The sequence below is a fragment of the Ranitomeya variabilis genome, chromosome 5, assembly GCF_051348905.1.
Source record: "Ranitomeya variabilis isolate aRanVar5 chromosome 5, aRanVar5.hap1, whole genome shotgun sequence".
Classification (NCBI taxonomy): domain Eukaryota; kingdom Metazoa; phylum Chordata; class Amphibia; order Anura; family Dendrobatidae; genus Ranitomeya; species Ranitomeya variabilis.
The window spans coordinates 355,107,831-356,261,263 of NC_135236.1; the positions used below are offsets into that span (position 1 = coordinate 355,107,831).

At 41.4% G+C, this 1,153,433-nt stretch overlaps 1 protein-coding gene and 1 long non-coding RNA gene across 2 annotated transcripts; both read left to right on the forward strand.

The window, feature by feature from the left end:
• Nucleotides 1-124,790: 124,790 nt before the first annotated feature.
• TAFA5 (TAFA chemokine like family member 5) lies at nucleotides 124,791-863,029 on the forward strand. Its single transcript, XM_077264860.1, has 4 exons — nucleotides 124,791-125,886; nucleotides 485,263-485,412; nucleotides 721,775-721,902; nucleotides 861,049-863,029. Exons 1-4 carry the CDS (start codon nucleotides 125,796-125,798, stop codon nucleotides 861,055-861,057), a joined length of 378 nt encoding a protein of 125 aa, XP_077120975.1. The 5' UTR covers nucleotides 124,791-125,795; the 3' UTR covers nucleotides 861,058-863,029.
• On the forward strand, nucleotides 150,877-169,943 carry LOC143776006 (uncharacterized). Its single transcript, XR_013215752.1, has 3 exons — nucleotides 150,877-153,990; nucleotides 154,730-154,975; nucleotides 168,087-169,943. It is a non-coding gene; the product is annotated as an uncharacterized LOC143776006 (long non-coding RNA).
• Nucleotides 863,030-1,153,433: the final 290,404 nt, after the last annotated feature.

Here is a 1,153,433-nt window from a genome sequence, read left to right on the forward strand (position 1 = left end):
ATTGTCCACCACATGGTTCCAAATCTGCTGCAACCTATCCACCACAGAATCCACCCCAGGACAGTCAGAAGACTCAACCTGACCCGAGGAAAAACGAGGATGGAAACCAGATTTGCAGAAAAAAGGTGAAACCAAAGTAGCAGAACTAGCCCGATTATTAAGGGCAAACTCGGCCAAAGGCAAAAAAGTCACCCAATCATCCTGATCAGCAGAAACAAAACATCTCAAATAAGTTTCCAACGTCTGATTAGTTCGCTCGGTTTGGCCATTAGTCTGAGGATGGAAGGCCGACGAAAAAGACAAATCAATGCCCATCTTGGCACAAAAAGTCCGCCAAAACCTGGACACAAACTGGGATCCTCTATCAGACACAATATTTTCAGGAATGCCGTGCAAGCGAACCACATTCTGAAAAAGTAGAGGAACCAAATCGGAGGAAGAAGGCAACTTAGGCAAGGGCACCAAATGGACCATCTTGGAAAAACGATCACACACCGCCCAGATGACAGACATTTTCTGAGATACTGGAAGATCCGAAATAAAATCCATGGAAATGTGCGTACAAGGCCTTTTCGGAACAGGCAAAGGCAAAAGCAAACCACTGGCACGAGAACAGCAAGGCTTAGCCCGAGCACAAATCCCACAAGACTGCACAAAGTAACGCACATCCCGCGACAAGGAAGGCCACCAGAAGGACCTAGCCACCAAATCTCTGGTACCAAAAATCCCAGGATGACCCGCCAACACCGAAGAATGAACCTCGGAAAAAACTCTGCTGGTCCATCTATCCGGGACAAACAGTCTCTCTGGTGGACAACGGTCAGGTCTATCTGCCTGAAATTTCTGCAGCACTCGTCGCAAATCTGGGGAAATGGCAGACAAAATCACTCCCTCTCTGAGAATACTAGCCGGCTCAGAAACTCCCGGAGAGTCAGGCACAAAACTCCTAGAAAGTGCATCAGCTTTCACGTTCTTCGAACCAGGCAGGTATGAGACCATAAAGTTGAAACGGGAGAAAAACAACGACCAACGATCCTGTCTAGGATTCAGGCGCTTGGCAGATTCAAGGTAAATCAGATTTTTGTGATCAGTCAAGACCACCACACGATGTTTAGCTCCTTCGAGCCAATGTCGCCACTCGTCAAATGCCCACTTCATAGCCAACAACTCCCGATTACCAACATCATAATTCCGCTCGGCAGGCGAAAACTTTCTTGAAAAGAAAGCACATGGCTTCATCACAGAGCCATCAGAGCTTCTCTGCGACAAGACAGCCCCTGCTCCAATCTCAGAAGCATCAACCTCAACCTGGTAGGGAAGATAGACATCTGGCTGACATAATACTGGAGCTGAAGAAAACCGGTGCTTCAGCTCCCGAAAGGCCTCCACGGCCGCAGGAGACCAATTAGTCACATCAGAACCCTTCTTGGTCAAATCCGTCAAAGGTTTAACCACGCTAGAAAAAATAGCGATGAAACGACGGTAAAAATTAGCATAACCCAAGAACATCTGAAGACTCTTAACAGACGTGGGCTGAGTCCAGTCATGAATAGCCTGGACCTTGACTGGGTCCATCTCCACAGTAGAAGGAGAAAAAATAAAACCCAAAAAGGAGACCTTCTGTACTCCGAAGAGGCATTTTGAGCCCTTCACAAATAAAGCATTAGCACGCAGGACCTGAAACACCATCCTGACCTGCTTCACATGGGACTCCCAATCATCAGAAAAGACCAAAATGTCATCCAAATAAACAATCATAAATTTCTCCAGATATTCTCGGAAGATGTCATGCATGAAGGACTGAAACACAGAAGGAGCATTAGAGAGTCCAAAAGGCATCACCAAGTACTCAAAATGGCCTTCGGGCGTATTAAATGCTGTTTTCCATTCATCTCCCTGCCTAATGCGCACAAGGTTATACGCACCACGGAGATCTATCTTGGTGAACCAACTGGCACCCTTAATCCGAGCAAACAAATCAGACAATAGTGGCAAAGGATACTGAAATTTGACTGTAATTTTATTCAGAAGATGATAATCTATACAAGGTCTCAAAGAACCGTCCCTCTTGGCCACAAAAAAAAATCCTGCACCAAGAGGGGAAGAGGATGGGCGAATATGTCCTTTCTCCAAAGACTCCTTTATATAACTCCGCATCGCGGCATGCTCTGGTATAGACAAATTAAAAAGTCGTCCCTTAGGGAATTTACTACCAGGAATTAAATTTATAGCACAGTCACAATCCCTATGAGGGGGCAGGGCACTGGACCTGGGCTCATCAAATACATCCTGGTAGTCAGACAAAAACTCAGGGACCTCAGAAGGAGTGGAAGAAGCAATAGACACCAACGGAGTATCGCCATGAATTCCCTGACAACCCCAACTTGACACAGACATAGCTTTCCAATCTAAAACTGGATTATGAGCTTGCAGCCATGGCAGACCCAAAACGACAACATCATGCCAATTATGCAGAACGAGAAAGCGAATCACCTCCTGATGTACGGGAGTCATGCACATGGTCATTTGCGTCCAATACTGAGGCTTATTCTCAGCCAATGGCGTAGCATCAATTCCCCTCAGAGGAATAGGAAATTCCAAAGGCTCCAGGACAAAACCACAGCGCCTGGCAAACGACAAATCCATCAGATTCAGGGCAGCACCCGAATCCACAAAAGCCATAACCGGGTAGGACGACAAAGAATAAATCAAAGTAACAGACAAAATAAATTTAGGCTGTATAGTACCAAAGGTGACAGGTTTAGCGATTTTTTTTAAGCGTTTAGAGCATGCTGAGATAACATGAGTAGAATAACCACAGTAAAAGCACAACCCATTTTGATGTCTATGACTTTGTCGCTCAATTCTGGTCAGAGTTCGGTCACATTGCATAGACTCAGGTCTCTGTCCAGAAAATACTGCCAAAGGATGAGCGGATTTGCGCTCCCGCAAACGCCGATCAACCTGAATGGCTAAAGCCATAGAATCACTCAGACTTGTAGGGGTGGGAAACCCCACCATAACATTCTTAACGGCCTCAGAAAGACCTTCTCTGAAATTTGAAGCCAGGGCACACTCATTCCATTGAGTAAGCACCGACCATTTCCGAAATTTTTGACAATACACCTCTGCTTCATCCTGACCTTGAGAGATAGCCAGCAACGCTTTTTCTGCCTGATTCTCAAGATTAGGCTCCTCATAAAGCAGTCCAAGAGCCAGAAAAAATGCATCTACATTAAGCAATGCAGGATCTCCTGGCGCCAGAGAGAAAGCCCAATCTTGAGGGTCGCAACGCAACAAGGAGATAACAATTTTAACTTGCTGAGTGGAATCACCAGAGGAACGAGGTCTCAGAGATAGAAATAACTTACAATTATTCTTAAAATTTTGAAACCTAGATCTATCTCCAGAAAACAACTCAGGAATGGGTATCTTTGGTTCTGACATAGGGCTACGAATAACAAAATCCTGAATACTTTGCACCCGTGCAGTAAGATGATCCACACTAGAAGTCAGAGTCTGAACATTCATGTCTGCAGCTGAGCTCAAAACCACCCAGAGTTCAAGGGGATGAAAGAAGCTAAACAGACTGCAGCAAAGGAAAAGTGGGAGGAAAAAAAAAAAATGTACTCAGGTCTTCTTTTTATCCCACTTCTGCGATGCATTAAACACTTTTTGGCCTGCTATACTGTTATGATCCTTAGTGGTTGAGGATCACAAATAACTCCAGCTAAGTAACAAACATAGGACAAGCTCTAGGGAGGTGGCAAACTGGACTGACCGCAAATCTGAACCTATCCAAACACACTAGAAGTAGCCGGTGAACGTGCCTAAAAATCCTAGACGTCTCAAGCCAGCCTGAGGAACTAACTACCCCTAGAGAGAAAGAAAAGACCTCTCTTGCCTCCAGAGAAATAATCCCCAAAGATATAGAAGCCCCCAACAGATAATAACGGTGAGGTAAGAGGAAGGCACATACACAGGGGTGAAAGCAGATTCAGCAAATGAGGCCCACTAATACTAGATAGCAGAAAATAAAAAAGGGAATCTATGCGGTCAGTAAAAAACCCTTACAAAATATCCACTCTGTGATTTCAAGAACCCCCACACCAACTAACGGTGTGGGGGGAGAACCTCAGTCCCCTAGAGCAACCAGCAAGTGAGGAAATCACATTTTAGCGAGCTGGACAAAAAACATAATGAACACTGATAATCAAAAAATGATCAAACAAAAACTTAGCTTGTCTTGGAGAGACTGGGAGCAAGGTAGACACAAGGAATCTGAAGAGCACTGAATACATTGATAGCAGGCAAGGAACTGAGTATCCAGGAGAGCTAAATAGGAAACCACCCAAGGATAAAGAACCAGCTGATAATGAAACCTGCAGAAAAACAACACTACACAGTGCCACTTGTGACCACTAGAGGGAGCCCAAAAATAGACTTCACAACAGTACCCCCCCCCTTGAGGAGGGGTCACCGAACCCTCATCAAAACCCCCAGGGCGATCAGGTTGAGCCGCGTGGAAGGCACGAACCAAATCGGCCGCATGAACATCAGAGGCGGCAACCCAGGAATTATCCTCCTGACCATAGCCCTTCCACTTAACCAAATACTGAAGCCTCCGTCTAGAGATACGAGAATCCAAAATCTTCTCCACCACGTACTCCAATTTGCCCTCGACCAGCACCGGAGCAGGAGGCTCAACAGAAGGAACCACAGGTACCACATACCTCCGCAACAAAGACCTATGGAACACATTATGAATGGCAAACGATGCTGGGAGATCCAAACGAAAAGACACCGGGTTAAGGATTTCCAAGATCTTATAAGGACCGATGAAGCGAGGCTTGAATTTAGGAGAGGAGACCTTCATAGGAACATACCGAGAAGACAGCCACACCAAATCCCCAACACGAAGTCGGGGACCCACACCGTGGCGGCGGTTGGCAAAGCGCTGAGCCTTCTCCTGTGACAACCTCAAATTGTCCACCACATGGTTCCAAATCTGCTGCAACCTATCCACCACAGAATCCACCCCAGGACAGTCAGAAGACTCAACCTGACCCGAGGAAAAACGAGGATGGAAACCAGATTTGCAGAAAAAAGGTGAAACCAAAGTAGCAGAACTAGCCCGATTATTAAGGGCAAACTCGGCCAAAGGCAAAAAAGTCACCCAATCATCCTGATCAGCAGAAACAAAACATCTCAAATAAGTTTCCAACGTCTGATTAGTTCGCTCGGTTTGGCCATTAGTCTGAGGATGGAAGGCCGACGAAAAAGACAAATCAATGCCCATCTTGGCACAAAAAGTCCGCCAAAACCTGGACACAAACTGGGATCCTCTATCAGACACAATATTTTCAGGAATGCCGTGCAAGCGAACCACATTCTGAAAAAGTAGAGGAACCAAATCGGAGGAAGAAGGCAACTTAGGCAAGGGCACCAAATGGACCATCTTGGAAAAACGATCACACACCACCCAGATGACAGACATTTTCTGAGATACTGGAAGATCCGAAATAAAATCCATGGAAATGTGCGTACAAGGCCTTTTCGGAACAGGCAAAGGCAAAAGCAAACCACTGGCACGAGAACAGCAAGGCTTAGCCCGAGCACAAATCCCACAAGACTGCACAAAGTAACGCACATCCCGCGACAAGGAAGGCCACCAGAAGGACCTAGCCACCAAATCTCTGGTACCAAAAATCCCAGGATGACCCGCCAACACCGAAGAATGAACCTCGGAAAAAACTCTGCTGGTCCATCTATCCGGGACAAACAGTCTCTCTGGTGGACAACGGTCAGGTCTATCTGCCTGAAATTTCTGCAGCACTTGTCGCAAATCTGGGGAAATGGCAGACAAAATCACTCCCTCTCTGAGAATACTAGCCGGCTCAGTTCAAGGGGATAAAAGAAGCTAAACAGACTGCAGCAAAGGAAAAGTGGGAGGAAAAAAAAAATGTACTCAGGTCTTCTTTTTATCCCACTTCTGCGATGCATTAAACACTTTTTGGCCTGCTATACTGTTATGATCCTTAGTGGTTGAGGATCACAAATAACTCCAGCTAAGTAACAAACATAGGACAAGCTCTAGGGAGGTGGCAAACTGGACTGACCACAAATCTGAACCTATCCAAACACACTAGAAATAGCCGGTGAACGTGCCTAAAAATCCTAGACGTCTCAAGCCAGCCTGAGGAACTAACTACCCCTAGAGAGAAAGAAAAGACCTCTCTTGCCTCCAGAGAAATAATCCCCAAAGATATAGAAGCCCCCAACAGATAATAACGGTGAGGTAAGAGGAAGGCACATACACAGGGGTGAAAGCAGATTCAGCAAATGAGGCCCACTAATACTAGATAGCAGAAAATAGAAAAGGGAATCTATGCGGTCAGTAAAAAACCCTTACAAAATATCCACTCTGAGATTTCAAGAACCCCCACACCAACTAACTGTGTGGGGGGAGAACCTCAGTCCCCTAGAGCAACCAGCAAGCGAGGAAATCACATTTTAGCGAGCTGGACAAAAAACATTATGAACACTGATAATCAAAAAATGATCAAACAAAAACTTAGCTTGTCTTGGAGAGACTGGGAGCAAGGTAGACACAAGGAATCTGAAGAGCACTGAATACATTGATAGCAGGCAAGGAACTGAGTATCCAGGAGAGCTAAATAGGAAACCACCCAAGGATAACGAACCAGCTGATAATGAAACCTGCAGAAAAACAACACTACACAGTACCGCTTGTGACCACTAGAGGGAGCCCAAAAATAGAGTTCACAACACCCAGCGTCTTGCTCAGTCTGACTCTGTCCAAAGGGTTACTGCTGCTTTTCCAGCTTCTGCCATTAAAACCAGTACTGGGAAGCGGCGAGCAGACGCTTCTGGGACTAAGTCCTGCTTTTCTCGTTCTGAGCATGCCCAGAGTAAGATCTCTCAGTGGAGATCCAGGGTCACATGTTCAGATACTTCAGCTAAATCCATTGGTCCTCCAGGAAGGTCCTGAAGGTGCTCAGGCTCTGTAGCAGCCTCTCATTGGTCCTTCTAGGAAGGTCCTGTTCTTGCTGCAGCTATTTAAGGTTCTCATGACCGCACGGCCATGCACTAGTATTGAATCAGTTTTGTGCATGCGCATGTGTGGTCACATTTATGTGTGTGTTCAGGGACTCGGCTGAAATAAGCCCCTAGAATGCCGGCACTCCGGCGAGGAGATTGTGTGTGTGGATCTAGGGCCCCGGCTGAAATAAGCCCCTAGAATACCGGCTTCTCCGGTGAGGAGATTGTATTTGTGTGCGTGACCACAGACTGCCTTCAGCTCGGCAGCTAGCTGTGTACTCCTGTGGGGTTAACAACGTCTTGTTTCCGTGTGACTCTGTGAAGTAACAGAGTTTGCTTAAACTGCCATATAGTGCCGTCATTTGCTAGCAGCAGGATCCTTCTGCACGGTGGACCCCGGGCTGCGAACGCACCAATAATAACATCTATATTTACTTGGTGCGTTCTGCTAGCCCTAACATAATACTAGCACCAGGGTCTGGCTAGCAATGGCGGACAAACAGCAATCTTTGAGATACATCCAGCAGCTGGAGGGTAGGTTGGCGGCTCTCGAGCGCACAACCTCAGCTGTGGATGTTACTGCAGTAGCTGTTCAGGCTGCTAGCGTGGCTGCAGCAACTTTGTCCACTGCCACTCCGACCCTATCTCGCCTCTCGCTGCCAGAAAAATTCTCTGGTGATGGCAAATCTTGTAGGGGTTTCGTGAGTCAGTGCTCAATACACCTTGAGCTCCTGGCTGCACGTTTCCCTACAGAGCGGGCAAAGGTGGGATTCATTATGTCCCTCCTGTCGGACAGGGCGTTGGAGTGGGCTACTCTGCTGTGGGAGCGTGGCGATCATGTGGTGCAGAGTGCTCCGCTGTTTCTGAGCACTCTGAAACAGGTCTTTTTAGGACCTTGAGTCACCCATGATACGGCGCTCCAACTGTTGGCATTGACTCAGGGCTCGTCCTTGGTCAGCCATTTTGCCGTCCACTTCCGCACCTTGGCATCTGAGCTGGAGTGGACGGATAAAGCCCTCATCCCTATATTTTGGAGGGGGCTTGCTGACCATGTTAAGGATGCTCTGGCCACTAGGGAGATTCCCGCCACACTGGAGGAGTTAATAACTGTATCTACTTGTATTGACCTCCGTTTTCACGAGCGGAGGTTAGAGCGAGCCCAGTGTAGGCAGAGGTTTCGGCTGGCTCCCACCTTCGCCAAACCTTTGGAATCTCCGGTTCAGGCAACCGAGTCACATGAGGCCATGGAGTTGCCACGAGCGGGACCTAATTCCCGGACCGCTCGTGCACTTAGGGTCTGTCATGTTTGCTGGCAGTCAGGACATTTTGCCACTAGATGTCCTCAGTGGTTGGGGAAACGTCAGCATCTAGTGGTAGTGGGTGGAGGTTCACTAGACACGTTGACGTTTGCATCCAAATAGTCCTTTAAGGGGACAATTACCATTGGCCCATCCACTCATTCGGTAGAGCTTTGCGTGGACTCCGGGGCAGAGGGCAATTTTATGTCTTCTGCCTTCGCCCAACGACACGCAATACCTCTGGTGATGCTCGCCCAACCAGTGACCGTACGAGTGGTGAATGGGTCGACACTGCCCTCACAGATTACACACCAGACCATCCCATTTATGCTATCCATGTCGCCATCTCATCAGGAGATAATATCTCTGCTCGTCATTCCAGAGGGAATTGATGAGGTCCTGTTAGGGATACCTTGGTTACGGTACCACTCTCCTCATATTGAGTGGTCCACTGGCAGGATTTTGGGATGGAGTAAATCTTGTGGGGGTAGATGTCAGAGGGAATGCGTTCAGGTTGCTACAACTGAGGTACCCAAAGATCTCTCCTCTCTCCCCAAGCAATATTGGCCCTATGCGAACGTGTTCTCCAAAAGGGCTGCGGAGACTCTTTCGCCTCACCACCCCTATGACTGTCCTATTGACCTCTTGCCTGGTGCTGAGCCTCCCCGGGGTCGAGTCTACCCATTGTCTCTACCAGAGATGGAGGCTATGTCTCAGTACATCCAGGAGAATTTGGCAAGTGGATTCATTAGGAAGTCTGTGTCACCTGCAGGGGCTGGGTTCTTCTTTGTGCAGAAGAAGAATGGAGAATTACATCCATGCATTGATAACAGGGGTCTTAACGCCATCACCGTTAAGAACAAGTACTCTCTGCCCCTGATATCTGAGCTTTTTAACTGTCTTCGGGGAGCAAGAGTGTTTACTAAACTAGATCTGTGGGGTGCTTACAACCTGATTCGCATCCGTGAGGGGGACGAATGGAAGACGGCTTTTAACACCAGGGATGGGCACTATGAATATCTGGTGATGCCCTTTGGGCTCTGTAATGCCCCAGCCATTTTCCAAGACTTTGTAAACGATATCTTCCGGGATATGCTCTTCACCCCGGTGGTAGTCTACCTGGATGATATTCTCATCTACTCTCCAGATATAGACTCCCATCGGAGTGATGTGTGCAAAGTCTTCAACCTCCTATGGGCAAATTCCCTCTATGCCAAGTTGGAGAAGTGTGTGTTTGAGCAGGAGTATTTGCCTTTCCTGGGCTATATCATCTCGGCCCAAGGATTGGCTATGGATCTTGCCAAGCTACAGGCTGTGATGGAGTGGCAGGAACCCCATTCTCTCAAAGCGGTGCAGCGCTTTATGGGGTTCATTAATTACTATCGCCAGTTCATTCCCCACTTCTCAACTTTGGTAGCTCCTTTGGTTGCCCTCACCAAAAAGGGAGCAAATCCCAAATTGTGGTCAGAAGAGGTCTCCAAGGCCTTCCTCTCTATTAAGTCCCACTTTGCTAGCGCTCCCATTCTACATCGCCCCGATGTAGATAAGCCTCTCATAATGGAGGTGGATGCCTCATCTGTCGGTGCAGGTGCAGTCCTATTCCAAAAGGATACTCAAGGTCGGAAGCATCCCTGCTTCTTTTTCTCTAAGACCTTCACACCGGCAGAGAGGAATTATTCCATCGGGGACAGGAAGTTGCTAGCTATGAATTTGGCCTTCTCGGAGTGGAGACATCTCTTGGAGGGGGCTCGTTTTCCCTTCCAAGTTTTCACCGACCACAAGAATTTGGTCTATATTCAGACTGCCCAGCGGCTAAATTCTCGCCAGGCCAGATGGTCCCTGTTCTTCTCCCGGTTCCATTACACCCTCCATTTTCTCTCTGGGGAGAAGAACATTCGTGCTGATGCTCTCTCCCGCTCGTAGTGTCATCAGCGGAGGAGGAGGAACCTCGGCTTATTGTCCCTTCTGAGAGTCTGAGGAACGTGGCTCCAGTTTCGCTTGAGTCTGTGCCCCCGGGTAGGACTTTCGTGCCAGCAAATTTGCGACCGGAGGTTCTCTCTTGGGCTCATTCGTCCAGAGTGGGTGGGCACTTTGGGACTAAAAGGACATCTGAGCTGCTGGCGAGAACGTACTGGTGGCCACATATGGTCCATGACGTCGGAGACTATATTCAGGCGTGTGTCTCCTGCACCAAAAAAAAGTCTTCTCGACAACGGCCAGCTGGGTTATTATATCCCCTGCCGGTGGCAGACAGGCCCTGGGAGATGGTCGAGATGGACTTTGTGGTGGGTTTGCCCAAGTCTCGTGGCTGTACCATCATTTGGGTTGTCACCGATCATTTTTCTAAGATGGTGCACTTGGTGCCGCTTCCCCGGCTTCCTTCTGCACGGGCCTTGGCAGCGTTGTTTATTAAACACATCTTCCGTCTACACGGTATGCCAGACAAAATTGTCAGTGACCGGGGTCCCCAGTTTGCGTCTCGGTTCTGGAGAGAGCTTTGTCATCTTCTCAGCATTGAGTTGAATCTCTCTGCTGCATATCATCCCGAGACGAATCGGTTGGTAGAGAGGGCCAACCAGACCTTGGTCACATATCTGCGACATTTTGTCTCAGCCAGGCAGGATGACTGGGCATCTTTGCTATCGTGGGCAGAGTTTGCACTGAACAATGCTGTAGCTGACTCCACTGGACAGACTCCATTCCTACTTAACTATGGTCAGCATCCATGGGTACCTGTGCCCATGCCCGTGTCTTCCGCCGACTCCAGGGTGGCAGACTGGGCTGTGGAGGCACGGGACATTTGGGACCGCACTCAAGATGCCATTCGGGCCTCCAAGGAGAGAATGAGGTCCTCCACCGATACACATCGGCGCCCCACTCCGACCTTTGCTCCTGGCGATTTAGTATGGCTCTCTGCCCGTAACATCAGGCTGCAAGTTGAGTCCACTAAGTTTTCACCTCGCTACTTGGGTCCTTTCAAGGTCCTCAAACAGGTTAAAACTGTGGTCTACCGTTTAGCCCTTCTGCCACGCCTGGGTATCACCGACATCTTTCATGTGTCCCTCTTGAAGCCCATATTCAGGTCCCGGTTTTCTGAGTCATCTGCCGGGACAACGGGTTCATCTTCGGATGATTACGAGGTGAACGCTATCTTGGGGTGCAAGTTGGTACGTGGCAAAAAATTTTATTTGGTGGATTGGAGGGGTTATGGCCCAGAGGACAGGTCCTGGGAGCCTGCCGAGCATATTCGAGCTCCGCAGCTCATTGCAGCCTTCGAGCGTAGCGAGGTCCAAGGAGGGGGGGCCCATGTTATGGGTCGAGATCCCGCCTCTGCACAGGGGGAATCTCGAGCCATCTCCACTGCGGTCTCCCATCCTTCTCCAGCTGCAGTGGAGCCTGCTCAGCAGAGACATCGGTCCCAGCGTCTTGATCAGTCTGACACTGTCCAAAGGGTTACTGCTGCTTTTCCAGATTCTGCCATTAAAGCCAGTACTGGGCAGCGGCGAGCAGACGCTTCTGGGACTAAGGCTACTTTCACACTAGCGTCGGGCTCGGCCCGTCGCAGTGCGTCGGGCCGAGGTTACCGACGCTAGCGTTCTCTGCGCCGCACAACGGGGGCAGCGGATGCATTTTTCCAGCACATCCGCCGCCCCATTGTGAGGTGCGGGGAGGTGGGGGCGGAGTTCCGGCCGTGCATGCGCGGTCGGAAAAACAGACCGTCGGCAGCAAAAAACGTTACATGTAATTTTTTTTGCAGCCGACGGTCCACCACAACATGGTGCAACCGTCACACGACGGTTGCGACGTGTGTCAATTTGTCGCAATGCGTCGTTAATGTTAGTCTATGGACAAAAAACGCATCCTGCAAACACTTTTGCAGGATGCGTTTTTTGACCAAAACAACGCATTGCGACGGAGGACAAAAAATGCTAGTGTGAAAGTAGCCTTAGTCCTGCTTTTCTCGTTCTGAGCATGCCCAGAGTAAGATCTCTCAGTGGAGATCAAGGGTCACATGTTCAGATACTGCAGCTAAATCCATTGGTCCTCCAGGAAGGTCCTGAAGATGCTCAGGCTCTGTAGCAGCCTCTCATTGGTCCTTCTAGGAAGGTCCTGTTCTTGCTGCAGCTATTTAAGGTTCTCATGACCGCACGGCCATGCGCTAGTATTGAATCAGTTTTGTGCATGCGCCTGTGTGGTCACATTTATGTGTGTGTTCAGGGACTCGGCTGAAATAAGCCCCTAGAATGCCGGCACCTCCGGCGAGGAGATTGTGTGTGTGGATCTAGGGCCCCGGCTGAAATAAGCCCCTAGAATACCGGCTTCTCCGGTGAGGAGATTGCTAGCAGCAGGTTCCTCCTGCACGGTGGACCCCAGGCTGCGAACACACCAGTAATAACATCTATATTTACTCGGTGCATTCCGCTAGCCCTAACAATGATGGACACTCGTTTTTCTTTACTGAGCAGCTTTTTTCTTGCCATAATACAAATTCTAACAGTCTATTCAGTAGGACTATCAGCTGTGTATCCACCAGACATCTGCACAACACAACTGATGGTCCCAACACCATTTATAAGGCAAGAAATCCCACTTATTAAACCTGACAGGGCACACCTGTGAAGTGAAAACCATTCCCGGGGACTACCTCTTGAAGCTCATCAAGAGAATGCCAAGAGTGTGCAAAGCAGTCATCAAAGCAAAAGGCGGCTACTTTGAAGAACCTAGAATATAAGACATAATTTCAGTTGTTTCACACTTTTTGTTAAGTATATAATTCCACATGTGTTAATTCATAGCTTTGATGCCTTCAGTGTGAATGTACAATTTTCATAGTCATAAAAATACAGAAAAATCTTTAAATGAGAAGGTGTCCAAACTTTTGGTCTGTAGTGTATGTGTCACGGAGCTACCACGACAGAGCAGTGCCAGAAGACCACTGCGTCTGATGGCTCCTCCTTCGCTGCTGAGAAGAAGCACTTCACCGGTGTATTCAATGTGTTTGCTTTCTTTCAGCACGACAGGGGTTAATTGGCCATGTAGAAATACCTGCATTCAGCTGTGCTCAGGTAGCCACTCCTCTCTCCAATAAAAGCCAGGCCTTCTGGACAGATACTTGTCTGAGATAGCACTTGCTAGATAGACTTGGAGAGTGAGGAGCTTGTGTTTGGAGAGCTGGAGGAGTTTACTGTGCGACAGTTGCTTGGTTTGTACGCATGGAAATTTCTCATCCTTACCTGCCTTACTTTCTTCCACCGTCCTTCACACCCTGGTGAATACCTCTGTTATATGTGAGAGTATATTTTGTGTGAGTGGAATTTTCTTTTTACCTTGTCTTTGTTCCTCTGTCTGTCGGGCTGGTGTACTACGGTACACAGTAGCACCTCTCTTCTCTGGGTGGGGGAGGGGGACAGACGCAGGGTTGCAGCTAGGAGACAGGGCAAGGGCGGAGGCCCCAGCATCCTCGCCATCTGAGGTTTACTGGGGAACAGGGCGAGTTAGGGCGCCCCCTAGTGCTAGGGCCAGAAAAGGTGCCCTGGTCCCAGTTTACTCACAAATCTAATCATGACAACATGTATGTCTGTGATTTAATGGCAGGAAAATTCAAAGTTGGAAACTTGCGAAATTTACAACAAATAAATGTTACCACTATCATGAAGTACAATATGTCTCGAAAAAACATTCTGAGAATCACTGAGATCCATTGGAGCATTCCAGCATTATTACCACACAAATTCACAGTGGTCAGAATTGTAAAAATTGGCCTGGTCATTAATGTGCAAACCACTTTCAGAGATAAAGGGGTTAATCTCTGCCGGCACCATCTTGCGCACATTACAGCTGGAAACAGCATAGTGTGAGTGTAGTGTGAGCATAGGGAGAGTGAAAGCAGCATATAGGGAGAGTTTGTGATTACAAAAAGCTCTTTTAAGAGCTACTAATTGTGAAGATTAGTTCTCATGTGGAAATAGCATAGGGAGAGATTTAATAAGAGAGAGATGGACATGCAGGCACCTGGGTGTTACTATTGCAAGTACATGCTGCAGATCTCTGCTAGTTTGTATTGTGTTGTATATTGTAGGAACAGACTGTGGGATTAGGGAGAGAAAGCCAGGGTTTCATCCGTTACCATAATATACAAAGCAGCTCTTTTAAGAGCCAAATAGTATTACTCAGTACCAGCATATCCTAACAAATGTTTTTGGAGCTATACAATATTCCTATGTACCAGCATATACTAAACCACTTTTTTCATGATAAATCATATTCCTCAGTGCCAGCATATAGTGAACATCTTTTTTAAAAGCTAATTGCTACATAACATTCCTTGCCTATTGCTGAAATAGCTAATATTTATCTAGCAATTGTGCGACTGGCGCAAAACCTGCACTTATACACAAACTCACTATTTACCAGTAATTTCCCTGAGTCTGATGTTGGTGTGTGTCATAAGGGCAATATAGAAAAATAATAATTTTCTATTGGTTAAATAAATAGCGTATATTTATCTAGCAGTTGTGCAAGTGGTGCATAGCCTGCAGAGATACGCAAATGTCACTATTTACCAGCAATTTTCCTGAGTCTGCTGTTGGCGTGTGTCAAAAAGGTGATATAAAAAATGATTTTCTATTGATTAAATAAATAGTGTCTATTTATCTAGTAGTTCATCTTGCGCAAAGCCTTCAGAGATATGCAAAAGTCACTAAACACCAATTTCAATAATTTTCCTTACTCTGCTGTTGGCGTGTGTCATAAAGTTGATACAAAAAAAATTTTTTTGGTTAAATAAATAGGGTATATTTATCTAGCAGTTGTATGACTGGCGCAAAGCCTGCAGAGATACACAAGCGTCACTATTTACCAGTAATTTCCCTGAGTCTGCTGTTGCCATGTGTCATAAATGCAATTTAAAAAAATAATAGTTTTCTATTGGTTAAATACATATCATATATATATATATATATATATATATATATATATATATATAGTAGTTGTGTGACTTGTGCAAAGCCTGCAGAGATACGCAAGCATCACTATTTACCAGTGCTAATAATTTTCTTACTCTGCTGTTGACGTGTGTCATAAGAGCAATATAAAACAATAATTTTCTATTGGTTAAATAAATAGCGTAAATTTATCTAGCAGTTGTGCGACTGGCGCAAAGCCTGCAGAAATACGCAAATGTCACTATTTACCAGTAATTTTCCTGAGTCTGCTGTTGGTGTGTGTCAAAAAGGTGATATAAAAAAAATAATTTTCTATTGGTTAAATAGTGTCTATTTATCTAGTAGTTGTGCGTCTTGCGCAAAGGATGCAGAGATACGCAAATGTCACTATTCACCAATTTCAATAATTTTCCTTACTCTGCAGTTGGCGTATGTCATAAAGGTGATATAAAGAAACAATAATTTTCAATTGGTTAAAAAAATAGTGTATATTTATCTAGGAATTGTGCGACTGGCGCAAAGCATGCAGAGATATGCAAACGTCACCAATTACCAGTAATTTCCCTGAGTCTGCTGTTGGCGTGTGTCATAAAGGCGATATTAAAAAAAATTCTATTAAATAATCTATATTTATCAAGCAATTGTGTGACTGGCAAAAAGCCTGCAAAGATACACAATAGTCACTATTTATCAATAATTTTCCTGAGTCTGCTGTTGCCATGTGTAATAAAGCTGATAGCTTAAAAAATTACCCACACGTTGCTAGATACAGGGAATTTGTACATGACACCTCTGTGAGGGTACTTGTAAAAAATAAAGCTAGGAATTTTTCTTTCAGAATGCATTCAATATGAGAAAGGATGATGTTAAGGAAAGGAGATGTGGATTTGGTGGTGCCCCCAAGGCCAGGTGACAAATCAGAAGTTATAGCATGCTGTCAAAATTCAGTCTGTGCGCTACACCAATGTCGTACCCAGAAAGAGTGCAAGGATGTTGTGGGTTGGATGGCAGACAAAGGCTCCAGTGTGTTGACAAGCAGCCCCACTAAGTCTTCCACACGGTCCAATCGCAGTAGCCAAGAGGCTTGGCCTCACAGTCCTCAACTTGGTTCTCCTTCCTCCCACCATCAAGAGTCACAGGAGACATATGACCCCAACTCTGGCCACTCCGAAGAACTGTTTACATTCCGTTGTAATTATTCTGCACATTTGCACATTTGAGCACCTACGGCCAGAAGAAAGTCACGTTGGGTAAGGTCAATTCATGTCTGAAGAGGTGGAGGATAATCATGATGCACAGTTGCCATCAGGTCAGCCTAAAATCGCAACTCAGGATGAGGATCAGATTGATGAATTGGAAGACGATGTGGTCGAAGATGAGGCCACTAATCCAGTTTGGCACGGTGGGACGCATAGCGAGCACAGCACAGCAGTGCAGAGAGGGATGGATCCGTAGCACGAAAACAGGCAAGAAGAGGTAGTGGTTTGACCAGAGGGAGAACTCGTCAGCTGTTCCACAGAGCCCCCTCACTCGGCTAGATAACAGGCCAAGGGTGCGTAGTTCACCTGTATGTCAGTTTTTTCTGAAAGTCCTTCAGACAAAACAACTATGATTTACCATATCTGCTACACCAAGCTGAGAAAAGGCAAAAACACTGCCAACCTGAGCACCACCTGCATCCAGAAGCACATGGCAGCCAAGCACCTCAGTAGCTGGGCGCATTGCCTGGATACAAAATCTGTGTCTGAGGGTGAAACCACTGGCCCTTCCCCTGAGTTACGGCCTTCCCAATCTACAGTCCATTAAGTAGGTGCTGATGCCTCCTGTCCACAAGGTGCAGTTACATAGACTCAACAGTCAGCAACCATGTCCAGTTTGTTGCCCCAGCGCAGCGTTCAGGTGTCTCTGCCCCATACGTTTCACATGAAGCAGATATATCCACCCACCCACAGGCCCAAATGCTAAACACCCACATTGTCAGATTGCTAGCCCTGGAAATGTTGCCGTTTCAGCTTGTGGGAACTGAGTCTTTCCACAACCTTTTGATGGTGGCAGCCCCACAGTACTCGATTCCCAGCAGCCACTGTTTTTCCCGGTGTGCTGTCCCTGTGTTACATAAGCATGTGTTACACAATATCAGCTGTACTCTGGCCAATGCAGTCACAGGGTCCACCTAACCACAGACACGTGGACAAGTTCTTGTGGACAGGGATGCTACATTTCACTGATGGCACACTGGATGAATTTGGTGGAGTATGGGTCAGACGCTTGGACATCACCCATCTTACCTTACCCATATCAAGTATAGCGGGCCCAACTTCCATCAGGGTTTCAGTCTCTTCATATTCCAGTTCCTGCCTCTCCTCCTCCTCCTCACCTGAAGTAGCCTCTCCATCATGCAATAGCTGGGAGCTCTGCAGCACTGCCTTGGCAAAGCGCAGCACACTCTGCTGAAGCTCATCAGTTTTGATGATAAAGTTCACAATGCAGCAGAACTGTTGAAAGGGATAAAATACCAGACCAATCAATGGCTCTCCCTGCTGAACCTCCAATCAGGTCTGGTTGTGTGCGATAATGGGCCTAACTTGGTAATGGCTTTAAAGCTCAGCAAGCTGGTATATGTTCTAAGCATGGCCCATATGCTGAAATTAGTTGTGCAGTGGTTTTTAAAAACAGACTCTGACTTGCTGGACCTACTTGCCAAGGTATGCCGTGTCAGTGCTCATTTCCAAAGGTCATCTCAGGCTTTCATCAGTCTGGCTGTGCTGTAGCAGCGCTTTGAACTGCCTCATCACTGACTGATTTGTGACCTGCCCACACGCTGGAATTTGACCTTTCATATGTTGAAAAGGTTTATTGAGCAGCAGAGGGCAGTGTCAGAATTCCAGCTTTTCAATGCCCGTCAGAGTAACATTCAGCCCCCACACGTAACAACTGTCGAGTGGGTATGAATCGCTGACATATGTGAGTTTCTTCAAAACTTTGAGTACCAAGATGTTGAGCGGATAATGATGCTATTATCAGCGTAACCATCCCGCTGCTCTATTAAAACGTTCGCTGCAGAATCTCAAAGAGGAAGCTTTGAATGCTGAGAAGTTGGCTATGGAGCACGATTTTACAGTAGCTGATACCACACAGCCCAGGCTCGCACAATTTTCTCAGGCAACATTGGCTGATGACGAGAAACAGAAGCAGGATGAGGAGGAACAGGAGTTTTTGGTCTGTGCTACAGAGAGGACTCTCAATCCCAGCTTCATGCATGTCCAGCATGGATGGCCTGAAGAGGAGAAGAAGGCAGTGATGCTTCGTTAGGAGGAGAGGATGGTTAGGGTTCATCCTGGTGGGGACACTGAACGTTTGACTCTTTGTAGTCTTCCACACATGTCACAATTCATGTCCAGAAGCCTTTCCCAATACCCTCGCATGAAAGACATTTTGTGCACCATGAAATACTGGCAGTGCACATTTCTTTATCCACAGTACAAGGAGAATTTTTGTCTCATGTCGGAGGCAGATGTGCCATTTTCACTGCATGTATGCCGTTGTGCATGAGGGCCATTGTTGAAGACTTGCTGAAAAGATTACCCTCAGGCAACGCTGCAGGCAGAGGTACCGGCCCACAAAGATTAAAGGGGGGACACGCACCCCAGGTGAAACTCAGGGGGGATGTCCACCAACTGGGCAATTTTCATGAAACCGTCACATCAGCAAGGGCTGTCTATGGATGTAACTATGATGAGGAGGGAGAAGTTGACCAAGATGGTGAAGGAATACTTAAGTGATTCCTGATTCTTCATTACCCTTTAACTATTGGTTGTCCAAGCTACACACTTGGCCCAACCTCTCCTTGTACGCATTGGAGGTGCTGCCGTGCCCTGCCACAAGTGTGTTGTCTGAGCAGGTTTTTAGTTCTGCTGATGCAATCATAACGGAGAGACGGACATGCCTGCCAATGGAAAATGCAGACAGGCTGACTCTTCTAAAATTGAACAAGTGTAGGATTTCCTCCGACTTTGTAAGTGCTACGGATGACAGCTACCCAACATAAATGCAGCCCAAATTTTTTTTGGGAAGTTGTCTTAACGTCCATCCATCACCATCCAAACCCATTTTGTTCTGGAAATCACATCCTTCTCCTCCTGCTTTTGCAACAAGCACTTAATGGTCATATATATACATTACCCACGTGGGAAACCTTTGTACATTATGCAATGATGAAACTTGTACTCCCTATCTCTAGCTATTCTAATAACTGCAAAATGTATTGTGATGTCCTTATCCCGGGATCTTTCAGCATGTATGATACAGACCACTTGGGTAATTTTTGGAAACCTTTGCACATTGTACAATGGTGAAACTTGTACTACCAATCTCTAGCAATTCTAATAACTGCAAAATGTATTGTGAGGTCCCCATCACGGTCTCTTTCAGCGTGTATGATACAGAGCCCTTGGGTATGTTTTGGAAAACTTTGTACATTGTACAATGGTGAAACTTGTACTACCTATCTCTAGCTATTCTAATAACGGCAAAATGTATTGTGAGTTCCCCATCAAGGTCTCTTTCAGTTTGTATGATACAAACCACTTGGGTAATTTTTGGAAACCTTTGTACATGGTGCAATAGTCAAATTTCTACTCTCAATCTTTATATATTTTATTATTATATTTTTTTATTTTGTTGACCTTCTCACAGTCTCTTTATGCATTAATCTGGAAGCCTGATGTTGAATTTTGGGTCTTCACTTGGACATTGTGGAACATCAATGTATTCATATGCTCTATATACTTTGGTAGGTTTCAGCCTTACACAGAATAATAATATGAGTAATGAATGTATATGTATTCTTCTAGTTTGAAAATATTAACCACACATCAATTTATAAAGGGAAATTCAACATAATTCCTCTGTTAGCATATACCATATTCTGCTGACATACGCAGCACCCTAGCAGGTGGGGGAAACATCTGGGTTCAAAATCTGAGTCTGAGGGTGAAACCACTGGCCCTTCCCCTGTGTTACATCTTTTCCAATCTGCTGTCCAGGAAGGAGGCATTGATGACTCTTGCCCACAACCTGCAGTTGCACAGACACAGAAGTCAGCAACCACGTCCTGTTTGTTGTCCCAGTGGAGCATTCAGTTGTCCCTTGTCAGCATATATGTCTCTTCCCAAATTGTTAGATAGGGCATACATATTAGTTAGCTCTTTACTTTGTCTGGTGCTGGGCAAATACCATTCCTTTCTTTTCCAGGCTCCTAAATGAGACTTGTGTCTCTTTATTAGACTGTCGTTCCCATATTTTTCTACATTTTGGTCGAAAACAAATGGTGGTGGGTAGGGTTGAGCGACTTTTATTTTTATAGGATCAGGTCGGGTTTCACGAAACCCGACTTTCTCAAAAGTCGGGTCGAGTGAAATCGGCCGATCCTATAAAAAAGTCGGGGTCGGCCGAAACACGAAACCCAATGCAGTGCAATGGGATACTATGGTTCCCAGGGTCTGAAGGAGAGGAAACTCTCCTTCAGGCCCTGGGATCCATATTAATGTGTAAAACAAAGAATCAAAATAAAAAATATTGATATACTCACCCTCGGACGCGTCCTGGTACTAACCGGCAGCCTTCCTTCCTAAGAATGAGCGCGTGAATGACCTGCGGTGACGTCGCGGCTTGTGATTGGTCGTGTGAGCGGTCACATGGGCGGTCACGTGACCAATCACAAGCCGCGACGTCATCTAAGGTCCTTCACGCGCTCATTCTTAGGAAGGAAGGCTGCCGGAAAGAAGCAGGGCGCGTCCGAGGGTGAGTATATACCTAATAGGAATATACTCACCCTCGGACGCGCCCTGCTTCTTTCCGGCAGCCTTCCTTCCTAAGAATGAGCACGTGAAGGACCTTAGATGACGTCGCGGCTTGTGATTGGTCGCGTGACCGCCCATGTGACCGCTCACGCGACCAATCACAAGCCGCGACGTCACCGCAGGTCATTCACGCGCTCATTCTTAGGAAGGAAGGCTGCCGGTTAGTACCAGGGCGCGTCCGAGGGTGAGTATATCAATATTTTTTATTTTGATTCTTTATTTTACACTTAAATATGGATTCCGATACCGATTCCCGATATCGCAAACATATCAGAACTCGGTATCGGAATTCCGATACCAGATTCAGAAGATCGCCGACCTCATGGCCGACCCCACACAGGGGTCGGGTCGGGTTTCATGAAACCCGACTTTGCCAAAAGTCGGCGACTTCTGAAAATGGCCAACCCGTTTTGCTCAACCCTAGTGGTGGGGCATTTGCCAATTTTTGTACATGTTAAGCAGGTCGGAGAGACTGGGTTAATGTGCTTCACAGACCTATTCAGTCTTGCACATATTGGAACATGGTCATTGCCACCCTAAGGCCTTTACCTGAGCTCCATAGCACTGCCTGCCACCTGAGTAATACACTCCACAGACCATAACTCTCTGGGACATATCCTACAATTGTCCTATAATTACTCCATTGTTGCTCAAAACCATGCAAAAAATAAATTCTGCCTTGTTGGGTAGTTTCCAGAAGAAGTGCGTAGACTTGTGCAGATGGGTCAATGACACTCCTGTCTCTTTCTCTTGACGAGGATGCTTCCAAGTAAAATGAGGCTTGTACATGTTCCTGACCTGGGTTTCAGGCCTGACAGACTGACCACAATACAGGCCCTTGTTTGCATACACTGTATTCAGAATTTAATTCTAATGCTTTTGGTGTCTGGTAGAATCCAATTTACTGACATTGAGCATACAGCTCCCCCAACTCCTGCATTGTATTAACCTTACAGCGGCTTCACCCACTATGACATTGGTTCCATTAGGATCCGGTGGCTAAAATGAACTGTGGAGCTCACAAAACTCAGGTTTCATGGCACCTTCTGGCCCTCTGAATATGTTGAGCGAGGACCACATATCGACATGGTGGTGGCCGTGGTGGTGGTCTCGGGCGAAGCCCAAAATTCAAATGGGCATGTTTTAGCTTACATTGTAATGTGATGGGGAATATGTATCACACTATCTAGCTAACAATTTTGAATGAGGGAGGGACCTCCCAAATGTAGGAGTGAAAGTCCTCACAAATGTAAAAGGAAAAACTAAAGCCAAAATGCTTTGTGTGAACATATGGTAAAGGGGAGGTATATATATTTTTTTATTTTACATTATACTGTATACATGTAATTATGAAGGAAAACATATATCTTAGCATTTTTCCCTTTAGAATAAATTATTTTTTTAGGTCTTCTTATAAATCCGTAAAACCGGCGCAATAGTCTGACAACATTCACAAATTCCATATGTGAGTCAAAAAGGCATGCAGGCATCTTCTCTATGCTGTTCCCATTTAGTTTTAGCACTTTCCCATCCGTTTCAGCATTTTTCTCAGGCCCCCAGACCTGTTTGTTGGGTCCAGCAGAAAAATATTCGGCTTTCCTATTGACTTGCAATGGATTCAGTATTCGGTATGAATACACGGATTTTAGAAAATATTCCTGCCGATTTTCCCAAATCCGAATATCTCACTATTCACTCATCACTAGTATTTACTAATATATCTGGAAGGCCTCACTTAAATTTACAAGTTAAATTAATATTTTGAATTCATTTTTAAAGCTGAAGCCAAAAGTAGATTCTATAACCAGAAAATGCTTGGATGTAGTGGAAACTTACAAACATCCCTTTTATTTTGAATCCATTTTTGAAAAACAAACGCAAAATTCAGATCTCATTTACATAGATCTCATTTACATATGTGATTGAACCAATACAATTGAGGGCAGGAAATTAACGAATTTTACATTTGTATGGTGCATTTATAAGCTTATATGCAAAACATTTGGTTTTGGTGGCTGCTTAGACTCATACTGCTCTTAGGTAATATATTCTTCTGCATGTATACAATTTGCTTGTATGACTGCTATGTATACTAGTATTCTGTTTTGGTCTCTGAGACCAGCTAGTCCCCCTGTGTTCCCAGTGCTCAAATGAGGTTGTTACACGTTACGAGAGCCATGCACCCAATCAGCACCGGCATCACTATCCTCGCCTTCAGTCGTATAACTAATCAGAAGGAAGTGAACTTCCAGCTGCAGATCTAAATTACTGTTGAATACTTTCCGTATATACTCGAGTATAAGCCGACCCGAGTATAAGCCGAGACCCCTAACTTTGCCACAAAAAAACAGGAAAACTTAATGACTCGAGTATAAGCCCAGGGTGGAAAATGCAGGAGCTACAGTTCATGATGAGCCCCATAAGATGCTCCATACAAAATACGCCCCATATAAAGCTCCATAAAGTTTAAGATGGGCCCCATATGATGCTCCATATTAAAATATGCCCCATATATTGCTGCGCAAAGGTTAATAATGGCCCCATAAGATGTTTCATAGACACATTTGCCCCATACAGTGCTGCACAAAGGTTAATAAGGGCCCCATAAGATTCTCCATAGAGATATTTGCCCCATATAATGCTGCACAAATGCTGATTATGGCCCCATAAGATGCTCCATAGAGATATTTGCCCCATAAAATGCTTCACAAATGTTGATTATGGCCCCGTAAGATGCTCCATAGAGATATATGCCCCATATAATGCTGCACAAATGCTGATTATGGCCCCATAAGGTGCTCCATAAAGATATTTGCCCCATATAATGCTGCACAAAAGCAGATTATGGCCCCATAAGATGCTCCATAGAGATATTTGCCCCATATAATGCTGCACAAATGTCGATTATGGCCCCATAAGATGCTCCATATAGATATTTGCCCCATATAATGCTGCACAAATGCTGATTATGGCCCCAAAGATGCTCCATAGAGATATTTGCCCCATATGCTGTTACTGAGATTAAAAAAAAAATTTACATACTCACCTCTCGTCGTTCAGGCCCCCGGCACTTGCAATATTCACCTGTCCTCTTTCCACCGCCGGGCACCGCTGTCTTCCACATCCTCTGTACTGACATTCAGGCAGAGGGCGTGCACTAGCCATGTCATCATGCCCTCTGACCTGAGCGTCACAGCAGAGGACGTGGAAGACGGAGCCCGGCGGTAGAACGAGGACAGGTGAATATCGCGCAATGCTGCTCACCCTCCCAATATACTCACCTGCTCCCGGCTCGGTCCCAGGCAGCTTCACTGATGGTTTCCGGGAGCTGACAGCTTCTTCCAGCATTGAGCGGTCTCCGGTACCGCTCATTACAGTAATGAATATGGGAGTGGAGTCGCGTCCATATTCATTACTGTAATGAGCGGTACCATGTGAACGCTAAACGCTGGAAGAAGCTGTCAGCGCCCGGAGACCATCAGAAATGCAGAGACCGCACCAGGAGCAGGTGAGTATGTGAAAGCCGCTGCTCCCCCTCCCCCGCCGTCCCCCTGGGACGACTCAAGTATAAGCCAGGAGGGAGGAGGAGGAGATTTTCAGCCTAAAAAAATGGGCTGAAAATCTTTGCTTATAGTCGAGTATATACGGTATATGTCCAAGGATGGGAACAGTGACATAAGTGATGTTTGTGTGCAGGGTACATGTGATGTAACAACCTCAGTTGAGCCCCGGGAACAGGAGTGCTGACACTGCTGGAAAGGCGCTGGCACGGGAGATGAGTATAAGGCCGGAGTCACACTACTATAGAATACGGGTGAGTGCTATGTGAGAAATCATTGCATAGCACTCAGATCAGTGTTAATCTATGGGGCAGCTCACATCACCGTATTTTTCCTTAGGCATATTCGATGTGCTTGTAAAATTGCAGCAAGCTGCGATTGTACGCGTATATCGTCCGAGACTCGCCAATGCAAGTCTATGGATGCGAGAAAAACTTGGACACATTTTCCTCATTTCAGCCCATTGAGCCATTAAATTTAATAGGGAAAAACAGTGAGAAATGTAAAGCCATACTCATGTCATACGGATGTCATACAGATACATAGGTGTGAGAAAATCGCATCATCGCATTGCAAACGCATTACACATGCAATAACCATACAGAGAACACTTGTGTGACTCTCGGCAGGGAGACTCGGACCGATTTTCCATACATTTAGTGTGACTCCAGCCTTAGTGCTTTTATTTTAATGGAGGCAAACATTCAGATTGAGAAGTGGTTTACCTAATAGTGGATACCCCCTTTAACTCTCTTCACACTAGAACACTGAGTTCAAGCTAATAAGCAGAAGTCTGGATGTCGGACCTATATCTACAGTATGTGCATTACGCTGTATTTTCTCAGGAATTGGAGGTAAATGTGAGAAGACTTTGACTGTTTTCTTTTAGTCTGCTATAAAGATGAAATGTACGTTCCTTTAACTGGTGTTATACAAGGACAAACAGGAAAAAGTTTTAAAAAAATAAAAATTCACTTCCTCCTGATTCTTCTCCGAGCCACTTTTGCATCACTCATTCTTGTGGAGGAGTTTGAATCAATGCATATTGTTTAGCTAGTTATACTGAGTCATCCTTCAACAGCTGGCTCCCTACAAACTCATTCATCACAAACCCATTCACAACCCATAGCATTTACAAGCTGATGCAACGATGGCATCCGCCTGTCCACAATGTCTACATCTTGGTCGCTTCAGTAAAACTATTAGCAGAAAAATGTGTTTATACAGCAAAATAATCTATAGTTCTCTTTCTTTCATATTCTGCCATTATTTTCAATCTACAAACTTGTTAAATGATACAGAAATAATGCATTTTGTTGTGACAAAGGCTATATGTGTATATATGTATATATAATATATGTATATATAATTTTATTTATATAGCGCTAACATATTCCGCAGCGCTTTACAAATTAATATATATAAAGTTCTCAACACCACACTGTGATGAAACATATTGCATTTTTTGCCATAGTTTTTGAAAGCCTTGGCACAAACGGTAGAATTTTTGAGAAATTGCTACATTTTTGCCATGGCCTATATACTATAAAAAATGCAACATGACTGCACCATGTGAATACAGCCTAATAGCCCATGCACAACAGTTTTATGGCTGAGATTTGTCTAGAGCTGAAATATTGTTCCAAGAGAGGGATATTTGCAGCTCCTATAGCTCTGTATGCCTGTTGGTTATATGGAGGCATATGGTCTTTTTGTCAGACACTGGAGAAATATGACAGAAAGATCTGGTGGCATACTCTATGTGATGCCAAACATATACTGTGTAAGAAATCTGTACAGGTTTGTGCTTTAGTATAGACTCCATGCACACAGCTTCCCTCATTTCGCACTAGAACTGGTTGCAGCTTTGTCTGCTAAATGTGTTAGATAACTTTATTCCTTAGATAAATACATCAATTATTAAAAACTTCTATGTCTGTTAGATTGTCTCTCAGGGAAAGGGTATTATTCTCTCAGTTAAACATGCTTACACAGCTTGAACTCGTGGGTTTGAAGAATTATTTTATTTTATTTATTTTACACTATTCATTGCACTGTAATAAGCCTATGTATAAGGTGCCTCAACTGTACCAAACACTTTCAAACAAAATGCATGGGCTGAAAGATGTCAATTGGTGACTAATATTAATGATAATAATACTGGGATTGTATTATCACTAGGACTGTGCTCTGTGGTGATAGTGCTATTAGTAGTTATTGCCCTATGTGGTAGTGTAAGATCACAGTAAGGCCGGAGTCACACTAGAGCGTAATACGGACATGTGCTATGTGATATATATATCTCATAGCACTCGGACCAATGTTAATCTATGCGACAGCTGGCTTCATGCGTAATTTTCTTGTCCGTATTAAACGTGTGTAGGAAATCGCAGCATGATGAAAAAAGGCCAATGCAAGTCTATGGGTGCGAGAAAAATCCGGATTACACACGGACCATACGTGTGACTTGATAGAAATACGCAAGACTTCTCCAGGTGACAGGAAATTGAATCCTCCATTATCAGGAAGCTTTGACATGTTAATGAGCTTAGAAAGCACTCCACACATCCCGGAAGAATGCCTCCATTGAGTCCAGTATGTCAACATACATAAATGTGGAGTTGCTGCTAGTTCTGGTCCAAGAGAGGCCAGAACTGTGGAATCAGAGGGACGCCAATTATGCTGATCAGGGCCGAAAAGAGGCGGCATGGAGGAGGATATGTGACCAGTTGTTCCATGACTTTGAGGACAACCACGTGAGGGCCAGCAACAAATTAGTAAGTACTATCTTTTATTAATATTATTAAGCAAACTAACACGTGTTACCATTAGACCATAAAATCACAATATGTGAAGGATTTTGAAGAATATGTAGAATATTTCTGATGTTAAAATTTAACATTATCTGGCCACGTGACAGTGAAAAATATATGTTAAATCTTTTAAATAAAAATGTCAATGTCATGATTAATTATATGTTACGCTGGCGCAACATCAGGGATCAGTAACAGAGGGAACGTCAGCAGCGGGCCAGGAGTGGTAATGCAGCACCGACTAAACAGAAATATATTAATTATGATCGCCTGTCTTTTCTGTCTCCCATTCTGGATCTCCGACCATAAGTACATACATCATACCACATTTTACATATGCTGTTAGGGTCATATCTACAAAAAAAAATTAACCCAATAAAAAACAGCACTCAGTCCAACCTCACTGAGAGGCAAACATGCACTGACTCTGAGGCCCCTATCGACCCAGTCAGGGGAGGTGAAGAGGTAGCTGGCCCAGCTTCTGCACCTTCAATCTACATCCCACCACCACCATCACCAGCAGTGGCATAAGGAAAACAGGAGGAACAGCAACAGGAGGACCAGGGAAACAGCAACAGCCCTACCGTGCCTCTGGAGACCTCACCACAGCCTGCCCTCATCCCCCACCGATGCCGACGCAGAAGAAACAATACAGCCTCTGACACAAGGAAGCATGTAGATTCATGGGTGTTAAATTATTTGTCCAGGGCTGTCCATGATGAGGGTGAGGAAGCCTATGCCCGCAGCCTGGCCTGGTACCTCTGTCCACTACCCCGGGAGGTCAGACTGCGTGTGCGAGGATCTATTCAAATACTGATTGATGCCTGCAAACCACCCAATAACCCATATCAGCTTTTTAAAAATATTGAATGGTGGCAGCTGTCCCCAAATAACCAGCTCATAATGGGCCCAATAACTGAAATGCAGGCACAATCAGTATCTTAGCCACCTCCTCCCTGGGTGCCTACACCACAGCCAAATCCCCCACCAACCCAACATTGGCCTACACAGGCCCAAATGGCAGCCTACAATCCACCATCCCAATATGGCCACTTGATCAGACCCACTGTTGGAGGCTGGTCCCACCATGGATATGGTTGATTCTGCCATATTGGGGGTTATGAAACACATGGGCACCCAAATACCCAGGTGTATACACAACAATATCCCTCATCCCGCTTCTTTCATCACCAACAGGATCCTGGCCACATCACCCATCCTGGTGCAGAATATGTCCACACAGAGGGTGAGGTCCAAGTTGTGCCTCAAACACAGCAACCACCTCAAGCTGGCCTCCTGCCATCCCCACCACCAACCTACCATAATTTATAATTTTGTCAGTTTGTCATTTTGTTTTAAAAATGAGTAAAATTTTTCTTGCCTAAATTTATTTGGGCACAAAAGCCATATGCAACTAATATGGTTGATTGGTTTCAAAAGTTCTTTTTTTACATTATAAACAATTGAAATGATATGAATAGTGTCTGCTTTTTAATGCCGATATTGATCAGCTTAAGATTTAAACATTTTAAAAAATGTAAGGGAAACAGAACACACACTTCAATAACAAACATGCTTTTTACTTATAAAAAATTAAAACACAGATATAGCATTCTCTTGCCATGGAGTAACTCCCTCAGGTGAGACAAAATAATTAATGAACACATCCCGCACTTTGAGTCCAGAGGGCGGACTACGAGGAGGTATTACATGTGGAATAGGCATCACAACATTTCCCAACACAACTTCAGCATCATTAGATGATGAGCAATCATGTATTCTGGAGAAGTTGTGTAGGATCACACATGCTTTTATTACCTCATTTACATTAGCTTCACTCAGCTGAATGGCTGACTGGAGGACACGCCATTTGGCATAAAGAATGCCAAAGGCGCACTCCACCAGTCGGCGTGTGCAGGGTAGGCGCAAGTTACAAATTCGGCGCCGGTGGTCCAGGTTTCTACAGGGATATGACATGATGGGTTAATTGAAAGGCCTCATTTGAAACAAGTGTATATTAAATGAACCCAGCACTCATCTTAAGTGATCAACAGAATTTAATGTAGTTCACTGTAGTGAAAACATTTCGGTCTTGACCTCAGACCTTCATCAGTTACAGTGTATAGGAGTGCCAATTCACTGAAGGCATCCATCAATCACAATTAGATCGCTATTTCGGAAATGCTTATTAGAGGTGGAGCAGTATGGCATGATTAAAGTAAGCCTCTGTGCAAAGTTAGTGCAACATGCCGCCGTGGCGCTCATGGACACGGCGTCCACCGCTAGTCCTGTCCATGAGCGCCATGGTGGCATGTTGCATTGATTTTGCACAGAGGCTTACTTGGTTTCATTTAATATACTCTCACGGTGTGGGAACCTACCCAGGCACCTCTATATAGCTGTGCACATGGTACTTCATTTGAAACAAGGAAATAAGGCATAGGTTCCATATTGGATACTGGAAGCTGACGTGATGGTGGTAGGTCCAACTGATTATTGCGCAGCCGCTGACCCATAATGGATGAATTGAAGACTCTGGAGTCTCCAGTTCATCCATAGGTCTCAATATTTGCAATTATAAACCTGTAGAGACTGTTGACCAGGGCCAACAACACTACAGAAAAATGTTATTTACAATTACAGAAGTGGGACCCTGAGTTTGGCATCTTACACATACGGATGTGCTTCCCATACACGGCTCCAATACAATTCAGAAACTGGCAGGTCTTCTCAAAACCATGTGCTATCCAAACCCAGTTTTCCATTTTTGGCTCAGACATGACCACTTGATGAAGTTGTGACCAGATTTCGGAACAGGTAGAGCAAACTATGCCTGATATTGTTGATTTTCCTTTCCAATTAAAAAATCATGATGCAGTGCTGCATATGAAAGACCAGTAGTGAGGAAGCTAAAAGTAAAATGAAAAATAAAACAATTAGATATCATTTTACATCTAAAAATAATTTAACATTAATCTAACTTTGAGTCTGTTCGCAACAAGCCATGCCATAACAACATTAAAATATTTACAATGGCTATGTGATTTTTAAAAGAGCAAAACATTATTACTAATGACAGGTTGTATTTTTGTTTTTTGAAAAACTAAAAAAGGTATCATGTAAGTAAACCAATAATAAATGTCTAAACATCATCAACATAGAGGAGGAGGAACACATACCATTACATAAGGATAAGGTGCTCCTCGGCAGAAATACACTTACACATTCTGGTGTCCTTAAAGATGATCCCAGGGTGCACTTTCTCCAACAAAATATCAAAGGTGGCAAAGCTCATGCGGCAATATTGGTAAAACTTGTCAGGATGTGTCCACAGAGATGCATAGAGACGGTGGAAATGGCCTTTAGTGAGGTGTTGCCTCAAAAGCGGATGGACCCACATTCATCTCCTCCTCCTCAGATCCACCATCACTGGGTATGGCTGCCCAAAGCATCGTGACAAAAACCAGTTGTAAAGCACCCGCTGAGTTGGGGTGAAATGAAGTCTGTCTGACATGTTTCCCACTAATCAGAAATACACCAACAAAAGCATGGCCAGAAACTGCCCAGATTGGAGTGTGACATCTGTTGCTGAGAACCAGAGCACCGCAGAAGAAATGGTAGCAGAGGCTTCCAGTATCCGTTGTTTCAGATGCTGGGGTCATCTGAAGGCAATTGTCTATGCTGTGAAGATATGAGATGTGCAGCATCTGAAACAATGGATACTGGAAGCCTGTGCTCGTATTTCTTCTATGGTGTTGCTATCAGTGTGTCAAGAGTGGGAGAAGAGGGGTATGTTGACAATCAAACACAATGGGCAGCACTTTGAACACATTTTATAAGTGGTCATAAACTTGTAAATAACTCATGAAAGAATAAAGTTATGTTAAAACCAAGCACACCATTGTTTTTCGTGTGAAATTCTCAATAAGTTTGATATGTCACTTGACCCTCTTCCCATTAGAAAAAATAAAGTTGGATCCAAAATGGCTGACTTTAAAATGGCCGCCATGGTCACCACCCATCTTGAAAAGTTTTCCCCCTCCCATATACTAATGTGCCACAAAAAGGAAATTAATATCACCAACCATTCCTATTTTATTTAGGTGTATCCATATAAATCACCCACCCTGTATTATATTTTTCCTGTGAGTGTTCCACTCTTGGTTTTGATTTATAAATACTGAGGTAAAAATAATCACCAAATACTCAATGTGTGCACATAACCTTAATATTGGATTTCCTCAGAATTCAGTCCTATTTACCTTCCTTTTTTCTCTCCACACAGCCATGACATCTATCTCTATACAGATAACATGCAATTATACACATCTTCTCTTGATACCACCACAGCACTACTACAAAATACCACAGAAATTTACTTTAGGCACTCATGGTGCCTGCACTGCAAAACATCTCCAAAATCAGACCTTTTCTTATCTTTGAAACTACAAAACTATTGTTGTCATTCTCATCTTGACTACTGCAACTCACTACTAATTTATATTCCTCTCACTAAAGTTTATGATTAAACTATCCCCTCTCTAGTCCCTCCTGAATGCAGCTGTCCAACTCCTACACTGATTCCTCCACTCTGTGCCAGTCATTGCACTTGTTGCTCATCCATGACAGAATACAAAATACACTTGTTACACTTTCCCACCAACTTTTCCACAGTGCTTCATTGTACTACATCTCCTCCCTCATCTCTGCTTACTAATTAATTCTAATGATCTAAGGAGCTAATATCATCTATCTCTAAGACTTTTCTTGTTCAGGACCAATTCTCTGTTATGCACTACACAAGAGTGTCTAATTAAGTCCCAGTGTCCACAGTTTTAAGCTTTCCTGTAAAATGCCTCTCTTTAGGCTAGCCTACCGTATCAACTCATTAATCTAACTGTTCTTTTTTCTCTCTTTCTTAACTTTTCTTATCCTTTCTATCATCTTTTCCCACATACTCTTTGCACTCAATTACATTTTGTTTTTGAAAATAGACACACTGGCCGCTGACCAGTTCACAGAGTTACCAACTGTCCAGAAATTCATGAACAGTGTGTAAAAATTGGGCACTTTTTTCCTCTGTCCGCAATAAAAATTGATGCGAACTGTAAAATTAAGTAAGCTGTAATTATCATAATTTTACAGTTCACAGTGAACACAGATAGTGTCTTCATATCAGAATTGGACTGTAGACATGTCTTAAAATCATAATGATTTAATATAGTTTTGCAATGTGTATGTAAATATGGTTGTCTGTCTTCTATTTCTTATAAGCTGTCTAGAAAAAAATCAAAATGAAGTTGTCCATTTTTTTGTAGCTTTAAATGAATATGATTATGAATTACAAAGATGGCTAAACAATAAAATATGAGCACTTTTTATCTTTTGTGGCACCCCTATTTCCTTATGCAGTAGATTGTAGGCCCACATTTCTCTTGTCTGAATTGTAAAAGCATGCAATTTATCTGTAATGTCTGATTGTTTGTACACATAATACCGGAATAGTAAAGTGTTGTGGAATAGGTTGGATTTATATAAAGATTATAATAATAGCAAAAATAATAAAAGCAATAGTAATAATAAAAGCAATAATAATAATATTGTTATTATTTTAAATGCCATGAAAGAGTTAAAAAATGTGGTGTTTCTAAAAAAAGACAACCTTGTATATTTATTGTTGTGGCAAAATAAAGTAAATAATAAGTCATACTATTACTGCCATGTCTGTTATTACTAATAGAAGTAATACGTATTTTAATAATAAAATGAAGAAATATGTTGTAAATGCTCCTTTAAGTTTAGAAAGCTATTAGTGAAATCCTTTACTTACACCAATAAAGGCATACTATTGATAAACACCTTTGTTTGTCGAGGCTTCTCTACAGGATTGATGCCAGCCTTACATGCTAGCATCAGCAGAACAGGTTGTCCCTGACTAATTTCATCACTAACCTTAACTGTCAGGCAATATCTATAATAGCTAATTAATCATGACATGTCAATGTGGCCTGATGCTCCAGATAACAGCCTAACTGGTCTGTGAATACAAAATATGTGTTTCTGGTTTCTTCTTCAGTATATTAAGAACACTTAAAATAAATGCATAATTAATTTCCAGCAAAGCAAACGTTAACAAATTAGCTGAATAGGAAAATAAATAAAGGTATAGGTTATGCACATCTTCCAGACGCAGTTAATGTTGAAGAGGACAAACTTTGGAAAGTTGAAATGTAGTTAAAACTCAGTAAAGTGTTCATTCCCTCCGGTTATCTACTGACACATTTCAGATAAACAGATTCCTTGTGTCATTTTCTTTATATTTTTACAAGTGACTTCCATCTCCGTTTTTACCCAGAGCATATCAGTGAGCTGTTCATGAAGCCAACCTTTGGTGGCACTAGAGATTTAGAATTTGCTGAGCAGAAGTGGTTATTACTGGAAAGGCAAACAGTCAAATGTGCAATGATTTAGTGTTTTTTTTTCCAGAAACTGAATAATCTTATATGTGCTTAGATATACAAGGACATAGAATGAAAGCACAAGAGAAACCAAACAGCAATGGAATGCATGTATGCTGTTCAGCCATGAAATGACAAGTTCTCATACTCTGCCTGCAATAAAGAAACACACACTTTGCCATAAGTGAACATATACTCTACTCTCCCATCTTGTGTTCAGCTCATGTCAATGTTAATAGATCTGTTAATAATGCATTTATTATTGACATTATAAGATTACATCCTTTCTCTTGACTCCTAACAATGATTAAGATAGTATAAATCGAAACACGTCTGTTTGTTCTATTTTTACTCATGTTTTATGACGCCATCATGAATATAATTTTTAAACTTTTGAAATAAACATAGACTTTTAAAGGGAATCTGTCACCTCCTGGGACACTTTTTACCTATTACTATGGGCATACAGGTAATAGAAATGTTGATCTAGCCTTACCTGTATGCCTTATAGTTGCTGTCTAGATGGGGAGAAATAAACTTTTATTTCATTATGTTATTGATTTCTTCCAGGCTCCGGGGTGTGTGCAGTGACTGGAAGAAATCCTTGCCTCAGCTCTTTATACTATCACCCCCTCCCATGCACATCACACTGATCTGTGATGTGCAGTTGTGGCTCCGGAATACCGCGCATGCGCCCTGCACTCACTTGACAATCTGCACCTCTTCCTTCTTTCTGTGGTCAGTGTATTTAGCGTTCTTGTGCTCAGGCTCTTGAGCCTGGAAGAAATCATTAACATACTGAAATAAAAGTCTATTTCTCCACATCTAGACAGCAACTATGAGACATACAGGTAAGGCTAGATTAATATTTATGTTACCTGTATGCCCAAAGTAACAACTGAAAAGTATCCTGGGGGATGACAGATTCCCTTTATAGGAGTTTTTTGAATGCTGGACTTGAATCATCTTCCAACATATACTCTACGATCTTGTGATCAGTTCATGTCAAAGTTAATAATTCTGGTAATAGTACATTTATTTTTGACATTGTAAGATGACATTTCTCAAAAGATTAGTTATACATAAAAAAGAATGGAAATCTTTTTTTCCATTATGTCTCTGAATATAATGCAGTTATGTTACTATTACTATTACCTTTGATGCCTTTAGCGGTACACCTTTTGTAGTCCAAAGGCCACACTGTCAATCTTCGGGGCTGCAAATAAATTTGAATGGCTATTACCTCTTGAGACAGTTAAGGCATATTAAAAGCATATGCCCTAAATAAATCATAGGTGTTGGTTCCATTTCAATAACTTACAAGTTTTGAGAGGATAGAGAAATATGTATTTCTCTGTTGCCGTAGCAACAGGTATTTCTGTGGTTCTGTGGTCAGGGGCAGCAGAGAAGCCCTGAGAGGGCTGCCTAGCCACAGTTGTGCACCTATGCTTAAGTTAGATTAGACGGATATCTAAATGTTAAATTATCTATATGTCAGTTCCATATTTACCCTATACCTGCTAACCCACATGGAATGTTCAGAGGTCTACTGAATTTATGGGAGGCTTCCCTGAATCTTGGAGAAGGCAAGTCCCACACACAACTGTTAAGGTACCTTCACACTGAACAACTTTCCAACGAGAACGACAATGATCCGTGACGTTGCAGCGTCCTGGATAGCGATATCGTTGTGTTTGACACGCAGCAGTGATCTGGATCCTGCTGTGATATCGTTGGTCGGAGCTAGAAGGCCAGCACCTTATTTTGTCGTTAGGTCGGTGTGTATCGTTGTGTTTGACAGCAAAAGCAACGATGCCTGCAATGTTTTACAATGGTAACCAGGGTAAATATCGGGTTACTAAGCACAGGGCCGCGCTTAGTAACCCGATATTTACCCTGGTTACCATTGTAAAAGTAAAAAAAACCACTACAGACCCACCTTCTGATGTCTGTCACGTCCCCCGCCGGCGGCTTCCCTGCACTGAATGTGTCAGCACCGGCCGGCTGTAAAGCAGAGCACAGCGGTGACGTCACCGCTGTTACTGCCGGCGCCACTGACACATTCAGTGCAGGGAAGCCGCCGGCGGGGGACGTGACAGACATCAGAAGGTGAGTATGTAGTGTTTTTTTTTTTTACTTTTACAATGGTAACCAGGGTAAATATCGGGTTACTAAGCGCAGCCCTGCACTTAGTAACCCGATGTTTACCCTGGTTACCCGGGTGCTGCAGGGGGACTTCAGCATCGTTGAAGACAGTTTCAACGATGCCGAAGTCATTCCCCTGATCGTTGGTCGCTGGAGAGAGCTGTCTGTGTGACAGCTCCCCAGCGACCTAAACAGCGACGCTGCAGCGATCGGCTCGTTGTCTATATCGCTGCAGCGTCGCTAAGTGTGACGGTACCCTTAGTCTAACCCACAGTGTAAAGCTTCATCCAGTTATTTTACATACAAGGAAAACATTTTCATCAGTTTGCCAGATCTGATTTTCATTCATTTCTAGTCCAGGCATCAGTTTTTACCATCAGTGCAGCATCTGTTTTTTCTTTTAAGCAAGAAAAAAAAGTCTCCAAGTGTCTTCTACCTAATAAACAGTAAAAAACCTGACAGAACTCGGATGACAAAACCTAAGATAGAAAGAAAGTGAACACATACCCAGCAATGAGTAAGTAAAAAGCAATAGTGCATGTAAATAACAGAGGGTACTTAGTAAACGCCATTGTGTGCAAGAACCTCAAGCAAAACCCGAAAGAAATAATCTAATGTATAAGTTGGCATACATGCATGTTTTTGCACTCAGTGAATGCAGGAGCATGGCCTTCCTTTCTTTGAGCTGGGCTTATTCACACTAAGGTCACTTTTGACACATAGTAAGGTTTTAATACTAGAGGTTAGGGTCATCCTCACTGGGTGCACCTTTGCGCTGGTGGGATGACTTTTACACTTTTTTGATAAAAGCAATGTTTACTAAGTACCCTGTGTTATTTATATGCACGATTGGCTTTACTTATTTACAGCAGGGGATGTGTTCATTTTGTTTATATATTAGGTTTTGTCTGTTTAATGGCCATTGTGAAGATGCCCCTACACATTGCATGTATACCAACTTCTACTCCAGTTCATTTATTTCAGTTTTAATACTCCATGTATTATTTTTGCAAGTACTCATTGAGTTTGATCTCAGACTTTGATGTAAAATGATCATGTCTCCAGTTTTTACATCATGCTATGTTTTATGAACATGTTCTGTCCATGAAAAACACAGATAGAACATGTGTGTTAAACACGGACAACTGAATAAGGCCTAAAGCTGCACTCATACAAATAAGATGGCTGTCAGGCAAATTCTCTCTGGGCAGGGACCACTATCATGAGATACCCCATAAATATGCACTCTCTGAGAAGCAAATACTGTATGCCAAGCTGAGAGCAGATCACATACAAAACGCGCGTCGGGTGTGGTGGACCCCTGGTCTTTGGTCTCTCCCTGACTGATTCTATCATATATATACGAGTATTATACTTTCTTTTGTTGTTCATTGCCTACTACACATGTAATCCCCTATAGATGGCTTATTTGGAGTAGTTCACTGCTATGGTCATACAATTTATTAAATATATATATATATGAATTGTGTATCTACAACTATATACAGTTTTATTTAATTATATTCCCAGGTTTTATTGATTTATCAGTTTCTATAACAACTTTTGTCTTTCTATCTATTTTCACATTTTTATACCAGGTGTCCCCCTTTTTCTTACCTGTGTTGTGTCATTATTATTGTGATAGAAATATATATATCATGTAGATCTCACTTGCATGTATACTGCTCTATAATCATATACGCTCATATACTCACAGCTAATATATACATTATAATCAATGGTTTAAAATGGCTGACATAAACTGATATAAGCCAGACAGATTGTATGGGGTTTTCCATCTCAAAAGCGGAACAACGCCAGATGTATTAAGTGCTGATCAGATGTCTCAACTTTGTTCTAGATACAGAGCTACATTTTAGTTGCTTAATCAGCATCCATATGTGCATTAATCATAATATTCCATATATGTTTAGATAACCAATGACAGAGGAGCTAGACAATATGGTAATTAACTAACCACCCCTAACAACCCCTAACCACTCCTTTCTATATGAAAATATAAAACTATGTATGTACAATAAAGTGTCAGTATTGATGGAATGTTGTTCTGTCACAATGGTGTACAGTCCATTCTTGATGAGCGCTCAAAATACTCAGTCTTATTGGGAGCGGCCGCAGCACACACAGGGATAAATTTATCCAATCCAAATTTCCATATCATTATCGTATCTTATATTTTGTTTTATTTTTATATATTCCAAATAAATGTGATGCTTTTAACATATTTTGGCTTGCATTTTTTCAAAATTTGGGTTATTGTTGATATGATGCATATAATCCTTACTCTAAGGATATTAAAAATCAGCAGTGTAATTCAAAATGTACCTGTCATTATGTAATTTTTTTATTTATTATAGGTTCTGCATAGTGTTGTTGATCGTTGGGGGATCCGGGTCTTCAGACCCCCACTGCTCAGTCCAAACACTGCTCTAAAGTACAAAGCTCCTGCATGAGCTGCGAATACAAAGCATTAGACTGGCTCAATAGTAAGTCCATAGGTCCATACACAGCTTGTGATATTGAATGCAGGGACCCATATACTTATGATTGACCCCATCCACTGCTTTGTGAGCAAACTTCATGCAGGAGGTGCACATTTCAGAGTAATCGGTAGGACGCTCAGGACCAGGATCCCCACCGCTCAGCAAAACTATGCAGCACTTGTTATAAACACTTACAAAATGTTAGCTAAACTTTAACCAGCATTTAACTATTTTAAATTGGTTTGTTTACATTTTTTACGTTTATATTTTTAGGCTGAAACATAAAAAATTTGATAAGAACAAACCTGCATTAATGTTAATTTATGTTGTGAATAGTGTTGAGCATTCCGATACCGCAAGTATCGGGTATCGGCCGATACTTGCGGGTATCGGAATTCCGATACCGAGATCCGATACTTTTGTGGTATCGGGTATCGGTATCGAAACAACATTAATGTGTATAATTAAGAATTAAAATAAAAAATATTGCTATACTCACCTCTCCGACGCAGCCTGGACCTCACCGAGGGAACCGGCAGCGTTCTTTGCTTAAAATGCGCGCTTTTACTTCCTCCCGTGACGTCACGGCTTGTGATTGGTCGCGTGCCGCCCATGTGGGCGTGACGCGACCAATCACAGCAAGCCGTGACGTAATTTTCAGGTCCTCAATGCCTAATTCTAGGCATTCAGGAATTTAAAATTACGTTCCGGCTTGTGATTGGTCTCATCGCGGTCACATGGGCGACGCGACCAATCACAAGCCGTGACGTCACGGGAGGCAGGAGACGCGCGCATTTTTAAAAGTACATCACGGCTTGTGATTGGTTGCGTGCCGCCCATGTGACTGCGACTAGGGTTGAGCGAAACGGGTCGATCATTTTCAAAAGTCGCCGACTTTTGGCTAAGTCGGCGTCTCATGAAACCCGATCCGACCCCTGTGCTTGTCGGCCATGCGGTACGCGACTTTCGCGCCAAAGTCGCGTTTCAATGACGCGAAAAGCGCCATTTCTCAGCCAATGAAGGTGAACGCAGAGTGTGGGCAGCGTGATGACATAGATCCTGGTCCCCACCATCTTAGAGAAGGGCATTGCAGTGATTGGCTTGCTGTCTGCGGCGTCACAGGGGCTATAAAGGGGCGTTCCCGCCGACCGCCATCTTACTGCTGCTGATCTGAGCTTAGGGACAGGTTGCTGCCGCTTCGTCAGAAGCAGGGAGAGCGTTAGGCAGGGTCCACTAACCACCAAACCGCTTGTGCTGCAGCGATTTGCACTGTCCAACACCACCTTCGGTGTGCAGGGACTGTGGAAGCTATTTTTTTTTTTTTTTCCCCTCAGCGCTGTAGCTCATTGGGCTGCCCTAGAAGGCTCCGTGATAGCTGTATTGCTGTGTGTACGCCACTGTGCAAACCAACTGCTTTTTTCAAAGCACATATCCTCTTGTTCCTTCCTTTCTGCACAGCTATCTTTTTTGTTTGTCCACACTTTTTATTTAATTTGTGCATCAGTCCACTCCTATTGCTGCCTGCCATACCTGGCTTAGATTACTGCAGGGAGATAGTAATTGTAGGACAGTCCCTGTTTTTTTTTTGTTTTTTTTGTGGGAGATTAAGATTGGCATTTCTGCTACAGTGCCATCCCTGTGTGTGCCATCTCTCACTGAGTGGGCCATAGAAAGCCTATTTATTTTTTCCGTGATTTGTGTTCTAAATTCTACCTCAACACAAAAACACTACATCAATCAGTGGGAGAAAAATATTGGCCTCAGTCAGGGCTTGTGTGTCACTGCTGTGTGTGCTATCTCTCATTCAGTGGGCTATAGCAAGCCTATTTATTTTATTTTTTTTTTTAATATTATTTGGTTTCTAAAGTCTCCCTGAAAAAAAAAAAAAAACCTAAAAAAACAGTGGGAGAGTAATATTGCCCTTTCAGCTTGTGTGCCAGTCTTGACTCCTGGGTGTGCCACCTCTCTCTCTCATTCAGTGGGCCATAGAAAGGCTATTTTTTTTTTGGCTTTTTTAATATTATTTGGTTTCTAAAGTCTCCCTGAAAAAAAAAAAAAAAACATAAAAAAACAGTGGGAGAGTAATATTGCCCTTTCAGCTTGTGTGCCAGTCTTGACTCCTGGGTGTGCCACCTCTCTCCCTCTCATTCAGTGGGCCATAGAAAGCCTATTTATTTTTTTTTTTAAATATTATTGGGTTTCTAAAGTCTCCCTTAAAAAACAAAAAATACATAAAAAAACAGTGGGAGAGTAATATTGCCCTTTCAGCTTGTGTGCCAGTCTTGACTCCTGGGTGTGCCACCTCTCTCCCTCTCATTCAGTGGGCCATAGAAAGCCTATTTATTTTTTTAAAAAAATATTATTGGGTTTCTAAAGTCTCCCTTAAAAAACAAAAAATACATAAAAAAACAGTGGGAGAGTAATATTGCCCTTTCAGCTTGTGTGCCAGTCTTGACTCCTGGGTGTGCCACCTCTCTCCCTCTCATTCAGTGGGCCATAGAAAGCCTATTTATTTTTAAAAAAAAATATTATTGGGTTTCTAAAGTCTCCCTTAAAAAAAAAAAAAAACATAAAAAAACAGTGGGAGAGTAATATTGCCCTTTCAGCTTGTGTGCCAGTCTTGACTCCTGGGTGTGCCACCTCTCTCTCTCATTCAGTGGGCCATAGAAAGGCTATTTTTTTTTTGGTTTTTTTAATATTATTTGGTTTCTAAAGTCTCCCTGAAAAAAAAAAAAAAACATAAAAAAACAGTGGGAGAGTAATATTGCCCTTTCAGCTTGTGTGCCAGTCTTGACTCCTGGGTGTGCCACCTCTCTCTCTCATTCAGTGGGCCATAGAAAGGCTATTTTTTTTTTTGGTTTTTTTAATATTATTTGGTTTCTAAAGTCTCCCTGAAAAAAAAAAAAAAAACATAAAAAAACAGTGGGAGAGTAATATTGCCCTTTCAGCTTGTGCGCCAGTCTTGACTCCTGGGTGTGCCACCTCTCTCTCTCTAATTGTGGGCCATAGAAAGCCTTTTTTTTTTTTTTTTTTTTAATATTATTTGGTTTCTAAAGTCTCCCTGAGAAAAAAAAATAAATAAATTAGGTGGGAGATTAATATTGACATTAGTGCTTGAGTGACAGTCCTGCGTGTGTGTCATCTCTGTGATTTTGTGCCACAGAAAACAGAGTGTGTAACATTGTGCCTGATTTTCCTTGTGGTCTCACCAACCTGTTAAGGGATATTGAAATCATACTGAAGTTATAGCTCACCGTGTAAGTTGTTTGACAGCAACAAATAAAGTTACTTTGGTTAAGATTTTAAAACAATGAGGAAGTCTGGTGCAAGAGGTCGTCGTGGGCGTTCATTGTCAGCTGGTAATGATGGTAGTGGTAGTGGAGCATCAGGTGGTCGTGGGGATAAAAATATTCCACCTAAGTCTGGAGCTGTGGAGCCAGTTTCGTCGTCAGGCTACACAAGGCCTCGAACGCTCTCTTTTCTGGGAGTAGGAAAACCGCTTTTAAAGGCGGAGCAGCAACAGCAAGTTTTGGCTTACATTGCAGACTCAGCCTCTTGCTCTTTTGCCTCCTCTTCCGAAACTGGTAAATGTAAAAGCAGCGTGTCGCTTGTGGATGTTCACGGTCAGGGACAAGTCGCTTCCTTGTCCTCCTCAGCAAAAACTACAACAAGAGAGAAGGATGCAGCAGGCGACACAACGGGTCACTCCATGGAGCTCTTTACACATACCGTCCCTGGCTTAGAAAGTGAAACATTTAACAGGCCATGCCCATTACAAGTATATTCTGACATGGAGTGCACTGATGCACAGCCACAGCCAGAGTACTATGCTGCTCCTTTGACTCAGACCACCACATTGCCCTCTCAGGGTACAGATCCACAATCAGACCCTGATGAGACTATGTTGCCCCACCACGAACGCTATACCACCGACCGACACAGTGACACAGACGAAGTTGCACACGAGCTCGAAGAGGAGGTAATAGATGACCCAGTTATTGACCCCGATTGGCAGCCATTGGGGGAACATGGTGCAGGCGGCAGTAGTTCAGAAGCGGAGGTGGAGGAGGGGCCGCAGCAGGCATCAACATCGCAACAGGTTCCATCTGCCGGGCCCGTATCTGGCCCAAAACGCGTGTCAAAGCCAAAACCTGTTGGAGCACAGCGTTGCCATCCGGTTAAAGCTCAGTCTGCAATCCCTGAAAAGGGATCCGAGTCTAGGAAGAGTGCAGTCTGGCATTTTTTTAAACAACATCCAACAGATCAGCGCAAAGTCATTTGTCAAAAATGTTCAACTAGCTTAAGCAGAGGTCAGAATCTGAAAAGTCTAAATACTAGTTGCATGCATAGACACTTAACCACCATGCATTTTCAAGCCTGGACTAACTACCAAACGTCCCTCAAGGTTGTAGCACCCTCGGCCAATGAAGCTAGTCAGCAACGCAACATCCCTTCCGTCACTGTAAGGCCACCATTTTCTGCACCACCGGCAGTATCTGTGCAGGTTTCTTTGCCAGCCAAAAGCAGTCAGGGTCAGGGAACCACCAGTTTTGTAGGAGGAAATATTGCATCTAGGGCACCGGCGGAAACAATACCGTCTCCAACCGTCTCTCAGTCTGCCATGTACACCGGCACACCCGAAAGTTCCACGATCTCCAGCTCTCCAGTCCAGCTCACCCTACATGAGACTCTGGTTAGAAAAAGGAAGTACTTATCCTCGCATCCGCGTACACAGGGTTTTAACGCCCACATAGCTAGACTAATCTCGTTAGAGATGATGCCCTACCGGTTAGTTGAAAGCGAAGCTTTCAAAGCCCTGATGGAGTACGCTGAACCACGATACGAGCTACCCAGTCGACACTTTTTTTCCAGAAAAGCCATCCCAGCCCTGCACCAGCATGTTAAACAGCGCATCGTCCATGCACTCAGGCAATCTGTGAGTACAAAGGTGCACCTGACTACAGATGCATGGACCAGTAGGCATGGCCAGGGACGTTATGTGTCCATCACGGCACACTGGGTGAATGTGGTGGATGCAGGGTCCACAGGCGACATCAATTTAGGGACAGTTGTGCCTAGCCCACGGTCTAGGAAACAGTTGGCTGTAGGCGTTCGCACCCCCTCCTCCTCCTCCTCCTCGTCCTCCTGCAGAAGCTACAGCTCTTCCACAGAACGCAGTCTGCCAACCACTCCATCGGCAGATGACACTGTTGCACACCAGTTGTCCCATTATGGGCCAGCTACTGCCAAGCGTCAGCAGGCTGTATTGGCTATGAAGTGCTTGGGCGACAACAGACACACCGCGGAAGTTCTGTCCGAGTTCTTGCAACAAGAAACGCAGTCGTGGCTGGGCACAGTAGATCTTGAGGCAGGCAAAGTAGTGAGTGATAATGGAAGGAATTTCATGGCTGCCATCTCCCTTTCCCAACTGAAACACATTCCTTGCCTGGCTCACACCTTAAACCTGGTGGTGCAGTGCTTATTGAAAACTTATCCTGGGTTCTCCGACCTGCTCCTCAAAGTGCGTGCACTTTGCTCACATATCCGACGTTCGCCTGTACACGCCAGCCGTATGCAGACCTATCAGCGGTCTTTGAACCTTCCCCAGCATCGCCTAATCATAGACGTTGCAACAAGGTGGAACTCAACACTGCACATGCTTCAGAGACTGTGCGAACAGAGGCGTGCTGTTATTTATTTGTGGGAGGATACACGGGCAGGCAGTAGGATGGCAGACATGGAGTTGTCAGGTGTGCAGTGGTCTAAGATACAAGACATGTGTCAAGTCCTTCAGTGTTTTGAGGAATGCACACGGCTGGTTAGTGCAGACAACGCCGTAATAAGCATGAGCATCCCCCTAATGCGTCTGCTGATGCAAAGTTTGACGCACATAAAGGAGCAGGCGTCTGCACCAGAGGAAGAGGAAAGCCTTGATGACAGTCAGCCATTGTCTGGTCAGGGCAGTGTACAGGACGAGGTAGCGGGCGAAGAGGAGGTGGAGGACGAGGAGGATGATGGGGATGAGTATATTTTTAATGCCGAACCTTTCCCGGGGGCACAGGAAATTGGTTGCGTGTCACGGCCGGGTTCTGGTTTTTTGAGGGACACAAGTGACGTAGATTTGCCTGCAACTGCCCCTCAACCAATCACAACCGGAGATTTGACAACTGGAACTTTGGCCCACATGGCGGATTATGCCTTACGTATCCTACAAAAAGGGACACACGCATTACGAAAATGATGAACGATGACGATTACTGGTTGGCCTGCCTCCTTGATCCACGCTATAAAGGCAAATTGCAAAATATTATGCCACATGAGAACTTGGAACTAATATTAGCAACCAAACAATCAACTCTTGTTGACCGTTTGCTTCAGGCATTCCCAGCACACAGCGCACGTGATCGTTCTCACACGAGCTCCAGGGGGCAGCAGACTAGGAGTGTTAGGGGTGCACACATCAGAAGTGGCGTTGGACAGAGGGGTTTTCTGACCAGGTTGTGGAGTGATTTTGCTATGACCGCAGACAGGACAGGTACTGCTGCATCAATTGAAAGTGACAGGAGACAACATTTGTCCAGTATGGTTACTAACTATTTTTCATCCCTTATCGATGTTCTCCCTCAACCGTCATTCCCATTTGATTACTGGGCCTCCAAATTAGACACCTGGCCAGAATTGGCAGAATATGCATTGCAGGAGCTTGCTTGCCCGGCAGCAAGTGTCCTATCAGAAAGAGTATTCAGTGCTGCAGGTTCAATATTAACCGAAAAAAGGACTCGTCTGGCTACCCAAAATGTTGACGATCTAACATTCATTAAAATGAACCACAACTGGATTTCGAAATCTTTTGCCCCACCTTGCCCGGCCGACACCTAGCTTTCCTATGAAAGGCTCTTGCCTGTGAATTACTTTTCTAATGTCTAATTTACTGCAGCTGATTGTACAGCATACGACATGTTTACACCTCCCTAAATGGCCAAACTCCCCACACGGGGCCGTGGTATCGCGACTTGGCGCAAGCACCCGTGAGACTGCTGTTTGTCTGAAGAGGTGGGTGTGCTCGCTTTTGGTTGACGGCATTGCTACTGGGTCCCTCATAGTACAATGTAGTGTCTCTGGCGGTGGTGGTGCGCACCCAACGTCAGACACACCGTTGTAACATGAGGGGCCCTGGGGCGGTCCCGCCGGCCTCTAGAGAGTTCCCCCCTACCCCAGCTCAAAATGTGCTCTACCACATGCAAAATTATGTCGCACAGCTCCACCAATCTTTAGTCTATTCGCTGACATCATTCAATGTCTGACACTGACAATACACATTTGTAGACATCTATGATGCAACTTAAAGTAGTCTGTGTCTGTGTCCTATATTGGCACCATTAAATAGTTACTGCCAAATTACTATGTCAGAAACTCAGCAGATGAGCCCACCCCTGTACCTAAGTATGCCACCTTTTTTTTTGTTTTGGTTGTTTTGCGAGACATTAACATCTATTTATATTTTGGGAGTACTGGGACAGACACTCCTTGCACTACTCCTCCACTCACCACCAAGCTGCCCGTGTATCCATGTAACCGCTGTAAAACTGCCATGAGCCTATTGTTTGTTATTTTAGGCCTTTGAAGCCTGTCTGCGGTCCCTCCTTCCACTAGTCCTCCACTGACCAGACCACTGCTGCCCGTGTACCCCTGGAACCAATTATAAAGTGCCTACAGCCAGCCCATTTTTTTATGTTAGGCCTTTGAAGCCTGTCTGCGGTCCCTCCTTCCACTAGTCCTCCACTGACCAGACCACTGCTGCCCGTGTACCCCTGGAACCAATTATAAAGTGCCTACAGCCAGCCCATTTTTTTATGTTAGGCCTTTGAAGCCTGTCTGCGGTCCCTCCTTCCACTAGTCCTCCACTGGCCAGACCACTGCTGCCCGTGTACCCCTGGAACCAATTATAAAGTGCCTACAGCCAGCCCATTTTTTTATGTTAGGCCTTTGAAGCCTGTCTGCGGTCCCTCCTTCCACTAGTCCTCCACTGGCCAGACCACTGCTGCCCGTGTACCCCTGGAACCAATTATAAAGTGCCTACAGCCAGCCCATTTTTTTATGTTAGGCCTTTGAAGCCTGTCTGCGGTCCCTCCTTCCACTAGTCCTCCACTGACCAGACCACTGCTGCCCGTGTACCCCTGGAACCAATTATAAAGTGCCTACAGCCAGCCCATTTTTTTATGTTAGGCCTTTGAAGCCTGTCTGCGGTCCCTCCTTCCACTAGTCCTCCACTGACCAGACCACTGCTGCCCGTGTACCCCTGGAACCAATTATAAAGTGCCTACAGCCAGCCCATTTTTTTATGTTAGGCCTTTGAAGCCTGTCTGCGGTCCCTCCTTCCACTAGTCCTCCACTGACCAGACCACTGCTGCCCGTGTACCCCTGGAACCAATTATAAAGTGCCTACAGCCAGCCCATTTTTTTATGTTAGGCCTTTGAAGCCTTTCTGCGGTCCCTCCTTCCACTAGTCCTCCACTGGCCAGACCACTGCTGCCCGTGTACCCCTGGAACCAATTATAAAGTGCCTACAGCCAGCCCATTTTTTTATGTTAGGCCTTTGAAGCCTGTCTGCGGTCCCTCCTTCCACTAGTCCTCCACTGGCCAGACCACTGCTGCCCGTGTACCCCTGGAACCAATTATAAAGTGCCTACAGCCAGCCCATTTTTTTATGTTAGGCCTTTGAAGCCTGTCTGCGGTCCCTCCTTCCACTAGTCCTCCACTGACCAGACCACTGCTGCCCGTGTACCCCTGGAACCAATTATAAAGTGCCTACAGCCAGCCCATTTTTTTATGTTAGGCCTTTGAAGCCTGTCTGCGGTCCCTCCTTCCACTAGTCCTCCACTGACCAGACCACTGCTGCCCGTGTACCCCTGGAACCAATTATAAAGTGCCTACAGCCAGCCCATTTTTTTATGTTAGGCCTTTGAAGCCTGTCTGCGGTCCCTCCTTCCACTAGTCCTCCACTGACCAGACCACTGCTGCCCGTGTACCCCTGGAACCAATTATAAAGTGCCTACAGCCAGCCCATTTTTTTATGTTAGGCCTTTGAAGCCTGTCTGCGGTCCCTCCTTCCACTAGTCCTCCACTGGCCAGACCACTGCTGCCCGTGTACCCCTGGAACCAATTATAAAGTGCCTACAGCCAGCCCATTTTTTTATGTTAGGCCTTTGAAGCCTGTCTGCGGTCCCTCCTTCCACTAGTCCTCCACTGGCCAGACCACTGCTGCCCGTGTACCCCTGGAACCAATTATAAAGTGCCTACAGCCAGCCCATTTTTTTATGTTAGGCCTTTGAAGCCTGTCTGCGGTCTCTCCTTCCACTAGTCCTCCACTGGCCAGACCACTGCTGCCCGTGTACCCCTGGAACCAATTATAAAGTGCCTACAGCCAGCCCATTTTTTTATGTTAGGCCTTTGAAGCCTGTCTGCGGTCCCTCCTTCCACTAGTCCTCCACTGACCAGACCACTGCTGCCCGTGTACCCCTGGAACCAATTATAAAGTGCCTACAGCCAGCCCATTTTTTTATGTTAGGCCTTTGAAGCCTGTCTGCGGTCCCTCCTTCCACTAGTCCTCCACTGGCCAGACCACTGCTGCCCGTGTACCCCTGGAACCAATTATAAAGTGCCTACAGCCAGCCCATTTTCTTATGTTAGGCCTTTGAAGCCTGTCTGCGGTCCCTACTTTAAATACTCCTCCACTCACCACCAAGCTGCCTGCCCGTCTATCCATGTTACCGCTGTAAAACTGCAATGAGCCTATTGTTTGTTATTTTAGGCCTTTGATAGCCTGTCTGCGGCCCCTACTTGCAATACTCCTCCACTGACCACAATGCTGCCTGGAGTGCCTGCCTGTGTATCCATGTAACCGATGTAAAACTGCCATGACTGCCTACTGTTTGTTATTTTAGGCCTTTGATAGCCTGTCTGCGGCCCCTACTTGCAATACTCCTCCACTGACCACAATGCTGCCTGGATTGCCTGCCTGTGTATCCATGTAACCGATGTAAAACTGCCATGACTGCCTACTGTTTGTTATTTTAGGCCTTTGATAGCCTGTCTGCGGCCCCTACTTGCAATACTCCTCCACTGACCACAATGCTGCCTGGAGTGCCTGCCTGTGTATCCATGTAACCGATGTAAAACTGCCATGAGTGCCTACTGTTTGGTATTTTAGGCCTTTGATAGCCTGTCTGCAGCCCCTACTTGCAATACTCCTCCACTGACCACACCAATGCTGCCCGTGTACCCCTGGAACCTATTTAAAAGTTCATAGAGCCTAGTTATATATTTTATTTACTATTAATAAGGCCATGATGGACTACGCTGTACCACGCTACAAGCTAACCAGTCGACACTTCTTTTGCGAGAAAAGCCATCCCAACCCTCCACCAGCATGTAGAAGACCGCATTGTCCATGCACTCTGGCAATCTGTGAGTACAAAGGTGCACCTGACAACAGACGCATGGACCTGTAGGCATGGCCACGGAAGATTACGTGTCCATTACGGCGCAATGGGTTAATGTGTTGGATGCATGGTCCACAGGGGACAGCCTACTAAGTCTGTCTGCAGTCCCTAATTCAAATTGTCCTCCACTGTCTAAATCGGAGCTTCCACCTTCTGGCTTTCGGCCTATAGTATCAGAAATTAAACTGCATTTGGCCTTCAACTTTGGTTAGGGCCTACTAACGGCTTCTGCCCCTCCCTGGTGTTGCCCTCAACTAAATAAAGCTGAGCTTCAACCTTCTGCTCCAAATTACCATTTTAAAAAATGCAATAGGCTTTTCCGGCCTACTAAAGGTGTCTGTCTGTGTGCCCCTGCCTGGTGTTGTCCTCAACTGAATAAAGCTGAGCTTCAACCTTCCGGCTCTCATTAAGTGGTTTTTAAAAAACAAAATGGTGGTTAGGGCCTACTAACGGCTTCTGCCCCTCCCTGGTGTTGCCCTCAACTAAATAAAGCTGAGCTGCAACCTTCTGCTCCAAATTACCATTTTAAAAAATGCAATAGGCTTTTCCGGCCTACTAAAGGTGTCTGTCTGTGTGCCCCTGCCTGGTGTTGTCCTCAACTGAATAAAGCTGAGCTTCAACCTTCCGGCTCTCATTAAGTGGTTTTTAAAAAAACAAAATGGTGGTTAGGGCCTACTAACGGCTTCTGCCCCTCCCTGGTGTTGCCCTCAACTAAATAAAGCTGAGCATCAACCTTCTGCTCCAAATTACCATTTTAAAAAATGCAATAGGCTTTTCCGGCCTACTAAAGGTGTCTGTCTGTGTGCCCCTGCCTGGTGTTGTCCTCAACTGAATAAAGCTGAGCTTCAACCTTCCGGCTCTCATTAAGTGGTTTTTAAAAAACAAAATGGTGGTTAGGGCCTACTAACGGCTTCTGCCCCTCCCTGGTGTTGCCCTCAACTAAATAAAGCTGAGCTTCAACCTTCTGCTCCAAATTACCATTTTAAAAAATGCAATAGGCTTTTCCGGCCTACTAAAGGTGTCTGTCTGTGTGCCCCTGCCTGGTGTTGTCCTCAACTGAATAAAGCTGAGCTTCAACCTTCCGGCTCTCATTAAGTGGTTTTTAAAAAACAAAATGGTGGTTAGGGCCTACTAACGGCTTCTGCCCCTCCCTGGTGTTGCCCTCAACTAAATAAAGCTGAGCTTCAACCTTCTGCTCCAAATTACCATTTTAAAAAATGCAATAGGCTTTTCCGGCCTACTAAAGGTGTATGTCTGTGTGCCCCTGCCTGGTGTTGTCCTCAACTGAATAAAGCTGAGCTTCAACCTTCCGGCTCTCATTAAGTGGTTTTTAAAAAACAAAATGGTGGTTAGGGCCTACTAACGGCTTCTGCCCCTCCCTGGTGTTGCCCTCAACTAAATAAAGCTGAGCTTCAACCTTCTGCTCCAAATTACCATTTTAAAAAATGCAATAGGCTTTTCCGGCCTACTAAAGGTGTCTGTCTGTGTGCCCCTGCCTGGTGTTGTCCTCAACTGAATAAAGCTGAGCTTCAACCTTCTGCTCCAAATTACCATTTTAAAAAATGCAATAGGCTTTTCCGGCCTACTAAAGGTGTCTGTCTGTGTGCCCCTGCCTGGTGTTGTCCTCAACTGAATAAAGCTGAGCTTCAACCTTCCGGCTCTCATTAAGTGGTTTTTAAAAAACAAAATGGTGGTTAGGGCCTACTAACGGCTTCTGCCCCTCCCTGGTGTTGCCCTCAACTAAATAAAGCTGAGCTTCAACCTTCTGCTCCAAATTACCATTTTAAAAAATGCAATAGGCTTTTCCGGCCTACTAAAGGTGTCTGTCTGTGTGCCCCTGCCTGGTGTTGTCCTCAACTGAATAAAGCTGAGTTTCAACCTTCTGCTCCAAATTACCATTTTAAAAAATGCAATAGGCTTTTCCGGCCTACTAAAGGTGTCTGTCTGTGTGCCCCTGCCTGGTGTTGTCCTCAACTGAATAAAGCTGAGCTTCAACCTTCCGGCTCTCATTAAGTGGTTTTTAAAAAACAAAATGGTGGTTAGGGCCTACTAACGGCTTCTGCCCCTCCCTGGTGTTGCCCTCAACTAAATAAAGCTGAGCTGCAACCTTCTGCTCCAAATTACCATTTTAAAAAATGCAATAGGCTTTTCCGGCCTACTAAAGGTGTCTGTCTGTGTGCCCCTGCCTGGTGTTGTCCTCAACTAAATAAAGCTGAGCTTCAACCTTCTGCTCCAAATTACCATTTAAAAAAATGCAATAGGCTTTTCCGGCCTACTAAAGGTGTCTGCCCCTCCCTGGTGTTGTCCTCAACTGAACAAAGCTGAGCTTCCACATTCTGGCTTTCGCCCTATACTATCAGATATTAAACTGCATTTGGCCTACTAGTGTGGTTAGGCCCTTGAAACAGTGTCTGCTGCTCTTGGGTTTGCTACTCCACTGAACAAAGCAATGCCGCCTGTTTAGTCCTGTTACCAATTTTGAACTGCATTTAGCCTACTTTATTCTTTGGCCCTATATCTGTTTCCTCCTCATCCTGCCCATTGCCCAGCCACTGCTAAATGAGTCTGCTGGTACATTGACCTAGACCACTACATTCCCCTTGTACTCTACACAGCCAGAATCTGACCCTGCTGAAAGTAAGGTTCCCCTTCCCGCATGTTATACCACCTTACACAGGGACAAAGAGGAAGGTGCAGATGAAAGTGCAGGTTCCTTCATCAGGTGGGGGGCATACTCGTTGGTGACGTCACTGGCACAGGGCCCCTCAGAGTACGCAAAAGTGTCGCTGCTGGTGGGAGGCGCCCCCGCCATGCAAACACACCGCCGTACTTTGAGGGGCCCTGTGCCAGTGCCAATGCGAACGAGTGGGCCCCCCCCTGCTTGCTCAGGATCACAGCACTTGCAACGTTTAAATACTTACCTTTCCCTGCAACACCGCCGTGACGTAGTCCGCATTTCCTGGGCCCACGAAAAACTTGAGCCAGCCCTACTCCCCCCACAACTTTCCCCCAATTCCCTATGCCCAACTATTATTATACAGTTAATTAAGATTGGCAAGCTTCAGAAACAAGAATGGATGTTTTTGGCATTAAAATGGGCACTGTAGGTGTTTTCCTGGCCTCCACTCACTGCCGACTATGCTTCCCCATTGACTTGCATTGGGTTTCGGGTTTCGGTCGATCCCCGACTTTTAGCGATAATCGGCCGACTGCACTCGACTCGACTCTGGACAAAATCGGGTTTCCCAAAACCCTACTCGATCTTAAAAAAATGAAAGTCGCTCAACCCTAACTGCGACGCGACCAATCACAGCAAGCCGTGACGTAATTTCAGATCCTCAATGCAGAAATAGGCATCAGGACCTGAAATTACGTCACGGCTTGCTGTGATTGGTCGCGTCGCGGTCACATGGGCGGCACGCAACCAATCACAAGCCGTGACGTAATTTTAAAAATGCGCGCGTCTCCTGCCTCCAGTGACGTCACGGCTTGTGATTGGTCGCATCGCCCATGTGACCGCGACGCGACCAATCACAAGCCGGAACGTAATTTTAAATTCCTGAATGCCTAGAATTAGGCATTGAGGACCTGAAAATTACGTCACGGCTTGCTGTGATTGGTCGCGTCGCGGCCACATGGGCGGCACGCGACCAATCACAAGCCGTGACGTCACGGAAGGAAGTAAAAGCGCGCATTTTAAGCAAAGAACGCTGCCGGTTCCCTCGGTGAGGTCCAGGCTGCGTCGGAGAGGTGAGTATAGCAATATTTTTTATTTTAATTCTTTATTTTACACATTAATATGGATCCCAGGGCCTGAAGGAGAGTTTCCTCTTCTTCAGACCCTGGGAACCATCAGGAATACCGTCCAATACTTGAGTCCCATTGACTTGTATTGGTATCGGGTATCGGTATCGGATTAGATCCGATACTTTGCCGGTATCGGCTGATACTTTCCGATACCGATACTTTCAAGTATCGGACGGTATCGCTCAACACTAGTTGTGAATTTTTATACTGGACTTCACTGACACATAAGTAGAGTAGGTAGATGGGGGATGGGGTATATATTAGAGATGAGTGGACGATTAGTTACATCACACAGATGACATTATGCCAACCTTGACAAATGCAGCGCCGGGGACGCCAGAAGGTGAAAGATTCGCTGGCTTCCCAACTAGCTGCCAGGTACCACTTATCTGGATGCTCCATCTCTGGTATACATCTTTGTGACAGTTCAGGATTAATCACTAATAATGGTGTCTGGAAAGCTGGGTGATGCCCACTATGATCACTAACTGATGTAAATAAAAATAAAAATTACTACAACATTGCGCTCATAAAAAATAAATCCTATCATTTATTTCTGTCATTTATTGTGCATGTATGTGTGTGGGGATAACTGTCAATCAAAATCATTGCACAAGAGAGATTGAAACTTGGCTGACTTCAAGGTGGGGCAGTTAGGAGACACAATAAGAAAGTCAGCTAATGAGACCTACTGACAACTCTCTTATATACACACACAATTTCAAATATACAAACCATGGAATACAACAGCACTGTACATGCCAAGATATATGCAAACACTCAATAGTCTTGTTTGGCATGTTTGATTAAAATTAGGTTTAGGCTCCCATCAGTTCAGACAAAGGTACACCTTGTCGTGGGCATACATGAATTGGCCAATTTATGTGTTAAGTACCCTTATTTTATGAGCATATTCTATATTGCAGTAAAGCAGTTTAATTCTTATGTATTTAATGTTTGCATATATTTTGGCTTATATAGGGTGAGGCTGTATTCCTTAGTTGTAGAGTCACAGCATTGAAAACCAGTTCACACTTGCAGGAGGTGATGGTCAGTTTTTTTGTTTTTTTTTTATTATTTGAATGTGTGTTGTGGGGACCTGGGCATAAATTTCCTGCAATTGGTAAAAAGAAGGGACTATGCCATATACAGTATTAGCATATTGTGCCTTCTTTCTTCCAGACAATTTTGGACTTATTGCCCAAATCCTCATGCGCAGATGTGCGGTCCTTAACTCGTTGTGAATTTCATTAAAGACTTTATTTTTCTCACAATACAAACCCTTAAAGGGAACCTGTCACCCCAAAAATTGAAGATGAGCTGTGGTCACCGGCATCAGGGGCTTATCTACAGCATTCTTTAATGCTGTAGATAAGCCCCGATGTATCCTGAAAGATGAGAAAAAGAGGTTAGATTATACTCACCCAGGGTCGGTCCCGCTGTGGTCTGGGTCCGATGGGCGTCGCGGAAAGGTCCGGGGCCTTCTATCTTCTTATGATGACGTCTTCTTCTTGTTTTCACGCTGCGGCTCCGGCGCAGGTGTACTTTGTCTGGCCTGTACTGCAAGGCGCAGATGCTGGGCCTCTCTGACCTTTCCCAGCACCTGCGTACTGCAGTACTTTGCTCTGCCCTCAACAGGGCAGACAAAGTATGCCTGTGCCAGAGCTGTGTCATGAAGACAAGAAGAGGACGTAATCGTAAGAAGATAGGTGGCCCTGGACTGGACCGCGACGCCCATCGGACCCAGACCGCAGGGGGACCGCCCCTGGGTGAGTATAATCTAACCTCTTTTTCTCATCTTTCAGGATACATCGGGGCTTATCTGCAGCATTATAGAATGCTGTAGATAAGCCCCTGATGCTGGTGGCTGCAGCTCATCTTCGATTTTTGGGTTGACAGGTTCCCTTTAACAGGCTACACCTCACATTACAAATGTTACATGGCAACACCTGGGAACTTGTAGCACACATTTTTCCTAAAAGAGTATAAAAAGAAGCATGTATTTAATCATCACTACCTCCATCTTAGGACACAACAGTAGTACTATCACCCAACATGTATCTATGTAAGTTGTGGACCTTTCAATGCCGTGATTCCTTGGTCACAGCTTGAAAGCCTTATTGGTCACTTCTCCAACGAGAACCCGAATACCTGGAGTGCTCCTGATAATCAGGTGTCCGACGCTGCAGCAACACATCCAGCTGCGGTGCCAGACACCTGATTACCAGAAGCGCTCCAGGAATAAGGAGGGATCTGACTATATTCGCTCAAGTCCAGTAACAATCTCTGTCTAACACTGCAGGATATGTTGGCACTATATAAGTAAAGGATAAATAATACTGAGAAACATCCTAATTTTAGTGCTTTATAAAAGTATTCATAACCTGTGAAATTTTCCACAAGTTGCACACACAAACTTAAATGCCTTTTAGTGGAATTTTTCGTAATATACCAACACAAAGTAACAATTATTTGTGAAGTGCAAAGGAAATGAAACATGGTTTTCTAAGTATTTTAAAAATGTGAATCTGAAAGTTGTGACATGCATTTGACACGCTTTTGTATTCAGCCCTCTTTAGTCATATACCTCTAAATAAGATCCTAAGCGACTAAGTGCCTCTGGAAGTCACATAACTAATAAATTGCATCCACTTGTGTGTAACTTATTTTCAGTATAACTACAGCTGTTCTGCGAAGGCCTCATAGGTTTGTTTGAGATCTTTAGGGGTTAAGGAGCATCATGAAAATCAAGAAATACACTAGATAAGTCAGGAATAAAGTTGTGGAGAAGAGTAAAACAGGGTTAAGTTATAAAAAAAGATAGCCCACGCTCTGAACATTTCACTGAGCATGTTCAACCAATCCTCCAAAATGAAAAAAGTATAGTACAACTGCAAACCAACCAAGACATGGCCACATAAACTGACATCCCAAGCAAGGAGAATACTAATTAGAGAAGCAGCCAAGATGCCCATGGACATTCTAAAAAAGCTGCAAAGATCCACAGCTCAGGTGTGAAATCTGTCGATAGGAAACTATCAGTTATATACTCCACAAATTTGGTCTTTATGGAAGAATGTCAAGAAGAAATGCATTTTTGATAGCAAACCATAAGAAGTCAAGTTTGCTGTTTGCAAAAAGCCATATAGGGGACAAAGCTAGCATGTGTAAGAAGGTGCTCTGCTCAAATGAGACTAAAGTTTTACTTTTTGGGCTAAATGCAAAATGCTATGTAAGGCGGAAAACTAACACTGCATATCACCCTGAAAACACCATAGCCATCATCAAACATGGTGATAACAGAATTATGCTGTTGGGATGCTTTTCTTCAGCAGAGACAAAGAAGCTGATCAGTGTTGATGGGAAGATGGATGAAGTTAAATACAGGACAATCCTGGAGGAAAACCTGTTAGAGGCTGCAAAAGTCTTGAGACTAGGGTACATGTTTATCTTTAAGTCGGACAACAACCCTATTCATACAGCAGGAGCTACAATGGAATGGTTCAGATCATAGAATTTTCAGGTGTTTTAATGGCCCAGTCACACTCCTGACCTAAATCCCATTGATAAACTGTTACAAGACTTGAAAATTGATGTTTACATATGTTCTCCATGAAATTTCACTGAGCTAGAGAAAGTTTGAAAAAAAACCCAATGTGCATACATTTGTGCCTCTGCATGTACAAAGCTGGAAGAGAAATACCTCAAAAACTTGCCGCAGTAATTGCAGAGAAAGATAGTCTTACAAAGTATTGAATCAGAGGGACTAAATACAAATGAATGTCACAATTTTCAGATTTATATTTTTAAAGTATTTAGAAATCCATGTATCATATCCTTTATACTTCATAAATATTTGCTACTTTGTATTGGTATGTCACATAATCTCTACCATGAAAAAAATTATGTTTGTGAGTGTTATGTGAAAAAAGTATGGCAAAGTTCACAGGGTATGAATAATTTTTCAAGGTATTGCATGCTGTCAATGTCACACATTGCAATCAATACTTACACAACTGCGAATTTACAAATCCAGTTTTTTCAAGTTGAATACATTGTCCACATATGTGATATATTTTAATAGTGAGGCGGTAAATGCAAAGTATTAGGCATCAAATGAACATAATGTTTTATTAGAAGATTAAATTGACACATTCTATGGAAGTTCTTTATCTTTATGGTCACATTTGTCTTCCTGACATGTAGTTATATATCCAACAATTTGCAAACCTTTCAAAGTGCTTCATTAAAGAAGTCACTTTTGCAATGCATTAGTATCACATGGATGGGATAGCACTTTGCCACTTATTTGTATATGTGTTGTGTATTCCCTTGCTGTGTGATTTCTATACATTTTACATGAATCCTGTATTATTTGCAAATGTTCACAGTGTCAAGGAATGTGTTACAAGGCTTTCACTTTACAGTAATCCATCTATGTGTTGTCATAAGGGATTGTGCCATTAAAGCATCATCATCACATTTCCAACAAATGGATCAAGAAAAAATGGTTCCTGATCGCAAAGTAATCTATGAGGATGTTGTACAGTGATTTTTTGCTCAAAGTCTTAAAGTCCCCCGCCACATGTAACACAATTATTGACAAGCCTCTTTAAGTATCCGACTGGCCTGAATAAATATCACCATTTAACCCACTGCATGGAAACCATGGCCAGCAGGTGTAATTAATGGTGGCTGACAAATGAATTTGATCAAGTGTCATTCCAACTTTGGCCATTTTCCCATGCGTTGTGGTGTAAGAGGGGGGAATATATGCTAACCAGATAACAAGGCTTCAGTAAATAGTCTAGTGAGTGTATATATGTCTGTGTAAATATAGGTGTGCATAATGCCCGCTCTGAATGCAACAAGCTCCATGTGATCCACAATCTCTTTACTTCCCGCAACCTTTCCTTCCTGGCCCTCACTGAGACCTGGCTGATGCTCCCTGACACAGCCTCCCCTGCTGTACTGAGTTACGGTGGCCTCCACTTTACCCACACTCCTCGGTCTAGCAACAGACATGGTGGGGAAGTGGGTTTCCTTCTTTCTAAAAACTGTTACTTCAACCCTATCCAACCCACACCCTCCCTTATCCTCCCTTCTTTCGAGATTCACTTTGTCCGTATCTACTCTCCCTCTAATCTCCAAATGGCTGTCATATACCGACCACTGGGCTCAGCCACTGCCTTTATTGACCAATTCCGCATCTGGCATCTTCACTTTCTCTCTGCTGACATCCCCACCATCATAATGGGTGACTTTAATATCCCTACTGACACCCGCCAGCCAGCAGCGTCCAAGCTCCTGGCCCTTACTTCATCCTTTGGACTTACTTAGCGGACCTCCACAGCCACCCACACAGACGGACATACGCTAGACCTCATCTTCACCTGCCTCTGTTCCTTATCTAATCTCACAACCTCTCCCTTTCCCCTATCTGACCACCATCTACTCACCTTGTCATCCTTGTCCTCCTCACCCGCCCCCCATGTCCAGCCACTACCACATCCTCACAGAAACCTTGCACACCAAACATTCACAGACTCTCAGACACTCTCCTACCCCTGTCCTTTATATCTTCACTCCACGACATGGACAGCGCCACCGCTTTCTATAACTACACCCTCACATCAGCCATAGACTCAGTCGCACCTCTCATGCATGGCAAAGTGTGACAAATCAATAGGCAACCCTGGCATAACAACCTCACAAAAAAACTCAGACAAGCATCCAGGGTCGCGGAGCGGCATTGGAAAAAAATACGCCTGCCAGACGACTTCACGGCTTTCCTTGTATCTTTACTATCCTACAACCCAAAGCAACTGTTCAGCACATTTAACTCTCTCCTCTGCCCATCACTGCCACCTCCAACTCCCCTCATCTCTTCTGAGGACTTTGCCACCTGCTTCAAAAACAAGATTGACCAAACAAGGCGAACCTTTACTGTTCCACCACCCCAACCACTCCATATACCAGACCTCTGCCCTTCCCTAATAACTTCCCTCCCCAACATCACTGAAGGAGAACTTACTTGACTCCTTTCCAAATCACACCTCACCACCTGTGCACTTGACCCCATCCCTTCCCACTTGCTCCCCAACCTCACTAACATGCTCATTCCAGCCCGAACCCATCTCTTCAGCCTATCGCTATCTTCTGGTACCTTCCCCTCTGCCTTCAAACATGCCACCATCACACCCATCCTCAAAAAAGCTAACCTTGACTCAACTGCTATGCCCAGCTATCTCCCTATATCACTGCTCCATTTTGCTTCCAAACTCATTGAGCAGCATGTCCATGCTCAACTTTACTCCCACCTCTCATCTAATTCTCTCCTTGATAACCTCCAATCTGGCTTCTGCCCCCTCCACTCCACCGAAACTGCTCTGACCAAAATTACTAATGACTTTCAGCCAAAGCTAGCAGACAGTTCTCCATCCTCCTTCTTCTCGACCTGCCCTCTGCTTTCGACACAGTCGACCACTGCCTACTACTACAGATTCTTTCATCCCTTGGCATCAAAGGCCTTGCCCTGTCCTGGATTGCCTCATACCTTTCTGACCAAACATTTAGCCTTTCTCACTCCCACACTACTTCCTCACCCCACCCTCTCTCTGTTGTAGTCCCTCAAGGCTCTGTCCTGGGGCCCCTACTTTTTTTCATCTATACCGTTGGCATAGGACAACTCATAAAGTCCCATGACTTCCAGTACCACCTAAATGCGGATGACAGTCAGATCTACCTCTCTGGCTCAGATGTTGCCTCTCTGCTGTCCAGAATCCCGGAGTGTCTGTCAGCCATATCCTCCTTCTTCAACTCTCGCCTCCTAAAACTCAATGTAGAGAAAACCAAACTCATCATCTTTCCCCCTTCTTGCGTATCCCCCCTACCTGATCTATCTATTATGGTAAACAGCATCACGCTCTCTCCAGCACCTGAAAGCCGCTGCCTCAGGGTAACTCTCAACTCTGCCCTATCCTTCAAACCGCGCGTCCAAACTCTTGCCACCTCCGGTCACCTCCAACTCAAAAATATTGACAGAATCCGTCCCTTCCTCAGCCCACAATCTACTAAAACTCTTGTGCATGCCCTCATCATCTCCCGCCTCGATTACTGCAATACCCTCCTGTGTGGCCTCCCTGCTAACTCCCTTGCACCACTCCAGTCTGTCCTCAACTCTGCTGCTCGGCTAATCCACCTCTCTCCTCGCTACTCCCCTGCTTCTCCCCTATGCATATCCCTCCACTGGCTTTCAATTCCCCAACAAATCCAGTTCAAACTACTAACACTGATTGTAGATCCACAACCTGTCCCCTCCCTATATCTCTGAACTAATCTCCCACTATCTTCCCTCACGTAATCTTCGATCCTCCCAAGACCTCCTACTCTCTTCCACACTTATTCGTTCCTCACACAACCACCTCCAAGGTTTCTCCCGAATATCCCCCATCCTCTGGAATTCCACGCCTCAACACATCCGATTATCCACCACCCTCGGATCCCTCAGACGGAACCTGAAAACCCATCTCTTCTGGAAAGCCTACAGCCTGCAATAACCATTCTGCCGCCTCATCAACCACCCGAGCTGCCGCCTCACCAACCACTCGAGCGGCAGACTCACCAACCACCTGAGCTGCCGCCTCACCACTACCAGAGCTGCCGCCTCACCACCACCAGTGCTGCAGCAGCCCCGACCTCCTGTCTCTTCCCCATTATCCCATAGAATGTAGGTCCGCAAGGACAGGGTCCTCTCCCCTCTGTACCAGTCTGTCATTATAAATTTGTTTACTGTTAACGATATCTATAACCCTGTATGTAACCCCTTTTCTCATGTATAGCACCATGGAATTAATGGTTCTGCAGTATATAAATAAATAATAATAATAATGTGCATGTAGTGTATATGTGTATGTAGTGTATGTGTGCATCTCTGTATAACTGTGTGTATGTGTGTGTCTAGCTTGTATTTGTGTGTACTAATGTGTGTTTAGTATGTATGTACTGTATGTGTATGTGGGGTGTGTGTTCAGTTTATTATTTTACACATATTTGATTTTTTTACCAAAATTGCATTGGTCATTTTCAGTTACTAAAATAAGATTGCAGTATTCTTGTGTACCATTGTGTACTTACTGTAATTAATAAGAAATTTGCAACAGGGGATTTTAGCATCATACAATTTCCTTGGCTACAATAGCTCCTGATTTCATCAAAGGTCAGAGTACAGTACATATTTCAATCAATTCAAAAGACAGTATTGTTGGGCTTTAGGCAGTACAGTAATTTACCCCCTTAGTGACGAAACCAATTTTGACCTTAATGACCAGGCCAAATTTTTGTAATCTGACCAATGCCACTTTATGTGGTAATATCTCTGGAATGCTTCAATGTATCCCAGTGATACAGAGATTGTTTTTCATGACATATTGTACTTTATGTTAGTAGTAAATTTAGGTTAATATTTTTCATGCTTATTTATGAAAATATTAGAATTTTCAACTTATAATTTTAATATCCTTAAACCAGTTAGTTATGCTGTGGGAAATAATTAAGCTCTTCGCCCCAAAACCTGTTCGCACCTTCCTGACAGGCCAATGTTTACAATTCTGATCACTGTCACTTTATGTGGTCATAACTCTATAATGCTTCAATGGATCCCACTGATTCTGAGGACTTTTTCTTATGACATATTGTACTTCATGACAGTAGTAAAATTTCTTTGATATTACTTGCGTCTATTTGGGAAAAAACACAGAATTTTGGCAAAATTCTAAATACTGCACCGCTCAAGGTACTCAAAACCACATTCAAGAAGTTTATTAACCCTTCAGGTGCTTCACAAAAATGTTTGGAATGTGGAAGCAAAAAATAAACATTTACTTTTCTTTCACAAAAAAGTTTACTTTAGACCTTACGTTCGCAAAGGTAACAGTAAAAAATGATCCATAACATTTGTTGAGCAATTTCTCCTGAGCATGCCGATACCCCATATATGGGGGAAATCTACTGTTTGGGCACACGGCAAAACCTGGAAGGGACGGAGTGCAATTTACTTTTTGAATGTAAAATATGCTGGAATAATTAGCAGATGCCATGTTGCTTTTGGAGAGCCCCTAATGTGCCTAAACAATGGAAACCCCAACAAGTGACACCATTTTGGAAACTAGACCCCTTAGGGAATTTATCTAGATGAGTATTGAGCACCTTGAACCCATGGGTGCTTCACAGAAGGTTATAACGTTAAGCCGTGAAAATAAAAAAATCACATATTTCCCGCAAAAATCTTTTTTAGCTCCAAATTTTGTATTTTCGTAAGGGTAACAGAAGAAAATAGACAACTAAAATTGGTTGTGCAGTTTCTCCTGAGTTCACTGATAGCCCATATGTCATCAAAAACTACTTTTGAGGCATAGTTCCAAGCTCAGAATGGAAGAAATGCCATATTACAGTGCAGATTTAGCTGCACTTTTTTGAGGGTGCCATGTCACATTGGCAGAGCCCTTGAGGTGCCAACACAGCAGCAGCCTCCATATGTGACCCAATTTTACAAACTAAATCTCTCAGTGAATTAATCTAGGGGTACAGTGATTATATTGACACAACAGGTGTGCCATAGACTTTGATACCATTTAGCAGTGAAGATAAATTAATTTACTTTTTTACCACCAAGATTGTGTGTTAGCCCAAAGTTTTACATTTTCATACTGGGAAATGGGTAAAAATGGCACTAAAAGTTGTCTCTCAATTTCTACTAAACATGGCAATACCCCATATGTGGCTGTACAGTACTACTTAGCCATATGGAGAGACTCGGGAGGGACAGAATGCTACTTGCATTCTGGAACATAGATTTTCCCAGAATAGTTTGCGGATTCCATATAAAGAGCCCCTAAGTGCTAGAAAAGCAGAATCCCACCTCAAGTGACCCCATTTTGGAAATTAAAACCCTTTGGAAATTTATCTACAGATGTACTGAGTCTGACGATTTTGACTCCATTGGCGTTTTCTAAAAACAAGCAGCAGTGGAAGTTGCCGAGTGAAAATTGCAAACTGCCAGTGTGGTGACAAGTACATAATACCCAGCTCATGCTTCTGGAGATAAGCACCTGTAAATTAGGCCAGATCTCATCATTACAGAAATGCCAAACATGTGGGCGCTAAATGTGGTTTAGGCACACTGGGGCTCAGAAGGGATGGGGCATTTGGATTTGAGAGCGGAGAATTTGCTGAAATTATTTTGGGGGGCAAAGAGCCATTTTACTTTTTTAGAGTTGTGGTGCTATTAGTAACATGTAAGCCCCTATATTTCTGTTAACAGATGACAGAACTGAGTGAGGGCTTGCATTTTTGTGGATGGAGTTAAAGCTTTTATTGGGAACATTGTACAAAGCATTTATGATCACATTTATCCAGCGCTCTGCACTGAGCACTTACTTTGAGTTTCCATCTAAATCTTCGAGTGACGTGACAGATGAAACCTCCAATGGATCCATTCACTATAATGAGGCAGCAGAGTTACTTTGGACTCCTTCTGGCCTCTGTTCAGTGGTGTCCTTTTCTGAAGTGCAGAAAACTGTGGCCAACGGTACTTTTATTCTATCCTAAAAAGACAGACACCACCGCATCACAGGTCCTGTGGCGCTCACAGTGCCTCCATCATTACACGGAATCTTCTGCCGGGGTTCTGAATCACGTATTTCAGAGATTTACCCCAAACCCCAGTGTAAGCGATCAGTGCAGAGCGCAGGACAAATATGAGCCAAGCCTTACTGCGACCTTTGGGAGGCAGAATGAAAAAATCAACAGTATGCAAAGAATTGGCTTTTTTCCTCTTTTATGCCTTTCCTTGTGCGGTATAAGTGATTAGGTAACTTTCTTCTGCGGGTCGGTGCGATTGCATCAATAACGGATTTCTATCGCGTTTTTATGTTTGGCTGCTGTCACAGTAAACAATGCTTTTTATTGTGAAAACTAGTTTTTGCATCACCATATTTTGGTTTTTCTATATTTTGTCTGACAGAGTCATGTTATGGCTTGTTTTTTGCGGGACAAGTTGACATTTTTATTGGTACCAATTTTCAGGCACAAGACATTTTTTAATCCTTTTCTATTCCGATTTTTGGGAGACAGAATGAACAAAAACCAGCAATTTAGGAATTGCTTTTTGGGTTGTTTTTTTTTTATACCGTTCTGCGTGTGATAAAATTGGTAAGGCAGTTTTATTCTTCTGGTCAGTATGATTACAGTTTTATTCTTCTGGTCAGTATGATTACAGAGATACCCAATTTATATATTTTTTATGTTTTATCACTTTCACACAATAAAAATTATTTTATAGAAAAAATAATTATTTTTGCATAGCTTTATCCTGAGAGAGATATTTGTATTGTCCCCTTATATACTTATACATGGTTATTAGATCACCCCTCAGTCGTCTTTTTTTCTAGACTAAATAATCCTAATTTTGCTAATCTCTCTGGGTATTGTAGTTACCCCATCCCCTTTATTAATTTTGTTGCCCTCCTTTGTACTCACTCCAGTTCCATTATATCCTTCCTGAGAACTGATGCCCAAAACTGTGCATAGTACTCCATGTGCGGTCTAACCATTGATTTGTACAGAGGCAGTATAATGCTCTCATCATGTGTATCCAGACTTCTTTTAATGCATCCCATGATCCTATTTGCCTTGCCAGCCGCTGCATGGCACTGGCTGCTCCAGGTAAGTTTATCATTAACTAGGATCCCCAAGTCCTTCTCCATGTCAAATTTACCCAGTGGTTTCCTGTTTAGTGTGTATAATGGTGATATTGATTCCTTCTTCCCATGTGTATATCCTTACATTTATCATTGTTATCTGCTACCTTTCGGCCCAAGTTTCTAACTTATCCAGATCCATCTGTAGCAGAATACTATCTTCTCTTGCATTCACTGCATTACATAGTTTTGTATCATCTGCAAATATCGATATTTTACTGTGCAAACCTTCTACCAGATCATTAATAAATACGTTAAAGAGAATGGGTCCCAACACCGACCCCAGCGATACCCCACTGGCCACAGCGACCCAGTTAAAGAATATACCATTTATAATCACCCTCTGCTTTCTATCACTAAGCCAGTTACTTACCCAATTACACTCACTTTCCCTCAGACCCAGCAAACTTGAAGCGATGGCCGGGGGACCACCACGGTGCAGAAAGACTACTGTACACAAGATGAGGTGCAAACAACAAAGGGTAGATTTATTGGGAGGCAAGGAATGAAGTGGGTGAGGAAGATGCAAACAGGGGTATGCAATGGCAAGAGACACTTTACAAGAGTTATAAACGTTATCTTTCCGGTAAAATAGCACGGTACTCCAACTATTACAGACTCCAAATATGTCTCATGAGCAAATTTAAACAATAAACAAATAACGATGTTACTCTACATATAACCTCCCTGGCCTTTACTAAGCAGGCCACATGGCTCCCGTATACTGACTACTGAAGCCTATACTAGGCCATAACAGGTGCACCAAACAGGAACAGACTCACGGTGATGTTGGGGACTCAGGTCCAGTCCCAGGGGGCCCCCAGCAGTCTAATATGGTGGTGCGCACGGTTTTCTGTCAGCTCTGTGAAGCGTGGTCTTCTCCTTGCTTCTGGATCCTAGGGATGCTCCTGGAAACTGTAAGTCCCTTTCTCAGTATCTTCGTGGCTTCACAAACTAGCACAGAACAGCCACCTTTGCTGTAACCGGAAAAGTCTTGCAAATTTCACAATCTGTCCCAGGCTGTGGGACCTTTCTTGTCACAAACAGCACACAGTTCTCTCTGTAGCAGCTTCAGCTCACACACACAGTTCAGGTTGAACTCCTCCCCCAATTCTAGGGCAGTTCATCTTCACAGTCTATAGCAGGGGGGAAGCAGAACATTCCATCACACCAGACAAGGGGGTGCTGTCTCTTAAAGTGGCAGCGTGTTACTGTCCATAACAGCACCACCCTCTTATATGCCTCCCTTCTTAATGATGGTCATCCTCGGCCATCACAGAATCAAGGTTGAAGCATAATGAAGGAACGTGCAATGCAGAAACAGCACCTAGAGGAGGCAACAAAGGTGAAAAACAGACAGAGCACACTGTTCAACATATCGGACTGGTGGAACCCCTGCATTAGACCTCTGGGGTCTCCAAAGCTCTTGGCTGTCAGGCAAGGCTTGACTATCTTCCAGAGGAACACTTGTCGCAGGAGACATTGTGAGCTCTTGTCTGGTCTCGTCCTCGCATGGCGGTACTGGTACATCCATGGGATTACCGTCTCTGTGCGGCTGAGGACCCCCTACTGTGTCAGGGATGGTCCACCACTCATCATCAATTTCACCATCAGGCATGACAGATTCAGGAAGTGGAGTGGCGCCTTCAGGCGACGATGGCGTAGAACAGACCTCAGACCGGCAAGGTCGCAGCATATTTCTGTTAAGTACTCTAGGGGCGGCTGCCCCATTCTCAATCTGTATCTTGTAGACAGGGCCGTTAGCATACACTCTCTCGATAACCTTGTATGGCTGTACTTCCCATCTCTCACTTAGTTTTCCCTTAGGGCGTTTCTCTCTGACTAATACTCGGTCTCCAGGTTGGAGTGGTAACTCTTGAGTCGGTTTGCAGGCTGTATGTTCTTTTTCTTGCAGCTGCTGACCTGCCAACCACCGTATCGTTTGCAATCGTTGCCGATGCTCTTTCACCCATGAGGTGACAGTTCGCTCCATCAGCTCCTCTGGCTGTTCCAAATTCAGCTCAATGATCTCTCGTCCAGTTCTTCCAAACAACAGTAGATAGGGGGTATAACCCGTGGTGGAGTGGACCCGATTGTTGTAAGTCCAGACCAATTCTGGCTGACAGTCTGGCCAACACGCCTTCTTATCCTCCTCCAACATTCTCAGCATTTGAAGTAAGGTTCTGTTGAAGCGTTCACAAGCTCCGTTGCCTTGAGGGTGGTAAGGGGTGGTCCGGGACCGCTCGATGCCATACATGCGATACAATTCTTCCATCACCTTGCCTTGGAAACATGCGCCTTGGTCGGAGTGGATGCGCTTTGGGCACCCATACACGGGGATGAAGTCTTGACAGATGGCTCGCGCTGCTGATTCCGCAGTCTGATCTCTAGTCGGAGTGACTACTGCGAACTTAGAGAAATGATTGGTCATCACCAAACAGTATTGGAGCCCCCGAGTCGAGTGTCCCACAAGGAGATAGTCGATCATCAAGACTTCTAGCGGTTCCTTAGTTTGTATGGTTTGGATGGGTGCCCACTCTTCAGTACTCTTAATGAGGTCACATACTCAACATTGCCGGCAAACCTCTTCCACCACAAGCTCCAACTGGGGGCAATACACATACTGCTGTAGCCATTGGTAGGTCTTTGTGGGGCCGAAGTGCGCTCCAAATTAGTGGGCTTCTTTAGCTACTTCTTGAGCCATTCTTCCTGGGATAACCACTTGCCACCTTACTTCCATATCTTTTGGCTGTTGCATCTTACGATATAGCACTGACTCTCGCACTTCCAGTCTATCCCACTGGTGCAACACACTCCTCATTTTAGAGTCCAGATCATCTCTCTCTTGTTTGCCAGGCTTCCACTTTTGCGTTACCCACCATTTCATCTGTCTCAGCCCTTTGTCTTCATCCTGAAAGTGTCCCCATTCCTCATTGGTTCTCCCCAGGGACCGGGGTAATGCGCAGGCCTCCCTTCTTGACTGGGCCGCAACCATTGGGGGCTTAAACTTAGGAAAGTCTGGGGTTTCCTCCTCTTCGAGTTGCTCATCAAGATCCCCCACTGGAGTCTCCACAGTCACTCTTGACAGCCCATCAGCATTTGCGTTTTCGGTAGCAGAGCGATAACGGATGGTAAAGTCGAACTTGGCTAGGCGAGCCACCCACCGTTGTTCAAAGGCCCCAATTTAGCATTCTCAAGGTGGGCCAGGGGATTATTGTCTGTTTGAACTTGAATCTTGGTACCTGTCAGGAAGCCTGCAAACTTTTCTGTAATGGCCCACACCAGGGCCAGGAGCTCTAACCGGAAGGAGCTTTAATTGTGAGGGTTTCTTTCACTGTCTCGCAGGGACCTGCTGGCATACCCGATGACTCTCTCATGCCCATCCTGTATCTGAGAAAGTACTGCACCGAGTCCATGAAGGCTACCATCTGTGTACAACAGGAACGGTTGATCAAAGTCTGCGCAGGCCAAAATCGGGGCTGAGGTAAGGGCATTCTTTATAGCCTGGAAGGCTTCGTCTTTTCCCTGTGCCCAGGGGATGCGCTGGGTCTTCGGCACTCCAGCGGTCCCCCTCAGCAACTCATTGAGAGGACCCGCCACCTTCGCGAAGTCTTTAACAAACCGGCGGTAGTACCCAGCGAGTCCAAGGAAGGCCTGGAGTTCTCTCACTGTTCGAAGGACTGGCCACTTCTGGATAGCAGCCACTTTTTCTGGCGAAGGTAGAACTCCATCTTGTGTCACTATGTGGCCTAGGTACTCGATCTCTCTCTTGAAGAGGTGACACTTCTTTGGCTTCACCTTCAGGTTATGGGCCCGCAGTCTTCCGAGTACCTGTCCAAGCCGGGCAAGGTGTTCTTCGAATGAAGCTGAAAACACAATGATGTCATCCAGATAGATCAGGGTAGCCTCAAAATTTAAGTCTCCCAAACACTTTTCCATCAGCCATTGAAAGGTGCCTGGAACATTGGAGAGCCCGAAGGGCATCCGGTTAAACTCGAACAGCCCCATAGGGAGGATGAAGGCAGTTTTCTCTTTGTATTTCTCTGCCATGGCTACTTGCCAGTATCCGCTTGCTAGGTCCAGGGTGAAGAAGTACTTGGCTTTCCCCAAGGCTGTCAAGGATTCCTCGATGCGGGGCAACGGATACGAGTCCCAAACAGTGCAGTCATTGAGTTTCCTGTAATCTACACAGAACCGGATGGTCCCATCCTTTTTCTTGACGAGCACCACCGGGGCTGCCCAAGGGCTCTGACTACTCTGCACCACTCCTGAATCCAGCATCTGCCTCAGTAATGTTTTCACCTATTGATACATCTTGGGCGGGATCTGCCGGTATCATTCTCGAATTGGACGAGCTTCCCCAGTCAGTATCTCATGCGTGATGGCTTCAGTACAGCCAAAATATTCGGCGTGACAGGCGAATGTGGCCTGATTTTCCCACAGCATAGTATCTATTGCTTGCACACGCTCAGGGCCCAGAGCCTTCACATCCACTTCCATTTGATCAAGGATGACCCGTCCACTCCACTCCGGGGATGGCATCGCTTCGTCCCCCGCAGTAACTGCTAGGGTCCACCCCGCGCCTTCTTTCGGTGATAAAGACATCTCCTTCTGACTCACCACTTCACCCTTATGTAGGTACACCAGGGCCAGATCTGTCCCTCGTGGCAAGGTGACCTCCCCGGGGCCCACATTCAAAGCTCTTATGGGGACATGCCCTTGCTGGACCACAGCTATTGTACGAGCTATCATGACTTCTTGGTCCACTCCTCCGCCTAACACAGGCTGAACAACCACTTCCAACCCATCAAGGTTGCGGTGAGTCCCCACTGGAAGGTATACTATAGTTTCTCGCTCGGGAGGTAGGATTACAGGTTCTTTACCAGGAGTCCTGATGACCCCTACCGTCTGAAAAGATGGTACACTCTTCTGAATCCCACAGACGCGGATCAGTCGTTGAAGGGCTTCTTGAGTAGGCTTATGTGTAGTAGCCTTCTTCCAATATCCAGGTCCCCGTTTGGTAAACATAATCTCATCGAGTTCACGTAGGATATTCATTCCCAGTACTACAGGCACATCTTCCTTGATAGTCTCAAGGACTAGCAGGATCCCTTTTCTCCCATCTTCTTGCCCACAGATTCGAATATTCATCCACACGACCCCTGTGACCAGGATCGGTTGTTGGTTGGCAGCAAACATCCGGATCAATGTCTCTTTTTCTGGCTTGGCCAGGTCCTGGAAATGCTGCTTGAAATACGCTTCTGGCATCGTTGTCACTTGTGACCCGGTATCTATCAGGCAATCCACTAGAACTCCTTCAAATTCAGCACGTAGGATGGAGCTCCCAGCAATCAAGTGCTCGTTATGATATGGAGCGGCCTCTCTTCTCACCTCCCCTACAGAGTGCTGCACTACTGCGGGGGTTGGTAGTTTAACAGCGGCTTCCGCTGGCCTTGAGTATAGTTCCGACAGTCTCCGGCAAGGTGCCCTCATCCTCCACATTCCCAGCATTGGATGCCTCTTCCTCGCCAAGGGGTACCTCGAGCCTGTCCTCGTGCCTCCGATGCCTGACGGGAGGGGGCTTGCTCCCACTGATCCCTTATCGGTCGGGCTGAAGATTGGTTGCATGAGTACGGTGGGTCAGACTGTTGTAGTTCCCCCACTCTTCGCTCCATCTGGGTCAGTTTCTCTTGCACATTAACAAGGGACCGCTGCAAATCTTGCACCACCTGGACCAGCACCTCCTGATGGTTTGGGTCCCCTCTGGTATTGGCGCCCTGGACACGCATCACCCCAGATGCATAGCTCTCTTCTTTACTTCGGGCCTCTGTTTCTGCTAGGATTTGATGAAACGTAAGAGCTGGATCTGCCCGGACCCGTTGTGACAGTGCTCGCCTCAAGGATGTGCTGTACAGTCCCAGAATGAATTGCTCTCGGAGTATCCGGTCTTTAGAGCCCATGCCGCCAAATCCATCTGCCTCCTTTCTCTGCACCTCTGCTAACACTTCTTGCAGTACTGTTGCATACTGAGAAATTCCTTCTTCCCGCTGCAGCCTAGAGAAAAATTTGGCGCGAAGGTGTCCGGCGCTAGCAGTCTCGCCGTAGATCTCTTCCAGGAACTTCACTAGCTCCTTCAGAGTACTGCGGGTGAGTTCTGGTTGTAGACAGATGTTTCTACGGGCTTCTCCCTGTAGGACAGTTAATGCAATGTCCACTTCAAGGTCTGTACTGATGTTATAAATCTTCAGGGTGCTTTGCAGCCGGGATACCCAGTTGGACAGTAGCATATTCTTGCCGTCAAACTTTGGTAGCACACTAAATATGGTGCCCATAGGGAGTGTCCTTGCAGGGGTCCCACCAATGCCCACAGCATCTCCATTAACATTAGCATTCCCACCATTGCTGTCTGCTGCCTCCATCTTGGTGACAGTACCCTGCTCGAAGCACCACTTGAAGCGATGGCCGGGGGACCACAACGGTGCAGAAAGACTACTGTACACAAGATGAGGTGCAAACAAAAGGGGTAGATTTATTGGGAGGCAAGGAATGAAGTGGGTGAGGAAGATGCAAACAGGGGTATGCAATGGCAAGAGACAAGAGACACTTTACAAGAGTTATAAATGTTATCTTTCCCGTAAAATAGCACGGTGCTCCAACTATTACAGACTCCAAATATGTCTCACGAGCAAATTTAAACAATAAACAAATAACGATGCTACTCTACATACAACCTCCCTGGCTTTTACTAAGCAGGCCACATGGCTCCCATATACTGACTACTGAAGCCTACACTAGGCCCTAACAGGTGCACCAAACAGGAACAGACTCACGGTGATGTTGGGGACTCAGGTCCAGTCCCAGGGGGGCCCCCAGCAGTCTAATATGGTGGTGCGCACGGTTTTCTGTCAGCTCTGTGAAGCGTGGTCTTCTCCTTGCTTCTGGATCCTAGGGATGCTCCTGGAAACTGTAAGTCCCTTTCTCAGTATCTTCGTGGCTTCACAAACTAGCACAGAACAGCCACCTTTGCTGTACCCGGAAAAGTCTTGCAAATTTCACAATCCGTCCCAGGCTGTGGGACCTTTCTTGTCGCAAACAGCACACAGTTCTCTCTGTAGCAGCTTCAGCTCACACACACAGTTCAGGCTCTACTCCTCCCCCAATTCTAGGGCAGTTCATCTTCACAGTCTATAGCAGGGGGGAAGCAGAACATTCCATCACACCAGACAAGGGGGTGCTGTCTCTTAAAGTGGCAGCGTGTTACTGTCCATAACAGCACCACCCTCTTACAAACTAGTGGGAAATTTTTATAGAGCACGTCATTACGGATGCGGCAATACCAAATATGTGTACTTTTATTGCTTTTTTTTTTACATAAATAAATGTATTTATTGGAAAAATATTTATTTCTTTTATTTTATTAATATTTTTTTTTATATTTTTACATTGTCCCAGTATGGGACATTACTGTATAACATCAGATCGCTGATCTAATGTTCTGCAATGAATTTGCACTGCAGGGCATTAGACCAGGATCTGACAGGTAGGGAGGAGACATCTCTGGTCCTGCTTTGAGCAGGAACTGACACGCAACCTTCTCGGAAGGACCATGCCGCCATTTTGAGGCCTAGGGGTCTCAATGCAGACCATCAGCACAACGTGATCGCATCATCCTGATGGAAGCGCGCAGGGAGCCCCCCATCAGAGGGGTTGAATGCCCACAATCGGTGCTATCACCGATCATGGGCATTGCTGCATGGTGTCAGCTGTCACATACAGCTGACATCCACACCCAATCGCAACAGTGCTCAGTTTGAGGCTGGGCAATCAGTGCTCCATTATACTACTGCTGTTTAAAGAGGCTACTATAACAGACTAAGGGACCTTTTTAAATGCTTAGGAAGCCCCACTTCTGCCCACACTGGCATCCTACAGCAGCGACCCTACCTCCTATGATCCTGATCCACCTCCACCACCCCCATCCTTGGACCTTTATTTTATACATTAAATCTTTTTTTTCCTATTTTTATCTTCAAAATTTTAGTAAATTAAGGAGCTAAAAAAGCGCAAATAGAGTCTTATCCTTCAGATTAATTGTTGTTTTTAATAAGGAGCTTCTCACCTGATGGCATAAAGCAAAAGCATGTGTGTATCGGCTGCTGCAGATCCACGGGCCGCCCACGCGACCTGCTCTGAGATGTTTGTAAAGGATAATTTGTAGATTAAATCCACAAATTATCCTTTACAAACGTATCTTCAAAATTTGGGATGTGTTTTATGGTCTGGTGTGTCTTATAGTCCGCAAAGTGTGGTACATTTTTTTTTATTCTTTGCTACTTTACTCCTTAAAAATTATATTTCCACTTTCTGAGAGCTGTAACTTTTTTATTTTTTGCTGAATGAGCCATATTAGAGCTTGTTTTTTTGAACGACGGTTTGTCATTTTTAATTACACAATTTTTTTCCACACACAACTTTTTGATCGCTTATTATTAAATTATTTTGTTTGTCAGTATGATGAAATAGCAACATTTTTAGTGTGTTTTTTAGTATTTTTTTACAGTGTTTGCCGAACGGAAAAAATGAAATTTTTAAGTAACTGAAAGGTTTTTTTGTGATTTGTGTGCGCTTTTATTGTGTTTTATTTTTGCACATTTTCTTTAACTTTTTTACTTTTTCACCTATTTTTACTTTTTACTTTGAAGGCTGCAGTGTCTGAGACCTGTCAGTGCCTTACTGACTGTGCCAGTTAGATACTGCTTATAGCTAGGTCTAAATGGTAACCTTATCAAGGGTTAATCATAATAACTCAGGTTACTTTGGCAACAGTTCTGTCAAAGAGGGTTTTTTAACTCCTTCCCGACCTGTGACACAGCGTATGTGTCATGAAAGTCGGTACCAATCCGACCTGTGACGCACATGCTGTGTCACAGAATGATCGCATTCCTGAAGATTGGGTTAAAGGTTAACTCCAATTTCACCCGACCTGCAGGGACAGGGGGAGTGGTACTTCAGTGAAACTTGGTGAAATATTACAATCCAGCCATGGCCGATGCTGAAATATCATCAGCCATGGCTGGAGACCCCCATATCCCCCCCGCCACTGACTGACAGCGGTGATCTGCCACCGCCATCAGTCTTTCCTCCCCTCCGTTATGTCCTCCGCTGCAATCATCTCCCCTCCTCTCCCCTCCGTCCTGTCCGATGCCCCCCACTGTCCGATCCCACCCCCCGTACCTCCGGAGTCCTGGGGTCGCTCCCGGTGTCCGTCCGGCTTCTAGTATGGGCACCACCATCTTCCAAAAAGGCAGGCACATGTGCAGTGCGCCCGCCGAATCTGCAGGCCAGCAGATTCGTTCATTCATTTTGATCACTGTGCTAGATCTTATCACAGTGATCAAAATAAAAAAAATAGTAAAGAACCCCCCTTTATCACCCCCATAGGTAGGGAACATAATAAAATAAAGAAAATATATTTATTTTTATTTTTCCACTATGGTTAGGGTTGCAATTAGGGTTAGGGTTGCAATTAGGGTTAGGGTTAAAGTTAGAAATAGGGTTAGGGTTGCAATTAAGGTTAGGGTTAGAATTAGGGTTAGGGTTAGAATTAGGGTATGTGCACATGGTGCGGATTTGGCTGCGGATCCACAGCAGATTGGCCACTGCGGATTCGTAGCAGTTTTCCATCACGTTTACAGTACCACGTAAACCTATGGAAAACCAAATCCGCTGTACCCAAGGTGCGGAAAATACCGCTCGGTATTTTCCGCAGCATGTCAATTCTTTGTGTGGATTCCGCAGTGTTTTACACCTGTTCCTGTATAGGAATCCGCAGGTGAAATTCACACAAAAAACACTGGAAATCCGCAGTAAATCCACAGGTAAAACGCAGTGCGTTTTACCTCCAGATTTTTCAAAAACGCACACAAATCCGCAATGTCGGCACATATCCTTAGGGTTAGGGTTGGAATTAGAGTTAGGGTTGGAATTACGGTTAAGATTAGGGGTAGGAGTGTGTTGGGGTTAGGGTTAGGCTTCTGGTTAGGGTTGGGATTAGGGTTAGGGGTGTGTTGGGGTTAGTGTTGGAGTTAGAATGTTTAGGCATATCAGGGGGTCTCCAAATGCGACATGGTGCCACCATTGATTCCAGCCAATCTTGCATTGAAAAAGTCAAATGGTGCTCCCTCCCTTCGAGGCCAGACGTGCGCCCAAACAGTGGTTTACCCCAAATATGGGGTATCAGAGAACTCAGGAACAACTGGACAACAACTTTTGGGGTCAAATTTCTCCTGTTACCCTTGTGAAAATAAAAAATTGGGGGCTAAAAAATCATTTTTGAGGAAAGACTTTTTTTTTATTTTCACGGCTCTGCATTATAAACCTCTGTGAAGCACTTGGGGGATCAAAGTGCTCACAACACATCTAGACAAGTTTCTTGGGGGGTCTAGTTTCCAAAATGGGGTCACTTGTGGGGGGTTTCTACTGTTTAGGCACATTAGGGGCTCTGGAAACGCAAGTTGACGGCTGCAGACCATTCCATCAAAGTCTACATTTCAAAACGTCACTACTTCCCTTCCGAGCCCCGACGTGTGCCCAAACAGTGGCTTACCCCCACATATGGGGTATCAGCATACTCAAGACAAACTGGACAACAACTTTTGGGGTCCAATTTCTCTAGTTACCCTTGCAAAAGAAATCATTTTTGAGGAAAGAAAAATTATTTTTTATTTTCACATTTTTCAAAGTGCTCACCACACATCTAGATTAGTTACTTGGGAGGTCTAACTTCCAAAATGGGGTCACGTGTGGGGGAGTTCCAATGTTTAGGCACATCAGGGGCTCTGAAAACGCGATATGGTGTCCGCTAACGATTGGAGCTAATTTTCCATTAACCCCTTTCTGACATTGGATGTACTATCCCGTCGAGGTGGGGTGGGCCCGTATGACCACCGACAGGATACTACGTCCAGCGCGATCGGCGGCGCTCATGGGGGGAATGCGGCCGATCGCGGCCGGGTGTCAGCTGACTATCGCAGCTGACATCCGGCACTATGTGCCAGGAGCGGTCACGGACCGCCCCCGGCACATTAACCCCCAGCACACCGCGATCAAACATGATCGCGGTGTACCGGCGGTACAGGGAAGCATCGCGCAGGGAGGGGGCTCCCTGCGGGCTTCCCTGAGACCCCCGGAGCAACGCGATGTGATCGCGTTTCTCCGAGGGTCTCCTACCTCCTTCCTCGCTGCAGGTCCCGGATCCAAGATGGCCGCGGCATCCGGGTCCTGCAGGGAGGGAGGTGGATTACCGAGTGCCTGCTCAGAGCAGGCGCTGGTAAGCCTGCAGTGCTCTAAGTCAGATCGGTGATCTGACAGAGTGCTATGCAAACTGTCAGATCACCGATCTGTGATGTCCCCCCCGGGACAAAGTAAAAGAGTAAAAAAAAAATTTCCACATGTGTAAAAAAAAAAAAAAAAAAAATTCCTAAATAAAGAAAAAAATATATATATATTATTCCCATAAATACATTTCTTTATCTAAATAAAAAAAACAAAACAATAAAAGTACACATATTTAGTATCACCGCATCCGTAACGACCCCACCTATAAAACTATATCACTAGTTAACCCCTTCAGTGAACACAGTAGGGGAAAAAAAAAAAAAACGAGGCAAAAAACAACGTTTTATTATCATACCGCCGAACAAAAAGTGGAATAACACGCGATCAAAAAGACAGATATAAATAACCATGGTACCGCTGAAAACGTCATGTTGTCCCGCAAAAAATGAGCCACCATACAGCATCATCTAAGAAAAGATAAAAAAGTTATAATCCTCAGAATAAAGCGATGCCAAAATAATTATTTATTCTATAAAATAATTTTTATCGTATAAAAGCGCCAAAACATAAAAAATGATATAAATGAGGTATTGCTGTAATCATACTGACCCGAAGAATAAAACTGCTTTATCAATTTTACCAAACGAGGAACGGTATAAACGCCTCCCCCAAAAGAAATTCATGAATAGCTGTTTTTTTGTCATTCTGCCTCACAAAAATCGGAATAAAAAGTGATCAAAAACTTTCATGTGTCCGAAAATGTTTCCATTAAAAACGTCAACTCATTCCGCAAAAAACAAGACCTCACATGACTCTGTGGACCAAAATATGGAAAAATTATAGGTCTCAAAATGTGGAGACGCAAAAACTTTTTTGCTATAAAAAGCGTCTTTTAGTGTGTGACGGCTGCCAATCATAAAAATCCGATATAAAAAACGCTATGAAAGTAAATCAAACCCCCCTTCATCACCCCCTTAGTTAGGGAAAAATAATAAAATTAAAAAAATGTATTTATTTCCATTTTCCCGTTAGGGTTAGGGTTAGGGCTAGGGTTAGGGCTAGGGTTAGGGCTAGGGTTAGGGTTAGGGTTAGGGCTAGGGTTAGGGTTAGGGCTAGGGTTAGGGCTAGGGTTAGGGTTAGGGCTAGGGTTAGGGTTAGGGCTAGGGTTAGGGCTAGGGTTAGGGTTGGGGCTAGGGTTGGAGCTAAAGTTAGGGTTAGGGTTGGGGCTAAAGCCTCCCTACACAGAGGACGAGCGGTGGATGCCGCGTCCAGAGAGGATCATCTTAGTGCATAACTGCCGCACAGCCCATGATCACTCCCTACGGAGTCTACAAGGGGTCCCTCTTCCCCACATATCCGCGTGACAGATAATTTAACCTGTGAGAGGTACATTGAAGAAGGTCTATGACCGAAACATTTGTATGTACTCTCTTTATTAAATCTCACCCAGCATCAGATCACGTGTGTGCCAAGTTATTTTACAAGATTATATGGTTTGGGCACCTACTTGCGCACCACCCTCAATAGTAGTGCCTACGGTTATCTCTTATAGGGTTAGGGTTGGGGCTAGGGTTGGAGCTAAAGTTAGGGTTAGGGTTGGGGCTAAAGATAGGGTTAGGGTTGGGGATAAAGTTGGGGTTAGGATTTTGATTACATTTACAGTTGGGATTAGGGTTGGGATTAGAGTTAGGGGTGTTTCAGGGTTAGGGGTGTGGTTAGGGTTACCGTTGGGATTAGGGCTAGGGGTGTGTTTGGATTAGGGTTTCAGTTAGAATTGGGGAGTTTCCACTGTTTAGGCACATCAGGGGCGCTCCAAATGCGACATGGCATCCAATCTCAATTCCAGCCAATTCTGCATTGAAAAAAGTAAAACAGTGCTCCTTCCCTTCCGAGCTTTCCTGTGTGCCCAAACAGGGGTTTACCCCAACATATGGGGCATCAGCGTACTCAGGACAAATTGCACAACAACTTTTGGGGTCCAAGTTCTCTTGTTACCCTTGGGAAAATAAAAAATTGGGGGCAAAAAGATAATTTTTGTGAAAAAATATGATTTTTTATTTTTACGGCTCTGCATTATAAACTTCTGTGAAGCACTTGTTGGGTCAAAGTGCTCACCACACATCTAGGTAAGTTCCTTAAGGGGTCTACTTTCCAAAATTGTTTCACTTGTGGGGGGTTTCAATGTTTAGGCACATCAGGGGCTCTCCAAACGCAACATGGCGTCCCATCTTAATTCCAGTCAATTTTGCATTGAAAAGTCAAATGGCGCTCCTTCCCTTCCGAGCTCTGCGGTGTGCCCAAACAGTGGTTTACCCCCACATATGGGGTATCAGCGTACTCAGCACAAATTGTACAACAACTTTTGGGGTCCATTTTCTCCTGTTACCCTTGGTAAAATAAAACAAATTGGAGCTGAAATAAATTTTGTGTAAAAAAAAGTTAAATGTTCATTTTTATTTAAACATTCCAAAAATTTCTGTGAAACACCTGAAGGGTTAATAAACTTCTTGAATGTGGTTTTGAGCACCTTGAGGGGTGCAGTTTTTAGAATCGTGTCACACTTGGGTATTTTCTGTCATATAGACCCCTCAAAATGACTTCAAATGAGATGTGGTCCCTAAAAAAAAATGGTGTTGTAAAAATGAGAAATTGCTGGTCAACTTTTAACCCTTATAACTCCCTAACAAAAAAAAATTTGGGTTCCTAAATTGTGCTGATGTGTAGTAGACATGTGGGAAATGTTACCTATTAAGTATTTTGTGTGACATATCTCTGTGATTTAAGGGCATAAAAATTCAAAGTTGGAAAATTGCAAAATTTTCTAAATTTTCGCCAAATTTCCATTTTTTTCACAAATAAACACAAGTTATATCGAAGAAATTTTACCACTATCATGAAGTACAATATGTCACGAGAAAACAGTGTCAGAATCGCCAGGATCCGTTGAAGCATTCCAGAGTTATAACCTCATAAAGGGAGAGTGGTCAGAATTGTAAAAATTGGCCCGGTCATTAACGTGCAAACCACCCTTGGGGGTGAAGGGGTTAAAAAAGTCAAATGGCGCTACTTCCATTCCGAGCCCTGCTGTGTGCCCAAACAGTGGTTTACCCCCACATATGAGGTATTGGTGTACTCAGGAGAAATTGCCCAACAAATTTTAGGATCCATTTTATTCTGTTGCCCATGGGAAAATGAAAAAATTGAGGCTAAAAAAAATTTGTGTGAAAAAAAAGTACTTTTTAATTTTTACGGATCAATTTGTGAAGCACCTGGGGGTTTAAAGTGCTCACTATGCATCTAGATAAGTTCCTTGGGGGGTCTAGTTTCCAAAATGGGGTCACTTGTGGGGACGCTGCAATGTTTAGGCACATCAGATGCTCTGGAAACGCGATATGGTGTCCGCTAATGATTGGAGCTAATTTTCCATTCAAAAAGTCAAATGGCTCTCCTTCCCTTCCAAGCCCTGCCATGCGCCCAAACAGTGGTTTATCCCCACATATGAGGTATCAGTGTACTCAGGAGAAATTGCCCAACAAATTTTAGGATCCATTTTATCCTGTTGCCCATGTGAAAATGAAAAAATTGAGGATAAAAAATTTGTGTGAAAAAAAGTACTTTTTCATTTTTACGGATCAATTTGTGAAGCACCTGGGGAATTAAAGTGCTCACTCTGCATCTAGATAAGTTCCTTGGGGGTCTAGTGTCATGGAAGTACTGGGTAGACTAAGGCTGGTTACCCGGACCCCTGCGATATCCCTCAGGCTAGGGAAACCCTGTCTGTCCCTTTCCCAGAAGTTACACTAAAGGTGTGCATGTCTGGGCCGCCAGGCCTGACCCTGTCTCCTGTTTCAGCCCTAAGCTGAAACCACCACGCGCCACCCAGTGAAGAGACCACACACCAATCCCCACAGAAAGCACAGACAGGGAAAACTGAAAAACTCACCACGCCGCTGACTCACAGGAATACACTATAATGTGCACAGGGAAAAACAAATACAAATATAGGAAGGAGGAATATGACAAAGGATAATACACCACCAGATATGATATTCCTACAACAAGACCACCACTCCAGACCGGAATCACCAGGCATAAGGCACAAGCAATAATCGGCGACGCCCAAAGTCCAGCGCGACTAGGCCGTGGGTGCGACCCAGCCTCCAATCTGATTACCAGCTAGATTAACTCCGAGCAAGCTGGATAAAATCTAGCCGACGCCACTGAGCGTATAGTGGACGTAAGTGGAATTACTGCTGTCTGTCGGACGCCCTAGTGTGAACAGCGTCCCACATGACATCTAGTTTCCAAAATGGGGTCACTTGTGGGGACGCTCCAATGTTTAGGCACACAGGGGCTCTCCTACTGCGACATGGTGTCCAATAAAGATTGGAGCCAATTTTTCATTCAAAAAATCAAATGGCGCTCCTTCCCTTTCGGGCCCTGCCGTGCGCCCAAAGTGATTCCCCCCACATATGGGGTATCAGCGTACTCAGGATAAATTGGACAACAACTTTCGGGGTCCACTTTCTCATTTTACCCTTGAGAAAATAAAAAAAATGTTACTAAAAGATTGTTTTTGTGACTAAAAAGTTAAATGTTCATTTTTTCCTTCCATGTTGCTTCTGCTGCTGTGAAACACCTGAAGGGTTAATAAACTTCTTCAATGTGGTTTTGAGCACCTTGAGGGGTGCAGTTTTTAAAATGGTGTCACTTTTGGTTATTTTCAGCCATACAGACCCCTCAAACTGACTTCAAATTTGAGGTGGTCCCTAAAAAAAATGGTTTTGTAAATTTTGTTGTAAAAATGATAAATCGCTGGTCAATTTTTAACCCTTATAACTTCCTAGCAAAAAAAAAAATTGTTTCCAAAATTGCGCTGATGTAAAGTAAACATGTGGTAAATGTAATTATTAACTATATTGTGTCACATAACTCTCTGGTTTAACAGAATAAAAAATGAAAATTGCCAAATTTTCGCCAAATTTCCGATTTTTTCACAAATAAACGCAAAAATTCTCAACCTAAGTTTACTACTAACATGAAGCCCAATATGTCACGAAAAAACAATCTCAGAATCGCTAGGATCCGTTGAAGCGTTCCTGAGTTATTACCTCATAAAGGGATACTGGTCTGAATTGCAAAAAATGGCCAGGTCATTAAGGTCAAAATAGGCTGGGTCATGAAGGGTTTAACCTCCGTTTAACCACTTAGATGCTGCTGTGATTTACAGTGGTACAGTGCCTTGCAAAAGTATTCGCCCCCTGGAACTTTTCAACCCTTTTCCATATATCATGCCTCAAACATAAAGATACCAAATGTAAATATTTGGTGAAGAATCAACAACAAGTGGAACACAATTGTGAAGTTAAACGAAATTTATTGGTTATTTTAAATTTTTGTGGGAAATCAAAAACTGAAAAGTGGGGAGTGCAATATTTTTCGGCCCCTTTACTTTCAGTGCAGCAAACTCACTCCAGAAGTTCATTGTGGATCTCTGAATTATCCAATGTTGTCCTAAATGCCTAATGATGATTAATATAATCCACCTGTGTGTAATCAAGTCTCCATATAAATGCACCTGGTCTGTGATAGTCTCAGGATTCTGTTTGAAGCACAGAGAGCATCATGAAGACCAAGGAACACAACAGGCAGGTCAGTGATACTGTTGTGGAGATGTTTAAAGCAGGATTTGGATGCAAAGTGATTTCCAAAACTTTAAACATCCCAAGGAGCACTGTGCAAGTGATCATATTGAAATGGAAGGAGTATCATACCACTGCAAATCTACCAAGACCCGGCCGACCCTCTAAACTTTCATCTCAAACAAGGAGAAGACTGATCAGAGATGCAGCCAAGAGGCCCACGATCGCTCTGGATGAACTGCAGAGATCTACAGCTGAGGTGGGACATTCTGTCCATAGGACAACAATCAGTCGTACACTGCACAAATCTGGCCTTTATGGAAGAGTGGCAATAAGAAAGCAATTTCTCAAAGATATCCATAAAAAATGTTGTTTAAAGTTTGCAGCAAGCCACCTGGGAGACACACCAAACATGTGGAAGAAGGTGCTCTGGTCAGATGAAACCAAAATCGACTTTTTGGCGCAACAAAGTATTAAGTTAAAGGAGCCAAATAATATTGCTCGCCCCACTTTTCAGTTTTTTAATTTCCACAAAAATTTAAAATAACCAATAAATTTTGTTCAACTTCACAATTGTGTTCCACTTGTTGATTCTTCACCAAAAATTTACATTTGGTATCTTTATGTTTGAACCATGATATGTGGGAAAAGGTTGAAAAGTTCCAAGGGATCGAATACTTTCGCATGGCACTGTATTTAATGGGTTAAATGACTTCAATTGGTTCAAAAATCATTCGGGGCTAATGCCGCAGGGTGTCAGCTGTCACATACAGCTGTCACCCATGGGATTTAAACTTACTGGAGGAGTGATATTCACTTATTCCTCACCGCCATTAAGAAGCGGCGCTGAGGAATAAGGCCCCTTAATCACTGCTGCTAAAAGGCGTGTAGGCAATTAGTAAGGGGTTAATGAGCCAATTACAGATGTACTGTCTATGTGTACTTACATGTGCATGGCTTAATCTGTGAGATAAGTATATGAAACTGGCTGGATCATCTAGGAATCCCCAAAGATGGGACACGTCCAGGTTGGAAGAAAAGATATAGAGAAATGGTATGCACTTTCATTTTTTGACTGAATTGCTTTGTCTTGTGTCTCCATCTCTGTGATATTTGCAGGTCTTTATTATGACTACTAATACAAGAGATATATTCAGTGCACAATTCCTGGAATAGAAGTATTGCTGAGCATATGATCTTATTAGTGGAGGTAAATGGTGCCAAGGTAGTATTTTCTCATCACTTATGCCCTATTGTAAGGAATTCATTTAATGTAGATGCTTTTCTCATCATGCTCTATGGTTTGAATAATGTTTGAATATTAAGCAGTTGAAATTTAATGACTGTAATTTCATTGTGAATCTTGCTTAGTATGCAACAAAGATTTAAATATCTTATGTCTGTCAGACACATGTAAGTAGACAGCTATAATCTCCCCCTAGACAAAATGCTATGCCACTGCTTAGTATTTAGTAATATTACTTTGGAGCACAGAGGCTTTTTATTTGAAAAATGCAAAGAGTTCTTATGGTCAGAATGGCCGAGGTACATGTGTACCACCACTTGGTTGCTTCAAAAATGAATATGAACAATTGGCTCCATCTTTGTAACTTGGTTCCTGATGAGCCCTGCTTATCCTTGGAGGGAAAACACATTGAGATTTCAAGTTCTTGGGGGTATGATGCATAGCAAAAGAACACGATTGAGTGCAACCATTTGCGTATATTGTACATATAAGTAGCTGGTTTTTTGGTATGCACCAGTTCAGACTAGTTTTTGATGTGGCAGTCAGTTTTCTGTTATTTGGATGTTAGCTTTCTGACTGAGCACTCCGCCCTTCACCATGTGGTGATTTTAATTACAGCTGGTTCCTGCCAACCCATAAATGTAGGCTTTACTGAGAGAGGTGTCCACATTCACCCATGCATTCAGACATTAGCCTTAGAGAGGTGTTCACACTGGTCAGGGACCTATAGGACTCATGAGGCCACCTTGACGTTGGTTGATGGACAGGAATTATTTGGCCAAATTTTGTGCAAAGCGTCTCATGTATTTTTCATGTATTTTTCCTAATATTCAAAAGCCATTTTTGCTGATCACATTTCATATATTTCACATTGACATGCTTTAACACGATTGAGTGCAACCATTTTTGTATATTGTACATAAGAAAAGTAAGTTCATGAATCCCCTTTTATTTTGATGGTATACTTTATGCATTAGTTAGTAGAGCCTATTTAGGGACTATTTAAGGGACAGTCATCACTGAGTGGTTGCCAACCCCCAAGGTTGTAATATCTATATTGCCCCTATTAACATCAATTGTTGTTTTGTTTTGTTTTCCCTGTATTCTAGGCCCAATATATATTACCTTCTGATCATTTTTATCCTGCCTCACAGGATATGAAAAAGCAGAACTCATCAATCAATAAAAGTAATTCTTTATTTAAGTTTAAACAGACATCAGAGTCAAGCTGGATTTATCAAGGGACATGCAGGACAACAGCAGTCTTCTAAGGCGTTAATGTGTCCTAGTCACTAGTCCTACTTACTTTTGAGTAAGTTTTTGCATAATTAAATAAAATTCACAACTTTTCATAAAAAGATGCTATTTACATCTAAAAGAAAGCAATAATAACCCTATAATGTAATTTTTCTTTGTCTATCTGTAAGATATCCAACTACATGATAATAAGAAAGATTTTCCCTGTGGATATAGGAGATCCAAAATAGTACATTAGATATAGGGGTCAATAAATGAACCCAGATTCAGCAAAAAAATGAGAATGTGTATATTCCTCCTAGTCCAATCTTATTTTATTGAATGAGTGGGGGAATGTGGGCATGTACTAGCAAATAGAGATGAGCGAATATTTCAATATTCGGTTAGGATTATTATCGCCGTATTTGCAATATTTGCCGAACATAGCCGAACGCCATTGGAGTGAATGAGAGTAGAGATGAGCGAATATGTTTGGAAACTGTTGTCAAACATAAATTCAGCACAAATACGGTAAATTCGGATTCAGCGATTGTTTTCCAAACATATTCTCATCACCTGTACTAGCAAACCAAGGGGGACCAAGAAAGTTAACAAATCACCTGATAGAAAGTCTTGAGGTCATTCTCACCATAATGTGATCATATACCGTGGAATACAGTACGCTGATTTATTCCTGGGTAGATTTTAGTCCATATACATTGAAGGGTCATTCATTTAGTCATAAATCAAGTATTCTATTATCATTTATGTACAATGTCTTGTTCTTTTTCTTATAACAAGGTAGCTAGGAAGCGATAATGCTTATTGAACACCTAAATAACAGCAACTCAAAAAGGACATCCGCACCCTTTCTAAGCAAACAGCTATTGTGTTTAGAGCCCTGAAATTCAGACATGAACAAAACAGGATATGAACAGATTTTTAAATTACAGCAGTACACAACAAAAGTGGACTAAAAACATTTCTTTTAGTCACTTTACAAAGGTACACCAAAAATAATTATATCACTAAAAGAGAAAATGATAGCCAACCGAAACAGATAGAACAAAGACTTTCACAAAAATGCCAGCCACAAGATAGTTTGTAGTACTCTAAAACCACAGAAAAATAAGTTAACAATTCAAAAATATATTCCAATCCATAAAAACTTTATTGTGTGCACCTCTATGATAGCATCAATCATGTATTTCAAGCCTGCAGGAAGGCCTTAATTGCAGCATAACAAGCTTTTAGAAGACACAAATAACTGACTAAATAAGAGGGGCCTGTAGCCCATATCTATGTACAAAGCACACAGCTTTTATTGGCTACATTACCAGTATTGCATTAAAGCAAACACAATAGTTAACATATAGATAGTTATATTACTATATAAACATGAAATCTGTACAGCAATATAATCTTCTTCTTCCATTTATATCCATATTTAATCCCTTAGTGACCACAAATATGACTTAAAACTAATCTGAGATATAAATGAATAGCAGCCGGAGTCTGCTGGCTATAGGGACATGTTCAGAAGTTAGCAATATTATCAGACAGTTTTCACTGAGAGTGTGTACTTCTTCTCAGTGTATGACACTGACCAACCATAAACAGGTAGCAATACTTGAATAAAAGAACAACATACCCCCACCATAGCAGACACCCTGATCTCACGGTTTATCCTCCTGCATGATTAGAAAGCACATTAAAGGGAACCTGTCATCCCCAAAATCGAAGGTGAGCTAAGCCCACAGGCATCAGGGGCTTATCTACAGCATTCTGGGGGTGACAGGTTCATTTTAACTAATATCTTTCAGGTAAGGTCCATGGGGGGCAGCTCAGCTGAGTTTAGCTGTGTCACATTACAATCCCTTCTATCAGCTCACCTAATTACTGAGTGTGAAAGGAATCACACTTATGTTTGCTGTGATCAAATATCTTGTAATTCTTATGACTGCCAAAGAACATTAATACAGGTAGCATGCAAACCAGTAATACAAATACCTGAACCTGACATGTACCTGTTCAGACTAGGAAAAGCCCTTCTCTGACCCTAGTCTGTCCCTGCCTGACCACGGAGGTTGGCACCCTAAGATAATGCAAAGGTGCTCAACTCAGCAATGGCTTGCCCTGAATGTCCTTAGCAGTTCCTAGGATCAATAGAATAGTAGTGAATGAATCCAACAAAGTCTATCACCAGCACGAAACACCATTAGGGAAAGGTATTTAACCCCTTAGTGACAGAGCCAATTTGGTACTTAATGACCGAGCCAATTTTTACAATTCTGACCAGTGTCACTTTATGAGGTTATAACTCTGGAACGCTTTATCGGATCCCGCTGATTCTGAGATTGTTTTTTCGTGACATGTTGTACTTCAAGTTAGTGGTAACATTTCTTCGATATTACTTGCGATTATTTATGAAAAAAATGGAAATATGGCGAAAATTTTTAAAATTTTGCAATTTTCAAACTTTGTATTTTTATGCCCTTAAATCAGAGAGATATGTCACAAAAAATAGTTAATAAATAACATTTCTCACATGTCTACTTTACATCAGCACAATTTTGGAAACAATTTTTTTTTTTGTTAGGGAGTTATAAGGGTTAAAAGTTGACCAGCAATTTCTCATTTTTACAACACCATGTTTTTTTTAGGGACCACATCACCTTTGAAGTGATTTTGAGGGGTCTATATGATAGAAAATAACCAAGTGTGACACCATTCTAAAAACTGCACCCCTCAAGCTGCTCAAAACCACATTCAAGAAGTTTATTAACCCTTTACGTACTTCACAGGAACTAAAACAATGTGGAAGAAAAAAATTAACATTTTACTTTTTTTTGCAAACATTTTACTTCAGAACCATTTTTTTTAATTTTCACAAGTGTAAAAACAGAAATTTAACCACAAATTTTGTTGTGCAATTTTTCCTGAGTACGCCGATACCCCATATGTGGAGGTAAACCACTGTTTGGGCGCACCGCAGAGCTTGGAAGTGAAGGAGCACCGTTTGACTGTTTCAATGCAGAATTGGCTGGAATTGAGATCGGACGCCATGTCGCGTTTGGAGAGCCCCTAATGTGCCTAAACAGTGGAAACCCCCCACAAGTGACACCATTTTGGAAACTAGACCCCCCAAGGAACTTATCTAGATGTGTGGTGAGCACTTTGAACCCCCAAGTGCTTCACAGAAGTTTATAACGTAGAGCCGTGAAAATAAAAAATCGCATTTGTTTTCACAAAAATGATTTTTTCGCCCACAAATTCTTATTTTCACAAGGGTAACAGGAGAAATTAGACCACAAAAGTTGTTGTGCAATTTCTCCTGAGTACGTCGATACCCCATATGTGGAGGTAAACCACTGTTTGGGCGCACCGCAGAGCTTGGAAGTGAAGGAGCACCGTTTGACTTTTTCAATGCAGAATTGGCTGGAATTGAGATCGGATGCCATGTCGCGTTTGGAGAGTCCCTGATGTGCCTAAACAGTGGAAACCCCCCACAAGTGATACCATTTTGGAAACTAGACCCCCCAAGGAACTTATCTAGATGTGTGGTGAGCACTTTGAACCCCCAAGTGCTTCACAGAAGTTTATAACGTAGAGCCGTGAAAATAAAAAATCTCATTTTTTCTACAAAAATGATCTTTTTGCCCCCAAATTTTTATTTTCACAAGGGTATCGGGAGAAATTAGACCACAAAAGTTGTTGTGCAATTTCTCCTGAGTACGTCGATACCCCATATATGGGGGTAAACCACTGTTTGGGCGCACCGCAGAGCTTGGAAGTGAAGGAGCACCGTTTGACTTTTTCAATGCAGAATTGGCTGGAATTGAGATCGGATGCCATGTCGCGTTTGGAGAGTCCCTGATGTGCCTAAACAGTGGAAACCCCCCACAAGTGATACCATTTTGGAAACTAGACCCCCCAAGGAACTTATCTAGATGTGTGGTGAGCACTTTGAACCCCCAAGTGCTTCACAGAAGTTTATAACGTAGAGCCGTGAAAATAAAAAATCTAATTTTTTCTACAAAAATGATCTTTTTGCCCCCAAATTTTTATTTTCACAAGGGTAACAGGAGAAATTAGACCACAAAAGTTGTTTTGCAATTTCTCCTGAGTACGTCGATACCCCATATATGGGGGTAAACCACTGTTTGGGCGCACCGCAGAGCTTGGAAGAGAAGGAGTGTCGTTTTACTTTTTCAATGTAGAATTGGCTGGAATTGAGATCGGACGCCATGTCACGTTTGGAGAGCCGCTGATGTGCCTAAACAGTAGAGACCCCCCACATATGACACCATTTTGGAAACTAGACCCCTTAAGGAACTTATCTAGATGTGTGGTGAGCACTTTAAACCCCCAGGTGCTTCACAGAAGTTTATAACGTAGAGCCGTGAAAATAAAAAAATCGCATTTTTTCTACAAAAATGATCTTTTTGCCTCCAAATTTTTATTTTACCAAGGGTAACAGGAGAAAATGGACCCCAGAAGCTGTTGTACAATTTGTCTTGAGTACGCCGACACCCCATATGTGGGGGTAAACCACTGTTTGGGCGCATGGCTGAGCTCGGAAGCAAAGGAGCGCCATTTGACTTTTCAATGCAAAATTGACTGGAATTGAGATCGGACGCCATGTCGCGTTTGGAGAGCCCCTGATGTGCCTAAACAGCAGAAACCCCCCAAAAGTGACCCCATTTTGGAAACTAGACCCCCCATGGAACTTATCTAGATGTGTAGTGAGAACTTTGAATGCCCAAGTGCATCACAGAAGTTTATAATGCAGAGTCGTGAAAATAAAAAATATATATTTTTTAACAATAAAGATTTTTTAGCCCCCAAGTTTTTATTTTCACAAGGGTAACAAGAGAAATTGGACCCCAAAAGTTGTTGTCCAATTTGTCCTGAGTATGCTGGTACCCCATATCTGGGGGTAAACCACTGTTTGGGCGCATGGCAGAGCTCGGAAGGGAAGGAGTGCCATTTTGGAATGCAGACTTTGATAGAATTGTCTGCGGGCGTTATGTTGCGTTTGCAGACCCCTAATGTACCTAAACAGTAGAAACCCCCAACAAGTGACCCCATTTTGGAAAATAGACCCCCCAAGGAACTTATCTAGATATGTGGTGAGAACTTTGAATGCCCAAGTGCTTCACAGAAGTTTATAATGCAGAGTAGTGAAAATAAAAAATATTTTTTTTCCCACAAAAAAGATTTTTTTAGCCCCCAAATTTTTATTTTCACAAGGGTAACAAGAGAAATTGGACCCCAAAAGTTGTTGTCCAATTTGTCCTGAGTATGCTGGTACCCCATATGTGGGGGTAAACCACTGTTTGGGCGCACGGCAGAGCTCGGAAGGGAAGGAGCGCCATTTTGCAATGCAGACTTTGATAGAATTGTCTGCGGGCGTTATGTTGCGTTTGCAGACCCCTAATGTACCTAAACAGTAGAAACCCCCACAAGTGACCAAATTTTGGAAACTAGACCCCCTAAGGAACTTATCTAGATATGTGGTGAGAACTTTGAAAGCTCAAGTACTTCACAGAAATTTATAATGCAGAGTAGTGAAAATAAAAAAATATATTTTTTTCCAACAAAAAAGATTTTTAGCCCCCAAGTTTTTATTTTCACAAGGGTAACAGGAGAAATTGGACCCCAAAAGTTGTTGTCCAATTTATCCCGAGTACGCTGATCCCCCATATGTGGGGGTAAACCACTGTTTGGGCGCACGGCAGAGCTCAGAAGGGAGGGAGTACCATTTGACTTTTTTAGCGCAAAATTGGCTGTCGTGTTTGGAGACCCCCTGATGTACCTAAACAGTGGAAACCCCCCAATTCTAACTCCAACCCTAACCCCAACACAGCCCTAACCCTAATCTCAACCCGATCCATAATCCTAATCACAACCCTAACGATAATCACAACCCTAACCCCAAAACAGCCCTAATCTCAACCCTAACCATAACCCTAATCAAAACCCTAAATCCAACACACCCCTAACCCTAATCCCAACCGACGCAAGTGTGAAAGAAGCCTTAGGCTACTTTCAGACATAGCGCATTTTTGAGCGCTATTTTGCGGGCGCTTTTCAAAAATGCGCAATGTCATTTTCGTCTGCCGGCAAAGTGAATGAGAAATTCACTTTGCCGTTCAGACACACCGCAAAAAAACGCGGCGCTTTTGTCTGCAAACACGCCGGCGTAAAAAGAATTGACATGTCAATTCTTTACGCAGCGGCGTGTCTGCGTATCCCCCTAGGGCCCCATATTACCTTCCACACACAGCGCCTTTGTCCTGGGTGTCGGCGTCTTTGTACGGAGGGGTTGACACCCAGGACCGGACGTGACGTCGGACAGGAAGAGGGAAGCCCCCGCCCCCCAGTGAAGCAGCATGGAGTCCTTCTGTGTGTGTGTGTGTGCGTGTGTGTGCGTGTGTGTGCGTGTGTGTGCGTGTGTGTGTCCCCATGCGACGCTAGTGCCACCATTGTGCTAAGTCGCCGTATGGGACTACTACTCCCATCCGGTATTAGGATGGGAGAGTTGTCCCTGTGTCCGGCGACTTAGCACAATTGTAAAGTTACACAAAACACCTACACACAATACACATACATGACACACAGTACATACAACATATAACACAGAGTATATACTCACCAACAGCACACTTGTAGGCGAAGCCCTCGATCCTCCAGGAAAAAATCCAAAAATAATAAACCAAATTCATACTCCCTGTCCGCAGAATCCATAAAACGAGTGTCCCACGCCGATCGGCTGCTCTCCGGCGATACACTGCCAGGAGCGAAGCTCCTAGCAGTGTATCACGTACTGTTCCGGAGTTCAATGACTCCGGCGTCTCGGTTAACAGCAGTACAGCTGCGTTGAACTTTCCCACGCAGCACTGCCGTTAAGCGAGAGTGCCGGGGTCAATGACCGCCGGTAATCTCGCTCGCGCATGCGCAGTGACACACCGACAGGAACTATGGCTCCTGTCAGTGTGTTGCTGCAGCCGTGGAGAGCAGACATATCTCTGGATGTGTCTGTTCTCCATGGAAAATCTTGATACGTGGCACTTAAATATGTGGCAATTAAATACGTGACACGTGGCACTTATACGTGATACGTGTCACTTAAATACGTGGCACTGAAATACGTGATACGTGGCACTTTGATACGTGGCACGTGTCTCTTAAATACGTGGCACGTGAAACTGAAATATGTGGCACGTGGCACTTTGATACGTGGCACGTGGCACTTTGATACGTGGCACTTTGATACGTGGCACTGAAATATGTGGCACGTGGCACTTTGATACGTGGCACGTGTCACTTAAATACGTGGCACGTGGCACTGAAATATGTGGCACGTGGCACTTTGATACGTGGCACGTGTCTCTTAAATACGTGGCACGTGGCACTGAAAGATGTGGCACGTGGCACTTTGATACGTGGCACGTGGCACTTTGATACGTGGCACGTGGCACTGAAATATGTGGCACGTGGCACTTTGATACGTGGCACGTGGCACTTTGATACGTGGCACGTGGCACTTTGATACGTGGCACGTGGCACTTTGATACATGGCACGTGGCACTTTGATATGTGGCACTGAAATATGTGGCACGTGGCACTTTGATACGTGGCACGTGTCACTTAAATACGTGGCACGTGGCACTGAAATATGTGGGACACGTTGTACAAAAAAGTTACATGTAGTTTTTTTTGTGTCGACGGTCCGCCGAAGCACGACGCATCCGTCGCACGACGGATGCGACATGTGGCAATCCGTCGCAATGCGTCGCTAATGCAAGCCAATGGAGAAAAAACGCATCCTGCAAGCACTTTTGCAGGATGCGTTTTTTCTCCAACGACGCATTGCGACGGAAGCCAAAAAACGCTAGTGTGAAAGTAGCCTAACCCTAGCCCTAACCCTAACCCTAAATTTAGCCCCAACCCTAACCCTAACTCTAACCCTAACCCTAACTCTAACCCTAACCCTAACCCTAACCCTAACCCTAATTTTAGCCCCAACTTGTCTTCTCCTGCCGGCCGGCAGATGGCAGCAGATGGCGGGCGCACTGCGCATGCGCCCGCCATGATGAAAAAGCCGGCCGGCAGGAGAAGACAGAAGAGGACCCAGGGACCCCGGGTGAGTATGATAGGGTCCCCGAATCCCCCTATTTCTCTGTCCTCTGATGTGCGATCACATCAGAGGACAGAGAAATAACTGATCGCTTTTTTTTTTTTTTTTTTTTTGCGGTCGCCGGTAAACTGTTAATTACCGGCGATCGCAAAGCAGGGGTCGGTGCAAATCGACCCCGATCATGTTCTTTGGGGTCTCGGCTACCCCCGGCAGCCGAGACCCCAAAGAACATCCGGGTGCCGGGCGGCGGGCGTACTGCGCGTGCGCCCGCCATTTTTTCCCGGAAAAAAGATGGCGGCGCCCATGGGGAGACACGAGGAGCACCGGGGGAGGTAGGTAAGTATTGGGGGGCTATTGGGGGCCATCGGGGACCACATTTCTCTGTCCTCCGATGTGCGATCACATCGGAGGACAGAGAAATTAAACGGCAAATCGCGTTTTTTTTTTTTTTGTTGCGACCGCCGGTAAACGGTTAATTACCGGCGATCGCAACTCGGGGGTCGGTAAAAACCCCCCGAATCATGTTCTCTGGGGTCTCGGCTACCCTCGGCAACCGAGACCCCAGAGAAAATCCGACTCTGGGGGGCGCTATTCACTTTTTCCACAGCGCCGTTAATTAACGGCGCTGTGGTTTAAGTACCCTTAGCGGCCGCCGTTAAAAGGCGTATCGGCGGTCGTTAAGGGGTTAAATCTGCACCCAAAAGGCGATTGGACAGATAAACAAAGTAAATGAAAAATACCTGTTACTCAAAACCAACAAAAATATACATAACAGAACTAAGACACTCAAGAAAATGTGAATCTGCTGCGGCTCAGCAAAAGAGAACTGACCACAGAACTCAGACTCAAGGGTTTGGATCCAGAGGTATGACAATACTCAGCAGTAATATCAGAGTATGTTGTCATCATATCTCAGGAACAGCCCATAACAAGCTGCTCAGTCTTGTATTACATTTAAAGACAGCCATGACCTCAATGCTGAGTGAATAAGTTGTGACACAGAAGTGTCATACCTGACACAATCAGGAGACCTAGTAGAAGGGTTTGTAATGTGACCAAATTAAGCTTTTGCTGCCCCTCCCCACATTAACACATGCAGGAGGTTAGACCAGGAAATCATTATCTCACACACTGAGAAATGTGTTCAAAACTATGATAGGGGCCTGTTCTTCCTTCCTTTGATTGTTTTTGCCGGCTTATGATTGGTCAGCATCATACAGAGAGATAAAATACAAACACCTCAGTGAAAGCGCCAACCTACTTGGACTTAAAACAGTTAAATCATTAGGTGCTAAATTGCTAATTAACATTGAGTGCTAATATTTCCGCAATGTAGAGACACATACAAAAAATGTTTTACTCCAGTTTGCAGCCACTATTACATCCTGAGGCTCTCTGAGGTGTTCCAGTCTATGGCAGCAGTTACTACCATAGATGAGATTTTTCATCATCTTAAGTTCACAACAATCTTCTTAACCAATTTTCTTTCTTCTTTTGGTGCCCAGATGCCTCTTATTATAGCTTTGATCTGACATTATACATTATCCGTTAATGCATTTAATATAACCTTACTCTTTCCTTCCTGAGGTTTAACTGATGAGAATTACTAATAATTAAGGTACCTTCACACTAAACAACTTTCCAACGAGAACGACAACGATCCATGACGTTGCAGCGTCCTGGATAGCGATCTCGTTGTGTGACACGCAGCAGCGATCTGGATCCCGCTGTTATATCGCTGGTCGGAGCTAGAAGTCTGGAACTTTATTTGGTCGCTAGATCGGCGTGTATCGTCGTGTTTGACAGCAAAAGCAACGATGCCAGCAATGTTTTACATGGAGCGTGAACGAGAAGTGAGTCGCTGTTACGTCACTGGATCGCTCCTGCATCGTTCTGGAGCTGCTGTGTTTGACGTCTCTACAGCGACCTAACAGCGACGCTCCAGCGATCTAGTTTAGGTCGGATTGTTGTCTATATCGCTGGAGCGTCGCTTAGTGTAACGGTACCTTTATTCCTGTCTAGCCCCATGCCTACACATGTAGCAAAGCATGTCAATCTGATAATAGTAAATCAATGTACGGATATGGATAAAGCAAAAACAAAGGACGCAACATTTAAACCTGCGTTATGTGTAATTATTTCCCATGAAATGAGGTGGAAAATGTAACACAATCAATAAGATTATCACCTTTTCACAATAATCTCTTTTCTATTGTATTGTTACCTTATTTAAGTAGAAAACGGAATGTATCCCAAGATTTGGTTATTTTACATATAAATGTGCTGACAAAGAGAGGCGATGAAGGGAAAGCAATTCCTTGTTGAATATACCCACAGCAGGGTATTTCACAGCTACAGTACACTCTATTTAAATTGTTCTTCTTCCTGCTGCTTAATTTAAACCTCCAGTTTTCTTGATGCAATGTGTTTGTTTCTGCTATTAGTGTTGCTTTTAACATCTTCACAGTTATTGTACTTAGGGGTGTAAATGATTGCATACATATGTAGTTGCTGCTTCCTTAGCTCTAGTCCTAGAGTTCTTTTGTCAGTTCCTGGGTGATAATGACAGCTGTGACACATCAGCCTTCGATGACATTTGTTTCTTGTTACATGTATGAAATATGATATTGGACAATATCTGACTCAGGGGATCATGTAATGAACAAAGAACAATAAATGTCTGACATTCCTTATTTTTTTCTTTTTACAATAAATGAGACCTGGAAACAATTGCTTTAATCTTTCTTTTTTATGTACCACTAGAAAATTGCTCAAGTCATTACCGTCATGACAACTTTCCTTTTTATTTGCAATTCGTCTATCCTCAAAGAAAAATATCTAAGATCTGTCACTGAGCTCTGTCATGTACATGCTATCATATAAAACAACCGTGTGACCCCCTACATTAAAAGACCCATCAATTTTTCAGTGATAGCTATTGTTAGACAGTGGACACGAAAGAGAACTCAAAACAACAGCATGTTCCAAGTGGAGAGTGACATATGGGTGGACGTCACATGAGTCATATACTTCCAACACCTCAAGTATATGCATTTAACTTTGGCCAAGAATAGCTGACTTTAAAGAGTAAGTAATTTATCTTCTGGAAGATGTGTTATATTTGACAAAAAGGTTTTCACTGCAGGCAGGGCTCAGAAATAAAGAGCATGCTTCACAATCGCCAATGGAAGATTAAAGCCATTTAAAGGTAACACAATGCACAGCTGAATTTTTTAAAGGGGTCATCTATCAAGTCAAGCCTGCATACATAAGGTAATTTATACTAAATACCCTAAATAGTGCACTAAAATTCAGCATGTAGGTTGTGCAAAAATGTGTATTTTAAGTAATGTAGCAGAACTACCAATCAGTTAGCCTATTTGTAGCAGCCTTGGGAATTGAAAGAGCTCATGATGCACAGAATAGCTAAAAGATGAAATATGTACACTATACCAATCAGCTTAAACTATAAAAGGGGATATGTTAATGTTGAGTAGGTGGCACTCATGCTGCCAAGTCTGTGGTGACCAATTGATGAATTGACTCCAAAAGACATCCAAAGATGTCCTGCAGTATCTCCTACCTACACATTAGCAGGACTTACCTAGCTGCCTTCACCAGCTTGTCTTCTCCTCATAGTGAAGTAGACAAGTTCCAATTGTGAAATGTGCAATGATTGGTGTTAGGGCTAGCGGAATGCACCAAATAATTAGAAAGATAGAATAAGGTGCGTTCACAGCCCGGGGTCCACAGCGCAGAGATGGAACCTGCTGCTGAGTAATGACGGACTTTATGGCGGTACAAAATAAATTCACACACGGGTTAACTTCACCCTCTATGAAGAAAGCAAACCCTGTTTTGTCACAGGGCTGCAGTACCGCACAAAAGAGCGCAAGCAAGGAGTCACAGAACTCAATCCCAAGACTCTGGATTAGAGTTCAACTAGATCTCTTGTGCTTGACACCACAACTGGAGTGTCAGAGAAAATAAAATAATAATAATTATTTAGAAGCACAAGAGTGCATGTGGTGCTGCTCTGGCAGACGCCACTAACCACCCAGGCTTGGGTAAGGAAAGCACTGTGAAAGTGCATAGTGCCGCACTGCCGGTCACAGCAATTAGATGCTGTTTTGTGTGTCACGAGCGGCCATGCGAACCTTTTATAGTGGCAGTGCTACAAGACCTTCCAGATGGACCAATAGGAGCCGCAACAGGACCTGAGCATGTGACCCCTGACCTCCAATGGGAGGTCGTCCCGTGGGCATGCTCAGTATGTGAAAAGCAGGACTTAGTCCCAGATAGACCTGCTCGCTGCTGAACATTGCTGGCTACAAGGACAGAGCCTGGAAGGGCAGCAGTAACCAGTCATCCAGTATCAGCCTGAGCTAGATGCTGGGACCGACATCTCTGCTGAGCAGACTCCACTGCAGCTGGAGAAGAATGGGAGACAGCAGTGGAGATGTTTCGAGATTCCCCCTGTGCAGAGGCAGGAACTCGACACCTAACAGATTGGTACACAGTATAGTCTAATATGTGAGAGTGGAAGTGAATTCCACACACAATTCACCAATATGTGGATTTTTTATAAATTGCTTACGGGTGGAATCAACAACATGGGAGATGCTGGCCACCATTTTTCTGGACCATAAATGGGTATAAAAAGGTTAAATGCCTTTACCTGAATGCCAACTGAATTCTTGGGCATCCTCAAGCTAGCTTGGAACTTCCAGCTCTGATGAGAACTGGGATGGCTCCGCGAATGTAAGGTTATGGTGCACATTGTGATGTCATGACTGGTGATGAGCAAACGTGCTCAGCTAACGTGTTGTCTGAGCATGCTCGGGTGTTATCCAAGTATCTTGGCAATTCCCGCATGTGTTTCAGCTTTCTACCGTGACAAAACATGCAGTCATAGGAATTCCAATATATTATCCGAGCACGCTCAGATACTCTAACTCCCAAGCATGCTCAGATAAAATGATATCTGAGCAGGTTCGCTCATCACTAGTCATGACCTTTTGTGCGAAGATACAGAACTCTCCCAGACCTGATCAGAGCTGGAAGTACCGGCTGGGGATTTTAGTGTGCATGACATTAATAAGGTGCAACAAGAATCAGGTAAGTGTCTGTGAAAGGCGGTATGGTGAGTATAAGGATTTTTTTTCACAGCTTATGTTTATTATGTTCTTGGGCCTTTACAAAGCATAACATTTGTTTATTGTTTATTGACAGTTCTCTCCCTATGGGTGTGCATATAGGTGATCAGCCTAATCTTTGTCATCCAGGACACATAGTCCTTTGCTGGCCTTCTACAAAATGCTGCAGCTCCTCAGGTGACGAGTGGAAGGGCAATGCATACTGAAGAAAACATCATTAGTTGAGTATATTAATACACTGACAATACAGTACATACACATATAAACAGGTATAGGGAAAATGTTAATGGAAGAACTTCTTTAACCCCTTCCCGACATTTGACGTACTATCCCGTCGAGGTGGGGTGGGCCCCCATGACCGCCGACGGGATAGTACGTCATACTCGATCGGCCGCGCTCACGGGGGGAGCGCGGCCGATCGCGGCCGGGTGTCGGCTGCATATCGCAGCTGACATCCGGCACTATGTGCCAGGAGCGGTCACGGACCGCCCCCGGCACATTAACCCCCGGCACACCGCGATCAAACATGATCGCGGTGTACCGGCGGTACAGGGAAGCATCGCGCAGGGAGGGGGCTCCCTGCGGGCTTCCCGGAGACGATCGGTACAAGGTGATGTACTCACCTCGTACCGAACGTCTTCTCCCTGCAGGCCCCGGATCCAAAATGGCCGAGGGGCTGTATCCGGGTCCTGCAGGGAGCACTTCCGGGTCGGAGCAGGCTGCAGATGAAAGCTGCAGCCTGCTCCGATGAAAGTATGATCGCGGATCTCATAGAGTGCTGTGCACACTATCAGATCTGCGATCTGTGATGTCCCCCCCTGGGACAAAGTAAAAAAGTAAAAAAAAAAATTTCCACATGTGTAAAAAAAAAAAAAAAAAAATTCCTAAATAAATAATAATAAAAAAAAAAATATTATTCCCATAAATACATTTCTTTATCTAAAAAAAACAAACAAAAACAATAAAAGTACACATATTTAGTATCGCCGCGTCCGTAACGACCCAACCTATAAAACTGGCCCACTAGTTAACCCCTTCAGTAAACACCGTAAGAAAAAAAAAAAAAAAACGAGGCAAAAAACAACGCTTTATTACCATACCGCCGAACAAAAAGTGGAATAACACGCGATCAAAAAGACGGATATAAATAACCATGTTACCGCTGAAAACGCCATCTTGTCCCGCAAAAAACGAGCCGCCATACAGCATCATCAGCAAAAAAATAAAAAAGTTATAGTCCTCAGAATAAAGCGATGCCAAAATAATTATTTTTTCTATAAAATAGTTTTTATCGTATAAAAGCGTCAAAACATAAAAAAATGATATAAATGAGATATCGCTGTAATCGTACTGACCCGACGAATAAAACTGCTTTATCAATTTTACCAAACGCGGAACGGTATAAACGCCTCTCCCAAAAGAAATTCATGAATAGCTGGTTTTTGGTTATTCTGCCTCACAAAAATCGGAATAAAAAGTGATAAAAAATGGTCACGTGTCCGAAAATGTTACCAATAAAAACGTCAACTCGTCCCGCAAAAAAAAAAAAACCTCACATGACTCTGTGGACCAAAATGTGGAAAAATTATAGGTCTCAAAATGTGGAGACGCAAAAACTTTTTTGCTATAAAAAGCGTCTTTTAGTCTGGTTTCACACTTGCGTTTTTATCTGCATGCGTTTTTTTAAAAAACCACATGTGTGAAAAAATGCATGTAAACGCGGTAAAACGCATGCGTTTTTATAGAAAAACACAAGAAAACAAGAAAAAAACAAAAAACCCTAACCCTACCCCTAACCCTACCCCTAACCTGAAATACGTGGCACTGAAATACGTGGCACTGAAATATACGTTTATATACGTATATACGTATATAAGTGCCACGATATTTCAGTGGCCACGTATTTAAGTGCCACGTATTTAAGTGCCACGTATTTAAGTGCCACGTATTTAAGTGCCACGTATTTAAGTGCCACGTATTTCAGTGCCACGTATTTCAGTGCCACGTATTTACGTGCCACGTATTTACGTGCCACGTATTTACGTGCCACGTATTTTTCAGTGCCTGAAATACGTGGCACTGAAATACGTGGCACTGAAATACGTGGCACTGAAATACGTGGCACTGAAATACGTGGCACTGAAATATCGTGGCACTGAAATATCGTGGCACTGAAGTATTTACGTGCCACGTATTTTTCAGTGCCTGAAATACGTGGCACTGAAATACGTGGCACTGAAATATCGTGGCACTGAAATACGTGGCACTTAAATACGTGGCACTTAAATACGTGGCACTTAAATACGTGGCACTTATATACGTGGCACTTATGACTGTCAGAAAATGTTCAGTAAACGGTTAGGGGTGAGGTTAGGGGTAGGGTTTCAGGTAGAATTGGGGAGATTCCACTGTTCAGGCACATCAGGGGCTCTCCAAACGCGACATGGCGTCCAATCTCAATTCCAGCCAATTCTGCGTTGAAAAAGTAAAACAGTGCTCCTTCCCTTCCGAGCTCTCCCGTGCGTCCAAAAAGGGGTTTACCCCAACATATGGGGTATCAGCGTACTAGGGACAAATTGAACAACAACTTCTGGGGTCCAAGTTCTCTTGTTGTCCTTGGGAAAATAAAAATTTGGGGGGCTAAAAATCATTTTTGTGGGAAAAAAAATATGTTTTATTTTCACGGCTCTGCGTTGTAAACTGTAGTGAAACACTTGGGGGTTCAAAGTTCTCACAACACATCTAGATAAGTTCCTTGGGAGGTCTAGTTTCCAATATGGGGTCACTTGTGGGGGGTTTGTACTATTTGGGTACATCAGGGGCTCTGCAAATGCAACGTGACGCCTGCAGACCAATCCATTTAAGTCTGCATTCCAAATGGCGCTCCTTCCCTTCCGAGCTCTGTCATGCGCCCAAACAGTGGTTCCCCCCCACATAGGGGGTATCAGCGTACTCAGGACAAATTGGACAACAACATTTGGGGTCCAATTTATCCTGATACCCTTGTGAAAATACAAAACTGGGGGCTAAAAAATCATTTTTGTGAAAAAAAAAAAAAAAAATTATTTTCACGGCTCTGCGTTATAAACTGTAGTGAAACACTTGGGGGTTCAAAGTTCTCACAACACATCTAGATAAGTTCCTTGGGGGGTCTAGTTTCCAATATGGGGTCACTTGTGGGGGGTTTGTACTGTTTGGGTACATCAGGGGCTCTGCAAATGCAACGTGACGCCTGCAGACCAATCCATTTAAGTCTGCATTCCAAATGGCGCTCCTTCCCTTCCGAGCTCTGTCATGCGCCCAAACAGTGGTTCCCCCCCACATAGGGGGTATCAGCGTACTCAGGACAAATTGGACAACAACTTTTAGGGTCCAATTTATCCTGATACCCTTGTGAAAATACAAAACTGGGGGCTAAATTTCATTTTTGTGAAAAAAAAAAAATATATATTTTCACGGCTCTGCGTTATAAACTGTAGTGAAACACTTGGTGGTTCAAAGTTCTCACAACACATCTAGATAAGTTCCTTGGGGGGTCTAGTTTCCAATATGGGGTCACTTGTGGGGGGTTTGTACTGTTTGGGTACATCAGGGGCTCTGCAAATGCAACGTGACGCCTGCAGACCAATCCATTTAAGTCTGCATTCCAAATGGCGCTCCTTCCCTTCCGAGCTCTGTCATGCGCCCAAACAGTGGTCCCCCCCACATATGGGGTATCAGCGTACTCCAGACAAATTGGACAACAACTTTTGAGGTCCAATTTATCCTGATACCCTTGTAAAAATACAAAACTGGGGGCTAAAAAATCATTTTTGTGAAAAAAATAATAATTTTTATTTTCACGGCTCTGCGTTATAAACTGTAGTGAAACACTTGGGGGTTCAAAGCTCTCAAAACACATCTAGATAAGTTCCTTAGGGGGTCTACTTTCCAAAATGGTGTCACTTGTGGGGGGGTTTAATGTTTAGGCACATCAGGGGCTCTCCAAACGCAACATGGCATCCCATCTTAATTCCAGTCAATTTTGCATTGAAAAGTAAAATAGCGCTTCTTCCCTTCTGAGCTCTGCTATGCGCCCAAACAATGGTTTACACCCACATATGGGGTATCGTCGTACTCAGGACAAATTGCACAACAACTTTTGTGGTCTAATTTCTTCTCTTACCCTTGGGGAAATAAAAAAATGGGGGTTAAAAGATCATTTTTGTGAAAAAATATGATTTTTTATTTTTACGGCTCTGCATTATAAACTTCTGTGAAGCACTTGTTGGGTCAAAGTGCTCAACACACATCTAGATAAGTTCCTTAAGGGGTCTACTTTCCAAAATGGTGTCACTCGTGGGGGGTTTCAATGTTTAGGCACATTAGGGGCTCTCCAAACGCAACATGGCGTCCCATCTCAATTCCAGTCAATTTTGCATTGAAAAGTCAAATGGCGCTCCTTCCCTTCTGAGCTCTGCCCTGCGCCCAAACAATGGTTTACACCCACATATGGGGTATCAGTGTACTCAGGACAAATTGCACAACAATTTTTGGGGTCCAATTTCTTCTCTTACCCTTGGGAAAATAAAAAATTGGGGGTGAAAAGATCATTTTTGTGAAAAAATATGATTTTTTATTTTTACGGCTCTGCATTATAAACTTCTGTGAAGCACTTGGTGGGTCAAAGTGCTCACCACACATCTAGATAAGTTCCTTAGGGGGTCTACTTTCCAAAATGGTGTCACTTGTTAGGGGTTTCAATGTTTAGGCACATCAAGGGCTCTCTAAATGCAACATGGCGTCCCATCTCAATTCCAGTCAATTTTGCATTGAAAAGTCAAATGGCGCTCCTTCCCTTCCGAGCTCTGCCCTGCGCCCAAACAATGGTTTACACCCACATATGGGGTATCAGCGTACTCAGGACAAATTGCACAACAATTTTTGGGGTCCAATTTCTTCTCTCACCCTTGGGAAAATTAAAAAATTGGGGGTGAAAAGATCATTTTTGTGAAAAAATATGATTTTTTATTTTTACGGCTCTGCATTATAAACTTCTGTAAAGCACTTGTTGGGTCAAAGTGCTCACCACACATCTAGATAAGTTCCTTAGGGGGTCTACTTTCCAAAATGGTGTCACTTGTTAGGGGTTTCAATGTTTAGGCACATCAGGGGCTCTCCAAATGCAACATGGCGTCCCATCTCAATTCCAGTCAATTTTGCATTGAAAAGTCAAATGGCGCTCCTTTGCTTCCAAGCTCTGCCATGCGCCCAAACTGTGGTTTACCCCCACATATGGGGTATCAGCGTACTCAGGACAAATTGTACAACAACTTTTGGGGTCTATTTTCTCCTTTTACCCTTGGTAAAATAAAACAAATTGGAGCTGAAATAAATTTTGTGTGAAAAAAAGTTAAATGTTCATTTTTATTTAAACATTCCAAAAATTCCTGTGAAACACCTGAAGGGTTAATAAACTTCTTGAAAGTGGTTTTGAGTACCTTGAGGGGTGCAGTTTTTAGAATGGTGTCACACTTGGGTATTTTCTATCATATAGACCCGTCAAAATGACTTCAAATGAGATGTGGTCCCTAAAAAAAATGGTGTTGTAAAAATGAGAAATTGCTGGTCAACTTTTAACCCTTATAACTCCGTCACAAAAAAAAATTTTGGTTCCAAAATTGTGCTGATGTAAAGTAGACATGTGGGAAATGTTATTTATTAAGAATTTTGTGTGACATATGTCTGTGATTTAAGGGCATAAAAATTCAAAGTTGGAAAATTGCGAAATTTTCAAAATTTTCGCCAAATATTCGTTTTTTTCACAAATAAACGCAAGTTATATCGAAGAAATTTTACCACTAACATGAAGTACAATATGTCACGAGAAAATAATGTCAGAATCGCCAAGATCCGTTGAAGCGTTCCAGAGTTATAACCTCATAAAGGGACAGTGGTCAGAATTGTAAAAATTGGCCCGGTCATTAACGTGCAAACCACCCTTGGGGGTGAAGGGGTTAAGTGGCAGCTCTAAGTCTATTCAGAAGACCACTACAGTTGTCACTAAGAGTTTAGATATTTTATGCCATTCATTCTACATCTTCATAAGGGAAATCTGTCTGTAGGATCAACCCTCCTAAGCTGTTTATATGGCCATGCAGATCATAGAAAGTTCAATAAAATTATACCTTGATATCTGATATCCGATGTCTTATTCCAGAGATTTCATGTTTTTCTTACATGCAACTGAGCTGTTCTGGACTGTGGTCAGAATACTGATTTACATGAGAATCTGCCCCCAGAATATATATTTTTTAATAAAATGGAGCATTACCAGTGTAAAGCATGTAACTAACACAGTTAATTAAAACTGAACTTTGTCTTCTTACAAACACGTTAGGTTCTGCAGCTCTCACAGCTCTGCTGTATTGCAACACTGACTGGCTGTGAGATGAAACCAAAGCACTGAGAGGACACCTGCAAATGTGTAAGTTATAATCACATCTAGCTCTGCAGTAAGATCAGGAAATCAGAGAGCAGCCATTACTAAGGATGAGCGGACCCGTGGTTGTTCGGGTTCGTCGGGTTACACCGACCTTTAGTCCAAAGTCATGCAGGGAAAACAGACTTCCTATTTCTACATATGGCTTAGAAGGATTCAGCTAGTCTGTTTTTAATCATGTGATGTCACAGACCTAATGGAAAAGAGAAAACTTAACTGGGTATGAGGGCAAAATGAGCAATTGTAAGCTCCTAGTGCTATATAATTGGATGATGGCAATATATTAAGAGGATACAAATTTTGATGTGAGTGCATCTCAGGACTATTTCTTCACAATAAACAGACCAAGAAAGGTCAGTGCCACTCATTCATCCTCCAGCCTGTAAAAGGGGAAAGGATAGACTTGATTGGGTGATGAGATGCTTGAATTGTTTATGTAGTAATCATTTATCCATTTAATAAATAACTTATTCTTCACTGAAGTACTTAGTAGGTATGGTAGATTAACATTAAATAGAAACTTAGTTACATTCTTCACGCTACAACCAAGTGATTGTCTTCCACTGTGCAGAAATACAAAGAAGGAATATGAATTCACTCAAGTATTAAAGATTTTGGCTGAACTTTATTAAATTATGGACACAACCGATGAACATGTGTGGAGCAAAATATTGTACAGTCAGTGATTCTGAGTTCTGCTGTAATCTTTCCGTGAGCACAGGAGGTGGGAATGTATAGGTAGAAGATAGATCGATATGTTCAATAACAGAAAACAAATGTACTTGCACCCTGCATGATACAGTATGTAGGTTTAACAAGTGCTCTCTGCCATCTGGCAAGGACAGGCTAATACTGTAGATGCAGTTATTCTGCCTCACATAGCTTTCAGTGTTACTCATTACTACAGCACCGGCTTCAGTGGACAGCTCCGGCAGTAAGGGAATTACTACACCCTGTTACACCTCCAATCCACTACACATCAGGCCTGGCGCAGTCATGCGTGTAGGAACTGCTAGAGCTCTGCATTTTCCCAACTGAATGTCTCACACCAACACAATACAAGTGACAGCCTGTTCCTATAATTGCAAAATGAATTTGTTGTGCCCCTGAAGGCTCAATAAAACAGGAAGTCTCTGGCTTTTTATTTAAAGTGTGCTATGGTTTAGTAAGCTGCAAGGAGATTTTCTGACACATACCTGTAGCAAGGACTATTCGCATAGAGGTGAATTTCCATCATTCACTGTGTGTTATATCAGAATTAAACTCCGATTTCAAATCCAATTCACCTAGTTAATAATGTGACAGGTCACAAGGTGGGCTGATATATTGCATTTAGGAGAAGCAATGGACAAATTAATTGTAAGATTTGCTCAAATCTATATAATGTGCAGTAAGAAGTGGAATCAAAATGGGATTCCAGCTTATTTTCTAAATACTGTAAGGCTACAGTGTGCTATAGCACCTTGCTTCACATTCCAAGCTACTTTTATTGTTATGTCTTTACATGTAAAAGAGTTGTCCGTTTTATAAAACAAAAAAGTTCTCTTATAAAAAAAACACTTGCTTAGTTTGACATTACGTGTGAACCTCCGCTTCAAATAAACCTTTGATGTGGAGGTAACAGAGAATATTATCTAATGTTCCTTAACACTAATTTATGGGCTGAATGTGGTTGAGTATCTGGTGTTCTATAATTAGGAGAAGAGTCTATTCTATAATTAGGCTAAGCTCACAGACTATGGATGAAGTCAGCAGCTATGACCATAAAAGACTGCAATAATATTCTTATACATCTGTATGTGATGTTCAAATCATGACTTTGTATGCACATTTCTGTTCACTTAAAGTGTTATTCCCTTCCGTACAAGATATCCTGAAGACGAGTGATTAGTGATGATCAAGCACTAAAAGGCTGGAGTACTCGGTACTCGAATCAAGCACATCAGATGCTTAGACGTGCTCTACTCGAGTGGTGAGCATAATGGAAGTGAATGTGAAACTCAAACATTTATCCGGAGGAAGTTCTCTCTGTCTTTCTCTCTCCAGAGTTCTACAGCTCACAAACAGTCCAGTTGACATAGGAGTCCCTGCGCTCCCAGCAAGGAGAATACCCCGCTCCAGTGCGATGCCCAGTTCAGATGATTGAACTGAGCTTCTTACAGGGATCTAAGCACTCGAGCACCACATGATACTTGGCACTGCTCTATACTCCATCGAGCATTCCAGTGCTCAATACAGCAGATCTGAGTACGCTAGCCCATCACTACAAGTGATGTCTTGCTGATTGATGGGATACTTGACAAGCAGAATGGAGTTGGGCACTGTTTATAGACCTGCCGCAGAAGGCCAAGTACAACACTACATTAAAGGGAACCTGTCACCAGGCTTGTCCCATATGAGATAAGACCAATACCTTTCAGCCCTCATATACAGCATTCTAACATGTTGTATATTTGCCCCTGATTCGGAATGCTAAAAAAAACCATTTTTTATTACTCACCTATGGGCTGGTTGGGTCCGATGGGCGTCGCTGGTCTTGATCCAGTGCCTCCCTTCTCCTTGCGATACCATCCTCCTCCTGTGCTTCATGGGGATGACATGTCCTACGTCATCTACATGAAGCACAGGATCATAATGTTTTCCTTCATTTCCATTGTTCCACTCAATCTGACAATAGGCATGATGAGACGCCAGTGCACCACTGGAAATACTGTTACAAGCGATTGGACAAAGAGACACTTCACTATTTGACACTAGGATAGCATTGAAATAATATACTACAAATAGTTATATACAGTACTTGCCTTATTTTCACCAAGCAAATCTTGCTCAAATATTTATAGATCTGACACATTGCAGAAAACTAAAGAAAATGCTCCAGAACGATTTTATAGTTTTGAGCAGACAGATAAAATAATTGTTTAAATGTATAACATGTATTAATAGAACAGAAGATCATGATACTTCTCTTCCTCCTGCGCCAGTACTTGACTAGTGAAATGTTTAAGAGGACTGGCTGTCAGACTCGGTTCAATAGCTAAACCATTCCCATTCCTTATCAATGCTTAACCAAAATGGAGAAGGAAGCTGTCTTAGATGCTCCAATGAGTCAAACAGCCAGCCCCCCCTTCAAGAATGTTGCTGATCTGAGGCAGGGGAGGAAACTGCCAATCCGAGTCACAAAAAACCATGTAGTTCAGACCGGTAACTAAACACTTTTATTTAACCCCTTTAGTATGCCAAATTCATTTTTGCATTTATGCTTTTTTTGTTGCTTTTTTATAGTGTTTGGTACCTTTATTACTGTTTACGCCATATTCATCTTTTCATTTGCATTTTCTTTAAAGTCTCTATTTCTTTGTTTGTTTGCTTTTTAGTTCACCATTATGCGCAGGCTTTAGATTTTCCAGATATTTTTGCCTGATTTGTAGTTCGTGATTTTTTTTTGAAAAGTTACAAATTTTGTTGTAAATGCACTTTAAACACCCCATGTAGTAATTTTATGTATGCCTGAAATTTTGGCAGAAACTTATTAGAGGTACATATGACTTTCTGAGCTACAAGTCGCAAAACGAGTTATAAACAAAACATAAATATTTTATACAACATTAATATTTTGAGTGCACCATTATGATGAATTTGGCACCAAAAACATCAGTAACTACCACAAGACAAAAAATGAAAAAAAAAATAAAAGATTTGTGTTACCAAAAACAGACAAACAGATATGTAACGAGAACTATTAGGTTTTTACGAGATACAAAAGTGCAGTAAGAAATAGTAACAAATCGCATACTAGGTTAGATTAGTCATCTACAATATTGTGATGGAAGATGGATTCCAATTAATTTTTAAAGAGGTTTTTGACTAAAACACTTTTATGACACAAGTACTAGTAAAACAAGCACCATTGATTTGATGTCAGTCATGTCATAAATGGTGTTCTGGGGTTTCTGCAACTCGGATTCATTTCAAGAGAAAGTGACTACACATGCACAGCCACCTCTCCCCTTACTGCCAGGATTGATGAGCGTTGTAACAGCGAGACCACCACTAATCACATTGTATGACATGTCTAATTGGCAAGTCCCAAAAGTGGTTTTTTTTTACTCCTATTGATGTAGAGGATAAAATCTACAGAAAAATCTCCACTTTACACATGTGGATGGATATTGCCGTGGATTTGCATTCGATGTACAGTAAAATCCACAGTCAGATGTTAAGTGGATTTTTATGCCACTTCTGAAAATACACTAAATTTGAGAAAAACTATACAGAACAATTTCTCATGTTAATCTTGGAGCTGTGTCTTCTACTTATATTGATATATGATAAAGCAGTAGACTTATCTGATTTGTATATGTGTGTGTATTCATATACGTGTTTGTATGTGTGTATGTAGGCATTTTTTGTGTGTTTGCATGTGTGTTCATATGCATGCGTTTTATGTTTGTTTGTGAATTTATGTATGTGAATTTATATATAAGTATGTGTTTGTATATCTGTGTGTGTGTGTGTATATTTGTAAGTGTGTATTTGTGTTTGTATGCATGTATGTGCTTGTACGTAGTGTGCAAAAGTTTTAAGCAGGTGTCTAAAAAATGCTACAGAGCAAGAATGCTTTAAAAAATAAAAGTGACTGCATTTTAATTTCTAAAAAAATAAACTAATTAAATAGACAAAATAGAAATTTAAACCAATGTGGTGTGAACTCCCTTTGCCTTCAGAACAGTATTATTTTTTCTGGGTACACTTACACAAAGTCAAGGATTTTATAGGATTATAGTCAATTATATGAGTGAACAAATGTATTGATCATTTTCATACCTGTGATAAAATACAATACCTGTGATAAAATACCTTACTTGAAGAAGAAACAGCTGTGTAAGAGGCTTAACACTGATTGAGGAACAGCGGTTGAGGTGGTGAAGGATAGTTTCATGTCACAGGTCATACACCATGGCAAGAATGAGCCCCACAGCAAGACACAAGTTAGCTATACTGCATCATCAAGCTTTCTCCCATGCAAAGCTTTCAAGGCAAATAAGGGTATCAAGATGTGCTGTTCAAGATTTTTTTGAAAAAGCACCAAGAAATGGGCAATGTTTTGGACTATAGAGTGTTCGACCAAGGACATTTTGTACAGCAGATAATGTTTATTTTAATTCATTGTCCAGTAGTGCCATCAGCTCAGAACTGCCAGCAACCAGTGGAACTTAGTTTTTGCCATCTACTGTTCTGAGAAGTTTGGAAGTAGTCTTCATGGAAGGATTACTGCCAAAACGCCATACCTTGAAAATGGAAATCAAGTCAAGCAATTCAACTATGCATAAAATTATAACAACTGAGGTGCAGAAAAATGGCAGCAGGTGCTCTGGGTTAAAGGGTCAAAACTTGATGTACTTGGCTGCAGTTTGATGGTTGATGGGCTGAAGAGTGGTACAATAATGAGTGCTCCTCAATAACAGTAAAGTATGATGGAGGTTCAATACTAGTTTCTAGCTACATTTCAATAAATGGAGTTGAGGATTTGGTCAAGGTTGTCTTCAATGCTGAGAAATACAGTTAGACACTACTTATCCATCATGCATCAGGGATGCATGTGATTGGCTCCAAATTTATTCGGCACCAGGACAACAACCCCAAGCATACAGCCAAATTCATAAATTTTTCAAAATTTCACATGAACGTAATATAGCATTTAACCAATGTTCTATGGCAGTACTGCAGTGTCAATTTTCTAGATGTAACATTTTAAACAATTCAGAGTGCAGCTTTATATTTTATTATGACCCATAGAACACTGTCCCCACTGTCAAGCATGGATGTGGAAACATTATGTTTTGGGGGTGTTTCTCTGCAAAAAGTACAGGACTACTTCACTGCATCAATGGGAGAATGGATGGAGCTATGTACTGTAAAATCCTGAGCGATAACCTCCTTCTGTCATGGCTGGGTCTACCAGCAAGGCAATGACCCAAAACATACAGCCAAGGCAGCAAAGGAATGGCTCAAAAAGAAGCACATTAAGGTCATGAAGTGGCCTAGCCAATCTCCAGACTTTATCTCACTCACCAAGCTACATGCCTATTGTCCTGTAGCGCATCCCAGCTTTGTACAGGTCTAAATTTTGTCCCTGGTGTCCTTAGACAGCTCTTTGGTCTTGGCCATGATGGAGAGTTTGAAGTGTGATTCATTGAGTGTGTAGACAGTTGTCTTTTATACAGTTAATGCATTCAAGCAGGTGCAATTAATACAGGTAATGAGTGCAGAATAGGAGAGCTTCTTAAAGAAAAACTAACAGGTTTGTGAGAGCAAGAATTATTGCTGATTGGTATATGATCAAAAACTTATTTCATGCAATTAAATGCAATTATTTAAAAATCATACAATGTGATTTTCTGTTTTTTTATTTTTAGATTCTGTCTCTCATAATTGACGTGTACCTATAATAACAATGCAGACCTCTCCATTCTTTGTCGGTGGGAAAACTTGCAAAATTGGCAGTGTATCAAATATTTATTTTCCCCTCTGTATGTGTATGTGTGTATATACTGTATATGTGTGCATATAGGTATGTACAGTGGGTGCGGAAAGTATTCAGACCCCTTTAGATGTTTCACTCTTTGTTTCATTGCAGCCATTTGGTTAATTCAAAAAAGTTAATGTTTTTCTCATTAATGTAAACTCTGCACCCCATCTTGACTGAAAAAAAACAGAAATGCAGCAATTTTTGCAAATTTGTGAAAAAACAAAAACTGAAATATCACATAGTCATAAATATTAAGACCCTTTGCTCAGTATTGAGTAAAGCACCCTTTTGAGCTAATACAGCGATGAGTCTTCTTGGGAATGATGCAACAAGTTTTTCACACCTGGATTTGGCGATCCTCTGCCATTCATCCTTGCAGATCCTCTCCAGGTCCATCAGGTTGGATGGTGAACGTTGGTGGACAGTCATTTTCAGGTCCCTCCAAAGATGTTCAATTGGGTTTAAGTCTGGGCCTGGCTGAGAAAGTCAAGAATGGTCACAAAGTTGTTCTGAAGCCACTCCTTTGTTATTTTAGCAGTGTGATTGGGGTCATTGTCTTGTTGGAAGGTGAACCTTTGGTCTCGTCTGAGGTCCAGAGCACTCTGTAAGAGGTTTTCATCCAGGATATCTCTGTACTTGGCTTCATTCATATTTCCTTCAATGGCAACCAGTCATCCTGCAGCTGAAAAACACCCCCACAGCATGATGCTGCCACCATGTTTCCCTGTTGGGAATGTATTGGGCAGGTGATGAGCAGTGCCTGGTTTTCTCCACACACACCTCTTAGAATTAGTACTAGAAAGGTTTATCTTTGTCTTATCAGACCAGAGAATCTTATTTATCATAGTCTGGGAGTCCTTCATGTGTTTTTTTAGCAAACTCTATGCGGGCTTTCATATGTCTTGCACTGAAGAGAGGCTTTCGTCCGGCCACTCTGCCATAAAGGCCCGACTGGTGGAGGGCTGCAGTGATAGTTGCCTTTTGGAACTTTTTCCCATCTCCCTACTGCATCTCTGGAGCTCAGCTACAGTGATCTTTGGGTTCTTGTTTACCTCTTTCACCAAGGAACTTCTCCCAAGATTGCTCAGTTTGGCTGGATAGCCAGGTCTAGGAAGACTTCTGGTGGTCCCAAACTTCTTATATTTAAGGATTTTGGAGGCCACTGTGCTCTTAGGAGTTAGGAACCTTGAGTACTGCAGAAATTCTGTTGTAACCTTGGCCAGATCTGTGCCTTGCCACAATTCTGTCTCTGAGCTCCTTGGCCAGTTTCTTTGACCTCATGATTTTCATTAGGCCTGACATGCACTGTGAGCTGTGAGGTCCTATATAGACAGGTGTGTGCCTTTCCAAATCAAGTCCTATCAGTACAGTTAAACACAGCTGGACTCCAATGAAGTAGAACCATCTCAAGGAGGATCAGAAGGAAATGGACAGCATGTGACTTATATATGAGTGTCTGAGCAAAGGATCATAATACTTATGACCATGTGATATTTCAGCTTTTCTTTTTTAATAAATATGCAAAAATGTCTACATTTCTGTTTTTTTCAGTCAAGATGGGGTGCAGAATATACATTAATGAGAAAAAATTACCTTTTTTGAATTTACAAAATGGCTGCAATGAAACAAAGAGTGAAAAATTTAAAGTGGTCTGAATACTTTCCGTACCCACTGTGTGTATATAGGTATGTATATGTGTGATATATAATATACCGTATTTTTCAGACTATAAGACACACCAGACTATAAGACACACCTAAGTTTTAGAGGTGGAAAATATGGCAAAAAATATTTGAATCAAAAAAATGTGGTAAAATATTTAATAACATAAATAACATACTATTATATGTGGTGGTGTTATATATAATAGTACGTTATTATGTTGGAAGTTACGGGTAGAAGATGGTGCTGCGGGACCAGAGTGGTGTGAGTGGAGGGTGAGTGTAAGAATGGGGGCACTGGGCCTATATTTAAAGCACCACTCCAGCACTGAAAAATAACACTGGAGTGCTGCTCTAAGATTCCATGTGAGAACCATAACTCCAAGCATATCCTGCAGATCCTATGGCATGCTGAGAGTTATAGTTCACCACAGGAGTAGCTGAGTGCTTTTTTGTATGCTGCAGTGACTAAACTTTTAATTCTTAGTTGTTCAGGCTGTTCAGATACTGCAGCCAGCCAGCCACACTGTAGTGAGGTAAAGAAGAGCTGTAACATCCCATGACCGCTCAGACCCGTCCCTCTTATTGCATGTTAACCCCTTTACCCCCAAGGGTGGTTTGCACGCTAATGACCGGGCCAATTTTTACAACTCTGACCACTGTCCCTTTATGAGGTTATAACTCTGAAACACTTCAACGGATCCTGATGATTCTGACACGGTTTTCTCGTGACATATTTTACTTCATGGTAGTGGTAAAATTTATTTGATATTTCCTGCCATTATTTGTGAAAAAAACGGAAATTTGGAGAAAATTTGGGAAATTTCGCAATTTTCCAACTTTGAATTTTTATGCCCTAAATCACAGAGATATGTCACATAAAATACTTAATAAGTAACATTTCCCAAATGTCTACTTTACAGCAGCACAATTTTGGAAACAACATTTTTTTCTGTTAGGGAGTTATAAGGGTTAAAATTGACCAGCAATTTCTCATTTTTAGAACACCATTTTTTTTAGGGACCACATCACATGTGAAGTCACTTTGAGGGTTCTATATGATGGAAAATACCCAAGTGTGACACCATTCTAAAAACTGAACCCCTCAAGGTGCTCAAAACCACATTCAAGAAGTTTATTAACCCTTCAGGTGTTTCACAAGAATTTTTGGAATGTTTAACAAAAAATTAAAATTTAACTTTTCTTCACAAAAATGTTTACTTCAGCTCCAATTTGTTTTATTTTACCAAGGGTAACAGGAGAAATTGGACAACTAAAGTTGTTGTGCAATTTATCCTGAGTACGCTGATACCCAATGTGTGGGGGTAAACCGCTGTTTGGGCGCATGGCAGAGCTTGGAAGGTAAGGAGCCCCTGATGTGCCTAAACAGTGGAAACCCCTCAATTCTAACTGAAACACTAATCCAAACACACACCTAACCCTAATCCCAACCCTAACCATAACCCTAACCACACCCCTAACCCGAACACGCCCCTAACCCTATTCCCAACCATACCCCTAACCCCAACATATCCCTAACCCTAATCCCAATCCTAACTATACCCAACTCCAACACACCCCTAACCCTAATCCCCCTAACCCTAATCCCAACCGTAAATGTAATCCAAATCCTATCCCTAACTTTAGCCCCATCCCTAACTTTAGACCCCGTAATAAGATTATGCTAACATTCTATGGAGACCGATGACGTGGGTCAGAATGAAGACAAACACGGTATATCACAGTTCAGTATATATATATATATATATATATACAGTATATATATATATATATATATATATATATTAGAAAAATGAACTTCAGATGACTGATGTAAACGCAGCTTTACAGATAAGCAAGTAATAAACAGTTTCAAGAATATGTAGTTGTTAGTAGTACAGACCGAGGATGCGAGTACAAATCCCGCAATGGAGAATACAGAGGTCAGAGCCTGGGCTGGCTCCTAGTATGGGGCAGACCGTAGCAGAGGTGGGTGCAGAGCAGGTGTAGACCAACAGAGTCTTTCCGGTGGTACATAGATCCAGAAGCAAGTGGGATATCCTGAGGAAAAGAAACAAGCTGGTTGCAAGTCCTTGAGCTTGGCAGCAAATGAGGTACAAGATACACAAGCAAGGTATAGTGTGCAGATTTCCTTTATATATGCAGCAGACAGGAAACAAGCAGTATCAGACAGGAAACAAGATGGCCCCCATGAAGCCAGTCACTCCATTTTGGGTAAGGGCAGAATCCAACAGAACTAAGGGCAAGAAAAGACAAAAACAGGTATGCAGTCCCAGTCCTTACAGCCCTAACCCTAACCTTAGCCCCAACCCTAACCCTAATGGGAAAATGGAAATGAATACCATATATACTCGAGTATAAGCCGACCCCCCTAATTTTGCCACAAAAAACTGGGAAAACATATTGGCTCGAGTATAAGCCTAGGGTGGAAAATACAGCAGCTACCGGTGAATTTCAAAAATAAAAATAGATGCTCCATACCGTTCATTATTGTCCCAAAGGAGGTTCCATATAAAGCTGTGCCATATATAATGCTCCATACCATTGATTATTGCCCCATAGATGCTCCATATATAGCTGCTGTGCCATATAGAATGCTCTGCACCGTTCATTATGGCCCCATAGATGCTCCATATAAAGCTGTGCCATATACAATGCTCTGCACTGTTCATTATGGCCCCATAGATGCTCCTTATAAAGCTGTGCCATATATGCTCTATAGCGTTCATTATTGCCCCATAAATGCTCCTTATAAAGCTGTGCCATATATGCTCTGCACTGTTCATTATGGCCCCAGAGATGCTCCTTATAAAGCTGTGCCATATATGCTCTGCACTGTTCATTATTGCCCCATAGATGCTCCGTATAAAGCTGTGCCATATATGCTCTGCACTGTTCATTATGGCCCCAGAGATGCTCCTTATAAAGCTGTGCCATATATGCTCTGCACTGTTAATTATGGCCCCATAGATGCTCCTTATTAAGCTGTGCCTTATATGCTCTGCACTGTTAATTATGGCCCCATAGATGCTCCTTATAAAGCAGTGCCATATATGCTCTGCACTGTTCATTATTGCCCCATAGATGCTCCTTATAAAGCTGTGCCATATATGCTCTGCACTGCTCATTATTGCCCCATAGATGCTCCTTATAAAGCAGTGCCATATATGCTCTGCACTGTTCATTATTGCCCCATAGATGCTCCTTATAAAGCAGTGCCATATATAACGCTGCTGCTGCTGCAATAAAAAAAACAACACATACTCACCTCTCTGGCTTGCAGCTCCTCAGCGTCCCGTCCCGGCGTCTCTCCGCACTGACTGTTCAGGCGGTTGGAACGTGGACAGGTGAATATAAAATACTCACCTAGTCCCGGCGCTCCTGGCGCTCCCCCTGCCTGTCACACTGTCTTCGGGTGCTGCAGCTCTTCCTCTGTCAGCGGTCACTGGCACCGCTGATTAGAGAAATGAATATGCGGCTCCACCCCTATGGGAGTGAAGTCCATATTCATAACTTTAATGAGCGGTCCCACGTGACCGCTGAACAGGGGAAGAGCTGCGGCACCCGAAGACAGTGTGACAGGCAGGGGGAGCGCCAGGAGCGCCGGGACTAGGTGAGTATGCGACAATCCTCTCTCCCCCTCACCTGCTGACCCTGCTGCCGACCGTGACTCGAGTATAAGCCGAGAGGGGCACTTTCAGCCCAAAAATTTGGGCTGAAAATCTCGGCTTATACTCGAGTATATACGGTATTTTTTTTTATTTTATTATTTTTCCCTAACTAAGGGGGTGATGAAGGGGGGTTTGATTTACTATTTATAGCGGGTTTTTTAGCGGATTTTTATGATTGGCAGCTGTCACACACTAAAAGACGCTTTTTATTGCAAAAAATAGTTTTTTGCGTCTCCACATTTTGAGAGCTATAATTTTTCCATATTTTGGTACACAGAGTCATGTCATGTCTTGTTTTTTGAGGGACAAGTTGACATTTTTTTTCGTACCATTTTCGGGCACGTGACATTTTTTGATCGCTTTTATTCCGATTTTTGTGAGGCAGAATGACCAAAAACCAGCAATTCATGAATTTCTTTTGGGGGGGTTTATACCGTTCCACGTTTGGTAAAATTGATAAAGCAGTTTTATTTTTCGGGTCAGTACGATTACAGCAATAGCTCATTTATATCATTTTTTATGTTTTGGCGCTTTTATATGATAAAAACTATTTTATATAAAAAACAATTATTTTTCCATCGCTTTATTCTGAGGACTATAACTTTTATTTACTTTCGCTGATGACGCTGTAAGGTGGCTTGCTTTTTGCAGGACAAGATGACATTTTCAGAGGTACCATGTTTTTTTATATCCCTCTTTTTCATCGCATGTTATTCCACATTTTGTTCAGCGGTATGATAATAAAGCGTTGTTTTTTGCCTCTTTTTTTAACGATGTTCGCTGAAGGGGTTAGCTAGTGGGACAGTTTTATAGGTCGGGTCGTGACGGAAGCGGTGATACTAAATATGTGTACTTTTATTGTTTTTTTTTATTTAGATAAAGAAATGTATTTATTGGAACAATATATTTTTTTTATTTAGGATTTTTTTTTACACATGTAAATATTTTTTTTCTTTACTTGTTTACTTTGTTCCGGGGGGGACATGACTATATAGTGTCAGATCGCTGATCTGACACTTTGCAGTGCACTGTGTCAGATCATCTGACATGCACTGCAGGAGGCTTGCTGGCGCCTGCTCTGAGCAAGCCACCTCCCTGCAGGACCCGGAAGGAGCCCCGCGGCCATTTTGGATCCGGGGCCTGCAGGGAGGAGGATGGAGGAGACCCTCAGAGCAACACGATCACATCGCGTTGCTCCGAGGGTCTCAAGGAAGCACGCAGGGAGCCCCCTCCCTGCACGATGCTTCCCTATGCCGCTGGAATGCTGGGATCATGTTTGATCGCAGTGTTCCGGGGTTAATGTGCCGTGCGGTCCATGACCACTCCTGGCACATAGTGCCAGATGTCAGCTGTGATAATTAGCTGACACCCGGCCCTGATCGGTCGCGCTCCCCCCGTGAGCGCGGCTGATTGGTGGTGTCATACTATCCCGTCGGTGGTCATACGGGCCCATACCACCTCGACGGGATAGTATGTCATATGTCAGAAAGGGGTTAACAAACTGCACGTCCTGGATGAAGGCAGCTGTAAGGATGGAACAGGTCAGACAAACTGGGGGAGCTGATCAAGCATCTGGTCCAAAGCCAGCAGCAGCTCCAGCAGCAGGACTAGGAGCAGCACCAGAAAGAGATGCAGCAAGAGACAAAGGGTGTTGGACATGGCCAATTCACATGTTTTGGGTGGCCACTAGAGGTGAACAAAATTCAAGAACTAAAAGGAAATCCAAAGGCATTGCAAGTCTTGTCCAACTTGCTAGTTAACTGCTACCACCTCTCCATTCCAAAATCCTCTTGTGCCGCTACCAATCAAGGTAAGGCAACAGAGGGACCCTGTTGAAGCTCCATGTTGGCTGGACAGGCCAGAAGAGGACACTGAGGATGTTACAGTGGCAGAGACACTGTCACCGGCTTGGAAACAACAGTGCCGAGAACTGCTTCAGAGGAACCGGGATCTGTTTTCAGAGTTGCCAGGATGTACCCAGGTTGAACATGAAATCCTGGCAGCAGGGCCAGACTGGAACTAAAATTCAGCCCTGGCATTTGAAGTCACACAGGCTCACTTGTCACATGGTGACTGTATAATATCTTTGCACACTTGTAGGTTACAAGAAGTGACGGGAGTGTAACATGACTATATAACATATAATTACAGCTGTATCCAGCATTACAGCTCAGTCCTATTTATTGCTTTTAGTTGCAGTACCAAGTAAAGCCGCTACTTTACCTACATAACTGGATCTCGTAGATAACCTCATTCTGATGCTCCATAAACTTTGCCTACAGCCACTTTTGATTCCGCTGCGCAGCACGAGAGCCGGTGACTCTGAAGAGCGGTGACATCAGTAAAGTCACCGCTTTTCAGATATTCCGGGTCTTGCGCTGAGCTTGGCGACTGTGAAGAACGGTATTGTTACTACCGTCACCGCTCGCTGGGTCTCGCCAGGTCTGGGCTAGTACTAGGGGTGTCTGATAGACACCTCTCCTTTACTTACACCAGGGATTGATAGCAGCTGACATTGTGCAGCTGACATCAACCTTAAAAATCATTACACATACCAGAATTGAATGCTCTGGCGGCTGGGAAAAGCAGTTGAGTTAGTGCTATTCCCAGGCGCCGGGTGCTAAATGCAACTGTCATGATCCTTGCCTGGTCTCCCTGCGAACCATTTCTGTTGTATTTACATGCGCTGATCTCAGGCCACTAAACAAGTGTGATCGACAATACTGAAGTCGTTCGCTTGTTTCCCAGCCTCTTTACACCAACTGAGAAAGAATGAAGGGGACAGAACAATCACAATTAGATCAATCTGTCCCCATACAGTATCATGTTATCAGCAGCACATATATAGTATACACCAGCGATGTGCTGCTGAGAACAAGGATTTCTGTTCCCAAATAAACTATCCAATCACTTGATGAATAGGCAGCATTTTGCTTGTTTAGTATAATACACCCCATAGTCCTCGATATATTATAATGTGCACCTCAGTCCTCCATATAGTATAGTACACGCCTCATAGTGCTCCATATAGTATAATGCACTGCCATAGTTATCCATGTAGTACAATTCACTTCCCATAGTATAATGCACCCCATAGTTCTTCATATAGTATAATGTATTCCCCATAGTCCTCGATACAGTATAATTCAGCCCACATAGAGTATAATGATGCCACCCCAGAGTATAATGCAGCCACCCCACAGAATATATTGTAGCCCCGAGTATAATGTAACCCCCCAGAGAATATGATGCAGCCCTCTCATATAGTATAATGCAGCCCCTGCATATATAATATATGGTAGCCCCCTCATAGAGCATAATGCAGCCCCCCATGGAATATAATACAGCCCCCCATAGAATATAATACAACCTCCCATAGAATGGAATACAGCCCCCGTAGAATGTAATAAAGCCCCCATAGAATGTAATACAGCCTCCCATAGAATATACTACAACCCCCATAGAATATAATACAACCCCCATAGAATGTAATACAGCCCCCCATAGAATATAATGTAGTGCCCCCCCCAATAGCCCCACAATCCAGTTATCACTCATTGATATATTTAAAAAATAAAAACCACAATCCTCACCACTCCTCGTGCCCCGCACTGCTCCTGGCTCCGGTCTCAGCAGCTGCAGTGACAGTCTGCCTGGCACACAGCAGGTACATGATGATAAGACATTATCACGCACCCACAGTGTCAGAGATAGAGTGGGGAATGATGGGAGAGAGAGCGTCAGCGGACGCTCTCTCCTCCATCATTGCATTGAACTGTACTGGCGTCATAGACCGCGATCTGCCCCCTCCACCGACTGACAGCGGCGATCTGCTGCTGCTGTCAGTCTTTCCTCCCCTCTGTTCTGTGCTCCACTGCCCTCCTCTCCCCTCCGCCTGCCCCCAGCCTCCCCTTCGCCCCCCGCTGTCCGATCCCACCATCCCATACTTACCAAGTCCCGGTGTCCCTCCCGGTGTCCTTCCATCTTCAGCGATGGGCGTCGCCATCTTCCAAAATGGCGGGCGCATGCGCAGTGCGCCTGCCAAATGTGCCGGCCGGCAGATTCTTTCCAGGTAAATTTTGATCAGTGTGATAGGTTATATCACAGTGATCAAAATAAACCCCCAAAGGTAGGGATAATAATGAAATAAATAAAATATATTTATTTTTATTTTTCCACTAGGGTTAGAACTAGGGTTAGGGTTTCAATTAGGGTTAGGGTTAGAATTAGGGATACGGTTGCAATTAGGGTTAGAATTAGGGAAATGGTTGCAATTAGGGTTAGGGTTGCAATTAGGGTTAGGGTTAGAATTAGGCTATGTGCACACGGTGCAGATTTGGCTGCAGATCCACAGCGGATTGGCCACTGCAGATTCGTGGCAGTTTTCCAACATGTTTACAGTACCATGTAAACCTATGGAAAACCAAATCCGCTGTGCCCATGGTGCGGAGTGTGCGTTGTATTTTCCGCAGAAGGTCAATTCTTTGTGTGGAATCCGCAGCGTTTTATACCTGTTCCTCAATAGGAATCCGCAGGTGAAATCCGCACAAAAAACACTGGAAATCCACGGTAAATCCACAAGTAAAACACAGTGCGTTTTATCTGCAGATTTTTTAAAAATGGCGCGGAAAAATACGCACACGAATCCGCAACGTGGGCACATAGCCTTAGGGCTGGAACTAGAGTTAGGGTTGGAATTAGGGTTAGGGTTGGAATTAGGGTTAAGATTAGGGTTAGGGGTGTGTTGAGGTTAGGGTTAGGCTTGTGGTTAGGGTTGGGATTAAGGTTGGTTGTGTGTTGGGGTTAGGGTTGTGGTTAGGGTTGGGATTAGGGTTAGGGGTGTTTTGGGGTTAGGGTTGTGGTCAGGGGTGTGTTGGGGTTAGGGTTGTGATTACGGTTATGGTTAGAGTTGGGATTAGGGTTAGGGGTTTATTGGGGTTAGTGTTGGAGTTAGAATTGAGGGGTTTCCACTGTTTAGGCACATCAGGGGGTCTCCAATCATGACATGGCGCCACCATTGATTCCAGCCAATCTTGCATTCAAAAAGTCAAATGGTGCTCCCTCCCTTCCGAGCCCCAACGTGCGCCCAAACAGTGGTTTACCCAAACATATGGGGCATAAGCGTACTCAGAAACAATTGTACAACAATTTTGGGGGTCTAATTTCTCCTGTTATCCTTGGAAAAAAAATGGGGGCTAAAAAATTATTTTTGTGGGAAAAAAGATGATTTTTTATTTTCACGGCTCTGTGTTATAAAATTATGTGAAGCACTTGGGGGTTCATAGTGCTCACCACACATCTAGATAAGTTCCTTGGGGGGTCTAGTTTCCAAAATGGGGTCACTTGTGGGGGGTTTCTTGTGTTTAGGTACATCAGGGGCTCTGCAAACGCAACGTGATGCCCGCAGACCATTCCATCAAAGTCTGCATTTCAAAATGTCACTACTTCCTTTCCGAGCCCCGATGTGTGCCTAAACAGTGGTTTACCCCCACATATTGGGCATCAGCGTACTCAGGACAAACTGGACAACAAATATTGCGGTTCATTTTCTCCTATTACCCTTGTGAAAATAAAAAATTGTGGGCTAAAAAATCATTTTTGAGGAAAAAAAAGATTTTTATTTTCACGGCTCTGCGTTATAAACTTCTGTGAAGTGCTCAACACATCTAGATGAGTTCCTTGGGGGGTCTAGTTTCCAAAATGGTGTCACTTTTGGGGGAGTTCAAATGTTTAGTCGCACAGGGGCTCTCCAAACGCGACATGGTGACCGCTAACAATTGGAGCTAATTTTTCATTCAAAAAGTCAAATGGCGCTCCTTCACTTCCGAGCCTTGCCGTGTGCCCAAACAGTGGCTTACCCCCACATATGAGATATTGGTGTACTCAGGAGAAATTGTCCAACAAAGTTTAGGATCCATTTTATCCTGTTACCCATGTGAAAAGGAAAAAATTGAGGCTAAAATATTTTTTTGTGAAAAAAGTACTTTTTCATTTTTACGGATCAATTTGTGAAGCAAATTTTGCGATGACGTTGCGGCCTGTGATTGGTCGCGTGAGCGGTCACATGAGCGGCACGCGACCAATCACAAGCCGCGACGTCATCGAAGGTCCTAAACTGCTCATTCTTAGGAACTGAGGCTCCCGGTTACATCGGTAAGGTCCAGGGGCCGCCGGAGGGGTGAGTATATCCTTATTTTTTATTTTTATTCTTTATTTTTACATGAATATGGATCCCAGGGCCTGAAGGAGAGTTTCCTCTCCTTCAGACCCTGGGAACCATCCAGGATACCTTCCAATACTTGAGTCCCATTGACTTGTATTGGTATCGGGTATCGGTATCGGCGATATCCGATATTTTTTGGGTATCGGCCGATACTATCCGATACCGATACTTTCAAGTATCGGAAGGTATCGCTCAACACTACTTATTACCTCATAAAGGGACACTGGTCAGAATTTCAAAAAATAGCCAGGTCATTAAGGACAAAATAGGCTGGGTCATGAAGGGGTTAATGCTAAGTTGACTGAACAGCTGTAGAGTGGGATGGGGTCCAGAGGATAAATACCCAGCCTTCTAGAGCATTCAGATATACGTGTGTATAGGTATGTTATGTGTGTGCATGTATATATTTGAGCGTAGTGAGCGTTTTTTATTTATATATATATATATATATATATATATATATATATATATATATACATACACGTATGTATGAGTGCATATGTGTATATAGGTATGTATATGTGTGTATATAGGTATGTACATGTGTGAATACTAACTACTAACCAGAACTACTAACCGTTTTCTCCGGTACCGGAATTATCTGGACGAGTGAGACTGGCCTTTCCCAAAGACTCCAGTTCAAAACCCAAACCATGACATACAAAGCCATCCACAACCTGTGTCCTCCATAGATCTGTGACCTCGTCTCCCGGTACTTTCCTGCACGCAACCTCCGATCCTCACAAGATCTCCTTCTCTACTCTCCTCTTCCCACAATCGGATACAAGATTTCTCTTGCGCATACCCCATACTCTGGAACTATCTACCACACATCAGACTCTCACCTACCATGAAAACCATCAAAAAGAACCTGAAGACCCACCTCTTCCGACAAGCCTACAACATGCAGTTACCACCGATAGACCAAACCACTGCACAACCAGCTCTACCTTCACCTACTGTATCCTCATCCATCCCTTGTAGACTGAGCACTCGCGGGCAGGGTCCTCTCTCCTCCTGTACCAGTCGTGACCTGTATTGTTTAAGATTATTGTACTTGTTTTTACTATGTATACCCCTCCTCACATGTAAAGTGCTATGGAATAAATGGCACTATAATATAAAATAAATAATAATGTTGTATGAAGGTATGTTTATGTACATGTGTGATATAAAGATACACATGTGTATATGTGTGTATATGTGTATGTATATATCTATGTGTGTATATGTATTTATATGTGTATGTATATATGTGTGTATATGTATTTATATGTGTATGTATATATGTGTGTATATGTATTTATATATGTGTATGTATATATACTGTATGTGCATTTGTGTGTATATATGTGTATGTATCTACTATATAATTGTCTAAGGGGGACTTCCGTCTGTATGTCTTTCTGTCTGTCTGGCTGTCCCAGAAATCCCGCGTCGCTGATTGGTCAAACGCAAACGCAACAGTCCGGCCGAGAATTAGTCCCTCCCTACTTCCGTCCAGTCAGTGCCCAGCGCCCGCTCCATACTCCCCTCCAGTGAGCGCTCACACAGGGTTAATGGCAGCGTTAACAGACCGCATTATGTCGCGGGTAATGCACTACGTTAACGCTGTTATTAACCCTGTGTGACCAACTTTTTACTATTGATGCTGCCTATGCAGCATCAATAGTAAAAAAGATCTAATGTTAAAAATAATAATAAAAAAAAACATGCTATTCTCACCTTCCGTCGTCTGCCGATGCGCGCACGGCTGCCAACAGCTTCCGTTCCCAGAGATGCATTGCGAAATTACCCAGAAGACTTAGCGGTCTCGCGAGACCGCTAAGACATCTGGGTACTTTTGCAATGCATCTCTGGGAACGGAAGCTAGCGGCAGCAGCACGCACATCAGAACAGCTTCGCTGGACAACGGCGGGTGAGTATATAACTATTTTTTATTTTAATTATTTTTTTTAGCAGGGATATGGTGCCCACACTGCTATATACTACATGGGCTGTGTTATATACTGCGTGGCTGCTATATACTACGTGGCCAGTGTTATATACTATGTGGGCTGTGTTATATACTATGTGGCCTGTGTTACTGTGTGGCTGCTATATACTATGTGGGCAGTGTTATATACTATGTGGGCTGTGTTATATACTACGTGGGCAGTGTTATATACTGCGTGGGCTGTACTATAAATTACTTGGGCTGTTATATATTACTTGGGCTGAGTTATATACTGCGTGGCTGCTATTTACTATGTGGGCAGTGTTATATACTATGTGAGCTGTTATATAATGTGTGGGCTGTTATGTACTGCGTGGGCTGTGTTATATACTGTGTGGGCTGTGTTATATACTGCGTGGGCTGTGTTATATACTGTGTTGGCTGTGTTATATACTGCGTGGGCTGTTACTGTGTGGGCTGTGTTATATACTGCGTGGGCTCTGTTATATACTACATGGCCTGTGCTATATACTATGTGGCTGCTATATACATACATACGCTAGAATACCCGATGCGTTAGAATCGGGCCACTATCTAGTGTATTTATAAATGTGCATGTATATATGTGCATATGTGTATGTATATATGTGTATATGTATTTATAAATATATATATGTGTGTGTATATTTGTGCATATGTGTATATGTGTGTGTCTATACAGTGTGTGTATGTATATATGTGTGTGTGTACGTGTCCCACATCCCAGCTCAGGCAGTGAGGGACAGGGGCAGCAGTGTCAAGCAGCCATATGAAACTTCGCCTGAGTCTGTGGCACAAGGAGCCATGAAAGCCTCCGCTTCTCCTCTCGTGTCCACGACAACCCGAGAGTATGTGAGCTAATAGGCGCCAGACACACAGCCCACCTCAGCAGCCCACTGCCGGCCGGGGGAAGCTGCCCATTCCCACACCCTGGGGATCCGGGACTGTCCATTTCTCAGGCCGCATCATTAGCCGCCGGCAGCCATGCAGTAGTGCGCGGTCTGCAGCGTGCAGGGGTGCCAGGCTGTGGGCACTGCCGCTGTGGGCACAGGTGGAGTGGAATCCCCGCTCGTCCCCTTCTGTGGCAGGGGGTGACAGGTCACAGCTCGGGGGACAGGGGGGCCCGCCGTGACGTCACGGTCTCGGCACAGGGAAAGTTGCGCTGAGCTCTGCCACTGGGTACATAGCGGGCACTGGCACAATAAAGAATCCACCTCTCTTCCCATCCAGCCCAGTACCCGCCGGGGGAGGGAGAGAGGGAGGAAGGGAGGGCAGCGGCATCATCACACATTCCTCCCAGAGAACAGGAGGGAGAAGCAGCGCAGCCTCCGCAATCAGCAGCTGCAGCGCGGACCGTGCCCGTCTCCGGCTCTGCCCTTCCCTCACCGCCACTGGATCCTTGCATCGGAATGAGCCGCCGCCAGGAGTAGCAGCAGTGCCCGGTGCCAGGGCGGACGCAGCCTCTGCAGAGCAACAGCTACTACAGGACAAGTTGGCGCACACTGCCCGCCGGGCAGCCGACCCGAGTGGCGGGAGATGGGCAGGAATTGAGGGGCTGATTGATGGCTCCCACCTATTGCGCAACCGTGCCCAGTCTCCTGGCCAACTCCGAGGAACAGAAAGCTGATTCATGGATGCTGGGGGGCTCCGTGCTGCCCGCCCTGGGGCACAGCCTGGTGCCTGAGCCCTGCCTGCTGCTGTGAGCTGGGGAGTCACTGTGTCACTTTGTGGGGGTCCTCCTGTGACTTGGGCAGCGACATGCAGCTCCTGAAGGCGCTATGGGCACTAGCAGGGGCGGCCATCTGCTGTTTGCTTCTCTTCCTCATCCACTCGCAGTTCCTGAAAGAAGGTAAATCTGCTTCCTTACTCCATGGTGGGCACTGCATTGTGGTGGGCACTGCATTGTGGTGGGCGCTGCATTGTGGTGGGCTGCACTGTGCAGGTGGAGGACTCGCTCCCAGCCGGCCGGGGAAAAACACCAAGAATCCTGTTGAGTAATTGGCTTGTTTGGAACCTAGATCAATAGGTGCCCGATCCCCTTTTATTCTGCAAGTTCTCAATAGATGGCACCAAAGTTCTATGGAAAGGGCAGCAGAGTGCACGGAGGATGCAGCGGAGGCTGCGGCTCAGGCCCGGACCGCTCACTGCTCCACTGTCCCCGCACACTTACTCACTGCTCCACCGCATATTGGGTGGTCACTAGCAGTCAGCCCACGGTGGGAGAGGTTAATAATGGAGCCCTTCCACCCACAGCCCCACATGTATTAGTCCTGATCTGCTGCCTCGTGAGTGTGTAGGCTGGCATGGGAGTAGAGTGTGCCCTTACCTGCACCTACACCCTCGGGCACCTGCAGAACTTGTCTGTCCTCGCTGCCCCTTCTTGTCTATGCAGATGCTGGTTTCTGATGTCGCATTATGTCTGAATAAAGCCTGAATTCATTGTTCTCACCCCCTGACCTGTGGACTTCGCGATGCCCTTCTGTCTGTGGTGCCAGTCCGCTTTACTTGTGGTGCAACATGGCTTTTCTGTAAAGATTGTTGTCACTGAGGGATGACAAAGCTCACATCTGTTGCTATAGCAGTATTTATTAGCTGGAGGATTGATGGAAGTGTGGATCTTCTGGTATGTTCTGAGCAAACATCACAGGAAATGACTATTGTCTGTGAGGAGAGCCTGGCTGCTTGTCAGGGGGCACTGACCTGCCCATGGCATGGGCACCATATGCTGATCCTGGGGGAGATCCTGTGTGTGGCTTATGGGTGACCATCTCCAGGCTGCTCTGCCATGCAATGTCTGGAGGTTGGCTGCTCATATGTCTATGTAGCCTATTTCCATCCTAGTAATGTATTATACAAGGTAACATTTCTCTATTGCTCTTGTGTTTTGCATCTCTGTGTCTTAATGAAGCACCATTTTTTTTTTTTATAAATGTCAAGGAGAACTTGCCAGGGGGATGTTTCCTGTGGTGCAGAAATTTTGATCCTTGAAAAACAAGAATATGGAAAGTTCATGAGAAGAATCCTCCTAATTGATCACATATCATTCTTATTCTTGCTTGCATCTCTGTTTTCTGAAAGCACAGTTTAGAGGACGTTTTTTCTTTTTTTTTTCCTTTCCCTCGCAGCTTTAATGAGAAATGTACAGTGGACTTTATGATGTGTTTAATGATTGCAGTTGTGGCTTAACACATCATGCATATGAAATGATTTCCCCTTCAGACTAGCTCTGTAGCCAAACTCTTCCTATGAGCCTTGATCAGGGCTTACTGAATTATTAGCCACAAAATGGACCATCTTGCGGAATATGCATGGGCTTGATTTACGCTGTGTAGTCCCCATGCAGCCATAGATGCCTTAAACTACCATTCTGAGGATAGTGCTTGGTTATACAGCATATTGTCGGGGTAAAACCATACGCACTTGAACAGTAAATTGGTTTTGTCCTTGTTAAAGATGGTCGTACATCTAACACTCTGACCATTATGACACTGATGCACTTACAGAAGGATAATATCAATGTTAAAAGACTTGCTAATCAATTGTATGACTATCACAGATTCCGATGAATAAAGATATCGTCTGCCTGCACTTTACTCCAACTAATTATGCATCTCTGAATTGGATTAATGGTTTATATAAAGATAATGAGTTCTTTTTAATGAGCACTTTTTATGTAACTATTTCCTGTCCTTGAGTTGACTTGAAGAGAGGCCTGTATCGGTATTGGCGATCTTAGCTTTGATATGTGCGGGGGAGACAATCAGCACTTGTTCTGCCATGAGTGGGAAAGAGCTGTTTAAATGGCTATTTCCATGAATATGTTTTTTTTTTTTTCAGGAAGTAAAGAATGGGTGACACATGGTGCCATTTTTCCACACTTAGGCTTTTGTTTAAAAATACAGGTCGTCCTGTGGCTAATCCGTTCCCTGATGTCCAATCTGTCTCTCAATGTTTCAGAAAGATGAATAGAACTGTGAACGGAGGAAAGGGCATTGTAATTTATAATTGCAGTCCCATGCCTGTCTAGGCATTAACCAAGGCTCTATTACATATTTAGTCTTCGCAGTCTACCTATGAAGGTTAAGTAAACAAATAAATGGGTAATATAACAATCATATTTACATAGAATTCTCATCTGTTTACTAAATATGAATATACTAACACTGAGTCCATTAGTGCATTGTTTTATGCTTCTCCTAGGAAATAATGGAAGTGACATGATTCTATAATAATGCAGCTTTTGTTTGCGAGGATGATAGATACCTACAGCAGCTCCATTTCCTGGCATTTATGTATCTCTCCACAATAGAATGCTACTGAAGATGTGTTCCCAGCAACAACAGAAAAATCTGTGCAGCCTAACATAAAAAAAAGTAGTCGTCTTTTTTTAAGCACTGCATTATATCCCTAAAACTAAGGCTGTCCCAGAAAAAAATGAGGGCAATTGCTGCTATATGGAGATGTATTTTAGCAATGCAGCATAAAATTAGCGTTCAGTTGTAATTACACATGCTACCTGATAGAGAGTTGTTAATACTGTCACCAAAATGGATGTCAATTGCCTAGATAGTGCTGACATCAAAATGAATGTGAATAGCTTGGATACTATTGACATCGAAATGGATGTGAGTAGCCTGGATTTTAGAATGCTTTCTCTGCGCCTCACATTTTCAGGTAATTTACTGACTGTTTGGACAGCTCACCTCAAGGATCGGCAAACTGATTAAGGCTTTTGGAACCACTCTCTGTTTTCAGTAGCTAGGTCATAAGAACTTTCATAGACAAAGAAGAAAAATTAGTGGAGGGGAATTTTAGGAGCATTGTTAACGTGACTCCTGGGATGTGTCCAGTCCTGATCTCTTAATTCTTATAGTCCATGGGAAATAACTCTGATTTCAAAGTTAAGAAACAATATCATTATTGTTAGAAATGATACATACAACTCACTAGCATATTATCACTGATGTATAATGTTAATTGTCCATTCCTACGTCTACTATCAATATGTAGATATCCTGACATCACAGGTTGCTCTAATAATTGTAGTGCCTTTTTGGTGTTATTGCGTCACCTTTTCTTTTTATTATTTTACTGTCATTTCCTGCAGAAAATGCATAAATATAAAAAGGACAAACTTTTTTTTTTTTTTTTTTTTTTACACTTTTTTTGGTCACAATATAAGGATCTGTTTACAAGTGCTTTGGAGGCTCTTTTAGATTTGATGGATACCAGAATGGAAAACCTACAGGTTTAGTGGAAACCATCAGGTGCTGTTGGTGAGACAGATCCGCAACTGCTTCGATTCAGTGTTTCTGCTCTTATGACAGGGCAGGAAAACAATTCAGATCACAGATGAAAACAAAACCTACCCCAGGATCTCAGGGCTCCAGAAGGAACAGTACCACCATGATGAGCTATACATAAAGTAGTACACAGCCTACAGTACAAACCTAGTGCTGTTAGTCAACGTTGCTATGTGAATAACATACAGCTCTGGCAAAAATTAAGAGAGCACTGCAAAATGTTCAGTTTGTCTGATTTTTCTCTTTATAGGTATATTTTTGAGTAAAATGTAAATTGTTCTTTTAGTCTATAAACTTCTGACAACATGTCTCCGAATTTCCAAGCAATAAATTTTGTTTGTTTTTTTCTGAAAAGGAGAAATGGTCAAAATTTAAAAAAAGCCCAGTGCTTTCAGACCTCAAATAATGCAAAGAAAACAAGTTTATAATCATTTAGAAGCAACAATACTAATGTTCTAACTCAGGAAGAGTTCAGAAATCAATATTTTGAGGAATAACCATGATTTTTATTCACAGCTTTCATGCGTCTTGGCATGCTTTCCACCAGTCTTTCACACTGCTGCTGGGGCAAAGATTTAAGCAGTTCTTCTTTGTTTGATGGCTTGTGACCATCCATCATCCTCTTGATTACATTCCAGAGGTTTTCAATGGGGTTCAGGTCTGGAGATTAGGCTGCCCATCACAGGGTCTTGATGTGGTGGTCTCTTAATTTTTCCCAGAGCTGTATATACCTATACTTCAAAAACTAGCATGTAAGGACAGTTCTTTTGCTATGATTTACACTTTCTGTGTGTCCATTCAACTGTAATGTATGTAAGATAAGTAATATCTTGTGCTGTAAGCAGATTTTCAAAACAAATTTTTATATTCTATTCTTTTGCCAGCAGAGTTCTGAAAATTCTTACTAGCTGTGCTGTTGTGGTAAAGATATTTGCTTATGGATAAACCTTCTGGTGTTTGATGGTATCATTGATCTGGCTTTATTTAGGAAGATATGTTCTTGCACTTGTTCTTTTGTGATTTGTTCATTTATCCTCCTCCTGCAATCACAACCTCATTAGTTAGTTTGTTGCTGTTGACTAGGGTCTAATGAGAGGGCATAGCCTTTGTTTAGTATCTGATGAGATTACATGACAGGTGTTTGATGTTCACATGCTACAGGGAAACAATTCTGTATTTACTCCAGCCACCATTACCATAATTGGCCATATGAATGGCTTTCTCGAGACTCTTACAATTCTTCAAGATTTTAAATCACATCTCAGATAGTACCATAAAGGATCAGAAAAGGTATGAGTGCTGAGATGCAGATAATGATACTACTGTCATCTCGGTTTAATGCCATTTTGCACAGTCAAACAACATCTTATTCGATAGTTTCTATTCACAGAAGTGCACATTAAAACTCTATTTACTATTTGTGCTCATTGTGTTACATTAGTATGAGAAGATGTACTGTATGCACTAAATGTCCAATGACTTTGTAAACTAGCTGAAAAAAGAGAACAAAAGTGGATTTATTCTCTAAACGTAAAAGTTCTTCCAATAATCCGAAATAATAGACAAACTAATGGTAAAAGAAAGAAAAAACTATAGGCAATGGCTAAAGAAAGATATACAGTAACATGCAAACGTATACATTGCAAGAAATCAACTCCTTTTAGAAAAGCAGATGAATGTTCTATAAATCCAGTCTCATCCATCACTATAAGATTAGTGCCTGTAGCTAGTTTAGAAGAGGAACAACAAGTTGCAGATTATTAAACACAAAACTTTAAGACTGAGGTCCCAGTGAAAAACTCTTTTGAGCCTCCATCTTTTAACCTGTCATGATATCACCTTTTATAAAAGAAATATCCATATAATATGATATGTCTGTATAGCATAGTTGCAGGAAGACACTTCTATATTCTCCAGAATAAACATGGCCACACACTATAGACAGATTTTTCCCGAAAGCTTGTTTTCCCAATATTGGTTAGGTTTTGTCATGAGGAAGAGGTCCTGTGTGACTTCGAAATGCGTTGACTTTGAGAATCTATTTAAATAAAAAAGTGTTTTAAGGAAAATCTCCATATCGGCAGTCTTCATCAGTAGTGTAGGTACAGACACATTATACCTTCTGGATCTACTATAATTACATGTGACACTTATGGATTCTCCAGAATACGGATGGCCACACACTTTAGACAGACACTTGTTTTCCCAATAGTGGTTCCTTTGACCCACAGTTATACACAAAGGAACCTCTGGAGGCTTCTTATGTCTTGTGAGAACAAAAACGGTCTGGCATGTTGAAATCCAACATGCCTTACCCTTCTTTCACCTAACAAGTTCAGATGACTTTCGATTAATATGTCTTAAAGATCACTTATCACTGGATTTTTTAAACCACCTCCAATTTCTGCTGTTCCACTGAATCTGGAACATTTTTTCTGTTGCCCCTTACTATCAGCACATTGTGACTATATGATTAAACATAAAAAGTTCTAACTGGATTATAATACCTCAACTGCGATAATTATTTATTTTTTGGTATAATGGGGTCATAGATTAGAATATTTAGTAATTCTTCAAAAAGTTTGTATGTTCTCGTAGTGTTTGTGTGGGTTTCCTCCGGATACTCCAGTTTCCTCCTCAACTCCAAACACATACTGATAGGGAATGTAGATTGTGAGTCCCAATGGGAAGGTGCCGATAATATCTGTAAAGCGCTGTGGAATTAATGGCGCTATATAAGTGAGTAAAATAAACGGTTGCCCTTGTTTTGGAGCATTACGTTCCAGAATAGTGTTGGATCTTGTATGATAATATAACTTTGCTTTATACTGCACATGGGTATTTATTATCTACATATATATTTAATGAAAGTGCAAATTTCCGGAAGCATCAGTAAATAACCTACAACTGGCTATAGGCTATGTAGAGGTTGAATAAAGGTACCTTCACACTGACCAACTTTCCAACGATAACGATAGCGATCCGTGACGTTGCAGCGTCCTGGATAGCGATATCGTTGTGTTTGACACGCAGCAGCGATCTGGATCCTGCTGTGATATCGCTGCTCGGAGCTAGAAGTCCAGAACTTTATTTGGTCGTCAGATCGGCGTGTATCGTTGTGTTTGACAGCAAAAGCAACGACGCCTGTAATGTTTTACAATGGTAACCAGGGTAAATATCGGGTTACTAAGCGCAGGGCCGCGCTTAGTAACCCGATATTTACCCTGGTTACCATTGTAAAAGTAAAAAAAAAACAGTACATACTCACCTTCTGATGTCTGTCACGTCCCCCGGCGTCCACAGGGTTACGCGCTGCTGCTCAGAGCTTCCTGCACTGACTGTCAGTGCCGGCCGTAAAGCAAAGCACAGCGGTGACGTCACCGCTCTGCTTTAGGGCCGGCGCTTACACAGTGCAGGGAACCGGACGCCGGGGGACGCGACACACACTGGAATGTAAGTATGTAGTGTTTGTTTTTTTTTACATTTACACTGGTAACCAGGGTAAACATCGGGTTACTAAGCGCGGCCCTGCACTTAGTAACCCGATGTTTACCCTGGTTACCTGGGGACTTCGGCATCGTTGGTCGCTGGAGAGCTGTCTGTGTGACAGCTCTCCAGCGACCACACAACGACGAAACAGCGATGCTGCAGCGATCGGCATCGTTGTCTATATCGCTGCAGCGTCGCTTAATGTGACGGGGCCTTTAGGTCAATCCATTGTTTTCACAATGGTTGCTAATTTAATTTTGCTTTGTGAAGAAGTTATTCAAGGTCTTCTAGGGATATAGATCAAGATTCTAGTAGTTAGTATTGATCAAAGACCTAGCAAGACCAATAAGTAAGCTGACCTGACTTTTTCCAGTAATGCTTTTAGATTGGGAGCAGGGGTCTGATTTATAAAACGATGGTGCCTATATAGAGATGACTTCTAACGGGACATTAGGTCATAGCTTCAATGCTTCTAAGCCAGTTTGGAAATTATTACCAATAACCTGATTCCTTGTTATTGGCTGTTTTTCCGCTTACCCTATCTTTAGTAAAGCATCCAATTACTTTTTAGAGTACTTTGTGCATATTTTACCAATATAGCAATTACAGGGCATTCCAAAGTTTGTATTTCAATTAATACAAGAGTATTTTAAATTTATTATGCAAAAATATGTAAGTGTAATGGACAGTTACCACCATGAAAATTGTCCTTCTACAGCCTAAAAGAAGCAGAACCACACATCTAAATTGGAAAACAAGTCTACAGTTTGGAAGCAATTTCTTCTATGCACAGTGATAGTGGGGATGTAGATAGAATCTGCAGCTTACGCCTGGAACTACGAAAGGTTAAGCTGGTCATCTGATGGGTGAAAAGTAGTGATGAACGAGTGTGCTCGTTGCTCAGGGTTTTCCGAGCACGCTAGGGTGACCGAGTATTTGTAAGTGCCCGGAGATTTAGTTTTCATCCCGGCAGCTGAATGATTTACAGCTACTAGCCAGGCTGAGTACATGTGGGGATTCCCTAGCAACCAGGCAACCCCCACATGTACTCAGTCTGGCTAATAGCTGTAAATCATTCAGCTGCAGCGATGAAAACTAAATCTCTGAGCAGTCTTAAATACTCGGAGGTCACCCAAGCATGCTCGGGAAAACCTGAGCAACGAGTACACTCGTTCATCATTAGTGAAAAGCCTATTCATAGTATTTGCAATGTAAAAATACTGAGCTTATTAATATACTTAATCATATCTACTCCAAACACCCTAACTCAGATAGTCTGTCCTGGTGCAAGACACATCACTTCTGCTTTCTCCCTCCTTGTACTTCGCTGTGCAGGGACACAAAAGAGACACAAATATCTGTGCATTACATGAATATCTTTCATCAGTTTGATTGTTTGATCACTGAAGTTTAGTTTTTCATAGAGGCATTTTCAAAGTTAAAGTGGTATTTCCATCTCCAAGATCCTATCCCAATATGTAGTAGGTATAATAATAATAGTAGCAAATATCCCCAACTAGAAATGTAGTATAGTTCTTCTGATTCTCTATGTCTCTTTCCTCATTGCAGGACCTTAGCTATCCATGGTTACTACCACTCACATAGTGACAGTTAGCTAGTTGCTAGTGGTCGTACACTTGGAGCTATTTGCTAGTATTATTATTATACCTACTACTTATTGGGATAGTATCTTAGAAGTGGGAATACCCCTTTAGAGCAAATGACAGACTGATGATATCGAACAAACTGTTAGTGGGAAAACCTCTTAAAAGGGTAGTCCATTAGTTGGGACAGACATAGTGATAAAGAAGGGGTTGTCCCAGTGGTGGATTTTTTTTTTAATAATGGATGCCAATGACAGACATATCCAAATGTATTAGTTTATGATTGGATATACTTACGCCGAACACCCCACTGATCTGCAGAGAATTAAATGAATAAAATGTATAAAAAGAAAGTTTATGTACTCTTTAAATTGATGCAAACTTTGTGCAACTGCAAACCAGCGGTATATTTTTGTTTAAATGTGAAAGAAGGATCCAAACAGCTAAAGGGTATGTGCACACGTTGCGGATTTGCCCGCGGATCCGCAGCGGATTGGCCACTGCGGATTCGCAGAAGTTTTCCATCAGGTTTACAGTAACATGTAAACCTATGGAAAACCAAATCCGCTGTGCCCATGCTGCGGAAAAAAACAAGCGGAAACGCTGCGTTGTATTTTCCGCAGCATGTCAATTCTTTGTGTGGATTCCGCAGCGTTTTACACCTGTTCCTCAACAGGAATCCGCAGGTGTTAAACCGCAGGTGAAATCACCACAAAAAACGCACAAAATCCAAAGTGCCTTTTACCTGCGGATTTTACAAAAACAGTGCGGAAAAATCCGCACACGAATCTGCAACGTGTGCACATAGCCAAAGAGTTCTTTTCCTCTTCTGCATTTTTGTTTTTAAGGTATGCATCTAAAATTGAGCACAAATGCGGTGAGAAATTAGCTGTTGTTAACTTTTCATTCATTGTGCTACTTACAAATTGCCCTAGTGATCCTGTAGTAAAAGTAGCACAAGCAAGGCAATCTTCATCTGCTTGATACTGCATAATGAAGTGAAGCTCATCATCATCTCTTGAAAAGAAGACTCTATCCTCTATTAGCCTGGGAAATGGGGTATAGAAATTATTTTGGCACTTTTAACTTTGCAAATGTTCCATTATACACATCCAAATGATGTAAATTCATCTTATAGAACACACTGTATTGCTCGCAATATTCTGTCCATTTCAAACTGCATCTAATTTCGTAATGAATGTGAAAATGTAGATGTGTTATATAAGGAATGAAGAGACGGATGTGCTGTATACCTGGACTGTATATATGATATGTTAGTTAACATTGTTAAAAAATGCCATATATTGCATATATATACAGTAGGGGAAATAAGTATTTCATCCCTTGCTGATTTTGTAAGTTTGCCCACTGACAAAGACATGAACAGTCTATCATTTTAAGGGTAGGTTAATTTTAACATTGAGAGATAGAATATCAAAAATAAAATCCAGAAACTCAAATTTTATAAATTATATGCATTTATTTGCATTTTGCAGTGAGAAATAAGTATTTGATCCTTCTGGCAAACAAGACTTAATACTTGGTGGCAAAACCCTTTTTGGCAATCACAGCAGTCAGCTTCATCTCCCTACATATGTTTTCTACGGAATTAAGGTCTGGAGACTGGCTAGGCCACTCCATGACATTAATGTGCTTTTTTTGAGCCACTCCTTTGTTGCCTTGGCTGCATTTTTGGGTCATTGTCTTGTTGGAAGACCATCCACAATCCATTTTTAATGTCCTGGTGGAGGGAAGGAGGTTATCACTCAGGGTTTCACGGTACATGGCTTCATCCATTCTCCCATTGATGCGGTGAAGCATTCCTGTGCCCATAGCAGATAAACACCCCACAACATAATGTTTCCACATCCATGCTTGACAGAGGGGACGGTGTTCTTTGGGTCATAGGCATTTCTCTTCCTCCAAACACGGAAAGTTGAGTTAATGCCAAAGACCTCAATTTTTGTCTCATCTGACAGCACCTTCTTCGAATCACTCACAGAACCATTAAGGTGTTCATTGGCAAACTTTAGACGGGCCTGCATATGTGCCTTCTTGAGCAGGGGGATCTTGCGGGCACTGCAGGATTTTAAACCTTTACGGTGTAATGTGTTACCAATGGTTTTCTTGGTGACTGTGGTCATAGCTGCCTTGAGATCATTAACAAGTTCCCCCTTGTAGTTTTAGGCTGATCTTTCCCCTTCCTCATGATCAAGGATACCCCACGAGGTGAGATTTTGCATGGTGCCCCAGACTGATGTCGATTGACAGTCATTTTGTATTTCTTCCATTTTCTTACTATTGCACCAACAGTTGTCTCCTTCTCACCCAGTGTCTTACTTATGGTTTTGTAGCCCATTCCAGCTTTGTGCAGGTCTATGATCTTGTCCCTGACATCCTTATAAAGCTCTTTGGTCTTACCCATGTTATAGAGGTTAGAGTCTGACTGATTAATTGAGTCTGTGGACAGGAGTGGGCAGCATGGTGGCTCAGTGTTTAGCACTGCAGACTTGCAGTGCTGGGGTCCTGGGTTCAAATCCCACCAAGTGACAACATCTGCAAAGAGTTTCTATGTTCTCATGTTTGTGTGAGTTCCTCCAGCTGCCTCCCACACTGCAAAGACATACTGATAGGGAACTTAGATTGTGAGCCCCATCCGGGACAGCGCCAATAATGTCTGTAAAGAGCTGTGGAATTAATAGCGCTATATAAATGAGTAAAATAAATACAATAAAGGTGACTATGCAAGACAGCTGTCTTTAATGCAGGTGAAGAGTTGATTAGGAGCATCTAACTGGTCTGTAGGAGCCAGAACTCTTAATGGTTGATAGGGGATCAAACACTTATTTCTCACTGCAAAATGCAAATACATTTATTTAATTTATTCAATGTGATATTCTGGATTTTATTTTTGATATTCTATCTCTCAATGTTAAAATTAACCTACCCTTAAAATTATAAACTGTTCATGTCTTTGTCAGCAGGCAAACTTACAAAATCAGCAAGGGATCAAATATTTATTTCCCCTACTGTATATATATATATATGTATATCTTTGACATGACCACCCAAATTGAATTGCGTCTGGGGTATGATCATTTAAAGAAGATGGCCAGTATGCATAATATACAATGAGGATAAAAATGTGTCACAGGAAATTGAGGACGGTTTTCTTCTCAAACAAGTGCTCTTGTAGTAAAGTCTCACACATGTATGTGTAGAAGAAGAAGAACGCAGTCAGAAAGCCATATAAATCAGACTGAGATCGGACCACAATGCTCGGACTGGCCAGTTGCTCTCTTTACCCGAGCATTAGAGCTTCATATATTTATGTGTAGCTGTCATGCTCAGATCAGGAAAGCCACAGACAGTCCGAGCATTGCGTTCTGATCTCTGTCCGAATTTTCACATCGGTTTGACTACGTATTCATATAGCACCATTAATTCTACAACACTTTATAGATATAATCATCACTATCTAAATTCCCTATCAGTATGTCTTTGTCAGTGCAGGAGGAAACCAGAAAACCATGAAAAACACAAGGCGAACATTCAACCTACTTGCAGATGTTGTCCTTGGTGGAATTTGGATATCAGCACTTTGGCACTGCAAGGTTACAAAGCTATCCATGATATATATATATATATATATATATATATATATATATATATATATATACACTTCGGCACTGCAAGGTTACAAAGCTATCCATGATATATATATATATATATATATATATATATATATATATATATATATATATATATATATATATATATATATATATATATATATATATATATATACTGTATATATACTGTATATATTTAGTGGGCAGTTCGGATGCTGTGCAGCGCTGGGGTTCTTGGTTCAAGATCCACCAGGGACAATATCTGCAAGTTGTTTGTATCTTCTCCCTGTGTTTTTTGTGTGTTATATACAGTATATTTACAGTGTATTACATGTGCGTGTATATAATGATCAGAATATCTATATGTATATATATATAATAGAATTTGTGACATGATAATTATATGACAACACCTGCTGTAGCACATATGTGTATTTAACCACTTTCTGACATTGGGCGTAATGTTTGGTGCGGGCTCTGGCGCTGAGCCTGCACCTTTCCAGGGACATGGCAGCTGATCTATACAGCTGATATGTGCCCGCAACAGCCGTGGGTGGAATCACGATTCACCCGCGGCTGTTAACTAGTTAAATGCCACTGCCAATCTCTGACAGCGGCATTTAACTTGCGCTTTTACAGAAGCGCGTCACTAATCCCACCCATTGGTGACTCTGTCACATGATCGTGGGTCACTGATGGGTCGCCATGACAACTAGAGGTCTGCAGCAGACTTCTATGGTTGTCTGCCAGTTTGCTGTGAGCCCCACCCCGTGGTAGTTGCTCATAGCAAGTGAGCATTTCTGCTACACACAGGCGATCTGATCATCACCTGTGTGTAGCAAAAGCGATCAAAGTACTGCAGCTTCTAGTCTCCCACACAGACTATTAAAGCATGCAAAAAGTAAAAAAAAAGTAAAAAATATATATATATATATATATATATATATATATATATATATATATATATATATATATATATATATATATATATGTTCAAATCACCCCTTTCCCCCCTTTCAAAATAAAATAAAAAAAATTCACATACACATATCTGGTATCGCAACGTTCAGAATTACCCGATCTATCAATATAAAAATCGAATTAACTCGATCGCTCAACGGCGTAATAAGAAAAAAAAATCAAAACGCCAGAATTATGTTTTTTTTAGTCGGCGCTACATTGCAGTCAAATGCAATAATTGAAGATCAAAAGATCATATCTACACCAAAATGGTATAATCAAAACCGTCAGCTTGGCGCGCAAACATTAAGCCTTCACCCAGCATAAGATCAGGAAAAATGCAAAATGGCGCCTTTTTTTGTTTTTTAACCACATTTTGGATTTTATTTTACCACTTAAATAAAAAAGAACCTATACTTGTTTGGTGTCTGTCTGCTTCTAATGACCTGGAGAATCATAATGGCAGGTCAGTTTTAGCATTTAGTAAACATGGTAAAAAAACATAAACAAAAACAACTGTGGAATTGCACTTTTGTTTGCAATTTCACCGCACTTGGAATTTTTTTCTCGTTTTCCAGTATAGGATATGTTAAAACCAATGGTGTCATTCAAAAGTACAGCTTGTCCCACAAAAAACAAGCCCTCACATGGCCATTTTGACCAAAAAATAAAAGTTCTGGCTCTGGGAAGAAGGGGAGCTAAAAATGGAAATTTAAAAACGGAAATACCCCTGGTCGTTAAGGGGTTAATATCGCTACGTGTTCCACCAGTTCCTGTCATATCCACTTACAGTGAGCTATAATATAGTCTACAGGGACATAATGCAGGTTCCTATTACGACACAGTACATAGAAGCTGTCACTCTTGACCATGGCGCCTGCGTTAGAACCTGCTTGTTATATAGTTATTAGATGTAACGCTATAGAATATGACCCAGGAAACAACAATTGAAAAAAATACATTTCTGGTTTTTCCTTTTGTATAAATGTTTGAAACCCATTGCAGAGAAATGATATGGATGCATTCCAAATTGTCACATGGAAGAGATGGGTTTCTTTTAGCTTTGAGAAATAAATGCACATATTTGAGCCAGATTTGCATCTCGTATGTTGGGCACTGAAAATTCTTGAGGGTATTTTGAAATGCTTTGCTTGTTCACCACTGTATTTCACATCAAGAGGAGACAGAGGCAGACAGCTCTTAATGATGAAGGACGTCCCTCAAAGTAGAAACCGCTTTCCTCTCCACTTTTGTTAGGTTAATTTAGGTTAGCCTTGATGACCTGAAGATGAGGGTTTCAGTTTTTTTTCTTAGAGAAAAATAGAATGTAAATGTATAAACTCATTTAAGATTGTGGAGCTGTATTTCATTTCATTGTTCACTGGAGCTGATCCAAATCTCCCTGTATGGAAGGCTGCCATTTACCCCTGTTACTGCTTATACGGATATATTTATATAGAAGAGCCTTCACTCCAAAGAAATCACAAGGAAAAGTCAATGTTGGTTTGGACTTAAATAGGCATTACTCATAGGAAGACATACTTCCATTGTTACAAGCACATAAGATATATTCATATTTTTGTGATAGAAAGTTACACAGTCATTTTGAAATATGTTAGTGTTTAACATGTTTATACTCTAAATCTATATTTACAAATAGATCTCACACTACATCTTTGTGTATTTATACATTTTGTTGTCTACATGAGGATTTCTAGGGTGAGATCAAGACGTTTCAAAGTTTAGGATGAATTCAAGAATTTCTTTCAAGCTTAGTAATCTTTTAGGAGTGTCTGATTTGCCCAAAAGAGGTGAGAGTGAAGCCGCCGCTGATTGGCTGCAGGGGTCGTGTGACATAACAAAGGAGAGCCAGTGTTGACAACCCTGGAACGGCACTCGCATTGGAGATGTGTATAGCTGTTATTATTTTACTAGATGGTGGCCCGATTCTAACGCATCGGGTATTCTAGAATATGTATATAGCAGCCACATAGTATATAGCACAGGCCACGTAGTATATAGGAGCCATGTAGTATATAGCATACAAATAGTACGTGGCCTGTGCTATATAGTATGTGGCTGCTATATACATACATACATATTGTAGAATACCCGATGCATTAATACAGGCCACGCAATATATAACACAGCCCAAACAGTATATAACACAGCCCACATACTATATAACACAGCCACGCAGTATATAGCAGCCACGTAGTATATAACACAGGCGACATAGTATATAACACAGGCCACGTAGTATATAGCAGCCAAGTAGTATATAGTACTGCCCACGTAGTATATAGCAGCCATGTGGTATATATAGTACTGTCCACGTAGTGTATAGCAGCCATGTAGTATATAGTACTGGCCACGTAGTATATAGCAGCCATTTAGTATATAACGCAGCCCACACAGTATATAGCAGCCATGTAGTATATAGTACTGCCCACGTAGTATATAGCAGCCATGTAGTATATAGTACTGTCCACGTAGTATATAGCAGCCATGTAGTATATAGTACTGCCCACATAGTATACAGCAGCCATGTAGTATATAGTACTGCCCACGTAGTATACAGTGGCCATGTAGTATATAGTACTGCCCACGTAGTATACAGCAGCCATGTAGTATATAGTACTGCCCACGTAGTATATAGCAGCCATGTAGAATATAGTACTGCCCACGTAGTATACAGCGGCCATGTAGTATATAGTACTGCCCACATAGTATATAGCGACCATGTAGTATATAACGCAGCCCACGTAGTATATAGCAGCCACGTAGTATATAACGCAGCCCACGCAGTATTTAGCAGTGTGGGCACCATATCCCTGTTAAAAAAAATTGAAATAAAAAATAGTTACATACTCACCTCCTGGGATCCAACGGCACTGTGCCGATGCGCGCGGCTGCAGCCATAGACAGCGTCAATAGTAAAAAGTTGGGGACACACAGGGTTAATATCGGTAACGGAGTGCGTTACCTGCGGCATAACGCAGTCCGTTACCGCCGGCATTAACCCTGTGTTATCGGTGACCGGAGGGGAGTATGCGGGCGCCGGGCACTGACTGCGGGGAGTAAGGAGCGGCCATTTTCTTCCAGACTGTGTGCGTCGCTGATTGGTCGCAGCTGTTTTGCTGTGACCAATCATTGCGACTTGGATTTCCATGACAGACAGAGGCCGCGACCAATGAATATCCGTGACAGACATACAGAAGGACAGACAGACAGAAAGACGGAAGTGACCCTTAGACAATTATATAGTACATAAGAGGGAGAATAAAGTTCGAGAAGGGGTTTGAATAGTGGACAATGCCTTTAATACAATTTTAATTTTAAACAGTAGCTGTCACTTTTATTTAAAGGACATTACTTTTGCAAAAATACTTTAACTTGTTGAGGTCCCATCAATCACGTGAAACCCAATGTAGATGCTCTCAGTTAATAAATAAGGGAGATAGTTAAACATTGAAACCTTTTCCCTCTCTTTTTGTAAGATTGGAACACTTTCAAGGCTCAATTACTGGGCACAGTTGCTAATTTAAACAGAATCTATCACCGGGTTTTTGCAACATAATGTAGAGACAGAGACCCTGAATCCAGCTATGTATCACTTACTAGGCTACTTGCCGCAGTTGTGATAAAATCAGTATTTTATTAGCCAGGTATTATCACTACAGGACTAGTAAATCTGCTGCTATTTAGTCCTCCATATTAATAAACTTTGTATAACTTCACCCCCCCACACTGATTGGCAGTTTTCTGCCTATGCATAGTGTTGTGGGTGGGTTATACAGAGCCCAGCACTCAGAGATTTGCAGCAGAATTAACTTGATGTTATCAAAATTGTAGCAAGCAGCCAACTGAGAGAATGCTGGAATCAGGATATCTGCCCCTAAATCTTGCTGCTCTTAGATGAGGTAGCAAGAACCTTAAATAGTATAAAAGTCATAATGTAAAAATGATATGTTATCAGGAAATATACCTCTTGTATTATGTGCAGTTAAATAATATCTGTGTTGAGTAGTATACAATGATCATATAAATTAGGCTTAGTAATGGAGTCTGCACTGAGATGCATTTTTAAATGACTATTTTAAAACTCTAACATGCAGTATGTCATAGCATGGGCTACTTACAATGGGTAGAAAGAGTTTACATACAGTAAGTAGGTCGCTGCGATTACTGGTCTTTGTACTAATTTCTTTGCTTTAAATAGTAGTCAGTTCATATATAGCATGTAATATCTCCCTTCTTCCCTGAGTATGTGATTTATAAATTGAGTAATCACTCCATTATTCCATTGTTACAACTTAAGAGAGTCTATTATAGACTACTGAGTATAAGGGATTATTATCTTCATGGATTAATTCATTTCTTAAGGATCAAAGTATTTATATCTTGCCTCTCTATTGGATATTTCAAGGATATCCTTTGTTCTCATGTATGTAAGCCTCTTTATTATTTTTGTATTCTTTATTTGCTCTCACTAGAGAATGAGTCATTTTTTTAGTGCTTAGTTAATGTGATTTGTTAGGGTGATTTCCATATATGAAAAATTGTATGTAACCTGTCAGGGTATGTTCACACAAGACAAAAATTTGTGATGCAGTTTTTTGTTTGCATATAGACACAAATAAAATATCAATGTCTGGAAGTATAATTTAGGTTGTTGGTTTTTAGTGCGGATATTTCACGTACAAGAGATTTCCATAGGATATGTGGTCATTTATATTATTGTTCTATTCAATCTTTTAGGCATATCAGTTGTTGCCAGCATTTTCACAGGCTGCTTATCTGCTGCCAAATAGGTTTTCATAATGATATCCTGTGGATTGCAGCCATAGTGTACATCTGATAAAATGCTAATGTTTGTTGATATTAAAAGTTTCCTTTTCTTCTTTTACTCTCCCGTGCTGGTGACTTTTGCTTTAGATATGGCACATAAGTACTAGTATCACTGACTGTGGCTCACTTATAATTTAAGAAAAGACCATGAGAAGTGTTTGCTTCAATCATTCAAGTGACATAGCTGCCTTAGTATGTCCAGTAGAATAAATAATTGTACCAAAACCCTGTTGCAAAACATGGATACATTAAGTGATTATAATGATTCAACGTTTTCTATTTCATGCAAAATAGATGCAGATAAACATTTGAAATGAACATTCATAATGCAGCAGCAGTTCATGTAATATTTATATCCCGTTAACAAATTTATTTACAAATATCTACAATACTTTGAAAAAGTGAATCTCCAGCTTAATAAAACCTTAACAAATCATAAGGGCAGCTTAAAAAGAATTTGTCGTCAGACAATGCAAATCATTTTGTTTTTTTTTAGTATCATTAGAGATGAGCGGAACCGAACTTTAAAGGTGCTGAACTCAGACTTCTCCCACCTTAATGTTCTGAGTTTGGGGGGAGACAAAGAATTTTCAGATCCAAAGTTTGGGTCCCCATTGACACGGGCATACCAAAACAGAGAAAGGCCAGAAGATTGCAGCGTCTGGTTTCACAAACTCCTGCACTGATTAGAACTGCTTCACCATTTTATCAAGCAGTGCAGGTTTTTCCTTGCTGGTAGTGCAAGGCTTATTCAGTTCACGTGATCTCTTGGAGCTCTCTGTCCTGTATTTTCTCATCTGTTCAGTGTTGGATACTCCTCTCTGCTATATAGGTTCACCACTTACCCTTGGGAATTGCCAGTGATAGTTCTTACTGCCTGGTTAGGCGTTGGAGGTGAAGTTGGTGTTTGGAGTAGGCATTTGGAGAGTTATTCAGGAGACTGTTGAGTGAAGTTTGTTTTTTTATACATCCTCATCCTCCTGTTTGGTATCACTTTCCTATACCTCCCCAGTTTTCTACTCTGTTGTTTGATGATAGGTTTTTGTATGATTGTAGTTTTCATTTATCCCTATCCATCTTCCATTGTTTATCTAGCTAGTGTCATCCTATACACTTCTGTCTCACACCTCCTTGGGTGGGGGAGGGAACAGATAAGGGTTAATATAGGAGAATAGCAAGGCACGTGACCCAGCCATCTCAACCTTCAGGACTAATCCGGAGGACAGGGATAGACTAGGCCTCCCCTAACTAGAGATTGGGTATGGGCCCACAGTCCCTAGTCACTATATCACACTCATACATTTCAATGGGGTTCTGGTTCATGTTTGGGTAAAGTTCTGGTACCCAGGCATAAAGTTCGGTCGGGTACCAGAACCGAACATCCACAAGTCCGCTCATCCCAACATATCATGATTTAACTTAAAAAATATATATATTACAATTGTTACACTAGCCACTGGGGCTGTTATAGTTTCCTGTAAACTTCCAAATACTGTATGTGTCTCCTATATACTTCCTGCCCTTTCAGGAAGAGTCTTCAGCAGGCTTCTTACCAGCAGAGGCAGGATTAAAATGACAGTTAACACCTCAATGCACAGCTGATAACACAGAATCCTCCAATCACAGTAGGTGATGTCACCCTGCTTCAGGGTGTGACTAATGTGGCTAATGTACATGTGCATTTCCTTAAAAAGCTGAAATTTAGAGTCTAAAAGCCTTAGTATAAAAATTACAAGATTATTAATTTTTATTTTTAATAAAGATTGTGATATGAAAAAAACATTGCCAAAATGTTTTAAAAAATGCATTTAACACAAAAAACAAATTGTCATTTTCTAACTTTTTCTTTAAAGCTCTGGAACCTTGTGCAAAAATGTTTCATACAGAACGTAAATAAAAGCTAGGAGTAAAAAAAAAAAATGAAGGTAGATAGATAAGAACATAGATAGCAATTTGATTGGTTGGTTGTAGGAAACTCCTCTGTGTCCTTTCACTAGTTTTTCAGCAGTCTTTCTTTACTGCACACAATTTTTTTTTACAGTTTTTCTCAATCTGGTTCATTAGCTTGAAGTATTCATCTGTAACTTCAAAGGTTTTAATCCTGATCCATGTGACAAAAAGTGTACCGTAGGACAAAGAAAGCATAAAAAGAAGCGCAAACTGGGCCATTTTCTGCTGCTGCTTGATGGTAACGTTGAATAAACTCCTTGCCAACTAGGTCAGCCAAATGTCGGATTCCTCTGGCAGAAATGATTGCAAGTTTCTATTCTGTGACATTTTACAAAGAAGACAAAATACATGTTTCCTATAAAGAACACATTTTACCCAACACAACATTTTTGATTGAGATGAATTATCAAATGCCCAAAAATCTATAAATAATTTCGATGGCAGACATAAAAAAACTCAAGTGAAAAAATGAATAAAAATATGCATATTTTTAAACTCTATTGTCAGGTCCCTTACCTAACCCAATAACTGTACTCGAGATATAACGTGCATTTTGTATCCCTTGCTATTTCATGCTAATAATGTGCCGGAGGAGGTGTTTCACACTCAAACAATGTCATATTTATAAGAAGCCTCTTACTTTGGAATTGCAGCTAAAGACTTTCTGTAGATGCCATAATGATTTGCGTTTTCTAGCTCTCTGATTAACTTTGATTGCTGCTATTAAGAATTGTGATTATCTGCGGTATTTAGCATATATTGGCACCTGCTCCTTCACATGTAAATGGATTTGTTTCATCGATGCTGGAAATCTCATGATTAGTGTTTATTAACACAGCAATACTATGTGAGTAGTTCAGGCAAATTTCACATATTGGACGGCATGCTAGTTTGTTTGAAGGTAGAAAAGTAATTAAAGGAACTAACAGTTGTTATGAAAAGGTGACTGTGGCAGAAGTGTTCAGTTTACGTAGTATTGCAATTCTACATTACTGATACATGACTTACCGGGCTGTTATAAAAGAACAACTTCCATTCTAAATATTTATATACCTTTGTATAGTAAATTATAGACTTCCGTATATTTACCATACTGTGTTTCCATTGGACCATTTTTTCTTAAGACTGCAAACTGCCCCCGAAAAAGTGGTGAGGTTTATTATAGAATTGCAAACAATGCATTTCTATGAAGTTTTGGGGTGACTTAGCATGTCAACTTTAAAAGATACCTGTATGTTACATTATTTTACTATTAGTAGTTTTATAATACATAATTCCCTTTTATTTGTATGTAGGGTATAGCCAGTAGAAAAGGGAGTCATTAATCCTGTTTCATGAAGCACTAATGGGATCACATTTGGAGCACTGCATTTGTTAAAGTGGATCTGTCATCAGATTTTATATTAAAACCTACAGAGATTAGTAAATAGTTCATTTAGTCCTGATAAAGATGTTGTAATTACTTTTAAAATCCAGTTAAAAGGTTGGCTGTATAATTTTTTTTAATCAAAGTTTACTTCAATTTCCATCCAATTAGTCTGATTGACAAATCCTCGGTGTCTCTCCAGCTGCTGAATTCTCACACTGCTCAGAACAAGCTACAAATGTTAGCCATGCTAGGTGAGCGGACACTATATACTTGGACTTATAAACCAGTGCATTTTGTTTCTGGATTTATAGAAATCTAATATCAAGATTATTAAGGCATTCCGACACATTTTCAAAGTAAAGTAAAAGTATCATCAGGTCTAAGAGATCTATGTAATAATGGATACAGTTTATATTGTCAATTCTGGTGACAAATCCACTCTTTAGGTTCAGGTGATTTTACAAAAAAATTCAACAAAAAAAGAAAAAATGCAAAGATGGGTTATACAAATGGTGGAAGTTCAAAGTATAAAACTTACTGTAGGTGAGAGTTGAAGAACTTTATTTGTATAGCTTGGAAACATAGTGGGAAAATACGGACATGATTAAAATATGTGAATGGTTTAAAGGGAATCTGTCAACAGTTTTTTGCTCTGTAAACTGAGAGCAACTGAGAGCACCATGATGTAGGGTCTGAGAACCTGATTCCAGCATTGTGTTACTTACTAGGCTGTGATTTGCAGTTTGAACACAATCATAGTTTTATCATTAGGAGATTATCATTACAGGACTAGGTGACTCATACCTCCTAGTCCAACCATGTCCATCACAGTGATTGGTAGCTTTCTGTCAATATACAGTATACACAGAAAGCTGACAATCTTTTGTGTGGTGGGAATACACAGCTCAGCATTCTAAGCTCTGTTATATATACAAAAACAATATAAGAAAAAGGTGACATTTTATTAATAATATTAAAATATTAAAATTATTGAAAAAGCCATTACCAGGCTGTTGTTTGGTTGTCCCTTTTTATATGCTATATATGTATTTTAATATTATTAATAACATTTTACATTTTTATGATATTGTTTTTGTATTGTTGTTTTTTCACCCTATTTTTTGGAGAAGGTCACAATAGTATTATAGGGTGATATCCCATGTATTAATCAATTGTGAGTCAAGTTTGATTTGGTGTTGTATCTGTTATATATACATCAGAGAGCACAGTCATTGCATTAAAACTGCTGCACCCTGTAAACTAAGTGATACATCACTGCAATCAGGGTCTTTGTCCCTGCAATATGCTGCTGTCAGATTGCTTAGCAAAAAACGACTGACAGATTTGTTTTGAATAAAGTTCAGAGGAGCATGTTTTTATAGTACAAGAAACTAAACACAAGAAATTGGGGCAACCTGAAATGAGTTCAGAAGTAATGTCAGAAAATATAAATAGATGCTTAGGAAAAACATTAAGCAAATGTTGTTGGAAATGCAACAGTAAGTGAATTTGCTCATGTGAGGGATAGATTAGATAAACCTTGTGGTCTCTTTTATTAACCCTTCTTGAAAAAAGGACTTTTTATTACACATTGTGGCCTAGGGAATGAAAAATTGGTGCCTCAAAGAGACATATTTGCTAACACAAAGGCAACATGTGCTTGCATAGGTATTGCCTTCCACTCAGTAATAAGGATCAGAAGGGGCTTCATGTGCTTACAGTGTATTACATAATGAAAGTGAAGCAGGAAGGCTGAGAAGTAACCCTCCAGAGTGTCCATGTGTATGCGAAATCTGCACCACAACAATTGGAAGAGTCTTTAATCTTGGCGATGGCATGAACCCATCATTATAAGATCTAAATGTTTATCTCCTCAGTAAATCATTTCAATCAAGTTGAATAAATTGTGTTGTAAGTCTTACAAATTGTAAGTTATTCTAATTATATTATAACCGAACAACATTATCATTAGTATCGTTATACTATTGCAAAGCAATGTTAACAAAACTTCAGGATTCTTATAAAAAAACATTAATTAGAAACAAATGGTTCTTCTTTTCCTTTCCTCTTCTTCTTTTCTTTTCTTCTTTATTCCTTATTCTCACAAATGTTCAAAAAGTAGGCAAATAAAAAAATACATACATTTTAATATAATTCCAGAGGTAGAGCCTTTACTTTCATAGCAGCTGTAACACCTCCATTTCCTTGTTGAAAGTGAAGCTAAAAGACATATCATTCAATTAACAAAAGAAAATGTGGCTGTCAAATTATTCACTGTAAATAGAGTGAAAACATATTTTACACTGTATTTGATATCAATGCAAATGCATTAAACCTGTGAATAATACTGGTAGAGGCCATAGAATGGTTCCTGCCTTACTAATGTTAAGTAAGATCACCACCAGAATTTATATATATTTATACACACATACGTACAGTGGCATGTAAAAGTTTGGGCACCCCTTGTCAAAATTACTGTTGTCGTGAAGTGTTAAACAAGTTACAGATGAAATGATTTCTAAAAGGCTTAAAGTTAGAGACTCATTTCCTTTGTATTTTAGGCCAAAAAAATATTTTCATCTTTTGCATTTTAAAAATTACAAAAATGGGCCAATGCATGCATTTTACATGCCACTGTATTAATAGAGTTGGACATTTTGAACCACTCTTCTTTTGCAAACTGCTCCTGATCTCTCATCTTAGAAGGATGCCTTCTCCCAAAAGCAATTTTAAGATCTCTCCACGCATTGATGGCCATTCAGAACTCTTAATGCTTTGTTTCCTTCCATTTCTAAGTGCTTCTTGAAGAATTTTTGGAGTCTTGGCTTTGTTGGAAGACCCATGACCAAAGACACAAACTCAGCTTTCTGGCCACTAAATTGCAACCCCAAATCTTTGGCAATCTTCAGATTCCATGATGCCTTGTACACAGTCAAGGCACACAGTGCTAGAAGCAGTAGACTATCCCTGAAAAATATTTGTACCTCCACCGTATTTGACTGTAGTTATTGTGTTATTTTCTGTGTAGGCCTCTTTCCATTTTTGTTAAACACTAGAATGATGTGCTTTACTAAAAAACTCTATCTCAGTCTTATCTGTCTACAAGATGCTTTCCCATAATTATTTTGGCCTACATACATTTTTGCAAACTGCAGTCTAGCTTTTTTATGTCTCTGTTTAAGCAGTGGGGTCCTCTTGGGTCGCCTGTTGTAGTTTTTCATTTCATTCAAATGTAGACGGATAGCTTGCTCTGACACTGATGCCCCCTGAGCCTGCAGGAGAGCTTGAATTTCTTTGGAACTTAATTGGGGCTGCTTATCCACCATCCGGATTATCTTGCGCTGCAATCTTTCATCAATTTTTTGCTGCTGTCCAGGGAGATTAGCTATAGTGCCTTGAGTTGTAAAGTTCTTGATTATGTGGACTAAGGGACATCAATATCTCTGGACATGGACTTTTAACCTTGAGATTGTTGATATTTTAAAAAAAAATTTGGTTCTTAAGTCTTAAGACAGTTCTCTTCTCTTTCTTTTTTTATGCTTAGTGTTGTACACATAGCCACACAATATAAAGATTGAGTCAATTTATCCCTTTTTATCTGTTATCAGGTGTGATTTTTATGCCAACAATTTTGTCCATCCTGTGAAATTATGTCCAGTTTGCCTTTTTTTCATTTTTTTTGTGTTCTTGCAATACACATGAAGGAAATAAACAGAAATAAACAATAAAACGTGTAATTGCAATAATTTTCTGTTTGAAGTACTTCATTTTCTGGAACACTTTTAAGGGTGCCAGCACTTTTGGCCATTACTTTATATCCATTAGTTATTTGTTGACTTGAATAAATTGTAAGCTGAGCCCTCGCTTCTGTTGTTGGACTTGTGAAAGGTGTTGACCCACAATTACATATCACATCCACAGTATAGATCATAAAAAAGAACAATTTTTGTAATTTCTGTGCTGCTAAATAAAGGATCCTGTGAACAGTTATGGCATTTTCCAGTGAAGATAGCATTTCATCACATAATATAGAGTCAACTTGTTTTCAAAACATGTAGCAATATGCAGGTATATCTATCGGAGTCACTTCAGGGTCTTTTGTATTAATCTGTCTCCCAAGAAGGTCAGGTTTATTGTTCTTACAGATGTTAACCTAACCACCAGTGCCCTACTCTAGTAACATAGTGCACCATGTTGTTCTACAATATTTGCTGTTACAAGATGTACTCAAGTGGGAGGTGTATCATTAAGGACATAGCTTGATTCGGCTGTTATTTTTACACTTTCTACAGTGGTCCTATTTTTTACTGTTTCTTTCAGGTGTATATTTAATATAATTTTCCAGCACTGTGGAAGTTAGTAATGCTACAATATTTATAAAAATAATAATGCCTTTCTGCGTTTATGCAAGCTGCAAAATCTTTATTCAAAGAGTTTATTCAAAGAGTAGTGTAAATGTATCTGTAGGTTTGAAGAAAGGAAGCATAATGCTTTTCCTGGCATTTTTAATCACAGAGTTACAGTTACTCTTCTAAAAAAATAGGAATATGCTTCTGAATTACATATAATGTTATCCGGAATTGAAACAAATTCCATGTCAAGTACAATATTCGACTTCTTGAGATTCCTAAAAGTGACATTTGACCCAGTGCTTCTAATGTTCTTTCATTTGTTCAACAATAGATGGAAAATCTGGAATAAAAACATCACGCAGACAATTCATAGCGAGGGTAAAATAGAATTTGGCACTAGCATGCATTGAAATTGACTTAATGCACATATGGAAATCCAGATCACATTATCACAAATTACTGATGAAGGCCTGGAATGGACTGAAACGTCTGTGATTTGGACTTCCATATGTGCACTAAATGAACCCCAATGCATGTGAGTGCCGGGATTCTATTTCATTTACTGCCATTACTCTACGAGCACCACTATGGAAATCATCGTGCCGACCACTTTTTCTTTTTACTGAAATACAGAGAGTGAGATTTACACAATACTGCACACCATTCTCTTCCCCGGAGCATAGTGCATATCATTTAACAAAGCATCCGATCTACTGATGAATGTTAGCTATAAATTAGCGGATCAGACAAAATTCAAATTTGTCTGTTTTCAGGATTCTTCCTAGGAAATTTTGTACAGTCCTTGCAGCATCTTGTGATCCCCACCGCAAGTGCTGAAGTCCCTGGGCCTCTCACACTGAGCTGAGACTTTAGATGTTGATGAGACAAGGAGTGTTCTACGCAAGAGCGTGAAATGTCACAATGCCACAACTTCACAATATACACAGTGACGTGCGCACATGCACAGCATCGCTGTGAGCGTTGAGGATTAGAAGATGCGATGAGGACTGGACGGGTGACAGTGAGGAGTGGAGGGGCCATAGAAGTGGGCAGTAAGGTGATTCACAGAAAAATGACACAAATAAAGCCTTACTCACCAACACCATGTTACAATACCAATGCACTACAGGCTGCAACAAACCCCATAATAAAGGCAGGGTGCAAAATATTGATGAAACAGCCACCCACAAGTCTATCATGGGGGTCTGCTGCATTCTGCAAGTACATTTCTATTGTAACCTGTTGTTGGTAAGTAAGGCTGCTTTTTATTTCTTTGAGGAGCAGTAAGGTGAGTATAATTAATATTTTTTTTTCCAATCTTTTTATGGCCCCCTATGGTTTAAAAAATGGTGGCTAGCAGTCACCGATTTTCTGAATCCTCACTGGATCAAATAATTTTTTGTGAATCTAAATTTTCTGTAGAATTTAATTCTACTCAAATTTATTTGGACATCTCTGGTATTAGCTGTAAAGGATATCAAAACCTTAAGGTGGAGTTTTTGTTTTTCCATTTAAATGCCTGTATTCTTGGGTAAAAGGTATTTTTTTCTGTATGTTTTATGAAAAGTTTTGAACCATTTGGCTTCCTGTATGTGTACAGCAAAAACATAACACTTTAGAAACATATTCTTTATCAATATAATTCTAAAAAAAGTACTCAAGCACCTGGATGTAAGAAAATACAAAGTAATACAAATATAATAAACAGTGATGTAGCAGAATAGGGAATTTAGGGACTAATTATCCCTTTACGGTTCCCTTCCTGTCATCGGAGGTTGGCACCATATAAATACGATATGGCACCCCCACTCAATGAAGACTATCCCTCTTTTACCCTGTCATGTAACCCTAAACATAATATATAAAATTACATTGCAGTACAATTTTCAGCCCTACACAAAGGGTGTATGTCCCTGATGATGGACAGCACACAAAGTGATATATAATCTAAATGAGCTCTAATAGAGCCAGCCAATATGGCCTGAATAAAAAAGTACTTCGCTTGAGGAGCTGCCAGGTGATAGATGCAGAGTCCCCATATTTCTGGTGTGTATCCCCCCTCTTCTGGTAATCAAGGGGTTTATCAGGGGAATCCCACAGTGGGGGAGAAAAAAGAGTGAGGGATTGGTGCTTATGGTCCCCAGACCATAAGTAGAATGAGGGTGTCTTCTGAAATTTATTGAAGGGAAAGAACTATATAGTGATGAGCACACCTAGATATTCATAAAACATGTAACGTTTATTGGGAAAAATAAACAACATCTAAAAACATTTAAAACCACATAGTAATAGAATAAAAAACCCTTGTGGTATACAATAACCAAGTATAAGCTCCAAAGTAACAGCAATAATATATAATAGGTGAAATATGTCTCAATATTATAACCACAGCATCTCGGAGAGCAATGTGACCAGGAAATATCATATCATATGTAGAGTAAGGGTACCGTCACACAGTGCCATTTTCATCGCTACGACGGTACGATTCGTGACGTTCTAGCGATATCATTACGATATCGCTGTGTCTGACACGCAGCAGCGATCAGGGATCCTGCTGAGAATCGTACGTCGTAGCAGATCGTTTGGAACTTTCTTTCGTCGCTGGATCTCCCGTTGTCATCGCTGGATCGTTGTGTGTGACAGCGATCCAGTGATGCGTTCGCTTGTAACCAGGGTAAACATCGGGTTACTAAGCGCAGAGCCGCGCTTAGTAACCCGATGTTTACCGTGGTTACCAGCGTAAAAGTAAAAAAAACCAAACAGTACATACTCACATTCCGGTGTCTGTCCCCCGGCGTTCTGCTTCTCTGCACTGTGAGCGCCGGCCGGCCGGAAAGCGAGCACAGCGGTGACGTCACCGCTGTGCTTTCCGGCTGGCACAGACACAGTGGAGAGAAGCAGAACGCCGGGGGACAGACACCGGAATGTGAGTATGTACTGTTTTTTTTTTTTTTACTTTTACGCTGGTAACCACGGTAAACATCGGGTTACTAAGCGCGGCCCTGCGCTTAGTAACCCGATGTTTACCCTGGTTACCCGGGGCCTTCGGCATCGTTGGTCGCTGGAGAGCGGTCTGTGTGACAGCTCCCCAGCGACCACACAACCACTTACCAACGATCACGGCCAGGTCGTATCGCTGGTCGTGATCGTTGGTAAATCGTTATGTGAGATGGTACCCTAAGTCAACAAAGTTCCTAAACAAACATTAATATTTACAGATCCTATAATGAAATAGAGCATGCATATTTGTTGATATTATAAGTCAATTTGAATAGGTATTTAGAAAGGTGTATGTTACAGGGAACCTCATAACAATTAAATTCTTAAGGTAAATCCACGATATATATATTAGTTGGTGTAGCATTTGAGATGCAAAACAGGATGCTTATCACAATATGCTACTAATTAAGTGGAACATGTTAGTAGCAGTCACTAGGGTTGAGCGAAACGGGTCGATCATTTTCAAAAGTCGCCGACTTTTGGCTAAGTCGGCGTCTCATGAAACCCGATCCGACCCCTGTGCTTGTCGGCCATGCGGTACGCGACTTTCGCGCCAAAGTCGCGTTTCAATGACGCGAAAAGCGCCATTTCTCAGCCAATGAAGGTGAACGCAGAGTGTGGGCAGCGTGATGACATAGATCCTGGTCCCCACCATCTTAGAGAAGGGCATTGCAGTGATTGGCTTGCTGTCTGCGGCGTCACAGGGGCTATAAAGGGGCGTTCCCGCCGACCGCCATCTTACTGCTGCTGATCTGAGCTTAGGGAGAGGTTGCTGCCGCTTCGTCAGAAGCAGGGAGAGCGTTAGGCAGGGTCCACTAACCACCAAACCGCTTGTGCTGCAGCGATTTCCACTGTCCAACACCACCTTCGGTGTGCAGGGACTGTGGAAGCTATTTTTTTTTTTTTTTCCCCTCAGCGCTGTAGCTCATTGGGCTGCCCTAGAAGGCTCCGTGATAGCTGTATTGCTGTGTGTACGCCACTGTGGAAACCAACTGCTTTTTTCAAAGCACATATCCTCTTGTTCCTTCCTTTCTGCACAGCTATCTTTTTTGTTTGTCCACACTTTTTATTTAATTTGTGCATCAGTCCACTCCTATTGCTGCCTGCCATACCTGGCTTACATTACTGCAGGGAGATAGTAATTGTAGGACAGTTTTTTTTTTTTTTTTTTTTTTTTTTTGTGGGAGATTAAGATTGGCATTTCTGCTACAGTGCCATCCCTGTGTGTGCCATCTCTCACTGAGTGGGCCATAGAAAGCCTATTTATTTTTTCCGTGATTTGTGTTCTAAAATCTACCTCAACACAAAAACACTACATCAATCAGTGGGAGAAAAATATTGGCCTCAGTCAGGGCTTGTGTGCCACTGCTGTGTGTGCTATCTCTCATTCAGTGGGCTATAGCAAGCCTATTTTTTTTTTTTTTTTTTAATATTATTTGGTTTCTAAAGTCTCCCTGAAAAAAAAAAAAAACCTAAAAAAACAGTGGGAGAGTAATATTGCCCTTTCAGCTTGTGTGCCAGTCTTGACTCCTGGGTGTGCCACCTCTCTCCCTCTCATTCAGTGGGCCATAGAAAGCCTATTTATTTTTTTTAAAAAATATTATTGGGTTTCTAAAGTCTCCCTGAAAAAACAAAAAATACATAAAAAAACAGTGGGAGAGTAATATTGCCCTTTCAGCTTGTGTGCCAGTCTTGACTCCTGGGTGTGCCACCTCTCTCCCTTTCATTCAGTGGGCCATAGAAAGCCTATTTATTTTTTCCGTGATTTGTGTTCTAAATTCTACCTCAACACAAAAACACTACATCAATCAGTGGGAGAAAAATATTGGCCTCAGTCAGGGCTTGTGTGCCACTGCTGTGTGTGCTATCTCTCATTCAGTGGGCTATAGCAAGCCTATTTTTTTTTTTTTTTTTTTTTTTTTTAATATTATTTGGTTTCTAAAGTCTCCCTGAAAAAAAAAAAAAAACCTAAAAAAACAGTGGGAGAGTAATATTGCCCTTTCAGCTTGTGTGCCAGTCTTGACTCCTGGGTGTGCCACCTCTCTCCCTCTCATTCAGTGGGCCATAGAAAGCCTATTTATTTTTTTTTTTTAATATTATTTGGTTTCTAATTCTCCCTGAAAAAAAAAAAAAAACCTAAAAAAACAGTGGGAGAATAATATTGCCCTTTCAGCTTGTGTGCCAGTCTTGACTCCTGGGTGTGCCACCTCTCTCCCTCTCATTCAGCGGGCCATAGAAAGCCTATTTATTTTTTTTTAAAAATATTATTGGGTTTCTAAAGTCTCCCTGAAAAAACAAAAAATACATAAAAAAACAGTGGGAGAGTAATATTGCCCTTTCAGCTTGTGTGCCAGTCTTGACTCCTGGGTGTGCCACCTCTCTCCCTTTCATTCAGTGGGCCATAGAAAGCCTATTTATTTTTTTTTTAAATATTATTGGGTTTCTAAAGTCTCCCTGAAAAAAAAAAAAAAACCTAAAAAAACAGTGGGAGAGTAATATTGCCCTTTCAGCTTGTGTGCCAGTCTTGACTCCTGGGTGTGCCACCTCTCTCCCTCTCATTCAGTGGGCCATAGAAAGCCTATTTATTTTTTTTTTAAAATATTATTGGGTTTCTAAAGTCTCCCTGAAAAAAAAAAAAAAAACCTAAAAAAACAGTGGGAGAGTAATATTGCCCTTTCAGCTTGTGTGCCAGTCTTGACTCCTGGGTGTGCCACCTCTCTCCCTCTCATTCAGTGGGCCATAGAAAGCCTATTTATTTTTTTTTTTAAATATTATTGGGTTTCTAAAGTCTCCCTGAAAAAACAAAAAATACATAAAAAAACAGTGGGAGAGTAATATTGCCCTTTCAGCTTGTGTGCCAGTCTTGACTCCTGGGTGTGCCACCTCTCTCCCTTTCATTCAGTGGGCCATAGAAAGCCTATTTATTTTTTCCGTGATTTGTGTTCTAAATTCTACCTCAACACAAAAACACTACATCAATCAGTGGGAGAAAAATATTGGCCTCAGTCAGGGCTTGTGTGCCACTGCTGTGTGTGCTATCTCTCATTCAGTGGGCTATAGCAAGCCTATTTTTTTTTTTTTTTTTTATATTATTTGGTTTCTAAAGTCTCCCTGAAAAAAAAAAAAAAACCTAAAAAAACAGTGGGAGAGTAATATTGCCCTTTCAGCTTGTGTGCCAGTCTTGACTCCTGGGTGTGCCACCTCTCTCCCTCTCATTCAGTGGGCCATAGAAAGCCTATTTATTTTTTTTTTTAAATATTATTGGGTTTCTAAAGTCTCCCTGAAAAAACAAAAAATACATAAAAAAACAGTGGGAGAGTAATATTGCCCTTTCAGCTTGTGTGCCAGTCTTGACTCCTGGGTGTGCCACCTCTCTCCCTTTCATTCAGTGGGCCATAGAAAGCCTATTTATTTTTTCCGTGATTTGTGTTCTAAATTCTACCTCAACACAAAAACACTACATCAATCAGTGGGAGAAAAATATTGGCCTCAGTCAGGGCTTGTGTGCCACTGCTGTGTGTGCTATCTCTCATTCAGTGGGCTATAGCAAGCCTATTTTTTTTTTTTTTTTTTATATTATTTGGTTTCTAAAGTCTCCCTGAAAAAAAAAAAAAAACCTAAAAAAACAGTGGGAGAGTAATATTGCCCTTTCAGCTTGTGTGCCAGTCTTGACTCCTGGGTGTGCCACCTCTCTCCCTCTCATTCAGTGGGCCATAGAAAGCCTATTTATTTTTTTTTTTAAATATTATTGGGTTTCTAAAGTCTCCCTGAAAAAACAAAAAATACATAAAAAAACAGTGGGAGAGTAATATTGCCCTTTCAGCTTGTGTGCCAGTCTTGACTCCTGGGTGTGCCACCTCTCTCCCTCTCATTCAGTGGGCCATAGAAAGCCTATTTATTTTTTTTTTTTAATATTATTTGGTTTCTAATTCTCCCTGAAAAAAAAAAAAAAACCTAAAAAAACAGTGGGAGAATAATATTGCCCTTTCAGCTTGTGTGCCAGTCTTGACTCCTGGGTGTGCCACCTCTCTCCCTCTCATTCAGCGGGCCATAGAAAGCCTATTTATTTTTTTTTAAAAATATTATTGGGTTTCTAAAGTCTCCCTGAAAAAACAAAAAATACATAAAAAAACAGTGGGAGAGTAATATTGCCCTTTCAGCTTGTGTGCCAGTCTTGACTCCTGGGTGTGCCACCTCTCTCCCTCTCATTCAGTGGGCCATAGAAAGCCTATTTATTTTTTTTTTAAAATATTATTGGGTTTCTAAAGTCTCCCTGAAAAAACAAAAAATACATAAAAAAACAGTGGGAGAGTAATATTGCCCTCTCAGCTTGTGTGCCAGTCTTGACTCCTGGGTGTGCCACCTCTCTCTCTCTAATTGTGGGCCATAGAAAGCCTTTTTTTTTTTTTTTTTTAATATTATTTGGTTTCTAAAGTCTCCCTGAGAAAAAAAAAAAAATAAATTAGGTGGGAGATTAATATTGACATTAGTGCTTGAGTGACAGTCCTGCGTGTGTGTCATCTCTGTGATTTTGTGCCACAGAAAACAGAGTGTGTAACATTGTGCCTGATTTTCCTTGTGGTCTCACCAACCTGTTAAGGGATATTGAAATCATACTGAAGTTATAGCTCACCGTGTAAGTTGTTTGACAGCAACAAATAAAGTTACTTTGGTTAAGATTTTAAAACAATGAGGAAGTCTGGTGCAAGAGGTCGTCGTGGGCGTTCATTGTCAGCTGGTAATGATGGTAGTGGTAGAGGAGCATCAGGTGGTCGTGGGGATAAAAATATTCCACCTAAGTCTGGAGCTGTGGAGCCAGTTTCGTCGTCAGGCTACACAAGGCCTCGAACGCTCTCTTTTCTGGGAGTAGGAAAACCGCTTTTAAAGGCGGAGCAGCAACAGCAAGTTTTGGCTTACATTGCAGACTCAGCCTCTAGCTCTTTTGCCTCCTCTTCCGAAACTGGTAAATGTAAAAGCAGCGCGTCGCTTGTGGATGTTCACGGTCAGGGACAAGTCGCTTCCTTGTCCTCCTCAGCAAAAACTACAACAAGAGAGAAGGATGCAGCAGGCGACACAACGGGTCACTCCATGGAGCTCTTTACACATACCGTCCCTGGCTTAGAAAGTGAAACATTTAACAGGCCATGCCCATTAGAAGTATATTCTGACATGGAGTGCACTGATGCACAGCCACAGCCAGAGTACTATGCTGCTCCTTTGACTCAGACCACCACATTGCCCTCTCAGGGTACAGATCCACAATCAGACCCTGATGAGACTATGTTGCCCCGCCACGAACGCTATACCACCGACCGACACAGTGACACAGACGAAGTTGCACACGAGCTCGAAGAGGAGGTAATAGATGACCCAGTTATTGACCCCGATTGGCAGCCATTGGGGGAACAGGGTGCAGGCGGCAGTAGTTCAGAAGCGGAGGTGGAGGAGGGGCCGCAGCAGGCATCAACATCGCAACAGGTTACATCTGCCGGGCCCGTATCTGGCCCAAAACGCGTGTCAAAGCCAAAACCTGTTGGAGCACAGCGTTGCCATCCGGTTAAAGCTCAGTCTGCAATCCCTGAAAAGGGATCCGAGTCTAGGAAGAGTGCAGTCTGGCATTTTTTTAAACAACATCCAACTGATCAGCGCAAAGTCATCTGTCAAAAATGTTCAACTAGCTTAAGCAGAGGTCAGAATCTGAAAAGTCTAAATACTAGTTGCATGCATAGACACTTAACCACCATGCATTTTCAAGCCTGGACTAACTACCAAACGTCCCTCAAGGTTGTAGCACCCTCGGCCAATGAAGCTAGTCAGCAACGCAACATCCCTTCCGTCACTGTAAGGCCACCATTTTCCGCACCACAGGCAGTATCTGTGCAGGTTTCTTTGCCAGCCAAAAGCAGTCAGGGTCAGGGAATCACCAGTTTTGTAGGAGGAAATATTGCATCTAGGGCACCGGCGGAAACAATACCGTCTCCAACCGTCTCTCAGTCTGCCATGTACACCGGCACACCCGAAAGTTCCACGATCTCCAGCTCTCCAGTCCAGCTCACCCTACATGAGACTCTGGTTAGAAAAAGGAAGTACTTATCCTCGCATCCGCGTACACAGGGTTTTAACGCCCACATAGCTAGACTAATCTCGTTAGAGATGATGCCCTACCGGTTAGTTGAAAGCGAAGCTTTCAAAGCCCTGATGGAGTACGCTGAACCACGATACGAGCTACCCAGTCGACACTTTTTTTCCAGAAAAGCCATCCCAGCCCTGCACCAGCATGTTAAACAGCGCATCGTCCATGCACTCAGGCAATCTGTGAGTACAAAGGTGCACCTGACTACAGATGCATGGACCAGTAGGCATGGCCAGGGACGTTATGTGTCCATCACGGCACACTGGGTGAATGTGGTGGATGCAGGGTCCACAGGCGACATCAATTTAGGGACAGTTGTGCCTAGCCCACGGTCTAGGAAACAGTTGGCTGTAGGCGTTCGCACCCCCTCCTCCTCCTCCTCCTCGTCCTCCTGCAGAAGCTACAGCTCTTCCACAGAACGCAGTCTGCCAACCACTCCATCGGCAGATGACACTGTTGCACACCAGTTGTCCCATTATGGGCCAGCTACTGCCAAGCGTCAGCAGGCTGTATTGGCTATGAAGTGCTTGGGCGACAATAGACACACCGCGGAAGTTCTGTCCGAGTTCTTGCAACAAGAAACGCAGTCGTGGCTGGGCACAGTAGATCTTGAGGCAGGCAAGGTAGTGAGTGATAACGGAAGGAATTTCATGGCTGCCATCTCCCTTTCCCAACTGAAACACATTCCTTGCCTGGCTCACACCTTAAACCTGGTGGTGCAGTGCTTATTGAAAACTTATCCTGGGTTCTCCGACCTGCTCCTCAAAGTGCGTGCACTTTGCTCACATATCCGACGTTCGCCTGTACACGCCAGCCGTATGCAGACCTATCAGCGGTCTTTGAACCTTCCCCAGCATCGCCTAATCATAGACGTTGCAACAAGGTGGAACTCAACACTGCACATGCTTCAGAGACTGTGCGAACAGAGGCGTGCTGTTATTTATTTGTGGGAGGATACACGGGCAGGCAGTAGGATGGCAGACATGGAGTTGTCAGGTGTGCAGTGGTCTAAGATACAAGACATGTGTCAAGTCCTTCAGTGCTTTGAGGAATGCACACGGCTGGTTAGTGCAGACAACGCCGTAATAAGCATGAGCATCCCCCTAATGCGTCTGCTGATGCAAAGTTTGACGCACATAAAGGAGCAGGCGTCTGCACCAGAGGAAGAGGAAAGCCTTGATGACAGTCAGCCATTGTCTGGTCAGGGCAGTGTACAGGACGAGGTAGCGGGCGAAGAGGAGGTGGAGGACGAGGAGGATGATGGGGATGAGTATATTTTTAATGCCGAACCTTTCCCGGGGGCACAGGAATTTGGTTGCGTGTCACGGCCGGGTTCTGGTTTTTTGAGGGACACAAGTGACGTAGATTTGCCTGCAACTGCCCCTCAACCAATCACAACCGGAGATTTGACAACTGGAACTTTGGCCCACATGGCGGATTATGCCTTACGTATCCTAAAAAGGGACACACGCATTACGAAAATGATGAACGATGACGATTACTGGTTGGCCTGCCTCCTTGATCCACGCTATAAAGGCAAATTGCAAAATATTATGCCACATGAGAACTTGGAACTAATATTAGCAACCAAACAATCAACTCTTGTTGACCGTTTGCTTCAGGCATTCCCAGCACACAGCGCACGTGATCGTTCTCACACGAGCTCCAGGGGGCAGCAGACTAGGAGTGTTAGGGGTGCACACATCAGAAGTGGCATTGGACAGAGGGGTTTTCTGACCAGGTTGTGGAGTGATTTTGCTATGACCGCAGACAGGACAGGTACTGCTGCATCAATTGAAAGTGACAGGAGACAACATTTGTCCAGTATGGTTACTAACTATTTTTCATCCCTTATCGATGTTCTCCCTCAACCGTCATTCCCATTTGATTACTGGGCCTCCAAATTAGACACCTGGCCAGAATTGGCAGAATATGCATTGCAGGAGCTTGCTTGCCCGGCAGCAAGTGTCCTATCAGAAAGAGTATTCAGTGCTGCAGGTTCAATATTAACCGAAAAAAGGACTCGTCTGGCTACCCAAAATGTTGACGATCTAACATTCATTAAAATGAACCACAACTGGATTTCGAAATCTTTTGCCCCACCTTGCCCGGCCGACACCTAGCTTTCCTATGAAAAGCTCTTGCCTGTGAATTACTTTTCTAATGTCTAATTTGCTGCAGCTGATTGTACAGCATACGACATGTTTACACCTCCCTAAATGGCAAAACTCCCCACACGGGGCCGTGGTATCGCGACTTGGCGCAAGCACCCGTGAGACTGCTGTTTGTCTGAAGAGGTGGGTGTGCTCGCTTTTGGTTGACGGCATTGCTACTGGGTCCCTCATAGTACAATGTAGTGTCTCTGGCGGTGGTGGTGCGCACCCAACGTCAGACACACCGTTGTAACATGAGGGGCCCTGGGGCGGTCCCGCCGGCCTCAAGAGAGTTCCCCCCTACCCCAGCTCAAAATGTGCTCTACCACGTGCAAAATTATGTCGCACAGCTCCACCAATCTTTAGTCTATTCGCTGACATCATTCAATGTCTGGCACTGACAATACAAATTTGTAGACATCTATGATGCAACTTAAAGTAGTCTGTGTCTGTGTCCTATATTGGCACCATTAAATAGTTACTGCCAAATTACTATGTCAGAAACTCAGTAGATGAGCCCACCCCTGTACCTAAGTATGCCACCTTTTTTTTTTGTTTTGGTTGTTTTGCGAGACATTAACATCTATTTATATTTTGGGAGTACTGGGACAGACACTCCTTGCACTACTCCTCCACTCACCACCAAGCTGCCTGTGTATCCATGTAACCGCTGTAAAACTGCCATGAGCCTATTGTTTGTTATTTTAGGCCTTTGATAGCCTGTCTGCGGCCCCTACTTGCAATACTCCTCCACTGACCACCAAGCTGCCTGCCCGTGTATCCATGTAACCGCTGTGAAACTGCCATGAGCCTATTGTTTGTTATGTTAGGCCTTTGATAGCCTGTCTGCGGTCCCTACTTTAAATACTCCTCCACTGACCAGACCACTGCTGCCCGTGTACCCCTGGAACCAATTATAAAGTGCCTACAGCCAGCCCATTTTCTTATGTTAGGCCTTTGAAGCCTGTCTGCGGTCCCTACTTTAAATACTCCTCCACTGACCACCAAGCTGCCTGCCCGTGTATCCATGTAACCGCTGTAAAACTGCCATGAGCCTATTGTTTGTTATTTTAGGCCTTTGATAGCCTGTCTGCGGCCCCTACTTGCAATACTCCTCCACTGACCACAATGCTGCCTGGAGTGCCTGCCTGTGTATCCATGTAACCGATGTAAAACTGCCATGACTGCCTACTGTTTGTTATTTTAGGCCTTTGATAGCCTGTCTGCAGCCCCTACTTGCAATACTCCTCCACTGACCACCAAGCTGCCTGCCCGTGTATCCATGTAACCGCTGTGAAACTGCCATGAGCCTATTGTTTGTTATGTTAGGCCTTTGATAGCCTGTCTGCGGTCCCTACTTTAAATACTCCTCCACTGACCAGACCACTGCTGCCCGTGTACCCCTGGAACCAATTATAAAGTGCCTACAGCCAGCCCATTTTCTTATGTTAGGCCTTTGAAGCCTGTCTGCGGTCCCTACTTTAAATACTCCTCCACTGACCACCAAGCTGCCTGCCCGTGTATCCATGTAACCGCTGTAAAACTGCCATGAGCCTATTGTTTGTTATTTTAGGCCTTTGATAGCCTGTCTGCGGCCCCTACTTGCAATACTCCTCCACTGACCACAATGCTGCCTGGAGTGCCTGCCTGTGTATCCATGTAACCGATGTAAAACTGCCATGACTGCCTACTGTTTGTTATTTTAGGCCTTTGATAGCCTGTCTGCAGCCCCTACTTGCAATACTCCTCCACTGACCACACCAATGCTGCCCGTGTACCCCTGGAACCTATTTAAAAGTTCATAGAGCCTAGTTATATATTTTATTTACTATTAATAAGGCCATGATGGACTACGCTGTACCACGCTACAAGCTAACCAGTCGACACTTCTTTTGCGAGAAAAGCCATCCCAACCCTCCACCAGCATGTAGAAGACCGCATTGTCCATGCACTCTGGCAATCTGTGAGTACAAAGGTGCACCTGACAACAGACGCATGGACCTGTAGGCATGGCCACGGAAGATTACGTGTCCATTACGGCGCAATGGGTTAATGTGGTGGATGCATGGTCCACAGGGGACAGCCTACTAAGTCTGTCTGCAGTCCCTAATTCAAATTGTCCTCCACTGTCTAAATCGGAACTTCCACCTTCTGGCTTTCGGCCTATAGTATCAGAAATTAAACTGCATTTGGCCTTCAACTTTGGTTAGGGCCTACTAACGGCTTCTGCCCCTCCCTGGTGTTGCCCTCAACTAAATAAAGCTGAGCTTCAACCTTCCGGCTCTCATTATGTGGTTTAAAAAAAAAAAATGGTGGTTAGGGCCTACTAACGGCTTCTGCCCCTCCCTGGTGTTGCCCTCAACTAAATAAAGCTGAGCTTCAACCTTCTGCTCCAAATTACCATTTTAAAAAATGCAATAGGCTTTTCAGGCCTACTAAAGGTGTCTGTCTGTGTGCCCCTCCCTGGTGTTGTCCTCAACTAAATAAAGCTGAGCTTCAACCTTCCGGCTCTCATTATGTGGTTTTAAAAAAAAAAATGGTGGTTAGGGCCTACTAACGGCTTCTGCCCCTCCCTGGTGTTGTCCTCAACTAAATAAAGCTGAGCTTCAACCTTCCGGCTCTCATTATGTGGTTTTAAAAAAAAAAATGGTGGTTAGGGCCTACTAACGGCTTCTGCCCCTCCCTGGTGTTGTCCTCAACTAAATAAAGCTGAGCTTCAACCTTCCGGCTCTCATTATGTGGTTTTAAAAAAAAAATGGTGGTTAGGGCCTACTAACGGCTTCTGCCCCTCCCTGGTGTTGCCCTCAACTAAATAAAGCTGAGCTTCAACCTTCTGCTCCAAATTACCATTTTGAAAAATGCAATAGGCTTTTCAGGCCTACAAAAGGTGTCTGTCTGTGTGCCCCTCCCTGGTGTTGTCCTCAACTAAATAAAGCTGAGCTTCAACCTTCCGGCTCTCATTATGTGGTTTTAAAAAAAAAAATGGTGGTTAGGGCCTACTAACGGCTTCTGCCCCTCCCTGGTGTTGCCCTCAACTAAATAAAGCTGAGCTTCAACCTTCTGCTCCAAATTACCATTTTGAAAAATGCAATAGGCTTTTCAGGCCTACTAAAGGTGTCTGTCTGTGTGCCCCTCCCTGGTGTTGTCCTCAACTAAATAAAGCTGAGCTTCAACCTTCCGGCTCTCATTATGTGGTTTAAAAAAAAAAAATGGTGGTTAGGGCCTACTAACGGCTTCTGCCCCTCCCTGGTGTTGCCCTCAAGTAAATAAAGCTGAGCTTCAACCTTCTGCTCCAAATTACCATTTTAAAAAATGCAATAGGCTTTTCAGGCCTACTAAAGGTGTCTGTCTGTGTGCCCCTCCCTGGTGTTGTCCTCAACTAAATAAAGCTGAGCTTCAACCTTCCGGCTCTCATTATGTGGTTTTAAAAAAAAAAATGGTGGTTAGGGCCTACTAACGGCTTCTGCCCCTCCCTGGTGTTGCCCTCAACTAAATAAAGCTGAGCTTCAACCTTCTGCTCCAAATTACCATTTTAAAAAATGCAATAGGCTTTTCAGGCCTACTAAAGGTGTCTGTCTGTGTGCCCCTCCCTGGTGTTGTCCTCAACTAAATAAAGCTGAGCTTCAACCTTCCGGCTCTCATTATGTGGTTTAAAAAAAAAAAATGGTGGTTAGGGCCTACTAACGGCTTCTGCCCCTCCCTGGTGTTGCCCTCAACTAAATAAAGCTGAGCTTCAACCTTCTGCTCCAAATTACCATTTTAAAAAATGCAATAGGCTTTTCCGGCCTACTAAAGGTGTCTGCCCCTCCCTGGTGTTGTCCTCAACTGAACAAAGCTGAGCTTCAACCTTCCGGCTCTCATTATGTGGTTTTAAAAAAAAAATGGTGGTTAGGGCCTACTAACGGCTTCTGCCCCTCCCTGGTGTTGCCCTCAACTAAATAAAGCTGAGCTTCAACCTTCTGCTCCAAATTACCATTTTGAAAAATGCAATAGGCTTTTCAGGCCTACTAAAGGTGTCTGTCTGTGTGCCCCTCCCTGGTGTTGTCCTCAACTAAATAAAGCTGAGCTTCAACCTTCCGGCTCTCATTATGTGGTTTAAAAAAAAAAAATGGTGGTTAGGGCCTACTAACGGCTTCTGCCCCTCCCTGGTGTTGCCCTCAAGTAAATAAAGCTGAGCTTCAACCTTCTGCTCCAAATTACCATTTTAAAAAATGCAATAGGCTTTTCCGGCCTACTAAAGGTGTCTGCCCCTCCCTGGTGTTGTCCTCAACTGAACAAAGCTGAGCTTCCACATTCTGGCTTTCGCCCTATACTATCAGATATTAAACTGCATTTGGCCTACTAGTGTGGTTAGGCCCTTGAAACAGTGTCTGCTGCTCTTGGGTTTGCTACTCCACTGAACAAAGCAATGCCGCCTGTTTAGTCCTGTTACCAATTTTGAACTGCATGTAGCCTACTTTATTCTTTGGCCCTATATCTGTTTCCTCCTCATCCTGCCCATTGCCCAGCCACTGCTAAATGAGTCTGCTGGTACATTGACCTAGACCACTACATTCCCCTTGTACTCTACACAGCCAGAATCTGTCCCTGCTGAAAGTAAGGTTCCCCTTCCCGCATGTTATACCACCTTACACAGGGACAAAGAGGAAGGTGCAGATGAAAGTGCAGGTTCCTTCATCAGGTGGGGGGGCATACTCGTTGGCGACGTCACTGGCACAGGGCCCCTCAGAGTACGCAAAAGTGTCGCTGCTGGTGGGAGGCGCCCCCGCCATGCAAACACACCGCCGTACTTTGAGGGGCCCTGTGCCAGTGGCAATGCGAACGAGTGGGCCCCCCCCCTGCTTGCTCAGGATCACAGCACTTGCAACTTTTAAATACTTACCTTTCCCTGCAACACCGCCGTGACGTAGTCCGCATTTCCTGGGCCCACGAAAAACTTGAGCCAGCCCTACTCCCCCCACAACTTTCACCCAATTCCCTATGCCCAACTATTATTATACAGTTAATTAAGATTGGCAAGCTTCAGAAACAAGAATGGATGTTTTTGGCATTAAAATGGGCACTGTAGGTGTTTTCCTGGCCTCCACTCACTGCCGACTATGCTTCCCCATTGACTTGCATTGGGTTTCGTGTTTCGGTCGATCCCCGACTTTTAGCGATAATCGGCCGACTGCACTCGACTCGACTCTGGACAAAATCGGGTTTCCCAAAACCCTACTCGATCTTAAAAAAATGAAAGTCGCTCAACCCTAGCAGTCACATCTAGTACACATAATATATCTAAAATATAGCATGTCTGATATGCAAGGTAAGAGATAAAATAGTAGGATCATGCCCTATGGGAAAGGGGCTCAACCCTGGTCATAAAGAATAAAGCCCCAATATGCTGTACGGAAGCAATTAAGATAAACTTCATTAAAGGTGTAGTAAGAGATGCAGGGGTACAGTAATGCAAAAAAGACCCCACGTGTATCACTGTGACACGCACAGCTTCATCAGGAGAAGGCAGACCACTCACCTCACCACCACCCATCTCCTCGGACTGCAGACAGGGAGACATTACCAAGGGGCAGATGTTAGCGGAACTGCTCTTCACTGCTCACCTCTCCCATTTGGGACATTACAGTGTGCAGCTCCATGCTGTTATTAGCAGCCAGTCTCCTGATAATAGCTGTTTCTCTGCAGAGAACAGGGGTCTTGGCCATGCCCCCTCTTCTCAGACCGGCTGTTTATCACAGTGGGGAGCTGAACACTGCTGTGTGTTATAAGGTCCCAGTTGGGAGAGGTGAGCAGTGAGGTGCAGCTACTGTCACACGGAATTACAATTGTCATAAAGATAATTAAAATGCACTGGGCATCTCATCTTTATAGTTTACTAGCTGAAGAGCCCGGCATTGCCCGGGCATAGTAAATAACTGTAGTTAGTTATAACAAATAATGGCGGCACTTAAGGGGTCTTATTCCTCCTGCACCTCATGTTCCTCCTTTATATACAGCATTTCTTTGCAGCACAGCTTTTATATACACACAGTGGCAGGCAGTGTCACCGGGCAGACAGCGCTACCCAGTCCCCTCCATGCCAGCACTACCCTGTCCCCTCCATACCAGCACTGCCCCGTCCCCTCCATGCCAGCACTGCCCCATCCCCTCCATGACAGCACTACCCAGCATTGGGTCTATGCCGCTCTCAGGTTGTTCCCGTTAACATCTATTAGGCCTGTGGGGACCCGTAGTGGATCACAGGTGAGACTTACGCCTTCTCCACGGGTTTGCACCTCTTCCTGCTGGCATACATGATGTTGGTGTTCATGTCGCTACTCTTCAGCACAGACTGTCAGTGGGTAGTGATGGGTGAACCCCTGATGTTCGTGATCGGCGGCTTCGACCAAGTTTTTTGTAAAGTTCAAGTTCAGGGTCAGACATGACACGGACTTGAATCCTAACCCTGAACTCAGACTTTACATATATGGGATGGGGCGGTGGGGCTGTAAAAAAGTATAAAGTTAATAATAAACATTAGAATTATACTTACCTGTCCAACAACACGTCCTCCCGTCCCACTGTCTCCTGGCCACATCTGCTTCCGGGGCCGCTCATTAACTGCTGCCAGTATTCATGGCAGTCTTCGGCTTTTTCTGGCAGTGTTCGTCTGGTGACATCTGTTTTCTTTTTACAGCACAAACTGGACCCGAACTGTAACACGGGTTTCCCAGGGAAACCAGTGTTCGGGACCGTGTGACCGAACACTGTGTTTGATACGGTCCCAAACTTTACAGTTCGGGTTCGCTCATCTGTAACAGTGGTGGCTCTGCCTGTGTGTGATAGGTTTCTTCTTTCCTCCTTCCTGCCATGCCAGCAGCTGGTGCACAGATCCAATGCCGGGTCCTGAGAGTTTCTGGGCTTTATGTCCTAATCAGCACATTGGCGGCGGCTAGCAGCGCAAACAGAGAGAAACTCAGGAGAGAGGCCGTCGCTGCTGCCGGAGAGGATGGTGCCGCCTACGGCTGCAGCTTTTTTCTCCTCTTCCCTGCCTGAACTGTCGGTAGATGCGAGATCCTGGGCAGCTAAAGGACCTGTGTTGATGTCATGGCCATGTGACCAGTCACATGCTTGGAAGGAGGAGTCAGAGGCAGGGTTGTTCTGGTATAGTAACCCTGTATACATGGTATCAGAGGGTCCCTGCATCAGAGCTGTGTGTGCAATGTATGTGAGGCCAAGCTGTGTGTCACAACTGTTGTCGGGTGTCCCTGGACCACAGGCTCTTTCCCTGTGGTGATGCGGAGTGAAAGTAGTTCTGTGAGTGGGCATGGCTTGATACATACACACAAACATACATACACTCAGCTTTATATATATATATATATATATATATATATATATATATATATATATATACAGTAGATGATTGCAGAGACAGTACATTTTTCCCTGTAGTATCCTTTTAATTTAAGAGATTGTCCAATACCCTAAAATCATATTTTGCATTTATCCTTTAAAGTTAATTGTTTTTCTCACTTATAGTGATAAAAAATTCCCATAAGTTCTGTAGATATGGCAAATTATATATCACTCTGTACAGTGAGAAGACAGGCCTGTGCTTTGTGAGAAATGTCGTACAGAAAGTCAGTGCAGCCAGAGGGGTTAAATTTAAACAAACGGATGACCCTAGAAATACTAGTAAAGAAAGTATAAGAAATACAAATAAGGGTTTGGGGGACATTATTGAGTTATGTACAGATATTTAAGAGATTTTTTTAAAACTAGTTTAATGTCGGAAAACCCCTTTAATAAATATATATATATATATATATATATATATATATATATATATATATATATATACTAGATGGCAGCCCGATTCTAAAGAATCGGGAGTCTAGAATCCATATATACTTTATTTATTCAAATGTAAGAATAATACAATTAATAAATAATAGTAAGAAAGAACAAAAAATGGCTGCACTCACCAGCTCTTGACAATTCTTGACAGTACGGCACATTTCTGATTGGTCGCTCGCGGCAGGCGGCAACCAATCAGAAAAGTGCCGCGCACCACGAAGGCATATATCTTTATCCACCCTGAGCGGGTGTAGGACGCTGGTGACGTCACTTATCTCCGGACATTATCTCCGGACAAAGCCACGGAAGTTGGCACAAATTGCCGGAAGTAGTATTCCAGGCAATTATATATTAGATTTTAATGTTATCAGTGTTTACCTTTGAACGTTTATATTGTATTGTCCTGTCACCAGCCATGTGTACGATTATCGGCCGAAAGCCTCTCTGGAACCAATAATCACCCCATGTAAAGGTATCTTTATAAGTTAAAAATTCAGAATACTATGACTTTTATCATATCCTGAACAGTCAAGTTTTTTATGAACCGTTAAGGTTTTCTGGTTGAAGTAAAAAAAACTCTGAGTGTTTACAGTTTGAAACCATAAAATGTTGAAAAATTATGTCATTCTTGAGTATATCACTCAATGGTGCTCATAAACGTGTCAAATTTGATCTATAATATACTTTAATATACGTTACTTTAATCTTTAATATACTTAAGAACAGGGCCCCAGACATCACACAGGGGGTCTGAAACACCGCACAGTGGTCCAAAATATCGCTGTGCTCTGCCTGGGGCCCCATATGCTGCCTGGGGCCCCTGTGCTCTGCCTGGGGCCCCATATGCTGCCTGGGGACCATGTGCTCTGCCTGGGGCCCCTGTGCTCTGCCTGGGGCCCCATGTTCTGCCTGGGGCCACAGTGCTCTGCCTGGGGCCACTGTGCTCTGCCTGGGGCCCCATATGCTGCCTGGGGCCCCTGTGCTCTGCCTGGGGCCCCATAGGCTGCCTGGGGCCCCTGTGCTCTGCCTGGGGCCCCATAGGCTGCCTGGGGCCCCTGTGCTCTACCTGGGACCACTGTGCTCTGCCTGGGGCCCCATATGCTGCCTGGGGCCCCTGTGCTCTGCCTGGGGCCCCTGTGCTCTGCCTGGGGCCCCATGTTCTGCCTGGGGCCACTGTGCTCTGCCTGGGGCCCCATAGGCTGCCTGGGGCCCCTGTGCTCTGCCTGGGACCACTGTGCTCTGCCTGGGGCCCCATATGCTGCCTGGGGCCCCTGTGCTCTGCCTGGGGCCACTGTGCTCTGCCTGGGGACCCATATGCTGCCTGGGGCCCCTGTGCTCTGCCTGGGGCCCCATATGCTGCCTGGGGCCCCTGTGCTCTGCCTGGGGCCCCTGTGCTCTGCCTGGGGCCCCATGTTCTGCCTGGGGCCCCTGTGCTCTGCCTGGGGCCACTGTGCTCTGCCTGGGGCCCCATGTTCTGCCTGGGGCCACTGTGCTCTGCCTGGGGCCCCATAAGCTGCCTGGGGCCCCTGTGCTCTGCCTGGAACCACTGTGCTCTGCCTGGGGCCCCATATGCTGCCTGGGGCCCCTGTGCTCTGCCTGGGGCCACTGTGCTCTGCCTGGGGCCCCATATGCTGCCTGGGGCCACTGTGCTCTGCCTGGTGCCCCATATGCTGCCTGGGGCCCCTGTGCTCTGCCTGGGGCCCCATGTTCTGCCTGGGGCCCCTGTGCTCTGCCTGGGGCCACTGTGCTCTGCCTGGGGCCCCATATGCTGCCTGGGGCCCCTGTGCTCTGCCTGGGGCCCCATATGCTGCCTGGGGCCCCTGTGCTCTGCCTGGGGCCCCTGTGCTCTGCCTGGGGCCCCATGTTCTGCCTGGGGCCCCTGTGCTCTGCCTGGGGCCACTGTGCTCTGCCTGGGGCCCCATATGCTGCCTGGGGCCCCTGTGCTCTGCCTGGGGCCCCATATGCTGCCTGGGGCCCCTGTGCTCTGCCTGGGGCCACTGTGCTCTGCCTGGGGCCCCATAGGCTGCCTGGGGCCCCTGTGCTCTGCCTGGGACCACTGTGCTCTGCCTGGGGCCCCATATGCTGCCTGGGGCCCCTGTGCTCTGCCTGGGTGTAGGACACTGGTGACGTCACTTATCTCCGGACATTAGCTCCGGACATTAGCTCCGGACATTAGCTCCGGACATTAGCTCCGGACATTAGCTCCGGACAAAGCCACGGAAGTTGGCACAAATTGCAGGAAGTAGTATTCTAGGCAATTATATATTAGATATATATATATATACAGTATATATATATATATATATATATATATATATATATATATATATATATATATATATATATATGTAAACCTTAAGCTTGCAAATTGAGACAATTTATTGAATTGGAACTAACAGATCAGCCTTTTGTACATTTACCCTTGTGTGGTACTATAGTTTAGCTGTGAGTTTGAAATTAATTAAACACAGATGAATAGAACCTGATTAATGAATCAAATTGTTATGTAGTGCAGATGGATTCTTTTTAGCTATCAAGAAACCCACAATAGAATTTCTTTCTCCTTCGAATCTATTTATAAGTCATTCCTGGTTGCATCCATCTCATATTTACCTGCTAACACCTGATAATTATACATAGCTCGCTGCAAGCCTCACAATTAATCACATTCTGCGGAGCATGGGACCGTTAATCATCTAGCAGATTAAGTCAGTCTCAACACTATTGAGATCATTGACTCTTGTAACAAAAAATGCATGTTTTTTTTCCTGGTAAGGAATAAGTAATATGTCCTTCACCATCTCAAGTACCTCAATAACAAACGCCATTGTGACTTTCAAACTTCAAATTTGGAAGTGTACATAGATAATTTGTTATTAAATTCTAGCTTTCAGCATAATTTTCAAGAACTGACTTCATTTGTTGCCTAATATTTCTTATCCATGATAGTTAGCATTGTCACAAGATAATCTTTTTGCCTGTCAGTTGTATGGCTAACCAGTATGTCTTTAACACACTTTACCCTTTCCAATCATTTTTTTCTCATTTCTGCTATACAACCACCCTGGGGGGCCCCATACACATTAGACTAATGTCTAACATCAGTGGGCTTGAACAACAGTCTGATGTGTATGGGTGGCTACAGACTGTTTTCTGACAAATTATGTTATCTGAGATAAGGAACCAGCATGTTTAATTTCAGACTGCCAATTAATTTGTTATTGGCGAGATAAACCACTGCCAGAGGAGTCTGGCAACTGCTCTTTGCTATTTAATATAGAACACAGGACATTTAAAGAGAGCAAAGAAGTAAAGAGAGATGGCTGCCAATCGAAGGATTGTCTTAGCTTTCATGGGCTGACAGCTGTCCATTGTATATGGACAGCATTTTGAAGTCAATACCATGAGTGGATCATAAAGGGTAAGGCTAGGTTCACATTGCGTTAGGGCAATCCACTTAGTGCATACGCTAGCGGATTGCGCTAATGCAATGACCCAAAAGGGATCGCGTTTGGCGATCTCGCTAGCGCAGATGCCCGATCTGCGCTAGCAAGGAACGGACCTCGGACGCTGCAAGCAGCGTTCGAGGTCCATTCGAAAATAACGGGACATCGCTAGCGCATGCCAAAAATGGCATGCGTTAACGACCCGTTAGCACATTGCGGTCAATGGGTGCGCTAATGGACCCGTTACATAGCGTTAATTGCGATAATTGCGCCATGTAACAGAGTCCGCTAGCGGACACCCATTAACGCAAAGTGAACCTAGCCTAAGGAAGATTATGTATAAGATACTACTTCACCTTTTTTTATCCTTTTCTAATTAGCTTCAAATACTACTAATATGGCAAGGGAGAAACCATCCTCATAGATATTGCCTTTAAGCTGGGAAGAAGTTATAAGGAATGTGTTATTAGAAATGACATATTGTTTAAAACAGATTTTGTGTTAATGTATTTTTTTAAAGGAAAAATTTAAATCTTGCAATTTTCAGATTGGCCACTGTGGCTTTTTAACCCCTTCATGACATATACAGCTCTAGCAAAAATTAAGAGACCACCACATCAAATCCCTGTCATGGGCAGCCCAATCTCCAGACCTGAACCCCATTGAAAACCTCTGGAATGTAATCAAGAGGAAGATGGATAGTCATAAGCCACCAAACAAAGAAGAACTGCTTACATTTTTGTAGCAGGAGTGGCATAAGGTCACCCAAAAGCAGTGTGAAAGACTGGTGGAAAGCATGCCAAGACGCATGAAAGCTGTGAGTAAAAATCATGGTTATTCCACAAAATATTGATTTCTGAACTCTTTCTGAGTAAAAACATTAGTATTGTTGTTTCTAAATGATTATGAACTCGTTTTCTTTGCATTATTTGAGGTCTGAAAGCACTGTTTTTGTTTTTTTTGTACTTTTGACCATTTCTCCTTTTCGGAAAAACAAACAAAATTTATTGCTTGGAAATTCGGAAATGTTGTCAGAAGTTTAAAGACTAAAAGAACAATTTGCATTTTACTCAAAAATATACCTATAAAGAAGAAAATCAGACAAACTGAACATTTTGCAGTGGTCTCTTAATTTTTGCCAGACCTGTATGCGTCATACAGTATGTTGTGTCTCCCCCTTTGATTTGGGCTCTGGTTCTAAGCCTGCATCTTTTCTGGCACATGACAGCTGATCTGATCAGCCTGTCATGTGCCCCTAACAGCCGTTGGTGGAATCATGATCCATCTGTGGCTGTTAACATGTTATATTCTGCTGTTAATCTTTGACAGTGGCATTTAACTCGGCACATCAGCGCACCTGTCACATTATCTATGGGCACTGATGGGTTGGCATGACAGCTGGGGGTCTGCAGGAGACCCCGTTGTTGTCATTGCCAATCTGCTATGAGCACCGCACAATGGCCAGTGTTCAAAGTAGCTGAGCATTTCTGTTACACATAGCAGAGCTGGAGCCCTACTATGTGTGGCACAAGCAATCAGAAGATCACAGCTTCAAGTCTCCTAAGGAAGCTATTGAAGCAAGGAAAAAGTGTAAAAGAAAAATTAAAAAAAATTAACTTTCATATTTATAAAAATGTAAAGTTCTTAAATCACCCCTTTTTCTCATTCAAAATAAAACAAATAAAATTATCAAAAATGCACATATTTGGTATCACTGAGTTCTTAAACACCCGATCTTTAAAAATATAAAAATAATTAATCAGATCAGTAAACGTCGTAACAAGAAAAATATGTAGAATTGCCAAAAGCCATCAAAATATATCTACCCTAAAATTGTATGGATGAAAACGTCAGATTGCAAAAAATGATCACCTAGCCTCAGATCCCAAAAAATGGAGATGCTACGGGTCTTGGAAAATGGCACAATTTTTTTTTTTAAGAAACTTTGGATTTTTTTTCACCACAGAAGTAAAAAATAACCTACACATGTTATGTGTCTGCATACTTGTATTGACCTGGGGAATCAAAATGAGAAGTCAGTTTTACAATTTAGTAAACCTGGAAAAAAAAAAACAACTGTGGAATGTTTTTGCAATTTTACCGCACTTAGGCTATGTGCACACTTTGCGGATTTTGCTGCGGATCCGCAGCAGTTTCCCATGAGTTTACAGTACAATGTAAACCTATGGGAAACAAAAAACGCTGTGCACATGCTGCGGAAAAAGCCGCACGGAAACGCAGCGGATTTCATTCTGCAGCATGTCACTTTTCTGCGGATTTTCACCTGCTCCAATAGGAAAATGCAGATGAAAAACCGCATAAGAATCTGCAGTAAAAACCGCGATAAATCCGCAGTAAAAACCACGACGGGTTTTCACTGCGGATTTTGGAAATCCGCAGTGGAATCCGCAAAGTGTGCACATAGCCTAAGAATGTTTCCTGTTTTCCAGTAGACTATATAGTGAAATCAAGGGTGCCATTCAAAAGTTCAACCCGTCCCACAAAAAAACAACCCTCACATGGCCTTATTGATGGAAAAATAAAAAAAGTTATGGCTTTGGGAAAAATGGGAGCAAAAAACAAAAGCAAAAAAATGGAAAATGGCCTGGGAGTGAAGGGGTTAAGACTCTAAGTTACTGTTGTTTCATGAAATTTACAAGCACATTGGCTGCAATGGACATACAATATTACTATTTTTGTTTATGAGAAAGATCGTGATATAGAAAAAATCATTGCCAAAATGGTAAAAAATTCATATAGCACAAAAATGTAATTTACACATTAGGCTATTTTTTTACAACACTATAAGGGGATTGTCTGTTAATCTGTGTATATTGCTGACATCTACCTAGTTTGAGTGGAACCTTGGAGTGGATCAAACATACAGTATATGACAGATATAAAAATATTTGTAATGACACTGCATCTTTTATAGACCGGAGACTCAGTCTGCAATATATTAGAAAATAGAAATAGCAAGTCTTCGTTCACCCTTGCTTCATTCTTATAGGTTTTTCATTTTGCCCAACAGGCAGAATGGTATATTGGGATTTATAATTCTGCTTGACAGAAGTTATGGTAACCTGACAGAATCAAGTTGATGGAATCCATCAAGATCATGGACTCGATAAAAACAGCACACATGTTGGCAGTGGAAACATAGCATTAAATAAGCTTGGGATTTTAACTAGACAGAAGAGAATAACTAAAACAATACACTATAAATGCATAACATGGCTATGTGAATTATAAGGGTATGTTCACAAGTGGCATTTTTCATTTTTTTTTCTACAAACAAAATCTTTGCTCTTGGCAGTAAACATGCTGCAAATAAAATGCAGGACATAGCTGTCTTTTTGCTGCATTTTTCAGGTGGGCAACATGTGATTTGTCTACTGTACATGGTAATAAAGTAAATTTTATTCAGCAAAACTTACAAAAATGTAGCGCAAACTTTATACTGCTTTTTTCAGTCTTTCAACTGGTAAACGCTGCAAAAATGCTGCAAAATAGCTTAAAGATTTGACATGTTGCAGATTTTTAAAACCCTGAAATGCTCAAATACTGTAATAAAAAAAATGTACATGAGATTGCTGAACTCTCATTGCTTTTCCTGATACTGTAAAATGCAACTTCTTTTCTGCTCGAAAAACGCACAAAAAATAAAACACTGCAAATTGCCACTTGTGAACATACCCTAAAGCTTGAAAATGTGTCCATATGTATTTATATAGAATGTGGACTATGCCAAAATTGGGCATTTTAGAATAGTGTAGGCATGACACCTTGGAAAACATGCAAGTGGGTAACTTTAATTCCTATCCATGTAGTAATTATTATTAAAGAATAAAATGGGGTCTTATTGACTGTCATCTGATTTTTCAATGTCATCTACTTTGTGCTTTGAAACTTACAAAATATGTTAAAAACAACCAAAGTGAATAAAAAATGTTTTAATAATTTCCCTTACTATCAAATTCCAAGGATTTTAGAAGAAAAACAGCCTCCAACTATCGTTAAATTACATTTTGTGCAAATTAAAATGCATGGAACTTGATATCTTTGTTAAAACATAATAAGTGTCAAGATTATGGAGAGAATATCTAAGTTTGCCAATAGATTTTTTTCTTCAATTTGTTATAGGACAGCAGTTATCCGACAGTGTTCTTTGAGACAAGTCACGCTTTCACTTAGTGACATTACTGAAGAAATCCATTTTTACCTATCTTTTTTTCCATTCGTAACAGGGCATTCATTAGCTTGCATAATGCATCTTCAAAGCTTATTTGATGTTAAAGCAGCCCAACAAGAAAAATATAATAATAGTACCTGAACTGCTTGAAAGTGCAGCCATTCTGAGTACCTATATCATAATGCTGCTGAATAAAGCAGAATGCTGATTATATGACAGTCATATCTAGGGCTCAGAAATTCTGCTGCGACGAGTTACCTTTTATTTCATTTTCTGTTTAAACACACATGATCAGATGTATAATAATCTTCTTGCATTATTGATTTGTTTTAGTATCTGCAATTCTGAGCTTTCTCCCATACAATATTGATTTTCACTGCTTATTCCCAGGGGCAAACCTCTCAAGGATACTATTAAAGATCTCTTAAAGCAAAGATTTCACGTGTTTCAAAGTAAATGCATGCAGTACTTCTTGTAAGAAAGTGTTCTAAGTGCTCTAATGACGCAGGATGTACTTTCAGCGTCAATGATTTTTGTCAAACATTTTTGGTGAATGATGACCCTTGTACGAGAAATGAAGTGTATGGCAATGGTAGAGCTTATAAAAAAGTCAGATGTAATTGAAATGCTTGGAATCTCAGCTGAATGACTCCTATTCAAGTATGACATATTCTTCCAGATTTTCATGGTGCCTAAGCTAACTGTTGCATTGAAAAATACAGCACAAGAGCACCCAAATGAGACATTTAGTAAGTAAAGGGAACCTGTCAGCAGGATTGTGCACAGTAACCTACAGACAGTGTCAGGTCGGCGCCGTTATACTGAATAAAATGATACCTTGGTTGATGAAATCTGTCTTGTGGTTGTTTCTTAATCTTTATTTTCAGTTTTGAGTTAATGAGATTCTCGTGCCCTAAGGGGGGGTTGGTGCATGTGGTGCTTTGATTAGATATTCATAATGTAGACCGCTGATTGGTCACTGATCCCTCACTGACCTGGTTACTGAGCGCAATCCTGCTGACAGGTTCCCTTTAAAGATCATTTTTGAAACTCAAACATAAGAGATCCTCCCAACAAAGTCTAATCCATGAACAAATTAGAAAATGTTCTATACTCTAATTATGGCTGACACAGGAATATCTAACTCCTAACTCTCTGGCCACAGGACTTTAGAAATCTGAGCAAGCTACATTATTTCCATATCTCCTGTAGGAGTGCAAGATAGTTAAAGGGCTTTATTCTCATTATATTTAATGAGTGAAAGTGCAAAGTCCTTGTATGAACAAGCAACTTTGCTATTTTCTTGCTCTACAAAATCCTTGGCATTCTCAAGAGCAGAGCTATTCTTGATTTTATGGTTTACTGCTCATTGTCTATATTACTGACCTCTGCAATCTTATAGTAGTGTCTAGTCTCCTAGACAAGGAGCACAATACTTGCAAGCTCTTTCCTATCGAGGTGGTAATACTACTTTGAAGCTTGCCAGATCACTGGATTATCTGATGCTGCAGAGGGAATGCTTCCGATACTGGCAGCACTAGATAACGCATAGACAGTGGCACAGCAATACCAATAGTCTGAATTGTCAGTCAATTAGGCGAACACCACCCACCTACAACAAGCGAAGCCGAGAGTCAGGGAGCAGTGCACGCCTAAACTGTAGCCATCAGAGAGCCCCGTTAAATAGATTTTGGAGCACATTTAGATACAATGTCTATGGAATTCCACTTTCTTGTGACTAATGCAGAGTGTTAGATATTTCTTATATTGTAAAAAAAAGTGTACAGTTAGCTTCATTTAAAAAAAAATATTGCTTATTATGTAATTTTCCTAGGTCATATGTTAGATTGTAAAAAATAATCAGAAAGTATTGCATTTTTCACTCTGGCCACTGGGCCTCGCAATAGAATGTTCTGTTCTATAGAGATCACACCATAGCGGTCATCTTATTATCACTAGGCAGGATTTCAGAGTTTGGTAATACCTTTTTATAACTCTGCAGGCAGATAACAGAGGTTTAACTACTGAAAACATTTCATAGAAAGAACTTCCCTCCTTTCCCTTGACATTAGTCACTGCACACATCACAGAGAATGGCTAGGGAACATTCTCATGCACAAAAACAAATATCTCATATAGTCCTCATTACAAACCAAACCTGAATGTAGTGAACAGCAGCTCGGGTAAGATACCTGCCCTTATAATCAGTTACAGAAATAAAATAAGAGAAATCTATCATCAGAAAATACAACCCAATCTTTTTTTTAAATTAGCTACTAGTGTTGAGCGATACCGTCCGATACTTGAAAGTATCGGTATCGGAAAGTATCAGCCGATACCGGCAAAGTATCGGATCCAATCCGATACCGATACCCGATACCAATACAAGTCAATGGGACTCAAGTATCGGACGGTATTCCTGATGGTTCCCAGGGTCTGAAGGAGAGGAAACTCTCCTTCAGGCCCTGGGAACCATATTAATGTGTAAAAGAAAGAATTAAAATAAAAAATATTGCTATACTCACCTCTCCGAGGGAACCGGCAGCGTTGTTTGCTTAAAATTCGTGCTTTTCTTTCCTTACGTGAAGCCCCGGCTTTGTGATTGGTTGCGTCGCAGTCACATGGGCGACACAACCAATCACAGCAAGCCGTGACGTAATTTCAGGTCCTTAAGGATTTTAAAATTACGTCCCGGCTTTGTGATTGGTTGCGTCGCAGTCACATGGGCAACGCAACCAATCACAGCAAGCCGTGACGTAATTTCAGGCCCTTAAGGATTTTAAAATTACGTCCCGGCTTTGTGATTGGTTGCGTCGCAGTCACATGAGCGACGCAACCAATCACAAGCCGTGACGTCACGGGAGGCTGGACACGCGCGCATTTTAAAATGCGTGCTTGTCCAGCCTCCCGTGACGTCCTGGCTTGTGATTGGTTGCATCGCGGTCAACCAATCACAAGCCGGGAGGCTGGACACGCGTGCATTTTAAAATGCGCGCGTGTCCAGCCTCCCGGCTTGTGATTGGTTGACCGCGACGCAACCAATCACAAGCCGGGACGTCACGGGAGGCTGGACAAGCACGCATTTTAAAATGCGCGCGTGTCCAGCCTCCCGGCTTGTGATTGGTTGACCGCGATGCAACCAATCACAAGCCGGGACGTCACGGGAGGCTGGACAAGCGCGCATTTTAAAATGCGCGCGTGTTTAGCCTCCCGTGACGTCACGGCTTGTGATTGGTTGCGTCGCCCATGTGACTGCGACGCAACCAATCACAAAGCCGGGACGTAATTTTAAAATCCTTAAGGGCCTGAAATTACGTCACGGCTTGCTGTGATTGGTTGCGTCGCCCATGTGACTGCGACGCAACCAATCACAAAGCCGGGACGTAATTTTAAAATCCTTAAGGACCTGAAATTACGTCACGGCTTGCTGTGTGTGATTGGTTGCGTCGCCCATGTGACTGCGACGCAACCAATCACAAGCCGGGACTTCACGTAAAGGAAAGAAAAGCGCAAATTTTAAACAAAGAACGCTGCCGCTTCCCTCGGTAAGGTGCAGGCTGCGTCGGAGAGGTGAGTATAGCAATATTTTTTATTTTAATTCTCTCTTTTACACATTTTTACATTAATGTTGTTTCGATACCGATACCCGATACCACAAAAGTATCGGATCTCGGTATCGGAATTCCGATACCCGCAAGTATCGGCCGATACCCGATACTTGCGGTATCGGAATGCTCAACACTATTAGCTACGTCAATATAGGTGATCCATTTACTTTATCGAGGCTATACTTATTTTTTAACCAGGAGTGTACATGTTTGTGCACAACTAGAGTTATATAAAAAGGAAAAGTGCTGCTTTGCTATTTCCATAACTTCCACAAAACATAACCTCGCCACATAAAAGTCAAAACACAAAAGTCGCCACTCAAAACTACCACGCGCAAAATTCACCTCATGGAAAACTCGCCACAGGCAAAACTTGCACAAGCGGAAAAATTGCCACATGCACAAAAGTTGCAACACATGCAAAAGTTGCCTCACACAAAACTTGCACATACTCAAAATGTACCACAAATGTACCCTATAGGAAATACGGCAGCTGTCAGTCACATGACCTGTCTATTATGTGTATGCGTGAGCTAATATATACTGCCAGGGGGGAGGGCTTCCTATTGGCTGGGGATTTATCAGGCTGCCAATTTAGCTTACAAATACTGAGGTAAAAATACTGACCAAATAATGTGTGAACGAGGTCTAATACAGGAGGAGATGACACACAGATATGTACTATATACAGAAGGAGATGACATACAGGTACATACTATATACAGTGGAGATGACACACAGGTATATACTATATACAGGAGCAGATGACACACAGGTATATACTATATACAGGAGCAGATGACACACAGGTATATACTATATACAGGAGGAGATAACTTACAGGTATATACTATATACAGGAGGAGATGATGTACAGGTATATACTATATACAGGAGGAAATGACACAGGCATATACTACATACAGGAGGAGATGACACAGGTATAAACTATATAAAAGAGGAGATGACACCTAAGTATATACAGGAAGAGATGACATACAGCAGGTATATACTATATAGAGGGCAGATGGCATACAGGCATATACTATATACGGGAGATGACATACAGGTATATACTATATATAGAAGGAGATGACATACAGGTATATACTATATACGGAAGAGATGACATACAGGTATATACTATATACAGGAGGGGATGACACAGATATATACAATATACAGGAGGAGATGACATATAGCAGGTATATACTATATACAGGGGAGATGACATACAGGTATATACTATATACAGGAGATGATATACAGGTATATACTATATATAGGAGGAGATGACATACAGGTATATACTATATACAGAAGAGATGACATACAGGTATATACTATATACAGGAGGAGATGACACATAAGTATATACAATATACAGGAGGAGATGACATACAGCAGGTATATACTATTTACAGGGGAGATGACATATAGGTATATACTATATACAGGGGAGATTACATAGAGGTATATACTATATACTGGAGATGACATACAGGTGTATACTACATATAAGGGAGATGACAAACATGTATATACTGAGGCGAAAATGAGAGGTGTGAGGTGAAAATGAGGGGTGTGAGGTGAAAATGAAAAGGTGTGAGTGCAAAATGCGAGGAGTGAGGAAAAATAGTGGAGTGATCGGAAAATGACAGATGTGAGGTCGAAATGACAGGTGTTAGGGGGAATGAGAGGAGTGAGGGGGGAATGAGGAGTGAGGGGGAGGATGAGAGGTGTGAGGGAAAAAATGAGAGATGTGAGGGGGAAAATGAAAGATGTGAGGGGGAAAATGAGAGGCTTGATGGGAAAATGAGAGAAGTGAGGTGCTAAATGAGAGGCCTGATGGGAAAGTAAGAGAAGTGAGGTGCTATAACTAACCACAGATGTTTACTATGCCCAGGCAACGCCGGCTCTTCAGCTAGTATAATATATAAACAGAAATATAAATATAACATGTAACTAATCATTAGGATTTTTTTCTTCCTAACAAGAGATCAGATCTGATCATTTTCAATGGGAATGTCTTCATCTAGCACATGACTTGTTGCACAGGACCCTTCAGAATACGCTATGTTACATGTTTTGATCTGGCTAACCAGTAGATAGTCGTAAAATAAGTCAGATGGCAATTAATGTCATTTTATTGTCAGCATTAATGTGATTAAGTGTAATTGAATCCACTCTAAAATACCTGTATTTACGAGAATGCAGTTTTTTTTGTAAATTCAACAAAATGGCATTTTGCTGAACCATAGATGGCCGGCAAAAAGGTTTTAAAAAGGTGATACCTCATCAATCACATCTTCGGCCACTTCCATTGCTTGCTATCCCCTGCACATTCCTCAGCACATCTTCTTACCACTACCTTTTCTTCATCTTCATGCTATGCTAGGACTTCCAGCTGCATCTAAGCCCAGGAAAACCATGCGCCTAGTTCTAGATTCATGAAACTCGGACTTACATGTGTTTTTTGAACACTGCTACATTTATGAATAATAATTGCTTATGATTATGTTAGTCAAGCATATATGCTGTACACACTCAGAGCTGAAACATACAGTAGCAATGCTACAATAAACAGTAATAACAAGAAATGGGATCACCTCATAGTCTCTTGGGTTGTTGTGCCCATTTGACAGTAAGGTGACTACAATCTCATTGGATAAGTTACAGTGTAATGTTTGAATAGCTTTTTTAGTTGGTGCAAAACATTGTTCTGCCAGAAAGTTAAAACTGTTTCCTTGCTGGTAACTTTTTTGACTCCTACAGCAGTCAATGCTATTCACTGTGCCACTAAGTTATGAAAGGAAAGACTTGCTGCTAAATAAAAAAGAGAAAATAACTAGGCAGCTCAGTTCAGAAATTAAAAGACAGCCCGTAAGGTAAAATCGGAGTATTATTGACTGCCCTGCTCTTAAGTCGCAGCAAGGAGGCTGATATTCTGGGTTGCTCCTTGGGCTTTCAACTGTAGAATCAATAGTATTATGAATTGTAATTTCATACCTGCTTCAAAAGTAAATTTCAGGAAGGCCAAATCGTCCAACCACTCTCATTATGCATTGTCTGTCGCATATCTAAATGTGTCATTACATGCTGGTCACCTTTCATACATTTATCAGTCAAAAACAAGAATCTTGAGATAAACCACTTGTTCAAGATCTTTGCCACGTGATACTGAGATATTTAATTCTCCCAGGAGATAATGATATGGCTACAAAGATCACAAAGGTAATGAAACTGTGGAAAGTCGTTGTACATGGAAAGTAATTTAAAATTATTTAGCAATAATATCAGTTGCATTGTATGTTAGCCTTCACTGTAATTTTCTAGGATAAAATAGTGTCATTAAAAATAAGATAAACTATTTAAAGGACACATTAATTCAAATACGTATGTATTCTGCCCATATTATTGTTTATATGCCTATACAGTCTTATGGGAGCATTGCTAATACCATTTGTGCATCCAAACTTTACATAAGCTGAAAAAGTATTAACCTGTCTAAATATAAATGGATCCATAATATTAAGATCATTTCTAAAATCTCTATTATCCACTTGAAAGAGTCTCTATACATCCGTCTGAAGTGGGTTTTAATTTCAATAAACTGTAAATATTTTATTTACAATTTTATCAAACACCCCATAAAAAGCACCTATACATGTTGTCTCAGATTTCTGTCACTGACAAGATGTTCCACGTTTGTTAACACTTACTCAATTACGCCATCAAGAAAAATCTGAAAATGTGTCAAACTCGAAACACCTTTCAGTACAGTCACAGTGCTGAGAAGGAAAGGTATATGGGATAATGACAAGATTTGTAAAAATAGATCCCGAATGTAGTAGTGATAACATTAGTGAAGAAATTAGGTGCAAAAAATGTCAGAATGTAAAAATAAGAAATAGTTTGGCAATTGGAGTGATTTAGCTTTTCTGATAACTAAGGGAGAGTGTGAAATTGCACCCATGTCACTTTAAATCATTTATTCTAAGCAAAACACTATATAAAGAAGATTTTATGTTGTGGGACTCATGAAAAAAGAGGTCCCAACTCTGCATGTTCCTTCTTTGCTATTAGGTGTTATCTAGAGGAAGGTTCCCAAGGTTTCTAAGTTCCTCATTGTAGCCTGACCCTGCTCCATCGACATTTACCTCTGCCACCAGACGCCACGTCACTCTTTAGGAGGCACTTGTGATGAAGGCATTAGTGGCCAGCAAGTAATAAAAATGCCTTCTAAATTGTTGGGTGGCTTGTGTGCCACCCAATCGCCTTAACTTCTGCTGGGTGACTCAAAGGTTTGTCCTGATGTTTCTAGTACACTATATTGTATTCTGATACTGACCCTTCCAGTTACCTCAACTTTGATTGTAAATATTCCCCTGGTTTTAGCTTGTTTAATTTTGCTTGGCTTGATGTCTTTGTACCTGATCCTGGCTATATGGCTGGGGTCACACTAACGATGGATACAGATGAGTGCAATGCGATTAAACATCACATAGCACTCGGACCAGTATTCATCTATGGGGCAGCTCACATCAGTGTTTTTTTTATCAGCCATTTTCAACGTGCAAGTGAAATCGCAGCATGCTGCGATAGTCACTGACACTCGGCCAAATCTCGGCTCACTCGCACCCATATAAGTCTATGGGTGTTAGTGAGACAGCGCACATAACTTCGATATCATCCAAGTGCTGTGTGATATACGCTGACCCCGGCAATGGAGGAGATGGAGAAATTCATTTCTCCTCCTCCGCAGCTGTGCTCCGATCCTCTCTGTGCGAGAGGCTCAGAGCACAGATGCATGACACTCGGCTCCCGCTCTCAGCAGAGCAGGAGCCGAGGGTCATTAGCATATCGCATCTGATTCTCTTGCATCGGATGCCATAAGCTAGTCTGACCCCGGCCTATCTATGACTTCACTACATCTTCTGATTTTAGCCCTGTTCCTGTCACTCCATTTATTTACCCAACTAGTATGCATACTCATGTCCTCCATGGTAGCAAACCGGTGGCCCTGTTGTAAGTCTAAATACCTGTATAGATGTTAGAGGGTAAAAGCTTGCTAGACAGTAATGTTGTTTGAGACTGTGGTGCGATTTGTCAAAGTGTGTATACCAGGTGTAAAATACTTTTGAAAAATCACACATTTTTTGTACAATGTGGGTTTATGCATATATTCTGTAACTTCTAGCATTTATGAAATAGTTTTGCACAGCTTTGCAAATATTTTTGGAGCTGGGGTTGAACAGGTAACTGGAGTAAGACTTGTGGTGAAGCACATAGAGGCGCTAGCCACATTTCATTAAAGGTTAAAGGGAACCAGTCATCAAGGTTGTGCACAGTAACCTACAGACAGTGTCAGGTCAGTGTCGTTATACTGACTAAAATGATGCATTGGTTGATGAAATCCATCTTGTGGTTGTTGATTAATCTTTATTTTTTATTTTTTAATGATATGCCCGTGCTTCGGGGCAGCCTGTGGTGGGCTTCATGTGGTGCTCTGATTATGTATTCACCAGTATGGCTTCTGATAGGTCACTGATCCCTCAGTGACCTGCCCCCTATTTTACATACTGAATATTAATTGTGTGGAAAAAAATCACCTTCAGCAGGCAGTCGCTGGTGGTGGCACCTGCGTTGCAGCATGATCGTATGTATGATGTGCATTAAATTGCTTTATTTAGTCATATACATTGATTCTGAAAAAAAAATCTTTTTCAAAATGGCGCCTGCATAATAGCATCTATCGGCGATCTGATGCTACTTCGCATTTTGCTAGAGGAAGAAAACATTGTTCACTCCCAAGATGGCACCACTGGCTCCTGCGCAGTTACATCTATCTTAATAATCAGTATGTGAAATAGGAGGCAGGTCACTGAGGGAGCAGTAACTTGTCATAAGCCATCAAAACTGAAAATAAAGATTAACCAATAACCACAAGACGGATTTCACCAACCAAGCTATCATTTTAATCAGTATAATGGTGCCGACCTGACACTGTGTGTAGGTTACTCAGCACAATCCAGCTGACAGGTTCCCTTTAAGAGTTGTTTGCTAATGAATCAGGTAATTGTCATGCCATTACACCCCCTCATCAAGACTGGAATGAACAATGCCGGTTTTGATGAATCAAGTTCTATGTGATTGCAAAAACTAACACTATTGCTCCATAATAAATTCATCTTTACAACTACATTAAATTTCATTTGGACCTAACTATTCTTATTTCTTTGTAGCTCTGTTACTTTTCAGCTTCAAAAATAATTTCTGATCTCTTTTACAGCTCGGACAGCACGGATTACTACTCATGTGAAGATGAGTTATATATCTCCTACCAAGCATAAATCTAGAAAAAAGCTTAAAAGTATACTACATATTTCATTGCTTCTGATTTGGTGTTTTTATTTTTATTTTTTATAGTTGTTATGAAAATGGATAACATTGATAAATTACATGTTAGACTATAAACTATTAAAAGTGCTTAAATAGATTATATTAGTGTCAAATTATAATTACTAATTATGTAGAGAGGAATAATTATCTCTTCTTTAGGTCATTGATACATATCGTATTTTTTTTTCTCTTTTTACAAAAGTACCAAATGAAAACCATTGAGCCATAGAGTCTCTGTGATTTAAAGCGGTTGCTTCATATTCAATTAAAATTAAAATAGCAACTTTATCATTTGTTTATCATTAAAAATCCTCTCCATTCTTAACATCAGGGATTTTTAGTCAAATAGTTTACTGCGCATTGCCTACATTACTGACCACCTCAGAGTGACTGGTTTTCTAGGAAAGGAGACTGTGCTTGCAAGCTGTTTGCTATGCTATCACTTGATCTGGTCAGTCTTAGTCTTAGTGTTCCTGGAGAACGCACAGTTCAGATGCAAGCAGGAAGCCCGAAGCCAGAGTAGTGGTCTGCTCCAGAAAAGAGAAGATCACACCCATTTAATGGCACTGTAATGGTTACTTACATTGAAGGAAATAAGTCTAAATTATCCCTTGCTGATTTTGTAAGTTTTGCCCACTGACAAAGACATGAACAGTCTATAACTTTAAGGGTAGATTAATTTTAACATTGAAAGATAGAATATCAAAAATAAAATCCAGAAAATCACATTGTATAAATTATATAAATTTATTTGCATTTTGCAGTGATAAATAAGTGTTTTATCCCTCTGGCAAACAAGACTTAATATTTGGTGGCAAAACCCTTGTTGGCAAGCACAGTAGTCAGACTTTTTTGTAATTAATGATGAGGTTTGTGCACATGTCAGGAGGAATTTTGGTCCACTCCTCTTTGCAGATCATCTCTAAATCATTAAGATATTGAGGCTGTCGCTTGGCAACTCAGCGCTTCAACTCCCTCCATAAGTTTTCTATGGAAATAAGGTCTGGAGTCTAGCTAGGTCACTCCATGATCTTAATGCGCTTTTATTTGAGCCACTCCTTTGTTTCCTTGGCTGTATGTTTTGGGTCATTGTCTTGCTGGAAGACCCAGCCACGACCCATTTTTAATGTCCTATATGTGTGACTGCATATTTTTTTAGATAGGTACCTATGCAACTATGTGACTGTTTTTCAATTTATCCCAAAGGGATTACGCACACGGGTAGTTTGGAGATAGTGGATGACCTGCTCAACTGGTGTGTATCCAATCAAGGAGTCAGAACCAGGCAAACGTATAGGTAGTGCAGTTTATTCTCTACGCGGTTTCAAGTATTCCAACTAATTCAGAAGAACCACAAACATCACCATCTAGCTCCAAACTACCCTCATTACTTTGTTGGATATGCCAACCAAAGGAAAGGAGCTGCAGCAGCTGGAGCCCTGTCCGATACTGTCCAAGTCTTACATCTTACACAACCCCACCAGGTGAGCAGTCTAGTCAAGCAGTTGTCTTGTCATGCCCTTAAGACCTGACAGTGTGTTAGGGCTGGCGGAATGCACCAAGTAAATAGAGAGATGTTATTTGGTGCATTCACAGCCCGGGGTCCACCGTGCAGGAGAGAACCTGCTGCTGGCAAATGGCGGCCCTATATGGCGGTAGAAGCGAACTCTGTTACTTCACAGTCGCCTAAAGAAAGCACTGTGTCCTGTTACACTCACAGGAGAACACAGCAACTGCTGAGCAGATAGCAGTTTGTGGTTACGCAATCGTACAATCTCACCGGAGGAGCCGGTATTCTAGGGGCTTATTTCAGCCGGGGCCCTGAACACATACACACAATCTCCTCACTGGAGGTGCCGGTAATCTAGGGGCTTATTTCAGTCGAGTCCCTGAACACATACACATGTAACCACACTGGCACAAAGCACATAACTTAGATTTGATACTAGCGCATGACCGTGCGGCCATGCAAACCGTTTATAGCTGCAGCAAGCAAAGACCTTCCTAGAAGGACCAATGAGAGGCTGCCACAGAGCCTGAGCACCTTCAGGACCTTCCTGGAGAACCAATGGGCTTTGCTGCAGTATCCAAGCTTGTGACCCTCGATCTCCAATGAGAGATCTTACCCTGGGCATGCTCAGAAGAGGAAAAGTAGGTCTTAGTCCTAAAAGCATCTGCTCTCCGCTGCCCAGCACTGGCTACAATGGCAGAAGCTGGAAAAGTAGCAGTAACCCTTTGTACAGAGTCACACTGAGTGAGATGCTGGGACCGACGTCTCCGCTGAGCAGGCTCCTCTGCGGCTGGAGAAGAATGGGAAACCGCAGCGGAGATGGCCTGAGATTCCCCCTGTGCAGAAGCGGGAACTCGACCCCCAACACAGTATTCCTGATGATTTTTATACAGAATGCATAATAAATAATAGTGATATTATGTTATTAGTCATCTGAATATTAAATTGCCTCTACTGTCCAATCTTTCTGGGTGAGTGAGAATTGCAGTCACTATTAAATCAAAAGTAATGATTTACTCAGTTCTGCAGTATTAACTGATGTGATAAACTGGATTTTTAGCAATTATATGATAACAAAAATGCTGTTATATGACTCCAATCCTTACAAGTCACACAGGAGTTAATTTGAAACGAGTCCATATCTGAACAAATATGGTGAAGGTGTGAATGTTTTATTATCACAATACTTGTAGTAAGCTTAGAGACATGGAGCAATTATCATTACAGGTTTGAAGATTCTGCCTTTCACTGTAAGATTAAACAGTGGGAGAGCATCATAACTACTTTGATATAATTTGCCTTTACTTTAAGAAGTGATAAATAGAGAAAGAATAAGAAGAATTAAACATATGCTAAGGTTCCTTCACTTGCCTGACTTTTTTATTAGGTGGCTTAGTTTAACGAGTCGAATATTTTCATGGCTTTAAAAACAGTTAATATTATTGGACTTGGATATTCAGACATGTTACATTTTTTATAACCATGTAATTACAGCATATGCTGGAATTGATGACCATTAACTTCAAGGCATTCTATACTCTAACAATAACTGGAAGTGAAATCCCATGTAATTTGTCTCAGTTTGTTTCATTCATTTCAGCAATAATATGGATTCTGTATTCACATTTGGTTTAATAGATATCAAAATAAAGGATCTATTCTAGTAATTTCACAGATAAGGCAGAAATATAAATATGCAAAGCATTTGAAATCACAATTGCTCCAAGGAAGTAAGATATTTGTGAAAACAGATCAGATGCTTACTTATTAAAGGGATTTTCTGCTATGGAAAATCATCATATTTAAGGATCACAGAGTGTCCCATTGTTGAAACACCCATAAATCAGCTGTAATCTGTAAGAGGAACTAGTGTTTTATTCTCCTAAAGCGCCACCACAGGGAAAATGAAGTATTGCCTTTTTTCTTTATACTTATAAGGTTGCCCTTATATTTCACAGACAGCAATGTCCTCCTCAGTTATTGATGATCTTTCTAGCTGCTCTGCCTTTGGAAAAATAGATGATGATCCAGGATAGGTTTTGTCAATATTATCTCAGAATACTGTAATAGGATGTTTACATGTGGCTTATCTAACCCAGCCATGCAAATTTTATTGCAAATATTAAATTGTATCTTCTGCTAAAAGTTTTTAACAGGACTTGTCACTTGCCAAATATATATATATATATATATATATATATATATACACTCACCGGCCACTTTATTAGGTACACCATGCTAGTAACGGGTTGGACCCCCTTTTGCCTTCAGAACTGCCTCAATTCTTCGTGGCATAGATTCAACAAGGTGCTGGAAGCATTCCTCAGAGATTTTGGTCCATATTGACATGATGGCATCACACAGTTGCCGCAGATTTGTCGGCTGCACATCCCAAAGATGCTCCATACAAGGCAGGATGGATCCATGCTTTCATGTTGTTTACGCCAAATTCTGACCCTACCATCCGAATGTCGCAGCAGAAATCGAGACTCATCAGACCAAGCAACGATTTTCCAATCTTCTACTGTCCAATTTCGATGAGCTTGTACAAATTGTAGCCTCAGTTTCCTGTTCTTAGCTGAAAGGAGTGGTACCCGGTGTGGTCTTCTGCTGCTGTAGCCCATCTGCCTCAAAGTTCGACGCACTGTGCGTTCAGAGATGCTCTTAGGCCTACCTTGGTTGTAACGGGTGGCGATTTGAGTCACTGTTGCCTTTCTATCAGCTCGAACCAGTCTGCCCATTCTCCTCTGACCTCTGGCATCAACAAGGCATTTCCGCCCACAGAACTGCCGCTCACTGGATTTTTTTTCTTTTTCGGATCATTCTCTGTAAACCCTAGAGATGGTTGTGCGTGAAAATCCCAGTAGATCAGCAGTTTCTGAAATACTCAGACCAGCCCTTCTGGCACCAACAACCATGCCACGTTCAAAGGCACTCAAATCACCTTTTTTCCCCATACTGATGCTCGGTTTGAACTGCAGGAGATTGTCTTGACCATGTCTACATGCCTAAATGCACTGAGTTGCCGCCATGTGATTGGCTGATTAGAAATTAAGTGTTAACAAGAAGTTGGACAGGTGTACCTAATAAAGTGGCCGGTGAGTGTATATATATATACATATATATATATATATATATATATATATATATGTGTGTGTGTGTGTGTGTGTGTGTGTGTGTATATATATATATATATATATATATATATATATATATATATATATATATATATATATATATATATATACACAGCTCTGGGAAAAATTAAGAGACAACCACATCGGAACTCTGTCATGGGCAGCCCAATCTCCAGACCTGAACCCCATTAAAAACGTCTGGAATGTAATCAAGAGGATGATGGATAGTCACATGCCATTAAATAAAGAACTGCTTACATGTTTGTACCAGAAGCAGTGTGAAAGACTGGTGGAAGCATGCCAAGACGTATGAAAGCTGTGATTAAAAATCACGGTTATTCCACAAAATATTGATTTCTGAACTCTTCCTGAGTTAAAACATCAGTATTGTTGTTTCTAAATTATTATGAACTTGTTTTCTTTGCATCATCTGAGGCCTGAAAGCTAGTGTTGAGCGATACCGTCCGATACTTGAAAGTATCGGTATCGGATAGTATCAGCCGATACCCGAAAAGTATCGGATATCGCCGATACCGATACCCGATACCAATACCATTCAATGGGACACCAAGTATCGGAAGGTATCCTGATGGTTCCCACGGTCTGAAGGAGAGGAAACTTTCCTTCAGGCCCTGGGATCCATATTAATGTGTAAAATAAAGAATTAAAATAAAAAATATTGATATACTCACCTCTCCGGAGGCCCCTGCACCTCACCGCTGTTAACCGGCAGCCTTCTTTGCTTAAAATGAGCGCGTTTAGGGCCTTCCATGACGTCACGGCTTCTGATTGGTCGCATGCCGCTCATGTGACCGCCAGGTGACCAATCACAAGCCGTGACGTCATTCTCAGGTCCTAAATTCCTAGAATTAGGAATTTAGAACCTGAGAATGACGTCACGGCTTGTGATTGGAAGGTGCTGAACGCGCTCATTTTAAGCAAAGCAGGCTACCGGTTACTACCAGGGCGCATCAGAGGGTGAGTATATCCCTATTTTTTTATTTTAATTCTTTATTTTTTACATGGATATGGATCCCAGGGCCTGAAGGAGAGTTTCCTCTCCTTCAGACCCTGGGAACCATACACTGGGAACTTCCGATTCCGATTCCCATTACCACAAAAGTATCGGATCTCGGTATCGGAATTCCGATACCGCAAGTATCGGCCGATACCCGATACTTGCGGTATCGGAATGCTCAACACTACTGAAAGCACTTTTTTTTTAAATTTTGACCATTTTTCTTTTTAAAAAATGCAAAATGTATTGCTTGGAAATTCGGGGACATGTTGTCAGAAGTTTATAGAATAAATGATCAATTTAAATTTTACTCAAAAATATACATATAAAGAGAAAAATCAGACAAAATGAGCATTCTGCAGCGGTCTCATAATTTTTGCCAGAGCTGTATATATACATATATATATATATATTTCATATTTGGTGTAAATGCTGCTTCTCTCCTTATTTTCATGTTCATTTTGCTCCTGTGGCTCTCCAGTCCTGAGATATGGCACCCACTGCCTTGTATGTAAAGGGGGTATGCGCCTCACACCGGGTAAAAATTACATATTTATGTCAAGTGTATGTCCTCTTTAATGTCAGAAATATACAGTAAATGAGTATCACTATTTCAATATCATTTTTAGTTATGGTATGCTCATTATTTGCACATAACACTTCTTCCGCTCCACCACATTCAAGCTTCTAAATGTTTTGACTTCCTATTGACATCTCTTGAGTGTTTTTTTTTACAAAGGTAAATGAAAACATAGTTATGTTGTCAATATACTTCTATTTTTATTCCGGATTCATTTTTGGGTAATCAGTCTCCTATGGTCTTGATAGTAACTGCTGGTGTCCAGCTTAAGCACATGGCTGCAATGCATAGATGATGACTAATTCCCTGTTGTAAATATTACTACAATCATAACCTAAATTAACAAGCACAATAACTAAATTAACTAGCTATTCCTCTTTCTAAAGATTTGCTTACAAAATTCTAATATTTTTTAAAGCTTTTGGAAGGTGTCCAAACTGTAATAGCACAGATTTGGAGACTGTCAACTGGAAAAAGAATCTAAATGTATTCATAAGGCTTCAGTTCTATTGGCTGCCTCATGTTAACAGCTCTTTAAACTTTATAGAGTGATTATTTACATTTATGCCTTTGTAGTTCTGGGACACATGCTTACGTTTATAGGACATTTCACTGAAATGAAATAGGATTGGTTGTATTCTTGTGACACAGCAAGAATAACGTAGGGATACGTAAGGAAACAGTACAGATAGGGATGCTTTTATGTGACATTTTTATTGCTTTTTTTCCTGTTTGTGATGCACCAGATTAAATGATATATTTAGAGTATGCATGATTGATAATTTAACAGCAAGATGGCTTGTCATTTGTCAACAGTAACATGAGTGATACAAATCACTTACAATGATTAAGTTATCCCATCAATGATGTGGATTGAAATTGATATTTGGCTATTTTTAGAAAATTTGTAGATGAAACTATCAAAGTTAATCCAAAAGTAATTGTCATAAAAAATGAAATATTTTTCATTTTCACAATAGTGCAGAAAATATTAGGATGTATGATTATTAATGGGCAGTATATTCAGTATACCTAACAATTAAATATATTAATTCATCAGTCCAAATTAATAAAATTATAAATCACAAGTGGTAGATGAGAGATAGGATCTGTGAAAACATTAATTTTGGCAATTCAGCTGGTTGAAGAGATATTCTGGTAAGATGTTATTATCTATCCACAGGATATGTGTTAACTCCAAGATCGTTACGCACTCAACTGTTGATACCACCACCAATCCCAAAACGGAACATGCACATTTCTGCTCCACTCTCTACTAATTACTAATAGAGACAGCCAAATACTGATCACTGTGATAATGAAAAAAGAAGAATGTACTATCTGAATTATAGAACCCTACCTCCATGACCACTAGGATCTTAAAGGCAACATTTCATGTAAAAACGCTATAAACCTGCTGGCATAGGTTAATAGTGTTCTAAAGCCCTGTTGCTCAAAGGAAGTGAACTTTATTCCTTCCCATTGCCAATGGGTTTTCAGTCATAGTTGTGAGCTGGCGCAGCTATAGTCACAGGTCAGACGTGCATTGAGAGGCGGCTGTAACCACAGCCCGGCTTTGGCTCTACTGCTGTCAGTCAGTGCCGGGGTGTGGTTAAAGCTTCTTTTCACTTTACTGAGTGGTAACTTAAGCCGTTTTGGCCTACCCCTTCATAACGCTAACAACCTGCAGCCATAGGTTAATTTGCAGGTTGATCCAATGTTGTGTTTTAAAGCCCTGCAGCTCAGAAGAAATTAACTTCATTCCTTCCAGTTGCCGAAGGGCTTTCAGTCATAGGGGTGGGCTGGTACAGCTATAGTCACAGCTCAGTGCATTGAGAGGCAGCTGTAACCACAGCCCGACTCTGGCTCTAATGCTGTCAGTCAGTGCCGCAGTGTGGTGAAAGCTGCCTTTCACTGTATATTCCTGCTCACCCCTATGACCAAATGTCTGACGCTACTGGGCAGATTGATCCCATATCTCTTGGTTAACAGCATTTTTTTTCTATGACTGGTTTCTTTGACGGTTACAGTCCTAGGAAATACAGGTGTATAATTTTACACTAGATAATAAACTGACATATAAACATTTGTCTGTGCATTATAGTTAAAAAGTATAAAAGTACAAATCTTTTAACAATTTTACAGTAATTTTATTTTTGTATGGCCTTTAGTGAACTACTTAAATAAAACTGTATAGTATCCCATGCAATATGGATCCTTAAAAGCCAAATTCAGAACAAGTGGTAATAGACATTTTTTTCCTTCTGTAACAGCGCTACTTTGCATACTTTTTTCCAGGGAATATTACCTGTACAAATTATCCTAAATTGATCTTTGCAAGATCCAATTCCCCTTCATTGAAGATATTTGTTTGAAAATAAATGTAGAAATTGGCCCACCTATTGCAAAAATAAATCTCTTTTTAGAAAGGACATTGTCAATGAAAAGCAGGGCAACAAGGAGGCATTGGTAGAAGCACATTCTGTATTCTTTATATATTTATCTGTTTCTATACTATCTATGAGGAAAATATAAAATAATACATTACTGACTCTGATTCTTTAAATGGCAACTGATTGCTACGAGGACAAAATAAAATCAGAAAAGAATTCTAAAGAGTATTTTCATTATTTTACAAATAATATTGGGAATATCAGTCACTGAACAAATGATGCGGACATGTTTTTGCTGGGTTTAAATAACTTTTAAATTATTTACATCAAGTCTTGTACCATTGCTTCTCTGAGAGCTGAAAGAGAATAAGATGTTGGCTAAAGACCTCCATCTGAAGCTATCCCTTAGAGTATACCGCTTTTAGCTTGCCATTGGATGAATCAGGAAGATTACATTGAACCTGAGCTAGAAATAGTATAGCAATTTTGAAGAAATTAAATGAGTTCAAAGCCAAAACACATCCTGCCGCTGGCTACGAGGAAAGAGGAAAATGTATCTAGTGTTGTGCAAAGATTGGCACACAGAAGAAGACATTGGGCTGTCATCAGAACAGCAATACAGTTTTTCCATGCATTGAATACTACACATGGAATACCTAAACTGATGTGTGTCTCTTTTGTTCAGTACATTCCCTTTAAGAAATTTGGTGATCAGTATAATGTTCAGATAACTTCCACTCGTAAAGTATGAAGATATGCTGACAGATAATGGTTAAGAATGCACTATTGTCTGTCATTTAATCAAGTTAATGATTTTGAATTGCTAAAAATATTTAATTGATATGGAGACATAAAAAGCACATACTTTTGACAGCATTATAGATCCTCTTCACCGTAATAAAAAAAAATGTTTTCCATTGTAACATAACTTGGTTGTAAAATACAATTTCTTTCTATAAAGGGAGCTGGACACACAATTTGTGGCATAAATATGAAGGGTAGGTACAGTAAACTTGTAACCAGCAGTCATGACTCATGAGTCCCGATGGAAAGCTAGATGTATAATTTTGGTGCAAAAGAGTCTTTACATTGTTTTGGAAATTAGCCTAATGAAAAGATGCCCCAAGGAGGAGGGGGGCAGCACATGGTAATGATGATGCTTGGTGGGTATTTGTGGAGGCTTATAGAACCATTATAAGTTGAACACCATTGCATCTTGTGAAATTACTTAGTATTTGGTGTGAGATCTTGTTATTTATGTCATGAGATTACATTGACTCACCATTCTTGGTATTTATTTGTTTTAGGTCACAATTTAAGTCCTGCTTTATTGCCTATGTCTGGCATTTTTATTGGGAATTTTTAGACATTACTGACCTTTGCTGTGTTCGTGTATGTATTTTGAATGAAGTCATTTTATACTAATTCAGTTGTACATTATTATTATTATTATTATTATTATGGAGTTTTAAACCTGTTTTTAGGCTCTAGCATTTAATTATTAATTTGCTTTCAGCTGTTCATACATAGTCACTATTTTACCACATACAGAAGTGGAAATCACCCACCATACCACAGGTATGCTGAAATACCTAGAATTGACTGAGCTGTGATGCACAACTTGTGGACACAAACATGGAGTGCTCAATGTATGTCCATGATACAATCACAGTTTTCTACATCTGTATTGAATTCTTCTAAGCACATATTGTGTTTCTTATGTTGGTTTAGTTTGTGATTACTAATCTGGTTATAATGCCTTATGCACTTTAATTATCCATTAAAAATGTACAATGTGTCAAGTATTCTAGTGATGATTAACAAGGTCAGGATTGATACTACATCAATATAAATTCAGTAATTCGATGACCCCTCCAAGAGATGTGCCGACCCTTACCTTGAATTTAGTTATAGACTTTTCATTAAACAAATTTCGGGCAGTATTGTGGAATGTTAGCATAACAATTATCTTCAAAACCATGAGCTGCAATTCACTCAGTAGCCACACAGAGACATCTCATAACAGAGTGCCACAAAATCAAGTTTATCTTTCAAAGCTAGTAATCTCTCACCAAGGTCAAGAGCAGAGGTAAGGAATGATACTTCTCTATTCAATGTTTATGGTACTAATATACATTATTACTATGTTATTTGTTAGACCAGTTGAAAAAATACACATGCCTGCAAGTTCAACGAGAAATCTGAAAACCTTAATTAACCCTGGTTGACCTTGAGAAAGCATGATCCAATTTACCTTAACACAGGAAAAATTCTTTACTCACCCTCGAGGCAATCTTTGTAGATCAATATTTAGCTAGGTTTTTTAATATAAATTTAATAACCCTTTATATTACATTGTAAAGAACCATTTTCACAATTGGAAGGTGATCAATTTAGATGGACTTTAGATTTGTTTTTTGTAGGTAATTGTAAATTGAACAGCTGTCCACTATGATTACTATGTGGGCTATTTAGTGTAAAAAGTTGTAGGTTTGATCAGAAATTATATTGCCCAGATTACTCCCTAAAAATATTTATTAGTAGTTTTGACTTTTCCAATTTATGGTATATATGACGTTTAAGGAAATTGCAGCACCACAACGAAGAGTATTGCCTGTTAATTGGACATTATAGAAATACTGGAGGTCCCAGTTACAGAACCCTCCACAATGTATCAGAATTGCATATATCTGGGAACTATCAGCAGATGAAAAATCAAGTCCCTGAATGCTTTACCAAAAAAAATTAAGAGAAATGAGCTACTGAAAGCTCAGTATTTCAAAACTGTGTCGATAGCAACAAGTAGATGGTGAACCTATCCTATCCATACATTACATAATTTGCATGGCCATTTAATGCTATATTTTCCCTGCCTGGCTATACATTGCTTCCACTTGTGATTATACAGTAGTTCTTATAGAGTAGGAGAAGCTGAGAAGAATGATATTTAAATTTGTTGGAAAATATTCAATATAATTTGTATTTTATTCATTAAAGTCTTCTGTGTTTGTATACATATGAGTAGGGATGAGCAGACCCATGGAAGTATGTGTTCAGGTACCCGACTCAAACTTTATTTCAAAGTTTGGTTCCGGTACCAGAACTGTGCCCGATCTTGAACCAAAACTCGGACTCCATTGAAAACAATGTGGACCCAAACTTTTGAGCTGGAAAAAAATGTTCTCTCCCACTTGGAACTCTGAACATTGCAACAAACTTTCGGGAGAAGTCCGTGTTCATCATTTAGCACCATACACTAACAGTCCGGTGTGAACCCCAAACTTAAAGGCTCGGGCTCTCTCATCTCTAAATATGAGTCCATTGGGCAATCTTTCTAGTGATTGTCAGATGCACAATCATACAGAGAAGACTGTTAGCCACATAGTTTGACCGTCCCCTGGGCTTGAACAATAGAAAGGAACAGCATCCAGTCCAGGTGATTAAAAAAAAAAAAGCCTTTATTCCGCCATGATACAACCTTTTAACCACAATTGGTCTTTATTGAAATTTGCTTAATGACCCAACTGGACATAAAGTGTCCAATTGGGTCATTGGACTTGGAACGTGCATCTTGGGACTGACATGCTGTCGGCTGATTTTTCTTTGTCCGTTTCTGGATTCAGTCATGTAAACGTCATGGATTTCAATGAATTAATTGCAAGTTTTGCAGAAACCTTTCCCACCTTCTGATAAGCTCCTCCTGTTCTATAACATCCTGCCTGCACGTCAGATACTATTTTCAACATGACAGGCTCTCTTTCAAAGAGGTTTTCTTCATGATGCAACTCCAATATATTCTGGTATATATTCTTTAATACTTATACGCTATCTTATGTCTTCATGTATTTTCAGTTTGTTTAATTGTTATTTCATTTAAAAAGAAAAGTTGAATTGAATTAGATATACCTGTAGGGTGTATGATTATTGGAAAAGTTGACACACTGCATAAACGTTTCCTGGATTGTGCATAGTTTTAATCAGGTTATCAAGGTAAATATATCAGGGTTCATTTTCAATATATTTTTGGCACATTTCCATATCATACTCTTTTCATTATCTGATGTATCAAAAGTCAATAATCAATGTCTGCCACATGGTAAATGAATGATCTAAGTAAGTATTATGGGCCGAAATGTTTGCATAACTCTTAGAACAACTGCAGCATATCCCATAACAAAACACAAGGTCATATTAACATTGCCACTTGCTATCCACACAGTTTTGAAATATTGAGCTTTCAGGAGCTCATTTCTCATAATTTTCTTTGTAAAGCATTCAGGGACTTGGTTTTTCATCTGCTGATAATGCATTACTGAAAGAAAAACCCAAATATTAAATCCTGCAGAGACTAAACATATTTTATGACTCTATAGCTATTGCAATCAATGTGTGCTTTATGATGATATATTTCTATATATTATACAAATGTTAAAGGGTACACATTTTATATAAGTTTTAAAAGTGTTGCTGCTTAAAAAAATTATAGCTCTCAATTTAAGAATATTACTTTCACATTAGCTTTCAGCTCTGCATAGTTGAAGGAACTTAATGAGGGTGAATTCAGCAGACACTTCCATTGATATTTCTTTAAAATGACTTACTTTATTAATCCAAAGTTCAAAATCAGTCCATATTGCTGAAACTAGGCATTCTGAAATAAATGTCATCCACACATGCTTACTGTATATATCAGGTATTAATGTGATAGGATATGGGATAACCTGTTGACTGTCGGGTGTCCTACCATAAGGCCACCAAGGATACAGAGAACTTGTCTCTCCCGAGCTCCATCTGAATCATCTGCAGAGCTCATGCAAGCGCACCTCCACTTCATTCAGTCTCTATGGAAATGCTGGAGATAACTAAAATACCCTACTTTCTTGGTATTCACATTTATTACCCAGAATTTGCCTGTATTTTATTAATATCCTCCTTATCTTTATACTTTCTAAAAGTCAACATAGAAAGAACAGTACATCTTCCTCTTTTTAACCATTGAATTTGCCCTATGCCCCAAACAGAATATCCAAGCCTCAATGTTAGGCATCGGGATTCTCTCCCTGCGCGGGATAGATCCCAAGCATTGCCTGGTGCTGTGGTTTCCCATGCAGCTCCGGCCGAGGCAGGTGCTGCTCAGCACAGACATCAGTCCCAGCATCTTGCTCAGGCTCGTGGTATTAACTTGGTTACTGCTGGCTCTCCAGATAAGTCTATAGGAACCAGTGATGTTCTGGTGCAGACTCTAAGTCCAGAGATCACCTTACTGAGCATGTCTGTGATGTGGTGTCTTCTCATTGGTGGTCAAACGATTGTTGGACCAGTGAGGTGGCAGCGATGGACTGGCCCACGAGCGACGCCTTGGCTGACTGGGTGTGAGTGTTTGGGGTGGAGACTTGTGTATAAAATACCCCCAGTGATGCACATGGGCGTGCTAGTATCATTTTTGTGTGGTGTTTTTGAGTGGATACTCTACCACTCTGTTTGCTCGTGTTGCTTTTTACCTTGAGAATTCTTACGTTGGCAGGTAGAGTTGAGACTGGGTAGCTGCCCCTTGGCTTAGCATCTGTTTCCTACATGTGTGCAGTTAGCACAGTTGGGTTACAAAGCAAGTCCAACCTTTAGGTTACACCTCTCAGGGAAAGAGTCAGGGTTTGCACCTAGCGTCACATGAGCTCGTCCTTTGCAGAGTGAGTGCAATCCACGTGCTTCTATCCATGTGACGTTTTATAGAGTTTAGCACTTTGCGCTCTATATATAGTACCTCTCGGTGAAGTAACTGAGCTTGGTCCTCAGTGTTCCTAATACACTGTATGGCATAAACTCAGCGTGTCTAGGGTTAATGCTTGCTGCCAGGTTCCATCATTGTCCACTTACAGAAGTTTTCCATCTCTGCATGGTGGACCCCACGTTGCGATTGCACTTTATTATTTATTTTTATTTAGCGCAATCCGCCAACCCTAACACTAAGTCTCGGAAAGATTTCATAAATCTGCCTTGAGTCAACAAAAATGTAAATGCCAGTGCCCGCTCTCAACATCTCTCACACTACTCCAACATCCTTCTCTGCAGCCTTTAGTCCATCAGTCCTACATCACTCCAATCTGCCTTCACCCTCTTCATCCCTTGATCCTCTTTTACCTCTCCCCTCTTCCAATCCATTCACTGACTATCCATTGCCCAGAATATCCAGTTCAAAATGTGAACCATGACAGGAAAGGCTACCCAGAACCTCCTCCCAATACATTTCTGCATTAAACTTCAGTTAATTCCCCACACACCTCTGTGGTTAGCAATGTTATTTTGCAGTTCTGGAGTCCTGGATTCAATTCCACCAAGGAAAACATCTACAAGGAGTTTATATGTTTTCTCCGTGTTTGCGTTGGTTTCTTCTTACACTCAAAAGACCTACAGATAGGGAATTAAGACTGTGAGCCTCAATGCGGAAGAGATGCTGATGTTTGTAAAGTGCTGTTTAATTAATGGTGCTATATAAGGGAGGAGAATAAATGAAGATATATTTTTCCTCCTCAACAGATCACTTTTTTTGCTTCTCTTTGCTGTTCATATAACCATATTCAATATTGGAATCCTTCACACACTGGAACTCTCAACCACAACTGGTCAGACTCCCCCGCCATCATAATAGCTAGAAAAGCTTACAACCAATACTGATGGTGGTGCCACTTCAGTATAATCTGAGCATACCATACTTACCAGCTGTGTCTCTTGTAAATTATAAGATGCTGTGGGCATGTTCCCTTTTCCCTCCAGCAGTCTGTCACTCATTTAGTTCATGTTTATTGTTCTTCTTTGATCACCTGAAGAAGCGAGCCATATGTACAGTGAAACTGAGTGGGCAAGAGTTGTAATTTTGACAGTCTGTGTCAAAAAGAAGTGGAAGCGTTACAAAAGACTTACTCTTCACTTTGTATATTGGTGGAATTATGAACATTTCGATGCTATCAGTTAGATAATGATGGCAAATCTAGCTGATATGCTATCAATGTGTAAAGGAATCTGTTACCAGGTTTTTCCTACCCCATTTGAAATCATAATATAGGAGCAGAGACCTTAATATATAAGTAACTGGGCTGCTTGCTCTAAGTTCGATAAAATCACTGCTTTATCTTCTGTAGATCTACCAGTTCTTTGAATGTTGAGCTCTGTATAACTTTGCCCACATGACTCATTGGCAACTGTCTATGTATGTGTACACTGCATAGGCAGAAAGCTGCTAAACACTGATGGGGTTGAGGTTATATGGATCTCATGATTATGGAGGTCTACATGGCAGCAGGTTAAATAAGTCCTCTAGCGATAAACTCCTACCGATAAAACACTGATTTTATTAAAACTACAAGGAGCAAGGAGCTTAGTAAACAACAGATTGATGGAATCAGAGTCTTTGACCCTAGATCATGCTGCTCTCAGATTAAGTGGCAAAAATCTGGTGACAGATTCCATTTATTCTAGTTCAAATAGACATTTATGCAAATTTTTGTTAAGCGTTTAGAATTTAATTCTAATTTATGTTCCCGTTAAATGGCATATAAAGGTTACTATACATATGTACAATATCTAAATCAATCAATATGATATAGTTTAACATTTTTTGCAGAATACATTTCCTTATGATAGTTATGAAGACATTCCAGTATGTATTTTGTATAGCTACCTAATGTTAGTTTTATATTCCATTCTTTGTAACAGTTTTCCGCAGATACGCGTGATTGCCACTAATGTTGACTCTTTGCTCTAATGCCTCCTACATAAGACACTTTACTTCACCTGCAGGATATCTTGAGAACATTTTCAAGAGCAGCATTGTTGGTAAATCACTAGAGGTTTTCATTTTTTTGTACATTTAGAGCTCGACGCTATTAAATTTCATACCAGAACGCTGCGGAGACTCTGCGCTTATCCCGTGGGTTGTTCATTATTCAGAAGAAGCTAATTTCTAAACATTAAAAAATGTTATCTCAACTCCTGTCCAACTTTACTTCAGGTGTGTTCTGTATACGTGAGTCATTTTCTGAAACCATTAGTCTTTCTCTGTACCGAATGGGTTTATGCATGGAGAGCAATTAAACATGGAAAAAATACCATTCTGAGCTCACGACATGCATCATTTATCGGTTCAGTCAATTTAAATCAGTAGGCAACAGTTTATTTTAATGTATCAGCGTATATGTACAATTGAAAATAAAAACCCCGATTATTATAGACTCTTGTTTCTTGATCTGCATGGATGTTTTCATTTTGCGTACAGTGTTGATTGTTTTAACCCCAAAGGACAGTATATTATTCCATGTGTGTACTATAACTTCAATTTCTAGCAGATTTAAATACACAACCCGGTTTGTCATGCGGAGATGAGGCACAGTATCTTTTGTTCTTGTTAGACCAATTTGCATCTTTCTAGAATTGATGCCCGGGAATTCTTAGAATCTTTGGCTTACACATTATTATGTGCTTCCCTCACAATCAATCTCATAATACACATACATGAAACAATTCTCTGCTGTAGGGCACTACGGCTAGTATCCCTCAAGCACCTTTAAATCCAATTACCGGATACTTTTACTATTCTATTCAATTATCTCTGTGTAAACATCTCTGGTGACCCTGTCCACCAAAATAACCACAAAATAATATTTCCATTTTTATCTTTTAATGATCACTTTTACAGTACTGACCAAAACATTAATATTTTCCAGTATTATGTGTAAAATATGATCTATCAGCTTGGTAATTCATCAAAACATTTCATGTTTTGTGTTTCTGAAATAATAATACATTTTGTATTTATTCTTGTAGTCACTTCTTTAGTAGAGACTATATTATGACACTGTGTACACTACACTCACCTGACCATCATGTCATTTCATACATGTGAGTAAGCATATAGACGAAACTGCTTTAGCTGTATACTGAATAGATTCCTATTGCTTATATGGCACCAACAAAATCAGTGTCACTGTACAGAGGTTTCAATAATGCATATCAGTCTATGTCCCAAGTAGGACTCATAATCTAATATTCCTCATCCCAAACACACATTAGGGCTAGTGTTGAGCGATACCGTCCGATACTTGAAAGTATCGGTATCGGATAGCATCGGCCGATACCCGAAAAGTATCGGATATCGCCGATACCGATACCCGATACCAATACAAGTCAATGGGACACCAAGTATCGGAAGGTATCGTGATGGTTCCCATGGTCTGAAGGAGAGGAAACTCTCCTTCAGGCCCTGGGATCCATATTACTGTGTAAAATAAAGAATTAAAATAAAAAAATATTGATATACTCACCTCTCCGGAGGCCCCTGGACATCGCCGCTGGTAACCGGCAGCCTTCTTTGCTTAAAATGAGCGCGTTTACGGCCTTCCATGACGTCACGGCTTCTGATTGGTCGCATGCCGTTCATGTGACCGCCACGCGACCAATCACAAGCCGTGACGTAATTCTCAGGTCCTAAATTCCTCATTCTAGGAATTTAGGACCTGAGAATTACGTCACGGCTTGTGATTGGTCGCGTGAGCGGTCACATGGGCGGCCGCGACCAATCACAAGCCGTGATGTCATCTAAGGCCCTTCACACGCTCATTCTTAAGAAGGAAGGCTGCCGGAAAGAAGCAGAGAAGCAGGGCGCGTCCGAGGGTGAGTATATACCTAATAGGAATATACTCACCCTCGGCTTCTTTCCGGCAGCCTTCCTTCCTAAGAATGAGCGCGTTCAGGGCCTTAGATGACGTCACGGCTTGTGATTGGTCGCGGCCGCCCATGTGACCGCCATGCGACCAATCACAAGCCGTGACGTAATTCTCAGGTCCTAAATTCCTAGAATTAGGAATTTAGGACCTGAGAATTACGTCACGGCTTGTGATTGGTCGCGTGGCGGTCACATGAGCGGCACGCGACCAATCAGAAGCCGTGACGTCATGGAAGGTGCTGAACGTGCTCATTTTAAACAAAGCAGGCTGCCGGTTACCAGTGGTGATGTCCAGGGGCCTCCGGAGAGGTGAGTATATCAATATTTTTTATTTTAATTCTTTATTTTTTACATGGATATGGATCCCAGGGCCTGAAGGAGAGTTTCCTCTCCTTTAGACCCTGGGAACCATACACTGGGAACTTCCGATTCCGATTCCCGATACCACAAAAGTATCGGATCTCGGTATCGGAATTCCGATACCGCAAGTATCGGCCGATACCCGATACTTGCGGTATCGGAATGCTCAACACTAATTAGGGCCAAATTCATAGGAAGCCAGTGAAGGTTGGATTTTAGAGAGTAGTGGAAACCAGAAGAGCTGGAGAAGACTCATGCAAACTCCTTTGGTTTGATTTGAAATCAGGACTTCAGTGATAAAAACTGAGCCATCATGGTGAGCAAAGAAAGTAGTTGCCCCACAATAAATATTTTCCATCTCTCTACGAGATCAGTGAAAAGTTTTAGGTCACTTAAAGCCAAACTGCTAATATCCCCCATAATCATCACTGTAGATCACAGCTACAGAAGTCACAAGTCCCTGTTTTTACTGAAGGACAAGTTGTAAGGAACCAAAAGTATAAAAGAAACACTGTAAATTTCATGTTTCACCAAGAATAAAAGTAGCTATGCCTCAAAAGGTATAATTCATTCTTATTCTACTTGACCGGCACGACCCGTAAGGCATGCAAATGAGTGATAAACATTTTGTGGTAAATACACTAAAGCAAAAGAACAAAAATTATTTGCTCCAGTTCCAGTTATTAAACAAACCTAAGCGACCAGACAACTACATAATTGAGAATTCTCTCACGTGCTCACCTCATCTGATACCAGTTCCGCAGCAGTCTGGTAGTGATGAGCGATCGGGCTCAGTTAAGGTGTTATCCAAGCATGCTTGTGTCCTAATGCTCGTGTCCCCATGGCTGCTGTTTGACAGCTGCGGCATATGCAGGGACTGCTTATCAAACAGGCAATCCTTGGCTGTCGAATATCCGCGAGACATGCAGCTGCGGGGACTCGAGCATGTTTTTGACTGAAAATACTTGATTAGGACATGAGCGTGCTCCGATAACACCTTATCCAAGCACACTCACTCATCACAAGTCTGTGGCCATCGAGCTGACTATGATGTACACTACTGTATACAAATAGTAGCGATGTGAGGGGGAATGAGCAGGAATCTTGCCGCTGCCAGGTCACTAAATGTTTTAAAGTTATCTGGTTTTGCGTATATAGTAGGACATTGCTGTAAGCAATGTCGGGCTCAGTTAAGGTGTTATCCAAGCACGCTTGTGTCCTAGTGCTTGTGTCCCCATGGCTGCTGTTTGACAGCCGCGGCATATGCAGGGACTGCTTATCAAACAGGCAATCCTTGGCTGTCGAATATCCACGAGACATGCAGCTGCGGGGACTCGAGCATGTTTTTGACTGAAAATACTCGATTAGGACATGAGCGTGCTCCGATAACACCTTATCCAAGCACACTCACTCATCACAAGTCTGTGGCCATCGAGCTGACTATGATGTATGCTACTGTATACAAATAGTAGCGATGTGAGGGGGAATGAGCAGGAATCTTGCCGCTGCCAGGTCACTAAATGTTTTAAAGTTATCTGGTTTTGCGTATATAGTAGGACATTGCTGTAAGCAAAATATTACATCATTATTTGCAGTTAGAGTTGATGGAAACCTTAAAAAGCCAAATTGCAGTTTTGCATTTTCTCTACTTGTATACCCATTTATTGCATCATGAAATGACTTTGTGCCTTTAGGTTAAATGACTTTTCAAGCAAGAGTATCTGCAAAATCTTCATCCATGTGTAAATATAGAATAAATGGTGTGTTTTTTCCCCCTAAACCACCACTAAATTTATTTTCACAGTTTCAGAATGTGTTTTCATCATGATGTTCCACTCCAGCTAGAATTCCATCCCCCGTCACTGCCTTGTGTGTGAAAGGAAGTGACAATTCACGCTCACAGTAGCAGTTCCTTTTTCAGCCCCCAAGCAGTATATAAATTATTCCACTTTCCCCATTCTCACATGGGTAGATCGTATGTCATACCATAATAACATGACATTTGTACAAAATAATGGTTTTAGATAAATTTGTGAGTATCTCTCTGATCCCCTAATGATCCTACCATTTTTATGGTATTTCTATATATGCTTCAGTTCTATATGTTTGTATTTAAGGAATTAATTAGAAAATTATGTCCTGTGTGAATGAAGCAGATCATTCTTTCTAATATGTTAAGAAGTGGCATACATATTTAAGAACATATGGCTCATGTAATATTGCCACATGGGAAAAGCAAATGTCAATGATTTCCTATCAGAACACCAGAAGTTTACTGACATGATGTGTTGAGTCTTTTTATTTTACGATGAGATTTCTGACATATTAAAGTGATTGCTTGTCAGACATTTAGCAGCAGACAGTGGTTAATAAGTGTTATCATGAACATTTTCACACTATGTTTGAAAATCATGTGCACCACATAAAAAATGGTCAAAAGAGACATGTTAATGATGGGTTGTTTCTTCTTAAAATGTTGCAATAGCAGACCAATCACTGTTATACATTTAATTATTATACCTTGTTTACATTCCTTTTAAATAACAGCTAACTTTCAAAGTTGAGTAAAGCATGAAAACATTGCCATCCAACAGACAGTGACATATCTATTTTATTTCACAATTGAAAAATATAATTGGAAAGGTATAGGGAATAATTTCTCTAAAAATTAGATACATCTTTTCAATGGGAAAAAATGTGATTTTTACGTAGTGACCTTGATTGCTGATCAAAGATGTAAATAATTATCTGAAGTAGAGAGCAGAGTTGGAGTATCTTATGCTCCAAAGACTCTGCCAGGTATTACATAGACAGCTCATTAAATTTTAGTGGGAAATGTGCAATACTTCACTTCCACTGTAATCGCGCTACAGAGAATTAAATATTTACTTCTAAGTTCCCCAACAGATTAGAAAATTACTGACAATGGGATAGTCAAAATGAAAAGAAGAGACAAGGTGAAGGGGCTAATCTTTCAACTGTACCACTACTCAAAAAATTGCTCTCTCTACAACAGATTTTATTAAAGTTCTAAGCTAATTAGTTTGAAGGCGTATATGATGCATAAAAGATGGAAGACAATAAGATCCTACTACAAATGCTGAAGGAAAATAAAAAAATGAACTAGAAGGTCTGTAACTAATATAACGGCAAAATCCTTAAACCTATCATGACCGTGTTTTTTACATCTTAAACTACATTTGCACGAGCTAATTATTTGTCAGATTCTTTTGGCAATGACCCATGATAATTGTGTAATGTAAATGGGTTGAGCAACTGAATGATGTGTCCAAAAATGCTTGTTCATTGTGCATGAAATCGTTTACGTGAGCGAAAAAATTTTCATTCAACTTTCAAAAATTCTGTTATTTTGACTGACAAAAAGGATTGAAAATTCAAGTCCTTTTGTATTAGAGTCTCATTTTCATAGAGATAAGCAGTTCAGGAAAAATTTGAATTCACCTGATGATGGATTCCCAGGAGATTCAATTCACAGAGAAGTTTTTCTCTGCAACAGTAATGCCTCCTAATATGCTCTTGCGTCTTCACAGGGTCCAGAGCATAATAAACGTAAGATGAAAAAAAATTCTTTATACTCACCTTTCCACTTGGGCACCTATGTTGCTCAATATCACATGTATGGTTCTCGTAAAATCTTCTTAATGTGTCTGCGACTGCTGATATCTCTGGTCCTCTCACCCGAGGCCAGTATTTCTGGCTGTGATGAGGCCCAAAAGGATTTTGTGTGATCACCCAGGCTCACTGCGGTGATCAGAAGATGCGACAAGTACCATACAGGTGACTGTAAGGTGTCAAGATGCCAGAGAGATGAGCAGTAAAGTGAGTATATATATATATATATATATATATATATATATATATTTAACCTTTTGATGGCTGTTTATGGATCAGCAAAATGTAGGCCAGTGGCTTCTAGTTTGCTGAACCTGCATTGAAGCAAATTATAAAAAATGTTGTAATGTTCAATTAGAATATATCCGCCCATTTCTAGTTTATATGAACAAAGTGCATGATGCTCGATGTTATGATGTAACGATCAGTATTCAACCATTTTATTCACTATTCTCATCCTGTATAAATACTTGTCTGACATCGTTTTCTAGTCATGCGTTTCAATCGCACCGTTCATTGCTTAAGCGATTATCAGCTCATGTAAACTTTTTGATCTCTGGACTTTGGTTATTGTTTTCTTAAGGCTATACAGTATTGCCCTCTTTTAAATCATATACTAGAAGATTGGCATGCACTTGGTCGTGTTTTGAGGTGCTGGTGGAATGAGGTTTGTGACTCCTTGACCAAGGCAAGGTTTTTATTCATTCATGGAAGCAAATATAAACAGAATGTTGCTGTGAAATGTGCAACAAAGTTAAGACGTTTCAACCCCGCCAAGGCCTGTATCACAGTGTCATTTGGTTGTTGTGACAAGGGGAATATTTCTCAAGAAGGAAAGGCTTCAAATGGTATAGGCAATAAGGTGCTATGTTGTTATGGCTTCATGTGGTGCTTCCGCACTTATGTGGCTGTCTGGCGCAGGAGTGTAAACCAAATGACATTGTGATAAAGACCCTGGCGGGGTCAAAATGTCTTAACATTGTCTCACATTTCACAGCAACATTCTGTTTATATATTTGCATTCATGAATGAATAGAAACATTGCAATGCTGAAATAAACTGTGTGCGGTGAATCTCTCTTGCCTCTTTTGGATCATAATCATGATACCCATAGTCCACGTTTACACCTGATGATCGGCAGCATTAAAAGGGTTTTTAATTAATAGATCTTGGAATAAAATAAGTTCCATAATTGAATATTTTAAAAAAATTTATTTAAACACATCCAAACTTATTTTTATTCAAAGTTCTATTGATTAAAATGTCAATTAAAATTAACTTTGTTCATGGGAAAACAATACTTTAAATTACCATAGTTATTTAATACCCTGTTTACACATGCAGGCTGCTCTTCAAATGTGCACTAAACAATGTATAATAGATTATTGGTGCCACAGTTTACACAGGATTATGTGCCTCCTAGAATGATGATCTTTTGTGGAGTCCAGAAGATAATTTCACCCAATGAATATTTTGCTTATTTGTCGAATGATTAGCAACCTGATCATGAAAAGAGTGTTTCTAGGAATGCACATTCATGATAACTTGATAATTATGCAGTGTTAATGAACCTCAAAGGAATCATGTCAGATGATATATGCTGCCCAAACCATGGGGAGCATGTATCAGCCACTGGCTGTATGATTACAGCCACGTATGTTTGACTCTGAAACACTGCGGCGTTTCGGTCAAAAACATACATTTAATATCTGCCAGGGACCGTGCTGCGCTATTGACTACATGTACAAGTGTGTCCCTAGTGGTTCTCCCCTCCCGCTGAAAGTGACTGACAAGTCACTGCCTATGTGCGCACAAACTTACAAGACTGTGATCAAACATGTTTTGGCAGCATGAATCGGCTGATAGGTGATTGACTCTACAATCTGAGATATTCGCTCTTAGAAATGACTATTTTTAGGGCATTCGAAAGAAGATCTGGCATTGGTGCAGGCAGTTTTTAATCTTCAGTACCTTATATCCTTTATGATTAAAAGATCCATAAAGGTAACTGTGTTATAATGAATTTTATATGCAAATTTAAGATGAGATTGTCAGGTCACCCTCTTGTAAACTAGTTAAACTCTTCCTTCGAGCCAGACAGTAGCATAGCAATAACAATATTACATTTTCATGAGGCCTGCATGTTTATTTTACTGGTTCATGTTTCCATCTAGTCCGAAAAATACAACATGATCCTTCCTGCCAAGGCAGAGATTAGCATATGTTGGAGCACATGGCCTCCCCACTGGAGTAGAGCTGTATTACATTTTCACATCAAGGCAAGCAAGTGACATCTTTGGTTCTACTATTATTTGCTCCAGATTAAGTATCTCTGAATTATCCCTCATAAATGGGAGGAAGACTGGTGACAGAGCCTCGAGAACTACAGTATGTCCACAGATATGGATATGTTCTCATAACCAGCTCGTTCATTTCAATAGGAACTGTTTCATGCTTCATTTTCCCTGTGGTGTCTCTGCATGAGATTGAACACTTGCTTCTTGGGTCCCTCACAGATTACCGCTGAATAACAAGACACAATATGTCATCTTATTGGATTTAAAAATCTGCAATCCTTTGTACCTGCAGGAGTTAAACTTATGCCACAAGTTTCCGCCTATGTCTTTTTCCAATCTCCGCATTGAAATATACATGAAATAGCATTTCAAGAGCTTGGGACAAATTTAAATATCGATGCAGTGAAATGCTCCACTGTGCAAACTATGAGTGTGTTAAGCCTGGTTCTAGTTTTGACATGATATGCATTTTTCTTCTAAACACTTTGTTGTTTGCATGCTTATAATAAATTAATTTAACCTTTAGCAAGAGTCGGTAAGATCTGTTTGAAGCCTACATTAAGATTAGATAATGTTTAATTATTCTGGGACAAGGTTTATTTTCAGCAGCTCATGCTGTGTTCAGTAACTTATGGTTGTAAATCACACTAGAGCTTAAAATATGTAATGATATTGCAGAGCAAAGGCAATGATTTATGGATTATGGTATAGCACTCTATCAGGATCGCATAGAGTACGGCAAGGAGTACATGGAAATAAGCAGACAAATAGATGTTCTGTAATTCACAGCCATTTTCTTCTTTCATTTATCCTTTAGCTAATGCTTTGAAAATAAGAAGACTTAAAATTATTTTAACTAAATCCTGGCATTTCCTTGGCACTTCTCATAAAGGAAAGCAAAGGTTAAAGGCAACTTTTAATTATGTAAATAAACCTCATTTCGCACAGTAGTTCTTTTAAATGGGGCATTTAATTGCATAACTTATCTACGAAACTGGTTATAAATGTCTCATCACCTGTTGTATTGTTCCCAACAATGGATAAATGTAATTTATGGGAACAAACTATTTGATGCCCAACCTTCTATTGGGAATACATTCTTTTATTATATCACTAGTAAATAAAAAAAATATAGATATGTAGATTTTAGCCACCAAGATGTTTACGATTTACAGAAACACGTTCCCCACAGCTTTATTTCGTCAAGGTCATATTTAGACTGCTGAAAAAGCATTGAGCATATTTGGTTGTTTTACTGCAGCGGGATCCTGGTTTGATGCACAATAGTAATTTTACATTTTATATTCTGATCACTGGGTCAGGAAGCAAGGCTATGTTTAAGGTTTTCCAAACAGTCTTGTTTGACGACCTCAGACAAACCATTGAAACCCCATTAATATGCCCAAAATGTTCATTTTGATTGCGTAATACCATTGATTAGAGCTACATTCAATAATTGATTTCTTCACTGTAGTCACTTGCTTCAATTAACACAAATTTTATTGCAAATACTTCTATGTTCAAAAATGACAAAAGTATTCTAGGAGTGACACCTTTATTGACTATCCAGAAAAATGATGTTTGTAAGCTTTCAGAGCACAGAGAAGCCTGACTAGCCAATAAAGGTATAACTCCAAGAATACTTTGGTCATTTTGGGGCATAAAAGCATTTACATGGGTTTTTCTGGCTAACACTGTATCACAATATGATTATTTTTGTACATCATCCAAATTTTATTAGGTGACCCTGGAAAGTACTGTGGATTATACTTTTATTCTTATTTGACTCTATTAAAATCTTCACCAGCATGCCTATATTTGTGATGGGTATAGATGTCCCCTCTTCGCTGGGTGCTGTCATGTCCTGATCCACCATGCTGTTGATTTTGTTATACTGCTCCTATCGAGAATATGAGAACTCATTAATGTACAAGTAATCAAAGTTTTAGTGGTTGATGAGGTTTCTGTACAATTTAAGAGAGACAACAGTCATGTTACGGGCACTGCAGGCCACTAAATAAGGAAGAATTTTCCGCTTTCCCCTCATGAAATAAATTCCAAAGTTTTATGTATGGACATGTGCAACTAAAAATAATAAAACTAATGACAGGTATGTTTTAAGTCCTAGAGCACATTTACCTTGGCCAACCTGTGACTCTTAAGCATCAGCCAGCCAACTGCTTAGAAGCCGGTCTACGGTCATTTTACTGCTTGATTAACCAGGATGACCACACTTTTATGCACACAGATTGATCAGATTGATCTTGCCGCTGTGTTTTTGTGCACAGGTTATCATTTACACAGGATAGTGTGCTACCAAGAATGATACTTTTCAAGTAAGCATAACAAATTTTCACCTGATGATCAAGCATTTTGGTCACTTTGCTCACCCTGCTGGTGAATGACAGCCTGTGTATACTGGCCAGTTATCAGAAATAAGTATTTCCAATTATTGGCCAGTGTAAAAGCTCCTCTACCTGTACGTGCCCTACCAGGCTTTGAAACAGCACCTCTACTCCTGCACTTTATCAGGCATACTAGATCTAGTTAGCAGAGCAGTCTTCCTCCTGATCTTCAGTAAGGTAAGAAAGGAAAAAAAATCTCAAGCTCAGTAGAGTCATAAAAAGGCTCTCTTAGAGGAATGTGTGTCTCAAAGGCCTTACTAACAACCTCTATGTCCAGTGACAATAGGGCCAGAAGGGAATCTGAATGTGCTCTCTCTGCCGGTATATACCTAGTTTAATGGGAAAGATCAATCACTTGACTTTTTTCCTTTTTACCTCTTTCTTCAGATACTGGATAATAATATATATTTGCTAGTAAGTAATAGTAGCACAGTTATCATATCGCTAGTTTCTATAAAAATTATTAGGACCCGTCACCTTTTGAATACTTTTTATGCTAAATCTTTTATACAAAGACATACAGTGAATTCAGTGAGTTTAGTATTGTGTGAGTGTGCTGCACAGCATATGTTTTCCTGCTTATTTTTTCTCATTTCTGAACGTCATTCTGATTCACCACTTTAACAACATGATACATGACAATCAGGATAAATGTGGCCTGCATCTAGCAAATTCATTTCTAGCTCTTTATTATTGTTGAACATTTCTATCGAAGCTCGATGGTATGAATTTGCTATTAATATTCATCATTTATCCACCATACATTAGTATTCCTGTAAGGACATACAGCTGAAACATACATGCAGAGCAAAAAAATAATTAGGATTTTGCCACTTTTTCAACATGGCAGCATTTTGAAATAAAATATCCCTACATAATCATTTACAATGTATTGCGCGACATAAGGGCACATCGGTGTACCGCAACGTGATCTCGGTGCATCATTTTCCCCCACATGGGTTGGGGCAAGCAATGTAGCTACTGACGTAAGCTGTTTTGTTTCTTTAGTAACTCAACACAACTTTTCAATTTGCAGAAATGCTCTAAATCTCTAATTAATATTTGTCATATGCCCTTATTGTAATAGAAAATTTGTAAGCGCCAGAAAATGTGTTAAGGGAGTAGATAAATATGGAGTTCAGCCAAAGCAGCATTCTTTTCAATGGAATTATGCCACCAAATTCACCTTTTAGCCTCTGTCTAAATGTTGATCATCCTGTTCATTCTGTCAGCAGCATATTATAAGGCAGAAGAAGCTGTAGTTTTGTAGTAAAAAATTCAGTATATTTTGTAATTTATTGATATAAATCTGAGATATTTCTAGGCTTAGGAGTGACAAGGTAGTCCACAAGCGAAATTACCCCCCATGCTGTCCTTTGGATGGGACATCAAAAGGGTGAGACCATACCATTTTACTAATACGCCCTGGTTTTATTGAGCACCTTGTTGTATTTTGTTTATATAGCACTTGTGGCTAGTGAGCAATTCTCATTTTTTGCTTGATACATATTAAAAGTCAGGTTTTATTCTAATTACCATATTTTTCAGATTATAAGATGCTCCAGATTATAAGACGCACCCCAAATTTTGAGGAAAAAAATAAGAATTTTTTTTAACAAAATGGTGGTGCTTCTTATAATCCATTGCTTACTGGGGGTGGTGGCTGCGGTCAAGCGGGGTCCGAGGGTCGCTGCTAGAGGTGTAGGATGGGATGAGGGGTGTTCCAATGTGTGGCGCACCGCTGCAGCTTCCCAATAACAAACACTGTTACGTTAGTTTTTTTCAACACCTGCCTAAAATATATTTACAGTGATACCTATGCCCAGAGGCTGCTCCCTGTTGTCAGCTGCAATCTGTGATGGAATCCAGGCAACTGTTTATTACTCTTATTACTCTAAAGAGTCACCACAGTTCTCACTGAAATTGGTAATCTGTCCATGTCAAATAGTAAAAAAAACACGTACTGGGTCCTCCAAGTAGAAAGATGCACTTTGATCCAGGTACCTGCTGTGGCATTAGCTGTCTCCGGTGCTAGGGGGGTGTCCGGCACTGCTGGTGGTGCCACGGGGTGTCGGGCGCTGGGTGGTGCTCATGCTGGTCTCTGGTGCAGCCCCCTGGCAGTTCCATGGGTTTCCACGTGGTGGACTCTGGGAAAATGGCCGCCGGGGTTGCGCATACGCAGATGGAGATCTCTGCACAGAGATCTCGGGAGATGAGATCTCAGCACTGAAATCTCATCTCCAGAGATTGCGGCAGCCATTTTTCCCAGAGTCCACTGTTGTGAATTCTGCTCTTGGGTTCCCTCCGGTGGTTGTTAGTGGTAGTGCAGTGGTCTCTGGATTATAGGCCAGGGCAGGTGTTTCTGCTTATTGCAGCTCTATTAGGTATTTAGGTTTGTAGGATCCATCAATCCCTGCCAGTTGGCCATTGTATCTTGGAGGGATTGCATCTCTGTCTGGCTCCACTGCCCTGCTGTCATTTCAGCTAAGATAAGTGCCTTGTTTTGGTTCTCTGTAGCACGCATGCAGTGTGCTTTTATGTGCAGTGCAATCTATTGTGTTTTTGTCCAGCTTGACTTGTTTGGATTTTTCTGTCATGCTGGTTTCTCTGGAGATGCAGATATACATCCTATGTCTTTAGTTAGATGTAGTATATAGTATTTTCTGCTGTGGAATTTTCTAGTGTTTTAATACTGACCGCTTAGAATTCTGTCCTATCCTTTCTATCTAGCTAGAAGGGCCTCTTTTGCTAAACTCTGTTTTTTCTGCCTGTGTACGTATTTCCTCTTAAACTCACAGTCAATATTTGTGGGGGGCTGCCTATCCTTAGGGGCTCTGCTCTGAGGCAAGATAGGATTTCCCATTTCCATCTTTAGGGGTATTTAGTCCTCCGGCTGTGTGGAGGTGTCTAGGCCTGGTTAGGTACATCCCACGGCTACTTCTAGTTGTGGTGTCAGTATTAGGATTGCGGTCAGTACAGGTACCACCTACTCCAGACATAGTCTCATGTAGCTCCAGGGTCACCGGATCATAACAGTCCACTGCACAGGAGGAAACCCATGGAACTGCCGGGGGCTGGAATGGAGACCCGCATGTGCACCCCCGGGCAGCACTGCCCGACACCCCTGCAGCGCCGAACACCAACCGCAGCGCCGGACACCACCCGCAGTGCCAGAACATGACAGTAAATTGATGTGATGGTCTTTCATCCACACCCTGATTGATCTAGCTGTGTGGCATCGTGCATTGTTCTGCTGGAACAACCAGTGCTCAGAGTTGGGGAACAATGCCTGAACAGAAGGAAACAAATGTTTTTCCAGGATAGCCTTGTATGCTGCTTGATTCATACGTCCTTCACAAAGATTAACTTGCCCATTTCCAGCCTTGCTGAAGCATCGCCAGATCAACACCTGGTCATCTAATGGTTAGACGAAGACATGGAGAGGCATATAAGCCACAGTGTCTTGCACCCACTCTGAAATTTGGTCTAAGATCGGTGATGATCTGGGGATAACACATTACGTACTATCCCATCCATGGGCACACGGGCCCCAGGGCACATGGGCCCCAGGGCACACGGACAGGATGGTATGTCTATTGTCAGAAAGGGGTTCATACACTCACACCACACTACATGCATATATACACATATTTAATTTGAAAAAATATTCGGTGGAAGCGCTTCTTTAATTGGAAGTACCAGTAATTTAGTTCATATAGTACATATACAGTTTTTAGTACATATAGTTCTTTATTAATAAGATTTTATATGTTAGGATTGCTGTATTATAGCTCAGTGTGCATGAGGTATACTTAGTACCAAACAGTATATTGGGTCCTTTCAAGGCATGCAAAAATACCTGTTCAAACTAAAATACCAGGAAAAGGTTTTCCTGAATTGTCTTGTGTGTTCCAATCCAATTTTGACACTAAAAACAGGCAGTCCCTGTGTTACAAACTAGACACGCTCTGTAGGTTTGTTCATAACTTGAATATCTGTGTAAGTTGTAATAGGGCTGGAATAAATATATATATATATATATATATATATATATATATATATATATACTCACCTCACTGCTGATGGCTCTAACCTCCATGCTGCTTGTCACCTGCAATCTGGTCTTTTTCATTCAACCTTTGCGCTCTACATTGCCTGCCTCTTAACTATAGGCGAGGACTTCCTGCGGCCTCCATGTCTCGGAAGTTACTGTGCTTCATAACGTTGTGAGGTCAGCTTAACGCACTCATGACCTGCTGTGGCCTATGGAGCCTGGACATAGCCAAAAGTCTTGAAGATGCTGCATTCGACAATGGAAAGAAGAGGACCAGTAGCGGAGTGGCTGGAGAGTTATTAGTTTTTGTTTTAAACTATACTCACTTCTCAGACTTCCCTGCTGCTCGCAGTCCCTTCCTCTCCTTTCAGTCATTGAGCACACCGCATCTCCTGTCGCTTAACTATAGGCCAGGACCTCCGGCTCATCCAGACCATAGCTCACTTTGCATCCTAAAGGTGTGATGATGACTTGACCTTATATGCACAGTGAGACCTGAGCTGCAGCACACAATGGCGGAAAGAAGAGGATTAGTTGGTGTATGTAGAGGTCTGCAGTATCTGGCGATTGTAACTAGAGGTCATATGTAAGTCAAACGTTCATATGTCGGGATTGCCTGCATTCCTAATTTCCAATACTTATAAAGAATAGAGCTGTAACATTATGGTTTAGATACAGTAGTCTTTATACATTGTTAATACTGCCTGGAATGCAGCATGAAATATATTTTGTATTGTTTAATAAAATTGGGAATATATAAGAAAATAGCTTTTTCTAAAACTAAAAAAATCAAGACTTTACTAGGACTGTAATCCTGTAGTAAATGCAAATGTTATTAAACTCTGATGAATAAGCCAGGAATAAACTGCATCTGGCTTGTTGCAGTCCAATTCTTCTAATATCGTTGTGCTGAAATATGCTACTTAGAAGATTAACATTTGAAAAATAGAACATTATTTGTATTGATCATACAAACGAAACAATGCCTTTTATAATATTAAAAACTCACATTTGACAATGAAAATCAGACATAGAGCTGGTAGCTGGGAAAGGCAAATCTGTGCAAATGCAAGTGCAGACTCAACGTGGCACAGCAAATCCCGCAATAATGAGCCTTTCAAACTGTAGACGTGACAGCATAAGCCATTTTCTTATGATTGCAGTACAAAGGAGCTTTGAAGGAAGCTATTTAAAGAAGCTGCTCATGCTATTAAAACTGAAAATTCCACTTTTTAAGGTTCTTCTTTATTGAATAGCTTTGTCTTTTGAAAAAAAAAATGTATGATTGCCATACATAATTTCAATTATTGGAAAGGTAAACCCTGAAACCCTGATTTTTAATATTCCTTTCATAATGCCCCCCTGGTGTACACATTGTGTACAACGTGAATACATTATTAAATATGTAGATAATTTAGACTTGTAGATTTTAAAGAAGCTCCTCCTTTTTGTAGATCTTCTCGTTTTCAAGCAGTTCATAGATGTATATTGATTTCAATGTGATGTTTCATATCATCTGCAGACAGAAAGAAGCTCCCTTAGCAGAAACCTATTTTGGGAGGATCTTTTTTAATTTAACTAAAAAATGGAAAGCCGCTTTGATAGAAGAACTGTAAAAAGTAGCACTACTTTTTATGATGACACCGATGAACATTTGATTTCTCTTAGCACCGAGATCTTTGGAACTTGTTACAGAGGTTTTGGCTCTATGAGGTTAACAAGTAAGCCTTGTTTTATTTTTTTTTCATAAATCAATAGTTGACGTGAAAATAAATAAACTTTATATTGTATCTTATCAGAGAAATCTTCTTTATCCTCAGGGTCTGATCTTATACTCTCAAAATTCTCAATTCACAGTTAAAATCTGTTTTCAAAGATTACAGATTTTCCCCATTACTGAGAGAGGAGATGACAATTGGTGTGCATAAATTTCTATGGAGAACTGTAACAGGACAATGGGCAGTGGCATGACTGTGTCAGCCTCCAGCTCCTCCCTCCATAGAATTTTAATAGCACCAACTGTCTTCTCCTATCTCTGTAATATATAAATCCATCTCACTGAATCCAGATTTTACCCATTAATTGAGACTGAAAGATCAGCCCAGGGGGAAAGAAGTAGATTTCACTAATAAGTCAAGTATCTTATTTTCATATGTATTATTGATTTTAGAAATACAGATTAAAATGACAATTACTTTTTAAGAATATATTCAGGCTTCCTTATTATACTATTCTATTATTCGTTTGTCATATTTCAGTACAGATTTCAGCATCTATTATATAAAGCTCACAGTAGCACTCTATAAATAAGTCACATAATTAACAGATCCAAGCTGCTTTCTTGGCTTTAAAACACTTCATTTTTGGTCAAAACAGCATATAACATATGTTATTTAAATATCGCAGTCATGTCTTAAGTGAAAATGATTGAATATTTATGGGTTGGAATTTTTTATGCTATTTTTTAGCCATTCTTGTATTTTTCAGTTTTAATTGTATTTAAAGAAGTTATCCATGCATCTGATATTGATGCAGGTAATCGGTATTTAATTGGTGGGCGACAAACACCATATACGCCCACGAATCAGCTTTTATTAACCCTTGAGGCTGTATGTAAACATTAAATAGGGCCCTTATTCAAGAGAAAATTAGCTATTCTGGAGTACTCGGCAGTACACTACACATCGAGTTGAATTGTGCTGTACAGCTCTATTAAATGTTCACATCCCCTAGTTATTAACAACTAATGGGTAGGGTTGTTGAGTGTCGGAATCTCAGCTGATCTGATATTGATGACCTATCCTTAAGATGGATCATCAGTGTCATGTGGCTGGAGAACCCCTTTAAGGTCAGCTTAGTTTGGTTGTGTTCTCTTGTTGCATTTTCAAAAGAAAAAAACTATTTTGATATTATAAAGTGATGCCATTCTGCTAACATACACTGGTTTCTGGGACCTCCACCAGTTCTGAGAATAAAGAAAGTCAGAGTCCTTGTGTAGTTATGTTTTATTGGTTTCTGCACAACGATAAGAAAGTGCAGTGATCTGAAATGGCTAGATTCAATGAACTGGGCCTCCTACAGTTCACTCCACAGTTAAGTGGCTGAGAGTGCAACTGTGCAGGGACCACTTAAAATAGAAACTAAACCATAATTCCATCCCCTTTGTTATGAAGAGTAGTAGTGATTGCACATCCTAGGAGTACTATACGTAAACCAAGAAAAAAATTGGGCAGTGTTTCTTCTGGTCTTTGTCCAGCCATAGGTCTTGTTGTCTAGTGACATTATAAGGATCTGTGGTGCTGTTGTTTTGGGTTGTTGATCTTTATGACATATTTTGGCCTAGTGACATCCCAAAAATCTTTATGATGTTTTTTGGTCTAGTGACAGCTCAAGGGTCTGTGGTGCTATTGGTTTGGGTTCTTGAACCTTATGATGTATTTTGGTCTAGTGTTATCTCAAGGATATGTGGTTTGTTGGTTTAGGTTGTTTATCCTTATGTCTTTTGGTCTAATGACATTGTAAGGATTTGTGGTGCTGTTGATTTGGATTGTTGATCCTTTTGATGTATTTTAGTCTAGTGACATCATAAAGATTTGTTGTGCTGTTGGATTGGGTTGTTGATAATGATCATGTCCTTTGGTCTAGTGACATCTCAAGGATCTGTGATACTGTTGGTTGGGGCTGTTTATCCTTATGATGTTTTTAAAAGGAACCTGTCACCCCCAAAATCAATGGTGAGGTAAGCTCATTCTGTAATGCTGTAGATAAGCTGCCGATGTTACCTGAAAGAGGAGAAAAAGTTATATTATACTCACCCAGGGTTGGTCCCGCTCTGATGGGCGTCTCAGGTCTGGTACAGCGCCTCCCATCTTCATTCCATGACGTCCTCTTCTGGTCTTCATGCCGCAGCTCTGGCGCAGGCGTACTTTGTCTGCCTGTTGAGGGCAGAGCAAAGTACAGCAGTGCGCAGGCGTCGGAAAGGTCAGAGAGGCCCGGCGCCTGTGTACTGCAGTACTTTGCTCTGCCCTCAACAGGGCAGACAAAGTGCACCTGCGTCTTTTCGTCTACTGACATTATAAGGATCTGTTTTGCTGTTGGTTTGGGTTGTTGATCTTTATGATGTGTTTTGGTCTAGTGGCATCAATAAGAATCTTTGATGCTGTTGGGTTGTTGGGTTATGTGTTCGATGTGCGTGCTAGGAGCCTAATTTTTATGTATGAAAAATGATGTTTAGCAGCAATAGTTTAGCAAAGATTGTTGTGTTTAATTCATGTATTCTTTCTATTTTTAGAGAGTAGTGTATCCTAGAATTATGCCATCACTTTAAATGACAACATGCCTTTAAAACAAATTTCCTTTACAATACCATGAAATCACAGAGATGTTTATGTGTGTAGTGAGTGTTAGGGTTGGCGGACTGCACTAAATAAAATTAATAATAAAGTGCAATCGCAACCCGGGGTCCAACGTGCAGAGATGAATAACTGCTGCTAGAGGACAATGACGGAACACACGGGCGAGCGATTACTTGTACACACAGAGTTAACGCCACTCAGTGTGAACAGAAGGTTGAGTTGCAAGCTCTGCTACTCCACAGAGGGGAACAGCAAAATGAGTCCTGAGTGCTGTGTCCAGTTAAACGTCACTGAACAAGCACATGGACTGACCTCGCACTGCAACAGAACCGTGTCACTCGCACACAGAAACAAAAAAGCAGCTCTGCATCTGAACTGTGTCACTTGCACACAGAAATGAAAGAGGTGCTCTGCAACTGAGCTGTGTCACTCGCACACAGAAACACAACAGATGCTCTGAGCTTAATACCCTGACTAGGGTTGTGCTTGCTCTGGAACTCTACTGTTCTAACCGCACATATGTAGGAACCAGAAGCCAAGCCAACGGCTAATTGCCCACACTGACGCTATCTGCCTACCTACGTGTACAGTCCCAAAGCTAGACAGACACACAACACATGCATACAGAGTGGTAGAGTATCCACAGGCAATAACCACACATAAATGATACTGGCGCACCGGTGTGCACCCCTGAAAGCCTTTTATACACTAGGCTCATGTCCAGTCAGACAGGACCTTGCCTTGGGCCAATCTGGAGCTGCCACATCACCACAGCAGCTGACGTCCATCCACCAAAAGGAAGACTCCACATTGCAGATATGCTCAGTAAGGTGATTTCTGAACATAGACTCAAGAGCATCAGGTCGCGCTGCTTATGGCTGGTTACTATAGACTTGGCTGGAGAGCCAGCAGTATCCAAGCGAACACTATAAGCCTGATTAAGACGCTGAGACCAACGTGTATGCTCAGTAGCGGCCAAATCTCAATGGGAGACTGCTGAGGCAGATAAGGCTTAGGATCTATCCTGTGCAACAGGAGAATCCCGAAGCCTAACAGTGAGCACTTACAGAAACACAAATGTCATTTTAGCTAGGTACAATTGTACCACATTTTCTTCCTGTTCATTCCGTCTTCTTTTCACAGAGCCAGAAAATGTTGATATTTATTTTTTTTAGAATTGGTCTTTATTAGTGTGTATGTGTTTCTGTGTTTAATGTTTAATCACAATCAAAAAAGACTTTAAATTACAATAGTCAATATCCATGGAAAACAATGGGTAGAGGAGCCAAATATCAAAAAGTATAATCATCGTATTACATGATTATTATTTTAACGGCTTCTCTCAAGTTTTTAAATAGGTAAAATTGCAAAGTGCTTGTAAAAACAAGCAACTTTGCAATTTACCACTCAGAAACGAAATGATTTTTAATTTTATAGTATACAGCTAGTTGCCTATCTGAAGTCTTAGAAAGAATAGCTGCTTAGGTAGGGAGCGTGTGCCTCTTTCAGGCTTTATGTGCTAGAGCCTGCATACTCCACTGTAAAGCTGGCTGAATCGCTCTGAAGCTGGATGCATCCGACCAACCTCATTGCTCCTGCACTACCCCCATACTGCAGAGGCAAAATTCTCTCCACTAACAGCCTGTGAAAAGCACACAATTCAGGCCAGTGGTGCAACCATGCTGCTAGTCTGAACTGTCATTTATGAGGAGTGCACCGCCCTTTGTAAAACTGTTTAAAACTGGGTGCCAGGAGCCGTGTGCTCCTGAAAATAGAATAGTACAACAACCTTATATGATGGCAGTTTTATATTTAAATTTCATATCTTAGTCTATTTAAAGGGTTGTTTCCATAATATTAACCCCTTTCTGCCATTGGACGGAATAGTACGTCCGATGGCAGATCCCCTGCTTTGATGCGGGCTCAGGCGGTGAGCCCGCATCAAAGCGGGGACATGTCAGCTGTTTTGTACAGCTGACATGTGCCCACAAATAGTGGCGGGTGGAATCATGATCTACCCTCCACTATTAACTAGTTAAATGCTGCTGTCAAATGCTGACAGCGGCATTTAACAAGTGCTTCCAGCCATCCGTCCAGAAATGTGCACACTGGTGACCCGTCACGTGATCGGAGGTCATCGGTGCATTGACATAACAATCAGAGGTCTCTTGAAGACCTCTATGGTTGTTGATGCCAGATTGCTGTGAGCGCCACCTTGTGGTCAGCGCTCATAGCAATGCAGTAAATCTGCTACATAGGAGCAAGCTGAGCATAGCTCCAATGTAGCAGAGCCGATCAGGCTATGCCAGCTTATAGCCTCCCATGGAGGCTATTGAAGCATGGCAAAGTAAAAAAAATGTTTTAAAAATATGAAAAAAATATAAAAGTTCAAATCACCCCCCTTTTGCCCCATTCAAAATAAAACAATAGAAAAAAAATCAAACCTAAACATATTTAGTATCGCCGCGTTCAGAATTGACTGATCTATCAATAAAAAAAAAAATAACCTGATCGGTAAACGGCGTAGCGAGAAAAAAATTCCAAAAGCCAGAATTATGTTTTTTTGGTCGCTGTGACATTGCATTAATATGCAATAACGGGCAATCAAAAGAACGTATCTACACCAAAATGGTATCATTAAAAACGTCATCTCGGCGCTCAAGGCATAAGCCCTCACACGCCCCGGGATCCCGAAAAATGGAGACGCTAAGGGTCTTTGAAATTGTGCATTTTGTTTTTAGCAAAGTTTGGAATTATTTTTCACCACTTACATAAAAAATAACCTAGACATGTTTGGTGTCTATGTTGTAGCATGGCTAAAGGTTGGATAGTCGACGGGAGGTATGTATCAGAGAGAAGGCTTGTCGCCGTGATGTAACCCGGAGTGTTTTCTGTAATGCACATAAAGCAATAAGGAATTGTTTAGCATATTTGGGTCCGGGTTACGGGTAGCTATGAGAGATGGGAGGGTCTGGCTACCCATATACCTCACCCCTGCGTAAGGGGCATAACCATGCCTATCTATGTGTGTTTCAGGACCTGTGGTGATGTCACACTCACCTGACTGGCCATGTGACAGGTACCTGGGTGTGGTTTCAGGCTACATAATGGAGGTGTGTTTGGCACATAGCTGAGAGTGTTTGGGAATCCGTCAGTGTGGACAGAGATCCCTGTGTCCAGGCGGGACACTACAGACAGGAGTCTGTGTGTGTGGAGGAGAAAGCCTCCACAGTGTGTTAAGGCTCCAGGACTGGGCCTGCATGCTGGACATAGCACAGTCTGTGTGCCTACAGACCTGAGAGAGTTGAGCTCTATTATGGACATTGAGGTCTCATCCGTCTGATGTAAGACTGTTTACCCGTTGTTCATGTTGCTATGTGGTTTATGGAGCAATAAACCCGGTGAACTTTTAAAGGAACGTGTCTCCTGCGTGTCAGCCGTTGCACCTGAGCGAGTGAACCCCTACAATGTCTAAGAACTCATAATGACCTGGAGACTCATAATGGCAGGTCAGTTTTAGCATTTAGTGAACCTAGCAAAAAACAAGTGTGGGATTGCACTTTTTTAGCAATTTTACCGCACTTGGTATTATTTACCCGTTTTCTATTACAAGACATGGTAAAACCAATGGGGTTGTTCAAAAGTACAACTTGTCCGCATAAAATAAGCCCTCGCATGGCCATATTGACGGAAAAATAAAAAGTTATGGCTCTAGGAAGGAGGGGAGTGAAAAACAAAAACGCAAAACTGATAAAAGTTCCATGGGTTAAAGAAAACCTGTGAGCAAAAAAATATATATATTTACCTATAGACATAGTTTTAAATAATTGCAGGTATCTGATTGGAAGTGCAGCTGCAGGGAGAAAATGGAGGCAAATTGTTTTTGCACCTACTCTCTGCAGTTATTAGTTAGGTGCTAGGGGCCAAGAATAGTTAGTGCTCACTATACAGTGAGCTTACTGTAATATCTTCCCCTGCACCTTCACTTACAGCATGCTATGCAACATGTTTGAAGATGGTAGAAGTATGCATGACCTCAGTGCTCAGCTTATTGTGAGTACCTCACCAACGACTGGAATGAAGCGGCTAAAGAAGTAATATAATTTAATTTTCTCCCCGTAGCTGCACTTCCAAATCGACACCTACGTGTTGTTAGGTGTCGAGTTCCCGCCGCTGCACAGGGGGAATCTCAAACCATGTCCACTGCGGTCTCCCATTCTCCTCCAGCCACAGTGGAACCTGCTCAGCTGAGACGATGGTCCCAGCGTCTGGCTCAAGCTGATACTGTGCGAATGGTTACTGCTGCCTTTCCAGGCAGCGCTTTGTGATCAGCAGCAAGTAGATCTTTCTGGGACCAAGTCCTGCTTTTCCCATACTGAGCATGCCAACAGGATGACCTCCTATTAGAGGTCGGGGGTCACATGCTCAGGTCCTGTTGCAGCTCCTATTAAACCATCAGGAAGGTGCTGGAGCGCTACTGCTGTAAAAGGTTCACATGGCCGAGCGGCTAGTGTAAACTGATTTACTTGTGTGTGTGTAGATGAATGCCTGTTGATGGATGAAAGCTCCAAATCATTCCCATCCCTAGTGTTGTTGCATGCTTGCGAATGATGGAAACTACCTAGTGCCAGACAGTGCTACTCTGCACATCCAGCACACAATTCAGCATCTCAGCAGCAACCGCCAGTGCGGCGCCGAGCGGTTAGTGCGCTTTCCAGGCCCTGGTTAGGGTGGTTAGTGGCATCCGCCAGAGTGGCGTTGTACGCACTCTTGTGCGATGAATTATTATTAGTTCAGTTCTACCCCTGACACCACAGTAATGGTGTCAAGCGTAAGAGGTCTAGAGGAACTCTTTCCCCGTGTCTTGGGACAGAGTTCTGTGACCCTTTACCTGTGCTCTCTGTGTGGTATCGCGGCCCTGTGACGAAACAGGGTTCGCTTACTTCATACTGGGTGAAGCTAACCCGTGTGTGTATCCACATTATACCGCCATCTAGTCTGCCATTACTGAGCAGCAGGTGTCCTTTCTGCACGGTGGACCCCGGACTGTGAACGCACCTCATATCCTCTCTAAATATTATTTGGTGCGGTCCACCAGTCCTAACACATGTGTAGTTTAAATAGATATTTACCTGCAGATTACCTCTAAGGCTGCAGGTTTTATTTGCTGATTAGTTCCCTCTAAGCTATCCCCTATTTGTTAGAAAAGGAATAATTTACTGGTTGTTGAGTGTCCGACCAATGGAATTATGAGCAATCCCGAGATTGAGCATAGGGAATCTGGGAACCTGGTTCTGCCGAGCCCTGAGTTGAATGGAGCAGAGGTGTGTACGTTTATGAGACTGGCAGTAAAAGCCAGTAGGGGATAGCATAATATTTTTGGAATAACCCATTAATGACCAGCTGTGTAGTTTTTCATTAAGTTCAGTGGTTCAAACCAAAGTTATAAAGAATTGCTACTGTCAATGTACAATACTTGTACATATTATTTTCCTTGGAAGGAACGATTTGCATAGTTAAGAAGGTCACTTTCACTGTATTTCTTCTAGCTGAACGGATTGGATACAATTTATAGCTGTTGCCATGTAAACTTTATATACGGTGTTTTCTCTCTTGCTATCTTGCATCTCGTGGTTGTCGTTCCATACCCGAGCGGTGATGCATTTTTGTTTTACCGAATGATGCAATTGTGTGCCTTCAGCTAATACACTTCCTGGCAAGACATCATCTGCAGAACTGTGATATGCCAGATAGCCATTCACATCATGTCAAATGGTGTCAGAATGCGAGCTACATCTATATCTGAAGACGGTGAAAGGAAAGTGTTGTTAGTCATATTTTACGTGCTATCAAGAGCTGTTTCTTTATTCAGTAGAAGATGACGTGTATTTTTTCTATTATTTTTATCTGACTTCATAAAAGGCTGCCATTTGTGTCCCCGTTTTCATCAGTTTACACATGCAGGGTAAATGTATTAATTTGTGTATTTTTAGAACAGTGACTAACTGGGGAATTATATTTTCTTTAAGAAGCAAGCAAGGTACATTTTTAGAAATCAATAGCTAGTGTTGGATAAAGTACTTGGCTGTTTGTTCTATTTGTGTTTATTCGATGCTAAGGGCTTACCGCTTACAGTCATGTCAATGATGTGTAGTAAATGAGCCAGCCTCTTCTAAGAGCAGCATTGTAGTTTTGCCAGCTCTTTTCCCAAACTTAATGTTTAGACATTCCCGATAAGAAGTATGTATCATTAGATGGGCATCGATGGATGTGTTGCGTGTTGTAATCTTGAAGAAGGGACTGTTATTAGTCAACGATTCTGATATCAGAAATCAGTGCTCTGTGCCTAGATATGCAAAGCAAATTATAGCCAGAAGGAAAATGGATACAGCAGAAGCGCGGCCGAGCTAATTTTAGTTGTGCTTCTTACAAAAATTCAGCTAAAGAAAACAAGTGGCATTTAGTCATCTCGACTAATAGTTAGAAATGTTTAACAAAATTGTAGCGTGGCTGTTCTTATTCTGTCAGATGGAATTTTTTTCCAGTTATATTTAACTGTGGTTTCTAAAAGATAATGTTCTCTTGCTGTTCTTTCTCTTACATTTCCTAAAAAATTGCAGAAATCATGATTGTTCTATATTGGTACTCCCTTCTTTGAGATGAGCAAGAAGAGGGAAAAGAATTCTGTAGTTATAAGTACAGAGATAAGACTAAAAGGTTATCCTGCAAAATTGATAGAGGAAACATATCTTTCTACCATGTTAGCCCGTAGATAGAAAAATATTAAGATTTGAGAGTCCTCAGTGGTTGATACCTTTTAATTGGCTAATTGAACAGATGGCAAAAAATAGCAAGCTTTCGAGTCTACTCAGGTCTTTTCTTCAATCATAGATACTATGCCTGATGAAGAGACCTGAGTAGTCTCAAAAGCTTGCTTCTTGATACAATTTTTTCAGTTAGCCATTAACCCCTTTCTGCCATTGGACGTACTATCCTGTCCATTTGACCGGGGACTTAATTCCCATGGACGGGATAGTACGTCATAGGTGATCAGCCGCGCTCACGGGGAGCGCGGCTGATCGCAACCGGGTGTCAGCTGATTATCACAGCTGACATCCGGCACTATGTGCCAGGAATGGCCACAGACCGCTCCCGGCACATTAACCCCCGGAACACTACAATCAAACATGATCGCAGCGTTCCGGTGGCATATGGAAGCATCACACAGGGATGGGCTCCCTGAGTGCTAATCTGAGACCCTCAGAACAATGCGATGTGATTGCGTTGTTCCGAGGGTCTCCTCCATTCTCCTCCCTGCAGGCCCCGGATTTAAGATGGCTGCAGGGGTCCTTCCGGGTCCTGCAGGGAGGTGGCTTGTGAGCGCCTGCTGAGAGCAGGCGCCAGCAAGCCTCCTGCACTGCCTGTCAGATCGCTGATCTGACACAGTGCACTGCAATCTGACACTATACAGTGATGTCCCACGCTGGGAAAAGGTAAAAAGGTTTAAAAAACAATTAGAGTGTGTAAAAATAGAGAAATAAATATTCCTAAATATAGAAAAAAATATTGTTCCAATAAATACATTTCTTTATGTAAATAAAAAAACAATAAAAGTACACATACAGTATTTAGTATCGCCATGTCCATAACGACCCGACCTATAAAACAGTCCCACTAGTTAACCCCTTCAGTGAACATCGTAATAAAAAAACGAGGCAAAAAACAATGTTTTATCATCATACCGCTGAACAAGAAAGTGGAATAACACGTGATCAAGAAGATGTATATAATTAAACATGGTACCGCTAAAAAGTCATCATGTCAAATGAGCCACCATACAGCGTCATCAGCGCAAAAATAAAAAAGTTATGGCCCTCAGAATAAAGTGATGCAAAAATAATTATTTTTTATATAAAATAGTTTTTATTGTATAAAAGTGCCAAAACATAAATATAAATGAGAAATTGCTGTAATCGTACTGACCAGAAGAATAAAACTGCTTTATTAATTTTACCAAATGCGGAACGGTATAAACGCCCCCCCCAAAAAAAAAGAAATTCATTAATTGCTGGGTTTTGTTCATTCTGCCACATAAAAATCGGAATAAAAAGCGATCAAAAAATGTCACATACCCGAAAATGGTACCAATGAAAACGTCAACTCGTCCTGCAAAAAACAGGACTTCACATGACTCTGTGGACCAAAATATGGAAAAATTATAGCTCTCAAAATGTGGTTATGCAAAAACTATTGCAATAAAAAGCATCTTTTAGTGTGTGACAGCTGCCAAATATAAAAACCCGCTATAAAAACCCGCTATAAATAGTAAATCAAACCCCCCTTTATCACTGCCTTAGTTAGGGAAAAATAATAAAATTAAAAAAAAAATGTATTTTTATTTTCCCATTAGGGTTAGGGCTAAAGTTAGGGTTGGGGCTACAGTTAGGGTTAGGGCTGGAGCTAAATTTAGGGTTAGCGTTGGGGCTAAAGTTAGGTTTAGGGTTTGGATTAGGGTTAGGGGTGTGGTTAGGGTTATGGTTGGGATTCAGGTTAGGGGTGTGTTGGAGTTAGGGGTGTGGTAAGAGTTGTGACTAGGGTTAGGGGTGTGTTGGGGTTAAGGGTGTGTTGGGGTTAAGGGTGCGGTTAAGGTTGGGATTAGGGTTAGGGGCATGTTCAGGCTAGGGGTGTGGTTAGGGTTATGGTTCGAGTTGGGATTAGGGTTAGGGGTGTGTTCGAGTTAGGGTTGGAGTTAGAATTGGGGTATTTCCACTGTTTAGGCACATCAGGGGCTCTCCAAATGTGACATGGTGTCCGATCTCAATTCCAGCCAATTCTGTGTTGAAAAAGTAAAACAGTGCCCCTTCCCTTCCGAGCTCTCCCGTACACCAAACAGGGGTTTACCCCAACATATGGGATATCAGCTTACTCAGGACAAATTGGACAACAACTTTTGGGGTCCAATTTCTTCTGTTACCCTTGGGGCTAAAATATAATTTTTGTGGAAAAAAAGGGTTTTTTATTTTCACGGCTCTGCATTATAAACTGTAGTGAAACACTTTGGGGTTCAAAGTTCTCTCAACAGATCTAGATAAGTTCCTTGGGGGTCTAGTTTCAAATATGGGGTCAATTGTGGGGGTTTCTACTGTTTAGGTACATCCGGGCATCAGGGGCTCTGCAAACGCAACGTGACGCCTGCAGACCATTCCATCTAAGTCTGCATTCCAAACGGTGCTCCTTCCCTTCTGAGCTCTGCCATGCTCCCAAACAGTGGTTCCCACCCACAAATTCGGTATCAACGTACTAAGGACAAATTGGAAAACAACTTTTGTGGTCCAATTTCTCCTGTTACCCTTGGGAAAATACAAAACTGGGAGCTAAAATATCATTTTTGTGGAAATAAAAAGCTTTTATTTTCATGGCTCTGCATTATAAACTGTAGTGAAACACTTGGGGGTTAAAAGATCTCTTAACACATCGAGATAAGTTCGTTAGGGGGCCTATATTCCAAAATCGTATCACTTGTTTGGGGTTTCCACTGTTTAGGCACATTAGGGGCTCTCCAAACGCGGCATGGCGTTCTATCTAAATTCCATCCTATTTTGAATAGCAAAGTCAAACGGCGCTCCTTCACTTCCGAGCTCTGCCATGCACCCAAACAGTGGTGCCCCCCACGTATGGGATATCTGCGTACTCAGAACAAATTGTGCAACAACTTTTGGGGTCCAATTTCTCCTGTTACCCTGGGTAAAATAAAACAAATTGGAACTAAAGTAAATTTTTTTTTAAAAAAAGTAAAATGTTCATTTTTTTTAAACATTCCAAAAATTCCTGTGAAACACCTGAAGGGTTAATAAACTTATTTAATGTGGTTTTGAGCACCTTGAGGGGTGCAGTTTTTAGAATGTTGTCACACTTGTTTTTTTTTGTATCATATAGACCCCTCAAAGTGACTTGAAATGTGATGTGGTCCCTAAAAAAAAATGGTGTTATAAAAATGAGAAATTGCTGGTCAACTTTTAACCCTTATAACTCCCTAACCAAAAAACATTTTGGTTCCAAAATTGTGCTGATGTAGAGCAGACATGTGGGAAATGTTACTTTTTCAGTATTTTGTGTGACATATCTTTAAGGGCATGAAAATTCAAAGTTGGAAAATTGCGAAATTTTCAACATTTTCACCATATTTCCACTATTTTCAAAAATAAACGCAAGTAATATCGAAGAAATTTTACCACTAACATGAAGTACAATATGTCACGAGAAAATATTGTCAGAATCACTGCGATCCATGCAAGTGTTCTAGAGTTATAACCTCATAAGGGGACAGTTGTCAGAATTGTAAAAATTGACAACATGCAAACCACCCTTGGGGGTTAAGGGATTAAAAAGTATAAACCACTGAGGATATTTTTCTGTTTCGCTAAAAACATTTGTCAGCTATTCAGGATAGGTGATAAAATCTATGATTGTTGAGATTCCTGGAGTCACAAGAGCAGGGGTTCTGCTGTACTGTATGTCACCCATGTAAATGGAATAAGTAGTGCCAACGCGTGACTAGGCAAGGATTGTTAAAGTGTTGATATTGGCTTTTAGGATTGCTACATCCAATAGGTTCCTGCCCTCTTCCTCTAAAAATAGGCTGTTTGCATACTTCTATTGCTATTTCTTATGGTCATGCATATGCGCTACATCTCAACAGGAGACATTTTGATCCTCATTCTTAGAATTTGTAGATATTCCAACAGTCATAATTCCACCAATACTACATTTCTTGCCATTCTTATAAATAATAAAATGGTGAAATGTAGTCAGTACTACAATGTTAGTTTCAACTAATATTATTACTATTGTAATTAGTTATTTATTATTAGTATGATTATTGTTTCTTTTTTACATTTTTTACTACACTTACGAGCATTGTAAACAAGTATGACTCATCGCTATTGATATTTCTGTCGCAGGTGACAAGTGTGAACCATGTACTGACTTTTCTTAGATGCCTGTATAGTTTGTGTACGTGTACCCCAGATCAGTGTTTGTGATTTCTGAACTAAACTTATGAAAAAAGCTTTTAAACAGGTGAACTGTGGTGTGTTCCATTCAATATATTTGGTTAATGGAAGCAGTGGATGCAAAGCATAGACATTTTAGGGGACATATGTGAAGGGCTGTGCATGAGCACATAATAGAATACCTATAACTCCCTGAGGAAGCATATGTGAAACTCGATTGTGGGACTAAAGTCATCTAACAAAAATCATTTGGGTTAATAATCGTTCCGTTTTTAAATATATTCCCCTTACTGTTGTACTACGATTATGCAATTATATTACACAAAGTTGGATTTCTACATGCGATTTAGGATTCAGTCTTTCTAATTTTATTGAATGGCTTCTTGTTTATTATATACACCACTATTTTTATCCATTTTGTTCCTATTTATATATACTGCCATCTTATTACCGTACTGGAAGGAACACATTTTATTATGGTATAAATGATATCATGGTATCTTACATGGTATTTATATAATTACCTGAACAATTTGATTCCTATTCAATGTTTTTCCTCTATTGCATCAAAATAGTACTTATGTGAATTCCTTATTAGGAGTCGGTTCCATCTTATGCTATATTGGATGCAAATAGTTATTTTTCTAATTCATTATTGGAAGGAGTTGGTGCTATTAATAACTTCAGTAAGACATACATCCATATTTGTAGGGAGTTGGTTTAAATTATAGTTTTCAATGGTTATAGATTTTCATTCCTCATTGGAAGTCGGTGATTATAACATTATTTACCATTGAGTATATATAGTTATTCTCCTTATCTCTTAAGTGAAGGAGAAGGCTTTACATAATTTTTCCATCAACAACTTGTGATGTGCCACAATATCTACATGTCTCATACAGTTTATAGTCTTCTGCGTTACACAAGTCTTGCACTTAGACATCAGCTTACTAACTGTTACATGGACTCCTGTATTAATAGTACATCATTTGCATATTTGCCTTCATGACATGTCCATAATTTCTGTGCTCCTCTCCTTCCATTTTTTTCAAGCGCTTTTAATGAATTTTGTATATTTTGCTTCTAAACATGTCAGTGTTGTTTTTTGTGTATTTATTAATAATTATATCTCTTAATCAATTATGAGGATGATAATTTTTAATGAGAATTTATACATGGATTTAATTAGTTTGTGTTCCTACGCTGAGTTATAGTACTACATTTTTTTCTTTTTTTATATATATTTATTGGGTTATTTCCTTTATTTGTAGATTATGTTGTACGTTTTTGCACAAGCCATAATAGCACAAAAGTTTGTGGACTTTTAACCATTTTCCGATTTCCTCGTCACTTTCCTATATACAACCCCTGGCAAAAATTATGGAATCACTGGGCTTGGAGGATGTTCATTCAGTTGTTTAATTTTGTAGAAAAAAAACCAATCACAGACATGGCACAAAACTAAAGTCATTTCAAATGGCAACTTTCTGGCTTTAAGAAACACTAAAAGAAATAAAAAACAAAAAATGTGGTAGTCAGTAATGGTTACTTTTTTAAACAAGCATAAGGGAAAAATTATGGAATCACTCAATTCTGAGGAAAAAATTATGGAATCATGAAAAGCAAACAAAAAAACACTCCAAAACATCACTAGTATTTTGTTGCACCACCTCTGACTTTTATAACAGCTTGCAGTCTCTGAGACATGGAATTATTGAGTGTCAAACAGTACTCTTCATCAATCTGGCTCCAACTTTCTCTGATTGCTGTTGCCAGATCAGCTGTTAGGGCTAGCGGAACGCACCAAATAATTAGAAGGTATGTGGTGCGTTCGCAGCCCGGGGTCCACCGTGCAGAGATGGAACCTGCTGCTAAGTAATGACGGACTATATGGCGGTACAATGTGGATACACACATGTGTTAACTTCACCCTGTATGAAGGAAGCGAACCCTGTTGTGTCACAGGGCCGCGGTACCGCACAAAGAGCGCGAGCAAGGAATCACAGAACTCTATCTCAGGACACAGGATTACAGTTTGGGTAGACCTCTAGCGCTTGACACCACAATTGGGGTATCAGAGTAACTGAAAAAGTAACTTATATGCACAAGAGTGCCTGCTTTGCCACTCTGGCGGACGCCACTAACCACCCAGACTCAGGCAAGGAAAGCGCTCTAAGGGCTGTCCCACACGTCCAGATAATTCCGGTACCGGAATAAATCGGTACCGGAGTTATCCGTGTCCGTGTGCCTGGGAACTCACGGAGGCCATACGTGCGGCACACGTGTGCCACCCGTATGGCGAGTGGGTACCACACGGAGCGTGTGGTACCCACTCTGCATGGTGCTGAAGCTGCGATTCATATCTTCCCTGCAGCAACGTTTGCTGTAGAGAAAATATGAAGAATAGTGTTTAAAATAAAGATCTATGTGTCCGCCGCCCCCCCACCCCCTGTGCGCCCCCCCACCCCCTGTGCGCCCCCCCCGCTGGTCAGAAAATACTTACCCGCTCCCTCGCTGCTTCCTGGTCTGGCCGCGGCTTCTCCTGCATGCGGTCACGTGGGGCCGATCATTTACAGTCATGAATATGTGGCTCCACCTCCCATAGGGGCGGAGCCGACTATTCATGATTGTAAATGATCGGCCCCACGTGACCGCATACAGTAGGAGGCGCGGCCAGACCAGGAAGGAGCGAGGGAGCGGGTAAGTATTTTCTGACCAGCGGGGGGGCGCACAGGGGGTGGGGGGGCGGCGGACACATGGATCTTTATTTTTAACACTATTCTTCATATTTTCTCTATAACAAACGCTGCTACAGGGAAGATATGAATACCGGCTTCAGCACCATGTGGGGGGGACAGCGCTTACTGTAGCGCTGTCTCCTGCACGCACACGGACCCCAGACGGAGAATGTCCGTGTGAGGTCCGTGTTTTACGCGGACCCATTGACTCTATTGGGTCCGTGTAAAACATGCGCTCCCACGAACACTGACATGTCTCCGTGTTTGGCACACGGAGACACGGTCCGCAAAAAATCAATGACATCTGCACAGATGCATTGATTTTTATGGGTCTACGTGTGTCAGTGTCTCTGGTACGTGAGGAAACTGTCACCTCACGTACCGGAATCACTGACGTGTGAAACCGGCCTAATAGTGCATGGCGCCGTACTGGCGGTCACAGCAATTAGACACTGTTTTGTGTGTTTTTGTGCTGATATCTTATCCGGGCGCTAGATAGCAGACATCTACCTTACGCGAACAGTCATACAGAAGGGAGAGGATGATTAAAGAGCGACTTGCAGTCATCAGCACACACACATTTTCAAATGTACACTAGCACATGGCGGAACGGCCATGCAAACCTTTTATAGCAGCAGTGCTACAAGACCTTCCAGATGGACCAATAGGAGCCGCAACAGGACCTGAGCATGTTATCCCCGACCTCTAATGGGAGGTCGTCCTGTGGGCATGCTCAGTATGGGAAAAGCAGGACTTAGTCCCAGTAAGACCTGCTCGCTGCTGATCAGTGCTGACTAGTGTTGAGCGATACCGTCCGATACTTGAAAGTATCGGTATCGGAAAGTATCGGCCGATACCGGCAAAATATCGGATCCAATCCGATACCGATACCCGATACCAATACAAGTCAATGGGACTCAGGTATCGGACGGTATTCCTGATGGTTCCCAGGGTCTGAAGGAGAGGAAACTCTCCTTCAGGCCCTGGGAACCATATAAATGTGTAAAATAAAGAATTAAAATAAAAAATATCGCTATACTCACCTGTCCGACGCAGCCGGGACCTCGGCGATTGTAAGCGGCAGCGTTGTTTCTTTAAAATTCGCGCTTTTACTTGCTTACGTGAATTCCCGGCTTCTGATTGGTCAGGGCGGCCATGTTGCCGGGACTCGGACCAATCACAGCAAGCCGTGACGAAATTACGTCACGGCTTGCTGTGATTGGTCCGCGTCCCGGCAATATGGCGCCGTGACCAATCACAAGCCGTGACGTCACGGGAGGCTGGACACGCGCGCTTTTCAAAATAAGCGCGTGTCCAGCCTCCCGTGACGTCACGGCTTGTGATTGGTTAATGGCGGCCATGTTCCTGGGACGCGGACCAATCACAGCAAGCCGTGACGTAATTTCGTCACGGCTTGCTGTGATTGGTCCGCATCCCGGCAATATGGCGCCGTGACCAATCACAAGCCGTGACGTCACGGGAGGCTGGACATGCGCGCTTTTCAAAATAAGCGCGTGTCCAGCCTCCCGTGACGTCACGGCTTGTGATTGGTTAATGGCGGCCATGTTGCCGGGACGCGGACCAATCACAGCAAGCCGTGACGTAATTTCGTCACGGCTTGCTGTGATTGGTCCGCGTCCCGGCAACATGGCCGCCCTGACCAATCAGAAGCCGGGAATTCACGTAAGCAAGTAAAAGCGCGAATTTTAAACAAACAACGCTGCCGGTTCCTTCGCTGAGGTCCCGGCTGCGTCGGAGAGGTGAGTATAGCGATTTTTTTTATTTTAATTCTTTCTTTTACACCTTTTTACATTAATGTTGTTTCGATACCGATATCCGATATTACAAAAATATCGGATCTCGGTATCGGAAATTCCGATACAGCAAGTATCGGCCGATACCCGATACTTGCAGCATCGGAATGCTCAACACTAGTGCTGACTACAAAGGTAGAGCCTGGAAGATCAGTAGTAACCAGTTGCCCAGTATCAGCCTGAGCTAGATGTTGGGACTGATGTCTCTGCTGAGCAGGTTCCACTATGGCTGGAGAAGAATGGGAGACTGTAGCGGAGATGGTTCATGATTCCTCCTGTGCAGAGGCGGGAACTCGACACCTAACATCAGCTTTGCAGGTTGGAGCCTTGTCATGGACCATTTTCTTCAACTTCCACCAAAGATTTTCAATTGTATTGATATCTGGACTATATGCAGGCCAAGACATTTACCTTATGTGTCTTTTTTCAAGGAATGTTTTCACAATATTTGCTTTATGGCAGGATGAATTATCATCTTGAAAAATGATTTCATCATCCCCAAAATCCTTTCAATTGATGGGATAAGAAGTGTGTCCAAAATATCAACATAAACTTGCGCATTTATTGAAGATGTAATGAGAGCCATCTCCTAGTGCCTTTCCCCGACATGCAGCCCCATATCATCAATGACTGTGGAAATTTGCATGTTCTCTTCAGGCAGTCATCTTTATAAATCTCATTGGAACGGCACCAAACAAAAGTTTCAGCATCATCACCTTGCCCAATGCAGATTTGTGATTCATCACTGAGTATGACTTTCATCCAGTCAACCACAGTCCATGATTGCTTTTCCTTAGCCCATTGTAACCTTGTTTTTTTTCTGTTTAGGTATTAATGATGGCTTTCATTTACCTTTTCTGTATGTAAATCTCATTTCCTTTAGGCGGTTTCTTACAGTTCCGTCACTGATGTTGACTCCAGTTTCCACCCATTTGTTCCTCATTTGTTTTGTTGTGCATTTCCGGTTTTGGAGACATATTGCTTGAAGTTTCCAGTCTTGATGCTTTAATGTCTTCCTTGGTCTACCAGTATGTTTGCCTTTAACAACCTTCCCATGTTGTTTGTATTTGGTCCAGATTTTAGACACAGCTAACTGAACAACCAACATCTTTTGCAATATTTTGTGATGATTTACACTATTTTAAGAGCTTGGTAATCCTCTCCTTTGTTTCAATTGACATTTCTCATGTTGGAGCCATGATTCATGTCAGTACATTTGGTGCAATGGCTCTCCAAGGTATGATCACTTCTTTTAAGACTCAGACTAACGAGCGGATCTAATTTGATGCAGGTGTTATTTTTGGGTAAGAAAATTTACAGGGTGATTCCATAATTGTTTCATCAGAATTGAGGGATTCCATAATTTTTACCCTATGCTTGGTTAAAAAAAGTAACCATTACTGACTACCATGTTTTTGTTCTTGATTTCTTTTAGCGTTTCTTAAAGCCAGAAAGTTGCCATTTGAAATTACTTTAGTGTTGTGCCATGTCTGTGATCTGCTTTTTTTCTACAAAATTAAACAACTGAAAGAACATCCTCCAAGGCCAGTGATTCCATTATTTTTGCCAGGGGTTGTAGTTGACTCCTTAGCCTGACAAATTAATTAATTGGAGTACATTTCCTTTGTGGTAAGATTTTTATATTAAATACCGCTATATATTTTTTTTTCACTTCTCTTATTGTGATCTATAAAGAGCAAAACAAGTTTAGCAATTTTCACACGGGTCTAAGTTTAGACTTATACTTACTACTTTGTATAGGATAGCACATGGATATAATCAGAAACAGACTGGCTCTGATCCTATTGACTTGAATATAACTTTTGTTCTGCTCATGCTTTGATCTGGTCAAAGGTCATTGTGAAGGGAGGGTGAGAAGGTGACCTGTGACCACCTCTTACTGTGAATGGTGGCTCTTGTATTATCTACTATACATAGAGGTGATAACTTTCATTGTAATCCGGTTATTGATGACAATGAGACTGCTGTAAAAGTTTCCTGTAAAGAACATGGCGTATGAGTCTAATATTATGCCTGGTGAACAGTATCATTGCTGGATTTATGATTTTTTTTAATATAGGGATTTGAAAAATGAAAAAAAATAAAACACTATCAACAATTTATAAAAAAATACATTTCACATAAAGACAGATTTATACAAGTTATTTTCTGTTGACACATTCCCTTTAAGTAAATGTGCCTTTTCCAAATACATATTACAATTTATTTTAAAATATAAAATGATAATTACAATATCTGCAAATGTTTTTTTTATTTTCTATCATTTGAAACTGTGTTCTTTTTCCCAACCAAGCAAGCAAGCCAGCCAGCCAACAAAACATGACTAATTAGCTGGCTGCCGGTATAAATAAGTCATTTGTAAGAATTGTGGGCAAAACATACAAATTTCAATCCACTGTTTTTCCACAATTCATCTCCAATATGCAATTAAAATTAGTTATGAATGAGAATGATTTGATCTTATTATTTATCATTTTACTAAATATAACACAGATACTTAGAATTTATGATTTTCAATTTAAAGGACATCTCATACTTACTCCTTCTTGCTTTTAAGATTAAAGTGATCATAATGTTTGCATGATAGGTACATTTGTATCCTTTATATTTCTCTTTGCTACACTCCAGAGGCGTGCTAGCATGATTTTGTGATTCTCACAACATTAGAATATCATGAAAAAAGTTAATTTATTTCAATTCTTCACTACAAAAAGTGAAACTCGTATATTATATAAGAGTCATTACAAACAGAGAGATCTATTTAAAGTGTTTATTTCTGTTGACGTTGATGATTATGGCTTACAGCCAATGAAAACCCAAAGTCATTATCTCAGTAAATTAGAACATTTTATAATACCAGCTTGAAAATGATTTTAAAATATAAAATGTTGGCCTACTGAAATGTATGTTCAGTAAATGCATTCAATACTTGGTCCAGGCTCCTTTTACACCAATTACTGTATCAATGTGGTGTGGCAAAAACTCACACTTGGAATTTGTTTCCCATTTTCCAGTACACGATATGTTAAAACCATTGGCGTTTTTCAAAATTACAACACTTCCCACAAAAAACAAGCCCTCACTTTGCCATATAGACAGAAAAATAAAAAAAGTTATGGCTCTGGGAAGAAGGGGAACAAAAACCGAAAATGCAAAAATGGAAATACCTCCGGTCATGAAGGGGTTAATACAGGATTGTTTAGGTCTTAATGGTGGTGTCCCAACCTTTACGGAAAAACCACAGAGCATGCCATAAACGCACGATGTCTCTAAAATGGGGCTCCATTGGGCATAAATGTAAGGAGAGAGGTGTTGGTAGCACTTTCTCTTTTTTATGGAAGTAATAAAAATAACCGAGCGTATTTGTGTGATTGTTTTCATTACCCTAATAAATGTGAATGGAGAGAAATGTGCATGTGCCACCTCTTTATTTATGGAGGTGCTAACAACACTATTAATATTTTATTAGATTATAACTTAAATGTGGCAATTATCATTAAAGAACCAAGCTTTTTTTTTATTTTATTTTTGCATTCCAAGATCCATAACCTTCCTCTTTTCCCATTTTTTGTGAGACTAGTTGTACTATTTAGTGGGAGTATTTTTTATTTTTTTATTTTTCTCACTTATATTGAGCTATTAATTCCACAGCGCTTTACAGACATTATAGTGGCACTGTCCCCGATGGGGCTCACAATCTAAATTCCCTATCAGAATGGAGTGTGGGAGGCAACTGGAGGAAACTCACACAAACATGAGGAGAGCATAGAAACTCCTTGCAGATGTTGTCACTTGGTTGAATTTGAACCCAGGACCCCAGCGCTGCAAGGCTACAGTGCTAACCACTGAGCCACCATGCGCATACCTTCTTGCACACAGTAGATTAAAAAAATCGAAACAGAGAAATAGCGAATGACTAACACCAGTAAGTTAATGTCATGTTCCTCAAAGTGATGGCTAATCAGTTATAGTGTACAGTAATGCTGTGAGGAGTGTACTGTTCTTGACATTTTCTTATTTCCACTCTCGCTCTATGTAAGAAATGTAGACTAGCATCTTTTATCTGCGTCTTTACTTCTGCTTCAGCTTCTGTGTTTCTAACCAAATGCATTTTCATTTTCATTTTATCTGTGCACTCGCTCATTTTCTTACAGTTTAGGGAGCTAACAAGTTATTCTGCATTAGACATTTTATTTTTTTGAAGTTAAATCAGACGACAGCAATTTTAAGAAAGATGAATGAGAATTTGGTACAGAATGAGTTCCTTTTGATGAAATTAGTTATTTCAAACGTCCACTTTATGATTTCTTGCACTAGAATGCTGAATATGAACTTTTAATAACATTTCTTTAAGCATACGGTAAATTTAGCCTTGTGATGTGTCTAGGAATACATCACCATCGACATGGCATGCAAATGAAGAAATCGTTCGGATTAATTTTGATATATATATACAGATAAAATGCAAAAATGAATGCAATGCCCAGAGGTTATAACCAAAATCTTTTGTATGCACACCCCAAAAAAATGGAGGCAGAGATATTTATATACTATATGGACTAAAGTATTGGAACGTCCATTCATTACACCTATAGGAGCTTTTATGTCATCCCATTATATTCCACTGGCATTATTGTCATTTTTGCAAATTCAACTTTATGAAATCAGACACTACTCTTAGACTAGGAGACCTGGCTTGCAATCTACATTCTAATTCATTACAAAGGTGTTCTATGGAGTTGTGATCAGGCCTCTTTAAGGCCAGTAGAATTCTTTTATACCATTTTCTCCCAGTTATATGTTTACAGACCTTTGAGCACAGGAGCACAGTTATGTAGGAACTGAAGGGCCTTCCTCAAACTTTTCCCACACTTAGAAGTATACAATAGTCTAAGATGTCCTGATATTTTGGAGCATTAAAATTACCCTTCAATGGAACTTGAGGCCTAGACCAGCCTCTGAAAAGCCAGCCTATAGTTTTATCTCTCCTCGACCAAACTTTAAACTTTGTATAATTCAGTCAGACAGGTAAATGTCTTCTGGATCTGGCCATCCCTTATCTATTAAACTGTCAGATAGAACAGCATGTTTTTGTCACTTCACAAAACATGTTTCCAGTACTACAGAGTCCAATGGTTGGACACTTTTCATCACTCCATCTGAAAACTGGCATTGTGCTTGGTGATGTAAGGCTTGTTTTGAAGCTCCTGGTGCACAATTTTTTTGTTGATGTTAATGCCAGAAAAGGTTTGGAGTTGTGCAATTATTGAGTCATTGGCTTTAATGCATTGTGCACCTCAGCAGTCACTGTCCAGTCTGTAACTATATGTGGTCAGCCTGTATGTGGATCAATAGATGTGGTTCCAAGATGCTTCCAATTTTTTTAATATTATCAATCATGGTTGACCATGGAATATTTTAGAGGCGGTAAATATTACCAACTGACTTGTTACAATGGTGTCATCTATTACAGTACCACACTCAAATTCAGTTAGCTCTTTAGAACGAGCCAGTCTTTCACAAATGTTTGTAAAGACAGACTGAATGGTTTGGGGCTCACCTTTATCTACCTGTGGCAATGGGACTGAGCGAATAACCTGATTTAACTGATAAAGATGCTGTTAGGGTTGGCAGATTGCACTAAATAAAAATAATAATTTAGCTTTAGCGCAATCGCATCCCGGGTCCACCGTGCAGAGATGTTAAACTGCTGCTAGTGTGAACAATGATGGAACACACAGTGAGCGATTGCTTGTACACACTGAGTTAAATGCCACTCAGTGTGAACAGCACATGAACTGAACTCGCAGACAGAAACAAAACAGATGCTCTGCAATTGAGCTGTCTCAATTGCACACAAAAAGGAACAGATGCACTGCAATTGAGGTGTGTCACACACAGAAACAAAAGAGATGCTCTGCAACTGAGCTGTGTCACTTGCACACAGGAACAAAAGAGATGCTCTGCAACTGAGCTGTGTCAATCGCACACAAAAAGGATCAGATGCTCTGAAACTGAGCTGTGTCACTCACATACGGAAACAAAAGAGATGCTCTGCAACTGAGCTGTGTCACTCTCACAAAGGAGCAGAACAGATGGTCTGCAACTGAGCTGTGTCACTTGCACACAGAAGTGAAAGATGTTCTGCAACTGAGCTGTGTCACTCGCACACAGGAGCGGAATAGATGTTCTGCAACTGAGTTGTGTAACACAAAGGAATGGAACAGATGCTTTGCAACTGAACTGTGTCACTCGCACACAGAAATGAAACAGATGCTCTGTATAATACCCAGACTAGGGTTGTGCTTGCTCTGGAACTCTACTGTGCTAACTGCACACATGTAGGAACCAGATGCTAATCCAACGTCTAATTGCCCACACTGACGCTAGCTGCCTGCATGTACAGTCCCAAGGCTAGACAGACATACAACACATGCAGACAGAGTGGTAGAGTATCCACTGGCTAGAGCCACACATAAATGATTCTAGCCAACTAGAGTGCGCCTCTGAGAGCCTTTTATACAAAAGACTCATGTCCAGACGGACAGGACCTTGTCCGTGGACCAATCTGGTGCTGCCACATAACCAGAGCAGCTGACATCCGTCTACCAATGAGAAGATGCCATCTCACGGTCATGCTCAGTAAGGTGGTTTCTGGACTTAGGCTCAAGAGCGCAAGACTGCACCTGCGCAACACTGGTTACTATAGGTTTTCTTGGAGAGCCAGCTGTAACCAAGCACATACCAGGAGCCTGAGTAAGATGCTGGGCATGACATCTATGCTGAGCAGCAATCTGAGCGACTGGATCTGAATGGGAGACAGCAGTGGCAGATAAGGCTTGCGATCTATCCCGTACAGTGGGAGAATCCTGACACCTAACAGATGCTCATCTCAATATTTAATTTCAGATATGCATTGTGTAAAATGTATATATGCAGTATATATATATATTCTGTATTATTTGTATAACTCACTATGTGTTTCTTTAAAAGTTTGTTAGTCTAATTAGAGATTTCTCCAGGCAGATTTTTTGACATGGTAACACTATCTGTATGCTATCTAAAATGTGTTCAATGTGAAAAGATGTAAACATTTTATTCCTCACATTTTATTTAGCACTTTGGACAAGATTTCCTGTCAATTATCACGTAACATAACACTTACGATGTACTTTTCTTGTTTTGCTGTTACTAACATAATCTAGAATTTGATGTATTTACATTTCCAGTATTTAGTAAATATATATCGAACAGCCAAAACATTAAATCCACCTGCATAGTCTTGTATAGGTCTCCCTTATGTTGTATCCATTGTGACCTCTGAAGGCATGGACTCAAAAAAAACCCCTGAACGTGTATGTGTTAGCTAAGATGTTAGAAATTGATCCTTTAATGATGATGGCTCTGATTTATTAAGGTGTGTTCGCCAGAATTCTGGCATAAACACCTTACAAAGTCACAACTTGGAAGTTGCTCAAAAATGTTTTGACTTTTGGTATTTACACACCATTTAGCTACTGTACACCTATATCATCAGAGCATGGGCGGAACATGGCTGTGTCGGGCATTGCTACATCCGCCCATCAAATTCATGAATAATTATACCATTTAGTAGCATAGCTTACTCTGGAAATGTACTCTAGTTTTTGACTATAGTACATGTCTGACATCTTCCTAATGAATTAGGAGCATCACACTCCAGGAAGCTTGTTCATTAAGACTGGCGGGTGCAATGCAAGTCTTTATGAATCAGCATTTATTCAATTTTTATTTTTTATAAGTCACTCTCCCGAATACGTACATTATTCCTTATAGTACCAGAAGCATAAACATTTTATACTTACCTATAGCAGCATATTGTGCATATCATGGTCCACAAGGACTGGAATGCTGAAATTTCTTACTGATAAAATCCACACATGATTACAGTAGTGAAAGAAATCTCATCATGCTGCAGAATTTTTTTTCGCAGGGAAATTGATCTGCCATGTGAATTCAGCATAGCCGAGGTAAAATTTATGGTGAATATGTATCAATATCCAAAATGGCATCCATGCAGAATTTCTTTGAATTCACTGCATTAGCAGTTGTTATTGGCTCAATAAGAATTTAGTTTAATAAATGGCAATGTTATATAGATAGCTCGATTGTCATATAACATAAATAGTTGAGGTTATGTTCATTTTTGAAAATTGCCCAGTTTTCAATGTTAAAAGGGGACTTACCACCATGTCATAAGTGGACAGTTTTTGCTCCCATTTTATTCCCGCTGTTCCCCTGAATATTCCTTTTCATTTTTGCTTATTTATTTTTTTAATCTGACATACAATTACCTTGGTCTTGGCCTTTTTATTTAGTGTTTATTTTATGGTCTTTACAAGGGGGCATTGCTTATAGAGTAATAGTGCAAAGCAGCCTAAAGACATGCCCCCGAGATTCCTGTGAGCTGTGCCTCTTTGATAAAGATTAAAAAAAAACCTAATAAAAAGGCCATATCCTTGGAACTGTGTAGCAGATTTTTAAAAAAAGAAGAGGGCAAAAATGGCAATGATATAGTCAGTTTTTCAGTAATCTAATTACTTTCAATATTATGAACTAATTTGTTTTTCCTGGTCTCTCTCATTTTTAAGCTTTGCTTAGGTCAGTAAGGTTATTCAGACCTTCCCTGTAATGTCTTCTGGCCTGTTCCTGAGGAAAAGGTTCCATAGCTCATGGCTATTACTATTGTTATACTGCCTTTTAAATACCTGAGCGGTGTATTTATAGACGAGCTAATAAAAGAAATGCTAGCAGGAAAGGTCAGGTACTAATGCGTAAATGATTTAACACAGGAGAGTATTTCTTTCCTGGTACATAAAATATGGATGAGCATTGCAGTGCTCAGTGATACTTTTTTTGTTTAGACTACAGTATTTTAGAAGAAATCGCTTTCTTCATCAGATCTAAAGAAACACAGATCCCGCAATTCCGAATGACAGCTTGCTGACATTTAAGTTGGCTTTTCTACCAGGAAGTAAGTGTGGTTTTACAGGATTTAAATATATATTGGTATTAGAACAACTCACACTTTGTGCACTTTAAATCCACATTTATGTTGTAGGAAATCTTTTATCAAATGTGAACCTTGTAGTACAACTATTCACTAAGTATAAACACATGTCAGAAGAATATGCTATTGGGGTCATATGATAAAAAAAACAACTTTATTGCTTTTTGATAGGCATGAGATTCCTAAAACTGTATAAACCTGCCATACACAGACCAGACATGATGCATTGCTTACAACTACTACAAATTGTTAGATTTTTTTAAACATGGGCTTGAATGTCATTTGTATGTTTTAAAAAGCTGTACTCTTTTTAGATAGACAGGTTGCAGTATATTAGCTGTGATATAATTTCACCGAGCTTCTTTGACAGACGTCACACTGAATAATATGTAGGCCAACTGAAGAAGTCAACCTCGTTCATCCAATGATAATGAATTTGGCTATCAAGTAGTAGATTAATTATGCTTTCTTCATCTTTAATTCTCACACATGGGTATAAGAATTCCCCAGTTATTACCACTGGAGTTTTCTCAAATGGCAACAGATGGTACATTGGAGGACTGAAGACACGAAGACACCTAGTCACGGTACCAAGCCAATTGCCAAGAATTATACTAGTTTGAAAACCGGAGAACAAAAAAAACCTAAAAACAATATCTTTTATTTGTTATATTAAATATATTAACCCCTTCACCCCCGGAGCTTTTTCCGTTTTTCCGTTTTCGTTTTTCGCTCCCCTCCTTCCCAGAGCCATAACTTTTTTATTTTTCTGTCAATTTGGCCATGTGAGGGCTTATTTTTTGCGGAACTTTTGAACGACATTATTGGTTTTACCATGTCGTGTACTAGAAAACGGGAAAAAAATTCCAAGTGCAGTGAAATTGCAAAAAAAGTGCAATCCCACACTTGTTTTTTGCTTGCCTATTTTGCTAGGTTCACTAAATGCTAAAACTGACCTGCCATTATGATTCTCCAGGTCAGTACGAGTTCATAGACACCTAAAATGACTAGGTTATTTTTCACCTAAGTGGTGAAAAAAAATTCCAAACTTTGCAAAAAACAAAACAAAACAAAATTGCGCCATTTTCCGATACTCGTAGCGTCTCCATTTTTCGTGATCTGGGGTCAGGTGAGGGCTTATTTTTTGCGTGCCGAGCTGGCATTTTTAATGATAGCATATTGGTGCAGATACGTTCTTTTGATCGCCCGTTATTGCATTTTAATGCAATGTCGTGGCGACCAAAAAAACGTAAATCTGGCGTTTCGATTTTTTTTCTCATTACGCCGTTTAGCGATCAGGTTAATGCTTTTTTTTTATTGATAGATCGGGCGATTCTGAACGCGGCGATACCAAATATGTGTAGGTTGGGGGGTTTTTTTTATTGATTTATTTTGATTGGGGCGAAAGGGGGGTGATTTAAACTTTTATGTTTTTTTTATTTTTTTCACATTTTTTTTAACTTTTTTTTTTTACTTTTGCCATGCTTCTATAGCCTCCATGGGAGGCTAGAAGCAGGCACAACGCGATCGGCTCTGCTATGCAGCAGCGATCATAAGATCGCTGCTACACAGCAGAAATGCCGGTGTGCTGTGAGCGCCGACCACAGGGTGGCGCTCACAGCCACCGGCGATCAGTAACCATAGAGGTCTCCAGGACCTCTATGGTTACAATGTACAAGCATCGCCGACCCCCGATCATGTGACGGGGGTCGGCGATGCGCTCATATCCGGCCGCACGGCCGGATGCGGTAGTTAAATGCCGCTGTCTGCGTTTGACAGCGGCATTTAACTAGTTAATAGCGGCGGGTGATCGAGATTTCACCCGCCGCTATTGCGCGCACATGTCAGCTGTAAAAAACAGCTGACATGTCGCGACTTTGATGTGCGCTCACCGCCGGAGCGCACATCAAAGCAGGGGACCCGACATCTGACGTACTATTACGTCAGATGTCGGGAAGGGGTTAAAATCACAAACAATTGTACATACAATAAATGAAAACCATCAAAGGCAGAAAAATATGTGGTCATAGAGTGGGGGAATTGAGACAGTAGGCACTCCAGGATAGCTAGCCCTATACGGTGTCCCTTTCCGACCGTGAAGCTTGGCACCCTATAAATACAATATGGTACCCCCACTCTACATGGAGTGTTCCTAAAAGACCTTCACTTTTGACTGGTAATGCTGTTTGACCACATAAAGATACCCCATATCAGTGCTAGGAGATGGTTACAATTATAATTACACACAGGTGGACAAGATCCAAAATGGGTCTTCATATCTTCACCGCATTATGTTGTGGTGTAACGCAGTCCATCTATCAGACTTGCATAACGCAATGTGAACCTAGCCTTACAAGAGAGTCTAAGAAGATGAGATACACCAGTCGTTCAATTACTGAGCTCAACTCCATCTATATCCGTGGATGAATGTGATCCAGACTGGGGCTTTGTCAGTATTGAATTTACTCAGACGCTGTCGTATTTCTTCTTGTGTTTCATTGGGTGGTAAACTTTGATTTCTACCTTACTGAATGAAACCTGGCACAGGCAGTTCATAGATGAAGACAGATGAAAAGTACATGTTTAATATCTCAGCCCACATTGCTATGATCATCTTTTTTCTTTTTGGCATTAATAATTTTCTAACTTTTTGGTCGACGTAATGTTGTTGGTGATTTTTTTTTCTGTAGATAACTTTGATAGCTTGATTTTTTTTAAATTTCCTTTTGAGATTCAAATCTTTTTTGGTTGTGATTAGTGAGGAGCGTTATCTGAGTATCTTGGGCGTGCTCAGATAATGTGGTCAAGTCCCTGCAGTTGCATGTTTTACTTCTGTTAAACAACTGCAAAACATGTAGCTACAGGGACTCAAACATATATGAGCAATCCCAAGATACTTGGATAACAACCGAGCATGCTAAGATGCTAACACGGGATCTGAGAGCGTTTGCTCTACACTAGTTGTGATATAATGGTGAAAACTAGGCTCAGTTACTGATCATGATTTACATTAATTTATTAGGTATGCAAATATGTTATTAGACCTTTGGTGAGGTGTACATTAAAAATTAAATATCTAAGACTTGGAGTGCCATAAAATGCCTAAGGATTTTATCTGGGAAGAATGTATTTTAATCCACATAGGATATGAACCACTTATTTACATAGCCAGATAATGACATGGTAATGCAATTCTAGCATCATTTTCATGAATTTGCATTTTTCATGGCCCATTCTTGGCCTACTTTTTGTTGATATTAATGTCAGAAAGTAGTTTTAAATAGATACTGAATGTTTTACTTATAAATGCTCTACTTAAATGAGCAGTGAGTTGCTTATCAACTATGCTTCAAGAATTTAACATAAAAATGCATGGATTTGGTCTAAACACACACTGAGCATCATATATTTCTATACTTTCAACAGAAACAGTAAAAATGTAAATATCTAAATATTCAGAAATGATAAAAGCCAGTTTGTTATTAACAGTAAAATTTGTGCAAATAAAATGAAATAAATATATTTGATAAAGATTAAAATTATACAATTACCTGCGCCACATAATGTTATGAATAGAGAAAACTATTTTCTTTTTCATTCATTTTTTTTAATATGGATTGTATCCTTTCCATCAATGAGAAGTTCTAAGGCTGCCGTCACACTATCAGTATTTGGTCAGTATTTTACATCAGTATTTGGAAGCCAAAACCAGGAGTGGGTGATAAATGCAGAAGTGGTGCATATGTTTCTATTATACTTTTCCTCTATTAGTTTCGCTCCTGGTTTTGGCTTACAAATACTGAGGTAAAATACTGACCAAATACTGCTAGTGTGACGGCAGCCTAACACTATTTTTATTAGCATCTTCTGATATATTATGGTGACATACTTTTAAAAAAAAGGCTAAAACTGCCTTGCGTAAAGTGGTTGTCCAGTTTCACTGTGCGCTGTGAGGAGTCTCCGGTGCCACATTTCAACTAGACTGTTCCTAGCCTCACTAAATACACTTTCATTAAGTGAGGCTGTGCCCATCTAGTCAGAATGTGTCTGGAAGTATGCATATTGCATTCATTCACTCACATGACTGCCGTTCCCAGTGTCGGCACTAGAGAATCCTCGCAGTGTTCGAGATGTAAGGATTTACAAATCTGCAGTCACATAGGTGACTGCAAACTTGTAACTTGAGAACAGACAACCTCCTTACTGTACTTCCCCTTTCTGGCTCCCCTCACAGAGGCTGTGTTAGCCAATCTCCAAGAAAAAACAAACTAAAAGTGTAAAATTATGTAATTTTTTTCATTTACAGTGCATATCAACACACACTGCCACTGATCAAAACTTTTGGCGTCACTAGTCATCCATTAAAGGGTTGACTCTTGCCATGCTATCTAAATAGCAAACAATGCATGTGCACTATGCTATTCAGCTATTACATACTTTTAAATGTTAAATTTGTATATGGCAAATGATGCCATTAATTGATACAATAACCTTACACCAGATAATTATAATACTATAGTGCATTTATTATACACTCTAAACACCTATTCTATTTTATGTGTGGATATGTTGATTCTGTATTACATTTTTCAGGTTTCTCTGGCCAACAAGCAAACATTTATCCCTAGCTACACACTATGCTAACTAATGTGTTAATTAATTAGTTGTCAGGCAAATAGTCTTGTAATTAATAATGAAGCACAGCTTACCAGCAGTCATGAAATGTTATGATTAAGCAGAGGTAGGTGGGGGTTGGGGCACAGTTATTTTTTAATTACTGAAATGGGTTACTATAAGAGATAACCCTGAGTATTCTGATTAAAGATTCACTGCAGTTTCCCCTGTGACATTTTAAATGCATTAATTATTCCAAGTGCATCCCATATATTGGTATGAATGTACTGTACCTTTTCATTTTCTCTTGTTATTTTCCATGAATTGCTATGTGTGCTTTGATCCGTATGTCATAAATTGAGTACTGCTTATAAAGTGTGGAATCATGAATAGTCCCCAGAGATATGACATTTGTTCAACGTGTGAATTGGAAGGCATATAACTGTATATGACATTAAGTTAGTGTCATTAATTTGTATTACACTTCATTAGCTGCAAACATGGTTTAATTTTCACTGTTTAAGACAAATGTATTCTATATTATTAGGCCTGGAACAAAGATTCATTTGTGATCAGTCTTGTAATGAGATTTACTATATTAAAAGATACTATTTAATCATGTTTTACACCTTTATGATCCTAAAGAGAAACATACCACCTTCTTTAAAACCTCATCAAGTGAAATACGAAGAAAATAAATCCTTTCTCAAATATATCTAATCACTAGTGTTGAGCATTCCGATACTGAAAATATCAGGTATCGGCTGATATTCGCTGTATCGGAATTCCGATACCGAGTTCCGATATTTTTGTGATATCGGAAATCGGAATCGGAAGTTCCCAGTGTATGGTTCCCAGGGTCTGGAGGAGAGGAGACTCTCCTTCAGGCCCTGGGATCCATATTCATGTAAAAAATAAAGAATAAAAATAAAAAATATGGATATACTCACCCCTCCGGTGGACCCTGGACCTTAGCGGTGCAACCGGCAGCCTCCGTTCCTAAGAATGCAGTGAGTGTAGGACCTGCGATGATGTCGTGGCTTGTCACATGAGCGGTCACGTGACCAATCACAAGCCGCGACATCATCGAAGGTCCTTCACTCTGCATTCTTAGGAACAGAGGCTGCCGGTTACACCGCTAAGGTCCAGGGTCCGCCGGAGGGGTGAGTATATCCATATTTTTTATTTTTATTCTTTATTTTTTACATGAATATGGATCCCAGGGCCTGAAGGAGAGTTTCCTCTCCTTCAGACCCTGGGAACCATCCAGGATACCTTCCGATATTTGTGTCCCATTGACTTGTATTGGTGTCGGGTATCGGTATTGGCGAGATCCGATATTTTGCCGGTATCGGCCGATCCAATCCAATAGCGATACTTTTGAATATCAGAAGGTATCGCACAACACTACTAATCACTAAATTTGAGCATTTCCTTACTAATTTAGTGATAAAAGACTTGGCCCTCTAAGAGAATAAGAAAAAGTTGACTCAAGTTGGACTCTCCTCTGTCTCACTATTTTGACACTTATGTGAGACTTCCTAATTCTGTGCTTGAACTATAAGATACCATTTTGGTGGGAGTCTGGGAGAGTGCAGCATGTAAGCACACTAGAGTGTTTTATTTCATATGATACTGTATATGACAATATTCACTGTAATCTACATTTCTAACTGCTGATTGAATTGGAAGAAAATTTTTTGTCTGATTTGCATTTCATTGGTCATTGGGGTGCTTTCGTGAAAAGGTTGACCTTATAAGGCTAGTTTCACATTTGCGTTTAAAAACGCAGCATTTAAAACGCAAACGCAGGTGGTGAAAAAAACACATGTAAACACGTGCAAACGCCGCGTTTTTTAGATGCATGCGTTTTCTCATGCGGTAAAAAAAATGCAGCGTTTTGACGCGTTTACATGCGTTTTTTCCTGCGTTTGCATTTTTTAAACGCATTCTGAGAAGTGTGTGACAGCTGCCAATCATCAAAATCATCAGGAAAACCCATTATAAATAGAAATAGCTAGGGTTGGGGTTAGGGTTAGGGTTAGGGGTAGGGTTAGGGTTAGGATCCCTAGGGTTAGGGTTAGGGGTAGGGTTAGGGATAGGGTTAGGGTTAGGATTAGGGTTGAGCGAAACAGATCGGCCAATTTCAAAGGTTGCCGACTTTTGGCAAAGTCGGGTTTCGTGAAACCCGACCCGATCTCACTGTGGGATCGGGTCGACGGTCGGCGATCTTCGCTCCAAAGTCGGGGTTTTTTTTTTATATATATTTATATATATGTCATTGAGACACACATATATATATATATATATATATATATTTATATTTACTTCAGCGCGATATAGCAGAAAATCCGGTAATTCAATTGCCGGCTTTTCATTTCTCCTGCCTAAACCCGACATGATATGAGACATGGTTTACATACAGTAAACCATGTCATATCCCCCTTTTTTTTGCAAATTCCACACTACTAATGTTAGTAGTGTGTGTGTGCAAAATTCCGGCGCTGTAGCTATTACATTTAAGGGTTAAATTGCGGAAAAAAATGGCGTGGGCTCCCGCACAATTTTCTCAGCCAGAGTGGTAAAGCCAGTGACTGAGGGCAGATATTAATAGCCTGGAGAGGGTCCACGGTTATTGGCCCCCTTGGCTACAAACATCTGCCCCCAGCCACCCCAGAAAAGGCACATCTGGAAGATGCGCCTATTCTGGCACTTGGCCACTCTCTTCCCACTCCCGTGTAGTGGTGGGATATGGGGTAATGAAGGGTTAATGTCACCGTGCTATTGTAAGGTGACATTAAGCCAGATTAATAATGGAGAGGCATCAATTATGACACCTATCCATTATTAATCCAATTGTATGAAATGGTTAAAAAAAACACACACACAATATTGCAAAGTATTTTAATGAAATAAACACACAGGTTGTTGTAATATTTTATTGCTCTCTCAATCCACCTGAAGACCCTCGTTCTGTAACAAATTAAAAATAATAAACCAACAATATACATACCTTCCGTAGATCTGTAACGTCCCACGATGTAAATCCATCTGAAGGGGTTAAATCATTTTACAGCCAGGAGATGTGCTAATGCATTAGTAGTGTGGAATATGCAAAAAAAAAGGGATATGAGATGGTTTACTGTTTTGCGAAACCCGACTCGACCTCAAAAAAGGAAAAGTCGCTCAACCCTAGTTAGGATCCCTAGGGTTAGGGTTAGGGTTAGGGTTAGGGTTAGGATCCCTAGGGTTAGGGTTAGGGGTAGGGTTAGGGTTTGGATCCCTTTATCACCTTGATGGTGGGGGGTGGCTTATCAGTGTGTATTCTTGTTTTTATTCTATTGAAACGCATGCGTTTAAAACGCAACCAAATGCATGTGCTTAAAAACGCATGTGTTTACATAGACAGCAATACGTTTTTTTGCGGCAAAAAAACGCCTCTAGAAATTACTACATGTTGCATTTCTGCAACCAATCGCAAGTATAGAAATGACGCATGCGTTGTTAAATGCGGCAAAACGCATACAAAAAAAACGCATGCGTTTTTAATGTTAAATATAGGAAAAAAAACGCATGAGTTTTTTTGCGCTAAAACGCAGCGGCAAAAAACGCAAATGTGAAACCAGCCTAAGTGAATTGTTTCTTTTATGGTATTTATTGAGCTTATACATCCCTGAGTTGATTGCTTCACAACAGTCATGTCCAGTTTCCATATGATTGGCACCTGGCAGATAGACAAAAGACCAGCAAAATTCTTACATTACGGCATCCCGATGCTGTGTTTGAGTAGCCAGGGTTAGCACCTCGTGATCTGTGCATCAAAGCACACAGATGATGTTGCCCCAGCCCTGATGAATCAAATGCCACGCCAGGGATGCCAGAAGGTAAGAGATTTGTGGTCCTTCCATTTAACTGCTAGGTACCACTGACCTGGATGTTGGGCCGGAGTCTCGAGAATCAATCCTCTATATTTGAATCTCTATGTTATTCCTAATATAACTCCACAAAACACAGACAAACTGTAATACAGTCGTGTTCATGAGCCTTACTTTATATACTGTATATATTTTTTTACATTCTCCATATCTTTTTTTGTTGATGTCCAACTCTACCTTTCTATGTTGCTAGTTCCTGTTATTTCCAGGTTAATTTTGTTATGTCTTCCTGTTATATTTCATTGTATGTGAGCTCATAAGAGATACATGTGATTTGATCTCTGAAATGGTTTGTTATAGAATAGAGGTTGCTCAGTTATACCAAGTTCAATAATGCATATTACATGATTAGTATTAAAAGGTTTGGTAATTTTTTCTTTAGTTTAGTAAATGCATTGTCGTCATGATCTTGCGAAAGCTACTAATATATACACACTGCTGGTTGTAGCACTACAACTCACCTTTCTCGTAGTTCCACTTCCTTCCTAAGATAGTGCACAGCACCACTGTTTTCAATTTGTCATTTAGTGGTGAAATATTTCACTAGACCTGTCCATCAGCCTTTTCCAATGGACAAACGCTACACATAGAAAAGCTGTTGTTTTAATTGGAGGAGGCTGATGGGTAGCTTCAGTCACATTCCCCTTCATCATCCACTAAGCATGTGACACTTCCCATAATTCAGTTCAGATATATTCACCAAAGAGAGAGAGAAGTATCAGAAAAGTGAAAAGAAGTGTTAGAAAAGCAGGTCAAGCTTCTCAGAATCAAGTCCATACACAATCGAACTGCACAGGTTTGAAGATTTAGCTGATGGTGTTAAAATTTACTGAAGGTCACTGATTTTCAATGCAGGATACACAGTATTATATTATGCATTATTGATATCCAATGTTAGGGCTGGCGGAACACACAAAATAAATATAAAGATAGTAATAAGGTGCGTTCGCAGCTCGAGGTCCACCGTGTAGAGATGTAAACTGCTGCTCAGTAATGGCGGTTAGCAACTCAGTTGAGATGTGGGTTAGGAAAAGGAGGCTCTCCATGCATGTGTTGTGACTGTCACACAACCACGACGCATGCAGCTGCGGTGCCGAACAGCTGATTATCGGGAGCATTCCAGGTATCTGGGTTCCCGATGCAGCTATTTGGTAAGCGCTGTAGCTATTCGAGTGCTTTTCTGAAGCTATTCAATCAACACTAATTGCCATGTTGTGGCCATAAAATGCAACAAAGGAAGAAAACTAATAAACTTAGGCTAGATAGTCTAAGGATGTATCAAACCCATCGCTCAGCATAAACCACTTTTATAAATTTGATGTATTTTAAGACTGTCTAATTTTCTTTTGCACTGTCTAAAAGTTAGGCTGCTTTCGAGACTCCGCTCCAATGTTTAATGTTGCTTCTCACTAAATAATTATTCTCCTCTGAATTAGGTCTTTTTATAATGATGTAATGAAAACTAGTACTTGTTGGATCAAATTTAGAAAGCTATCCAACAATATGGACAGACATTTGCTGGCAGGACTCCTAAGTGAGATCAAAATATAAGGATCTTTCTTAATGTTGTTAAATATTTTCTCAGTTTGTTTTTGCATAAACTGAAAAAAAGTAATAAAAAATAAAATCATACAAAATATGTCTGGATTAACCATAAACCAATGTGAGTGTTGCAGTTTTAATAGATATAGATGTTCTAACAGACATTTCCCTGGATTCTTCGGTACAATATGGTAATCTTTAACACCCCCTGACTCCTATTATCCTAAGCACTGCCTTATAACCTCAGGATAATTGGGGAATGCAGTAGTTGGAAACTCTTTAACCACTTGACTGATTTTTTTTTTTTACATTTTTATTAATAGAATTGGATCATTTACCTAGACAGTCTCATGTTTAAAGGAACCTTCAGATAAATACAGGTACAATGAATTGTGTTGTGTGAGGCTTGAGCTGAGTGTACAACACAGGGACTATAAATTTCTTACTGAATCCTTGTGAAATGCACCATCTCCTCAATCCCTGGAGTAATTTTTAAGTATCAGTATTATTTTAGTAAATTACCTACATGTTTTAGCACAGAGGTCTACAATGTCCAGTTAGTATATGGGAACGTGCAGATGTATCTGGGACAAATTACTGTAAAACTAGAACAGTATATATGGTAGATCAACATCATCTCTAAATACAGTAAATTGTTTGTTAAGATTCCTGGACAAGCCCTTTAAAAGAATTATTTCACCAAATATTACAGTACAAACTATACAATATTAGGAAGATCACTTAGACCTGCTGAGACTGATGTACTTTCTTGGAAAAGCCATGTTATTAACAGGACCTTGTCAGGTCCATTGTCTGTCCCCACCTACTGCAATAAACAAATGCATGCAGATTTATTTATTTCATTAGGATATTTAGCCTCTTCATGACATATGACGTAGAGTTACGTCATATGTTGTGCCAATAATTTTTGCGGCTTGAGAACTCGCATATTTACCAGCAGAAGATAGCTGAATTACTCAGCCATCATCTGTTTCTAACATCTAAAGGTGAAGCAGAGCTCTGCCCGAGGATTTTAACCTGTTAAATGCCCTGTCAATCTCTCACAGTGGCATTTAACACATGCTGGCATAGTGGTGCATGACATAATCGTGGGGAGCTGGTGAAATATGGTGACAGATGAACTGGGCACTGAGGTGGTTATCCCTACCGACCATTCTCAGATTTCATTTTGTGACCTGATTGTTAGGACACCTTTTACTTTTAATGATAACTTATTATTGGCTTATTGCTCAGATAGGCTCTAATGGTCTCTAATCTATGTAACATATTATTCAGAAATTATCACATATATACCTTTACTTATGGTTAAGTTGTAGGAAAAAAGGCAACCACCTCACCCTGTAATCAACAACTGTGCCAATTACACATATAATGAAATGATACCAATAGAATGATACGGCTTATCTTAGGATAAACTGACACATAGGCATAGAAATTACGTAAAAATAAGCAGCGCAAGCCGATATAAGAACACCGACATCCAAATGATACTAAAGATGCCATATAAAGGATAAAACTGATTTTTATTGTCAAATCTATATTTTTTGTTATGTGGATGTAATTGACACATTTGTAGAATATCACTCGATATTTTCTTAATTGGAAACATTAAGGTTACATTCAGGTCTTTGTAATCATTTTGAAGCAACCATTGCCTTTGTATATTAAAAGGAATCTGTCACCATATTGGAATTAATAATATGGGCATCAGACTCACTAGTCCTCTTGAAATTCTCCTGCTGATAAAACAATGACTTTCTAAAAATTACAGCAAGCAGCCCAATAAGTGACACATCACTGAATGAGGGTCTCTGACTACATTATATTGCTCTCAGATTAGATGGCACAAACATTTAAATAATAAATATTTTTTGACACAATGAACCAATTAGGTATTATTTACGTTAAATTAACATTAATTCTCTCTTCCCACCTACAATAATGTGAATGTGACCGTTACCTAGGAAAACCACCACTACTCTGTGCATGTAGGTGTTAAAGCTGTACTCACATCTGTATTTGGGGATACTCTGATAGACTCTTGGTAAATTTCCACCTGAGCTGAATGAATTTGCCTGATTCAAATTTCTGGAAACCATTAACCATTTAGATAACAGTGTAAATCTATAACGGTATTTAAATGGAACATGCACCAGTGCTCATACATATTGAGTCTCTTTGGGACTCCGTTACGTGATTGGTGGAGACTAATGGGATACCATGGCTGCCATCTTGATACTCCTATGATGCTCAGCTATATAAGACCAGGATTTTCTATATATACTGCAATACTGTGGTATTTCAGTATATGGTACAAGTTAATAAATGATGACAGATTTAAGTCCCTAAAGGGACTTAACAATAATGAAAAAATTTTTTTTAATCATATACAAAAATTTAAAAGGTTGCGGCTTTCGGAAAATTATGACACAAAGCAAAAAAAATAATTAATTATTTTTTTTCAACACTTAAATAGAAAAAAGATCCATTCAAGTTTGGTATCACCGTAATTGCACTGACCTGAGCAATTCCATTTCCAGGTCATTTTCATCTCACAATGAAAGTTGTAAAAACAAGAACGATGCCTTTGTTCACTGTTTCATTCCATTTGAATTTTTTCCCCATTTATCAGCACATAAAATAAATAAATGGTGCTTTTCAAAACTTAAGTATGTCCCACAAAAAGACAGCAAGTCCTCATACGTCTACAGTTTGTCGAAGAATAAAAAAGTTATAGCTCTTGGAAGAGGGAAGAAAAAAGAAATAGAAAAAAAAAACGAAAATTCCTAGTTCATTAAAAGATTAATCTTGCTTTTGTGCAGTATTCTTACCTACATCATATGCTTAAATATCTGATTGCACTTGGACCAATGTTACTCAGTGAGACAGTGCAGATCTGGGTATTTGTTATCAGCTGTTTTCGGCATGAGAAAAATATTACAGCATGCTGTGATTTAACTCCGAAATCTGATGGGTGTGAAAAAAAATCTGATGCAATATGGATCATCAGTTTGGCATATGTTTTTTATGGATACTTTACAGTTCTATAGCATAAGAGACTGTAAATGGTCATGTAAAAAATGAATAGTTGTAGAGTAAGTAAGCGGTTAGCACATGGATGACAAGCGAGAAAAGATTTGTCCCACTCTCCTGGATAAGAATGGGACAGATTTTTATATTTTAGTGTGTGAAAACCCTAGGGCCTTTTTCACATGTCCTGATATTTCTGGTACCATAAAAACAGTACCGGGTTATATCCGTGTCCGTGTGTGTAATAGTTGTGGAACATGTGTGGCAACCATGTGTGGCAACTAGGGTTGAGCGAAACGGGTCGACCATTTTCAGAAGTCGCCGACTTTTGGCAAAGTCGAGTTTCATGAAACCCGACCCGACCCCTGTGTGGGGTCGGCCGTGGGGTCGGCCGTGAGGTCGGCGATCTTCTGAATCTGGTATCGGGATTCCGATACCGAGTTCCGATATGTTTGCGATATCGGAAATCGGTATCAGAATCCACATTTAAGTGTAAAATAAAGAATTAAAATAAAAAATATTGATATGCTCACCTCTCCGACGCAGCCTGGACATCGCCGCTGGTAACCGGCATCTTCCGTTCCTAAAAATGGCGCTTGAAAGACCTTTCGAATGCTTCACGGCTTGTGATTGGTCGCGGCGGCCCACGTGACCGCTGAGCGACCAATCACAAGCCGGTGACGTAATTCTCAGGTCCTGTTCTGGTTCTCAGGTACATGAGAATTACGTCATGGCTTGTGATTGGTAGCTGAGCGGTCACGTGGGCCGCCGCGACCAATCACAAAGCCGTGACGTCATCGGAAGGTCCTTCACGCGTTCATTCTTAAGAAGGAAGGCTGCTGGAAAGAAGCTGAGGGTGAGTATATTCCTATTAGGTATATACTCACCCTCGTACGCGCCCTGCTTCTTTCCGGCAGCCTTCCTTCTTAATTATAAATGTGTGAAGGACCTTCCGATGACGTCACGGCTTTGTGATTGGTCGCGGCGGCCCACGTGACCGCTCAGCGACCAATCACAAGCCGTGAAGTAATTCTCATGTACCTGAGAACCAGAACAGGACCTGAGAATTACATCACCGGCTTGTGATTGGTCACTCAGCGGTCACGTGGGCCGCCGCGACCAATCACAAGCCGTGTAGCATTCGAAAGGTCTTTCAAGCGCCATTTTTAGGAACGGAAGATGCCGGTTACTACCAGGGTGCGTCAGAGGGTGAGTATATCAATTTTTTTTATTTTAATTCTTTATTTTACACGTAAATATGGATCCCAGGGCCTGAAGGAGAGTTTCCTCTCCTTCAGACCCTGGGAACCATAGTATCCCATTGCACTGCATTGGGTTTCGCGTTTCGGCCGACCCCGACCCCGACTTTTTTATAGGATCGGCCGATTTCACTCGACCCGACTTTTGAGAAAGTCGGGTTTCGTGAAACCCGACCCGATCCTATAAAAATAAAAGTCGCTCAACCCTAGTGGCAACCATGTGCTACCCGTGTGCCACATCAGTACCACACACCAGGACCTGAAAAGCAGTGGTACATTTAGCACTGTTTCACACGTAACGGAGACACATGCACACGTAGACCCTTGCACACGTAGACCCTTTCAAATGAATGGATTTGTGCACATGTCAGTGTGTTTCCATGGACTGTGTGTCTGTGGACAAAATATACTTATATGTCAATTTTTTAACAGCAGCATAGGCTGCAAAATGGTAAAGTTACCGCTGTTCCCCGGTGCTGGAGATCGCTCGCACAATTTTTCCCTGCTCTGCCAGTGATAAGCATGAGCAAGGTAGAAAGATGAGAGTTATATTGAAGTGATACTAGTGATAGCAGATGGTGGCTGATGGGGCTACTACTTCCATCAGCCTTCATCTGCTGCCAGTAATAACAGCGAGAGCAGTCGGCGGCTGATGGTAGCATTCATCAGCCACCGCCTGCGATAAAAATAAATAAATACTTTTAAAAAAGGCATGGGTCCCCTGTATATTTGATAACCAGCCAAGCAAAACTGACAGCTGCAGGCTGCAACCCTCAGCTGTCAGCTTCAGCAAGGCTGGTTATTAAGAATAGAGGGGTCCATATGCTGTTTTTTTATTATATGTAAATAAATAATTTAAAACAATGGTGCCCCAATTTTTTGTCAACCAGCCTTGCTAAAGCAGACAGCTGGGGGCTGGTATTCTCAGGCTGGTAAGGGGCCATGGATATTGACCCAGGTTAATATTAGAGGCCCACAGCCACCCAGAAAAGGTACATCTATTAGACGCACAAATCCTGGCGCTTTTCTAGGCTCTTCCCCCTTGCGCTGTAGCGGTGGCAAGTGGAATACATATTCGTGGGGTTGATGTCACCTTTGTATTTACTGGTGACATCAACCCCATAGCTTAGTAATGGAGAGGCGTCTATAAGACATCAATCCTGTAGTTGTATTGTAAATGACACAGCAAGTATGAAGTCTTATTTGAAGGGCAGCATGGTGGCTCAGTGGTTAGCACTGCAGCCTTGCAGCGCTGGGGTCCTGTGTTCAAATCCCACCAAGGACAACATCTGCAAGGAGTTTGTATGTTCTCCACTTGTCTGCGTGGGTTTCCTCCAGGTACTCCGGTTTCCTCCCACATTCCAAAGGCATACTGATAGGGAATCTAGATTGTCAACCCCATTGGGGACAGCAATGCTAATGAGTACAAACGGTAAAGCACTGCTGAATATGTTAGCGCTATATAAAAATAAAGATTATTATTATAAAATAATACACACTTTTCCATTTTTATTTAAAAATAACAAACAGTTATGCTCTCCAATTACCCTTTACATTGAAGCAAACATCTCCTGTAAAAAAAGAAAAACCAAAAGAAAAACAATATCCCTCACCTTTCCAATGTTTTGACCCACGCCGTAATCCATGTCCGGGGATTAATAGTTTTCAACCTGGATGGTGCCAAGATGCGACAGTCCAGGCTGATAACCAGTGTTGAATGAGCTGCTGTGAGCGCAGCATCAGTGAGCAGCACACTGAGGCTGCGTTCCCAGTTGGGCTCAACTGTGGTGACCTCAGCACCATGAGAAAAAGTCACTGACATGAACTCACTGAGCTGAACTGTAGAGAACTCAGTGACTTTTTCTCATGGTACTAAGGTTACCGTAGCTCAGCCTGGCTGGGAACCCAACCTCAGTGACCTGCGTAATCTTGATAAGGTCACCGCTGCTCACTGTTGTTGCACTTGTAGCAGCTCATTCACCAATGGTTCTCAGCCTGGATGGTCACATCTTAATATCATCAAGTTTGAAATTATTATTACCCAGACATGGATAATGACGTGGGAAAGAACGTTGGACAGGTGAGGGATATTGTTATTTTTTAATTTTGTTTTATTAGAGGAAACAAGTGATTCAATGGAATGGGCATTAGGTGAGTATAACTGTGTTTGTTCTTTTTAAATAAAAATTGATTTTTTTGTATGATTTCAAATGAAAGACTTTATACTTGTTGTGTCTTCATTTATAATACAACTGTAGGATTAGTGATGGATAGGTGTCTTATAGACACATCTCCATTGCTAACCCATGGGCTTGATGTCACCAGACAAAACAAAGGTGACATTAACCCCAAAAATATGAACCCCACTTGCCACTGCTACAGGGCAAGTGGGAAGAGTCGGGCAAAGCACTAGAATTGGCACATCTAATAGATGTGCCTTTTCTGGGCAGCTGTGGGCTGCTATTTTTAGGCTGGGGGGTCAATATCCATGGCCCCTTACCAACCTAAGAATACCAGCCCCAAGCTATCTGCTTTAGCAAGGCTGGGTAACAAAAATGGGGGGACCCCACTTCATTTTTTTATTATTATTATTAGAATAATTAAAAAAAACAGCAGGGTGAGCCCTCTATTCTTGATAACCAGCCTTGCTGAGGCTGACAGCTGAGAGTTGCAGCCCCCAGCTGTGAGTTTTGCCTGGCTGGTTATCCAAAATACAGGGGAACCCACACCATCTTTGTATTTTATTTATAGCGCAGGCGGCGACTGATGAATACTCACATCAACGACCGCCTGCTCTCACTGTTATTAGCGGCAGCAGGTGTAGGTAAATGGGAATAGTGGTCCCATCAGCCGCTGCCTGCTGTCAATGTTATCACTTGAATATAACTCTCATCATTCTCCCCTGCTCGCATTGATCACCGGCAGAGCAGGAGAGAATGATGAGAGCCATCTTCAGCACACGGTACCGCGGAACAGTGCCGTTTTGTGGCCTGTGCTGCTGTTAAAAAACGGACGTCATCGTATTTTGCCCATGGGCACACAGTCCGTGTAAACACACTGACGTGCACAGATCCATTCATTTGAATGGGTCTACGTGTGTAAGTGTTCCGGTAAGTGTGAAGACTGTGATTACACGTACCAGACACACAATGATGTCTGAAAGAGGCCTAAAAGGCATTATCTTTTGCCTGCTTTCATTTCCGAGTGCAAAATATCCTAATTAGTTTACAGATTGATTTCATTTCCAGAGTCACTGTGGCTTAACCCTGCTGCATGCTACATTCTTATTTGGTAAGAAAGGAAATATTTAAACAGTGCAGCAAGACTGCGAATTTCAAGCAGCGATCCATCTGCACTAATGTTTTTGCACAGCACAGCTTGATAGTTTTATTACATATGTAGTCCCATTTAAAATAAGTAACCTCATGCTGCAGAACTTACTATTTCTATTTTCCATGGGGCAGGCTGAGATTGAAATGTAATTTGCAGAAAAATGATGCATTCTTGCCCTTTGATTGAATGGTTTATATTGTTTCTAAAGCACGTCAATGAAATTGTGCTTTCTTATACGTAGAGATATATTCAATATTTTTATATTCATGTAACTGAACTCTATTCCAGCCTGATAACTACTATAGCACAGGTACGAGGATCAAATACATTTGTTTTCCTCACAAGTCTTTGTATGAAGCACAGACTGTAAGAGTATGTTGCTCTAAATTACTGATGGTTCAGTTAGTTGCCTAATCAGTCTTAACTGACAGCCTGCAAGATAAAAATCACTTCTCTCTTAGCATAGTGACATTTGGTATTTGTCTGCCATCTTGTTTCTTCCGGCAAATTACAGCGTATAGAAAAATATCCAACTCATATGTTTCACTACAATTTTTATTTTCTGTTTAATACACAGCAAGGAAAAGCATATGTATTCCTTACATATATTATTGGAACATATTAATATCAATATCATGGCTGCCAATGTTTTCTACTAATTTCCAGGGGCACTTTCCTGCTTAGATGGCATATCTAGTCTCTCATGCATGATAATGTCTCACAAATCGCCCATCAGAAAAAGATCACTGAATTTAATTACAATTGTTTTTCTTTTTTCGTTCAGAAGATAATACAGGGTGAGAAACATGAAACAATCATAAGCATTGAAAATACTATAAATTAAAACTTTCTACCTAATGATGGGTGGTTTATGCTAAGTAAGACAACTTCACACGTTCAGTATTTGGTCAGTATTTTTACATAGCTACATAGGACATAGGTTGAAAAACGATCTAAGTCCATCGAGTACAACCTTTCTCTAATTGTTTTTTTTCACCTCATTATTTGTAAGCCAAAACGAGGAGAGAAACAATCAGAGGAAGAGTATAATAGAAACAACTTGTGCACCACTTCTGCATTTTTCACCCACTCCTGGTTTTGGATTACAAATACTAACGTAAAATACTTATCAAATACTGAGCATGTGAATGTGGCCTAAGACCTCATGCACACATACTGGTGATTCCTATACTGGAAAAAACAGTACTGGTGTGATCCGTGTGCATGTGCCATCCGTGTGCTGTCCGTGTCCATGTGTCTGTGTGCTCTTGGTGTGATATGTATGGAGTGAAATGCAGCAAAGGAATTAAAGAGTTTTATGTATTAAAGATGTTCAAAGAAAGAGATCAATAGCGATGAGGAACATGATAGATAGATAGAAATATGTCAATATGATTTCTAATCAGTGCTTTGCCTGCTTATTTTTCTGTACTTGAATTTATTTTTTAAATAAATAAATAAAATGGTGTGGGGTCCCTCTTCTTTTACATATCCAGCTGAGGGAAAGCCGATGGCTGGGGAGCTGATGTTACTATTCTGGGAAGGGGCCTATAACCATAAAAGTCTCCAAGTTGTTAATATCAGCTCAAAGCTGTTTGCTTAGTCAAACAATGACATGATGTTTTCCCTATATGTAATAACCAGCAATGGCTAAACAGTCAGCTGTGGACTGATATTGAAAGCCTAAGAAGGGGCCATGGATATTGGCCCCCTCCCAGACTAAAAACATCAGCCATATACAGTATTAGATGCACCAATTCTGGTGACTAGCCTCCGCTCTTCCCACTTGCCCTGGTGCATTGGTGAGTGGGGTAATAATTGTGGGGTTGATGTCAGCTGTTTTATGGCTGCTGACATAAAGAGCAGGAGTTAGTAAAGGAGAAGCTTCTATAAGACACTCCCATTACTAATCTCATAGAAAAATGTAATAAATACACATAATTAAGTCATTTAATTGAAATAAACACACAAGGTCCGTTTTTAAATGAAACTACCCAAACCTCTTTTACCGATGTATTTAACAAGAATAATAATAAAAATGCAAAGTTATATTCACCTTTCCATTAATAATTCATTAATGCCCATGTTCCACGATGATCCAGATGATGCGACCTATCACCACACCAGCTGGAACACATTGAGCTGAGTGTGAAAAGGCAGCTGCATGTGATCAGCAGTGATGTAATTACGGTTACCGCCTGTCACAGGCAGAGCATCTCGCACTTAGCGCAATGTTTTCTGGCTTGCTTGGTGAGAAATTGCACAAATGATGTGACCACTCACCAAACCATCCGGATCATCGTGGGACATGGACATTAAAGGATTAATTGGCAGAAATGTGAGCATAACTTTCCTTTTTTTTAATCTTGATAAATAAATGGGTAAAAGAGGGTCTTTGTGTTTTTATTTCAAATAAAGGACTTTGAATGTTTATTTCAATGAAAGGACTTTACTTTGTGTCTTTATTAAATTTGACTGTGTTATTAATAACGGGAGTGTCTTATAGACAACTCTCCATTATTATTATCCCCTGGGCTTGATGACAGCAGCCATAAAACAACTGACATCAACCCCACAACTATTACTGACATACTGACATAAACGGACACATGAAGAAGGCCTAAGTCTGTGTGCCCACAATGAATTTTTGGTGAGATTTAACTTTTTTCTGCATCAAAAAATGCAGCGTATTACAGTTCCATCAAAGTGGATGGCATTTTAAGAAATCTCATAACTACTGTGCTTCATTTTAATGCAGCATAAACTGACCTGCAGTGCATGTTTCAAATCCACAGCATGTAAATTTCTCTTGCAGGTAATCTGAGTTTTATGTGCAGTTTTTCCCCAAGAGAATTTAATTAGAAGCGAAAAATATGCAGGTAAAAAATGCACATGCAATTTTAGTGCACTTCCATGTCAGAAACACATTAAAAATGCATGTATTCCGCGCACAACTGTATCAATAAAGTTTTGTCAAAAGTCAAATACTAGGAAATATCAAAAGCAAAGCAGCTTTGCATGCCATACCAAAAAGAGTCAAAAGCGTGATAAAACACGTAAAAATGCACATACAAAAATGCAATGAAAAAACCATAAGTAACCTAATTTGCTTAATAGGTGCAGAAAATCTGCAACATCAGAAGCTCCCAGTGGGAACATAGCCTTAGGCTGGGGTCACACATGCGTGTTTTACGTACGTAAGAGCGCAAAAACTACGTACGTAAAACTCGCATTACATACGGCACAATGCTTCTCAATGGGGCTGCTCCTATTAGCCGTATATTACGGTTCAGTATTATACGGCGTTCTACGGCCGTACAAAATCGCAGCATGCTGCGTTTGTCAGCGTATTGCGCAAATAATACGCCAATGAAAGTCTATGGGGGCGAGAAAAATACGGATTCCACACGGACCAGCAGTGTGACTTGCGAGAAATACGCAGCGCTGTTAGTGAAAAGTCGGTAATTCAATTGCCGGCTTTTCATTTCTCCTTCACAAACCCGACAGGATATGAGACATGGTTTACATACAGTAAACCATCTCATATCCCCTTTTTTTTTGCATATTCCACACTACTAATGTTAGTAGTGTGTATGTGCAAAATTTCAGCGCTGTAGCTGCTGAAATAAAGGGTTAAATCGCGGAAAAAATTGGCGTGGGCTCCCGCGCAATTTTCTCCGCCAGAGTGGTAAAGCCAGTGACTGACGGCAGATATTAATAGCCAGGAGAGGGTCCACGGTTATTGGCCCCCCCGTGGCTAAAAACATCTGCCCCCAGCCACCCCAGAAAAGGCACATCTGGAAGATGCGCCTATTCTGGCACTTGGCCACTCTCTTCCCACTCCCTGTAGCGGTGGGATATGGGGTAATGAAGGGTTAATGCCACCTTGCTATTGGAAGGTGACATTAAGCCAGATTAATAATGGAGAGGCGTCAATTATGACACCTATCCATTATTAATCCAATTGTTGGAAAGGGTTAAAAAACACACACACACATGATTTAAAAGTAGTTTAATGAAATAAACACAGCGGTTGTTGTAATAATTTATTGTTCTCGCAATCCATCAGGAACACCCTCGCTTGGAAAAATAATAAACGCACAAGATACATACCTTCTGGTGAACCGTCTCGTCCCACGAAGTAATCCATCTGAAGGGGTTAACTAATATTACAGGCAGGAGCCCTGCTAATGCAGCTGTGCTCCGTGCCTGTAATCCCCGGCGAATGAATGAAATGTAGGTCATTGACCTACATTTCCTTCAGTCGCGGTGATGCGCCCCCTGGTGGATGTCCTCATATGACCTGGAGCGTGGGAAAAAGTTCCCAGGCTGCAGTTCAGGAGAACATCCACCAGAGGGCGCCTCACCGCGACTCAATGTAAGTATAGATCCTGCTTTCCTTTCAGCACCCGGGGATTAGAGGCACCAGCGAGTGGTTTATCGCAGCTCTGCCTGTAATATTAGTTAACCCCTTCAGATGGATTACTTCGTGGGACGTGATCTGACATCAGAAGGTATGTATCTTGTGTGTTTATTATTTTGCCAAGCGAGGGCCTGGAAATGGATTGCGAGAACAATAAATTATTACAACAACCGCTGTGTTTATTTCATTAAAATCCTTTTTAATCATGTGTGTGTGTGTTTTTTAACACTTTCCAACAATTGGATTAATAATGGATAGGTGTCATAATTGACGCCTCTCCATTATTAATCTGGCTTAATGTCACCTTACAATAGCAAGGTGGCATTAACCCTTCATTACCCCATATCCCACCGCTACACGGGAGTGGGAAGAGAGTGGCCAAGTGCCAGAATAGGCGCATCTTCCAGATGTGCCTTTTCTGGGGTGGCTGGGGGCAGATGTTTGTAGCCACGGGGGGGCCAATAACCGTGGACCCTCTCCTGGCTATTAATATCTGCCGTCAGTCACTGGCTTTACCACTCTGGCGGAGAAAATTGCGCGGGAGCCCACGCCAATTTTTTCCGCCATTTAACCCTTTATTTCAGCAGCTACAGCGCACAAATTTTGCACATACACACTACTAACATTAGTAGTGTGGAATATGCAAAAAAAAGGGGATATGAGATGGTTTACTGTATGTAAACCATGTCTCATATCCTGTCGGGTTTGTGCAGGAGAAATGAAAAGCCGGCAATTGAATTACCGGCTGTTCACAGATATCGCGCTGAATGAAATCTAAATACAGAATATATATATGTGTCTCAATGACATATATATATATATATACAGTGGGGCAAAAAAGTATTTAGTCATTCAGCAATAGTGCAAGTTCCACCACTTAAAAAGATGAGAGGCGTCTGTAATTTACATCATAGGTAGACCTCAACTATGGGAGACAAACTGAGAAAAAAAAATCCAGAAAATCACATTGTCTGGTTTTTTATCATTTTATTTGCATATTATGGTGGAAAATAAGTATTTGGTCAGAAACAAAATTTCATCTCAATACTTTGTAATATATCCTTTGTTGGCAATGACAGAGGTCAAACGTTTTCTGTAAGTCTTCACAAGGTTGCCACACACTGTTGTTGGTATGTTGGCCCATTCCTCCATGCAGATCTCCTCTAGAGCAGTGATGTTTTTGGCTTTTCGCTTGGCAACACGGACTTTCAACTCCCTCCAAAGGTTTTCTATAGGGTTGAGATCTGGAGACTGGCTAGGCCACTCCAGGACCTTGAAATGCTTATTACGAAGCCACTCCTTCGTTGCCCTGGCAGTGTGCTTTGGATCATTGTCATGTTGAAAGACCCAGCCACGTTTCATCTTCAATGCCCTTGCTGATGGAAGGAAGTTTGCACTCAAAATCTCATGATACATGGCCCCATTCATTCTTTCATGTACCCGGATCAGTCATCCTGGCCCCTTTGCAGAGAAACAGCCCCAAAGCATGATGTTTCCACCACCATGCTTTACAGTAGGTATGGTGTTTGATGGATGCAACTCAGTATTCTTTTTCCTCCAAACACGACAAGTTGTGTTTCTACCAAACAGTTCCAGTTTGGTTTCATCAGACCATAGGACATTCTCCCAAAACTCCTCTGGATCATCCAAATGCTCTCTAGCAAACTTCAGACGGGCCCGGACATGTACTGGCTTAAGCAGTGGGACACATCTGGCACTGCAGGATCTGAGTCCATGGTGGCGTAGTGTGTTACTTATGGTAGGCCTTGTTACATTGGTCCCAGCTCTCTGCAGTTCATTCACTAGGTCCCCCCGCGTGGTTCTGGGATTTTTGCTCACCGTTCTTGTGATCATTCTGACCCCATGGGGTGGGATTTTGCGTGGAGCCCCAGATCGAGGGAGATTATCAGTGGTCTTGAATGTCTTCCATTTTCTAATTATTGCTCCCACTGTTGATTTCTTCACTCCAAGCTGGTTGGCTATTGCAGATTCAGTCTTCCCAGCCTGGTGCAGGGCTACAATTTTGTTTCTGGTGTCCTTTGACAGCTCTTTGGTCTTCACCATAGTGGAGTTTGGAGTCAGACTGTTTGAGGGTGTGCACAGGTGTCTTTTTATACTGATAACAAGTTTAAACAGGTGCCAATACTACAGGTAATGAGTGGAGGAAAGAGGAGACTCTTAAAGAAGTTACAGGTCTGTGAGAGCCAGAAATCTTGATTGTTTGTTTCTGACCAAATACTTATTTTCCACCATAATATGCAAATAAAATGATAAAAAAACAGACAATGTGATTTTCTGGATTTTTATTTCTCAGTTTGTCTCCCATAGTTGAGGTCTAACTATGATGTAAATTACAGACGCCTCTCATCTTTTTAAGTGGTGGAACTTGCACTATTGCTGAATGACTAAATACTTTTTTGCCCCACTGTATATATATATATATATATATATACTGTATATATGTTTTCCCTAACATTTGAGCACATAAATCCATTAGATGTCGGTTTTGCAAGCCTGCGCGAAAATCTCGCAGTACGGATGCCATACGGATTACATACGGAGGATGCCATGCGCAAAATACGCTGACACACCCTGAGTACGGATCACTATTTTGGGAACATTTCTCCGTATTACGGCCGTAGTACGGACGTATAATACGTGGCGTATTGTCTTACGCCATGTGTGACTCCAGCCTTAGAGCTTAGGCAGAAATGCACTAAACATGTTTTTTACTGGTAGATTTTTTGCATCTAATACTAGAATATAGGAAAGGTCTGCACATAAAACTCAGTGTACCTGCAAGAGAAATTGATGTTGCAGATTTGAAACACGCACTGCAGGTCAGTAAAAAAGAAGAATGTGCATGAGATTTCTATAAATCCCATACACTCTGCTGGAACTGTAAGATGCTGAATTTTTGACACAACAAACATATGCAGCGTTAAAACCTCATCGTTGGCACACAGCCTAAGGGTATATGCACATGTCGAGTATTTAAAAATGTGTGTCTTTGCAAGAAAAAAACACTGCCTAAAGTATGCTTATCTTTTGCAGCACTTTTCATGCGTTTTTTATGCGTTTTTTTGCCATAAGTTTGAATGGGTGAAAAATGCTGCAAAAACACAGATAAATTTGACATGCTGCATATTTAAAACTGTTTGAAATCTGCAAGGAAAAAAATAAGCAACATGATTTTTAGAAATATCATTCACTTTGCTGATAAAGTAAAACATTGTGTCCTGGCAAAAATGCTTTTCATGCTGTTCATTGTGTGGTATACGTGGCATTGTAACTTTGAACTGCATTTTAGTACAATTACAACACTGGCACATTTATATTGTGTTATTTTTTACTACTTTTGCACAATAAAAATATGAAAGACTTAAAAGGTGTGCAAAGATGGCAAACTGGTACTATTCAGCTAACACTACCTCATGTCATCAATGTGCAGGGGGTAGCGGGAAGTACTTCCTTACAGTGCTGTATATACAAAGCGGGTGTTAGTAAGATGATGGCTCTGCTTTCATTGCAAATCATAGATTTATATGGCCATTGATTAGTTCCAAATTTGCAATTGACAACCTATGTTTACTACATAATATTATTTTAGTGTTGTATGCGGTAAATTGTGTATGTGAGAGATGAGCTGCTGCTTTTGCCTTTGCTAGTCATCTTAGGCTACTTTCACACTAGCGTTAACTGCAATATGTCGCAAATGCGTCGTTTTGCCGAAAATACGCATCCAGCAAAAGTTCTTGCTGGATACGTTTTTTCGTCATAGACTAACATTAGCGACGCATTTGCGACGCATTGCCAAACGTCGCGTCCGTTTTGCGACGCTTGGGCGTGTGGTAGCGGACCGTCGGGAGAAAAAAACGTTACATGTAACGTTTTTTGCTCCCGACGGTCCGCTTTTTCCGACCGCGCATGCGCGGCTGGAACTCCGCCCCCACCTCCCCGCACTTCCCCGCACCTCACAATGGGGCAGCGGATGCGTGGGATAAATGCATCCGCTGCCCCCGTTGTGCGGCGGAGACCACGCTAGCGTCGGGAACCTCGGCCCGACGCACAGCGACGGGTTGTTCCCGACGCTAGTGTGAAAGTAGCCTAGTGAATGGATGCAAGAATGTCACACCCTTCCATGTGAAAACATTGGGGAGACTTTAATCCAGGCTAAGACCTTATAGCAAGATTTAGTGCTAGACTTAACCCTTTTACCCACAAGGGTGGTTTGCACGTTAACCCCTTCACCCCCAAGGGTGGTTTGCACGTTAATGACCGGGCCAATTTTTACAATTCTGACCACTGTCCCTTTATGAGGCTATAACTCTGGAACGCTTTGACGGATCTTGGCGATTCTGACACTGTTTTCTCGTGACATATTGTACTTCATGATAGTGGTAAAATTTATTCGATATAACTTGCGTTTATTTGTGAAAAAAATGGAAATTTGGCGAAAATTTTGAAAATTTTGCAATTTTCCAAATTTGAATTTTTATGCCCTTAAATCACAGACATATGTCACGCAAAATACTTAATAAGTAACATTTCCCACATGTCTACTTTACATCAGTACAATTTTGGAACCAAAATTTTTTTTTGTGACGGAGTTATAAGGGTTAAAAGTTGACCAGCAATTTCTAATTTTTACAACACCATTTTTTTTTAGGGACCACATCTCATTTTAAGTCATTTTGAGGGGTCTATATGATAGAAAATACTCAAGTGTGACACCATTCTAAAAACTGCACCCCTCAAGGTGCTCAAAACCACATTCAAGAAGTTTATTAACCCTTCAGGTGTTTCACAGGAATTTTTGGAATGTTTAAATAAAAATTAACATTTAACTTTTTTTCACACAAAATTTATTTCAGCTCCCATTTGTTTTATTTTACCAAGGGTAACAGGAGAAAATGGACCCCCAAAGTTGTTGTACAATTTGTCCTGAGTACGCTGATACCCCATATGTGGGGGTAAACCACTGTTTGGGCGTATGGCAGAGCTCGGAAGGAAAGGAGCGCCATTTGACTTTTCAATGCAAAATTGACTGGAATTGAGATGGGACGCCATGTTGCGTTTGGAGAGCCCCTGATGTGCCTAAACACTGAAACCCCTACAATAGACACCATTTTGGAAAGTAGACCACCTAAGGAACTTATCTTGATGTGTGGTGAGCACTTTGACCCACCAAGTGCTTCACAGAAGTTTATAATGCAGAGCCGTAAAAATAAAAAATCATATTTTTTCACAAAAATGATATTTTCGCCCCCAATTTTTTATTTTCCCAAGGGTAAGAGAAGAAATTGGACCCCAAAAAATGTTGTGCAATTTGTCCTGAGTACGCTGATACCCCATATGTGGGTGTAAACCATTGTTTCGGCGCATGGCAGAGCTTGGAAGGGAAGGAGCGCCATTTGACTTTTCAATGCAAAATTGACTGGAATTGAGATGGGACGCCATGTTGCGTTTGGAGAGCCCCTGATGTGCCTAAACATTGAAACTCCCTACAAGTGACACCATTTTGGAAAGTAGACCCCCTAAGGAACTTATCTAGATGTGTGGTGAGCACTTTGACCCACCAAGTGCTTCACAGAAGTTTATAATGCAGAGCCGTAAAAATAAAAAATCATATTTTTTCACAAAAATGATCTTTTTGCCCCCAATTTTTTATTTTCCCAAGGGTAAGAGAAGAAATTGGACCCCAAAAAATGTTGTGCAATTTGTCCTGAGTACGATGATACCCCATATGTGGGTGTAAACCATTGTTTGGGCGCATGGCAGAGCTTGGAAGGGAAGGAGCGCCATTTGACTTTTCAATGCAAAATTGACTGGAATTGAGATGGGACGCCATGTTGCGTTTGGAGAGCCCTTGATGTGCCTAAACATTGAAACTCCCTACAAGTGACACCATTTTGGAAAGTAGACCCCCTAAGGAACTTATCTAGATGTGTGGTGAGCACTTTGACCCACCAAGTGCTTCACAGAAGTTTATAATGCAGAGCCGTAAAAATAAAAAATCATATTTTTTCACAAAAATGATCTTTTTGCCCCCAATTTTTTATTTTCCCAAGGGTAAGAGAAGAAATTGGACCCCAAAAAATGTTGTGCAATTTGTCCTGAGTACGATGATACCCCATATGTGGGTGTAAGCCATTGTTTGGGCGCATGGCAGAGCTTGGAAGGGAAGGAGCGCCATTTGACTTTTCAATGCAAAATTGACTGGAATTGAGATGGGACGCCATGTTGCGTTTGGAGAGCCCCTGATGTGCCTAAACATTGAAACTCCCTACAAGTGACACCATTTTGGAAAGTAGACCCCCTAAGGAACTTATCTAGATGTGTTTTGAGAGCTTTGAACCCCCAAGTGTTTCACTACAGATTATAACGCAGAGCCGTGAAAATACTTTTTTTTTTTTCTCAAAAATGATTTTTTAGCCCCCAGCTTTGTATTTTTACAAGGGTAACAGAATAAATTGGACCCCAAAATTTGTTTTCCAATTTGTCCTGAGTACGCTGATACCCCATATGTGGGGGGGAACCACTGTTTGGGCGCATGACAGAGCTCGGAAGGGAAGGAGCGCCATTTGGAATGCAGACTTAAATGGATTGGTCAGCAGCCGTCACGTTGCATTTGCAGAGCCCCTGATGTACCCAAACAGTACAAACCCCCCACAAGTGACCCCATATTGGAAACTAGACCTCCCAAGGAACTTATCTAGATGTGTTGTGAGAACTTTGAACCCCCAAGTGTTTCACTACAGTTTATAACGCAGAGCCGTGAAAATAAAACATCTTTTTTTTCCCACAAAAATGATTTTTAGCCCCCCAAATTTTTATTTTCCTAAGGATAACAAGAGAACTTGGACCCCAGAAGTTGTTGTTCAATTTGTCCCGAGTACGCTGATAACACATATGTTGGGGTAAACCCCTTTTTGGGCGCACGGGAGAGCTCGGAAGGGAAGGAGCACTGTTTTACTTTTTCAACGCAGAATTGGCTGGAATTGAGATTGGACGCCATGTCGCGCTTGGAGAGCCCCTGATGTGCCTGGACAGTGGAAAGCCCCCAATTCTACCTGAAACCCTAACCCAAACACACCCCTAACCCTAATCCCAATGGTAACCCTAACCACACCCCTAGCCCTGACACACCCATAATTCTAATCCCAACCCTAATCCAAACGTAAATGTAATCCAAACCCTAACCCTAACTTTAGCCCCAACCCTAACTTTAGCCCCAACCCTAACTTTACCTCCAACCCTAGCCCTAATCCTAACCCTACCCCTAACCCTAAACGTGACTGAAATACGTGGCACTGAAATACGTGGCACTGAAATACGTGGCACTGAAATACGTGGCACTGAAATACGTGGCACTTAAATACGTGGCACTGAAATATGTGATACGTGGCACTGAAATACGTGGCACTGAAATACGTGGCACTGAAATACGTGGCACTGAAATACGTGGCACTTAAATACGTGGCACTTAAATATGTGATACGTGGCACTTAAATATGTGGCACTGAAATACGTGGTACTGAAATATGTGGCACTGAAATATGTGATACGTGGCACTGAAATACGTGATACGTGGCACTGAAATACGTGGCACTATGACTGTCAGAAAATGTTCATTAAACGGTTAGGGGTGAGGTTAGGGGTAGAGTTAGGGTTAGGGTTTGGATCCCTCTATCACCTTGATGGTGGTGGGTGGCTTTTCAGTGTGTTTTCTGTTTTTTTTCAATAAAAATGCATGCGTTTTTAACGCAAACAAACGCATGTGCTTAAAAACGCAAGAAAATACTGCAGGTTGTATTTCTGAAAATGAACGCATGCAGAAAAAAACCGCATGCGTTTGAAAACGCGACCAAACGCGTACAAAAAAAACGCATGCGTTTTGAATGTTAAATATAGGGAAAAAACGCATGCTTTTTTTGTGCAAAAAACGCTGCAGACAAAAACGCAAGTGTGAAACCAGCGACGCTTTTTATAGCAAAAAAGTTTTTGCGTCTCCACATTTTGAGACCTATAATTTTTCCACATTTTGCTCCACAGAGTCATGTGAGGTCTTGTTTTTTGCGGGACGAGTTGACGTTTTTATTGGTAACATTTTCGGACACGTGACCGTTTTTGATCGCTTTTTATTCCGATTTTTGTGAGGCAGAATGACCAAAAACCTGCTATTCATGAATTTCTTTTGGGAGAGGCGTTTATACCGTTCCGCGTTCGGTAAAATTGATAAAGCAGTTTTATTCTTCGGGTCAGTACGATTACAGTGATATCTCACTTATATCATTTTTTTATGTTTTGGCGCTTTTATACGATAAAAACTATTTTATAGAAAAAATAATTATTTTGGTATCGCTTTATTCTCAGGACTATAACTTTTTTATTTTTTTGCTGATGATGCTGTATGGCAGCTTGTTTTTTGCGGGACAAGATGACGTTTTCAGCGGTACCATGGATATTTATATCAGTCTTTTTGATCGCGTGTTATTCCACTTTTTGTTCGGCGGTATGGTAATAAAGCGTTGTTTTTTGCCTCGTTTTTTTTTTTTCTTACGGTGTTTACTGAAGGGGTTAACTAGTGGGGCAGTTTAATAGGTTGGGTCATTACGGACACGGCGATACTAAATATGTGTACTTTTATTGTTTTGTTTTTTTTATTTAGATAAAGAAATGTATTTATGGGAATAATATATTTTTTTTTTTATTATTTATTTAGGAATTTTTTTTTTTTTTTTACACATGTGGAAAAAATTTTTTTTCACTTTTTTACTTTGTCCCAGGGGGGGACAATACAGATCATTGATCTGGCAGTGTGCACAGCACTCTGCCAGATCGACGATCTGCTGTGCAGGGCTGCAGGCTTACCAGCGTCTGCTCTGAGCAGACACTCGGTAAGCCACCTCCTTCCCTGCAGGACCCGGATGCCGCGGCCATCTTGGATCCGGGACCTGCAGCCAGGAAGGAGGTAGGAGACCCTCGCAGCAACGCGATCACATCGCGTTGCTCCGGGGGTCTCAGGGAAGCCCGCAGGGAGCCCCCTCCCTGCGCGATGCTTCCCTATACCGCCGGCACACTGCGATCATGTTTGATCGCGGTGTGCCGGGGGTTAATGTGCCGGGGGCGGTCCATGACCGCTCCTGGCACATACTGCCGGATGTCAGCTGCGATAGGCAGCTGACACCCGGCCGCGATCGGCCGCGCTCCCCCCGTGAGCGCGGCCGATCGTGTATGATGTACTATCCCGTCGGTGGTCATACGGGCCCACCCCACCTCGACGGGATAGTACGTCTGATGTCAGGAAGGGGTTAATGACCAGGCCAAATTTTACAATTCTAACCACTGTGATTTTATGAGGTTATAACGCTGGAACGCTTCAACAGATCCCAGTGATTTTGAGATTTTTTTTGTGACATACCGTACTTCATGATAGTGGTAAAATTTCTTTGGTATGACTTGCATTTATTTATGAAAAAAAACAGAAATTTGGTGAAAATTTGGAAAATTTTGCAATTTTCCAGCTTTGAATTTTCATACCCTTAAATCACAGAGATATGTCACATAAAATACTTAATAAGTAACATTTCCCACATGTCTACTTCACATCAGCACAAATTTGGAACCAATATATTTTTTTTTATTATGAAGTTATAAGGGTTCAAATTTTACCAGCGTATTTTCATTTTTCCAACAAAATTTACAAAACCATTTTTTTTAGGGACCACATCACATTTGAGGGATCTATATGACAGAAGATACCCAAAAATGAAACCATTCTAAAAACTGAACCCCTCAAGATGCTCAAAGCCACATTCAAGATGTTTATTAACCCTTCAGGTGCTTTACAGGAATTTTTTGAAAGAATAATTTACATTAAACTTTTTTCACAAAAAATTGATATTTTATTTTGAAGAGATTAACGGGAAAAAATGGACCCCAATATTTGTTGTGTAATTTCTCCTGAGCATGCTGATGCCCCATATGAGAAAGAAAATCAATGTTTGGGCACATCGCCGAGTTCGGAAGACAAGGAGCACCATTTGACTTTTTGAATACAAAATTTACTGGCACAATTGGCGGACACCAAAGTGAAAATCCCCAACTTGTGACACCATTTTTTAAGCTAGACCCCTCAGGGAACTGATCGAGATGGGTGGTAAACATATTAAATCATCAGGTGATTCATAGAAGTTTATAACGTTGAACTTTAAAAATAAAAAAAATCTAATTTTCACCACAAATATGTTTTCAGCACAAAATATTGCATTTTCATAAGGGTAACAGGAGAAATTGCACCATGCAATTTGTTGTGAAATTTCTCCTGAGTATGCTGATACCCCATATAAGGGAGAAAACCACTGTTTGGGAGCATGGCAGAGCTCAGAAGAGAAAAAACACTATTTGAATTTTTGAATGTAAAATTTCTTGGAATCATTAGCGGACGTCATGTCCCATTTGGAGAGCCCCTGATGTGCTAAGACAGTGGAAAACTCCGCACAAGTGACCCAATTTTGGAAACTAGACCCCTCAAGGAATGTATTTAGATCTGTGGTGTGCAACTTGAACCCCAGGTGCTTCACAGAAGTTTATAATGTTGAGCTGAGAAAATAATAAAATCTAATTTTTCTCACAAAAATGTTGTTTTAGCCCCAAATTTAAAATTTTTCTAAGGGCTAATAGGAATTTTTTTTTACATCAAACTGAGGTCTGTTTTTTGTGCACCAATACCTTACATGTAACCGGAAATATTTTTCAGGCACAGTGCAAAGCTCAGAAGGCAAGGAGTGCCAGATTTTACTGTTATGGTTTGTGGGTGTTAAGACTGGCGGAACGCACCAAATAATAATATTAGAGAATATGAGGTGCGTTCGCAGTCCGGGGTCCACTGTGCAGAGATGACACCTGCTGCTGAGTAATGGCGGATGGACGCTTGCTCACACGTAGGTTAAACCTCACCCAGTGTGAATGGAAACAAACTATGTTGCTTTACAGTGTCGCCATAAATATGCTGCGCCCTGTTATCAGTCACAGGGTGCAGCTGAAAGACACTATTGGATCCCTATTGAATCACCCCCACTAAACTGGTGATTAGGCTCGCTCTGACCCTCCATGGCTTTTGAGCCCGCCCCTGAGGATTCCCTGAGTCAGATGCTGAGTCCAAGCGGGAATTCCCACCCTACACTGACCGGCTGTCAGGAAAGCGCATTGATTGCGCACAGTGACATACAGGAGGGCACAGCGAATAGATGCTGAAACGTGTGCTAAGTGTGCAGGTAGCACTGTCAGGCGCTAGGTAGCTTCCACTATTCACGAGCAGTCATCAACACAAGGAATGGTAATGATTAAGCAGCTTTCAAACATCGACAGACATTCATCTACACACACATATCAAGTTTATACTAGCGCATGACCGTATGGCCGTGCAAACCTTTTATAGCTGTAGCTCTCAAGGGCCTTCCAAATGGTCCAAAAGGAGCTGCTACAGGACCTGAGTGTGTGACCCCAACCTCCAATTAGAGGTCATCCTGTGGGCATTCTCATTATGGGAAAAGCAGGACTTAGTCCCTGAAACACCTGCTCATTGCTGATCAGTACTGGCTACAAACGCAGAGCCTGGAAAGGCAGCAGTAACCAAGTGCACAGTGTCAGCTTGAGCCGGATGCTGGGAATCACATCTCCACTGAGCAGGCTCCACTGCGGCTGGAGGAGAATGGGAGACCACAGCGGACATGGTTCGAGATTCCCCCTGTGCAGCGGCGGGAACTCGACTCCTAACAGCGGGTGCCATGGCTCACTGCGAGAGCCCATGAGGTGACACAACAGCAGAACCCCTGTAAGTGTCCCTATTTTATAAACTACACCTCTCAGTGAATTCATCTCGGGGTACTGTGTTCATATTGACACCATGGGTGTGTCACAAAATTTTATACCATTGTACAGTAAAGAAAAAATAACTACATTTTTACCACCAAAATTTTGTTTTAATCCCAGATTTTACATTTTCACACAAGAAGTCGTAAAAATGGCACCAAAATTTGTCTCACAATTTCTACTGAACGTGACAATACCCCATATGTGGCTATACAGTACTAAATAGCCATACGGAGAGACTTGGGAGGAACAGAGTGCTATTTGCCTCTTGGAGCTCATATTTTACTAGAGCAGTTTATGGACTCCATATACAGAGCCCCTCATTGCTAGAAGAGCAGAATCCCTCCTCAAGTGACCCCATTTCTAAAGGTGTAGTGACGATTTTGACTCCATGAGTATTTTCCAGAAACAAGTAGCAATCAATGTTGCCAAGTGAAAATTGCAAACTGCGGTTGTAGTGACCAGTACGCTGTAGTGACCAGTACGTTGCAGTCACCAGTACATCATGCCCAATCTATGGGCATGCACCCATAAGTTAGGCAGGCTCTCATTACTTCTAAAATGCCAAACGTGGATGCAGTGCATGGTTTAGGTACACTGTGGGGCTCAGAAAGGAGGTGGGCATTTGGATTTGGGAGTGCAGAATTTGCTGAATTTCTTTTGGCAGGTGAGGAGCCAGTTACGTGGATGCCCTCTATATTTCCATTAACAGATGAGAGATGTGAGTGGGGACTAGTTTTTTTGTGGATTTAGTTGAAGCTTTTATTGGGAACATTTTACATAATGTTTGGGATCAGATTTATCCAGCGTTCTACGCTGAGCACTTACTTTGGGGTTTCCATCTAAATCTCTGAGTTGCATGATTCAGATTAAACCCCCAAGGGATCCGTTCACTATATTGAGGCAGCAGAGTTACTCTGGAATTCATCTGGCCTCTGTTCAGCAGTGTTCTTCTTTTCAGAAGTGCACAAAACTGCATCCGACGGCACTTTTATGTAATCCTAAGAGATGGACACCATCAGATCACAGGTCAGATGGCGTACACAGTGCCTCCATCTGCCTCATTATAGGGAATCTTCTGCCGGGGGTTCTGTATGATTCATATATTTCAAAGGTTTAAATGGAAACCCTGGTGAAACTGCTCAGCGTAGACCGCAGTCTAAATGTGCCTTATTGCGATCATTGGGAGGCAGCATGTGAAGAATTGGTTTTATTTATTTTTTATGTCATTCCTCATGCGGTATTAGTGATTAGGCAACTTTATTTTTGGGTCGGTGCAATTACAGTGATACTAGATTTATATCAGGTTTTTATGTTTGACTCCTGTCACGCTTTTAATTGCAAAAATAGTTTTTGTATCACCACATTTTGAGAGTTATAATTTTTCTATATTTTGGCCCACAGAGTCTTGTGAGGTCTTATTTTTTGCAGGACGAGTTATCGTTTTTATTGGTCATTTTCGGGCACAGGACATTTTTTGACATTTTTTGATCGCTTTCTTTTCCGATTTTTGAGAGGCAAAATGAACAAAAACCACATATTCAGATATTTATTTGGGGGGGTTATGCCATTCCGTGTGTGGTAAAATTGATAAGGCAGTTTTATTTTTTGGGTCAGTATGAGTGCAGCGATACCTGATATATATCTTTGTTTATGTTTTGGTGCTTTTATACACTAAAAACTATTTTATAGAAAAATAATTATTTTTGCTTCGCTTTATTCTAAGAGTTATAACTTTTTATTTTTCCACTGATAGAGCTGTATTTTGGCTTGTTTTTTGTGGGACAAGATGATATTTTCAGTGGTATCATGTTTATTTATATCCGTCTTTTTGATCTCATTTTATTTCACTTTTGTTCAGCAGTATGATGATGAACATTGTTTTTTGCCTTGTTTTTATTTTGCTTTTTCATGGTGTTCACTAAAGGGGTTAATTAGCGGGACATTTTTTAGGTCGGGTCGTTGCGGAAGTGGCAATACCAAATATGTGTACATTTATTGTTTATTTTTTTTCATTCAAATATTTATTTAGAGATACAATATCTTGATTTTTTATTATTTTGGATTTTTTTAAAATATGTTTACAATTATTATTATTATTTTTTAAAACTTTTTTACTTTGCCCCACTGTTGATTGCTTCTACAGCATGGTTATGCAGCATGCTGTAGAAACTGTCAGCTCTGCACTGACAAACTTGCTCATCATGCACTGGGCATGATCAGCAAGTTTCCTAGGTCTGGTGACCCTGATGTCATTATGATGACATTTTGTCACTATGGCAACAATCGGGATCCTGCATCATGCCGCAGGATCTCCGATCCAAAGGCAGAGTGCCTGACAGCCCTCTACCGGCACCCGGAATGTTATGATCATGTTCAGTCGCAGCATTTTGGAGGTTAAAGTGCCGGGAGCGGTCTGTGACTGCTCCTGGCACTTGGTGCCAGGTGTCAGCTGTCAGAATCAGCTGACACCCATTGGTGATTGCCAGCACACCACCCGTGTGCATGGGCGATAACATGGGCGTAATTGTTCATCCATGGTCATGAAGTCCCAGGTCACATGGACAGATTATTACGCCTGATGTCAGAAAGGGGTTAAAATAGCAACATGGCAAAATGACAGCATTCTTGCACAAACAGTATTAAAATAACCAATGTATGTGATGAGTTTATGTAAATGTAAATCACAATCATTTGATGATTTTGCAGCTAATTGCCCACAGTTATTTTAGTTATCACTTTTGCTGTTATTTGGCATTCCACGCATCTTCCATACTGCATGAATCTTTCTGGTCCAAAATAATTTCTATATTCAAAATATTCCGTGTTAATTTGTATTTTAGCTTGATGCCAGTTGCCAGGCAACGTTGTATTAGTAGGGAAATATCACAAATAGCAACTTATATACTGTACACCCCCTCTTATAATGCAAAAGAAATGGATCTTCTAAGAGACAAACCAGCCAGGAATTAGCAGTATATGCAAATTATCTTACCTGTGTGCCTGCATGTCATCACTGTAATTAATATGGAGATGTGTCTTATATTCCAATAATTATGTAATATTAAAGTAGATGTTGAAGAATCATACTACTAAGGCACATTTGTCAAGCGCCTTTATTTCTGTAAGCTTTTGTGTGTATATTCTTTTCTCTGATTCTAAACATTATGATTGCAGTCAGCATACAGCAGTCATCTGTATTCTGTTATTGTGCTCATATTTTACTCACCAGAACACACAGCAGAATTTCCATATATCGTGACTTTCTCAAAGTTACAAGGAGCTACCACTGGAATGTAATAAGCTAACCTTAATCAACAAAACAAGGAGAAAATATTTGACATCAAAGGGTTTCTTTGGGAATAGAAACAAATAAATAACTAAACAAGATGTCATTATGAATAAAATTGTAAATATCTTTAATTAGCAAATCAAGCTTATTTTTTCTAAGGAAGCAACGACTATTGAATTAAAATGACCATAGTCCTGTTACACTGACAGACACTTGTCCTTGAATCTTAATAGTACAAGTGCCTGTAAGCATGTGCAGTAGGAAGCTGTGCTGCTATAACCTGGACATAAACCATACCATGTACTATCAGCTATCTCCAGGTCACAATAGCTGATCCAAATTCAGAAAGACAAGGGAGATAGTAATGTTAGAAGCTCCTATTTACCTCAACGCCCTTAAGGTACCGTCACACTAAGCGATGCTGCAGCGATACAGACAACGATGCCGATCGCTGCAGCGTCGCTGTTTGGTCGCCGGAGAGCTGTCACACAGACCGCTCTCCAGCGACCAATGATGCCGAGGTCCCCGGGTAACCAGGGTAAACATTGGGTTGCTAAGCGCAGGGCCGCGCTTAGTAACCCGATGTTTACCCTGGTTACCAGTGTAAAATGTAAAAAACAAACAGTACATACTCACCTTCACGTCCCTCACCGTCCGCTTCCTGCACTGACTGAGTGCCGGCCCTAACAGCAGAGCGGTGACGTCACCGCTGTGCTTTCACTTTGTGGCCGGCAGTCAGTCAGTGCGGGAAGCGGACGGCAGGGGACGTGTGACAGACATCAGAGGGTGAGTATGTACTGTTTGTTTTTTTACATTTTACACTGGTAACCAGGGTAAACATCGGGTTACTAAGCGCGGCCCTGCGCTTAGTAACCCGATATTTACCCTGGTTACCATTGTAAAACATCGCTGGTATCGTTGCTTTTGCTGTCAAACACAATGATACACGGTGATCTGACGACCAAATAAAGTTCTGAACTTTAATCAATGACCAGCGATATCACAGCAGGATCCTGATCGCTGCTGCGTGTCAAACTCAATGATATCACTATCCAGGACGCTGCAACATTACAGATCGCTAGCGATATCGTTTAGTGTGACGGTACCTTTAGTATCTGCAGTATAACATCAATGTGAACAGCCTCTTTTTCTTTCAACAGCCCTGTTATCTTTAGTATTGGATCAGAGGGACAATGTGGAAAGCAGTGTAAGCAGTCTCTTCTTACCTTAGCACCACTGGCATCTCCAGCATTAGACCAGAAAGACAAGGTGGACAGCAATGAGAGCAGCCTCTTCTTAACTCAGAACCCAGTATCCAGTATTGGATCAGAAAGACAAGGTAGAAACCAGTGTAAGCATTCTCTTTTTACCTCAGCACCACTGATATCTCCAGCATTGGATGAGAAAGACATGGTGGAAAATAGGGTGAGCAGCCTCTTCTTACCTCAGCATCCCTGATATCTCCAGTACTAAATCAAAATGACATGGTGGATATCAGTAGGAGCAGTTTTTTCTAACTTCATGAACCCTAGTATTTACAGTATCAGATCAGAAAGACAGGGTGGACAGCAGTATGAGCAGCCTCTTCTTACCTCTCTAATATTAAATTATGAATATTGTGAATCTCTAATATTAGATAAAACAGTGTGGACAGCCATGTGAGCAGCTTCCTCTTACCTCAGCACCCCTTGTATCACCAGTATTATATCAGAAAGACAAGGTGGAAAGCAGTGAGCAATCTCTTCTTAATTCAGCACCCTTCCTATCTTCAGTATTAAATGGGAAAGACAGAGGGTAAAACATTGTGTGCAGCTTCTTATCTCAAAATCTCTGATCTCTTAAGCATTAGATCACTAAGACATGGAGTGCAGCAGTGTGAGCAGCCTCTTCTTGCACTTCAAGTATGTCCAGTATTAGATAAAACAGAAACAGACAGGGTGGACAGCAGTATGAGCAGTGTCTTCTTACTTTAACACCTCACGGTACCTACAATATTAGATCAGAAAGATAGGGTAGACTCTTCTTACCTTAGCAGCACTGGATGCTTTAATTAATTGATTTAGAAATGTATTTATAATTTTATTTCCTTTAGTTACTTTTTTTATTCCCAGAGAGTCCCATTAAAGTATAGTGCTACAAACAACATTACCTACTAACTGAAAATATGGAACATTACAGAATTTACTTCAATCACAGAACTAACGTATCCCTTATTGGTGAGCATGAAAACTCAGTAGTTTGTTACAGCAGTGCTTAAGGAGGCAGTTTACATAGTAGTTATCAAATGCTGCACAAACCTTTTTACAGCTGCAGCAATCTCTCTGGTTTAGCAACTTATTATGTACTTATTACAATTTCCTTAGTCGGTTCAGGAGACAAATAAAGTAGAATTGAAATATTAGTTTAGTATGAACTTTCAATACGAATGGTGAGGTCTTGACAGCATCTTGGATCTTTCTGATGGCATCTAGTAAAAAAAAGTGTGAAAAGCCCTCTATGCTCAATGTCTAAGTAATCAGTCAAATACCCAAAGGTAAAAAATATGCCATGTCATCAATGGTCTAAATTTGTTAGGATTGTGAACATATGCTTTCCCTGAATCCAACAAATTGTAGAGGTACATCATCATTCCCCAAAATCAGACTTTATTTTTAATTTTCCATACAGTTCAGCAATAATGTGAAAAGTTTCAGCTTATCACAAGACTTTTTCAAGCTTGAAAGAAATTTCTATTACATTTCATTTATTTCTTCAGTTGGTTGAAAAGTTGTGAAATGTAAAGTTCACATGCATTTGAATAACTTGTAATTGTAGACTAAGGAAATCTATATTTTATTCCTTTTACCTCTGATTTTCTTCAATATTTGTAATGTATGTTTGAAAGTACCTACATAGGTCATATCCAATAGAGAATAAACGTTGTACCATTTGTGTTTGATTAGAGTTTACATTTCTAATTAACTCATCATTTTAGGTGAATTTTCAAAATAAGGTATCATTTGTGTGTACATGAGGAGTCACACTATTTCTAGCTGTTATATGACTTGTATTCTGCATTTTCCACTCTGTAGGTTCTATATGTAATTATACAACACACCAGAGACTTTAGCAGTTAGATTTCAGTATGTTATACTGAAAGTACAGAGTAGGTATAAACTTCGCTTTTAGAGTAAACCACATAAAATGAGCATTTATACATGCAAATTATAAAAGGACAAAGTCAGACAAATGTAATTAAACCAAAAGAAATTGCAAAATAAGGTGTAAGTGATACATGAATAAACAAACAAGTCTCCAAGCAAAAAATGTAAATTAATATAAACAATGAAGTATGAAGACAATAATAATCAAAACAAAATCTGTCTGTGAAAACTGAACAGTCAAGGGAGGTATAGACATAATGACAGCAAAAAGACTGATCGGTGGTGTTAAATTAGAGAGGTAATCATAGTCTGCTTTCCTTACTCATCTGCCTAGCGTTGTTTCTAAACACAAGGTAACTTTTTTTCTGTCTTATGTGGGTATAATGTACCATAATTTATTTTTCAAGCTGTGGATGCACCAATTCTTTACCCTGATATTCTAGAATTTATTACCTAGTAATATAAGATCAAAATGGAAAGTTATTTCATTTTAGCTTATTGTTTGCACAATTTGCTTAAACTTAGCCTATGTAGTTACAGAGACAGAATTGTGCTTTTTATAATCATATTCTACAGTCTGGTAACATTAGCACAGAGCTTTATTGTCCCTGTTCCCATCAATATTTGAGATATAAAAATTATCTGAATTTAAGGTTAGTGGACAGATACATATAAATTGTAGCTACTTATTCTTACTGTCAGCAGTACATTCAAAACCGCTACTGTAACGCAATGATCCAGTTTGTAAATACATTGTATAGTTTATATTACGAACAATAGGATAGAAAATCCCCCAAGTTTAAAATTATTCTTTACTATTAACAATTAAAAGAGAACCAAAATATTGTCATAAACAAAAAAGTGGTAAGTGGCCCAAAAGGTCACAACTATAGACTACCAGTACTCAGTAAAGGGTAGGAGGGGTAGGAGAGACAAGAGGAAGGACAGTAGTACTTCCTCTTGGTGCTAAATCCTAACGGTAACCCTTCCTATTCATGGCACCCTATAGAAGCATGCAAGAAATGATGCCTTTGCTGACCATCATTTTAGCCTTGAAGGCCCTAAGGAGCCCTATACATGAGTAATAAGCCCCTTATATAGATAAACTATTCTAAGGAGGTCATAAGCAAAATATAGAAAAATAACAATATAAACCATAATTCTATATGCACTAATTCAAATTTTTTTGTACAGATGTGCTCAAAAGTTTACATACCCCAGCAGAATTTTTGCTTTCTTGGCCTTTTTTCAGAGAATATGAATGATAACACCAAAACTTTTCCTCCACTCATAGTTAGTGGTTGGGTGAAGCCATTAATTGTCAAACTACTGTGTTTTCTCTTTTTAAATCATAATGACAACCCAAAATATCCAAATGACCCTGATCAAAAGTTCACCCAGCCTGGTGATTTTGGCCTGATAACATGAGCAGAAGTTGACACAAATAGGTTTGAATGGTTACTAAAGGTAACATCCTCACCTGTGACCTGTTTGCTTATAATCAGTATGTGTGCTTAAAAGCTGAGTGAGTTTCTGGGATCCAGACAGACTCTTGCATCTTTCATCAAGCCACTGACGTTTCTGGATTGTGAGTCCTTTTATTATTCTTCAGGTTAGACGGTTTTAAATTTTTTGAGAATTTAGACAATTTTTGGAGCTCCATTCTGGGATATTTCTCACGTCTCTTGTATATGGGGTCCTTTCCGTCTTTCCCCATACCACTTTTAGCCATACTTCTCACATATCCATTGTCAGTATTGTTGTCCTATTTTGGACTTACATTCTTAGAAGAGTACCATTGCCATACACAGGGCAGCTGAATTGATTTGCTCCTTTTTGGCTACAAGCCGATGATCAACAAACTATCATTCAATCCTGATTATTGGCTCATTTCGACGTTCTTTTAAACTTGATTCAGATTCTTATCTAAGACACTGTGTTGGTAGCAGAGAAGGGACCAGGTAGCTAGGCAGAAGTCAAACCATTACATGCCCAAGGTTATATTGATAAGGTTTGAATAATAATGCATTTAGGCACACTGTATAAGAGTCTTTTTAGCAGTACACCATTTATCCTATGTAATCTACTCACCAAAAATGATATGTGTATGTGTGTATATATATATATATATATATATATATATATATATATATATATATATATATATATATATACTGTATATAAAACACCTTTTTGAAATTGCAGCATACCTCATTGCTAGGTGCCTTTGCATATGACCGGTTAGTATGTGGACCTCCTTAAGCTATGTTTGAGAAGGGCATTATAACTTTGTGCTACTTATATTAGGGCTTCAAAGGGTAATGCAACTAAGGTCGATCCCACACTAGGATTAACGGATTAGCAGGATCGATGTAGGACTAGTAGGATTACGGCTCCATGAATCCCACTACACTATTACAGCATACTGTACAATACATTTCCACTGACAAATGCAGTGTCGGTATATTAACATATGAGAAGGAACCCTTTAGGACCTGCACAATAAAATTCTCGTTGTTCTGTTATTACTGTGTTATCAAAACCATTTAATAAGACTTTCACCACATTATTTCATTATTTTTCGCATCCTATTTTGTGATGCTAATTTAATTTGATGTTATGATATAATATCAAACAACACATGTATAAATCATCTCCCAAGGTAACTATAACCCGTAGCTCTTTGTGCATTAATTTGTTTAAACAAATGCTCTAGATTTAATGGAGATTGCAGTTTCCTAATTATTTTTCATTACATATCTCCCCTGCATGGATCTATCCTATGCACGTCTAAACGAGGAATGACAAATGTTAATGCAGGGCAGATAACTTGTGTAGCACTTATATTAAATACAACATTGGTTGTATTCACAAACCTAATAGCAAACTGTCACATGCAGGACTGCAAAAATATCCTTCCGTATGTAAGCAAAAGCTATCGTACATCCTTGCACCTCACGGCTACTAATTCTCATCATGACACCTGTCTCTGGATAGTGAGAAATTGTTGTGTGTCCTAGTTGCTTAGCAACAACTTCCTGCATTAACATTATTTCCTTTGTAGTCAGTTGATTGGCTGGCTAGTTTCCGCAGTGTCTGTACAGTTGTAATACTCTGCTTCTCATATTAAACAATGCATAGCAGAAAAAAATGTAAATGGCGCAATATTTTTTTAAAGCATAAGTATATGTGTGTATCTATCTATCTATCTATCTATCTATCTATCTATCTATCTATCTATCTATCTATCTATCTATTAAAGCAAAACACCTGTGGATGTTATGTATCAAGATCTGTATTAAAACAAGTTAGCATTAAATAGCATCTCCAACCTAAACCTAGTCTTAAGTAAGGGCTGAAACAGGCTTAGGTGCACTGATAAAAAAATAAGTTGTAATATATATAAGGTATGAGGATAATGAAAGAAATATATTTTTTTTAGTACTGCAGAGTCAATAGTTTTTTAGGTAAATAAATTCACTGGTGACTACGTTTCTCTTTCCATATCAGCTCTGCAGCTTAAGGTGCATTTACACTGAACGATTGTTGTCAGCTTGGATTCTTAGGAACTCTCCTTTCCTAATAATCTTTCAGTGTAAGCAGGCTGCCGATCACCAGTTAAATGAGCAAAAATGTTGTTAATCAGGTGAAATGATCTTTTGTGCAGTGATAACCCCTTCACGACATGCGCTGTACTAGTATGGCGCATGTCATGTCTCTCCCCTTGATGTGGACTCTGGCACTCAGCCCACATCTTTCCCGGCATATGTCAGCTGTTTTGAACAGCGGACATGTGCCTCTAACAGCCACGGGTGGAATCGGGATCCACTCACGGCTGTTAACCACTGAAAGCGGCATTTAATGTGATCGCGCCGGAAACGTGTCACTAATCCCGCCCATCGGTGATCTTGTCACATGATCACGGTTCACCCATCAGTCGGCATGACATCCAGAGGTCTCCAGCAGACCTCTTTGGTTGTCATTGCCGGTGGTCGGCGCTTATAGCAAGTGAGCATTTCTACTACATAAAGGTGACCTGATCTTCACCCGTGTGTAGCAGAGGGGATCAGGTTATTGCAGCTTGTAGTTTTCCATAGATACTACTGAAGCATGCAAAAAGTAAAAAAAAGTTTTAAAAATATTAAAAAATAAAAAAAGATAAAAGTTCAAATCACCCCCCATTTGCCCCATTCAAAATATTTTTTTTTTAAATTAAAACATACACATATTTGGTATTGCTCGATCTATCAAGCGATAAAAAGAATTAATCCGATTGATAAACAGCATGGCAAAAAAATGTAAAAATGCCAGAATTCCATTTTTTTGGTCGCCGCAACATTGTATTAAAATGCAATTAAGGATGATCAAAAGATCATATCCACACCAAATTGGAATCATTAAAAACATCAGCTTGGCATGCAAAAAAAGCCCTCACCTGGCTCCAGATCATGAAAAATGGAGATGCTACCGGTCTCGGAAAATGGCACAATTTTTTTCTGTAATAAACTTTGGATGTTTTTTCACCATTTAAATAAAAAGTAACTTATACACGTTTGGTATCTACAAACTCGTACTGATCTGTAGAATAATAATTGAAGGTCAGTTTTAGCATTTGGTGAACATGGTAAAAAAAATCCAAAAAAAGTTGTGGCATTGCACTTTTTTGCAATTTCACTACATTTGGAATTTTTTTCCCATTTTCGAGTACCCACAAAAACACAAGCCCCCTGAAGAAGCGATATCAACACGAAATGCGCATCGGGGTACAAGGCCGCAGTCTTGGCGGGAGTCATCATGAAATGTATAATTAATCCTTTGATTTTTTACTAACAATTCTACTGTATAAACAGATACCAGAATGATACTATGACCGGACCTTAGCATGATTGATTTTGAATACTTATTAAGTTCACTTGAAATCAGGATTACAGATTGCCTAATTTGAATTTTTACTCTACCATGTGTCTATTTTCCTAATCATGATACTATAATATACTGGTATTTTGTTTAATTACTTTATGATCCTGGCCATAGCCTCCGTCCACTACTTGCTTGTCACTTTTTTGGATCTGAAACTTTGTGTACCCATATATACAAAAATATTTTAATTAAATTGTGTGTATTGCATTCTTAAAAACAATTGTACAAATAAAATTATATATTGTAATATACAATGACTCAAACCCTCCTTTTGTAGAAAGTTTAGCATTAGGCCGGTGTCAAACACAACATATAAAAAATAGGTCTGTTTTTCACGGACGAGAATCGCACAAATGTTTCATGAACAGTGATCCGTGTGCAGTGCGAGGATGTGATTTTTTTCTCCAAAAAATATCTGTGTGTCATCCGTATGGCATTCGTATGACATCCGTATGGCGGGATTTTCTCGCCGGCTTGCAAAATGGACATATAATGGATTCATGGGCTCAAATATTCTTGAAAACATATATACAGTCTATATATATATATATATGTCAGTGAGACACCTATATACAGTGCCTTGCGAAAGTATTTAGCCCCCTGGAACTTTTAAACCTTTTCCCACATATCATGCTTCAAACACACCAAGTATAAATTTTTGGTGAAGAATCAACAACAAGTGGAACACAATTGTGAAGTTGAACGAAATTTATTGATTATTTTAAATTTTTGTGGAAATTCAAAAACAGGAAAGTGGGGCGTGCAATATTATTCTGTCCCTTTAACGTTATACTTTGTTGCGCCATCTTTTGCTGCGATTACAGCTGCAAGTCACTTGGGGTATGTCTCTATCAGTTTTGTACATTGAGAGACTGAAATTCTTGCCCATTCTTACTTGGCAAACAGCTCGAGCTCAGTGAGGTTTGATGGAGATTGTTTGTGAACAGCAGTTTTCAGCTCTTTCCACAGATACTCAATTGGATTGACGTCTGGACTTTGACTTAGCCATTCTGACACCTGGATATGTTTATTTGTGAACCATTCCATTGTAGATTTTGCTTTATGTTTGGGATCATTGTCATGTTAGAAGACAAATCTTCATCCCAGTCTCAGGTTTTTTGCAGACTCCAACAGGTTTTCTTCAAGAATGGTCCTGTGTTTGGCTCCATCCATTTTCCCATCAATTTTAACCATCTTCCCTGTCCTTGCTGAAGAAAAGCAGGCCCAAACCATGATGCTGCCACCACCATGTTTGACAGTGGGGATGTGTGTTCAGGGTGATGAGCTGTGTTGCCTTTACACCAAACATATTGTTTGGCATTGTTGCCGGAAAGTTCCATTTTGGTTTCATCTGACCAGAGCACCTTCCACATGTTTGGTGTGTCTCCCAGGTGGCTTGTTGCAAACTTTAAATGACACTTTTTATGGAAATCTTTGAGAAAAGGCTTTCTTCTTGCCACTCTTCCATAAAGGCCAGATTTTTGCAATGTAAGGCTGATTGTTGTCCTATGGACAGACTGTCCCACCTCAGCTGTAGATGTCTGCAGTTCATCCAGAATGATCATGGGCCTCCTGGCCTCATCTCTGATCAGTCTTTTCCTTGTTTGAGATGAAAGTTTAGAGGGACGGCCGTGTCTTGGTAAATTTGCAGTGGTATGATACTCCTTCCATTTCAATATGATCACTTGCACAGTGCTCCTTGGGATGTTTAAAGTTTTGAAAATAATTTTGTATCCATATCCTGCTTTAAACTTCTCCACAATAGTATCACGGACCTGCTTGTTGTGTTCTTTGGTCTTCATGATGCTCTCTGTGCTTTAAACAGAACCCTGAGACTATCACAGAGCAGGTGCATTTATACGGAGACTTTATTACACACAGGTGGATTATATTTATCATCATTAGGCATTTAGGACAATATTGGATCATTCAGAGATTCACGATTAACTTCTAGCGTGAGTTTGCTGCACTGAAACTAAAGAGGCCAAATAATATTGCACTCCCCACTTTTCAGTTTTTGAATTTCCACAAAAATTTAAAATAACCAATACATTTCGTTCAACTTCACAATTGTGTTCCACTTGTTGATTGTTCACCAAAAATGTACATTTGGTATCTTTATGTTTGAAGCATGATATGTGGGAAAAGGTTGAAAAGTTCCAAGGGGCCGAATACTTTTGCAAGGCACTGTATATACTGTGTGCTGTTGTGAATTTGGATTCTGGGCTCCCCCGGTGGCCGCTTGTGGAATTGGACTTGTCATCCTCTTTCCTGTTTCACCTGGTTCCATCAGTAGTGGGTGTCGCTATTTAAGCTCATTTCTCTGGTGGTTTCTTGCCGGTCAACAATGTTATCTGATGCCTCTCAGTGCTTGTTCCTGCTTCTAGACAACTACTAGATAAGTTGGACTTTTGTCCATGTTTTGTTTTGCCTATTTGTTCCAGTTCACAGCTGAAGTTTTGTTACTGTGTCTGGAAAGCTCTCGTTGATCAGGGATTGCTACTCTGGCGTTATGAGTTAATGCCAGAGTTTAAGGTAATCTCTGGATGGTGTTTTGTTAGTGTTTTTCTGCTGACCATGAAAGTATACTATCTGTCTTCTGCTATCTAGTAAGCGGACCTCAAATTTGCTAAGACTATTTTCCTGCTGCGTTTGTTGTTTCATCTGAACTCACCGTCATTATATGTGGGGGGCTACTGTCTTCTTTGGAATATTTCTCTAGAGGTGAGCCAGGTCTTATATTTCCCTCTGCTAGCTATTTAGGTCTTAGGCCAGAGCTGGGCATCTAGCGATAAATAGGAAATGCTACCTGGCTATTTCTAGTTGCGCGGCAGGCTTAGTTCATGGTCAGTATAGTTCCATCTTCCGAGAGCTTGTCCCTCTATAGGCTTGCTATGATCTCTGCCTGCAGAGATCATGACAGTTTGACCGGACCAATAAAGTGTTAAAGACCCAGGTTGAGAAAGGAGAGTTATAAGAAGTCTGCTGGAATTTTTTTTTTTTTTTTTTTCCTCCAGTCTGCCTTGCTGCAGTCTTTTTTCTCTCTCTCCTCCTAATCTCTGTATGCTCTGTGTGCACCTGACAATAATGGATCTCCAGAGTGTAACTGCGGGTTTGAATAATCTCATCACGAAAGTACAAAATTTACAAGATTTTGTGGTACATGCTCCGGTATCTGAGCCGAGAATTCCTTTGCCGGAGTTCTTCACAGGGAATAGAGCTAGCTTCCAGAATTTCCGAAATAATTGTAAGTTTTATTTGTCCCTGAAGTCTCGTTCAGCTGGAGACCCTGCTCAGCAGGTTAGGATTGTGATTTCCTTGCTCAGGGGTGACCCTCAAGATTGGGCCTTCTCATTGCCAGCAGGGGATTCTACTCATGTTATATCAGCATGCTCTAGGCGTACAAAGAAGCTTGATAAGTCTGTTTCCATTGGCACCATTCAGTCTAAGTTTATTTTGTCTGTAACCCTGATTTGCTCTTTGTCATCCATTGCCACGGACGCCTATGTTGACTCTGGCGCCGCTCTGAGTCTTATGGATTGGTCCTTTGCCAATCGTTGTGGTTTTGATTTAGAGCCTTTGGAGACTCTTATTCCTCTGAAGGGGATTGACTCCACCCCATTGGCTAATAATAAACCACAATACTGGACACAAGTAACCATGCGTATCAATCCGGATCACCAGGAGATTATTCGTTTCCTGGTGCTGTATAATTTACATGACGATTTGGTACTGGGATTGCCATGGTTGCAGTCTCACAACCCAGTCTTGGACTGGAGAGCAATGTCTGTGTTGAGCTGGGGATGTAAGGGTATTCATGGGGACGTACCTTTGGTTTCTATTTCGTCGTCCATTCCCTCTGAAGTCCCTGAGTTCCTCTCTGATTATCAAGACGTCTTTGACGAACCCAAGCTTGGGTCGTTACCTCCGCACCGTGAGTGCGATTGTGCCATAGATTTGATACCGGGTTGTAAATATCCAAAGGGTCGTTTGTTTAATTTGTCTGTGCCGGAACATGCTGCTATGCGGGAATATATAAAGGAGTCTTTGGAAAAGGGACATATTCGTCCATCTTCTTCTCCCTTGGGAGCTGGGTTTTTCTTTGTCTCAAAAAAAGACGGCTCTTTGAGACCATGTATTGATTATCGGCTTCTGAATAAGATCACTGTTAAGTATCAATACCCATTGCCATTGCTTACTGATTTGTTTGCTCGTATAGAGGGTGCTAAGTGGTTCTCTAAAATTGATCTTCGTGGGGCGTATAATTTGGTGCGGATCAGGCAGGGGGATGAGTGGAAGACCGCATTTAATACGCCCGAGGGCCACTTTGAGTATTTGGTCATGCCTTTTGGTCTTTCTAATGCCCCTTCAGTTTTCCAGTCTTTTATGCATGATATTTTCCGCGATTTTCTGGATAAATTTATGATAATATATCTGGATGATATTCTGATTTTTTCTGATGACTGGGACTCTCATGTCCAGCAGGTCAGGAGAGTTTTTCAGGTTCTGCGGTCTAATTCTTTATGTGTGAAGGGGTCTAAGTGCGTTTTTGGGGTCCAGAAAATTTCCTTTTTGGGGTATATTTTTTCTCCCTCTTCCATTGAGATGGATCCCGTCAAGGTGCAAGCTATTTGTGACTGGACTCAGCCCTCCTCTCTTAAGGGTCTTCAGAGATTTTTGGGCTTTGCCAACTTTTACCGCCGATTTATTGCTGGTTTTTCGGATGTCGTTAAACCACTGACTGATTTGACCAGACAAGGCGCTGATGTTGCTAATTGGTCCCCTCATGCTGTAGAGGCCTTTCAGGAGCTTAAGCGCCGTTTTGCCTCTGCCCCTGTGTTGCGTCAGCCTGATGTGAATCTGCCTTTTCAGGTTGAGGTTGACGCTTCGGAGATCGGAGCTGGGGCAGTGTTGTCGCAGAAAGGTTCCGACTGCTCCGTCATTAGGCCTTGTGCCTTCTTTTCTCGCAAATTTTCGCCCGCAGAGCGGAATTATGATGTTGGGAATCGGGAGCTTTTGGCCATGAAGTGGGCGTTTGAGGAGTGGCGCCATTGGCTCGAGGGGGCTAGGCATCAGGTGGTGGTGTTGACTGACCACAAAAATTTGATTTATCTTGAGACTGCCAGACGCCTGAATCCTAGACAGGCGCGCTGGTCTTTATTTTTTTCTCGCTTTAATTTTGTGGTGTCATACCTACCGGGTTCTAAGAATGTTAAGGCAGATGCCCTTTCTAGGAGTTTTGACCCGGACTCTCCTGGTAATTCTGAACCCACAGGTATCCTTAGGGAGGGAGTAATTTTGTCGGCCGTTTCTCCTGATCTGCGGCGGTCCTTGCAAGAGTTTCAGGCGGATAGACCGGATCGTTGTCCGCCTGATAGACTGTTTGTTCCGGATGATTGGACCAGCAGAGTCATCTCTGAGGTACATTCTTCTGCATTGGCAGGTCATCCCGGAATTTTTGGTACCAGGGATTTGGTGGCAAGATCCTTCTGGTGGCCTTCCCTGTCACGAGATGTGCGAGTCTTTGTGCAGTCATGTGACGTTTGTGCTCGGGCCAAGTCTTGTAGTTCTCGGGCTAGCGGACTGCTGTTGCCCTTGCCTATTCCTAAGAGGCCTTGGACACACATCTCGATGGATTTTATTTCAGATCTGCCTGTTTCCCAGAAGATGTCTGTCATCTGGGTGGTCTGTGACCGTTTCTCTAAAATGGTCCATTTGGTTCCTCTGCCCAAGTTGCCTTCTTCTTCTGAGTTGGTTCCTCTGTTTTTTCAGAATGTTGTCCGATTGCACGGTATTCCTGAGAATATTGTTTCTGACAGAGGTACCCAATTTGTGTCTAGATTTTGGCGGGCATTCTGTGCTAGGATGGGCATAGATTTGTCTTTTTCATCTGCTTTTCACCCTCAGACTAATGGCCAGACCGAGCGGACTAATCAGACCCTTGAGACATATCTAAGGTGTTTTGTCTCTGCTGACCAGGATGATTGGGTTGCTTTTTTGCCATTGGCAGAGTTCGCCCTCAATAATCGGGCCAGTTCTTCCACCTTGGTGTCCCCGTTTTTCTGTAATTCGGGGTTTCACCCTCGATTTTCCTCCGGTCAGGTGGAATCCTCGGATTGTCCTGGAGTGGATGCGGTGGTGGAGAGATTGCATCACATCTGGGGGCAGGTTATGGACAATTTGAAGTTGTCCCAGGAGAAGACTCAGCGTTTTGCCAACCGTCATCGTCGTGTTGGTTCTCGGCTTTGTGTTGGAGATTTAGTGTGGTTGTCTTCTCGTTTTGTCCCTATGAGGGTCTCTTCTCCTAAGTTTAAACCTCGGTTCATCGGCCCTTATAGAATATTGGAGATTCTTAATCCTGTTTCTTTCCGTTTGGACCTCCCTGCGTCCTTTTCCATTCATAACGTTTTTCATCGGTCGTTATTGCGCAGGTATGAGGTACCTGTTGTACCTTCAGTTGAGCCTCCTGCTCCGGTGTTGGTTGAGGGTGAGTTGGAGTACGTTGTGGAGAAAATTTTGGACTCTCGTGTTTCCAGACGGAAACTCCAGTATCTGGTCAACTGGAAGGGTTACGGCCAGGAGGATAATTCTTGGGTCAATGCATCTGATGTTCATGCTTCTGATCTTGTTCGTGCCTTCCATAGGGCTCATCCTGGTCGCCCTGGTGGATCTGGTGAGGGTTCGGTGCCCCCTCCTTGAGGGGGGGGTACTGTTGTGAATTTGGATTCTGGGCTCCCCCGGTGGCCGCTTGTGGAATTGGACTTGTCATCCTCTTTCCTGTTTCACCTGGTTCCATCAGTAGTGGGTGTCGCTTTTTAAGCTCATTTCTCTGGTGGTTTCTTGCCGGTCAACAATGTTATCTGATGCCTCTCAGTGCTTGTTCCTGCTTCTAGACAACTACTAGATAAGTTGGACTTTTGTCCATGTTTTGTTTTGCCTATTTGTTCCAGTTCACAGCTGAAGTTTTGTTACTGTGTCTGGAAAGCTCTCGTTGATCAGGGATTGCTACTCTGGCGTTATGAGTTAATGCCAGAGTTTAAGGTAATCTCTGGATGGTGTTTTGTTAGTGTTTTTCTGCTGACCATGAAAGTATACTATCTGTCTTCTGCTATCTAGTAAGCGGACCTCAAATTTGCTAAGACTATTTTCCTGCTGCGTTTGTTGTTTCATCTGAACTCACCGTCATTATATGTGGGGGGCTACTGTCTTCTTTGGAATATTTCTCTAGAGGTGAGCCAGGTCTTATATTTCCCTCTGCTAGCTATTTAGGTCTTAGGCCAGAGCTGGGCATCTAGCGATAAATAGGAAATGCTACCTGGCTATTTCTAGTTGCGCGGCAGGCTTAGTTCATGGTCAGTATAGTTCCATCTTCCGAGAGCTTGTCCCTCTATAGGCTTGCTATGATCTCTGCCTGCAGAGATCATGACAGTGTGCGTATAAATATATATTTATACAGAGCTAGATAGCAGAAAATCGGGTAATTCTGGTAAATTGTCAGCTTTTGCTAAATCCTTACTGAATCCAACAGGATATGAGACATGGTTTAAAATACAGTAAACCATTTCATATCTGTTAGATTTTTATATATCCCTCACTAATAATGTTAGAAGTGTTTGTGTGTAAAATTTGGGAGCTGTAGGTGGTAAATTAAAGGGTTAATTCATGGAAAAAACTGGCGTGGGCTCCCGCGCAATTTTCTCCGCCAGAGAGGGAAAGCCAGTGACTGATGGCAGATATTAATAGCCTAGAGAGGGACCATGGTTATTGGCCCTCCCCTGGCTAAAAACATCTGCCCCCAGCCACCCCAGAAAAGGCGCATCTGTAAGATGCGCCTATTCTGGCACTTAGCCTCTCTCTTCCCACTGCCCTCTGGCATTGGCATATGGGGTAATAAGGGGTTAATGTCACTTTGCTATTGTAAGTTGAAATTAAGCCAGGTTAATAATGGAGAGGTGTCATCTTTTAGGACTTATCAATACAGATGAGCGTATTCTACTCAAATATACAAAAAAAATCTGTATTTTTGAGAATTAAATTGCAAACTTGCTTTGCTTGGATTTAGCAAAATAGCAGCCAAATGAAAGTCTGAACCAAGGAAAAACAACTTATACTCATCTTACCATTAACTTGTCCAGCCCCTCAAATTCTCACTGTCTGCTGTCCTGTCCTCAGAGCTAGCTCTTTTTTCTGCCATCCTGAGCCGCATCTCTTGGCCTGTTCACTTCAGTCTGGGTCTTACGACTGTGACCAGCTTTTGGGAGTCACTGCTCATCACATGTCATAAGATGCATTGACCTCTGAGGCCTGATTGTATCTGGCAATCCTGACCTGATGTAAACAGGTTGAAAATGTGACAGTGGAAAGATGAGGACTTGAAGGTGGTCATACCTGCTCACTGCTTGCTATCTGGTCTTCAGGGCCTCTTCTTCCTGCCATTGTAGCCCTAGTCTGCTGCCTATAAGCTGGGACTTTTGGATTTCCGGCTGCGGCTCACAGTGAACCCTGGAGCATAATAAAGGACATTCCTTTAACAGAGAATAACTTTGCTGTAGCTTGAATTTCCTGAAAATATTAGCAAGATTTGGCAAATTCAAATTTTCTCAGATTCACTCATCTCTACGTATCATTAATATATTATATTACAGTGTTGAAATTCTCAGTTTTTAACATTTAAAAGACAAATCTACTTTCTTGATACAATTGAACCCCCTGAAATGTTTCACTGTATCCAGCAAGCTACAGTGATCAACAAACGTTAGAAAAGTATACTGATTATTCTTAGTTTAGCTCTTTTCATTGTAGTCCTAGTGCAGTAAATCAATGTCTGCATTCATTGCATTTTTATAGTTTCTTAAATAATAAGTTTGGATGATTTTGTTCCAAAATCTGCGATTCATTCTATCAAACTGCCGCTCCATGCAATATTTTCCATGTCTAGAATGCGCAGTGCATATATTTATTGTAGAATTCATAAATTTATAGAATATTTTCATATCACATTGAAAAGTGAAATTAGGATTATTTGTGTTCTAGTAGTGGCATGTCTGACATATTCTGAATTATTTTAGACCATGAAAAGATGCCTTTGGGATACTATTAACTTTTCACGTGCTCCCAAGTGAGGCGAGCAGCCGTGTTTCTTGAGATATACAGTCCTGAGAAATAGTGCTATAAATTATAAAATGTAATCAATTGGTTTTGAGCTTTGTCAACAACTGCTGTAAAAATGCCTTAGTTTTACAATTAAATAGTGAAATGTTACTGGATATGGCAAATTATGTTTTATCATCTCAAGGGTTTTGCTATAATGATGTTGCCAAATATGATCCATGTTGCAAAGTGTCTTTGGTATGTAAATTATTTTCAGAACTACTCTTTGACATGCAAGTTTATTGACGGATCAATGATGAATTTACAGAAAGTTAAGAAAGCTATCCTTATGAAATTATATTGTAAGTAGTTTCTTTTGTAGAAATGACTAGAGCTATAGAATAAACAATTAGATACCTTAGACTCCCTTTAAAAGGCACATACTATCCATTAATACATGTAAAGCCTAGATTACAAAGAAGAGAGGAATAAGTAAAACTCCTTCAAGGCCGTTAAGATCTTCAGCTGTGTACATCTAAATACTCTACTTCATAGCTCAGAAAGGTCAATCCTCAAGGGCAAGCAATCGATGATATTTTGATAGTTTTTAATCTTATATTTTACATTATAGGGCTGAAATTACTAGGGGAGAAATCTTAGATTTTCAGTTAACCTCATAAGTTAGAATTCATAGTACAATTTGCTTGATACCTACAATTTGCAATATGCTGAGAACACTTACCTGATGATTCTAAAATAGAAATTGTCTGTGCACTCACTATACCACCTGTAAGGAAGGTCAAAATGTTCCGCATGCTATAGGTATATGTGTATGTGGTGGTGCCACATTTGTATTGTGCCTCTTAGCCAGACAGAAGCAATGAGAAGGCTCATATGTTAACTGTAAATCAGAAAATGCTTTAATAGTTCAAAGGGGTGAATAAGTAGCCACAACTGAGTCCAATCAGAGCATGTGATTGCTGGAAAGGACCCTTTATAAATATAGAGCTTCTCACATATCAGCTTCCCAGTCAGCACTAATTTAGTGGATGAACATGCACATATTAACTTAAGGTAGTTCAGCTATTTTATAGATACAGCTAGAGTTGTGGAACAATCAAAACACATTGGAAAAATATTGAAGATTTTAAACGTTTTACTTTGTGCAATAATATTTCACTATATGATAATACACAATATCTTCTTATAAAACATCACACATTATCCTAGAGTTAATAAACAATGGATGCCTTTACTGCTGAAACTCATCCACATTCTCCTCTTGATATCACAACTGGAATTTACTAAACAACTGATGAACCTGTTTGCTTGTTTTACCTTTTTCAATTCTAATGGTCTTTAGAGAGCTCTAAAAAAAACAATGGCATCTTATATTAAATACTTAAAACTTTAAGATTTGATTGATGAAATTATATTTATGAAGGTCTGGTTAATAGTATCACTTTTTCCATTAAGGTGCTATACAGTGGATTTGTGTTTCCTTGGCGCAAATTTATATTACATTAGAATGCATTTCTTTATATAGACTGCACTGGCAATAAATAACCCTCTTAATATTCCTGGATACTATGGTGAATAGTATGAGAATGTATTTTCCCAATTGAACTGCACTAGCTCTTTTCCTATTTGAATTGCACTAGCACTTTTCATTGTTCCTCTTGGTCCCTTCTGCTACATGGTGCAACAGGACAAGAAGGGATAGCTGTTCTGAGCAGGAGCACAATTTGTGCAGGTCTAGGGTGCCAACCTCTGTGGAAAGGTAGGAATGGAGTGAGGCATGGATATACACTTAGGCTTTTATCTTGAATTGATGTTTGTCTTTTATATATATTTATCTTTTTATATTAACGAAATAAAGGTTGCATTTAAAAAAATAAATAAAGTGCAACATTTGCTGTGAATTGGTTTTGATCCAGTTTGTACTTAAATACTACAGTCTCGCTGTGAGTTTTTTGACTGATAAACCTATTTTAATTGGAGCAGAGCGGCAATAAGCAAATAAATTGATATCAAGGGTGATGAGCTGCACAGTCAATGTAGAATAATGATTACTAAATAAGTACAGGAAAACTGATCCTTGTTTCACACTGTTTTATCGCTGACAGTAGATGAGGCTTCAGATAATAAAACCTACTGCCTTATAGAATTGGAATATTTATAACTTCCTAGAGAATTGAAAGATTTACATTCAAGAACAAACAAAACTCTTAATTGTGCTTGCTACATTATTTTGATATGTATACAAACGTAAACTTTTTCGATAAAGCTTTATTGATAGACTCAACAGTACATTGATACAAAAAACCTTTAACATACAAATGTAAGAAGAGACAATCCCTCTGAATCAAACAGCGGCATTTTATCTAAAAGATAACTAGAATAATTATTTAATCTGCAGTACATCTTATTACCTGCTGTAATTCGCTTCTGTTACCTAATTGAGCTGCATATTCTCAATTATTCCATATGGTGTCTGGTTTGTATGCTAATAATAAAAACAACAATTACAATAATTATACATTTGTGTATATTATTCCCTATTACAGCATGTACTTGTATTTCTTTTAGATGGCAGACATATCTATTCCTACTGATACATCACCTGGCACCTGTAGTTTACCAATTCAGTAGAAAGTCTAGATGATTAGCTATGTTATTTACTGTTCTGTATAAGCATTTTACTTTACTATTTTGACTTTGTACATTTATAAAGTAGTTATCCATCCTCATTTAAGTCACACAGATCTCACCACTGCCACCAGTATGTGAAGAGAACGCAACTCTGCTGCCTACAATTGTCAGAACAATTACGCAATCGGCTGAACAGTGGTAGACCAGATGGTGGCAGCTTACACTACTGGTTATTGGGGAACAGTGAGCATATGGTGCATACACCTTCAATTCCAACTTATGGAATATATATACAGTACAGACCAAAAGTTTGGACACACCTTCTCATTTAAAGATTTTTCTGTATTTTCATGACTATGAAAATTGTACATTCACACTGAAGGCATCAAAACTATGAATTAATACATGTGGAATTATATACTTAACAAAAAAGTGTGAAAAAACTGAAATTATGTCTTATATTCTAGGTTCTTCAAAGTAGCCACCTTTTGCTTTGATGATTGCTTTGCACACTCTTGGCATTCTCTTCATGAGCTTCAAGAGGTAGTCACCGGGAATTGTTTTCGCTTCACAGGTGTGCCCTGTCAAGTTTAATAAGTGTGATTTCTTGCCTTATAAATGCTGTTGGGGCCATCAGTTGTGTTGTGCAGAAGTCTGGTGGATACACAGCTGATAGTCCTGATAGACTGTTAGAATTTGTATTATGGCAAGAAAAAAGCAGCTAAGTAAAGAAAAATGAGTGGCCATCATTACTTTAAGAAATGAAGGTCAGTCAGTCCGAAAAATTGGGAAAACTTTGAAAGTGTCCCCAAGTGCAGTGGCAATAACCATCAAGTGCTACAAAGAAACTGGCTCATATGAGGACCGCCCCAGAAAAGGAAAACCAAGATTCACCTCTGCTTCTGAGGATAAGTTTATCCGAGTCACCAGCCTCAGAAATCGCAGGTTAACAGCAGCTCAGATTAGAGACCAGTTCAATGCCACACAGAGTTCTAGCAGCAGACACATCTCTACAACAACTGTTAAGAGGAGACTTTGTGCAGCAGGCCTTCATGGTAAAATAGCTGCTAGGAAACCACTGCTAAGGACAGGCAACAAGCAGAAGAGACTTGTTTGGGCTAAAGAACACAAGGAATGGACAATAGACCAGTGGAAATCTGTGTTTGGTCTGATGAGTCCAAATTTGAGATCTTTGGTTCCAACCACCGTGTCTTTGTGTGACGCAGAAAAGGTGAACGGATGGACTCTCCATGCCTGGTTCCCACCGTGAAGCATGGAGGAGGAGGTGTGATGGTGTGCGGGTGCTTTGCTGGTGACACTGTTGGGGATTTATTCAAAATTGAAGGCATACTGAACCAGCATGGCTACCACAGCATCTTTCAGCGGCATGCTATTCCATCCGGTTTGCGTTTAGTTGTACCATCATTTAGTTTTCAAAAGGACACTGGCCCCAAATACACCTCAAGGCTGTGTAAGGGCTATTTGACCAAGAAGGAGAGTGATGGGGTGCTACGCCAGATGACCTGACCTCCACAGTCACCAGACCTGAACCTAAACGAGATGGTTTGGGGTGAGCTGGACCACAGAGAGAAGGCAAAAGGGCCATCAAGTGCTAAGCATCTCTGGGAATTCCTTCAAGATTGTTGGAAGACCATTCCCAGTGACTACCTCTTGAAGCTCATCAAGAGAATGCCAAGAGTGTGCAAAGCAGTCATCAAAGCAAAAGGTGGCTACTTTGAAGAACCTAGAATATAAGACATAATTTCAGTTGTTTTACACTTTTTTGTTAAGTATATAATTCCACATGTGTTAATTCATAGTTTTGATGCCTTCAGTGTGAATGTACCATTTTCATAGTCATGAAAATACAGAAAAATCTTTAATTGAGAAGGTGTGTCCAAACTTTTTGACTGTACTATATATATACCCCTCGAACGGTGACTGCCAGCTCCACAATAACTGAAGAAATACAAGCTGTCACCACCAATCATTTATACAGGCTGATTGGACACCCATTACAGGTAGCATCTGGCTTCAGGGGTGCAGTTTACAGAGCAAGAGGAATTGTGCTATTACATTTTAAACATTTAATCCAGAAAGATAGGCAGTGCTTATGAAAAATATACAAGATGATACAAAATGGAAACAATATAATACAGTATATGCAATTACATAAAATAGAAAGGAATAATGAAAGAAAACTATTAAACCTGGTCAAAGAAATGGCTTAGAGGTTAGCGGAGAGAAGCATTTTGGGAAAATGGACAAAACCCACAGAAAACTATGTCTTCCAAGGACTGACAATTGACTCAGCCCCAAATACTGCATTCTATTAGCTCAGGATTACGCCCACATACCTCCCTTTGATGAGCTTAGTTTGGGAGGATTGTGGGATATGCTGGACCTGTTAGAATTTCATGAGATCCCCAACTTACAGGATATATTTGTCCCTGAAGATTCCAGGTGGTAGATATTGACTTCATATTTTTATCATGATTTTACCTTTACATAGAGATCAAACATGACCTGGCTCATATGCAATATCTATTGGAGTGTTATGAAGTTGGAGGGATTCTAGTGGCCCCACGGCGATGTAAGTCAATGTGCCACGTCCATTCCTTCGCTACAATGCCGAAAATGTATATACCATAAATATTGGATTAATGCAAAACCCCATTATTCATATCTGGACAATGGAGACACCAAGTCTGGAACACTCAGAAAAATCCTTTTATCTCAGGATTCTTCTTCCTTAGAACAAAGGCATCACCTGCATTTTTCCTCCTCAAAGCTTACTCTATATTTCCCAGCTGATATCCTGTTTAATTACCTGGACACTGGAGGGAATCTCTACTTCAAAGGAGCTGGAGGTGTCAGATCTCTTTCTATAACTTTCCCTATTATAATTATTCCCAGATCTTTAATGTGAAGGGGGAAAGCATCCCCTCTATGGAGATGTCTTATGGATTTTTAATTTTTCTCTTTGACATTGTCTAATATATAAATTTGGTTCAGGCCAAACATGGTGATATGCTAAGCATAAAAAGAGGACTTTATGCATATAGTGTATGTTGTAAGATGTGTATGTTGATTAGAATCTTCATTCAACTGGATACTTAAGACCTCCTTTGCAAGCAATTTATTCAGCACTTTTGAACTTGTAAGAAACGCCATAAATATAAATATTGCTCATAGCTTTTTATACAAGAAATGTTTTTGTTTTATTTTTTATTTCTTTTAGAACATGAATTTTTAGAAGACCTATATAAAATTCTATGAAAAAAAAGTCATGAAACACCACAAAAATTACAATGTGAATTCACCCTGTGTCATTGACCCAGACATACATAAAGTATTTCTAGTGTGAGGCTGTGGCCTCTGATACAGCTAGGGGGCACTGTTTGTTCTCCCCAGAATGTGCATGCAGACGGATGAAGTCCATAGGTGTGCATGAAAGTCACGGATTTCCGGTCCGGGTTTTCCAGGTGGCTGAAGGCCACAGGTTTGTGTGTGTTTAAAAGCCCTGCAGTAAGGGGTATGGGTGTGTCAGGCCGTGCAGGCCATGTCAGGCCGTGCAGGCCGTGTCAGGTGTCTGGCCAGGTGAGGCCAGGTGAGGCCAGGTGTGCGAGGTGCACGTCAGTGTCAGTCTGGTGTGCGCTGGTCTGCAGAGTGCATAGAGGCCAGCAGAGCCAGCACCCAGGGCAGCTGAATAGCCTGGCACCCGCAGTGTACACAGAGATGCAAGTCATCCATGGTACTGGTCTCGGATGTGGACAGTCCTGTGCCCGGAGGTGGATGTTCTGTGCCCGGAGGTGGATGTCCTGTGCCCGAAAGAGGACTAGCATGTGCAACGATTGCAAACAGATGGATATGGTGCCCGGCTGCTATCCGGAGGATATCCTGAACTGTGTACGACTGTGTGAGTAAAGAGTCTGTAAGAGACTGTGATACAGCGATGCAGGACACCCACAAGAACTAGTCAGAGGAGGGCTGGCGTGAGTAGTGTCTGCAACATATGAGGCTGTGTGTATGGAGACGTATAGAGACTGAGATGGCATGCGGTCTCCCAGGGAAACTGGACAAGGGAAGTCTGGCCTGTTTAGGGACCGCAAATCTAAAGCCATGTGAAATGTATTGCATTGAACTGGTGTAAACTGATCACTGAAGTTATATGCATTTATATGTACCCGGCTGCACTCCAGAGGAGAAAGAGTGCAGTGTGCTGAGTGAGTACAGAGGACTGACACCCTGCATCTTGGGCTGTCTTATGTGTACCCGGCTGCACTCCAGAGGATAAAGAGTGCAGTGCGCTGAGTGAGTACAGAGACTTGTTACCGGCGTGCGGTCACCCAGGGAAACTGGACAGAGGGAAGTTCGGCCTGTGTATTGACTGCGTCATATAGCCATGCATTATTAATGGACTGTATGAAGAAGCCGTTTACTATATTGACTGTGTGAAGCAACACAATAAAAGAGACTTTTGTGTTTGAATTTGTGGGTCACTGCTTCTTCACTGCGTACGAAGCTACTACAGCTTTACACTAGCTACAACATATTTAAACAAAAGCATGTCTTAAAATGACTATGTCATCAGATAATTAACTATTGCTTTAATCAAACTTTTGTGTAAGTTGTATAGTCTTTTACGTTTTAGAATTTTTTCCTATATCACAGCTTGTATTTAAAAATAAAAATGTGAAATTCTGCAATGTTCACAGAAATTCACATGCGTATTAGAAGTAATAGACTGATTCAGACCCAATCCTTTACATTGAAGTATCTAATTAGTGTGCTCAAATGTGATTGTGGAGGGGGGAGCAGGGTCAGCTGTGGCATCACTTATGAATGGTGCATCCTGTGTTAGCTGTTCATGGAGATGTTGCCTGACTTTGCAATTCTGCTCTGATAATAATAATAAACTTTCCCAAAAAGACATCAGTCTAAAAATTATAAGATTACTATTTTTTTTTATATAGAATATGAAAATGAGAAGAAAAACATTACCAAACATTTAAAAAACTTGTAACACATAAACCTGATGTAAACAATAGATCATCTGCTGAGAATCCATTCTCTTTAAAGTTGCCATATTGACTTGAGATTGTTGCTTTTCAGCCATCTGCTAAAAATTGTCCATTTGTTAGTTAAATTCTTCATTAAATGTTGTCAGTGTGGAGTTTGTTGCAAAGAAACAACTAATAGACATTGAATGACAAGACTGAATAGAGTCTATACTTTATGTTCAAAGGGATCTTGTCATGTGAACTTTTCTAACTTTCTTAAAAGGTTGAGAGGACCTGCTGGAAGTGGGAGGCGTAAAAGATAAAGTAATTGTCAAGCAATGACACAGGAGGGTTTTTAGTGGATGCAGATGTACCCTCTGGCATATTAATGTTGGTAGCTGATTAAAAATGTGACAGACAGTTGAACATAGAGGGGTGCAGCTCTAAGGAGTGCAGGCATAGCAGTCACACCTAGACTGTGTTGCTTATGTGATCACAAGAAAAATGTTCTATTTTTTTTCTTATTACATAGATGTTGCTATGGTTAAAGCCATTTTCTGTTATTTTGGATATGTTTAATTATGCTAAGCTTAGTTTACCCAGGACCTTCCTTTGACTTAGTTGTCATCAGTGATTGCTGGCTTGTACGATAGCTCCAAATGAATCCAAGGACCTCATCTGAATGGAAGTGGTATATCATTATAAGTATTTTTATCAGGACACTCCAATACTAAAGACCTATATACACATTAGGCTAACATTGGCTGAACCCACTGATAATGGCAGACTCAGCTGAATGTCCAGTGTATATAGGGAACTGTTGCCTGATAGATGATATCAAGGGAGAAAGGGTCTGGCATGTCAGATGTTTGACTGCCTATCCGTTTGTTCTTCGCAACATAAGCCACTGCCAGAGGAGTCTGGCAGCGGCTCTCATAGAGTGGACAAGAGCGTCAGCTGTGTTGAGAGCTACAGTGTGTGGGACAGTCAGCAGAGATAGATCTAATGAATGATCATCAAAATCGTTGATAAGTCAATGGGTATTTGTTGCGTAACTGTGTAGGCTTTAGGCTTGTTCTTCACTATAATGTTGGTTATAGTATATGCCCAATATATACGTTAGTTGCTTATCGTCTGAAGTGTTCATTTATTTTTTCCAATAATGTTGACTATAGTAAGTGCCAGATATATACACCTCAGAAAAAAAAAAAATATATATATATATATATATATATATATATATATATATATATATATATATAGTACAGACCAAAAGTTTGGACACATCTTCTCATTTAAAGATTTTTCTGTATTTTCATGACTATGAAAATTGTACATTCACACTGAGGGCATCAAAACTATGAATTAACACATGTGGAATTATATACTTAACAAAAAAGTCAGAAACAACTGAAAATATGTCTTATATTCTAGGTTCTTCAAAGTAGCCACCTTTTGCTTTGATGACTGCTTTGCACACTCTTGGCATTCTCTTGATGAGCTTCAAGAGGTAGCCACCGGAAATGTTTTTCACTTCACAGGTGTGCCCTGTCAGGTTTAATAAGTGGGATTTATTGCCTTATAAATGGTGTTGGGACCATGAGTTGTGTTGTGCAGAAGTCTGGTGGATACACAGCTGATAGTCTTACTGAATAGACTGTTAGAACTTGTATTATGGCAAGAAAAAGCAGCTAAGTAAAGAAAAATGAGTGGCCATCATTACTTTAACAAATGAAGGTCAGTCAGTTTATCTGAGTCACCAGCCTCAGAAATCGCAGGTCAACAGCAGCTCATATTAGAGACCAGGTCAATGCCACTCAGAGTTCTAGCAGCAGACATATCTCTACAACAACTGTTAGGAGGAGACTTTGTGCAGCAGGCTTTAAAATAGCTGCTAGGAAACCACTGCTAAGGACAGGCAACAAGCAGAAGAGACTTGTTTGGGCTAAAGAACACAAGGAATGGACGTTAGACCAGTTGAAATCTGTGGTTTGGTCTGATGAGTCCAAATTTGAGATCTTTGGTTCCAACCACTGTGTCTTTGTGCAATGCAGAAAAGGTGAACGGATGGACTCTACAAGCCTGGTTCCCACCGTGAAGCATGAAGGAGGAGGTGTGATGGTGTGGGGGTGCTTTGCTGGTGACACTGTTGGGGATTTATTCAAAATAGAAGACATACTGAACCAGCATGGCTACCACAGCATATTGCAGTGGCATGCTGTTCCATCCGGTTTGCATTTAGTTGGACCATCATTTATTTTTCAACAGGACAATGACCCCAAACACACCTCTTGGCTGTGTAAGGGCTATTTGACCAAGAAGGAGAGTGATAGGGTGCTACGCCAGATGACCTGGCCTCCACAGTCACCAGACCTGAACCCAATCGAGATGGTTTGGGGTGTGCTGGACCGCAGAGTGAAAGCAAAAGGGCCAACAAGTGCTAAGCATCTCTGGGAACTCCTTCAAGATTGTTGGAAGACCATTCCCGGTGACTACCTCTTGAAGCTCATCAAGAGAATGCCAAGAGTGTGCAAAGCAGTCATCAAAGCAAAAGGTGGCTACTTTGAAGAACCTAGAATATAAGACACAATTTGGGTATGTGCACGTTCAGGTTTTTTTGCGTTTTTTTCGCTATAAAAATGCTATAAAAACGCATTAAAAACGCAGACATGCATTCTATCATTTAGAATGCATTCTGCAATTTTTGTGCACATGATGCGTGAAAAAAATGCATTGCGGTAAAAATAGCAGCATGTTCATTAATTTTGTTGATTTTTCGCGTTTTTCCCACTATTCTATGCATTGGGAAAAAAACGCAAATAAAAAGCGCAAAAAACGCATAAAAAATGCAAAAAAACCGCATGCGGATTTCTGGCAGAAATGTCCGGTTTTTGTCAGGAAATATCTGCAAGAAATCCTGACGTGTGCATATACCCTTTCAGTTGTTTCACACTTTTTTGTTAGGTATATAATTCCACATGTGTTAATTCATAGTTTTGATGCTTTCAGTGTGAATGTACAATTTTCATAGTCTTGAAAATACAGAAAAGTCTTTAAATGAGGTGTGTCCAAACTTTTGGTCTGTACTGTGTATACATATATATATATATATATATATATATATATATATATATATATATATATATATATATATATATACACACACACACACACTTCTGATAATGTACATATATAAATATATACACTTTAGATGAGCAGTTAATGTACCATAAGTATATTCTGTTTTATAGCACTGTGTATCCTGTATGTGTTGTGGAAGCAGCAGAATAAAAGTTTTTGCTCTTCACATTTCCTAACTACCGGATACCTGTGTCCTATGTACAAGATGAAGCATCAATAGGGGATTTACTTACTTACTGAAGTCAGTTTACATTATCTACAAACAGATGTTACCTGCATATATGCGGATAATGTGGTTAAATATCTATAACGAGAACATTAGATTCATAAAATATATGGCCCATTAAGCTAAATTAACAAGACTCCACAGAAAACTCCACTGCCCTTTCCATTAGTGAAAGGTTCATAGTTTTCTACTTGCTTTTCTAGTTTGCTCCAATTCTTTTAGACTATTTATATTCTTGATATGTTTGTTTTATTTCACTACAGATATTCACAGCTCTCCAGACATATTAATACGCTCCAAAGCTGCCAGATGAATATGTATCACTTTGCAGGGATAAGGCCTCAGTGATTTGATTTGAAGAGAACTTATGAAACAATTACATCTGTGTTAAAATGGAACCTATGTTGCTTGGTTTGTAAGAATGCAGTATAGGAATATAAATAGTAATAAAACAGAAGAGTGCGAAACCTGGTGTAAATTGAGTTTAATAAACAATGGACTATTATCTGATTATTTATTTGTTACAGCAGTATTTTATGTGCAATTACAAAAAGCAATTATATTTCTTGTGAAATCATAAACCTTCTATTTTCCATTAATGAGAATGATGGCCCTTTTGGAATCTGAATTCAATTAATTGTGCATCAGCCCTTTTTTCAGTAATTTTGTTTATTGCTGACATAACAGACAGTGGTATGCTCAGATTATTTCCATATACATATAGTAGCGATATATAAATTTTGCTATATATAACATCTTTCAGACTCCCGAACTTTGGATATTTGTTTTGCTGAATGGATTGTTTCTCTCCAGTCGCCACCTTCAGAGAAACCCGTTTGCAGCACATACAAATTTATAATATGGGAAGTATCATTGTTACATGAGAAAAACCACAGATTACTGGCAGAGATAAAGGGTGCTACATGCACCAGAATCTGGCATACTTTGTACCCAAAGCTGCAGGCCTTACATCACATTTAAAGAGATTGTCCACTACCTTAATATGGATGACCTATCTTTAGGGTCAATATCTGATCTGTGGGGATACAACTCCTGGCACCCCCACCAATCAGCTGCTCTCGGTGTCGGCAGCCCCCGGACTTCTCAGTTATGGTGCAGTACAGTGCAGCTCTGTTACCTGTATTGTGGCTGCTGCCAAATCAATAGGGCATGGCATCTGATTGGCGATCATGCCAGGGTTGCTCCCCCCACTGATCAGACATTGAGGATCGATCCTAATGATAGGTCATCAATGATAAATTAGAAAATGTGAAAAAAATTGTGACTGAAATCTGACACAAATAAAGCCAACTTACTGATATGTAAATGCCTACAAAGGAAAAAAAAAATCCAGACTTTTTGATATCATAAATGTATACTATTCATGTGTTCATGGAAGTTCACTTAACGAGGTTGTGCACTACATTACAATATGCCCTCATGTAGAGTAAAAACACTTTATAGTCTCTTAGTGATGCTGGCAACAGATCTCCCAGGGCTTGTGTGACATAGTTATGTCACGTCAGGCCTGCATCCATAGTAAAATTGACATCCATAGTAAATGAGAGAGTGGGAGCAGCTCTCACTTCTTCCGGTTGTCAGTTTCATTAGAAGGAAGTCAGAGTGAAGCAGCCCATTAGTGGTTGATGATTGGCTGCAAAGCTCACATGACATGGCAAACTCACAGAAGACCCGCCAAAAACATTGTTGGAATGGCGCCGGCTCGGGAGATGAGGATATGTTTTTACTCTACATGGGAGAATATTGCAATTGAGAATGAGTTGTTCCAGTGGTTAAAAGAAGGGATTGTGTCATGAAATGACGTTTTTAAATCAGGTTTTTGTGATAGCCTTTTTACATTTTGGTAATTTTGTTTTTACATTACAATCTGCACAACAAAATTTAAATAAATTCATGGAGGTTTCTTAATCATTCCAGGCTGGATTACAATGGCAAGTAACACCTTTATACACATCACATTAGGTAATTTCACAGCTTTACTAAAATAACAGGAAGTATGGGTCTTAAAAAGCCACAGTGGCAAATGCCGAAACCAATATATGGATTTTACTTAAGAGAAAGAGGAGAGAAAGGAGCGCTATTGTGCTCACCTGGCAAAGTTGTGCTGTAGGCACAACTCCACAACTAAAGTGGATTCCAGTGGGTGCAGCCAACCTGGTATACTATCGGAAAACCTCCATGGAAAGTCCCAGTAGAGCCAGATAAAATGTAAATAAAAGGAAAATAGGCAAATTGATCCAATGAGTGTAAATAGATTAAAAGTTAGATAAAAATAAAAAAAACTTATTCAAAAAACACTACGTGTTTCAGCTGCAAAAAAATGGTCACATAGTAAGTTCTTAATCATTTATCATTTAATATATATTTTTATAAATATTTATTATAAATACATTCTTTATATTTACAGTATGCTTTTTTCTTTCTTTTTTCTCTCTCTGCCCTACTGCAATTATATATCTGTATTATCTATATTTACATTTGAATACCTTTTCATTGGGAGAATCATAAAGCTGTTTTTGCAATGTATTACACGTCTTTTATAAATGTTACTTGATAATTCCGCCCACTCCTTGTGGAGAGTATATAAGAGCTTACTATGTGACCATTTCTTATACACCTGGAAAAAGCTGGAGGCAGCTGGAGCAGGTTTTGTTTTTTGAAAAAAATGTTTATATTTTTATAGAACTTTTAGTCTGTCACACGCAATGGCCAGTGCTAAACTAACAAAATTAAAAAAATTTAACACAGATTGTGGTTTGAAAATAAAAACTGCCAAAAATGTTTTAAAAAACAGTTCTCTTCAAACAAAAACATAATTTTAAAAATAGGCCATTTTCTTATTACTAATTTATTTTAAAGGTTTACACAACATAAGGAAAAGATGGTCAACTCATGCAGGTAAGGCCGGTTTCACACGTCCAGATAATTCTGGTACCGGATAAATTGGTACCGGAGTTATCCATGTCTGTGTGTCCGTGTGCTCACATGGCACATCAATGTGGCACACGTGCGGCAGCCGTGTGCCGCCCGTGTGCCACCTGAGGACCACACGGACCGTGCAGGAGAGACAGCTCTACAGTAAGCACTGTCCCCCCTGTGTGGTGCTGAAGGCTGCATTCATCTCTTCTCCCTTGCAGGAGAGAAGAGATGAAAGATCAAGTTTTTGTTCTTTTTTGTTAAAAATAAAGTTTGCTGGTGATCTCCCGCCTCCCATCCCCAGTGCGCCACCCGGCCGCTTGCAGCTCCCGCGATGTCTCCACTCTCCTCTCAGCGCCGGCAGCTTGTCATGTGTGAGCGGTCACGTGGGACTGCTCATTACAGTGGTGAATATGCGCAGGTGGCGCACTGGGGATGGGAGGCGGGAGGTCACCAGCAAACTTTATTTTTAACAAAAAAGAACAAAAACTTGATCTTTCATCTCTTCTCTCCTTCAGGGGAGAAGAGATGAATGCAGCCTTCAGCACCACACAGGGGGGACAGCGCTTTCTGTAGCGCTGTCTCTCCTTCGGGTGGTACGTGCACACGGAGGAGAGTGCACACTGTTCTCCGTGTGCATGTGTGCAGGACGTATTGCTGTACATGCTGCCGGAGATAAGCGGACATGTCTCCGTGTTTTCAACATGGACATACGGTCCGTGAAAACACAGAGACATGTGCATAGACCCATTCATTTGAATGGGTCTACGTGTGTCAGTGTCTCCGGTACGTGAGAAAACTGTCAGTACACATACCAGAGACACTGATGTGTGAAAGAGGCCTACCACAGTTTCCATGGTCAACACATATGACAATCAAATCTATACAGCAGGGATAAAATACCAAGTAGTTATGTCATTTACCATTTACAATATTGTATAACACCATATGATAGACAGAATATGGCAGGTGAAAAGTAATGGAACAAGTTAGATATCTCACACGTACTAGGAATGGTGCCAGACACAAACTATGTATGCGTACTAATATGGGCTAACCAAAACATATTTTGTAATCTAAGTTTATACTGTCTAGAATTTTAACAATTTTTGTAAATTTTCATCACTGAAAAAAATAAATTTGTATTTTGATTATTATATACTTCATAATAATTATTTAGATATAGAATCAAATAATATGAGAAAAAAGTTCAGTACTAAGTTCTGAATTTGTACTTCCAACTTTGTCCAAATGCCAAGGTTAAAATCAGTAGCTTGGGTTGAGAGAGAATCAGTAATCAACCTGAACTTTCCTAATAGAAGCCTTTCATTACCACCATCCTTCCCAACCCACATTGACTTCATGCTCAAGGAAATAGACTTGGACATGAGACAGATACTTCAAGAGTTGCCTTCTAAATGTTGAAACTCCATGTACTAATCACTGGCTGGCAGAACAGGGTAAATTGTTCCCAGTAATACCATCAATTACATGAGTTTAAGGAACTATGCTTCATATTCATCTACTAATATGTCCTTTAAAATGGCAAAAAATATGGAACTTCACTTTCTCCTATGCTCCCCATATGATGGCAGCAGATGGTAAAAGAGGAGATATATGTGGGTATCAACGGTTTTAGTCTGTATTTTGATGTAAAAAGTAGTTAAATTGCTGGCAGGACTCATGCCAAAATTCTGAGGGATCTAACATTTTAAGGATTTGCTTCACTGTTTGGATTCCAAGTGTAAAATACATACCCTCATAGCCCTATTGAACCAAGCCTACCGTACGGATCAGTGATAAGTACATTTGATTTAGTAGGAATCAAGTTATTACAACAAGCAACAAGCTCTATAAACTCCAAGGCGTCCCAGGAGTAGTAGTTCTGTAACCACTAGGTATTAGCGGATTTTCACAGAGCAATGTTCTTCTAGGGTAATATGCCATATCAATGTGCAAGCTTTTACTAGTTATGGTACCAGATGTGCTGGAGAAAATGAGAGTAATATTGTAAAACCAGGAGCCTACCCAATAATTGTTTTTCTAAATCTCTTGCATTAGGCATTATGCTTTAAGTAGTTAAAAGAAAAAAGGGTTTTGGTACCATGTTAGCCATGATATCATAACTACAAGATTATCTTGTTTTTCACACTGAGAGCATTATTTTTTCAACTGGCTAACACGGTACCAAACCCCCTTTTTTTCTTTTAACTAAATGGAGGATACCGGAATGTACAGTACATTTATGGAATATCATAGCAATAAAATTATCTTGTTTTTCACACTGAGAGCTTTAAGTAGTAGCATAGACCAACTGTAGTCTGTACGGTCTCTTTTATGCTTCCAGTGCTGGCTAATTTATTGGTATGTTCAGTACTGGAGTTCACTGCCATTTTGTATGGCAAAAAAACTGTAATATGATTTAGAAAAATGATCAAATTTGAGATTCCTGCACTATTGTTATTTTTATGTATAACTCGAGCTATGCTATAAGAATCACAGGATTGGACATGTTGAATTCCAACAGCTGTATTGCCTTTAACATTTGCAGTTTGGGGGGAATTAGGATGCTACTCTACATTGATTGTTGATTGTTCCAAAATCAGTGGGTTATGCTGACAAAATCAAATGCATCTTTGCTTGCACAACTAAACAACTTGTATTTTATGCCAGTAGCATAATAAAAAATGAGACTCACATTCTTTAAGCCGCGCAATTCTCTCTCTTCACCACCTATGACACATGTCTGTGTTTGTGAGTCCTAAAGCAGTATATAAAAATCATTTGTTTATAATGAAATTCCGACAGTATCACTATCTGTAAGTGCAGTGAAAAAGGTTTGGACTCCAAGCAACTTGACAATTAAAGATGTATCACATCTGTTTAATCCTTCAGTGCTGAAGGGAGATGCTGCATATTGCCAAGCAATAAACTAGCCCGGCAGCACTGAAAGGCTTAATAAAAGAATGCACTTCCTTTACTGACGATGTGCCCGCTATGGCTGCCGTAGTCATACTGAGTCATGTTGGATCTTTAGAAAGGCAGGCCTATACTGTAGGTTTGGATGTCTGTTTCCCTTTACGACAAAACTTTTAAGAATAGCACCATTAAAGTTCATCTTTTGACTTTGCTCAGAATGTAAATCTTTTACTTCTAAGAGTGCCCATTGCCAACTTTTTCACAGTAAAAGACTTCAGAGTGTTTCATTTCATTCTTGCCCTTCAAACACTCCATTGGGATTTGTGACCTGACCGAAATGCTGTAGTTGTGGTACTTGTTAAGGTTCAAACATAGCGGGTCAGACTGAGTTTTCAGCTCTTTTCTTTTCAGTACATCTGATGTTTAATTCTAGATTAAATTCAATAACCTTAACTGTGTCAACATCCCTGCACATTCTGCTGTCCACATTACTGTTAAATGTCTTTAAGGCAGCAATAAGCTAATGGAATTCTCCACCAGAGAAGGCAATGCATTAATACATTTTATTACCTGTTTTTATAACACGTTGAAAAACATACATTTTGTAAAAGTGGTATTAGAAATCTACTTCTATACATTTTATAGCTTTGGTCGCAATTTTAACCCACTTCCGCAATACAATTAAGGGATATCTAGAAAAAGTAAAAACTACGACAATTCCAAGCAGTCAAAATAGGCTACAGATCAATAGAATCCCCCAGTTCTAACTACTTGTGTCTGAGTCACCTAGTCTTAGCTTCCGATCTTGAAATGGTTGAGTGGGTGTAAATCAAATGCATAGGCTGTACATTACCTAAGACGTCTCAACGTGGATGAAATGAATCACAAACACATGTAAAATCATGGTTAAGCCATCACATTAGGCACAGGGGATGTGAAATACTGTACGTTAATATTAGAGATTTATTTTGTTGCTCACGTACATTAGGAGCTAGCTAGGAGTAGACAAATTATGTTTATTTAGAAAGCACAATATTCAATTGTTTTTTCATATTCTGTATATTGAAGGTTTACAGGGAACCAGTCTAATTCAAAATATACTGTACACTTTATGTATTACTCGTAGTTGTGCTCAATATTTGTAAAATCTCAAAAGTATTTAATTGACCATTGATCTATTTTGTTAAAGTGAGTATAGTGGTATTGTTTCTAAGTATGAGTGTCAATGGTTGCAGCAAATATTTACACTTACTAACCTCATAAGTCCTTATATCTGTGATTAGGTGGAGACAGAGATAACGGTATCCCAAAGACATGCTGATCGGGAATGTAGATTGTAAGCTCCAATGGGGACAGTGATGATGATGATGATGTCTGTAAAATGCTGTGGATGATGGTGCAATATAATTAAGTAAAATAAATTTATAAATAAACAGCTAAAGACTGGCTGGAAAATGTAACATGTCCTCTGCTTAGACCCCCTTGTGCAGACAGTGTGCCGTATGGATGGGTATATGTTCTGTATTTTATTATCAATATATATTAAAGATTGTTCTCCTGCTAGGAGTTATGTCTGGTTAGATGTTTACCAATGGAACATATTTGAGAAGATTTATCAATGTTATGTATTTCTTTGACAATGTAAAGTTAAAGTAGACAGTTGTAAAGTGGGTCAGTTTATCACAGTGGCTCATGCTCATTGATAAATCCGGCATTTTCTAAGACTAGCTTGTGTAAGTTTACACCACCATTTAGTTGACTTATTTTGTTACAGAAGCATGCATCTAAATTCTGTATCATTTTTGGTGCACTATATTACTTCATAACCAAAGAAATGAACCATAGCATTAGTATAGCATTAATAACATAGAGTATTTAGTTAACACTATTTTGATCAAAAAAGCTTAAAAGCCATCCCAACACGACAAGTTGTAGCCTATCTCTTGTTTTAAAACCTTACCCTGTGAACTGAACTGCCTTCCATATAACTCACATTAAGGAATACAGCACCAAATTATGGATAATATTTGTCCTTAAAATATTGTTAGATTAATAATACTCTGAACTAAACGCCAACTCTCTTTCCGAAACAACCTAACATGGTGCTCGTTTTATATTTATACGTGTATGAACATAAAGTATTAGGTTATGTTTTTGGTCATACCTCTATGTGCTTTACACTACCCATACCTGTCTTTTTTTTCTATAGTTTTTTTTTCAGTTTTGTGCAAGGTAATTGATCTTGCAGATCAATTCTGCTACATGTACACTGATTTGAAGAACATGCTTTTCATATTCAGTAATTATCCATCAATGTTTATATAATGTTCAGACTTGTCAGAAAACCTTTAGTTTCTTTTTAGAATCAACATTTTCTATGGGATGCTATGCTACAAAATACTCCCACAAACATGACCATTGATTGCAAACAAGATTTGTTATTTTGAACACTCACAAAGGTAACTTTCCTTACAAAATCATTCAAGGCAATGTTGCAAAAATGAGTACACCCAAAAATTATAATTAACAATTCAACCACATGTACGTCTAATTAGTAATTAAACTATGGTGTCCAGCAGATAGATGACTTTAAAAAGCATTACTTAGCAAAGAAAAAGCCCTTCCCATTTCATGCTGTTAGCAATGGCACCACATGGAAGAGAAATGTCACTAGATCTGACAGAGAAAACACATTTTGTACACAAGGAAGGTGAAGTCTAGAAGAAGATCAGCAAAGCCTCGCAAAGTCAGGACTCTATAACAAAACTGAGTGCAGCCAAAAATTTAACTAAGATGGAACTGCATGTAGTGAATATTATGATTTATTCATTTTAGACATTTAAGCCTTAATGAATAAAAAAAACAATATATTCTGCATTGTTTGTGGCATTATGTAGAACTTATAATGAAGCAAATAGGAATATATCTATTCACAAATGTACTATTTGTATGCAGAAATGAAATGGCTATTGTCTATAACATACACTATGCATCCACAGACACATCAGGTATTTTTATATTCCAAGGAATCTATTATATGTTTATTTACTGGTAGCCACAAATGATTCTTTGATTCTATTTGGTTCATATTTTCTATTCTTGGGTGGAATCTCTGTCTGATAGTCTCCTTCATTCTTCATTACAGCTGTAAGTATAATAATAGGTATTAGTTGAGATGCTATTTTCACAGGCACACCGCATTGCTTACTGATGACCACTACCTGCTGGAAAACAATTGTGATGCTTTTTACCCACACTACACTAGATTAGTCTAGGGATTAGCCCCCTCACAATCATTTAGTGCCGTATATTATAATTGACAGGCTTATCTCCACACACAAACATATAAAATGACTCTGCCTTATAGACATTATTATTAATCCTTCTTTTTCTTATAGAGTATCAGCGGGAAGGTAGATAACATTCTGCAGAAATATATGGAAATAGTTCAATTCCAGAGGACAAACTGTCAAAGGCATTCTTTTCTTCATCGAGCAGAGCAAGTTGTATGTTTTCCTCAAGGGACATTGGCTAAAGCTTCACTACCTTTTCTTGATAGTCCCTATGGAAGTTATTATTCCAGTAAACCATATCCATAGATTCTTGCTCTGTACTGACGAGGCCCAAGAGACCAAAGGATTTTCTCCATACATAGGTGTTTGTGGAAAGGCTTTACCTAACTCAGGTTCTAATGCCCTTTTCTATAAAAAGACGTTAACGTATGGGTTACACAAGTAAAATGGCTCTTTAGAGATAGTTCTGCTCCCTTGCATACTTTTAACTAGAAATTAACATGTAAAAGATCAAAGGTTTAGTTGAGCTTTATATCAGTGTACAGTAAGAAGCCCCCCTCTTTGTTGTTATCCTCTTAATATATTGCAGTCATCATATTACATACTGCTGTGTACTTACAATTGTTCATTCTGCCCTTCTACCCAGTTAATTCTCTTTTCTCTGCTCTATGTCTCTTTTCCCTGCATTTATCAATCCCCTCTTCAACTCCCAACCCAGCTGCTCCCTCATCCACCCTGCCTGGGACTTTTGCAGTGATGACTCATGCAGGGCAAATTTACCTCCTGTTTCTACATAGAGCTTAGAAGGATTCAGCTAGTTAGTTATTAATCATGTGCTGTCATAGACATAATAGAAATGAGAAAAATTAGCTGGGTAGAAGGGAAAAATTAGCAATTGTAAGTACAAAGTGCTATATAATATGAGGATTGCAATATATTAAAAGGATACAAATTTTGATGGGAGGAGTGTTAGGAGTCGAGTTCCCGCTTCTGCACGGGGGGAATCTCGAGCTGTGTCTGCTGCGGTCTCCCATTCTGCATCGGCCGCAGTGGAGCCTGCTCAGCGGAGACGTCGGTCCCAGTGTCTCACTGAGTCTGATACTGTGCAAAGGGTTACTGCTGTCTCTCCAGGCTCTGCTATTGTACCCTGCACTGATCTGCGGCGAGCAGGCTTTTCTGGGACTAAGTCCTGCTTTGCACACACTGAGCATGCCCAGGGTAAGATCTCTCAGTGGAGATCAAGGGTCACATGCTCAGGTACTGCAGCAACTTCCATTGGTCCTCCAGGAAGGTCCTGTACCTGATCAAGTTCTGTGGCAGCCTTCCATTGGTCCTTCTTGGAAGGTCCTGTAGGTGCTGCAGCTATATAAGGTTCTCATGACCGCACGGCCATGCGCTACTGTCAAATATGTACGAGCTCAGCACCAGTGTGGTCGTGTGTGTGGTCAGGGACCCAGCTGAAATAAGCCCCTAGAATGCTGGCACCTCCGGTGAGGAGTTTATGTGTGAATTCAGGGCTGGCTAATAGCCGATAGAATTCCGGCTCCACCGGAGAGGAGCTGCGTGTTGGTTGGACTGCATGATCACTGTCGGCTCTACACAGCAGCTGTGTCCCCTGTGAGCTAAACAGGGCACAGCGTTCTCTTTACTACGGGCTGTGTAAAGTAACAGAGTTTGTTTATTCTAATTTGCTTTGCCGCCTTGCTTAGCAGCAGGTTCTTTCCTGCACGGTGGATCCCGGGTTGCGAACGCACCTATCCCATCTAATAAATATATTCGGTGCGTTCCTCCAACCCTAACAAGGAGTGCTTCTTTAAAGCCTACTGACCTTTAGACTTGGCTAGTTTAGCACTGTGCCCACTATATATAGGAAACCTATAATGGAATTTAAAATAAAATTTTCTTGCATTGTTCTTTGCTTCTTTCCCATGCTGAAAGGGTCATACCAGGAATCTGAGCTCACAGCACATAGTTTTGTTTTATGATTGCCTCATGGTAATTTCCTTGTCTTATATCCAGAAAATAGAGCCACTAATCATGATGAATTGCTTTTTTATAATTCTCCATATATTCTTCTGTCAGCTTCTAGAATAGCATTAAAAAGATGGTTTGTTTAAAGACGTTAAGTCATTTTCTTTGTAACATGTTGCTGTTACAGGCCTCATATGTAAATGGAGAATGTAGCTAAGAGCATTTTGCTCTTTAACTATCTTTAGCACTCGAGTCATTACATAGAGGAGGACTTTTTATTTTCTCTATTACACAAATGATGTGACAAACATGGTGGTGGCATCTGTTTCATTCAGGCATCCTCTTATATTTTTAGAGCAAATAAAACATGACAGTCAGGTTCTTCAAGTCAGAATTTTCCTAATGCTGTGTGATAATGTCTTAATTATGCCGTTTGATTCAGGGCATGCCAAGCAAGCATTACACTCAATGCTGCGGTACAACAGAAATTGAAATTTTTCCAGCTCTATCTACTGTTCTGTAAATGGTCAGGTAGAAATCTTGCATCTAAGTGGTAATGGTTAGCCACATATACAAGGCTCTCAAAGCTTTTCTACATTTATTAATGTCAATCAGAATGAGAAATGTATGCGAAAGAGCTCTTGTCCAATATTTCCAGGGTGTAGGAGAGAAAGAAATGTTATTAATGTGGTTATTCCGCTGAATAACTATTGCAAAGACAATGGATTCTTTTTATTATATTTAACCCCTTCATGACCTTGGGATTTTCTGTTTTTCCGTGTTCGTTTTTTGCTCCCCTTCTTCCCAGAGCCATAATTTTTTAATTTTTCCGTCAATATGGCCATGTGAGGGCTTATTTTTTGCAAAGCAAATTGTACTTTCGAACGACATCATTGGTTTTAGTATGGTGTGTACTAGAAAACAGGAAAAAAATTCCAAGTGTGGTGAAATTGCAAAAAAAGTGCAATCCCACACTGGTTTTTTGATTGGCTTTTTTACTAAGTTCAATAAATGCTAAAACTGACCTGCCATTATGATTCTCCAGGTCAGTACTAGTTCATAGACACCAAACATGTCTAGGTTCTCTTCTATCTAAGTGGTGAAAACAAATTCCAAACTTTGCTAAAAAAAAAAATGCGCCATTTTCCGATACCTGTAGCGTCTCCATTTTTCATGATCTGGGGACGGGTGAGAGCTTATTTTTTGTGTGCCGAGCTGGCATTTTTAATGATAGCATTTTGGATCAGATAAGTTCTTTTGATCGCTCGTTCTTGCATTTTAATGAACGAAAAAATGTAATTCTGGCGTTTCAATTTTTTTTCTCGCTACGCTGTTTAGCGATCAGGTTAATCCTTTTTATTGATAGATCAGGTGATTCTGAACCCGGCGATACCAAATATGAGTAGGTTTGATTTTTTTTTATTGATTTATTTTGAATGGGGCGAAAGGGGGGTGATTTAAACTTTTATATTTTTGTATTTTTTTCACTTTTTTTTACTTTTTTTTTTACTTTTGCCATGCTTCAATAGCCTCCATGGGAGGCTAGAAGCTGGCATAGCCTGATCATCAGATCGCTGCTATGCAGCAGAAATGCAGGTGTGCTATGAGTGCCGACCACAGGGGGTGCTCACAGCGGGCCGACATCAGTAACCATAGAGGTTTCGAGGACCTCTATGGTTACAATGCAGAAGCATCGCTGACCCCCGATCATGTGACAGGGGTCGGTGATGCGCTCATTTCTGGCCGCCCGGTCAGAAGCGCAGGTTAAATGCCACTGTCAGCGCTTGACAGCAGCATTTAACTAGTTAATAGCTATTGCGGGCACATGTCACATGTCCGAGGTTAGAAAGAGGTTAATATATACATGGAAGTTGGTAACAAATGTAATAAATATTAGTAATTCCGGCATTCATTGGTAAATGAAAAACAATGGTATTTATTTCAAAATTAATAAAATCGATATTAAATAAATCTAATGTATATACTATAAGAAATTCAGACTGCATTAACAATTCCCAATGATGATCAGATTTAAGTGAATCTGATAAAAATCCAGCATACTCCTGATCTGCAGGCCCTCAGCACTTTCACGGTGGTGAATCGCAACACTAATCCTACAAATACTATTCAGTTGTATCGCTATTGAATTCTGAAGATCAATTCTACAATCTCCAGTGACCAATTCAGAATGTATTTTTAGTAACCATGGTTATTTAAGCAATAAAGGTAATATATGGTTTTAGAGATGAGGGATGTATATGTGCATGCATGTTAAAACAAACTGCAGGACTGTTACACACGTTAGATAGCTTTTTGGAAAACACCTATTTCTATTGACCCCCACACATAACCCAATAAACTTGCTCTATTGGCTCATGCATGTGTTTTTAATAGATCGATAAAGAAAGTTACTGTTTGAGAAATCAGCTCAGGCATGTTGACTGGCTGACCTTGTAATATATAGTGGTGTCCCAACTGTCCCCTGACACTAGATGTCACAAAACTTGGGACTCCACCATATACAGTACAGAGCAAAAGTTTGGACACACCTTCTCATTTAAAGATTTTTCTGTATTTTCATGATTATGAAAATTGTAAATTCACACTGAAGGCATCAAAACTGAATTAACACATATGGAATTATATACTTAACAAAGAAGTGTGAAACAATTGAAAATATGTCTTATTTTCTAGGCTCTTCAAAGTAGCCACCTTTTGCATTGATGACTACTTTGCACACTCTTGGCATTCTCCTGATGAGCTACACGAGGTGGTCACCGGAAATGGTCTTCCAACAATCTTGAAGGAGTTCCCAGAGATGTTTAGCAGTTGTTGGCCCTTTTGCCTTCACTCTGCAGTCCAGCTCACCCCAAACCATCTCGATTGGGTTCAGGTCTGATGACTGTGGAGGCCAGGTCATCTAGCCTAGCACCCCATCACGCTCCTTCTTTGTCAAATAGCCCTTACACAGCCTGGAGATGTGTTTGGTGTCATTGTCCTGTTGAAAAAAAAATGATGGTCCAACTAAATGCAAACTGGCTGGAATAGCATGCCGCTGCAAGATGCTGTGGTAGCCATGCTGGTTCAGTATGCCTTCAATTTTGAATAAATCCCCAACAGTGTCACCAGCAAAGCACCCCCACACCATCACACCTCCTCCTCCATGCTTCACGGTGGGAACCAGGCATGAAGAGTCCATCCGTTCACCTTTTTCTGGGTCGCACAAAGACACAGTGGTTGGAACCAAAGATTTCAAATTTGGACTCATCAGACCAAAGCACAGATTTCAACTGCTCTAATGTCCATTCCTTGTGTTCTTTAGCCCAAACAGGTCTCTTCTGTTTGTTGTCTGTCCTTAGCAGTAGTTTCCTAGCAGCTTTTTTACCATGAAGGCCTGCTGCACAAAGTCTCCTCTTACCAGTTGTTGTAGAGATGTGCCTGCTGCTAGAACTCTGTGTGGCATTGACCTGGTCTCTAATCTGAGCTGCTGTTAACCTGCGATTTCTGAGGCTAGTGACTCGGATAATTGTATCCTCAGAAGCAGAGGTGACTCTTGGTCTTCCTTACCTGGGGTGGTCCTAATGTGAGTCAGTTTCTTTGTAGCGCTTGACGGTTTTTGCAACTGCACTTGGGGACACTTTCAAAGTTTTCCCAATTTTTCGGATTTTGCACAACACAACTGATGGTCCCAACCCCATTTATAAGGCAAGATATCCCACTTGTTAAACCTGACAGGTCACACCCGTGAAGTGAAAACCATTTCCGGTGACTACCTCTTGAAGCTCATCAAGAGAATGCCAAGAGTGTGTAAAGCAGTCATCAAAGCAAAAGGTGGCTACTTTGCAGAATCTAGAATATAAGACATATTTTCAATTATTTCACACTTTTTTGTTAAGTATATAATTCCAGATGTGTTAATTCATAGTTTTGATGCCTTCAGTGTAAATTTACAATTTTCATAGTCATGAAAATACAGAAAAATCTTTAAATGAGAAGGTGTGTCCAAACGTTTGCTCTGTACTTTACATCAGATAGTCTATAGGTGCCATTGAAATATTTGGGTTTTGCCCACATTCCTCTGAATTGTATGGACACTATAAAGAGGAAGGGTTTGAAAGATCAAAACTGGACCTTCCTACAGATGATACCTCTCAATCAGCTGCATTTGTAATTGCCACACCTTTTCCCCAGTCTGAGATCTTGTACATTTCTTCAATATATACTGCACCATAGTAATCAGTAGTGCCTATAGTCCTTATATACTAAGGCTGCTTGATTATTAATTTGGTTTAGTCATTTTTTGTGTTTAGGCTTTTGTGAGGAATTATGCTCCTATACATTTTAAGACATTTGTTAGGTACCTGAATCACTCACCTGGAGTGCCGTGTACTCCTTCCCTGAATACGATGCAGTGTACTGATGACTTGCATTGCACACCCTTGTCATGATGTGGGGACTACAGAACAAATGACCCAGCAAGAGAAAGAGCACAGAAGACAGAAGAGCTGACTAGAGGACATGTGATGGGGGAACATGCATGAATAGTTCAAATTCATATTACATTATTTTGGTGCAAATAAGATTTTACCCCTTAATTCAGTAAATTAGCCTTATGGCTTATGTACATGACCAATTATATTGGATGAGTGCTATCCATGGTTTCAAATTGGAAACATATCCAATTTTGTTCCGAGTGTCGGATGAAGAGAAAATGGACATGTGAATCGAATTTCAACTGATTCGCTTAACTCAAATGAAAATACCATATCCGCTTCTATGAATACTCTGCATTGTAAGCAAAAGCTTTGGCAAAAATGGCAATATACTGCTTGTTAGTATTAAAATTAACTGCAAAAAAATTACAAATATTTTTTAAAGTACAACATTTATTTACATTGAAATACAATTTTCAGTATTTACTTTCCAAGAATTGTTGACAAGCTGAATATATTTGACATATCTCCTGAAAGTCATGCCATTGAGTGGTCTTTCAGCCAACATTTTCAGAAGACCATTTTCACCAATATTGGCTTGTGTGCCAAGTCTTCATGAAATAAAAACTGATCATCTATAAAGGATAAAATTGGGATCTCAATGCTGATTTGTCGCTTTAGATGTTTTAATAAGTCTCAAATGTAACTGCATTTTGTGTTACAATAGCTGAATTCAGTGGTGCGCACAGGCAAATTGCAATGATCTAATGAATCTTCTGTGCAAGTTGAAGTAGTTTATCACCGTATTGAATTGCTTAGATGGAGATTTGAAAAGACATCTGCAGTGTTGTGCTATCTGGAAATAAATTGGTAATCTTAATGCATTGTATCTTTCTGACAGCTCCGATTATCTGGAGGTAGAGTTTATGAATGACTTGTCTTGCCATGTCAATTAGTGAGGTGATATTTTACACAGCAGTAGTTGCTTAAACAACTAATTATCAAAAAATAAGCCACCTAGATCTACTAAAATCTCAAAAGCGACATTGATAACCTCTGTAGAAACACAATCTACCACTTGATAAAGACTGATAGATCGACAGATAGATAGATAATAGATAGATAATAGAAAGGTAAATAATACATAGACAATAGATAGGTAATAGATCTATAGATAGATAGATAATAGATAGATAGATAGTAGATAGATAATAGGTAGATAATACATAGACAATAAATAGATAATAGATTGATAGATAAATAGATAATAGATCGACAGATCGATAGATAATAGACAGATCGATATATATGTGATAGATAGATAGATAGATAGATAGATAGATAGATAGATAGATAGATAGATATATGATAGATAGATAGATAGGCACAGATAGATTCATAGACTATATGCAAATAAACTGATACAGATAGAGCAAAAAAAGTCTTACCATAAAACTTGACTGCAGTTTTACATACTACAGGATTACATTAAATTAAAATGAGTTTTAAAAGGGAGATGAAAAGCACCTTTCAATTTCTCCTCTCTGACCTTTATGTAATGGGAACAAATAAAAAAATCTCAGAATATTTTTAGTGCCAGATTTGTCACTGCTAAATAGTAAGTTCTGATATTGTTTTTTTAGCATCAACTAGGACTTCTTTTTAGTCAATCTTAAAGCATCTATATTTCTTACATACACAGCATATTTCTATCTAAGTATCTATTTCAAGAGACTTTGTGTTAGTTGTCAAGTTCCTGCTGCTGTACAGGGGGAATCTCGAACCATGTCCACTGCGGTCTCCCATTCTTCTCCAGCCGCAGTGGAAACTGCTCAGCTGAGATGTCGATCCCAGCATCTGGCTCAAGCTGATACTGTGTGCGTGGGTGCTGCTGGCTTTCCAGGCTCTGCCTGTGTAGCCAGCACTGTTAAGCAACGAGCAGGCATTTCAGGGACTAAGTCCTGCTTTTCCCACACTGAGCATGCCCACGGGGTGACCTCCCATTGGAGGTCAGGGGTCACATGCTCAGGTCCTGTTGTGGCTCCTATTGGACCATCAGGAAGGTCCCGGAGCACTACTGTTATAAAAAGTTTGCATGGCCACTTGGCCATGCGCTAGTGTAAACCTTGACAATGTGTGTGTGTAGATGAATGACTGTCGATGGATCAAAGCTCCTTAATCATTCCCATTCCTCGAGTTGTTGACTGCTCGCGAATGGTGAAAGCTATCTAGCGCCTGACAGTGCTATCTGCATACTAATCACACGTTGCAGTGTCCGCCTCTACGGCACCGTGCGCCATCACTGCGCTCTCCTGACAACCGTCAGTATATGGTGGGAATTCCCGCTTGGTCTGTGCATCTGACTCAGGGCATCCTCAAGCGCGGGCTCAAAAGCCACCGAGGGTCAGAGCCAGTTCAATCACCAAATTAGTGGGGGTGATTCTTAGGGATCCCACTAGTGTCTTGCTGCTGTACCTTGTGACTGCTAACAGGGTGCAGCATATTATGTGACTGTGAAGCAACAGAGCTCACTACCATTTCACACGGGGTGAAGTCTAACCCACGTGTGAGCTAAGTGTCCATCTGCCATTACACAGCAGCAGGTACCATCTCTGCACGGTGGACCCCGGGCTGCGAACACACCTCGTATCAATGTCTTTATTATTTGGTGTGTTACGCTAGCCATAACATTCTGTCACCCCAAAAATCATTTCTGAGCTAAGCCCCTGGCATCAGGGGCTTATCTACTGCATTCTGTAATGTAGATAAGCCCCCGATGTAACCTGAAAGATGTGAAATAAAGGTTAGATTATACTCACCCAGGGGTGGTCCCGGTGCGATCCAGGTCCGGCGCCTCCAATGTTCATTCGATGATGTCCTCTTCTTGCAGTGGCCCCCTGTTGAGGGCGGAGCAAAATACTGTAGTGCCCATGCGCCGGGCCTTTCTGACCTTTCCCGGTGCCTGCACACTGCAGTATTTTGCTCTGCCCTCAACATGGCAGATAAAATTTGCCTGCGCCGGAGCTGCTGCAAGAAGACAAGAAGAGGACGTCATTGAATGAAGATAGGAGGCACTGGACCCAGATCGCGAAGCCCATCGAACTGGACCGTACCGGAACCGCCCCTGGGTGAGTATAATATAACCTTTATTTCTCATCTTTCAGGTTACATCGGGGGCTTATCTACAGCATTACAGAATGCTGAAGATAAGCCCCTGATGCCGGTGGGCTTAGCTCAGATACGATTTTTGGGGTGACAGAGTCCCTTTAAAGGCAGCACACTATTCAAAGTGAAAAAATTCCTGTTCAATGGCCTATCATGGCAATGTTTTGGTTCTAAAGTGTGAACTTTTCTTAAGCATGCTTGAGATAGGTTCTCACTTTAGAACCGAAGTGTTGACATGATGGACCATTGAACATAATTTTTTTCACATTGAATGGTTTGCTACCTCCAATCTCATGAAGTATATTGAAGGTTTAGTAGATACCTGGGGGGGCATGGCACCCAAATACTACGTGTTAGTGTTGCTCTTGTGTTTATTTTTTTATCTCTCTATCCCTGGCTGCACTCATGTCTGCACAGATGATGATGTGTATGAATCGTCAGTCTTCATGAACCCACCCTTCCATTTTTTTAAACTTTAATATAAAACTACAGCTAAAATAATATTTTAAAGAAGAACTCCCATCAAAGTTTTTATCCTCTTAATATATTGCAGTCATCATATTATCTCACTGAGTACTTACAATTGCTCATTTTGCCTTTCTACCCAGCTAATTCTTCTCTTTTCTCTGCTCTATGTAGATACAGGAAGTCTCTTGTCCCTGCATTTATCATTCTCCTCTTCAACTCCTGACCTAGCTGCACCCTTGTCCCACCTGCCAGAGACTTTTGCAGTGACTTATGATTCATATAAGGAAAATTGACCTCCAGTTTTTCCATAGAGCTTAGAAAGATTCAGCTAGTCAGTTTTTAATTACATGATGCCATAGACCTAATGAAAAACAGAAGAATGATCTGGGTAGAAGGGAAAATGAGCAATTGTAAGTACACAGTGCTATATAATATGATGACTGCAATATATGAAGAGGGTAAAATCTTGCTTAGGAGTGCTTTTTCAAAGACCAGGACAATTCAAGATAAACTCCATGCTGTTCGTTTCATATGTAGGATATCTACACATCAGTCAATGAGTTTGCTATCTTACTAATTATTTTTGTCTTCTCTATTTGTCTTCTCTGGTATACTAGCTCCCCTTTTCATGTGTGCATGTGCTCCTTATACATATCTACTAAGTCACATGTTCCTCTTAGACTACTTTCACACTAGTCCATCGGTACGGCCATTGCAAACCGTCGACCCGACGTACCGACAGACACAAGTGTGTTAATGTAGCACAACGGGGGCAGCGGATGCAGTTTTACAACGCATCCGCTGCCCCATTGTGAGTTCCGGGGAGGAGGGAATGGAGTTTCGGCCGCGCATGCACGATCAAAAATGGTGGACACGATGCACAAAAAAGTTCCATGTAACTTTTTTGTGCCGACGGTCTACCAAAACACGACGTATCCGTCGCACGATGGATGCGACGTGTGGTAATCCATCGCAGTGCTTCGCTAATGCAAGTGTATGGAGAAAAATCGCATCCCGCGGGCAACTTTGCGACTTACGCCTGATAACGCAAGTGTGAAAGTAGCCTTACATATTCTACACTTTTTTTTACCCAAGCACTTTAAGTGTTAACGCAACATTGAGAATTATAACTCAATTGATCCCTTGAGCAGAGCTCCAAAAGGTCCATTCGCAATAGAGGCACACGTTCGCCATTGCTGAATTTTTTGTCTATGCGACTGCCAGAGATAGCTGAGTACAGTAAATTATGTTGTCCTCCAGTTTTTAATGCCCAAAGAACGGAGAGGTGGCACACTTTCTTCCAAGTCATTTCAGAACAATGTTCATGGCATCTGTAGGAATCCTAGCAGTCAGACAGATTCCCACCAATCAGCAAGTTATCACTTATTCTTTGGGTAAAATATATATTTTATTTTGAGAATATTGTTTTAAGTGATTTATTCAGTTCTGTTCCATGTATATATACGTTTAGGACAAATAAAACATGTTTCATATTGAATGTCAATGATCTGCACATACAACTCTGGGTGATTTATATTTATTGTGTTTTTCTCATTAATTGTTGATTGTAGTGCAATGCAGCTATTATCCTAAACATAATCTTTATGTCATGCTTAGATTTGTAGTGTCTATTACTTATTCTGTGAATGTAAGTCTCTTAACCTTAGTGTTCTAGTATGCTGAGTTACGTGCTATCTTGGAAGACTTTAGAACATGTTTGCTATGGCATATCTGCTCTTTTGTTAAATGTTATAATGTCTGCTTCAGTGATTCTATTCTTGTCTGTAGTTCGGTGCCTTACCCGCAGCCTGTACTGTATTTTATCAGTATCTTTATATCAATGTTCCCACAATGTAACACTGTAGTGCTCAGAATTGCTCAATTTGCACTGTATGTAATCTTACTTTCCCCTCAACTATTTCAATGTCTCTTCACATAACGCATTCTTCAGGATGCCATAGAAATGATATCTTTGTTGTAAATTTAAGTCTATAAAAACCTCACTTTAATGGCATCCATTTTCCAGGTTCAGTAAAGGAACATATATACTTTAGTAAATAACTATGTCATTATTGTAGCCTACTGCATTTCTTCCAGTGTGAATTTGTGAAGCCTGAGACAATATTATTTTCTTTATAGACTGTATGTGATCGTACAATATGACATGTATAGATCCTGAAATTTAGGTAAGAACATCTGAACAAATTCCAGTTTGTAATGAGCAAATTCGAGATTGTCAATCTTTGCATAACTGTACATGCAACTAATAATAACTTTTAACTTTTCTATTTGTATTTAAAAAAAGGTAGATCCAGTTTCAGTTCTTCCACAAATCCAAATGGGATTCCCATTAGGGAGATTCTATGGAGAATAGATTTCGAGGTTGATTGTAGTTAGATTTCTGAGCTCTGCTAGATCTACTGCAGAGAAAACTATGCATCAAAATGACCGGATACTGACCAGCAATAGACACATTGCTGGAACCGGGATCTCAGCCCCTACATCATGCTGCTCTTATATTGCATAGAAAATGCCTATTGACAGTGAGTGTTTACAAGTCTGCCCAGTGCTCTGGCTCCCATCACTAAACTCTACACCCTTAAATCCCCCCTTTTTGAAGTTAACTGAATGAACCAGTGGCTCACTTACAGATTTTTCTTTGGATGGGCAATGACCTTAATAATGTATGACACAGGTACAGTGTTTGGAACATACGGAGCAGGCTAAGGGCCAAGAATGAATTATTCAGCCATCAGTTAACATCATAATGTAGGTTTAGTGATAAAGTACAATTAGCGGGCATTATTCTCCTACTGGACACAAACTGATTTACATGTAATGATAAAGTAATTTTTCTCTGCTTTTCTGAAGCTAGATGCAAAATCTGCATAAATAAGAATGTTCTGAAATCTGCAAAGTGTCAGGGTGTAATTTTCGACTTTGGCCTTTTCACACAGCATGGTGTTCATCTGAGGTATAATTTGGGAGGGTCTCCTGACGTAGACCTCTGAAGAATACCTAAACATTCATGCTGTGGATTAATTTACCATTATGTTAGGTCTGGAGCCTGATTATATGCAACTATTCTGGTGGCTCTAATCCAAAGATGCATCCAAAATTAAAGATTGTCATGAATGAGAGTTCACAAAAATGTTTCATTCACAATTACCTTGCAATGGAAAAAGGCTTCCAATCGGTCAAAATACTCGCTCATTGGGGTCAATGATTTTTAAGCAGGATTTAAATTCATAGTTCTCGGTGGTGCATTATCCTGTATAAACAGAGCTGATGCTGCCAAGGTCAATGTCAGCCCATGCAAACAAACAATCACTTACACATCATTCAGTGCTCATAGTTTAGCACAGTCTTCCTCTGTAAACAGGATTTTAAATAACTGAATATCGGTAAATATTTATTGGTCAGCGGTCATTTTGTGCCTCTGGTTGGTCCATGTAAGTGGATCCTTAGTCTGTTTTGTGTGTGAATAACTTTTGCCAACAGATACTGTAAATTAATACAACCAGATTTTTGCAATATACTTTGTCATGAGGTCGTTTGTATGTAACCTTTGTTGGGTTATGGAAAAATGTAAGTAGTTTTTCCATGCACGTGGTGTCCGCACTCTATATATTACGTACTGTATATTGTACATGTTGCTCCTTCCTATATGCAGTTTCGAGCTACTCATACTTACTTTGCACACTGGTCATTAACATAGAGACTTCTCTTTCCAACAACCTATATTTAGTCAATGGCCCATAAATATAGGTTTTCATAAATTAGACTGCATCTAATAGAATCAGGTGGGAAACTGTTGTTCTTTGTACTTCCCTACCAGAAAGTTCTACAAGTGTGATAGCATTATTTCTGAATTTTATTTAATTGATGTAGATGTTGGTCTCCTATGTTGTTCCCAATTGTTTGTGTCACTGTCTTTTCTTATATCACAGAGCTGATTATAAATGAGTAGTCAAAATAGCATTACTGTTGGTTTGAGATAAGCATGCCTCTTACATTTCTATCATTGTTCAGATGTTTCCGCTAATAATGATTTTAATGTTTGCTGACTGTTGACAAAATATTTGTTTCCCTAGATGCTTGTTTTGAATGCCAACTTAATATTACAGAATTTCTATATTAATAATAAAAAAAATATTTTAAAGAGTAGGCAACTTCCTCTTTAGTGTAAAAAATGTGATAGCGACATAATTTTTAGGGGATTTGCAAATATATTAAAATAGGTTCTTCATCTTTGTGAAGCACGCCTCTCCAGTAGGTATGAGCAGACTCATAGAATTTCAGGCTCTGGTATCCAACTTGAACTTTATTCCAAAGTCCTGTTCGGGTAGCAGAGCTGTACCCGAACTTGAAACAGAACCAGAATCCCATTGAAAGCACTTCCCTGGAACACCGAACTTTGCAATGACTTCCAGAGAAAGCCTGTGTTCAGCATTTAGTACTAGACACTAATTGTCCTGTACGAACACCAAACTTTTAAGTTCGGGTTCGCTCATCTTTACTCTCCAGTTCTGAAATTGACTGATAATTGTGACATCTGTCCAGCCTTCTGTAAATGAAAAACACTTTACAAGGAAAAACAAGTTTTTAATTGCCTGATGGACATGTCTGATCACTTGCTTCACCCCCAGAGGCCATTTTGTGGACAGAGAGCTGTTCTGTCTGTGAGAAAGGCTGTATCAGCAAGTGCAAAAGGATAACCTGTAATATTTATATACTGCCACAAAATCATGTCCGCAACATATGTGTTAAAATGAAGATAAAGTGGCCCATGTCTATGATGTACCAGGGTAAAAAATGTCCTGCTTCACTCACAAAAGAATTGTCACTGTTTAGGCCAGACCTGTAGTTTTGTAGCACTCATCATTTGAATTAGTAATATTTTTTTTAAATATCTCTTGTCTTAAAAGGTTATTCCAATCTTTAACACTTTTTCACCAAGTCCAGTTTTCACCTGCCCGCCCAGGCCAAATTGTTGAAATCTGACTGAAGTTTTCAAATTTGTCACTTTATGTGGTAAAAACTGTGGAATGCTTAAAATGCTTCAACATATCTCAGTGATTCAACAAATATTTTTTGTGACACATTGTACTTTATGTTAGGGGTAAATGTAGGTTGATGTTATTTACATTTAATTGTAAAAAAATATAGAAAATTTAGTAAACATTTTCAAAAATATGCAGTTTTCAAACTTGGAATTTGTATGCCCTATAAACAGATTTTCATATTACACAAAAAAAGTTTAAAATTAATTAAAATGTCAAATCTTTTCCCAACTACACTACCTGTTTTTTTCCACTTCCTTTTTGATGATGTTTCGTTTGAAAATCCCAGTGCATACTCAAATGATACTTCATAAAGGGGCACCGACTGCGATCACTGCCGCAGCCCCTGCCTCTTCCCTAACATGAACCATCATCAATTACACTCCTTTCAGGTACTGGGCTAGTCCCTGCATGACAACGTGCTCTTTATTTCTGGCTTCTTAGATCAGCAGTAATGAGTTGGCAACAGAGTGCGTTGTCAAAATACTCGGAGAGACCAGTGACGTCACTTGCGGGAGTATACCCATATTTACCATATGTCTCAGTGTGCACCTATGGCAGTTTTAGGATTTCATCTACATATAGTCTTGGGGCATTTAGCTATTATCACTGCTGTTTTTATCAGTCATTGTTCATGTCCTTATCTGAACTAATTCTACCTTAGCTACTCCTTACTAGCCATTTGTATAATTATTTCTTACACTCAGTCTATTTCTATAGATAAAGGGAACAAATTAATTTACAATGATAAAACAGGAAAATTGCAAACATTTTTAAAGATTATCAACAAACAATTTGTCAGCACAACTTAGAAACAGTAGCTATTGATGTTATAAAGGTGAACATTTGAGAACAATTACACCAAAGTGAAATATAACAGTCAAATTGACAACTAAAGTTTATGCAAAAACACTAATAAAAGAGGACTTCAAAGAAAACCCCCTATGAAAGGAGAAGAGAAGAAATATCAGAAGGGAAAAAGGGGAAGCTGGGAAGGAAAAGGGAGAGGGCAAGAGCTTTTGGGTCTCAAGGAATCATTCAATACAAAGCTACCAGCACCAATCTAGATCTCCTCCAGTAAGCTATTCCATCAGTACAAACTATTCCTTGGGGAAGGACCAATACCGCAAGGGGTTACTGTTGGCTATTGGATTAACTGTGTTAAATCAAATCTATTGGAATTCTCTATACACACCTGTGACACCCAGTAACCCATATGGGCCTTTTTTTTCTCCTTCTCTATACTACATTTGCGGTCTTGATTCAGTACTCATTTGGACCTGGAGGAAGACACATGTGGTGTCGAAACATGTCATCCATAATTTAAGGGATTGAATGTATGCAATATTGTAACTGAAGAAATCTGGAACTTTTTTATGGATAAAAGGTATATTTTACTCTACCATTGGACTGATCGCTGGAGAAACAAAAAGTTTTATATATATATATATATATATATATATATATATATATATATATATATATATAAAGTGTGTCCGTAAAGTCATGGTGCACTTTTGACCAGTCACTGGAAAGCAACAAAAAACAATAGAAATGTGAAATCTGCTCCAAATAAAAGAATAAAAGAACAACTCTCTGTTTCATACCTATTCAGTGCAGTTCGATGTGGGCGCCATTTGTTGCCCTACTCACATCCTAACAATAGTGAAGTTCTTGCCACACATGGGTAAGGACGTCTTGTGTAACAGAGTGAATAATGTCTGTGATTCTCTGTTTTAAGTGATTAATGTCATTGATATGTTGAATGTACACATGTTGCTTCACATAACCCCAAAAGTAAGAGTCTAAGGGTGTCAGATCCGGGGATTGTGGTGGCCATGGCTTGACAGAACCCCTGCCTATCCACCAACAGGGGAATGTTCTATTCAGAAACTCACGTACAATGGTGGTGTAGTGTGGAGGAGCGCCATCCTGTTGAAAGATGACACCTTCTGGAAATTGTGGCACTGCATACAATTCCAACATTTCAAAATACGTTTTTGCCATCACAGACCGCTAAGCAAAAAAAATGGGCCTATCACCTTATCATGCATCAGGCCACACCACATGGTCACTTTAGGGGTGTTACGTCCCTTATAAACGCGCCAATATTCACGTAGCACTTTGGTCACAGATTCAAATTTAGCGAGCCTCAGAACACACTGAACTTTCCTCTGTACGTCCACATCTCAACTGGCATGGAAAACCACACAACTGGCATAAGCTTGTAGTTGCATGACGTCACAGATCTGGCAGTGTTTTAATCAGAGTTCAGTTCATTAGGGGTTAATCTGACTGAGGGTTCAGCAACAGCTTAAATGGGTTTGTGTTGTTTGATTGGTTCTTGCTATCCTCATGAACAGGTCTGATATGATTGGGCCAGAGAAAGGGCGCCAAAATGTAAACTATAAATAGATCCTGTGACTGGTCAAAAGTGCACCATGACTTTATGGACACACTGTATATATATATATATATACATAATTTTTTGTGTGTGTTTACTACTTCACATGATTGTAGGGTACAAAAATTAAATGTTACATTTTACTACTCGAAAATGTTGTTTCGGCCCCAAATTTCTCATTTTCGTAAGAATAAAAGGAAAAAATAGATGACACAGCTTGTGGTCCAATTTCTCCTGGGTACGTTAATACTCATTATGATTTCAGAAAATACTGTTAGGTTCGAGAAGTGTCTCTGTTTGACTTTTGGAGCACAAGTTTTGCTAGAATAGATTGCGGATGCCATGTCACATTAGAAGAGCCCCTGAGGTGTAGAAACAGTAGAAACCCTCTAAGGTGACCTCATTTTTTAAACTACACCTCTCAATGAACTAATCTAAGGGTGAGATGAGTGTTTTTAAACCTACAGGAGATTAACAGAATTGTAGAATGTTGAGCTGTGGAAATGAAGAAATCAATTTTTTTCCCCAAAAATTTGTTTTAGCTCCAAGTTTGTAATGTTCACAAGGTCTATTAGGAGAAAATGGACCACATTGTTTGTTGCACAATTTTCTCTGAGTAATCCAATACTCCATGTGGTCAAAAACTACTTTTCAGGCACAGTGCAGTGCAGATTTTGTTGGAATGGTTTGCATGTGCCATGTCACATTGACAGAGCCCCTGAGGTGCCACAATAGCAGAATCCTCCATAGTGACCCCATTTTACAAAATATACCTCTTAATAAATTTAACTTGGGTTGCAGTGTGCATATTGACACCACAGATATTTCACAGAATTTGATACCATTACGTCTGTAAAGAAAAAACAATTACATTTTTAGCATTAAAATGTTTATTTTTAACCTAGATTTTACATTTTCACAAAAAGAAAAATATAAAAATAGCCCAAACTTTGTCAAACAATTTCTCAAGAGCATGGCAATACCCCGTTATGTGCTGTACAGTACTGCTTGGCCCACACGGCAGTGATCTGGGAGGGAAGAAGCACTATTTGACTGGCAGATTTTCCTAGAGTAGTTTGCAGACTTCCTTTGCAGAGCTCCTACGTACTAGTACATCAGAAACATCCTTCATATTACATCATTTTTGAAACCCCTCTTGGAACACATCTGCCGCTACAGTGATGATTTTGACTCTATGGATGTTTTGGAAAAGCAAGTATGCCAATGACATTGCAGAGTGAAAATTGCAAGTATGCAAGACTGGTGCCCAATACATTAGTGCCTAATACATTGTGCCCAGCTTGTGCTTCTGAAGGTACACACCCTGTATATTAAGTGACCCCTCCTTAAGTAATGCCACTCTGTTGGGATCAGAAGGGAGAAAGTGTTTGGATTTGAGAGTGCAGATTTCGCTGGGTTTCTTTTGTGAGGTGCCATTTCACTTGTGTGCTACAAATAATGTCGAAAGATGATAAACCTGAGTGGGGGGATTTTCTTTTGTGGGTTGAGTTGAAGCTTTTATTGGTAGAATTTTGGGATCTACACCATTTTGTATTACTTTTAACGCTTGGAGCAAATTCATCATGCGTTGTACGCTGAGCACTTTCATCAGGGTTTCCATTTAAAACTCCAAAATACGTGATTTAGATGGAACTTCCAACATTTCCATTCACTCTGGAGTTCATCTGGCCTCTGTCAGAGAGGTTCATCTTTTCAGCGATGCACAAAACTGTGGTCGGCCGCACTTTTCTGCATGCCTAAAATAATGGACACTGTCAGATCATAGGCCAGTTGGCATTCACAGTTCCTCCATCTGCCTCATCATAGGGAATGGAGTTTTGTCTGAAACACCTTTTTCAGACATTTAAATGGACACCCCAATGTTACTGCTCAGAATAGAGTGCAGGATACATGTGAACTGAGCATTATTTGGATCTTTTAGAGGCAGAATGAGAAAAATCAACAGATTTTCTTTTATTTATTTATTTCTTATACCATTCACCATTCGGTATAAGTAATAAAACTGTTGTGTTCTTCTTGTCAGTAGGATTACAGTGATTCCAGATTTACAGTATATCCGTGTTTTTTTGTTTTGATCCTATCACACACTAATAATTCTTTAAAATATAAAACAAGTTTTTAGCATCTTCATTTTTTTAAGCTAACATTTTTCTAATTCTCTGCAGAGTCACATGAGGGCTTGTTTTTGGAAGGATAAGTTGAAGTTTTTATTGGTACCATTTTGAGGTACATAACATTTTTGATTGTGGGAAGCAGAATGAACAAAAAAGTCATTCAAGAATTGTTTTTTGGGGGGTTTCTTATTACGCCGTTTACTGCATGTTAAAAGTAGAAAGACAGTTTTATTTTTTGGGTCATTTCGATTACAGTGATAGCACATTTATGTAGGTTTTTTTATGTTATTTTAAATTTTTATTTTGTCCCTCTATGAGTCTTCAACTTTTATTTGCAGGAAGTATTTACAAAATATGACATGGAAGTACATCATCTGTCAGGTGGGGGTTAAGTAAGTTTAGATACTATAAGTTAAAACAAGCGATCAGCAAGTCCGTAAACTGAGGAGCGATTTGCTTTAGAGTAATGAAGAGAAACCATTTTTTTAACAAGCAGTGTTTAAGAACTTTTTTTCCTTTTTTTATTTTTTCACACAAATATATAATCAGACATGTATAGCCTGCAAATGTTCTCTCTAAAATTGAGCAAAAATTATGGTACAGTATGTTTGGAGCATATTCATATCTTATCGCATAGCAGTACTAATAATTTACTGGAGCAGATAGTAGAAGGATGTGTAAATGTGTATGGTGGTAATGAAAAAAAGCAGGCACACCAAAGGTCCATGGTAATAACAGGTTCTGGTGCTTCAGTCCAACATTTACCTGCAATGATGAGACTTCATACTGGCATATCATCATTGCTTAACTAAGGTGAGGGGATAAATGAGCCTTAGGGGATTGTGAAACCCAGACTTCTCTGATGTTCTTATATATCTTCCATTAGATATACTTATAAAGGCTATCAGTTGCTCTTTCCTGCTTTCTTTTTCAAGACATGGACAGCAGGTGGAAAGAGTCAGGTTCATTGAAAAAGAACAGTCGGAGGCAGTGCATGCTGCTCAGCATACTTCTCAGTCTCTTGACTCTTCCTATCTTTCATTTATTTCAACAATTTGCTTTGTTTAAAAAAATCTGGATTTCATTAACATTGATAACAATATGACCTTGCTTTGAAACATTGTAAAACACTGAGAGGTTTGTCTAAGAATCTTTGTAGTTAATGTAATTTGGTCAGTATGTGACATTATCATGAGAAATCCAACTTACAGACAAAATTTAGTTTAAATGTTTGTCTTTGTCTTGCTTTGATGTGGCCATATAGAAAAGGTAGATAAGTTTTGACATTACTAGAGATGACTGCAAAGATTCACAAGATGTCAGTAGTCAGTGACTATAGAAAAGAGCCCTGCAAACTAGCTAACTGTTGGAATCTCTGATTGGTAGTCAGGAAACTAGAAATGAGTGGATCAAATCAAATTTGCCTGTGCCCAATTTTTCCCCTGGAAATTTAATTTGTGGACAATTTATTCTCCTCAAATTTATTGTCTCATATTTGCTCTTTGTTCTCTGCATAGAGACCAAAGAGCATAATAAATGTAATATGTAAAACAAAATCGTTATACTCACCCTCCAGTCATTTCACCGGTTCCTCCGCTACTTTCTGCAATCTGTTTGGTCCTCACTGGATCTTGTGGGTGGCAGTGAGCAGTGGAGTATTAGAATAGAGGAGCACAGAGTTGAGAATGAGAATAATGATTTTTAAAAAAAAAAAACCTTTGATGACCCATATTGTCTCAGAAAAATCGTAGCCAGTGGTCGGGAATTTCCCCAAAAAATCCTCATTTTGACCAATGCGGATTTTTGTAAAACTCAAGCAGAATATATTTCTGGTCAAACTAATTAGCTCATCTCTACTGGAAGCAATATCATTGTTACTGCACAACACACACATAGATCAGAATGAGCACGGCTGGTAGGAGTTGGTATACAGAGGTTGGCGGCCACAAACTAACGATGTGACTGAGGGACCAAGGTAATACAAATCATTTTTTTTTTCAACTCTACACTTACATATTTTTGGTTTCCACAATGGAAACATGATATAGTCAGAACTTATCACTAGGGTTGAGCAACTTTCATTTTTTTAAGATCGAGTCGGGTTTTGTGAAACCCGACTTTGTCCAGAGTCGAGTCGAGTGCAGTCGGCCGATTATCGCTAAAAGTCGGGGATCGACCGAAACACGAAACCCAATGCAAGTCAATGGGGAAGCATAGTCGGCAGTGAGTGGAGGCCAGGAAAACACCTACAGTGCCCATTTTAATGCCAAAAACATCCATTCTTGTTTCTGAAGCTTGTCAATCTTAATTAACTTTATAATAATAGTTGTTCAATAGAATTTGGGGGTCATTTGGCAAATTTGTGGGTGGTAGGGCTGGTTCAAGGTTTTAGTGGGCCCAGGAATCGTGGACTACGTCACGGCGGTGGAGCAGGGAGAGGAAAGTATTTCAACGTTGCAAGTGCTGTGATCCTGAGCAAGCAGGGGGGCACACTTGTTCGCATTGGCACTGGCACAGGGCCCCTCAAAGTACAGCGGTGTGTTTGCACGGCGGGGGCGCCTCCCACCAGCAGCGACACTTTTGCGTACTCTGAGGGGCCCTGTGCCAGTGACGTCGCCAACGAGTATGCCCCCCACCTGATGAAGGAACCTGCACTTTCATCTGCACCTTCCTCTTTGTCCCTGTGTAAGGTGGTATAACATGCGGGAAGGGGAACCTTACTTTCAGCAGGGTCAGATTCTGGCTGTGTAGAGTGCAAGGGGAATGTAGTGGTCTAGGTCAATGTACCAGCAGAGTCATCTAGCAGTGGCTGGGCAATGGGCAGAATGAGGAGGAAACAGATATAGGGCCAAAGAATAAAGTAGGCTAAATGCAGTTCAAAATTGGTAACAGGACAGGACTAAACAGGCGGCATTGCTTTGTTCAGTGGAGTAGCAAACCCAGGAGCAGCAGACACTGTTTTAAGGGCCCAACCACACTAGTAGGCCAAATGCAGTTTAATATCTGATACTATAGGCCCAAAGCCAGAAGGTTGAAGCTCAGCTTTATTCAGTTGAGGACAAACACCAGGCAGGGGAAGACAGCGTTAGTAGGCCATAACCAAAGTTGAAGGCCAAATGCAGTTTAATATCTGATACTATAGGCCCAAAGCCAGAAGGTTGAAGCTCAGCTTTATTCAGTTGCGGAAAAACACCAGGGAGGGGCAGACACCATTAGTAGGTCCTAACCACCAATTTTTAAAAACACAGCACTTAATGAGAGCCAGAAGGTTGAATCTCAGCTTTATTCAGTTGAGGACAAACACCAGGCAGGGGCAGACACCGTTAGTAGGCCGTAACCAAAGTTGAAGGCCAAATGCAGTTTAATATCTGATACTATAGGCCCAAAGCCAGAAGGTTGAAGCTCAGCTTTATTCAGTTGAGGAAAAACACCAGGGAGGGGCAGACACCGTTAGTAGGTCCTAACCACCAATTTTTAAAAACACAGCACTTAATGAGAGCCAGAAGGTTGAAGCTCAGCTTTATTCAGTTGAGGAAAAACACCAGGGAGGGGCAGACACCGTTAGTAGGCCCTAACCACCAATTTTTAAAATGACAGCACTTAATGAGAGCCAGAAGGTTGAAGCTGAGCTTTATTCAGTTGAGGAAAAACACCAGGGAGGGGCAGACACCGTTAGTATGCCCTAACCACCAATTTTTAAAAACACAGCACTCAATGAGAGCCGGAAGGATGAATCTCAGCTTTATTCAGTTGAGGACAAACACCAGGCAGGGGCAGACACCGTTAGTAGGCCGTAACCAAAGTTGAAAGCCAAATGCAGTTTAATATCTGATACTATAGTCCGAAAGCCAGAAGGTTGAAGCTCAGCTTTATTCAGTTGAGGAAAAACACCAGGGAGGGGCAGACACCGTTAGTAGGCCCTAACCACCAATTTTTAAAACACAGCACTTAATGAGAGCCAGAAGGATGAAGCTCAGCTTTATTCAGTTGAGGACAAACTCCAGGCAGGGGCAGACACCGTTAGTAGGCCGTAACCAAAGTTGAAGGCCAAATGCAGTTTAATATCTGATACTATAGTCCGAAAGCCAGAAGGTTGAAGCTCAGCTTTATTCAGTTGAGGAAAAACACCAGGGAGGGGCAGACACCGTTAGTAGGCCCTAACCACCAATTTTTAAAAACACAGCACTTAATGAGAGCCAGAAGGTTGAAGCTCAGCTTTATTCAGTTGAGGAAAAACACCAGGGAGGGGCAGACACCGTTAGTAGGCCCTAACCACCAATTTTTAAAATGACAGCACTTAATGAGAGCCAGAAGGTTGAAGCTCAGCTTTATTCAGTTGAGGAACAACACCAGGGAGGGGCAGACACCGTTAGTAGGCCCTAACCACCAATTTTTAAAAACACAGCACTTAATGAGAGCCAGAAGGATGAAGCTCAGCTTTATTCAGTTGAGGACAAACACCAGGCAGGGGCAGACACCGTTAGTAGGCCGTAACCAAAGTTGAAGGCCAAATGCAGTTTAATATCTGATACTATAGTCCGAAAGCCAGAAGGTTGAAGCTCAGCTTTATTCAGTTGAGGAAAAACACCAGGGAGGGGCAGACACCGTTAGTAGGCCCTAACCACCAATTTTTAAAAACACAGCACTTAATGAGAGCCAGAAGGTTGAAGCTCAGCTTTATTCAGTTGAGGAAAAACACCAGGGAGGGGCAGACACCGTTAGTAGGCCCTAACCACCAATTTTTAAAATGACAGCACTTAATGAGAGCCAGAAGGTTGAAGCTCAGCTTTATTCAGTTGAGGAAAAACACCAGGGAGGGGCAGACACCGTTAGTAGGCCCTAACCACCAATTTTTAAAAACACAGCACTTAATGAGAGCCAGAAGGATGAAGCTCAGCTTTATTCAGTTGAGGACAAACACCAGGCAGGGGCAGACACCGTTAGTAGGCCGTAACCAAAGTTGAAGGCCAAATGCAGTTTAATATCTGATACTATAGTCCGAAAGCCAGAAGGTTGAAGCTCAGCTTTATTCAGTTGAGGAAAAACACCAGGGAGGGGCAGACACCGTTAGTAGGCCCTAACCACCAATTTTTAAAATGACAGCACTTAATGAGAGCCAGAAGGTTGAAGCTCAGCTTTATTCAGTTGAGGAAAAACACCAGGGAGGGGCAGACACCGTTAGTAGGCCCTAACCACCAATTTTTAAAAACACAGCACTTAATGAGAGCCAGAAGGATGAAGCTCAGCTTTATTCAGTTGAGGAAAAACACCAGGGAGGGGCAGACACCGTTAGTAGGCCCTAACCATCAATTTTTAAAATGACAGCACTTAATGAGAGCCAGAAGGTTGAAGCTCAGCTTTATTCAGTTGAGGAAAAACACCAGGGAGGGGCAGACACCGTTAGTAGGCCGTAACCAAAGTTGAAGTCCAAATGCAGTTTAATTTCTGATACTATAGGCCGAAAGCCAGAAGGTGGAAGCTCCGATTTAGACAGTGGAGGACAATTTGAATTAGGGACTGCAGACAGACTTAGTAGGCTGTCCGCTGTGGACCATGCATTCAACACATTAACCCATTGCGCCGTAATGGACACGTAATCTTCCGTGGCCATGCCTACAGGTCCATGCGTCTGTTGTCAGGTGCACCTTTGTACTCACAGATTGCCAGAGTGCATGGACAATGCGGTCTTCTACATGCTGGTGGAGGGTTGGGATGGCTTTTCTCGCAAAAGAAGTGTCGACTGGTTAGCTTGTAGCGTGGTACAGCGTAGTCCATCATGGCCTTATTAATAGTAAATAAAATATATAACTAGGCTCTATGAACTTTTAAATAGGTTCCAGGGGTACACGGGCAGCATTGGTGTGGTCAGTGGAGGAGTATTGCAAGTAGGGGTCACAGACAGGCTCACAAAGGCCTAACATAACAAACAGTAGGCAGTCATGGCAGTTTGAAATCGATTACATGGATACACAGGCAGGCACTCCAGGCAGCATTGTGGTCAGTGGAGGAGTATTGCAAGTAGGGGCCGCAGACAGGCTCACAAAGGCCTAACATAACAAACAGTAGGCAGTCATGGCAGTTTTACATCGGTTACATGGATACACAGGCAGGCACTCCAGGCAGCATTGTGGTCAGTGGAGGAGTATTGCAAGTAGGGGCCGCAGACAGGCTCACAAAGGCCTAACATAACAAACAGTAGGCAGTCATGGCAGTTTTACATCGGTTACATGGATACACAGGCAGGCACTCCAGGCAGCATTGTGGTCAGTGGAGGAGTATTGCAAGTAGGGGCTGCAGACAGGCTCACAAAGGCCTAACATAACAAACAGTAGGCAGTCATGGCAGTTTGAAATCGGTTACATGGATACACAGGCAGGCACTCCAGGCAGCATTGTGGTCAGTGGAGGAGTATTGCAAGTAGGGGCTGCACACAGGCTCACAAAGGCCTAAAATAACAAACAGTAGGCAGTCATGGCAGTTTGAAATCGGTTACATGGATACACAGGCAGGCACTCCAGGCAGCATTGTGGTCAGTGGAGGAGTATTGCAAGTAGGGGCCGCAGACAGGCTCACAAAGGCCTAACATAACAAACAGTAGGCAGTCATGGCAGTTTTACATCGGTTACATGGATACACAGGCAGGCACTCCAGGCAGCATTGTGGTCAGTGGAGGAGTATTGCAAGGAGTGTCTGACACAGTTAGTACTCCAAAAAAATAAATAGATGTGAATGTCTCGCAAAACAACTATAAGTAAAAAAAGGGTGCCATGCTTAGGTACAGGGGTGGGCTCATCTGCAGAGTTTATGACAATGTAATTTGGCAGTAAATAAGTATTTACTGGTGTCAATATAGGACACTGACCCAGACTACTTTAACTAGCATCATAGATGCAAACAAATTGGTATTGTTTGTCATTGCCAGGCATTGAATGATGTCAGTGCATAGACTAAACATTGGTGGAGCTGTGCGAGATAATTTTGCACGTGGTACAGCACAGTTTGAGCTGGGGGGGGAACTCTCTTGTGGCCGGCGGTACCGCCCCAGGGCCCCTCATGTTACAACGGTGTATCTGACGTTGGGTGCGCACCACCACCGCCAGAGACACTACATTGTACTATGAGGGACCCAGTGGCAATGCCGTCGACCAAAAGCGGGCACACCCGCCTCTTCAGACAATCAGCACTGTAACGGGTGCTTGCGCCAAGTGGCGAGACAACGGCCCCGTGGGGGGATTTTTCCCATTGGGGGAGGTGTAAACATGTCGTATGCTGGACAAACAGCTGCTGCAAATTAAGAGATTGGAACACTCAGTAAGACCAGTCCACAAGCAAGACCTTTTTATAGGAAAGCTAGGTGTCAGCCGGGAAAGGTGGGGCAAAATAATTTGAAATCCAGGAGTGGTTCATTTTAATGAAGGTGAGATCATCCACATTTTGGGTAGCCAGACGAGTCCTTTTTTCGGTTAATATTGAACCAGCAGCACTGAATACTCTTTCTGATAGCACACTAGCTGCTGGGCAAGCAAGCTCCTGCAACGCATATTCTGCCAATTCAGGCCAGGTGTCTAATTTTGATGCTCAGTAATCAAATGGGAATGACGGTTGAGGGAGAACATCGATAAGGGCTGAAAAATAGTTAGTAACCATACTGGACAAATGTTGTCTCCTGTCACTTTGAATAGATGCTGCAGTACCTGTCCTGTCTGCGGTCATTGCGAAATCACTCCACAACCTGGTCAGAAAACCCCTCTGTCCAATGCCACTTCTGATCTGTGCACCCCTAACATCTCTGCCATGTAGCCCCCTGCAGCTTGTGTGAGAACCATCACCGGCGCTGTGTGCTGGGAATGCCTGAATCAAACGGTCTACAAGAGTAGCTTGTTTGGTTGCTAAGATTTGTTCGAGGTTCTCATGTGGCATAATATTTTGCAATTTGCCTTTATAGCGAGGGTCAAGGATGCAGGCCAACCAGTAATCGTCATCGCTCATCATTTTAGTAATGCGTGGGTCCTTTTTGAGGATACGTAAGGTATAATCCGCCATGTGGGCCAAAGTTCCTGTTGGCAAATCTGCGGTTGTGCTGGTTTGAGGGGCAGTTACAGGCAAATCTACGTCACTTGTCTCCCTTAAAAAAACAGAACCCGGCCTTGCAACGCCACTAATTTCTGTTGGCCCAGGAAAAGCTTCCTCATTAAAAAAGTACTCATCCCCATCATCCTCCTCGTCCTCCTCCTCCTCTTCGCCCGCTACCGCGTCCTCTACACGGCCCTGACCAGACAATGGCTGACTGTCATCAAGGCTTTCCTCTTCCTCGGCTGCAGACGCCTGCTCCTTTATGTGCGTCAAACGTTGCATCAGCAGACGCATTAGAGGGATGCTCATGCTTATTATGGCGTTGTCTGCACTAACCAGCCGTGTGCATTCCTCAAAACACTGAAGGACTTGACACAGGTCTTGTAGCTTCGACCACTGCACACCTGACAACTCCATGTCTGCCATCCAACTGCCTGCCCGTGTATGTGTATCCTCCCACAAAAACATAACAGCACGCCTCTGTTCGCACAGTCTCTGAAGCATGTGCAGTGTGGAGTTCCACCTTGTTGAAATGTCGATGATTAGGCGATGCTGGGGAAGGTTCAAAGACCGCTGATAGTTCTGCATACGGCTGGAGTGTACGGGCGAACGGCGGATATGCGAGCAAAGTCTGCGCACTTTGAGGAGCAGGTCGGGTAACCCCGGATAACTTTTCAGGAAGCACTGCACCACCAGGTTTAAGGTGTGAGCCAGGCAAGGAATGTGTTTCAGTTGGGAAAGGGCTATGGCAGCCATGAAATTCCTTCCATTATCACTCACAACCTTGCCTGCCTCAAGATGTACAGTGCCCAGCCATGACTGAGTTTCATTCTGCAAGAACTCGGACAGAACTTCCGCGGTGTGTCTGTTGTCGCCCAAACACTTCATTGCCAATACAGCCTGCTGACGCTTGCCACTAGCTGTCCCATAATGGCACACCTGGTGTGCAACAGTGGCAGCTGCGGATGGAGTGGATGTGCGACTGGGGTGTGTGGACGAGCTCTCGCTTCTGCATGAGGAGGAGGAAGAGGAGGAGGGGGGGCGAACGCCTACAGCCAACTCTTTCCTTGACCGTGGACTAGGCAAAACTGTCCCAATATTGCTGTCCCCTGTGGACCCTGCATCCACCACATTCACCCAGTGTGCCGTGATGGACACGTAACGTCCCTGGCCATGCCTACTGGTCCATGCATCTGTTGTCAGGTGCACCTTTGTAGTCACAGACTGCCTGAGTGCATGGACGATGCGGTCTTTAATATGCTGTTGGAGGGCTGGGATGGCTTTTCTAGAAAAGAAGTGCCGACTGGGTAGCTCGTAGCGTGGTACAGCGTAGTCCATCAGCGCTTTGAAAGCTTCGCTTTCAACTAACCGGTAGGGCATCATCTCTAATGAGATTAGTATAGCAACGTGGGCGTTCAAACCCTGTGTACGCGGATGCGAGGATGAGTACTTCCTTTTCCTAACAAGAGTCTCATGTAGGGTGAGCTGGACTGGAGAGCTGGAGATCGTGGAACTAGCGGTGGTGCCGGTGGACATGGGTGACTGAGAGAGGGTTGGAGATGGTATTCTTGCCGGTGCCCTACATGCAGTGTTTCCTTCTGCTAACCTGGTGATTCCCTGACTGCTTTGGCCTGGCGACGAAAGCTGCACAGATACTGCAGGTGGTGTGGGAAATGGTCGGCTTACAGGGAAGGAAGGGATGTAGTGTTGCTGACTAGCTTCATTGGCCGAGGGTGCTGCAACCTTTAGGGACGTTTGGTAGTTAGTCCAGGCTTGCAAATGCATGGTGGATAAATGTCTATGCATGCAACTTGTATTTAGACTTTTAAGATTCTGACCTCTGCTTAAGGTAGTTGAACATTTTTGACAGATGACTTTGCGCTGATCATTTGGATGTTGTTTAAAAAAATGCCAGACTGCACTCTTTCTACTATCGGATACCTTTTCAGGCATTGCAGACTGAGCTTCTTTAACCGGATGGCCACGCTGTCCTCCAACTGGTTTTGGTTTTGCCACGCGTTTTTGGCCAGATACGGGCCCGGTAGATGGAACCTGTTGTGATGTTGATGCCTGCTGCGGCTCCTCCTCCTCTGCTTCAGAACTACTGCCGCCTGCACCCTGTTCCCCCAATGGCTGCCAATTGGGGTCCACAACTGGGTCATCTATGACCTCCTCTTCTATGTCGTGTGCGATTTCGTCTGTGTCACCGTGTAAGCCGGTGGTATAGCGTCCGTGACGGGGCACCATAGTCTCCGCTGGGTTTGATTCTGCCTCAGTACACTGCGAGGGCAATGTTCTGGTCTGAGTCAAAGGAACAGCATAGTAATCTGGCTGTGGCTGTGCATCTGTGCACTCCATGTCCGATTCAACTTCTAATGGACATGGCCTGTTAACTGTTTCACTGTCTAACCCAGGAACGGTATGTGTAAAGAGCTCCATGGAGTAACCTGTTGTGTCTCCTGATGCATCCTTCTCTCTTGTTCTGGGTGAAGAAGACAAGGAAGTGACTTGTCCCTGACCGGGAGCATCCACTGACGATGCACTGCTCTGACATTTGGCACTTTCCGAGGAGGAGGCGAAAGAGCTAGAGGCAGAGTCAGCAATGAAAGCCAATACTTGTTCCTGCTGCTCCGGCTTCAAAAGTGGTTTTCCTACTCCCAGAAAAGAGAGCGTTCGGGGCCTTGTGTAGCCAGACAAGGAACTTGGCTCAACAACTCGAGACTTAGGTGTTGTACTGCTTTTACCACGACCACCTGATGCTCCACCACCACTACCATCATTACCAGCTGACAATGACCGCCCACGTCCACGACCTCTTCCACTAGACTTCCTCATTGCTTGCAAAACGTAACCAAAGTAACACTATTTGTTACTGTAAAACAACTTATAAGGTGAACTCAAACTTCTGTAGGATTTATATATACCTTTATAGGTGCCTGACACTGAAAGGAAAATCAGGCCCAATGTTACACACTAGGTTTTCTGTGGCCCAATAATTTGAGACAGATGGCACACACAGGCCCAGCACTCAAGCAGAAATGCCAATCTTAATCCCCCACTATTTTTTTTTTTCTGGGAGAATTTACCCAAAAAAAAAAAAAAAAAAAAAGGCCCAGTATTACACAGTGTTTTCGGTGCCACACAATGAGAGAGAGATGCCACACACAGCAATGGCACGGAGGCAGACTTGACAATATTTATCTCCCAATATATATTTTTTTTTTTTGAAAAGGGAGAATGTACCCCCCCCAAAAAAAAGGCCAACTATTACACAGTGTTTTCAGTGGCACACAATGAGAGAGAGATGCCACACACAGCAATGGCACGGAGGCAGACTTGACAATATTTATCTCCCACTAATTTTTTTTTTTGGAAAAGGGAGAATTTAGAAAAAAAAAAAAAAAGGACAAGTATTACACAGTGTTTTCGGTGCCACACAATGAGAGAGAGATGCCACACACAGCAATGGCACGGAGTCAGACTTGACAATATTTATCTCCCACTAATTTTTTTTTTTGGAAAAGGGAGAATTTAGGAAAAAAAAAAAAAGGACAAGTATTACACAGTGTTTTCAGTGCCACACATTGAGAGAGAGATGCCACACACAGCAATGGCACGGAGTCAGACTTGACAATATTTATCTCCCACTAATTTTTTTTGGGGAAAAGGGAGAATTTAGGAAAAAAAAAAAAAGGACAAGCATTACACAGTGTTTTCAGTGCCACACAATGAGAGAGAGATGCCACACACAGCAATGGCACGGAGGCAGACTTGACAATATTTATCTCCCACTAATTTTTTTTTTTGAAAAGGGAGGATTTAGGAAAAAAAAGGACAAGTATTACACAGTGTTTTCAGTGCCACACAATGAGAGAGAGATGCCACACACAGCAATGGCACGGAGGCAGACTTGACAATATTTATCTCCCACTAATTTTTTTTTTGAAAAGGGAGAATTTAGAAAAAGAAAAAGGACAAGTATTACACAGTGTTTTCGGTGCCACACAATGAGGGAGAGATGCCACACACAGCAATGGCACGGAGTCAGACTTGACAATATTTATCTCCCACTAATTGTTTTTTTTGGAAAAGGGAGAATTTAGGAAAAAAAAAAAAAGGACAAGTATTACACAGTGTTTTCAGTGCCACACAATGAGAGAGAGATGCCACACACAGCAATGGCACGGAGGCAGACTTGACAATATTTATCTCCCACTAATTTTTTTTTTGGAAAAGGGAGAATTTAGGAAAAAAAAAAAAAGGACAAGTATTACACAGTGTTTTCAGTGCCACACAATGAGAGAGAGATGCCACACACAGCAATGGCACGGAGGCAGACTTGACAATATTTATCTCCCACTAATTTTTTTTTCTGTAAAAGGGAGAATTTAGAAAAAAAAAAAAAAGGACAAGTATTACACAGTGTTTTCGGTGCCACACAATGAGAGAGAGATGCCACACACAGCAATGTGTTATGACCCCAATGGCGAGGGTCTCAGAGATATCAGCAAGTCTGCGAAGTACAAAAATCCAGCTCATAGGGCAGTGGTAACTGGGTTGACCATATATCTACTCCTAACGCCAACACTAGAAGTAGCCGGGGAACATGCCTACGTTGGTCGCTAGATGTCTCGCGCCAGCCGGAGGACTAACTACCCCTAGAAGAGGAAAACAAAGACCTCTCTTGCCTCCAGAGAGTAGACCCCAAAAGTTGGATACAAGCCCCCCACAAATAATAACGGTGAGGTAAGAGGAAATGACAAACACAGAGATGAACTAGGTTTAGCAAAGAGAGGCCCACTCACTAATAGCAGAATGTAGTAAGATAACTTATATGGTCAACAAAAACCCTAACAAAAATCCACACTAGAGATTCAAGAACCCCCGAACCGTCTAACGGCCCGGGGGGAGAACTCCAGCCTCCCTAGAGCTTCCAGCAAGGATAGGATACAGATAATGTACAAGCTGGACAAAAATGCAAAACAAAAACAATAGCAAAAAGCAAGAAAGCAGACTTAGCTTAATCAAGCAGGAACAAGGATCAGTAGACAAGAGCACTACAGATTAGCTCTGATATCAACGTTGCCAGGCATTGAACTGAAGGTCCAGGGAGCTAATATAGCAACACCCCTGACCTAACGACCCAGGTGAGCATACAAGGGATGATAGACATACCCAGAGTAAAAACACTAGTAGCCACTAGAGGGAGCCAAAAGGTAAATTCACAACAGTACCCCCCCCTTAGTGAGGGGTCACCGAACCCTCACCAAGACCACCAGGGCGATCAGGATGAGCGGCGTGAAAGGCGCAAACTAAATCGGCCGCATGCACATCAGAGGCGACCACCCAGGAATTATCCTCCTGACCATAGCCCTTCCACTTGACCAGGTACTGAAGCCTCCGCCTGGAGAGACGAGAATCTAAGATCTTCTCCACCACGTACTCCAACTCGCCCTCAACCAACACCGGAGCAGGAGGCTCAGCAGAAGGAACCACAGGCACAACGTACCGCCGCAACAAGGACCTATGAAATACGTTGTGAATGGCAAACGACACCGGAAGATCCAGGCGAAAGGATACAGGATTAAGGATCTCCAATATCTTGTAAGGACCAATGAATTGAGGCTTAAATTTGGGAGAGGAGACCTTCATAGGAACAAATCGAGAAGACAGCCATACCAAATTCCCAACACGAAGTCGGGGACCCACACCGCGGCGGCGATTGGCAAAACGCTGAGCCTTCTCCTGTGACAACTTCAAGTTGTCCACCACATGATTCCAGATCCGCTGCAACCTATCCACCACAGAATCCACTCCAGGACAGTCAGAAGGCTCCACATGTCCCGAGGAAAAACGAGGATGGAAACCGGAGTTGCAGAAAAATGGCGAAACCAAGGTGGCAGAACTAGCCCGATTATTAAGGGCAAATTCAGCCAACGGCAAGAAGGTCACCCAATCATCCTGATCAGAAGAGACAAAACACCTCAAATACGCCTCCAGAGTCTGATTAGTTCGTTCCGTTTGTCCGTGGATGAAAAGCGGACGAAAACGACAAATCAATGCCCATCCTACCACAAAAGGATCGCCAGAACCTGGAAACAAACTGGGATCCTCTGTCCGACACAATATTCTCAGGAATGCCGTGCAAACGAACCACGTTCTGGAAGAACACAGGAACCAGATCAGCAGAGGAAGGCAGCTTAGGCAAAGGAACCAGATGGACCATCTTGGAGAAACGATCACATATCACCCAGATGACAGACATGCCTTTAGACACCGGGAGATCCGAAATGAAATCCATAGAGATGTGTGTCCAAGGTCTCTTCGGGACAGGCAAGGGCAAGAGCAACCCGCTGACACGAGAACAGCAAGGCTTAGCTCGAGCACAAGTACCGCAGGACTGCACAAATGACCGCACATCCCTTGACAAGGAAGGCCACCAAAAGGACCTGGCCACCAGATCTCTGGTGCCAAAAATTCCCGGGTGCCCTGCCAACACTGAGGAATGAACCTCGGAAATGACTCTGCTGGTCCATTTAGCAGGCACAAACAATCTGTCAGGTGGACAAGAGTCAGGCCTACCAGCCTGAAATCTCTGCAACACACGTCGCAGATCTGGAGAAATCGCTGACAAGATAACTCCTTCCTTAAGAATACCCTCAGGTTCAGCGACTCCAGGAGCATCAGGCACAAAGCTCCTAGACAGAGCATCGGCCTTCACATTCTTAGAACCTGGTAAATACGAGACCACAAAGTCAAAACGGGAGAAAAACAATGACCAGCGGGCCTGTCTAGGATTCAGGCGTTTAGCAGACTCGAGATACATCAAATTTTTGTGATCAGTCAAGACCACCACCCGATGCTTAGCACCCTCGAGCCAATGACGCCACTCCTCAAATGCCCACTTCATGGCCAATAACTCCCGATTGCCCACATCATAATTTCGCTCTGCCGGCGAAAACTTCCTAGAGAAAAAGGCACAAGGTCTCATAGTAGAGCAACCAGGGCCTCTCTGCGACAAAACGGCCCCTGCCCCAATCTCCGAAGCATCCACCTCAACCTGAAAGGGAAGTGAGACGTCAGGCTGGCACAAAACAGGCGCCGAAGTAAACCGGCCTTTCAACTCCTGGAAAGCCTCCACGGCAGCAGGAGCCCAGTTAGCTACATCAGAGCCTTTCTTGGTCATATCCGTCAGCGGTTTAACAACGCTAGAGAAATTTGCGATAAAACGACGGTAGAAGTTAGCAAAACCCAAGAACTTCTGAAGACTCTTAACTGACGAGGGTTGAGTCCAATCATGAATAGCTCGGACCTTGAATGGATCCATCTCCACAGCAGAAGGGGAAAAAATGAACCCCAAAAAGGGAACCTTCTGTACACCAAAGAGACACTTTGAGCCTTTTACAAACAAAGAATTTTCACGCAAAATCTCAAAAACCATCCTGACCTGCTCCACATGCGAGTCCCAATCATCAGAAAAAACCAGAATATCATCCAGATAAACAATCAAAAATTTATCCAGATACTTCCGGAAAATGTCATGCATGAAGGACTGAAAAACTGAAGGTGCATTAGAGAGCCCAAATGGCATCACCAAGTACTCAAAATGACCTTCGGGCGTATTGAATGCGGTTTTCCATTCATCGCCCTGCCTAATGCGCACAAGGTTGTACGCACCACGAAGGTCTATCTTGGTGAACCACTTGGCACCTTTAATCCGGGCAAACAAATCTGACAACAACGGCAAAGGATACTGAAATTTGACAGTGATCTTATTTAACCCCTTCATGACCCAGCCTATTTTGGCCTTAATGACCTTGCCGTTTTTTGCAATTCTGACCAGTGTCCCTTTATGAGGTAATAACTCAGGAACGCTTCAACGGATCCTAGCGATTCTGAGATTGTTTTTTCGTGACATATTGGGCTTCATGATAGTGGTAAATTTAGGTCGATAATTTCTGAGTTTATTTGTGAAAAAAACGGAAATTTGGCGAAAATTTTGAATATTTCGCAATTTTCACATTTTTAATTTTTATTCTGTTAAACCAGAGAGGTATGTGACACAAAACAGTTAATAAATAACATTTCTCACATGTCTACTTTACATCAGCACAATTTTGGAAACAAATTTTTTTTTTGCTAGGAAGTTATAAGGGTTAAAATTTGACCAGTGATTTCTCATTTTTACAACAAAATTTACAAAACCATTTTTTTTAGGGACCACCTCACATTTGAAGTCAGTTTGAGGGTTCTATGTGGCTGAAAATACCCCAAAGTGACACCATTCTAAAAACTGCACCCCTCAAGGTGCTCAAAACCACATTCAAGAAGTTTATTAACCCTTCAGGTGTTTCACAGCAGCAGAAGCAACATGGAAGGAAAAAATGAACATTTAACTTTTTAGTCACAAAAATGATATTTTAGCAACAATTTTTTTATTTTCCCAAGGGTAAAAGGAAAAACTGGACCACGAACGATGTTGTCCAATTTGTCCTGAGTACGCTGATACCTCATATGTGGGGGTAAACCACTGTTTGGGCATACGGCAGGGCTTGGAAGGAAAGGAGCGCCATTTGACTTTTTGAATGAAAAATTGGCTCCAATCTTTAGCGGACACCATGTCGCGTTTGGAGAGCCCCCGTGTGCCTAAACATTGGGGCTCCCCCACAAGTGACCCCATTTTGGAAACTAGACCCCCCAAGGAACTTATCTAGAAGCATAGTGAGCACTTTAAACCCCCAGGTGCTTCACAAATTGATCCGTAAAAATGAAACAGTACTTTTTTTTCACAAAAAAATTATTTTAGCCTCAATTTTTTCATTTTCACATGGGCAACAGGATAAAATGGATCCTAAAATTTGTTGGACAATTTCTCCTGAGTACACTGATACCTCACATGTGGGGGTAAACCACTGTTTGGGCACATGGTAAGGCTCGGAAGGGAAGGCGCGCCATTTGACTTTTTGAATGAAAAATGATCTCCATCGCTAGCAGAGACCATGTCACGTTTGGAGAGCCCCCGTGTGCCTAAACATTGGAGCGCTCCCACAAGTGACCCCATTTTGGAAAGTAGACCCCCCAAGGAACTTATCTAGAAGCATAGTGAGCACTTTAAACTCTCAGGTGCTTCACAAATTGATCCGTAAAAATGAAAAAGTACTTTTTTTTCACACAAAATTTCTTTTAGCCTCAATTTTTTCATTTTCACATGGGCAACAGGATAAAATGGATCCTAAAATTTGTTGGGCAATTTCTGCTGAGTATGTTGATACCTCATATGTGGGGGTAAACCACTGTTTGGGTGCACGGCAAGGCTCGGAAGGGGAGGCGTGCCATTTGACTTTTTGAATGGAAAATTAGCTCCAATCGTTAGCGAACACCATGTGGCGTTTGGAGAGCCCCTGTGTGCCTAAACATTGGAGCTCCCCTACACGTGACCCCATTTTGGAAACTAGACCCCCCAAGGAACTTATCTAGATGCATAGTGAGCACTTATAACCCCCAGATGCTTCACAGAAGTTTATAACGCAGAGCCGTGAAAATAAAAAATAATTTTTCTTTCCTCAAAAATGATTTTTAGCCCAGGAATTTTTAATTTTCCAAGGGTAATAGGAGAAATTGGACCCCAAATGTTGTTGTCCAGTTTGTCCTGAGTACGATGATACCCCATATGTGGGGGTAAACCACTGTTTGGGCACACGGCAGGGATCGGAAGGGAAGGCACGCCATTTGGCTTTTTGAATGGAAAATTAGCTCCAATCATTAGCGGACACCATGTCACGTTTGGAGAGCCCCTGTGTGCCTAAACATTGGAGCTCCCTAACAAGTGACCCCATTTTAGAAACTAGACCTCCCAAGGAACTAATCTAGATGTGTGGTGAGCACTTTGAACCCCCAAGTGCTTCGCAGAAGTTTATAACGCAGAGCCGTGAAAATAATAAATGTGTTTCCTTTCCTCAAAAATATTTTTTTAGCCCAGAATTTTTTATTTTTGCAAAGGTAACAGGAGAAATTGGACCCCAAAAGTTGTTGTCCAGTTTCTCCTGAGTACGCTGATACCCCATATGTGGGGGTAAACCACTGTTTGGGCACATGCCGGGGCTCGGAAGGGAAGTAGTGACGTTTTGGAATGCAGACTTTGATGGAATGCTCTGCGGGCGTCACGTTGCATTTGCAGAGCCCCTGATGTGCCTAAACAGTAGGAACTCCCCACAAGTGACTCCATTTTGGAAACTAGACCCCCCAAGGAACTTATCTAGATGTGTGGTGAGCACTTTGAACCCCCAAGTGCTTCACAGAAGTTTATAACGCAGAGCCGTGAAAATAATAAATGTGTTTCCTTTCCTCAAAAATATTTTTTTAGCCCAGAATTTTTTATTTTTGCAAGGGTAACAGGAGAAATTGGACCCCAAAAGTTGTTGTCCAGTTTCTCCTGAGTACGCTGATACCCCATATGTGGGGGTAAACCACTGTTTGGGCACATGCCGGGGCTCGGAAGGGAAGTAGTGACGTTTTGGAATGCAGACTTTGATGGAATGGTCTGCTGGCGTCACGTTGCATTTGCAGAGCCCCTGATGTGCCTAAACAGTAGAAACACCCCACAAGTGACCCCATTTTGGAAACTAGACCCCCCAAGGAACTTATCTAGATGTGTGATGAGCACATTCAACCCCCAAGTGCTTCACAGAAGTTTACAACGCAGAGCCGTGAAAATAAAAAATCATTTTTCTTTCCTCAAAAAAGATGTTTTAGCAAGCAATTTTTTATTTTCACAAGGGTAACAGGAGAAATTGGGCCCCAATGTTTGTTGCCCAGTTTGTTGTGAGTACAGTGATACCCCATATGTGGGGGTAAACCACTGTTTGGGCGCACGTCAGGGCTTGGAAGGGAAGTAGTGACATTTGAAATGCAGACTTTGATGGAATGGTCTGCGGGCGTCACGTTGCATTTGCAGAGCCCCTGATGTGCCTAAACAGTAGAAACACCCCACAAGTGACCCCATTTTGGAAACTAGACCCCCCAAGGAACTTATCTAGATGTGTGATGAGCACATTCAACCCCCAAGTGCTTCACAGAAGTTTACAACGCAGAGCCGTGAAAATAAAAAATCATTCTTCTTTCCTCAAAAATTATGTCTTAGCAAGTAATTTTTTATTTTTGCAAGGGTAACAGGAGAAATTGGACCCCAACAGTTGTTGCCCAGTTTGTCCTGAGTACGCTGGTACCCCAAATGTGGGGGTAAACCACTGTTTGGGCACACGTCGGGGCTTGGAAGGGAGGGAGCACCATTTGACTTTTTGAATGCAAGATTGGCTGGAATCAATGGTGGCGCCATGTTGCGTTTGGAGACCCCTGATGTGCCTAAACAGTGGAAACCCCTCAATTCTAACTTCAACACTAACCCCAACACACCCCTAACCCTAATCCCAACTGTAGCCATAACCCTAATCACAACCCTAACCCCAACACACCCCTAACCACAACCCTAACCCCAACACACCCGTAACCCTAATTCCAACCCTAGCCCTAATTCCAACCCTAACCCTAAGGGTATGTGCCCACGTAGCGGATTCGTGTGAGATTTTTCCGCACGACTTTTGAAAAATCTGCAAGTAAAAGGCACTGCGTTTTACCTGCGGATTTACAGCAGATTTCCAGTGTTTTTTTGTGCGGATTTCACCTGCGGATTCCTATTGAGGAACAGGTGTAAAACGCTGCGGAATCCGCACAAAGAATTGACATGCTGTGGAAAATACAACGCAGCGTTTCTGCACGGAATTTTCCGCATTATGGGCACAGCGGATTTGGTTTTCCATAGGTGTACACGGTACTGTAAACCTGATGGAAAACTGCTACGAATTCGCAGCGGCCAATCCGCTGTGGATCCGCGGCCGATCCGCTGCGGATCCGCGGCCGATCCGCTGCGGATCCGCGGCCGATCCGCTGCGGATCCGCGGCCGATCCGCTGCGGATCCGCGGCCGATCCGCTGCGGATCCGCGGCCGATCCGCTGCGGATCCGCGGCCGATCCGCTGCGGATCCGCTGCCAAATCCGCACATGCCATAACCCTAACCCTACCCGTAACCCTAACCCTAGTTCTAACCCTAACCCTAGTTCTAACCCTAACCCTAGTGGAAAAAAAATATATATATATTTTCTTTATTTTATTATTGTCCCTATCTATGGGGGTGATAAAGGGGGGGGTTTATTTATTATTTTTTTTATTTTGATCGCTGTGGTAGAACCTACCACAGCGATCAAAATGTACCTGTAAGGAATCTGCCGGCCGGCGGGCGTACTGAGCATGCGCCCGCCATTTTGGAAGATGGCGGCGCCCAGCGAGGAGACGGCCGGACACCGGGAGGATCGGTAAGTATGAAATGGTGGTGGGGGGGTGGATCTGAGCACAGGGGGGGTGATCGGAGGACGGGGGGAGCGGACAGCAGGACGGGGGAGCGGGCAGGAGCACGGGGCAGCGGAGCACAGGACGGAGGGGACCGGACCACGCACCGGAGCACTGGGGGGGCGATCGGTGGGGTGGGGGGTGGTCACTTCAGGTTTTCCAGCCATGGCCGATGATATTGCAGCATCGGCCATGGCTGGATTGTAATATTTCACCTGTTTTTTAGGTGAAATATTACAAATCGCTCTGATTGGCAGTTTCACTTTCAACAGCCAATCAGAGCGATCGTAGCCACGGGGGGGTGAAGCCACCCCCCCTGGGCTGAAGCACCACTCCCCCTGTCTCTGCAGATCGGGTGAAAATGGAGTTAACCCTTTCACCCGATCTGCAGGAGCGCGATCATTCCATGACGCATACGCTGCGTCATAGGTCGTTTTGGCACCGACTTTCATGACGCAGCGTATGCGTCAAAGGTCGTTAAGGGGTTAAAAGCCGATAGTCAATACAAGGCCTCAAAGATCCGTCCTTTTTGGCCACAAAAAAGAATCCCGCACCAAGAGGGGAAGAAGAAGGACGGATATGCCCCTTCTCAAGAGACTCCTTGATATATGAACGCATCGCGGTATGTTCAGGTACCGACAGATTAAACAGTCTCCCCTTAGGAAACTTACTGCCAGGGATCAAATCTATTGCACAGTCACATTCCCTATGAGGAGGCAGTGCACTGGACTTAGACTCGCTGAAGACATCCTGATAATCAGACAAATACGCCGGAACTTCCGAAGGCGTAGAAGAAGCAATAGACAAGGGCAGGGAATCTCCATGAATTCCATGGCAGCCCCAACTTGACACTGACATAGCCTTCCAGTCCAAGACTGGATTATGGGTCTGTAACCATGGCAAACCCAAAACAACCAAATCATGCATTTTATGCAGAACAAGAAAACGTATTACCTCCCGATGTTCGGGAGTCATGCACATGGTAACCTGTGTCCAAAACTGCGGTTTATTTTTTGCCAATGGCGTAGAATCAATACCCCTAAGAGGGATAGGATTCTCCAATGGCTCAAGAACAAATCCGCAGCGCTTGGCAAATGACAGATCCATAAGGCTCAGGGCCGCACCTGAGTCCACAAACGCCATGACAGGATACGATGACAGTGAGCAAATCAAAGTTACAGATAGAATAAATTTAGGTTGCAAATTACCAATGACGACCGGACTAACAACCTTAGTAAGATGTTTAGAGCATGCTGAGATAACATGTGTAGAATCACCACAGTAGTAACACAAGCCATTCTGGCGTCTATGAATTTTCCGCTCATTTCTAGTCAGGATTCTATCACATTGCATTAATTCAGGTGCCTGTTCAGACAACACCATGAAGGAATTTGCGGTTTTGCGCTCCCGCAACCGCCGGTCGATTTGAATAGCCAGGGCCATAGAATCATTCAGACCTGTGGGAATGGGAAAACCCACCATCACATTCTTAATGGCTTCAGAAAGACCATTTCTAAAATTTGCAGCCAATGCACACTCGTTCCACTGGGTCAGCACGGACCATTTCCGAAATTTTTGGCAATACACTTCAGCCTCATCCTGGCCCTGAGACATAGCCAGCAAGGCTTTTTCTGCCTGAATCTCAAGATTGGGTTCCTCATAAAGCAAACCGAGCGCCAGAAAAAACGCATCAATATCAGCCAATGCCGGATCTCCTGGCGCCAGCGAGAAAGCCCAATCCTGAGGGTCGCCCCGTAAAAAAGAAATAACAATTTTCACTTGCTGAGCGGAGTCTCCAGAGGAACAGGGTCTCAGGGACAAAAACAATTTACAATTATTCCTGAAATTTCTAAACTTAAATCGGTCTCCGGAAAACAGTTCAGGAATCGGTATCTTAGGTTCTGACATAGGATTTCTGGTAACATAATCTTGTATGCCCTGCACACGAGCAGCAAGCTGGTCCACACTTGTAATCAAGGTCTGGACATTCATGTCTGCAGCAATCACAAGCCACTCAGAGGTAAAGGGGAAAAGAAAAAAAAATGAGAGAGAGAAAAAAAAAACTCAGAACTTTCTTTCTTATAATCCCGCTTCTGCAATGCATTTAACATTTAATACTGGCCTGGCAAACTGTTATGACCCCAATGGCGAGGGTCTCAGAGATATCAGCAAGTCTGCGAAGTACAAAAATCCAGCCCATAGGGCAGTGGTAACTGGGTTGACCATATATCTACTCCTAACGCCAACACTAGAAGTAGCCGGGGAACATGCCTACGTTGGTCGCTAGATGTCTCGCGCCAGCCGGAGGACTAACTACCCCTAGAAGAGGAAAACAAAGACCTCTCTTGCCTCCAGAGAGTAGACCCCAAAAGTTGGATACAAGCCCCCCACAAATAATAACGGTGAGGTAAGAGGAAATAACAAACACAGACATGAACTAGGTTTAGCAAAGAGAGGCCCACTCACTAATAGCAGAATGTAGTAAGATAACTTATATGGTCAACAAAAACCCTAACAAAAATCCACACTAGAGATTCAAGAACCCCCGAACCGTCTAACGGCCCGGGGGGAGAACTCCAGCCTCCCTAGAGCTTCCAGCAAGGATAGGATACAGATAATGTACAAGCTGGACAAAAATGCAAAACAAAAACAATAGCAAAAAGCAAGAAAGCAGACTTAGCTTAATCAAGCAGGAACCAGGATCAGTAGACAAGAGCACTACAGATTAGCTCTGATATCAACGTTGCCAGGCATTGAACTGAAGGTCCAGGGAGCTAATATAGCAACACCCCTGACCTAACGACCCAGGTGAGCATACAAGGGATGATAGACATACCCAGAGTAAAAACACTAGTAGCCACTAGAGGGAGCCAAAAGGTAAATTCACAACAGCAATGGCACGGAGTCAGACTTGACAATATTTATCTCCCACTAATTTTTTTTTTTGGAAAAGGGAGAATTTAGGAAAAAAAAAAAAAAGGACAAGTATTACACAGTGTTTTCAGTGCCACACAATGAGAGAGAGATGCCACACACAGCAATGGCACGGAGGCAGACTTGACAATATTTATCTCCCACTAATTGTTTTTTGGGAAAAGGGAGAATTTAGGAAAAAAAAAAAAGGACAAGTATTACACAGTGTTTTCAGTGCCACTCATTGAGAGAGAGATGCCACACACAGCAATGGCACGGAGTCAGACTTGACAATATTTATCTCCCACTAATTTTTTTTTGGGAAAAGGGAGAATTTAGGAAAAAAAAAAAAAGGACAAGTATTACACAGTGTTTTCAGTGCCACACAATGAGAGAGAGATGCCACACACAGCAATGGCACGGAGTCAGACTTGACAATATTTATCTCCCACTAATTTTTTTTTTGGAAAAGGGAGGATTTAGGAAAAAAAAGGACAAGTATTACACAGTGTTTTCAGTGCCACACAATGAGAGAGAGATGCCACACACAGCAATGGCACGGAGGCAGACTTGACAATATTTATCTCCCACTAATTTTTTTTTTGAAAAGGGAGAATTTAGAAAAAAAAAAAAAAAAGGACAAGTATTACACAGTGTTTTCAGTGCCACACAATGAGAGAGAGATGCCACACACAGCAATGGCATGGAGTCAGACTTGACAATATTTATCTCCCACTAATTTTTTTTTTGGAAAAGGGATAATTTAGGGAAAAAAAAAAAAAGGACAAGTATTACACAGTGTTTTCAGTGCCACACAATGAGAGAGAGATGCCACACACAGCAATGGCACGGAGGCAGACTTGACAATATTTATCTCCCACTAATTTTTTTTTTGGAAAAGGGAGAATTTAGGAAAAAAAAAAGAAAGGACAAGTATTACACAGTGTTTTCAGTGCCACACAATGAGAGAGAGATGCCACACACAGCAATGGCACGGAGGCAGACTTGACAATATTTATCTCCCACTAATTTTTTTTTTGTAAAAGGGAGAATTTAGGAAAAAAAAAAAAGGACAAGTATTACACAGTGTTTTCGGTGCCACACAATGAGAGAGAGATGCCACACACAGCAATGGCACGGAGTCAGACTTGACAATATTTATCTCCCACTATTTTCTTTTTTGGAAAAGGGAGAATTTAGGAAAAAAAAAAAAGGACAAGTATTACACAGTGTTTTCAGTGCCACACAATGAGAGAGAGATGTCACACACAGCAATGGCACGGAGTCAGACTTGACAATATTTATCTCCCACTAATTTTTTTTTTGGAAAAGGGAGAATTAAGGAAAATAAAAAAAGGACAAGTATTACACAGTGTTTTCAGTGCCACACATTGAGAGAGAGATGCCACACACAGCAATGGCACGGAGTCAGACTTGACAATATTTATCTCCCACTAATTTTTTTTTGGGAAAAGGGAGAATTTAGGAAAAAAAAAAAAGGACAAGTATTACACAGTGTTTTCAGTGCCACACAATGAGAGAGAGATGCCACACACAGCAATGGCATGGAGGCAGACTTGACAATATTTATCTCCCACTAATTTTTTTTTTGGAAAAGGGAGGATTTAGGAAAAAAAAGGACAAGTATTACACAGTGTTTTCGGTGCCACACAATGAGGGAGAGATGCCACACACAGCAATGGCACGGAGTCAGACTTGACAATATTTATCTCCCACTAATTTTTTTTTGGAAAAGGGAGAATTTAGGGGAAAAAAAAAAGGACAAGTATTACACAGTGTTTTCAGTGCCACACAATGAGAGAGAGATGCCACACACAGCAATGGCACGGAGTCAGACTTGACAATATTTATCTCCCACTAATTTTTTTTTTGGAAAAGGGAGAATTTAGGAAAAAAAAAAAAAGGACAAGTATTACACAGTGTTTTCAGTGCCACACAATGAGAGAGAGATGCCACACACAGCAATGGCACAGAGGCAGACTTGACAATATTTATCTCCCACTAATTTTTTTTTGGAAAAGGGAGAATTTAGAAAAAAAAAAAAAAAAGGACAAGTATTAGGGTATGTTTCCACTGTCAGGATGGCCGGTGGTATCGCCGCAGCGGCGAAGCCGCTCGGCGCTAAGCCCCGCCCCCTTTCTGGGACGCGATCATGCCGGATGTGTTAACTCTTCACATCCGGGATGATCGCTCTCTCCCATAGCACCCTGGGATATGCCTTGCGGGGACGCTGCGTCCCCGCAAGGTGTACGGACATGCTGCAATCCGAAAAGACGCGCAGCATGTCCGTAGTCACAGGGCCGCCGCGTGCGGGTTTCCACGCATAGTGGAGACAGGATTTCATAAAATCCCCTCCACTATGCTGGAACATCTGGACGCTGCTTGTTTGACGCTGCAGCTCTGCACAGCGTCAAACAAGCAGCGTTTCCTGACCGTGGAAACATTCCCTTACACAGTGTTTTCGGTGCCACACAATGAGAGAGAGATGCCACACACAGCAATGGCACGGAGGCAGACTTGCCAATATTTATCTCCCTGCAGTTATCTCAGAAAAGTATGGCAGACAGCTGTAAAAGGACTGCTGCACACAAAAGTGTGGACAAACACACAAGATAGCTGTGCAGAAAGGAAGGAAAAACAGGATTTGTGCTTTGAAAAAAGCAGTTGGTTTACACAGCGGCGTACACACAAAGCAACGCAGCTATCAGGGAGCCTTCTAGGGCAGCCCAATGAGCTACAGCGCTGAGAAAAAAAAATGTAGCTTCCACTGTCCTGCAAACAAAAGGTGGTATTGGACAGTGGAAATCGCTACAGCACAAGCGGTTTGTGGCTTTATGTACCCTGCCTATCACTATCCCTGCTTCCGAAGAAGCTGCAGCAACCTCTCCCTACGCTCAGATCAGCAGCAGTAAGATGGCGGTCGGCGGGAACGCCCCTTTATAGCCCCTGTGACGCCGCAGAAAGCAAGCCAATCACTGCAATGCCCTTCTCTAAGATGGTGGGGACTGAGATCTATGTCATCACGCTGCCCACACTCTGCGTCCACCTTCATTGGCTGAGAAATGGCACTTTTAGCGTCATTGAAACGCGACTTTGGCGCGAAAGTCGCGTACCGCATGGCAGACCCCACACAGGGATCGGCTCGGTTTCATGAGATGCCGACTTTGCCAAAAGTCGGCGACTTATGAAAATGAACGATCCGTTTCGCTCAACCCTACTTATCACCTTATAATTTTTAAATTATTTTTTCAATGTAGACTAAGAATCATTATTTTGTCAAAATGATTTTTTTTTACTGAGTGCAACAATGGACATTTCTAGTATGTTGACATACAAAACATGGGGAATTCTATGTTAACAGCTGTTGATTTATTATATACTTCTCATTTAGTTACATATGGATGGGAATAGTTGTTCTTTGAATTTTTACTTTTTTAGTTTAGAAGTCTGTAACTTGGAGACCTAATGGTTGCATAAATGGAGATATGAAGCAATCCTGCAATAGTGTAGTAAGGATAATAATATGATGAGTAGGTATATTTATAATGAATACTAAACACATGATAATAGTCAATAACAAATAATGTATGTCTGTTATCTTTCTGATATTGTCAAAGTAATAAAGGTAAGATCTTTTACTTACACATTTGTTTTACCTTACCACCTTTACCTTTCTGAAAATTTGGTTGCCAAAACTCTTGACTTATTGTGCGTCATAATTACTAAGTGGCCACACTTAGACAAATATGTTATAGATATCTTGGGACAAAGTATCACGAAGTTATGGGATATTGAAAGGATAGAACTTTAGTTAATACAAAAAACATAAACCAGAAATAATGATGTTTCATTGTACAACTAATCATAACTTACTAATTTAAAAGTATTTTGCTTATGTGGAATCCAGTTGAAGGGGTTGTGCCTCTCACAACTGAGTTTAGGTTCACAATCTAAAAGATATAGGGCAGTATGGTGGCTCATTGGTTGGTACTGTAGCAGCGATGGGGTCTGGGGTTCAAAATCCACCAAGGTCAACATCTAGGAGGGGTTTGTATGTTCTCCCATGTTTGCATGTGTTCCATACTCTAAAGATATACTGATACGGGATTTAGATTGAAAGTTTCAAATGGGGACAGCTATGATAAAAGTGTAAAGTACTGTACAAATTAATAGTGCTATATCAGCAAGTAAGAAAAATAAATATATTGTGCATGCAGTATAATGTCACATTGTTGTTGTGGGACCATAAAGAAAGTGATACAGCATTTACAGATTTGATTAGTAAAAACTTGACATTTATTTTAAAAATGCATAAAAATAGAGTGGATTTTAAACATCAAAAACATACAGGACATTTTTGAACCCCTACAGGGCTTTAAATGTAATCTCTCTGTGCAGGATTAACCCTTGTAAACCATCTATATCCCCTTCATGACCTTGGGATTTTCCGTTTTTCTGTGTTTGTTTTTCGCTCCCCTCCTTCCCAGAGCCATAACTTTTTTATTTTTCTGTCAATATGGCCATGTGAGGGCTTATTTTTTACTTTTGAACAACATCATTGGTTTTAATATGTCTTGTACTAGAAAACGGGAAAAAAATTCCAAGTGCGGTCAAATTGCCAAAAAAGTGCAATCCCACTTATTTTTTGTTTGGCTTTTTTGCTAGCTTCACTAAATGCTAAAACTGACCGGCCATTTTGATTCTCCAGTTCATAGACACCAAACATGTCTAGGTTCTTTTTTATCTAAGTGGTGAAAAAAAATTCCAAACTCTGGTTAAAAAAAAAAATTGCGCCATTTTCCGATACCCGTAGCGTCTCCATTTTTTGTGATCTGGGGTCGGGGGAGGGCTTATTTTTTGAGTGCCAAGCTGACATTTTTAATTTTTTTCTCGCTATGCCGTTTAGCAATCAGGTTAATCCTTTTTTTATTGATAGATCGGATGATTCTGACCGCGGTGATACCAAATATGTGTATGTTTGATTTTTTTTATTGTTTTATTTTGAATGGAGCGAAAGGGGGGTGTTTAACCCCTTCATGACACAGCCTATTTTGACCTTAATGACCTGGCCGTTTTTTGCAATTCTGAACAGTGTCCCTTTATGAGGTAATAACTCAGGAATGCTTGAACGGATCCTAGCAGTTTTGAGATTGTTTTTTCGTGACATATTGGGCTTCATGATAGTCGTAAATTTAGGTCGATAATTTTTGCGTTTATTTGTGAAAAAAATGGAAATTTGGTGAAAATTTTGAAAATTTCGCAATTTTCAAATTTTGAATTTTTATTCTGTTAAACGAGAGAGTTATGTGACACAAAACAGTTAATAAATAACATTACCCACATGCCTACTTTACATCAGCACAATTTTGGAAACAATTTTTTTTTTGCTAGGAAGTTATTAGAGTTAAAATTTGACCAGCGATTTCTCATTTTTACAACAAAATTTACAAAACCATTTTTTTTAGGGACCACCTCACATTTGAAGTCAGTTTGAGGGTTCTATATGGCTGAAAATACCCAAAAGTGACACCATTCTAAAACTGCACCCCTCAAGGTACTCAAAACCACATTCAAGAAGTTTATTAACCCTTCAGGTGCTTCACAGCAGCAGAAGCAACATGGAAGGAAAAAATGAACATTTAACTTTTTAGTTACAAAAATGATATTTTAGCAACAATTTTTTTATTTTCCCAAGGGTAAAAAGAGAAACTGGACCCCAAAAGTTATTGTACAATTTGTCCTGAGTACGCCGATACCCCATATGTGGGGGGAATCACTGTTTGGGCACACGACAGGGCTCGGAAGGGAAAGAGCGCCATTTGACTTTTTCAATGAAAAATTGGCTCCAATCGTTAGGGGACACCATGTGACGTTTGGAGAGCCCCTGTGTGCCTAAACATTGGAGCTCCCCCACAAGTGACCCCATTTTGGAAACTAGACCCCCCAAGGAACTTATCTAGAAGCATAGTGAGCACGTTGAACCCCCAGGTGCTTCACAAATTGATCCATAAAAAATCAAAAAGTACTTTTTTTTCACAAAAAATTTCTTTTAGCCTAAATTTGTTCATTTCCACATGGGCAACAGGATAAAATGGATCCTAAAATTTATTGGGCAATTTCTCCTGAGTACACTGATACCTCACATGTGGGGGTAAACCACTGTTTGGGCACACGGCAGGGCTCAGAAGGGAAGGAGCGCCATTTGACTTTTTGAATTAAAAATTAGCTCCAATTGTTAGCGGACACCATGTCGCGTTTGGAGAGCCCCTGTGTGCCTAAAGTGACCCCATTTTGGAAACTAGACCCCCAAAGGAACTTATCTAGATATGTGGTGAGCACTTTGAACCCCCAAGTGCTTCACAGAAGTTTACAACGCAGAGCCGTGAAAATATAATATAATTTTTCTTTCCTCAAATGTGATGTTTTAGCAAGCAATTTTTTATTTTCACAAGGGTAACAGGAAAAAATTGGACCCCAATAATTGTTGCCCAGTTTGTCCCTAGTATTCTGGTACCCCATATGTGGGGGTAAACCACTGTTTGGGCGCACGTAGGGGCTCAGAAAGGAGGGAGCACCATTTGACTTTTTGAGCGCAAGATTGGCTGGAATCAATGGTGGCGCCATGTTGCGTTTGGAGACCCCTGATGTGCCTAAACAGTGGAAAACCCTCAATTCTAACTCCAACACTAACCCCAACACACCCCTAACCCTAATGCCAACTCTAGCCATAACCCTAACCACAACCCTAACCCCAACACACCCCTAACCACAACCCTAACCCCAACACACCCCTAACCCTAATCCCTAATCCTAACCCTAACCACAACCCTAACCCCAACACACCCATAACCATAACCCTAACCACAAGCCTAATCTTAACTTTATTTCCAACCCTAGCCCTAATTCCAACCCTAACTCTAATTCCAAACCTAACCCTAAGGCTATGTGCCCACGTTGCGGATTCGTGTGAGATTTTTCCGCACCATTTTTGAAAAATCCGCAGGTAAAAGGCAATGCGTTTTACCTGCGGATTTACTGCGGATTTCCAGTGTTTTTTGTATGGATTTCACCTGCAGATTCCTATTGAGGAACAGGTATAAAACGCTGCGTAATCGGCACAAAGAATTGACATGCTGCGGAAAATACAACGCAGCGTTCCCGCGCTGTATTTTCCGCACCATGGGCACAGCGGATTTGGTTTTCCATAGGTTTACATGGAACTGTAAACCTGATGGAACACTGCTACGAATCCACAGCGGCCAATCCACTGCGGATACGCAGCCAAATCCGCACCGTGTGCACATAGCCTAATTCTAAGGCTATGTGCACACGCTGCGGAAAACGCTGCGGATCTGCAGAGTTTCCGCAGCTGCGGGTGCGCAGCAGTTTCTCGTGAGTTTATAGTTCAATGTAAACCTATGGGAAACAAAAATCGCTGTGCCCATGCTGCGGGAAAAAATGCACGGAAACGCAGCGGTTTACATTCTGGAGCATGTCACTTTCTGCGGATTCCGCAGCGATTTTACACCTGCTCCAATAGAAAACCGCAGATGTAAAACCACAGTGAAATCCGCAGAAAAACCACGGTGAATCCGCGATAAATCCGCAGCGGTTTTGCACTGCGGATTTAACAAATCTGCTGCGGAAAAATCCGCAGAGGACCAGAATACATGTGCACATACCCTAACCCTAGTTCTAACCCTAACCCTAACCCTAGTTCTAACCCTAACCCTAGTTCTAACCCTAACCCTAGTCCTAACCCTAACCCTAGTTCTAACCCTAACCCTAACCCTAGTTCTAACCCTAACCCTAACCCTAGTTCTAACCCTAACCCTAACCCTAGTTCTAACTTTAGTGGGGGGAAAAAAATATATATTTTTTCTTTATTTTATTGTTGTCCCTACCTATGGGGGTGATAAAGGGGGGGGGGTTCATTTAGTATTTTTTTATTTTGATCACTGTGATAGGTTTTATCACACGGTCGTGGGCTGCCACGACCAATCACAAGCCGTGACGTCACTGAAAGGTCCTTCACGCGCTCATTCTTAAGAAGGAAGGCTGCCGGAAAGAAGCAGGGCGCATCCGAGGGTGAGTATATACCTAATAGGAATATACTCACCCTCGGCTTCTTTCCGGCAGCCTTCCTTCTTAAGAATGAGCGCGTGAAGGACCTTTCGGTGACGTCACGGCTTGTGATTGGTTGCGGCGGCCCACGTGACCGCTCAGCGACCAATCACAAGCCGTGACATAATTCTCATGTCCTAAATTCCTAGAATGAGGAATTTAAGGACCTGAGAATTACGTCACGGCTTGTGATTGGTCGCTGAGCGGTCACGTGGGCCGCCGCGACCAATCACAAGCCGTGACGTCATCGAAAGGTCTTTCAAGCGCCATTCTTAGGAACGGAAGATGCCAATTACTACCAGGGCGCGTCAGAGGGTGAGTATATCAATATTTTTTATTTTAATTCTTTATTTTACACTTAAATATGTATCCCAGGGCCTGAAGGAGAGTTTCCTCTCCTTCAGACCCTGGGAACCATAGTATTCCATTGCACTGCATTGGGTTTCGTGTTTCGGCCGACCCCGACCCCGACTTTTTTATAGGATCGGCCGATTTCACTCGACCCGACTTTTGAGAAAGTCGGGTTTTGTGAAACCCGACCCGATCCTATAAAAATAAAAGTCGCTCAATCCTACATGCCACCACTCTCAAAGGCTATCATAGTGCAAAGCAACATGGCAATGAAAGCTGAAATAGATGTCTATCCTCTTCGGCAGGGAGTCCTGCTTTTGTCTTGAAAGTAAAATCATGTGAGACAAGCAATGAATTAGCCTAGACAAGGAAACATCACAATAGTCCTCCTGGGATTGTGGTGTAGTATAATGTATGGCAGGCTGACCCCTCTAATCTTCATTACAGATACAGTAATAGTTCTACATTAAATTGATTTGATTGTGGAGCCAGTGGTACAGCCATTTTTCTAAGTTTTCACAGGACCAATATTTCAACACTATAACGCTGAGCCACATGTTGCTCTTGCTACTATGAGCTGCCAACATGACCTTAACGTACTACAATGGCTTTTAGTGTCTCCTGACTTTTCTCACATTAAGCACATTTCTTGAACAACACCTCTTCTAGGTTATTTACACTGTCATTGTAACCTGAATAACTTAACATGTATATATTTGTGTATGTGTGTGTATACATATTTACATATATAAATATATATATATATATATATATATATATATATATATATATATATTTAAAGGATAGGGTAGCCCCCTAAAAATGCTACATTTATAGTTATCAAAAGAGGAACGCTCCTTACACCTCTATTGAGGTCCGATAATAACTATTATCGCCAAACTTGACTATTAATAATTAATATCCACTAAATATGCCTCAACGTTATCTTTTCCTTATACTATATACTAACTGAGACAAAACAGTGTAACAATAAAGGATATTTATTACACACACACAAGTCTGCAGTCTATAACATACATATATATTTATACCCAAGCTGGCGACTATAAATATACCATATTTTCCAGCGGATAAGATGACTGGGCATATAAGACAACCCCCCAACTTTTCCAGTTAAAATATAAAATCTTCTTAACAGTCGGGGGTCTTCTTATATGCCATGTGTCGTCTTATAGGGCCGGTGAATAATGTGCCTTTTGGGGGGGAGTGGTCCCGATGACGAAGAGAGGGGGTGTCTCACAGGAAAGTGTGAGTGGAGTATCCCCCTATTACCTCATTGTAGCAGCATGGGGTCTCTGTGCTGGGGAGCGGCGGCAACTGCTCCTCTTTGTTCCGCGTGGGTGCTGTGCTGTGGGGTGGCGTATCTTAGTGCAGAGTCGGAGCTCCTCCGGCATCTCCTCAAAGCCCGGAGGCACCGGCAGCTCCATTGCTGCGATGTGGTGGCCTCTGCGAAAATGGCCGCTGGGGACGGCGCATGCTCATATTCAGATCTCGTCTCCTGAGATCTCGGGACGAGATCTGAATCTGAGCATGCGCCGCCCCCAGTGGCCATTTTCCCGAAGGCCACCGCATCGCAGCAATGGAGCTGCCGGTGCCTCCGGGCTTTGAGGAGATGCCGGAGGAGCTACGACTCTGCACTAAGATACGCCGCTGCCTCACAGCGCAGAGCCCTGATGCTGCACAAAGAGGAGACGCCGCCGCTGCTCACCAGCACAGAAACCCCATGCAGCCACAATGAGGTAATAGGAGGATACTCCACTCACACTTTCCTGTGAGACACCCCCTCTCTTCGTCATCGGGATCACTCCCCCCACCCACCATATACACATTGGTCTGCACCCGGCATACAAGACGACACCCGGAGTATAAGACGACCCCGACTTTTAAGAAGATTTTCAGGGGTTAAAGAGTCGTCTTATATGCTGGAAAATATGGTATATATATATATATATATATATATATATATATATATATATATATATATATATGTTTCAAAAAAAGAGGCAGCACTCCATTGTTTCAGTGAAAAAATGTGCAGGGTTTAATCTACCCACATATCCAGGCAACGTTTCAGCTCACAATGAGCTTTTCTCAAGGCTCATTGTGAGCTGAAACGTTGCCTGAATATGTGGGTAGATTAAACCCTGCACATTTTTTCACTGAAACAATGGAGTGCTGCCTCTTTTTTTGAAATATATGAAACTTGGATGATCGGTGGACTGGTTATCTGGGGGCCCTGCACCCGAAGATAAGTATCTCTGTGCTGTTCCTTTTTCTTTTTTCTATATATATATATATATACGGATATCACAACTCTGATACAGTAATACCACTACAGACCATGTGGGTCCATGATATTCCAGCATGCAGGCACAGCAAAGATGCAGAGCACATGTGTCTTGTGCCTTTTATGTCCAGCTTGAAGAGGTGTGTCCATCCCCAGGTGTGTGGGGATGAGGTCACAAATCTATTGTCAACTGGCCTAAGTCCTAAATGAAACCTGATGTACCACCTTGAGGAGGGAGCTACTGAGCTCATGTGGGGAAATTATATATCACTAGACACATCTCTATGTAAAGATATTTTGGAGCACTTCCCTCCTACATATATATATATATATATATATATATATATATATATATATATATATATATATATATACATATATATATATATATATATATATATATATATATACAGTATATGTATGTGTATGTGATTGTTGCTGTGTTAATAATTTAGAATAGTAGCTTTACACTGCGTATTTAGGAGATAGATCCCCTTTTAATCCACCACTGCATGTTAAGTGAACTGTAAACATCAGGCCATACCTTTTAATGGTTTTTGTTTGATGTACTATGCCTATCATGGTGGTGATTATTTGTACTTTTCTGTATAAATCAATGCTTCTTGTAAATAGTGTTTAGCAGATTTGCACATGTTATTTATGAGATAATCCTTGAGTGTGGCTACATGCCATAATTAGGCATAAATTGAAATAGATTGGGCTATATATTAGAAGTGTTTCTATATTCTGCAGTAAAGTAGATAAACCCAAAGCAATGTAAGCTGTTATTGTAGTCAAAAAGCAAAGTTAGTTTGTGAAAGTTTAGTATCATTTATTTAGCTGACATTCTATTCTAGATACCATTATCGGGTAATAATAAATATTACTGGATATTCATATTTTGTCCAGAATGGTAATTACTTCCTGTAAATGCGCACTAAAATCTACTGCAGTAAATGAAAGCATACTCTGTGCTTATTAAAGTCAATTTCCTCTAGGGTTCTTGGTGTTCTGTCTGTTGAATATCTTGCTTTGTGTTTTATGTAAATCAAGCACAAAGGTAATATATTAACTCAACATATTATACATTATTGCCCTCAAGTTTTTATGCTACAAAGCTTCTGGGACCTTTTATTCACAGTGGCCAGTAGTATTCATCTGTGAAATACAGTGCAAATTAACTTGCTACAGTGCTGTCAAAAAGAGCAGAACATGTGCTAAATAAGGATATTGTTCAGAGGGCGCTCACAGACAAGTAACAGCGGTGCCGCTGTAAAAATGAATACTTTATGCTTTTGCTGATTAATAATTATTCAATCAAGTCTCTGATTGGCTGTAGATAGTTAACCCATTAATTCCCATATTTCAACACATTTAATGGGGTTGTCTACTAATTAGGCAATCCCTTCTGAATCACTATGTTTCCCATCCAGTAAAATAATAACCCTTATACTCACCTCCGATGCTGGCACCCTACTAGTGGTTTTGGCCCTGTCTCACATTTTTATGCTGCGCGATCCCTGCGGCCAGCCAGCACAGGGTGCACTTCCCTCTCCAACTAATTGCTTTCTGCTGTAGGAAGGGATGTGAGTATTGGCCAACCCTATTAAAGGAATAGGCTTCAAAAGGAAATAAATTTGGATACTAGAACCCAATATATTTTCAGTTAAATTCTGTATCACCGCTATCAATATATTTGCTATACATGATGTTAAGGATTTGCTGGTAATGTCCAGTTTTAAATTTGAGCTAAGTGATTTGAAACAAATTTTCGCAAAAAAAAAATAATTCTTGCGTTGATTCTATTTTTCCACCAGCTATCATATCTATTATATTATCAGTAGTGCAATTTATAAATATTAATATATAATTAATAATAAAATATGGTGAAAAAAAGATTTTAAAATAAAATAAATGTCAAAAACCTTTCTTTAATGTCCTATATATGGAGAAAATAAGAATAATAATTATATATATGTTTATTAACTTCTGTCTAATCTGTATGCATATCTATCTTCAAAAAGGAGAAAATAATTGTTGTGCTTAAGTCTGATTCCTTCATATACATAAAAAGGCAATCACAGCCACACCCACATACAGCCCACGACTCCACCCTTGCTCCAGCATCAGTTGTGGTAGAATGTCCAATTATGTTCCGCTAATAAAAAAAATATGTTTACCATGGTCCTAATCTTACTATAGATGGTGTCCTTGTCTTTAGGATAAAGCCCTCAAGTTAAAAGGTTTGATGGTAGGCTCACATGTTTTATGACTCCTCTCATAGCTCATGGTTTGTCTCTTTGACGTAGGCCTTTGGTGTTATCCAGAGTTCATTGACCCAATTGTCAGTTCAATGTTCTTATGATACATACATTGTCCATGTTGACTTCCAACATGCCATATAATCCTAATTTTTTGACTATTTGATTCACTCAATGCAGCTAAATAGTGGGGGGACCATCTACCATTTTGCTGGACTTTTTTGTGCACAGAAGAGATTAAAAATAATAAAATGTTATACTTACCTTGCCCCTCATCTGCCGTGCTGTCGAAGCTCACTGTGTGAACTCTGCTTAGTCCCTTTCATCTGATTGAGAGTACTGCTGCATGTCCCAGGATGACAGGGCAGCATATGCATCATTTTTTAACCCATTCGTAGCCTTCTGTTTATTATACCTTTTGGATGTTTAATGGCAGTCGGGGCACTTTCGATCCACAATTAATAAATACAATTCAAATCAAAGTTTCCAGCCAATTTCTAGTGAATGTCCCAAAATTGAATTTCTGGATATTTCCTCATCTCTCAGAGTGGAAAAATTACAATATCAACTCTCAATCCAGGGCAGTATTTCCCAAACACTGTCCTCACAGCCCACAACACGTTATATTTTTAGGATTTCCTTGGTATTGAACAGGTGATGGAATTACTATTAAGTTATCATTAACTGCTACAGGTTCTCTCACCTGTGCAATACTAGGGAAATCCTTAAGTCATGAAGAGCCGGGGGGCCGTGAGGATGGGGTTTGGGATGCACTGATCTAGAGGATCTGTGTATGATATACTGTACATAGACAGCTCATTGATTTAATAAGCATGATTCATGGATATTCAGGAAAATATAACAACTTTTAGGAGGAGAATAGCACTGAACCTGAACTAATTACATGTTAGTAAGTATGGATTTAGATTTGTGTTTAAAACTTCAGTAAGAGGCTCTGACGAAAGTTCCTCCATTTCAACATTATTTTCTTTATTAAAATGAAAAAACCTTAATGGAAATCAAACTGACTTCATTATACCTATCGAGTTTCGTCTGGTACAATTTGGATCCTTCATGGAATGTATAACTTATCTTGCTATGATTATTTGTTTGAACCAATTCTAAAGTCTAAAATATCAGGCAATGCTAAAGAGATTAAAGTGGGCAATCCCTTTTAATGGTGTTAACATTCTAGCGCAGATTATATTTAATTTTGTGGTCATTTAATTGTTTAGGTAACCTTCAAACAAATGTGATTTTTCTTAAAAGAGACAACACCACTGTCACCTGGCTAGCTAGCTAGTTTAAAGATATACTGCTCAATCCAGCTTGAGCTAAACTCGTAGAATTGATTTTCAGTTTTTTCATAAAAGATGTACATACAGTGGGTACGGAAAGTATTTATACCCCTTTACATTTTTTACTCTTTGTTTCATTGCAGCCATTTGGCAAATTCAAAAAAAATTCATTTTTTTCTCATTAATGTACACTCTGCACCCTATCTTAACTGAATTTAAATATCGCATGGTCATAAGTATTCAGACCAATTGCTCAGTATTGAGTAGAAGCACCATTTTGAGCTAGTGCACCCATGAGTGACACCTGGATTTGGGGGTCCTCTGCCATTCTTCCTTGCAAATCCTCTCTAGTACCATCAGGTTGGATGGTGAATGTTGGTGGACAGCCATTTTCAGGTCTCTCTTTAGAGATGCTCAATTGGGTTTAGGTCAGGACGCTTGCTGGGCCAGTCAAGAATGGTCACATAGTTGTTCTGAGGCCACTCCTTTGTTACTTTAACTGTGTACTTAGGTTCATAGCCTTGTTGGAAGGTGAACCTTCATCCAAGTCTGAGGTCCAGAGCACTCTGGAAGAGGTTTTCATCCAGGATATCTCTGTACTTGGCCGCATTCATGTTTCCTTCAATGACAACCAGCTGTCCTGTCCCTACAGCTGAAAAACACCCCCATAGCATGATGCTGCCACCACCATGTTTCACTGTTGGGATTTTATTGGGCAAGTGATGAGAGGTGCCTGATTTTATCCACACAAACCACTTACAATTATCATCAAAAATGTCTATCTTCATCTTATCATACCAGAGAATCTTATTTCTCATAGTCTGGTATCCATCATGTATTTTTAGAAAACTCTATGCAGGCTTTCATATGTCTTGCACTGAGGAGAGGTTTCCGTCAGGCCACTCTGCCATAAAGGCCCGACTGGTGGAGGGCTACAGTGATAGTTGACTTTGTGGAACCTTCTCCCATCTCCCTACTTCATCTCTGGAGCTCAGCCACAGTGATCTTGGGGTTCTCCTTTACCTCTATCACCAAGGCCCTTCTCCCACAATTGCTCAGTTTGGCTGGATGGTCAGGTCTAGGAAGACTTCTGGCGGTCCCAAACTTCTTCCATTTAAGGATTATGGAGGCCACTGTGCTCTTAAGAAACTTGAGTACAGCAGAAATTATGTTGTAAACTTGGCCAGATCTGTGCCTTGCCACAATTCTGTCTCTGAGCTCCTTAGCCAGTTCTTTTGACCCCATGATTCTCATTTGGTTTCACATGCACTGTGAGCTGTGAGGTCTTATATAGACATGTGTGTGCCTTTCCAAATCAAGTCCTATCAGGATAATTAAGCACAGCTGGACTCCATTGAAGGAGTAGAACCATCTCAAGAAGGATCACAAGGAAATGGACAGAATGTGACTTAAATATGAGTGTCTGAGCAAAGGGTCTGAATACTTATGGCCATGTGATATTTCAGTTTTTCTTTTTTATTAAATTTGGGGTGCAGAGTGTACATTAATGTGAAAATAATGAACTGTTTTGAATTTACCAAATGGCTGCAATAAAACAAAGAGTGAAAAATGTAAAAAGGTATGAATACTTTCCGAACCCACTGCAGTTTCTCATTCTGCTTTTTGTTCAAGGTTCCCTAAAATGTTTTCATTATTCAATATACAAATGATTCCACTGGATTTCCAGTATTTCTGCCCATATCCCTATGACTTTATATGTCAGTATGCCATCTGTAATTATCTAGGGGAAGAAAATATTTAGGAAATCTTGAACATCTATGAACATATATACTGTTACAAACACACTCCAAAATTTCCAAATTTCTATGGAAATAAAAGTGGAAAATTAATTTACTGTTCTTTACATTTATCTTTTTTAGAGTTAAGTAAAAAATATTGTGATTAGTGCTGTTCAAAGTTCTATATTATAATTAAAAAAATACTTCAAGTCATTATGCATATGCCTATATACTATTCACAAAGCATATTTTTGTGCAGAATCTGTAAACATTGGATTTCTCTACTACTTAGACGCCCTTATTCTTAACATGAAGTTATTTTAAAATTAAAAAATATTTTGTCTTGAGTGAAATAATCCATTTGTAATATGTAGTAACTAAGACTAATTATTGTCAGGTAATATAAAACATAAAATGGAAGTAATTAGTGGAGGTAATTATGGAAAGTTACTGCAAAATATATCTTGCCTGAAGATTTTACTGATTACATTTATTCTTCTGTGTACTATTATGGCTACAATTTTATTTATTTCTTTTTACTCTGTGATCATAACTTCAAAGTTTAGTTAGGGTCACAGAACAGGAGTGAAGCCTGCAGAAATTATTAATTAAAATGATCATTACTGTATCCAATCTACAGATGAAGGTAACAATATATCAAGCTGGGTAGAAAACATTTTATGTACCTCAAAAGTCTCTTTAAAGTTCTTTCTTTGTTTTTTGGTTTTTTTACAGCTAGTTATTATATGATTTGATTCATTTATAACATGGAAATAATATACTATGGATATCCATAATCATAATGTTCATCTTCAATTCCTTTGACTTGAATAATCTCTACCATATAGTCAAAAAAAAAAAAAATCTCTTTTTTTACCACATTACGCTCTGTTAGAACCCCTTCAAATATCTCTTCCTGGCTGTAAAATTGCTAACTCTTTCTGTTGTTAGCTTCTTGAGGTCGGGGAACTTCAGGATCCCACAGAACCTAGACTGGGAATCACATCAATAAAAGATACCAGTTTAGTGTTGCTTTGTGTGCCTTGACATTCATTCTATAGGTTTAAATTACCTTTAAATTCATTGTATTTGAAGAATACACACAGTAATGCTTTCATATAGAATGGATTACACTACTAAAGGAATATTATATTAGTAGTATGTGTGTAGTGCAAAATCTAAGGTTATAAAGACCCACCAGTAGCATCTCACATCTCTTATTTCAACCTCCCTACTTTTTTCAATAAAGACAGTATGAATAATGTTCCCATTTCTGAAACAGAAGCAGTAATAAATTAGACAAATTATGATTAGTTCCTTAGAGACATCGAAATGTAATATGCAACATACAGAAACCAAATGTTGCAGTATGAATTTTAAAACTGCTGTACATTAGATGCTGTTACACAGCAGTGCACATTAAGTTCCATTGGTTTTCTTGTGTTTTCTAATTAGATCATTTTAATTATTTAATATATACAACCAACTGCTCACTTCAGGAAAGCAGCTAGGGTAACAACAATCAATTTAATTTAGCCTTATGGTACGCATTTTTTTATTTTAATTTTATACATTTACACATTTAATTGGGAGATTTATCCACTTTAACAACTAAGTAATCATGTTTTCTGTTAATAAAATGGTGTTTATTAAAACCAAAGTTATTTATGCATTATTTGAAGCAAGATAAGCATTCCATATGCAATAAGAAACATGAAAGGAACTGTAAAATCCGAGTTAGCAATGGCACTATTTATTATTGGTACCACAGGAATGCTAGATAGATGGCTAGATATAGATAGGTAATAGATAGATAGATAGATAGATAGATAGGTAATAGATAGAAAGGCAGGTGACTGATAGATAGTGGTATACTAGATGTATATGCAAAGTATTTGTACTGTTCAGCCTATAAATAATGAGTTCATCACTTTAGGAGGGGTGCAGAAAATACAGTCATTTTCAAACTCTGGGGCAACAAGGGGCTCTAAACGTCTTTTTTCCCGCATAGGAAGGCTTCAGTGTTGCAAAATATGCAAAAGATTTGAATGGGTTGCATGACATCACTCAGTACCACATCGAGAGGTAAATGATGACAATGATGTCTTGGCGCCACATACCTGTGACCCTCTACCTTCTAGGATATGCACAACACTGTGCTTGTGGCATATTATATTGAGCATTGTCAGCTAACTCCTTTAAATCATACTATAAAGAAAACCTGTCAGCATGATTTTGTAATGTAATACTGTAATACTGATTATTGGTACATTTGGTCAAGAAATCCACTTTTGTTGTTCTTCTTTAATCACTATTTGATGTTTTCAACTAATTACAGTTGTGTTCAAAAGTTTATATACCCCACAGAATTTTTGCTTTATTGGATTGGAAATACCACAAAGACTGTCTTTGTGGTATTTCCTGAAGAAGAAGTCATGATGACTTCGAAACGCATAGAATAAATCACCTTCATCCTTTAACCATATTATGCATTCTGAATTGTCTGGCAGCGTGGATATAATCCACTATCTTCCTTGATAATTGGTTTAATTAGGTCTCTAGCTGACCCGTGGATCTGTGGCAGCTGACATACAAGCCATTTCTCTACACCACCAGTTGAGCAGTTTTTGATCAAAATTGCACATTGTATAATGTGGGATAAGACCCTACCTGTGCTCCTTGTTTTCCTACAGTTTGCACTAGTGGTCTAATAATTGGCTTTATAGAAATGATTAAAATATTGCTGCTTTAAAGTCAATTAAATTTAGTAATATTTTATTTTAAAAAATCCCCCCCCCCCCTTGACATTTTTGGCTCTAATTGAACAACAACAAAAAAAATAAACAAAAAATATTTAAACGCAAAATTACTGTTTTTTCTACTTCCCCACCAACAGAAATTATAAAAATTAGTGAATACATTATATTTAACCCAATGATTGCAACCTATATGACTAATAACAATTGACTGTAAAACAAGATTAATGGAAATATAAAAATAGGTTAGCTCTCTGAAATGCCTAAAAAACAAGCTAAAATATTTCAAATTTTTCAACCTTTCATTTTATTTAGAGAAAGGAGGATTACTTGTTTTAGTGTGATACCCACTGTCATTGTTCTCATTCATAAAAAAAAAAAATAATGGAAATCGACTCACTCATTCCTCCAACCATTCCTTCAGTGTCATATAGAAATTACCTGGTTCATCTTCCAGTTTTTATTTATTTTTGTATTTTGCTCACTTATATAGCACCATTATTTCCACAACACTTTAAAGACATTATCGGCACTGTCCCCATTGGGTCTCACAATCTAGATTTCCTATTAATATGTCTTTGGAGTGAGGGAGGAAACCTTTGCAAAGAAGGGGAGAACATACAAACTCCTTCTAGATGTTATACTTGGTGGGATTTGAACCCAGGACTGGAGCATTGCACGGCTGCGTGAAAACCAGGTGGCTCAGTGGTTAGCCGAAGTCCGCAGTTTATATGTGGCTTGACTTTTGCATGATTAAATCAAAAGACAGGGAATATAGGAAATAATAGACTCAAATACTGTTTGTATTAGACAATTTTAAGGCGTTAAATAACCACAAATTGGTAAATCTTTACCTATCAGAAGTTGTTGAATAGACTCTGCTTCAGATAGGCACTGATTAATCTGTAGTTGATCGTCTTTTGTGCGTATGCTGCCATTGTTCTCGGGAGTGTCTTATTTTCAGAAGAGCATGTGTGCCAGGAACAATGATCTTTTGTTCACACAAAAAGATCATGTCACCTGATGAACTAACGTTTTACTAGTTCTTGCAGATGATCGGCAGCCTGTTTAGACTTCATGATTATTGTTATTGAGCAAGCGTTCCTAGGAAATGATATTTGTGATAATTGAGCAGTGCAAATTGACATTATGGCTGAAAAATAAAGGATTTCTGGTGGTATTTTTCCATGTATGTATTGTAATAATTCATTGAGTTAAAATAATGTGTTATTATGGAAAAACACAAATAACTCGTAGTGCGTCAGTTCAAGCTCTGCTAGTGGTGCTGTATGAATTGTTACTTAAGAACCCAATATAAATCTATCATATTTGCCATCAGTAAGAATGTGTATTGTTGGATAATTGGCAGGACCAAGAGAGCACATTCTTTAATTAGCTCATATTGCATCTTTTTTTACAAGTTTGAGTGGGAAAAGTGCAAGTTACATCCCCTGAGATGGCTGTTTTGGGGGTTCCTAGACAACGCTAATTAATGCTCACTATTTTTATACCTAAAGATCACCTGAAATATATTCTAATTTGCACAACTTGTTGTGGCGACAGGACAATATGAAATGCTACGTGAACATGTGCTAGAACTTCAACTTGAAGTAATGAACAGTATCTTTGTTGCAAGTTATATTGAGCCCTATTCATCCGCACTAGTTGACTGTGTCTGGAGTAGTTCCCGCAGAATACATGCAATCTCTGTGATGTATCAATAGCAGCACAAGCATTGGCATGTGTTTTTAATCAAATTACATTGATTCGCAATTGAGGCTTCTTTGAATAATCACTGGAGCACCATGAATGATTGCTTTAAACCATCTTAGCAGAGAATCAGATTACAATTCTATTGTCTGAAAATTGAAATATTACTTCTTAAAGACTATCTCATCTGAGCTACAATATTTGCTGTGTATTTCTTTGGCTCAGATGGTAATGACAATGCACAGCTTAATTAACATATCCATTCTTTGTTTTATTGAAGAAGGATTTCTGTTGTTAAGAATAATTGGTTTGGAGAAATTCTTAATAAGTAGCGGTGTTTACTACATAGACGGGGCTTATGAAAAATATGTTGTCATTAGGTTTGATAGTCTTGGATATATTACTGCTGCACTCATATTTATTTAACAATATGCAGCTAATAAAACTTTTATGCTTTAGAGTTTCCTTGTAGAGTAAAAATGGAAAGGGTTTATGATTTTAAAAATAGCTTTGCGCATTATATGAGACAAAGTAGAAACGTCATAAAAAGCATCAGTATACAAGTATAATTAAAAACTGTAAGCGCTATGATAAAAAGGAACATTAAAACTGGAAAAATGATTAGATTTACATATATATTTACATCAGATATATATGCCTGCTTCCTTTGTATCAAGACATAAAAGACTTGTGTAATTTAGATTATAAGAATTCCTTACTGCATCTCATCTTTATTAACATCAAGATCCATCAACCAGATTAAGCCATGCAATTTTAGTGGAATTGCAAAATTGGTTAAAGGGAATCTGTCAGCAAGTTTTTCCCGATGTAATCTGAGGACAGCATGATATATGGGTTAAAACACTAAATTCATTGATTCAAGCTGTGTGTAGTTGGTTACTTACAATGAAGATTTTATCACCATAACATTATCACTACCTGGACTACAGCTCACACACTTGGTAGATCGACCATGCCACCTCCTCTGATAAGCAGCTCACTGTCAATATACAACATATACAGAAAGCTAGAAACCTATAAGTAGACCCAATAACAGAAGGCTCTCCCAAAATCAAATATAAATTCTGCATGCAAAAAAGAGTATTATAGCCTTATTAAATTAAAAAAAATATCTTTATTACATATCACATAATATAAAAATAAAAGGAGCTGTAAAAACAGAGGAGAACTTCACACTTCACACTTTAAACCCCTTAAAAATATATAATATCATCAAACTCCTTGCATATCAACTAGATTGGGTATCGTGCAAAAATGCATATACGTCAAAGATCACACAATAATGGAAAACTGGATGCCAATATGACAATGTGGAATACAATAACTACACCCTTTAATTACAGTAGATCTTTGAAAATTTCCACAATGGGACCACAACGTGAGTCTAACAAGGTATATAGGGTACAATCCTAGTGTCTCATAATACATATCACAACAGATTTCTGGTATCCATATCTCTAAGGAGATCAGTCGGATTAGTGCACACCAATTAAGTAGTAACATAGAAGACCTCATATAAGGTCCTAAAAGTGCATCGTTGCAGAAAGCTTGTACATATTTATACAAAAATTGCGGATTGCATTCTAATAACGGGATGCTTAATGTAAGCCTTTTTAGTGTTTTTTATGTGGAAAACCACCGAAAAAATGTGAAAAAAATTGAAAATTCCTGAAAGTGTGCACATAGCCTTACAGTGAACATAGACTTGAATTAACAGGTGTGTACAAAGCCTAGATGAACTACTCAGGAGAGAGTTGGAGAACTGATTATAAATTAACAAGAAAATAATGAAAAAACAATTTGGTATAAATAAAGAGGCAAACCAGTGTGGACATTCAACTAAGAAGCACCCCGACGCGCGTTTAAGCTTCTTCCAAGGGATTTGAGGTGTATGCACTTTTAGGACTTTGTTTAAGGTCCTCTATATTACCACTTAATTGTTGTGCACCAATTCCACTGATTCCCTTGGAGATATGGGTACCAGAACATTTGTTGTGATATGCAATAGGAGACACTAGGATTAAACCTATTGGAGTCTCCTTGTGGTCCTATTGTGGAACATTACATTTTCAAAATTCTATTGTCATTAGATGGGTGTAGTTAGAGCATTCTACATTGGCATTTTGGCATCTATTTTTCCATTATTGTGTGATATTTGATATTTATGTATTTTTTTGCACGATACCCAATATGGTTGTTATGCTTGGAGTTTGATGACATATGTTTTTAAGGGGTTTACAGTGTGAAGTCTGTTTTTATGTCTCCTTTTATTTTTACATTATGTGTTATGTAATAAATATATTAGTTTTATTTTTTTAAGTTATAATACTCCATTTTTTGTATGTAGGATTTATATGTACACAGAAAGCTGTTGAAAGGTGTCGAGTTCCCGCTGCTGCACAGGGGGAATCTCAAACCATCTCCCATTCTCCAGCTGCAGAGTAACCTGCTCAGCAGAGATGTCGGTCCCTGCGTCTGGCTCAAGCTGATACTATGCGGCTGGTTACTGCTGTGCTTCCAGGCTCAGCCATCGTAACCAGTACTGATCAGTGGCGAGCGGGCGCTCCTGGGACTAAGTCCTGCTTTTCTTCTTCTGAGCAAGCCCAAGGGATGACCTTCCATTGGAGGTCGGGGTTTCACATGCTCAGGTCCTTCAGCAGCTCCTACACCACTAGGAAGGTCCCAGAGAGCTTACGCTATAAAAGGTTCACATGGCTGCATGGCTATGGGCTAGTATAAACCTGTTATCATGTGTGTGTGGATGTATGTCTGTTCTGGTGATTGCTCCTTAATCATTCCCATTCCTAGTGTTGTTGAATGCTTGCGAATGTTGGAGCTACCTAGCACCTGACAGTGCTATGCTAGACACAAGAGCATGATCCTACTGCGTCAAACCAGCAGCGACTGCCAGTGTAGCGCCATGCGCAATCAGTGCGCTTTCCTAGCCCTAGTTAGGGTGGTTAGCACTTTAGTCACACCCATTGATCTGTAAGTGACAGAGTGTGCGTAGTTGGATGACAGTCAAGAATCAGTGGGTATGATCATAGTATTCCCCCTGTGTACAGACCACTGAATGTTTACTGCTCTGGCACCGCCTACTTGACAGAAAGCACAGTTGTAAGGAAACTAACTGCATTTTCTTCCTGAGGCCAAACACCAAAGTTCCCTTTAATTTTGAATATCAGCTTTGCAATTTCCCAAAGACTAAATATGATAAAATAAATGGAATATTACATGTGGTGAGTCAACTATGTTGAACTTTTCTAAAAGTGACAGCTGCACAACAAAAGAGTTCAATCAACTCATCCAACTAGCACAATTCTCTCAATAAAATTACATGGGCATTTTGAAAAAAGCTGTCCAATTTCACTTGGCCATTTTATGGACTCCTATAACAGTTATTGGAGAAATATGTGCATGTGATTCCACTTCTCCATTCACAGATACACATTAATATTCTCAGACAGTCATTTAGTTTACTAGAAGGTTGTACTGTAAATGGCAAGAAAGTCTCCATTTAGCTCCAGCCTAATAGGAAAACTGAGGAGCACTTGGCTACTGATGTTGCGTGGTAGCCATCAACTGTAATTGTTAGTCACTGAGAGGAATTTTTTTTAGGAATTTTATTTTTGTAAGTCACATATCTTTTGTACCTGAGCTGTGTCTAGTGTGTTTACTGGAAGAAACACAGAATGTTGGCCTTATAGACAAACCCTTCATTGCGTAGCAGATGCAAAATTCGTAATTATGCCTTGCTTCGTTTTTCTCTTATTATATTCAATACATATATCACTAGATCCAAAATTCAATTTATTTTGCTTGTTTTTTTAATTAGTTTTTTTCTTTAACTTTTTGAAGTAGTTAACAATTTGGTGAATATTAAAATATTATAATTGTTTTTCACTTATTCTTTAGGAGAGCCATTAACGTGATTTACTATCAAAACTAGGAAGTCAATTTCTCATCTTGTATAGTTAGGCAAATATTTTAAAAGTTGCTTCATTACTGATATTGATTACCCAGCTCAGTATAAATAACTAACCTGAAATTGATCCGGTCATTTTTAAAATAAATATCTATGGGATAACCCACTATTAGCCATTCTACATCTTCATTGCAGGTATATTGAATGTTAGGGGATTTTAGGAGGATTCTGGTACTTTAGTTACAGTAGGTTTATTTACAAGAGGTTACTACCTGGGTACTCTGTTGATTTGCTTTAGGACATACCAGAGTGGCTGTCAAACAGTTATATCTTTTGGAATGCCATTTTTTTACTTTTAATTCTTGCTTGTAATGTTGAAATTTTCTGAATATGTGTTCCTTAGGGCTTTGCTCTTCTCTATATTTGTGCTCATATAGTATGAACATGTACAGGAGTCTTAGCACATAATAAACCTGCAATATTATCTAGTTACTTTAGTGTAAATCAGAAGTATTTCCAAGAGTTTGAATTATTTTAAGTGAACTGTATCCCACAACTTTGATTACAGGTCAAGGACTTTATTTCAACAAGGACTATAATATTTTCTGGCACCCCACAAGTCTTTTTGTTCAAGTCTATGGATACAGAGATTTGAATCTTTCTAAGTACTACTCTGAAAACAATTTGAAATGGTATTTTACAATATCCAGCTGTCAGAACTGTACAACATGCAGATTCCTTACATAGAAAACCTTTTTGAGGTTTGAAATCTGAGTAGTGACTTAACTAATAACCTAAAAAAAATCACAGAATGAAGGAGAACTTTCCTGCCAAGTATTATCTCTCTGTAATTAGGTTAAAATAACACTTACCAATCATCTAAAATATTATCATGAAACAAATAATGGAGAACTCATGAATATCACTGAACTTTTAAATTTATTTAATAATAATAATAATAATAATAATAATAATAATAATAATAATAATTTTATTTCTTTAGCGCCAACATACTATTATTATTATTATTATTATTATTATTTATTGTTATAGCGCCATTTATTCCATGGCGCTTTACAAGTGAGGAGGGGTATACATAATAAAAACAAGTACAATAATCTTGAACAATACAAGTCATAACTGGTACAGGAGGAGTGAGGACCCTGCCCGCGAGGGCTCACAATCTACAAGGGATGGGTGAGAATACAGTAGGTGAGGATAGAGCTGATCGTGCAGCGGTTGGTTGATCGGTGGTTACTGCAGGTTGTAGGCTTGTCGGAAGAGGTGGGTCTTCAGATTCTTTTTGAAGGTTTTGATGGTGGGCGAGAGTCTGATGTGTTGTGGTAGAGGGTTCCAGAGTAGGGGTGATACGCGAGAGAAATCTTGTATACGATTGTGGGAAGAGGAGATAAGAGGGGAGTAGAGAAGGAGATCTTGTGAGGATCGGAGGTTGCGTGTAGGAAAGTACCGGGAGATGAGGTCACAGATGTAAGGAGGAGACAGGTTGTGGATGGCTTTGTACATCATGGTTAGGGTTTTGTACTGGAGTCTCTGGGCAATGGGGAGCCAGTGAAGGGATTGACAGAGGGGAGAGGCCGGAGAATAGCGGGGGGACAGGTGGATTAGTCGGGCAGCAGAGTTTAGAATAGATTGGAGGGGTGCGAGAGTGTTTGAGGGGAGGCCACAGAGCAGGAGGTTGCAGTAGTCAAGACGAGAGATGATGAGGGCATGGACTAGGGTTTTTGCAGATTCTTGGTTGAGGAATGAACGGATTCGTGCAATATTTTTGAGTTGAAGTCGGCAGGAAGTGGAAAGGGCTTGGATATGTGGTTTGAAGGAGAGATCAGCGTCAAGGATAACCCCGAGGCAGCGAGCTTGTGGGACTGGGGAGAGTGGGCAGCCATTTGCTGTAATGGATAGGTTCGTTGGGGGGGTCACGTGAGATGGGGGAAAGATGATGAATTCTGTTTTGTCCATGTTAAGTTTCAGAAATTTAGCGGAGAAGAAGGATGAAATAGTGGACAGACATTGAGGGATTCTGGTTAGTAGGGAGGTGATATCTGGTCCAGAGATGTAGATCTGTGTGTCATCAGCATAGAGGTGATACTGAAAGCCATGAGATTCTATGAGCTGTCCCAGGCCAAAGGTGTAAATGGAGAAGAGCAGGGGCCCAAGGACTGAACCTTGTGGGACTCCGACAGAGAGGGGGCGAGGTGAGGAGGTGGTGTGTGAGTGGGAGACGCTGAATGTCCGGTCTGTTAGGTATGATGAGATCCAGGATAGGGCCAAGTCTGTGATGCCAAGGGATGAGAGGGTCTGTAATAATAGGGAATGGTCCACTGTGTCAAAGGCAGCCGACAGGTCGAGGAGGAGGAGAACAGAGTAGTGTCGCTTGCTCTTGGCGGTTAAAAGGTCAGTGGTGACCTTAGTTAGGGCAGTTTCAGTGGAATGGTGTGGCCGGAAGCCAGATTGTAAGCGGTCAAAGAGGGAGCAAGAAGAGAGATGGGAGGACAGTTCAAGGTAGACGTGTTGTTCCAGTAGTTTTGAGGCATAGGGGAGAAGTGATATAGGGCGATAGCTAGATACAGAGGATGGGTCAAGAGAGGGCTTTTTGAGGATAGGTGTGATGGAGGCATGTTTAAAGCTTGAGGGGAAAACACCATTTGTTAGTGATAGGTTGAAGAGATGGGTTAGGGTTGGGATGAAGATTGTGGTGAGGTTTGGGATGAGGTGGGTTGGGAGCGGGTCAAGTGCACAGGTGGTGAGATGCGATCTTGAGAGTAGAGTGGCGAGTTGATCTTCTGTAATGGTGGAGTAGTTGGTTTTGGAGGTGGAGGGTAGGGAAGTTGGGAGGAAGGGCTCTGGGGCTTGTTGACCAAAACTGTCTCTGATGTTATCAATCTTCTGCTTGAAGAATGAGGCAAAGTCTTCAGCAGAGATAAGTGGGGAGGGAGGAGGTGCTGGGGGACGGAGGAGAGAATTGAAGGTGTTGAATAACTGTTTAGGGTTGTGAGAGAGGGAGGATATGAGAGATGAGAAGTAGGTTTGTTTAGCTGTGACGAGTGTGGTCTTGAAAGTAGTGAGGGACTGTTTGAATGCGATTAAGTGGTCGTTGGAGTGGGATCTTTTCCATCTGCGCTCAGCAGCCCTGGAAGCTCGCCTCAGTTCTTTGTTCAGGCTGGTGTGCCAGGGCTGTCTGTTGATTTTGCGAGCTTTGGTATGTGTAAGTGGGGCAGCAGATTCCAAAGCTACAGCTATTGTGGTGTTATATAGAGCGGCAGCGTCATCCGCATTGTGTATGGAAATTATGTCTGTGAGAGGGAGGAGGGATTCAGAGAATGAATGTAGGTCAAGATGTTTAAGATTTCTGCGAGGGTGTGAAAGTTTGTGGGGTGGGGACTCTAGACATGGAGTGGAGAGAGATGAGAATGTGAGAAGGTTGTGGTCAGAGAGAGGAAGAGGCGAGTTAGAGAGGTTAGATAGGGAGCAGAGGCGGGTGAAGATGAGGTCCAGTGTGTGACCATCTTTGTGAGTGGCTGCAGAAGACCATTGAGTGAGGCCGAAGGAGGAAGAGAGAGATAGAAGTTTAGTGGCAGCTGAGAGGGAAGTGTCAATGGGTATGTTGAAATCGCCCATGATGATAGTGGGGATGTCCGCAGAAAGGAAATGAAGTAGCCAGGTGGTGAAGTGGTCAAAGAAGGTGGTGGCTGGCCCTGGGGGGCGGTAAATGACAGCCAGTTGGAGGTTGGAGGGGGAGTAGATGCGCACAGAGTGCACCTCAAAGGAAGGGAGGGTAACAGAGGGTGGCAGTGGGATTGGGGTGAAGGAGCAGTTATCTGACAGGAGAAAACCAACTCCTCCACCATGCTTGCTGCTGGGGCGGGGTGTGTGAGAAAGGTGGAAGCCACCGTAAGAGAGTGCAGCAGGGGAGGCCGTGTCAGAAGGGGTGAGCCAGGTTTCGGTGATGGCGAGGAAGGAAAGTTTGGTAGTAACAAAAAGATCATGGATGTAGGAAAGCTTGTTACAGACAGAGCGAGCGTTCCACAGAGCTCCTGTTAGTGGGACTGGGGAAGCGGGGGCTGGGCGAATGGGTATAAGGTTAGAGAGGTTACGGAAGTTTGTGATGGAGCGTGGATGGGAGGTAGAAATGACTGTAGGAATATGGTGAGGAGGACCAGGATTTGGAGAGATATCACCAGCAGTGAGAAGGAGCAGAGATAGTGTTAGCAGGTGGGAGCAGGAGAGAGCGTGAGGGGGCTGCCTGTGCTTTGAGACAGAGGATTGTATGTTAAGGAACAGTTCTGAGGAGGAGGTGAGATGGATGGGGAGGATTGAAAAGGAGATGAACAGTTCCTTACTTGGTGTGGGGATTGGGGGAGGTAGCAGAAAGTGAAAGATTATAGGGGTAAAAGTGACAACAAACAGAAACATTGTTTGCAGTGACTGGCCAGTTACCTTCAGTTCCCTTCAGGTTCAATTCAGGTTTTAATTCTAATGTAATCCACACTTTTAGAACACACTTCTAGAAATCACACTGCAGACTGAAGTCTAGCAGACTTGTGCTATGCAATATATGGAAAACTTCAGCAGCGCTTTACAAATTATAAAGGGGACTTGTACAGACAATAGACATTACAGCATAACAAAAATCAGTTCAAAATAAATATCAGGAGGAATGAGGGCCCTGCTCCTAGCTTACAAACTATGAGGAAAAAGGGGAGACACGAGAGGTGGATGGTAACAATTGCTTTCGTTGTTCGGACCAGCCATAGTGTAAGGGTTGAGTGTTCATGTAAAGCTGCATGAACCAGTTAACAGCCTAAGTATGTAACAGATCCTTAGGTCCTTTGTTAATATCTACACCATATGACTACCAGCAACAATAACACTAAAACCACTAAAACATGAAGCAGATAGTTTTGATAATTCCATTGCTACAGCACTTTTTTTTATTTTACCACTGGAGTGGTTCTTCAAACTTAAGTTCCATCTGTTATCACCACCACTACAGTAGGTCTTCAGTAGTTTGTGATCTGCCGGTTGCTCCAGTGTTTCATGGAGCGTGCCAGAGATCACAACTCAATACAAGTTTATGAGTGTCTCATTATGGCTCTCATGGACTTGCATTGAGAGCTTGTGACTTAGCTTCTGACTTCCAGCCAATCAGAAGCTGTGGTCACAAGATGGAGCCACGGGACCAGAGCGAAACTGAAGAAAGGTGAAGATGCCGGAGGGTGAGTAGACAGGAAGACAGGAGGCAGGGACTTTAGGTTTAAAGCACCACTCCAGAGCTCAAAAAAAGTAAAATGCTGGAGTGGTATTTTAAAGGTAGAGATGTACAAGACAGATAAAGAAAAGATCAAAGTTAAAAACAGGAAACTGGGAAAGTGTATGGAACCTGTAAAATCTCACAAGTACTGCTGTTTTGGAGATGCTGTGACCAAGTCCACTCTCCATTAAATTTGGACCCTTATCAATTAGCTCAAATTATAAAGGGTCCAATTTTAATGGATAGCCAACTGGGTCAAAGCATCTCCAAAACAACAGTACTTATAAGATTTTGTAAGTTTACAGTAGTTAGAATCTACCCTACTGGTCCAAGAAAGGATAATATGTGAACTTCCAACATAGCTTTGGATACCTATGCCTCCTTGATGTGTGTTTCAAGCACAAGCTATCACTTCTGGTATGATCCCACATAACAACTACTATGGCACAAGTTTCAGAAGAATTTAATTCTGGTATGATGACAGGGTTTCGGAACAGAGTTTGGTGAGTATGGGTCATAGATCAGTCATAGTGCTCATGGAAATTCCTTTCTTGGACCAAAAGTTGCAATAATGAGCAAGTGAACAATAAAACTGGACCTTGGAGCAAGGGAAGAGGGTGGCCTTGTCTGAAGAATCACAGAGCTGGAAGAAATTATCTCAAGTTTATGTAGCTGAGATAAAGTGAATCAACAGCAACTTACTTTGTCAAAAACGATACTTTTCATTTTTAATGTAATTTTCTCCACTTCAATACCAGTCAATTTTGCATTAGATTTAATGTATTTATTTTCTAAAAGCAGTATACATCTCTTATTGTAGTTTACTGCATTATTTTAAACATTTAAATGTATAATAATAATAATAATAATAATAAATAATGTATACAAAGATAATATAAACATGTACAATACATCAAAACATCACAATAGATATTCTATGAGAGTTGTATATCGGAAAGAAATAACATTTTTGTTGACTCACTTCTGCAGATAAAGTAAGTAATCAAATTAAGAAATTGCCCAACTCTTCCATAAAATGTACTGCCTTTTCATACCATTGACATTACATCTGTCTTCACTGGTTATTTCCACACAAGTCTTTCATATACTGGCCCTTTGAGGCCATTGTTATAAACAGGTTCATACTCCTCAAGGATATTTGAACATATGTTCTTTTGTGGCTGTGTTTATTGTAATTTGTCAGAACATCTGAGCCATAAATAATTTCTACAGTAACCTACTATATTCTAAATATATTTAAACAATTGAATGAAAAAAACACTTTCAAGTTTGTTATGTTTTCATATTTTTGCAAAAAAAAGTATTCGGTATTTCATGTAATTTACTGATTACAGGTTTCTTTTGTTCTCTGAACCATGAGAGTATTCATTTTACATTAATTTTGTCACATACTTCTTGTGATATACTGCAATGTTATTAGAAATGTTAGAAACAATTTACTAGGTTTGAGATTCCCAATGAAAAAGGGTCAATACACATATGTAATAATAAATAGTAAAGATATTTAAAAAAAAATGTATTTATACATAAAGAGTGTAGAATCGATTTGGCAACTTTAAAATTTGCAGCAGTATGGCTTGCATTTTGAACAATCTTTGGAAAATAACATTTTTAAACAATCACTTGTCTTTAAACTTTTAGCACAAAATGACTTTGCTTTATGACAACACAGGGTATTGCATGTGTTGATAGGGGCTCAGGAGCTGCTCTCCCTCCACATGTGGTAGATGCTAGCCGTGTTAAGGTACCTTCACACTAAACGATATCGCTAGCGATCCGTGACGTTGCAGCGTCCTGGCTAGCGATATCGTTTAGTTTGACATGCAGCAGCGATCAGGATCCTGCTGTGATATCGCTGGTCGTTGAACAAAGTTCAGAACTTTATTTGGTCGTCAGACCGGCGTGTATCGTCGTGTTTGACAACAAAAGCAACGATACCAGCGATGTTTTACACTGGTAACCAGGGTAAACATCGGGTTACTAAGCGCAGGGCCGCGCTTAGTAACCCGATGTTTACCTTGGTTACCAGTGTAAAATGTAAAAAAACAAACAGTACATACTCACCTTCGCGTCCCCCGGCGTCCGCTTCCCACACTGACTGAGCTCCGACCGGCCGTAAAGTGAAAGCACAGCACAGTGGTGACATCACCGCTGTGCTGTAAGGGCCGGCGCTCACACAGTGCAGGAAGCGGACGCCGGGGGACGCGAATGTAAGTATGTACTGTTTGTTTTTTTTACATTTTACGCTGGTAACCAGGGTAAACATCGGGTTACTAAGCGCGGCCCTGCGCTTAGTAACCCGATGTTTACCCTGGTTACCCGGGGACCTCGGCATCATTGGTCGCTGGAGAGCGGTCTGTGTGACAGCTCTCCAGCGATCAAACAGCGACGCTGCAGCGATCGGCATCGTTGTCGCTATCGCTGCAGCATCACTTAATGTGAAGGTACCTTTACATAGCCAGTATCTGTCTCTAACAGCACCTGCCGGAGCTGAGCTCAGATCCCTGAGGTTAACCATTTAGATGCTGCTGTCAGTCTCTAGAGTGGTTGCCAGGGTGTGTGTGCAACATGATTGTGGGGCACTGATAGATTACCATGGCAGCTTGGGGTCTACTGAAGATCCTTGTCATTACCATATTGTTTCCATTTTGATGCTAAGCCACAGGCTAAGCTTCATAGGAAACCATGATTTATAAACTACACACTGCAATGTTTTGAAATTGACTCCCCCGGAAGAAGGCCTATACGACCGAAACGTGCGTAGGGGTTCCTGGCACCATTAGACCTGAGGTAATTGCTACATGTGATCTTTTATTGTCTTTGGTACACTGTGCCTCATTGTATGTTAACATGGTCTCCCACTGTTCACTATCAGGCCACTAGGCGTAATAGCTTGTTGTTCTATGGGAGGGTTAGCTATGAGGCAATAGCGACACCTATTATTTATATGCCTCAGGTGTATGGTGCCTGACCATTGGTACTTACCATCATCATTGTTGTCCATTTGCTGATGTTTAATTCAATAAAGTTTTGTATTAATTGTATTTTGAGGTTTGAGTCGTGCAATTCATTATAGGTTCATAATGTTTTGAAATTGCAGTATACAGTATAATCAAGGTGTTCATCACAGATTCAATTCTCCCAAGTGGACTAAAAATAGATACATATTTGGTATTGCTGAATCTAATAAATATATAAAAATATAAAATGAATTTACCAATATTTATGCACCTCAAAAAAAAAAAAAAGAATTGTGGCATTTCAGTTACCTCACCACTATAAAAAAAGAAAAGCAATGAGAAGCAATCAAAATCTCATATGTACCTAGAATTGGTATCAGTAAAACTGTCAGCTTGCTACTCAAAACAGCAAGCTTTTAGACAGCTCTATTTCCAGGGCAAAAGTGTTACGGGTCTCAGAAAATGACGACACAAACCAATTTTTTTTACAAACTTCTTAACTTTGATATCAACATAATCGTAGTGACATGGAGAATCAAGTTTTCAGGTGCTTTTTACCATACAATGAATAAAATTAAAAACAAAAATGTAAAACTATGGAGAGTTTGCATTTTTTTTCGCAACATTGATTTGTATCTATTTTCATTGTATAGTAAAATGCATGGTGTCATTCAAAGCTACTGCTGTTCCTGCCAAAAAACATTCTTAACATTATGGCTATGCTGACAGAAAAGAAAAAAAGTTATGGTCATTGAAAGAAAGTTAAAGTGCAAAAGTAATGAAATGAAAATCGGATGTGAAGGCTAGGGTCTAAAAATGATACTTAAGAAACAATGTACTGTATATGTTATATATATCATTATATACAGTATATTGGTGATGAATGTATTTGTTTGAATGGAATTGAGTTCTCCCTAAACTTTTCTAAAATTTATATTCACCAGAATTATTATTTTTTTTTTGCAATTTGCTTTACACAATTTAGCAAAATAGCAGCTAGCTGTGGCAACAATTTTGCTAAACCATAGAAGGCCATGGTTAAAATGGTTATAAAAATGCTACTCACCTAACCCCTTACTTGTCCCGCAGCCCCCACAGTCTGCTGTCTGTCTTTTGAACCTCTTTTTCAACTTCCTCTGTCGCGCGCATTCTCTTAGTCGTCTTCACTTCAGGCCAATACTTCTAACATGACTAGGCATCTGCTATCCTTGTAGAATATGACCCTGAAGCATAATACAGAATATTAAACTTACATGTAATACCTTTGCTATGAATAAAATTTCCCTATGAAATCTTTGTGATTTGTCAAATTCGAATCTCAGCAGATCAATCTCATCTCCTGTAAGTATCACATTTTTGTAGAGATAAGACTCAAAGATTTCACAGTTGCCTGAATTAACATATTAGACAAACATTTTTTCAACACAGTGGATTTTTCTACAATAGATATTGATGGCATAACCACAGATTGCACAAAGAGAAAATTAAGTTCTATTCTCCCTAAAAATGCTTGTCTCCCTACAGATGCTGTACATGTACTCTTTACTTTCTGGTACCACCCCTAAAATCGGAGCTCATAGGTTTTGGGAAGAATATCATTTCAAAAACCAGCAGAAAAAAGGCAGATATGCTTACCTGCCCAGGCCTCCAGACAAATGCACTAACATGATGCAGTGGATCCATTTAACACAGGTGCAAAAATGCCTATGAAACACCCACTCATAGCCTGCCAATCCATGGAGGGAGTGGTTGTTTGGCATATTACTGCACAAAAAAAGGTCTGCATCGCCTGTATGTGAACAGTGCCACATACATACCTTTTTGTGCATAAATATGCCTTTTTTCTGCTGGTTTTTCAATTTTTTGGAGGATGTTCAAGTTTTTGCTGCTTGGTAATAGACTTAGTGATAGGACTCGCAAGCGTGAGGACCCTTGATGTTGGTTGCAAGCTAGCATATTTTGACCATAATATCAACTATTATCTCACATATTTTTGTATGTGTTTTTTGCACTTTATTTTTCAGGGTGCAGTTGGGCCCATTTGGCTCTTTAAACTGTGGTGCCTGTTCACATGGGATGCATTTTGGATAGCATTGGGCAGCCCGGCTAATCTAATAGTATGCGGTGTCACCAATAGGCTGTTATTCAGATGCTCTGCATCGCCTGTGTGTGATCATCGCCGCATAGAGACCTTTTGTGAATTAATATGGCAAACAAACCTCCCCATGGATTGGCAGGCTGTGAGTGGTTGTCTCATCGGCATTTTTGCACCTGTGTTAAATGGGTCCACTGCATCCTGTTAGTGCATTTGTGTGGAGGCCTGGGCAGGTAAACATCTCTGCCTTTTTTCTGCTTTTTCAATTTTTTGGAGGATTTTCAAGTCCTCTTCTTACTGCTTTGTGAAAGAATATCACTTCATTTGAAATTCTGAAACTATATTTTTACCTTTGGCCAAACATCCAGTCACATAGCCATATATGTTTAAAGGGATTGTTTCAGCACAAAATGAATGTTGAAACTAAGTGTAGGCACTCAGTGCTACATGTTGGGCAAATCATTTATATACACCTTCCCCCTGTTTCGTTTCCATCTATCTCCCCACTTCTCTGATTCTTTGAAGCCAGAGCTGTCAATCAAAGAAGAAGGGGTGGAGATTGAGGAAAAACAAGCAGGTGGGAAGGTGTATTTAAATGATTGGTCTCACCGCAATGCACAAGGCAGTTGAATTATTTTGAACAGTCATTCTGTGCTGACAGAGTCCCTTTAAAATGGCATTTGCTTGCAGAGTAGCACTGTGACTGCAGGGAAGTACTTTTTATTATAAGTTCCATATCAAAAAACCCTAGAAAGTGGTCATAGCATTGATTTATTTAAATGTAACTTTATTCAATTTTACAGTTGAAAGCATGAAGTTATTCCAATACTTCGTTCAATAAAACTTGAAGTTTATATGAATTTTATCTGAGCTAAAAAATAAATTTTATTGAGGCTTGTTTCTTGCCTGTAGGTCTTCAGCTTCTATGCACCTATTCACTGGCATCCACCAGCATGAGGTGATCTGCTTTAATTTCTAGCAAGTACGCCTTTCTGTCCAGAAAATAAACAGCTCTAAGTTACGTAAAGCTGTTTGCTCTAGAAAAAAGAAGCATAGTTTAGGGTTAAAATAAACATCATGAGACCATAGGTTAATATATAGATTTTATCGACTATGTATTTGGTTTAGCTGTCTGTGTATACGCAAGCACTTCATAATATGTTTGTGTGTACATGCAGTCATGAGAACCAGTACAAGGGCGTAGAAGAAAGAAGGTTGAAATGTTTATCATACAGCTGTGCCAAAAGTAAAAGCTGAATGAATGAGATGGAGATTAAAGCCAGTAGTCTAAGCCTGTATTCAATCATTGCAGTCACTTTGTTTGCGCGCTGAATGCTGATGAAGTGTCATGAATGGTCCCATGTACTTCCCTTCCAGTATATTTCAGGCAATAGTGATTATTGCTTGTACTCCACTAACACTTGGGATAAATGGATTAGTAAGTAAAAATGTCTTTGTATATCCCTGGGAGTTACTTCAATGTAAGTAATCAATTGAGCAATATCATGTATTTATAGACTTTAAATGTTTTTTATATTTTGATATATGCCAATGACTATGAGATAAGTAAACACTGACATTGTAACTCTTCTTGTCTTGGTAGGGCTTGAGGCTGATCTCACACATCCAAGTTGGCTTAAGGCTGGTTTCACACATTCAAGTTTTGCAGTATTGCCTTGGGTCTCCTAATCTGAGCTCAACAGCCTCATGGGCAATATGTGATTTTGACATGTGAAACTAGCCTTGCTTACAGTATATTATTAAAGTGCGTGCATTGTTAACTTTTTGATTGGAGTGTATACAGGGAAACCACCCTCTTGTTATAAATTGGCATCTAGATCTAAAGTCCAGACTAAAAAACTTACATATTTAATATTATTGACATGTTGCAAAAATATTCCACAAAGCTTTCAAGTCTAAATTCTTATGGTGAAAATTTAACTTTTCTTATAAAAGCTTTGTTATGATGTTCTCAGTATGTTTCCACTTAAAGTGACTCAGTACATTACATACGTTATATGCTTTTTTAATATACAGTTGTAGCCAAAAGTATTGTCACCCCTGCAATTCTGTCAGATAATGCGCAGTATCTTCCTGAAAATGATTGCTAACACAAATTCTTTGTTATTATTATCTTCATTTAATTTGCCTTAAATGAAAAAACACAAAAAGATTTGTCCTAAAGCCAAATTGGGTATAATTCCACACCAAACATAAAAAATGGGGTGGACAAAAGTTTTGGCACTGTTCGAAAAATCATGTGATGCTTCTCTAATTTGTGTAATTAACAGCACCTGTAACTTACCTGTGGCACCTAACAGGTGTTGGCAATAACTAAATCACACTTGCAGCCAGTTGACATGGATTTAAGTTGACTCAACCTCTGTCCTGTGTCCTTGTGTGTACCACATTGAGCATGGAGAAAAGAAAGAAGACCAAAGAACTGTCTGAGGACTTGAGAAACCAAATTGTGAGGAAGCATGAGCAATCTCAAGGCTACAAGTCCATCTCCAAATACCTGAATGTTCCTGTGTCTACCGTGAGCAGTGTCATCAAGAAGTTTAAAGCCCATGGCACTGTGGCTAACCTTCCTAGATGTGGACGGAAAAGAAAAATTGACAAGAGATTTCAATGCAAGATTGTGCGGATGTTGGATAAAGAACCTCGACTAACATCCAAACAAGTTCAAGCTGCCCTGCAGTCCGAGGGTATAACAGTGTCAACCTGTACTATCCATCGGCATCTGAATAAAAAGGGACTGTATGGTAGGAGACCCAGGAAGACCCCACTTCTTACCCCGAGACATAAAAAAGCCAGGCTGGAGTTTGCCAAAACTTACCTGAAAAAGCCTAAAACGTTTTGGAAAAATGTTCTCTGGTCAGATGAGACAAAAGTAGAGCTTTTTGGGCAAAGGCATCAACATAGAGTTTACAGGATAAAAAGAGGCATTCAAAGAAAAGAACAGGGTCTCTACAGTCAAACATGGCGGAGGTTCACTGATGTTTTGGGGTTGCTTTGCTGCCTCTGGCCCTGGACTGCTTGACCGTGTGCATGGCATTATGAAGTCTGAAGACTACCAACAAATTTTGCAGCATAATGTAGGGCCCAGTGTGAAAAAGCTGGGTCTCCCTCAGAGGTCATGGGTCTTCCAGCAGGACAATGACCCAAAACACACTTCAAAAAGCACTAGAAAATGGTTTGAGAGACTTCTAAGGTGGCCAGCAATGAGTCCAGACCTGAATCCAATAGAGCACCTGTGGAGAGATCTAAAAATGGCAGTTTGGAGAAGGCACCCTTCAAATATCAGGGACCTGGAGCAGTTTGCCAAAGAAGAATGGTCTGAAATTCCAGCAGAGCATTGTAAGAAACTCATTCATGGTTACCGGAAGCGGTTGGTCGCAGTTATTTTGGCTAAAGGTTGTGCAACCAAGTATTAGGCTGAGGGTGCCAATACTTTTGTCTGGCCCATTTTTGGAGTTTTGTGTGAAATGATCAATGTTTTGCTTTTTTCTTCATTCTCTTTTGTGTTTTTTTCATTTAAGACAAATTAAATGAAGATAATAATACCAAAGAATTTGTGATTGCAATCATTTTCAGGAATAAACTGAATATTATCTGACAGAATTGCAGGGGTGTCAATACTTTTGGCCACAACTGTATGGCTATTTTGTTGATGTTTGTTCATTTTTGTTGTCTATTGCATCACGTTCTACTAAATTAAAAGTTTGTGGTCAGGTCCCATGGAATCCAACTGTACACTATGTAAGATAAAAGCATGGCAGGGTAATTACAGCATGTAGAAAAAGCAAGTCAGCTGCAAACTTGCATATTTGTATATGGTCTAAAACAATTTAATCACAGGAGAATACCCATTTAAGGTTACATTCACAGTTTTGTTGATTAAGTCCGTTTGTTTTTTCATAGAGCTAAAGGTACTTTTGATGACAAAATAGTGTTCAACATGAATTTAATCAAAATGGCTATACACTAAAAATACAATGTTAAAAAGTAATTACTTTTTTCTTTATGTATGTACACTAAATATAATTTATTTCATATAAAGAGGGTGGGGTAGGAAGGGTTATTGTTACTTTTCACATCAGGAAAAAAAAATCTCTTTTTTGAATTATTATGTCATCTACATCTTTTTCTGATGTTTGCGTTTTTTATTTAATCGCCATTTTCCAAGACTTTTAATTTGCAGGATATGGGGTTGTATGAGGGCTTATATTTTGTGCCCTGAGCAGTTGTTTTTACTGATACCTTTTTCCGTAGACACAATGTTTTGATCACCTCTTACTACATTTTATTGCAAGGTTATGGCAGCCAAAAAAACTTAATAGTGGTATTTTAATTTCTTTCTCCTTACGTCATTTACCAAATAGATTAATTTATTTTATATTTTGATGGATCAGACTTTTATGAATGCAGCAATATTTTTAATAAGACATAACTTTTTAACTATATTTCTAAAAACTTTTTTTTTACTTTTTACATGAATTTAATAGTTCCATTAGGGGACTTGAAGCTGTAATTGTTTAATCACTTGTGATTTTCATATGCACTGCTATGTATAGAGAAAATGATGATCTCCTATGAATTCCAGCTAAACACTTCCTTTTAACAGGAGGTTCATAATGATAGGCACAAGGGTCTTCAGCAGACCCCGATGGGCACGTGGAATGATGAACACTGCCTGCTAGTGTGTATTAAATGCCACTGTCAGAGGTACACAGCAGTATTTAGCAGGTTAACTGATGCGGGCAAAGTTCCGCTCCTTTCTAGAGGCACATGAATAATCCGTCATTATGTGGTGGGAAAGATGTGGGCTCTGCGTGCGAGCCCTCATCAAAGTCAGGGACCCAGCATATTACATGTCAGTATGTCGTTATGAGGTTGATTATTTAATAAATTTATTATATATTTTTTGTTATTATGTTTTTGCTCCTTTTTTTTCTTTTGGGTAAAATTGAGTATTTACTGGTTTCTGTCCCATTGGATGTTTTTTGGTTTAATTAATTTCATAAAGGGGGTGTATCATATTATTTCTTATTCTATGTAGTTTTAATAAGCTAGAATTTATTTTTCAACTATGTAGGTTTTCTTGAGATAAGATGGGATTATGGAAGCCTGTATCGAAAGCATAAACTGGCTTTCAAGGTGGTCAGTTACTTTAAAGGCAATGTATTGCAAAAGCAACTTAACCTATTTTTATCATGGAAGTAAATGAAGTGCCATTTAAAGATAATACTGTAGATGAATGTATGGCTAGAAAGACCACTTGATGATCCAGATATGGTAAAGGTTTATAAATGTTTAGCTAAAGTCTTAGCAAAACTTGAGCAGAAGTTGAATGTTCATAATCGGTTTTACCAACATAGGATATTGCCACTCAAATTATGCCTAAAAGGCTCAGTATAAGCTTCATATTGTCATTAATAATGCATATTAAGCTAGTGAGAGAGCTAGTCTAGGACTAATCATTCAATATGTTGAATGAAAAATCCTTGAAACTCACTATTTCATCTGCTAAGTGTGGAGACCCCTATAGAATAAATAGTTGTCTGGTCCTATTAAAATTTGGGGGCTTGGATAATCTTTATCCAATATGTATGTGCACTTTAAACATTTTGAAATAAATGTACATTTAATAATTAGTGATAAATGAGTATGCTTGTTGCTCCAGATTTTCCGTGCATGCTCGGGTGGTCTCCAAATATTTTGGCGTGCTCGGTAATTTACTTTATGTTGACGCAGCTGCATGAATTGCGGCTGCTAGACAGCTTGAATAAATGTGGGGGTTGTCTGTTAGGGAATTCCCACATGTATTCAAGCTGTCTAGCAGCCGCAAATCATTCAGCTGCTTCGACATAAACTAAATCTCTGAGCATGCCAAAATTATCGCAGACCACCCGAGCATGCTCGGGAAATCTCGAGTAACGAGTATTTTCGCTAATCACTTTAATAATCCTATGATTTAACATGAAAACTGTAGTAAACAAAAATGAATTTAGCATATTTATTTTGTTAGATACCTACTTCTAAGATATGTAACGCATAAAATACTTTGCCAAGCAATTCTACATGTTACTTACAGCACACACAAAGAAATCATTCTAAATACCGAGAAACAATATCCAGACAAATGATGTAAGTATCTGGAAATGCTGGTCTAATCAAGTCACTGTCAGGCAGCACTGTGAGCCACAAAGGGCAGAAAATCTCTCTAATTGATCTTCTATTATACAATCTCATTTTCAGCTAGTGTTATTTTATTTTGACTTCCTGACATGATTTATGGGGATCAATCCGGTGCTTGACAATCAGTAACAATGTTCTAATTATTGATTCTCTCTCCGGGGGGTATATCATCTCCTTCTCTTTAGACAGCAAGACAAATGAGTTTAAACCACAGGATATATTCTATAGATAACTACCTAATAGGCAGCAGAAAAATAGAATATATTTACATTTTTCTTTTCCATTAAATTTTTATTTTGTTATCCAAAATGTTTGCGTAGGTAATTTGCCATAAACACATGGATACATTTACCAGTTTGTCAGATGAAAATTACATTTGTTTTACTAGAATTTTTTAATTTCTTGAAAAAAATAATTTGTATTTATAGAAATAAGGATATTTCTATACTCATGTACTACAAATGGGTACATTTTAGAATGATATTTTCTTTGGCACCATGAGCTACAATGCCATGTATGCTCTGTTCTGGATGTCCAGAATTGCAACGTTTCTCACTTTTATAAATATTTCACAGATTTTTCAGTTTCCTATGCATTTAATTTTTTAATCAAGTATATAAAAACAATCAAAATATTTAAATTAAAACCCCTTTTGAGTATATCTAAAATATTTTTAATAGCTTGTATTCCTGTGCCAAGTTGCCCGTTCCCAAAGATGCAAGCCTACTATAAAAAGAACATATCTGGCTGATCTCCCATGAGAAAAATCTATGAATGGACAAAAAGTGCACATTATCTGGACACAAGTGTAAACTAGATGCAGTAATTGCTCACCTAGTTGAATTGTGAAAAACAACTCTTATGAAAGCTCAGTGCATACAACTGCTGCTGCTGTACCATCTGGAGGCTCCAAATTAGGTATCAAACAATTGTCAGAAGATAAATGAATCCAGGATTCTTGATGTTTTAAAAAAATAAATGGCTTATTCTCAACATGTTTCGAAGTCAGGTCTGACTTCTTCATGAATCCCTCAGAAAAGAATTGACTTCAAAATTGAGAATAAACTACATATCTTTCAAATTATCAAAAATTCTGAATTTCTTTATCTTTTGGCAGCGCAACACTTCCCACCGTCCAGACAAATGTTTGATCTCTCAATAACAATTTTCAATTGAGTGTTATCAAAGCACAGTGATTCTTATAGTTTCTCTGTGATACACACATGAGTCCAAAGTTCATTAAGATTTTTGCCTATAGTGACCAAAACAATGTTCATCAAAGACATTTTGACCCTTCTGGGTCTTCTCAATAGTGTCGCTGGATGGCACTACTGGACCTTTCTAAACATAGTTGCTGCTTTTTCTGATGAGTAAAGAAGGGTTAAAACATCATTGATACATTTTGTTTTAATTGTTAATGGCATAAATTTTCTTCAACCGGGTCACCATTTGTGCATTACAATAAATGACTATTTAACACATTGCATCATATATGTCTTCAAAAAGTAGGGGCACACACCCCATTCCACTTACAAACCCAATAGTACTTCTGAGTCACTGTAAGCCACTTTAACATCTTTCTGTGAGACACCAAATGTAAAACGGTTACCCACTCAGGGAATGCTAACATAAACATATGTGTGTGTGTGTATATACATACACATATACTACTCAAAAACAGGGATATTTGGCTTTCAGGTGAAATTTCAGGATACACTTAAAATGCACTCTAACCTTTTCTGGTGAACTTAATGTGACTGTCTCTAAACTTTTGAATGCACATGTCCAACTGTTCAATGTTTCAGTACTTTTTGCACAACTTTCTGTTCTCTAACAAGGAACTTAATGACAATACAGTATTCACAATAGGTGTTTGATTCATGAATCTGCCAATAAATTTCAGGGTTCAATTAGAATTGGTATTTAAACAGTCCACCACATCATGCTTTTTACATTTTGACATTATGAGGCCAAGATAACATCTAATAATTGATCAGCAGTACCTTGCCATTGTGAGGCTTCCAGCAGGATGTTCTCAGACGGAAGAGGCTAATGACCTTAGAGTGCCAGAGAGTGTCATCAGCAGGTTGCAACAAAGATAAAGAGAGACTGGAAAAGTCACATAAAGTTCAGAGAAGTGGACGTCCTTTGGCCACATCCCACACCGATGACCTCTTCATTGTGAACAATGTACTTAATACTTAACTGCTGTATATCCATGGTGGGGGTCATTCAAGATGTTATCTGGTGAAAGATGTTATAGCATATAGATGTAGCCAGGCCCAGCGTCTTTGATCATCTATCCACTCCTGATGTGCAAGCCAACTGCTAATTTATCCCAAAACAGCTCCTACAATCCCTTTCACCTGATCCTCTACTCAGCCCTATAAATTTAGTTGCATTCTAAATGGTGTATCCATGTGGGGTCTGGCATGTGTCCCCCTGCAGCAAAGTACACCTGCAGCTAAGTATTTTGATGCTGCAGTTAATTCAGCGGCAGCTAGTCACAGCAGGAGTCAGGACCCCACTCTATGTATCTGTCTCTTTTGGGTATGTCTGCCGAGTAAGAACTTCTTATGACTTGGACCTAGCTTTTTTTTTAACCCATCTTACTCCTTCACCATGTTTACATATGCCCTTACAGTGTTTGCTCCACTAATCCTCACTCTCCTTCGCTATCCCCAAACCCCAGCACCCTCTTACCAAATAATCATCTCTCCTTTCCTCTTACCTCCCCACCTGACCTCCTCTGCTGACCTGCTCCTCTACCTCAGATCTCTCCTAACAAAACATAAAACAAACCTGCCGCTCTCGTTCTCCCACCTGCTATCCCTCTCTGCTTCTCACTGCTGGCGACATATCTCCCAATCCTGGACCCCCACAGCTAATACTTCCCATTAATTCCCCCGCCTACCGCTCCCTATCTAATATGAACTAATGCAATCTCTCCAACGTAAAACCCGTGCCCTTGATGCCCACCCCCGCTCCCTCTCTGGAGCACTGTGGAATGCCTTCTTCATCTGCAATAAGCTTCATATGATCCATGAACTCTTTCTCGCAATCTTGTCTTCCTCGGCCTCACAAAAACATGGCTGACACCCTCTGACACCACCTCCCCTGCTGCGCTGTGTTATGGCGGCCTACATTTCACCAACACTCCTCGCCCTCGCAACAGACATGGTGGAGGGATGAGTCTTCTCCTTTCTTCTAACTGCACCTTTAACTCAATCCCACCTCTTCCCTCCCTTATCCTTCCCTCTTTTGAAGTCCACTCTGTCCGCATCTTCTCTCTCTCCAACCTCCAAGTGGCCATCATATACCGATCTTCGGGCCCAGCCACTGCCTTTTCTGGCCAATTCTCTATCTGGCTTCTTAACTTTCTTTACACTGACATCCCCACCATCATCATGGGTGACTTCAACATCCCTACTGATACCCTCCAGTCAACAACCTCCAAACTTCCGTCCCTTACTTCATCTTTTGGACTTGTTCAGTGGTCCTCCACAGCTACCCACACAGACGGACACACAATAGACCTTGTCTTCCACCTTTGCTCTCTCTTTGATCTAACTTCACCACCTCCCCTCTCCCTCTATCTGACCACTATCTACTCACTTTCTCATCCCTGTCTTCCTCACTTGTCACCCATGTCCAGCAACATGTGCACCCCCGCAGAAACCCACACACTTAAACAGCCACAAGCTCTCTGACTCTATTCTACCACTGGCATCCATATCCTCACTCCACAACACAGACAGTGCCACTGCTTTCTACAATTCCACTCTCCCATCAGCTATCTCTACGGTTGCCCCTCTCGTTCATGGCAGAGTGCGACATATCAACAGATAACCCTGGCACAATAACACCACTAAAATGCTCCAGCAAGTGTCCAGGGTTGCAGTGCGGCATTGGAAGAAAACAAATTTGCAAGATGATTTCACTCCATTCAAACAGGCAACACTCGCTTTCAAATCTTCCCTCACCTCTGCTAAACAGGCCCACTTCACAACCCTCATATCTTCCCTATCCTACAAACCCCAAACAGTTATTCAAAACTTTTAGCTCCCTCCTCCACCCACCACTGCCCCCTCCAACCTCCCTCATCTCTGCTGAGGACTTTGCCACACACTTCAAAAATAAGATTGACCAAACAAGGCAAGTCTTCATTGTTCAACCACCACAACCCCTTTGTATACCAGACCAATGCACAAACCCCATAACCTCCCTCTCCAACGACACTGGAGGGGAGCTTAATTGTCTCCTCTCCAAATCACACCTCACCACCTGTGCATTCGACCCCATCCCACCTCCTCCCCAACCTCACCACCACCCTTATGCCATACCTAACTCACCTCTTCAACCTATCAATTAATTCTGGTACCTTCCCTTCTGCTTTCAAACATGCCACAATCGCACCTATCCTTAAAAAGCCAACCCTCAACCCAACTGCTATGTCCAGCTATCGCGCAATATCGCTGCTCCCATTCTCTTTCAAACTCCTAGAGCAGCATGTCCATGCTGAGTTTTCCTCCCACCTCTCATCTAACTTGCTCTTTGACAATCTACAATCTGGTTTCTGCCCCCATGACTCCACTGAGACTAAATTACTAGCGACCTACTAGCCCTGACCAAAATTACTAGCGACCTACTTACAGCCAAAGCTAATGGACAATTCTCTATACTCCTCCTTCTAGACCTGTCCTCTGCATTTGACACAGTTGACCACTGCCTCCTACTACAGATCCTCTTCTCCTTTGGCATCAAAGATCTCGCCCTATACTGGATCTCCTCATACCTTTCCAACCGCACATTCAGCATCTCCCACTCCCATACTACCTCTTCATCCCACCCTCTCTCTGTTGGAGTCCCCCAAGGCTCTGTTCTAGGACCCCTACTCTTCTCAATCTATACACTTGGCCTGGGGCAACTCATAAAGTCCCATGGATTCCAGTACCACCTTTATGCTGATGACACCCAGATCTACGTCTCTGGCCCAGACATCACCTCTCTGCTTTCCAGAATCCCGGAGTGTCTATCAGCCATATCCTCCTTCCTCTCCTCTCACTTCCTCAAACTTAATGTGGACAAATCTGAATTCATCACCTTTCCTCCATCTCACAGATCTTTCCTACCTGACCTATCTATTACAATTAATGACATCACACTTTCCCCGTAGCAGAAGTCTTCTGCCTCGGAGTAACTCTTGACTCTGTCCTGTCCTTCAAACCACACATCCAAGCTCTTTCCACCTCCTGTCGTCTCCAGCTCAAAAATATCTCCAGAATCCATCCTTTCCTCAACATCTCCCACCTCTCCTGCATCTACATCCTTTTCTGTGGCCTCCCTGCTAGCACCTTCGCACCTCTCCAGTCCATCCTTAACTCTGCTGCCTGACTAATTCATCTCTCTCCTCGCTACTCCTCTGCTTCTCCCCTCTGCAAATCTCTTCACTGGCTCCCATTCCCTCAGAGTATCCAGTTCAAATTAATAATACTAACCTACAAGGTCATCTATAACCTGTCTCCTCCATATATCGCTGAACTAATCTCCCAATATCTTCCCTCACATAATCTCCGGTCCTCTCAAGACCTCCTTCTCTCCTCTACACTTATTCCTTCCTCACCCAATTGCCTCCAAGACTTCTCCCGAATATCCCCATCCTCTGGAATTCTTTGCCCCAACATGTCCGACTATCAACCACATTCAAGTCTTTTACACGGAACCTGAAAACCCACCTCTTCAGGAAAGCTTACAGCCTGTAATAACCCCGCTGCCTCCTCACCACTACCGGATCTACTTCCTCACAACACTGCAGCTGTTGCAACCCCCCAACCTACTCTCTCCTTCCCCACCATCCTGTAGAATGTAAGTCCACAAGGGCAGGGTCCTCTCCCCTCTATATCAGTCTGTGATTGTTAGTTTGCTTACTGTAAGTGATATCTGTAATTTGTGTAATCTGTAACCCCATCTCATGTACAGCACCAAATCAATGGTGCTATGTAAATAAATAATAATAAATAATGCCCTATGTAACCAGATGATAAATGAGACACACCTCCAGGCACATTTAAAGGACGTGAGAGGCACGCAAGTGTCACATCAGACCATTGGAAACCATTTAAATCAGCGTGGTCTACTGTTTGACATCCTGCAAGGGTACCTGACCACAACACTAGGCACAGGTGTCATCATCTAGTCGAGGGACCAGTGGGCCTCAGTGCTGTTCATTGATGAAAGTTGATTCATGCTGAGCAGGAATAGCTGCCAATGATGTTAGAGAAGTTGAGAGCGATATGCATCAGCCACTGTTGTCACCAGACAAGCCTTTGGTGGTGGTGGTGGTGTTACAGTGTTGGCAGGTGGGAATAGTCAGCAAAGAACTGCTGCACACTTTAGTGACAAGCCACAACTACTAATTGAATAATGTCATTAATCTAGTCATTGTGCCTCTGCACAAACAACAAAGGCCTAATTAATTATATATATATACATCACTGCTTCAGCTCATCATGGTCACATCATTAGGGAATGGCTGCTGGAGCCTGGGTTACCTCAAATGAAGTGGCCAACACTTTCTCAAGACCTGAAAACCTATGGGATCAGCTGAGTCACCATGTACAGGCTCATAACTCTGTACCTCAAAACCTCAATGACCTCAGGGCCACACTTCAAAAGGAGTGGGATGCCATGTCTCAGCAGATGATAACTCCACTTGTCAGTAGCATGAGACATCATAGTCAAGCTGGAATTGATGCTAAAGGCCACATGACAAGTAATTTAGACAGTGACACTTTTTGTGGGGTATACCTACTACTGTTGTTTGCTTTTGTTTCAATAAATTATTTGAGATGAGGAAATCACCATTGCATACTTCTACTTAAATGCTCTACTTTCAAAATAAAATATCCCTGTAGCATAAATGTTGCCCAAAAGCCAAATATCCATAACTTATTGTGAGCAGTGTATGTATATTTATGTACTATACAATATTATATTGTTATCTTTTATATATCAGTTAAACCTCTTTTGAGGTATATCTTTCTGGTAAAGCAAAAATTTCTAATACAGATCGCTCGACTGGTTTTGTAGGAACATTGAGGCTGGGAAACCATGTCATTGTTCCATAAGCCCACCAGATAGCTCTATTTTTAATAGTATTACTTTTGGATACAAAGCTTTAGATGTTTTCTGAATGAATGTCCCCCAAATTTCTAAATAACTTAATATCAGTTTTGCTGAGCAACTTCACAGTCCTTCTCTACCATTAATGTGCCATAAAGCAAATTTGTAACTCAGGACTCTAGAAAAGCCGGGCCCCAACCCTGTGGGAACTGTAAATGTAACTAAGTTGGCTTTCACCTAGCTTTCCCCCATAGTGATGCAAGTTAAAAACAGCTACATAGAATTTTTAACAAGTTGGCAGAAGCCGATTCATATTTTCTAGTGGTTTTTGTACTTTATTTTATGAAGAAATAAGATTTATTTGAAACAAGGAAGGGAAAAGCCACTATACAGCTTCAGTGAGATCAGAAGAACACTCGCTCTTCTCTCTCCTCTCCGGATGATGGTATTTTTTATGACTGTTTCTTCATTTCCAGCTGATAACATATAATAGTAAGCACACACCTGCGTTGTTGTACATCTTAAGAGCACTTAATTCATGATTTGTTGTATTTTCTTAGGTTTTATATGACAATAGTGAAATTAGAGTGGACTGCATACATCTCAGTATTTTTTAAGCACCTCGGTAACATCAAGGCTCAGCAGGAGAGACAATCTCTGCAAAGTAGCAATGCACAACACACTTTAAGAGCGTGCTTCAGTAATGCCAATTATGTAACTGGATTGTCCTAGACTTGTACACTAAAATGTTTACATACAGCATGTTTTATAGCTACCGGTAGTGCTCTTGACCATTATTTTTCTGTATCCCTTGCAGTTAGTCTCTTAAATAAGGAATTAGATCTTTCCTGTATAATTATGCATGGAAATAAATGAGTTTTCTAGAGCAATGACACAAGGAAAGTGACAACTATTCATGATTAAATGAAAAAGCCAATGTATGCAAATGTTCTCCTTACACCACGATCTTCAGCCATCAGTCAAGAATCCCAGGGGGCTGTTTGGATGTAAACATAATTAAATCTTTTCCATGTTATTATGCATGACCCTGATGATTGCTTTGAAGCCTAACACATCTTGGGGGACATTTACCGAACTTTCACCTTTAACGCATGCTAATTAAAAAATGTCATTGCATCTGTTATCCTATTGTAGATTAGCATGCGGTGTCATTTACCTTTAAACAAATTGTATTTCTTTCCTGTCTTTTGATGTGTACATCTGTCTATACCACATGGCAATCTAATTTGCTGGTTTCGCAGATGAAAGAATGTGGTGTTTATAGACAAGAATGGACGTGATGTATGTTCGGATAAGCTCTGCCTGCTAGCGTTGATGGTATTGGGTGTATACCTGTATCAGTTTATCCAAGGCTTTACACTGAGTATTTAAATAACATAGGATGTGATTGAAAGGACAGGTGTAAATAGGGATTTCTCTGATATGTTTAATGTCACACTGCTCTTTTCAGTGCCATGGCTCTGTAGCTGTAAATCCATTCAATGGGAAATGCTGTCATTCAAGATGTGTCACCTGAACATCCTCTCTGCTGCATAAAGCAAAGTCCAATGATAAAGGAAATGTTTGCTTAGAGTTCATTCTCTAATCGAAGACAAGTAAATAAAGCAAAATTACCTTTCCTCTAACATACATCAGAGTGGAAATATATGATCCTTTGTTTTCCAGTCCAACTGGCATGCAAACGAATAGGTTATTCATTGGGGAATGGTTATCTTTTTTGGCTTTCTAGATAAGATTAGTGGTTAGCAAAATCGCTAATATATGTCCAAATAAGCTAAATAAAAAGGCAGATGACCCTCCATGTGACATTAGTGAGGAAAATAGGATAAATCATCACTAATAGTGATGAGCGAATATACTCGTTACTCGAGATTTCTCGAGCATGCTCGGGGGTCCTCAGAGTATTTTTTAGTACTCAGAGTTTTAGTTTTTCTTGCCGGAGCTGAATGATTTACATCTGTTAGCGAGCATAAGTACATGTGGGGATTCCCTAGCAACCAGGCAACCCCCACATGTACTTATGCTCACTTACAGATGTAAATCCGTCAGCTGCGGCAAGAAAAACTAAAACTCCTAGCACAAAAAAATACTCGGAGGACCCCCGAGCGTGCTCGAGAAATCTCGAGTAACGAGTATATTCGCTCATCACTAATCACTAACCATTTTGTTAAGATCAATCAGTCGAGCAAAGATTCCCATTTATTGATTAATATCTATGGCAGAAATGATTGCAGAAATATGGCAGCTTGCAGTTACTAATCTCTAAAGCACTGTATATCCTAAAAAGCACCAGATTTTGTAACCAACATGAATATATTGATCACCATTTACACAGGATGATGTGCTAATCAGAGATATGACATTTAAAGAAGCATACCCATCAAAGTTGTTATCATCTTAATATATTGCAGTCATCATATTATATAGCACTGTCTACTTACAATTGCTCATTTTGACTTTCTACCCAGTTAATTCTTCTCTTTTCCATTAGGTCTATGACACATGATTAAAAACTGACTAGCAGAATTCTTCTAAAGGTACCTTCACACGAAACGACATCGCTAGCGATCCGTGACGTTGCAGCGTCCTGGCTAGCGATATCGTTTCGTTTGACACGCAGCAGCGATCAGGATCCTGCTGTGATGTCGCTGGTCGCTGAATAAAGTCCAGAACTTTATTTGGTCGTCCGATCGCTGTGTATCGTTGTGTTTGAAAGCAAAAGCAACGATACCCAGCGATGTTTTACACTGGTAACCAGGGTAAACATCGGGTTACCAAGCGCAGGGCCGCGCTTAGTAACCCGATGTTTACCCTGGTTACCAGCGTAAAAGTAAAAAAAACAAACAGCACATACTTACATGCGTCCCCCAGCGTCTGCTGACACTTACTGAGCGCCGGCACCTAAAGTGAAAGTGAAAGCACAGCGGTGACGTCACCGCTCTGCTGTTAGGGCCGGAGCTCAGTCAGTGTCAGGAAGCAGACGCTGGGGGACGCATGTAAGTATGTGCTGTTTGTTTTTTTTACTTTTACGCTGGTAACCAGGGTAAACATCGGGTTACTAAGCGCGGCCCTGCGCTTAGCAACCCGATGTTTACCCTGGTTACCCGGGGACCTCGGCATCGTTGGTCGCTGGAGAGCGGTCTGTGTGACAGCTCTCCAGCGATCAAACAGCGACGCTGCAGCGATCGGCATCGTTGTCGCTATCGCTGCAGCGTCGCTTCGTGTGAAGGTACCTTAAGCTCTATGTAGAAACAGGAAGTCTCTTTTTCCTGCATGAGTCATCCCTCTCTTCAACTCCTGCTCCAGCTGCTCTGCTAGTCCCCCCCTTCCAGGGAGTTTGCAGTGACTAGAATTGTAGATCTAGTGCTGATTCATACAAGCAAAACAGACTTTGTGTTTCTACATAGAGCTTAAAAGGATTCAGCTGGTCAGTTTTTAGTCATGAGATGTAATAGACATATAGGAAAAGAGAAGGACTACCTGGATAGAAGGGTAAAATAAGCAATTTTAAGTACACAGTGCTATAATATGATGATTACTATAAAAAAAAAAATTGATAGGAGTGCTTCTTTAAGCCGATTCAAAATCATTTCATCCAGGGAGTGAGCCAGGCTATTGCACAATCATTGGGTGATTGGCAGCCTGTTTATACTACCCGAGTATTGGGAAACATTTCTAAGGAAGCTGTTTCATAATAATCATATAGAGCTAATCCTCCCTAAATCTCTCATATTAGCAATCTTGTGAGTCTGTTAACGATTACGTCTTATTAATATATAACGTATAAATCTATATAAGGTAGAAGTATAAAGGTATTTGCCTTCATATTAAACTCTCCCAGGTTATTATGTGATTGTTCCATTGGGATATCTATTGTTTTCAGCCAATTTACCTTAAGAATAAAACACAATAAATGAGCTGCATAATGCATTTAACACCTCTTTTCTATACTCCAGAACCAGGCTTTAGCTCTAGCCAACATTGGTATAAATAAGACAGTAAAACTGATGTGATTTCATTCTCCTTACAGCTCTGTGTAATACGTCGGCATGTCTAAAAATATGTCCATGAAAAGTATGCACTCATGGTGCGTAAACCATAAAAAATGTATTCAGATCAGTAGACACAACTGTCTGTTTTCTGTCTGACAGATGTGAAAATACCTAAGACCTTTACAATATAATGCATTCCACATAAAGTTTTATCAATCCGATTAATTAAAAGTGATTGCCATTTAGGCAATGTATACTGCATTCAATTTAAGACCAATAAATAGGTCAACATAATGTTTTGTTGAATTACTTAACCCATGACCTTTCCTAAATTAATCAGGTAATGATTTACAGTCTGCAAGTCGACTAAATCTCCCAGGTTCTTGGGAACCACTGACTGCTTGCCTTTAGCAATTTGTGCACAAAAGCAGAAAAAACTAGGGTCCAGGTGAGAAAACTACATATGTTTTTTTCCCTTGACATTCATTAAGATTACTGATTCATGATACCTAACATGCCCTCCTAAAGCAATATGTATCATCCACTGACTAAACTAGCAATCAAATGCTACAGTAAACAGCAATGGAAGTGTACAAAGTACAGTGTGTGTGTATCTATAGGAATATATTAAGAAAAATAAAAATGTAAATGCTGAGATATATACGCTGCTCAAAAAATAAAGGGAACTCTTAAACAACAGAATATAACTCCAAGTATATCAAACTTCTGTGAAATCAAACTGTCCACTTCGGAAGCAACACTGTTTGTCAATCAATTTCACATGCTGTTGTGCAAATAGAATAGACAACAGATGGAAATTATTGGCAATTATCAAGACACACTCAATTAAGGAGTGGTTCTGCAGGTGAGGACCACAGACCACATCTCAGCACCAATGCTTTCTGGCTGATATTTTGGTCAATTTTGAATGTTGGTTGTGCTTTCACACTCATGGTAGCATTAGACGGACTCTACAACCCATACAAGTGGCTCAGGTAGTGCAGCTCATCCAGTGTGGCACATCAATGTGAGCTGTGGCAAGAAGGTTTGCTGTGTCTGTCAGCGTAGTGTCCAGCGGCTGGAGGCGCTACCAGGAGATAGTCCAGTACACCAGGAGACATAGAGGGGGCCCTAGGAAGGCAACAACTCAGCAGCAGGACCGCTATATCAGCCTTTGTACAAGAAGAAACAGGAAGAGCACTGCCAGAGCCCTGCAAAATGACCTCCAGCAGGCCACAAATGTGCATGTGTCTGCACAGACAGTTAGAAACCGACTTCATGAGGATGGTCTGAGTGCCTGACGTCCACAGATGGGGGTTGTGTTCACATCCCAACACCGTGCAGGACGCTTGGCATTTGCCACAGAACACCAAGATTGGCAAATTCGCTACTGGTTCCCTATGCTCTTCAAAGATGAAAGCAGGTTCACACTGAGCTCATGTGACAGATGTGACAGAGTCTGGAGACACCATGGAGAGCAATCTGCTGCCTGCATTATACTTCAGCATAACTGGTTTGGCAGTGGGTCAGTAACGGTGTGGGATGGCATTTCTTTGGAGGGCCACACAGCCCTCCATCTGCTCACCAGAGGTAGCCTGACTGTCATTAGGTACCGAGATGAGATCTTCAGACCCCTTGTGAGACCATGTGCTGGTGCGGTTGTCCCTGGGTTCATCCTAATGCAGGACAATGCCAGACCTCATGTGGCTGGAGTGTGTCAGCAGTTACTGCAAGATGAAGGCATCGAAGCTATGGACTTGTCCGCCCATTCCCCAGACCTGAACCCAATTGAACACATCGGGGACATCATGTCTCGCACCATCCACCAACGTCATGTTGCACCACAGACTATCCAGGAGTTGGCAGATGCTTTAGTCCAGGTCTGGGAGGAGGTCCCTCAGGAGATCAGCTGCCACCTCATCAGGGGCATGCCCAGGCATTGTAGGGAGGTCATTCAGGCACGTTGAGGCCACACACACTACTGAGCATCATTTTCTTGTCTTGAGGCATTTCCACTGAAGTTGGATCAGCCTGTAACTTCATTTTCCACTTTGATTTTGAGCATCATTCCAACTCCAGACCTAGTAGTTATGATTTCCGTTAATCATTTTTAGGTTTTATTGTTCTCAACACATTCCACTATGTAATAAATAAAGATTTACAACAGGAATATTTCATTCAGTGATATCTAGGATGTGAGATTTTAGTGTTCCCTTTATTTTTTGAGCATTGTATATATTACATTAAGGTTGCTTTAAGAGGTGAAAAATATTTTACTGGGACTGAACAATTATATTTGTGTGGCTGTTCCAGACTCTCTGCCAATAAAGGGTATTGAGGAAGAAAAATTAGTTGAGGTAATGGTTGAGGTAATCACTCGTGTATGTGAGGTATGAGTGGGGCATTATGAGGAATAGTTGACTGCTGAATACAAGCATTTGCCGGGCAACTATTGGGGGAACCTTGAAGGATCACTCTCAAGTTGTGTCTTGACCAGCTTAAAGTTATGCAGTTTCCTTAAGTACTTGTTGTGTAAAGGATCAGGTGCTTTCTTTTTTTGCTAAAGTTCTGGTAAGTTGATTTGTCTTGCTACAACAAAATAATGGTCTGCTTGTGTATTTTTTGAGTCTTCACTGTTATTGCTGTATTAGCACATAGTGATAGCAGGTCAGTTGTATAAGCACAGGGTTCTGTAAAATAAAAACCATGATTAGAATGACTTCTCTAAAAACTGACAATGCTGTATTCTAGCAGATTGTGATTTTACAGGACTGATAAGCACCCTATCAGGAGTTGAGAAGGAGGGTAAGAGAAGTGAGCAGCTAACTGATGTTTAGAAATCAATGGACTGGTGAGTAGTTACTGGGATGTTAGAAGTTAGCTCCTCTCATGGAATGTAGCTACTGCACATACTCTAGTGGCTGAGCTCTTTACAACCAAGCTGCACACTATGTAAGAGAAAATCTCTTACAGCAGGCGAAAGAAAGCAGAAAGACAAAGCAAGTAAATTGCAGCTTTACTTATTTTCATGCTGTCATAATATCTAAAGCAATTTAATAACATGAGAATACCACTTTATCATGAGTTACATGCAAGAAAAGTTTTGTCTTGCTTTTTTTGGAAACCTCATTTGAAATGACATATAATTGGAATAATTAATGAATAGAACATTTAGAGTTTGTACCCTTATAATTTGAAATCATGGCAGCTAGTTCAGGCAAAATGTGCTATTTTATTATATTTGCAGCATTATCATTAAAAAAAATTCTAATCGATAAGTACTGAGCAAATTAACAGTTTGGATACTATCATTTAATTGTATGGTGAATGTGTTTTTTATATTATGTGGCATTTTTATGGGGCTGAGTTGTGCAGATTGTATGTGACCAGAATGGAAAGTCCAGTGAACCTGGAAACTTCTTATCCATCCATTGGTGCATGAAGGTACATTCTGGTGGTGCCTGTTTTTGAGTCCCACAGTGGTCTAGATTTATAATTGTTATTATTAGCTATATTTGAAGCAAACCTTTCAGCAGGATTTTGATAAGTAAACTACAGACTTTGTCATGTTGCTGCATGTTATGCTGATTAAAATGATACCTGGGTTGAAGACATGCATCTTGTAGTTCTTGTGTAATTTGTGTTATAAGTTTTCAGTTAACGACATACCCGTGCTCAGGGGTGGGAGTGTCGGCAGAGTATTATCTTCCTGCTCTAAGTCAGGGAAACCAAGGAAAGACCTGCCCACAGGCCACCCCGAAGCACAAACACGTTCCTCATTATAGAGGAACATGTTAGGACAGTTAGAACAATGAGGAAAGCATACAAAAACAGCAAGTTACAATCTCCAGTAGCAATAACAAACTCCTATTCAGCACAGAATCTCCAAGGAGCTAGGAAGCAAAGCTTTCACTGGCAAGACAGAGAAGGTCTGGTCAGGTGTTATAGGGAAAGGTAATGACCAGATCAGAAGCAGCTGAATATTGAGCTGCAAGTTTCTTGCCAGCAAAGAAAGGGGAGTTAACCTCTTCAGCACCAAAGGAAACCAAATCAATGTAATATGGGACACAAACACAAAACGGAAGATCTTCAATTCACAATATGTAGTGATCTTGTAACCACAGATCTCCCAGGAGGACGTGACACACTCATGACAATTTCACCCATTACCTGACTTTTTTACAACATACAGTAATTCCTTTGTAAAAGTTTAAGCAGATTTTCACATTAGTCCTAATAAAACTGCTATTTAATATTTGTAGACCTCTATAGATTTATGAGAGCAATATATTACTTTACTTGAGTAAAGACTAAAGCTACTGGGAGTGCCATTGTTAATGAGCCACAATGGAACTAACTTAATAACTTTACTATATTCACAACTTACATGACTGTAGAAAAGTTAAATATATTAATACATAGGCAATTTGTATGTATGGCACAGAGCAACAATGGGCTGAATGTAATTATGTATTATGACTGCTTTGGAACATTGTGTAAAGACATTTAAACTATAATTTGACAGAACAAGCATGAATAATACTATGTGGAGATAAGATATCCTTATTAGATACAGAATATGTGTATCTCTGTGCAATCTAGGTCAGTGATAGAGTACTGTCCTGCAACTACCAATTGCATTATATAATATCTGGTGCTTGCTGTGACTTCAAATTAGAAGGTAAAGTAAGTTAAATAATGTAATTGTGACCAAGCCATGGAACTCCCAGTGACCCTATTCTTCTCTCTAAGTAATTGAGGGAACGTACTGTACTTGCACCATAAAGCAAGTAAACTTTTAAGGAGCTTCTGGAGAGTTCACTGGATAAGTAGTTACATTAGATTTCTCATAAACAGGTAAAATTGCAAAGTACTTGTAAAAACAAGCAACTTTGCAATTTACCCCTTACTAAAAGTCTTATCTGCTCTCAAGAACGGAGGGATTTTTTTTATTTTATATCAGCCACCTTTGCAGTCTATCAGAGGTGGCCAGATTCATAGGAAAAGTGCGTGCAGTTACTCAATGTGCAACAGAATTTTCAAAGCACTGCTCTTAAATTGGTCAGATTGCAGAATCTGGCCAGTTTTAAAGCCCCTATTTTCTTATGAAGCTTTTGAGGTACGGCTATCTCTGCTAGCCGTATTGGATAAAAACAGTTCAGACCGGCAGCACAGCCATACTTCTAGCCTGAACTGACAGAAGTAGATATGAGTGAACCAAAGTAGGCATTCTTGCCAGACAGATACTGTCTGGTGCTAAACGCCGAACACAGACTTTGCCCGGAAGTCCGTTGCAATTTTTGGAGTTCTGTGGAATATTGTTGCGAAGAGAGAGAGCTGCTTCCATCTCAGAAGTCCAGGTCCTCATTTGTTTTCAATGGAGTTCGGGTTCTTGTTTAAGTTTGCGTATAGTTCTATTCCCCAATCCGAATTTTGGAATAGCTATTTAGTCGGGTACCAGAACTTGAACTTCCACAGGTCTACTCCTCTGTGGTCAGTAACCTTTTAGTAGCATGTGATGGGTAATCTTTATTAAGTTTTTGGTCTGGTGTCATGCTCTCTGCAGGCAGAGATCATAGCAAGCCTATAGAGGGACAAGCTCTCGGAAGATGGAACTATACTGACCATGAACTAAGCCTGCCGCGCAACTAGAAATAGCCAGGTAGCATTTCCTATTTATCGCTAGATGCCCAGCTCTGGCCTAAGACCTAAATAGCTAGCAGAGGGAAATATAAGACCTGGCTCACCTCTAGAGAAATATTCCAAAGAAGACAGTAGCCCCCCACATATAATGACGGTGAGTTCAGATGAAACAACAAACGCAGCAGGAAAATAGTCTTAGCAAATTTGAGGTCCGCTTACTAGATAGCAGAAGACAGATAGTATACTTTCATGGTCAGCAGAAAAACACTAACAAAACACCATCCAGAGATTACCTTAAACTCTGGCATTAACTCATAACACCAGAGTAGCAATCCCTGATCAACGAGAGCTTTCCAGACACAGTAACAAAACTTCAGCTGTGAACTGGAACAAATAGGCAAAACAAAACATGGACAAAAGTCCAACTTATCTAGTAGTTGTCTAGAAGCAGGAACAAGCACTGAGAGGCATCAGATAACATTGTTGACCGGCAAGAAACCACCAGAGAAATGAGCTTAAATAGCGACACCCACTACTGATGGAACCAGGTGAAACAGGAAAGAGGATGACAAGTCCAATTCCACAAGCGGCCACCGGGGGAGCCCAGAATCAAAATTCACAACAGTACCCCCCCCTCAAGGAGGGGGCACCGAACCCTCACCAGATCCACCAGGGCGACCAGGATGAGCCCTATGGAAGGCACGAACAAGATCAGAAGCATGAACATCAGATGCATTGACCCAAGAATTATCCTCCTGGCCGTAACCCTTCCAGTTGACCAGATACTGGAGTCTCCGTCTGGAAACACGAGAGTCCAAAATTTTCTCCACAACGTACTCCAACTCACCCTCAACCAACACCGGAGCAGGAGGCTCAACTGAAGGTACAACAGGTACCTCATACCTGCGCAATAACGACCGATGAAAAACGTTATGAATGGAAAAGGACGCAGGGAGGTCCAAACGGAAAGAAACAGGATTAAGAATCTCCAATATTCTATAAGGGCCGATGAACCGAGGTTTAAACTTAGGAGAAGAGACCCTCATAGGGACAAAACGAGAAGACAACCACACCAAATCTCCAACACAAAGCCGAGAACCAACACGACGATGACGGTTGGCAAAATGCTGAGTCTTCTCCTGGGACAACTTCAAATTGTCCATAACCTGCCCCCAGATGTGATGCAATCTCTCCACCACCGCATCCACTCCAGGACAATCCGAGGATTCCACCTGACCGGAGGAAAATCGAGGGTGAAACCCCGAATTACAGAAAAACGGGGACACCAAGGTGGAAGAGCTGGCCCGATTATTGAGGGCGAACTCTGCCAATGGCAAAAAAGCAACCCAATCATCCTGGTCAGCAGAGACAAAACACCTCAGATATGTCTCAAGGGTCTGATTAGTCCGCTCGGTCTGGCCATTAGTCTGAGGGTGAAAAGCAGATGAAAAAGACAAATCTATGCCCATCCTAGCACAGAATGCCCGCCAAAATCTAGACACAAATTGAGTACCTCTGTCAGAAACAATATTCTCAGGAATACCGTGCAATCGGACAACATTCTGAAAAAACAGAGGAACCAACTCAGAAGAAGAAGGCAACTTGGGCAGAGGAACCAAATGGACCATTTTAGAGAAACGGTCACAGACCACCCAGATGACAGACATCTTCTGGGAAACAGGCAGATCTGAAATAAAATCCATCGAGATGTGTGTCCAAGGCCTCTTAGGAATAGGCAAGGGCAACAGCAGTCCGCTAGCCCGAGAACTACAAGACTTGGCCCGAGCACAAACGTCACATGACTGCACAAAGACTCGCACATCTCGTGACAGGGAAGGCCACCAGAAGGATCTTGCCACCAAATCCCTGGTACCAAAAATTCCGGGATGACCTGCCAATGCAGAAGAATGTACCTCAGAGATGACTCTGCTGGTCCAATCATCCGGAACAAACAGTCTATCAGGCGGACAACGATCCGGTCTATCCGCCTGAAACTCTTGCAAGGACCGCCGCAGATCAGGAGAAACGGCCGACAAAATTACTCCCTCCCTAAGGATACCTGTGGGTTCAGAATTACCAGGAGAGTCCGGGTCAAAACTCCTAGAAAGGGCATCTGCCTTAACATTCTTAGAACCCGGTAGGTATGACACCACAAAATTAAAGCGAGAAAAAAATAAAGACCAGCGCGCCTGTCTAGGATTCAGGCGTCTGGCAGTCTCAAGATAAATCAAATTTTTGTGGTCAGTCAATACCACCACCTGATGCCTAGCCCCCTCGAGCCAATGGCGCCACTCCTCAAACGCCCACTTCATGGCCAAAAGCTCCCGATTCCCAACATCATAATTCCGCTCTGCGGGCGAAAATTTGCGAGAAAAGAAGGCACAAGGCCTAATAACGGAGCAGTCGGAACCTTTCTGCGACAACACTGCCCCAGCTCCGATCTCCGAAGCGTCAACCTCAACCTGAAAAGGCAGATTCACATCAGGCTGACGCAACACAGGGGCAGAGGCAAAACGGCGCTTAAGCTCCTGAAAGGCCTCTACAGCATGAGGGGACCAATTAGCAACATCAGCGCCTTGTCTGGTCAAATCAGTCAGTGGTTTAACGACATCCGAAAAACCAGCAATAAATCGACGGTAAAAGTTGGCAAAGCCCAAAAATCTCTGAAGACCCTTAAGAGAGGAGGGCTGAGTCCAGTCACAAATAGCTTGCACCTTGACGGGATCCATCTCAATGGAAGAGGGAGAAAAAATATACCCCAAAAAGGAAATTTTCTGGACCCCAAAAACGCACTTAGACCCCTTCACACATAAAGAATTAGACCGCAGAACCTGAAAAACTCTCCTGACCTGCTGGACATGAGAGTCCCAGTCATCAGAAAAAATCAGAATATCATCCAGATATATTATCATAAATTTATCCAGAAAATCGCGGAAAATATCATGCATAAAAGACTGGAAAACTGAAGGGGCATTAGAAAGACCAAAAGGCATGACCAAATACTCAAAGTGGCCCTCGGGCGTATTAAATGCGGTCTTCCACTCATCCCCCTGCCTGATCCGCACCAAATTATACGCCCCACGAAGATCAATTTTAGAGAACCACTTAGCACCCTCTATACGAGCAAACAAATCAGTAAGCAATGGCAATGGGTATTGATACTTAACAGTGATCTTATTCAGAAGCCGATAATCAATACATGGTCTCAAAGAGCCGTCTTTTTTTGAGACAAAGAAAAACCCAGCTCCCAAGGGAGAAGAAGATGGACGAATATGTCCCTTTTCCAAAGACTCCTTTATATATTCCCGCATAGCAGCATGTTCCGGCACAGACAGATTAAACAAACGACCCTTTGGATATTTACAACCCGGTATCAAATCTATGGCACAATCGCACTCACGGTGCGGAGGTAACGACCCAAGCTTGGGTTCGTCAAAGACGTCTTGATAATCAGAGAGGAACTCAGGGACTTCAGAGGGAATGGACGACGAAATAGAAACCAAAGGTAAGTCCCCATGAATACCCTTACATCCCCAGCTCAACACAGACATTGCTCTCCAGTCCAAGACTGGGTTGTGAGACTGCAACCATGGCAATCCCAGTACCAAATCGTCATGTAAATTATACAGCACCAGGAAACGAATAATCTCCTGGTGATCCGGATTGATACGCATGGTTACTTGTGTCCAGTATTGTGGTTTATTATTAGCCAATGGGGTGGAGTCAATCCCCTTCAGAGGAATAAGAGTCTCCAAAGGCTCTAAATCAAAACCACAACGATTGGCAAAGGACCAATCCATAAGACTCAGAGCGGCGCCAGAGTCAACATAGGCGTCCGTGGCAATGGATGACAAAGAGCAAATCAGGGTTACAGACAAAATAAACTTAGACTGAATGGTGCCAATGGAAACAGACTTATCAAGCTTCTTTGTACGCCTAGAGCATGCTGATATAACATGAGTAGAATCCCCACAATAGAAACACAATCCATTCTTCCGTCTAAAATTCTGTCGCTCGCTCCTGGACAGAATTCTATCACACTGCATACTTTCTGGCGTCTTTTCCATAGACACCGCCAGATGGTGCACCGGTTTGCGCTCCCGCAGACGCCTATCAATCTGAATAGCCATTGTCATGGACTCATTCAGACCTGCAGGCACAGGGAACCCCACCATAACATCCTTAACGGCATCAGAGAGACCTTCTCTGAAAGTTGCCGCCAAGGCGCACTCATTCCACTGAGTAAGCACAGACCATTTACGGAATTTTTGGCAGAAAACTTCAGCTTCGTCTTGCCCCTGAGATAGTGCCATCAAAGTTTTTTCTGCCTGAAGTTCCAAATGAGGTTCCTCATAAAGCAAGCCCAAGGCCAGAAAAAACGCATCCACATCGCGTAACGCAGGATCCCCTGCTGGCAATGAGAAGGCCCAATCTTGAGGGTCACCCCTGAGCAAGGAAATCACAATCCTAACCTGCTGAGCAGGGTCTCCAGCTGAACGAGACTTCAGGGACAAATAAAGCTTACAATTATTTCGGAAATTCTGGAAGCTAGCTCTATTCCCTGTGAAGAACTCCGGCAAAGGAATTCTCGGCTCAGATACCGGAGCATGTACCACAAAATCTTGTAAATTTTGTACTTTCGTGATGAGATTATTCAAACCCGCAGTTACACTCTGGAGATCCATGATTGTCAGGTGCACACAGAGCCATACAGAGATTAGGAGGAGAGAGAGAAAAAAGACTGCAGCAAGGCAGACTGGAGGAAAAAAAAAAAATTCCAGCAGACTTCTTATAACTCTCCTTTCTCAACCTGGGTCTTTAACACTTTATTGGCCGGTCAAACTGTCATGCTCTCTGCAGGCAGAGATCATAGCAAGCCTATAGAGGGACAAGCTCTCGGAAGATGGAACTATACTGACCATGAACTAAGCCTGCCGCGCAACTAGAAATAGCCAGGTAGCATTTCCTATTTATCGCTAGATGCCCAGCTCTGGCCTAAGACCTAAATAGCTAGCAGAGGGAAATATAAGACCTGGCTCACCTCTAGAGAAATATTCCAAAGAAGACAGTAGCCCCCCACATATAATGACGGTGAGTTCAGATGAAACAACAAACGCAGCAGGAAAATAGTCTTAGCAAATTTGAGGTCCGCTTACTAGATAGCAGAAGACAGATAGTATACTTTCATGGTCAGCAGAAAAACACTAACAAAACACCATCCAGAGATTACCTTAAACTCTGGCATTAACTCATAACACCAGAGTAGCAATCCCTGATCAACGAGAGCTTTCCAGACACAGTAACAAAACTTCAGCTGTGAACTGGAACAAATAGGCAAAACAAAACATGGACAAAAGTCCAACTTATCTAGTAGTTGTCTAGAAGCAGGAACAAGCACTGAGAGGCATCAGATAACATTGTTGACCGGCAAGAAACCACCAGAGAAATGAGCTTAAATAGCGACACCCACTACTGATGGAACCAGGTGAAACAGGAAAGAGGATGACAAGTCCAATTCCACAAGCGGCCACCGGGGGAGCCCAGAATCAAAATTCACAACAGTCTGGATACATTGAAAATATATCAGTAAACTGGCTTGAATATAGATGTCGGTCCATCAAGTTCATTCTTTCTCCACCAGTTATACATTCTCTATTCTAAGGTTATGTTCCCATTCAGCATTTTTGCAGCATTTTTTATATACAAAAAAGCTATTTATTACAGTAATAGCAAAACCTATGAAATTTCAAAAATCTCATACATATTTTTTTGTTACTGAATTTGAGCATGAACTGCAAAATAATCTGCAGCATGTCAATTATTTCAGTGTTTTTACAGTGTTTCATCATCCATAGAAAGCAATGAGAAAATGATAAAACACTGCACAAATTCAGTGTTGAAACAACTAACTATATTAAATATAAACTGCAGACAAAGCATACATATAATTCACACTCATAAAAGTTGCCCCAAAAAATCACCAAAAATGCCAGGAAAACGCTGAAAAAAAATGCGACATTTTTTTTCCTGCCAAGAGAGCAAGTTTTGGCTGCAGAAAAAAAAGCAGCAGCTGTATTTAAATATAAAGAACCTTTTCCTATTTCCTTTCCATTATAGTTGAAATCTACAGCACTTCATAGTGAGCTTATATTCCATTCTCTGGTGCCCAGACAGCCCAGGAGATGCACCAAATTTAAAAAGAGGTGTATGTTTGACATTCTCTACTCCAATGAACTGTTGGTTGAGTATAAATTCTGCCCATTGTATTAGGATTCTTTTAAACTATTGAAGAGAATTATAATCAATTAACTGTTTAACGTCAATGGGTCTGATTCATCAAGACTGGCATTTACTATTACTATCTTAGTGAGGGTGGCATGCTAGAGTCAAACGCTCCTCATTTATGATTCAGAAGCATTGGTTGAGCAACATACACCTCTGTGTGAGTCAATTTACTCATACCTTTCTTTTTGTATCATCATACGATTTATTTTCTGTTGGACGATTTGCAATTTTTACTCATCAGCCGGCGCCTGCGCTGTAAATAAATGGCAAAAAAAAACAGTGTGGGTTCCCACATATTTTTGATAACCAGTCAGGCAAAATGCACAACTGGAGCTGCAACCCTCAAATGTCAGCTTCAGCAAGGCTGGTTATCAAGAATAGATGGGTCTCCATGGATATTGGACCCTCCAGCCTAAAAGTAGCAGCCTGCAGCTGCCCAGAAGAAGTGCATCTTTACCCAGCTCTTCTCACTTGCCCTGCAGCGGTGGCAAGTGGGGTTCATATTTGTGGGGTTGATGTCATCTTTGTATTGTCAGGTGACATCAAGCCCATGACTTAATAATGGAGAGGCGTTTATATGACACCTATCCATTACTAATTCTATAATTATATTGTAAATAAAGACACAGCCAGAATAAAGTCTTTTATTTGAAATAAAACAAAACACACTTTTTTTATTTAAAAACTGCACTTCAAATTCACCGCAGTGAAATTCTCCAGTGAACTGCAGTGAACTCGCCTATGCGCCATGAGAGTTTCTCACTGTGCTAGTGGGGATCTCACCGAGGTCACCGCAGTTCAGGGGCCTGGCTAGGAATGCATCCTCAGTGACTGGCAGTAACCTCAATGACATCACTTCTGGTCACGGAGGATGCTCTCGCAGCAGCTCATTCACCAGTGGCTCTCAGCCTGGATGCTGCATCTAGGCACTTTCCTGGTTGAAAACTGTTTATCCCTCAGACATGGATTACGGCATGGGACACAATGAAGGACAGGTGAGGGATAGTGTTGTTTTTTTGCAGAAGAAGAGGGATTTAGTGAAATTAGGCATTAGGTGAGTATAATTGTCTTTGTTATTTTTAAATAAAAAAGTAAAAGTATGTTTTGTTTTATTTCAAATGAAAGACTTTATTCTGACTGTGTATGTACCATACAAATGTAGGATTAGTAAAGGATAGGTGTCTTATATAAGTCACTCCATTACTAATCTATGGGCTTGATGTCACCTGACAATACAAAGATGACATCAACCCCACAAATATGAACCCCTCTTGCTACTGCTGCAGGGCAAGTGGGAAGAGTCATGCAAAGCACCAGAATTAGTAAAAATTGAATAGACGTGCCTTTTCTTGGTATCTGTGGGCTGCTATTTTTAGGCTGGGGGTCTATATCAATGGCCCCTTACCAGCCTGAGAATACCAAGCCCCAGCTGTCTGCTTTAGCTTCGCTGGTTGTCAAAAATGGGGGACCCCATAACATTTTTTTAAATTATTTATTTAAATAGTTAAAAAAAAGCGTAGGGACCCCTCTATTGTTGATAACTAAGCTTGTGGAAGCTAGCAATAGAGGGTTGCAGTTCCCAGCTGCAAATTTTGCCTGGATGGTTATAAAAAATACAGATAAACCGACGCATTTTTTTAAAAATTATTTATTTAGAGCGTAGGTGCCAGCTGATGAATTCTCTCATCAGCCGCTCCTGCTTTCACTGTTATTAGTGGCAGCAGGAGTCGGCTGATGGGAGCATTAGTCCCATCAGCTGACACGAGTGACCAAAATAAAACTTAATACCTCCCATCACAGATGCATGCTCAATCTGTCTATTGACAGGAACTGCGGCTGTCTGACTGGCAGTGATGATTTCACAGCCGATCAGAAGTGGTGTTTGCTGTGCTGTCATGCACATGACAGCTTGGCAAATGCAGGATATTCAAGACCCTCATTCAAGTGAATGGGATCCGTGTTCGGGTTCAGGTCCAGGTACTGCTCTGGTACCTGAACTTTTTGTAACTGTTTGGCCGAACCCGCCATGTGCTCAGATAAGGTGTTAGCATGCTCGTGAGCTAACTGATTCTCTTTGGCATGCTTGAAAATTGTGTTTAACTGCCCATGGCTGCATGTCTTGCGGCTGTTAGACAGCTGCAACACATGCATAGATTGCCTGTTTGTTACGCAATCCCTGCATGTGTTGCGGCTGTCTAACAGCGGCAAGACATTCAGCCGCAGGGACATAAAAACATATTTTTCTAGCATGCTGAAGACATTCTGCTAGCACTTGAGCATGCTCGGATAACACCTTATCTTAGCACATGCGCTCATCACTTTTAAGAAGCAGTTATCGGAGCTAGCTCTGGTCACTGCTGTTGTTAAAGGAAAATGCTGTCTGTGTAGTTTAGCTTGCAACTTTTGAGTATCATCCGCAAGGGGTTAAATCTTTATGAATTGTGCATTATGACTGACCATGCTTCCATCTCTGTCCTGCTGTTATTGTTTTATTAGTTGTCACTTACAGCTGTATTTTTGGATTATTAATAGTGATGAGCGAGCAGTAAACTGCGCAGGTGCTCAGTTCTCGAATTGAGCAGGTCAGAATTCTTGGATGCTCAATTCGAGTGTCGAATATAATGAACATCAATGAAGAAGTTGAGCTTTTTTTGGTAGACTTTTACTCGATGGGAGAGAGACGAGAGAGAGCATTCCTGGCTTCAGTGCTGTGTGGCTCATGGACCTGAGCACTCGAGCACTATGCGATACTCGCCACTGCATGGTACTTGATCGAGCATCTAAATGCTCAATCGAGTATATAGCAGTGGCGACTGCACGCACGCTCGCCCATCACTAATTATTAGTTATTTGTTTATATTATTCCCTTGTGTGTATTACTTTATGACTCTGACATGTTTAAAAGATGTAAGGTGCCAAGTGACTAATTTCTAGTTATTTGAAAGCAAATTTTTGTAGTCTTACATTTCTAGTCAAAATGTGTTTTATCAGTCAGCCTTCAGTGATATTATGACTTTGCAAATGTTCTGTGTGATAAGCAAAGCAGTCACATACCAAGATGAATGCACACTGAGTGCTAAATTATAATTGCACCTATCACAATCAAAATATATTTTTTACCAAACTCTATATAATTGTTCTATGTTTTGCACAGAATTGAAAATGTTAGTGGTGGGTGATTAACTATTTGCGTAATACGAGTCTATTTCTGTTCTTTTCCTTGTTTTTAAACTGCTTGACTTTTAGCTTTAAGGTACCTTCACACTAAACGACTTTGCAGCGATAACGATAGCGATCCGTGACGTTGCAGCGTCCTGGATAGCGATATCGTTGTGTTTGACACGCAGCAGCGATCTGGATCCTGCTGTGATATCGCTGGTCGTTGCTGAAAGTTCAGAACTTTATTTGGTCGTCAGATCGGCGTGTATCGTTGTGTTTGACAGCCAAAGCAACGATGCCAGCGATGTTTTACAGTGGTAACCAGGGTAAATATCGGGTTACTAAGCGCAGGGCCGCGCTTAGTAACCCAATGTTTACCCTGGTTACCATTGTAAATGTGAAAAAAACAAACAGTACATACTCACCTTCTGCTGTCTGTCACACGTCCCTCGCCATCTGCTTCCCGCACTGACTGTGAGCGCCGGCCCTAAAGTGAAAGCAGAGCACAGCAGTGACGTCACTGCTGTGCTGTGCCTTGCGGCCGGCACTCACAGTCAGTGCGGGAAGCAGACGGCGAGGGACGTGTGACAGACAGCAGAAGGTGAGTATGTACTGTTTGTTTTTTTTACATTTACAATGGTAACCAGGGTAAACATCGGGTTACTAAGCGCGGCCCTGCGCTTAGTAACCCGATGTTTACCCTGGTTACCCGGGGACCTCGGCATCGTTGGTCGCTGGAGAGCTGTCTGTGTGACAGCTCTCCAGCGACCACACAGTGACGCTGCAGCGATCGGCATCGTTGTCGATATCGCTGCAGCGTCGTTTAGTGTGAAGGTACCTTAAGTTTCAGTATTTACTTAATGACAATGCAGCAAATTAGTATTTTCCTATTGTGTTATCTAAAACTCTCTAAATTGTTTCTCACTTAATACATATACAGTAAAAAAATGTTTTCACTCAAGTTTAGTACAATGGTTTGGATTTTCAGGATTTTTTTCACAAATTCAAACTGAGGGCTCAACAAATTCCTAAAAATTTGACACTAATTTGATTCACTCATCTATAGTATTTACAACGTTTATATACAAGTTGCACATTTATCTTTCACTAGTACTGTTCTCCTACCAACCTTGATATTTTCAAAGACAATATCAAGTCTAGGAATTCTGCTGTTTGAGAATTGAAATGGCACCTGACAACAAAAAACAATGTCACATAGAAATGAGTGGATCACGCAAAATTCAAATTTGCCTGTTCGTTAATTTTTTTCTGGGAAATTCAATTTGCAAAAAAGTTATTCTCTGAAAATGTAATGTCCCTTAGTTACGCTCTGGGATCGTCTTACCTCACCACCACTTGTCCAGTAATTGTCCCATCTTCTGATCACTGATGGCTGCACTAAAATCATGAGTATAAAGGTTTTTTTTAACATTTTGATGGCATTTTTACAGTTTAGGAAAATAGTGGCTAGTCGCCTTTTTGCTTAATCTGTGCAGAAGTTAATACAAGAAAGTCCTGCATTTTGTCAAATGCAGATTTTTGTAAAATTCGAGCAAAATTCAATACTACTTGAATTTATTGGCCATTTCTACTGCTATCCTGTAAATTAATTATACTATACAGTGAAATCACAGTGTACTAAGATTAACACAGTGGATTTCACCATATGCATTGCATAGCGTGAAATCCGCACTGAGAATCTGAAGAAACAATTAATGGGAACCTGCTAAGGGAATTGATCCTCATAATGTATTAGGATTATTTTATAATGATTTTAATTAAGCCTTTATTACACCTATGTGTTACAGCAGAGTATGTAAAAACATGTTTAATCCCAGCACACGTGTACCCGCACTGCTGTTTACTGATATCACATCCACAGCGGTATAATTAACATACCAGAATATGCATGGAGAACTGGGAAGAGGATAAGATGTTCCTATTCTCTTCCTAAGGCCAATGTTACACTTGCGAGTGCAGTGCGAGAAACTAGTGTGAGACTCGCATTGCTCTTGCAATTGTGACCCCGGCCAAACTGCCCACACTGGTTTACCACTGTAGGTTACCTGTAGGGATGAGTGATGGCATTCCAAGACCAGTCCATGTACACGACTGCCTGGATTCATAATTGTCCTTCCTTCAGAGTGTAATGAGAAGATTTAGGTTTCATAATAATTTTTCACAGTGGATTCTTTGAATGCAAAGTATAAATACCCAAGAGCCAGGGTGGAGGAGTCAGTGTTGTTTCCTCCCACATTCCAAAAACATACTGATAGGGAAATATAGATTGTGAACCCTCTTGGGGACAGCAATAATACTATATATGCTAAGCATAATAAATGTGTTGAAAAAGTTATTGCATACTAAGAGAGCACTGAAACATATTGCCATGTAGGATCATTTCAATCTACGGTAGTTAATCATTTATTTAAGGAGGGAAACTTCTCACATGGGATAATTTACAGCAAAATGACAATTTAAATTAGAAGGGTCTCCTAAAGTATTACCAAATGTATCACTCTTGATAAAAAACAGATAGAGCTATTTTTGTAGTAAATTCTCATCCAAAAGCTAAGTATTTAGCAAATATGCAAGTCAGGAAGAAATCTTTGCCGCATAGTTATACAAGTTTTAGTAATGTTTTACACTGAAAAATTCACTTTATGGGTCAGAAAAGGGCATAGGTAGGTATAGTTAAGTTGGAGAGTGGTCATTGGGAGGAAGAATATAAAAATATCGCCTCTGTCCTTTAAATGAAAATAATAAATTAATACAGTTATGATATATTTCACAATATATATTATTCTACTATAGGCTTATTTAAAATGTAAATAAAGGAAAATGATAATTGTCCACAGAGCTTTCTCCCCAGAGCAAATTTTGCCGATCTAATTTGGGAATGTACTGTACATGCCTTATATAGTATTGGGAAGACATTTTCAAAAGAATGAAAGTGATGACTTAGGCGATAATTGGAAATACAACTGTAACCAAATTGTCCTGTAGCCTAGAGTGGAACTACAATGAATTTAGGAAGATACTTCTCATAGGACCACTTTTGGAGCTAGGCTACTAGCTGATTGCAATATAATTGTGATTAAAAAGGTCACCCACGATAACAGAATGGATAACTTTAATTAATAAAATAAAGGAATATGAGAACATTTGATATATATAATATATATATATATATATATATATATATATATATATATATATATATATATATATATACAGTATATATATATAACAACTGGAGTTGTGGGGGAATATATGCAGCAAATGAAATATTTGCAGGGCTTTGGATTTTAGGTAAATGAGTTTTATTATTCTTATTAACTCCTTAAGAACCAGGGGTATTTCCATTTTTTGTCTCTGTTTTTTGCTCCTCTTCTTCCCAGAGCCATAAGTTTTTTTTATTTTTCTGTCAATCTGGCCATGTAAGACTTGTTTTTGTAAGAGTTGAACTTTTGAATGACATGATTGCTTTTACCAAACAATGTACTGGAAAATGGGGAAAAAATTCAAAGTGCAGTGAAATTGCAAAAAAAAAGTGCAATTCTACTATTTTTTCTTTTTTACCTTGTTCGCTAAATACTAAAACTGTCCTGCCATTTTGATTCTCCATTTCATTATGAGTGAAAACAAATCCAAAAAATAGGTAAAAAAAAAAAAAAGTTGCCATTTTCTGGGACCTGTAGCGACTCCATTTTTTGGGATCTGGGGCCAGGTGCAGGCTTATTTTTTGCATGCCGAGCTGTTTTTTTTTTTATACCATTTTGGTGTAGATATGATCTTTTGATAACTCATTACTGCATTTTAATGCAATGTTTCGGTGACCAAAAAAAGTAATTCTATCGTTTTGATTTCTTTCATGTTACAACGTTTACTGCTCAGATTAATTCTTTTTATATATTGATAGATAGGACAATTCTGAATGCGGCGATACCCAATATGTGTGTTTTTCATTTTTACTTTATTGTTTTATTTTGAATGGGGCAAATGGGGGGCTGATTTAAACTTTTATATTTTATCAATTTTTAAATATTTTTAAAAACATTTTTTTTACTTGCTTCAATAGTCTCCATGGGAGACTAGAAGCTGCGATCAGCTGTAATGTAGCAGAAATGCTCATTTGCTAGTGCCAACTGCTGGGCAGCGTTCATTGTAATCTGGCTATGATAACCACAGGGGTCTATTGTAGACCCTACATTGTCATGCCAACCCATCTGCGACACACGGTCATGTGACATGGGCACCGATGGGCATGGTTTGCAACCCGCTTCTGGAGATCGACAGCTGCCGTGATTGTTAGGGGCACATGACAGATGATCAGATCACATCGCCTGAGCCCACACCAAACAAGGTGAGGCGCCCAATGACGGACACTGCACTTCATTGGGTGTTAACAGGATAAACATAAACAGATCAGCTAAGGCTACGTTCACATTTGCGGCCAGCGCCGCAGCGTCGGGCGCCGCAGCGGCGCCGCATGCGTCATGCGCCCCTATATTTAACATGGGGGCGCATGGACATGCGGCGCACTTGCGTTTTGCGCCGCATGCGTCGCTGCGGTGCCCGCGTCGGGGCGCAGAGGACGCAGCAAGTTGCATTTTTGCTGCGTCCAAATTCAATTAAAAAAACGACGCATGCAGCGCAAAACGCAGCGTTGTGCATGCGTTTTGCTGCGTTTTTGTTTGCGTTGTGCGCTGCGGCGCCGACGCTGCGGCGCACAACGCAAATGTGAACGTAGCCTAAGATTTAAATTCTGCAAATCACATGAATTTACAGGTAAATTTGTTTTGCAGCAGAGTTATTCAATGCAAATTGAATGTTCCTTACTGTGATGGTAAACAAATTATTTAAAAAAAAATATCCTGATCTTTTCCACAATCCCCATATCCCACCTATTCAGTCCTACATGTCTCTTCTTTTATCCTCCATTGCATTAATTCTATTTGCTTTACTCCAGGCTCTAGATTCTGGTGACTCTAGGCCTGAGATGTTACTGCAGGTTGTTCCATCACTTGGTTGATGTATGCTGTAATGTTGTGATGTCATGACATGCTCTGCAATGCCATTGTGAGCAGAAATGTTAGAGAACTAGTCATTCTGAAAGGCTGGGTCTGGACTGAAGGTTCAAAAGAATGCGCATGATGAGAAAAAAGAAAAAGACAAGGTGAGAAAGACCAATTAGTCGACTGCAGGGGTGGTGGGACAAGTGAGCTTAGCCTGGTCTTTTACGCCTCAGCTGCCCACCATTTATCTGAATTTGTGCTGAGCAAAATTCTAAATATTCATATTCATGTTCTGGAGAATGCGAATATTGATAAAATTTGAGGATAATTTAATTAAACTTGAATACATTTACTCATTCCTAATTATTGTGTTCTTAGTATTACCATTACATTTTTCCTTCAAGAAGACATGGGGGAGGGCTTTGTAGCAGGGGACTGAGCGTACCTTTTGGGATAATTTAATAGGGTTTTTTTTAAGATTATTTACAAATCTTACATATAAAACAAAGAAAAATATGAAACCATTGAATGAGAACTAAGAAATGTTAAAGTTGTTTCATGATCAGTTGCTTCTAAACCAGTGCACATATAGATTTTCAACTAGCATATGAGTAGCCACACAATTTCTGGCCATGGTCTCGGGAATCTGTGTTGAGTTTGAATACTGGCAGATGCCCCCTTGACCCTCTATCACACAGGAACATATGCCCACATGTGAGCTGTTTAAATATAGAACATGTGAAATCTTTTATTCAAAATCTGAATTTATTTTTTGACATCTTCTACTGAGATCCATGTCTTTAAAAAAATTAAATTGTAAGAATTTCAACTTATGATTCTTTTGTTAATACATATAAGATATATTTAATGTTTCCAGATTCACAGCACTTTACCATTCAGCATGGCTCGGCATTTTCTACACATAACCCCAAATGGCTTTATTAGTTTCAGTATCCTCATTTTTCTGTATATTTTAGAAAAGGTCACAAAAGCACAAAGACCCAGGGGCATAGTCTAACAGCTTTGTTTCCTAAGCTAAAAAAATCCCTATTGTTATCTTGTATTGTCACCTGAAGCCTCTGTTCTGGGGACCTTATGGCATACAGGATATGTCTTTCTATAGAATAACATTGTGCAATTGGTCGTGTTGACAGCTCATGATTTATGTCCTATATCTTTGTAATCTTTATATCTATGTTTTTACACAGAATTTTTTTAGTCTTATGCTTTAACATCTACGTTTTAATAATGAAAGAAAAAAAATAGATTATAACCTTTATTCTGTTGGACAAATAGTAGGCGGGAATATATGATGTTTGGAAGAATCATTAAGAACTGTTTTTCCATTTTTTGCTGTCCTAAATACTTTAGATTTAGATTTAGTCTAAAGACTTTGATATGATCTTTAAAAATTGATTGGCTGTGAATACTGAAAAACCTTTAAATGACTGGAAAATACATGTATAATACTCTGAGGTCTCCTAGTCCTATACTTAACCCCATTTCGATGTTTTTAATAAAAACACAGTCTTTTGAAGGCTCAACTGATCTGGCTAGGGGTAAATAAATGGTAACTGGTAGTAACCAACATTTGTATTCAGATGATGTGTGCAGGTCTTATATTGAACTAATACAACAAAGAAGTGTGCAGAAATAACAACTTTTCTACAATATGCACTGACTGTGTAAGGTAGAACGTTATGTTTAAATTTCTGGACTGTGCAGATTTTTCTTAAGTATTAAAAAAAATATGGCATGCCCATTTCATAAGCCAGGAAGCACACTTTCTCTGACACACAAGCCTTGGTTTCAGGATTTTTCTACTCAACCAAAATTAGGACCAAGGGTTATTAAACAGCCCTCCTTGTTTGCAATGTGTAAATAATAATAAAAATGGTGTTATTGAGGTGCTTCTTGTTACTGCATTGTCTGAAATTCATCAATTCAGTTACAATCAATAGACTGGTACAACATCAAACTACTTGAGGACTGCATTAGTACAACAGAATCAGATTAGGCCACTTTCTAATACTCTTGGAATTAACTGTGCACTTTGACCTCTGTTACTAGACTGTAAAATCCTTTAATGGCCCTACTTGGCCGACCCTCACCTCACTAGCTGTGGTAGTCCCCCCACTGGCTGCACTAGAACATGTGATATAACAGCTGCAAAGCATTACGTGTAAGCTTACATGGCTGCTCCTTTTGTCATTAACCTTCTTTCAGGCTGCAGAACTGGCGTTGGGAATTTGGACTTTTTGCAATCCTTACTAATAGGGATGAGCAGACATGTGAAAGTTCAGTTTCTGGTACCTGACTCGAACTTTAGTTAAAAGTTCAATTCAGGTACCAGAACTGTACTCAAACTTGAACCTGAACTGGAAAAATTATTTCTCCTCCTGGACTTTCCCCAGAATGCTGAACATTAAAATGGACTTCCAGAAGAAGTCCATGACAGGAGTTTAGCACCACACCGGACTTTTAAGTTCAGGTTCGCTCATGTCTACTTGCTAATGAAATCACAAAGTGTTAGTATACAGTGAAGAAATGGAAATATCTAAGGAATGATGAAGGGCAGAAGAAAAAAGTAAGAACATCAGATTCTGGAGAACATTTATACTCCAGGTAAAAAAGTTACATATTTATGAAAAAGATCAGGTCTTATTTAAACGGGTCTTACTTAATTAAAAGAAAATTGGGAAAAGGAAATAAACGATATACAAAAAACAGAATAGCCAATACTTGATGATGCCCTGTTTTTCTAACTACCTGTCTCTGACTTCTACGCTGCAGTAATTACATGCCATCAATTTATATGACCATTGCAGCACATTATGGCCAGTGATTGGCATTAGCAGTCATGTGGGTAAAACCAGAGTGTTAATGATGGAGCAAAAGGTGAGACAATGAATGACTCTTGTTTTTTTTTTTTCAATTTACTGCCTTTAGCAAAGCTTTTATTAAATTCAAAACATTCTTATAAGGCCTTATATTAATGATTTCCCCACTTAGAAGTGTTAATGTAACAGTTTTATTTTCATTCATTTTTTTTCCAGTTATTTAGAAAAACATAGAGTATTAATGACTACGAAGGATTGCCACCACCAAACACAGTGTGCTTAGCTGGGTATTCGAATAGCTACATTTCAATTAAGCTTCCATTTATCATCTTGTGTTTGTGTTTTCTTTTTCCTCTTTGTTGCTGTAAAATGTTACATCTGAGACAGCAATGCAGATCTTGTTTTCTATTCTCAAGCTGGATAAGCAGTTATATGCCAAGAGTTCATATTGCAATTTTATCCTTATGACTGAGGCCAAGTGAATGCCAACTGAATTGCCATTTCGTAGCTCGGATAATGGTTAGTTTTTAATGCTTTGCTGCCATGAGCTGTCTCCTGAGAGTATGAACCAATAGTAGCATGTGTTATATTATTTGTGCACAATTACATAATAAACAATTGTGTTGGCCTGCTATTTTTCAAAAGCTAAGTCACTTGCCATTAGCAATGAAAAGCAATTTAAGGTTCATTATTTCACACTAGATCCATTATGGTAATATGCTGTAATATTTTTTTTTTACAATATGTGGGGTAATGGGAGGGCAAAACTAATAGCTTGGAGATAATAAAGCATGTTTTTTTGTGGCATCTAAATAAAATAGGCAAACCTTGCCAGTGCATATAATAATAACAAGAATCTCATCATACAACAGAAAAATGATATGTCGGCCCAGAAATGATTGAGTATAAAAAAATATTTTAAGGGGATTTTTGTAATACCTTGGTGTATCCTTTAAGTATGGATGCGTACTTATGGCATCCCTTCTAATTTATATTTTGTAGCCTAAATTAAATTCTGTGCAGAACGTACGTCAAGGGACTTTTTGAAAGAACCAAGCATAGAGATGGTTTATTGAGATACAGTAAAATATCAATAACAATTTTAAAGAGTTTCTTATATAGTTGTAATGTGGCTTCTTATCAAGACTTTACTACATTTAGGTTCATCTTATACAGACAATCAAATCGACCAGCCCAAAGATGAAATTCATTAGAGCTCTTTAAAATACAAACCGTAAGGTTCGTCTGCAGATCAATGCTCCTTAGCGCAAGGTCTGGTAAATAAACAGGAGAAAAAAGTCATAGAGATTGATCTCATTCATATGATTTTTTGCTCTGGAATGAAGCTAATGCAACAGTACCTCATTAACGCACATTATAGATGGTGACCATTCACACAATTAAGGTGACCATATCGGACATTCCCATGCCTAGGATAGGAATATGTAAAGGAGTTGGTTATTTCAGTATTTTTTTTGCATTACAAACATATTAGTTATATCTACTTAAAGGGAAACTGTCAGCAGTATTTCACCTCTCAAGCAAATTATTTGTACATGTATTGCTTGCAAAGACAAGTCCAACCATATGCAAATGAGGCTGCAGTGCTTTCAGCATGTGAAAATGCTTTCCATGCCTCTGTCTCTCCAGCTCTATTCTCCTTCCAGGTTTGCCTTCTCCTGCTTGAAGTCATACAGCAAGTGAGTTGTCAGTCAAGCAAGAGAAGGCAACTCTGAGTGGAGAACAGAGCTGGAGTGACATAGACTTGGGGAGAGCTTCCAGGTGTTCCAAGCACTTTAGCTTCATTTGCATATTGATTCACATGCAGACATGTTGATATATATATAAATAAATAAATAAATATGTACATATATATATATATATATATATATATATATATATATATATATATATATATATATATGTATCCTTATAAATAGATAAATAGTTTGGTAGGTGAAATTCTGCTGACAGATTCCCTTTAACTGTCTCTTCTTACTGTACTACACTAAAAAACTGCTTCAACACGCAAAATAAATAAAACTAAGCTAAATAGAACTGGAAAAAAAAACTATATATTGTGTCATGCAAAGTTGAACTTTATTTCTAAAATCACAATAGTGGCAGCAATCTGCTGCTTCATGGTGACAGTCCACTGACATAAGGAATTGGGAGAAACATCTGTGATATTGATTTTTTGCCACCTATAGACACATATTTCTTACTTAAATGCATGTAATAGGGGCTAAAAATCATTTTTGCTATTGGGTTTCATTAAAAATGTTGCACCATTGCCTTCTATAGCCGCTGTGTTGCATTGTCCATTATTGGCTGCAGAATGAGTTACTGGTAATCTGTCTGTCAGTCTGCTATGACAGGCGGACAGGGAGTTTGTAACTCTTTTTTCTGTCTTTTTACTAAGCTCCTCTCAGCTGATTTATGACCATTGATCATGTCAAATTTGTGCCAGGAAAAAAAGAGTCTGTAAAAGCCAAATGGTGACTTTTTTTATGAAACCCAATTGCAAAAATGATTTTTAGCCACATGTACAGAAGTTAGGCTGCTTTCACACTAGCATCGGTACGGGGCCGTCGCGCTGCGTCGGCCCGACGTACCGACACATACTGTGCAAAAAATGCCCAACGTTGGCAGCGGAAGCAGTCTAACGACACTTCCGCTGCCCTATTGCAAGGTCCAGGGAGGAGGAAATGGAGAAAATGGCAGTCTCGACGCACAAAAAAGTTACATGTTTTGGCGCAACCGTCGCACGATGGTTGCGATGTGTGGCATTGTGTCGCAATGCATCACTAATAAAAGTCTATGGAGAAAAAACGCATCCTGCGGGCAATTTTGCAGGATGCGTTTTTTATCCACAACGACGCATTGCGACGTGCAGTGCACGACGCTAGTGTGAAAGTAGCCTAAGGAGTGCCTGGCAACTTTTATTTGAAAAAACTGACCGTCACATCCAAACATAGATTAAGTGTGAACAGGTGCTGAACCTTAGGTATGAAAAATGAGAGCGTTTAGCGCATAAAAAAAGGCCAATTTTATGTGTACCTGGTAGCCACTTTACGGCATCTCAGAGAGATGCCGTAAAGTGGCTACCAGGTACACATAAAATTGGCCTTTTTTATGCGCTAAACGCTCTCATTTTTCATATTTCTAGTGCAGTAATGCAGTTCAGTTTCCGTGTTTCATGTTTGCATGTGTTAGCGCTGCAGTGTGCTGTCTTTTTTGCTTGACTGGCAACTTTTATGACCTCTCTTCCATTGATAAAAAAACTTAAGAAAAGTACATTCTAGTAGCTTTCTCAGCCATGTGATAATTCAGTCAACAGTTATCTAATGTCTAAACCTAGATATGAATACAGAGTATTCATGAAAACCACTCATGAATATTGACAATAAAAATAAACATTTTTAATATGAACCATACAATAAATTATGCATGTTTGAGGATTCAGAAAAGAAGATAAATTGAGTGTAGATAAAGGAGTTGGCGAGTCAGGCCTGGCCACTGGTATACTAATAGTTGTTGTGCAATGCCAAAAGGATAATACTGGCCAGACTCCCAATGCATATATAGTCTAAATAAATGTTATTAACACTGGCCAGTCCATTTAGGCAAAATTAAATAAGTTCACTGCTTACCCATGATGAGATCAACAGACCGTGATCTCCCCAATGCGCGTTTCGCACTAATACTTCCTCAAGGGGAGAAATAAACATTTATTATTATTATTATACATTTTATAGCTCCATTTATTCCATGGCGCTTTACATGTGAACGGGGCAAATATAGACAAGTTCAATAAACATGAGTAAAACAAGGCACACGCAAGTACAGGAGGAAGGAGGACCCTGCCCGTGAGGGCTCACAGTCTACAGGGGATGGGTGAGGGTACACTAGGGGAGGGTAGAGCTGGTATTATGTAGTAATCTACCTCCTATAAAATTAATATTAATGGGGAGGCCAATAGTGACATGTCTCTAGACAGTATAACAATGATTATATGTTTTTTAATATTCATATGAATATAGTTATCTAATATCTATAGCCAATTAAAATTAATTGTATGAAAAGGTTGGCGTTCACAATTTAGCAAATTGTAGCAAACTGTTACAATTACATATCACAGTTAAGAAATGACTATCGGAGATGAACAAATTCTTACATTTGATTTGATAAACCTTCCATTGCTTTGATGAAACTGCTAGAAATAGCTCCTGAGGTAGACTGCGTAACGGCTTCAGAGCTCTTACAGTAAAAAAAGCTTCTAGTTTAGGGGGATTTTACATGGAACAGCTTTTAATTATATATTTTGCATATTGGCATGAAACACAATTTGACAGATTAATATTAAACTGTAAAAGAGAAGCAGCTCAGCAGTACTAAAATCATCGTATACATAGCACTTTCAAACAGGGGAAATACAATAGAAAAATAAACAACATTATGATATAATAGTAACATTTGTGCCCTAGTATTAATCATATAGACAATATTAGCTTTAGGACTGCACTAAACTTTTATTTTACGGTACTTGCTCTATCCAGGGACTACTTATTGAAGAGCTGTCCTTGTTTCTACAGATCGTATGTGCAGTTAAAGATATTTTTTATCTGTCATGTAAAAAGAGACTCTGTAGGGTTAATTATGTCCTGTATCCAGTAATTTTCCACTATTTTTAACAAAAAATGGAGCGCTTTGCTACTTTTTGTTATATATTTCCTCATCAAAGTTTCAGATTTGTTTCACATTGTTGCTGTGTTGTGTTTTTATCAGGCCGATGTATTGTTTTTGTGTATATGAAGCCCTATTCTGCTGCACTATTCTTTCATGATATCAAAAGCCCAATGGATTCCAAAGTACAATAACGTAAGTCTACATTTTTGACATTTATTTTCAAAATGGATTTATAATACTTTTCATAGCTTTTAATTTGTGAACATATCCAACATAGGTGTCAAATATGTTAACCTGTACCCTTTTCTCAATGACGCCAATGTCTTTTGATTGAAATTCAATACATTATTGCAACATTCAAGCAAAATTCTCAACAAGCTGCAATTTTACATCACATCCACTGGCAGTGACATTATTTTGCTGATATGGCCACTTTAACCCCCTCCCATCATACAGTATGATGTATTGGTACGCAGTATCTAGAGACCTTGTCTTTGAAGCAGGCGTAGTAGCTGAGCCTGCATTTATGCCAGCAGATGATTACTTTGTATCTGAGCCATCATCTGTCTCTTAGCAGTGAGTGGAGATGAGCTCTGACTGCTGCTAACTCCTTAAAGGGAACCTGTCACCTGAATTTGGCGGGATCTTTTTTTGGTCCGATGGGCGGTGTTTTTGGGTGTTTTATTTACCCCTACCTTTCCCGCTGGCCGCATGCTGCCTGCAATATTGCCTTGAAGTTGATTTGTTTTCCTCCATAGATCACGCCTGCACAAGGCAATCTTGCCTTGCGCATGCGCAGTATGCTTTGCCCGATTGCGGGCAAAGCCGAAAAGCATTAGTGCGCATGCGCCAGTGCACTATGTCCCGGAAGTATTTCGCTGGCATTCCCTTTAAATGCCACAGTCAATCTATGATTGCCTCATATAAAGCATCTGACCATTCCACACACCCATTTTCCCAACCTACCTCCCCTTTCATGGCTTTATTTTTGGGTGCTGATGGGGTGCCATGGCAGCCAGGAGTCTACTGAAGAGCAGCGAATCTACCATGACTGTGAAGACCAGCATGTGGATATTTCCTATATACTTCAATATTATAATATTGCAGTACATAACATAAGCAATTGGACACTTGCAGATTCAAATCCCCTAAGGGCAACATCAATAACAGTAAAAAGTAAAGCAAAATAAATAAAAATATATATAAAAAATAAACAAAGTGTGAAAATTCAGATCACTATTTTTTTCCTCCATTAAAAATCAGGATAAACCTATTAGGTTTCTCCACGTCTTTAAAATTAAATGTATGGAAATATAAAATCAGTTAGTCCAATCAATAAATGGCATAGCGAGAAAAAAAAAACATGTCAGAATTGCTGTTTTTCAATGTACTGTAACACAAAAAAATGCAATGCAAGAAGTGATCAAAAACGTCTTATGTGCCGCAAAATATCAGTAAAAACATCAATTCAGGGTACCAAAAGTGTGCCATTGCTCCATTTAAAAGAAATTAAAATGTTATGGGTCTCAAAATACAATATGTGAGTGACAAAATATTTTTTTTTACATTTCTAAGCTATATTTTCACCAAAGAAATAATAAAAGTTATATAGGCTTGGTTTCACCAAAATCATACTGAACTAGTGAATCATATTTTTAATGCACATTGATTGCAATAAAAACAAAACATCAAAAACTATTGTAGAATTGCATTTTTTCAGAAATTTAACCGCACTTAGAATTTTTTTCTTGTTTTCCAAAACATTGCACAGTAAAATGGATCGTGTCATTCAAAAGTATAACTTGTCCAGCAAAAAAAAAAAGTTTTCAAATAGCATTGTGGGCAAAGAAATGACAAAGTAATGGCTCTTTGAAGAAGGTTAATTAAAAAAAAGCAAAAATTGCCTGGTGAGGAAAGGGTTAATATTTGGCAAACTTTATATTTTAGAATAATGTACATATGTTTAATGTGATTCATTTTTTCTCACTTAACATAAGTGTTTTATATTTAAATCACCATAAGGTTGGGGTCAGACGGCTGAATATTCTCCCATGCAAGAGAATCGGAACGAATATGCTAATGACACATTTTTTAGAGTTTGATCCTCGTGTCATTGTAGTGTGATCTTGCTTTATCTTACATGAGAGAATCGCAGCACAGGTGCGGAAAAGATGGAGAACTTAATTTCTCTATCTTCTCAATTGTCTGTGTCCACAAATATTGGAATGCAATTGAGTGACATCTGAGTGAAGTCCAACGCACCCATAGACTTTTATAGGTGTATATGATCCAATTAGCTGAGCCACTTGAAGCATGCTTCAATTTTTTATCATGTGAATTGGCATGAGAAAAAAAATGACAGTTCTGCACTACCCCATAGTATAACTCTGATGATGCAGATGCCAGTGCCACGTACCTTGTGTTAGCTCTTGAATCCGCCCTCAGTCTGTACTCTTCCCCCACTTAGGAAAAAGTGGAGTAATAGTGTACCATAATGCACCAGCCACACTAACAAGGTAATGCGAACAGGGATAACTAAAAATACCTAACATACAAATATCCTCACACAAATGACACCAGGGAGTGGAGGATAGGGTTAAACCAAAGTAGGAAACGAAAGGGAATTAATACACATCCAAAATCTAGCAACAGTTACAGATAAATCCACCAAACGTCTTCTCCAATAATAACTACCAACCACCTCCAGCCATGCAGCATAAGCTATCTCTGACAATGAGTGCTAGCCAGGACCAAGATTACAGTAGATGGGAGTGGCTGACAGGGCACAGCTGAAAGTTTAATCTCTCCAGGAACTCTCAACTGAGCAGATTAACCCCTGCACTGCCAAAATAAATGTACACCATTTAATAAGAAGGTGACGTTCTTCTAATCAGTGCAGGAGTTGGAGAAATCAGATGCTGTGGTCTCCTGGTTCCTCTCTGTCATGGTAAACCAGTGACAATAACATTAGGCCTAGTGCTCTCTGATAAAACATGGGATAGCACTTAGATGTGTTGTACGCTAGTGTGAGCGAGCCTTAAATGTTGACTCTGCAGTAAAATTGTCATGAATCTCAGTTTAGCATCATAAAAAGCATTGTACAGTATGTATAAAATGCTTTGCAAAGAGTAAACCATTGTGTGAATCACACTGTAACCATGAGAACAAGAAGAATTATAGGAATTGAGCTATTATATTGGTAGTCTGTGGACATCACATTTCAAGAAGGAATTATTACTTACAATATTATTTTGCCAAACATAAAAAAGTTTTTTTTTTTCGCAATTTGAATTACTTTTTATAAAAATTATACTGAAAGGAGATAATTGAGGCTAGCGGAGGAAGTAGCTAGGACAATGCAAATCAAAAAGACAAAACAAATGTTTGTAATCAGTTATAAACTTCACTTCTTTACCCAATCTGATTAAGGGCATACTACTGCCAAAGCAAAATGTAGAATGCCTCTGCACTTCTAATTCCTTAGGTACTGTTATTGTTGTGACAGTAATTTTAGTATGATATTAGCTGTAAAAGAAATAGATTGTGTCATTTACATATTACACATACTGTAATTTGTGTGTCTATGCAACTAGATGGGATTTTTCTACAATTTTAAAAGTTTGTATTAACTTTTCCCCTGCAAAATTAAAGAGGCAAAAAAAATAAGTACGGCAGGAATCCATGCTTGTAAAATCAAATTGGTTTGATAATAATGATAAATTGTTTTGCAAGTTTGTAAGTGTTATTATTGTATGGTAACACACTATTATGGTTTTATTTCCGTATTACTCCATGTTATACTTGGAAGTAAAGAATAATATTAATATTTATTGGGGATTCTATGTACAGCTTTTTATATCCAATTATTCATTAATGGTACATTTTGAAGTGTAATTATGTAAGGATATTAAAGAGTGATTTACCCTGGCAAAGTGTTTCATGTTTGCCCTACATTTGTCTCCTGATGCCTCATCTGCTGAGACTTGCATTTTGGTCCTCCTGAATTTAAAATGGCCACTGTAGGTGCATGATAAGTCTGGACCAAGCCTCCTTAGCACAGGCAAGGCAGGGAAGGTGAAGATTGGGCTCTCAACTGCTCCCAATGATACTGTGGTGGCCATCCTGGATGTAGAATGACCAGAATACAAGCGTTAGTGGTGACGCCTGAAGGAGGCAAACAGAGTCCACCAAAAAAGGGTGACTACACATAATTATTTTCAATGCCAGGGCGTAGGGTCACTTTAAGCTCTGTAATAGTATAATAAGCCAGTGCATTTCCTAAATTTAACAATCCAATTTCAACACTAAATTATAGTTGAAAACCCTTTACTTATGGGACCACTAAATTATCTGACTATAAGATTTGCTCAGTGCTCAGATGTCCAGATATTGGAAGTCTCATAATCCTGGAATTTGCACGGGTGTGTGTTCGGCACAGTTTAGTTATCTTTCAGTTGTGATAGGACTTGTCCAGGACTTTAAAGTACCAACTTGAAACCATGTTTGTCTTGCAGTGCATAGTATCTTGACACCTAAACCCAATCAGTAAACTGGGAAAGGCCATTGTTATACAGTGTTTTCAAATGTTATTTCTCGTTAGTTCTCTTTTATTAAAGTTTAATATTTTAACCAGGAAAATCATATCAATTGTGCTTGGCTAAAGAATATGGAACATAAGGCATTGATTCCATTGAGATCAAAGGAGGTCAGTTAACAATAGAAGCAGAGCAACAATGTAAAAACTTAAGGTTTGATGGATTCTGCGCTATGTTCATTATCATTCCCTGTGCTAGAGTGAACAATTATGTGGAGCTGTGGCAGTAACAGGTTTCAGTACCACAATTAGCTTGTATATTTTGTTTTCTTTCTGATTGTTCAGATTGCATTTCAGAAATTATAAATAAATATATTAGTAAAAACCTGGTAATTAAAAGACCTCTTTTTTAAGTCTTTTATGGGCAACAATGTCCTATACCCTGGATTTATTTCATAATTCAACAACATGATTAATGGTAGCAAGTTCTATTTATTAATTTCCAGAAAACCTATAGACAGGTCACATACCTTATCTTCCTAGGCAACAAAAAGTACAGAGAAACTCTGTTCCCTTTCTGCCCATTATATGCTTCAATACAAAAAGGGAAACTCATATATTATATATACTGTGCAGTGGCAGGAACTCGACACCCAACACTAAGGGGCCATTTTAAATGCTTAGGAAGCCATTGCAGGTGTTTTTGTTAATTACTCTAATTTACTGAGATAATGACTTTGGGGCTTTCATTGACTGTAAACCATAATCATCAACGTAAACAGAAATAAACACTTGAAATAGATCACTCTGTTTGTAATGACTCTATATAATATATGAGTTTCACTTTTTGTATTGAAGAACTGAAACAAATTAACTTTTTTGATGATATTCTAGTTTTGTGAGAAGCACCTGTGTAAAAAATAAATAAATAGATAAATATATATATCATTCTCTCTCTGTCTCTCTCTCTCTCTCTCTCTCTCTCTCTCTCTCTCTCTCTCTCTCTCTATATATATATATATATATATATATATATATATATATATATATATATATATACTGTATATACATACAGTTTATCACAGTTGACAATATTGTAGTGTTTAACCCTTTATAGACCAGGGATATTTCCGTTTTTGCATTTTATTTTTTTTTTCCTCTTCTTCCCACAGCCATAACTTTTTTTATTTTTTTTTCCAACAATATGGCCATGTGAGGGCTTATTTCTTGTGGGACGAGTTGTACTTTTGAATGGCACCATTGATTTTACCATATCATGTACAGGAAAATGGGAAGAAATTCCAAATGTGGTTAAATTGCAAAAAAAGTGCAATTCCACAATTGTTTTTTGGATTTTGTTTACATGTTCATTAAATGCTAAAGCTGATCTCCCAATATGATTCACCAGGTCATTATGAGTTCACGGGCACCAAACATGTCTAGGTCCTTTTTCATTTAAGTGGTTTAATAAAATTCTACAATTTGTAAAAAAAAACAAAAAATGTTGCCATTTTCTGAGACCTGTAGCATCTCCCTTTTTCAGGATCTGGGGCCGGGTGAGGTCTTATTTTTTGCATTTTTATTGATACAATTTTGGTGTAGATAAGATCTTTTGATCGCCCGTTATTACATTTTATTGCATTGTTGCAGCGACCAAAAAAATGTAATTCTGGCGTTTTTATTTTTTTTGTGACGCCATTTACCGATTGGATTAATTCTTTTTATATATTGATATATAGGGCAATTCTGAACGTGGCGATACCAAATATTTGTATAATTGATTTTTTTGTAAATGTTTTATTTTGAATGGGGCGAATGGGGTGTGATTTGAACTTTTATTTTTTTATATTTTTAAAAACATTTTTTGTTACTTTTTACTTGCTTCAATAGTCCCCATGGCAGACTAGAAGCTGCGATAATCTGATAGCTTGTGCTAAATAGAGCAGGGCTGCAGCCCTGCTCTATCTAGCAGATATGCTCACTTGCTATGAGCGCCGACCGTGGGTAGATTGTGATTCCACCCGTGGCTGTTAGGGGCACATGTCAGCTGATCATATCAGCTGTCATGTGCTGGAAAAGGTGCAGGTTCTGGCGATAAGGCGTCCAGTGATGGTCTCTGCCTGTCATTGGACATTAAGGGGTTAAGCACTAAATATTCATATGCACATTAAAGCAACAGATATCTTGCAGTGATACAAAGTCTAATTAAAATAGTTGATCTACAGTAGGCTAAAGAAAAATATAAGAGAATGACAGATTTGCTGATTAGATTGGAAAGAGCCATGTGATGAACAAAGCTTTTGATGGTAAGTATTCATTATTGCACACTGGGAACTTCAAACATATTTGCCTACCTCTAAATAATAAACCTCATAATTCTTTTCTCAAAGAAATTAGTATGATGGTTTTTAAGACAGGTAAATCAAGTGGATTTAATAAGAGCCTCTTGGTGCAGAAGGGATGGGTGAAAATGAAAGGCTAATAGTGGAGCTCTTCTGTTCCAAATGTCAAATCCACAATGTTTTGTCTGAAACATTCATACTTTTTATGTAATTATAGTGTAATTGTAGTCAAATAATCAGGAAGCTTGTCTGCCAGAAATAGAAAACCTTTTTAGTACACATAATCAAATTGATAATCCCAAAGCCATATCAGCATTCTATGGCAACCAGAAGGGATCCCTGCACACCACATCCTAACTGTCAGAATCCACAGCGTGTCTTCTGACTAGTGTGTCTGACATGAAGTCATGCATGAGTCAACCATAGCAATAATGTCATGTCGGGGCTAATAGTCAGAGGAAGCAGAATTAATTCCAACATGTACAAGATGGTTCGCAGGGCTCCTGTACAGTGACAGTGGAATACTAACTTGACCACTAAACCTGGCCCTTCAATTCAATTCACCTGTCTCTTGCCTTTAGGATGCACATTAGTGATGAGCGAGCATGCTCGGGTAAGGTGTGAAAAAAGCATGCTCATGTCCTAATCGAGTAGTTTCGGCATGCTCGAAAAAAATGCTCGAGTGGCCACGGCCGCATTGCCTCTTTGTTAGGCAATCACTGCATGTGTTGATGCTGTCGAACAGCTGCAAGACATGCAGCCACAGCAACTCAAGCATATTTGTCAAGCACGCCAAAACTACTTAATTAGGACACAAGCATGCTTGATTAACACCTTATCCGAGCATAATCGCTCATCACTGATGGACATGTAACAAGAACAAATGGTGTTCAAAAAATGATCTCTTTATTGCCTATCATACAATATTGTTTGAAGTGTATACACCATTTTATTATAGGGCTAATCTTCTTAGACCTTACATTTTTTTAGACTGACTTCTTCAAACTTAAAATACATTGTTGCCTGACCAAAGAAAAACTTGTATCAATGAGAAGAAAAAAGGAAGGCACTCACCGATCTGTTAAAAAATTCCTAACTTTATTGGGTCTTCATTTAAAATCCATGGCCGGGAGAGTGAGTAATGGAGCTGAAATGAGCAGGTGTAGATGAAGGCCGTTTCGTGCTGTATAAGCACTTCTTAGAAGTGACCTGTAGAAGTGCTTATACAGCACAAAACGGCCATTGTCTGCACCTGCTCACTTCAGCTCCATTACTCACTCTCCCAGCCGTGGATTTTAAATGAAGACCCAACAAAGTTAGGAATTTTTTTAACAGATCAGTGAGTGCCTTCCTTTTTACTTTTCATTGATACAAGTGGACTATAATGTTATTTTTCGAAGAGCACCCGAGATCATGAAGCACAGCATGTAACCGCATGGTTAATAAGATACACCTGACAATGTATAGCTTAGCAGACCAATAGTGTTGGCAGTGCCGTCTTCTGTCTCCTTTTCTATTTTGACCTGAGAAAAATCTAACAACTATTAGCAGACTGGCTTCCCCAAACCTTCCATCCATTTTGAATTGTCATTAAAAGAAAATAGCTTTGTTATCTTCAGTAGTGATGGGCGAACCCCCGATGATCGGGATCGGTGAGTTCACCCAAGTTTTTTTGTAAAGTTTGAGTTTGAGGCCAGAGATGATGCGAACTTGTGTCCGAACCCCGAACTTGGACTTTACAGATATGGGATTGGATGGGGGGGCTGTAAAAGAAAGAATAAAATTAATAAACACTATAATATATTTACCTATCCAGCGACGCGTCCTCCCATCCCACTGTCTACCGGTTGCATCTGCTTCTGGGGCCTCTCATTACCTTTCGGTGTTCATCTTTTTCCGGCAGTGTTCACGCAGTGCTCGTGTGGGAGACAGCGGGACAGGAGGATGCGTCGCTGGACAGGTTAGTATAATATTTATAATGTTTATTATTAATTTTATTCTTTCTTTTACGGGCCCTGGACCTGAACTGTACCTGAAATATAACACGGGTTTCCCATGGAAACCCGTGTTTGGGACCTTGTGACCGAGCACTATGTGTTCAGTACGGGATCAGAACTTTACAGTTCAGGTTCTCCCATCCTTAATCTTCAGTTCTTCTCTTCTATCATGATGGGCGGACCCATGGATGTTCAGGTCCATTGGGTTAGGCTGAACATTTTTAAAAAGTTCGGCTCAGGTATCAAAATGGTATCCGAACCCGAATCTGAACATGAATATGGTATCTGAACATCAGGAGTTTCCCACGCTGCCATCTCTGTCAAAGCACAAGAAACACTGTCTCTGATCTTCAGTAATTCCATTATGACAGGCCAGAGCACTGTGGTTCCCACACTGTCACACAGATGATATTGTGTGAGCCAGCAGATGTGAAAAAGTTTACCGCCAGTCTCAGGCGTTGGTTGATGAGAGTACCACTGATAATAGCGAGAGCAGGCCTACGATGATGAGAGTATTCACCAGCCGGTGCAATCAATAAATAAAAGAAAAAATGGCATTGGGACCCCTCTATTTTTGCACAGGTAAAGCTGAGAGCTGGGGACTGTCAACCAGCCAAGCTAAAGCAGACAGTTGGGGGCTGATATTCTCATACTCGGAATAAGCCATGGATCTCCCCAGTCTAAAAATAGCAGCCTGCAGCTGCCCCAGGAAAGGCATATCTAATAAATGCCCAAATTCTAGTCCTTTTTTTCCAGGCTTATCCTACTTGTCCTGATGTGGTGACAAGTGGGATTATATACTATTCCTCTACAACCTGCAAGTTTTCTTAGCTAACATAAGAAAGAACTTTCTTGGAACTTTGTGCTTGTTAAAGGTTTTTGTCTGACATCCCAAGAAAAAAAAGCAAAACAATATATAATTGGATTAAATTCTTTAAACAACTGAGTAAATATAGTTGGCTTACATGTATATAATGAGCGAGATAGAGGACATTCCTGTAAAAGTTTCTTGTCATTTACTTTTAAGGTGTGTTTATCTTTTCAGAACCCGTTGAAAGCTGAGCAATTACATTTTCAAACCATATCTAGATTGTCTTAAAATCAAAAACAAATTCGGCATTTGTCTCTGTTATAAATAGCTTGTTGCAGAAAACAAAATATGATTTGCAAACGCACATGTTGATTTGATGAAACAATTATGTCCTTTCTCAGGAAAACTAGCATGTTGTCATTTTTCTCTACTGGAGCAGAAGCAAACCTGAATTTGAATCAGTCATTTCTTCCTCTCTTTTTATCTCTCACATTCATCTTTCGCACAAAGAACCATTTCTTTTCCTACCTACATACCAATTATTATAACAAGCTCAGCTTTTGTCTTCTTTCCATTTTCCCTCTAGAGAAACATAATAGACAAAGTAACTCTCTGTGGCTTTTTGTACCATATTCAATTTGGTAAAGAGTCAGTTTTTGATTTTTTAATTTATGGTAGTACATAGGGCTAAGACCTTTATACATAGCAATAATTGTGTGACTACATAACATAAATAATATGCACAGCCGTCACCAACATTAGTTTTAGAAAAATAATGATATTGTGCAGGTTGCTCATTTTGCATATTAAAATGTATTTATATAAAGCGTAGCTTTTCATTTTGGACTGTTGATGCTGACCTAAATGAGGCAGAATCGTGAGTGTGTCTCTAAGCCATAATAGCAGCAGAAACTCAACAAAAACTCTGCGGAAAAGTCTTTTAAGGTATAATGATTATTATGTTTCAAAATCACTTTGTAATCTTTTCAAAGAAGTAGCTAGAAGGGCGGGTGTGGTGCTCTTTGGTTTTATGAGGTCAATAAGCCACTCTGTCTTGGCAAGATGTTTAGAAACAAAGCTAAGGACAGCAAAGTGAATTTTTACCCTGTGTTAAGAAAAGCTTAGCTACAGTATGGTTTGTGTCTGTTATACACAAGGGAGAACTGTCATGCTAACCCATTAATATGTGTAAGTCTACATTCAAGAACAGCAGAAACATTTTTTTGGGGAAACATCCTAATTACTGTGGTTAAAAGCAGTTTTTTTTATATTAGAGTAAGGGGCAGAGTAAGATGTTTTTATATTACTCAGCCCCTTATTCTAAGTTTAGTTTCAATGACCTTACAGAAGTGACAGCTGAATTTGTCACGAGCTCTTAATTTTTTTTTATCATAATAGTTCTTTGATTTAGGATAAGATTTGATCAACATGTGATTAATATTTGAGGTCCAGGGAAATCCACTAATATCAGACATGTAGATTTATTTTGTATTTTATGGAATTGTTTAGCATAAAGGTTTGGTTACACAGCAACAAATTTCAAACCCCTATTTAACTGATGAAGGATCAGTGTATTAAAAAGTAATAGCCATTGGATGTATTTTTTTTGCAACATATTGTATTTTTGTAGACATTTGTATACTTACATTCAAATTTGCATATAACTTCCAATGCTTCATTAGAAAGTTACATTTCAATAAAGTACAAAATATTCAGTGCATACTGGAATAATTAATCTCCATTCTCATCACTGTGAATGTAGTCCTTTTCATCAAAACCAAGCCAGTATTATGGGGTGTTAGTGGAAGGAAAACCAAAGTGGAGAAAGAAAGAAACCCCTTAAAAAATAACTTTTATTAATATTTACAAAAATAACAAAAAATATTGTTATACTATAAAAAAGGACTCCTTTTTATTGTATAAGAAGAATTTAGACATTTTCAACAAGGTGTAGCCAGCTCCGTTGTAGCCAAGTAAGCAGAGTTTTAATGAAGCTGGCTATACCTCCTTGAAAAGGACTTCATTCAAAATGGTGAGAATAGTGATGGGTTATTCTTGTACGTACTGAAGATTGAATATGTTATGGAAATTCATCTTTATAACAAAGCATTTCAAGTGATTTCTTTTGTACCATTTGTGTATTTCCACAATGGGATATACGATATTCAGAGGGCCGTGCTTCGAGACTTTAAATCCCTAAGATGAACAATCATATACAGTACAGAGCAAAAGTTTGGACACACCTTCTCATTTAAAGATTTTTCTGTATTTTCATGACTATGAAAATTGTGAATTCACAATGAAGGCATCAAAACTATGAATTAACACATGTGGAATTATATACTTAACAAAAAAGTGTGAAACAACTGAAAATATGTCTTATATTCTAGGTTCTTCAAAGTAGCCACCTTTTACTTTGATGACTGCTTTGCACACTCTTGGCATTCTCTTGATGAGCTTCAAGAAGTAGTCAACGGAAATTGTTTTCACTTCACAGTTGTGCCCTTTCAGGTTTAATAAGTGGGATTTCTTGCCTTATAAATGGGGTTGGGACCATCAGTTGTGTTGTGCAGAAGTATGGTGGATACACAGCTGATAGTCCTATTGAATAGACTGTTAAAATTTGTATAATGGCAAGAAAAAAGCAGCTAAGTAAAGTAAAATGAGTGGCCATCATTACTTTAAGAAATGAAGGTCAGTCAGTCTGAAAAATTGGGAAAACTTTGAAAGTGTCCCCAAGTGCAGTTGCAAAAACCATCAAGTGCTACAAAGAAACTGGCTCACATGAGGACCGCCCCAGGAAAGGAAGACCAAGAGTCACCTCTGCTTCTGAGGATAAGTTTATCCGAGTCACCAGCCACAGAAATCACAGGTTAACAGCAGCTCAGATTAGAGGCCAGGTCAATCCCACACAAAGTTCTAGCAGCAGACACATCTTTACAACTGTTAAGAGGAGACTTTGTGCAGCAGGCCTTCATGGTAAAATAGCAACCACTGCTAAGGACAGGCAACAAGCAGAAGAGACTTGTTTGGGCTAAAGAACACAAGGAATGGACAATAGACCAGTGGAAATCTGTGCTTTGGTCTGATGAGTCCAAATTTGAGATATTTGGTTCCAACCACCGTGTCTTTGTGCGACGCAGAAAAGGTGAAAGGATGGACTCTACATGCCTGGTTCCCACCGTGAAACATGGAAGAGGAGGTGTGATGGTGTGGGGGTGCTTTGCTGGTGACACTGTTGGGGATTTATTCAAAATTGAAGGCATCCTGAACCAGCATGGCTACCACAGCGTCTTGCAGCAGCATGCTATTTCATCCGGTTTGTGTTTAGTTGGACCATCATTTATTTTTCAACAGGACAATGACCCCAAACACACCTCCAGGTTGTGTAAGGGCTATTTGACCAAGAAGGAGAGTGATGGGGTGCTACGCCAGATGACCTGGCCTCCACAGTCACTAGACCTGAACCCAATCGAGATGGTTTGGGGTGAGCTGGACCGCAGAGTGAAGACAAAAGAGGCAGCAAGTGCTAAGCATCTCTGGGAACTCCTTCAAGATTGTTGGAAGACCATTCCTGGTGACTACCTCTTAAAGCTCATCAATAGAATGCCAAAGTGTGCAACGCAGTCATCAAAGCAAAAGGTGGCTACTTTGAAGAACCTATAATATAAGACATATTTTCAGTTGTTTCACACTTTTTTGTTAAGTATATAATTCCACATTTGTTATTTCACAGTTTTGATGCCTTCAGTGTGAATTTACATTTTTCATAGTCATGAAAATACAGAAAAATCTCTAAATGAGAAGGTGTGTTCAAACTTTTGGTCTGTACTGTATATTACAGGTTTTCATATCGAAAGAGTTGAAATGTACTGACTTGTGGACAGTTTTGAATGAATAAATGTCTAACAGAACTTTCAAGTTAATTAAGGGATGTAACTTGACGCTCATTGGCCTTTTTGTTTTATGGTGCCAACTGTAAACAGGCCCAACTATAGGACATGTAGGAAACTAGCTTCAGAAAAACCTTTCGCCCCCTTCTCCAAGGCACCAGGGCTTATGTCTTTCTACTAACTTTGCACTACTATACCTCCTATTATACATTTAATTTTCTAGATTATTTTTTTAGCAAAATTTTTATTTACTTATTTTTGTCTTAGAAAACTCAAACTCACTCTATTCTACACTAAAGGTTGCCGAGTCACGTATATGCTTCAGCACCTGTATATGAATATGTGAATGTTAGATACAATCTAAAGTTCAATGTATTTAAATGTTTGCAAATGCATTCAAAACATACAGATATATTGATGAACTGAAATCTAGAAATAGAGACAAGTTCTGAGTCATATACTTCTTGATACATGCCTTAATTTATGTGCATGTGCCTTCTCTAAAGACTCATTTCAGATAATGTAGGAAACCATAGATATTCTGCATAAACATTGTTATCCTAGCATACATGTTGCAAAGTATAAAAGTAGAACTGTGCCATTAGTTGGATAACAGTTGTAAGATTAACTGAGTGATGGTGTCTTATGACACCGATACAACATGTTTGAGAGGAAAGAACGCAGTAGTGATTCATTGCTTTACTAACCCTGAAAAGCATCTTTGATTTTCATGTACTCCAGCAGAGACAGCTGCCCTTTTCATTGCTGATCTTGCTTAATTCGGTACACTTACCATGCTCTGTACAGCATAGATAAATTTTCTGGAGCAAGCCTTTTATAGATATAACTCAAATTAATTTCTTTGTATCTGCTGTAATAATTTAAATTTCCCAGAATTCTTAATGTATGTAAGAGAGGATTTGGAACTGCTTCAATTATAGTGAGCTGAATGAGTGATGAAGTTTTGTTCCCTGTCCAACATTTGGATTACCATGTTGTACCTTCAAGGTTATTTCTAGGTGCAAACATTGTAATTAATTGTACCTACCATTATCACCATGGAGCAGACAGAATATTGTATATTACTTATGCAATTTATGGATGAATTAAACTACATAATAGCATAAAAATACTTTACTCATATCAACATTTTATGTTTATATTTTTACATTTCTATGAAAGACCTTTTCATACATTTATAAAAATGTGTACACTAGATTTTACTAATTTTAAATACTATAGTTTTTTTCTTTTGGGGGCCAACATAACTTAAAATTATTTTACTTGTGTATCTAAGAATATATCACAATGTTTTTTTAATGTACAGGGTGGGCCATTCATACGGATACACCTAAATAAAATGGGAATGGTTGGCGATATCAACTTCCTGTTTGTGGCACATTAGTATATGGGAGGGGGAAAACTTTTCAAGACGTGTGGTGACCATGGCGGCTATCTTGAAGTCAGTGATTTTGGATCCAATTTTTTTTTCAATGGGAAGAGGGTCATATGACACATCAAGCTTATTGAGAATTTCACAAGAAAAGCAACAGTGTGCTTAGTTTTAATGGAACTTTATTCTTTCCTGAGTTATTTACAAGTTTATGACCACTTTTAAAATGTGTTCAAAGTGCTGCCCATTGTAATGGATTGTCAATGCAACCCTCTTCTCCCTCTTTTGACACACTGATAGCAACACCGCAGAAGAAATGCTAGCACAGGCTTCCAGTATCCATTGTTTCAGATGCTGCACATCTCGTATCTTCAGAGCATAGACAATTCCCTTCAGATGATTCCAAAGGTAAAAGTCTAATGGCGTCAGATCGGGAGACCTTGGTGGCCATTCAACTTGCCCACGATGACCAATCTACTTTCCAATAAACTTAATTTAGGAATGCTCGGACCTGACACCCAAGATGGTGCACCACCACATTATGGGTGTCGGTCCGAGCATTCTTACATGAACAGTTTCCTGGAAAGTGGATTTGTCATTATGGGCCAGTTGAATGGCCACCAAGGTCTCATGATCTGACCCCTTTAGACTTTTATCTTTGGGGTCATCTGAAGGCAATTGTCTATGCTGTGAAGATACATACTGGACGCCTGTGCTAGCATTTCTTCTGCGGTGTTGCTATCAGTGTGTCAAGAGTGTGAGAAGAGGGTTGCATTGACAATCCAACACAATGGGTAGCACTTTGAACAAATTTTGTAAGTGGTCATAAACTTGTAAATAACTCATGAAAAAATAAAGTTACATTAAAACCAAGCACACCATTGTTTTTTCTTGTGAAATTCTCAATAAGTTTGATGTGTCACATGACCCTCTTCCCATTGAAAAAAATAAAGTTGGATTCAAAATGGCTGACTTCATAATGGCCACCATGGTCACCACCCATGTTTAAAAGTTTTCCCCTCCCATATACTAATGTGCCACAAACAGGAAGTTGATATCATCAACCATTCCCATTTTATTTAGGTGTATTCATATAAATGGCCCACCCTGTATTTCTAGAGTTTCATGTCCCTGGTAACATTATGACATATTTTGCTGCTTGTTTTGGAGGAAATCAAACATTACATGGTATGCATTGACCGCAATGGAAGCACTTTGTTTGCATTACATGTTGCACATGGAAGTGTGAGTGTTATATATTAACTTTTGTCCTTTGATTGTGATCTCAATCAGCAACCTTGCTATTTTTAATGTCTTTGAGCTGCCACTATTGTACAGTGTTGAACAGGCAATTGCTTTGTTATTTTGTGTTGCTAAACTGAATTCTACCTCCAAAGAATGCAAGAGCAAAGTAAATGTGGTCATACACATTAGGCTATTTGATGTTCAGCCAACTTATGTTCAATCTATATAAGAAAAAAAGATGATTGTGCATGCTAAATTTCAATATGTCCAATTCTATGTTTTCAAAGGAGATAAGTCTAAGATGGGTGAAAGGGACTCATTCTCATGGGTGAGTTCCATAGGAGCTTGATTATATGAGTTATTTGGCTCATTCCTCAAGCCATTTATGGCAATCCTTGTTTTTTTCTTAATTCTACATGTTGTATTTCATACCTTCATGTGTATTTTCAGACAGTGTTTTATTAGCTCATAATTCACCTGCTGGTTGTGATTGATTTGCAGTTTATAAAGGAGTTTCTGTATAAGAAAAAGTAGGGAGCCGATAAAGCTTGTATAATCTATAAGTTTGCCATATTGCTTGTTCTGTACTAACTTTGCTAAAATCATGCTTTGTAATTCCAGCAAAATTAAATAGAACCTGCCACGTGAAAAAACGATATTAACCAGCAGATATAGAGTTAATCTGCAGGTTAACAGTGCTTTGAGCCTACTAAGGCTCCCGCACTTAGAGCCCCCACTGCCAGGAGGAAATAAAAGTTACCTCCCCACCAGTAAGCTTGCTCTTTCAGCCATAGGAGTGCTTCTGGAACGGGTTCAGTCACCGCTTTGTGTATAGAGACCCTTATTCACATTGAGGTCATTTTGACATATGGAAAGATTTTAATCCTAGAGGTCATGATCGTCCCGAATGGTACACCTTGATGTTGGTGAGATGGCTTTTGCACTTTTTCTTAATCAAAAGCAGTGTTTACTAAGTACATATAAAGAATGCAAGTTAGTGTTCGAAACGCGTCTTGCTCCCTTGCCCTGTCTATGCAACCTTTGTAATTTTTGTAAATTTTTAATAGACTTAAAATAAAGAAAGAACTATTTTACCAGACGCTGGAACAACAACTTTTTTCCCTTGTGTTTACTAAGTACCCTCTGTTACTTATATGCACTATTGCTTTTTACTTACTTATAGCAGGGAATGTGTTCATTTGTTTCTGTCTTAGGTTGTGTGTTTTTAATAACCAGTGTGAAAATGCTCCTACACATTGCATGTATACCAACTTACACTCCAGTAATTTTTTTTTCAGTTTTGCTTTAAGTTTTTGCATGTAATGCACACAAGAAGAAGGCCTCTCTTTGAGCTGGAAAATAATGTTTGTGTATAGAGAGCGGAGGCTGCAACCGCTCCCCCGACACTGACTGACAGCCAGCCCCAATGCAGAGCCTTCTGACAGTCAGTGTTAAGGGTGCAGTTACAGCCACTGCTCTCCAAGACAGAACCATGACAAAACCCGTGTCCCACCTGTGCCAGAGTACTGGACACTTTCAGCGGTAATAAAATTAATTTCCTCCCGGCAGCGGGAAGAAAGGCCATTGGGCAGGTTCAGAATACTATCACCCTGCAGATTAACCCAATATCTGCAGGTTTTCACGTGACAGGTGCCCTTTAATGTAGGCAAGCCTACAGATATCCTTGAAATTTACTGTAAGGCCCTGTTTTTAGTGGTTCTGATAAGAAACCAGAAATCTTTTGGGAGTCAGATAAAATGGTAATTCATAATTGCTAATTGATTATGTGTTTTGACTGCTGGTTAATGTGTAAAATTCCTTAGTTTCCACATGCGCAGATATGGCTATATACCAGAATTTTTACTTCTAAGCAGCACATTTTGGGCAAAAAGTCAAACTTCTCCCTGATTGTGGGGACTGCATCTGCACAATTTCTTTGTAAAAAGTGTCTTTATCCATTTTTATTCTAAATAAATTTCCATCTATTCAAATCAATTTTGAAGACCGGGTCTTTGCCAGGAAGGCAACTTTCCATATCACTGACAGATTGGTTTGAAGAATTTGCAAAATGTCAGTTGGACGTTGAATCTTGGTTAAGTAAATTGAAATCAACTATTGTAACTGTAAATTCTATGGACACAACCAAGGCACTAACACGGGCTAATATAGACTGCCACGTCTTTATCGGCTGAGTATGCGGTGTTGTTCAATTTTTACAGGCTGCAAAGTTCTGTGACCCCTTTCAGATGTTGGAAGCACTTATCTATATGCCGGTACATATCTTTGAGAGGAAACATTTACAATAAATCTGAGAAAATAGTGAAATATTTTTAATACAAATGATTTCATGGAAGAAATATCATTTTGCAAAGCACATTGGCATGAAATGACTTAAAAGCTTTCAGTGAATGAGGGAACCGCTATATTTTTATTGCAACAAGCATGGCAAATTCTTTTATGTTTTATCTCAGTGTTACTGTAGTTATCTATTAGCCTTTGTTTGACAATCTACTATAGCAAAATTATTAGGCAGCAACTGCTTTTCACTGTGCAATTTGGCCTTCTGATTTCTCCATTTTTCAAAGCCGTGCATCAGCCAGTGAGTGATTATCCTTTTCTTGTTGTGAAGATTATAATTTTCTGCATGTCTGGTGTAGCTAGTAAGGATAAAAGGATGTTTTCAAATCCATTTAAATGGAAAAAAAAATCACAGGAAAGTCGATTGTATGGAAATAAACAATGAGAAGATACATCTTAGCTTTTTTCTCACAACTATGAATGGATGACTAAAAAATCTCTTTTGTGCCACTGTGAATTAGCAAGAGGGGATTTTTTTTAAATGGTGATTCCTTCATCATTAAATAGTCTTAAGGCTGGGAAAGTAGACTGTCTTTGTCAGTCACTTAAGTCATGTACATAAATGGGAATTTTTATGAAGCTTGAGGAGACTTTTAGCATTTAATTTTTATTTGCACTGTTAGTGAGGTGTTTCCATCCTAAAGCTCTTATTTAAAGAATGATGGTAATTGTTTTGCCATCCTTGCAGGGTGTTTAAGGAAAGCTTTCCAGACAAGACACAAAGAAAACAATTATCAGTGGTAATAAGAGGTCCATCTCGTATTCCAATGACATCTTGCAAATGTCATGCTTTAAAACTCTTTTTTACAGCAGTTCCTTATGGTAGAACATTAAGGCCTTTGTTTAATTAGCACGGTATGACCTTCCGATTGTTCAAGGAGCTTAAAACAGTTAGCAACAGTGATGTCAAGTTCAATGGATATTGGACTAGGATGGCTAAATATCATTCATGTAAATCAATTTATACTCACTGTCCATTAAATTTGTGTTTTACTGTATCAGACTGCTTGGTTCATGAACCTAACAATGAATTGGGATGTAATACACTTTATTCTGCTGCTGTAAACTGATAGTGAAGTTACTTAGATTTAGAAGATAGATATACAAATATATTCGATAATGATAGATAGATAATGATAGATATGGGATAGATAGATCGATAGATAGATAGATAGTGAAGGTATAAGTGCCAGTTCACAGGATGAAACCTAGCAATCTATGATACATAAAAAAGCAAAGAAATTGGGCAGAACTCAATAGCATATTTAATGCAAAAACTATTGTATTTATTGACCCATGTGAACAGCTGGCTGCTCACATGGACCAACAAATATGCCATTTTTTTGTACGGAATTTTCTCTTGAGTGCTACCCAATTTCTTTGCTTTTTTGGATAGATAGATAAATAGGTAGATAGAAAAATGGATAGATAGATATGGGATAGATAGTTTTAGTTTGTCAAAAACAACTCATACACATTAGATACAGTCATGGCCAAAAGTATTGACACCCCGGCAATTCTGTCAGATAATACTCAGTTTCTTCCTGAAAATGATTGCAAACACAAATTCTTCAGTGTTATCTTCATTTAATTTGTCTTAAATGAAAAAACACAAAAGAGAATGAAGCAAAAAGCAAAACATTGATCATTTCACACAAAACTCCAAAATGGGCCAGACAAAAGTATTGGCACCCTCAGCCTAATACTTGGTTGCACAACCTTTAGCCAAAATAACTGCGACCAACCACTTCCGGTAACCATGAATGAGTTTCTTACAATGCTCTGCTGGAATTTCAGACCATTCTTCTTTGGCAAACTGCTCAAGGTCCCTGATATTTGAAGGGTGTTTTCTCCAAACTGCCATTTTTAGATCTCTCCACAGGTGTTCTATGGGATTCAGGTCTGGACTCATTGCTGGCCACCTTAGAAGTCTCCAGTGCTTTCTCTCAAACCATTTGCTAGTGTTTTTTGAAGTGTGTTTTGGGTCATTGTCCTGCTGGAAGACCCATGACCTCTGAGGGAGACCCAGCTTTCTCACACTGGGCCCTACATTATGCTGCAAAATTTGTTGGTAGTCTTCAGACTTCATAATGCCATGCACACGGTCAAGCAGTCCAGTACCAGAGGCAGCAAAGCAACCCCAAAACATCAGGGAACCTCTGCCATGTTTGACTGTAGGGACCGTGTTCTTTTCTTTGAATGCCTCTTTTTTTCTCCTGCAAACTCTATGTTGATGCCTTTGCCCAAAAAGCTCTACTTTTGTCTCATCTGACCAGAGAACATTCTTCCAAAACGTTTTAGGCTTTTTCAAGTAAGTTTTAGCAAACTCCAGCCTGGCTTTTTCATGTCTCGGGGTAAGAAGTGGGGTCTTCCTGGGTCTCCTACCATACAATCCCTTTTCATTCAGATGCCGACGGATAGTAGGGGTTGACACTGTTATACCCTTGGACTGCAGGGCAGCTTTAACTTGTTTGGATGTTAGTCGAGGTTCTTTATCCAACATCCGCGCAATCTTGCGTTGAAATCTCTTGTCAATTTTTCTTTTCCGTCCACATCTAGGGAGGTTAGCCACAGTGCCATGGGCTTTAAACTTCTTGATGACACTGCGCACAGTAAACACAAGAATATTCAGGTCTTTGGAGATGGACTTGTAGCCTTGAGATTGTTCATGCTTCCTCACAATTTGGTTTCTCAAGTCCTCAGACAGTTCTTTGGTCTTCTTTCTTTTCTCCATGCTCAATGTGGTACACACAAGGACACAGGACAGAGGTTGAGTCAACTTTAATCCATGTCAACTGGCTGCAAGTGTGATTTAGTTATTGCCAACACCTGTTAGGTGCCACAGGTAAGTTATAGGTGCTGTTAATTACGCAAATTAGAGAAGCATCACATGATTTTTCAAATGGTGCCAATACTTTTGTCCACCCCCTTTTTTATGTTTGGTGTGGAATTATCTCCAATTTGGCTTTAGGACAATTCTTTTTGTGTTTTTTCATTTAAGACAAATAAAATGAAGATAATAATGCCAAAGAATTTGTGTTTGCAATCATTTTCAGGAAGAAACTGAGTATTATCTGACAGAATTGCAGGGGTGTCAATACTTTTGGCCATGACTGTAAAAGTGTTTTAAATACATCCATTTGACTTTCCCCCAACTGATGATGTCAGGAGTCATAAAAATCGGTCATTTAATATTTAATTGCCCAATTGTTTTGTTTTCAGGGGAGATATGCTGCTGACAGACTTGTCTATCAGCAGCTTTTCCCTCACAGAGGAATTAACACATTTATACTCAGTTAAGCGTTTATGTGTATGGGGGTGTCATTTGTCTGACAGTTATTTCATATGTATGGCCAGCTCAAAAGAAGCACTTCAATTAAAATTTGTATCCTCTTTATATATTGCAATCATTACATTATAAGGCACTGTGTACTTACATTGATTAGCAAAAGGATAACAATGTTTTGAACTTGTGACTTTAAGCCTCCATATCTCACCATTCATTACTGCTACGTGAGACTACCATCATCTTATAGACAATCATCTTGGCTATTTTATACATAAATTTGAGTTAGGAATATAAACCAGCTCACCAGTGATGCAAGAACCAAACCTCGGGAGCATGGACCCGCTGTGTCCAGGCGTGTAAAGTCCAAAAAAGAAAAGAATGTCCAGCTTCACCGAGTCCATAAAAAAGAGTTTTATTTATTCACAAACTTTAAACATGGAGGATACAGACTTCAGCACAACCATATAGGTAAGAAATCTCAAAGTGTTTCTGGAGACTAAGCTCCCTTAATCATGACCATGAAGCTGAACATTCTATTCTTTTTTATAAATTTGAGTTGCAACTATTTAGCATATGATTTGGTATGCAGATTCTTGTCATGTTACTGCTTGGTTACTGTTTTGCTCCTGTTGATGGAAAAATCTTTTTCTTGTTACTACAAATTACAACCTTTTCTCGCAATCGGTAATAGCTTGGTTGATACCCTAGCGAAAGGTCAGTGGTTTGAATTGAGGAGTAGCCGTGAAGACATTTTCCCATGAACAGCATTATCCAGCTCTTTTTTGCCGGTCTCTCGATCCTATTGCTCTTCAATGTACAATTGCTCATTTTGCCTTTCTACTCAGCTAATTTTTATCTTTTCGATTAGGTCTATGACATTACATGATTAAAAATTGACTAGATGAATCCTTCACAGCCATATGTAGAAATAGAAAGTCTCTTTTCCCTGCATGACTCATCAGTTAATGTAAAAGTCACTGGCAGGAGAGGAGGGAGAAGCTGGGTTATGGGTTGAAAAGGAAAATTATAAATGTAGAAAAAATAGACTTCCTGTTTTACATAGAGCAGGGAAAAGAGAAGAGTTAATTAGGTGGAAGGGCAAAATGAGCAATTGTAAATACACAGTGCTATATAATATGATGACTGCAATATATTGAGAGGATAAATAATTTGATGGGAGTACTTCTTTAAGGCATTGCTTTTCCATCTGGAAGGTTAGGCTCCCTTCAGTTGTGCATGAGACAGTTGTGAGAGTAGGATTATGATAAGAGCACGGTACTGCTAAACATGTACATAAATATAAAAAAGGCAGATGTGGGCTCTTCCTCTACCTTAAAACCTGTAAAATTAAAAAATTCAAGAACGGTAAATATGTAATTATGTTATTTAATTTTGTACCAATTTTTTCCATTTTTATAATATATTATATCAGCGGCAAGCTATAATGGTGCTAATTCTATTTTCACTCAATTTTCAAGATTAAATCCAATCAGCTTTTTCTTCTGAAGCAAGTATGTCGTTATGCATATTCAAAACTGGTCATATAATTTAATTACTTTTCTATCTAAATGAAAGATTCTTGTTTCAATTTGGAAATTCATTCTATTTTCTTTTCATCAAAACATTACATTTGCATGGTAGATACTTATCAAACCAGACTTTATAAAATATAGCAGAAGGAAATTGACACTGTTAAGTACTATTACAGTATCAATACCGGAAAGAAAATATGAGTATTATATTTTATCAACTGATATAGAACAGTGTTTCATAAAGTAATGATATTGATAACTTCTACTTGTACAATATTAACATATATTACAGATAATATTTTTATTCATTACTTAAAATATAGTAGGTTAGCTATTGTGTTTTTTTATGGAAGGGTCAGAATATTTTCTTACCACCTATAGACAAGCATGCATATTTTACCAAAAATACTTCAATGTAAGCTAAAATTTTAATAAGTTTTGAGACAGGACATCTCCTAAAAGTATTGTATAAAATGTAATTTATTGTATAGGACTAATGTGGGAAATATTTCTCATTAGTTTGCTTTTCTTTCGTGACAAGACAAACTCTAGTGGTAGCTAAGGTGAAAGTTTTATATTTATGTTGAGAAACAAAAACTGGTTAAAATGAAGCAGAGGTAAGTAGCAAGAGAAAAATAACCCTACAAAGACTTTATTAAATGTCAAAAGAGGTTAAAAAGAACTCAACAATGTCCCCATAACAAATATTAATAATAGTCAACAAATATTCTAGAGTGTAAAAAATTACAGAAAATGGCCTTAAGGTACCTTCACACTAAGCGACTTTACAACGATAACGATAGCGATCCGTGATGTTGCAGCATCCTGGATAGCGATATTGTTGTGTTTGACAAGCAGCAGTGATCTGGATCCCGCTGTGATATCGCTGGTCATTGCTGAAAGTTCAGAACTTTATTTGGTCATCAGATCAGCGTGTATCGTCGTGTTTGACAGCAAAAGCAACAATGCCAGCGATGTTTTACAATGGTAACCAGGGTAAATATCGGGTTACTAAGCGCAGGGCCACGCTTAGTAACCCGATATTTACCCTGGTTACCATTGTAAAAGTAAAAAAAAAACAGTACATACTCACCCTCTGATGTCTGTCACGTCCCCCGGCGTCTGCGCTGCTGCTCAGAGCTTCCTGCACTGAGTGTGTCAGTGCCAGCCGGAAAGCAAAGCACAGCGGTGACGTCACCGCTCTGCTGTTAGGGCCAGCGCTCACACAGTGCAGGGAAGCGGACGCCGGGGGACGCGAATGTAAGTATGTAGTGTTTGTTTTTTACATTTAACACTGGTAACCAGGGTAAACATCGGGTTACTAAGCGCAGCCCTGCGCTTAGCAACCCGATGTTTACCCTGGTTACCCGGGGACTTCGGCATCGTTGGTCGCTGGAGAGCTGTCTGTGTGACAGCTCTCCAGCGACCACACAGCGACGCTGCAGCGATCGTCATCGTTGTCGATATCGCTGCAGCGTCGCTTAGTGTGAAGGTACTTTTAGATAGAGGTCACATTAAATAGAGGACATGCCCTAAGAAGAGGTAGTGCACAGATAGTAAAAGCCCATAGCCATGGGAATTAAATAAACACTACATGGCCAAATCGCTGCATCTCACTAATACAGAAAGCAGTAACAACATGTAAAAAGGGCAGAGCATGTTTCAAGTGTTTCAGGTGGGGTACCACAAGGCTCCATCCTGGCCCCAGTATTGTTTAACATTTTTATAAATGATATAGATAAAGGTAAAATAATAAAATTTACACACAATGAAATGCTAAGTGGGATAGCTGACACTAGACAGAGAAGACAAAGAAGGGATTTAGAAGGATCTAGATAAGCTTCAACAATAAGCAGCGACTAATAGAATAGTATTTAACAGGGATAAAAGCAAGATTCTACATCTGGGCAAGAAAAATGAAAATTATATCTATAGAATAGGAAGAATAGAACTAAGCAGCAGCATGTGTGAAAAATACTTGGATATACTAGTAGATCACAGACTGCACATGAGTCAACAGTGTGATGCAGAAGCAAAAAAGGCAAACACAGTTCTAAGATTTATTAAGAGAAGCATCAAGTCTAGACCACATGAAATAATTATACCCCTCTACTCCTCCTTGGTCAGGCCTCATCTGGGATACTGTGTCTAGTTCTGGGCATCACATGTCAAAAAAGACAATGAAAAACTTGAACAAGTTCAGAGAAGACCTACCAGGATGTTAGCGGACTGCAAAGTATGTCCTATGAGGAACGGTTAAAGAATCTGGGAATGTTTAGCTTGCAAAAAAGAAGGCTAAGAGGTGCATTAATAGCTGTCTAAAAATATCTGAAGAGATGTCATAGTGTAGAAGGATCATCCTTATTCTCATTTGCACATGGAAACATGAGGAGCAATGGAATGAAACTGAAAAGGAGAAAAAACAACTCTAACATTCTATGATTCTTTATTTAGGGTGCCAATTTACCCCAATTGCAGTCTTATCTGGGCTTTTGTTCTGCCCTTACTTATTTTTGCATCTTTCCATATTACTACTAACATGCAGTAATTTGGCCATGATATATGTGTTTCCTTCCAGAGGGTTGTAGCTTTTTACTGTCTGGCCACTCAATGTATGTCCTCAATTTAATCTGTCCATTAGCTAAGCTCTTTTTCTATCATTTTTGCACTCTAGAATTTTTGTTGAGTATGACTAATATTTGTAATGGGGATGCTATTGAGCAATTTTTAACCTCTTTTGACATTTAATAAAGTTTTGTATTTTTTTTCTCTTGCTACTTAATTTTGTTGTTTTAGGGCTAGTTCTATTGAAACTAATCTACTTGCTCTTTTACATTAAAAAAATGATGGATGATTGGATTAGTTACATGTACAAATTACACTGCTGTCCCCCCAATGATGTCTAGGCCTCTTGTGTATCCCCTTATCAATATCTGAATTTGCCTAAATCCTACAGATCATTTACATCCATCTCTTTCTAGTGCTGTGGTCTCGTTAAAATTTTTCTAGTGGGTTGTGTTGATTCAAATAATGTAGTAAGAGAAAAATATATGGGCAGTCTGATTTCAAATCATTTCGTTTTTAATCCATTGAGATAGGCTGCCAACAGTGAAATAAAGCAGTGGCGTTCTATCATCACTTTCTTCAGAGCAGAAAAAACAAATGAATAAGCTTAGCATTCTTGCATATGGGGAAGTAGGGAAAGTTAAAAGTTAGCCAAGCAAACATTCACCCAACATCTCTCTTAAGGTACCATCACATTAAGCGACGCTGCAGCGATATAGACAACGATGCCGATCACTGCAGCGTCGCTGTTTCATCTTTGTGTGGTCGCTGGAGAGCTGTCACACAGACCGCTCTCCAGCGACCAACGATGCCGAAGTCCCCAGATAACCAGGGTAAACATCGGGTTACTAAGCGCAGGGCCGCGCTTAGTAACCCGATGTTTACCCTGGTTACCAGTGTAAATGCAAAAAAAACCAAACAGTACATACTTACATTTCGGTGCCTGTCGCGTCCCCCGGCATCCGCTTCCCTGCACTGTGTAAGTGCTGGCCCTAAAGCACAGCGGTGACGTCACCGCTGTGCTTTGCTTTACGGCCGGCACTGACACATTCAGTGCAGGAAGCTCTGAGCAGCAGCGCGGACGCCGGGGGACGTGACAGACATCAAAAGGTGAGTATGTAGTGTTTTTTTTTTTACTTTTACAATGGTAACCAGGGTAAATATCGGGTTACTAAGCGCTGCCCTGCGCTTAGTAACCCGATATTTACCCTGGTTACCATTGTAAAACATTGCTGGCATCGTTTCTTTTGCTGTAAAACACAACGATTTGACGACCAAATAATGTTCTGGACTTTAAGCTCCGACCAACGATATCACAGCAGGATCCAGATCGCTGCTGCGTGTCAAACACAACGATATCGCTATCCAGGACGCTGCAACGTCATGGATCGCTATCGTTATCGTTGGAACGTTGGTCAGTGTGAAGGTACCTTAAGTGTAGCACCAAGCAGTACAATAGCTGGCCATAGAGGAGATGAGCAGTACAGCCCACTCCAAAAGTTTTCTATGGCACCCTGGCTCTTTTAGTTATGTCCCTGTGATGTATCATGGTATGTGTGTCTAGTTAGAAAATATTACATATGATAGAACAATGGTATTAAAAACTATTTAAAAAAATGGACTATGAACTTTAAGTTATGCTGGGTGCTGAAAATGATCAACACATTCTTGGCTGAGACACAGTTTTGTTACGTCACGTTTTGCGATCTGACAGAAACATGTTTCTGATCCTGATTGCTAGCTGTGGTGACAGTAATGTGTGTATATACATGTATATTGAGATCAGTACATGCATATGTGTGAATACATACATTATCTTTATGACAGTACTGCATCTTCCCAAAATCAGAACAAAAAGTATTGTCAGCATAAAATCTCAGTAAGGCATCCTCTCAGCATAATAATAATAATCTTATATTTTTATTTAGCGCTAACATATTCCGCAGCACTTTACAGGATGCACACCTTATCGTCGCTATCCCTGATGGGGCTCACAATCGAATTCCCTATCAGTATGTCTTTGGAATGTGGGAGGAAACTGGAGTACCTGGAGGAAACCCACGCAAACATGGGGAGAACATACTAACTCCTTGCAGATGTTGTCCAAGGTGGGATTTGAACCCAGGACACCAGCGCTGCAAGGCTGCTGTGCTAACCACTGAGCCACCGTGCTGCCGCATGGAATAGATATATTCAATTTGGGAGGTTTTTTAATTATATGGCCTGTTATTTTTTGGGAGGCTGTTTCCAATGTAAGGTATAAAACAGTTAAAGGTAACATAAAAAATGAAAGACATCTTCATGTAATAAATATTAACCCCTTCACCCCCGGAGCTTTTTCCGTTTTCGTTTTTCGCTCCCCTCCTTCCCAGAGCCATAACTTTTTTTATTTTTCTGTCAATATGGCCATGTGAGGGCTTATTTTTTGCGGAACGAGATGTACTTTTGAACGATACCATTGGTTTTACCATGCCGTGTAACAGAAAACGGGAAAATAATTCCAAGTGTGATGAAATTGCAAAAAAAGTGCAATTCCACACTTGTTTTTTGTTTGGCTTTTTTTCTAGGTTCACCAAATGCTAAAACTGACCAGCCATTATGATTCTCCAGGTCATTACGAGTTCATAGACACCTAACATATGTAAGTTATTTTTTATCTAAGTGGTGAAAAAAAATTCCAAAGTTTGCTAAAAAAAAAAATTGTGCGATTTTCCGATACCCGTAGCGTCTCCATATTTCATGATCTGGGGTCGGTTGAGGGCTTATTTTTTGCGTGCCGAGCTGGCGTTTTTAATGATACCATTTTGGTGTAGATACTTTCTTTTGATCGCCCGTTATTGCATTTTAATTCAATGTCGCGGCGGCCCAAAAAAGTAATTTTGGCGGTTTGATTTTTTTTCTCGCTACGCCATTTAGCGGCCAGTTTAATGCTTTGTTTTTATTGATAGATCGGGCGATTCTGAATACAGCGATACCAAATATGTGTATGTTTAATTTTTTTTAATTGTTTTATTTTGATTGGGGCGAAAGGGGGGTGATTTGTACTTTTATATATTTTTTATTTTTTTATATTTTTAAACACTTTTTTTAATTTTGGCATGCTTCAATAGCCTCCATGGGAGGCTAGAAGCATGCACAACTCGATCGGCTCTGCTACATAGAGGTGAAGTACAGATCACCTCTATGTAGCAGAAATCCAGGTGTACTTTGAGCGCCGACCACAAGGTGGTGCTCAAAGCAATCGGCCATCAACAACCATAGAGGTCTCAAGGAGACCTCTGGTTGTTATGGCAATGCACCGCTGACCCCCAATCATGTGACGGGGGTCAGCGGTGCGAGCACTTCCGGCCGTGTGGCCGGGAGCACTAGTTAAATGCCGCTGTCAGCGCTTGACCGCGGCATTTAACTAGTTAATGGGCGCGGGCGGATCGCGATTCCGCTCGCGCTCATTGCGCGCACATGTCAGCTGTACAAAACAGCTGACATGTCGCGGCTTTAAGGTGGGCTCACCGCCGGAGCCCACCTTAAAGCAGGGGATCTGCCAGCTGACGTACTATTCCATCAGCTGGCAGAAAGGGGTTAAAAGTGGTGCACCTTTGCTTGGTACTTGGAAAAATGAAATATAACACTTTAATGTTTAGTTTGCAGTTTATCAGCTTTACAAATGGTGGTGTAACTGAAAAGCACAACAGCAAAGATAATGACATGTAAGACATATGCATCTTTATTTTATGACCTACTTAAAACTGATTCCAAAGTTTCAGTGACAAGTGCCGAAATTTTGACAACTTAAGAGCCAGGACATGGATGTTGCTGTCATGTAGTTAATACCAAACTATAGGACATGTATAGACTCATACAAATACACTGAATTTATGAGTTTATTGAATGAATTCTGTTTAAATGGAACCTGTCACCCCCAAAATCGAAGGAGAGCTAAGCCCACGAGCATCATGGGCTTATTTACAACTTTCTGTAATGCTGTAGATAAGCCCCCGATGTATTCTGAAAGATGAGAAAAAGAGGTTAGATTATAATCACCCAGGGGCGGTCCCGCTGCAGTCGAGTCCGATGGGCATCGCAGTCCGGTCTGGGGCCTCCCATCTTCTTACGATTATGTCATCTTGTCTTCGCGCAGGTGCCTTTCCTGGTGACCTTTCCCGGCGCCTGCGCACTGCAGTACTTTGCTCTGCCCTCAACAGGGCAGACAAAGTACACCTGCTCCAGAGCCACAGCGTGAATACAAGAAGAGGACGTCATTGTAAGAAGATGGGAGGCCTCGGACCAGACCGCAACCCCCATCGTACTGGGAACGCCCCTGGGTGAGTATAATCTATCCTCTTTTTCTAATCTTTCAGGATACATCGGGGGCTTATCTACAGCATTACAGAAAGTTGTAGATATGCCCCTGGTGCTGGTGGGCTTAGCTCACCTTCGATTTTGGGGTTGACAGGTTCCCTTTAAAAGAGTTGATGAAGCATCCTGTATTCGACTGTAAATTAGCTGGATATATTGATCATTTGGAAACCCTTTTTAGGAAAATTTGAAGTATATAAAATGGTTGGTGGCTCAATGAATAAAATGATGGTGAAGAAATGTCAGGGTTACTAAATTATTTTTTTTGTTTTTTTCTGATAAGTTATCAAAAAATCACGGATAGGCAACATTTTTTACAGACACATTGTGAAGTCATAATTAATAGTTGAAATTATAGAAGTTTTTTTCTCTCCCCTTCTCCTCCACACCACCACAAACTTACCCTGAACACTGCAGCGGACTTCATCATAAAGTCCGTGTCCGGCGTTCAAGCCCAAACACTGACTTTCAGGTACGAACACAGAACATTTCTGTTTGTTTTCGCCTATCTATAGATATGAACTCCTGAAAACATGACCTGTTGGCGGCCCTCGAGGAATGCAGTTTGACACCTCTGATATTAACAATTTTGCTGGGATCCAATGAACTTTCTACTAAATGAAAAATATATGGAAACACATTCATGTAGTGGTATGTTTACACAGAACCAAAGATTAGTTCCATACCTATGAATATTTTTAGGTTTTATTGTGCAACAAATGCATGATTTCTTGGTAAACCTTATACAGATCAATTGGACAGTTGCAAATCTGCTGTGTTTGAATGTGAAATTAACCAAACACCAAACCCATGGGACTAGCCACAAATTTACAGAGAGGAAATAGAATAATGATTATATTTATTGAATAATAGTGGCAAAAAGATTACAAAAAGAATTAGTTAAAAAAACAATGTGCACGTGTTCAGGACAAAAACACATATAAAAAAGCCATATCAGAAAAGGCAGACCCTGCATATAAGGGTATGTGCACACGTTGCGGATTTCTTGCAGAAATTTCCTGAAGAAAACCAGAAATTTTCTGCAAGAAATCCGCATTTTTTTTTTGCGTTTTTTTTCCGTTTTTTTCGCGTTTTTTTAGCATTCTGCAAGCGTAATTAGCTTGCAGAATGCTAAAGTTTTCCAAGCGATCTGTAGCATCGCTTGGAAAACTGACTGACAGGTTGGTCACACTTGTCAAACATACTGTTTGACAAGTGTGACCAACTTTTTACTATAGATGCAGCTTATGCAGCATCTATAGTAAAAGATAGAATGTTTAAAAATAATAAAAAAAATAAAAAAAATGCTTATACTCACCCAGACATCTCCTCAGCGGCGTCCGTTCCTCTTCCTATAGCTGGTGTGTGTGCACAGGACCTTCCGTGACGTCACGGTCACGTGAGCGGTCACATGACCGCTCACGACCAATCACAGGACAGTGACGTCATCGGCAAGGTCCTTCGCCGCACATCAGCTACAGGAACCGAAGCGACAGCGTGCAGTGGAGGCGGGAAGACATCGAGGGTGAGTATAGGACTATTTTTTATTTTAATTCTTATTTTTTGACCACTTATATGGTGCCCAGTCCGTGGAGGAGAGTCTCCTCTCCTCCACCCTGGGTACCAACCGCACATAATCTGCTTACTTCCCGCATCGTGGGCACAGCCCCGTGTGGGAAGTAAGCAGATCAATGGACCCCTAGGTGTGCGGAATCCCCTGCAATTCCGCATTTTAATGAACATGTTGCTTTTTTTTCCGCGATGCGATTTTTTCGCGGAAAAAAAGGCTACATTTGCACAAAAAATGCGGAATACACTTAAAATAATGGGAGGCATATGTAAGCGTTTTTTTCGCGTTTTTATCACGTTTTTATAGCGAAAAAACGCGAAAAAAACGCGAAAAATACTTAACGTGTGCACATGGCCTAAAGCACATGATAATAAACACAAGTACAAAAGAATTTTAATAAAAGTGTAGAAAAGTGCAAAGAATCAGAATTGTACAAATAAATCAATATAAAAACTTTAAAATAAATCACACAAAACGTGCATGTGCCATATATGTGCAACAATCAAATGATTATGCAAGATAAATAAGAGGGCTAAATAAGATAGATGAGTAACCATGAATAAAGTGCCCAAGTGCGAAAAAGAAGTATTGAGAGGAAGAATAAGGGTAACAAACTTTTAAGAAAAGTGTTCTTCTAAGGGTTGCCAGGTCCTGTAGCAAAGAGGGGTGCACGTGGCTACAGGACTTGGCACATGAACTTTTTGTGTGATTTAACTTTTTTGTTGCTTTAAACTAATCTGTGTTTGAATGTAGCCTAAACGTGCCCTGCATGAGTCTATAGAGCTTTCCTGTGTGTATATATATATATATATATATATATATATATATATATATATATATATATATATATATATATATATATATATATATATATAAACAGTACAGCCCAAAGGAAAGGTTTGAACACAACTTCTCATTTAAAGATTTTTCTGTATTTTCATGACTATGAAAATTGTACATACACACTGAAGGCATCAAAACTATGATTTAGCACATGTGGAATTATGTACTTAACAAAAAAGTGTGAAACAACTGAAAATATGTCTTATATTCTAGGTTCTTCAAAGTAGCCACCTTTTGCTTTGATGACTGCTTTGCACACTCTTGGCATTCTCTTAATGAGCTTCAAGATGCAGTCACCGGGAATATTCTTCCAACAATCTTGAAGGAGTTCCCAGAGATGCTTAGCACTTATTGGCCCTTTTGCCTTCACTATGTGGTCCAGCTCACCGCAAACCTTCTCGATTGGGTTCAGGTCTGGTGACTGTGAAGGCCAGGTCATCTGGCGTAGCACCCCATCACTCTCCTTCTTGGTCAAAGAATGTTCCCGGTGACTACCTCTTGAAGCTCATCAAGAAAATGGCAAGAGTGTGCAAAGCAGTCATCAAAGCAAAAGGTGACTACTTTGAAGAACCTAGAATATAAGATATATTATCAGTTGTTTCACACTTTTTTGTTAAGTATATAATTCCACATGTATTAATTCATAGTTATGATGCCTTCAGTGTGAATTTACAATTTTCATAGTCATGAAAATACAGAAAAATCTCTAAATGAGAAGGTGTGTCCAAACTTTTGGTCTGTACTATATATATATATATATATATATATATATATATATATACAGTATAATTTCAGTTGTTTAACACTTTTTGTTAAGTATATAATTTCACATGTGTTAATTCATAGTTTTGATGCCTTCAGTGTGAATGTACAATTTTCATAGTCATGAAAATACAGAAAAATCTTTAAGTGAGGTGTGTCCAAACGTTTGGTCTGTACTGTGTATAAAAAAATATATATATATATATATATATATATATATATATATATATATATATATATATATATATATATATACACTCACCGGCCACTTTATTAGGTACACCATGCTAGTAACGGGTTGGACCCCCTTTTGCCTTCAGAACTGCCTCAATTCTTCGTGGCATAGATTCAACAAGGTGCTGGAAGCATTCCTCAGAGATTTTGGTCCATATTGACATGATGGCATCACACAGTTGCCGCAGATTTGTCGGCTGCACATCCCAAAGATGCTCCATACAAGGCAGGATGGATCCATGCTTTCATGTTGTTTACGCCAAATTCTGACCCTACCATCCGAATGTCGCAGCAGAAATCGAGACTCATCAGACCAAGCAACGTTTTTCCAATCTTCTACTGTCCAATTTCGATGAGCTTGTACAAATTGTAGCCTCAGTTTCCTGTTCTTAGCTGAAAGGAGTGGTACCCGGTGTGGTCTTCTGCTGCTGTAGCCCATCTGCCTCAAAGTTCGACGCACTGTGCATTCAGAGATGCTCTTAGGCCTACCTTGGTTGTAACGGGTGGCGATTTGAGTCACTGTTGCCTTTCTATCAGCTCGAACCAGTCTGCCCATTTTCCTCTGACCTCTGGCATCAACAAGGCATTTCCGCCCACAGAACTGCCGCTCACTGGATTTTTTTTCTTTTTCGGACCATTCTCTGTAAACCCTAGAGATGGTTGTGCGTGAAAATCCCAGTAGATCAGCAGTTTCTGAAATACTCAGACCAGCCCTTCTGGCACCAACAACCATGCCACGTTCAAAGGCACTCAAATCACCTTTCTTCCCCATACTGATGCTCGGTTTGAACTGCAGGAGATTGTCTTGACCATGTCTACATGCCTAAATGCACTCAGTTGCCGCCATGTGATTGGCTGATTAGAAATTAAGTGTTAACAAGAAGTTGGACAGGTGTACCTAATAAAGTGGCCGGTGAGTGTATATATATATATATATATATATATATATATATATATATATATATATATTTATATATATATATATATATATATTTATATATATATATATATATATATATATATATATATATATATATATTTATATTTACTGTTGAATCCAGAAGTTTACATACACTATATAAATAGACACTAATGCATGTTTTTCTCAATATCTGACATGAAATCAGAGTACACCTTTCCCGTTTTAGGTCAGTTAGGATTATCAAAATTATTAATATTTGCCTGATGCCAGAATAATGAGAGAGAGAATGTTTTAAGGCTTTTTATTACTTATTGCAAAGTCAAAAGTTTACATACATTTCATTAGTATTTGGTACCATTGCCCTTAAACTTAATGACTTGGGTCAAAGCTTTGGGATATCATTCCACAAGCTTCTCACAATAGTTGGTTGGAATTTGGGCTCATTCCTCCTGAGAAAACTGGTGTAACTGATACAGATTTGTAGGTTGCCTTGCTCGCACCTGCCATTTCAGCTGTGCTCTAAATTTTCAGAAGGATTGAGATCAGGGCTTTGTGATGGCCACTCCAAAACATTGACTTTGTTTTCCTTAAGCCACTTTGTTACCATTTTGGCAGCATGTTTTAGGTCATTGTCCATTTGGAAGACCCATTTCCACCCAAATTTAACTTCCTGGCTGATGTTTCGGGATGTTGCTTCAATATTGCCACATAATCTTCATTCTCATGGTGCCATCTATTTTGTGAAGTGCACCAGTCCTTACTGCAGCAAAATATCCCCACAACATGATGCTGCCACTCCTGTGTTTCACAGTTGGGATGGTGTTCTTAAGCTTCCAAGCTTCTCCCTTTTTCCTTCAAACATAAGAATGGTCACTAAGCCCAAAAAGTTCAATTTTAGCTCCATCAAACCACAGGACATGTCTACAAAAATTAAGGTCTTTGATCCCATATGCATTTTACAAACATTAATTTGGCTTTTTTTATGTTTCTTTTGGAGTAATGGCTTCTTCCTGATAGAGTGGCCTTTCAGTCCATGTTGACACAGTACTTGTTTCACTAGGGATACTGACACAATCCTACCAGCTTCTATCATCATCTTCACAAGATCTTTTTCTTTTGTCTTTGGGTTGATATTCACATGTTGGACCAAAGCATGTCCTTCTATGGGACACAGAACCCCTCTCCTTACTGAGAGGTATGATGGCTGGACATTGCCATCTTGTTTGTACTTGCGTATAATTGTTTGTACAGATGAATGAGGCACCTTCAGGTATTTTTAAATTGTACCCAAGGATGAGCCAGACTTGTGCAAGTCCACAATTCTCTTCCTGATATCTTGGCTAATTTCTTGAGACTTTCCCATGATGCTACACAAAGAAGCAGTGTGTTTCAGGTGTGCATTAAAATACATCCACAGGTGTGTCTCTAATTAACTCAGGTGTTGCCAAAAAACAGAATCAGAAGCTTCCAAACACATGACATCATCGTATGGGTAGTCCCGAATTGTTTCAACGCATAGTAATCTTAGTGTGTGTAAATTTTTGACTTTGCAGTACTAAAACTGCCTTAAAACATTCTCTCCCTTATTATTCTGGCATTTGGCAAATATGCAAATATTAATAATTATGGTAATCATACTTGACCTAAAATGGGAAAGGTTTACTCTGATTTCATTTCAGGTATTGAGGAAAACATGCATATGTGACTTTTTATATATATATATATATATATATATATATATATATATATATATATATATATACAGTATATACTGTATACACTAGATGGTGGCCCGACTCTAACGCATCGGGTATTCTAGAATATGCATGTCGACGTAGTATATTGCCCAGCCAGGTAGTATATTGGCCAGTCACGTAGTATATTGCCCAGCTACATAGTATATTTCCCAGCCACATATGTCACAGGTTAAAAAATAAAAAATAAACATACACTCACCTTCCGAGGGCCCCTTGTAGTCCTGTCGCCTGTGTGCGGTGCACGCGGCAGCTTCCAGTCCCAGGGTTGGTATGAGCGCAGAACCTGTGATGACGTTGCGGTCACATGACCATGACAGCATGGCAGGTCCTTCTTGCGCAGGCGCGCAGGACCTGTGATGACATCGCGGTCACATTACCGTGACGTCATGGCAGGTCCTTCTCACATAGCATCCTTAGCACCGGAACCTGCAGGCGCGTGCGGCTCGGCGGACTACGGAGGGTGAGAATAGCAGTTTTTTTTGTTTTTTTTTATAATTTTTAACATTAGATCTTTTTACTATTGATGCTGCATAGGCAGAATCAATAGTAAAAACTTGGTGACACAGGGTTAATAGCGGCGGTGACGGAGTGCGTAACCCGTGGCATAACGCGGTCCGTTACCGCTGGCATTAACCCAGTGTGAGCGGTGACTGACTGACTGGAGGGGAGTATGCGGGCGCCAGGCACTGACTGCAGGGGAGTAGGGAGGGACTAATCGGACTGTGCCCATCGCTGATTGGTCGCGGCAGCCATGACAGGCAGCTGGCGAGAACAATTCCGTGATGGAAGTTGCCAACAGAAAGACGGAAGTATCCCTTAGACATTTATATATATATATATATATATATATATATATATATATATATATATATATATATACCTATAGCTCATCATATATATTACTAGGGGGTCCTCAAAATTAATGAAAATTGTTATTTGGAGCATTGATGACAGAAATTAAATGTGTCATGTTTACGATTGTGCTTATTATTCATGTAAAAACAATCGTCTTTCTTTCTATAAACTGAATGAACAGAATTAGGTTAACAGTTTTTTCCATTTACAAGCTCTGAGTCTGAAGAAAGTTTAGAAAACAGTTGTATTACATCTCCAGCGGATGTTAAAAATTATAGCAGTTGCCTCATTAACAACAGTTTTTCACCTTCATTAGATGCTGCATAATTTATACATTTCACACCTGGGAAGATAATAATTCACAATTACAATAGCATTTGAAGATATATGCAGCACATGCTAATGAGGTTATTCAGGCAGAATGAACAGTACTCATAGGGCTTGTAAACTACATTCTGTATATAAGATTTTATAAATAAACACATATATTTATTACAATATTAGCCTAAGATGAGGAAGGCTCAGTATTGTGTTTGGAGCCAAAACACCATGTGTAACCACTAATTGGAGAATAAGAATACTCAGTTTTTCGCTTGAATAATGTTGGTGTGTTATCTCTTTTTCCTTGGATTACACTTTTAGACATTTGGGTAATTGCTCTGGGGCTTGCACCTATTTTATTTTTACCACTACCGCTTTAGTCGTTTGTATGTATATGTATGGTGGAAATCTGGAAATCACAGGATGGATAGACATAGTACTGAAATGTAAATGATGAAAAAATGGAAACAAAGTATTGAAAACATCTCAATTTATTTAGTATTGAGTATGCGCAAAAAGTGCAGAAGCATATGCACTTACACACCTTGCCATGCTATCGAAAAGGTTGTTAATGGCTTTTGAAACTTGGTCAGTGACATCCAGTACAGAATGAATCAATCGTGTCCCAGGAGCCATTTTTCAACATGACAATTCCACTGTGAGCAGCCTCCATGGCCTAAACCTATTACTGTGGCCTGCACTATCCCCAAACTTGTCTCTCATTGAGCACATTTGGGAAATCATTGGTCGGCAATTAAAAAAGACAGCTGCCAGCAGTGGATCTAGATGATTTGCATGCCCAAGTGCATTCAGCATTGCAAAACATTCTTCAAACTCATTACTGGCATATCATTAACACGCCTATTGATCCTGTGATTTTTTGTGGTCCTGTGATTGTAATAATCACATCACTAGTTTTTCTTCTTGATGTTGGAAGTTCAATTCTGATGAGTGTATATACTATATGTGTGTGTATATATATATATATATATATATATATATATATATATATATATGTGTGTGTGTGTGAGTGTGTGTGTGTGTGTGTTTGTGTGTACCTATACACACATACACATCCAGGCAATAAAGCCTAATAAAGCCTAAGCAGCAGATCTTGATGATTTGCATTGCAAAGTGCATTCAGCCAAAGTAAAACATTCCTCAGACAACCATTAAAAACCTAATTGATAGCATAACAAGAAGTGTAAGTGCATATTTTTCTGTATTTATGTGCATGGCGCTCATACTTAACACTGAATAAATTGAAATGTTTTCTAAATTTAGTTTCCTTTTTTTACCTTTTTCATATTAACAGGTATATTTTTGACTTTTGGTGTTGCAGTTTCAATGTTGAGGATTGTATCTATTTAGCTATCTGTATACATTATATATAGACATTTATACATATTCATATGTAAGTTTGTGGGCTTTGGTTTTGTGACTTCATATGTTCTACTCTTACTTTTAGGAGCATATCTACGTTTTATCTGTGTTCGAAACTGCATCAAAGTAGCTCTGACCTGATTGACCCAACTCTCCTTCTGTAGGCCAATAACAATTTTCTTGACAGCATCACTTTGCTCGGTTTTGACATGTCCAGCTCTGAGAAAAATTATATGTCATCTCAGTTTGATTACATCCTCCAGCTTATTTCCCATTTGTAGCGAAGTGGCTTTTGCTGCATGGGTCCTCACTCTGTTTACCTCTAATTGATTGCTTACAGACCCTTCTCTGACATTGGTACCTGTTGCTGGCTCTTTTTCAGGTCAACTAGCTGCAGGTACGTGTGAGGTTGTTACATACGACAGAGATAGCAGTCAGCCACGAAGAACCATAGCCCGACAAACTGCTCGCTGTGCATGTAGAAAAGGACAGATTGCCGGCACAACAAGAGCAAGACCAGCCTGCGTAGATGGTAGGCACGTTTTATTATTTTGTTACATTATTCTGATTATTGTATTGCGTGTATATTTGCATTGGTTGTTTTGCAGCCATTCTTTGAAGTTTCTATATGGTATACTTGCAGGACACTTTCTGATACACGTATGCATTTCCAACATGTTTATGTTTCTCAGCGGTGTGTATCAAAGCATTGTTTTATAGCCGTACGGCCGAGGATAAAGATGTAAAAGAGTGAGCCAGACATTTAATGAAGCATTCTAATATTCTTTGAATTTTGAATAACTGGACTCAAAACATTTTTGAATAATGCAATAAAAATGTAGCTTATGAGATGTACCCACTGCTACCCGATTAGAAGCTTAAAAAATGCATTTTGCTCCAATTCAGATTCAGAGATTTAATGCCACCCTTAGGCTAATGTGACTTTCCTGCGTGCAAGCTAATGTTGTTGGAAAAAAAGCACTTCCAGCATTGTTAGAATATTATTATTTTTTTCTTTATTTCTAGTATTTTGTCTCATTAAAATTATCACTGCATATGACTCACTGCCAAATAGTAGCAGCCTGGAGCCTCCTCACATACTTATCCTAAGAAGAAATTGTTTGTCTTTAGAAAAAAAATAGCAATTTTGTTTGCCATAAACAAGTAATAATTGTCCTGCAGGTATTGTCATTTTATTGGAAGGTTCATTTTTTATACCTGTAAACAGCAATTCTCCGGAGAAAACTAAACAGACGTTCTGAGTCTGTCACGGATGAACTCTGTTTTTTTGCTCTATCATTTTTGGTCACATTAAATTGCACCTACAGTTCCCATTGGTTTCTAAGTAGAAAGCAGCATAGAACATTCAGGGCGTTCTTGTATTATACTTAGGTCTTTGTGCTTGTTTCCATAGTGCACAGCTCTTCTATTAAACCACACACAAGCCATTATCAAAATTACAGGCCAATCTTTAGAGTTTCTTCAATCAAAACAAAAAATATAGAAGTATATATAGTAAAGGGATCACTCTATAAAGTAGAAATGGAGCTCCATACTCACTTCTCATATTATAGGAATCTGCTCTACCTAATTTATGCTGCTATTCTAAGTCATATTGGAAGTTTCGAACTTCGAACAATAAATAAGACATACAATTGCTGCTCAGGAGAGAAAATAAATGCACCAGGCTAGTTACAAAAAATTGTAGATTCAATTTGGACAGGTTCACTCAAATTCTGCCAGCAGATAAAATTCAACCTGAATTAACACGGTCCAACTCCAAACAGTCCTTTATGAACACCTAACAATAACAAGGAGAAAAAGAAACTATTCTTGGACAAGAACATCCCAAAATATAATATTTGTTGAGTAATGCAAAAATATCAGATACAAATTAAAGTCAATTAAAAACATGTACAAAACCAAATATTGTGCCACAATGAGAAGAACAGCTCAAAGCTCAAAGACAATCTGTCACAGGAGTTATCAACAAATATCCGAGGTAAACCACAATGGGGGAAAAAAATATTTGATACACTGCCAATTTTCCAAGTTTTTCCATCTACAAAAAATGGAAAGGTCTGTAAATTTTATCGTAGGTACACTTCAACTGTGAGAGATATAATCTTAAAAACATCCAGAAAATCACATTGTATAGTTTTTACATAATTAATTTTTATTTTATTGCATGAAATAAGTATTTGATACAATAGAAATACAGAACTTAATATTTGGCATAGAAAACTTTGTTTGAAATTACAGAGATCAGACGTTTCCTGTAGTTCTTGACCAAGTTTGAACATACTGCAGCAGGGATTTCGGCTCACTCCTCCATACAGAGCTTTCGGGTTTCGAGGCTGTCACTGGGCAACATTGAGTTTCAGCTCCCTCCCAAGATTTTCTATTGAATTCAGGTCTGAAGACTGGCTAGGCAACTCCAGGACCTTGAAATGCTTACTATGCCACTCCATAGTGGCCCTGGCTGTGTATTTTGGGTCATTTTCATGCTGGAAGACCAAGCCACAACCCATCTGTAATGCTCTTACTGAAGGAAGGACATTTTTGACCAAAATCTCATGATACATGACCCCATCTATCCTCCCTTCAATATGGTGTAGTTGTCCTGTCCCCTATGCAAAAAATCACCCCCTAAGTATAATGTTTTCCTAACCATGCTTCCTGTTTGGGACAATGTACTCATTGAGGTTGTACTCATCCTCTTCATCCTCCAAACATGGCGAGTGGAGTTCATACCAAAAAGTTCTGACCCTATTACCATCTTCCATACTTCCACTGGTTCATCCAGATGGTAATTGATGAACTTGAAATGGGCCTGGACTGGAATGGGCTGGCTTGAGCAAGGAGACTTTGCGTGCCCTGCAAGATTTTAATCCATGACATCTTAGCGTGTTAATAACAGTAATGTTGGAAACTTTTCAGGTCATTGACCATGTCCACCTGTTTAGTTATAGGCTGATTCCTGACCTTTTTCAGAATGATTTTTACCCCAAGAGGTGAGATCTTGCATGGAGCCCCAGATCGAGGAAGATTGATTGTCACCTTCCGTTTTCTAATAATTGTGCCAACAGTAGTTGCTTTTCACCATGCTGCTTGCCTAGCATTCCAGCCTTGTGCAGGTCTAAAAATTTGTCTCACTGTTCTTAGACAGCTTTAAGGTCTTGGCCATGGTGGAGAGGTTGGAATGTGACTGAGTGAGTGTGTGGACAGTTGTCTTTTATACATCATACAATGTGATTTGTTTTTTTTTGATACCGTCTCTCACAGTTGAAGTGTACGTAAAATCGACAATGTATCAAATACCTATTTTCCAAACAGTATATATATATATCTATATATATAATTGTCTAAGGGTTTTTCCGTCTGTCTGTCTGTCTGTCTGTCCTGGAAATCCCGCGTCTCTGATTGGCCGAGGTCGCCAGGCCTCGACCAATCAGCGACGGGCACAGTATCGACGTAGATGTCATAATGGTTGCCATGGCGACGATGATGTCCTAAAGGTTGCCTCGACCAATCAGCGACGGGCACAGTCTGCCGTGAATTCTGGAATCATCATTGTCTATATACTACGGGGACATCCATATTACATACAGGGTATATTATATATATATATATATACTAGATTATGCATATTCTAGAATACCCGATGCGTTAGAATCGGGCCACAATCTAGTATATATATATATATATATATATATATATATATATATATATATATATATATATATATATATATATATATATATATATATACAGTACAGACCAACATTTTGGACACACCTTCTCATTTAAAGATTTTTCTGTATTTTCATGACTATGAAAATTGTAAATACACACTGAAGGCATCAAAACTATGAATTAATACATGTGGAATTATATACAGTACTTAACAAAAAAGTGTGAAACAACTGAAAATATGTCTTATATTCTAGGTTCTTCAAAGTAGCCACCTTTTGCTTTGATTACTGCTTTGCACACTCTTGGCATTCTCTTGATGAGCTTCAAGAAGTAGTCTCCAGAAATGGTTTTCACTTCGCAGGTGTGCCCTGTCAGGTTTAATAAGTGTGATTTCTTGCCTTATAAATGGGGTTGGGACCACCAGTTGTGTTGTGCAGAAGTATGGTGGGTACACAGCTGATAGTCCTACTGAATAGACTGTTAGAATTTGTATTATGGCAAGAAAAAAACAGCTAAGTAAAGAAAAACGAGTGGCCATCATTACTTTAAGAAATGAAGGTCAGTTAGTCCAAAAAATTGGGAAAACTTTGAAAGTGTCCCCAAGTGAAGTTTCAAAAACCATCAAGCTCTACAAAGAAATTGGCTCACATGAGGACCGCCCTAGGAAAGGAAGACCAAGAGTCACCTCTGCTTCAGAGGATAAGTATATCCAAGTCACCAGCCTCAGAAATCGCAGGTTAACAGCAGCTCAGACTAGAGACCAGGTCAATGCCACACAGAGTTCTAGCAGCAGACACATCTCTACGACACTGTTAAGAGGAGACTTTGTGCAGCAGGCCTTCATGGTAACATAGCTACTAGGAAACCACTGCTAAGGCAGCAAGCAGAAGAGACTTGTTTGGGCTAAAGAACACAAAGAATGGACATTAGACTGGTGAAAATCTGTGCTTTGGTCTGATGAGTCCAAATTTGAGATCTTTGCTTCCAACCACCGTATCTTTGTGCGACGCAGAAAAGGTGAACGGATGGACTCTACATGCCTGGTTCCCACCATGAAGCATGAAGGAGGAGGTGTGATGGTGTGGGGGTGCTTTGCTGGTGACACTGTTGGGGATTTATTCAAAATTGAAGGCATACTGCAGCAGCATGGCTGCCACAGCATTTGCAGCGGCATGCTATTCCATCCGGTTTGTGTTTAGTTGGACCATCATTTATTTTTCAACAGGACAATGACCTCAGACACACCTCCAGGCTGTGTAAGGGCTATTTAACAATGAAGGAGAGTGATGGGGTGCTACGCCAGACCTGAACCCAATCGAGATGGTTTGGGGTGAGCTGGACCGCAGAGTGAAGGCAAAAGGGCCAACAAGTGCTAAACATCTCTGGGAACTCCTTCAAGATTGTTGCAAGACCATTTCCGGTGACTACCTCTTGACGCTCATCAAGCAAATGCCAAGAGTGTGCAAAGCAGTCATCAAAGCAAAAGGTGGCTATTTTGAAGAACCTAGAATATAAGACATATTTTCAGTTGTTTCACACTATTTTGTTAAGTATATAATTCCACATGTGTTAATTCATAGTTTTGATGCCTTCAGTGTGAATTTACAATTTTCATAGACATGAAAATACAGAAAAATCTTTAAATGAGAAGGTGTGTCCAAACTTTTGGTCTGTACTGTATATATATATATATATATATATATATATATATATATATATATATATATATATATATTTATTTTTTTTACTTATATTTTTTGCATTTGTTGGTCACACACATATCAACAATATTAGGAAAAATAGCACACTATCAATTATTACATGATCAGTGAAGACATTGGATAAACAATAGTGATGAGCGAGTATACTCGTTGCTCAGGTTTTCCCGAGCATGCTCGGGTGATCTGCGAGTATTTTTTAGTGTTCGGAGATTTAGTTTTTGTTGATTCAGCTGCTTGATTTACTGCTATTAGCCAGCCTAAGTACATGTGGGGGTTGCCTGGTTGCTAGGGAATCTGTCAGGTGAAGACCTTCGGTAACCACTACCCCAGCTACAGAAGACGCAGAAAGGGAAATGCAGAGGACTCTTACCCACAGGTACAAGGGGTCGAGGGTGTCGTGTCTATCGTAGGTATCAGCAGCCAGGAGCCGGGACCCGAGGAGAGTGGAGGTGCTCTGGAATACTTTGCACCAACAAGACCTGCGGTCACGTGACCACACTTCAGAGAAGGGGGTGGAGCTACTTCAAAGCCCCACTGGGAGCCGACAGCAGCACAGGAAATAAAAAGTGAAGAGGAGTAAACAGTAGTCAGGTCAGCAAAGCCACAATGTCATACACTGAGAGGGCGGTGAGGTACAGCAGGAATAGTCGGAGGGAGGTCAGGACGTAGCCGAAGGTCATACACAAAGATGGCGGTGAAGTACAGCAGGGATAACCAAAGGAAGATCAAGACGTAGCCAAAGGTCATACACAAAGAGGGCGGCGAGGTACAGAATCAGCAGACGGAAGACTTTAACAGGGACGAGACCAGATCAAAAATCAAGCAGGCATACAAAGATAGGCATGAAGCAAAGGCAGAACAGGGTCAAACACACACAGAGTATAAATGACAGAGAATGACCCCACAATGAGGCTATAAAAACCCTCCCAAGATCCCAAAGAGAGGCCATCCACATTAACTCTTAAACCACCTAACCTGCAGACCCAGCGAACCATGACAGAATCCCCACATGTAATCAAGCTGTCTAGTTGCAAATCATCTAGCTGCGGCAAGGAAAACTAAATTTCCGAACACTAACAAATACTCGGAGATCACCCGAGCGTGCTCGGGAAAACCCGAGCAACAAGTATATTCAATCATCACTAATAAACACCAGTCCAGGGGAGAGCATAAGGAAGTTAAATGATTTGAAGCATCTTTTCTTCACTTGTATCGCTGAAATGCAACTTCCTCAGGGATTGCTGACCTTACTGCCTTTAATGCTCACTTTCCTTCACCACCACAGCTCTGATACTCTACACTGGTCTTGGTATTTTCTGTGCTGTGTTGCTGCATTTCAACGATGAGGCCAATCTGAAGCTTGTAATTAACCTTCCGTGGTCATATAGTGGCAACACACATCATGGCAAATGCATTAGTTTGGTATCAGTACCAAAGTGGAGCAATAGGTAACAGAAGGAGAGTAAACTGGTGCGGAGAACTGGAGCTGCAGGGGTGGAGGCAGCAGAAATAGTAAGGAAAGGTTAATTTGATTTTTCTAATTTAGCTTAGTACTTTAACAAACTTAAAGAATATCCAGCAAAATGGTGACTGTCTGGACATCATTTTTACAAGTTCTAGAGAATCTGAATTTTCTAAATTTGTAACAAATTTGATTTGTTATGAATAAATCAACTCATCCAAACCACGTGGAAAAAAATCTTTGAGATCCACATTTTAAGATCTGCATAATGAACTGGTATAAAGAACTTGATTAACACCTGAGAATACTAGTTCCTAAATACAATAGAGCAAAGTTGGCAGAACCATCCTGATTCTTGACCATGTTGCTCTCAAGAACCTATCCTTCTGTTCTCAGAGCAGGAAAGCCTTGTCCTCTGCCCAGTGTAAACACATGCATGCTCAGTCAATCCAAGCATGCATGTTTATAGGAGAGTCAGGAGAAATAGTTGACAGCTGAACAAGAGTTTATAAGACAGGGATCTAAGGTGCATGAACAATTTTAGTTGTGTTTCTTGTAACCTTGTAAAGTCTTTGGCTTATTTTCAATGAATACAAATAGCTTAGTTATTCTGTATCCAGCCAAAGCTGCCATGCACCAGGCTATGGTAGATTGTTCAGAACATAAAGCAACAGTACCTGTTTTCATAAATGATATAGAGGGGATTTTATTCTTTTGTCAGATGCAGATTGTATTACATGGTGGATTATACTGTTACAATTAAACTCTCTGCACAGTCACTATACAGAAGCAACCGAGTTACATAACACAACAGGGTTACGACCCCTCTGTTAGTTCAGACGGTAACAGCTGTGATTTACAATCCTTCCACACCAATCATCATCTTCATAATCATTCATGCAAACAGAAGACTCTAACACACAATTTTTATTTTTCTAGAAAAGAAATATTTCCTGTTTTCATTTTCACTGTCCAGACAAGTATCTTCTTAATATTCCCTAGGATAGACAATATTTTATTATTCTGCCAGTCTCTCTTTTTCCCACATGAAATTTCACACATGTATCTTTTCTACAGTATGTACATAAGGGCAGAAATATATTAAACTTGAAAATATTTCCCATAACAAATTAGGTTACTGCTTATGTAACTGCCAGTAACATAGCAGGTGGGAAGGGGTGCAGGGCAGTTGCAAAATTCTTAGGGACACAGAGGCTCAATTCACTAAGGTATTTATGCTAGAATTCTGCTCTGAAACACTAGTTTTGGCCAAGTCTGACAAAGTAGATGGAGCTTGGGTGGGATGGGGGTAGGATAATTAATTAATAGTTTTGGTGAACCTTACACCAGAACATGTTGCTTCAATGTCTAAATGGAGTAAAATTTCAGGCAAGGTTCACAGAGGCGCACCTGCAGTTTTAAGATGTGCCACATTAAGTGCATCAGATACCACCATGCCACCACTGGCAATACCAGTTTTAATGAATCAGGGTGAACATTTCAAAAGAACAAAAAAGAAAGCCTATCTTCTCTTTAACTTTTAAGCTCCTAAGAAGGAGCCTGCTTACTGTTGGGAAAGTGCACATACCTCGACTTTTGGCTAGATGCCCAGGATCTCTGGAAGAGCTTTGAACTGTATGGACATCATCATGATGCCATAATAGTTGGATTCTGTGGTAGAGCAGGGAACCACCAATCTCCATCCTATAGGTCGCAGACAGCTCCAGAAACATCCCATTCCATACTTTTCAATGGGTCTTTAAAACTTTCTAAAGGGGCACATAAGGGTCATTAATTGTTTTAAGGAAGGACTCAAAAAACATTATTTATTTTATGAGGAACTCAGGGGTCATTATTACTGGGTTAGGAGGCACATTACTCACCGCATCCCGGCCCCTGGCAACCCATGCAACGCCACTGATTACTGTTGTTCTCTCATATGGTGGGGCTTTTTTGTTCTCTTCAGTCACAAAGGCCTAGGTGCAACTGCTTTAACTGTTACCCCCTACAGCTAGATCTATTACATTAATGCCACATTACACACCGTTCAGCTTTCACTGTATAGAAACCAGATTTACATGGAATAATTTTTAATGCAATTCTTTTAGCCAAAACAAGTGTAAACATGAAAATGAGGTAAGTCAAAATATTTTATCTTTCCTTCCGTTACTCATAGTTGCACCAAAATGATCATGTGTGAACCATACGCCTAAAATGGAGTAATAAATAAATACACAAATTGAGAGAATTAAACTGTGAATAAGTAGATTAAAAACGTTATAGTGTACACATTGTATGTGGCATAAAAGTTGAAAATTATCTATGCAAATATATACAAACACAGTTTTATAAAAGATGCTTCTACAAGGGTCAAGAATGAGATGTCAGTAAGATACAACTGGAAATTGGGCGGTAAATGCTGTTAGTACTTAATGCCATATGTAGGAAAGAATTGTGTCTTAATGGAATTCACCTTCTGACAGCAGCATTTTTTTTATTATATGGCTTTATGAGAGGTCGTAACCATTTCATTGCATGTCTTTATTCTATATATATAAAGATATGTGTTTACTTCATAGGTACTTGACAATAGAATTACAATAACCAATTAATGACCAGGGGTATTTCAATTTTTGAATTTCTGTTTTTGCTCCCCTTCTTACCAGAGCCATAACTTCTTTATTTTTCAGTCAATATGGCCACGTGAGGGCTTGTTTTTTTTCAAAACAAGTTGTACTTTTGAGCGATGCAATTGGTTTTAACATATCGTGTACTGGAGAATGGGAAAAAAAATCCAAGTTAGGTGAATTTGCCAAAAAAGTGCAATTCCACAGTTGATTTTTTAAAATTTTGTTTACCATGTTCACTAAATGCTTAAACTGACCTGCCACCTGTTCATAGACACCAATCATGTCTAGGTTATTTTTTTATTTAAGTGGTGAAAAAAAAAGCCAAAATTTGTTAAAAAAAAGGGTACCTTTTTATCGAGACCTGTGGCGTCTCCATTTTTTCCATGATCTGGGGCTGGGTGAGGGCTTATTTTTTGCGCACCAAGCTGATATTTTTATTTATACTGTTTTGGTATAGATATAATCTTTTGATCACCTATTATTGCATTTTATTGCAATGTAGTGCCCACCAAAAAACTTAATTCTGCCATTTTGAATTTTTTCCTCATTAAGCCGTTTAGCAATTGGGTTAATTATTTTTTTTTATACTGATAGATCGGTCAATTTTGAATGCGGCGATACCAAATATGTGTATATTTGATTTTTTTTGGTAAGGTTTTATTTTGAATGGGGTGAAAGGGGGTTGATTTGAACTTTTATATTTTTTTAAAACCTTTTTTACTTTTTGCATGCTTCAATAGTCTTGATGGGAGACTAGAAGCTGCAATACTCTGATCGCCTCTGTTACACACAGGCAGTGATCATAACGCCTGTGTGTAGCTGAATTGCTCACTTGCTCTGAGCACCGACCGGCGCTCATAATGATCTGGCAATGCATCCATAGAGGTCTGCTGCAGACCTCTGGTTGTCATGCCGACCCATCAGTGACCCGCGATCATATGACGGGGTCACAGATAGGTGGGATTAGTGATGCTCTTCCGGTAAGATCAGAGATTGACAGCGGCATTTAACTGGTGACCAGCCGTGAGTGGATCGTGATTCCACCCACAGCCGTTGCCGACACATGTCAGCTGTATCGATCACCTGCCATGTGCCCAGAAAGGTGCGGGCTCAGCGCCAGAGCCCGTACCAAAGAGGGGGAGTCCGGCATTTGCGTACTATCAAGCCCAATGTCGGAAACGGGTTAATAATACTTGACTCCGTATTCTAGCCCATACATCTCCATACAGCTGAGATCTTCCAGACCATTACTGGTATGCAAAATCAATCAATAGATTTGGTCAGTAAAATACATAATTCTGTCCCTAAAATTTGGCATGTAAATTCAGATGTGTGTTTGCGGGAGAATAAAATAGCTAAGGAATAAAGCATCACCTTACAGTATTTTATAGATCTTATATTATCTCTATGTATGCATTGTGAATCTGTTTATTCACTCACAATTAGAAAATATGAGCCCCTGGAGTCACTTTGCTAATTTACTCTGTACGCTCAGGACTCAATTCTACTATTTTCTGCTGTGACCTATTGGGTGAATAATATATGCTTTATTGATTACTGCTGTCACATCTGAAGGAAGGCCGGGCACAACGGCTATGCTAGGAACTAATAGGAAACATTCAGCAAGTTCAGCGAAATCAGACAGCAGGTAAATCGCATTGATATGTCCGTTCTCACTTCCCTAAGCCACATACAGAGTGCAGGGATTTCTTCCTAGGATTTAATAGAAATGTGAGGGGAATTGTATCACATTAGCAATGCTCAATAAATGCTTGTGTCGTCTACTCATTATGTGCAAGGGAAATGTAAGGGTCAAATATTGATTTATTCAAAGAAAACCACTATTCCAAACCTGTTTGGCCTCTACAAACGTTATTTTGCTGTGTATCTATTTTTGTAGCTGCAATTGACTCACAGCAAAAGTAGTTTATTCAGGAGAGATTTATGGTGATGGAGTAAGAAGAGTATACATCAATACACTGAGGGAAGGCCAGCCCCTATACAGGAGTGCGCTGTACAAAGGGACCAATTGTCCAAAAAATGTAGAGTGTAAACATTTCTAATTAAACCTGTTAAAGAACAACCATTCAAATAATAATTAAAAAATGATGAGGCCATAATTCTAATCAATAAACTTGAATTTATAGTGACCCATGACCCCAGAAAATAAAAAAGCCACTGTATATTCCTAATGTAGTGTCCTCCCTATTAACCCCATTTCAGAGTCCCTTTATCAGTGATAAAAATGGTTGCCTGTATCGAACATTTAGAAAAGTTAGTTGCATGCATGTCCTACATCTCCACTGTCAGAGCCAATTGTATGGTTATTTTACAGAAGGAATCGGAGATGAAGGAGTTGATCCTTAGCAAATCGAATATATTACATATTTCCCCAAAATTATGTATTCTAGAGAATCCAAAATGTTTTACATTTTATTAACATGACTCTAATTGTGTTACTGTCTTCTTTAAAGGCAGATGGGAAGGGGTTAGAATAGTAAGGTACATTATATTCACCTGTCCTTTCCCTCTCCCTAGGGCATATCGGCTGTTGCAGCTATGCAGTGCTCCATGTCAGGCTGCTTTCACACTAGTGTCGGTAATGGGCCGTCGCAGTGCGTCGGCCCGTCGTACCGACACATGCTGTGAAAAAAATGCCCGACGTGGGCAGCGGAAGCAGTCTTATTATGCTTCCACTGCCCCATTGTAAGGTCTGGGGAGCAGGGGGTGGAGTTTCGGCCGTGCATGCGCGGTCGAAAATGGCGGTCTCGACGCACAAAAAAAGTTACATGTAACGTTTTTTGTAGCGGCAGTGCGCGAAAACACGACACAACCGTCGCACGACGGTTGCGACGTGTAGCAATACGTCCCAATGCGTCGGTAATGTTAGTCTATGGTGAAAAAACGCATCCTGCAGACAGCTTTGCAGGATGCGTTTTTTCTCCTGAATGACGCATTGCAACGTATTGCAAACGACACTAGTGTGAAAGTAGCCTAAGTCTTTGGTTCTTCCAGAGCTCCCTACCAATGCTGAGTCCAGTGATAACATGTGTCACCCTTCTCCCACAGGACAATCACTGGCCTTAGGGAGGAAGGAAGCACGAAGGAAGCAAATACTGGCAAAGAGGAACTGGGAGCTGTGTAGGCCCCATAAGGACTGCTGAGGGCCTAGGAATGATAACTATAATGTCATTTCCTATTTTTAAACCTTCTGTTTATTAGGAGAGAGAGAACTATGAGCACAATTTTTTTCACAGCAATCAAGAAAATTTTTATTTCAACTGATTTAATTCAGACTGAACCAAATCTGTCAGCTGAATCAATCAAATCTTCCCAAAACTTTTTTTTTTTGGTCAAAAATTGAGGTTTTCTTTTAATTTTGAATACTATACCGACAAAGGGAATGTACTTTTTTTTCCAAAGCATTCATATGGTGGCTCATATCTAATAACCATATACATATGAATACTCTAATTAACTATACAAAATGTATTTGTTAAAAATTGACATTTGTAAATATCCCCACAGAGCAACATTATTTCTGTCCTACATATGGCTTCTTATATTCATTCAATATATCAATAATTATTATTTGTTGCTTTCATTCACAGAATATTTTTAGATCTTCCAGGACTTCTTGCTTCTATCAATTATTATCCACAGAATGATTTGAAGGAATAATACAATATATCTGCTGAATGCTGATAGAATTCTCAATAGCATATGTTCAAGAATAATTTATTAAACTTGATTGCTGATTCAATGAATAATAAGCCCATACGTCTTCTTCAGTTTATTAATAGCAAGGCATTACTGCCAAGAGAAAATTTACATAAATGGAACTTTCTGCAATAACATTAAGTGACAAATTCAACTCTTAATTGCAAATTATTTAATACCACCTGCTGAGACGTTTGGCTTTATCTGCGTTATTTGTTTATATTTTCACCATTTCCGAGTGCATTAACCCACTATAAACAATCTTTGAGAAATTACAAAGTCTTGGACTTTTACGCATGTAGCTAATGCATATAACTGAAAAGGTCAGTTTTTTCACCTACTGATTTTAATTTATTTTAATTCAGGGTTTAGTTAAAATAATTGACACATTTACACATTTTGCACATGCTCTGCAGATGACTTATTCGTTGGCCGTGCCACTGCACAAGTATAGTAAAGCATTGATAACTACTTTGGCATCTAAGGCATTTACCTTCAATACATTGTATGATATACAGGCTGTGTTTGCAGCACCCAATTGCCTACTACTGACTCTATTTAGGCTTAAAGGGGTTGTCCACTACTTGAACAACCCCCTCTCAATCCCTATGTTTGCCCTCAGTAAAATAATAACACCTATACTCATCTCCAGCGTAAGCGCTATTCCCATGGCTTCTGTGTTGGTCCTTCCAGGCTCACGTAACATTGCTATGTCACGTGCTCCTTGCGGCCAATAAGAGGTTGCTTCAGCTTTCACTTACTCTTAATGTATGTTATTTGTCCAAACGCAGAGAAAAGTGAAATGTCCGCTGAATAAGCATAGGGATTGCGTAATATAACAATATCATGTGATCCCCGGAAGAGCCAGTGCTGACACCGCTGGAATGGCACCAGCACCGGATGTAAGCATAAGTGTTATTATTTTACTGGGGGGCAAAGTAAAACTTGCTATGACATGCATTGACCCCTCACAGGACCAAGTGAAGCTAATCACTGGCCTTAGTGCTGAAAGGGAGCACGGAAGAAGCAAAGACTGGCGAAGAGGAACTGGGAGCTGTGTAGGCCCCATAAGGACAGCTGAGGGCCTAGGACTACCTCATGTCATTACCTCTCCACACATTGGATAAAAATTGTCATTGGAACCATGTGATATATCACTTGTACAACCCTTTTCTTCTCCCATGTGATAGGCTTTGATGAGCTGGCAGGTTTTAACTTACTCCCCTCTTCATATTGAAAACAAATGCATGCTAGTCATGTGTTTTAGGGAATTGGGAAAGATAGCTGTCGCTGGAAGACTATTACATACAGTTTAGGCATCTTTAGATAAAATATTGCTATTGCATTATAGAGAGCCATAAGCAAAACTGGATGTATATAACAGTGATATAGGAGTAAAAAATACTTTCTTCATCTTTAACCTCTAACCATTTTAAATTTCCATTTTGTTTAGGTATTTTTTTAGTTCGTTTAGTTTTAGAGATGTTTTTAACACTGTGGAAATGTAAATAATGTAATATATATATATATATATATATATATATATATATATATATATATATATATATATATAATATTGCAGAGGATTGTACTCACTCAGCTGCTTGAGGTAGGCACTGGAAACGGTATTGCTACAATGTCCAGGCAAGTTTATTTAAATTATTTAACCCCTTTCTGACATCGGATGTACTATCCCGTCGGGTTGGGGTGGTCCCGTATGACCACCGACGGGATAGTACGTCCAGCGCGATCGGCCGCATTCACGGGGGGAGCCTGCCAGTCATAAAAATCAGCTAAAAAAACTGCTATAAAAGTAAATCAAACCCCCCTTCATCACCCCCTTAGTTAGCGAAAAATAAAAAAATTAAAAAAATGTATTTATTTCCATTTTCCCATTAGGGCTAGAGATAGGGCTAGGGTTAGGGCTAGGGTTAGGGCTAGGGTTAGGGCTAGGGTTAGGGCTAGGGCTAGGGTTGGGATTAGAGTTAGGGGTGTGTCAGGGTTAGGGGTGTGGTTAGGGTTACCTTTGGGATTAGGGTTTCAGTTATAATTGGGGGGTTTTCACTGTTTAGGCACATCAAGGGCTCTCCAAACGCGACATGGCGTCCGATCTCAATTCCAGCCAATTCTGTGTTGAAAAAGTAAAACAGTGCTCCTTCCCTTCTGAGCTCTCCCGTGCGCCCAAACAGGGGTTTACCCCAACATATGGGGTATCAGCGTACTGAGGTCACATTGGACAACAACTTTTCGGGTCCAATTTCTCCCGTTACCCTTGGGAAAATACAAAACTGGGGGCTAAAAAATAATTTTTGTGGAAAAAAAAGGATTTTTTATTTTCACGGCTCTGCGTTATAAACTGTAGTGAAACACTTGGGGGTTCAAAGTTCTCACAACACATCTAGATAAGTTCCTTGGGGGTCTAGTTTCCAATATGGGGTCACTTGTGGGGAGTTTCTACTGTTTAGGTACATTAGGGGCTCTGCAAACGCAATGTGAATCCTGCAGACCAATCCATCTAAGTCTGCATTCCAAATGACGCTCCTTCCCTTCCGAGCTCTGCCATGCGCTCAAACAGTGGTTCCCCCCACATATGAGGTATAAGCGTACTCAGGACAAATTGGACAACAACTTTTGGGATCTAATTTCAACTGTTACCCTTGGAAAAATACAAAACTGGGGGCTAAAAAACAATTTTTGTGGAAAAAAAAGGATTTTTGATTTTCACGGCTCTGCATTATAAACTGTAGTGAAATACTTGGGGGTTCAAAGTTCTCACAACACATCTAGATAAGTTCCTTGGGGGGTCTAGTTTCCAATACGGTGTCACTTGTGGGGGGTTTCTACTGTTTAGGTACATTAGGGGCTCTGCAAACGCAACGTGAATCCTGCAGACCAATCCATCTAAGTCTGCATTCCAAATGACGCTCCTTCCCTTCTGAGCTCTGCCATGCGCTCAAACGGTGGTTCCCCCCACATATGGGGTATCAGCGTACTCAGGACAAATTGGACAACTTTTGGGGTCTAATTTCAACTGTTACCCTTGGAAAAATACAAAACTTGGGGCTAAAAAATAATTTTTGTGGAAAAAAAAATAATTTTTATTTTCTCGGCTCTGCGTTATGAACTGCAGTGAAACACTTGGGGGTTAAAAGCTCTCACAACACATCAAGATGAGTTCCTTAGGGGGTCTACTTTCCAAAATGGTGTCACTTGTGGGGGGTTTCAATGTTTAGGCACATCAGGGGCTCTCCAAACACAACATGGCATCCCATCTCAATTCCTGTCAATTTTGCATTGAAAAGTCAAACGGCGCTCCTTCCCTTCCGATCTCTACCATGCGCCCAAACAGTGGTTTACCCCCACATATGGGGTATCATCATACTCAGGACAAATTGTACAACAACTTTTGGGGTCCAATTTCTTCTCTTACCCTTGGGAAAATAAAAAATTGGGGGTGAAAAAATAATTTTTGTGAAAAATATGATTTTTTATTTTTACGACTCTGCAGTATAAACTTCTGTGAATCACTTAATGGGTCAAAGTGCTCATTACACATCTAGATAAGTTCCTTATGGGGTCTACTTTCCAAAATGGTGTCACTTGTGGGGGGTTTCAATGTTTAGGCACATCAGGGGCTCTCCAAACGCAACATGGCGTCCCATCTCAATTCCAGTCAATTTTGCATTGAAAAGTCAAATGGCGCTCCTTTGCTTCCAAGCTCTACCATGCGCCCAAACAGTGGTTTACCCCCACATATCGGGTATCGGCGTACTCAGGACAAATTGTGCAACAACTTTTGGGGTCCATTTTCTCCTGTTACCCTTGGTAAAATAAAACAAATTGGAGCTGAAGTAAATTTTTTGTGAAAAAAACTTAAATGTTCATTTTTATTTAAACATTCCAAAAATTCCTGGGAAACACCTGAAGGGTTAATAAACTTTTTGAATGTGGTTTGGAGCACCTTGAGGGGTGCAGTTTTTAGAATGGTGTCACACTTGGTTATTTTCTATCATATAGACCCCTCAAAATGACTTCAAATGAGATGTGGTCCCTAAACAAAATGGTGTTGTAAAAATGAGAAATTGCTGGTCAAATTTTAACCCTTATAACTCCCGAACAAAAAAAAAATTGGTTCCAAAATTGTGCTGATGTAAAGTAGACATGTGGGAAATGTGACTTATTAAGTATTTTGTGTGACATATCTCTGTGATTTTATTGCATAAAATTCAAATTTGGAAAATTGCAAAATTTTCAAAATTGCCAAATTTCCATTTTTTTCACAAATAAACGCAGGTAATATCAAAGAAATGTTATCACTATCATGAAGTACAATATGTCCCGAGAAAACAGTTTCAGAATCACCTGGATCCGTTGAAGCGTTCCAGAGTTATAACCTCATAAAGGGACAGTGGTCAGAATTGTAAAAATTGGCCCGGTCATTAACGTGCAAACCACCCTTGGGGGTAAAGGGGTTAAAGTACATAAACTGCTCCAGATGGCAAAACAAAAACACAGCCTTTTTCGGCACAAAGAGAAAATATAAAGTAAAAAGTCCATACAACACATGAAGCAGGTCCGCCCACTCAGGAGAGTGTCAGGTTCTCTAGGCCTTAGCATGAACCAACATTAGAGATGGGCGGACACGAACAATAAAGTTCGGCATCTGTACCGAACACCTACTGTTCTGGCACAGTGTTGTGAATTCTGTTGTGGGTTCTGCTCTTGGGCTCCATCCGGTGGTTATAAGTGGTAGTGCTGCTGTTTGTCCTTCACAGCAGTCATCAGGTGCGTCCACTTCGGACGGGGATATTTAGTCTGGCTTCACCCTTTAGTGAGTGCCAGTTGTTCATTGTTTCTGGAGGATTCACATCCCTTCCTGGTCGCTCCTGCTTGCAGTTCATTTCTACAAGATAAGTTCTCCTTGTTTTTCTGCCCACATGTTGTGGGCCTCATTGTTCAGTGCTTTGCATGTTTTTTCTTGTCCAGCTTAAAGGGCCACTGTCACCCCCTCCAGCCATTATAAACTAAAAGAGCCACCTTGTGCAGCAGTAATGCTGCATTCTAACAAGGTGGCTCTTTTAGTTTTTGATTCAGTTAATCCCTGAATAAAGCGTTTTAAAGTTTGCCACAAATACCTGACTTTGTACCTGGAGGCGATCCGAAGCCTCCTCTATAAAACTCCCAACTGCCGTCACTCTTCTCTTCAGGGGCGATGGTCGCCGCCCCCTGCGTTTCTTAAATCCGGCGCCTGCGCTGTGCGTGCCTGCCTGGGGCAGGCGCAGTCTTCATTGTCAGTCACAGCTCAGATGCAGGGTGCCTGACTGCGCCTGTGCGGGCAGTTCGGCCACCCTGTTGCTGAATCCCCGCCCCGCACTGTGTTATTCATTATGCACAGTGCAGGGCTGGCATTCCTGGGCATGCGCACTGCGCTGTTCAGGCGCTCCCCCATCTCGGACGCTCCCCCTGCTCCTCCGCCTTCCAGCATTGTTATTTGCGGCTGCCTCATTACAAACGCTGGTGAGGATTAGTGTATATTGCGGCAACCTGCATCTGAGCTGTGACTGACAATGAAGACTGCGCCTGCCCCAGGCAGCACGCACAGCGCAGGCTCCGGATTTAAGAAGAAACAGCGCGCAGGGGGCGGCGACCATCGCCCCTGAACAGAAGAGTGACGGCAGTTGGGAGATTCATAGAGGAGGCTTCGGACCGCCTCCAGGTACAAAGTCAGGTATTTGTGGCAAACTTTAAAACGCTTTATTCAGGGATTAACTGAATCAAAAACTAAAAGAGCCACCTTGTTAGAATGCAGCATTACTGCTGCACAAGGTGGCTCTTTTAGTTTATAACGGCTGGAGGGGGTGACAGTGGCCCTTTAATCTGTGTAAGGATTTATGCAGCCAAGCTGGAAACTCTGGAGAGGCAGATTTACCCTCCATATCTTTAGTTAGATGTGGAGGTTTTTTTTGTATTATCTGTGGTGGACATTTCATAGTATTTTAATACTGACCGCATAGTTCTCTGTCCTATCTTTTCTATCTAGCTAGATTGGCCTCCTTTGCTAAATTCTGTTTTCAGCCTGTGTATGTTTTTTCCTCTCCTCTCACAGTCAATATTTGTGGGGGGTTGCCTATCCTTTGGGGATTTTCTCTGAGGCAAGATAGTTTTCCCTTTTCTATCTATAGGGATAATTAGTCCTCCGGCTGTGTCGAGATGTCTAGGGAGCGCTAGGTACATTCCACGGCTACTTCTAGTTGCGGTGTTAAGTCCAGGGTCTGCGGTCAGTACAGTTACCACATTCTCCAGAGTACGTCTCATGCCGCTCCTAGGCCACCAAATCATAACAGCACGGACTCCGAACACAGACTTCTCCAGGAAGTCTGTGTTACTGTTCGGGTTCGGCGGCCTGAACACCGGGTGTTTGTCATTCTGTCATGTGCATGACAGCATGGCAAACACCAATTCTGATCGGTGGTAAAATCTTCCCCGCTGGTCAGAGAGCCGCGGTTCCCATGTTGTCAAAAGTTACAGCGTGAGTGCTCAGCTGTAATCGGAGATATAAAGTTTACCTCCGGTCACTGTTGTCAGCTGATGAGACAACTGCTCCCATCATCTGACACCTGCTGCCGCTAATTACAGCAAGAGCAGGAGCGGCAGATGGGAGTATTCATCAGCTGCTCCTGCGCTGTAAATAAATAATTTAAAAAAAAATGGTGTGGGTTACCCTGTATTTTTGTTAACTAGGCAGGCAAATCTCACAGCTGGGGGCTGCAACCCTCAGCTGTCAGCTTCAACAAGGCTTGTTATCTAGAATAGAAGGGTCCCCAGGCTGTATTTTTTAATTATTGAAATAAATAATTAAAAAAAAATGGTGTGGGCTTCCCCCCATTTTTGACAACCAGCCTTGCTAAAGCAGACAGCGGGGGGCTGGTATTCTCAGGCTGGTAAAGGGCCATGGATATTGTCCTCCAAGGTAAAAATAGCAGCCCGCAGCTGCCCCAAAAAGCACAAATTATGGCTCTTTTCCTGGCTCTTCCCTCTTGCCCTGTAGCGGTGGCAAATGGGGTTAATATTTGTGGGGTTGATGTCACCTTTCTATTGTCAGGTGACATCAAGCTCACGGCTTAGTAATGGAGAGGCATCTGCAAAACACCTATCCATTACTAATCCTGTATTGTAAATAAAGACACAGTAATGTAATATATAACACAAGTCCTGATTAAACAGACAGTTTGTGCCAGAATTGTGGTATAAAACTGAAATCTCATGAACTTTTTGTGCAAGTCATAGCTGAGCAAATGTTTTGTGAATTGTGGCATTTCTACAGTAGTCCCAGACATCTCTGGCAGCTTTTTGAATAGAGGGAAGAGCTTACTGAGAAGGGGGTATGTTGTGAATTTACTTTTTGCTCCCTCTAGTGGTTACTAGTTTTTTGACTCTGGTTTTTCTGTCATTCCTTTTATCCGCACCTGGGTCGTTAGTTAAGGGTGTTGCTATTTAAGCTCCCTGGACCTTCAGTTCAATGCCTGGCAACGTAGTTATCAGAGCTAGTCTGCTGTGCTCTTGTCTACTGATCCTGGTTCCAGTTATATCAGCTAAGTCCGCTTTTTGCTTTTTGCTATTTTGTTTTGGTTTTGTATTTTTGTCCAGCTTGTTCCAAATATATATCCTGACCTTTGCTGGAAGCTCTAGGGGGCTGGTGTTCTCCCCCCGGACCGTTAGACGGTTCGGGGGTTCTTGAATTTCCAGTGTGGATTTTGATAGAGTTTTTGTTGACCATATAAGTTACCTTTCTTTATTCTGCTATCAGTAAGCGGGCCTCTCTGTGCTAAACCTGGTTCATTTCTGTGTTTGTCATTTCCTCTTACCTCACCGTTATTATTTGTGGGGGGCTTCTATCCAGCTTTGGGGTCCCCTTCTCTGGAGGCAAGAAAGGTCTTTTGTTTTCCTCTACTAGGGGTAGCTAGATTCTCCGGCTGGAGCGTGTCATCTAGAATCAACGTAGGAATGATCCCCGGCTACTTCTAGTGTTGGCGTTAGGAGTAGATATATGGTCAACCCAGCTACCACTGCCCTATGAGCTGGATTTTTGTATTCTGCAGACTTCCACGTTCCTCTGAGACCCTCGCCATTGGGGTCATAACAGTTTGCCAGGCCAATATTAAATGTTTAATGCATTGCAGAAGAGGGATTATAAGAAAGAAGATTCTGAGTTTTTTTTTTTTTTCTTCTTCCCCTTTACCTCAGAGTGGGTATGCTTGCTGCAGACATGAATGTCCAGACCTTGATTACAAGTGTGGACCAGCTGGCTACTCGTGTGCAGGGCATACAAGACTATGTTATCAGTAATCCTAGGTCAGAACCTAAAATACCGATTCCTGAACTGTTTTCCGGAGACAGGTTTAAGTTTAGGAATTTTGTGAATAATTGTAAATTGTTTTTGTCCCTGAGACCCTGTTCATCTGGAGACTCTGCTCAGCAAGTAAAAATTGTTATTTCGTTCTTACGGGGCGACCCTCAGGATTGGGCTTTTTCGCTGGCGCCAGGAGATCCGGCATTGGCTGATATTAATGCGTGTTTTCTGGCGCTCGGTTTACTTTATGAGGAACCCAATCTTGAGATTCAGGCAGAAAAGGCCTTGCTGGCTATGTCTCAGGGGCAGGACGAGGCTGAAGTGTACTGCCAAAAATTTCGGAAATGGTCCGTGCTGACACATTGGAACGAGTGTGCACTGGCCGCTAATTTTAGAAATGGCCTTTCTGAAGCCATTAAGAATGTTATGGTGGGTTTTCCCATTCCCACAGGTCTGAATGATACTATGGCACTGGCTATTCAAATTGACCGGCGGTTGCGGGAGCGCAAAACCGCAAATTCCCTCATGGTGTTGTCTGAACAGACACCTAATTCGGTGCAATGTGATAGAAAAATCGCAAATTCCCTCATGGTGTTGTCTGAACAGACACCTGATTTAATGCAATGTGATAGAATCCTGACTAGAAATGAGCGGAAAATTCATAGACGCCGGAATGGCTTGTGCTACTACTGTGGTGATTCTACACATATTATCTCAGCATGCTCTAAACGTATAGCTAAGGTTGTTAGTCCTGTCACCGTTGGTAATTTGCAACCTAAATTTATTCTGTCTGTAACTTTGATTTGCTCACTGTCGTCTTTTCCTGTCATGGCGTTTGTAGATTCAGGTGCTGCCCTGAGTCTTATGGATCTGTCATTTGCTAAGCACTGTGGTTTTACTCTTGAACCATTAGAAAATCCTATTCCTCTTAGGGGTATTGATGCTACGCCATTGGCAGCAAATAAACCGCAGTATTGGACACAGGTTACCATGTGCATGACTCCTGAACACCGCGAGGTGATACGTTTCCTGGTTTTACATAAAATGCATGATTTGGTTGTTTTAGGGCTGCCATGGTTACAGACCCATAATCCAGTCCTGGACTGGAAGGCTATGTCAGTCTCAAGTTGGGGCTGTCGTGGTATTCATGGGGATTCCCTGCCTGTGTCTATTGCTTCTTCTACGCCTTCGGAAGTTCCGGAGTATTTGTCTGATTATCAGGATGTCTTCAGTGAGTCTGAGTCCAGTGCACTGCCTCCTCATAGGGACTGTGACTGTGCTATAGATTTGATCCCAGGCAGTAAATTTCCTAAGGGAAGACTGTTTAATCTGTCGGTACCTGAACATACCGCTATGCGTTCATATATCAAGGAGTCTCTAGAGAAAGGACATATTCGTCCGTCTTCTTCCCCTCTTGGTGCGGGATTCTTTTTTGTGGCAAAAAAGGACGGATCTTTGAGACCTTGTATTGATTATCGGCTTTTAAATAAGATCACTGTCAAATTTCAGTATCCTTTACCGCTGTTGTCTGACTTGTTTGCCCGGATTAAAGGTGCCAAGTGGTTCACCAAGATAGATCTTCGTGGTGCGTACAACCTTGTGCGCATTAAGCAAGGTGATGAATGGAAAACCGCATTCAATACGCCCGAAGGTCATTTTGAGTACTTGGTGATGCCTTTTGGGCTCTCCAATGCGCCTTCAGTTTTTCAGTCCTTTATGCATGACATTTTCCGGAAGTATCTGGATAAATTTTTGATTGTTTATCTGGATGATATTTTGGTTTTTTCTGATAATTGGGATTCGCATGTGGAGCAGGTCAGGTTGGTCTTTAAAATTTTGCGTGAAAATTCTTTGTTTGTCAAGGGCTCAAAGTGTCTCTTTGGTGTACAGAAGGTTCCCTTTTTGGGGTTCATTTTTTCCCCTTCTGCTGTGGAGATGGACCCAGTCAAGGTCCGAGCTATTCTTGATTGGACTCAGCCCTCGTCAGTTAAGAGTCTACAGAAGTTCTTGGGTTTCGCTAACTTCTACCGTCGTTTTATCGCTAATTTTTCTAGCATTGTGAAACCTTTGACGGATATGACCAAGAAGGGCTCCGATGTAGCTAACTGGGCTCCTGCTGCCGTGGAGGCTTTCCAGGAGTTGAAACGCCGGTTTACTTCGGCGCCTGTTTTGTGCCAGCCCGATGTCTCACTTCCCTTTCAGGTTGAGGTGGATGCTTCAGAGATTGGAGCAGGGGCCGTTTTGTCGCAGAGAGGCCCTGGTTGCTCTGTTATGAAACCTTGTGCCTTTTTCTCTAGGAAGTTTTCGCCTGCCGAGCGAAATTATGATGTGGGCAATCGGGAGTTGTTGGCCATGAAATGGGCATTTGAGGAGTGGCGTCATTGGCTCGAGGGTGCTAAGCATCATGTGGTGGTCTTGACTGATCACAAAAATCTGATGTATCTCGAGTCTGCTAAACGCCTTAATCCGAGACAGGCCCGCTGGTCATTGTTTTTCTCCCGCTTTGATTTTGTTGTCTCGTATTTACCAGGTTCAAAGAATGTGAAGGCCGATGCTCTTTCTAGGAGCTTTGTGCCTGATGCTCCTGGAGTCGCTGATCCTGTTGGTATTCTTAAAGTTGGAGTTATCTTGTCAGCTATTTCTCCGGATCTGCGACGTGTGTTGCAGAGATTTCAGGCTGATAGGCCTGAGTCTTGTCCACCTGACAGACTGTTTGTCCCGGATAAGTGGACCAGCAGAGTCATTTCCGAGGTTCATTCCTCGGTGTTGGCAGGTCACCCGGGAATTTTTGGCACCAGAGATCTGGTGGCCAGGTCCTTTTGGTGGCCTTCCTTGTCAAGGGATGTGCGGTCATTTGTGCAGTCCTGTGGGACTTGTGCTCGAGCTAAGCCTTGCTGTTCTCGTGCCAGCGGTTTGCTCTTGCCCTTGCCTGTCCCGAAGAGACCTTGGACACATATCTCCATGGATTTCATTTCTGATCTTCCGCTATCCCAGGGCATGTCCGTTATCTGGGTGATATGTGATCGCTTCTCAAAGATGGTCCATTTGGTTCCTTTGCCTAAGCTGCCTTCCTCTTCCGATCTGGTTCCTGTGTTTTTCCAGAACGTGGTTCGTTTGCACGGCATCCCTGAGAATATTGTGTCAGACAGAGGATCCCAGTTCGTTTCCAGATTCTGGCGATCCTTTTGTAGTAGGATGGGCATTGATTTGTCGTTTTTGTCTGCTTTCCATCCTCAGACTAATGGACAGACGGAGCGAACCAATCAGACTTTGGAGGCTTATTTGAGGTGTTTTGTCTCTGCTGATCAGGACGATTGGGTGACATTCTTGCCGTTGGCTGAGTTTGCCCTTAATAATCGGGCTAGTTCCGCCACCTTGGTTTCGCCTTTTTTCTGCAACTCTGGTTTCCATCCTCGCTTTTCTTCGGGTCATGTGGAGCCTTCTGACTGTCCTGGGGTGGATTCTGTGGTGGATAGGTTGCAGCGGATCTGGAATCATGTGGTGGACAACTTGAAGTTGTCACAGGAGAGGGCTCAGCGCTTTGCCAACCGCCGCCGCGGTGTGGGTCCCCGACTACGCGTTGGGGATTTGGTATGGCTTTCTTCCCGCTTTGTTCCTATGAAGGTCTCCTCTCCCAAATTTAAACCTCGTTTTATTGGGCCTTACAAGATATTGGAAATCCTTAATCCTGTATCTTTTCGTCTGGATCTTCCTGTGTCGTTTGCTATTCACAATGTATTTCATAGGTCCTTGTTGCGGCGGTACATTGTGCCTATAGTTCCTTCTGCTGAGCCTCCTGCTCCGGTGTTGGTTGAGGGCGAGTTGGAGTACGTGGTGGAGAAGATCTTGGATTCTCGCCTCTCCAGGCGGAGGCTTCAGTACCTGGTCAAGTGGAAGGGCTATGGTCAGGAGGATAATTCCTGGGTGGTCGCCTCTGATGTTCATGCGGCCAATTTAGTTCGTGCCTTTCATGCCGCTCATCCTGATTGCCCTGGTGGTCGTGGTGAGGGTTCGGTGACCCCTCACTAAGGGGGGGGTACTGTTGTGAATTTACTTTTTGCTCCCTCTAGTGGTTACTAGTTTTTTGACTCTGGTTTTTCTGTCATTCCTTTTATCCGCACCTGGGTCGTTAGTTAAGGGTGTTGCTATTTAAGCTCCCTGGACCTTCAGTTCGATGCCTGGCAACGTAGTTATCAGAGCTAGTCTGCTGTGCTCTTGTCTACTGATCCTGGTTCCAGTTATATCAGCTAAGTCCGCTTTTTGCTTTTTGCTATTTTGTTTTGGTTTTGTATTTTTGTCCAGCTTGTTCCAAATATATATCCTGACCTTTGCTGGAAGCTCTAGGGGGCTGGTGTTCTCCCCCCGGACCGTTAGACGGTTCGGGGGTTCTTGAATTTCCAGTGTGGATTTTGATAGAGTTTTTGTTGACCATATAAGTTACCTTTCTTTATTCTGCTATCAGTAAGCGGGCCTCTCTGTGCTAAACCTGGTTCATTTCTGTGTTTGTCATTTCCTCTTACCTCACCGTTATTATTTGTGGGGGGCTTCTATCCAGCTTTGGGGTCCCCTTCTCTGGAGGCAAGAAAGGTCTTTTGTTTTCCTCTACTAGGGGTAGCTAGATTCTCCGGCTGGAGCGTGTCATCTAGAATCAACGTAGGAATGATCCCCGGCTACTTCTAGTGTTGGCGTTAGGAGTAGATATATGGTCAACCCAGCTACCACTGCCCTATGAGCTGGATTTTTGTATTCTGCAGACTTCCACGTTCCTCTGAGACCCTCGCCATTGGGGTCATAACAGGGGTATGGCCGAGCGTGGCCAACATATTATTCACAATTTATATCACAATATTATGTAAAGCAATTATATCAGAAGAGCATTTCTGACAGGCACAGAGCAGATAAATAAAACATTCAGTTCATTAAGTGGCACCCCCTATTAAGAGGGTTGTCTGGTCTAAAAAGATAAGTCTGCTGTCACTCTGTGTGACTTTAGAATTATGACGTTCCCAGTGTACACATACTGTGCACTGCGAGGATTCGCCGGCTTCTGAGCCAGTACTGGCAGGTACATATGTGTTATACATACTCCCATCTAGGGGGTGGGACCTCGCTCCTTATACTTGTATTGAGCAAGGTCGGGCCCCGTCCAGTAACACAACCATTTAGTGATTGTTGCCATCTAGAAGGTGCGGCCTCACAATTTCTCTTCTGTTGCCATTTTCCAAGACCTATAACGTTTTCATTTTTTTTTGTGATCTGGAGCCGGGTGAGGGTTTATTTTTTGAGCACTGAGCTGATGTTTTTATTGATTCTGTTTTGGGGTAGAAGCAATGTTTAGATTTTTTCTTTTTGAATTTGATTGCAATCTTTCTGCGGCCCCAAAAAATTTTTGGGCGTTTTTAATTTTTTTTCTCTTGAAACAGTTTACAGATCAGATTAATTTATTTTATATTTTGATAGATTGGACTTTTACCAACGGAGCGATACCAAATATATGTATTTTTCATTGTTTTATTTTCAATGAGGCAAAAGAGGGTTGATTTGAACTTTTGTGCTTTATTTATTTTTTTCATATTTTTAAAAACTTTTGTTCTAACTTTTTACTTTATTTAATATTCCCTTTAAGATACCTGAAGCTGTGATCATCTGATTGCTTGTGTCATACATAGCAGTGCATTGGGCCAGCTCTCACAGGAGGATCTTAATGACAGGCATCAGATCATCAGCAGACTCCTGGCTATCATGGCAACACATTAGTGCCCCCTTGATCAAGTGACAGAGGCACCGATGGGTGAGATAAATGATGCACTTCCGGCCGGTGTGTTATATTCTGCTGTCAGTGATAGCAGGGTTTAACTGGTTTACAGCCATGGGTGGAGTACTGCTCCCTCCATGGCTGTTAAAGGTACATGATGACTGGTTAAATCAGCATGCCCACATCTTGAAAATGAGAATGATCATTGTCACTTCTTTAGTATAATTGGTTGCTCATACACTCATACATATACCTAACTATAAGCCTATAAAATCCCTGACTTTGAAGAAGTGTACCTTGAAGAAGTGATGTTTTTTTAGGCAAAGGGATGTCACACCAAATATTAATTTGATTTATATTTCTCTTTTGTTCACTCATTTCATATTTTTTTTAATTGATTATAAATAAACTATTAACATTTCTATTTTTTTAAGAATTCTTACTATACAGCATTTTTTCCTCATCTGCCTAAATTTTTGCATAGTGCTTCATTTTTATAGAACTTAGTTACTAGTGTTTCTGACAAACAAAAACCCTGATGCCTTTTCAATGCATTTCTAGGAACAGATTGATTTCTCTCCTATTTCCTTTATAAAAATTCTATTGAAAAGCCATGGTGATGTCACCAAAGTTAAGTCTTATCTCTTTGAAGCGCCAGATAATTATAAGATGCAGTAACTCTTCTTGTTGCAGTTGTTGTTATTTTTTTCCCTTTCTTTGTTCTCCTTTTGTATTTCATGGTATGCTTATTCTACTGGCTGCTGCTGGGTAGAGATATTGATTTTATTTTCATTATAAAAAGAATCATCACCTGTACTAGACCTTTAATGGAAGTGCTTAATGTAAAACATCATTAAAAGTTTAACTTTATGTCAGAGAATGGTAAATAGTATATACCCAATTTAATCATAACAGATACATGCCCAGTGTGGCTCATATGATAGGCTATACATTGTTTATGGTTACTTAATGGATAGATAGATAGATAGATAGATAGATAGATAGATAGATAGATAGATAGATAGATAGATAGATCATAAATGACTATTGTAAAAATCAGCAGTATTGGTATATGCAAAAAGTAAAAGTGAAATGCAAGAAATGTTACAAATAAGGCTCATAAGTACAAAAAATTGTGATGATATATATATATATATATATATATATATATATATATATATATATACATATAACATATACAGCAGGTTTACACATTTGGAATTAACTTGGCATTGTGACATTTGGACTGTAGATCAGCCTGGAAGTGTGAAATGCACTGCAGCAAAAAAGAATGTTATTTCTTTGTTTATTTTTTTTTTAAATTGTGAAAAGTCTTTTCAGAGGGTCATTTATTATTCAACCCCTCAACCCACCAGAATTCTGTTTGGTTCCCCTAAAGTATTAAGAAGTAGTTCAGGCACAAAGAACAATGAGCTTCACATGTTTGGATTAATTATCTCTTTTTCCAGCATTTTCTGACTATTTAAGACCCTCCCCAAACTTGTGAACAGCACTCAAACATTGTCAATATGGGAAAGACAAAGGAGCATTCCAAGGCCATCAGAGACAAGATCGTGGAGGGTCACAAGGCTGGCAAGGGGTACAAAACCCTTTCCAAGGAGTTGGGCCTACCTGTCTCCACTGTTGGGAGCATCATCCGGAAGTGGAAGGCTTATGGAACTACTGTTAGCCTTCCACGGCTTGGACAGCCTTTGAAAGTTTCCTCCCGTGCCGAGGCTAGGCTTGTCCGAAGAGTCAAGGCTAACCCAAGGACAACAAGGAAGGAGCTCCGGGAAGATCTCATGGCAGTGGGGACATTGGTTTCAGTCAATACCATAAGTAACGTACTCCACCGCAATGGTCTCCGTTCCAGACGAGCCCGTAAGGTACCTTTACTTTCAAAGTGTCATGTCAAGGCTCGTCTACAGTTTGCTCATGATCACTTGGAGGACTCTGAGATTGACTGGTTCAAGGTCCTCTGGTCTGATGAGACCAAGATCGAGATCTTTGGTGCCAACCACACACGTGATGTTTGGAGACTGGATGGCACTGCATATGACCCCAAGAATACCATCCCTACAGTCAAGCATGGTGGTGGCAGCATCATGCTGTGGGGCTGTTTTTCAGCCAAGGGGCCTGGCCATCTGGTCCGCATCCATGGGAAGATGGATAGCACGGCCTACCTGGAGATTTTGGCCAAGAACCTCCACTCCTCCATCAAGGATCTTAAGATGGGTCGTCATTTCATCTTCCAACAAGACAACGACCCAAAGCACACAGCCAAGAAAACCAAGGCCTGGTTCAAGAGGCAAAAAATCAAGGTGTTGCAGTGGCCTAGTCAGTCTCCTGACCTTAACACAATTGAAAACTTGTGGAAGGAGCTCAAGATTAAAGTCCACATGAGACACCCAAAGAACCTAGATAACTTGGAGAAGATCTGCATGGAGGAGTGGGCCAAGATAACTCCAGAGACCTGTGCCGGCCTGATCAGGTCTTATAAAAGACGATTATTAGCTGTAATTGCAAACAAAGGTTATTCCACAAAATATTAAACCTAGGGGTTGAATAATAATTAACCCACACTTTTATGTTTAAAATTTATAAAAATTTAACTGAGCAACAAAACTTTTTGGTTTGTAAGATTTATGCATCTGTTAATAAATACTGCTCTTGTTTGAAGTTTGAAGGCTCTAACTTATTTGCATCTTATTAAACCTGCTAAATCTGCAGGGGGTTGAATACTACTTTTAGGCACTGTATGAGCTGAATTCTTTCTTGTGTTATTGGTTCTTTCCTACAGCTCTTGCTTGTTTTCTGGCCTTTCTCAATTTGGTGCCTACAGATTTTCAAGTAGATGTCTACAGATCACACTCTATATCAATGTACAGTTACACCAATTATCAAAATTTAATTTGTATATGATGTGTTTATTCACATTTAAAGGGGCTTTCCAATTTCAGCAAACTACACCCAAACACTTGCAGGCATGTAAAATTGCAAAGCCAGATGGCACTCACTCTCTGCCACTCCAGTGCCATCCATCTGCTGCTGCTTCAGTCTCTGTGTTTTGGCTGCAGTGGTGACATTGCATCAAGAACACATCAGTAGCTAATCACTGGTCTCAGCAGCTCTGCTGATGTAGACCTCATGAGCCACTGAACTGATTGGCTACATCACTGATGTGGGTTGTCTACTTGACATCCCCGCTGTATCCAAACTACAGAGATTAAAGCAGCATCAGAGAGATAGTGGTGACAGGCGAGTACTATTTGGTTTTGTTATTTTATATGACTATATGCATTTGGAGTCCACTTTGCTGTAATTGAAAAACTCCTTTACGGTAATTTGAATCCACATTTTCTCATATGTAAATGCATAAGGACACAAAGAAAGTTTGCCCCAAGTTGAGGCAGCCACACATGCTTATTTTACATAGATCACAATTTTCTCAATAGTAAAGTAACAAGAGTATCACAACATGGTTTCCTTGTTGAATTCTCTTGCTTTCATCAAGTTTGGAGCAAAAAGTTCTAAGTAAAGTTCAAGACAGTTCACCCAGCAGCATATGATCTTTTTTCACAAAGTATTGGGTGGGTACAACTCTTTGCTATGCAATGGATCATTACATTTTCTGCTTGTATGATGGTAAACGTTCATTAATGAACAGCCAGAGATAAGAAAGCTACTATTTATGCCATGGAATTAGGCAGCCATTGTCGACTAGCAAAGATCAGACTCATTGCTCCTATCACCATGTATTAGACAACTGAAGATGAAGTGTCCATCTGACGATAGGACTTGGGTTAACAAGGGCCATATATTGGGTCACCATTGAGTCAGTGAGGGTGAGGCATGCTATAGATATTAGGGTGTGTATGTTAAATATACTGCTGACTACAAAGGAATAGAAACGTCTTCTATTCATTGAGAACTACTCATTGAATTAACCAAAGATCATGAAGAGCTAAAGGGTGAAGATTCTACCAATAAGGGTTCATACACATGATTGATTATATTGGATAAGTGTTATCCACAGTTTTCATGGATAGCCTTCATACCTACGATATTTTATGGTGCGGCGCACATGGACAATTTGTTCCTGGGACAAATTGACTTGAAGAAAAAAACATTGACATGTTGGAATTTGATCCAAGTGTTGGATCAAAATCAGCAAAGGAAGGCTATGGGTCCATGGAAAACATTGGACCACACTCAGATCACATCTAAGTGCACGCTGATTTTCATGGACTTAAAGAATGGAGAAAGTGGAGAAAAAAATTTTTTCTCTCCACCTCTGAGAAAAACTGGTACTACTCTGATCCAACTCTGATCAGAGTCTCATCTGAATAATCCTACCGTTTTTCTCGGATGGAGAGAAAATGGCCATGTGCACCTACCCTAAGAAAAAGATCAATATACCACCAAAAAAATGGGCACAGTGTACAAATGCCAAGAAAAGTATTAGCATTGCCAGACTTATGTGTCTCTCAGAGTTCTCAGAGGTGAGACGAAACTGTTATTGTAAAAAATGTAATAAAACAGTACTGTAGGTAAAGTAAAAGGTTTTGGCACTAATGTTTGTGCACTACAATAGGACAGCTATATTTATTAATCAATGTTCTAATTGGATCATTTCTTTTTCTCTTTATAATTTCATTTGGCTCCTTGTAATTTCTTCTTACCATTGGATAATGAAGCTATTTTTCTTATGACAGTGAAGAAAAAGCCCTATAGCACATTTTGCACTTTACCAGTGATATATGGATGCAGAATTGGAATTATTTAAGTGTGTGTACATATGGGGGTCCCCATTTTATTCATTATTTGATGATGAACCATGTTGCAACATATATGAAATATTATTTGTGTTTATAATGTATATTGAGCTCCATTATTACTCTGTTTACACTGGATCAGAGACAGTAGCTGCAATATAAATGGTATATATTTGGTCCTTAATAGCTCTCTAATTACACTGGGCCTTAATGACTCCATGTTGCTTGACGTAGCCAGCTGATTACACTGCAGTAAAGGTTTTTACTGTGAAGCAAACGTTTGGCGAGGTGGTTCACCGCATACATTCTGGATACAAGAGGTACAGTATAATTTGCAAATGCTTGAGGGTACTGCACATATGCAATGATCATCAGTCACTCTGATTAGTGACATTCTGAATAGTGAAGATGTATTCAAGCTACATTATGATAAGAGGCTGAATTAATGTCTGGGAATGATCTTTTCGAAAACCGTAAGTAGTGATCTATATGCTGCCAATATCTCCAGTAGAAATTACATGAAAATGACTTTCATTATTGTATTATATTGTAATCTGTCTTTTAGATATGTGCAACAACAGATCTGTTAATTGCATTTTAATCTCAATCATTTACATATAGCCTAAAGCTAAACTCAACGTATACATCTTACTACTGTGGATATAATATGCCAGAACATCCTGCTTGACCTACTGACTTTAGACAAAATGACCCAATCTTCTGTGCATCACACTGGTCAAGTTGTATTTGGTTGCACGTAATAATTGGTACCATTTTTTATCTTCTATTTACCATTGTGGTTGTTTTACTGTTTTGTTTTTGTTTGATTGTTTTTTAATTCAGCAAAGCCTTTAAGTCAGAAAACTGTCATAAAAGTTTTAAAAAGTCACAAAATTGTTGCAAAATGGGGAGTTGCAAAAATATTTTGCCAATTTGGCATTTTCATGTCAGTTTGAATCATGTCAACTGCAATGATCGAAGCTGGCTAGAAGCCAGGGGAGAAAAGATGTAGCCACACTTGCCCATCAAATTCATCAAAAGGGATGGAGTTTTGTACTTCATAAATGTTACTCCAGTTCCTGTTTGGAGTAGTATTTCTGGAACACAACTTGCAAGAGGCACTGAATTAATTAAGTGGTGTTCACCTCTTAATGAATTTGGTTCCTTCTGTTCGAGTAAAACTGGTATAGAATGAGTGTGCCAGTCTTGATGAATTGGCCTCATAGGATCCAATTTATTATTGCATTTCCTTGTGAATACCTCTGAATTGGTGACTTTTGATTTGCAACAAGTTTACCAAACAATTTGCGCTGTTTTTTTTTTTTTGGTGCAACTTTACCCTAGTCCCTCCACTCCCTTTTTGGAGTGATTTTATATACACCAGCTCTTTTGGCACTCTTTTTTTATATTTTTTCTAAACATTTTACCTATCCTGCTACAAAGTTACAAAAACAGCTAAAGACAGAAAAAACACATTTCTTTCCATTGTGCAAAGGCCTTGAATCACGTTTGCCATTTTTATGAATTTGACGGAAAGTCACATAAAAGTCAGAAAATAAAAGTAACTTAAAAAATACAGATGATGAATCTGCTCCATATCAAGTATGAAAATTACATGAGGATATAATATGCTTTTATTACTTTTAGTGAAAAGTTCTGGCTTTCACATGGGCAGCTGACCCCTGCCTCTTACACATAGTCCTTAATTAGTCTATTTTAGCTTCTCAGCATTGACAAAAATTGTGTCACCTGACCCCGTTATTTGACCCTTGCAGGTCATATGAATCCATCCCCTTGCATAGTTGTAACACAGCTTTGAATAGCATATTATCATAATGTATGTGTTAGGGGTCGAGTTCCCACCTCTGCACAGGAGGAATCTCGGGCCATCTCCGCTGCGGTCTCCCATTCTTCTCCTGCCGCAGTGGAGCCTGCTCAGCTGAGACGTCGGTTCCTGCGTCTCGCTCAGTCTGACTCTGTACAAAGAGTTACTGCTGCCTTTCCTGTTTCTGCCATTGAAGTCAGTGCTGGGCAGCGGCGAGCAGACGCTTCTGGGACTAAGTCCTGCTTTTCTCGTTCTGAGCATGCCCAGAGTAAGATCTCTCAGTGAAGATCAAGGGTCACATGATCAGATACTGCAGCTAAGGCTATTGGTCCTTCAGGAAGGTCCTGTAGGTGCTCACGCTCTGTGGCAGCCTCTCATTGGTCCTTCTAGGAAGGTCCTGTACGTGCTTCAATTATTTAAGGCTCGCATGGCCGCACAGCCATGCGCTAGTATTGTTCTATGTTATGTACTTTGCACCAGTGTGGTCATGTATGATTGTGTTCAGAGACCTGGCTGAAATAAGCCCCTAGAATGCTGGCACCTCTGGCGAGGAGTTTGTGTGTGTATGTATTCAGGGACCTGGCTGAAATAAGCCCCTAGAATGCTGGCACCTCCGGCAAGGAGTTTTGTGTGCATGCGTGACCACTGACTGCTCTCTGTGTGGGCAGTTAGCCTGTGCCTCTGTGAAGTCTAACAGGGCACAGTGCTTTGCTTTCACAGCTACTCGGTGAATTAACTGAGTTCGTCCATACCGCCATATAGTGCCGCCGTTTGCTAGCAGCAGGTACTCCTGCACGGTGCACCCCGAGCTGCGAACGCACCAATGTCAATAAAAACATCTCTATTTACTCGGTGCGTTCCGCTAGCCTTAACAGTATGTATTGCAATTTTAGAACATTTAGAAAAAATGAAAAAAATAAAGGTAAAGATATTTATTATGGTTTTATATTAAATACAACTTCTTTAGTAACAAAAAAAAACGTTACATCTGCAAGGAAGCAAACATAATGAAAGGAATATTGTCTACAGAACTGGATTCACACACTGTATGACCTATATAGCAATGGTTTGATACCGTGACTTTCCCAAAGATTGAAGATATATTTTAAATAAATGCATGTCAAGGATGCTGAGGAGTTGATAGGATCTATTGTTATCGGAATGTCCAAGACCTTTTTCTAATGAGCTGATTTTGCTCAGTAAATTCAAGAATAAGGTTATATACGTCTTTAGTGTGAAAATGGGTGTCACACAAGTGGTTATTGTATGACAAACACCTTCTGCCTTGTTTCTGAGCTTCGCTGCCTCAAAAGACATGAAAGACCAAGGACCAGATGGCTTTATACAATGAACAAGGACTCAGGAGAGGAGAACCATAATGTTGTGAGGATGAAACATCTGGCATGCAGCCGGAAGATGATTAGACAGGTGAAGCATAGTGCAAACTGTATAAAAGAGAAAAGATAGAAAATGGTAGAAAGTTAACTGGCATGTGGAATTTTATTAAATCTTTAAAAAAAAAGATATTTCTTGTATCACAAGCATTTCATAAAGTTATCCTGACAGTAGATTTGTTTCATACTGGACGAGTGTTTTATAAATCTATAATTTTAATGAGAACCATTACATAGGAAATTTAAATCTGAATAAAAAATTGGAGGATCCGTTAATGTTTCCAAGTTGAATAAAATGGTGGTGGAATAATAATAACGATTAACTATTTCATTCTCAGTCAATAGACTATCTGTATTCTGCTTGACTAAACTACATATAGTCATGACTGAAAATGTTGACACCCCTGAAATTGTTCCAGAAATATTTCTCCCAGAAAAGTATTGCCATTACACATGTAAAAATTAGTTAAATTGGACACCATTCACACAAAACTCCAAAAATGGGCCAAACAAAATTGTTGGGACCTTTACAAAAAATCATGGGTAAACAACTTTGTTCCAAGCTTGTGATACACATTAGAATTCACCTGTGGCAAGCAGCAGTTGTGGGCAATATGAAAATCACACCTAAAGCAAGATAAAAGGGGTGTAGTTGACTTAATCATTGCATTATATGTCTGTGTGCCACACTAAGCTGGAGAACAGAAAGAAAAGAAGAGAACTGTCTGAGGATTGAGAACCAAATTGTTGAATAATGTAAACAATCTAAAGGTTACAAGTCCTTCTCTAGTGATCTTTTCCTTTTCCTTTGTCCATGGTGCGCAACATAATCATGAAGTTTACAACCCATTGCACTGTAGCTGATCTCTGTGGATGTGGATGGCAGAGAAAAATTGATGAAAGGTTGCAATGCAGGATAGTTCGAATGGTGGACAAGCAGCCCCAATAAAGTTTAAAAGAAATTCAAGCTGTCCTGCAGACCCAGGGTGCATCAGGTTCAGTGTGATCTATCTGTCAACACTTGAACGAAATGAAAGACTGTAGCAGGAGATCCAGGAAAACCCCACTGCTGACAAAAAGACATAACAAGCTAGACTGCAGTTTGCTAAAATCTTTGTGAGTAAGCAAAAATCCTGCTGGTAACGCATATTGTGAACAGATGATAACAAGAGTCTGTTTATCAAAAAGAACACAGTACCTACAGTCAAATATTGTGGAGGTTTAAAAATGCTTTTGGGTTGTTTTGCTGCCTATTACACTAAGTGCCTTGATTATGTGCAAGGCACTATGAAAACTAAAGATTATTAAGGGATTTTAGGTCACAATAGTGCCCAGTGTCAGAAAGCTGTGTTTGCTTTCCAGGTCATTGGTCTTCCAGCAGCACAATCACCCCAAACATATTTCAAGAAGCACCAGAAATGGATAGAAACAGAGCACTGGCGATTTCTGAAATGGCAAGCTAAGAGTCAGGATCTAAATTCCATTGAACACCTGTGGAGAGATCCTAAAATTGATGTTAGAGAAGGCACCCTTCAAATATGAGAGACCTGGATCAGTTTGCAAAAGAAGAGTGGTGCAAAATTGCAGTTGAGAGGTATAAGAAGCTAGTTGATGGTTATAGGAGCAATTGATATGAAGTTGAGGGTGCCAACAATTTTGTCTGACCCATTTTTGGGGGTTTGTGTGAAATTATGTCCAATTTGCAATTTTCTCTGCTTTTTATGATGTTCCAATACAAATAATGGAAATAAACAGGTGAATAACAAAACATGTGTAATTGCAATATTTTTCTGGGAGAAAATGTTCATTTTTTGTAACAATTTCAAGGGTACCAACACCTGCGATTTCTGAGCCTGGTGACTCGGATAAACTTATCCTCAGAAGCAGAGGTGACTCATGGTCTTCCTTTCCTGGGGCGGTCCTCATGTGAGCCAGTTTCTTTGTAGCACTTGATTGTTTTTACCACTTCACTTGGGGACACTTTAAAAGTTTTCCCAATTTTTCAGACTGACTGACCTTCATTTCTTAAAGTAATGATGGCCACTCCTTTTTTGTTTACTTAGCTGCTTTTTCTTGCCATAATACAAGTTCTAACAGTCTATTCAGTAGGACTATCAGCTGTGTATCCACCAGACTTCTGCACAACACAACTGATGGTCCCAACCCCATTTATAAGGCAAGAAATCCCACTTATTAAACCTGACAGGGCACATCTGTGAAGTGAAAACCATTCCCGGTGACTACTTCTTGAAGCTCATCAAGAAAATGCCAAGAGTGTGCAAACCAGTCATCAAAGCAAAAGGTGGCTACTTTGAAGAACCTAGAATATAAGACATATTTTCAGTTGTTTCACACTTTTTTGTTAAGTATATAATTCCACATGTGTTAATTCATAGGTTTGATGCCTTCAGGGTGAATGTACAATTTTCATAGTCATGAAAATACAGAAAAATCTTTAAATGAGAAGGTGTGTCCAAACTTTTGGTCTGTACTGTATGTGTGGAGAAAAAAGAACATAGAATTTCAGTAAAAGAACACCTCATCAACCATTAAGCACTGGGTAGATCAATCATCCTTTGGGGTTGTGTTGCAGCCAATGACACGGAGAACACTTCAAGGGTAGAGGGAAGAATGAATTCAATGAAATTTCAACAAATTCTTGATGCGAACTTACACCATCTGTAAACAAGCTGAAGTTGAGAAGAGGATGGCTTCTACAAATGGGTAGTGATTCTAAACACACGTCAAAATCCATAACATACTACATCCAATGGCGTAAGCTGATGGTTTTATAATGACCCTCAAAGTTTCCTTGATCTGAATGACATTGAAAATCTGTGGCTAGACCTCAAAATAGCAATGAATGCAAGATGACCCAGGAATTTCACAGAACTGGAAGAATATTTTAAGGACTGATGGATGAAAATCCATCAAACAAGAATTAAAAGACTCTTAGCTGGCTACAAAACGTGTTTACTAACTGTGATACTTGCACAAGGTTACTACTGCTACTAGATACTAACCAGGATGAACTTTTGCATTGTCCCATTTTCCTTTTTGTAATTTTTTGAAATGTAAAACATGGCAATTTTTTTGTCTAAAATACAAAGGAAATGTGTCATCTTTATTGGTGGGCAAACCCTGGATGTTCAGGTCCAGCAGGTTCGAACAAACTGTTTAAACAAGTTTCGTTCCAGAACAGTACCCAAACCCAGACCCCATTCTGATAAACATCTATTGTTTGCCTCATGGTGATCTGCATGGCAGTGCAGGAAACACTGCCTCTGATCTGATAGATGTGCCCTTTCAGGGGCAGCTGCAGGCTGCTATTTTTAGGCTTGGGTGCCAATATCCGTGGCCCCTTACCAGCCTGAGACCCCAGCTGTCTGCTTTAGCTTGGTGAGTTGTCAAAAATGGGTGGGACACCAGGCCTTATTTTTTAATTATTTATTTAACTACAGCAAGAGAAATAAGTGTTTGATCCCTTGCTGATTTTGTAAGTTTGACCACTGACAAAGACATGATGAGTCTATAATTTTAAGGGTAGGTTAATTTTAACATTGAGAGATGGAATATCAAAAATAAAATCCAGAAAATCACAATGTATAAAGTATAGACATTGATTTGTATTTTGCATTGGGAAATAAGTATTTGATCCCCTACCAATCATTAATAGTTCTGGCTCATACAGACCAGTTAGACGCTCCTAATCAACTTGTTACCTGAATTAAAGACAGCTGTCTTGCATAGTCACCTTTATAAAAGACTCCTGTCCACAGACTCAGTCAGTCAGATTATAACCTCTTCAACATGGGCAAGACCAAAGAGCTTTATAAGGATGCCAAGGACAAGACCATAGACCTGCACAAGCTGGAATGGGCTACAAAATCATAAGTAAGATGCTGGGTGAGAAGGAGACAACTGTTGGTGCAATAGTAAGAAAATGGAAGAAATACAAAATGACTGTCAATTGACATCGATCTGGGGCACCATGCAAAATCTCACCTCGTGGGGTATCCTTGATCATGAGGAAAGTGAGAGATCATTCTAAAACTGCACAGGGTGAACTTGTTAATCTTCCCCATTTTTGCAGAGCCTACTGAAACAGACTAAGGGACCTTTTTAAAAGCTTGGGAAGCTTTTGCAGGTGTTTTTGTTATGTATTCTAACTTGCTGAGGTAATGACTTTTCAAATGGGTTTTCATTGACTGTAAGCCATAATCATCAACATAAACATAAACACTTGAAATAGATCGCTCTGTAATGACTCTATATAATATATGAGTTTAATTTTTTGTTTTGAAGAACTGAAATGAATTAATTTTTTGATAATATTATAATTTTGTGTGAAGCTTCTGTATATAATACAAAATAATTTAGTTTCCCAAATTAAAAGTATGAGAGTGAACTGAGATATGGGCTACATATCTTACTTCAGCAGTGGCGTTTTGTCTTACTGTCATTTTTTTAAAATGCTTAATGCAAATGTGTGCAGTATGCCTGCTGCTGGGTATCTATGCTGACTTCTAAGATTAATGTCTCCAACAAGTGGGCAAGTTCTAATACCAATTCTCCATAGCACTAAAATAAAGAGATGTCCATATTTATTGCTAGCAGTAATCCGCTGTCACTTGTATGCTTAAATATCCGCTGACACTTTTTTGACCTAACGCTCTTCACAGATGGGTACTTAGTTCCAGAATCAAGCAAAAACTTAGAAATCTCGCATTTTATCATATTCTCTTAATGCAAGTAATTCTCCAAAGCTCTGGTAATAGCTTACCAGATAATGCTTAATTGCATGGAATCTGGTTTGTGTGAATGACTAAAGAATGATGGCAGCATAGCTTCACTTAAAAGTATTCAGCTTTTTTCATATTTCTACATAGCAAACTGTCTTTTGGACACCCGATGGCATTTATGTATCTTTCGGTTGTGTAGCTGCTGTGACTTTTGCACCACTAAGTGCCCATGCTTACTATAACTCAGTATCTGATATTGTAATATTAAAACATTTTGTGCGAATTTCTCTAGTATCAGCAACATTTGTCACATGCTTAGACTAGAAATATGAAAGCTAAATTCACTGATTAGTATGGAGATATCGGGTGTTACTAGGAAGACTGTATTCTCTCATCCAAGAGAATTGAGCCAATTATGCAAATCACATTCTGATCAAACTCTGATCAGAGTTTGATCAGAGTGTGACTACAGTGTGATCCAATTTTCCCTGGTGTGAAGATCGAATAAAAAAGACTTTCTCCATCTTCTTCTTTCTGTCAGTCGGTGAAAATCACACTGCAAGCGGATGTCATCCCAGTGCAGTCTGATGGTTTCCATGATAATCAGACTGGTAGGAGTGCAATCTAAAGTATTGTCAAATCACACTTGGACCGAAAATACAGTCATCTGCATGAGACCTTAAATTGAGTAATTAGATATATGGCTACGGTGGACTTTAAAAATGAAAACTGCGTTCCACATGGGATAATTTGTAATCTGTTTCTATACAATTTATTAGCAGTGTGATATCGTATTGCCAGAATTATTTGATAATAAGATTTGGGCACTAGCATATTATGAGAGTATTTTGTACCAAGTGACTTTTCAGCCTCGAAAGTCTCGAAAAACTTGGAAAACAGAACTTTTTTTGTAAGAAGCAGCCATTTCTAAAACTTGAAGTTAATCGTTAAGTTCATACACATCCAGAAATGTTCTATTGCTCCAGGCTATTTTAGGGAACAAAAATACTCAGTAGCAATTTTAATATGGAAAGACTACCCTAAGTACAGCTGTGTAGTAAGTTAATTGCTTCTGTATATATTATTCATTGATTTATAATTGCACAACTGAATCTTACTGTGATAAGCTTATACAACTGGGAGCATGCATTATCCCAAAGGTCTCGTACATTAGGATGAAGTTCCAGTTCCCGCCATTTTGCATAATCTATGGTTATTTTTAATAAAATGCTATTTCATTGCCATTGTAAAGATTATACCAGGTCAAACTTTGCTGAATTTCTTAGCTGTGTTATTTTTCCTCTCTATGATTTTGGGTCACAACCTCACAATTCTATCTATCTATCTATCTATCTATCTATCTATCTATCTATCTATCTATCTATCTAGCAATCCCCGCATGTTTTCTGGCTGTGTAACAGCAGCGAAGCATGCATCCACAGGGACTTGAACATGTCAATCGAGCACCTGCGATCCCCGAGCACCCTTGGAGAACTTGAGTAACGAGCATTTACGCTCATCACTAATTACTAGCTATTGCTATTTTTTACTACTCTCCTTTAAAGTTCTTCCATTATGTTAAATCGAATGGGTATTGTAAGATTGCACTTACTTGCGGGTTGGGGAATACTCGCTTGGCAGCGATATAACACACAGCAAGACGTTTTCTTCAAAAGTTCAACTGTGTTTATTACTCCATAAACCCCAGTGGCAGAAAACACAAACAACAATCTTCATAGCACGGCAAAACAAAGTAACAATATTCACAGCATGACTCTGTTCCATCAGGACTGTGACCATACACTCTTGGTCGAGTCCAATATTCAGGCTCGCTCTGGAGCCAAACGCACAGTCTGGTATTACCTGCTGACTCCTTGTCAGTCCACTGGGAAAGCTGCCCACGGGGATCACCAACTTGCCTGGGTGGCACACATTAGTTAGACCAGACCCCCCGGAGGATGGTAACTTCCCCAAGTTTCACTGTGCGCTGCTCAGGGATCCGGTCCTACTCCCAGGACCTCCCAACACCAGCATGTGCTTTCAGGAACATACACCGGGACCTGTGACCCACACCCTGGTCACATTATGTACCTCGTAACCACACCCATAGGTGAGGTATATCACATGGGCTGATCACGTGATCATGACATCACTACAGTTCCTCATACTCCTGCAGGGAAAAAGGTACAGTGAGTGCCCTCACCCAGTGGTGAGGTATGTGGGTAGCCAGACCCTCCCATCTCTCATAGCTACCCGCAACCCGGACCCAGGTGCACTAAATGACATCTTCAGTGCTTACGTGCTCTAATGACAAGATACACCGGGTTGCATCGCAGGGAGCATCCATCCCTGTGACACATACCTCCCATTAACCACAATGCCAGACACTGTCTCACTACCACATCCATGCATACCCATGGCCTCAATATGCCTCGGTGCGTATGCTGGAGAGACCATGCAGCGCCCCCTACTTGTTACAGGGGTCACTGCATCACAGTATGTACATACATTGAGTTTTGCAGCAGGTTTATCTGCACCAGGAAAATAGAAAAAATGCTGAATAAAGCATGTACATTTTTTATGCGCTTCACTTGCGTTTTTTATGAATAGATTAGATAGATGAAAAATGCTGCAATAAAAGCCATGTTGCAAATTTTTAAAATACTTTGATGGTTTACATCTGCAAGGAAGAAAAAAGCAGAATGTCCATGAGATTGCAGAAATCTCATTCACTTTGCTAATACCATATAATATTGTGATTTTTCCATGGCAAAAATGCACAAAAAAAGTGGCAAAATCGCACAGGGAACAAGCCCTGTAAATGAGAATACTGAGTTGGTAATTTGAGGTTTGCAGCCTGTTCATCTTTTAAGCACATCTTTCAAGCATTACTTTCTTGTCTATCTACCTAGAAAATATAATAAAAGCAGGAAGCACTCTAGAAAAATAGAAACAAGCATGTTTTTTGTAGCCCATACGGCATGGCAACGTTTCGGTTACAGTTAACCCTTCCCAAGCTTTAGAAAGGATCCCTGTAACCGAATCGTTGTCATGCTTAATGTGTTAAGTAAAGTTCACTTTTTTCTAGTTTTTGGAGTGCTAACTGGTTTTATTATTTTTTCTCCGTATTTTGCACCTGGATAATTGTTGCAGGCCTTGCTTACACTATTGTTTAGTTGCTTTGCTGCTCCATTTTTCTCTATCTATCTATCTATCTATCTATCTATCTATCTATCTATCTATTTATCTATCAAACTGGGCGCCACCTATAGATATTAAACAGGAAGTTCATATATATTAAGCTTATATATATTAATTTTATAGGAAATATTTTTGCTTCAGTTTCCAGCCATTCAATATTTTTTCCTGGCAAAGTCACGGCACTTAGATAAGGAGGCAGGAAGGGTGCAGATAGGTTTGAAGAACTTCTGTGAATAAATGATTGTTCCTTTGAATAGTATATCAATAATTAATGTTCATTTCACATTAAACTTTTACTGGGAAACCTTGAAATGCTTGCTGCCTAATAAGTCACTGCAGTACAGTGATAGAAAAATAAAGCAACATGTAGAAATGAAAGGTAGAAGACCTCTGGAGGATTTGTAAATTTAAAAGTTCCAAGGATAATGAGAAGTAAAAAGAATAATGAAATGGCTGTACAGCCCAAAAGATGCATCCATTGCACGTGTGCAAACTTGTAGGTTTATGGTGTGATGAAGAATAGCTGAGTGTTACACCCAGCATGGCTGCCAGTGTTTCCCCCATCTACATTTATGTTGTTCTTTTATCATAGCGACTCCTTGGTGGGAGGAAAGAAAACTTTTGTCAAACTGTGAAAAACAGAGATTTTGAAATATATTTAATAAAGATTTAATAAAGATTGTCATTATCACATAATAATTATTTTAAGAGGTTGTTTTTATTTTCATTTATTATTTTTTGCAAACTCAGAGCAAGGTTTTATTTTACAGCGCAAGAAGAAAAGTTATGTTCATATTTGCAGTGTTGTTTCCATTGCTAGCGCACAATAAGCTCTATCTGGATACCAGGAGTCCATTTTATGACATATATTTTTCCTGGCAAATATGATGGAAATACTGATGTAGCTCCACTAAACTGGACACTGTATTCGGTTATATCGGGTAAGGCACTTTGTCACCTGGATTTATCCACATCATCTGAATAGTGACACTTACATGGATACCGATTGTTTCAATACTGATTTTATACTGGACTGATTACATTATCCTTTATTTGTATTAGGTGGTGAGCGCTCTTCCATTTCCACCCAATGTTGTCAATGTTGTAGTATAGTGGTTTTTTTTTCAGTTTTACTCACATAAATTTGCATAAAAATTACAAATGTGTGCCCCCTTTACATCATATTTGCCAGATCAGCTCCTGTTTAAATGAAAAAAGCTGACCTGCAGTACACGATAGTGGCCACTAAACAATGTGGGGAGCTGTGGTGTTCTGCTCTGTACACTGTATGCATTTAAGTCGCCTGCCAGGGCAGTGGGGTACTCAGTACCCAGTCTGTTACTTAAAGGGACGAGTCACGGCAGCGGTGACCCGGTCCGTGGCCCTGGGCACCCATGTTAAAGGGATAGTCTTTAAAGGGATTTGTAAAATAATAAATGTTCGTGACGCCACCTGTGGTATTCGGTCAGGGATGACCAACGCTGCTTAAAGCGGTCCTCTGGGGTGATTTTATGGTAGCCAGATGGTATAACTTCCCACAGGTGAAGTAGGTCCCCAGGGCTCCCGGTGAATAGATGGAAGATGGTGAGTGGTGCAGTAAAGAAGGAAGGACATAGTTGTGCAGTCTTTTTACCTGGTTTACTGATGGTAGTAGGCAGCCACAGTCTAGGGCACCAGATCACAGGTACAGGCAGGGTCCGGCCGGCTTGGAAGCGAGTTCAGAGTCTAGCTTTATCAGGTGTTGTTATAGTCCCTTACTGCCTATGGCTTTGTAGCAAGGTCCTTTCAGTTATCTCTGTCCTTTGGGTAAGTAGGACACAAACCCATACGACAGGTGACACGAGCCTTTTAACAGGGTCTCTATCATGACCCGGGTTCACTGTGTCTCTGTGTCACTGTGTCTCCTGGGTGTTAGGGCGAACAGGTGATATATAATCCAGCTGTCCTGCCATTTTCTGCTATGTGTCTTACAGTCCCACAAAAGCCTCGGTCTTCTGGCTACCGATGTCTGTGCTCAGTCAGGGATGTAGCCCAGTCTCAGCTAATCTCCCCTGTTGTCACACTATTGTGTTTTGGTCTCTGGCACGTTAGCTAAGGGCTGTTCTACTTCTGTATTTCACTATCTAGGAGCTACAGCACCCGTCTTTCTGCCTCAGACTGCTCAGTCTGCTGTCCAGCACCAACTATCTAAGGCCATGTGCACATGTTACGGTTTTTACCGCAGATCCGCGGTGTTCTTGACACTGCAGATCTGCAGCAGTTTTCCATGCAGTCTACAGTACCATGTAAACCTATGGAAAACCAAATTCGCTGTGCACATGCTGCGGAAAAAAAAGCGCGGAAACACAGCGTTGTTTTTTCCGCAGCATGTCAATTCTTTGTGCGGCTCTGCAGCGTTTCTGCACCCATTGACTTGCATTGAGTCGGGCAATTCTGCAGCAAAACCGCAGATATAAAAAAGATCTGCGGTTTAGCTGTGGTGAAACGCTGCAGTTTGGGAGGGGGAAGAGTGTGGGCGGTGCGTGGGTGGAGACTGTGTGCGTGTGTGTGTGCGGGCGGGGTCTGTGCAGGACCATCGGTGGTCTGTGCGGGACCGTCAAGGGTCTGCGGGCCTGCCAGGGGTCTGTGCGGGCCTGCCGGGGGACTGTGCGGGCCTGTCGGGGGTCTGTGCTTGCTGCCGGGGGGTCTGTGCGGCCTGCCGGGGGGCCTGTGATGGCCTCTCGGGGGTCTGTGCGGGCCTCTCAGGGGTCTGTGTGGGCCTCTTGGGGTCTGTGCGGGCCTCTCCGGGGTCTGTGCGGGCCTCTCAGAGGTCTTTGTGTCTGTGTGCAGGCATCGTCCGATGGGACTACAAGTCCCATCGGGCTATGTCTGCTACAATGACAGTGATTAACACATTAGCCAATAATGGGACAGTAGTAGTCCCATCTTCCGGCTAATGTGTTGAATGTAAAAAAAATCCCACAAACATACATACATACATACTACATACAACATACTACATACATACAACATACAACATACATACTACATACATACTACATACAACATACTACATACATACTACATACAACATACTACATACATACTACATGCATACTACATACAACATACTACATACATACAACATACTACATACATACTACATACATACTACATACATACATACTACATACATACTATATACAACATACTACATACATGCAACATACTACATACAACATACATTATGTGATATATGTGATGCAGTAACCCCTGTAACAGGTAGGGGGCGCTGCATGATCTCCCCAGTATGCGCTTGGATACGTGATGGTATAGAGAGAAAGTTTGGCAGGATTGTAAATGGCCAATATGTGTGTTGCAGAGGAGGTTACTCTGCACTGTCAATCTGATTGTAACTTGGTCTGCTGGGACCTGTAGTCCCTCAAGAGTTTGTGTTATGTGTATAGTTCTCATGGGAGATTGGCAGGGCTAGTCATGAGAGATGGGAGGGTCAGACTAGCCACACACACACTCCCACCCAGGGGAGTGGTTACCAGTATGTAACGTGACCAGGGTGTGGGTCAGTGTTGGTTGTGAGCTCCCTGTGTGTGGAGCTGAGAGGTGTGTCCGGTAGGTCCTGTGTGGTTCCTGTGTATGGACCTGACCGGTGAAGGTGCTGGATTGTCCTAGGAATGACTAGGGTCCTGCGAGCACCTGAGACGGTCAGTGCTGGATTGTCCTAGGAATGACTAGGGTCCTGTGAGCACCTGAGACCGAGGAACCTGATGTACGGATGGTGCTGGATTGTCCTAGGAATGACTAGGGTCCTGCAAGCACCTGAGACGGTCGGTGTTGGATTGTCCTAGGAATGACTAGGGTCCTGCAAGCACCTGAGACCGTGAGACTTGGCTTCGGGTGGCCTGGGTATTGGACGTTCCCGGCTGGGGAAGGACGTCCTGAAGAATACCCGGACTAGGCCACCAGGCAGGGTCCTGGCTACCTGGGTGTTGGGAGGTCCTGCGACGAGGACCGGATCCCTGAATAGCACGAGGTGAGGACCGGGATCTGCGGAGCCAGGGACAGTTACTGTGTGGGGAAGCTGGAGTCCTTCAGTGATGTCTGGACTGACTACTGGGTGCCGACCAGGCAAGTTGGGGATCCCCGTTAGGCAGCTTACCCAGAAGAGTGTTAACGGAGTGTGGGGAAGCTGGAGTCCTTCGGTGAGGTCTGGACTGACTACTGTGTATTGACCAGGCAAGTTGGTGATCCCCGTTAGGCAGCTTACCCAGAAGAGGTTAACGGAGTCGGCATGAGGAGCAGGAGCTCCCGTCAGGTACCAAAGAGACTGTTGGTGCCTGTTGTGTTTTATGTGATATAAGTAATGAGCTTTGCATAACCCGGTTTATGGCATATTCAATAAACCGCATGGACTGTTTTGTTAGAAAATTGTGCCTGGCTACATTAATCCCGCGCCAAGTGAGTGTCCCCCAATACACTCAGTAAGAGAAATCTTACAATACATACTATGTACATACTACATACATACATACTACATACTGTACATACTACATACCGCATACTACATACATACAACATACTACATACATACAACATACATACATACTGCATACAACATACTGCACTACATACTGTACATACTACATACATACTACATTCATACTACATACATACAACATACATACTACATACATACTACATACATACATACAACATACTACATACATACTACATTCATACTACATACAATACATTCATACATTACATATAATACATACATACAGACATACAGTGCATATAACATAGAGTACATACTCACCATCACTTGTCACTTTGATCCCTGAAGCCAGTGTCACCTCTAAAAATATTAAAATAATAAAAAAATATACTCCCTAATCCGCAGAATTCCAATAAAAACGAGTGTCCCAAGACGATCTCCCGTGGAGAGTAGCAGCATCAGCTGATGTGACCGCTCTCTAGGGGCTCCAGGAATACAGTGACGGAAGACATCCTTCCGCACTGTATTCCTCCACCACTGTAAAAAGTAGTCCCTAGTCTTACTTTTGGCACTGCTGTGTGAGAAAGTTCCCACGCAGCAAATGCCATAAAGTGAGATCAGTGAACTACAGTAACCTCTCAGTGATGCACTGCAGGAGCCATTGTCTCCTGTCAGTGTGTCACTGAAGGTCCTATAGAGCAGTGACATCACCCGATGTCACTGTTCTATAGGGGAGATCGTTGTGGGACATTCGTTATTAATTGGACTGTGTCGGACAGGGAGTATACGGTTTATTATTTTACGTTTCTTGCAGGTGCTGAAGTATGGTAAGTATGGTTAAATTAAGAATAATTAAATACTTTTTTATGGCTGTGTCTTAATTTTTTTTACTCTTTCACTACTATATGATTAATAATGGATAGGCGTCTTATTGACGCCTCTCCATTATTAACCCGGCTTAATGTCATCTTACAATAGAAAGGTGACATTAACCCCTTATTACCCCATATCCCACCGCTACCCGGGAGTGGGAAGAGAGGGGCTAAGTGCCGGAATTGGCGCCTCTTACAGATACGCCATTTCTGGGGCAGCTGCGGACTGGTATTTGAAGCCGGGGGGGCAATATCAATGGCCTCTCTCTAGGCTATGAATATCAGCCCACAGCTGTCTGCATAGCCTTTCTGGCTATAAAATATAGGGGGACCCCACGTCATTTTTTTGGGGGGGTCCCCCTATTTTAATAGCCAGTAAAGGCTACGCAGACAGCTGCGTGCTGATATTCATAGCCTGGGTGGGGCCATGGGTATTAACCCCTTCCCAGGCTACAAATATTGGCCCCTGGCCATTGGCTTTCCCCCTCTGGTGCAGAAAATTGCGCGGGAGCCCACTCCATTTTTTTCCTTTTTTTAATTAAACGCTCATTAAGAAACATTGGTCTTGCTATTATGCTAGATATATCTATAGATACATAGATGTATCTATCCATATATCTGGCTGCTTTCACACATCAGGTTTTTGCCGTCAGGCACAATCTGGCGAGTTTTGAAAAAAAGGGATCCGTTTTTTTCCGTCGGATCCTTTTTTTCTCATAGAGTTGTATTAGTGCCGGATTGTGCCTGATGGCCACACGTTTCATCTATTTTTTGCCGGATCCGTCAGAAAAGCTGTTTCCGGCGGATGGAGAAAACGTGCAGAACAACGGTTTTTCTGTCCGGCGAAAAAATGCACAGCGATGGATCCGGTCGAAAAATGTATGAAACTGAGATGTGAAATGAAGAATCGGGCCTCCGAATCCGTTTTTTCATGCATTTTTTCCATTGAAATCATGCACATCTTTCATTCTATCTAAAAAAAAAAAAAAAGATCAGTTGCATCAGTTTTTCACTATTTGCAACGGATCAGTTTTTTCAAAGCTTTGCCGGATCCTGCCTGATGGATAGATGTAGATAAATATATGGATAGTTAGGCTACTTTCACACATCAGTTCGTTTCCGTCAGGCAGGATCCCGTGAATTTGTGGAAAAATGGATCCGTTGCAAATAGTGAAAAACTGATGCAACTGATCCGTTTTTTTAGAGAGAATGGAAAATGTGCATGATTTCAATGGACAAAATTCATCCTATCATTTAGAATGCATTCTGCAATTTTTGTGCACATGATGCATTTTTTCCGTGAAAAAAACGCATCACGGTAAAAAAAGCAGCATGTTTATTAATTTTGCGGATTTTCCACATTTTTCCCGCTATTCTATGCATTTGGAAAAAAACGCACAAAAAACGCACAAAAAACACATCAAAAACGCATGAAAAATGTGGAAAAAAACGCATGCGGATTTCTGGCAGAAATGTCCATTTTTTGTCAGGAAAATTTCTGCAAGAAATCCTGACGTGTGCACATACCCTTAGGGTATGTGCACACGTTAAGGTTTTTTCGCATTTTTCTTGCATTTTTTCACGATAAAAACGCTATATAAACTCTTTAAAAATGCATACATTATGCATCCTATCATTTAGAATGCATTCTGAAATTTTTGTGCACATGATGCGTTTTTTTTCCACGAAAAAAACGCATCGTGGTAAAAAAAGCAGAATGTTCATTAATTTTGCGGATTTTCCAAGTTTCTCCTGCTATTCTATGCATTTGGAAAAAACGCACAAAAAATGCACAAAAAAACGCGTCAAAAACGCGAAAAAAACACATGCGGATTTCTGGCAGAAATGTCCGGTTTTTGTCAGGAAAATTTCTGCAAGAAATCCTGACGTGTGCACATACCCTTAATCTCCCCAATTGCCTAGCAACTGTCTAGCAACTAACTCCACCTCCCAACCAAAGAGAGAGCAGCTCCCCTGATTTTGGGTGTAGAGCTCCCTCTTCTGGCCTCTAGTCAGTGGAGTGGTGTTGTATGTGCTAGTTACCTGTTAAAAAGAATCCTCCATCGCTTCCAAGCGTGACATCACTCTCCCCATGAGGAAAGCAATGCCACTGTGACAACCAGGACTATGGCGTCACACAATCACCTACTGTTGGAGCTGGTAATAGCTGATAAGTGCGATTGCCCGGTGATATAATATTAATTCCAAAAGACAGGTCATCATTAGGGTTGAGCGACCTTTACATTTATAGGATCGGGTCGGGTTTCACGAAACGCGACTTTTTCAAAAGTCGGGTCGAGTGAAATCGGCCGATCCTATAAAAAAGTCGGGGTCGGGGTCGGCTGAAACTCGAAACCCAATGCAGTGCATTGGGTTTCCAATGGTTCCCAGGGTCTGAAGGAGCAGAAACTCTCCTTCAGGCCCTGGGATCCATATTTAAGTGTAAAATAAAGAATTAAAATAAAAAATATCGCCATACTTACCATCTGATGCGCCCTGGTACTAAGCGGGAACCTTCCTTCTTTAGAATCAGCCTTCCAGGACCTTGCGGTGATGTCGCGGGGACGTCGCGGCTTGTGATTGGTCGCGCGAGCGGTCACATGGGCGGCCGCGCGACCAATCACAAGCCGCAACGTCCCCGAGACGTCACCGCAAGGTCCTGGAAGGCTGATTCTAAGGAAGGAAGGTTCCCGCTTAGTACCAGGGCGCATCAGATGGTAAGTATGGCGATATTTTTTATTTTAATTCTTTATTTTACACTTAAATCTGAATTCCGATACCAATTCCCGATATCTTAAACATATCAGGAATCGGTATCGGAATTCCGATTCCAGATTCAGAAGATCGCCGACTTCATGGCCGACCCCACACAGGGGTCGGGTCGGGTTTCATGAAACCCGACTTTGCCAAAAGTCGGCGACTTCTGAAAATTGCCGACCCGTTTCGCTCAACCCTAGTCATCATTAGTAATATAGCAGTGAGCAATCCCTCTAAGAAATTTCACTCTCATCATATTTTATCAATGTGCTTATTTCTGCCCGTCTTCTTATTTGCTCCGCCTTCTACATCCACAGTTGTGTGATGGATGATTCTGTTAAACTCCAGAATACTGGGGTCAACAGCTTGGCCATGGTCAGTAAAAGAGTGAGAATATTGTGATAACATGGGAGTGGTTCTGCAGATTAGGATTAGAATAAGTAACTATAGATATGGAGTAGGAGCACATATTTTTAATGGTAGTCTTTATTTAACCCCTTAACTCTCAGAGGTATTTTCATTTTTGCATTTTCATTTTCTGCTCCTCTTCTTCCCAGAGCCATAACTAAATGCTAAAACTGACCTGCCATTATGATTCTCCAGGTTATTACAAGTTCATAGACACCAAACATGTCTAGATTATTTTTTTATCTAAGTGATTAAAAAAAATTTCAACATTTATTAAATAAAAAATTAAAAATTGCACCATTTTTCGTTACCTGTAGCGTCTCCAATTTTTGTGATTCGGGGTTGGATGAGGGCTTATTTTTTGCGATCCGAGCTGATGTTTTTAATGATCCTTTTTTGGAGCAGATGCAATCTTTTGATTGTCTATTATTTTCTTTGTAATGCAATGTTGCCGCAACTAATAAAACATATTTCTGGCCATGTCCCTTTTCTCACAATGCTCTTTAGCGATCGGGTTAATTATTTTTTTACATTGATAGATTCTGAAGGTGGCGATATCAAATATGTATATGTTTGATTTTTTTATTGTTTTATTTTGAATGGGGAGAAGGGGGGTGATTTGAACTTTTACATATTTTTAATTTTTTATATATATTGTTAAAATCATTTTTTTTTTACTTGTGGCATGCTTCAATAGTCTCCACGGGAGACTAGGAGCTGCCATAATCCAATCGGCTCTGCAACATACAGGAGATGATCAGAATTGCTCACTTTCTATGAGCGCCGACCACTAGCGACTCGCGGTCATGTGACACAGGCGCAGATGAGCAGGATTTCCAGCGAACTGGCCCTGAAACGCATTTTAAATGCCACTGTCAGAGATTGACAGCAGCATTTAACTAGTTAACAGCTGCATGTGGATTGCGATTCTACCTGCGGCTGTTAGGCTACTTTCACACATCAGTTTTTTGCCATCAGTCGCAATCCATCGTATTTTGAAAATAACTGATCCGTCGCAGATTGTGAAAAACTGATGTGACGGATCCATTTTTTTATGGATCTTACTAGGGAGGCTGGCTAAAGGATCGTAAATAAATCGGAGCATGCTCAGTTAAAAAAAAATGGAATCCGTCGCCTGTTCAAAACAGCTAACATGTGCCTGAAAAGATGTGGGCTTAGAGCCGGAGCCCACATCAAAGGGAAGGAGTCTGGCATCGGCGTACTATTAATTAATGTAATTACTAATGTGTCAGATTGTATTCAAGTATAATATTTAAGAATAATGCTTATCTCACACTGGTTGTAAAACTGCATTTTATATGTTCATAGATTATATTCTTACCTTAAAAAGGTATTAGGTGAAATATTTTTCTCTGTTCTCTGTCCCCTTTATGATTTCCCTTTCACATGCTGTGTTCTTCTGCAAACAAACACATTTACTGTCATTATTCTTATCTTTCTGTGTACAACTTTCATTCTTTAACCAGCTACAGATGTAAGTTGGCATATGAGGGCTGTGATTCCTGCTGTGAAAATATATAAAAATGCCACTATTAACAAAACGACAGCATTGCTACACATTGTATGTATTTTTTCTATAAAAGTCCTGGATAACGAAAAACAAATAACTTACGGATTGAAGTGAAGATTGCAGACTAATTGTGTAACATGCCAGCTGCAAAGATAACTGCTCTAAGATCAGATTTCTTTTCATATACTGTATATCATGTTGGTAAACAATTTTTTTTATATAAAGATATGTCACATAGGTGATATTAGAGGAGCTTTTCACTATTTAAATATAACTACTATGTCATAAGTATGGACAATAACATACAACAGCAGTTAATGTAGTAGCTTGCATTTGCCTGTGAATAATCCTGCTTTCATAAGATATATTGTGTTAGGGGTCGAGTTCCCTCCTCTGCACAGGGGGAATCTCGGTCCATATCCGCTGCAGTCTCCCATTCTTCTCCTGCCGCAGTGGAGCCTGCTCAGCAGAGACATCGGTCCCAGGGTCTCACTCAGTCTGACTCTGTGCTAAGTGTTACTGCTGCTTTTCCTGCTTCTGCTATTGAAGTTGGTGCTGGGCAGCAGCGAGCAGACGCTTCTGGGTCCAAGTCCTGCTTTGCTCGTTCTGAGCATGCCCAGAGTAAGATCTCTCAGTGGAGATCGAGGGTCACATGATCTGATACTGTAGCTAATGTCATTGGCTCCTTCAGGAAGGTCCTGTAGGTGCTCACGCTCTGGTGTAGCTTCTCATTGGTCCTTCTAGGAAGGTCCTGTACGTGCTGCAGCTATTTAAGGTTCGCATGACTGCTCCGCCATGCGCTAGTATTGTTCTTTGTTAAGTGCTTTGCGCCAGTGTGGTCACGAGAGTATGTGTTCAGGGACCCGGCTGAAATAAGCCCCTAGAATGCTGGCACCTCTGGCGAGGAGTTTGTGTTTGAATGTGTTCAGGGACCCGGCTGAAATAAGCCCCTAGAATGCTGGCACCTCTGGCGAGGAGTTTTGTGTGCATGCGTGACCACTGACTGCTCTCTGTGTGGGCAGTTAGCCTGTGCCTCTGTGAAGCCTAACAGGGCACAATGCTTTTCTTTCACGACTACTCGGTGAAGTAACTGAGTTAGTCCATACCGCCATATCGTGCCGCCGTTGCTAGCAGCCGGTATTCCTGCACGGTGGACCCCGGGCTGCGAACGCACCAATATAAAAAAAAAACTCTATTTATTTGGTGCATTCCGCTAGCCGTAACATAATACTAGTGCCAGGGTCTGGCTAGTAAATGGCGGACATTCAGCAAACTTTGCGGTATATCCAGCAGCTGGATGGTAGGTTGGCGGCTCTCGAGAGCTCCACCCCAGCTGTGGATGTTACCGCAGTTGCTGTACAGGCTGCTAGCGTGGCTGCAGCTACCTTGTCCACTGCCACCCCTGTTCCGACATTATCTTGCCTCCCGCTGCCAGAAAAATTTTCTGGAGACAGCAAATCTTGTAGGGGTTTCGTGAGTCAGTGCTCTATTCATCTCGAGCTCCTGGCTGCACGTTTCCCTACTGAGTGGGCTAAGGTGGGATTTATTCTGTCTCTCTTGTCGGACAGGACGTTGGAGTGGGCTACGCCGCTGTTGGAGCGTGGCGATCATGTGGTGCAGAGTGCTCCACGGTTCCTGAGCACTCTGAAACAGGTCTTTTTAGGACCTCAAGTCACCCATGACACGGCGCTCCAATTGCTGGCATTAACTCAGGGTGAGTCCATGGTCAGCCATTTTGCCATCCGATTTCGGACTCTGGCTTCTGAGCTGGAGTGGTCGGATAAAGCCCTTATCCCCATATTTTGGAGGGGCCTGGCTGATCATGTTAAGGATGCTCTGGCCACTAGGGAGATTCCTGCCACAATGGAGGAGTTAATATCGGTCTCTACTCGAATTGACCTCCGTTTTAACGAGCGGAGATTAGAGCGAGCCCATTGTAAGCAGAGGTTTCGGCTGGCTCCCACCTTCGCCAAACCTCTCGAATCTCCGGTCATGGTACCTGAGTCACATGAGGCCATGGAAGTGTCACGAGCGGGTTCTAAGTCCCGGACTGCTCGTGCACTCCAGGTTTGTCATGTTTGCCAGCAGTCAGGACATCTTGCAACCAGATGTTCTCAGCGGTCGAGGAAACGTCTGCATCTAGTGGTAGTAGGTGGAGGTACACTAGACACGGCTACGTTTGCCTCCAAATTGTCCTTTAAGGGGACAATTATTATTGGCTCATCCTCCCACTCGGTAGAGCTCTGCGTGGATTCTGGGGCGGAGGGCAATTTTATGTCTTCTGCCTTTGCCCAACATCACGCAATACCCCTGGTTATGCTTGCTCAACCAGTGACGGTACGAGTGGTGAATGGGTCGACACTGCCGTCACACATAACACACCAGACCATCCCTTTTACTCTGTCCATGTCGCCATCCCATCAGGAGATTATATCTCTGCTCGTCATTCCTGAGGGAATTGATGAGGTCCTGTTGGGGATACCTTGGTTACGGTACCACTCTCCTCATATTGAGTGGTCCTCAGGCAGAATTTTGGGATGGGGTGAATCTTGTGGGGGTAGGTGTCAGAGGGAGTGTGTTCAGGTTGCTACTACAGAGGTACCCACAGATCTATCCTCTCTCCCTAAGCAGTATTGGTCTTATGCGGATGTGTGCTCCAAAAAGGCGGTGGAGACCCTTCCGCCCCATCGCCCCTATGACTGTCCTATTGATCTCTTGCCTGGTGCTGAGCCTCCTCGGAGTCGAGTTTATCCATTATCTCTCCCGGAGATGGAGGCAATGTCTCAGTACATTCAAGAGAATCTGGCAAGAGGGTTCATCAGGAAGTAAGTGTCACCTGCTGGGGCTGGGTTCTTCTTCGTGCAGAAGAAGAATGGGGAACTGCGTCCATGCATAGACTACAGGGGTCTTAACGCTATCACCGCTAAGAATAAGTACCCTTTGCCTTTGATATCTGAGCTCTTCGATAGGCTTCGGGGAGCAAGGGTGTTTACTAAACTAGATCTGCGAGGTGCTTACAACCTGATTCGCATCCGTGAGGAAGACGAATGGAAGACATCTTTTAACACCAGGGATGGGCACTATGAATATCTGGTGATGCCCTTTGGGCTCTGTAATGCCCCAGCCATTTTCCAAGACTTTGTGAACGACATCTTCCGGGATATGCTCACCACCTCGGTCATAGTCTATCTGGATTATAGTCTCATCTACTCTCCAGATATTGACTCCCACCGGAGAGATGTTTGCAAAGTCTTTGACCTCCTACAGGCAAACTTCCTCTATGCCAAGTTGGAGAAGTGTGTGTTTGAGCAGGAGTCCTTACCTTTCCTGGGGTATATCATCTCCGCCCAGGGATTGGCCATGGATCCTGCCAAACTACAGGCTGTGATGGACTGGCAGGAACCCCTTTCTCTTAAAGCGGTGCAGCGCTTTATGGGGTTCATAAATTATTATCGTCAGTTTACTCCGCACTTCTCGACTTTGGTAGCTCCCTTGGTTGCCCTCACCAAGAAGGGAGCAAATCCCAAATTGTGGTCTGTGGAGGTCTCCAAGGCCTTTAACTCCATAAAGTCTCACTTCGCTAGCGCTCCCATCCTACATCGCCCCGATGTAGATAGGCCATTTATCATGGAGGTGGATGCCTCATCTCTTGGTGCTGGAGCAGTCCTCTTCCAAAAGGATGCTCAAGGTCGGAAGCATCCTTGCTTCTTCTTTTCTAAGACCTTCTCACCAGCAGAGAGGAATTATTCCATCGGGGACAGGGAGTTGCTAGCCATGAAGTTGGCATTCTCGGAGTGGAGACATCTCTTGGAGAGAGCTCGTTTTCCCTTCCAAGTCTACACAGATCACAAAAATTTGGTGTACCTGCAGACAGCCCAGCAGTTAAATTCTCGCCAGGCCAGATGGTCCTTGTTCTTCTCCCAGTTTCATTTCACCCTCCATTTCCTTTCTGGGGAGAAGAACATTCGTGCCGACGCTCTCTCTCGCTCCGTTGTGTCATCTGTGGATGAGGAAGAGGAGCCTCGGCTTATTGTCCCCACTGAGAGCCTGAGAACTGTGGCCCCAGTTTCGCTAGAGTCTGTGCCTCCAGGCAAGACTTTTGTACCATCCGGTTTGCGACCAGAGGTTCTCTCTTGGGCACACTCGTCCAGGGTGGGTGGACATTTTGGTTCCAAAAGGACATTTGAGTTACTGGCGAGGACATAGTGGTGGCCGCATATGGCTCGTGATGTCGCAGACTATGTTCGGGCGTGTGTCTCCTGCGCCAAAAATAAGTCTCCTCGACAACGGCCAGCTGGGTTATTATATCCTCTGCTGGTGGCAGATAGGCCCTGGGATATGGTCAGGATGGACTTTGTGGTGGGTTTGCCTAAGTCTCGTGGCTGTACCATCATTTGGGTTATCACCGATCATTTTTCTAAAATGGTGCACTTGGTGCCGCTTCCACGGCTACCTTCTGCACGGGCCTTGGCAGCGTTGTTTATTAAACACATCTTCCGCCTACACGGTATGCCAGACAAAATTGTCAGTGACCGGGGTCCCCAGTTTGCATCTCGGTTCTGGAGAGAGCTTTGTCATATTCTCAGTATTGAGTTAAATCTCTCTTCTGCTTATCATCCCGAGACAAATGGGTTGGTAGAGAGGGCCAACCAGACCTTGGTCACATATCTGCGACATTTTGTCTCAGCCAGGCAGGATGACTGGGCATCCTTGCTATCGTGGGCAGAGTTTGCACTGAACAACACTGTAGCCGACTCCACTGGACAGACGCCATTCCTCCTTAATTATGGTCAGCATCCGCGGGTACCTGTGCCCATGCCCGTGTCTTCCGCTGACTCCAGGGTGGCAGACTGGGCTGTGGAGGCACGGGACATTTGGGACCGCACTCAGGATGCCATTCAGGCCTCCAAGGAGAGAATGAGATCTTCCGCCGATGCACATCGGCGCCCCGCTCCGACCTTTGCTCCTGGCGATTTAGTTTGGCTCTCCGCCCGTAGCATCAGGCTGCGTGTTGAGTCCACTAAGTTTGCTCCTCGCTACTTGGGTCCCTTCAAGGTCCTCGAACAGGTTAATCCTGTGGTCTACCGTCTAGCTCTTCCTCCACGCCTAGGTATCACCGACACCTTTCATGTGTCCCTCCTTAAGCCCGTATACATGTCCCGGTTTTCTGAGTCATCTACCGGGACATCGGGTTCGTCTACGGACGATTACGAGGTGAATGCTATTTTGGGGTACAAGCTGGTTTGTGGCAAAAAAGTTTATTTGGTGGACTGGAAGGGTTACGGTCCTGAGGATAGGTCCTGGGAGCCTGCTGAGCGCATTCGGGCTCTGCAGCTCATTGCTGCCTTTGAACGTAGCGAGGCCCAAGGAGGAGGGGGGGCAATGTTAGGGGTCGAGTTCCCTCCTCTGCACAGGGGGAATCTCAGTCCATCTCCACTGCAGTCTCCCATTCTTCTCCTGCCGCAGTGGAGCCTGCTCAACGGAGACGTCGGTCCCAGCATCTCGCTCAGTCTGACTCTGTGCTAAGAGTCACTGCTGCCTTTCCTGCTTCTGCCACTGAAGTCGGTGCTGGGCAGCGGCGAGCAGACGCTTCTGGGTCTAAGTCCTGCTTTGCTCGTTCTGAGCATGCCCAGAGTAAGATCTCTCAGTGGAGATCGAGGGTCACATGATCTGATACTGTAGCTAAGGTCATTGGCTCCTTCAGGAAGGTCCTGTAGGTGCTGACGCTCTGGTGTAGCTTCTCATTGGTCCTTCTAGGAAGGTCCTGTACGTGCTGCAGCTATTTAAGGTTCGCATGACCGCACGGCCATGCACTAGTATTGTTCTTTGTTAAGTGCTTTGCGCCAGTGTGGTCACGAGAGTATGTGTTCAGTGACCCGGCTGAAATAAGCCCCTAGAATGCTGGCACCTCCGGCGAGGAGTTTGTGTTTGAATGTGTTCAGGGACCCGGCTGAAATAAGCCCCTAGAATGCTGGCACCTCCGGCGAGGAGTTTTGTGTGCATGCGTGACCACTGACTGCTCTCTGTGTGGGCAGTTAGCCTGTGCCTCTGTGAAGCCTAACAGGGCACAGTGCTTTTCTTTCATGACTACTCGGTGAAGTAACTGAGTTAGTCCATACCACCATATCGTGCCGCCGTTGCTAGCAGCAGGTACTCCTGCACGGTGGACCCTGGGCTGCGAACGCACCAATATCAATAAAAACATCTCTATTTATTCGGTGTGTTCCGCTAGCCGTAACATATTGTTTTCTAATTAATGAAGACAAGCTTATTAATTTCCTTAAATTCACGGTTTCATGCACATTTGAGCTCATTGAGATTCGATTATCGGTTCGCAAAATTTGTGTATCCTGAAAAAAAAACAGTTTTCACAAAAGTGTAAATAAAAACCCCTCTAAACTCTTCTCCTCTGTCACTTCTGGTTCTCCTTTCAGATCGTTGTTCAAACCTTCCTCCAGCATTAACATGTTATCCTTTATGAATGATGTAGTCAATCACTGGCTGCAGCTGTCACATTGAATGAGTAGTTATTGCAGAAGTTCGGATTTTACAGGACCAGCAAGGGTTAGGTGAGAGAGCCAAGAAAGTGCCAGGTGAAGAGAATTAGTAATTTTTTACAAGCTCTGCTGTTTATGGGAAAAAAAGCTGCAGCAAAATTTTGGCAATTTCACAACATCTGAACACGCCCCTGTGAGCTAGAGCAGTGTATGCCACACCCGAGTAGTCGGACCAGGAGGCACTATTAGGCCCAGACGTAGGTGCCAACCGGTGGAATGGCTTTTCTGTGTTGCACAGTTTGGGGTTTCACGGTGCTCCTACCTGGCTCTTGGTGCTTCAGACCTGTTCATTGTGCACATCTAGAGGATTTAGAGGAAGGAGGAAGGCATACTAGACCTTGGTATGAGTTCAAACTGTTTACTGGATAACACATCAATGAATCACTGCTTCTCCAGCATTTAGCCACAACACTGGATTTCCATACAAGTCCCAGTTGGATGGCAATGGGACTGATACTCTGATATGGCAAATCAATAACTGAGGTATGGCCTTGCTGCTATGGGCTCTGTAGCTTTAGGGTCTTTCGGGTTATACTGTCAGTCTCTTGGGCTACTTACTATAGCAGGCAGGATGCTGAGTGCCACTCACCAGTGTCCAGACCTGTTTGGGTTCTGTATTTAGATTCTATGCATAAGGCAGGAATGTGACTTTATATTGCTTCTGTTGTCGGTTCTTAGTTGTCAGGGCTCTGAAAAGACAGGCTGGCAAGGTACTCAATCCTAGAAGCCCTTCTACCCTACTCCTCACCTCTAGTCAGGCCTGATCCACTCCAACTGCCAACAACCTCTGGTCACCATAGAGAATGTTGATCAAACATCCTCCGCCACAGTCTGTTGCTGAACGTTATACCTTCACCTGCTGATTTTCAGTGGTATTACAGAGCAAAAATTTACATTTAGTCTGACAGAATGACACCAGGCAAAACATCAAAGCATGAATTATTCCACAGGCTCCTATAAATGCATTAATGTTTGTAATGGCCCCTTCAGGGTCATTACACTAGTGAGTGAAATTACTTTCTAAGTCATATCATACATTTACTTTACAAATATCTAACACATTTGTTTGAATTGTAGTGACAAGACTCACTAAATACACATCAGGCCATTCATTTGTGTTCCTTCTCTTTTCCTGCTCCTTCCTCTTTGTTGTCCTCTCTCACACCATTTTTTAAATCTCAACTCTAGTTCTAACCCATCCTCTGCATTGCCAAGTCTAACATCATAGTCTATGATCTATTGGTAAAGTTGGTAATCTTCAAGTTCTGTTCACCTGTTCACACTGATGTTTTTTCTAAACAGAACTTTCTGTTCTGTTTTTTTCAGTGATTGCCTTTAGACTTACACAATTTTCAATCTCCGACGATAAATATGCTGGGTAAGATTGACAGCTGCCGTATTGGAAAGATAGTAGCAGAATAGATGTATAGAAAGTGTTGTGAAGATAGGCAGTAAAGAGTAAATATTGTAAAGGGTAGTAAAGGATATCCTTAGAGATCTTTCTGGTATATTACTTCCCTGTATTTACAAAGTCATGATTTATGGAGGAGAAAAAAGACCGTCACTCACTGCTTGTATTGAGTTTGTGCAATGTATGATTGAAATAATGCGTCTGTGGGACGATAAGACAGAGAAGGTTGTTGAGCTTCACTTTCTCCAGTAATTCAAAAGTGATGGCCAGAAAGAGTTAGAATAAGGATGTACTCATCACTCTGGCTAAAAAGGCTCTAAGCCTTAAATCTGTCTTATTACAGTGCTGTGCAGTTAAATACAAAGTATTTTTTTCTTCTATAAGAAACATATAAATGTAAGTAATTGTTATGATTTATAATGAATGATAATAATTAAGTGTAATTGTAGATTACTAAGTGGAATTCCTTATGGTGCCGTTACCTTCTCTTCAATACTTCCAGCTGTGGTAATAGTTAAAATTGCTTACATATCTGTGAATTCTGCTAGCATTTCTGTTCTTCTTTATACATTGATGTAAGCAGTATATGCTACATTTATTGCTAGATGTACGATTCATATAAAGTTTAGGCCATGTTCACATCCCGATGAATGGCTATGTTAGCTGGATACACTTGCAAGTGCTCTTGGTGTAAAAGTTAATCAGTGACCTTCACAGATTTCATAAAGTTTAAATTTTTGAGAATCAACTTGTATGATTTGGTACATCGACCATGAAAGTAATCTGTGACTGTTGGACTGGAACTCTGAGAACCATCTATTATCTGACCCGATATTCTATGTGCATAATACTGAGAAAGGCTCAGTGTGAGCCGAAACGTCGTATAGAGATGTGGGTCTGAATAAACGTCACAAGTTTTTTCATCTTTAAAAGAACTGGAGTGCTGCCTTTTTTTCCCTGTTTTGGCATACTATTTGGGTGGTTGGGTGGATGAGTGGACCGTCTTGCCTAGGAGGCCTGGCACCCATTGGTGAGCATTGTGCTGTTCCAATTTTTCTATCTATCTATATGGGCACAGCATGGCGATGATGATGTCATAAAGGTTGCCTCGACCAATCAGCGACGGGCACAGTCTGCCGAGAATTCGCCTCGACCAATCAGCGACGGGCACAGTATCGACGTAGATGTCATAATGGTTGCCATGGCGACGATGATGACATAAAGGTTGCCTTGACCAATCAGCGACGGGCACAGTCTGCCGCGAATTCTGGAATCATCATTGTCCATATACTACGGGGACATGCATATTCTAGAATACCCGATGCATTAGAATCGGGCCACAATCTAGTATATATATAATTGTTTAAGTGTTCCGTCTGTCTGTCTGTCTGTCCTGGAAATCCCGCATCTCTGATTGGTCGAGGCCGCCAGGCCTCGACCAATCAGCGACGGGCACAGCATGGCGACAATGATGTCATAAAGGTTGCCTCGACCAATCAGCGACAGGCACAGTCTGCCGCAAATTCGCCTCGACCAATCAGCGACGGGCACAGTATCGACGTAGATGTCATAATGGTTGCCATGGCGACGATGATGTCATAAAGGTTGCCTCGACCAATCAGCGACGGGCACAGTCTGCCGTGAATTCTGGAATCATCATTGTCCATATACTATGAGGACATGCATATTCTAGAATACCCGATGCGTTAGAATCGGGCCATAATCTAGTATATATATATATATATACACTGCTCAAAAAAATAAAGGGAACATGTAAACAACAGAATATAACTCCAAGTAAATCAAACTTCTGTGAAATTAAACTGTCCACTTAGGAAGCAACACTGTTTGACAATCAATTTCACATGCTGTTGTGCAAATGGAATAGACAATAGATGGAAATTATTGGCAGTTATCAAGACACATTCAATAAAGGAGTGGTTCTGCTGGTGGGGACCACAGACCACACATCTCAGTGCCAATGCTTTCTACCTGATGTTTTGGTCACTTTTGAATGTTGGTTGTGCTTTCACACTCGTGGTAATATGAGTCAGACTCTACAATCCACAGAAGTGGCTCAGGTAGTGCAGCTCATCCAGGATGGCACATCAATGCCAGCTGTGGCAAGAAGGTTTGCTGTGTCTGTCAGCATAGTGTCCAGAGACTGGAGGTGCTACCAGGAGACAGGCCAGTACATTAGGAGATGTGGAGGGGGCCGTAAGAGGGCTACAACCCAGCAGCAGGACTGCTACCTCAGCCTTTGTGCAAGGAGGAACAGGATGAGCACTGCCAAAGCCCTTCAAAATGACTTCCAGAAGGCCACAAATATGCATGTGTCTGCACAAACAGTTAGAAACTGACTCCATGAGGATGGTCTGAGTGCCCGACGTCCACAGATGGGAGTTGTGCTCACAGCCCAACACCATGCAGGATGCTTGGCATTTGCCACAGAACACCAGGATTGGCAAATTTGCTGGAGCCTGTGTTCTTCTCAGATGAAAGCAGGTTCACACTGAGCACATGTGACAGATGTGACAGAGTCTGGAGACACCGTGGAGAACGATCTGCTGCCTTCAACATCCTTCAGCATGACCAGTTTGGCAGTGGGTCAGTAATGGTGTGGGGTGGCATTTCTTTGGAGGGCCACACAGCCCTACATGTCCTCGCCAGAGGTAGCCTGACTGCCATTAGTTACCGAGATTACATCCTCAGACCCCTTGTGAGACCATATGCTGGTGCGGTTGGCCCTGGGTTCCTCCTACTGCAGGACAATGTCAGACCTCATGAGGCTAGAGTGTGTCAGCAGTTCCTGCAAGATGAAGGCATTGAAGCTATGCACTGGCCCACCCATTCCCCAGACCTGAATCCGATTGAACACATCTGGGACATCATGTCACGTCACGTTTCACCACAGACTGTCCAGGAGTTGGTGCATGCTTTAGTCCAGGTCTAGGATGAGATCCCTCAGGAGACCATCCACCGCCTCATCAGGAGCATGCCCATGTGTTGCAAGGAGGTTATACAGGCACATGGAGGCCACACACACTACTGAGTATCATTTCCTTGTCTTGAGGCATTACCACAGAAATTGCATCAGCCTGTAACTTCACTTTCCACTTTGATTTTGAGCATCATTCCAACTCCAGACCTCTGTGGGATATTAGTTGTGATTTACGTTGATAATTTTTAGGTTTTATTCTCAACACATTCAACTATGTAAGGAATAAAGATTTACAACTGGAATATTTTATTCAGTGATACCTAGGATGTGGGATTTTAGTGGTCCCTTTATCATTTTAGTGATATTTAGTCATCATGGGTATTGATAGCAAGCTCTAGCCTATGTTAGGCAGCCGTTTACTGGGCACCATGCACATTATTATCCCATTTCAAATATCTTACTTTCAAACATATAGGTGATTATGCAATAATCTATTGAGAAGCGCACAAGTGTTTTAAGCCTTTATAAGGATTGGATTTCATCAAATTGTATAAAGTGCGTCACCTTACGATGTCTGGGAAATTTATTATTCATATGTTGGCCGCTGTTTAGTGTTCATTCCATGGCAGATTGATCCCTATTTTCTATTGAATTCAGCACCTTTTTCCTTTCTATTTTCATTGTCATATTTGGAGTTTTTTTTTTTTACTATACTATTACTATTGGGCATGGTCTTTGTTGTCTTTTCTCATTCTCGGGTCCTCTACCAGAGGCCTGGGAGTTTGAAAGCTCTGCGAAGGATCTTAGCTTTTCCCAGCATTGCGCTCTTCTGGACAGAGAGCACAGATGTTGCTCCTGGGATCTGCTGTAGCCATTCTTCCAACTTAGGGGTCACTGCTCCAAGTGCTCCTATCACCACTATATATATATATATATATATATATATATATATATATATATATATATATATATATATATATATATATATATATATATATATATATAAATATATATACATTTGCTTTTTCCCTCTAATATTTGCATCAGTAATTCTGGTGCCTGTTGTATTTGTGTAGTAAATGCCTCCAATGTACAGAAGCTTAACTTGTCATGTCAGGCTCCTTCCTTGTGCACTCATGGAAAATTCAGACAAGGAAATATTAAAGGATCAAATCCAAAACCTTGTAGAATTGTTTAAGAGAGAAAAAGGACCTCCAGCCAGGCATATTGTGTGTGTGGAATCTATTCTATGCAAAACTACAGAAGTTTCCTTTAGACCTTGTAATAGCAAGCCCGATACAAGATAGAGATGATATTTTTTATCACCAGGTGATCTGAAGTTGAAATATTTTGTATATAGATTATAAAATGTGTATACCACATAATGATATATTGGGACACAGCAGTGTGCCCTTCAAGAAATGTTTCCTGCTGAGTTCTTCATCACAAAGTCTGAGACTGATATAAATATCAAGATTTATAAGATTAACAAAATTCCAACAAGAAAACAACATTTTATTGGTATTTATTTTCTAAGAAAGTTTTACATATTTCTTATATTATCTGTTAATGCATTTTCCAATGCTGGAGAGGACAAGTTACCTTGTACACAATATCCTCTTCATAAATTTCAGTATTTTCGCCAGTGTCACAATCATTCTACTGGTCCGAACTGTCAATCAAGAGCACACCACCCAGAAGCATGCAGGAAGCTGGAAGGCTGGTAATTATCTGCTATTGGCGTTCCTTTCCTTCTGAGCAATGCCATGCGCCCCAGCAGTGGTCGGAAAGGAAGGAGCGCCTTTTGACTTTTAGAATGGAAAATTAGCTCCAATCGTTAGCGGACACCATGTCGCATATGGAGAGCCCCTGTGTGCCTAAACATTGGAGCTCCCCCACAAATGACCCAAACTTGGAAACTAGACCCCCCAGGGAACTTATCTAGATGTGCGGTGAGCACTTTGAACCCCCAAGTGCTTCACAGAAGTTTATAACGCAGAGCCGTGAAAATAAAAAATCATAATTTTTCCTCAAAAAATGATTTTTTTAGCCCACAATTTTTTATTTTCACAAGGGTAACAGGAGAAATTGGACTCCAAAAGTTGTTATCCAGTTTGTCCTGAGTATGCTGATACCCCCTATGTGGGAGGAACCACTGATTGGGCGCAAGGCAGGGCTCGGAAGGGAAGTAGTGACGTTTTGAAATGCATACTTTGATGGAATGGTCTGTGGGCGTCAGGTTACGTTTGCAGAGCCCCTGATGTGCCTAAACAGTAGAAACCCCCTACAAGTGACCCCATTTTGGAAACTAGACTCCCCAAGGAACTTATTTAGATGTGTCATGAGCACTTTGAACCCCTAAATGCTTCACAGAAGTTTATAACGCAGAGCCGTGAAAATAAATATTTTTTTTTCTCAAAAAATGATTTTTTTAGCCCGCAATTTTTTGTTTTCACAAGGGGAACAGCGGTATTGGACCTCAAAAGTTGTTGTCCAGTTAGTCCTGAGTATGCTGATACCCCATATGTGGGGGGGACCACTGTTTGGGCGCACGTCAGGGCTAGGAAGGGAAGTAGTGACGTTTTGAAATGCAGAGTTGATGGAATGGTCTGTGGGCATCATGTTACGTTTGCAGAGCCCCTGATGTATCTAAACAGTAGAAACCCCACACAAGTGATCTCAGGACGCAATCACGGTGCCGAGATCTCAATCTGAGCATGCGCCACCCCCTGCGGCCATTTTCCCGGAGGCCACCGCATCACAGCAATGGATATGCGGGGGCCTCCAGGCTTTCAGAAAATGCCGGTGGAGCCCCCCACACCACAGAGCACCACAGAGCACGACCGCCTCACCATAGAGCACGACTGCCGCACCAAACTGGGAAGGGAGGCTGCATCGCCCTGCAGCGTCGGACCAGGACCTCTGCCACAGTATTTTGTAAGTATATTCTAACTATAAGATGCACCCACATTTTCCCAAAAAAAAATTTGGGAAAAAAATGTGTCTTGTAGTCCGAAAAATATGTTATATTAATAATAATTAATAATAATTTTATTTATATAGCGCCAACATATTCCGCAGCGCTATACAACTTATAGAGGGGACTTGTACAGACAATAGACATTACAGCAAAACAGACATCACAGTTCAAAACAGATACCAGGAGGAATGAGGGCCCTGCTCGCAAGCTTACAAACTATGAGGAAAAGGGAGACACGAGAGGTGGATGGTAACAATTGTTTTAGTTATTTGGACCAGACATAGTGTAAGGCTCGGGTGTTCATGTAAAGCTGCATGAACCAGTTAACAGCCTAAGTATGTAGCAGTACAGACACAGAGGCTATTGACTGCATAAAGTGTATGGGAACATGATGCGAGGAACCTGATTATGTTTTTTTTTGTTTGTTTGTTTGTTTTTTATTAGGCCACACAGGGATAGTTAGGTTAATGCATTGAGGCGGTAGGCCAGTCTGAACAAATGCGTTTTTAGGGCACGCTTAAAACTGTGGGGATTGGAGATTAATCGTATTAACCTAGGTAGTGCATTCCAAAGAATCGGCGCAGCACGTGTAAAGTCTTGGAGACGGGAATGGGAGGTTCTGATTAGTGAGGATGCTAACCTGAGGTCATTAGCGGAGCGGAGGGCACGGGTAGGGTGGTAAACTGAGACCAGAGAGGAGATGTAGGGTGGTGCTGAGCCATGGAGTGCTTTGTGGATGAGGGTAGTAGTTTTGTACTGGATTCTGGAGTGGATGGGTAGCCAGTGTAATGACTGGCACAAGGTAGAGGCATTGGTGTAACGGTTGGTGAGGAATATGATCCTGGCAGCAGCATTCAGGACAGATTGGAGCAGGGAGAGTTTGGTAAGAGGGAGGCCGATTAGTAGAGAGTTACAATAGTCCAGACGAGAATGAATAAGTGAGACAGTAAGAGTTTTTACAGAGTCGAAAGTAAGAAAAGGGCGAATTCTAGAAATATTTTTGAGATGCAGATAAGAAGAGCGAGCCAGTGATCGGATGTGGGGGGTGAATGAAAGCTCGGAATCAAGGATGACCCCAAGGCAGCGGGCATGTTGCTTTGGAGTAATGGTGGAACCGCACAGGGAGATGGCAATGTCAGGCAAATGTAGGTTAGTAGAGGGAGAGAACACGAGGAGTTCAGTTTTTGACAGGTTCAGTTTCAGATAGAGGGAGGACATGATGTTAGAAACAGCGGTAAGGCAATCACTGGTGTTTTCTAAGAAGGTCGGAGTGAAAGCAGGAGAAGAGGTGTATAATTGGGTGTCATCAGCATAGAGATGGTACTGGAAACCAAATCTACTGATTGTTTGTCCAATAGGGTCAGTATACAAAGAGAAGAGGAGGGGGCCTAGGACTGATCCTTGAGGAACCCCAACAGTAAGGGGAAGGGGAGAGGAGGAGGAACCAGCAAAGCATACAGTGAAGGATCGGTCAGAGAGATAGGAGGAGAACCAAGAGAGAACGGTGTCCTTGATGCCGATGGAGAGGAGCATAGTGAGGAGGAGCTGATGATCCACAGTGTCGAATGCTGCGGAAAGATCCAAGAGAATTAGCATGGAGTAGTGACCATTAGATTTAGCTGTTAGTAGGTCATTAGAGACTTTAGTGAGGGCAGTTTCAGTAGAGTGTAAAGAGCGGAAGCCAGATTGAAGAGGGTCGAGAAGAGAGTTATCTGAGAGATAGCGGGTAAGACGGGAGTGGACCAGGCGTTCCAGGAGTTTAGAGATGAAGGGAAGATTAGAGACAGGTCTATAATTAGCAGCACAGTTTTGGTCGAGGGAGGGTTTTTTAAGTAATGGATGTATGATGGCATGCTTAAATGAGGAGGGAAAAATACCGGAAGTGAGGGAAAGGTTGAATATTTTTGTTATGGGAGAGGTGACAGCCGGGGAAAGGGACTGGAGGAGATGTGACGGAATGGGGTAACTGGTGCAAGTGGTCGGGCGAGAAGATGCAAGGAGCCTGCTTACTTCTTCTTCTGTAACTGGTTCAAAGTCAGAGAGTGAACTAGATGTAGTGGGGGAGGGAGGACAGTGCCTGGTATGAAGAGATTGGGAGATGATTTCCTGTCGAATGTGGTCAATTTTGTCTTTGAAGTAATTGGCCAGATCGTCAGCACGGAGATCTGTGGTTGGGGCCTGCTCTCTTGGGTTGAGTAGGGACTGGAAAGTGTCGAAGAGACGTTTAGGGTTATTGGACAGCAAGGTGATTAGGTTGTTGAAATAGGTTTGTTTGGAGAGGTGAAGGGCAGAGTTGTATGTTTTTAGCATGAACTTATAATGGATGAAATCTTCGGGTAGATTAGATTTTCTCCACAGACGTTCGGCGCACCTGGAGCACCGCTGCAGGAAACGTGTTTGCAGCGTGTGCCACAGTTGTCGCCGTCTGTGTCGAGTTGCTCTATGTATAGGAGGAGCAGCTTCATCCAGGGCACTTTGCAGGGTTTCATTGTAATGCTTCAGAGCAGAATCAGGACATGAGATAGAGGAGATTGGGGCCAATGAAGACTGCAAGTTCTTCATAAGTTTCTGGGTGTTAATGGCCTGTATGTTTCTATAAGTGTGGAAAGTGGGGGTGACCTGAGCAGGATGGCAGTTCTTGAACATTGGCTCGCAATTGTCTACACAAAGCTTTGATGTGCTATTTGTAGAAAAATTTTTTGGGTTATACAGTATATATTCCAGACATACAGTAAATGCACTGTCATACAAAGTGCACTATTTTTCTTAATTAACACCTTAGACTTATATGCACGAAAGCTATAACCCAATTGATAAATCTATAGAGACCGTTTGTAATAAGAACAAACCCAACAGTTATTGCAGTGGCGACATCATTTATTTCTGTAGTGATCCTGATCACCCTCTGCTAACATAGCAGTCTAGATATTCCGAAGTCTAGTTATGTGTACAGCTATGTGACATCATCTGCTGCCTAGGATTAACTTACCTTTACAGGTTTTCAAGGAGATTCTGTAGAAGGCAACGACTGAAGCATTAACTTTAATGGATTAATCAAGATGAGAGAGAAGGAGAGAATGATCTGCTCAAATGTTCATTGATTCATCTCCAAAACACTTTAAAATGAGAATTCTATGTAAAGCCCAGGCAATGCAGGTATATCAGAACGTTAAACCCAAATCTAATCCATTCTAAAAAGGGGGAAAACAGTACAGCTCGATTAGTGTCTCAGACCCTATTTTCAAACCAATTTGATGTTCCTTCAAGCAATAGAAAGTCACTGCGCTAAGGGCAGATGTTATCAAATCCTCTTCAATTGCTTCCAGATTAGTACTTAGAACTAAGTAGATTCATTACATCATTAACATATCAATATCAAACGTACATACAATGCTGAAAATAATTGACATTCGGTGTCATTGTCTCTCTGACTCTGCTTGCAGCTTCATGAACTGCTGAAACTGAACCTCTGCCTTGTTTATTCATTATCCAGTATAAAAAATAGTGAGTTGAAAATGCATTTAGAATTAAGTAGTGTTACCTATTCACTAATTTATTATTTTAATAGCTCCAATAAAATATTGTTTTCTACACTGCACCTATATCTCGTAGGACTGGAAAAACATATCACAATATCACAGAGCCAACCAGTCATCAATCAGACATGACATAAAGTACTAGATGTCAGACCATCGTCTGTCTGATCTTCAGGGCTCGCCCACATGAGCATAGATTCTCTAATACGAGAGAAATGGATTATGTAAATGACTCTCAGCTCAAACTCTGATTAGAGTCAGCTTAAGGTACCGTCACACTCAGCGACGCTGCGGCAATATAGACAACGAGCCGACCTAAACTAGATTGCTGGAGCATCGCTGTTTAGGTCGCTGTAGAGACGTCAAACACAGCAACTCCAGAACGATGCAGGAGCGATCCAGTGACGTAACAGCGACTCACTTCTCATTCTCGCTGGTTGTTAGCTCCATGTCAAACAGCCGGAGTGTACCGACTGGCTAGAAGGAGACGCTGCGACGCCCCCTATGCTCGTTGCTGGCGTCATTGCTTTTGATGTCAAACATGACGATACACGCCGACCTGGCGATGAAATAAAGTTCTGGACTTCTAGCTCCGACCAGCGATGGCACAGCGGGATCCAGATTGCTGCTGTGTGTCAAACACAATGAGATCACTATCCAGGATGCTGCAATGTCATGGATTGTTGTCCTTCTCTTTGCAAAGTTGCTGAGTGTGACGGTACCTTTAGTGTGAACCGATTCTCTCATCTGTAGCACAGATGAGGAGAAGATGGAGAGAAAGATTTTTCCATCTTCTCCATTCAGTGAGTTGGCGGATGTCGGACTGTATTTGGATGTCATACGAGTGCAGCATGATGTTTTCTATGCACCCATAGACGTGAATGGGTTAGTGCAATCTGATTTGCTCAGCAACTTGCAGCATGCTACAATTTTTTTCTCATGCTAAAACAGCATGACTGCTATCTGATAAAACATTGCCAGCACTCATCTGATGAATACCCTCAAGTGGGCCCATTGTGTCTTATTCAGTGAACAGGCTACTTCCACTAGGTAGAAGATCTACTTTTTCTGAAAGTCCTATCCATTTGAATTGATTTTCTGACCCAGGGGTTAGTCGATTCTCCAGTATCTGGAACCAAAGACAATATTCTATAAGATGCTACAAAGGTCTTTTATGGGAAAACAAACTCCTGATATGTATGCTAGCTTTGTGTTCCAGAAATTGAAGAGGCAGCTGGCACGCCCCATGTAACAACAGACGACTATGGTAGTTCTGGTTGGAAATGCAGACTAAATTTTTCCTATTCAAGGTTAGACATGTTGTACTCATGATAATCCAAATTCTTATTGGAGTATAATCATGAATTAAGGGATTGTGTCTAATATTAACATTGTATGGATCAATATGCATGCAATGCTGCAGAAATAGTGAGCAATAGTTGAATAACATTGATTGCACGTTACAGTCCTAATCAACTTAGAACCAACATAGACTTGCAACATTTTTAGGTTCTAATTTAAAGTGAATGTGTCATTAGAAGATGAGCTGTTGTTTAAATAATGTAAATTCATGTCCTACATGTATTTTTTTTTACATTTTTCTGATAATACTATTTGTATTTTCAAAACATAGTTAATATTCTTGCAGTTTTCATGCTGGCAGCATGGGCTATTTTGCACTCATACTTCTTGTCCTTTCATAAAGATTCTTGAACAGCCTCATTATCACAGGAGGCTGAATGACAATAGCAGGCAACACCTTTACACACAGCTCATAACACACTAATCACAATAGGTATTTCAAGTTTCCCCTGCTACCCCTTCCTTGATAATGACTTTTCAACATTATCTTAAGACTAGATGGTGGCCCGATTCTAACGCATCGGGTTTTCTAGAATATGTATGTATGTATGTATATAGCAGCCACACAGTATATAGCACAGGCCATGTAGTATATACAGTAGGAGGCATGTAGTATATAGCAGACAAATAGTATGTGGCCTGTGCTATATACTATGTGGCTGCTATATACATACATACATGTTCTAGAATACCCGATGCATTAATACTGGCCATGCAGTACATAACACAGCCCATGTACTATACAACACAGCCCACGCAGTATATAGCAGCCACGCAGTATATAACACAGGCAACGTAGTATATAACACAGGCCACACAGTATATAACACAGGACACGTTATATGTAGCACAGCCCATGCAGTATATAATGCAGCCCACACAGTATATAACACTGCCCATGTAGTATATAGCACAGCCCCGCAGTATATCACACAGCCCACATAGTGTATAACACTGCCCATGTAGTGTATAGCACAGCCCCCGCAGTATATCACACAGCCCACGTAGTATATAACACTGCCCATGTAGTATATAGCACAGCCCCCACAGTATATCTCCCAGTCCACATAGTATATAACACTGCCCATGTAGTATATAGCACAGCCCCCGCAGTATATCACACAGCCCATGCAGTATATAACACTGCCCATGTAGTATATAGCACAGCCCCCGCAGTATATCACACAGCCCATGCAGTATATAACACTGCCCATGTAGTATATAGCACAGCCCACGCAGTATATCACACAGCTCACGCAGTATTTAGCAGTGTGGGCACCATATCCCTGTTAAAAAAATAAATAAAATAAAAAATAGTGATATACTCACCCACCGGGATCCACCGAAGCTCTAGCGATGCACGCGCGGCTGCCGCCATCTTCCATTCCCAGGATGCATTGCAAAATTACCCAGAAGACTTAGCGGTCTCACAAGTGCGGAGTGCATTACCCGCGGCATAACGTGGTTTGTTACCACTGCCATTAACCCTGTGTGAGCACTGACTGGAGGGGAGTATGGAGCGGGCGCCAGGCACTGACTGCGGGGAGTAAGGAGTGGCCATTTTGCCATCGGACTGTGCCCACCGCTGATTGGTCGTGGCCGTTTTGCCGCAACCAATCAGCGACTTGGATTTCCATGACAGACAGAGGCCGCGACCAATGAATATCTGTGACAGACAAACAGACAGACAGAAGGACAGACAGAAAGACGGAAGTGACCCTTAGACAATTATATAGTAGATGCATCAATGCAATAGTCTATGTCTGTTAATGTTTATTTGAATTTTTTAAAATAACAGGGAAGTTTGCTTCTTCAATAGCTCAAGTGGCGATTGCAAAAACTTCAAGATCTCTTATGTTTATTGTTAATACAAACTGTGATAAAAATATTACTAAGTAGTTAAGAGAAAAATTAAATCACAAATCAGATTTAACCCCTTCACAACATATTTCTCAGCTGTCATGTTTCTTTATTAGCGGCTGGTGGACCAAAGCTCCACCCATGGCTGTTAACCAGTTAAAACTCACTCTCAATCTCTGACAGTGGGATTTAACACTAGCCAGAAGTGTGTCACAAATCCCACCCATGGTCACCCCTGGCATGTGATTGGTTGGTGCTGATGATCTGTCATGACAACTGGGTGTCTGCAGAAGACCCTGTCATTAATCCTGTGAATGTCAACTCATGAACCACCAACAGACATATAGAACAGTCCCAGCAAATACATCAGAGTGTACAAATTACAGAGTCTCGCCTTTCCACTGGCTTGCCGGGAATTAGAACATCTGCGACTTGAGGGTTACCAAGACCAACTATCCTACCAACGGCACCCCGCTGTTGAGAGATTAATTAGGTGTCCACAATCCCTCAGGGTGAAAGCTGGGGTTAAGGTTCTGTTGGGGTTAGGATTGTGTTGGGTTTAGAGTTGTGTTGGGGTTAGGTTTGTGGTTAGGGTTAGGGTTGTGGTAAGGGTTAAAGGTCTGTTGTGGTTAGGGTTGGGTTTAGGGCTGTGTTAGGGTTGGAGTTAGAATTAGGGGATTTCCACTGTTTAGGCACATCAGGGGGTCTCCAAATGCAACATGGTGCCCACCATGGATTCCAGACAATTTTGTATTCAAAAAGTCAAACAGTGCTCCCTCCCTTCTGATCCCTGTCAAGTGCCCAAACATTGGATTTCCCGCACATATGGCATATTGGTGTACTCAAGAAAAATCGCACAACAAATTTTGTAGTCCATTTTCTCCTTGTACCCTTGTGAAAATTAAAAAGTTTGGGTCTAAAGTAAATTTTTGGTGAAAAAAGTTAAATGTTAATTTTTTCTTTCCACTTTGCTTTAGTTGTTGTGAAGCACCTGAAGGGCTTATAAACTTCTTGAATGTGGTTTTGAGCACCTTGTTGGGTACAGTTTTTAGAATGGTGTCACTTTTGGGTATTTTCTGTCATATAGACCCCTAAAAGTCAAATGGATTGGTTTCTCTAAAAATTGGTTTTGTAAATTTTGTTGGAAAAATGAGAAATCACTGATCAACTTTTATCCCTTATAACTTCCTAACAAAAAAATAACATAAAAAACTATGTTTCCAAAATTGTGGTGATGTAAAGTAGCTATGTGGGAAATGTTACTTATTAACTATTTTGTATGACATGACTCTAATTTAAGGGCACAAAAATTAAAAGTTTTAAAATTGCAAAATGTTCTAAATTTTTGCCAAATTTCTTTTTTTTTCATAAATGCAAGTGTTATCAAAGAAATGTTACCACTAACATGAAGTAAAATATTTCACGCGAAAACATTCTCAGAATCAGTGGGATACATTGAAGCGTTCCAGAGCTATTCCCTAAGGTCAAAATTGGCTTGGTCATTAAGGGGTTAAAAAAAGCTTTTATAATGTCCCTTGTTCCTATGCCATTGAGGGCTTTGATTTGTCCGTGGCCTGTTAGTGTCCCCAGACCAGAATTCTTTCCATGCTATCATGCTCTTGTCGGTGTGATAACATGACTTGCACGAGCCAGTTTGATTGCCAGCTCATGCAAATCTAGGACATGTGTGCCGCTTATTTCAGCAGCATACATGCGTCTCTGAAACTGAGTGTTTGCTTCCTGGCTTCTGAGGCACACTGAACATGACCAGAAGCCATATTCTGAACTTTCGATCAGGCTCTGTGCATCTCTGAAGCCGGGAACCGTGCGCTTGCTGCAGAGGTGCATTCACACCACCGGAATGTGTGATGGGCATGTGCTTCCATGATCTGGCGATGCAAATTATGTTATCACACCCACAGGGGCATTATAACATGGAAAGAGGGCTGACTCATCTGGGGAACTAACGCCCCATTGATTAGTCAAAGCCCTCATTAGAATAGGAAATGGGGACATTATAAATGCTTTTTAAAGCATTTATTTAACTGAATTACTTTATACAGGGAGGTTAATCATACATAGGTGAATGTTGCTAGGTTGGGGTTCATGGGGAATCTAACAGGTTCTTTTTAACTAAATCAGTATTTCACTTGGTTCATTAATAGGGATTAAGCCCCCCACGCATTAGACTAATGTCAGCTGAAGCCGCTGAGGTAGACGGATTTGGCCAACACACTCGTGTATGGGAGTCCTGGATACATTATTATCGATGAAGGTATCAATCTGGTTTTTTTTTTACTGTATTTTTTTTCTCCCGTATGCAAGACTACCAGACCATCTGGCTGCGGTTCTCTCATAGAGAGTACAGGAGTGCTCAGCCTAACAAGTGCTCCTATGTACCGGAGATCTAGCTGAGATGGCTGCCAGCCTAACAATCGGCCACAGCATCATTCAGCTGACAGCCATCTTATGGTTATGGATAGCTTTCAGCTTATGTAGGTTTTGTTGTTAGATCCTATAATAAAAAACTCTTGCTTATCTGTATAAATGTGGGAGATTTCACTTTAATAATGAGGCTGCTTTACACTTAAAGAAATTCTAGGCACAATGGTATAAAGGGACATATGAATGAGTTCATATTAACTAAAGTCTTGCGCAAATGACTGGAACGATGTGATAGAGCAGCAGAGCAACAGCATCTGATTACACGAGACCTCTGCTTTATAATGACAGTTATTATCACTCTGATATAATAAATGATATTAACATTTATTAATGTGAAGAGAGCAGGAGCTCTAACACTGTCAGCGTTAGCCTCAGACACAATCCTCATTTCCAATGATGTGCTGCAATCTTTGCATATATATTGGAAAGAGCTCCACATGCATTAACATGTGCAGATGAGTTTTATTTCTTATCTTCATTATGACAGCTGCACTTTTTTAGGATATCTATCTATACATCTATCTAATATCTATCTCATATGTCTCTCTATCTACTTATGAAAAAGTCTAGACTATGAAAAACTATAGTCACTCTATGTGACTGCACACTTCTGAATCCTTACAGCTTGTGCTGTCAAGGGTCTCCGGTATTGGCAACAAGGTTAGGCAGTCATGTGACCTCAAGTATGTGATTTTCAAGCTTCTGGCCACATGGCCATATCATGGATATGCATGTTCCAACAGCTGTACCTATAGACCACATGACAAATGTTAAGGGTAGACAGGTGACTAATACATATATATGGGTTGGCCTACCATAAATGCCTAAATAAAATGTCTAACTCTGGGGTGGAGTCAAAGAACTTAACAAGATGAACCATTATCCAAACATTATTTTTTTATTTACTTCCTCACCTAACGATCCACAGACAAACCTTCAAAGACGAACAGTGCATGACCAGCATACCATTGTAGCAGCCAATAAATTCTTGCAGCAAATACTCATAAAACCAGAACAGAATATAAAGTGACCAGATCTGTACTTCCTATTTTGGTCATATGGACTTAATCCTTGGCTGCAGTGGTGAACTATGCATTACCGCTGTGGACAGTGATTGACTGCAGTGATCACATCCACTTCCACTCTAGAATAGGAGGCATGGACCCAGGCGGTGCTACCAAGGAGTAGTGGAACATGACTACACTTTAGTCTTTAATTTTACAGTAAGCCAGGCTTATGTACTGTAAAAATAAGTGGTGGATAACCCCTTTAAGTGTAGTTAGGTATATTAAGTCATACTTACAAACATAGTTTAGATCCAGTATTGTAAGTAATTACTGTTAGAAAGGCGGCATTTATATATTTTTTTCTTCAGTCATGGTGAATAAAAGCTTGTTTATCCACCCCCTTACTACAGTAAATAGTATTTTCTGCTCTATTGTTTGACAGGGTTAGCTGCTAACTAGACATCACTGTGGGGACCGATTGATTTGTTTTTACTTGCACAAATACATAAAATATATTTCCTTATGATCATGTGTATTCATTGTACAACACTCATGGTCCTCCATTCATAGGTATGCTATGTATTACATATTTTTATTATTTTATTGATGCAAACACTTTGACTTTTTAGATTAGTAACATAAATACTTGATTAGTGCAATGTACGCCTTCTTAGCCAATTGCCACTTTTTCTCTATCAGTGTATTATCTATAGGGTATCAGTCAATTATTTCTATATATGTAAGCTCTTTTAGTTGTACTTTTGACCAAATAAAAACTATACGAAGCAGCAGATATAACTGGTTACTACAGGTGTTACTTGCAGTGAATAGATCAGACAAAAGCCCCAATTTATCAATGCCTTTGCACCTTTTTTTGTCTATTTTTGTGTGTTGTCTCCACTTTCCAGGAAACTGTTCATGTAGGCATGCTCGGACCTGACACCCATAATGTGGTGGTGCACCATCTTGAGTGTCAGGTCCGAGCATTCCTACATTAACAGTTTCCTGGAAAGTGGATTGGTTGTCATGGGCCAGTTGAATGGCCACCAAGTTCTCCCGATCTGACGCCCTTAGACTTTTATCTTTGGGGTAATCTGAAGGCAATTGTCTATGCTGTGAAGATACGAAATTTGCAGCATCTGATGCAATGGATACTGGAATCCTGTGCTAGCATTTCTTTTGTGGTGTTGCTATCAGTGTCTGTCAAGAGTGGGAGAAGAGGGTTGCATTGACAATTCAACACAATGGGTAGCACTTTGAATACATTTTATTTGTGGCCATAGACTTGTAAATAACTCATAAAAGAATTAAGTGACATTAAAACCAGGCACACCATTGTTTTTCATGTGAAATTCTCAATAAGTCTGATGTGTCACATGACCCTCTTCCCATTGAAAAAAATAAAGTTGGATCCAAAATGGCCACCATGGTCACCACCTATCTTGAAAAGTTTTCCCCCTCCTATATACTAATGGGCCACAAACAGGAAGTTGATATCACCAACCATTCCCATTTTATTTAGGTGGATCCATATACATGGCCCACCCTGTATATACAGTATATAAGTTATATTTTACTCACCCGGGGGGCGGTCAGGTGCGGTCCGCAGGGCTGGTTCCGGTGCCTCCCATCTTCTTGCGAGGCCACCCTCCTGTTGCTTTGTCGGTCCCTGGCATCACACTCATGCAGGCATACTTGTCTGCCCTGTTGAGGGCAGAAGAACGTACTGCAGTGTGCTGGCACTGGGAAAGGTAAGAGAGGCCCAGCGCCTGTGTACTGCAGTACTTTACTTATTTTTCTTATCTTTCAGGTCGGACCGGGGGCTTATCTGCAGCATTATAGAATGCTGTAGATAAGCTCTGAAAGGCAGTGGCCATATCTTATATCGGCCAAAACTGCTAACAGGTTCTCTTTAACATTTTTTAACCTATAGCATGAAAGTAAGGCTAATAATATAACTTTCTTTGCAAAATCTTCAGTTTTTTTCTCAAATTATTTGATTAAAAAATGAAAACACCCAACATAAAAAACAACTGCATCTAGTATTTTGTATGACCTCTGTGATTTTTAAGGACAGCATCAGGTATTCTATGCATGGTGTGAGCAAGTTGGTGACATATTGTAACATCAATCTTTTTCTTTTTCAAGAATGACTCTTAAAGAGCCTGTTCGCTGGTTGGAGAGTGATGCTCAACTTGTCTCTTCAGAATTCCCTTTTGGTATTTTGGTTGGGTTCAGATCAGAAGATTAACGTGGCCTCTTTTGATCTCTTTTACCCTGTTGCTCTTCAAAAATTCAACATTTGTGTGTTTTGAATCGTCTTGTAGAGTCTCCTCTTTGAATATAGAGGAGTACATCTGTGAATTTATGATGCCATCAATGATATGTAGCTCCCAACACCAGAAGCACTCATGCAGCCCACATAAGAACATTGCCACCACCATGTTTCACTGTAGGCACTATGCAGATGTCCGTGATTACAGATAAAACACATATCTGTTAACCCCTCAATGACCACCAATATGCTTTTTAATGGCGGTAGTTAAGGGTACTTATTCCTCAGTGTAGTTTTTTTACAGGATAGAAAATGGCGGGCGCATGCACAGTGCGCCTACCAAGATCTGCCGTCCGGCACCCACAACAATAGCAGATTTTTCCTATTGGTTCATTTTGATCACTGTGATAGACCCTATCACAGTGATAAAAAAAAGTAAATCAAACCCCCTTTATCATCCTCTTAATTAGGTAAAAATAATAAAATAAAATAAATATTTTTCCATTAGAGTTAGGGTTAAGGCTAAGGTTAGGGATGGGGTTAGAGCTAGAGTTAGGATTGGGGCTAGGGTTAGGGTTGGGGTTAGGGTTATGGTTAGGGTTGGGGCTAGGGTTAGCATTGGTTCTAGGGTTAGGATTGGGGTTAGGGCTGTGTTGGGGTTAGGATGGTGTTGGGGTTAGAGTTGTGTTGGGGTTAGGGTTGTGGTGTTGGGGTTAGGGTGGTGTTGGGGTTAGGTATGTTGTTAGGGTTATGGTTAGGGTTGGGATTAGGGTTAGGGGTGTGTTGGGTTTAGGGCTGTGTTAGGGTTGGAGTTAGAATTGGAGGGTTTCCACTGTTTAGGTACATCAGGGGGTCTCCAAACGCAACATGGCACCCACCATTGATTCCAGACAATTTTGCATTAAAAAAGTCAAGCAGTGCTCCCTCCATTCTGAGCCCCGCCATGCGCCCAAACAGTGGCTTTCCCCCACATTCGGGTTATCGACATACTCAGAAGAAATTGCACAACTAATTTTTGTGGTCCATTTTCTCCTGATACCTTTATGTAAACAAAAAAGTTTGGTTCCAAAGTAATTTTTTTGTGAAAAAAGTAAAATGTTCATTTTTTCCTTCCACATTGCCTTAGTTCTAGTGAAGCACCTGAAGGGTTAATAAACTTCTAGAATGTGTTTTTTTAGCACCTTCAGGGGTGTAGTTTATAGAATTGTGTCACTTTGGGGTATTTTCTGTTATATTGACCTCCCAAACTCACTTCAAATGTAAGGTGTTCACTACCAAAATGGTTTTGTAAATTTTGTTGGAAAAATGAGAAATCGCTGGTCAACTTTTAACCTTTATAACATCCTAACAAAACAAATATATCTCCAAATTTGTGCTGATTTAAAGTAGACATGTGGGAAATGTTACTTATTAACTATATTGTGCAATATGACTCTGATTTATGGGCAAACAAATTAAAAGTTTGAAAATTGCAAAATTTTCAAAATTTTTGCCAAATTTCCATTTTTTTATAAATAAACGCAAGTCATATCGAATACATTTTTACCACTAACATGAAGTACAATATGTCACGAAAAAATATTCTCAGAATCAGTGGGATCCGTTGAAGCGTTCCAGAGCTGTATTCTGATAAACTGACAGTGGTCAGAATTGTAAAAATTGGCTTGGTCATTATGTACAAAATTGGCTCTGTCTCTAAGGGGTTAAAGTCTTTGGTGCTATTTATGTCCTTGTTTTTTGGAGATTGCAGATCCTCCAAAGATTCACATAGACACGTCTGTTTTAGTTCATGAAACAAAATTACCTATACAAATTTGTAGGTCTTTTACAATCATGAACATCACAGGGATGGCTTCTGTGTGCTATCAGTGTGCTGTCAGTGACTAACATTGTAATAGACAGGAGAAGGTTTGAAATTTATTTATTTTTTCATACATTAAAATCACTCATAAAACACATTGGAAGTAGAAAAACTGACCAAGCACAATACAAACACAATACAAAACAAAGTGAAAAATGCCGAATGTCTGAGTGAAGTTTTATTCTGACTTTCCATTTTTTTTTAAATCTGAAATATCTGCATGAATAACCCTTAGTAACTGGGTCAGAGACCTAACTAACTTATTGAACGATCAACCCAGAACAGAAGGAGACAATTCATCTGCACCTGTTTCATTTTGAGGCTTTAATATTTCAGTCCGATGTACTTTGCTGAGCATGCTTGTAGGTTGCAGGCGCTGTAAATAATGAAATGCACTGTGCTTGGCATAAAAGTTTTTTTTTCATTAAGAATTTTCTTTGTTTAGGGCATCACTGCTTCTGTCAATGAAAAAGCTAGAAATTCACATCATCGTTTTTGGAAGTGGATAACAAAATAATGCAGTTGTTTGGCTTGCAAATACTTTCTCTGTAGAATACCAATTGTAGACTTAAACACTACCGCTTTTTTACATCTCAGATTGAAAATAAATTGGTCATCTGCGTACTTAAATTATTTCTGGAACATTGGATTAGGTTCACGGAATTACAGGAGCATATTGCACAATACCCAATATGAACCACACAATGATGTTGCTGGAAAAATTCAAACTACATGTTAGGAGTATGAATACAAATGTGCAAAGTACTGCCTTTATTCTAGCAAAACCAAACATCTATTTTGAGGTTGTAGAACAAATAGTGACTTACCAAGGAAAGTGCAATCTGAGCATCCTTGGCCAATTAAGAGCTTTTTAACTTCTGTGCATGCCCAAAATACATTATGATAAATGTACTTTTCCTCTAGAAATAGATTAATGGGACATGAGGGAGATAAGAGTACAAAGCTACAATTGTGATTGATCATCAACACCCCTTTATCTATTACCCTAGAGTTTACTTTGGGAGAATAAAACACAATTACAGTTGTGGCCAAAAGTATTGACACCCCTGCAATTCTGTCAGATAATACTCAGTTTCTTCCTGAAAATGATTGCAATCACAAATTCTTTGGTATTATTATCTTCATTTAATTTGTCTTAAATGAAAAAACACAAAAGAGAATGAAGCAAAAAGCAAAACATTGATCATTTCACACAAAACTCCAAAAATGGGCCAGACAAAAGTATTGGCACCCTCAGCCTAATACTTGGTTGCACAACCTTTAGCCAAAATAACTGCGACCAACCACTTCCGGTAACCATCAATAAGTTTCTTACAATGCTCTGCTGGAATTTTAGACCATTCTTCTTTGGCAAACTGCTCCAGGTCCCTGATATTTGAAGGGTGCCTTCTCCAAACTGCCATTTTTAGATCTCTCCACAGGTGTTCTATGGGATACAGGTCTGGACTCATTGCTGGCCACCTTAGAAGTCTCCAGTGCTGTCTCTCAAACCATTTTCTAGTGCTTTTTGAAGTGTGTTTTGGGTCATTGTTCTGCTGGAAGACCCATGATCTCTGAGGGAGACCCAGCTTTCTCACACTGGGCCCTACATTATGCTGCAAAATTTGTTGGTAGTCTTCAGACTTCATAATGCCATGCACAAGGTCAAACAATGCAGTGCCAGAGGCAGCAAAGCAACCCCAAAACATCAGGGAACCTCCTCCATGTTTGACTGTAGAGACCGTGTTCTTTTCTTTGAATGCCTCTTTTTTTCTCCTGTAAACTCTATGTTGATATCTTTCCCCAAAAAGCTCTACTTTGCCTCATCTGACCAGAGAACATTCTTCCAAAACGTTTTAGGCTTTTTCAGGTAAGTTTTGGCAAACTCCAGCATGGCTTTTTTATGTCTCGGGGTAAGAAGTGGGGTCTTCCTGGGTCTCCTACCATACAGTCCCTTTTCATTCAGACGCCGGCGGATAGTACGGGTTGACACTGATGTATCCTCGGACTGCAGGGCAGCTTGAACTTGTTTGGATGTTAGTCGAGGTTCTTTATCCAACATCCGCACAATCTTGTGTTGAAATCTCTTGTCAATTTTTCTTTTCCGTCCACATCTAGGGAGGTTAGCCACAGTGCCATGGGCTTTAAACTTCTTGATGACACTGCGCACGGTAGACACAGGAGCACTCAGGTCTTTGGAGATGGACTTGTAGCCTTGAGATCGCTCATGTTTCCTCACAATTTGGTTTCTCAAGTCCTCAGACAGTTCTTTGGTCTTCTTTCTTTTCTCCATGCTCAATGTGGTACACACAAGGACACAGGACAGAGGTTGAGTCAACTTTAATCCATGTCAACTGGCTGCAAGTGTGATTTAGCTATTGCCAACACCTGTTAGGTGCCACAGGTAAGTTACAGGTGCTGTTAATTACACAAATTAGAGAAGCATCACATGATTTTTTGAACTGTGCCAATACTTTTGTCCACCCCCTTTTTTATGTTTGGCGTGGAATTATATCCAATTTGGCTTTAGGACAATTCTTTTTGTGTTTTTTTCATTTAAGACAAATTAAATGAAGATAATAATACCAAAGAATTTGTGTTTGCAATCATTTTCAGTAAGAAACTGAGTATTATCTGGCAGAATAGCAGGGGTGTCAATACTTTTGGCCACAACTGTATATCTCTTATTTTATGTGGGTACTGAATAAATAATTATAATCAGAAGAAGATTATTATTATTATTATTTATTTAGATAGCACTATTAGTTCCATGGTGCTGTACATGAGAAAGGGGTTACATACAGAGTTACAGATATCATTTACAGTAAACAAATTTACAATGACAGACTGGTCGGAAGGGGAGAGGACCCTGCCTTTGTGGACTTACGATGATTATGATGATGATGATGATGATGATGAATTAAAGCCAATTACCTTTAATTTAACTCTAGTTTGTTGCTCCAGAAGACCTCTGTGTTATCCAATGTTAATGGTTGCATATATTGGTCCTTTCTGACGTCCAAATAATAAAATAAAAACAACAAAGTAGAAGTTTGTGTTGATGATTAGTTTAAGTGAATTATAGTGGAGAGTTAGGGCATATGTTTTATTAAGTTACTGTGATTTATTTTTTTACAGAATGTTTTTCTTTTTTTGTTAAGAAAACATGTTTTATTCTCTGCAATATTATTGTTCTAGTGGGTAAGTGAAGCATACCATATTATGAGTAGTTAGATTATTTAAAATGTCGTCATTAAAAAAAAAAAACAATAGTACACATGAATAATAAGAAACTTTGTTACATATCTTGAAAGAGAAATCTACTTCATTCTCCTGGACTGATCTTTCATTCTCAGAATTCTCAATTCATGGGTAAAAATCTGTCTTCAGTGAATGCAGACCTTCCCATTTCTGATAGGTAATGATAGTGCTTTTAAATTTTTTTTTTGAGAACTGTAATTGCCATTTCAGGAGAATTTGCAGCAGAATATCTGTGTCTGTCGCTAACTCCTCCCCTCTAATAGATTTGTATAGTTTTAAGGTTGAAGGTAGACATAAGTCCATCGAGTTCACCTATACTTAGCTTAACATGTTTATCCAGGTGAAAGCAAAAAACCCCAGGAAGCAGATGCTAATTACCCTAATATATTTTAAAAATTCCTTCCCGACTCCACATAAGGCAATCAGACTATCTCCTTGGGTCAATGTCTTAACAGAAAATGTAGCACCTATCAACTGTGGTATTATATTTTTCAAGAAAGGCGTCCAGGCCATTTTTCAATGTTTTTTAGTGAATTGACCATTACAACATCATGTGGCAGAGAGTTTCATAGTCTAACTGCTCTTACAGTAAAGACTTCGACTGTGTCTGTGATTATGATTAGTGTTGAGCATTCCGATACTGCAAGTATCGGGTATCGGCCGATACTTGCTGTATCGGAATTTCCGATACCGAGATCCGATACTTTTGTGGTATCGGGTATCGGGTATCGCAACAACATTAATGTAATAATGTGTAAAAAAGAGAATTAAAATAAAAAATATCGCTATACTCACCTGTCCGACGCAGCCTGGACCTCAGCGAGGGAACCGGCAGCGTTGTTTGTTTAAATTTCGCGCTTTTACTTGGTTATGTGAAGTCCCGGCTTGTGATTGGTCAGGGCGGCCATGTTGCCGGGACGCGGACCAATCACAGCAAGCCGTGACGAAATTACGTCACGGCTTGCTGTGATTGGTCCGCGTCCCGGCAACATGGCCGCCATTAACCAATCACAAGCCGTGACGTCACGGGAGGCTGGACATGCGCGTATTTTGAAAAGCGCGCGTGTCCAGCCTCCAGTGACGTCCCGGCAACATGGCCGCCATTAACCAATCACAAGCCGTGACATCACGGGAGGCTGGACATGCGTGTATTTTGAAAAGCGCGCGTGTCCAGCCTCCAGTGACGTCCCGGCAACATGGCCGCCATTAACCAATCACAAGCCGGGACGTCACGGGAGGCTGGACATGCACGTATTTTGAAAAGCGCGCGTGTCCAGCCTCCAGTGACGTCCCGGCAACATGGCCGCCATTAACCAATCACAAGCCGGGACGTCACGGGAGGCTGGACATGCGCGTATTTTGAAAAGCGCGCATGTCCAGCCTCCAGTGACGTCCCGGCAACATGGCCGCCATTAACCAATCACAAGCCGGGACGTCACTGGAGGCTGGACACGCGCGCTTTTTAAAATACGCGCGTGTCCAGCCTCCCGTGACGTCACGGCTTGTGATTGGTTAATGGCGGCCATGTTGCCGGGACGCGGACCAATCACAGCAAGCCGTGACGTAATTTCGTCACGGCTTGCTGTGATTGGTCCGCGTCCCGGCAACATGGCCGCCCTGACCAATCACAAGCCGGGACTTCACGTAACCAAGTAAAAGCGCGAATTTTAAACAAACAACGCTGCCGGTTCCCTCGCTGAGGTCCCGGCTGCGTCGGACAGGTGAGTATAGCGATATTTTTTATTTTAATTCTTTATTTTACACATTAATATGGTTCCCAGGGCCTGAAGGAGAGTTTCCTCTCCTTCAGACCCTGGGAACCATCAGGAATACCGTCCGATACTTGAGTCCCATTGACTTGTATTGGTATCGGGTATCGGTATCGGATTGGATCCGATACTTTGCCGGTATCGGCCGATACTTTCCGATACCGATACTTTCAAGTATCGGACGGTATCGCTCAACACTAATTATGATTAAACATCCTATCTTCTAGATGTAGAGGATGCCCTCTTGTCACAATCGCAGGTCTAGGTGTAAAAAGATCATTTAAAAGATCTCTGTACAAGGAATTATAAAAGATCCAAATATCATGTCCTTATTAATGAGAAAATCTGTCTTCAATGACTACAGATAATATAGATTTTAACCATAAAGCGAGATTGAAAGATCAATCCAGGAAGAAAAACAAGCAAATTTCTCTGATAAGATACATTACAATGTTGCTTGTTTTCACATGTACTATTGATTTATGAAATAGAGATTAAAACGATGGATAAAGAATTTAAAGAATAGGTTATCCTCACCTGAGCTGAACAATTTCATGTATGCCTATGAGGGCAATGTGTTCAGGTGAGGAGACCTGCAGTCGGTCCAGACGTTTTTGCTTTTACTTGCACAGCAAAACATGGATGTAAAATAGGCCTTACATAACATTTGGAACAATTCAGTGATACATTTCTTAACAAAGATTTGGATAGGAGATAGAGGTTACCGTATAGGATACCATGTGCAGTTCCACTTCACTTAAATTATCTTCTTGCATAGATAATTGGAAAAAATATTACTATAAATTTTTTATTAAAAAAAAAACAAATTTATAGATTATAGAGAATTTGAATTTTTGAGAGTTCAAATTGCCATCTGCCATTTTGCTGGGTTTATATGTGTCGGGAAAGATTTAAAAACAAGTTAGCATATGCACCTTGCCCCTCACCTTTCCCTGATTCCCTGGCTTCACCACAGTCTCTCCTTTAGATTCCTAAATCATCCACTCAGCTGCTGGTCTCCTCTTCACCATTCAGGTGGTAGGCCTGTATTCTAAAGTTCAGCTCTGGTACAAGAACTGTAAGTATACTTTATCCAGAGCCCAAGCCTCATTGAGTACAAGGAAGACCCGAAATTTTGAGCTGGAAAATTATCTTTTTCTCTCTTTTCCCTGTATTCCAAACATTGCAACGGACATCTGGGCGAAGACTGCATTTGGAATTTAGCACCAGACACTAACTGTCCAGTACGAACCCCAAAGTTCTGGTTTGATCATCTCTACACCTAAGAGCTAACAAAGATCAAAATTTAGGGAAGTACCACAGGTTGTGTTATCTGAAAGTCATATCCAGGTTCTCTGAAATAGCATGTCTATATTGCTTAGTAAATATATGAAAAACTTTTCCACTTAGCTGCTTTGTGTATCTGTCACTCATTCTTTACTATGGGTACTGTCACACAGTGCCATTTTCATCGCTACGACGGCACGAACCGTGACGTCGCAGCGTCGTATGATTATCGCTCCAGCGTCGTAGACTGCGGTCACACTTTGCAATCACGGCACTGGAGCGATGCCGAAGTCCCCGGGTAACCAGGGTAAACATCGGGTTACTAAGCGCAGGGCCGTGCTTAGTAACCCGATGTTTACCCTGGTTACCAGCGTAAACGTAAAAAAAACAAACAGTACATACTTACATTCCGGTGTCTGTCCCACAGCATTCTGCTTCTCTGCACTGTGTAAGCGCCATAGCCGGAAAGCAGAGCGGTGACGTCACCGCGCCACCGCTGTGATCGCTTTCCGGCCGGCAGGCGCTCACAGTGCAGAGAAGCTGAGACGCCGGAGGACAGACACCGGAATGTAAGTATGTACTGTTTGGTTTTTTTACGTTTACGCTGGTAACCAGGATAAACATCGGGTTACTAAGCGCGGCCCTGCGCTTAGTAACCCGATGTTTACCCTGGTTACAAGCGAACGCATCGTTGGATCGGTGTCACACACAACGATCCAGCGATGTCAGCGGGTGATCAAGCGACGAAAGAAACTTCCAAACGATCTGCTACGACGTACGATTCTCAGCAGGGTCCCTGAACGCTGCTGCGTGTCAGACACTGCGATATCGTAACGATATTGCTAGAACGTCACAAATCGTACCGTCGTAGCGATGAAAATGGCACTGTGTGACAGTACCCTAACTCTTTTTGGAATATTGTTGCTTAAAACTTAGCTAACCATTTAAGCCAAAGGTGCAAAACTTCAGTCCTTAAGGGCCACCAGCAGTGCATGTTTTCATGATTTCCTTAGTATTGCCTAGGTGATAATTTATTCACCTACATGGGTGATGATTCTAACACCTTTCACAATGATAAGGAAATTCCCAAAATATACACTGTTGGTGGCCCTTGAGGACTGGAATTGTGCACCCTTTAAAATGAACTTTTATTCACTTTTTTCCTATTTTAAGTCTGACAAATTGGACAAAAGGATTGTATATTTTCAAAAACTCTGGATTTTAATCTATTGCAGCATTGTTCTTCAAGCATTGCAGTCACAGGTGTACTGTGAAAAAGGATCAATTTGACGTTACTTATTATTCCTAGATTTTTTATCTAGTTCCCATATTTACTGTTTCTTTAAGTAGAACATGTTGACAGTTTCCAAACTTATAGGAAATCGTCACCAAATATTAAATTTATCCTGTTGTCCTTCTAAATGTTAATTTGCATCCTGCTCATTTTCAGATCACTCAATCGTTTGTGACCTTTGTATAAACTTCATGTGGATGGGTACTGTAAAGTCTTTCAATCACTGTTGTCAATCTATTCAGTGGTAGCAGAATAGATGTTAATTATAATTATAATCAATACCATGTCATCGTTGAAAGTCAATTTTCTTGGGAGTCCTGAATGCTGTTTTTCTTAATACATTCATAGTATTGATGTACTCTGATGAGATCAACTAATGGAAAAAAATAGAGGAGTTGGCTTCATAAATTCATTTGATGTATCAATTTAAGTAGGAGTTCTCAAAGCTTTGCTGAACAGTTAATTCTGAACAAAATTGTAAAAATCACCTCATTATTTTTAAAGTTTAGTTAGTATCTGTGCAGACATTTTAAATTTTCACTAGGCATTTCAAAGTTCAAAAATTCAGAGCTTGTAGTTTCACAGTAAAATATTGCTTTTATGGAAAATGATGTGATTTTATTGAAATTCAATGTTATTAACTTAATAGGAATTTATTTGATATTTTAATGTCTAATGGTATATATAATAAGTGAAGAAGGCTAGGACTATATTGAGACTTGTTGAGTGTTGATTGATTGAATGCAAGCTACATTTCAGTCCAAAGCAATAGATTAATTTGTGTGCAATCTTGTGGACTGCAGCTGCCATTCAATAGTTAAGGTGAATTTGTGCAATGCATGAAAACTTCACATAACTAAGGGACTAACTCCACCTAAACTTTTTCTCTATCTCTCAATCTTAGGTCACTTAACAAACTATACATATTGTTTTTTTCTAGAGAAACAGAATAAACATATAATCAATATGTGTTGTTAAAATGTAATATTTTAGATGTTGTTCACTACTTGGACAACCTCTTTCTCATTACTTATGTTTGTCCTCGTTAAAATAAAAACACTTTCACTCATCTCCGATGCCTGTGCCATTCCAACAGTGTCGGCACACACGTCTCCGGGGCTCAAGTGAGTTTGTGATGTCACATGAGCACTATGTCCAATCAGCGCCAGCATCACTGTCCCTGCCTTCACATTCATTGATAGTCAACAGGAAGCCAGGGCTGCAGCTGCTCTCTAACTTCCTCTTGACGTTCGATTTCTCCAAAGGTGGGGACAGTGGCATCGGCGCTGATTCAGCACAAGGCTCATGTGTCATAACTACTGTACAAGAGCGCTCGGAACATGAGTTTCAACACCATTAGAATAGCACAGTTTCTAACACAGGAGGTGAGTGTAGGTATTTTTATTTTAAAGGGGTTAAACACGATGTATGAAAAGTGGCTGTTCTAGTAGTGGACAACCCCTTAAAAATTGTCGTTAAAATTATTATTAGCATTTCTAAAAATCTGAATAGAAACTTTGTGTCTGGGCTTTGGGTAGTTTCAGGCTGTGGTCAGATTGTTGTGCCGTAAAGCGAACCTGTCATCAGGATTTTGCAAAGAAAACTACAGACACTGTCAGGTTGGAAGTGTTAAACTGATTAAAATGATACTGGATATTTGAGATGAGTATATTAGGTAAAATTTGAATTCACCTGTTTGCACAGATTTTCCCAGGAAATTAGATTTGCAGAGACGTTATTTTTTATGACTAGAATGTTCCTTATTATGCTTTGGGGTTGCTCTAGAGCCCAGAACATAATGAATGCAAGATATAAAAAATTATAAAAATGCTTATACACACCTTACTGCTTACCGCCCTGGCCCCTCTGCTCCTCACTGTCACTTCTCATGGCCAAGTCGTGAGTAAGAATAGTCAAAGAGTCCAAGGTCATAAACGAAGGAAGAGTCAAAAGTGTGGTCAGAATACCAGGAGGATAAGGGATCAGAGCAGAAAAGGTTAAACAGATGGATGTCAGAACAAATTCCAAGGTCAGGCAACAAAAGATCATGCATACAGAGCTCAAGGCACAGGGAGTACAAACCTCACCAGCTGAATGTACATCTGGCAGAGGATTGGGAGAATCAGCTCAGCTGAGTACCATGGCAATCCCCTGGGATAATGAACAATTGCAGACAGCTGATGCCTTCCAGTCTCAGATTGGATAGTCGAGTTGCCAATCAACACACTGACAGCTCATCATGCCCCTATACCAGATAGGATAGCTGAGCTGTGAATCAATAAATCAAACTACTGACAGCTTCAGCACACTCTTGTATCAGATTGGACTGCTAAGATGTCAGTAACTGCATCCCAGACAAACTGAGGGGTGGAACCATGACACTCAACATCACCAGTCTGGTCTGCTGTGCATCTTATTACCACCATGAAGCACAGAATCCCTGGGCTCTTCACACTAGGCTGTGACTTCCGACACTGATGATACCCTGGATGTTTATGTTTAACTACGCTTAAAGTCACAATGTCATAATGTCCAAACATATTCTATGACTCATCAGAGTCAGAAGTCAAAGCCCATCGTGCAGAGAGGCCTGGGGATTAAGCGCTCAACGGCAGTGATAAGAAAATGCACCAAAGACCAGACAGTAGGTAGTAAGGTGACTATTTTTTTTTGTTTTTACATTTTGATGATTCTTTACAGTTAAGTAAAATAGCAGCCAGTGCCATTATGCTGAATCTAAGCAGAAGTGAATTACAAAAGAAACACATTTTGGTCATTTTTGTAATATTTTAGTATAATTCAATTCCACTCTAATATATTTGTTCATCTCTATGTGGGGTATTACAGATTATAAATATGCTCATCTTATAAGGATTCTTTGCTGACTCGTTCATGTACAGAAGATCAATGAATCAAGAAACATAAACAATAATATTTTTTTTGAGGAATGTGCTTCGTTGTACAGGAGATTGTCCATATATATAGCTTATTATTTTAATATGTACTGAATCTAGGCATACTGATAACAAACATCTGGAGGAATATGTTTTACCGTAGAGATTTGTATAGATACTTTGATGGTGAAGAGCAATATCTTTTGATAAAATTTGTAAATAGAGAATTATTGTGAGCAAAATGAATAACATATGTTTTCCAAAATTTGTTTGAACAGAGGGGACATGTTACTGTAAATCGGCTTTATTTTTAAATATTCAAGGATTTTAGTGTCAAATGTAAGACACATTATATAAGACATACAAAAAAGAAGTATTACAATGATTAAACTGTAAACAAATGCAAAAGCACAATAGGGTGTTATCCATGTTATAACGTTGATAATTACATGTAGAACCACTCACCTTAGGAGGTTGTATGAGACACAAAACTTAGCTATCCAGAAAACCAGATTTATGCATGATTGTCCTGAAGAAGGCATGCAGTGACAATAAACCTACAATTTTATCATACCACTAATTGTGTTGAATTACGGAGAGTGCAAAAACACTTACAGTCCTGCTATCTAAATTATTAAACTGTAATAGAGTATACTTTCTGTGAGCACAATAAGGGCTAAGTAAAAATTGAAGTTACCTTTCCAGCAAAAAAACAAGGAAAACTTGTCAAAGTTATAAGGAGATTTAGCGAAGTGGAGATGAAACACTTTATTAACATCACCATTATCAATGTCCCCATGCTCTAGAGCAGTGTTTCCCAAATTCTAGTCTTCACAACCCTCAACAAGTCATGTTTTCTGGATTCCCATAGTGTTGCAAAGGTGAGAGAATTCCTGATGCCTTGATGATACCTCCATCACCTGTGCAATACTAAGGAAATCCTAAAAAGATTACATGTTTTAGGCTGTGAAGACAGGAGTTTGGGGGACACTGCACTAGAGTTCAGTAATCAATAGAAAGTCATTTTCAACACAATGACTACATCGCAAAAACGTAAAAATAGCACTGTACAATTCATTTGTGCCTAGATTATGAGCCATATAAAAAATAATATATCATATCAATGGTGAGCCTTCACTTTAACACCTTTCCACAGACTGAAATAAATGAGCACCATAAGTAGGAGGTAATTCCCAGTTTGACTTTGAAATATGTCAGTGTGATTGCAAAAGAGAGCAGCCATATTTGACAGCCGCACTCCTGTACTAACAGCGAGGGTCAAAGCAAACAAAGGTAAAATAATGAAGGTAGGAAAATATTTTCCTACAAGATCTTTCTTCATCTACCTTGAAATTTGAAAAAGTTAGAAACATAAATATTTACCAAGGAGTTTACCTTTAAACTCCAGGCAAATGTGTCCTCTCAGCCTCACGGAAAGTGGTGCATGTCCAAAAATCCATTATTTCTCCTATAATATAAGCAGAGGCACCTCTAGAAGTTTGAGTTGATCCATTGGTGTCTCTCAGCAGCTGCCTGAATATATTTAGACTTTGTTCATAAACTTTATGGGAAAATGTATTGAGACACGTAGAGATTATACGTTCAGGTGTTTTAATGACATTCCAATCCTAAAACCATAGACAATAATATGAAGTTGATTTCCCCTTCATAACTAAAATAATTTCCACTTTTATAGGAAAGTTTTCTATAAGATTTTGGAGTGTGTCTGTAAGAATATTTGCCCATTTCTCCGGAAAATAATTTGTGAGGTCACACAGTGATGTTAGGTAAGAAGGCCTGGATCGCAGTCTCTGTTCTAGTTCCCTAAAGTGTTTCATGAGGTTGAGGTCAGGGACTGTTGGGACCAGTCAAGTTCTTTCAATCCAATCTCACACAACCATCTTTTTATGGACCTTGCCTGAGGATGCCCTGAGTCAGATGTTGAGTCCAAGTGGGAATTCCCACCTTACACTGACCAGTTGTTAGGACACAACTAAACTAAAGATTTACCACACTGGGTGCATACAGCGTCGCTCTGGTGGATGCCACTAACCACCCTAAATAGAACTACAAAAGTGCACTTGATGCGCACGGCGCCGCACTGGTGGTTGCTGGTAATTGACGCAGTAAACTCGTGCCTGGTGCTGGATGGCACAATCTGGCGCTAGGTAGCTCATTCACCCAAGTACTTTCAACAACACTAGGAATGGCTATGATTAAGAAGCTTTCACCAGATACAGTCACACATCCACACACACACAATTTCAGTTTTATACTAGCGCATGGCTGAGCGGCCATGCAAAACTTTTATAGCTGTAGCCTTCTGGGACCTTCCGAGTGGTCCAATCGGATCCACTACAGGACCTGAACATGTGACCCCCGACCTCCAATGAGAGGTCATCCCGTGGTCATGCTCAGTAGAAGAAAAGCAGGACTTAGTCCCTGGAACATCTGCTGGCCGCTTATCAGTGCTGGTTACAAAGGCTGAGCCTGGAAAGGCAGCAGTAACCAAACGCACAGTATCTGCTTGAGCCAGATGCTGGGATCGACGTCTCTGCTGAGCGGCTGGAGGAGAATGGGAGACCGCAGTGGACATGGTTCGAGATTCCCCCTGTGCAGCGGCTGGAACGCGACACCTAACATCCTCTTTCACCAAACTTTACAGTTGGTACTAAGCAGTCAAACAGGTAATGTTCTACTAGCATTTTGCTAAACTCATCCATCAGACTGCCAGATTGAGTGATTTGTCACTCCCGAGAACATGTTTCCATAGCTCCAGAGTCCAGTGGCAACATGTTTTACATCACTTCAGCTGACACTTGGCATTGTGCTTTGTGATGAAAGGCCTATATTCGGCTACTTGGCCATGGAAATCCATGCCATGAAGCTTCCGATGTACAGTTTTTGTGCTGATGTTAATGCCAGAGGAGATATGAAACTCTGCAGCTATAGATTCAGTAAGACGCTGGTGAATTTAATCTACTATATGCCAAAGCATTCAGCGATGCTGCTTTGTAGCTTTGCATGGTCTCCAGTTTGCTCTGGTTGCTAAATGCTTGGGCTATTCTATAATACCGCTGACAGCTGATACTGGAATATTTAATAGAGAATACATTTCATAAACTGACTTGTTACAATATTGGCATCCTATAATAGTACATCGCTCAATCTCAGAATTAGCCATTCTTTCATAAATGTTGGTAAATGCAGACTAGGTGCTGGATTGGATAAACCTGTGGTATTGGGACTGAAAGAAAAATCTTATTTCAATTATAAAGATGTCTGTAGCCAATCCTTTTCTTAATATAGTGTGTATTCTGTCTGCAGGACTCTGTATTCAAAATGTAAATATGATTTATACAAATTTATCTACTGTATAAAAATCACTCATGTTACCTTCCAATGCGAATCTTAGCACAAATATATTATTTTTTTTCAATGCACCAACCTAGCAATAGTTAGTGTAACTAGCCGAACAGAAATAATGATGGTAAAGTGTCCCCGAGGTCCTTGCATCACGCCTATGTGTTTTTTTTTAACTGAACATTCCTGTTTATTTTCTGAAAGTCGTATACTGAGTATTTGTTTTGACAAACTGCATTTTTTTTTGGCTTGATCCTTAACTTATCCATATTAATGCAATTATATATAGCAAAATGCAGTATGATTATTTCGTAAGTGGGAAAGATGCCTTGAAAATATACTTTCTGCTTCCTAACAAGTTATGCCAAAGCTTGTTAATGGACCTAGCATCATATTAGTAGTGATTGCTGTATAGAATATCCTGGAACTATAGAAGAACAGCAATCCACTAATGCATTCCTTCATATTCGGAATAGATTCTCTATCACTACGTATCATACAGCTATGTATTCTGCAATTCAATGAGAAAAAGATGTGCTTATTTTGCATTAATTTTGTATAGTGAGGTTTTGAAAGCAACATATTCAGCTGAGTACATAGAATATGTCTATTGCTATGCCAACATTTTAATGCTATTTATTTTCTAGAACAATGATAGTATTTATTGTTTGTAATGTTAAGGTAAGCAATAATTAGTAAATGTAATGAATGTGGAGCATTTATCCAAGGGAACTTTTGCTTTAAGCACAAATGTAGTGTATAGCGATAAACAATTAAGAATATGCCAAAAAAATGCTTGGTAAGCTGAATAGCTAAAAATGCCACCAGAGACCTAAGGTATTAAAAAGCTATACTTATTTATTCCAGCTTAGGAGGACTTGTCATCTTCTTTTTGTGTGCAGCCATCAAGCACTGAAGGATTGATTCACCAAGAAATAGCCACTCAGCATCTTTATATTTGTAGCCATATAATGATCGCCATTAAACAAACTGTCTCTGCTAAAATCTAGGTTTAGAGGTATGAAGATAGTACAATTAGAGGTGGAGGATAAACGAGTCACATAGTTGTAATGGTCGCACTCTACTTTAAGACTTCTTAACTTTGTTTTATGCTTTAAATCTATATTCTAGACCAATGTTCCCAATCAGTGGCTTGGGTACCAGCCCAGCACTTGGTAGCTACAGATATCATGCACTAGTGGCACCTGGAGATCATATCATCACTGCAATATGGTAGTACCGTCAAAACCATATAATCTGCAACACTTTTATAGCAATTATTAGTCTTACATATCTTTAACCCCTTCACGACATATAACATACATTTACGTCATGTGTCATGTCTCTGACTTTGATGCAGGCTGAGAGATGAACCCATATCTTTAACGGCAGATAATGGCTGATTTAATCAGCCATCATATGCCTTTAACCTGTTAAATGCTGCTGTAAATTTTTGATGGCAAGATTTAATATGTGCCAACAGGGAGGCGCATCATTCCATGCGCCCATCAGCATGCCCATGACATGACTGGATTGCCATGACAGCTGAAGGTCTGCTGAAGATTCCATACATTCTCCTGGGAAAGCCAGCCTGTGAGGTGATCAAAACATTGTATCTACTTCAAAATGGTATCAGCAAAAAACATCAAGTCAGGGTACAAAAAACAAGTCTAGAAAAATTTAGATTGTTACTGGTCCCCAAAAATGGCAATGCAAGCAAAGTTTTTTTTAAAGAATTTCTGAATTATTTTTCAGCACTTAAATAAAAAAAAAAATGCATGTTTGATATTTGCTTAATAATACTAACCTGGAGAATCATATTGCCATGTCAGTTTTAACATATAGAGAAGATAGTTAATAATAAAATAAAAAATTGGGAAATTGCACTTTTTTTTGTAATTTTAAAGTACTTGAATTTTTTTTCCTGCTTTCCATTGCATCACTTGATAAAATGAATGGTATCATTAAAAAGGACAACTTGATCGCAAAAAAAGCCCTTATACGGTTATGTGGACAGAAAAATAAACGTTTTAATCTACCCCCATTTTTGCAGATGCTGGAATGTCATCTCATTCCATGCTGTTCTCATTATTCAGAAGTCGGTCTGGAGCCTCTTTGCACTGCACACTAATTTAAAGTATTTCCCTAATCTGGGAAGCTGATGTTAGTACTTTTTTTATTAATTCTACCTGTCTACTTAAAAAAATTGGTTTCAACCAATATGTTTAATAAATTATTTCCTAAATATTTTGTACTTTTAAAAATTGATCACATATACTCTTGGCATTTCAGTTTTGGGCTTCTCCATACCAGCAGTTCTTTGATCGCCTTTATTTTCACTTAAAGCACCACTCCAGCATTTTTTTATTGCAGTGCTGGATTGGTGCTACTAAACTAAGTTCCCTGCCTTTGGTATTCTACTTACCACCTATCGGCTTCATCAGCGCTGTTCTTCGGTCTCCAGCAGTTTTCAACCTACCGGATGGCTTCAGCAAGCAACACGGAATGAGGCTCACATAGACTTAGATTGAGAGTTTGTGAGCTTGTAACCGTTACTTTTGAGTTCCGGTCAGTCAGAAGTTGTGTTCACAAGATGGTGCCGTGCACCTGGAGTAAAGCCTGGAAGAGCTGAAGACAACATCTGATGAGTTTAAGCCTAGGGTCAGGGAACTTAGTTTAGTGGCACCACTTCAGCTCTAAAATATCAAAAAATGCTGGAGTGGTGCTTAAAGTATCTTCGTTCTATCATGCAGTATTGTTTGCCATTGTGAATTTCCATTCACATTAATTGTGTGTGTTTTCTATATTTATTTCAGTGCAAGTTGTTGCTACAACACATTGTAGGAGTAGGATAGCTCTGGAGTTGAGTGGAAGTTCGTGTTCTGGTACACGGCTAGAGATGAGCGAACTCGAACTTAAAAGTTTTGGGTTCCTATTGGACAGTTAGCGTCTTCTCCCGGAAGTTTGTTGCAATGCTCGGAGTTCCGAGAGAAAAAAGAGAGACAGAGTGGACTGCAGTGTATTTTTACATAATTATTATATAATGGGAAATGTTTTTAGTGGGTTTTTTATGTTTTGATATATCACTATATATTTCAATAAATTTAATTATGGTTATTTCTAATAGATTGAGTGTGCACAGGCTTCAATTAATATGATTCTTTTTTTTCTTCATCATATATAATTATTTTGCTACATTGTTTGCAGCACCCCTGTATACAGATTGTATTTTTTTTTCTGGTTCCCGTGCTTCTTTTTTCATTAGGAAGTCCACCTAGTATGTCATTAATGTTTGATGTGTCAACATATTACATTACCGCGTAGTCTGATCATTGGGACCCTCTTGATCTTTAGCAGATACAGCACCACTCTCGTTTCTATGCTGTTACTGGTATCATAGTTAAATCCCATTTAGTTGTTAAGCCATCAGTATTACAAAGGACTGAAACCCATTATTATATACAGTATGTGTGGTATTTCTTGGATAATGTGTCAGTGACCTGTTGGGGTATATTCAAGTGTGCCACATTTGTTGAAGATATGTCTGTGATTGTCCTATTCATCTACATGTGGCTCAAAGAAATAAATTTTCTTGATTCCAAAATACCCTTGTTCAGATAAATTAATCTGTTTTTCAGTGCAGAAATATCTATAACAAATCTACCACTTGTGAATATAGCCTTAGGGTCTGATTTGTATTAAAAATCCAATTCCTATTATTTTACTACTTTATTGTGCTCCTTGGACGTAAAAACACAAGACTGCATTATATATGAGTGCGGCTGGAAACACTTGGATGATATCCTTAAAGAGTTAATGTATTAGGTGCAAGTAGAGATGGCAGAACCAATTTGTCAGGCCGAAAATTCACAGGGAATTGGAGCAAATGACATTTAGAACATTATTTTAGAATATTATTTTTCAGATCGTAATTTTCTCAGAGTCGTGAGATTAAAGGGCTTGCACAATGCTGCCATCCACTGAAACACTTAGTCACGTAGGCAGTAGAGCGTGTTGGAATCCCTGCCTATCTTCCTCATTTCAATGACTCAAAAATGAATCAGGAATGCCAAACAGGTAACACATGAATGTTGATTTGCAGAGAGAATGATGATTGACAGGTTATGTTTTTATAGTTTCATGTTCTAAAATAGTTGAATGCCCCATGACCATTTCTAGAAGTTAATATCTATTGCTTTAACCCTTTAAAGGCACCTTTGTATATTTGCAACAGATGCTTACAGTATGTGCCCTGGATAGGCTGATCTGTGTACTCGACTCTTACCTTTCTTTGTAAAGATTTTTTTTGTAGATTGGCTTAACAGATAATGTGCGGATGCTTGTTTTATGGATTTTGTTTGACTGCCTCTTGGTTGTGAGAAAAACCTGTCCCCTGGTTATTTATAAGGTATTGGCCAGAGGTGAGAGCTGCAGTGAAGAGCAGTGTTTCCTTTGGTGGAGAACATCAGGTATGCAACTTTAACAAGTCTCTTTTTTTCTAGCAGGACACGTAGAAAATAGTTTATCATCAGACACTCAGAAATTTGTAATCAAAAATTCTTCTTTATCATCTTCATCTTCATTATCGTCTTCTTCATCTTCTTCTTCATCTTTTTTCTTCTTCTTCCCTCATTACTACAGTTATTGATTGACCTTTCTAATTTTCTTCTTCACACTTTCTTAACTTAAATATCCAAAAAACAACAACTTTGTGATGTGCGGTGTTTGTGCCTTTTTTAAATTTCTTTACAATTTCCAACTATTTCTGACCAACCATTACTAATGAACTGTTTTTAAAATACTCAACTAGATCATGTTAATATTCTGCTGTTTATATAGAAATTAGTCCACCACTAGAAATAAAAGGGGTCTGACACTACTATGTCAGATATAAAAGTCAATATCTACAAGTCTGTGCATTAAAAAGCTGGTGCTCTGTGTAAATCAGAGTGATACAATAAAATTCTTCCTCCATGCATTCAGAAAGAGTCTGGGAATGTGAAACAGCTGTTAGCCACTACTGTACATTTGTCTCCCGTGTACATTGTTTCCTAATCGAACCTTATGTAAATAAATGGAAATCTGGCATAAAGATCTATGTGGCAAGTGCAGCAAATAAACAGGTGCTGCTCACAAAATTAGAATATTATCAAAAAGTTAATTTATTTCAGTTCTTCAATGCAAAAAGTGAAACTCATACATATTAGATAGAGTCATTACAAACAGAGTGATCTATTTCAAGTTGTTATTTCTGTTAATGTTGATGATTATGGCTTACAGCCAATGAAAACTCAAAAGTCATTATCTCAGTAAATTAGAATAATTAACAAAAAACACCTGCAAAGGCTTCCTAAGCATTTAAAAAGGTCTCTTAGTCTGTTTCAGTAGGCTCCACAATCATGGGGAAGACTGCTGACTTGACAGATGTCCAGAAGGCCATCATTGATATACTCCACTAGGAGGATAAGCCTCAAAAGGTCATTGCTAAAGAAGCTGGCTCTTCACACAGTGCTGTATCCAAGCATATTAATGGAAAGATGAGTGGAAGGAACAAGTGTGGTAGAAAAAGGTGAGCAAGCAATCAGGATTACTACAGTATTGAAAAAATTGTTAAGAAAAGGCCATTAAAAAATGTTGGGGATATTCTCAAGGAGTGGACTACTGCTGGAGTTATTGCTTCAAGAGCCACCACACATAGACATATCCAGAACATGGGTTACAAGTGTCACATTCCTTGTGTCAAGCCACTCATGACCAATAGACAATGCCAGAAGCGTCTTACCTGGGCCAAGGAGAAAAAGAACTGGACTGTTGTTCAGTGGTCCAAGTTGTTGTTTTTAGATGAAAGTAAATTTTGCATTTTATTTTGAAATCAAGGTCCCAGAGTCTGGAGGATGAGTGGAGAGGCACACAATCCAAGCTGCTTGAGGTCTTGTGTGAAGTTTCCACAATCAGTGATGGTTTGGGGAGCCATGTCATCTGCTGGTGTAGGTCCTCTGTGTTTTATCAAGACTAAAGTCAGGGCAACTATCTACCAGGAAATTTTAGAGCACTTCATGTTTCCCTCTGTCGACAAGCTTTTTGGAGATGGAAATTTCATTCTCAAGCAGTCACCTTGTCACCTGCCCACACTGACAAAAGTACCAATACCTTGTTTAAAAACAACAGTATAACTGTGCTTGATTGGCCAGAAAACTTGCTTGACTTTAACCCCATAGAAAATCTATGGGGTATTGTCAAGAGGAAGATGAGAGACACCAGACCCAACAATGCAGAGGACCTGAAGACTGCTATCAAAGCAACCTGGGCTTCCATAACACCTCAGCAGTGCCACAGGCTGATTGCCTCCATGACACACCACATTGATGCAATAATTGATGCAAAAAGAGCTCCAATCAAGTATTGAGTGCATTCACTGAACATACATTTCAGTAGACCAACATTTCAGATTTTAAAATCATTTTTCAATCTGATGTTATAAAGTATTCTAATTTACTGAGAAAATGACATCTGGGTTTTCATTAGTTGTAAGCCATAATCATCAACATTAACAGAAATAAACACTTGAAATAGATCACTCTTTTTGCAATGACTCTATATAATATATGAGTTTCACTTTTGTATTGAAGAACTGAAATAAATCAACATTTTGATGAGATTCTAATTTTGTAAGCTGCACCTATATTTCTACTCATGAAGTACTGTATAGAAATGAATTGTGTAGGAGGAGGGACAGAACTTAAAGGGTGTTTTCTCAGCTTCATAAATGGTTCAAAGAGCATTTTTTTTTAAAAAAATGAGTAACTGCAATTTGCTTCTTACTACAGTAAAATGCATCTCTCATTAGAAGAGAGATATATTTTTAATTTTATAATTTACTCATTGTTGCTGATGTTATTGACCACTGCTGCAGTCTAGGAGATGTGGCCAGGTCTTACAAGCCCTTTGCTATGCACCTTGCAAGCACTTCACTCAAGCTATCTTGACCAATAGATCTGACAGGCATCATCACCATTGTGCTCCTCTGATCCGCAGAGGCAAAGCTGCCTGTCCTTACAGCATTTGAGTGCACACAGTTTAGACCACATACTTAACAACTCAATGGTTTGAACTGTCAAACAGGGATGCATTATCCCCCAGGAAGCCGGAAGCCCAAAGGCAAGGGAGCAATCCTATAGATAGAAGATTAGAAATCACCTTTAAAAGTGACGTCTAAGTGAATAATCGCACTCTTAGCATTTTCTGCATTATTCCTCTTCTATTCTTCTTGGAAATGTATGCATAAATTCGAATTTGTTAGTATTTCCATTGTCAGTGGTGCTTGTCCCTACATACTCAGACATTTTCCAGAGTGTGCTGAATATACAGGGACCCATCCTTTTGGCCGGTGACATAAAAACATCCACTTGTTAGTATTATGTATACATTTTCTCAAAGAATAATAAAGAAACACCTGGTTATTTTACAAGGAATACAAATATTTCCTAAAAAGACACCTTGACAGCTGACAGAATTTCTTTGAAGTGCTTAAACTTTATGGTTTAAACTAGTTCTCATCTCTAATATTTTGCTGCCAACCGTTTACACTTTTTCTTAACAGCCTCTCATTGCCTGTTTGATAACACACTACAAAGTTTCATTTAATGTAAAAAGAAGATATAATGTAGACAGCAGAAATATAGGCACCTAACTTTTTAATCTGCGCACTTTCCTTTTTGTAATGTTTAAAATTTAAAAAATGAATTAAAATATATGTATTGTGCCTAAAATACAAAGCAAATGTGTAATCTTTAACATTAGGTCTTTTAGAAATAATTTAATCTGTAACTTGCTTAACTGTTCACAATAGCAGTAATTTTGGCCAGGGTTGCCCAAACTTCTACATGCCACTGTATGTATATGTAATGATTAGTGATGAGCGAATAGTGAAATATTCGGATTTGAGAAAATCAGAATGAGTAATTTCTAATATCCCTGTATTAGTACCAAATAACGAATCCAATGCAAGTCAATGAAAAAGCCGAATATTTTTCTGCTGGACCCAACAAACAGGTCTGAGGGGCATGAGAAAAAAGCTGAAATGAATGGGAAAGTACTAAAACTAAATGCATGGAGAAGAAGACTACATGCCTTTCTGACTCACACCACAATAGATTAAAAGCCGGCAATTTATCTGCCGTGTACAGTAAAATCACAGCATGAGCCGACAGGATAGACTAGACAGATTGCATACAGTATATACACATAGAATAGATAGATATATAGATGTCAGTGACACATACATATATATTACGTAGATAGATCGATAGAAGAAAAGCCAGCAATTCAGCAGCCATGTACTGTAAAATCACTGCAGGAGCCAACAGCATAGAATAGATGGATTACATACATTATATACACATAGAATAGATAGATATTTAGATGTCAGTTACATATACAACTGTGCAGCTTACTGTACTTGCATTTAATTGTTAAAAGATTAATTATCTGAAAAAGAATGGCATAGGCGCCCGCATAGATTTCTTAACCAGCAGAGGGAAAGCCAATGGCTGGGGGCAGATGTCTATTGCCTAGGAATGGAGCAACACCCATGGAGCTTTTCACGCTATTAATATCAGCTCACAGCTGTATACTTAGCCTTTACTGGATATTAAAATGGGTGACTCCCCCAAAAAATGACGTAGGGTTCCCCTATAATTAATAACCAGCAAAGGCTAGATAGACAGCTGCGGGCTGATATTAATAGCCTAACAAGGGGCCATGGATACTGCCCCCCCGGCTAAAACATCAACTCTCAGCCACCCCAGAAAAGGTGCATTTATAAGATGTGCCAATTCTGGCACTTAGCCTTGCTCTTCCCACTTGCCCTGTAGCAGTGGCAAGTGGGGTGATAGTTGGGGGGTTGATGTCAGCTTTGTATAGTCACGTGACATCAAGCCCAGAGTTTAGTAATGAAAAGGTGTCAATAAGAAGCCCCCCATTACTAACCCAATAGTCATATTAGCACGAGCACTGATAGAAATGTTCGCCGAAGATGATTCTTATCATTCTCCGCTGCTCTGCCTGTGATCAGCATGACCAGGGGAGAATGATGAGAATTGTACTCAAGTGAGAACAATGACAGCAGGTGGCAGCTTTTGGGACTATTACTCCCATCAGCCTATACCTGCTACTGCTAATAAGAGTGACAGCAGGAGCGGCTGATGGGAGTATTCCTCACCTGCCCCTTGCACTATAAATACAGACATAAATGAAAAATATGGTGTGGGTTCCACTGTATTTTCTATAACCAGCCAGGCAAAACTGACAGCTGGGGGCTGCAGATGTCAGTGTTAGCAAGACTGGTTATCAATAGAGGGATCCCCAAGCCATATTTTTTAATTATTTAAATAAATAATAAAATGTGCAACAAAAATTGTGTTGTTGCACATTAGCACATAGCTGGCATATATTCAGATTATGCATGCACAGCGTGAGCACTAAAACAGTGTTCAATCATATTGTAGGAGAAAATGTCCCTTCTCCTTACAGCTCGCTGGGCAGATCACTCTAATCAGCAGTCACAGAGCTGCCATGTACTCCCTAGTCTAGCACTGCCTCGCACTTAGGCTATGTGCCCACGTGCAGAAAGTATGCAGAATTTTCCTGATAAAATCCGGACTCCCGTCACAGGAAATCCGCTTTTGTTTTTTTAGCGTTTTGATGGTGTTTTTTGCATGTATTTCTTGCATTTTTGCACTTTTTTTCATGGATTTTTAGCGTTTTTTTACAACAGTCGAAATACAATTTTATTGCTGGAAAAATGTGGATTTTCCGCAAAATTAATAAACATGCTGCACTTTTTTCTGCAATGCTTTTCCGCTGCTGAAAAACAACACAGCATGGGCACAAAAATTGCGGAATGCATTAAAATAATGGGATGCTTAATGTAAGCATTTTTTAGCGTTTCCGCTGCAGAAAACCACCACAAAAACGCTAAAAAAAGCTAAAAATCCGGAATGTGGGCACATAGCCTTACACACAACACATCAACAGTAGGAGAAAGGCTTACAATGTAGGTGCTGGAATCGCTTCAAGCACTTGTACTGTAGAAGCAGAGTAAACAAAGGAGGGCCTGCTGGAAACTGGGTGTAAAGTCAGTTGTGATGTTATGTCCAGTCTCTGAACAGAAAAATTCTAAACAGGGTGTGACCAGCTCCTCCAGAATCAGAAGTGAGACTGGTGACATGCTATATTTGGTATCTAGACAACAGGGCAGAATACTGACATGGAGTATATTACAAACCGTCAGCATTCTGCAGTCTAGATCCAAACACAAATAATAGAGAAAGCCTAGACTATCCCTTTAAAGCACCAGTCCAGCTTTTTTTTTAAATTTCAGAGCTGGAGTGGTGCCATTAATATAAGTTCCTTGACTCTAGTATTATACTTATCAGCTGCTGTCTTTAGCTCTTCCCAGTTCTGCTCCGGTCCCAAACCACCATCTTGTGACCTCAACTCCTGTCTGAGAAGTCAGAGGTAATGATCAGAAGCTCTCAATATAAGTCTATTAGAACCTTATTCTGGCTCTCAAAGGCTTACATTGTGTTATGATTTTTGGCCCACCAAGCAACTACAGCCCTGACCAACCGGAGCAGCAACGACAACAGATGAAAACAGCAGCTAGTAATTATAAGACTAAGGGCAGAGAACTTAGATTAGTGGCACCACTCCAGCTGTAAAACAATAAAAAATGCTGAGGTGGTGCTTTAAGTTACTAAGATCCCTTTTATATCACATTGTCACGCTGCAGCAATGCAGGTATGTACAGACTCCACGAGGGAGAGTGGGTGAGAGAAAAAGAGGTCACACTTGCCGCACCACAGCCCAGTGCACGCTGCATTGCGCCACCAGATGGCAACAGAGAATGGTCAAAACGAGCCAAGTCAGTAACGGTCGGTAAGAGTATAGTTTAAAGGGGAAAACAGAACTTGTGGTCAAAAATACAAGCTGAGGGTCAGAACCAGCCAGGAGCAAAGGTACCAAAGACTGAGAACGGAATCAGAGTAAGCCAAAAGGTCAAAAAGCGAGACAGACGTGTGGTAACAAATACGGAACACAGGAGACGAAGTCAGGGTTTTAGCTGAGTCACAAACGGAGGCGATACACACCTGAGTCACACTAGGTCAGGTTCAGGAGACAGGTCAGGTACAGGTACAGGAAGTCAGAGGCAAAAGGAACATTGGGGTTTCACAGGTTAGCAGTCCCAGCAAGCCCAAAACTATCACTGACACAAGCTGCCAGCAAGAGCACCAAGAAATAGCCACTCCCAAATCAAAGAGAGGCAGAAAAAATTAACCCCACCATGATTAGGCCGGAGTAGGAGAAACAAAGCAATCTCCGACCCTAGTCATGACACACATGTTGTAGATTTATTCTCCCAATTTGTCTTTCCAATTCAAAAGCAGATCAGATTGCAATACAAGAAACATGAGAAGCATTCCTTACAGAAATATTAGAAAAAATTGTAATCCCTCATTGATACAGCCATTGGGATTGGGGTCCTCTTTTGACCATTCAGCTTACACAGACACTGGTCTACCATATATGATATGTGAAAGGGGCCATAGTTTTGCATTTTTTTAGATTATTGGGTTAACTTCACTGTGATGTTTCAGTTACAATATATTAGAATATTATTTAATGTGTCCCAATTTTCCCCTCTACCAGAATAAATTTATGATATGATTAAAATTGTTAAACAGTTATCATTTTTTCACCGTAAACATCGCAGAATGCAGGATGAACGTGCTTTTGTCTAGGCTATTATAACCAAGCAGCAGCAATAATGTGGATTACTATGTAATTAACTTAATCCAAAAGTAATATTTTGTAGAGAAATGGAAACATGTATTGTACATATTATGAGGAGTGTTTGTATTGTACAGAACCAAATAGCTCAGCAAACTAGAATAAAACAAATCAATCTACTTCTTCAATTGTTTTAATATATTACTGGTTGGAACATCAACTTAATATTAATTTATTTACTCCTACATTGTTATATACATATATGATCATATAGCTTAAGACAAGAAAGCAGGAAGAAGATGAAAGAGCCTTAAAGCTTTCTTAAGTAGGTTGCAAAGTCTTAAATGGGTAGTGTGTGCATTTATTAAGCAGTCAGCACACATATACGCTATGCCCCATTAACCAAATTCTAATGATCTGTTAGAAAAGCTATTTTTGTACACCCTTATTAGTCAACACTGAGTTACCACAGGGAAAATAATGACCATTCCTGTGTCAGTTAATGGAGTGTTCACTGATTTAATCCTGCCTAGTGAATCTCTATGTGTTGTAACTCTCTTCTTCACGAACTTGTGGTTTTATATTTATATGATAAGATAATTTATTCTATGAAAACAAGGAAAAAAATGACATGGATGGCACATACAGTAATTTCTAAAATGATCAATTTCTGCTAAGCCTAATTTTTCAAAAATAAACATATAATTCTTAGTACATATTATCATGCGCTATTTCATTTCTTTTTATTCTCACTTTATCATTATAGCGTTTCAGGTCATAAATGGACAAAATCATGTACTGTAATAATATGAAAGCAAATGGCTGTGTCAGTGAATGCACAACTTTATTCCTTCAATTTAATAACTTGAAATTGGCATACGCAGTTTGTGGGATTGCTGGATACTCTTATTTATTATTAAGGAACTGTAGTTTTGCTGTTTCAACTATGGTAATGCTTGAGCCTCTACTAATATAAATTGAAAAAAATAGCTCCCAGATATGAAATACACAAAGCTGATAAAATTACACATTTTAAATGTTTCTAATGGTAATCCATGATTAGGATAAATATACAGTATATTATATATATTAAATTTATATTCTGGATCCATGCTGCAATAGCCATGCAGCCTGCATATTGGTGACTTTGAGGTCTTGCAACAAGTAAGCTTTAAACTTAAAGGGACTCTGTCAGCACAGAATGACTGTTCAAACCAATTAAAGATACTTGTGCACAATGGTGTGGTCAACCATATTAAGAAGCCCTCCCATCAAAATTATTATCCTCTTATTATATTACAATCATCATAATTTATAGCACTGCATACTTACAATTGCTCATTTTTCCTTTCTGCCTAACTATTTCTTCTCTTTTCCATTAGATCTATGACACCACATGATTAAAAACTGACTAGCTGAATCTTTCTAAACTCTGTGTAGAAACATGAAGTCTATTTTGCCTGCATGAGTCATCACTGCAAATGTTGCTGGCAGGGGGAAGAGAGAGCAGCTGGGTCAGCAGTTGAAGAGGGAAATGATGTTGGGACAAGAGACTTCCTGTTTATACATAGAGCACATAAAAGAATAGAAGTATCTGGGTAGAAAGGCAAAATGAGCAATTGTAGGTACACAGCACTAAAATGATGATTGCAATATATTGAGAGGATAAAAACTTTGATGGAAGTGCTTCAGTAAGTGCACCTCCCCACCTGCTTGTTTTCCCTCTATCTCTGCCCCTTTGATTGACAACTTTCGATTTATAGAAGTAGGGAAGGTTGGAGATAAATGGAAAACAAGTGGGTGGGAAGGTGCACGTAATTATATAGCCACAGCAAGGGTGTACTTACTTTGAACATTATTTCTATGTTGACAGAGTCCACTTAAGATATTTTACATCATGCACATGCAATCAAAGCGCCATTGTAGGGGTACCATCAAATTCACCAATGCACTTGCACAAGGAAAGATATAGGTTTAGTTTGTTTGCTTGTTCATGTAGAATGCACCTTTATATTGGAGCTGAAATATGCAGATGTGATTAAGAAAAAGTGTTTTAGTGAAATTTTGTGCTCCAGGTACTGACCATTGTTGTTAGCGGGAGAAGACGGAGAAGCTTCGGTCATATGGTTCATGATGCATGACATTTGAGCATGTAACTCGGTGACAGATCCAGCTTTGCTTTATTTCTCCTCGGTAATAATCTTATGAGATACATCACTTTACCACTTTTCCAAAATAGCCACATTTTTTATCCTGCTTGATGCCTTTTATTCCCTATCCTTCTGTGGTAATGGTCATCTTTCAGATGTATAACTCTAAAACTCTGTTCACACTACTGTTATTTTATTTGTTGGATGACAGACATTTTTTTGCATCTTATGTACAATATGTATCTTATGTACAATATGTCATGCAGAGACAAAATGAAAGATGAAACTTTATTTTTTTTACTCAATCTGCCAGCTTCTACCCAAATTGAAACCATTTCTCCTCTTTCAGATAATATCTACCCACTTTGATTAATTGCTAATGATTGTGATGGTCATAGGATAGAGCAATGTACCATTTTCTCTATGTGCACCTCTTCTATTTCAGCTACGGAGGGCAGCCTGATGGTAAACATATTTATCCCTCATCCATCTACCTGCTAATTTCATGTATAAAGTGTTTAAAGAAGGTTACCAGTGTTATGATGGTAATTTCATGAAATTAGATTCCTAAGCTTGCTAATACATACCAGAACTTGGATTTAAATAGTTTTTTCCACTTTGAAAATTGATGAATTCTTATAAATCTGATATTTAATTTAAATTCTATTATCATTGAAATTGAGTCATGTCCGCTCCCGGTTTCTTGAGAGTACGGTGTGTATGCATGTTGAAATGGTTTAATATTTTTGACAGATGTGGAGTTTGTCATTTTCACACTACAATGAAGAAAAGTGTGAACATGCCCTCAGAGCCTCAGAGAAGATCAATTTTGACATAATCTCTTAAAGAGTATTTGATGAGATACCTAATCTGTGTGTTACTCTGTCCGTTATTCTACTTATTTATCTGTCACTTATCTCTAGATCTGTTTATTTGGTTTATATACTTTGAACATGTAATAAGATATTTAATTCTTTTGGTGTAATTGGTCTACTTTTCGGTTTGCAACCATTTCCCTTGTGCCTTGCGGGTAAAGTGCCATGTTTCTGTGATCTGGTGCTCTTCTTCATGGTTTTACAGGGTTGAGTGGGAGGATCGATACTTGAGAATGCTATCACCGGCTTCTGTCTACAGCAGTTAAGAACCTGATTTTTAATTATTGACTGTTAATAATTCCATATTGACCACACTTCCATGTTTCAATTTTAAGTGGCATTTTTGGAACCAAATTTGGAATCAAATTTTAGGAAAAATATGACAGTATCTAACATCTATCATTTGCCTAAATTCTCATTAGCTGTAATAAATTGCCAATAGTATTGGAAATCTAAGGCTGTGTGCCCACGTTGAGTTTTTGGTACTGTGTATTATTGCTGTGTAAAAAATGTAGCATCTTACAGTTCCGGCAAAGTGAATGGGATCTGTAGAAATCTCAGGCCCACTGTGTTTACTCAGCGTAAACTGATCAATACACATTTCAAGTCCGAAATATGTCAACTTCTCTTGTGGGCACGCTTAGTTTTATCTGGAGATTTTTCCAATAGACTTGTATCAGATATGGAAAAACACAATACACATGTAATCCACACATGACAATATCAACAAAGTTTTGTCAAAGCAAAATACCAGGAAGTGTAAAAAAACAAAACAGCTTTATTTATAACATGACATAAAAAGAAACAAAAGTTTCAGCGTCAAAAATGTGATAAAAGCCCATAAAAAACGCACACATTAAAAAAACAGTGAAAAAACTCTAGTAACCTAGTTTACTTAATAGGCGTAGAAATGGTACGAAATAAGTGTTAGACATGGAAACATCAAAAACTCACCAAAAGTTCATAGTGTGAACACAGCCTAATATAGCCAATTTATGTTGCCAAATATGTCAGGGACATTTTATGACACCTACTAATATTTAGTGCCAACCTCCTTTTTTCTAAAACACCAAGTTGTTATTTACAAGTGTTAGGTGTCGAGTTCCCGCCTCTGCACAGGGGGAATCTCGAACCATCTCCGCGGTCTTCCATTCTTCAGCTGCAGTGGAGACGTCGGTCACAGCGTCTAGCTCAGGCTGATACTGGACGACTGGTTACTACTGCCCTTCCAGGCTCTGTCCTTGTAGCCAGCAATGTTCAGCAGCGAGCAGGTCTTTCTGGGACTAAGTCCTGCTTTTCCCCTTCTGAGCATGCTCAAAGGAAGACCTCCCAGTGGAGGTCTGGGGTCACATGCTCAGGTACTGCAGTAGCTCCTATTGGTCCTTTAGGAAGGTCCTGAAGTTGCTCAGTTACTGTAGCAGTTCTCATTGGTCCTCTAGGAAGGTCCTGAACTTGCTGCAGCTATAAAAGATTTGCATGGCCGCACGGCCATGCGCTAGTATATATTTGAAAAGGTGTGTGTTGATGAGTGCAAGTCATTCTTTAATCATCCCCTCCCTTGTGTATGACTGTTCGCAAAAGATAGATGTCTGCTATCCATCTCCCGGTTGAGCTATCAGCAATTAACACACAAAACAGCGTCTAATTGCTGTGACCGGCAGTGCGGCGCCCTGCGCTATTAGAGCACTTTCCTATCCCAAGTCTGGGTGGTTAGTGGCGTCCACCAATGCACCACATGCACTATTGTGCATTTAAGTTATATTTTCAGTTACTCTGACACCCCAGTTGCGTTGTCGAGCACAAGTGGTCTGTACATACTCTAATCCTGTGTCTTGGGATAGAGTCCTGAGACTCCTTGCTTGCGCTCTTGGTGCGGTAAAGCGACCCTGTGATGCAACAGGGTTTTCTTCCTTCACACAGGGTGAAGTTAACCCATGTGTGTATCCACATTGTACTGCCATATAGTCCGTCATTACTCAGCAGCAGGTTCCATCTCTGCACGGTGGACCCCGGGCTGCAAACGCACCTTATATCATCTCTCTTATAATTTGGTGCATTCCGCTAGCCCTAACAACAAGTTTCTGCACTTCTCTCCTCTTCTCAAGGTGACAGTTGATGGAGGACCAGATGACCGGAGCTGTAACATCAGCCTCCTCCAGCTAAAAAGCAGCTTTCCCATGTTCAGTATTATTAAAGGGTTATTCCCATGTCCAAGATCCAATCCCAATTTGTAGTAGGTGTCATAATAATAATAGCAAATAGCTCCAATTAGAAATGTAGTGTAGTGCTTCTGTGGCTCACCATTATTGCTTTGCAGCGCTGTGGTCAAATCCCCCCAAGGACAACATCTGCAAGGAGTTTGCTTGGGTTTCCTCCAAGTTCTCTGGTTTCTTCCTAAAATCCAAAGACATACTGATAGGGAATCTAGATTGTGAGCCCCAATGGGAACAGTGTTGATAATGTACGTAAAGTACTGTGGAATTAATGGCAGTATAAGTAATGCATAAAATCCACTCTTATGACCACTAACAGCTAACTAACAGTCACTATATTAGTGGACATAGCCAAGCTACTGCAATGTCCTTCACATGAGGTAAGCGCCATAGCGAATCTGAAGAACTATACTACATTTCTAATGGGAGGTGTTTGCTATTTTTTTTAGACCTACTAAATATTGGGACAGGATCTTGGATATTGGAATATCCCATTAACAGTGGGAGAACATATAATACTTACAGTATATTTTAGCAAGTGCCACAAAATCATGTCCACAACACATTTGGTAAAATAAAGATAAAGTCAACAAAATCAACAAATCCTTTAAGCTTTTTGGAAAATGTCTTTATTTCAGGTATACACATTCACTAGTTCCAATTATTGTGGCTTTTAGGTGACCGGAATTGTGGATTGTTAATAAGATAAGCCATCAATGCCAAAATGTGCGACAAAGCAGCGCTCCTTCCCTAAAATGGATGTGGGACCTGTATTTATCAGACATATCTTATCAATATTTCATAAGTATCCCAGATTGATATAACCCTTTAATTAACCAGACCGTCTGTTTTGGGGAAAAAGTATATTGATAAATAGTGTAGGCTAATTCGACTAGTGCCTGCAAAATACTCTAAGTGTTCAATTGTTTTGGGGGAAAGGTCAGCCACAATTTATCTTTCTTATTTCAGAATATTGTTACATGAAGACAGGGAAGAGCAGACATGATTCAAGAGCATTGCCACAAAGAGCAGTAAATTACAGATATATGGACTTCTGGAGTTATTTACTATTTATTTCTTAATCTTATTACCGAGCTTATTGCCCTCATCCTTCTCAATTTTAACTAGATGAAAGGAAAATTGTGATTTTTGTAGGTTTCATTAGATCAAATTATCAGGATTGTCAATTTTAGCCCTTGCGTTACATTTTGGAGTATCTCGGTCTGCTGTATTTGAAATGCATTACTTGAAAGCCAAAATAGAATGAAAATCCAGTCCAAAAAAAAAGATGTGCCCCAAGATGAACACAGATACATTTTTTAACTGTATTTTTTCTATCATACTTAGTTTTGTGTTGATTCCATTTTCTATACTATGTTGAACAAATAGGAATATATGAATCATTTTATAAATTAATAGTAAAAATATCTATCTGGAATAATTTCAAGACAATTTTTTCTATCCGTCATAATGATCATGTGATATCACCACTGTCTGTTGTTAATGATGAACTGTGACTAAAAAGTTGGAGACAAACACTTATTGTTTCTTTAATTAAAGTGTAACTCTCATTTGACAAAGAAATACTAAGAGCACAAGCCTTTATTTCATCGTTATGGAGCCCAGCAAACTAAACAGTTTAATTCTGTGAATTTCTGAGCTTTCTCTTTGCCTCCTTAGTAACAGTTTGTTTGGAAGGAGCTCTCTACTCTGATGCTTGCCAGCACTCCTGTCTCATACTGGCTTTTACTCTTCAACAAGGAATTTTAAACATCAAGAAGGAAAAGTCATGGAGTTATGAAACTCACAGGATCGATATGAAGTTATCGATATGCAACTGGTGAAAAAATGGGGAAAAAAATCTTGATTTATTCATTATCAAGTATGAGCCCAATGCACAGAAATACATTCACTTATACATCTTGACTGCTATCAATGAGGTTATTAATGGTTGTCTGAGGAATATTTGGCTTTGCTAAGTGCACCTGGGCACAAAAATCATCATTATCCACCGCTGGCAGCATCCTTAGCAATTGCCAACAATAACATCCCTGAAGTACTCGATGGGAGACAAGTCCAGAGATGTTGCAGGTCATTGTAGCATGTATAGGCTATGCAGGATGCTCATAGTAACACGAGCAGCATGCCCTTGGCATTGTCATATTGAAGACTAAATCCTGGGACACTTCAGAGAAATGTGTTTTCTGTCACTTATGCAATCTTCTGCAATGTGTAAAATAATGATGGAAAATAAAATCACTTATTTATTAAATTCGGACCGAAAGATTTCAGGACATTTAACTCAAATTTGGTTTGCATTGTTTTGATTCGATTATCTCTAGTTAACACATTGTATTAAAAAGCAGTTTAACCTCCTCGCTCCACAGCCAATTTTCATTTTTGCATTTTAATTTTTTCCTCTCTTTCATCAAATAACCATAACTCTTTTTTGTTTTTGAATATATTTATTTTTTTATGTTTCTTTATTGATAACTGGAAAAAAAGATTTTAATTTTTGTACTTTTTTTTCATATTTTTGCAGTATTTGTTTTTATATCTTTTTACTTTATTTGTTGGGGACTTGAACTTGAGATCATTTGATTGCTTGTTCTTTATATATTAGCATCACTATATATCACAGAAAAGGGTCACATGACAGGCACTGAGGCCTTCAAACAGCTCCTGGCTATTATAGCAACCCATCAGCTCCCTGCAATTGCATTGCGGGTAGGTCGATTGGCACCTAAACTAATGTTGGGGCAGTTACAAATGCTGTTAATGGTTACTAGTGGCATTTAAGAGGTTAAAAGCAGCAATCAAATAACTGCTGTTAGAGGAAGATGCCAGTTATGCAATGTATCTGGAATCTGTCCTCTGTGGAGCAGGTTCTGCTTATGCCACCCTCTATGGTTTAATAATACGTCATTGAGCATGATGGACTTTAATAGATCATCTTTTCTTAATCCTCTTAAGATCCTCTGAGTTAAATAGATTTGTATTTACCAAAAATCTGAATGACAGTTACAGGTTTATGAACTTAATAAACAAAAAGTCTCCTGCCCTATTGGTAGCAATAGGCTTAAATGTGTTTAGGAAGCCATTGTCGTTTCCAAAAAATGTATCACAACAAAAATATCTACCGTACATCCCCAGATTCCACAAGCAAATACTCCTGAGCTGGCTCCAGCTTCACTGACATTATGTGCTGAAGGGTAGGACTGTACTGTGCACATGTGGACAGCAAGCTAATATCTAAACTATAAGGTCTGCCAGTGAAATACAGTTTATAGAATTATTATTATGTGCAGCATTTACACCAGATACAGCAGATAGTGCAATAAACTGCTGTGCTTGATTACATAAATCTCTTGTGGTTTACATTGTTCATTTGGATCTGTGTTCATGCATGCTGAGTACATTCTCTTCAATTAAGCATATTTATGATGTTTGGCAGGGAGGTGATAAATCAATTTAATTGCACTAAAGTATGGTCATGCTAAAATAAATAAAAATAGAATAAATATTCATAATAACAATGCACCCATACAATAATTCACTGAATCTGTCTCTCTGTCTATATCTATCTATCTATCTATCTATCTATCTATCTATCTATCTATCTATCTATCTATCTATCTCATATCTATCTATCTATCTATCTATCTATCTATCTATCTATCTATCTCATATCTATCTATCTATCTATCTATCTATCTATCTATCTATCTATCTATCTATCTATCTATCTTTATCAATCCATTATCTATTTATCTCTCTATCTATCTTTTATCTATCTATCTATCTCTTTATCTATCTATCTTCTTTATAAATGACAATTTTCAGCGACATGATGCATTGTTGATTGCTGTGTGTAAGTCACAGTAACAAGTTTTTTTTCTTTTTTAACTATGTGGATAGGAGAAAGATATTGGCAATCAGGGTCATCTGTGGTCGAATCAGAGAAGGGTGAAAAGCTCTTATGAGGCCAATAAAACATGACCATAGTGTGGCGGACATGGTTCATTTTTACTCTTTAGGGGAAGTGAAGTCCCTTTCTGGCTGTTAGTAGTTGAGCATCACATGCAGCACATACTGTATACAGTATAACTTGGAGACCACTGACATGTGAAGGAATATTATTGATTATCTTGGACAATGAAGACTGTCAAGGGTTTTGCGATATATTAGACAGAGCGAGAAATGTCAGTTCTTGAAGTTAGTGTGCTGGAAGAAGGAACCAAGTATAAACCAGTAATGTTGTAAACCAGTAAACTAACAACCAGTGTCTTATTCCACAGAGGAGCCACTGTATCATACATTTCTGAAAATGTTTATGTAAGTATTTGAAATCAAAATTGAATGCAACTTTGTATATAAGGAGCTAGGGATCTGAAGAGCTGTCATATAATGAATTCTGTCCATCATGTTTTTTTCTACATTTCATGTAATTTAGCCAGGAAAGAAATGTCCCTATGATGCAATATTTGCAGAAGCCCAGCTGTTGGAGGCAGAATAATGATCTGGCCCATGTTCTGCTGGGAAACTTTGGGAATTGGCATTCCTATTGATGTTACTTTAGAACATTCCACTAAACATTGCTGCAGTTGTATAGTTTGAATTGCAGTGATGTCACTGAGAAGAGGAGACGAACAGTGCTGGATCCTTGAGAAGGTGGCGATAGGTGAGTATATAAACACATGCACACTATATTAGGCTACTTTCACACTAGCGTCGTGCACTGCACGTCGCTATGCGTCGTTTTGTAGAAAAAACGCATCCTGCAAAAGTGCTTGCAGGATGCGTTTTTTCTCCATAGACTTGCATTAGCGACGCAGTGCGACGCATTGACACACGTCGCAACCATCGTGCGATGGTTGCATCTTGTTGCGTTGGTCCGTCACCACCAAAAAACGTTGCATGTAACATTTTTTGGTGCGTCGAGACCGTCTTTTCTGACCGCGCATGCGCGGCTGGAACTCCGCCCCCGCCTCCCCGCACATCACAATGGGGCAGCGGATGCGTTGAAAAACAGCATCCGCTGCCCCCATTGTGCGGCGCTTTCACTGCTTGTGTCGGTATGTCGCAATGACGCAATTTGTCATACACGTATACATATTCACTTATACACATACACATAAACACAATCTTTAAGTAATCTACTGCTTATGACATTCTGAGTGAGTGATGTGCACAAACTGCATTACAGCGGGGTAATAGCTGAAGAATCAATTTGTTACAAATTTCTTAAAAATTTCAGATCTTTATGAATTGAAAATTTTTGAGATTCGCTTTAGGGCTTCAGAGGGATTAAGGTGAAAAACACTCTCCTGACTTTGACACCTACCTGACTCCTCATGCCACTGCAGCTCTCCAATCCTCCACATGGGTCTTTTTATTATTATTATTATTATTATTATTTATTTATATAGCACCATTAATTCCATGGTGTTGTAAATGAGAAAGTGGTTACGTACAGAGTTATAGATATCATTTACAGTAAACCAATATACAGTGACAGACTGGTACAGAGGGGAGAAGACACTGTCCTTGTGGACTTACATTCTACGGGATAATGGGAAGAGACAGAAGGTCAGAGGTGCAGCAGCTCGGGTGGTGGTGAGGCGGCAGCTCTGGTGGTGTTGAGGCGGCAGAATGGTTATTACAGGCTGTAGGTTTTCCTGAAGAGAGGGGTTTTCAGGTTCCATCTGAAGGATTCGAGGGTGGTGGATAATCGGACGTGTTGAGGCCTGGAATTCCAGAGGATGTTCCAGCATTGATGCTCATGTGGTCACTTTGGGGGCAAAGCTTCATTGACAACAATGACCACATGTGACTCAGTACAGGTAGAACAGAACTCCCGCTGTGGTGATGTAAGGAGACAGATGACGACCTAGCGTGGTTGAGCATAATTTCTTTTTTTATCATTTCACACCTTCCATCTTCTCCTTTTGTTTTCCTTGGTGATCTGGAGAGAACTTAGTGTGTGTCAATCAAGACACCTTTTATTCAAACCAATTTTATTGAAACTGAAATAGTTTACTGGTCACAATGAGAGAATCTATGCCAAATCTATATTCTATACAAAAATAATTTCAGAAGATTTGCTCATTTCGACAGAGGTGTAATGTATAACTCCTTATCCTTATTGCAGCAGGGCTCTCAACTGTGATCCATCATTTATAGAGTCGTTCTTCTCATATAGGGAAGATTGACCTTTTGGATCTTCTAAGGCTTCAGTGGCCAGGTATAATAGCAAACATTTCACCCTTGTATTTATGCACTTTGTGCTACTATTAACCAGTGCATCAAAATTCCCTACAATGATTGATGCTTTATTTGACGCCAGGAAAAGAGTCTGATGTATGAAATTGGAAATTGCTGTCAATGAATGTTCTATACCGGCAACTAGAGGTATTCCTCCATGATGCCTTCCTTTCTCATACTTAGCTTTTTATTATTTGTAATCAAACACTAGTAATCAATAGTTCTCCATTAGAATGCATGCATCGGGTGACTATTAAGTCAAGAAAAGGATGGGTACCTCAGAATCCATGAAGATATAAAGCACAGTTAAATACTGAATTCTTCTTTTCATTGATCTGCTCATGTTGCTGCAATAAGACAAGGAAGAAGATGAAACATAGCATATCACATATAAAGGTTAAGAATGGTGCATTGCTTTTATTCCAAGTATGAAAAGTAGAAAATGCATTTGCATCATTTCCATTCACGCCATTTTCACAATTTAGCCGGTGAACGGAAAAAAAGCAGGTCCCTATGGTTCACCGTAATTTCTTTTATCGAAGCTGTTGATTTTTGTGTGGATGTTTTGGACCTCGGTGTTTGTTGCTGTATGAAGCATCCATCAGTTTGTTTTAATGTTCACAACAGCAACTGTCCAGCAGTGATTTGATGATTGACAGTAATGATAACGGCCTCTGCAGTGTAGCCTCTGCTATGTTCAAATAAGCGTTCACTTGTAAAAACAATAGAAAATCTTAGTTCAAAATGAACATATGTGCGCAGCCAAACAGGTAGAACTTTGCAAGATGGAGAAAAAAGAAAAAAACACTATAATAGTATATGTGTCAGGGTGATAAAATAACCCAATCAGCCTGCAAAAAAAAGAAGTTATTTTTATGGTGTGGAGAAATAGAGGAAAATATCAAATGCAGTCAAGTGAGAACAAAAAAAATGCAGAATCAACTATTTACTAATGATACTATTCACTTTCTCTGAGCCTTAGTTTATGGCCTGGGGTTCTGTTAGTTATTATAAGATCCATTACTTTTAGTTTTGTCTTCTCTTCTGCCAGGGTCTTTCAGGATCCTTGGGACTATTACAATGTCTATCGCCTGATCCCCACTTTGCCATCGGCTGCATTTGTTTAATGCAATTGTGCTTCAGATGATAGCTTGTAGAAGTGGATATCGCTTTAGATAGCAAAAGTAGCAATAATGTTTATTATGACGGTGTAGTTTTATGTATTTCCATGGTCATGTTGAACCTTGGATGACAGTTTTCTGTAGAAATGATGACTTTTCTCTCTTTATGATGTAAATCTCATAAGACGGATATAGCCATTAACTGTTAATAAAGGAGAACAATATAGAGCTCAAACATCAGAAAGCTGATAGATAACAACAGGATCTGGAAACCTAGTGAACTCGTATCCTCAGGAGTACTTGAGATAGATACTAAGAATACTCTGATGTCACTTCAGTTTACTGTACTTGTGGCAAGCGCTCACTGCACTTATCTCTAACTTAGTTATATGAAAACAAGCACAAAAACTTAGCATATTTATTCTTTGTTTTCTTCTTATAGTATCTATTCTTTCTATTACTGTCATGTACTTGAAACAGCAGGATAAAGATCATGAGTTCTGTCTGCCTGCTTCTTCAAGATTAAATATCAAGCTACATTGGGTATATCCCATAAAGCTATCTACAATGTATTAGCCTTTTACAACTCATTTTTTATTTCTTCCAACCTGCCTTACTTTTTCTACCCAGGTAATGACAAAACCTATAGCTCTCATCCTTCCTAATAATACCCTCTCACTCCTGTCACTAACACTTATCCAGTCCTACATCCATATTCTGATACGTTCTTCCTTAGACTTAAATCCTAAAAGTCAAAAGAGGTTATTCATTAATGAAGGATTTCAAGCTATAACATTGTCGCAAAATGCTTTGAAAGTTGTTTTCACTTCAGTTATAAACAGCTATGTCAAAAAAGGCAGAGCTGGAGGAGAAGGACAGGATTTTCTATTCCAAAACTGCTACTCCAGCCCCTGACTGGAATAGGATTTCTGACAAGATACAAGGAGGCATATACCTGATATGGCTGCACATGCACTTTGGTAGAGTACAAATCAGGAGGAAAAATACCTGAACTTGACAGATGTCTTTTCAGACTGGTAAAAGCCCTAATGTGACCCAGATCTGTACCTACCTGACTGCGGAGGTTGGCACCCTAAGATAATGCAATGGCGCCCCCACTCAATGACACCTCCCCCTGGCTACTCCTAACAGTCCCTAGTATTGCTATGCCTGTGTAACAATGCACTAGGGAAAATAGGTTATACTCTAAAAACTCCAACTGACCCTGTTAGTTCCTGTGCAGTCTAGATATCCTGTCTCTCCAGTCCCTCGGGTGCAAAGATAGACCTAAAGACAGATATGGCAACTCTGGCCTAAACTGCCTAAAAGATTGAAGTGCTGCTTCATGTTCCTCCTAAAGAATGGGAGGGTGGAGCAGAGTGTGAATTACCTACAAGTAGAAAAGTGTGCTGAACAAAGGAAAGATCCCAGAGTGAATAAAGTAAATAGCGAAATACCAAACAAAGAATAAAGCAAGTACTATTAACAAATATACTTCCCACTTCCTAATAATAAACAGAAGATAGGTGCAAAGTATAGCAAAGAAACAGCAAAGCGAAAACCCTTAGCTGGAATCTCACAGACTTGCTCAAAGCATCAATAGAATGTCATAGTATCTAAATAAATCTATCACCAGCTCAAAACGCTAACAGGAGAACAGAATATAAAGCTGCACCCAAAATGTGATAGGCAGACAAATTAAAAGACCTGTGTTAAGCTAAGCAGACTGCAGCTGGAAATACAGAACTCAAACACCAAAGAAAAGTCTTGTCTACTGTGGCTTGGCAGAAAGAGAAGCCAAACATAGATCAAAACTCAAGGGATTGAATCAAGGATCATGACAATACTACTGAAAAGATGCACTAATTTTCTTAAAAAGAAAAATGTCAGCAGTTTGTTGCTATGTAATCTGAGAGTAACATGATGTATAGGTAGAGAGCCTGATTCCATAAATGTATCACCTACAGTGCTGTGTTTTACTGTTTCAATACAATCAGTGTTTTATCAGCAGGTGATTATTACTAGAGGATAACTGGCCTCATACCTCCTTGCCCAACCATGCCCACAGCACTGATTATCAGCTCAATATCAGTAGACAATCTGCACACAAAGCTTTTAATCTATGGTGTGGCTGAGGTTATATAGGGCTTAACCTCTGAACTCTGTAAGCTAAGTGAAACAATGCTGAAATCAGAGTCTCTGTCCTTACCTCAAAGCTATTGACACATTCCCTTTAAATGGCATGTATCGCTCAATGAATTTGACATATTAGTACTCCAGCGAGCCCTTCGTTAATGCTAGACTGCACAATACTAGTCTGAATAAATTAGGTGTGCCTTAAAAGCATATATTTCAGGAATGACCCACAAACTGACGTACAGTAGCAAACCTTTACATTTACTTTTTCCTTTCGTTTAACCTTGGGTCATTTAACATTTGGACATCATATGTACTTTCTGCTTTCTTTTACAGTGCAGTACTATACATAGAAGTTGTATATAATAGTAGTGTAGCAAATATTTTGGATCGTATATGGTGTGAAAATCAAATTTCCGTCCAGCTACTGTATTATCATTTCAGTGGCTGATTCTCTAACAGCAAATTATGGAGCTAATATATAATCAGAATCATATTTTACTCGAAAGCATGCCCCTTTATATTAGCATTAAAGTTACACTTCAAGCTTGTATGGGAACTAATATAGACTTTACAGTAAATCGTAGAATAACTAATAATTACGCCTGGCTGTGTGACTTTTCTGGAAGATTTCAAAGCTGAAGCTGTATCCATAAATAGTGCATAGGACATCAGTGGACAGGACCAGGGGCACACACATACATATATATATATATATATATATATATATATATATATATATATATATATATATATTATTTTTTTATTATTATTTTTTTATTTTCTTAATCTCAGGCCACAGACATATATCTGATCAAAATAATACATAATCCACACTAGACCACTAGATTAGTGTGGACTTTAAATGAATATCACTGTATCATCTGAAAAAATCTCTCGAAATGTAGGACTCACTGAAAAGGGATAATAAAACGTATTCTGACTCACAAGCAGGAGGCACCTTCAGCGTCCTGTTCTTCTTTAGGCAATGCGGCTATGTTTGCTAAGTGATGATTATCATCTTACCTTAGCTCTCCTCGGTCATATATAGAGAGCAGTATGAATGCACACTATGTTCATAGGCTGTGATCAGCATATTTTACTTCTATAGGGTCATACTAGTATAGGACGTGGTCAGTGGTGCAATATATGCAATAGAATCCAGGTATAGAGTATATGTTTATAAAGAGTGGATGAGGGTGCAGTGTACTCATGACTTATAAAAGGATGGGTATACTCATCCTAAACCTATATGTACATTAATGAGCAGTAAAACATGGATGAATTACATTTTCAACAAGGCATGTCCATGTGATTTGGGAAATGTGCATTGATCCTCAGATTTAGCTGTAATATATTACTCGGTATGGCTTTCTCTAATTTCAGGAGATCACCTTCATTTTGCGTTTGTTAACAATAATACATCTGTCTTATACTTAGTCTGTGCAATTTTAGAGCATAGTGCAATCACCCCACTAAATAGCGGATGTCCTATCTTGTTATTGCGGGACAAATCAATGAGAGTACTGTAATCGGCTCAGTGCATAAGTTATGTTTTTATGGGCAGCAGTCTCTCTTCACATGGGAATGTTACAGTGTCTCCTGGTGTGTCGTTATACAGAGAGCTGTGAAACGCGTTGAGACAGAAACAAGTTATATATGTGATTGGGATTTATATCACATTAGTGAGACTTTGGGGGGTTGTTTTGTGTTTATCCGTTCATTTTCTGGTACTCACCAGGATTTGAATTACTTAAGTGTACTTTTGTAGCAAGTCTAGTTCAGGTGATTTAAATGTATTTATTATTAAAAGTTAAGTTCTATTATCCCTTTACAGTGAGTCCTAAAACACTTTGAAAACAGTGCACTGCTGAAGAAAGACTTATTTTTTCCGTGGTGCAATCAGAAGGTTTTTATTCTCACCATAACGTAAAAATGTTCTGATTAAACAACGGCATGAAAAGTTTCTGACATGTTTTTACCCACCTTTGATCCTGCTATCATGCTGTCATCCAAAATAGCAGTGGCTGAAGAGGCCATCAAAATGTTAAAAAAATAAAAACTGACATTCACCTTATCACTCACCTTTCCGGATCCTCCACGTCACCTATCTGGTCCTTCGCACATCATCAGATAGCCTCTACTTGCACTGATATCCCTAGGAGAATTTAGCGCCAGCATACAAAAGGTTATGGCATCATGACACAGTAACAAGAGGTTATGATATGAAGATGTGGTTAGGACCAGACAGGTGATGTGAGGAGCAGAGGGGCTTGAGAAGTGAGCAGTGAGGTGAGTGTAAGTTTTTTATCTGTTTTACATCTTATGTTTATTATGATCAGGGATCAGGAGAGACCCCGGAGCAGGAAAAGGGCATTAAATTCTACACAAATCAAATTTTCCAGGAAAATGTTTCCAAGCAGTTTAATTTGAATTTTGCCTCATCTGCTGCATTTTTTACATTAGTCACAAGAGAAGAGTAATTGAGTACTAATTTAATTTTACAAAAATCTGAATTTGAAAAAGTCTGGATTTTTTGCAATTCATTTCCACTTGCCGTCATATTTCTGAGCTGTAATATGCCATCAAAATGTTAAAAAATGAGAAAAAAATTGTATACTCACCTCTTTGGCCCCTCTCCATCACCCCGTCCAGTCATTTCTAGTAGCCATGTCTGTCCAAAAACAGGTTAGGCTTTATCAGAATAATGGTGTACGGAGTTGAGGACCCTCATGCTCTAAATCAGCAGGTTACTATTAAATCGCATTTGTGTTCTAGGAACGCAGATACAATTGGATGCAGGTAAGTCTCGTTTACAGATAACCTTTAATGATGAGCGAGTAAACTCGTTGCTTGGGTTTTGCCAAGCACGCTCGGGTGACCTCAGTGTATTTGTTAGTGTTCGGAGATTTAGTTTTCATCACGGCAGCTGAATGATTTACAGCTATTAGCCAGGCTGAGTACATGTGGGGGTTGCCTGGTTGCTAGGGAATCCCCACATGTAATCAAGCTGCCTAGTAGCTGTAAATCATTCAGCTGCTGAGGCAATGAAAACTTAATCTCCGAACAGTCATAAATACTCGGAGACCACCCGAGCCACAAGTACACTCGCTCATCACTAGTAACCTTCCCAATTTCCCAACACATAATATGATTGAACCAAAGGAAACCAACTGGATCCCACTTTTAGTCTTGTCGCAGTAGTTGAGTACACATCTAAATGATGGACATGCCATGGAAAAATATTTACAAGACATATTCTTAATTTCTTCTTTTTTAATAAAATGTTTAACTACTGCTTTGCTTAAGCGGTCTTAATATTATGTGCCATGCCAAACAATCTAAAGCCAAAACACACAAATTTCAAGATTTTTAATGCAACGCTCTGTAAAGCTTTATTAGCTGCCAGATTGGTAATAATTGTGCTGCCTTGTAACTGCCAAGTTACTGTATAAGATAGCCCTATTTTTGTACACATCATAATCTAGATTTAATTTTGTAGATCCAAAAATCTAATATATATTTTTATAATGCTTATTGTGCATTTGATGGTGGTAATGCATTAATTGTCCTCGTGTCTTACCTCTATGATGCATTTTGACAGCAGGTTCTCTTTTCCTTGTACAGCGTAACGTTCTTCTCAAAGGGAGTTTCAACAGTCAGAATTTTTTGCTGAGTTCTGAAAACTAGATGACCTATAAATGTGTTATTTCTTTTGCATTTCTGTGTAAGATCACATGGGGAATTGAATATATTAATATAAAATAGTGACTAAGCCTGTGCTAAATTTATGTCCAACTATAGCTCCAGAAACCAGAATGTATAAATATATACAGAGTCAGAGATAGAGAGAATAAATCCGAAAAAGCGATGTATGCGATGTGATGAATACGTAGGATAGCATTAGCAGACTGTCTATAAATATGTTAGGAGACTGATTAAATAGCAATTCCCAATTGTAAGGTAATTAATTGAACAGATCAGTGTGGCAATAGGAGCATCCATATTCCCAGACTGTTGATAGGGGGTAAATGGTAAATGGAAATCCCTTCAGTAATACTACTGATTTCATTCTTCCCAAGTTAACTGTTTCATCCATTTTCCTTCCTTTTTTCTGTTAATATATTTATATAAGTTTATACATTATATTTATACAGCAAGCTGTCAAGCTAATATATATATATATATATATATATATATATATATATATATATATATTTATACAGATATCTATATTTATATATATATACACATATATATAATACGGTCAGTAAAGATCTCTTCCTGCTGTCACTGAAAAATAATGACAGGTGACTTAAAAGATTGGTGCAGTAGAAAAAGCTTGGAAAACAGTCTCTTGGACTGAATTTACAGCTCACACCATTCTGCTGAGTAAGGTATATTAGAAACATTGGTGAAGACCCAGGCAGTCACATTTTAGTACTGTGGCTTAATTTACACCCTCTGACATCCATGCTGCCAGAGTACAGAGAGCGCTGCGGGCAATCAGAATTTTCTTCTTTCTTATCAGTATGAATGTGTCCTCTCTAAGAGCAGCCAGTAAGTGTGGGAAAGATATGTGAAATGTGTAGTATTACAGGCTAACTCCAGCCAAATGTTAAAGTTTATCCTTGAGCATATAGTAATTAAGAGGACTCCTGAAGATTGGTGTCACCATTATAGCTGAGTTTTCTGATTGTTAGAAAATGGCGTCTGTTATACAGAGTCATGTTTCATTGTTTTTCTAAAGGAAAATTCATACATCACGCAAACATCAGCAAGGTATAATTTTACAGATATATGATAGGGAATGAAATCCACCACTAAGTACAATGTTCTCTACATGTAAGTTCTTCAAGTAAGGGCATGTGCACACGATCAGTTTCCGCTGCAGGTTGGATGCTGCGTACTTGTGTGATGTCCGGATGTTACAGCATAGTGGATGGGATATCAAGAAATCCCAATGTCTACTATGCGACCACAGATGCCCGCAGCTCACCCGTGGAGACGGACATGTGGAGCGTCTCTCCAGTCCGCAGCATGTCTATTTCTCTTGTGCTGATATGTCATATGCCGGCTCCCTGGCTTTTTGCAAGCTCGCATCTTTCCCAGCACATCACAGTTTATTTAATCAGCCATCATGTGTCTTTAACAGTGGGAGGAGAGGAGCTCTGCCTGCCGCTGTTAACCTGTTAAACCCCGCTGTCAATCTCTGAGAGTGGCATTTAACATGTACAGGAAGGGGGGAACTTTATTCCATGTGTCCGTCACATGATCGTGAAGAGCCGATGCGTTGCCATGACAGTCGGGGATCTGCTGGCTTTAGCTGGATTTCATAGGAGATCATGATTTTCACTATACATAGCAGTGCTGAAGCACTGCTATGTGTAGTACAAGCGATCAGACGATCGCAGCTTTAACTTGCCTAAGAGGACTCATAAATACAGTAAAAAAAGTGCAAAAGACATTTTTTTAAAACATGAAAAAAATTTAAAAAACACAAAAGTTCAAATCACCCCTTTTTGCCGCACTAAAAATAATACAATAAAAAATACACATATTAGGTGTCGCTGCGTTTGTAAAAGTCCGCTCTATCAAAATATAAAATAAATTAATCCAATCAGAAAATGGCGTAATGAGAAAAAGAATCAACATGTCAGAACTGTGTTATCTTTGTCCGCGCGCAACATTGCACTAAAAAATTGTATCTACCCCAAAATGGTATCAGCAAAAACATCAGCTCAGAGAGCACAATATAAATCCTCACACAGCCCTATAGCCTGAAAAATGAAAATATTACGGGTCTAGGAAAATAGCGACACAAGCAAAATGTGTTTTTATTACAATTTTGTTTCACCACTTAAATACAGTGAAGGAAGTAATTATTTGATTTCTTGCTGATTTTGTACTTTTGCCCACTGACAAAGACATGAACAGTCTATCATTTTAAGGGTAGGTCAATAAAATCCAGAAAATCACATTGTATAAATCATATAAATGTATTTGCATTTTGCAGTGAGAAATAAGCATTTGATAGGAAGGCATTTTTTCTAATGTAACATTTCACTATATGTTGTTATGATGTAACTTACCCATATTGCATGGCAAGGTGCACAGAAGGGCAATCTATCATGTACGCGCCATTCCTATACGCTAATGTTCGGGCCATTACGCTGCCCTTTATTGTAGAACAGACTGCGTGCACAACGCAATGCTAATTGTAATTTATCTGATGGGAGTTCACTTTCTGACATTTTCCTCACTCACTGTAATACAGAAAATAGGAAATGAATAATAACATAAATCTGATTTTACACTTGTATAGTTATGTTATATTCATTTTACATATCCATGCATCATTTTATTAAGTTGCTGGCATTCTGCTGAGTCTGCCATAGTCCAACCTAATTGATGCATGCTTCCTTTAGCAGCATTTCACAGCATATGTATTTTGCATTAATGATACATGTAAATGATTGGGTTAATGTGCCAAAAGGACCAAATACTGCAGGCTCCTGAAATAATTACTTAATTATTTATGTAATTGAAATGTCTTGGTGTGTTTTTTTAAAGACAGAGTGCTTTATCATGAAAATAGCTTGACATTCCTTTTTATCATCTATTTATCATTGTGTGCTAATTGAATAACCCTGCACAATAGGAAATACTATTTTCCAAGAGTTATTGTGCCACTTTGTAGGCCTTATTTGATTGAGTGTTTACTTAGGCCATGTTATATGATTAATTAAACGGAATCTGTCATCAGATTTGTGCTCCCCTATCTGAAAAGCAGCATGATGTAGGGGCAAGATGCTTATTCCAACATTATATTGTTTATGGGTCTGCTTGTTGCAGGTTTGATAAAATCGCTGATTTATATGCTACAGATAACCAGCGCTCTGAATGCAGAGCTCTTTATAGCCCCGCCCACACCACTGATTGGCAGCTCTCTATGTATCCTGTGCATAAGCAGAAAGTGGCCAATTATTAGTGGGGGTGGGATTATAAAGGGCTCATGAATATGAAGGACTACGTGGCAACAGTTTTATTAGTCATATTGTGATAATCTGCTGATTAAACAGGGATTTTATGCAAATTGCAGCAAGCAACCCAGTAAGTGACACATTCGCTCATATTAGGTAGCATAAACCTGCTGACAGATTCCCTTTAAATGCAGAGAGACCCACGGCCAGGTTTTTGGAGTCCTGTCCTTCATCAGTACTGAGCAGTGTCCTGTTTAGCTGAATGAGTTCCATTAGATACATCTCATGGGGTTACTGGCTCTCATTGAACAGAAGAGCTAATATGCATTTTCTTCCATGGAGAATTGCCTGTAAATAAGTCTATGAACACATTTCCATCTCTTCAATGAAAGCCAATCCCCACCCCATCACACCCCAAACTTTAATAAATGAAAAATAAACATAATGCCATTTCTTTTGTCAGTTAAATGTAGCTGTGTTATAAAGGGATTTCTCCTTTTATTATCTTTCAGGGAGACATTAAAGAATCAGAGGTTATTGCTGCTGTAATTCCTCATCTGTGATATATTTGCTTAATTTCCCCTCTTGCACAATACGGCGGAATATATTGCGCTCTATAAACCCAAGAATCTGTGGTCTGCAGAATATTGCAGCATGTGGATGTATATTATATCTAATATATAAAGCTGAATGTGTGTGTATGTGTGTATGTGTGTATGTCCGGGATTGGCGTCTGCACCGTCGCAGCTACAGCCACAAAATTTTGCACAGTCACACGTCTGGACCCCGAGAGTGTCATAGGCTATGTTGTGAGGACCTGAGATATAAGAGAATAGTCTCCACATACAGGAGACTATCCAGCAGCTGTCGGCTGTGCACTATAGCTGACAACTTGCTGCATCAGCCACGATCAGTGTTTGCACCGTCCATATCTGTTTAACCCCTTAGATGCTGCTGTCAATAGTGACTACATCATTATAAATGGTTAACAGAGTGTGGGGGCACCCTCTTTATCCCAATTGCTGCCCTCAGATCATGATTTTGTGGTCCTGATGTCTGCCATGGCGATTTATGACCAATAACATTTCTGTCATGCACATTGCATTAATTCCTGAAAAGCATCTGTAGGGTTAACGAACTACCTGACTGCAGTTTTCAATATGTCAGGGGGTGCTGTTTTTAAAACGGTATAACTTTTGGGGTTTCCCAATATATGAGACCCCTAAAGTCACTTCAAACATGGATACATCCCTAAGAAAGTAAATTTTGCAAATTTCCTTGAAAAAATGAAAAACTACTGTTACATTTTTAAAACTCCTAAAATGCTAACAAAATAAAAGAACATTTTACAAATGGTGCTGTTGTTAAGCAGACATGAGGGAAATGTTATTTATTAATATTTTGCTGTGATATGACCATCTGGATTAAAGGGATAATCATTCAAAGTGTGAAAATTGCTAATTTTTTAACATTTTTCTCAAATTTCTGATATTTTTTATAAATAAACACAAAACATATTGACCTAAATTTACCATTATCATAAAGTATAATGTGTCACGAAAAAACAATCTCAAAATCACTGGGATTTGTTGCAGCATTCCAGAGTTATTACCACATAAAGTGACATTGGTCAGATTTCAAAAATTTGGCTCCGTCACTAAGGGGTTAAAGAATGAGAGCGATAGCGCCAAAGAGTATATACCATACAGTTGCTAAGGTGGGGCCCTGACATGGGATACTCACCACACACGGGGGTATGAACACACACACAAAATGCGCCACACACTGCCACGTGCTTAAACACATATATCACCCTCAGCACACATTTCACCACACATACACCAACCTCGCCACATAAAAGTCGAAACACAAAAGTCACCGCTCAAAACTCGCCAAGCGCAAAACTCGCCACATGCAAAACTAGGCTCATGCAAAACTCGCCACACGTGCAAAACTCACCTCATGGAAAACTCGCCACACGCAAAACTTGCATTTGCGGAAAAATTGCCACATGCACAAAAGTTGCAACACATGCAAAAGTTGCCTCACACAAAACTTTCACATACTCAAAACGCACCACACATTAAACTCGCCTTGCGCAAAACTCGCCATGCGCTAAACTTGCTGCACACAACTTGCTACACTAACCTGTCACATGCAACTCAACACACAAAAAGTTGCTACACGCATGTCGCCACACAAAACTCATCTCACAAAAGTCGCTACGAGCATGTCGCCTGGTATATACTATATACCAGGAGATGACATTCAGGAATATACTATATACAGTTAGGTCCAAATATATTTGGACAGAGACAACATTTTTCTAATTTTGGTTATAGACATTACCACAATGAATTTTAAACAAAACAATTCAGATGCAGTTGAAGTTCAGACTTTCAGCTTTCATTTGAGGGTATCCACATTAAAATTGGATGAAGGGTTTAGGAGTTTTAGCTCCTTAACATGTGCCACCCTGTTTTTAAAGGGACCAAAAGTAATTGGACAGATTCAATAATTTTAGATCAAATGTTCAAAACCCTTTGTTGGCAATGACTGCCTGAAGTCTTGAACTCATGGACATCACCAGAATCTGTGTTTCCTCCTTTTTGATGCTCTGCCATGCCTTCACTGCCATGGTTTTCAGTTGCTGTTTGTTTGTGGGCCTTTCTGTCTGATGTTTAGTCTTTAACAAGTGAAATGCATGCTCAATTGGGTTGAGATCAGGTGACTGACTTGGCCATTCAAGAATATTCCACTTCTTTGCTTTAGTAAACTCCCGGGTTGCTTTGGCTTTATGTTTTGGTTCATTGTCCATCTGTAGTATGAAATGACGACCAATCAGTTTGGCTGCATTTGGCTGGATCTGAGCACACAGTATGTCTCTGAATACCTCAGAATTCATTTGGCTGCTTCTGTCCTGTGTCACATCATCAATAAACACTAGTGACCCAGTGCCACTTGCAGCCATGCATGCCCAAGCCATCACACTGCCTCCGCCGTATTTTACAGATGTTGTGGTATGCTTTGGATCATGAGCTGTACCATGCCTTCACCATACTTTTCTCTTTCCATCATTCTGGTAGAGGTTGATCTTGGTTTCATCTGTCCAAAGAATGTTCTTCCAGAACTGTTCTGGCTTTATTAGATGTTTATTAGCAAAGTTCAGTCTAGCCTTTTTATACTTGATGCTTATGAGTGGCTTGCACCGTGCAGTGAACCCTCTGTATTTCCTTTCTTGCAGTCTTCTCTTTATGGTAGATTTGGATATTGATATGCCGACCTCCTGGAGAGTGTTGGTCACTTGGTTGGCTGTTGTGAAGAGGTTTCTCTTCACCATGGAGATTATTCTGCGATCATCCACCACTGTTGTCTTCCATGGGCGCCCAGGTCTTTTTGCATTGATGAGTTCACCAATGCTTTCTTTCTTTCTCTGGATGTACCAAACTGTGGATTTTTGTACTCCTAATATTGTAGCAATTTCTCAGATGGGTTTTTTTCTATTTTCACAGCTTAAGGATGGCTTGTTTCACCTGCATGGAGAGCGCCTTTGACTGCATGTTTATTTCACAGCAAAACATTCCAAATGCAAGCACCACACCTCAAATGAACTCCAGGCCTTTTATCTGCTTAATTGAGAATGACATAACGAAGGGATTGCCCACACCTGTCCATGAAATAGCCTTGGAGTCAATTGTCCAATTACTTTTGGTCCCTTTAAATCAGGGTGGCACATGTTAAGGAGCTGAAACTCCTAAATCCTTCATCCAATTTTAATTTGGATACCCTCAAATGAAAGCTGAAAGTCTGAACTTCAACTGCATCTGAATTGTTTAAAATTCATTGTGGTAATGTCTATAACCAAAATTTAAAAAAATGTTGCCTCTGTCCAAATATATATGGACCTAACTGTATAGGAAGAGATGACATACAGGTATATACTATATACAGAAGAGATGACATACAGGTATATACTATATACAGGAGGAGATGACACATAGGTATATACAATATATAGGAGGAGATGACATACAGCAGGTATATACTATTTAAAGGGGAGATGACATACAGGTATATACTATATACAGGGGAGATGACATACAGATATATACTATATACAGGAGATGACATACAGGTGTATACTAAATATAAGGGAGATGACAAACATGTATATACTGAGGGGGAAATGAGAGGTGTGAGGTGAAAATGAGGTGTGAGGTGAAAATATGAGGTGTGAGGTGAAAATTAAAAGGTGTGAGTGCAAAATGAGAGGAGTGAGGGAAAATAGTGGAGTGATCGGAAAATGACAGATGTGAGGTCGAAATGACAAGTGTTAGGGGGGAATGAGAGGAGTGACGGGGAAGGAGAGGAGTGAGGGGGGAAAATAAGAGGAGTGAGGGGGAAATGAGAGGTGTGAGGGAGAAAATGAGAGATGTGAGGGGGAAAATGAAAGATAATGGGGGAAAATGAGAGGCGTGATGGGAAAATAAGAGAAGTGAGGTGCTATAACTAACCACAGATATATACTATGCCCAGGCAATGCCGGGCTCTTTAGCTAGTATATATATATACTGTACACTGCTCAGGGAACACTAAAATTCCACATCCTAGATATCAATGGATGAAATATTCCAGTTGTATATCTTTATTCATTACATAGTGGAAAGTGTTGAGAACAATAAAACCTAAAAATTATCAATATAAACACATCTAATATCCAATGGAGGTCTAGAGTTGGAATGATGCTCAAAATCAAAGTGGAAAATGAAGTTACAGGCTGATACAACTTCAGTGGAAATGCCTCAAGGCAGGGAAATTATGCTCAGTAGTGTATGTGGCATTCACATGCCTGTATGACCTCCCTACAATGCCTGGTCACGCTCCTGATGAGACTCCTGGACTGTCTGTGGTGCAACATGACATTGCTAGATGGTGCGAGACATGATGTCCCAGATGTGTTCAATTGGATTCAGGTCTGGGGAATGGGCGGGCCAGTCCATAGCTTCAATGCCTTCATCTTGCAGGAACTGCTGACACACTCCAGCCACATGAGGTCTGGCATTGTCCTGCATTAGGAGGAACCCAGGGCCAACCGCACCAGCATATGGTCTCACAAGGGGTTTGAAGATTTCATTTTGCTACCTAATGGCAGTCAGGCTACCTCTGGCGAGCACATGGAGGGCTGTGCGGTCCTCCAAAGAAATCCCATCCCACACCATTACTGACCCACTGCCAAACCGGTCATGCTGAAGGATGTTGCAGGCAGCAGCTCACTCTCCACGGCATCTCCAGACTCTGTCACGTCTGTCATATGTGCTCAGTGTGAACCTGCTTTCATCTGTGAAGAGCACAGGACACCAGTGGCAAATTTGCCAATCCTGTTGTTCTGTGGCAAATGCCAAGCTAACTGTTTGTGCAGACACATGCACATTTGTGGCCAGCTGGAGGTCATTTTACAGGGCTCTGGCAGTTCTCCTCCTGTTCCTCCTTGCACAAAGGTTGAGGTAGTGGTCCTACTGCTGGGTTGTTGCCCTCCTATGTCCCCCTCCACATCTCCTGGTGTACTGGCCTGTCTCCTGGTAGCGCCTCCAGCCTCTGGACACTACGCTGACAGACACAGCAAACCTTCTTGCCACAGCTCGCATTGATCTGCCATCCTGGATGAGCTGCACTACCTGAGCCACTTGTGTGGGTTGTAGAGTCTGTCTCATGCTCTCATGCTACCACAAGTGTGAAAGCACAACCAACATTCGCAAGTGACCAAAACATCAGCCAGAAAGCATTGGTACTGAGATGTGGTCTGTGGTCCCCACCTGCAGAACCACTCCTTTATTGAGTGTGTATTGATAATTGCCAATAATTTCCATCTGCTGTCTATTCCATTTGCACAAAAGCATGTGAAATTGATTGTCAAACAGTGTTGCTTCCTAAGTGGACAGTTTGATTTCACAGATATTTGATTTACTTGGAGTTATATTCTGCTGTTTAAGTGTTCCCCTTATTTTTTTGAGCAGTGTGTTTATATATATACCGTATATACTCGAGTATAAGCCGAGATTTTCAGCCCAAATTTTTGGGCTGAAAGTGCCCCCTCGGCTTATACTCGAGTCACGGTCGGCGGGTGAGGGGGGGAGGGCGCCCGAGGCATACTTACCTAGTCCCGGCGATCCTGACGCTCCCCCTGCCCGTCCCACGGTCTCCGGGTGCAGCAGCCTCTTCCCCTGAGCGGTCACGTGGGACCGCTCATTAGAGAAATGAATAGGCTGCTCCACCTCCCATAGGGGCGGAGCCGCGTATTAATTTCTCTAATCAGCGGTGCCGGTGACCGCTGACAGAGGAAGAGGCTGCGGCACCGAAGACCAGCTGTCCCGGGGAAGGAGCGGGACGCCGGGAGCAGGTAAGTATCTCATAGTCACCTGTCCTCGTTCCACATGCCGGGCGCCGCGCCATCTTCCCGGCGTCTCTCCGCACTGACTGTGCAGGTCAGAGGGCGCGATGACGCATATAGTGTGCGCGCCGCCCTCTGCCTGATCAGTCAGTGCAGGGAGACGCCGGGAAGATGGTGCCGAGGAGCTGCAAGAGAGGTGAGTATGTGTTTTATTATTTTTATTGCAGCAGCAGCAGCACAGCTATGGGGCAATAATGGGCGGTGCAGAGCACTATATGGCACAGCTATGGGGCAACGGTGCAGAGCACTGTATGGCACAGCTATGGGGCAACGGTGCTGAGCACTATATGGCACAGCTATGGGGCAATAATGGTGCAGAGCACTATATGGCACAGCTATGGGGCAATAATGGACGGTGCAGAGCACTATATGGCACAGCTATGGGGCAATAATGGTGCAGAGCACTGTATGGCACAGCTATGGGGCAATAATGGTGCAGAGCACTGTATGGCACAGCTATGGGGCAATAATGGATGGTGCAGAGCACTATATGGCACAGCTATGGGGCAACGGTGCAGAGCACTGTATGGCACAGCTATGGGGGCAACGGTGCAGAGCATTATATGGCACAGCTATGGGGCAATAATGGTGCAGAGCACTATATGGCACAGCTATGGGGCAATAATGGACGGTGCAGAGCACTATATGGCACAGCTATGGGGCAATAATGGTGCAGAGCACTGTATGGCACAGCTATGGGGCAATAATGGACGGTGCAGAGCACTATATGGCACAGCTATGGGGCAACGGTGCAGAGCACTGTATGGCACAGCTATGGGGCAACGGTGCAGAGCACTATATGGCACAGCTATGGGGCAATAATGGTGCAGAGCACTATATGGCACAGCTATGGGGCAATAATGGACGGTGCAGAGCACTATATGGCACAGCTATGGGGCAATAATGGTGCAGAGCACTGTATGGCACAGCTATGGGGCAATAATGGTGCAGAGCACTGTATGGCACAGCTATGGGGCAATAATGGATGGTGCAGAGCACTATATGGCACAGCTATGGGGCAATAATGGTGCAGAGCACTATATGGCACAGCTATGGGGCAATAATGAATGGTGCAGAGCACTATATGGCACAGCTATGGGGCAATAATGGTGCAGAGCACTATATGGCACAGCTATGGGACAATAATGGTGCAGAGCACTATATGGCACATCTATGGGGCAATTATGAACGGTGCAGAGCACTATATGGCACAGCTATGGGGCAATTATGAACGGTGCAGAGCACTATATGGCACAGCTATGGGGCCATAATGAACGGTATGGAGCATCTATTTTTATTTTTGAAATTCACCGGTAGCTGCTGCATTTTCCACCCTAGGCTTATACTCGAGTCAATAAGTTTTCCCAGTTTTTTGTGGCAAAATTAGGGGGGTCGGCTTATACTCGGGTCGGCTTATACTCGAGTATATACGGTATATATATATATATATATATATATATATATATATATATATATATATAAGAGTTTTTGGCAAAGCCAGTTTACCACTTTGAAGAAACCGGAATACATCCAACCTGTGGTTACAGTTCACACGGAAAATGGATTGGGACAAATCCACACATGTAAAGAAAAAACTTTTTGCTTATCCAGCGATCAGTCCAATGGTAGAGTAAAATAGACCTTTTATTTATCCATTAAATAGTTCCAGATTTCTTCAGTTACAATATTGCATATATTCAATCCCTTATGGACATAAGGGATTGAATGTATGCAATATTGTAACTGAAGAAATCAGGAACTTTTTAATGGATAAATAAAAGGTCTATTTTACTCTACCATTGGACTGATCGCTGGATAAACAAAGTTTTTTCTACATATATATATATATATATATATATGTTAGAAGTAGAATATTTTTGTCATAATACAATTAGTCTATTTGCGCGTTGAATTTTGTACATACCGATGTATGATACATTCTGCTGTAGAATGCTATCTTTCATCTCTCTGTGTTGCAGTATAAATCTATTTCCCTATTTCCGTCATTGCAGATATTTTAAGGATTTATTCTAAAAATGATCTCACTTACATTTTAAAACAATGATGATAATATATCGGAATCTCTACATTCTTCTCCTTATACTACATTGCAATTCGTGAACCAAAATACTGTTCTTTTGTTGCTAAGCAACAAACATGTTGCTAAGCAGTATGCAGAAATTCAAATTGCATAACCAAATGAAGTAATTTTAACATATAACTGCATACAAGAGATGGAAAATGCAGAAAGATATGAGAACTGATGAGTGGTTGAATTTTTCATTTTCTAATTATGGATTTTTCATAAATTAGAGTTTATAAGTATTTGACTGACAGGTTCATTATGTTATCCATTTATGGCTATTGTTTTTTCCCCCTTCATTTTTGTACATCATTTGCATGTAAGATATTTTAACATTTAACATCAATCTAGATGCCTGTCTGCTTCTCTGGCTATGATACAAAAAGAAAAAAATAGCTTTAGCGCAAAAATGTGTAGAAAGCAAGATGCTAGATTTTTACCAGTGGAATTTATTTTTTGATACAAGATGTATATATTTTTACAATCAACTTTTAACAATATTAAGCATTAAACCTTTTTTTGTCTAAAATAAAAATCAGAGCTCTAATCTTTTTTTTGTAAGATTAAAAAACAACAACCTGGTCACAAAATACATAAGAAGCAAAAATGGGGCAGAGCAGGACACAGGCTCGACAGTCAGACCTGGATCCTGCCCTTTTCCCATCTACATTGAGATCGGCTGACACATGGTAAAGTTTTAATACTAGAGACAGTATAGGACTATTCCGGTTGGGTACACCTTGCCGTGGTGGGATGGCTTTTATGCATTTTTCTTAAGTCAAAATAGTGTTACCCAATGTAATTTACTATTACTTATTTGCTTACTACAGAGAATTTGGTCATTTTGTTTTTTCTTAGGTTATGTCTTAGGTGTGCTCCTTCACACTGCACTCATACCTACTTGTCTTGGCTCATTTTTTTGTTTCTGATAAAATACATAACATTACTATTTTCAAATGAAATCCTAAAAAAATAGCTGTATGTGTTCGCTGTATAGTTAGCTAATATGGTACATTGTTTATGTGTCCACCTGGTCATCATCCTATCTTTAGGCAATCTGAATCATCACATCATTAGCCTTGCCTTTACCTTAGACATCGAAATACAAGATAAGATCATTATCATTCTGAACTGCAGTCTCTTTCCATGTGAGTTCCCGTTGCTTAGAAAGTTATAATTAAAGAATTAGAAGAGTTTACCTCTAATGGACCTCATGCAGTTTCTAGCTTCATATAGATATCCTTCTTTTTTTCTCGCCAGCCAACAATCCAGTTTACGTGATGGTCCATTAGACTCATTAGAAACTGGAGGAATTGCTTATTTACACATAATTTTGGTCAGGTCTGATATGAGCCCAGTAAATGGAAATGACGAGTTGCTCACCGTATGCTGCTCTTTCCCATTTTATCCATGCATCACTTAGTAAATGATCATTTGACTTGTTCTGTGCAGGTCTTAACTATCTTAGCCGCTCTTCACACAACAGTTGTCAGGTCAAGGGTTCACGCCAACGTGCGATAAATACAACATTTTTTACAACAAAAGTAACAACAATTAGTTCAGCCTTTTAGTCAACGCTTTGTGCCATAACCCAGCTTGACATTGGAGAGGCTACAGTTTGTTTCCTAGAATGTTTTCTGAGTGACTTATTTCTGTGCCCATGAGATATTTATTCCTCTTCATTGCCTGTTAAATATTTATATGCAAGAGCAGTTGTTCACTTTTGGCTACTTCTCCATGTAACAGCTTCCAGGCTGTTAACCTTATCTTACATTTAAGGATTTCTTCATTTTTTTATTTTTGTAAAATGTGAAGATAAAGTATGGGCCTGTATCATTACACGCTGTTTATTGTAGTAATGGCCTATGATGTAGATTTTCTTCTGAAAACTAATATGGATTCAATGTTTCCCATATTAGAAAAACATGCACTGCAGTAGAAATTGATAGAAGATGTGTCTTAGCGATACAAGTCAAACAATATATAGTATAATGGACATATCTTATTAGAAGAATTTTTTTCATTTATATGCACCATATACATTGCAGAGAGTATATCCATTTACATCATTTTTTTCGCTCCCAGTCTAATTTCCTTCACAGTAGGGATTTATATATAGGGTCAAATCAATCTATCGGTATGTTCTGTAGTATGAGAAAAAAATACCTATGGAAACCAACATAGGCATGAGGAGAGCATATTTAATTACATTTTTTTGGGCTGCTATATGCACATGGTTTTCACTTTTTCATTGATATTTCTTTAACCCATTTCTGACATTAGACATACTATCCCGTCGAGGTGGGGTGGGCCCGTATGACCACCGACGGGATAATACGTCATATGCGATCGGCCGCGCTCATGGGGGGAGCGCGGCCGATCGCGGCCGGGTGTCAGCTATCGCAGATGACATCCGGCACTGTGTGCCAGGAGCGGTCACGGACCGCCCCGGCACATTAACCCCCAGCACACTGCGATCAAACATGATCGCAGTGTTCCGGTGGTATAGGGAAGCATCGCGCAGGGAGGGGGCTCCCTGCATGTTCCCTGAGACCCCTGCAGCAACTCGATGTGATCGCGTTGCTCTGAGGATCTCTTACCTCCTCTTCCCTGCAGCAGGCCCGGATCCAAAATGGCCGCAGCATCTGGGTCCTGCAGGGAGGTGGCTTCACAGCGCCTGCTCAGAGCAGGTGCCGGGAAGCCTCCAGGAGTGCACGTCAGATCGCCGATCTGACACAGTGCACAGTAAAGTATCAGATCAGCGATCTTACAGTATAACATGATGCCCCCCCGCCCCCACCGGGGGCAATGTTATAGTGTTAAAAAAAATTCACATCTGTAAAAAAAATTAAAAAAAATTCCCCCAATTTTTTTTTTAAATATATATATTGTTCCTATAAATACATTTCTTTATTTAAATTAAAAAAAACAATAGAAGTACACATATTTAGTATTGCTGCGTCCGTAACGACCCGACCTATAAAACTCCCACTAGTTAACCTCTTCAGTGAAGAGGTTAGGGTTAGGGCTAGGGTTAGGGCAAGGGTTAGGGCTAAGGTTAGGGCTAGGGTTAGGGTTGGGGCTAGGATTAAGGCTACAGTTAGGGTTGGGGCTAAAGTTAGGGTTAGGGTTGAGGCTAAAGTTAGTGTTTAGTGTTTGGATTACATTTACGGTTGGTAATAGGGTTGGGATTAGGGTTAGGGGTGTGTCAGGGTTAGGGGTGTGGTTAGGGTTACCGTTGGGATTAGGGTAAGGGATGTGTTTGGATTAGGGTTTCAGTTATAATTGGGGGGTTTCCACTGTTTAGGCACATCACGGGCTCTCCAAACGCGACATGGCGTCCGATCTTAATTCCAGCCAATTCTGCATTGAAAAAGTAAAACAGAGCTCCTTCCCTTCCGAGCTCTCCTGTGCGCCCAAACAGGGGTTTACCCCAACATATGGGGTATCAGCGTACTCAGGACACATTGCATAACAACTTTTGGGGTCCAATTTCTCCTGTTACCCTTGGGAAAATACAAAACTGGGGGCTAAAAAATAAGTTTTGTGGAAAAAAAAGATTTTTTATTTTCACGGCTCTGCGTTATAAACTGTAGTGAAACACTTGGGGGTTCAAAGTTCTCACAACACATCTAGATAAGTTCCTTGGGGGGTCTAGTTTCCAATATGGGGTCACTAGTGGGGGGGTTTCTACTGTTTAGGTACATTAGGGGCTCTGCAAATGCAATGTGACACCTGCAGACCAATCCATCTAAGTCTGCATTCCAAATGACGCTCCATCCCTTCCAAGCTCTGCCATACGCTCAAACGGTGGTCCCCCCCCCACAAATGGGGTATCAGCATACTCAGGACAAATTGTACAACAGCTTTTGGGGTCTAATTTCAACTGTTACCCTTGGAAAAATATAAAACTGGGGGCTAAAATATAATTTTTGTGGAAAAAAAGGATTTTTTATTTTCAAGGCTCTGCGTTATAAACTGTAGTGAAACACTTGGGGGTTCAAAGTTCTCACAACACAGCTAGATAAGTTCCTTGGGGGGTCTAGTTTCCAATATGGGGTCACTAGTGGGGGGTTTCTACTGTTTAGGTACATTAGGGGCTCTGCAAACACAATGTGATGCCGCAGACCAATCCATCTAAGTCTGCATTTCAAATGACGCTCCTTCCCTTCCGAGCTCTGCCATGCGCTCAAACGGTGGTCCCCCCACATATGGGGTATCAGCGTACTCAGGACAAATTTGACAACATCTTTTGGGGTCCAATTTAAACTGTGACCCTTGGAAAAATACAAAATTGGGGGCTAAAAAATAATTATTGTGGAAAAAAAAAAGAATTTTTATTTTCACGGCTCTGCGTTATAAACTGTAGTGAAACACTTGGGGGTTCAAAGCTCACACAATACATCTAGATGAGTACCTTAGGGGGTCTACTTTCCAAAATGGTGTCACTTTTGGGGGGTTTCAGTGTTTAGGAACATCAGTGGCTCTCCAAACGCAACATGGCGTCCCATCTCAATTCCTGTCAATTTTGCATTGAAAAGTCAAAGGGCGCTCCTGCCCTCCCGAGCTCTCCCATGCGCCCAAACAGTGGTTTACCCCCACATATGGGGTATCAGCGTACTCAGGACAAATTGTACAACAATTTTTGGTATCCAATTTCTTCTCTTACCCTAAAAAATAATTATTGTGGAAAAAAAAAGAATTTTTATTTTCACGGCTCTGCGTTATAAACTGTAGTGAAACACTTGGGGGTTCAAAGCTCACACAACACATCTAGATGAGTACCTTAGGGGGTCTACTTTCCAAAATGGTGTCACTTGTGGGGGGTTTCAGTGTTTAGGCACATCAGTGGCTCTCCAAACGCAACATGGCGTCCCATCTCAATTCCTGTCAATTTTGCATTGAAAAGTCAAAGGGCGCTCCTGCCCTCCCGAGCTCTCCCATGCGCCCAAACAGTGGTTTACCCCCACATATGGGGTATCAGCGTACTCAGGACAAATTGTACAACAATTTTTGGTATCCAATTTCTTCTCTTACCTTTGGGAAAATAAAAAATTGGGGGCAAAAAATCATTTTTTGTGAAAAAATATGATTTTTTTACTTTTACGGCTCTACATTATAAACTTCTGTGAATCACTTAATGGGTCAAAGTGCTCACCACACATCTAGATAAGTTCCTTAGGGGGTCTGATTTCCAAAATGATGTCACTTGTGGGGGGTTTCAATGTTTAGGCACATCAGGGGCTCTCCAAACGCAACATGGCATCCCATCATCCAGTCAATTTTGCATTGAAAAGTCAAATGGCACTCCTTCGCTTCCGAGCTCTGCCATGCGTCCAAACAGTGGTTTACCCCCACATATGGGGTATCAGTGTACTCAGGACAAAGTGTAAAACAACTTTTGGGGTCCATTTTCTCCTGTTACCCTTGGTAAAATAAAACAAATTGGAGCTGAAATAAATTTTTTGTGAAAAAAAGTTAAATGTTCATTTTTATTTAAACATTCCAAATATTCCTGTGAAACACCTGAAGGGTTAATAAACTTCTTGAATGTGGTTTTGAGCACCTTGAGGGGTGCAGATTTTAGAATTGTGTCACACTTGGTTATTTTCTATCATATAGACCCCTCAAAATGACTTCAAATGAGATGTGGTCCCTAAAAAAAATGGTGTTGTAAAAATGAGAAATTGCTGGTCAACTTTTAACCCTTATAACTCCCTAACAAAAAAAAACGTTGGTTCCAAAACTGTGCTGATGTAAAGTAGACATGTGGGAAATGTTACATATTAAGTATTTTGTGTTACATATCTCTGTGATTTAATTGCATAAAAATTCAAAGTTGGAAAATTGCGAAATTTTCAAAGTTTTTGCCAAATTTCCGTTTTTTCACAAATAAACGCAGGTAATATCAAAATTTTTTTACCACTATCATGAAGTACAATATGTCATGAGAAAATAATGTCAGAATCACCGGGATCCATTGAACCGTTCCAGAGTTATAACCTCATAAAAGGACAGTGGTCAGAATTGTAAAAAGTGGCCTGGTCATTAATGTGCAAACCACCCTTGGGGTAAAGGGGTTAAAGGGGTTTTCTGGCCTTAGGCTACTAGTCTACATTCGTTTTATGTGACTGCAGACTTGTGAATCCTCCTCACATCACACACTAAATGCTGTGAAGATTTTCCAGTGCCGTGAGCGGCGGGCACGTGAACACAAGAATGTGATTTGCATGCATGCAGTCACATGCTAACTACATGGGCACAGCCTGGCTCAATGCAAGTGTATTTGAGAGTCCAGACAAGTCTAGTTGGAATGTGACCAGAAGCATGCAAATTGGATGTTGAATACATGACCATATCCACATGGAGTGACTGCAGACTTGTTGTCTAAGGCTGGACAACTCCGTGGCCCCGTGTTTTTAGAATCGCTTAATTATTTCCCTTTCTGGTTCACTATGGTACTCTCCTGAAGAATGACATAGACAATGTTTTAGGCAATTTAAATATTTATGACATATACCTCACTTTTAACCTCCACTTTAACATTCATTTTACTTGAACTTGGACTTAAAAATGGTCATGCAATTTAGATGTTAAAAAGTTTGTAGCTTAAGATTAATACCTTTCTATGTTGCTAGACAGGTAGAGTATAAACTTTGGCACTCAAGAAATATGTTGCACAACAGTTTATTGAACAAAGGAAGCCAAAAGACCAAGTGAATGTCAGAAAATCAAATCAATGCTTTGGCCTTCAGTGCGGCCTTTTTCAAGATATATCTGTGTTTGGACATAAGTAGAAATAGAACAACAAGTAAGTCATCAATTTTACGAAACACAGTATAAGTACAATAAAAGATTAATTTATACATGAATATAAAAGATATAGAGGGGAGCCTCTTTGATAGGGAGCCATGTTGTTGAGCAAAATCTATAAATTTGACCATAACATTTGGTAGCATTGACCCTAGGGGGGAGAGAGAAGAGATGGTGATTAACATGGTCACCGACATACTGATAAAAAACCATATATGAGTACAGGTAATAGAATGCTTCAGAAGGGTGATACCATTATTGGTAGATATGCGGACAGGTAGAAGAAAAGAGAACAGGAAAAAAGGAAGAGAGAAAAATAGAGGAAAGAGAAAAAGATGTAAGAAAAAATAAAAAAAGAAATAAAAAAAATGAAAAGAAATGTAAAAAAAATGTAAAAAGTGAAAAAACGATAAAAATAAAAAAATAATAAAATGTAAAATAAACTGTGAACATGGAAAAAAATGAAAAGAAAGAGGAAAAAGGGGTGTTAAGTAAAAAAAGCATATAAAGTGAAATTGATAATGAAAGAAAGACTATGAATATTAGATTACCTGTAAAGGGTAGGTTCACAAGATGCAAAAGTGCAACACTTAAGGGGCCATGAGATAGTCCAAGATAGGAATGGTTAAATCAGGTACTGGCCAAAGAGAAAATATTCAGCATCAGATTAGTAGCCCACATATAAGACACATAGTAGAGAGAAGAAAAAGGGAGCAAAGGGTTACCTGGTGGAGTGGATTAAATCTGTGTCCAAAGGGGGGAACGGTGTCAGCGCTACTGTGAATGATGGAGTGCCGGGTGTCTTATATATTTCCAGTGCAAGGTGAGGGAAAGAGCACTTCTGGGGTTGGCATTACAGAGGGCCGAGTGCGCAGGTGCCGTCTACGTCAGACAGTGGACGGAGTGCAAAGGCCGGAGCTCGGCAGGAAATGCCGGAGGTAAAGCACGCCTGTGGGAGGAGGGGGAATGCATACAAGGAAGGGGTATAATGCAGTGAAGTACAGCTAAGAGTGAATGCACGCTGATGGAATTGGCATGTAGTTAGGGGAAGGCTGCATGACTGTTATGTAAAGGTATATCTAAGCAAAGTAGGTGAAAAAAGAAGTGGAGCAAAACAAAAGGGGAACAAGAGAGGAGATGAGGGCAAAAAGCAAATATGAGAAGAAAAGGGGAAAGTAGAAATGGGATAAAAACAAAACTAAATAAATAAAAGGGAATGGGCATATAAGTAAGGCTGGTTTCACACTTGCGTTGGGCAGAGCTGCGGTGGGCTTGCATAGTTCCTCCATTAAGCCCTGGCCACTGCCGCACCTCTTCCATTCAGCTCCTCCTACGTCAGCATGCGTCCTGCATACCAATCTTTAGTACGCAGGCCATGCGAATGTATGCGGATGCCTCCGCATGCGTTGTTTTGACTTATTATGGAATCTAGAAGGAAGATTATGGCATTGAAAATGACAATCTTACAATGGGAGCAACCCAAAAAATGCAATACTAAAGAGAAAAACTTGTGCTCAACCGTGTAGCATGTGGTGCTCTAAAGTAAATAAATATAACATGTAAAGTGTAAACTTCGGCACTCAAAAAATATGTTGCAGAACAGTTTATTGAACAAGAGAAACCAAAAGACCCAGTGAATTTCAGATAATCAAATCCATGTTTCAGCTTTTAGTGCAGCCTTTTTCAAGATATATACATATGTGTTCAGTTCAGACAGAAATAGAAATAGAACAAGAAGTCATCAATTTTACAAAACAATATAAGTACAATAAAATATATTTATACATGATATAAAGGATATAGTCGGTAGCCCCTTGGATAGGGACCTCGCATGTGCTTTTTTTAAACTCTGCATGATGACCCTCTAAAAATTATGGATGAGGGCTGCCTTTTTACCCTTTAAAAACTATGAGTGAGCGCTGCATGATGACCCGCTAAAAATTATGAGCAAGGGCTGCCCGATGACCTTATAGAAAATGGAGCCAGGTTGGCATGATGACCCTGTTGATATGATGGTGGATGTATGTAGCCTTGAAAAAGACTTGTTTTAATGAAACAGCAGTGGTATACAAGTACAGCAATATTAATTATACACAGCCAATATGCCTGCTCTAATCTAAGCTCTCCCTCCTAGATCAACTCTCCCTGAACTGCTTCCAGATGATAGTGTACCAAGCATTGTGCCACGGGGTCTTACATAAGACCCGATGATGTGATGTGGCCACTCAATCACAATAATGCCAGTAGCCAACATGTTTACGGTAACGGCATTATCATGTATGGCAGGCAATATGTGCATGTTTATTGGCTATCTAACAGCCACAACCAGACAAACAAGAAAAGAGCCTATGCATATAGGGCGCACTACCAAAATACAATTAAATTCCAAAAATACCAACACACTGCTGGTACTATCGTGAGTCAATATATAGAAGGACGACCCAGGGTACAATGATGTATCATAAAAAGCGCAACATATATGCAGGAACACTGGCTTATGTGCACAATGACTTATGTACACAAAGCAAGGTAACAGGTAAACTCTGGGCGTCCCCAGAGTACCATATAGTGCGGGGGTGCCCCTATATAAGTAAAGGGGCTAATGCTAGCTAGGGGGCCCCAATAAGCCTACTAGATTACAGCAAAGGAAATAAGCACAAATCCCCCCAAAAAAAGGAGTTTTCCTGCCAACATATACCATCACAGTGGAGGGAGAAAGGGCAGACCCATGTCAGTAAAGTGGGCCAAAAGGCTAAATGGGGAAAAAGCACATCACCGTATTGGGCAGTCTAGAGCATGGCGTCAGCTGTCAGCCATCATAGAGTCAAAGGGGAATGGTCCCGGGATCCAAGTAGTGTAACAGCCGCAAAATATGCAAGGCTGGGATTCGAGCAAGGTGCTCGAGCATCCACGATACTAAATCGAGTAATGAGCATATCCGAGAACCCCGGTGCTCGACAGAGTATCAAGCAGTGGTGAGCACACTCGCTCATCGCTAGTGATCTACCATCAAAGTTTGTCCTTATCTTGAGCTCTCTTGACACATATCAGGCATTATCGATGGTGTTCCTTATACATTTGTAGCATCATACATAAAAAGGAACGATTTGGTAATAAAGGAAAAACAGAAATACTAATGTTAATATTAGAGAATAACATATTAATACATTTTACTTACAGTAATCAATCCTCTTTTAGCCAAAACTAAAATGAATATATCTTTTCATACTTTACAGACTATGATATCAGTCTGAATTGTTCAAAGACCCTGGGCTAGAGCAAGTAGACTGTACAGTATCTATTTTAATATGGATTATGGGCTTTGAGTTCCTCATGCACAGAACAAGTCATTTTTGCCCTGGGAGAATGTTGCAATTTATCAGATATGCGCCATTTTGTGAGAGATTGCATATCTCTGTGAACTTATTATAATGTTTAAATGAGATGTGTAATGTATTCATCTAAAGTTGTAAATGGAGTTATGGTAATCCATCCTGCACTAATATGCTAAGAAGATTCCTAAAGCATTTCATTGTTTGGGTTCATTAGTAGCACAGAGAATAGATGGCATTTACAAAGATACGCTGCCTAAGCTTGTGTTAAGTCGTACAAAAGGACATCTTATTAAAAAAAGTGCTTTATTTATCCGACAGCGACACAGATAGTGTTTATTTTAAAATCTGTAAAAGAACAAAGGTGAGAAAAACAAAAAAATAGTAATATATGCATGTTAACATTAGAATTCAGTGGGATGAATTAACAATTGTCCTGTACACAACGTATATATTTATTCTTTCAAATGAATGGTTAAATGCCAGTTACGTTCTACTACACCTATGCACAGGAAAACCCAGCAATAATGATGCCTATTAGACCTATAAGCAAGAAAATTTTAAGCATAGCCAATGTCAGTTTCAAATCCCTTAAAGAGAATCTGTCAGCAGGTTTTTGCTCTTTAGAGCAGAGACAGACTGCCGTATAACTCGTGCAAGGATGGCATCGCACTGCACGGACTGGCCTGGCACCTCTCCTGACCTGAGCAAGATAGTATGATGGATTACTATGCAACGGTAAAGCTCAGGTCAAGAGAGCCGACAGCCAGTACAAGGTTTACGATGCAATTATCGCATGAGAAATACGGCAGTCTGTCTCTGCTTTTAATCTGAGAGCAGCATGTTGGAAGGACAGACAACCTGATACCAGTGATGTGTCTCCTACTAGCCTGCTTGTTGTAATTTCAATTATATCACTGTTTTATCAGCAGGAGATTATCACTACAGGAATAGATGCCTCATGCCATTTAATCTATTGTTTGTGTGAATTTGCTAATAACTCAACACAATTATTCTTATTACTATTATTATTAATGTTATAAAAATTATTACTAATGCTATTATTAATTATAATTTTTTCAGTAACAAATGGAAAATATGTACTAATGAGTTGTCCTGAGAAAGAAATGCAAGGGCACAAACACAAAAATGATTGGGAGATCTATGTGGTATATATTCATAATCTGGAATCGGTTGCTTGGGATTATACTGTACTTCCCAGTAACAATTTTATCTAGGAGCACACCTAATTCAAAGATGCCAGCAATGTCAGTATGAGAACAAGAGATTGTAAAGCAGTCACTGTCCAAGGTCTTGACAGTTCACATACAAATCCCAAAAAAGAAGCTATCAGTATTGTATAAGGACCTAATATGTATATACAAAAGCATGAATAAATACTTTACCGCTGGACTATATTTGCTTTGTTCTTAATTTGGATATGCCTATGAGTCAATAGTATTGACCCACTGGGTTCTACTTGCACTACTCATTCATAAAGCTTCATTGTCATTGCTACAGTCTCTAAATACAGTAATTCATCGTATGTATATATAACATTCTTTGTACAAAAAGTTTTGGGAAAAAAGACTAGAATATATTTTAGGGCAGAGAAACCATTAGGAATCAGTTTTTTGATGTTTTGATTTTTTTCAGATGCATCAAAAAAGTACTCATGAAAAGTGAATCCCTTTAAGGCTAGTTTCAGTATTGGTTCAAAGTTACTAAAAGTTTTCCTATTTTATTGCATAAGTTTTTGCTTCCTTTTATTTTTCCCAACAAAATGGACAAGTTAGACTATATACTGGAAGCTGAGTCTTAGATTGTTTTGCTACTTCTGAAGAATAAAGCACAAATAGCATCAGAAGAATTACTTTGTGTAAATTAGCTTTGAAATGTGAACAAAAGAATGCAATTAATGCGGTTTAGAACTAAAATCTTAAAGTATGTTCTAGAAGCAAACTACAAAGAACAAGTGGCCACTCAAAGTGCGATTATTTATTCCTGCTGTAAGGTTTTGGCATTATTAATATTCATAGGAGTGATAAGTCAGTACGACGGAAGCGACATTTGTGAAATCCAGGTCAAGTAAAAATATCTGAAAACACAGTACAACTGGATATCTTAATTTACAAAAGGTTAATTAAGTGGATTGTGTGGTTTAGGGCATTTTTCTATAGCAGTTCAGGTGTTAAGCCCCACATGGTAGTTACTGACGATTGCATTTTAAGAAGATTTTAATTATATGGAATAGTTGTAAGATATATGATAATCATGCAATGTCAATCAATGGACTCGTGGGACAGGCAGGGACATAATATTTCCTTAGTGTGGCCAAATCCGAAATAAGCAGATCAGTTCTGGGCATGAGTTAATGGAAAGGATGGCCTTGAGTTCTAAAAAGTAAACTGAATGGAAGATCTCCGTTACATAAAAAAAATTAAAAGAACAAAATGAAAATCCATTACAAAAATGATAATTAAAAGCTGTTTCATGTGGAATCATCTCACCACCATCCCGGGTGTCAGTGCTTATGGACTGATAGCTTTATTAGAGATGGAATAGCGGCATTGAGAGGAAGTAATCTAAGAGTCGTCTCCAAGAGAGCAACCAAAGGCGTGACAGGCCAGAAAACTGTTGTAAATAGCAGGGTCATCAGAAACGTGGTCAAGGCTCAGGTCAAGGAGATGGAAAATAGGTATAATGCAGAAAAACTAAAGGAAAAAGTAACAAGGTAAGGAACAAGGAAAAGGTCAGAATCAGGAACAAGCAGTATAATTAATAACATCAGGCACTAACAAGAGCCAGGGATGTTATATACCTCAGTCACAAGGCAAAAAATGGCAAAATGATTCCCCATTGAATTGGTGGCCCAGGCTGATGCAATCTTTTGGCGCTATTTGCCAAGCTAGTTGTTATTAAGATCTATCAGGTGAGTCAGAGACTGAACCAGCAGGGTCATGGTGGAAGTCAGGATCTGGAGCATGAGTATAAATGTCCAGTTGTCTAGCAACAAGTGTATCCATCAGGGTTGCCAACCATCCAGAAATTAAAGGACAGTCTGTAAAAAAGGGCACTTTTTTGCCCTGTCCCTAAAAAAAACCTGAGGGCTCCATGATTTTTTTGAAGTTGAATTTGTTCACACAGACTATTTTGACTGTAACTGTCATTGTATAAAAAATAATGTCTGTCTGCAATTTTTTGATAAGCTATCCAGAAAAAAGGAAGACAAGTTGACAACCCTGATGGCCATTTGCAAGAGTTGCAGACAATCTCCTGGTGTATGTCGCTGAAAGGAGCATAACAGATCTAAGTTTTCTATCTATCGATCGATCTATCTATTCCCCAAAAAATAGCAGCAAAACCTTGTTGAGTGCAATACTCCTCCATGAGTACTAGCTCAATATCCTATATTCGAATAAAAAAATCCAAAAAATAAAAAAGCACATCCACGCTATAAAAAAGTTAGACTCCTTTCATCATCACCCAAGCCAACTATATTTCATCTCTCTCTATGGAGCCATTCTTTATCTCTCTAGCTAACTATTGCCGTTTTTTGGATGCTATGTAGTGGGAGGGCAAATTGCTTCCTTATGTGAAATAACCTTTATAATCTGCTGAGCTCAACCACCAGTAGGAAAGAAAGAAAATACTTCAAATGCAAATGAGCTTTCATTTATTTTATGAAAGATGTAGATAATTTCTTAATAGGTTGTATAGATGTTTTATGAATACAGGAAATCTTTAGGTTAATTTTACCTAAAAAAATCCTTTCAATATCATGGCATATCTCAGAGCAGTTAGTATTCTTCATTTTTAATTAAAGTTTTATGGAGCATAAAGACTTGAACTCAGCAGTACTAAAAATTGCCTTATTCTGCTTTGCATAGCATTTAGGCAATGATTTTTTCAGCTATTGTTTGCCTCAACCAGTTCTTGTTAAGACATTTCACATTCAGTACTTCCTCACCTTTGCTCGTTTGGATAACGATTGAACCTATTTTCATTTCCTATCATTGGGAAACGTAATCCACAAGTTTCCTGTAATTCAATTGTCCAAAATTATGAGCTTTTGTTAAAAAAAACATTAAAAAAGGGCTATCAATATTACCTATTCAGTTTTGAATGATAAAAGATATATATTGCTGTAACTTTTTATTCATGGAAGTCTGGATTATTTTTGTATCTTATTTGTTCTCTGACAGTTAAGGGTTTGCAAGAAATCGCTCTGATAAATACTGAATGTTCCTTTTTTGTAAGCAGAGTAACCCAGATAATTAAAAAGTGTTGTGACAGTAGCATTCAATTGTAAGAAGGGTCACATCGATGGAGTTGAGCTTTCCAAATATTGACTCATAGTAGGAATATAATTTACAATGGTCTTAATGGAATTTTCATTTAGTTTTGAGAGAGAGATAACGTGTCTATTAAAAGGGCTGCCTCATCATTTAAAGGGGGTTGTAATGCACTTGTAAAAACAAGTAAAGTTGCAACTGCCAATCTTCTCAGTTGTAAAGGGTGGGGGGATTTTCGATAGTACCATTTACTGCTCATTGCCTTGGTGATGTCTATCGGAGGGGGCCAGTCTCCAGGCAAGGCATGCATTGCCTTGAAGCTTGTAATTACTGCTTTGAAGTTGGCCTGATCCATGGATGTACGTACCCAGCTTCAGTTCTTCTGCCATTCGATGCTGTAAAGGCCAAACTGCTTCTGAAAAGTGCACTTCTTATACCAGGGGCACAAGAATACCGCTACTACAAATTGCGATCAATCAGAAGTGCCCCAATCCACTCATGAGGATTACATAAGACGCCGCTCTTTCAAGGCAGTGCCAGAATTCAGCAGCCAGTGTGTTCCTTCATAAATGGGTAATTCACATGCCAGTTATGCTTTATTGGAATCATATAAGTGTTTAACATTTTCTATCCCTTTTATTGCATTTATGAGAATTCTATAGCCATGGATTAATGGAACATTCAAGGAGAACTCACAGCTAAATTATGTGCAGTATGTTGCTCTATAGTATGAAACTTCAGAATATTGTTCATTTTGTGTTGAAACTTATCTGGGCCAAACTATTTGCATGTGTGTGTGTTTGTGTATGTTGGGTGCATGAGTGTTTGTGTCTGTGTGCATGCCTTGGGAAAGGTTGGGTAGGGATATAACCAAAAGGGTAATACATGCATTAACCCCTTTCTGCCATCGGAGGGAAAAGTATGTCCGATGGCAGATCCCCTGCTTTGATGTGGGCTCTGGCAGTGAGCTCGTATCAAAGCTGGGACATGTCAGCTGTTTTAAACAGCTGTCATGTGCCTGCAATAGGCGCAGGTGGAATCGCAATCCACTCGCGCCTATTAACTAGTTAAATGACGCTGTCAAACACTGGCAGCGGCATTTAACAAGCGATTCCGGCCATCCGGCCAGAAATGCGTGCACCGCTGACCCCCGTCATGTGATTGGGGTCATCGGTGCATTGGCATTACAACTAGAGGTCTCCTGAAGACCTCTATGGTTGTTGATGCCAGATTGCTGTGAGTGCCATTCTATGGTCGGCGCTCATAGCAATGCAGTAATTCTGCTACATAGGAGTGATCTGAGCCGATCAGGCTATGCCAGCTTCTAGCCTCCCATCGAGGCTATGGAGGCATTGCAAAAGTAAAAAAAAGTTATAAAAAATGTGAAAAAAATATAAAAGCTTAAATAACCCACTTTTGCCCCACTCAAAATTAAACAATAAAAAAAGACTCAAATATACACATATTTGGTATCGCAGTGTTCAGAATTGTCCAATCTATCAATAAAAATATAATTAACCTGATAGCTAAACGGTGTAGCGAGAAAAAAATAAAAATGCCAGAATTACGTTTTTTTGGTCACCGCGACATTGCAATAAAATGCAATAATGGGTGATCAAAAGAACACATCTGCACTGAAATGGTATCATTAAGAATGTCAGCTCGGCACGCAAAAAATAAGCCCTCACCTGACCCAAGATACCGAAAAATGAACAAGGTATGGGTCTCAGAAAATTGTGCTTTTTTCACCATTTAGATAAAAAATAACCTAGACATGTTTATGCCTATGAACTCGTAATGACCTGGAGAATCATAATGGCAGGTCAGTTTTAGCATTTAGTGAACCTAGCAAAAAAGCCAAACAAAAAACAAGTGTGGGATTGCACTTTTTTGCAATTTCACCGCACTTGGAATTTTTTCCCCGCTTTCTAGTACACGACATGGTAAAACCAATGGTGTTTTTCAAAAGTACATCTCGTTTTGCAAAAAATAAGCCCTCACCTGGCAATATTGATGGAAAAATAAAAACTGGGACCTGTAGAAGCGCGGCTTGCGCGAAACAGCTGTAGTCCTTTTTCCTTGCACGTTTTCTCCCGCCCGCCTGTCATTGTTCAGATGTCCCAATAAAGGAAAGAATTTTTTACCGGACCCAGGAGTGCGCATCACTTTCTTTCCTTGGCTCGACATTACATGAACTTCATGGACGCAGCACCCTAAAAGGCCGGTCATATGAGACAATTGAGTCACAACGATACGGATAATTCCTACACACGAGGGGTAAGCGAGCCACAGCGGTGCTTTTCATTATTTCTTTTTTCTCTTTGTTTGCGGAAAAATAAAAAAGTTATGGCTCCTAGGAGGAGGGGAGCGAAAAACGGAAATGCAAAGCCGAAAAAAGCTCAGGGGGTTAAGGGGTTAATTATTATCAATATTGATACCTTAAGTAAATGATGGATTCAATGAATTCAATATGCATTCAATTAATACTCTGGAGTTAGGGAACTGAGTGCTGGGATATGGCTGCAAGTTCCTTAAGGCAAAACAGTTCCTCTACTTTGTTGTTCCAACGTTATCTAACGGAGCTGCAATAAGCTATGTGCCGTGACTATGTGTAATCTTCTTATTATAAGCTCAGCTGCTTTTTCATCCCTCAGACAGCTAAAATTTTCTCCTTACCCCTGTTTTTGTTCTCCCTGTCAGCCAGAGTATTAGAAGCCTTCCGTTCCCATTTATGTTTCTAAGCAGGAGATATGGTTGGTTGATTGAATCAATCTTGCACAGTATGAAATATGATCTGGTGTCAGTAACTAAATGGTTACATGCCCATCACAAATCTTTGGACAGGCTAGAACTATTTCCCATATTTAAAACCTAAGTGTTGTACAATATTGACATAATTGAAAACTTCAGAACGAGAAAGGTAACCTTAAATGTTGACCTTAAATTTTGACCTTAAATGTTGAAAAAAGTGATTTTAAATGTTGAAGTTTGAATGTACATTGAAAAAAGGTCTTGTGTTACAGTAAAATAAGAAAAAAATATATAATAAAAAACTAAAACAGTATATAAATATTGGTCATTATATGGATTTGAAGGACAGATTTGAAACCAAGATAACTAAGACGTTTCTTTTATGTATTAAATTTGTCAGCATAATTAATAATGAAATCTGTCTAATTATGGAGCAACAGATAAAACAAATATGTGTTACCGACATAGTTGCATTTAGAAGTCAATTACATTCTTAACTTATATACACAACATTTTGTAGGAAGTCTGGGAAACTACAGCTCATTTAAATAAAGGGCATTAGATTAATGGAATTGCTTCCAGGAAAGGTGAAAGGCTAATACAATAAGAAAAAAAAACAAAATGCTTGGGTTAGGCATTAGACTGTTTTGAATATTCAGAGGAGTGAAGGGTCAGGCTGCAAACTGACTGTGAAGTTATGAAGTTGGTATGAAAGGAGAGCAATAGGTGAGACATATAATACTTCTCCAAGGAAAAATCTTTCACACAATGTGGAATTTGAAATGACTTTTTTCTTTCTTTCTTACTAGCACTTACTACGATTTTAGTGTTGTGAAAGCTCTGTAAGTGAGAAGCACTTGGCAAACCTCTATATTAATAATTTCCAGCCTCTCTAGTACACATTCAATATGTAACCCCAAAATATTTGTTAATTTTGAGACAATAGGCTTATAAGAAACATGTAACAATCAAACTCCAATGTTACTATATTTTTTATACTGCAGGTGGTAGTTTATTAAAGAAAAGTAGAGGTGAATAGATTAGAGAACATCTGACATTAAAATGTGTTTTTCTAATTACTTTGAAATTATTATATACACACATGGTCAAAATTGTTGGTACCCCTCGTTTAATGACAGAAAAACTCTACAATGGTCAGAGAAATATCTTGAATCTGACAAAAGAAATAATAAATAAATGATCTATGAAAATGAACAAATGAAAGTCAGACATTGCTTTTCAACCATGCTTCCACAGAATTTAAAAGAATAAAACTCATGAAATAGGCCTGGAAAGAAATATTGAAAAATTGGAATTTTCAATGAAATTTATGAAGGAAGCAAGAAAGAGGGACTTAGATGCACTCTGTATTAGACATAAAGGAGGGCCTAATGCATATTCTATTCAAATGATCATGTTATGGTACTCCTAGACTCATAAAGGTTATGCACTAAGTTCAAAGCCTGCCAAAAATTTCAAGCAGGGTCATTCATATACCCTTCAAGGCACCAACTTTAGTATTTCATTCAAATAGTATGAACAAAGTATAGCTGTGGTACACCCACACTCATAAAAAGTCTACATTAAGTGCAAAGCCTGCCAAAAAATACAAGCAGGGTCATCCATGCACCCTTCAAAGCACCAACTGGAGTTCCACATAAAAAATGAAGCAAGTGTAGCTGTGTTCTACACTCACAAAGTCTTTGCACATAGGGCAAAGCCAGGAAAAAATAAGAAGAGTCATCCAGTCATCCATAGACCCTTGAAGGCAACAACTGGAGGGCCTTTTTCAAATATTTAATTGTAATTGATGTACTCCTACACTCATAAAGACTTTGCGCAAAGTGGAAAGCCAGGGAAAACTTATGGGAAAAAAGTAGGATCATCCAGTCACCCTTGAAGGCAACAATTCGCAGGCCTCATGCAAATATTGAAGATATGTGCTACTGTCATCTGGTGGTGTGTAAAAGTCAGGGCTAATCCATGGTTTGTTCATTGTTATCAGAGTGAGCCTGTCAGCATTTTCTGTTGACAGCCCAAAGCACCTGTCTGTTATGACCCCCCCAAGTGGCACTAAAAACCTGCTCAGACAAGATGCAGGTCAGCACAACACTTTCAAGGCACAGGGGGACAGCTCATGTCAGATGTCCAGTTTGAAACTCAATAGTTGAAGGTCGGAGAGAAATTAGGAAGTAGGCTGGTTGGCCAAGTATTACTTGACCATCTTTAAAAACTGTTCCCTCCTTGTCAAAAATACCATCAGTGCTTGGATGCTAGGAGGGTATCATGAAATTGGCCCAGGCCCTTAACAGTCTACTCCTGCCTGTGCTGTATCTGGTGTGTGTGTCCCTCTCCTCCTTGGTTGGGCAAGGAAGCTTGTAGCCTCACACCAGCGTTGTCTGATGGGAATTTTTTTCAGCAAATTTACCACAATGGCCTTCTGGTACAGTACCATTTTATTAAACCTCTCCACCTCAGAAAGAAGAGATGTAAGGTTCTCCATGTGCTTGGGTCTAGCTGGGTGAACATTCAGTATTCTTTTTTTGTCCAAAATGAATAAAAAACAAAGGTCACGGTAAAGGCAGCAGTGCATAAAGTCGGCCATATGTGCCAAGCTCCCTACAGCCAATACTTCACTGTCTCCACCATGATGGCTAGTCTACATCATGTCCTCCTCATTCCCCTCAACAGCCCAGCCACGTAGGAGAGACAGGATGAAGTTTGTGATGGTGCTATCCACTGCTGTTTTAGAAACCAGCTCCTGTCCCTCCTCCTCAGTCTCAACCTCCTCATTGTTACCCAATCAATGCTGAGCATATGAGACGAGACTGAGCTGCGCAGTATCTCCCTGTCTCATGTCTTCATCCCTCTCCACCTGGTAATCATGCAAAGTTTTAACTTTAATTGTAAGCAGCAACTGCTTAGGTAAGCACAGAAGTGGGACCCTTGCTTTGATTATGGCGTCATTGCTGTTCACCATCTTTCTGCAGTCCTCAAAGTCTTGGTGAACTGCACAAATGTTAGAGACCCACCCACACTCTTCAGTTGTTTTGTGAGGAGGTTGCCCAAAATACCAATGAGTATTTTGGAATTGGAATTTGACAACTGGCACAACGTCTGCTCACAAAGCCTTGCCAGCATGTGCAGTGTGGAGTTTCAACTGCCAATATGGTGGCAGCTGTAGCCAGATTGTGGAAATAGGCACTGACACAGCGTACCTTGACAAGAAGCTCTGATAAATATTGGTAAGTTTTCAGAAAATGCTGAACTACCAAATTGAGCACATGGGCCAAGCATCGTACATGTGTGAGCTTGCCAAGCATCACAGCCAACACCAGGTTACGGTCATTATCACACAAGACCATGCCATGATGGAGGTTCCGCAGCGAAAGCCACCGATTTGTCTGGTCTGTTATTCCTTTAAATAACTCTGTCACGGTGTGCATTTTTTTCTCCTTCACATATTAGCTTCAGCAGAGCCTATTGCCACTTTGCTGAGGCAGTGCTGCATAGCTTCCAGCTTCCGGCTGATGAGAACGATGTGATCTGAGATACCAAATCAAAAATGGAGAATGAAGAGAAGTAGGAGGTGGTGCATGAACTGGTGTAGGAGGTGAGGAAACCCTGATGGAAGTAGGGCCAGTAATCCTTAGTGTCAACATTTGCCGAGCCAGGGTGGGACTTGGCACCAGCCTCCACATTGTTCACCTAGTGTGCCATCATCGAAATGTAGCGTTTCTGGCTACAAGCAGTTATCCACATGTCGTTAAGTGTACTATCCCAGTAACTGCATTGGTATAGGCACAGGTGACGTTCCTGGTCATGTGCTAGTACAAGACAGGGACACCACACCAGGAGAAATGGGGAGCAATTACCGAGGGATGACTGTCACCATGAGATGATGGAGAGCCTCCATGTCTCCAAGCCTAAGCAGCAACATTTCCAAGGCAAGCAGCCTGGAAATGTGCCCATTTAGAGTTTAGGCGTGTGGGTGGGTAGCAGGGAACTTTATTTTTCATTCCAAGGCCTGGGATGGAGACAGCTGAATGCTGTGCTGGGACAAGGTTTTGGAAGTTCCTGATGATGGTGCCTCAGAATGTGCATGTCTTGTGCTTAGATGACATTTGCCTGATCAAGCTGGTGATGGTTATTCTCTTAGTTGTCAGGCCACTTCTGTTCTTGGCATGGCACAGGTTGCAAATGACCATTTTTAGAGTTCTCTTTAAAAAAGTCCCACACTGGGGAACACCAAACTCTTTGATTGAAAAATTCACAAGTGTCAGTGCTCTGCTGAACATTTGCCTTTGTTCTCCCTATGCTCACTCCACTTCCTGCCTGTTTTGGTGCTGCCGATCCCTCACTCTCAGCTCTGCTGGCCTCACTCTGCATGCCATCTTCCCAGGTTGGGTTGGTGATGTAACCAGTAGCCATGTTAAACACTAAGGATGACTAATTTAATCCAGAAAAAATTTTTAATGATTTTTTCTTTTAAGTTTTATATACCACCGTAATGTAACAGTAACCACTTTAAAATCTATGGATGACTAGTTCAATCCAGAAAATGGTTTTGAAGTTTTTTATTTGAGTTTTACATACCAACATAATGCAACAGTAATCACGTTAAACTCTATGGATGATGCAGGGTCCGGACAAAGAATAAATGTTTTAACACCGTAGGTTCAAGCACTCCCCCAGCTTGCAAAAGTTATTCATTTACTTTACTCTTTTTAATGTGTTTCTATGTATTTATATTTTTACATGTATGAGCAATGGTTTTAAGTGCTATACTCAATTATATTTTATGTTTGTTTCTTGTGTTTTATGATGTACATATGTGTTTGAATATGTGTTTAAGTCTGATTCCCCACCCACTGGGTGTGGCGTACTGTTTGAAAGGAGGCGTCTCCATGTGCCTTCTTTTGCTATAAATGCAAGACCCTGTATGTGTATGTGTATGTGTATAGACTGTCCTGAGGGAGTGGTGTGATCACCACGAAACGCATAGAAATAAAGTCTATTCTCTATTACATCTACTTGGACTTCTCTGGTACATTATCCTGACAGGCGAGCAGCGCAGTCTGATGCCCCATTCTCTGCACCTAGCAAAGAATCATCAAATCAGAGCACTCAAGTGATATCCTAGTATCACTGAGCTTGTTCTCTCATTCCTAGCCACAATCTTCTGGCTCCTCTCTGTTCCGGTATCTCCATGATCATTACCCTATTTATGGAAGACTGGCAGCTGTTAATAGATCCTCCATAGACAGGCTTAGTACAACCCACTCCATTTGCTAAAACCCAGGGGTTGTCCTGGCCTTCACCCTTTAACCACTGTGCATGGTTCTGAACTTACACAGTGTCTACATAGTCAAATGCTTCCAAGCTGGTGGCAAGGGTCACCATGTTGGGTTTATACCAAGAAGTCACATTAGAATCAAAATCAGAAAGCAAGCGGGTAATCAAATTACATGCCAGGGTGAGAAATTGGGATAACCAGGGTGCTATAACAAGAGCAAGGAATAGGGCTATAGACCAGGTAAGCAAAACTTATTGACTGGGAGTGAAAGTCAGATATTCAGGGGTTTAAATAACAGCCCTCTAGGTCTCTCAGGAAGGAGAAATGATAACCCAAATTGAATTAACCAATAACATTGCACTGCCCATGTAGTTAAGCACAAACACAGAAGACAGGAACTAAAAAAAGTCTTTCAATTTCAATATATTAAGCTTCCCTTGGTCTATAATATAATGCCAGACTATTGGAAAGTATTTTCCTGGTGGAAAGTTCCTTTTAACTTCTGTAATAGGCTTCACTTGCCTGTGAATCATTCCTATGTGTGTAGCTCTTAGTGCACAAGAGCTGCCAATCCCATATTATAATTAAACGATTTCAATAGGAGAGCCATTATGCTTCAGTCCCTCTGCATGGAAAAGGAGCATTTACATTCTAGCTCTGAGAAGGTAACACATTTGTGTAGGGGCTTTCAGCTGAGAGACCCCCTATGATCAGCTGAAGTCCAAGCAATCTAACTGGGCATACTTAACACATTTTTCCATAAATTTATGAATTGATTAATTTTTTTGTTCAAATAAAAAAGTTCTCTCAACTTCAACATGTATTAGTTAGACTAAGACACCATCCTTTAAAATGAAAAGAAAGATTTACTTAGTATATACAAAAAAGAAAATATTAGACAATCTGAAAAACACTGTGGCGCATGAAAAATATGGAGACAAATAACATAGCTGTGTCTTATGTGTTTCTTCTGTACAAGTACAAATTTAGCATCCATTTAGCTTTTTGTAACCAAGGAGATGTTCGCAGAAATAGAAGATAAATAACATACAGCAAATTTCTATATTCAAGAAAGAACAAAACCATAACAGGAGCTTCATGAAAGTCGCCTCACACCTGTTGTCTCTACAGATGATAAATCTTGTTTTATGCAGGAGGAAATATAATTATTGTGTTTCTTCTTTTCTGCATATTGATAATTTACAAATAATACTTGCATTGTTTATGTAGCTTGCCATACACCCAATTATCTTATGGCTGTTGTGGAGGCATGGTATTTATATCCAATGCTTGCTTTCTTCTGGTTTATGCTTTGTCATTTTTTCTGCATAAATTGACTTTAACATTTCGAAGGTGATAACTATTTTCAGTTTTCTTTAGTTGACATTCTATAAATCCTGGAGTGTTACATACTATTCAGAATACTGGAGACTAAACATGTAATTTATGTAAAATGACACTAGGCGATCAGATCTTTAATTGACTGGCAGTAACAAGTAGTCCTCTTGTGTTCATCAAAGCATTTCTCATAGATTTCTTAATAATTGATACTTCATACTTCAACTGGTAATGTACACCCTTATATAGCTTCCTTTCTCAGTTCATAGCTTGCACTTAACGGAAGGATAGTACCTTATCAAACTACTCCTTGAACATGTCTGGAAAGAAGTTAAAGGATCTCGTCTAGATAAAGTGATCTCTTTAAGGGTGAAATTTCTCTCTTTTGGTCCTTTTTTAAGCTGTACATCATAGAGTTTTATTGCAATATTCCATACTGCCCTGACTAGAGTTGATTAAGAATAACATCACTCATAGTCATGGTTGACAGGACGCCAACTTAAAATAACACTATACCTTTAATTAGCTGGGTTATTTTAGCACTTGTATAATGAGATTTTATCAGGTTCAATTTACGGGGATATTTAATTTTGGCTGCAGGTTTGTCTTGTCAGCAAATGGTCATTAATTATTATATAAAGCATCAAAAATGGAAAACGTAGATATCTGAAAAGATATAGAAAGATAGTTTCAAACTTCCTTAGAACACGAAGCGATAACTTATTAGACCATTGATTGTTGGTGGTGGTAATTACGGATCCTAGCAGTTCTGAGATTGTTTTTTCATGACATATTGGGCTTCATGTTAGTGGTAAATTTAGGTCGATGATTTCTGAGTTTATTTGTGAAAAAAATGGAAATTTGGCAAAAATTTTGAAAATTTCGCAATTTTCACATTTTGAATTTTTATCCTGTTAAACCAGAGAGTTATGTGACACAAAATAGTTAATAAATAACATTTCCCACATGTCTACTTTACATCAGCACAATTTTGGAAACAAAATTTTTTTTTGCAAGGAAGTTATAAGGGTTAAAATTTGACCAGTGATTTCTCATTTTTACAACAAAATTTACAAAACCATTTTTTTTAGGGACCACCTCACATTTGAAGTCAGTTTGAGGGTTCTATATGGCTGAAAATACCCAAAAGTGACACCATTCTAAAAACTGCACCCCTCACGGTGCTCAAAACCACATTCAAGAAGTTTATTAACCCTTCAGGTGCTTCACAGCAGCAGAAGCAACATGGAAGGAAAAAATGAACATTAAAATTTTTAGTCACAAAAATGATCTTTTAGAAACAATTTTTTTTATTTTCCCAAAGGTAAAAGGAGAAACTGGACCACGAAGGTTGTTGTCCAATTTGTCCTGAGTACGCTGATACCTCATATGTGGGGGTAAACCACTGTTTGGGCTCACGGCAGGGCTCGGAAGGGAAGAAGCGCCATTTGACTTTTTGAAGGAAAAATTGGCTCCAATCTTTAGCGGACACCATGTTGTGTTTGGAGAGCCCCCGTGTGCCTAAACTTTGGAGCTCCCCCACAAGTGACCCCATTTTGGAAACTAGACCCCACAAGCAACTTATCTAGAGGCATAGTGAGCACTTTAAACCCCCAGGTGCTTCACAAATTGATCTGTAAAAATGAAAAAGTACTTTTTTTTCACAAAAAAATTATTTTAGCCTCAATTTTTTCATTTTCACATGGGCAACAGGAGAAAACGGACCCTAAAATTTGTTGGGCAATTTCTCCTGAGTACGCCGATACCTCATATGTGGGGGTAAATCATTGTATGGGTGCACGGCAAGGCTCGGAAGGGAAGGCGCGCCATTTGACTTTTTGAATGGAAAATTAGCTCCAATCGTTAGCGGACACCATGTCGCGTTTGGAGAGCCCCTGTGTGCCTAAATATTGGAGCTCCCCTACAAGTGACCCCATTTTAGAAACTAGACCCCCCAAGGAACTTATCTTGATGCATAGTGAGCACTTTAAACCCCCAGGTGCTTTACCGAAGTTTATACCGCAGAGCCGTGAAAATAAAAAATAATTTTTCTTTCCTCAAAAATGATTTTTAGCCCGGAATTTTTTATTTTCCCAAGGGTAACAGGAGAAATTGGACCCCAAATGTTGTTGTCCAGTTTGTCCTGAGTACGATGATACCCCATATGTGGGGGAAAACCACTGTTTGGGCACATGCCAGGGCTCGGAAGGGAAGTAGTGATGCTTTGTATTGCAGACTTTGATGGAATGGCCTGCGGGCATCATGTTACCTTTGCAGAGCCCCTGATGTGCCTAAACAGTAGAAACCCCCCACAAGTGACCCCATTTTGGAAACTAGACCCCCCATGGAACTTATCTAGATATGTGGTGAGCACTTTGAACCCCCAAGTGCTTCACAGAAGTTTACAACGCAGAGCCATGAAAATAAAAAATAATTTTTCTTTTCTCAAAAATGATTTTTTAGCCCACAATTTTTTATTTTCACAAGGGTAACAGGAGAAATTGGACCCCAATAGTTGTTGCCCAGTTTGTCCTGAGTATGCTGGTACCCCATATGTGGGGGTAAACCACTGTTTGGGCGCACGTCAGGGCCCGGAAGGGAGGGAGCACCATTTGACTTTTTGAACGCAAGATTGGCTGGAATCAATGGTGGCGCCATGTTGCGTTTGGAGACCCCTGATGTGCCTAAACAGTGGAAACCCCTCAATTCTAACCCCAACACACCCCTAACCCTAATACCAACTCTAGCCATAACCCTAATCACAACCCTAACCCCAACACACCCCTAACCACAACCCTAACCCCCACACACCCCTAACCCTAATCCCAACCCTAACGCTAATCCTAACCCTAACCACAACCCTAACCCCAACACACCCCTAACCCTAACCATAACCCTAACCACAAGCCTAATCTTAACCTTTTTTCCAACCCCGGCCCTAATTCCAACCCTAACTCTAATTCCAACCCTAACCCTAAGGCTATGTGCCCACGTTGCGGATTCGTGTGAGATTTTTTTCGCACCATTTTTGAAAAATCCGCAGGTAAAAGGCACTTCGTTTTACATGCAGATTTACCGCAGATTTCCAGTGTTTTTTGTGCGGATTACACCTGCAGATTGCTATTGAGGAACAGGTGTAAAACGCTGCGGAATCCACACAAAGAATTGGCATGCTGCGGAAAATACAACGCAGCATTTCTGCGTGGTATTTTCCACACCATGGGCACAGCGGATTTGGTTTTCCATAGGTTTACATGGTACTGTAAACCTGATGGAACACTGCTACGAATCTGCAGTGGCCAATCCGCTGCGGATCTGCAGCCAAATCCGCACCATGTGCACATAGCCTAATTCTAAGGGTATGTTCACATGCTGCGGAAAAAGCTGCGGAAAACGCTGCGGATCCACAGCAGCGTTTCCGCAGCTGCGGGTCCCCAGCAGCGTTTCCGCAGCTGCGGGTCCGCAGCAGCGTTTCCGCAGCTGCGGGTCCGCAGCAGCAGTTTCCCATGAGTTTACAGTTGAATGTAAAGCTATGGGAAACAAAAAACGCTGTGCATATGCTGCGGAAAAAACTGCGTGGAAACACAGCGGTTTACATTCCGCAGCATGTCACTTCTTTCTGCAGATTCCGCAGCGGTTTTACAACTGTTCCAATAGAAAACGCAGTTGTAAAACCGCAGTGAAATCTGCAGAAAAACCGCAGAAAAACCGTGGTAAATCCGCGGTAAATCCGCAGCGGTTTTGCACTGCGGATTTATCAAATCCGCTGCGGAAAAATCCGCAGAGTACCAGAATACGTGTGCACATAGCCTTACCCTAGCCCTAACCCTACCCCTAACTCTACCCCTAACTCTACCCCTAAGTCTACCCCTAACCCTACCCCTAACCCTACCCCTAACCCTAACCCTAGTGGAAAAAAAATAATATATTTTCTTTATTTTATTATTGTCCCTACCTATGGGGGTGTGTTGTGAATCTGCTTTTGGGCTCCTTCTGGTGGTGGCTAGTGGTACTGGTGACTCGGGTGTGTTTTCTTTCTCAGTTCACCTGTTTTCATCAGTAGTGGGGAGTTCCTATTTAATCCTGCTCTTCAGTCATTGCCTTGCCGGCCATCAATGTAACCAGAGCCTTTCTGTTGCATGTTCCTGCTCCTAGACTACTGATCAGCTAAGTTGGACTCTTAGTCCTAAGTTTGTTTGCATTTTTTGTTCCAGTTTACAGTTATGTCATTCTCTGTAGCTGGAAGCTCTTGTGGGCTGAAATTACCACTCCGGTGTCATGAGTTGACACATGAGTCTTAAAGTAATTTCAGGATGGTATTTTAAAAGGGTTTTCAGCTGACCGTGCAGTTCCCTTTTGTATCTTTCTACTATCTAGTAAGCGGACCTCGCTTTGCTGAACCTACCTTCATACTGTGTATGTCTTTTCCTCTGAACTCACCGTCAATATATGTGGGGGGCTTCTGTCTCCTTTTCGGGGGAATTTCCCTAGAGGTAAGCCAGGTCTGTTTTTTCCTCTACTAGGGTTAGTTAGTTCTCCGGCTGGCGAGAGACGTCTAGGGATAAAACTTAGGCACGCCCCCCGGCCACTATTAGTTGTGTGGTAGGTTTAGCTCACGGTCAGCTCGAGATTCCATCACCCAAGAGCTCGTCCGTTATTTATGTGTCCTGACGTTCCCCTGCCATTGGGAACCATGACAGTATGGCCGGCCCCGTGTTAAAACTGTTGGCAGAAGAAAGGAGAGAAAAAGAAGTCTGCAAATTTTTTTTTTTTTTTCCTTCTGTGCTTGCTCTATAGTTGAATCAGTTGCTTTTCAGCTCTAATTGCAGTCTTTGTCTCCCTCTCCTTCTAACCCTTGAATGGCTCTGATCTCACCTGCTTAAAATGGATCCTCAGAGTTTGGCTACAGGTTTGAATAATCTTGCCACTAAAGTTCAAAATTTACAGGATTTTGTTATACATGCTCCTATATCTGAACCTAGAATTCCTATACCAGAGTTTTTCTCCGGAGATAGATCTCGTTTTCTGAATTTCAAATATAATTGTAAATTATTTCTTTCTCTGAGACCTCGCTCCGCTGGAGATCCCGCACAGCAGGTTAAGATTGTAATTTCCTTGCTGCGAGGTGACCCTCAAGATTGGGCATTTGCATTGGCACCAGGGGATCCTGCGTTGCTCAATGTGGATGCGTTTTTTCTGGCTTTGGGGTTGCTTAATGAGGAACCTAATTTAGAGATTCAGGCTGAAAAAGCCTTGATGGCCCTATCTCAAGGGCAAGATGAAGCTGAAATATACTGCCAAAAATTTCGTAAATGGTCTGTGCTTACTCAGTGGAATGAGTGCGCTTTGGCGGCGAATTTCAGAGAGGGTCTCTCTGATGTCATTAAGGATGTTATGGTGGGGTTCCCTGCGCCTACAGGTCTGAATGAGTCCATGACAATGGCTATTCAGATTGATCGGCGTTTGCGGGAGCGTAAACCTGTGCACCATTTGGCGGTGTCTTCTGAGAAGGCGCCAGAGAATATGCAATGTGATAGAATTCTGTCCAGAAGCGAACGGCAGAATTTTAGGCGAAAAAATGGGTTGTGCTTCTATTGTGGTGATTCAACTCATGTTATATCAGCATGCTCTAGACGCACAAAGAAGGTTGATAAGTCTGTTTCAGTTGGCACTTTACAGTCTAAGTTTATTCTATCTGTGACCTTGATTTGTTCATTATCGTCAATTACCGCGGACGCCTATGTCGACTCTGGCGCCGCTTTGAGTCTTATGGATTGGTCCTTTGCCAGGCGCTGTGGGTTTAATCTAGAGCCTCTGGAAGTCCCTATACCTCTGAAGGGTATTGATTCTACGCCATTGGCTAGTAATAAACCACAATACTGGACACAAGTGACTATGCGTATGACTCCAGACCATCAGGAGGTGATTCGCTTCCTTGTGTTGTACAATCTACATGATGTTTTGGTGCTCGGATTGCCATGGTTACAATCTTATAACCCAGTCCTTGACTGGAAAGCAATGTCTGTGTTAAGCTGGGGATGTCAGGGGGCTCATGGGGACGTACCTTTGGCTTCCATTTCATCATCTATTCCCTCTGAGATTCCGGCATTTTTGTCTGATTATCGTGATGTTTTTGAGGAGCCTAAGCTTGGTTCACTCCCTCCTCACAGAGATTGCGATTGTACCATAGATCTGATTCCAGGCAGTAAATTTCCAAAGGGTCGTTTGTTTAATTTATTCGTACCTGAACATGTTGCTATGCGAGAGTATATTAAAGAGTCCCTGGAAAAGGGACATATTCGTCCTTCTTCATCTCCCTTAGGAGCCGGTTTTTTCTTTGTATCTAAAAAAGATGGCTCTTTGAGGCCATGTATTGATTATCGACTCTTGAATAAAATTACAGTCAAATATCAGTATCCTTTGCCACTGCTGACTGATTTGTTTGCTCGAATAAAGGGGGCTAAGTGGTTCTCTAAGATTGATCTTCGTGGGGCGTATAATTTGATGCGAATTAAGCAGGGGGATGAGTGGAAAACCGCATTTAATACGCCCGAGGGCCATTTTGAGTATTTAGTAATGCCTTTTGGTCTTTCAAATGCCCCTTCAGTCTTTCAGTCCTTTATGCATAACATTTTCCGTGAATATTTGGATAAATTTATGATTGTGTATCTGGATGATATTTTGATTTTTTCGGATGACTGGGACTCTCATGTCCAACAAGTCAGGAGGGTTTTTCAGGTTTTGCGGGCTAATTCCTTGTGTGTGAAGGGTTCTAAGTGTATTTTTGGGGTTCAAAAGATTTCTTTTTTGGGTACATTTTTTCCCCTTCTTCCATTGAGATGGATCCTGTCAAGGTTCGGGCTATTTGTGATTGGACGCAACCTACTTCTCTTAAGAGCCTTCAGAAATTCTTGGGCTTTGCTAATTTTTATCGTCGATTTATAACTGGTTTTTCGGATGTTGCTAAACCTTTGACTGATTTGACTAAAAAGGGTGCTGATGTTGCTGATTGGTCCCCTGCTGCTGTGGAGGCCTTTCGGGAGCTTAAGCGCCGCTTTTCTTCTGCCCCTGTGTTGCGTCAGCCTGATGTTGCTCTTCCTTTTCAGGTTGAGGCCGACGCTTCCGAGATCGGAGCTGGGGCGGTTTTGTCGCAGAAAAGTTCTGACTGCTCCGTGATGAGACCTTGTGCGTTCTTTTCTCGAAAATTTTCGCCCGCCGAGCGAAACTATGATATTGGTAATCGGGAGCTTTTGGCTATGAAGTGGGCTTTTGAGGAGTGGCGTCATTGGCTGGAGGGGGCTAGACATCAGGTGGTGGTATTGACCGATCACAAGAATCTGATTTATCTTGAGTCTGCCAAGCGCCTGAATCCTAGACAGGCGCGCTGGTCATTGTTTTTCTCTCGGTTTAATTTTGTGGTCTCATACCTACCAGGTTCTAAAAATGTGAAGGCAGATGCCCTTTCTAGGAGTTTTGAGCCTGATTCCCCTGGTGATTCTGAACCTACAGGTATCCTTAAGGATGGGGTGATATTATCTGCTGTTTCCCCAGACCTGCGACGGGCTTTGCAGGAGTTTCAGGCGGATAGACCTGATCGTTGCCCGCCTGGTAGACTGTTTGTTCCTGATGATTGGACCAGTAGAGTCATCTCGGAGGTTCATTCTTCTGCGTTGGCAGGTCATCCTGGAATCTTTGGTACTAGGGATTTGGTGGCTAGGTCCTTCTGGTGGCCTTCCCTGTCTCGAGACGTACGAGTTTTTGTGCAGTCTTGTGATGTTTGTGCTCGGGCCAAGCCTTGTTGTTCTCGGGCTAGCGGATTGTTGTTATCCTTGCCTATTCCGAAGAGGCCTTGGACTCACATCTCTATGGATTTTATTTCTGATCTCCCTGCTTCTCAGAAAATGTCTGTCATCTGTGTGGTGTGTGACCGTTTTTCAAAGATGGTTCATTTGGTACCCTTGCCAAAGTTGCCTTCCTCATCTGAATTGGTTCCTCTGTTTTTTCAAAATGTGGTTCGCTTGCATGGTATTCCGGAAAATATCGTTTCTGACAGGGGGACCCAGTTCGTGTCTAGATTTTGGCGGGCATTCTGTGCTAGGATGGGCATTGATTTGTCTTTTTCGTCTGCGTTCCATCCTCAGACTAATGGCCAGACTAAGCGAACTAATCAGACCTTAGAAACTTATTTGAGGTGTTTTGTGTCTGCGGATCAGGATGACTGGGTTGCCTTTTTGCCGTTGGCAGAGTTTGCCCTCAATAATCGGGCTAGTTCTGCCACTTTGGTTTCTCCTTTCTTTTGCAATTCGGGGTTTCACCCTCGTTTTTCTTCCGGTCAGGTGGAGTCTTCGGATTGTCCTGGAGTGGATACTATGGTGGATAGGTTGCATCGGATTTGGGGACAGGTGGTGGACAATTTGAAGTTGTCCCAGGAGAAGACTCGGCATTTTGCTAACCGCCGTCGTTGTGTTGGTCCTCGTCTTCGTGTTGGGGACTTGGTGTGGTTGTCTTCCCGTTTTGTTCCTATGAGGGTTTCTTCTCCTAAGTTTAAGCCTCGGTTCATCGGTCCTTATAGGATTTTGGAGATTCTTAACCCTGTATCCTTTCGTTTAGACCTTCCGGCATCTTTCGCTATCCATAATGTCTTCCATCGGTCGTTGTTGCGGAGGTATGAGGTGCCGGTTGTTCCTTCTACCGAGCCTCCTGCTCCTGTGCTGGTTGAGGGTGAATTGGAGTATGTTGTAGAGAAAATCTTGGACTCCCGTATTTCCAGACGGAGACTACAGTATCTGGTTAAGTGGAAGGGCTATGGTCAAGAAGATAATTCTTGGGTAACTGCTTCTGATGTTCACGCCTCTGATTTGGTTTGTGCCTTTCATAGGGCTCATCCGGATCGCCCTGGTGGTTCTTGTGAGGGTTCGGTGCCCCCTCCTTGAGGGGGGGTACTGTTGTGAATCTGCTTTTGGGCTCCTTCTGGTGGTGGCTAGTGGTACTGGTGACTCGGGTGTGTTTTCTTTCTCAGTTCACCTGTTTTCATCAGTAGTGGGGAGTTCCTATTTAATCCTGCTCTTCAGTCATTGCCTTGCCGGCCATCAATGTAACCAGAGCCTTTCTGTTGCATGTTCCTGCTCCTAGACTACTGATCAGCTAAGTTGGACTCTTAGTCCTAAGTTTGTTTGCATTTTTTGTTCCAGTTTACAGTTATGTCATTCTCTGTAGCTGGAAGCTCTTGTGGGCTGAAATTACCACTCCGGTGTCATGAGTTGACACATGAGTCTTAAAGTAATTTCAGGATGGTATTTTAAAAGGGTTTCAGCTGACCGTGCAGTTCCCTTTTGTATCTTTCTACTATCTAGTAAGCGGACCTCGCTTTGCTGAACCTACCTTCATACTGCGTATGGCTTTTCCTCTGAACTCACCGTCAATATATGTGGGGGGCTTCTGTCTCCTTTTCGGGGGAATTTCCCTAGAGGTAAGCCAGGTCTGTTTTTTCCTCTACTAGGGTTAGTTAGTTCTCCGGCTGGCGAGAGACGTCTAGGGATAAAACTTAGGCACGCCCCCAGGCCACTATTAGTTGTGTGGTAGGTTTAGCTCACGGTCAGCTCGAGATTCCATCACCCAATAGCTCGTCCGTTATTTATGTGTCCTGACGTTCCCCTGCCATTGGGAACCATGACAGGGGTGATAAAGGGGGGGATCATTTACTATTTTTTTAATTTTGATCACTGTGATGGGTTATATTACAGTGATCAAAATGTACATTGAATGAATCTGCCGGCCGGCAGATTCGGCGGGCGCACTGCACATGTGCCCGCCATTTTGGAAGATGGCGGCGCCCAGGGAGAAGACGGACCGACTCCGGGAGGATCGGTAAGTATGAAGGGGTGGTGGGGAGGTGAATCGGAGCACAGGGGGGTGGATCGGAGCACAGGGGGGAGCAGACACTAGGACGGGGGAGCGGACAGGCGGACGCAGGGGAGTACCGGACTGAATGGAGGACCGGGGAGCAGATCGGTGGCAGTGGGGGGGGGCAGGTCAGGATTTCCAGCCATGGCTGATGATATTGCAGCATCGGCCATGGCTGGATTGCAATATTTCACCATTTTCATAGGTGAAATATTGCAAATTGCTCTGATTGGCTGTTGCACTTTCAACAGCCAATCAGAGCGATCGTAGCCACGTGGGGGCAAAGCCACCCTTCCTGGGCTAAAGTACAACTCCCCCTGTCCCTGCAGATCGGGTGAAATTGGAGTTAACCCTTTCACCCGATCTGCAGGGATGCGATCCCTCCATGACGCATACGGTGCGTCACAGGTCTGATTGGCACCGACTTTTATGACGCAGCGTATGCGTCAAAGGTCGGGAAGGGGTTAAAAAAATAATAAATAAATAATAAAATAAATAATAAAAAAAAATTCTAACTTTCCTACGTATATTACTATGTAATATATGTGAAACAGAGTAATCTGAATACAAAATATTCAACCTTGGCTAAGAACTACTTTACATAATATATTATAAAAGTGCATTGTAAGCAACATAGTAATATCATAGCAATTCAACAGTAGAGAAAAACAGTATTCCTGGCAGCAGAATATAGATTTTAGCTAATGGATGTAAATACTTTTATGCCCAAAAAGTATTCTAGGAGTGATAACTTTATTGGCTAACTAGAAGAATTACGTTTGCAAGGTTTCAGAGCACAGAGGCTCCTTCCTCAGGCGAGGAATGAAATCTTGAAGCAGAAAAAACTTCCTTACTATTATCTTAAATATTGAGCCCTTCAAAAGTTAATATAGCATCAATAGAGAACAACTGAAGGATCAGTCAATCAAGGTATATAAAAATATAACAATCTTTAATATAAAAATAATACATAGTATCAACACAAAAATGTAATTAAAAATAGGACTATACAGGTGTACTTGGAAACAGTCAGCATAGACCAACTACAGCAGGAATTCCATGACACACATTACTGAAGTAACAATATCAGTTCATTTATAGGAACATTAGATGTGTCCATGAAATAGCCCATTGTGATGGACACTATGACACAGTGTTATAAAGTGGCTGCAGTGCATGTAGGACCATAGGTAAATCAAAAAGTAGCATGGTCCGAATCTAGAGGGATAGCCCTACAACAACAGTGAGGTCTTACCACATTACAAAAATACAAGTATAAAGGAAATCATAATCTAAATAATTTAAAAGGCAGACTCTCCTGTCACCACAGCCATAGCCTACATATTAGTTACCTGTGTCCATGGCAAAGGGATATTTGTTACTGCTGTGATCGCACAGGTTTTTATTATTTTTTAATGGTGGCAATAAAAACTACAGTTGGTCATACAAAAAAATAAACAAATGATTTATATTTCATAGTGTATATCTATGGTATGGTATATCAATTTGATATCTGCATATTTGCACTGCTCTTCAGAATAAAACAAACACTATTTCTTGCCGCATCGTAAACAGCATAATATTTAAAATGCAAAACAAATGGTGGCAAAATTGCTGTTTTATTTATATTCATCCCAACAAAATGTTAATAAAAGGTTGTTCATACGTTATATGTACACCAAAATGTTTCAATTGACAAATACAACTAATTCCTTTAAATACCAAACCTTCATATAACTACGTGGCTGAAAAAGAAAAAAATTATAGTTCCAGTAATGTGATAAAAAAGTAAATAGAGAAAAGGTTTTGTCATAACGGCAAAAAATGAATGTGATGTCTTCGTACTGCTCCCTGCCTGCTGTCCAGTAGTCCATGCCTCTGTCACACCACATCTCTGGTCTGTAGTTACTACGCATGCTGCAGGGCCTGCTTTCGTCTGGAAGTCCCGGACAGTGGACAGCAAGCCAGAGATGTGACATGACTGAGTCGCGAAGGACCAGATTGCAAGCAGATTGCAGCCAGAGAAGCAGGTGAGTATAATTTTTTAAAAAATTTTTACATGCTACTTTTATTATGTTTCCTGCTCTGGAGAGACTCTAGATTATATTAAAGGGGTTGTCCAGTCAAAACAAATAAGTCTGCAGTCACTCTGTGTGACTGCAGACTTATGAATCTCCCCAGCGCATGCACTGTGCTCTGCGGGGATACACTGGTTTCAGACCAGGGAACGAAAAGGAATAAATGTGTTATACATAACCCCAGCCAGTGGGAGTAGCCTCACTCCATGCACTTCAGTTGAGCGAGGCCGCACTCTGTCTTGTGACCTGAGGGGGCATCACTCCATTCAAGTGCATGGAGAGCAAGGCCATGCCCACTGCCCGTGGGTATGTATAACTCATACATACCCGCCGATTCCAGGTCTGAAATGGGCGAATCTCCGCAGCGCACAGTGAGTGCATTGGGGAGATTCATAAGTCTGTAGTCGCACAGAATGACTGCAGACTTATCAGTTTTGACCGGACAACCCCTTTAAGGACATTAAATTTGCCAACAATAATTTCCACTGTGTATCAAATTTCTCAGTAAAATCCGTGAAAGCAGGCAAATTCAAAGATTTCCAGATCCACTTGGCTCTGCTTCTGTTTTCAGTACACAGGCTGTTATAAGATACATAAATACTACTGATATTTCCAAAAAGCTTGTTGGCAGAAGGAAGCATGAAGTGCTCTAAAATTTCCTGGCAGATGGCTGACGACTTGGTCTTGATAAAACACAGTGGACCTACACCAGCAGATGAAATGGTTCTCCAAACCATCACTGATTGTGGAAACTTCACACAAGACCTCAAGCAGCTTGGATTGTCTGTCTCTCCACTCTTACTCCAGACTCTGGAACCTTGGTTTCCAAATGAAATGCTAAATTTACTTTCATCTGAAAACACCTTGGACTGCTGAGCAACAGTCCAGTTCTTTTTCTCCCTGGCCAAGGTAAGACGCTTTTGGTGTTGTCTACTGGTCATCAGTGGCTTGGCCAGGGCCATATTTGCCACTAGGCACTCGAGGGCACGTGCCTAGGGTGGCGACATTGCGGGGGGGCGGCACCTGAGCAAGGTTTTTATTTTTATATTTTTTTTTGTTTTGTCCCAGGTCACAAACGCGACCGACCACCCCGCCCCCCCACCTACCGCCCCCGCCCACCTCCGAGTCCCACCCACCCTCCTTGAAGACGATACTCACCCTGCTCCAGCGATGCCTGGTCTCAGCGTCTGTAGCGTGTCCTGAGTGAGAGGTCATGTGGTACCGCTGATTAAGGTCATGAATATGCGCATATTCATGACCTTAATCAGCGGTACCACATGACCGCTCAATCAGGAAGAAGGCGCTGCGGCGGGACAGAGCCAGAGGGAGGATGTCGGCGCAGCTGTGCGGTGTGTGGGACAGCGGACAGGTGAGTATGAGGGACGAGGGATGGGGGACGAGGGACAGGGGGCGGGGGGATGAAGGAGGAAGGTAATCCGCCAGAGCCATGCAAGATGGGAGAAGGAGCGGGGAGGGGGTGGAGAGATTAGCCATGCATACCGGGGAGTATGAGCCATCAGCCATGCATATGGGGGGGGAATTATGAGCCATGCATACAGGGAAATATGAGCCATCAGCCATGCATACAGGGGGGGGAATTATGAGCCATCAGCCATGCATACGGGGGGGGGGAATTATGGGCCATGCATACAGGGGAGTATGAGCCATCAGCCATGCATATGGGGGGGAATTATGAGCCATGCATACAGGGGAATGTGAGCCATCAGCCATGCATACAGGGGGGGATTATGAGCCATCAGCCATGCATACAGGGGGGGAATTGTGAGCCATGCATATGGGGGAATATGAGCCATCAGCCATACATACAGGGGGGAATTATGAGCCATGCATACAGGGGGGGTGGAGAGATGAGCCATGCATATAGGGGGGTGGTAAGATGAGCCATGCATACAGGGGGAGGTGGAATATGAGCCATGCATACAGGGGGGGTGAATATGAGCCATGCATACAGGGGGAAGTGTGAGCCATGCATACAGGGGGAGGGAGTATGAGCCATGCATACAAGGGGGGGAATATGAGCCATGCATACAGTAGGGGGGGTCATTATACAGTATGGAGAACTGTGTGTGGCCATTATACGGTATGGGGCATCATGTGTGGTCATTATACAGTACTGAGCATCATGTGTGGCTGTTATACAGTATGGAGCATCCTGTGTGGTCATTATACAGTATGGAGCATCATGTGTGGCCATTGTACAGTATTGAGCATCATGTGTGGCCATTATACAGTATAGAGCACTGTGTGGTCATTATACAGTATGGAGCATCATGTGTGGCCGTTATACAGTATGGAGCATCATGTGTCGCCATTATACAGTATTGAGCATCATGTGTGGCCGTTATACAGTATGGAGCATCATGTGTGGTCGTTATACAGTATGGAGCATCATGTGTGGCCGTTATACAGTATGGAGCATCATGTGTGGCCAATGGCCATTATACAGTATGGAGCATCATGTGTGGCCATTATACAGTATGGAGCATCACGTGTGGCCATTATACAGTATTGAGCATCATGTGTGGCCATTATACTGTATGGAGCATCATGTGTGGCCATTATACAGTATGGAGCACTGTGGCCATATTGTTTCGTTTATAATTATTGTATATAAAACAGTGTGATCAGCAGTGCTAAATGGCTGTGGTTGGGACGTGGATATGGGTGTGACTAGTTGTGAAATGGGTGTGGTCAGAGGCGTGGCCTAAAATTTGCCATGGCGCGCTATGCGCCGCACACTTTATACCTCCTTCCCTTCTTCAAAAGTTGGGAGGTATGGTACTGCATTTGCCAGATCATGGCAAGTGCCGCAAATCCCATAGGGAATGAATGAGGCCGAACACAGTGTTGCTGTAAGTGATCCGTTACGCGGCACACGCAGAAAAACTGACGGATCTGCTGCAAAAGACGTCTTTCATATCAGCGATTCTTGCTAAAGTCACTGCCGATATTGTCATACCCACCAAAGGGGGAGGCAGCGCTAAAAGTGCCTAGGGCAGCAGAAACCCTAAATACGGCGCTGGGCTTGGCACAAGGAATGTGACACTTGTAGCCCATTGTTGTGAACTCTGTTTTCAGGCTCCCTCTTGTGGTCACAGGTGGTATTGTGTGACTTTTGTTTTGGGCTCCCCCTGGTGGCTTTGTTTGTTATCCTGTGGGTCTGTGGCTGATCAGCTGCCTCGTTATTCACTTGGGAGTTTCCTATTTAACTCTGTTTCACTTCCACTTGTTGCCGGCTGTCAATGTACTCAGTGCTATTCTGATTACTCCTGATTATCTTCGGTTTCAGTCTCTTCAGGAGAAGCTAAGTTCTGTTTAATTATTTTTTGCTCATCGTCTGCAATATGATTTCTGTGTATTATGAGTTTAGTCCAGCTTGCTAATATGTGATTTCTTCTGCTGGTTTGCTCTGGGGTACAGAGTTGCTTCCCCCGCACCGTTAGTTGGTGCGGGGGCTCGAGCGATCTCTGCGTGGATATTTTGAATAGGGTTTTTAATTGACCGCACAGTTCCCTTTCTATTTTCTGCTTTCTAGTGTTAGCGGGCCTCATTTGCTAAATCTTATTTCATCTCAGCGTTTGTGTTTTCCCCTTAACTCACCGTTAATATTTGTGGGGGGCTATTCTATATCTTTGGGGTCATTTCACTGAAGCAAGTGAGGACTTTCATTCCCTCTAGGAATAGTCAGTTTCTCAGGCTGTGAAGAGACGTCTAGGATTTTCAGGTAACGTTCCACAGCTGCCTATAGTTGTTTGCGGATAGGATCAGGTTGCGGTCAATTCAGTTACCACTTCCCCAGAGTTTGTAGTCGGTTTAGTTACTTAGCTAGTCCTACTTGCGATCCTTGCCACTAGGATCATAACAGCCCATGTCCTGGATACATTTGTGTGTGTTGGTTCTTGAAGCAATGACTCCAGCAGCAGTCCACTCCTTGTGAATCGCCCTCAAATTTTTGAATGACCTTTTCTTAACAACTCTTTCAAGGCTGAGGTTATCTCGGTTGCTTGTGCACCTTTTGCTACCACACTTCTTCCTTCCACTCATATTTCCATTAATATGCTTGGATACAGCACTGTGTGAAGAGCCAGCTTCTTTAGCAATGACCTTTTGTGGCTTACCCTCCTTGTGGAGTGTGTCAATGAATGCCTTCTGGATATCTGTCAAGTCAGCAGTCTTCCCCACGATTATGGAGCCTACTGTAACAGACTAAGGGAACTTTTTAAATGCTTAGGAAGCCTTTGCAGATTTTTTTTTGTTAGTCTAATTTACTGAGATAATGACTTTTGTAATGACTCTATATAATATATCAGTTTCACTTTTTGAATTGAAGAACTGAAATAAATTAACTTTTTGATGATATTCTAATTTAGTGAGAAGCACCTGTACAGTATATACTGTTGTTTTCAGTACACAAGCTTTTTTTTTTTATAAGAGACATACTGTATTATAAGAGCCTTACTGTCCCCACAGTATTTTCACATCTCCATTTCTCCCTCATTCTTTTTTACCAGCTTGCAAAAACAGCAATTTCACTGTTAACAATATATCACAGCATTGATTAGACCATTATTGTTATGAGCCGATTGTAATTTTTCATATAATATAAATGTGTTTTTTTGTATTGTGTATATAGTAATTACTTTAACAAAACTAAATGAGCTTGTTAGTAATATAAAATATAAAACCTATATCAATATAAGGACATGTAAGGGTTACCTATAGTGATAACTTCAAACTTCAGCGAAAGTGTCCTTGAGGTCTTGTCGGTAATCAAAGTGATGCCTGCATATGTTAGTGGGAAAAAAGGCAGAACATACATCATTAACCCTCATCATCCATCTAACCACAAAGACTGTTTAAGCATACAAAAAGTGTTCAGCCTCCCTCATTGTTTCCAAGAGCAATTTTTATTAAGCACCATCACAGGGCATCCACAAGCCAGTGAAATTCATTTTGCTGTCAAACAGCATGTGTAAGTGAAGTTGCATTTTCTTCCAAAGATTACTGCAAATTGATATAAATTAAGGTCTGGTTTCTGTGAAGGGGGAAGTTAATCGAAGCAGGATTAAAGCTATGGGTTGCTTTCATTCTGTGGAGGTGCTTCACTGATTTGTTAAATAATGGATTATTTGATGTACTGTACTGGGACTTATGTAGGTCACTTTCAGATGAAAGTGCTTTATACATAACAAGAAAGAGAAAATATTGATACATTACTTAGTCTAGGTGATTATACACCCTGGTCTGTCTAGATATCCGTATATATCAAGAATAAGTTATTATTTTTAGGCTAGAATAATTTTTCAAGTTTTGAGCAATTTAGAATTGTAAATTATATTCAAATTACATGTAGAAGCTATATTGACCATGGAAATAAATGTAATTTATTTTTAAAGTTTTGAACTAGTTTCCAGTTTTCAGTGTTTGCCTGACTTCTTCAGACTTCCCTACTCTTGTAATCTTCACAGTTTATACTACATTTTATAAATGCCTAGAAATGGGAGAAATGTAAGTTTAGAGTAGGTATGTAACATACATTTATAGCGGTGAGCCCACATCAAAGCCGGGACATGTCAGCAGTTTTGAACAGCTGACATGTGCCTGCAATAGTGCCAGTTGGAATCGCAATTTAACCACCGCATTTAACTAGCGCTTCCGGCCATCCGGGGGTCAGCGATGCTTCGGCATGACAACCAGAGGTCTATTGAAGACCTTTATGGTTGTTGATGCGAGATTGCTGTGAGCGCCACCCTGTGGTTTGCGCTCATAGCAATGCAACAATTCTACTACATAGGAGCAATCTGAGCTTTGCTCCTATGTAGCAGAGCCGATCGAGTTGTGCCAACTTCTAGCCTACCATGAAGGCTATTGAGGTATGGCAAAAGTAAAAAAAAATATTTTGCAAAATCTGAAAAAAAAAAATAAAAATAAAAGTTTAAATCACCCCTCTTTCGCCCCATTCAAAATTAAACAGTAAAAAAAAATCAAACCTACACATATTTGTTATCGCCTCGTTCAGAATCGCCCGATCTATCAATAAAAAAAGTATTAACCTGATCGCTAAACGGCATAGTGAGAAAAAAATTAGAAATATCAGAATTACGGGTTTTTTGTCACCGCGACATTGCATTAAAATGCAGTAACGAGCGATCAAAAGAACGTATCTGCACCAAAATGGTATAATTAAAAATGCCAGCTCGACACGCAAAAAATAAACCCTCAACTGACCCCACATCACGAAAAATGGAGATGCTACGGGTATCTGAAAATGGCGCAATTATTATTATTTTTTAGCAAAGTTTGGAATTTTTTTCACCACTTAGATAAAACATAACCTAGGCATGTTTGGTGTCTATAAACTCGTAATGATCTGCAAAATCATAATGGCTGGTTAGTTTTAGCATTTAGTCAATCTAGCAAAAAAGCCAAACAAGAAAACAGTGTGGGATTGCACTTTTTTTGCAATTTCACCGCACTTGGAATTTTTTTCCCGTTTTGTAGTACATGACATGCTAAAACCAATGGTGTTGTTCAAAGTGAAAATGCATCGGGTCATGAAGGGATTAAAGTACCACTCAAGTAAGGTTTTTATATTTAACCCCCCGGAGTGATATCACTAATATACACTCACTGCCTGTAGTAAAATACTTACTAGATGCCATCTTCTGCTCTTCTCCATGTTGCTACTGTCCCAAATCCTTATTTTCAGACCGCAGTACCTAACCAGGAGTCACAGTTAGCAGTCCCTACCTCTCAATGTAGGTCTTTGGGAGTCTCATTCTGTCTGTCATAGATGTTCATCGAGAAGTAACTTCTGGTAGACCCAACAAACACTGGAGTTATCTGGATAGTCACAGCTAGCAGAGGAATACTGAAATAGCTGAAGACAGCAACATGTAAGTATTTTTCCACAAGTTGGGAAGATACATTTGTGATTCCACTCCAGGGATCAAATGACGAAAAAATATATCAAAGCGGTGCTTTCAATTATCAAAATCTTCTCCAACAAATTACAGTGCTCCTTTTGTGTATCAACCCACATCCTCCACTATGATTGCCTTTTATTTAGCCACTGGTATAATCTAACCTTGTTTTCTCCTGCGGCTGCAAGAGTAGTGTATGGTCAAGAATTACTTCCACTCCTTCAGATGAGATTGAGACAATAAGGTAGTCTGTATTTCTGCTTATTTGTAGAGTGATTCAACTGAAGACATTTCTTGGCTAACCCAAATAACAATATTGTTATTTCCTAGATTCAAATATATTGAGAATAATTGATCAATATGAAGGCACAATTTCTGTATCTCAGGAAGAATCATACAATATTAATAGTTATTTTTTTTTTACAAATAAGAAAACAATAAGTCATCACACACAAAAAACAAATACAACTATTCATTTCTATAAGGGTTTGTGTCTACAAACTAGACATAATTGTATAGCAGTAAAACATTGAAATTACTATCTAATCACCAGGGATTTCCATTTTAGATACTTCATAAATCACCTTGCTGCTAATTGTGTCTTAAAGACACATTTTATTTGTACTTCCTGTGTGATTTTTTTCTTTTATTATCCACAATGAATAATTAAGTTGGGTTCATGATAATCAATAATATCTTCTCAGCACAGATTTCAATGATGCAGAAGTACAACTATATGGCTGTAATCTAATATATATTACTATAATAGCTAGAAACCCTGAGATAATGATTGTGGACTTCCAAAAGATGAAAGAAAGTATCTTGAATGTTGGTGTCTGAAAAGCTGGATAAAACATTACTGCTGTAGGACGCTATGTTTTTTCTGGCAACTCTTAAGAGAACATTTTGTGTGCTAGTCTCTTGGCTTTGCAGGTCCAGAGAATGGTTTGATATTCATCCTTTTTTTCTCGGTACAAGGATCTAGCTTTCATGCAAAGTCTCATGTAATATGTCCAGAGAGTAGCTGCTGTCTGGTTGAGCGAGTTGGTAGTCACGTAATTCATCAGTCAATTAAAAAAAACAAGAGACTGTACCTAGGGAAAAATTAACAGGCAGAGATGTGGTCAGAAGAAATGCCAGGGTCAAAACCAGGGTGGTCTAATCAAAGACACAGTCAACGGGAAGCATGAAGTTATGACAGTCCAGAGTCCAGTAGCAATCCAGTTAACATACAGATAGATAACACGCTGGGTAAGTGACCAGAAATATCAATGGGCAGGATGTCAGAGTGAGTATAGAGTGCGATGCTCTGCTGTTGGCCACCGAACACCACCCTGCCATTAATTTGCTGATTGGTCCCAGCTATTGGATGGTCAGCAACTAAATGCAAAAAGAGCTAGGCACCATTCATTTTGACTAGCAGAAGAACATTTATAAGACTGGCAGACCGGATGTCAAGCACACTGCACCTGACTACAGAGGAAGACAATAGTAATAGGGTCAGATTAGTTTGTAATAATTATTATATTTGTACTGCTATTACTTCAGTAACTGGTAACACCAATACATCTCCTACAATGAAGGGAGGCAATTACCCTACCATTTTTTCAAAAACAAGGGAAAGACAGTATTCTAAAATATTTCCCCCCGGTCTGTTCTGGTAGGTAATATTAAATTATTCTATAAAACAGAGCAGAGCAGGAGGATAAGTTATATGAAATTTAAGGTGTCTCCGAGAATTAACTATTAATGACATAGGTTACAGAACTGTCATACACTTCTGTTTATAAAACTAACACAACTTCAGGAAAAAATGGATGATGATGAGGATCTGAAAGGAATATCAAATTATAATACAATTATAATTATATAGTCTAGCTTGATGCTGATTTATTTATGAGCTGAGCTACTTCTTGTTGGTGTCTTCATGAGCTGAGCTACTTCTTGTTGATGTGTTCATGAGCTGAGCTACTTCTTTGAGTTTATATGTAGCGTAGGGTATAAATGGAATGAGACATAAATAGATAAACCATCAACAGCTAATCTACTTACTGAAAGTTTCTATGTGCAACAAAAACTTTTACAGTAAAAATAAAGGAAATATTTGAAAACAGCAAAAATTGTAATAGAGAAATAGTATATTTTCAAACTTTATGGGTTTTTGTAGTCACCGAAGACTGAAGTGCTCATTCAAAATTCATTCTCAGCATCAATGTGCACATATTTTGCCCTTCTCTAGAGGTCACATATCTTAGACTACAAAGTTACTTTAGCATTTTTTTCACTTTTGATTATATACTTTTCTGCTAGCTGAAACAATTTAGCTGAGTTCACGTTTATGTCATTGCTGTTTTACCTCCGTAATCTTTTCTGTCAGAATTCATCATCAAACATTGCACTATAAGGTAAGTTTTAACCTCACCACCTATATTTTTATTTCAGTATTGATATTTAGTAAACTGGCATATGCCACATTCCGTCAGAACTGACAGTGTCATTTGCTGTTATGCAGTAAGAGGACAAATTGGTTCTAAAAAGAAATAGAATTCAGCAAATTTCATTCTACTGCAGCATAAGTCTGTGTGTACACGTTTGTACACTGGGAGTTAGTGAGCTCTTAGTTTATTAATACCATATATTATTTCTCTACACTTTTTTTGTTGAAGCTCTCACGCCTCCCTTTTCTTTGTGAGATGTGTCCTGTTCTGCATTAGATTATGCCTTACACTATGGCTGGTCCAAATACCTAAAGCAATTGTTACCATCCACCTCTCGTGTCTCCCCTTTTCCTCATAGTTTGTAAGCTTGCGAGCAGGGCCCTCATTCCTACTGGTATCTGTTTTGAACTGTGATTTCTGTTATGCTGTAATGTCTATTGTCTGTACAAGTCCCCTCTATAATTTGTAAAGCGCTGCGGAATATGTTGGCGCTATATAAATAAAAATTATTATTATTACATTATCAATGTCTTGAAATAAATAGGCATTGTGTAATACCTAATATCCATTCTGATGGCACTGCGGGAAAGTTGAATACTTATTGCCAAGTCTCCCAATTGCAACTGAGTACTTGAAGCCCAGAAGTGGGGCAATTTATGATCAACTTATTGTCAAGTAACCCTTCCAACATATTTGGATTGTATGACAGCTCCAATAAATATTAGAGAAAAGCTGGGCAAACGGACTAAGGCAACAGCTGTATGAGGTGTAAAGGGTACTTCATCTCTATAAACCTAATTTATATTCTTCAGAAATAATGTACTAGAGTGTAAATTGCTCCTCTTCCATTGTGTTTGTTACCTGTGCATGTATTTATTTTAATGTATGCATTAGAGAAAGCGTGTATGTTTGCTCTTTTGGATACTTGGGTCGTTTCATGTCTTTATAGTGAATTTGTCACTAAGGTTTAGCTTTGAAATCTGAGAGCAGCAGGTATAGGGTCTGAGACCCTGATTCTGGTGATGTGTCACTTATTGGCTGTCACTTTGAGACAATTACTGTTTTCTGTTCAGTAGTTCTAGCAGTGCTCAGAATGCTGAGCTCTGTATAACCCCGGCCCCACCACTGATTGGCAGCTTTCTGTGTGTACTGCACATCAACAAAAAGCTGCTATTCAGTGGTGGGAACGGTGGGAACAGGGTATACACAGAGTAGTCCTGCAGTGATCATCTTCTGTAGTGAAAATTAGTGTAGATTACTTAGCAAAAATCTGCTGACACATTGCCTTTGATATACTGTATGTACTATTATTGAGCTGAAACATTTGCAGGACTCTAGTCCAACAGAAATGTCAGTAGTCCTGGGCCGTCTACCCAGAGAACTGTGAACTTCCTACTCACTATGAGATTCCCAGCACAACTTTGGATCAGCAAACATCTGTTACATCATTACGTTGTGGCGAAACATGCAGATGACATAATGGTAGCCTACTATTCAAAAGAGTCATTGCTGATATCACAGGTATTAGAAGTATCACAGTGGTCACTAGACCAGGGTACTGTGAATTTTGTGCTCTAGAATATACAGTATTTTGCAGACTATAAGATGCACTTTTTCCCAAAAAATTGTTGAAGGAAAGTGGGAGCTGCTTCTTATAGTCTGGATGTACCTTATAGTCCATCTGTGGCTGTGGCCCGGTGGAAGAGGAGTGGGTCACAAGATGTATTAAAGAACATGAATATTCACTGCCTCCCATGCTCATAGCTTCTCCCACCTCTATGCAGTAGGTGGGTAGGACTATGGTGGGCAGGACTATCTAGGTGGGTAGGACTATGGGACTGAGAAGGAGTGAATATTCATCCTCTTTAATAGCAGGAATATGTGTGTCCCCTATTAAGGAAAATTAATATTCACTGCTCCCCAATCCCATAGTCGGCGGCGAGGAGAGCAGTGAATATTCCGGATGCTGATATCAGCGTGTGGGGGCACATTGCAGTGACATCATAAGCTGCTTACACACTGAAGTCAGCTGCTGGCATCAGAACATGATGCAGCGCTGTGAGGGAGCAGAGGGAAGGTGAGTAGAATTGTTTATTTTTTTGTTTGTGCAGTGTGGTAGGGTCATAAATATCAGGAAGGGGGCCATGTATACCATTATGGGGGGTCATGTATACCAGGATGAGGGACCATGTACACAGGATGGAGGGGTCATGAATACCTGGATGGGGGCCATATATACCAGGAAGGGGGGCCATGTATACCAGCATGGGGGTCATATATATCAGGATGGGGGTCCATGTATATCAGGATGGGGGGCCATGTATATCAGGATGGGGGACCATGTACACCAGGATGGAGGATCATGTATACTTGGATGGGGGCCATATATACCAGGATGGGGGCCATGTATACCAGGATAGAGGGCTATGTATACCAGGATAAGGGGCCTTCTATACCAGGATTGGGACCATGTATATCTGGATGGGGGACATGTATACCAGGTTGGAGGATGGGGGTCATATATAGAGTGCCTGGGTGGGGTTCATATATAGCAAAAAAACACATATGGTAAAGCAGAATCCTAGAAAAACACAAAAAGACCTAAAGAAACAAGGATCCCTAAAATTTAACTTTTAATAGGAATAAGTTAAAAAATTCCATTTTCATCAAAACAGTATTATTTGGTAAAACAAGATACTGTATGTGCTTGTTAAACCCTAGAAGGTCACTATGCTTAGCCCTACCTGGCAGTGGAGGTTGGCACCCTAAATTTCTGCGTTAGGCAATCCCACTCCTTGACGGCTCACCCTTAAAGTCCCTGAAAATACCTTCAATGCAGGAAACCTGGTGAGCCCTACATATAGTCCCTTTAAACATACCTGCCTGGCAGTGGAGGTAGACACTAATTTTCAGCGGTAGGTGCCCCCACTCACCGACGGCTAACCCTAGAGCCTCTAACAATCCCTACAATGAAGATAAAAAAAAGATAAGGGATCACATATACCTGGATGATGACATATATATGTATATATATATATATATATGTATATATATATATATATTGTAGGGGTTCACTCGCTCAGATGCGTAGGATGAAACAGGAGGCACATTCTCTTCAGTGTTCATGTAGGTTTATTCGCTCCATAAACCATTTAAGTCAGCAAAATAAAGGTAAACAGTCTTACAAATAGCCTTTGGCTCAGGCATAGGGAAACAAATGTCCGTTCCTTCAGGCTCAGTCCTGAAGCATTAACACACTGTGGAGGCTTGCCCCTCCACACACATAGACTCCTGTCTGTAGTGTCCACCCTGGACACATGGAAATCTGTCCACCATGACAGACTCCCACACTCACTGCCATGTGCCAAACACACCTCCATTATGTAGCCTGAAACCACACCCAGGTACCTGTCACATGATTAGACATGTGGTTCTGACATCACCACAGGTCCTGAAACAAACATAGATAGGCATGGTTATGCCCCTTACCCAGGGGTGAGGTATATGGGTAGCCAGACCCTCCCATCTCTCATAGCTACCCGTAACCCGGACCCAAATATACCAAACAATGCCTTATTGCTTTATGTGCATTACAGAAAACACTCCGGGTTACATCACAGCGACAAGCCTTCTCTGTGATACATACCTCCCATCGACTATACAACCTTTAGCCATGCTACATACCTCCCCCCTCTGCCTAAAGCCGTGGGGCTTGGCACTTGTCCCAAACCGACTAGAGACCCCTCTCAGTCGTCCCTGACAGCCAAACCGTCTGTCAAAGTCAGGGCCTGGCACTGAACCCTTACGTTGGTATTCGTCAACCTTTTCCGTCACATCCTTTGATAACGATGACCCCTTGTCATCTCGTCGGCTACAGGATCTCCCGCTTAGGTCACTGAGCCCTGAACTAACTGAGGAGTCACTATTTCTAGCTCTTCCATCTGACCACCTTCGGTTCTCTCTCGGTTGTTGATCTCTCCTATTGTCTTTCTTTGGAGAGCAGCTCTTCTCTTTATGTCTATATCCTCTGTTAACTTCAGCTTGAGGACTTCCAGGCTTTAGAGCACCTCTTCGCCTCTCTGGCAGCTGTTTATTAACTTGCAGTCTCTCAAGTCTCAGCTGTTCTACCTCCCTTAGGTATGCCATGCGATATTCCAGGAGCATGCGGATATTCCTAAGACTCTCTCTGGATCCGACAACCAGGAACGGAACCATCCCATCTTCACCCATGACCTGGACCTCTTCATCAGCCGGTATCCTCAGTCTCTTCAGACCGGATTTATCCACCATCTCCTGCATCACTCTCCCAAGTTTCCCAATGACCTTCGCCACCAGAACTTTGGGTACTTGGACTGTGTCTTCCATTAAGCCCAGCCAACTAAGAGATTTCCTTTCATGCTCCAAACGTCAAACGGCTTCATCATTCTTCAAAATGATCTTGTGCTTTGTACGGAGGCAGTGTAGGTGCATATCCCTCAGGACAGCCATCGGCTTCACTGTGACTTCCCTAGTCGACAGTATGACCAACTGTTTAGTCTCTGGTGCCCAGTGCACACTACATGCTTCCACTGCTTTTCTGAAGGCCTCATGCACACCTTCACTGGTACAGGCTTCTTGCACCTCTTCGGGTACATCAATCACGGTCTTGAAGAGCGGGGTCTCACTCTCTTCATAGACAGACGGCTCCCTTTTTGCCTCTGACCTTTCCACCAAGATGTCTGTCACGACCGGGTGACTGTCTTGTTCCGCTTTTAGCACAAACTCTTCCTCAGTCTTGTCTTCTGCTTTAGCCTTCGCCAAGATGGGCATTGGCAACTCCTCTGCCAGGCAGCGATGTTCCTCCTCTCTCTGGAGAAGCTCCTGCTGATGCTTTTCTTGAGCCATTCTGAGCACGTCCATATCTTTCAATATGGCCCTATTCATGGTTTGACACGCTGATAGGTGACCTCTGAGCTCAGAAACTTCCTTCTCCAGCTCATCCACTCTGTGCTCAACCGCCAGTTTCAGGACCCTTTCTTGCTGGACTGTCTCTTTAAGCAGCTCTATCTCATGGTCCTGCTCTCTTTTGGCTAGCACATGTCGCACCACCAGTTCTATAATTAAACTTTCAGATGGGGTCTCTTGCCCACCCACACTCTGCCTCTTCAGAGTTCCACCTGTTTCTGCATCCACCTCTATGGTCTCTCCTGGGCTCTTGGTAACTTCAGAGTTCTCCACCTCTTCAACATCAGGTACTCTGGAGCCTTCATACTGATCCACTTCACTCTTTCCGGGCATTGCAGATGTGGGTCTACTACAGGTCTGTTCTAACCCCAGCCTGTCACTAACTACCTCAGTGCTAGGGTTTATCAGAGATAAAGTGACCTCCTCATCAAGGACAATAATGTTATCTGCACCTGACCCTGTCTCTTCCTCATCATTTTTCTTCTCAGAGGGTGTAACCTGTCCCGCCTTTCTGCGGCCCCCGCGACGAGATGAAGACCTGCGATTTTTACTCGGCTCCTTACTGCACTCCTTTCCCCTTGCGCTCGAGACACAGTCTGGATAAGAGTCACCCCCTCTCACCCTGTCAACCTGGAACAGCAAGTCCCCACTTAAACAGGTGTCAGACCCACACGTTCTTCCAGTCACCCGTAACTCTGGACTATTGACATTAGGTGGTGCTACTTTCTCTTTACACATCCCATTAACAGGAATCCCCACAACCTGCTGCTGTAGTGGGGCTTCAATATGACCATTCCGTCTCTCCTCTGAACAACCCCACACTGCGTCAACTTCCCATATGTCTTCAAAGATCACAAAGTCCCGGTCCCTCTCAAATGGGTAGAACAAGTCTGGTGTTATACCGCCATCTTGGCACTTTACATTTTTGGACATATCAATGATCACTCTGTCCACAGTATAGTCAACAGTGACCCCATGCATGCAGCGAACATTGACCTTTTTCTCAGTTAGACAGAAAACGAGAGGAGTTCCCGTCAGAGTCACCTGACTCTTTGAGTGCAGCAGTCCAGATACTCCTTCACGGTGTAACATAACAGTACACACCTGTATGCTGTCATCAAATGGGAAGTCTATGCCGCACTCGGAATACACAAACATTGTTTTTCCCTTTTGAAAGCTCCACCCCTTTTTGGGTCACCACCCCTTTGTGGGCTACCGCTCCCTTGTGGACCATTTTCTCCTTTAGGGCCACCACCCCTTTTAGGGACTCCACCCCTTTTGGGCAACTACCCCCTTTTGAGACACAGCCCCTTTTTGGCCAACCATAATTATTTGGGCACTGCTCTGTTTTTTGGGACTCCACCCCCTTTTAGGGACACCATCCCACTCTGGGGTACACCCCGTGGACTTCCCACAGCACTCTCAGGCCCCAGTTCGCCCAGCACACCAATGTGACTCTGGCCCTTTAAGAGTCTGCACACTCTAAACCAGCAATGTCTTTTTTTTCTTCTTCTTTTTTCTCTTTGCTGCAACCGCGCTGCACAGCTCAACCGCAGACTTTGTGGACCCGCCAATCCACAGCAAGCCACTTGTCACCTTCGTGGACCCGCCGATCCACAGCAAGCCGCTTGTCACCTGCGTGACCCCACCGAGCCACAGCAAACTTCGTGACCTCACCGAGCCACAGCAGGCTGACTTTCAGGAAAAAAAAACTCAGTCTCTCACTGACCCTGGTCAGAACACCTCAGACTCTGGTCTGTTACGCACCCGGCTATACACACAGCCCAAACATAGTTTTTCACCGACCCCGATCAGTACAATACACGGTTTTCAGACCGTCACCCGTTGGCAACTTCACGGGTTTTCTGGACACCCCTCAGCCTCAGAGATGCCCAGACACACTGTCTCTGTTTTCTTCCACTCTGACCCTGGTCAGTACACACGGACACCTGTCTGTTACCTGTTGGTGCTAGCCACACAGGTTCCCGGATCCCTCTTCTCCTCAGAGGTATCCCAAAACAGCAGTTCTCACTGACCCCGGTAAGTTTTTACTCACGGTTTTTCAAGACCGTCCAATCTTCTGGCTCAGACCAGCCAGCGCTGCAACATGTGCTCCTTGGATCTTTGCCCGCATTCCAAACACCAATTGTAGAGGTACACTCGCTCAGATGCGTAGGATGAAACAGGAGGCACATTCTCTTCAGTGTTCATGTAGGTTTATTCGCTCCATAAACCATTTAAGTCAGCAAAATAAAGGTAAACAGTCTTACAAATAGCCTTTGGCTCAGGCATAGGGAAACAAATGTCCGTTCCTTCAGGCTCAGTCCTGAAGCCTTAACACACTGTGTAGGCTTGCCCCTCCACACACACAGACTCCTGTCTGTAGTGTCCGCCCTGGACACATGGAAATCTGTCCACCATGACAGACTCCCACACTCACTGCCATGTGCCAAACACACCTCCATTATGTAGCCTGAAACCACACCCAGGTACCTGTCACATGATTAGACATGTGGTTCTGACATCACCACAGGTCCTGAAACAAACATAGATAGGCATGGTTATGCCCCTTACCCAGGGGTGAGGTATATGGGTAGCCAGACCCTCCCATCTCTCATAGCTACCCGTAACCCGGACCCAAATATACCAAACAATGCCTTATTGCTTTATGTGCATTACAGAAAACACTCCGGGTTACATCACAGCGACAAGCCTTCTCTGTGATACATACCTCCCATCGACTATACAACCTTTAGCCACACTACAATATATATATATATATATATATATATATATATATATATATATGTATATATCAGGATGAGAGGGCCATATGTACCAGGATGGGTGCATTAGTACAGAATTGGGGGACATTATCCCTATAACATTGTCAGCATCTATTTTCCTCCTCTAAAACCTAAGTGCGTCTTACAGTCAGAAAATTATGGTAGTGTACAGTAACTTTGATAGTTAAATTATATTTAAAGTAAACAAGGTTTCCAGTAAGAAAGCCTCTATAAAATCAGATAAATCATAGAAATATTAAAAGCATTGTACTTGTATAATTCATACATGCATCTACGTATAACTATAACGATAATACCATAGTTATTTGTAGTCTGGCTCTTTTATATACACTCACCGGCCACTTTATTAGGTACACCATGCTAGTAACAGGTTGGACCCCCTTTTGCCTTCAGAACTGCCTCAATTCTTCGTGGCATAGATTCAACAAGGTGCTGGAAGCATTCCTCAGAGATTTTGGTCCATATTGACATGATGGCATCACACAGTTGCCGCAGATTTGTCGGCTGCACATCCCAAAGATGCTCCATACAAGGCAGGATGGATCCATGCTTTCATGTTGTTTACGCCAAATTCTGACCCTACCATCTGAATGTCGCAGCAGAAATCGAGACTCATCAGACCAAGCAACGTTTTTCCAATCTTCTACTGTCCAATTTCGATGAGCTTGTACAAATTGTAGCCTCAGTTTCCTGTTCTTAGCTGAAAGGAGTGGTACCCGGTGTGGTCTTCTGCTGCTGTAGCCCATCTGCCTCAAAGTTCGACGCACTGTGCGTTCAGAGATGCTCTTAGGCCTACCTTGGTTGTAACGGGTGGCGATTTGAGTCACTGTTGCCTTTCTATCAGCTCGAACCAGTCTGCCCATTCTCCTCTGACCTCTGGCATCAACAAGGCATTTCCGCCCACAGAACTGCCGCTCACTGGATTTTTTTTCTTTTTCGGACCATTCTCTGTAAACCCTAGAGATGGTTGTGCGTGAAAATCCCAGTAGATCAGCAGTTTCTGAAATACTCAGACCAGCCCTTCTGGCACCAACAACCATGCCACGTTCAAAGGCACTCAAATCACCTTTCTTCCCCATACTGATGCTCGGTTTGAACTGCAGGAGATTGTCTTGACCATGTCTACATGCCTAAATGCACTGAGTTGCCGCCATGTGATTGGCTGATTAGAAATTAAGTGTTAACAAGAAGTTGGACAGGTGTACCTAATAAAGTGGCCAGTGAGTGTACATGCTCTAGCAAGTTATTCTAGTAACTTAAAGTTATTCATTGGTGACATCTTTTTGAAAATGTCTGAACTTATGACAGTTGAGTAAATAATTATACTGAGCAGATTTTTTCTGTTTTCATTGCACCTTCGTTATTCCTCCAGGAAATTTACAAAGAAATTATAAGCTCGGTGCTACCATTCCCAGTGTTAGTAAGATGTACCCTCACAGTCTGATCCTGCATTAAAAGCTGAATGACAGATTTGCCAGGAAAGCATTTCTTAGACATGGCAAAGTTAACACCTAGGTAAAGTTAGCACAATGAAGAGTTAAAGGGCTTGTTAGTCTAAAGCTACAAGTCTGCAGTTACTCTGTGTACACTGTGCACTGTGAGGATTCTGCAGTGCCCAGCATGGGTGGTCATGTGACCTCAAATATATGATATGCATACTTGCAGCCGCATTCCGACTAGATGTACGCGTCCTCATTGCAAGTGTATTGTGTGAGACCAGAAATAGCCTAGTCGGAATGTGACCGGGAATATGAAAATCGCCTACTTAGGTAACATGACTGCCCGCTCCTGGTGCTTCACCAGAAGATCCTCACAGACTTGTCCGGCCTCGCTCAATGCAGTTGAGTTGAGCAAGGCCGCACCCATCTAGTTGGCAGGTGACTGTATGTATGCAAATCACATACTTGTAGTAATGTGCCCAATGCTCCCAGCGCAAGAGAATCCTCACAGCTCAATGTGAGGATTCACAAGTCTGCAGTAACATCGAGTGACTGCAGACTAGTAGCTTTAAACCACACAACTTCTATAAGAGAAAGAATGCTACAGAATTCTTAGGAGTAAGGAGAAAGAATGTTCTGAATTCTTCATTTTATGGGTAATGCATGTAGTTACTAAAACAGGCAACTCAAGCAAGTTGACAGATCCTATTTAAGGAGTAATTACAGGATAGTTCAGTGTTGTAACAACTGCTAAAAACATCATCGTACATTATATGCAATGAGATATCATACATATTTTCACACTAGTAAATTGTAATATACGCTGCAAACAGTGAACTACAACACAAAAATTAGCAGAACATCTGTAAACCTGACTGAATATACGATAGTCTGTGTAACCGCAAACCCAGTATTAACCCATAAAGTTCTGTTGATAAAAATATACAATTAATCTTGTACATTTAATGGATATTTTCAGAATCTGGGTCATTGTATGATGTGATCTCTTCAATTTGTATGAAAGTACATTGAGATGATTGAAACATAAAAAAATATATATTTCTTCATTATGTAAAAATAAAAAATAACTTGAAGGTAATTTTCCTGAACTCATTTTAATTTCGTAAGATAATAAGTTTATGCAGTGAATAAACATCACATAATGGGCAATCAGGCAGAATAACATTGGAGTCATGCATATGTATCACACTGGCACCTTTTAATAAAATGCTCATCAGGTCACTTGTAAGCACGGTTAAATGGGTAATTATTTCTAAATTGACCTGGTATATTTTGAAATATATTAAAGTCATTTGACATTTAATGATAGCACAATACTGAAAATGTGAAATCAATTACTACATGGTATATATAAAATATTCTTAAATATGCATTATATTGGAGGGTCGTCTTTGGTATTGTACCTTTCTTTCTCAAAGCCCTTCCTACAAATGAAATCAACATGTAACTAGATCCATACTGCCCAAACCATGGGCACAATGAATCACACTCGGACTGCCTGATTGCATCTAAGGAAGAAAACATAGTTCGAAGAGACGGCTGAGGAATCTAGAGAGACCTGACTAGTCTGACGCTGTCTCCTGCTCCCTTCTCTCCTCACCTCACTGCAGTTACTTGACAGGTCTCTCCTATGTGTCTACATTGTGACATACCTGAAACGATAACTCATAGAAAATATAAGCATATTAAGTGCAATTTAAGCAAATCAAGGTAATGTATAAACATGCTAGTATAAAAAACGGACTCAACAGGACAACTCATCACCAGATGCATATATAAGGATAAAAAACAAGTCCTAGCGATAGTCCAAAATAGTGAAAAAGACATCAAATTTTATTAGTAGAAAAAACATTTACAGGGCAAAAGGGAGATGGAACACATATACACATGCAATGACAAGCTGTAAGCAAAGGGGTGCGCAATATAGGAACACTCACAATAGTATATATCATATCTCCCTTTTGCCCTGTAAATGTTTTTTTTCTGTTAACAAAATTTTAGATATGTTTTAATTATCTTGGACTATTTACCGTCATTTCTTATCCTTCTATATTGTGAGATACCTGTCAATCAATTGGATCGGTGTGGGGCGAAGCCAGCCAGGGGGCGGCCCCAAACTTGTCAAGTCACTCTCCGTAGCGCCAGAGCGTTTCAGGGAAAGACTTCAATGGCTACAGATGTGCAGCAAGACTCTGATTCATGCTGTTTGTGGTTTGGAAAGCATGAATTCATTAAGGGAATCTATAAGCTGACTACAATGCTACCTTGATATCTGCGATCTAATGTCTCATTCCAGGGAAATCCATGTTTTTCTTATATGTAAATGGCCTGTTAAAAACTATGGGCCAGACACAAATATCCCTGAGAATCTGCCTCCGAAAGGGGGCGCTCACAGTGTGAGACTTGTAACAGCTTGCTCTCTTGACCTACATGCCCTCCCCTTTTCATTTAAAATAGATTCCCTTTAAGATGTATTAGATTTTATTGGTATTGTGATCTTAATTTTAACAGATACATGTAAGTGTGTGAATGTGTTATAAAATTGATCAGTGCTCATTAGGCATACATTTGGCTCTGTAAATGGAATTTAATGGATTATTACAGAAACCAAAGCAAGTTGTCTCCTATTCACAGAATAGAGGATAATTTGATGATCACTGGGGTTCAAATTTCTGGGCCTCAGCCATCCCAAAATTGAAGCTCTGGAACCACGAGAACAGGGCTGTGCAGCCCATTCTGAATGAAAAAGAAGTGTGCATGTTTGGCCTCTGCTTCATTCATTGTTCCTAAGAAAGAGCTCAGTTATTCTTGGCAGTCCAGTAGACATTGAATGGAGAGGAAACAAAGCATGTGCACCTATGTTCCATCCAGGACAGGGCAGCAGAGCTAGGGTTCCAAAGCCCTGAGTCGGAAGGTCAGAAGTCAGACTCCCAGAAATCACGTTTTTTTTTATTTTGGGTGGGGGAAATAACCCTTTAAATCCACATAATTCTGAAATAACCCCGTTAAATTCACCAGTCAATAAAATGATACTTAATAAAAAAAAATAGATCCCTAAATAAACACCCCAAAGTGTGGACACATTCATTTTTTCTTGTCCTTCATGTGTTTAGAATCATGTCTTCTCTCCAGGATTTAAGTATGACTACAGATAGGCAGAAGTGTGTCTCAAAACACATATGAGATACTGCAGGATTTTTACGAAAACTCAATGTGCCAATATTCAGAACTGCTGCGCAATTTCAGAAGAAATGAGACATTCCTCGTACCTTAATCTTTAAAATGAATATGATATATTTGAAGATTGTGTTGAGGCTTGTACCTATTTTCTTTTTAATTATAATTTTAAATGGAAGATTAGGTTTTGCAAGCAGGAAACATGACGGGTAAAATAAATTATTTTTTGAACAGTACGGTAAGTTGAAATGTAAAATGCTTTTGGGAGCTTGTTAACATTAGAGTAAAACTATTTTCTTATGAACCACACATTTGTTTCCTCATTAATATTCTTATTCTATGCATAAAGGTGATTAGCATATGTCTTTGTAGAATTGAGAGCTGAATACGGTTAACTAGTGATAGCCAGTGTGGTTATGTATGGCTATAGTACATGGTAGCCAACAAGTCACATAGTGCCCTGAAAAGATTCTGGATCCTTCATTGTTTAACTGTATATGACATTTTTCATTCTACATGTGTTGTAATTTACTAAAGATGATGTCCTTGCCTGCCATATACTTAATGTATTATAGAATGTACTTACCGTAGTTTAATGACATATTGTAGCGTGAAATGTTCATTTCTATGTTGACTGTTTTGCTCAGTTTTAAGAGGATATATTTTAAATGTTTTTTCCACTATAGACTTTTTTTGCATATCACTTAAACTAAAATAGGATTTTTTTTAATTGCGGCATCACAATGAGGATAGCCTTAAATTGTCTACAGGGCTGTATGCAGCTGTCTCCACTAGCTATACATATTTGAGCTGCACCACATATGCTTACCCACTGCACCACTAAATATTCCGCTCACTGTGGTTATGCAGTGAGAAGGAGCATTTCCCTGTACTGTGCTTTATTTTCCGATCAAGGGAACTGAAAGTCCAGTATACAGTAACAGCCTCTAAGCAACGTATAGCGCTGCTGCGTTCTGCTCCTTCTTTGCTTTGTTTGTGCCCCTACAGGTGCAGTTTTCATCTGATACATGGGGGAGTTGGGTATCAAACCCCCATTGATCTAACTTAGGTGACGCAGTTAGTTCAGTCTTAGACAACCCCTTTAAATGCCCTTGTACACTGTAGACTACAATCTTGACAGATTTGACTGACTTTCTAATGTTTATGGGGGCACCAACTGATCTTTGGGGGAGATGTCAATTTCGTATGTCCAGATTTGTTCTGCTGATTACATTGTTGTCCTTGATAAAAGTGGCCAGCAATGATGTCTGTTAGCAGCTTTCTCATATGGAACACAGGAGCACTCAGCCGAGTGAGCATTGCTGAGTGTGGGAGAGATGACTGTGACGGCTGTCAGACGAACGAGAGGCCAATGGACCATGTGGCCAACAGTCATGTAATGTGTGTGGTCGGCTTAAGGTTTTCATATTGTTTGTTTGAAACGTAATTTGTTTCCTTCTCCAAGATCAAATGTTGATTGCGATAAATGGATGAGACACTAATTCTTAAAGCACCAATACAGTATTTTCTTTTTATTTCACTGTTGGAGTAGTGCTTTAAATGTAATTTTCCTGTTTTTGGTCTCATACTCACATGCCACAGCCTTCATACTTTTCCAGTGTCACTGCCGTCGGTTTCCAGTGAAAAGGGACCTGCCAACAACTCCAGTTTTTCATGCAGAGCGCTGAAGTCACTTTTCAATACATCTCTGTGAGAGCCTTGGTGTAGCTCTAACAGACTTGCATTGAGCTCCTGTGATTTTTTTTAGCAAAGTTTGAATTTTTTTTCACCACTTAGATAAAAAAGAACCTTGACAAGTTTGGTGTCTATGAACTCATAATGACCTAGAGAATCATAATGGCAGGTCAGTTTTAGCATTTAGTGAACCTAGTAAAAAAGCCCAACAAAAAACAAGTGTGGGATTGCACTTTTTGCACTTTGAATTTTTTTCCCCGTTTTCTAGTAGGCGACATGGTAAAAAAAAGATGTCGTTCAAAAGTACAACTCGTTCTGCAAAAAATAAGCCCTCACATGGCCATATTGACAGACAAATAAAAAAGTTATGACACTGGGAAGTAGGGGAGCGAAAAAAGAAAACTCAAAAACGAAAAAAGCTCTGGTCATTAAGGGGTTAAAGTTGAAGCCCATGGAAGGTGACTATCAGAACGTGGGTCAGGGGTGTTATATTTAAAGTGCCACTGCAGCACTGGAAAGAAATAAAAAACACTGGATTGGTGCTTTAAAAGGGCTTTTCCACTCCCTTTTATCTTCCTAAAAATTAAAAACACACACGTACATACCGATCCCCTCATACTTCTCTGTACGACGACCCAAGTTCTGATATTCCCCATCATTTAAGTGGGGATTTTACACATCAAAAATAAGTTTCAGTGGTCAAATATCTCCTCTGCCAACAGGCAAGGACAGCAGGATGGAGCAGTCGCAAGATATTGGTAGGTGAGCATATGTTTTGTTTTGGTTTTTTTTAACCATGCTGGGTCCTTCTTAAGAAGCAAAAGCAGTGAACAACTTATTTAACTGGATATGAATGAGTATAACCATTTCCTTCTAAGCCATAACAACACAGCAGAACTTCTAATATTCCTTGTGACAATTTTGCCGCCAGACAGAAGGTGTTACCATTTTCCACAGCTCACATATCAGCAATGACACATTAGATGAACTGAATATTTATGTTTTCACAGGATTGTGTGCGCGAATTTTGACTTTAGTAATAAGTTTCTCTTTTTGATGACTGAAAACATTTTGCCCCGTACGACAGATGCCAATAAAATGTCATTAGCAATCTGCTTCGAATTTCCTAAACCAAAATTTGACTCGTATTACCTCTCGCATGTTGTAGCTATGATTTACCAAGTAGCCTATAATGAAGAATATAAATGCGTTCTCTGTGTGAGCTGTAAGTGGGCGATGTTTACTTGAAAATGTTCCATGTACTTGACAATGTGGCTGTAACCAACTTCTTTGTCCCATATAATACAACGAAACGTGAGGAAGGAAAGGCACTTACATAATTATTGTACAGCACCTAATATTTGTCACAAACACAAAAACCAAGATGATGTTTGTCACCGTTAACAATATAACCCTACATAATCCTAACGAGCCGCCATGCATATTCATGTTGCCTCAATTCTGTAAAGTCACCTTTCATGTAGCAGAATAACATTCCTGTCTTTAGCCGCATTAGCTTAGGTGCTAATAAAAAAACACTTTCCAACAGAGCAATTCTGGCTGGTTATTTAAAGAGATATTTCTATAAAACGTAACACTGACAGTTACACACAAAAATATTTACTAGTAAAAAAAAAAGAATGAAAAATCGGTAAGAAACTCAAGCAAATCATGTCAGAGGCTTAAAGGGGAATTTAAACTTAAAAGGTTTAAAAATATAAGGCTATCAATTTTTACATCCAATTTACATTCTTAACCCCTTCATGACCCAGCCTATTTTGACCTTAATGACCCGGCCGTTTTTTGCAATTCTGACCAGTGTCCCTTTATGAGGTAATAACTCAGGAACGCTTCAACGTATCGTAGCGATTCTGAGACTGTTTTTTCGAGACATATTGGGCTTCATGTGAGTGGTAAATTTAGGTCGATAATTTCTGAGTTTATTTGTGAAAAAAAACGGAAATTTGGCTAAAATTTTGAAAATTTCGCAATTTTCACATTTTGAATTTTTATTCTGTTAAACCAGAGAGTTATATGACACAAAATAGTTAATAAATAACATTTCCCGCATGTCTACTTTACATCAGCACAATTTTGGAAACAATTTTTTTTTTTGCTAGGAAGTTATAAGGGTTAAAATTTGACCAGTGATTTCTCATTTTTACAACAAAATTTACAAAACCATTTTTTTTAGGGACCACCTCACATTTGAAGTCAGTTTGAGGGTTCTATAGGGCTGAAAATACCCAAAAGTGACACCATTCTAAAAACTGCACCCCTCGAGGTGCTCAAAACCACATTCAAGAAGTTTATTAACCCTTCAGGTGTTTCACAGCAGCAGAAGCAACATGGAAGGAAAAAATGAACATTTAACTTTTTAGTCACAAAAATGATCTTTTAGCAACAATTTTTTTTACTTTCCCAAGGGTAAAAGGAGAAACTGGACCACTAACTTTGTTCTACAATTTGTCCTGAGTACGCGCATACCTCACATGGTGGGGTAAACCCCTGTTTGGGTGCATGGCAGGGCTCGGAAGGGAAGGAGCGCCATTTGACTTTTTGAATGAAAAATTGGCTCCAATCTTTAGCGGACACCATGTCGCGTTTGGAGAGCCCCCGTGTGCCTAAACATTGGAGCTCCCCCACAAGTGACCCCATTTTGGAAACTAGACCCCCCACGGAACTTATCTAGAAGCATAGTGAGCACTTTAAACCCCCAGGTGCTTCACAAATTGATCCCTAAAGATGAAAAAGTACTTTTTTTCACAAAAAACTTATTTTAGCCTCAATTTTTTCATTTTCACATGGGCAACAGGATAAAATGGATCCTAAAATTTGTTGGGCAATTTCTCCTGAGTACACCGATACCTCATATGTGGGGGTAAACCACTGTTTGGGCACATGGTAAGGCTCAGGATGGAAGGAGCGCCATTTGACTTTTTAAATGAAAAATTATCTCCATCGTTAGCGGACACCATGTCGCATTTGGAAAGCCCCTGTGTGCCTAAACATTGGAGCTCCCCCACAAGTGACCACATTTTGAAAACTAGACCCCCCAAGAAACTTATCTAGAAGCATAGTGAGCACTTTAAACCCTCAGGTGCTTCACACATTGATCCGTAAAAATGAAAAAGTACTTTTTTTTCACACAAAATTTCTTTAGCCTCAATTTTTTCATTTTCACATTGGCAACAGGATAACATGGATCCTAAAATTTGTTGGGCAATTTCTCCTGAGTAGGCCGATACCTCATATGTGGGGGTAAACCACTGTTTGGGTGCACGGCAAGGCTCGGAAGGGAAGGCGCGCCATTTGACTTTTTGAATGAAAAATTAGCTCCAATCGTTAGCGGACACCATGTCGCGTTTGGAGAGCCCCTGTGTGCCTAAACATTGGAGCTCCCCTACAAGTGACCCCATTTTGGAAACTAGACCCCTCAAGGAACTTATCTAGATGCATAGTGAGCACTTTAAACCTCCAGGTGCTTCACAGAAGTTTATAACGCACAGCTGTGAAAATAAAAAAATAATTTTTCTTTCCTCAAAAATGATTTTTAGCCCGGAATTTTTTATTTTCCCAAGGGTAACAGGAGAAATTGGACCCCAAATGTTGTTGTCCAGTTTGTCCTGAGTACGATAATACCCCATATGTGGGGGTAAACCACTGTTTGGGAGCACGGCAGGGCTTGGAAGGGAAGGCACGCTTTTTGAATGGAAAATTAGCTCCAATCATTAGCGGACACCATGTCGCGTTTGGAGAGGCCCTGTGTGCCTAAACATTGGAGCTCCCCCACAAGTGACCCCATTTTGGAAACTAGACCTCACAATGAACTAATCTAGATGTGTGGTGAGCACTTTGAACCCCCTAGTGCTTCACAGAAGTTTATAACGCAGAGCCATGAAAATAAAAAATTATTTTTCTTTTCTCAAAAATGATTTTTTAGCCCACAATTTTTTATTTTCCCAAGAGTAACTGGAGAAATTGGACCACAAAATTTATTGTCCAGTTTCTCCTGAGTACGCAGATACCCCACATGTGGGGGTAAACCACTGTTTGGGCACACGTCAGGGTTCGGAAGGGAAGTAGTGACCTTTTGAAATGCAGACTGTGATGGAATGCTCTGCGGGCATCACATTGCGTTTGCAGAGCTCCTGATGTGCCTAAACAGTAGAAACTCCCCACAAGTGACCCCATTTTGGAAACTAGACCCCCCAAGGAACTTATCTAGATGCATAGTGAGCACTTTAAACCCCCAAGTGCTTCACAGAAGTTTATATTGCAGAGCCGTGAAAATAATAAATGTGTTTTCTTTCCTCAAAAATATTTTTTTAGCCCAGAATTTTTTATTTTTGCAAGGGTAACAGGAGAAATTTGATCCCAAGAGTTGTTGTCCAGTTTCTCCTGAGTACGCTGATACCCCATATGTGGGAGTAAACGACTGTTTGGGCACATTCTGGGGCTCGGAAGTGAAGTATTCACGTTTTGGAATGCAGACTTTGATGGAATGGTCTGCGGGCATCATGTTACGTTTGCAGAGCCCCTGATGTGCCTAAACAGTGGAAACCCCCCACAAGTGACCCCATTTTGGAAACTAGACCCCCCAAGGAACTTATCTAGATGTGTAGTGAGCACTTAGAACCCCAAAGTGCTTCATAGAAGTTTACAACGCAGAGCCGTGAAAATAAAAAATAATTTTTCATTCCTCAAAAATTATGTTTTAGCAAGCAATTTTTTATTTTCTCAAGAGTAACAGGAGAAATTGGACCCCAATAGTTGTTTTTCAGTTAGTCCTGAGTACGCTGGTACCCCATATGTGGGGGTAAACCACTGTTTGGGCACACGTCGGGGCTCGGAAGGGAAGCAGTGACTTTTTGAAATGCAGATTTTGATGGAATGGTCTGCGGGTGTTACGTTGCATTTGCAGAGCCCCTGATGTGCCTAAACAGTAGAAACCCCCCACACGTGACCCCATTTTGGAAACTAGACCCCCCAAGGAACTTATCTAGATGTGTGGTGCAAGCAATTTTTTATTTTCGTAAGGGTAACAGGAGAAATTGGACCCCAATAATTGTTGCACAGTTTGTCCTGAGTATGCTGGTACCCCATATGTTGGGGTAAACCACTGTTTGGGCGCATGTCGGGGCTCGGAAGGGAGGGAGCACCATTTGACTTTTTGAACGCAAGAGTGGCTGGAATCAATGGTGGCGTCATGTTGCGTTTGGAGACCCCTGATGTGCCTAAACAGTGGAAACCCCTCAATTCTAACTCCAACACTAACCCCAACACACCCCTAACCCTAATCCCAACTCTAACCATGACCCTAATCACAACCCTAATCCCAACACACCCCTAACCACAACCCTAACCCTAATCCCAACCCTAACCCTAACCCCAACCCTAACCACAACTTTAACCCCAACACACCCCTAACCATAACCCTAACCACAAGCCTATTCTTAACCCTATTTCCAACCCTAGCCCTAAATCCAACCCTAACTCTAATTCCAACCCTAAGGCTATGTGCCCACGTTACGGATTCGTGTGAGATTTTTCCGCACCATTTTTGAAAAATCCGCAGGTAAAAGGCACTGCATTTTACCTGTGGATTTACCGCGGATTTCCAGTGTTTTGTTGTGTGGATTTCACCTGCGGATTCCTATTATGGAGCAGGTGTAAAACGCTGCAGAATCCGCACAAAGAATTGACATGCTGCGGAAAATACAATGCAGCGTTTCCGCGCTGTATTTTCTGCTCCATGGGCACAGTGGATTTGGTTTTCCATAGGTTTACATGGTACTGTAAACCTGATGGAACACTGCTACGAATCCGCAGCGGCCAATCCGCTGCGGATCCGCAGCCAAATCCGCACCGTGTGCACATATCCTAATTCTAACGCTAACCCTAGTTCTAACCCTCCCCCTAACCCTAACCCTACCCCTAACCCTACCCCTAACCCTAACCCTACCCCTACCCCTAAACCTACCCCTACCCCTAACCCTAACCCTACCCCTAACCCTAACCCTAACCCTAGTTCTAACCCTAGTGGAAAAAAATATATTTTCTTTATTTTATTATTGTCCCTACCTATGGGGGTGATAAAGGGGGGGTTAATTTACTATTTTTTTATTTTGATCACTGTGATGATCACTGCTCATGCACCCGCCATTTTGGAAGATGGCGGCACCCATGGAGAAGACGGACGGACACCGGGAGGCCCGGTAAGTATGAGGGGGGGGGATCGGAGCACAGGGGGGGTGATCGGAGCTTGGGGGGTGGGATCAGAGCACGGGGGGAGCAGACGGGAGGACAGGGGAGCGGACAGGAGGACGGAGGGGAGCACGGGACAGAACCGAGGACTGAGGAGGCGATCGGTGGGTGTGGGGGGGGGACAGATTAGGTTTTCCAGCCATGGCCGAAGATATTACAGCATTGGCCATGGCTGGATTGTAATATTTCACCAGTTTTCATAGTGAAATATTACAAATCGCTCTGATTGGCTGTTTCACTTTCAACAGCCAATCAGAGCGATCGTAGCCACGGGGGGGGGGGGTGAAGCCACCCCCCCCCTGGGCTGAAGTACCACTCCCCCTGTTTCTGCAGATCAGGTGAGATTGGAGTTAACCCTTTCACCCGTTCTGCAGGGACGCGATCATTCCATGACGCCACATAGGCGTCATGGGTCGGATTGGCACAGGTTTTCATGACGCCTATGTGGCGTCATGGGTCGGGAATGGGTTAAATATCAGAGAGACATTTCAAAGTATGAGAGCAGAAAAGTTTTTGTCCTAGTTCAAAATTTCCAAAATAATGTCAGCAAACATCCACTTCCATCCAATGTCGAGGGACAACCGGTAACAATGACACTTGGAGCCCACATGTAATTACCTGACCCTCGTTCCCAATTTTACAAATTCCCAAATTTACACGTTTATGATAGTATACGGGGTAGTTTGTTACATAAGTGATGAGAAGCTGACTCTATACATAAAGAATCAAGTGTTCTTTGCTATCAAGTGCTCATTTGTGGAGGTCGGGGGCTTACTCCTGCATGCGGGCCCACCAGGGGATTCACCTGCTGGTCTGTGGGCCAGTCAGAGCCTTCTTCCAGCCTCCAATATAAAGTTCTATCAATAAAAAGCTTAGTTAATAATATTAGTGGGGCTAGTGTATTTCATTTTTTTCCATTACTTGTTTCTCATTGCAACCTACAACAAGTTACATTATTATTATTATTATTATTATTATTATTAATATTATTATTATTTCATTCTAATACTTTTAATATGTATTCAAATGGAAGTCTAAACTGTGTATGATACTGCTGCTACTTTTGAGTACATCTATGTAGGGCATGATGGAAAATAATCTGCCACATATTTGTTGTTAATCTGTGGCAAAATCCGCAACAAATTGGCAGCAAAATCAGCATATTATACAAACCATACATTCTGATTTGGTGCAAATTTTGCTGTACAGTAGATTCGCTCTGCTTTATGCATAGAAAAGAACAATATCCACGGTAAAAGTCACAAACCGCACGTTTATATGGAGGATAGGCGCAGATATTTTATGTAGCATGTATGAAATATGGTTAAATTTCGTCTGTTTTCTTGGTATTATAATAAATGATTAATTTGTCACCCAGAAAATCAGTATGGAAAAGCTGTAGTCTTTTTGGGGGGAAATATATGCAAAGTCAGAAATTCACTCATTCTAATTAATGGTAATAGCTGAGTCATCCTCTGTGCACATTTTTATCTCAGGAAAACCATAGGCTAGATATTTTAAATAAATCCTCCAATCAATTCATATTGCTACTTAGGACAGTGCAGGAAATGTGCTTGATGGAGAAACCTTTCTGCTTCACCAAGCATTCTGCATGCTTTATTCCAAGTGTCTGCGTGAATGACCTTTGTGATCTTCATAATAATGATCACTTTTCAAAGTCTGTCTTAATATCATCAGTCAGGAGTCCATGAACCAGACAGGGAAAGCGTCCATCTAAATGTTCTCTTCAAGTGTTTCTAGCCTTCTGCTTGATAACATAAGCTACTGATGCATTAACTATTCACATGACCTGGTTTTGGGAAAGGTTCATTAAGTCTTTTGCATATTGAATGCATTGAAATGTCTTATAAATAATGTTTATGTATTTATATATTTCCTATAAATTGTATAGCTCCATCATGTTCCACAATGCTACACACAGATTGTAATTACTCATTACAATTACTACTGTATATAGTTCCTTTGTTAGGAACCAGTTTCTTGCCGTGTATATACAGTAGATTTCTATGTGCTTTACATTCTATTTATGTGCATTAAAAGGGTTATCGATGTGTCAGAGAAAGTAAATTAGCAGCAGGAAAATGATGTAAAATAATAATAATAAAAATGGTTCCAATGGTGTGGAGAGAGCCAAAAAATTCATCATGATGACTGTTATTTCTGTGCAGTGCAAGTGCAAGGATTCAATAAGCATAAGAAACGAAAATGGGAGTAACATGGAATCTGCAAGAAGGCCTGTCCCTCATTGTGAAGATGTGCCTGTACCTGTGTTTACCATAAATAACAGTCATCATGATGATTTTTTGGCTCTCTCCACACCATTGGAACACCAAATTTGAAGTTTTTTCTTTGTCCTTTGCTCCATTTTCGTAATAATTCGATACATGCTTTGCATACTATGTGTGGTGCCCAAAACTTGTCTTGGTCCCCAAGCATAACCCCAAAATAGGCAAAATACACTTTTTTTACGAAGTCTGTTATGTTTCTTCTATGTTTTGGCAGTGTGTATTCACCACAAATGTAACAGAATGAGTCTGGATCGCTAAGACAACTTGTTCTTGATGAGTTCATGCTTTTCACTGGAAAACAGACAACAACATAAAGTTAGTGCAAAAATCAAGCTATGAACAAACTTTTAGAACACTAACGCAAAACTATATTGAGAACTGCTCAGTTCAAGTACTAATCCAAAGAAATTAATGAGATGATGCGTCGCATTTACCAACAAGTGCTATAAATAAGATACCAAAAATCTCAAAAATTTGAGCCAATCTGGCAAAACTGATGACATATTCAGAATCAGCACCCCAAAAATACCCTAAATTCGATGAAATATCTTTGGCACCAAAAATGCTGTTGACCAGTGTTATTTTCCCATAGTGATGATTTGCCATATTGGAACAAAACCACTTCTATAATCACTTATTTCTTTCGCTCTGGTACCTTAAAAGTTAGTTTCCAAGTTGTTATTTACACTATAGATCACTAACCCCACAATAAAGGACAAAATGGCTGCATGTTACTAGGTTGTACAGCGAATGTTGCCAATGGGACGTCACTTCCCTCTCTGCAAGTATTAGATAAAGCTGTATCTGATCATTCTGGCATCCTGCTTGGTCCACTCCTCGTAGTTACTCTACACATAATAATGCAACTCTCTGCATCTGAACCATAAAGCGGAACAATCTAAGTAAAGAAAAGCAGAATAATCTAAATTAGGCCGGTGTCACACTTGCAACTGCAATGCCAGAAACTCGCGTGAGTCTTTCGCCTCAATACTCAGCACTGCCGCCGGCAGTTCGGACCGGAGTGTCATGGTTCCCAATGGCAAGGGAACGTAAGAAACATATAAGTAACGAACGAGCTCTCGGGTGATGGAAACTCGAGTTGACCATGAGCTAAATCTACCACACAACTAACAGTAGCCAGGGAGCATACCTACGGCTTCCTATATGCCACGCGCCAGCCGGAGGACTAACTACGCCTGGTAGAGGAAGAAACAGACCTGGCTTACCTCTAGGGAAATACCCCAAAAGATGATAGCAGCCCCCCACATGTAATAACGGTGAATTAAGAGGAAAAGACATACACAGTATGAAAGTAGATTTAGCAAAAAGAGGTCCACTTACTAGATAGCAGAAGGATACAAAAGAGGACTTCACGGTCAACTGAAAACCCTTTCAAAAAACCATCCTGAAATTACTTTAAGACTACTGTGTCAACTCATGACACAGGAGTGGCAATTTCAGCCCGCAAGAGCTTCCAGCTACAGAGAATAACAAAAACTGCAAACTGGACAAAAGGTACAAAACAAAAGGACAAAGTCCACTTAGCTGATCAGCAGACTAGTAGCAGGAACATGCAACCGAAGGCTCTGGTTACAATGATGACCGGCAAGGAAAAGACTGGAGAGCAAGGCTAAATAGGAAACTCCCAAACACTGATGGAAGCAGGTGAACAGAAGCAGCAAAGTGCAAACAAGTCGCCAGTACCACCAGCAACCACCAGGGGAGCCCAAAAAGCGGATACACAACAGTACCCTCCCCTTAAGGAGGGGGCACCGAACCCTCACAAGAACCGCCAGGGCGATCTGGATGAGCCCTATGAAAGGCACGAACCAAATCCGAGGCATGAACATCAGAGGCAGTTACCCAAGAATTATCTTCCTGACCATAGCCTTTCCATTTAACCAGATATTGAAGTCTCCGTCTGGAAATACGGGAGTCCAAGATCTTCTCTATGATGTACTCCAATTCACCCTCCACCAGCACAGGAGCAGGAGGTTCAGTAGAAGGAACCACCGGTACCTCATATCTCCACAACAACGACCGATGGAACACATTATGGATAGCGAAAGATGCCGGGAGGTCCAAACGAAAGGAAACAGGGTTAAGAATCTCCAAAATCCTATAAGGACCGATGAACCGAGGCTTAAATTTGGGAGAAGAAACCCTCATAGGGACAAAACGGGAAGACAACCACACCAAGTCCCCAACGCGAAGGTGGGGACCAACACGACGACGACGGTTAGCAAACTGCTGAGTCCTCTCCTGGGACAATTCCAAATTATCCACCACTTGTCCCCAAATCCGATGCAACCGATCCACCACCGCATCCACTCCAGGACAATCCGAAGATTCAACCTGACCAGATGAAAAACGCGGATGAAACCCTGAATTGCAAAAGAAAGGAGAAACCAAAGTGGCAGAACTAGCCCGATTATTAAGAACAAACTCCGCCAACGGCAGAAAGGCAACCCAATCATCCTGATCCGCAGACACAAAACACCTCAAATAAGTCTCCAAAGTTTGATTAGTTCGCTCCGTCTGGCCATTGGTCTGAGGATGGAATGCAGACGAAAAGGACAAATCAATGCCCAACCTGGCACAGACTGCCCGCCAAAATCTAGACACAAACTGGGTACCCCTGTCAGAAACGATGTTTTCCGGAATACCATGCAAGCGAACCACATTTTGAAAAAACAGAGGGACCAACTCAGATGAGGAAGGCAACTTAGGCAATGGCACCAAATGAACCATTTTAGAAAAACGGTCACACACCACCCAGATGACAGACATCTTCTGAGAAACAGGGAGATCCGAGATAAAGTCCATAGAGATGTGCGTCCAAGGCCTCTTCGGAATAGGCAAGGGCAACAACAACCCACTAGCCCTAGAACAACAAGGCTTGGCCCGAGCACACACATCGCAAGACTGCACAAAAACACGCACATCTCGAGACAGGGAAGGCCACCAGAAGGATCTAGCCACCAAATCTCTGGTCCCAAAAATTCCCGGATGACCTGCCAGAGTAGAAGAATGAACTTCCGAGATGACTCTAGTGGTCCACTCGTCAGGAACAAACAGTCTACCAGACGGACAACGATCAGGTCTATCCGCCTGAAATTCTTGCAAAGCACGTCGCAAATCTGGAGAGACAGCAGACAAAACCACTCCATCCTTAAGGACACCAGCAGGTTCAGAATTCCCAGGAGAGTCAGGCTCAAAACTCCTAGAAAGAGCATCTGCTTTCACATTCCTAGAACCCGGTAAGTACGAGACCACAAAATTAAACCGGGAAAAGAACAACGACCAACGTGCCTGTCTAGGATTCAGGCGCCTGGCAGACTCCAAATAAATTAAATTCTTGTGATCAGTCAAAACTACCACCTGATGTCTGGCACCCTCAAGCCAATGACGCCACTCCTCAAATGCCCACTTCATGGCCAAAAGCTCCCGATTACCAACATCATAGTTTCGCTCGGCGGCCGAAAATTTTCGCGAAAAGAACGCACAAGGTCTCATCACTGAGCAGTCGGAACTTTTCTGCGACAAAACCGCCCCCGCTCCGATCTCGGAAGCATCGACCTCAACCTGAAAGGGAAGAGAAACATCAGGCTGGCGCAACACAGGGGCAGACAAAAAGCGGCGCTTAAGCTCCCGAAAGGCCTCCACGGCAGCAGGGGACCAATTGGCAACATCAGCACCCTTTTTAGTCAAATCCGTCAGAGGTTTAGCAACGCCAGAAAAACCAGCTATAAATCGACGATAAAAATTAGCAAAGCCCAAGAATTTCTGGAGACTATTCAGAGAAGTAGGCTGCGTCCAGTCGTAAATAGCCCGAACCTTGACAGGGTCCATCTCAATAGAAGAAGGGGAAAAAATATACCCCAAAAATGAAATTTTTTGAACCCCAAAAACACACTTTGAACTCTTTACACACAAAGAATTCTCCCGCAAAACCTGAAAAACCCTCCTGACCTGCTGAACATGAGACTCCCAGTCATCAGAAAAAATCAAAATGTCATCCAAGTACACAATCATAAATTTATCCAAATATTCACGGAAAATATCATGCATTAAGGACTGAAAGACAGAAGGTGCATTAGAAAGGCCGAAAGGCATTACCAAATACTCAAAATGGCCCTCAGGCGTATTAAATGCGGTCTTCCACTCATCCCCCTTCTTAATTCGCACCAAATTATACGCCCCACGAAGATCAATCTTAGAGAACCACTTAGCCCCCCTTATGCGAGCAAACAAATCAGTCAGCAAAGGCAACGGATACTGATATTTGACTGTAATTTTATTCAGGAGACGATAATCAATACAAGGCCTCAGAGAGCCATCCTTTTTAGAGACAAAGAAAAAACCAGCTCCTAAAGGAGATGAAGAAGGACGAATGTGTCCCTTTTCCAGGGACTCCTTAATATACTCGCGCATAGCAGCATGTTCAGGTACAGATAGGTTAAACAAACGACCCTTTGGAAATTTACTGCCAGGAATCAGATCTATGGCGCAATCACAATCCCTGTGAGGAGGGAGTGAACCAATCTTAGGCTCTTCAAAAATATCACGATAATCAGACAAAAATGCCGGAATCTCAGATGGAATAGATGACGAAATGGACACCATAGGAGTGTCCCCATGAGCCCCCCGACATCCCCAGCTTAACACAGACATAGCCTTCCAGTCAAGGACTGGGTTATGAGACTGTAACCATGGTAATCCAAGCACCAAAACATCATGTAAATTGTACAACACAAGGAAGCGAATCACCTCCTGATGGTCTGGAGTCATACGCATAGTCACTTGCGTCCAGAACTGTGGTTTATTACAAGCCAAAGGTGTAGAATCAATACCCTTCAGAGGTATAGGGACTTCCAGAGGCTCTAAATCAAACCCACAGCGCCTGGCAAAGGACCAGTCCATAAGACTCAGAGCGGCGCCAGAGTCCACATAGGCATCCACGGTAATAACTGATAATGAACAAATCAAGGTTACAGACAAAATAAATTTGGACTGTAAAGTGCCAATTGAAATGGACTTGTCAACCTTCCTAGTACGCTTAGAGCATGCTGATATAACATGAGCAGAATCACCACAATAGAAGCATAACCCATTTTTACGCCTATAATTCTGCCGCTCGTTCAAATTTTGAACCTTCGTAGCAAGATTATTTAAACCTGCAGCCAAACTCTGAGGATCCATCTTTAAACAGGTGAGCTCAGAGCCATTCAAGGATTAGAAGGAGAGAAAGGCAAAGGCTGTAATTAGAGCTGAAATACAACTGATCCAACTATGGAGCAAACATAGGAAAAAAAAATAAAAAATCTACAGACTTCTTTTTTCTCTCCTTTCTTCTGCCAATAAGTTTAACAGAGTCCGGTCATACTGTCATGGTTCCCAATGGCAAGGGAACGTAAGAAACATATAAGTAACGAACGAGCTCTCGGGTGATGGAAACTCGAGTTGACCGTGAGCTAAATCTACCACACAACTAACAGTAGCCAGGGAGCATACCTACGGCTTCCTATATGCCACGCACCAGCCGGAGGACTAACTACGCCTGGTAGAGGAAGAAACAGACCTGGCTTACCTCTAGGGAAATACCCCAAAAGATGATAGCAGCCCCCCACATGTAATAACGGTGAATTAAGAGGAAAAGACATACACAGTATGAAAGTAGATTTAGCAAAGAGAGGTCCACTTACTAGATAGCAGAAGGATACAAAAGAGGACTTCACGGTCAACTGAAAACCCTTTCAAAAAACCATCCTGAAATTACTTTAAGACTCCTGTGTCAACTCATGACACAGGAGTGGCAATTTCAGCCCGCAAGAGCTTCCAGCTACAGAGAATAACAAAAACTGCAAACTGGACAAAAGGTACAAAACAAAAGGACAAAGTCCACTTAGCTGATCAGCAGACTAGTAGCAGGAACATGCAACCGAAGGCTCTGGTTACAATGATGACCGGCAAGGAAAAGACTGGAGAGCAAGGCTAAATAGGAAACTCCCAAACACTGATGGAAGCAGGTGAACAGAAGCAGCAAAGTGCAAACAAGTCACCAGTACCACCAGCAACCACCAGGGGAGCCCAAAAAGCGGACACACAACACCGGAGCGTTCAGCTGCCTAGAAATACACGCGAGACCGCTAAGTTATCTGGTTAATTTTGCAATGCATCCTGGGAACGGAAGATGGCAGCAGCCGCGTGCAAATCGCCAGAGCTTCGCTGGATCCCGGCGGGTGAGTATAAAAATATTTTTTATTTTAATTATTTTTTTAACAGGGATATGGTGCCCACACTGCTAAATACTATGTCGGCTGTGTTATATACCAAGTGGCTGCTATATACTACATGGGCTATGTTATATACTGTGTGGGCTGTGTTATATACTATGTGGACTGTGTTATATACTGACTGGCTGCTATATACTACATGGGCAGTGTTATATACTGCGTGGGCTGTGTTATATACTGCGTGGGCTGTGCTATATACTATGTGCCCTGTGTTATATACTGCATGGCCTGTGCTATATTCTACGTCGCCTGTGTTATATACTGCGTGGCTGCTATATACTGCGTAGGCTCTGTTATATAGTACGTGGGCAGTGTTATATACTGTTTGGGCTGTGTTGTATACTGCTTGGCCACTGTTATATACTGCATGGCCTGTATTAACACATCTGGTATTCTACAATATGTATGTATGTATATAGCAGCCACATAGTATGTAGCACAGGCCACGTAGTATTTGTCTACTATTTACTACATGGCTCCTATATACTACGTGGCCTGTGCTATATACTATGTGGCTGCTATATACAGTACATACATACATATTCTAGAATACCCGATGCGTTAGAATCGGGCCACCATCTAGTGTTATTTATATGCACTGTTACCATTTACTTATAGCAGGGTACTGTGTTTGCTCATTTTCTTTCTATCTTAGACTTTGATCTAAATAAGAGTAAAGATTAGTCAGTGTAATTCCTTATCAAGTGCATATAGGGTAATGTCACACAGTGCAATTTTGATCGCTACGACGGTACGATTCGTGACGTTCTAGCGATATCGTTACGATATCGCAGTGTCTGACACGCAGCAGCGATCAGGGATCCTGCTGAGAATCGTACGTCGTAGCAGATCGTTTGGAACTTTCTTTCGTCGCTTGATCACCCGCTGACATCGCTGGATCGTTGTGTGTGACAGCGATCCAGCGATGTGTTCGCTTGTAACCAGGGTAAACATCGGGTAACTAAGCGCAGGGCCGCGCTTAGTAACCCGATGTTTACCCTGGTTACCAGCGTAAACGTAAAAAAAACAAACAGTACATACTTACATTCCGGTGTCTGTCCTCCGGCGTCTCAGCTTCTCTGCACTGTGAGCGCCTGCCGGCCGGAAAGCGAGCACAGTGGTGACGTCTGACGTCACCGCTGTGCTTTCCGGCTGGCGCTTACACAGTGGAGAGAAGCAGAACGCCGGGGGACAGACACCGGAATGTAAGTATGTACTGTTTGTTTTTTTTACGTTTACGCTGGTAACCAGGGTAAACATCGGGTTACTAAGCGCGGCCCTGCGCTTAGTAACCCGATGTTTACCCTGGTTACCCGGGGACTTCGGCATCGCTCCAGCGCCGTGATTGCAACGTGTGACCGCAGTCTACGACGCTGGAGCGATAATCATACGATCGCTGCGACGTCACGGATCGTGCCGTCGTAGCGATCAAAATTGCACTGTGTGACAGTACCCTTAGGTGGCTGGGGCAGACAGAGTGGACTGTGACTTCAGTCAATAGCTGCATATCTCACAGTGGCACAAATGTAACCAAACTTCTCAATCTTTATCAATATGTTTCTTTTCAAGGTAAAATCTGTCAGTGGTCAGTGATCAGATGTATATTCAGGTTTGTTGGGGATTCCCAGCATGCAATGGTTAGAACTAGAGAGCGGCAAATCTTTTCAGAATTCGAATCAGCTGTATTTGCTTTGTTCTCGGGATTCCTGTGGGTCCTGGAGATTGACATGTCCTACCATGTGACATCACATCATAAGACTGAAATAACCCTTTAAGTTTTCATTTATTTAGGATCTGAGAAAATAGAAGTACTTCTAATATTCCTTGCATGATATTTATTTAACATAGACTACAAGCGGCGTCGGATTTTTGCCTTCTTCATTTAGATATCCAGTTTGCTTCAGAGCATATACTTTATGCTAATAATTATATTTAATATGAGTCACATTGTCTGTTAACACTGGTTTATCAGACCAGATTTCCAAACATTAAAATGGATGGGGTTTAGAAGGATCAAATAGGGAAACAGCATATGAAATCATCATATTAGCTAGTCAGAAACAAATATTAGCAGGTGTGGACTGTGAATAAATACATATTAATGCGCATCATTTGCATTGTATTAAACATACATAAAATGACCTTATTTCTAAAATGGATTTGTAGCACGAGAACGGGAAGCTGCAATAAGAAATTGCTTTTTAATCTTAATAGATTTTGCATTAAAAATGCTGTGATAAATGAAACAATTATTTGGTTAGGAATTTGCTAGACTGAATAGATGGTGTTTTGGGGGTTCAAATAAACTCCTAGGGAAAAATAAAATGTATTATTGAATATGTGCATGATTTAATTACTTTTGAAATATATTTCAGGAATTATAAACGTACTGTAATGGTTGGTGCAAAATACAGCAAATTAATAGATGAAGGAATTATGGTATTTAGAACTGCGGCTTTGTTGCACTGTGTCATGAGTAAAAATGTTATTTCCTGTGGGCACAATTGGTCCCAGCGTGTCTCTGTTCTTGAAATAGGGAAATTAGAATGTTGTCCCAGTGGGCACAGAACTGATGTGATGCATTACATAAAGTAAGGTATAAAATATGGATTATTTGTCATAGTTAATAGACATTGACTGTTGGCAATGGTTCTTGTGGTAGATAAACTTTATACAAGGTCATATCCTGTATAATATGGTTATAAGGAGTTTGATTAATGGGTGCTAAGAACACTACAGCTCTTATAGTAAGATTTAAGGTCTGTATACTGTGCTCGGAATCCATATCGACTAGAGATTTTGGAGGGGCTTGTTTGTGCCATTTAGGTTATCCGACGGCCGCCTTTAGGCATCATTGACCATCATCCAGCTGGTTGGTGGTCATTTCATGGTGCACATAAGATGTCAGGTTTTCAGCAGCACATAGTTATTACATAGTTATTAAGGTTGAAGGAAGACTGTAAGTCCATCTAGTTCAACCCATAGCCTAACCTAACATGCCCTAACATGTTGATCCAGGGGAAGGCAAAAAAAAACCCATGTGGCAAAGAGTAACTCCACCATGGGGAAAAAAATTCCTTCCCGACTCCACATACGGCAATCAGACTAGTTCCCTGGATCAACGCCTTATCAAGGAATCTAGTGTATATACCCTGTAACATTATACTTTTCCAGAAAGGTATCCAGTCCCCTCTTAAATTTAATTAATGAATCACTTATTACAACATCATACGGCAGAGAGTTCCATAGTCTCACTGCTCTTACAGTAAAGAATCTGCGTCTGTTATTATGCTTAAACCTTCTTTCCTCCAGACGTAGAGGATGCCCCCTTGTCCCTGTCTCAGGTCTATGATTAAAAAGATCACCACAAAGGTCTTTGTACTGTCCCCTCATATATTTATACATTAAAATAAGATCACCCCTTAGTCTTCGTTTTTCCAAACTAAATAGCCCCAAGTGTAATAACCTATCTTGGTATTGCAGACCCCCCCAGTCCTCTAATAACCTTGGTCGCTCTTCTCTGCACCCGCTCCAGTTCAGCTATGTCTTTCTTATACACCGGAGACCAGAACTGTGCACAGTATTCTAAGTGTGGTCGAACTAGTGACTTGTATAGAGGTAAAATTATGTTCTCCTCATGAGCATCTATGCCTCTTTTAATACATCCCATTATTTTATTTGCCTTTGTAGCAGCTGCCTGACACTGGCCACTGAATATGAGTTTGTCATCCACCCATACACCCAGGTCTTTTTCATTGACGGTTTTGCCCAGAGTTTTAGAATTAAGCACATAGTTATACATCTTATTACTTCTACCCAAGTGCATGACCTTACATTTATCCCCATTAAAGCTCATTTGCCATTTATCAGCCCAAGCTTCTAGTTTACATAAATCATCCTGTAATATAAAATTGTCCTCCCCTGTATTGATTACCCTGCAGAGTTTAGTGTCATCTGCAAATATTGAAATTCTACTCTGAATGCCCCCTACAAGGTCATTAATAAATATGTTAAAAAGAAGAGGGCCCAATACTGACCCCTGTGGTACCCCACTGCTAACCGTGACCCAGTCCGAGTGTGCTCCATTAATAACCACCCTTTGTTTCCGATCCCTGAGCCAGCTCTCAACCCACTTACACATATTTTCCCCTATCCCCATTACTCTCATTTTATGTAACAACCTTTTGTGTGGCACCGTATCAAAAGCTTTGGAAAAGTCCATATATACTACGTCCACTGGGTTCCCTTGGTCCAGTCCGGAACTTACCTCTTCATAGAAGCTGATCAAATTAGTCTGACATGAACGGTCCCTAGTAAACCCGTGCTGATACTGGGTCATGAGGTTATTCCTCTTCAGATACTCCAGTATAGCATCCCTTAGAATGCCCTCCAGGATTTTACCCACGGTAGAGGTTAAGCTTACTGGCCTATAATTACCGAGTTCAGTTTTTGCCCCTTTTTTGAATATTGGCACCACATTTGCTATACGCCAGTCCTGTGGTACAGACTGTGTTATTATGGAGTCTTTAAAGATTAAAAATAATGGTCTATCAATGACTGTACTTAGTTCCTGCAGTACTCGGGGGTGTATCCCATCCGGGCCCGGAGATTTATCAATTTTAGTTATTTTTAGACGCCGCTGTACTTCCTGCTGGGTTAAGCAGGTGACATTTAATGGGGAATTTTTATCACTAGTCATTTTGTCTGCCATGGGATTTTCTTTTGTAAATACTGATGAAAAAAAGTCATTTAGCATATTGGCTTTTTCCTCATCCTCATCCACCATTTCACCCAGACTATTTTTAAGGGGGCCAACACTGTCATTTTTTAGTTTCTTACTATTTATATAGTTAAAGAATATTTTGGGATTATTTTTACTCTCTCTGGCAATGAGTCTCTCTGTCTCAATCTTTGCTGCCTTGATTTGCTTTTTACAGAATTTATTTAATTTTCTGTATTTATTTAATGCCTCCTCACTACCTACTTCCTTTAATTCTCTAAATGCTTTCTTTTTGTCCCTTATTGCGCCCCTTACAGCTCTATTTAGCCATATTGGTTTCCTCCTATTTCTAGTATGTTTATTCCCATACGGTATATACTGTGCACAGGTCCTATCCAGGATGCTAATAAATGTCTCCCATTTTCTTTGTGTATTTTTGTGTCTCAGGATATTGTCCCAGTTAATTGCACCAAGATCCTCTCTCATCCGTTGGAAATTTGCCCTCCTGAAGTTTAGTGTCCTTGTCACCCCCCTACTACCCATCTTATTAAAGGTTACATGAAAACTTATTATTTTGTGATCACTATTCCCCAAGTGACCCCCAACCCTTATATTTGATGTGCGGTCTGGCCTGTTGGTTAATATTAGGTCTAGCAGTGCCCCCCTCCTTGCTGGGTCCTGAACCAGTTGTGAAAGGTAATTGTCTCTCATAGTTGTCAAAAACCGATTACCTTTGCTGGAACTGCAGGTTTCTGTTCCCCAATCTATTTCAGGGTAGTTGAAGTCCCCCATAATAATGACTTCTCCTTGAGTCGCAGCTTCATCTATTTGCTTTACGAGGATATTCTCCATTGCTTCCATTAGTTTTGGAGATTTATAACAAACCCCTATCAGTAATTTATTATTTTTTCCCCCTCCCCTTATCTCCACCCACAGGGACTCTACATTTTCATTAAATTCACCTATATTATCATGCAGGATGGGTTTTAAGGAAGATTTTACATATAGACACACCCCTCCCCCTCGCTTATCTGTACGGTCATTTCTGAACAGGCTATAGCCCTGCAAGTTAACATCCCAGTCATGGCTCTCATCCAGCCACGTCTCAGATATCCCCACCATGTCATAATTATGCTCCAACAACATTAGTTATAATTCATCCATTTTGTTGGCGAGGCTTCTGGCATTAGTATACATGCACTTGATGTTCCTCTCTGTACCTCTATTCTTTCTTAAATTACTAACTGTTCTAACCCCACCCCCCATGCCACCGCCACCCCCAACTTCCTTATTTGTGCCCAGGTCTCTATCTGCACTATCTTCTCCTCCTATAAAATGAATACCCTCCCCCCCATTCCCTAGTTTAAACACTCCTCCAACCTTCTAACCATTTTCTCCCCCAGCACAGCTGCACCTTCCCCATTGAGGTGCAGCCCGTCCCTAGCGTAGAGCCTGTAGCCAACTGAGAAGTCGGCCCAGTTCTGCAGGAACCCAAACCCCTCCTTCCTACACCAATTCTTGAGCCACTTATTAACCTCCCTAATCTCCCGTTGCCTCTCTGGCGTGGCACGTGGTACAGGCAGTATTTCGGAAAATACCACGTTGGAGGTCCTTGCTTTCAGCTTGCAGCCTAATTCCCTGAAATCATCTTTAAGGACCTTCCACCTACCTCTAACTTTGTCATTTGTGCCAATGTGCACCATGACCGCTGGGTCCTCACCAGCCCCTCCCAGTAATCTGTCCACCCGATCAGCGATGTGTCGGACTCGAGCGCCAGGTAGGCAGCACACCGTCCGACGATCCCTGTCTTTGTGACAGATTGCCCTATCTGTTCCCCTAATAATTGAGTCCCCCACTACCAGCACCTGTCTGGCCTGCCCTGCTCTCCTATTTCCCCCCTTACTGGAGCAGTCACTCCTCCGGCTTTCAGAGGACATGCCTGGCTGCAGCAGTGCTACCCCTGTACTGGCACCCCCCTCATCTGCCAACTTAGCAAACTTATTGGGGTGTGCCAGATCAGGACTAGCCTCCCTGGCACTCTTCCCTCTACCCCGCCTTCTATCTGTCACCCAGCTAACTGCCACACTGTGCTGCAGCTCCATCCTACCATCCCCCTCCTCATCTATCCCATTGAGCGTCTGCTCTGTGAGCAGAAGACTCCTCTCCATATTGTCTATGGATCTCAGTGTTGCCAGCTGCACATTTAGATCCAGTATCTGGGTTTCCAAATGCACAATGTGCTCACATCTCGCACAGCAGTATGCACCCTCGACCGGCTGGTCAAGGACTGCATACATGTGGCAAGATGTACACTGGATGGCATTAACAATTGTGGAGCACATTTCCTAATGGGGATTGCAGCACACAGAAACGTTAATTAAAAATAAATACAAAGTATAATTTAAACCCCCCCCAAAAAAAAAAAAAAAAAAACAGAAGCAATTCCTCCCTTGGAAACTCCCTGATTCCAAAGTCACTGAATCACAAGTCACACACTTACCGCCGTTCACACTTACGCTCAGGTCACACTCAGCTCGCTCACACTCGCTGTGCTGAAGATTTATAGATTTTTTTTTTTCTCTCTATCTCCCCTCAACAGCAATCCACCTTGCTGTTCAGATGCACTTCCAAAAAGGACTTGAGCCTCAAACAGCTGCCCCTTATATCCCCTTAATTATGAGCCCCCACCCTAAGTTAACTCCTTATGAATATAGCTACTCCCAATTCAGCAACTCGCACAAATTCACACAGGTATTTGTTAAAGGCTTTCCAAATACCTCCTCACTGAATCACAAGTCACACACTTACCGCCGTTCACACTTACGCTCAGGTCACACTCAGCTCACTCACACTCGCTGTGCTGAAGATTTATAGATTTTTTTTTTTCTCTCTATCTCCCCTCAACAGCAATCCACCTTGCTGTTCAGATGCACTTCCAAAAAGGATGTCCTGTTACAAACATCTTGCCTAAAAGTCATTTTACCCATCAAACTAGCATTTTGTTTTTTTGTCGGGTGATGACTGACCTGCATGAACCCACTGATATCGGCCTAGACAAATGCTCTTGTGTATGTGGGACTAGGAAGAGATGGCCCCCGGGCCATCATGTTTGATCACTGGTGGTCTGACCCCTGTCAAACAATGAGATTAAGGGTCCTTTTGTTGCTCACGCAAGCAAAGTGGATCTCCTATATTGGCACTTGCGCCAGTCATATTGAGTTAGAAAGAATTAGGAATGGGACTGCTGAGCTGATTCTGCTGATTCTTGTGATGCATTAATGTCCATCTTGACAGCTCCTTTTTTCTCATGATTGACAAAATACGAACACCATAAAAAAAGCCTTTTTGTAGATTATTTAGGGGAGAGCTTGCAGCAGCAAATGTGAGTTTCTATGTTTTGATTTTCTCCAGTACATAAGTTGCTGCTGTTTGTAAAGACAGTAATTTGTGTAATGCAGGATGTTAGGGCCTTTGTTGGAAATCCAATTTCCTAATTTACAAGAAACAGTAAACCTTCATCTATATTACTATAGGTTAATAAAAGCAACCCATGAAACAGGTTGCACTCTTTAAATATTTGGCATAATATGAAAGCTCCAATTTTTGGCACTGTACAGCCATTCTGTACTTTTTCCCAATAGACATAAAGGGAGTCTCTTGCCAAATTTTTTGCTATGTAATTTGAGAACATCATAATGTAGGAGGCTTTAGTTCCAATGATGTGTCACTTACTGTGCTGTGCTTTGCTGCTGCAATACAATCAGTGTTTTATCAGCAGGAGGTTATGACTACAAGACAACTGGCCTTGTGCCTCCTAGTCCAGTCATACCCCCAGCACTGATTAACAATAGACAATGTGCACAGAAAGCTGGGGTTTGGGCCGGGTTATACACAGCTCAACATCTGAGCTCTGCTAAATTTACAGCAGAGAAAACTGCGACTATCATTACTGCTTCACTCAGCAAAATAAGCGATACATTACTGGAATAGGGGTCTTTGTCCCTACCTCATTCTGCTATCAGATTACAGAGCAAAACCCTACTGACAGATTCCCTTTAGATCATGTAAAACAAAAAAATAGAAATGAGCAGTGATATACATATTGTGGTATATAGCATGACTTATCCCATGCTTACACCCAAATTTCATTCCACAATTCACATCTTACAACACTTAATTCTCCCAGTTTGCTTTGTTAGGAAAACCATTTTCACCTGATACAGAGGTTTGTTTCTAGAGCAGGGGCCTTTAACTAAGTACTTACAATTTTACAACTGCATTTTAGTATTTTTGTTATGCCACATATCCATTTTTATTCATAAGAGGAGCCAAAAGTAAGGTTACACATTCTTTTCAAGCATATCTGTCTTATCTCTTATGATGAAGATAGAAAAAAATGTTTACTGTAGACAAATAAAATGCTTCAGAAGCCTTACTCGCAGTGAGCTTTTTAACAATATTCCAGGTATTGTGAGTTTATGTGACATAATACCAGCCCCCTCCATGCTTCAGGCTCAGCATTAGGGATTGGATATTATCAGTAGGTGTTATTTTTTTTTCAAGTTGGTAATTATTCAAGTCTGATATTTGGTCAGAAGGTCATTGCAAAGTCCTAAGGGGTTCCATGACGAGCACATTCCTTGTCGGCCAAAAGGGACCAAAACCTGAAAACTTTGTGTCAACCTGTCTATTGCATAGTGTTAAGTGACTGGGCACCGACTCCATGTTTGCCTCACTGGTGAACCCCAGGAAAGGCGAGAACAATACAGCTGTTATTTAGACAAGCTGCAGCCAGGAGAGAAATTCAAAGTAATCATCTAAAACTTTTGTTTATTTTTTTCCAACGGGGCAAAGAATTTCCAAGTAGTTTCTAACTACCTGCCTATTCTGCCCGGTATTGATATCTTTGATATCTTCCAACCTAGGCAGTGACTCTCATGCTTCATTTTACCTCATGTCAATAGAGATGTACCTTCTTGTCTGCTCCGTCAACATGGTGTCACTGCCACAGTTAGACAGCAGGGAGCAGGTTGTAAATAAGCATGACCAACAATGATGGCCTCTTGACAGAGCAGAAGAAAATAAGCTGCTCTCTCAAAGTGATGTCAACAGAGACATCAGAATTACTGACAGGAGTAATCCGTGACCACTCTAAGCCAGCAGAGATCATCGCCAGGTAAAATAGGCAGGTACTTAATAACTATCTGCCTGTAGGTTAATAGATACATAAGAAAAGTAACAATCCATTGAAGGCCCATTTACACTGCATGATTATCATGAGTGAGCCTTCTCAGCAGCACATCATCCTGTGTACAACAGACTTTATCTTTTAACTGTTGGTTGTGGTATCAGTTACTGTATGTAGGATGTACTGTTACATACCCTTTGACAATACAACTTTTCCATTACTGGTGAAATGGTCTGTTTGCACTGTACAATATGCAGTGTTAAACAACCGTCAACCAAAACATACTAATAATAGCCTGTTTTTACAGGCTGATCTGGGTTCAAGCATGCACTGAACGATCTGTAATAGATCTAAAAGTGCTTTTAGGCCTCTTTCACACATCCATTTTTTAGAATCAGGTACAATCCGTCAAAGTCTTGAAAAGACGGATCCTGTATCGATTGTAAAAAATAGATGCACTGGATCCGTTTTTTTTGACAGATCTGTTGAAGTAGTTACAGCCGGAATTTTAAGAAACAGAATTCTGGAATAGAGAGAGAGAGAGAGAAAGAGAGAGAGATTTTCCCCAGAATGTAAATCCTTCCGCACATGCTCAATTTAAAAAACGTAATCCGTCGCTGTAATCCATTTTTTGACGGTCAGCGACAAATCCTCCACCCATTGGCTTCCATTATAGCCAACGACAGACAGCACTGGATCCGTCACTGGGCGATTTTACGACGTACACAAAAAATATTTCTATGTGCGTTGTCTCCGCCCGACGGACACAGAATTTATGACGGATCCGTCATACGACGAATGAAATGGAAGGCCATCCATCACAATCTGTCGCTAATACAAGTCTATGAGAAAAAAAATGGATCCAGCAGCAACATTTGCTGAATCTGTTTTTTCACAAAACGACGGATTTGAAGGGAAACAAAAAGGCTGATTGTTCTCGGCAGCACATACCTGTTTATATAGGATAATGTGCTGCCAAGAACAATGCTCCTCTGTGCAGTGCAAAAGATCAACTGACCTAAAGGCCCCGTCTCACATAGCGAGATCGCTAGCGAGATCGCTGCTGAGTCACAAGTTTTGTGACGCAACAGCGACCTCCATAGCGATCTCGCTATGTGTGACACGTACCAGCGATCAGGCCCCTGCTGCGAGATCGCTGGTCGTGTCGGAATGGCCTGGACCTTTTTTTGGTCGTTGAGGCCCCGCTGACATTGCTGAATCGGTGTGTGTGACACCGATCCAGCGATGTCTTCACTGGTAACCAGGATAAACATCGGGTTACTAAGCGCAGGGCCGCGCTTAGTAACCCGATGTTTACCCTGGTTACCAGCGTAAATGTAAAAAAAAACAAACAGTACATACTCGCCTTCTGATGTCCGTCAGGTCCCTTGCCGTCTGCTTCCTGCTCTCACTGACTCCCGGCCGTACAGTGAGAAGTGAGAGCACAGCAGTGACGTCACCGCTGCGCTCTGCTCTCACAGTACGGCGGCTCAGTCAGAGCAGGAAGCAGACGGCAAGGGACCTGGACACCGAAAGGCGAGTATGTACTGTTTGTTTTTTTTGGTAACCAGGGTAAACATCGGGTTACTAAGCGCGGCCCTGCGCTTAGTAACCCGATGTTTACCCTGGTTACCCGGGTGCTGCAGGGGGACTTCGGCATCGTTGAAGACAGTTTCAACGATGCCGAAGTCGTTCCCCTGATCGTTGGTCACTGGGGAGAGCGGTCTGTGTGACAGCTCCCCAGCGACCACACAGCGACTTACCAACGATCACGGCCAGGTCATATCGCTGGTCGTGATCGTTGGTAAATCGCTTAGTGAGACGGGGCCTTAACAAACAAGCATTTTGCTCACTTGTTGGGTGAAGGGCAGCCTGTTTGAACTGCACAATAGATATTGGCCTCATTGGGAAGTTATAGCATCAGTTAAACATTGGGGCAGATTTATCAAGCTAAATGTGCGAGAATTGTTTCATACTTTGTATCAAAATAAGACAGTTTATATGACTTTTTTGGACTAGGGGTTGAGACCTCAGTTAAAATGGGCATGGCTTATAGAAGAAGGGGGCATAGCCTAATGGCTGACACTATGCGTCAAAAATGCAGTGTTCATTTTTTTTCCAAATAAGCCAACTAAGGGTATGTTCACATGCGCTTAGGCAACACATCAGTGACTCTATTGAGGCTTCCCTCTGTAGCCCTGAAAATTGGGATTGGGGCAAAGGCCCCTGCAAGGCCACACACTCTAATGAGGCAGATGGAGTCCACATGTCTGAGATGTGCACACAGACTTACAATTAGGCAGAATTATCAGCAAGGAGCACTATGATAAATCTTGCATATTTTAAAACTGTCTACTCTAAGTTTTCACTGTCTTATAATTAGTCAGTATTGATAAATCTGCTTAATTGTTGGGGAAAAAATGTTGCTATAGTCTTATGACAGGATACTTTCTGCGATATTCTTATTAGTGGTCATATACTGGGTTACTTTCTATGTGAGCAAACACTTTATAGTTTGGACTGATTTTCATTTTTTTATGATACGAAAATAAGGTGAAATGTTATAGGCACAAGGGACATATAAGGTGCTGAGCAGTTTTACCCTTTTTATTTTAGTGGTAAAATTCTATGAAAGTTTGATCCATGAACTTATCCCTGCCCCCCACTGTGCATATTTTAAAGTGAAGCATGAAGGATATATGAATTCTCAGCAGGATAAAGCACTTTGAATCTTGCTTTTCAAGACACAAAATAAAGACCCCCTACTAGTCGGCACAGTGCAGAATAAGTATTCATAACCTCTCCTATGGATTTTCAGGCCCATAAAACTATGAAATTAATGTGTTTTTCAAATTAGGTACTCATATGTTAAACTCATTGTCAAAAGTATGTCACTCTGCCTAGTGTGTGGTAGTTGTATATCTTTTAAGTTAAGGTACACTTGATGTTATAATCTAGATTTCTAATATACTGCATAGTACTGTGCCAAAGTTTTAGGCAAAACATTTTGCAAAGTGAGAATGTTTAAAAAAAATATATATGTTAAGCTAACAGCTTATTTTAATCAATTAACAAAATGCAGAGTGTGTATAAAAAGAAAAATCTAAATCAAATCAATTTTTGGAATGCTGGGAGTAATGATTGTGGACCCCACATACGACTGATCTCAACATGATCAAGTCTGTGTGGAGACAGAAGGATTTGCAGATGCCTGCATCCACAGAAGATCTGTAGTCGTTCTCCAAGATGTTTCAGACAACCTTGTGCTGAGTTCCTTCAAAAACTGCATGCTAGTGTACCTAGAAAAGAAGTGATGGTATTTTGAAGGCAAAGAGAAGTCATACTAAACATTGATCCATTGATTCGATTGAGATATCTTGTTTGTTCATTCACAGCTATATGTATATTAGATGCATTATATATATATATATATATATATATATATATATATATATATATATATAAAGAGAAAAATTGGAACAGCATCTGATATTACCTCAAGTGTCATGCAAAGCTTTCCCAACCAATGAACAAATGGCTTTCAAAATAGAGATAAAAAAAGGAAAACAGCACAAAAAAATGAAAAAAAAGTGGACTTTGTTGCCCAAATGGCGTGGCAATGTTTCGGATGTGATATCCTTTCTCAAGCGTTGAATCTTTTTTTCAGTTTTTTGTGCTGTTTTCCTTTTTATGTCTCTCTTTCGCTCTCTCTCTCTCTCTCTCTCTCTCTCTCTCTATATATATATATATATATATATATACTGTATATACAGTACAAACCAAAAGTTTGGACACACCTTCTCATTTAAAGATTTTTCTGTATTTTCATGACTATGAAAACTGTACATTCACACTTAAGGCATAAAAACTATGAATTAACACATGTGGAATTATATACTTAACAAAAAAGTGTGAAACAACTGAAATGATGTCTTATATTCTAGGTTATTCAAAGTAGCCACCTTTTGCTTTTATGACTGCTTTGCACACTCTTGGCATTCTCTTGAGGAGCTTCAAGAGGTAGTCTCCGGGAATGGTTTTCACTTCACAGGTGTGCCCTGTTAGGTTTAACAAGTGGGATTTCTTGCCTTATAAATGGGGTTGGGACCATCAGTTGTGTTGTGCAGAAGTCTGGTGGATACGCAGCTGATAGTCCTACTGAATAGACTGTTAGAATTTGTATTATAGCAAGAAAAAAGCTGCTAAGTAAAGAAAAATGAGTGGCCATCATTACTTTAAGAAATTAAGGTCAGTCAGTCCGAAAAAATTGGGAAAACTTTGAAAGTGTCCCCAAGTGCAGTGGCAAAAACCATCAAGCACTACAAAGAAACTGGATCAGATAAGGACCGCCCCAGGAAAGGAAGACCAAGAGTCACATCTGCTTCTGAGGATAAGTTTGTCCGAGTCACCAGCCTCATAAATCGCAGGTTAACAGCAGCTCAGATTAGAGACAAGGTCAATGTCACACAGAGTTCTAGCAGCAGACACATCTCTACAACAACTTTTAAGAAGAGACTTTGTACAGCAGGCCTTTATGGTACAATAGCTGCTAGGAAACCACTGCTAAGGACAGGCAACAAGCAGAAGAGACTTGTTTGGGCTAAAGAACACAAGGAATGGACTTTAGACCAGTAGAAATCTGTGATTTGGTCTGATGAGTCCAAATTTGAGATCTTTGGTTCCAACCACCGTGTTTTTGTGTGACGCAGAAAAGGTGAACTGATGGACTACATGCCTGGTTCCCACCGTGAAGCTTGGAGGAGGTGTGATGGTGTGGGGGGTGCTTTGCTGGTGACACTGTTGGGGATTTATTCAAAATTGAAGGCACACTGAATCAGCATGGCTACCACAGCATCTTGCAGCGGCATGCTATTCCATCCAGTTTGCGTTTAGTTGGACCATCATTTATTTTTTAACAGGTCAATGAAGAAAAATTATTTATGATAATCCAAAATTAGTATTAAACAAAAAACTAAACCAAAAACTAATTTATATAATATCTTTATTTCAAAACTAGGAATAACAAACCAAAACAACCCCTAAAAAAACCCTTCTATATAGGAATGGGTTTAAAATTGGCCTGTATGTTCGTAAGCAAAAAGGTGGGATACCCGACTAGCCTCTGATTTCTACGCGTCCCTAGGGTATTCCCTGCCTAGCTGCGGAGGTTGGCACCCTCTTGGACGCAAAATGGCGCCCCCGCTCCTCGGTGGCTGTCCCTTAAAGCCCTAGGCAGATCCCTACAAAAATGGAGTTACTGTAAGGAAGTGCCTATGGGGCTGTACTAGTGGGCTACAGTGGAAGTATAAATATATAGCGACTTAAGCAAGGAAAATGCAAAGTGAATTAGCCACAATATCTATATGCCATCCATCAACTCTGTTTGTGGCTTATCACACAAAGTGACCAGGGCGATATATTAACCTCCATTTTTCCAATAGCACACACATACAAGATTTTGTAATGATATTTTGCACTTTATAAACCTTATATTTACCGGTATCGCTTTTGTCTTAGATTACACACATGGTGAAAAACCAATAATAAATGATAAAAAACCTGATACACTTATCTGTGTTCAGATCTCGCCTCTACGCGTTTCCCCCCCATGATATGGTTCCTCAGGAGGCATATGGGAAAAAGAACCGTGTGATCCAACCACATCGGAGATATGCTGTGCCTGGTTGCAGGTGCAGGGTTAACACTGACAAAAGCATACTTAAATAGTCCCCGCCCAAAGGGCGACACATCGGGAGTTAGTTCATACCTATGAATTGATGTACAGTTAATGGTGCAGGTGTCCAGATGACTGCCCTCAATCCATATCCTCACGCTGTACATGACGGCCACCATTATTCCTATACCACTGCTGGCGTCCTCGTACTGCGCATGCGCCGTTTTCAGACCATAGAGGTCTGCCATACTCTCACAGACTGCGCAGGCGCTCATAGACTCCATTTAGTTGTGGATTTTTTCTTTTTAAATCACTTCTACTGCGCAGGCGCCATTACCTAGACGCCTGTAAGCAATGCAAGTTGTACAGTGTACCATATGACAGGAGGGCAGGATTGAATATAGTGCCCCGGGACTTTTATACATCGTACCCTATGTGCACTAATGCTGAAACCCAAAACCCAATTACACCACTGCTTAATAATTATAGGTTAAATCTAATCGCTTGTGGATTCCAGCTTATATATAAATAGCGAGAGTCAGTGTAAACCAATTAACCTGCACCATTAACTGTACATCAATTCATAGGTATGAACTAACTCCCGGTGTGTCGCCCTTTGGGCGGGGACTATGTAAGTATGCTTTTGTCAGTGTTAACCCTGCACCTGCAACCAGGCACAGCATATCTCCGATGTGGTTGGATCACACGGTTCTTTTTCCCATATGCCTCCTGAGGAACCATATCATGGGGGGGAAACGCGTAGAGGCGAGATCTGAACACAGATAAGTGTATCAGGTTTTTTATTATTTATTATTGGTTTTTCACCATGTGTGTACTCTAAGACAAAAGCGATACCGGTAAATATAAGGTTTATAAAGTGCAAAATATCATTACAAAATCTTGTATGTGTGTGCTATTGGAAAAATGGAGGTTATTATATCTCCCTGGTCACTTTGTGTGATAAGCCACAAACAGAGTTGATGGATGGCATATAGATATTGTGGCTAATTCACTTTGCATTTTCCTTGCTTAAGTCGCTATTAGTGTTGAGCGATACCGTCCGATACTTGAAAGTATCGGTATCGGAAAGTATCGGCCGATACCGGCAAAGTATCGGATCTAATCCGATACCGATACCCGATACCAATACAAGTCAATGGGACTCAAGTATCGGACGGTATCCCTGATGGTTCCCAGGGTCTGAAGGAGAGGAAACTCTCCTTCAGGCCCTGGGAACCATATTAATGTGTAAAATAAAGAATTAAAATAAAAAATATTGCTATACTCACCTCTCCGAGGGAACCGGCAGCGTTGTTTGCTTAAAATGCGCGCTTTTCCTTCCTTCCGTGACGTCACGGCTTCTGATTGGTCGCGTGCCGCCCATGTGGCCGTGACGCGACCAATCACAGCAAGCTGTGACGTAATTTTCAGGTCCTTCTAGGCATTCAGTATTTTAAAATTACGTTCCGGCTTTGTGATTGGTCGCGTCGCGGTCACATGGGCGACGCGACCAATCACAAGCCGTGACGTCACGGGAGGCAGGAGACGCGCGCATTTTAAAATGCGCGCGTGTCCAGCCTCCCGTGACGTCACGGCTTGTGATTGGTCGCGTCGCCCATGTGACCGCGACGCGACCAATCACAAAGCCGGAACGTAATTTTAAAATACTGAAGGACCTGAAATTACGTCACGGCTTGCTGTGATTGGTTGCGTCGCGGCCAACATGGGCGACGCGACCAATCACAAGCCGTGACGTCACGGGAGGCAGGAGACGCGCGCATTTTAAAATGCGCGCGTCTCCTGCCTCCCGTGACGTCACGGCTTGTGATTGGTCGCGTCGCCCATGTGACCGCGACGCGACCAATCACAAAGCCGGAACGTAATTTTAAAATACTGAATGCCTAGAAGGACCTGAAAATTATGTCACGGCTTGCTGTGATTGGTCGCGTCGCGGCCACATGGGCGGCACGCGACCAATCAGAAGCTGTGACATCACGGAAGGAAGGAAAAGCGCGCATTTTAAGCAAACAACGCTGCCGGTTCCCTCGGTGAGGTCCAGGCTGCGTCGGAGAGGTGAGTATAGCAACATTTTTTATTTTAATTCTTTATTTTACACATTAATGTTGTTTCGATACCGATACCCGATACCACAAAAGTATCGGATCTCGGTATCGGAATTCCGATACAGCAAATATCGGCCGATACCCGATACTTGCGGTATCGGAATGCTCAACACTAGTCGCTATATATTTATACTTCCACTGTAGCCCACTAGTACAGCCCCATAGGCACTTCCTTACAGTAACTCCATTTTTGTAGGGATCTGCCTAGGGCTTTAAGGGACAGCCGCCGAGGAGCGGGGGCGCCATTTTGCGCTCAAGAGGGTGCCAACCTCCGCTGTCAGGCAGGGCAGTCCGGGTAGGGACGTGGAAGGGCGCAATAGCCAGTGAAGGAGGCTTAGAGCATACGGTCAGGGGTGCCATACATTACCTTTTTGAGTCTTGTTTATTGAGGCACTTTGCAAGTCTTGGTTATTGAGGCACCATGGTGAAATATCATTTGGCATTGATCCGTTCGTACGAAGTTGGGCCCTAGGTGTGGGCAAGTGTGTAGTGTCCATTATATCTACCCATTAGGGCCCCGTAGGGCATATAGGGTCAGCCGTCGAGGAGCGGGGGCGCCATTTTGCGTCCAAGAGGGTGCCAACCTCCGCAGCTAGGCAGGGAATACCCTAGGGACGCGTAGAAATCAGAGGCTAGTCGGGTATCCCACCTTTTTGCTTACGAACATACAGGCCATTCCTATATAGAAGGGTTTTAACAGGTCAATGACCCCAAACACACCTCCAGGCTGTGTAAGGGCTATTTGACCAAGAAGGAGAGTGATGGGGTGCTATGCCAGATGACCTGGCCTCCACAATCACCAGACCTGAACCCAATCGAGATGGTTTGGGGTGAGATGGACCGCAGAGTGAAGGTAAAAGGGCCAACAAGTGCTAAGCATCTCTGGGAACTCCTTCAAGATTGTTGGAAGACCATTCAGGGTGACTACCTCTTGAAGCTCATCAAGAGAATGCCAAGAGTGTGCAACACAGTCATCAAAGCAAAAGGTGGCTGCTTTGAAGAACCTAGAATATAAGACATAATTTCAGTTGTTTCACACTTTTTTGTTAAGTATATGATTCCACATGTGTTAATTCATAATTTTGATGCCTTCAGTGTGAATGTACAATTTTCATACTCATGAAAATACAGAAAAATCTTTAAATGAGAAGGTGTGTCCAAACTTTTGGTCTGTACTGTATATGTATGTATACGGTATATATATATATATATATATATATATATATATATATATATATATTCACATCTATGTTTAAACTAGAGGTGACCTCTACATTCTCAGCCAGTGGACTACAGCACTCTCAGTGACGAGGTCATCTTTCAAGGGGGGAAAAATAAATTTTGTATCAATAGAGCGACTACTGATATGTCACATTTGATTTATATAACACTTGGCATTGTGTGTGAATGTAATATATCAAGATTATTAGATTATAGATAATTTAAAAAAGGCTGAAAGGACATTTAGAAAATTTACTATAAGTATAGTTATGAGCCGCACCATTGCTTGTGATGACAGCGTTGTAGGTGAAATCTAGAATGACATAGAAAGAGTGGGAAGTTTTCCTAAGAAAATGAAATATGACATTAAAGGCCCTTCTATAATCATGGCCAACCATTAATTTAATGCTGCTTTATTGGCAGTAAACATTATGCTAATACAACTGTCTAATAAAAGGAGGAAAAACTGTTAAAAGTATCAAAAATTGTTTGGAAGATGTATGGAGATGAATTACCATAAAAATTGCTATCATAAACCTATCACCTAACTAGGAAAAAGTTTGGGGCTTTCTTGAAATATGTGTATAGATGGCAGATTTGTTGAAATATGCACACCATTTTATGTTACTAACAGCCTAGTAAGTTGTTTCAGTCTCCCCAGTTAAAGCCTACAGAGTGTGGAAAATAACCTCGTATTTCATTCCAAATGATATTTATTAGTCACATGAGGCCACTTTGTTATTGAATGTTATCTTTGCATGAGTAGTGTTAAATGTGAGTGTTAAATAGTGTTAAACAAAAGTTTGTGCTGTAATATAAGACATGTAATATAATCTATTGTATATCGATGGACATACATGTCCTAAGTATGGAGCCATGCATCCTTTGTGTGCTGCATTACTGCCTACATTGGGTGCTGTTTGGAAGAAATGCTTTGGGGGGAGTATTACATACATGCCGTAAGGCACCTGGAGGATGGAACATGTCACCATTTTGTCGATTTTGTGTTTAATTAAAGAGAAAATGCCTTGTTATCGCCATAAGAAATTAAAGGTGTCTTGAGGTGCAGTAGAGATCTCATGCATTTTGATGGCTGCCTTATTATGGTGGTCCGTCATGGTCATGTGTATGAGTTTTAACAGTCAGAGAAATGTTTTGCTGCTGTCTCATGGAAACCACTATATTTGTTAGTACAGGCATGGCACTGAGAACTCTTCAGTAATTTATAAAGTCAATAAATGTTACCATCAATATTGAGTATACAGTCAACTAACACTTATTTCATTACGGAAGGATCAATAAAGAACTGGCAAAGTATACATCATTTTTTCTGCTTTTGTTGCAATTCTATTCCTTTTCTTTGTTCTTATTCCACAGAAGGTGCTTGATAATTCTCAGATCTTATCCAAATAATAAGACTTGAGTCACAAAGAGGTCAAATGTTTCATTTATGCAGACTGGAGCTTCATTTGGACCATTTGTTCTTTCCTGCCCGGTACATCTAAAAATATTGCTTGTTGGGATTTATTTTAATACTTTTTAATTTTGAAGCAAAGACAACCTTGTAATATAAAGAGCAGGTTGTAGTGTTTTGTTCTCCGTTCCGTACAGTGTGTCATTTGGCTAATCTGTGCATGTAACAAGCTTAGCTCAGTGATACGTGTAATAATCTGTCGGCTTAACGTTTTATTTTACAGCTTTCTTGAATTGTATACTACAAAACATGTGCATCAGGTTTCTCCTGAAAGTTTTGAGGCAGGAAAGGGTTTAGAAGAACCTCATGGTAAACATTCCCTGTAGGCAGGCACAAGCGTCTTTTGAAGAATGTACTATGACTTGTGGTTGGATAGTATATGTGTGAGGCAGCAAGACGTGGCCGTTAGGTGGTCCCTACAAAGAATTCTGCAGCCAAAGAGTAAGCTCTCGGTGTGCTGATTTGCATGCACATGGCAAGATTTAATCGCGTCTCCAGCGTTCAGCACTGTGGGATATTGAGCCTGCTTGAACAAACTATAAAAGTCTGCGTACAGTGCCATGAATATATGGAAACAATTTTCTTTTTTTGGAATGCGGGGTGTTTCCATTGCAGAACAAAATGAATGTGAGGAAGATTTGCTTGTAGTAACATACAGACTATGGAAGAAAAATGAAACCCAAGCTGTGGTTGTTAAAATATGTGAATAGATAGTTTATATGTCAGCGTGACAGGTCACCAAACAATGTAATGATACAATAAAAACATAAAGGATAACATAAGAACTCTGAGTGCAAAATGATATAAAGCAATGTTTCTTTGTTGTCTCGTAAAGTAAATGAATCCTTGGGGCTCAAGGGCTATCACGGCATAATTACTGCTCTCAATTTGCTGCTTGCAAAAGACATCGATTCATTTGTGTTGCTTTAGAATTCCCTCTAGAGGTAGTGCAGTATAACCAAAGTAATATATATTTAAACTGGAAAGAATTATATTTTTAATTCCATCCTTAAAAAGCCCACCGTCGCTTTCCAGGGTTTAATATTCACCATTCAGCTGTCGCCAGTAAAACGCAATCTCCTTAATTCCTTTTTCTTAGATATCAAAAATAGGATTTGTTAAAGGTTTTTCTGTGTGTTTTAATCAGTCATATCTTACTAGGAGGATAAGTCTGGACAAATTTATGGCTGACGGACAAGGTTTATCTCACTTTTTTTCTTGTCAAAAAATATGCTGCCTCCCACTTGGGAGATTAACCATGGCTTTGGCAGTTGGTGACTGTATGAATGAATGATCAGCAAATGCAGTGTTCAGAGCTATCCAAACAAATATTTTGATAACACCAGTTAAAGTAGAAAGCAAGATGGTCAAAGGACTCCAGTGAAATTCGTCACCATATGGAGCATTACTTGGCTTCAAAACTGCTAATATTAAGTCAGGAGTGAAATAAAATGTGTATGAAGTGTATAAATTCTTAGAAATATTATCGCGCATTGGTAACACAATATACAAGATAATAATTGAATTTAAAATCAGTGTTTGGAAATGTGTAATAATCTAAAACGTCTCTTTTACCTACAGATATTTGGGGTACAGAATATTATTTTTGTAATAACACATATTAGGGATTTAGATCTACAGAACCGAATGTGAAACTAGGCACAAGAGAAATGTGCCTATAAGCATTGGTGAGAAGTCAGGGTGCCTGCTGCACAGGGTCAGGGATAGATTGTGCACTTTGGAAGTTGAGAGCTGTAGTCCTCATTTTATACATATATACATTTGTAGGGACTCGAAAGACAGTGAAGACCCTTGACGTGGGTTGTGAGCTTGCTCATTTTGGACAAAATATTGACCAATACCTCATATTTATATTATATTTTTTGCCACATTTTATACATGTTTACAGGCTGCAGCCAGGTCCATGTTGACCTTGTAAAGTAGGGGCTAGCACCTAGGTGAGTGTCGGGCTGACCGCCTGATCTAATAGTATGAGCGTATAATAGGCTGTTGGCTGAGCACTGTGCTATACATGTGAGTGACTTGCGCCCTATTGCAAGCCTCATTTCAATACTAAACAATCTCCCCCTCACAGAACTGGTTCATTATGAGTGGTTGTTTTAGCAGTATTTTGCACCTGTGGTACCTCAGCCTTTATTAAAGGGGCCTGCTGCATCCTGTTTATGCATTCATTTCTGTAACCTTGGCGGGTAAATACCATTGCATTTTTGTTATGGTAATAAACACTTGCTTGGGGATTTTTTTAAAGATTATTTGGCTATACTTTGACATTTTCCAAACTCAAACTAGATGCCAGAGATATGAGCCCAGGAGCAGTAGAGAGAAGACTCGGTGCCTGATGCACAGGGTCAGGAACAGATTGTGCACTTTCGGAGATAGGAGCTGTAGTACGTCTTTTATATTTATATACATTGGTATAGTTATGTTTCCAGATAATATCTATCAAGTTTGAAGTTCTGGGTCAATACTATGAAGTGTGGCATCTGTTGTGTGTTTATTAATAGGTGGGATTAAAGGCGGGAGATCTGTAGTGCCTACAGACTTCACAGACATGAAATCACTTCTAGCAGGGATCATCAGTAGAATCTCATTTTTTTCTGCAGATACATAATATTATACACAGGATTTATCAAGATGATATTGCACATCCTATTTTTTTATTGGGAAACAATAATAATTGGACAAGGGTCGTAACACAGTAAAACATAAATACTTTTCTAGGGGATTGGATATGGAACAAAAAATCTATAACTCTGTAGAGAATCTCATCAAGGTCATTGATTGCAAAGACCCTTTAGTTAGAATGTTGTGGCAGAATACCGGGAACTGAAAGGGTTTAAAGCACCCTATAGAACCCTTACATTCTGGAAATTAATTGTGGTATGAGGAGCGGTATCAGTTACAATATGGTTATCGCTGGCTCCCAGTAACTGTACAGTCAATGATGAAAGGTGTCACCCACAGATAACATCAGTCCACATTATATAACATTGGTCAAAGCCTAAAAACGCAATTATTTAAGTAATTAATTTCATGTTGAAAAGGATTATCTCTGGAAGAATATCCTTCTCTATACTGAAACTGATCTGGGGAATGATGGATCACAGAAAATTTAGCTTCTGACACCCCTAGTAAGCAACTAGTATCGCCAGAGGAAGTAGAGATCAGCCCTATATTTCACTAATTGCCAGTGAAAACACTGTCCATTGCTTAGTTGTTCTCAATACTAGTTCATGTTTGGCAGTTCTTGGCTCTGGACGTTTTCTATGATGTTCAAATGCCTATTTAGGATAATAAATAAGGCTACAACTATAAAAATATCACTGTCACTGAGATAATTTCTGTATGTAGTTTTCTAAATAGCACTAATACAGCCTCGGTCACTATGTGTAGTCATCAGTATTTTCACTGATTACTGTATTTGTTATGTGAGAGCCATAAAGAGGTTGTCAACTCCTGTAATATTGATTATATGACTTTAGGATAGGTTGTCAATATCAGATTTTTGAAGTCTGACACCCGGTACCCTCCCCGATGGGTTTTTATCAATTCTAATCAGATGTAATCATTGACTGGCGATGAATGGTAAAGTTGAATTGGAGCTGAGCTGCAGCCACTAATCAGTATATGGAGCTGTGTTGTTCACTTCTGACATGGTTTACATCTGGTCACTGCCATAGCTGACAACAGTTGATATACAGGTGTGCTTAGTGTTAAGGTACCGTCACATTAAGCGACGCTGCAGCGATAGCGACAACGATGGCGATCGCTGCAGCGTCGCTGTTTGATCGCTGGAGAGCTGTCACACAGACCGCTCTCCAGCGACCAACGATGCCGAGGTCCCCGGGTAACCAGGGTAAACATCGGGTTGCTAAGCGCAGGGCCGCGCTTAGTAACCTGATGTTTACCCTGGTTACCAGCGTAAAAGTAAAAAAAAAAAACAGTACATACTCACCTGCGCGTCCCCCAGCGTCTGCTTCCTGACACTGACTGAGCTCCGGCCCTAACAGCACAGCGGTGACGTCACCGCTCTGCTTTCACTTTCACTTTAGGGCCGGCGATCAGTCAGAGCAGGAAGAGGACGGCAGGGGACGCGCAGGTGAGCATGTACTGTTTGTTTTTTTTACTTTTATGCTGGTAACCAGGGTAAACATCGGGTTACTAAGCGCGGCCCTGCGCTTAGTAACCCGATGTTTACCCTGGTTACCAGTGTAAAATATCGCTGGTATCGTTGCTTTTGGTGTCAAACACAACGATACACGGCGATCGGACGACCAAATAAAGTTCTGGACTTTATTCAGCGACCAGCGACATCACAGCAGGATCCTGATCGCTGCTGCGTGTCAAACTAAACGATATCGCTAGCGAGGACGCTGCAACGTCACGGATCGCTAGCGATATCGTTTAGTGTGAAGGTACCTTTAGACCTCCACCAACCTGATATATATGACATATACTAAGGATTCACCCTTGATTTCACAGTAATGGATAACTCCTTTAACATAATGTTGCTTGTGCATTCCATTGAAATGAAGGAAATTTATATCTGTACTGATCGTGGGACTTCTCCACCTTAGTCAAGCCCCGATATTAAGCCGATGCTATATTTACCCTTTCATGAAACATTCATGTAATAAAATGAGGATCTGTAATTTAGCATTATCATGTCACAATATTTTTCATTTGTTAATTGTTATTTAACTAGGACAAGTCGTTGACCTAGTTTTCATTGAACTAGTTATCGTAAAGGACGATGATAACATGGACATGCAAAATCTCAGAGGCACAAAATATTTATCCATGTGCTTTTATCTCCTTTTCTTTTTACAGCGCGTATTATAAGAACGAAACAGTGGTGTGAAATGCTTCCATGTTTAGAAGGAGAAGGTTGTGATTTATTAATCAATAAGTCAGGTTGGACTTGTACGCAACCAGGTGGACGAATAAAGACAACTACAGTAAGTAGAAAGTGTGCAATATATGTGTTTAAATAAGACATCAGTTATATATATAAAATAAGAATGGCTCTTTCATTTACCTTATTTAACCTACATGGCCTTTCTTTATATATGTATATGGGCCTTATGTTTTTGAACATTTTTTTAATTGAAAAAACAAGTATCCATTAGAAGCTATATAGAATGTGATTTGTATATTTTCAATTAATACATGTTATAGAAGAGATAGGCGGCTGAAAACTTGAACGAGAATTGCATCACAATGCTTGGACTGGCCGGCAGCTCACCCTACCCATGTGAGACAGCATGTATTTTTATGTAGCTGTTACACTCAGGTTAGGAGAGCCGACGGCCAGTCCGAGTGTTGCAATGCAATTCTAGTCCGAGTTGTATGGCCATCTGACTCTTACCTTACCAGAATAATCACACTAGATGAAATTAAAATGAAAGAATTTAATTAATAATTGGGGTATATATATATATGTTATAATAAATTAAATTAAGCAAATATTTAGGAACACAAAGCATGTATCAGTGAATTAAATGATTCCGTGTTGAATGTAATCAGGCTAAACTATTGTCATAATCCATAAATTTTGAAATTAAAACTAGAGATGAGCCAATCTGACAAAATTAAAATTTCCTAAATTGCGTGGATTTTCCTGGACATTTTAATTATAAATTGAATCACCCTCTCCAGACCACAAAGTATAATAAGCGCAAGATGAACAAAACAAACAAAAAAATTGCCTCACCTCTCTGGATTCTCCACTCTTCACCATCCTCCATCTGGTCCTCAGTGCATCATCTTATCACTGGTGTGAGCACTGGATCCCCGAGCTTCATCATAGCCAAAACTCCTATTCTAGTCCTGGCCTGGTGTGATGAGATAACCCAAGGATAAGAAGATGCACAGAGACCCAGATGGGGACAATGCAGAGCATAGGGGCTAGAGAGGCGAGTGGTAAGGGGATAATTTTTTTAACCTCTTGATGTCTGTTTCATGTTCAACAACATATTAGCCTGTCAACCACCACTTTGTTAAGTCCGTAGGGAAGCAAATTACAAAAAGTCTGCACTTTGGTGAATGTGGATTTTTGCAGTATTTGAGTAGAATTTAATTCAAATATCTTCGCTCATTTTTAATTAAAACCCATTCTTCCAGAATTAAAGTGATCTTCACTCACTCACGGTGTGAGTCTTTTAAGTCTACTTATTTGGATATATTCTGCTTTGTCATCCCCCTATTGCCCCTACAGATGTTTTAGTTTTGATGTACTCTGTAGTATAGGATTAGTAGTTTTTTGCTAGTTATAAGTTAAGAAATTAATTAACAAATCGTGCGACGGTTGCGTCGTGTTTTAGCGCACCGCTGCCACAAAAAACGTTACATGTAATGTTTTTTTGTGCGTCAGGACCGCCATTTTCCACCACGCATGCGCGGCTGAAACTCTGCCCCCTCCTCCCCGGACCTTACAATGAAGCAGCGGAAGCGTCTTAAGACTGCTTCCACTGCCAACGTCGGGCATTTTCTTCACAGTATGCATCGGTACATCGGGCCGACGCAGCGCGACGGCCCCGTACCAACGCTAGTGTGAAAGTAGCCTGTTGTACAGAGCTGAAATAGGATACCTATGGACTTTTCTTGGTTCCTGCCATGCCTCCATATGTTTATGCGTCTTTACACATCAAAAGACACAAACAATGAGGCATATATCTAATATATCAGACATACTACTCCACATGGATCACCATATGGTGGAATTCGAAGTCCCCATGGATCAGCACAATGAAGTCTAACAGTTGTGTGCGTCTGAAGTGTACATATGAGTATCACAAGTAATTTTTGTTGCACAAGTGATTTACAGTCATAGGCTTTCTATTATATCTGCACTTCTGCTCCGTGTGCGGTAGGACCTGTGAGCTCCTGCTTCATGATCTGCATATTTTTCAGCTGTCTTTCCAGCAATCAGTGGAGGTGAAGGCCTCATTTTTCTGCATCAGTTGATTGGTTTTGGTCATTATCTAAACAAATAAACTAGATTAATTAACATTTTTCTAGAAAGTAGGGAATCATTCACAATTTCAATATTACTTGCTTAAGGGGCATAGTCAGCACTAACACATGTATAACAAAATGTCTACCATCTCAATATTCCCGTCATGTGGTTTTATGATCAATCATTTGCTATCTGTATCTCAATTAAGACAGATTAAATGAACCTTAGAAATCTAATCCTATTTGTTGCATTACCAAATGTTCTATACCGTTGAGAAAATAAATTAATTTTACTATCAAACTGTATATATTTTGTCAATGATCCATTTCTGCTTAATTGTTATTTAATGAATTCTTTCTTTTAGATTATGTGATTTCACTGAATTGAACTTAAAAGAACATTCATGCTCCAGTTCCTTGGTAGCTAACCTCACTAAACCTCTGTAATTTTATTGCTAAATTAGCTGAAGTGGGAAATTAAAGAGTATCAGAAACCTAAAAAGAGAACTCGCAGTGGATAAAAGGTGTAATCACTCTGACACAGATTTCCATGCTTAGCTAGTAAAATAAACCAAAGATCCACTCTCAACCAGGGAAGAGCGTTTCTTAATAGACTTTATTTACAGATAAAGCAACAAAACACTCCTCTCTATTAGCACAATTACATGCTATCTGATCTAGAAATTAAATTAGCTTTTCCTGGAGATTAAACTGTTTTGTATTGCATTCAGTGTATCGCTGATGAAACAAAAAAGTTCTTACTGTGCAATTTTACATTCCTTTACTAAGAGAACAATGGTATAACCTCCCCATATCATATCATCTTTATGTTATACACAGGAATCAGTGTCATGCCCTACATCATGCCATTCTCAGATGGGGGAACAAAAACCTGGTGAAAGATTCCACTTAACTGATGTAACTGATATTGTTAATTTCTCTTTATCTACAATATTTAATATTAGAAAAAATCGAGAGAACGTGTTCTGCCTTCTAGAGAAGAGCCGATTTGCAGAATTTCAGAAAAGAAAACAATTTTCCATCATGTTGAAAAGTATACATGTTACAATGATTTATGACTTAAGACCTCATCAAAGTTGAATATGCAGGGGGAATAAAGAGGTCATAAAAGCCAAATATTGCAACTTTTTTATTAAACCAAATTGCAAAACTATTTTTTAGCATTCAATTCCTATTTCATAAAAAAAAATTATATATATATATGTTGTGATGTAGTGAGGGAATTATATGTGAGGTACAGTATGTATCCCCAGGATGCAGATAGAAGTGTATTGAGGCCGGTGGAGTGCCTTGCAATCACAGATATAGCTGTAGTTGCAGTGCAGAATAAAAGTAAGTTTGGACTTGGTCAAGTTATTTGACCAATGCAGATTTAAGAAAACCAGGCATGGACTTTTATTTTTGGAGTGAACTACAGGAAGGTAGTGGAGTGGTTTGCTCTCTCCAGCCAGGTCTTACAAGGGGCCCATGGCCACATATTCCATTTAAAACCCCACAGCAAAGGTTTGAGTGTGTCAGTATTTGCTTGCAAGCTGCAGAGCAGATGGCTCTGCAATATCTGGCTTCTATGAAGTCGACACAAAGGCAAAGGAAGCAAAATGCCTCGCGCCCCTCAGACATGGTGGTTCAGTCGATTTCAATGCCCCAGCTGCGATGCGGAGTATACCATTTTGCCTTTAAGTTGTGAGTTTTTGACAATGAAGACATTTGCGTTGAACATTGCTGGGTCACTTCCTCATTACACCACACTACAATATATATATATATATATAAATATATATATATACACACATATATATCTGAGCTTGTAAACAATCATACTTTTAGAAACGTGATTGCTCCAGTAATAAGAGTAGCTCTGATGCTAGTGTGAAATGTGTCGTGAAGTAGCTGTGTTTGGGTTGTATTTAGGCTCTCCTTCACCTGCGGCTACATTTTCAAAGTTGCGCCCCTATCCTACGTCTAAATACCTTGCAGTAAATACCCCAGTTCCGAAGTGGCTTTTTGGCACTTTTCTTGCAGCCAGCATCCAGGACAAATGCCCCAGTTTTCCACTGCTAACTCTACCCAGCACTGTCCTATCACCAAAGATGAAGTTTTTTGTTCAGTTTTTACATTTTATTTTTTATTTCTGGTCATATGACAGGGGTCACATTGCGCTTTGTACATCATCATGTGCTCCAAAAAACAAGATCATTACTACATATATACTAAAAATATTCTAAAATAATTGTACAGCAATGTTACCACCAGGTAGAGCATGAGCATTTACTGTTATCACTGCAATCATACAGAAGAAGATAATGGCTCACGCTAATTTTCATAAGTATCCTCTTCTTGCTAATAACATTGAAATGCTTGTCTACAAGTGTTTTCAATGTCGCATCCTGTAGCAGTCCTTTCTACATGAAACCTCTAGTTCTATGTTTAGAAGATGAGCAAACCATTGTGTAATCCTGACCTTGTTCATGGCCAATCTGTTCACAAATCTGTGAGGTTGCATTACTAGATTACTGCCAATTCAGTAATGGGCTGAGCGAGGTGTTATGTGTGCTTAGCCTTCCTTCACTGAACACAACTGTTCTAACATGATTTTTCCAATCTTTACCAGACCATTTTTTCTCATTAGGCTTATATAACTATACTACATGCAATTAACCTGTAGCACTACAATTCACAGATTTGTCACATTTACCAGCTATCCTATGCATGGGCTTTACAGATCATATGGGCAATGCCTTTTGACAAATATAGGTACAGACAAGCAACATTGTAGTATTCAAATTCCCCAGAGTGATACTGCTGAAACACAGTATTGTATATGAAATAATTTGCAGACACCACAAGCAGAATTTGTAGGTTACTTAAAGGGAACCTGATAGCTGATACATGCTGCCCTATTTACAGGCAACATGTATCAGGCAATGGCTGTATGAGTTCAACACTGTGGCATTTCAGAGAAAAATCATACTTTAAAAGCTGGATCTAGCAGCATGTATCCTCTGTCAGGTTGCAAGTAAAGGCAAAGTACAACTGTCTTTAAACTGAAATATATACATCAGCATTTTATATTAATACATATTCACTATGAAGGCCATTCTGCATCTGCATTTTGTGTTATAAGTTGACACGGAGCCAGTGGCAAATCAAGACCCATGGTCTACCCAACACCCAAGGTATCTTGTGATGTGTTGCATGATGTTTTGGGGAAGTTATGTGATGGATCAAGTGATGAATACACAGGTGATCTGGTGCACATCTGCAGATGTAAGGAGACAGAGACAGCGCTGCACCAAATTCTTTCCCTTATATACAGCGCTATACATAACAATAGAGGATACTATATGATAAGGGATGGCGCTGAACACAACAAGAGCAAATGCTATAGAATAATGGCACTATGAAGGTACACATATGGAAAAAAGAAGTAAAGAAACATGTATTACATAAATCAGAATTTGTATTAAACCTTGAATTCCTCAAAGAACTCCCCTTTTACAGTGATGACACCTTGACCCTTCCCTCCCCCCTTAACATTCTCTCAAGCAACTTCATCAGGTGTTCGCCTAGAATGGCATTCCAACAGTCTTGAAGGAGTTTCCAGTGGAGCTGAGCATTTGTTGGCTGCTTAAGGTACCTTCACACGAAGCGACGCTGCAGCGATAGCGACAACGATGTCGATCGCTGCAGCGTCGCTGTTTGGTCGCTGGAGAGCTGTCACACAGACCGCTCTCCAGCGATCAACTATGCCGAGGTCCCCGGGTAACCAGGGTAAACATCGGGTAACTAAGCGCAGGGCCGCGCTTAGTAACCCGATGTTTACCCTGGTTACCAGTGTAAAATATCGCTGGTATCGTTGCTTTTGCTTTCAAACACAACGATACACAGCGATCGGACGACCAAATAAAGTTCTGGACTTTATTCAGCGACCAGCGACATCACAGCAGGATCCTGATCGCTGCTGCGTGTCAAACGAAACGATATCGCTAGCGAGGACGCTGCAACGTCACGGATTGCTAGCGATATCGTTATAATGTCGTTTCGTGTGAAGGTACCTTTAGTCTTCAGTCTGTGGCCCAATTTATCCCTAATCATCTCGAATGTGTTGAGGTGAAGTGCTTGTGGAAGGCATGTCATCTGACGCAACATTTCACCCTTCTCCTTTTTGGTCACATGGTCATTAAATAATCTGGAGATGTGTTTTGGGTCATTGTCCTGTGGCAACACAAATAATGGTCCCACTATAAACAAACTCGATGGGATGACATGCACCTACATTGGGAAGTTTTTGTCATTTTTTTTAACAGTTATGTTGGAGATATGCTGTACTTTTGTGGCAGATAATAATACAAGTATTAGAGGTTCTCCTCATTATTCAATGACTGCATGACAGTCATGTTCTCATAAAGGCAAATACATTTAATATTTATTTAAATATTTAGGGTAGGGACCCCTCTATTTTTTTTTATTCATTTATCACACAGGCTCTGGCTGGTGAATGCTCTCATCATCGAACATCTGCTCTCGCTGCTATCGGCAAGAGTCGGTAAACGATGATGAGAGTAGTACTTCCATCAGCCAATGCCTGTTACGGCTAGAACTGCTGACTCACACGCTGTCATCTGGATGATAGCATGGGAAAGCAGTGCTCTGACTGGTTGTAATGAACTTACTCCTGACAAGAGTCGGTGTTTCTCGCACTGTCACACAGATGACAGCGTGGGAAACACTCGACGTTCAGGCTGCCATCCCCGAACAATAACACCGACTTCCTGGAGAAGTCCTTGCTCAGAGCACGGACACTAGGTGTTCGGTACGGACCCCGAACTTTACCGTTCCTGTTCGCCAATCACTAATCCTGGGATATTATATGGATTAATTGTAGTGCCCTGTGTGTATAAAGCTGCCAATGAAAGGTCATTATTAAAATGACATTCAATCTTATTTAGAAAAAAAAAAGAAAAATAACTAGAAATATGTTAAGCGGTATTTCTACAATATTTTGGATTGTGTCCCAACATCTGCTCCTTCCTTCGCCTCCTGTCATGCTTGATTATTCATACTCACAACATATGTTAAAAGTAGCTGCTTTTCTTACCTATCAAGAAAGGAGTAGATTTTCTGCAAAACAGCACCACAAACTTCTGCAATCTGGAATATTATGTGGTTTTTTTTAATAAATACCGCATATTTGTAGATTTATTAAAGTATAGGAACCTTGGATATCCTCTAGTGCTAACCCTGAACATACCCTTACAGTGACAGAAGCATTATCATAATATATCTAAGAAAAATAACAAACAACATGAAGCCAGTAAATCTGTCTTCTTACCGGAAATAATCTATGCGTTAGTCATGTTTCCTAATTGAAATTATTTTTTTTTCTGTTGCCAAGGCCGTTCAACAGAACAGAAAAGTGAAAAAAGTCTTAAAATATTGTTATGTCAACAAGCAGAGCCAAGTATTATTAACACAAAAGTGTTCACCACTGCTTGGTTAATGGTAATCTATCAACCAGTGACGAGGAACTGGTGGCTCAATGGTGGAAATCAGTTTCTGGATTCTCAGCGTGTGGAAACTAGCTTCACTCTCCCGTCAGTGTACTGTGCGGTATACATCTTTTGGACACGCTCTGCTGCCCTGCATATATTTATTGCTTTATACATGCTTTGCTTCATGTCACACAGAGCAGAATAAGTGCAGTGGGCGGCAGACGATATCCGTGTAGCTGTACACTAAAATGTGTCATCTCCAGAATATAGATTCCAGATGCTGGCATTTTACTCATCAAGCCCTCTTTTTCTTTTTGGTGGAGCATGATCCATAATATAAAAGAGGTTTTTCTTTTCCCAATTTATACATTTAAAACAAATTGATAGAATGATTCCTAATTGTTTATTGGTAATAATCTCTCAGCCCTGCCCTATATTACAAGGCCTCTTTCAGACGTCCATGTTGCATGTACGTGCTGTATCCATTTCTTTTCACGGATACAACACTTACCCATTGTAGTCTATGGTGATGTTCATGTCTGTGTTCTTCACAGATTCTGTGTCCGTGCAAAACACAAGTTGGCATGTCAATTTTTTTAGAGCAGCATAAATGAAAATGGCTTATACAAGTGTACAGAACCATGTAAAAGAAACATACATCCATATGCAGGAGAAGCTATGTAAGTTATTCATTTCTCTATCCTTCCCTGAAAACTGTTGACAAACTGATGGTAAAAACGGACACATGGATGACAGAAGGATGGTACAAATGGACACACAGATCAAACACTGATGACACACTGATGGTAAAAACGGACACACGGATGAAACACTGATGGTAAAAATGGACACACGGATGACACACTGATGGTGAAAACAAACACTGATGACACACTGATGGTAACAACAGACACACTGATGACACACTGATGGTAAAAACGGACACACGGATGAAACACTGATGGTAAAAATGGACACACGGATGACACACTGATGGTGAAAACAAACACTGATGACACACTGATGGTAAAAACGGAAACACTGATGACACACTGATGGTGAAAACAAACACTGATGACACACTGATGGTAAAAACGGAAACACGGATGACACACTGATGGTGAAAACAAACACTGATGACACACTGATGGTAAAAACGGAAACACTGATGACACACTGATGGTAAAAACGGACACACGGATGAAACACTGATGGTAACGACGGACACACTGATGACACACTGATGGTAAAAACAGACACTGATGACACACTGATGGTAAAAACGAACACTCTGATGACACACTTATGGTAAGAACGGACACAGGGATTACACACTGATGGTAAAAACGGACACACGGATAACACACTGATGGTAAAAACGGACACAGGGATTACGCACTGATGGTAAAAACGGACACTGATGACACACTGATGGTAAAAACGGACACACGGATGACACACTTATGGTAAAAACGGACACAGGGATTACACTGATGGTAAAAACGGACACACTGATGACACAATGATGGTAAAAACGGACACACGGATGACACTGATGGTAAAAACGGACATATGGATAACACACTGATGGTAAAAACGGACACAGGGATTACACACTGATGGTAAAAACGGACACACGGATAACACACTGATGGTAAAAACGGACACAGGGATTACACACTGATGGTAAAAACGGACACTGATTACACACTGATGGTAACAACGGACACACTGATGACACACTGATGGTAAAAACGGACATACGGATGACACACTTATGGTAAAAACGGACACAGGGATTACACACTGATGGTTAAAATGGACACACTGATGACACACTGATGGTAAAAACGGACACACGGATAACACACTGATGGTAAAAACGGACACACTGATGACACACTGATGGTAAAAACAGACACACGGATGACACACTGATGGTAAAAACAGACACACGGATGACACACTGATGGTAAAAACAGACACACGGATGACACACTGATGGTAAAAACAGACACACGGATGACACACTGATGGTAAAAACAGACACACGGATGACACTGATGGTAAAAACAGACATGGATGACACACTGATGGTAAAAACAGACACACGGATGACACACTGATGGTAAAAACGGACACACAGATAACACACTGATGGTAAAAACAGACACACTGATGACACACTGATGGTAAAAACGGACACACTGATGACACACTGATGGTAAAAGCGGACACACTGATGACACTGATGGTAAAAACGGACACACGGATGACACACTTATGGTAAAAACGGACACAGGGATTACACACTGATGGTAAAAACGGACACACTGATGACACACTGATGGTAAAAACGGGCACACGGATAACACACTGATGGTAAAAACGGACACACTGATGACACACTGATGGTAAAAACTGACACACGGATGACACACTGATGGTAAAAACAGACACACGGATGACACACTGATGGTAAAAACAGACACACGGATGACACACTGATGGTAAAAACAGACACACGGATGACACACTGATGGTAAAAACAGACACACGGATGACACTGATGGTAAAAACAGACACGGATGACACACTGATGGTAAAAACAGACACTGATGACACACTGATGGTAAAAACGAACACTCTGATGACACACTTATGGTAAGAACGGACACAGGGATTACACACTGATGGTAAAAACGGACACACGGATAACACACTGATGGTAAAAACGGACACAGGGATTACGCACTGATGGTAAAAACGGACACTGATGACACACTGATGGTAAAAACGGACACACGGATGACACACTTATGGTAAAAACGGACACAGGGATTACACTGATGGTAAAAACGGACACACTGATGACACAATGATGGTAAAAACGGACACACGGATGACACTGATGGTAAAAACGGACATATGGATAACACACTGATGGTAAAAACGGACACAGGGATTACACACTGATGGTAAAAACGGACACACGGATAACACACTGATGGTAAAAACGGACACAGGGATTACACACTGATGGTAAAAACGGACACTGATTACACACTGATGGTAACAACGGACACACTGATGACACACTGATGGTAAAAACGGACATACGGATGACACACTTATGGTAAAAACGGACACAGGGATTACACACTGATGGTTAAAATGGACACACTGATGACACACTGATGGTAAAAACGGACACACGGATAACACACTGATGGTAAAAACGGACACACTGATGACACACTGATGGTAAAAACAGACACACGGATGACACACTGATGGTAAAAACAGACACACGGATGACACACTGATGGTAAAAACAGACACACGGATGACACACTGATGGTAAAAACAGACACACGGATGACACACTGATGGTAAAAACAGACACACGGATGACACTGATGGTAAAAACAGACATGGATGACACACTGATGGTAAAAACAGACACACGGATGACACACTGATGGTAAAAACGGACACACAGATAACACACTGATGGTAAAAACAGACACACTGATGACACACTGATGGTAAAAACGGACACACTGATGACACACTGATGGTAAAAGCGGACACACTGATGACACTGATGGTAAAAACGGACACACGGATGACACACTTATGGTAAAAACGGACACAGGGATTACACACTGATGGTAAAAACGGACACACTGATGACACACTGATGGTAAAAACGGGCACACGGATAACACACTGATGGTAAAAACGGACACACTGATGACACACTGATGGTAAAAACTGACACACGGATGACACACTGATGGTAAAAACAGACACACGGATGACACACTGATGGTAAAAACAGACACACGGATGACACACTGATGGTAAAAACAGACACACGGATGACACACTGATGGTAAAAACAGACACACGGATGACACTGATGGTAAAAACAGACACGGATGACACACTGATGGTAAAAACAGACACTGATGACACACTGATGGTAAAAACGAACACTCTGATGACACACTTATGGTAAGAACGGACACAGGGATTACACACTGATGGTAAAAACGGACACACGGATAACACACTGATGGTAAAAACGGACACAGGGATTACGCACTGATGGTAAAAACGGACACTGATGACACACTGATGGTAAAAACGGACACACGGATGACACACTTATGGTAAAAACGGACACAGGGATTACACTGATGGTAAAAACGGACACACTGATGACACAATGATGGTAAAAACGGACACACGGATGACACTGATGGTAAAAACGGACATATGGATAACACACTGATGGTAAAAACGGACACAGGGATTACACACTGATGGTAAAAACGGACACACGGATAACACACTGATGGTAAAAACGGACACAGGGATTACACACTGATGGTAAAAACGGACACTGATTACACACTGATGGTAACAACGGACACACTGATGACACACTGATGGTAAAAACGGACATACGGATGACACACTTATGGTAAAAACGGACACAGGGATTACACACTGATGGTTAAAATGGACACACTGATGACACACTGATGGTAAAAACGGACACACGGATAACACACTGATGGTAAAAACGGACACACTGATGACACACTGATGGTAAAAACAGACACACGGATGACACACTGATGGTAAAAACAGACACACGGATGACACACTGATGGTAAAAACAGACACACGGATGACACACTGATGGTAAAAACAGACACACGGATGACACACTGATGGTAAAAACAGACACACGGATGACACTGATGGTAAAAACAGACATGGATGACACACTGATGGTAAAAACAGACACACGGATGACACACTGATGGTAAAAACGGACACACAGATAACACACTGATGGTAAAAACAGACACACTGATGACACACTGATGGTAAAAACGGACACACTGATGACACACTGATGGTAAAAGCGGACACACTGATGACACTGATGGTAAAAACGGACACACGGATGACACACTTATGGTAAAAACGGACACAGGGATTACACACTGATGGTAAAAACGGACACACTGATGACACACTGATGGTAAAAACGGGCACACGGATAACACACTGATGGTAAAAACGGACACACTGATGACACACTGATGGTAAAAACTGACACACGGATGACACACTGATGGTAAAAACAGACACACGGATGACACACTGATGGTAAAAACAGACACACGGATGACACACTGATGGTAAAAACAGACACACGGATGACACACTGATGGTAAAAACAGACACACGGATGACACTGATGGTAAAAACAGACACGGATGACACACTGTAGGTAAAAACAGACACACGGATGACACACTGATGGTAAAAACGGACACACGGATAACACACTGATGGTAAAAACAGACACACTGATGACACACTGATGGTAAAAGCGGACACACTGATGACACACTGATGGTAAAAGCGGACACACTGATGACACACTGATGGTAAAAGCGGACACACGGATGACACACTGATGGTAAAAACAGACACACGGATGACACACTGATGGTAAAAACGGACACACGGATAACACACTGATGGTAAAAACAGACACACTGATGACACACTGATGGTAAAAGCGGACACACTGATGACTGTTATGACCCCAATGGCGAGGGTCTCAGAGATATCAGCAAGTCTGCGAAGCACAAAAATCGAGCTCATAGGGTAGTGGTAACTGGGTTGACCATATAACTACTCCTAACGCCAACACTAGAAGTAGCCGGGGAACATGCCTACGTTGGTCGCTAGATGTCTCGCGCCAGCCGGAGAGCTAACTACCCCTAGAAGAGGAAAACAAAGACCTCTCTTGCCTCCAGAGAAAGGACCCCAAAAGTAGGATACAAGCCCCCCACAAATAATAACGGTGAGGTAAGAGGAAATGACAAACACAGAGATGAACTAGATTTTAGCAAAGAGAGGCCCACTTACTAATAGCAGAATGTAGTAAGATGACTTATATGGTCAACAAAAACCCTATCAAAATCCACGCTGGAGATTCAAGAACCCCCGAACCGTCTAACGGCCAGGGGGGAGAACACCAGCCACCCTAGAGCTTCCAGCAAGGTCAGAAAAACAGATTATATACAAGCTGGACAAAAAATGCAAACAAATAGCAAAAAGCAAGAAAGCAGACTTAGCTATAATCAAGCAGGAACCAGGATCAGTAGACAAGAGCACTACAGATTAGCTCTGATATCAACGTTGCCAGGCATTGAACTGAAGGTCCAGGGAGCTTATATAGCAACACCCCTGACCTAACGACCCAGGTGAGCATACAAGGGATGAATGACATACCCAGAGTCAAATCACTAGTAGCCACTAGAGGGAGCCAAAAGGTAAATTCACAACAGATGACACACTGATGGTAAAAGCGGACACACTGATGACACACTGATGGTAAAAGCGGACACACGGATGACACACTGATGGTAAAAACAGACACACGGATGACACACTGATGGTAAAAACAAACAAGCGGTTCCAGCACTAATGAGACACTGATGGTAAAAACAGACACATGGATGACACATTGATGACATACTGAGGCACAACCCTGATAACACGGTAACATTTTTTCACACACATATCTAAACACTGATATTTGAATGGGGCCCTAAGATATAGAGACAAAAAAAAGGAGAAGCCAGCACTGCTTAAGGTCAGGACACAATACATAAGGTGCACATGCACATACTAAATTCTATCTGTATTTCAAATATGAGACATTTAGCAAACAATTGATCAATTCTTTGAGCTACCCCGCCACTTCACGGCATTCTCATAATGGGGCAGTCCTACTCTACGTATTTTATTTACATTGTGCCATTACGGCCTCCTAAATGTATTAAGAGTGAGAAAAAAAAAAGGAAAGACCACATTAAATAACATTACCATAACATGCAAGCTGTACCTGGAACACATCAGAATCACTCCCTTGGTGCCGCGAAAGGCAAGCGCAGGTAAAAGCCGATCAGGTCCTGTGCTGACATGTCAGATCTGGCCTCCACACTGCCAAACCAGCACCAAAGTTAAAGGGTGAGACAGGCTGAGACACAGGTGCACAATTAACTAGAGCCTTTACCTAAGATATAGAGCCCTTTTTTCCATTTGCAGCAGAGAGGTCTCATCTGTCTGGTGCAAACTGTGAATATATTAAATTGAATGCAATGTGTAATGGGGGGCGGTCTCAAAAATACAAATATCGCCACTTCATTGAACTGTGGTGACCTATAACTTGCTTAACACATAGGGAACAGCAATGCCAGCAGGAATAGGGCGCATGCATAATGTTTCTGTAAGCAAGGTAATTAAATTGCTCATCATGAATTACAATAGTGCACCCGTTAGCACCTACACAAACATACATCCTATATGGATAAATATGGGATACACAGCCAAAATAATATGAAAAATATAAGTTCTTTTATCTAGTGACATATATTTGCATATAGAAACAAGATACAAAATAGGAACTGCTCAGCGTTAGGCGCACAAGGCTAAGCAGGAACAAACAGGCAGACCAAGTGGTTGAGAAATGTGCATGCTGGCCATTTTTTTTGTTATTGCTCCGCATGGGGTATTGGAATCCCTTTGAATGATTGTATTCTGGGTTTTTGATATATGAACAGAGGGTTTAATTTGATTAATCGCTCTGCAGCGTGCAATATAAGCACCTTAGTTTGTTTTTTGGGGATTTCTAAACCCCATTGTGTGTGGTATGGGAACTTGTTTTGATATATGCTCCTTGACTCTTGGGCAATGTGCAATATAAACGTATTATCAAAAGGGATATTGCACAGTGATTGCTTATGGTGAGTATACTAGGATACCATTCATTATTGCACCTATTTACATTGTGAGACCTGTTTAAGGTGCATTGAGAATGCATTGTCTAAAGAATATTGCACACTGATGATCTATGATGCATATTCTGGGGTAACACTGACTTTTACACTAGTTTATATATGAGAATTGGGAATATATACTGTACAATTATGATATCTGCCTACTCCCTAACTTTTTATGATTTATGATTTTGGTGTTTGCCTTTGGGCTTCAATATACCCACCTCTCTGATTTATTGCACGTATCATATGGTATATCAGAAGCAGGGTACCATGTATGTCTGATTATATCACATATGGTACAATACTGTTATTTCTTTGCACCCCACTTTGGATAGGGCTTTCCAGGGAAAGGGAGGGAAAGTCGACGTGGAGCAGGGCACCAATGCGCGGGTTATAGGCTGCCAACCTCCGCTGATAGGAAGGGAAATCATAGTAACCTATTAGGGTGAAATATTCCTCTTCTTTATATGCCCATTTATGAGCAGACCCATATCATGATATGGAGTGTTGATTGTATTAAAAAATGTTGTGAAAAATAATTCTATTAGGATTTATTAAAGGTTATGTTTTATATGATTTGAGCACTATTCGGTGAAACTCCAGGCCAAGTGGTAACAAACACACTATGGTCATGCCTAATCAAGAAATCAAGGTCTAAAGAGGGATCCAAAAGTTAGCAAAGTGGTAAATATAGTAAGAAATAATAAAATTACAACTACATTACCAACAGAATCTGAATGTTCCTGCTACGGTGGTGCGGGACTCCAACACTCGTTTTGGTCCAAGCATTTTTTCTAACAAATTGTGTTTGTTACTATTTTCTATACATTTGATATCATTTATGTCCATGCAACTTTCTCGTGGTACTTGTTTAGCATTTTTGAATATACATTTCCATACGTATTAAATTTGCACTTACATTGTAGTGTTTCCACTGCTTGGTCTTCTGCTGAGCAATTACTATGTTTTTAACCTGTTTGAATATTTGCATATATGTCTTTTAATAAATAAATGTACTGTATATTTTTCTAATAAACATAATATGTAGAAAATAAAGAAAAAACGTTTTCCTCATCTCACTGCTCACCTCTCCGGCCTGCTGCTACTCACTACCACCTGTCCAACCCTAGCCGAGTCTTCTGATCCCTCGCAGCTTGCATTGTAATCTTTGTTCCTATCAGAATTAGCTGAAATTCCAGATGTCATGGCTCCTAGGATGGTACGTTGCAAGCATGGAAAACCCATGGCACACACGTCACATCATGACGCTGTTGACTTCCCGCCAGATGGGTGGCAGTAAATAGTACAGGAGCTGGAGAGGTGAATGGTGAAGTGAACATAACATTTTTTTAAGTGAACGTGTCACCAGGTTTGGTTAAGAGATACGGCCATCACCTTTCAGGGCTGATATACAGTATTCTATAATGCTGTATATCTGCCCCCAACCCAACCTGTAAGAGAAGAAAAATAACTTTTATTATACTCATCTGCAGGGCGGTCCGGTTTGATGGGCATTACTGGTCTTGGTCCGGCGTCTTCCATCTTCTTACGATCCCTGTCCTCCTGCTTGCTTCATGTGGATGATACGTCCCTTCATCATCCACACAGTCTCCTCAGCACAGCACTCCTGCTCAGGCATACTTCTCTGCCCTGTCAAGGGCAGAGTAAAGTACTGCAGTGTGCATGCATCGGGGCTTTTTGACCTTTCCCGACACCTGCGCACAGCAGCACTTTGCTCTGCCTTCAACAGAGCCGAGAAGTATGCCTGCACAGGAGCGCTGTGTCGAAGAGACACGTCATTCACACGAAGCAAGCAGGAGGGTGGTATCGCAAGAAGATGGGAGGCGCTGGACCAAGACCAGCGACGCACATCGGACCACCACGCAGGTGAGTATAATAAAAATTATTTTTCTTCTCTTGCAAGTTGGGTTGGGGGCAGATATACAGCATGATCAGCCCTGAAAGGTGATGGCCATATCTCTTATCAGCCAAACCTGCTGACAGGCTCCCTTTAACCATTTGATGACACATTAAGGGTCAGAAAAACAGCCACTATTTTGCTGAATTAAAAGCATTTTAAAATTATTTTGGAGAATGTGGATTTTTGCAAAATTCAAGTAGAATTCAATCCCACTCAAATTTATTCACTTATCTCTGCAACCAATATATTGCATTATTGATCTTTACACTGCTGCCTGAAAAATTAACGTATTCCCAAAATATGGAAAGGCATTTCTGTATTTGAACATGCTAAAAATGGCATTAATAAATATTTTAGCCTAGGCATCGTCAATAGGTGACAAAATTTGATTTGCTGGATTTGCTCAAATTTGGCTAGAAAATATTTATTTGGCACAAAACTACTTTTCCATGGACTTGGTAGCCTACTCGCAGCCTGAAGTCTGGTCATAGAGTGATCAGCTGGCCAGAGATGGAATTCGATGGAGATAGCAGTGGAGGCAACCCGAGGGGTGAGTGAGGTGAGTATGAGTTTTATTTTTCCTTTATATCCTACATTTATTATGCTGTGGGGTCTAGTGACCCCACAGATAGATCATCCAATTTGAAGAGTATAACTTCGCTGCAAATCAAATTTGCAGGTAAATTCTGCACAGTTTTGCTCATCTCTAACAAATATACTTACCAACTAGAAGTAAAAGCACTCATAGTCTTGTTTTGTTTTCTAACTGGTCCCTTAATTGTGAAGTATCAGACATGATTGTTTTAGTAAGTTAGGTATACTATACAGGTGTTAGGAAGAAAACCTTGTTTTCATTTCCATTATATTTGGAGGACAAATATAATGTGTTTTGCAGTTTCATGCAAGATGTAGAGACAAGTGCAAGGCCTGTAAATAAAATTCTATTTTGTAGCGTAGCACCGTCATGTCTCCCTATAACACATTAAGTTTGTACTGGCACTTGACATCTTTTCTTTGAATGCTTTTTAAAACAAAAGTCTGACCTGAAAAAATATATTTTGAGGTAAGAAAGGAACTAAGGACATTTGATGCTGTTTTGTATGAGACGTGCACCCACACACTTCATTGCATCATGCTTTTCACTCGATTCAAGTAAAATTTGTGATTACTTACAGTATATATTTATGAAGTTGGTGGAGAGAAATAACACATATTATAATATATTAGAAGTGTGAAAAAATGTTACATTTTTCAACACATTTTCAAATGCTAGTTAGCCAACTTATACACATACATAAACAATTACCTTGGATTTTAAAATTCTTTTAGATCCCTAGTTATATATTTTTTTCAAGTGTATATCTCATGAAGACAAACAAAATTTTTAATTATGCCTGTTCATTCTTTGTACAGTATGTACATGGTAAATTGATTTTGATCCATTAAGTTTCACATTGACAGTGGGATAGGTCACCAGATCTTTTCCCAATAGCACTTTGACACACGATGTCTGTTGGCATGTGATGTGTTGACACCCTCTTGGTACTTTGAGCTGGACTTTGACACATGATCTCTGCAGTTGTCAACTTGTCATGTCATGTGTTGCCACCCTCTTGGGATTTTCAGCTGGAGTTAGACACACGATGTCCACAGTGGGTATGTCACGTGCTGGCACCATCCTGGCACTTTGAGCGGTACTTAGACACACGATGATCGCAGTTGGTATGCCTTGTGTTGGCTCCCTCCTGCCAGTTTGAGCTGGACTTAGATACACGATGTCCGCAGTTGGTATGTCATGTGCTGGCACAATCCTGGCACTTTGAGCGGTACTTAGACACACGATGATCACAGTTGGTATGTCATGTGTTGGCACTATCCTGGCACTTTGAGCTGGACTTAGACACACGTTGATCGCAGTTGGTATGTCTTGTGTTGGCACCCTCCTGGCAGTTTGAACTGGACTTAGACACACGATGTCCGCAGTTGGTTTGTCATGTGTTGGCAATCTCCTGGCATTTTGAGCTGGACTTATACAAACAATGTTCACCGTTGGTATGTCATTTTTTGCACCCTCCTGGCACTTTGAGTCGGCTATTGGAAGGGAGGCTTGTTACATTCCACAAATGTCAAAATTCCATCACAATTTTATCCTGTTTCCTGAAAAATGTTAACTTAATTTATAGAGGAAATATGCACTTTAAGGCTATGTTCATATGCAGTATTTTTTTTGCAAATGCTACTGATTACAGTACCTGTGAAAGCTATGAGAGTTCATCAATCTCAAGGACAGGCTTCTTTTTTTTCCTGACAAAATTTGAACATAGGAACAATTTTGATATCTGCACTATGTCAATTCTTAGTATCACCAAAAAAAGACCAAACCAAAAACGATCATTTATCCCATGTGATTAAAGAGCAAAAATATTTTATTTAACATAACCAAAGTACAAGGACATGGGAGGAAGAATAAAACATGCACAAGCGAAGAATAGGGTGCAGGTACATCACAAAATCTGAATCTAAATATACTACTGTAATTGTAGTCAGAGTGTTAGCAACAATTATTGCGCTATCCGCTATGGCCTACTAGCATCCATAACAGACATAGCCCATATCAGTCCAAAATGCAGATTATATAGAAAACGTACAATCCATTACCTGGTGCACAGTTTGCCTGGAAACAATGGCAGTGCTCCGTCCCTGACGCGTGTTTTGGTCAGGAAGCCTTTGTCAATTCTTTAAGATTTTTTTCTGCAATTTCCCACCCATAGAAAGCAAGGAGAAAGTGAAAAAGTGCAACAGTGTTTTTTTGTGGTATATATCACTGCATTTTCACAACATTTTTGAAGGTTTTTTGGTGAATAAAATTAACTTTATTATACATGTACTGTAGAAAAGGCATACATGTAAACCATACAAAAAACACTAAAAAATGATTCATATATGATGGGAAAACATGCATTTTGAATACAGCATTTTTATTGCAGAGAGAGCGGAAAAAAAAATAAAAAAAGTGTGAGCAAACAGAATATTGTGGATATGTTCACACAGTGAACTTTTGGTTAGTTTTTGATGTTGCAGATTTTCTGCACCATCTCTGTACCCTTTGTGTAAATTAGGTTACTTGCATTTTTATTGTGATTTGAGTGTGTTTTTATTGCGTTTTTGATGCTGCATTTTTTGTCTTTTGTTGGTGTTTCATGTATCACATAAAGCTGCTTTGTTTTTCATATTCTTTGGTATTTGGCTTTGACAAAACATTAATGATATTGTCATGTGTGAAGTACGTGCGATTTTTATGTGTTTCTGCAGCTGAAACGCATCAAAAACAAAAGGACATTTTTTAGCAGCGGATTTTCCACAGCTAATGAAAGTCTATGGAAAAATCCGTAAATAAAATCGAAATACTTGCAGGAGAAACTGACTTGTTGTGGATTTAAAACATGACCGCAGGTCAGTTTACGCTGAATAAAAAAGATATTTCTATAGATCTACTCTGCTAGAACTGTAAGATGCTGAGACTTTGACTCAGCGACAGTACACAGCAACAGAAACTCATCACGGGCATGCAGCCTAAGAAATTGTAAACTTAGTCAAAGTCCAAATTAACTACTTAAAGGGAATGTATTACATTTTTTATATTTTTTTCATTAGACATTTATTTTTAAAACAATATCAAATTTACAGCATTATTTGTATTTTTCTTTATCTATGGGGCTGCCATTTGTATTTCTTGGTGCGTAAGTGTCAGAGCACAACACTTACACAGCAGAAATATAGCAGCTCCAGGCCAATGGAGAGTGTAGTAGGACATTGACCCCATATACTATTCTGTAGCCAGATCAGCTATGAACTGTGCGTGACCAGGGCATGTGCAGTTCACAACATGGAGCAGTAAGGTGCTATTTTATTGTAACTAGCATTATGCAGTCAGCTGCAATTTCCTTCTGTTCGGGCACCAGAGTTGTGGTGGTGAGAAAATGTCTGTACATGGCTTTGTATTACTAATGTATGGACAGCAACCAGATCTCACAGCTGGAAGAAGCTACCATAAGATGACTTTAGGGACCTTCACACTAAACAACTTTCTAACAAGAACGACAATGATCCGTGACGTTGCAGCGTCCTGGATAGCGATCTCGTTGTGTGACACGCAGCAGCGATCTGGATCCCGCTGTTATATTGCTGGTCGAAGCTAGAAGTCTGGAACTTTATTTGGTCGCTAGATCGGCGTGAATCGTCATGTTTGACAGCAAAAGCAACGATGTCAGCAATGTTTTTACATGGAGCGTGAACGAGAAGTGAGTCGCCGTTACGTCACTGGATCGCTCCTGCATCGTTCTGGAGCTGCTGTGTTTGACGTCTCTACAGCGACCTAACAGCGACGCTCCAGCGATCTAGTTTAGGTCGGATCGTTGTCTGTATCGCTGGAGCGTCGCTTAGTGTAACGGTACCTTTTGTCACAGGCTAATGCTAATGCACTCTGCACATGTAACTTCCATGTGCAAAGGGCAGTAACCAGTGACAAGTCCCAGGACGAGAGAGGGTGAGGGATTACTGAACTCTGCACAATTAGAGAAAAAAAACATGTAAAAAAAACCTAAATTTTAATCAATCCCCTTCTAAACAAATTAAAATAATAAAAAAAAATATTTGGCATTTCCACATCCATAAAAGTTTGGTCTAACAAAATGTATTAACACCTACAGTTAATGCCATAAATAGAAAAAACATCAAAATGTCAGAGTTGTGTTTTTTTCGGTCACCGCACCAACATGAAGAAAGGAAATAAAGCAGACTACACTGTAAGCAAACCACCTCTTCCCCCGAAAAATAAATAAGTAAAGGAATTGTGCTACATGTTTTTATTGCACTTTGGGCAGTGACACCACTTCAGTTGTTCCCTCAGCTAGCAGGAAGACGAGAATCAGCCCTGCTCGCAGTCCTTGGTGACACTGTCTGCATGTCTGTACCTTATTCAGTCACCAACAAAATGGCTCTACACTGTGATCTTAAGCGTTACACTCCCTCCTTCTTTTCAAACACCCAGAAGAGGAGGGTAAGAATGATGTCAGACACGTGTAAGCAACTCCTGCCAACTATTACTGCAGTCATAATGGCAGCTAGAAGTAAGCAGTACACTTGGTTTTCATGTCAATTGTCAGCAGCTGCTCCCCCTAATATTTAAAAGTTAAAAATATAAATGCATCTTTTAATCATTTTGGTATTAACATAACATTTCTTTAAATAAAAACTTTCATACCTAGACATTTTTAATTGCATACATTTTTTATGATATGATACCTTTAAATTTTACATCAAAATAAACTTATAGCATAAGTTAAAACATTTAGGGTACTCTTATAAGAATTCATTATTTTATGAAATCTGAAATAACAATCTAGCAATCTTCCATAATGGATAAAACTGTCTCTCCAGTGCCACCTATGGGTAAGTCAAAATCTAACACCAATGGACATATTTGCCCCATAGTTTAAAACTGACTTCATTGTAATTGAATGAACTTAGAGTCCTTAGAGGGTTAAAGTATATCTATCATTGCTTTGTCGCTGCCCTTAATTTACACAGTAGCTAACGGTCCAAAATTGTGTAAAAATAACTTATTAAAAAAAGTTGAAAACTGGTATTAAACATCTACTAAAGAGTAGAACTCTTCAGCGAGAGTTAGGTCCCATCTTTACGAATGAGGGATTCGGGCAGGCTGAACGGCATCCCACAACCATCCACATCCACACCAGCCTTTGGTGTATGTTTTTACGAGATATCTTGCTTTTAATTGGTAACTTCCCATAATAATGTTACTAAGCATTAAATGTCTTAATGATGCATGGAATGCTCCTGTAGTCACAAGTATGAGATCTCACAATTTGACTCTATAGGCTGCCGTGGAGGGCTGTCCGATGGTGCTCAGCATTCCACAACCTAGAAGTCAAATCCTTTAGAAGGTACTTAAACAAGCCCTCCCATCAAAGTTTTTATCTTAATATATTGCTGTCATCATATTATATAGCACTGTGTAATTACAATTGCTCATTTTTCCTTTCTAGCCAGGTAATTCATCATTTTTCTCTGCTCTGTGTAGAAACATGTAGTCTCTTTTCCCCACATAAATCATTCCCCTTATGCAGTGACTCAAGAACCATGTAGGAAAAATTGAACTTTTGTTTTTACCTAGAGCTTAGAAGGATTAAGTTGTCAGTTTTTAATCATGTGATGTCATAGACCTAATACAAAACAAGAATTAACCGGGTAGAAAGGCAAAATGAGCAATTGTAAGTAGACAGTGCTATGTAAAATGAAGATTGTAATATATTATGAGGATAAGAACTTTGATGGGAGGAGGAGTGCTTCATTAAGTCCAGTTTTCTTTTTTTTATTAATTATATTTAAATGGAGTTGTAGTGTGGGTAGAGAAAGATATGTTCACTTTAAATACTCTTGGAACACAGAGACTACAGAGGACACATTTGTTTTGTTTCTATGGAAGAATTGTCCAACCTGATTTGTAGAACAGGAGTCATAGATTCTTCTTTTTACTAATTCGTGAGGGTCATTGCGACCCCTGCACCAGGTAGCGTTTATGGCATATGCTGTTGATAAATGTTTATAAGAGGAATATCCCATTAATTATGAAGTCAGGTCACGAATACTGACTTCCCAAATACAGAGATTTATTACTGGGCACATTGCAAATTCTAAACTGCAAATATTTCTTTGACATACAACCATATATACTGTATATATATATTACAGAACTCTTTCTCTGAGTTACACACTGTCATGCATTCCATTCAGCTGCACCTCTAGAGGCACAAACAGCAGACCAGATGGGATCTCTGTGGGGAACTGGCAGATCATACAGATTTTTTAGGTGGGGTTAAAACTACAAAGTGAAGAATAAATTTTAATTCAAAATCTCTATTTATGCTACTTGGAGCCTATGAAATCACTGTTTATTACATTACGTAGGAAAATTGGCTTAGAAATTACCAACTTTACACATGATTACTGCATCATCCTCATAATCACAAATAGGTTGCAGCTGAGGCTTTTATGTGCCACATTTACCACACTCTTCTTGCTATGTGATCCAGATATATCTGAAAATCATTTATAGGATAATTTGACATATTTAGTAGTTTTAGATTTTAATGTTGTACAGGAATTTTCATATTCTTTCTGAAAAATTCAATCTGATGGTTGGATATTCATGAAGGTATCTAAGGAGTTTTGGTCTAAGGGGTAAGGTTTCTCCTTGTGGAGAGTGACATACCAGCTCTGGCTTGTGAAGGTAAGGAGGCTTATTTGCTGTGCAATGCTCCTCTGGGAAATTTAATATGCAAATTGCCTCTTCAGAGAAAAAGAGGACTTGAACTCTATAGCGCCACCTGTTGGAAGTAGCGATCCTACAAGTCACAATCAACTCTTTAATGAGTCTTGCAATATGACTTAGGATAAAGCCAAATCAGTATCTCAATTCACAGACACAGTGTTTTGGGCTGTTGGCCCTCGTCAGTGCAAAGCGTGAGAACTGGTTTGGCTAGGTGAGAGGCTCTGGACTGAGGTCTAAGGGTAAGGTTTCTGCTTGTGGAGAGTGACATACCAGCTCTGGCTTGTCAAGGTAAGGAGGCTTATTCAATGCAATGCTCCCCTGGGATTTTTGCCAATTGCTGCAATATCTGGAGAATTGAGATCTCAATAGAACAATTCCAATGAGAGTAATTGCACTCAATGCCCCCAAAGTGCCACACAGGAAGGCTGAAAAGAAGAACTTTATTGAATGAAATGTTGATTTTGACACCAAAATTAATTATTGATTCAAACTGATACCTTGCCAATATATTTTCTTTATAATACAGCATTTCCCCCACCTATAGAAGTTCAGCAATTCCTCGGCCAGCACTGAACCCCTACTTCCCTTTGCAAAGAAAGCAGGAGATAAGCTGAATTTCACATATGCACAATAATACCACATTTCTGGTAATGGGGGAGCGTGATGAGATCACAAATAAGCACTGCTCTGAGTATCATGTATGTTAGAAAGTTAATAACTTTTTGATAAGAAAATGATTTATGTCCTGTTTTATGCACCAGCAAAGAACTGCTATGAAGACATACTTGTTCATTCATTTTTGTGGGGGTCACACACGTCTTCTCCTGTAGAGAAAGCCCATTGATTTTCCAAGGATACAGATGTAAAACCAAAATCTTTGGCTGGCATATCTGTCAGTGTAACTGCAAAGTATAGGTGCATATTTACACTACGGCCATTAACAAACTAAACCTAGAATAAAAACAATAATTGCATACCCTGTAGTAAGTTAATAAACAATAGTAATACATGTAAAATACATAGGGTACTTAGTTGACACCATTTTGACCAAAAGAGCATAAAAGCCATCCCACTGTGACAAGGTGTACACCCAATCAGGATGACCCCTAACTCTAGTAACTCACCTCACTAGGTGCCAACAGGCCTCCACATAGACAAGACAGAGCAGGACCTAGACCTGACCATTTTATACTTGCCCATAAAAAGCTATAAACCCCAAAGGGGAGTAGTCTACATCCCAACTCTATCAAATACAAGAAACTAATGCAAAACTAAAATCATGGACTGCAATACCTGTCGGCATAAGTGCAATGTGTGGTTACACATTCACACTGTGGCCATGAACAAACAAAACATAGACTAAAATCAATGAATAGATATTCTGCAGTAAATAAATAACATAGGGCACTTAGTTGGCACCATTTTTATCAAAACAGTACAAAAGCCATTTCACTGCGGCTAGGTGTACCCAATCAGGACGGACCCTAACTCTGCCATTCAGATATAGCAACAGCCAAATAAACGCCCAACATGTTATATATAGTTATTACATGCGTAGCTCGTGCCACCTTTATGGAGGGCATACTACACCGATAGCTTATGTGTGCTATGCTACTGCCGTTGCGCCAGCACCTCTTTCTGTAACGGTAATTTGATAGGGGTTAAAGATGTCCGGCTTTTGAAGATTAGCTGCATCCTATTCAATGCTATATCTGTAAAAGCCAAGTGACAGGGGTTAAATATGGCGATTAGGTGAACTGTATATGAATGGAAGTAGTGTTTTCAATCTTCTGTGCTATGACAACCAAGCTAAGCAGCAGTGGTTTTGTATTTTCTTTATATAGCCCAGATTGTGGGAGATTTGTATGGGTTTTGTTACTTCAGCAGCAGAAGGAAATAATCATCTTGCTTGGGCCGCCACTTGCTTGCTGCAGTATAAGACAGCTTTTTCCTCCGTTCATTTTATCTGACATCAGAGGCTATAAAAAAATGGCTCGTGCACATATCTTGTTTTTTACATCACAACTCTTCATAGCATTGTCCCTCGGAGCTGCATACATGAAAGCTGCAAATTTCTCTTCGTATTGTACCATGACGCAGCCATATAAATCACGGCTGCACTTCCCTTATTCTTCATTTACTTGCAGCTTTGGATGTTTGTAAATTAATAATTAACATGTACAGTAGACCAATTAATAAGTGACATAAAATGACAATTCCTGCAGCATCTCTCTTTCTGACTGCTGAGTTTTACACGCATTGCTGCTTAAAGAATATTTTAACTCATAAATCAATAGTACACATGAAAATAAGCGACTATGTAATATATCTTATTAGAAAAATCTGCTTCTTTCTCTGTCAGAATTGATCAGTCATTATCAAAATTCTCAATTTTTAGGTAATGATAATGACTGATCAATTTTTTTTCAGAGAAAGAAGTGGATTGTTCTGATAAAGTATATCACAAAGTAGCTTATTTTCATGTGTACTATTGATTTATGAAATAAAAATGATGGTTACACTTTAATTAGAAAGTGCGGCCAAGAAGATTAAAAACTATAATCCCAATAATTATCTTTTCACTATAGTATCTCTTCATTAACATGAAGCAAACGTTCGGCATGTGCCATGTAATCCAATCAAATAATAACATGGAGGGTTTTCTTCAAGCTTCACATCCAGAAATGTGTTTCAGGTTGCTTTTTTCTTCACTTTTTTGATGTATTGAAGAATAGCTGATAACTTTAACTAATCACTGTCTATTATAAAGGTTATATGTCCTAGAAAAGGCTTACAAGGGTTGTTCACTGTTGAGCTCTGTATAACCCTGCCCCCACTCCTGATTGGCAGCTTTCTGCCCATGTACGGTGTATATAGAAAGCTGACAATAATAATAGTAATACATTGGTTGTAAATATATTTGATTACCTGGCATCAGGTTTACTAGTCCTCTAGTCATAATCCCCTGCTAATAAATCAGTAATTTTATCAAATCTACACGTAACAGCCCAGTAAGTGACACATCACTAGAATCAGGGTCTCTCTTTATATATTTAGCTGCTGTCAGATTTTGTAGCAAAAACGTAGAAATACTTTTATTTTAAGTACTTTATCCCTCAGTGTAAAATGAAAACCATATATTCATCTCCTGCATCAAAGCCATTCCAAAGATGTTGGCACTTGATCTCGTGGCGCTTGTATGACATTGTTATGCCATGTAAAAGCTGTAGCCAATCAGTGACGCAAATGGGCTACATTGCTAAAACTTACCTTGGAAGAAATTTGCACATGCGAACACTGTAGATCATTAGCAGCCACTGATTGTCTGCAGCATTCACAGACCAAATGGCTCCGGTTCTCGAGTTGAGTATATGTCTTTTTTTCTTAACACTAAGGAATATATTGCAAAGGGGTTGTCCAAGTAGGACGCAATCCTTTTAAAGGGAAACCAGTACTATTGCTCCATAAATGCAATTCATTCAGGAACCTTTTGTGGCACTTCTGCACAAATTATTCGGTCAAAACTTATGTACAGACACATATGGTCCCTAATGCTCTTTTTTCTGCTTTTTTCATGACAAAACAGCAACTTTACAAATCATACTGCACATTGAAAAAAACTACACATAGAAAAAAATCACAAATAAAATGGAAATGGGACAACAATAAATGCAGCACTTTTTGGTTAATTAAAGAAAAGAACAAATGAGAATATTACAGGTCTTTATGTGGAAGTGTAAATGAGCCCTTTGAGAAAATCTAAGATTAAGCTTCAGTCTGGGTCTATACAATTTTGAAAAACAAGAACATTCCATTCCCCAATTATTTTCGGTCTGGTTAACAATAGTATTAAAAGGGTTAAAGTATTTTCTGAAGTTTACTGTTTGTTTACTGTTTTTAGATCTATTCAATTATTGATTGAAAAGAGGATTACATATGTGAAAGTAAAGATTTACAGGAAAAATAAAAGTAAAGCCTGCACATATGGCAATCTCTGTAAAAGATTACAGTAACTGTTGACAGCTAATCTCAGAACATTCTGATATGAGGGTGGGACTTGCAATTTTTTTTGCAAGAAATATATGTTCTAAAGTATTATGTAAGCTATCAAGTAATTTCTGCTGAAAAAATAAAGAGTGCAATTAAGTTTGATCAAGTTCACTAAAAAAAAGTTTTTCTTCCAAAAAATATTAAAATTAAAAATGTTTTAATTGATTTGTTTTTTTTAAAGGTCACAAAAAAATGTAAATTTTTACTGCTGAAATATATTTTTTTTTAAACGCATGATAAATAACTAAAAAATGCTATAAAAATAGTGGAATTTTAATATTATTGTTTACCATCCAAAGAATTATAAAATAGAGCAATAAATTATATGTACTCCCAAACAGTAATGATAAAAGTTTTTAACTGTCCCTCAAAAAAAACAAGCCCTAATACAGCAACATTGACAGAAAAATAAAAATGTTATGGCTGTTGAGATAAAGCTGTGCAAAAAGAACCATTTTCCAATAAATTCTGCAAAAGTACTAAAACATAAAAACCCTTTAATTGTTTGGTATTGCTGTATTCATACCAAACTAAAAAATCAGGTGACTTTTTTGTTTGTTTTTGTATTAAAAAGCAAAGTTAAATAAGTGTTTTTTTTTTCTGTGATTACAACCCTCTCCATAAAAAAGTTATAAAAGTTAACAACATATATACACTATATCCAAAAGTTATGCCATTAAAAAATGTAGCTAGTCAGACAAAAAAACAAGCACTTATGCAGCTTCATTGATGGAAAAAAAATTGTATCTAAGAATGCAAAGTTAAAGAAATGAAAACATAGTCATGCCTTTAAAAAGGACCTTTCACCAAACCTTTTATGTTTAACTGGACACAGATGTAATAGTATCTGCAGAAAGGAATAAACAATTTAAAAAAAAAATTGCCTAGTGAAGGAGATATTAGCAATAAAAATATTTGGCACCCAATTAGCTAACTTTTTTAAAGTCCAAGTAGGTATTATCAGACAGTTTTCACTGGGGATCCTTGTATAATGTGATGAATCATAAGCAGTCAACAACTCTCAAAGGAAAGAAGATGACTCCACCATAGCTTAGATCAGATCTCTCATTGTGTTGGATGTAATGATACAGTCTTATCTCCTGGTCTAACCTCTTCCATGAGTCAGTGTGGAAGGAGGGGCAGTGTAGCTGAGTTTAGCTGTGCCTGATTACAAATCCTTTTCTCTCATAATCATGGAGATGTTAAAGTAATTATACTTATGCCTGCTGTGTTAAGGCAACATGTAGTGGCTATGCAGTGAGATCAGACTGACGTTTATATCTCACTCAAGTTTTGCCTGCCTGTTCTGCACTAATCCTTTGTGAGATAAAAAGAGATAATGCTCTGGTCTCCTTTCAGAGCAATTGAAAGTTCATCACAACAGATAAAAATGGGATCCTGACTAGTGTTGAGCATTCCGATACCGCAAGTATCGGGTATCGGCCGATATTTGCTGTATCGGAATTCCGATACCGAGATCCGATACTTTTGTGATATCGGGAATGGGTATCGGGATCGATATTAATGTGTAAAATAAAGAATAAAAATAAAAAATATTGATATACTCACCTCTCCGACGCAGCCTGGACCTTACCGATGTAACCGCCAGCTTCCGTTCCTAAGAATGAGCACTTGAAAGTCCTTAGATGACGTCGCGGCCTGTGATTGGTCGCGTGAGCGGTCACATGACCGCTCCGCGACCAATCACAGGCCGCGACGTCATCTAAGGACTTTCAAGTGCTTGAAAGACCTTAGATGACGTCACGGCTTGTGATTGGTCGCGTTGCGGTCACGTGACTACTCCGCGACCAATCACAGGCCGCGACGTCATCTAAGGACTTTCAAGCGCTTGAAAGACCTTAGATGACGTCACGGCTTTTGATTGGTCGTGTTGCGGTCACGTGACCGCTCCGCGACCAATCACAGGCCGCGACGTCATCTAAGGACTTTCAAGCGCTCATTCTTATGAACGGAGGCTGGCAGTTACAACCAGGGTGCGTCAGAGGGTGAGTATATCAATATTTTTTATTTTTATTCTTTATTTTACACATTAATATGGATCCCAGGGCCTGAAGGGGAGTTTCCTCTCCTTCAGACCCTGGGAACCATCAGGATACCTTCCGATACTTGGTGTCCCATTGACTTGTATTGGTATCGGGTATCGGTATCGGCGATATCCGATACTTTTCGGGTATCGGCCGATACTATCCGATACCGATACTTTCAAGTATCGGACGATATCGCTCAACACTAATCCTGACACTTTGAGCTTTCATCTCCAGATAATACAGCAGAGGTGACAGTATTAGGAGAGGAGTAGAGCTGAAAGAACGGTTTTGTAATGTGGTACAGCTAAACTCAGCAGCACTGCACCTTCCCACACTGACTCATTCAGAAGGTTAGACCAGGAAATCAGGCTGAATTGTTATATCTCACACACTGAGAAATCTGCTCTAAGCTATTCAGAGGGAATGGTCTTCTTTTTTGAGTCTTGCTGAATGCTTATGATTGGTCAGCAGCATAGAGGGAAAAAAAACATGTACATGACCAAAGGGAAAACTGCCTGGCCCCCAGTTGTATTTAAAAAAAGTTAACTCATTAGGTGCCAAATCCATTGCAAATATGCTGCAATCAAATCCTACTTTTTTTTCTTTCTATATCAAAGTACAATGCTATTTACAGCTCTGAGAGACAGAATCTAAAAAGAAAAAACAGAAAATCACAATGCATGATATTTAGATAATTAAATTGTATTTTATTGCATAAAATAAGTATTTGATCACCTGCCAACCAGCTAGAATTCTCGCTCTCACAGGCCTGTTAGTTTTTCTTTAAGAATCCCTCCTACTCTGCTCTCATTACTTGTATTAATTGCACCTATTGATACCTGTATAAAAGACACCTGTCAACATAATCAATCACTTTCCAACTTCTTCACCATGGTCAACACCAAAGAGCTGTCTAAGGACACCAGGGACAAATTGTAGATCTGCATAAGGCTGGGATGGGCTACAGGACAATAGACAAGCAGCTTGGTGAGAAGGCAACAACTGTTGGTATAATTATTAGAAAACGGAAGAAACACAAGATGACTCTCAATCTTTCTCAGTCTAGAGATCATTGCAAGATCTCACCTCGTAGGCATAAGGATGATTCTGAGAAAAGTGAGTAATCGGCCTAGAACTACATGGGAGGACCTGGTCAATGACACGAAGAGAGCTGGGACTACAGTCTCAAACATTACCATTAGTAACACGCTACGCAGTAATGGATTAAAATCCTGCAGGGAATGCAAAGTCCCCCTGCTCACAACAGCACATGTCCACATCTGTTTGAAGTTCACCAATGACCATATGGATGAACCAGAGGAGGCATGGGAGACAGTCATGTGGACAGATGAGACCAAACTAGAACTTTTTGGTATCAACTTCATTCTCCATGTTTGGAGGAAGAAGAAGGATGAGTACAGCCCCAAGAACACCATCACAACTGTGAAGCATGGTGGGGAAAACATCATACTTTGGGGGTGCCTTTCAGTAAACAGGACAACTGCACTGTATTGAGGGTGGATGAGGTCATGTATCATGAGATTTTGTTGAAAACCTCCTTCCCACAGTAAGAGCACTGAAGATGGGCCATGGTTGGGTCTTCCAGCATGACTATGACCTGAAACAAATGGCCATGTCAACAAAGGAGTGGCATTTCAAGCATTTCAAGGTCTTGGAGTGACATAGGCAGTTTCCAGACCTGAACTCAAAAGAAAAGCTTTGGAGGGAACTGAAACTCATTGCTGCCCAGAAACAGCCTCGAAACCTGAAAGATTTGGATTAGATCTGTAGGAAAGAGCGGACCAAAATGCCTGTTTTTATTCCTTCAAATAGTTATTTCATGCAATAAAATGCAAATTAATTATGTAAAAATCATACAATGTGATTTTCAGGATTTTTTTTAAGATTCAGTCTCTTGCAGTTGAGGTGTACCTACGTTTATCTGCAGGTTACTGGTGTTCTTAAGCTGTTCTGCCAACATACTGAAAGTGCAGCAACTGGGAGGAATTCAATTTTATTTCTCATGGCAGCCACCAGCTTTCAGTCATAAAAGCATGGCCGGAGTGACTTTAGTAAGTGCTCAATATGTAGTGAGTGGCAGCTGTCACCTTGCCCCAGCACTGATCTGGCTGTCAGTCAGTGCCCTGACATGGTTAGAGCGGCAACCCACTGTATACTGACTTCTATTACTGATATCCTGACTTTCAGTACAGTGGCTGCACAGCTTTAACAATGCTATAAACCTGTAGAATATCCTTATATTTGCAGGTTAATAGTGTTTAGTGAAATGACAGGTTCCCTTTAATTTTTTATTTTTATAGATACAACGTTTACAAATGAGGAAATACTACTACTACTACTACTACTAATTATTATTATTATGGCCTGATGGAGTACTTTTTTGCTGGATTTGACCAAATTTAGTTCACATAATTAGAATTCTCTAAGATCTTCAAATTCTGGGAAATTCTGAAAAATTTCATTACAATAGAATCAGTTCGCTCATCCATAATACTGTAATTAGGCATAGATAATCAACAATGGATAATAATAATAATGTCATAATACTGTACAAATGGAAGGGACACAGTGATGTCACAGTACAAGGATTGTTACCATGGTATTGTTATATTACATCTATTATACTGTATATAGTGAGAGAACTGGAAGATAATGCATCCAGATATAGCACAGGGATTCCACAAATGCAACACCTTCCATGGATAAGTGCACTATCCCATTGTTGGAGCCTCGCTAAAATGTGATCTTGCATTTCATTACATTTAACAGTTATGAAAGTACAGCTGCGCATGAGCATCATTCATTCTGTGGTTGCCAAAACTTAAAAAAAAGCTACAAAATGTTTTATTCTTTTGGTTTAGTTATAAATTATCAAGAACAAGTAAAAGTGATGGTGCTCATTACACTTGATTTCTAAATAATGTTTTATTGTGTGCAATGAATGACAGCCTATAATCATGTTTTGAATAAATTTAAAGTGGTGTGCGCCATAGGTCTATTAAGTGAAGGAGATCTTTTACTATTAGAGCAATCATATTGTTAATAGAAATGAGTGGATGAGGTAAAATACAAATTCACCTCATGGAGAAGTTGTACTCGGCAAATTTAATGTCCCTTATTGTGCCCTGGGATCTCTCCAGGCCACAGACCATAATAAACGTAGTATGTCAAAAATAATAAAAATCTTTATACTCATTTCACCACTCCCATTTCTGGCAACTGAACCCCTCACCTCCACCCATCCGGTTCTCATCGCATCTTCGGATTACAGTCGCTAATGGCGAAATTCCCAGGTCACGGTCACTATGTCGAGGCTACGTATGAGAGAGTTCTGCCCATGCACCTGCAATGGTCACTGCGCACACGGTGATGTTATGCCTTTCAGAGAAGTGACTACGTTTTTTATTTATTTTTGACATTTTGATGGCTTTTATGTTTCAGAAAAAAATGGTGAGCAGTGGCTGAATCTGCGCAGAAGTGAATGCCCCCAAAAATCTGCATTGTGGCAAATGCAGATATTTGTTCAATTCGAGTAGAATTCAATTCCACTTGAATTTATTTTCTCATCTTAAATTGTTACATCTGTTCAGCATGATATCCACTCTTTTTTTCATGAAAAAATTATGGGCAGGTGGTTATTACACCTTATTTATAGTGGTGACATAGCGACTCAATGTCACCAGTGAAATGAGGCTGTGAATGCAAAATATACAGTTTAATTAATGTCCATTCTTAAAAAAAAAGCAAATGTGCAATTAAAGTGCTGAAAGTAGTGGAGCCACTTTCTTGATTCCCTTTAATGGCTGTACATTGGCACATAATTTAAGGATTTAATTGAGCCAAAAACCCTTCTCCAAATAACACAATTAAGTTGCGATGTAAAAGTGTTTATCACATTAGTATTTCCTGTCTATCCTTGCTATTTGTGACCATGTTCTGGTTGTCACATGAAGTCGGTTAATAATTGTTGAATTTATTGAGGATTTCAATAACACTCAATAATAGTGGACTCAGTACGTAACTAGCTCAACACAAAAGCTCAAATCCATTAGCGGCAATAAACACAAACTACATTTTTGGCAGGAATGTTGGACAAGTAGCAACAGGAAACTTTGCCAAGGACTGTTTATAGTAATTATAGTACATTAGCCTCGTATTTCTTTTACTGAACATTTCATAAATATATATACACCTCTAATAACTGAAATAATTGCAGTATTGGAGACCTTTCATTTAGTGTCACTCCATTGTTAATAATTATTTCTTAAAAATCTGAATAGATGAAAAAAGATTTTCGACAATAACGTGGCCCGAGAGACTCCACTTACATATTTTGTCACCTCTACCTGCCCCCTGCCCTGGAGTGACGGTGTCTTCTTGCATGCGTGTATGGGGCAGATGTATATCTCGAGGGCAGTGATCAAATACTGTAGAAACCACTGGGGGATCACCTGTTTGACTAGTCCCCTGGGCGGCTCGGTCCTCGGCAGCTTTTAAAGTATGTTTTACTTATAAATGCTGCAGCTTTTCAGAGTCAAACATACCTGGGTGAGATCATGCAGTCAGTGCCGGTGGATCAGCTGTAAGGTTCTTTTTAAATTGCATATACTATGAGATCACAGGTGTAGTTAGGCTCTTTACAAGAAGAAATATAGTTAGAATTCACTATCTTTATAAATTACTATCAAATGTGTAATACTCAATGAATTGTTGTAATGTCCATCCAATAATATTCTGTAGAGTGAATTTTTTGTTAAACTTTTATTATGAACACATCTACCTAGAGAATATTCCTGTTCAGTAGCACAGTTGCTGCCTGAATAGCTGCTGTTACTGTTGAATGCAGAGTAGTCTAGCATGCAAATTATTGATCAGTAGATTTCAGACTTTTGTCAGAATGCATCCTCATAGCTTTATGGGGTATGAGGTTTATTAATATAAATCTTTGTCACTGATGTAAAAAAAGTAGAGCTGTTCAGATAATTATGTAGTCCATGATGAAAAGCTTTATAAAAACACGATAAAATATTTGAAGAACAGTATAGATTAATTGCTAACTTTTTTTTCTGTAAAAAGCATGAGTTAGAGGTTGTTGAATCATCTTTCATTGACTGAGCAAAAGCAAAATTTGTAATACATATCCTTAGTTCAAAGTTAGAATGTGTAAAACTAGTCGGTACTTTTCTATTACATGGGTTGTCTGTGCGGCATAATCAAGTGCATGTATATATTGTTTTTACGAGACAGAGAATCTGTAGCCAGAGCTTTCTTGATGCCTTATGTTCTTCTGTAAAAACAATGCTGATATGTCAGAAAATCTCCGTAATATAGCATACAGTTATTTACACTCAGCAAACCTGTATTACTGACATCATGGCTCTCGTCACTGAGCAATGATAACAGCAATACAGGATGTAACAGAGGAGTCAATATAACTGTAGCAGTCACATGCCAGCTGCTAGCAAACAAAGACTAGCACCCTAGTCTTCATTGGATTATCATGAAATGTTGACCATCTTATGTCTACAGGAGCCTCCCTGATATCCACTGACAGATAATGTTGTGTTAAGGAATAATCTTTTAGTTTAACGTTAATCATCCAATCATTCAGTTTTCCCTGAAGATGAGGGTCTATCCGAGGTGATTATCAATGTCTTAATGTCCATTTACACTGCACATTCTTAGGAATGGTTGGTTCACGATAATCGTGAAGAAGCAATTTTCAGATCCAGCAATCTCAAAATATTAAAATGTATTATTTATTTAAAAAAAAACTTAAAAACCTGATGAAAAAAAGCAAGAAAAAATTATAGAATCAAATGGACATCTATGATGCCTTTCAAACCATGAGGGTTCTTAATTTTAACCTATTTCAGAAGTGGCAGCCAAGCTTATTTATAAGCAAATGGAAAAGGAGTGGCAAGACAATTAGGAGGTTTCCAGTGGCACCAACTATACCGTAAATAACCCTCACTCCTATTTAGGCTGACTACTTTATCATGGAATATGATTTACCCTATTTGGTACAGTATAGAGTGCTTTATACTTTCACCATATGTTTCACCACAATATTTGTATGTACAGCATGCAAAACAATTTCCATTATTATTATTACTATACATTTTTATAACGGCATTTATTCCATGGTGCTTTATATGTGAGTACGGGGTAAATATAGACAAAATACATTAAACATGAGCAAAAAACAAGGTACACAGGTGCATAAGGAGGGAGGACCCTGCCTGCGAGGGCTCACAGTTTGCTGGGGATGAGTGAGGATACACTAGGAGAGGATAGAGCTGGTTGTGTGGCGGTTCAGTAAGTTGAGGATCACTGCAGGCTGTAGGCTGGTCGGAAGAGGTGGGTCTTCAGGTTTTTCTGAAGGTTTCTATTGTAGGTGAGAGTCTGATGTGTTGGGGTAGAGAGTTCCAGAGTATGGGGGAAACACGGGAGAAGTCTTGGATGCGGTTGTGGGAAGAAGAGATGAGAGGGGAGTAGAGAAGAAGATCGTGAGAGGATCTGAGGTTGCATGTAGGTAAGTGCCCCAGGAGACCATGTCACAGATGTGTGGAGGAGACAGGTTGTGGATGGCTTTGTATGTCATTGTAAGGGTTTTGAACTGGAGTCTCTGGGCGATAGGAAGCCAGTGAAGAGCTTGGCATAGGGGAGAGTCCTGACATTGCATCTGCACTATGTAATAAGCCATACTAGGGGGAGTTGTACTTGTGATATTGACTCACACTTTCATAGATTTGATGTAGTATTGGGACTCCATGTACAATGAAAGCATTGTCTCTAATAGAGTTATATTGGTAGTGAAATATTTTCCCATGGGTTTTACTAAGTAAGTTATTATTGCTTGCATGCGAAACGTAAATTATCGGGTAGCCAAGAGGGTATAATGGATTTTATACAGTACCATCTGTCTATTAAGTATATTATTGATCACTGGAATTCTGTGAATTATTTTGCAATTTTAGTTTATTTACAATATTTACTTGAAGGTCCCACAAGGTGGAGTGGGAATGGCAGCGCGGAGCAGCAAGTCACAGGAGGCCGGCTGCTGCAACTGACACCTGTGCCTGCTGCTAACGAGAAATGAATAATCACTGCTATCCACATCCATGGGCATGGAGAGCAGTGAATATTCATTTCTCTTTAACACAGGGCACAGTAGTCGCAGCCACCGGCGTGGAATGCAGTGAATATTCATTCCCTTAAGCGCGAACACGTGAACGCACGACAGGTGCAGGAAGCCAGCAGCTGCAGCTAACACTGTTCCTGCTATTAAAGCAATGAATATAGTCCCAGTGTGGAGAGCAGTGAGTATTCTGGCAGATGTCCTCTGCTTTTAAGCAGTGTGTGGCGTCACTGCCATGCACTGCCTACAAGCATAAATCAGCTGGTTGCATCAGAGCAAGACACTGTGAGGAAGGGCAGGGAAGGTAAGTAAAGTGGTTTATTTTTTAAAATGTTTTCTGTTGGGGGCCATGCATACCAGGATAGGGATGGGGGCATTCATACAAGGATGGGGATGAGGAGGCCATGCATACAGGGATGGGAATGAGGGGACTGTTGTGAACTCTGTTTTCAGGCTCCCTCTTGTGGTCACAGGTGGTATTGTGTGACTTTTGTTTTGGGCTCCCCCTGGTGGCTTTGTTTGTTATCCTGCGGGTCTGTGGCTGATCAGCTGCCTCGTTATTCACTTGGGAGTTTCCTATTTAGCTCTGTTTCACTTCCACTTGTTGCCGGCTGTCAATGTACTCAGTGCTATTCTGATTACTCCTGATTATCTTCGGTTTCAGTCTCTTCAGGAGAAGCTAAGTTCTGTTTAATTATTTTTTGCTAATCAATCTGCAATATGATTTCTGTGTATGATGAGTTTAGTCCAGCTTGCTAATATGTGATTTCTTCTGCTGGTTTGCTCTGGGGTACAGAGTTGCTTCCCCCGCACCGTTAGTTGGTGCGGGGGCTCGAGCGATCTCTGCGTGGATATTTTGAATAGGGTTTTTAATTGACCGCACAGTTCCCTTTCTATTTTTTGCTTTCTAGTGTTAGCGGGCCTCATTTGCTAAATCTAATTTCATCTCTGCGTTTGTGCTTTCCCCTTAACTCACTGTTAATATTTGTGGGGGGCTATTCTATATCTTTGGGGTCATTTCACTGAGGCAAGTGAGGACTTTCGTTCCCTCTAGGAATAGTCAGTTTCTCAGGCCGTGAAGAGACGTCTAGGATTTTCAGGTAACGTTCCACGGCTGCCTATAGTTGTTTGCGGATAGGATCAGGTTGCGGTCAATTCAGTTACCACTTCCCCAGAGTTTGTAGTCGGTTTAGTTACTTAGCTAGTCCTACTTGCGATCCTTGCCACTAGGATCATAACAGTACAGCCGGCTGGTAAAGTGTTAATTGCATGGCAGAAGCAGGAGAAAAGAAGCCTTGAGAATTTTTTTTTTTTTGCCGTGTGTCTAGCTGCTGTGTGTCTAGCTTCTCTCCTCCTCTTAATCTTGGTGTGGCTCTGAACTCAGCTGCTGATATGGATATTCAGAGTTTGGCCTCCAGTGTAGATCATCTTGCTGCAAGGGTACAAAGTATTCAGGATTTTGTTGTTCACAGTCCTATGTCAGAGCCAGTCCTATGTCAGAGCCTAGAATACCTATTCCGGAGTTGTTTTCTGGAGATAGATCTAGGTTCCTGAATTTTAAGAACAATTGTAAATTGTTTCTTTCTTTGAAACCTCGTTCCTCTGGTGATTCCGTTCAGCAAGTTAAAATTATAATTTCTTTCTTGCATGGTGACTCTCAAGATTGGGCCTTCGCATTGGCGCCAGGGGATCCGGCATTGCTCAGTGTTGATGCATTTTTTCTGGCCCTTGGATTGCTCTATGAGGAACCTAATCTTGAGAACCAGGCTGAAAAAGTGTTGTTGGCCCTCTCTCAGGGGCAAGATGAAGCAGAGGTGTACTGCCAGAAATTTCGGAAATGGTCGGTGCTTACTCAGTGGAATGAGTGTGCCCTGGCTGCAAATTTCAGAAAAGGTCTTTCTGAGGCCATTAAGAATGTCATGGTGGGGTTCCCTACGCCTGCAGGTCTGAATGAGTCAATGACTCTGGCCATTCAGATTGATCGGCGTTTGCGGGAGCGCAAACCTGCGCACTATTTGGCGGTGTCTTCTAAACATACACCTGAGTCTATGCAATGTGATAGAATTCTGACCAGAAGTGAACGGCAAAATTATAGATGGCAAAATGGGTTGTGCTTTTACTGTGGTGACTCAGCTCATGTTATCTCAGCATGCTCTAAGCGCAAAAAAAAGGTTGATAAATCTGTCACCATTGGTACTTTACAGCCTAAGTTCATTTTGTCTGTTACCCTGATTTGTTCCTTGTCATCTTACCCGGTTATGGCTTTTGTAGATTCAGGTGCTGCCCTGAGTCTGATGGATTTGTCATTTGCCAGGCGCTGTGGTTTTGTTTTGGAGCCTTTAAAATTCCCTATTCCACTAAGGGGAATTGATGCTACGCCATTGGCTACGAATAAACCTCAGTACTGGACACAAGTGACCATGTGCATGACTCCTGTTCATCAGGAGGTGATTCGCTTTCTTGTGCTGCATAATTTGCATGATGTTGTCGTGTTGGGTCTGCCATGGTTGCAGACTCATAATCCAGTCCTAGATTGGAAAGCAATGTCTGTGTCAAGTTGGGGTTGTCAGGGAATTCATGGCGACGCTCCTGTGGTGTCAATTGCTTCATCCACTCCTTCTGAAGTCCCTGCGTTTTTGTCAGACTACCAGGATGTATTTGATGAGCCCAAACTCAGTTCTCTACCTCCTCATAGGGATTGTGATTGTGCTATAAATTTGATTCCTGGTAGTAAGTTTCCTAAGGGACGACTTTTCAATTTGTCAGTGCCGGAGCATGCTGCCATGCGGAGTTATATAAAGGAGTCTTTGGAGAAAGGACTTATTCGCCCCTCCTCCTCCCCTCTTGGTGCGGGGTTCTTTTTTGTGGCTAAGAAGGATGGTTCTCTGAGACCTTGTATTGATTATCGCCTTCTAAATAAAATCACGGTCAAATTTCAGTATCCTTTGCCATTGTTATCTGATCTGTTTGCTCGCATTAAGGGGTCTAGTTGGTTCACCAAGATAGATCTTCGTGGTGCGTATAACCTTGTGCGTATTAAGCAGGGTGATGAATGGAAAACTGCATTTAATACGCCCGAAGGCCATTTTGAGTACTTGGTGATGCCTTTTGGACTTTCTAACGCTCCTTCTGTCTTTCAGTCTTTTATGCACGACATCTTCTGCAAATATCTGGATAAATTTATGATTGTGTATCTGGATGATATTCTGTTTTTTTCTGATGATTGGGAGTCCCATGTTAAGCAGGTCAGGATGGTGTTTCAGGTCCTGCGTGCCAATGCTTTATTTGTGAAGGGCTCAAAATGTCTTTTTGGAGTCCAGAAGGTTTCTTTTTTGGGTTTCATTTTTTCTCCTTCTACTATTGAGATGGACCCAGTCAAGGTTCAGGCTATTCATGACTGGACACAGCCTACATCTGTTAAGAGTCTTCAGAAGTTCTTGGGTTTTGCTAATTTTTACCGTCGCTTCATCGCTAATTTTTCTGATGTTGTTAAGCCTTTGACGGATTTGACCAAGAAAGGTTCTGATGTTACTAACTGGTCTCCTGCGGCTGTGGAGGCCTTTCGGGAGCTGAAGCGCCGGTTTTCTTCGGCTCCGGTCTTATGTCAGCCTGATATCTCTCTTCCTTTCCAGGTCGAGGTTGATGCTTCCGAGATTGGAGCGGGGGCAGTTTTGTCGCAGAGAAGCGCCGATGGCTCTGTGATGAAGCCATGTGCTTTCTTTTCAAGAAAGTTTTCCCCTGCTGAGCGGAATTATGATGTCGGTAATCGGGAGTTGTTGGCTATGAAGTGGGCATTTGAGGAGTGGCGACATTGGCTCGAGGGAGCTAAGCATTGTGTGGTGGTCTTGACTGATCACAAGAATCTGATTTATCTCGAGTCGGCCAAGCGGCTGAATCCTAGACAGGCTCGTTGGTCGTTGTTTTTCTCTCGTTTTGATTTCGTGGTCTCGTACCTGCCTGGTTCGAAGAATGTAAAGGCTGATGCTCTTTCTAGGAGTTTTGTGCCTGACTCTCCTGGAGATTCAGAGCCGGCTGGTATTCTCAGAGAAGGGGTGATTTTGTCTGCCATCTCCCCAGATTTGCGACGAGTGCTGCAGGAGTTTCAGGCAGATAGACCTGACCGTTGTCCACCGGAGAGACTGTTTGTCCCGGATAGATGGACCAGCAGAATTATTTCCGAGGTTCATTCTTCGGTGTTGGCGGGCCATCCTGGAATATTTGGTACCAGAGATTTGGTGGCCAGGTCCTTTTGGTGGCCTTCCTTGTCGCGGGATGTGCATTCCTTTGTGCAGTCTTGTGGAATTTGTGCTCAGGCTATGCCTTGCTGTTCTCGTGCCAGTGGTTTGCTGTTACCTTTGCCTGTCCCGAAGAGGCCTTGGACGCACATTTCCATGGATTTTATTTCGGATCTCCCTGTCTCTCAGAGAATGTCTGTCATCTGGGTGGTGTGTGATCGTTTTTCTAAGATGGTCCATTTGGTGCCCTTGCCTAAGTTGCCTTCCTCCTCCGAGTTGGTTCCGCTGTTTTTTCAAAATGTGGTTCGTTTGCATGGGATCCCTGAAAATATTGTTTCCGACAGAGGATCCCAGTTTGTGTCTAGATTTTGGCGGACCTTTTGCGCTAAGATGGGCATTGATTTGTCTTTTTCGTCGGCCTTCCATCCTCAGACGAATGGCCAAACCGAACGAACTAATCAGGCCTTTGAAATCTATTTGAGATGTTTTGTTTCTGCTGATCAGGACGACTGGGTGACTTTTTTGCCATTGGCCGAGTTTGCCCTTAATAATCGGGCTAGTTCTGCTACTTTGGTTTCTCCTTTTTTTTGTAATTCGGGGTTTCATCCTCGTTTTTCCTCGGGTCAGGTGGAGCCTTCTGACTGTCCTGGAGTGGATGTTGTGGTGGATAGGTTGCATCAGATTTGGAATCATGTTGTGGACAATTTGAAGCTGTCACAAGAGAAGGCTCAGCGCTTTGCCAACCGCCGTCGCTGTGTGGGTCCCCGACTTCGTGTTGGGGACTTGGTGTGGTTGTCTTCTCGCTTTGTTCCTATGAAGGTCTCCTCTCCTAAGTTCAAGCCTCGGTTTATCGGTCCTTATAAGATTTTGGAAGTCCTTAACCCTGTGTCATTTCGTTTGGACCTCCCAGCATCGTTTGCCATTCATAATGTGTTTCATCGGTCGTTGTTGCGGAGGTATGTGGTGCCTGTGGGTCCTCCGGTTGAGCCTCCTGCCCCTGTGCTGGTTGAGGGAGAATTGGAATACGTGGTGGAGAAGATCTTCGATTCTCGTATGTCTAGATGGAGGCTTCAGTATTTGGTTAAATGGAAGGGCTATGGTCAGGAGGATAATTCCTGGGTTGTCGCTTCTGATGTTCATGCGGCCGATTTGGTTCGTGCCTTCCTTGTGGCTCACCCTGATCGCCCTGGGGGTTTTGATGAGGGTTCGGTGACCCCTCCTCAAGGGGGGGTACTGTTGTGAACTCTGTTTTCAGGCTCCCTCTTGTGGTCACAGGTGGTATTGTGTGACTTTTGTTTTGGGCTCCCCCTGGTGGCTTTGTTTGTTATCCTGCGGGTCTGTGGCTGATCAGCTGCCTCGTTATTCACTTGGGAGTTTCCTATTTAGCTCTGTTTCACTTCCACTTGTTGCCGGCTGTCAATGTACTCAGTGCTATTCTGATTACTCCTGATTATCTTCGGTTTCAGTCTCTTCAGCAGAAGCTAAGTTCTGTTTAATTATTTTTTGCTCATCAGTCTGCAATATGATTTCTGTGTATGATGAGTTTAGTCCAGCTTGCTAATATGTGATTTCTTCTGCTGGTTTGCTCTGGGGTACAGAGTTGCTTCCCCCGCACCGTTAGTTGGTGCGGGGGCTCGAGCGATCTCTGCGTGGATATTTTGAATAGGGTTTTTAATTGACCGCACAGTTCCCTTTCTATTTTTTGCTTTCTAGTGTTAGCGGGCCTCATTTGCTAAATCTAATTTCATCTCTGCGTTTGTGCTTTCCCCTTAACTCACCGTTCATATTTGTGGGGAGCTATTCTATATCTTTGGGGTCATTTCACTGAGGCAAGTGAGGACTTTTGTTCCCTCTAAGAATAGTCAGTTTCTCAGGCCGTGAAGAGACGTCTAGGATTTTCAGGTAACGTTCCACGGCTGCCTATAGTTGTTTGCGGATAGGATCGGGTTGCGGTCAATTCAATTACCACTTCCCCAGAGTTTGTAGTCGGTTTAGTTACTTAGCTAGTCCTACTTGCGATCCTTGCCACTAGGATCATAACAGGGGACTATGTATACAAAGGGAGGGATGAGGGGGCCATTCATTCCACGATAGGGATAAGGGGGTCATGCCTACCAAGGTAAGGATAAGGGGACCATGCCTACCTGGATGGGGATGAGAGGACTATGCATACAGGAATATGGATGAGGAGGCAGTCCATTCCAGGATAGAGATGAGGGGGCCATGCATACCAGACTTATAATCGAGTCCATAAGTTTTCCCAGTTTTTTGTGGTAAAATGAGGTGCCTTGGCTTATGTTCAGGTCGGCTTATACTCGAGTATATAGGGTATATTTTCATAATGTTTTCTGTATAATTAATAAAGAAAAATGTTTTGGGATACTTAATGAGAAAGAGACATTTCTACATATCTGATTATCATTAGGAACTTTGTTAAAAGAGTCCACTATTGAGGTGTTACGGGGTGTGTTTTAAACTGCAGTATATCACTTGTATGAGTGGTCTGTGCCTGGATTATTATCAAAGGAAACACAGCAGCAGCAGTTATTCTGATAATTGGAATAAATGTTGGACCTTCTTTGTTAAAAAAAGAATGATTTAAGACCAAGATCACCTCTTTAAGTGATATTAACAGTATAAATAGCAGTTTATTTTCTCTTTTGATGAATATAGGAAACCATGTGATTGACAACCTTCAGTGAACCGTTACTATACTCCATTCAGAATAATAAAATGTCCTGACCAGAATCTTAATCTGTATTTTGTGAAGTTTATATTATATATTGGCAAAATAGACGAGCCTTGAACAACCGAGGCATGCTTAGAACAAAGTTCTAAAAACAATATTAAAATAGTAAATTTCCTTTTTATGTTGCTAGAGCCATAAAATAATTCAAGTATGTCAAATACAGTCCTGCAAATCGATTACAAAAATAATGATGAAATGTTTCAATAGAGATCCAGCATACTGTCTCATATTGGAGGTTTTAAACCCAGTTTCCAGACTATTTCATATTGAAAAGCATTAACTTTAATTATGTTTCAATCTATATAATTATATTATATTGAATGATAAGAAATCAAATTACATTTTACAACATGTCCTTACTGGATACAAAATTCAATTTTTAGAAGCTAAAATGATAAGACTTTTAGCAAATCAAGATTAAAGGATAACTCCACCCAACAGCTGAAAAGTGAATTTTCATTGAACTTCTAGAGATTAATAACAGTTCACAGCTTGTGATTTAGTTGACGACCCTGCCCTGATAGTCTTTTCTTCATTCTGCCTCTAATATTATAGTAAGGCATTGTTGTCCATTCTGTTGCCTAGTGTATTTCCATTTGATAACTTTGAGAACTCTCTGCTGTCATTTACAGCTGTCAAATATACTTCCCACCTCTATTCTCTGGGGTCTTCAATTCTTTTATTGCTTTGTATCTAACATTTACTTGTAGGCCTCATCTCTTCTAATATTTCAACAAGATGCACTTCTGTCTGATGCAATGTGAAATAAAATATTAAGATATCCTAGAATGACACTTTGCAATAAGCTGGACCTAGATAATACTGAAGCAAGGGCATAATAATATGCTCTATCAGATCTTCCAGAAAAATGATAGTATTCGGAGGTATACGGGAAACACTCAAGTGTTTATTTTTAGATCAATTTTGTTTTATTTACTATACTGAATGTGGAATATTACCTGTGAAGATCTGCTTTATAAATTATATTTTCTAACTCCTATTCCAGAAAAAGAAAATATGGGCACAGGCAGAATATTTATGGAAAGAGAACTTAAGGGCACTACAAATACTAAGGAAATCACTGACCACACACTGTGGAAGAGTAATGAGAACCAAACAAGAAGAAAAGTGTGTATGTAATGGTCAAGGTCACCCAACCATAATAAAATCAAATACAAAATAAATTATTTCTTAATGAAAAAACACAACTGAATAACACATACATAAAAACAATTAAAAAAGCCAAATAATGGCTGTACAGATAACAACTAATGGTTCGCATAGGGACCAATCAATGACCTCCTCCAACGTGCTAGCTGCAGGCTAAATAAATGTAGACTTAAGCAAACACTACCTCATTATAATTTACTTTCCCCCCTGAGGAAGCCGCGCTTATAGGTGGCGACACACGTGGGGCCCTCCTCCTTACCATCATGCTGGTAGCAGGTTATAATATTGCGCTATTGCCACATTGAGCCTTTTTTTTTTGCCTCGAAACTGGTTTTGCCTTCCACTGCTTTTACTTCAGTGAGTTCATCTGTTTTTCATGTCTTTATTCATTTACGCATCCTGAACTTTTCCTTTTCTCCCATCTATGTTTCCTTTTTTGTCTTGATTTCCCACGTTCATTTGCAGAACATCCTTGTGTTGTGGTGAATACTATTACCCGTCTTCATTTTGGTTGTTTTGTGAAGTTTGTATAATAACATCCTGCAGTATTATCTAGGCATGTTCATGTGGGAAAATTGTGACACTGTAATCTCTTGAGCATCTTTTAAAATTAAAATCTGCATTTTGCTCTGTTTGCAGTTTGTAAAGGCTACCAGTAGGTGTTAATATTATTCTAAAATTATGATGAGGTATTGCTTGCTTACATCTTCATTTATTTAGCCTGCAACTAGCACTTTGGAGGATGTCATTGATTGGTCCCTATACGGACCTTTAGTGGTTTGTTATGTTTGGCTGGTGGTTAGGAGCACTAGAAATGCCCAGATGAGCAAACTAGCAATACGGGACGAGCTCTGGGAAGTGGGAGCTCTGCTGACCGCAACCCCTAATCCTATCACAACAACTAGAAATAGCCGTGGAGCGTTCCTGACTCTACCTAGACGCCTCTTCACAGCCTAAGAGCTAACTACCCCTAAAGATAGAAAATACAGCCTACCTTGCCTCAGAGAAATTCCCCAAAGAAATAGGCAGCCCCCACATATATTGACTGTGAGTTAAGATGGAAGTCACAAACACAGGAATGAAATAGATTTCAGCATAGGAGGCCAGACTAACTAAACAGACAGAGGATAGAAAAGGTATCTTTGCAGTCAGCATAAAAAACTAACAAAAAACCTTACGCAGAGTGTGCAAAAGAAACCACCGCACCGACTCACGGCGCGGTGGTGCCACTCTGCATCCCAGAGCTTCCAGCAAACAAGATTAAATCATAATAGCAAGCTGGACAAAAACACAATGGTAACAAATAAGCTAGCAGGGACTTAGCTTTTGCTGAAATAGACAGGTAATCTGAAAGATCCAAGAGAACTGAACCAGTACTAGGACATTGACAGCTGGCATCAAGTAAAGCTCTGAGTGGAGTTAAATAGAGCAGCCAGCCAAGACCTGAATGAGATCAGCTGGAGAAGGAATCTCAGAACCAGCAGCTCCACTCACAGCCACCAGAGGGAGTCCATGAACAGAACTCACCGAAGTACCATTCATAACCACAGGAGGGAGCTCGAGAACAGAATTCACAACAGTACCCCCCCCTTGAAGAGGGGTCACCGAACCCTCACCAGAGCCTCCAGGCTGCTCCGGACAAGCCAAATGAAAGGCACGAACAAGATCGGCAGCATGAACATCAGAGGCAACTACCCAGGAATTATCCTCCTGACCTTAACCTTTCCACTTGACTAGGTACTGAAGTTTCCATCTCGAAATACGAGAATCCAAAATCTTCTCCACCACGTACTCCAACTCCCCCTCAACCAACACCGGGGCAGGAGGATCAACGGAGGGAACCATAGGAGCCACATATCTCCGCAACAACAACCTATGGAACACATTATGGATGGCGAAAGAAGCTGGAAGGTCCAAACGAAATGACACAGGATTAATAATTTCAGAAATCTTATAAGGACCAATGAAACGAGGCTTAAACTTAGGAGACGAAACCTTCATAGGAACAAAAGGAGACGACAACCAAACCAAATCCCCAACACGAAGTCGGGAACCAACACAGCGACGGCGGTTAGTGAAGCGTTGAGCCTTCTCCTGGGACAATGTCAAATTGTCCACTACGTGAGTCCAAATTTGCTGCAACCTGTCCACCACGGAATCCACACCAGGACAGTCCGAAGGCTCAACCTGCCCTGAAGAAAAACGAGGGTGGAAACCAGAATTACAGAAAAAAGGCGAAACCAAAGTGGCCGAGCTGGCCCGATTATTAAGGGCGAACTCAGCCAAAGGCAAGAAGGACACCCAATCGTCCTGATCAGCAGAAACAAAGCATCTCAGATATGTTGCCAAAGTCTGATTGGTTCGTTCGGTTTGGCCATTTGTCTGAGGATGGAAAGCTGAAGAAAAAGACAAATCAATGCCCATCTTAGCACAAAAGGACCGCCAAAATCTTGAAACAAACTGGGAACCTCTGTCCGACACGATGTTCTCTGGAATGCCATGTAAACGAACCACATGCTGGAAAAACAATGGAACCAAATCAGAGGAGGAAGGCAATTTAGGCAAAGGTACCAAATGGACCATCTTAGAGAAGCGATCACAAACCACCCAGATAGCTGACATCCTCTGAGAGACAGGGAGATCCGAAATAAAATCCATGGAAATATGCGTCCAGGGCCTTTTCGGGACCGGCAAGGGCAAAAGCAACCCACTGGCACGAGAACAGCAGGGCTTAGCCTGAGCACAAGTCCCACAGGACTGCACAAAAGATTGCACATCTCATGACAAGGAAGGCCACCAAAAGGATCTAGCCACCAAATCTCTGGTACCAAAGATTCCAGGATGACCAGCCAACACCGAACAATGAACCTCAGAGATAACTCTACTAGTCCATCTATCAGGGACAAACAGCTTCTCCGCTGGACAACGGTCAGGTCTATCAGCCTGAAACTCCTGCAGCACCCGCCGCAAATCAGGGGAAATGGCAGACAAAATTACCCCCTCTTTGAGAATGCCAGCCGGCTCAGAAACTCCTGGAGAATCAGGCACGAAACTCCTTGAAAGGGCATCAGCCTTCACATTCTTAGAACCCGGAAGGTACGAAACCACAAAATTGAAGCGGGAGAAAAACAGCGACCATCGAGCCTGTCTAGGATTCAACTGCTTGGCAGACTCGAGATAAGTCAGATTCTTGTGATCCGTCAAGACCACCACGCGATGTTTGGCTCCTTCAAGCCAATGTTGCCACTCCTCAAACGCCCACTTCATAGCCAACAACTCTCGATTACCCACATCATAATTGCGCTCAGCAGGCGAAAACTTTCTAGAAAAGAAAGCACATGGTTTCATCACAGAGCCATCAGAACCTCTTTGAGACAAAACAGCCCCTGCTCCAATCTCAGAAGCATCCACCTCGACCTGAAACGGGAGCGAAACATCTGGCTGACACAACACAGGGGCAGAAGAAAAACGACGCTTCAGCTCCTGAAAAGCCTCAACGGCCGCAGAGGACCAATTGACCACATCAGCACCTTTCTTGGTCAAATCAGTCAATGGTTTAACAACACGAGAAAAATTAGCGATGAAGCGACGGTAAAAATTAGCAAAGCCCAGAAATTTCTGAATGCTCTTCACAGAAGTAGGCTGAGTCCAATCATAAATGGCCTGAACTTTAACAGGGTCCATCTCGATAGTAGAAGGGGAAAAAATGAAGCCCAAAAATGAAACCTTCTGAACTCCAAAGAGACATTTAGACCCCTTCACAAACAAGGAATGAGCACGAAGGACCTGGAACACCATTCTGACCTGTTTCACATGAGACTCCCAATCGTCCGAAAAGACCAAAATATCATCCAAATATACAATCATGAATCTATCCAGGTACTTTCGGAAGATGTCATGCATAAAGGACTGAAACACAGATGGAGCATTAGAAAGCCCGAATGGCATCACCAAGTACTCAAAATGGCCCTGGGGCATATTAAATGCTGTTTTCCATTCATCGCCCTGTTTAATACGCACAAGGTTATACGCCCCTCGAAGATCTATCTTGGTGAACCAGCTAGCCCCCTTAATTCGAGCAAACAAATCAGACAGTAGCGGCAAAGGGTACTGAAATTTGACGGTGATTTTATTAAGAAGGCGGTAATCTATACAAGGTCTCAGAGAACCATCCTTCTTGGCCACAAAAAAGAACCCTGCTTGCAACGGTGACGACGATGGGCGAATATGCCCTTTCTCCAAGGACTCCTTTATATAACTCCGCATCGCAGCATGTTCTGACACAGATAATTTGAACAGTCGGCCCTTCGGAAACTTACTACCAGGAATCAAATTAATAGCACAATCGCAATCCCTATGAGGAGGTAGGGCACTGGATTTGGGCTCATCAAATACATCCCGGTAATCTGACAAAAACTCAGGGACTTCAGAAGGATGGGAAGACGAAATAGACAACAATGGGACATCCCCATGTACCCCTTGACAACCCCAACTGGATGCAGACATTGATTTCCAATCCAATACAGGATTATGGACCTGTAGCCATGGCAAACCCAAAACGACCACATCATGCAGATTATGCAACACCAAAAAGCAAATATCCTCCTGATGTGCAGGAGCCATGCACATGGTCAATTGAGTCCAGTACTGAGGCTTATTCTTGGCCAAAGGTGTAGCATCAATTCCTCTCAATGGAATAGGATACTGCAAGGGCTCCAAGAGAAAACCACAGCGCCTGGCAAACTCCAAGTCCATCAAATTCAGGGCAGCGCCTGAATCCACAAATGCCATAACAGAATAGGACGACAAAGAGCAAATCAGAGTAACGGACAAAAGAAATTTTGGCTGTACAGTACCAATGGTGGCAGACCTAGCGAACCGTTTAGTGCACTTAGGACAATCAGAGATAGCATGAGTGGAGTCACCACAGTAAAAACACAGCCCATTCTGACGTCTGTATTCTTGCCGTTCAGCTCTGGTCAAGGTCCTATCACATTGCATAGGCTCAAGTTTCTGCTCAGAAAACACCGCCAAATGGTGCACATTTTTGCACTCACGTAAGCGTCGATCGATCTGAATGGCCAAGGACATAGACTCATTCAGACCAGCAGGCGTGGGGAATCCCACCATAACATCCTTAAGGGCTTCAGAAACACCCTTTCTGAAAATTGCCACCAGGGCACACTCATTCCACTGAGTAAGCACAGACCACTTTCTGAACTTCTGACAATATACCTCCGCTTCATCCTGACCCTGACACAAAGCCAGCAAAATTTTCTCTGCCTGATCCACTGAATCTGGTTCATCATAAAGCAATCCAAGCGCCAGAAAAAACGCATCTACATTACGCAATGCAGGATCTCCTGGCGCAAGGGAAAATGCCCAGTCTTGAGGGTCGCCACGTAGCAAAGAAATAATGATTTTTACTTGCTGAATGGGGTCACCAGAGGAGCGGGGTTTCAAAGCAAAAAACAGTCTACAATTATTTTTGAAATTCAGGAACTTAGATCTATCCCCAGAAAACAAATCAGGAATTGGAATTCTGGGTTCTAACATCGGGTTCTGAACTACATAATCTTGAATGCTTTGTACCCTTTCAGTGAGTTGATCCACACAAGAGGACAGACCTTGAATGTCCATATCTACACCTGTGTCCTGAACCACCCAGAGGTTAAGGGGAAAAGAAATACAAAACACACTGCAGAGAAAAAAAAATGGTCTCAGAACTTCTCTTATCCCTCTATTGAGATGCATTAACACTTTGTTGGCGAGCTGTACTGTTATGTTTGGCTGGTGGTTAGGAGCACTAGAAATGACCAGATGAGCAAACTAGCAATACGGGACGAGCTCTGGGAAGTGGGAGCTCTGCTGACCGCAACCCCTAATCCTATCACAACAACTAGAAATAGCCGTGGAGCGTTCCTGACTCTACCTAGACGCCTCTTCACAGCCTAAGAGCTAACTACCCCTAAAGATAGAAAATACAGCCTACCTTGCCTCAGAGAAATTCCCCAAAGAAATAGGCAGCCCCCACATATATTGACTGTGAGTTAAGATGGAAGTCACAAACACAGGAATGAAATAGATTTCAGCATAGGAGGCCAGACTAACTAAACAGACAGAGGATAGAAAAGGTATCTTTGCGGTCAGCATAAAAAACTAACAAAAAACCACGCAGAGTGTGCAAAAGAAACCACCGCACCGACTCACGGCACGGTGGTGCCACTCTGCATCCCAGAGCTTCCAGCAAACAAGATTAAATCATAATAGCAAGCTGGACAAAAACACAATGGTAACAAATAAGCTAGCAGGGACTTAGCTTTTGCTGAAATAGACAGGTAATCTGAAAGATCCAAGAGAACTGAACCAGTACTAGGACATTGACAGCTGGCATCAAGTAAAGCTCTGAGTGGAGTTAAATAGAGCAGCCAGCCAAGGCCTGAACGAGATCAGCTGGAGAAGGAATCTCAGAACCAGCAGCTCCACTCACAGCCACCAGAGGGAGTCCATGAACAGAACTCACCGAAGTACCATTCATAACCACAGGAGGGAGCTCGAGAACAGAATTCACAACAGTGGTTATCTGTACAGCCATTTTTTGGATTTTTAAATTGTTTTTATGCATGTGTTGTTTAGTCGTGTTTTTTCATTAGTATATAATTTATCTTGTGTTTGATTTGATTACATATGAGTGATCTTGACCATTACATACACACTTCTCTTCTTGTTTAGTTCTCACCAGACATAATATTTATAGCTCACATTAGGAAATAATATCCTTCATAATCATGTATACCGATATGTATTCCAGGAACATACTGTAGATGCATACCTGATTATATCCATTTTACACAAATGTGAAGCAAATAATTATTTGATCCCTTACTGATTTTGTAAGTTTGCCCACTGACAAAGACATGAACAGTCTTTAATTTTAAGGGTAGGTTAATTTTAACATTGAGAGATAGAATATCAAAATAAAATCCAGAAAATCACATTGTATAATTTATATAAATTTATTTGTATTTTCCAGTGAGAAATAAGTATTTGATCCCTCTGGCAAACAAGACAATACTTGGTGGCAGAACTGTTGTTTTCAAGCACAGCAGTCATACTTTGTTGTAGTGAATGCTGAGGTTTCGCACATGTCAGGAGGAATTTTGGTCCACTCCTCTTTGCAGATCATCTCTAAAGCATTAAGATTTTGAGGCTGTCGCTTGGCAACTCGGCACTTCAACTCCCTCCATAAGTTTTGTATGGGATTAAGGTCTGGAGACTACCTGAGCCACTCCATGACCTCAATGTGCTTCTATTAGAGCCACTTCTTTGTTGCCTTGGCTGTATGTTTTGGTTCATTGTTTTGCTGGAAGACTCAGACACGACCCATTTTTAATGTCCTGGTGGAGGGAATGAGGTTGTCACTAAGGATTTTATGGTACATGGCTCCATCCATTCTCCCATTGATGTGGTGAAGAGGTCCTGTGCCCTCAGTAGAGAAACACCCCCAAAACATAATGTTTCCACCTCCTTGCTTGACAGTGGGGATGGTGTTCTTTGGGTCATAGGCAGCATTTCTCTTCCTCCAAAAATGGCAAGTTGCGTTAATAACAAAGACCTCAATTTTTGTTTCATCTGACCATAGCACCTCCTCCCAATCACTCACAGAATCATCCAGGTGTTCAGTGGCAAACTTAAGATGGGCCTTCACATGTGCTTTCTTGAGCAGGGGGACCTTGCGGGCACTGCAGGATTTTAAACCTTTATGGCGTAATGTGTTATGATCCCAATGGCAAGGATCTCAAAGATTACAGCAAAGTCTGCAAACATAAATACCAGCTCATAGGGACGTGGTAACTAGGCTGACCATATACCTGATCCTAGAACAAACACTAACAGTAGCCGGGGAACGTGCCTACGTTGATCCTAGACGTCTCGCGCCAGCCGGAGAACTAACTAACCCTATCAGGGAAAAATAAGACCTCTCTTGCCTCCAGAGAAAAGACCCCAAAGTAATACAAGCCCCCAACAAATAATAACGGTGAGGTAAGAAGAAAAGACAAACGTAAGAATGAACTAGATTTTAGCAAAGAGAGGCCCACTGACTAATAGCAGAAAATAGTAAGATGACTTATATGGTCAGCAAAAAACCCTGCAAAAAATCCACGCTGAATATCCAAGAACCCCCAAACCGACTAACGGTGAGGGGGGGAGAATATCAGCCCCCTAGAGCTTCCAGCAATATCAGGAATCACATATTGTACAAGCTGGACAAAAAATATGAACAAGCAAAATAACAAAAAATAAGAAAGCAGGACTTAGCTTATCTTGCAAAGAACCAGGACCTGAAGACAGGAGCAAAGAGAAATGAACTGATTACAACGATGCCAGGCACTGGACTGAGAATCCAGGAAGTTTAAATAGCAACACCCCAGGCCTAACGAAGCAGGTGAGTACCAACCTTGTAAAAGACAATCCAAGTGCCAAATCACTAGTGACCACAAGAGGGAGCCAAGAAGTATAGTTCACAACAGTAATGTGCTACCAATGGTTTTCTTGGTGACTGTGGTCCCAGCTGCCTTGAGATCATTAAGAAGTTCCCACCTTGTAGTTTTAGGCTGATCTCTCACCTTCCTCATAATCAAGGATACCCCATGAAGTGAGATTTTGCACGGTGCCCCAGATTGATGTCGATTGACAGTCAGTTTGTATTTCTTCCATTTTCTTACTATTGCGCCAACAGTTGTCTCCTTCTCACCCAGCGTCTTACTTATGGTTTTGTAGCCCATTCCAGCTTTGTGCAGATCTATGTCCCTGCATCCTTATAAAGCTCTTTGGTCTTGCCCATGTTGTAGAGGATAGAGTCTGACTGATTAATTGAGTCTGTGGACAGGAGTCTTTTATAAAGGTGACTATGTAAGACAGCTGTCTTTAATGCAGGTAATTAGTTGATTAGGAGCATCTAACTGGTCTGTAGGAGCCAGAACTCTTAATGGTTGGTAGGGGATCAAATACTTATTTCTCACTGCAAAATGCAAATAAATTTATATAATTTATACAATGTGATTTTCTGGATTTCATTTTTGATACTCTTCTCAATGTTAAAATTATAGACTGTTCATGTCTTTGTCAGTGGCCAAACTTACAAAATCAGTAAAGGATCAAATACTTATTACTCAATACTCAAATACTTATTTCCTTCACTGTATATATATAATAAACTGACTAAAAATGGATGGTACAAAATCATAGCCTCGCTTTTCATAATCGAGAGAGCATGACACCAATTTTTAACATGAAATGGCACAGTCTATCCAAGTATTATTTATACATTACATGTTTTCAAAAAGATTTCAATTGGTGACATGGCCAATGTTTAGGTGGTAGTTAAGTTCTGTCCAGATGCAAGCCAGCTTGTCCTCATATATGGACGCTAGTGTTTCAGTGATCCATTGTCTCTAGTCAATTCCCTAATGTTGCACAGGCCTCGATGATCAGCAGACCTAAGTTATTAAAACTTCTTCCTATGGGCCCACTTCAAGGACTCAGTGTATCGCAAATCCCTCTCTCCACCTCTCTCACCATCCACAGTATTTGAACAACCTAAGACAATACATCTTTAAAACAGTGGAGTCCTTATCTGGGGATATGATGGCATGTGTCCTGACAGAACTAGACTACCACCTAGATATCTGATGTGTCACTAATAAAAGTCAATTTGAACATTTGTAGCCTCCGGAAAAAAACTTGGATAGATCGTGTGTCCTTCCATGTTAATAAATTTGTATTTTTTTCCCTCAGCTATTTAAGCCAAGGCTGTATTTTCCACCATCTTTTTTAATCACCCTGTTTAATTCATTATCATGGTAAAGTGTTAACTTCCTCCCATCCCTGCTGCTGGTAGGTCTGCTTTTTCTGCCCCGTGACCTCTTTCAATTTTCAGGATCCTCCTCAGTTTCCAAAACATCTAACCCGCATTAAATAATGTATGCACTGTTAGAAACTTGCACAACTTTGAGTTGAGTATTTAATGAAGAAAAATATATCTGTATTTCTGTAAATCACCAATAAAAATAACGAAAGTCAACCACATATTAGTTCAGAAGCAGGTTACTAGCAAAAAAAAAAGCGAAAAAAAAAACAAAACATAGAGACAGTTTAGTGTGATAAGTGTTTGGATTATCCAGATAACAGAAGGCTTTTCACCAGGGGGTTCAATGTCCACAGAAAACAGCACTTCAATGTAACAAGTGGCTTTCATTTGAAGTTAGCTATGCCACAGGCTTTAGTATTATAACTGTCAGTATTGCCACTGTGTTATATTCTCATTTTTTATGTCTTTTTATTTTAGTCAGTATGATAAACTATTGATTAGTTTTCATTCTAAAAGTATAGGAACCTTATAGTCACGCAAAATATACATAAAAAAGGCATAGAAGCATAGAAATAAAAGATCAGAAGCATGTAAACAACTAAAAACACATTCAAATGAATATATATATATATATATATATATATTGAAAGATAGGCAAACTAGATGGTAAATATGGGCAAGATTGTGATCTACTTGCTAATGTTTATTTTGGATGCCATTTTGCACTGGAGTCTCGCACAGTTTATTCTGTGACAGACTTTTTAGTAATTTTGTAATTGTTCATGGTGACATTAAACATGCCCTGATTAAGACTTGACATTTCACCAAAGTGGCATATTTTCCCATATGTATATCAGTATGCTAATTAAGAAATTGAGATGATTACAAGGGTTAGTGCAGTTTTCTATCTTTAAACCTCATTACAAAAAATTAATAATTTGGTTAGTAATTGTTAACTTGGGACCAGTGACCTATTCTGGATATTGTAGCACAGTTGTGAAAATCTTGTGTTTTATGGCAAGATTTAAGTTCTGTTTATATGTCTTTGCCCTTTTAGCAAATATAATGATGGTGACCTCAGAACATTTTGACATCAAATCAATTGCAAACGACACCAATTATAATTTTCTATCTCACTCAGCACTCATGGTTGACATCTCTTTTGGTGAAAGGTTGAAATTGAGAATGTTTTAGTTTCATTGTCTCAATGGCATTTCAAATGACTCAATTTGATTGTGATTATTAAATCACTGAAGCATTATAAAATAACTATTGAGTAATTTGAAGGTAATTTTTTTTCCTGCAGGAAGCTGCCTGAAAGGCCTGAAGCAGTAATTTACAGACTGACTCCTAGGCATCAAGAATGGAAATAACATTTGCAAACATTTGAGAAAATTATCTACATATCCCATTTTTAGAGGATAAGATCAATTCAATGGTACTATTGTTTCTATACACATCTTTGAATTTGTAATTTCAAAATAAGGGTGTTTCTGGTTTGGGTTACTTGGAGTAATTGTACTATATTTGGTTACTCTTCTTTTTTGATGTGTTATATCTCTTAATTACAATCTGGATGTTGTTTCAGAAGAAATAATTAATTTTGAGGAGAATTAAAATGTAGCAAGCATCAAGTGAACATTTAATGCATGCCATGGCCTTTACAATACAAAGTACTGGTATAATCATTTGTTTTCTGTTGCTGTAAATCTGTTTAAAGTGACTGTCAATGGTTTTTGGAGTTTGATTTCAGATACTGAAAATGAAAAATAAAAGCTAACATCTGTCCATTATAATTTCTTGCTTAACCCCTTCACCCCGAAGCCTGTTTTCACCTAACTGACACGGCCAATTTTTACAATTCTGACCACTGTCACTTTATGAGGTCATAACTCTGAAACGCTTCAACGGATCCTGGTGATTCTGAGATTGTTTTCTCGTGACATATTGTACTTTATGATAGTGGTAAAACTTCTTCAATATGACTTGCATTTATTTGTGAAAAAAACAGAAATTTGTCAAAAATTATGAAAATTTCGCAATTTTCAAATTTTTTGTTTTTATGCCCTTAAATTAGAGAGTTATATCACATAATATAGTTAACAAACAACATTTCCCACATGTCTGCTTTACATCAGCACAATTTTGGAAACATAATTTTTTTTTGTTAGGGAGTTATAAGGGTTAAAAGTTGAAAAACGATTTCTCATTTTTGCAACAAAATTTGCAAAACCATTTTTTTTACGGACCACCTCACACTTGAAGTGACTTTGAGGGGTCTATATGACAGAAAATGCCCAAAAGTGACACCATTCTAAAAACTGCACCCCTCAAGGTACTCAAAACCACATTCAAAAAGTTTATTAACCCTTCAGGTGCTTCACAGGAATTTTTGGAATGATTAAAAAATATTGAACATTTAACTTTTTTTTCACAAAATGTTTACTTCAGATCCAATTTGTTTTATTTTACCAAGGGTAACAGGAGAATTTGGACCAAAAAAGTTGTTGTACAATTTGTCCTGAGTACGCCGATACCCCACATGTTGGGGTAAACCATTGATTGGGCACATGGCAGAGCTCGGAAGGGAAGGAGCGCCATTTGACTTTTCAATGCAAAATTGGCTGGAATTGAGATAAGAACCCATGTCGTGTTTGGAGAGCCCCTGACGTGCCTAAACAGTGGAAACCCCCACAAGTGACACCATTTTGGAAAGTAGACCCTCTAAGGAACTAATCTAGATGTGTGGTGAGCACTTTGAACCTCCAAGTGCTTCACAGAAGTTTATAATGTAGAGCCGTAAAAAAAAATCAATATTAATTTTCACAAAAAATGATCTTTTTGCCCCAAATTTTTTATTTTCCCAAGGGTAGCAGGATAAATTGGACCCCAAAAGTTGTGCAATTTGTCCTGAGTATGCTGATACTTCATATATGGGCATAAACCACTGTTTGGGCGCATGGCAGAGCTCGGAAGGGAAGGAGCGCCATTTGACTTTTCAATGCAAAATTGGCTGGAATTGAGATCGGAACCCATGTCGTGTTTGGAGAGCCCCTGACGTGCCTAAACAGTGGAAACCCCCACAAGTGACACCATTATGGAAAGAAGACCCCCTAAGGAACTTATCTAGATGTGTGGTGAGCACTTTTAACCCCCAATTGTTTCACTAAAGTTTAGAATGTAGCGCTATGAAAATTAAAAAATCATTTTTTCTTTCCACTAAATGATGTTTTAGCCCGCAATTTTTTTTCCCCAAGGGTAACAGGAGAAATTGGACCACAAAAGTTATTGTCCAATTTGTCCTGAGTACGCTGATACCCCATACATTGGGGGGAACCACTGTTTGGGCGCACAGCAGAGCTCGGAAGGGAAGGAGTGCCGTTTGAAATGCAGACTTAGATGGATTGGTCTGCAGGTGTCATGTTGCATTTGCAGAGCCCCTGATGTACTTAAACAGTAGAAACCCCCACAAGTGACCCCATATTGGAAACTATACCCCCCACGGAACTTATCTAGATGTGTTGTGAGAACTTTGAACCAACAAGTGTTTCACTACAGTTTATAACACAGAGCCGTGAAAATAAAAAATATTTTTTTTCCACGAAAATTATATTTTAGCCCCCACGTTTTTATTTTCCCAAGGGTAACAGGAGAAATTGGACAACAAAAGTTGTTGTCCAATTTGTCCTGAGTACGCTGATACCCCATATATCGTGAAATATCGTGGCACTGAAATACATGGCACTGAAATACGTGGCACTGAAATACGTGGCACTGAAATATCGTGGCACTGAAATACGTGGCACTGAAATACGTGGCACTATGACTGTCAGAAAATGTTCATTAAACGGTTAGGGGTGAGTTTAGGGGTAGGGTTAGGGTTAGGGTTTGGATCCCTTTATCACCTTGATGGTGGTGGGTGACTTTTCAGTGTGTGTTCTGGTTTTTTTCTATAAAAACGCATGCGTTTTTAACGCAAACAAATGCATTGAGATCGGACGCCATGTCGTGTTTGGAGAGCCCTTGATGTGCCTAAACAGTGAAAACTCCCCAATTCTAACTGAAACCCTAACCCCAACCCTAACCCCAGCCCTAACCCTAGCCCTAACCCCAACCCTAACCCTAGCCCTAACCCTAGTCCTAACCCTAGCGCTACTTTCACACTAGCGTTTTTTTGCATACGTCGCAATGCGTCGTTTTGGCGAAAAAACGCATCCTGCAAAGTCATCTGCAGGATGCGTTTTTTCCCCATAGACTAACATTAGCAACATATTGACACACGTCGCAAACGTCGTGCTACGGTTGCGTCGTGTTGTGGCGGACCGCCGGCAGCAAAAAACGTTGCATGTAACTTTTTTTGTGCCGACGGTCCACCATTTCCGACCGCGCATGCGCGGCTGGAACTCCGCCCCCACCTCCCCGCACCTCACAATGGGGCAGTGGATGCGTGGAAAAACAGCATCCGCTGCCCCCGTTGCGCGGCGCTTGCACAGTATGCGGCGGTACGTCGGGCCGACGCAGCGCGACGGCCCCGTACCGACGCTAGTGTGAAAGTAGCCTAACAGGAAAATGGAAATAAATATATTTTTTTTAAATTGTATTATTTTTCCCTAAATAAGGGGGTGATGAAGGGGGATTTGATTTACTTTTATAGCGTCTTTTGGGCGGATTTTTATGGTTGGCAGCCATCACACACTAAAAGATGCTTTTTATTGCAAAAAATAGTTTTTGCATCACCATATTTTGAGAGCTATAATTTTTCCATATTTTGGTCCACAGAGTCATGTGAGATCTTGTTTTTTGCGGGACGAGTTGCCGTTTTTATTGGTACCATATTCGGGTACATGACATTTTTTGATCGCTTTTTATTCCGATTTTTGGGAGGCGGAATGAACAAAAATCAGCAATTCCAGAAATTCTTTTAGGGGGGGCGTTTATACCGTTCCACGTTTGGTAAAAAGGATAAAGCAGTTTTATTCTTCGGGTCAGTATGATTACAGCGATACCTCATTTATGTAATTTTTTTATGTTTTGGCGCTTTTACACAATAAAAACTATTTTATATAAAAAAATAATTGTTTTTGCATCGCTTTATTCTGAGAGCTATAACTTTTTTATTTTTCTGCTGATGATGCTGTATGGCGGCTTTTTTTTTGCGGGACAAGATGACGTTTTCAGCGGTACCATGTTTATTTATATCCGTCTTTTGATCGCGTGTTATTCCACTTTTTGTTTGGCGGTATGAGAATAAAGCGTTGTTTTTTGCCTCGTTTTTTTTTTTTTTTTTTACGGTGTTCACTGAAGGGGTTAACTAGTGATATAGTTTTATAGGTGGGGTCGTTACGGACGCGGCGATACTAAATATGTGTACTTTTATACTGTGATTTTTTTTATTTAGATAAAGAAATGTATTTATGGGAATTTATTTTTTTTATTATTTATTTAGGAATTTTTTTTTTTTTTTTACACATGTGGAAAATTTTTTTTTTAACTTTTTTACTTTGTCCCAGGAGGGGACATCACAGATCGGTGATCTGACAGTGTGCACAGCACTCTGTCAGATCATCGATCTGACAGGCACATTGCAGAGGCTTGCCGGCGCCTGCTATGAGGAATTCTCAGCAGACGCCGGCAAGCAGGGTCATCTCATGACCCGGAAGGAGTCCCGCGGCCATCTTGGATCCGGGGACTCCTTCCAGGTCACCGGAGCAGCGCGATCTCATCGCGTTGCTCCGGTGGAAGAGCGCAGGGAGCCCCCATCCCTGCGCGATCCCCCTCTATGCCACTGTCACTATTGACAGCGGCATCAGAGGGGTTAAATGCCCGCGATCGGCGATAGCGCCAATCGTGGGCATTGCTGCGGGGTGTCAGCTGTCATATACAGCTGACACCTGCACCCGATCACCGCGGCGCTCAGCGCGAGACCTCGGTGATCGGTGCGGCGTACTAGTACTGCGGCTGTCAGTAATGCAGTGCCGGGTTAATGTGGGGCTGCAGAGTGACATGTGTTTGTGATTTGCTGTCTCAGGACAAATTAATAGCTGCGATTTGGTTGAAAAAATATGGTCAGATGGGTTGCATGCAAGTCGAAGTGACAAGACCTTCATTGAAGTCTATTGGAATAAAATACAAATGTGGCTTGCCACTTGTGGTCAAAGATCTATCTATATTGATTTTATTTTTTTTACATTTGTATTGCTGTAATAGTCGTTGTCACAGGGTGACCCCAATGTCAATCAGAATCAGTGAATGCTATGTTGCCTTGCAACACTAAAAAATTCATGTTGTTGTGTAGCACAGGCCTAATTTACTCGATAATTGGCACATTGATACCTGAAGATAAGAAATTGGCAAAGATGTACTGTAAATGCAAGTTCATCAACCGATGTTATTGAAAGTTGCAATACTGTTACATATATTTTTGGACAGCCCAGTGGCTCAGTGGTTAGCACTGTTACTTTGCAGTGCTAGGGTCCTGAGTTCCAATCACATCAAAGCCAATATCTGCAAGGAGTTTTTATGTTCTTCCCTTGTTTGTATGGGTTTCCTCCTTGTGCTCCGGTTTCTTCCCACACTCCAAAGACATACTGTTAGGGAATTTAGAGTATGAGCCCAATGATGAGGATGTCTGTAAACTACTGGGCAATTAATGGTGCTATATAAGTAAATATAATAAACACAGAAAATGTGTATGTTTTGAAGACAAAGCTGCTTTTGGGATTTTCATGGACTACATGACCATTTCCATGTTTGACAGATATGATCCATTTTAATTTGTAAGAGTATCACAAAGTATTAGCCCTTTTTCTCTGAAGAAACAATTGCATATTTCCCAGAGGAGTACTGTGGCTTAGAAGTCTCCTCATCTTGGCATGATTAACATGTCACTCTCCACAAGGAGAAACGATTTTGCAAAGTATTAGCTGACAAAATTAAAGTATTACCTGCAAAAAAGTAAATATTTGAGATACCCACCTGCTTAGCAACTCATGTCTATTACAAGTTCTGATTTTTAGAAATGTTCTCAATATAATTACTCTACATTGGAACATCTCTACTAGAGATGAGTGGATAGATAAATGCAGGATTGTTTGAGTTAAATTTGTTTAAATTCATTGTTTCACGCAAATTCAAACATTTTGAGATTCAATTCACAGCTCAACATTACATAGTTACATAGATAGGAAAAAACTAATGTCCATCAAGTTCAACTATTCTCCACCAACTATAAATTCTTAAACTTTTGTGTAAATCTTTTTATTGAAACAAATTGCATGAAAATATTCAATACAGAACAAATCATCATCAGGCACATATGTGATTAAACACCTTCGGTGCAAACATTCAAATAAAAAAATGAGTTCTGGTTTAAAGTAACTTTGATTACTAAAATTCTTTCTGTCCTCCTTCGTGTGAACATGAGGAGTCGGTTACGCTGTAAGAACTGGAACAACTTCTGATAGCGTTATATGACAATTTCAAAATAGCTTAAACTCTAATAATGTTTGAGAATAGATAAAGAAGGGAGAAGAGAGAAGAGGGGGAAAAGAGGGGAGGGACAAGGGAGGGTGCGGATTGGGACCTGGTTTCCCATCTACAATCAACTGTGTTCTATCCAAGATATCAAATCCGGAGTCTCTCTGAACATGATCCATGGAGACCATATGTTCAACACCCTGTCTAGGGTTCCTGTGTCCTGCCCAATCAATTGCTCCATTCTATATATGTGGTTCAATTCCATAACAAGGTCAGAGCGCGATGGAGAATTGGATTGTTTCCAATACCTAGGTATCAAATTGCGTGCAGCAGTGAGGAAATGTCTAAGAAGACCTCTCTTAAATCTGGCGATGGAAAGATCACAAATCGATAACAGGGCCAGCTCAATAGTCGGCTGCATCCTATAAAAGGATAATTTGTTATGAAGATCAAATACCTCCTTCCAGAATTTATTAATGGGAGGACAAGACCACCAAATATGTGAGTATGATCCCTTTTCTGTCCAGCACCTCCAGCAGACATCTGGAGTGGATGGGAACATATTATGGATATTGTCCGGGCATCTATACCATCGAGACAATAGTTTATAGCTTCTCTCTTGGTGGTCAGCGCACAACAAAGATCTGAACGTATGAAGGAGACACTTGGATCTATCCTCTGGTGAAAGGGTTTTGTTTAGATCATTCTCCCATTTCACAAAGAATGTAGGAGAGCCAAATACAGTTACCTGATGGTCTTGGAACATCTTATACAAGAATGATACTAAGCACGTAGGAGGGTCTGCACCCAGGCATGCCGACTCGAAGGGAGTGAGGGGCCTAAAAATGTTGGTTTGTTTAGAGATCACTTTAATGAAACTTTTAATTTGCTCATAGGGAAACCATGATCCAGGGGGTGGATCTGATTCGGCAAAGAGGGACTTTAGGGGCTGTATATCAGATTGGTTTATGTAATCGTAAATTACTGGGTGATTGTCTTTGTGTTTGTGTAGAAAGAAGGTTTTATCAATTCTTAAACTTTTTAATCTTGCAGGCACCATTTCCTGGTTAGCTTCCCACCATTACTACAGCCCTAAGACTCCATAGCATGTTTTGATGTTTGCACCCTAGTGGCAAAACCTTACTGAAGGTCTTATGGAGGGATCCACCATCCTCCAATCACATAGGAAATCACAGCACAGACCTACAAGGGAACCCAGGAGGTGAAATTGCCAAGAGACTATTCTACTGTTGCATGGACTTTTGCTAGTTTTCATATCAATGAAAATCTTCTCTGACTGCTCTTCACGAGGGGATTATGAGGAGCAAATAGTTTGTTACTCTTCACAAGGAAAAACAATACTTCTTGGATCCTTATTATCCCAATGGAAATTGACTGTCGCAGGTTCTGAAATTAATATTTATTGAACTATTCCTATCATTGATCTTTTCCTTTTACCTTTACACCTTTGGTCTTTACAAGTATATCTCTATCATGATCTATAGCATTAAAATCCGTAACAGAATTAATCCTAGTTGACCTATTATTGACATCTTAGTACTGTGTAATTGGAGTTACCGTACGACGGAATGCTTCACACTACACAGTTATGACACTACACAGGCTGAATGCTTTATTATCTCTACCTTTTTCTGATTAAAGACGATATTTGATCTTATTGTTACATTTTTCTATTGGCTATGATTACAGAGTAAACTTTGTGGCGAACAGGCTCTACCCAACATTTCCTTTTTAAATATTCATTTCACTTTCAACTGAACTCTCATGCTTAGACAGTTCTAGTTATTATCTTTTAGTATATGAAAGTATTAATATTTTGGAAGCATACATTTTTATGCTATATTAAGTCCACTTCTCTCTCTTATGCACTTTAATCTTTATTATTCACAGATTTGTGTATGCTTAAAATATAATGACAGTGGGTTGCACCCTAATCTAGGGAGTAATTCCTTTGTAGAAAGTCTGCCATCTGCATTGAGATGCACACTGTTGGTCAGAGTATTACTCTTTACTCCACTTTTCTTTCAAAATAGATGCTTTAGTGGATTTTCCAATACTTGGACAACCCTTTCTTAAATACTGAATTACAAAATGTAAAGTAAAAACGCAATATACTCACCTCCCATACCAGCACCCTTCCTGCAATGTTGGCGCCTGGTTTACCAAGGCTAGATTAACCTTGTTAAACCACTTGAGTTCTGCAGCAATTCAACAGCCATTACTGTATATAGCTGTTGTGTCTCACTTCCTTTGCATGGACATCTGAATTAATTGAAAACACAGCAGCCAACTATTGATTTCTGATAATTTCTGATAATTCTTTGCATTATAATGTCTTTGAAGACCTGGTGCTGACATCACTGGAATGGAACCAGTATGGGAAGTGAGTAACTGTTTTTATTTTACATAAGGAAATTTCAAATTTAAGAAGAGGTTATCCTGGCAGTGGACAATCCCTATAATTTAACCAATTTTCTTGCTACCGGATAGGGGAAAACTTTGCAAAATATCCGATTTCCTGCTTTTTACTTTATTTTGCCTGTCAAATGTAACCCTTCTTAATACCCCCATTTTTTTCTTCCATCTCTCAACCACCCTAAATGGCTTCAATTAAGTTTGGCTCAATTAATAACAGTTACCACAGTATTCCATAAAAGTGATCTCAAGTGCAGAATGCACGTTTTGATTTTACACTAAATGAACTTCAAAGCTGGTCATATACCTTCCTTGAAAAATGGATGCTTCATCCATTGGATTCGCAATGTCAACCCACACGTCTGATCTGAAGGAGTTTCTATAGCTGTACCTAGGTCTCTGGATTCACAAATTAACAGTCAAAGTAAATTTGTATGTTCTAAAGGTAGCAAACACAACTTGTATGATTACATTATGGTATATTTCTAATCAAGGGCAAATTTCTCCATAAAGCACTTTCCTAACATTTCTCTTTGAATTTGCAGAAATTATCTAGATTGTGGGTTGGGATTTTAACGTCCCTTGAAATCCCTCAATAGCAAACGCCTTTGAGAATGGAGCATCATCTGCTCGAGAAAACTTTGAAGCATTGAAATACATCTTTAGTGGTATTTTAAATCAAAATTTATAAGGTATTGAGTAGGCAGTATTTCCACTCACCCGGTTTCATGCCATCTACACCTCAGTCTCTGACATTTGTTTTTGTTGTGGACCATTGTTTGGTGTGAATGCAGTAAGAGCACACCTTTCTTGTTAAAACCCTACCAACAAAGACAAATAATCTGTGTTTTTACCTAACATTTGCATGCCATATCACTGGCACTCCACATAGATACCTGCTTTCTCTAAGTGGCATCAGTTAATTTCACATCTTTGCCATACAGAACAGTCTGCAGAACTTAATGTTGATGATAAATAAATATTTTCAAAGAAAAATAAGTTTCTATATTCTAAGTTTCAGATACTATTTGTCCATTAATTGCTCCATATTTGACTGAGCTCTTAGTGAACCCTCCCCAACTAAGAGTCCTCTCCCCCACCTTTTGCCCTCCGTTTTTTTGTCTCTTTTTATTCTTTATCTTCCCTTCTTCTTTGCTTCCTTTCATATTGCATTTACTCCCTACTCTGTATTTTCAACTGTTACGACACTCAACTCTCTTATACTACAATAATTTCATATTTGCTGGGTATTATACTGAGGACATTTGTTCCCTTGTTTTCTGTTAGTGCTACATAGGGTCATATTAATGATGCCCTGCCTGACCTACGTAACATTTAATGTTATACATGATTACATTGCAAACTAAATATACCATAAAACCTTGTATATCTACTATTTAAATAAATAAATAAATAATAAATAGCTCCACCATTTCTTGGTGTAATGACCTTGGGATGCAAAGAGACTTTGAAATCTTGGCTACCTGTTTGCTGTGCTGTAAGAAAAATGTAGGGACCCAAGTGTGGGAAATTGCAAAATTATTTAGTGTTGGAAATAATTTATTTTATTTAATCTAATCTTTTCAAAGTAAAACATACATTATTATTATTAGTAGTAGTAGTAGTAGCAGTAATCTACTAGGATCTTACAAATACAAAATTATTTTGGTGTTTGAATGTGACATTCCATACAAGCATCTATAGCAGTCCGTAAATGATAATACCCTACTACCAAAATTGGATCAGGGGAATACATTCTATAATACATTAATACTGTGTTATAGAAAAATATGATTACTGATTAAGAGCCATTACTAAAAGTATTTGTTACTATGGCCAGTGCCAACATGCAATTCAATTTCTTCGGAAAGTCTGTAAGATCCTTAGCAAATGAAATGTGCTTAAGCTGAGATTATCGTGTATAATGCTATTTACAGTGAAATGGCAAAGTAGCAATCTAATTAACTGCTTAGTTTCTAACATGCATGAATATCCGCTTACTGCTCTTAAAATTATTATCTCCATTGCATCCTCTTAAATAGAAATATTTGGCATTTATAGCAATAATAGTTACATAACTCGTGGAAGTAATAAAAAGAACAAAAATGTACTTTGAGATATCTTCACATTTACAAGCAAATTTCAGTGAAGGAGAACTGCATAAATTGGAAAACTAACAGCAGTATAAACATGTCAGCAAAAGCGGTCGTTATTACAAATAGATATAAATTTCTAGTTTTGCGATTACAACTTAATATTGTTTTGTAGCATTTAGTTTACTTTGTAAATACCTGTAAGTGAATTCTATTTTATTGTTATTTATTTTACAATGAGGGCATAAGCAATAAATCTTTGCTGACAGTTGGATTAATGTTTCTATGAAAGCTAGGCTTTGTTTCAGTTTGTGGAAAACTGTTCACATGTATTATGAAGAAATGATCTACATGAAATTGGACCGTCAGTCCTGGTCCTTGTTCACATTAGGTTCATTAATTTTGGACAACTATTAGATTGGCAAAGTGATCCCAAGGAATCCTGATTGACTTTTAAAAATAATGAATATATGCACAGCAATATCAAAATGACTTGTTCTGCCCAAAGCAAAACAATAGGTGGGTCATCTGTGCTGCTGATGGAGACCGGATAGAATAGTCCAGGGTATAAAGTAGACTTAAAGCTAGTCTTCAGACTTCTTCACCAGGATGTAACCAAATGCAAAGGCTGTGCCAAGTATGGGGAACCATAGTAATATGCAATACAGCCTTTATCTGTGCTGCCTGCCATGTGCTGTTGTCTTTTTTCACAGATCGACTGACATAATATTTGGTCAGCAAAAAAACACAGATATATGAACAGTCTAACAGACTAAAATATGTATATGTTCTATCTGAGAAAAACGCACATGAAGGTGAAAACCGGGTGTGTGATTGAGGGTTAAGGGTTGCAGGGCTGAATTAGTACTATAAGGATTTAGTTTTTGCGTTAAGACCCACATCTACTACTGTGTCACATTTTGTAAATAATATCTACTGTGTGTGATTGATTTATGAGTCATATGCTGGGAAAAATATACTCCTTTTGCTTTGTGCTTTATTTGGGTCTTATTATTGGCAAATATACTATTCAGCCCCATTACATAATCCAGTTTTTTCGAAAAAAGATGCAAATTTGCATCTGCAAGGCTGGCGAATTTACTATGTAAGTCTCTAATGATAATGAAAACGGTGCAGGACTTGAAATATGGAAAGCAATACTAGTCCTGATTGATAAAAAATCTATATAAAAACATACATAATGTTACACAAAAGAAACTAACATGAGCTAAATGCACCCCATGTTCCAAAATCCCTAACAATGCAACAGCTAAATTCAATGCATCAGATTGTGAATAACTTAGATCCCTAATCCATTATCACTAGCAATATAATATGTAGATTAAATTCAGTTTCTAAATGTCTATGACACAGGAAACAAATGCACCCTTAACTAAGGACAAAAGGAAGTAAAAACCATGGGCCCAGTTTTCACCTTGTGCTGTTTGTTGATGTTTTTTGCACTAAATTCTTCAAAATGGTACACATGGTTCATGAAGTTTGGACAAAAAAATGCTTCTTATTTTTGTTGTGGGCTTGTTTTGCAGCTTTAAAGTGTCAAATGTTACACATTTCAGTCTACAGTCATGCACTTCTTCCAAACTTTTGACAACACTGAGTTTCATTTGAACATGAAAATACGGCTAATAATATAATCTTTCATGACAAAATCTTCATTTTTAATCAAATGAGTTGTTGAAAAAATGAATACACCCCATATCAAAAACTACTATGTCTAATATTTTGTATGACCTCCATGATTTTAAGGACAGCACCAAGTTTTCTAGGCATGGAATGGACAAGTTGGTGACACATTACAACATCTATTTTTTTCCTGTCTTCACTAATGACCTGTTTTAAAGTCTGGATGCTGGATGGAGAGTGATGCTCATCTTGTCTCTTCAGAATTCTCCATATGTGTTTTGGTTGGGTTCATACTCGGCCACTGAATCACTTTCACCCTCTTCCCCATAAATGCAACAGATTTGTGTTTTGGATCATTGTCATGGTGCTGTCCTTAATAATCATGGCAGTTATACAATAATGTAGATGTAGTCTTTTTTATACGGGGTATATTCATACGCATTGTGCGTCCCACATGCTGACACGGCGCCTGCAGTGATGCATATGATGCCATTTCCGGGGGGCTGCTCCGACTCAGCGTGTTCCCGCACTTCCACGTGCATTTATAGGTGAACATAGGGTGAGTTCACAACAGCCTCTATCTTTACTACGGCCACTGTACCCCTGATGAACCCCCGTTATACAAATGGGGGGGAAACGCGTCGGGTAATACTTGGGGAGATGGATGTCCAGCATTTGATGTGACACTGGAATCTTTGCAGCGGTGCACAAAATCCTTGAAAAGCCTGCAGATGAGTATTAAGGCTATGATATCTATTCTATGGCAATGGTGATAATTATGTCTCCATCTGGGAAGCATTGTCTTTCTGGGATCCCAGGCCTGAGTGACATACTGGATTGATTATTGCATTATGTATGTTTGAGCAGTAGTAATTTTATATGCTGTCCTAAGGTTATATCATGAGCACGTGCTGATTGTTACTAATATTTATTGCTGGTTCCATCCAGTCTTGGTTTCCGCTTTTTTTAGGAGTAGATACTTTTTACTGATATTTGTTATTACTCTTATCATGATGTCCTCATATGATTGAGACATCTATCATCTTTTCACTCCTTTATTTGGAAAACTGAGTATCTGGGACATCTTGAACAAATTTATCATTAATACATCTTGTTCACCCATTTTCCATTTTTTGGGGGGCTAATAAGGATATATTTTGTCTTATCCTAGATGCCCAATGTTTAATCAAATGATCCTTGTGTGGATTAGTTGAGATACAGTCTATTTTCCTTATCATTTTTTTCGTTTTGTATTTTTGTATTTTTGGGTTTTTGGGTGTTTGTGGGACATTTCTTCATTCTTTCCCTATTTTAGGGACTTTGTAGGGTCCCTAGGGTTAGTCGACGGTGAGTGGGGGCGCCTACCGTTTTACATTAGGGTGCCAACCCCCACTGCTAGGTAGGGCCCTTCTATAGGGTTCTTTTAGGGCCTTTTTAGGGTTCCATAATCAGGGAATCCTAGGGATTTTTGAGGGCGAGTCGACGTTGAGTGGGGGCGTCCACCGCAGCAAAGTAGGGTGCCTACCCCCACTGCCAGGTAGAACTAAGTGTAGTTTTCTCCTAGGGCTCTTTAGGTACACAAATTATTGCCCCAATATTATTTCTTCTATTTTTCTGGAAAGAGTTTTTATTATTGTATAATAAAAGTTACATTTTAGGGATCCTTGTTGTTTTTGGTTTTTGTAGTGTTCTAGGTTCCCGATATATACGGTTTTTGGTCAGTTTCTTTGATTTATGCTATGGATAGCTTTCTCTCAGGACCTTTGGACAATAAGAGGTGGCTTGATGACGCTAGGGAGGTCTTTTCGGACGTTGAAGGAACGGGGGGCTCATCATCTATTCCCACTCTGAGGAATCTGTTTGCTGAACTCCTTACGATCTATAGGAACAATATTAAATCCTGGTGGGAGGTCCAATCCTTGGATAATTACATCAAACATCGCATAGTACCACGGGGTCTCAGGATACATCTTTTACCCGCCCCCAGATGTGCTTCTCCCACATTACTTAGTAAGTGGGAGGAGGAATCAATATTGTCATCTCTGCGATTTATGCAGATACTGCTGGAAGAGGAGAAAAAAACGTTGGAGAGCTCTTCCTTAAAACTTAAAGAGCATATTGATTCCATTTTGAAACATAAGGGGGACCCAGAGTTTAATAACAAAGAAGAGTCCCTTAAATTTGCAGTGGAGAAATTCCATTTGGAGATTAAGGAGAGGAAGCATAAGCGATTTATTAATGACTGCGCTGAATTTAGGGAGAAAAGAGCTTACCCATCTCTACAAGTCTCCCAGACACCTACGACTGACATATCATCATCTGATATTGACTCCTCTGATATTGACTCAGCACCTAGGGGTTATTCGGGGACACAGTTTACGAGATCTAAAAATCGTGGTAAGAGAGGTGGGCGGAGATGGCAAACTCAAAGACCAGAAAGGGGATATCAATCATCTGCCTCCTCATCTTCCTCTTTTTTAGAGGATCGGGGGGGGAGCATGTATCCTCTTCGGAGTCGGAATTCCAACAATCAACAGAAATGATCATGTCTGCAGCAAACGACAGAAATCAGATCATTAATCTGTCGTCTCACTGTTTGAAGGATACCGAAAGACAGGTATTGAGTAAAGGCCTTACATTTGTTCCCACAATGAGATTTGATCCATTTACATGGATTAAGGATTTGGACCTCTTTACGAGGAAACTGAAATGGAGACGTTTTTTTCAAAAAAACGATCTTCAGAGATGCCAACAATTGGGTATCTCTATGGACGATTTGACTGATTTGGATATACTTACCGAATTGAGTGAGGAAGGGGGGAGGACAGCTGGTGAGGGTCCGTTTTCAGATCTGAAGCCAGTCAGTAAACGGATGCCTCCACAGAGTGATTATGGGAGTATTGAGATCTTCCAGAAATTAGTTACTGATGAGATTAATAACATCATTCCTGGCATGGACCCCACTCACCCTAACTTAACAGTGGCTGAGAGGAAGTCACTCAATGATTTGAAAAACAATAATGCGATTGTTATAAAACCGTCCGATAAAGGCGGAAACATTGTCATCTTGGACCACTCACAATATGCTGATATGTGCAATTCCATCTTGTCAGATCGGTTATCATATGAGATTCTTAGAAATGACCCCACTGTAAGCTATATCTCAGAATTGAGAGGCATCCTTGATCGGGCTGTTGGATTAAAACTTATTTCAAACAGCGAGTATAATTTCTTGTTACCTAAGTACCCAACTGTGGCAACCTTTTACGCACTCCCCAAGGTGCATAAGGGCATGAATCCCTTAAAAGGTCGTCCCATAGTCTCTGGGGTGGATGCACTCTCTCAGAATTCAAGCACCTATTTGGATAAGTTACTCAGGAACTTTGTGACTGCTTTACCCTCATACATCAGGGATACAAGTGACCTTTTAACCAAATTGGAGGGTATCCTGGTGGAACCTGACACTATAATTGCCTCCATTGATGTGGAGGCACTTTATAGCAGTATCCATCATCAGGATGGGCTAAGGGCTATTAAACATTTTCTAAGTAGTAGAGGCACCCAGTTTACGCCCCATAATGCGTTTCTGATTGAGCTCCTTGATTTTGTATTAAAACACAATTATTTTCTTTTCAACGGGAAGTACTACCACCAGCTCAGGGGCACAGCAATGGGGAGCCCTTGTGCCCCCACTTATGCTAATTTGCTCCTGGGCTGGTGGGAGGATATCTTTGTGTTCAGGGACGAGGATGTCACATGGTGCCCCAGGATTATTTTCTGGGGTAGATATATTGATGACATCCTCGTCCTGTGGAGGGGTGATGCTGTCTCATTTACTGATTTTTTACAGTATCTGAACACCACATTGGAGGGTCTTTTTTTCACTTTTGAAGTTGGTGGAGACAGTATCACCTTTCTTGATGTCTCCATTAAGAGACAGGATGATGGCTCCCTGGGTACATCTATCTATCGTAAACCGACGGCTACAAATAGTCTGTTGAGATGGGAGAGCCACCATCCGTTCCCGTTGAAACGTGGTATCCCCAAAGGACAGTTTCTCCGTCTTCGTAGAAACTGTTCCTCCCTGAGCGACTTCAGGACTAAATCGGCTGAACTTAAAGGGAACCTGTCACCTGAATTTGGCGGGACCAGTTTTGGGTCATATGGGCGGGGTTTTCGGGTGTTTGATTCACCCTTTCCTTACCCGCTGGCTGCATGCTGGCCGCAATATTGAATTGAAGTTCATTCTCTGTCCTCCGGAGTACACGCCAGCGCAAGTCAATATTGCCTTGCGCAGGCGTGTACTCCGGAGGACAGAGAATGAACTTAAATCCAATATTGCGGCCAGCATGCAGCCAGCGGGTAAGGAAAGGGTGAATCAAACACCCGAAAACCCCGCCCATATGACCCAAAACTGGTCCCGTCAAATTCAGGTGACAGGTTCCCTTTAAATATCGCTTTAGAGACAAGGGGTACCCTGATGATGTGATTACTTCCGCCTTTGATACTGCCTTAGATAGAAATAGGACATCACTCTTGCTACCTAAGACTCAGACTGACTTGACATCTATTACTCGCCTGATTGGCACTTTTGACGATCAGTCTAGAAGAGTGCTTGACATCTTTAGGAGGCATTGGCAGATATTGAGATCTGATCCAGATGTAGGCGGATTTATTTCGTCACATCCATCGATTACATACAGGAGGGGAAGGTCGATCAGGGACACTATTGTCCAGAGTCACTTCGTGCCCCCGAAAAAACAAGGCACTTGGTTGGACAATAGGTCTATTGGTACATTTAGGTGCGGACGCTGTTCATTCTGTAAGCACATTTGTGTTTCCAGTACGTTTAGGAGTTCGGCTACAAATAGGACATTCTCCATGAGGCAGTTTGCTAACTGCAGAACTGTAGGCGTGGTGTATCTCTGTACATGTTCTTGTCCAAAAGACTATGTGGGTAATACCAAACGTGAACTTCGTGTCCGTATCAGTGAACATCTTGGGGACATACAACATTGCAGGGATACACCTGTTGCGCGACACGTCATTAATGAACATGGAGGTGACCCAAGTTCACTAAATTTCAGAGTTATTGAGGTTATTCCTCCCTCAGTGAGACGAGGTGATTGGGACAGGAAAATAATACAGCGTGAAACAAGATGGATTTATCTTTTGAGATCCATGAGCCCTTTGGGCCTCAATGAACAACTGACCTTTACGAGCTTTATTTAGTCACCTAGTAGGTTCTGGGTTATCTTAGCTATAGCCATGTACATTAGTATAATATTTATTATCTTTGTTATCTCAGTTATGAGATATTTTATTGTTGTTTGTTTCTCTTTTCTGATCTTTTTGTTCATGTAGTCAACTGTGGTTTTCACCCTGATTTTTTTCTCTATATGATCATTTGATCTTTTCAATATACGTGGTAGTTTGGAGATGTGCAAATGTCCATCCTGTGTCTCTTATATATATTTGCGCATATGCTGCTTATTTGTTTATGTGCTTTTGCACTTATGCACTTTTATGGTCATCTATACCTGCGCTTCTCCTGTGACTATGTATAACAGGGGCGACTTATATTTGGTTTTTGTTTTCTTTCTATATATTTTTTCATTTTTGCACATGCGCCTGCCCTCTGTTTGCGCTCCATATATAGACTTGGAGCTGTCAAGGATGTGCTTTATATCATCTTTGGGGATCGCGCATGCGCCTATCTCCGCTGGGTTATTCATGAGAGGAGTGCATTTGGCGCTCCACCATTTGACATGGCGTCTGTCATGATACATATACGTCATTTCCGCCTAATATGTCCCGTTTATGGCTCGCATCTGATGTGCGTTCTTATTTTCGCACATCTGTGTACATTAAGGTACGGGCCTCCTTAGTGCTTATCTACAATGGGAGCGCCCGTGATTTGATAAGCTGTTTGCGTTTTCATATATTATCGTGAACAGCGCATGCGCCTAGTATCGGTGTCTGAGTGGAACGCATTGTGCGTCCCACATGCTGACACGGCGCCTGCAGTGATGCATATGATGCCATTTCCGGGGGGCTGCTCCGACTCAGCGTGTTCCCGCACTTCCACGTGCATTTATAGGTGAACATAGGGTGAGTTCACAACAGCCTCTATCTTTACTATGGCCACTGTACCCCTGATGAACCCCCGTTATACAAATGGGGGGGAAACGCGTTGGGTAATACTTGGGGAGATGGATGTCCAGCATTTGATGTGACACTGGAATCTTTGCAGCGGTGCACAAAATCCTTGAAAAGCCTGCAGATGAGTATTAAGGCTATGATATCTATTCTATGGCAATGGTGATAATTATGTCTCCATCTGGGAAGCATTGTCTTTCTGGGATCCCAGGCCTGAGTGACATACTGGATTGATTATTGCATTATGTATGTTTGAGCAGTAGTAATTTTATATGCTGCCCTAAGGTTATATCATGAGCACGTGCTGATTGTTACTAATATTTATTGCTGGTTCCATCCGGTCTTGGTTTCCGCTTTTTTTAGGAGTAGATACTTTTTACTGATATTTGTTATTACTCTTATCATGATGTCCTCATATGATTGAGACATCTATCATCTTTTCACTCCTTTATTTGGGAAACTGAGTATCTGGGACATCTTGAACAAATTTATCATTAATACATCTTGTTCACCCATTTTCCTTTTTTTTGGGGCTAATAAGGATATATTTTGTCTTATCCTAGATGCCCAATGTTTAATCAAATGATCCTTGTGTGGATTAGTTGAGATACAGTCTATTTTCCTTATCATTTTTTTCGTTTTGTATTTTTGTATTTTTGGGTTTTTGGGTGTTTGTGGGACATTTCTTCATTCTTTCCCTATTTTAGGGACTTTGTAGGGTCCCTAGGGTTAGTCGACGGTGAGTGGGGGCGCCTACCGTTTTACATTAGGGTGCCAACCCCCACTGCTAGGTAGGGCCCTTCTATAGGGTTCTTTTAGGGCCTTTTTAGGGTTCCATAATCAGGGAATCCTAGGGATTTTTGAGGGCGAGTCGATGTTGAGTGGGGGCGCCCACCGCAGCAAAGTAGGGTGCCTACCCCCACTGCCAGGTAGAACTAAGTGTAGTTTTCTCCTAGGGCTCTTTAGGTACACAAATTATTGCCCCAATATTATTTCTTCTATTTTTCTGGAAAGAGTTTTTATTATTGTATAATAAAAGTTACATTTTAGGGATCCTTGTTGTTTTTGGTTTTTGTAGTGTTCTAGGTTCCCGATATATACGGTTTTTGGTCAGTTTCTTATATTCATTTTTGCATCAACTCTATTGATTCATGAATGTTATATTTATTGATCTTACTTTCATGATATGAGTAAAAAATGTTCTTTGAAACTCAGTCTTGTCGAAATTTTGGAAATTATTTTTGTATTCAATAAGATATTGATTAAAATCTTACTTTTCAAATGAGGGTGTACTATTTTATGCTGAGCTCTGTATTTATTGTAAAACTGCACAAAAAATGCCACAATACCTTTATGTCTATTTTGGAAATCATCTGAATATTAATATACCATGGGAGAGAAGCAGGACAAAGGCACAGCTGTATGACCTCGAGTTGATGAAGCTGCACACACCAGGGATTGCGGGTGCCACTTCCAAAGAAAAAGAATCTGTATGTCCATAGAAAAGAAAGTGGATTGGCACATACTGGCCCGTGCAACAAAATCCTATATTGTGGCATCATCATACCAACAGCAGGCAGATAAAACAGTGGAGCAAATACAGACAACGATCGTTTCACGCTTACATTGCGCTTCAACAGGTCATCTATGTTGCACGGGACGGAATGTGCCAATCCGCTTTCTTTACTATGGACGTCTGAATAGTAATAATTACAAGAGCTATGAATATTAAGTACAAATGTAACTAAATCAGAAAGGGTTTAAAATATGAGGCAGTGATAAATGGGCAGAATTTTTTTTCCTGTTACTAATCCTATAGCCACTTTCCTGTTTGATATTGGCTCAACAGATTTCAATTTACAGCTAATGGAAATGCAATATACTTAGTGTTGAGCGATACCGTCCGATACTTGAAAGTATCGGTATCGGAAAGTATCGGCCGATACCGGCAAAGTATCAGATCTAATCCGATACCCGATACCAATACAAGTCAATGGGACACCAAGTATCGGACGGTATCCTGTATGGTTCCCAGGGTCTGAAGGAGAGGAAACTCTCCTTCAGGCCCTGGGATCCATATCAATGTGTAAAAGAAAGAATTAAAATAAAAAATAGGGATATACTCACCTCTCCGACGCAGCCTGGACTTTACCGCCATAACCGGGAGCCGTTGTACCTAAGAATGCACGCTTGAAGGGCCTTAGATGACGTCACGGCGCTCTGATTGGTCCGTAGCGGTCGCGTGACAGCTACGCGACCAATCACAAAGCCGTGACGTCACCTAAGGTCTTTCAAGCGCTTGAAATACCTTAGAAGACGTCCGCAGCTTCTGATTGGTTGCGTAGCGGTCGCGTGACCGCTACGCGACCAATCACAAAGCAGTGACGTCTTCTAAGGCCCTTCAAGCGCGCATTCTTAGGTACAACGGCTCCCGGTTACGGCGGTAAAGTCCAGGCTGCGTCGGAGAGGTGAGTTTATCCCTATTTTTTATTTTAATTCTTTCTTTTACACATTGATATTAATCCCGATACCGATTCCCGATACCACAAAAGTATCGGATCTTGGTATCGGAATTCCGATACCCGCAAGTATCGGCCGATACCCGATACTTGCGGTATCGGAATGCTCAACACTAAATATACTTAATGGTTAATTCCCCTTAAAGGGGTTGTCTAGTCTAAAGCTACAAGTATGCAGTCACTCTATCTCAATTTGTGAATTGTCAAATGAATAGCACTGCATTCTGGGAGGATTGTCTGGCGCCGGTGCCATGAGCAGGTGGTCACGTGACCGCATGTATGCAATATACATAATCTCGGACACATTCAAACTACACTGTTTTCAGCCTGTCTAAATACATTTGGATTGAGCGACTCCACATCCATCTAATTGGAAGGTGGCCGAGACTATGCATATCGTATACTTGGGCTCACATGACCGGCCACAACTGGAGCTTGCACTGGAGAATCCTTATGACGTACAGTCCATGCAATATGAGGATTCACAAGTGTGCAGTCACATACAGGGGCTACAGTCCTGTAGCTTTAGACTGGACAACCCATATAAGACCCATTTATAAATCCAAAACCATTTCTAAGACTTCACTAAATATTATGCTACAATGAATACTTTAGCTCTGCTACAACTGTGCTATCATACGCTAGAGCAATTATTATTGCATTTGCTCAGGTTCTGCTCAATAGGTATTGCTTTGTATTTTCATTGCTATTAATATTATTACTTCCACTGCAGAATTATTAAATTCTGTAAAGTGTAGCAAAATAACAATAATATGCTATATAAAAAAGCAATAATAAAAAGGATCATGTGTTCCCTTCCAAATGACCAGTCAATTTTTTTTTTCATGAAAACAACTTGCTAAAGTGTGACAAAATGTTTTGTTTGACTAAACTTGCTTGAACAGTTGTGTTCATAATGTAGACAGAGAGTACAGCCTTGGCTGTTGTCCCAGATAACGGCATACTCGGTAGTGTATGAGGCATTGCCCCTTGGGGACGGAGGGGCTGAATCACAGCATTTAATTCTTAATGATTGTTCTGCTTGGTCAAGAGGATACCAAGGCAGGAGTGTTCTTTATTTATTACTTACTGCTGGATCACTTGGCAACTAGCCCTTTTAATTTAGTCATCATTCACTATGCAATGCATTTAATCTGTTACTTGCAGCATTCTATGAAATGCACAATCTCAAAGACAATAATACTAACTAGGAACTAAAAAAAAAGACCAATATATGCCTATGAATAAATAATAACATCTTCTTCTTGTAATTAGCTATTCTAAATATTTACTAAGTTTACAGTCCTAGAAAGTTAAATATTTAACTATAGTTTTTTTCCTCTTAACCAAAGTGTTTGTTTGAAATGTGCACAGCATAAGACATAAGGACATAGTATTTTAATGTTGTAAGGAAGTATTGATTATATATGCAAATATAATAAATGTCATCATGTTTTGGAGATTATAAAAGCATTTTGCATTGAGAGAAAAGTCTGCAGTCACTCCATGTGGCTGCAGACGTATGACCTGTGACAGCATTTGGTGCTCCCATTGCTGCGATTCCCCGGTGGTTCCGGTGTGAATGGTCAGTCACGCACTTGTGGTCAGATGTCGACAAGACTCATTTATGTTACTCAATAGATGTGAATTGAGAAAAGTGTCATGATTCCAGTTGGCACTTGATCCCAAGTATGCTGATCACTTTAATGCTGTCATGTGGCCACCCACTTGCATTGGGAATACTGGGGAATAGTAACAGTGTGTGCACAAATCAGCAGTCTGCGGTCACATATTCTAACTGCAACCTTTTTTCCAAAGGTTGGATAATACTTTAAATTGCACCCAGCTCCCAGCTTTTACAATGGATTCTGTTGGAATGCTTATTGTTGTATATATTGCATTAAGTACTACGTTCTACAGTTTAAAAGTGTGTGAGTTTCTGTCTCCATCAATAGTGTAATAATGCCAGCAAAGCACTGTTGATAAAAACAAACAAACTGGGAAATTCCTGTTCTGTTCACTGTGTATATAACTGGAGCACAGTATTACTTTCACTTTGCAAGCTGACAGAAAAGATGCTAAGATCCTAAGCTATACGAAATGCCAGTTGTAAGCCGTGTTATCTTTGTTCCTGAATAAATATGTACTCCCTTTTGAATGGCTGGACACTACAGAGGTTAATGAGCTGCCAACAGATTCAATAATTCAACAGAATGTAAACTCATACTCCATCTTCACTAGTATTAAACTGCATTTGAAGGGAATCTGTCAGTAGGATTTCACCCTCTAAACTATTTATATGTGCATAATGCTTTTTAAACTTGATATGTAGATGAGGCTGAAGAGCTGTTGTTGGTCTGAAGCCTCTGTCACTCCAGCTCTATTCGCCGCCTCCTGCTAGACTAACAGATTCTATTCTAAATGACCTCAGGCAAAGGAGGCAAAGGAGTCATCAGTAAAGCAGGAGGAGGCAGCGCTGGGTGGTTAATAGATGACAAAGGCTTCAAATCTACAATGACTCTTCAGCCTTCATTACATATCAATTTCAAACTCTAATTTCTCAATAGCAAGAACAGAGTAGCAGTGTAAAGATATTGTTGGACTTATCTTTGAAAGAGTTAAATGCACAAAAAAAACTTTTTTGGGGAAAAATCATAATAAAAATATGCAAGTAACCTAATTTATATAATAGGTGCAGAAATGGTGCAAAATTTCTGGAATATCAAGATCTCAACAAAAGCTCATCGTGGGAATGTACATATACACACTTCCAACGGCATTAGCAGTGATGACAAGGATCACTTCTCACAGTAAAACTAGCTGTGCACTCAAAAGCCTATCAGGAACATTGTCAGAAAGCTTGTAGGGTGGATAATCAAGTTATGCAAGTTCATATGAAAAGCTGGTCTGCCATGATGGTATGTGCCATGGTCAGGCCCTCACTTAGCCTTATCCATGATGTGGTATGGCAGACTATAAGGGATCCACATCACTTTACAGCTCAACCTCACACTGGCCCCTCAATCAGGCTACAGATTGAAAACAGAATGCACACCCAACCAGTCCACACACCCAAGACTATCAATATTGCCACCACTTACCAAAAGGAAGATAAGTCCTAATGTCTTGCACCTAATGTACTCACAGCCCACAACCATACACAGGTCACATGAAAAAACTACCACTTAGTCTTTATGGAGACACATAGGTTCTTTATGGCAACAAGGCAAAGCTATTAAAGTTTTAGTCTTTAGTACACTAAGGTTCCAGTGCTCAATATGTATATAATAAAATAGGAAAATAACAGACATACATTAAAGATGCAAAAACAGTTATAAAAAACAAAAAACAGGAAAGTTATACACTTAGTAGTCCACTGTAAGAAAGTCAGTTGTGCTCTCAGGAACCTGGTGTCATGGTATGTAACGACCCAACAGGAGGTCGAACAGCGGATGGTACAACTCACACTCAATGGGATGAAAATGGGTAGAGGAAGGCCCTACCAATAGGAAATGAGGGATGGACACCTCCTCAGTTCCAACCTGAGCCTGTCCCTGCACTCCTCTAATGCCCTAAGTGGGTGCCGCAATCAAGAACCTCATCCCTCACTGTAACCTCGCACTGCCCTGGCTAGTGCACTGGCTGGCAATGGCGTTAGCCTCACCACTGCAGATAGTACAACACAGGGGACAGTGACAAACACGAGACAGACAGGGTAAAAACACCAAACTTAGCTTAACAACTTTCTCTGCTGCAAAGCACCGCACAGCAGAAGAAAGGCACCCAGACCACAAACTCCACTAATCCAGCTGATTCACGACTGCAGCCAGAGAGCTTCTTACTCCAGGCTTGGTCAACATAGGTTGATCTATCACCGGCAGTCAGCTGGTACATCAGGTGACTATTTAAAGGATGGTGCGAGTGGTCACCACCTACATCAGCTGACCTAGCTACTCTGCAATTGCAGTACACTGCCAGCAAGGGAAACTGACATTAACCCCTGCTGACCTGAAATGAAAAAAGCTACATTTAAATCATAGTGGAACCAGAGCTCCCATGCATCCAAAAATGGATCTTGACACATGGGTTAGAATGTGCACAAGTCCAATTGGCTCGGGTCCTCAACTTGTGTGAACATAAGGGAGATAATCCATTTTTATATACTGTCCATCCTTAGAGATGGTGTAGAAAATTACTCTCCTGCCTTAGCCTACCCAGGAGAGGGTTCTTTATTACACTTGCACATTGCCCTCTATCCCCATCAACTTTGGTATCTGATATATTAGAAATATGATATGAATCTTGCCTGAAATATGTTACAATCACAGGTTGTTCAGGATGTTGATCATGTGAGGTAGCGCCCATATGCTCCCACTAGATTACATTTACTTAGAAAATATGGTGTGTGAGGTGCCTGAAGTGGAAAACGTATTTTTACAAGCAGAAGTCAGTAAAAGATATGGGGACTCAGACAAGACATATTTTATACAATACATATAAACTACATATAAATTGCAGGGGCCTATCGTCACTACAGTATGCTCAGTCTATGATCCATGACTGCTGTTAGGAGGACACATTATGATCTGACAGAATGTTTTTTAAATATCTCAATTAAAAAATGTAAAGTTATGAAATGTAGAGCAGGATATGAAAGAGCAGTATAGTTTTATTTTCTAGGCATTTTAATACGTTTAGCTCAGGGTAAATATTAGAATTTTTTCTATTTACTAAAGATTTTGTGCTTACAGTAAAATGTCTAGAAAGTCCACTAAATAAAAAGAGTACATAGTTTTGAAGGGTTTTTTCAACCAATGTGACAATCAGTCTCAAATCTTGCTTGACATTTCACGCTTTGCTCTCAGAAATATGTCACACTTTATTATATAAGTCTCTTGGGTTCATTTGCTAACATTTGCACTAAACCATAGAACTAATAGGCGTTTAGCTTTATTCTTTCATGAAAAAGTCCAGTATCAGCAGTGTCTAATAATATTACAATAATTTGATGTCAAACCAATTACTAAATTGAGAAAGAACCAAGTATCAACATTTAAGAAGAATCTATTATCCATGTGTTTAATAATGTGAGACCCCTGACATCAATAACAGAAAGGTAATTTTTTTGACAGCTCCGGAACAAGATTGAAGCATTTTTTTTTTACCAGTGATTATCCCGTGATCTTTTTCAGGGCTGTTATTGGTCATTTTGAATGGAAATTAATTTTGTCCTGTGTGTTCATGACCTCTGCATCAGATGAGGGGTCTGTTATTTACAAAAGCAATTTTAGCTATTTTTGACTTTTACAGCAACTTTTTTCAACAAACATTCAATAAACACCTATGCATGAGTACCACCAGCTATGAACCACAAAGTTTCTTTTCATCAATAACTGGGGAATTGCTATGTTTAAATGTCTTTGGTGGATTTATGCTTTAAAGGGAATCTGTCAGTTGGATCAACCCTCCTAAGCCGTTCATATGGGCATGCAGGTCATAGAAAGCTGAATACAATGATAGAGGTGGTTCAATATCTTATTCCTGAGATGTACACTTAATATGTTAATGAGCTGTTAAAATCTATGGACAGAACATAAATTTCCCCAATAACCTGCCTTCAGAGCATATTTTAATTGAAAGGAGACATTACCAGCATGAGACAAGTAGATCAGGAGAGAAGTAGGAGATAGATGTTCTGTGAAAAAGGAGTAGTTCCACATGTGATATTTCTTCAAGTAGCTTTTATTAATGCATTTCAGGTTGTCCTGAACCCTTTTTCAACACTAAACTGAGTAGATCAGGAGAACAGATTGTCAGTCATTACTGGTAACGCCTCCTTTTATTGAAAATAAGCTCCAGAGGAAGATTCTCTGGGAGTTCTGTTTCCAGCACCTAGATCTCATTTACATATTAATAAAAATGTGGATTTCTCCGGAATAAGACATTGTATTGCACTTATCAAAGTATCATTTTACTTTGCTTTCTCTGATCTCCTTACCCACTATAGATGGTTTAAGAGGATTGATCCTACTGACAGAATCCCTTTAAAGAGTTTCAGGTACAGATGTAGTGTTTCTTAAACTAACCCACAAAGATATCACAATGTAGAAAGTTATCACAACACAACAAAGGGCATTGAACTTGTATAGTTAGGTGTTGAATTAAGCTGCAGATAGGTTAAGTTTCCTCAGTGAGTTTTTGGTGAGTTTTTGATGCTGCATATTTTCACCAAGCAAAAAATGCAGTGTTCAACAGTTCCAGCAAGGTGGACTGACATTATAGAAATCTCATTCCCACTGTGCTTTTTTTTTACACTGAGTAAAAACTGATCTGCAATGTGTGTGTTTGAAATCCACATCACGTCAACTTCTCTTGCCGAACCGCTGAGTTATATGTGAGATTATCCCAATAGAATTGCATTACAACCCCTGGCAAAAATTATGGAATCACTGACCTTGGAAGATGTTCATTCAGTTGTTTTAGAAAAAAAGCAGATCACAGACATGGCACAAAACTAAAGTAATTTCAAATGGCAACTTTCTGGCTTTAAGAAACACTAAAAGAAATCAAGAACAAAAAATGTGGTAGTCAGTAATGGTTACTTTTTTTAACCAAGCAAAGGGGAAAACACTCCTACACATCACTAGTATTTTGTTGCACCACCTCTGGATTTTATTACAGCTTGCAGTCTCTGAGGCATGGACTTAATGAGTGTCAAACAGTAAAACAGTACTCTTCATCAATCTGGCTCCAACTTTCTCTGATTGCTGTTGCCAGATCAGCTTGGCAGGTTGGAGCCTTGTCATGGACCATTTTCTTCAACTTCCACCAAAGATTTTCAATTGGATTGAGATCCGGACTATTTACAGGCCATGACATTGACCTTATGTGTCTTTTTTCAAGGAATGTTTGCACAGTTTTTGCTCTATGGCAGGATGCATTATCATCATGAAAAATGATTTAATCATTCCCAAACATCCTTTCAATTGATTGGATAAGAAAAGTGTCCAAAATATCAGCATAAACGTGTGCATTTATTGAAGATGTAATGACATCCATCTCCCCAGTGCCTTTACCTGACATGCAGCCCCATATCATCAATGATTGGAAATGAGCATTTTCTCTTCAGGCAGTCTTCTTTATAAACCTCATTGGAACAGCACCAAACAAAAGTACCAGCATCATCACCTTAACCAATGCAGATTCGTGATTCATCACTAAATATGACTTTCATCCAGTCATCCACAGTCCACGATTGCTTTTCCTTAACCCATTGTAACCTTGTTTTTTTCTGTTTAGGTGTTAATGATGGCTTTCATTTAGCTTTTCTGTATGTAAATCCCATTTCCTTTAGGCGGTTTCTTACAGTTCAGTCACAGACGTTGACTCCAGTTTCCACCCATTCGTTCTTCATTTATTTTGTTGTGCATTTCCTGTTTTGGAGACATATTGCTTTAATTTTCCGGTCTTGATGCTTTGATGTCTTCCTTGATCTACCAGTATGTTTGCTTTTAACAACCTTCCCATGTTGTTTGTATTTGTTCCAGATTTTAGACACAGCTTACTGTGAACAACCAACATCTTTTGTAACATTGCATGATGATTTACCCTCTTTTAAGAGTTTGATAATCCTCTCCTTTGTTTCAATTGACAGTCTACTTGGTGCAACTGCTCTCCAAGGTGTGATCACTACTTTTTAGATGCAGACTAATGAGCAGATCTAATTTGATGCAGGTGTTATTTTTGGGTATGAAAATTTACAGGGTGATTCCATAATTTCTTCCTCAGAATTGAGTGATTCCATAATTTTTCCTCTATGCTTGGTTAAAAAATGTAACCATTACTGACTACCACATTTTTTGTTCTTGATTTCTTTTAGTGTTTCTTAAAGCAAGAAAGTTGCCATTTGAAATTACTTTAGTTTTGTGCCATGTCTGTGATCTGCTTTTTTTCTACAAAATGAAACAACTAAATGAACATCCTCCAAGGCAGGTGATTCCATAATTTTTGCCAGGGGTTGTAGATGCATAAAACACAAAGTTAAAAGATACATGTAAACCACAAGTCACTTTGTCAATAAAGTTTTGTCAAAGCCAAATGCAAGAAAGTATTAAAAAAGTAACTTTACTTAAAACATGACATACCAAAAAGAGACAACAACACAATAAAAACACATGTAAAAAATTCACTCAAATCCGCAGAGAAAGTAAGTACCATAATATAGTTTACCTAGTATGTGCATTATTGCAAAAAAATTGCAGCGATTACTCAACAAATACTCATTAAGTGAATGTGGACATAAAATTAAATTTTAACTTGAACAAGTGTTCCTTAGGACCCTTGTTCACACACATTGTGCTTTTGATGATTTTTCAGAAATCTCATGCACAAGCTTGTTTTTTTGCCTAACTGAATTGTAAAACTGCTGCACTTTTGAAAACTGTAGCATGTTACCTCCTTCAGCTCTTTTGGACCTTTTTTCACTTATAGAAAGCAATGAGTTAGTGCAAAACTCAGCAAACAAGGCAGAAAATCCTGTGTTTTCTCTGCAACTTTTTAACTGCAATGTGCTCATAATTTATTGCAGTTTGCATGTGTAAAAAGGCTATTAAATGGCCGCCATTCAGAATTATTTGCACTATCCTGCATGAGGAGTGCTCTTTTACTGCTTTTTACTGCCCTGATTATTTCATTTTTGCTGCATTTTTCTTTGCTATTTTTCCATTTTTTTTTAAATATATTAAAGTGGCAGGTATCTGATGGTCACTCTCACCGCAGCTACCACACCACATACTATTTAACATTAACAGAAAATATGACGTGCTGTAAAGCTAATGAAAGACCTGTATAATATTTGCTGAACCAGAAACTGAAACATCCCTCCGTATATGATAACTTGGGACATAAATTGAATTTAAAATAACTGTGATGAGTCTGTGGCAATATCCCCATGAGACACACTACAAACACTAAGAATATGCACAGCATAAATTGAAATACCCCAATTCCTGACATGGCCATTTTCCATTATTAGAAAAACCACAAAGGATGACCTAGGTCTAGTATCAATTAGTAGAACCAACAATTACAAATGAAGATCCAAAAACAATATTCTTTAATATTATTAATTAAAATATCAAACAACAGAAACCACACATATAGAAAACAATGGCAGGGAACCTGATGATTTGGTCAAATAATAATACTATTCCCATAGATATAGTTGAAACTTATTGGGAAAATGGACTAGGGAAGATAGAGGTGCCTTTCCCTAATAAAGTCCCTTCCTTGCAGTGGAGGTTGGCACCCTGGGACATGATATGGCGCCCCCGCTCAACGTAGACTGACCCTGAAAAGCCCTAAAAGGTATCCTTACCAAAAAAGCCACCACCAAACACACCACAGAAAAATGAAAATGTGCCGTTGCTGCAATATAGTGTCAATATTTATCGTTATTAAGCCCCAATAAGCTCTATATTATGTAAAATATAATAGTTATTATTATTTTCTGTGATATTAAAGAGGACTAATATGAATGAGATATTTCAATCTTAATGTCCATAACCACATATGCAGTACTATTGGTGTCCTCTACTAGAAAAATTCGTAGATAGAAGGCATCATTGCCAGAAACAAATCATATGCTAGTACAGACATAATGGCATCATTAAAAAAATCCGTCAGCATGCTCAAATAACAGCTATTAGCCGGAACATGCAGAAAATAACCACTTATAAATCCATGTGTTTGTTTAAAAAGTAGCATAATTTTATTTAAACATTTATAAAAACACATATAACTCAAATAGAAACAACAAGATGCCTCTTGTGTGAGGGAGGCTTGCCAAAAATATCAATAAAGAATAATGAAAAAAACAAAAAGTAACACAAATAGCAACAGCTGGACTGTAGCAATCAATGGAAACAATAGGTCTAATTACCAAATAATCCCTGGTTTAAATGTGTAATATCACCTTAAACCCACTGTCATATATTCATTAAAGTCAAAAAAGTATATTAGGTACCTAGTAGATAAGTGTACAATAATCCTAACAACTGTGAAACAGTATAGGTAAGGTGCATAGAGGAATTTTTGGGATCAGTATTTACCTATTTGTAGAGAAATTCCAGTGTGGAGTCCAGCGTTAAGAAGAGCGATATGGCCGTGCCTCCCTCCACCCCAAGGTTTGTGCCACATACACTCCTTGTGCACTCCTTTGTGCAAGGAGTGTATGTGGCACAGTGGCACTTTCACCTTTCTTCATACTAGCTAATGCTATATCAATCACCTCTGCTCCCAGTACTTGTATTAATTATTAATTTGTAATATATTATTATGATACACTGGGAATAATTAGATTTCAAGGGAATTGTTATACTATAATCACTGTATTAACTATTTACTTACTATAATAATTTGACACATGCTTAACCTTTGCTGAAGGCTAGCCTCTGTCAGCTAAATATCCAATCACTATTGATTGTGAGGTGGTCTAACAAACAACATTTTTTCTCTTAAATGCTGCTGGCTAAAAAAACTGAATTAAAAATAGCAAAATCAGAAGTAGATCCAGCAGGAGGCGTAAAATGTTTTCTTTTGTATTTCACGCTTTTGAATCTACTCTTGACATTGGCTATTCGGTTCAAAATAAACTATTGGGGTAACATCCTAAACACTCTATATAATCATACTAATTATATGATAGCATGGTACCCCATATTTCACTGTGGAGTAAATTTTACATTTATTAGAGATGAGAGGATCAGGCACAGTTTTTATTGGACCGTTTACAGTGATTTTCCAGTGAAATTTGATGCAAAGAGAAGTTATTCTTCAAGAATTGAATGTCGCATATTAGTCTCTTGGGTTTCTGCCAGAGCTTAAAGCATAATAAATAGTGATGGGCGAGTGTGCTCCCCACTGCTTTATCGAGTACTGAGCACTGCTGAGTATCTCATGGTGCTCGGGTCCCTGAGCCGCACAGCACTGAAGCCAAGGATTCACTCTGTCTCTCGCTAGGAGAAAAGACGCTCCTCACCCAAGTCAGGGTCACATTCCAAAGTTCTCGTTTCGAGTACCGAGCACTCTAACAGTTTACTGCTCTCTCATCACTAATAATAAGCCTAAGATGTAAAAAATAAAAAAAACCTTACTCTCGACTCACCGCTCTCCTCTTTGGCACCCACGTGGTCCTTACCACCTCTTCTGACCATCGTTGTTCGCGTTGAAATCCCACAATTCTCTTGTGAGGTGATTTTTGTGCTAGCACATGGAAGGTCATGACGTTATGAGATCATGACGTGAATAGAGACCTTACTTCATATGCAGTTGCAGAACCATCCCAGGCCTCATCAGAGCTGTAAATCCTAGCCTAGTGTGACTGGCCAACAGATTTCAATGCAAGCAGAGATGATTAGTGAAGTGAAGTTAGCAGTGAGATGAGTATTAGGCATATTTTTGTTTTTTAAATTTTTGATGGCCCTTTAAGGTTTTGAATATTGGAGTCCAGTGGTCGCCATCTTGCTAAAACCGCACAGAAGAGTGTTGCAAAAAAAAAATCGGAATTTTGGCAACTTTTTAGAAAACTTGGGATGAATTTAAATTGACTCGAATATTTATCAAATATTGAAATTGGAATAAAGAAGTGCACACCAGCGCTTACCACTCAGAAATAGATTGTTGATAAATCTCAGATGCAGCAGGTGAAAATGACAGGCTCTGTGCCAGTTCCTGTAAAAACTGGGGCTAATCAATGAGATACCAATTCACCGCGCTGTGCTGAGATAATAGAGAGAAAAAAAAAAATACTCATTGTGTGATTGTGTTAATATGGAGCATATATCAGGAAACTCATAAGAATTAAATCCTTTTGGTGGTCACTGCCAATAAAAAATATCATAGATCATATACGGAAATGGATAGAATTACCAGTAGAACTGCTGGCTAAAAAATTTTCAGTACTTACTACTTAGTGCGAATGTCCATGAGATACTTCTTGTACCGGGTACTAGGTTTTAGCGTGAAGGGGTTCTGCTAGTAGTATGCTTTAATTGTGCGTATTTAGTACTTCAGGGAATTACAATATGTAGTACTAAAGTACTAAATACACACAATTAAAGCATACTACTAGCGGAACCCCTTCACGCTAGAACCCAGTACCCGGTCCAAGAAGTCTCTCATGGACATTCGCACCAAGTACTGAAATTTTTTTAGCCAGCAGTACAACTGGTAATTCTATCCATTTCCGTATATGATACTATTTTTTATTGGCAGTGACCACCAAAAGGATTTAATTCTTATGAGTTTCCTGATATATGCTCCATATTAACACAATCACACAGTAAGTATTTTTATTCTCTCTCTATTATCTCATCATAGCGCGGTGAATTGGTATCTCATTATTTATCAAATATTAGTCTTTTAGATACACAGGCAACAACATTAAGAATTGCTTTGCTAATAACATACTTTAAACATTTTAGGCTACGTTCACATTAGCATCTTTGGGCGCAGCGTCGTCGACGCAACCCAAAACGCATGTCAAACGCATATACACAACGCAGCGTTTTTTGACGCATGCAATCAACATCTTTACAAGTGAAATACAATGCAATCACCCTTGTTTATATCTATGGGGTGGTCTTGTCACTGTCTAGAAACTTCATCACTTGTTTTTTTACTCAAAAGGCGCATGCTTCGAACAACGCGGGTCAACGCAGGCACCTGCGCCCTATGCGGTTTACATAGACAGTAATGTGGTTTTTTGGCGCATTTACGACGCAAGTGCGTTGCATGCGTTGTTTACTGGAAATTTGACGCAGGAAAAATGCAACATGTAGCGTCAGCTGCGCCCTGTCTGGTGCGCCCAAATGACACATGCGTCGTACAACGCTTGACAATGCATACCGGTGCATGTCCATGCGCCCCCATGTTAAAGATAGGGGCGCATGACGCATGCGTCGGTATCTGTCGACGACGCTGCGCCCAAAGACGCTAATGGGAATGTAGCCTTAATATTGTGAATATTCTGCCTAAAATTATAGGTCAACACTTTTTTGCCTTAAGTCATTTTACTCAAATATTCAGGTGATGAGGAAACATTTTCAATAACATTGACAATATGTCATTTTTTTGTCATTCAAACCACAGCAGGAAATGCTCGTTATTTTGGCCTTGGGTAAGTATTTTATCGAGAATAATTGGCTTGCAACATGATGCAGAATTTTAATGTATAGAAATTTCAAAATGATAGTTTTTACCCAACACTTAAATAAGCAGTAATTCCCAAAAAGAAAATGTATATTTAATAACTGTTCAGAGAAAATAGAAAATTTAATTGTGGCATTGCTAGAAAAGTTTCTTCACTAAACTATAGAGGAGCGTTAAATTCAAAAAGGCCAATTTTTCATTGCTTTTGCTGTTTGTATTCAGTAGTAAAATTCATTCTATGAGACCAATTCACAGAAAAAAAAAGAAGAAAAATGCAAGATAAACATGTTCCGTACAGTAATTAAATAAGTAAATAGTAATGGTATATGTAAATAACAAAAGGTACTGGGTAACCACCATTTTGATCAAAAACGATCAGTATACCTTGCCATGGTGGGATAGTTTTTATGCCATTTTGATCAAAATAGCGTTAACTAAGCATCCTATGTTACAGTATTTACGTGTACTATCACCATTTACTGAGTTACTTGCTGTAGTGTATATGACCATTTCGTTTTTTTCTTGGGTTTAATATTTTAGATTTCAACTCTAATTGTTGATGATCTGATTGATCATGTTTTGGTCCTCTGATGAACTCACATCTTTTGGTAAAATAAGTAGAGATATAAACGTTAGCTTTTCTTCCATCAATTACAACTTATCACCTACATAGATGCTGTCCCATATTGCACTCAGGGAATAATTAACCTGATAGGAGACAATTGTGTGACTACTGGCACTAACAGGTTAATTGTACTGACCTAGAAAATCAACATTGTCAGGTATTTATATGGTATAATGAATGGTGTCATTCAAAACCACAACTCATATCTCAAAAAACAAGCCCCATATTGTTAGGGCTAGCGGAACGCACCAAATAATTAGAAAGATGGTATAAAGTGCGTTCGCAGCCCGGGGTCCACCGTGCAGAGATGGAACCTGGTGCTGAGTAATGACGGACTATATGGCGGTATAATGTGGATACACATGGGTTAGTTCACCCGGTATGAAGGAAGCGAACCCTGTTGCATCACAGGGCTGTGGTACCACACAAAGAGCGCAAGCAAGGAGTCACAGAACTCTGTCCCAAGACTCAGGGAAAGAGTTCCTCTAAACCTCTTGCACTCTACACCGCAACTGGGGTGTCAGAGTTTAAAAGAAATAATAGTTTAATGCACAAGAGTGCGTGCAGTGCTGCTCTGGCAGATGCCACTAACCACTCAGACTTGGACCAGGACAGCGCTCTATTAGCGCACGGTGCCGCACTGGCTGTCATTGCAATCAGATGCTGTATCGTGTGCTAGGTGTGCAGGTAGCACTGTCGGGCGCTAGATAGCATCCACCATTTGCGAGCAGTCAACAACACTAGGAAGGGGGTGATTAAGGAGTGACAGTCACACATCTACACACACACGTTATCAAGTATACACTAGCGCATGGCCAAGCGGCCATGCAAACCTTTTATAGCAGCAGTGCTACGGGACCTTCCAGATGGTCCAATAGGAGCCGCAACAGGACCCGAGCATGTGACCCCCGACCTCCAATGGGAGGTCATCCCATGGGCATGCTCAGTATTGGAAAAGCAGGACTTAGTCCCAGAAAGACCTGCTCTCTGCTGATCAGTGCTAGCTACAAAAACAGAGTCTGAAAGGGCAGCAGTAACCATTCGCACAGTATCAGCTTGAGCCAGACGCTGGGACCATCGTCTCAGCTGAGCAGGCTCCACTGTGGCTGCAGAAGAATGGGAGACCGCAGCAGAGATGGTTTGAGATTCCCCCTGTGCAGAGGTGGGAACTCGACACCTAACACATATATCAATGGAAAAATGAAGCAGTTATGACTTTTGTAAAAAAAGAGGAGGAGAAAATGAAAGTGCAAAGAACTGGAATTAAGCAGGGCAATGGGTCAATAGAATCTTTTACTAGCACACAACATTTTTGGTCTATAACGTCAACTGACCATATCTCTGCTTGTAAATTTCTTATTTACAATTTTTACTGTACAATAACTTTTTTTAGTTCTTTATAAATTGTGAAAGTCATCTATTATGTGAGTTAGCACTTTAATGAAATGTGAAAAACAGATTCCTTGTAGAAAAATAAAAAATGGGACCTATCCCCTAAGCACTTGCAAGCTATCAACATTCACTCATCCTATTCCCCCCTATTCACTCCATTCCATTGTTCATCCCCAAACACCACACACCCAATTCTTCATTGAGAGTGGTATTTTAAAATGAAAAATGTAATAAAATTATTTTCCTCATTTATGTAATACACAGAATACAGTTGTGTAGTCATAATTTGCATTTAGAGGGAATCTATCGGGTCATTTTTGTGTAATATACTAATAGCATACTGATATGGGGCTTGGGTATCCCTTTCAGGATATGTAGCTTTTATTTCTGTACATGGTCCCAGCCGGCGTCACTGATTGGATGTAGTCAGATTTCTAAGTTATTTGCCCGAGGATCGCATCACAATCCTCTGACTGGCCGTCTGCTCTCTTGACCTGAGCGTGACAACATGTATTTCTGTGCAACTGTCACTCTCAGGTCAGTAGAGAATACGGCCAGTCCGAGCATTGTGGTGTGATCCTTGGGCATACGGCAGTCTGACTGAATCAGTGACAACAGTGCAGAGGGGTGGGTGAGATTATGAGCTGTGGAAGGGGTGAATATTTATTTTCCATTTACATATGCTTGACTTGCCGACCCGTGACTATAAATTTGTCCATGGCGTACAGCAACACAATGGGGCTACGTAGAGAAATAGAAGTTACATATCCTGAAAGGTCTGCCCAAGCCCTATTTCAGCATACTGTTAGAATACTACACAAAAATGACAGATTCCCTTTAAAATCTTTTCTTCTCAGTCTGTGGTTTGTAAATAGTGACTTATAATATGGTGCTGTGAGCAATGGGCACATTGTTTGTAATGAAATATTGTTTGCCACAGTACTGCATGCAGTGATATGAACTGTAATCGATCTGTAAAGTGAATCTAGTCAATTCAGTGTTGTTCAAACCACAGAAGGAAAACAGAAATGATGTGTTTGCTACATGCCGATACATTTGTACAGTAAGCCAAGCTCTGCATTTCTATATTGTAGTTTCGAGGGTGACATAGCTTAATATAATAATCTAAAAATGCAATACAGACAATTCCCTTATTTTATTTTCCAGCGTCATACATTACACAAACTACGAAATGGAAGAATTGTGTATGAAAAGATTTTAGCAAGCATTTTGTAAAAAGGATTGCATGTGGTATTCCAGACAGAGTACAACATGTACAACCTGCTCTGAACATCTTGCTGGCATCAGGATAATTGATTTTGGTCCCTGCCCTTATCTGCTGTTAGGACGAACAGTGATTTAAAAGAAAGGAAAAGATCAACGCTAAAGAATTGAGCTTGCATAATAGCGAGATGTTCGGTGCTTCTCATGCTGCTCATGTAAACAGCACAAAAATGTGGACATAAGCACCAATGATCCTGATGGGTTGGTGATTTTCAGAGAGCTTCTTTCCCGCTGCGTCCTGCTCAGTAGCCACCTCTCTGCAGGCATTAAATGATGGTTTGAATTAATTCCAGAAAGGAGACATATACTGTACCAGTGTTATACCGGCAGGATCTACAGTGCCAAGTGCTAATACACCACGTGAGCCCAGTTATTATGTTTACATGTTGGTGGATCCAATTAAATGGAAGGTGAGCCCTACAAACCTTGGTGCGGCAACTTATCAAATGCTGCAATTGGCATAATTGTGCCAGTCTGCAAATTCTGTAGACAGTCATATGATAATTAGCTCATATGAGAACTTTCAGAAGAATAACTTGAAAGATGGGCTCAAGGCAAATACAGAAATTAAAAGATGTGTATAAGAAAACACATTTATTTGACCATCTATTAGTTTTTATTGTTATTGACTTCATACTGTAAAATCTGCATGTATGTGAAAACAACAGGTACATTATGTCATGTTCAATAACTCTTACTCATTCTTATATTCTTCTTTGTATTCTTTAATTCAATTATGGCCATCATTTAACAATTTTCAGATCTACGGTATATAATGGAATACCATGACACCTGTCTGTTTTTGTATAGTGTAACATACCTGCAGTACATATGGTATTTTTGTTATGGGTGTTAGGGTTGGTGAAATGCACCGAATATATTTATTAGGTGAGATAGGTGCGTTCGCAACCCTGGATCCACCATGCAGGAAAGTACCTGCTGCTAAGCAAGGCGGTGAAGTAAATTAGAATAAACAAACTCTGTTACTTCACAGAGCTCATAGTAAAGAGAACGCTGTGCCCTGTTTAGCTCACAGGGGGCACAGCTACTGTGTAGAGCCGACAGTGGTCATGCAGTCCAAACCAAGCACGCAGCTCCTCTCCGGTGGAGCCGGAATTCTAATGGCTATTAGCCAGCCCTGAATTCACACATAAGAAACTCCCCGCTGGAGGTGCCAGCATTCTAGGGGCTTATTTCAGCCAGGTCCCTAACTGCATACACACAAAAACTCCTCGCTGGAGGTGCCAGCATTCTAGGGGCTTATTTCAGCCAGGTCCCTAACTGCATACACACAAAAACTCCTCGCTGGAGGTGCCAGCATTCTATGGGCTTATTTCAGCCGGGTCCCTGACCACACACACGACCACACTGGTGCTGAGCTCGTATATATTTGATACTAGTGCATGGCCATGCGGTATGAGAACCTTTTATAGCTGCAGCAACTTCAGGACCTTCCGAGAAGGACCAATGGAAGACTTCCACAGAACTTGATCAGGTACAGGACCTTCCTGGAGGACCAATGGAAGTTGCTGCAGTACCTGAGCATGTGACCCTTGATCTCCATTGAGAGATCTTACCCTGGGCATGCTCAGTGTGTGCAAAGCAGGACTTAGTCCCAGAAAAGCCTGCTCACCGCAGACCAGTGCAGGGTACAATAGCAGAGCCTGGAGAGGCAGCAGAAACCCTTTGCACAGTATCAGATTCAGTGAGACGCTGGGACCGACGTCTCTGCTGAGCAGGCTCCACTGCGGCTGGGGCCTGATAAAAGGTCATCAAGGGCCGAAAATGGCCCTGGGGCCTGAGGTTCCCCACCCCTGCTGTATGGGCACAGAACAATTGTGCTAACAAGTGACTTATATCTAATCGATCTTTAAAAATCGACTTTTCTGAATGGACCTCAAGGACTCACACTTATTTCACATCAGACATTTTTCATCCGTGTGTTGGATCAATATTTCATCTATTTTTGATCTGTGTGTCAGTTTTCGTATCCAAGTACCATCCATTTTCTCATATGCAAAAAAAATGACAGAGATTTCTTAGCAGGCAGTGAAAAATGGACAGCGCACGGATACTATCGATTAATCCTATTTCCTTGAATGGGTCATTTCTGTCTGCAAAACAGATCTGAGTAGGACATGTCTGGATTTTTATATGTGAACCATTGCTAGGCAAAACAATAAAATTAACATGAATAATTTCAAAGAATATGTGTCAGTCAGGAGTGGACACATACAGAAAAGGGCCCCTTGTGCGAGAATATGATACACAAATCTACCTGCTTGGGAGGTGGTATTGAGCCTCCTTACTTCTTGGACCTCTGTGCAACAATGCTATGTCCGCCGGTGATGTCAGTGAAAAAAAATGAAAAAACTGAGGAAAAACACTGATGTCTGAATAAGTCTTTAGGAAGCATTTCATTGGAAGGCTGTCAATTGAACAATATGCTTCATAAGTGAGGGACTATTTGTATCCTAAAAACTTTTGAAAAACTTCAATTTTGGAAATGAAGTGTAAAGAAATATTAATAAATAAAACTCTCTTGTGATATCTATTTCAGATAGCTACCCTATAAGTCAAGGTAATGCTTTTTAAAGAGTCTTGCAACTTTTCACAATACAGTATGTACCGAAAGTATTCAGACCCCTTTATACATTTTTAAATCTTTGTTTCATTGCAGCCATTTGGTAAATTCTAAAGAGTTCTTTTTTTCTCATTAAAGTACACTCAGCAGCACCCAATCTTGACTGGAAAAAGACAGAAACAGACATTTTTGCAAATTTCATAAAAAAGAAAAACTGAAATATCATATGGTCATAAGTATTCAGACCCTTTGCTCAGACACTCATATTTAAGTCACATGCTGTCCATTTCCTTGTGGTCCTCCTTGAGATGGTTCTGCTCCTTCTTTGGAGTCCAGCTGTGTTTAATTAAACTGATAGGATTTGATTTGGAATTGCACACACCTGTCTATATAAGATCTCACAGCTCACAGTGCATGTCAGACCAAATGAGAATCATGAGGTCAAAGGAACTGGCCAAGGAGCTCAAAGACAGAATTGTGGCAAGGCACAGATCTGGCCAGGGTTAAAACAGAATTTCTGCAAAATTCAAGGTTCCAAAGAGCACAGTGGCCTCCATAATCCATAAATGGAAGAAGTTTAGAACCACCAGAAGTCTTTCTAGACCTGGCCGTCCATCCAAGCTGAGCAATTGTGGGAGAAGAGCCTTGGGGAGAGAGGTAAAGAAGAACCCCAAAATCACTGTGGCTGAGCTCCAGAAATGCAGTAGGGAGATGGGAGAAAGTTTCACAAAGTCAACTATCACTGCAGCCCTCCACCAGTCGGGCCTTTATGTCAGAGTGGCCCAACAGAAGCCTCTTCTCAGTGCAATACATATGAAAGCCTGTATAGTTTGCTAAAAAACACATGAATGACTCACAGACTATGAGAAATAAAATTCTCTGGTCTGATAAGATGAAGATAGACCATTTTGGTGATAATTCAAAGTGATATGTGTGGAGAAAACCAGGCACTGCTCATCACCTGCCCAATACAATTCCAACAGTGAAACATGGTGGTGGCAGCATCATTGTATTGGAGTGTTTTTCAGCTGCAGGGACAAGATAACTGGTTGTCATTGAAGGAAACATGAATGCGGCCAAGTACAGAGATATACTGGATGAAAACCTCTTCCAGAGTGCTCTGGACCTCAGACTTCGCCGAAGAATCACTTCTAACAAGACAATGACCCTAAGCACACAGCTAAAATAACAAAGGAGTGGCTTCAGAACAACTCTGTGACCATTCTTGACTGGCCCAGCCAGAGCCCTGATGTAAACCCAATTGAGCATTTCTGGAGAGACGTGAAAATGACTGTCCACCAACATTCACCATACATCCTTACAGAACTGGAGAGGATCTGCAAAGAAAAATGGCAGAGGATTCCCAAATCCAGGTGTGAAATATTTGTTGCATCATTCCCAAGAAGACTCATGTCTGTACTAGCTCAAAAGTGTGCTTCTACTCAATACTGAGCAAAGGGTCTGAATACTTATGACTAGGGTTGAGCGAAACGGGTCGGCAATTTTCAGAAGTCGCCGACTTTTGGCAAAGTCGGGTTTCATGAAACCCGACCCAACCCCTGTGTGGGGTCGGCCATGAAGTCGGCGATCTTCTGAATCTGGAATCGGAATTCCGATACCGATTCCCGATATGTTTAAGATATCGGGAATTGGTATCGGAATTCAGATTTAAGTGTAAAATAAAGAATTAAAATAAAAAATATCGCTATACTTACCCTCTGATGCGCCCTGGTACTAAGCGGGAACCTTCCTTCCTTAGAATCAGCCTTCCAGGACCTTGCGGTGACGTCGCGGTGACGTCGCGGCCTGTGATTGGTCGCGCGGCCGCCCATGTGACCGCTGGCACGACCAATCACAAGCCGCGACGTCACCGTGACGTCACCGAAGGTCCTGGAAGGGCTGATTCTTAGGAAGGAAGGCTGCCGGAAAGAAGCCGAGGGTGAGTATATTCCTATTAGGTATATACTCACCCTCGCACGCGCCCTGCTTCTTTCCGGCAGCCTTCCTTCCTAAGAATCAGCCCTTCCAGGACCTTCGGTGACGTCACGGTGACGTCGCGGCTTGTAATTGGTCGCGTGAGCGGTCACATGGGCGGCCGCGCGACCAATCACAAGCCGCGACATCATCGCGACGTCACCGCAAGGTCCTGGAAGGCTGATTCTAAGGAAGGAAGGTTCCCGCTTAGTACCAGGGCGCATCAGAGGGTAAGTATAGCGATATTTTTTATTTTAATTCTTTATTTTACACTTAAATATGGATCCCAGGGCCTGAAGGAGAGTTTCCGCTCCTTCAGACCCTGGGAACCATTGGAAACCCAATGCACTGCATTGGGTTTCGAGTTTCGGCCGACCCCGACCCCGACTTTTTTATAGGATCGGCCGATTTCACTCGACCCGACTTTTGAAAAAGTCGCGTTTCGTCAAACCCGACCCGATCCTATAAATGTAAAGGTCGCTCAACCCTACTTATGACCATGTGATATTTCAGTTTTTCTTTTTTAATTTCTTCTTTCTTAACAAAGAGTGAAAAATTTAAAGGGTTATGAATACTTTCCATACCCACTGTATATGTATTTGTGTTCATGGGGGTATAGTTGGTGGAGCTAGCAGTTCAGTGAGTTGAGGCTAAAACAAATCTGAGTGGGTTGTTTACAACTATGGTGGTGTACTCTAATCATGGTAGGTAAGGAGGAATCTCAGTAGATCAGCAGATTACCACGCTGTTACTGAAAAAAATCACTATACAAAGCGAAAGCTGGTATTCCTACTAAACAGTGACCATATAGTGGTATAAACCAGTTCTGAAGAGCATATGAAGAGATGACAATGCAGTTATAGAGAGTGATATACAGCTAATGTTCTTTTTGATGGGGTTGTTAACTTTTCCTGTCTTTTCCACATGGACTATAACACCATAACAACTTATTCCAACCATGACTCCACTAAAGAGTTTACAACATAGACACATTTAACTTCTCTTATTTCCAGCAACATACCCATCTATTCCCAACCTGCAAAATATCCTCATCCTACTGTCTCCCCAATGCTGAGCCACTACTGCCATGTTTATCCCCAATACTGGACCTGCTGCTTTGTCCCAAAACAGTGTTCCTCTTAATGCCCTGCCATATAATGCCCATTAATGTGCCCTTGCATAGTAAAATGCCTCCAGCGTGCCCTCTAGATGATAAAATTGCCCTCTTGAATTTTTTATTGCTCTTTGTGAGTGTCCTAGAAATTGATCAAGACCACATTTTCCCATATATTGTAATAATTCTTCTTAACATATAAAAAGGAACTAAACTATGAACCTGTTGTTTTTTCTTTTCAAATTTGGTAGGCACTTTAATTTCCATGCAGATCAATAGGGTTCTGGGTCCTGATTGCTCAATAGACTGAACAGTGCACAGCTCAGCCAAAGGAAATGCACAGCTTCTGTCTCAGTGTGCACACAGAGCGGGGTACAAATTCAATGAAATGCATGGTTGCCTATATAGTCAGACTCGGACATGTGCGTGCCCCTGATGTTCTGTAAACCTCAGCCCTAATGTCTACAAAACTGAAAGTTGTAAGGCAGGGAGACCCTGACTCCTTGTTTCACTGTATCAGCATGCTGTGCACACCAATACAATTAGGAGCAGTGATCGCCCAATCCTTCCTCCTAGTTGCTTTGATGGACAGCCTGCTTTACTCCATATTTTCCACGTGTGTGAAGAACAAGCTGTCAATCAAAGTGTTTGGGATTTATAACAGCCGGGGTGTGATAACTAACTGTGTAGTGAGCGGTGACTGTAACAGCTTCCTGCACTGCCCTGATGACCAGAAGTGAGCAGATTCTGGGAGAATCTGACTTAATTTTCTCCATATTGCCGAATTTCTCCATATTGCAGAATTTAAATGCTAATTACCTTCAGCTTATTACTGCACCTGCAGCTAAATTGCATTTCTGTAGTTGAAAGGTTCGATTTAAGTATAAAAATATACGAATTAAGATAAACCAAATAATAAAAATCTTCTTGATGTGAAGCTTAAGACTTTGCAGAAACTTTAAATATTTTTAATTTCTTTAAGTTAAAATACATTTTTTGTGCAATATTTTTTGCACTTTGATACATTCTACAACAAACACTTAAAGCATAACTGGGCCGTGGATACGTCTACTTTGATACAGTACATTCATGAAAACATGTAGATTGGGAGAAAGTATGTCTGGAAATTGAGCTTCTGTAATCTATACTTTAGCCAGCAGATGTCTCTTTTGTCTATGTTTGAGATCTGAATCATTGTGAATGCACAGCAAATCGCTGTTAGAGAAATGCAAGTGGTTTTGGAAATAACCCAGAAACATTTTAGATGTCCTCCATCTATGTTGCCTCTTTTTCCATAGACATTTTTCAACCAGTCACTTTTTATTGATTTCACGTCACACCAAAATTCTTATCAAATATTTTTCAGGAAGGTTCAAGTACTTAAGAACAAGAAAATCTATACAACATTTTCTTTAAAAATGATGTCTGATTGCATGTCAAGGATATCTGTTCTTTAAGGCGTATTTTTTTATCAGGTAAAATTAAGTCCTTTATCTAACTCAAGATAGTTTATTACAAAATGATACAGATACAAAAAACATTTAATATAACATTATGATGTAAGATTGCTTCTTATGAATGCAATTAAAGAACAAACAAAAAAACCCAAAGTTTTCCATGGTTAAAAAAATATTTTCCAATTCTAGTGCAAAAAGAAGGTCCAACTATTAAATAGGAATATAACAAGCAGCTTTGACCATTAAATGTGTAATTATTGAACACTAGTGTTGAGCGATACCTTCCGATATTTGAAAGTATCGGATTGGATCGGCCGATATCCAAAAAATATCTGATATCGCCGATACCGATACCTGATACCAATACAAGTCAATGGGACACAAATATCGGAAGTGATCCTGGATGGTTCCCAGGGTCTGAAGGAGAGGAAACTCTCCTTCAGGCCCTGGGATCCATATTCATGTAAAAAATAAAGAATAAAAATAAAAAATATGGATATACTCACCCCTCGGACGAGCCCTGGCTGTCACCGCTGCAAGCGTCTGCCTCCGTTCCTAAGAATGCAGAGTGAAGGACCTTCGATGACGTCGCGGCTTGTGATTGGTCGCGTGACCGCTCATGTGACCGCTCACGCGACCAATCACAAGCCGCGATGTCATCTCAGGTCCTACACTCACTGCATTCTTAGGAACGGAGGCTGCCGGTTGCACCGCTGAGGTCCAGGGTCTGTCGGAGGGGTGAGTATATCCATATTTTTTATTTTTATTCTTTATTTTTTACATGAATATGGATCCCAGGGCCTAAAGGAGAGTCTCCTCTCCTCCAGACCCTGGGAACCATAAGCACCGCACACGCCTGGGAACTTATAGGAACTTCCGATTCCCGTTATCACAAAAATACCGGAACTCGGTATCGGAATTCCGATACAGTGAATATCGGCCGATACCCAATATTTGCAGTATCGGAATGCTCAACACTATTGAACACCATTTTTTTCTCATTTATATGAAGTCTCTAGTCATGAAAACCAGTGTTTACTGCTTAAGGCTGGGTGCACACTGTGTGTTTTACGTCGGTTTTTACACACAGAATTGGCCCCAAAACACAATGGAATCCATATGCCAGCTAAGTAAATGAGAATCCTGAAATGCTGTGCACATGATCAGTAATTTTCTTTTCAGGATTTACTGTGCTGTTAAATCCACAGCATGTCAATTCTTTGTGGTTTTGCCACATTTTTCACCCATTGACTTAAATTGAGTCAGTCAAGTCCACAATAAAAATGAAGGTATAAAAATGTTTGTGCATTCGCTGTGGATTTGCTACAGACTTGCTGAGTTTTTGCTTATATTTTTATAGATTTCATATCGGGTGTTTCCCACACTGTCGTCTGTGTGACAGCACGAGAAACACAGATGCTGCAGGTCTGATTGGTGGTATTGTTACCCCCAGTAAGATTGTAACCACCAGTCAGAGTGCTGTGGGGTCAAGCTCTCATATATCAGCGTGACCACTCAAATGTGACCCATGGTAAAATGGTTACCGCAGGTCACAGGCGTTGACTAATGAGATACAACTACTCCCATCAGCTGACACATGATTTCACTGATAACAGCGAGAGCAGGCGGCGGCTCATGCATGCAGTCATCAGCCAGTGTCTGTGCTCAAAGTAAAACAAAAGTTAAAACAAAAAAGTAAATATTGCAACCAAGATAAAAAACACATGTACTCACCTTACACCTAAACGCATGAATCCCTTGTCTCCAGTAAAAAAATAAATAAAAAACACCATATACCTTAACGCTTAATCCTCGATGCCCATGTCACCTGGAAAAGAGAAAAAATAATAACACCACAATATCCCTCACCTATCTGTCGTAATCCACACTGTCCCGCAATGATTCAGATCACTTGTAGAGCATTAGTGACTGCTTTGAAAGTCATCAGGACAATATGGATTATTATATTCTCAACAGACAGGTAAGGAATATTGTTGTTTATTATATTAATTAATTTACAGGAGACATTGGCTTCAGTGGACTGGGCAATAATGTGAGCATGGTTTAATTTACATTCATTAAAGGAATCTGTGTCATTATTTCAAATAAAGGACTTTATTCTGGGTGTGTGTTTTTACGCAATATGACTATGGGGTTAGTAATGTGGAGCATCTTATAGACGCCTCTTCATTGCTAACCTCTGGACTTGATGTCATCTGACAATACAAAGGTGATGTCAAACCCTCCCAGCTATCACCCCACTTACCACCTCACCAAGGCAAGTGGAAAGAGTGAGGCTAAGTGCCAGAATTGGAGCATCTTATGGATGCACCATTTCTGGGGCGGATGAGAGCTGATGTTTTTAGTCTGGCAGGTTGCTGATATCCATGGTCTCCTCCTAGGCTATTAATATCAGCCCACAGCTGTCTACCTATCTTTTGCTGGTTAGTAATTATAGGGGCACCCTACATAATTTTATATTGGGGGTCCTCCATTATAATAACCACTAAAGGCTAAGTATACAGCTGTGAGCTCATATTAATAGCCTGGGAAGCTCTATGGGTATTACCACCTTCGCAGGCTATAAACAACTGCCCCAGCTGTCCGCTTTCCCTCTGCTGGTTAATAAAATACAGTAAGCTACAGAACACAAACACTGTACTGTACTCATTATTTATGTGACTGACATCTTTACCTCTATCTATTCTATGTGTATTTATCTATTCTATTTTGTCTGCTCATGTTGTGATTTTACGAGACACAGCAAATGAATTGTTGGGTTTTCAAGGACATGGGTGTTTAAAAATTTAATGCACTTGCATGGTCCATATGCAGTCTGTTTTTCTCACACCCATTGACTTGCATTGTCAAAAAGGATAATTGCAGCATGCTGCGATTTGTTATCTCAGTCCGAATTTAGATGAGAAAAAAATTGCAGATGAGCAGGAACTCATAGATTAACATTGATCACAGTGCAATTCAATTTTTTTATTTAATTACACTTGTTCATCTTTCGTGCAGATTATTATGAGCCCTAATAACCCCACACGTGTCACCACGGCAAGGTATTGCAGTGTGCCCCGAATTCTGACATTTGCTGCTTGGTTACAGCCTATGTAGGTTCATTCTATGAACTCTCCTACATATGAGGGTATGAGAAACTAGGAACAAAAAGAGGGCAATAGGGTCTTAACTGATAACACAGCAAGGTGCAGGAGAAAAGAATCTGCTCACCTGATCAAGTTGCACCTAAGCAACATGTTTAGCATATATCAGCTGCTGCAAGACACAGGTCCATAAGGATAGAGTAGCACGAAATACAGGTATAGTGCCAATGGATGCGCTGCTGATGAATATTGACAGATAATTGTTATTTTTTAAAAAGCTTTATTGAACAGGTTTCAGGTCAACGCATTTTGAAGTCAGCACAGGACCTCTTCATCAGGACAAAACCTAACTACCTAGGTTTTGTCCTGATGATGACGTCCTGTGCTGACTTCAAGATGTGTTGACCTGAAACTAGTTCAATAAAGCTTTTAAAAGTATACCAATTATCCATCAATATTCATCAGCAGCGCATCCATTGACTCTATAACTGGATTTCGAGCAACTCTCCTACATAGGCTGGTGATAACGTGGGACATCGCCTTAACCCTTAGATTACCGTCTGACCTGGGTTAATTTAAATTATTAAAGAATGTCTGTTTTTTTTTTTTCAAATGAAGTGCTTTATTCTCTGTGTGTGTTTATTTAACTCTTTTGCTTAGAGATTTAGTAATGAGGGTGTCTGGTGGATCCATTTTTATTTCTAAACCTAGGGCTTGGTGTCAGCGACAGCTGCTAATACCAACCCCTTAACCCATTACCCTGACACGACTGTAACAGGGCATCAGAAAGAGTCTGGGCTAAGTGCCAGAAAACTAGGCTACAACACATGAAAATAAAAGATGTTGAAGAAGGAAATTACATCACAAAACTTTGTTTCTTTTTTCAAATATCTTTATCTCCAAAAAGTATTCATTAACCCCTTCATGACCCAGCCTATTTTGGCCTTAATGACCTTGCCATTTTTTGCAATTCTGACCAGTGTCCCTTTATGAGGTAATAACTCAGGAACGCTTCAAACGGATCCTTGCGGTTCTCAGATTGTTTTTTCGTGACATATTGGGCTTCATGTTAGTGGTAAATTTAGGTCGATAATTTCTGAGTTTATTTGTGAAAAAAACGGAAATTTGGCGAAAATTTTGAAAATTTCGCAATTTTCACATTTTGAATTTTTATTCTGTTAAACCAGAGAGTTATGTGACACAAAATAGTTAATAAATAATGACTTAAGACAGCAAGGGACTACAACACTGCACTAGAACGAAGGCTACCAACCCCACCTGGCTAGAGGGATTCCAGACTCGCTTCCAAGCCGGCCAGACCATACCAGCACCTGTGATCTGGTAGCCTGGACTGTGGCTGACTGAATTCTACAGTAATGAGGTAAAGAGACTGCAACTTGTGTCCTCTGTTTCTTTCTACACCATCTACCATCTTTATCTACTACGTTGGGAGCCCTGGGGGACCCAACTTCACCTGTGGGAAGCCATACCATCCCTGCTGCCATAATATCACCCCAGCAGACCCCTTTAAGCAGCGTCAGTCATCCCTGACCAAATATTTTTATTACTTTACAAACCCTTTTAAAGACTGTCCCTTTTACTTGGGCACCCAGGACCATGGACCGGGTCGCTGCCACCGTGACCACCACTTTAATGATGACCAGACCCGGTACCGAGTAACCCCTAGGCCCCGGCGGGGGCTCCACTTGCGAGGCCTATCACTAAATCACGACAAAAAAGGACTTAAAATCCTCCAAAAATTATAAAAGCAGGAAAAATGCAGTGATGTTTACCTGCCCAGGCCTCCAGACAAATGCACTATCAGGATGCAGTGGACCCATATAGTTAAGATGGCGGTAACACAGGTGCAAAACTACTGTTGAGACAACCACCCTCAACCTGCCAATCCACGTAAGGAGTGGTTGTTTGGTATATTAATGCACAGTAACGTTTTTTTTTTGCTGTGATTTAGATGCAAAAATGTTGCAGAAATTTCTGCAATCAAATACTCTTCGTGTGCACATAGCCTAAATGTCACCCCATGAAAGTTCCCTGTCAGCAAATAATGGAGTCACATTGACTTTAACGAGAATGCATCATAAGAAAATGACCTACCGTACTTTTAAATCAGGTTTTTATGCTGAATGTATTTTCTAAAAAAAAAAAGGCAAAATCTTTTTCATATCACAATTTGTGTTAAAAATAATAAAATATGATAAATCTTGCCATTTTCAAATTGGCTATTCTAGGCTAATACTGATTGTTTCTTCAGGAAAAAAAAACATGTAAATTAAAAGCAATAGACTAAGGCTGTTTTCACATTGCATTCAGGCACCAGGTCGTTTGCTCCATCGGGGTTTGCATCCAAACCCCTACAAAATGGGATTCATACATATGAGATGAAGAGGCCATAGACAGTAATGATGCCAACAGAGTGAACGTTTGCACAGTTGTGCATTATTTTTGGGAGTGGAGGTAGACATTCAGACCTAGTAGACTGCTCACTGGAACCTTAAGTCTTTTAGAAATTTGTCTGAAATCAATACCATCAGTATGTTTGGCAACAATAAACTCACTAGTTTTGCCCATCAAAAGATGTTTCTTGTTTGGCACCTTGGTAATGAGTCACCTTTTTATAGGCCATCATTTGAACCAGCTGATGCTATTTTTCACTAAATCACAGGATTGCTTTCTTATTACTGACAAAATTCACCTGATGTCATGCCTTTCCATGGCTTTTTGCACCTCTCTTTCTGCATGTGTTCAATATTTTTTCCCTGTGTCATTTCTCAATATTACACATAACTAAATTTATGGACATCTATGGTTTGATTTATTTTCCTGTGTGAATTGGATGGGTTGTTACATCTGGTGAGAAATTCTTGTCACTAGCACCTTTAGAAATATGTTGCCTAAATGTGTTACTACCATATCCAGTATTTAGAGATGTAATTACAAACTCAGTAGCCTTCCTAATCTCTTCATCCCTTGACCTGATAGTGAAGAAGAAAAATGCAGCATATGCAGTAATTATGACAAGTAGCGCAAGAGAGTGAGAGCGTGAAAGGATAAAGAAATATAAATACAGTGTCTTGGGAAAGTATTCAACTCCTTGGCTTTTTACCTAATTTGTTACATTACAATGTGTGTTTAACTATTTTTTCTAATCCAATTTGTGTGTGATGCAGCACTAAATAGTCTAAGTTGGTGAAGAAAAGTGAGAAAAATACAGGCATTAGTGATGAGCGAGTAGTCAACAGCTCAGATGCTCGGTACTCTAAATAGTAAAAGAAAGCAGCTACCTGCACTACTGGTCCGATGATGTCCGAGCCTCCTGGCTTCCTGCGCTCCAGCTGGTCCGCTGACGTCGGGTGCTGTAGCCGTAAATGAAAATCCACCAACAATTGTATCCAAAGGAAAGAAAGTACGGCCGCACTCACCGGTCTCAATTCCAGGTAACTTTTTATTTGTGCAAAAGACTTCACGGCACGGGGGTGTGTGACATAACAAGAAGAGGTGCAGGCAGAACGACGGCCGTTTCGCGCCCGTCCGGCGCTTCAACGGGTTCACGGGTGAGTGCGGCCGTACTTTCTTTCCTTTGGATACAATTGCTCGGTACTCTTATTGAGCACTTAGGAATGCTCGAGTGCTCGATTCGAGTACTGAGCAAAATGTAAGTCTATGAAAAAGGTGAGTTGAGACTTTTACTCAACGGTGGAGGGGAAAGAGAGACACATTCCGGTCCGGCAGCTCAGGGACCTGGGCACGTGAGCATTATGCAATACTTGGCACTGCTCGATACTCGAAGGAGCACCCAAATGCTTGATCAAGTATCGAGCAGTGGTGTGCATGCTTGCCCATCACTAATAGGAAATAGTTAAATTTATGGGATCAAAGAGCTAAAAATTGACATGTTAATACGCATTCACCTCTTTTGCAATGAAGTCCCTAAAATTTCTGGTGCAACCAATTACCTTCATAAGTCGTATGCTTAGTGAAAGGAAGTCCACCTATGGGAAATTTAAGTGTCACATGGTCTGTCACTATATACACTTTACCTTTTATGAAAGGCCGCAGAGACTGAAACACCATTAAACAAGAAGCACCACTATCCAACCAACACCATGAAGACCAAGGAGATCTCCAAACAAGTCAGAAGCAAAGTTGTTGAAAAGTACAAGTCAGGGTTCGGTTATAGAAAATATCACAATCTCTGATGATCCTCTGGAACAAAATCAAATCCATCATCATCAAATGTAAAGAACATGGTATAACAGCAAACCTGTCAAGAGAGGGCCACCAACCAAAACTCTCAGACCAGGCAAGGGTGGCATTAATCAGAGAAGAAGCACAGAGACCAAAGGTAACTCTTAAGGAGCTGCAGAGATCCCATGCAAAGACTGAAGTATAAGCTGTGCACTCCATATAAGTGGCCTTTATGGCAGAGTGGGCAGAAAAAAGCCTTCACTTACACAAAAGTTGTAAGGCTTTGAGTTTGCCAAAAGACATATGAGAGACTCACCATATGTATGGAGGAAGGTACTCTGGTCAGATAAGACCAAAATTGAACTGTTTGGTCACCAAGGTAAACGCGTTAACTAGTGCCAAACCAATACAGCTCATCACCCCAAGAACAGCACCTCCCCAGTGAAACATAGTTGTGGCAGCATCATTTTGTGGGGATGTTATTCGGCAGCAGAGACAGGGAAAATGGTCTTAGTCAAAGGGAAGATGGTTAGAGTGAAATGCAGGGATATTCTTGAGCAAAACCTGTTTCAGTCTGTCAGTGATTTAAGACTGGGATGGAGATTCACCTTCTAACAAGACAATGATCCAAAGCATACTGCTAAAGCAACACTCAAGTGGTTTAAGGGGGAATGTTAATATGTTCTAGTTTGGCCTAGTCAAAACCCAGACCTTTTTCCAGTTGAAAATCTTTGGTCAGACTTAAATATTGATGTTTACCAGAGGAAACCATATAACTTGAAGGAGATGGAACAGCCTTGAGGAATGGACAAGAATCCCAGTAGCAAGATGTGGAAAGCTCATAGAGGCTTATCGCAATCGACTTGTAGCTGTAATTGCCGCAAAAGGAGGCTCTGCTAAATACTGACTTTAGGGGGTGAATAGTTATGAACACTGAAATTTTCAGTTACTTTGTCTTATTTGTTGTTTTCTTCACAAAAAAAAGAAAAACAAATGTATACAGTTGTAGGCATGTTCTTTACATGAACTGAAGCTAACCCTAAAAAAATAAATGAAATTCTAGGTTGCGAGGTAGCAAAACATGAAAAATGCCAAGGGGGTTAATACTTTCTCAAGCTACTGCAGCTAGAAAGATATGAAATTGGACAGCTTTGACTGTTTAGGCTTTCTAATATAGTAAGTACCAATAGAGTAATTATTGTATAAAATGTTCCTAGTACTTTTGTCTGCTTCACTCTAGATTGTTTACAGTCAGATTTGGATGTTCTCTGCTAACTCGGTGATATTTCATCTGAATATTTCCTTAGAGAATAATTATCACTGGCTAGGGTCAGAATTTATCACATAATTATTTCTTGAAACCATGTGAGTGTATAAAGGGTGTCACTGCACAATCTACACCACTGCGGAATCCTATGCAAAATTAGGAAGATATGAGACCCGAACCATAAATTGCTTAGGGACTTTATAATGAGGGAATCATTTAATCAATTGATAGTGAACAAAGTAAGAATTGTAATTACATTTTACTGGATGCTGAAAGCTTCTTAGTGACAGTTAGCTAGAATAATTAGATTTTTTTTCATTTGTTCTTTCATTTAGTATATGTTGCATTTGATATTGTATTTTTACTACTTAATAATAAGAAAAAAAGTGTGTCTGTAGGGGGTTTGATATTATAACATGGTTTGAGACTTGCAGAAAATATATTTACATTTATTAACCCCTTAGTGACAGAGCCAATTTGGTACTTAATGACCGAGCCAATTTTTACAATTCTGACCAGTGTCACTTTATGAGGTTATAACTCTGGAACGCTTTATCGGATCCCGCTGATTCTGAGATTGTTTTTTCGTGACATGTTGTACTTCAAGTTAGTGGTAACATTTCTTCGATATTACTTGCGATTATTTATGAAAAAAATGGAAATATGGCGAAAATTTTTAAAATTTTGCAATTTTCAAACTTTGTATTTTTATGCCCTTAAATCAGAGAGATATGTCACAAAAAATAGTTAATAAATAACATTTCTCACATGTCTACTTTACATCAGCACAATTTTGGAAACAATTTTTTTTTTTGTTAGGGAGTTATAAGGGTTAAAAGTTGACCAGCAATTTCTCATTTTTACAACACCATGTTTTTTTTAGGGACCACATCACCTTTGAAGTGATTTTGAGGGGTCTATATGATAGAAAATAACCAAGTGTGACACCATTCTAAAAACTGCACCCCTCAAGCTGCTCAAAACCACATTCAAGAAGTTTATTAACCCTTTACGTACTTCACAGGAACTAAAACAATGTGGAAGAAAAAAATTAACATTTTACTTTTTTTTGCAAACATTTTACTTCAGAACCATTTTTTTTAATTTTCACAAGTGTAAAAACAGAAATTTAACCGCAAATTTTGTTGTGCAATTTTTCCTGAGTACGCCGATACCCCATATGTGGAGGTAAACCACTGTTTGGGCGCACCGCAGAGCTTGGAAGTGAAGGAGCACCGTTTGACTGTTTCAATGCAGAATTGGCTGGAATTGAGATCGGACGCCATGTCGCGTTTGGAGAGCCCCTAATGTGCCTAAACAGTGGAAACCCCCCACAAGTGACACCATTTTGGAAACTAGACCCCCCAAGGAACTTATCTAGATGTGTGGTGAGCACTTTGAACCCCCAAGTGCTTCACAGAAGTTTATAACGTAGAGCCGTGAAAATAAAAAATCGCATTTGTTTTCACAAAAATGATTTTTTCGCCCACAAATTCTTATTTTCACAAGGGTAACAGGAGAAATTAGACCACAAAAGTTGTTGTGCAATTTCTCCTGAGTACGTCGATACCCCATATGTGGAGGTAAACCACTGTTTGGGCGCACCGCAGAGCTTGGAAGTGAAGGAGCACCGTTTGACTTTTTCAATGCACAATTGGCTGGAATTGAGATCGGATGCCATGTCGCGTTTGGAGAGTCCCTGATGTGCCTAAACAGTGGAAACCCCCCACAAGTGATACCATTTTGGAAACTAGACCCCCGAAGGAACTTATCTAGATGTGTGGTGAGCACTTTGAACCCCCAAGTGCTTCACAGAAGTTTATAACGTAGACCCGTGAAAATAAAAAATCTCATTTTTTCTACAAAAATGATCTTTTTGCCCCCAAATTTTTATTTTCACAAGGGTAACAGGAGAAATTAGACCACAAAAGTTGTTGTGCAATTTCTCCTGAGTACGTTGATACCCCATATATGGGGGTAAACCACTGTTTGGGCGCACCGCAGAGCTTGGAAGAGAAGGAGTGTCGTTTTACTTTTTCAATGTAGAATTGGCTGGAATTGAGATCGGACGCCATGTCACGTTTGGAGAGCCGCTGATGTGCCTAAACAGTAGAGACCCCCCACATATGACACCATTTTGGAAACTAGACCCCTTAAGGAACTTATCTAGATGTGTGGTGAGCACTTTAAACCCCCAGGTGCTTCACAGAAGTTTATAACGTAGAGCCGTGAAAATAAAAAAAATCGCATTTTTTCTACAAAAATGATCTTTTTGCCTCCAAATTTTTATTTTACTAAGGGTAACAGGAGAAAATTGGACCCCAGAAGCTGTTGTACAATTTGTCTTGAGTACGCCGACACCCCATATGTGGGGGTAAACCACTGTTTGGGCGCATGGCTGAGCTCGGAAGCAAAGGAGCGCCATTTGACTTTTCAATGCAAAATTGACTGGAATTGAGATCGGACGCCATGTCGCGTTTGGAGAGCCCCTGATGTGCCTAAACAGCAGAAACCCCCCAAAAGTGACCCCATTTTGGAAACTAGACCCCCCATGGAACTTATCTAGATGTGTAGTGAGAACTTTGAATGCCCAAGTGCATCACAGAAGTTTATAATGCAGAGTCGTGAAAATAAAAAATATATATTTTTTAACAATAAAGATTTTTTAGCCCCCAAGTTTTTATTTTCACAAGGGTAACAAGAGAAATTGGACCCCAAAAGTTGTTGTCCAATTTGTCCTGAGTATGCTGGTACCCCATATGTGGGGGTAAACCACTGTTTGGGCGCATGGCAGAGCTCGGAAGGGAAGGAGTGCCATTTTGGAATGCAGACTTTGATAGAATTGTCTGCGGGCGTTATGTTGCCTTTGCAGACCCCTAATGTACCTAAACAGTAGAAACCCCCAACAAGTGACCCCATTTTGGAAAATAGACCCCCCAAGGAACTTATCTAGATATGTGGTGAGAACTTTGAATGCCCAAGTGCTTCACAGAAGTTTATAATGCAGAGTAGTGAAAATAAAAAATATTTTTTTTCCCACAAAAAAGATTTTTTTAGCCCCCAAATTTTTATTTTCACAAGGGTAACAAGAGAAATTGGACCCCAAAAGTTGTTGTCCAATTTGTCCTGAGTATGCTGGTACCCCATATGTGGGGGTAAACCACTGTTTGGGCGCACGGCAGAGCTCGGAAGGGAAGGAGCGCCATTTTGCAATGCAGACTTTGATAGAATTGTCTGCGGGCGTTATGTTGCGTTTGCAGACCCCTAATGTACCTAAACAGTAGAAACCCCCACAAGTGACCAAATTTTGGAAAATAGACCCCCCAAGGAACTTATCTAGATATGTGGTGAGAACTTTGAAAGCTCAAGTGCTTCACAGAAATTTATAATGCAGAGTAGTGAAAATAAAAAAATATTTTTTTTTCCAACAAAAAAGATTTTTAGCCCCCAAGTTTTTATTTTCACAAGGGTAACAGGAGAAATTGGACCCCAAAAGTTGTTGTCCAATTTATCCCGAGTACGCTGATGCCCCATATGTGGGGGTAAACCACTGTTTGGGCGCACGGCAGAGCTCAGAAGGGAGGGAGTACCATTTGACTTTTTTAGCGCAAAATTGGCTGTCGTGTTTGGAGACCCCCTGATGTACCTAAACAGTGGAAACCCCCCAATTCTAACTCCAACCCTAACCCCAACACAGCCCTAACCCTAATCTCAACCCGATCCATAATCCTAATCACAACCCTAACGATAATCACAACCCTAACCCCAAAACAGCCCTAATCTCAACCCTAACCATAACCCTAATCAAAACCCTAAATCCAACACACCCCTAACCCTAATCCCAACCCTAACCCTAATCCCAACCCTAATCCCAAACGTAACACTAATCCCAACCCTAATCCAAACCCTAACCCTAATCCCAACTCTAACCCTAACTTTAGCCCCAACCCTAACTTTAGCCCCAACCCTAACCATAACTTTAGCCCCCGTCGTCACAAAAAAAGTTCAATGTAACCTTTTTTTTGTACGTCGCGTCCGCCATTTCCGCGGATGCGTGGCCGTAACTCTGCCCCCTCCTCCCCAGGACATAGACTGGGCAGCGGATGCGTTGAAAAACTGCATCCGCTGCCCACGTTGTGCACAATTTTCACAACGTGCGTCGGTACATCGGGCCGACGCATTGCGACCGCCCCGTACCGACGCAAGTGTGAAAGAAGCCTTAGGCTACTTTCAGACATAGCGCATTTTTGAGCGCTATTTTGCGGGCGCTTTTCAAAAATGCGCAATGTCATTTTCGTCTGCCGGCAAAGTGAATGAGAAATTCACTTTGCCGTTCAGACACACCGCAAAAAAACGCGGCGCTTTTGTCTGCAAACACGCCGGCGTAAAAAGAATTGACATGTCAATTCTTTACGCAGCGGCGTGTCTGCGTATCCCCCTAGGGCCCCATATTACCTTCCACACACAGCGCCTTTGTCCTGGGTGTCGGCGTCTTTGTACGGAGGGGTTGACACCCAGGACCGGACGTGACGTCGGACAGGAAGAGGGATGACCCCGCCCCCCAGTGAAGCAGCATGGAGTCCTTCTGTGTGTGTGTGTGTGCGTGTGTGTGCGTGTGTGTGCGTGTGTGTGTCCCCATGCGACGCTAGTGCCACCATTGTGCTAAGTCGCCGTATGGGACTACTACTCCCATCCGGTATTAGGATGGGAGAGTTGTCCCTGTGTCCGGCGAATTAGCACAATTGTAAAGTTACACAAAACACCTACACACAATACACATACATGACACACAGTACATACAACATATAACACAGAGTATATACTCACCAACAGCACACTTGTAGGCGAAGCCCTCGATCCTCCAGGAAAAAATCCAAAAATAATAAACCAAATTCATACTCCCTGTCCGCAGAATCCATAAAACGAGTGTCCCACGCCGATCGGCTGCTCTCCGGCGATACACTGCCAGGAGCGAAGCTCCTAGCAGTGTATCGCGTACTGTTCCGGAGTTCAATGACTCCGGCGTCTCGGTTAACAGCAGTACAGCTGCGTTGAACTTTCCCACGCAGCACTGCCGTTAAGCGAGAGTGCCGGGGTCAATGACCGCCGGTAAACTCGCTCGCGCATGCGCAGTGACACACCGACAGGAACTATGGCTCCTGTCAGTGTGTTGCTGCAGCCGTGGAGAGCAGACATATCTCTGGATGTGTCTGTTCTCCATGGAAAATCTTGATACGTGGCACTTAAATATGTGGCAATTAAATACGTGACACGTGGCACTTATACGTGATACGTGTCACTTAAATACGTGGCACTGAAATACGTGATACGTGGCACTTTGATACGTGGCACGTGTCACTTAAATACGTGGCACTGAAATATGTGGCACGTGGCACTTTGATACGTGGCACGTGTCTCTTAAATACGTGGCACGTGGCACTGAAAGATGTGGCACGTGGCACTTTGATACGTGGCACGTGGCACTTTGATACGTGGCACGTGGCACTGAAATATGTGGCACGTGGCACTTTGATACGTGGCACGTGGCACTTTGATACGTGGCACGTGGCACTTTGATACGTGGCACTGAAATATGTGGCACGTGGCACTTTGATACGTGGCACGTGTCACTTAAATACGTGGCACGTGGCACTGAAATATGTGGGACACGTCGCACAAAAAAGTTACATGTAGTTTTTTTTGTGTCGACGGTCCGCCGAAGCACGACGCATCCGTCGCACGACGGATGCGACATGTGGCAATCCGTCGCAATGCGTCGCTAATGCAAGCCAATGGAGAAAAAACGCATCCTGCAAGCACTTTTGCAGGATGCGTTTTTTCTCCAACGACGCATTGCGACGGAAGCCAAAAAACGCTAGTGTGAAAGTAGCCTAACCCTAACCCTAGCCCTAACCCTAACCCTAAATTTAGCCCCGACCCTAACCCTAACTCTAACCCTAACCCTAACTCTAACCCTAACCCTAACCCTAACCCTAACCCTAACCCTAATTTTAGCCCCAACTTGTCTTCTCCTGCCGGCCGGCAGATGGCAGCAGATGGCGGGCGCACTGCGCATGCGCCCGCCATGATGAAAAAGCCGGCTGGCAGGAGAAGACAGAAGAGGACCCAGGGACCCCGGGTGAGTATGTTAGGGTCCCCGAATCCCCCTATTTCTCTGTCCTCTGATGTGCGATCACATCAGAGGACAGAGAAATAACTGATCGCTTTTTTTTTTTTTTTTTTTTGCAGTCGCCAGTAAACTGTTAATTACCGGCGATCGCAAAGCAGGGGTCGGTGCAAATCGACCCCGATCATGTTCTTTGGGGTCTCGGCTACCCCCGGCAGCCGAGACCCCAAAGAACATCCGGGTGCCGGGCGGCGGGCGCACTGCGCGTGCGCCCGCCATTTTTTCCCGGAAAAAAGATGGCGGCGCCCATGGGGAGACACGAGGAGCACCGGGGGAGGTAGGTAAGTATTGGGGGGCTATTGGGGGCCATCGGGGACCACATTTCTCTGTCCTCCGATGTGCGATCACATCGGAGGACAGAGAAATTAAACGGCAAATCGCGTTTTTTTTTTTTTTGTTGCGACCGCCGGTAAACGGTTAATTACCGGCGATCGCAACTCGGGGGTCGGTAAAAACCCCCCGAATCATGTTCTCTGGGGTCTCGGCTACCCTCGGCAACCGAGACCCCAGAGAAAATCCGACTCTGGGGGGCGCTATTCACTTTTTCCACAGCGCCGTTAATTAACGGCGCTGTGGTTTAAGTACCCTTAGCGGCCGCCGTTAAAAGGCGTATCGGCGGTCGTTAAGGGGTTAAAGCTATTTCACTTAAAATGTCAATATCTTGCATCTATGAAAAATGTCACGCTTGCAAGGGATTCCTTAACAAAAACAAAAAAACAGTAAATGACCCATTAGATATAAAATATATTGATGTTTAATTTCACATTCAGCACCATATAGGCTTGTCGTCTGCTGGGCTCACAATTACTGCATGTCAGTGCCTTTTTCACCATTGTGGATTCTTTACTGTAAGAGCAGTGAAACTATGGAACTCTCTGCCGTATGATGTTGTAATGAGTGATTCATTACTTAAATTTAAGAGGGGACTGGATATAATGTTACAGGTTATATATACTAGATTCCTTGATAAGGTGTTGATCCAGGGAACTAGTCTGATTGCCGTATGTTTGGTGCCCCATCTCTTTTTTGGAAACATTATGTTTACATATGCACATATATTCACATTTAATTTTGTTAATTGATAAAAAAAAAAAAAAATGTTTTCTTAATTTGCGTCAGTTTTCCACATCTGCCTAAAGCTTTTGCTCAGCAAACCTTTGCATTTTTTTAAAGTTGCAAAGTAAGAATGCTTTCAAGCATAGAAGTGTTAATCTTTTATTTTTATCAATTAACAAATTGCAAAGTGAATGAACAAAAGAGAAATCTAAATCAAATGCATATTTGCTTTGACCACCCTGTAACTTCAAAACAGCAGCAATTCTATTAGGTACATTTATAAATGATATCTAATGATTTGTCAAGTATATTAGTAACAAACTATATCAAACAAGGGAAAGTGATCATCATTTTTATACAAGGGTTTTAACCCCTTAGTGACAGAGCCAATTTGGTACTTAATGACCGAGCCAATTTTTACAATTCTGACCAGTGTCACTTTATGAGGTTATAACTCTGGAACGCTTTATCGGATCCCGCTGATTCTGAGATTGTTTTTTCGTGACATGTTGTACTTCAAGTTAGTGGTAACATTTCTTCGATATTACTTGCGATTATTTATGAAAAAAATGGAAATATGGCGAAAATTTTTAAAATTTTGCAATTTTCAAACTTTGTATTTTTATGCCCTTAAATCAGAGAGATATGTCACAAAAAGTAGTTAATAAATAACATTTCTCACATGTCTACTTTACATCAGCACAATTTTGGAAATAATTTTTTTTTTGTTAGGGAGTTATAAGGGTTAAAAGTTGACCAGCAATTTCTCATTTTTACAACACCATGTTTTTTTTAGGGACCACATCACCTTTGAAGTGATTTTGAGGGGTCTATATGATAGAAAATAACCAAGTGTGACACCATTCTAAAAACTGCACCCCTCAAGCTGCTCAAAACCACATTCAAGAAGTTTATTAACCCTTTACGTACTTCACAGGAACTAAAACAATGTGGAAGAAAAAAATGAACATTTAACTTTTTTTTGCAAACATTTTACTTCAGAACCATTTTTTTTAATTTTCACAAGTGTAAAAACAGAAATTTAACCACAAATTTTGTTGTGCAATTTTTCCTGAGTACGCCGATACCCCATATGTGGAGGTAAACCACTGTTTGGGCGCACCGCAGAGCTTGGAAGTGAAGGAGCACCGTTTGACTGTTTCAATGCAGAATTGGCTGGAATTGAGATCGGACGCCATGTCGCGTTTGGAGAGCCCCTAATGTGCCTAAACAGTGGAAACCCCCCACAAGTGACACCATTTTGGAAACTAGACCCCCCAAGGAACTTATCTAGATGTGTGGTGAGCACTTTGAACCCCCAAGTGCTTCACAGAAGTTTATAACGTAGAGCCGTGAAAATAAAAAAATCGCATTTGTTTTCACAAAAATGATTTTTTCGCCCACAAATTCTTATTTTCACAAGGGTAACAGGAGAAATTAGACCACAAAAGTTGTTGTGCAATTTCTCCTGAGTACGTCGATACCCCATATGTGGAGGTAAACCACTGTTTGGGCGCACCGCAGAGCTTGGAAGTGAAGGAGCACCGTTTGACTTTTTCAATGCAGAATTGGCTGGAATTGAGATCGGATGCCATGTCGCGTTTGGAGAGTCCCTGATGTGCCTAAACAGTGGAAACCCCCCACAAGTGATACGATTTTGGAAACTAGACCCCTTAAGGAACTTATCTAGATGTGTGGTGAGCACTTTGAACCCCCAAGTGCTTCACAGAAGTTTATAACGTAGAGCCGTGAAAATAAAAAATCTCATTTTTTCTACAAAAATGATCTTTTTGCCCCCAAATTTTTATTTTCACAAGGGTAACAGGAGAAATTAGACCACAAAAGTTGTTGTGCAATTTCTCCTGAGTACGTCGATACCCCATGTATGGGGGTAAACCACTGTTTGGGTGCACCGCAGAGCTTGGAAGAGAAGGAGTGTCGTTTTACTTTTTCAATGTAGAATTGGCTGGAATTGAGATCGGACGCCATGTCACGTTTGGAGAGCCGCTGATGTGCCTAAACAGTAGAGACCCCCCACATATGACACCATTTTGGAAACTAGACCCCTTAAGGAACTTATCTAGATGTGTGGTGAGCACTTTAAACCCCCAGGTGCTTCACAGAAGTTTATAACGTAGAGCCATGAAAATAAAAAAATCGCATTTTTTCTACAAAAATGATCTTTTTGCCTCCAAATTTTTATTTTACCAAGAATAACAGGAGAAAATGGACCTCAGAAGCTGTTGTACAATTTGTATTGAGTACGCCGACACCCCATATGTGGGGGTAAACCACTGTTTGGGCGCATGGCTGAGCTCGGAAGCAAAGGAGCGCCATTTGACTTTTCAATGCAAAATTGACTGGAATTGAGATCGGACGCCATGTCACGTTTGGAGAGCCCCTGATGTGCCTAAACAGTAGAAACCCCCCAAAAGTGACCCCATTTTGGAAACTAGACCCCCCATGGAACTTATCTAGATGTGTAGTGAGAACTTTGAATGCCCAAGTGCATCACAGAAGTTTATAATGCAGAGTCGTGAAAATAAAAAATATATATTTTTTAACAATAAAGATTTTTTAGCCCCCAAGTTTTTATTTTCACAAGGGTAACAAGAGAAATTGGACCCCAAAAGTTGTTGTCCAATTTGTCCTGAGTATGCTGGTACCCCATATGTGGGGGTAAACCACTGTTTGGGGGCACGGCAGAGCTCGGAAGGGAAGGAGCGCCATTTTGGAATGCAGACTTTGATAGAATTGTCTGCGGGCGTTATGTTGCGTTTGCAGACCCCTAATGTACCTAAACAGTAGAAACCCCAAACAAGTGACCCCATTTTGGAAAATAGACCCCCCAAGGAACTTATCTAGATATGTGGTGAGAACTTTGAATGCCCAAGTGCTTCACAGAAGTTTATAATGCAGAGTAGTGAAAATAAAAAATATTTTTTTCCCACAAAAAAGATTTTTTTAGCCCCCAAATTTTTATTTTCACAAGGGTAACAAGAGAAATTGGACCCCAAAAGTTGTTGTCCAATTTGTCCTGAGTATGCTGGAACCCCATATGTGGGGGTAAACCACTGTTTGGGCGCACGGCAGAGCTCGGAAGGGAAGGAGCGCCATTTTGGAATGCAGACTTTGATAGAATTGTCTGCGGGCGTTATGTTGCGTTTGCAGAACCCTAATGTACCTAAACAGTAGAAACCCCCACAAGTGACCAAATTTTGGAAACTAGACCCCCTAAGGAACTTATCTAGATATGTGGTGAGAACTTTGAAAGCTCAAGTGCTTCACAGAAGTTTATAATGCAGAGTAGTGAAAATAAAAAAATATTTTTTTTTCCAACAAAAAAGATTTTTAGCCCCCAAGTTTTTATTTTCACAAGGGTAACAGGAGAAATTGGACCCCAAAATTGTTGTCCAATTTATCCCGAGTACGCTGATGCCCCATATGTGGGGGTAAACCACTGTTTGGGCGCACGGCAGAGCTCAGAAGGGAGGGAGTACCATTTGACTTTTTTAGCGCAAAATTGGCTGTCGTGTTTGGAGACCCCCTGATGTACCTAAACAGTGGAAACCCCCCAATTCTAACTCCATCCCTAACCCCAACACACCCCTAACCCTAATCTCAACCCGATCCATAATCCTAATCACAACCCTAACGATAATCACAACACTAACCCCAAAACAGCCCTAATCTCAACCCTAACCATAACCCTAATCAAAACCCTAAATCCAACACACCCCTAACCCTAATCCCAACCCTAACCCTAATCCCAACCCTAATCCCAAACGTAACACTAATCCCAACCCTAATCCAAACCCTAACCCTAATCCCAACTCTAACCCTAACTTTAGCCCCAACACTAACTTTAGCCCCAACCCTAACCATAACTTTAGCCCCCGTCGTCACAAAAAAAGTTCAATGTAACCTTTTTTTTGTACGTCGCGTCCGCCATTTCCGCGCACGCGTGGCCGTAACTCTGCCCCCTCCTCCCCAGGACATAGAGTGGGCAGCGGATGCGTTGAAAAACTGCATCCGCTGCCCACGTTGTGCACAATTTTCACAACGTGCGTCGGTACATCGGGCCGACGCATTGCGACCGCCCCGTACCGACGCAAGTGTGAAAGAAGCCTAAGGCTACTTTCACACTAGCGTCGTACTCGGCCCATCGCAGTGTGTCGGGCCGAAGTACCGACGCTAGCGTTGTAAGCGCCGCACAACGGGTGCAGCGGATGCTGTTTTTTCAACGCATCCGCTGCCCCATTGTGAGGTGCGGGGAGGCGGGGGCGGAGTTCCGGCCACGCATGCGCGGTCGGAAATGGCGGACACGTCGCACAAAAAAGTTACATGTAGTTTTTTTTGTGTCGACGGTCCGCCAAAGCACGACGCATCCGTCGCACGACGGATGCGACATGTGGCAATCCGTCGCAATGCGTCGCTAATGCAAGCCAATGGAGAAAAAACGCATCCTACAAGCACTTTTGCAGGATGCGTTTTTTCTCCAACGACGCATTGCGACGGAAGCCAAAAAACGCTAGTGTGAAAGTAGCCTAACCCTAACCCTAGCCCTAACCCTAACCCTAAATTTAGCCCCAACCCTAACCCTAACTCTAACCCTAACCCTAACTCTAACCCTAACCCTATCTCTAACCCTAACCCTAACCCTAACCCTAACTCTAACCCTAACCCTAACCCTAACCCTAACTCTAACCCTAACCCTAACTCTAACCCTAACCCTAACCCTAACCCTAACTCTAACCCTAACCCTAACTCTAACCCTAACCCTAACTCTAACCCTAACTCTAACCCTAACCCTAACCCTAATTTTAGCCCCAACTTGTCTTCTCCTGCCGGCCGGCAGATGGCAGCAGATGGCGGGCGCACTGCGCATGCGCCCGCCATGATGAAAAAGCCGGCTGGCAGGAGAAGACAGAAGAGGACCCAGGGACCCCGGGTAAGTATGATAGGGTCCCCGAATCCCCCTATTTCTCTGTCCTCTGATGTGCGATCACATCAGAGGACAGAGAAATAACTGATCGCTTTTTTTTTTTTTTTTTTTTTGCGGTCGCCGGTAAACTGTTAATTACCGGCGATTGCAAAGCAGGGGTCGGTGCAAACCGACCCCGATCATGTTCTTTGGGGTCTCGGCTACCCCCGGCAGCCGAGACCCCAAAGATCTTCCGGGTGCCGGGCGGCGGGCGCACTGCGCGTGCGCCCGCCATTTTTTCCCGGAAAAAAGATGGCGGCGCCCATGGGGAGACACGAGGAGCACCGGGGGAGGTAGGTGAGTATTGGGGGGCTATTGGGGGCCATCGGGGACCACATTTCTCTGTCCTCCGATGTGCGATCACATCGGAGGACAGAGAAATTAAACGGCAAATCGCGTTTTTTTTTTTTTGTTGCGACCGCCGGTAAACGGTTAATTACCGGCGATCGCAACTCGGGGGTCGGTAAAAACCCCCCGAATCATGTTCTCTGGGGTCTCGGCTACCCTCGGCAACCGAGACCCCAGAGAAAATCCGACTCTGGGGGGCGCTATTCACTTTTTCCACAGCGCCGTTAATTAACGGCGCTGTGGATTAAGTACCCTTAGCGGCCGCCGTTAAAAGGCGTATCGGCGGTCGTTAAGGGGTTAACATGGCCATTACCTGAAATAGAAACAAGTGTGAAGTGTAAGAAGGCTTAAAACTGGGTGAAAAACAGCCAAACTCTAATAAAAAGGTAAAACTTGGTGAGGAACAGCTATAAAGGTGAGTTTTTAGAAGACAATGTTATATAATAGCTCATTCATCATGGCAACACTTAGGATAGCAACAGAAAACAAGGTAACTGTACTGCATCATCAAGGTCTCACCCAGGCAGAGCCCTCAATGCAGATACAAGTTTCAAAAGGAACTGTTCAAGCTCTTTTGAAAAAGCACCAAGAAATGGATAATACTGATGCCTAGATCTGCCAAGTAAACTTATAGAAGCATATGAGTGAGTCATCATGCTTACTTTCAAAGTTATCCAGCAGCAGCATCAGCTCAGAACTGGCAGTAGCCTTTGGGATCAAGGTACACTGATCTATTGTATAGAGAAATCTTGTAAAAAGTAATCTTTATTAAAGAACTATGATCAAAAAGCCATACTTTTGACATGTAGAGATGGAAAAATGGCAGCCCATGCTCTGGTCTGATGAGACAACTGCAGAAGGCAGTTTGCTTTCTGAAGGGCTATTGGGTGGTACTACAGTGATTGACTGCAGTCAATAGTTAAAGTGAAGCATGGTGGAGGTTCATTGCAATTTTGGGGATGTATTTCAGAAAATGAAGTTAGGGATTTGTTCAGGAGTAATGGTGTTCTCAATTCTGAAAACTACAGTTCGAAATTTATCATCAACATCATGCAATACCATCAGAAAGGCATATGATTGCCTCTAAATTTATTCTGCAGCAGGACAACGACCCCAAACTTACAGTCAGTGTCAGTGGAGAACTATCATCAACATAAAAAGGAGCAATGGTAGTGAAGATATGAGCCCTTCAGAGTCCTCATCTCAATATCATCAAGTCTATCTGGGACTACTTGTAGAGACAGAAGGATTTGAACAAGCCTATATCCACAGAAGATCTGTGGTTAGTTCTTCAGTTAGTTGTTTGGTGCAACCTCCCTGACGAATTCCTGCAAAATCTGTCTATAAGTGTACTGAGAAGAATTCATGATATATTAAAGGCAAATAGTGATCACACCAGATATTGAATTGATTTAGACTTCTCTTATACTCATTCACTTTAAGTTTTGTTCATTGATAAAAACAAGCTATTAACATTTCTATTTTTGAATGCATTGTTATTTTCATTGTTTGCTGAGTGAGTAGTTAAGGCTTTGAGTGATTCAATTAAATTTGTTTGCATTGGGAATATGTAATTCATTCATCATGCATATCTTGTAATTCACTTTGTAACTCATTTTGCTTTTTTTAAATGCTGCAAGATTCACAACAAAGAAAGGGTTATTCAGCAGAGAATACTGTTTGGTAAACACAGTGCCTTAAGGACATTTGTCCTTATCACAGAATCTCTATAAAATTTGGCATCTTTCAACACAAATGTCAGTTTTTGATCAAGGAATCTGTAGAGTGGAACAGTATTATTAATGTAGGTCAGATCTGAGATGCACTGCCAGAGCTGTGGAAAGAACTTAAACCATACAAACAACGTCTGCTTAATCTCATTGGGGGCATATACTGAAAAAGATATTTCATAATTAGCAATAGTTTATGGAATACAAACAAAATAGATATTAGATGATAGATAGATATTGTAGATAGAACAAAAGATCCTACAAAAACATAAAAATATCAAACCCCTCCAGATAGAATAAATTAAGAGTGATCACATGCATGTTGCGATGACTGCATAATATATAAAGAAAAGAATACAGCTGCACTCTGCAAACAATGAGATGTATGCAAATATTCAATAGATAAAATTTGGACTGCATTACTTCCCTATAGAATACACTTATAAAATGAAAGTACTAGCACACAAATTGGCCAATTCATGAAAGCCCACTAGCCTTGAAAAGGCAAACCTTTCTTTAATGGGACCCCTAAACTAATATTCATCAAATATTCTTCTCCTGGGCTAAAAGTCTATAAATTTAAAAGGCAGGTGGGATGCAGCAATAATGAAAAATAGCATTAGTTTAATGGAAGGAACTCTCACATGATCTCGTAGTGTTGGGCCAATAGGAGCCACTGTGCGTATGCATCGTTGAGCTCTCGTAAATGCAGTTGTCAAAGACTGATGGCAGGATATAAATGGTTAACATCGGCAATTGGAGCTTAGCTTTGGCTGATGTTGTTAGAGATATATGCCTGCTATGTAACAGGCATCACATACTGTGTGTGGAGACAGCTCACCTCCTCAGCCCCCTTAATACTTATGGACCACTGAGTATTAACAGATAGAGTCCATGGGTAGTGGTAAAAATAGACATGTGTAGATCTTGGCAACCAATTGTGAACTTACAGTGTTACCATTTGGAATGAAAGATAACTCTATTTTTCAACACCGGTTTTTAAGGACAAACAGATACATAAATGATATGTTATTCTTATTTACACTCACAGATTATTTAAAATTCTTGATTTATGGGTCTATAGTGCGTTTATTACACAGCATTTCTATTCTCCTCATAATTTTTCAAATTAACTTGTCATGTCAGAAAACGCTATTAACCTACAAATATGGGGTTAATCTGTAGGTTAATAGTCTTCTAAAGCACGGCTGCTGAAAGGTAATGAACTTTATTCCTCCTGGCAGCCTCAGGCTTTCAGTCATAGAGGCACGGCCGGCAAGGCTGGAGTCACCAGCGAGTCACAGTGAGCGGCAGCTGCAACCACACCCCAACACTGACTGACAGCTGTCTCAGTACTGATGCACAGCTGGGGGTTGTCAATCAGTGTTGGCAGCTGGGCTATTATCCAGAAGATTATCCCTATATATGCTAGAAAACAGCATTTTTTTACATGATAGGTTTCCATCTACTTAAATCTTACAAAGGTTTCAAACAATCTTGTGTACATGCAGTTCATGTTGAAATGTGGCACTGTCATGTAAAGCCTCTAATATGTTTACCCATCTCATATTGCATTAAATTACAATTATATTTTTAGTACAGACGAAGATGTAATGGGGATCCTTGGTTATGCAGTCATACTGCATATGACTGCATGGTAAAACTTTATGGCGAAACCAATTCTCCAATTTCTTTTTTTAAAAATGCTAAATTACAAAAGATAAGGATTAGGAATAGGACCAAAAGCAGGTTCTGTGTCCTCATTGAAAAAGGTTGTCTAGGTTTGTGTAACTTGGGCTGAGCACAGGATAGGCTCATTATTTGTAATAAAATCTTAACTTTTTCTCTAATTTGCTCCCCAGTGACAAAACTCAGTAGGGTATGCAATTTTTAGAATTTTCCTTGCATCTTACATTTCAGGAGGACAGAATATCAAAGTCTTTTCATCTTTTCCATTTAAAAGCCTCTGCCTTGAGTTCAGTTTGGTTTTATAATACCCAGGAGCACACATTTACGTTTTGTTACAGTTAAAGATTCAGTAGTTGACTTAGCTTGTCAATTTATTTAGAACACTTATACAGGTGTACAGCAAATAGCATTCTGGGAAGCAGACACTATTTCTGTCTGGCATACCCCATGAATCATCCAGAGTATAAAATATGGTAACGTCCTTGTCTATTGGCAGCTTCATTGTTGGATACATACATGCCAAAATAAATCATCAAGAGAATTTTCATTTTGCTTTTACGTATTGATACTTTAAGAAATATATGTACAACTGTACAAAAAATATCATATTCAAAAAATAGATTCAAGCAATTTCTCTTCCAGTGATAAAAGTCCTCAGTACAGGAGCTATAAAGAAGTCTGAATAGTGACATAAAAATAGTGCCTGGTATACATCTATATAATTATTATTCCCTCAGTATTGTATTATTTTCTGATGATGCATCCTTCATTTTAGCTGACTTGTGAGGTTCATCAGTTACTTTGAAAGGCATGCTGCAAAATATGAATGCCAGTTTCAGCATTGCGTCCTGTCAATCATCTGCCAGCCTACAAATGTTCCTATCTGTTCTGTTCTTTAATTAGAATGTAGATTTAAACTTCTTAGTTGTCTAGTAAAACATGAAAATCGCTGTTACTTTGAAATCAATGATAAGCTGTTCATTTGCACACTTTGGTTAATTTCAACAATATCTTCATCTTTCCAATGAGCTCTTTAGTTCAAAATTAACTACTTGATTAAAAATGTCAGATACATATACATGCAATGCCCTTAGTATTAGGACTGTGTGTGTTTCATAAGTAAAACGCGAAGCCTTGTACTGTTTATAAAAAAGATTTTTGTAAAGAATTTTTGGAGTTTTTTTATTTTTATTTTTCAAGTCACTTGCAATATGATAAAATACAGATTTTTTTTGCTCAGGCTACTGAAACTCATAATAGACCTAGTCTTCCTGTTCTATAGAGAGAATCAACCTATTCATTACTAGCAGAATTGCAAGAAAGATAGCATCTGTATAAAGATAACACGTGATCATACTATTCACAGTAGATGATGTGTACAGCTTGCCTCCAACCCCTCCCTGCATAATGACCTCTGTATAAATCACAAAGCATGCCTACAAAACTGTCCCAGTAAAGTCAATGGATAGCTTGTTTATAGGTCTTAGCAGAGATGGACACTGACAGCCTAGGGCCCCTGTGCGAAAAGATGTATTTGGGCCCCCGTCCTTTTATGACAACCAAGCAATAAATATATATATAGTAAAGCTTCTTTTCTTATGGAGGCAGCTGATGGACTAGTCTTCTGGTTAGATGCTGCTCCATCAGCAGTCATTTTAACTCTAACAAGAGAGGACTTTGTAATAAAGACAGGGTACTGTGATTAACAAAAATAATGAGAATATGCTGTGTAAGGGACAGTGCTATGTATAACAAGACAAATAGCTATGTAATTATAAGACAGCACAGCACATAACACAGGATGCTGCGTAAAAGTGGACCGCCCCATATATTACTAGAGGATGATGCATAATAAGGGAGGACCTTTGTGAAATATTATCTCCCAACCTGGCCTCTTTTTTGGTACACTGTCCCCATCCTGGTATAATGTCCCCCTTCCTGGTATAATAGGCCCTATCTTGGTCCCCTTCCTGCTATAATGTGACCTATCCATGGCCCTTTCCATGTATAATATGGCCAATCCTGGTCTCCTTCCTGGCATAATGTGCCCCAATCTGGTATGTATGCCCCGCATTCTGGTATAATGTGCCCCACTCAAGTATCTATTTCCCCATTACTGATATATATGTCCCTCTTTCTGGTACAGTATTCCCCTTCCTGGCAAATATTTCCCCTAATTTGTTGTAATGTGTCTCACACTGCTATAATGTCCGCCATCCTGGTATACATGTCCCCCATCGAAGTATACATAACCCCCATCTAGATATATAGAATCTATATATATATATATATAGAATCTAGAATATATATTCCTCATCCTGGTATACATGTCCCTCATCCTGGTATATATGTCCCCCATCCTAGTATAATGTGCCTCATACAGGTATATATATGAGACACATCCTGCTATAGTATGCCCCATTCTAGTATAATGTGCCCCGTCCTGGTATATATGTCCTCGGTCCCATCCAGGTATACATATTTCCCATCCAGGTATACATGTCCCCCATCCTGGTATATTATTCCACATCCAAGTATATATGCCCCCCTTCCTGGTATAATGCGCCCCATCCTGGTATATATATGACCCAACGTGGTATAATGTGTCCCCCTTCTTGGTAATTGTGCCCTATTCAGGTATATATAGGCCCCATCCTGCTATAATGTGCTCCATCCAGTTATATATGTGCCACATCCTGGTATAATTTTCTCCATTCTTGTATATATGTCCCCATCCTGGTATAATGTGCCCCATCCAGTGATATACAGCTCTGGCAAAAATTAAGGGATCACTGCAAAATTTTCAGTTTCTTTGATTTTCTCTTTATACATATATTTTTTAGTTAATTGTTCATTGTTGTTTTATTGTATAAACTACTGACAACATGTCTCCGAAATTCAAAGCTAAACATTTTGTATTTATTTGCAGAAAATGAGAAATCGTCAAAATAATAAAAAAAAACAGTGCTTTCAGACGTCAAATAATGCAAAGAAAACAAGTTCTTATTCATTTAGAAACAACAATACTAATGTTTTAACTCAGGAAAAGTTCAGAAATCAATATTTGGTGGAATAACCATGATTTTTAATGACAGCTTTCATGCGCCTTGGCATGCTTTTCACCAGTCTTTCACACTGCTTTTGGGTGACTTTATGCCAGTCCTGTCACAAAAATGTAAGCAGCTCTTCTTTGATGGCTTGTGACTACCCATCTTCCTCTTGATTACATTCCAAGGTTTTCAATGGGGTTCAGGTCTGGAGATTGGGCTAACCATGACAGGGTCTTGATGTGGTGCTCCTTCATCCACACATTGATTGACCTAGCTGTGTGGCATGGGGCAATGTCCTGCAGGAAAAAAACAGTCCTCAGAGTTGGGGAACATTGCCTGAGCAGAAGGAAACAAATTTTTTCAAGGATAACCTTGTATGCAGCTTGATTCATACATCCTTCGCAAAGATTAACCTGCCCAATTCCAGCCTTGCTGAAGCATCCCCAGATCATCACCGATTCTCCACCAAATTTCACAGTGTGTGCAAGACACTGTGGCTTGTATGCCTCTCCAGATCTCCATCTAACCATTAGATGACCAGGTGTTGGGCAAAGCTGAAAATTAGACTCATCAGAGAAGATTACCTTACTCCAGTCCTCTATGGTCCAATCCTTATGGTCTTTGGCAAACTTCAGCCTGGCTCTCCTTTTCTTCTCATTGATGAAAGGCTTTTTTTCTAGCTTTACATGATTTGAGGCCTGCCTCTAGGAGACTGTTATAAATTGTTCTTGCCGTGCACTTCACCCCAGCTGTCATTTGCCATTCCTTTTGTAGGTCACTTGATGTCATCCTGCGGTTGCTGAGTGACATTCGAATAAGATGGCGTCATCCCAGTCAGTGGAGAGTTACTTTTGCCCTCTGCTGGTCTGTAGCTTTGTTGTCCCCAATGTCTGCTGCTTGACCTTGTTGTAATGGACTGCCGTCTTCGAAATTTTAAGGATTGAGGCAACATGACACTCTCTGTATCCCTCTGCTAGTAAAGCCAGAATTGAGCCCTTCTGTTCCTCACTCAAGACATATATTTTCAACTCCTTTGGCATGGTTAAAAGTTATTTTTTCATTCAAATTACTTTTGGGCTATTTCTAGCACTTGTTTTGCCATCCAGCTTGTCCTATTGCAAGAGGATTGTGAAGACCACAGCATTTCTTTTTATGCTTTCCCTCATTAACTAAGATTTTATTCAGGTGGTCGCCTAATCAGAAGCACAATAAGTAGAATGAGGTGTACTTTGGTTAGAATTCAACTGACACTGGAATGGAATGGCTGCCAGACATGTAGAGATGGTGATTTTTAGAAAACCATGCAGTGGTCTCTTAATTTTATCCCCATCCTACTATAATGTGCCCCATCCAGGTATACATGTGCCCCATCTTGGTGTAGTGTGCACCATCCAAGTATATATGTTATATTTGTCCCCATCCTGCTATAATGTTCCCTGTTTTGTAATGCATTAAACCAAACCATACTACTCACCTTCCTTCACGCTCCCATGTCACATGGGATCCTCTTCTACAGCCGATGCGGGAGCTGGCAGCTGAATTCTGTGTCCCCATATGTCACTGCCATACATTCCCAGTAATGGGCATGCAAATGTTAGCTGTTGACCTCTGATTGTCAGGCGGCATGTATTGCAGAACAAGGGGCTGGCAGGTTCCCTGTGCCGCAATACATTTCAGTTGAATGTACGTCTGAAGATGCACATGCAGCTGAGAAAGTCACTGGTGCCTGCAGGCTCTCCTCCATCTCTGGGCCCCAGTGCAGCTGCTCCAGGGCTATGTCTGCCCCTGGGTATATGGTCCAAAAATTTTTAGACAGCTACATAATTATTGGCTTTTTAGCTGTGTACCAAAACATAATCAAGATACAGTTATAAAATAAATATGAGCTTAAAGTGCAGTCTCTCAGCTTTAATTTGCAGATTTTCACATTCTATTTGGATTGAGAGTTTAGGAATTCCATCTCTAAAATATATAGCTGCCTCTGTTTAAGGGGACCAAATGTAATTGGACAAGTTTCTCAATAGCTCTTTATTGCTCTGCATAGGATATTCCCTCATTAATGCATAATCAATTATGCAGGTTAATGGTCTGGACCTGATTCAGGTGTGGCATTTACATTTGGAAGCTGTTGCTGTGAACCTACAACATGCTGTCAAAAGAGCTCTCACTGGAAGAGAAACAGACAGTCATTAGGCTGAAGAAAAGGAAGAAATTCATCAGAGAGATAGCAGAAATGTTAGCAGTAGCCCAATAAATAATTCTGCAAAAAAAGAGTGCACAGAAGCGTCTACTGAAGACAACAGTGGTGGATATGGTGAAGAAAAACCCCTTTTATAATATCCATCCAAGTGAAGAACACTGTCCAGGAAGGAGGTGTTTCAGTGTCTAAGTCAACCATAAAGAGAAGACATAATGTGAGCATATACAGAGGGTTTACCACAAGACACAAACCTTTAATAAGACTTCAAAATAGAAAGACCAGATTAGATGTTGACAGAAAACATCTGAAGAAGCCAGCCCAGTTCTGGAAAAGCATTCTTTGGACAGATGAAGCAAAGATTAACCTGTAAGGCCGGTTTCACACTTGCGTTTGTAGCAGTTGCGGAGGGCTGCGGACTTCCTCCGTGAAGCCCCGCCCTCTGCCGCTAGCTCTGCCTATTTCTGCATGCGGCCGGCATGCGGCCTGTGTACCTATATTTAACATTAGGTACGCAGGTCATGCCGCAGTATGCGGATGCTTCCGCATGCGTCGTTTTGACGATGCGGAGACCAGCGTAGGACGCAGCTTGTAGCAATTGTTTTTTTCCGCATCGTCAAAACGACACATGCGGAAGCATCTGAATACTGCGGCACTACCTGCGTACCTCATGTTAAATATAGGTACACAGGCCGAATGCCGGCCGCATGCAGAAATAGGCGGAGCTAGCGGCGGAGGGCGGGGCTTCACGGAGGAAGTCCGCAGCCCTCCACAGCTGCTACAAACGCAAGTGTGAAAGTAGCCTAAGAATGATGGGAAGAATATATGAAGAAGGTTTAGAACAGCTCATGATTCAAAGCACACTACATCCTCTGTAAAACATGGTTGACACAGGGTGATGGCATAAACGTGCATGCCTTTCAATGGCATTGGGTCACTAGTGTTTGTTCATGATGTGCCTGAAGGCAGAAGAAGCTGGATGAATTATGAAGTGTACAAAGCTATACTTCTCATATTCAACCAAATGCAGCAAGATTGATTGGACAGCGCTTCATAGTACAGATGGACAATGGACCAAAATATACTGCGAAAACAACCCAGGAGTTTTTTAAGGCAAAGAAGTGAAATGTTCTCCAAAGGCAGCTTTAATCATCAGATCTCAACCGCATCAAGCATGCATTTCACATGTATAATGCACAACTTGAGACACATAAATGCACAATTAACAATTGAAGTCAGCTGCAGTAAAGTCCTGACAAAGCATCACAAAGGAGGAAATCCAGCATTTGGTGATGTCCGTGAATTCTAGACTTGAGGCAGTCATTGCCAGCAAAGGAATCTCTACAAAAGTTTAAAAATTTACATTTTATTTATGGTAACTTTAATTTGTCCAATTACTTTTGAGCCCCTAAAATGAGTAGGCTTTGTAGAAAAATTGTTCCAATTTCTAAACATTTCACAGGATATTTTGTTCAAATCTTTTAATTAAAACTACAAATTCTACACTTTATTTACATCTCAGTTGTTTTATTTTAAATAACAAATAATGGCAGGCAAAGTCCAAATCACAAAGATTCGTTCACTGTCTAAACATTTTTGGACCTAACTACACTGCTCCAAAAATATAAAAGGAACACTTAAGCAGCACAATGTAACTCCAAGTCAATCACACTTCTGTGAAATCAACGTGTCCAGTTATGAAGCAGCATCAATTGTGAATCAATTTCTCCTGCTGTTGTGCAAATGGAGGAAACAACAGGTAGAAATAATAGGCAATTAGCAAGAATACCCCTATAAAGGAGTGGTTCTGCAGGGGGTGACCACAGACCATTTCTCTGTTCTTATCCTTTTTGACAGTTTTTTGGGGTCCCTTTTGCATTTTGTCATTGCTCTCACTCCTAGATGTACTGTACAGTAGCATGAGGCAGTGTCTACAACTCACAGAAGTTGCTCAGGTAGTGCAGCTCATCCAGAATGGCACATCAATGTGAGCCATGGCAAGAAGGGTAGCTGTCTGTCCAGAGCATGGTGCAGACACCAGGCGACAGGAGGAGCAGTGCCAGAGCCCTGCAAAATTACCTTGCTCAAACTGTCAGAAACAGACTCCATAAGGGTGGTTTGAGGGCCCAATGTCGACAAGTGAGTGTTGTGCTAACAATATAACACTGTGCAGGGAGATTGGCATTTGTCAGAGGACACTAAGATTGGCAGATTCGACATTGGCAAACTGTGCTCTTCATGGATGAGAGCAAGTTCACACTGAGCACATGTGACAGACGTGACAGAGTCTGGATAATATTATTCTGCCTGCAACTTCCTCCAGCATGCTTGCTTTGGCAGTGGGTCAGTAATGGTGTGGGAGGCATTTCTTTGGAGGGCTGCATAGCTCTCCATGTGCAAGCCAGAGATACTCTGACTGCAAATAGGTACCGGGAAGAGATCCTCAGACCCATTTTGTGACCATATGTAGGTGCATTGGGCCCTGGGTTTCTTCTGATACAAGACAATACTAGGCCTCATGTGGCTGAAGTGTGTCTGCAGTTCCTGCATGATGAAGGCATTGATGCTGTGGACTGGCCTTCCCCAGACTTGAAACCAATCAAGAACATTTGAAACTTCAAGCCTCGTTCCATACACCAATGCATCGTTGCACCACAGACTCTCCAAGAGTTGACTAATTTTTAATCCAGGTCTGGGAGGAGATCCCTCAGGAGAACATCAGGAGCATGCCTAGGCATTGGAGGGAGGTCATGCAGGCACGTGGAAGCCAGGTACACTGCTGAGTGTCATTTCCTTCTCTTGAGGCATTTTGACTGAAGTTGGATCAGTCTGTAATTTGCTTTTTCACTTGTGGAATGTTTTGACTATGTAGTTTTAATTAGTTACAAATAAGATGATACTGTTATGCTTGTATCATGGCACACCTGCTCACATTGCATGAGGCAGCTACTCATTTACTTTGCGCACAAATACTTAACACATCAAACCAATGTATGTGGTATGCCTAGCATACATTTGAAAACTGCAAGATCCTTACATTTTTTTTAATGCTGGGTTGACTTGCATCATTTTGCTTAAGTACAAATGAGTATTTTTTATATATATATAAAAGTAGAAAAAAATTGCAGCCAAAACTGCAACTGAAACCGTTGGTTCTAAATGTGGCTCTCTGTTATTGTTAATAATGTTTTTACACTAGGGCAGCTTTTTTTCATTGAAACCAGAAAAAAATACTGATTTTTTTACGTTATTATTACTATTATTATCAGTAGTTACAGAAGTGCAATGTTCATGTACACAGATCTATCACCTCTTATTTTGTGGGGGAAAAAAATATATATATATTTACACACTGCGAATGACATAGTTCCTTAGAATTTATACCACACAGGTTTTAAAAAGATGTCTTTCACACAGTTTCTAAACCATATTTAATCTTTTCAAGTGGTCCCGTATGATCTTGAAAGCTTGTGAACAATATCTATGTACAATGCTTTTCCTGTCCTAACAAATGTAATCTCTCTCAATGTCACTGTCTGCCTGCTATTTCATTGCCATTTTCGTGCAGTCATGAAACCTGTCAGTCATAGGCCTCTTTATTTATTTTGTCTCTATCTTACCAAGAGAGCGCCTCTGTTTTCTTATTTCAGGGCGAAGATGGACAGAGGTAATATATTCTGGAAAGAATAAGAAAATCAGATTTTTCAAATGCAAAATAAAATGTGTGATTTTTTGTTTTGCAATTACACTTGTACATTATATTATCCATTTTATATATAAAAAATATTAATATAATAGTAATATATTGATTTAAAAACATGCAGAGCTAAAGCATAGATCCAAATACATATTTAAAATGTACTACTATACTATACTCTACTATATACTATACTATATTCTTTAATATACACATAATTTCTAATGATATTACAAGAAAACAATAAATTTGCCCACATAATTCTAATACACCTTGTGATTAAATTTTAGCGAGTAAGGGGTCTATTCATCAAATAGTTTGTTCTAGAAATCTGACGTAAATCAATTTGAAATATCTCAATTTTTTGCATAACTTCTTTATGTGAACTCTATTAACTTTTTGAAAAATGGGTAGAGCCCAGCAGGAGGGGCATAACCAAGCGCGACTCAGCAAATTCATTTCACAGAAGTGACATAGATTAAAACAGAAGAAATATACTCCATTCTTTGCCTTAAGTTTATCATTGGAGTACATTTCTGATGCATTTGTACAGCAGATGAAAGATGTGACAATTTCATTAAGAGCCACGGAATTTTATTGTATTATACTCCAGTTAACAGTCTGGATAAATTGACCCATATGTCTTTCTACTGCACTTTATCATCAATATTCTTTCATTTTAATTATTAAACATAGCATAATTAAATGTAAATTCATCACTTTACAAAAAGACACCTAAATTGTGGAAATTGACAACTAGATTCAGCAGTAACACAATTATTAACTGAGATCAGTTGAGAGAAAAAGTTTTGTCTAAGATTATTTGAAAATAGCAGCAGGTAAGTCAGTGGTAAAAAAACCCCTTTCCTACATAATGTATATAGTTTACCAAAAGGTCAATTGCATAATTTAGCCTAATAGATGTAGTTCATGAGGCTAAAGTTTTATATTTGCTCAATAAAATTTCTGCTGGTTTAAGAAAAATGTCACACCCAAAAAAACACCATCTTTATCATAAAGTATGTTCATAGCAGCATCTTCTTGTAGAGGTGCAGTGGATGCAAAAGTGTAGAATTGAGGATGCAATTAATTAAAAATACAAAGGAATATTCTACAGTCTACAAATGAACTGCAGTTTAGAACAATTTATTTTCCAGCAAGTTCCCAAAAACAAATCCGAGAATCACTTATAAGTAGACAAGTGAAAGTCCATACATGAGTTAAATTTTTCCAAACTGAAGGTCTTCACTTCAAAGGCATAGATTTCATCTTGGTAATTTGTATATGCTTCTTCTTATGGTTTAAAAGTTGATTTGTTCTAACAAAAATAAAATATTCATGGCTGAAAACATGTTATCAAACATCTCAATCAAAGTAAACAGTTACTCAGCATAAGGTATATAGGTTTTGTTTCATATTTATTATTCCATATTGAGATGTGATTGATACCTACATCTTTAGCCTTAAAACTAACTTATATTATTAGTAGAGATGACCAAATCTGCCTAGTTTTGAATTTGGAAAATCTCGTTAAATTATCAGTAAAATTTGGTTCATATCAAAGTTAATAGATGTGAATCAAATGTTTCTTTTATGCTCTGGGGTCTCTCTGGACCCTAGAGCATAATATACATAGAATATAAAACGAAAACAGTTCATAGCTTACCATTCACTTTTCCTGCTGATAACCAACCTTCTAGTCCTCTGAGAATATTTTTTCAGATCTCCCTAAGGGGTCAATCATCTTCAGTCTGCTTCACTCTGGCTGTGGTTTCTATCCAACTAGCGTGCTGATGTCCCTGTCACCCAAGTCCAAGTCCTGAGGATGGGAGATTGATGGGGGGAATAATAAAGATGAGCAAATAAATCTGTGGATTGAGGCAAACGAAATGAAATTCCCTGATTCACGCCATTTCAATAATTGAGAGTCGATTCACAAAAAAATACTTGCCTGCCACCATTTCTTTCACTGTTGAAGGATACGAGTGCAGGCAGAAATCATTTTGTAATGCCACACGGACTTCTCCATAATGCAATTCAGTTATGGCATCTTATGGATTATCATGCCTTGCACACTAGTGGTCAGTACCTGGGCCTTCCCAAATCAGCAGTTCTCAGGTGAGGACAATTTGTAGAGCAGAGTCCATCACCAGAGTTACAAGGTAAGTCTATATCTTCTGTAGAGTGTAAGCTGTTATTATCAGCATGATTCTAGTGTATAAGCTCTTATGAGCAGTGCAGTCCACATTTTCTTTCTGTCTTTTGTAGTGTGTAAGTTCTTATGGTCAGTCGGGTCCTCTCTCTGTCGCTAGTAAAGTATAAGTTCTTATGGCCAGTGAGTTTTCTCTCTCCTCTCCCTTAGCAATTGCAAGGTTTCGATTATTGAGATTCATGCAGATCTATTCACCATATATCAAAGTTTCCTGGAAAATTTGGCGAAGCTGGCAAATTAAAATTTCAAAAGATCCTCTCATCTCAAGTGAATACTATTTTTTTTTAATCTTTTGCTTTCCCTTCATGGCTCAGCAAACTGGCGGTCAGTCGGATGCTATTTTGGTGAATTCATGTGTAGCAAATTGGAAAAAATCCATATTCTAAATAATACAATTTTTTTTGTAAATGAGGATTGTAAAAGCTAATTCACATATTAATTCCACTCAAATAAATTCGCTTGTCTCTAATCAATAATCTTTTCTGCTAAGATATTAAAATCTAATCAGTGACTTGTATTTTTGTACAACTTATCCACAGTTGTCCCACTTCAAACTGGCAATCATGTCAGCTGAGATCAAAGGCTAGCAGCTAGAATCAACTTTCTATTCCGTTATGCTAGTAACTTAAAAGAAGCCCAAGCACGCTGTCAATCAACTTTATAATATAGAGTGTTCTAGCCATCATCGCTAACTTAAAATTGTAATTATCCTGTGCAAGTGTTCAGTTTTATGATTCTTTTTGTGAAAACATGCACAAGCACAATGTGAGAAAACCTATGCAGGCAAAATAAACAAACATGGATACACTATGAAAACCATAGCAGTTATTACATATTGCATTGTGTTGATATTTAGTCACATGACATCATAGCAATTTATTTATTGGTATATTTTCTAGAAAGTTCACATGGTAAAAATGTAGGAGCATTATTTGCAATAATTCAGGTAGGGCCACTAATCTATTGCTATACTAGATATTTTGGACTGTTTTTAGGTCTATCTCCAAATTAGTTAATTTGCTTTATTAAAAGTGGAAGCATTATTAATAATCAATTTATGCATTTGTTACTTATTCTTAACCCTTTATATATTATGATTGTGTTGATTTATTCATGCTTATGATTCATGTGATTCTTTGTTTTGATTAAGATTTTTATTTTAATGCTTATAATCATTATATAGTATTTCTGTTTCAGCATGATCCACAGTCTGATGATTGAATAGGTACTTTTCTACGTCTGAATAGTTTACTGCTTAGTAAAACCAGTACAATATGACCCATGTTTGTCATTCCTCTTATATTAGGCAATATAATAGAAGGACCTTATCTTCATGTCATTTTCTGAGTAGTTTTTATGCCTTTGGAATGAGCATTGTTTAGTTCATTATAGTTTCCTTTGAGATCTGAGCATACTTACTAAAGGTTACAATTACCAGAGAACAATAGAGACTTGAAAGTAAAATATTGACTTACAGTGTGTGTTTATTGATCTACAGGTCTCCTGACAAATGCAACAACCATACCCTGAAAAAAGGAGTTCAGGCTCGTGAAAGCTATGTACTTTAGACAAACTCACTGCTGTGGATCCTCATCTTGTATGTCATCAACTCTGTCTGTTTCCCGGTATCTCATAAAAGACGGCCTAATTTCTCTACATTATGAGCTAAACTTTGACCTTCCACAGAAAGGATCACTGGCAACAAGAACACTGTATGTTGATATGAGATATGCTTGGGCATTAGCAATACAGATCACGGTTAACATTTCATTTACAATATGTGTACACCACTACTAGACTTGATGATACCAACTCCTCTGAAACTGAATATTCTACCATTTTGATGAGTATTCTTCCCCTTTTCAGCCTTAGAAAGAAGACTGTTTTGTCTACAAGAGGACTAATGTGCAAAAGAGAGTGACTCCTCATACCCTGGACTGTCCGAATTGCTTTTATTTTCTTATATGTTGGATATAAATACAATAGACCAAAGAGTAAAGCCTACGTTAAAAAGGACACCAACCTAATATCATCAAGCATATTGGGGTTAAATGTAAAGGTTAAACATGAATGCTTCTTATGATTTATCAAAAGGACATGTTTTCAGCCTTTCCAACTCTGGAGTTTTACTATATAGGGGACATCAGTATGGACAACTGCAGCAAAATGGATGCAGAAATAGCTCTTCACGAGAACATCTAAAGAACCTAATGGAGCATGGAGAAAACAGTAACAGCCTATGTTTTAAAACACATTTCACAAAACAGAAACTGTCTTAATGATATCTTTATTCCTCTGTACTTAGAATGACATTCCCATACTAAACTCATTTTCAGTTTTAACCAGTAAAATATGCCTCTTCTACAATTCCATTTTGATAGTTGAAATTGGATAAAACGGTATTTGCAAAAGAGCATGTTTGGTCACCCGTGGCCTAATTCAGTACACCATTTAGCACCAGAAAGAAAATTAAAGAAAAAAAGTGACACTTGTTTGAAAGAGATCATTAAATGTATTTTGAAAAGCCTAAAGTTATATATTTAACAGTTTTTATATGTTGTATATTTGTAGAAAATCCTATTTAACAATTAACGTGGTAACTCTGCAATGGAAAAATGTCAGAGTTCTGTTGTGTTTATTACTTCAGTTGTCTCTGAAGTCACCAGTGTAGTTTTGCTTTCTTCCATTGGGACGTTTTGGATGTAAAGCATGAGCAGAGAGGACTCTGTAGAAAAAGCAAAGAATAATGTTTATATAATATAAATGCATTCAACCATTGCACTGTTGGAAGGCATTTTTTTTTGGTCTGCGTACTGGTAAAAGTAGTCAAAACATATCTACATTGCTTTTTCAAGTTACTTTCAGCCCTTCTTAAAAGGATACACCTATTCTACAGTTTATCGGGATATGTATGAAGAGTACATATAGGCCTATTGTTTATGCAGATGCTAATGATATTTATCATTCTAGACCATATCTATGTGTACCTTAATAGATATCACCCATATTCTGTACAAGATTACCTCATCGTTAAAAATCTATTTTTATTCTTCAGTTTCATGAAGCAAGCAATTAAAATTAAGTTGTGTGAAATTTAGCATACAATATAGACTCATAGCTTTGGTTGTATTTTCATAGCTAGTGTGTTAAAAATTAGTGTACTGTCTTCCGGGCAGATTTTTTTTTGTTTTTAGCTATTTACCTTACTTATGTTACAATTGTCTCAACAGAAGCATTGCAAACTGCCACATTTAACTCTTTATTCTTTATGTTTGTCTAGCTCTAGCATACTAAACTACCTGCAACATTAAATTGCAGGTTAAAATCAGAAAAATCAAAAATGATCTTGGAGGAAATAGAAATGGTAGTACGGCACCTTTAGACTATGGATGGATTAAAGGTTTCCAATTATTTTATTGTAGGGCTGCTGTCTCAAATGTTTAAGTTATCATGAGATTAAATATATTTTGGCATAATCACTTTTTGTTCCCTTTCGTTTGACTAATATGAGTTATCTTGGGTGTTTACCCAGTGTTTTTTGACAGACACCATTTCATAGTATTAAGTAAAATAACCTGCAATAAATGGTGTTCTCAGATTAAATTCTTCTTACCATGTTTCCAACTCTTTGCGTTAACTCCTTCACCTCACAGAGTTAGTCATCACCACTGGTAAAAGTAATACTTATTTAGAAGCAAGCTCACCTATTTGAATTCATATCCCTCAAGTGATGGTATGAGGCTGATAAAAAGTCACGGAAATAACTTTTCTGCTGAGTTCTAATGGAAATTCTGCAAGTATGAAAGCACTTCTCACAACAGAGAGCCAACTTTTATTAAGTATTGAAAAGATGAAAGTCTGTGCTCTCAGATTCCCATTCCTTCTGCACTACAAGCAATGTTACCCTTTAATAAAGCTCAGTTTACATTGTAACTCAACTGCAGCGTATGGCTACAAGGATTGCAGTTTGTTTCTACATCTTTATCAACTGTGGGATATCAATTTCTAAAAAAATAGTGTGTGAATACTTTGTATAACACATGCGACATCCAAAATACATCAGAGTGTGACAACGTACACACAGTAAAGTTCTTTGAAATTAATTTTGTAGCTGATGTTGTGTCTTTTTTTTGTAGACTTTAAACTCAGGGATGAAGGGGTTAATGTACATACTATGGAGCGAGTAGTTATATTTTATGCACTCAAAACAGCTGAAGGTGTTCCATTTTTATTGCTTTAAAGTATTTGCTGTTGTATTGGTATAGCTAAATTATAAAAAAAAAATAAAGATAAGTCTTTTTATGGAGCCTTTTGTTCACTAAAACACCATGCGGGTAGTGCCATTTATGCAGAGAAGTTTTATTTTTTATGAGGATGTACATTATCTTTTACAATGACGTTTGTTTTACAAAGTGAACCGCCAGATGGAACTACTACATTAACAGAATTATGCACAGTTATAATTTTAAGACATAACCTTTTAACACCAACTTGTTTTTAGGTCCAAAATTCTATGCTGATTAATTTAATCATATACCGTATCTCATATGAGGTATGAGCTCATTTTTACTTTTAAAAAGATCCATTTCCCCTGATTTTCTTCAAAGTGCCATAGAGATGAAATTCTCCAAGGTTGCAACTTTCACTAGGGTGAGCACAACTAAAGCTGTATAAATGTGCATGTAGTCAGTTATCCCTAATCATGATTGCAAGAACTAGTTATTATTTCATTTATGTATATGGCTATTTTCAACTTTTAAACCTAAAAATTGAGCCTTATTCTTTATTGAAGAAATAATAAATATATAGTTTGCAGGACCATGGTCCAAACTGTTAGCTTTTGCCAAAAGAGCAGAAATTTGCGAACCTCTTCATACTTGCCGCCATGTCCAAAACCTTGTCTTATTAACAGGTCATGAGCAAGATCATTGTTATGTCACAACACACATATGATGATAAGGAACCGAAGATGCTAATTGGAAGAGGTGCTGGGAATGCCAGCAGATAGAAGGAGGTTCTCAGGGACCTGGTCAGGCATCCATGGACTACCAGCTTTTTAGATCAATTCTAATTATGAAATGCAATAGAATATAACTGTTGCCCTCTTTATTACAAAAATGAAAATGGTGTTAAAACGCAACTATTTAGTTTTTACTTTTCTTGCTGATAAAAAAAATGTTTTCATGTAATGAAATGATTATGTTGATTTTAAAGGTATCAAAGTCTTCAAAAAGGTGAAAAGTGTTGACCTACCAGGATTCAAAGACTAAGTTTATGTTTATTGATCATTCTTTGTTACATTATCTGTTGATTACTGTATGATAATGAGTGTATTTAGCTTATTCACTAAGTCAGCAATCTATGAAAAATTGTGTACAGAAATTGGGATTCAAGCCAACCGGAAAAATGCACGGTAAGTAATAAGGTAAGAGAAAATATAGTAATCATCAAAAACAAAAACTAAAAAATGTTTATTTTTTAATACTATTACATTAAAAAGTTAAAAACCGGTTTGTCAGTGAAAAACTGTTATTCAAATGAAATCACAAAGTCTTTTCCTTGATCCATCTGTGAGACACTACTTTGAAGCTGGCAGAGCCAGGTACTGAAGCTGCTGACCCCAGGTGTCAGGTACACAGAAACTGATTTGGGGCTTATTTCAGAAATGCCAGTGTAGGATGCTGGATCAAAGTTTAGCCACTCATTGGCCAGGCATAATGTTCATGCACTGGCCACACTGGGACCAGGGGACTTCAGGAACAGGACTGGTCACACAGGGACCATGAGACTTTGGGTACAGCTCTGGCCACTCTAGGACCAAGCGGCAATGTTCAGGCACTGGCTACTCCAGGACCAGGGGACAAGGTTCAGGCTCTGGCCTCTCATCAACCAGGGAATGAGGCTCAGTAACTGTCCATTTTGGGACCAGGCGACAAAGTTCAGGAACCTGCCACTCCAGGACCAGGGGATAAGGTTCAGGCACAGTAGCTCCAGGACCAGGGGATGAGGTTCAGGCTCTGGCTGCTCCTGGACCAGAGAAAAAGGTTTATCCCTGTCCACTCTGGGGCCAGGGGACAAGGTTCAGGCTCTGGCTGCTCCAGGACCAGGGGACTACGGATAGAGAACTGGACACTCCGGCACTGGCCACCAGACCATGGGACCTAACGACTCACTAGTAGTACACCTTTCTGACTAATTGAGTCTACTCATTGCTTTGGCGACTCTCTAATGGAGAGGGAGTCTGTTATACAACATGCCATTGGCTGGGAGCCATCTTGCAGGTGCACTACATTATACTATATGCCTCTCAGCAGGTACTAGGTGCGCACACCAGGAAGCAGAAGGAACACACTGGGAGACCACGCCGCGGGGCTGTGGCAGTGACTTAGCCGGCATCCCTGCATGGATGGGGGAAGGGAACACCATGCAGGAGCACCAGTATCAGCACTACAGCTGCCATGATTACTTTTCAGATCCACAGCTTTTATCTGTAGATCTCCCTCTGCTCCGATCTTTGCAGCATATCCCGACACAGTGCCCTTAAAAATAAAAGTGTTATTAATATTCCCTCTGAATAAAAATATCTTTTCTTATTATAGCCTAAATTAGCCTCCTATGGCATATGGCATCCACACTGTCTACCGTTATCAGCTATAACAGCCACACCATCAGCCCTTATGAGCCACAGCCTATACCACTACTGTCTCCACTCTAATTTTCTATTACATATTCTATATCTCCACACTGTGCCCCACCATGCTAACCCATCTCCATATTGTGCCTCCATTTCCCGCTGTTTTCTCTCCATATCTGTTCTTTGCCTCTTTTTACACTATGCCCTCATACTGTCCACCAGGCTGTCCTCTTCAAGCTGTAACAACTCCTTACAATGTCCCACTACACAGTATGATGGTCACCACAGCCTCCACATGGTATGATTTCCATAACAACTCCCAAATACATGGTATGTTAACCACCACTAACCCTCCATATATAGTATGATGTCCACCACAGACTCCCATAAATAGTAAGAGGTCCAAAACAACCCCCATGTATACTACAAATTGCCCCTACAGTACCCCATAGAGTATTATGGCCCACAAACAACACTCCAAACAGTAGAACAGTATGATATTCACCACAGCCCCTTATCCACTATAGTTACAGCAGCCCCAGTGTATTGACCTCCACCGCCCAGTATACAGCATTGTCCCCCTTCACAGCCTATCATTTCAAGGCCCAAACACAGATCGTCTCATTTGAATGCCCCCCCCACAGCCCCAAATCTCATGGCCCCTGCACTGCCTCTCATTTCATGCCCCCCTGCACAGCTTCTCATTTTATTCTCCCCTGCACAGCACCTCAGTTTATTCCCCCATCTGCATAGATCTTCAGTTTATTCCTCCCATCATCACAGTCCATCAGGTTATTCCCCCATCTGCAAATCCCTCATTTTACTCCCCTCATCAGCACAGCCCCTCCCTTCATGTTATTTCTCCCTCAGCACAGCACCTCCCCTCATTTTATGCCACACTGCACAATAATATAAGAATAAAAAAAGCAAAAAAAAGCTCATACTCATATAATCCTCAGCTTCCATCCACCATCTCCTCTTCTGTGAAGTGCAGCAGTAGACACTAGATGTCATGATGATGTCACTCCATTGTGCTGCCCGACATCCCCTGTGTTCATCTTCTCCAACAAGTCACAGACCAGAAGTGGTCTATGTCTTGCCGGAAAGCCCGGTGTAGCAGGGGAGATTACAGTTCCTCTGCTCCTGTCTCGTGCACATCGCAGCTATGAGGCATACAGGTCAGACTATTTAAACAATTCTATTACATGCATGCCCATAGTAATAGCTTAAAAGTGTCCAGGGGGTGACATGTTCCCTTCAAGATTAACTACAGAAGACAGCCTACACTTACGTCATGGTGTTCATAGGTACTTAAGGATTCCACTCACGTGTGAATAGTGCCATGACTAAGAGCTTGAAATGCATAGACCTAGTGGTTCTCTGTTTTTAAAATAACCTTTTTAGAGCATATCAATAAACTGTGTTTTTATAATAAGGAAATAAGATAATCCATTAGCAGTAGCTGGATATCTTCTTGAGCATACAAATAGACAGAATTAGCAATGACATTCAGGAACTTTTCATGCTACATATTTTGTGATTGTAGTCATTTTCCTTCCTTTTTTCTCTATTTGATCTACACTATGATGATGACTTCCACTGCGGTGAATAATCTCTGCCATGTCTGACACTCAAACGTCTTAGACTTTTAGCTATTGCAGCTCCCTATACTAACTTATAAAATGACATAATATAATATACTGTACCCTCTTAATATTAGTGCCCCACAGAATGTGTTCCTTTAATATCATACTGCTGCGCACAATGCTCCCCAAAATAATTAATCTACCAACTGAATCCCCTGAATATACGAGTAGCTCCTCCCAGCGTTCCTCATAAATATTAGACCAGCACACACTGTGTTTCTTTATTATAGTTCTACTTTATGTGGTGCCCTCTGAATGTGACAGTGCCCATGAACAATATACCGCCACATACAGATTTTCTTTTTAAACATTTAAGTTTTCAAACCATTTTTCTACCACGTAACACTCCGATAACAGATTGAAACACAAACTTAACATAGCAGCTCTACATTATATGCATTTAAACTTAATACATGGGCAAGATTTTGCAGTTTCCTTCACGGTATTGTTCGTCTTTTGAAGGAGGCCTTGTATTATATTGTCTGGTTTATGGTACATATAAATTACTGTGTGATGTTTCTAAATTAATTTTACACAAATTGTTCCCAAAAGACCATTGAAAATTTCAAAGGTAATATTTTTTTTCTCAAGAGTGTATTTTTTCCACTTGTAACTGGGGAATCGATAGATAAGTAACTGATTGAGCAGATATGGCTGTGCCAGGACCCAGTAACTGCTGTGCCGAACAGATGCTGAATGATTCTGTGACTGTCAAGACCAACAGAAGCAAGAGTATGACCTGGGCGTCTAATCAGAACAAGCGCTCGCTGACTACTATGTAGCCAACTGAAGAGAAGAAATATATACCTCTCCTATATTCTCCTGAAGGCTAAGTCATAGACTCACCTTGATCTTGCTAGATTGCAATAGCTCAACTTTTGATCCTGTGCAAAATATTTTGATAGTATGGGATTAAAGCCAATTGCCATGCATTGTAAATTTAAGGCACTTGGTCATAATCAGCTTAACAGCATTTTTGATGTTTATAAATATTACTAGATGGCAGCCCGATTCTAAAGAATCGGGAGTCTAGAATCCATATATACTTTATTTATTCAAATGTAAGAATAATACAATTAATAAATAATAGTAAGAAAGAACAAAAAATGGCTGCACTCACCAGCTCTTGACAATTCTTGACAGTACGGCACATTTCTGATTGGTCGCTCGCGGCAGGCGGCAACCAATCAGAAAAGTGCCGCGCACCACGAAGGCATATATCTTTGTCCACCCTGAGCGGGTGTAGGACGCTGGTGACGTCACTTATCTCCGGACATTATCTCCGGACAAAGCCACGGAAGTTGGCACAAATTGCCGGAAGTAGTATTCTAGGCAATTATATATTAGATTTTAATGTTATCAGTGTTTACCTTTGAACGTTTATATTGTATTGTCCTGTCACCAGCCATGTGTACGATTATCGGCCGAAAGCCTCTCTGGAACCAATAATCACCCCATGTAAAGGTATCTTTATAAGTTAAAGATTCAGATTTCTGGTTGAAGTAAAAAAAACTCTGAGTGTTTACAGTTTGAAACCATAAAATGTTGAAAAATTATGTCATTCTTGAGTATATCACTCAATGGTGCTCATAAACGTGTCAAATTTGATCTATAATATACTTTAATATACGTTACTTTAATCTTTAATATACTTAAGAACAGGGCCCCAGACATCACACAGGGGGTCTGAAACACCGCACAGTGGTCCAAAATATCGCTGTGCTCTGCCTGGGGCCCCATATGCTGCCTGGGGCCCCTGTGCTCTGCCTGGGGCCCCATATGCTGCCTGGGGCCCCTGTGCTCTGCCTGGGGCCCCATAGTCTGCCTGGGGCCCCTGTGCTCTGCCTGGGGCCCCTGTGCTCTGCCTGGGGCCTCATGTTCTGCCTGGGGCCCCTGTGCTCTGCCTGGGGCCCCATATGCTGCCTGGGGCCCCTGTGCTCTGCCTGGGGCCCCATATGCTGCCTGGGGCCCCTGTGCTCTGCCTGGGGCCCCTGTGCTCTGCCTGGGGCCCCATATGCTGCCTGGGGCCCCTGTGCTCTGCCTGGGGCCCCTGTGCTCTGCCTGGGGCCCCATGTTCTGCCTGGGGCCCCTGTGCTCTGCCTGGGGCCACTGTGCTCTGCCTGGGGCCACTGTGCTCTGCCTGGGGCCCCATATGCTGCCTGGGGCCCCTGTGCTCTGCCTGGGGCCCCATAAGCTGCCTGGGGCCCCTGTGCTCTGCCTGGGGCCACTGTGCTCTGCCTGGGGCCCCATAGGCTGCCTGGGGCCCCTGTGCTCTGCCTGGGGCCCCATATGCTGCCTGGGGCCCCTGTGCTCTGCCTGGGGCCACTGTGCTCTGCCTGGGGCCCCATATGCTGCCTGGGGCCCCTGTGCTCTGCCTGGGTGTAGGACACTGGTGACGTCACTTATCTCCGGACATTAGCTCCGGACATTATCTCCGGACATTAGCTCCGGACAAAGCCACGGAAGTTGGCACAAATTGCAGGAAGTAGTATTCTAGGCAATTATATATTAGATGGCTTATCAGCTGTTATGTGCATCTAACAACCCCGTGTGGATTTGTGATCCATCGAAGTTTAATACCATTGTCAATCTCGGAGAGTGGCATTTAACAAGCGCTGGCTGGAAGTGCGTTACAAGATTCACCCATCGGTGCCTCTGTCACATGATCGCAGGGCACTGATGGGTTGTCATGACAGCCAAGGGTCTGCAGAAGAGCCCAGTACCTGTCATTGTAAATCTGCTATGAATGCCGGCCATGGATGGCATTAATAGGAGATCATGATTTATGCTACACATAGTGGGGCTATGTGTAGCACAGGCATTCAGATAATCACAGCTTCAAGTTTCCTAAGGGGACTTTTAAAGCCAGTAAAAAGTAAAAAAAAAAAAAAAAAGGTTTCAAAATATTTAAAAATAAAATAAAAAAAAGTTCACATCACCAAATCAAATTTGGTATTGGTGCATTCGGAAATGTCCGCTCAATCAAAATATAAAGTAAATTAATCTGATCGGTAAATGACGTAACGAGAAAAAAAAAAAATCAAAAAATGTTTTTTTGCAGCATTGTAATAAAATGCAATAACAGGCAGTCAATATATCTTATCTACCCCAAACTTATATCAATAAAACCATCAGGTCGGAGCGCAAAATGTAAGACCTCACCCTGCCCCAGATGCTAAAAAATAGAGAAGCTACAGGTCTCATAAATGGTGACAGTTTTTATTTCTTACAAACCTTGGATTGTTTTTATTACATAAATAAAAAAGAATCTAAACATAAACGTATTTGGTATCTGCTTATAAGGGTGACGTTAAACCATTTTTTGTGCACATTTTTAGGTCTCATCCCTTGGAATATTCCCTTTGTTGTGATTATAACATGCATTATTAGCCAAACAAGTGGTATTTTTATTATTAGAATAACACCAACAGTTTATATAGAAAATTCACCGCAGTGTTGCAAGGTAACGTTTCGACCCACAGGGTCTTTTTCAAACCTTACTGTAACAGAAAAAAATATATACATGGTGTCACTATAACATAAGAAAACATAAAAAAACAAACAAACAGAAAACATACAATTATGTACAAGTATAGTATAGCAGGACCCTTCAAGATGCTAGAGAGAAGCCATGGTCAGTTTCACCAGATGTAACATTGGGCCTTTAGGATCTTATATACTGTATATACTCCCAGGGAGGTTATGGGAATAAATTCTGGAAAAAAATTCTGAAAGCAACTCTGGCAAAACACCTTCGGTGTATCCATGTGACAAGGGCTAAAGAGCACGGAGTGCACAACAAAAGCAGTATCGCATAAATATCAATAGAGAACACATATATGCAATAATCATAATATAATGCTGGAGCCCAGGGAGGTCACCTAGATATACATATATAACACAGTCTGAAGTACCATGGTGGTGGACATGGATAGCAGTAAAACAAGTAATGGGTACTGACCTCATAGAAGTAGAAAATAAGAGGAGGGCAAAGTCCCTGGAGAGGTGCTGGAGTCCCGTTAGGGGCTGTAGGAGGGAAGGCCACAGCGATAAGTTAGGTGCAGTAGGCAGGAGAGGTAAAGTGGAAAGATGGAGGGCAGCGGGAGTATTTACCTATCCGTATGTAGAATCCAAAATCTGCGTTGGTGGTATGTGAAGGCTGAGAGGTGAGCGCCCGTTATGCTGGGCGGCCGGAAATGTGGAGCGCCGAGTGCACAGGCGCAGTAACAGCGGCCAAAAGGAGGCTTGGAGCGCATAGAGGAAGGAATCCAGACTGCGCACGCGCCGTGTGGATAGAGGGATACTGTGTAAGGCGATCCCTGCCTGGGCTTCTAGTGTGCGCGGGCGCCGTATAATTGCTGGCTTCAGACCAAATAAGGGGCGTGATTAATTATATAATGTGCACTGCAGGCGCTGGGATAGTACTGTGGCCAGAAGTAGTGATGCTATGTCAGGGCCAGTGACATAGGATAATTGATATAAGTGGTGCACCCCTGCACAACAACATGGAGATGGGGTGCAAAACCTGGTCAGTAAATGGAATACTATGAACACAAAAGAAAAAAGACTCGACCAATAATGGTATGCACACCCATAAAGTATGTGAAAATATCAAAACATTTTTAATTACACCTCAAAGAACATGACAAACATATAAAACCATTTAAAAAGGTCTGAGTGCAGAACCATGAATCACCACCCCTAAGCACAAATATCATAAAATAACAACACTGCATGGATAAAGCGCTATATATATATACCAAATGTATCCTGTCTAAACATGTAATGGTCCAATATAACATGCATGAATATATAAAGGCCGAAACAAATGCATACGTAAACCTGTAGTTGTGCACTGACCGATAATCTAGCAATAAAATTACTGCAATTCAGTGTTTGGTATATAACAGTATAAAGTGTTATACCAGCATGCTGCTTAGTCAAGATGATGGCAGTACCAAGATATGTATATACATGCGGGCTACAAGCATGTGCTAGAGAGCCTCAAGTATGACATACATGAATACATGAAGGCCGAAACAAATGCATACATAAACCTGTAGTCGTATGCTGACAGATAATCTAGCAATAAAATTACTGCAATACAGTGTGTGGTATGTAGCAATATAAAATGTTATATCAGCATGCTGTTTAGCCAAGATAATAGCAATGACAAGTTAGGTATATAGATGCGGGCTACAAGCATGTGGCCGAAAGCCTCAAATAGGCATACACTGGTACTCCCCTACAATCAAATAATAACCCAATGGGTGCCAAGATGTAAGAAAAGATGGGGGGAGTAAAGAGAGGAAAAAATATTCCAAAGGAACGGCATGAACTCTGAACAATGGTATACCATGAGCCCAGATACCTAATAGAGACAGGAGACAGGCTTAAGGGGTGAGGCGAGAGCCCCACGCGTATCGCTGCAGACGCAGCTTCGTCAGGGGAAGTGAAAGAATCTGTCTGAGGCATATATAGATGCAATAATGTTAGAAATGAGTCAAGTACTAACCGGTATGTAGTTCTGACGAGACGCATGCTGGAGGCCGCCGCATGGAGTGTGCAGGAAATGCAGGAAATGGCTATTGCCAGGAAGTGTACACCGTTGTCATGGTGCACATGCACATGCAAGATGGTCACACTAGGGGGAGACATAGACGCATGCGCAGAAATCCCTGCATGATGGAAGACAGCATACATAAGCCGCAGGTAGAAGGAAAAATAAAAAAAAGAGGAAAAAGGAATCTAGGTCCAGATGAATGCATGCGGACCATAGATGCACAGTCAGTGCATGTTTGAAAACAAGAAATAGGATAACAGTGTAGAAACCTGTAACATATATTGGGGAAACAATGAATCAAAAGGAAAATCATAATGCGGTGGTTACAAAAATGAACTGGCATCCATATAATAATGGAATAACATTTAATTAGAGGAAAACTGGCATGGAAGCAAACACCGTCCACAGAATGTTAAATAAGCCAGAGCAAGATAAGTAATGAGGTCCCGCTAGGTGAGGCTATACCGAAAAAATCTTGAGGCAGATTACCCAAAAGAAGCTTATCCATATATTAGGCGAAAGTCAGAGATACCGACAATACATATAAACGAAGTAGGTTGCACCTGAGAAGAATATATGTCCATCAATAAGGACTCAAGTACCAGGGCCAGATTGCACACAAATGCCAACTTAGACCCTATTAGGAAGCATGAGTATTATAACACAGATGAAAATAAAAGCAAGGGGAAAAGGCTCAACCACAGAGTCCCAGTAAGTCTTGTGAAAATGCGCAACCTTGGCAGCGTTCATCTTATTTGGTGTCCAGAATTCTGAAAGGCTATGACATGTAGTTCCCGGGATGGTGCAGATATAATGCTCCAGAATACCGACATTTCTCCAGGTTCATGGGGTGTATGGGTCGGCTATCACAAATTGTTAATAAGCCACCAGAAACGCCAGGGGAGATGTCCAGTGCTCAACTACATAGTCCCGGTCAGTCTTATAAAAATACGCAACCTTGGCGACATTGATATCGTTTGGAGTCCAGAATTCAAAGAGGCTGTAACCTGTAGTTCTCAGGATGGTACAGATATGGTGCTCCAGAAAAACCGACATTTCTCCAAGTTCATGGGGTATATGAGTCTGCCATGACAGATTGTTAATAAACCACCAGAAGCGCCAGGCAAGATGTCCAATACTGGATCAGCAGACCTTCTGCTGCGACAATTATTATGGTGGCACTCTAAAAATGAGACAAAGGCGAGAGACAGACACATGAGGACAACACTGAGGTGAAAAGCATATGTTAAAAAATCCTCCCTAACCAATGAAAATTGTCCGAGCCGCCCGCATCAACCCAAGAAACCGGTGAACAATAATTCTTCATTAAGTCCTAGCGGAGTTACGGACGGAAGATTAAATATCCACTTTGATTCAGTCCTCAGGAGTTGATTTCATGAGTTACCACCCCTACCGCTATATGGTATTCTCTGCAGCCCCACAACCTTGGTATTGGATGTGGATCCCCCATGTGCGGCCAAAAAATGTGCAGCCACCGGGGTAAGGGGCTTACCCTTACGTTATTCAGTGGCTGCCAGGTGGATGGTGGACATATGCTTCTGTATCCTCTTGCGTAGCTCTTGGGAAGTTTGTCCGACGTACGGCTTCCCACATGGGCAAATGATGATGTAGATGACGTCCCTCATCTTGCAGTTGATGTAATGTTGGAGCCGATGGGTAGAAGAATCTACTGGGTTAAAGAAAATATTCCTTGTAGGTATCATAAAGGAACATACATTGCAATCCCCACAGGGGAAAGACCCTTTAAGGTTTAAACCCCTGTTGAGTCTTACTGTAGGTCTTGTAAAGTGGCTTTGTGTCAACAGATTCCGTAGGTTTGGTGCCCGTCTCATTGCGAGCAATAATCTGTCACTAGTCACCTCTGCTGTCTGAGAGTCAGTCCTTAAAATAGACCAATGTCTGTTGATAATCGTTGTTACCTGGTGCCAGCTATTCTTGTAGTCCGTGACGAATCTGGTGGCTTTGTCTGTGTTACGTGGTCTAGAGGTCAGCAATGATGCTTGATCTTCACGCTGTGCTCTCTGAAAAGCTGAAGATATGACTCTTTTGGGATAGCCCCTCTGTCTGAAGCGATTGGTAAGCTCTTGGGCCTGCGATAAAAAGTCAACATCATGCGTGCAATTGCGTCTTACTCGAAGAAATTGGCTGATGGGAACACCCACCTTGGTATGAGTGGGGTGAAAGCTACTGTATTCAAGTAAAGCGTTAGTAGTCGTGGACTTACGGAAGAGGTCCATGGCCACGCGACGATCCTCTGCCATGATCTTCAAATCTAGATAAGTGACCGAGGTGGTTGACATGAGATGCATAAGAAAGATGTTGTGGACATTGGTGTTCAAATCCTGCAAAAATTGTACGCATTCAATTTCGGTGCCCAACCATACAAAGAATATGTCGTCGATATACCAGTGCCAGTGGCGCACCTTCTCTTGAAACGTCTTGGAGGGGTATACCACTGTCTCCTCCCACCAGCCTAAGAAGATGTTGGCGTAAGTTGGTGCGCATTTGGCCCCCATGGCCACGCCGGACACCTGGAGGTAGAACGTCCTATCAAATAGAAAAAATTTGTGGTATAAAACAAACTTAAGAAGCTCTAACAGGAACATATGATGTCTGGAGTCCTCAGGCTGGCGACAGTCTAAGAAAAAGGACACAGCATTGATACCATCTACATGGCTGATGTTGGAATACAATGATTCCACATCACATGTTACTAGGTAGAACTCAGTAGGTAGACGGATATCACGGATGATTTCAATGAAATGGGCAGAGTCCCTCACATATGAGGGTAGTGCTGTGGCAACAGGCTGCAGAAAGAAGTCAATGTAATGGCAAGCTTTCTCACATAAACTGCCAATACATGAGACGATGGGGCGACCAGGGGGTTGCTTGTCGTCTTTATGAATTTTAGGCAACATGTAGAATGTCGCAATGATGGGATCATCCACCCACATGTAACGTTTTTCATTGGAGGTGATAATGTTAAGCTGGTTTGCCCTGCAGAGTAAAGTCTGCAATTTAGACACAAATGTCTGTGTGGGGTCCGATGTTAACTTGGTATAACACCGCCCATCATCAAGTTGTCGAATAGCTTCCTCCCGGTACATGTGGGTGGGCCAAAGAACGACATTGCCCCCCTTATCCGCTTCCTTGATGATGAAAGTCCCATTATTTCTCAACTCAGAGATGGCACGACTTTCTGCAGCAGATAGATTAGATGGTGTACTAACCTTGGGGACCATGGCCATTATGTCCCTTTTCACTAATTCATAGAAAATCTTGACAGCCGGAACTAATGTGAAGGAAGGTGCCCTCAAGGATTTTTTCTTGAATGGAAATTTGTTATGTGGAGCCGCAGTTTGGTTCTCCTCCAATAGATCTACCAAGTCTTGGAAAGCCTGACGTTCGTCCTGGGGAATGCTCTGTAACATGTCTGGTTTCTTGTACATAACCTGAAAGGTGATATTCCTGCAAAAAAGGTATAAGTCTTTGATGAGTGTAAACTTATCTACCCTATGCGTGGGGACGAATATTAGGCCCCTCCGGAGAACTGACAATTCAACCTGTGATAAAGGGTGGTTAGACAGATTAATAACCTGTAAAACATCACTAGGTACCTCTAAATCAGTTGTTGGAATCTCCTGGGTGCCAATGTGATTTACTTGCGTCTGGTTGGATATTTGTGCCGATATGGCGGTGTCTTCCCTCGATATTGTGGGGGGCATTTTCTTGGAGGTCTTCTTCTTTCGTCTGCCACGTCTGGTCCGTGGTCGAGCTCGCTCCCCGTTGAAGATAAAAAATCACTGGAGCTAGCCCCTCTAAGTGATGGCTCAGTGTTATCAGGCAGAGTAGTGCCCCCATAACAATGTGAAGTCCCCACTCTAGCGTTACCTCTATGTTTCCATTTATAGACTTGTTGTTGCTCATAGTCCGTTTTGTCTCGCTGGAACTTTTTCCGTTTGCCTGCAATAATCTCAGCCTCATATTTGTCCAATGTGTCCTTAAGTTGGATTTTGAATGTCACCACCTGAGCCTCCTCAAATTTACTGAGTTTACCTTCTAATTCTTTGATATGTGCCTTGGTGGTGGAAAACAGCCCCTTATCATGTTCAACAAGTAAGGTCATAAGTATATTAGAGCAACGCGTAAGACCCTGCTCCCAAGTTTGCTGAAATGAAGCGGAAGGTTCCCACGCAGGAAAGATGGAAACCCGGAGACCTCTGGGCACAAACCCAGCCTTGGAGTACTCTTCAAGGCTTCTCATATTCCACCAGAGTTTAATTCCAGATTTGTGGGCCCTAATCAGGTCTGTACATAATACCGAAAAATCTGAATCTGGGGTACCAGATGTTACTGTATGGAACATGCTAGAAGACTGTGCTAGCCATGCGGCTTCCCTGGCGTCCCAATCCATGACTACACACCAGAAAAATAAATGTAAAACAATATTACTTGCTGAAATAAGCCGGCAGGATATGCCCCAATAAGCATGTGCAACCACTAAGAAAGGTGCCCCTGAAGAGGGCAAGACAAACTTGGGATAATTGATATAAGTGGTGCACCCCTGCACAACAACATGGAGATGGGGTGCAAAACCTGGTCAGTAAATGGAATACTATGAACACAAAAGAAAAAAGACTCAACCAAAAATGGTATGCACACCCATAAAGTATGTGAAAATATCAAAACATTTTTAATTACACCTCAAAGTACATGACAAACATATAAAACCATTTAAAAAGGTCTGAGTGCAGAACCATGAATCACCACCCCTAAGCACAAATATCATAAAATAACAACACTGCATGGATAAAGTGCTATATATATATACCAAATGTATCCTGTCTAAACATGTAACGGTCCAATATAACATGCATGAATATATAAAGGCCGAAACAAATGCATACGTAAACCTGTAGTTGTGCACTGACCGATAATCTAGCAATAAAATTACTGCAATTCAGTGTTTGGTATATAACAGTATAAAGTGTTATATCAGCATGCTGCTTAGTCAAGATGATGGCAGTACCAAGATAGGTATATACATGCGGGCTACAAGCATGTGCTAGAGAGCCTCAAGTATGACATACATGAATATATGAAGACCGAAACAAATGCATACATAAACCTGTAGTCGTATACTGACAGATAATCTAGCAATAAAATTACTGCAATACAGTGTGTGGTATGTAGCAATATAAAATGTTATATCAGCATGCTGTTTAGCCAAGATAATAGCAATGACAAGTTAGGTATATAGATGCGGGCTACAAGCATGTGGCCGAAAGCCTCAAATAGGCATACACTGGTACTCCCCTACAATCAAATAATAACCCAATGGGTGCCAAGATGTAAGAAAAGATGGGGGGAGTAAAGAGAGGAAAAAATATTCCAAAGGAACGGCATGAACTCTGAACCTTTGCATATCGGAAGGTATCGCTCAACACTAATAACGTGCACTGCAGGTGCTGGGATAGTACTGTGGCCAGAAGTAGTGATGCTATGTCAGGGCCAGTGACATAGGACGAGGATGTAACCTAGGGGCTCATAAGGAGAATGCCTGGTGTGTGACATATGGCATGGTAGGAATGAGGACAGGAATCGTGAAAGCCATGAGGAGGCTGTAAGAAGTATACAAGAATGGAGAGATATTGTATTCACTAGTGCCGAAAAATGGTTATAAGATGAAAAATAAAAGGATGATGAAATGGAAATAATAATGAAAATGAATATAGTAATGAAGCGAGAAAAATAAAAGTTGTAAGGAAAAATAAAAATAAAAAATAAAATAAAATAAAATGAATACCATGAAATAAGTATTTATATTGTAGTGGTGCACTACGAAATGAATTAATTGGAACCTAGAGAATAATTGCAATGGAGGAAGATTTTTGAGTAGATAGACATAAAGAATTTGAATAATCTGGGCTAACATGAAATAAAGAAATATAGAGAAATAAAAATGAAAATAAGGAACTTGTAAACTAATAAAAATTGAAAATCAAAAAATCAAAAAATAGAAAATTAAAAAATGTAAAAATTAAAAAATGAAAAAAACATAAAAAAGTTGAAATAATGAAAAACAAAAAAAATAAAAATTGAAAAAAATTAAAATCCAAGGAGTAAAAAATAGGCGTGCACCGCCCTATACTCACCCTATGGAGGAGGCAGAGGACTAGTGTGTCTGAAAAACTAAGATATAGGTTAGTCAAGAAGTGGTAAAGAGGACTGCATATCCACCACCATATATGGGTATGGTAGTTGCACAACATGGTAACAAATGATAAACAAATGATAGAAAAATTGTCCCCACGTAGACCGGAGATGTAATTACTTGATAGTGAGGTCCAATTCCCTGTTAATGCCTCTTGGGGCCAGTGTTTGGAGGGTGTGGATCCAGTAGGCTTCCCTTTACTTTAATCATCTGATGTGGTTTCCACCTCTGCGTGGCCGTTCGACCTGCTCGATGACTTGAACTCTCAGTTGCGAGACGCTGTGGTTCGCACTGATGAAGTGGTGGGGGACCGGTAGCCATGTCTTCTTGCAGCGTATGGTGGACTTGTGACTGGCAATCCTGTCATGTAAGTGCTGGGTAGTTTCCCCCATATAAAGTAGGCCACACGGGCATTTTATGAGATACACAACATAGTTGGTATCACACGTATAGAAGCCTTTGATGTTGTAATGTTTTCCTGTGTGTGGATGAGTGATTTCATTTCTCTTGATAATATTCGAGCAGCAGGCACAACTGAGGCACGGGAATGTACCCTTTCGTTCTGTGCCAAGGAAGGTCTGTTTAGGTGCTCTGGAAAAGCTCCCTATGTCGGCTCTGACTATGTTGTCCCTGATGTTTTGTGGTCGTCGCTTACACATGAGTGCTGGAGTGTGGAAAGCTTCGACACTGAGATAGGATTTAGTTAGGATGGAGCAATGTTTATGAATGGCATTATATATTTTGGGCATTACCGGGTGATGCGTGTGGACAAATGTGACCCTTTCCTTAGTAGGGGGAGTGGGTGGTGTTAACCCGGGTTCCATGGCCCTTGCTTTTTCTTTCAAGAGGAGTTCTTGGGGGTATTGTCTGTTTTTGAATTTATCAGCCATCTCATCGAGGCGAGTAGGGATAAGGTTGGTATCAGATACTATCCTCGTGATGCGTGTAAACTGGGAGCGAGGTAAGCTGTTTTTAGTGGAAGAGGGATGGCAACTGGTATAATGGAGTAAGTTGTTGGTATCGGTTGGTTTGGTAAAAATGTCAGTGGATAGAGTCCCTGTACCGTTCTTGATCACCAAGGTGTCCAAGAAGGAAATCTGTGTCATGTGCCATTTCAGTGTAAACTGTAGTTCTGGTCTGATGGAATTGAGAAAATTTGTGAAGGACAATAGGTCCTCTGAGGTACCCATCCAAAGACAAAAGATGTCATCTATGAAACGTAACCAACATTTGCTGTGTTGTTGAAAAAGGGCGTTATTGTAGATGTATGATTGCTCGAAGTCATCCATGTAGGTGTTAGCGTATGCGGGCGCCATGTTAGCGCCCATGGCGGTCCCGCGTATCTGTAAATGAAACTGATCTCCAAATAGGAAATAGTTCTCCTTTAGTACAATGGATAGGAGGTCAAGGCAAAGTTGGGTGGAGTTATCGCGGAGATTGGATGATTGGAGGAGCTTTTCAACCGCAGTGATGCCTAGGTTGTGTTCGATGGAGGTGTACAAACTCTTGACATCAAAAGTTGCTAAAATGCAATTAGAGGATATGTTTGTGAATTGACTGATGGAGTGGAGGAAATGGCCAGTGTCCAGGATGAATGATTGGGCTTTCTTGGTTAATGGAGTGAGTATTTTCTCAAGACAGATGTAAATTGGGGCTAGGATGGAGTCTGTTGAAGCCACTATTGTGCGACCAGGAGGATTAATCAGGGATTTGTGAACCTTGGGAAGGGTGTAAAAGACTGGGGTAACGGGATTCTGGTTCACTAGAAAGGTGGCCGTTTTTGAATCGATAGTGTTCAAGGTTTGGTGTTTAGACAGAACCTGCTGTATTTTGGACTTAATTGTAAAGACGGGGTCATGGGGAATAGGAGAATAAGTGGTAGTGTCCGAGAGTTGACGAAGAATTTCATTAACATAGTCTGTGTGGTTTTGGACGACAATTGCACCGCCTTTGTCCGCGGGTTTTATAACGATATTTTTATTATCTTTGAGGGACTTAATTGCCTGTTTTTCAATGGGTGTTATGTTGTTGCATGCAGGTAGTAGACCTTTCTGGTGTTGGTCTAGGATTTTACTAATGTCCCTATGAACTAGATCGATAAATGCCTCAGTTGCGTTACTGAGGCCTTTATCGATCTAGTTCATAGGGACATTAGTACAGGTTCCATCTTTCTTGAGAAAATACTCACACCATTAACCAACAAAGCCCAATCATTCATCCTGGACACTGGCCATTTCCTCCACTCCATCAGTCAATTCACAAACCCTCTAATTGCATTTTAGCAACTTTTGATGTCAAGAGTTAGTACACCTCCATCGAACACAACCTAGGCATCACTGCGGTTGAAAAGCTCCTCCAATCATCCAATCTCAGCGATAACTCCACCCAACTTTGCCTTGACCTCCTATCCATTGTACTAAAGGAGAACTATTTCCTCTTTGGAGATCAGTTTCATTTACAGATACGCGGGACCACCATGGGCGCTAACATGGCACCCGCGTACGCTAACACCTACATGGATGACTTCGGGCAATCATACATCTACAATAACGCCCTTTTTCAACAACACAGCAAATGTTGGTTACGTTTCATAGATGACATCTTTTGTCTTTGGATGGGTACCTCAGAGGACCTATTGTCCTTCACAAATTTTCTCAATTCCATCAGACCAGAACTACAGTTTACACTGAAATGGCACATGACACAGATTTCCTTCTTGGACACCTTGGTGATCAAGAACGGTACAGGGACTCTATCCACTGACATTTTTACCAAACCAACCGATACCAACAACTTACTCCATTATACCAGTTGCCATCCCTCTTCCACTAAAAACAGCTTACCTCGCTCCCAGTTTACACGCATCACGAGGATAGTATCTGATACCAACCTTATCCCTACTCGCCTCGATGAGATGGCTGATAAATTAAAAAACAGACAATACCCCCAAGAACTACTCTTGAAAGAAAAAGCAAGGGCCATGGAACCCGGGTTAACACCACCCACTCCCCCTACTAAGGAAAGGGTCACATTTGTCCACACACATCACCCGGTAATGCCCAAAATATATAATGCCATTCATAAACATTGCTCCATCCTAACTAAATCCTATCCCAGTGTCGAAGCTTTCCACACTCCAGCACTCATGTGTAAGCGACGACCACAAAACATCAGGGACAACATAGTCAGAGCCGACATAGGGAGCTTTTCCAGAGCACCTAAACAGACCTTCCTTGGCACAAAACGCAAGGGTACATTCCCGTGCCTCAGTTGTGCCTGCTGCTCGAATATTATCAAGGGAAATAAAATCACTCATCCACACACAGGAAAACATTACAACATCAAAGGCTTCTATACGTGTGATACCAACTATGTTGTGTATCTCATAAAATGCCCGTGTGGCCTACTTTCTGTGGGGGAAACTACCCAGCACTTACGTGACAGGATTGCCAGTCACAAGTCCACCATACGCTGCAAGAAGACATGGCTACCGGTCCCCCACCACTTCATCAGTGCGAACCACAGCGTCTCGCAACTGAGAGTTCAAGTCCTCGGGCAGGTCGAACGGCCACGCAGAGGTGGAAACCACATCAGATGATTAAAGTAAAGGGAAGCCTACTGGATCCACACCCTCCAAACACTGGCCCCAAGAGGCCTTAACAGGGAATTGGACCTCACTATCAAGTAATTACATCCCCGGTCTACGTGGGGACAATTTGTCTATCATTTGTTTATCATTTGTTACCATGTTGTGCAACTACCATACCCATATATGGTGGTGGATATGCAGTCCTCTTTACCACTTCTTGACTAACCTATATCTTATTTTTTCAGACACACTAGTCCTCTGCCTCCTCCATAGGGTGAGTATAGGGCGGTGCACGCCTATTTTTTACTCCTTGGATTTTCATTTTTTTCAATCTTTATTTTTTTTGTTTTTCATTATTTCAACTTTTTTATGTTTTTTCATTTTTTTCATTTTTTTATTTTTTTATTTTCTATTTTTTTATTTTTTTATTTTCAATTTTTATTGGTTTACAAGTTCCTTATTTTTATTTCTCTATATTTCTTTATTTCATGTTAGCCCAGATTATTCAAATTCTTTATGCCTATCTACTCAAAAATCTTCCACCATTGCAATTATTCTCTAGGTTCCAATTAATTCATTTCGTAGTGCACCACTACAATATAAATACTTATTTCATGGTATTCATTTTATTTTATTTTATTTTTTATTTTTATTTTTCCTTACAACTTTTATTTTTCTCGCTTCATTACTATATTCATTTTCATTATTATTTCCATTTCATCATCCTTTTATTTTTCATCTTATAACCATTTTTCGGCACTAGTGAATACAATATCTCTCCATTCTTGTATACTTCTTACAGCCTCCTCATGGCTTTCACGATTCCTGTCCTCATTCCTACCATGCCATATGTCACACACCAGGCATTCTCCTTATGAGCCCCTAGGTTACATCCTCGTCCTATGTCACTGGCCCTGACATAGCATCACTACTTCTGGCCACAGTACTATCCCAGCACCTGCAGTGCACGTTATTAGTGTTGAGCGATACCTTCCGATATGCAAAGGTATCGGTATCGGATTGGATCGGCCGATACCCAAAAAATATCGGATATCGCCGATACCAGATACCAATGCATATCAATGGGACACAAAATATCGGAATGGTTCCCAGGGTCTGAAGGAGAGGAAACTCTCCTTCAGGCCCTGGGATCCATATTCATGTATAAAATAAAGAATAAAAATAAAAAATATTTGATATACTCACACCTCGGACGGCCCCTGGCTCTCACCGGTCCAAGCGTCTGCCTCCGTTCCTAAGAATGCAGAGTGAAGGACCTTCGATGACGTCGCGGCTTGTGTTTGGTCGCGTGACCGCTCATGTGACCGCTCACGCGACCAATCACAAGCCGCGACGTCATCGCAGGTCCTACACTCACTGCATTCTTAGGAACGGAGGCTGCCGGTTACATCGCTAAGGTCCAGGGTCCGCCGGAGGGGTGAGTATATCCATATTTTTTATTTTTATTCTTTATTTTTTACATGAATATGGATCCCCGGGCCTGAAAGAGAGTCTTCTCTCCTCCAGACCCTGGGAACCATACACTGGGAACTTCCGATTACGATTTCCGATATCACAAAAATATCGGAACTCGGTATCGGAATTCCGATACAGCAAATATCGGCCGATACCCGATACTTGCAGTATCGGAATGCTCAACATTACACATTATATAATTAATCACGCCCCTTATTTGGTCTGAAGCCAGCAATTATACGGCGCCCGCGCACACTAGAAGCCTAGGCAGGGATCGCCTTACACAGTATCCCTCTATCCACACGGCGCGTGCGCAGTCTGGATTCCTTCCTCTATGCACTCCAAGCCTCCTTTTGGCCGCTGTTACTGCGCCTGTGCACTCGGCGCTCCACATTTCCGGCCGCCCAGCATAAAGGGCTCTCACCTCTCAGCCTTCACACACCACCACCGCAGATTTTGGATACTACATACGATAGGTAAATACTCCCGCTGCCCTCCATCTTTCCACTTTACCTCTCCTGCCTACTGTGTCATGAATCCCCAATGGCTAGGGATAGCACAGGACAAGCAAAGTACAAATAAATAACGGACGAGCTCTAGGGTGATGGAACCTGGGCTGACCGCTGCCCTACGCCTGACAAACGCAACTAGAGATAGCCAGGGAGCGTGCCTACGTTGGTTCTAGACGCCACGCACCAGCCTAAGAGCTAACTAGTACTGCAGAGAAAATAAAGACCTCACTTGCCTCCAGAGGAATGAACCCCAAAAGATATAGTTGCCCCCTCACATGTATTGACGGTGAAATGAGAGGAAGGCACACACATAGAGATGATATATATAGATTTAGCAAATTGAGGCCCGCTGTAAACTAGAAAGCAGAACGATACAAAAGGGGACTGAGCGGTCAGCAAAAAACCCTAATCAAAAAACCATCCTGAGATTACAAGAACCCATGTGCCAACTCATGGCACATGGGGAGAACCTCAGTCCACTAGAGCTACCAGCTAGCATAGAGACATAATAAGCAAGCTGGACAAAAAACCAAACAACTGAAAATCAGCACTTAGCTTATCCTGAAAGATCTGGGAGCAGGTAGGCAGGAACCAAACAGAGCACATCTGAATACATTGATAGCCGGCAAGGAAATGACAGAAAGGCCAGGTAAAATAGGAAACACCCAGCCTCTGATGGACAGGTGGAAACCAAAGGCCGCAACCCACCAAAGTCACCCAGTACCAGCAGTAACCACCAGAGGGAGCCCACAAACAGAATCCACAACAGTACCCCCCCCTTGAGGAGGGGTCACCGAACCCTCACGAGAACCCCAGGGCGATCAGGGTGAGCTCTATGGAAGGCGCGAACCAAATCAGTCGCATGAACATCGGAGGCGATCACCCAGGAATTATCCTCCTGACCATAACCCTTCCACTTAACCAAATACTGGAGTTTGCGTCTGGAAACACGAGAATCCAAGATCTTCTCAACAACATACTCCAATTCTCCCTCCACCAGCACCGGAGCAGGAGGCTCAACCGAAGGAACAACGGGCACCTCATACCTCCGCAACAACGACCGATGGAACACATTATGAATAGCAAACGATGCTGGGAGATCCAAACGAAAAGATACAGGGTTAAGAATCTCCGAGATCCTATAAGGACCGATGAACCGAGGCTTGAACTTAGGAGAAGAGACCTTCATAGGGACAAAACGAGAAGACAACCACACCAAATCCCCAACAAGAAGTCGGGGACCCACGCGGCGACGGCGATTAGCAAACTGCTGAGTCTTCTCCTGAGATAACTTCAAATTGTCCACCACCTGATTCCAAATCTGATGTAGCCTGTCCACCACCATGTCCACTCCAGGACAATCCGAAGACTCCACCTGACCAGAGGAAAAACGAGGATGAAACCCCGAATTACAAAAAAAAGGAGAGACCAACGTGGCAGAACTAGCCCGATTATTAAGAGCAAATTCGGCCAGTGGCAAAAAAGCAACCCAGTCATCTTGGTCAGCAGAAACAAAACACCTCAAATAAGTTTCCAAGGTCTGATTAGTTCGCTCCGTCTGGCCATTCGTCTGAGGATGGAATGCAGACGAGAAAGACAAATCAATGCCCATCTTGGCACAAAACGTCCGCCAAAATCTAGACACAAACTGGGATCCCCTGTCAGAAACGATATTCTCCGGAATCCCATGCAAACAAACCACGTTCTGAAAAAATAAAGGGACCAACTCAGAGGAGGAAGGCAACTTAGGCAAGGGCACCAAATGAACCATCTTAGAAAAGCGGTCACACACAACCCAGATAACGGACATTTTCTGTGAAACCGGGAGATCAGAAATAAAATCCATGGAAATGTGCATCCAAGGCCTCTTCGGGATGGGCAAGGATAACAACAACCCACTGGCCCGAGAACAGCAAGGCTTAGCTCGAGCACACACTTCACAAGACTGCACAAAGGTACGCACATCCCTAGACAAGGAAGGCCACCAAAAAGACCTGGCCACCAAGTCTCTAGTACCAAATATTCCAGGATGACCAGCCAACACAGAAGAATGGACCTCGGAGATGACTCTACTGGTCCAATCATCCGGAACAAACAGTCTTTCTGGTGGACAACGATCCGGTTTATCCACCTGAAACTCCTGCAATGCACGTCGCAAGTCTGGGGATACGGTGGACAATATTACCCCATCCCTAAGGATACCAGTAGGCCCAGAGTCTCCAGGAGAGTCAGGCACAAAACTCCTGGAAAGAGCATCTGCCTTCACATTCTTTGAACCTGGCAGGTATGAAACCACGAAATTGAAACGAGAAAAAAACAATGACCAACGAGCCTGTCTAGGATTCAAACGCCTGGCAGACTCAAGGTAAATGAGATTCTTGTGATCAGTCAAGACCACCACACGATGTTTAGCACCCTCAAGCCAATGACGCCACTCCTCAAATGCCCACTTCATGGCCAAAAGCTCCCGATTACCCACATCATAATTGCGCTCGGCGGGCGAGAATTTTCTAGAGAAGAATGCACATGGCTTCATCACCGAGCCATCAGAACTTCTCTGTGACAAAACCGCCCCCGCTCCAATCTCGGAAGCATCAACCTCAACCTGAAAAGGAAGTGAAACATCTGGTTGACACAACACAGGAGCAGAAGAAAACCGGCGCTTAAGTTCCTGAAAGGCCCCCACAGCCGCAGGAGACCAATTAGCAACATCAGCACCCTTTTTAGTTAAATCAGTCAAAGGTTTAACAATACTGGAAAAATTTGCAATGAACCGACGATAAAAATTAGCAAACCCCAAGAACTTCTGTAGGCTCTTAACAGATGTAGGTTGTGTCCAGTCACAAATTGCCTGAACCTTAACGGGATCCATCTCAATAGTAGAAGGAGAAAAAATGTACCCCAAAAAAGAAATCTTCTGGACTCCGAAGAGACACTTTGAGCCCTTCACAAACAGAGAATTGGCCCGCAGAACCTGAAACACCTTCCTGACCTGTAGAACATGAGACTCCCAGTCATCAGAAAACACCAAAATATCATCCAAATACACAATCATAAACTTATCCAGATATTCACGGAAAATATTGTGCATAAAGGACTGAAAGACTGACGGAGCATTGGAGAGTCCAAAAGGCATTACCAAATACTCAAAATGGCCCTCAGGCGTATTAAATGCGGTTTTCCACTCATCACCTTGTTTTATCCGCACCAGATTATACGCACCGCGAAGATCTATCTTAGTGAACCACCTAGCCCCCTTAATGCGAGCAAACAAGTCAGTCAATAATGGCAATGGATACTGATATTTGACTGTAATCTTATTCAGAAGGCGATAATCTATACAAGGCCTCAGGGAACCATCTTTTTTTGCCACGAAAAAAAAACCTGCTCCCAGAGGGGACGAAGATGGACGAATATGTCCCTTTTCCAAGGACTCCTTAATATAATTCCGCATAGCAGTATGCTCTGGCAGTGACAGATTAAATAAACGACCCTTAGGGAACTTACTGCCAGGAATCAATTCTATAGCACAGTCACAATCTCTATGAGGAGGGAGCGAATTGAGCTTAGGCTCCTCAAAAACATCCCTATAGTCAGACAAAAACTCAGGGATCTCAGAAGGAGTAGATGAAGCGATAGAAATCGGAGGTGCATCATCATGAACCCCCTGACATCCCCAGCTTAACACAGACATTGTTTTCCAGTCCAGGACAGGATTATGAGTTTGTAACCATGGCAGACCCAGCACTAGTACATCATGTAAATTATACAGTACAAGGAAGCGAATCACCTCCTGATGAACGGGAGTCATGCGCATGGTCACTTGTGTCCAATACTGCGGTTTATTCATAGCCAATGGTGTAGAGTCAATTCCCTTCAGAGGAATAGGGACTTCCAGAGGCTCCAGACTAAAACCGCAGCGTTTAGCAAATGACCAATCCATAAGACTCAGGGCAGCGCCCGAATCCACATAGGCATCAACGGAAATGGAAGACAGTGAAAAAATCAGAGTCACAGACAAAATGAACTTAGGCTGCAGAGTACCAATGGCAAAAGATTTATCAAGCTTTTTTGTGCGTTTAGAGCATGCTGATATAACATGAGCTGAATCACCACAATAAAAACACAATCCATTTTTCCGCCTATAATTTTGCCGTTCACTTCTGGACTGAATTCTATCACATTGCATAGTCTCAGGTGCCTGTTCAGAAGACACCGCCAACTGGTGCACGGGTTTGCGCTCCCGCAAACGCCGATCAATCTGAATGGCCATAGCCATAGACTCATTCAGACCTGTAGGCGTAGGGAACCCCACCATAATATCCTTAATGGCCTCAGAAAGACCATTTCTGAAGTTTGCAGCCAGGGCGCACTCATTCCACTGAGTAAGCACCGACCATTTCCGAAATTTTTGACAATATATTTCCGCTTCATCATGCCCCTGAGAGAGGGCTAATAAAGCCTTTTCAGCCTGAATCTCCAGGTTGGGTTCCTCATAGAGCAATCCCAATGCCAGAAAAAACGCATCCACACTGAGCAATGCAGGATCCCCTGGTGCCAATGCAAATGCCCAATTCTGAGGGTCGCCCCGCAGGAAAGATATTACAATCCTGACCTGTTGAGCAGGGTCTCCAGAGGAGCGAGATTTTAAAGAAAGAAACAATTTACAATTGTTCCTGAAATTCAGGAAGGTAGATCTATCTCCAGAGAAGAACTCTGGAATAGGAATTCTAGGTTCAGACATGGGAGTGTGAACAACAAAATCCTGTATGTTTTGAACTTTTGCCGCGAGATTACTCAGGCTGGAAGCCAAACTCTGGACATCCATGTTAAACAGCTAAGATCAGAGCCATTCAAGGGTTAAGAGGAGGTAAGAAGCAGCTAGACAGCAATTAAGGGCTAGGCAGCAAAACTCTGAAGGGAAAAAAAAAAAAAAAAAAATTTCCCTTAAACACTTCTTTTTCTCCTGCTTCAGCCCAAACAATTAACACTTTGTGGTCCGGCTATACTGTCATGAATCCCCAATGGCTAGGGATAGCACAGGACAAGCAAAGTACAAATAAATAACGGACGAGCTCTAGGGTGATATAACCTGGGCTGACCGCTGCCCTACGCCTGACAAACGCAACTAGAGATAGCCAGGGAGCGTGCCTACGTTGGTTCTAGACGCCACGCACCAGCCTAAGAGCTAACTAGTACTGCAGAGAAAATAAAGACCTCACTTGCCTCCAGAGGAATGAACCCCAAAAGATATAGTTGCCCCCTCACATGTATTGACGGTGAAATGAGAGGAAGGCACACACATAGAGATGATATATATAGATTTAGCAAATTGAGGCCCGCTGTAAACTAGAAAGCAGAACGATACAAAAGGGGACTGAGCGGTCAGCAAAAAACCCTAATCAAAAAACCATCCTGAGATTACAAGAACCCATGTGCCAACTCATGGCACATGGGGAGAACCTCAGTCCACTAGAGCTACCAGCTAGCATAGAGACATAATAAGCAAGCTGGACAAAAAACCAAACAACTGAAAATCAGCACTTAGCTTATCCTGAAAGATCTGGGAGCAGGTAGGCAGGAACCAAACAGAGCACATCTGAATACATTGATAGCCGGCAAGGAAATGACAGAAAGGCCAGGTAAAATAGGAAACACCCAGCCTCTGATGGACAGGTGGAAACCAAAGGCCGCAACCCACCAAAGTCACCCAGTACCAGCAGTAACCACCAGAGGGAGCCCACAAACAGAATCCACAACACTACTGCACCTAACTTATCGCTGTGGCCTTCCCTCCTACAGCCCCTAACGGGACTCCAGCACCTCTCAAGGGACTTTGCCCTCCTCTTATTTTCTACTTCTATGAGGTAAATACCCATTACTAGTGTTGAGCGATACCTTCCGATATGCATTGGTATCGGTATCGGATAGTATCGGCCGATACCGGCAAAATATCGGATCTCGCCGATACCGATACCCGATACCAATGCATTTCAATGGGATGCAAAGTATCGGAATGGTTCCCAGGGTCTGAAGGAGAGGAAACTCTCCTTCAGGCCCTGGGATCCATATTCATGTGTAAAATAAAGAATTAAAATAAAAAATATGGATATACTCACCTCTCCGGCGGCCCTTGGACTTTACCGATGTAACCGGGAGCCTCCGTTCCTACGAATGAGCGCGTGAAGGGCCTTCGACGACGTCGCGGCTTCTGATTGGTCGTGTGAGCGCTCATGTGACTGCTCACGTGACCAATCACAAGCCGTGACGTCAACGCAGGTCCTTCATGCGCTCATTCCTAGGAACGGAGGCTCCCGGTTACGGCAGTAAGGTCCAGGGGCCGCCGGAGAGGTGAGTATATCCATATATATATGTATATATATCCATATACTCACCTCTCCGGTGGCCCCTGGACCTTACCGCCGTAACCGGGAGCCTCCGTTCCTAAGAATGAGCACGTGAAGGACCTGCGATGACGTCGCGGCTTGTGATTGGTCCCTGTGGGTCGAAACGTTACCTTGCAACACTGCAGTAAATTTTCTATATAAACTGTTGGTGTTATTCTAATAATAAAAATACCACTTGTTTGGCTAATAACACTCTGAAGATACCTTTTTGCGTGCGACTGTTGATATTTAAGACTATACATTGGAGGATCCCTCCACGTTCAGTCTGCACCATTACCAGCGAGAGTGCACGTCTTGTTCTTTACTATTATAACATGCATAACATTTTGTAACATTGAAAAATTATTACTGCTGGCTTAATCATAACAAAAATAAAAATTATTTGTAATAAATGTCTTCCAGCAAACTCAATGAAAAATTTTACAGTAGATTCACAGTTTCACTTTTTTTTTTAGCAAAACACACTTTATTTGGTTCAAGATAGTAATGGTGATGCTTCTCCACACACTGGAGAATAAACTGTCTCTGGTCTTCTTGAGAACTCATTGGCGAATAGAATGTACTCATGGGTGCAATAGAGCATTCAATGGCATCATTCACAATATTCAAGCCAGTGACTTTTAAGGATGCATCGATGTAGCATGCATTAGTGTGCCAGAGACTATGATTTTGATGAAGAAAATCTTGGTTTATTTCCAGTTCACAAGGTCTTTGGCAAGCTGTACTCGAGTTAAGCAGACAAAATTGCCTTCATTCTGCAGAGCCAGTACCATCTCAACCTTTTCTGCTGTCGCAGCCTCACTGTCAAAAAAATCCAGATCCACCATAAATTCACTAAGGTGCCACAGGTGTCTATTGAAAGTTTTTATTGCTACCTCAGCAACAGGAGCATTGATCGTTTGTAAGGTACAAGTGTACAGATATCGGTCCTAGCCTTTTGCTCAGGCTCATGCTATTCGTTTGGCTTCTGCTGCTCTCCAGCTAAGTCTATGGTAACCAGCGATATGCAGGTGCAGCCTGATTCTTAGAAGTCTAAGTCCAGAGATCATCCAACCATCTGGGCGTAGGTATTTGGGGTGGAGCCTATTGTATACAAGACTACCAGCGGAACATGCGGGCGCGCTAGTATCACTTTTGTGTGGTATATGTGAGTGGATATGCTACCACTCTGTTTGCACGTGTCGCTCTATACTCTCCTTGCTTTGGCAGGTAGGCTTAGGACTGGGTAGCTACCCCTTGGCTTAGCATCGGTTTCCTACATGTGTGCGGTTAGCACAGTTAAGTTACACAGCAAGTCCAACCCTCAGGCTACACCTCTCAGGGAAAGCATCAGGGCTTTGCACCTAGCATCACATGAGCTCTTCCTTTGGCTCAGCATCTGCTTTATTCTTGTGTGAGATTGACACAGTTTAGTTGCAGAGCGAGCGCAATCCGCATGCTTCCATCCCTGTGACGTTTAACAGGGTATAGTACCTTTCAGCTAAATAACTGAGCTTGGTACCTTGCATCCTGTTCATACTGTGTGGAGTTAATGCAGTCCGATTTAGGTTAATGCTCGCAGCTTCATTCCACCATTGTTCATGCTAGCAGTAGTCATCCATCTCTGCACGGTGAACCCTGGGTTGTGATTTCACGTTATTATTTACTTTTATTTAATGCAATCTGCCAACCCTAACAGTATACTTGCACCAGGGTCTGGCTAGCAGTGGCGGACGAGTAGCGGCTCCAGCGTTACATCCAGCAGCTGGAGGGCAGGTTGTCCACGCTTGAGCGGGTGACTTCAGCTGTGCATTTATCCGCAGTGGTGGAACAAGCAGCCAGCGAAGCCGCCACTAGGGTTTCTGCTGTGACTCCTGTTTCACCATTTTCACAATTTCCACTACCTGATAAATTTCAAAAAAATAAAATTAAGCTTCCAGGGGATTCGTGAATCAGTGCTCGATTCAGCTGGAGCTATTGGTCTCACGTTTCCCATCTGAGCGAGCCAGGGTGGGATTTGTGGTGTCTCTGTTAATGTACAGAGCATTGGAGTGGGCTATGCCTCTGTATGAATGTAATGACCTGGTGGTCCAGAGCGCCTCTCTCTTTCTGAATGCTCTGAAACAGGTCTTCTTAGGACCTCGGGTTACCGACGACGCTGCACTCCAACTCTTGGCATTAACCCAGGGCTCTTCCATGGCCAGCCAGTTTGCCATTCAATTCTGGACTTTAGCTTCCCAGTTTAAATGGTCAGATAAGGTCCTTATTCCCATATTTTGAAGGGGTCTTGTTGACCGCTTAAAGAATGCTTTAGCCATCCAGTCTGCACCTCCATTATAACAAGAGTGCGCGTCTTTCTCTCCCTAAGGCATGACATCTGGGCATCTCTGCTGCCATGGGCAGAGTTTGCCTTAAATAATGCAATCTCTGATTCCACTGGCCAGACTACTTTTCTCCTAAATTACGCTCAGCATTTACGTGTCCCTGTGTCCATGCCCGTCTTATCTTCTGACCCGAGGGTGGTGGACTGAGCAGTGGAGGCTCATGACATCTGGGACCGCACGCAGGATGCAATTAAGATTTCTAAGAAGAGAATGAGGGCTTCCGCCGACGTGCATTGTCATCCCGCTCCAGTCTTTGCCCCTGGTGGTTTTGTGTGGCTGTCAGCTCATAACATCAGGCTGCGTGCAGAGTCTACGAAATTCGCTCCACGCTACCTAGGTCCTTTCAAGGTCCTTGAGCATGTGAATCCTGTAGTTTATTGCCTCAGCCTTCCTCCGCATTTGAACATCATGGACACTTTTCATGTGTCTCTGTTAAAACCTGAGTTTATGACCCAGTTTTCTGGGACTCCGGCTTGGAGTTCAGATACGTCCTTGGATGATTTTGAGGTCAACGCTATTGTCAGGTCCAAGGTAGTGCACGGCAAAAAGTTTTTCTTGGTCAACTGGAAGGGTCATTAACCAGAGGATAGGACCTGGGAACCTATTCATTCATGCCCCCCAGTTTATTGCTGCATTCAAGCATGGTGAACCTCGCCGGGGGAAGGTTAGCGACAGGGGTAATGTTAGGCGTTCAGATTCTCCCGCTGCATGGGATAGATACCAAGCATTGCCTGGTGCTGTGGTCTCCCATTTTGGTCCGCCCGCTGCGAGTGCTGCTCTGCAATGACATTGTTCCCACTGTTTTGCTCAAGCTCATGCTATTTGTTTGGTTACTGCTGGCTCTCCTATTAAGTCTATGGTAACCCGCGATATGCAGGTGCAGCCTGATGCTTGAGAGTCCAGAGATCATCCAACTGAGCATGTCTGTGATGTGGCATATGCTTATTGGTGGTCGGACGCTTGCTGCTCAGGCGAGAAGGCAACTGTGCATTGGTCCACGGATGATGCCTTGGCCAATTGGGCGTGAGTGTTTGGACTGGAGGCTAGTGTATAACAGGCTCCCAGCGGTTTACACAGGCACCCTAGTATCACTTTTGTGTGGTGTATGTGAGTTGATAAGCTACCACTCTGCATGTGTTGTTCTATACTCTGAGAGTCCTTGCTTTGGCAGGTAGGATTATGACTGGGTAGCTACCCCTTGGCTTAGCATCTGTTTCCTACATGTGTGTGGTTAGCACAGTTGAGTTACAGAGCATGTCCAACCCTCAGGCTACACCTCTCAGGGAAAGCGTCAGGGCTTTGCACCTAGCGTCACATGAGCTCTTCCTTTGGCTTAGCATCTGCTACATTCTTGTGTGAGATTGACACAGTTTAGTTGCAGAGCGAGCGCAATCCACATGCTTCCATCCCTGTGACATTTAACAGGGTATAGTTCTCAGCAGTTTTAGTGCAGTACCTCTCAGTGAAGTAACTGAGCTTGATACCTTGCATCTTGTTCATACTGTGTGGAGTTAATGCAGTCTGATTAAGATTAACGCTTGCAGCTTCGTTCTGCCATTGTTCACGCTAGCAGCAGTCATCCATCTCTGCATGGTGGACCCCGGGTTGCGATTGCACTTTATTATTCATTTTTATTTAGTGCAATCCACCCACCCTAACAACAAGTTCTTACAGTCAAGTCATTTTGTGGCAATGTGGCTAGGATCTGACAGAGGTACCCAGCCTTCAAGCATAAGCGGACAGTAAAAGTGCAAAATTGACAGAGACTTTTTAACTCTGTCAAAGTTCAACAAAACTGGTCATGAAACATGAAGATTTTCAGAGCATATATCACTTTGGCCATCCATCGGTCCAGATGGTAGGCACCTGGATTATTGATGTGTATGTATGGATTTATCGGTGAACTAAGGAACAGGAGGGCCAATGTTATCAGTTCCCTGTAATCATCTCTTGGATGACATTATGCTAAATGGTTGGTGCAAAATTCAACTAGACACTCCTTAAGTAGACTTGGCTCAGTTGAAACTATGTCATCTTCCATTCCAACTGGACTTTGTTGTATCCAGTTGATTCCAAACAGCTAAAAAATCTCTTGAACAACTTTACATTTGAACCTATGAATGCTGGCCAAAATTTATCAAACACACTTGCAATAATTAGCTCGTGAATCTGGTGCCTACATTGTTAATTCAGTCATTTTTTCTGCAGTTTTTGTTGCAAGAGGATGCATGCACCAGCCTTTGTACCACTACTGGTGGTGTTGAATGACTTAAATTTCACTTTATCCAAGAGCTGTCAATTCTGCCTAACCTAGGATACAGTCTAATCTTGTGCTGCTCCTGTTCTGGCAAGTATCTCTTGAACCAACAACAACTTCTCAGTTCCTCCTTCTGAAACTAGTATTGCCAGTTGCTCAGCAGTTTCATTCTGGTTTGTAAACTTTTTTCCGTCCCAGTGTACATTAAGTGGTCCACTTTTATCAAGGAAGCTTTGATAACATTTGCTGCAATCTCTCGATACCGACGACGAGCCTGTCTGATAGATTCCCTCCTCAGAGTGAGACTGTCTGGATCATGGCCAAGAGACTGAGGAGCAGCAGCAACTAGGTAGGTCGATTTTAAGCATGATGGACATCAAACAAATCAACAATTTTATCAACAAATATGTTCTCATTGGATTCTTGTGTTTTGGTTCACCGTTTAGCATTCTTCTTGAGACTCATCCAATAACCAAACAGACTCTTCTTCACCTTACTAATCATGTGATATTGTTGCCTTGTTAGGATTCTTGCTTTTCTCTGTTTTCTGCTATTCTGTACAGTGTAGGAAATAAAACCTAGGAACCACTGGCCGGTTCCTTAGAATTAAAACTGGTAATACTGCCTGCTGTCCCTCAAATTACCCATATTCCTCTAAAACTTCAATGTGAAGATGCCATTTTTTTCTGAGAAAAGTGACTATACCTGTGGGAGGCCTAGATGGCAATCTTAAAACCAACATATTTCAAAAGATATAGTTTATATATTGAATCGAATTATATTTGAATTTTACAATTACACTACAATATTACAAGTAGAATTAAATTCTACTCGAATATAGCAAAAAAAAATCCCAATTTAGCAATTTTGATTTTTGCAGTTTACATTTGTGTGGATTCAGCTGCTGGATGCCATTTTACTAAACTGTAAAAAGCCATCAAAAGGTTAAAAAAATGCTTATATTCCCCATATCACTCATCTCTACTCCCTCCTCTCATCACTGTCACACGTATGGTCTTCATCTGTATAATTGCTGCTGCAAGCAGTGATTTTTTGTTCATGTTTATGTTAAGCTGAGGCTTCTGTCTTAGATGAGGCATGGGATGGTTCTGCTCATGCCTGCTCAAGATTACAACTCAAGTCATGACATCATGACAATGGGACTATAGGGACACGAGCCTGCTCAAGATCACAGCGCAAGTCGTGACGTCATAACACTGGGACTTTAGGGATACGAGCTTCCGCTGGACTTTCCTGAACCTCAGCAGAGCCCAAAGTCTTGGCCTAGCAAGAAAAGATGTGAAAATGTAGCCCTTGCAGTGGCAATCAAAACATGCAATGATGACCAGATGGGTAAAGGTGAGGAATGGAGGATCTGAAAAGATGAGTGGTAAGGTCAGTATTAGGGATGAGCGGACCCATGGATGCTTGAGTTCAACCAAACTATACTGTCCTCATACACGTTAGCAGGGTGTTCAATGAGACATATAGCTAAACCCCCTGTCTTCTTTAAGAAAAGAGGCTGTAAAATTGTAACCTTCTTTTATTGATTGCAGATGTGACAGGAAAGGGTGAAACTATGGAATACAATAACAGGAGCATTTCAGAATATATAACTGCACAGAGCATGAAACACAAATAGTCTACAATGCACAGGTAACATGAGATAATATATAAACTGATGATTACCTACTTAGTACAACAAACATATTGATAAACACAGGATTCTAACACATAGATAGTGCTTACCAACTATGCTTAGGGCAGGCTGTTTAAGGAGCATGAAGAAAACGAATGATGTGATTTCTCCTAAGAGGCATGGAGGAACAATGGCTGCTGTTCCCTTCACAGTGTCATAATAAGACCACAATGCAACAGGAACAATCCCACAATGCCCTAGTAACTTCCCATAACACATTGCAAATTAAACTAGAATCTATGCACTAAACGGCCAGCAGGTGGTGCTGTTACCTTAAAATATGAAATATATGAAGGATTAATACACACAAAAATACAATGTCTGTAATAACGGAGACATAAAGAAAATGACTAAACTTTCCAGACAGCAATTATAAGGCTGGACAGAACACAAACTGTAGTTCAAATTTGGTTTGGCATATGCACTTGACCCTGCACACGAGCCCAGTACAAGTCAAAGAGGACTTGAACTTCAGTGCTTTAAAATGGCTGTAAATAGTCATAGTATGGGCTAGGGGACTGAAAAGGGAAGTAAAATGGGGATATGAGCAGGACAATTGCCCTGCAAATAAATGAGGATAGGAAATGACTTAAAATAGCAGAATAATAAAAAATAATAATCTTGGACCAGGAGGGGAATCCAAGTAAAGGAGGAGATGGGGTGGACATGGTGATGTAGGTTCAAGAGGCAGGGAAAAATGTATCCAACATTAGTGAACTGACTTAAAGAATTGAGATGAGCTAATATTTCATTGTTCGGTTCGGAATACGATAGCCGAATTTGCAATCTTCGCCGATTAATTTGTCGAATTTTCACCTAACATAACCAAACGCCATTCAGCTCAATGGGGGGCAAAAAAAAGGAATGCACAACACCTTATAACAGCCCCAAATGCTACCAAAACACGTCCAATGAGAGGCAGACACCAGGAAAGTTGCCTCAATTCACCCACGGTGGTGCAGTGGATAGCACAGCAGCCTTTCATCGCTGGAGTCCTGGGTTCAAATCCCACCAAGGACAACATCTGCAAAGAGTTTGTATGTTCTCTCCGTGTCTGCGTGGGTTTCCTCCCACATTCCAAATACATACCGATAGGGAATTTAGATTGTGAGCCCCAATGGGGACAGCGATGATAGTGTGTGCAACCTGTAAAGCGCTGCGGAATATGTTAGCACTATATAAAGATTATTATTATTTTTTTATGGCCTACAGCAATCAGCCAGGCATGAGGTATTGGGGTCTGGGACAGCGTTTACAGCTTTCAATTGAACGTCACAGTAAGACGAGGTTGGTGAGGGATCTGTGTAGGCCTCCTGTGCTGGGAACCCTGATACCATATGCAACAGCTCAACCTGTTTTCATACTCAGCCACATTCATGTTGCACAAATATGTTATCAATTTCGTAGACTACTATTGTCAGAAAATCTAGGGATAGTAATATGGGTAGTTGACTCCAAGGAAGTGGAGGCCTGATGGTCTTGGAGGCCTACTGCTACAGGCAACACTCATGAAGGAGACACAACCAGGAGTCTACACATTTACAATAATTAGTGGCAGACACCAACAAAGTGGCATCAATTGCAATAAAGAAGAATTAGTATAGCGGGGACCGACACCTACGACAGCTAACCCAGCAGATGAAGACTGTAACGGCAAAGGTGGTGGAATCACTGTTCCGTATCCCTCTGAAAACCTAGAAGGGGCATAACAAGGTGGCCTGCTAAATCCCTACTTGGACAATTGTCAGCAGGTGAAACCTGCGACCCAAGATTGTACAAAGAGGTGGCACAAGGTGCTACTCCATGGCTGACCTACAGAAAGTGCCAGCTGACCCCCTACAGCAGGTAAGCTGCTACGGCCCAAAGGATGGATAAAAAATGCAGGCAGGCACTGTAGGGACTGTAGGGAACAGAAAAGCACTGGCAGGTGTGGGCTGGACTTGGTGTTAGACAGATGGGCACTGGCAGATGCAATCTAGACAGGCTGATGGACAGAAGAGCACAAACAGGTACTAGCAGACAGGCACAGACAGGTAAGTGCGGATGGATACAGGGTGCAGTATAAGCACTATACTGATAGGGGACTGGCCCGGTGGTGCTGCGGACTATATTGCTTAAATACGCCAAATCTGACGAAGCTAAATAACCCTTTGATATCTATTTCACTCCTGATGAACCTCTTATAATTGGAAGAGGGGAAACGCGTTGAGTTTTGAAGGGATGCATTTGGGTGACATCAAGTAGTGATATGATTTGTTGTTTGATATATTTTTAAAAAAGGTGGTGTACCTGTGTAATGCCAATCAGTGGCATGAACTGTTATACTGACATTTGTCACTGATTTTGGTGTGGACAGAAGGTCCTGATTGAGATATTGACTTTTCTTCATCTGTCTTGATGTGGACATACTCATCTAAAAATCATGTGGCATATTCATCTGATGGATATATGAAGTATGATTGATTATCACAGAAAGGGATCCATCTATTGATAAACAAGTACCTTAAGGGCACCCCCTGATATGTATAAACAACTAATGGGTATATACTTTTTTGACACTTTAAAGCACTATAGCACCTTAACCCCTTTTTTTCTGGGCTTCATCTGCTTAATAAGGGTCAGAATAGAGGACAGTCGTTGTGGAGCGGGGGCACCAATTGCGTGTCACAAGAGGGTGCCAACCCCCGCTGACAGCAAGGAACAGATAGGCATGAGTACAGGTCTGCCAATCTACCTATGTTTACTGGAGATACTCTTAGTGGGGCACTGTATGTATGAATTATTTTCTATTCCCCATCCCAGCAGGGCCTGGTAGGGGCAGCAGGGAGAGTCGACGAGCGGGGGCGCCAATGCTCAGGTGATAGGGTGCCAACCTCCGCTGATAGGTAGGGTGCATATAGTGAAGTGTAGGCCCTGGCATTTCCTATAGTATGCTGTTGTTGTGGTGATGGTTTAAGTAGTGCACATGTGTGGTCATTTAATAAATTGGATTAATAAAAGGTAATTTTTATCTTCTGAAATTTGGGGATTCTGCTGTGAACTTGAAAATATATGCCCAAGGGCAATTTTTTTCTCTTCTGTGAAGTAGTGGCACAAGCTGCCAGTGAGGCCACTACCAGGGTTTCTGCTGCAACTCCTATTCTGTCTTTCCCATATTTCTCGCTTTCAGATAAGTTCTCAGGGAACAGCAAGGCTTGCAGGGTATTCGTGAACCAGTGCGCTATTCAGTTGGAGCTACTGGCCTCATATTTCCCATCTGAGCGGGCCAAAGTGAGATTTGTGGTGTCTCTATTGATGGTAAATAAAAACAAAAATTGTTCCAGCTGTTCTTGATAAAATACTTGACTTTGATAAAGATCGTGGCAGCGATCGAAAAGCGTAGCTCATGTCCTCCTGTGCATTGTCCGTGGGGCTGTTTGTATTTTAAATTCATGAAATAAAGTCAAGTATTTTATCAAAAAGAGCTGTAACATTTTTTTTCTTCATTTACTATTGGATTGTCTCATCAGGATGGGGGTTCCGTACACCTTCTGAAGATCGGTGAGCTGGCTTTTTCTTTCCTTTTTTCTTGTCTCTATTGATGGAAAGGGCATTGGAGTGGGCTACGCCTCTGTGGGAGAATAATGACCAGGTGGTTCAGAGCGCCTCTTGCTTTCTGGGCGCCCTTAAACAAGTCTTCTTAGGATCTTGAGTTACTCATGATGCTGTGCTCCCACTCTTGGCGTTAACCCAAGGGCTCTTCTTTGGTCAACCAGTTTGCCATCCAGTATCGGACTTTAGCGTCTGAGTTGGAGTGGACAGATAAGGTCTTGATCCCATTTTCTGGAGGGGCCACGTAAGGGATGCTTTGGCCACTAGGGAGATTCTCACTACACTGGAGGACTTAATATCAGTGTCCACTTGCATCGATCTTCAGCATGTTGAAGATTTGAGCGAGCCCAGTGTAGACAAAGGTTTTGGTTGGCCCCAAGTTTCACCAATCCTTTAGAGTCTCCAGTTCAGATGAGCGAGCCAGTGGAGGCCATTGAGTTATCTCAAGTGGAACCTAGGTCCTGTTCTGTTTGTCCACAACCGACCTGCTTTGTTTGTAGGCAGGCAGGTCATTATGCCAACAAGAGTCACAAGCGGCAGGGAAATGACCGCGTCTAGTGGCTATCGGAGGAGGCTCACTAGACACGGCAGATGTGTCCTCATATGGGTGGACAACTCACATTACTGAGGCTTGCCTGGATTATAGGGCTGAGGACAATTTTCTGTCTTCAACCTTCGCCCGATGGCACGCAATACCCCTAGTGATGCTCCCAAATCACTATCCGGGTGGTTAATGGGTCCACTCTATCTGCCCAAATCACTCACCAAACCATTCCTCTTACACTCATTATCTCGCCAAAACATTAGGAGATAATTTCCTTGTTGATCATCCCTGAGGGTATTGATGAGGCGCTGTTAGGCATACCTTGGTTGCACAGCCATTCACCTCATATAGATTGGGCTACTGGCAGCATACTGGGATGGGGTAGGTCATACGAGGGACAGTGTCTTAGGGTCCAAGTTCTGGTTGGGTTGTCTGAGGTCACTTCATATCTAACCTCTCTTCCTTAGCACTATTGGCAAGAAGGAAGAAGGCTGCCGAGACTCTTCCTCCCCATCACCCTTATGATTGTCCTATAGACCTCATTCCGGGGCAGAGCCTCCTTGTTGGCATGTCTACCCTTTGTCTCTCCCCGAGACTAAGGCTATGTCAGAGTACATCAAGGAGAACCTGGCGAGAGGGTTTATTAGGAAGTCAGTGTCTCCTGCTGAGGCCGGGTTCTTCTTTGTCCAAAAGAAGAGTTGGGAACTTCTTGCCTTGATTATAGGGGTTTGAATGCCATCACCATCAAAAACAAATACCCTTTGCCACTCATCTCTGAGCTCTTTGATACAATGCGGGGTGCTAGGACATTTACTAAATTGGATCTGTGTGTGTCTTATAATTTAATACGTATACAAGATGGGGACGAATGGAAGACAGCATTTAATACTCGGGACGAGTACTTGGTAATGCTGTTCGGTCTCTGCAATGCTCCTGCAGTCTTCCAGGACTTCGTTAATGACATCTTTTGGGAGCTATTATCCACATCTGTAGTGGTATATCTGGATGGCATACTTATCTATTCTTCAGATCTTGACACTCACCGAAAAGAGATGTCTGTACTCTGATGTCTTCAATCCCTTAGGCCATGTGCACACGTTCAGTATTTTTCACGTTTTTTTCACGTTTTTTCGCTATAAAAACGTGATAAAAACGCGAAAAAAATGCTGACATATGCCTCCCATTATTTTGAGTGTATTCCGCAATTTCTTGTGCAAATGTTGCATTTTTTTCCGTGAAAAAATCGCATTGCGGAAAAAAAAGCAACATGTTCATTAAATTTGCAGTATTGCGGGGATTCTGCACGCCTAGGAATGCATTGATCTGCTTACTTTCCGCATGTGGCTATGCCCACCATGCGGGAAGTAAGCAGATCATGTGCGGTTGGTACCCAGGGTGGAGGAGAGGAGACTCTCCTCCATGGACTGGGCACCATATAATTGGTAAAAAAAAAGAATTAAAATAAAAAATAGTCATATACTCACCTTCGATGGCCCCCGGAGTCTTCCCGCCTCTCAGCGGTGCACGCTGCCGCTTCCGTTCCTATAGATGGTGTGTGTGAAGGACCTGCGATGATGTTGCGGTCACATGACTGCGATGACGTCGCGGTCACGTGACCGCGACGTCATTGAAGGTCCTGCACACACACACCATCTATAGGAACGGAAGCTGCTGAGGAGATCGGCTGTCTGCAGGTGAGTATAACCATTTTTTTTAATTTTTTTTTATTTTTAAACATTCTATCTTTAACTATTGAAGCTGCATAGGCTGCATGTATAGTAAAAAGTTGGTCACACTTGTCAAACACTATGTTTGACAAGTGTGACCAACCTGTCAATCAGTTTTCCAAGCGATGCTACAGATCGCCTGGAAAACTTTAGCATTCTGCAAGCTAATTATGCTTGCAAAATGCTAAAAAAAACGAGAAAAAAACGGGGAAAAAACGCAAAAAAAAAAAAGCGGATTTCTTGCAGAAAATTTCCGGTTTTCTTCAGGAAATGTCTGCAAGAAATCCTGACGTGTGCACATACCCTTACGCGCTAACTCCCTTTTCGCCAAATTGGAGAAGTGAGTGTTTGAGCAGGAGTCTCTACCTTTTCTAGGTATATTACTGTATTTCAGCCAAGTGCTTGGCAATGGACCCTGCCAAGCTGGAGTTGGTGATGAACTGGAAGGAACTGCATTCCTTTAAAGCGGTGCAGCACTTTATGGGGTTTATCAACTACTACCGCCAGTTCATTCCCCACTTCTCTACCCTAGCAGCTCTGTTAGTAGCCCTCACCAAGAAGGGAGCTAATTTTAAGCCATGGTCTGAGGAAGTCTTTAAAACCTTTACTTCCCTGAAGTATCACTTTGCTAGGGTGCCTGTGCTACATCGGCCCGACATGGATAAGCCCTTCATCCTGGAAGTGGATGCCTCTTCCGTCGGTGCTGGAGCAGTCCTATACCAGAAGAATGCTCAAGGTCGGAAACATCCTTGTTTCTTTTTCTCTAAGACCTTCTCATTGGCGGAGAGGAATTATTCTATTGGGGACAGGGAATTGCTGGCCATGAAGTTGGCTTTCTCGAAGTGGAGACACGTCCTAGAGGGAGCTCAGCATCCCTTCAGGGTTTTCACGGACCACAAAAATCTGCTCTACTTGCAGACGGCTCAATGGCTGAGTTCTCGCCAAGCCAGTGGTCCTTATTCTTCTCCTGGTTTAACTTCACCACCCATTTTCTGTCTGGGGAGAAGAATTTACTTGCTGATGCCCTGTCCCGTTCTGTAGTCTTATCTGAGGAGGGGGATGAGCCACAGATAATATTCCCTTCTGAGAGTCTTTGAACAGTGGCTCCGGTTTCATTGGAAAAGGTGCCTCCAGGCAAATCATATGTACCACCTAACCTGCAGCCAGAAGTCCTCTCTTGGGCACACACTTCCAAGTTGGGAGGGCATATCAGCATCACGAGGACCACTGAGCTTTTGGCGAGGTCTTATTGGTGGCCTCGGATGGCGTGTGACGTGAGGGACTACATTCAAGCTTGTGTCTCGTGTGCCAGAAATCGGCCTTCCAGGCTGAGATCCAGGGGATTGCTTCATCCCTTGCCAGTGGCAGATAGGCCCTGGGAGATGGTCGGGAGGGACTTTGATGTGGACTTGCCTTAGACCCGTAACAACAGGGTTATTTGGGTAGTCACTGACCATTTTTCCAAAATGGTGCATCTGGTACCCCTTCCACACCGTACCATCTGCACGGGCCTTGGTGGTACTATTCGTTAAGCATATTTTCCGCCTTCATGGGATGCCTGACAAGATTGGTAGTGAACGGGGTCCCCAATTCACATCTCGGTTCTGTCCGCTGCTCAGCATAGAGCTCAATCTCTCATCCGCGTACCATCCTTAGATGAATGGGCTGGTGGAGAGGACCAATCTGACTCTGGTCACATATTTATGGTATTTTGTGTCTGCCAGGCATGACGACTGGGCGTCCTTGCTGCCTTGGGAGGAGTTTGCTCTGAATAAAGCCGTCTCTGACTCCACGGGGCTGACTCCATTTCTCCTAAACTATGGTCAGTATTCCCATGCCCATGCCCATCTCACCTTCTGACCCTAGGGTGGTGGACTGGGCAGTGGAGGCTCGTGACATTTGGGACCGCACACAGGATGTCATCAGGATTTCTAAGGAGAGAATGAAGGTCTCTGTCGACATGCATCATCGCCCCGCTCCAGTCTTCGCTCCTGGCGATTTAGTGTAGCTGTCCGCTCGTAACATCCAGCTATATATATGAGGACAGTTGTCAATTTATGTATATTGATTTATTTATATTCCTTCTTTTTTTCATGCCTGTAGTAACTGAAGAAGGTCGATTAGACCAAAACATTTTTATTGGTACTACACAATAAAATATAAAGTTACACGCATTTAAGTTGAGTGCCAGGTTCTTTTACTTGCTCGTAACATCAGACTGCGTGTAGAGTCCACTGAATTTGCTCCCCGCTACCTAGGCCTCAGCCTTCCACGTCATTTGTACATCACCAATGCCTTCCATGTGTCTCTGTTGAAACCAGTATATATGACCCGGTCTTCTGGGACTCCTGCTCGGACTTCGGATACATCCTCAGATGATATTGATGTCAATGCCATTGTCTGGTCCAAGGTGGTGTGCGTCAAAAAAATTTTTTTTTGTGGACTGGAAGGGTCATGGGCCTGAGGATAGGACCTGGGAGCCTATGGAGCACATTCGTGCCCCCCAACTTCTTGCAGCTTTCAAGCATGGCGAGTGTCGCTGGGTGATGCTGGTAATGTTAGGCACCGGGATTCTCCCACTGCACTGGGTAGATCCCAAGCCTTGTCTGCCTCAGTGGTCTCCCATTCAGGCTCAGCTGTGGCAGGTGCTGCTCAGCATAGACTTCAGTCCCAGCATCTAGCTCAGGCTCATGGTATATGGTTGGTTACTGCTGGCTCTCCAGCCAAGGCCTTTGTAACCAGTGTTATACAGGAGCAGCCTGATACTCTGGAGCCTAAGTCCAAATTTTTTCACATTTTTCCATACTGAGCATGTCCGTGATGTGGCAGCTCCAGATTGGCTCATGTACGATGTCTCAACCAACTGGGCGTAAGCATCTGAGGTGGAGCCTTATGTATAAAAAGCTCCTAGCGGTGCACACGGGCGTGCTAGTATCATTTTTGTGTGTCTACATGAGTGGAGGATCTACCACTCTGTGTGCAAGTTTTGCATATCTGATGAGTTTTGGGACTGTACACTTAGGTAGGCAGCTAGCGTCAGTGGGGGCAATTAGCTACTTGGCTTAGCATCTGTCTCCTACATGTGTGTGGTTAGCACAGTAGAGTCTCAGAGCAAGCTAAACCCTAATCAGGGTATTAAGCTCAGAGCATCTGCTTCGTTTCTATGTGCGAGTGATAGAGCTGAGTTGCAGAGCATTTCTTTTGTTTCTGTGTGCAAGTGACACAGCTCTGTGGCAGAGCATCTCTTTAGTTTCTGTGTGCGAGTGACACAGCTCAGTTGCAGAGCATCTGCTTTGTTTCTGTGTGCAAGTTCATTTCTCGTGCTTGTCCTGTGCCTTTTAACAGAACAAAGTACTTAGTATTCATTTGTACTGTTCCTTTCTCTGGAGTAACAGAGTTTGGAACACAGAGTCCTGTTCACACTGAGAGGCATTTACCCAGTGTGCACGGGTAATCGCTCACCGTGTATTCCGCCATTATTCACTGCAATTGTGCTTTCTTATTTATTTTATTTAGCGCAATCTGCCAACCCTAACACTAACAACATAGCTCAGGCACCTCCATATTGGAGGAGAAGCCTTAACCCCTTCATGACCTTGGGATTTTCCGTTTTTCCGTGTTCGTTTTTCGCTCCCCTCCTTCCCAGAGCCATAACTTTTTTTTTACCCTTCGCCATGACAGCACCCACTGGAGAGATAGGGATCCGCCCCAAGGAACAGGAAACCTACAGAGACATAAAAGGGGGCGGTCCCCCTCTCCTCCTCAGTTTAGGTTTCCTGTTCCCAGGGGACAGGATCTCTGGATTCTCCGAGCTACAGCATACCTGGGCAAGAAGCATCCGCCTGTGCGGTTTCCGCGAGAATGGCAGGGGATGCAGTCCAGAAGCAGCGTCGGGGGAGACTCCGCTAGACGGCTCCCCCCTCGTCTGGCCGGCATGTGGAACGCCTGGTCCGGGGAGGCCGCTCGGTTCCACGAGGCAACGCGGCAGAGGTGCGGCCCTGAAGGAGCTCCAGACACGGACCGGCAGGTATGAGGTCCGGGATCTGAGGCACAGCTGCAGCGGCAGCCGGCACACCGCTCCATAGCGCAGGCCGGGCAAGATGGCGGCCGCGCGTGCGTGGTAGCGGGGAAAAAAATCCCCATACTGCCCCGGGGCGGGTGAGCACTTCCGGGTCACCCACACAGCGGTGAGGGAAAGCGCGGTTTCGCGCATGCGCAGTACACCGCTGTGGAGTATGAAAAAAAAAAAAAAAAGAAAAGCTGACCGGATCTTGGCCTATAAAAAGGGGATAGTTGCAAACGCACAGGCAATGCAACATGTCATCCCCAGGCAAAACAGTGGACCCAGCAGGTGAGCCAGCCAGCAGAAGGTCCTCAGATGCCAGCCACAGGAGCGAGACCAAGGATTCAAGATCCAGAAAGTCGCAACCTCCTATTTCGGTACCGTACAGCTTCACTGGGTGAGTGTAATTCCCCTCTGCCTATAAAGCTGACACTCTTTTCCACAAATGTCTTATTCACCCAGGCCAAAAGGAGACAAAAATCTAAAAACAAACAGTGTGCGTTATGTGACGAGCCTCTCCCAGATTCCCACCCCAAAAAACTCTGCAATCAATGTATGACTGAAACAATGCAGAGTCCATCTATGTCGGTCACAGATATACGGGCCATAATTAGAGAAGAATTACAGGCCATCTCACAAACCAGTACCCCCCCTAAAAAATCCGGTAAAGAAAAGGCAGTATCCGGCTCTGAGTCCGAGGAGGAAGGCGTTATCCACTCAAACTCCTCGCAGGCATCATCCTCTTCCTCGACACAATCGGACATTGAGGGTCGAGCTTGTTTTCCCCTTGATGGGGTGGACAACCTAGTAAAATCCATCAGGAATACAATAGGTTGTGAGGATGCAAAAGACGACCAAACTGCACAAGACATCATGTTTGCAGGATTGGCAGAGAGGAAGAGAAGAGCATTCCCAGTAATTCCTGCGGTTAAGGCACTGATAAAGAGGGAGTGGGAGAAACAGGACCAGAGAGGTTTTCTCCCGTCAGCCTCCAAAAGGAAGTACCCCTTTAATGATGAGGAGTTAATTTCATGGACAAAAATTCCTAAGGTGGACGCTGCAGTCGCCTACACTTCAAAACAGTCAGCTCTACCAGTCGAGGATGCGGGCCTACTTTCTGATCCTCTAGATCGGAAGGCAGAATCGTCACTAAAACGATCATGGGAAGCTTCCACGGGCATATTTAAGCCATCAATTGCCAGCACGTGCACAGCTAGATCCATGCTTGTTTGGATTGATCAGCTGGATCAACAGATCGAACAGGGGGTCTCCAGACAAAAATTGCGGGATGCAATACCACTAATTAGAGGTGCAGCAGCATTCATGGCCGATGCTTCAGCTGACTCTCTTCGCCTTGCAGCAAGATCAGCGGGTCTGATTAATAATGCCAGACGTGCGTTATGGATGAAGAGCTGGAAGAGGGATACGCAGTCAAAGGCTAAGATCTGTGCTATTCCATGTGAGGGTGAGTTTTTGTTTGGGAAAGCATTAGACGAGATCCTCAAAAAAGCGAAGGAGAGGAAAAAAGCCTTCCCTGACCCCTCAATTCCTTTCTATAGGAAGACCTTTAGGAAGAGGCCGTTCGGGAAAAGAACACAAAATGAAAGACCGTCACGATGGGCCACAAGAGAGGGAAAACAGGGTGGCACTATGTTTAAAGGCCCCCCTTCCGTAGGGACAATAAATTCTAAAACATCAGACACCCCAGTAGGGGGTAGGTTAAAATTTTTCTTTCCCCAATGGCGAAAAATCACGTCAAGTTCCTGGGTGCTAAATATTATTAAGGAAGGAATGAAGATAGAATTCCTCCAAATTCCCCATGACTCTTTTATTTTAACAGCCCTTTCCTCACCAGTGCAACAGAAGGCCCTTGAACTGGAAATTCAAAGTCTCATAGTTAAAAATGTTTTGGTTAGGGTGCCAAAGGGACAAGAGGGTAGAGGGTTCTACTCTCCGTTATTTTTAAACCCGATGGTTCATTTCAAACAATTATAAATCTTAGAAAACTCAATACGTTTATTAAAAATTAAACGTTTAAAATGGAGTCTATTAGATCGGCCATTAAGCTCCTTTTTCCAAATTGTAAAATGGGCGGCATTGATTTAAAAGATGCCTACTACCATCTCCCTATCCATAGCAGGTATCAAAAATAGTTAAGAGTGGCAGTAACTCTTGAGGGGGAGATTCATCATTTCCAGTATACAGCCATGCCCTTTGGTCTCTCCATGGCACCTAGGATCTTCACGAAGGTAATGTTAGAAGTAATGGCCTACCTTCGCCAGAGAGACACCTTAATCATTCCCTACTTAGATGATTTTTTAGTTGTAGGGAATTCGTCCCTTCAGTGTGCGGAACGATTAGCTGACACTGTCTCGTCCTTAGAAAACCTGGGCTGGATCGTCAACTATAAAAAATCCAGACTCATCCCACTTTCTCTTCAGACATTTTTAGGGTTCAATCTAGATTCCATAAAACAAAAATGTCTACTTCCCCAAGAAAAAATATCTCTTATAGAGGGTAAAGTACTGGCGGCCATTCACAAACCTCAAATGTCCCTGAGGGCAGGAATGTCCTTGCTAGGATCCCTTTCCTCCTGTACTCCAGCCGTTCAGTGGGCACAACTTCATACCCGAACGTTGCAACACCAGATACTTCGGGAACAGAGAAAATTTCTGGGGCACCTTGAATCAAAAATAACTTTATCCAAAAAAAGTCTTATCCTCCTTAGTGTGGTGGCTAGATAAAAACAACCTAGCAGGGGGTGTCCCTTGGGTAATATCACCATCCCACACGATAACTACGGACGCTAGTCCCCACGGTGGGGCGCACACATGGGAGATAGATTCTGCCAGGGAACCTGGGATTAAAATGAGGATTTATATTCATCAAACCTGAAAGAATTGAATGCGGTAAACTATGCACTGCGTCAATTTCTCCCACAGCTACGAGGAAGCCATGTCAGAATCTGTTCAGACAACACTACGACAGTGGCGTATTTAAACAAACAAGGCGGCACAAGATCAGACGCTCTAATGTCTTCCGCAAACAGTACCTTAATCCTGGCCGAAAAGCATCTGTTGTCCCTCTCGGCAGTCCACATCAAAGGAGAGAACAATCAACAAGCAGACTTTCTAAGTCGACACACTCTTCATCAAGGAGAATGGTGTCTCAATCCTCACATTTTCCACAAAATAACATTGTTATGGGGCAAGCCCCAAATAGACCTGTTCGCTACAGAACAGAACAAACAAGTCCAGAAATTCGCATCTCGGTCCCGTGCAGATCACCCGGACATTCTAGATGCTCTTCAAACACCCTGGCAATTCAAGCTAGCGTATGCTTTCCCTCCGATAATTCTGCTTCCACAAGTAATATGGAAGATCAGGGAAGAGCAGGCCAGGATAATACTGATAGCACCATTCTGGCCCAAGAGACCATGGTTCTCGTGCCTGCGGTCAATGTCGGTGACGGATCCTTGGGTCCTTCCCTCAATCCCAAACCTTCTCTCTCAGGGACCTTTCTTCCACCCTCAGGTGGACAGCCTCCACCTGACGGCCTGGAATTTGAAAGGCAGATATTAAATTCCAGGGGGTTTTCAAAAGGCCTAATTGATACACTCCTGCTTAGCAGGAAACCATCTACAACAAAAATTTACACCAAAATATGGAAGAAGTTTCTTCAGTTCCATACTAGTTCAAACCCCTCTGAAGTCCCAATAAAATCTATACTAGAATTTCTACAGAAAGGGAAAGAGTTAGGTCTGTCAGTTAACACACTAAAAGTCCAGGTGTCCGCTCTGGGTGCCCTCTATGGCCATAATATTGCTGGTAATAAATGGGTATCCCGCTTCATCACGGCCTGTGAACGAGTTACTCCTGTCCACATACCTAGGGTAGCTCCTTGGGATCTAAATCTAGTCTTAGACTCTCTAACAGAATCTCCGTTTGAGCCTATAGACACAGCATCTTTGAAAAACTTGTCGCTAAAAACAGCCTTCTTGGTAGCCTTAACATCGGCTAGAAGAGTCAGCGACATTCAGGCTTTGTCGATAGATCAACCTTACCTTCTCACATTTCATGACAGACTAATCTTAAAACCGGACCCCTTATACCTTTCTAAGGTAGCAGGGAAGTTCCACAGGTCACAAGAGATACATCTTCCTACTTTCTTTAAAGACCCCTCTACTCCTGAAGAACAAAAATTTCATACTCTAGGCGTCAGGAGAGTAGTTTTGCAATATATTGAGAAAACTAGTAGTTGGAGGCAGAGTAGGGCTCTGATCATATCCTTCCAGGGCAAAAAGAAAGGATATGGAGTCACAAGAGCAACATTATCCAGGTGGATAAGAGACGCTATCCGGTTGGCCTATTCCATGAAAAATGAAGAACCTCCGGAGGGTGTCAAAGCACATTCCACCAGAGCCATGGCTTCTTCCTGGGCCGAAAAAGGGAACGTGCCAATCGAGGATATATGTAAGGCTGCAACTTGGTTGGCTCCTTCCACTTTCTATAATCACTACAGGCTTGACCTGTCTTCCGACTCTGACCTACACTTTAGCAGGACTATCCTCAGCACGGTGGTCCCCCCCTAGGTGTTGGTCTCTGGAAATCTCTCCAGTGGGTGCTGTCATGGCGAAGGGTAAATAGCCGGATTACTTACGGTAATGCTCTTTTAATGAGTCCATGACAGCACCCAGTCACATCCCTCCCTAATAAAAGCCAATGTAATTACTTCTATGAAGTTTATATTCTGATGATACATTGTAATGGTTGACTAACACTGGCGGTCCTCTGGGTACTCTGAAATTAAACTGAGGAGGAGAGGGGGACCGCCCCCTTTTATGTCTCTGTAGGTTTCCTGTTCCTTGGGGCGGATCCCTATCTCTCCAGTGGGTGCCGTCGTGGACTCATTAAAAGAGCATTACCGTAAGTAATACGGCTAATTTTTCTGTCAATTTGGCCATGTGAGGGCTTATTTTTTGCGGGACAAGTTGTATTTTTAAACAACATCATTGGTTTTACCATGTTGTGTACTAGAAAACGGGAAAAAAATTCCAAGTGCAGTGAAATTGCAAAAAAAGTGCAGTCCCACACTTGTTTTTTGCTTGGCTTTTTTGCTAGGTTCACTAAATGCTAAAACTGACCTGCAATTATGATTCTCCAGGTCATTACGAGTTCATAGACACCTAACATGACTAGGTTATTTTTTATCTAAGTGGTGAAAAAAAATTCCAAACTTTGCTAAAAAAAAAAAAAAAAAAATTGCGCCATTTTCCGATACTCGTAGCGTCTCCATTTTTTATGATCTGGGGTCGGTTGAGGGCTTATTTTTTGCGTGCCGAACTGGTGTTTTTTAATTATTCAAATTCGGTGCAGATACATTCTTTTGATCACCCGTTATTGCATTTTAATGCAATGTCGCGGCGACCAAAAAAACGTAATTCTGGCATTTCAAATTTTTTTCTCGTTACACCGTTTAGCGATCAGGTTAATGCTTTTTTATTGATAGATCGGGCGATTCTGAACACGGCGATACCAAATATGTGTAGGTTTGATTTTTTTTATTGATTTATTTTGATTGGGGCGAAAGGGGGGTGATTTGAACTTTTATGGTTTTTTTTTTTTCACATTTTTTTTAACTTTTTTTTTTTACTTTTGCCATGCTTCAATAGCCTCCATGGGAGGCTAGAAGCAGGCACAGCACGATCAGCTCTGCTACATAGCTGCGATCTGATGTTCGCTGCTATGTAGTAGAAAATCAGGTGTGCTGTGAGTGCCGACCACAGGGTGGCGCTCACAGCTGCCGAGGATCAGTAACCATAGAGGTCTCAAGGACCTCTATGGTTACAATGGAGGAGCATCGCCGACCTCCGATCATGTGACGGGGGTCGGCGATGCGCTCATATCCGGCCGCCCGGCCGGATGCGGTAGTTAAATGCCGCTGTCTGCTTTTGACAGCGGCATTTAACTAGTTAATAGGCGCGGGCAGATCACGATTCTGCCCGCGCCTATTGCAGGCACATGTCAGCTGTTCAAAACAGCTGACATGTCCTGGCTTTGGTGCGGGCTCACCGCGGAGCCCTGCATCAAAGCAGGGGAGCTGACCTCGGACGTACTATCCCGTCCGAGATCAGTAAGGGGTTAAATAGAAGGTGTCACCAGCTATAGGTTGGGAATACCTTAGGTGGATGCGAGAGGTCCCATTAAGAGGGAAGGAGCACATGCATGCACCCTCTAAGCATAGCTCCCGGTCCTTAAAGTGAACCTTGGTGGAGGTGGACACTGACACATTGGGGGCGAGAAAAGGAGGTGGTATGTGAGTGGGAGACACTGAATGTCCTGTCTGTTAGGTACGAGGAGATTCAACAAAGGGCCAAGTTTGTAATATCAACAGATCAGAAAGTATGTAGTAAGAGGGAATAGTCCACTGTGTCAAAGACAGATGCCAGGTCCATGAGAAGGAGGAGGACAAACTCACGTCGCTTTCATTTGGCAGTTAGTAGGTCGTTGGGGACTTTAGTCAGGGCAGTTTCAGTGGAATCTCTGAAGTCATATTGTAAACAGTCAAAGAGGGAGCAAGAGGAGAGGTGGCAGGACAGTTCAAAATGGACGTGTTGTTCCAGTAGTTTGGAGGCATAGGTGATAAATGATATGGGGTGATAGGTAGACACAGAGGTTGGGTCAAGGGTGGGCTTTTTGAGGATGGGTGTGATCGAGGTATGTTTCATTCAGGATGGAAGACACCCATTGTTAGTGGCAGGTTGAAGACGTGGGTTAGACTTACAATGAAGACTGTGGTAAAATTTGGAATGAGGTGGAACGCTATTGTGTTGAATTCACAGGTGGTGAGGCAAAGTACTCAGCTGAGATGAGAGGAGAGGGAGGGGGAAATGGTGGATGCAGGAAAGAATTGAAAGTACCGAATAGCTGTTTAGGGTTGTGAGACAGGTATGATATGAGGGATGAGAAGTCGATTTGTTTTGCTGCATTCAGAATTTGTACAGCATTTTTACAACTTCTGTTACTGGATGGGCAACTCCGCTCACTTTCTTTGGCAGCCATACAACGCTGCACTTTGTAGATGAGGGCCAGAAAGAACATGCGCTCCAGTAGATGGCAAATGCTGCATCAAGTGGCCTCTGCTTCTCTTCCTCCACCTTAACATCACACACAGTACAGTCCTCAGTGGTGACACCCCAATTACCCTTTCTTTCCCCCGCATCACAACTCTCCAAGTGCCCAACTGACCTTTGGGAACCATAGATGGCTGAGTCTGCATCTCTCTTCACACAATGCATGCCTTGGGCATAGGAAGTGTACTCTCAAGATTCATAGAGTCAAGAGGAGGAAATCATCTGCACCGATGGCCAAATTTTTTCTCACTTTGATACATGGCCGGATGAAGTTTTGACTGAGCATAAACAAAACCCTTGTCAACACAGGAGTATGCGCTTCATCTTGGACCTTGCGGACCTTAAAGGTATATTGACTCTTATTTTCTTTCCCTGTGTTATCACTTTGAGCATTCTATAGCCCTGGCTGCCCTCCTTGTTTATACACTGCTGCACTTTAACAGTTACCACAGTGAAGTGATTTTTCTCCACATGTTTTTTAATGTTCTCTTTTTTCACTATTGTTTACACATATATATTAATGCTGTTGCTATGATTCACTTGTGGCTCTTAATATTTTTATTGTACACTTTTTATATATTTTTTTATAATTATTCCCTCCCACTGTTTCTGGGGGGCTTCTATGTGATCACATAGTTATATTTTAATATATTCAACAACTCTATTATTAATTTTTATGTGATCAATAACCCTTTTGGTCCTCTACTTATTTTTATATAATTGATTATATATCTCTATATTTTTATACATCATCTTATGTATGGTCCTGATACATGCACATTTTTTTTGTTTTTTTGTTTGCTTAGTACTACTGTATGCCAATGTTGATTTAATAAACGCAATTTTATTTGAATATTCCTTGTCCGTTATTTTATGATAGTCCACATATCGAGTTTTCCTTTAGATTTTCCATGTGTTGTAATCTGGATGTGGATAAGCCATACACTCACTATTACTTTTCTGAGAACTAATTATAGTGAACAGCCTGCGGCCTCCTCGGATGATTTGTTGCCCAACTGTGTCATTGTCTGGACAATACGGGCCAGCTGAGAGCTATTCGCTACAAAGATCACAGTGCTTGTTTCTGTATGACTCATGGCCTGTAATTTCTGTGATTATTGCATGGCCACTCCAATCTGTTGGCCACAGAAATGCAGCCTTTCCGCCTTTTGGATACAGACAGTTTCTGTAAGCTGAAGGCCTTCACAGTCACCCAGTACTAGTTGTCCAGTCACCATTACTTCTCTAAGAAAGATGTGCCTGCGCTACAGCAACAAGTCGCAGACAAAATCACCCATCCCTGAAAAGTTCTATGTCTGCCAGGGTGCATTTTAACAATGACACCTGGAGGATCAAGAATGGACAGGGAAGTTACATATAGATTACTTGGCACTGAGTGACTCTGGTGGCTGTAGGGGCAGTCAGGGAAGGGGCTGCTCCACAAGTCTTTAAATTCCCAAGGCTTGCAGTTTGCTTGGGGATCGAGAAATAAACCACTACGCACCATAAGATGGATGACTAACCGTCTAGACAACAGAGGTTGGAGAACTAAACTACTAAACAGCTTGGGTTGGAGAACTAAACTAGTACACACCAGGGGATGGAAAACTAAAGTAGTAGACACCAAGGTTTCTCTAGACACCAAGTCTTGGAATCCCCAGGGCTTGCGGAACAAACCTCTGTATGCAACGGTTCCTGCAGTGCTTCCGCTTCCTCCACCTCCTCTAGGGCCTTCATCTACACCCTCAACTTCTGCCTTAATTAAACACACGTTCCAACACTGCTGAGAGAATTCCTCACCCACCTCCGTACTATGCAGCCAGGGCTCACTGTAATCAGGCATTGTGTACAATAATATGCCTTGGAGATCGCAGTCAGACAGATCAACAGTTGTGGACAGCTATCCATGCTAAGTTTGAGAAATGGCTGTCTACACTCAACCTGGAGCCAGGGAAGGCAGTGTGTGATAAAGGTGCAAACCTGTTGGCAGCCCAACGCCGGGCCATCCTTACACACCTGCCTTCCATGGCTCGCATCCTAAACCTGATGGTACAGCAATTCCTCCATCCAACACTGTCCTGCTGACTTGCACCATTCCACTTCTGTTGCTATAGATATCTTTCAGACTACCAGTTAACCGGCTGATATGTGATATGATCACACCGTCGAACTAAACTCTGCACATGTTGCAGCGACTGTGGCAGCAGTGCTGAGACCTGGTTCAGGATGGCATTTTTCATAGCCTGGCACAACGGACGTGGTGCAATTCACACTTGCATACTGGATACAGATGAAGGAACTCTGCACCCTTCTGAATGTTTTCCTAATGGAAACTAAGATGGTTAGCAGTGATGATCCCATCATCAGCATCCCTATTACTGTCATCTACATGCTGGAGTACACTTTAAATAGTGTGAGTGAGCAGGTGGTGGTGATGGTTCTGGGGAAGAGGAGGAAGAAGAGGAGGATACCTTTAGGGTTAACAATGTCTATAAGTTCAAGTCTGTCATCTCACAGACATTTGCCATGGGTGGAACAAATGGAAAAGGACCACAAAAAGGACGAGAAGGAAGAGGAGATGGATGCTCAACAGTTAGGATATGAAGATGATAATGATTCTCTCTATGTTGTCTGTGGTTGTCAGGATGGGATGAAGGAAGAAAGCTTGAGTGTTATACCACCACCAACACATCGTGGAGTTGGACCTCATGAAAGAGACCGACCCATGAGCGCCTTCTTGCAGCACTATCTGCAATGTGATTGTTACACGTAAAGTTATGATTCCATATAGTGCTGACTACTGGATTGCTAGTATGTTCTATCCACAATATAAAAGTAACATTTTCCTGTTGCTTCCCCCTGGAAAGGGATGCACCCATGCTGCAGTATCAAAACATGCTGGAAGACAGTCTTGACAGTGGTTTTCTCCAACACAGCCGTGAGGCACACAGTTTGAATCACAGTGATAGCACACAGTTTGTATCACAGTGATAGCCTTCCAACCACAAAAATGTTCAGTTGTCAACTCAAAAACGTTAGCAGTCTTGTAGCACTGTAGTCCTGTGTTACAACCCCACCAAGGACAGCATCTGCAAAGAGTTTGTACTGTATATTCTACCCGTGTTTGCAAGGGTTTACTCCCAGTAATTATTTTTCCACCCACACTACAAAGACATACAGATAGTAAATTTAGATTATGAGTCCCAATGATGACAGTACCAGTAATGTCTATAAAGCAAATGTTGCATAATTGGCACTATATAAGTGATAAAACCCCTGAAAACATTTAAAGTGATGCTCAGCCACACTTAAGTGGCATGCATATCAGTTTCGTAGATTACTATTATCAGAAAAATGTAAGGATAGTAACATGGGTGGTTGACTCAAAGACAGTGGAAGACTGTAGGTATCGGAGGCCTACTGCAGGCAACACACATGAAGGAGACCCAACGCGGAATCTACACATTTACAAAAATTTATTTTCACACCCCAGCAAAGTGACATCAGTTTCACCACAGTAGAAATAGTCTAATAGGGACCAACAGGTCTTCCACTATACCCAACCCAGCAGATGAACACTCAAGCAGGACTATTCACATTTCCACAAATTAGTGTTAACATCTCCAGCAGCAATAGCAGGCACATAAGCCCCTCTAAAGATAACAGAGGCTGCTATTACTCAAGAACAATGCACACTAAAAGCTACAACATCTAGTAACAAAAGTTTTCAGTTGTCTTTGGATAGGACGTCACGTTAGTGGTTCACTAGTGCTTTCAGAAACATTAACACCTACCCCACATATACCTCAAACACTAAGCCTAAACCCCTTCCTCCATGACCTCACTTTTCCCAGTCATGTTTCTCAGATAGTAGATGGCACACTATTAGCAACTAAAATTAGATTTTTACTCCGCACAACCTCTGCATACAGCTGAATTTCAGTGGCACAAAATTAGAAGGTGAAATATGGCATGACAAATCATGTTACTCACAGCAGAAAAAATTGTTTCAGTGTTGATTAGGCCTGTATGACAAAGAAGATCTGCTCCCAACTATTTCAAAGTGAGATGTCCCCTACCGTATGACATGATTAACATGAAATGATTTTTTGGTGTGGATGAGGCCTGTATAACATTGACTGAATGACTTTAGTAACAGAATAATTTTTTGAGGCCTGTCAATGAGGCCTGTATAACATTGACTAGACGCTTAAACAATTTCAAACGACGATCTCCCCTTCTGTATTCAGTTAGTAACATAAAATTTTTATTTTTTTAGTGTAAATGAGACCTGTATAATCTAGAAGATTGTCCGTGGTGTTGGAATGCTTTCTTTCCTACAGTTGCCGCTGGTAAGGTGCAGGTTTGCTGGAGAAATATGGCCAATGTGTCATTACATGAACTGATTATGAAAAAGGCCATGACGAAGGCGGGAATGGGAATGTACAACAGGATCAATAACAGGGCAGCTATGGGAAGTACGAGATCCAGGATCCATCCTACAATGATTACACTTTTATCCAACACCAATTACCAGGGATTGTTTGCTGCTCATCAGAAGATACTGTATTTGTCGATCTGCTGTGCCCGCCAGCCTGTCTAGCAGATGTGCCCACCTACGTGTGGATTGGCCATTCCCACCTGCATGTCTATCTGTCATATCTGCCTGTCTATCAGCCATTCCCGCCTGCCTGTCAATTAGCTGTGCCAGTTCATCTGAACATCAGCCGATCCAGACTGCACTTACCAGTGCTCTTCTGTTCATCAATCGGTCCTATTTGCACCAGTCATGGCTCATCTGTACATCAGTCAGTCCAGTCTGAACCCATAGTTCCCATGTTCCTTTAGTGCCTGCCTTCACCTCCTTAATCTCACGTCAGATTTCAGTGTCCTCAGCTGCCATGTATCCAAGGTGTGATTTGGTGAGATACCTAGTTACGCTCCTTCTGGCTCTCCTTGGTCCACAGCACAGTTGTTCCACCATCCAACCCATTACAGAAGAATTTAATATTTCTAATTTCTGAGTGCTCAGTCATCTATTCCCACTGGAGATAAGCCATTGACAAAAAATTCTAGCAGCAGTGTATTCCACTCTATCTGTTTAGAACACCTGCACATTTGATAAAGGAGTATGGTTACTTTAGGTGATATCAGGCCACCACACCAACATCTGCACAACCCACTCTATTATAAGAAGGCCAAATGAGATTTATGAAAAATGGAGGTTAGGTGAACATTTTCAGTTAAACTGAATATTTTATAATCCACTCTAATTGGCTTCCTGAAAGCAATAAGAGAATTGGAAACTTACTTTCAGACATATATTGACATGTAAATGATATAATATTGTAAATAATCCTTTCTTTGGGTACTTATATTACAATTCATTCTAATAGTTGTTGCTGCTAACCATAAAGTCATAAATTATATACTTAAAAAAACAATTCATTAGTGCATTACCAAAATCATTATCAGTGTATGAATACAACACCATAGCCACCATCAACGCATGAATACAGCACCAAAACTGGCAACAGTATGTGAATAAATCAGCATAACCATCATCAGTACATGAGCGCAACACAAAAACCATAATAAGTATATGAATACATCACCAGATGTTTCATCAGTGTATTAATAGAGCACCAGAATAATCATCAAGATTGCCATCAGTTCATGAATAGTGTTGAGCGATACCTTCCGATACTCAAAGGTATCGGTATCGGATGGGATCGGCCGATATCCAAAAAATATCGGATATCGCCGATACCGATACCCGATACCAATGCAAGTCAATGGGACACAAGTATCGGAAGCTATTCTGGATGGTTCCCAGGGTCTGAAGGAGAGGAAACTCTCCTTCAGGCCCTGGGATCCATATTCATGTAAAAAATAAAGAATTAAAATAAAAAATATGGATATACTCACCCCTCCGGCGGCCCCTGGACCTTACCGATGTAACCGGCAGCCTCCGTTCCTAAGAATGAGGAGTTTAGGACCTTCGATGACGTCATGGCTTGTGATTGGTCGTGTGACCGCTCATGTGACCGCTCACACGACCAATCACAAGCCACGACATCATCGCAGGTCCTAAACTCCTCATTCTTAGGAGCGGAGGCTGCCGGTTACATCGGTAAGGTCCAGGGGCCGCCGGAGGGGTGAGTATATCCATATTTTTATTTTAATTCTTTATTTTTTACATGAATATGGATCCCAGGGCCTGAAGGAGAGTCTCCTCTCCTCCAGACCCTGGGAACCATACACTTGGAACTTCCGCTTCCGATTTCCGATATCACAAAAATATCGGAACTCGGTATCGGAATTCCGATACAGCAAATATCGTCCGATGCCCGATACTTGCGGTATCGGAATGCTCAACACTATTCATGAATAATGCTACATTACTAAACCATAATATCATCAGTACAAGAAGACATTACCCGAATCACAACAATTACATGACTACAACATGAGAATCACAATCAGTACATGAATGAAGCAGCAAAATCATCATTCATGCAAGAATTCAACACCATAACAAACAATAGTACTGGAATAAAACACTAAATCCACTATCAGTACATGAACAAAGCACCAAAACAATAATCACTGCATGAATAAAACACAGAATACACCATCAGTGCATGAATACATTACCAGAACTTTAAACAGTGCATTAATTCAACACCAGAAGTACCATCAGTACATGAGTACATCACCAGAAGCATCATCAATACATGAGTACAGCACTTGACCCATCATGAACACATGGGTATAGCATCAGAGTCATAATCAGTCCAGAAATGCAGCACCAGAACCACCATCAGTACATGAATTCTGCACTAAAACCACCATCAGTACATGATTACAACAATAGAACCACTATCAGGACAAAGATACATCACTGGAACAATCATCAGAACATCAATGCATCACCAGAACCACCATCAATACATGAGCACAGCAACAAAACCATCATCAATACATGAATATGTCACCAATTCTACAATCAGTGCATTATAATTGGGTCAGATTCACTATAATTACATAATTATAGCACCAAAATTACCATCAGTATATGAATATATCACCTAAACCATCAGCAGTACATGAATGTTACACCAAACCTACTATCAGTCCATGAATGCATCACCAAAAGCATCCTCAGTACATAAAAAGCAACATAACTATCATCAGCAAATTCAGGAACAGAGCCAATCTCCATCCAGGAATGCAGTGCCAGAGCCACCATCAGTAAATTAATGCTGCACCAGAACCATCATTAATGCAACATTAACATCCAGGAACCTTATTGATGGTGTCTTTTCATTCCTTACATCTCTATCTAGTCAAGAAACAATAATGATTTAAACAGCCACAACTAGTCTCTTTTCTCTATCCTTCTGCAGCACATAATGGCCCTAATAGTAACACTAATAACGTCCCCTGTATAACAATATCCTCCATATGAAGAAGCACCGTCATATTGTCTACCCTTATGATCTGCAACCACCATATTGTTTGCCTTTATTAACTAAAGACACCACACTGTATCACTTTATAAGCTGTAACTGCTACACTGTTCTATCTTATGAACTTTAACCACCACAATTTTCTTACTTTATCAGCTTCCAAAGACATACTGATAGGGAATGTAAATTGTGAGCCCCAATGGGGACAGCGATGATAATGTGTGCAATAAGACACCTATCCATTACTAATCCTATAGTTGTTAATGAGTTTAAAAAAAGACACAACCAGAAAAAGGTATTTTAATGAAATAAAACAATAAACACAGTTTGCCATCTTTATAGCTCTCCTAATCCATGCAAGGACCTCGATCTCCTGTAAAAAATAAAAAAGCCAAATGTATACCATACCTGTCCGGCGTTCAGTCCCACGCTGTAATATGTATCTGGGGGGATATATAGTTTACAACCAGGAGCGGTAACGCCCCAGCTGTAAACCACTGGTGAATGAATGAGAGGCTGCCGGCGCAGCATCAGTGACTAGCGCTGACGTCACTGATGCTGCGCATCCTCACAGCCTGACCCGCGGTGAACTCTGGACCATAGGAAAATGTACTGGCATTTGAGGGCTTGTTTTTTGTGCTTTTGAACAAGGTCATAGGTTTTAACACATTGTGTACTGGAAAGCAGGAAAAAAAATTCAAAATGTGATGAAATTGCAAAAAAAATGCAATTCCACAATTGTTTTTTGCTTTGCTTTTTTGCTGTGTTCACTTAGTGCTAAAACTGTCCTGCCTTTATGATTTTCCAGGTAATTATGAGTTCATAGACACCAAATATGTCTAGGTTCTTTTTCAAATAAGCGGTGAAAAAAATTCCAAAGCTTGTTTAACAAAAACAAATTGCACCATTTTCCAAAATTCATAGCGTCTCCACTTTTTGTGATCTCAGGTTGGGTGAGCGCTTAGTTTTTGCATGTCGAGCTGACACTTTTAAAGATACCATTTTGGTGCAGATACGATCTTTCAATGCAATGTTGCAGCGACAAAAAAAAGTCATTCTGGAGTTTCGACTTTTTTTATTGTTTTATTTTTTAATGGGGCAAAAAGGGGGTGTCTTATACTTTTATATTTTTTAATAATTTTAAAAACATTTTTCTTTTACTTTTCGCATGCTTCAATAGTCTCCATGGGAGACTAAAAGCTGCCATAACCCGATCGCCTCTGCTACAAACAGATCAGATCGCCTGTATGTAGCAGAATTGTTGACTTGCTATGAGAGCCGACCACCAGGTGGTGCTCATAGTAGTTCGGCAGTGACAACCATAGAGGTCTGCTGGAGATCGCTGGTTGTCATGCCAACCCACCGGCGACCCGTGGTCATGTGAATCGGGCCCTGATGGGCGGGATTTCCCGTGCGATTGCTAGAAGCGCGTGTTAAATGCCACTGTTAGAGTTTGACAGTGGCATTTAATGGGTTAACAGCTGAGGGTGGATCGCAATTCCTCGCGTGGCTGTTAGAGGCACATGTCAGCTGTTCAAAGCAGCTGACATGTGCTGGAAAAGATGTGGGCTCACCGCCAAAGCACATATCAAAGGGAGGGTGTCCAACATCGGCATATTACTATGCCCAGTGTCAGAAAGGGGTTAATTTGCTGGTATCACACATCCTAAAGACTGTATTGCTGCCTGTATGGCTCTATGTTAGAATTCATACACTAACCTTATGATTGGCTGTACAATTTATTGAAATATTACAGTAGGCGATGATATCATATGCAAGATTGTATAGGTTGCAATGCTATATTATTTTTTCCTTTTACTGGTATGTTTACACTCTACATTTGTGCAGCATTTATTCAGTGCATTTAAAAAATATTGCATTTTACAGTACTAATAAAATGAATGAAATTTCTGAATATGCTGCTTTTTATCCTTAAGTATTTTAACCATCAATGTGCTTTTTCAAATTTGCTACATGTCAATTTTTTCAGTATTTTGCAGCGTTTTTCACACATTCAATTGAATACACCCCCCACATCCGATCACTGGCTCGCTCTTCTTATCTGCATCTCAAAAATATTTATAGAATTCACCCTTTTCTTACTTTCGACTCTGCAAAAACTCTTACTGTCTCACTTATTCATTCTAGTCTGGACTATTGTAACTCTCTACTAATCGGCCTCCCTCTTACCAAACTCTCCCCGCTCCAATCTGTCCTGAATGCTGCAGCCAGGATCATATTCCTCACCAACCGTTACACCGATGCCTCTACCTTGTGCCAGTCATTACACTGGCTACTCATCCACTCCAGAATCCAGTACAAAACTACTACCCTCATCCACAAAGCACTCCATGGCTCAGCACCACCCTACATCTCCTCTCTGGTCTCAGTCTACCACTCTACCCGTGCCCTCCGCTCCGCTAATGACCTCAGGTTAGCATCCTCAATAATCAGAACCTCCCATTCCCATCTCCAAAACTTTACACGTGCTGCGCCGATTCTTTGGAATGCACTACCTAGGTTAATACGATTAATCCCCAATCCCCACAGTTTTAAGCGCGCCCTAAAAATGCATTTGTTCAGACTGGCCTACTGCCTCAACGCATTAACCTAACTATCCCTGTGTGGCCTAATAAAAAAAAAAACACTTAATCAGGTTCCTCGCATCATGTTCTCATACACTTCATGCAGTTAATAGACCTCTGTGTCTGTACTGCTACATACTTAGGCTGTTAACTGGTTCATGCAGCTTTACATGAACACCCGAGCCTTACACTATGGCTGGTCCAAATAACTAAAGCAATTGTTACCATCCACCTCTCGTGTCTCCCCTTTTCCTCATAGTTTGTAAGCTTGCGAGCAGGGCCATCAATCCTCCTGGTATCTGTTTTGAACTGTGATTTCTGTTTTGCTGTAATGTCTATTGTCTGTACAAGTTCCCTCTATAAGTTGTAAAGCGCTGCGGAATATGTTGGCGCTATATAAATAAAATTATTATTATTATTATACATAAAAATGCAAGTAAAACGCTATGAAAACTTTTGCTTGCAAGTAAAAGCGCATTATAAACATATGCATTGCATGCTTTGTTTTCACTATGAATGCATTTTTAGTGAAAAGAATAGCAAAAACTCAAAATGTAAACATTCATCCTAAAGGTATTTCAATGTCTTCATATATTTTATTTACTTTCTTCAAAATAAGATTATTTAACTCAATGTTTCAGTTTGCAGGCTTCGGCTGTAAAATGGCTGTAAAATGGTTGGAATAAGAGCTAGGGGGCTGCAAAAGAAAGAAAAATGGAGGTAAAAGCAGGACAATTGCCTTGCAAAGAAATGTGGGCAGAAAATGAATGTGACTGAAAGGGGTTATTTCATCGTAGCCATCCTGGTAAAATAGAAAGAAATGTGGACAGAAAAGGAAAATGACTTAAAGGAGTTATTTCATCATAGCAATCCTGGTAAAATAGAAAATGAATATCATAAAAACTTAAAAATTTCAACCGCAGAGCATGGGGGAGAATATTCCCACAGAATCAGCGTAGAAACTTCACCCCAGACCATGGGGCACAGTACCCCATAGACTCTGATTCACATTTAACCTACAAAGCATGGGGAACAATACCCGCACATAAGATTATTACAACTTTCAGCCACAGAGCATAGTGCACAATATCCACACAGAAGTTTCAAAATTTCAGCCTCATAGCATGGGGAACAATACTCCCACATAACATTACACTAAATTTCAGCCACAGAGCATGGGGCATGATACCCCAAATGTTCAAAAATGTATGCTACACTACTGTGTATACTGCTAATGCATATGAGGAAAACATAGTAGATTCAGAATCCTGGAGAGTTTACCTTTAAAAAATTACATTTCAAAGCAGGCAACCGCACCTGAATTAGGGCCTTTAGCACCAGTTTGGATGAGATGATTATACAACCTTTTTATTTTGGGACCTTAAAATTTCAGCCACAGAGCATGGTGCAGAATACACCCACAAAAGAAGTTTAAAAATTTCAGCTTCAGAACATTGGGAACAATACCCCTACATAGGGTAGACTGGGATATGCAAGGAAATTATTGAGGGGAGTAGGAGTAATAAATGTATTAGTAGTATTAAATGTCTGCTGGCAAATGCAAAAAGTCTTGCAAACAAAATGAATGAATTGGAGACCCTTATGTCAATCACAGATTACCATGCGGTGGGCATCACAGAAACCTGGCTGAATAAAAGCCATGATTGGATAATAAATATATGGGATTACACTAAATTTAGAAAGGATGGGAAAGACAAAAAAGGTGGAGGAGTGTGTGACTTTGTTAATTCCAACTTAAGACCTGTGCTCAATGATGACCTTGGGGGGAGCTGCAACAATGTAGAATAAGTATGGGTAAATGCACATGGTGATGACAATAATTGAAAGCTGCAAATTGGTTTGCTATAAGCCTCCTAATATAGCTGAACAGGTAGAGGATGAAATGCTACAACAAATTAAAGAGGCAGCAAATAATAATAGAGTCCATTTTGTGGGGAATATTATTTATCCAGACATAGATTTAAATATGGGACATAGATTCTTCTGGTTGTGCTAAAATCTTCATGTTCTTATATGCAATTCTATACAAATCAAGACAATTACCTTTCTCAGACGATAGAAGCCAGGGGAGATAATCTGCTGGATCTAGTTCTGTCATGTACACCAGAAAAAATTTCAGATCTACAGGTCCAGGAGCATTTGGGATGCAGTGACCATAATATGATAAGTTTCAATTTAATTTTCAATCAAACAATCAAAAGGGGAAATGCAAAAACCTGGAACTTTAGGAAAGCTGATTTCAACAAATTAAGGGAAGAGGTTAATTATTAAGACTGGGACCATGTCATGATAACCAGAGGATAACGAACATAAATTGGACATGTTTAAGGATATTCAATTAGAAACCTGCAGATACCTTATACCCTCTGGTAATAAAATGTCCAGGAATAAAAAGAAATCATTATGGATAAATAAGACAGTACAAAATTTAATATTACAAAAATAAAGGACATTCAAAACTTTTAAGGCCAAGAATATAGAAATAGAATTTCAAGAGAATAAAGGTCTCAATAATGAAATGTAAAAAATAAATCAAAGTAGAAAAGTTATCTACAGAGAAACAAATCACTAGCGATAATAAAATAAATCCCCCAAAATGTTATAAATACGTCAATGCCAAAAAGAAAAACACGGATGGTATCGGCCCCTTAAAAGATGATAATAAATAGATAATTATAGAGGACAAAGAAAAGGCTGAACTATTAACCCCTTTACCGCCAAGGGTGGTTTGCACGTTAATGACCGGGCCAATTTTTATAATTCTGACCACTGTCCCTTTATGAGGTTATAACTCTGGAAGGCTTCAACAGATCTTAGCGATTCTGACAAGGTTTTCTCGTGACATATTGTACTTCATGATAGTGGTAACATTTCTTCGATATAACTTGCGTTTATTTGTGAAAAAAATGGAAATTTGACAAAAATTTTGAAAATTTCGCAATTTTCCAACTTTGAATTTTTATGCCCTTAAATCACAGAGATATGTCATGCAAAATACTTAATAAGTGACATTTCCCACATGTCTACTTTACATCAGCACAACTTTGGAACCAAAATTTTTTTTTGTTAGTGAGTAATAAAGGTTAAAAGTTGAAATTTCTCATTTTTACAACACCATTTTTTTTAGGGACCACATCTCATTTGAATTCATTTTGAGGGGTCTATATGATAGAAAATACCCAAGTGTGACACCATTCTAAAAACTGCACCCTCAAGGTGTGCAAAACCACATTCAAGAAGTTTATTAACCCTTCAGGTGTTTCACAGGAATATTTGGAATGTTTAAACAAAAATGAACATTTAACTTTTTTTCACACAAAATTTATTTCAGCTCCAGTTTGTTTTATTTTACCAAGGGTAACAGGTAAAAATGGACCCCAAAAGTTGTTGTACAATTTGTCCTGAGTACGCTGATACCCCATATGTGGGGGTAAACCACTGTTTGGGCGCATGGCAGAGCTCGGAAGGAAAGGAGCGCCATTTTACTTTTCAATGCAAAATTGACTGGAATTGAGATGGGACGCCATGTTGCGTTTGGAGAGCCCCTGATGTGCCTAAACATTGAAACCCCCCACAAGTGACACCATTTTGGAAAGTAGACCACCTATGGAACTTATCTAGATGTGTGGTGAGCACTTTCACCCACCAAGTGCTTCACAGAAGTTTATAATGCAGAGCCGTAAAAATAAAAAATCATATTTTTTTCACAAAAATGATATTTTTCACCCCAAATTTTTTATTTTCCCAAGGGTAAGAGAAGAAATTGGACCACAAAAATTGTTGTGCAATTTGTCCTGAGTACGCTGATACCCCATATGTGGGTGTAAAGCACTGTTTGGGCGCATGGCAGAGCTCGGAAGGGAAGGAGTGCCATTTGACTTTTCACTGCAAAATTGACTGGAATTGAGATGGGACGCCATGTTGCGTTTGGAGAGCCCCTGATGTGCCTAAACAATGGAAACCCCCACAAGTGACACCATTTTGGAAAATAGACCCCTTAAGGAACTTATCTAGATGTGTGGTGAGCACTTTGACCCAACAAGTGCTTCACAGAAGTTTATAATGCAGAGCCGTAAGGGCTTGTTCACACTGTGCTTTTTTTGCTGCGGATTTTTCAGCTGCGGATTTGTAAAACCCGCAGTGCAAAACGGCGGTGGTTTTCCCTGCGGTTTTTTGTGCGGTTTCTACTGCGGATTCCACTGCGGGTTTCCAACTGCACTTTCCTATTGGTGCAGGTGGAAAACCGCTGCAGAATCCGCAGAAAGAATTGCCATGCTACTTCTTTTTTTCCGCAGAAAATCAGCACGGATTTTCATGCGGAAAAACGCAAAGTGGGCACAGCGGTTTTTGTTTTCCATAGGGTAACATTGTACTGTACCCTGCATGGAAAACTGCTGCGGATCCGCAGCTGCAAATCTGCTGCGGATCCGCAGCAAAAACCGCAAAGTGTGAACATAGCCTAAAAATATAAAAATCATATTTTTTCACAAAAATGATCTTTTCGCCCCCAATTTTTTATTTTCCCAAGTGTAAGAGAAGGTATTAGACCACAAAAGTTGTTGTGCAATTTGTCCTGAGTACGACAATACCCCATATGTGGGGGTAAACTTCTGTTTGGGCGCATAGCAGAGCTCGGAAGGGAAGGAGCGCCATTTGACTTTTCAATGCAAAATTGACTGGAATTAAGATGGGACGCTATGTTCCATTTGGAGAGCCCTTGATGTGCCTAAACATTGAAACCCCCACAAGTGACACCATTTTGGAAAGTAGAACCCCTAAGGAACTTATCTAAATGTGTTTTGAGAGCTTTGGACCCCAAAAGTTGTTGTCCAATTTGTCCCGAGTACGCTGATACCCCATATGTTGGGGTAAACCCCTGTTTGGGCGCACGGGAGAGCTTGGAAGGGAAGGAGCACTGTTTTACTTTTTCAACGCAGAATTGGCTGGAATTGAGATCAGAGCCATGTTGCGTTTGGAGAGCCCCTGATGTGCCTGAACAGTGGAAACTCCCCAATTCTACCTGAAACCCTAATCCAAACACACCCTTAACCCTAATCCCAACGGTAACACTAACCACACCCCTAACCTTGACACACCCCTAACTCTAATCCCATCCCTAATCCCAACCGTAAATGTAATCCAAACACTTTAGCCCCAACCCTAACCCTAACTTTAGCCCCAACCCTAACCCTAACTTTAGCCCCAACCCTAACCCTAACTTTAGCTCCAAACCTAGCCCCAACCCTAACCCTAACCCTAGCCCTAACCCTAGCCCTAACCCTAACCCTAGCCCTAACCTTAACCGTAGCCCTAACCCTAGCCCTAACCCTAACCCTAGCCCTAACCCTAATGGGAAAATATAAATAAATAATTTTTTTTTTATTTTATTATTTTTCCCTAACTAAGGGGGTGATGATGGGGGGTTTGATTTACTTTTATAGCATTTTTTATAGCGGATTTTTATGATTGGCAGCTGTCACACACTAAAAGACGCTTTTTATAGCAAAAAAGTTTTTGCGTCTACACATTTTGAGAGCTATAATTTTTCCATATTTTGGTCCACAGAGTCATGTGAGGTCTTGTTTTTTGTGGGACGAGTTGACGTTTTTATTGGTAACATTTTCAGACACGTGACAGTTTTTGTTCGCCTTTTATTCCGATTTTTGTGAGGCAGAATGACCAAAAACCAGCTATTCATGAATTTCTTTTGGGGGAGGCGTTTATACCGTTCCACGTTTGGTAAAATTGATAAAGCAGTTTTATTCTTCGGGTCAGCACGATTACAGCGATACCTCATTTATATCATTTTTTTATTTTTTGGCGCTTTTATACGATAAAAGCTATTTTATAGAAAAAATAATTATTTTGGCATCGCTTTATTCTGAGGACTATAACTTTTTTATTTTTTTGCTTATGATGCTGTTTGGTAGCTTATTAGCTTATTTTTTGCAGAACAAAATGACGTTTTCAGCGGTACCATGGGTATTTTTATCCGTTTTTTTGATTGTGTGTTATTCCACTTGTTGTTCGGCGGTATGATAATAAAGCGTTTTTTTCCTCTTTTTTTTTTTCTCACGGTGTTCACTGAAGGGGTTAACTAGTGGGACAGTTTTATAGGTTGGGTCGTTTTGGATGCGGCGACATTAAATATGTGTACTTTTATTGTTTTTTTAATTTATTTAGATACAGAAATGTATTTATGGGAATAATATATATATATATATTTTTCTTTATTTAGGATTTTTTTTTTTTTTTTTTACACATGTGGAATTATTTTTTTTAACTTTTTTACTTTGTCCCGGGGGGGGGGGGGGGGACAGCACAGATCGCTGATCTGACAGTTTGCACAGCACTCTGTCAGATCAGCGATCTGACTTACAGCGCTGCAGGCTTACCAGCACCTGCTCTGGACCCGGAAGTAGTCCCTGCAGGACCTGGATGCAGCCCCGTGGCCATTTTGGATCCGGGGCCTGCAGGGATAGGAGGCAAGAGATGCTCGGATCAACGCGATCACATCGCGTTGCTCCGAGGGTCTCAGGGAAGCATGCAGGGAGCCCCTTCCCTGCGCGATGCTTCCCTATACCGCCGGAACACTGCGATCATGTTTGATCGCAGTGTGCCGGGGGTTAATGTGCCGGGGGCGGTCCGTGACCGCTCCTGGCACATAGTGCCGGATGTCAGCTGCGATAGTCAGCTGACACCCGGCCGCGATCGGCCGCGCTCCCCCCGTGAGCGCGGCAGATCACTATGACGTACTATCCCGTCGAGGGTCATATAGGCCCAGGTCACCTCGACGGGATCTAATGTCAGAGAGGGGTTAAACAGGTGCTTTTCATTCTTATTCACCATTGAACTGTCTGTTCCATGGATCTTTCAAAATGGCAAAAATGAAAGTTCACTGTCTGATATAACTGGTTTGAACCAAGAAGAAGTGCGCCTGTGACAAATCCCCTGGTCTATTCATCCACGGATACTGAGGGAATTGAGCTCAGTACCTGTCAGACCAATGTATCTCATATTCTTAGACTGTCTTATATCAGGGGTTGGTGCCCAGGATTGGAGGATGGCTCACATGCTACCTATATTTAAGAAAGGCAAGAAGATGTTAAGTGTCGAGTTCCTGCTGCTGCACAGGGGGAATCTAGAACCATGTCTGCTGCGGTCTCCCATTCTTCTCCAGCCGCAGTGAAACCTGCTCAGCGGAACCATCAGTCCCATCATCTGGCTCGGACAGATACTGCTCGTTTGTTTACTGCTGCCCTTCCAGGTTCAGCCATTATAACCAGTACTGTTCAGCGGCAAGCAGGCTCTCCTGGGACTCGGTCCTGCTTTTCTCCTTCTGAGCATGCCCAAGGGAAGACCTCTCATTGGAGGTAGGGGGTCACGTGCTCAGGTCCTGTAACAGCTCCTATTGGTCCACTAGGAAAGTCCTGGAGAGCTACAACTATAAAAGGTTCACATGGCCGCACGGCCATGCGCTGGTATCATTTGCGTTTGGCTGTTGCCAGTGGATACTCTACCACTCAGATCATATGTGGTGTGAGTCTGTTGAGCTTTGGGGCTGTACACTCAGGCAGGCAGCTAGTGTCAGTAGGGGCAATTAGCCTTGGCTTAGCATCTGGTTCCTTCATGTGTGCGGTTAGCATAGAAGAGTTCCAGAGCAAGCATAACCCTAGTTAGGGTATTATTCCATGTGTACAGCGTGACTCTGTGAGGCAACAGAGCTCGCTTTCATTTCACACGGGGTGAAATTTAACTCATGTGTGAGCTCAGTGTCCATCCGCCATTACTTTGCTGCAGTTATCACTGCACGGTGGACCCCGGGCTGCGAACGCACCTCGTATCAATCTCTCTATTATTTGGTGCATTCCGCTAGCCCTAACAGAAGGTCAATCTAGGCAACTACTGTCTGGTAAGCCTGACATCAGTAGCGTGTAATAATTTTTAGCCCATTATTAGACATGACCTGCAGAGAATAATATAATAACTGACAACCAGCATGGATTCATGAAAGATAAGTTGTGCCTAACCAACATGTTGGGTTTCTATAAGGAGGTAATTGCACATCTGGATGTAGGTAATGCAGCTGATGTGATTCACCTGGATTTTGTAAAGACATTTGATACTCTACCACATAACAGACTTATACTGAAGCTAGAGAAGCAAGGACTGGGAGAAACTATATGCAGATGGGTAAGGAATTGCTTAAGTGAAAGAAACAAAGAGTCATCGTAAATGGTACATTCTCAAAAAGGGAGATAGTCATCAGTAGGGTACCACAGCAATCTGTATTAGGACGGATTCTTTTTAACATCTTTATTAATAACCTTGTGGATGGGATTGAGAGTACAGTCTTTGCTGATGACTCCATACTATGTATGATATAAAATCTGACCTTGACATTACAATATTGCAAAACAAAAAATAAAATAGCCTAATGGGCAACCACTTGGAAAATGAGATTTAACCCCTTTACCCCCAAGGGTGGTTTGTACCAATTTTTACAATTCTGACCACTGTCCCTTTATGAGGTTATGACTCTGGAATGCTTCAACGGATCCCAATGATCCTGACAATGTTTTCTTGTGACATACTGTACTTCATGATAGTGGTAAAATTTCTTTGATATTACTTGCATTTATTTGTGAAAAAAATGGTAATTTGGTGAAAATTTAGCAATTTTCATGCCCTTAAATCACAGAGATATGTTACACAAAATACTTAATAAGTAACATTTCCAGATGTCTACTTTACATCAGCATAATTTTGGAACCAAAATTTTTTTGTTACGGAATTATAAGGGTTAAAATTTGACCAGCGATTTCTCATGTTTACAACACCATTTTTTTAGTGACCACATCACATTTTAAGTCACTTTGAGAGGTCTATATGATAGAAAATAAGAAAAAGGCTACACCATTCTAAAGGCTGCACCCCTCAAGGTGCTCAAAACCACATTTAAGAAGTGTATTAACCCTCCAGGTGCTTCATAGGAATTTTTGGAATGTTTTAAAAAAAAAAACCATTTAACTTTTTTTCACAAAAAAATTATTTCAGATCCAATTTCTTTTATTTTACCAAGGGTAACAGGATTAATTGGACACCAAAAGTCATTGTACAATTTGTCCAATACCGCCAATACCACATATGTGGGGGTAAAATACTGTTTGGGTGCATGGCAGTGCTCAGAAGGGAAGGAGCGCCATTTGACTTTTCAATGCAAAATTGGCTGGAATTGAGATAGGACGCCATGTTGCGTTTGAAGAGCCTCTGATGTGCCTAAACAGTGGAAACCCCAACAAGTGACACCATTTTGGAAAGTAGGCCCCCTAAGGAACTTATCTAGATGCATGGTGAGCACTTTGAACCCCAAAGTGCTTCACAGAAGTTTATAATGTAGAGCCTTAAAAATAAAAAAAATCATATTTTTTTCACAATAATGATATTTTAGCCCCCAATTTTTTATTTTCCCAAGGGTAACAGGAGAAATTAGACCACAAAAGTTGTTGTGCAATTTTTCCTGAGTAAGCTGATACTCCATATGAGGGTGTAAACCACTGTTTGGGTGCATGGCAGAGCTCGGAAGGGAAGGAGCACAATCTGACTTTTTCAACTCAGAATTGACTGGAATTGAGATGGGACGCCATGTTGCGTTTGGAGAGCCCCTGATGTGCGTAAACAATGGAAACCCCCACAAGTGACACCAGTTTGGAAAATAGACCCCTTAAGGAACTTATCTAGATGTGTGGTGAGCACTTTGACCCAACAAGTGCTTCACAGAAGTTTATAATGCAGAGCCGTAAGGGCTTGTTCACACTGTGCTTGTTATGTGGTAGAGTATCAAATGTCTTTGCAAAATCCAGGTGAATCACATCAGCTGCATTACCTACATCCAGATGTGCAATTACCTCCTTATAGAAACCCAACATGTTGGTTAGGCACAACTTATCTTTCATGAATCCATGCTGGTTGTCAGTTACTATATTATTCTCTGCAGGTCATGTCATTTCCCAGATGTCTACTTTACATCAGCATAATTTTGGAACCAAAATTTTTTTGTTAAGGAATTATAAGGGTTAAAATTTGACCAGCGATTTCTCATGTTTACAACACCATATTTTTAGGGACCACATCACATTTAAAGTCACTTTGAGCGGTCTATATGATAGAAAATAAGAAAAAGGCTACACCATTCTAAAGGCTGCACCCCTCAAGGTGCTCAAAACCACATTTAAGAAGTGTGTTAACCCTCCAGGTGCTTCATAGGAATTTTTGGAATGTGTTAAAAAAAAAAACATTTAACTTTTTTTCACAAAAAAATTATTTCAGATCCAATTTCTTTTATTTTACCAAGGGTAACAGGATTAATTGGACACCAAAAGTCATTGTACAATTTGTCCAATACCGCCAATACCACATATGTGGGGGTAAAATACTGTTTGGGTGCATGGCAGTGCTCAGAAGGGAAGGAGCGCCATTTGACTTTTCAATGCAAAATTGGCTGGAATTGAGATAGGACGCCATGTTGCGTTTGAAGAGCCTCTGATGTGCCTAAACAGTGGAAACCCCAACAAGTGACACCATTTTGGAAAGTAGACCCCCTAAGGAACTTATCTAGATGCATGGTGAGCACTTTGAACCCCAAAGTGCTTCACAGAAGTTTATAATGTAGAGCCTTAAAAATAAAAAAAAATCATATTTTTTTCACAATAATGATATTTTAGCCCCCAATTTTTTATTTTCCCAAGGGTAACAGGAGAAATTAGACCCCAAAAGTTGTTGTGCAATTTTTCCTGAGTAAGCTGATACCCCATATGTGGGTGTAAACCACTGTTTGGGTGCATGGCAGAGCTCGGAAGGAAAGGAGCACAATCTGACTTTTTCAACTCAGAATTGGTTGGAATTGAGATCAGACGCCATGTCGCGTTTGGAGAGCCCCTGATGTGCGTAAACAGTAGAAACCCCCCACAAGTGACCCCATTTTGGAAAGTAGACCAACCAAATAAACTTATATAGATGTGTGGTGTGCCCTTTGAACCCCCAATTGTTTCAATAAAGTTTATAATGTAGAGCAGTTAAAATTAAAAAAATATTTTTTTTAGCCCCCAAATGTTTATTTTCCCAAGGGTAACAGGAGAAATTGGACCACAAAAGTTGTTGTTTAATTTGTCCTGAGTACACTGATACCCCATATGTGAGAGAAAATTACTTTTTGGGCACACGTCGGGGCTCGAAAGGGAAGAAGTGGCGTTTTGGAATGCATACTTTGATGGAATGGTCTGCGGGTGTCACGTTGCGTTTGCAGAGCCCGTGATGTACCTGAACAGGAGAAACCCCCCACCCCACAAGTGACCCCATATTGGAAACTAGACCCCCAAGGAACGTATCTAGATGTGTTGTGAGAACAGTGAACCCCCAAGTGTTTCACTAAAGTTTATAATGCAGAGCTATGAAAGTAAAAAATCATTTTTTTCCAACAAAAATTATTTTTTAGCCCCCAAATTTTTATTTTCCCAAGGGTAACAGGAGAAATTGGAGCACAAAAGTTGTTGTCCAATTTATCCTGAGTACGCTGATACCCCATATGTGGGGGTAAAGCACTGCTTGGGCGCACAGCAGAGCTCGGAAGGGAAGGAGCACTGTTTTACTTTTTCAATGCAGAATTGGATGGAATTGAGATCGTACGTCATGTTGCGTTTGCAGAGCCCCTGATGTGCCTAAACAGTGGAAACCCCCCAATTCTAACTACAACCCTAACCCCAACACACCCCTAACCCTAATCCCAACCCTAACCACACCCCTAACCCCAACACACCCCTAACCCTAATCCCAACCCTTACCACAACCCTAACCCGAACACGCCCCTAACCCTAATCCCAACCCACCCCTAACCCCAACACACCCCTAACCCTAATTCCAACCTTAACCATAATCCTAACCACACCTCTAACCTGACACACCCTTAACCCAACCACAAACGTAATCCAAACCCTAACCCCAACCCTAACTTTAGCAACAACCCTAACACTAACTTTAGCCCCAACCCTAACCCTAACTTTAGCCCCAACCCTATCTTTAGCCCCTACCCTAACCATAACTTTAGCCCCAACCCTAACCCTAATGGGAAAATGGAAATAAATAAAAAAATGTATTTTATTATTTTTCCCTAACTAAGGTGGTGATAATGGAGATTTTTATTTACTGTTTATAGTGGGTTTTACAGCGGGTTTTTATGCTTGGCAGCTGTCACACGCTAAAAGACGCTTTTTATTGCAAAAAATATTTTTTGCATCACCACATTTTGAGAGCTATAATTTTTCCATGTTTTGGCCCACAGAGTCATGTGAGGTCTTGTTTTTTGCAGGACAAGTTGACGTTTTTATTGGTACCATTTTTGGGCACATGCCATTTTTTGATTGTGTTTTATTCCAATTTTTATTAGGCAGAATGAACAAAAACCAGAAATTCATGAATTTCTTTTGGGGGGGCGTTTAGACCTTTCCACATTTTGGTAAAATTAATAAAGCAGTTTTATTCTTCGGGTCAGTACGATTACAGCAATACCTCATTTATATAATTATTTTATGTTTTGGCGCTTTTATACAATAAAAACTATTTTATAGAAAAAATAAGTATTTTTGCATTGCTCTATTCTGAGGGCTATAACTTTTTTTATTTTTTTGCTGATGACGCTGTATGGTTGCTCATTTTTTATGGGACAAGACATTTTCAGGGGTACCATGTTTTTTGATATCCGTCTTTTTGATCGCATGTTTTGTGCCTCGTTTTTTTTTACGGTGTTCACTAAAGGAGTTAACTAGTGGGACAGTTTTATAGGTCGGGTTGTTACGGACGCATCAATACTAAATATGTGTACTTTTATTGTTTTGGTTTTTTATTTACATAAAGAAATGCATTTATTGCAACAATATTTTTTTTTCTTTATTTAGGAATTTTTTTTTTTACACATGTTAATTTTTTTTAAACTTTTTTACTTTGTCCCATGGTGGGACATCACTGTATAGTGTCAGATCGCTGATCTGATACTTTGCAAAGCACTGTGTCAGATCAGCGATCTGACAGGCAGTGCAGGAGGCTTACCAGCACCTGCTCTCAGCAGGCGCTTGCAAGCCAGCTCCCTGCAGGACCCGGAAGGCCCCCCGTGGCCATCTTGGATCTGGGGCCTGCAGGGAGGAGGACGGAGGAGACGCTCGGAACAACGCGATCACATCGCGTTGTTCTGAGGGTCTCAGGGAAGCATAAAAGGAGCCCCTCCCTGTGCGATGTTTCACTATGCCGCCAGAATGCTGTGAACATGTTTGATTGCAGTGTTCTGGGGGTTAATGTGCCGGGAGCTGTTCATGACCACATAATTCTGGATTTCAGCTGTGATAATCAGTTGACACCCGGCCGCGATCGGCCGTGCTCCCCCAGTGAGCGCGGCTGATCGCATATGACGTACTATCCAGTCGGTGGTCATACGGGCCCAGGTCACCTCAACAGGATAGTACGTCTAATGTCAGAAAGGGGTTAATGTTGATAAATGTAGAGTACTGCACCTAGGACAAAGTAACCAGGGGCCACTCATTAAGGGTGGAAGAAAGACTATTCATGTAGCTAAATAGGATAAGGTTCCTTACAGTTAGAGCAGTCAGACGGTGGAATGCCCTACCACAAGAGGTAGCAACGGCAGACACTTTCACAGCCTTTAAAAAAAAAAAGCTGGATAATTTCCTCAATAGAAATAACATTGTGGGTTATAGTTAATTTAGTGAAAAAAAATGTACAGTTGATGGAGAAATATTGAACTTGATGGACCTAGGTCTGTTTTCAACCTATGTAACTATGAACCTATCATCTGATTAATGCTGCCTAAACCGTGAGCAGCATGAATCTAAGCATAGCTCTAATTGATTAACAGGCAATGAAAGAAACTTGTCAGTCATCTTTTTGCAAATTATGTCAGTGGTGGTTCAGCAGGCTGATGTTTCATCAATATTCATAGATTTATTGCACACTGAAACTGCTGTTGGGAGACAGGTTGTTCTTACTGTAGTGCCTTGAACATGTGCAAACTTTTAGCATTGGAAGCAGGAAAGCCTTTAAAAAGACCTTGCTAATGAAGCTATTTTTGCAGAGATAGCCATTATACTTTGAAAAACTGGCTCAAAAAATGTTGAACTTTCAGAAAAATGGTGGGTTGGATTTGCAAAGTAAGTACACCATCATTATTAGGGCTAGGTGATATATCTCTTGATGGATACAGATGATATTGTTAGATCTGCTTATGGAGTCTCATTAATCAGTGAATGAACTTCACACATAACAGGATGATTGCTTAGTAGTACGCATTGTAGACTTGTGCTGCTGGATTCCAATCTCACCAAAGACAGTATTTGCAAGTATGCTCTCCATGTGGTTACTGTATATGTGTTTTCTCCAATACTACAAAATCTTAATGTGTTTTTCTTCCGGGTACATCAGTTTCCTCCTACACACAAAGACATTCTGATAGGAAATTTAGATTGTGAGCCACATTGAGGAGAGTTACCATGATGTGTGTAAAGCGCTGTGGAACAATGGCACTATATAAGGCTAGTTTCACATTTGCGTTAGAATCCGCAGCGTTTAATCCGCATCCGCAAGTGCTGGAAAAAACGCATATAAACGCGTACAAACGTGGCGGTTTTTAGACACATGCGGGAATGCATGCATTTAAAAAAACGTCGCGTTTGCACACTTTTCCATAGGTTTTTTTCTGCATTTGCGTTTTTGGTGCGCATGATGACAAATTTTACAGGAGAAAAATCTAGATAACCAGACACCGCCAATGTGACTACAGAGGGTGTGTATTATAGGATATCTTTATATAGACCCTTGAACAGCTGAAATCTTCAGGATCTTTAACTACAGACTGACCAGGGCATGAAGAACTGTAGAGTGTACCTTTGGGATTCTAGTCTCAAAATTGCACATTCTTGCATCAGCCATTAATCTAAAAATGGAGACAGTTGATGAGGTGGTCAAAGCCTGTGTGGTTCTGCACAATTACATTATGGCTAAGGAGTGGCCCAACATTGAACTGGATGAACCAGTTGCACACCCACTGCCCGATTACCAGCATCACCCGCTGCGGTTAACAGCTGAAGTTGGCCATATGCGGGACCAATTTGCTGCCTTTTTTGATTCGGATATTGGATGTGTGTCATGGCAGGACAATGTTGTGTAAATGTCCTGTTGTTATTTTATCTGTACCAGTTATTTTCTTACATGTTACTAATGTTTCTCGTTAATAAACTTTTTTTTGTTGTCTTGACCGTGTCTCATATGTATTTCCTCTATAAACCGAGGTTGTCCTCACAGTAGCAGTATTTGGTCTGTATTAATTATCAGTATTTGTAACCCAAAACCAGGAGTGGGTGATGAAGGCTGAAGTGCTTGATATGCTAATATTTTCCTCTAATAGTTCTACTCCTTGTTTTGGCTTACAAATACCAATATAAAATAGTGACCTCATGCTGCTAGTGTGACGGCAGCCATGTGGTTTTAGTGATAAGGATGTTGACGTCATTGCGTCCTGATTCTGTTCTGCTATGCAGTATCCATTGGACACAGACTGAAAGACAATGGCTGTCATAAAAAGCAGATCTATACTCATCAAGTCAGGTGTCAGAAATAATGAATTCATGATGCACATATAACAGCCTCATGAATTCACTTTTTCTGACACATGTGCAGGTGAGCATAGATATGCCGTGTATGACCGCCATCGTCCCTTGAGTTTGTGTGAAATAGATTATGTACACAGAAGAGAAAAAGGAGGCTATACAATGCACTTCTCTACTCACCAGGTCAGGCGTCCCAACTAATGAGTTTTTGGACACCTGACCTGTAGAGTATAGTTTTGCATGGTATTGCCGCCATTTTCTCTTCAGTCTGCAACACTAGTCACAGACTAAGCAGAATGAAGAGATTAAGGAGAAAATACAAGTATAAATTTTTTGGTCCACCTCATAGCTCTATACTAAAGACACACAAAGTCTTGTACTTTCTAAGTACTGGAGCTATGATGTGGCCCAAAAATAAAGCGTGTGGTGAAGTTTGTTATTTGGCGCATGGTGTGTGTTGCCGGCAGCGAAAGACACAATAAACCAAACATAATTGGGGCAAAAAAACTTGTATTTATTTTTTAACAACCAAAATATTTTTTTAACTGCGCCTGCTTGGGGTAGAGTGATGTAAACAGGGGTGTGAAGCAGTGAGGCCTGGCTAACCGTGGATGATGCAGAGGTGGCAGGAGAAGGGGCAATGAAACTATTGGGGTCTGGTAGTTCGGGGATAGGGCTAGACACATGAGAGGCTTGAGACGCACTGGAAGGGTGAGACAAACCTGACATTACAGACACACTGGGAGGTGAAGGGGGAGGAATACTAAGAGTCCGCTGTTTTTTTTGTCCCTTTCTGGGTTTGCCGGGTTCTGGGAAGCCTCGGTGGGCTCATATGTTGTGGCATGGTCATGGTGGGTGACCTGTCAGGGTCCGGCTGCACTATGTCAGAGTCCATAGTGCTCATAGAGCGTGCAGCAATGCCAGAGTCCATAGTGCTCGTAGAGCATGCAGCCATGCCAGAGTCCATAGTGCTCGTAGAGTGTGCAGCCATGCCAGAGTCCATAGCGCTTGTAGAGCTGAAGGCCATGCCAGGGTCCTGCTGCATCATGGTGGTGGCGGTACGGAAGGCCATCCCTGGGTCCTGCTGCATCATGGTGGTGGCAGTATGGAAGGCCATGCCAGGGTCCTGCTGCATCGTGGTGGTGGTGGTGGTACGGAAGGCCATGCCAGGGTCCTGCTGCATCATGGTGGTGGCGGTACGGAAGGCCATCCCTGGGTCCTGCTGCATCATGGTGGTGGCAGTATGGAAGGCCATGCCAGGGTCCTGCTGCATCATGGTGGTGGCGGTACGGAAGGCCATGCCTGGGTCCTGCTGCACCGTGGTGTCAGTGGAGGAGGTCCAAGTAGGAGCAGCGGTTGTCATGGTGGTGGCGGTGGGCTGTCCAACAGCACTCAGCATGGTGGTGCTGCTGTACTGGTGTCCGGCAGTGCTAGGAATAGAGGTGGCCGTGCAGTGGTATGCAGCAGAGGTCAGCATTGTGGTTAATCGTGACAGTGAAGGCACAGGTAGATATGCCGCTAGTCTGCTGAAAATATCAACTCTGCTGCATAGCGTACACGTAAGCAGCAGTGCAGGCCTGCATGACACTCAGATGGAGATCAGGAGTAAGGTGTTCAGACATGCCCTGCTCAATTTGGTTAAAAAAATGATGTGCTGGCCTCTGGAGGTAGGCTTTTACTTGGTCAAGGCTTTTGGTGACCTCCTGGATACGTGTATTCATGTGGCTAAGTGAAATATCCATTCGGTCACCCAAAGCCTTGAGTCCTTCGTGAAAAACCGAGCTCAAGTGCAAAAACTCGGGCATGAGGGACCTGCCCAATGCCCTCTGCTGCTGTCGGGAGGAGCGCCAAAAAAAGGGGCAGTGGCAGAGGACTGGGAAAGGGGAACACCTGATGGACCAGCTTCCTGGTCTCCAATTAGTGTGGCAGGCCCACTTGCTGCAGCGCTGCTGGATGGCTGGGACGGGTCCGTGGGTGTTTGATGAAGTACCGCTCCAGAACCTGGACCAACAGTGCTGCTCTATGTTCTGTGAAAAAAGGAAAAAGAAAATTAATGCCAAAAATTAACCAGACGCAAAATCCTATGGAATAGAAATATACAGATTATGGCAATACAATACAACCTAATGCACGGGAGAAATACTTACGTTCTCTGGGCAAGGACCAGTCTTAAAAATGCCAGAATGTGATGGTATTTGTATTTTCTGATCCTTGCTCCTGAACCACTGGGAACACGGCTCTCTTGACGCAGGTCCTTGTTGAAGCGGTCCTTCATCGAACGCCAACGTGTTTTGACTATGGCCACTGTTGAAAAAACAAAACATAATGGTTAGACAATGGACTTTTGGCCGTGCTCACACAACTGTGTGTGATGAGAGAAACTCCTGAGAGTTTATCTTATCACACACACTTGTGTGAGCACGGCCAAGGTCTCTGCTGCTTCACACTGCATTGCAATACTTACCAAAAGCATTTTGGACCTGAGTCAGGGCATTGTCCCAGCCATCCCACATCTCTTTGGCCACCTCATTCCATAGGCGCTGGATCGTCACATTGTCCGATTGCTGTGGAACCCTGGTGTCCCACAATGGGACTCGCTCCTGGACCAGGGAGATGAGGATGTCATTTTCTATGAGGTCTTCATCCCGTTCTGGAACCTAAAAATTAAATAAAGACATTAATGTTGGGTCCATTAACATAAGGAAAAGAAAGAAAACAGAGGCTGAGAAATGGCATGAATAGGAAAGTCAAGATACAAAAGGATTCCAGAAGAAAAATGGAAAATAATAGGAATGTAAAGAAAGGAAGATTCAAGAATACTAAAGTGAGGATACAGTAAACAGTCAGCCTTGTATACGTACACGCTGCCGCCTTGCCACCCCACCATGACTCCGCTGCTCCTGCCCAGTCTCTGCCGCAGTAGAAGAAGTGCTCTAAAAAAATGAAAAACAAAAATTGTCATATGTGTAGATGTGACAGTGAATACTTACCAATCTGAGGAGGCAAGTACTCACCTCACTGACATGTTCTACTTCAGAAGGCCCAGGACGTTGCTCCTCATCAGAAAAAGAAGACATTCTGATGCATGCAGAAAGAAAGAAATGGCAGAAATTAGGACATGTAGAGACAGAAAATAGAAAATAAAGGCATTGGATAGGATATACTCACATTGTTCAGTGTCTTGTTTTCCTCCAAGGATGTAGCCTGCGTTTCATCTGCTTCAGTGTCTGCTGAGTAGTGACCTGCAAATGTCCACTCCCTCCCTTTATCACCTTGTATGTGGGGGGTGTATTATCAGTGTCTAGACATGTTTTTCTCTTGTGGAACGCATGCGTTCACGAACGCAAGCAAACGCATGTGCTTGTGAACGCATGCGTTCATATAGACAGCAATGCGTTTTTTTGGCGCATTCCTTACGCAATTGACCGCATACGTTTCCAGGCGGCAAATTGACCCCTCTAAAAATTACTACATGTTGCATTTCCACGACAAGCCGCAGACGACGAAATGACGCATGCGTCGTCAAACGCGGTAAGACGCGAACGATCACAGACGCATGCATCCCTAATGTTAAAGATAGGAATACACAACGCATGCGGATATTTGCGGAAGAAACGCTGAGGACACAACCGCAAATGTGAAACCAGCCTAAGTGAGTATAATAATAATGCATATAGTCATACATGCAGCTGCAGTGCAATTTCATGAAATAACTAAATTGACACAGATGCCCAGAATGAATACAACTTATGTTGCTTCACTTCAGCAAAAAAAGGAACAAGCTTGCTAATTTTCTTGTTGCACGATATTAATTATTCTATTCTTTTATTACAAATTGTTTAAAATAACACTTCAGCATTTAAGCCTTTGATACCTTACAGTATCTTCATTTTATTACTTAACATAAAAGTTTGTCGGGCTACATTACTCCTGACAAATAGCAATTAAAAAGTAAACAAAACTTTATTTTATGCTTAATATATCAGGATTGCAAGGATTAGGTGACCTTGTGATTCGTTATGTGGGAATTAGAAGGCATCTTCTGAATTCATTTGAATAAAACACATTACTGTTTTAAATGAATATGCATATCACATTGATTTAATTGTTTTATTTGTGTTTGCTGTAGTGCTTCAATAAATTATTAAAAAGAAAGGTATGACAGCAAAGATTTTCCTACAATGCCTTGTAATTAAAAAAATCTACAAAGTATATTTGAGAGTAACCATTCAGATTAAATATAAATCGCAAACACCTGGTATGCAGATAATAGTGGAGTGGATTGTAACCACCGACATTGTCTGTAGTCTAAATCTAATTAAAGACTATTCAAGAGTATGTGAAAAATCAATACCTAATATGTTTTTCACAGCTGCCTTCCTCAGCATTGCTAACATGAAGAGGGAAATGCCAATACTTTGAACTCATACATGTTCTTTGTTGTGTTTCCAATGATAGAGACAAGGTCAGAGGAGATAAAATAGGTTCCAAACTCACAAGTTCCTCAATTAATGGCTTAGTTATCAGAGAGCATAATCAAAGGCAACTATCAATACATTTTGAATGTTAACTGAGGAATCTTCACACATACAAATCTAAGCTTTGATTTTCACCCCTGGGGCACAAGCTGGCAATTGGCACTATGGAGAATGTAGTACAGATGAAATCATGTTTTGGCTGTTACCTGATAACCTATCATGTCATCATTTTGTTGCAATCCTATAAATTGATCAGGTCTTTAGCTACAAATACCATGTCGCGTGCACATCACTTTGCAGATCAGATATATATTTTGCATCTTATTTTTTAAACTAAACACGAGTACCCAAACCCTACTTATCTAAAAGCAGAGTTTGGGTATTTGAGTGTTTCTGGAGTAAACATTTGGGGAAATCTCTTTCCCAAGTCTATTGTAGTTCTACGGCTATGGGAAAAAATAGTCTTGCAAACTTGATGTAATTTTTTTGCTTCAATATTTTTTTTTCTAGAAGTTTACCAGCTGAGAATGTAGCTTGTAACATAACAGACAAACGTGAATAAAGAAATATTATGTCATCTTCTCCACTGTGCTAGAACACATTGCTCTATACCAATGGATCTGTGACTGTCAGGTTATATAAATGGCTGTCCCAAACACAGTAAAATGCATTTTTAATAGTTAAAGATATCAAATTAAACTATATTATATACCTAGCTCTCAATTCTCCCAAAACCATGTTGCATCTTATTAATGTAATGCAAGAATTGAAAGTAGAACATGTCACTTAAATAACAAAATGTGTAAGGTTCCTTAACATGTTAAAAACTAAGGGTACTGTCACACAGTGCAATTTTGATCACTACTACGGCACGATCCGTGACGTCGCAGCGTCGTATGATTATCGCTCCAGCGTCGTAGACTGCGGTCACACTTTGCAATCACAGCGCTGGAGCGATGCCAAAGTCCCCGGGTAACCAGGGTAAACATCGGGTTACTAAGCACAGGGCCGCGCTTAGTAACCCGATGTTTACCCTGGTTACCAGCGTAAACGTAAAAAAAACAAACAGTACATACTTACATTTCGGTGTCTGTCCCCGGCGTTCTGCTTCTCTGCACTGTGTAAGCACCATAGCCGGAAAGCAGAGTGGTGACGTCACCGCGTCACCGCTGTGCTCGCTTTCCAGCCGGCAGGCGCTCACAGTGCAGAGAAGCTGAGACGCCGGAGGACAGACACCGGAATGTGAGTATGTACTGTTTGTTTTTTTTACGTTTACGCTGGTAACCAGGGTAAACATCGGGTTACTAAGCGCGGCCCTGCGCTTAGTTACCCGATGTTTACCCTGGTTACAAGCGAACACATCACTGGATCGGTGTCACACATAACGATCCAGCGATGTCAGCGGGTGATCAAGCGACGAAAGAAAGTTCCAAACGATCTGCTACGACGTATGATTCTCAGCAGGGTCCCTGATCGCTGCTGCGTGTCAGACACTGCGATATCGTAACGATATCGCTAGAACGTCACGAATCGTACCGTCGTAGCGATGAAAATGGCACTGTGTGACAGTACCCTAAGTCATTTTTCTTTTTTTACCTTCTTTTTTATAAGTATGCCAACTTGTTTTTTTTGTGTTATTGAATGACACTCAAATTAAAGTCAACAAGTTCAACAATTTTTTTTTAAAAAACTTCATTTACAACAAATTGATTTAACTTGAATTGCATTATTGCAAAAGCTTCAATTGCCCTGAAAAGACACAACTGCGTAAACTAGGGATGGCTGCTGTGCTGACAGAGGGTGGAGTAGGGTGAATACTACAAACTGATGGACTGTGAATGAGCTGCAGGTGGGGATGTTATGGTGGATTGAGAAAGATGTGATGTGCTCGGTATCTGAGATCAGTCAAAAACAGCAGGCATATCCACTTTTGTATCAGCTGATAGGCTTTCACTCACCATGACTGTAGAGGATAAACAAGTGCAGGTTCAACGGACAGAGAACTGTAAGAGAACACATGCCACATTGAAGGAGGAGAAAGAAGCAGCAGATGTTATTGGGGTGGCCGGTGGCTGGCAAGGCCCGCTAGTCCACAATTTAGGGCAGTGAGATTCCTAGACTAATGCACGTTGATCGCGCATGTTTCAATTCATGCATGTAATAGGCAAATTATGAGATATTTTACCTCTATTTAGTGTTTTTTTACAAAGTTGTCAGATAACGTGAGTTGAGTCATTTTTTGTGGTCTCAAACAAGGGCCAGGCTAGCCAATTCTTGCCGCCTTTGTGAACCCGTGACCACTGCTTGCCACAGCCATAGTTGTGACTGAGGATACAGTGCTTGTTGTGATTGCATGACTCACTGTCTGTGTGGGAAGCTGCAACATAACCTACTCATCTTCCTGCTCCTCTGATGAGCTACTCAGCTGTGTGATTCTTGGTTCACATCAAGTAGGATCTAAAATCAAATCATCATTCTCACTGTTCTCCCATTCCTCACACTGAGAATCAACCTCCTCCTTTTCCTGCACTGACAGCACAGTACAATCCATGTAAACCTCAGGTATCTGAGTCTCATCAAGATCACCTCCACTCCCGGGGGTTAATGTCTGGTGACTATGGTCTGGATTCTGCTTGCATCCTACTTTGTCCAGTCCTGGATCCAACTGCAAAAAATTTTGCACATCAGTGCTGATGCTTTCTTCCTCTTGAGTCTGTGAATCTTTGGAACATACCTCTGATGCCCATGGAATAGAATGTGCAAACAGCTCTGATGACTCGCTCATCTGTGGTTCCCCAAGTCAGTTGAGCGGTTGGAGAGTTGTGATACATGGGGAAACAAGGGTAATTGGGGTGCCACTTACAACGACTGTGCTGTTTGTGATGTTAATGTGTAGGAAGAGGAAAAGAGGTCACTTGATGCTGAACTTGCCATCAACTGGAGCACATTCTCTCCTGTGTGGCTGCCATAGAAAGGGAGTCGAGTAGCCCTTTCAGTAACAGAAGTTGTCAAAATACAGTGCAATTATTTATTGCAGCAAAACAGACCTACATATCATCTCTCATATCATTCCTGTCTTACAATACTAAACAGCTATTCAGTACTTTCAAATCTCTCCTCGTCCCTCAGCTCCCCCTCCTTATGAACTTATCTTAGCTGAAGACTTTACTTAATTTTTAAGCAGAAGATTAACAAAATAAGGCAAAGCTTTTGCCTAAAGTTGCCGCAGCCTCTCCTCATAACTACTCAATTTTCCTCATCCAAAACCATTTTCTCCACCATTACGGAAGATCAACTTCCCTCTTTACTCTCCACATCACGTGTCACCACCTGGAAACTTGACCTAATCCTATCCCACCTCATTCTAAACCTTACAACAGTCTTCATTCTGAAATTAACCCACCACTTCAATTTGTCACTAACAACTGTTTTCTTCCCCTCATGATTCAAGCATACCTCTATCACACTCTTCCTCAAAAAGTACTCCCTTAACCCATCAATTGTGTATAGCTATCACCCCATATCACTTCTCCACTATGCCTCAAAACTAGTGGAACAACACGTCCATTTTGAACTGTCCTCAAACCTCTCCTCCTGCTTTCTCTTTGACCGCTTACAATCTGGCTTCCAACCACACTGAAACTGTCCTGAATAAAGTCAACAGCGAGCTACTAACTGCCAAATCCAAGTGACCCTACTTTTTCTTCATCCTCCTTGACCTGTCATCTGCCTTTGACACAGTGGAAAATTCCCTATTACTACAGACTCTCTTAGCTCTTGGCATCACAGACTTTGTTCTATCTTGGATCTTCTCATACCTAACAGATAGGATATTCAGTGTCTCCCACTTACACACCACCTTCTCATCTCGCCCCTGTCTGCCAGTGTCCCCCAAGGTTTAGTTTTTGGACCTCTGCTCTTCTTTATCTACACTTTCGGCCTGGGACAGTTCATGGAGTCTCACGGCTTTCAGTATCACCTCTATGCTGATGACACACAGACCTACCTCTCTGGACATATCACCTTCCTACTAACCAGAATCCCGCTATGTCAGTCCTCTATTTCAACCTTCTTCTGTGGTGGATTTCTAAAACAACATGGATAAAACTGAATTCATGATCTTTCCACCATCTCATTCAACCCCCCAATTGACCTCTCTATCAAAATTAATGGCTTGACTCTGATCTTTCTTTCAAATCTGAGATTCAAGCCCTTTCCCCTTCCAGCCGACTCCAACTCAAAAATATCTCCCAAATCTGCAGGTTCCTCAACCATGAATCTGCAAAAACACTAGTGGATGCCCTCATCATATCCTGCCTCAACTACTGCAACCTCTTTATCTGTGGCCTCCTTTATAACACTATTGCACTTATCCAATCAATCCTAAATTCTGCTGCCTCACTAATCCACCTGTAACCACACTATTCCTAGGCTTCTCTCCTCTGTCAATCTCAGCACTGGCTCCCCATTGCCCAGAAACTCCAGTTCAAAATCCTAACTTTGGTATACAAAATGATCCAAAACCTGTCTCCTCCAGACAGTGCGGAAAATAAGTATTTGATCCCTTGCTGATTTTGTAAGATTGCCCACTGACAAAGACATGAACAGTCTATAATTTTAAGGGTAGGTTAATTTTAACATCGAGAGATGGAATATTTCTACCCTGGGAAATTAATGCCACTTTAGTGGTGTGTGTCAATAATTTTTGGAAATGTTTGTACTCCAAGTTGGGTCTCCTTCATTTGTGTTGCATGCAGCAGTAGGGCTCCCAGACCGGCAGGCCTGCAATTACTTTCAGTCAACTATCTGTGCTACTAACCTTAAATTTGTGTGACACTTGTGGTATACCAAGCTGATATTTGTGCCATATAAGTGTGGCTGACCAAAAATCACATTTAAGCTGTTGCATAAGGTATCAGGGCTCCAAGAACAGCAGGCTTACACTGGTCCTTCACCCATTGTTAGGGCCGGCGGAACACACCAAATAATTTTAAGGATGGTATAAGGTGCGTTCGCAGTCTGGGGTCCACCGTGCAGAGATGGCACTTGCTGCTGAGTAATGGCAGAGGGACGCTTGCTCACACGTGGGTTAAACCTCACCCAGTGTGAATGGAAGCGAACTCTGTTGTTTCACAGAGTCGCCAAATAAATGCTGTGCCCTGTTAGCAATCACAGGGTGCAGCTGAAAGACACTGGTGGGATCCATTTGAATCACCCCCACTAAACTGGTGATTGGACTCGCTCTGACCCTCGGTCACGGTTTTGAGCCCGTGCCTGATGATGCCCTGAGTCAGATGCCCTGAGTCAGATGCAGAGTCCAAGTGGGAATTCCCACCCTACACTGACCGGTTGTCAGGACAGAACAAAACTAACATTTACCGCACAGAGTGTGTACAGCGCCGTACTGGCGGACGCCACTATCCACCCTAACTAGGGTCAAAAAAGTGCACTGGTTGCGCACGGTGCCACACTGGCGGTCGCTGCTGATTTGACGCAGTAAAGTCATGCTTCTGTGTAGGATAGCACTGTCAGGCGCTAGGTAGCTCCATCATTTGCAAACATTCAACATCACTAGGAATGGGTATGATTAAGGTGCATTCACCAGAACTGGCATACATCCACACACACACGATAACAGGTTTACACTAGTGCATGGCCGTGCGTCTATGTGAACCTTTTATAGAGGAAGCTCTCCGGGACCTTCCTAGTGCTCCAATAGGAGCTGCTACAGGACCTGAGCATGTGACCCCCGACCTCCAATGGGAGGTTGTCCCTTGGGCATGCTCAGAAGAAGAAAAGCAGGACTTAGTCCCAGGAGCGCCCGCTCGCAGCTGATCAGTACTGGTTACGATGGCTGAGCCTGGAATGACAGCAGTAATCAGCCGCACATTATCAGCTTGAGCCAGATGCTGGGACCGATGTCTCTGCTGAGCAGGCTCCACTGGAGGAGAATGGGAGGCCACAGCGGAGATGGTTTGAGATTCCCCCTGTGCAGCAGCGGGAACTCGACACCTAACACCCATCTTCTCCTAATTTAAACTTAAATTCAAAGCTGTAAATGCTGACCCAGTCCCTAAAACCTAATGCATGGCCTATGGATGACTGCTGCTGCGCCATTATCAAATTTGTACTGTGTGTTAATTGATGCCACTTTCCGGGTGTCTGTCCATAATTTGAGCTTTTGGGCAGCTTTTTGAGTCCCCTGAAGGTGTTGATTATATGTTTGGCTTTGCCTGCCAATGAATTCAATGAGGTTCGGATGCGTTCAACGAACTGTTCAGTGAATGTCGGTACTGTCATGCACTGCGTAGGAAAGACTAAGTCAAACACGAGATGATCGGAAGGGAGTCCAACACTAGGGGAGGGGGGAGTGGAGACCTCTAGGCAGATCTAAAGTCACCCTGTCTGCCCTAAACGTCCCTATATAGGTTCTGCACCATTCGCAGAGCAGGAACCTACTCACTGCCTAACCCTATCAATAAGCCATGCTTAGGAATAACGGGATGTGCACTAGTCGATCCCCACTACCACTAAAGACAGTTGGGATAGATGAACAAGGGGAACACTTATCTTGAGTAGATTCAGAGATGTAACACAGACATCCTCCAGAAACACCATTGAGGATGATGCCTGCTATATCTCCAAGCTTCACCAGGGGGAAATAGAAATATCACTGGCAATTCCCAGCAGCAGGCTGGAAGTCTATAAACACCCAGGTCCAAGTATGTCAATTAAAGCTTGGGAAAGGTTGCCACTGGGTCAAAGAGTCAGAAGGGTTAAGAAGGTGTCTGCCAAACGCAGAGACCTTCTGCAGCTAGATGCATTGTGACTGTCTGCAGCTTCTGACATACCCGTGACAGGTACGTTTGCCGAATCCAAACCGAACTTTGAAAGGTTCACTCATCTTTAGTCCTGACTGTAATCTGATTTAGATGCTGTGGCATGACCTTAAAAAGGTAGTCCATGTTCGGAAACTGTTGTGGCTGAATTATGACAATTCTACAAAGATGAGAGGGCCAAAATTCCTCCGGAGTGTTTGTTAAAAACTCATTGCTAGTTATCGCAAACGCTTGATTGCAGTTGGTGCAACTAAAGGTGGCAGTAGAGTAGCAGTATGTGGTATATTAAAACTTAACTTTTAATCAAAATGCAAAGCATAAAACCTATTGCCGAATATAGTCCAGCTGGACCGAAAGTGCACAACAGTACAACCCACAAACACACTAATCATATATAAACACATACATGTATCATATCACTAGCACTGATCAACAAATAGGACAAGAAATCCTAGCAGCATATACTGCCAGGATTTCTAGTGCTTATGTCTTCAAATGTTGCTTCAGTACTGCCATATAATCTTGTTTTCTAATGATGCCATCTATTTTGTGAGTGCACCAGTCCCTCCTGCAGCAAAACAACCCCACAACATAATGCTGCCAACCCCATGTTTCACGGTTGGGATAGTGGTCTTAGGCTTCCAAGCATTTCTCTTTTTCCTCTAAATGTAACTATGTTCATTATGTCCAAAAAGTTAAATTTTAGTTTAATCAGACCACAGGACTTGTCTCCAAAAAGTAAGGTCTTTGTTCCTGTGTGCATTTGCAAACATGTAGAATGTAAGCCAACAAGGGCAGGGTCATCTCCCCTCTGTATCAACCTATCATTGTTAGTTTTGTTTACTGTAAGTGATATTTGTATTTTGATGTAACCCCATCTAGTATACAGCACCATGGAATTAATGGTGCTATATAAATAAAAAATAATAATAATAATTAATCTGGCTTTTTTATGTTTCTTTTGGAGTAATTGCTTCTTGTTTCACTGTGGATATTGACGCAATCTTATCAGCTTCAGCCATCATTTTCACAAGGTCTTTTCCTTTTGTCCTTGGGTTGATATGCACATGTTGTACCAAATCACACTCATCTTTAGGACACAGAACCCATCTCCTTTCTGAGCAGTATGATGGCTGGACATTCCCATCTTGTTTGTGCTTGTGTATAATTGTTTGTACAGATGAAAGAGGCACCTTCAAGTATCTTGAAATTGTACCCCAGAATGAGCCAGACTTGTGCAAGTAAGCAATTCTCTTCCTGATATCTTGGCTGATTACTTTCGATTTTCCCATGATGCTACACAAAGAAGCAGTGTGTTTCAGGTGTGTCTCTAATTAACTCAGATGTTGTAAAAAAAAACTTATCAGCAGCTTCCAAACACATGACACCATCATATGGGCAGTCCAGAATTGTTTAACCCCTTAGTGACAGAGCCAATTTGGTACTTAATGACCGAGCCAATTTTTACAATTCTGACCAGTGTCACTTTATGAGGTTATAACTCTGGAACGCTTTATCGGATCCCGCTGATTCTGAGATTGTTTTTTCGTGACATGTTGTACTTCAAGTTAGTGGTAACATTTCTTCGATATTACTTGCGATTATTTATGAAAAAAATGGAAATATGGCGAAAATTTTTAAAATTTTGCAATTTTCAAACTTTGTATTTTTATGCCCTTAAATCAGAGAGATATGTCACAAAAAATAGTTAATAAATAACATTTCTCACATGTCTACTTTACATCAGCACAATTTTGGAAACAATTTTTTTTTTTGTTAGGGAGTTATAAGGGTTAAAAGTTGACCAGCAATTTCTCATTTTTACAACACCATGTTTTTTTTAGGGACCACATCACCTTTGAAGTGATTTTGAGGGGTCTATATGATAGAAAATAACCAAGTGTGACACCATTCTAAAAACTGCACCCCTCAAGCTGCTCAAAACCACATTCAAGAAGTTTATTAACCCTTTACGTACTTCACAGGAACTAAAACAATGTGGAAGAAAAAAATTAACATTTTACTTTTTTTTGCAAACATTTTACTTCAGAACCATTTTTTTTAATTTTCACAAGTGTAAAAACAGAAATTTAACCACAAATTTTGTTGTGCAATTTTTCCTGAGTACGCCAATACCCCATATGTGGAGGTAAACCACTGTTTGGGCGCACCGCAGAGCTTGGAAGTGAAGGAGCACCGTTTGACTGTTTCAATGCAGAATTGGCTGGAATTGAGATCGGACGCCATGTCGCGTTTGGAGAGCCCCTAATGTGCCTAAACAGTGGAAACCCCCCACAAGTGACACCATTTTGGAAACTAGACCCCCCAAGGAACTTATCTAGATGTGTGGTGAGCACTTTGAACCCCCAAGTGCTTCACAGAAGTTTATAACGTAGAGCCGTGAAAATAAAAAATCGCATTTGTTTTCACAAAAATGATTTTTTCGCCCACAAATTCTTATTTTCACAAGGGTAACAGGAGAAATTAGACCACAAAAGTTGTTGTGCAATTTCTCCTGAGTACGTCGATACCCCATATGTGGAGGTAAACCACTGTTTGGGCGCACCGCAGAGCTTGGAAGTGAAGGAGCACCGTTTGACTTTTTCAATGCAGAATTGGCTGGAATTGAGATCGGATGCCATGTCGCGTTTGGAGAGTCCCTGATGTGCCTAAACAGTGGAAACCCCCCACAAGTGACAACATTTTGGAAACTAGACCCCCCAAGGAACTTATCTAGATGTGTGGTGAGCACTTTGAACCCCCAAGTGCTTCACAGAAGTTTATAACGTAGAGCCGTGAAAATAAAAAATCTCATTTTTTCTACAAAAATGATCTTTTTGCCCCAAAATTTTTATTTTCACAAGGGTAACAGGAGAAATTAGACCACAAAAGTTGTTGTGCAATTTCTCCTGAGTACGTCGATACCCCATATGTGGAGGTAAACCACTGTTTGGGCGCACCGCAGAGCTTGGAAGTGAAGGAGCACCGTTTGACTTTTTCAATGCAGAATTGGCTGGAATTGAGATCGGATGCCATGTCGCGTTTGGAGAGTCCCTGATGTGCCTAAACAGTGGAAACCCCCCACAAGTGATACCATTTTGGAAACTAGACCCCCCAAGGAACTTATCTAGATGTGTGGTGAGCACTTTGAACCCCCAAGTGCTTCACAGAAGTTTATAACGTAGAGCCGTGAAAATAAAAAATCTCATTTTTTCTACAAAAATGATCTTTTTGCCCCCAAATTTTTATTTTCACAAGGGTAACAGGAGAAATTAGACCACAAAAGTTGTTGTGCAATTTCTCCTGAGTACGTTGATACCCCATATATGGGGGTAAACCACTGTTTGGGCGCATCGCAGAGCTTGGAAGAGAAGGAGTGTCGTTTTACTTTTTCAATGTAGAATTGGCTGGAATTGAGATCGGACGCCATGTCACGTTTGGAGAGCCGCTGATGTGCCTAAACAGTAGAGACCCCCCACATATGACACCATTTTGGAAACTAGACCCCTTAAGGAACTTATCTAGATGTGTGGTGAGCACTTTAAACCCCCAGGTGCTTCACAGAAGTTTATAACGTAGAGCCGTGAAAATAAAAAAATCGCATTTTTTCTACAAAAATGATCTTTTTGCCTCCAAATTTTTATTTTACCAAGGGTAACAGGAGAAAATGGACCCCAGAAGCTGTTGTACAATTTGTCTTGAGTACGCCGACACCCCATATGTGGGGGTAAACCACTGTTTGGGCGCATGGCTGAGCTCGGAAGCAAAGGAGCGCCATTTGACTTTTCAATGCAAAATTGACTGGAATTGAGATCGGACGCCATGTCGCGTTTGGAGAGCCCCTGATGTGCCTAAACAGCAGAAACCCCCCAAAAGTGACCCCATTTTGGAAACTAGACCCCCCATGGAACTTATCTAGATGTGTAGTGAGAACTTTGAATGCCCAAGTGCATCACAGAAGTTTATAATGCAGAAGTCGTGAAAATAAAAAATATATATTTTTTAACAATAAAGATTTTTTAGCCCCCAAGTTTTTATTTTCACAAGGGTAACAAGAGAAATTGGACCCCAAAAGTTGTTGTCCAATTTGTCCTGAGTATGCTGGTACCCCATATGTGGGGGTAAACCACTGTTTGGGCGCACGGCAGAGCTCGGAAGGGAAGGAGCGCCATTTTGCAATGCAGACTTTGATAGAATTGTCTGCGGGCGTTATGTTGCGTTTGCAGACCCCTAATGTACCTAAACAGTAGAAACCCCCACAAGTGACCAAATTTTGGAAACTAGACCCCCTAAGGAACTTATCTAGATATGTGGTGAGAACTTTGAAAGCTCAAGTGCTTCACAGAAATTTATAATGCAGAGTAGTGAAAATAAAAAAATATATTTTTTTCCAACAAAAAAGATTTTTAGCCCCCAAGTTTTTATTTTCACAAGGGTAACAGGAGAAATTGGACCCCAAAAGTTGTTGTCCAATTTATCCCGAGTACGCTGATGCCCCATATGTGGGGGTAAACCACTGTTTGGGCGCACGGCAGAGCTCAGAAGGGAGGGAGTACCATTTGACTTTTTTAGCGCAAAATTGGCTGTCGTGTTTGGAGACCCCCTGATGTACCTAAACAGTGGAAACCCCCCAATTCTAACTCCAACCCTAACCCCAACACAGCCCTAACCCTAATCTCAACCCGATCCATAATCCTAATCACAACCCTAACGATAATCACAACCCTAACCCCAAAACAGCCCTAATCTCAACCCTAACCATAACCCTAATCAAAACCCTAAATCCAACACACCCCTAACCCTAATCCTAACCCTAATCCCAACCCTAATCCCAAACGTAACACTAATCCCAACCCTAATCCAAACCCTAACCCTAATCCCAACTCTAACCCTAACTTTAGCCCCAACCCTAACTTTAGCCCCAACCCTAACCATAACTTTAGCCCCCGTCGTCACAAAAAAAGTTCAATGTAACCTTTTTTTTGTACGTCGCGTCCGCCATTTCTGCGGATGCGTGGCCGTAACTCTGCCCCCTCCTCCCCAGGACATAGACTGGGCAGCGGATGCGTTGAAAAACTGCATCCGCTGCCCACGTTGTGCACAATTTTCACAACGTGCGTCGGTACATCGGGCCGACGCATTGCGACCGCCCCGTACCGACGCAAGTGTGAAAGAAGCCTTAGGCTACTTTCAGACATAGCGCATTTCTGAGCGCTATTTTGCGGGCGCTTTTCAAAAATGCGCAATGTCATTTTCGTCTGCCGGCAAAGTGAATGAGAAATTCACTTTGCCGTTCAGACACACCGCAAAAAAACGCGGCGCTTTTGTCTGCAAACACGCCGGCGTAAAAAGAATTGACATGTCAATTCTTTACGCAGCGGCGTGTCTGCGTATCCCCCTAGGGCCCCATATTACCTTCCACACACAGCGCCTTTGTCCTGGGTGTCGGCGTCTTTGTACGGAGGGGTTGACACCCAGGACCGAACGTGACGTCGGACAGGAAGAGGGAAGCCCCCGCCCCCCAGTGAAGCAGCATGGAGTCCTTCTGTGTGTGTGTGTGTGCGTGTGTGTGCGTGTGTGTGCGTGTGTGTGTCCCCATGCGATGCTAGTGCCACCATTGTGCTAAGTCGCCGTATGGGACTACTACTCCCATCCGGTATTAGGATGGGAGAGTTGTCCCTGTGTCCGGCAACTTAGCACAATTGTAAAGTTACACAAAACACCTACACACAATACACATACATGACACACAGTACATACAACATATAACACAGAGTATATACTCACCAACAGCACACTTGTAGGCGAAGCCCTCGATCCTCCAGGAAAAAATCCAAAAATAATAAACCAAATTCATACTCCCTGTCCGCAGAATCCATAAAACGAGTTTCCCACGCCGATCGGCTGCTCTCCGGCGATACACTGCCAGGAGCGAAGCTCCTAGCAGTGTATCGCGTACTGTTCCGGAGTTCAATGACTCCGGCGTCTCGGTTAACAGCAGTACAGCTGCGTTGAACTTTCCCACGCAGCACTGCCGTTAAGCGAGAGTGCCGGGGTCAATGACCGCCGGTAAACTCGCTCGCGCATGCGCAGTGACACACCGACAGGAACTATGGCTCCTGTCAGTGTGTTGCTGCAGCCGTGGAGAGCAGACATATCTCTGGATGTGTCTGTTCTCCATGGAAAATCTTGATACGTGGCACTTAAATATGTGGCAATTAAATACGTGACACGTGGCACTTATACGTGATACGTGTCACTTAAATACGTGGCACTGAAATACGTGGCACGTGGCACTTTGATACGTGGCACGTGGCACTTTGATACGTGGCACGTGGCACGTGGCACTTTGATACGTGGCACTGAAATATGTGGCACGTGGCACTTTGATACGTGGCACGTGTCACTTAAATACGTGGCACGTGGCACTGAAAGATGTGGCACGTGGCACTTTGATACGTGGCACTGAAATATGTGGCACGTGGCACTTTGATACGTGGCACGTGGCACTTTGATACGTGGCACGTGGCACTTTGATACGTGGCACGTGGCACTTTGATACGTGGCACGTGGCACTTTGATACATGGCACTGAAATATGTGGCACGTGGCACTTTGATACGTGGCACGTGTCACTTAAATACGTGGCACGTGGCACTGAAATATGTGGGACACGTCGCACAAAAAAGTTACATGTAGTTTTTTTTGTGTCGACGGTCCGCCGAAGCACGACGCATCCGTCGCACGACGGATGCGACATGTGGCAATCCGTCGCAATGCGTCGCTAATGCAAGCCAATGGAGAAAAAACGCATCCTGCAAGCACTTTTGCAGGATGCGTTTTTTCTCCAACGACGCATTGCGACGGAAGCCAAAAAACGCTAGTGTGAAAGTAGCCTAACCCTAACCCTAGCCCTAACCCTAAATTTAGCCCCAACCCTAACCCTAACCCTAACTCTAACCCTAACCCTAACCCTAATTTTAGCCCCAACTTGTCTTCTCCTGCCGGCCGGCAGATGGCAGCAGATGGCGGGCGCACTGCGCATGCGCCCGCCATGATGAAAAAGCCGGCTGGCAGGAGAAGACAGAAGAGGACCCAGGGACCCCGGGTGAGTATGATAGGGTCCCCGAATCCCCCTATTTCTCTGTCCTCTGATGTGCGATCACATCAGAGGACAGAGAAATAACTGATCGCTTTTTTTTTTTTTTTTTTTTTGCGGTCGCCGGTAAACTGTTAATTACCGGCGATCGCAAAGCAGGGGTCGGTGCAAATCGACCCCGATCATGTTCTTTGGGGTCTCGGCTACCCCCGGCAGCCGAGACCCCAAAGAACATCCGGGTGCCGGGCGGCGGGCGCACTGCGCGTGCGCCCGCCATTTTTTCCCGGAAAAAAGATGGCGGCGCCCATGGGGAGACACGAGGAGCACCGGGGGAGGTAGGTAAGTATTGGGGGGCTATTGGGGGCCATCGGGGACCACATTTCTCTGTCCTCCGATGTGCGATCACATCGGAGGACAGAGAAATTAAACGGCAAATCGCGTTTTTTTTTTTTTTGTTGCGACCGCCGGTAAACGGTTAATTACCGGCGATTGCAACTCGGGGGTCGGTAAAAACCCCCCGAATCATGTTCTCTGGGGTCTCGGCTACCCTCGGCAACCGAGACCCCAGAGAAAATCCGACTCTGGGGGGCGCTATTCACTTTTTCCACAGCGCCGTTAATTAACGGCGCTGTGGTTTAAGTACCCTTAGCGGCCGCCGTTAAAAGGCGTATCGGCGGTCGTTAAGGGGTTAAAGGCATTGCAGTCTTAGTATATGTAAACAAATTTTGACTTTGCAGTAAGTAATAAAAATGCCATAAAACATTCTCTCTCTCTCATTATTCTGGCATTTGGCAAATATTAATAATTATGGTAATATTAATTGACCTAAAATGGGAAAGATTTATTCTGATTTCATTTCAGATATTGAGAAAAACATGCATATGTCTCTTTTTATAAAGTTTATGTAAGTTTTTAGTTTCAACTGTACATGGGAATACATTGGCATTTTCATTTTTAAGTTTACACCACCCAAGTTGGTTTTTATACATGTTTTATTAAAAGTTTGTTTTCTTATACTCACCTTGCTTCATTACAGGGTTAAAATCAATTGTGTTTTTTCAAAGAAAGTATTTGAGTACCTATATAAAACTATAAAAATACCTGTTAATATTCACTAATTTAAATATATTATACTGTATATTAATCATTCATCCATTCTCATTATTTGATTAATGAATAATATACGTTTTTATTTTTCAAAATATTTGTATGCATATTTAGTGATTTTTTTTTCTTGTTCAAGCATTTTAATATTAGCTCTGTACCAGGTAACATCCTAATGACCTATTTACCCAAAGAGTTAATTAATCAGGTGATTTGAATACGTCACTTTTAGGTATATAGGACTAAATATTTATTATGACTATATCTACCTGGTGAAGGAGTTATATCTTCTCCAAAACACGTTTTAATAAACCTTTGTCTTTTTTTCCTCCACTAACATTCGGAACTTAGAATCCTTTCAGTTCAACCGGTGGAGCAAAAGTCTGATCCCAAATACTGTCATGCTTCTACCTGCTTTGTGCCTTTAGCATTCATAAACAGTCCAGGAGAGCAAACACTTATTCCACAATTTAACTTCCTTCTTGCGGAACCACAAAATGAAGTGTCTGATTTCTTCTTAACTAACACCAACACTCAAGAGTAGATGGAGGAATAACATCAATTTGCACCTGTTCACCACTGCCCTGTGTTATGTGCTCTCAAGATCCATGACATATGCTGCAGGTTTTGATAAGGAAGGGGAGGAGTAACAGAAGCATGTGGATAGTGGAGGAGGACATAGACTTGGCAAAGACAAATTATGAAGCAGACTTTTAAAGCAAAAATTATGATGACTACGATGCTAGTAATGACAACCATGCATCATCGTTGGTTTACAATAATTAAACAGTGCCCTCAGCCATGCTGGATGGCATGGCAAGCTCTATGCTGCAATGCTTGTGGGAGGAAATGCTTATTGTTAACAAGAAGCAAAATGATGACAATTGGATAGCCACTCTTTTAAACTATCTCTATAAAACCAAAATGGGGGATTTTGGGGGGATTACCTGCTCTGCAAAAATTTTACAGAGCAAGCGCCTTCCACCCACATGATTGACCAGCAGACCCCACTGCATTCTACAAACACACAATGTTCCCTCACGTGTGCCAGCAGTGTTAAGGCTACAAGTAAGTGAAGCAGCAACAGCAACACCTACAGTATATTTGACATGATGGACCACATGTTTTTTTCTACCATTGTGGCAAACTGGCCCACTTCAGTAAACATACTGTAGATGCACTGTCTGAGTAGCCAGGTTCTATAGTACGTAAAATGTGTCCTTTCTCAGACAGATACCCTGAGCTCTGATTCCATGGACTTCTGAGTCAACAAATTAGTCTAGTGGCAAGAATTTGCTCAGTTTGATATGGGAGTACTGTCATGTCTAGCCTAATATCAGATAGGGCATTCAGTGCAGCCGGAGGATTTGACAAACCATAGTAAACTAGGTTATCTGTCATAAGCATGAAAAACCTAACATTTGTCAAAATGAATCAGGCATGGATCAATGCAGACTTTCATGCACCGACAGCTGTTGCCAATAATTAAATCAGCCATACCATCTGCCTACCTGTCTGCCTTTGTGTCTACGGTTGTCTACACTTTTCTGCTGCCACAAATGCTGTTTGACCAAACTTTGCTGGGCATCTACTCCCTGATCATCATGTCATCTCCACTGTTATACTGCTGCTACTGGGGCTGCTGGCCCTAAACTGCTAAGCATCTACTTGCCTGCCCCATCTTATCTCTCTATCTGCTTCTCTTGCGTCCACTGCACAGCCACACATTTATGGCCTAAACACACCCCTACTGCCTGCCTGTTTAATAGTGCTAGACTGTACTGCCACTGTAGGTCCTAAACGGCAAAGCATCTTCTTGTCTGTCCCATCCTAACTGTCTATCGTGCTGCTCTTGCTATAGCTATTGCATAGCCATGCCAGTCACATATCTCCTGACTGCCTACTGACTTTTTCGTGCTAGACAGTGCTACTGATGCTGGGAAATATACTCTCATGTTTTTGTATTTTTTGGACTTGTATCACCATCCAACCCTTTTGGAATATAATACTATTATTTATTTATTTTACTCACTTATATAGCGCCATAAATTCCACAGCACTTTACAGACATCATCATCACTGTCCTCAATGAGGCTCACAATCTACATTGCTTCTTTGGAGTGTGAGAGGAAACTGGGGTATATGGTGGAAAACTACACATAGGGATAACATAAAAACTCCCTGCAGATAATGTCCTTGGTGGGATTTGAACCCCGGACCCCAGCGCTGCAAGGCTACAGTTCTAACCACTGAGTCACAGTACCCATTAAACTTGAGGAAAGTACTCCTATTCCCTGCACAATGGTCCCCAGAACAAGCTTTACTCCACATAAGTTTACAAGAGTTGCATGCGAATTGCATAAACATTGAATTTCATATATTAATCACTACTAAGACGCAGATCGCTAAATACTGGAAAAAAGGTTGTCATCCTTTCAATATAAGAATTTATTAATGTAATTAAAAACATTTAAGTAATGGGAGGCTATTATTTTTCTCACTTATATAGAGCTCTATATCCTCTGTTTGAGGAAAAAGTACATCAAGTCTCTGTACCATAGGAAACACTACAATATTCTTTAAAATTTATATGACTAAAATAGGCAGTTGTGTTTTAGCTGGTTAGTTACTTGTTTTTGTTTTATTTTTTAAATTTCCTCTTTTTAATATCCTTTTTTTGCTAAAGTCTTATAAAGGATATGGGTGCAAAAAATATATTTTTAAATAACAGACAAAAATTGTAAAGAATTGCTGAAAGTTTAGGTGTATACTCTAATTAAGTATCTGATTCTGATATATTTGTGCATTTATACAAATTTGCACACTGTAAAGTAACTGCATACAATAATATCTGTACATTCTGTAGCATTTTCTTATTGTAGATATATAGACACCATATTACTGTCCATGCAGAGAACAATAAAAATGTGTTTAAAAATAAAAGTATTTATATAAATTTGGCATCAACACAAACATACAGACCGACATAATATTGTTAATTACTTATTTTTGCCGCACATGAATAGTGCCAAATGTAAAATGTAAAAAAAGGAATGGCAGGATTGCTGTTCTTTTACCTCTCTTCATAAAACATGAAATAGTTATTTAGTTCTATACCAAAAAGGTGACACTGTCAAATACAGCTCATCCAACAAAAAATGAAGACATGGTGAAAATGAAAATTACAGCAATGGATCCTCGTGATCTGAGTAAGCTTGTTTTTAATCGGCTAGGCATGATTTTTTTGTGTATCTTTATTCTTTAATGTTCCTTTCTGATGTTTCAGTTTTTCTGTTCATTATTTTTCAAACACTTACAGCAACAACAATGCAAGTAGCCCAGCCACAATCATGCTATTGTTTCACATAAACAGAAAGATGTCATTTTCAAAAACAGTTTTGAAATGTTTCATTGTTTTATGAAGGGTAAAGTATAGGTCAAAAAGTTAAATGTAATTCTTATCTTTAAATTAATCGATGGTGAAATGCTTAAAGTTAAAGATTGCATGTCACAACAAAATGATGGAAGTGTTGATACTGTTTCAGGCTTCAGTAGTTTTCTAGATTAATGGCTTGAGACCTTGTGTTTTTATTGCCTTATGCCACCGATATAACACATTTTGTGCTAAATAACAATTACTGTAAATTGTATGCCATATCCATTAAACCTATTTTCAATAGCTGAAATTTGCAACATGTGTTCTAATTAGAAAGAACATTAGGTACAAACAATAAAAAGTAGAACTGTCTGAAAAGGTAACAATATTTATGTATCAGCTTCATATTTTAATTGTTAGCTTTTATGTTATAAAAAAACCTGATTGCCATAATCATATTTTAGAAAAATAACAAAACATTTGTTCAAGATCACCAAAACTATTTTCTTTAATCAGCAGTGTATAGCATAATACCAGGTATTTTTGTCATGTAAAAAAATTACACCATAATTTCAGAACTTTTTCCACTTTTAATTCAATTTAATTCAGTTGAAAAATAAGCTGTAATCTTTTTAAGTAGAAAAAGAAAAACATTGACCTAAAATAAAGTGGTTTCATAAATATGCATAATATTTTATTGATTAATAATAATAAAGACACATGTCCTAATTTGTAATTGTTGCATACCAACAAATTGAACATAACTTTACAACCCAATATTCTGGTTTCCTGGATTCAAAAAAGAGATGTATACATAGAGTACATTCAAATATATGTATTTTATTCAAAAATATATAAAATGTGTTGTTATATAAAAACATATATATAAAGATCTATATATATAATTGTCTAAGGGTTTTTCTGTCTGTCTGTCTGTCTGTCTTTCCTGGAAATCCCGCGTCTCTGATTGGTCGAGGCCGCCAGGCCTCAACCAATCAGCAATAGGCACAGCATGGCGACGATGATGTCATAAATAGTGTTGAGCATTCCGATACCGCAAGTATCGGGTATCGGCCGATCCTTGCGGTATCGGAATTCCGATACCGAGATCCGATATTTTTGTGGTATCGGGTATCGGAATCGGAAGTCCCCACAGTGCTAAAATCACTATAATGTAAAGTGGGCGGTGCGTGGGCGGAGACTGCGTGTCTCTGTGCGGGCGGGGTCTGTGCGGGCCTGCCAGAGATCTCATTCTATGCGGCCGGCGCTGTATGCCCAGGCTTGATGCGGCGTGCCGGGGCTTGATGCGGCGTGGGAGGGCTCTGCGGCGTGCTGGGGGGGTCTATGCGGCGTGCTGGGGGGGTCTATGCGGCGTGAGGGGCTCTCTGCGGCATTCTGGGGCATCTATGCGGCGTGCTGGGGGATCTATGCGGCGTGAGGGGCTCTCTGCCGCGTTCTGGGGCGTCTATGCGGCGTGCTGGGGGGTCTATGCGGCGTGAGGGGCTCTCTGCGGCGTTCTGGGGCATCTATGCGGCGTGCTGGGGGGTCTATGCGGCGTGCTGGGGGGTCTATGCGGCGTGCTGGGGGGTCTATGCGGCGTGCGGGGGTCTCTGCGGCGTGCTGGGGGGTCTCTGCGGCGTGGGGGGGGTCTCTGCGGCGTGGGGGGGTCTCTGCGGCGTGGGGGGGGTCTCTGCGGCGTGCGGGGGTCTCAGTGCGGGCATCGTCCGATGGGACTACAAGTCCCATCGGGCTATGCCTGCTACACTGACAGTGATTGACACATTAGCCAATGATGGGACAGTAGTAGTCCCATCATCCGGCTAATGTGTTGAATGAAAAAAAAAAAAAATACTCCATACATACATTCTACATACATACATACATATAGACATACAGTACATTCATACATTACATACATGACATACATTACATTAAACATAGATTACATACTCACCATTACTTGTCATTTTGATCCCCGAAGCCAGTGTCATCTATAAAAAATGTGAAAAAAACAAACAACCAATATACTCCCTGTCCGCAGAAATCCACGAGTGTCCCACGACGATCTCCCGTGGAGAGCAGCAGCATCAAATAATGCGACCGCTCTCTAGGGGCTCAGAAACACAATGACGGGAGGAAGGTATCCTTCCGCCACTGTATTCCTCCGCCGCTGTAAAAAAAAAAAGTCCCTAGTCTCACTTTATGGCATTCCTGTATGAGACATTTTCCCATGCAGCAATTATATAAAGTGACACTTTGAACTCAGGTAACCTCAGTGATGCACTGCAGGAGCCATTGTCTCCTGTCAGTGTGTCACTGAGGGTCCTATAGAGCAGTGACGTCACCCGATGTCACTGTTCTATAGGGGAGATCGTCGTGGGACACTCGTTATTAATTGGACTACGGCGGACAGGTAGTATGCGGTTTATTATTTTACGTTTTTTGCAGGCGCTGAAGTATGGTAAGTATGGTGAAATGAAGAATATTAAAATACTTTTTCCTAATGTGTGCGTGTTTTATTAACCCTTTTCTTACTATTGGATTAATAACGGATAGGCGTCTTATTGACGCCTCTCCGTTATTATCCCGGCTTAATGTCACCTTACGATAGCAAGGTGACATTAACCCCTTATTACCCCATATCCCACCACTACACGGGAGTGGGAAGAGAGGGGCTAAGTGCCGGAATTGGCGCATCTTACGGATGCGCCATTTTCGGGGCGGCTGCGGACTGGTATTTGTAGCCGGGGGGGCCAATATCCATGGCCCCTCTCTAGGCTATGAATATCAGCCCGCAGCTGTCTGCGTAGCCTTTCTGGCTATAAAATATAGGGGGACCCCACGTCATTTTTTGGGGGGGTCCCCCTATTTTAATAGCCAGTAAAGGCTACGCAGACAGCTGCGAGCTGATATTCATAGCAGGCTACAAATATTGGCCCCCGGCCGACGGCTTTCCCCCTCTGGCGCAGAAAATTGCGCGGGAGCCCACGCCGTTTTTTTCCATTTTTTTTGTTTTAAAAATTCAACGCTCATAAAGGCCTCTTTCACCCTTGCGTCAGTACGGGTCCGTCGCTATGCGTCGAGCCGACGTACCGACGCACGTTGTGAAATTTGTACACGACGTGGGCAGCGGATGCAGTTTTTCAACGCATCCACTGCCCATTCTGAAGTGCGGGGAGGAGGGGGCAGAGTTTCTGCTGCGCATGCGCAGTAGAAAATGGCAGACGCGACGGACAAAAAAACGTTCACTTGAACGTTCACTGCCGACGGTCCGCCAAAACTCGACGGATCCGTTGCAGAACGGACGCGACGTGTGGCCATTCGTCGCGATCCGTCGCTAATACAAGTCTATGGGGGAAAAAAATGCATCCTGCGAGCACATTTGCAGGATCTGTTTTTTTCCGCCAGATCCGTTTTTTCAGTCGGATCCGTTGTTTTCCGCTAGATCGTTTTTTTTCCACCGGATCCGTTTTTCTCCGCTAGATCCGTTTTTTTTCCGCCGGATCCGTTTTTTCCTGCCGGATCCATTTTTTTCCGCCAGATCCGTTTTTTCTCATAGAGTTGTAATAGCGCCGGATTGCGCCTGATGGCCACACATTTCATCCGTTTTTTGCAGGATTCGTAAAAAAAAACTTTCCGCCGGACGGAAAACTCATAGGAACGTTTTTTGTCCATTATTTTTCATGCATGTTTCCATTCAAATCATGCACATTTTCCGTTTATTTATTTTCCAAAAACCTCATCAAAACCTGCATCAAAACTAAACTGCATGAAAAACCGCACCAAAAACCTGCATCAAAAACAGCATCAAAAACCGCACCAAAAACCTGCAGCAAAAAAAGCACCAAAAACTGCATCAAAAACTGAACCAAAAACTACATCAAAAACCGCACCAAAAACATGCAGCAAAAAAGCACCAAAAACTGCATCAAAAACCGCATCAAAAACTGCACCAAAAACCGCACCAAAAACCTGCAGCAAAAAGCACCAAAAACTGCATCAAAAACCGCATCAAAAACTGCACCAAAAACTGCATCAAAAACCGCACCAAAAACCTGCATCAAAAAAAGCACCAAAAACTGCATCAAAAACTGAACCAAAAACTACATCAAAAACCGCACCAAAAACATGCGGTTTTTGATGCAGTTTTTGGTGCTTTTTTGCTGCATGTTTTTGGTGCGGTTTTTGATGTAGTTTTTGGTTCAGTTTTTGATACAGTTTTTGGTGCTTTTTTTGATGCAGGTTTTTGGTGCGGTTTTTGATGCAGTTTTTGGTGCAGTTTTTGATGCGGTTTTTGATGCAGTTTTTGGTGCTTTTTGCTGCAGGTTTTTGGTGCGGTTTTTGATGTAGTTTTTGGTTCAGTTTTTGATGCAGTTTTTGGTGCTTTTTTGCTGCAGGTTTTTGGTGCGGTTTTTGATGCAGTTTTTGGTGCAGTTTTTGATGCGTTTTTTGATGCAGTTTTTGGTGCTTTTTGCTGCAGGTTTTTGGTGCGGTTTTTGATGCAGTTTTTGGTGCAGTTTTTGATGCGGTTTTTGATGCAGTTTTTGGTGCTTTTTTGCTGCACCAAAAACCGCCCCAAAAACTTGCAGCAAAAAACACCAAAAACTGCATCAAATACTGCACCAAAAACTGCATCAAAAACCTGCAGCAAAAAAGCACCAAAAACTGCATCAAAAACGGCATCAAAAACCTGCAGCAAAAAAAGCACCAAAAACAGCACCAAAAACCTGCAGCAAAAAAAGCACCAAAAACTGCATCAAAAACCGCATCAAAAAGCTACATCAAAAACAGCACCAAAAACTGCATCAAAAACCGCATCAAAAACTGCACCAAAAACCTGCAGCAAAAAAGCACCAAAAACTGCATCAAAAACGGCATCAAAAACCTGCAGCAAAAAAGCACCAAAAACTGCATCAAAAACCTCAACAAAAAGCTACATAAAAAACAGCACCAAAAACTGTATCAAAAACCGCACCAAAAACCTGCAGCAAAAAAAGCACCAAAAACTGCATCAAAAACTGAACCAAAAACTACATCAAAAACCGCACCAAAAACATGCAGCAAAAAAGCACCAAAAACTGCATAAAAAAACGCATCAAAAACTGCACCAACAACTGCATCAAAAACCGCACCAAAAACCTGCAGCAAAAAGCACCAAAAACTGCATCAAAAACCGCACCAAAAACCTGCAGCAAAAAAGCACCAAAAACTGCATCAAAAACTGCATCAAAAACAGCACCAAAAACCTGCAGGAAAAAAAGCACCAAAAACTGCATCAAAAACCGCATCAAAAAGCTACATCAAAAACAGCACCAAAACCTACATCAAAAACCGCATCTAAAACTGCACCAAAAACTGCATCAAAACCTGCATAAAAAACTGGTGCAGTTTTGATGCGGTTTTTGATGCAGTTTTTGCTGCAGGTTTTTGGTGCGGTTTTTGATGCAGTTTTTGGTGCAGTACTTGATGCAGTTTTTGGTGCTTTTTTTGCTCCAGCTTTTTGATGCAGTTTTTGGTGCAGTTTTTGATGCGGTTTTTGATGCAGTTTTTGGTGCTTTTTTGCTGCAGGTTTTTGGTGCGGTTTTTGATGCAGTTTTTGGTGCTGTTTTTGATGTAGCTTTTTGATGCGGTTTTTGATGCAGTTTTTGGTGCTTTATTTGCTGCAGTTTTTTGGTGCTGTTTTTGATGCAGTTTTTGGTGCAGTTTTTGGTGCTATTTTTGATGTAGCTTTTTGATGCAGTTTTTGGTGCTTTTTTTGCTGCAGTTTTTTGCTGCAGTTTTTTGGTGCGGTTTTTGATGCAGTTTTTGATGCAGTTTTTGGTGCTTTTTTGCTGCAGGTTTTTGGTGCGGTTTTTGATGCAGTTTTTGGTGCGGTTTTTGATGCAGTTTTTGGAGCGGTTTTTGATGCAGGTTTTTGGTGCGGTTTTTGATGCTGTTTTTGATGCAGGTTTTTGGTGCGGTTTTTCATGCAGTTTTGATGCAGGTTTTGATGAGGTTTTTGGAAAATAAATAAACAGAAAATGTGCATGATTTGAATGGAAACATGCATGAAAAATAACGGACAAAAAACGTTCCTATGAGTTTTCCGTCCGGCGGAAACAGTTTTTTTAACGAATCCTGCAAAAAACGGATGAAATGTGTGGCCATCAGGCGCAATCCGGCGCTATTACAACTCTATGAGAAAAAACGGATCTGGCGGAAAAAAATGGATCCGGCAGGATAAAACGGATCTGGCGGAAAAAAAACGGATCTGGTGGAAAAAAACGGATCCGGTGGAAAAAAACAGATCTGGCAGAAAAAAACGGATCCAATGTAAAAAAACGGATCTGGCGGAAAAAAACGGATCCTGCAAATGTGCTCGCAGGATGCATTTTTTTTCCCCATAGACTTGTATTAGCGACGGATCGCGACGAATGGCCACACGTCGCGTCCGTTCTGCAACGGATCCGTCGAGTTTTGGCGGACCGTCGGCACGAAAAAACGTTCAAGTGAACGTTTTTTTGTCCGTCACGTCTGCCATTTTCTACTGCGCATGCGCAGCAGAAACTCTGCCCCCTCCTCCCCGCACTTCAGAATGGGCAGTGGATGCGTTGAAAAACTGCATCCGCTGCCCACGTCGTGTACAAATTTCACAACGTGCATCGGTACGTCGGCTCGACGCATAGCGACGGACCCGTACTGACACAAGGGTGAAAGAGGCCTTTATGAGCATTGAATTTAAAAAAAAAAAAAAAATGGAAAAAAACGGCGTGGGCTCCCGCGCAATTTTCTGCACCAGAGGGGGAAAGCCGACGGCCGGGGGCCAATATTTGTAGCCTGCTATGAATATCAGCTCGCAGCTGTCTGAGTAGCCTTTACTGGCTATTAAAATAGGGGGACCCCCCCAAAAAATGACGTGGGGTCCCCCTATATTTTATAGCCAGAAAGGCTATGCAGACAGCTGCGGGCTGATATTCATAGCCTAGAGAGGGGCCATGGATATTGGCCCCCCCGGCTACAAATACCAGTCCGCAGCCGCCCCGAAAATGGCGCATCCGTAAGATGCGCCAATTCCGGCACTTAGCCCCTCTCTTCCCACTCCCGTGTAGCGGTGGGATATGGGGTAATAAGGGGTTAATGTCACCTTGCTATCGTAAGGTGACATTAAGCCGGGTTAATAACGGAGAGGCGTCAATAAGACGCCTATCCGTTATTAATCCAATAGTAAGAAAAGGGTTAATAAAACACGCACACATTAGGAAAAAGTATTTTAATATTCTTCATTTCACCATACTTACCATACTTCAGCGCCTGCAAAAAACGTAAAATAATAAACCGCATACTACCTGTCCGCCGTAGTCCAATTAATAACGAGTGTCCCACGACGATCTCCCCTATAGAACAGTGACATCGGGTGACGTCACTGCTCTATAGGACCCTCAGTGACACACTGACAGGAGACAATGGCTCCTGCAGTGCATCACTGAGGTTACCTGAGTTCAAAGTGTCACTTTATATAATTGCTGCATGGGAAAATGTCTCATACAGCAATGCCATAAAGTGAGACTAGGGACTTTTTTTTTACAGCGGCGGAGGAATACAGTGGCGGAAGGATACCTTCCTCCCGTCATTGTGTTTCTGAGCCCCTAGTGAGCGGTCGCATTATTTGATGCTGCTGCTCTCCACGGGAGATCGTCGTGGGACACTCGTGGATTTCTGCGGACAGGGAGTATATTGGTTGTTTGTTTTTTTCACATTTTTTATAGATGACACTGGCTTCGGGGATCAAAATGACAAGTAATGGTGAGTATGTAATCTATGTTTAATGTAATGTATGTCATGTATGTAATGTATGAATGTACTGTATGTCTATATCTATTTATGTATGTAGAATGTATGTATGGAGTATTTTTTTTTTTTTCATTCAACACATTAGCCGGATGATGGGACTACTACTGTCCCATCATTGGCTAATGTGTCAATCACTGTCAGTGTAGCAGGCATAGCCCGATGGGACTTGTAGTCCCATCGGACGATGCCCGCACTGAGACCCCCGCACGCCGCAGAGACCCCCCCCACGCCGCAGAGACCCCCCAGCACGCCGCAGAGACCCCCGCACGCCGCTGAGACCCCCACACGCCGCAAAGACCCCCCAGCACGCCGCATAGACCCCCCAGCACGCCGCATAGACCCCCCAGCACGCCGCATAGACCCCCCAGCACGCCGCATAGACGCCCCAGAACGCCGCAGAGAGCCCCTCACGCCGCATAGATGCCCCAGAACGCCGCAGAGAGCCCCTCACGCCGCATAGACCCCCCAGCATGCCGCTTAGACCCCCTCACGCCGCATAGACCCCCCCAGCATGCCGCAGAGCCCTCCCACGCCGCATCAAGCCCCGGCACGCCGCATCAAGCCTGGGCATACAGCGCCGGCCGCATAGAATGAGATCCCTGGCAGGCCCGCACAGACCCCGCCCGCACAGAGACACGCAGTCTCCGCCCACGCACCGCCCACACTCTCCCCCCCCTCCAGAACCCCATATAGAAGGACAGAAAGGGCTGATTTACCGTCCGATACTTGAGTCCCATTCACTTGTATTGGTATCGGTATCGGATTAGATCTGATACTTTGCCGGTATCGGCCGATACTTTCCGATACCGATACTTTCAAGTATCGGACGGTATCGCTCAACCCTAGTCATAAAGGTTGCCTCGAACAATCAGCGACGGGCACAGTCTGCTGCAAATTCGCCTCGACCAATCAGCGATGGGCACAGTATCGACGTACATGTCATAATGGTTGCCATGGCGACGATGATGTCATAAAGGTTGCCTCGACCAATCAGCGATGGTCACAGTCTGCCCGCAAATTCTGGAATCATCATTGTCCATACACTACGGGGACATGCATATACTAGAATACCCGATGCGTTAGAATCGGGCCACAATCTAGTATATATATATATATATGATGATTCCAGAATTCGCGGCAGACTGTGCCCATCGCTGATTGGTCGAGGCAACCTTTATGACATCATCGTCACCATGGCAACCATTATGACATCTACGTTGATACTGTGCCCGTCGCTGATTGGTCGAGGCCTGGCGGCCTTGACCAATCAGAGACGCGGGATTTCCATTATGACATCATCGTCGCCATGCTGTGCCCGTCGCTGATTGGTCGAGTTCTGGCGGCCTCGACCAATCAGAGACGTGGGATTTCCAGGACAGACAGACAGACAGACAGAAAAGCCCTTAGACACTGCATGTCCCTGCAGTATATGGACAATGATGATTCCAGAATTCGCGGCAGACTGTGCCCGTCGCTGATTGGTCGAGGCAACCTTTATGACATCATCGTCTCCATGGCAACCATTATGACATCTACGTCGATACTGTGCCCTTCGCTGATTGGTCGAGGCGAATTCGAGGCAGACTGTGCCCGTCGCTGATTGGTCGAGGCAACCTTTATGACATCATCGTTGCCATGCTGTGCCCGTCTCTGATTGGTCGAGGCCTGGCGGCCTCGACCAATCAGAGACGCGGGATTACCAGGACAGACAGACAGACAGAAAGACAGACAGACAGACAGAAAGACAGACAGACGGAAAAACCCTTAGACAATTATATATATAGACTAGACTGTGGCCCGATTCTAATGCATCGGGTATTCTAGAATATGCATGTCCCCGTAGTATATGGACAATGATGATTCCAGAATTCGCGGCAGACTGTGCCCGTCGCTGATTGGTCGAGGCAACCTTTATGACATCATCATCGCCATGGCAACCATTATGACATCTACGTTGATACTGTGCCCGTCGCTGATTGGTCGAGGCGAATTTGCGGCAGACTGTGCCCGTCGCTGATTGGTCGAGGCAACCTTTATGACATCATCGTCGCCATGCTGTGCCCGTCGCTGATTGGTCGAGGACTGTGGCCCGATTCTAATGCATCGGGTATTCTAGAATATGCATGTCCCCATAGTATATGGACAATGATGATTCCAGAATTCGCGGCAGACTGTGCCCGTCGCTGATTGGTCGAGGCAACCTTTATGACATCATCGTCGCCATGGCAACCATTATGACATCTACATCGATACTGTGCCCATCGCTGATTGGTCGAGGCGAATTCGCGGCAGACTGTGCCCGTCGCTGATTGGTCGAGGCAACCTTTATGCCATCATCGTCGCCATGGCAACCATTATGACATCTACGTCAATACTGTGCCCAGGAACAGATAAGACACCAAAGTAGCAGTTGATCTGAGAAGATAGCAGCCATGACTTGTCTGTAGGGCATCTCAGGACCACACTATCAATGCCGATACCTGGCACTGAGAGTAAATTATACAGTGCGCTGTTCCTTTTTGTATCCGAATCATCCACGCTAATTAAGTCATTCATTCTAGCAACATATGAATAGTATCATCACATTAGAGCATAATTAGTATTGATTGCCAATTACAATGCTTAGCGGCAGCCATGGAATTCCTGTCGTTATTGATGCACATTCTGTACATCCACTCTTCTCCCCATGTACATCCACATTGTGGTCAGGTATGTGACTTTCCATGACTCATTCTGTCTCTTACATTTTGCATTTCTTGAAAACTAACGTGAAATGATCCTTGGATTCTCAAGTGTTCTTTAAAGGCACTTGAGCTAATAAATTGATATTCTTGTTGATATATCTCCGTCCAGTCTCTACCAGTCAGTTGACGTTATTTGTTGACTGTGGTGCTATGGAGAACATTTCTCTGGTGTTTTTAGAATTTTTGGAAGAAAACATGGCTCCCATTGGAGAGGGCACCATCTATGAGGAATAGGTAATATTCAAGGTAAGACTGAACCAGTAGAGTCCCAGAAGATCCTCTAGTGTGCTCTGACCCATAGTCCTCCAAAAAGCTTACAAAGAAAGCCCAATGAAGCAACTTCTAGTTTATGATCTTTAATAATTGACGTTTAGCAATGAAGTTGGATGATTGCGTATAAATACTGGTTGATGTTAAGAAGTCAGGTATCACCTATGAGGATCGAACATGACTACTGAGGACTTAGCACTATGTATGAGGACTGGATATGATTAATGAGGACTGGGTACCACCTATTAGGATTGGACAAGACTAATTAGGATTGGGCATCACCTATGAGGGTTGGACATGAAAAATTAGGATTGAGCAGCACCTATGAGATTTTGAGATGATTAATGAGGATCGGACACCACCTATGAGGATTGTAGGTGATTAATGGTGATTGGGCACCACCTATGAGGTTGAACATGACTAAAGAAGATTCTGCACCACCTATCAGGATTAGAGATAATTAATGATGATTGGACATCACCTATGAACATCAGACATCTACGTCGATACTGTGCCCATCGCTGATGTGACGGGCACAGCATGGCGACGATGATGTCATAATGGAAATCCCGCATCTCTGATTGGTCGAGGCCGCCAGGCCTCGACCAATCAGCGACGGGCATAGTATCGACGTAGATGTCATAATGGTTGCCATGACGACGATGATGTCATAAAGGTTGCCTCGACCAATCAGCGACGGGCACAGTATCGACGTAGATGTCATAATGGTTGCCATGGCGACGATGATGTCATAAAGGTTGCCTCGACCAATCAGCGACGGGCACAGTCTGCCGCGAATTCTGGAATCACCATTGTCCATATACTACGGGGACATGCATATTCTAGAATACCCGATGCATTATATATATATATATATATATACTAGATTGTGGCCCGATTCTAACGCATCGGGTATTCTAGAATATGCATGTCCCCGTAGTATATGGACAATGATGATTCCAGAATTCGCGGCAGACTGTGCCCGTCGCTGATTGGTCGAGGCAACCTTTATGACATCATCGTCGCCATGGCAACCATTATGACATCTACGTCGATACTGTGCCCGTCGCTGATTGGTCGAGGTCTGGCGGCAGACTGTGCCCGTCGCTGATTGGTCGAGGCAACCTTTATGACATCATCGTCGCCATGCTGTGCCCGTCTCTGATTGGTCGAGGCCTGGCGGCCTCGACCAATCAGAGACGCGGGATTTCCAGGACAGACAGACAGACAGAGACAGAAAAACCCTTAGACAATTATATATATAGATATATATATATATATATATACACTCACTGGCCACTTTATTAGGTACACCATGCTAGTAACGGGTTGGACCCCTTTTGCCTTCAGAACTGCCTCAATTCTTCGTGGCATAGACTCAACAAGGTGCTGGAAGCATTCCTCAGAGATTTTGGTCCATATTGACATGATGGCATCACACAGTTGCCGCAGATTTGTCGGCTGCACATCCCTGATGCGAATCTCCCGTTCCACCACATCCCAAAGATGCTCCATACAAGTCAGGATGGATCCATGCTTTCATGTTGTTTACGCCAAATTCTGACCCTACCATCCGAATGTTGCAGCAGAAATCGAGACTCATCAGACCAAGCAACGTTTTTCCAATCTTCTACTGTCCAATTTCAATGAGCTTGTGCAAATTGTAGCCTCAGTTTCCTGTTCTTAGCTGAAAGGAGTGGTACTCGGTGTGGTCTTCTGCTGCTGTAGCCCATCTGCCTCAAAGTTCGACGCACTGTGCGTTCAGAGATGCTCTTAGGCCTACCTTGGTTGTAACGGGTGGCGATTTGAGTCACTGTTGCCTTTCTATCAGCTCGAACCAGTCTGCCCATTCTCCTCTGACCTCTGGCATCAACAAGGCATTTCCGCCCACAGAACTGCCGCTCACTGGATTTTTTTTCTTTTTCGGACCATTCTCTGTAAACCCTAGAGATTGTTGTGCGTGAAAATTCCAGTAGATCAGCAGTTTCTGAAATACTCAGACCAGCCCTTCTGGCACCAACAACCATGCCACGTTCAAAGGCACTCAAATCACCTTTCTTCCCCATACTGATGCTCGGTTTGAACTGCAGGAGATTGTCTTGACCATGTCTACATGCCTAAATGCACTGAGTTGCCGCCATGTGATTGGCTGATTAGAAATTAAGTGTTAACAAGAAGTTGGACAGGTGTACCTAATAAAGTGGCCAGTGAGTGTATATATATATATATATATATATATATATATATATATATATATATATAAAACATGTGGAGCTGTCAGGGGTGGATTAAGGGTAGCCAGGGCCCCGGGCTGTTCAGACACTGTGGGCACCCCCGGTCATGTGACGGGGTCATGTGATACCTGAACCAGATTATTCCAGAAAAATGGCTGGGCCCTACTCTACTGTAACCTATTAAATATTTGTTAAAATATGCAATACAATTTAGGTATATTTTGATTTATTTTTCAATTTTTAAAATGACCAAAATCACATACAAGGAACAAATACCACCGCACCATGACCAGACCACAAATTACAACCACAGTGATCGAATAATATCACATACAAGGAACAAATACCACTGCACCTTGTCAAGACCACATATTACCACCACTTGGTGACCAAATAGCACATACAAGGGACAAATACCGCAACACCATTTCCAGACCACATATTAGTGTGATAAGCTATGGCCTAGATAAACCAAGCCGTTGCTAACTCTTGGGGATTATGACGGATAACAGCTAGAAGAGTATGTCCCAATAATTTAAAACATAACCTTTACTTAGATATTAAAATAGAACAAACAATGTACAACAAACTAATAAAGTGCTCACGCCAAAAACTGTGGTCAAGATAAAAAACTTGTTTGGTCTCACCAATTGTGGACGAAGGATCCCCGCATGGATAAATAGGGTAATCCTAGGGAGGGTCCAAACTGTAGGGTGATAGAAGGGGACAGGGACCTGTCTCTAATCCCCTGTCGTGCCCCAGCAAAAAACTCCTGTCCTTACAAGGACAGGCCCAAGTATGCCCTACTATGGACACCCCCCACCAAATATGATGTAGTTAACGCCTCCCTACGCGTTTCTTCACCAATAATGGAGATTCATCAGGGGAGTATTTTTCGTGGCCAAACAGGCCTAGACGTCAATTCAGAGGTCCATGAATCAAGTCCACTTAAGCATCCAAACACATGAGGTATACGCAGTGGCTGTATATCATCCTAGCGGTAGGCAGTCTCATGTGGCAATCCACCCTGGTAAGTGAGTCAGCCCAGAGTGGCATCCGCTGTCTCCTTATATGTGTGACAAATAAAGAGTCCCTCCCCACCAAGAGGATCTATGTCAACCAGTACCTACCCCCATCCGGTTCTGATAGTAATGCTTACCGGATCATTTTGCGCTCCATCACTGGAACGCACGCTGTCTGCCCATGTGCTCCATGGTTGCCGGCCCCTTCCCCAGTGCGTCTCGCGCAACCGGAAGTGCCGACGCCATATTGAATATCTCATTTCCGGTACGCCGCTGCTGTTGTGCGTTCCAAACATGACACGCAAGCGGCTACAAGCACCCGGGTGCAAGAAGATGACACAATTGTATACACCAAACTCCGTTAGTATGAAGCGCTCCAGATGTGTAGCCAAGGCAGTTATAAGAACCCAGACCAATAGTACTAGCGTAGATTATATACATCATATGCGCTTCATTGTGTGTATATACACCAATTATCACTCGAGCATAATGGGATATCAAATATATAAGCAGATAAGTGTCATTCAGACTAGCCCACCCTGTATATGCATCAGATAATAAACAGGCCATCTATAAAAATATGGAAATACTCATTTACAAAGGCTGAAAGTGTCCAGACCAAATAGAAAACCGTGAAAGCATACCTTTTTGTGAGGAAGTGTCCACACACAAAAAAGGAAAATCTCAGATAATATTCAAATCCCTCATACAAAGGGGGGAGCAGTGATATAAATATCACTATTATGACAACAAGGAGTTTGTTATAGGTATATTCCTTCATATGTCAGGGAATATTCATACATACAAATAACAGAGCATGAACTAAATAATGCCCATTTCCGTCATGCAGGAGAAAACATTGATATAAATATCACCATATCAGCAATATCCAGATACGAGCATAAATGACATATCTAAGCTGCTGCATAAAATAGAAGGGGCACAGGGACGGGGCAGGTCGTACCGGGTGGGGAAGATGGAGGGATAGCCACTTAATATAAGAATATGCCAGACTCAATACTAACAGTAATGCCCATATATCTCAAATTATAAAGTTTGTTCAAAATAAAATACCCCTCATCTCTGGAAAGTAACACGGTATAAAGACAAATTCCATAACCCACCGGGACCAGAGATATCTATAGGAAGAGGGGAATATTATGCAGAGTAATGACCCTGCATAAAGAATTGCAAATGTTTTGTTTATTACAGCTGGTTCCATGGACTGGAGGTCCAAGCACTATTCACGAAAATACCTCTCGGTGTTCTTATACAAGACAGTAAAGTAATATTTAATAAAGAAAATTAAGAGAGTAGCAAGCAGGGGGGGGGAGGGAGGGGGGGGTGTTTGTGTAAAGGACATAAAGGAGCATGGACACCCCTGGGGATGGTTGAGGAGTATCAGTGGCATACCCCAGTTGAGATGTACCTAAAGGAAGCAGCTAAAGTTAAGTTGTTCATTGAGTCCATGGGGGTGACAGGTATCCAACAGAAATATCCATCGAGTTTCTCTTTGCAACAGAATTTTATCGAAGTCGCCTCCTCTAGGTGGTGGAGAAACCTTGTCAATCCCCATGAAACTCATGACAGCCACATTTCCCCCATGATTTGTGGTAACATGTCTGGCAATGGGGGTATCTCTCTCATTACGAATGTCCCCCAGATGTTCACCCACTCGTCTTCTAAACTCCCTGACGGTTTTGCCAATGTATGTAATACCACAGGTACAGACTGCTCTATATACCACCCCTTTCGATTTGCAGTTGATGAATTCTTTGATGGTATATGTTTTTTGCGTATGGGTGTCATAAAACTCCTTGCCCACCTGTATTGACTCGCACGCAACACATCCTCCACACCTGTAGCACCCCCTAGGCCTATGTGGTAGCCAAGTTGTTTTAGTAGGTACAGTTAAGTGACTATGCACCAATCGATCTCCCAGGGTCTTACATTTTCTATACGTGATCTGAGGACGTGCACCCACAACCTCCCTGAGGTCCTCATCCATACCAAGGATACCCCAGTGTTTTTCTAGAATTGTCCTCACCGAAGGAGCACCATTATCAAATGCACAGATCATTCTAATAATGTTGTGATTATCCCTCTCCTTTTTTCGTGGTATCAACAGATTGTTTCTGATCTGGGCCCTAGCATGATGATAAGCCTCCCTCAGCACCCGGTCAGGATACCCCCTATCCAAAAACCTAGATCGTAGGTCTCTTGCTTTGATTTTAAAGTCCACATCGTTGGAACAGTTCCTTCTCAAACGAAGATACTGGCCCTTAGGAATGCCTTTCCTAAGGGAATACGGGTGGTGACTGTCCCATCTCAATACTGAATTTGTGGAAGTGGGTTTCCTGAAGATTGTAGTTTCAAGGCCATCATCATTACTATTTTTGGAGACCACAATGTCCAAAAAAGGTAGGCTTTTTTCCTCCATTTCGTAGGTGAACCTAAGACCAATGTTGTTTGAATTCAGTAATGCCAAAAATTTCTGGAAGACATCTCTAGTACCCTTCCACAGAACAAATACGTCGTCTATATATCGAACCCAAAGGTCGATATAGACCGTGTACATCTCATTGGCTTCCGAGAATACGATGTTGTCCTCCCACCAGCCCAGGAACAAGTTGGCATAACTTGGCGCACACGGGCTGCCCATTGCAGTGCCCCTGAGCTGGTGGAGGATCCTACCATCAAAGCAGAAATAATTGTTATTGAGGACAAAGTCCAAAAGAGTCATCACGAATTGGTTATGAGGGCCAAATTGCTGACCCCTCATCCCTAGGAAATGTTGTACCCCCCGTATCCCACAAGCATGTGGGATAGAGGAGTACAACGACTCAACATCTATGCTTACCAAAAATGTCCCAGGTTCAAGAGAGATCCCCTCGAGCCTCCGCAAAAGGTCCATAGTATCCCTGATGTAGGATGGGAGCGAGATCACAAATGGTCTCAGGATCTGATCTATGTAGGTTCCCGCATTCTGACAGATGCTCCCTATCCCTGAGACAATTGGTCTCCCCTTTAAAGGCTCGATTCCTTTGTGGACTTTCGGCAAGGCATAGAAGGTAGCCATAACCGGGTGCCGATGGAGGAGAAAGGAAAATTCCTCTTGACTGATGAGGTTGTCTATTTGAGCTCTCTGTAAAATGCCCTCCAAATCCCTAATACAGATTGCTGTTGGATTGTGCATCACTCGAGTTTAGGTAGTTTGATCATTTAGCAAGGCCAGGCACATGTCTTTATACCTCTCCACATCCATAACAACCACATTGCCCCCTTTATCGGAGGGCTTGAAGATGACAGTTTTGTCTGTTTCTAGGTTGTGGAGTGCTGTAATCTGTGCCTTGCTAAGATTGTGTCTTGACCATGTCCCTGTAAGTTGTTTAATGTCTCTAATGGCCAAGTTGAGGAAGACATCTATTGCTGAGACGTCTCCCCCCACTGGTGCCATTCTCTTACTCGGGTTCTTCAACTGTGTAAACGGACCTACACCTCTATCCGTCTGGGGTATGGTATCTAGGTTAGCCAGTAGGTGAACATCCTGTAACATATCCACGGGAATCTCTAGATCGGCTGCAGTTTTTTTGTCTTTTTGTTTAAACAATTTATGCCACCTTAGTCTTCTAATAAATAAATGTAAGTCCTTTACCATATCAAATAGGGCAAAATCTGTAGTTGGTATAAAAGAGAGTCCCTTGGAAAGAACTGACATTTCTATAGGATTTAGATGTCTCTTGGATAAATTAATAATCTGTGGGGCTACTCCTTGTTGTAGTTGTTGTGACTCCTCAGTTGGTAGGGACGGTCTAAAAAAACAGGCCTTGAGGTGGATGAGTGATATCTACCTCCCCTTTGGTAGCCTCTATTTTTACCTCGTTGTCGGCCTCTGAATGAACCCACTCTACCCTCAGTGTCAGATAGGTCGGTTTCAGTGGAGGAAAAATCAGTCTCTCTATCCACCCTTTCTCGTCGTTCTCCCACTACCTGATAGATTTTATTGTCCTTAAAGTCTTGTAAGTCTCTCAGGTATTGTTTGTGTTTCCTCTCTTTGAGGTTATATTGAAATTTTTCAATCGTACTCTGCAGCTGACTTTCCTTAGTGGCAAAGTCACTTTCTGAGCTAAACTTCTTAGTGATCTCAATTTGTTCTCTGAGTTTTAAATTAAGTCTTTCTAGATTGGCCTTCTCCTCGCTCACCAAAATTTGCATTAGCCTAAGGGAACTAGATGTAGCCTCCTTTTCCCACAAACTCATAAGTTGTGGTGTTCTACAGTGTACGGCTGGTAGTAGAGAAATGCGTAGGCCCCTAGGTACAATGCTATTAGCTATATAGTTTTCCAGGCTCTGTAACTCCCACCAAGAGACTATTTGTTCCTTGTAAGTTCTAGTGAGATCTTTAAAGACCGTACCATATGTTGGTGTATATTTTTTCTGGGCAAAGGTCTTTTCAGAAAAGATATCCTTTGCTTCTGTCAGCCACAGATTAGTGTCCGGCCCCGCTGCCAAGAAACCAGCCATACCAAAACTTGATACTTATGTGATAAGCTATGGCCTAGATAAACCAAGCCGTTGCTAACTCTTGGGGATTATGACGGATAACAGCTAGAAGAGTATGTCCCAATAATTTAAAACATAACCTTTACTTAGATATTAAAATAGAACAAACAATGTACAACAAACTAATAAAGTGCTCACGCCGAAAACTGTGCTCAAGATAAAAAACTGGTTTGGTCTCACCAATTGTGGACGAAGGATCCCCGCATGGATAAATAGGGTAATCCTAGGGAGGGTCCAAACTGTAGGGTGATAGAAGGGGACAGGGACCTGTCTCTAATCCCCTGTCGTGCCCCAGCAAAAAACTCCTGTCCTTACAAGGACAGGCCCAAGTATGCCCTACTATGGACACCCCCCACCAAATATGATGTAGTTAACGCCTCCCTACGCGTTTCTTCACCAATAATGGAGATTCATCAGGGGAGTATTTTTCGTGGCCAAACAGGCCTAGACGTCAATTCAGAGGTCCATGAATCAAGTCCACTTAAGCATCCAAACACATGAGGTATACGCAGTGGCTGTATATCATCCTAGCGGTAGGCAGTCTCATGTGGCAATCCACCCTGGTAAGTGAGTCAGCCCAGAGTGGCATCCGCTGTCTCCTTATATGTGTGACAAATAAAGAGTCCCTCCCCACCAAGAGGATCTATGTCAACCAGTACCTACCCCCATCCGGTTCTGATAGTAATGCTTACCAGATCATTTTGCGCTCCATCACTGGAACGCACGCTGTCTGCCCATGTGCTCCATGGTTGCCGGCCGCTTCCCCAGTGCGTCTCGCGCAACCGGAAGTGCCGATGCCATATTGAATACCTCATTTCCGGTACGCCGCTGCTGTTGTGCGTTCCAAACATGACACGCAAGCGGCTACAAGCACCCGGGTGCAAGAAGATGACATAATTGTATACACCAAACTCCGTTAGTATGAAGCGCTCCAGATGTGTAGCCAAGGCAGTTATAAGAACCCGGACCAATAGTACTAGCGTAGATTATATACATCATATGCGCTTCATTGTGTGTATATACACCAATTATCACTCGAGCATAATGGGATATCAAATATATAAGCAGATAAGTGTCATTCAGACTAGCCCACCCTTATTATGCATCAGATAATAAACAGGCCATCTATAAAAATATGGAAATACTCATTTACAAAGGCTGAAAGTGTCCAGACCAAATAGAAAACCGTGAAAGCATACCTTTTTGTGAGGAAGTGTCCACACACAAAAAAGGAAAATCTCAGATAATATTCAAATCCCTCATACAAAGGGGGGAGCAGTGATATAAATATCACTATTATGACAACAAGGAGTTTGCTATAGGTATATTCCTTCATATGTCAGGGAATATTCATACATACAAATAACAGAGCATGAACTAAATAATGCCCATTTCCGTCATGCAGGAGAAAACATTGATATAAATATCACCATATCAGCAATATCCAGATACGAGCATAAATGACATATCTAAGCTGCTGCATAAAATAGAAGGGGCACAGGGACGGGGCAGGTCGTACCGGGTGGGGAAGATGGAGGGATAGCCACTTAATATAAGAATATGCCAGACTCAATACTAACAGTAATGCCCATATATCTCAAATTATAAAGTTTGTTCAAAATAAAATACCCCTCATCTCTGGAAAGTAACACGGTATAAAGACAAATTCCATAACCCACCGGGACCAGAGATATCTATAAGAAGAGGGGAATATTATGCAGAGTAATGACCCTGCATAAAGAATTGCAAATGTTTTGTTTATTACAGCTGGTTCCATGGACTGGAGGTCCAAGCACTATTCACGAAAATACCTCTCGGTGTTCTTATACAAGACAGTAAAGTAATATTTAATATAGAAAATTAAGAGAGTAGCAAGCAGGGGGGGGGAGGGAGGGGGGGGTGTTTGTGTAAAGGACATAAAGGAGCATTGACACCCCTGGGGATGGTTGAGGAGTATCAGTGGCATACCCCAGTTGAGATGTACCTAAAGGAAGCAGCTAAAGTTAAGTTGTTCATTGAGTCCATGGGGGTGACAGGTATCCAACAGAAATATCCATCGAGTTTCTCTTTGCAACAGAATTTTATCGAAGTCGCCTCCTCTAGGTGGTGGAGAAACCTTGTCAATCCCCATGAAACTCATGACAGCCACATTTCCCCCATGATTTGTGGTAACATGTCTGGCAATGGGGGTATCTCTCTCATTACGAATGTCCCCCAGATGTTCACCCACTCGTCTTCTAAACTCCCTGACGGTTTTGCCAATGTATGTAATACCACAGGTACAGACTGCTCTATATACCACCCCTTTCGATTTGCAGTTGATGAATTCTTTGATGGTATATGTTTTTTGCGTATGGGTGTCATAAAACTCCTTGCCCACCTGTATTGACTCGCACGCAACACATCCTCCACACCTGTAGCACCCCCTAGGCCTATGTGGTAGCCAAGTTGTTTTAGTAGGTACAGTTAAGTGACTATGCACCAATCGATCTCCCAGGGTCTTACATTTTCTATACGTGATCTGAGGACGTGCACCCACAACCTCCCTGAGGTCCTCATCCATACCAAGGATACCCCAGTGTTTTTCTAGAATTGTCCTCACCGAAGGAGCACCATTATCAAATGCACAGATCATTCTAATAATGTTGTGATTATCCCTCTCCTTTTTTCGTGGTATCAACAGATTGTTTCTGATCTGGGCCCTAGCATGATGATAAGCCTCCCTCAGCACCCGGTCAGGATACCCCCTATCCAAAAACCTAGATCGTAGGTCTCTTGCTTTGATTTTAAAGTCCACATCGTTGGAACAGTTCCTTCTCAAACGAAGATACTGGCCCTTAGGAATGCCTTTCCTAAGGGAATACGGGTGGTGACTGTCCCATCTCAATACAGAATTTGTGGAAGTGGGTTTCCTGAAGATTGTAGTTTCAAGGCCATCATCATTACTATTTTTGGAGACCACAATGTCCAAAAAAGGTAGGCTTTTTTCCTCCATTTCGTAGGTGAACCTAAGACCAATGTTGTTTGAATTCAGTAATGCCAAAAATTTCTGGAAGACATCTCTAGTACCCTTCCACAGAACAAATACGTCGTCTATATATCGAACCCAAAGGTCGATATAGACCGTGTACATCTCATTGGCTTCCGAGAATACGATGTTGTCCTCCCACCAGCCCAGGAACAAGTTGGCATAACTTGGCGCACACGGGCTGCCCATTGCAGTGCCCCTGAGCTGGTGGAGGATCCTACCATCAAAGCAGAAATAATTGTTATTGAGGACAAAGTCCAAAAGAGTCATCACGAATTGGTTATGAGGGCCAAATTGTTGACCCCTCATCCCTAGGAAATGTTGTACCCCTCGTATCCCACAAGCATGTGGGATAGAGGAGTACAACGACTCAACATCTATGCTTACCAAAAATGTCCCAGGTTCAAGAGAGATCCCCTCGAGCCTCCGCAAAAGGTCCATAGTATCCCTGATGTAGGATGGGAGCGAGATCACAAATGGTCTCAGGATCTGATCTATGTAGGTTCCCGCATTCTGACAGATGCTCCCTATCCCTGAGACAATTGGTCTCCCCTTTAAAGGCTCGATTCCTTTGTGGACTTTCGGCAAGGCATAGAAGGTAGCCATAACCGGGTGCCGAGAGAGGAGAAAGGAAAATTCCTCTTGACTGATGAGGTTGTCTATTTGAGCTCTCTGTAAAATGCCCTCCAAATCCCTAATACAGATTGCTGTTGGATTGTGCATCACTCGAGTGTAGGTAGTTTGATCATTTAGCAAGGCCAGGCACATGTCTTTATACCTCTCCACATCCATAACAACCACATTGCCCCCTTTATCGGAGGGCTTGAAGATGACAGTTTTGTCTGTTTCTAGGTTGTGGAGTGCTGTAATCTGTGCCTTGCTAAGATTGTGTCTTGACCATGTCCCTGTAAGTTGTTTAATGTCTCTAATGGCCAAGTTGAGGAAGACATCTATTGCTGAGACGTCTCCCCCCACTGGTGCCATTCTCTTACTCGGGTTCTTCAACTGTGTAAACGGACCTACACCTCTATCCGTCTGGGGTATGGTATCTAGGTTAGCCAGTAGGTGAACATCCTATAACATATCCACGGGAATCTCTAGATCGGCTGCAGTTTTTTTGTCTTTTTGTTTAAACAATTTATGCCACCTTAGTCTTCTAATAAATAAATGTAAGTCCTTTACCATATCAAATAGGGCAAAATCTGTAGTTGGTATAAAAGAGAGTCCCTTGGAAAGAACTGACATTTCTATAGGATTTAGATGCCTCTTGGATAAATTAATAATCTGTGGGGCTACTCCTTGTTGTAGTTGTTGTGACTCCTCAGTTGGTAGGGACGGTCTAAAAAACCAGGCCTTGAGGTGGATGAGTGATATCTACCTCCCCTTTGGTAGCCTCTATTTTTACCTCGTTGTCGGCCTCTGAAAGAACCCACTCTACCCTCAGTGTCAGATAGGTCGGTTTCAGTGGAGGAAAAATCAGTCTCTCTATCCACCCTTTCTCGTCGTTCTCCCACTACCTGATAGATTTTATTGTCCTTAAAGTCTTGTAAGTCTCTCAGGTATTGTTTGTGTTTACTCTCTTTGAGGTTATATTGAAATTTTTCAATCGTACTCTGCAGCTGACTTTCCTTAGTGGCAAAGTAACTTTCTGAGCTAAACTTCTTAGTGATCTCAAATGGGCATTATTTAGTTCATGCTCTGTTATTTGTATGTATGAATATTCCCTGACATATGAAGGAATATACCTATAGCAAACTCCTTGTTGTCATAATAGTGATATTTATATCACTGCTCCCCCCTTTGTATGAGGGATTTGAATATTATCTGAGATTTTCCTTTTTTGTGTGTGGACACTTCCTCACAAAAAGGTATGCTTTCACGGTTTTCTATTTGGTCTGGACACTTTCAGCCTTTGTAAATGAGTATTTCCATATTTTTATAGATGGCCTGTTTATTATCTGATGCATATACAGGGTGGGCTAGTCTGAATGACACTTATCTGCTTATATATTTGATATCCCATTATGCTCGAGTGATAATTGGTGTATATACACACAATGAAGCGCATATGATGTATATAATCTACGCTAGTACTATTGGTCCGGGTTCTTATAACTGCCTTGGCTACACATCTGGAGCGCTTCATACTAACGGAGTTTGGTGTATACAATTATGTCATCTTCTTGCACCCGGGTGCTTGTAGCCGCTTGCGTGTCATGTTTGGAACGCACAACAGCAGCGGCGTACCGGAAATGAGGTATTCAATATGGCGTCGGCACTTCCGGTTGCGCGAGACGCACTGGGGAAGCGGCCGGCAACCATGGAGCACATGGGCAGACAGCGTGCGTTCCAGTGATGGAGCGCAAAATGATCCGGTAAGCATTACTATCAGAACCGGATGGGGGTAGGTACTGGTTGGCATAGATCCTCTTGGTGGGGAGGGACTCTTTATTTGTCACACATATAAGGAGACAGCGGATGCCACTCTGGGCTGACTCACTTACCAGGGTGGATTGCCACATGAGACTGCCTACCGCTAGGATGATATACAGCCACTGCGTATACCTCATGTGTTTGGATGCTTAAGTGGACTTGATTCATGGACCTCTGAATTGACGTCTAGGCCTGTTTGGCCACGAAAAATACTCCCCTGATGAATCTCCATTATTGGTGAAGAAACGCGTAGGGAGGCGTTAACTACATCATATTTGGTGGGGGGTGTCCATAGTAGGGCATACTTGGGCCTGTCCTTGTAAGGACAGGAGTTTTTTGCTGGGGCACGACAGGGGATTAGAGACAGGTCCCTGTCCCCTTCTATCACTCTACAGTTTGGACCCTCCCTAGGATTACCCTATTTATCCATGCGGGGATCCTTCGTCCACAATTGGTGAGACCAAACCAGTTTTTTATCTTGAGCACAGTTTTCGGCGTGAGCACTTTATTAGTTTGTTGTACATTGTTCTATTTTAATATCTAAGTAAAGGTTATGTTTTAAATTATTGGGACATACTCTTCTAGCTGTTATCCGTCAGACCACATATTACCACCACATAGTGACTGAATACTACAATACTGATCAGTAATAAAAAAAAACACAATACTATCACCATAAGTGCCAGTATTCACAGGAGATCTGTACTTAGTATGCAGTTTCTGTGTAGAGGTAATACAGAGATCACTGGTGGTATTATACACAGGAGCTCTGTATATAATGTATAGGTAATACAGTGATCACTGGTGACATTGTACACAGGACCTCTGTATATAGTATACAGTGTATAGTGTCAGTGTATAGGTAACACTGACTCACCAGTGACGTCTCTAGGTGAAGTCCTTTCATCTTTCATCCAGCACAGACCGCCATCATTTCTTCCAGCCAGGACTCGTTTCTGCTGGAAATAGCACAGTTATCTCGAGCTCCGCTTGCAGAACACATTACTTAATTTTTCACAACTTCTACATTACACCACATGAAGAAAAAAAGGTGACATAGTATCACTCTGCACAGTAACAGGACCGCCCCCCCCATTTAAAACAGTATACTCAAAAAATAAAAATAAATACATCACTACAGTAATAATATCCCTTAATTAGCCCCTATGGTAATAACATTCCCAATCCTGGCCCCCGTTTATCTCATTCCTGGCTCCTGCAATATGTTCCTGCATCCTGCACTCATGAGTATCCATTCTACCCCATATGATTTCCCCCCCTCTGCCCCATCTATCTCCATCCTGCCCCATGTCTTTCATTCTGCCCTGTGTCTCCAATCATGCCCCGTATCTACATTCAGCCCATGCCTCCAGTCCCGCCCCCAGTGTGTCCAGCAATCTGCTCCAGTGTGTCCAGCATATTACCCCCAGTGTGTCCAGCAATCTGCCCCAGTATGTCCAGCATATTGCCCCAGTGTGCCCAGCATTGCCCCCAGACAGTGTGTTCAACAATCTGCCCCAGTATGTCCAGCATATTGCCCCAGAGTGTCCAGCATTGCCCCCAGACAGTGTGTCCAGCAATCTGCCCAGCAATCTGCCCCAGTGTGTCCAGCATATTACCCCCAGGTTGTCCAGCATATTACCCCCAGTGTGTCCAGCAATCTGCCACAGAGTGTCCAGCATTGCCCCCAGACAGTGTGTCCAGCAATCTAACCCAGTAAGTCCAGCATATTGCCCCAGAGTGTCCAGCATTGCCCCCAGACAGTGTGTCCAGCAATCTGCACCAGTGTGTCCAGCAATCTGCCCCAGTGTGTCCAGCATATTACCCCCAGTCTGTCAAGCAATCTGCCCCAATGTGTCCACCATATAACTACCAGTGTGTCCAGCAATCTGCCCCAGTATGTCCAGCATTGCCCCCAGTGTGTCCAGCAATCTGCCCCAGTGTGTCCAGCATTGCCCCAGTGTGTCCAGCAATCATCTGCCCCAGTGTTTCCTCCAGCATTGCCCCCAGTGTGTCCAGCAATCTTTCCCAGTGTATCCAGCATTGCCCCAGTGTCTCCCGCAATCATCTGCCCCAGTGTGTCCTCCAGCATTGCCCCCAGTGTGTCCAGCAATCTGCCCAAGTGTCTCCAGCATTGCCCCAGTGTGTCCAGCAATCATCTGCCCCAGTGTGTCCAGCAATCTGCCCCAGTGTCTCTCCAGCATTGCTCCAGTGTCTCCAGCATTGCCCCAGTGTCTCCAGCAATCATCTTCCCCAGTGTGTCCTCCAGCATTGCCCCCAGTGTGTCCAGCAATCTGCCCCAGTGTGTCCAGCATTGCCCCAGTGTGTCCAGCAATCATCTGCCCCATTGTGTCCTCCAGCATTGCCCCCAGTGTGTCCAGCAATCTGCCCCAGTGTCTCCAGCATTGCCCCAGTGTCTCCAGCATTGACGCAGTGTCTCCAGCTATCATCTGCCCCAGTGTGTCCTCCATCTCCAGCATATTGCCCCCAGTCAGACAGTGTCTCTGACTGTCCAGCATTCTGGCCCACCCGGATTGCCGTTAGGTTATCAAAAAAAAAAAAGAAAAAAACAAACCGAGTTCTCCTCACCTGACAAGCGCTCCAGGCGGCGAGCTCCCTCCAGCAGCGCGCACTCGCAGGCGACTGACAATGACGTCAGATGCCGGCCGACTTTAGCTGCCAGCCTCCAATTGGCTGGTGGCTGTTGTTAACTATTGACGTGCGGGCGCGTGCCCGCACGTCAATAGGAGACCGCCGCAGCGCCGGTAGGGGCCTGGGGAGCAGATGAGACGGGGCCCGATGCGGGCCCCCTCTCTCTGCCCACTGGGCCCATAAATGATACGCCAGTCTGACAGGGGCACGGGCAGTAATGCCCTGATGGCGGTGGTTGGTGGGCAATCTGTGCGGTAGCCCAGGCCCCCCCACACCACTGGGCCCTGGGCTACCGCCCAGATTGACCCTCTTATAATCCGCCCCTGGGAGCTGTGTAGGTGTATCATAGCATAAAGGACCTCATTGAACATGCATTGGCAGACAGTAAAGGGGACCATTTAAATGTGAATATGGTTAGTTATCAATTAGAGTTCAAAGTGATCAAAAATCAAAGATTCACCTATAGAAGATATCTATACATTTGGAAGATAAAGTGCAGTAAAGAATCGAAATAAAGTGCCTAGTGCAATTCTGAACACCTCTCCACTGTCTGAATGTATCTCCCCATATCAAGGTTCATATTTAGAAGACAATGTGGATCCAACAAGATTATGTGAAAAAAAAATTAAAGAATGAAATAGCCTAGTGTGAGGTGCTAGATGTAACACTGAAGGCTTCTATTAGTAGAATTATATATATATATATATATATATATATATATATATATATATATATATGTATATATATATATATATATATATATATATATATATATATATATACAGTACAGACCAAAAGTTTGGACACAACTTCTCATATAAAGATTTCTCTGTATTTTCATGACTATGAAAATTGTACAATTACACTGAAGGCATCAAAACTATGAATTAACACATGTGGAATTATGTACTTAATAATAAAGTGTGAAACAACTGAAATTATGCTTATATTCTAAGTTCTTCAAAGTAGCCACCTTTTGCTTTGATGACTGCTTTGCAAACTCTTGGCATTCTCTTGATGAGCTTCAAGAGGTAGACTAGTCACCGTTAATGGTCTTCCAACAATCTTGATGTAGTTCCCAGAGATGCTTAGCACTTGTTGGCCTTTTTGCCTTTACTCTGCGATCCAGCTTACCCCAAACCATCTCGATTGGGTTCAGGTCTGGAGACTGTGGAGGCCAGGTCATCTGACGTAGCACCCCGTCACTCTCCTTCTTGGTCAAATAGCCCTTACACAGCCTGGAGGTGTGTTTGGGGTCATTGTCCTGTTGAAAAATAAATTATGGTCCAACTAAACGCAAACCGGATGGAATAGCATGCTGCTGCAAGATGCTGTGGTAGCCATGCTGGTTCACTACACCTTCAATTTTTAATAAATCCCCAACAGTGCCACTAGCAAAGCACCCCCATACCATCACACCTCCTCCTCCATGCTTCACGGTGGGAACCAGGCATGTAGATCTCAAATTTGGACTCATCAGACCGAAGCACAGATTTCCACTGGTCTAATGTCCATTCCTTGTGTTCTTTAGCCAAAACACGTCTCTTCTGCTTGTTGCCTGCCCTTAGCAGTGGTTTTCTAGCAGCTATTTTACCATGAAGGCCTGCTGCACAAAGTCTCCTTTTAACAGTTGTTGTAGAGATGTGTCTGCTGCTAGAACTCTGTGTGGCATTGACCTGGTCTCTAATCTGAGCTGCTGTTAACCTGCGATTTCTGAGGCTGGTGATTCAGATAAACTTATCCTCAGAAGCAGAGGTGACTCTTGGTCTTCCTTTCCTGGGGTGGTCCTCATGTGAGCCAGTTTATTTGTAGCACTTGATGGTTTTTGCCACTGCACTTGGGGACACTTTCAAAGTTTTTCCCAATTTTTCGGACTGACTGACCTTCATTTCTTAAAGTAATGATGGCCATCCGTTTTTCTTTACTTAGCTGCTTTTTTCTTGCCATAATACAAATTCTAACAGTCTATTCAGTAGGACTATCAGCTGTGTATCCACCAGACTTCTGCACAACACAACTGATGGTCCCAACCCCATTTATAAGGCAAGAAATCCCACTTATTAAACCTGACAGGGCACACCTGTGAAGTGAAAACCATTCCCAGTGACTACCTCTTGAAGCTCATCAAGAGAATGCCAGGAGTGTGCAAAGCAGTCATCAAAGCAAAGGTGGCTACTTTGAAGAACCTAGAATATAAGACATAATTTCAGTTGTTTCACACTTTTTTGTTAAGTATATAATTCCACATGTGTTAATTCATAGTTTCATAGTCATGAAAATACAGAAAAATCTTTAAATGAGAAAGTTTGTCCAAACTTTTGGTCTGTACTGTATATATATATATATATATATATATATATATATATATATATATATTCATATTGTATGCAAGGTGGGCTGGGCCATTTATATGGATACACCTAAATAAGATAGGAATGGTTGGTGATATCAACTTCCTGTTTGTGGCCATTAGTATATGGGAGGCAGAAAAGTTTTCAAGATGGGTGGTGACCATGGCAGTCATTTTGAAGTTGGCCATTTTGGATCCAACTTTATTTTTTTCCAATGGGAAGAGGGTCATGTGACACATCAAACTTATGAGAATTTCACAAAAAAAAGTGGTGTGCTTGGTTTTAATGTTACTTTATTCTTTCATTAGTTATTTACAAGTTTTTGACCACTTTTAAAGTGTGTTCAAAGTGCTGCCCATTGTGTTGGATTGTCAATGCAACTCTCTTCTCCCACTCTTGATACACTGATAGCAACACCCCAGAAGAAATGCTTGCACAGGCTTCCAGTATCCAATGTTTCAGATGCTGCACATCTCGTATCTTCACAGCATAGACAATTGCCTTCAGATGACCCCAAAGATAAAAGTCTAAGGGGGTCAGATCGGGAGACCTTGGTGGCCATTCAACTGGCCCACGATGACCAATCCAATTTCCAGGAAACTGTTCATGTAGGAATGATCAGACATGACACCCATAATGTGGTGGTGCACCATTTTGCTGGAAAAACTCAGGGAAAGTGCCATATTCAGTGCATAAAGAGGGCAAGACATCATCATGATGGTTGTCATGGGCCAGTTGAATTTTTGGTGAAGAATCAACAACAAGTGGAACACAATTGTGAAGTTGAACGAAATTTATTGGTTATTTAAAATTTTTGTGTAAAATCAAAAACTGAAAAGTGGGGCGTGCAATATTATTCGGCCCCTTTAACTTAATACTTTGTTGCGCCACCTTTTGCTGTGATTACAGCTGCAAGTCGCTTGGGGTATGTCTATATCAGTTTTGTACATCAAGAGACTGAAATTCTGGCCCATTCTTCCTTGGCAAACAGCTCGAGCTCAGTGAGGTTTGATGGAGATCGTTTGTGAACAGCAGTTTTCAGCTCTTTCCACAGACTTTTGATTGGATTGAGGTCTGGACTTTGACTTGGCCATTCTAACACCTGGATGCGTTTATTTGTGAACCATTCCATTGTAGATTTTGCTTTATGTTTGGGATCATTGTCTTGTTGGTAGACAAATCTCCATCCCAGTCTCAGATCTTTTGTAAACTCCAACAGGTTTTCTTCAAGAATGGTCCTGTATTTGGCTCCATCCATCTTCCCATCAATTTTAACCATCTTCCCTGTCCCTGCTGAAGAAAAGCAGGCCCAAAACCATGATGCTGCCACCACCATGTTTGACAGTGGAGAATGTGTGCTCAGGGTGATAAGCTGTGTTACCTTTACACCAACATACCATTTGGCATTGTTGCCAAAAAGTTCGATTTTGGTTTCATCTGACCTGAGTACCTTCTTCCACATGTTTGTTGTGTGTCCCTGGTGGCTTGTTGCAAACTTTAAACAACACTTTTTATGGATATCTTTGAGAAATGGCTTTTGTTCTTGCCACTCTTCCATAAAGGCCAGATTTGTGCAGTGTACGATGGATTGTTGCCCTATGGACAGACTGTCCCACCTCAGCTGTAGATCTCTGCAGTTCATCCAGAGTGATCATGGGCCTCTTGGCTGCATCTCTGATCAGTCTTCTCCTTGTTTGAGATGAAAGTTTAGAGGGACGGCTGGGTCTTGGTAGATTTGCAGTGGTATGATACTTAGTGTTGAGCGATACCGTCCGATACTTGAAAGTATCGGTATCGGAAAGTATCGGCCGATACCGGCAAAGTATCGGATCCAATCCGATACCCGATACCAATACAAGTCAATGGGACTCAAGTATCGGACGGTATCCCTGATGGTTCCCAGGGTCTGAAGGAGAGGAAACTCTCCTTCAGACCCTGGGATCCATATAAATGTGTAAAATAAAGAATTAAAATAAAAAATATTGCTATACTCACCTGTCCGACGCAGCCTGGACCTCAGCGAGGGAACCGGCAGCGTTGTTTGTTTAAAATTCGCGCTTTTACTTGGTTACGTGAAGTCCCGGCTTGTGATTGGTCAGGGCGGCCATGTTGCCGGGACGCGGACCAATCACAGCAAGCCGTGACAAAATTACGTCACGGCTTGCTGTGATTGGTCCGCGTCCCGGCACCATGGCCGCCATTAGCCAATCACAAGCCGTGACGTCACGGGAGGCTGGACACGCGCGCTTTTTAAAATACGCGCATGTCCAGCCTCCCGTGACGTCACGGCTTGTGATTGGTTAATGGCGGCCATGTTGCCGGGACGCGGACCAATCACAGCAAGCCGTGACGTAATTTCGTCACGGCTTGCTGTGATTGGTCCGCGTCCCGGCAACATGGCGCCGTGACCAATCATAAGCCGGGACGTCACTGGAGGCTGGACACGCGCGCTTTTTAAAATATGCGCATGTCCAGCCTCCCGTGACGTCACGGCTTGTGATTGGTTAATGGCGGCCATGTTGCCGGGACGCGGACCAATCACAGCAAGCCGTGACGTAATTTTGTCACGGCTTGCTGTGATTGGTCCGCGTCCCGGCAACATGGCCGCCCTGACCAATCACAAGCCGGGACTTCACGTAACCAAGTAAAAGCGCGAAATTTAAACAAACAACGCTGCCGGTTCCCTCGCTGAGGTCCAGGCTGCGTCGGAGAGGTGAGTATAGCAATATTTTTTATTTTAATTCTCTCTTTTACACATTATTACATTAATGTTGTTGCGATACCCGATACCCGATACCACAAAAGTATTGGATCTCGGTATCGGAAATTCCGATACAGCAAATATCGGCCGATACCCGATACTTGCAGTATCGGAATGCTCAACACTAATGATACTCCTTCCATTTCAATATGATCGCTTGCACAGTGGGATGTTTAAAGTTTTGGAAATAATTTTGTATCCAAATGCAGCTTTAAACTTCTCCACAACAGTATCACGGACCTGCCTGTTGTGTTCCTTGGTCTTCCTGATGCTCTTTGTGCTTTAAACAGAACCCCGAGACTATCACAGAGCAGGTGCATTTATACGGAGACTTGATTACACACAGATACACACATATATTTATCATCATTAGGCATTTAGCACAATATAGATTCACAAAGAACTTCTGGAGTGAGTTTGCTGCACTGAAAGTAAAGGGGCTGAATAATATTGCACGCCCCACTTTTCAGTTTTTGAATTTCCACAAAAATTTAAAATAACCAATAAATTTTGTTCAACTTCACAATTGTGTTCCACTTGTTGTTGATTCTTCACCAAAAATTTACATTTGGTATCTTTATGTTTGAATCATGATATGTGGGAAAAGGTTGAAAAGTTCTAGGGAGCCGAATACGTTCGCAAGGCACTGTGTATATATAGTGTTGAAACATCTATATAGTGTTGGGACATATGTAGCACTTTAATGGCCATGTGCAAACAGTGCAATGGCTGGACCCCACACACGAACCATGGCAGGTGAGCTGGCTTTTTTTTTTTAATCAAATAGTGTCAGGCCATAGGCAGTGATGGCGTTCTGGCCATGAACAGTGATGGGCAAAGTTTGTGTATTGTATTGATTGTAATAGCTAAATAGTGATAGTATTGGGCCATATATAATGTTGGTTCATATAAATAAAGTTGGGTCATATATATTGTATGTGCCATATAGAAACAAAGAGTGTCAGGACAGGCCCTTAAGTGACAATACCCTCCAAACCCCATTTGGGCGACCACCTTACCTCCAAGGTCCATAAGTGTTCCCATGTACCAGGACCTACTTTATATCCAGAGACATCTTACATACCTACTTTTTGAGCAGTCGGTGTACTGAAGAAGGTCTAGTGCAGACCAAAACGTTTATTATAAAATTGGGACTGCCATTGAAATAAAAAAGCAAATTCAAAAATCATCACTATAAGCAAGTTGCGTGCTAAGTTTTTTACTTAATTCAGGACATGTACAGTGACGGTGCTCAGACCATGTGCAATGATGGGCCAAATACAGTGATGGTATTGGGACATGTGTAGTATTAAGCCATATATTGATTAGAAAACAGTGACATTAGATTGTAGTGATTCAATTTATATATTGTTAGGGCTAGCGGAATGCACCAAGTTATAAAAGAGATGGTATAAGGTGCGTTCGCAGCCCGGGGTCCACTGTGCAGAGATGGAACCTGCTGCTGAGTAATGATGGAGTATATGGCGGTACAATGTGGATACACACACGGGTTAACTTCACCCTGTGTGAAGGAAGCAAACCCTGTTGCGTCACAGAGCCGCGGCACCGCACCAAGAGCGCAAGCAAGGAGTCTCAGGACTCTATCCCAAGACACTGGATTAGAGTACTTACAGACCACTTGCGCTCGACACCGCAACTGGGGGGTCAAAGTAACAGAAACTTAAAGCACAAGAGTGCGTGCTGTGCCGCTTTGGCGGATGCCACTAACCACCCAGACCTGGGATAGGAAAGCGCTCTATAAGCGCACGGTGCCGCACTAGCGGCTACAGCAGTAGACGCTGTATCGTGTGTCTTTATGTTGACAGATAGTCGGGCGCTAGACAGCAAGCATCCACCTTTCGCGAGCAGTCATACACAAGTGAGGGAATATTAAAGAATGACTTGCACACATCAACACACACACGTATACAAATGTACACTAGCGCATGGCCGTGAGGTCATGCAAAGCTTATATAGCTGCAGCACGTACAGGACCTTCCAAAAAGGACCAATGGAAAGCTGCCACAGAAGTTCAGCACCTTCAGGACCTTCCTGGAGGACCAATTGGATCAGCTACAGTATCTGAGCATGTGACCTTCGATCTCCAATGGGAGATCTTGCCCTGGGCATGCTCAGAAGGGAAAAAGCAGGACTTAGTCCCAAAAGCGTCTGCTCGCCCATGCCCAGCATTGGCTTTAATGGCAGAAGCTGGAAAAGCAGCAGTAACTCTATGCACAGAGTGAGACTGAGCAAGACGCCTGGACCGATGTCTCTGCTGAGCAGACTCCACTGCGGCTGGAGAAGAATGGGAGACTGCAGCGAAGATGGCTCGAGATTCCCTCTGTGCAGAGGCGGGAACTCGACACCTAACATATATAATATAAATACACTATTTGTATTAAGATCCTTACATTTTGAAGTCCATTGAGATCAATCAAAAAATGAGAGAATATTTGGACCCAAAAAGATGTTAGGATGACACAAACAGGTTTCCATGGAATCTCTATATTATTTATCCCCATTTAAGCTACTTATTTATTCCGCCCATTTTTGCTATAACTTGATATTGATGGATATATCATTTATCTAATTTATAAAGATTTGTGTTAAAAATCCAATCATTTTTTGTAAAGAGATAAAAAAAATACACTTTTGTATAAGCCGAAGACATACGTGAATTAAATTCTTTTCTTGGAGATATCGCTCCAAGGATCATCCTTAGTTATAGATGTGACAAAAAAGTTTTCTGATATGGCACGAGGTTCCACATGCTCATTAGACTATCAAGAAAAACGTGATCCTATCTGTTGACCAAATCTCCATCAGTCTTTTCGCTGTCCGTTCTTGGGGATCACATTCACGCAGTGAAAATGCAATACCTAAGGAACATGGACAAAGAAATGAAAAATAAGTAAAAAATGCTTAAGATAACTGAATTAAAAATACATTCACCCCAGGTATGTAAAAGAAGTAGAGAAACTTACAGATGAGAAAAAAGCAAAGAATGGGTGTGAATGAGATCAGACCAAACAAAGGCAGGAAAGTAAGAGGGGAAAAGAGAATATAATAATGGTGATGAGGATTGGAAGATGTTACAAGAAGGATCCAAAGCACAAATTCTCATTTAAGCCTTGTAGAGCCAGCGTTCCCAACCTGTAAATCCACCAGCTCTCAGTTTGAACTAAAATTCTTCCTAAGGCTCCTCCTCTTTGGCCAAGAACCACTTGATCCTTCGCTTTTATTTTCAAACCTTCTGATCTACTGTTATATAACTGTCTAAAGTTCCTGGGTAGAGTTTTTAAAGTATTTACATCCTCCATCATAGACGATTTCTCAATTTTTTTCATGTGTTCCCTCACATGTATCTTTAGCTCCCTGGTTGCTAAAGTGTACCTGACACACCCACCAGGGCCGTTGGGTACTCGGAACCAGGTCGGACAGTTCTTTGGGGAAGTCACGGTCTTTGGGAAAGTCACGGGGCCATGACCCAACTCCGTGGCCCTGGCTGTGCCATAAAATGTGGAATATGTATATGGGATTTAACATCACACCTCCTGTGGTGTTTGGCAGCGGATGGCTGACACTGCTAAAGGAGACCGCTGGGGCTGATGGTGACGCAGCTGGGATGGTTCTGCTCCTCACAGGTGGAGTGGAGCCCCAGGGCTACTGGTCCCATTTATGTCAGGCTTCATGTACCTTGTGGTGCAGGACTCAGGGCGCGAGAGATCAGTGAATAACACAAGGGCTGTAGTTTTCCTTTACTTGATGGTTGATGGTACAGACCGGGCTACTTGTAACAGATCATAATGGAGAGCCGGGCAGTCTGGAAGCAATTTTTGGATACACCTGGCCAGGCAGGTACGGAGGCCTTCCTTCTGCGCTGTCCTCCCTTTTTCATTGCTGCCTAACAGCTCACCCTCCTGCTGCTAACTGCTCTCTCTGTTTTTAAAAACTAACCGTTGCCTGCATGGCAGGCAGCTCGAGCCACAGATGCCGCCTCCTTTGTGTCGGCTCCAAGCACTGGTATGCCGCTGTATCTCCGGGTATTAGATCGGTATTAGATCGGGCCAGGAGACCTGCAGTCTCCTGCCCTTCGGTATCCAGTTCCTAACGATCAGCTCTGGGCGAGTTTAATTACGATTCCATTCCCCAGGTTCTGCTCTACTTCTCTCCTACTGACACCTGGTAAGGGGACCCCACCTTGCTTCCAGGCATAACATTACTCCTTGTGAGGGAGGCAATGCCACTGCGGCAACCGGACTCCTGGGGTGCCACATACCTATCAGCCAAAGTTACTGAAAGCTCTACTGAACAAACACTGGCTCATCCTATCCAAAGATGACCTGACAACTTCTGATACTGGATGGTTACTCAACCCATTTTCTTTGGCAGCTGTACAACCGTATGCCATGTAAATAATTTTTGAAATGTGAAGACTCCAAGTTGGGTCTCCATCTAGTGGGTTGCCTGTAGTGGAAGGGGTCTCAGAGGATGAGGCCTACACCTGTCACTCATCCACCTCTTACTGATCAATTTGTAAGCTAGAAATTCTGGGCCAGGTGCTGTTCTGTCTATCCATGCTGTGTCATTATACATGATCTACTGTAGTTCATTTAATGTCACTTTTCCTGGTGTCTGCCCTTAATTTTTGGAAATGTTTTGACTCAAAGTTGGGCCTCCTTCATGTCTGTTGCCTGAATTTGGCAGGGCTCCCAGCACAGCAGACCTACACCGATCCCTCACCCATCTCTTAATTTCAACTTAATTGTAAAGCTGTAAATGCTGGTCAAGACCCTATCTCACTCATGGCCAATACCTGACTGCTGCGGTATTATAAAATCTGTACTGTGAGTCAATTGATTCCACTTTTCCTGGTGTCTGACCCTAATTTTTTTCAAAATGTTTGGACTCCAAGTTGGGTCTCCTTCAGGTATATTGCCTGAATTTTGCCTAAGGCCGGAGTCACACTACAGTGAGATACGGCCGAGTCTCGCAAGTTAAAAACAAGCTCTGGCACTGGCACTCTGGAGCGGAGCGTGCAGCTCCATGTATTGCTATGCGGCCGCATGCTCCGCTCTGGAGTGCCGGCACCAGAGCTTGGTTTTAACCTGCGAGACTCAGCCGTATCTCGCTGTGTGTGATCCCGGCCTAACTCTTAGAGCACCACGCCTACACATGTCACTCATCTACTTGTTACTGATCAACGTTTAACCCCTTTCTGCCATTGGACGGAATATTACAACTGATGACAGAACCCTTGCTTTGATGTGAGCTCCGGCGGTGAGCATGCATAAAGCTGTTTTGAACAGCTGACATGTGCCCACAATAGGCGTGGGCGGAATTGTGATCTGCCCGCACCTATTAACTAGTTAAATGCCACTGTCAAACTCTGAGAGTAGCATTTAACAAGCACTTCTGGCCATCCAGCCGGAAAAGCGCACACCAGTGACCCACGTCACATGATCAGGGGTCATCGGTGTGTCGGCATGACAACTGCAGACCTCTATGGTTGTTGATGCCAGCTTGCTGTGAGCTCCACCCAGTGATCAGCGCTCAAAGCAATGCTGTAATTCTCCTACATAGAGGTGATCTGAGCATCACCTCTATGTAGCAGAGGCAATCGAGTTGTGCCAGCTTCTAGCCTCCTATGGAGGCTATTAAAGCATGGCAAAAGTAAATTTTTTTTTTATAAATATGGAAAAAATAAGAAAAAATATAAAAGTTCAAATAACCCATCTTTCGCCCCATTCAAAATAAAACAATAAAAATAAAATCAAACCTACACATATTTGGTATCGTCGCATTTAGAATCACCCGAATAACCTGATCGCTACATGGCATAGCGATAAAAAAAAATTAAAAACACCAGAATTACATTTTTTTGGTGGCCACAAAATTGCATTAAAATGCAATATGCAATAACGGGTGATCAAAAGATTGTATCTGCACCAAAATGGTATCATTAAAAACGTCAGCCCGGTACTCAAAAAATAAGCCCTCACGAAACCCCAGATCACAAAAAATGGAGACGCTATGGGTATTGGAATATTGCGCAATTTTATTTGTTTTTTAGCAAAGTTTGGAATTTTTCTTCACCACTTAGGTAAAAAAAAAACTAGACATGTTTGGTGTCTACGAACTAATAATGACCTGGAGAATCCTAATGGCAGGTCAGTTTTAGCATTTAGTTTACTTAGCAAAAAGCCAAACAAAAAACAAGTGTGGGATTGCACTTTTTTTGCAATTTCACCGCACTTGGAAATTTTTTTCCCATTTTATAGTATATGGTACACAACAGGGTAAAACCAATAACTCCTTCAAACACACAACTCGCCCCGCAAAAAATAAGCCCTTACATGGTCATATTGATAGAAAAATAAAAAAGTTATGGCTCTGGGAAGGAGGGGAGCGAAAAACGAAAACGCCAACCCGAAAAAAGCTTCAGGGGTTTAATGGGTTAAGCTAGAAATGCTGGTCCAAGCCCTGTCTCACACATCCATGCTGCACAATTATGCTATTTGTACTCTGGATCAATTGATGCCATTTTTCCTGGTGTCTGCATCTAATTTGAGCTATTTTGTCAGCTTTTGGGCCCCCTGAAGGTACTGTCTATGTGTTTTGTTTTTGACTTCCATTGAATTCAATGTGGTTTGGACACGTTCGATAAACTGTTTAGCGAAGTGTTCTGCAAACATCGGGAAGTTTGCCAATCCTAACCGAACCAAACCTTAAAAGGCTTGCTCATCTCTACTACTAAGTGACTTCTCTCTACAAGGCTTATAAACTGTAAGACATCTTGGCAGTCCTAAGCTTCCACATACTCTATGAAGCGAGTAAATATGGGGAATGAAAGCAACTTTCTATATAATTGTTGATGGGGTTGGGAAGATGTTAATTTAAAATGATGTGAAGGAGTTGGTTAAGTGCTGGCCTGTTATTGGAACCATACTTACCCAAACATGAATGTGTCACTGCCATCTGGACTGGTTGTGGTGGTGTATCATCACTTCTGCCACTCAAAATGTTCCCCCAGTGGGTCAGGAAAGACATGTACATTCGTTGCACATAATTTGCAGCTTCACTTGTCAACTGTACTGTGCACTATGCCACACAATGACAATTCCATGGAGCAACCAACATTTTCTGCTACAGAGTAGGGACCAAGAGAAATAATTGAAGCTAATGATTATTCTTCCTTTTAGCCATCTAAAAATTATCTGAGTAGGTTTGGCTCCAGATTCAAGTTTTCCCAAAACCTTTGTCACCATATTCTTGTATTTATGCATATTCAGAAGTCAGACATGTGCATGAAACAATCTGATGAAGTTGATACAATTTTTTATAATAAGCAAAATAAGGTAATAGTAAGTAAGGTATCATTCCATAGTCAAGACTCTAATGGTTCCCTCAATTTAGCAGTTAATTTGAGTCATAGCAGATTGGCATAAAGTGATTACTAAAATAAATCAACTCTCTGCAAGAAGAGTACAAGCTTCCCTTTATATTGATAACTGTCAAACAGTTATTGGTTGGATCTGGTGGTGTTTTAGGTTTCCACAGGTTCATTAGTAACATTAATTCTGAGGACCAACTGTTCATCTCTACACGTTAATCTATATACAAATATTGTAATGACTTCAGTTTGTTTCCATGTTGAAGATAAGGTTTTTTGGTTGCAATTCTTCCATGAAGATCACTTTTGGCCAGACTTCTCCCAACAGGGTGCACCTGTCTCTCACTGGTTGCTGCTTGTTCTGAGCTGATGGCACTGCAGAACATTGTTCAATTTTAAAGGGAAGTAAGCATAATGTGTCTTTAATCTGCTGATTTAAGTTTTCTTGGTGTCTACAGTCCTCAACTTTTGTTACCTCTTCAAAGGAGCTTGAACAGTATATCTTGAAACCCCCAGTCTGCTTTGAAATCTACCGGACACACCGTGGAGAGACTTTTCTGTTATAATATCACAGAGTTGCTGCTGTTTTGAAGGCAATGTATGGTCACATCAAATATTGATTTGTTTTTGATATTTCTTTTCTTCATTCACTTTGCATTTTGTTAATTGTCAAACATTGCTCATGCTGGGGGTTTTAGTGCTCACTTCTCAGGATTTATCATCTCCTCTCGGGACTGCTTCTGGTTAATGATTTTACTTCAATTTTATTAGTAAGAAAAATTATTAAAGAGGACTTTTAAGCATTTTGTACAAGCAATCAGGGCCGCCATAAGGGCATTACAGCCGTGACTGGCGTATGGGGCCCGGTCGGCAGAGGGGGCCCGCATCGGACCCCGTCTCATCTGCTCACCGGGCCCCTATCGACAGCCGCATGCTAAACCAGGGCAGAATGCTGGACACAGGGGCAGAACGCTGGACATAGGGGCAGAAAGCTGGACACAGGGGCAGAACGCTGGACACAGGGGCAGTACGCTGGACACAGGGGCAGAACACTGGACACAGGGGCAGAACGCTGGACACAGGGGCAGAACACTGGACAAGGGCAGAACGCTAGACACAGGGGCAGAATGCTGGACACAGGGGCAGAACGCTGGACACAGGGGCAGAACGCTGGACATGGGCAGAACGCTGGACACAGGGGCAGAACGCTGGACACAGGGGCAGAACGCTGGACACAGGGGCAGAACGCTGTCACGAGAGTACTGGGTAGACTAAGGCTGGTTACCCGGGCCCCTGCGATATCCCTCAGGCTAGGGAAACCCTGTCTGTCCCTTTCCCGGAAGTTACACTAAAGGTGTGCATGTCTGGGCCGCCAGGCCTGACCCTGTCTCCTGTTTCAGCCCTAACCTGAAACCATCACCCGCCACCCAGTGAAGAGACCACACACCAATCCCCACAGAAAGCACAGACAGGGAAAACTGAAAAACGCACCACGCCGCAGACAAACAGGAATACACTATAATGTTCACAGGGCAAAACAAATCCAAAAATAGGAAGGAGGAATATGACAAAGGATAATACACCACCATATACGATATTCATACAACAAGACCACCACTCCAAACTGGAATCACTTGGCACAAAGCACAAGCTATAATCGGCGATGCCCAAAGTCCAGCACGACTATTTAAAGGCCGTGGGCGTGACCCAGCCTCCAACCTGATTACCAGCTAGATTAACCCCGAGCAAGCTGGATAAAATCTAGCCGACGCCACTGAGCGTGTAGTAGACGTAAGTGGAATTACTGCTGTCTATCGGACGCCCTAGTGTGAACAGTGTCCGACATGACAAACGCTGGACACAGGGGCAGAAAGATGGACACGGGCAGAATGCTGGACACAGTGGCAGAAAGCTGGACACAGGGGCAGAAAGCTGGACACAAGGGCAGAACGCTGGACATGGGCAGAATGCTGGACACAGGGGCAGAAAGCTGGACACAGGGGCAGAAAGCTGGACACAGGGGCAGAAAGCTGGACATGGGCAGATTGCTGGACACAGGGGCAGAATGCTGGACACTGGGGCAGAATGCTGGACACGGGGCAGAATGGAGAAACGGGGCATGATTGGAGACACAGGGGCAGGATGACAGACATGGCGGCATGACTGGAGACACTGGGGCATGACTGGAGACAGATGGGGCAGGATTGGAAACAGATGGGGCAGAATGGAGACACAGGGGGCATGATTGCAGACATGGGGGCATGATTGGAGATGGGGCAGAATGGTGATATGGGCATGATTGGAGACACTGGAGGCAGGATTGGAGACAGATGGTGCAGGATCATGGGGGAGGATGGATATGATGGAGACAGATGGGGCAGGATGGGGAGATCATATGGAGCAGAATGGATACTCATTAGGGCAGGATGGTAGAACATATGGCTGACGCCAGGAATGAGACACACGGGGGCTAGGATGGCAAATATTATTATGATAGGGGCTAATTAAGGGATATTATTACTGCAGTGATGTATTTATTTTATTTTTTGAGTATACTGTTTTAAAAGGAGGGGCGATCCTATTACTGTGTAGAGTGATACTATGTTGCCTTCTTCATGTGGTGTAATGTAGAAGTTGGGAAAATTAAGTAATGTGCTCTGCAAGTGGAACTCGAGATAACGGTGTTATTTCCTGCAGAGAGGAGCCCTGGCTGGATGAAGTGATGGCGATCTGTGCTGGATGAAAGATGAAGGACTTCACCTAGAGACGTCACTGGTGAGTCAGTGTGTTACCTATACACTGACACTATACACTGTATACTATATACACCGGTCCTGTGTATAATGTCACCAGTGATCACTGTATTACCTATACATTATATACAGAGCTCCTGTGTATAATGTCACTGGTGATCACTGTATTACCTGTACACAGACACTGCATGCTAAGTACAGATCTCCTGTGTATAATGGCACTGATGGTGATAGTATTGTGTTTTTTTTTTTTTTATATTGATCAGTATTGTAGTATTCAGTCACTATGTGGTGGTAATATGTGGTCTGGTCATGATGTTGTGGTATTTGTTCCTTGTATTTGATATTATTCGATCACTGTGGTGGTAATATGTCATCTGGTCATGGTGCTGTGGTATTTGTCCCTTGTATGTGGTATTATAGGTCATTTTAAAAATTGAAAAATAAATAAAAATATACCTATATTGTATTGCATATTTTAACAAATATTTAATAGGTTACAGTAGAGTAGGGCCTGGCCAAAAGTGTCTACCTTGTCATTTTGGTGGCTTAAAAAATCTTTTGGCCAAAACAAAAGCTGCCGGCTATATGTGTGATCTGGTGATGGGAACTGTCAATGTGTGATAGGTGAGAAGTGGAGATTTTCCAAGAGAGAGCGGTGGGACTGTGGACAGTTTGAGGGGTGGAGCGTGGAGGCGGGGCTGGGGTGGAGCCTGGGTGGAGTCTCAAGGGGGCCCCGAAAATTTTGCCAGTATGGGGCCCCGAAATTTCTAGTGGCAGCCCTGCAAGCAATACTAGCCATATCATGATATAGTGGTTGAAGACCTGAATAAAACATACTTTTATTTTTTTCTTTCTCATCTCTGTTGGGGAATTTTTACATAGTAAAGTTTAAATACTAATTTCCACTATAACCAAGGGTGTGTTAACAGAAATTCTTTGGGGGCATTTGCTTTTCTGTGGTGTGATGTTGCCCAATCGTAAGCAGTTGGTGTAATGCATTGAAAGGAATGGAAGAAGCATCCGCAGATAAGGTCTGAATTGATTTTCTCTGTGTGATATTGCAGCCTGTTGTCTCTAATCAGGACACACTGAAATCTCACTGCCAGCACACATTGTCATTACAAATGCAGGGGGAGGCCAGCTATGTTGTAATAATATTACATAGATCACCTTGCACCTATCATGATGAAAACATGGTGAAACGTCCTCTTTGCTTTCCAACAGATCTTTGTAAAAAATGGTGAACAGTCCTCTTTGCTTTACAACAGGCCTTTGGACCCACTCCTACCCAAGAACCAACCAGTGGAATTCACCAATGCACCTGAGCCTCAGTCCAAAGCATTCCTGTATGACACGCATAATTTCTAATACACACTAAACTGTTACCTGTGGTGTTTAAATTGGCAAATGAGACAGTGTATTGCTAGACATTTCTTTTTTAGGAATATAAGTTGACTGCTTTCAGTTAAAATAGGAATGACAATTTCTTTCAGTATCTGCTGACTTCTCTGGCAGCATTCTATGAATTCACAAGTTCATAAAATAGAATAATCTAATGGTACTGAGAGACATTCAATTGGGACACCTGATTATGAAGCAGTGCTTGATGTAAAGATTACTATTTTCAGTAGGCAAATCATTAGCTTTATATTTCAGCTCAGAAGCCAGCAAAATTGTGAATACTGTAAGAATGTGAATCAAAATCAAATTAATCAAAATCAGATTTAAATGAAAAACCATATACTGTACAATGCATTATTTGGCTAGCTATTCGAACCTACAAGGCAATGATATATGTCCTGTACATCTCTTTATTTGGGTCAGTATGAGCCTTTTCTATGGGCAACAGGTGAAAGCTCCTCAGTTTTATAGACCATAACTGGAAACATGTCTGGTAGTTTTCCAGTTTTCAAAATATATAATGCACCAAATTAAAAAAATATGTCTAGTTTAAGTCTGCAGTCAATCTAACATTTAATGTTAGTTTTATAAGGAAGATTGTAAGATCATTTTTCATTAAAATGGTTAAAAAGTTCCTCACACTTAAGCATTGATATCATTCACCTTATAAATCGATACTTTAATATAACATTCAGAATTTAAACAGAACAAACTGTTACATCATAACACATTTTATTACTGTACTCTTAAAACTGTCATACAATTCATGTTATTAAGTGTCATAAACATAAGACATAAAAAGAATGAGCTTTCACCATAAATACTATAGTGTACGAAGTATAGTATAGCCATATATATTATATAGAGGGTGAAATAAGCACTGAACACTTCACCAATTTTCTAAGTAAATATATATATATATATCATGCCTATGCTATTGACATTGACCAGAGCATTGTCTGCGGGGATATAAAAAAATTGGTGTTTAGATTGCAAAGTGTATTTGCATACATGATTACAATAAAAACAATGTAAAATACATATACTGTAGTTTAAAATACAAATCATAATTCATATTGAGAAGGAGCATTTATTAAAATAGAGATGCAGGTGCATCTCACAAAATTAGAATATCATCAAAAAGTTAATTTATTTCAGTTCTTCAATACAAAAAGTGAAACTCATATATTATATAGTTATTGCAAACATAGACATCAATTTCAAGTGTTTATTTCTGTTAATGTTGATGATTATGGCTTACAGGCACAGCCAATGAAAACCCAAAAGTCATTATCTCAGTAAAATAGAATACTTTATAACACCAGCTTGAAAAATTATTTTAAAATCCGAAATGTTTGCCTACTGAAATGTATGTTCAATAATATTTGTTCGGGGCTCCTTTTGCAGTAATTACTGCATCAATCTGGGGTGGCATGGAGGCGATCAGCCTTTGGCACTCCTAAAGTGTTATGGAAGCCCAGGTTGCTTTGATAGCAGCCTTCAGCTCGTCTGCATTGTTGGGTCTGGTGTCTCTCATCTTCCTCTTGACAATACCCCATAGATTCTATATGGGGTTATGGTCAGGCAAGTTCGATGATATTCTAATTTTGTGAGAAGCACCTGTATATGCAATAGTAGTACCTTTAGGGAAATAATTAGAGTTCTTTTTACATGTATTATTTTGTTGAATGCGCAAATACACAGTACACAAGCGCAGAGATGTCCAGGGTTTAAATGCAGCCAAAAGTTTCAGCCTATATTGCTAATTCTAAGGTCGCAGCACACAAAGTGACATTGCAACATGTACTGCAACTTTACGATGCACACTGTTAGGGATGGCGGATTGCACCAAATAAAATATGAAATAAAGTGCAATCGCAACCCGGGGTTCACCGTGCACAGATAAACCCTGCTGATAGTGAGAAAAATGATAGAACACAACAGCAAGCTTACATTGAATACACAGAGATAACGCCACTCACTCAGTGTGAACGGAACACTGAGTACCAAGCTGAGTTACTTCACTGAGAGGTACGGAATGAGTATGCAAACTGCTATACCCTGTTAATGTCACAGGAATAATAGCATGTGGATTGGGCTAGCTCTGCAAATTAACGGTGCTAACTGCACACACAAATGAAGCAGATGCTGAGCCAAGAGAGAGAGGTCTTTCATGCTAGATACAATACCCTGTCGCTTTCACCAATAAGTAAAGCAGAAGAATTGTAACTGAACTATGCCAATTGCGCATACGTACAAAACATGCTAAGCCAAGTGGCTAGTTACCCCAGTCCTAACACTACCGAGCTCATGCCTAACTGGCACCCTAAGCGTGTAACAGACTAGAGATTCAGGCTAGAGCCGAGGCCATGAAACCGCATAAGTGTGCAACTTGCCTGCCAATGCATACAGTTCTAGAGCAAAGACACACATGCACGTGCATACAAAGTGGTAGAGTGTCCACCCACACACACCAAACATAAATGACATTAGCGTGCCCGCGTGTGCCACTGAGAGCATTTTACATGCTAAGCTCCACCTCAAACACTCATGCCCAGTCGGCCATTACATCACCCGTGGGCCAATTCAGGACTGCTACATCATCAAAGCAGCTAACGTCCAACCACCAACAAGAAGCTGCCACATCACGGACATGTTCAGTAAGGTGATCTCTGGACTTAGACTCCAGAGCACAAGGCTGCACCTGCATACCATTGGTTACCATACACTTGACTGGAGAGATAGCAGTAACAAAGTATATACCACAAATCTGAGCAAGACGCTGGGACCAACGTTGTGCTGAGCAGCAATCGCAGAGGCAGACCTAAATGGGAGACTGCAGAAGCAGATAATGCTTGGGATCTATCCCATGCAGCGGGAGAATCCTGACACCTAACATTACCCCCCTGCTAGCATCCTCCTGGTGACGTTCACCATGCTCGAAGGCCACAATAAGCTGAGGGGCACAAATATGCTCAGTAGGCTCCCAGGTACTATCCTCTGGTCCATGACCCTTCCAGTCAACACAAAATAATTTTATCCACTCGCCACCTTGGATCCAACAATGGCATTGATCTCAAAATAGTCCGAGGACGTATCCAAACCCTCTGCAGGAGTCCCAGAAAACCGGGCCATATGCACAGCTTTTAAAAGAGACACATGAAAAGTATTGGTGATATTCAAGTGCGGTGGAAGACTGAGGTGATAAACTATAGGATTCACCTGCTCAAGAACCTTGAAAGGACCAAAGTAGCGGGGCTAGTGGACTCTACATGCAGCTTGATGTTAAGAGCTGGCAGCCACACTAAATCTCCTGAGGCAAAAACTGGAGCCTGACGATGAAGCGCGTCCGTGGAAGGACTCATTCTCTCCTTCGACAGCTTATTTGCATCCTGTGTATGGTCCCAGATGTCACGAGCCTCCAGTGCCCAACACTTCACAACTCTCGGGTCGGAAGATGAGTCGGGCATGGGCACAGGGACACAAGGATACTGACCGTAGTTCAGGAGAAAAGGAGTCTGCCCCATGGAATAGGAGATGGCATTGTTTAATGCAAACTCCACCCATGGCAACAGAGATGACCAGTTGTCATGCCAGGAGGACACAAAATGCCGTAGGTAAGTGACCAAAAACTGATTGGTCCTCTCCACCAGCCCATTTGTCTCAGGATGGTACGCAGAAAACAAATTGTGCTCTATACTGAGCAGATTACAAAGCTCCTTCCAGAAATGAGCAAACTGAGGACCCTGGTCACTGACAATCTTGTCAGACATCCTATGAAGGTGGAATATATGCTTGATAAACAACACTGCCAGAGCTCGTGCGGATGGTATACGAGGAAGAGGAACCAGGTATATAATTTTGGAAAAATGATCGGTGATGACCCAAATGACCTTGTTATTATGGGGCTTAGGCAAGTCCACTATAACACTTATCCCAACCATCTCCCAGGGCCTATCTGCCATGGGCAAGGGATAGAGCAAGCCCACGGGTCTCTGCCTGGAAGACCGATTCCTGGCACACGAGACACAGGCTTGCATGAAAACCTTGACATCTTGCGCCATCCGAGGCCACCAATAAGACCTCTCTAAAAGTTCAGTGGTCCTTTTAATGCTGAAATGACCACCTAATTTGGAGGTGTGTACCCAAGAGAGAACCTCCGGCTGCAGATTAGGTGATACATAAGATTTGCCAAGAGGTACCTGCTCAAGAGACACTGGGGCCAAATTTCGAAGGCTCTCTGAAGGGACTATTAGATGTGGGTCGTCCCCATCCTCAGATGAAACTACCGAATGGGACAGGGCATTAGAATGTAAATTCCACTCCCCGGACAAAAGAATGTATGGTAAAATTGAACCGGGAGAAGAATAAGGACCACCTGGCCTGGTGAGAATTCAGTAGCTGTGCAGTCTGGAGGTAAAGAAGATTCTAATTGTCTGTAAAGACCTTAAAGGGATGCCGAGCTCACTCCAGGAGATGTCTCCATTTTGAAAAAAGCCAATTTCATGGCGAGCAGCTCCCTGTCTTCAATGGAATAATTCTTCCCCGCTGGTGAAAAAGTCTTAGAAAAAAAAAGAAAGATGTTTCAGACCTTAAGCATCCTTTTGATACAGGACTGCCCCAGCTCAAACGGAAGAGACATCCACCTCCAAGATTAAAGGCTTGTCTACATCGGACCGATGCAGAACTGGTGCGCTAGCGAATTGAGACTTCAGGGAGGTAAAGGCCTTGGATACCTCCTCAGTCCACTGCCTAGGATTAGCTCCCTTCTTACTGAGGGCTACCAATGGAGCTGCTAGAGTGGTGAAGTGGGGAATGAACTGACGGTAATAATTGATGAACACCATGAAGCACTGCACCGCTTTAAGGGAATGCGATTCCCGCTAGTTCAACACCGACTCCAGCTTGGTAGGGTCCATAGCTAAACCCTTGGCCGAAATAATGTACCCTAAAAATGGTAAGGACTCTTGTTCAAAGATGCATTTCTCCAGTTTAGCAAAAAGAGAAATGGCACGTAAGAGCTCAGAAATTTTACACACATCTTTACGGTGATTGCAAACATCTGGGGAATAGATGAGTATGTCATCAAGATATGCTACCACAGATGTGGATAATAATTCTCGATACATGTAATTTTCTAAGTCTTGAATGACTGTAGGAGCATTACAGAGATTGCATGGCATGACCAAATACTCATAATTACCTTCCCGGGTATTAACCCCTTTCTGCCATTGGACGTACTATTCCGTCCATGTGGGGTGGGCACTACTTTCCAAGGATGGAATAGTATGTCCTGAGCGATGGCCATGGCGCTGCATCCGTGTCCTGCAGGGAGGTGGCTTCACAGCACCTGCTCAGAGCAGGCACTGGGAAGCCTCACTGCTGTCGTCGCTGATCTGACACCGTGCACAGCAAAGTGTCAGATCAGTGATCTGTCACTTTACTGTGATGTCCCCCCTGGGGCAAAGTAAAGAAGTAAAAAAAAAAAAATTACATGTGTGGAAAAAAAAAAAAATCCTAAATAAATAATAAAAATATATATATATTGTTCCAATAAATACATTCCTTTATCTAAATTAATAAAAAACAATAAAAGTACACATATTTAGTATCGTCGCGTCCGTAATGACCTGACCTATAAAACGGTCCCACTAATTAACCCCTTCAGTGAACACCGTTAAAAAAAAAAACAAGGCAAAAAACAACGCTTTATTATCATACCACCAAACAAAAAGTGGAATAACACGCGATCAAAAAGACGGATATAAATTACCATGACACCGCTGAAAACGTCATCTTGTCCCACAAAAAACGAGCTGCCATACAGCATCATCAGCGAAAAAATTAAAAAGTTATAGTCCTCAAAATAAAGCGATGCAAAAATAATTATTTTTTCTATAAAATAGTTTTTATCATATAAAAGCGCCAAAACACAAAAAATTATATAAATGAGGTATCGCTGTAATTGTACTGACCCGAAGAATAAAACTGCTTTATCAATTTTACCAAACGCGGAACGGTATAAACACCCCCCAAAAGAAATTCATAAATAGCTGGTTTTTGGTCATTCTGCCTCACAAAAAAATTGGAATAAAAAGCGATCAAAAAATGTCACGTGCCCGAAAATGTTACCAATAAAAACGTCAACTCGTCCCGCAAAAAAGAAGACCTCACATGACTCTGTGGACCAAAATATGGAAAAATTATAGCTCTCAAAATGTGGTAACGCAAAAAATATTTTTTGCAATAAAAAGTGTCTTTTAGTGTGTGACGGCTGCCAATCATAAAAATCCGCTAAAAAAAGCGGTATAAAAGTAAATCAAACCCCCCTTCATCATCCCCTTAGTTAGGGAAAAATTAAAAAATTAAAAAAATGTATTTATTTCCATTTTCCCATTAGGTTAGGGCTACGGTTAGGGCTAGGGTTAGGGTTAGGGTTAGGGCTAGGGTTAGGGCTAGGGTTAGGGATAGGGATAGGGTTGGAGCTAGGGTTAGGGCTAATGTTAGGGTTGGGGCTAAAGTTAGGGTTAGGGTTGGGTCTAAAGTTAGGGTTAGGGTTTGGATTACATTTACGTTTGGGAATAGGGTTGGGATTAGGGTTAGGGGTGTGTCAGGGATAGGGGTGTGGTTAGGGTTACCACTGAGATTAGGGTTAAGGGTGTGTTTGGATTAGGGTTTCAGTTATAATTGGGTTTTTTTTTACTGTTTAGGCACATCAGGGGCTCTCCAAACATGACATGGCGTCCGATCTAAATTCCAGCCAATTCTGCATTGAAAAGGTAAAACAGTGATCCTTCCTTTCCGAGCTCTCCCATGTGCCCAAACAGGGGTTTACCCCAACATATTGGGTATCCGTGTACTCAGGACAAATTTTTACAACTTTTGGGGTCCAATTTCTCCTGTTACCCTTGGGAAAATACAAAACTGGGGAAAAATTGTTGTTTTTTTTATTTTCACGGCTGTGCATTATAAACTGTAGTGAAACACCTGGGGGTTCAAAGTTCTCACAACATATCTAGATAAGTTCCTTGGGGGGTCTAGTTTCCAATATGGGGTCACTTGTGGGGGGTTTCTACTGTTTAGTTACATCAGGGGCTCTGCAAATGCAATGTGACACCTGCAGACCAATCCATCTAAGTCTGCATTCCAAATGGTGCTCCTTCCCTTCCGAGCTCTGTCATGCACCCAAATGGTGGTTCCCCCCACATATTGGGTATCAGCGTACTCAGGACAAATCAGACAACAACTTTTGGGGTTCAATTTCAACTGATACCCTTGGAAAAATAGCAAACTGGAAGCTAAAAAAAAATTTTTGTGGAAAAAAAGGATTTTTTATTTTAACGGCTCTGCGCCATAAACTGTAGTGAAACTCTTGGGGGTTCAAAGTTCTCACAACACATCTAGATAAGTTCCTTTGGGGGTCTAGTTTCTAATATGGGGTCACTTGTGGGGGGTTTCTACTGTTTAGTTACATCAGGGGCTCTGCAAATGCAATGTGACGCCTGCAGACCAATCCATCTAAGTCTGCATTCCAAATGGTGCTCCTTCCCTTCCGAGCTCTGCCATGCGCCCAAATAGTGGTTTCCCCCACATATTGGGTATCAGCGTACTCAGGACAAATCGGACAACAACTTTTGGGGTTCAATTTCAACTGTTACCCTTGGAAAAATACAAAACTGGGGGCTGAAAACTAATTTTTGTGGGAAATTTTTTTTTTACATTTTTACGGCTCTACATTATAAACTTCTGTGAAGCACTTGGTGTGTCAAAGTGCTCACCACACATCTAGATACGTTCGATACGGGGTCTACTTTCCAAAATGGTGTCACTTGTGGGGGGTTTCAATGTTTAGGCACATCAGTGGCTCTCCAAACGCAACATGGCGCCCCATCTCAATTCCTGTAAATTTTGCATTGAAAAGTCAAATGGCGCCCCTTCCCTTCTGAGCTCTCCCTTGCGCCCAAACAGTGGTTTACCCCCACATATGGGGTATCAGCGTACTCAGGTCAACTTGTACAACAACTTTTGAGGTCTAATTTCTTCTCTTACCCTTGGAAAAATAAAAAATTGGGGGCGAAAATATCATTTTTTGTGAAAAAAATATGACTTTTTATTTTTACGGCTCTGCATTATAAACTTCTGTGAAGCACTTGGTTGGTCAAAGTGCTCATAACACATCTAGATAAGTTCCTTAGGGTGTCTACTTTCCAAAATGGTGTCACTTGTGGGGGAGTTTTAATGTTTAGGGACATCAGGGGCTCTCCAAACGCATCATGGCTGTTATGATCTGGTGGTAACGGAGCAGCACTGATATGACCTGGTGGGTACGGAACAGCACTGATATGACCTGGTGGGTACGGAACAGCACTGATATGACCTGGTGGGTAAAATAGATCATGGACAAGCTCTGAGGAGGTGGTAGCTTTACTGACCGCAAACCCTAATCCTAACACAAACACTAGAAATAGCCGTGGGACGTTCCTGTCTCTCCCTAGACGCCTCTTCACAGCCTAAGAGCTAACTACCCCTAAAGATGGAAATAGAAAACTATCTCGCCTCAGAGAAATTCCCAAAAGGAAAGATAGCCCCCCACATATATTGACTGTGAGTGGAGAGGGAAATGACAAACGCAGGGATGAAAACAGATTTTAGCAAAGGAGGCCAAATCTGACTAGATAGACAAAAATAGGAAAGGACACTGTGCGGTCAGTATTAAAAATCCTAAAAATCCACGCAGAGATTACAAAATAACCTCCACACCGACTCACGGTGTGGAGGGGCAATTCTGCTTCCCCAGAGCTTCCAGCTAGCCTGAATATTTCATAATGACAAGCTGGACAAAAAGAGACATAACTTTAAACTGAACAGTAAGTACAAGAACTAGCAAGAACTTATCTTATGCTGACATGGACGGCCATCAGAGAAATCCAAGGAGAGGACTGAGTCTAACCTAGAAAAACATTGACAGCTGGCATGATTTACAGACCAGAGCCCTGTTAAATAGAAAGGCCAAGGGAGCCGATTAGTAAAGTCAGCTGCCAGGCCAAACTCCAGGAGCAGCAGTTCCACTCGAAACCACCAGAGGGAGCCCAAGGGCAGAACTCCCAAAAGTACCATTCATAACCACAGGAGGGAGCCCAAGAACGGAATTCACAACACATGGCGTCCCATCTCAATTCCAGTCAATTTTGCATTGAAAAGTCAAATGGCGCTACTTCCCTTCCGAGCTCTGCCATGCCCCAAACAGTGATTTACCCCCACATATCGGGTATCGGCGTACTCAGGACAAATTGTACAACAACTTTTGGGGTCCATTTTCTCCTGTTACCCTTCGTAAAATAAAACAAATTGAAATGTGAAAAAAAGTTAAATGTTCATTTTTTTAAACATTCCAAAAATTCCTGTGAAACACCTGAAGGGTTAATAAACTTTTTGAATGCAGTTTTGAGCACCTTGAGGGGTGTAGTTTTTAGAATGGTGTCACACTTGTTTATTTTTTATCATATATACCCCTCAAAATGACTTAAAATGTGATGTGGTCCCTAAAAAAATGGTGTTGTAAAAATGAGAAATTGTTGGTCAAATTTTAACCCTTATAATGAACTAACAAAAAAAAATTTGGTTCCAAAATTGTGCTGATGTAAAGTAGACATGTGGGAAATGTTACTTATTAAGTATTTTGTGTGACATATCTCTGTGATTTAAGGGCATAAAAATTCAAAGTTGGAAAATTGCGAAATTTTCAAAATGTTTGCCAAATTTCCATTTTTTTTCACAAATACACGCACGTAATATCAAAGAAATTTTACCACTATCATAAAGTTCAATATGTCACAAGAAAACAGTGTCAGAATCACCAGGATCCCTTGAAGTGTTCCAGAGTTATAACCTCATAAAAGGACAGTGGTCAGAATTGTAAAAATTTGCCCGGTCATTAACGTGCAAACCACCCTTGGGGGTAAAGGGGTTAAAGGTGGTCTTCCATTCATCCCCTTCACATATACAAATAAGATTATAGGTCCCACGCAAGTCCAACTTCGTGAATATCCTAGCATCCAATAGCCTATCAAAGAGCTTGGAGATTAATGGCAGAGACTATTGTTTTTAATAGTGATCACGTTCAAACCCCTATAATCAATGCAAGCATGTAATTCTCCACTCTTCTTCTGAACAAAGAAGAAACCAGCCACAGCAGGATACACTGACTTCCTGATAAACCCCCTCAATAAATTCCCCCTGATGTATGCAGATATAGCCTCAGTCTCTGGTAGAGGCAAAGGGCAGACGTGCCCACGAGGAGGCTCGGACCACAGAATGAGGTCTATAGGGCAGTCATAGGGGCGATAGTGAGGAAAGGTCTCAGGGGCCTTTTTGGAAAATACATCTGCGTACTGCCAGTAGTGCTTAAGTAAGGAGGTTAAGTCAGTTATGACCTCAGATGACCCAGGGAGAACTTGAGCCCTAAGACATTGCCCCTCACATGAACTACTCCATCCCTGTATGCTCCCTGTTGCCCAGTCAATATGGGGTGAATAACAACACAACCAAGGTATGACCAGAAGTACCTCATCCATGCCCCCAAAGATAACAAGAAAAGAGATTATCTCTTGATGTTTTGGAGACATCATGAGGATAAGCAGTATAGTCTGATGAGTAATTTCTGTAGAGAGAATGGACCCATTAAACACCCAAATGGTAATTGGCTTTGGGAGCATCTCTAATGGAATTTCATGCCGTTGGGCGAAGATGGAAGACAAAAAATTGCCCTCAGCCCCAGAATCCATGCAGGCCTCTGTAGTGAGAGTGGTCGACCCATGCGACAGGGAAACCATAAAGATTAATTTGGAAGACAAGACTACCATGTCGAGTGAGCCTTCTCTGATAGCCACTAGATGTTGTTATTTTCCCTGACGCCTTGGACACTTATTGGCATAATGGCCAGCCTGCCTAAAAACAAAGCAGGTTGGTTTGTGGATGTACGGAACGTGTTGTGAATTTGGATTCTGGGCTCCCCCGGTGGCTACTGGTGGAATTGAACTTGTGACATCATCTTCCCTGTTCACCTGTTCTGATTAGATCTGGGTGTCGCTATATAACCTGGCTTCTCTGTTAGATGCTTGCCGGTCAACAATGTTATCAGAAGCCTCTCTGTGCTTGTTCCTGCTCCCAGACATCTACTAGATAAGTTGGACATTCGTCCATGTTTTGTTTTTGTATTTTGGTTCCAGTTCACAGCTGCAGTTTCGTTACTGTGTCTGGAAAGCTCTTGTTGATCAGGAATTGCCACTCTGGTATTATGAGTTAATGCCAGAGTCCTAAAGTAATTTCTGGATGTGTTTTGTTAGGGTTTTCTACTGACCATGAAAGTATGCTTTCTGTCTTCTGCTATCTAGAAAGCGGACCTCAAATTTGCTAAAACTATTTTCCTGCTGCGTTTGTTGTTTCATCTCATTTCACCGCCAATATATGTGGGGGGCTTCTGTCTCCTTTTGGGCATTTCTCTAGAGGTGAGTCAGGTCTTATATTTCCCTCTGCTAGCATTATTTAGTTCTCCGGCCGGCGCTGGGCATATAGGGATAAAAAGTAGGACATGCTACCTGGCTACTTCTAGATGATGCGGTAGGTTTAGTTCATGGTCAGTACAGTTACATCTTCCAAGAGCTTGTTCCTATAGAGGCTTATGCTAGTTCTCTGGCCATGGAGATCATGACAGTTTGACCGGCCCACTAAAGGGTTAAAATCCTTGGCTGAGAAAGGAGAGAAATAGGAAGTCTGCTGAGAGTTTTTTTTTTTTTTTTTTCCTCTGTGCTCTTAATTGGATCACTTGCCAGTCTGTCTATGCTGCAGTCTTTCTTTTTTTTCTCTCTCCTTATAATCTTTGAATGGCTTTGTGTTCACCTGTTAATAATGGATCTTCAGAGTGTAACTGCAGGTTTGAATAATCTCACCACGAAAGTACAAAATTTGCAAGATTTTATTATTCATGCTCCGGTATCTGAGCCGAGAATTCCTTTGCCGGAATTCTTCTCAGGGAATAGATCTAGCTTTCAGAATTTTAGAAATAATTGTAAGCTATTTTTGTCCCTGAAATCTCGTTCTGCTGGAGACTCTGCACAGCAGGTTGGGATTGTGATTTCCTTGCTCCGCGGCGACCCTCAAGACTGGGCTTTTGCATTGGCACCAGGGGATCCTGCGTTGCGCAATGTGGATGCGTTTTTTTTGGCCTTGGGCTTGCTGTATGAGGAACCTCATTTGGAACTTCAGGCAGAAAAAACTTTGATGTCCCTATCGCAGGGGCAAGATGAAGCTGAAATTTACTGCCAAAGATTCCGTAAATGGTCTGTGCTTACTCAGTGGAATGAGTGTGCCTTGGCGGCTACTTTCAGAGAGGGTCTCTCTGATGCCATTAAGGATGTTATGGTGGGGTTCCCTGTGCCTGCGGGTCTGAATGAGTCCATGACAATGGCCATTCAGATCGATAGGCGTCTGCGGGAGCGCAAACCTGTGCACCATCTGGCGGTGTCCACTGAGAAGACGCCAGAAAGCATGCAGTGTGATAGAATTCTGTCCAGAAGCGAGCGGCAGAATTTTAGACGGAAAAATGGGTTGTGTTTCTATTGTGGGGATTCTACTCATGTTATATCAGCGTGCTCTAAGCGTACTAAAAAGCTTGATAAATCCGTTTCCATTGGCACTTTACAATCTAAATTTATTTTGTCTGTGACCCTGATTTGCTCTTTGTCATCTATTACTACTGACGCCTATATCGACTCTGGCGCCGCTTTGAGTCTTATGGATTGGTCCTTTGCCAATCGTTGTGGGTATGATTTAGAGCCTTTGGAAACTCTTATTCCTCTGAAGGGGATTGACTCCACCCCATTGGCTAATAATAAACCACAATACTGGACACAAGTGACTATGTGTATTAATCCGGATCACCAGGAGACTATTCGTTTTCTAGTGCTGTATAATCTATATGAGGATTTGGTGCTGGGATTGCCATGGCTGCAGTCTCACAACCCAGTCCTTGACTGGAGAGCTATGTCTGTGTTGAGCTGGGGATGTAAGGGGACTCATGGGGACGTACCTTTGGTGTCCATTTCATCATCTATTCCCTCTGAAATCCCTGAGTTCCTGTCTGATTATCGTGACGTCTTTGAAGAACCCAAGCTGGGTTCACTACCTCCGCACCGTGAGTGCGATTGTGCTATAGATTTAATTCCGGGTAGTAAATACCCAAAGGGTCGTTTATTTAATCTGTCTGTGCCTGAACATACTGCTATGCGAGAATATATAAAGGAGTCCTTGGAAAAGGGACATATTCGTCCATCGTCATCTCCCTTAGGAGCCGGTTTTTTCTTTGTGTCAAAAAAAGACGGCTCTTTGAGACCATGTATTGATTATCGGCTTTTGAATAAAATCACGGTTAAATATCAATACCCATTGCCGTTGCTGACTGATTTGTTTGCTCGCATAAAGGGGGCCAAGTGGTTCTCTAAGATTGATCTCCGTGGGGCGTATAATTTGGTGCGGATCAGGCAGGGGGATGAGTGGAAAACCGCATTTAATACGCCCGAGGGCCACTTTGAGTATTTGGTGATGCCTTTTGGTCTTTCTAATGCCCCTTCAGTCTTCCAGTCCTTTATGCATGATATTTTCCGCGATTTTTTGGATAAATTTATGATAGTGTATCTGGATGATATTCTGATTTTTTCGGATGACTGGGACTCTCATGTCCGGCAAGTTAAGAGGGTTTTTCAGGTTTTGCGGTCTAATTCTCTGTGTGTCAAGGGTTCTAAGTGCGTTTTTGGGGTTCAGAGAATTTCCTTTTTGGGATATATTTTTTCTCCCTCTTCCATTGAGATGGATCCTGTCAAGGTTCAAGCTATTTGTGATTGGACGCAGCCCTCTTCTCTTAAAAGTCTTCAGAAATTTTTGGGCTTTGCCAACTTTTATCGTCGATTTATTTCTGGTTTTTCGGATGTCGTTAAGCCATTGACCGATTTGACTAGACAGGGTGCTGATGTTGCTAATTGGTCCCCTGATGCTGTGGAGGCCTTTCGGGAGCTTAAGCGCCGTTTTTCTTCTGCCCCTGTGTTGCGTCAGCCTGATGTGACTCTTCCTTTTCAGGTTGAGGTCGACGCTTCTGAGATCGGAGCTGGGGCAGTGTTGTCGCAGAAAAGTTCTGACTGCGCCGTGATGAGGCCTTGTGCCTTCTTTTCCCGTAAATTTTCGCCCGCTGAGCGGAATTATGATGTTGGGAATCGGGAGCTTTTGGCCATGAAGTGGGCGTTTGAGGAGTGGCGCCATTGGCTCGAGGGGGCCAGACATCAGGTGGTGGTATTGACTGACCACAAAAATTTGATTTATCTTGAGACCGCCAGGCGCCTGAATCCTAGACAGGCGCGCTGGTCATTATTTTTTTCTCGGTTTAATTTTGTGGTATCGTACCTACCAGGTTCTAAGAATGTTAAGGCGGATGCCCTTTCTAGGAGTTTTGAGCCTGATTCACCTGGCAACTCTGACCCCACAGGTATTCTTAAGGAGGGAGTTATCTTGTCAGCTGTTTCTCCAGACCTGCGGCGGGCCTTGCAGGAGTTTCAGGCGGATAGACCGGATCGTTGTCCGCCTGATAGGCTGTTTGTTCCTGATGATTGGACCAGTAAAGTCATCTCTGAGGTGCATTCTTCTGCGTTGGCAGGTCATCCTGGAATTTTTGGTACCAGGGATTTGGTGGCAAGATCCTTCTGGTGGCCTTCCCTGTCACGAGATGTGCGAGGCTTTGTGCAGTCTTGTGACGTTTGTGCTCGGGCCAAGCCTTGTTGTTCTCGGGCTAGTGGATTATTGTTGCCCTTGCCTATTCCTAAGAGGCCTTGGACACACATCTCGATGGATTTTATTTCAGATCTGCCTGTTTCTCAGAAGATGTCTGTCATCTGGGTGGTGTGTGACCGTTTTTCTAAGATGGTTCATTTGGTTCCCCTGCCCAAATTGCCTTCTTCTTCCGAGTTGGTGCCCCTGTTTTTTCAAAATGTTGTTCGTTTGCATGGTATTCCTGAGAATATCGTTTCTGACAGAGGAACCCAATTTGTGTCTAGATTTTGGCGGGCATTTTGTGCTAGGATGGGCATAGATTTGTCTTTTTCGTCTGCTTTTCACCCTCAGACTAATGGCCAGACCGAGCGGACTAATCAGACCCTGGAGACATATCTGAGGTGTTTTGTGTCTGCTGACCAGGATGATTGGGTTGCTTTTTTGCCATTGGCGGAGTTCGCCCTCAATAATCGGGCCAGCTCTGCCACCTTGGTTTCCCCGTTTTTCTGTAATTCGGGGTTCCATCCTCGATTTTCCTCCGGTCAGATGGAATCCTCGGATTGTCCTGGAGTGGATGCGGTGGTGGAGAGATTGCATCATATCTGGGGGCAGGTGATGGACAATTTAAAGTTGTCCCAGGAGAAGACTCAGCTTTTTGCCAACCGTCACCGTCGTGTTGGTCCTCGGCTTTGTGTTGGAGATTTGGTGTGGTTGTCTTCTCGTTTTGTCCCTATGAGGGTCTCATCTCCTAAGTTTAAGCCTCGGTTCATCGGTCCGTATAAAATATTGGAGATTCTTAACCCTGTTTCCTTCCGTTTGGACCTCCCTGCATCCTTTTCTATTCATAACGTTTTTCATCGGTCGTTATTGCGCAGGTATGAGGCACCGGTTGTGCCTTCCGTTGAGCCTCCTGCTCCGGTGTTGGTTGAGGGTGAGTTGGAGTACGTTGTGGAAAAAATCCTAGACTCCCGTGTTTCCAGACGGAGACTCCAGTATCTGGTCAAGTGGAAGGGATACGGCCAGGAGGATAATTCTTGGGTCACTGCATCTGATGTTCATGCCTCTGATCTGGTTCGTGCCTTTCATAGGGCCCATCCTGATCGCCCTGGTGGTTCTGGTGAGGGTTCGGTGCCCCCTCCTTGAGGGGGGGGTACTGTTGTGAATTTGGATTCTGGGCTCCCCCGGTGGCTACTGGTGGAATTGAACTTGTGACATCATCTTCCCTGTTCACCTGTTCTGATTAGATCTGGGTGTCGCTATATAACCTGGCTTCTCTGTTAGATGCTTGCCGGTCAACAATGTTATCAGAAGCCTCTCTGTGCTTGTTCCTGCTCCCAGACATCTACTAGATAAGTTGGACATTCGTCCATGTTTTGTTTTTGTATTTTGGTTCCAGTTCACAGCTGCAGTTTCGTTACTGTGTCTGGAAAGCTCTTGTTGATCAGGAATTGCCACTCTGGTATTATGAGTTAATGCCAGAGTCCTAAAGTAATTTCTGGATGTGTTTTGTTAGGGTTTTCTACTGACCATGAAAGTATGCTTTCTGTCTTCTGCTATCTAGAAAGCGGACCTCAAATTTGCTAAAACTATTTTCCTGCTGCGTTTGTTGTTTCATCTCATTTCACCGCCAATATATGTGGGGGGCTTCTGTCTCCTTTTGGGCATTTCTCTAGAGGTGAGTCAGGTCTTATATTTCCCTCTGCTAGCATTATTTAGTTCTCCGGCCGGCGCTGGGCATATAGGGATAAAAAGTAGGACATGCTACCTGGCTACTTCTAGATGATGCGGTAGGTTTAGTTCATGGTCAGTACAGTTACATCTTCCAAGAGCTTGTTCCTATAGAGGCTTATGCTAGTTCTCTGGCCATGGAGATCATGACAGGAACGGAAGTTAGACTCAAGAGACTTCAATGGGTTCCACATGATTGCTCGTCAGAGCCGGGGATTTCAAAGGATTACCAAAGTTTGGGGCTCACCAAATCCTTTGTCTACAGTGGGCTCGCTCTAATCCTGCGAGTGGACACAGATACAGACACAGCGGTCGGACCTGAATGGGAGACCGTAGAAGCAGATAATGCTTGGAATCTATCTCGTGCATCGGGAGAATCCCGATGCCTAACACACACTCTATTAACGACCACGTCCCCCATCTCCACCTCTCATCATACAGCACCACTGTCCTAGCCAAAGCCATGACAAAAGCATTAGTGTAAACATGATGATTTACCAAACTGTGACCGAATTTTGCCATCTTTGAGTAAAAATGCTCGGGAAATTGAACATGAATCCGAATGTGCTACAAGTGTGCCGAATTTGAGATTGACAAACTTTTTTCGAACAAGCTCACCCTAGCCATTTTCACATGTTCAAGCACCCTAAAGTGGTCTACTATCTCTCTCCCCATAATTCTGGACCAAAACATGACTCCACCACCCCACATGCTGATATCATAGACTTGTTGGGACATAGTGACCATAACTCATCCACTGCTCCATCCATCTGGGCCAGCCATGGTTTTACGACACTAATCAATAAACAAGACTGGTTTAAAATTATTCGCAATGTATATCTTTGCCCACTGCAATAATTTCTCCTTTGTGAGAACAGTTTAGAGGTGGCAAGACTCCAGAGACACCAGCAACTCACCACCTCACTGATGACATCACAGCCTTGTATAGAAACAGTGGCCATCTACCACCCATCCACTAATCCATTCATCTGGACCATCCAGGGTTGCACAGCACTCATTAGTAAACAAAACTGTTATAATATTAGTCTTTATTTTTTGTTTAGGCCCATGGCAACCATTTCTACTTGAGAGCACTGCTTAAGTGTGGGTGAATATGTAAGCCTCTGGAGGATCTTACACTTTGAGGATCATAGGACTCCAGAGGCACCAGCAGCTTCAAATACTTGCTTGCTGTTTGTAATGGTATTTTAGCAGCTGCTCTTTCAGTTTGATGAATTTGCCTGGTAGAAACTTTTCTAATTATGCCTTTGTCTTCCCAAACCCATTTGTGCTCTATATCAGCAACAAATCTGTACACAGTTCGATGATCACAGTAAGGTTTTTGTGAACTATCTTTTTCATACCTGGTCCGTGGCATGGCACTTTTTGATGCTTTTCAGCAGTAGAATCCTGTTTCTTTCCCATACTGCTGGAAACCTGCAGCCTTCTTAATAATGTATAATGTCCTTCTTAAGTAGCTTTCCTTTAATTGAGCTCTCCTGGCAAACTAATTATCACTGGTGTTTGAGATTGATTTCTGAAATTCAAAGGGCCCTGAGACACAATACCGTCCTTGAGTTTATTTTGAAAAACAGAAATCTTAAATATAATTTGCATAATTATTTGAAATGTAGTGTTTAGATATACAGTATACTGTATACTAAACACTACTGTATATATATATATATATATATATATATATATATATATATATATATATATATATATATATATACACTCACCGGCCACTTTATTAGGTACACCATGCTAGTAACGGGTTGGACCCCCTTTTGCCTTCAGAACTGCCTCAATTCTTCGTGGCATAGATTCAACAAGGTGCTGGAAGCATTCCTCAGAGATTTTGGTCCATATTGACATGATGGCATCACACAGTTGCCGCAGATTTGTCGGCTGCACATCCCAAAGATGCTCCATACAAGGCAGGATGGATCCATGCTTTCATGTTGTTTACGCCAAATTCTGACCCTACCATCCGAATGTCGCAGCAGAAATCGAGACTCATCAGACCAAGCAACGTTTTTCCAATCTTCTACTGTCCAATTTCGATGAGCTTGTACAAATTGTAGCCTCAGTTTCCTGTTCTTAGCTGAAAGGAGTGGTACCCGGTGTGGTCTTCTGCTGCTGTAGCCCATCTGCCTCAAAGTTCGACGCACTGTGCGTTCAGAGATGCTCTTAGGCCTACCTTGGTTGTAACGGGTGGCGATTTGAGTCACTGTTGCCTTTCTATCAGCTCGAACCAGTCTGCCCATTCTCCTCTGACCTCTGGCATCAACAAGGCATTTCCGCCCACAGAACTGCCGCTCACTGGATTTTTTTTCTTTTTCGGACCATTCTCTGTAAACCCTAGAGATGGTTGTGCGTGAAAATCCCAGTAGATCAGCAGTTTCTGAAATACTCAGACCAGCCCTTCTGGCACCAACAACCATGCCACGTTCAAAGGCACTCAAATCACCTTTCTTCCCCATACTGATGCTCGGTTTGAACTGCAGGAGATTGTCTTGACCATGTCTACATGCCTAAATGCACTGAGTTGCCGCCATGTGATTGGCTGATTAGAAATTAAGTGTTAACAAGAAGTTGGACAGGTGTACCTAATAAAGTGGCCAGTGAGTGTATATATATATATATATATATATATATATATATATATATATATACCCGTAAAAAACACAGTGTAACTCCAATTCAATCACACTTTTGTTGTGAAAGCAACCTTACCAGTTATGCAGCAACCCCGATTGTGAATCAATTTCTCATGCTGATGTGCACATGGAACATACAACAGATGGAAATGATAGGCAATTAGCAAGATAACCCCTATAAAGTAGTGGTTCTGCAGGTGGTGACCATAGATCATTTCTGTGAGAATCAGACTGCACTCAGATGTCATCCGAGTGCAGTCCTATTGGAATGCCTGGGGTGGACCCGCAGATCCACGACAACGAACCTCCCAAGGGTGAGCTGACCAGGTAGACCACCCCCTATACAGGGAGCGTTAGGGGCAGACCCAAGGGAGACTATTGCCACAGAAGCTGGAACCCGGAGACAGGTAGTAGGAAGTACAAGATAAAGAAGCTAGGCGCAGGACGGACAGAGTGAGGCAAGATGAAGTACAGTTAGGTAAGAGCTGGGAACCGGTGAGACCAAAGGAGAACTGTGAAGGGGAAGACACAAGGGAAGCAGGACAGGACAGAGACACCAGACTACAGAGTACGGAGAGGACACTGGGAGGACTGGACTGGACGAGGAGACAAGGAAGCCTGGGAAAGGCAGAGAAGCTGAACTGGCTGGACAGAGCGGAGACTCAGAACAGGCAGTGCAAAGACAATGGTGGACCTGAGTCACAGAAGCACAAATGACAGACAGGCAAGGAGCAGAGGAAGGAATAGCCTTATATACATGGAGTGCTGGAGGGTCACGGTCCTCCAGGATCACAGAGAGGAGATACAGAGCGCCTGCAAATCAGAAAGAGGAAGTGCTGGAGTGGGCAGTGCGCACGCGCACCCGACGAGAACCAGAGAGCAGAGAATGAAGGAGAGGACGCGCGCTTGCAGGAGGAGCGTGCCGCAGCGTTTAAGAATGAGCGGAAGGAGTGGTCGTGACAGTTTCTCTGTTCTCATCCTTTTTGGCTTTTGTTTTGGTTACTTTTGCATTTTGTCATTTCTCTCACCACATGATGTGGTGTCTATAACCCACAGATGTTGATTTGGCAGTACTTCTCATCTAGGATGGCACATCAATGCCAGCTATGGCAAGAGGGTTAGCTGTGTCTATTAACACAGTGTCCAGAGCATGGAGCAGATAGCATGCCATTACACCAGGAGACATGGAGGGGGGCATAAGAGGGCAACAATTAAGCAGAAGGACCGCTGCTGCCTCCTCCTTTCTGCAAGGAAGAACAGTGCCAGAGCACTGCAAAATGACCTTCATCAGGTCACTAACATTCATGTGTCTGCTCAAACTGTCAGAAACTACCTCCATGAGGGTGGTATGAGGGCCCGACGTCCACATGAGGGTGCTGTGCTTATACCATGCAGGGTGACTGGCATTTGCCAGAAAACACAAAGAATGGCAGATTTGACATTGTTGCCCTGTGCTCTTCACATATGAGAGCAAGTTCACCCTGAGTTCATGCAACAGACATAATAGACTTTTTCCAGCATGACCGGTGTTATGATTTTTAGTGGCTGAGGATCACAGAATGAACTAGCTAAGTAACTGAACATAGAACGAGCTCTAGGGAGGTGGTAACTGGACTGACCGCAAAACCTGATCCTAACCAAACACACTGAAGGTAGCCGGTGAACATGCCTAAATTCCTGGACTTCTCGACGCAGCCTGAGAAACTTGCTACCCCTATAGAGAAAGTAAGACCTAACTTGCCTCAGAGAAATGACCCCAAAGATATAGGAAGCCCCCAACAAATATTAACGGTGAGGTAAGGGGAAAATACAAAACGTAGAAATGAAAACAGATTCAGCAAATGAGGCCCACTAATACTAGATAGCAGAAGACAGGCAGGGAACTGTGCGGTCAGTAAAAAACCCTATACAAAATATCCACGCCGAGAATTCAAGAACCCCCACACCAACTAACGGTGTGAGGGGAGAAACTCAGCCCCCCAGAGCTACCAGCAAGCAAGGAAATCACATATTAGCAAGCTGGACAAGGACAAGTAAATAACCAAGAAAAATATTGAACACTGATGAGCAAAAAATAACCAAACAGAAAACTTAGCTTCTCTTGAAGAGACTGATAGCGAAGGAATTCAGGAGAGATCAAAATAGCACTGAATACATCAACAGCAGGCAAACACTGAAAGTCCAGGTGAGCTAAATAGGAAACCAGCTAACAGATAACGAGACAGCTGATCCTGCCTCAGACCTGCAGAATGACACAAAGAGCCACCAGAGGGAGCCCAAAGACAGCACTCACACAGTACCACTTGTGACCACAAGAGGGAGCCCAAAAACAGAGTTCACAACAGACCGGTTTGGCAGGGTGTCAATAATGTCTTGGGGAGGCATTTATATGGAGGGCCACATAGCCCTCCATGTGCTAGCCAGTATTAACATGACTGCCATTAGGTACCAGGATGAGATGATCAGGCCCATTGTGAGACCATATGCAGGTGCAGTGGGTCCTTGGTTCCTTCTGATTCATGGCAATGCTAGGCCTCGTATGGCTGCAGTGTGTCAGTGGTTCCTGCATGATGAAAGCATTGATGCTATGGACTGGTCTGCCCATTCCTCAGTCCTAAATCCAATCTAATGTATCGCGGATATCATGTCTCGTTCCATTCACCAATGCCCAGTTGTTGCATCACACACTGTCCAAGAGTTAACTGATTTTTTATTCTAAGTCTGGGAGGAGATCCCTCAAGATAACATCGGTCACCTCATCAGGAGCATGCCCAGGCATTGCAGAGAGGTCATACAGGCACGTGGAAGCCAAACACACTACTGAGCATCATTTCCTTCTCTTGAGGCATTTCCACTGAAGTTGGATCAGCCTATAATTTGATTTTCAACTTTTATTTGAAGTATTCCAAATCCAGATTTCCATGGGATATTAATTTTGATTTACAATTACCATTTTTGTGTTTTATTGTTCTCAATCCATTCCACTATGTAATATGTAAAACTTCACTATCCTGACACAGCTATATTTGACAAGTTATATATGTTAGATGGATAGTGCAAATGGCTAAAAACTAAATCATTATGCTGTAGTTTATATTTAGCAAAAGAAATTGTTTTCTTCAATTTGATTCCTGCAAAAAGCTTCAATTGACTAATCACGGGTACAAAAGCTATACACCAGTCATATAATTTACATACTGGTATATACAGTACAGACCAAAAGTTTGGACACACCTTCTCATTTAAAGATTTTTCTGTATTTTCATGACTATGAAAATTGTACATTCACACTGAAGGCATCAAAACTATGAATTAACACATGTGGAATTATATACTTAACAAAAAAGTGTGAAACAACTGAAATTATGTTTTATATTCTATGTTCTTCAAAGAAGCCACCTTTTGCTTTGATGACTGCTTTGCACACTCTTGGCATTCTCTTGATGAGCTTCAAGAGGTAGTCGCCAGGAATTGTTTTCACTTCACAGGTGTGCCCTGTCAGGTTTAATAAGAGGAATTTCTTGCCTTATAAATGGAGTTGGGACCATCAGCTGTGTTGTGCAAAAATCTAGTGGATACACAGCTGATAGTCCTACTGAATAGACTGTTAGAATTTGTATTATGGCAAGAAAAAAAACAGATAAGTAAAGAAAAACGAGTGGCCATCATTACTTTAAGAAATGAAGGTCAGTCAGTCCAAAAAATTGGGAAAACTTTGAAAGTGTCCCCAAGTGCAGTGGCAAAAACCATCAAGTGCTACAAAGAACCTGGCTCACATGAGGACCGCCCCAGGAAAGGAAGACCAAGAGTCACCTCTGCTTCTGAGGATAAGTTTAACCCAGTCACCAGCCTCAGAAATTGCAGGTTAACAGCAGCTCAGATTAGAGACCAGGTCAATGCCATGCAGAGTTATAGCAGCAGACACATCTCTACAACAACTGTTAAGAGGAGACTTTGTGCAGCAGGCCTTCATGGTAAAATAGCTGCTAGGAAACCACTGCTAAGGACAGGCAACAAGCAGATGATACTTGTTTGGGCTTAAGAACACAAGGAATGGACATTAGACCAGTGGAAATCTTTGCTTTGGTCCAAATTTGAGATCTTTGGTTCCAACTACCGTGTCTTTGTGTGACGCAGAAAAGGTGAACAGATGGACTCTATATGCCTGGTTCCCACCGTGAAGCATGGAGGAGGAGGTGTGATGGTGTGGGATGCTTTTCTGGTGACACTGTAGGGGATTTATTCAAAATTGAAGGCATCCTGAACCAGCATGGCTACCACAGCATCTTGCAGCGGCATGCTATTCCATCTGGTTTGCATTTAGTTGGACCATCATTTATTTTTCAACAGGACAATGACCCCAAACACACCTCCAGGCTGTGTAAGGGCTATTTGACCAAGAAGGAGAGTGATGGGGTGCTACGCCAGATAACCTGGCCTCCACAATCACCAGACCTGAACCCAATCAAGATGGTTTGAGGTGAGCTGGACCGCAGTGTGAAGGTAAAAGGGCCAACAAGTGCTAAGCATCTCTGGGAACTCCTTCAAGATTGTTGGAAGACTATTCCCGGTGACTACCTCTTGAAGCTCACCAAGAGAAAGCCAAGAGTTTGCAAAGCAGTCATCAAAGCAAAAGGTGGCTACTTTGAAGAACCTAGAATATAAGACATAATTTCAGTTGTTTCAAACTTTTTTGTTAAGTATATAATTCCACATGTGTTAATTCATATTGTTGATGCCTTCAGTGTGAATGTACAATTTTCATAGTCATGAAAATACAGAAAAATCTTTAAATGAGAAGGTGTGTCCAAACTTTTGGTCTGTACTGTAGGTGAAGATGCATTGTGTATTAAGTTTACAGTACACCCAATAAACTTCACATATTACCCTGCTTATATCATTAGATTATACATTAAAGTACTGCAATAAGGCTGTGATGGTGTAATTACATTTACTGGCGCCCCACTAAACTGGAGAAAAATGAATCCAATGTCTTCATTGGTTGAAGATTTATCTTCACCTACATTTACTTTACATAAAAATAAGTGGGAGGTATGAAAACAGCATTTGTATTTCACATTTTAAATTGCTGTATGTCATTTTTACAATAATTTACAGTGTAGGAGGAAACATACAAGTTGACAATACGAACTAGAATTGGCGAATTGAGTTTGGAGAATTTATTCAAGAGGAATTTAATTCTGCTCAAATTTTGCTATGCTTTTTTTATATTTTGCTCTATGTGAATTCTGCTGAATGGCGAACAATCAAAAAGGGCTGTCAAAAGGTTAAAAATTGATAGTCACCTCACCATTCACATGCCTTGTGCATTCCCGGACAAACATGAAGACACCTGAGTAGTAGAGTTGAGCGACTTTCATTTTTTTAAGATCGAGTCGGGTTTTGTGAAACCCGATTTTGTCCAGAGTCGAGTCGAGTGCAGTCGGCCGATTATCGCTAAAAGTCGGGGATCGACCGAAACACGAAACCCAATGCAAGTCAATGGGGAAGCATAGTCGGCAGTGAGTGGAGGCCAGGAAAACACCTACAGTGCCCATTTTAATGCCAAAAACATCCATTCTTGTTTCTGAAGCTTGTCAATCTTAATTAACTTTATAATAATAGTTGGGCATAGGGAATTGGGGGTCATTTGGCAAAAGTTGTGGGGGGAGTAGGGCCGGCTCAAGTTTTTCGTGGGCCCAGGAAATGCGGACTACGTCACGGCGGTGTTGCAGGGAAAGGTAAGTATTTCAACGTTGCAAGTGCTGTGATCCTGAGCAAGCAGGGGGGGCCCACTCGTTCGCATTGGCACTGGCACAGGGCCCCTCAAAGTACAGCGATGTGTGTTTGCATGGCGGGGGCGCCTCCCACCAGCAGCGACACTTTTGCGTACTCTGAGGGGCCCTGTGCCAGTGACGTCGCCAACGAGTATGCCCCCCCACCTGATGAAGGAACCTGCACTTTCATCTGCACCTTCCTCTCTGTCCCTGTGTAAGGTGGTATAACATGCGGGAAGGGGAACCTTACTTTCAGCAGGGTCAGATTCTGGCTGTGTAGAGTATAAGGGGAATGTAGTGGTCTAGGTCAATGTACCAGCAGACTCATCTAGCAGTGGCTGGGCAATGGGCAGGATGAGGAGGAAACAGATATAGGGCCAAAGTATAAAGTAGGCTAAATGCAGTTCAAAATTGGTAACAGGACAAAACAGGCGGCATTGCTTTGTTCAGTGGAGTAGCAAACCCAAGAGCAGCAGACACTGTTTCAAGGGCCTAACCACACTAGTAGGCCAAATGCAGTTTAATATCTGATAGTATAGGGCGAAAGCCAGAATGTGGAAGCTCAGCTTTGTTCAGTTGAGGACAACACCAGGCAGGGGCAGACAGACACCTTTAGTAGGCCGGAACAGCCAATTTTTTAAAAAAACAGCAGTTAGTAAGAGGCAGAAGGTAGAAGCTCAGCTTTATTCAGTTGAGGACAACACCAGGCAGGGGCAGACAGACACCTTTAGTAGGCCGGAACAGCCAATTGCATTTTTAAAAATGGTAATTTGGAACTGAAGGTTGAAGCTCAGCTTTATTCAGTTGAGGACAACACCAGGCAGGGGCAGACAGACACCTTTAGTAGGCCGGAACAGCCAATGGCATTTTTAAAAATGGTAATTTGGAACAGAAGGTAGAAGCTCAGCTTTATTCAGTTGAGGACAACACCAGGCAGGGGCAGACATTCACCTTTAGTAGGCCGGAACAGCCAATTGCATTTTTAAAAATGGTAATTTGGAACAGAAGGTAGAAGCTCAGCTTTATTCAGTTGAGGACAACACCAGGCAGGGGCAGACATTCACCTTTAGTAGGCCGGAACAGCCAATTGCATTTTTAAAAATGGTAATTTGGAACTGAAGGTTGAAGCTCAGCTTTATTCAGTTGAGGACAACACCAGGCAGGGGCAGACATTCACCTTTAGTAGGCCGGAACAGCCAATTTTTTAAAAAAACAGCAGTTAGTAAGAGGCAGAAGGTAGAAGCTCAGCTTTATTCAGTTGAGGACAACACCAGGCAGGGGCAGACAGACACCTTTAGTAGGCCGGAACAGCCAATTGCATTTTTAAAAATGGTAATTTGGAACTGAAGGTTGAAGCTCAGCTTTATTCAGTTGAGGACAACACCAGGCAGGGGCAGACAGACACCTTTAGTAGGCCGGAACAGCCAATTTTTTAAAAAAACAGCAGTTAGTAAGAGGCAGAAGGTAGAAGCTCAGCTTTATTCAGTTGAGGACAACACCAGGCAGGGGCAGACATTCACCTTTAGTAGGCCGGAACAGCCAATTTTTTAAAAAAACAGCAGTTAGTAAGAGGCAGAAGGTAGAAGCTCAGCTTTATTCAGTTGAGGACAACACCAGGCAGGGGCAGACAGACACCTTTAGTAGGCCAGAACAGCCAATTGCATTTTTAAAAATGGTAATTTGGAAATGAAGGTTGAAGCTCAGCTTTATTCAGTTGAGGACAACACCAGGCAGGGGCAGACATTCACCTTTAGTAGGCCGGAACAGCCAATTTTTTAAAAAAACAGCAGTTAGTAAGAGGCAGAAGGTAGAAGCTCAGCTTTATTCAGTTGAGGACAACACCAGGCAGGGGCAGACAGACACCTTTAGTAGGCCGGAACAGCCAATTTTTTAAAAAAACAGCAGTTAGTAAGAGGCAGAAGGTAGAAGCTCAGCTTTATTCAGTTGAGGACAACACCAGGCAGGGGCAGACATTCACCTTTAGTAGGCCGGAACAGCCAATTTTTTAAAAAAACAGCAGTTAGTAAGAGGCAGAAGGTAGAAGCTCAGCTTTATTCAGTTGAGGACAACACCAGGCAGGGGCAGACAGACACCTTTAGTAGGCCGGAACAGCCAATTTTTTAAAAAAACAGCAGTTAGTAAGAGGCAGAAGGTAGAAGCTCAGCTTTATTCAGTTGAGGACAACACCAGGCAGGGGCAGACATTCACCTTTAGTAGGCCGGAACAGCCAATTTTTTAAAAAAACAGCAGTTAGTAAGAGGCAGAAGGCAGAAGCTCAGCTTTATTCAGTTGAGGACAACACCAGGCAGGGGCAGACAGACACCTTTAGTAGGCCGGAACAGCCAATTGCATTTTTAAAAATGGTAATTTGGAAATGAAGGTTGAAGCTCAGCTTTATTCAGTTGAGGACAACACCAGGCAGGGGCAGACATTCACCTTTAGTAGGCCGGAACAGCCAATTTTTTAAAAAAACAGCAGTTAGTAAGAGGCAGAAGGTAGAAGCTCAGCTTTATTCAGTTGAGGACAACACCAGGCAGGGGCAGACAGACACCTTTAGTAGGCCGGAACAGCCAATTTTTTAAAAAAACAGCAGTTAGTAAGAGGCAGAAGGTAGAAGCTCAGCTTTATTCAGTTGAGGACAACACCAGGCAGGGGCAGACATTCACCTTTAGTAGGCCGGAACAGCCAATTTTTAAAAAAAACAGCAGTTAGTAAGAGGCAGAAGGTAGAAGCTCAGCTTTATTCAGTTGAGGACAACACCAGGCAGGGGCAGACAGACACCTTTAGTAGGCCGGAACAGCCAATTTTTAAAAAAAACAGCAGTTAGTAAGAGGCAGAAGGTAGAAGCTCAGCTTTATTCAGTTGAGGACAACACCAGGCAGGGGCAGACATTCACCTTTAGTAGGCCGGAACAGCCAATTTTTTAAAAAAACAGCAGTTAGTAAGAGGCAGAAGGCAGAAGCTCAGCTTTATTCAGTTGAGGACAACACCAGGCAGGGGCAGACATTCACCTTTAGTAGGCCGGAACAGCCAATTTTTTAAAAAAACAGCAGTTAGTAAGAGGCAGAAGGTAGAAGCTCAGCTTTATTCAGTTGAGGACAACACCAGGCAGGGGCAGACAGACACCTTTAGTAGGCCGGAACAGCCAATTGCATTTTTAAAAATGGTAATTTGGAACTGAAGGTTGAAGCTCAGCTTTATTCAGTTGAGGACAACACCAGGCAGGGGCAGACAGACACCTTTAGTAGGCCGGAACAGCCAATGGCATTTTTAAAAATGGTAATTTGGAACAGAAGGTAGAAGCTCAGATTTATTCAGTTGAGGACAACACCAGGCAGGGGCAGACATTCACCTTTAGTAGGCCGGAACAGCCAATTGCATTTTTAAAAATGGTAATTTGGAACAGAAGGTAGAAGCTCAGCTTTATTCAGTTGAAGACAACACCAGGCAGGGGCAGACATTCACCTTTAGTAGGCCGGAACAGCCAATTGCATTTTTAAAAATGGTAATTTGGAACTGAAGGTTGAAGCTCAGCTTTATTCAGTTGAGGACAACACCAGGCAGGGGCAGACAGACACCTTTAGTAGGCCGGAACAGCCAATTGCATTTTTAAAAATGGTAATTTGGAACTGAAGGTTGAAGCTCAGCTTTATTCAGTTGAGGACAACACCAGGCAGGGGCAGACAGACACCTTTAGTAGGCCGGAACAGCCAATTTTTTAAAAAAACAGCAGTTAGTAAGAGGCAGAAGGTAGAAGCTCAGCTTTATTCAGTTGAGGACAACACCAGGCAGGGGCAGACAGACACCTTTAGTAGGCCGGAACAGCCAATTTTAAAAAAAAACAGCAGTTAGTAAGAGGCAGAAGGTAGAAGCTCAGCTTTATTCAGTTGAGGACAACACCAGGCAGGGGCAGACATTCACCTTTAGTAGGCCGGAACAGCCAATTTTTTAAAAAAACAGCAGTTAGTAAGAGGCAGAAGGTAGAAGCTCAGCTTTATTCAGTTGAGGACAACACCAGGCAGGGGCAGACAGACACCTTTAGTAGGCCGGAACAGCCAATTGCATTTTTAAAAATGGTAATTTGGAACTGAAGGTTGAAGCTCAGCTTTATTCAGTTGAGGACAACACCAGGCAGGGGCAGACAGACACCTTTAGTAGGCCGGAACAGCCAATGGCATTTTTAAAAATGGTAATTTGGAACAGAAGGTAGAAGCTCAGCTTTATTCAGTTGAGGACAACACCAGGCAGGGGCAGACATTCACCTTTAGTAGGCCGGAACAGCCAATTGCATTTTTAAAAATGGTAATTTGGAACAGAAGGTAGAAGCTCAGCTTTATTCAGTTGAGGACAACACCAGGCAGGGGCAGACATTCACCTTTAGTAGGCCGGAACAGCCAATTGCATTTTTAAAAATGGTAATTTGGAACTGAAGGTTGAAGCTCAGCTTTATTCAGTTGAGGACAACACCAGGCAGGGGCAGACAGACACCTTTAGTAGGCCGGAACAGCCAATTGCATTTTTAAAAATGGTAATTTGGAACTGAAGGTTGAAGCTCAGCTTTATTCAGTTGAGGACAACACCAGGCAGGGGCAGACAGACACCTTTAGTAGGCCGGAACAGCCAATTTTTTAAAAAAACAGCAGTTAGTAAGAGGCAGAAGGTAGAAGCTCAGCTTTATTCAGTTGCAGCTTCTTGGCAATAATATAAAGAAGACGCGACAGGACAACACTCAGTGGATGCCATATCTGTGTTTTCAATGGAAAAAAACCTTTCAGTTAACTACTTGCAGGAGCAAGTTTTTGTAGCTGGTGGACAATTTTTTTAAAAAAAAGCAGTTAATAAGAGGCAGAAGGTAGAAGCTCAGCTTTATTCAGTTGCAGCTTCTTGGCAATAATATAAAGAAGACGCGACAGGACAACACTCGGTGGATGCCATATCTGTGTTTTCAATGGAAAAAAACCTTTCAGTTAACTACTTGCAGGAGCAAGTTTTTGTAGCTGGTGGCCAATTTTTGTACTGTACCAGTTTTTTGTTGTATGTGTTTTTGTTTTTAATGTTAAAATGTCTGCATTTGATATCTCTCCAGTATTTTCTTTTTTATGAGCAAAATACTGCAGTTTTACATCGGTTACATGGATACACAGGCAGCTTGGTGGTGAGTGGAGGAGTATTTAAAGTAGGGACCGCAGACAGGCTATCAAAGGCCTAAAATAACAAACAATAGGCTCATGGCAGCTTTACAGCGGTTACATGGATACACGGGCAGGCAGCTTGGTGGTGAGTGGAGGAGTATTTAAAGTAGGGACCGCAGACAGGCTATCAAAGGCCTAAAATAACAAACAATAGGCTCATGGCAGTTTTACAGCGGTTACATGGATACACGGGCAGGCAGCTGGTGATGAGTGGAGGAGTATTTAAAGTAGGGACCGCAGACAGGCTATCAAAGGCCTAAAATAACAAACAATAGGCTCATGGCAGCTTTACAGCGGTTACATGGATACACAGGCAGCTTGGTGGTGAGTGGAGGAGTATTTAAAGTAGGGACCGCAGACAGGCTATCAAAGGCCTAAAATAACAAACAATAGGCTCATGGCAGCTTTACAGCGGTTACATGGATACACGGGCAGGCAGCTGGTGATGAGTGGAGGAGTATTTAAAGTAGGGACCGCAGACAGGCTATCAAAGGCCTAAAATAACAAACAATAGGCTCATGGCAGCTTTACAGCGGTTACATGGATACACAGGCAGCTTGGTGGTGAGTGGAGGAGTATTTAAAGTAGGGACCGCAGACAGGCTATCAAAGGCCTAAAATAACAAACAATAGGCTCATGGCAGCTTTACAGCGGTTACATGGATACACGGGCAGGCAGCTGGTGATGAGTGGAGGAGTATTTAAAGTAGGGACCGCAGACAGGCTATCAAAGGCCTAAAATAACAAACAATAGGCTCATGGCAGCTTTACAGCGGTTACATGGATACACAGGCAGCTTGGTGGTGAGTGGAGGAGTATTTAAAGTAGGGACCGCAGACAGGCTATCAAAGGCCTAAAATAACAAACAATAGGCTCATGGCAGTTTTACAGCGGTTACATGGATACACGGGCAGGCAGCTGGTGATGAGTGGAGGAGTATTTAAAGTAGGGACCGCAGACAGGCTATCAAAGGCCTAAAATAACAAACAATAGGCTCATGGCAGCTTTACAGCGGTTACATGGATACACAGGCAGCTTGGTGGTGAGTGGAGGAGTATTTAAAGTAGGGACCGCAGACAGGCTATCAAAGGCCTAAAATAACAAACAATAGGCTCATGGCAGCTTTACAGCGGTTACATGGATACACAGGCAGCTTGGTGGTGAGTGGAGGAGTATTTAAAGTAGGGACCGCAGACAGGCTATCAAAGGCCTAAAATAACAAATAATAGGCTCATGGCAGTTTTACAGCGGTTACATGGATACACGGGCAGGCAGCTGGTGATGAGTGGAGGAGTATTTAAAGTAGGGACCGCAGACAGGCTATCAAAGGCCTAAAATAACAAACAATAGGCTCATGGCTGTTTTACATCGGTTATATGGATACACAGGCAGCTTGGTGGTGAGTGGAGGAGTATTTAAAGTAGGGACCGCAGACAGGCTATCAAAGGCCTAAAATAACAAACAATAGGCTCATGGCAGTTTTACATCGGTTACATGGATACACAGGCAGCTTGGTGGTCAGTGGAGGAGTATTTAAAGTAGGGACCGCAGACAGGCTATCAAAGGCCTAAAATAACAAACAATAGGCTCATGGCAGCTTTACAGCGGTTACATGGATACACAGGCAGCTTGGTGGTGAGTGGAGGAGTAGTGCAAGGAGTGTCTGTCCCAGTACTCCCAAAATATAAATAGATGTTAATGTCTCGCAAAACAACCAAAACAAAAAAAAAGGTGGCATACTTAGGTACAGGGGTGGGCTCATCTACTGAGTTTCTGACATAGTAATTTGGCAGTAACTATTTAATGGTGCCAATATAGGACACAGACACAGACTACTTTAAGTTGCATCATAGATGTCTACAAATTTGTATTGTCAGTGCCAGACATTGAATGATGTCAGCGAATAGACTAAAGATTGGTGGAGCTGTGCGACATAATTTTGCACGTGGTAGAGCATATTTTGAGCTGGGGTAGGGGGGAACTCTCTTGAGGCCGGCGGGACCGCCCCAGGGCCCCTCATGTTACAACGGTGTGTCTGACGTTGGGTGCGCACCACCACCGCCAGAGACACTACATTGTACTATGAGGGACCCAGTAGCAATGCCGTCAACCAAAAGCGAGCACACCCACCTCTTCAGACAAACAGCAGTCTCACGGGTGCTTGCGCCAAGTCGCGATACCACGGCCCCGTGTGGGGAGTTTTGCCATTTAGGGAGGTGTAAACATGTCGTATGCTGTACAATCAGCTGCAGCAAATTAGACATTAGAAAAGTAATTCACAGGCAAGAGCTTTTCATAGGAAAGCTAGGTGTCGGCCGGGCAAGGTGGGGCAAAAGATTTCGAAATCCAGTTGTGGTTCATTTTAATGAATGTTAGATCGTCAACATTTTGGGTAGCCAGACGAGTCCTTTTTTCGGTTAATATTGAACCTGCAGCACTGAATACTCTTTCTGATAGGACACTTGCTGCCGGGCAAGCAAGCTCCTGCAATGCATATTCTGCCAATTCTGGCCAGGTGTCTAATTTGGAGGCCCAGTAATCAAATGGGAATGACGGTTGAGGGAGAACATCGATAAGGGATGAAAAATAGTTAGTAACCATACTGGACAAATGTTGTCTCCTGTCACTTTCAATTGATGCAGCAGTACCTGTCCTGTCTGCGGTCATAGCAAAATCACTCCACAACCTGGTCAGAAAACCCCTCTGTCCAACGCCACTTCTGATGTGTGCACCCCTAACACTCCTAGTCTGCTGCCCCCTGGAGCTCGTGTGAGAACGATCACGTGCGCTGTGTGCTGGGAATGCCTGAAGCAAACGGTCAACAAGAGTTGATTGTTTGGTTGCTAATATTAGTTCCAAGTTCTCATGTGGCATAATATTTTGCAATTTGCCTTTATAGCGTGGATCAAGGAGGCAGGCCAACCAGTAATCGTCATCGTTCATCATTTTCGTAATGCGTGTGTCCCTTTTTAGGATACGTAAGGCATAATCCGCCATGTGGGCCAAAGTTCCAGTTGTCAAATCTCCGGTTGTGATTGGTTGAGGGGCAGTTGCAGGCAAATCTACGTCACTTGTGTCCCTCAAAAAACCAGAACCCGGCCGTGACACGCAACCAATTTCCTGTGCCCCCGGGAAAGGTTCGGCATTAAAAATATACTCATCCCCATCATCCTCCTCATCCTCCATCTCCTCTTCGCCCGCTACCTCGTCCTGTACACTGCCCTGACCAGACAATGGCTGACTGTCATCAAGGCTTTCCTCTTCCTCTGGTGCAGACGCCTGCTCCTTTATGTGCATCAAACTTTGCATCAGCAGACGCATTAGGGGGATGCTCATGCTTATTACGGCGTTGTCTGCACTAACCAGCCGTGTGCATTCCTCAAAACACTGAAGGACTTGACACATGTCTTGTATCTTAGACCACTGCACACCTGACAACTCCATGTCTGCCATCCTACTGCCTGCCCGTGTATCCTCCCACAAATAAATAACAGCACGCCTCTGTTCGCACAGTCTCTGAAGCATGTGCAGTGTTGAGTTCCACCTTGTTGCAACGTCTATGATTAGGCGATGCTGGGGAAGGTTCAAAGACCGCTGATAGGTCTGCATACGGCTGGCGTGTACAGGCGAACGTCGGATATGTGAGCAAAGTGCACGCACTTTGAGGAGCAGGTCGGAGAACCCAGGATAAGTTTTCAATAAGCACTGCACCACCAGGTTTAAGGTGTGAGCCAGGCAAGGAATGTGTTTCAGTTGGGAAAGGGAGATGGCAGCCAGGAAATTCCTTCCGTTATCACTCACTACCTTGCCTGCCTCAAGATCTACTGTGCCCAGCCACGACTGCGTTTCTTGTTGCAAGAACTCGGATAGAACTTCCGCGGTGTGTCTGTTGTCGCCCAAACACTTCATAGCCAATACAGCCTGCTGACGCTTGGCAGTAGCTGGCCCATAATGGGACAACTGGTGTGCAACAGTGTCATCTGCCGATGGAGTGGTTGGCAGACTGCGTTCTGTGGAAGAGCTGTAGCTTCTGCAGGAGGACGAGGAGGAGGAGGGGGTGCGAACGCCTACAGCCAACTGTTTCCTAGACCATGGGCTAGGCACAACTGTCCCTAAATTGATGTCGCCTGTGGACCCTGCATCCACCACATTCACCCAGTGTGCCGTGATGGACACATAACGTCCCTGGCCATGCCTACTGGTCCATGCATCTGTAGTCAGGTGCACCTTTGTACTCACAGATTGCCTGAGTGCATGGACGATGCGCTGTTTAACATGCTGGTGCAGGGCTGGGATGGCTTTTCTGGAAAAAAAGTGTCGACTGGGTAGCTCGTATCGTGGTTCAGCGTACTCCATCAGGGCTTTGAAAGCTTCGCTTTCAACTAACCGGTAGGGCATCATCTCTAACGAGATTAGTCTAGCTATGTGGGCGTTAAAACCCTGTGTACGCGGATGCGAGGATAAGTACTTCCTTTTTCTAACCAGAGTCTCATGTAGGGTGAGCTGGACTGGAGAGCTGGAGATCGTGGAACTTTCGGGTGTGCCGGTGTACATGGCAGACTGAGAGACGGTTGGAGACGGTATTGTTTCCGCCGGTGCCCTAGATGCAATATTTCCTCCTACAAAACTGGTGGTTCCCTGACCCTGACTGCTTTTGGCTGGCAAAGAAACCTGCACAGATACTGCCGGTGGTGCGGAAAATGGTGGCCTTACAGTGACGGAAGGGATGTTGCGTTGCTGACTAGCTTCATTGTCCGAGGGTGCTACAACCTTAAGGGACGTTTGGTAGTTAGTCCAGGCTTGAAAATGCATGGTGGTTAAGTGTCTATGCATGCAACTAGTATTTAGACTTTTCAGATTCTGACCTCTGCTTAAGCTAGTTGAACATTTTTGACAGATGACTTTGCGCTGATCAGTTGGATGTTGTTTAAAAAAATGCCAGACTGCACTCTTCCTAGACTCGGATCCCTTTTCAGGGATTGCAGACTGAGCTTTAACCGGATGGCCACGCTGTCCTCCAACAGGTTTTGGCTTTGACACGCGTTTTGGGCCAGATACGGGCCCGGCAGATGGAACCTGTTGCGATGTTGATGCCTGCTGCGGCCCCTCCTCCACCTCCGCTTCTGAACTACTGCCGCCTGCACCCTGTTCCCCCAATGGCTGCCAATCGGGGTCAATAACTGGGTCATCTATTACCTCCTCTTCGAGCTCGTGTGCAACTTCGTCTGTGTCACTGTGTCGGTCGGTGGTATAGCGTTCGTGGCGGGGCAACATAGTCTCATCAGGGTCTGATTGTGGATCTGTACCCTGAGAGGGCAATGTGGTGGTCTGAGTCAAAGGAGCAGCATAGTACTCTGGCTGTGGCTGTGCATCAGTGCACTCCATGTCAGAATCTACTTGTAATGGGCATGGCCTGTTAAATGTTTCACTTTCTAAGCCAGGGACGGTATGTGTAAAGAGCTCCATGGAGTGACCCGTTGTGTCGCCTGCTGCATCCTTCTCTCTTGTTGTAGTTTTTGCTGAGCAGGACAAGGAAGCGACTTGTCCCTGACCGTGAACATCCACAAGCGACGCGCTGCTTTTACATTTACCAGTTTCGGAAGAGGAGGCAAAAGAGCTAGAGGCTGAGTCTGCAATGTAAGCCAAAACTTGCTGTTGCTGCTCCGCCTTTAAAAGCGGTTTTCCTACTCCCAGAAAAGAGAGCGTTCGAGGCCTTGTGTAGCCTGACGACGAAACTGGCTCCACAGCTCCAGACTTAGGTGGAATATTTTTATCCCCACGACCACCTGATGCTCCACTACCACTACCATCATTACCAGCTGACAATGAACGCCCACGACGACCTCTTGCACCAGACTTCCTCATTGTTTTAAAATCTTAACCAAAGTAACTTTATTTGTTGCTGTCAAACAACTTACACGGTGAGCTATAACTTCAGTATGATTTCAATATCCCTTAACAGGTTGGTGAGACCACAAGGAAAATCAGGCACAATGTTACACACTCTGTTTTCTGTGGCACAAAATCACAGAGATGACACACACGCAGGACTGTCACTCAAGCACTAATGTCAATATTAATCTCCCACCTAATTTATTTATTTTTTTTTCTCAGGGAGACTTTAGAAACCAAATAATATTAAAAAAACCAAAAAAATAAATAGGCTTTCTATGGCCCACTGAATGAGAGAGAGAGGTGGCACACCCAGGAGTCAAGACTGGCACACAAGCTGAAAGGGCAATATTACTCTCCCACTGTTTTTTTATGTATTTTTTGTTTTTTAAGGGAGACTTTAGAAACCAAATAATATTAAAAAAACCAAAAAAATAAATAGCCTTTCTATGGCCCACTGAATGAGAGAGAGAGGTGGCACACCCAGGAGTCAAGACTGGCACACAAGCTGAAAGGGCAATATTACACTCCCACTGTTTTTTTATGTTTTTTTTTTTTTCAGGGAGACTTTAGAAACCAAATAATATTAAAAAAACCAAAAAAATAAATAGCCTTTCTATGGCCCACTGAATGAGAGAGAGAGGTGGCACACCCAGGAGTCAAGACTGGCACACAAGCTGAAAGGGCAATATTACTCTCCCACTGTTTTTTTATGTATTTTTTGTTTTTTAAGGGAGACTTTAGAAACCCAATAATATTTAAAAAAATAAATAAATAGGCTTTCTATGGCCCACTGAATGAGAGAGGTGGCACACCCAGGAGTCAAGACTGGCACACAAGCTGAAAGGGCAATATTACTCTCCCACTGTTTTTTATGTTTTTTTTGTTTTTTAAGGGAGACTTTAGAAACCAAATAATATTAAAAAAACCAAAAAAATAAATAGGCTTTCTATGGCCCACTGAATGAGAGAGAGAGGTGGCACACCCAGGAGTCAAGACTGGCACACAAGCTGAAAGGGCAATATTACTCTCCCACTGTTTTTTTATGTATTTTTTGTTTTTTAAGGGAGACTTTAGAAACCCAATAATATTTTAAAAAAAAAATAAATAGGCTTTCTATGGCCCACTGAATGAGAGAGGTGGCACACCCAGGAGTCAAGACTGGCACACAAGCTGAAAGGGCAATATTACTCTCCCACTGTTTTTTTATGTTTTTTTTGTTTTTTAAGGGAGACTTTAGAAACCAAATAATATTAAAAAAACCAAAAAAATAAATAGGCTTTCTATGGCCCACTGAATGAGAGAGAGAGGTGGCACACCCAGGAGTCAAGACTGGCACACAAGCTGAAAGGGCAATATTACTCTCCCACTGTTTTTTTATGTATTTTTTGTTTTTTAAGGAAGACTTTAGAAACCCAATAATATTTTTAAAAAAAAATAAATAGGCTTTCTATGGCCCACTGAATGAGAGAGGTGGCACACCCAGGAGTCAAGACTGGCACACAAGCTGAAAGGGCAATATTACTCTCCCACTGTTTTTTTATGTATTTTTTGTTTTTTAAGGGAGACTTTAGAAACCCAATAATATTTAAAAAAAAAAATAAATAGGCTTTCTATGGCCCACTGAATGAGAGAGGTGGCACACCCAGGAGTCAAGACTGGCACACAAGCTGAAAGGGCAATATTACTCTCCCACTGTTTTTTTATGTTTTTTTTTTTTTCAGGGAGACTTTAGAAACCAAATAATATTAAAAAAACCAAAAAAATAAATAGGCTTTCTATGGCCCACTGAATGAGAGAGAGAGGTGGCACACCCAGGAGTCAAGACTGGCACACAAGCTGAAAGGGCAATATTACTCTCCCACTGTTTTTTTTTTTTTTTTTTTTTTCAGGGAGACTTTAGAAACCAAATAATAAGAAAAAAAATAAATAAATAGGCTTTCTATGGCCCACTGAATGAGAGAGGTGGCACACCCAGGAGTCAAGACTGGCACACAAGCTGAAAGGGCAATATTACTCTCCCACTGTTTTTTATGTTTTTTTTGTTTTTTAAGGGAGACTTTAGAAACCAAATAATATTAAAAAAACCAAAAAAATAAATAGGCTTTCTATGGCCCACTGAATGAGAGAGAGAGGTGGCACACCCAGGAGTCAAGACTGGCACACAAGCTGAAAGGGCAATATTACTCTCCCACTGTTTTTTTATGTATTTTTTGTTTTTTAAGGGAGACTTTAGAAACCCAATAATATTAAAAAAAATAAATAAATAGGCTTTCTATGGCCCACTGAATGAGAGAGGTGGCACACCCAGGAGTCAAGACTGGCACACAAGCTGAAAGGGCAATATTACTCTCCCACTGTTTTTTTATGTTTTTTTTGTTTTTTAAGGGAGACTTTAGAAACCAAATAATATTAAAAAAACCAAAAAAATAAATAGGCTTTCTATGGCCCACTGAATGAGAGAGAGAGGTGGCACACCCAGGAGTCAAGACTGGCACACAAGCTGAAAGGGCAATATTACTCTCCCACTGTTTTTTTATGTATTTTTTGTTTTTTAAGGAAGACTTTAGAAACCCAATAATATTTTTTAAAAAAAATAAATAGGCTTTCTATGGCCCACTGAATGAGAGAGGTGGCACACCCAGGAGTCAAGACTGGCACACAAGCTGAAAGGGCAATATTACTCTCCCACTGTTTTTTTATGTATTTTTTGTTTTTTAAGGGAGACTTTAGAAACCCAATAATATTTTAAAAAATAAATAAATAGGCTTTCTATGGCCCACTGAATGAGAGAGGTGGCACACCCAGGAGTCAAGACTGGCACACAAGCTGAAAGGGCAATATTACTCTCCCACTGTTTTTTTATGTTTTTTTTTTTTCAGGGAGACTTTAGAAACCAAATAATATTAAAAAAACCAAAAAAATAAATAGGCTTTCTATGGCCCACTGAATGAGAGAGAGAGGTGGCACACCCAGGAGTCAAGACTGGCACACAAGCTGAAAGGGCAATATTACTCTCCCACTGTTTTTTTTTTTTTTTTTTTTTTTTCAGGGAGACTTTAGAAACCAAATAATAAGAAAAAAAATAAATAAATAAATAGGCTTTCTATAGCCCACTGAATGAGAGATAGCACACACAGCAGTGGCACACAAGCCCTGACTGAGGCCAATATTTTTCTCCCACTGATTGATGTAGTGTTTTTATGTTGAGGTAGATTTTAGAACACAAATCAAGGAAAAAAAAAAAATGCTTTCTATGGCCCACTGAATGAGAGAGGTGGCACACCCAGGAGTCAAGACTGGCACACAAGCTGAAAGGGCAATATTACTCTCCCACTGTTTTTTTATGTATTTTTTGTTTTTTAAGGGAGACTTTAGAAACCCAATAATATTTAAAAAAAAAAAAAATAGGCTTTCTATGGCCCACTGAATGAGAGAGGTGGCACACCCAGGAGTCAAGACTGGCACACAAGCTGAAAGGGCAATATTACTCTCCCACTGTTTTTTTTTTTTTTTTTGTTTTTTAAGGGAGACTTTAGAAACCAAATAATATTAAAAAAAACAAAAAAATAAATAGGCTTTCTATGGCCCACTGAATGAGAGAGAGAGGTGGCACACCCAGGAGTCAAGACTGGCACACAAGCTGAAAGGGCAATATTACTCTCCCACTGTTTTTTTATGTATTTTTTGTTTTTTAAGGGAGACTTTAGAAACCCAATATTATTTTAAAAAATAAATAAATAGGCTTTCTATGGCCCACTGAATGAGAGAGGTGGCACACCCAGGAGTCAAGACTGGCACACAAGCTGAAAGGGCAATATTACTCTCCCACTGTTTTTTTATGTATTTTTTGTTTTTTAAGGGAGACTTTAGAAACCCAATAATATTTAAAAAAAAAAAAAAAATAGGCTTTCTATGGCCCACTGAATGAGAGAGGTGGCACACCCAGGAGTCAAGACTGGCACACAAGCTGAAAGGGCAATATTACTCTCCCACTGTTTTTTTATGTTTTTTTTGTTTTTTAAGGGAGACTTTAGAAACCAAATAATATTAAAAAAAACAAAAAAATAAATAGGCTTTCTATGGCCCACTGAATGAGAGAGGTGGCACACCCAGGAGTCAAGACTGGCACACAAGCTGAAAGGGCAATATTACTCTCCCACTGTTTTTTTATGTATTTTTTGTTTTTTAAGGGAGACTTTAGAAACCCAATAATATTTTAAAAAATAAATAAATAGGCTTTCTATGGCCCACTGAATGAGAGAGGTGGCACACCCAGGAGTCAAGACTGGCACACAAGCTGAAAGGGCAATATTACTCTCCCACTGTTTTTTTATGTTTTTTTTTTTCAGGGAGACTTTAGAAACCAAATAATATTAAAAAAAACAAAAAAATAAATAGGCTTTCTATGGCCCACTGAATGAGAGAGAGAGGTGGCACACCCAGGAGTCAAGACTGGCACACAAGCTGAAAGGGCAATATTACTCTCCCACTGTTTTTTTATGTATTTTTTGTTTTTTAAGGGAGACTTTAGAAACCCAATAATATTTTTTTAAAAAAATAAATAGGCTTTCTATGGCCCACTGAATGAGAGAGGTGGCACACCCAGGAGTCAAGACTGGCACACAAGCGGAAAGGGCAATATTACTCTCCCACTGTTTTTTTATGTATTTTTTGTTTTTTAAGGGAGACTTTAGAAACCCAATAATATTTTTTTTAAAAAATAAATAGGCTTTCTATGGCCCACTGAATGAGAGAGGTGGCACACCCAGGAGTCAAGACTGGCACACAAGCTGAAAGGGCAATATTACTCTCCCACTGTTTTTTTATGTTTTTTTTTTTTCAGGGAGACTTTAGAAACCAAATAATATTAAAAAAACCAAAAAAATAAATAGGCTTTCTATGGCCCACTGAATGAGAGAGAGAGGTGGCACACCCAGGAGTCAAGACTGGCACACAAGCTGAAAGGGCAATATTACTCTCCCACTGTTTTTTTTTTTTTTTTTTTTTTTCAGGGAGACTTTAGAAACCAAATAATAAGAAAAAAAATAAATAAATAAATAGGCTTTCTATAGCCCACTGAATGAGAGATAGCACACACAGCAGTGGCACACAAGCCCTGACAGAGGCCAATATTTTTCTCCCACTGATTGATGTAGTGTTTTTGTGTTGAGGTAGATTTTAAAACACAAATCAAGGAAAAAAAAAAATGCTTTCTATGGCCCACTGAATGAGAGAGAGGTGGCACACCCAGGAGTCAAGACTGGCACACAAGCTGAAAGGGCAATATTACTCTCCCACTGTTTTTTTATGTATTTTTTGTTTTTTAAGGGAGACTTTAGAAACCCAATAATATTTTAAAAAAAAATAAATAGGCTTTCTATGGCCCACTGAATGAGAGAGAGAGAGGTGGCACACCCAGGAGTCAAGACTGGCACACAAGCTGAAAGGGCAATATTACTCTCCCACTGTTTTTTTATGTATTTTTTGTTTTTTAAGGGAGACTTTAGAAACCAAATAATATTAAAAAAACCAAAAAAATAAATAGCCTTTCTATGGCCCACTGAATGAGAGAGAGAGGTGGCACACCCAGGAGTCAAGACTGGCACACAAGCTGAAAGGGCAATATTACTCTCCCACTGTTTTTTTATGTATTTTTTGTTTTTTAAGGGAGACTTTAGAAACCAAATAATATTAAAAAAAAAAACAAAAAAAAAAAGGCTTTCTATGGCCCACAATTAGAGAGAGAGAGGTGGCACACCCAGGAGTCAAGACTGGCGCACAAGCTGAAAGGGCAATATTACTCTCCCACTGTTTTCTTAAGTTTTTTTTCTTTTATTTTCAGGGAGACTTTAGAAACCAAATAATATTAAAAAAACCAAAAAAATAAATAGCCTTTCTATGGCCCACTGAATGAGAGAGAGGTGGCACACCCAGGAGTCAAGACTGGCACACAAGCTGAAAGGGCAATATTACTCTCCCACTGTTTTTTTATTTTTTATTTTTTTTTCAGGGAGACTTTAGAAACCAAATAATAAGAAAAAAAAAAAAATAAATAAATAGGCTTTCTATAGCCCACTGAATGAGAGATAGCACACACAGCAGTGGCACACAAGCCCTGACTGAGGCCAATATTTTTCTACCACTGATTGATGTAGTGTTTTTGTGTTGAGGTAGATTTTAGAACACAAATCAAGGAAAAAAAAAAAAAATGCTTTCTATGGCCCACTGAATGAGAGAGGTGGCACACCCAGGAGTCAAGACTGGCACACAAGCTGAAAGGGCAATATTACTCTCCCACTGTTTTTTTATGTATTTTTTGTTTTTTAAGGGAGACTTTAGAAACCCAATAATATTTAAAAAAAAAATAAATAGGCTTTCTATGGCCCACTGAATGAGAGAGAGAGAGGTGGCACACCCAGGAGTCAAGACTGGCACACAAGCTGAAAGGGCAATATTACTCTCCCACTGTTTTTTTATGTATTTTTTGTTTTTTAAGGGAGACTTTAGAAACCAAATAATATTAAAAAAACCAAAAAAATAAATAGCCTTTCTATGGCCCACTGAATGAGAGAGAGAGGTGGCACACCCAGGAGTCAAGACTGGCACACAAGCTGAAAGGGCAATATTACTCTCCCACTGTTTTTTTATGTATTTTTTGTTTTTTAAGGGAGACTTTAGAAACCAAATAATATTAAAAAAAAAACAAAAAAAAAAGGCTTTCTATGGCCCACAATTAGAGAGAGAGAGGTGGCACACCCAGGAGTCAAGACTGGCGCACAAGCTGAAAGGGCAATATTACTCTCCCACTGTTTTCTTAAGTTTTTTTTCTTTTATTTTCAGGGAGACTTTAGAAACCAAATAATATTAAAAAAACCAAAAAAATAAATAGCCTTTCTATGGCCCACTGAATGAGAGAGAGGTGGCACACCCAGGAGTCAAGACTGGCACACAAGCTGAAAGGGCAATATTACTCTCCCACTGTTTTTTTTTTTTTTTTTTTTTTTCAGGGAGACTTTAGAAACCAAATAATAAGAAAAAAAAATAAATAAATAAATAGGCTTTCTATAGCCCACTGAATGAGAGATAGCACACACAGCAGTGGCACACAAGCCCTGACTGAGGCCAATATTTTTCTACCACTGATTGATGTAGTGTTTTTGTGTTGAGGTAGATTTTAGAACACAAATCAAGGAAAAAAAAAAAATGCTTTCTATGGCCCACTGAATGAGAGAGGTGGCACACCCAGGAGTCAAGACTGGCACACAAGCTGAAAGGGCAATATTACTCTCCCACTGTTTTTTTATGTATTTTTTGTTTTTTAAGGGAGACTTTAGAAACCCAATAATATTTAAAAAAAAAATAAATAGGCTTTCTATGGCCCACTGAATGAGAGAGAGAGAGGTGGCACACCCAGGAGTCAAGACTGGCACACAAGCTGAAAGGGCAATATTACTCTCCCACTGTTTTTTTATGTATTTTTTGTTTTTTAAGGGAGACTTTAGAAACCAAATAATATTAAAAAAACCAAAAAAATAAATAGCCTTTCTATGGCCCACTGAATGAGAGAGAGAGGTGGCACACCCAGGAGTCAAGACTGGCACACAAGCTGAAAGGGCAATATTACTCTCCCACTGTTTTTTTATGTATTTTTTGTTTTTTAAGGGAGACTTTAGAAACCAAATAATATTAAAAAAAAAACAAAAAAAAAAGGCTTTCTATGGCCCACAATTAGAGAGAGAGAGGTGGCACACCCAGGAGTCAAGACTGGCGCACAAGCTGAAAGGGCAATATTACTCTCCCACTGTTTTCTTAAGGTTTTTTTCTTTTATTTTCAGGGAGACTTTAGAAACCAAATAATATTAAAAAAACCAAAAAAATAAATAGCCTTTCTATGGCCCACTGAATGAGAGAGAGGTGGCACACCCAGGAGTCAAGACTGGCACACAAGCTGAAAGGGCAATATTACTCTCCCACTGTTTTTTTTTTTTTTTTTTTTTTTCAGGGAGACTTTAGAAACCAAATAATAAGAAAAAAAAATAAATAAATAAATAGGCTTTCTATAGCCCACTGAATGAGAGATAGCACACACAGCAGTGGCACACAAGCCCTGACTGAGGCCAATATTTTTCTACCACTGATTGATGTAGTGTTTTTGTGTTGAGGTAGAATTTAGAACACAAATCACGGAAAAAATAAATAGGCTTTCTATGGCCCACTCAGTGAGAGATGGCACACACAGGGATGGCACTGTAGCAGAAATGCCAATCTTAATCTCCCACAAAAAAAAAAAAAAAAAAAAACAGGGACTGTCCTACAATTACTATCTCCCTGCAGTAATCTAAGCCAGGTATGGCAGGCAGCAATAGGAGTGGACTGATGCACAAATTAAATAAAAAGTGTGGACAAACAAAAAAGATAGCTGTGCAGAAAGGAACAAGAGGATATGTGCTTTGAAAAAAGCAGTTGGTTTCCACAGTGGCGTACACACAGCAATACAGCTATCACGGAGCCTTCTAGGGCAGCCCAATGAGCTACAGCGCTGAGGAAAAAAAAAAAAAAATAGCTTCCACTGTTCCTGCACACCGAAGGTGGTGTTGGACAGTGGAAATCGCTACAGCACAAGCGGTTTGGTGGTTAGTGGACCGTGCCTAACGCTCTCCCTGCTTCTGACGAAGCGGCAGCAACCTCTCCCTAAGCTCAGATCAGCAGCAGTGAGATGGCGGTCGGCGGGAACGCCCCTTTATAGCCCCTGTGACGCCGCAGACAGCAAGCCAATCACTGCAATGCCCTTCTCTAAGATGGTGGGGACCAGGACCTATGTCATCACGCTGCCCACACTCTGCGTTCACCTTCATTGGCTGAGAAATCGCGCTTTTCGCGTCATTGAAACGCGACGTTGGCGCGAAAGTCGCGTACCGCATGGCCGACAAGCACAGGGGTCGGATCGGGTTTCATGAGACGCCGACTTAGCCAAAAGTCGGCGACTTTTGAAAATGATCGACCCGTTTCGCTCAACCCTACTGAGTAGGGTTGAGCGAAACGGGTCGTTCATTTTCAAAAGTCGCCGACTTTTGGCAAAGTCGGCATCTCATGAAACCGAGCCGTTCCCAGCGTTGCATCGGCCATGCGGTACGCGACTTTCGCGCCAAAGTCGCATTTCAATGATGCGAAAAAAGCCATTTCTCAGCCAATGAAGGTGAACACAGAGTGTGGGCAGCGTGATGACATAGGTCCTGGTCCCCACCATCTTAGAGAAGGACATTGCAGTGATTGGCTTCCTGTCTGCGGCGTCACAGGGGCTATAAAGGGGCATTCCCGCCGACCGCCATCTCACTGCTGCTGATCTGAGCTTAGGGAGAGGTTGCTGCCGCTTCATTAGAAGCAGGGAGAGCGTTAGGCAGGGTCCATTAACCACCAAACCGCTTGTGCTGTAGCGATTTCCACTGTCCAACACCACCTTCGGTGTGCAGGGACAGTGGAAGCTAAATTTTTTTTTTTTCCTCAGCGCTGTAGCTCATTGGGCTGCCCTAGAAGGCTCCCTGATAGCTGTATTGCTGTGTGTACGCCACTGTGCAAACCAACTGCTTTTTTCAAAGCACATATCCTCTTGTTCCTTCCTTTCTGCACAGCTATCTTTTTTGTTTGTCCACACTTTTTATTTAATTTGTGCATCAGTCCACTCCTTATTGCTGCCTGCCATACCTGGCTGAGATTACTGCAGGTAGATAGTAATTGTAGGACAGTCCCAGTTTTTTTTTTTTTTTTTGTGGGAGATTAAGATTGGCATTTCTGCTAGAGTGCCATCCCTGTGTGTGCCATCTCTCACTCAGTGGGCCATAGAAAGCCTATTAATTTTTTTGCTTGATTTGGGTTCTAAAATCTACCTGAAAAAAAATCACTACATCAATCAGTGGGAGATTAATATTGCCCTTTCTGCTTGTGTGCCACTCCTGACTCCTGTGTGTGCCATCTCTCACTCAGTGGGCCATAGAAAGCCTATTAATTTTTTTGCTTGATTTGGGTTCTAAAATCTACCTGAAAAAAAATCACTACATCAATCAGTGGGAGATTAATATTGCCCTTTCTGCTTGTGTGCCACTCCTGACTCCTGTGTGTGCCATCTCTCACTCAGTGGGCCATAGAAAGCTTATTTATTTTTTATTATTTTGTTTCTAAAGTCTCCCTGAAAAAGAAAAAAAAAATGAAACAGTGGGAGATTAATATTGCCCTTTCTGCTTGTGTGCCACTCCTGACTCCTGTGTGTGCCATCTCTCACTCAGTGGGCCATAGAAAGCCTATTTATTTTTTATTATTTTGTTTCTAAAGTCTCCCTGAAAAAGAAAAAAAAAATAAAACAGTGGGAGATTAATATTGCCCTTTCTGCTTGTGCGCCACTCCTGACTCCTGTGTGTGCCATCTCTCACTCAGTGGGCCATAGAAAGCCTATTTATTTTTTATTATTTTGTTTCTAAAGTCTCCCTGAAAAAGAAAAAAAAAATAAAACAGTGGGAGATTAATATTGCCCTTTCTGCTTGTGTGAGACTCCTGACTCCTGTGTGTGCCATCTCTCACTCAGTGGGCCATAGAAAGCCTATTAATTTTTTTGCTTGATTTGGGTTCTAAAATCTACCTGAAAAAAAAACACTACATCAATCAGTGGGAGAAAAATATTGGCCTCAGGGCTTGTGTGCCACTCCTGACTCCTGTGTGTGCCATCTCTCACTCAGTGGGCCATAGAAAGCCTAGTAATTTTTTTGCTTGATTTGGGTTCTAAAATCTACCTGAAAAAAAATCACTACATCAATCAGTGGGAGAAAAATATTGGCCTCAGTCAGGGCTTGTGTGCCACTCCTGACTCCTGTGTGTGCCATCTCTCACTCAGTGGGCCATAGAAAGCCTATTAATTTTTTTGCTTGATTTGGGTTCTAAAATCTACCTGAAAAAAAATCACTACATCAATCAGTGGGAGATTAATATTGCCCTTTCTGCTTGTGTGCCACTCCTGACTCCTGTGTGTGCCATCTCTCACTCAGTGGGCCATAGAAAGCCTATTTATTTTTTATTATTTTGTTTCTAAAGTCTCCCTGAAGAAGAAAAAAAAATAAAACAGTGGGAGATTAATATTGCCCTTTCTGCTTGTGCGCCACTCCTGACTCCTGTGTGTGCCATCTCTCACTCAGTGGGCCATAGAAAGCCTATTTATTTTTTATTATTTTGTTTCTAAAGTCTCCCTGAAAAAGAAAAAATAAATAAAACAATGGAAGATTAATATTGCCCTTTCTGCTTGTGCGCCACTCCTGACTCCTGTGTGTGCCATCTCTCACTCAGTGGGCCATAGAAAGCCTATTAATTTTTTTGCTTGATTTGGGTTCTAAAATCTACCTGAAAAAAAAACACAATATCAATCAGAGGGAGAAAAATATTGGCCTCAGTCGGGGCTTGTGTGCCACTCCTGACTCCTGTGTGTGCCATCTCTCACTCAGTGGGCCATAGAAAGCCTATTTATTTTTTATTATTTTTGTTTCTAAAGTCTCCCTGAAAAAGAAAAAAAAAAGAAAACAGTGGGAGATTAATATTGCCCTTTCTGCTTGTGCACCACTCCTGACTCCTGTGTGTGCCATCTCTCACTCAGTGGGCCATAGAAAGCCTATTTATTTTTTATTATTTTGTTTCTAAAGTCTCCCTGAAAAAGAAAAAAAAAAGAAAACAGTGGGAGATTAATATTGCCCTTTCTGCTTGTGCGCCACTCCTGACTCCTGTGTGTGCCATCTCTCACTCAGTGGGCCATAGAAAGCCTATTTATTTTTTATTATTTTGTTTCTAAAGTCTCCCTGAAAAAGAAAAAAAAACTAAAACAGTGGGAGATTAATATTGCCCTTTCTGCTTGTGTGCCACTCCTGACTCCTGTGTGTGCCATCTCTCACTCAGTGGGCCATAGAAAGCCTATTAATTTTTTTGCTTGATTTGGGTTCTAAAATCTACCTGAAAAAAAATCACTACATCAATCAGTGGGAGATTAATTTTGCCCTTTCTGCTTGTGTGCCACTCCTGACTCCTGTGTGTGCCATCTCTCACTCAGTGGGCCATAGAAAGCCTATTTATTTTTTATTATTTTTGTTTCTAAAGTCTCCCTGAAAAAGAAAAAAAAAAGAAAACAGTGGGAGATTAATATTGCCCTTTCTGCTTGTGCGCCACTCCTGACTCCTGTGTGTGCCATCTCTCACTCAGTGGGCCATAGAAAGCCTATTTATTTTTATTATTTTGTTTCTAAAGTCTCCCTGAAAAAGAAAAAAAAAAGAAAACAGTGGGAGATTAATATTGCCCTTTCTGCTTGTGTGCCACTCCTGACTCCTGTGTGTGCCATCTCTCACTCAGTGGGCCATAGAAAGCCTATTTATTTTTTATTATTTTGTTTCTAAAGTCTCCCTGAAAAAGAAAAAAAAATAAAACAGTGGGAGATTAATATTGCCCTTTCTGCTTGTGCGCCACTCCTGACTCCTGTGTGTGCCATCTCTCACTCAGTGGGCCATAGAAAGCCTATTTATTTTTTATTATTTTGTTTCTAAAGTCTCCCTGAAAAAGAAAAAAAAATAAAACAGTGGGAGATTAATATTGCCCTTTCTGCTTGTGCGCCACTCCTGACTCCTGTGCGTGCCATCTCTCACTCAGTGGGCCATAGAAAGCCTATTTATTTTTTATTATTTTGTTTCTAAAGTCTCCCTGAAAAAGAAAAAAAAAATAAAACAGTGGGAGATTAATATTGCCCTTTCTGCTTGTGTGCCACTCCTGACTCCTGTGTGTGCCATCTCTCACTCAGTGGGCCATAGAAAGCCTTTTTATTTTTTATTATTTTGTTTCTAAAGTCTCCCTGAAAAAGAAAAAAAAATAAAACAGTGGGAGATTAATATTGCCCTTTCTGCTTGTGCGCCACTCCTGACTCCTGTGTGTGCCATCTCTCACTCAGTGGGCCATAGAAAGCCTATTTATTTTTTATTATTTTGTTTCTAAAGTCTCCCTGAAAAAGAAAAAAAAATAAAACAGTGGGAGATTAATATTGCCCTTTCTGCTTGTGTGCCACTCCTGACTCCTGTGTGTGCCATCTCTCACTCAGTGGGCCATAGAAAGCCTATTAATTTTTTTGCTTGATTTGGGTTCTAAAATCTACCTGAAAAAAAAACACTACATCAATCAGTGGGAGAAAAATATTGGCCTCAGGGCTTGTGTGCCACTCCTGACTCCTGTGTGTGCCATCTCTCACTCAGTGGGCCATAGAAAGCCTAGTCATTTTTTTGCTTGATTTGCGTTCTAAAATCTACCTGAAAAAAAATCACTACATCAATCAGTGGGAGAAAAATATTGGCCTCAGTCAGGGCTTGTGTGCCACTCCTGACTCCTGTGTGTGCGATCTCTCACTCAGTGGGCCATAGAAAGCCTATTAATTTTTTTGCTTGATTTGGGTTCTAAAATATACCTGAAAAAAAATCACTACATCAATCAGTGGGAGATTAATATTGCCCTTTCTGCTTGTGTGCCACTCCTGACTCCTGTGTGTGCCATCTCTCACTCAGTGGGCCATAGAAAGCCTATTTATTTTTTATTATTTTGTTTCTAAAGTCTCCCTGAAAAAGAAAAAAAAAAGAAAACAGTGGGGGAGTAATATCGCCCTTTCTGCTTGTGTGCCACTCCTGACTCCTGTGTGTGCCATCTCTCACTCAGTGGGCCATAGAAAGCCTATTTATTTTTTATTATTTTGTTTCTAAAGTCTCCCTGAAAAATAAAAAAAAATAAAACAGTGAGAGAGTAATATTGCCCTTTCTGCTTGTGTGCAACTCCTGACTCCTGTGTGTGCCATCTCTCACTCAGTGGGCCATAGAAAGCCTATTAATTTTTTTGCTTGATTTGGGTTCTAAAATCTACCTGAAAAAAAATCACTACATCAATCAGTGGGAGATTAATATTGCCCTTTCTGCTTGTGCGCCACTCCTGACTCCTGTGTGTGCCATCTCTCACTCAGTGGGCCATAGAAAGCCTATTAATTTTTTTGCTTGATTTGGGTTCTAAAATCTACCTGAAAAAAAAACACAACATCAATCAGTGGGAGAAAAATATTGGCCTCATTCGGGGCTTGTGTGCCACTCCTGACTCCTGTGTGTGCCATCTCTCACTCAGTGGGCCATAGAAAACCTATTAATTTTTTTGCTTGATTTGAGTTCTAAAATATACCTGAAAAAAAACCACTACATCAATCAGTGGGAGAAAAATATTGGCCTCAGGGCTTGTGTGCCACTCCTGACTCCTGTGTGTGCCATCTCTCACTCAGTGGGCCATAGAAAGCCTATTAATTTTTTTGCTTGATTTGGGTTCTAAAATCTACCTGAAAAAAAATCACTACATCAATCAGTGGGAGATTAATATTGCCATTTCTGCTTGTGTGCCACTCCTGACTCCTGTGTGTGCCATCTCTCACTCAGTGGGCCATAGAAAGCCTATTTATTTTTTATTATTTTGTTTCTAAAGTCTCCCTGAAAAAGAAAAAAAAAAAAAAACAGTGGGAGAGTAATATCGCCCTTTCTGCTTGTGTGCCACTCCTGACTCCTGTGTGTGCCATCTCTCACTCAGTGGGCCATAGAAAGCCTATTTATTTTTTATTATTTTGTTTCTAAAGTCTCCCTGAAAAAGAAAAAAAAATTAAAACAGTGGGAGATTAATATTGCCCTTTCTGCTTGTGCGCCACTCCTGACTCCTGTGTGTGCCATCTCTCACTCAGTGGGCCATAGAAAGCCTATTTATTTTTTATTATTTTGTTTCTAAAGTCTCCCTGAAAAAGAAAAAAAAAAGAAAACAGTGGGAGATTAATATTGCCCTTTCTGCTTGTGTGCCACTCCTGACTCCTGTGTGTGCCATCTCTCACTCAGTGGGCCATAGAAAGCTTATTTATTATTTATTATTTTGTTTCTAAAGTCTCCCTGAAAAAGAAAAAAAAAAGAAAACAGTGGGAGATTAATATTGCCCTTTCTGCTTGTGCGCCACTCCTGACTCCTGTGTGTGCCATCTCTCACTCAGTGGGCCATAGAAAGCCTATTTATTTTTTATTATTTTGTTTCTAAAGTCTCCCTGAAAAAGAAAAAAAAAATAAAACAGTGGGAGATTAATATTGCCCTTTCTGCTTGTGTGCCACTCCTGACTCCTGTGTGTGCCATCTCTCACTCAGTGGGCCATAGAAAGCCTATTTATTTTTTATTATTTTGTTTCTAAAGTCTCACTGAAAAAGAAAAAAAAAATAAAACAGTGGGAGATTAATATTGCCCTTTCTGCTTGTGCGCCACTCCTGACTCCTGTGTGTGCCATCTCTCACTCAGTGGGCCATAGAAAGCCTATTTATTTTTTATTATTTTGTTTCTAAAGTCTCCCTGAAAAAGAAAAAAAAAATAAAACAGTGGGAGATTAATATTGCCCTTTCTGCTTGTGTGCCACTCCTGACTCCTGTGTGTGCCATCTCTCACTCAGTGGGCCATAGAAAGCCTATTTATTTTTTATTATTTTGTTTCTAAAGTCTCCCTGAAAAAGAAAAAAAAAAAAAAACAGTGGGAGAGTAATATCGCCCTTTCTGCTTGTGTGCCACTCCTGACTCCTGTGTGTGCCATCTCTCACTCAGTGGGCCATAGAAAGCCTATTTATTTTTTATTATTTTGTTTCTAAAGTCTCCCTGAAAAAGAAAAAAAAATTAAAACAGTGGGAGATTAATATTGCCCTTTCTGCTTGTGCGCCACTCCTGACTCCTGTGTGTGCCATCTCTCACTCAGTGGGCCATAGAAAGCCTATTTATTTTTTATTATTTTGTTTCTAAAGTCTCCCTGAAAAAGAAAAAAAAAATAAAACAGTGGGAGATTAATATTGCCCTTTCTGCTTGTGTGCCACTCCTGACTCCTGTGTGTGCCATCTCTCACTCAGTGGGCCATAGAAAGCTTATTTATTATTTATTATTTTGTTTCTAAAGTCTCCCTGAAAAAGAAAAAAAAAATAAAACAGTGGGAGATTAATATTGCCCTTTCTGCTTGTGTGCCACTCCTGACTCCTGTGTGTGCCATCTCTCACTCAGTGGGCCATAGAAAGCCTATTTATTTTTTATTATTTTGTTTCTAAAGTCTCCCTGAAAAAGAAAAAAAAAATAAAACAGTGGGAGATTAATATTGCCCTTTCTGCTTGTGTGCCACTCCTGACTCCTGTGTGTGCCATCTCTCACTCAGTGGGCCATAGAAAGCCTATTAATTTTTTATTATTTTGTTTCTAAAGTCTCACTGAAAAAGAAAAAAAAAATAAAACAGTGGGAGATTAATATTGCCCTTTCTGCTTGTGCGCCACTCCTGACTCCTGTGTGTGCCATCTCTCACTCAGTGGGCCATAGAAAGCCTATTTATTTTTTATTATTTTGTTTCTAAAGTCTCCCTGAAAAAGAAAAAAAAAAATAAAACAGTGGGAGATTAATATTGCCCTTTCTGCTTGTGTGCCACTCCTGACTCCTGTGTGTGCCATCTCTCACTCAGTGGGCCATAGAAAGCCTATTAATTTTTTTGCTTGATTTGGGTTCTAAAATCTACCTGAAAAAAAAACACTACATCAATCAGTGGGAGAAAAATATTGGCCTCAGGGCTTGTGTGCCACTCCTGACTCCTGTGTGTGCCATCTCTCACTCAGTGGGCCATAGAAAGCCTAGTAATTTTTTTGCTTGATTTGGGTTCTAAAATCTACCTGAAAAAAAATCACTACATCAATCAGTGGGAGAAAAATATTGGCCTCAGTCAGGGCTTGTGTGCCACTCCTGACTCCTGTGTGTGCCATCTCTCACTCAGTGGGCCATAGAAAGCCTATTAATTTTTTTGCTTGACTTGGGTTCTAAAATCTACCTGAAAAAAAATCACTACATCAATCAGTGGGAGATTAATATTGCCCTTTCTGCTTGTGTGCCACTCCTGACTCCTGTGTGTGCCATCTCTCACTCAGTGGGCCATAGAAAGCCTATTTATTTTTTATTATTTTTGTTTCTAAAGTCTCCCTGAAAAAGAAAAAAAAAAGAAAACAGTGGGAGATTAATATTGCCCTTTCTGCTTGTGCGCCACTCCTGACTCCTGTGTGTGCCATCTCTCACTCAGTGGGCCATAGAAAGCCTATTTATTTTTTATTATTTTGTTTCTAAAGTCTCCCTGAAAAAGAAAAAAAAAAAGAAAACAGTGGGAGATTAATATTGCCCTTTCTGCTTGTGCGCCACTCCTGACTCCTGTGTGTGCCATCTCTCACTCAGTGGGCCATAGAAAGCCTATTTATTTTTTATTATTTTGTTTCTAAAGTCTCCCTGAAAAAGAAAAAAAAATAAAACAGTGGGAGATTAATATTGCCCTTTCTGCTTGTGTGCCACTCCTGACTCCTGTGTGTGCCATCTCTCACTCAGTGGGCCATAGAAAGCCTAGTAATTTTTTTGCTTGATTTGGGTTCTAAAATCTACCTGAAAAAAAATCACTACATCAATCAGTGGGAGAAAAATATTGGCCTCAGTCAGGGCTTGTGTGCCACTCCTGACTCCTGTGTGTGCCATCTCTCACTCAGTGGGCCATAGAAAGCCTATTAATTTTTTTGCTTGATTTGGGTTCTAAAATCTACCTGAAAAAAAATCACTACATCAATCAGTGGGAGATTAATATTGCCCTTTCTGCTTGTGTGCCACTCCTGACTCCTGTGTGTGCCATCTCTCACTCAGTGGGCCATAGAAAGCCTATTTATTTTTTATTATTTTGTTTCTAAAGTCTCCCTGAAAAAGAAAAAAAAAATAAAACAGTGGGAGATTAATATTGCCCTTTCTGCTTGTGCGCCACTCCTGACTCCTGTGTGTGCCATCTCTCACTCAGTGGGCCATAGAAAGCCTATTCATTTTTTATTATTTTTGTTTCTAAAGTCTCCCTGAAAAAGAAAAAAAAAGAAAACAGTGGGAGATTAATATTGCCCTTTCTGCTTGTGCGCCACTCCTGACTCCTGTGTGTGCCATCTCTCACTCAGTGGGCCATAGAAAGCCTATTAATTTTTTTGCTTGATTTGGGTTCTAAAATCTACCTGAAAAAAAAACACAACATCAATCAGTGGGAGAAAAATATTGGCCTCAGTCGGGGCTTGTGTGCCAATCCTGACTCCTGTGTGTGCCATCTCTCACTCAGTGGGCCATAGAAAGCCTATTAATTTTTTTGCTTGATTTGGGTTCTAAAATATACCTGAAAAAAAACCACTACATCAATCAGTGGGAGAAAAATATTGGCCTCAGGGCTTGTGTGCCACTCCTGACTCCTGTGTGTGCCATCTCTCACTCAGTGGGCCATAGAAAGCCTATTAATTTTTTTGCTTGATTTGGGTTCTAAAATCTACCTGAAAAAAAATCACTACATCAATCAGTGGAAGATTAATATTGCCCTTTCTGCTTGTGTGCCACTCCTGACTCCTGTGTGTGCCATCTCTCACTCAGTGGGCCATAGAAAGCCTATTTATTTTTTATTATTTTGTTTCTAAAGTCTCCCTGAAAAAGAAAAAAAAAAGAAAGCAGTGGGAGAGTAATATCGCCCTTTCTGCTTGTGTGCCACTCCTGACTCCTGTGTGTGCCATCTCTCACTCAGTGGGCCATAGAAAGCCTATTTATTTTTTATTATTTTGTTTCTAAAGTCTCCTTGAAAAATAAAAAAAAATAAAACAGTGAGAGAGTAATATTGCCCTTTCTGCTTGTGTGCCACTCCTGACTCCTGTGTGTGCCATCTCTCACTCAGTGGGCCATAGAAAGCTTATTTATTATTTATTATTTTGTTTCTAAAGTCTCCCTGAAAAAGAAAAAAAAAATAAAACAGTGGGAGATTAATATTGCCCTTTCTGCTTGTGTGCCACTCCTGACTCCTGTGTGTGCCATCTCTCACTCAGTGGGCCATAGAAAGCCTATTTATTTTTTATTATTTTGTTTCTAAAGTCTCCCTGAAAAAGAAAAAAAAAATAAAACAGTGGGAGATTAATATTGCCCTTTCTGCTTGTGTGCCACTCCTGACTCCTGTGTGTGCCATCTCTCACTCAGTGGGCCATAGAAAGCCTAGTAATTTTTTTGCTTGATTTGGGTTCTAAAATCTACCTGAAAAAAAATCACTACATCAATCAGTGGGAGAAAAATATTGGCCTCAGTCAGGGCTTGTGTGCCACTCCTGACTCCTGTGTGTGCCATCTCTCACTCAGTGGGCCATAGAAAGCCTATTAATTTTTTTGCTTGATTTGGGTTCTAAAATCTACCTGAAAAAAAATCACTACATCAATCAGTGGGAGATTAATATTGCCCTTTCTGCTTGTGTGCCACTCCTGACTCCTGTGTGTGCCATCTCTCACTCAGTGGGCCATAGAAAGCCTATTTATTTTTTATTATTTTTGTTTCTAAAGTCTCCCTGAAAAAGAAAAAAAAAAGAAAACAGTGGGAGATTAATATTGCCCTTTCTGCTTGTGCGCCACTCCTGACTCCTGTGTGTGCCATCTCTCACTCAGTGGGCCATAGAAAGCCTATTTATTTTTTATTATTTTGTTTCTAAAGTCTCCCTGAAAAAGAAAAAAAAATAAAACAGTGGGAGATTAATATTGCCCTTTCTGCTTGTGTGCCACTCCTGACTCCTGTGTGTGCCATCTCTCACTCAGTGGGCCATAGAAAGCCTAGTAATTTTTTTGCTTGATTTGGGTTCTAAAATCTACCTGAAAAAAAATCACTACATCAATCAGTGGGAGAAAAATATTGGCCTCAGTCAGGGCTTGTGTGCCACTCCTGACTCCTGTGTGTGCCATCTCTCACTCAGTGGGCCATAGAAAGCCTATTAATTTTTTTGCTTGATTTGGGTTCTAAAATCTACCTGAAAAAAAATCACTACATCAATCAGTGGGAGATTAATATTGCCCTTTCTGCTTGTGTGCCACTCCTGACTCCTGTGTGTGCCATCTCTCACTCAGTGGGCCATAGAAAGCCTATTTATTTTTTATTATTTTGTTTCTAAAGTCTCCCTGAAAAAGAAAAAAAAAATAAAACAGTGGGAGATTAATATTGCCCTTTCTGCTTGTGCGCCACTCCTGACTCCTGTGTGTGCCATCTCTCACTCAGTGGGCCATAGAAAGCCTATTCATTTTTTATTATTTTTGTTTCTAAAGTCTCCCTGAAAAAGAAAAAAAAAGAAAACAGTGGGAGATTAATATTGCCCTTTCTGCTTGTGCGCCACTCCTGACTCCTGTGTGTGCCATCTCTCACTCAGTGGGCCATAGAAAGCCTATTAATTTTTTTGCTTGATTTGGGTTCTAAAATCTACCTGAAAAAAAAACACAACATCAATCAGTGGGAGAAAAATATTGGCCTCAGTCGGGGCTTGTGTGCCAATCCTGACTCCTGTGTGTGCCATCTCTCACTCAGTGGGCCATAGAAAGCCTATTAATTTTTTTGCTTGATTTGGGTTCTAAAATCTACCTGAAAAAAAATCACTACATCAATCAGTGGGAGATTAATATTGCCATTTCTGCTTGTGTGCCACTCCTGACTCCTGTGTGTGCCATCTCTCACTCAGTGGGCCATAGAAAGCCTATTTATTTTTTATTATTTTGTTTCTAAAGTCTCCCTGAAAAAGAAAAAAAAAAAAAAACAGTGGGAGAGTAATATCGCCCTTTCTGCTTGTGTGCCACTCCTGACTCCTGTGTGTGCCATCTCTCACTCAGTGGGCCATAGAAAGCCTATTTATTTTTTATTATTTTGTTTCTAAAGTCTCCCTGAAAAAGAAAAAAAAATTAAAACGGTGGGAGATTAATATTGCCCTTTCTGCTTGTGCGCCACTCCTGACTCCTGTGTGTGCCATCTCTCACTCAGTGGGCCATAGAAAGCCTATTTATTTTTTATTATTTTGTTTCTAAAGTCTCCCTGAAAAAGAAAAAAAAAAGAAAACAGTGGGAGATTAATATTGCCCTTTCTGCTTGTGTGCCACTCCTGACTCCTGTGTGTGCCATCTCTCACTCAGTGGGCCATAGAAAGCTTATTTATTATTTATTATTTTGTTTCTAAAGTCTCCCTGAAAAAGAAAAAAAAAAGAAAACAGTGGGAGATTAATATTGCCCTTTCTGCTTGTGCGCCACTCCTGACTCCTGTGTGTGCCATCTCTCACTCAGTGGGCCATAGAAAGCCTATTTATTTTTTATTATTTTGTTTCTAAAGTCTCCCTGAAAAAGAAAAAAAAAATAAAACAGTGGGAGATTAATATTGCCCTTTCTGCTTGTGTGCCACTCCTGACTCCTGTGTGTGCCATCTCTCACTCAGTGGGCCATAGAAAGCCTATTTATTTTTTATTATTTTGTTTCTAAAGTCTCACTGAAAAAGAAAAAAAAAATAAAACAGTGGGAGATTAATATTGCCCTTTCTGCTTGTGCGCCACTCCTGACTCCTGTGTGTGCCATCTCTCACTCAGTGGGCCATAGAAAGCCTATTTATTTTTTATTATTTTGTTTCTAAAGTCTCCCTGAAAAAGAAAAAAAAAATAAAACAGTGGGAGATTAATATTGCCCTTTCTGCTTGTGTGCCACTCCTGACTCCTGTGTGTGCCATCTCTCACTCAGTGGGCCATAGAAAGCCTATTTATTTTTTATTATTTTGTTTCTAAAGTCTCCCTGAAAAAGAAAAAAAAAAAAAAACAGTGGGAGAGTAATATCGCCCTTTCTGCTTGTGTGCCACTCCTGACTCCTGTGTGTGCCATCTCTCACTCAGTGGGCCATAGAAAGCCTATTTATTTTTTATTATTTTGTTTCTAAAGTCTCCCTGAAAAAGAAAAAAAAATTAAAACAGTGGGAGATTAATATTGCCCTTTCTGCTTGTGCGCCACTCCTGAATCCTGTGTGTGCCATCTCTCACTCAGTGGGCCATAGAAAGCCTATTTATTTTTTATTATATTGTTTCTAAAGTCTCCCTGAAAAAGAAAAAAAAATAAAACAGTGGGAGATTAATATTGCCCTTTCTGCTTGTGTGCCACTCCTGACTCCTGTGTGTGCCATCTCTCACTCAGTGGGCCATAGAAAGCTTATTTATTATTTATTATTTTGTTTCTAAAGTCTCCCTGAAAAAGAAAAAAAAAATAAAACAGTGGGAGATTAATATTGCCCTTTCTGCTTGTGTGCCACTCCTGACTCCTGTGTGTCACTCCTGACTCCTGTGTGTGCCATCTCTCACTCAGTGGGCCATAGAAAGCCTATTTATTTTTTATTATTTTGTTTCTAAAGTCTCCCTGAAAAAGAAAAAAAAAATAAAACAGTGGGAGATTAATATTGCCCTTTCTGCTTGTGTGCCACTCCTGACTCCTGTGTGTGCCATCTCTCACTCAGTGGGCCATAGAAAGCCTATTAATTTTTTATTATTTTGTTTCTAAAGTCTCACTGAAAAAGAAAAAAAAAATAAAACAGTGGGAGATTAATATTGCCCTTTCTGCTTGTGCGCCACTCCTGACTCCTGTGTGTGCCATCTCTCACTCAGTGGGCCATAGAAAGCCTATTAATTTTTTTGCTTGATTTGGGTTCTAAAATCTACCTGAAAAAAAAACACTACATCAATCAGTGGGAGAAAAATATTGGCCTCAGGGCTTGTGTGCCACTCCTGACTCCTGTGTGTGCCATCTCTCACTCAGTGGGCCATAGAAAGCCTAGTAATTTTTTTGCTTGATTTGGGTTCTAAAATCTACCTGAAAAAAAATCACTACATCAATCAGTGGGAGAAAAATATTGGCCTCAGTCAGGGCTTGTGTGCCACTCCTGACTCCTGTGTGTGCCATCTCTCACTCAGTGGGCCATAGAAAGCCTATTAATTTTTTTGCTTGACTTGGGTTCTAAAATCTACCTGAAAAAAAATCACTACATCAATCAGTGGGAGATTAATATTGCCCTTTCTGCTTGTGTGCCACTCCTGACTCCTGTGTGTGCCATCTCTCACTCAGTGGGCCATAGAAAGCCTATTTATTTTTTATTATTTTTGTTTCTAAAGTCTCCCTGAAAAAGAAAAAAAAAAGAAAACAGTGGGAGATTAATATTGCCCTTTCTGCTTGTGCGCCACTCCTGACTCCTGTGTGTGCCATCTCTCACTCAGTGGGCCATAGAAAGCCTATTTATTTTTTATTATTTTGTTTCTAAAGTCTCCCTGAAAAAGAAAAAAAAAAGAAAACAGTGGGAGATTAATATTGCCCTTTCTGCTTGTGCGCCACTCCTGACTCCTGTGTGTGCCATCTCTCACTCAGTGGGCCATAGAAAGCCTATTTATTTTTTATTATTTTGTTTCTAAAGTCTCCCTGAAAAAGAAAAAAAAATAAAACAGTGGGAGATTAATATTGCCCTTTCTGCTTGTGTGCCACTCCTGACTCCTGTGTGTGCCATCTCTCACTCAGTGGGCCATAGAAAGCCTAGTAATTTTTTTGCTTGATTTGGGTTCTAAAATCTACCTGAAAAAAAATCACTACATCAATCAGTGGGAGAAAAATATTGGCCTCAGTCAGGGCTTGTGTGCCACTCCTGACTCCTGTGTGTGCCATCTCTCACTCAGTGGGCCATAGAAAGCCTATTAATTTTTTTGCTTGATTTGGGTTCTAAAATCTACCTGAAAAAAAATCACTACATCAATCAGTGGGAGATTAATATTGCCCTTTCTGCTTGTGTGCCACTCCTGACTCCTGTGTGTGCCATCTCTCACTCAGTGGGCCATAGAAAGCCTATTTATTTTTTATTATTTTGTTTCTAAAGTCTCCCTGAAAAAGAAAAAAAAAATAAAACAGTGGGAGATTAATATTGCCCTTTCTGCTTGTGCGCCACTCCTGACTCCTGTGTGTGCCATCTCTCACTCAGTGGGCCATAGAAAGCCTATTCATTTTTTATTATTTTTGTTTCTAAAGTCTCCCTGAAAAAGAAAAAAAAAGAAAACAGTGGGAGATTAATATTGCCCTTTCTGCTTGTGCGCCACTCCTGACTCCTGTGTGTGCCATCTCTCACTCAGTGGGCCATAGAAAGCCTATTAATTTTTTTGCTTGATTTGGGTTCTAAAATCTACCTGAAAAAAAAACACAACATCAATCAGTGGGAGAAAAATATTGGCCTCAGTCGGGGCTTGTGTGCCAATCCTGACTCCTGTGTGTGCCATCTCTCACTCAGTGGGCCATAGAAAGCCTATTAATTTTTTTGCTTGATTTGGGTTCTAAAATATACCTGAAAAAAAACCACTACATCAATCAGTGGGAGAAAAATATTGGCCTCAGGGCTTGTGTGCCACTCCTGACTCCTGTGTGTGCCATCTCTCACTCAGTGGGCCATAGAAAGCCTATTAATTTTTTTGCTTGATTTGGGTTCTAAAATCTACCTGAAAAAAAATCACTACATCAATCAGTGGAAGATTAATATTGCCCTTTCTGCTTGTGTGCCACTCCTGACTCCTGTGTGTGCCATCTCTCACTCAGTGGGCCATAGAAAGCCTATTTATTTTTTATTATTTTGTTTCTAAAGTCTCCCTGAAAAAGAAAAAAAAAAGAAAGCAGTGGGAGAGTAATATCGCCCTTTCTGCTTGTGTGCCACTCCTGACTCCTGTGTGTGCCATCTCTCACTCAGTGGGCCATAGAAAGCCTATTTATTTTTTATTATTTTGTTTCTAAAGTATCCTTGAAAAATAAAAAAAAATAAAACAGTGAGAGAGTAATATTGCCCTTTCTGCTTGTGTGCCACTCCTGACTCCTGTGTGTGCCATCTCTCACTCAGTGGGCCATAGAAAGCTTATTTATTATTTATTATTTTGTTTCTAAAGTCTCCCTGAAAAAGAAAAAAAAAATAAAACAGTGGGAGATTAATATTGCCCTTTCTGCTTGTGTGCCACTCCTGACTCCTGTGTGTGCCATCTCTCACTCAGTGGGCCATAGAAAGCCTATTTATTTTTTATTATTTTGTTTCTAAAGTCTCCCTGAAAAAGAAAAAAAAAATAAAACAGTGGGAGATTAATATTGCCCTTTCTGCTTGTGTGCCACTCCTGACTCCTGTGTGTGCCATCTCTCACTCAGTGGGCCATAGAAAGCCTATTTATTTTTTATTATTTTGTTTCTAAAGTCTCACTGAAAAAGAAAAAAAAAATAAAACAGTGGGAGATTAATATTGCCCTTTCTGCTTGTGCGCCACTCCTGACTCCTGTGTGTGCCATCTCTCACTCAGTGGGCCATAGAAAGCCTATTTATTTTTTATTATTTTGTTTCTAAAGTCTCCCTGAAAAAGAAAAAAAAAATAAAACAGTGGGAGATTAATATTGCCCTTTCTGCTTGTGTGCCACTCCTGACTCCTGTGTGTGCCATCTCTCACTCAGTGGGCCATAGAAAGCCTATTAATTTTTTTGCTTGATTTGGGTTCTAAAATCTACCTGAAAAAAAATCACTACATCAATCAGTGGGAGAAAAATATTGGCCTCAGTCAGGGCTTGTGTGCCACTCCTGACTCCTGTGTGTGCCATCTCTCACTCAGTGGGCCATAGAAAGCCTATTAATTTTTTTGCTTGATTTGGGTTCTAAAATCTACCTGAAAAAAAATCACTACATCAATCAGTGGGAGATTAATATTGCCCTTTCTGCTTGTGTGCCACTCCTGACTCCTGTGTGTGCCATCTCTCACTCAGTGGGCCATAGAAAGCCTATTTATTTTTTATTATTTTTGTTTCTAAAGTCTCCCTGAAAAAGAAAAAAAAAAGAAAACAGTGGGAGATTAATATTGCCCTTTCTGCTTGTGCGCCACTCCTGACTCCTGTGTGTGCCATCTCTCACTCAGTGGGCCATAGAAAGCCTATTTATTTTTTATTATTTTGTTTCTAAAGTCTCCCTGAAAAAGAAAAAAAAATAAAACAGTGGGAGATTAATATTGCCCTTTCTGCTTGTGTGCCACTCCTGACTCCTGTGTGTGCCATCTCTCACTCAGTGGGCCATAGAAAGCCTAGTAATTTTTTTGCTTGATTTGGGTTCTAAAATCTACCTGAAAAAAAATCACTACATCAATCAGTGGGAGAAAAATATTGGCCTCAGTCAGGGCTTGTGTGCCACTCCTGACTCCTGTGTGTGCCATCTCTCACTCAGTGGGCCATAGAAAGCCTATTAATTTTTTTGCTTGATTTGGGTTCTAAAATCTACCTGAAAAAAAATCACTACATCAATCAGTGGGAGATTAATATTGCCCTTTCTGCTTGTGTGCCACTCCTGACTCCTGTGTGTGCCATCTCTCACTCAGTGGGCCATAGAAAGCCTATTTATTTTTTATTATTTTGTTTCTAAAGTCTCCCTGAAAAAGAAAAAAAAAATAAAACAGTGGGAGATTAATATTGCCCTTTCTGCTTGTGCGCCACTCCTGACTCCTGTGTGTGCCATCTCTCACTCAGTGGGCCATAGAAAGCCTATTCATTTTTTATTATTTTTGTTTCTAAAGTCTCCCTGAAAAAGAAAAAAAAAGAAAACAGTGGGAGATTAATATTGCCCTTTCTGCTTGTGCGCCACTCCTGACTCCTGTGTGTGCCATCTCTCACTCAGTGGGCCATAGAAAGCCTATTAATTTTTTTGCTTGATTTGGGTTCTAAAATCTACCTGAAAAAAAAACACAACATCAATCAGTGGGAGAAAAATATTGGCCTCAGTCGGGGCTTGTGTGCCAATCCTGACTCCTGTGTGTGCCATCTCTCACTCAGTGGGCCATAGAAAGCCTATTAATTTTTTTGCTTGATTTGGGTTCTAAAATCTACCTGAAAAAAAATCACTACATCAATCAGTGGAAGATTAATATTGCCCTTTCTGCTTGTGTGCCACTCCTGACTCCTGTGTGTGCCATCTCTCACTCAGTGGGCCATAGAAAGCCTATTTATTTTTTATTATTTTGTTTCTAAAGTCTCCCTGAAAAAGAAAAAAAAAAGAAAGCAGTGGGAGAGTAATATCGCCCTTTCTGCTTGTGTGCCACTCCTGACTCCTGTGTGTGCCATCTCTCACTCAGTGGGCCATAGAAAGCCTATTTATTTTTTATTATTTTGTTTCTAAAGTCTCCTTGAAAAATAAAAAAAAATAAAACAGTGAGAGAGTAATATTGCCCTTTCTGCTTGTGTGCCACTCCTGACTCCTGTGTGTGCCATCTCTCACTCAGTGGGCCATAGAAAGCCTATTAATTTTTTTGCTTGATTTGGGTTCTAAAATCTACCTGAAAAAAAATCACTACATCAATCAGTGGGAGATTAATATTGCCCTTTCTGCTTGTGTGCCACTCCTGACTCCTGTGTGTGCCATCTCTCACTCAGTGGGCCATAGAAAGCCTATTTATTTTTTATTATTTTGTTTCTAAAGTCTCCCTGAAAAAGAAAAAAAAAATAAAACAGTGGGAGATTAATATTGCCCTTTCTGCTTGTGTGCCACTCCTGACACCTGTGTGTGCCATCTCTCACTCAGTGGGCCATAGAAAGCCTATTTATTTTTTATTATTTTGTTTCTAAAGTCTCCCTGAAAAAGAAAAAAAAAAGAAAGCAGTGGGAGAGTAATATCGCCCTTTCTGCTTGTGTGCCACTCCTGACTCCTGTGTGTGCCATCTCTCACTCAGTGGGCCATAGAAAGCCTATTTATTTTTTATTATTTTGTTTCTAAAGTCTCCTTGAAAAATAAAAAAAAATAAAACAGTGAGAGAGTAATATTGCCCTTTCTGCTTGTGTGCCACTCCTGACTCCTGTGTGTGCCATCTCTCACTCAGTGGGCCATAGAAAGCCTATTAATTTTTTTGCTTGATTTGGGTTCTAAAATCTACCTGAAAAAAAATCACTACATCAATCAGTGGGAGATTAATATTGCCCTTTCTGCTTGTGTGCCACTCCTGACTCCTGTGTGTGCCATCTCTCACTCAGTGGGCCATAGAAAGCCTATTTATTTTTTATTATTTTGTTTCTAAAGTCTCCCTGAAAAAGAAAAAAAAAATAAAACAGTGGGAGATTAATATTGCCCTTTCTGCTTGTGTGCCACTCCTGACACCTGTGTGTGCCATCTCTCACTCAGTGGGCCATAGAAAGCCTATTTATTTTTTATTATTTTGTTTCTAAAGTCTCCCTGAAAAAGAAAAAAAAAATAAAACAGTGGGAGATTAATATTGCCCTTTCTGCTTGTGCGCCACTCCTGACTCCTGTGTGTGCCATCTCTCACTCAGTGGGCCATAGAAAGCCTATTTATTTTTTATTATTTTGTTTCTAAAGTCTCCCTGAAAAAGAAAAAAAAATAAAACAGTGGGAGATTAATATTGCCCTTTCTGCTTGTGTGCCACTCCTGACTCCTGTGTGTGCCATCTCTCACTCAGTGGGCCATAGAAAGCCTATTTATTTGTTATTATTTTGTTTCTAAAGTCTCCCTGAAAAAGAAAAAAAAATAAAACAGTGGGAGATTAATATTGCCCTTTCTGCTTGTGCGCCACTCCTGACTCCTGTGTGTGCCATCTCTCACTCAGTGGGCCATAGAAAGCCTATTTATTTTTTATTATTTTGTTTCTAAAGTCTCCCTGAAAAAGAAAAAAAAACTAAAACAGTGGGAGATTAATATTGCCCTTTCTGCTTGTGTGCCACTCCTGACTCCTGTGTGTGCCATCTCTCACTCAGTGGGCCATAGAAAGCCTATTTATTTTTTATTATTTTGTTTCTAAAGTCTCCCTGAAAAAGAAAAAAAAAAGAAAACTGTGGGAGATTAATATTGCCCTTTCTGCTTGTGCGCCACTCCTGACTCCTGTGTGTGCCATCTCTCACTCAGTGGGCCATAGAAAGCCTATTTATTTTTTATTATTTTATTTCTAAAGTCTCCCTGAAAAAGAAAAAAAAAAGAAAACAGTGGGAGATTAATATTGCCCTTTCTGCTTGTGCGCCACTCCTGACTCCTGTGTGTGCCATCTCTCACTCAGTGGGCCATAGAAAGCCTATTTTTTTTTTATTATTTTGTTTCTAAAGTCTCCCTGAAAAAGAAAAAAAAATAAAACAGTGGGAGATTAATATTGCCCTTTCTGCTTGTGTGCCACTCCTGACTCCTGTGTGTGCCATCTCTCACTCAGTGGGCCATAGAAAGCCTAGTAATTTTTTTGCTTGATTTGGGTTCTAAAATCTACCTGAAAAAAAATCACTACATCAATCAGTGGGAGAAAAATATTGGCCTCAGTCAGGGCTTGTGTGCCACTCCTGACTCCTGTGTGTGCCATCTCTCACTCAGTGGGCCATAGAAAGCCTATTAATGTTTTTGCTTGATTTGGGTTCTAAAATCTACCTGAAAAAAAATCACTACATCAATCAGTGGGAGATTAATATTGCCCTTTCTGCTTGTGTGCCACTCCTGACTCCTGTGTGTGCCATCTCTCACTCAGTGGGCCATAGAAAGCCTATTTATTTTTTATTATTTTGTTTCTAAAGTCTCCCTGAAAAAGAAAAAAAAAATAAAACAGTGGGAGATTAATATTGCTCTTTCTGCTTGTGCGCCACTCCTGACTCCTGTGTGTGCCATCTCTCACTCAGTGGGCCATAGAAAGCCTATTTATTTTTTATTATTTTGTTTCTAAAGTCTCCCTGAAAAAGAAAAAAAAAGAAAACAGTGGGAGATTAATATTGCCCTTTCTGCTTGTGCGCCACTCCTGACTCCTGTGTGTGCCATCTCTCACTCAGTGGGCCATAGAAAGCCTATTAATTTTTTTGCTTGATTTGGGTTCTAAAATATACCTGAAAAAAACCCACTACATCAATCAGTGGGAGAAAAATATTGGCCTCAGGGCTTGTGTGCCACTCCTGACTCCTGTGTGTGCCATCTCTCACTCAGTCGGCCATAGAAAGCCTATTAATTTTTTTGCTTGATTTGGGTTCTAAAATCTACCTGAAAAAAAATCACTACATCAATCAGTGGGAGATTAATATTGCCCTTTCTGCTTGTGTGCCACTCCTGACTCCTGTGTGTGCCATCTCTCACTCAGTGGGCCATAGAAAGCCTATTTATTTTTTATTATTTTGTTTCTAAAGTCTCCCTGAAAAAGAAAAAAAAATTAAAACAGTGGGAGATTAATATTGCCCTTTCTGCTTGTGCGCCACTCCTGACTCCTGTGTGTGCCATCTCTCACTCAGTGGGCCATAGAAAGCCTATTTATTTTTTATTATTTTGTTTCTAAAGTCTCCCTGAAAAAGAAAAAAAAAAGAAAACAGTGGGAGATTAATATTGCCCTTTCTGCTTGTGTGCCACTCCTGACTCCTGTGTGTGCCATCTCTCACTCAGTGGGCCATAGAAAGCTTATTTATTATTTATTATTTTGTTTCTAAAGTCTCCCTGAAAAAGAAAAAAAAAATAAAACAGTGGGAGATTAATATTGCCCTTTCTGCTTGTGTGCCACTCCTGACTCCTGTGTGTGCCATCTCTCACTCAGTGGGCCATAGAAAGCCTATTTATTTTTTATTATTTTGTTTCTAAAGTCTCCCTGAAAAAGAAAAAAAAAAGAAAACAGTGGGAGATTAATATTGCCCTTTCTGCTTGTGCGCCACTCCTGACTCCTGTGTGTGCCATCTCTCACTCAGTGGGCCATAGAAAGCCTATTTATTTTTTATTATTTTGTTTCTAAAGTCTCCCTGAAAAAGAAAAAAAAAATAAAACAGTGGGAGATTAATATTGCCCTTTCTGCTTGTGTGCCACTCCTGACTCCTGTGTGTGCCATCTCTCACTCAGTGGGCCATAGAAAGCCTATTAATTTTTTTGCTTGATTTGGGTTCTAAAATCTACCTGAAAAAAAAACACTACATCAATCAGTGGGAGAAAAATATTGGCCTCAGGGCTTGTGTGCCACTCCTGACTCCTGTGTGTGCCACCTCTCAATCAGTGGGCCATAGAAAGCCTAGTAATTTTTTTGCTTGATTTGGGTTCTAAAATCTACCTGAAAAAAAATCACTACATCAATCAGTGGGAGAAAAATATTGGCCTCAGTCAGGGCTTGTGTGCCACTCCTGACTCCTGTGTGTGCCATCTCTCACTCAGTGGGCCATAGAAAGCCTATTATTTTTTTTGTTTGATTTGGGTTCTAAAATCTACCTGAAAAAAATCACTACATCAATCAGTGGGAGATTAATATTGCCCTTTCTGCTTGTGTGCCACTCCTGACTCCTGTGTGTGCCATCTCTCACTCAGTGGGCCATAGAAAGCCTATTTATTTTTTATTATTTTTGTTTCTAAAGTCTCCCTGAAAAAGAAAAAAAAAAGAAAACAGTGGGAGATTAATATTGCCCTTTCTGCTTGTGCGCCACTCCTGACTCCTGTGTGTGCCATCTCTCACTCAGTGGGCCATAGAAAGCCTATTTATTTTTTATTATTTTGTTTCTAAAGTCTCCCTGAAAAAGAAAAAAAAAAGAAAACAGTGGGAGATTAATATTGCCCTTTCTGCTTGTGCGCCACTCCTGACTCCTGTGTGTGCCATCTCTCACTCAGTGGGCCATAGAAAGCCTATTTATTTTTTATTATTTTGTTTCTAAAGTCTCCCTGAAAAATAAAAAAAATAAAACAGTGGGAGATTAATATTGCCCTTTCTGCTTGTGTGCCACTCCTGACTCCTGTGTGTGCCATCTCTCACTCAGTGGGCCATGGAAAGCCTATTAATTTTTTTGCTTGATTTGGGTTCTAAAATCTACCTGAAAAAAAAACACTACATCAATCAGTGGGAGAAAAATATTGGCCTCAGGGCTTGTGTGCCACTCCTGACTCCTGTGTGTGCCATCTCTCACTCAGTGGGCCATAGAAAGCCTATTAATTTTTTTGCTTGATTTGGGTTCTAAAATATACCTGAAAAAAAACCACTACATCAATCAGTGGGAGAAAAATATTGGCCTCAGGGCTTGTGTGCCACTCCTGACTCCTGTGTGTGCCATCTCTCACTCAGTGGGCCATAGAAAGCCTATTAATTTTTTTGCTTGATTTGGGTTCTAAAATCTACCTGAAAAAAAATCACTACATCAATCAGTGGGAGATTAATATTGCCCTTTCTGCTTGTGTGCCACTCCTGACTCCTGTGTGTGCCATCTCTCACTCAGTGGGCCATAGAAAGCCTATTTATTTTTTATTATTTTGTTTCTAAAGTCTCCCTGAAAAAGAAAAAAAAGAGAAAACAGTGGGAGAGTAATATCGCCCTTTCTGCTTGTGTGCCACTCCTGACTCCTGTGTGTGCCATCTCTCACTCAGTGGGCCATAGAAAGCCTATTTATTTTTTATTATTTTGTTTCTAAAGTCTCCCTGAAAAATAAAAAAAAATAAAACAGTGAGAGAGTAATATTGCCCTTTCTGCTTGTGTGCCACTCCTGACTCCTGTGTGTGCCATCTCTCACTCAGTGGGCCATAGAAAGCCTATTAATTTTTTTGCTTGATTTGGGTTCTAAAATCTACCTGAAGAAAAATCACTACATCAATCAGTGGGAGATTAATATTGCCCTTTCTGCTTGTGTGCCACTCCTGACTCCTGTGTGTGCCATCTCTCACTCAGTGGGCCATAGAAAGCCTATTTATTTTTTATTATTTTGTTTCTAAAGTCTCCCTGAAAAAGAAAAAAAAAAAAAAACAGTGGGAGTGTAATATCGCCCTTTCTGCTTGTGTGCCACTCCTGACTCCTGTGTGTGCCATCTCTCACTCAGTGGGCCATAGAAAGCCTATTTATTTTTTATTATTTTGTTTCTAAAGTCTCCCTGAAAAAGAAAAAAAAATAAAACAGTGGGAGATTAATATTGCCCTTTCTGCTTGTGTGCCACTCCTGACTCCTGTGTGTGCCATCTCTCACTCAGTGGGCCATAGAAAGCCTATTTATTTTTTATTATTTTGTTTCTAAAGTCTCCCTGAAAAAGAAAAAAAAAAATGAACAGTGGGAGAGTAATATCGCCCTTTCTGCTTGTGTGCCACTCCTGACTCCTGTGTGTGCCATCTCTCACTCAGTGGGCCATAGAAAGCCTATTAATTTTTTTGCTTGATTTGGGTTCTAAAATATACCTGAAAAAAAACCACTACATCAATCAGTGGGAGAAAAATATTGGCCTCAGGGCTTGTGTGCCACTCCTGACTCCTGTGTGTGCCATCTCTCACTCAGTGGGCCATAGAAAGCCTATTAATTTTTTTGCTTGATTTGGGTTCTAAAATCTACCTGAAAAAAAATCACTACATCAATCAGTGGGAGATTAATATTGCCCTTTCTGCTTGTGTGCCACTCCTGACTCCTGTGTGTGCCATCTCTCACTCAGGGGGCCATAGAAAGCCTATTTATTTTTTATCATTTTGTTTCTAAAGTCTCCCTGAAAAAGAAAAAAAAAAGAAAACAGTGGGAGAGTAATATTGCCCTTTCTGCTTGTGTGCCACTCCTGAATCCTGTGTGTGCCATCTCTCACTCAGTGGGCCATAGAAAGCCTATTTATTTTTTATTATTTTGTTTCTAAAGTCTCCCTGAAAAATAAAAAAAAATAAAACAGTGAGAGACTAATATTGCCCTTTCTACTTGTTTGCCACTCCTGACTCCTGTGTGTCCCATCTCTCACTCAGTGGGCCATAGAAAGCCTATTAATTTTTTTGCTTGATTTGGGTTCTAAAATCTACCTGAAAAAAAATCACTACATCAATCAGTGGGAGATTAATATTGCCCTTTCTGCTTGTGTGCCACTCCTGACTCCTGTGTGTGCCATCTCTCACTCAGTGGGCCATAGAAAGCCTATTTATTTTTTTATTATTTTGTTTCTAAAGTCTCCCTGAAAAGGAAAAAAAAAAAAAAACAGTGGGAGAGTAATATCGCCCTTTCTGCTTGTGTGCCACTCCTGACTCCTGTGTGTGCCATCTCTCACTCAGTGGGCCATAGAAAGCCTATTTATTTTTTATTATTTTGTTTCTAAAGTCTCCCTGAAAAAGAAAAAAAAATTAAAACAGTGGGAGATTAATATTGCCCTTTCTGATTGTGCGCCACTCCTGACTCCTGTGTGTGCCATCTCTCACTCAGTGGGCCATAGAAAGCCTATTTATTTTTTAATATTTTGTTTCTAAAGTCTCCCTGAAAAAGAAAAAAAAAATAAAACAGTGGGAGATTAATATTGCCCTTTCTGCTTGTGTGCCACTCCTGACTCCTGTGTGTGCCATCTCTCACTCAGTGGGCCATAGAAAGCTTATTTATTATTTATTATTTTGTTTCTAAAGTCTCCCTGAAAGAGAAAAAAAAAATAAAACAGTGGGAGATTAATACTGCCCTTCCTGCTTGTGCGCCACTCCTGACTCCTGTGTGTGCCATCTCTCACTCAGTGGGCCATAGAAAGCCTATTTATTTTTTATTATTTTGTTTCTAAAGTCTCCCTGAAAAAGAAAAAAAAAAGAAAACAGTGGGAGATTAATATTGCCCTTTCTGCTTGTGCGCCACTCCTGACTCCTGTGTGTGCCATCTCTCACTCAGTGGGCCATAGAAAGCCTATTTATTTTTTATTATTTTGTTTCTAAAGTCTCCCTGAAAAATAAAAAAAAATAAAACAGTGGGAGATTAATATTGCCCTTTCTGCTTGTGTGCCACTCCTGACTCCTGTGTGTGCCATCTCTCACTCAGTGGGCCATAGAAAGCCTATTAATTTTTTTGCTTGATTTGGGTTCTAAAATCTACCTGAAAAAAAAACACTACATCAATCAGTGGGAGAAAAATATTGGCCTCAGGGCTTGTGTGCCACTCCTGACTCCTGTGTGTGCCATCTCTCACTCAGTGGGCCATAGAAAGCCTAGTAATTTTTTTGCTTGATTTGGGTTCTAAAATCTACCTGAAAAAAAATCACTACATCAATCAGTGGGAGAAAAATATTGGCCTCAGTCAGGGCTTGTGTGCCACTCCTGACTCCTGTGTGTGCCATCTCTCACTCAGTGGGCCATAGAAAGCCTATTAATTTTTTGGCTTGATTTGGGTTCTAAAATCTACCTGAAAAAAATCACTACATCAATCAGTGGGAGATTAATATTGCCCTTTCTGCTTGTGCGCCACTCCTGACTCCTGTGTGTGCCATCTCTCACTCAGTGGGCCATAGAAAGCCTATTAATTTTTTTGCTTGATTTGGGTTCTAAAATCTACCTGAAAAAAAAACACAACATCAATCAGTGGGAGAAAAATATTGGCCTCAGTCGGGGCTTGTGTGCCACTCCTGACTCCTGTGTGTGCCATCTCTCACTCAGTGGGCCATAGAAAGCCTATTAATTTTTTTGCTTGATTTGGGTTCTAAAATATACCTGAAAAAAAACCACTACATCAATCAGTGGGAGAAAAATATTGGCCTCAGGGCTTGTGTGCCACTCCTGACTCCTGTGTGTGCCATCTCTCACTCAGTGGGCCATAGAAAGCCTATTAATTTTTTTGCTTGATTTGGGTTCTAAAATCTACCTGAAAAAAAATCACTACATCAATCAGTGGGAGATTAATATTGCCCTTTCTGCTTGTGTGCCACTCCTGACTCCTGTGTGTGCCATCTCTCCCTCAGTGGGCCATAGAAAGCCTATTTATTTTTTATTATTTTGTTTCTAAAGTCTCCCTGAAAAAGAAAAAAAAAAGAAAACAGTGGGAGAGTAATATCGCCCTTTCTGCTTGTGTGCCACTCCTGACTCCTGTGTGTGCCATCTCTCACTCAGTGGGCCATAGAAAGCCTATTTATTTTTTATTATTTTGTTTCTAAAGTCTCCCTGAAAAATAAAAAAAATAAAACAGTGAGAGAGTAATATTGCCCTTTCTGCTTGTGTGCCACTCCTGACTCCTGTGTGTGCCATCTCTCACTCAGTGGGCCATAGAAAGCCTATTAATTTTTTTGCTTGATTTGGGTTCTAAAATCTACCTGAAAAAAAATCACTACATCAATCAGTGGGAGATTAATATTGCCCTTTCTGCTTGTGTGCCACTCCTGACTCCTGTGTGTGCCATCTCTCACTCAGTGGGCCATAGAAAGCCTATTTATTTTTTTATTATTTTGTTTCTAAAGTCTCCCTGAAAAGGAAAAAAAAAAAAAAACAGTGGGAGAGTAATATCGCCCTTTCTGCTTGTGTGCCACTCCTGACTCCTGTGTGTGCCATCTCTCACTCAGTGGGCCATAGAAAGCCTATTTATTTTTTATTATTTTGTTTCTAAAGTCTCCCTGAAAAAGAAAAAAAAATTAAAACAGTGGGAGATTAATATTGCCCTTTCTGATTGTGCGCCACTCCTGACTCCTGTGTGTGCCATCTCTCACTCAGTGGGCCATAGAAAGCCTATTTATTTTTTAATATTTTGTTTCTAAAGTCTCCCTGAAAAAGAAAAAAAAAATAAAACAGTGGGAGATTAATATTGCCCTTTCTGCTTGTGTGCCACTCCTGACTCCTGTGTGTGCCATCTCTCACTCAGTGGGCCATAGAAAGCTTATTTATTATTTATTATTTTGTTTCTAAAGTCTCCCTGAAAGAGAAAAAAAAAATAAAACAGTGGGAGATTAATATTGCCCTTCCTGCTTGTGCGCCACTCCTGACTCCTGTGTGTGCCATCTCTCACTCAGTGGGCCATAGAAAGCCTATTTATTTTTTATTATTTTGTTTCTAAAGTCTCCCTGAAAAAGAAAAAAAAAAGAAAACAGTGGGAGATTAATATTGCCCTTTCTGCTTGTGCGCCACTCCTGACTCCTGTGTGTGCCATCTCTCACTCAGTGGGCCATAGAAAGCCTATTTATTTTTTATTATTTTGTTTCTAAAGTCTCCCTGAAAAATAAAAAAAAATAAAACAGTGGGAGATTAATATTGCCCTTTCTGCTTGTGTGCCACTCCTGACTCCTGTGTGTGCCATCTCTCACTCAGTGGGCCATAGAAAGCCTATTAATTTTTTTGCTTGATTTGGGTTCTAAAATCTACCTGAAAAAAAAACACTACATCAATCAGTGGGAGAAAAATATTGGCCTCAGGGCTTGTGTGCCACTCCTGACTCCTGTGTGTGCCATCTCTCACTCAGTGGGCCATAGAAAGCCTAGTAATTTTTTTGCTTGATTTGGGTTCTAAAATCTACCTGAAAAAAAATCACTACATCAATCAGTGGGAGAAAAATATTGGCCTCAGTCAGGGCTTGTGTGCCACTCCTGACTCCTGTGTGTGCCATCTCTCACTCAGTGGGCCATAGAAAGCCTATTAATTTTTTGGCTTGATTTGGGTTCTAAAATCTACCTGAAAAAAATCACTACATCAATCAGTGGGAGATTAATATTGCCCTTTCTGCTTGTGCGCCACTCCTGACTCCTGTGTGTGCCATCTCTCACTCAGTGGGCCATAGAAAGCCTATTAATTTTTTTGCTTGATTTGGGTTCTAAAATCTACCTGAAAAAAAAACACAACATCAATCAGTGGGAGAAAAATATTGGCCTCAGTCGGGGCTTGTGTGCCACTCCTGACTCCTGTGTGTGCCATCTCTCACTCAGTGGGCCATAGAAAGCCTATTAATTTTTTTGCTTGATTTGGGTTCTAAAATATACCTGAAAAAAAACCACTACATCAATCAGTGGGAGAAAAATATTGGCCTCAGGGCCTGTGTGCCACTCCTGACTCCTGTGTGTGCCATCTCTCACTCAGTGGGCCATAGAAAGCCTATTAATTTTTTTGCTTGATTTGGGTTCTAAAATCTACCTGAAAAAAAATCACTACATCAATCAGTGGGAGATTAATATTGCCCTTTCTGCTTGTGTGCCACTCCTGACTCCTGTGTGTGCCATCTCTCCCTCAGTGGGCCATAGAAAGCCTATTTATTTTTTATTATTTTGTTTCTAAAGTCTCCCTGAAAAAGAAAAAAAAAAGAAAACAGTGGGAGAGTAATATCGCCCTTTCTGCTTGTGTGCCACTCCTGACTCCTGTGTGTGCCATCTCTCACTCAGTGGGCCATAGAAAGCCTATTTATTTTTTATTATTTTGTTTCTAAAGTCTCCCTGAAAAATAAAAAAAATAAAACAGTGAGAGAGTAATATTGCCCTTTCTGCTTGTGTGCCACTCCTGACTCCTGTGTGTGCCATCTCTCACTCAGTGGGCCATAGAAAGCCTATTAATTTTTTTGCTTGATTTGGGTTCTAAAATCTACCTGAAAAAAAATCACTACATCAATCAGTGGGAGATTAATATTGCCCTTTCTGCTTGTGTGCCACTCCTGACTCCTGTGTGTGCCATCTCTCACTCAGTGGGCCATAGAAAGCCTATTTATTTTATATTATTTTGTTTCTAAAGTCTCCCTGAAAAAGAAAAAAAAAAAAAACAGTGGGAGAGTAATATCGCCCTTTCTGCTTGTGTGCCACTCCTGACTCCTGTGTGTGCCATCTCTCACTCAGTGGGCCATAGAAAGCCTATTTATTTTTTATTATTTTGTTTCTAAAGTCTCCCTGAAAAAGAAAAAAAAATTAAAACAGTGGGAGATTAATATTGCCCTTTCTGCTTGTGCGCCACTCCTGACTCCTGTGTGTGCCATCTCTCACTCAGTGGGCCATAGAAAGCCTATTTATTTTTTATTATTTTGTTTCTAAAGTCTCCCTGAAAAAGAAAAAAAAAATAAAACAGTGGGAGATTAATATTGCCCTTTCTGCTTGTGTGCCACTCCTGACTCCTCTGTGTGCCATCTCTCACTCAGTGGGCCATAGAAAGCCTATTAATTTTTTTGCTTGATTTGGGTTCTAAAATCTACCTGAAAAAAAAACACTACATCAATCAGTGGGAGAAAAATATTGGCCTCAGGGCTTGTGTGCCACTCCTGACTCCTGTGTGTGCCATCTCTCACTCAGTGGGCCATAAAAAGCCTAGTAATTTTTTTGCTTGATTTGGGTTCTAAAATCTACCTGAAAAAAAATCACTACATCAATCAGTGGGAGAAAAATATTGGCCTCAGTCAGGGCTTGTGTGCCACTCCTGACTCCTGTGTGTGCCATCTCTCACTCAGTGGGCCATAGAAAGCCTATTAATTTTTTTGCTTGATTTGGGTTCTAAAATCTACCTGAAAAAAAATCACTACATCAATCAGTGGGAGATTAATATTGCCCTTTCTGCTTGTGTGCCACTCCTGACTCCTGTGTGTGCCATCTCTCACTCAGTGGGCCATAGAAAGCCTATTAATTTTTTTGCTTGATTTGGGTTCTAAAATCTACCTGAAAAAAAAAACACTACATCAATCAGTGGGAGAAAAATATTGGCCTCAGGGCTTGTGTGCCACTCCTGACTCCTGTGTGTGCCATCTCTCACTCAGTGGGCCATAGAAAGCCTAGTAATTTTTTTGCTTGATTTGGGTTCTAAATAGTGTTGAGCATTCCGATGCTGCAAGTATCGGGTATCGGCCGATACTTGCTGTATCGGAATTCCGATACCGGGATTCCGATACTCTTGTGGTATCGGGTATCGGGTATCGGAACAACATTTTATTTTAATTCTCTCTTTTACACATTTTAACATTGTTAAAATGTGTAAAAGAGAGAATTAAAATAAAAAATATCGCTATACTCACCTGTCCGACGCAGCCGGGACCTCAGCGCAGGAACCGGCAGCGTTGTTTGTTTAAAATTCCCGCTTTTACATGGTTACGCGAACTCCCGGCTTGTGATTGGTCAGGGCGCCCATGTTGCCGGGCCGCGGACCAATCACAGCAAGCCGTGACGAAAATACGTCACGGCTTGCTGTGATTGGTCCGCGTCCCGGCAACATGGCCGCCATTAACCAATCACAAGCCGTGACGTCACGGGAGGCTGGACTTGCGCGCTTTTGAAAAAGCGCGCGTGTCCAGCCTCCAGTGACGTCCCGGCTTATGATTGGTCACGGCGCCATGTTGCCGGGACGCGGACCAATCACAGCAAGCCGTGACGAAAATACGTCACGGCTTGCTGTGATTGGTCCGCGGCCCGGCAACATGGCCGCCATTAACCAATCACAAGCCGTGACGTCACGGGAGGCAGGACAAGCGCGCATTTTAAAATTGCGCGCGTGTCCAGCCTCCCGGCTTGTGATTGGTTGATCGCGGCGCAACCAATCATAAGCCGGGACGTCACTGGAGGCTGGACACGCGCGCTTTTTCAAAAGCGCGCAAGTCCAGCCTCCCGTGACGTCACGGCTTGTGATTGGTTAATGGCGGCCATGTTGCCGGGCCGCGGACCAATCACAGCAAGCCGTGACGTATTTTCGTCACGGCTTGCTGTGATTGGTCCGCGTCCCGGCAACATGGCGCCGTGACCAATCATAAGCCGGGACGTCACTGGAGGCTGGACACGCGCGCTTTTTCAAAAGCGCGCAAGTCCAGCCTCCCGTGACGTCACGGCTTGTGATTGGTTAATGGCGGCCATGTTGCCGGGACGCGGACCAATCACAGCAAGCCGTGACGTATTTTCGTCACGGCTTGCTGTGATTGGTCCGCGGCCCGGCAACATGGGCGCCCTGACCAATCACAAGCCGGGAGTTCGCGTAACCATGTAAAAGCGGGAATTTTAAACAAACAACGCTGCCGGTTCCTGCGCTGAGGTCCCGGCTGCGTCGGAGAGCTAAAGTATAGCGATATTTTTTATTTTAATTCTTTCTTTTACACATTTATATGGTTCCCAGGGCCTGAAGGAGAGTTTCCTCTCCTTCAGACCCTGGGAACCATCAGGGATACCGTCCGATACTTGAGTCCCATTGACTTGTATTGGTATCGGGTATCGGTATCGGATTGGATCCGATACTTTGCCGGTATCGGCCGATACTTTCCGATACCGATACTTTCAAGTATCGGACGGTATCGCTCAACACTAGTTCTAAAATCTACCTGAAAAAAAATCACTACATCAATCAGTGGGAGAAAAATATTGGCCTCAGTCAGGGCTTGTGTGCCACTCCTGACTCCTGTGTGTGCCATCTCTCACTCAGTGGGCCATAGAAAGCCTATTAATTTTTTGGCTTGATTTGGGTTCTAAAATCTACCTGAAAAAAAATCACTACATCAATCAGTGGGAGATTAATATTGCCCTTTCTGCTTGTGTGCCACTCCTGACTCCTGTGTGTGCCATCTCTCACTCAGTGGGCCATAGAAAGCCTATTTATTTTTTATTATTTTGTTTCTAAAGTCTCCCTGAAAAAGAAAAAAAAAGAAAACAGTGGGAGATTAATATTGCCCTTTCTGCTTGTGCGCCACTCCTGACTCCTGTGTGTGCCATCTCTCACTCAGTGGGCCATAGAAAGCCTATTAATTTTTTTGCTTGATTTGGGTTCTAAAATCTACCTGAAAAAAAAACACAACATCAATCAGTGGGAGAAAAATATTGGCCTCAGTCGGGGCTTGTGTGCCACTCCTGACTCCTGTGTGTGCCATCTCTCACTCAGTGGGCCATAGAAAGCCTATTAATTTTTTTGCTTGATTTGGGTTCTAAAATATACCTGAAAAAAAACCACTACATCAATCAGTGGGAGAAAAATATTGGCCTCAGGGCTTGTGTGCCACTCCTGACTCCTGTGTGTGCCATCTCTCACTCAGTGGGCCATAGAAAGCCTATTAATTTTTTTGCTTGATTTGGGTTCTAAAATCTACCTGAAAAAAAATCACTACATCAATCAGTGGGAGATTAATATTGCCCTTTCTGCTTGTGTGCCACTCCTGACTCCTGTGTGTGCCATCTCTCCCTCAGTGGGCCATAGAAAGCCTATTTATTTTTTATTATTTTGTTTCTAAAGTCTCCCTGAAAAAGAAAAAAAAAAGAAAACAGTGGGAGAGTAATATCGCCCTTTCTGCTTGTGTGCCACTCCTGACTCCTGTGTGTGCCATCTCTCACTCAGTGGGCCATAGAAAGCCTATTTATTTTTTATTATTTTGTTTCTAAAGTCTCCCTGAAAAATAAAAAAAATAAAACAGTGAGAGAGTAATATTGCCCTTTCTGCTTGTGTGCCACTCCTGACTCCTGTGTGTGCCATCTCTCACTCAGTGGGCCATAGAAAGCCTATTAATTTTTTTGCTTGATTTGGGTTCTAAAATCTACCTGAAAAAAAATCACTACATCAATCAGTGGGAGATTAATATTGCCCTTTCTGCTTGTGTGCCACTCCTGACTCCTGTGTGTGCCATCTCTCCCTCAGTGGGCCATAGAAAGCCTATTTATTTTTTATTATTTTGTTTCTAAAGTCTCCCTGAAAAAGAAAAAAGAATTAAAACAGTGGGAGATTAATATTGCCCTTTCTGCTTGTGCGCCACTCCTGACTCCTGTGTGTGCCATCTCTCACTCAGTGGGCCATAGAAAGCCTATTTATTTTTTATTATTTTGTTTCTAAAGTCTCCCTGAAAAAGAAAAAAAAAAAAAACAGTGGGAGAGTAATATCGCCCTTTCTGCTTGTGTGCCACTCCTGACTCCTGTGTGTGCCATCTCTCACTCAGTGGGCCATAGAAAGCCTATTTATTTTTTATTATTTTGTTTCTAAAGTCTCCCTGAAAAAGAAAAAAAAATTAAAACAGTGGGAGATTAATATTGCCCTTTCTGCTTGTGCGCCACTCCTGACTCCTGTGTGTGCCATCTCTCACTCAGTGGGCCATAGAAAGCCTATTTATTTTTTATTATTTTGTTTCTAAAGTCTCCCTGAAAAAGAAAAAAAAAAGAAAACAGTGGGAGATTAATATTGCCCTTTCTGCTTGTGTGCCACTCCTGACTCCTGTGTGTGCCATCTCTCACTCAGTGTGCCATAGAAAGCCTATTAATTTTTTTGCTTGATTTGGGTTCTAAAATCTACCTGAAAAAAAAACACTACATCAATCAGTGGGAGAAAAATATTGGCCTCAGGGCTTGTGTGCCACTCCTGACTCCTGTGTGTGCCATCTCTCACTCAGTGGGCCATAAAAAGCCTAGTAATTTTTTTGCTTGATTTGGGTTCTAAAATCTACCTGAAAAAAAATCACTACATCAATCAGTGGGAGAAAAATATTGGCCTCAGTCAGGGCTTGTGTGCCACTCCTGACTCCTGTGTGTGCCATCTCTCACTCAGTGGGCCATAGAAAGCCTATTAATTTTTTTGCTTGATTTGGGTTCTAAAATCTACCTGAAAAAATATCACTACATCAATCAGTGGGAGATTAATATTGCCCTTTCTGCTTGTGTGCCACTCCTGACTCCTGTGTGTGCCATCTCTCACTCAGTGGGCCATAGAAAGCCTATTTATTTTTTATTATTTTTGTTTCTAAAGTCTCCCTGAAAAAGAAAAAAAAAGAAAACAGTGGGAGATTAATATTGCCCTTTCTGCTTGTGCGCCACTCCTGACTCCTGTGTGTGCCATCTCTCACTCAGTGGGCCATAGAAAGCCTATTTATTTTTATTATTTTGTTTCTAAAGTCTCCCTGAAAAAGAAAAAAAAATAAAACAGTGGGAGATTAATATTGCCCTTTCTGCTTGTGTGCCACTCCTGACTCCTGTGTGTGCCATCTCTCACTCAGTGGGCCATAGAAAGCCTATTCATTTTTTTATTTGATTTGGGTTCTAAAATCTACCTGAAAAAAAATCACTACATCAATCAGTGGGAGATTAATTTTGCCCTTTCTGCTTGTGTGCCACTCCTGACTCCTGTGTGTGCCATCTCTCACTCAGTGGGCCATAGAAAGCCTATTTATTTTTCATTATTTTGTTTCTAAAGTCTCCCTGAAAAAGAAAAAAAAAAGAAAACAGTGGGAGATTAATATTGCCCTTTCTGCTTGTGCGCCACTCCTGACTCCTGTGTGTGCCATCTCTCACTCAGTGGGCCATAGAAAGCCTATTTATTTTTTATTATTTTGTTTCTAAAGTCTCCCTGAAAAAGAAAAAAAAAAGAAAACAGTGGGAGATTAATATTGCCCTTTCTGCTTGTGTGCCACTCCTGACTCCTGTGTGTGCCATCTCTCACTCAGTGGGCCATAGAAAGCCTATTTATTTTTTATTATTTTGTTTCTAAAGTCTCCCTGAAAAAGAAAAAAAAAGAAAACAGTGGGAGATTAATATTGCCCTTTCTGCTTGTGCGCCACTCCTGACTCCTGTGTGTGCCATCTCTCACTCAGTGGGCCATAGAAAGCCTATTTATTTTTTATTATTTTGTTTCTAAAGTCTCCCTGAAAAAGAAAAAAAATAAAACAGTGGGAGATTAATATTGCCCTTTCTGCTTGTGTGCCACTCCTGACTCCTGTGTGTGCCATCACACACTCAGTGGGCCATAGAAAGCCTATTATTTTTTTTGCTTGATTTGGGTTCTAAAATCTACCTGAAAAAAAATCACTACATCAATCAGTGGGAGAAAAATATTGGCCTCAGTTAGGGCTTGTGTGCCACTCCTGACTCCTGTGTGTGCCATCTCTCACTCAGTGGGCCATAGAAAGCCTATTAATTTTTTTGCTTGATTTGGGTTCTAAAATCTACCTGAAAAAAAATCACTACATCAATCAGTGGGAGATTAATATTGCCCTTTCTGCTTGTGTGCCACTCCTGACTCCTGTGTGTGCCATCTCTCACTCAGTGGGCCATAGAAAGCCTATTAATTTTTTTGCTTGATTTGGGTTCTAAAATCTACCTGAAAAAAAAACACTACATCAATCAGTGGGAGAAAAATATTGGCCTCAGGGCTTGTGTGCCACTCCTGACTCCTGTGTGTGCCATCTCTCACTCAGTGGGCCATAGAAAGCCTAGTAATTTTTTTGCTTGATTTGGGTTCTAAAATCTACCTGAAAAAAAATCACTACATCAATCAGTGGGAGATTAATATTGCCCTTTCTGCTTGTGTGCCACTCCTGACTCCTGTGTGTGCCATCTCTCACTCAGTTGGCCATAGAAAGCCTATTTATTTTTTATTATTTTGTTTCTAAAGTCTCCCTGAAAAAGAAAAAAAAAGAAAACAGTGGGAGATTAATATTGCCCTTTCTGCTTGTGCGCCACTCCTGACTCCTGTGTGTGCCATCTCTCACTCAGTGGGCCATAGAAAGCTTATTAATTTTTTTGCTTGATTTGGGTTCTAAAATCTACCTGAAAAAAAATCACTACATCAATCAGTGGGAGAAAAATATTGGCCTCAGTCAGGGCTTGTGTGCCACTCCTGACTCCTGTGTGTGCCATCTCTCACTCAGTGGGCCATAGAAAGCCTATTTATTTTTTATTATTTTGTTTCTAAAGTCTCCCTGAAAAAGAAAAAAAAAATAAAACAGTGGGAGATTAATATTGCCCTTTCTGCTTGTGCGCCACTCCTGACTCCTGTGTGTGCCATCTCTCACTCAGTGGGCCATAGAAAGCCTATTTATTTTTTTTATTTTGTTTCTAAAGTCTCCCTGAAAAAGAAAAAATAAATAAAACAGTGGAAGATTATTATTGCCCTTTCTGCTTGTGCGCCACTCCTGACTCCTGTGTGTGCCATCTCTCACTCAGTGGGCCATAGAAAGCCTATTAATTTTTTTGCTTGATTTAGGTTCTAAAATCTACCTGAAAAAAAAACACAACATCAATCAGTGGGAGAAAAATATTGGCCTCAGTCGAGGCTTGTGTGCCACTCCTGACTCCTGTGTGTGCCATCTCTCACTCAGTGGGCCATAGAAAGCCTATTTATTTTTTATTATTTTTGTTTCTAAAGTCTCCCTGAAAAAGAAAAAAAAAAGAAAACAGTGGGAGATTAATATTGCCCTTTCTGCTTGTTCGCCACTCCTGACTCCTGTGTGTGCCATCTCTCACTCAGTGGGCCATAGAAAGCCTATTTATTTTTATTATTTTGTTTCTAAAGTCTCCCTGAAAAAGAAAAAAAAATAAAACAGTGGGAGATTAATATTGCCCTTTCTGCTTGTGTGCCACTCCTGACTCCTGTGTGTGCCATCTCTCACTCAGTGGGCCATAGAAAGCCTATTTATTTTTTATTATTTTGTTTCTAAAGTCTCCCTGAAAAAGAAAAAAAAAATAAAACAGTGGGAGATTAATATTGCCCTTTCTGCTTGTGTGCCACTCCTGACTCCTGTGTGTGCCATCTCTCACTCAGTGTGCCATAGAAAGCCTATTTATTTTTTATTATTTTGTTTCTAAAGTCTCCCTGAAAAAGAAAAAAAAAATAAAACAGTGGGAGATTAATATTGCCCTTTCTGCTTGTGCGCCACTCCTGACTCCTGTGTGTGCCATCTCTCACTCAGTGGGCCATAGAAAGCCTATTTATTTTTTATTATTTTGTTTCTAAAGTCTCCCTGAAAAAGAAAAAAAAAATAAAACAGTGGGAGATTAATATTGCCCTTTCTGCTTGTGTGCCACTCCTGACTCCTCTGTGTGCCATCTCTCACTCAGTGGGCCATAGAAAGCCTATTAATTTTTTTGCTTGATTTGGGTTCTAAAATCTACCTGAAAAAAAAACACTACATCAATCAGTGGGAGAAAAATATTGGCCTCAGGGCTTGTGTGCCACTCCTGACTCCTGTGTGTGCCATCTCTCACTCAGTGGGCCATAAAAAGCCTAGTAATTTTTTTGCTTGATTTGGGTTCTAAAATCTACCTGAAAAAAAATCACTACATCAATCAGTGGGAGAAAAATATTGGCCTCAGTCAGGGCTTGTGTGCCACTCCTGACTCCTGTGTGTGCCATCTCTCACTCAGTGGGCCATAGAAAGCCTATTAATTTTTTTGCTTGATTTGGGTTCTAAAATCTACCTGAAAAAAAATCACTACATCAATCAGTGGGAGATTAATATTGCCCTTTCTGCTTGTGTGCCACTCCTGACTCCTGTGTGTGCCATCTCTCACTCAGTGGGCCATAGAAAGCCTATTAATTTTTTTGCTTGATTTGGGTTCTAAAATCTACCTGAAAAAAAAAACACTACATCAATCAGTGGGAGAAAAATATTGGCCTCAGGGCTTGTGTGCCACTCCTGACTCCTGTGTGTGCCATCTCTCACTCAGTGGGCCATAGAAAGCCTAGTAATTTTTTTGCTTGATTTGGGTTCTAAAATCTACCTGAAAAAAAAACACAACATCAATCAGTGGGAGAAAAATATTGGCCTCAGTCGGGGCTTGTGTGCCACTCCTGACTCCTGTGTGTGCCATCTCTCACTCAGTGGGCCATAGAAAGCCTATTAATTTTTTTGCTTGATTTGGGTTCTAAAATCTACCTGAAAAAAAAACACAACATCAATCAGTGGGAGAAAAATATTGGCCTCAGTCGGGGCTTGTGTGCCACTCCTGACTCCTGTGTGTGCCATCTCTCACTCAGTGGGCCATAGAAAGCCTATTAATTTTTTTGCTTGATTTGGGTTCTAAAATATACCTGAAAAAAAACCACTACATCAATCAGTGGGAGAAAAATATTGGCCTCAGGGCTTGTGTGCCACTCCTGACTCCTGTGTGTGCCATCTCTCACTCAGTGGGCCATAGAAAGCCTATTAATTTTTTTGCTTGATTTGGGTTCTAAAATCTACCTGAAAAAAAATCACTACATCAATCAGTGGGAGATTAATATTGCCCTTTCTGCTTGTGTGCCACTCCTGACTCCTGTGTGTGCCATCTCTCCCTCAGTGGGCCATAGAAAGCCTATTTATTTTTTATTATTTTGTTTCTAAAGTCTCCCTGAAAAAGAAAAAAAAAAGAAAACAGTGGGAGAGTAATATCGCCCTTTCTGCTTGTGTGCCACTCCTGACTCCTGTGTGTGCCATCTCTCACTCAGTGGGCCATAGAAAGCCTATTTATTTTTTATTATTTTGTTTCTAAAGTCTCCCTGAAAAATAAAAAAAATAAAACAGTGAGAGAGTAATATTGCCCTTTCTGCTTGTGTGCCACTCCTGACTCCTGTGTGTGCCATCTCTCACTCAGTGGGCCATAGAAAGCCTATTAATTTTTTTGCTTGATTTGGGTTCTAAAATCTACCTGAAAAAAAATCACTACATCAATCAGTGGGAGATTAATATTGCCCTTTCTGCTTGTGTGCCACTCCTGACTCCTGTGTGTGCCATCTCTCCCTCAGTGGGCCATAGAAAGCCTATTTATTTTTTATTATTTTGTTTCTAAAGTCTCCCTGAAAAAGAAAAAAGAATTAAAACAGTGGGAGATTAATATTGCCCTTTCTGCTTGTGCGCCACTCCTGACTCCTGTGTGTGCCATCTCTCACTCAGTGGGCCATAGAAAGCCTATTTATTTTTTATTATTTTGTTTCTAAAGTCTCCCTGAAAAAGAAAAAAAAAAAAAACAGTGGGAGAGTAATATCGCCCTTTCTGCTTGTGTGCCACTCCTGACTCCTGTGTGTGCCATCTCTCACTCAGTGGGCCATAGAAAGCCTATTTATTTTTTATTATTTTGTTTCTAAAGTCTCCCTGAAAAAGAAAAAAAAATTAAAACAGTGGGAGATTAATATTGCCCTTTCTGCTTGTGCGCCACTCCTGACTCCTGTGTGTGCCATCTCTCACTCAGTGGGCCATAGAAAGCCTATTTATTTTTTATTATTTTGTTTCTAAAGTCTCCCTGAAAAAGAAAAAAAAAAGAAAACAGTGGGAGATTAATATTGCCCTTTCTGCTTGTGTGCCACTCCTGACTCCTGTGTGTGCCATCTCTCACTCAGTGTGCCATAGAAAGCCTATTTATTTTTTATTATTTTGTTTCTAAAGTCTCCCTGAAAAAGAAAAAAAAAAGAAAACAGTGGGAGATTAATATTGCCCTTTCTGCTTGTGCGCCACTCCTGACTCCTGTGTGTGCCATCTCTCACTCAGTGGGCCATAGAAAGCCTATTTATTTTTTATTATTTTGTTTCTAAAGTCTCCCTGAAAAAGAAAAAAAAAAGAAAACAGTGGGAGATTAATATTGCCCTTTCTGCTTGTGTGCCACTCCTGACTCCTCTGTGTGCCATCTCTCACTCAGTGGGCCATAGAAAGCCTATTAATTTTTTTGCTTGATTTGGGTTCTAAAATCTACCTGAAAAAAAAACACTACATCAATCAGTGGGAGAAAAATATTGGCCTCAGGGCTTGTGTGCCACTCCTGACTCCTGTGTGTGCCATCTCTCACTCAGTGGGCCATAAAAAGCCTAGTAATTTTTTTGCTTGATTTGGGTTCTAAAATCTACCTGAAAAAAAATCACTACATCAATCAGTGGGAGAAAAATATTGGCCTCAGTCAGGGCTTGTGTGCCACTCCTGACTCCTGTGTGTGCCATCTCTCACTCAGTGGGCCATAGAAAGCCTATTAATTTTTTTGCTTGATTTGGGTTCTAAAATCTACCTGAAAAAAAATCACTACATCAATCAGTGGGAGATTAATATTGCCCTTTCTGCTTGTGTGCCACTCCTGACTCCTGTGTGTGCCATCTCTCACTCAGTGGGCCATAGAAAGCCTATTTATTTTTTATTATTTTTGTTTCTAAAGTCTCCCTGAAAAAGAAAAAAAAAGAAAACAGTGGGAGATTAATATTGCCCTTTCTGCTTGTGCGCCACTCCTGACTCCTGTGTGTGCCATCTCTCACTCAGTGGGCCATAGAAAGCCTATTTATTTTTATTATTTTGTTTCTAAAGTCTCCCTGAAAAAGAAAAAAAAAGAAAACAGTGGGAGATTAATATTGCCCTTTCTGCTTGTGTGCCACTCCTGACTCCTGTGTGTGCCATCTCTCACTCAGTGGGCCATAGAAAGCCTATGCATTTTTTTATTTGATTTGGGTTCTAAAATCTACCTGAAAAAAAATCACTACATCAATCAGTGGGAGATTAATTTTGCCCTTTCTGCTTGTGTGCCACTCCTGACTCCTGTGTGTGCCATCTCTCACTCAGTGGGCCATAGAAAGCCTATTTATTTTTCATTATTTTGTTTCTAAAGTCTCCCTGAAAAAGAAAAAAAAAAGAAAACAGTGGGAGATTAATATTGCCCTTTCTGCTTGTGCGCCACTCCTGACTCCTGTGTGTGCCATCTCTCACTCAGTGGGCCATAGAAAGCCTATTTATTTTTTATTATTTTGTTTCTAAAGTCTCCCTGAAAAAGAAAAAAAAAAGAAAACAGTGGGAGATTAATATTGCCCTTTCTGCTTGTGTGCCACTCCTGACTCCTGTGTGTGCCATCTCTCACTCAGTGGGCCATAGAAAGCCTATTTATTTTTTATTATTTTGTTTCTAAAGTCTCCCTGAAAAAGAAAAAAAAAGAAAACAGTGGGAGATTAATATAGCCCTTTCTGCTTGTGCGCCACTCCTGACTCCTGTGTGTGCCATCTCTCACTCAGTGGGCCATAGAAAGCCTATTTATTTTTTATTATTTTGTTTCTAAAGTCTCCCTGAAAAAGAAAAAAAATAAAACAGTGGGAGATTAATATTGCCCTTTCTGCTTGTGTGCCACTCCTGACTCCTGTGTGTGCCATCACACACTCAGTGGGCCATAGAAAGCCTATTATTTTTTTTGCTTGATTTGGGTTCTAAAATCTACCTGAAAAAAAATCACTACATCAATCAGTGGGAGAAAAATATTGGCCTCAGTCAGGGCTTGTGTGCCACTCCTGACTCCTGTGTGTGCCATCTCTCACTCAGTGGGCCATAGAAAGCCTATTAATTTTTTTGCTTGATTTGGGTTCTAAAATCTACCTGAAAAAAAATCACTACATCAATCAGTGGGAGATTAATATTGCCCTTTCTGCTTGTGTGCCACTCCTGACTCCTGTGTGTGCCATCTCTCACTCAGTGGGCCATAGAAAGCCTATTAATTTTTTTGCTTGATTTGGGTTCTAAAATCTACCTGAAAAAAAAACACTACATCAATCAGTGGGAGAAAAATATTGGCCTCAGGGCTTGTGTGCCACTCCTGACTCCTGTGTGTGCCATCTCTCACTCAGTGGGCCATAGAAAGCCTAGTAATTTTTTTGCTTGATTTGGGTTCTAAAATCTACCTGAAAAAAAATCACTACATCAATCAGTGGGAGAAAAATATTGGCCTCAGTCAGGGCTTGTGTGCCACTCCTGACTCCTGTGTGTGCCATCTCTCACTCAGTGGGCCATAGAAAGCCTATTAATTTTTTTGCTTGATTTGGGTTCTAAAATCTACCTGAAAAAAAATCACTACATCAATCAGTGGGAGATTAATATTGCCCTTTCTGCTTGTGTGCCACTCCTGACTCCTGTGTGTGCCATCTCTCACTCAGTTGGCCATAGAAAGCCTATTTATTTTTTATTATTTTGTTTCTAAAGTCTCCCTGAAAAAGAAAAAAAAAGAAAACAGTGGGAGATTAATATTGCCCTTTCTGCTTGTGCGCCACTCCTGACTCCTGTGTGTGCCATCTCTCACTCAGTGGGCCATAGAAAGCTTATTAATTTTTTTGCTTGATTTGGGTTCTAAAATCTACCTGAAAAAAAATCACTACATCAATCAGTGGGAGAAAAATATTGGCCTCAGTCAGGGCTTGTGTGCCACTCCTGACTCCTGTGTGTGCCATCTCTCACTCAGTGGGCCATAGAAAGCCTATTTATTTTTTATTATTTTGTTTCTAAAGTCTCCCTGAAAAAGAAAAAAAAAATAAAACAGTGGGAGATTAATATTGCCCTTTCTGCTTGTGCGCCACTCCTGACTCCTGTGTGTGCCATCTCTCACTCAGTGGGCCATAGAAAGCCTATTTATTTTTTTTATTTTGTTTCTAAAGTCTCCCTGAAAAAGAAAAAATAAATAAAACAGTGGAAGATTATTATTGCCCTTTCTGCTTGTGCGCCACTCCTGACTCCTGTGTGTGCCATCTCTCACTCAGTGGGCCATAGAAAGCCTATTAATTTTTTTGCTTGATTTAGGTTCTAAAATCTACCTGAAAAAAAACACAACATCAATCAGTGGGAGAAAAATATTGGCCTCAGTCGAGGCTTGTGTGCCACTCCTGACTCCTGTGTGTGCCATCTCTCACTCAGTGGGCCATAGAAAGCCTATTTATTTTTTATTATTTTTGTTTCTAAAGTCTCCCTGAAAAAGAAAAAAAAAAGAAAACAGTGGGAGATTAATATTGCCCTTTCTGCTTGTTCGCCACTCCTGACTCCTGTGTGTGCCATCTCTCACTCAGTGGGCCATAGAAAGCCTATTAATTTCTTTGCTTGATTTGGGTTCTAAAATCTAGCTGAAAAAAAATCACTACATCAATCAGTGGGAGATTAATTTTGCCCTTTCTGCTTGTGTGCCACTCCTGACTCCTGTGTGTGCCATCTCTCACTCAGTGGGCCATAGAAAGCCTATTTATTTTTCATTATTTTGTTTCTAAAGTCTCCCTGAAAAAGAAAAAAAAAATAAAACAGTGGGAGATTAATATTGCCCTTTCTGCTTGTGTGCCACTCCTGACTCCTGTGTGTACCATCTCTCACTCAGTGGGCCATAGAAAGCCTATTTATTTTTTATTATTTTGTTTCTAAAGTCTCCCTGAAAAAGAAAAAAAAAATAAAACAGTGGGAGATTAATATTGCCCTTTCTGCTTGTGCGCCACTCCTGACTCCTGTGTGTGCCATCTCTCACTCAGTGGGCCATAGAAAGCCTATTTATTTTTTTTATTTTGTTTCTAAAGTCTCCCTGAAAAAGAAAAAATAAATAAAACAGTGGAAGTTTATTATTGCCCTTTCTGCTTGTGCGCCACTCCTGACTCCTGTGTGTGCCATCTCTCACTCAGTGGGCCATAGAAAGCCTATTAATTTTTTTGCTTGATTTAGGTTCTAAAATCTACCTGAAAAAAAACACAACATCAATCAGTGGGAGAAAAATATTGGCCTCAGTCGAGGCTTGTGTGCCACTCCTGACTCCTGTGTGTGCCATCTCTCACTCAGTGGGCCATAGAAAGCCTATTTATTTTTTATTATTTTTGTTTCTAAAGTCTCCCTGAAAAAGAAAAAAAAAAGAAAACAGTGGGAGATTAATATTGCCCTTTCTGCTTGTTCGCCACTCCTGACTCCTGTGTGTGCCATCTCTCACTCAGTGGGCCATAGAAAGCCTATTTATTTTTATTATTTTGTTTCTAAAGTCTCCCTGAAAAAGAAAAAAAAATAAAACAGTGGGAGATTAATATTGCCCTTTCTGCTTGTGTGCCACTCCTGACTCCTGTGTGTGCCATCTCTCACTCAGTGGGCCATAGAAAGCCTATTAATTTCTTTGCTTGATTTGGGTTCTAAAATCTAGCTGAAAAAAAATCACTACATCAATCAGTGGGAGATTAATTTTGCCCTTTCTGCTTGTGTGCCACTCCTGACTCCTGTGTGTGCCATCTCTCACTCAGTGGGCCATAGAAAGCCTATTTATTTTTCATTATTTTGTTTCTAAAGTCTCCCTGAAAAAGAAAAAAAAAATAAAACAGTGGGAGATTAATATTGCCCTTTCTGCTTGTGTGCCACTCCTGACTCCTGTGTGTGCCATCTCTCACTCAGTGGGCCATAGAAAGCCTATTTATTTTTTATTATTTTGTTTCTAAAGTCTCCCTGAAAAAGAAAAAAAAAATAAAACAGTGGGAGATTAATATTGCCCTTTCTGCTTGTGTGCCACTCCTGACTCCTGTGTGTGCCATCTCTCACTCAGTGGGCCATAGAAAGCCTATTTATTTTTTATTATTTTGTTTCTAAAGTCTCCCTGAAAAAGAAAAAAAAAGAAAACAGTGGGAGATTAATATTGCCCTTTCTGTTTGTGCGCCACTCCTGACTCCTGTGTGTGCCATCACACACTCAGTGGGCCATAGAAAGCCTATTATTTTTTTTGCTTGATTTGGGTTCTAAAATCTACCTGAAAAAAAAACACACCATCAATCAGTGGGAGAAAAATATTGGCCTCAGTCGGGGCTCGTGTGCCACTCCTGACTCCTGTGTGTGCCATCTCTCACTCAGTGGGCCATAGAAAGCCTATTTATTTTTTATTATTTTGTTTCTAAAGTCTCCCTGAAAAAGAAAAAAAAAATAAAACAGTGGGAGATTAATATTGCCCTTTCTGCTTGTGCGCCACTCCTGACTCCTGTGTGTGCCATCTCTCACTCAGTGGGCCATAGAAAGCCTATTTATTTTTTATTATTTTGTTTCTAAAGTCTCCCTGAAAAAAAAAATAAATAAAATAAAACAGTGGGAGATTAATATTGCCCTTTCTGCTTGTGTGCCACTCCTGACTCCTGTGTGTGCCATCTCTCACTCAGTGGGCCATAGAAAGCCTATTAATTTTTTTGCTTGATTTGGGTTCTAAAATCTACCTAAAAAAAAATCACTACATCAATCAGTGGGAGATTAATTTTGCCCTTTCTGCTTGTGTGCCACTCCTGACTCCTGTGTGTGCCATCTCTCACTCAGTGGGCCATAGAAAGCCTATTTATTTTTTATTATTTTGTTTCTAAAGTCTCCCTGAAAAAGAAAAAAAAATAAAACAGTGGGAGATTAATATTGCCCTTTCTGCTTGTGCGCCACTCCTGACTCCTGTGTGTGCCATCTCTCACTCAGTGGGCCATAGAAAGCCTATTTATTTTTTATTATTTTGTTTCTAAAGTCTCCCTGAAAAAGAAAAAAAAAAAAACAGTGGGAGAGTAATATCGCCCTTTCTGCTTGTGTGCCACTCCTGACTCCTGTGTGTGCCATCTCTCACTCAGTGGGCCATAGAAAGCCTATTTATTTTTTATTATTTTGTTTCTAAAGTCTCCCTGAAAAAGAAAAAAAAATTAAAACAGTGGGAGATTAATATTGCCCTTTCTGCTTGTGCGCCACTCCTGACTCCTGTGTGTGCCATCTCTCACTCAGTGGGCCATAGAAAGCCTATTTATTTTTTATTATTTTGTTTCTAAAGTCTCCCTGAAAAAGAAAAAAAAATAAAACAGTGGGAGATTAATATTGCCCTTTCTGCTTGTGTGCCACTCCTGACTCCTGTGTGTGCCATCTCTCACTCAGTGTGCCATAGAAAGCCTATTTATTTTTTATTATTTTGTTTTTAAAGTCTCCCTGAAAAAGAAAAAAAAAAGAAAACAGTGGGAGATTAATATTGCCCTTTCTGCTTGTGCGACACTCCTGACTCCTGTGTGTGCCATCTCTCACTCAGTGGGCCATAGAAAGCCTATTTATTTTTTATTATTTTGTTTCTAAAGTCTCCCTGAAAAAGAAAAAAAAAATAAAACAGTGGGAGATTAATATTGCCCTTTCTGCTTGTGTGCCACTCCTGACTTCTCTGTGTGCCATCTCTCACTCAGTGGGCCATAGAAAGCCTATTAATTTTTTTGCTTGATTTGGGTTCTAAAATCTACCTGAAAAAAAAACACTACATCAATCAGTGGGAGAAAAATATTGGCCTCAGGGCTTGTGTGCCACTCCTGACTCCTGTGTGTGCCATCTCTCACTCAGTGGGCCATAAAAAGCCTAGTAATTTTTTTGCTTGATTTGGGTTCTAAAATCTACCTGAAAAAAAATCACTACATCAATCAGTGGGAGAAAAATATTGGCCTCAGTCAGGGCTTGTGTGCCACTCCTGACTCCTGTGTGTGCCATCTCTCACTCAGTGGGCCATAGAAAGCCTATTAATTTTTTTGCTTGATTTGGGTTCTAAAATCTACCTGAAAAAAAATCACTACATCAATCAGTGGGAGATTAATATTGCCCTTTCTGCTTGTGTGCCACTCCTGACTCCTGTGTGTGCCATCTCTCACTCAGTGGGCCATAGAAAGCCTATTTATTTTTTATTATTTTTGTTTCTAAAGTCTCCCTGAAAAAGAAAAAAAAAGAAAACAGTGGGAGACTAATATTGCCCTTTCTGCTTGTGCGCCACTCCTGACTCCTGTGTGTGCCATCTCTCACTCAGTGGGCCATAGAAAGCCTATTTATTTTTATTATTTTGTTTCTAAAGTCTCCCTGAAAAAGAAAAAAAAAATAAAACAGTGGGAGATTAATATTGCCCTTTCTGCTTGTGTGCCACTCCTGACTCCTGTGTGTGCCATCTCTCACTCAGTGGGCCATAGAAAGCCTATTCATTTTTTTATTTGATTTGGGTTCTAAAATCTACCTGAAAAAAAATCACTACATCAATCAGTGGGAGATTAATTTTGCCCTTTCTGCTTGTGTGCCACTCCTGACTCCTGTGTGTGCCATCTCTCACTCAGTGGGCCATAGAAAGCCTATTTATTTTTCATTATTTTGTTTCTAAAGTCTCCCTGAAAAAGAAAAAAAGAAGAAAACAGTGGGAGATTAATATTGCCCTTTCTGCTTGTGCGCCACTCCTGACTCCTGTGTGTGCCATCTCTCACTCAGTAGGCCATAGAAAGCCTATTTATTTTTTATTATTTTGTTTCTAAAGTCTCCCTGAAAAAGAAAAAAAAAAGAAAACAGTGGGAGATTAATATTGCCCTTTCTGCTTGTGTGCCACTCCTGACTCCTGTGTGTGCCATCTCTCACTCAGTGGGCCATAGAAAGCCTATTTATTTTTTATTATTTTGTTTCTAAAGTCTCCCTGAAAAAGAAAAAAAAAAGAAAACAGTGGGAGATTAATATTGCCCTTTCTGCTTGTGCGCCACTCCTGACTCCTGTGTGTGCCATCTCTCACTCAGTGGGCCATAGAAAGCCTATTTATTTTTTATTATTTTGTTTCTAAAGTCTCCCTGAAAAAGAAAAAAAATAAAACAGTGGGAGATTAATATTGCCCTTTCTGCTTGTGTGCCACTCCTGACTCCTGTGTGTGCCATCACACACTCAGTGGGCCATAGAAAGCCTATTATTTTTTTTGCTTGATTTGGGTTCTAAAATCTACCTGAAAAAAAATCACTACATCAATCAGTGGGAGAAAAATATTGGCCTCAGTCAGGGCTTGTGTGCCACTCCTGACTCCTGTGTGTGCCATCTCTCACTCAGTGGGCCATAGAAAGCCTATTAATTTTTTTGCTTGATTTGGGTTCTAAAATCTACCTGAAAAAAAAATCACTACATCAATCAGTGGGAGATTAATATTGCCCTTTCTGCTTGTGTGCCACTCCTGACTCCTGTGTGTGCCATCTCTCACTCAGTGGGCCATAGAAAGCCTATTTATTTTTTATTATTTTGTTTCTAAAGTCTCCCTGAAAAAGAAAAAAAAAATAAAACAGTGGGAGATTATTATTGCCCTTTCTGCTTGTGCGCCACTCCTGACTCCTGTGTGTGCCATCTCTCACTCAGTGGGCCATAGAAAGCCTATTAATTTTTTTGCTTGATTTAGGTTCTAAAATCTACCTGAAAAAAAAACACAACATCAATCAGTGGGAGAAAAATATTGGCCTCAGTCGAGGCTTGTGTGCCACTCCTGACTCCTGTGTGTGCCATCTCTCACTCAGTGGGCCATAGAAAGCCTATTTATTTTTTATTATTTTGTTTCTAAAGTCTCCCTGAAAAAGAAAAAATAAATAAAACAGTGGAAGATTATTATTGCCCTTTCTGCTTGTGCGCCACTCCTGACTCCTGTGTGTGCCATCTCTCACTCAGTGGGCCATAGAAAGCCTATTAATTTTTTTGCTTGATTTGGGTTCTAAAATCTACCTGAAAAAAAAACACAACATCAATCAGTGGGAGAAAAATATTGGCCTCAGTCGGGGCTTGTGTGCCACTCCTGACTCCTGTGTGTGCCATCTCTCACTCAGTGGGCCATAGAAAGCCTATTAATTTTTTTGCTTGATTTGGGTTCTAAAATATACCTGAAAAAAAACCACTACATCAATCAGTGGGAGAAAAATATTGGCCTCAGGGCTTGTGTGCCACTCCTGACTCCTGTGTGTGCCATCTCTCACTCAGTGGGCCATAGAAAGCCTATTAATTTTTTTGCTTGATTTGGGTTCTAAAATCTACCTGAAAAAAAATCACTACATCAATCAGTGGGAGATTAATATTGCCCTTTCTGCTTGTGTGCCACTCCTGACTCCTGTGCGTGCCATCTCTCCCTCAGTGGGCCATAGAAAGCCTATTTATTTTTTATTATTTTGTTTCTAAAGTCTCCCTGAAAAAGAAAAAAAAAGAAAACAGTGGGAGAGTAATATCGCCCTTTCTGCTTGTGTGCCACTCCTGACTCCTGTGTGTGCCATCTCTCACTCAGTGGGCCATAGAAAGCCTATTTATTTTTTATTATTTTGTTTCTAAAGTCTCCCTGAAAAAGAAAAAAAAAAGAAAACAGTGGGAGATTATTATTGCCCTTTCTGCTTGTGCGCCACTCCTGACTCCTGTGTGTGCCATCTCTCACTCAGTGGGCCATAGAAAGCCTATTAATTTTTTTGCTTGATTTAGGTTCTAAAATCTACCTGAAAAAAAAACACAACATCAATCAGTGGGAGAAAAATATTGGCCTCAGTCGAGGCTTGTGTGCCACTCCTGACTCCTGTGTGTGCCATCTCTCACTCAGTGGGCCATAGAAAGCCTATTTATTTTTTATTATTTTGTTTCTAAAGTCTCCCTGAAAAAGAAAAAATAAATAAAACAGTGGAAGATTATTATTGCCCTTTCTGCTTGTGCGCCACTCCTGACTCCTGTGTGTGCCATCTCTCACTCAGTGGGCCATAGAAAGCCTATTAATTTTTTTGCTTGATTTGGGTTCTAAAATCTACCTGAAAAAAAAACACAACATCAATCAGTGGGAGAAAAATATTGGCCTCAGTCGGGGCTTGTGTGCCACTCCTGACTCCTGTGTGTGCCATCTCTCACTCAGTGGGCCATAGAAAGCCTATTAATTTTTTTGCTTGATTTGGGTTCTAAAATATACCTGAAAAAAAACCACTACATCAATCAGTGGGAGAAAAATATTGGCCTCAGGGCTTGTGTGCCACTCCTGACTCCTGTGTGTGCCATCTCTCACTCAGTGGGCCATAGAAAGCCTATTAATTTTTTTGCTTGATTTGGGTTCTAAAATCTACCTGAAAAAAAATCACTACATCAATCAGTGGGAGATTAATATTGCCCTTTCTGCTTGTGTGCCACTCCTGACTCCTGTGTGTGCCATCTCTCCCTCAGTGGGCCATAGAAAGCCTATTTATTTTTTATTATTTTGTTTCTAAAGTCTCCCTGAAAAAGAAAAAAAAAAGAAAACAGTGGGAGAGTAATATCGCCCATTCTGCTTGTGTGCCACTCCTGACTCCTGTGTGTGCCATCTCTCACTCAGTGGGCCATAGAAAGCCTATTTATTTTTTATTATTTTGTTTCTAAAGTCTCCCTGAAAAATAAAAAAAATAAAACAGTGAGAGAGTAATATTGCCCTTTCTGCTTGTGTGCCACTCCTGACTCCTGTGTGTGCCATCTCTCACTCAGTGGGCCATAGAAAGCCTATTAATTTTTTTGCTTGATTTGGGTTCTAAAATCTACCTGAAAAAAAATCACTACATCAATCAGTGGGAGATTAATATTGCCCTTTCTGCTTGTGTGCCACTCCTGACTCCTGTGTGTGCCATCTCTCACTCAGTGGGCCATAGAAAGCCTATTTATTTTTTATTATTTTGTTTCTAAAGTCTCCCTGAAAAAGAAAAAAAAAAAAAACAGTGGGAGAGTAATATCGCCCTTTCTGCTTGTGTGCCACTCCTGACTCCTGTGTGTGCCATCTCTCACTCAGTGGGCCATAGAAAGCCTATTTATTTTTTATTATTTTGTTTCTAAAGTCTCCCTGAAAAAAAATAAAAATAAAATAAAACAGTGGGAGATTAATATTGCCCTTTCTGCTTGTGTGCCACTCCTGACTCCTGTGTGTGCCATCTCTCACTCAGTGGGCCATAGAAAGCCTATTAATTTTTTTGCTTGATTTGGGTTCTAAAATCTACCTAAAAAAAATCACTACATCAATCAGTGGGAGATTAATTTTGCCCTTTCTGCTTGTGTGCCACTCCTGACTCCTGTGTGTGCCATCTCTCACTCAGTGGGCCATAGAAAGCCTATTTATTTTTTATTATTTTGTTTCTAAAGTCTCCCTGAAAAAGAAAAAAAAATAAAACAGTGGGAGATTAATATTGCCCTTTCTGCTTGTGCGCCACTCCTGACTCCTGTGTGTGCCATCTCTCACTCAGTGGGCCATAGAAAGCCTATTTATTTTTTATTATTTTGTTTCTAAAGTCTCCCTGAAAAAGAAAAAAAAAAAAAACAGTGGGAGAGTAATATCGCCCTTTCTGCTTGTGTGCCACTCCTGACTCCTGTGTGTGCCATCTCTCACTCAGTGGGCCATAGAAAGCCTATTTATTTTTTATTATTTTGTTTCTAAAGTCTCCCTGAAAAAGAAAAAAAAATTAAAACAGTGGGAGATTAATATTGCCCTCTCTGCTTGTGCGCCACTCCTGACTCCTGTGTGTGCCATCTCTCACTCAGTGGGCCATAGAAAGCCTATTTATTTTTTATTATTTTGTTTCTAAAGTCTCCCTGAAAAAGAAAAAAAAATTAAAACAGTGGGAGATTAATATTGCCCTTTCTGCTTGTGCGCCACTCCTGACTCCTGTGTGTGCCATCTCTCACTCAGTGGGCCATAGAAAGCCTATTTATTTTTTATTATTTTGTTTCTAAAGTCTCCCTGAAAAAGAAAAAAAAATAAAACAGTGGGAGATTAATATTGCCCTTTCTGCTTGTGTGCCACTCCTGACTCCTGTGTGTGCCATCTCTCACTCAGTGTGCCATAGAAAGCCTATTTATTTTTTATTATTTTGTTTTTAAAGTCTCCCTGAAAAAGAAAAAAAAAAGAAAACAGTGGGAGATTAATATTGCCCTTTCTGCTTGTGCGACACTCCTGACTCCTGTGTGTGCCATCTCTCACTCAGTGGGCCATAGAAAGCCTATTAATTTTTTTGCTTGATTTGGGTTCTAAAATCTACCTGAAAAAAAAACACTACATCAATCAGTGGGAGAAAAATATTGGCCTCAGGGCTTGTGTGCCACTCCTGACTCCTGTGTGTGCCATCTCTCACTCAGTGGGCCATAAAAAGCCTAGTAATTTTTTTGCTTGATTTGGGTTCTAAAATCTACCTGAAAAAAAATCACTACATCAATCAGTGGGAGAAAAATATTGGCCTCAGTCAGGGCTTGTGTGCCACTCCTGACTCCTGTGTGTGCCATCTCTCACTCAGTGGGCCATAGAAAGCCTATTAATTTTTTTGCTTGATTTGGGTTCTAAAATCTACCTGAAAAAAAATCACTACATCAATCAGTGGGAGATTAATATTGCCCTTTCTGCTTGTGTGCCACTCCTGACTCCTGTGTGTGCCATCTCTCACTCAGTGGGCCATAGAAAGCCTATTTATTTTTTATTATTTTTGTTTCTAAAGTCTCCCTGAAAAAGAAAAAAAAAGAAAACAGTGGGAGATTAATATTGCCCTTTCTGCTTGTGCGCCACTCCTGACTCCTGTGTGTGCCATCTCTCACTCAGTGGGCCATAGAAAGCCTATTTATTTTTATTATTTTGTTTCTAAAGTCTCCCTGAAAAAGAAAAAAAAAATAAAACAGTGGGAGATTAATATTGCCCTTTCTGCTTGTGTGCCACTCCTGACTCCTGTGTGTGCCATCTCTCACTCAGTGGGCCATAGAAAGCCTATTCATTTTTTTATTTGATTTGGGTTCTAAAATCTACCTGAAAAAAAATCACTACATCAATCAGTGGGAGATTAATTTTGCCTTTTCTGCTTGTGTGCCACTCCTGACTCCTGTGTGTGCCATCTCTCACTCAGTGGGCCATAGAAAGCCTATTTATTTTTCATTATTTTGTTTCTAAAGTCTCCCTGAAAAAGAAAAAAAGAAGAAAACAGTGGGAGATTAATATTGCCCTTTCTGCTTGTGCGCCACTCCTGACTCCTGTGTGTGCCATCTCTCACTCAGTGGGCCATAGAAAGCCTATTTATTTTTTATTATTTTGTTTCTAAAGTCTCCCTGAAAAAGAAAAAAAAAAGAAAACAGTGGGAGATTAATATTGCCCTTTCTGCTTGTGTGCCACTCCTGACTCCTGTGTGTGCCATCTCTCACTCAGTGGGCCATAGAAAGCCTATTTATTTTTTATTATTTTGTTTCTAAAGTCTCCCTGAAAAAGAAAAAAAAAAGAAAACAGTGGGAGATTAATATTGCCCTTTCTGCTTGTGCGCCACTCCTGACTCCTGTGTGTGCCATCTCTCACTCAGTGGGCCATAGAAAGCCTATTTATTTTTTATTATTTTGTTTCTAAAGTCTCCCTGAAAAAGAAAAAAAATAAAACAGTGGGAGATTAATATTGCCCTTTCTGCTTGTGTGCCACTCCTGACTCCTGTGTGTGCCATCACACACTCAGTGGGCCATAGAAAGCCTATTATTTTTTTTGCTTGATTTGGGTTCTAAAATCTACCTGAAAAAAAATCACTACATCAATCAGTGGGAGAAAAATATTGGCCTCAGTCAGGGCTTGTGTGCCACTCCTGACTCCTGTGTGTGCCATCTCTCACTCAGTGGGCCATAGAAAGCCTATTAATTTTTTTGCTTGATTTGGGTTCTAAAATCTACCTGAAAAAAAATCACTACATCAATCAGTGGGAGATTAATATTGCCCTTTCTGCTTGTGTGCCTGTTGTGAATTTGGATTCTGGGCTCCCCCGGTGGCCGCTTGTGGAATTGGACTTGTCATCCTCTTTCCTGTTTCACCTGGTTCCATCAGTAGTGGGTGTCGCTATTTAAGCTCATTTCTCTGGTGGTTTCTTGCCGGTCAACAATGTTATCTGATGCCTCTCAGTGCTTGTTCCTGCTTCTAGACAACTACTAGATAAGTTGGACTTTTGTCCATGTTTTGTTTTGCCTATTTGTTCCAGTTCACAGCTGAAGTTTTGTTACTGTGTCTGGAAAGCTCTCGTTGATCAGGGATTGCTACTCTGGCGTTATGAGTTAATGCCAGAGTTTAAGGTAATCTCTGGATGGTGTTTTGTTAGTGTTTTTCTGCTGACCATGAAAGTATACTATCTGTCTTCTGCTATCTAGTAAGCGGACCTCAAATTTGCTAAGACTATTTTCCTGCTGCGTTTGTTGTTTCATCTGAACTCACCGTCATTATATGTGGGGGGCTACTGTCTTCTTTGGAATATTTCTCTAGAGGTGAGCCAGGTCTTATATTTCCCTCTGCTAGCTATTTAGGTCTTAGGCCAGAGCTGGGCATCTAGCGATAAATAGGAAATGCTACCTGGCTATTTCTAGTTGCGCGGCAGGCTTAGTTCATGGTCAGTATAGTTCCATCTTCCGAGAGCTTGTCCCTCTATAGGCTTGCTATGATCTCTGCCTGCAGAGATCATGACAGTTTGACCGGCCCATAAAGTGTTAAAGACCCAGGTTGAGAAAGGAGAGTTATAAGAAGTCTGCTGGAATTTTTTTTTTTTTTTTTCCTCCAGTCTGCCTTGCTGCAGTCTTTTTTCTCTCTCTCCTCCTAATCTCTGTATGCTCTGTGTGCACCTGACAATAATGGATCTCCAGAGTGTAACTGCGGGTTTGAATAATCTCATCACGAAAGTACAAAATTTACAAGATTTTGTGGTACATGCTCCGGTATCTGAGCCGAGAATTCCTTTGCCGGAGTTCTTCACAGGGAATAGAGCTAGCTTCCAGAATTTCCGAAATAATTGTAAGCTTTATTTGTCCCTGAAGTCTCGTTCAGCTGGAGACCCTGCTCAGCAGGTTAGGATTGTGATTTCCTTGCTCAGGGGTGACCCTCAAGATTGGGCCTTCTCATTGCCAGCAGGGTATCCTGCGTTACGCGATGTGGATGCGTTTTTTCTGGCCTTGGGCTTGCTTTATGAGGAACCTCATTTGGAACTTCAGGCAGAAAAAACTTTGATGGCACTATCTCAGGGGCAAGACGAAGCTGAAGTTTTCTGCCAAAAATTCCGTAAATGGTCTGTGCTTACTCAGTGGAATGAGTGCGCCTTGGCGGCAACTTTCAGAGAAGGTCTCTCTGATGCCGTTAAGGATGTTATGGTGGGGTTCCCTTTGCCTGCAGGTCTGAATGAGTCCATGACAATGGCTATTCAGATTGATAGGCGTCTGCGGGAGCGCAAACCGGTGCACCATCTGGCGGTGTCTATGGAAAAGACGCCAGAAAGTATGCAGTGTGATAGAATTCTGTCCAGGAGCGAGCGACAGAATTTTAGACGGAAGAATGGATTGTGTTTCTATTGTGGGGATTCTACTCATGTTATATCAGCATGCTCTAGGCGTACAAAGAAGCTTGATAAGTCTGTTTCCATTGGCACCATTCAGTCTAAGTTTATTTTGTCTGTAACCCTGATTTGTTCTTTGTCATCCATTGCCACGGACGCCTATGTTGACTCTGGCGCCGCTCTGAGTCTTATGGATTGGTCCTTTGCCAATCGTTGTGGTTTTGATTTAGAGCCTTTGGAGACTCTTATTCCTCTGAAGGGGATTGACTCCACCCCATTGGCTAATAATAAACCACAATACTGGACACAAGTAACCATGCGTATCAATCCGGATCACCAGGAGATTATTCGTTTCCTGGTGCTGTATAATTTACATGACGATTTGGTACTGGGATTGCCATGGTTGCAGTCTCACAACCCAGTCTTGGACTGGAGAGCAATGTCTGTGTTGAGCTGGGGATGTAAGGGTATTCATGGGGACGTACCTTTGGTTTCTATTTCGTCGTCCATTCCCTCTGAAGTCCCTGAGTTCCTCTCTGATTATCAAGACGTCTTTGACGAACCCAAGCTTGGGTCGTTACCTCCGCACCGTGAGTGCGATTGTGCCATAGATTTGATACCGGGTTGTAAATATCCAAAGGGTCGTTTGTTTAATTTGTCTGTGCCGGAACATGCTGCTATGCGGGAATATATAAAGGAGTCTTTGGAAAAGGGACATATTCGTCCATCTTCTTCTCCCTTGGGAGCTGGGTTTTTCTTTGTCTCAAAAAAAGACGGCTCTTTGAGACCATGTATTGATTATCGGCTTCTGAATAAGATCACTGTTAAGTATCAATACCCATTGCCATTGCTTACTGATTTGTTTGCTCGTATAGAGGGTGCTAAGTGGTTCTCTAAAATTGATCTTCGTGGGGCGTATAATTTGGTGCGGATCAGGCAGGGGGATGAGTGGAAGACCGCATTTAATACGCCCGAGGGCCACTTTGAGTATTTGGTCATGCCTTTTGGTCTTTCTAATGCCCCTTCAGTTTTCCAGTCTTTTATGCATGATATTTTCCGCGATTTTCTGGATAAATTTATGATAATATATCTGGATGATATTCTGATTTTTTCTGATGACTGGGACTCTCATGTCCAGCAGGTCAGGAGAGTTTTTCAGGTTCTGCGGTCTAATTCTTTATGTGTGAAGGGGTCTAAGTGCGTTTTTGGGGTCCAGAAAGTTTCCTTTTTGGGGTATATTTTTTCTCCCTCTTCCATTGAGATGGATCCCGTCAAGGTGCAAGCTATTTGTGACTGGACTCAGCCCTCCTCTCTTAAGGGTCTTCAGAGATTTTTGGGCTTTGCCAATTTTTACCGCCGATTTATTGCTGGTTTTTCGGATGTCGTTAAACCACTGACTGATTTGACCAGACAAGGCGCTGATGTTGCTAATTGGTCCCCTCATGCTGTAGAGGCCTTTCAGGAGCTTAAGCGCCGTTTTGCCTCTGCCCCTGTGTTGCGTCAGCCTGATGTGAATCTGCCTTTTCAGGTTGAGGTTGACGCTTCGGAGATCGGAGCTGGGGCAGTGTTGTCGCAGAAAGGTTCCGACTGCTCCGTCATTAGGCCTTGTGCCTTCTTTTCTCGCAAATTTTCGCCCGCAGAGCGGAATTATGATGTTGGGAATCGGGAGCTTTTGGCCATGAAGTGGGCGTTTGAGGAGTGGCGCCATTGGCTCGAGGGGGCTAGGCATCAGGTGGTGGTGTTGACTGACCACAAAAATTTGATTTATCTTGAGACTGCCAGACGCCTGAATCCTAGACAGGCGCGCTGGTCTTTATTTTTTTCTCGCTTTAATTTTGTGGTGTCATACCTACCGGGTTCTAAGAATGTTAAGGCAGATGCCCTTTCTAGGAGTTTTGACCCGGACTCTCCTGGTAATTCTGAACCCACAGGTATCCTTAGGGAGGGAGTAATTTTGTCGGCCGTTTCTCCTGATCTGCGGCGGTCCTTGCAAGAGTTTCAGGCGGATAGACCGGATCGTTGTCCGCCTGATAGACTGTTTGTTCCGGATGATTGGACCAGCAGAGTCATCTCTGAGGTACATTCTTCTGCATTGGCAGGTCATCCCGGAATTTTTGGTACCAGGGATTTGGTGGCAAGATCCTTCTGGTGGCCTTCCCTGTCACGAGATGTGCGAGTCTTTGTGCAGTCATGTGACGTTTGTGCTCGGGCCAAGTCTTGTAGTTCTCGGGCTAGCGGACTGCTGTTGCCCTTGCCTATTCCTAAGAGGCCTTGGACACACATCTCGATGGATTTTATTTCAGATCTGCCTGTTTCCCAGAAGATGTCTGTCATCTGGGTGGTCTGTGACCGTTTCTCTAAAATGGTCCATTTGGTTCCTCTGCCCAAGTTGCCTTCTTCTTCTGAGTTGGTTCCTCTGTTTTTTCAGAATGTTGTCCGATTGCACGGTATTCCTGAGAATATTGTTTCTGACAGAGGTACCCAATTTGTGTCTAGATTTTGGCGGGCATTCTGTGCTAGGATGGGCATAGATTTGTCTTTTTCATCTGCTTTTCACCCTCAGACTAATGGCCAGACCGAGCGGACTAATCAGACCCTTGAGACATATCTGAGGTGTTTTGTCTCTGCTGACCAGGATGATTGGGTTGCTTTTTTGCCATTGGCAGAGTTCGCCCTCAATAATCGGGCCAGTTCCTCCACTTTGGTGTCCCCGTTTTTCTGTAATTCGGGGTTTCACCCTCGATTTTCCTCCGGTCAGGTGGAATCCTCGGATTGTCCTGGAGTGGATGCGGTGGTGGAGAGATTGCATCACATCTGGGGGCAGGTTATGGACAATTTGAAGTTGTCCCAGGAGAAGACTCAGCGTTTTGCCAACCGTCATCGTCGTGTTGGTTCTCGGCTTTGTGTTGGAGATTTAGTGTGGTTGTCTTCTCGTTTTGTCCCTATGAGGGTCTCTTCTCCTAAGTTTAAACCTCGGTTCATCGGCCCTTATAGAATATTGGAGATTCTTAATCCTGTTTCTTTCCGTTTGGACCTCCCTGCGTCCTTTTCCATTCATAACGTTTTTCATCGGTCGTTATTGCGCAGGTATGAGGTACCTGTTGTACCTTCAGTTGAGCCTCCTGCTCCGGTGTTGGTTGAGGGTGAGTTGGAGTACGTTGTGGAGAAAATTTTGGACTCTCGTGTTTCCAGACGGAAACTCCAGTATCTGGTCAACTGGAAGGGTTACGGCCAGGAGGATAATTCTTGGGTCAATGCATCTGATGTTCATGCTTCTGATCTTGTTCGTGCCTTCCATAGGGCTCATCCTGGTCGCCCTGGTGGATCTGGTGAGGGTTCGGTGCCCCCTCCTTGAGGGGGGGGTACTGTTGTGAATTTGGATTCTGGGCTCCCCCGGTGGCCGCTTGTGGAATTGGACTTGTCATCCTCTTTCCTGTTTCACCTGGTTCCATCAGTAGTGGGTGTCGCTATTTAAGCTCATTTCTCTGGTGGTTTCTTGCCGGTCAACAATGTTATCTGATGCCTCTCAGTGCTTGTTCCTGCTTCTAGACAACTACTAGATAAGTTGGACTTTTGTCCATGTTTTGTTTTGCCTATTTGTTCCAGTTCACAGCTGAAGTTTTGTTACTGTGTCTGGAAAGCTCTCGTTGATCAGGGATTGCTACTCTGGCGTTATGAGTTAATGCCAGAGTTTAAGGTAATCTCTGGATGGTGTTTTGTTAGTGTTTTTCTGCTGACCATGAAAGTATACTATCTGTCTTCTGCTATCTAGTAAGCGGACCTCAAATTTGCTAAGACTATTTTCCTGCTGCGTTTGTTGTTTCATCTGAACTCACCGTCATTATATGTGGGGGGCTACTGTCTTCTTTGGAATATTTCTCTAGAGGTGAGCCAGGTCTTATATTTCCCTCTGCTAGCTATTTAGGTCTTAGGCCAGAGCTGGGCATCTAGCGATAAATAGGAAATGCTACCTGGCTATTTCTAGTTGCGCGGCAGGCTTAGTTCATGGTCAGTATAGTTCCATCTTCCGAGAGCTTGTCCCTCTATAGGCTTGCTATGATCTCTGCCTGCAGAGATCATGACATGTGCCACTCCTGACTCCTGTGTGTGCCATCTCTCACTCAGTGGGCCATAGAAAGCCTATTAATTTTTTTGCTTGATTTGGGTTCTAAAATCTACCTGAAAAAAAAACACTACATCAATCAGTGGGAGAAAAATATTGGCCTCAGGGCTTGTGTGCCACTCCTGACTCCTGTGTGTGCCATCTCTCACTCAGTGGGCCATAGAAAGCCTAGTAATTTTTTTGCTTGATTTGGGTTCTAAAATCTACCTGAAAAAAAATCACTACATCAATCAGTGGGAGAAAAATATTGGCCTCAGTCAGGGCTTGTGTGCCACTCCTGACTCCTGTGTGTGCCATCTCTCACTCAGTGGGCCATAGAAAGCCTATTAATTTTTTTGCTTGATTTGGGTTCTAAAATCTACCTGAAAAAAAATCACTACATCAATCAGTGGGAGATTAATATTGCCCTTTCTGCTTGTGTGCCACTCCTGACTCCTGTGTGTGCCATCTCTCACTCAGTGGGCCATAGAAAGCCTATTTATTTTTTATTATTTTGTTTCTAAAGTCTCCCTGAAAAAGATAAAAAAGAAAACAGTGGGAGATTAATATTGCCCTTTCTGCTTGTGCGCCACTCCTGACTCCTGTGTGTGCCATCTCTCACTCAGTGGGCCATAGAAAGCTTATTAATTTTTTTGCTTGATTTGGGTTCTAAAATCTACCTGAAAAAAAATCACTACATCAATCAGTGGGAGAAAAATATTGGCCTCAGTCAGGGCTTGTGTGCCACTCCTGACTCCTGTGTGTGCCATCTCTCACTCAGTGGGCCATAGAAAGCCTATTTATTTTTTATTATTTTGTTTCTAAAGTCTCCCTGAAAAAGAAAAAAAAAATAAAACAGTGGGAGATTAATATTGCCCTTTATGCTTGTGCGCCACTCCTGACTCCTGTGTGTGCCATCTCTCACTCAGTGGGCCATAGAAAGCCTATTTATTTTTTATTATTTTGTTTCTAAAGTCTCCCTGAAAAAGAAAAAATAAATAAAACAGTGGAAGATTAATATTGCCCTTTCTGCTTGTGCGCCACTCCTGACTCCTGTGTGTGCCATCTCTCACTCAGTGGGCCATAGAAAGCCTATAAATTTTTTTGCTTGATTTAGGTTCTAAAATCTACCTGAAAAAAAAACACAACATCAATCAGTGGGAGAAAAATATTGGCCTCAGTCGGGGCTTGTGTGCCACTCCTGACTCCTGTGTGTGCCATCTCTCACTCAGTGGGCCATAGAAAGCCTATTTATTTTTTATTATTTTTGTTTCTAAAGTCTCCCTGAAAAAGAAAAAAAAAAGAAAACAGTGGGAGATTAATATTGCCCTTTCTGCTTGTGCGCCACTCCTGACTCCTGTGTGTGCCATCTCTCACTCAGTGGGCCATAGAAAGTCTATTTATTTTTATTATTTTGTTTCTAAAGTCTCCCTGAAAAAGAAAAAAAAATAAAACAGTGGGAGATTAATATTGCCCTTTCTGCTTGTGTGCCACTCCTGACTCCTGTGTGTGCCATCTCTCACTCAGTGGGCCATAGAAAGCCTATTAATTTTTTTGCTTGATTTGGGTTCTAAAATCTACCTGAAAAAAAATCACTACATCAATCAGTTGGAGATTAATTTTGCCCTTTCTGCTTGTGTGCCACTCCTGACTCCTGTGTGTGCCATCTCTCACTCAGTGGGCCATAGAAAGCCTATTTATTTTTCATTATTTTGTTTCTAAAGTCTCCCTGAAAAAGAAAAAAAAAATAAAACAGTGGGAGAATAATATTGCCCTTTCTGCTTGTGCGCCACTCCTTACTCCTGTGTGTGCCATCTCTCACTCAGTGGGCCATAGAAAGCCTATTTATTTTTTATTATTTTGTTTCTAAAGTCTCCCTGAAAAAGAAAAAAAAAATAAAACAGTGGGAGATTAATATTGCCCTTTCTGCTTGTGTGCCACTCCTGACTCCTGTGTGTGCCATCTCTCACTCAGTGGGCCATAGAAAGCCTATTTATTTTTTATTATTTTGTTTCTAAAGTCTCCCTGAAAAAGAAAAAAAAAGAAAACAGTGGGAGATTAATATTGCCCTTTCTGCTTGTGCGCCACTCCTGACTCCTGTGTGTGCCATCTCTCACTCAGTGGGCCATAGAAAGCCTATTTATTTTTTATTATTTTGTTTCTAAAGTCTCCCTGAAAAAGGAAAAAAAACTAAAACAGTGGGAGATTAATATTGCCCTTTCTGCTTGTGTGCCACTCCTGACTCCTGTGTGTGCCATCTCTCACTCAGTGGGCCATAGAAAGCCTAATAATTTTTTTGCTTGATTTGGGTTCTAAAATCTACCTGAAAAAAAATCACTACATCAATCAGTGGGAGATTAATTTTGCCCTTTCTGCTTGTGTGCCACTCCTGACTCCTGTGTGTGCCATCTCTCACTCAGTGGGCCATAGAAAGCCTATTTATTTTTTATTATTTTGTTTCTAAAGTCTCCCTGAAAAAGAAAAAAAAATAAAACAGTGGGAGATTAATATTGCCCTTTCTGCTTGTGCGCCACTCCTGACTCCTGTGTGTGCCATCACACACTCAGTGGGCCATAGAAAGCCTATTATTTTTTTTGCTTGATTTGTGTTTTAAAATCTACCTGAAAAAAAAACACAACATCAATCAGTGGGAGAAAAATATTGGCCTCAGTCGGGGCTCGTGTGCCACTCCTGACTCCTGTGTGTGCCATCTCTCACTCAGTGGGCCATAGAAAGCCTATTTATTTTTTATTATTTTGTTTCTAAAGTCTCCCTGAAAAAGAAAAAAAAAAGAAAACAGTGGGAGATTAATATTGCCCTTTCTGCTTGTGCGCCACTCCTGACTCCTGTGTGTGCCATCTCTCACTCAGTGGGCCATAGAAAGCCTATTTATTTTTTATTATTTTGTTTCTAAAGTCTCCCTGAAAAAAAAATAAAATAAAATAAAACAGTGGGAGATTAATATTGCCCTTTCTGCTTGTGTGCCACTCCTGACTCCTGTGTGTGCCATCTCTCACTCAGTGGGCCATAGAAAGCCTATTAATTTTTTTGCTTGATTTGGGTTCTAAAATCTACCTAAAAAAAAATCACTACATCAATCAGTGGGAGATTAATTTTGCCCTTTCTGCTTGTGTGCCACTCCTGACTCCTGTGTGTGCCATCTCTCACTCAGTGGGCCATAAAAAGCCTATTTATTTTTTATTATTTTGTTTCTAAAGTCTCCCTGAAAAAGAAAAAAAAAATAAAACAGTGGGAGATTAATATTGCCCTTTCTGCTTGTGCGCCACTCCTGACTCCTGTGTGTGCCATCTCTCACTCAGTGGGCCATAGAAAGCCTATTTATTTTTTATTATTTTGTTTCTAAAGTCTCCCTGAAAAAGAAAAAAAAAATAAAACAGTGGGAGATTAATATTGCCCTTTCTGCTTGTGTGCCACTCCTGACTCCTGTGTGTGCCATCTCTCACTCAGTGGGCCATAGAAAGCCTATTTATTTGTTATTATTTTGTTTCTAAAGTCTCCCTGAAAAAGAAAAAAAAATAAAACAGTGGGAGATTAATATTGCCCTTTCTGCTTGTGTGCCACTCCTGACTCCTGTGTGTGCCATCTCTCACTCACTGGGCCATAGAAAGCCTATTAATTTTTTTGCTTGATTTGGGTTCTAAAATCTACCTGAAAAAAAATCACTACATCAATCAGTGGGAGATTAATTTTGCCCTTTCTGCTTGTGTGCCACTCCTGACTCCTGTGTGTGCCATCTCTCACTCAGTGGGCCATAGAAAGCCTATTTATTTTTTATTATTTTGTTTCTAAAGTCTCCCTGAAAAAGAAAAAAAAAAGAAAACAGTGGGAGATTAATATTGCCCTTTCTGCTTGTGCGCCACTCCTGAATCCTGTGTGTGCCATCTCTCACTCAGTGGGCCATAGAAAGCCTATTTATTTTTTATTATTTTGTTTCTAAAGTCTCCCTGAAAAAGAAAAAAAAATAAAACAGTGGGAGATTAATATTGCCCTTTCTGCTTGTGTGCCACTCCTGACTCCTGTGTGTGCCATCTCTCACTCAGTGGGCCATAGAAAGCCTATTAATTTTTTTGCTTGATTTGGGTTCTAAAATCTACCTGAAAAAAACACTACATCAATCAGTGGGAGAAAAATATTGGCCTCAGGGCTTGTGTGCCACTCCTGACTCCTGTGTGTGCCATCTCTCACTCAGTGGGCCATAGAAAGCCTATTAATTTTTTTGCTTGATTTGGGTTCTAAAATCTACCTGAAAAAAAATCACTGCATCAATCAGTGGGAGAAAAATATTGGCTTCAGTCAGGGCTTGTGTGCCACTCCTGACTCCTGTGTGTGCCATCTCTCACTCAGTGGGCCATAGAAAGCCTATTATTTTTTTTGCTTGATTTGGGTTCTAAAATCTACCTGAAAAAAAATCACTACATCAATCAGTGGGAGATTAATATTGCCCTTTCTGCTTGTGTGCCACTCCTGACTCCTGTGTGTGCCATCTCTCACTCAGTGGGCCATAGAAAGCCTATTTATTTTTTATTATTTTGTTTCTAAAGTCTCCCTGAAAAAGAAAAAAAAAAGAAAACAGTGGGAGAGTAATATCGCCCGTTCTGCTTGTGTGCCACTCCTGACTCCTGTGTGTGCCATTTCTCACTCAGTGGGCCATAAAAAGCCTATTAATTTTTTTGCTTGATTTGGGTACTAAAATCTACATAAAAAAAAACACTACATCAATCAGTGGGAGAAAAATATTGGCCTCAGGGCTTGTGTGCCACTTCTGACTTCTGTGTGTGCCATCTCTCACTCAGTGGGCCATAGAAAGCTTATTAATTTTTTTGCTTGATTTGGGTTCTAAAATCTACCTGAAAAAAAATCACTACATCAATCAGTGGGAGAAAAATATTGGCCTCAGTCAGGGCTTGTGTGCCACTCCTGACTCCTGTGTGTGCCATCTCTCACTCAGTGGGCCATAGAAAGCCTATTTATTTTTTATTATTTTGTTTCTAAAGTCTCCCTGAAAAAGAAAAAAAAATAAAACAGTGAGAGAGTAATATTGCCCTTTCTGCTTGTGTGCCACACCTGACTCCTGTGTGTGCCATCTCTCACTCAGTGGGCCATAGAAAGCCTATTTATTTTATATTATTTTGTTTCTAAAGTCTCCCTGAAAAAGAAAAGAAAAAAAAAACAGTGGGAGATTAATATTGACATTTGTGCTTGAGTGATAGTCCTGCGTGTGTGGCATCTCTGTGATTTGGTGCCACAGAAAACAGAGTGTGTAACATTGTGCCTGATTTTCCTTGTGGTCTCACCAACCTGTTAAGGGATATTGAAATCATACTGAAGTTATAGCTCACCGTGTAAGTTGTTTGACAGCAACAAATAAAGTTACTTTGGTTAAGTTTTTAAAACAATGAGGAAGTCTGGTGCAAGAGGTCGTCGTGGCCGTGGGCGTTCATTGTCAGCTGGTAATGATGGTAGTGGTAGTGGAGCATCAGGTGGTCGTGGGGATAAAAATATTCCACCTAAGTCTGGAGCTGTGGAGCCAGTTTCGTCGTCTGGCTACACAAGGCCTCGAACGCTCTCTTTTCTGGGAGTAGGAAAACCGCTTTTAAAGGCGGAGCAGCAACAGCAAGTTTTGGCTTACATTGCAGACTCAGCCTCTAGCTCTTTTGCCTCCTCTTCTGAAACTGGTAAATGTAAAAGCAGCGCGTCGCTTGTGGATGTTCACGGTCAGGGACAAGTCGCTTCCTTGTCCTCTTCAGCAAAAACTACAACAAGAGAGAAGGATGCAGCAGGCGACACAACGGGTTACTCCATGGAGCTCTTTACACATACCGTCCCAGGCTTAGAAAGTGAAACACTTAACAGGCCATGCCCATTACAAGTAGATTCTGACATGGAGTGCACTGATGCACAGACACAGCCAGAGTACTATGCTGCTCCTTTGACTCAGACCACCACATTGCCCTCTCAGGGTACTGATCCACAATCAGACCCTGATGAGACTATGTTGCCCCGCCACAAACGCTATACCACCGACCGACACAGTGACACAGACGAAGTTGCACACGAGCTTGAAGAGGAGGTAATAGATGACCCAGTTGTTGACCCCGATTGGCAGCCATTGGGGGAACAGGGTGCAGGCGGCAGTAGTTCAGAAGCGGAGGTGGAGGAGGGGCCGCAGCAGGCATCAACATCGCAACAGGTTCCATCTACCGGGCCCGTATCTGGCCCAAAACGCGTGTCAAAGCCAAAACCTGTTGGAGGACAGCGTGGCCATCCGGTTAAAGCTCAGTCTGCAATCCCTGAAAAGGGATCCGATGCTAGGAAGAGTGCAGTCTGGCATTTTTTTAAACAACATCCAATTGATCAGCGCAAAGTCATCTGTCAAAAATGTCCAACTAGCTTAAGCAGAGGTCAGAATCTGAAAAGTCTAAATACTAGTTGCATGCATAGACACTTAACCACCATGCATTTTCAAGCCTGGACTAACTACCAAACGTCCCTTAAGGTTGTAGCACCCTCGGCCAATGAAGCTAGTCAGCAACGCAACATCCCTTCCGTCACTGTAAGGCCACCATTTTCCGCACCACCGGCAGTATCTGTGCAGGTTTCTTTGCCAGCCAACACCAGTCAGTGTCAGGGAATCACCAGTTTTGTAGGAGGAAATATTGCATCTAGGGCACCGGCGGAAACAATACCGTCTCCAACCGTCTCTCAGTCTGCCATGTCCACCGGCACACCCGAAAGTTCCACGATCTCCAGCTCTCCAGTCCAGCTCACCCTACATGAGACTCTGGTTAGAAAAAGGAAGTACTTATCCTCGCATCCGCGTACACAGGGTTTTAACGCCCACATAGCTAGACTAATCTCGTTAGAGATGATGCCCTACCGGTTAGTTGAAAGCGAAGCTTTCAAAGCCCTGATGGAGTACGCTGAACCACGATACGAGCTACCCAGTCGACACTTTTTTTCCAGAAAAGCCATCCCAGCCCTGCACCAGCATGTTAAACAGCGCATCGTCCATGCACTCAGGCAATCTGTGAGTACAAAGGTGCACCTGACTACAGATGCATGGACCAGTAGGCATGGCCAGGGACGTTATGTGTCCATCACGGCACACTGGGTGAATGTGGTGGATGCAGGGTCCACAGGGGACATCAATTTCGGGACAGTTGTGCCTAGCCCACGGTCTAGGAAACAGTTGGCTGTAGGCGTTCGCACCCCCTCCTCCTCCTCGTCCTCCTGCAGAAGCTACAGCTCTTCCACAGACCGCAGTCGGCCAACCACTCCATCGGCAGATGACACTGTTGCACACCAGTTGTCCCATTATGGGACAGCTACTGGCAAGCGTCAGCAGGCTGTATTGGCTATGAAGTGTTTGGGCAACAACAGACACACCGCGGAAGTTCTGTCCGAGTTCTTGCAACAAGAAACACAGTCGTGGCTGCGCACAGTAGATCTTGAGGCAGGCAAGGTAGTGAGTGATAACGGAAGGAATTTCATGGCTGCCATCTCCCTTTCCCAACTGAAACACATTCCTTGCCTGGCTCACACCTTAAACCTGGTGGTGCAGTGCTTATTGAAAACTTATCCTGGTTTCTCCGACCTGCTCCTCAAAGTGCGTGGACTTTGCTCACATATCCGACGTTCGCCTGTACACTCCTGCCGTATGCAGACCTATCAGCGGTCTTTGAACCTTCCCCAGCATCGCCTAATCATAGACGTTGCAACAAGGTGGAACTCAACACTGCACATGCTTCAGAGACTGTGCCAACAGAGGCGGGCTGTTATGTTTTTGTGGGAGGATACACATGCACGGGTGTTGTGAATTAGACTTTTTGGCTCCCTCTTGTGGTTACTAGTGATATGACTCTGGGATTGTCTTTCCTCAGTTTGGCACCCACCTGGGTCGTTAGTCCAGGGGTGTTGCTATATTAACTCCCTGAATTCTCAGTCTGGTGCCTGGCATCGTTGTAATCAGATCCTTTCTGTTTGCTCCTGTCTGCTGCTCCTTGTTCGTGCAAAATTAAGCTAAGTCCTGCTTCTTTGTTTTTTGGTTATTTGCTTTGCTTTTATTTTTGTCCAGCTTGTACTAAATGTGATTCCTGACTTTGCTGGAAGCTCTAGGGGGCTGGTGTTCTCCCCCCGGGCCATTAGACGGTTCGGGGGTTCTTGAATATCCAGCGTGGATATTTTGATAGGGTTTTTGCTGACCATATAAGTCATCTTACTATATTCTGCTATTAGCTAGTGGGCCTCTCTTTGCTAAATACCTAGCTCATTCTTACGTTTGTCTTTTCCTCTTACCTCACCGTTATTATTTGTTGGGGGCTTGTATCCAACTTTTGGGGTATTTCCTCTGGAGGCAAGAAAGGTCTTTCTTTTCCCTTCTAGGGTTAGTTAGTTCTCCGGCTGGCGCGAGACGTCTAGAAGCAACGTAGGCACGTTCCCCGGCTGCTGCTATTTGTGGTGCTAGGATTAGATATATGGTCAGCTCAGTTACCACTGCCCTATGAGCTGGTTTTTTGTGTTTGCAGACTTAGTAATTATTTCTGAGACCCTCTGCCATTGGGGTCATAACAGTATGCCAGGCCAACATTGAATGTTTAATGCATTGCAGAAGTGGGATAATAAGGAAGGAAATTCTGAGTTTTTTTTTTTCCTCTCTTCCTCCCCTTTACCTCTGAGTGGCTTGTGCTTGCTGCAGACATGAATATCCAGACCTTGATTACAAGTGTAGACCAGCTTGCTGCTCGTGTGCAGGGCATACAAGATTTTGTTACCAGTAGTCCAATGTCTGAACCTAAAATACCTATTCCTGAACTGTTTTCTGGAGACCGATTAAAGTTTAGGAATTTCAGGAATAATTGTAAATTGTTTCTATCTCTGAGACCCCGTTCATCTGGAGATTCAGCTCAGCAAGTTAAAATTGTTATCTCTTTTTTACGGGGCGACCCTCAGGATTGGGCTTTCTCGCTAGCGCCAGGAGATCCGGCATTGGCAAATATTGATGCGTTTTTTCTGGCGCTTGGATTGCTTTACGAGGAACCCAATCTTGAAGTTCAGGCAGAAAAAGCCTTGCTGGCTATTTCTCAGGGCCAGGATGAAGCTGAAGTGTATTGCCAAAAATTTCGGAAATGGTCCGTGCTTACTCAGTGGAATGAGTGTGCTCTGGCCGCAAATTTCAGAAATGGCCTTTCTGAAGCCATTAAGAATGTGATGGTGGGTTTCCCCATTCCTACAAGTCTGAATGATTCCATGGCGCTTGCTATTCAAATTGACCGGCGTTTGCGGGAGCGCAAAACCGCTAATCCTCTGGTGGTGTTGTCTGAACAAACACCTGATTTAATGCAATGTGATAGAATTCAGACTAGAAATGAGCGGAAAAATCATAGACGTCAGAATGGGTTGTGTTTTTACTGTGGTGATTCTACACATGTTATATCAGCATGCTCTAAACGCCTAACAAGGGTTGTTAGTCCTGTCGCCACTGGTAATTTGCAACCTAAATTTATTTTGTCTGTGACTTTAATTTGCTCATTGTCTTCTTACCCTGTTATGGCGTTTGTGGATTCAGGTGCTGCCCTGAGTCTTATGGATCTGTCATTTGCCAAGCGCTGTGGTTTTGTTCTTGAACCGTTGGTAAATCCTATTCCTCTTAGAGGTATTGATGCTACGCCATTGGCGGAAAATAAACCGCAGTTTTGGACGCAGGTAACCATGTGCATGACTCCTGAACATCGGGAGGTGATTCGTTTTCTTGTTCTGCATAAAATGCATGATTTGGTCGTTTTGGGTCTGCCATGGTTACAGACCCACAATCCAGTCTTGGATTGGAAGGCAATGTCTGTGTCAAGTTGGGGCTGTCAGGGAATTCATGGTGATTCCCCCCCCGGTGTCTATTGCTTCCTCTACTCCTTCGGAAGTTCCTGAGTATTTGTCTGATTATCAGGATGTATTCAGCGAGTCCAGGTCCAGTGCTCTGCCTCCTCATAGGGACTGTGACTGCGCCATAGATTTGATTCCAGGTAGTAAATTTCCTAAGGGAAGACTATTTAATCTGTCTGTACCTGAGCATGCCGCAATGCGTTCGTATATCAAGGAGTCTCTGGAGAAGGGGCATATCCGTCCATCCTCTTCCCCTCTTGGTGCGGGATTCTTTTTTGTGGCCAAGAAGGACGGATCTTTGAGACCTTGTATTGACTATCGGCTTCTGAATAAAATCACTGTTAAATTTCAGTATCCTTTGCCTCTGTTGTCGGACTTGTTTGCCCGGATTAAAGGTGCCAAGTGGTTCACCAAGATAGATCTTCGTGGTGCGTACAACCTTGTGCGCATTAAGCAAGGAGATGAATGGAAGACAGCATTTAATACGCCCGAAGGTCATTTTGAGTACTTGGTGATGCCTTTTGGGCTCTCTAATGCTCCCTCAGTGTTTCAGTCCTTTATGCATGATATTTTCCGGAAGTATCTGGATAAATTTATGATTGTTTATCTGGATGATATTCTGGTTTTCTCTGAAGATTGGGACTCACATGTGGAGCAGGTCAGGATGGTGTTTCAGGTTTTGCGTGAGAATGCTTTGTTTGTTAAGGGCTCAAAGTGTCTCTTTGGAGTACAGAAGGTTCCCTTTTTGGGGTTTATTTTTTCCCCTTCTGCTGTGGAGATGGACCCAATCAAGGTCCGAGCTATTCATGATTGGACTCAACCCACGTCAGTTAAGAGTCTTCAGAAGTTCTTGGGTTTTGCTAACTTCTACCGTCGTTTTATCGCTAATTTTTCTAGCGTTGTTAAACCTTTGACGGATATGACCAAGAAAGGTTCTGATGTTGCTAACTGGGCTCCTGCAGCCGTGGAGGCGTTCCAAGAGTTGAAGCGCCGGTTTACTTTGGCGCCTGTTTTGTGCCAGCCTGATGTCTCACTTCCCTTTCAGGTCGAAGTGGATGCTTCTGAGATTGGGGCAGGGGCCATTTTGTCGCAGAGAGGCCCTGGTTGCTCGGTAATGAGACCATGTGCTTTCTTCTCTAGGAAGTTTTCGCCTGCTGAGCGGAATTATGATGTTGGCAATCGGGAGCTGCTGGCCATGAAGTGGGCATTTGAGGAGTGGCGTCATTGGCTCGAGGGTGCTAAGCATCGTGTGGTGGTCTTGACTGATCACAAAAATTTGATGTATCTCGAGTCTGCTAAATGCCTGAATCCTAGACAGGCCCGCTGGTCATTGTTTTTCTCCCGTTTTGACTTTGTGGTCTCGTATTTACCAGGTTCAAAGAATGTGAAGGCTGATGCTCTTTCAAGGAGCTTTGTGCCTGACTCTCCTGGAGTCGCAGAACCAGTTGGTATTCTTAAAGAGGGAGTTATCTTGTCGGCCATTTCTCCTGATTTGCGACGTGTGTTGCAGAGATTTCAGGCTGGTAGACCTGACTCTTGTCCACCTGACAGACTGTTTGTTCCTGATAAGTGGACCAGCAGAGTCATTTCCAAGGTTCATTCCTCGGTGTTGGCAGGGCATCCGGGAATTTTTGGCACCAGAGATCTGGTGGCTAGGTCCTTTTGGTGGCCTTCCTTGTCACGGGATGTGCAGTCATTTGTGCAGTCCTGTGGGACTTGTGCTCGAGCTAAGCCTTGCTGTTCTTGTGCCAGCGGGTTGCTCTTGCCCTTGCCTGTCCCGAAGAGGCCTTGGACACACATTTCCATGGATTTCATTTCGGATCTCCCGGTGTCTCAGGGCATGTCTGTCATCTGGGTGGTATGTGATCGCTTTTCTAAAATGGTCCATTTGGTGCCTTTGCCTAAGCTGCCTTCCTCTTCCGATCTGGTTCCTGTGTTCTTTCAGAATGGGGTTCGTTTACACGGCATTCCTGAGAATATTGTGTCTGACAGAGGATCCCAGTTTGTTTCCAGGTTCTGGCGATCCTTTTGTGCTAGGATCGGCATTGATTTGTCGTTTTCGTCTGCCTTTCATCCTCAGACTAATGGACAAATGGAGCGAACTAATCAGACTCTGGAGGCTTATTTGAGGTGTTTTGTTTCGGCAGATAAGGATGATTGGGTGACCTTCTTGCCGTTGGCTGAGTTTGCCCTTAATAATCGGGCTAGTTCCGCTACTTTGGTTTTGCCATTTTTCTGCAACTCTGGTTTCCATCCTCGTTTTTCCTCGGGACATGTGGAGCCTTCTGACTGTCCTGGGGTAGATTCCGTGGTGGATAGGTTGCAGCAGATCTGGAATCATGTGGTGGACAACTTAAAGTTGTCACAGGAGAAGGCTCAGCGTTTTGCCAACCGCCGCCGCGGTGTGGGTCCCCGACTTCGTGATGGAGATTTGGTATGGCTGTCTTCTCGATTTGTTCCTATGAAGGTCTCCTCTCCTAAATTTAAGCCTCGCTTCATCGGTCCTTACAAGATATTGGAAATCCTTAATCCTGTGTCCTTTCGCTTGGATCTTCCGGTGTCGTTTGCCATTCACAACGTGTTCCATAGGTCTTTGTTGCGGCGGTACGTTGTACCTGTGGTTCCTTCTGTTGAGCCTCCTGCTCCGGTGTTGGTTGAGGGCGAGTTGGAGTACGTGGTGGAGAAGATCTTGGATTCTCGTCTCTCCAGACGGAGGCTTCAGTATCTGGTCAAGTGGAAGGGCTATGGTCAGGAGGATAATTCCTGGGTGGTTGCTTCTGATGTGCATGCGGCCGATTTAGTTCGTGCCTTTCACGCTGCTCATCCTGATCGCCCTGGTGGTCTTGGTGAGGGTTTGGTGACCCCTCCTTAAGGGGGGGTACTGTTGTGAATTAGACTTTTTGGCTCCCTCTTGTGGTTACTAGTGATATGACTCTGGGATTGTCTTTCCTCAGTTTGGCACCCACCTGGGTCGTTAGTCCAGGGGTGTTGCTATATTAACTCCCTGAATTCTCAGTCTGGTGCCTGGCATCATTGTAATCAGATCCTTTCTGTTTGCTCCTGTCTGCTGCTCCTTGTTCGTGCAAAATTAAGCTAAGTCCTGCTTCTTTGTTTTTTGGTTATTTGCTTTGCTTTTATTTTTGTCCAGCTTGTACTAAATGTGATTCCTGACTTTGCTGGAAGCTCTAGGGGGCTGGTGTTCTCCCCCCGGGCCGTTAGACGGTTCGGGGGTTCTTGAATATCCAGCGTGGATATTTTGATAGGGTTTTTGCTGACCATATAAGTCATCTTACTATATTCTGCTATTAGCTAGTGGGCCTCTCTTTGCTAAATACCTAGCTCATTCTTACGTTTGTCTTTTCCTCTTACCTCACCGTTATTATTTGTTGGGGGCTTGTATCCAACTTTTGGGGTCTTTCCTCTGGAGGCAAGAAAAGTCTTTCTTTTCCCTTCTAGGGTTAGTTAGTTCTCCGGCTGGCGCGAGATGTCTAGAACCAACGTAGGCACGTTCCCCGGCTGCTGCTATTTGTGGTGCTAGGATTAGATATATGGTCAGCTCAGTTACCACTGTCCTATGAGCTGGTTTTTTGTGTTTGCAGACTTAGTAATTATTTCTGAGACCCTCTGCCATTGGGGTCATAACACACGGGCAGGCAGTAGGATGGCAGACATGGAGTTGTCAGGTGTGCAGTGGTCGAAGATACAAGACATGTGTCAAGTCCTTCAGTGTTTTGAGGAATGCACACGGCTGATTAGTGCAGACAACGCCATAATAAGCATGAGCATCCCCCTAATGCGTCTGCTGATGCAAAGTTTGACGCACATAAAGGATCAGGCGTCTGCACCAGAGGAAGAGGAAAGCCTTGATGACAGTCAGCCATTGTCTGGTCAGGGCAGTGTACAGGACGAGGTAGCGGGCGAAGAGGAGGTGGAGGACGAGGAGGATGATGGGGATGAGTATATTTTTAATGCGGAAGCTTTCACGGGGGCACTGGAAATTGGTTGCGTGGCAAGGCCGGGTTCTGGTTTTTTGAGGGACACAAGTGACGTAGATTTGCCTGAAACTGTCCCTCAACCAATCACAACCGGAGATTTGACAACTGGAACTTTGGCCCACAAGGCGGATTATGCCTTACGTATCCTAAAAAGGGACACACGCATTACGAAAATGATGAACGATGACGATTACTGGTTGGCCTGCCTCCTTGATCCACGCTATAAAGGCAAATTGCAAAATATTATGCCACATGAGAACTTGGAACTAATATTAGCAACCAAACAATCAACTCTTGTTGACCGTTTGCTTCAGGCATTCCCCGCACACAGCGCACGTGATCGTTCTCACACGAGCTCCAGGGGGCAGCAGACTAGGAGTGTTAGGGGTGCACACATCAGAAGTGGCGTTGGACAGAGGGGTTTTCTGACCAGGTTGTGGAGTGATTTTGCTATGACCGCAGACAGGACAGGTACTGCTGCATCAATTGAAAGTGACAGGCGACAACATTTGTCCAGTATGGTTACTAACTATTTTTCATCCCTTATCGATGTTATCCCTCAACCGTCATTCCCATTTGATTACTGGGCATCAAAATTAGACACCTGGCCAGAATTGGCAGAATATGCATTGCAGGAGCTTGCTTGCCCGGCAGCAAGTGTCCTATCAGAAAGAGTATTCAGTGCTGCAGGTTCAATATTAACCGAAAAAAGGACTCGTCTGGCTACCCAAAATGTTGACGATCTAACATTCATTAAAATGAACCACAACTGGATTTCGAAATCTTTTGCCCCACCTTGCCCGGGCAACACCTAGCTTTCCTATGAAAAGCTCTTGCCTGTGGACTACTGTGAATTACTTTTCTAATGTCTAATTTTCTGCAGCTGATTGTCCAGCATACGACATGTTTACACCTCCCTAAATGGCCAAACTCCCCACACGGGGCCGTGGTATCGCGACTTGGCGCAAGCACCCGTGAGACTGCTGTTTGTCTGAAGAGGTGGGTGTGCTCGCTTTTGGTCGACGGCATTGCTACTGGGTCCCTCATAGTACAATAAAGTGTCTCTGGCGGTGGTGGTGCGCACCCAACGTCAGACACACTGTTGTAACATGAGGGGCCCTGGGCCTGTACCGCCGGCCACAAGAGAGTTCACCCACCCCCAGGTCAAACATTGCTCTACCACTTCCACAGTTATCTCTCACACTTCCACCAATGTTTAGTCTATGCGCTGACATCCTTCCATACCTGCCACTGACAATACCATTGTGTTGACATGTATGATGGTACTTAACATAGTCAGGGGCAGTGTCCTCTATTTACCACAGTAAATACTTTGCGCTAAATTAGTAGGTCTGAAACAACGCAGAGGATCCCACCCCTGAACCTAATGATTGCACCCTTTAGTGTTTTTGTTTTGTTTTAATGCGAGACATTCACATTTAATTGTTGTTTTTGACTACTAACTGGCAGACACTCATTACATTCGGCCTCCGTTGACCAGACCACTGCTGCCCGTGTACCCCTGGAACCAATTATAAAGTGCCTCCAGCCAGCCCATTTTATTGTTAGGCCTTCGAAGCCTGTCTGCGGTCCCTCCTTCCACTAGGCCTCCACTGACCAGACCACTGCTGCCCGTGTACCCCTGGAACCAATTATAAAGTGCCTCCAGCCAGCCCATTTTATTGTGTTAGGCCTTCGAAGCCTGTCTGCGGTCCCTCCTTCCACTAGGCCTCCACTGACCAGACCACTGCTGCCCGTGTACCCCTGGAACCAATTATAAAGTGCCTCCAGCCAGCCCATTTTATTGTGTTAGGCCTTCGAAGCCTGTCTGCGGTCCCTCCTTCCACTAGGCCTCCACTGACCAGACCACTGCTGCCCGTGTACCCCTGGAACCAATTATAAAGTGCCTCCAGCCAGCCCAGTTTATTGTGTTAGGCCTTCGAAGCCTGTCTGCGGTCCCTCCTTCCACTAGGCCTCCACTGACCAGACCACTGCTGCCCGTGTACCCCTGGAACCAATTATAAAGTGCCTCCAGCCAGCCCATTTTATTGTGTTAGGCCTTCGAAGCCTGTCTGCGGTCCCTCCTTCCACTAGGCCTCCACTGACCAGACCACTGCTGCCCGTGTACCCCTGGAACCAATTATAAAGTGACTCCAGCCAGCCCATTTTATTGTGTTAGGCCTTCGAAGCCTGTCTGCAGTCCCTCCTTCCACTAGGACTCCACTGACCAGACCACTGCTGCCCGTGTACCCCTGGAACCAATTATAAAGTGCATAGAGCCTATTTTTTTTATTTTATTTAATATTAATAAAGCCAGGATGGACTACGATGTACCACGCTATGAGCTACCCAGTTGACAATTCTTTTGCGAGAAAAGCCATCCCACCCCTCCACCAGCATGTTAAAGACCGCATTGTCCTTGCATTCTGTCAATCTGTGAGTCCAAAGGTACACCTGACAACAGACACATGGACCTGTAGGCATGGCCATGGAAGGTTACGTGTCCTTTGTGGCTCAATGGGTTAATGTATTGGATGCATGGTCCACACAGGGGACGGCCTGCTAAGTCTGTCTGCAGTCCCTAATTCAAGTTGTCCTCAACTGAATAAAGCTGAGCTTCTACCTTCTGGCTCTGATTAACTGCTGTTTTTAAACAAATTTGTGGTTCCGGCCTACTAACGGTGTCTGCCCCTGCCTGGTGTTGTCCTCAACTGAATAAAGCTGAGCTTCTACCTTCTGGCTCTGATTAACTGCTGTTTTTAAACAAATTGGTGGTTCCGACCTACTAACGGTGTCTGCCCCTGCCTGGTGTTGTCCTCAACTGAATAAAGCTGAGCTTCTACCTTCTGGCTCTGATTAACTGCTGTTTTTAAACAAATTTGTGGTTCCGGCCTACTAACGGTGTCTGCCCCTCCCTGGTGTTGTCCTCAACTGAATAAAGCTGAGCTTCTACCTTCTGGCTCTTATTAAGTTTTTTTTTTTTAATTTGCTGGATGGGGCCTAATACCTCTGTTTGCTGCTCCCTGGTGTTTGTCCTCAACTGAATACAGCTGAGCTTCTACCTTCTGGCTCTCATTAAGTGCTGTGTTTTTAAAAAATGGTGTTTAGGGCCTACTAACGGTGTCTGCCCCTGCCTGGTGTTGTCCTCAACTGAATAAAGCTGAGCTTCTACCTTCTGGCTCTGATTAACTGCTGTTTTTAAACAAATTGGTGGTTCCGGCCTACTAACGGTGTCTGCCCCTGCCTGGTGTTGTCCTCAACTGAATAAAGCTGAGCTTCTACCTTCTGGCTCTGATTAACTGCTGTTTTTAAACAAATTGGTGGTTCCGGCCTACTAACGGTGTCTGCCCCTCCCTGGTGTTGTCCTCAACTGAATAAAGCTGAGCTTCTACCTTCTGGCTCTGATTAAGTGCTGTGTTTTTAAAAATTGGTGGTTAGGGCCTACTAACGGTGTCTGCCCCTGCCTGGTGTTGTCCTCAACTGAATAAAGCTGAGCTTCTACCTTCTGGCTCTGATTAACTGCTGTTTTTAAACAAATTGGTGGTTCCGGCCTACTAACGGTGTCTGCCCCTGCCTGGTGTTGTCCTCAACTGAATAAAGCTGAGCTTCTACCTTCTGGCTCTGATTAACTGCTGTTTTTAAACAAATTGGTGGTTCCGGCCTACTAACGGTGTCTGCCCCTGCCTGGTGTTGTCCTCAACTGAATAAAGCTGAGCTTCTACCTTCTGGCTCTGATTAAGTGCTGTGTTTTTAAAAATTGGTGGTTAGGGCCTACTAACGGTGTCTGCCCCTGCCTGGTGTTGTCCTCAACTGAATAAAGCTGAGCTTCTACCTTCTGGCTCTGATTAACTGCTGTTTTTAAACAAATTTGTGGTTCCGGCCTACTAACGGTGTCTGCCCCTCCCTGGTGTTGTCCTCAACTGAATAAAGCTGAGCTTCTACCTTCTGGCTCTGATTAACTGCTGTTTTTAAACAAATTGGTGGTTCCGGCCTACTAACGGTGTCTGCCCCTGCCTGGTGTTGTCCTCAACTGAATAAAGCTGAGCTTCTACCTTCTGGCTCTGATTAACTGCTGTTTTTAAACAAATTGGTGGTTCCGGCCTACTAACGGTGTCTGCCCCTCCCTGGTGTTGTCCTCAACTGAATAAAGCTGAGCTTCTACCTTCTGGCTCTGATTAAGTGCTGTGTTTTTAAAAAATTGGTGGTTAGGGCTTACTAACGGTGTCTGCCCCTCCCTGGTGTTGTCCTCAACTGAATAAAGCTGAGCTTCTACCTTCTGGTTCTTATTAAGCTTTTTTTTTTTTTTTTTTAAATTGCTGGATGAGGCCTAATACCTCTATTTGCTGCTCACCGGTGTTTGTCCTCAACTGAATAAAGCTGAGCTTCTACCTTCTGGCTCTGGTTAAGTGCTGTGTTTTTAAAAAATGGTGGTTAGGGCCTACTAACGGTGTCTGCCCCTGCCTGGTGTTGTCCTCAACTGAATAAAGCTGAGCTTCTACCTTCTGGCTCTGATTAACTGCTGTTTTTAAACAAATTGGTGGTTCCGGCCTACTAACGGTGTCTGCCCCTCCCTGGTGTTGTCCTCAACTGAATAAAGCTGAGCTTCTACCTTCTGGCTCTGATTAAGTGCTGTGTTTTTAAAAATTGGTGGTTAGGGCCTACTAACGGTGTCTGCCCCTGCCTGGTGTTGTCCTCAACTGAATAAAGCTGAGCTTCTACCTTCTGGCTCTGATTAACTGCTGTTTTTAAACAAATTTGTGGTTCCGGCCTACTAACGGTGTCTGCCCCTCCCTGGTGTTGTCCTCAACTGAATAAAGCTGAGCTTCTACCTTCTGGCTCTGATTAACTGCTGTTTTTAAACAAATTGGTGGTTCCGGCCTACTAACGGTGTCTGCCCCTGCCTGGTGTTGTCCTCAACTGAATAAAGCTGAGCTTCTACCTTCTGGCTCTGATTAACTGCTGTTTTTAAACAAATTGGTGGTTCCGGCCTACTAACGGTGTCTGCCCCTCCCTGGTGTTGTCCTCAACTGAATAAAGCTGAGCTTCTACCTTCTGGCTCTGATTAAGTGCTGTGTTTTTAAAAAATTGGTGGTTAGGGCTTACTAACGGTGTCTGCCCCTCCCTGGTGTTGTCCTCAACTGAATAAAGCTGAGCTTCTACCTTCTGGTTCTTATTAAGCTTTTTTTTTTTTTTTTTTAAATTGCTGGATGAGGCCTAATACCTCTATTTGCTGCTCACCGGTGTTTGTCCTCAACTGAATAAAGCTGAGCTTCTACCTTCTGGCTCTGGTTAAGTGCTGTGTTTTTAAAAAATGGTGTTTAGGGCCTACTAACGGTGTCTGCCCCTGCCTGGTGTTTGTCCTCAACTGAATACAGCTGAGCTTCTACCTTCTGGCTTTTGGCCTATAGTATCAGATATTAAACTGCATTTGGCCTACTGGTGTGGTTGGGCCCTTGAAAAAGTGTTTGCTGCTCTTGGGTTTGCTACTCCACTGAACAAAGCAATGCCGCCTGTTTAGTCCTGTTACCAATTTTGAACTGCATTTAGCCTAATTTATTCTTTGGCCCTATATCTGTTTCCTCCTCATCCTGCCCATTGCCCAGCCACTGCTAGATGAGTCTGCTGGTACATTGACCTAGACCACTACATTCCCCTTGCACTCTACACAGCCAGAATCTGACCCTGCTGAAAGTAAGGTTCCCCTTCCCGCATGTTATACCACCTTACACAGGGACAAAGAGGAAGGTGCAGATGAAAGTGCAGGTTCCTTCATCAGGTGGGGGGGGCATACTCGTTGGCGACGTCACTAACACAGGGCCCCTCAGAGTACGCAAAAGTGTCGCTGCTGGTGGGAGGCGCCCCCGCCATGCAAACACACCGCCATACTTTGAGGGGCCCTGTGCCAATGCCAATGCGAACGAGTGGGCCCCCCCTGCTTGCTCAGGATCACAGCACTTGCAACGTTGAAATACTTACCTCTCCCTGCTCCACTGCCGTGACGTAGTCCACGTTTCCTGGGCCCATTAAAACCTTGAACCAGCCCTACCCCCAACAACTTTTGCCAAATGACCCCCAAGTTCCAATGCCCAACTATTATTATAAAGTTAATTAAGATTGACAAGCTTCAGAAACAAGAATGGATGTTTTTGGCATTAAAATGGGCACTGTAGGTGTTTTCCTGGCCTCCACTCACTGCCGACTATGCTTCCCCATAGACTTGCATTGGGTTTCGTGTTTCGGTCGATCCCCGACTTTTAGCGACAATCGGCCGACTGCACTCGACTCGACTCTGGACAAAATCGGGTTTCCCAAAACCCGACTCGATCTTAAAAAAATTAAAGTCGCTCAACCCTACACCTGAGGTTTCAGAGTGTGGCAGCGGTAAGAAGATGCCCATGCAGGGGACAATGAGAGGTGGAGGTGTGCCATGAGGTATTAGGGTTTTTTCTTTAACATAATAACGGATACTCAATTTACAGATAAAAAAAAACCTTGCAAGAAATCAAATTTAGAGATAAAATCCACACAATTTGGAGAATTCAAATCTCCTCAGATATGTTCATTTATATATACAAATAAAGAATGTTCACTTTCTCACAAATAACCCTAGAAATACCAGAGAATATTTACTAGGCCATTCTTCCAGACCTTCTTGTAACCACTATACAGTTTATACTGTTTTTATACTGTTGATAGAGTACAGTAGTTGTAGCTTTGAAAAAAATTATAGTTGATAGATTAGACAATTAAATCAAAGCAAATTTATACAAGTTTATATACACTCGCCAAACTCAGACAAACTGAATACTTTCTGACTCAGCTTGGACAAATCACCTCAAATGGTTGCCTTGACGTGCTAGATAGGATAAGACAGAGAAGAAGGGTATACAATATGACATGACCTTAGATGGGCTCACCCATAATGCTTTGCAATTACAGCATAGCTGTAGTTAGCATATTTTTATCCGCTCATCTATCATTTATTTTAGCAAATCTATCAACATTTTGGCAAGTATTTGAGTGAAAGAAATAGACAATTTATAAAAAACCTCTTAGAATAGGCATGGCAATTTAAACATTACAAACTGAAGAGTTAATTCCAGTTTATCGACTGCGTGTGACCCAATCTTTGAAATCAACATTTGCTGATCATGTATCTCAGTCATTTGGCAACCAGTTTTTTGCTGTTTGGCAATTTTTTCCGTTCAACTACCATTTCTTACACATTTTCCAAAGCTACTATTTTTAATACAATCAAGATAATTAATACAAATTAAACAAATACAAGACCCTCCATTTAAACTACACAAACAAGATTACAGTTTTAGTTTAGGCAGTCTGATAAAATATAAGACTGTGCATGTCATAAAGCACAGATTTGCAAAATGTTTTTTGTGCAATTACCATATGCCACACAACCTAATATATCTCCCTGCCGCTTATACATTTTTGATTTTTATCTAGCAATTTTTTAGCATTTATCTAAGATTTATCTCTGTTTTTGAGAATAAAAAAATACTACAACAGCTATCGTTTAAACACTAGAAAGCAGGCCATTAATTTAGTTAATTCAGTCTTTGTGATATGACTCTATGTCATATAGCACAAATTTGTTGTGCACCTGTCTTATCTATTCAGTTTTCTCTATACCACTGATTATTGCTGCTTTTTCCTGCATGCTTTTAGTGTTTTCTATGATAATTATGCTTTAAACTTTTGGGAGGATTTGGGATTAAAAATATAGTAAAGAAAATACAAAAAAAATGCTAGATTAGGTCTATGTTTTAAAGGAATATCTTACAACAACTATCCCCACACAAGGCCACCCTCTACTAGTGGAGCTAGAACCTTTCTAAAAAGGAGAGTCTTCAAGAACTGTAGTCCTGAATAGAGATGAACGAACTTGTCAGGAAAATGTTCACCAATCTAAAAATCGTCACATTCGGATTTGTGTTTGGATTCCCAAACGTTTTTCCTAAACATATGCAAAAGTCAGGCCAATGTTTGGCAAATGACCTAGTTCACTAAGGGCTTTCAGACATCAGTGTTTCCAGTAGCAGCAAGGGAGAAAATCATTCTGCACAGGTGCACACTGCTGACACATGGATGACATCTCTGTGTCATCAGTGTGACACATTCTGGTTCATGGAAATCAGGGGTACTATTCACGCAGTTCCCCAGCACCCGGTGCTGAAGAAGACAGCTCACATCACTGTCCCCTGCTCCTGCTGCGATCTGCCCTAGCAGGGGACAATGTTGAGAATTGTATTCAAATATTAACAGCCTGAGCAGGTGGCGCCTGATGGGAGTATTCACCAACCGCCGCCTAGCTAGAAATAAATAAATAAAAGAAAAATGACAAAACTGATAGCTGTGGGCTGTGACCCTCAGATGTCAGCATTAGCAAGCCTTGCTATCAAGAATAGAGGGATCCCCATGCCATATTTTTAATTATTTAAAAAAGTAATTGTAAAAAATGGCATTGGGTCCCCCCATTTTTGAAAACCAGCTAAGCTAAAGCAGACAGCTGATGGCTGGTATTCTCAGGCTGGTAAGGGGCCATGGATATTAGCTTCCCCAGCCTAAAAATAGCATCCTGCAGCCACACCAGAAAAGGTGCATCTATTAGATGCGCCAATTTTGGTGCTTTACCTGGTTCTTCCAACTTGCCCTGTGGTGGTGGCAAGTGAGGTTCATTTTTGTGGATTTATGTCACCTTTGTATTGTCCGGTAACATCAAGCTCATGGCTTAGTAATGGAGAGGCATCTATAAGACGCCTATACATTAATAATCCAATAATTATATTGAAAATAAGCACACACCCAGAATAAAGACCATTAATTGAAAAAATGCCACAGACCCCTTTAATGAATCTAAATTAAACCATACTCACATCATCACTCATTCTACTATTGCTACGGTCTCCTGTAATAAAACAAAAATAAAAAACATGTCTGTTGTGATGCAATCGAAGTTTTCAGATGTAGCACATATTAGAGCTCAAAAAGCTAAGCCTACCCACACTACAGCTTTCTATATATGAGTTACATTGTCTGTAATAAGCTGCTTATCAGAGGAGTGGGCATGGTTGATGTAGCAGGCCCATGAGCTATAGTTTAGGCAGTGATAGTCTCCATTGTAAAAACTCTTCATTTTGTAAGTAAACAACAGAACACAGCCTAATTGACATATTGTTGAATTTTGTTTCAGCCCCAATCTCCTCCTGTCTTCAGATTACCTAGCAAAGCCCACTGACAGATTTTCTTTAAAGAGTTTAAGGGTACTGTCACACAGTGGCACTTTGGTCGCTACGACGGTATGATCCGTGACATTCCAGCGATATCCATACGATATCGCAGTGTCTGACACGCTACTGCGATCAGGGACCCCGCTGAGAATCGTACGTCGTAGCAGATCGTTTGAAACTTTATTTCGTCGCTGGATCTCCCGCTGTCATCGCTGGATCGTTGTGTGTGACAGCGATCTAGCGATGCATTCGCTTGTAACCAGGGTAAACATCGGGTTACTAAGCGCAGGGCCGCGCTTAGTAACCCAATGTTTACCGTGGTTACCAGCGTAAAAGTACAAAAAAACCCCGTACATACTCACATTCCGGTGTCCTTCAGGTCCCTTGCCGTCTGCTTCCCGCTCTGACTGACTGCCGGCCGGAAAGTAAGAAGAGCAGAGCACAGCGGTGACGTCACCACGGTGATCTGCTTTCACTTTACGGCGGCACCAAGTCAGAGCGGGAAGCAGACGGCAAGGGACCTGAAGGACACCGGAATGTGAGTATGTACGGTTTGTTTTTTTACTTTTATGCTGGTAACCACGGTAAACATCGGGTTACTAAGCGCGGCCCTGCGCTTGGTAACCCGATGTTTACCCTGGTTACCCGGGACCTCGGCATCGTTGGTCGCTGGAGAGCGGTCTGTGTGACAGCTCTCCAGCGACCACACAACGGCTTTCCAACGATCACGGCCAGGTCGTATCGCTGGTCGTGATCGTTGGAAAGTTGCAGAGCGTGACAGTACCCTAAGAATAGTGTTTTGCTGAAGTGCTCCTTGCAGCATTTTCACACTGCCTCTTTGGAAAGATTACTATAAGGATTTGCTTTAACCCTTTCGCAACCTTGAACATATACCATGGTTGGTAAATACTTCCAGACTTTGGACGTACTGGGTACAGCATGGCTAAACTGAGGCACCGTTACCGAAGTCATGGTGATCACATTACGGTTGTTTGTTACAGCAGGGCGCCAGAGCTCATCATCACGGAGGGTTTTGACACCCCTCCACAACTACAATTGCTGTGATTGGCTGTTGAATTCTGAACAACCAATCACAGCTTTTTCAGTGTTTCAGGCAATTAAATTGTCTGAAACACTGATATTCAGTTTATGATCGGTGCTGTAACAGCACCGATCATAGGCTGGAGCCTAGCAATGGCAGCATCACCAGGACCTGCTCTGATTGGTTGATTGGATGATGAAGTCTAGTATACCAATCAGAGTGCACAGACGCGATATAACCTCAGGATGACCCTCCTGCATTTCCTAATTCTTGCTTTGGACGTGTGCAGAGTGGTCATACTGCTGTTTTGTTGTGCTGTGCTATGTCTTTTGGGGCCACAGATTTTTTGAAGCCTGTGCCACCAGTGGTGCTGTTATTTCTGCGATTCCTGAAAGAAGAAAGAAGAACCTTCTGATCCGTTCCTGTTCTGTTCCTGATCCATAGTTTTTCTTAATCCACCCAATTCCCCTCTAATCTCTTCCCCTCTGTTCCTCCCTTTTCACCTACTCCCCTCTCTCTAATCCACTCCCTGTCCCCCTTTTGCCGATGAGTGCTGAATAGGGTTGAGCGACTTTCATTTTTTTAAGATCGAGTAGGGTTTTGGGAAACCCGATTTTGTCCAGAGTCGAGTCGAGTGCAGTCGGCCGATTATCGCTAAAAGTCGGGGATCGACCGAAACACGAAACCCAATGCAAGTCAATGGGGAAGCATAGTCGGCAGTGAGTGGAGGCCAGGAAAACACCTACAGTGCCCATTTTAATGCCAAAAACATCCATTCTTGTTTCTGAAGCTTGCCAATCTTAATTAACTGTATAATAATAGTTGGGCATAGGGAATTGGGGGAAAGTTGTGGGGGGAGTAGGGCTGGCTCAAGTTTTTCGTGGGCCCAGGAAATGCGGACTACGTCACGGCGGTGTTGCAGGGAAAGGTAAGTATTTAAACGTTGCAAGTGCTGTGATCCTGAGCAAGCAGGGGGGGGCCCACTCGTTCGCATTGCCACTGGCACAGGGCCCCTAAAAGTACGGCGGTGTGTTTGCATGGCGGGGGCGCCTCCCACCAGCAGCGACACTTTTGCGTACTCTGAGGGGCCCTGTGCCAGTGACGTCGCCAACGAGTATGCCCCCCCACCTGATGAAGGAACCTGCACTTTCATCTGCACCTTCCTCTTTGTCCCTGTGTAAGGTGGTATAACATGCGGGAAGGGGAACCTTACTTTCAGCAGGGTCAGATTCTGGCTGTGTAGAGTACAAGGGGAATGTAGTGGTCTAGGTCAATGTACCAGCAGACTCATTTAGCAGTGGCTGGGCAATGGGCAGGATGAGGAGGAAACAGATATAGGGCCAAAGAATAAAGTAGGCTACATGCAGTTCAAAATTGGTAACAGGACTAAACAGGCGGCATTGCTTTGTTCAGTGGAGTAGCAAACCCAAGAGCAGCAGACACTGTTTCAAGGGCCTAACCACACTAGTAGGCCAAATGCAGTTTAATATCTGATAGTATAGGGCGAAAGCCAGAATGTGGAAGCTCAGCTTTGTTCAGTTGAGGACAACACCAGGGAGGGGCAGACACCTTTAGTAGGCCGGAAAAGCCTATTGCATTTTTTAAAATGGTAATTTGGAGCAGAAGGTTGAAGCTCAGCTTTATTTAGTTGAGGACAACACCAGGCAGGGGCACACAGACAGACACCTTTAGTAGGCCGGAAAAGCCTATTGCATTTTTTAAAATGGTAATTTGGAGCAGAAGGTTGAAGCTCAGCTTTATTTAGTTGAGGGCAACACCAGGGAGGGGCAGAAGCCGTTAGTAGGCCCTAACCACCATTTTTTTTTTTTTAAACCACTTAATGAGAGCCGGAAGGTTGAAGCTCAGCTTTATTTAGTTGAGGACAACACCAGGGAGGGGCAGAAGCCGTTAGTAGGCCCTAACCACCATTTTTTTTTTTAAAACCACTTAATGAGAGCCGGAAGGTTGAAGCTCAGCTTTATTTAGTTGAGGACAACACCAGGCAGGGGCACACAGACAGACACCTTTAGTAGGCCGGAAAAGCCTATTGCATTTTTTAAAATGGTAATTTGGAGCAGAAGGTTGAAGCTCAGCTTTATTTAGTTGAGGACAACACCAGGCAGGGGCACACAGACAGACACCTTTAGTAGGCCGGAAAAGCCTATTGCATTTTTTAAAATGGTAATTTGGAGCAGAAGGTTGAAGCTCAGCTTTATTTAGTTGAGGACAACACCAGGGAGGGGCAGAAGCCGTTAGTAGGCCCTAACCACCATTTTTTTTTTTTAAAACCACTTAATGAGAGCCGGAAGGTTGAAGCTCAGCTTTATTTAGTTGAGGACAACACCAGGCAGGGGCACACAGACAGACACCTTTAGTAGGCCGGAAAAGCCTATTGCATTTTTTAAAATGGTAATTTGGAGCAGAAGGTTGAAGCTCAGCTTTATTTAGTTGAGGACAACACCAGGGAGGGGCAGAAGCCGTTAGTAGGCCCTAACCACCATTTTTTTTTTTTAAAACCACTTAATGAGAGCCGGAAGGTTGAAGCTCAGCTTTATTTAGTTGAGGACAACACCAGGCAGGGGCACACAGACAGACACCTTTAGTAGGCCGGAAAAGCCTATTGCATTTTTTAAAATGGTAATTTGGAGCAGAAGGTTGAAGCTCAGCTTTATTTAGTTGAGGACAACACCAGGCAGGGGCACACAGACAGACACCTTTAGTAGGCCGGAAAAGCCTATTGCATTTTTTAAAATGGTAATTTGGAGCAGAAGGTTGAAGCTCAGCTTTATTTAGTTGAGGACAACACCAGGGAGGGGCAGAAGCCGTTAGTAGGCCCTAACCACCATTTTTTTTTTTTAAAACCACTTAATGAGAGCCGGAAGGTTGAAGCTCAGCTTTATTTAGTTGAGGACAACACCAGGCAGGGGCACACAGACAGACACCTTTAGTAGGCCGGAAAAGCCTATTGCATTTTTTAAAATGGTAATTTGGAGCAGAAGGTTGAAGCTCAGCTTTATTTAGTTGAGGGCAACACCAGGGAGGGGCAGAAGCCGTTAGTAGGCCCTAACCACCATTTTTTTTTTTTTAAAACCACTTAATGAGAGCCGGAAGGTTGAAGCTCAGCTTTATTTAGTTGAGGACAACACCAGGCAGGGGCACACAGACAGACACCTTTAGTAGGCCGGAAAAGCCTATTGCATTTTTTAAAATGGTAATTTGGAGCAGAAGGTTGAAGCTCAGCTTTATTTAGTTGAGGACAACACCAGGCAGGGGCACACAGACAGACACCTTTAGTAGGCCGGAAAAGCCTATTGCATTTTTTAAAATGGTAATTTGGAGCAGAAGGTTGAAGCTCAGCTTTATTTAGTTGAGGACAACACCAGGGAGGGGCAGAAGCCGTTAGTAGGCCCTAACCACCATTTTTTTTTTTTAAAACCACTTAATGAGAGCCGGAAGGTTGAAGCTCAGCTTTATTTAGTTGAGGACAACACCAGGTAGGGGCACACAGACAGACACCTTTAGTAGGCCGGAAAAGCCTATTGCATTTTTTAAAATGGTAATTTGGAGCAGAAGGTTGAAGCTCAGCTTTATTTAGTTGAGGACAACACCAGGCAGGGGCACACAGACAGACACCTTTAGTAGGCCGGAAAAGCCTATTGCATTTTTTAAAATGGTAATTTGGAGCAGAAGGTTGAAGCTCAGCTTTATTTAGTTGAGGACAACACCAGGGAGGGGCAGAAGCCGTTAGTAGGCCCTAACCACCATTTTTTTTTTTTAAAACCACTTAATGAGAGCCGGAAGGTTGAAGCTCAGCTTTATTTAGTTGAGGACAACACCAGGCAGGGGCACACAGACAGACACCTTTAGTAGGCCGGAAAAGCCTATTGCATTTTTTAAAATGGTAATTTGGAGCAGAAGGTTGAAGCTCAGCTTTATTTAGTTGAGGGCAACACCAGGGAGGGGCAGAAGCCGTTAGTAGGCCCTAACCACCATTTTTTTTTTTTAAAACCACTTAATGAGAGCCGGAAGGTTGAAGCTCAGCTTTATTTAGTTGAGGACAACACCAGGCAGGGGCACACAGACAGACACCTTTAGTAGGCCGGAAAAGCCTATTGCATTTTTTAAAATGGTAATTTGGAGCAGAAGGTTGAAGCTCAGCTTTATTTAGTTGAGGACAACACCAGGGAGGGGCAGAAGCCGTTAGTAGGCCCTAACCACCATTTTTTTTTTTTAAAACCACTTAATGAGAGCCGGAAGGTTGAAGCTCAGCTTTATTTAGTTGAGGACAACACCAGGCAGGGGCACACAGACAGACACCTTTAGTAGGCCGGAAAAGCCTATTGCATTTTTTAAAATGGTAATTTGGAGCAGAAGGTTGAAGCTCAGCTTTATTTAGTTGAGGACAACACCAGGCAGGGGCACACAGACAGACACCTTTAGTAGGCCGGAAAAGCCTATTGCATTTTTTAAAATGGTAATTTGGAGCAGAAGGTTGAAGCTCAGCTTTATTTAGTTGAGGACAACACCAGGGAGGGGCAGAAGCCGTTAGTAGGCCCTAACCACCATTTTTTTTTTTTAAAACCACTTAATGAGAGCCGGAAGGTTGAAGCTCAGCTTTATTTAGTTGAGGACAACACCAGGCAGGGGCACACAGACAGACACCTTTAGTAGGCCGGAAAAGCCTATTGCATTTTTTAAAATGGTAATTTGGAGCAGAAGGTTGAAGCTCAGCTTTATTTAGTTGAGGACAACACCAGGCAGGGGCACACAGACAGACACCTTTAGTAGGCCGGAAAAGCCTATTGCATTTTTTAAAATGTAAATTTTTAGCAGAAGGATGAAGCTCAGCTTTATTTAGTTGAGGGCAACACCAGGGAGGGGCAGAAGCCATTAGTAGGCCCTAACCAAAGTTGAAGGCCAAATGCAGTTTAATTTCTGATACTATAGGCCGAAAGCCAGAAGGTGGAAGCTCCGATTTAGACAGTGGAGGACAATTTGAATTAGGGACTGCAGACAGACTTAGTAGGCTGTCCCCTGTGGACCATGCATCCACCACATTAACCCATTGCGCCGTAATGGACACGTAATCTTCCGTGGCCATGCCTACAGGTCCATGCGTCTGTTGTCAGGTGCACCTTTGTACTCACAGATTGCCAGAGTGCATGGACAATGCGGTCTTCTACATGCTGGTGGAGGGTTGGGATGGCTTTTCTCGCAAAAGAAGTGTCGACTGGTTAGCTTGTAGCGTGGTACAGCGTAGTCCATCATGGCCTTATTAATAGTAAATAAAATATATAACTAGGCTCTATGAACTTTTAAATAGGTTCCAGGGGTACACGGGCAGCATTGGTGTGGTCAGTGGAGGAGTATTGCAAGTAGGGGCTGCAGACAGGCTATCAAAGGCCTAAAATAACAAACAGTAGGCAGTCATGGCAGTTTTACATCGGTTACATGGATACACAGGCAGGCACTCCAGGCAGCATTGTGGTCAGTGGAGGAGTATTGCAAGTAGGGGCCGCAGACAGGCTATCAAAGGCCTAAAATAACAAACAATAGGCTCATTGCAGTTTTACAGCGGTTACATGGATAGACGGGCAGGCAGCTTGGTGGTGAGTGGAGGAGTATTTAAAGTAGGGACCGCAGACAGGCTATCAAAGGCCTAACATAACAAACAATAGGCTCATGGCAGTTTTACAGCGGTTACATGGATACACGGGCAGGCAGCTTGGTGGTCAGTGGAGGAGTATTTAAAGTAGGGACCGCAGACAGGCTTCAAAGGCCTAACATAAGAAAATGGGCTGGCTGTAGGCACTTTATAATTGGTTCCAGGGGTACACGGGCAGCAGTGGTCTGGTCAGTGGAGGACTAGTGGAAGGAGGGACCGCAGACAGGCTTCAAAGGCCTAAAATAACAAACAATAGGCTCATGGCAGTTTTACAGCGGTTACATGGATACACGGGCAGGCAGCTTGGTGGTCAGTGGAGGAGTATTTAAAGTAGGGACCGCAGACAGGCTTCAAAGGCCTAACATAAGAAAATGGGCTGGCTGTAGGCACTTTATAATTGGTTCCAGGGGTACACGGGCAGCAGTGGTCTGGCCAGTGGAGGACTAGTGGAAGGAGGGACCGCAGACAGGCTTCAAAGGCCTAACATAAAAAAATGGGCTGGCTGTAGGCACTTTATAATTGGTTCCAGGGGTACACGGGCAGCAGTGGTCTGGTCAGTGGAGGACTAGTGGAAGGAGGGACCGCAGACAGGCTTCAAAAATAACAAACAATAGGCTCATGGCAGTTTTACAGCGGTTACATGGATACACGGGCAGCTTGGTGGTGAGTGGAGGAGTAGTGCAAGGAGTGTCTGTCCCAGTACTCCCAAAATATAAATAGATGTTAATGTCTCGCAAAACAACCAAAACAAAAAAAAAGGTGGCATACTTAGGTACAGGGGTGGGCTCATCTGCTGAGTTTCTGACATAGTAATTTGGCAGTAACTATTTAATGGTGCCAATATAGGACACAGACACAGACTACTTTAAGTTGCATCATAGATGTCTACAAATTTGTATTGTCAGTGCCAGACATTGAATGATGTCAGCGAATAGACTAAAGATTGGTGGAGCTGTGCGACATAATTTTGCATGTGGTAGAGCACATTTTGAGCTGGGGTAGGGGGGAACTCTCTAGAGGCCGGCGGGACCGCCCCAGGGCCCCTCATGTTACAACGGTGTGTCTGACGTTGGGTGCGCACCACCACCGCCAGAGACACTACATTGTACTATGAGGGACCCAGTAGCAATGCCGTCAACCAAAAGCGAGCACACCCACCTCTTCAGACAAACAGCAGTCTCACGGGTGCTTGCGCCAAGTCGCGATACCACGGCCCCGTGTGGGGAGTTTGGCCATTTAGGGAGGTGTAAACATGTCGTATGCTGTACAATCAGCTGCAGCAAATTAGACATTAGAAAAGTAATTCACAGGCAAGAGCCTTTCATAGGAAAGCTAGGTGTCGGCCGGGCAAGGTGGGGCAAAAGATTTCGAAATCCAGTTGTGGTTCATTTTAATGAATGTTAGATCGTCAACATTTTGGGTAGCCAGACGAGTCCTTTTTTCGGTTAATATTGAACCTGCAGCACTGAATACTCTTTCTGATAGGACACTTGCTGCCGGGCAAGCAAGCTCCTGCAATGCATATTCTGCCAATTCTGGCCAGGTGTCTAATTTGGAGGCCCAGTAATCAAATGGGAATGACGGTTGAGGGAGAACATCGATAAGGGATGAAAAATAGTTAGTAACCATACTGGACAAATGTTGTCTCCTGTCACTTTCAATTGATGCAGCAGTACCTGTCCTGTCTGCGGTCATAGCAAAATCACTCCACAACCTGGTCAGAAAACCCCTCTGTCCAACGCCACTTCTGATGTGTGCACCCCTAACACTCCTAGTCTGCTGCCCCCTGGAGCTCGTGTGAGAACGATCACGTGCGCTGTGTGCTGGGAATGCCTGAAGCAAACGGTCAACAAGAGTTGATTGTTTGGTTGCTAATATTAGTTCCAAGTTCTCATGTGGCATAATATTTTGCAATTTGCCTTTATAGCGTGGATCAAGGAGGCAGGCCAACCAGTAATCGTCATCGTTCATCATTTTCGTAATGCGTGTGTCCCTTTTTAGGATACGTAAGGCATAATCCGCCATGTGGGCCAAAGTTCCAGTTGTCAAATCTCCGGTTGTGATTGGTTGAGGGGCAGTTGCAGGCAAATCTACGTCACTTGTGTCCCTCAAAAAACCAGAACCCGGCCGTGACACGCAACCAATTTCCTGTGCCCCCGGGAAAGGTTCGGCATTAAAAATATACTCATCCCCATCATCCTCCTCGTCCTCCACCTCCTCTTCGCCCGCTACCTCGTCCTGTACACTGCCCTGACCAGACAATGGCTGACTGTCATCAAGGCTTTCCTCTTCCTCTGGTGCAGACGCCTGCTCCTTTATGTGCGTCAAACTTTGCATCAGCAGACGCATTAGGGGGATGCTCATGCTTATTACGGCGTTGTCTGCACTAACCAGCCGTGTGCATTCCTCAAAACACTGAAGGACTTGACACATGTCTTGTATCTTAGACCACTGCACACCTGACAACTCCATGTCTGCCATCCTACTGCCTGCCCGTGTATCCTCCCACAAATAAATAACAGCACGCCTCTGTTCGCACAGTCTCTGAAGCATGTGCAGTGTTGAGTTCCACCTTGTTGCAACGTCTATGATTAGGCGATGCTGGGGAAGGTTCAAAGACCGCTGATAGGTCTGCATACGGCTGGCGTGTACAGGCGAACGTCGGATATGTGAGCAAAGTGCACGCACTTTGAGGAGCAGGTCGGAGAACCCAGGATAAGTTTTCAATAAGCACTGCACCACCAGGTTTAAGGTGTGAGCCAGGCAAGGAATTTGTTTCAGTTGGGAAAGGGAGATGGCAGCCATGAAATTCCTTCCGTTATCACTCACTACCTTGCCTGCCTCAAGATCTACTGTGCCCAGCCACGACTGCGTTTCTTGTTGCAAGAACTCGGACAGAACTTCCGCGGTGTGTCTGTTGTCGCCCAAGCACTTCATAGCCAATACAGCCTGCTGACGCTTGGCAGTAGCTGGCCCATAATGGGACAACTGGTGTGCAACAGTGTCATCTGCCGATGGAGTGGTTGGCAGACTGCATTCTGTGGAAGAGCTGTAGCTTCTGCAGGAGGACGAGGAGGAGGAGGAGGAGGGGGTGCGAACGCCTACAGCCAACTGTTTCCTAGACCGTGGGCTAGGCACAACTGTCCCTAAATTGATGTCGCCTGTGGACCCTGCATCCACCACATTCACCCAGTGTGCCGTGATGGACACATAACGTCCCTGGCCATGCCTACTGGTCCATGCATCTGTAGTCAGGTGCACCTTTGTACTCACAGATTGCCTGAGTGCATGGACGATGCGCTGTTTAACATGCTGGTGCAGGGCTGGGATGGCTTTTCTGGAAAAAAAGTGTCGACTGGGTAGCTCGTATCGTGGTTCAGCGTACTCCATCAGGGCTTTGAAAGCTTCGCTTTCAACTAACCGGTAGGGCATCATCTCTAACGAGATTAGTCTAGCTATGTGGGCGTTAAAACACTGTGTACGCGGATGCGAGGATAAGTACTTCCTTTTTCTAACCAGAGTCTCATGTAGGGTGAGCTGGACTGGAGAGCTGGAGATCGTGGAACTTTCGGGTGTGCCGGTGTACATGGCAGACTGAGAGACGGTTGGAGACGGTATTGCTTCCGCCGGTGCCCTAGATGCAATATTTCCTCCTACAAAACTGGTGATTCCCTGACCCTGACTGCTTTTGGCTGGCAAAGAAACCTGCACAGATACTGCCGGTGGTGCGGAAAATGGTGGCCTTACAGTGACGGAAGGGATGTTGCGTTGCTGACTAGCTTCATTGGCCGAGGGTGCTACAACCTTGAGGGACGTTTGGTAGTTAGTCCAGGCTTGAAAATGCATGGTGGTTAAGTGTCTATGCATGCAACTAGTATTTAGACTTTTCAGATTCTGACCTCTGCTTAAGCTAGTTGAACATTTTTGACAGATGACTTTGCGCTGATCAGTTGGATGTTGTTTAAAAAAATGCCAGACTGCACTCTTCCTAGACTTGGATCCCTTTTCAGGGATTGCAGACTGAGCTTTAACCGGATGGCAACGCTGTGCTCCAACAGGTTTTGGCTTTGACACGCGTTTTGGGCCAGATACGGGCCCGGCAGATGGAACCTGTTGCGATGTTGATGCCTGCTGCGGCCCCTCCTCCACCTCCGCTTCTGAACTACTGCCGCCTGCACCCTGTTCCCCCAATGGCTGCCAATCAGGGTCAATAACTGGGTCATCTATTACCTCCTCTTCGAGCTCGTGTGCAACTTCGTCTGTGTCACTGTGTCGGTCGGTGGTATAGCGTTCGTGGCGGGGCAACATAGTCTCATCAGGGTCTGATTGTGGATCTGTACCCTGAGAGGGCAATGTGGTGGTCTGAGTCAAAGGAGCAGCATAGTACTCTGGCTGTGGCTGTGCATCAGTGCACTCCATGTCAGAATATACTTGTAATGGGCATGGCCTGTTAAATGTTTCACTTTCTAAGCCAGGGACGGTATGTGTAAAGAGCTCCATGGAGTGACCCGTTGTGTCGCCTGCTGCATCCTTCTCTCTTGTTGTAGTTTTTGCTGAGGAGGACAAGGAAGCGACTTGTCCCTGACCGTGAACATCCACAAGCGACGCGCTGCTTTTACATTTACCAGTTTCGGAAGAGGAGGCAAAAGAGCTAGAGGCTGAGTCTGCAATGTAAGCCAAAACTTGCTGTTGCTGCTCCGCCTTTAAAAGCGGTTTTCCTACTCCCAGAAAAGAGAGCGTTCGAGGCCTTGTGTAGCCTGACGACGAAACTGGCTCCACAGCTCCAGACTTAGGTGGAATATTTTTATCCCCACGACCACCTGATGCTCCACTACCACTACCATCATTACCAGCTGACAATGAACGCCCACGACGACCTCTTGCACCAGACTTCCTCATTGTTTTAAAATCTTAACCAAAGTAACTTTATTTGTTGCTGTCAAACAACTTACACGGTGAGCTATAACTTCAGTATGATTTCAATATCCCTTAACAGGTTGGTGAGACCACAAGGAAAATCAGGCACAATGTTACACACTCTGTTTTCTGTGGCACAAAATCACAGAGATGACACACACGCAGGACTGTCACTCAAGCACTAATGTCAATATTAATCTCCCACCTAATTTATTTTTTTTTTTTCTCAGGGAGACTTTAGAAACCAAATAATATTAAAAAAAAAAAAAAAAAAAAGGCTTTCTATGGCCCACAATTAGAGAGAGAGAGGTGGCACACCCAGGAGTCAAGACTGGCGCACAAGCTGAAAGGGCAATATTACTCTCCCACTGTTTTTTTAAGTTTTTTTTTTATTTCAGGGAGACTTTAGAAACCAAATAATATTAAAAAAAAATAAAAAAAAATAGGCTTTCTATAGCCCACTGAATGAGAGAGAGAGGTGGCACACCCAGGAGTCAAGACTGGCACACAAGCTGAAAGGGCAATATTACTCTCCCACTGTTTTTTTATGTTTTTTTTTTTTTTTTCAGGGAGACTTTAGAAACCAAATAATAAGAAAAAAAATAAATAAATAAATAAATAGGCTTTCTATAGCCCACTGAATGAGAGATAGCACACACAGCAGTGGCACACAAGCCCTGACTGAGGCCAATATTTTTCTCCCACTGATTGATGTAGTGTTTTTGTGTTGAGGTAGATTTTAGAACACAAATCAAGGAAAAAAAAAAATGCTTTCTATGGCCCACTGAATGAGAGAGAGGTGGCACACCCAGGAGTCAAGACTGGCACACAAGCTGAAAGGGCAATATTACTCTCCCACTGTTTTTTTATGTATTTTTTGTTTTTTAAGGGAGACTTTAGAAACCCAATAATATTTAAAAAAAAAAATAAATAGGCTTTCTATGGCCCACTGAATGAGAGGGAGAGAGGTGGCACACCCAGGAGTCAAGACTGGCACACAAGCTGAAAGGGCAATATTACTCTCCCACTGTTTTTTTATGTATTTTTTTTTTTCAGGGAGACTTTAGAAACCCAATAATATTTTTAAAAAAAAATAAATAGGCTTTCTATGGCCCACTGAATGAGAGGGAGAGAGGTGGCACACCCAGGAGTCAAGCCTGGCACACAAGCTGAAAGGGCAATATTACTCTCCCACTGTTTTTTTATGTATTTTTTGTTTTTTAAGGGAGACTTTAGAAACCCAATAATATTTTTTTAAAAAAATAAATAGGCTTTCTATGGCCCACTGAATGAGAGGGAGAGAGGTGGCACACCCAGGAGTCAAGACTGGCACACAAGCTGAAAGGGCAATATTACTCTCCCACTGTTTTTTTATGTTTTTTTTTTTTTTTCAAGGTGACTTTAGAAACCAAATAATAAGAAAAAAATAAATAAATAAATAGGCTTTCTATAGCCCACTGAATGAGAGATAGCACACACAGCAGTGGCACACAAGCCCTGACTGAGGCCAATATTTTTCTCCCACTGATTGATGTAGTGTTTTTGTGTTGAGGTAGATTTTAGAACACAAATCAAGGAAAAAAAAAAAATGCTTTCTATGGCCCACTGAATGAGAGAGAGGTGGCACACCCAGGAGTCAAGACTGGCACACAAGCTGAAAGGGCAATATTACTCTCCCACTGTTTTTTTATGTATTTTTTGTTTTTTAAGGGAGACTTTAGAAACCCAATAATATTTAAAAAAATAAATAAATAGGCTTTCTATGGCCCACTGAATGAGAGGGAGAGAGGTGGCACACCCAGGAGTCAAGCCTGGCACACAAGCTGAAAGGGCAATATTACTCTCCCACTGTTTTTTTATGTATTTTTTGTTTTTTAAGGGAGACTTTAGAAACCCAATAATATTTAAAAAAAAAAAATAAATAGGCTTTCTATGGCCCACTGAATGAGAGGGAGAGAGGTGGCACACCCAGGAGTCAAGACTGGCACACAAGCTAAAAGGGCAATATTACTCTCCCACTGTTTTTTTAGGTTTTTTTTTTTTTTCAGGGAGACTTTAGAAACCAAATAATATAAAAAAAAAATAAAAAAAAATAGGCTTTCTATAGCCCACTGAATGAGAGATAACACACACAGCAGTGGCACACAAGCCCTGACTGAGGCCAATATTTTTCTCCCACTGATTGATGTAGTGTTTTTGTGTTGAGGTAGAATTTAGAACACAAATCACGGAAAAAATAAATAGGCTTTCTATGGCCCACTCAGTGAGAGATGGCACACACAGGGATGGCACTGTAGCAGAAATGCCAATCTTAATCTCCCACAAAAAAAACAAAAAAAAAAACAGGGACTGTCCTACAATTACTATCTCCCTGCAGTAATCTAAGCCAGGTATGGCAGGCAGCAATAGGAGTGGACTGATGCACAAATTAAATAAAAAGTGTGGACAAACAAAAAAGATAGCTGTGCAGAAAGGAAGGAACAAGAGGATATGTGCTTTGAAAAAAGCAGTTGGTTTCCACAGTGGCGTACACACAGCAATACAGCTATCACGGAGCCTTCTAGGACAGCCCAATGAGCTACAGCGCTGAGGGAAAAAAAAAAAAAAATAGCTTCCACAGTCCCTGCACACCGAAGGTGGTGTTGGACAGTGGAAATCGCTGCAGCACAAGCGGTTTGGTGGTTAGTGGACCCTGCCTAACGCTCTCCCTGCTTCTGACGAAGCGGCAGCAACCTGTCCCTAAGCTCAGATCAGCAGCAGTAAGATGGCGGTCGGCGGGAACGCCCCTTTATAGCCCCTGTGACGCCGCAGACAGCAAGCCAATCACTGCAATGCCCTTCTCTAAGATGGTGGGGACCAGGATCTATGTCATCACGCTGCCCACACTCTGCGTTCACCTTCATTGGCTGAGAAATGGCGCTTTTCGCGTCATTGAAACGCGACTTTGGCGCGAAAGTCGCGTACCGCATGGCCGACAAGCACAGGGGTCGGATCGGGTTTCATGAGACGCCGACTTAGCCAAAAGTCGGCGACTTTTGAAAATGATCGACCCGTTTCGCTCAACCCTAGTGCTGAATAGTAAATGATCACTGATTAGTACTTGATCTCTCAACTTTTTTTGTTTGTATGTCCCGCAGCCGCCGAGTGCTGATTAATGAAGCAAATCACTGATCAGCATTTGTGCTCATTGTTTACAGGCATTTTTTTTCCTTAACTAATTTTTCTTCTTCCCCTTCTTTGCACCACTCTGTCTGTGCATCATGCAGCTTAGTTGCTAATTGACACATATCTCTGATTAGCAACATTGTTCGCTTTTGGCCATGACTTTTTTCCCTTGTATTTTTTGTATCCCCTTTTGTACCACATTCTTAGAGCATTGGTCGGTGACGCACATTACTGATCGACCTCCAGTTATTTGTTTTTTTCTTTGCTTGTGAGAGAAAAAATTGAAAAAAAATCATTTAATTTAGTTGATAGGACTAGATTAGGGAAAGAAAAATATACTGTGGTAATTGGCGACTACTGCAGTATTTTTTACTGAATATAGTTAGGGTAAGTGTCAAATAGTTAAGGGCGCTCAGTAATTTTTTTTCTGACCTATGTTTAGTAAGCTTGTTTTTTATTTTGCAAAATTTTTATCTTTTTCTTTCATTTTTCTCTTTTAAATAAAAGTTTACTCCAAACACTCGCACACATACATACTGTTAGGCGCTGGGATTTTCCCACTACAAGGAGTAGATCCCAAGCCTTGTCTGCCTTTGTGGTCTTCCATTCTGCTTCGGCCACAGTGGGAGCTGTCCAGCAAAGATATCGGTCTCAGCATCTTTCCCAGACTCATGTTGTTCACTTGGTTACTGCAGGCTCTCCAGCCAAAGCTAAACTAACTAGCAATAGGCAGCGGCGAGCAGGCGTTCCGGAGGCTAAGTCCAGAAATCATCCTACTGAGCATGCTCCTGAGGTTGTGACCTCTCATTGATGGTCAGTCATCAGCTGCTTGGGTGACATGGCAGTTCTGGATTGGTCCACAAGCAAGGTCCTGTCTGACTGGACTTGAACAGGAACATACAGTCATATGAAAAAGTTTGGGCACCTGTCATGTTCTCAATGGCAAGAGAACATAGCATCAGCATATATAGGAACTAGCTCTTGGAAGATGGGAACTGAGCTGACCATGAACTAAACCTAACGCACAACTAGCAGTGGCCGGGTAGCATGCCTACGTTGATTCTAGATGCCCAGCACCAGCCGGAGGACTAAATAATGCTAGCAGAGGAAAATATTAGTCCTAGCTCACCTCTAGAGAAATACCCCGAAAGGAGACAGAGGCCCCCCACATGTATTGGCGGTGAATTAAGATGAAATTACAAATGTAGTATGAAAATAGGTTTAGCAAATTTGAGGTCCACTTACTACATAGCAGAAGACAGAAAGGACACTTTCATGGTCAGCTGAAAACCCTATCAAAACACCATCCAGGAATTACTTTAAAACTCTGGCATTAACTCATAACACCAGAGTGGCAATTCCTGTTCACAAGAGCTTTCCAGACACAGTAACGAAACTTCAGCTGTGAACTGGAACAAAAATGCAAAAACAAACATGGACAAGAGTCCAACTTATCTAGTAGTTGTCTAGGAGCAGGAACAAGCACAGAGAGGCTTCTGATAACATTGTTGACCGGCAAGCAACTAACAGAGCAGCAAGGTTATATAGCGACTCCCAAATCTTGATGGGAACAGGTGAACAGAGAAGATGACAACACCAGTTCAATTCCACCAGTAGCCACCGGGGGAGCCCAGAATCCAAATTCACAACAGTACCCCCCCCTCAAGGAGGGGGCACCGAACCCTCACCAGAACCACCAGGGCGATCAGGATGGGCCCCATGAAAGGCACGAACCAGATCAGAGGCATGAACATCAGATGCATTCACCCAAGAATTATCCTCCTGGCCGTATCCCTTCCACTTGACCAGATACTGGAGTCTCCGTCTGGAAACACGAGAGTCTAAGATTTTCTCCACAACGTACTCCAACTCACCCTCAACCAACACCGGAGCAGGAGGCTCAACGGAAGGCACAACCGGTACCTCATACCTGCGCAATAATGACCGATGAAAAACGTTATGAATAGAAAAGGATGCAGGGAGGTCCAAACGGAAGGAAACAGGGTTAAGAATCTCCAATATCTTATACGGGCCGATGAACCGAGGCTTAAACTTAGGAGAAGAGACCCTCATAGGGACAAAACGAGAAGACAACCACACCAAATCCCCAACACAAAGCCGAGGACCAACACGACGGTGGCGGTTGGCAAAAAGCTGAGTCTTCTCCTGGGACAACCTCAAATTGTCCACCACCTGTCCCCAGATCTGATGCAATCTCTCCACCACAGCATCCACTCCAGGACAATCCGAAGTTTCCACCTGACCAGAGGAAAATCGAGGATGAAACCCCGAATTACAGAAAAACGGGGACACCAAAGTGGCAGAGCTGGCCCGATTATTGAGAGCGAACTCCGCCAATGGCAAAAAAGCAACCCAATCATCCTGGTCAGCAGACACAAAACACCTCAGATATGTCTCCAGGGTCTGATTAGTCCGCTCGGTCTGGCCATTCGTCTGAGGATGGAAAGCGGACGAAAAAGACAAATCTATGCCCATCCTAGCACAGAATGCCCGCCAAAATCTAGACACGAATTGGGTCCCTCTGTCAGAAATGATATTCTCAGGAATACCATGCAAACGAACAACATTTTGAAAAAACAGAGGAACCAACTCGGAAGAAGAAGGCAACTTGGGCAGAGGAACCAAATGGACCATCTTAGAGAAACGGTCACACACCACCCAGATGACAGACATCTTCTGAGAAACAGGCAGATCTGAAATAAAATCCATCGAGATGTGCGTCCAAGGCCTCTTAGGAATAGGCAAGGGCAACAATAATCCACTAGCCCGAGAGCAACAAGGCTTGGCCCGAGCACAAACGTCACAAGACTGCACAAAGCCTCGCACATCTCGTGACAGGGAAGGCCACCAGAAGGACCTTGCCACCAAATCCCTGGTTCCAAAAATGCCAGGATGACCTGCCAACGCAGAAGAATGAACCTCAGAGATGACTCTACTGGTCCAATCATCAGGAACAAACAGTTTATCAGGTGGGCAACGATCCGGTCTATCCGCCTGAAACTCCTGCAAGGCCCGCCGCAGGTCTGGAGAAACGGCTGACAATACCACTCCATCCTTAAGGATACCTGTGGGCTCAGAGTTACCAGGCGAGTCAGGCTCAAAACTCCTAGAAAGGGCATCCGCCTTAACATTCTTAGAACCCGGTAGGTATGACACCACAAAATTAAACCGAGAGAAAAATAATGACCAGCGCGCCTGTCTAGGATTCAGGCGCCTGGCGGTCTCAAGATAAATCAAGTTTTTGTGGTCAGTCAATACCACCACCCGATGTCTGGCCCCCTCAAGCCAATGGCGCCACTCCTCAAAAGCCCACTTCATGGCCAAAAGCTCCCGATTCCCAACATCATAATTCCGCTCAGCGGGCGAAAATTTACGGGAAAAGAAGGCACAAGGCCTCATCACGGAGCAGTCAGAACTTTTCTGCGACAACACTGCCCCAGCTCCGATCTCAGAAGCGTCGACCTCAACCTGAAAAGGTAGAGCAACATCAGGCTGACGCAACACAGGGGCAGAGGAAAAACGGCGCTTAAGCTCCCGAAAGGCCTCCACAGCGTCAGGGGACCAATCAGCAACATCAGCACCCTTCTTAGTCAAATCGGTCAATGGTTTAGCAATATCCGAAAAACCAGCAATAAATCGACGATAAAAGTTAGCAAAGCCCAAAAATTTCTGAAGACTCTTAAGAGAAGAGGGCTGCGTCCAATCACAAATAGCTTGAACCTTGACAGGATCCATTTCAATGGAAGAGGGAGAAAAAATATATCCCAAAAAGGAAATCCTCTGTACCCCAAAAACACACTTAGAACCCTTCACACACAAAGAATTAGACCGCAAAACCTGGAAAACCCTCCTGACTTGCTGGACATGAGAGTCCCAGTCATCCGAAAAAATCAGAATATCATCCAGATACACAATCATAAATGTATCCAAATAATCGCGAAAAATATCATGCATAAAGGACTGGAAAACTGACGGAGCATTTGAAAGACCAAAAGGCATCACTAAATACTCAAAGTGGCCCTCGGGCGTATTAAATGCGGTTTTCCACTCATCCCCCTGCCTGATACGCACCAAATTATACGCCCCACGAAGGTCAATCTTAGAGAACCACTTGGCCCCCTTTATGCGAGCAAACAAATCAGTCAGCAACGGCAATGGGTATTGATATTTTACAGTGATTTTATTCAAAAGCCGATAATCGATACA

Coding starts and splice junctions, on each gene's coding strand:
- TAFA5 (XM_077264860.1), top strand. CDS start 125,796: ATGCAGCTCCTGAAGGCGCTATGGGCACTAGCAGGGGCGGCCATCTGC. Junction 125,887..485,262: donor CTCGCAGTTCCTGAAAGAAG/GTAAATCTGCTT, acceptor GCTCTTTTTCAG/GTCAACTAGCTGCAGGTACG. Junction 485,413..721,774: donor AAGACCAGCCTGCGTAGATG/GTAGGCACGTTT, acceptor TTCTTTTTACAG/CGCGTATTATAAGAACGAAA.